We start from the raw sequence: 1,153,433 nt of genomic DNA, 5'->3' as shown, positions 1-1,153,433 counted from the left end.
GATGTTCATCCACATTAATGCTGCAGCGAATCTATTCCCATATTGACAGGCAGTCAGGCAACGGAGGCAACGCTCGCTACACCATGCCTGGCTAGCCTAGCTGCCCTCTCTGGGGTCAGAGAAGAGCTGGTAAGACAGAGGAAAGAAATGTTATATAAGCAAGGTCTTAGAGATCAAGCAAAGCAAAAGTGCAACAGAGTCTTCTTATCCTTAAGAAGCCAAATCATCGTAACAAAAATGGTTTCAGTGTTTGTGACTTTACTGCCACACTTGTCACATGTGATCATTTTCTTAAAGGCCACACTCTCCATTTTCTTCTTGAAGAAGTTGAAGGAACAGCTTTTGTATAAAAAATACAAAAGTTATCCCTGTCGTTGCAGGGCAAACCGTGAGAACACAACCCACAGCAGTTGAAAAAACAGAAAGCAAATCACAACATCACATCGCTGTCTGAAAAAGCCAGGCAATATTATCATAGTCTCATGACTTTGGAAGGCAAAACTTAGTGTCTTTGAGTGCTTGGCACTGGCACTACACTGGGTCCACTGCAATTTGGCTTAATACTGTGAACTTGCCTGCGGTCCTTACTTCTGAGTGTGTGTGCGCCACCAGCAACGTATAATTCCTGACATTGCCCAACACCTTTCCCCTTTTTCACAATGCTGCTTTTCTTAGCTTTTCCAGCCAGCTTGTAACTTCAAGCAGACAATAAGATGCTCACAAGCACTGTAGACCTTTCCCAAGAGCAGGCTATCAATTTGCATGAAAGCAAAAAAAGCAGAAGGACTCATCAAATTGTCATCACATCTGTACAGAGCTTTAAAAAAAAAGTGGTTTTTTTTCTTTTTCTTTCCCTTCCTTTTATTTTTCATGGAGGTTTTCCCTGAAGCCTCAGCTCTCATGCACTGTTCAGCTGTTGCTGTGTTTCTGAGAGAGGCCCTGTGGATTACAGGGGTCCTTCTCTTGCTGAGCCTCTCTGATACCGCTAAAAAAAGAGAAAGCTTCCAAATGTTGCTGCATGCTGCATTATTTCTCTCTTTCTCCTCTCTCATGTGTTTTCAGTTATGTGTGTATGTTGCTGGTTTTTTGAGACTCTTCTAAAAGCTTTTAACTTCTCCAGCTCTCAGTCAAGCACAGAGCCGAACATTGTACAGACTCCCATTCTGACAGATCCTGAAGAACAGGGACAGAGCCATTTGTAGCAACCGGGAGCCCACGTGCGTGGGCATGCACACAGACACATGCAGGGCTATGGGAAGCTTTGCGGGAGGAAAGACTGCAGGATGGACCTGTGCAAGCTTAAAATTTTTGAAAACATAGAATGCTTTTCCTGCAACTTCAGTTTCACAGTTTGTCACTTCTAATATTAGCAAGTGACCAGAAGAAAGCAGAACAGCAACCAACACGTTTGAGAAGAGAATATTTGGATTTCTGCACACATTTCGCGAGGAACTAACCCACATGAATCCCAGCCATTTTCTATAGCAGTAGGCACTGCTGTCCATCACACAAACTGTGGTGTATGGTTATTGTAGTATCATCGTATTTTTCTGCCAGTAGCCTGCCATTTCTTTTTCTTCCTACTTTGCAGATGGGTAGTACAGAAATCTGCAAATCAGACATTGTCCTAGATTCATTCACTACTGTACTGTTAAATCACACATTTGATGGAAAAAGACAGTCTAAATGTTCAGTTCAGTTCTGAAGACTCAAACACGAGATCCAGCTGTTTTCATGCAGCACATTTTGATAGATGATACAGGCTTCAGACAAAAAAATACTCCAGCTCCCAGTGCTGCAGTGCATTTGACTTGAAACATTTTTAAAAGCATAACTTTTTAATTAAAGAAGTGACCCACAATTTTACAATACAAAACTTCCCTTGCAAGATCTGGGAAGTGTCTGCCCCTCTTCTGCAGTCCAAGGATGAACCACATGTCCCCATCTTCTTTTGTTGCTAGCAGTAGTTTAAGATCTCATCCAAACAGCGTCTTTCATGGGGCAGCTCTCACTCCTCACTGTTGCAGGGAGATTTGGGCTACATTGCATATCTCTTAGAATTTTTCTGAAATAAACACTGTGAAAATTAACAGCTCTGTCATCTTTTCTAGAGCTTATTTTCCCAAGTCATAAATGTCTGTTTACCTTTTTCTTCTATTGCAGCCACTGTTCCTCCCAAGCTACAAAAATATCACAGGTGCAGGGAAGACAAAGTGTCTGTGCAGGCCTTGCCATTACAACTCTTCTTTTCACTGCGACAAAACATGGTACAACAGATTTCCAAACTAGAGCCTTAGTTAACCACACACATATTTGATCTGAACCATTTGGAGGGGGCATCCAATTAGCAGTTTAGAAATGGCAAGTTATCGGTAGGACTAAATAGCCTTTTTTCCCCCTCTGAGCCAGTTTGGGAAGCCCCTGGAGTGAAAAGTTGCTGAAACCCTTTTATGAGCAGTGCTCCCAAGCTGGCTAGAAAGGCCCAAATGGATGACACTGATTTGATCAACTCGGTCATTAAGGGTGTTACTGCCAGCAGAGATATTGCACCCTCACCTGCCCTGAAAGCACTGATAACCAAAACAGCTCTAAGGGAGATGACAATTAAACTCCCTCTTATCACCCTGAGGAGTCAGAAGTTCCAGGTTCTCATGCTGCTTTGACTCCGGGTTTCCTCTGAGTTTCTCCACTGAATGGCTTTTTAGTTCCCATTGCAGCACCAGCTGCAGGACCAGCCTGCTCAATAAACTGGCTGGTGCAGCAGCCCTCCAACACTGCTGCGGCAGAGGGGAGTCCAAAGGAGCCTGACCCTGCCTGACAGCGAACCCCAGGAGCGCTCAATGCTGTAATAAATAATGCAGGGCAAGTATAGAGAAGGCATGAGACGTGGGAAATGTGATATCTCAGTTCTGAAACCCAGGTGGACCAAGTTGGCAGTCTTGGATAGAAACAGAATAAGTGTGAGAAATCACTCATCCTTAATAAATACTAGTTTCATAGGCCTTGCTGGTTGTGAGAAGCATTCAGCTTCAGCAAGTCATTGAAAACAAAATGTGCATTTTTTCACTTCAGAGGATTTAGGATTTGATTAAGCACAAAAAGAGGGAGCTCAGTGAGTAAAAAGGACTAGACTCTGACTTCAGGGAATTCAGGTCGAGCCCTCTGTGAAACGAGTTCATGTCTCAGCTCAGCATCTCCAGCAGATACTAGCTCACATCGCGACACCGCTGTAAAGGATTTGGCACAGTATGGCATGTCTGAGGATCTCTGCTCAGAAAGGGTGGAGGGATGGAGGAGGCTCAGCCTGCATTTGTGCAGAAAGCAAGTCTGGGGAGGTCTGGACAGGAAGGGTTGGATCATCTTTAACCTGGAATCTGCCAGGTGAGACCTTTAGGTTTTATTTTGCACTTGAAATCAAATCCTTTCCCTCCTCTCTGGAGATGGCAGCTTTGAAGAGGAGGACTGAGGTGCCCTGCGCAGAGCCCTCTCTTGGAGAGGTGAAGACAAGGTCTCCACACAAGGGAAAACAACTCAACGTGGGTGAATCTACAGCTGCACTGACATGTTGTGGGCTGCGTCCAACCAACCTCCAGCCAGCTGTGTCAAGGTCTTCCTGCTGCGGTGTGGCTCAGACACTGCTCTGCAGCTACCAGATGAGTTCCCCAGGGTTCACAAAATCTATCATGCTCAAGGCACAGCAATGTGCAGTACTTGGAAAAGAAAGGTAAATCAACAAAACCTGTGAAGTGAGCACACCTAAACTAAAATATGTAAATGATGTAATTTTCAGTTCTCAGGAGGGATTAAAGCATAGCAGAAAAGGCCACTGTATTAGAAAGTGACAATACTCTCCTGATTTCCCTCAGCATCTCTATATAGATGAATTCCAGGTGTATTCCTGGGGGACATGGGCAAGCCTAGTTCCTCCCTCTCTCTCTCTCAGGACATCTTTTCTCTCTCAACCCATTTGCTTCACAATGAAAAGAAACAAATATCTTTTTTTCTTCATGCAATATGATTTTTCTCAAACCTTATACCTTGGGTAACCTTCAGGGCTTGATATACCACCTTAAGCTTTGCTGATGTAATGCATCTCAGTGTGGTCTTCTTTTGAGGACACAAAGCAGAGGAATGTGTTCAGTAAAAAGAAAATAAAACATATGCAACAGGTTCTGAGCTCCAGTACCTTGTAACTTCAGCGGTAAACGCTTCACTGACTTTTTTGCAGTTGTGAAGAGGTTTACGTTACAGCTGTGAGAATGTGTAGATGCCCTCTAGTGGTATATTTCTGTTAAATTGCTGCTGCTGTGCCCAAAAGATGCTCCCACATGGAAGACCATGTGTCCTCCTCTGCAGCACTCTGCATAAGGAAGCCAAATCACAGTGCAGCTGGAAAAGAAAGAGGACAGCAAATATAACTTATGCTCTGTGCAAAGCCAGGTTGAGGCAGGACAATGAGTAAGACAGCCCTGTTCCAGACTTGCTGACCTTTCAAACCAGTAGGCCTCATGATATAAAAAGCACCTCAACTTGATCAAATGCAACATCATCTCCAGATCTCAGAAAAGGATGCACTTCCCTGTCAGTCTTCCTTGACAAACATTTGCCCTCTTTGCCTACCCATTCCCTTCCAACATTGACCTCTTTCTCCAGACAGGTTCTCCAGAAGAAGCAATCAACAATTAGCTGCCAAAGTGTGCTGACTCTGCCAAGAATTGGGAAGAAGCCAGTCTGCCCTGTTAAAAAGACAGGCTTGAGAGATCTTCAATGCCAACCAGTGAAAACACCATCAATGAAAAGGAGGGGAGCTTCATGGAAAATTTTCAACAGGTCAGCCCCTGGGTGCAATTATTGCCTGGCCTTGTTTTCTTGTAGAGCAGCTGAAAAATGGTATAACCAAAGCTAAGTATAGGCAATGTATTTATTTGCTCCAAGCAGTGTAGAGCAGACTGTAGTTTACTGTGTTTACAGTTCTAGCCACAGAGGCACATATAGATCAATCTGATGTTCATCCAGTGTTTTAACTTGTTACCACTTCATGATAGTAGATAAGAGGCCAAAAATCCCACCCTCCTCACTTCACCTACTGCAGGCAGGTGCCACTCACTAGGACATTTTCAGGAAGCAGCTTTTCCTCCCCTTACAGTGGGACTACTTTAGACTCTTGGAGCAAATTAATTAATTACTTTTTTTAGCAACGGCGGCCAAAACCCAAGAAAAACACCAGTCTTTCTGTGGCTGTTTCTGATCCTGTCTTGTTTATCCCAACCATAGTGAGATGTTCTCTTGCAAGTATAGCTGTAGCAGTTTAAGAAGTTACTGTGGATGAAAGGCTTTTAAGATGAACCTGACTCAGCTGGCACTGTGAAACAGGAGTATTAGTGCAGTTGCTTATTCAAATTCTGCACGGGGTTTTAATGAAGAGATGGGGTGGCGATGCCTTGTACTACATTAGATAGCCTTACAAGAAGACCCTTAACTAGGGTCTTAGACTATAAATCTTATCAAGTCTTGGAAGACACAGCCAGATTGGCAGTTTAGATTACATTTTTACCTGAGGTTGGTTGTTCCCAATATGTTTGAAAGAGCTAGAGACTGCACTTTTTTTCTCCCAGAACAAGTGCCGTCATTTCTGGAGCACTTACAGTAAATGTAAAGAGAGCCAATAACACTGGAATCCTGGAATGACAATCAGTGGTCTGTCCAGTCTAGCATATTGTTACATTATCAGTCGATCAGCCAAAGCCATTTAAACTAGGAATGTAAAATCTTTTCTAGATAAACCCTAAATTGTGTGCAGCGTCTAGCACAATGATTAGGACCGCTAGAGTTATCAAACTATGAATAAGAATTATAGCAGAAGGGAGCAGTCACGAGACTGTGTGTAAGGCAGTATCAATGCTCAGAGTGCACCTCTGAGGAGCTTTCTGGCAGGGTGGGGGCTGTAGGATCAAAATAAATAATAAAAATAGATTGCAAACAGTATTTCCATTGAAAACAGCATCCAAGTCCTAATGAAACCTGAAGAAATGCTGTGTTCCTCAAGTTGTAAATTCCACATCCTTGGCAATTTGGTTGGAGCATATCAAAAGAAGATGGATAACTTGGGGAGAGAGGGGAACCTACATGGATTTAAGAGTTGCTCCATGTCTTTCAAGGAATGAATCATTACTGATGACCAGCACACGGAGGGGGATGGCCAAGGGCCCCCGAGGTTGTCTGACACTCAAGGAACAGCATTATGAAAGCAGACATCTTATAAATAATTATTAAAAAATCTGTTCCATTCTTTTGCACTGACCCCAGATGGGCAACGCAGCCCCTTAAAGATGGTATTTCTTTGCTCAGTCAAAAATGGTATGAAAATGAAGCATTTGACAAAGATTCTGTGTGTATTTGCAAAACACATTTTACAAGCCCAACCCAAAGTAGCTGCTTGATAGACTCTTTGTGTATCTAAACTTCAAGCCACTTGACAGCAATTACTATCATATAGAAAGGTCATTAGTTTTTATTTTATATTTTGCCTTTTACAACTGTTTCTGAAGTAACCTATTTTTGAGAAAGGAACAAATGGAAAACCACACAGTGTTAACTAATTACAGCAGTGCAAGAAGCTTTGCTATTAACAGATTTCTAACATTAGTTGTGACTTCTACCAAACAGGTTGTGCTGGTGTATGACTAATTGGAAGATCCAAATTTCAGTGTTTGTTGTATAATTAAAAAAAAATTTCAGTACATCTCTGTCTCACTGCCAAAAAGAGACATCAATGCTATGCATTATGCAAAAGGATGAGCATTCTCTTGGGGAAAATGGGTGTCCTGGTCATCTACCTACTTGGTGTTAAAGTACCTACTACAATGCTTCATTTTGGTATTTTGCTCAGTTTTATAAAGGTGCTTTTGCCTGTAAACCTTTTTTTCTCCTCTGCGCCCCTAACCAGACTTTCTCTGGCTACCTCTCACACACCATTAGTGCTCTTTCTGTATGTACCTGCCCCACTGAATGGAACTGAATCCAGGCCAAGAAATTCTTGCTTCTTCCTGGGTCCCATGTGACTGTTCATGGGGCAGTGTTGCATACCCTGTAATAAATAAAAATACAGGATTTGCAACCATGGTGTGCCCTATCTTGAAGCACAAATGCAGCACTGTTTGGCTCTAGCTCCAAGGGAGCAGTCTGCAGAAAAGTGGCCTTGGGGGACACAAGTCAGGGCTGGTTAATAGGAAATACGATTTTCCCCTGCTTCAGAATAGGCTCTTGGGCTTTGAGACAAGAGTAGACACTAAACTTGCAGAAATGCAGACAAGTTATTTCAAGCAGTTCCTGTTATTTGGTCTCCCACTGGATATAGCTATCAGCAAAATGCAGAGTTATGTAGAGAGAGCTGTGCTGCATTTAAACACGTTAACTCAGGCACCAGTAGCTGTGTAAGCGCAGCAGCATGCAGCTCAGTGCAGGGCTAATTTGCCCTGCTGCTTGTTTAACGCCAGCTTGTATAATTCCACAGTGATTTGCAGTAGCCATACCCAATTTCCACATCAGCTGCAGCTGGGTATAGCCTTCTCTCCTGTAATTGAGTTACATACCCTCCTTGTGCACTTGCAACTTTAATGGCTCTGATCTATAGTAAAGGCTCAGGCTGGATGGAGAAGGGGATTAAAATTTGTGTTCATGGGGCAGTTAGGGACTGCCAATAAGGGAGAGATAAATCATCAACATTAATTAGCAAGTAAAGCTGTTGTATGTCAGTTACTAAAGGGAAGGTCTGCATTTAATTCTGTCCCAGTGTTGATCTACCTGCAGGATCCAGCCCTGAGACCAGAGGGATTTAGCTGTGCACAGTGCTGTGTACCACTCCCACACTGGATCAGCAGAAGTCAGGGCACACAGCACTCACCAAGCATTTTCTTCCTCTGGCCTTGCTAGCAATTAAACCCTCCTCAGGTAAAAAAACCCTGATTTAAGGAGTCAAATCCTTAAAATTTTCTTGCTTTACTTACACACCACCCCCCCACCCCCACCCACCCCCCCCGCTTTTAACATCCATATCCTTACTCCCCTGTGTAGTTGCTCAAAGTTCCTCAGACAAGGAGGAGCCATAAGATTGTGCTTTAAGTTACAAAGTGAAGGAAAAAACAAAGTAATTCAGACCAGCTCAGGAACACAACACTGGGAAAGGCTGTGAGGCTGTGCCCCTCAGCAGGCTGAGTCTGTTGCTCTTACTGCACCCAGGTGTAGGAATAGCAAAGCTTGGGAGGGAAGTGCAATACCTCCTAAAGGCAATGGTCACTGCAAAAATAATTAAGAAGTACAAACTGACTCAGACTGAAGAGTCAGAATAAGGCAGCATTCAGAAGGGCAAAGCCACCACAGAGCCCCATCAAGCAAGTAATGCAACCACACGTCAGAGTCAGAGGCAACTCCATGGCCACCAATACAACCAACCGCCTCAGGACTCATACAAGGAGCCAGATGCTCTGTCTGGGAATCACTCTTCCACAGGTCAGCATCAAGATCCCAGGACTGTCATCTTGAGAAGAAGAGAAAGCACAACGTGGTGACATAAAAAAAATAGGCTGAACTAGACTGTATTTGGTTTTGTTTAGTTGTTTTTTTAACACACAGAGTTATAAATAAAACACCTATTTCTGACATGCTTTTGCTTTGCTGCATGACTGGCTTTGCTCATAAAAAGAAAATCAAAAGCCTATGTCCTCTTTATGGATATTAAGAATGGGCCCCAATTACATGTTTCCCAGCACTATTGCCTCAGGCTTGGGCACCCACGGAAATCAGCCCCGCATGCTCCTTTGCAAAACAAACCCTCAGATCACAGGCTGATTAGGCAAACAAACCCCTCCCTGTCCTGCAATGGAGATAGGCCAAGAAAAGACACATTTACCTAGCTCTCCGCCCTGCACTTCTTAGATAAGAGTCTGAGCCACTCTTGATTTTGGTAATCAAGAACACAGCCAAGGACAATTGCAAAATCTAACTCAAAGGCAACATCCATCCTTGGAGGCATATCCATCCATGAAAAACAAACTTTGAACAATCAAATAAAAAATGCCAACTTGTTTACCACCAAATAAAAACATAACAGAATGACCAACTCTGGTTCCCTTGCCCTGATATTTTAACAGGATGACAGCTGAAAGAAGAGAGCTTGAAAGTTTGACCTTATGAATGACTCATTTTTGAACATGCATGTCCCCACAGTCTTTTCTATCTGCCATTGTAAAATGCATATCACCTGACGCACTCCCAGGATGAAATCTCCATAAAATTTTAGGAAATTTAGGCCACTGACAATTTAGTCTACAGATATCTAAGGTTCGATATTGGGAAGCAGCTGCGACGTATTGGTTTCAGCTCTGTTGGGTCATTTTTGCCTTGGTAGCTTTGCGCTGCTGCTGCTGCTGTGGCTCAGCATTCCAGCACAGTGGGAAGAAATGCAAAATACCTTGCAAGCATGCAGGAGAGCTCATGTCTGGCATTTGGGCAAAATTTATTCATGTGCTACACCTGGGTTAAAAAGAATGCTTCCTCAATAATGGAACCACCTTGTCAACCTCCTTTGCATGAAGTAAAATGTTGCTTTCCCATAATTACACCTAGTATTTTGTTGCTTTGTGGGAACACATCTGTGTATACGTATTAATCCAGACTGCAAGTAGAACTGCACAAAAGGGGATCTGGGGAGATGATACCTTCCAGCTGCTCCATCCAGCAGGTGGTACAACTGGCAGTGGTCTTTGCTCCAAATCCCACAAGAAGAAAGGAGAGATCCTTGTGTCCAAAATAGAAATATTCATCCTAGAAGCAGAACGTGCTTTTGCTTTGGTATCCCCACAAGGATCCCCTCAAGAGACTCTGTAGCAGCAGGCTGAATCAGACTAAATCAGAGCTGATGTGGCAGCAGCGACAGCGCTGCCTGCTCAGTGACTCCTGGAGCTGACTTCCCAGGGCCAGCTGCAGCGGGATGCATGCTGCCAAGCTCGACTGTGTGGCTGCACACTGAAATGGGGGCTGGCATGGTTGAATGTTTTGCACCTGAGCAGACGGTCAGAAGGGAAACTTCCCTGACCACCACTGAATTTAACGACATTTGTGGGTGTGCTTGAAGGGAGTGGGACGATCAGCTTTTCTAGACCATAACAATGACTAGACACACAGACCAGTATCTATGAGACAGCTCATATTCCTAATAGACTGACTGGGTTTTGCTCATCTTGCTTTTTGGAAGCATTTATCATGTTGGTTTTAATTTTTCCAGCCATTTCCCTGAGAGTCCTGGGGTTCCATATTCTGAAGGACTCTGGGGTGTGTGCAACTGCCTAGGAGAAAAGAATAAAAGGCTTAGCACTGAATTTCTCTGAGCCAGAGTTGGAGCGTAGCTTTACACATAAGCTCAAGCCATGGTGCCACTTCGTGTCATGAGAATGGTTACACACTCCACCCCGCTCCGTGTACAGACATCTGCGCACAGGAGATTTCTCTGTGAAGGCTGTCATGTAGAAATGACCATGACCATTTGGCCCTCTGCGTAGACAAAGAAGCAAATCTTTGCCCACATTTCTAATGGCAACAATTAATTGTAAACATGGTGGCATACCTGTCATTTTAAACATTAGACAAAACTGGCAGTGTCATTGTCCCCACTGTTATAATCTGTTACTGAAGACAAGACAAATAGCCTATGAACCTAGGATCAGCAAAAAAGATAGGGAAGCTGCACGAAGAAAAAATTCCAGTGCAAGTTTAGAATAGAAAATTAAAAGGGCATTCAGTGATAGATGAATTTTTTGTTGCCATTAGAAGGTGTATAATGATATAAATACCCTAAGTTCAGACAGGATATGATTCATGTTTCTTTTTAGTTATATTGTATTATTTAGAGTAATTGCTCATGGAGTTAATTGTTGAGACTATTATTCTGTGTAAATGTAGCTATTTTATACTTTTCAGATACATTCACAAAATAATTCTCTTTTCTATAGATTCAAAAACATTAATCAAATTGTTTACCTAAAGAATTAGGAAACTAAGAGATGACAGAGCTGCCCTCTTGACTACAGAAAAAAATCATTTGACATAAAATAATGAGAGCTTTAAAAAGCAAACCCAAGAACACTCAAAGGAACTACAACAGTCAAGCTGAAAAACGGTGAAACAGAAGGAATTACTGGCAAATATTATGTGTCAATCCATTTTAACACAGGATCATTTTTATGACTGTAATCACAACAAGAATGACAAAGGTAATCATTATCTTTTCTGTTGATATCCTTTGTAACATCCTTCAAAATACTAGATCCTCCAGAACTCTTGGTATTGCAAAACTACACAATTTATCTCTCCACATAAATATGAAGCAGGACTGTTGTGAAGTTGATCTCAGCATGAACGTCCAATGAACCACCTACACAAACTCCTTCTAACATGCTTTGTCCTGGTTCTTAAAAATGAAACTCCATCACCAATTCTGCTTTAAATGTCAAATGCAGCTTCAAAAACTCCAGATAGGTGCTCTGACATTTAGGGCTTTTTCTTGTTTCACTCATCACTTTACCTAGTGTAAATCTCCATGAAAAATGCATTCACATCCCCTTCATTTATGTGATGCTTTCATAGTATTCATACATGCTATCAAAAGTATAGGAAACACCATAGGACCTAGATACATGTCCTGTGCATACTTTTTACATGTGCAATTAAAGATATTTGAAAAAGGTCTCTCTCTCATCCTGGGTTTGCCTGTCATATGCAGCACCAATCAGGTTTAAAAGGGTCATTTCAGAACAGCAAGACTGAGAAGAAATCACAGTAATAAAACATCAGTCCTGGAGTGTGGGAAGTGTCAACACACAGCCAGTAGAGGACTGATAATAGCAAAGAAGCTGCTTTACCTGTTCTATGCTTACTATGTTAAATAGTCATACTTAATGACTCAAATCAGCTTGAACTTTGTGTGGGTGTCACACACAGGACTATTTGAATACACCCATCCACAGATGCAGAGAGCTTGCCTACAACAGTATCATTTATGGGTGCATTGAATGTTCTGTGTTTGCAGAGTGTGGGGGGAGAGAGAGCGCTCCATCTAAAGGGCAGAGGTCCAAAGGGTTTTGTCTCCACCTCCTGTGGATCAGCTACAGCAGTTATCACACCCCACAGCCCCCCTTGCATGGGTACCAGCAGTTTGCACTGCCACTTAAGAACAGGTGCTGTAATATTTATGTAATCCACCCTTGGTTTTGCTTTCGGTTAACAAACCAGGCTGCGAATTAGGCTGATGAGCAAGCCCTGTTGTGCTATTGCTGCTCTAGGCCATAATCTCCAGCACATGGATAGGAAGGCAAAGGTAACAACACTTTCACTCATGACAACTGACTCACCTTGGGGGTGTCAATCAGGGCCTTTAGCACTATATGAGGGACAATTTACACCACAGGAGTTTTACTGATAATGACAGTCTGTTCAGGTATCTCACCTGGTGCAGCTGTTTATAAACTGCTTGTGCTGGCCTCAGTTATATTGCTGTATACAGAGATCAACTAATCACTGGAGTTCCTCTAGCCCCAACGCAGTCCAAGCAAAAGGCCACAAAGCAATACACGGGGTCCTAGGGCACCCAGCAGTAACCGTGTCCTGCACGTCCATGAATATCATAAAGTCCACATCTTGCACTCAGTTAATGCAACCCAAGAATGAGAGTGCCCGATTCAGCACTGTCAGGTGATCACTCAGCACTGATGAACACAGAAATAGACCCTTTGCACCAAGGCTGTTAAAGTAACTGCACCACAAACAGACAGAGCTACGCTGAACAGCAGAGTACCTAGCAGCAGTGAAGCTGACAATCTGTGCTGAAGCAGACATGTCTCCTCTTTGAGCATTCCTGGGCAAATGAGACTGAAGCTAGCACGATGTATATACTAACTTATTCTGCAGTCACATCTCTATTTGCTTTGTGGACATTTTGCTTAGTGAGCAAGAAGAACCTAAATCATTCCTTCAGGTTTTAAACACAGAGCTCTCCACTTCCACATCCAAGTAAATGCTTCTAAGATGTCCTGGAAGTCGGGCACCTTTCGTTAAGATATTTAAGGACCACAACTTGCAATTGTGAATGCTTCCTTTAACAATCAAGACTTTCAGAATCCCCCAAACACTTTCACACTGAATCAGCCACAAGATATATTTGAAATGTCATGGTGGAGTTTGGCCATCATCAGAAGAAATGTACTTATCTGGACAGCACAGCAAATACTTACTAAAAATAAACAGAACTGGGAAAATCAAATTTGCTGTCAATTCATAAATGGTAAAAGGGCTAGATTTATGACAGTAAATTATTAGGAATAATACGTTAAGCATGTTCTTCAAAAAGCTAATTCTATGAAGTACAAATCATTCAATAATTTTAAGTTGAGCATCACTGTCAATTCAAAGATATGTTTGATTCTTCTCTTCTGTATCTTCCACTTTGTGTTCCCTTGGCACCTTACCAAAGTGAATTCTACTATTTTAACAATGTTCATCTGTGCTACCTGTTAGAGATTTAACACAAATCTCACTGTACCTGGTGTTCTGTCTATATATCAAATTCCCAGTGTCAAGGGATCGTCTGGGAACCTCCATATTCTTTTAACTGGGGGAAAAAATAGAGGATATTTCCACCCTTCAGCACTCTGATAAAAAAAGTCTGAAACAGAAACCAAGTCTTGCCATTGCCCTAAAAAGTACTCAAGATCTACTATTACTTAAAATCTAATGATTTGGGGACCTTCACTCATGCTTTTTTGAGTGCTGGGAACCATAAAAATGTACTTTACTATTTTTAATTTTTTAGATTACCTAGAGTAACTGATCCATCTCTGAGTGATGTGGATTCTCTTCTGCCTCTAGCATCATTCACAGAAGATGCATAACTTCCTCCTTGTGTTTTCTATACCATTGTTGTGTCCCTATTCTTGTTTCCTGGGTCAAGAAGATTACTTTTTTACTGGGAGCCCCCCAGTTAACCTAATGAAGGTGATGAAGCTGGCCTTTGGAGGAAGGAGGAGTCTTCAGAAAGAATTTTTTTAACACAGATGGTTAATTTTAAGAAAAAAATATTTAAATTAGATCCAAAGCAGATGAAGCCATATAAGTGAAGTGGATACAGGTGGGCTACATGCTTTTTTTTTTCTTTCCAAAATTTATCCCAAACACTGGTGTGGTTTGTATGTACAGTTAAACAGGACATGAAACCAGTCTCATTAAGTTCAGTAGGAGCTTTTGGACTTCAACGGAACCAGGATTTAATCCAGAAAGTTTTACTTCTCCAACTTCACAGCTTTAGAGCATTTAGTTAGAATGCATCCTATATGCAGTAGGACATGACATAAGTCTCACAAAATCAGGGGAGGTAATCCTATAGGGTTGTGACGGGCCATGTTTAACACCCACTAGATTTGCTTTACCTCTCAATGACTGCATTAGCTTTCATAGACTTCTCTGGAACAGAATCACACTGAAACAAGCCCAATTAATTTCTTTAAAGACTCAGCAGTCAATGAGTATGTGACATAAAACTATTCATTATTTGAGCCATTGTTCTTAATTAGTTCCCATACCCATCCACCATTTTAGAAGGATGCTACAGCCACATCACTTAAGTATTCAAACTTGAAAACACACTTGCATTTTTCACATCTTGAATGTTCTTAACTTTTAATGATGAAAGCTGGAAAATTTCCCTGTAATCACCAGGCTTAATTATGCCACTGATGGGCTGCATCCCTAACTTGTGCCAGAATGTAACATAGCTCTCAAATCCAGGCAAAGGTATTCAATTACATGGTGAAGGTGAGCAGAAGAGAGTTTAGTAAGCAAGCTGCGGAGAACAGAAAATATAATAAAGGACAAAGAGGAGACAAGTATTTTGTGCAGGAGATGAACCGCCTGTAAACCACGGATTGGTGTTAAATCCTGAACTTTAGTGAGCAGGCGATGAGCTGGGTTCATCTAACACCAACAAACATGATATAGCTGCAGGGCATTTCACCCTGGTTAAATACCAGATGAATTAAAGGCTGTTGCCAGCAGCTGTGATGAATGTCACTGGGATGCCATCTGATTGCTCTCTGAGTTTTGTGAGTGAAGTATGTCGGCTCCTTCTTTGTTAAGGTCAGCATGTATTTCTAATGGTTCATCTGCAGGGCTTTGCTGAAGGCACCAGCGAGAACACAGGTGCCGGAAAATGTCTCTTTCATGCAGCACAGATCGGAACAAGCAGGATTGAATAGCATCAGGAGGAACTTTTGCATCAGCGTGTTTGCAGTGAGGAAACAGGACTCACAGATCAGGACATAAACTGACAGGCATTTGTGGATGGGGCAAACTTACCACCAAACAACAGGCATTTTTATTTTACTTGTATAAACAATTTTCTTTGAGTTACCTACTTCTGAAATTCAGAGAAACTTGCACAACTTTTATATAAAGAAGTTTTTAAAAAATCTCAGACTTAGAAAGGACCAAGGTTCAACTGTTTTCAAGGCTTACAAGGTTTTAGCTACTGGGTTTTGAGACAGTGGCCCAGAGAAGGGGTTATGAGCCCTTCTCATCTGTTCTGGATGATTAGCTAAATTGATCTCAGTGCTCTTGTTCCTCTGTTCCTCTTTTGTACAGGATAGAGTGAAGCTTGGCTTTCATGGCAATGTGAAATTCCAGGTCACTCACTTTCCCACCCATTCTCAGCTCTTCCTCCTTCAGTCTGTCTCTACAGACTACTGGCAGAGGAATAATTCCTAAATTTTTGTTGTGGTCAGCAGTTGCATAAATAAATATGTACCCTACTGCATCTTATTGTTCCTCAACAAATAAATAGCTAGATGTGTTCCTTCCCTGGGAACTCCCATTCACTTCTTTAAAAATATTTTTTAAAGAACATTTCATCATTATTACCAACAAACCAAATCATCTAGCTGTCCCAATGCCAGAAAAACATGTTCCATCTAATTCCCCCAACTTGCTCACTAACTGCATCCTAACCATCTCTTGAGGTAAGAGGATAACTAAGACTTTGTCTATAACCAAGAGCAACCCTAATCCTGGATATTGATGACTGGTACAGATAAATATAGTCAAACTGCAGCTTGCATTGACTGAACAAACTCACTCATACCTGCCAACATCTATTGTGAGCAAAGTGGTGAGAATCTGACCACATCCAGTGATGCCTACTAGGCAAGCTCTGTTGATTAGCTCATGAAGACTAACTATCTGGATTCACTTAGCTTTCCATGAATCAGCCTTGCTGCATGTATGCATGGACTCTGACACTCTCACACATGCTCTTCATGCTCAGATTACTCTACTTCACATGTGCTGTGAACCCCCAGTGTCTGGGACATGTTGAAAAGCCACAGATGCTTCTCTGCATGTATGCAGTGATCACTTGTCTGGCCAACTGGCAATTGATTACTGCCAAAAGTGGGCACTGACCTCTCTACAAGATGGTTAATGTTGCCATTTAGACGTTAGAAGCATCATTGTAAGTCCCTTTACCTTCCTTTTGTCTTAGCACTAAGTCTCTCTAATGTCAGGAGACCTAAGTAGGACAGAACAGGTATTTGTTTGGAATCTCTTGAGGCATAGGTAGCAAGGCTGACACAATATAATTAACTCTTTCTTCCAGAGATGAAAGAAAGATTGACTCTCAGACACTTGGACACATCCACCTTTAAAATAATCCACATAAATTAAATTATATCTATAGAAGGAGACACTCCTAGGGCTTGGTTTTACAAGGCAGCTATTCTGCACATCAGATCCAGTCTGATGTGAACCAGTCTAATTCCCCAAAATGGAAAAAAAAAATACAGAAAAAAACCCCATGACAGTTTTCTATTGTTTCAGTGAATTACATTGGTTCATGGGAGAGCCCGACGACTGCTACAGCTGAAATAAGGGAAGGGGCATGGTCCAAGAGAAGTAGTGAGGGAAGAGCAGGGGAAGTCTAGCTACGCTGTCACAGCAGTTGTCTATGGCTTCAGCATCATACTGAAAAGTACCACAATGAATATGTGGCAGGAAATGCCCAGTTCAAACCAAAATAATATACTTTGAAGTAACAATACAGAAGGCTGTAGAAAGGACTGTCTTGTCATCTTTCTACCGAACACGTACTAATTACAAAAAAAAAAAAAGGTAGCTTCAATTATGAACACATTTTGTAAGCTCAGACAAATGAGAAAAATCTGTAATGGAAGATAATCCACGCTGAGCAAATACATAACTAGGGAAACCTCACTTAGCACAGTTCTCTCTCCCACACAACGTCTCCTGCTTCAGGTGCCCTCTTTACCTCTTTCTCTGTTCTTCTCCCCAGCTGTGAAATAAAGGTGAAAGCTGCAGAGCCCTGCCACTTCATCATGGCTTGCGTTGCAGTAAAAACAGAACTCAAGGTAAAGATAGACAAGCCTTAATAAAAAAATTACTGTCCTTAATTATGCAAGATTCCCATATGACAAATATCACCAGAGTCAATTAAAGCATACTGGGTTTTTTGCAATGGTGTGAAGCTAGATGTGTTCTCCAAACCAGGACTGGGCTCAAGAAGCCTGTTTCTGCCTTCCCAACTCTAGTAAAACTTCCACCAAAACTCAGTGAACACACAACGAACCATCTGTTTCAGGAGGAGAATAAAGCTCATGCCACTCTACTTGGTCTTGGGTGCTTCTCTTGCTGAACCATTTCTGTGACAATTCACAGTCCTGGTGAGACTCTTGCCATGCTTCTATGGCTCTGAGGGCCAGAACCAGGGCTGACAGTCACTGCAGCAACAGCCCTGCTTCCCAATCACACCAGTTTCTCCTTGCTATAAGGTTGCCAGTTACTGAATGCAATAGAAATTACCACCCAGTTGTTTACTTACCAGTGGAGGTTAGTAACACTCCAGTAGATCTGTGTGGGACTGACTCAGCTACCTTTAAAATCAGATTGTGCTGAAGCAAAAGAACAATGCTATGTACAGGACTTGGCCTTTCATTTAATTCTCTCTGTTAAACTGCTCGTTTACACTTTGAAGAATATTGAACCTAGATGCTGAAAGAAAATTACTAAGTACACATTCTTCTTCATCTTCACAGCACAAAATTGTTCTATTTCTTTTCTAACAAATGTAGGGCAGTACTGATTTAAATTACTTCCCTTTATACCTCTCCCCTGTCTCTCAATTTTCCCTATTCTTTCCCATTTACTCTCTTACCAGAAGAGGTAGGCTGGCACTCATATGCTGAAATGAGGCCCAGGAGAGCTCCTTTCTGTCACCTACAAATGGAAATACAAACTCCAGCCAAAGAAAGGAATAGGCCATTGGGTCAATAGTGTCTGAAATCATCTTAAATAAATCTATTAGAGGCCACCTCCCAAAAGGTCTTAAGCCTTCCTTATATCTTCTCTTTTCTTAACAGCTTCACTGCCTTCAAGTTATCCTACTTTCAATTTTTGTTTCTTAGGAAAGGCCATCACTAACAGAAAATGCAACCAATTTTTATTTTAAATGTTTGTCTGGTTATCATAAGCAAATCCCTTTAGTAGTTTCTGTGACTTTGCAAATGCCTGATTTCTTTTTCAGTATGTAAAATGTGTTTTTCCAGTTGGCTCTGATAGCACACTGAAAAACACTGCATTGTCAAGGTTCACATGTTCACAAGTGATCTCCAATTTTTGATGTCTAAATTTTTGCATGCCCAGATATGGAAATTGACTGGTTTGTCAAAGCTGCTCATGCACTGTAGCTCTGAGAAGAACCATGAGTTACACAAATCCTGTAGTCTGGCACGTCCCACTTGCAGTCCAGACATTCACCCAGAATGAAGCCCTCAGCCTCCATCTGTGTAAGTATGTTATTAATACACATGTTTAAGGACGGGGCTTCTTGGATCAGAAGCAGTGTTCATTGTTTTGCAGAATCAAACTCACACTGTGCCAAGCTAAGCACGTGCATGCATATTTTGCACTACAGTGCATTCTCAGAGCAGCACTGTTAAGTGTCTGCTTTTCCTGTGCATAAGCTGAGAGGACCCTCTAACTGTGAGTCACACAAACAAAAGGACAGCTCATGGCTGACTACAGGCATACTATAAAGTATGTGAAATAATTTGGGAAAAGGGTACATGGGGTTTGTGAGCTACCAGAGACTTCATTTAAAATGATTCAGTATAAGAAATTCCAGGCTTGTCTTCCTCCTGTGAGCTCTCATTTAATTTGTACAAAAATATTCTTGTATTAAAAGCAAATCAATGTCGCAGTGTGAAACCTGTGAGTCATTTCTATCATGCTAACTTTTCATTTACCTTTATTCCTTTGTCTTCAATGTGCAAAAAAAAAGATGAAAAGGAATTACAGAAGAAAAAACAAAAGGGAGAGAAACAGTTAACTCCCATACCATGCAAATATCTACACGTACCAAAGTTTTGAATAGGGTGACACTACAGTAGAATCTGAAGTTAAAACATGCCAAAAACTCCTGAGAAAGCAACAGAGCTTTTTGCTTTCCCCTGAGATGCCTCACTGAGCTCTTTAGAATCAAAGGTAGAAGATTAAGGTTCTCTGAGTGAGGAACCTACACGAGTTATTTTACCACGTGTTATGCCATGCCATAGACAGAGGCTAATGCACAAACACGGAAGAATAATGCAAAAACACTGGCATTGCAAGGCAGTACAGTGCTGGTGCAAGAGAGGCTGGAAAATCAAAATATATTCAAAATGGTGAAAGCAAAGAGAAGGAAATTTCTTTCTGAGCTAAACAATCCCCTCACACTGTAACAAGACTTCACTGTCTGATGGTTGTCTCTTCCTGGGAGCAGTCTGCAGAAATGGAGGTGGGAGGGGAGACACAGAAAACCAACAGTGAAAATAGAAAAGATACGGGATTGGATTTTGCAGTGTACCCAATTGTTGGTTCAATTTTGTCCCACTGAAGCTCATTATAAAACCTTCATTAATTCAGCAGAGCAAAGCTGTAACAGGACTGCGTACTTGTGAACATTTGATTTCTTAAAAGAAATTCAACTTAGAGACTTCCAGAGAAGTGGGAGTCCCCAGTGAAACAGCAAGAAAAAACACCCTCATTTCTTATTGACAGCAAGGAACTTTCTTTTTCGTGCTTCTGAGGAGGAACGAATGCTCTAAAGTAATGTCAGTGAATCAGCACATTTGCTAGACAAGGGAAAAAAAGAGGACCTTCGCCTTTGCTATCTGACTCTAAATTCTTGAGACAATTACTGCAGTTTGCTGTTTGTATAGAGAAAGTGTGGCTAGGAAGAAAAAAAACTTCCTCTCCTGAGGACACCTGTTCTGAGAAGCCCTGATAAATTGAATATGCATAGCACAGGAGAGGCACTTGCAAAGTATTAAGTAAATCACCTAACAAGTAACATGAGAGGTGGGAAGAGGAAGAAAGGAAGGATACAAGACAGACAGACTATAGGACAAATTAAAGCATACAGAGAATGCCATAATGAATATGTCAATATTTAAGCTATTTGAATTTTTTTTTCCTGTTAGAAGTATGTACTTCTTTCAGAGTTTCCACAGGCAAGTGATGATTTTGATTAATCTTCCCACCTTTGCAACTCAATTGAAACGAGAAAATGCTCTATGTCAGCCTTTAGTTTCTGTTTTAACATCAGATCATTTCAAATCCAAAATGTTTGCATTTCCCACTTTTTCACATTTGTGACTTTTCAGAATTTGTTCCTTAAATTTCAGTATCTCATTCTGGTTATCTTATATCCATGCAGGAGTCATTCTAAAATGGCAAGCTTTTCAGTTAAATAAAAATTCAACTTGTTGAACAACTCAAATATCTTTCCACTAACAGCTGCATTTGATTCCCAAGACCTATGGAAAAGTAAGAACACCCATCATATAGCCTAGGTTTACTGTATTATAACATTTTATGCATACCTCCCTGATTTGTGACTAGTAAGATCACATGTTGAAATAAGATTTTAGCAGAATTACATACAAGATTGCTGAAAATATGGGCAAAACTCACATTTGAGATGCTCTAATAACCTACCATCACTGAAAAGGAGAGATCTGCTTCCTCCTTGCTCTACCATTACCAGTATGTTCAATCCCTGTATCAGCTATTCCAGTCTTACACCCTAACTCTGTGGCAGCAGCTATGAAGCTAATTTGATTCAAAAATTCAGCACTAAACTATTGATACTTTTGCTGCATAATATTCTCTTGGTTCAGCAAGTTAAGCCACTGTAGCATGGTATCAGAAGACCACCAGAGCTGGTGCAGGGTGGAAAGGGTGCCAATAGGTCAGCTTCAGTGGTATTACATAACTTAAAAATTAGGTGCCCTTTTCAGAATCTTGCTATCTTTAATAAGTCTTTAATATGTATTTTTATTATCTTAAATTGTTAAAAGAGAGCTCAGCCCTAGAGCTATTTCTCTTTTATTCAATGTACTCAACACCTTCACCTCCCGCTAGTCTCAGTGGGAGCAAAGGGAAGTCAGTCTTGGCAAGGCTGACCTCTCCACGATCACATATGCAAAATGTCTGTCCTGACAGCTAACACGGAAGCCACTGACAGAAGCAGGCTCAGTGCCTTCTGAGCCCATGTACGTGTTATTTGTCATACGCTTTAATGTGTGTCAAATTTGCTTGTTGTTTAAAACAATAATATCCGTGCTCATCTCAAGCGTAGATATGATTTGGTTTTGTTTTAACATGTTTGTACTTTAGAGGAACCTTAGCCCAACTGAGGCTTATCATTGACTTCTCTTAAGCACGGCAGGTAGGCCAAAATTTTCACACATAACACCTATATTTAGCACCAAATTGACATGGAGGACTACATGACAGCAGGACCGCACTAGAAACTTTTGCTGGTAAAGCAGCGTGTAGCACAGAGTTGGTTAGAGGTGTGATTTTAGTGCAGCACTGCTAATGTCAGCAAGAGTGCTAGCACAGACACAGTTAAAGTACTTTTGCCTGTAAAAGCTGGTTAAATTCTGGGAACTGATAGAAAATGTAGCAAAAAAAGGCGTTTTGCTGATAGAAGTTAAGGTGGACATCAGTAGTGACCTAAACCAAGCGGATACACAGCTGTGATAACATCACACAGGCACACATCTTGGACTGGTTCATACCACAGGGGAAGGGACTGGAGGGACAAAGCATTGTTAGTCCCACTGGCAAAGCTACTCCTGGTAAAAGCTGCATCTCCCATGGGGTAAGGCAGCAGTGGAACTACACCAGAACCAGGGAAGGGAGCCTCAGGTTGGTGTCTTGGCATCACCAGAACTCACAGTGCTCAGGTAGTTGAGCATTTGTGAAAATTTTAGATGCTAAAATTTGTATATTTTATGGCAAGTTTCAAGCACCCAAGCTTGATAAATATGTTCTTAATAGCTGGAGTCCTACGTTTGTCCACAGAGACAGTCTGAGACACTTCAAGTATCTTCATGACAACTCAAGAAATAAACAGGATGAAAGCTGAACCCTACTCCATGTGTATCTGTGTGTGTGTGTGAGAGAGAGAGTGAGGACAGAGAGAAAGAGATCCTTTTCTTTGTAAGTGTGAAGGAAAGCTACCAACATACCACTTCACATAAACATCACGTTAAACCCTACTGCTGTCAGGGCTAATTGAAATTTACAGGATTGGTACTTGCAGTATTAACCCAGGAACTGTCAAATTTCATTATTTCCAGTGGAGTCTGACAGTCTTGTCCTAACATTATGAAGTGTCAGTCTCTTTTCCCTTGATGACAAAGAAATAACATCTGCATTTCCCCACCCTATAAGGCTAAAAGGGTATGAAAACTACTGTTATGGTCAGTATTTCAGTGTTTTTGGGATCATCATGGTTCAGTCACTGCTGTTGTCATAAATACAAAAGAAAAAAACCCAACCCTGTTCAGTTTATAATTGCTATCTTTCCCTGTTAAGCTAAATTGATATTACAATTTCCCCTTAGAAATGGCAATACAGTTAACACTTGATTAAAAGAGTATCTAGAAAAGTCCTTTCTTCCTTTGTTTACAACTGACTGAAAGGACTGAGGTTAGCAAAAGACAGACAGAGCAAAGCAGCATTTAATCTTCAGAGATCTGTGTTCAGCTAATAGCTGGGCATGAAGTAGAGGTTATCTCCAGTATAAGCCTTCTCTATTGTATCACGTTCTAAAGTGTTGTCCACAGGGACAAATTTAATGTCTTACAAAAAAGAAAAAAACCCCTATATTAACATGAGCTGAAGCCTAATACAAACTTCTCCACACAGATCTTTAACCAAACTCTATTAAACCTACTACTGGTCTTTCCACTGGATACCCCTGCTTTGCTGAGATGTTCATAAGGGCAGATGTTCCTGGGTAAAAAGAGGTGAAGATATAAGCAAAATAAAGAAACAAACCAAAAGAAAACCTAGGACTGCTCAAACTCAAGAGCTTGCAAACTAACTTTCTGACATTTCACTCAAAATTACACTGGCAGTTAGCAGCTCCAGATGGGCTGAGCAGGGACTCTGAGGCCAGCATGGATGGACAAACTAGTCTTCCCCAGAAAGAAATAATTGGAGGTAGCATTATGCATGCAAACTACCTTTATAACACTTACCACAAAATCTTGTTGCAGGAGTCAAGGAAATTTATCTAAAATTAAAGATGTACCGGCTGTATTTTCTCAGTTTGAAAGCAAGTGCTAAGCTTTTGCTCCTAAAAGCCCATGCAGAGATCTGACCTGTAGGAGAGTTTGGAAAAGCAAAATTCCACTTCTCACCAGTGATGCATGCAACACAGAAAGCCAGAGTGCAGCAGTATACATAGTAACAGTACAAATCAGTTAAGCCAAAATACAGTAAAACTCACCAAATCTGAACAACTTGCCCTCTACAAACAGTCTGAACCGGGAGGTTTCATCACAGATGTTTCCTTCTCTCATTTTTCCTACTGCTGTTACTTGTCTCAGCTCCTTTTTCCCCTAATGTCAAATTGCAGTTATGTGGGTGAACCTAAAAACAGTGCAGGACTTAGATTCAGCCTAACAGAATCAGGGTTGGTTTCAGCAAGTAATGCTTATATGTAATTGGGCCGTGAGAAGGCAGTGACAGATCCTCACAAGAGGAGACCAAGAGACATGGGCCTGTTTTGGTGCTTTGCACAATAACTGACACAGAATAAACATTACCACCTAGAGTTTTACTAAACACAGAGATCTGCAGTGTACCTGTCTATACATGTGTGGAAAACATTATAAACCAGTGGATCAATTTACTATCGCTTCCATCAGATTACCTGAGATAAGTTAGCTGTAAGCTATTAATTTTTACTGTTACTATGCTCAATGCTCCAAAGCCTAATTAAGGTATTAATTTGAATGTACACAGGCTAGCATCTATTCTCACATTCAATAGATAAGTGGCTAAAAGAATTAAAATCATTATGTGATCATAAGTACAACAGACCTCATGTCTCTCTTCGTAAACATTCAGAACTTGCATGTTTTCAAACACTGAAAACTTTCTGAACAAAAAATGGATAGAGGTTCAATGAGAGGACAAAACATCATAAATAGTTCAATGAAGCTGAGAGGAAGAACGTATTTCTTGGTCCTCACCCATTTCAGTTCTTTCAACTCAAATAAAAGCACAGAAGCAAAGGTCAATGATCATGATTCTAGGTCCTATTGACATAAACTCTCTATAACTACAAAGTTAATTGATAAAATCCTAACTAAAGTATCTGATTAGAATCACAGAAAAACCCACAACACACTCACGTAATCCATTCGTCCTCCTTACCTGCAGAGAGATGATACGCAGAAGTACAGGGAACTATCTAGTTGACATTCAGGTCCTTGCGACTGGAGAAACCAGGAAAAGATAAAAATAAAAGTGGAAGTATATTAAAAAAATGCATGGTACAGGAAAGTTCCACTGTACAAGGAAAAGATGAACACTCATTTACATGAGAAGACATTAAAAATTAAAAACATTTAAGGGAATTTTTTTTCCACACAAGGTCTGGCTGGACTGTAGAACTGTCACAGGAAGCCAAGGAAGCAAGAACACAAGAAGATGCAATAGGGGTCTGGACTTTACTATACAGATACCAAAAGAATTCACATGTATCACAACTAATCAAAAAAATCTTGAAGGGATAGTAAACCTGGTGTACCAGAACTTAATGATCAGAGGGTAAGATATGCCTTAGTGTCATTCACTGTCAGACACTGGATGTTGTGCTTTAACCGTAGGTATGATCTAGTAAAGCAATTTCTGTATTTCTCATTTGACTGAAAGATTCAAGCTATTCACACATTTTCTAATATGCATATCCTTTTGATAATCATAAAGTAATTTGTAATATTTGAAAACCATACATAAGTCAGGCTTTACTGGCACATACCTAACAGCACATCTGGCATCCATTGCAAATATTTTTCAGGATATGAATAATTAATGGTATAATTACAGCTTTCATATTGGCTAATAGGTTTAATTCTGGGCAGACATTAATATTGTAGATTTAGCAGCATTTAGCAGTATTTAGCTTTGGAACAGACTGTAGTGTTATAAGTATTAGCTAATAATTAATAGCTGTTCACTGTAAACTACATTGTTTAATATACTACCCCCCCAAACAACCAAACCAAACCAAAACAACCAAAAAACATAATCAAAGAGAGTATCTTTGAGTATCTCCGTAATGCTTACTTATAATAATTTTCTCCTATTTATATAAATTATAAAGTTACATACCATGGTAAATGCTGATACATCAGGAGTTTATAGGAAAAAACCCCACATGTTTAGGCTGGAAATTTCATTTTGTGAAAAAGAAGTTGTTCAGGCAGAGGATGAAAACTGTTTGCACTTGAAACAACAGAACAATTGGTTTGGAAAACAGAGCTTAATGTGTGAGCTGGCAGCTGTCCAAGTATCCCAGAAAGAGGTTCATTTTCTTTGCTCAGATGCTTCCCAGTCTCTTCCTGAACTCCTGGTTTATTGTGACAGCTGAAAGCTGCACCATCTAACCTCTCACCAGGTTTGGTGGTCCTTGGTAGAAAACAATTTTCACCTGAAGGGCCAGAAATAAAAGGATATTGTTTTGATTCCACAAAACATAATTCTTAATTGTGGGAATAAATTGGTTGTGAGATATATCTTCATGGACTTTTTTTTAGTGTACTTGCTTTCAAATACCATTCTTCATTTTGCTTTCATCCTCTTTCTTTTTTCCCCTCATTTGAATGCCCATGCTGTGATGTGTCCCTGTTGTCTGACACTTGATAAGAATTTAGGCTCAACACTGTTTATAGTCTTCTTTAGCAGTGAATCTGATGAATTTCCTAATGGCTATTCCTATGATTTATACTTTATTCAATGTGCATATTACTGACTTCCTGAAATATTACTATTGGTCATATACACACTCATCCATTTTCTGTTCACACATCAATCTCCGATACCACACTGATTTTTGTCCTATCCTGAAAGCATGTATTAAGCTGAAAAATTAACAGACATCTTCATTCTTGTACAGTTCAACTCGCAGGGAATCAGTTGCCAACAGAAGCAGAGAAAATAACTGCTTAAAAGTGTTAAAGATGCTAACTGAGTTCCAGTTAACTTGGCCTGGCTGGAAGCCAGCATATCTAGCATGGCACTGACAAGGAGCAAAGAGCTATGCACTGCTTTTTTTTTTTTTTTCCTGACAAAATGACGAAAAATGGTTTGGAATAGGAGTGGTGGCGGTGTGTGCTAAGCATTTTTTTCTCCTATTATAACACTTTGCCTAAAACTTTATTATCTTATGATTACGCAGTATTATCGTTCAATGACCATAATTTAAAAGGGAAGAATGAGTAGAAAAGGATGTACATACTAGGCAAGACTTCATTGTAGCTGTGGAACTTCTTTAAGTACTATTTGCAGTTTCACATCTAAAAGCAGTTAGAGTATGAGAGACTGAATGGGCTGGGACTCCTCAAGCTGGACAGCAGATGGGTGAGGACTGAGGGATGGGTTTGGAAGCTCATGATGTCAGTGGACAAGGTGAGTGGTTATTCAGCAAGTCTCAAACTGTTTGAACTAGGGGGCACACAAAAACAGGAAACCCACCTAAAAAGGATGTTTTAAGTACTTCTTTTTTTTAAACAACAGGAATGAACTTCTGGAATCTATTGCCGTAGGAGGCTGCAGAGGTAGGAGGTTGTGGAGGCACAAAGTATCAACAGATTCAAAGAGGACTGGATAAGTTCATGGACAGCAGGTCCATAAGCAGACACTAAAATAAATAGGCAGGGATGCGTTCTCTAACATCCCTTATCCAGCAGTTGCCAGTGGTGGGGAAATAGAAGAGGAAAAGGACCACAGATTGTAGCTAGGGTTGCATGCTATTCCCAAATAGCATCTGCTGTTGTCCCTGTGGGGGACAATACATTGGATAGGAAAAGGAGATCCAAAATTGCCATGTTGGGTTAGACCATCACTAACACCATCATCACATCCTATATGCTCATCCTATATGGTTGTACCATTCACAGCACAATAGGGATCTCTCTGTGCCAAAGATGCAAGGAATCAAAATAAACATTAAGAAGGTACATACAGGTTTACAGAAACTACACAATATACTTATGAAGGCATGATGTAGTTCCTAATAATTGACAACACAATTTGTTCCGATTCCCTCCCCCACCCCCCTTTTAAAAAAAACCACAACATTGCATCTAGAACTGCATGTATTCTACCAATAAGGCATGTCTAGTTAGATGTGATTAGAGGTGATAATGCCCTATTAACCTCAGGTTAGACTTGAAAAGGTAAAGCAAATACATCTCAACAGAAAACCAGTGTTCATTTAATAACTTCCCTTTATTTTTCTCTGCTGGAAATCAATATATTGCTATGGTAATTCATTTATTTTATCCTCAAACCATAATAACATACAGATCCAAGGAATGAAAATTACCCTCTATATAAAGGTATACAATTAGCAGCACGTGTCCTTACTCTGATAATCAGAAGTACTTAAAGTTGACCTCAAAGTGAAAGTAATTGGGTCTCTGCTGTTTTTTGTCTCTTAATTATCTCTGGAGGGGATACAAAAAAAATGTCTTTTGTTTGTTTTCTGCATTAGAAATGCAGATATTTTCTGCCTTGGAAGACTTGATACCTAAAACTTCACAAGAGTCAAAAACTTGGAAGTGACTTGCAGAAAAGGGAAGGATTCTTAGTTGCTTTGCCCTTGAATCTCACATTAAACCAAATACACAGAACACTGGAAGAAAGAGTCATGGGGAAAAGCAGTATGCAAGCTTTTCACTGTATACAAAGTAGTTAAATTCACATGCTTGACATCTATAAGTAACATGCATTTTTGGATTGTTAAACCTAGAAAAGGGTGAAGTACATTTATATACATTTATCCTCAGGTAAGCCATGGTTTTACCACTCACCTATGCACTCCACAGAGTCCATACAATTTTTCCAAATTTTGTAGACCTGGTTCCTCAAATTAATTCTCTTAATAATGCATGTATTTTTATTGGCCTTGTCACCAAATTATGGCATGTGCCACTAGAAGGCTTGCTGCTTGATGTACGTTCACGAGCATGTGTTTTTTAATGAACACACAGCATTCCTCAATGAAAGGAGGAAATTAAAAGTATCTCACCCTTCAAGGCAGAGTTGTGCTATAGGAGCATCACATGTTTAAAAAAAAAAAAAAAAAAAAAGGGGTGTGTTTTCTGAAAGAGTTTACTTTTAATCCAAGAACAAATGGATGTGCCCCATCTGATTTTTGTCTCTGTAGCATAGTCTGCAGTAGATAACTACAAGCTTGTTGCATTTTTGATTGGTTGTTAGCTAGAAATTTTTGTTATTTTCTATAATTTCCTATGGAAAAAATGCTGTTTTCTATTATTTTCAATTCTCTTGCAGATAATTGCAATATGGCCTCTAGATTCTTACATCAGGGCGCCATAATATTACTTTCATGCCATTCTTTCATCAGTGACCATTTCATGATAAAGACCTGTGGTTTGTAACAAAATCTATTAAGAAACCTAAACCTAGACTTAATAAATAACCATAATTTACAAACTAGCTAATTTCTGCAGACTTTTCCCCCTGAAACAGCAAAAATCCTTTCTTCACATCCCCAAAACAAGGGAAGAATTAGATCTTTAGCCAGTAAAGTATTTTCAGCACAAGTTTAACCATAAGCATGAGTAGCACCTTTTAAAACAAACTTTTGAAGTTTAGCCAAGAACATAGTGAGAAATGTATATTGCTATTATACAACATGCATTTTAAAAAAACCCATAGTTTTCTCCCACCCTGCTTACGTGTCATTTTTCACTTCTTATATTAACCTCCAATGAAATATCAGATTACACAAAGACCAGCAACACCTCGATGCCCAATCCCTCTCCAGCAGGAGACTGTTAAAACATTCCCTGAAAGATCTACTGACATGATGTTCCCTGACTGTCCAAACGTAACACCATGCCGGCACTGCAGCCTTGTGCTAGCAAGAGCTACCACCAACCACCCTCAGAACAATACCTCCATCCTATCAGGCAGGAGGCTCTGGGGTGACCGTTGAGTGCACTCTGATTTTACAAACTGTCATATGGCGAGATAGTGGTGGGTTTCAATGCCGTCACCTATTCAGTCAGCCCAGATGAACTAGAATCACCATTTCAGTTATATCATAGCTCGGGGCGAGAACATGTCACCCTCTTTATTTTCAGCTCTGAACAAGCTGCTTAGGCAGATGCTAACTGTGGTCCTCCCTGCCATGTTCTGTAGAGTGGCCTTTGTCTGGGTTAATTGAGCCCCCACTCCATTTAATAGGCTGTTGAAGTCTTATTGAAACAGAGCTAGTGCCGCAGGTTAAATACATTGCAGTGCTCTTGTTAATCCCCTCATTAACAGAGCTGTAAAGCTTGTTGAGAGCTGTGAGTTTGCATATATTATCAGAGAGTTCTTCACTCAAGTGCTATCAATAAAATGACAAAGCCAGTTTGCAAATAGTGAAATCAACAGTGACACAAAGCTAGATACCTTAAAAAAAATAAACAAGTTAATAACTGATAAAGCTAATTTTCACACTTGGAGAGTAGAAAAAACCCCAGGTTGAATAATCTCCTTTTTTATTGGATGAAATTAAAACATGAATTATACAAACATGATTACTTTCCTTCAGCAGAGAGAACAAGCAAGAAAAACACCACTTCTTCAACAGGGGTTTCTGGCTGAGGTTTGGCTGTAGCTGTTTAGAAATAACTTAATGAGCCATGCACAGACTAGCTGCACTTAGCAAAACCAAAGAAAACAAATGAATTCATAATACAAATAAGAAGTGAACTTACATATAAAATACAATGGAGCATATTAAGAAAGCCTTGTATAGCCTCCAATGGAAAAGAAAGCAGGGTAGGCCCTGGAAAAAAGAAGTGGGTGGTTCAGATGAGCATTTAGCAAATCAGGGCTCCTCCACACCTGCCAGGAGGGGACCAGGAGAAAGGCCTCCCCCAACGCGTGCACAGTGGGATATGGCTGACTGCCAAACAGCAAAGAAATAGGAAGACAGGACAGCACGGATGATATTTACCAGGACACAAGGAACCTGAGCAGGAGAGGCAGTGACTAAAAGCAGGATGAGGGCAGAGCTGTCTGGAGGTCAAACTGTCTGTTGCTGATGTCAAAGGGCATTCTGCAATGACCTGCTGGGGCCAACCAGCAGCCTCTTGAGTTCATGTTTTTCCTAATGCTGACCTGAAGCAACAATCTTTCTTGTAATAAGGAAGACAGAACTATCTGAAAATATCTTTCTGTGCATATTCATCTTTATCTTTTACCTGTATTGTAGGCGTGATCCTTGGCAGGTCAGAATGCCACAGAAAAGCCCGTAAGTAAAAATAATGATTATCACCATAAAACCCGAATTGAATAGCACCTACAATGTTGATTTAGTGCTGATTTCAACTTCCTTCTCTCTATCTCTGACCAGTGAAGGCATATGGTTTAGAAAAGCTCAGCAGGGTAGTTTCAGAAACATGACAGACATGGAATCACAGGTTGGTCAGGGTTGGAAAGGAACCTCTGGAGATCATCTAGTCCAACCCTGGCTACAGCAGGTTCACTCAGAGCAGGCTGCACAGGATCGCATGCAGGAGGAGTTTGAATGTCTCCAGAGGAGACTCCACAGCCTTTCTGGGCAGCCTGTGCCAGGGCTCCGCCACCCTCCAGGTAAAGAGCTTTTTCCTCATATTCAGCTGGAACTTCCCGTGTTGCAGTTTGTGCCCGTTGCCCCTGGTCCTGTCGCTGGGCACCACTGAAAAGAGCCTGGCTCCCTCCTCCTGACACTCATCCTTGATATTTGTATGAATTGATAAGATCCCCTCTCAGTCTTCTCCAGGCTAAACAGGCCCAGCTCTCTCAGCCTTTCCTGACAAGGGAGATGTTCCAACCCAAACCATTCCATGATTCTGTGAATCTAGAGAAATAATGTAAAATTGGCAAGGTTGGTCCCTTTGTTTTACCTCAGAGCTTAAAAAAAATTAATTTTTGTTGGTAATATTTTTACTTTAATCATAGTAGTAACAGAAATTGTAATTTTGTCCACCACAACTGTCTTTTTGTTAAAGTTTAATTGCTGTCATCATGGGTTTCTTTGCCACATCTTAAAATTCAGACTGTAAGTACTGAGGGGCAACCTGAAGCAATTATGACTCTTTTGAGAGCAATAATAGGTAACAGAAGTATCTTACTATGTGTCCCCTGTTCAGCAAGGCCTGGCACCTGACCTAGTTCTCATAAGCCACTTTTGAACATCAAACATACAGTGCTTATGTCTTGCACCCCTTTTTTCACATGAGTTATAAGTGGTGGTGGGAGAAAAGGTAGCAGACATGGTCAGGAGGCTCAGCACAGTCCTTGAGAGTTGGCAGGTCTGCAAGTGTATCTTGCAACAAATGATGTTAGGTTTTGTGAGTCTATACTCACATCCACATCAAGGGTGCTGTCTTTAATATACAAATCACAATAGCTGTTCCTTATTGGTTGAATTGCTATTCACCTAACTGCAGGCAGGGCTAATCACAGCTTCACCTTCAGCGCTTCAGCGGTCTCACTCCAAGAATGTGCTGCTTGCCTTGCCATACTGGAGACTTACTGCCATTTACATGGAGACACCTTTACTAAGCTCAAGCAGCGTGAAATGTATGTATGCCCATGCTGCTGCAATGGTTACGGAAAAACTACCAGGCTGCTATTACAAACTACATTACTCAGCCATTTCTGTGAGTCTGCAGACAAGAGGATCGCTTCAGTACTTGCACAGTACTCACAGAATTTCTGCAGCATTTTCCACAGCAAAAGGCATTCCTCTTCTCTACCAAGTCAGCCTGGCTGACTGTTTCTCGCTAGAGAAAAGCAAAGTACACTTTGAAATTTTTCACATAAAGTTTCATTATCCATGTAAATGTAAAATAAACATATAAAAATATAGAAATATATATTATTTACATAAATTAAAACTTTCATATACCCTCCTCTCCATTCTCTAGGTAATCTGTAAAATAAACAAAAGGAAGTGATGACCTAAGTGGAGAAAAGGGTCCTTCACTACCTGGCATAGTGGATGGGAGTTGTCAGTTTCCATTCTAATTTGTTCAACTACTGTCAGCAGAAGAAACTCCCCTCCCTTCCATGAAGAGCATAGAGCTTAATAGTGTTTCTATTAATAATTCAAGCCTTTGGGTAGCATCAAGTGACTCCCCAGAACACTCCAGAACCTGCAGTTCTTGATCAAAATGGGACTCCTAGTGACTGTAAGTCAACAAATTTTAATGGAATTTCCTCTGCTTCCTCCTCCTCCTATTTGCCTCTCATGAAAATATTCCACCAGAAACATTTTTCACTGGCTCTTTCAAATATTGAGTCTGTAGGCAGGCAGTGGCTGAATAAATATTCTACTGCTAGCAAGGGTCCAATGAATGACTGTCCATCTGTACAAAGCTTGCTTTGCTCCCCGTGGATCTAAAATGGCACCTGTTAAGCAACACACAGATGGGTTTTATGTTTGCCAGTTGATCTAAATAGGGATAGTCGTCTTATTGATGGTGATCCTTGGCTGGCCATAATGCTCAAAAAAAAAGGAAAAATCTTGGCATAGGAACGCTATTAATTTTGTTTTAAAAATATTTATTTAGCTAGATTTGAGTAAAATGACTTTTTATTTAATTTTTGCTTACTACCTAATATTTTTTTCCTAGAAGAGGTGAATATCTAGCATTAATCAATAAGTCAGCTTGTGAGTATTTCAGAAAAATCTCTTCTACCAGCACTTCCCTCTGAGGCTACGAGAAGCAAAGAACATTGTCTGTTTGACTCTACCTAACCTACATTGCCTTTCTGGTCTAGAGAAGCCCTTGTGATATGATTCCCGTTGTTGTGTTCTACTGTCATACACTAATGCTTTATTGTTCAGAATCTACTCATTCACGCAGTTAACATCCAGCCTTCCACTGCACACAGTTTCCATAATCTTACAACATGCAAACATTGTCTTCTCAATTCAGTGCTCTGCTTTAGCTAAGCAACAGGGATTTGAAGGCAATGGTAACATGATCCCTTTTTCTTTCAGTCAGTCAAAAGGAGCCTTTACTAGGAAGAATTTGACTGACAGAAGAATAAATTATTTCTTTATTCCACGGCTTTTTAGTGTAAACTTTTCTAAGTCCTTATTTAATTTCTTGTGTAGCTCCCCAGTTGCTGGAAGTCAATTTTCATGGTAATAATGCAGGGCATCAGTTTCACGTAGTATCCCTGCTTCACAGTACCAACCCTTCTCTCTCACTATGAAAATCTCTAGTAAACACAAACGTCCTCATTTGCTTACAGCCAGGGAAGCTGCCTTCCACACTTGGACTAAGAATATGCTGAAGTGTGCTAAATGGAAATAATCTTTGCAAAGTATGGGTATTATTTTGGTAAGTTTTTTTGGTTTCAGATTGCTGTAGCTGTAAAAAACTCTTTTTATTTCTACACGCAGTTGTAGAACAGTTTAAACCACATTCAAATTTATAATCCAGAGAATTAGGATTACCCTTCTGTGTAGCCTAGAGTTCCACTTGTGGATGAGCAGTTGTCCTTCATAGCTTGAGGGGATTTTGGCCATTTTTGAAGATTACATTGTCAGAAGAACACTCCAAATTCTTTTTGTGTGTTCTTCAAGAAAACTACAAAAGCTGAGGCCATGTAATAATGAGCTTCAAACATCTGCTTTTGCACATTAGAAAGAGAAGAATTCCCAGCTTGTACTGAATTGATATCTACCATGCATTAAAAAAAACCCCAAACCAAAACACAAACAAACAAAACAAAACAAAAAAAAAGGCAAAAAAGAAAGAGCAGGTTAACAGCAATGTTTGCAGAAAATCGCCATGGAATAATGTTCAAATGAACTAGGTAACACTGATGTTAAAATAGTTATTTCAGCACCTTTGTTCCTTTAGAGGGAAAATAACTCAGTGAACTTTTCAGAACATTGGAAAACCACAGTCTCTCTTTCCCTCAAGGAAAAAATGTTCTGATGACATTGGCTGCATGTAGACTGCATTTTTTAAGAAAGTCTTAAGAGTGATTTAAACAGCTACTTCCCTATACTTGGGTGTTGAATAGTCTATGGGCACTTTGGAATTCCCACGCATGATGATGGATGAATTTGCCTATACAGTCCTCAGGATTAAGTGTTTTGCATCCAAAAGTATTTGAGTTATCTCAGATAACTCAGCTGAGAAATCAACCACTGCCTCCTGTACCATAGAAAAGGAAAATGTTTCTAAAAATGTAATTTTCTTTTAAAGTCTTTTCTCTCAAAAGCTTAAAGAAGGAAACCCAGAAGTTAGGTTGGGAAAGTCTTTTCTGTCATAAATTCCTCAAGAACTTTCAAAAATGGAGAGGGAAAGCTCATGAGGAGAGTCATCCACTAACACACTTAGACCAAGGATGAGCCATCTGCTAATTTATCATGCACTCAGACCAAGAATACCTTGTTAGTCACCTCTCCATAAAGTCAGAAAAGATTTATTTTTTTTAAAAAACTAAATATTTGACTAAATATTGAAAAGAGAAGAGCTGGAAAAAACATGAAGGAAAGTGAATTAACGAAGTACCAGATCTTTACTTTTGATATGCTGGTTGCTGGCTCTGTAATGAAATGTGTGTTGACCACTTGTACAGGACAAGCTCACTGCAAATAATTTGTCTTGTCATATACGGTGGAAGCCACAAAATGATCTGTATTAGCTGCAGTGCACAAAAATAGGGACAACAAATTTTAACTGTTTCTAGCCAGGTACTGCTCCAAACCTCAGCGCCCCAGCAGAGCCTGTTGCATCAGCTCAGCACAGAACATGACAAGGCCTTGACTCCTCATCTCTCCATTTCACTTGAGCAAATGTGTTAATAGATCTAATGCCATCTTATTTTCTCACTTTGGTTCGACAGAAGGTGACCAGACAACGAGTGTGAGGTCATTTTGGAAAAAGGAGGACCGCTGAGGTCATTGAAGAGGCAAGGTGCAAGAGTTCAGGATCTTGCCTCCTGGGAAAAATAAAGTTTGCACTCTGATTTCTATATTTTTACAAATTTCCTGTCATGACTTAAATCCCCGCCTTTTTAGCCCATTTATCTTCCTTGCTAGAGATCAACTCTCAGTAGTTTGGTGGATAGGGAGAAATGCCAAAATTTGCAAAAGAACACACAGTTATGCTCAGAGATGTAAGTGCAACACGTCACCATTACTGCCCATAATTGTCATATATAAGTGCAGTGTCTTCTTCAGATCTAAGTTCACTTTCCTCAGTGAAACAGAGAAGCTCAAAGTTGCTGTAACCTGTGCTAACTGCTTACAGCTTCAAATCAAAGAGCTGCTGCAGCTGGACAGCCACAGGGGACAATGTAATAAGCTATGCTTCTACGCTCCGAAACAGAGGTTGCAGTTAGAGTTGCACGGGAGCTGTCACAGCTGTGCCTCTCTGACAGGATCCTCCAGGAGGATGATTCCACTTATTCTAGAGTCACTTTTTGGCAGCAGATTTGGCTCAGCTACTAATTTACCATCAGATCAAAACATGCAAAGCCCCAGTTGTCTGCAACAAATTCTTTCGTTTTACTCCTTGTTTTGCTTACCGCACATTCCTGACATCTTTGCCCATTCTGAACTCCAGATATCTAGGCATGTGCCCGGAACAGAAAGCTCTACAGCTTCATTTCCAGATGCAGCGGAAAAGTCAGGTTAGATTCTTCCACTGTAGTACTGACAGATACTTGTTTGATCTGAAAGGGGCAGACTGGGTCACTGTGTGCTACCTGAGCATCCAGGACTCTTCTGTTCTAAATCCAAAACAACCTTGCAGAAAAGAAAAGACTTCTGAATGCAGCCGTCATCCTCCATGTGCAAATACTCACCATCCCAGGAGCAGCAAAGTAAGATTGGCCATTTTGTGAGAGTGCCAAAAAGACAGAAGGCCATCTGGTGCTATAGACTAATCTAACAGCACTGAAGTCAATACAGCCTGGTTGGTATACAGTACATAAGGCTCTCTTACAGACAGATTATTCCCCATAGTCAGGAGAGACTGGACATTATGTTATCTGCACTAGAGGAGCAAACATTGACAAGCTGTAAGAGACAAGCTGGCAACGTGGCTCTCAGAAAGAGCAGAGAGTAGGAAGCTGATCACAGATAGATTTGTTCGGAATCCGTTCGAAAAAGAAAGTGGCTCAATGTATTAGATTCGGCTGCAAATTGGTGTGTGTAAATTTCTGCCTGGCATAATTTAAGACGTGTTATCATTTGTATAGGTAGTTTGCAAGACCATAAAATTGTTATGAAGATAGTATGGAAAGAAAGGGAGGAAACTGTGAGATTCAAATGGGAAGAGTAAAAGGTTAGTCCCAACACATGCAATCACACCAGCATAACCCAATGTCGCAGTGGTCTGCCGTGTTCATTGCATTAAATACGATAGTACCATGCGCTTACCCAAACATACAGTACTGAAAGACAGTATATTTATACACACAGTATGTCACTTTCCTGACTGGGAGGCCAGGATCAACTACCATACTTGGAGGGCCGAAGGACAGTCAGTGTTGCACATGCAGCTAGGTAAAGGTGTATGCGGTCACCCAATGAATTGCAGAGCACTAGTTTGCTTTCAATAGCTGGTAAATTATTTCCATTGGTGACTATAAAATATTTACAATATAATGGGATCTATACACAACGAGCTCTGCAAAGGAGCTAATCTGCTAAAACCTCTTTGAGTCAGTAGTACAGTAGGTAAAAGAGAAGGCTGTCACAATTTATGAAGGTTTCAAAATGCTTTTGTCCAAACACTTCATAAAGAGCAACTAAGGCAGCAGAGTAAGCAAAGAGAAGGAGCAGGAGGAGGAGACACAGTAGTTTCACAAATCAAAAATGGTGAATTAATAAGAAACAAAAAGAAAGAAAAATGGTTGCTATGGCATGAGGTTATCCGTGGTGTGTCACAAAGTTCCATCCTTGGGCATCTGCTATTTATCAACTATTTGGAAAGTGTTTTGCTGCATTCCAAAATTATTTAAGTTGATCAAGACCAGAGAAACTGTGAAAAACTTTGGAGGCCTTAAGCAAGTTGAGTGAATAGAAAATATGATGGCAGATGAAACCAAATGCTGGCAAATCTCTTTAGCACACTTTAAAGGAAATCACTGGAACTGCTCACTTTCCTGGGTTCTAAGCTGACTGTATCTCAGAAAAAGACTCAAGAAACACCATACCATAGATCAAAAAAGACCATTGCTCATGAAGAAGCGGTGGTGGAAAAAGTAAGCAGTTACTGGGCTACACACAAAATATAATGGTAATAGAACACAAATATAATATATGTCTATGTATTGTAATTTAGTTAACGAAATAGATCGCTTGTCATCTGGAACACTGTGCATAGTTTTAATTATCCCTATCAAAAAGGGAACAGAAGAATTAACTGAGACAAAAATTAGTATAAACACACTGAAAGACTCTCCTGTGTTTGCCTTAGAAGGGAAGTAAGTAGGGACACAAGGAAAGAATCACTATAATAAATAATATGCTCTTAGCACAAGAAGAAGGGAGCATCCACTGAGATGGAAATTTAGTGGCAATTTCAAAACGACAATAGGAAAATTTCACACGAAGCAAAATTATATATAATTATAATTTTAAATATTAAAACCCGGTAATTATTTTGGAGATGTATCAATCAGCAATTAGAGCTTTTGGAAGCACACTTTTCTACACAGACAACCAACTCCCTAGCAATACGCTGCCAGGCTTCTTGCACTTCCTTTGACATACCTAGTACTAGCTACTGTTCAAGGTAGGAAAACACACCCTGGATCTGGTTTACTCTGGACACTTCTATGGATTATTACTGGAATAAAAATATTAGCACTGTATAGAGTACATATTGACATTGAAGCTATTTGTTGAATGATTTAAGACTTTGCTGCTTCATCTGTTTCCACCTATTTTAAATTGGAAGTAAAAAGCAAGGAAACCAGCAGCATAGAACCCCTTTCTGTCTCATATTTCTAATTTGTTGTAGAAGTGTTATATATTCCCTTTTCCCTGATAGGGTTTTTGTGTGGGGGAGATGCAGATCACAACGAACATTTCTTTGACCATTAAGCTGTAGTTATCGATAGCAGGTAGCTATTTATGTAACACATTCACTTACCCACACATGCACCAATTCCACTGTGTACTTGTAAGCACAGAATCATGCTGAAGCACTTACGGCTTCTAGGTAGTTTTTCAGAAAGCCTTTCAGGGAGTCCTTTTTTTCATGAGGTGTGCAGATAACCCTGTAGTCTTTTCATACAGCAGCCACTGCCTCCCAGGATGTGGTCCAAGTTTTACAACCTGCTGTTGAAGCCAGTGTGTGCAAGTAGCCTTGTACCAATTCAGCAGACTCAGGGTGTCCTGAGTTTATTAGTTCTTGCAAATTCAACATGATTACCTGCCTCCAGATCTTCTCCTAAGGGAACTTTCACTAACTGCCTTCTCAGCACTTACTTTCCTCCTCCTTGGTTTGTACACAGTTTGCATACAGAGTTAGCGCAGGTTTATGAGATGGTATTGATTCAATCAATCCTGCCTTGATTTTTATGCGGAGGCTTATAATTAGAGGCAGTGCAAAGGCACTTTTGTTCACCAACTTCTTGCTCCTGTGCAGGGGAATTTGCTCTCCTCACATGCATTACTGAAGTATGGACATAAGCCAGTGCAGAAAAGAATCAGCTGAAATGTCAGGAGGGGATGGATCTATCATAAACCTTTTTTACAGCAGTGTCCATGAAAAGTTGTCCGTGAAAAGTTGTGTTCATGTCATATCTTTGAAGTCTGTGGTATTAACACTTAACTAAAAGAGCCTGTTGTACAGCATATCCTATATCCCAGCTTCTTGTAGCCACATCTTCAGAACACTCTTCTGTGAAATACCATATAAATGGATGTTGGTCGTACCACATATGGCCATGTAGCACATTCAACAGTTCTGGTCCTTGCTCCACAAATGCAGTGCAAAATAATAATAATGACAGAGATATCAAAATATATTCATACTACTAATCTTTGCCAACAGCTTGGGGTTTATGTTGTGCCCTGCTTTAAATATCACTGCATTCACTGAGACCTGCAAAGAGCAGAACATCTTGGTTAAATTTTACATATACTAATGCAATAATTTAGGTTGCCTAAGGACCAGCCTAAAGGTTGCTTAAACAATCAACACTTAAATCAGACCTGACTTGTAAGTTAGACCAGGTTGCTCAGGGCTTTGACCAGTCATACTCTAAATATCACCAAGGATGGAGATTGAATGATCAGCCTCAGCCCCTGTTCCAGTGCTTGCTTACCTTCTCTATTATCTTCTGGATAGCCTTCTACAACACATGCTTCTCTAATCATCTTTCTGACTCTTCACTGGATTTGTTCCTGCATGTCACAGAATCATAGCATGGCTGATGTTGAAGTAACCTCCAAAGGTCATCTGGTGCAATGCTCCTGCTTAAGCAGGGCCACCTAGAGCTGGCTGCCCAGGACTATGTCCAGACAGCTTTTCAGTATTTCCAGCAATGGAGACACCACAGCTTCTCTGGGAACCCTGCACCAGTGCTCAGTCACCCTCACAGTAAAAAATTATCCCTTATGCTCAGAGGAACCCTTCTGTGTTCCCATGGGTGCCCATTATCTCTTGTCCTGTCACTGGGTGCTACTGGAAAGAGCCTGGCTCCATTCTCTTTGCACCTTCCTTTCAGGTATTTGTATAGTTTGGTAAGAACCCCCATATACATTGGTAAGATGCATATCATACCAAGTATCGACACTCCATATGTCAATATTTTTCTTGTACCACAGTGCCTCAAACTGGACATAGACTTCCAGAAGTGAGCTCACACGTACCAAATAGTGGGGAATGGTCATTTTCCTCAACTTGCTGCCCACTGATCTACTAATGTGGCATGTGGTTAGCCTTCATCAGTGCACTGTTGATGCATGGTTGAGGACCAGAATGTCATATGAACACTTATATATATAACCACTTCGACACTCATAACATGGTGAGAACACCAAGATCTTCCCATTAGGCTGCATACATCACTGAGAAATTCCCTGGAGCTGTCAGAAAGAACTACAGCGCACAGGCAAAATACATACCCGTCACACATGCCAATGAATACCAAATATAAAACTTGCAGTTTTTCTCTTTGAATTGCAGTGGATGACCTGCAAAAATGACAATAATGACTCATGACAAATTCTGAAAAAAAGTGCCTGAAAACAGTAGTGGTTTACAATATACTAGGACATTTTTGAGGAAAAAAACCGACCCACAAATTAGCTGTGGATTAACAGACTAACCAGTGGTATCTTCTTTCAGCAGTGTGCGATGTTACATGTGCTTCCATGTGAAGCATCCTCCTTCACAATGAGATCCAGGCGGTTTCAGTCCTTGAGTGATGTGCAGGGATTTAGTGTAACATCTGCCTTGGTCCATAAAGAAGGAAGAAGCCAGCTCTGCTAATGGTGCCTTTTAGGAAATACACTACAGGTAGACTCGAGAATCAGGCCTGTAAACTTGCAAGCTGAAGAAGGATATGCTTGCTGAAGTTGCAGAAGCAGAGAGACTGAAGTTAAGCCTGCAAGGGAGACAGATGGTTCCTGTGTGGTCATGCAGAAGGAGAAGGTGGCAAGGCTTCTTGATATTGCAGGAGGAGAAGATATAAAGAACATCTGCAAACATCCCCAACATTCTGGTTCCACAACAGAGACGACCAAAACCCTAAAGTTCTTTCTGTGACACATTTATTAATTGGCTTTATACGCAATTCTACTTCACAGCAAGAAGGAGGAAGGTACAAAATGAAAATGGAGGCAAAGTCAAGATTGTGATAATAGGGAAGGGGGAATGGCCTGATAAAAAGAAGACACTATTAAAACAAATTTATACTGAGCAAATACATCCTATGCTATGTGCAAGTTTGAAAAGCTATGCAAATCAGGCAAGAAGACAGAACTTTTTTAAGGCATTCCAAATTGTGTGTCATCTTTTGTGTAAATATGAGCCCACAGATGTATACAAAAGAACAGGGAATTTCATCTCTCTGATCTTTTGCTATATTCTTTTATCTATTAAGTCAACAGATAGGTAACTTTTTCTTTCAGCATGTGTTATAAACACTGTTTCCTAGTTCTTTTAATTCTTCTCAAGAAAACAAAGTGCATAGTTCATCACACCAGTGGCAACATTAATTAGTGGGTGCCACTGTGCACCAGACGTAAGTAATAGAAACAGATAAAGAAGAAAATTCAGCAATCTAGTCAAAATGCTTATCTGTATTTTTAAAAGCAAAACTTCTTCTGTAACTGTGAGCAAACTCAGCATTCAGCAAGATGAGATCCCCAAGTGATGATCATTTTAATTGAATAAATCTCACTATATGTATTTTCATTTCTATTTTACATGTTTTTAATTGGATTTGCAGAAAATAAAAATACAGGCATCCATGTGTTTTTATCTTCACAGATTTAATACGCTCCCTGTGCAGGTAACTTCAAATATGGGCAAAATTCAAGGAGTGAAAAAATGTCACATTTAATTAGTACTACTAAGATAGCAGTGATGAGGTACAGTCCTCCAAAGTCATTGAGACAAAATGATACGGATTTCATATTACTTAAAAAGGCTATATTCTGAGCTAGACTGGTATGAATCCAGAGCACTGCACTGGAGTTCAGCTGGTGTAAACTTGGAGAGACTGAAACCCAGGTCTGCCCCAAAGCATGGCTTTCATTCTGTAATTTTCTGAAGAGTAGGTTCCCAAACAGTATAGGCTGGAATAAACAAGAAAACTCCCACACTATTAGCAGAGATATTTGTGATCTATAACTACAGGAATGAAACCAGAATTCTGTCCTCAGAATTACAAATATTCCTGCTGAGTCTCTTTTCTTGGGATAGAAACAGATGGTTGATGCATCAAGGCCAGATTTTAATCTCAGCTGCAATCATGTAAGTCTGAAGCTGTTTTGCTGAAGTCTTTGCAGGGCCTTGTTTTCACAATAGAAAGTGGTCAGCGGCTTAAGGTATTCCCAATCCCTGGATTGTTTTCATTGGCATGGTGTCCCCTCGGGGATTTGGGTTAAAATAAAACAATTAATAAAACATGACTTTTTCAACTTGGATCAATTCCCTGATTCAATCCACAAAACTGACTCCCAAACACTGCACCAGCACAACTTGGAGGGTGATGTCCCATGACAAATACCAGAGCAACTGGGATAGGAATACTATTTAGTCAACAATCATGAAACTGCAGCCCCAGGAGGCCACCAATGATCACAGTACTAACACATCATGTAAATCAAGAACTCGGGCTCTGAAAGAGGGAGAACAAGTTAGATACTTGTTACTTTGATAAGTTAGAGGTTCCTAAATCGTATACCCCTGATGAAATTTACTATGGCCTAAAGCTTATAGGGAACTGGATAAAGTAATTTCAAGCTACTGGCATTTTTTTAAACTTCAAGGATACAAGAAGTTCTAAAAGACTGGAAATGGGTAACCGCCATGCTGGCTTGCACAAGGAAAAAGAGGAGTTGATAATAATTTTAACCCGACATATATGTAGGTAGTCAGAGGGCAGGGCAGTCATACTTTATCACACACAGCTGGCTGTTTCCCTAGTGTTAGCACTGGCATTTTTGCAGTTGGGCGGTAAGCCAGGCCAAGGAACTGATCTGTCTCAAAACTCTTCCCAGCTCCTTCTCTACCTCTTTCCTCCCAGCTGCATTAGTTCTGCTGGATCAAATCCTTGATTTTACTTGCTGTGTGGCTGTGTAGACACCAATGCCACAGAAGAAAAAGGAACAAGTGAATGACGTACAAGGAGGAAAACAGCCCAGCCCAAGCTTATTTTGGTAAGATAATCACATGATCATACTCAGCAGCCGGCCAGCCTAACTCAGCTCAACAAATAATCATGTAAGATATTTATAAGCCCAAGATCTAATAAAGATAAAAGCAACAGCTAGGATACATTTGTTAAGATTAAATCAGGTCAGGCCAACCTAGTTTCCATCTATGACAAGTAGCTGGCCTCTTAGCAAGGACAGATGTAGCATCCATGCTATAATTAAATGTCACTTACTTTCCGCCACTATTTTCTGTGACAACTTTGTAAGTCAGGTAAGGTAATGTGGCCTGGACAACTAACCACTAGATGGGCATGCTTAGATGTTAGCTCTCTGCGATTGAAGCTGGAATGTAAAATGATGAATTTACATGTGAAATATGAACAAAATCAAATTAAAATACCACCATCAACACAGCAGAGATAACCATTTAAATATTATCATATGGAAGCAATATTTTAGTACAGTCAGGAGCTAGAAACAACAGCCTTTCTTTATACTACTTTCATGTGTGACAGAGACATAATGACTAACAAACTGACAGAGTTATACTTCCTGTGTTTGGCCAAGTGGCATTTCTTTTTTCTTGGCCTGTAATTCAACTGTCTTAGAACTGTGCCATTTCTGGCATTGCTTCCCTGTGACTGGGATTGCATCAATCACATCCCAAAGGAATCCAGTCAAAGACTCAATGTAGAAAGTAAGACTTCTGTTTCTTCCACAGTAACATAAACTTCATGTTTTAAGAAATAACTGCACTGACATACCCACTGGTGTCTACTTCTCTTAAAAACAGCTATATACTTGGATATCTAGAAAAGTACTTAAATGCTATGGTTTAAATATGAGTTTTAACTACTGTGCTATTTTTAATTATTTTAACACATTTTCTCTTTCATGCAAATAGGAAGGGTTTTTTTCTATTTTAATTTAAAAGAGCTATTGTGATTGCTATATTGGTATGGCTGGCATATTTCTCCACATGGAGATGTAGCTCTTTTCATCACATTTCTAAAATGTCGGAGGAAATTTTATATAAATGATAAGTAATACCATCCACTTAAGCCTGGAGTAAACTCAGATTTTTCTAATCACTACAATTAGAAACCCTTGTCTCTGAAAATGCAGGATATCTTCTGGAGTTGACATGTATGTTCCAAATCTGTGATATGAGTTTGATTATCTCTGCTTTCTATATTTCTCAAAGGAATGCCAAAGAGCATCTATTCTTGTACACTTGATTTTCTTTGTCTCAAATAATTCTTTATACTCTTTCTGTATCAGCATAATTAAAGTTCAGTTTATTTTTGTTTTCTTGCTAAATCATCACTTAAATTCCATTTTCTTTTATATGGCAGTGGTCAATCAGTCATTTTTGTTCTGTATCTTCTGATCTATCTTGACTATTAGGTGGCATATAAGTCATATTTGACTTCAGCACTATTTAAAGCTGTATAGCTATTTGATCTGAATGATTTCTCAGTTCACCTACACAGCATTTTGCATATTAAACACAGCCACATTTAAGGTTTTTTTTTTTTTTTAAAACAAATATCCCTACAGTAACAGTTGAATATTCTAAGCCCCATTGTACATTAAAAGCCAGAGATGATCTAAAACTCCCCTGAAAATCACACTTTGTTAAACTCATCAGAAATTTAGTGTTCTAGCTACTTTCCCCCTCGGTTTTTCCAATAAATGCAGTAATATGCAAGGGTATTACCATGACACAAAACAGTTGGGAGTAGCTGTAATTACTGTGGCTAAGAAAAAGATCACCACAAAGCTTCCACAAACAGTGTAAGGATGAGCCAATCTAATGTAAACTTACATATTAACAGCTGAATACATGTATCCTTGGTTGTAGTGGATTTGTGTTAATCTTTGAAGTGGGACAAGCTACAAGACAACAAAGGTAACTTAGCTGAACAGATTTCCACCAGCTTTGTAAACGTGGGGCTAAATACCTCCCAGATACATAAAAGCTTTGCAAATAACATGTTTTTACATTGTACACATGCTGAACTCCGTAGAGAGACACTGAGTGATAGCATATCCCATTAGTCACATGAGATGTATTCAAACCGCTTTTTCTATATAACCAGTATGTCCCTGCCAGCTCCTGGCTTACCAAGCAGTCTTCTTACTGGGCTTGCTTTCTTATTAGGTCTGAGTCATTTGTTGTGGGTGAAGTTTTGCATATGAAAGTACCTCCAATAGCAGAAAAAAGGTCCCCAACATTGAACCCACAAGAAAGTAAGATGTACCATTCCTTTCAAAATACCCAGCTGTCAATTTTTCACTGGTGCACACTACTCTGTGTGATATAAACCACATTAATAAAAGGCCTGGCAATTCCACAGTGATTTTGTACTGTGAAATGATACACTCTCTCAGTTATACCAGCTATATGAAAATGCCTTTCCTTTACTACTGGATTTTGCACTGGTGTGAGTGGATGCAGAACCAACTGTTTTCTGAGTATCATTCCATATCACCTCTTTCTGCCCCGCACAAGCTTAGGAGCTGAAACCTTAAAAAATCCCACTCTTTGGAGCCAAGGGCAACTGTGGTAACAAAACTGCATTTGTCCATGCCTGCAGTGCACAGAGCCTGCAACTCCTTCCTGTGGCACAGTGGTGAGTATGGTCTGCAAACCCCTTCCATTTCCATGGATCAGAATCCACACAGGGGACCCACCAAAGAGCAAGCTCCGACTTTCTCACACCACGTGAGCTCTGTCACAGCTCCACAGCAAGGAAACAGAGACAACACATGGAGCTGATACAAGATGGGTGTTGATCCCAGGTAGAGAGCACAGTTCCCTACCTAAATAAATGTTCCCTAGCCACAGCCACAACAAAGCACAACTCTCACGAAGATGCCTAAGTGCAGTCACCGTGTCTTCTTTTCTAAGGGCAAAACCCAGGGTGAAACACAGCTCCTGCTGAAGTCAGCTGCAGCTTTGGCACTGACTTAAGAGAATCAGCATTTCACCCCAGGACATCTTCTGTGTTGCAGGTTAGCAGGGTTGGTCAGAGCTTTAAGCCTCTGTCATCTCTCCAGACTTCATTCAGCAAGAAGTTAGACCCACTCTCATGAAGGACTGCAGCTGCAGCATGCAGCAGGCACTCACACACCACAGTTTCTCACCCAGTTCCATGATAATAAAGAGACCAATTCAGTAAAACATTACTGCCAGTTGCACTGGTTTCTAAGGAATTTACTTGGAAAATGCACGAACTGCACCACCACTCGGTCAAGCCACTGGCTCTTATGCTCACAAAGCTCTTTTTCCTTTTACCGATGTTGTCTCATTCTGTGTTGCAATTAGTAAAAGAAAAAAAATCTTCTGAACAGTTTTTTGACCATGAACCTGCCTCCCTCCTTTTACTTATTATTAGTAATTAAATTAGTGCCGGCAGAACCAGTACTTCCCATTTGCAAGGTAATATGGAGTTCACTGATAAACATTTTACCTTAAAGTATCACATAAATCTCCCATGAAGTACTGTTTTAGCAGAGCTGTGTTTGAGAATGCCAAGATTTCTCCCACACACTTTTTCCTGTTTTTAACTGGCCTATACAATACAGTATTTTTTTTAATCCTGTGATTTCTGGTGTCTCCTGCAGATGAAGAATGTGAGCACATTGCTGGTTTTATGCTGCCTGAAGCCACACCAAAATAATTAACAATTAGGTGTTGCACTCAGCAATTACACTGCACTGTATACTTTTCAAGGGCTGTGCAAACTTTAATTCAGGCTTCATGAATCTCAGTTTTTACAACTTTAATCAGGTCATGCCAGCTCAGTACTCTGAATGGAGACCTTCCCTCCTGCCCCGCCAAATCCCACAGGCTGAGAAAGGAATTATTTGAGAGATCCAATGGATGGTGCTATCCAGAAAGAGTGGAAACAGTTACAGAATGCAAACTTCCAGAAGATTAAAAAGGCTCTCATTTTCATAGTGTTACACCGAGCCTGGTTTTGTCATTGCCATTTTTAAAAGCTTCTTGAAACAGTATGGAAACCATATTTTCATGTGGGAAACCAACAAAACATTATTGAACAAAATACAAAAAAATTTGATTAACATGTGTGAAAAAGACGAACCTCCCCCCCCAAATATCAGCACAGAGAGGAGGAGGGAAGGAAGTTTATTTTACTAATTATTTTGCTTTTCAATCTACCGTTATTCTTGTAACAATTCATGATGGCATCACTTCCTGGCACCATCAACAAGTTGGAGATATGCTGATACCAGCCCACCAGGTGTCCTTTTTCATGTGAAGTACAAAACCAACATCTGAACCACTGCTGAGTTCCCTCAGCATTTTGGATGGTGGTATCAATGGGAACAGTAATATTAATCATTATTAAGCTTTGTTTTCCACCTGAGCTCTTCTACAATTCAAAATGATACAAAGACAATGATGGGGAAAATGCAGTGCCGTTCCTAAAACCCCACCCACAAAACCAACCCAATGGATTCAAAATAAACATATTTTTAAAGTTATCAAAGGAAGTTTCAAATTTTGTCTCAATTAGCAATTTAGACCGCTGGTAATTTATCTCTCCAGTTACTCATGTTTACTGCATAGAGCAGCCTGTGCCAATCTCCATGCATCCAATGTCACACGTTTTGATCAAAAATGAAATGGTTAATAAAGTTGACAGTTAAGTTACTGGCATTAGATCTTCAAGCTGACACTGCAATGAGATTAATGGGATATTTCTGACCTCTCAAAGATGTAATTGCAAGCTTGCAGAAGGGTAAAGGTACTTCATTACAACACTTGGTACTTAGTTTCAGTTTGTGCCTCCAGATGACTCCATACAGCTCTAGAACTGCCCAGATTTTAAACTTATGAGGATCACATACAAGCTAGAAAAGAAGGGTATGGAATTTCAGAGTTTTTCTTTGTAACTATATGATCAGGTTCTCAGTTATTCCAAGGGGCTCTAATGTGAATGTGACTGAAATCCTTACAGCTGATTTTTGCTTTAATGAAAACCTAAATTCTGGAGCACAGATGGCAGTTGAAAAAAAAAAGAAGAAAAAGAAACAGCATGACAACCTACTGTAAGGCAACTCACTCCAGACCTTGGATACAGTAATTTTAAAGTGTTTTCCAATACTGCTATGTATTACTAACAGTTCCATTGTACCAGGAAATGTGATGAGGCTAATAAACAGATTTTATGTGAAGTGAATACTTTTCAAACTGCCCCTTAGAATGAAGACTTCTATGCAGATGCTATTTGTTATGGTGTCTGGGGTATATTGTACAGCTTGCTTAATTCCATCCATATAGTTTTATATTGTCATATATTTTATTTTATTAAAACAAAACTGACTTCTCATAACCGGCGCATTATTTTGCCTCTTTTGGAAATTTGAAATAAGAGGTGTGAAATTCTGCCATTCTTACTCAGTTCTTACGCTTTCAAACTTTCAGAATCCAGTTTTTGCTTTGCTTCAAAAGCCAGACTTGTCTGAATCACTTGCAATCACGAAGTTTTCCAGACACACAGGTTGGAAAACTAAAGTGCTTTTAACAGCTGTGTCCCAAGTTCAGAATGTAGGTCTCTGCATGCTTTGTTAGCCCTGAGGAGGGAAGCAGGGACTTCAACATTTTGGCTATGTCTTCCACTGTTTGCCTTTTACTGTCAGAGCGGCTGCTGCTGCTGCTGCTAAGGATGACATCTGATGTTGACATCAGACATTTGGGAGATAGAACAGACTTTCAATATCTGTGCTCAGTCACTGGGAGAAAAAGCCTTGACAAGAGCTATCACAAAAAGATATAATTTCCTCCTCCTCAACCTTCCATCACCTTCCCCTGCAAACACTGGAAAGCTTCAGAGGAAACAGGCTAATGAGTCACCCCTGAGCCCCACTTTTAATACATTTATGCTCTACCTTAGGGGAGTCTCTCCGCAAGCACAACTGATAAGGTAAATAAATAATTTCTATTTTGCAAAAAAGTCATATTTCTTGAAGTCACTCTAAATATTGTAAGCAAGCAACCACATACTGACATTTCTCATTCTTTCCGACCAAAAAGCTGCCTACATCAAAAGAAGAAAACAACAGAGTGGCAGCCCTGTAACCCACTTTAGTTTTAACAAGTTAAAGGGAGAACAACAACATTATTATCTTTACTGCCCTACACTTATGTATGAAAATGCATTGAATACAGGGCTTCCTGAGGCATAGAAGTTTCCAGAGATCTTGATGCTGCAATCCTTATGTGTGTTACACAGAATGTACCTACATGAGTCATCATGGATCGAGTAATCTGTATCTGTAAATGTTGTTCAACATAGGAGCTGCTAGAGTCTGAACAAGCTTTATTTTTTTAATTATTAAATGTAATTAAAAACTAAGAAAAGCAACTATTGTAATATGGTTGAATTTGCTAATGTTAACTCTTGTTTAACCATATTCAGTGTTAATATGATACAAAGCCTATCTGCGTTAGAAGGCTTCCTAATATTTCTGTAAAATATAAAATATTTAACACCTCAGCCACATAACAATGCTTGTTCTACTAAGAAATAACTGAGTTAGGCACATGAAGGAGTAAGAAAAAGGAGCTTTTGCAGCAGTATGGTAAGCATATGCTCCATCCTCTCCAAAAAGCCATTGTGCAAGCTATTTGGAGGGGCAGGCTGCTGGATTTGGTGTTGATAACTGCAACAGATTTATTGTCTTTCAAATTTGTGTCAGCTGCAGCAAAACAAAGAAGTATGTAAGTATAATAAATTACCCATCTTTTTCCAGTCTCAAAATATATTACAGCACTAGTCAGAGTTTCAAGTCCTCTGAGATTTTTTATACCTCTCAATTCATCTATCCCTCTTCAGTACTTACACATGTATTTCCAGCCAGAACAGGTACATAGTTCTGCTGCATATCATTCATACTAAAAATTTAACATCTGGTGATCAGCCAAAGAGATTTTTTTTTTTTTCCCCAGAGGGAACTCTGTAGTTTTCTTTTGAGAAAGAATAGGAATGAAAGGGAAATCCCAGAATTTCCCCTCCCATTAGCTTTGTGCTTGAAGTATTATTAACACTTTCACTTTCTCACTCCTACTCTCACCATTTGAATCTGGGTCATAACAGCATGCCTACCTTTCAGTACCCTGAGTGGGTGGTTGCTTTGGCTGGCGCTAAGGCATACTTGCTTTGTGACACAGAGTGCCCTTATGGTGACACATACCTGTCCTTTTCAGTTGCTTTTTATACTTCTTTTAATCAACATGTTTGTTAAAAAAGACAGATTAGAGAGTGGAATTTGTGATATTCAGTATTCATATTGTTTTAACAATGGGTGAAAGAAAAACCCACAAAATATTTCAGTGTATTCTTTTCACGACACTGGATGATTCCTTATAGCATCTTTTCTTTTCCCTTTCCAAATACCTTTCTCTTACTAAAGTACTGTAATACATGCCCTAACCTCAAATACTACAACACATGCCTGAAATCTGAGGTTGAGCCTCTAGTACTAGAGTCTCCAAATCCCAAAGGAAGAATTTGAAGAGCTAGAATTAAATTATGGTAGAAATAAAATTCACTTGGTGCCAGGATGCCCATCTAAAGGAAGTGCCAGACCTACAAGAACTCCTGTATGAAAAGGAAAAAGGAACCAAAAAAATATGTGAAAGAAACCTGATGTTCAAATTTTCCTGTTAGCAGAACAACAAAATGAAGAATCTGGTGCAGGAAAGGTTGAAGTGATGTGCAGCAGAATGGGAATGACACCTGTAGATTTATGCCTCTCCAAATGAGAGAAGTCTCTTATTGACTCTTTACGTATCCGGTCATGATGTGTCTTTCTATTCTCTTTGAGGGGTGGAAAGAGCCTGTGAGAAAATAATTCTGGACTTTTAGAAAAGGAGCAGAAGGATGAGATGCTTTTTTTCCAAACTAAAACATCTACCTTTCTAAGTACAATTCTAACGGAGATAAAGAAGAGAGATTATTCTACATGGTTCTGTTCTACTTTGCCAGTTATTGTGAAATGGTCATTAACTAATTAGCAAATCTTCTAAACAGCTGCTACTTTACCATTTTTCTAAGATCAATATCAACAACCTGTTCAAAGTAGTCCACACCTGTTTTTTTAGCTAACATACCAAATAGGGACAAATCATTGCTTGTGTTGTTATTATATACAATATTAAAACATAATCTTAAAATTATTTAAAGACATGTATGCTGTTTGCTTTTACTATTATCATCACAAAGCAAATGCAACATTTTCAACCTGGGTAATTAGCACCAGGGCTGTTCTTTCTAAATTGCAAGTGAGTATCTCTATGCCATCCTTTTTCTTTGCATCCAATTAAGGTTAATGCATACTGCCCTACAAGAATTTGCAAGCTGTACCGAGAAATAATGCATTGCTAGTTTTGTAATACAGTGCACAGGGCACATTTGTACTAAAGCTCTGTAAACTGGGCCCGTGGTCAAAAGGAGTGATTAGCACTTTGTTAGTATGCAGTGATGTACTAATCTAAAGAGTCCCCAAAAGCAATTGCCTATTTTTTTGGCCGTCATGTGCAGATTTTCTACAGTATGCACCACTCTTCCCCTAAAATAGTCCATCACAGCACAGTTGCTGTGAAACAGGTTTCCTGTTATTAGAATAGATATATCAATTAGAATTTATTTATTGGAAAAAAATCGCGTTGTACCATTAATCCCTTTTTCTGTGTTGAGATAGCTGCATAGCTCTCTGAAAGTGCTGCAACTGTTCTATTAAAGAGTAAAGGGGTCTCAAATTTAGGTGACACAATAATTCCATATGAAACCCTTCTAAAGGTTGCCCCTAACTAAAAATAGACCGTTGCAAACCATGATCTCCAAGAAAAATAACCCTGGTGGTAGAAGTGACAACTGTCAGAAACAGTGGACTAAACCCTACTATTCAGTGCGTGTTCCACATCCCCCTCTTGTGGCTGATACGTAAAGGATGTGACTCTATCACAGGTACCAGCCAAATTATCTTTTAATATTGATGGCCTTTGTGATAGTCACCAGAGGTAGTCCACGGTGAGGGCTACAAAAATCAAGGAGGAAAACAAGGCAGCAGATTGCCAGGCATCTGAGAGTAACTAGTACTTGTTGTTAAAGGCCTGGTTTCCAAGGCTATTTTCCAAAAGGCAGGCTCATTATACGGTATTGCAGCTGGGTCACCCACCAGCCAAAACACCTCCAGCCACTAACCGTTTTGGAAAATCTTTGCAGTGGGCTATGTACCTACCAGTAAGAGGGTACACACTAAGCATCCGCTCCTCCCTGTATCAGTTGCCTAGAAGAAAGCTAAGACTACAGTTTCATATTTACCCAGCAAAACTTACAAGGCTGACACCATCTACCACAGGGTTACAGTTTCCAAAAGGGCTATGGAAAACTGGGATGTCAGCTCCCTCAGAAGAAAGGCAAGGCATATTAAGGAGGCATAGCAGCTCCGTAATAGCAGAATGCTACACTATTAGGATGAATTGAACATCACTATCTAGCTAGGTAATGTGAAAGTTCAATCCTCAAGTTAAAGCAGAAAATAAAAAAGGTGGCTCTATGAACTGAAAGCACAGTCAGTAACTTTAACAGAATGACCCTTCTTGGGGATCTCTAAATAAAAACATATTCTTCATAGTCACTGCCCACGTGCCTGTCTCTAATCTTATGCAAAAGAGCTGTCTGGCTTTTCAGACCAGGAGAACAAGAGGCACACTATGGGCTTTGAGGGAAGAAAGGGAAGAAGAATGAAAGGGACGTTTATATAGTTGTAGGAAGCTGACAGAGCTTCTCTCCTTTCTCATTTCTTTCCTATTTTATTTGTCATTGGTACAAATTCAGTTCAAAGAGCTTCTGGTTTCCATTTTCCCTTTTTTTCTTCCTTCTCTTTGTTTCAAGTGGGAAAGAAAGGAAGAGGAATATGAATGAAGAAGTGATAAATAAAAAATGTCACTGCAAAAAATTTTTCTACTTTTTTTGGTAAAAATAAAAATTAACATTTTTGTGAGAAATGTCTCCCCACCCCCAAACCCATTGAACAGTTTAGATTGGCTGTTCTCTCAATAAATATTACATTCACTTAATGGTGACACAGTCAACTACTCCATTGCTTCTGACAAGAAAACTTCACCTCCACAGAACTGGCCTCATGAAATCCCTAATAAACTTGTCAAAACCCACCAAGCAGCCATGGTCATGTTTAGAATGGGAGAGCAGCAAGACAGTAACAGACCTGAAAGTGTGCTTTTTTCTCCAGGTTTGAAGGAAACTACTGAACACAAGAACAAGGCCTGTGAGAGCCGTATTTTCCTCTTAATTAGGGGACCTAAATGTTAGCTTCCACGTATTTGCCATTTTGATATCAAAAGCAAAAGTAATTTGGAGAAGTATTATAAATATAATTACATTCACTACTTGCAACGCTGTATAAACTACCATATTCCTTTTAGTCTCCTCTCCCTTTAACAAGTTAGGAGTCATAGTATCCCTCAGGGAGGTGAAAGAAAGAAATTAGAGATGGTGATTAAGGAGATGAAGTCTCTTGTGACTTGAGATGAGACTAGATCAATCGTTAATGTATAGAATAACATAATATAATTTATTGATGGGTCTGTTACACAGCAGTATGGATCTACTAAGGTCATACCAACCACTTGTCCTCCTCATTCATTTCCTTGTGTGAGCAGCAATACCTGATTCATTTGATTTCCTCCATCTGTCTTTCTGTTTCCCCAGTTCATCTCTCCAGGACACCACCTTTTGCAAAGAATGCTTTAAATTTGCTCTGGAAGGAAAAATAGTTGCTTGGATGTCATCCAACATGGCTAGGCATAGAGAAGATTTCAGAGGTTCTTTACTTGGTTTGCATTTAAGCGGCACAAAGGTTTATTTAGCTGTCTGATATATTTGTAACAGTATTGAATTGGTTTTCAGTTAGTTCATTTAGCTTTCATTGTCAATGAGTTTTGTTACAGAGCAGGGGTAGGTGAGGAGTAGATAATATGTTAACAAGAAGGCTGTTCCTATCTCTACTTAGTGTCAGCACCTGCCATTTGGGATGCCCTCCAAAATTTGTGTTCTGTTTGTGAGAATACTGAAAAACAATGGAGAGAGTTACTGATAATTCTAGTTATACTTGTCTACACTTACATTTTTGGACTTAGTCAATTAACAAAGAAAAAGAAATGAGCATACAGAACTGTACGTTTTCAGATACATTACCCAGAGTAGACAGAAATAAGATCCTGCCAAAGATTCAGCATTTGAACAGATTGTTTAATACTCATGCAGGAAAATTTAAACTGATTATGTTCCAAAAATATTTTTTTAAAATATGACTTTGCCAAAAATTGTGAATTGCTCAAGGGCTTAATTTCTTTTAGAATAAAATAATATATTTTAATATATGTTGCTATCATGCTGTTACAAATATCGGAAATGATTAACACTGGAGGAGTATTAAAAAATTAAACTGTTTCACCATCTGTGCTGTTTGTTTATTTTTCACATTTCATTCAACTTGGGCAGTGAAAATAGATCCATTTGTTTTTTTCTTTCACTCTTGTGCGCTAGCATAATGAATCAGTGTTTCTACTACAAACACTGCAAGGGTATATTTATCTCCAAACTGCCATAGCCCAAAATGCTGTTTTCATATAGTCAGAAAAAGATATACATATGCATAAAACCAAACACAAAGAACTTGACTTTATTAAAATGACTACATGATTGGTCCATTGCTTTGTTTGTCCCCCAACATACCACAGGCACACCTGGGCTTATGTAGCTGGTGTATATATCTATCTGGTGTATATATCTATCTGTTGTACTTGACAAAAGTCTTTTGCAAAAAGAGGTTGTCAGCTATCCAGGACAAAGGATGCCTGAAGTGTGATGGCAAGGTGCACTTGTCTTCGGTAATGCAATCTACGTTCTTTTTATTTGATGAATGGAAGACAAGTGTGAATACTTTTTCATAGGCACACCTTCATTCAGAATGTCTTGCCCACCCAATTGTCACAATTTAAAAGCACTAGACTCTTCAGCTGCAAAATCACTGAAGATCAGGTTTCAAGATCCAGATTTACCACAGAGAAGAGTGGTTCCAGCTCTACCATCTTGTTATAATTTTGCTGCTCAGTTGGAATATCTCAGGGGCATTCTCCTTCCATATTAAAATGAAGAAAAATCTGAAAAAAATGAATCTGGAGTTGATGTTCCCCCTCACAAAGAGAGGTCACATCCCAAGGCCATTTAATCCCTCAGAATCTGACAGAGGGGCAATTCCCCATTGAATCATTTAACAGCATGAAAACCAAAGATAAATCTGTTTGAGTAGCATTAACAGACACCTTCTTTGTTTCATGTTCATAGGCACAATGGCCAGAGATTAGTGTCATCTCTAAACTGGAGCAGATTCCATGCATTCCTCATAAAATACTTTCTGAATCATGCACAATCACCCCGCATTTATTGATGCCAAGCCTGGATCCAGTGGCTAAGATCTAAGCCTGCAGTCTTCGTGTTTTCTCAAAGTAAAACAAAATAAAGTCAATTTCATATAATGCAAAAACTTCACTTGAGATTGTTAGCTTTCTCTGCTTACCTCTTGGTTACACTTTTCCTGGACAATTTCCAGCAATCATTCCAGTGTAATCAACTCATTAGCTGCAGTGTTCTGAATTTTTAATTCTACAGTAAAAGAGGTGGATAAAAAGAGAAAAGTTTAGGTTAAAACCTCTTCTAAGCGAATCATGTTTTTCTTGGCAACTTGCTCTTTGTGGACCACACAGTGACCAGAGCAAGAAAAACCACAACACCTGTACCCCACGTTCCACTGCCCCTGCCCCCGCCCCCCCCCCCCCCATCACATTGAATCAGGATAAGACCTAAGGAACAAAAAAAAAAAGACGACTAAAAAGTGTAACTTAGAAGGAACATTTAAAAACCCTGACAAATGACAACTTTATGGATGAGATACAGAAATGAACAGGTATAAACAAACCAGACCTGTCTAACAAACGAACTTGACCAGGCAGATTTGTTTTATCCATTCATTTGCCCTTGAATTTTGACAAGAATTCCCTTGCATGCCAGCTGCCTGGGATTTGAAAGGTCTGACACAATATTCATGGTAGTCAGCTTCACTAATAGTTCTCCACTCTTGTTTTTCAAGAAAAAAAAAAATCACACTTTTTGGAAACAATTTCCTTATTCATTTTCTCAGGGGGGATTAATGTTAAGTCCTTTATTCCTTACCTTTGATGACTCTGGAAGGAATTGTGAATGTGATATTGCAAATTGACAGAAAGATCTTATTTCATCTGAATTTTTGAATCAGCCTCTCAAGGAGTCTAATCAAACCTGTCACTCTTATGAAGACTGACGTGGCCAACAAGTGTGCTGCTGAACTGCAACCTGCCAGACTTAGCAACTCCTGCTATAAACGCATTTGAAAATCTGGATTTTCTATTGATCCCAACTTGGTTTTGCTATACAATGACTTCTGTAGCTGTAGCACATCAATATTTCTGTCAGAAAGGTTACACTGCATGTGTTGATCATGTCCAATTTACAACATGTTAAAGTGAAAATAATGGGGTTATTTGAACATTTATTGTTGAACAGTGAGAAACAATGTATTTGCCGATGTCAAGGAAGACTCTATATGTGCTCAGACACCAGCAAGTACAGAAGTAATTTATCTATCTTTCCACAAGCCCTTGGGAAGGGCTTTTTCATTCTTAGCTCAAAGGAGTTTTAGGCTCAAAAATAAAGGGCAAATACTCTTTCAGAAACTGATATTCAGAACTAATCCATGTTTTACTGCTGTGGAAATTCATACTACAAAATGAATGATTTTTATTTTCTTCTCCATAGGGATGGCTTGCAAACACATATTCCCCTGTTCTCACTCTCCTCTCTGTGAATGTTGCACTTTTCCTGCTGCATTCAGCAGCATAGCTTACACTCAAATCACAGCTGGTCATTTTAGGGCTCTAGGAAGACTCTGTATCCTCCACCCAAAACTACAGATTAGATTTTTAAAAGAAATGTGAGAATTAGGTAAGAAGGTGTCACTGAGTTCAGGGGGGCTTGACGAGCTAACTCATTTCACCCCCAGTAGAAACCCAAGACTGAAACTTGGGAAATTTTCCTTAGGCAACACCCAGTAGGGAGCTCTGCCCGAATTTGGATGTCAGGACTGGATCTTTACAATACCATCATTTGCAAAACCAGAATGAGATCAGACCGTTCCAAGGGCTTGTTTGCTACATTATATTTCCTGAATGTAAGTAAACAAGAACAAAGGAGGCTGTATAAAGTGGACAGAATAAACATGTTCAAAAAGAACAGTGGCTCAGCAAGTATCTGTGGGTATGAGAGCTATAATAATGTTAAAAAGCTAAATGTTTTCAAATCAATCCAGTCAAGTGCCTATTAAAAAAAAAAGTAAAAAAAGAAAAAAGAAAAAAAAAACCAAGAAAAAAGAAAAAGCTCTTTTTTTCCTCAGCTGTGGTGGTGCAGCACCTGCCATTAGCTGTGGTGGTTCCTATTTTCATATTGTCTGACAGTAGCAGTTGGACTGAGCCAGAGCCAGTGAGGCTGAGAGGCAGACTCCCTGCTTCCACAAAGCTGAATTTAATAAGATGAGAACAGTATGCCAAGATGGTGAACTCCCTCCCTAGCACTTATCATGACACTAGTCACTCAGCAGGGCCCTTATTGCAGCAGTAATCTGGGTGAGCCTGGCAGAGCGTCCTGCTTACAAGTTCAATATAATAGAACAGCAGGGCACTGGAGGCCTGGCAGAAAAGCTTAGCAAAGTTAAAGCCTATTACGCTATGCTTGAAAAAAATGGCTCTCAAAATATTATATGCCTAGCAAAAACCTGGACATCCCAAGTGCAGTGACACACTAAGCCTCTTCCATAATGGTGCACTCATTAGTCTATAGACACAAGCAACATGGATTTTAAAGTCTGTAACTTGAATGGAAATGGATATGCAAATTCGTCCTTTTCTTCTGCTCGGCTTGAATTTAATAGGCAACACTACAGCATTATATATAGATAGTGAAAACAAAACTTGAATCTGCTCTGAGCTGCATTAAGTTGTTGAAGTTAGAAAATCTCTGCTCTGCATTTTATTTCTCTTATATTTTCATAAATAACAAAAATCAATTGGAAGTGATCAGTCATCTCACTGGTATATAAGTGAACATGAAATCTCAACCTTGACAAGACCTGTGGCAGGGAAGCTGTATCAGACACATCCTTAATATAGCAACTTACAACACAAGCCCATCAACATTTAAAGCAAAGATTTTGTCGTGAGCTTTCCACAATAATATCATAAATTGGATGATTTTGCATTGGATTATTACTTATTTGATTGAACATTTTAAAGTCTGTTTTACTCCTGCCCCTATTTTTAGCTCCAGTGGTGTCTATTATAATATGGACTTGAAATTCATCAAGAATGTGCTGATTCAACCTTGAAACATGGTCCTCTGTTTAAATGACATCTTTGAAAGAGAATTTTACTTGTTAGGAATTGCCAGAAAAGTCTTTCTATCTGGTCAAAAGACTGTAATGATACCCTCACCCCCCACCCCACCCCAAAATGAATTCTAAAATGACAAAACAGCTAAAAAGACACGGGAAAAGAAGAGCTAGGCATATACTCCTCTGCTTATACTTCACTTGTGATGGGAAGATCAGTGTGTGACCTGACCACTTTGCAAAGTCAAGGAGGCTTTCATTTGCCTAAACACAAGCTCTTAAAGCCATTTGACATGCCCTTGGGTTTTCCATGTAGCCTACATCCATCATTCCAAAAGGGCTAGAGTCTCCCGTGTTTTTTGCACCATGTATGCCCCACATACAATAGAATTGCATATCCTTCCAACTGGAACCTCAAGAGGTCTCTAGTCCAACACCTGCTCAAAGAAGGGTCAACACTGCATTCAGATGAGGTTGCTGTGGGCTTTGTCCAGTTGAGTCTTGAAAACCTCCAAGGATGGAGATTCCATAATTTCTTTGGGCCCCTGTTCCAATGCTTAATTATTCTCCTAGTGGAACATTTTTTTTTCCTTACCTCCAACTATAATCTTACCTTTCAATTTGTGGCTCTCATTCACTCACTGTGCTCCTTAGTAAAGAAATTGGCTCTGTCTTCCTAGAAACCTCCTCTTCTATCAGAAATCTGCTACTAGGTGCCCCACACCTTCCCTAAACTATCTTGCTCTCTAAAGAAGCACAGTTCCATCAGGTTCTTCTGACAGGGCATGTGCTCTAGCCTCCTGACTATCTTGGTAGCTCTCTGCTAGACTTGCTCAAGCTCACCAGCATCTTCCTTGTACTGGGGAGCCCAAAACTGAAGGCAGTCTCACAAGTGGCAAACAGAGGGGAAAAACTGCTCTTTGATCTACTGACCACACTCCTGTTGATACCTCCAGTATGCTTAGTCTACTGCCCACCAGGACCCCCAGGTCCTTTTCAGCAGAATCTTCCACTGCTATGGTGGCATCCCATAAGAGCCAAGGCCAGTGATCTTGTGCCTTCCTAGAGTTGCTTAAAGAAGACTTGATCCATTTCCTAATATTGACTACATGATTTGTAACAGATTCTCACTACAACGTTGCTCTTACCAGCTCTCCTCTGATCATGGCCCACAAGCCCTCAGTCACCCTATGCTCTGTTCCACAAAAGAACTCCTCCATACATCCAGGCTGCTCCCTCACATAGACAGCAGCCCCCGTCCCTGTCTTCCCTGCCTGTTGTTCCTAAAGAGCCCATACGATCTTTACAACACAGAGCTCCTGCCACATCTCGGTTATTCTTATGATGTCTTAGTTCTGTGTCCACAGAGGAGGAGCTCTAGCTCCTCCTGTTTGCTTCCCAGACTGTGTGCATTTGTGCACAAACACTTGAGGCAAACCTTCTTTTAACCTGTCTTATCATTCCTGAGGGCTCTCTTGCTGCTGTCACCCTGTCCCATGCATTTACTGCCCCGACTTCTGTTCCCTCACTTATCTGCAAGCTGTCATCACCATCCCCTGACATACCTGGTTTAAAGCCTGTTGGCAAAGATCATATGTGTGGATATCTTGGATACTCTAGGGCACCTCAAATGGAAAGTACTTGCGTTTAGACAGTTAAACCCTGCCTTTAGTGTCTGAGTCCAAGACTTACAACTGCTTCTGTCTGGTCATGTGTATTTCTCATCCCATCCTTCCAGTCTGTACCATTTTATCAATCATTCAGGCAGAGGAATAGACCATTATATTCCTAAGTGTTCTTTATAAATGCACAGGAAGAGCATTTTAGATGCAGATTCTAGGGTTGGGTTTGGTGGTTGTTTTTTTTTTGAGGAGAAGCCTTCCTGTATGAAATAAATTCATTTCTGTTAAGTATCATCCAGCAGAATCTAGCTAAGTGCTCAAGCTACAGCACAAATGTAGGAAAACCAGCTAAACTATTCCTACCCTGGCACAAGGGTCAACAGTATTTGGGAGATGTGATAAACAGCAGGTAGCAATGTTTTAGGTGGTGCACAGCACCTAGTCAGGGTGCCTGAGTGCACTAATAGGCCTTAATGGCCCTGACCTGCCTCAGCTGGGGCCTCTACCCCACACTCACAGTGTGGTTCAGGAGCTCTGCTGAGTCTCAGTCCTGCATTTTCGTTTCTTTCCTAAGCTACTCTGGAGGAGTACTGCTCTTCAGCTCAGCTGCAGCTATGCCTGTGCCTGGCAATGTGTCCAGTTGACCCTGGCTTCTGTGGACTGACTTCCCAGCTTGACTTGGGGTTTGTCTGGCAGTTGCTGGACTTGACTTTGACCTGCAGACTGACCTCCTGGCTTGACATCAGACCTGTTTCATCACCATGAATGTGCCTGGTGACATCAGTTCTTGGTTGGACCTAGCTACTACCTCTGGGCCTGCCCTGCTCAGGTACTGTGCTGTGACGATATCCCTGCCCTATTGGCCAGGTTATTCCTTCTGGCTCCATGACCACTAGGGACCCTCTGGCCCTTGCTGCTCCCTGATGAAAACCGTAAAATTTGTTAATGCATGGCACTGAGTAGTTAAGCATTGCTGTGAATACAGTAGAGACTGCACTTTGAATTTTACTGTAAAAGAATGTTTCAAAAACATCACCTGTTTCCCTTTCATTTTTCCCTACTGTTCTAGACCCCTTACTACCCTTAATAGGTACTGATCTATTATCTTTGAAAGCCTCTATTTAAGTACTAGTTTTCTTGCCTCATACCCTCTCTGCAGTGCCTTGTTATATTCTGTCATATTCTTGTGATAAGTCCACTAATTGAAGAACTTTAATTTAGTATTGGCAGACTCAATGGTTTCCCTCTTGGAAAGGGACACCTGGACACCTTGTGGCTTTTGTGGAAAATGTTAGTAGTTTGCTTAACCCAGAGAAGAAATTTTGTGTAGTAAATTACAATCCATCATCATTCTTCAGTTTTGTGGCACTTCTGTACTGGCAACAGAACTGAAAGTAGCTTGATTCACTCTGTGTCCTGTCTCCCCAGTGAGCACAATGGGGAGCTGAGGACATTGTGGTGTCTCAGTGCCAAAGACCAAACATGGTGCGTACCCCTTCCATACCTGCAGTTCATCTGAAAGGATTCCAGGTTTAGCATAAGGTAAAAAAACCCCAGCCAGCTTATGAAACCAACAACCTTAACTCTGCCCTGCAGTGTGTTTTGGGATAAACATTAAATTAAGTTCTTTGGATATCGGTAGTTGTTAAGTTACATGTCATTTCTTTGTGAAGATGCTGGAGTTGGGATTTACTCTTAGATTATTCCCCTGTCTTGACGTTTTGAAATATACACATTTCAGTTATGAGCTTAAAATACCGTACTCTTCTGCATGTGTAAAATCCATGGGAAGATTTTATTGATTGATAATCCACATCAGCAGAAATATTCCTGGGTAGGATTAGATGACCTCATGCAAATAAGGATAAGAGTCTTAGAGAACAGCGGTGTCCCAGAATACTTTTCAGGGCCTGTGGGCATAACTTGCATGAACCTGAGTAGCTAAGCCTTTAACTTTGACAGAATCCAAGTGAAAAGGCACTGTAGAATCCCGTGCTTTGTTCTGTGGTAAAGCCTCTGGTGTTAGAAAGTAAGGGTACCACTGATGTCCTCCTGCGCATATCTAAAACCCTGAGCAAGACAAACAGAAATAGAGTGCTTCCAAATCTTACCAAAGAAGAATTTTCTGCTTTGTTAAGTCTCACTTTGGGTGACCGGTTTTAGTTTTATCACTTGTCATCTAGTGGTGAAACATTCCCAGGCAAACACTGTATTCAGGACAGAACAAGATTAAATGCTCTTGGCAGATTTCAGCTATCTTGTCAATATTAGGTTGGTATTCAGCCATTTCAGTGTCATATAAAGGATGGATACAGCTGTAGTATCTTCAAATTATTTTGTTGCTGAAGCCAAAATTAGCAACAGTAGACTATTCAAATAAGCTTTTAATATTGCGAGACGTCAGGAGTACTGCAGAACCAATCAGCAATACAGTTTCATGAAGAAAGAAATTCCTTTGGAAATTCTTGCTGATGGAACTTGTTGTAGAGGAGGGAATGAGTGGAAGGAACCCTGTAACAGAAAGTACAATGTAGGCAGCATTATATAAAGCTGCGGGCCACTTGGTTTGTGCTACCGCAGCTGTTATTCAAAATCATATGGGAATTTCTGAAGACAACTCTTATTCTGAACTTCCTCATCTGACTTAGCAGAGAGAAATACATAGTAATGAGTATGGATACTCCTGATGAAATTCCAAGGAAAAGGTGTTCCAACATTCTGAAAGCAAAATCTTAATGCTTTTGTGTATTGGTAATCCCTTTAGTTAGATATTTAAGACAAATCAAATAAATGTTTTATTTTGTGGGACCAGATGGCTAACACCTCACAGGTTAAAATGCCAGCTGCCAATTTGTTTGTTGGTGTTTGGCTTTAAGTTACTGCACCCACTGGGAGGTAAAGAATAAAGTTTTGTCAGATGTATTATTTCACAATTTGAATTTTAGTTAAGTTCACATTGAATGGAACAACAACCTGAGGCAAATCTCTTAGGAGACATTTTCCTACATGTACTTATGCCACCATTTTATGTGAAAGATGGGCAGTTATATTCAGAAGATCCAGTTCTCCTTGAGTTCCAAAGATCAATGTCAAATGAGTAGCTGATTGTGATTTACTTTTGGTAATGGCTTCTGCTTTTCTTCTGTTGATATCTATTTCCAGCAACTATTCCAGTTATGCATGAAATACATATTCATGCATACAAATATGGATCTTCCATATTCCATCAGGTATGTCCAATGACAAGGCCAAATTAATTGTTATTGATTTGTATTGCAATAGCTCAAAGATACTACGGTACAGCCTATGCCTACATCATGCTTGAAGAAATCTCAAAACTATTTTTTTATCCAAGATAAAATATATCTATTCTGCTTAAACAGAATTTTGAAGCATTATGCAATTGACAGACAGGATGTCGTGCATACTAAGCCAATAACTCCAACTGACTCCAAAACCCTTTTTTACTAGACCCTGGCATTGAAAGTTTAAGGTATCATTGTTATCTGTACTCAGAGCTAGTTTGAATATGGGGGACGAAATCATTCTGATTTAACAAATAATTGATGTGCTTTTTGCATGGTTTATGTACAAATTATCTTTTTGGGATATCACATGATTAAAAGCTATTCCAAAGAAATGCTTATATATTCTATAGTGTCTAATTAAAAAAACCCAACAAACAAAAAACAGAGAGAGAGAGATTAATGGGATTTTTTTGCAGGATAAAGGGGTTTTCATTACTTCTTGGCCAAGACTGGCTGTGAATCTGTAACTGAGGCCTTTGTAGAACAAAACCAAACTGTACAGTAGTTACACATCAGAAGTTCTATATTCAAATATTTTTAGGTTCAGTCACTGTTTTTATTTTATTCAGGAATGAAAGCTAAGTCACCAATGTTAAGTCTGCTTTTTTTCCTCATCTGGGAGACATCCAAAATTCAGTCCTGTGTCTCATGAACAATACAATAATTAACAGTAATCCTACACTTAGATTTCTGGAAACAAAAATATGTAAATCCAGTGTTGCCAGCTGTAATGGGGCCTGGTAGTATGATTCAAGGGAATTAAATTAGCGCTTTTTAGGTTTTCTTTACCCCAAATTATAATATTCAAACCAACACTGAGTATAATTTCTCATTGGAGACGAGAAGCAATGCTTATTTTCCACATTTTACTATGTACTTGCTCATACTAATCTTACATTTTCTCTTTAGCAGCGTTCTCAGCAAGAGAGTAGACCACTTCTAGTTCTGTCTCCCATTTTCCTTTGGCTAGTTGGCTGTTTTAAATTCTTAATTCTGTCTTAGGAGTTAAATTGATCCCTCCAAATATGGAAAGGCTTTTCATTGAAAGAGCTACTTAATGTCTGTTTATTCTGAAAACAAAAGGGTGGCAATAATGTAAGTGTGCATGTATATTTGATTCCAATGTTGCAAGAGCAGATGAGAAGTGAGACAAGTGAGCAGTGTTCAAACATATTCTGCTGTCTGAGAGTACTGGGATGAATCTGTATGGACTTCTACAGTTAGTATAAATTACAGCTGATCTGACCTGCAGTCACTTCCATGCCTGTCTGTGCTTTGTGGCACTGATAAGGAGCTGCTCTACTGTTGTAAGCCCTTGACCTTTCACTTGTCTGAAGTGGTAAGTGCGAAATTTGTGACCAGCTATACTTTGGTGCAATTTCAGAGCACATCAAGATCATGGCAGGACATGGATGAATTGAACTGGATAGTGTAAGAGCCAACACTACAGACTGAAATTCTGATATAAGAACTTTTGAGAGAAGTTCATTTTATTTTATACAGCATTGATACTGTTCAACACTTGCCACTATAATAAAATTATACCCATAAAGAGGTTTCCACTTCCAAATGTTGCTATTTTACTCTAAAGGGAGAATTTAGCAAAAAGACATTCACCAAATAAAAACAACATACCAGCTTATCCTCTCTACGACTTCCTTTGTGGTCAGGAAGTTAGAAGGGCTATGAACTTGTGAATGAAAGCTTGGCTTTATATATTTACAAAAGTGTTAATGTCTCTGTTTATCTTAATGATTTTACATTATGAAAATAAATCTATCATAATCTTAAAGTAAGCCAATACTGAGAAAGATTTGAATCTCCATATTAATTGTGTAGTGGGATGACACTTACTGTTTTCCATTCCTTGCTGCAGATGGGCAGAAGGCCACAGGTCAACAATCTTTTGAGAATGGTATGCCAGAGTCTTTTGTTTTCTGGGGAGAAAAAAAAAAAAAAAGTGTACTACTCAACAACATTCGAAGTGTTATTTTACAAGCCTATCAATAGTTATATATGAAAACATATCAGTATAGTAATAAATGAAATATATCAATTCTGTACTCAGCAACCAGATGAGTGTGAGGTGATTATCATTGGACTAATGAAATTGCTTGGACTAATGTACCCATTTATTCGCCCTTCTACATTATGTAAAAAGAACACTTACATGTACGCTCAATATAGAAAGAAAATGCTACTTTAAAATTTCCTTCTGTATCAACTCAGTTTTTTATACATCAGAAAGACTGATGAGTATGAAAAGCTTAGTTTTGACAACCTGGAAAAAAACAAGGTTAAATGCAAACGCAAATATGATTTAGTATGAAAGTTTATTACAATTGTAAAAAAAATGCTTTTAAAAGGAAAAATACTGAATATTTAATGCTGCAAATAAGTAGTATGTAGAATTATGCCTGAGGGCTCTTTTGCTATGTTGAGTGGATTTCATTTAATTTAGAAGGACTGAAAATATAGTATATAGTACACACTTTTCCAATCTACGAACTTTTTGTTATTGTTGTAGAAAGGCAGAAAGGAAGCTGCATAACTAATCTAAAAAAACCTCTCTCAAATAATTTAAACAGGAGCAGAGTTATACAATGTCCATCTTGCAAACAGCATAGCAGAGAAAACTGCTACACTAGCAGTAGAAGGGAATTCGCTTATAAATTTTTTTACTTACACAAGAGAGAAGATATCATTATCATCAAGCCTGTTCTTACTGAGGTACCTGTGAAACAAATAATATTAAAATAACTTTTCATTTAACATTGTAAATAAATTTGAAATACTTTGCTATACTGGAAATGAACAGTCAATACAGAACTGCAGACTTTAACAAAAAACCCCAAAATAAACAAAAAAAACCCCCAAAACCACTAAACCAAAAAACCAAACACCTCAATGAAGAAGATTTGTAGAAGTCACAGGTTTTGGTCAAAATTTGTCATTTTTAGTGGTCTGCTACTTAAACTTGGTACCAATGTTGTAATGTTAGCTCCGTGTCAGTGGAGTATTTAAAAAACCTCATAGACTATAGAAAGCTGGAACCAATTTAGCAAATACTTTCTGCATGAATCAGCACCAAAAAAAAAAAAAAGTGCCTTATTTATACTCTATACATTATTGCTTATACAATCACACCTTCCACAAATCTAAAAATTTATGCTTGTATGAACACAGAATGCAGATCAAGTAATTTGTTTGGCATATTGGGAAAAGGGCAATTCTGAGAAGAGGTGTACCGCCTTGCATTCTGCCATGCATGTCTACAGCCAATCTTCATAGGTGAACTGCATCACTGTGACTTACTGGTCTCATTAAGGCTTATTCTATGTAGTTTATATGTTGTTAAATACATTCAACAAATAATGGCTGATCACCCACTTAATTTGTATTTGCTTTATTCATGCAACAGAACTGGAAGGACTGAACATACCCAAAATGATATTGTGCAATATGACATCTACAGCATTTTGGAAATGCACAAAACTATGTACATCCTTTTAATAAAACTTGAGAGACTTCATGGAATACACAGATTTGCCAGTATATCCACTCAGTCTTTTGGAATCTATATTAATAATTATGTCTTATATTTGTTTTGTCATCATAACCAGATAAAGAAGGATGTTGATTACTCTCAATTTTTATCCTAGCATTCTTAAGAAGGTAATAGCAGCATTTTTCTTCAGCATGATTTGAAAATCAAATATTCTGACACTTCAGAAGTTCTAAAATAGCTATTATTACTAAGGTGTTCATTGTTTCATCACATATAACTAGCTATTAGTACAATTATAGCTAAATGTCTGAGTCTTGATTCATAAATGAAAGGATTATATGCACACCAGTGAAATGCTGTATGTATCCTGCTGCTGTGCAGTGTAACCCTTTGGGCATTTTGCTTTATATTCAGAGTCAGATTTTGTTGTAGAAGTGAACTGCATATATGATTCAAATGGGCTCCAGGCAGATGCTCAGATTTTTCCTGAAAACACATAAAGGCTTCAGGGAAACATCTTCCCTTGGTGATCATAAAAGCACCACTCGCATGTTTCCATATGGAATATCCTTAGAACCTTGTTCACAAATACAGAGAGAACTGAGAAGGAAAGCTGAGTGGTTCTGGCACCCTAAGGATTTCTGAGATAATAACCGTGAGGAGAAGGTTCCTGTCTACACCACAATGTGTTACGAATAATGGAAGATACCTTGCTATTCTTAAATGCTTGGCAGTGCTCTGTTCTGGGGCTTCGCTCTCATCAGTTATAAAGCCAGATATTAATTTTGGACTTGATTGATGCTTCTCTAATTCAGAATCATCTGTAATTAGAAGTTACAAATGCTTTGGACTCAAAGCATTTATTTAGAAACAAACAAAATATTTATTTGTAAAATAATAGTAGTAGTAGTAGTACGTGTAATGAGTGGCAGTGCTTCTTAATTTGAAACAGCTTGAGGTTTCATAGCTGCTTTATGGGAGAAATGTTGCACTTGGCAAATGATGCTAATAAGTTAACCTTAACTTCACATCATAACCATTACTAAATAAAAGCTGGTTATGTTTATCTAAATTTTAATTTAGATAATAGTGAGGTAGGTGGAGAGTAGGAGAAAGTCCTTTCTAAACCAGTATCTAAAACCACTGGTAAATGGAGCTGCATTCAAGTGTCTTTTTCCATCTAGATCCAGGGTCAGTGCAACTGGAAGTGAAACATTTGTATTGTTAAAGTTCAGTTTTCTAATTTCTTTTTTTAACTTTGCAGGGTGTCTTCTATGTAATTTGGTTATAGTCAGTCATCTTTTTCTGCCCGAATCCTGGCTTCTTACTTCCATGGTGGTCTCCATTTCAGACTTCGTGATGGGATGTTATTTTGGTTTCTGCTTCCTTTTCCTCCCTCACAGCTTCTATTTTCTTCAGGGCAGAGAATCCATTATACTTTCATGTATTCATGTGAAAGGTGCTTTACTTGTCAGTAAATTCTAGTATAGAGGCCTAATTCAGGTCTTTATTGAACTTTCTATCACGTTGACCCCTATGAAGCATAGTATTTTCAATGCCTGTAAATATATTCTAGTTCCTGCATCTACCATGTGATGCTCAGGACAACCCTTCTCTTGGAATATTACTACTTTCAAAAACGGACTCTTTGTCAGACCCGTTATGTGTGTCATTTAATCATGCTTTTTCTATGACTCCTAACTGTATTGCAACAGAAGTTGTCTTCTGATTTTCTCTCTTAACCTTTTCTGTAGGTGTGTTACATATTTCAGTCTTTAATATTATTTCCCCTTGTCTACCCATCTGCTTATTTTAGCTGCTTCTTCCTCTCTGCTGGATTCTATACAGACTTCCCATCCCCCTGTCCACTCCTTTAAACTCTCCCCCATAGCTCTGTCTATCCTCTCAGTCGGTGCATTTGTGACCCTTCTGTTCAGATGGAACCCGTCCCACCTATATAGGCTCCATCTGTTCGAAAATGTCCCACAAACCTAAAAGGGGACAGAGGAAGTTCTCCTCTACAGAATTGACGTCACTAGGTGGAATTCTCCTGGGGTTCTGGCCCTGGAGCATCAGTAGCATTTATGAACAATAAAAAGGCTTCTTGCTGAAAGGAATTCCTGCAAACAATATTACCACAATACCTACCTATTTGCATGTATACTTCTCAGGACCTGATCCAAAGCCTAAGTCACTGGGGATTTTCCACTGATCTCAGTGGACTTTGGATCAAGCCTTTGTTTCACAAATACATGCGTTCAAAGGACAGGTTTAAAAAATAGCAACTTCTGCCAAGACAAGGGTGTTTAATAACTCCAAAGCAATTCTCTTTACTCAAAAAAATATGGCAACTAAGAAAATAAATTATTACAGAGATACTTCTTTGGAAAACCATTATTAACAATATCCCTATGTATACTGGGACCTACTGAAATTAAATCTTGTAGATATGATGCAACCTTTTGTCAGTGAAGTGATTTTTTTGGTCATTCTCCAAATGTTGCTCAATACTTGCAGTATGTAAAGTATTAAAATCTCCTTGTCATCTGCTTCAAGGGACAAGAAAAGCTGGAAGCAGATAAAAGCAAAAACTCCTGAAAATGGAACCTGCTTTCAGCACTGGTAAAATCTCTAATGATTTTTTTCTTTATAGCCTAAGGAGAAAAGTTGTAGTAGTCTACTGTGTGAAGCAAATCTTTTGCTGTTCAAAATAAACAGGGATGGAAATCTTAAATTTACATTTAAACATCCCACTGAACAAATGTAAAAATGGGGAGAAAAGGTTGAAATTAATTATTGGCACTTATTACTCTACTTAGTTGCTGAGATGACTTCAAAATTGCTAAAATACAAGAATCAGAACTGCTCTATACTTTATTTTTGAATATGGTTTCTTGCAATGATGGTCTCTCCCAGCTTTTTGCAAGGTACAGTAGCTGCAGCTTTGTTTATCTGGCCCCTACACAATATTGTCAGGATGCATTTCCATTTTCCAAGTGACTGCTGCCACTGTGCCACAATCTGTGCTCATTTCTCGAGCAGCTAAACCCTTTGACACTGTGGTTTTTAATTAAAATTACATTAAACTTAATCAGCCAGAAAGAGGCTGCTGTAGAAGGCAGGTTTGATTGCAACCTGCAAAGGGCGCTGGGGCTGCCAACTCGCTAAAGATGTGCCGGCAGATGCCAAGCTGCTTGTGTGAGCCCCATGGTCACAAAAATGCTATGAGAGGTCAGTTCTGTCTTCACTTTTTTCTAGCACTGTCACCAAACTATAATGCGCAACAATTCTTGATAAAGCTCAAGGAAGAGGAAGAAATACATTGCTAATACAGCCAATGTACTTTTATTAATCTCTCAAATAACTGAGAGTCACAGGGAAGATGTATTTGACAAATGCTGTTATTTGGTGAATCCCACAAATGATAGCCCTGTAGGTCTATCTTAATGTTTAAGAATCAAAATATGTGCAAGGGGTTACGAGATTAGGCCTTGGAATATAAAAAGTTCCTCACCCCCTCTAGATTTTCCCTGGAATTTGTTTATTTTTTGTTCATTTGGCTTTGAATGTATTAATGAATGAATGAGCAGGCCTAAGAGTGTTAGATTGTCAGTACTTCCTTACAGAGCTAAGAGAGATTTCACTGCAGAAATTAATAGTAATAGTTTTTTTAATCTGAAAATGAAAGTAAAGGTTAAAGTAGAGTTTTGGAATAGCATTCATAACCTTTTAAAATATTCTTCAATAGCAGCCCAAAACAACTGTAGAGTTCCTCGACCTTGTAGGGTATTGGAATCTTCTATACACTTCCCCACATGTGTTGGTCATTGAATGGGAATAATATATGAATACTATTATTTGTATTGTTTTAATAATTAAGAATACTTGAACCAGTTCTTTCTGTGACTCTTCCCCACCCCCTGCCTTCATGTCCATTGTTGAGATCTGAACAAACTCACAATGCACTGGAAAGGTTCCAATGATGGGACTAAGATGTTTCTCTGAAACCTATTCCCGTCTTCTTGAGTTCTGGATTTTAGACTCATAATCTAGAGGGGTATGGTGGTTACAACAATCATGTTTCATGCTTGAAACTGTCCGACCTTAAGAGATCTTATTGCTTTGAAATCCCTTCTGCATTCTGTACAGGAAGAGGAAAAAGAAGCACAGAAGCCTTTGGGATTCTATTATGTTATAAAACTCACTAACAAGGCTTCTGAAAGCTTCTGGGCAAGATTTCAGTGTTTAACTATTTTATATTTCCTCATGTGGGCTATTTCATCCTTCTACATACAACTAGTAATTCTGGAATCACTTGATTTTTGCTGTAAGAATTCGTTATTTTACGTGTTCAAGGGAACAGATAACTACTGCAATCTCACGACTATACAAGATCACCAGAATATAATACTTCACATAGTTTTCCGTTGCATATGCCTGGAAATGTGTTTACTGAAACCTGGAAAATCAGGAACAAATTGGGCAAAGTAACAAGACAGGTAATGAAATCTAAGAATCTAGTAGGTCTGTAATTAGCATGGAAGACATCTGAAAAAGGAAAGAGAGAGCAGTTAGAAAGGTTTCCCAGTGACTGAAGTGGCAGACTAGCAAAGTTATCTTATTACTACGTAATCAGACATTAATTGCAGTGGATGGCAATTACTGGTTAAGATCTGTGGATAACTGGCTAGCTGAAAAAGTTCACATAGACATAGTCCAGCTGGCTGGACAAAAATGCACATCGCTCTCAGCTTATCTGAAGTAAAGCAAAATACACTGTCTTTGGCTGTCCTTGTTACACAATAACAGGAAGATTTTGGTGGGAAAAGAATGTTGCAGGTGGGAACAGAAAACTACAGAAGAGAAACTAGGGGTGGGCTTGGTATTTAGGCAACTAACCAATAATGAGCTTAACTTTTGTAATATGTATAAGCTAATTATAAGAAGGCATAAAAGGTGACTGTAAGAGACAATAAACGAAGTCTGCTGATCACTCATATTGAGCGACTGTGTCTTCCCTCCGTCGCAACAAAGATCTATTATAAACTCTATCAGAAAATAAATAATATTTTCATGAAGTAGGAATAACACTAATTAAGTCAATGGACACAGACTGTTCTAGGAGAAACAGGAATGTTTTTTTCTTCAACTGTTCACTCAAGAGAATAAAAGGGCAAAGCACTTCATGCTTGCTCATTACATTTGGTGTAGGAAGCAATAAAATATATCAAAAAAACTTAAACTTGCCTTGTGTTACATAAAAGCATATAATAAAAGTGATGGAAGTAAAAAATAGTTTTAAAAACTTTGGACTTCTTTTTTTATGGATATAGGGATTGAGGAACAAGCAAAGAATAAAGTAATGATAGTTTCATCATATTATGTCTTAAGTGACTGTGACTGAGCTTTAGCCCTGAAATGAAAAGATGAAATGCAGAAAGCATTACACAGCAAATTTCCCTCTTAATTGTTTAGGTAAAATAGGCATTAGCAGTAAACATGAACCAAACAGTTTTGGGCCTTACTAAATGGTGTTTTTTCACTGTATCAACTAGACCTTGTAATGCATCAAGCATGCCCAGTGTAGAGCAAAATGCATGGCAAGAAACAGTTACTCTGAATGTGGAGCTTGGCCAGTTACTGAAAAGGATTACACAGTGTGGTCTCCAGGGGTAGCAGAGACTGGACCCAGTAGTCAAATATTTCCTTCTAGTACAATGGTCTTAGTAAGAAAGGATAAAAAAGCAGACAAAATACTCTTTCACATTTTAGGCCATCTTTTAAGCTACTTCCTGTGTAATGAAGTCTACCGTAAAGCTGGGGATAATACTTTTTACTGATCACCCACACAGCTTTATTTGAAATAGTAGGATGTTACTTACACAACAAAATAATGGGTAATTCCAATAAAAGTACAACTGATGTCTCCTGGTTTGTTTTGGGTTTGTGTTTTATCAGTAATTAAAGCCTCTTCTGTGTCTTACTAAATAGCTTCCCCTGTGTGGATTCTCTGGAATCTAATCTCAGTTGAATTTACACTGCAATCTTTGTCTTGTGGATCATTGTCTATCACGCTGCTCAGACGCCTTGTTTCAGACAACTTGATGATCTTTACAGTTTGAGATCTCTTTGTCGGATTTGATTGAAACTGGTCAGTAGTTTGGGGGGAGACAGATACATATACGTATTCCCTGGGAAATTTCAGAAGTCTTGTTTCCTCAGTAAAGGAGGCTAAAAGAGATATGTAAAAACTAGATCTGAATATTTATAGATTGCACATTTACCCCATTTCTAGATATACAGTTGGGAGTTTGTGTTATTAAGTTTCAAAGAAGTGATGGACAAAGAGCTCTACAGTTAGAGAAAGGTACAGTACATGCACACAAATTCTGCTGGCCCATGGAATGGCACAAACCTCACTACCCCCAGGAGAAACAGGGGAGTTCAGAATGATGTCTAGTTTGTGATGGGATAAAGATGGCATACAGGGCAAAGGGCAATTTGATATGGTGAATTTCTACATCTCATATAATTGGGAAACCTTAGAGGTGTGATTGAATGAAGGCAAGAGTGATGGATAGAAAAATCATGGCTTCTTAAGCTAATGTGCCGAGAACCCTGCCAGGAATGGTTCATGTCTAGATCTAGTTAACCAATGATCAGGCAGTAGCAGCAAATTAGAGTTGAGCCCCTGGGGGTCAAGTGGCCATAATCTGATTAAATTTATTATAATGCAGAAACCAAAACCAATTAAAACAAATATAAAAAGTATGACTTCTGACTGGCCCGCTCTGATGGCTCATGGAAGAAACAGACCTTGGTAGTGCATGTACGCTGGGGAAGAATGCAGCTCTTGGGCAGCTCTGGAGTTCAGAGTATGCAAGACAAACCTAGGATTGGTTCTATTTCAAGCCTGACATTCCAAAAGGAGAATAATTTTATTCCTTTTATCTAGAAAATACCCACCATACCAGGTGCATCAGTTGCATTTAAAGTGGTGATTTCTTCCTAATCAGAAAAAATCCAATTTAAAGACAGGATTAATATGCATATTATTAGCAATCTAAAGACAAGATGCACCTTTTTAAGAGGTTACAGTTAACATGGATATTAATATTATGATATCATTAGTTTGCATCACTAGTATTTCTTCAAGCCAACAACTGCAAACAGCTGTATGGCAAGGAACCATGTATTTCATCAGCCTGCCTTTGTAAAGCAGGATCTTGCAAGCAAAACAGTGAAACACAAGCACAATTATTCCCTTGTAGATGGGATACCCAGTTTTTATTTTGTACCTGTGCTGCATTTTGTAGAGGGTGGGCACACATGTGCAATGCTATGTGGCAACTGACCTACAGCTGGTGAGAAATCAAGTCTGGATTCTCACCTGCCAAGCTCCTCGGCTGTTTCCAGGCAGGCTAAAACTTATGGGTGTGTATATGGAGCTATAAGACACCAAAAAGACCACAGGCAGGAAACTGGGCAGTGCATCTCCTCCAGGTTTGGGTAATGACTCATAGTGCAAACTTGTCAACTGTCCACACAGGAGGAAACTTCACCTTTATGCTGCCTTCTAGTTTGGGTTGAAGCACATATAAGACTGAAGTGTATGCAGGTGGCACATGACAGAGGGACCTCTCCTAGAATATCACCTGCCAGACTAGCAACTAGTATTGGTGGAAAGCCTCAGCTCAGGCTGCAATCGTACAGTGTGGATGCTGGAAACAATGTAGGTGCATAGAATCAAGTTGAGAAACAGCATATTCCAGCCTCATTTAATATGATCAAAGGAGGACTGATTGGTGCTTTGAAAGAAGCATTTCATTTAAGTTTTTTAAATGAAAACTTAAAAAGCCTTTCACACTATAGAAACACAGATGTGCACTGTTGTGTAATACACAGCTCAAGTCTCTCTCTCCTCCCTACAATTTTCAGTGTTCCTCTTTAAAAGACAATGCCATATCCATTACTGTACATGCTCAAAGGCACCACGCAAAGCCTACAATGTCTCATGACTGCATATCTCAGGAGAACTCTTGCCTCCTAGCTTTGCTTTCTGGCCTGGCCTGAAGAACCAGCATTTGGCTCTTTCAATAGTTCCAATGGGGAGCACTGGTTTTGATTAAGCCTCTGTAACACATCTCACATCCAGGAGTCAACAAAATAGCTTATGAGTTACTGCTTTCTATGAAAAAACCTGAAACAAATTATGAAATGGAAAAAATAATTTTTCATCCATTAATGCAACAATGTTAGCTGCCTCATGGCAACTGAGATGATTTCTGATGGCCAAATATACATTATTTGTAAGATACCTAGAGTAAACAACAGAATTAGCTATCACACTGTAAAATATAGATAAATACTTCTATGTCAATGTAGAGAAAACCTTTATTAAATAACTACAGCTTCCACATGGCTGAGTCTGCCATTGATATATCTTCTGACTGGTACCATATTATATGAGTAACCCCAGTAATTTCAGTGAAATTAGACAAGAGGTAAAGTCCTGCGTAATATAAGTACAAAGAAGGTTCTAGGCTTTACTAAACTGAGAGGGCAGTACTCACCTCCCAGAACGGATAATTTTGACTTTAAACATCTTCTAAGACAACAAGAGTGAAGTCATCAATGTCTTTTTTTCTACACGCACAAATTGATACAGACCTTTACATCTTTTTACCACAGGAAAAATACTGATTTAGAAGACAACAGAAATATTCTGCCTGAAAATTAAATGAAAGATGCCACAGGAAAAAAAAAAAGTAGAGAAAATACAACTTATAGGACTGGAAATTTTTTACAAAATCTAATTTATTAATCATAAATTTATCCCCAATTGACATAATAGCTTTGATATTTTTCAGTGAAATTTACTATCGTCCCTGATGTGAGAATAACTATGGGAAGGAACTAAGCTGGAAATAACTCAGCACATTCACTCCAGGGAACTATCTGGAGAAAACAGTAAAAATAAAAAAAAAACCAAACCAAACCAAAAAAAGCATCAATTCAATTCCAAAACAAAATTCCTGAGATCTTTTTCACTTTACATTCTTCTAATTTCTTTCCTGACCTCTCTTTTGCTTTATATTTTTCATGTGTTTTTAAGGCACTGTAACTGCACGCTTAAAATTTTGTGTTTAACCTTTTAAATGCCCAGACATATCTTTCCATCCAACAAAGGAACAGACCTATGACTCATCTAGACCTATACTGTACTTTGTACATCACCGCTGATTAGGAAGCGTAAGGGACTACTACACCAGGCATGTCCCTGGCAGCACTGGGTCATTGCACTCAAGGGGTTAACTGATGGCATTTAATATACTTATCTGGGGGTAAAGAGGTTCAAGGCTGGAAAATACTTCCCCTCGTATTACCACTTGGTCAATTAGCAACCTTTAGGCCAGAGCTATGTGTTCATATTCTCTTGTAATCCTGTCAGGACTCCTTACTCATTCACCAGTAAGAGAGTCCTGTGACTAAAACCTTTTTTGGCCAGGGTAGCTGAAAGACCAGCTTCTGATTCCTCACAGAAAATCTCCTATAGGCAATAATACAGCAGTTATATCACAACTGCTCAAATGGCAAATGTGAAGTGACTGCTCGAGTATAAGATGCTGCCTGAAAAAAAGGAGATGGGGGTAGCTCATTTGACAGAGCTGTTCACACTTTTTCTGCACAGCTGAGAGACATTAGCTTGATTTCCCAAGATTGGTGTGTTTTCCAGCACAGCGAGTTAGAAAACCCAGCAGCCTCAGAGATAAGCTGGGTCTGATTATACATGTTTCAAAGCTCAGGCACCAAAAGCCACTCCAAAAAAAACCCTCACAGAAAGCTGAATATTTTTGCAAGGTCAATAGTTCAAATAAAGTAAACAGAAAAAGAAAAAAGGCTTTAGTGGACTGTCTCTAGACTGTCCTTCCCACAATGGTACCTATCTAGCTCAGAATTCTATACTTTCTGTTGTAACAACTTGGGCAAAATTCATGTCTTTTTGTCATAAAAAGAACAAATTGTCTATGTTCACACAGACAGAAGACAACTGGTAACAACTAACCAGTTCAGTGGATTTGGGAATTAAGGCAAAGCAGGACAGAGCTGATGATAAAGAAGGAAACATGAGACCTTTTATTTTTACTTTTGATTGATGTCTGAAGTTAAGCACCTATATTTTATACTGAACTACTCAGTCCAGCAGACTTATAATCAACACTGCTGGTTACCCAGAAGCTTCCATTTATCTTGCCTACAATAATTACTTCTAAAATATCAAACAATTTTTAGATTACCTAAATATGGATTGAGAGTTTTATCTTTGGCAGCCATTTTTTTTAAGTTGGAGAAAAAATATATTTTACCAGCTTCTTTCTACCACAGTCATTGATAATCGACATTCCCATAGATAAAGGTATGTAAAACATTTTTTTTTAGTAGTATCAGAACTATTTTAAAAGGTTTATTGTATTACAGTGCACTTAGTGTATTATATGAACTTATAACAGCTCAATCTCTGTCAAAGAAAGTAGAAGCAGCAGAGCCTATTTGTCTAGAAACGATGGAAATTGTTGACTCTGACTTTGATTTTGGGATGTGAAAATTTATGGGATGATTTTTATTCAATATTCCTAGTAAATCTCTTCTTTTAACTCAAACTATGTACCTGGTATGTACTGAGGGTCAATTATTACTTAGAGTTTAAAATTTTTTCAAGCTCCTATCTTTTTGACCTGAAGCTACTCATACACCAGCAGTTCAATATGTAGCAAAGGTAATGTGATTGAAGTTGAAAGGGCTTTCCAGAAGTATCTTGAGTTGTTGGCTATGTATCTGAAAGCGGATGCTCACTTTTAGTTCTATGTAGGCAGGCAGTCCCCTGATCCAGTCTTTGTTATGATATGCCTCTGATGGATGTGGAGGTGGAGGCATTGTGACTTTTGTTTTGTTCTTTCTTTTAAAGACATCTTTACCACTATCTGCTGTAGAAATACAGACACGTCAGAGGCCTGAGGACATTTTGAAATGATCTGTGGAAGCCTAATTATGTTTTATTTGTTTAAAATTCTGATTTATCAAGAGAATGACATGAAACATAACAGCACCTTCACCTTCCTTCTCAGTTCAACTCTACCTATGGACTAGAAAGGTATTTTGAAATTCTCTGGATAAGGAAAGGCTCTGATGATTTCATATATATCATACTCTGAATTCAAAGTTACATGTTTCAGTGAGCTTCCCATTTTTGAAACCATTTTTCTTATTACACAACAAAAGATGTAACCCTTTAAACATGTATGCATGATCCATTAAACTACCTAACATATCCAAGGAGATCTCTGTAGTCTTTAATTTCAGTTCAGAGGGACTGTGTCTCAGTACAAGAATAGTTACATAGATCTCCACAGATTGATTGTACAAATAGGCATGTAACTGAGAACAGAAAGCAGATCTCCAAAAAGTTTCTGTATCTAAGCTAAACTTCTGTCCCCACTGAAATGTGTGGTAGTGGGACATGGATTTCATCATTATAAGGATAAAAATAGAACAATAATATAAATAAATATAATATTTTACCTACCCTGAGTAGATTTGATATCCGTATATTCCAGTTACTGGATATTTTTTTTTCAGAATTAATATAACTCATTGTAATTTTATTGATTACAGGGGAGCTTGTAATCTCATTTACCTCAGAGCAGAAGAATGGAGAAAGCAGAAATGAAAGAACGAAGCAGCAGCAGTTCACACCTAAGCAGTGCCTTCTAATTGCAGACAACCCTCTTCATCTCCACTCAGACTGCAGCTGAATGGAGCTGCTTCCAGTTTTATGTTGCTTTAACAATAGTTAGTACCATCTCATTTTCTAATCTCAAAACTTTATAATAATATAAATCTGTATTTGTTTTAAACTACTAGGCCTACTTCTCACTTCAGTTATAATGACAAAACAGAAATTATACAACAAAAAAAATCAGGTTAATACAGACAGAGGTAGATCACAGCCAAACAGATTTATGCTTCAGCATACTAAATAAAATTAAAGAGATTCTGAAGGTATAATATCCCTCTTTACTATAAAATAAAAGACAAAGCAACCAACAGAAAAGTTTTTTCCTAACTTGTAAAGTGGCAGATAGCAATGGAGGAAAAAATTAGACAGCATATTTTTCAGAAAAGCACTTTTCCTTTTTTCCACTGAGATACACTTGATCCCAAATCCTCAGTATATGTGTACAATGATTCATTGCTTCCATCAAAATGCCAAGGTGGGTTCATTCCAATCTAAGATGTCTCACTGTTTTACTCACATTTGTTTCAGTCTACATTAAACACAATCAATAATACTTGATCCCTGTTATTTTAATTTGGACTCTGAAAACCTGACACTTCGGTTCAACTAAAATAAATTACCCATTGTGTTCTACATTAGTTTACAAGATAGACATATTTTTGAGCAGACTTATCACAGAAGTCCTCACCAACAAGTCCTCCAAACTTTTTCAGATTAAAACAGAAGCTGATTAGATCTAAAAGTTGGATAAATTACTGAAACGTTCTAAAACACGGGTATGCAAGGTGTGCAACAAAAGCCTATAAAGAGTCAATATGAGACCTATACTTTTCAGGTACTTGTTTAAAATCAATGTTTACCATAGTGAGAAATTCTGTGGTGAATGTTGAGACAAAAATCAGAAAAACAGAAGCGATCACAGCTGGAAGTAAGTTTGAAAAAGAAGCAACAATGAAAAATCCACTCCCTAAATCGATACAACTGATAATGTAGACCTATATTTTTTTCATATTGACTGAAAGCTTGGAGTATGCTGACCTAGGTCTGAACCCACTGCTATGCCATCTATATGTATCATGTGCTCTGAAAACTAATTGGTTGATGGACTTACGCATGGAGGCGTGAAAAACTTTGTAATGCTCAGTCACAGCAGGATAAGACCAGAAGAAGACATTAACAGAGAATGAAGAGGAAGATGACATGGTAACAAGAGTGAAGTAATGCATGTCCTTGTAGACATAAAGGACTAGGAAGATTAAGTAAGTAAGAGCCATTTTTCCTTTTTCATTGTCAAGAAGCAATCCTCACAAATATTATCCTAGCTTTTGTCAAACCCAGGATCCATTTTTTTATTTATTACATGTAATAGACAACACAGTAATAGTTCCATACAACAGAGATGAATGCAGTATAAATGCCTAAAGCCTTGTCACTTTTCCTTCCATATTTTATTGACATTTTCTTTTGTTTTATATTGGCTAAAGATGGAAGATACGTTTTTGCTGTTGTTTTAAAGAACCAACAGCATGTTTTACCATGATTTTCTCTTTTAACAGCAATAATTTTACTGAATTCCATTTGCTGTCAGTTAATTTCAGCATGTGCCCAACTTATCTAAAAAATTATCAAGATTTGTTAAGATTTTATAGCTATTGCAGTTTGCCATTCTAACTACTGCTTCCTCCATTACCACAATTCCTCTTATTCAGCTGGGGCATTCAGTTAAGGATTAAATGGAATACTGTAGTTAATCCATTTTTTAGAGCAACATTTTATAAAAATTTCTGTCATAAACAAACCATTATCTGTACAACCACATCATTCATGACTTGCATTCTACAGTTGACAAGCTTGGTATGTAGTTTAGAAAGCTAACACTAACTTTTTGCATAGCAGTTCTTTGGACAATATCTTCAGTTGACTAGGTCACTTCTCCATCCTGCCTAAACCATGATCTGCTCTCCCAAAGTCCATCCATTGGGTGGTTGTTAGACTGCTATAGCAGTACTGTAAACTATGCATGAGATACAATTGATACAAAACACTGCAATGTCTCAGCAACTGTATACCTATCACCCACCCAGTATAAAAAATTAGGGCATTCATTTGCTGACACAAAGAGTATCAATATGAAAGATGGCCTAATGCACACAGATGAAAATAATGATCGACAACAATTTTCTGCTTGGCTCAGTGGAGCCTTCAGCAATCAGGAAAATCTTGTCTGCACAGAAGATGCAGATTTTGGATGCTTGTTCATTTCACTGCTTTTTGAGGAACTACAGATCATCACAAACCTCATGTCCGCCTATTGAAGTTAGAGTATATACTTTTGAGCTTCCTAATATAACCTTTTCAAAATAAAACCACTTTACTGAACACAGTGCTGCCTCTCTGAACTCCAAGAACAAACAATAAACATTAGCCATCTGCACACTGCTTAACACACTGATCCAAGGCACATGGATACAATGATAAAAACTGTGAAGAAGAGAACAAAATACTTCAGTACAGACATAATTGACTGGAAGTGCTTTAGCATAAGAACACAGAAGCCTCTGTAAAGGTTAGCTGAGTGTAAAGTACTATCAATCACTGAAATTAAAAGCACTCATAGTTCCCATAAAGCATGGTCTCAGTACTGAACCACTATAAATACCACGGTACAATATACACTACTTTTGCAAAACAAATGTGAAGTACTTTGGAAACTGTTGAAATAATTTAAATCTGCATCAAATACTTTTTTTTTTTTAATTTAAATTTAAAAACAAATGAGAACTAGGAGCTAGAAGATGCAAAAAATCTAACAAGTAAATCAATAAGGATGAAATTTATTAGTGTTTCCCTACAAATTTCAAAGCCTCCTGTAAGAATAGTGACTATGGAAACTCTGGCAGTACTGAACACGGATAGCACAAATCAGAAAACTCCAAACAGGGGCATCAGTGAAAAGAAAACACTGTGAGGCATGGATATGGACGCTGATGTTCTAGCTGATAGCTACAGTTTGCCCATATTGTAGGAAGTGCTATTCCTACTTGACATTTTTGCCTGCTAAGATAAAGGCAGTTTCTTTTACATTTTGATAAAATGGAATGTTAAGTCTATTGGGCATCACAGGTACCTAACTGATTTAACCTTGAGATGGGCTGCAGGACGGCAGATCCTTAAGAACATGTGTCAGCGCAGATGGGGAGGGCTTTAGGATGGATCATCTTGCACTGTGCAGCAGTGACTCTTGAGACTTTGAGGAATTCCCATCCAAATTCCTCTGCACTAAAGAAGACAATGGAGATTGTAGCAACATAAAAGAGGAGGAGAAACATTATATCCTTAAAATATCAGAGGTGTTAGAAGGAAATCTTTCTTAGATACTATTGGTAAAGTGGCTGTTTTAATACTCATGAAGCTCACACTTCAGGAGGAGGGCGACAGGCACCCAAGTGGGTAGGGTAGGAGGAATGTTAAAAGACCTCTCACTGGCTCAACCATTTCCAGTTTGCAAGATGGTTTTTGTTTGTGGGTTTTGTGTTTGTTTGTTTGTTTGTTTGTTTAACACTACAGTTCTGCTGGCAGCCATTTCAACAGCTTGTCTTTGGCTGCGAGAAAGAAAGCTTCTCTTTCCACGTGATCAAAAGATATAAAAAGAACAAGGAAACATACTAGAAAAATACAGCTAATAGACTATGTAACAACCAACACACTGTAAAATAGAGCATTATTAAATCAAAACAATAACTGATCCCCAGAAAGTTGGGGATCCTTCCTTCACATATCTGAAAGAAGAAAGTTCTTTTGAATATTGTAGCTAAGTGCACTACTAGAGAAAGATATTCTTCCAAAGAAGGGGAAAACCAAATAAAATATTTACACATAGCATATAAATCCTCCATAAGCTTTTTGCTTATTTTGTTGAATGAGAAGGAGGTTGCTAAGTTTTTTTTGCTTTGAAATGCATTTCAGTAGTTCTATCATCATTTTTATTAGCCACAGAATAGGTTAAGTAAGAGAAGATACTTTATTTATTGTTTCTCTTTGCAGTGATGCTGCAAGATGAGAATTCCCTTTTTCACCCAGCTACTTCAGTATTGTTATTTTTGAAGAAATGTGGTACTGCTATATAAAACCAGTGTGCAAAGCTTTAATTTCACAATATCAAACATAGCTTTCTAAACTAGCAAATACACCTAGGCTACCAATGGCTTTGTAATTCGATATGCTGACACACTTTTACTTTCTGTCTCAGTAATGTCTCATTTCACCAACTCATTGCCATAGGCCACAAACAACTCTCACTCCCTGAAATGTCATACATAATTAATACATGGTAAATTTTAAAAGAGAAAGTTCTTCAGACCCATTGAACAGGGTACTTCTTCCACTTTCTATATTACAGTATTGTGTAACATTGATGCAGATTATTCTGTTTTCAAAGCCATATTTGGATAGTCAGTGAAAATCTCCTATGCCAAGATGATGATATTCTTAAACCTTTGGTTGTATAAACATAAGCATAAAAGTTCAGCCTAATTTACATGGTGATTCACTGACTGCAAGTGCAACTTACATACTATATAAATGTATATATACTTTTGGCTCTATAATGTTTGTAAACTTGTGCACTAAACAATTAAAAAAAGATCTAGCCTATATGTTTTGTAAATATTTTTAGTATCTGTAGACAAATACAGCACTATATACTTGGAAAATAAATTTTCATTATGTAGTGCTACACCGAAGATCTATGCCTCCTGGAGTCTTCAAGCCAAATTCCATTCAGAAAACAGTTTCTTGTTCTTGTTTCACTTACTACAAATGCTGTGTAGCTGTCCATATTATACCTTTGGTCCAACAGCATGTGTGCACCGATACAGTTTGTTTCCACAAATGATGTTTGCTCACATAATTATTTGCAGATTTAGCAGCACAGTCAGCTAAAAGTAGTAAAGCAGTCCTAGGTCTGAATATCTCATCACAATCCATTTTTTTCAGAAGCAGAGACTTCACAATCATGACTGAAACCTTGCAGTACTGGTGGAAAGAGAGCTGCATGGCCTTCCTCTTTGTTTTGCTTTGCCAATCTCAGTTTTAGCTTTGTTCCCTCATTTTTGCCTTCTTATTTCTATTTTAGCCTTCAATCAGAATGCAGGTGAAGCAGTACTTATTGCTGTCCATTAACATCACCTAAAATGTGAACCTTAGGTCTAAAAATTCTGCTTACATAAGATAAGGATGTTCATCAAACCTGCAGCTGTCTTACCAGACAGATGCTAATGATATTATATAGGCTATACAACTTAGATCATTTCAGTAAGAAAAACTGGAATGAAGCAGACTCATCACTGAATACAATTTAAAATTGTAATACACAATATACTTAGACTTTCTTTATGGCTGTACATAATGAACCTGTTGCAGTGCACCATTGTAAATCTGTTGCACCGCTAAGAAAAAGATGGCTAGTAATCTCCCACCTTTCTGGTGCTTTTTATTTGCATGTCTATGTGCTCTTGGTTGCCAGGTTCAAGCTCCCAAAGCCAAATGGCTAAAGCCAATTGTGCCCACACTGTCATCCTACTTTCATTCACAACTGATGCCTGTTGCATTCAACTCACTTTAACAGGCTTGTTGGGCTCATCTGCTTTTGCACTCAGCAATGCCAGGCCTTTCCAGGATTAAACATGCAGTTTCACACATCTTATGACCTCTCAGCACACTCGGTGACAATCTCCCTGGCACGTCATATCTTGATTGGCTCAGTCAGGACTGAACTTCCTGCACAAGCAAACTGCATGACAGAGCTGATGAAGTCTGGGATGTGAATAGGAGGCATCAGGGTGATTTGGCTCCCCTGCCTTGACGCTGACATCCCTTGAGTTATAGGACCCAGTATTTCTTTGCTCTTTACTCTAACCTCGCTAGGCCTAAGTACAGTCCCTGAAAGGACACTTCTGCATTTGTCTAGATCTAGATAGATTCCTGAGACTTCCACAACAGCCTCCAAGGGCCTACAACAGATTTACTGAACTGCCTCTTCAAGTTCTAAGTGCGCCACAAAGGTCTGAGCAACTATCATATATGCTCCAGTTGAATTTTATATTACCAGTTGAAGCTTCCTTTTCTGGAAGGCAGTTGTTTTACACCAAAGAAGAGACTGAATGTGAGCCAACAGTGGGTACTTATGGGATCTGTAATCAAATATGTGAGCTTGCAATCTGAGTTACCATGAGAGCGCAAAGTGCAGTACTAAGCGCAGTCTAATTCTCACTGTCAGAGAACTTCTACTTATTTCCACGACTGGCTTCTATTAACTGGGTTACAGCCAAGAATCAAACCAAATTTCCAGCAAGGCCACTTTTGTCACTCATTCATGCAACTGTATATAATAATTTTTCCTTGTGGACACATTCAAAAAATAGTTAAGACATCCTGGTTTAAACAACAGCTTCAGCATACATTTCATTATATATGCTGCACGTTTTCCACAATAAGAATTACCACTAAAAATGCATTATAGTCCATGTAATTTTTCTACAGTTCTCACATGAATTGTAAAAGCCAAAACACAGCCAGTGGCTGACGGGGGAAGAGGGGCAGGGGGCAGAAGGAACAATTTAAAGTAGCAACTAAAAAAGTTTAAATTCATTTTGTCTGTCATTAAACTTGTACTTAAGAAGACTATGTTCATTCCAGTAGCACAAATTCATAACATTAGATAATATTAGACCTACCACTTCCTGGCATTTACTTTCTCATATGAATACCATTTTCCCCAAATGACTGCCCTATTAAAATACTGTATCTTATTGCTTTATAGTACTTCATAAATCATTCAACTGGCAATAAACATCCAATGACAATGTATCATTATGTTTTGAATTAATGGCTTGAGTCTCAGTGTTTCACTGTTGATTATCTGTGTGTTAGTTATTGAATGGAATATGTCAAAGCCTATCTCTTGATAGAAACTAGGAGAAAAGGCCGCTTACGCTAGCTACCACCATTCTCCGCCAACTCCAGCTGATATTTAGATATAGGGGACAATGGAGGTCTGCATCACAAGTTTGAAATTTCTCTGTGTGACAAACATATAAATACACTGATTGCTGCCACAATGTTCCATCTATATACTTATTATTGCATCTAGCCAAATATTGCTTTAAAGCCAATTCAATGTATCTTCTTAACAGTTTTCTGGTCTTCACATTTTCAGTCTTAAATGGTGTAGAAACAAGAATAAACAGAAAGCTTTCCAACCATCACAGTGTTTGTCTTCAGCAAGCAGTAAGATAAAGCTGATTTTGGGCATATTAAGTAGCAAAATCTGTTTTCTAAAAGTCATGTGAAATGCATAGGATCACACTGTCACTAAGATATATTCATATTCCAACTTGAAACACAAGCAGATCTTTCACTTACCAAAAGTTCAGAGCTGAGAATAGTTCATTTAATATTTTTGTTATTTATTAAACATAATTTGTTAGTGTTTTTTTTTCTCAGACCTCCCCTATGCACCCTTTAGCTTACTAAATTATACTATACAGTCCATTCACTGTGTATAGATTGCCATATACAATTTCCAATTAAGTGATATATTTAACTGAGCCAGGTCATTATATTGGAAACAGTAGTCAAATATGCATAAGCTTGACAGTATTTTCTGCTGAAATCACTTCTACTAATCTTAGAGTCTTCAAGTCTGAGGTGATTTGGCATTGGTTTTCCTCAACTAGAGGCTGAAAGACTGTTTCACTTTGAGCATACAAAAAATGTGTAAATTGTGCAGTTGAAGGAAATTTCTCAGAGTGCTGAAGGTCTGAAATATAATGAAATCAACACAGGCAAGTCCAGGAAATATCAGCTTCCCAGAATACCAAAGTAAAAGTGTAGTGCTCCAACATGTATTTGAGGAAAGGTAAAGCCTAATGAAACTGTTTTGGATTCTATATTAGTTTAGCACAAAATCACTCCAACAGACCCTACAAAGAGCTATTTCAAGAGGCCAAATAAGGCAGCATTATCAAACTCAGAAAGACTAATAAACAAAAGCAGAAGATATGCAACTCCATCTCCTCCTACTTCCTGTTCTGTACAGAAGAACATAAATCATAATTCAAAATGTCCTTTTTTTCCTTATTTGGGTGAAATTCCAAATGAGTATAGTGGAAATCCAGGGCAGAAGTCCTTTCAAAAATATATAGGCACTGAATTCTAGTAATTTGAACCATGGACGACACTGCTTTATATAGGTGGGCATGCACCTGGGAAGTTTCACCGAGGTAAGTAGAGATGAATATAGCTATGTTTGGTAATTTTAAGAAAGTAAATGTGACCATGAAGAAGCTGCCCCACATTTCAAAATTAGAGATTAGCAATTAATTATGTGCAATTATTTCTGTCAAAGTTTATATAAAGCCTACACTGAAAGAAAACTACTACTGCTACCACAATCGGTCCGGTTTGTTTATTTTTAGGCAACTAAATGATCACAGCTAGGAAAATAAGATAAAAAATTAAAAATATTTTTTTTCCTTTTTAACTTAAATAGCAAGCCATCAGAAAGTAGTTTTCCATATAAACTGAACAGTTTTGAATATTAAGTAGATAATTCCAGTTGCTTCCTCTCCTTTAATAACTACAATCATCTAAGCAAAAATGCAATGCATTTTTATCTATTTCATGTGTGCTGTTATCCTGACTTACACCAGGTACTAGTACTTTGTTCACATGAAGGAAGTGAATGATGCAATACACATAAACATGTAAGACAACATACAGCACAGTGGACAGATTACATTTAGCAGGTGCAACTTCCAAAAAAGCTCATTTAAAGTTGGCTGAGAAATGCTCAGGTAACTGACTACATGTGTACTTCAGAATATCTTTATTGCTCAACTCACAACTCCATTTCCAAATTTTAGAAAAGTCACATTACTAATATACTGACATAAATTCTTACTGAGGAGAAGCAATACATACTAGCAGAAAGATAGGAATAAAAATTTAAAAAAGGGTCCAAAATAGTAACTGATCTCAGTGCAGCCTTCTATAATCCCTTTTGTCAAGAAATACAGCAACATACAAGGTATTTCAACCAAGGAGGAACTGAACACAATTTTCAAAAAAACCCCCAACCATTGGGCCCACACAAATTATAAAAGGAAAATAAATGAGGAACTAAATTACTTAATTTATTATCAACATGCCTTTCTGTCCCTTTCTTAATCCAGTTACATTTAATAGAGGTACAATATTTATCAGTCTCCCCATTTAATTATTCCTCAACATCAATCAGCATCATCCACTCAGTCCACATTTTTCCCTTTTGTCTCAGACAACCAGCATTCACCTAGGTTGTCTACTATTTACGATACAACCTGCATATAGATCATTGAGAAGGGATTCAATCTCACCACATAACTTCTATAACATCTTGATAAAAAAAAGCCAAGACAGGGTTTTTTTCCCTCCCATGGAAAACACAAGTAATTTCTCAGTAGCTTCATTGTCTAGTTTAGGTCAAACTCCTGTAGGTAACAAATATAAGAGAAATAGCTCTGCATACAGTTTTCATATTTCAAAACCTTCTCATGTTTAAGACATTATTAGATTCCAAGAAGTCTGTAGTTTGTGGGAACTGTGGTTATTTAGCTAACTGAACTCAAAGATATGTGAGAAAAATGTGCAAATATCAGTAAGAGAGTATTTATACATATTTTCTCTGCTACAGTCAGCACATATTTTTCTTAAAATGTGATAAATAAAATTCAAGTGTCCTCTGAAGAGTTACTGTGTTATTCAGAGACTGAACTCAATCTTTAATGTGTGAAACAGAAGGATTATGACTTTGCTTTAAAAGCAAGTATCAACAGAATTTAATTATGAAATTGCTTTTGAGGCTTCACTAATACTGAGTGTGCCATATAAAGCAAAATAAAAGACTGTCTCACAAGTAAAGAACATTATTAATCTCTCTAGCTTGAATCTAGCACAAAAATACTCTCAACCATCTCTTCTGCCGTTGTTGCCAGTTTATTAATCTTTATGCAGAAGATAATAGCTATCATAATATCTTTGCTATCAAAACCTCATAAAACATCAGTTTTATGAGTGATGGTTCAGGAAAAACCCTGATACAAGGAAAACATTGATGCAAAGAAAATCACCATTCATATTAATTCAGCTTCAGTATTCAGTAAATCAAATTGTAAACTACAATAAATAAACCTGAATTATCGCAGGAGATATATCAAACCATTTGGCATTATCCTGCTAAATTTGTTCATCATCGGTGCAGAATTTGGGAAATGCTGCAGCAAGTGACATAAAAGGGCCAATGGCTATCAGGTAGCCTGCTGTGAAAAGTTAGTGCCAAGTGATTACTCTCCTGTGTGTAGGACACCTGTGGGTGAATCCTCTATCACACCAACTGGCAATCAAGTTCAAACACCTGATCATGAGATACATGTGTACTTTGCTGGTCCATCTGTGGCACAGAACATGTGCCAGAAGTTTCACTAAAAGTTAATAAGAAAGGAGCAGTGTAAAGTGTATCTTATGTCTAGGAAACACTTTGTTCATAAATCTGCACTAAGTATTTTACTACTTATTCACAATCAAAATGCACCACAGGCAGTGAAAACAGATTTTCAGTTATAGCCTACGGGATTTACAAGCTATTATTATTATTATATTTGGGGACTACCGTTGTTGTAATCTTTTCTCAAAACCCTTAAAATTTCATATTAAGAGAAACTTCTAAAAACCCAAAGTTAAAGTAAATAATAATTCCCTGATTCATGTATCTGCAGAACACATTCAAAAATCAGAACATTGGTACTAAATGCAAACTTCCTGGTACACATGGATGAAAGGAGATCTAATGCACGATGGGATAAAGAACTGCCAGTCTTGTTAAAAACAGAGATTAATCTAAACCTCACTGATGCTAATGGGACTTTCTATTAACTTCTACAGTCTTTGGATCAGGTCCTATCGTTTATTTTTCTCTGTCCTTTTATCTTCTCTCCCTTTCAGATTTGTTTTTCTCCTTTATGTGTTACAAGGGCAGTACTGAGAGCTGAAATGGACAATGCTTAGCTGGCAGTCATTCTCTGGTAATTAGACTGAGTCTCAAACACCTGACCTGCACATCTATGGATATCAAGCACGTCTGAGTGCCCAATTACCCAGGAGTATTAAGAAATAGGTTTGGAGGATGGGCAAATGATTTGATTCTTAAACTGTTCTCTAGCTGACGCTGTACATGCTGCTTCTTTAGCACAGCCTAGAAGACCCAAAGAGAGATTGGAGGTCAAATCCTGTCTGAACCATCATATACTGTGAACAATTTCTTCATACTGTTTAGGATCTCTGACCTTTAGAAAGTCTACAGCATTCATAATTATATCTAAAGCAGCTTTGATGGTGTCTTCCTCTATAATGGATTCACAGAGATGAATAATACTCCTTAATTTTCAAGTATTTCTTTTTCAAATTAATATTTCAAAGAGAAAAACCCTTATCTTGTTAAGAAGAAGAGTTTTTAGGGTTGTAGCTCTTGCATAGGATGATACGGTTTGGTGGCCTCTCTTGTTAAAAATGTTCTAGTACCCATCTAATGCCCACTTATTTATGGATTTTAGACTAAAAGCCCTTTTTTGCCAGTTTTCTTCACGAGCACTTATCTCAACATCCTCATTAGATGGTTTTTCTCTTTTCTTTTTTTCAAGGCCTATCCATGCCCTTGGTACTTTCTTTTGTTCCATTCTGCAAAAGGAATGGCTTTAAAGGATCTCTCTCCACCAGTTTCAACTTTTTTCCTTTGTAATTAGCCTTATTTGAGGAGCAGAAAAGTATAAGACCAGAGAGAAATAATAATAATAAAAGACCCTGGTGAACAAAGCAGATGATGTTCTTTACTTCAATCATATGCTGTATAGCCTGAGTCAAAGAACTTGCACATCTTTCTCTCTCTCTCTTCTTCTTTTTTTTTTTAATCTAACTCATGTGGTACATGTAAGCCAGCTGAGAGAAAATTTCAAAGCTAAAGAAGAGGAATGTTTCATTCAGCTGGCTATTGTTATTAACAAGAGCTTATTTAAAAGTTATAATTAAAGAAACCTTTTGCAAACAGTACTTTGGAAAGGAAAGATACATTTGCCATCATCTGCTGACAAGGAATATATTGATAGTATTAATACGCAAGTGTGTGAATAAGAAAGAATATATTTATGATGGTAATGGGCAAGTGTATGAAGCAGTGAAATAATGCATCTGAACTAAAATGGAACTTGAATATGAATTACTGTAGAATAAAGTCTAGAACTACTTGTATCATAGCTAAATCTGGTGTCAGTCTTCGTTAAAAAAATAGGGGAGAATAATTTCTTTGGTATTCTCTTTCAAACTGAAAGAAATACCCAATACATACTGGCAGTACTGATAAATCTTAAAGCTCTAGAAGGTATTTCAGCATACCCAACACCTGTGGAAATACAGAAATCTGAATCTGTAGTGATTCTGAAACTCACTTGTGCATGGTTCAGAAGAGCTATGAACAATAAGGGGGGGGGGGGGGGCGGAGGGTGGGAAGTGCCTTATAAAGAAAGTGAATGGATTTGTATTCTGACTTTTTTCAGACTCTTCTTTAAAAACAAAAGAGTATTTGTACCTTGAACATTGTCTTGAACTTCCTAGGTTTTCTTTGCTCTTTTTGCCTTTTTCACTTCTTGCTGTGCAGTTCTTGCAAGACTGTATATCTAAATGAAGGAAGATTTACCATCTGGAACAAAAGGATATTTGAAACTTTAAAAAAGAGTACTCTCCTGCAAAAAAACTCCCTAGTATTTCAGTTAAGAAGATGAATAGAGCATCTTTTACTATCAGAAGTCTACACCCATTAAATTCTTTTTTAAAAAATATTTGTGAATTAAATAAGTATTTTTATTATTAATACTCTGCATACATGAAATTTACTTTGCCACTGAAAAGTAGGGTAGGTAACTTATATACTTGAAGATGACTAAATTTATGTCTTCTCTTGACGGTCATCATTTTATGTTCACTCTAAAATAAGTTCAGCTAAAGCTAGCAGTAATTTCCACATTATAAAATTATTTAATATATACTATAAAAGAAGCAACACACATGTAAAGACTTGATTATTTAATTTTTGTTTCTATGACTAAATTTTAATAATGTTACAGTTATCCAAGTTAAACTAATTTTGATGGGTACACAGATCATTGCCACTTATTCTTTTTAGTTCAATACAGACTTCTAGTGAAAATCAAACAGTACCTAACATTTGAGAATCACTATAAGCTTCTGAACTTTAAGAAATTATTTAAGTTTAGTTTGAAAATTGGACAAGGAGTTCAGGCATTTGTTATCTAACTAGGATCACTCTTCCTCATTTTGCATACCAGAACCCAATCAATCTACCGACATTCTGTATACCAAGATGTGTATGTTCACACTTGCAAAATGGGGGACAATTCATCAGTTTGCGTATTGCTACAAACTGCAAGTCTGAACTGGTTAAATCTCTCACTATTTTATCTCTGTACCTAGTCAGATATCTTCCTGTGGTCTCTGGTCATTTACAAAATTGTCTTGGCTAACGCAAATGCATTAAATAATCCATGCTTACAATGGAACGATCAGATTTAGAGTTTGTGGCCTGCACTGTTTTAAGAATTACATCTGTTTCTGTTAGTGATTTACCATACTGCATCTTAAGACACCTAGATGCACTATATTTTATCAAGTAAAGCACTTTCTTTTTTGTAAAGGGAAGTGTACTTCTACATTTTATTTTATATTTTGTATGCTTCCTTTTATATTTCCAGTTACAAGTTGACATTTTCAATTGATCCTCCAGTTGAACTCAGCTATAGCCTAGATATCTGCAGGAAAGGCAGACAAAGATCACAGACTTTCCAAAATCTATAAAGGTACAAATATTTCTGGTGCTTCACCTGCATGAAGTTTGGCGCAGAAAACATCTATGGGAAAATCAGAAACTGATTCTTGCTCAGGTTAAGGGTCAGTGAAGAGATTTATAGAAGGGGTTTATATCTCCTTCTTTCCTTAATAAACTCAATCTAATGTGCTGAGAAGAACATAGCAAGAATGAAGTTATTTTAGCTACATCCTGATAGAATAGGTATAATTGGATTCAACTATTTTTTTTTAAAATCTGTTCAGTTACATTGCTAAATTAAATTTCATTTACCAGTATGTTGCATAGATTAAATAAGTGGAATACAAAGTACTTTTAACTTTTTCCTTGTCATTTCAAGTAGGTAACTTGTCTACCTATTAGTGGTAACTCACCTTGGCAGTAGGCAGTTTGAGGGCAATTGTTCACTTTCACACAGGAAATTACTCCTTCCTACTTTTTAAAGTAATCAGACAGAAACAAAATGCCAGAGAGGCAGTTTTCTCAATCTTAACTTGTATCTATGCATGTATTATTTAAAATACTAGTGACAGACATTAGGAAACACTACTTTACTAGCAGGGCAGTGTAGCTCTGGAATAGGTTACTGAAGGAAGCTATGCATTTCCATCCTTGAATGTTTTCAAGACTTAACTTGACAACACCACAGCTACCTGCTCTAGCGCTGACAATCATCCCACTTTGAGCAGAAGGCTGGACTAGGTAACCTCCAGAGGTTCCTTCCAAACAACATTTCTTTTATTCTGTGATTAAAGTGAATTAATCCATACTTTAATTAGGCATAGTCAACTTCTGACTTCATTAATCATTCACAAAAAAGAGATTCATATTAAGTTGTTACTGAAACTCCATACTTTTCATAAAATCTTTCTTCAAATACCAGAAGAAAAGTATCTCTGATGGTTCTGAATGCCATTTAAACAGAATGACTATGTTTACGTTGCCTGGCCAAGTAGTCTTAAACAGCAGTCTACCGCCTTGATAATGGCTTTTCACATTAAGCAGAGAAAGAAAGCTGCTCTGTGCTGACAGACCTGAGAACAGCAGAATTGCTCCAGGCCTTCTGTGCAGTACTTGTTCCTTTGTGAAAATGGATTTATATAGGGATCACAAATGTTATGGGTCTACCATTTAGTCAGCTCAGTTGAACTGGGATCCCCAAAACAGAAGATGTGGAAGAAAAACAGATGAGGCAGAATCAGAAGTATAATAACTGGTAACAAACCAATCTCAAGAGTGTATTCCTATGTTTTTCATGACTCATGTCAGACTCCTGCTGCTGAAGACACCTGGGCCCCGTAATCCTGTTCATGGACTAATGAAATGTCCTCTTTAAATCTATCAATCTTACTCTCTCCATTAGTATTTTAAAGAGGTTGTCCAGAGCTCACTCCTCTTAAAATTAAAAACCTTTTAACTTTGTGGTGGGTTGACCTTGGCTGGACACCAGGTGCCCACCAAAGAAGCTCTATTACTCCCCTCCTCAACCGGATAGGGGAGAGAAAATATAACAAAAAGCTTGTGGGTCAAGATAAGGACAGGGAGATTACTCAGCAATTACCATCACAGGCAAAGCAGACTCGACTTGGGGAAATTAGTTTAATTATTTACCATTCAAATCAGAGTAGGGTAATGAGAAATAAAACCAAAACTTAAAAAAACCTTCCCCCCACCTCTCACTGCTTCCCAGGCTTAACTTCGCTCCCGATTTCTCTGCCTCCTCCCACCACATCAGCACAGGGGGATTTGGAATGAGGGCTGCAGCCCGTTCATCCCATGTTGTCTCTGCTGCTTCTTCTTCCACAGAGGGAGGACTCCTTACACTCTGCACACTCTTCCCCTGCTTCAGAATGGGGCCCCTCCCATGGGAGACAGTTATCTACAAACTTCTCCAATGTGAGTCCCTCCTATAGGGCTGCACTCCTTCATGAACTGCTCCAGCATGGGTCACTTCCACGGGGTGCAGTCCTTTAGGAACAGACTGCTCCAGCATGGCTCCCTCACATGGGCTCCTCTCTCCATGGGTCCACAAGTCCTGCAAGGAGCCTGCTCCAGCACTGGCTTCCCATGAGGTCCCAGCCACCTTTGGGCACATCCACCTGCTCTGGTGTGGGGTCCTCCACAGGCTGCAGGTAGATATTTGCTCCATCATTAAACTCCATGGGCTGCAGAAGAACAGCCTGCATCACCATGGTCTTCACTGTGGGCTGCAGGGGAACCTCTGCCATGGTGCCTGTAGCACCTCCTCCTGCCTCCTTTTTCACTGACCTTGGTGTCTGCAGAGTTCGTTCTCTCACATATTCTCACTCCTCTCTTTGACCGCAATTTTTTACGCAGGCTTTTTTACCCCCTTCTTAAATATGGCACCCCAGAGGCACTGTCACTGATGGGCTTGGCCTTGGTCAGCGGTGGGTCCAACTCAGAACCGGCTGGCATTGGCTCCATCAGACACAAGGGAAGCTTCTAGCAGCTTCTCACAGAAGCCACCCCTGTAAACCCCCAGTACTGAAACCTTGCCAGGCAAATCCAATACAAACTTCCAATGGTATGCATGTCCAAATTCAATCCCATTTCTTACGCCAACTCAGCTCTTTTGCCACACTTCTCCTCACAGAGATCTTCTACCTGCTACCAAGGGTCAGACACTGGTAAGAAATTTGCTTCTTCATATAAAATGAAAGCAAGTTTACTTTTGTTTGCAAATAAACAAGAAGTGCTTTGACAGAAGTTCTGTCTGTCTCGTCGAATATTAGAAAGACAAAACCAAATTATATTCATGGCACCTCTTCAAACCAGCAGCACCACAGTAAGGCTTTGCCCAGCACCTCTTTCTTTGGATTTAGTATGTAAAAAAAGACTGTTGGCAACCACATAGCAGCAGGAAAGAAAGAAATCTGTTCCTGAGTTTTGGGTGGATCAGCCATGCATACTAGTTCCCACGTCATCAACACCAATGTCACAATGACACTCTTAATGCTCATAGTATTGTCAGTAGCCTGAAACCATACACAGTAAACCTTACACAATGAAGCCTGAGACGAAGGCATCCACTGCCAATCTGTTCTCACCATACTTTACAAATTTTGCAGACACCTTAAAGGGTTATCTCAAGTCCTCCTCACAGTAAATAAAATATTCTTTAAAAGGCTTTTGGGGATCCTCAGGGCATTCCAGTATGACCAGGAATATGCTTTACCCTACCTAGTAGAGAAATACATAACAATGTGCTTTAAAAATTAAAAATTTATAAGAATCTAAATAATTGCTTCCTGTCAATTTTCTAGGTTGGCATCACGTAATTCAGGAGTGAACCATCTCAACAAATTCACTTGGAAATGTCTTTCTAGCCTGTGGAAAAGCTATGTGACACTGTGTACAGAGTACAACACATGATGAAGTTTACACTTGCTTTGGATTTGTCCTGAGGAACATACAGCAATTCTGACATAGTATCTGTCAGTGTTACTAGTTACAACATGCAGCCTAGCAGCAGAGGATTGTATTTCCTGTTCAAAGGCAAAACCAAGTATTTACAAGTCACTTGCCTCAAAATACTAGCATGTGGCTCACCTTAAAAATAAATAAGTAACTGCATTATCAGAATAAATGAAAAACAAACTACAGGTCAGGACAAAAAAATCCATAATTAAATCAGTGTTTTTCAATCTGCTTTTTTAGGCGTGCACGTGCTGTAGTGTCAGACCACGCCCTTTTGATGCGATCATAAGGATCAATCAAAGCTAAATTGATCAGGGTCTTGTACTCTGATTTGCTCAAATAATTGCGTTTGGTTTTCTGACACGCACCAAATGGAGCTCTGTGCTTAACCAGGGGTGAATATATCCCGAAGGCTGAGAGACCCCAGTTTATTTCAGTACCTTTCTGGTTCCTGGAAATAGAACATGCAGGAAAAAGTAAAATGGTAAGATGTATTTGTTTAAAGTATACATTCCCAGATGCATTCACCAACTAAAATGCCATCAATCTTGAACAGATTTGCACACAGCAAATTTCTGCGAATTACAGAGTGCTGTTTGGAAACATTAAGGCAACAGAATTTCTCAGCAAAGCACTAGTTAAGCAAAAAAATACACAGTGAAAACAACGTATTTTTCCTTAGTTTTCTTCCAGAAAAAGAGATGGATTTTATTTGTTATGCTACTTTTAAAAAAAAGTTAGTGTCAAAGCAGACTCTAGCCAGGAAGTATTTCAAACTGTATGGCTTCCTATATCTCAAAGCCAAAGGCTTATCAGTCCATCCTAACTGTAAGCATATATTCACTGTGACAAGAACAGTGCACACAGCACAATGGAACTTCTGCTATGACTGTAATATAAATACCTTTTGGATTGACCTGGATAATTGTTAAATACTAAAGAAAGACTATTGTGCCTTAATACAATGCAGAGAAGTGAAAATTACCTATTTGAGATAGGAGTACAATTAGATATTCTTAGAGTTAGGCATTCTTGCAGATCCACTGATGCTTCCACCAGTATTGTCGAGGTCTCGACTTAGATGGGTAATGACTCTATTACAGATTATACACACATTCCACTTGTTTCATGTATTTATATCCATATTTTGCAAGCAACATTCTGACTACTGTGGCTGACTTCCTAAGCAAAGGAGACTATAGTTCCTGTTTGAGCTACAGGACGTGCAGCAAAAAAATAAACATTTTGATGGGAAAAGTGACTGATACCAAATCCATTACTTGGCTTGTTAAAAACTGGACCATGCTGCTCATTTCATTTGTCTTGCCTTCATTTCCAGCCTCCATATCTTGTAATGTATTTCTCTAATGAGTGTATACAGCAGGAATGATCATATATTTTGTCCCAATACTCTATTGCTTGCTGGTGAGGACCAACTTTCATCTTAGTTGTCTTCTTCCGATAAGCTAAATATATCAAGGTATTTATAACTATCACCATAAAGCAGGCATTGTTAATGTCAAATACACACATTACTTTTGAAATTCCTTTCCAATTATTTTGAAATTGGAAAGGAAAAAAATTTTTTTTGATTCTCCAAACAAACTATTTTGATTCTCCATCATACTTTCTCTTTGTGTCCCTTCCTAGTTTCAACCTAATTTCCTGTTTTTTTTTCACGACACAAGCAATGCCATGAACAACAATAACACTACCCCTGTAATAACTCAGTATTTCTCTGTGTATGTACATTATCCAGCTACTAGAATGGCCAACAGTGTTACACTGAATAGTTATATTCAAGAATTGTGATAGATACCCAGCGAATATGTTTTAAAATTATAAAGTATGTAGAGTATTTAACCAAATATGTAAAAATACTTGGCTGATCTTGGCCTTAGCTATTAATCCTACTTTCAGTGAAACTAACAAAATATAACTGAAGAAAATCTTTCCATCCTAGATCCCTGATAATATGTTAATGTATTAAATCTATTGATTCTGAACTTTTATTTTATTTAATTTCTGCCTAGCAATATTTTCACCAGACAACAAGCAGGAGGAGCTATCCCAGAAGTCAGCTCAAGTCTGACTAGAAGTCAAAATTTCCCCACATATATTCATGAACAATCTGGCTGTAAAATGTATGCCTCATTCAGAAACAAAAGTTTTTAGAAGATATTCTACCTCTTAATATGCTTTGACCTAAAAATTCAGGAACAATACTTGAGAATCAGTATGAGTATTATGAAGAGTTTAAAAATGGGTTATAAAAATTCTTAAAATTGTTAAGGGTAAAAGCTTTTGAATATACCGTATGTTTAAAGCAATATTCAGCTCTTAATTTTGGTATCTTGGATACCACTATTTACATGACACAGATCAGTTTCAGATAGAGAAAATTTCAAATGAAAAGGAAGAAAACGAAGAGGAAGAGAGAACTGCACTGACCAAACCACTTTCTCTTTCCTTGCAGGAAGAGGGTAGTGAAAGTTCAAGAGCGCTGCCTTTAGGGGACCAGAGAGGCAAACCACTGTTTTCATCTTTTCCCATTGCTCTGCCAGGGCATGGCACTCCTAGCTTCAAGGCAACATTATCAGCAAGCCTAGCAAGAACACCCATTAGCTATACTAAAGGCAGTATGATTGAACGAACTCTTTCTCTGAGTTCTATGTACTATTTCAGTTTAAAATTATAGTTCTGACAATTGACCAAACAAAAAATTTCTACTCCAGCAGTCTTGCCAGAAAGCCAGATTTCCTGCATAGAAAGCACAGTCCTTCCGTATGGTGGCCTATATACTGAGGCTCCCTCTTCAGTTTTGTATCCTGAGAGCTATGCCCCTGGGGTGCCTTCAGATATGCCTGAAGTACTCCTCTACCATCGATCTACTCTTTGTTGGCTCTTCACCCCAACACAAGACAACAGCCTCTTCAGCTTGCCACAGAGCATCCCTGAGCTGCAAGGTGCCATGAACATGTCTTGGGGTAATGGTCCACTTTACATATTTGCAGAAAATGCTTCTGAGAACTCATGAACCTTGAGTTTATGATTTTTCCCTGATCCATCTAAACACCAACTTTAGCCAAGTTTAATGACAAAAAGCCCTCAAAGAATTATTAAGCAAGAATTAATTTTAGACTTCTAGTTGAAGAATGGAAACTGTGAACTCCCACTTATCCCTAAGCCTGGTTGCGCAGCCAGCAAGACTGATCTTTTTATCTGCAACCTCTATCTTTTTTATACTTTGCTTAGTTTGGGGACACAAAAGCAAATGCTCCAGAGCAGTACAGATAATTGTATGAGCAGGAGCTACAGTGATACTTATATAGTGAAGACCATCTCTTACAAGAGATGCTTTTTGAACTGGAGACTACATCCATCACCAGCAATGCCAGAAACTGATGAACTGAAATAAAGTAACAAGGAAATGTATACAAAATATGCCTTTATGGAATACAATATGAAACATAGTCTGAAGTATCCCCTTTGAATAACCTGAGACCTATTACTTTATTAGACATTTGAAACTGCACACAGGAGGAGAAAAAAAGAAAAAAAAAGGAAAAAAAAAAAAAAAAAAAGGTGATACTTCTTCCTGAGCTAACATAAAGTTGTTAACGTCTAATTTTGAATTCTACCTTTGTGCTTTAGCAGATTTGAAGACAGAGCTTGACAAACTGGAGTATTTATCCAGACAAAAATAGCCACTCAGCTGTGCTTTAGTGCCATTTTCTGTCACACCAGCATGACAGCACTAAGTGTTTAGTTCAAATAAGTGGTTCCACGTCCTCTGATAATACAACATGGTTCCAGCATTCTGTTCACTACAATTTCAGCTCCATCAGGGGTGGCACAAGACAGCTCAGTATTCCCAGAGATTTTCAAACTGTGGTGCATGTGTTCTATTATGCACTCAACCCGTCTGGTCCATTTGGACTGGATTCACTAGGGAATACAATTAGCTGGCCATTTTATTTACACAACCCAGCCTGCCAATTTGTCTGGAGCTTCAGTTATTTTTATTTTTCTCTTTCTTGCAGTTTTGAATTATTTCTGATGTGGTAACTATCTGTAGCACAGATTTTCCTTCCACTGGACATTAGCGTATAAGGCAAATAACTGTTGGGGACTCATTCTTGGGACAGCTCAGATCTTCAAATTAGAAGTAGTAGTTATATTGTCAACAAACTCAAGTACATTGTTGTTTTAAATGAACCACTAGACAAGACTTCTTCCTAATGCGCTGCCAAACAAGTCATGGAGAATATGAAGGAACAGCAACAGAAGAGCAAACACACAGCAACAAATTCTGCTCCCTACTGCATGACTAATCAGTGGTCCCAAAGCAGGGTGCTATTGTTGCACTGAAGACCAGAATTTGACACAGGCCATTCAGTATTTTAGGAAAGCAGGCAAATATTCAAAAAATGAGACAAGAAACAATCTTCTCCAAAGGGCACAGGGCTTACGTAATTTCAGCAAGTCTGACAGAACCACCATTGTCACTGTATTTTGGGATTATTTTGCAAAGTTCAGATAGCAAATATAACACAAATATTTCATGTCAAAAAATAAGACCAGACATATACAGATAGATGTAAAAAATCTCACTCAAATGCAAACATTTGAAATGGTAAACCTATGAAAATATTGTGTGCTTATGCAAACTAAGAGGTTCATATGTTACTGATTTTATTATGCCAAGTATTATTTTCTGCCACTGTTTTCACTATTATTTTCTTCCTCTTTCTCTGTCTCTCTCCTCCTGTATAAAAGAAAAATCTCTCAGCCTCCTACATTTTTGTCTTGAGGCAAAACAAACTCAAAATGTTTCATACAATTACAAGGAAACTTAGTAAGAATTAAAACTGTGCCACCTTTCATCAGACACTATTTTTTCCTGTGCTGCTACCCTACATAAATAGCCTGTCTTACCTACAGTTTTCCTAGTTATCTTTTTTCAAAAAACATGCTACCTCTGGACAAGCTAATAAAATATGTCCTAAGCTACCCGCTTTCCAAAAGCTTCTTCCCCAAGCTTTGCTAAATCAGCTTCATGTAACTTAGTCATTTTTGTAACAATTTATAATTAAATTCTGATAAAAAGCCCAGATACTTTGGCCATTTGACTATAAAGAACTGAAATTACTAAAAATTAAAGTTATGGTATACATTGCAAACACAAAATGATTGATGAGATTACATAACCTCTCTTATTACTCTGAAGGTTTCCATCACTTTGTCTTTCAGCGAGTAATAATGACTCAAACTGAAACTATCACCAAAATAGGGTTAAACCAAAAAAAACTATCAGTGACAGACAGCCATGGTCTAAACTCACTAGAGTGCACAAAATGTTCACTCTCCTTACCAATAGAGCATGTTCTTATTTACACTGAGAGGTCTGAGAGCAAAAACCAGAACCTTTATCTAAGTACTTATCTTAAGTGTCCCTTATTCTTCACGCCAGTCCATTGCCTCTTGGAACATTTTCCCAAAGCACTGCAGTTTACTAGGCTTCTTTTCAGGGAAGTAGGTAAGTCCTAAAATCACCTGTCTCCGTTCTGTAATTTCATATTACATAGTTGTTTGGTGGACTGACATAGCAGTCAGAACAAATACTCCTGTTCTTTATGCACGTTGGGTTTAGAGCATCTGTGAAGCTACACTAGAGGGGGACACATTGTGAGACCAAATGGAGCGGTTGCCTAGTCATTCTGGCAGAGCATACTGAGGTGCTGAACTGTGAAGGAGAGGTCTTAAAAGCACTACAACATGCTATAGTCAAGCAACACATCACTTAATATTAGCTTTTGCAACTTCATCAATACACTGGCTTTGGCATGTTCTAGATTTTCGATTAATTGCTGGTAAATTTGATGAACCTAGTGAGGTATATTAGATTTTAGGTTTCAGAAGGCTTTTTTGCAAAAGAAACTAAACATATCGTTGCTTTCACAATTCACTATACACAATCACTTCAGCAATAAACAGGAGACATTCAACAGCCTAGGAAAACAACTGAATGCTAACGATTGGATCAGGACAGCAATTGTCTTTGTTCTCTCCTCCAGGTGAGTAGAAGGCCTAATACACTGCCTTGCTGGAGTGGGATGGGTGGAAAAATCTGTGCTCCCACACCAAAACCTAGAGCTGTCTGGCCACTGTAATTACTGCTGGGGTATGGTTCCACATGCTTTCTGCAAAGTGGCCGATAGCAGCCCTTTTAGTTATCTCAGGAGCTGTGTGATATTCTGGTGAACTTATACGTCATTTATTGCTCTTTGCTCTCAGCTAAACATGCCTCCTCTATTCCTATCCTTCTTGTCCTCTAGAATCACAATTTAAAGGAGATTGCAGAATCCATCTTCATAGGGCCATTTTTATTTCCTGCTGAAGAATGACTATTCCTTGGCAAATATGAAACAGGTGAACCACAAAGATGACATAAAAAAAAAAAAAGGCAGCTATTGTTAAAAGACAATACAGCATAAAAGCAAACTATGTTAAAAAACTGCCTGCAACATTCCAATTCAGATTTTCAGAAAACTCTGAAATAATCATATCTGCCCTTAAGCCATTTGCCTCAGGACAGCTGCACAGTGAGTATTTAGGGACACTTTTTCAAAGTCTGTGACTGCGAAGTGTAGACCACTGGGTACTGTAGGTCACAGGCATGAGACAAATAAAGTCTGACCCTGCTTACAGGGAATGAAAGAATCTAAAGAAGACAGCTGCTAAAGATAGGCAGAATTTACCCGGCTGTTAAAACTTTTTAAAGCAATGATGTTGTCAGAGCTCTTTCCCGTTCCCAAGCAGTCCAGAAAGGTACCTTAACATGACAAAAGAAACAATTCAACCACATAAAGATGGCTTGCAGAGTACCTGATTGGTAACTTCATCCTGTTTCTACTGGAAAAAGTGAACTCTGAGCCAAGGAAAATGGGTACAGCACAAGTGGAGAAAGTTTGCCTCTACAGTCCAAACCCAGCCAATTCAAAGCTAAGCTCAGTAAGACAGTAGAATATGTTCCTTTCTCTCTCCATACCTAAATACCCGAATAGTTGAAGCAGTTTCTCTTCTGCCTGGAACTTCAGACTGGAAATACAACACACTGCACCTCATATGCAGGCTTCAGACAAAAACTGAATCAGCTGAATGACCAGTTCCTAGATTGCTTAGAAGAATTTCTTTTTTTAATTTATACATATAAGTATTAGGTTTCCTTTTTTCCTTTTGCAATACACTAATTTATGCTTAGAAGAAATAGAATGTGCCTGTCCCACTAAATGCATGCGCACAATTGGAAATGTTTGGGGTTGCTTAACGTATTCTTAGTTTTGCTTGTGTTTTCAAGGACAGAAGATTAATTTAATAACTTATTTGAAAGATAATTATCTGGCCACATGGTTTCTGCTGCAGTCTCCAGACAGTGGAAGTGAAAAGGTGGCAAAAAATTAGTGTTATTAATAAATATAACCACTTTATTCTGTGGTTTGTATTCCTAGTTTCATGGGAAGTGTCATGGTTTAACCCTGGCCAGCAACCTAGCACCATACAGCTGCTTGCTTACTAGCCCTCATCCAGAAGGACAGGGAAGAGAATTGGAATGTAAAATTCTAGGGTTAAGACAAGAACAATTTAATAGGCAAAGCAAAAGCCGTGCATGCAAGCAAAGCAAAACAAGGAATTTATTCACCGCTTCCCATGGGCAGGCAGGTGTTCAGCCATCTCCAGGAAAGCCGGGCTCCATCACGCGTAACAGTTACTCAGGAAGACAAACGCCATAATGTCAGATATCCCTCCCTTCCTTCTTCCCCCAACTTATACACTCAACATAATGCCATATGCTATGGAATACCTCTTTGGCTAGTTTGGGTCACCTGTCCTGGCTGTGTCCCCTCCCAACCTTTTGTGCCCCTCCAGCCCGCTCACTGGCAGGGCCCAAGAAACGAAAAAGTCCTTGATTTAGTATAAACATTACCCAGCAACAACGAAAACCAACAGTGTGTTAGCAACGTTTTTCTCACATCAGAGCCAAAACACAGCACTGTACTAGCTACTAAGAAAAGTTAACTCCATCCCAGCTGAAATGAGGACAGGAAGGTTTGAGCAATTCTAAGATCCTCTCCTTAAAGAGACTGCTGTCGGTCTGCACTTCTGGATGTTGCAAAATATCCAGTGCTACTTGGCAGGGAGAAGTGAGATTTCCCAGCCAAAATGGCATTCAGTTTTGTAAACTTTATCAATAAATTTTCCTGGTAATATTAAAATATCATCAATTTTAGTATGAAAAATATAAGATCTTTCTATTCAAAAGTGGGTCAGAATTAATTTTAACATTTAAAATAAGACCTGGACAGAAATTCATACATTTCTAGCTAAAAGTCTGGCAACATTCTTTCAGGTTTTCTGTATTTCAGACAGATTATACAAATCTTAAATAAAATAACATTTAATTCCCACATACCTCAGTAATTTTACATATTTCCCCACGGATATTTTTGTCATCATTCATCATTTTTGCAAGAAAATAACTCAGCCTCTCAATCTCAGTTTTTTTCTCCAAAATAGGTAACACTAATATTAACATTCCAAGAATGAGCCTAGTTTTTATACAATAGTAAAAGAAAAGAGAATTCCTTTGTTGAGTTTTCGCTGGAAATGCCAAAAGGAAAAAAAAAAAACAAACCAACCCCCTAAACAAGACAATTATACAATGAACTTTCTAAATATATTTCAACAATGTTGAGATTTCTTAGTTGAAAACAGGAGAGCATTTCTGGTTCTCTGGTAATTTTAATGGTAAAATGACCTAGGTGTGCCCCCATACAACTGAAATACTATATTCTTCATCACCCATACCAACACAAGAGGAGACCTAAAACTTGACATTGACACATACACTATCTGGTAGTCCAGAAATCAATAAGAGCAGTGACCTGCTTTCAAATGAAAAGCAGGAAGAATCTCTCCCAAAGGCCCAAATGTCTATATGGCCTTCTGACTAACCACCAAAATACAAGAAAAAAGTAGAAGCTTCATACATGACTACAGAATGGACAAAAGGAAAAACCCGTTTGTTTTAAGCAAGTATCATTCATGTTTATATACATTACAAGTTGTTTTTTTTTTACTGCAGAAGTCAGAAGTGGTATGAAATAAATGACAGAGGAGAGAGAAACTGAATGAAAACGTGCTAAGAAGAGTTTAATGCAAAACCACCTTGCCAGAATAGCACAGCACTTACAGAATTACAGTAGCCTTCTGACTAGCATGTGAAAAAGCTAGGAGGGTATTTCTGATGTACATCAAACACAGTAAAAGCTGAAGTGAGACCACAAAGCTCTTTCTCTTTTCTGGAACAGGATATGAATTTAAGTCTGCAGAAGTAGAACTGGTGTATGCATGTCTTCTGAGGAGGGTCATGCAGATGTTTCTTAGAAAAACTGTTGTTTTACAGTAACTCCAATGAGTTGCAAGTATGTTAGTGCTTGCTAATCTCCCTTCACTGCAGACTCCAGCTCCTCCCTGAGTCAGACTGAATGCACCTCTTCAAAAAAACAACTATTCTGACAATATGTTTATCCTTTCTCAGGGTTTATTGCCAATTTCCAGAGCCTAATTGCTGTTGTGAACTGTGCGGAATATACTATGTCCAAACTGCCTGGAATGAAAAACTACTTTTACCCTCTCTGTTCTTTCCCTATTTCAGCAGCAATTTTTCTCCTTTGTTCATGCAAGTATCTGTTGTGGAGGGTTTTCCTTTCACAATAAAACCAAAAGAATCTCCTGGTTTCCAGCATGATTGTTACAAATCAACACTGATTCTGACTTCAAGTTTGACATTAGCATTGCTCTTTAAAGCAAATTTGATAGTTTCTCAGCAGTAGCATCACATTTCTTTAATGCTTATTGACAGGTAGGTCAGTAGCCAGTGACTTTTTTTTTAATGACTGTATGCTTTTGTTCTCTTTGCAGTACCCACAAGGACTTGAATGACAGAAAGTTCATTTTTCTCTGGATGAACATCTGATTAGAGTAGCCCATGCTTTACCCCCCTTTGGGAGACATGCTGTCAGCCAGCAAAGCCATGGTGGTCGTGGTAACTGTCACTGCATATCCAACAGCTGCTCTGTTACACATTCCCTAACCTGGCAAGGACCACGCTGCTGAGATTCTGCCGCTTTCCCCTGCCTTGGCTCTGTGCTGCCATAGCCCCATACCTCCAGCAGACAGGCTGGCCAGCAGCTCTTGTGCAGCTGCTTCCCACTCTCTTGGTGTTCACCACCAGCAGGAGGTCTCCCGAAGGTGCTTTCTATGGCCTCGACCCTGGAGACTGAGTATCACCCGTCAAGGAACCAGAGCTCCTCAGCTGTAAGTCTACAGGGGTCTAAGCTGGTTGGTGCTCAGAATTTGCAGATGGTGGTACACTGTGGGTTTTTTGCTATTCCAATGGAATTAAATTGTGAGGAAAAAAGGATGCTGAATTAGACATTTTGAATTCTTTATATTCAAAGCACAACATGGCTTGATGAACAGAAAGTCAATAAAATGACCAGCCTGTGTTATCCTGATATCAAAAGAATTATGTCTATGCAGTTGCCATGTTCTAGGTGAGCGTTAGTTCAGGCAGAACTTGGGCTACGTAAGACAGAATTCAATGCAAACTGCATTCAATAGACAGATGTCCTAATCATTATTCAGACAGTCAATTTAGCTTAATGCTAAATTGTTCAAAATGATCTTTTAATTGCACAAAGCAAGGTACTGTAATATTTTCTTTGAAACAGCCCTTTACATTTCTTTGTTGATGACGCGATAAGAACATGATTGGAACTTAAACTGCCACCACAACTGGTTACACTCTCCTAGAGGTACTTTGCTTGCACTTACACTGGATGGTCCTAGTTACGATTATATTCTAAGTCTCTTAAATATGACTAACTCTGTCTTCCACAATGAAATCTACAACTGAAATCAATGTGAGAAATTCTTAAACATCATACTATTCTAGAAGCTTAAAGATACGGGAAACTGCATCATTTTTTTTTTAAATTAACATATATTCCTGCTTGTGTAACCCATACGTGAGCTTAAAAAAAAAATTAAATTCAATATTTCCCCTAATTTTCTGATTAACAAGACTGAATTTCAAGTCAATTCGAAGACTATTATAGCTGAATTACAAACGTATTTATTTACTTTCAGTTACAGTATTAATAGCTACCATCACTTGTAAAAGTGCAAATACATTTCAGTACTTCAAAATGGTAGCATCCATGCATATGCAGTATTTATAATGACTTGAAATTCCAGGTTAGAGATTATTTTTTATGGTAAAAAGCAAGTTAACATGTAAATGCCTAAGCAAGAAGCAGATGAATTTCAAGGGACTGTAAAAGCATATCTGCAGAAACTCCAGTTCAGCCACACACCCGATTTGCATTAGTATATCTGTCAGTACTGGTACAGGTCAGGTGCCATCACCAATAAAATCTTTATATTTAAAAAAGTAAACAAAAACTTTCATGGATGGTAAGACAGACAATTACTATGACAAATTTGGACTTGAACTATGGTAAAACCGGAATGATATTAATGAATTGGAGGACACTGGATGACAGCATAACTGGCATACCGATGGTTTTGAAATTGGAACCATAACAAGAATATAATTTGTCAAAGATCGTAGATACAGTTTTGCCACATACTGCTGCTTCTCCTGCTAAAATTGACAAAAAGCGATCCTTATGCATTACAAAGGGCCAAGCTCTCACACTTGCAATAGAGAACAAAGGATTAATAAATGTTTTTCTATGCGTATTTTCTATAGCAATGGAAGAAAAGACGTAACATTAAGATACTATACTTATAGTATATACAGTATATATTTCTGAAAATAAAAATCAAGAAGTGTAACAAGAAGGTGTAAGAAGCACTTGTTAAGAACCCAACAAAAATATCAAAAAATACCCAATAATTGTGATTCTCTAAAGGTGCTATGATTTCTCCAACTAACTTGGCTGTCTCCATTTAGCTAAGATTTCCTAGTTCAAGAAATAAATACCAAGCTATGCAAATTTCCACATCTTCTTTTCTAAACAGGGAGAAAGGACCCTCAGAACAAACAAAACTTTTTACTTCAATACATGCTAGCAACAGTATATAGCATAGCGAAGCTAAAAAGTATTATTCTGACATTCCAAATGCAATGTTTTTTTAGAACACTGGGGTTAAAATCCTGCTGTTAGTCATAATCTGATGTTCTGTATCAGACAATAATGAAATTCAAACTTCAGTTTCCCCTTTCTACAGCTTATCCCAGCATGGGAATTGATTCATCACACTCTGCAATCAACTTTTTGGTACTTAACTGAATACAAATTATGATACTGAGAGAGATTTACATGTTTGTGTCGTAGAATGCAATGCTCAGGAAAAAAAAAAAGTTGATCTATCCTCTGCAGTAGATTTAGTTACATTTCCAAATTCCCATAAAAAGTAAAACACAGAAAGAATGGGAGGATGAGTGTTTTGATTTTCTATGCTTTTCTACTTCTGTATGCTGATTTATACAATTGTTAATTTTTTTTTTCTTTTTCTTTTTGTTTTAAGCCTTTGACTTATAAGAACTACCAAATTCGCTCTCCCATAATTTTGTTGTAGAAGTTCTGGGAAATCTCAGAGATGTTATGAACCTTATTGAAAGTTTAGAGCACTGACTATTCTTTTCTCTAAAATGTGAATTAGTCACTGAAATTAAATAAAAGGTGTTCTAAGAAGTGGGGTAAAAAACCCCCCCAAAACAATGAATTCAAAATAGCCTGACCAAAAATCCCTGCTTTTCTAAGCTGATTAACACTTCGCCCTAGTTAAGTAAAACCATGACAGAAAGTTAAACGTTAGTTACGGTTTCTTTTACACATCACTGTTCAGCTATGTCTTCTTTGGTGTTATGCTTCTTCCTAATTCTATAGGATAGGTAGGAAAGAGAATTAAATACTTATATATATAAAATACATATACTAAATTCCACATGTATGACATGTATAATGATAACAGATATGCAGTAGATCTGTTCATATCAAAATATGACATTTGTAATGTCTTCTTCCTCTCTTTGCCCTTATTCCGTTCTGCCTGTTATGTCATTTCAATTGTTTGTACCACGAGATTTTTGGAACAGATATACAGGTGCTTAGGGACATGGTTTAGTGGTAGACTTGGCAGTCCTGGGTTAATGGTTGGACCTGATGATCTCAAAGTCATTTCCAACCTAAATGACTCTATGATTCTATAATGCCCAAAGAAACAAACCCCAGTCCCTGATAATGATGTTAACCATACACATGATCAGACTCATGCTGGAAACAGGTAAATAATACAAATATTTCAGTAAAATCCATAATCTCCAATTGCAGCTTGTTGGGAAAAGTCAAGAAACATAGGACACACCTTAAACATTTAATTGGACAGCAGAGAGATTAATTATGAAATCCTGACTCATATTATCTATATTCAACTCCTACTTTCAGTTTGCCCTAACTTAAAATTGTTACCATTGTCGCTGAAATTTCAAAAATGTCTAGCACTTCCAAAACCTTGTACAATTTGATTGACTAACTTTGCCAAGGGCTTCCATTGAGTATCCATTTTTGTATCCAGCTTCATTACATTACATATACTCATATACTTTTCAGTTGTGAACAAAGGTTGAACATTGCTTGTAAAGCAATGGAGGTGGTTAATTGAATGCTTTGCAACAAAGAAGTTGAATGTAGAAGTTGCCAGGCTCTTACGAGCTTCTAAACACAACTGGAATCAGTGGGATAAAGCTTTTGAGTTTTCATTTTGATTCTATATACTATATGTCACATTACTCAGTCTGAAATATATCTCAGGATTCTACAGGTGATATTGTGGTTTGTCACATCAACATCAACTAACTCTTGCTGCACCCCCACCAACCAGCCATCAGAACTGGAGTTGCATAAAACCCGTATTACTTAAGGATGCAAATATCCCTGTAAGGTAGATAATTAGGAACACACCAGAATACTATTGTGGAGGAATATATGTCAAGAGCTGAGTTTTCAAATCAGATCTCCCTTCCTTGCATTCAGTACTCCCTGAACACTGAAATTAATATCAGTAGATGAAAGTACAGTGGCTATAAAATCATATTTGGCAACATAAAAAAAGATAAGAAAGAGAGCCAGGGATATAAATCACATTTGTTTGCAGTTACAATGAGAATTTTTTTCTCAGCTCAAAAATATATGATACAATAATTTCACTGCCTTCAACAATAAGACTCCTGTACTTATAAATAGGCAAGTGTTTAACTGCACAACATAGATAAGATACTAGGAACTAAGAAGTTCATGCATGTAAGACTTCTTTCCCCTTACAGAATATCAGGTCATGGAATTTTATGACTGCCAATACTGCTTCTCCATAACATCCATATCTCAGTAAGTAAAACCACAGAATGAGCGCTGGTCAGTTGAGGCTCCTTAGCAGAGTAGTGTTAAATTTAAAGTCAGATTGAATTTTCCAGACTGGTGAATACAGAGAAGCTAAGTGTTCAGCATTATTATTGTTGCATCACTCTTACACACCTAAAAACTAAAGGGAGGGGAAAAGCTTTTATTAAAAAAACCAACATGTTTTGATCTGTTGTGGTACGAAAAGCATCTTCCTCTCCTCGCATCCTGTTTATCAGTCTTTAAGTGTCAAGTCTGAACTTGAAACAAGTGCAGTGAATTTATTTAATTACTGTAAGTTTTAAGGAACATAAATCCCAGTTTCTCAGATTGTTTTCTATAATTTATGGAAGAGACAAACAACAACAGACTTCTCAGCAACGTAAACTAAGGATGTATGCAAATATAACACTGTAGATAATTATATAACACTATCCTACTGTACATTTGGCTACAGATAGGCATAAGGATCTACTATAAGCTAAATATTCAGGGTATGATGCATGCAAAAAGAAGTCACCTGCTGAAAGAAAGTTTTTTTTTAGATAGTAACAGGATCACATTCAGCAATGACATTTTTTTCTCATCCATTTCTGCATCCTTCTTTACATACATTAATAAGTAGCTTTTGTTTCATCACCTTTGTCTTCTGCTCCAATGACTCAGACCCTACCATTTCCAATGATACAATCCAAATGCAAAAGCGTACTTAGGTGTAATTTCCTGAACTATGAGTACCGTTACAATCTCATGTCATCTCAACGGACTATAAATTGAGGACTTGATCTTTAGATCTCTACTCTACCACTAGCATTCCTCCAGAATGTCAGGCAAACTGCTTAAGTTCTTTGTACTTTTGTTTCCCTATCTATAAGGCTTTTTGAGGTTTAGAGATGAAAGAAGCAACCACTTCAGTTGAACTTCAAGGGAGAACAGTGATCCTACATTACAGGGTGGCGTGCCCTTTTAAGAAGCAAACATTTCCAGAACTAAAGAAACAGCAATTCCTAAGAGAATCAACCAGCAGTTAAGAAGATTTGTGTCTCTAAGCAGGGATTTACCACACAAAAAGAGCATGTATAAACAAGACTAGCACTCAAACAGGACTATGTAGCATGCTTCAGTTATTAAAGGTTTACTCAATTTCTTCTTCTATACTTGTAATAACTCCTGATACCAAGGATAGAGCTTTAACACCTGTCTACATTAAGGAATGGATTGGAAAGTACTTCAGGACTTCAGAGCTTGCCTCCAGAGTAATTCTCTACTGTGACACAAAAACCCCAACAAATTAAAACCGCACCCGGGAGTGATTAGGAAGTGTCCAGGCTAGTATTAATGGAAAGACAGCAGAGAGGGCTCAACTGCCAGCTCACACACACAGAGGACTGCACCACACAGTGGTTACTATGGCCTAAAAGCCACATTGAATACTGAACAATTTCCTCTTCAACATTTATGATCAGGGACTAGCTCTTCTCTGTACAGCATTTAAACAAATGGGAAAGGATAAAACAAGAGACTGACTAGGTAGCTTTTTAAAGAAAACCATGACGACAAAGAAAACTTTTGACTGCATGTAGAGCCACAAGGAAGGAAAACAAAAATCCAAAGCTTTGGTAATGTCTGAAATAAGTTTCCAAATAAAACCTTCAGTGCAAGTGACAGTCACCCTATAATTGTTGTAAATTTATTCAGACAAGAAAACATTCTGACCATAGCCTGAAAAGTAATTTTCTTGTAAGGAGGATAAATCAAATTATGAAAGTTTATATTTGGCTTTGTTTTGGTGGTGGACCTTCCCTTCCTTTTACATTACTGAAATGCTATTATTTTTATTCAAAATCTTGGTGCCATTCAAGTCATCTATAGCTGGTGTATAGCTTATAACTTCAGGGTACATCTGAATCTGTTAGATAAAAGATTCATTTGTAAGGAAACAAAAGCCAATGAAAGATCGTGCTGCTGTGTATGGACTTCAGAAAAGGAACTGAAGTGGTTATTACTCTCTCAATCACATCCAGTAGTGACTGGCAAACGTAATTATTATTTGATGCATTTTTTCTACTTCAACAGATGGCAGTTCCCTAGATACTACTTCAATGATGTCTTGCTAGAAAGACAACAAAAAAATTATGGTAGTCACCTTGATCGGATGCTTCCAACTCCCCTGAAACATGAACGGAAAGGCCAGGCCTACGAAGGGAAAGGTTTCATTCTTGGTGAAGGGGAAAGAGACAAGGCACAGGACTTGACATAGGCACTGCCACTCCAGAGCATGCCACCTAGCCACACACCAGCTGCAGTTCTTCTAGAGCAAGAGAGGCCAAGGCAACACAGCACTAATGCTTGAAGTCTCACATCAGTTATGTGAGACTTGACAGGCTGCAGGTTCAGAGGCTGGCAAGCTACTAGTATCCGCTTGTTAGAACAGGCAGAATTATTGATTAGTAAGACCGGACAGAAATAGTTGAACATGCCTAGTGCTTCCTCTTCCTATAAGAGCAGATTCTGCTGTAAAGACTTCTGATCTTCAGCCTTTAGAAAACAAGACATATGGATGGGTTTAATTTTATATGAGGGAATAAATACAAAATGTTGCAACTTGCAACAACAAAAAGACACTACAAACTGCTCCTCCATGTGTTTTCCTCATCTGGAAGACATGTCTCCAGTCAGTGAAAATCTCAGATGGCAATTGCAAATAAGGCACCCTGAATGACTTTACAGCAGCTTCAGTAAAAGTATGCTCCCTTAAAAAGAGAAAGAAATGTTTCTTTGATTCTAAATGTTAATTTTCATTTAAACCTCCCCCACATCTCTCACCTATGAGCGATGTATTTCACATGCATAAGCTTAGCAAAGAATCACAGGCTTTTACTGGAAGTTATATTTCATGAAACAAGATAAAAAATGTCAACAGCAAACATGCTGAAGAGGTGCCGTTTGAAAATACTCCTTTGAACTCATTTGACCAATGTTTGGAGTTAAAAAAAAAAATCAATCACACCTGTGTGCAGACATAGGCTCTCTTTATCTGCTAAGAACAAGGTGCAGAGACTTGTGCAATAGATAATGAATCTCTATTGCTATCTATAGTTTCATTGTTAACACTGTCTTGGTTGAAGTGTGAAAATATGTTCACACTTGAAAATGGGTGATTAACTAATCAAATGACAATATGAATCTTAGAAACTGAGGAATGACTGCAATCCAACACTACTTATGACTGTATTTTATTTTTCATCTAATCAGAAAAAAATTGTGGCAAGCATCCTCCAAGACTATAAGGGAAGTTACCAGATATTCCCCACTGTAATAATCAGTGCAGAAATTGCGACTACCATCACCAATCTATTTTCACTACAGCACTCAATATTTTACTCTCAGGGAATTAACTGCCGGAAACATTTCCCTTGTATAGACAAGTTTCAAGAGACTGTAACCGACAGATGACATAAGCAGCACTGAATAACCAGGGGCAGATACTAGTAAATTGTAGCCACCATCACATTAAGGCCCTGTTAAGCAACAGTTGTATATATTAAGTACTACTGGTCTTACATCAGTGCCCCAGGAGATGTCCCAATTAAGCAATTTTGCTGGATAAGTATATCAGTTAAACAAAGCATATGGTACTAGTATCAAAATGCTATACCAAAAGCCCACCAATTTCAGCATAACTTCATAGGGCTGCAGAGCTTGCACAAGTTTCATATAAAAAAAAATTGACTAAACACAAATTACGTAATCCAGATGCCATTTCAAAACTCTCTCCTGGGATAAGATGCAAGTTAGACCTCATGTTTAAGGAAGACCCACTTTGCACTTTTCACAGAATCACAGAATGGTTGGGATTGCAAAGGATCTCTGGAGATCATCTAGTCAAACATCCTGCTAAAGCAGGTTCACCTACAGCAGGTGCACAGCGTCACGTTCAGGCAGGTTTTAAACGTCTTCAGAGGAGACTCCACAGCCTCTCTGGGTAGCCTGTGCCAGGGCTCTGCCACCCTCAAGGTAAAGAGGTTTTTCCTCATATTCAGACGGAATTTCCCCGTGTTGCAGTTTGTGCCCATTGCCCCTTGTCCTGTCACTGGGCACTGCTGAAAAGAGCCTGGCTCCATTCTCTTTTATTAATGAAACTACCCTGCATACCCTTGAAATGCTCCCACAGGATGGAGTTCACATAACAGGCACTTCTGCATTATGGAAGGAAGTAAATACATCTTTTCTCTCTATACGGGTCGACGATCTTAATATCTAGACTGCATATAAAAGCATACATGTATTTACAAAGTGTTTAACTCTTTTAATCCATGCTACTAAAATTCTTTATATAACTCTTAAAACTTCATATCTTTAACACAATAACCTCCTCTTTTCTGGTTGTGAAAATTGTTCTGCTTATATTCATTCAAATTGCTATAACGAAACCATTGACTTGGCCACTGTATACCACCTCCTGGGATCACTGCACTGACCCCCAGGTTAGAAATAAACTGTTAATCTTAATTTAAAGCTCTTTGAGGACAGTTTCTGTCTTACTTAAGCCATACCTGCTCTGCATAATGTCTTATGTATCTGTCATGATAACACTTTCTCTGGTACTTTCTCATTTCAATACTTTCTAATAGCCCCAAATAGCATGAGACTGTACCAGACCCACATCTGCATTACACCTTTCTGCCCCTTAAATCTCCAGAACAAAGTTGTTCTATCCATTTTTTTCCTTTGTATCTGTTTTTATTTCCCCAAGATGCCTCTTACTCACTTGCAGTTCTTAGCATTCTTCATTCTTGTCTGTCAGACATGAAATTAAGAATTGCAGAAAAATCTTGTTTCTGCTTTCCAGGCCTGTTACTGGACGAAGCAGCAGGAGAGGACAACTTCCCTGAGTTACAAAGTTGTTGGACTTTTCTTTTTCTATTTATTGCCTTCATCAAAGAACAGAAATACTACTGCAAAGCAAAGTTATATCTAGCCTAGTATCCTGTCCCTGAAAACTGTCAGGTTAACATGACAATACAGAGAGCTGACATGCACATTCAAACTTCTTAATCTTAAATAAATTTTCACAGTTCTGATTCTGCAGGGCATAGATAAACACCAGTAGCCAATAGTTTAAGAGCAGCAAAATTACCAACTTCAAGGAGGTTTCTTTTTTTTCCTTAAATTCAACTTACTGTTGTAAACGTACATTCTCCTTTTTGGCTCTTATGCTGAAAGCTTCTCTTTGTACCGTGTGCTTTTCTGTATTGTCTCATTGCATATATATATATAACAACTGTTTGTAGCTTGTTGGTTACCTTTTTGTTTTAACATTCTCTCACAGTCGTTGCTGAAGTGGCATAGTCCAAAACCCCTTAATAAAACAAATACAAATAAATTTATATGTTGCGTTTTCACAGCCCTGTTCAATTAAAATTCTCAAATCACAGTATAAGCATTAACTGAAGCGGTACAGTTTAAAGTTACAGAAAACAACTGTAATAGCCACATTTTACTCCAAGGAACAAGAACAAACTTGTGGATTAAAAAAGCCCAACCCACAAAGACACTTAATGCTCTATAACAGAAATGCTCTAGATCAGTAAGGCCAAAAGCATTTGTGTGGAAGATTCTGCCTGCATCACGCTCTACTAATTTCTGTGAACATATCAGCACAAAGTACTTGGCTCGCAGTGTGTCCTCAAGTTGAAACGATCCATTTTCAAATAAAGGGACTGAATTTTCACATGGGGAAAATTATGTAAATCTGCAGAAAACTTGTGGATCTGAAACTTTAATGAAATTTCATTTTAAGAATAAATAACATGGTAATTGTGATCTAAATTCCTCCCACTGATTTGTTTCTAGACTGCTTGTGGTTACCTTCCAGAAGCATACAAAGTCTGTCTGGTGCTTGGGGAAGGCTCCTGGGCTTCCCACTTACCTGAGAACATGATGTTTAAAGCTTACCTTTCCACTGAACAGGAATTAACATTGCAGGATAACAGAGGAAATGCTATATTTGGAAGAATTTTTGCAGCCTTGCATAAGAGGCTACTGCATAAAATGACCAATTTTCCATAGCGCCCATCAGTCTAAAATGTTGAAGACAGGAAAAGACGGTGGGTTCTCCGAAAATTCTGTATTGTCTTTGTTAAAATAAGTCCCAAGTTTCAGCTATGCCTCATTTTCAGGTTTTCATAGTTTCTGCTGCATTTTGCTAGGCTGACCAACACCCCTGCAGAACTTTCCATGGTAATATTTTGCCCGAGTTTCTGGTGGGACACTACATTTTCTGATTCCTCCACCACCTGAACACCTGTCACAGGAGGGCAGTCCCAGAGACATACAATACAGAGCCAGGACAGAGGGCCTCCTGCCCACATGGCTGGATGCCCTTTTTGAAGGGCACAAACCAACTCATGAATAAAAGCGACCACCGTTGTAATACTCATCTTCCACTTCACGCCTTTGCTGTGGAAGCTGCGGACACTCCAAGGGCTCCCTCAGCCGGAGGCTGTGCCACCCCTCGCCCGCAGCCCTGTCAGGGGCTGCACTCACACAGCTGTTTGCTTGTGGCTCCCGAGGAAGCCGCCGTTCCCTGTACCCGAACCTGCAGGGACCCCTCACTAACCCCCAGACACTGAGCCCACCCACGCTTCCTCAGCCCCGTTCACCGCACCTTGCCCTCGGCCGCGGGAGCACGGCGCGCAACGGCAACAGCCCGGCGACAGCCCGGCGACCGCCCGCCCCGCCACCTGCCCGCCCGCCTCGCGACGGCAGCGAACGCTGCGCGTGCACCCGGCCGCGCGCGCCCGCGCCCCCCTCCCGCCACACCGCTGGCGCAGGCGCCTCCCCCGCCCGCTCGTTTGCAACGCCCTTCGCCGTGCGCCCGCCCGGTGCAAGGAAGAGGGGGCGGGGCTCGGCGGCGCCGCGCCTGCGCGGCGGGCCCGGATGCGGTCTGTGCGCAGCTGCCGCTGCAGCGTGGAGTCGCAGATGGAGCCTCCCCCCGGCGCCGCAGGTAGGGGCGGCCGCTGCCCGTGCTGGCTGGCTGGCTGGCTGGCGGGCGGCCGGGCGGGCGGCGGTTCGCACGTGCAGCGAGGGGGAGGGCGGCAGCGGCGGAGCGCCCCCTCTGTTCTGCACACACACACCCCCCGCCGCCTCGGCTCGCCGCCGCCCGCCTCGACAGGGCTTCCTGTGGGAAATCCCCGCCGCTTTCCGCTGCCCCCTCACACACGCGGGCGAGGAGAGCCGGTTGGGCGGCACCGCCGGCGGGGGCTGGGAATGGCCGCCTGCAGGGGCTCGGCCCGCGCTCGGCGAGCCTTGTGGCCGGGGCTGCCCTGCCGCGGGCTGCTGGCGCCCTCTGGGCAGCGCCCTCCCCGCCGCGTCCTCCCGCCGGCCGTGGCCTCCGGCGGCGAGGCACGGGGCGCGGCCTGCGGCCTCTCCGCAGCAGCGGCGCAGCTGCTCCGGGGCGTCGAGGTGCCCGCGGGGCCTCGCCGCCGCCCGGCCTGCTCTGGCCTCCCTGGCCGTGTAACAAACGTAAAGGGAAAATACCAAGGCTACGTGGTCCTCGGGTTCGTGTTACCAGGATCTTGTCTGGACAGCTACAGCCGCATATCCCCAGCAGTGACGTTTGCCCATGTGCTTCCACCTAATATTCACTCATCCGCCCTGCCCTGAGGCTGGTGCCTTTGGCTGGTTATGTTGATGTTAAAAGGCCACTTGCCCCAAACCCAGCGAACCCAGCAGGCATCGGTATGCTTCAGGTAACACGAGGTGTTGAGACACGAGTAGTTTGTGGCAAACTGCAGCAGCTGTGACTGTACACCTCGGTCCCAGCAGCCTTTGGTCTTTTCTTCAAAAGCTGAAGGGTGCTGGCCAAGGCCAAGCTCTCAGTTTCTGATGGAAACCTGTACTGAGCCTCGCTCTCTGGCCCCTACAAACAAGGCATTTATAGAGTAATCAAGTTCTGGCTTTGTTGATCATACCATCTAAGCATTGATCTCTTATTAAATTAAGAAAATGTTGTAAAACTTAACTGCTGCGTTTCAAGGGATTGTTCATTTGCAGTGTAGTTTTGCTTCTTGTTTGCTCTTTGGAAAAAGTCTACTTAGTACACTAGCTTAAATCAAGCTATTGTGCATTTGCTGTATAGCAAAAGGGATGGCTCCAAACATGGAAGCTCATCAGTGTTCTGCTTCCAAATTCATGTCTATAACAATGTTATGTGTCCATCCTAATCCACGTTGTAGTTGTATGTTAGCTGTGATAGGGCTACTGAGGATGTACTTTGAGTACATGCTATGTGACACCAATACTGAGATTCATCTGTTGAGTAGTGGCATTGCTTATTGACACCTCTCTAAATCTGCTACCTTGTTATCTGGTATCTTTTGCTTACTCCCCCCTTCTCCCCCTCAGTCCCTGGCTGTTACGGCTCTCTTGAAAACCTCAGAACACAACCTAAAAGCCAAGGTGTCTAAGTGAGGTTGTAGAGAAACTGGAACAATAGCTGCAAGAGGTGTGAGCTGCCCTGTTCATATCAGTAAGATGTTAGCTCAGGTACCCCAATGTGGTAGTTTTTAATGTCATCATTGTTAACTGCTTCTTGGCTTCCATACCAGAAAAAAGAAGAATCACAGTTTAGTGAATTGTTACTGTGACTGATGCTTTGTTTTACAGTCGCAAAAGACATAAATACTCTCATGGCTTTGCCAGGCAGTAGGGAGTGAATATCAAGGAGTCTTCTGAAGCTCAGAATGTGGAACCTGTGAATTATGTTGTGATTTGTATGGGAGGATTTTTTGACAGCCACAGTTTGGGAAGGGAACTGTGGCTGCATCATTAGGTGATTGTATTCAGTAAATAAATTAGTAGATAAATCTGTTGACAAAATTTTAGTTACACTGTTTTGTTTTATCCTTCCTCGGCATGAATGTGCTGCAGCCCAATGTTGAAGTTGGCTTTTGTATGCAGCGCTTCTAAAACTCTGTAGGGTGCTGTTTTCAGCAGTAGAGGTCATGGGTTATAAGAAAGCTCATTTTCTTTTTAATGTGCACTTGGTTGTAGCTGTTATTTTCGGATAGTGATGTTTGGATCCCTAGTTGAAGATTCACAAGCATGTAAAGAGAAGAGCAGCGTTACTGACAGTAGCTTAGATACACAGTGCAGGATTTGGTACCTATCCTGGACATTTTTTGGGGTCTTAAAAACAGAGGGGCCAAAGACTGATTTCATAATCTTCCTAAGCTACTTAAGTTTCTTACTGTCATGTGGAAATCTAAGTTGTTAAATACAGCAACAGTATATCAGTGGACGGAGAGAATTGGGCTTGCAAAATGGTTGTGACTTGTTTCAAAGTGGCATGGGCAGTTAAGACGGAGCTGGAAGAATACATTGAAAGGAATGAAATTACAGCTTCCAAAGGTAGAAAGGAAAAATTAATGGGAGGTAAAGCGATGTTGAATTTAAAGGCAAAATATCTAAATAAAATGAAGAACAGTTCCAGCTTTTAATTAAACTTCTTTTGATAATGTGCGTGTTTAAAAACATAAGTTACCATTGTCAAGAAGGGAGTTGAATGAGAATGACCTTTTTGATATTCCTGGTGTCTTTGACCTGGGACGTGATTGGGAACATGAAGGGAAAAGATAATTATGATTTCCAGAAGTTATTTGACACCACATCTTGAAGAACTGTTCAGGGAAAAGAACTAAAAAAATGAAAGATGTATTGAGAAGCTGCAGTGAGTTTCATAATACTGAAAGGTTTGAAAGGATTCTTTAAAGAGAGTTTAAAATCCAGAATATTATCTGCAGTCCTTGTGCTAATATAACCAAAAGGCTTTTAGCCTTCTCTCCGTGTCAGGATGCCTCATGCTGTGCTACTTTTGAAAACACTGATGTGTTTTGATCATATCTGTGGTGCTAGTTTCTAAATCTTTATTCATTTGTGTTATGTACTGATTGTTAAATACATAGGTACAGAAATCTAAGGTAGGCATTTTTTCTTGTCTCTTAATCCTTACTCCCAGTCAAAAAAAAAAAACAAACCAAAAAGGCAGGAAGAATGTACTCGGTCCTGTTATTCAAAAGCCTTGCTCTTAATTTTTGTGTGGTGTTAGTTACTTGGAATGAAAGGTGTAAACTTTATCTTCAAAGGAGTAGTCAGAGAGCTAAATACTCAAGCTGCTCTCAAGGAATTTGGGCAGGTATTTTTTTTTAAATGAAACTTCCATTTGTGAATTACATTTTTTTTCTTTATGCCTTATTACACAATTCAGAGAATTGGTAAAGAGGAATATGTAGTGCTGAAGCCACCATTAGTGTTATTGGACGTGGTGGGAAATCTTAGGTGGTTAACATTTCCTGCCATAATAATTGGCATTCATTGGTTGTTAGATTTTTCCTGTGTGCCTTCTTCATCCAGGTGCTGGTTACTTCCTTTTTTCTATGTTGGTTTTACCTGTTACTCATCCCTTGTTTCTGATGCAAGTTATTGCACTGTTCTTGTGGTCACTGCTTAGCTGTATTTTATGTGATCAGTTTGGTTTATATACTTCAGATAGCTTGTGATTTTTGCAGCACCTTTCTCTGTTTCTTACCTCAGGTGGAACTAAGCAGTAAATTCTTGCACAACATCCACTGTTAGTTAGAAAGGTCGGGACCAATTTCACACAAGAGGTGCTCAAAAGTTTGGGCTTTGCTTAAAAAGTGTGGAACCCTATATGCAGGTATCCAGTTGTATCTGTGCTTTTACTATATTTTTGCTGTCCCAGTAAAAAAACAAAATGTGTATTTGGTTGCTGAAATATTGCTGCATGGTTGTCTTTGTGTAAGTGAAAGTTGCATTGAGGATTTTCCGTCAGTTACCAAGTGAAATATTCAGAAGCTTTACAATGGCAGAATTAAGGCTGCCTGTGCCATTTTAGTCCTTGTCTGGTCCGTGTCCCTAGCTGTGTTTGTGACTTTGTATTTTGTGTGTTTTGCTGGAATCCTCATCTAAAGTTGTCAGAAGAGATTTGAGGTGGGGTGGGGTGTTCCCCTTATAGGTGCCTCACACCTTAAGTTTTCCTACCTGGCAGCGTGGTCATACTTGAACAGTAGTTCAGGCTAGATGTTAATGAACCTGCATTTTTTTCAGTAGTAAATATTAAGCTCTGATCTATAATTAATTTTTGGGCCATTAACTGGCTTTCATATGTGATCAAGAATGTGAAAAAATTCTCCTGGTGTCAAAAACCTTGGCAAGCAACTTCAGGTTTGGCTTTACTTATTACTCACTAGATGTACAAATATTTGCAGTCTGCATGTAATTAACAAGTAAGTGTGCTTTGTTGGGTCTGCTTTTCCTTTTCTTTCTAGATATTACAGACTTGCTGTAATATGGCCATTGTTCATTTTTAGCAAACAGGCTTGTCAGTGTTCTCGTAATCCAGTACTGCCATATTGCAAGAACATGAGCCCCAAAGCAAAATGTAAGATAACAAATTCAGCCAGTGAAAAAGGTGAAAATTGACTTTGAGGTGATGATAGAATGGTGAGAAGTTAAAGCTTTGGAAATTTTCCTTGGTGTTGTCATCCCTGTACTCCATCTTAATTTAAAATGATGTCAGTATTAGATAGAAAGATCTCAAAATCTGTAACTTTTTAAATAAAAAGAAATTTATATACATTTAAAAAAGAAAATATGGTTGCTGCATAAAGAAACTGCACTCATCTGCCTCTTTTGCTTTTAAATCAGGTTTAAGGATAGCATGTATGTTGTTTCACTTTGATTATAACACTTTTGTCACTTCATGTTGTCCTTCTATACTTTAAAACCTTAATAGAGAGCAAAGTACTGAAGACCCTAGTTTGTATGCAAACCGCTATGTGCAAATTAAATTACCAAACTCGGTGACATTTCACATGTGCATAAAGTTGTTTGGTCCTGGTCAGTCATCAGTCAGTTCACAGTGGATGTTTTTGACTGATAAAATCCTTTATCTTTAACAGGATCCTGAACGTTTTTGTGCGACTGAGGTTGCAAAGCAGTATGCTGAAATGATTTGCCTCTTTGGCCCCGTGAACCTCTTGGCAGTAAGGGCATAGGAGCCCCCTCACAGGATTGGGTACTTAAAGTATTAATTACATTGATACATAAAATTACAATTGTAGGAAAAAAAACTTAGATTGTAGAAACATGGGTTTTTTTCCTCCCATGAGTTTAATGGGTTTATCTCTAAATTAATTTGTTTGATGTGTGGCATAGTGTTTCAGAATAGAGGTTTTAAGTAGTTGGTAACATACTCAGCTATACAGACTGTTTGATAGTACGCACAAATGAATTTGCGTGGATTAACCTAAGATTGGTGACTTCTTATTTAATACAAAAAGGGTAAGTTAGGCAGAATAAAGGAGGTGAAAATTTTTAATTGAATGCATTCTTTTCCTGGAGGAGTAGTAAGCTATAATTTATCTTTGCCTATTCAAAACGCTGTTGCAGGTATACTAACTCTGAAATGGTTTTTGTAAAAGTCTAACCTCTAGAGCCAATAGTCTGAACGATGAAAGGAATGTTTGCAAATAAGCATGCAATTAACATTGTGCTGGTCCTTCTGTTACGAATAAAAGTGTACGTTTTCAGTGTAGTTTTATAATTAGCTCACAGGCAAATGTTTTAAAAAAACCTTTGGGATGACACAGATTATTTACAGCATAGAAATAATTTTCCCAAATGATATGAAAAATAACTCAATCCCCCAAATTAATGCATTTACATAACTTAGTAATAAACTTGTTATTCATTCTCCAGCCCATCTTAACTTTGTGTGGTTTATACTGTAGGTCTGCATATGAAAAAAATGAGAGGTGGCAGGTAAACTCAAGTTTAGTACACTCAGCACAGTTGAAGGCAAGACCTTCCCTTCCAGGAAAAGAACTGTATTACACTTCTTCAGAATGAGATTTTCTTTAAATGTGGTGTAAATTAGAGAATTGGAATTCTGCATATATATTCTTGTTTTTCTCCCCTTTCACTGTAATAACTATTATTTCTGCTGCTGAAGTTTCATTAATACTTTTGAAGTTCTATTTCTTAGCTTAAAAAAGAAAGGCATCTTAGAAACCTATCCACTGACAACTGCTTGTCTTTGATGGCAGCTGGTAGGAAAAAAATAGGAAGGTGTATTTAAAAAAAAAAACCAGTCCCTTTTATGGCTCTGCATTTCTGAACCAAAGCCACAAAATAATTAAAGTGATTGTTTTAAAATGTTTATATTTTGAAGAGTGTTATATTTTTTGACTTGGATTCTTGAACCTTGACTGAACTTTCTACAGCATTTTTGTTAGTAAATAACATAGCTGATGGCTAGAAGTTTATGTAACTGGGACTTCAAGGAAAACATGAGGTATAACAGTTGCTAATGAAAATGTTAAAAACTCCATAAAATTTGTTATGTTTTTCTTATATACTGTGATTCTTACTGAAATAGCTATAATATTTAAAGTACTACTTTGAGCTGTTTTTTTAAAATGTGCATAAACTGAACCAAGAATATCCAAATTACAGCTTGTATAATGAGAAGTGCATGTTTCAAAAACTGTTGCTGGAATCACGACTTGCATCCTCTTGAATGCAGAAGGTATGAGTAATCTGTGTCCCTGCTACCTGAAGTCATGAGTGAGGTGAAAGCAAGGCTGTAAACTACCAGCAGGACATAGTGACAGAAGGGTGAAGAAGTCAGTTACCAACTGTGCTGAAGGAAGAGAGGGGATGGTATGACTTTTCTCAGGACTCATTTCTATGAGAGCTTTTGTCTTAGACTATTACAAAAAGGGGATACCAATTAATACGACAAGCTGCTATGGTCCCTTTCATTATTAGGACTGTAAAGCAGCTTTGTGTTTCAATTTCCTCTTGTCCTCTTAAAGGTCTGCTGGGTACAGCACAGGTCTACACCGCGGTCCTCTTTTTTTTTTTTTTTTTTTTTTTTTTTTTTTTTTCCCAAGGCCTTCGTGGATCCTGTGGTCAGAGGCTAAGAAGCCGGGAGAGTATTCATCATCTGTTTTCTCAGCTTCAGTACGGAGTGAATTTGATGTGTATTCTATGCTGTTCTAGTGGTTGTGATGCCCTTGTTCCTATTGATGCATTTATTTCCTGGGAGGTTTTTTTGGTGATTTTTAGAAAAATAATTAAAACCTTTAAAAAAAGTGGCTGTGGTCCTTGGCCTTCAATGGCAATAAATAGCTTTTGCAGTTGAAGGTTTTGATCAACCACAGAAAACTGTTACAATTGTAGTCTTGTGCCCTGTATATTGTATGCAACTAGAGAACTGTTTCAAGCACTGAGATTTGCCAAACCCCACAGATTTTATTTGTAAAACAAAACAAAAAGTCTTCAATGTGGTGTTAGTGTGTTGCTGAATAGAGATAACTCCTACTTTATTAGTCTCCTTCCTTTAATTCTTTACACTGGGCTGAGGTGGTATGGAAGAAAATTTCTCTTCCACAGTGGTATTCCCTTTTCTGTAGTTTTCTGCCATTCTGTCTTTTTTTTTCCTGGCAAATGCAAGCTTATAACCTGTATACCCATTCTTTATCCTCTCCTCAGTTCCTTGTCCCCACAAGGAGTGTCACCGTTCTGGAATGTGCTGACCTCTGTCTTTAGGAAACATTCAGTAGTTTCATGATACACCTTGGTTGTAGCCTTATTTGCATTTTCAAGAATCTAGTGACTTAGATGCTGTAACATCTACAAGCCTGCATTTGGTTTTAATTTTGGCTTAACTTCTGCATGTATTTTTACAAAATACTTAGTTTTTACTGTTAATTATATTTAGTCTGCTTTTTTAACCTTTACTCAGTTAAAGCTTGTGTTCATCTGTCTCTCCCTTGTACCTTGATGGTACTTGGGAATTTCAACAGAATGTAAGGTAAAGGTAGAATCTCAGAGTGTTAAGTTACTCTACAGATGTGCCTGAGTTTTGGCTGGCAGGAGGAGAAGGAAAAGGAAAAGCTGCTGCTAACATTTGTCTGGCCCACTGGAAGCTGACAGGTAATATGTTCTTGTTGGTTCACTTTGTGGCCAAACACCATGATCATCTCAAAGAGCCTACCCAGAAGACCAGGCAAAGTGTGTGGAGGATGTGGGTGGGGACCAGAGGTTATCGGCTTTCAAATGCAGAAGGCAGACTGTAGAAAAACTTACTTCTTGCTTCTCTGAGGATAATTGTATTGATGTTTTGAAGGTAAAACAAAACAGTAGTAGGTCTGTTGTAATGCAGATTCTTCTGTGGGGACTAGTCTGCAGCAAATCTGATATTAGAATAAGAATTATCTTTCTTAGTGCAGAATAGTGAACTTTTAAAAGGGGAAAAAAGCTCTTATTCTAGAAACTGTAATATAGTTGAAAAAAGGCAAAAGGAATCAATGGTTTCACATCATGGCTGTCTCATGTTTTTTGATGAAGTCTTGCTTCTGCGAGATTGTTTCCCTGAAAGTTCTTGCCGTACATGTTACTTCAGAGCTGATTAGGTTGAATTGATGATGATCTTGCAAGTGTTTGTACATTGGTATCAGAAATGCAGTTATTCTGCACATAAACATATTTTTCTAGCTGGTATCAGGTACTGTTAATTTTTGTACTTTATTTTTCTTTAATATTTTGCATAAATGCTAGAAATACCAACTTTAGTCACCTGTTTTAAGATACTTGAAGGAAAATCACTGTAAATGTAATGCAGTGGATAGTTTAGGATCAAGGAAGAATATTAAAAAACTGAAGACATTACAGTTGAAACTCATGAGTAGATACAGTATTGCCCAAACTGAACATCTGCATTTGAGCTATTTGGAGAGATGGTGGCACCCAGTTGCCTAAAATTACCTCCTAGACATTAGAAGATGATTTGAATTGCTTGTGTAATGGTTCGAAAACTGATACTTACCAACATTCTTTTAAAAACTGTAGATGAACTTTTAAGTTACATTTGAATTACTGTTGTAGCACTCTTCTGATTCTTCGTACTGGACACTGCCCCGTGTCCTGATGTGCCCTCTCCTTCCTGCATTTTCAGCCTCTGCAGGTTTGACAACACAGGACTAAAAAGAGGAACATTGCCTGGAGCATGGCTCTGTCATGGTTCTGGTTGAGCTGATGTTAACACCAGTACAGCTACTTCTTGCTATCAGTCTTATGCCCCTTTCTTTTTGAATAATCAAACAGAAAAGTGGGTGCTTAAGCTTTGATAAAACCTGAAAATGTTTTTTGACTGTTTTGGGCTAACAAGGGGGCAGCGAGGCCTTCTCTTTTTAATTTTTTTAGGGGATGCCCTTGTCCTGTTTTCTTTCTAGTCTTCGTTGGGTTTCCAACTGCTTCTGCTCTTTGTCAGTAGTGGGTGGCTGACCCTTGCATTGGAGCCCTGCGCTTTGTTGTTGTGGGAGCTGTGGGTACTTGTAGCCAGCTCTGCCAGCAGGGGAACCCAGGTGCCCTTCCCAGGCCCTAAAGGCTTCTGTGCTGTCTGCTACGCTTCCACCTGTGCTGGGGTATAAAAGTTTAATTAAGTAATTATTAGAACTCTGAAAGTAGATCTACTTACTTCAAAGTGTAAACCAGGTGAGACATACTTTTTTGCATGTGCTTGAGTTAGTTTTCTGTCTTGAACTGGTCAGGCACTGTGTGGTTAAGTGCGTAGTAGTGCTGATGTGATGGGGTGAATGAGGGCAGTGGGGGACTTAAAACTTCCCTTTTGGTGACAGCTAGTAATGCACTTGCTATCTATTCACGTTCGTAGGTTAGCTTAGTTTCTGCCTACTCTAAGCGTGAATATAACCAATTTAAATTTAAAAAGAAAGGCAGGAAGCTTAGGCTGCTGTAGTTTGAGCCAGCGGTGGTCATGACAGTTCAGTCTTCTTCTTGTCCTAGTCTCATGCTGTTCCATCTCATGGGCTATTTATGCATTTATATAGTGAACTGGATCAGAGAATTTATCTAGCTGAAAAATTGCCTGCAAAGAAGTTTATTTACCTTTAAACCAAATTAACTCCCTGTTTTGCGTCACCACAGGGCTGCAGAGCCACATCTGTGTGGGCAGAGGAAAAATAGCATCACAGGGATCAGGAGAGGCAGAACTGCAGTAGTGTCAGCTTGTTTTGGTTGAAATTGTTCAGAGTAGAGCTGAGGCATGTAAGCTTGGTGGTGCTGTTTCCTGCCATGTCATTCAGCTGAAGTGGTTTGTCCCGTTTTTTAAAAAAAAGTACGTAAAATTTTATGGCAGCTTTGTGTTGTCTGTAACGTAATAAATGCCTGGTACAACATATTTGTACTGATACTCTGCAGAAAGTTAAAATGAAAGATATTTCATTGTAATTATTTTATGTCAGTCATGAAAACAGGAGCATAGAAGCGAATCTAAGTCGTGAGCTATTTGTGTTTGGCATTTTTGTTGTATTTACAGAAGACACTTTTTTCCTATCTTTTGCTGTAGAAATTCCAATTTTTGAATTGGAAGTTTTTGAGAAAGATAAGTCTTTAATTCAGGTTCTGAATATTGCTCATTGTAATCCTCTCTTTTGTTACCCAATGCCCCTAGTAATATCACAGATTCAATACTGTGTAACCTCATAGAGTTAATAAACTTTAAAACATGGTAAGTGAGAAATGTTTGTCTCTGTTGCATTTTGATCTAGAAGTAACTGCGGATGCTCTGAAAAACAGATAGTGTTTGAAAGCGGTAGGTAACTTAAATTCTGCTTCTTTCCTTTTGAATTTGAATACATCACAGTTTTAATTTCTTTAATTTTATCTTTTTTTGTTAACCAATTTTTAAATGAAATTATTTTTGTTTAAATATTCAAAATAACAGTGTGTCTGACAGTAGAGTTTTCATAATGTGAGCATCACATCTGATGCTATTCTGAAGCATATTGACATCAAAGGGTGAATAAATAGTGTGTTTGAGGAGGAAACCCAGGTATTTGATATAATTGTGTTGGACTATACAATGTTCTGAACGAATATCCTTTAAAGGGTTTTTAACTGAGAAGCTGAGAAATGAAAAGCTGTACTTGATAAATTCTCATCCCTTTGTTTTAAAGAAAGTGGATTTGGAAATGCACTGTTTTTTTTCTAAATGGTCTGTGTTTAACTATTCAAGATCACTAGCTGTACTCAGAGTACCGAGTTCTGTTTTGAGACAACTGAAAGCAAACTGCAACTGTACTTTAATTGCAGAATTCAGGCAGCAGCATTTGTTCATGTTAAATTGAATTTCTCAGTGAAGAAACTCCTAGATCCTCCATTTATTAGGCTTCTTAGGCTTTTTTTTTTTAAAGAACTGAAGTCTTCCATATAGCAGTGCAAATTTCAGGTTGTGCTCTGATATGTGCTGTGTTTCTCAGCTTTGTGACAGTGAGCAAAAAAGACAGTTTGTAGAGATAATGTACATAGAAAAATATTAGTATTCTGAAATAAAAGTAATTCTCAACCTTTGTGCAGTCTGTAGGCAGACCTTCTATTTAGTAATGCAGAAATTAGAATGTGTTGCCAGAATTCTCTCCATTAATTTTGGTTCATTGTACACATTGAACAGAACAGAAATATTCAGGGTAATGCATACATTTGTATCTGAGCAATTTTAAGTCTTGGGACTTTCCTGCCTTTTGATCTGTGTGGTCCTCCCATGGTACTTTATGCTACTAGTTTGGGACAGTTTTAGTGTACTCGTGTATCTTACATAAACAATGTGGGTTTATTTCTGTAGATTGACTTTCTCTGATGTATAGGTAAAACCCCCTATTTTTCTTATTTTCTGTTTTTTTTCCACTCTTGCAGAAAATTCTAAGCTGAGACATGTAGAAAAAGATGTTTTGATTCCAGTGATAATGAGGGACCGAGCCAAGGAGCTGTGTTCAGATAAAGTGCAAGGTAAGAGTAAATATTCATTGGGAGATCAGATGTATTCCATTTTGTCCCTGAATATAATCCCTGTTTTTGAAGCCAAGCAATCATAGAGTTAATACGTATGATCTGCATCTTATCTGTACACTGTGAAACTGGTAGTAACGTGTATAAGTCTGTGGTGTTGGCTTTGGCTGCTTGGTGATGTGGACTATTTTTGAAAATGACTTGTTCTTGAGGGCTGTGGAATTTAGTATGATTAATATAAAACTTCCCACATCTCAGTCTAGACTATGTGATGACAGAGCAACACAAGATTTACTGTATTCCTGTACGTAATATTTGATACTTATATAAATGGAATTGCATCATGTGAGCCTTCAGTTAGGGGTCTCCTTTATTATGATAAATGTATTTAAATATTCCCAACTAACTGCATCCTTTCCCTGCCCCAGTATTTTAATGATACATGCACATAAACGTGTTATTAGGCAGATGTTGAAACAGGATAATGCAGTCCACTTTTGCGTGTTTACATTTTCTTTTGAAGAGTACTGGACAGTAACTCTTTGAAGTTGGGTATCACATTCAGACACAGATGTTCATACAGTCCTGGAAGAAATCTGGAACTTTTTGAAGTATGAGAAAGATAGAGCTACTTATGTGCAGGTTAGCCAAGAATGCTCCTGTTCAGAGGGATATAAGAAAGGAAGAAAAAAAACCAACAAAACCAGGCCACAGAATTGTTCTATACAAGTGGCACACTTTTGGTAGGGTGTGCATGCCTCTTGTCATCTAGATCTGTGTTCTCTATAAACTTTTTTGATTGCGCACTCCATCAGTAAAACCCTCTGAGCATGGAATCCCAATATATGTTTATTTATTTTAAATCATATACGTGTACCACTGTACTAGTGCATTATGTACATTATAACACATAAAAATAGAAATTAAAAAAGGATGATATAAAAATGAAATAAACAGTACTTTAAAATAACTTTATGCTATTAATGGTACAAATAAATATTACTGTTAATAACTATTTTTATTGATAGCTATGTGATTGAATATGCATTTTTTAAAAAATAAATCCTTGTTGAACACTGTGAAACAGCATCTAAGTTCAGTTTATTTCAGTGCTTGGTTTTAATGGTCACAGCTAAAAAGATACTTGACAGAGATGTTTAGATCCCAGTGGAAGAGGTGCATTGTTGCCTGCACTTACTACATCATGATACTAATTTTTTAAACCCATCCACAAGTTTTGCAAAGGTTTTACTTGGAAGTTAGGCTAGTGAATGACCATCTTCCCTGATGTCAATCTGTTGTTCTTCCAAACTAATCAGAAGGTGTTGCATGCTTATGTTTTTAACAGATAGGTTCAAACCCCACTGAAACTGTCATTTGGACGATTTTTAAATAGGTTTAGATCTGTTTCTATCCTTCTGAATTGTACAGATATGAGAGGTTTTATAGGTGACACACTCACATTGTGTTGAGCAACAAGAATGAAACAAAACATCACATACTGAGGGGAACATACCCAAACACTTGTTTTCAAAATGCTCTCTCCACAGCCTGAGTTTCTTCTGAAAAGCAGTTACTTTCTCACTCACTGTTAAAATGTCCCCTTCACCTCGAAGGGACCTACTAAGAGTGTTTATTTTTTGGAAATACCTGCTAGGCAGCAAACGACTCACAGCCACCTGTCATCACTAAAAAGGTCAGCAAATTTGGATGCTACTATCTGAAGAGCTTGTTTTTATAAAAAAGTTAAGTACAGCAATGTCACTCTGTAGCACTTTGTGCACTCTTGACTCCAATTAGTTTGCTGCAGTACCTCCCTATGTGTTTGTTCCACATGTGGTGCTAGCTCTGTAACCTTACCCTAGGACCTCTTTCTTATTCCAGTCAAAGCAGCTGCTCCATCAGTGGTTAAACTTGCACAGTTTATCCATAACACTTTGTTTTTATTAAAGAAGCTGTTTTCAGTTGAGAATAGGTCTTCTCCAGTACATCTCTCCTTTAGTGGCTCAGAAAAAAAAAAATATTCTTCGTGCATTTCGTTATTGAAATGCAAATATCTTAAGCTGAGAGAAATTAGAAATGCCTGTACCTCCATCTAACTGTATAGCAAACCTCCCACACTCTTTAACTTGTCCCAACATTTGTTCAAATCTTCAGCAGTGTCTTCTAGGCATCTTCCAAGAGTATTTACTGACAAAGGAGTGGATTTTAGTTTATTGCCATATCTTTTATATGTATTATTTCAGTGATTTTTACCATGGCAGGAAGAACAATTGTTTCCTCAGTGGTATGTGGCTTTTTGTTTTTCGCTATTTACTTAAGAAATGTCACGGGAGGTTTCTAGATGTTTATCACTAGGTTTGGAGTCAAGTCTAGGTGAAGTGAACCAGCGTATTTTCAAGCAGCTGCTTTTAGGATTTCTCCAAAAGACATAAAAGAGTAGTGTTACAAAGTAATTCTGAAACTGAGTAAGTAGGAAAAAAGGTGGGAATATTTGCCCAAGGGAAGTGGTATCACATGACAGGTAACTTCCAGTGCTGCCAGAAGGACTTAACGCACGGTTTTTTCATTTCAATGTAGTTAAATCATTTTTACTTCGAACTCTATAACTTTTGTGGAAAAAAAATGAAGAGGAAAAGCAATTGTAGTAATGCGGGTCATTGAAAGAGGATGTCAGTTAAAACTTTTTTGAGAGTATGCTATTTATGTAATTTTGTTTGGGGGCAGACCAAAGAGGGTGTGTGTGTTTCTCCTCTGGACTTTCTCTGTGTAGGATGAGAACTTTGGTTTCAGCACCTTAATTTTTTGTGACAGCAACCAGTAGTGGAGATTGTTGAGCTGTGAGTTGTTGACCATTACCTTGCAGGTTCTCCATGTTTTTGTGTCCATAATTTTAAAGCAAAGTGCTGTCTTTTTTGTTTTTTTTTTCTTCTGTCGTATGAGGCAGAACTAAAGGTTTTTCTTCTTTTTCCTGAATAGAGTACAGTTGTGTATTTTGATTAAAATAAGGTTTATGGATGCATCTCTCTCCCCCTCATTTCTCTGTCATCTCTAAGCCAGCTTTGATTAAACTGTGTGAAAGTTAGGGGTAGAAACGGAGTATTTCTGATGCAATTTTAATGGTCAAATAGACAAGCAAAATCTGCACTGATACCCTTGTTTAAAATAAGATGGTAGCATAAGTTCAGCTATTTTGTTGCATACCTTTTAATCTGGATGGGGCAGGGAGGGACCAAACCACGGGAAATGAAGCCTAAGGAGTTTTGTGAACAGGAGAATTTATCATCTCATAAATCCATCCTGAAATTATTCCTGGAATAAATTTGTCATCTTAGTACACAGGGTTATGTGTTAATCACAGTAAAGAGGCTGTGTTTTCTATGCTGTAAACAATTACAAGCTATGAACATAAACTGCGTAATTAGGTAATGAAAACTCCTGCAATTCAGTTTGTTGCTACACAGCGTACACATGTGTATGAAATCATGCTGTTTACACTAAGTGGCATAGCTACTCATTTAACTTGCTCTCTAGGATTTTTCTGCTTTACGTTAATTTTGTTTGAACAGCTCCTATTAATACACCTTTGTTTCATTTTCTTTTTAGGAAATTGTGGTAAATGGATTGGTAATACAGGAAATAAAGCTATTCTGCAAATGTGGGCCTTTACAATTTGCTTGGTCGTGCTAGGTTCATATGCGTCCCTATGGGGAGCCCCTATACATTCAATAGTGCTCTGCATGAACACAGGGGTCCATCTGTATACAGTCCGTTACCTTAGCCTGCAGCTATACCACCTAGAGCTGTGTGCTTATCAGAGCTAATAATGCAAGTAGTGACAGCCTGTCCAGCACGTATTCAAGAGCCATCCAGGGAAAAGAAACCCCAAGGGTTAAAACATAAATAAAACCCAAAAGTTTTGTTAACTCAAGAGATGATCCTGCTGCCCTAGCCCAGTTAAATGGGTGACCTATTGCTATGCTTGGTTGTTAACATACCAGAGTAGCTTAGGGATGAAATAACCATGAAAATGTTTCCATCTGATTATTTTAAAGAAGAATTAAATATTGTCTGGTCATATTTCTTTTTACTTAGATTATTTAAATTTATTTTGAACTTCTTTTTTTCAGATTGTGCTAGTATAGTTCTTGGGGTGTGCTGCACATTTTTCAGGAATTTAGTACATCTCAGGTGCAGAATAATTTCTATGTGTTTAAGATTTTCAAGCACTTTTTCAGTGAAAATGCATATATTAGTAATTTTGTTACGAGAGTAAACATGCTTTCTGTGAAATGCTAGTCCCTTTTTCATGACCATTATGTAAATACGCTTTATCGTGTTAATATCCATGCGCTATATGTATTTGAAATTGTGGGCTATTGTAGGAGTATCTAAAGTGTTGTAAAAAGCAAGTAAACAAAAAAAAAAACCAACAGTGTTGTCATACAGGAACTTTCCCTGTATTTGTACAAACTGTAGCATGAATTTGTCTGAAATAATATTAAATCCATGTATTTCTGCATCCGTGTGTCCTTGGCATGTAAAAATTTGTGCTTTCAAACAGGAGTAGCTAAAAGAAATGTTTATTTGCCATTCCCTCGTTTATTGCTTTTGTGAAATAATTTTTTAATCAATCTGTTTTCCTTTAAAGTTGTTATTTTTTGCTTTAATTTCTAGTTAGAAAATTTAAATTTGAGTACACTTCTTTAAAGCAAAATCATAGCAAATTACCTGAAGTTAGCATTTGTCATTATTCGTTTAGCTTACCAAAACTTCTGTAGTTTCATCTAGCCTGTACTGTGCTTTCCATGACTCCTTTCTGCTCTGAAGCTAGAGACACTCACTCGAAAAAACTGCAAGAGCTTGGTTGATCTTGATCATATCTACAGAAATATTTGTTCCATTTCTTAACAGCGCTTATTCTGCTCTTCAGAGTTACCCAATTTTGAAACTTGATGGATTTAGCTAGAGAGGAACTATGAGGACAGAATACACAAACTTTAAGGTTTGTACATTCGGTTCAGGTTTGATTTTTGGGTTACTAGGCTTGTTAAAAACAGAAACAGCTGAGTGACTTCGACAGGTTGGTGTTTGGACTTTGAAAGATTTGTCTTGAGATCCCAAAGAAATTACTGGATCACTGAGTCAGTCACGAGATCATAATTTTTGTGTTATATTTGTTGGATATGTTTTGTGTATTTGTTTTATTATAAAGCACTTCTGCCCACCTTCCCAAAACCTCAGTCTTTTTTTGCGGGAGAAAAGCAATCTTGCTCCAGAGATGGGGGTTTTAATTCAAACTTTTTTCTTCTAAATTTTGTTGTCTACTACTGATACGTGGTCTGGGTTTGGTCCTTTAAAAGTCACCAAGAGTGACTTGCAGGTGTCTTCTGTAGTTGTGACTCATTTGTAAGTCTCAAGGATTCAAGTAGGAAACCTACTACACACTTTTCAGGGTGAATACAGGGGTAGATAGTTCAAATCAGCCTGATCTTGCTGTTAGGAAGGTGGTGAAGTAAGGGAAACAATTTGGATGAGTGAAGACCTGATCCTGCCTGTGACTCTGTAAATAAGCATGTGGCCATTTCTTTTTTGAAGCTTGTTGTGGGAGATATTCTTTTCTGTCTTGGTTGTGAGTTTTGTGTGGTTTTTTTAGTTTTTGGGGTTTTTTTTGTTTTTGTTCTCTTTCTTCTTTTTATGAGAGGGAGACAAAAGGGGGATGTTTCTGTCTGTGCAGAGTTGAGGACCTTCTCTGGAGAAAACTGTTAGGTTGGTTCTGTTGTCTGTAGGAACTGTGTAGTTAAGGCAGCTGGGTTCACATTGCTGAAAAAGCTCTTGCTACTTCGCAAGGCTTTAAAAAATGGTTTGGAAAGTGTGGCTGGAAAAGGACATTTCCAAGCAGCCACCCTCCTCCCATTCTCCAGTTTCCCCATTAGCCATCTCCTCCTCAGGGCTAATGTTGATACTTAGTGAAAATGATGGGATGCAACACTACTGCAGGCTTCTCTACAGTTGAGCATGACCAGTGTCAACCAGAGTTTTGATAATGTGCAGTTACTCAACAGCCCTGTCACTGACATTATCTCTGTCCCCGTAGGGGCCACCTGCTCTAGACCATGACCCTTACACCTGACACATCAAGGCCCATAAAACCAAAGAAATTCCTGATTGAACTACATGTGATGCTGCACATTTAAATGCACATCTTTACATATTACTTTTTCAAAAAGAAGTCTTGTTATATATATATTCTCAGAAATGCAGATAATGAAATATGCAAAATACATAGCAAATTGCAGCTTGATGTTCCTCAGGAGTATTGCTCACTTTCCTTTGTATTGCAGACCAAGTTCTGTTAATTGATGCAAGCCCTTGCTGAATGCTGCGGGAGGATTAACCTGTTGGTACCTACAGTCATGGTTCTGAGGTTTACACTAAAAAGATGCTAAAACTGATAGTAGTGGGAAGTTACATGATGGTCACATTTGAAAATTTTGATGAATCTTACTTTCTTGAAGCAAATTAGACCCCAAATCACCATCTGTAGCTGAACTTTGCTCATCTGCTTTGCCTCAATGTAAAATAATAGTCCTTACAATTTTTTTTTTATTTTATTCACGTATTTTAGGAGTATTTGGGAATACAGGAATCCTCTAATTGACCAAAGCAAAACTGTGAAATAGCTGATAAAAATCAGTAATTTACATGACAACTCCTGGTAACTTTTTTCTAGTTCACTTGCTGTGGCCAGAAATTGCTTACATGTGCTTGCATGCATATTGTTCAGAGTTTGATGGAAAGCCTGAGAGGTTACATGGGAGGAATAATAAAATAGAATGCTGCCTTATTGCCTTCAACTTCATTTTCGTGAAAGGAAGGTTGTTATAATCTGAGAACAGTTTCAATCCAGTGACAAAAATGCAGGTGGAGGAGTGGAGAAAAATGTTGTCCTCTGTTGCTGTATTTATTGTCTGACTATTAAAGTACATTATAGTCATATTGTGTGTGACCCTGTGACCCTATACGAAGCTATTGAGATTACTGTTGAATATGCTGTGCAGTTGTTAGTTACTTAAATTATTTTAGGTGTTTTGATAGTGTACAGCTATGTTTAGTATTGGTAGTAAATTACTATGTGTTTTTCCCTTGCTAGAGTTTCTCAAGGGTAAGTTGCTGAGTTTTTATATGACGTTCTTGTTTGCACACAATAGCTTTTATTTTGAAAAAAATTATTCAGCTTTATGTATTTCCAGTGAACATTTACTCTCATCACATTTAACTATGTGAATTAGTACAATCTCTAGAGGGATTATGGTATATTGAGCTTTGCCTCAACAAACTGGGCAGAGGAAACAGCTATATGTAAATTACAGTTTGAAGAGATGAAATGCTAGATCTCATGGTCTTTTTTTTTCCTTTTTCTTTTTTTTTTTTTTTTTTTAATGATACTTAGAGCATTAACTACCCTAAGCTATTTCAGGGGATTTTATAGAAAAGAAATATGAGAGCATATTGCGTGGCTTGGCGATGGAAATTTAAGCATTCTAGCTGGTGTTAGGACTTTGAAGAAAATGTTTGCGGAGGGAACTTGCCCTATTTGATTTTTTTTTTTCTTCCCCTCTCTATGTCATTTCAACCCAGCTGATGACAAGAAATGGGTCAGACTGCTAGCTTTACCACTGCAACTTAGTTGTGTGGGTTTTTTTTTATTTATTAGGGAATGGAACAGCTTTTACAGGGACAAAGAGAAATGAAATCACTTTCAATGAAAGAAAGAGGCCTCATTATAGCCACCAACAGCAGTTATTGACAGCTACACTTCCTATTAACAAGGAGCATTTAAGAGTTTGGCTGTTGGATCTTTGGACTTGATCTAATTTGCTAGCATTAATTAGTTTCTTTTGAGCACAGACACTTGGTGCTCACAGCTATAGATTTGGAGGACTAATTAGGACAGAAAATTGAACAGAATGGGGTAAGGCATTAACCTTCAACCATTACCAGCTGGGGCTCTGATAAAGACCACAGAGTCCAAATGCTCCTATTCATGCAAAGAGTACTCTAATGAATATCAATTTCAGCTAGGTTGCCATATCCTACAAGCACTGTCTTAATTTTGATTATCTTACCTGGTAGAGATTTTTGTGTATACATATTAAAGTGATATTGGTAGTTCAGAGCTCGTAGATGACAACCTCAAGAGGTTACCTGTGTGTTGTCTAGTCTTTCAGTTTGGTTTTCTCAACTTAGAGGTTTTATTGGTTTCCAGTTAAGATCCTGAATTTCAAATTGTTTACCCTGTCCAGTATAAATGTATTAACATAGCGTAGGTTAATTACATGATGTTAACAAATGCTGGTTTAAGTAGAGAATGTCTGCATGGTTTTGGGTTACTGTAGTACATGGTAGTAATATCCATGACAGGAGCACTGACCAAGCTAGCTGCTGGGGATGGAACAATGGGATTGCTTCTTTCCCAGCTTTTATGGTGAGACACAGGTATTACATTGTGGTGTTAACTTGGTGATCCAGTTTCAGGGGGAAAACTGTTCTTTCAGACTGTGTCTGCAGAATGGAAGTACTTTAATTGTATATAAAGAAAGGAGAAAAGCAATTGCTTTTGTCCTTTTGTATCTTCTCTTGGATCGTTTGAAGTGCGGGACTTGAAATAAAGATCCAAGATCATCAGTTGTTTAGTCATATCACTGCTCCCTGACAAACTTCCCATCAAATCTGGATCATTGCTTCTCTCTTCATGTGACTTCTGTACCTGGAAATTCCTTGACCAGTGATGAGAAAAGTGTGAAAAGTCTCTTTGACATCCTTTCTTCAAGCTTGTTGCTTTCAGCAAGGTTATGTTAACATAGATCCTGTGACTTGGGAAGAATTGAATCTGATTGGGTTATATCTGGTGTTTAGCTCTTTGAGGCTAAGGTTGCCTTTTATATGCTCTTAATTATTTCCAGTTCTCCACTGGTAAACTCTGTACTGTTGGGTTGAGTAGCTGGTTCCATGAGTTACAGTCCTGGTAGGGTTGGTTTGATGAAAGCTGTGAAAATAGAGAAATTCAGGCTTGCCTGTAGCTACTGAACTTGGGGTATTTTGTGGTATTTAGACCAGTTTTTAGAGAACCACTTTTTCTGATTGTGAGGTGAGTATCCATAGGGAAGCAGGCAGTGGGCAGGGGACACCTGGTCAAGTTGTTCTCCCAACAAAAAGAGGAGGCTAGGGTAGTTACTGTTGCGGCCTATTACTAATACCAGGTTTGTATCTTTTCCTAGTTGTTACATACAATATTTGCTGATTCTCATAGTTTTCCTTCCCAGTTGACAGGTTTTGTTTCTTCTGTGTCATTCGTACTACTAGCAAGTGAGGGCATACTTGGGATTCCATAGGGGTTTTTTTGTATACATTCGTTGATGATGGTGGTAACCTACAGATGCCATGTGTTGTTACAGTATTACTGTGGTATAGTTGCACATAGCAATGCATTATTAATGGCATCATGTGTGACTTATGGTAACTGTTAGTTTAACTGCATATCCTTAATGATGTATTAAGTATGTAAGTTGCTTTGCAGTTCTGGATTATAAACCCCTCTTAGATACTACATTCAACAGTAACACAGTTAGCACTTTGTGTAAATAATTCTAATACTTCTAGGAGGTCATGCTGTATTCCCGTTGCATGTGTATGAATATTTATATTGTGTATGAATTATGAATATTACCCTGGGGTTACTTTCACACAGAAAATAGGTTATTTTTCAACTGTTGAAGTCAGAATGTTTTGTGGAGATACCATTTGGATCAGCAGTGGAAAACAGAACTTAACTTGGTCAAAAAGTAGCTATTGTGTATTCAGAAATACAATAAATAGTGAGCTTTCAGATAGCCTACAAGCAGTATTGACCTTGTAAAGAATGTATGATATTGATGGTAAGGTAGTAGGGGAAAACTTCTGTCCATCATTCTTTAGAAAGCACATGAAGTGGGCAAGTGTATTTGCCAAAGAAAATTGCTCATATGAATCACAAAAATTGAAATTAATTTCATTAATTCCAGTTGAGCAAAATGGGAGTCAGAATAGTAGTTGCAGTTTGATCTAATATATTTTGATTTTACGACACAGTGCATTATGAAAGTTGTAGTTTTGATCTCCTTTATTTCCTGTGTATATATCTTTGTGTAGAATATTATGAGTCAGCAGAGCCAGTCAAAAAAAAAAAGGGCAGGAATTACAGGCTTTATCAGGCAGTAGGGGAATGCGAGTTAAAGCTGAAATACATTTTGGCAAATAAACACACTTTCAACAAGATGTGGTGGTTTAAATATTCTTCATGCTTTTTGGTGTTCTGGAAACATCAGTGTGTTTAGTGAAATCTCAAATTTTCATCCTGTTTTGGGATGAAATAATTTTAAACTTCTCTTTCCATGTGGAACAGTAGTTCTAAAGGTTGCTTAGGCTAAATAGAGTGAGTTGTCCCTCCAGCACTTATTCTTTATAGAAATTGGTGGATCCTGTGGTAGCAACATGGACTGATGAGAACGTAAAAAAAAAAAAAAAAGTTGAAACAGTTTTGTCTGTTGCTGAGTAAAACCACATTCTTGTGCATTATTGTTCAGGTCCTTTTAGTAACTGCCACAGAAAATAATCCCCCTCTTTCCCACCCCGTAATTTAGTTTTGTTACTATGTTGTTTTCCAATAGTTGTCTCTGTGGTGCTGCATAGAGTAGGGAGATAGGTGCTCTGAAGAATGTTTCACTTAAAGGTTTGATGCCTGAGGAATGAGTAAAGGCTGCAGTAGTGAAAGGCCGTAAAACACGTGTGCTCTGTTGTCATCCCTCTGAATTTTATTTTTAACATTCTTGCAGAAAAGAGCGCCTGGAATGCGTGCTGTCTAAGATCAGGATAGATACTTTTACATGACGTGTAAGCATGTGACAGAAGGCGAGAATTATTTTGGATGAGTAATCAAGAGCTGCAGAGCTGGTCAGAAGATGTGAAGGGAGATGGACAAGGAATGCTAGAGCTGTACAGAGCTTTGGAGGTATGGATGAGGCTTTACATTTATGATCAGGAAACAAGAAAAACAATTTAGCTGCTGTATTCTAGATTTGAGGGGGATACTAGTAAAGGATTTGAAAGGAATCCTGTAAGGGATGGAAGGTAATAATTCTGATGGGATAATGAGTAGGAAAGGACCTACACTAGGAATTTCGAAGAAGATAGTGTAAAAGAGCAATGCATGAAAATTTCCCTTGGATGAACAGATTCTTATCTTGATAGCCACTGTATTGGGAAGGAGTTGAAATAGTAGGGAATTTTGGACTTCAATTATGGTATTAAGGGATCTGCCTTCTTACCTTTTTCCTAAAATGAGTTTAAAGAAAGTTTTCTTTAAGTCTGAAATGCCCTTTTTTTCACTTCTAATAGTCAAATTCAGGATTTCCTTGTATGAATTTTGTCACATATGTTGTCTTGCACTTTATAGCCTTCTTTCTTCCTGTATGTGATGCAGAATTTCTCCAGAAAGTATCTAGTCTTCTTTCTCCCCCTTTTCAATATAAACTAAATATGCCCTCCAAGCCCTCCAGATCAAGAACATATTTTGAGGATATTTAAATAGTCCTTTTTGAAACACTAAATCATAAGTCTGCTTATGTGTGTAAATTAATCATTACACTTGCACACCAGCCTTGGTACAGGTCTTGCTTTGTTTCTTGGTGACAGAAACATCCTGTATACTTTACTGTAACGGGATGCTCATGAAGTTGGTGAAAAGCACTGCAAAGATGTGGCTTGAGGTGTAATCTCACATCTGTGGGTGTAGACTGTCAGACCTTTTAAAAATCACTTTATGAATTCACAGCTTATGTTGGCAAAAAGAACTTCCGAATGCTATTGTTTACTGTATAGGAAATGTTTAGCGTGGAAGCACATAGGAGAGGGTTGAAAGCAGGACTTCTTGATGTGATCTAGGCTGGTCTAACTGTGCTTTAATAGCATTAGCTTCAGTTGTATAAAGAGACTATCCAACCTGAGTGCTCTAGACAATTCCCTCCTCATTGGAGGGCACATTTATGAAGTGTAAGAGGCATGCAGGGCTGGAAAGGACTTTTCTTAGGCCATCATTTTCTCTCGTGGCCATATCTAGTGTGCCTGTGTTTGTCCTATAACCTGATCGATGTTGCAGGTTCTATAGAAAGGCTGTTCCAATGCCTAGGTTTTTTTTACTGTTCAAAGAATGATTTTTTTTTTTCTACGTTTTGGGGCTTTATTAAATGCCTACACTAACTTTTCTTTTTATATTAAGCCATTTATGTTCTCAGATTCCTGGTAATGGTCTGTATAAAATCAGCACTTTTAATGGAAGAAATAGGACAAACTTTTACCTAGAAAAGGCAAGAAGAGGAAAAAGAAAAGGGAAAATAAAAGGCTTGTTCAGTAACCACCCTGGAAAACTGTTTCTTCTGCTGAGTTCCTGAGATGGCTTAGGGAAGGTATTGGACCCCGAGATTCCAGGGTTGTTTTCAGGACCGTGGAGAATTTAAAACAAAAATGCCCAAAATCATAATGTCATGAAGTAAAACAGGGAAAACTAGTGCTTTCTGGTTGAAGAAAATGGTATCTAGTAAAGAAGAGTGACCGTGGTCTGCAACTTCAAATACTGCACTTTATTGCCCATTACTTTATTTTCTGCCTTTGTGGTGGTAATTTTCTACAGCGAATCTTGACAGCCCAGTCAAAATAATTCATAAGGCCAGTGATGAAAAGTACTATTTATTTTTTTGGTGTAAATCCAGGTTTGTCATCCCTCATCTGTCCTGATTCCTCCTCTTGTTTGTTTTGTGTTTTCTGAGTGTTTTTTTAATGCTCCTTCTTAATGTATATAAACTTTCCAACTTACAGTGTGCCTTATGTTTAAGAAACATAACAAACGTACAGTCTAAGCATTGCTGAAGAAATTGAGCTCCTAACTATAGAAAACCCGTGTGTTACGGGTTTCGCATAAGCATTAATTTGTCTGTGATACCATCCTGTGTATGGCTGTAGAATAGTAACCTGGGGAAGATGGTACCTGTCTTGTGTGCCATCCCATTTCCTACCCCAACAGTGCAGCTTGCAGAAAGTTTGGGTGTGCAGGAAATGTCCCTTCTGTTTCCAGATTGCAGATCAGAGGGAGATATTTGATAGCAAAAGTCAACACAGTTGAAGAAGCATGGCATGCTGAGTGAGACGCAGTGCAGCAGGGCAAGCACGTGGACTGTCAGGGATTCAGATGGGCGTATTCCTTCTGCCTGTCAGGAAGTTCAGAATTCTGCCAGGCCATGGTGTTTACATTCTTACATTATTTTAAGGCACTGTTTTGCATTAGTACCTTAATGTAGGCTTCAACATCTGTCTAGTTAAAGAACAGAAACTTACCATTGCTTTCCATATAGTATGGAAAAGAAGAATATAAAAGAATGTATACTGTTTGGGCTTATATAACCAAATATTTAATTACTAATTAATTAGTAAGTAGCTAACTAATCTTTAACAGGGTACTAACAGTGCTCAGAGTTCCTGTGGTGTCTTCACCACAGGAATATCCACTTTTATATCCAGTGTGCTATGTTTAAAATATTTTGTGTTATGTACATCTAATGATGCTTCATTACTACTGAGTAATAGTACTAATTGTTCTTCAGCTTTCTCTTTCTAACAGAGATGTCCTCATCTTATACTTTGGAAAACTATTCATGATTCAGCTACTTGGAAAATAAAAAGCATATACATGTATATATGATGGAATTTTTTAACTTTGTACATTTAAAACAGCTTGAAAAAATTTTAAGTCCTTTGTGGGGAGTGAGAATGGTGTGGAAAGGAATCCTCTTGCTTCAGCAAGGCTGTTGTGTAAGTTCATTTTAATATGCTTCATCTGTTGAGTAACTATGAAATTTCAGCTGTGTTAAAACAGAATATTGCTCAGGGAATCTGTCTTCCTCACTCTGCCATCAGATTTGTGTAAATACTAGTTACTGACTGTGCATAAACTTTTGAGAAACATTCATTGTTGGGCAGAGAATACTTAGTAAAACACCACGCCAAAAAATAATTTTTGCGCTTCTATAGAGGGAAGGTATTTGACAGAGTTGGCAACTCTTGCTTTAGCTGCATTCTCCCAACAGGCTAGTAATTCAGATGAATATTTCTGGTCTCAGGTTTTTCTCTTCTGCTCTTGCCATTTAAATAGTAGTTCAGGAAAATATGGCATGTGATTAATTTTTTTCCCTAAGTAAAATATGCTAATTCAGTTATCTTCTAGATAACTGCTTACATATTCAAATATGCATTTATGTACCTGAATTTAATTAGTGTCTCATTACTGCTATTGTTAATGAAAGGTAAGATTCCGTGTTGGAGTTTTAAATGCAAAAATATGTTACAGTCTCTGTGGAAGACTGCTGGGTTGCTGTGACTGCAGAATGAAGTTCTCTTCTAAACGATGACGAGCTGAACTTAGGAAATCAGTGCAACATTTCACTGGCAATTCTATTAGTGCAGCTGAATTCTGATCTTATGGTCTTACCCAGGGCTCATAGTTCACAGAAGTATTTTCACTCTGAGGCATAAGCAGTGGTCTCGGTGCAGTGCTTGTTGTTCCAGACCTGGCATTAATATCACCGTTGCCCTAGTGTTTGAGTTGCTTGACTTGCCTGAAAGCTAATTCAGCCACTCTAATAAGGAGGAGAAAAAAGTCACCTCTTTAAGTGTCTTAAAAGTACTTATGGTAATACAAACTCTAAATTACCTTTATTTCAGGTCCGCCTAGGTATATTTCACATGAAGGGTAAATTGCAACAGTGAGTACAATTGCTTTATGTGAAGCAGGTGGAATTCCCTAGTTTCTAATGTAATACAGTCGATGTTAAAGCTTGATTACAAAGTTGATATGCTAAAGTTTAGGTTCTACCGTGTGCTATGGGCACCCATATAAAGAGATACGGTAGCAACGAGTGTTTTGTGGTCCTAACCCTAACTGACTGCACAATAACTTTTTACTTTGACAGGTTTTGTATTAACAGTTCTCCAGTGCTCAAGCCTTCTAAGCCTTGGCTGAACTTGTGGCAAAAGTCAGAATGATCACTTAAAGCTTGTTATATTTCAGGCAGGCAGAGGGGATGAATCTGAATAAGAAACAGTGTCTAGCCCTCCTCTTCTCCCTTATGCAGTCTTTCAGAGCTCCAGTGGGGCAGCAGTGACTTCATAGTGTTCTGCAGTATTCGGAGAGGAGATGCTTGTGAGTGGAGCACTAAGCTTGGAGACTTATGTTGGCTCCTTGAACTCCTCCTTTATGATTTCTTGTTAAGTCATGTAGGATGGGAGACATTCATCCCTGTTCTAGTCATGTGAAAGTTATGTCTAGTCTAAACCAGTCGTCCTGTTTAAATCTCTTGAGTGGGACCTGACAGCATTCTGGAAGTAACTTGTGCTTGCTGGCTCGCTCTGTCTCTCTGTTTTGTGTCAAGGCAACAAGAAGGGTCAGCAGAGTACTACTTCCAGAATCAGCTTTAGGTGAGACAAGTTAAATTTTAGGTGTCTAAAATTACGTAAAGTGAATTCCACTGGTAGTCATTTTTAGTCTCTGTTCACACATGTAAATGAGGATAAGACCATACATGAAGGAGAACTATCATGGTCAGTGCATATGTGGCACTGCATTGGTATGCATAAAGCAATTGGTATGCATAAAAATATGAATTTCTGTTAGGGTATTTGATCTCCTGCAAAAGCCATGTAGAAACCGTTGGGCTTCGTGGGCATTTGCTAAAGGATTCCTTTAAGCTGTTTTTTTCGTCCCTATCTCAGGTTGCTTCCACAATGCTTGTGAGTCCCATTGATTTGTTAGTGTGTCCTCTAACATTAAACATCAGTGTGTCTGCAGGTTCTGTGCAGATGTGGACTGGCAGGATAGTAAGTGCCTTTCAGCTCCCGCCAAGATACGGTGGGAAGTAGGGGAAGGGCAGTTGATGCCTGCTACTTCATTATAAACAAGGCCCAGCTAAACACTGGAGTTAGCAGTTTTAAAATTTGGGAAGAACACTTGGAACTGAATGAAGGTTTTTTACTTTTATGGCCCCAGTTACTTCCCTTTTTTTCTTTCATCACTAGCAGCAGACCCAGACTCTAGCTGGAGACTGAAGAATAAATGAAACTGTTTTCCATAACTAATTTGACATTTGATTTCCCGTTCATCTTTTTTTTTGTCCCCAAATATTTATGATATATAAGGCTGAAATCATAGTACATAGGGGAAAAAAAGGCAAATAATCCCAACAGTATAAACTTAAATTCATAAATCTGAGACTTGCAACCAGCCTGCTGGACAGGAAAACAGATGCCATGCAATAAATTAATACTAAGCTGAATAATAAACAAGATGTATTGTTAAAGGTCTTTAATGCAAAGAAAGTAATTCCAGACTTTCATATGCTTGTTTTCTGTCTTTAAATGAAGCCCTTGCATGTGTTTTCTTTATTGTTCTCTTTTGCACACATTTGAGCTTTGTTGGGTTGAGAACTCAGTCTCTGGTTGTGCCCTGGTGATTAACTTACACTAAATAGGCAGCAGTAATGTGATTTGAGAATGAAAAGGATTCATTTCTTTTAAATGAGGGGAAAAAACCCAAGGTTGAAGGAAATAGTTTACATAATCTGTAAACTAGTTAAGGAGCTGAATATTTATGCAGGTTGAAATTGAAGCTTAGTTGCCCTCTAGGGGTTTTACATTAATACAGCATATGCTAGCTTTTGGGCAGGTTTTTTTTTTTTTTCCTTTCAGAATAAAGCTGGGAGAAATCTTTGGAAAAACTTACTGACAAATCTGTGGTGGTGGAGGCATGTGTACATCTGCATTCAGTGAGTACAGCTCATTTAGTTCAGAACCCAGCAAATGGAAGAAAGATTTTTAGCCACGTTCTGTTCTTCTAATTTCAGAGTACCAGTGGAGAAGGTACTCGGTAATCCAGTCATAGTACTGAGAGGTCCCAACCAGTAAAGATCCTGACATAGAAGTCAGGATATACCCCAAGGAGCTTTCAGCTCTAAGTAGACATGGAAGACAGAAGGTTACATGGGGATGAATGGTGCTGCTGAGAAGGCCATGGTCATGGCAGCATTAAGACCCTCTAACGGTTTCTGCTTGTGTCCTAGCCACCGAGTGCTGCTTTGAGTTCTTAGTGTCCTCGGCTGCCACCAGTTCTTGTGTCACATCTTGCCTTACAGCAGCTTGAGCCTGTGTGACTGAACTTGTTAGAAACAAACTTTGTGGACTTGTTTAGAAAGCTGAGTAGTTCTTGTTTGGGTAGCGTATGATATTTCATAGGAAGTATCCTCATGCCACGGGAAGAAGTGTGACTAAAATGGCTTCTAAATTAAAGCTACATATGTATTTGTCCTCCTCCATATTTTTAATGTCTCCTTTGCCAATAGTTTTATAGCAGATGCGTTGGTCTATGGTGCTATACAGATTTTTATGCCATTTGCTTATTAAACTTTGCACTGAAGAATAGTTTTGAGGGACTTCCATAGCTGACAAACAGTGGCTGTTGCTTTTTTTGTGGATTTATCAAAGGCTTATTTGTAAATCCTCTGTCTACAAATACTCCATTTTACTGTCTTCAACATTATAATTTTTGCTATGGAGAAATGACCTCATCTCTTCATTTCTCTGTAGAATCAGGTCTGTTATTACAGTGCCTTATACATGTGTAATGCTATGGCGCCAGGTGTACTGTTAGGTTCCGATAGCCAATAACATCACAGAAACATCTGCTTGGTTGTATCTGCTGTATTCTTAGGCATGACATCACAGCTTCAGCCTGGTGCTTTCTTGTCAAAACCAGTGACTTTTTCAGTAGAGCTTTATGTCATCAGTTCTGCCTTCTCCTGTTCTCTGATGCTTGATGTCCATGCCCGATCTGCCTGGGCAAATAAATGATTCTTGGAAGCTGTGCACTGGACCAAAAGACATGGTAGGTTAGAGGGGATGGTGGGTTGGTTGTTTTTAGGATTTTTTTTCCTCCCTTCTATGATCAGTTTCCTTCCGTGAGTAGAAGCACATGAGCTACCTTTAATGCAAGCTTTTGGTTCAGAACGTAACTGCTCTGTAGGGTTGTAAAAAGTTGCCAGTCTTGCCTGGTTCTCAATAGCCTTGGCCTCATCTGTTCAGTTTAACGTCTCTGAAAAGTTTGAAGAAAATGTGTATTGCCAGTTCAGGGAGGGTGTGTGGCATGGGGCAATTCCTGGTCAAGGGGAGCATCATAACCATCCTATTCCTGCAGGGCAGTGTGCAGTGCTCACAGCTCATGGAGTTTTCCAGAAACTGAACAAAATACTGAGTTTTACTGTTTTGTCGTTCTTTTGTGTAACAGCTTCAAAGATACAGGAAGAGTATGGTGGCTGGATTATTGGCTATATCTGGCGTTCAGTCCTTTTTAGGTACCTGGTTATCACAGTCATTTATTTAAAACCATTTACAGAAGATGGAAGATAAGCATTACACGGTTACTACCAAATGGCCAGATCTTGCTAAGCTTTAGTAGTGTGCTTTCTTGTCACATTGTTAAAATTCATCTATTCAGAATCATGAAATGAATAGGGAAGTCTGAAATACTGACTGCCTACATAGTCAATGACGTACTTTCTTTTGAAAAAGTGATTATACATACTTTGTCACACTCTGGCCACCATTGCAAAGGGTCAAGTTACTCTTCAGTATACTGTTCAGGATATAGATGCAGCACAGTTTTTTTTGCTGGAAAATAGCACTTCTGGTTCTGTCATCCTTAGAAATGCTTGAGTAGTACCTCATTTGGGAGGAATTCTTCCTGTGCCTCTACACTGGTATATGCTAAAGGCTAGTAATTTTTTTAAAAAAAGAGACTAAATATACACTGGAAACTAAGGTAAGTACATGGTAGTCTGTTTTGGAGATGCTGGAGTGATTGATGATCGGGGATTAATTTTGATCTATAAGGGAAAGTCACTTCCTCTTTTAAAAAGAGCACAAGTGTATTAATCTTTAATATTGTATCCTTGTTGGCGTGCCCAGGCGGCCTGAAGTTTTGACCCTATGCTGTATGCCCCATCCCACTCCCACTCTCTTCAGCCTTGAAATCCGTTTCACTTTTGCTTAGAAGATACTTTGTTTAATTCAGAGGAGGGAGAGCTAATAATAATAAAAAAGCAAACACCCACACACACACAAAAAGTTTGGTATTGGGACTTTGAGTTAAAATCATACTTTTAGAAATACGCTAAATTGAACTGAGGGGGGAAAAAATATCCCTGAAAGAGCATGCTGTAAATTAGAGCTGGTGTTACGGCGGCGGAGCTGTGTAATCGCCTCTTCAGGAGTTACATAAATGACCTACTCTACCTCCACCGTGCGGTAGAAGGACATCACTGCTCTTTCTGCCTCTGGGTGAATCTGTCTTCTGTAAATAGGGGTTTGGTTTGTTGGGGTTTTTTGGGTTTTTTGGGTTTTTTTTAACTTGGAGTTCAGCTAAGGAGTCAGTCACTATGGGACAGAGGGAGGGGGATGTTGTTTCTTTTAATCATCTGTTATGCTAACTTCTCAGCTGTCCCTGAGTGGCTCAGCAGCTCCCGGAGGAGGTGGGAGGATAAGCAGCAGCGAGGCTACTCTGCGCAGCTCAAGTTGGATGCGCTTGTTTATAGAAAAGCAGGCGGTGACAGACAGTAGCCATGGGGGAACTTGCATTTGTTCCAGTTCTGCCTCTTCCAGTGCCTGGTATGGTAACGCTTGATGTCAGGGATACTTACTGCAGGGTAAGAGGAGAATTAGATCAAGTCAGTCTTAAAGGAAGCAGTTGTTTAAAAACAGTGCAGTTCAGCTAGGTGGCTGTGCTCGTTGGGTGTGCTTCACCTGAAACCTTACATGGAAGACAATGCTTGTACTTGACAAGAACATTCGTAAAGCGAGTATCTTTAGTGGGCAAATCGTGATTTACCCAAGTAAACTGTTTCACAACAACATACTTACTTTGCATAAAAGGATTCTTTTTTTTTTTCTTCATAATTTCAATGGGAAGAAAAGAAGGTATGCTTTTCTTGACAAATCTGCCTCAGTAGTCCAGCACATTATCATCTTTGAGCACTTAAACCTGCCTTGCCTGAGCAAGTACAGGCACTGTAAAGCCTGATACATGATTTGCTATTTCTTCCATTTTCTGAGGACATAACCCTCTTCTTTGTACTGCTGTGCTCTGGGTGTCTTGCTTAGTCAGAGGGAGGAGGACTTGGCTCCTGGCTCTTAAAGAGCTGGAGCTTACTTAATGCGTGTGGCGGTGCACTATATTTCTGTGGTTTTGAGGCAGAATACATACACGTATAGATATATGTGTATACACATGCATACACAAAATGCTGACAAATCTGGAAATCCAAGATGGGAGATTAGATCAGGTCAGGCTTGTGCCTACTACACTAAAGCTAACAAGTAGATACTTCTCTGCATGTGTCAGAGCTCCGTTTACTGTTGAAATCCAAGTTCTTTTGAAATTCTAGTGACTAAGCGCATATTACTAACAAATTATGTTTACCACAGCATTTCATCAGCATTCAGCGATAGTCAGGAAAATACTGTCTGACATTTTAAGCTGTACATTTTTAAAAATTCATCTTTTCAGGCTCTGTGATAACTTAGGAAAACACTTTCCATAGTCACGTATCATGTGTGCATTCAGAATTCTTATCAAACTGACAATTAACTTTAATCTTTCCACCCCTTAGCCCCCCCAAATAATTTTGGTCAGATTTCACGTGTGCAGGGCTGATACAGAAATGTGGAATGAGGAGAGCTGACCTGTCCTTGTCCAAGCAGCAGAACTAAGAACTGCTGAAAGTACTGTAAGATCGCATGTGTACTTTCTTCAGAACTCCAGTTTTAAACTCTAATTAATCTGGTGTATTTTTGTTAACAGTTTTGTCTATTTTTTGTTAGTTGTACTGATTGGGTTTGCTTGAATTACTGTGTTTGGCTGTGTTCCTCAGTCTTTTTTTTTTTTTTTTAAACTAATTTCTTTCTTTGACTTGCTGCTTTTCAGTTTCATTCACTGTCTCCTAATGCTCATTATGAAATTCGGAAGAAAATGTCCAACAATCTGCTGTGGACAAGTGTGGGTTAATTGGGACAGACAGAAGTACTTCCTTGTTGTTGCTTTGGGTTTCTGGGTATACCTCTGACAAACAGCCACAATGCTCAGTCTAACTGGGAGTAAATTTTAGACTGCAGAGCACGTATAGTGAGTCCAGTGAGAGAGCATCCACCACCGTGAGCCTCTGTATCGTATGGGAATGGGACTGTCTTCATTGTTCATGGCTTTCTTGGATTTATTTGACATCCCTTGATGGTGGTTTATTAGTATCCCCCTTTTTCCCCAGAAATTCCGTCTTTAATGGTTGTTGGGTTTGAAAACAACAGAAACCCTGTTAATGTTTCTATTAAAAAAAAAATAGACCGGCAGCTGAGCAATGACTTCTGTTTTGAATTAAGTGATTTTGGAGAATCCCTGCGTGCCTTATATGTGTATTCAGAACTGGTGTGGTACTGTGGTTTCTAAGAAACCCCAACAAACAGCACAAGCAAAAAACCAATCATTTTTAATAACTTTTGAAACAGAAAGTTTAAATAAGCCATTGGTTTCCATTTGAAAAGCCCTGTCTAAGCCTTAATTTCAGAAAAGATACGCTCTTGCCAGGTGTGAGCAGTAGATCAAACCCAGAAACTTGTAATATCTGTGCATTTAAAAGATGAAAACTGTTGAGACTGTTGCTTCTAAGGGAAGGTAGATAGCATTACCAAACAAGTAACTGGATTGTTCTGTAAAAAAAACACCACCAGCCAACACACCCCCAACAAAACCCCACTCCCAAACAGCTTTGATCAGCAGGCACCTTTCCTCCCTACTGCTTTGGCTTATTCTGCGTTCAGCCAAGGGATACTTTGAAGCCAGTTTATTTTTGCAGCAGGATTTTGAAAACTTGCTAATGAAAAAGGCATCCATGGTATGACATATAACCACAGTTGCAATAGTTGGGACTTCAGCAGGACTTGAGCAAGCTGGGGCAGACAGATGTTGAAGGAATTCCGGCTAGCCTATGCCTTTTTGGTATTGGGGTGGTTTTTTTCCACTTTCTTCCTCCTCTTCTGTTGGAGGCTTGTCATTTTAGACCCACTGTGCAGGTGATCATAAGGGTTTTAAAGGCGTGTGAGAACTTTATGCTTCAAGGTATAAGCCAAGCTTACAGTTGATAGGAGTTAGGAAGAAACTTCACTTGAGAATTCGTTTTTCCATAGCGTCGACTTCATGGCACCTTTCCCTGAAGCAGCTGTTCCTGGCTTCTGAGGCAGAAGGCATACAGGGCAAATGGGCCCTTTGTCTGATTCAGTATGTTATTTTCTCATCTCTAACTGTAAGTGTCCCCTAAAGCAAAGTCTTCAGATTTATTTCTAGGGTATTGGTAACATGTATTCTTTACTGCAAGGCAGTGTGCTTAGAGAAACATTTTCTATTTTTTGGGGGAAGTATTCTTCCTCTGCAGATCGCAGTTGTGCTGTCTGTCTTCCTGAAGATGCCTGCTCTATATTCACCTCTCAATCATGGGACAAGTAACTTTTCAGCATTTAATATAGGAGTGCAAGAGATGCTGTAGTCTACTGGAGGATCCAGTTTGTATTGCGTGCTTTAACGCAAAGCTGGTTATTTGTGCTGAGAGTGCCCTGGAAAGCATTAGTCAGGAGGAGAGATCTTTAACACAGTGAATAGTAGTTCCCTAAAATTCTTGGATTCCTGGAATCGTCCTTCCTCCCCAGTCCTGTGTTGTGTGTTACTATGTATTGACCATCTGCCCCAGGACAGATGCCCCCAGCAGTATGCTGGAGCTACAAAAGCTGAAATGGGGAGAAGCTTTTTTGGGAGGTGGTGATGGGCAGGAAAACAGAAAGTATATGATTATTTTTATGTTACAACAAATGAATATTTGTGGAGACAAAGTATTTGATCTGATAACAGAGGTTCACTTGAAAGAGTCAAGGTTATTTTATGTCAATTTTCTCTTTGCCCTATATAAGATGCATTTAATTATTTCATGCTGTCTCCCTCTATTCAAATTAATCTGTCTTATATATATTGTTGCTCAAATTAGAATAATTCTTTAATCAGCTGTATTATGCATGCCATAGTAGACTAGAATAGGAAAGCTACTCCTGGCATACTGACGATGCATGTATTTTATTTGTTATTGTAATTTAAAAGTAAAATCAGAAATATTGATTTCTACTTGACTGGAGAGATGATTTAGTTTGAATATCAGACTGATCTTAATCAGGTGAGAATTAATTGAGTTGGAGGTATTAGATATTCAGTGATGTTAACTGAACCATGAGCAATCTACAGAGAAGCTTTCTTTTGTACTGTGTTGGAAATATCAAATAGCTTGTACTCTACAATCTAAAACAATCTTTTCATGTTCATCCTACTACTTCCTCTGTCTCATTAAACGTGCCAGTAATCTGTGCTGTGCATACTGAGTAATCTTTAAAGTAACAAGCTGATACATCACAATTTAATACAAAAGTAAAAGCATAGTAACTTCACCATAAAACATTGCTGATAATGTTTTATATCAATTTCATGTTTTTGTACACATTTTACAAACAGAATTTAAAACCTTGTCCTTGTTCACATTTTAAAGGGAACTGTTTCTTCCTCCTTCCACCATTGCCCCCCAAATCCTCGTTGTTACTTGGGCATCTTTTCTCCACCCAGTGCTAGATCTCCAGGAACAACCGAAGCATTGGACAAAATTATTTCCTTTTTTGTGTAAAGGAAAAAAACTTAACCCAGGAATAAAACATAAGCCTGGTCTGGATCATGATACAAGCTTTTTTTTTTATTTTAAGAGTGTGATAGCAGTATCATAAGTGTTGAGAAAATATAAATGGTGAGATAACACCTCTGTAGGACTTTCTCCTAAGTAGTAAAATTGTAAAGTCTTTAAATAAACTAGAGCCAGACCTGAGAGGATCAATTTATCTTGATAATGGGGAATATTTCATTTATTTTGTGTACAAGAACATCTGCAAAATAGATACATAATTATGATGGATAAAACTACAGTTTTATATGAATTGCACAATGCTTTGCAGTATGAGTTGATACAAAAGTGCCAAGTACTGTTATAATCTGAATCTGCAAAAAATGAACTTCCAGAAATAGCCTTCATGCTACACACAGTTCATATGCTGAAAGTAATGATGATGGTCACTTGGCATTGTCATATCAAGGCAGTTTCCATGCAGCTGGGTAGCTGGAGATAACTTCCAAATGCTTTTTGCTCTTCTCTTGCATTGCGCATGGACAGAATTCCATGTTTGCAGAAAGATATAATTATTTAGTATTTTTAAATTTAAAGTAAAAAAAACCACCCAACACTTTACCCCCGCCCCCCCAAATGTAATCTGCTTACTGATTATTCCCTTTTATTAAACCACAAAAAAGTAAAAACTTTCTGTTTATTTTTAATGCTTGGGGCAGGGTGTTACAGGTTGGGTTTGTGGTTTTTTTTTCATAAATTCTTTCCTTTACATATATGTAGCTGAAACTTTTGCAGTCCCACACACCAGTTCTGCCATTTCACGCTGCCAGTTCTGCCATTTCACGCTGAATGCAGCACATTGAAGAGACCAGCCACCCCTGCTTGAGGGTGGAACACTTGCATCTTAAATATGGCACCTTGGTTTTGTGTCCACTGTTTGTAGGTCTGCACTGAGATTAAGAATGTTAAAATTAACCTTGGTGTGGAAGAAAAGCGGTATCTTTATGCAGCAGAGCTGTGGCTCTGTGTTATGCCAGATGTTGGTTTGTCCCTTTGAGTCAAAATCCTGCAAGTTTTATTTTCATCATGTAGGAGCAAATATTACCTGAAACTGTAAATGTGTTCCAAGATGAAAATGGGCAGTGCCCTGGCTTTTTAGTTCTTTTTTTTAATTGAAGTATATGCACCCAGACATCTGTTGGTGGACTCTACCAACTTTGTTATAACTAATTCTCTGGTAATGGATCTGATCTTTTTAAAATTTGAAAATCAATACTTTCATGTGCTAATTATTTCATATGCCTCTCTGCTTGGATAGACAGGGAAATCATTTGTCCAGTCTTTATTCTGAGATAATTGAACCGTTACCCCCGTTGCACTTTGGTTTCTGCCTGCTTCCCATATTATCCTGTAGCAAGTTAGAAAGGGGGGCGGGGACGACACACCTCTTAACAAATAATAAAGACAAATGCTCTTCTTAAATACCAACTATTTTCCAGCAAAGTCTTAGGTGGACCGTAAGGATCTTTGTTTATAAAGTTCTTTACTGAGTTAATCTTCTAGCTAATTATCAAAGAAACCTTAATAAAAGAGTGCTTTGTAACTTGAAGCAGTTCTTAATCAACCATCGGATATACTAACAAGTAGTCAGACATTCAAAAGTAATTCTTGATAACCTCCAACATTATTTGTATAATTCTGTATCTGAACAGAATTATACAGAGACTTGGAATAGGATTTTATAAAAAATAAAAACACGCATGTCCGGATAGCTTTAGAAAAAAATTAGAAGGCTTTTAAAAGCTCTTCTGTTGTTCTGTGACCTTACATGTGCCGGGACCTACAAAAGCAGCTGGTTTTCCCCTTGTTCTTCCATGTTTTGCTTTCTCAAGTCGGTAAGCTGATACAGGGAGACCCAGTGCAATACTGCTCTTAGATCCTGGGCAGTTAGAGATCTGGAGGTGCCTGGGACCAAACAGAGCAGCTTCCCTGAGATACTCCCTGCTGAAGAGTCAGTCCACGGAAGGGCTCGCTCATCGCTGACCCGGCCCACAAAGCCACCGTGACTGTCCCTGAAAACTGTAGGAGCTGAGTGGTCTTTGCATCATGGGCAGATCACCTCTGTGTGCCAGCATGCCATAGTTAGCAGGTGAGAATTGGCAAAACTGAATTGCTCTGTATTCAAATACAGTAATTCAGCTTTTGTTCAGTTAAAAGCAGACCTTCGTCTTGGCAGAGATACCATTCAGCCTTAACACACATGGCTGATTTAGAGAAGGTACTAAATTGCAAGCTTGCTTTAGCAGTTAAAATCTCTCTGGGTGGCTGTAATGGCCAACAAAGTAAGAAGACTAAAAATTCTCAGAACTGTGCCCAAAATTCATTTGGGATTTCCCTTAAAACAGAAGTGTAAAGCTTTGTTCATGAGAGAGAAGACGACAGAATCTAGCCTCAAATCAGTGATGAACTGCTCAGTGAACTATTTCTGAGCTGTAGCCTCGAGAAGAGTTCTCTGCTGGGTGTGCGTCCCTCCAGACACAGCCTGTGGGGCTGACCTATGTCAGATATGATGTCAAGAACCGTAACTGCCGCAGGTGAGAGAGGGGTCCGTGGCCAGTTTCCGTGGTAACTAGTAGGCACCTGCAGCTCGTTGACGCAGTACTGGATCTGTGCATGGAGCATTCAGTGATGGACATATGTAGCTGTCCTGGCAAAGCCTCATCAGTGTTCATTTTATGGAGGGCAAGCTTTTCCTCCTTTCTAACAAGGCGTTTTGGCTCCTCCATCCTTCATTTTATTTAGCTTGTATTTGTAAATACTGGGGAAAATTTTTATTGTTTGTTTGTAACGTTTCTTTCTGTTGTGTTACAGTCTGCAGTGGATTTGCAGACTGCCCCCAATTCACATCTAGTTTCGCTGCCGCCTAAGGTTCTGTTTTGGTAGCTTGCTGCTTGCACTGTATCTTGTAGAGTCACAGAAGGCTATTTGCTAAAGTTGTGAAGATTGGAAGATGCACAAGATTTCTCAAAGGTCAATCCTGCTCTGAAAGAACAATTGTTCTTTGTATCACGTTCAGTACATCAGGAAGGAGGTTGGTTTGAGTGTGGGACCAGGTTCTCTAGCCTCCTGATTACCGCTTATACCTGCTGAAGTGTTAAACTACAATGGGCTTTAATCGGATCCTGTGTATCCGCTCCTTTTGTGGTATCTTGCTGTGCACTCTGAAGCTTTGGTCTACAGCACAGATATCGCTTGAGTGAGGAACGAGTGGTGATTGTTAAGATTATGGAAGTGGAGATTAATTCTTGGTTTGAGATCGTATCTGGAACTATTGTGTACTATTTGTGAGATTATTCTCTAAACAAGTAGTTTTAACACTCTTCTGTGCTGCACAATTTTGAGATGTTTTGTTTCATGACAGAGCTGTGAGCGTGACAGAGCACAATGAAAAATAAAACAAGGCTCTCCAGACTCCTGTAAGGTTTCTGGTAAATGTTTGTAACTAAACCTGTCTCACTCCTTACGTGACCGCCAAAGGGATTTTGAAGTGCTGGAAGTAAGAGGAGAGAGAGAATCAAGTTTTGTGTGCTCACGTGAGGATGCCCAGCGTGCTTTACCCTGCTCCTTTTGCCCCGGCTGCTGTTGAGCACCAGTAACGTTAAAGCTAGAAAGCTGGAAGCAGTTTTAATGAATTAGCAACTGCCTGGCCACATACCGCAAGTGGGCTGTCTGAAGCCAGGGAGTGCTTGCAGCTGCAGGTCAGGTTTTGTTCACTGGGACATCGCGCCTTGAACCAATCAAGACTGGTGAGCTAACAAGTGAGAGGGACCTCCTGTTGCCTTCAGTGGATTTTTTACTTCACAGTTTCCAGAAGGAATGATTACTAGGGAAAAACCCAAACAGCACAGCACTTAAGGAAGCGCCTGTAGAGAGCAGAAATCAGACTGGTCAAAAGGCAAACCATAAGCTTTCAAAGGCTTCTCATATTTTTCCTGGTAAAAACAAAAGGACCGTTTTAGAAATGTGATACAGGTATGCTTTTTGTGAGATGCTGAGGTAGGGACATTCCGTGTAAACAGTCCAGGCAAGAACAGAAGAATCATCAGATTTATTTCAAAACCAAAGAAACATTTTGATAACCTAATAGTCGTGTTGTTCTGAGCTTACACTGCTTCGTAAACTTTAGCTGTCCAGAAGTACCCTCAGATCTGTGCATGTGTACTTGGGTGATTTTAGGTCTGAAAATGAAACACATATGCCAAATGGGATTGTAGCAATTGAGTATGGTTGTTAGTAAATACCTGTGAGCACAGGTTACAGTGTCTTCCTAACTGGGAGTGAACTGGTTAATTGAAACCCATTTTTTGCATACTTGAATCTGGTGCATTTTCAGATGGCATATGGTAACGTTACCAGCGTGTAACATTAGGTGCTTTGTTGAAGTATGTTTTAAGTGTTCATCAGTAATATGTTCAAAGTAGATAAGATGTCAATTCTTTGCAAAGTTTTGCAAAGATACATGTAAGTTTGGCAGTGTAAGGACACTTAAGACTGTTGTCAACACTTTGAGCAAACGCTGTTTTTTTTAATAAATGTCTTTATCAAAAGTCTGATTAATACAGCCATGGACAAGCAGATTATCCTCACCTAAGGGTTGCTTGCAGCTGCTCGATCACTTCCTCCTTTAAGTCTTGCCAGAAGTGTCCAGGGTACTAGAAGGTGGGTTTTGTTCCACTGAGGCCTGTGATTGCTTAATGCCCATTTCAGTGGGCATCTGCTAGGAGCTAAGGAGAGACTTGCTGCTTTTATAGGCATAAATCTGTTTTCTTGTTTATTTAAGTTTTGATGTAATGGAAGCTACATCATTGTACAGGATCAACAGTTCCTTAGTAGGGAGATCTGAAACTTCAGCTAAATGTCATGAAAACATACAACAGGTACAGGACTGTGCTACAGTTGGTGTGTTTAACAGTTGTGCCCATATATTCACATGGTCAGGTACTTGCAGGTGCTTGAGGTGCCTTTTGGATGCCCAGCATGGCTTCAGAAGGTATATCTGTACAGTAAACTTAAAGAATGGAAGTGATAGCAAAATTGCTGTTTCTGTAAATATTACATACCTGGTTGCTGTGTGTACAAAAAGAGGAAGACGCTACTGTGGGTACATGAAGTACAAGTTTTTGGACAAAACAGAATAAGAGTAATGCATTGAGCATATATATACACACATATGTGATACTCAGTGCGCACAAATCAATGTGTGTAAACATACTCGGTGTTCACATACACCGAGTATAGATAATGTGATTTACCCTTTGTATAACATAGCATCGTTTAGTTGTGATGTTACTGGATTAGCTGTAAGTTTTGCTAAAGGTGTGCAAGAATGTAATGATTCCTATATGCCCTAAATTTGCTGGATATTAAATCACTACCAGAAGCTCAGAGGAGGAGAAACGGATGGAACTCTGGAAGGCGACACAGCAGATTCGACTTTGTTCTTGACCTGGCTACTGGTTGATCTTGGGCAATTGGCTCGCTCTCTCTCACCTGTTAAATGCAGATATTACTAACTCAGACCCCTTATAATGAAACAGTTTGAAATCTCCTGATGGGAGTAACAGCCAAGTCTTTAATCTAGAGTTTTTATTTAGTGAAACATCTGTACAGGGTCCTGGAAACAATGAGGCGTAATTTTAGTTACTTCCAGATAAAAAACACACCCTTAACCCTGACTTTGCCATTCTGTTTCAGTGAGTTGGTGACTTTTAAAGTCTCAAGATCCCTAAGACTGACCAGGTACTTTCATTTCATTGAGCAAACAGATTGGGAAGAGAGATCATTGACTCTTTCCCCTTTTATGCTCCCTTGTTAAATGCTGGAGGTCATGATCCCAGAAATGTAGATGATCATCAATATTTTTGAGGGCAATGCTCTTTAATAGCCATTTGGACTTCAGAGAAACTCTGTATTGAAGAACAGCTACAGGCCGCTACCTGGCACAGAGAAGATAGCGGTCCTTGGAGCACTGTAGTGCTGTGGAGCACAACCTGGCACTCCCAGCTGGTAAACTGCTGGCTTTCTCCTTGCACTCCCAAGGAAGAGTTTTGGAAATGCCAGGAAAGAACCATGACCTCGCAGTTTCTTAGCTCCTGTCCCAAGGAAACCTTCACAGGAGGTGACTGCCAGTGGCATTTCCTTGAGACAGTAGTTTCTGTCAACATTACTGCCCTCTTAATTTGTAGAAACAATTGTACTTCAGTAATTTCAAAAGCTTTCATTGCAGAGGAAGTGCTAACAACCGTGGCTTACCTAACTTTTCATGCTTCCTTTTGTTTTGCTGTGATAGCCCCGAGTAGTCTGTTTGAAAAGCAGACACAAGACTCATGGATTTGCTGCAAGAGTAACTTCAGAAATTCGTTGGCATTAGCAACGGCAGTATGTGTGTGAACGTGTTGCATGATGAGGGGAGGAATCCAATTAAAATCTTGTTGCTAAACAAGTGACAAAGACCTTACAAACAGTAGGAGACCCTAGGCCAACTATGGTTGTACTAATAATAAATCTGATCTGGTCTGCGAGGGTTTTTTTATGGAACGGTATACACATAGGAGGATTTTTGTACTAATTGTCATTTTTCTAACTTCAGATTTAGTTTGTGAGTTGTGTTTTTTTTTTTTTTCCTCTTTTTTTTCCCCCAGCATTTACTAAATGCTGTCAAGAAACGGGTTTTCTCATGGTGGTGAAGTGTCGGCAGGAAAACACAGCCCTGAAAGACTGTCTGGTTGGCTAGTAAGTCCCTTCCAGTTTTTGTTGTTTTGTTGCATGGCCTATAAAAATCTAAAGATGAGTAGAAACCTTAACTTCTTGTCAAAAGAGTTATGTAAGGTTAGTGACTTGGATGTATTTTCTGAGAATTGTAACTTCACTTTATTAAAAAATGTGACAAGATTTTATTTCATTAATGAAGTTGTCCTGTGACTATAAACTCTCCTCTTGATTTAAACGGTGATGGATCTAGATGTTCAGCCCAGAAGACATGTTGTCCCGTATTCACTATGCTGAATTACGGATGTGGGGATAGGGGGGAGCAGTGCAAGTACCTTCATACTGTGTTAGTGAGACAGGGTACGTTTATTTTGATTTTGCTTCTTGAACTGTTAAGATTTACTCTTTGTTCTGAAAGCGTCCTGCTGTTGTGAACAGCAGCAGGAAATTGTTAGAGATGTCAACTTGATGCCATGGTGGATCGAAACGTCTCTTTTGGAAGTTCTGATTTATCCCCAGTGCCATCAGGCTGAAGGGTTAGATTCTTGAATTTCCCAGGGTTGAGGATTTTTTGAGGTTGACCTGGGGGAAGAAGGAGGCTGGTTCGGTTTTGGGTAGAATGAGTGTCCTGCCCTGTTAAACCAGAAACTAAGATTAAATGCCTTTGAACTAGTGACAGTTATTCTCAAGTATTTGGGAACTGATGAAAAAACATATGCAGCTAGGCAAGAGGTCAGGCCTAACCACAGCAAGAACTTGCTGGAGTTACTCGGTTTCATTTGTCTGTACCTTTGCCTTTTTAAAAAAAGAGAAAACACCACCACTCAACCGAAATACTATGAAAAAAACCAAAATTATGAGAAAAATTGATTTAATTTTTTAATTAGACCTACTGTTTGAGACATAGACTTGAACCTGTACCCAGTAATTGCTTGGGTGCATAAAACCTGCATAAATAAGCATAATCCAGCAGATTCCCACACTGAGGAAGCTAACTGCAAGTAATAACAGATGATCTAGCTGAAGTACCAAACGTCTTTTCCTTTTTCTGCCATTCTTCTTCATGGCTTCACTGTAGAGGCTTGAAAAGGACTCTGCCTCAAGAGAGAGCAGTATACGAGAGAATGCAGAGCAACTCGGTATTTATAGTTTATAGAGATAACTTTAGTGCTTATGTACTTTATTAAAAAAATCTTTATTATTGAAGACGAGCAAATTTTCTTTGGGTGTGAAAGGAAAGATCAGTTACGAGTGTTATTCATGCAATATCTGTTCCATATGCCAAGATGAAAAACAGTGTTATGTATTTGTCTTGTAGCTATTCTGATCCATTATTCTATGAAGAATGCAAAGCAGAGTATTTGAAGCAAAGAGAAGAATACAGAGCAACTGGAATTAAGAAAAAAAGACAGAAGATGACTTCAAATGTGTAGTTAAAATGAACGTCTCAAATTTTTTATTCACCTCTGATTTGACTTGATTTAAGCAGACTTAAATAGTATGTTCCCTTCTGTGTGGAATTTAACCGAAATACACAAAATGAGATGAATGGAGAATAAAAATCCCTGAACTTAAAAGTGAATTTTTAAATTTTCTGTAAAGCTACAAAGCATGCAGTCACAGTTTGTGAGAGGACTTGCAAAGGTCTGTTGCTCTGTCTGAACTTGAGATTTTGTTACCGATTTACAAATGGCCTTTTGGAATTCAAAGCTTGTGTCTTGTTACATGTAGCAGGCTACGTAAAAACTTAAATTGCTCACCTTTAAGTTGCATTAGCTGATCACATACTGGGTATACATTAAAACTGGTCTGTTTGTCATCTGAAGCTGCGGATGTGTGGCAATGCTCTTACTAGGGGAAAATGGTGGCAAATGGAGAAGCGCAGAGCTTCTTGGACCAATTTTTCGTGAAAATACTGACTCATATGGGAGCCTGATAGTACTTTTGCCTACACTGTGACTCATTTTTAAGTCTGCGTTGTCAGAAGTGATGGGTGCCCTGTGCCCGTGTGTGGCCCAGACTGACCTGTTGGACTGTAGAGAAAAAGTCAACTGATCTAGACCTTCCCTGAGAACAGGAGAAGGTGGCACAATGAAGGCAAAATCACTGGCAGCAGGATCCGTCCCCTGCTTTCCTCTTTCAGAATGAGGCGGATTGTGTAAGCTTCCACACCTCGGTAACGGTGACCACACTTGCAAAATTATTACAGGTACAGGTGAGTAAAAAACCTAAACCAGCTAAGTAAGATGCAGGTCACTTCCTGCAGAAACTTGTAAGCAAGTCCCTATTTAAAAAGGGGCAGGCAGAGGATCTTTTGTGTACTGATACTTGAAGCTGCTGAATTGTAGAACTCTCACATGCGTAAACGGCTTCTCTAGACACAGCCTGCAAAACTTGATGTGACTATTTTAAAGTATTGTTTGAAGCATTTTGAAATAATTTCTTTACAAATAAGGAAAGGCTGCACTTAGAAGACCTATTCGCATGGTAACTTTAATGCCCCGATTTAAAAAAAAAAAAAAAAAAAAAATAAAAAAAAATTGTCTGAGTAAGTAGTAGGATTTGGTACTTTTCTATCAGAAGATGCAAAATTTGACTTAAGTACTGTTTCACCACAAAACCAGTATCGCTCTAAAAGTACTTAACATGGCAGGTTAATCCTTGCCCTTTATTCTGTGCCTTTTACTGGGAATAATTAACGTTGCTTCTGCTCTTAGACAGCAGATTGGCTGGAGGACTAGGGAATGCTTGTGAATGAAAACCTGGAAAGCTGTGTAGCATTCTGCCTTGTGAGGCAAACTGAAGTGGCATTCAGCTCTAAAACTCACCGCCTTGCAATAGCTTCTGTGCAGTTGTTTCCTATATATGTACTTTGCTCTTGGCTCCTTGGTTCAAGCACTTCGGGAAACAAAAATACTCCAGTAAGTGGGAAATTGTTTCCCTGTACATATTTAAAAAAGAGGAAACTTAATATAGATGGTGAAATGTTTTTTTTTAAGGACAGCCACTGTTCTTAAAAACATATCCCACTATGAAAACCTGCTACGTTTTCAACCAGCGAGCCTGGGTGTTTGCAATTGTTGTCCACAGCACTTCCAAAGAGGATTTGGGCTGGGGGGACCATTCTGTTAAGAGGCAAGTGCTGTGTGCTGCCAGTGGTACGTACCTGCGCCGAGGGCTCACCTGGGTCTTACTCGGGTTCACCCCACAGTTGGTGAACGCAGCCAGCAGCACCAGCCACGGGTTTCTCCTTTTCTGGCTTAGCAGAAAGCATGTTCAGCAGGTAAGGGGCAGCTCCAGTGCATTGACCGGGGAGCAATTAATGCCTACAGCGGGACAAAGTCCAGTTTAACCTGCAGGTGTTACTCCCCTGCTGTTCCATACGCGCGTTATGGGCAGGACCGCAACTCCCTTCTGCACTGGTAACTAGCCTCTGCTGCCAAGCCTGAAGCTGCGCACACTGGATTGTGCCATCAGCCATTCGCCTCTCTTCACCCACCCTGCTGCGGAAGCAGGAACGGGGTTAGCGCGGCTCCTCCATTGTCTGCCCTTGGCTCTGGCATCAGCTTCCTCTCACACACCCATGGCCTTAATGCCACGTTTCCTGGTTTCGAATTCTTGATTTCACACCTTTCACTTTCCTAAGGTCTTGTGCAGTACCCTGTATTTTAATTGCATTTACATCTTTTATTTAAAGTTTAAATGAAAAAATGAATACTAGGAGGTGACAGACTCACACTAGTAAAATGCTTTTGGTTTTCTTTTTGTCAGCTGCAGCTTCTTCCTCCTGCTGAGGTTAACGGGAAGCAGCCCTGGGTTCTAATCCCTGTAAGAAAACATCAGTAGTATTGACAAAGCCTTCAGCTGTGCTTCACCAGTGAACTGTAAGCTCTTTCTGCTACACCTTGAATATTTTTTAAAAAGCCCTTCTATTTTGTCAGAACTTGCTTGTGAACGAGGAGAGGGTACAGCTCTGGAAGCCTGGCCATCTTCCCCCTCCACCTCCCAACAAAACACAACACGGTTTTTGTCCTTACTGAGAGTAGCCAGCTGTAAGCGATCAGGAAGGGCGCAGACATCAGTGCACAATAAGCCATCTCCATCTAAACCAGGGGTTGAACTCTTAACTAATAATCCCTAGCTGTGGGTTTGTTTTTTTTTCCTCTTCATTTTGAAATAAATTCTGCAGGATTCTTACACATTATTCTGCGTCTGAATAGGCCATTGGTGGAATTAATCTAGGTGCATCTCCAGTGTTTGCCAGTGAGCCTGTTAATTTAAAAAGGTTAGGGAAGGGCAGAGGCAGGGGGTAACTGAAGTACAGCAATGGCACTGGCCCATCTAGTTACTATTTGTGGAAGCGGCTGATGTTTTCTAACATGTGACCTTCTTCAAAATTAAGGTGGCATTACCAAGTGGTTCCAAGTAGAAGCTTGCACTGTAGCCTGAAGACGAGCCTGCACCCCATGCTTTACCTCCTTGCATGGGAACCATCTGCTCTGTGGCACCATTGATGGACAGCGATGGAATAAGGTCTTAAAACCAGAAGACTGCTGTGTCACCTACCCCCTCACCCAGTGCAGCGAAGTCAGCTTCTGCGGCAAAGGGGCCTACCTTTGCCTCCTCACAGCTAGCGCCCACATTTTTCACTTGGGGCTCTCTTCAAACTCCTGAGACAGCCCCCTACAACTGCAAGATCTAAAAAGGAGGAGGGAAAAGGTGTCATATACAAAAGTTTGCCTTCGTAGTCTAGAATGACAACTCTGAGGAAAGGGGGAACAGAGTTTTCAAAGAGGAGTGGAGCTACGTGCCATTGCAGGTCTGAGGCATCACCCAGCGATTTAAGCCCCAAACCCATTCGACCTTGTATTTATACATAGTACAGACACACTGTTCCTCAAGTAATTCCTGTGTTTACTCTGCTGGTCCAAAAATGGTCAAATACAGTTGGAGCGCAAATGTTCCATCTAGTTAAAAATCATTTAGTAACAGCAAACACCTGGTTCTTCCTTTCATGCTTCTCCCCTAGATCAAACATCATCATCTTACCCCTCAATTACTGTATCTTGATGTTTGAACCCTTCTGTCTCTTCCATCTTAATGCAATCAATCCCTCTGGACACTGACCTCAGTTCACATCACATTTACGACAGAGAACAGGTTTTGTTGTTGTTGTTTTTTGGTTTTTTTTTTTTTTTTAAATGGTTCAGCTGCAACTTGATTAAAAATAGGGTTTACCTTTAGTGCTGGTACTAAAAAAAAAGAAATAGTTCTTGTCTGTTGTCTTACATTCATACAATTGCGAACTGCACACCACTCCCCCACAGAAAGGGGCAAAAGCCTGAACCCTAAACCCCCCCCCAAAATAAAAAACCCATCCTCCCCCAAAACCCCACATGCCTTTTTGTATTCAGACTCCGCAGAGCAATAGGGAAACCCCTTACTGCTCGCAGCCACTGTCTCACAGGGCCTGTCTGAAGATCAGAAAACGCAGGCGAGCCGGTCACGTACTGGAGCTTTTCACTCTTCCTTTACTGGGCCACAAATGCAGGCATCCGAGTGTGGGAGTCTTAAGTGTATTGCAAGCTGGCTTTGAAGTAAGATTTCGTCTGCTTTACATCACCAGTACAGTTCATATTATACTTACACGGGCCTGTGCTAAATTACTGGGAATGGGTATTGTCTTACTGTAACTCCACCGTATGTCTAGTACCACTCTGGTCTTCCTCCAGCTGTAAAAAATTGCCAGTGCATCACGGCTAATTTCAGCGTTTGCTTTCTTCAATATGGCTAGTCCACGAGAGGAAAACTGGTCAACTGTAAACCCACCAAACTGGCAGGGAGACTTAAAATTACCAGATTTTCAAAATATTTAAAATTAACCGAACAGTGGAAGTTTACATACGAGTTACTAAAACGTTTGTCCAGCTCTGCAACTAGATATTCATCAGTTGGCCATATGCTCACTTAAATGTGCACATCAACAGCCTCCACCTGCCCAAAAAAGCAGTCTTCCGTTTCTGTTAAATGGAATTAGTGCTTTCTTAAATTAGAAATTGTCAGATCAGTGGGGTGGGTGAAGTTCTAAAATGTTCCAAGTTTGTATTCGAATAAATTCTTCTTTTTGGTGTCATGTAACGTACTTGCATGAGGACCTCAGTCAGTCCTTACTTTATGCAGTTTTACAGTTCTGTGGCACAAATGCCCACGTGCACACGAAACACCAGAACCCCTTTACTACAGCTACTTCTGCATGTAATTTGCTGTCGCTGTGATGAAAAGATTTCACTTCTGAAAATGGAAAAGGCCCGGTAAGCCACTAGTGGCATGGATTTAAATGACTCTACCATCTTGAATCAAAATTTGATTCTATGCTTCACAAGCCAGCTAGCTCCCGAGTGGCTCCACATCTGGGGCCTTCCTTCTCAAATGTTACAGCTTGGCCACGGCAGTGAGCGACTGGATTGGAAATGCCGCCTACAGCAAGCTCTCCATCACCCTGCCCTGCCCTCTCCGGTAGCAGCAGTTCTTCTGAAGTCCCTCTCGGCAAACATCACCGCTCCCTCCTCCAGCACAGAAAGCAGCACAGATGAACCAAGAGTCAAAGGTGAAGCACAGACTTTTTCGGCACTGCACAGAGCAGCTTATTTTAAGTTGTCCGGTCACAGAGGACAGGACAGGCTGACCAGGAGCCTTCTGACAGAAGCAGTCAGACCACAGGAACACACCATAGCTTAAGGGAACCAAATCCTTCAGGTTTCAACATCCAAGAGATTACTTTTCCCAGAACACACCGAAGCAGTCTACAGAGGATGTCTGGTTTGTTGGTTTGGGGTTTTTTTCTTCCTGAATGGAAGAGGACGAAATTAAGTTTAATTGTTTGCATTTGGAATGACATTTATACACAACCAAGACATTAAAACTGACTCGAACATTTTGCGCCAGATACAGAAAGGAGATTTGTAAGGGAAACCCATTTCAAACAAAAATAAATTTATTTAAAATCTTACACAGTAGAATTCCTTCATTGCACAAATCGAAGTATTAATCGTGTTGATGTCTGTTGGATAATACATTACTTAATAAAAACCCTCTGTAATGTTGAGGTGGGGAGCCCCAAAAAGTAAGCTACATTAGAAGTAGACACGATATAGTTTATGCAGCCAGATGAGAAATGTTTTCTGCTGCTTCGTTATTACACAGGTAGTTGGTTCTGTCAGCTAAAGCCTAGTGAGCTGGATTTGTTTTATGCATATTGGGTTTTGTTCTATTACCTTCCAAGAGATTGTACTCCCCTGAGTCAGCTGTGTTCATTGGTCAGAATAAATTCCAGCATCTGATACCATTTCCATTAATCACAGACAAGCCAGTATACGTGAGCAAGATAATAGAAAGATAAAAACAATATCTAGTGAATGGGAAACATTATTTATGGATGCTGTTCACTAATACAGTAGAAGGTATCTGGAAGGCATTTTTTCGACGTTGATAAGACAAACAGAGAGGAGAAGAAGATGGCCATCAGAGGAAATACTGACTCCACAGGGAAGGAGGTTTCTGGGACCACACAGGTCATGTAGCACCTTGGTAACACTTTTACAGCCCATCATTACTGTGGCTGTGCTACAGCCACAGCTTCCCCCCCTCTTTGCAAGCAATTTCAAGATAATGTCAAAGCTGTTTAGTAACAAATTAACTTTTATTACACAGATCTTAAGGTGCACCTGTGAAGTTGAATACTTCACCAACCCACCTGTAAATAACTTTAGTATTATGTATGTTCCCATCCATTACAAGTTAGGAATCATGGATCTAAAATACAAAGCATTTTTCTCCAACGTATTGAGCAGTCAAGGCATTTCACTTAACCCGGTTGTATTAAGCCTGATATGAAGCAGAGCAGTTAAAAAAAAAAAAAAGCATAAATGTATTTATCTAAAACCAGTTCTTGAGAAGAAAAAAAAAAGGCAGACACCCTTAATCTATAAAGCAGGTAGTTGTAATTCAAATAACTCTAGTTCTCAGTGGCATACTAAAGACACCACGAAAATCCTTCTTATGTGTATCAGCAACACTCCAACACCTAGTTTGATTAAATTAAGGCTTTGTTTCTTTTAATACAAGATAAGTTAGTAGCCTTCACCACCACACAAATAAAAAGTCAGGGTTTTGGTGCTGTGCAGAGGAGGCACAATAAGGAAGGCTAACTGCACGGTGAACAGGGAGACTGCGGCGGGCACCACTGTGCACACAATTAAGTCTGTTTCCTACAGCATGATCTGAGGGGAAACAGGCTGATCACCCAGGGCTCACAGCGTTCAGCAGCATTACTTACGATCCTTTACAATTCACAATGAAGCCCAAAATGCCACAATCTTAAACAGTGATTCTTGCTGCTATCTAATATAAATCCAGATTTTGACAAAAAAAAAAAAAATAGCTCACCTTTCTTTGTTAAAAATCACATAAAAATGCATTTCTAAACCAGAGGAATCAGAAGGTTAATTGAAAGGAGGAAGGGAGAAATAATCCAGTTCTTCATTTTATGTCTTACTCTGAAAGAAACCACTGTCAAAAAAATAAGCTCAGAGCTGGTACAAGTTTTAACACAGGATACCAAGTATTTTTTTGATAACTTACAAATAACAAACAAATAAAGAACTCTATTATTTTGTGTAATTCCAAGAACTCACTTTTCAGAGCAGTCTTTTGCAAATCTATGCCATCTGCAGTACAAGACTATCTGGGCCCCATGCTGTATTTCTTTATATTTACATTATACCAGCGCAGCTTTAACTTCAAGGAGCTCACTCCTGATTTACAGCAGAGGAAGACTAGGCTTTCTGTTTCAGAACTAGAATTAAAAATAAAGAACGAACATTTCAGGCAGTTTGTTTCCCCCCTCTTTAACAGTTCAATCGTTAAGGTGCCTGTTCAGAGCCATTCTAAAGATGCCTCGGTTCATTCCAAGAATTGTTTTAACTCTTGTGCAGACAGTTTTGATTACACTGATCCAGGTAATCTGCTGGACAGTTTAACAAAGCTGTTTTATTTTTAATTTCCCAAAACACATTCTCGTTAGGCTTTGGAGGACTTGGGAATACCCAGGAATTATCTTCCAGAAAGCTCTTTCCGTAAGAATGGTGTTCCTGAAATGGTTTGCCGTCAACTGGAATGGGTCTCTCATCTGTCCATGCTTGCAGAGTCATCCTTTCAGATGGGGTTTTTACATCTCTTGGTGGAGGGGGAGACACAGCATTGCACAGTACTTTATCATTTTGTGAGAGTTTTTTATAGACTACCCCAGATGTCAAATTCAGCTTTGAAATGTTCAAGTCAACACATTGTACGGGTGCAGTAGAGGCAGCTGAAGAAAGAAGATAAAAAGATTTTAAAATGACATTACCTAATGCATTTTTCATATACTCCAAATGTATATGGCAGTATAGTAGGGATGTTAACGTAAAACAGTAGTATTTTCAAGCTACAAATATTCAGACTGTATTCAGTAGCTCAGAAGTTACAAACTGAACATACTAACCTCGGTCTGATTCTGCAAGATGAACCAGAGATCCTGAGATCGCAATGTCAAAATACACCCAACACCAAGGAAACCTCCCAGCTCCCCCTCGAACACAGATAAACTGATGATTCTCTTTGACAAGACTGGAACGAACGCTGAAAGAGGATTCCTGTGCACTTGGAGAAATCGATCAGATTCAGAACACTGCTTACACAGAGCATGCCTCTTCCTACTCTACTGATTCTGCTAATGAGTTGTGTTCTCAAGCTGCCAAGAACCTGCATCCTCACTGTCCATGAAGCAGCAAGAGGGAAACACACGGTGTTCACAGGTTCTCTGTGCTCCACTATTGTCTGACTTCTGGAGAGATTGCAACGTTCAGCCATCTGAAATTCCAGGGGAATTTTAAACCGTGCTAGGAAGAGGGTGATTTTGAAATAGGACAGCATCTACCTGAAATGAAAGAGCTGCGCCTTCAACGCACATCTGAACAGATGGCCACATACAACCAGGTAATTCTTTTTTAGTGATGATTTACATAGATGTAATGGGAGTAGATTAATAATTCCTGCAGTTAAGGAAGCTCTTATCTTACAGGTGGTTTTCTAGAACAGCTACGAATCTTGAGTACGAACTGTGATTAGTAACTTCAGTTCTTAAGGGACTGGAAGAGAAGCCAGTATATCGGTCAAAGAATACAACTTCTGTTTGTCACAGTAAATGAAGGGCAGTGCCCGATCCACAAGTGTCAGCCAAAAGCACTTTCCAACGGCTCAGGCATCAGATCTGAAAGACGTGCTAAGGCACTGGATTTGGCCTCTTTGTGCTGGGAGGTATAAAAAGTAATCCGAGGCCTACAGGCCTCTTATAATTTCAAGAAAAACAGAATCCAGTGAAAATGGATTGAAAATAATAAAAAAAGATAAAAAAGAAAAGCAGACATATGTTGAAAATGTTTCCATACATAAATGACAGCTAAGTAGAATCTGCATGTTAATCGATATCATTATGACATTATTAACATCACACAGAGCAACAAATACACTCTGTTCTCCAGACTTAAAGCACCTCTTACAGTGGCAACTAGTTTGCACATGATAAAATACTGCAAGTACAGAAAACTGAAGGTTCAAGTCAATTCTACCCGTATTTTGCATAAGCAAAGATTTCTCTGTAAATATAAGCACAGATATATCTGCATTGCATTCATAAGCGTGGCTGACAAGCAAGGTAAACTGAAAAAACAAATAGTTTTCATTTTTGCTGAACCTGTCCACTCTTACGTACTTCTGAAAAATTACTGAAAAAAGCCTACAGAGTAAAAGGCAGAAATCCATCTTGTGGATGTACAACTGCATTAGCAACTGCAGAAAAATCAGACTGTTCACCAAGCAGGGGAAGAGAAAAATCAGTACTTGCATAGTGGCAAAACTGACAGCTCTAACTTAAAAATAAGGACAGAAAGACACTACATGATCACTTCAAACCCTGACAGACTTAAGGATTAAAAATTCATTCAAGCTCCCAGTTTCTCTGCTGAAGTTATTTAACAAATGTGTCTTAGAACTGTAGGAGCAGGGACTCACCTGGTGACAATCTGACCAATCTACAACATGTGTTGATAGTTTATCAGCCAAGTACCAGAGAGCCACTGTGGGCCACAAAGGCAGTGACTGACCTGGAGGTGAATCCTATCATTACCTCACCGAGCCAATCAAAGCCATTTAGAAACAAAACGTCTTGATCTTGTAACAGAGAGAGACAGCAGAGACTGCCACCAACGTATTGTAACCAAATTCACTGTCTTTCACCAGCATCTTCTGTATTCTGAACACAGTAAATACCACAACTGAAGTGAGCAACAAAGGAAATAAACACTGCAATAAACAGACCGACGGTCTGGCCTGCCAGAGCAAGAACACGCCCTCCTTAAGCATTTGGTTTGAAAGAAACGTATGTATGAAATACAAGAGCTGTGTGATGAACTGCTCACATAGATTATACATACTTTATGGGGAGATTCTTTCCTCCCTTGACTATTTGCGGTGTAGCAGCCGAAATAAGGCAGTTCTGCAGCCCCAGCATTGTGACATTCAGGAAATGTCATCCTGCATAGCATTTTGCTAGAAAAGACAACTTTTCTGAATGCCAACATAGAGAAATACGCAACCATAAGGGAATTTCATTCTATTAAAGTCTGACTTTAAAATGTTGCCAAGTTAATACTTTATATATTCTATACAGGGGGAAAAAAAGACTGTGTTTGCAAAAAGATCACCCCCCCCCCCCCAATATGAAGTAGTTGTGGTAAAAGGTCAAATATGAGTAAACTTAACACCTCAGCCTTGTGCACATAAGCAACACTTGACTGAGAAAAAAGCCACAAGGGGAACAGAATACAGTACTGAAGAAAAAACACATCAGCAACACCTTTATGTGTGAAGTTGACCAGTATGAGACAGAAGCAAAAGCAGAAAATGGGTAGGCTGGAACCATAATATAGTCCATCTTATCAACTTCAATTGATGAGATTCTGATAAGATATGATAGCTAGTGTCTTTTTAAAATGGTACAGCTTGAATCAACAGTTTGCAGTAACAGACCTTACAGACACACTGACTTGCCTTTCTTGGTCGCTGTTGGGTTTGTTTTCAGTTTTTGTAGAATCCCAGCTTGCAAGTCAGTCACTAGATGCAAATTAGACATTTCTCTCTTCAGTTCCCAATATGCTTGCTGCACACTTTCAAAACAAAGATTTTTTAAAAGTTAAAAAATTGCCACCTCTAAAGCACCCTCATGCCTACTAACATGCTCATCAAGCGTTAACTGTTAACGAATTGCTTTTGCCCGACATACACTGCAGATTTTGCTAGAGCTCCATACTTCAAAATGAATTGAGCAGTACTGATAATCACCCTGATCTGACAGACCTTTGTATACTTTGACTCTTGCATATTACAATATATAATGTATTATGTATTAACATACTAGATGATAGTAATAACTTCAAGTTCCCCAAATGGAAAGACGTATGAAGCATATTCTCCAATTCCATTATTTGAAACTGTCTTCCTATAAAACTAGTAATCTCAAAAGAACACTTCAAAAAAAAAAATTACACTAGGCTACAAACAAGGGGAAGTTTTAATTTTGAATGGCTTCTGATAAATGACCACGCACACCATGTCCTATGATCCTCGTAATGTTAATTGATCATAGTTTTAAATATTCAATCAAATCAGTATTTGGGTCTTTACACCATTTACCTGGCTACAATGAATTCACACAAGATACCCGAGATCCAAAATGAAACAGGATGTTTTATATTTTAGTTTGGTCTGTGTGCGGGTGCTCATATTCAAGTAATCTAATTTATGTTAATACACTGCCTCATCAGACAGTGTAAAAACAGCGACCCAATTCATTCTCTGATAAGACAGCATAATACGAGGAACATATTTAGCAACAGCAGCACTGTTCCAATGTTGAAGTTTCTCCGCTGGTAAGAAAATCAAGAACAAAAAACAAAATCAGAGAAGTCAGCATCACCATATGTTTCTTGGTAAAATTTTGAGCAAAGGCTCACTGAACACCATATTTATGTAATTAATAACTAATGTTCTAAGACATAAGGATGCAGTTACTTCAACTTAAACTTGAGATCAATGATTTAATGTTTTTTAATGCTTAGCATTTTACCAAAACACATTTATTGAGGACTAGTATCATGGACAAGAGTTTTCAGAATTTCTTCCTCACTATTTTCACCCAAGATATTTATTTGAAAACGGTTCAGTACCTCAAACTACTGTCCAGATGACTAAGAACTATTAAGCTATATAACAACTGTATTTTCAAACATGCATATATACAGATTTCTATCCCTCTACAACAGCAATACAGGATCACTCAATCCTGCATGAAATTTATCAGACACATGTCAAAAGCACTCTGAGAAACAGCTATTAATCTGTTCTGCAAGTTAACACTAAAAAGAGTTCCCTTAAAACAGAGACATTAAACTTTCTTCTATGCACAGAGGTTATTTCCCCAGAATACAAACATCCACATTCAAAAACTCAGTTACAGAACAGAAGCTGATGGTTTAATAGGTAATGTATTAGATATCAGCAATTCAGATAGGTAACAAGTTAAAATTTTCACAACTCATATTTCATTAAGTTCAGCTAAAACCTCCAGCCTTTTTACTGCAAAATCTGTTTGGCTCTTTGAACTTTTAAAGAGATGACGATTTTAAAATTAAGTTGAGGTGGCAATCACACTTAATTTATTCATGTGGTTTTGTCTCAAACAGAACTGTCCAATACTCAATACAGAAGTGGTAAATATAAGAACAGTGTAGTGTCTGCCACCAACCATAAGGAAAGCGCTTAGATAAATTTTGTAACGTGCTTTTAAAAACATCTTGCAAGGGGATGCAGGTACCAGAATTCCACTGAAATCACACACAACATTTTAATTGGTTTTGTGGACACTGACCTAGACTCCCATTGCACAGCCTAATTTTCAAGGAATTTGCAATTGAAAACCAAGGATTCCACATGCTTTAAGTTTATCCTAAACTGCCTTCTAACACATAACAAACTTCGGATATGACAGCCTATCTAAACCTACAGCAAAGCAGGCTTGCAAAACAAGGATTTAAAGTCAGATTTGCACGCTGCTAACAAATGTGAAATAATTACTTTCCAAAAAGTTAACTAACTGCAAATGCCTCCATCTCCCATGAACAGCAGGACTGCGTGCTGCAACAAATGTTTTGCATAGGAGGTTTTTCAAGTGTTTTTCCACAGAATTTTGGATGGGCTTGTATCTTTGGCACACATTACACGTTCATTATTTATGTCATATTAGAATGAATGCTATACTGTGCATATGCTAATTCAGATGGTTGCCACCTAAACGTCACTTTGTGGAATAAATCTCCTCTGCAAGATCACCGATAACTACTATACCTTAGGATAACACCTTTTTTCAGGCGTGAAAGACGGAGTATGAAACTCCAGTAGAAACCACAAGAAAACCTGTTAGCTAGCTAGCTGTCCAGTCAAGGTGAAAGGTGAAAGTGTAATCTGCACATAGCACATACAATATTATCATAATTACACCGCAGACTATATGAAAAAAATCTGCACTGTTCTCTTTCAGTGACCGATTTCCCTTTCCCTCTCTTCCGTACCCAAGGAAGCAACAAGGTATTACACTAAACAATGTCATTATGAAGGACCACTCTTCCCTCTTGTGGAAAATCGCGTAAGTACATGAACAGGCGTAACTGGGTATAAGAGACACAGTTAGTATTTAATTTCTGCAAGATAGAACATTTGGGAATTTTCAGACATTCATGAAGTGTTATCTTGCGTAAAGAATTAAAGGACATACATATTTTCTAACATGGCACACACACTCAAGACAGGATAATGGAGTTCATATCATTGGCACAATTATCTGAATGGCTGCAAAATGCAACAAAACGCTTTCTGATATTTTAGCATTTTTCTGGAAAATTGCTATTTCTTTTTAAATAGGTCACACAATGGCTCCTCAATATTTTAAAAAAATCTTTTTAAATGTCTTCTAGTATAAGTATTATTGCACTGCACTAAATAAGAATGTATGTCCCAACAATAAGCAAGAGATCTGAAGCCGTCACCTATGCAAACACTGAAACCTCCCCATACGCAAAATGACAATATTCTGTAGCTAAGATGAGACTTGGAAATTTATCTACCACCTCCTCAAGTCCAATAATTATTAAATAGCTGATTTTTTAAATCCAAGATAATTTAACTTTCATGTTCTGTACAACAATGTGAAGGTGTAAATGTTTTCGTATCATCATCATCCTGAACTACCAACACGAAGAAAAAAACCCTACAACGATCTTGCTCAATTAGTATACCTAGACTTGCAATTAGATTATATAATTTGAAATAACACATCTGAACAAGCTACAAAAATGTTTACTTGTTCAAATAACTGTCCCTCATTAAACTAAAAGCAAAACATGAAAGCCATTTGATTTTCATACCTCTGGACGTCTTGCTTTTGAAGGAGGTCTCCATTCAATGGGTTTTCTTCTTCAGCCTGGTCCTGCATAACACAGCAAAGGGAAGAAAGAGGTGGAATTAACATATGATTTCAGATTTTCCTTCTAAAAATACTGCAGTGAAACTTTAAGTTCACCAATACTGAAACTCAGAAGTAAAGTAGTCTTCATTTGTGTTGGCTGCCATGGTTTTCAAAACAGACAAGACTTTGACTAAGAATTTCCACTTAATGCTTAAATGACCTGCTTATATGAAAGCAGTGCTCAGCCACCACCATACTTTTTTTTTTGTAACAAATCTCAAAGTTTGTGATTCTCTGAAAAGCAAAAATTAAGATGGACTTTTGACTTCCATTAAAAAAACCAAAAAAAAAATAAAAAAAATCAGTCTTCTCTTGTTCTTGCCCTGCCTCAGTATATAAAAACCTTTAAATGCAAGGAAACTGTTTCAGTATAGATTTACTTCCACGAGTTACTTTTATGATAGAACATAATTTATCTCGAGTGTGAAAGACCACTTTAAAATTATGCATACAAGCAGCTTCACTGAAGTTAACAGGACTGGGCTCACTTTATTAGTCACCTGTGAGCCGTTCCCATTCATTACCCTTCTCTTCATGTTCCTTTCCTACTACTGTTCCCTCCAGCCAAAGCTGTTATGAACTTGACACCGGTCACTTGGCTTGATGATAGCCTATAAACATTCACCAAGCAACTTGTCCATATAACGCACACACTGCATCAATTAAAATGCAAACCCCAAATAAGAATATCCAAAAATAGAAAGTATACCTGCCTAAGGTAGAAAACATCTGAAAATGGTGATGTAATTAAAACCAATAATAACGAAAATACCAGCTGTGTTTGAAACAGTACCGACTTGTCATTTCCCTGTATTTTACCTCACAATTTTTCCCCCTCCTGAAGACTTTCCCACTACCACCCATCAGAGATTAAATTTCATAGTTAAAAGAAAAAAAACCACAAAGCTGTGCTGTATTACCCTACGTTTGAAAAATCTGTACCTTTTAATTTCCTACATTAAGCAGTTACCAGGAGCAAAAAGAAATTATATTTGGGAAAAAAAAAAAAAAAGAAAAAAAAGCTTTTCCTTATTTTTTCTTAGCAACAAAAGTTGCTGGCATAAGAAATATTAGATATGATGCTTTAGTGCTTACAACTGCTATTTTAGTCTGTTCTTTCTAGCAACATTCACTCTCACAGTATAATCTGCAACCTTCAGTTATTTATATAGCTGTTACTCTAAGCTATAGGTTACCTGAAGACACCAGAGCTGCATACAAGTTATAGTATGCCTTCAGAATTTACAAGTTATTAAAAACACCTGAAAGAATTCCAGTGAAAGCAACGACCAACAGTGGCAGAAGTTCACAGAACACCTCGCATACCTTCCAGGTAACGTGCTTTATCCCCATCTAGTGGAAAAACCACAGACCAAACCCGAAACACGAGAGGAGATGCGACCAAGCCTGCCCGTGTAAGCTAGCGGTGAGGCATGACAGCCCCAGACCTGCACAGACACATCCACTGCGAGACCCCAGTGCCCCAACCATACATGCTTTGAGGGCAGCAGAGAAGGACTTCAGGGTAGCACCAGTCTGGTCCCTGAATGCCCAGGAGAGGTTGGGGTGCATCTTAACTTCATCTTAAAGGAATCTGGTTCCTATACTCTAGACTGCTCTGTAATGCAAGGCACAGTAGGCAGTGGCGATTAGGAGATTTGCTTCAAAAATACATTTCTGTAGTAGTGTCAGTGTGCTGAAGAAACATTTCCGAATTAAACCAAATCCTGTTTGCAGGCAGGATGATGGCTATAGATGATGGATTCTATCTGCAAATCTTACATACCCTGAATATTGACTCACTCAAAATTATGTGAATCAAGATTACAGAATCGTAATTATAATTTTAAATGACCACAAGGAACCTAAAATAGTCTTCAAACAATCACATTTAAATCTTTTTAAGTTTACTGTGTAACTTCAACATGACTGCAGAGTCCTAGAGACTGTCACTGTACCTTTCCTCAAGCAATAAGCATTCATTAGACTTTTTTTTTTTAAACTTATTGCATTGTATTACTGTTAAGCTATCTTAATCTTTTTGAAATCCTAGCATTTACATTACACAGCGAGTCCATCAAACATATTTGTCCCAGAAATGGCAGGAAAGGGCAACAAAAGAGGTACTTTCCTGACAAGCTTCATGCTGCTATCCTAAAGAAAAGTGCTAAAGACTCCTTAAAGTTCCATGACATCTTTTAACATAAGCATTCTATTGTTGTTTAAGAAAAAAGAATGCCCCCACCTTCCTCTTAGCTTTTATATCCCAGCACAGGTCATATGGTATGGAATATCCCATTGGTCACTTTGGATCAGCTGTCCTGGCTATGTCCCCTCCCAAGATCCTGCCCACCCCCAGCCTACTTGGGCTTGGGGGGGAGGCTGGAGAGACAGCCTTGACACTGGGTGAGCAGTGCTCGGCACTAGTCGAAACACTGGTGCGTTGTCACCACCTTCCTAGGTGCCGATGGGAGCGCAGCACTATGAGGGCTGCTGTGCAGCTCAGCCGGACCCAATACACCAGGTTTTGCCCAAACTTTCTAGGCAGTCCAGTCCAAGTCTAACATAGAACGCTGATGTCGATGGCTACTTAGAAGAAATCATCAAGCTTTATTTTCTGTTGTTACATGGGCAATGGCTGGGAAATCTCACCTATGTAGAACCACAACCCAGAAGGATCATTGAGTTCAACACCCTGCTCCTCCCAGGACTACCGAAAACTAAACTTTATAACTAAGAGCATTGTCCAGACGCTCCTTGAACTCTGACAGGCTTGATGATGTGACCACCTCTCTGGGGAGCATGTTACAACAGTCTGTGAGCAAAATTAACCTTAAATGTTCTAACATGTTAATCTTTCAGGCAATTGTATACTTTTAATCTTTGTTTACCTGTTATTTTCCTTGAACATGGAATTTAAAATAATCCATTCATACAAAAAATTCCTTAAAGATTAAGGTACCTACCTTCTGCTTGGATTTTTGCAACTCCTTTCTGAGACTGTTACACTCTTGCTTGAGCTTTTCCAGATCCTGTTCCAGACTATGCACTTTCAGGTCACTGCTCAGCTTCTGCATTTCCCAGGTGGACTGAGTACAATTCAGATTTTTCATCACTGCAAAGATGACAAGCAAGACAATCAGATTTCAGTTTCAGTTCAGGGAATGTTACTCGGTATGTAAGGTTTCACCTCAGCCAGCCCATACCCTACAAAAATGTTATCCTGTACACTCTGAAGAAACTGCAGTCTATGACAACAGGGAAATAGTAGTACTGGTAAAGTTGGCAGAAAAGCGGTCTACCTTCTGAACTTTAATTAGACAGCCTTACTTTCCAGGAATGCACTGGAGATTTTACATAAAGAAAAAGGAATTAACAGCATTAAAAGGTACTAGAAATACAAAACCAAAATAATGGCAAACATGCATGATATACACATCAACTTGCATAATTCTTACATGCTTTGAAAACAAAAGCCTTTTCCCCTCAGACTTGCATCTTCATATTAAACCACAAGTTTAATATGAAGACATTCCAAACAACAACCAAAGCCACAATCAAAACAAAAGAGCAAACCCTAGAAGTTACGTAAGTTTTCTTGTTAGACAGAAGCATTTCACATGGTCACTAGGAAGAAGCAACCTAAGACGATCCTAGCATCAAATCAGTAGTACGGCACTAGTCAGACAGCAAGACAAGAAAGAACATGACAGGAAGAAAACCCCCAAGTCCTCAACTGCATGGTACTCTACACTCATTTCCCGATTTGACAACTTAAACAAGATTAAGCTACACTAATTTTTCTTAGACAAGGTACTCGGACCCCACTTAGGAGTAAAACTGATTACAAAAGGCTTGAAGTCACCACGCTTTCAGAGCTTTCCTTATAAACTCTGCATTTCTTACCTCCTTAAAACATGAGTTCCTCCACAATGGTAATGGTACTACTACTACTACCTACTACATGTGGTTTGTTCTTTTCGGTTTAAAACCTTGTGCAGCTGAAGCAGTGCATTACATGCTTGAGGTCCTCTTGGAAAGCAATCCAATTCAAGCACAGCAATGCTTACGAGCCCCTGTCAAATGACTGCATTTGTATAGAACCTGAAGTCCAATCTATATCTCTAAGTTTACACAGATGGCATTTTCTTTTAACTATATTAATAAAGATTACTTTTTTCTTCCATAGCGTTTTATTTTATGTACCTATCATCTACACAGCACTCTTTACAATAGCAGTAACGGGGGTTTTGGAGTTGCCAGGGTACACTGTTTTGCTTCTTCTTCCTCTTTCCACCAGGCTCTCTACTACCAACATCTTTCTACTTTTCCTTATCTCCCAGCCCTTCAAGTAACTGTTGTCGATTGCAGCTATTGCTATACAACATCTTCTTGTACGTGTCATATCCCAACAGTGAGGCAACACAATATACTGGATCATCTGCAGGTACCAGAAGAAGTGGTATCGACCAGATAGTGTTTGATATTTGAACAACTATGCCCCTGTCTGACTCCGGGAAAAAGGTGGTGGGGTCTAGAGATGTACATGATTAGCCTATAAGCTGTCAGGTTGTGCACGTTTCTCAAATTACTAAATAATCTACAGTGGAAGAGCACAACAGCCTTAGATCTCTACCATGGAGTTCCTTGTCTATGACAATCTAACACGCACATTCACAAGAATGAGCACATATACAAGCTCTAAGTACCTCACTGCAGTATATGCCTCTCTTGCCTAGCCACTCTATAGGGTTACGCCTCTTCACGCCCTGAGAACATAACCACAAAGATCAGTCGACATACATTAAGATGAAGTAACCAAATGCATACCTTGTTGAGTTTCCACTTCAGTTCTTAGTTGTAACAGCTCTACTTCTTGGGACTGCAACTGTTCATTCAAGGTTTTCAAAGATTCTGCACTTTCTTTCATCTATTTTCAGGTTTGAGGGGAACAACAAAAAACCCAAAACCCCAAAATCATTTGAGAAGCTTTTTTCTATCATACCTGACAATTCAACTGTTTTAAACAAAAAACCCCAAACTCAAGAAAAATAGTGCTATGATTTTTCTATTTAGCATTAGCCTACTGCAGTAATAAAATTGAGATACTTAAAATTGTTATTTCTAAATAAAGTACTGCTGTACTTAAAAAAACAAAAGGAGTAATAAACACCACTGATCTTCAGCAAATAAAATTAATTCTACAGTAAACATTTACTAACTATGCAGTACTTCTATAACATGCATTTAAGTCATTACTTAAAAAGGCATACAATTTTGTCCAGTTTGTTTTTCAGATTATCTCGGTCAATGCAGGCCTCTCGATAGGCTTGGTATGCCTTATTTACTTGTTCACGTCCAACTGAACTGCATTCCTCTTCCAGTCGAGAGCCCAGCAGCTAAAAGTTTAACAAACATGGGAAATAAGTTTTGTATGTTATACTGAGAACTGCAAAATTTTAAAGTGCAATAGTATGGCCTGCAACATTAAACGAACAGCATTTTTTTAGCTTACAAAATAAATCAGATTCATAAAAAATTTTGGTCTGTATCAATGCAAGTGCCAAAAAAGCTGTCTACAAATTCTGCAATCTCTAACCATACTTAATGCCCTCTAGTTTACTGCTATGAGTATTTAAAAAACATCCACAAGTCATGATTACTCACACTGACAATCCCTTATGTTTTTCCCAAGCTCTGATGATGTACAAACTACTTTTTGGAATCAGTTTTAAGCATATGAAGACACAACATAGAGAAAATTCAGAAGAAACCGAACAATTTTTGTAATGACTCATAATTTAAACAAAGATTTTTTTTCACTGTATTTATGTGAGAAAAGCCAAAAGCAGAATTATTTTACAAATAACTATTAACTTCCAGATCACCACTACCTCATTGCCTGCTCAGGTCAAAGACAAGCAAGGGGGAATAAGCACTATCAACTAGATCGTCAGAAAGAGAAGAACCGAGTTAAAATATATCCAGTATTTTTAGTAAGACAGCAAGAAGTCCTACATCAATTACATCTGCTCACACATAAAGTTCTTGTTTTGACTGAGTACCACATTATCCTTTTCACTGTTTATCCTGCATACTTGCTTTAAATTACTGAGGCATTTCAACAGATTCAGTGTACCTAATGTAGATACTTGTGACAGATTGTTTATATATTCTCATAAAAATTAAATAGTCACACAAAAAAAATTACAGAAATCAAAGAGGTAACAGTTATATATCTCCCTTAAATCTCTCCTCTTTTAGGTGTTCGCTTGAGAAAAGGTATGGGAAAGCCAGCCGTAATGATAGGAAGCTTCTGCCCTTTGCTTTTTGTATTGACCACCAAAAGTATGTACACTACTCTTTTTAAGTTTTGTCCTTTACACTTTCCTCCTCCAAATAAAGCCATTCAGATAGAATATAAGCCTTACCAAACTTCCTGGAAGTTTCCGTACACTTTCAAATGGAAAACTCAAAAAGGAGTAACCCCCATGTATTTTTTATCATAGAGGTATACTAGCCATTAACAAAGACTGAAAGTCCCTTCCGGTATTTAATGGTCCAGGCCTTCTCAATGCCCCTCTCTCAAACATAGAAAACAAAGTATCGTCTTCAAGACAATTAAGCCGAACCAAAAGAGAAAAGACAGAAGGGGTTGTCAAGGTCAAGTCCTGTTTATTATGATTTTAAGTAACCATGTAAAAGGTGTTACACTCGGCATGGTTCAGACATTGTCCAGTCTAGAGCTCTATTCCTATCCCCATCACTCCTCCCGGACCTTATATAAAGAAAGCGCTGAGAAAGTTTTGCCTTTTGACAGAAAGTCAATCCTGTCAAACTAGTCACCAAGAGTCCTGAATAAGTGTTTCAAAATTGTACTGTGACTCAAGCTTTTAATTTGAATGCCACAAAATACTACAGACTTCGTAAGCTTTTAAGAGTCAGTAGGACATACTTAGTCCCAAGTCCTAATAAACGTCTTGGCTCTAACTCCAGGATCTATCTTTCCATCTTACATTAATTAAGAAAGCAATCAATCAAGACCCTCACTACTGAATGACGGATATACATTTAAAAATAGCATTCTTTACTAAGGGAGAAAAACCTGCACCATGATCAATTTTCAGCTTTAATGAACTTCACTAGACTAAGGCCATGAGAAACTGCATATAAAACAAATTCCCAGATTCCTTTACAATTTAGAATGCCGGCATAAAAAAAACAGCCAGCCAACACCTCTACATTAAGCACTGCAACTCCGTATTTCGTGTTTGAGACTGCTGTTATCTAGACCTAGCTAGAACCAATTTTTCCCTTATCATTTTGCTATGCTGAGCCCAAGAGATTCTTTTGATAGACAGTTCCTGGATTCTGACAATTTATAGACTTGGCACCTCACTATTCAACAATACTATGCTTGCCTAAGTTAAGAAATACCACAAAGAGGAAGATGAAATACAGTAATGATTCAACACAACTACATATCTTTGCAGGGCACTACAGCATTGCATCACACACATCCCCAGTAAAAAATCAGAATTCCCGGTATTATGTAACCAGACTACCAGAGGAACAAACTGTGCTTCACTTAAATAAAACAATTTACCAAAACTTTTTAACTTGGAAATTATTTTAAGTGAATTTTAAAAACTTAACCATCTGTTCCGCTATCCAGCCAGGAGCAAAAAAAGTAGCTGCTACCAGAAGCTGGTAAGTCACCTTTTTTTCTTACCTTCTCTTCTAGAATTCTCACTCTTTTTTTTAAGAAGGAGTTCTCCTTCTCTGTCTCCTTTAGTCGTTTCTTGATATCTTCATATGCAGTGACAAGTGCGAAGTGTGAGGCAACAGATTCATCTCCACTGTAAGATGAAACAGGAATCTCCCCGTCTCTCTTATGACCGTTGTCTGCTTTTTCATGGTTCAAAATACAGATGTCATCCTCTACCAGCTCCTCCATGACAGCTGTTAAAAAGGCAGATATGAGTGTAAAATTTCCACAAAGACAAATTCATCAAGAGTCTGAAGTCTGAAAACCTTCCAAAATGATACTGCAGGGTGTTTCTGTCTACGTATGACAAGAGCAAATATTAGGAAATATCTTAATCTTGCAGAAAAATCTTGAAATCCATTTCACGTTGAAAATACAGTGAAAGATGCTTCTTTTCTAGCCAGTGTAACTCGATAAAATTTTTTGAGCGCTTATCAGATTTATGAACCCCCAAATTAATTTTTATTAAGGCTCAACACCATCCTAAAATTTGGCTAGTACCAATTATTTAATTCCAAAAGAACACCATGTTAAGAGTTTTTGCAAGCCAGCACTGAGCTGTAAAAGAGATTATAGCTGCAAGAAACAGACTAACTACTGCGGTTCCTGAGCACAAGTGCCAAATTTCCTTCAATCTTAATTGCAAATATTTATACTTTTCCCAAATTTCAAAATAGCATCTTGAGGTACACTTGCTTTAGTCCTTGAAGAAGATGCATGAGTAGCTATTCTTCGCTTGGTCACAGTAGAAAACATCCTGCTGAACAGTTATAATAATTCTGGACTGCAAATACGGTAAGAATGAAAATGTACTCAATAACATGATCTGCCTCAAGGCGAATGGAAAAAACTGACAATAATCTCACTGTAAGAAAAGTATCGCCCTAAAATACTAGGTAAACACCTGAATGACAAATGCAAAGTAACCATTAGATTGAGTTTTTGTTACACCACCACACTGTTTAGGCACATCACAACATTCAGTAAGAAAATGGCACCTTTAAAAAACTCCCCATACCTTCTTGAACTCCAGGTCTTAAGGGGAAATCCCCAACAGCATTTTCCTTAATGTTACTAGTTATCAGGAAGAAGTTCAGGGTGTTTATTTCAAAATAAAGAACTGCCCCCCCCCCCCCCCAACAGAAAACACAACCCAACAAAACAAAAAGACACAGCTCATTCTTATTTATTTATGATCAAGATTCCTTGCATTTATATGTAATACTAACAAATGCTATACAGTACCTGGTAACATTTCTTCCCCCCACCTTGAACAAACTACTGATGCTACTACCAAAAACAGGTTTTTATTTTTTCCCCTTGAACAAATCCTTCGGTTCCTGGTGATTAGCTATTGAACCAACAGAAATGCTGGAATGAAAGAAATGATCCTAATGAAGGCAGTTTGTATTACAGGAAAATGTTTTTTCAATGGAAAACTGCCCTGATCAAGCTGAACTTTGCAGGAAAGGCAGGCATCAGTAGGTGACAACCCCTGTGTATTTGGTATTTAAATTCAAACTAGACTTCCATTTGTTTAGTGATACTAAGACATAAAGGGATCTACTGCCCTGGAGCTTATCTGTGTGGTCAAATCTCCCTCACTGTGCTAGCAATGGAAAAGCTACATGGACTGCAGCATTATGAAGAGCTGTAGCACAGCTATAGCTGAACTATGGTGGTGTTATCACATTTGTCTCACTTTGCTCCAAGCCAGCGCTAGACAACATGATAAAAAACTGTGACAGCTTGTTTATATTAAATAGACCGCAATGGAGTTGCAAGTGAAAGAAGACAATAGAACAACAAACTAGAACTGAAGTCCTTCTAAGGGTTACCTCCAAAAGGCAAACAGATGCCTTGCGTACTGTTTGATGTATTCTAACAAAATAGGTAGGCTAAGCTTCCCTCACCTGTTGTTCCGACTCATACTTAAGTAGAAAGAGCCCTGAAAAATAGGTTTGATGCCTTTTCATTGTAAGAATATCACTGTGCGCACAAGGTGACCTTGACCAAAAGTACTACCTCATTCAAACTGCATTAACTGACTGAAGGAATCGCTCATTTTGTCTTCTAAAATGAGCATAGCATTCCAGCTTTTCCACCCCCATTTTACCGATGGCCCTGCAAGTCTTGTCACCCATCTTGTCAAATTCCAGGAGCTTGCCCTCTCATGGCAACACATCTCATTTTCTCTGAACACTAGACTCAAGTGTCATTAATGTGTCACAGCTCATTATTATCTCTTGAAGAAAGCAGCAGACTGTGCAACCTTGTACATAAAACACATCTTCATCTCCACACTTTCCTATAGCTCCTAAACTCGAGCATCATACATTCCCTACTTCTTGCACACATCAGTTCCACCAGGAGATGGCAATAAGGGAAAACAGGAGATAACATCAGAAGACAAGACGATATTTATTCTGTATTTTGCTAACTAAAACTTACTGCCTTTATGAGTTTCCAAAAAAGCAAGACATTCCAAGTAAGATTCAGCATACACAAACACTATTTTATAAATTCAGGTACACACTTAAGCTGCACCTACTAAGAGGACTATTCACATTAATATTTTTTTATTAAAAGATCTCATTTAGTGTACAGGATTATTCAACTCTGGTCTTCCGATGCTGCTCTCTAAGCCAGCACTGGATGCTATTTAGAAGATAAGCATATAATTCCGCATAATTCAAAGGGGCCTGTAATACACATTTTCCTAAATTTCTACACACAAGGTAACCGTTTCAGAAAGACTGGATATACACATTTTAACTAATCTCAATGCATACTAAGTGCCGACAAACTGCCTCCAATACAAAAGGCTACTTCTCCTGAGACAGGTGCTCAAAAAAGACAACCACCTCTCAGCTCACACCCTTAAAGAACAGATCTGATGATGTAATACTTTGGAGGGGAAGAGGCAACACACCTTACACAGGCTTGAATTAAGTAAAAATGGGATATTCAGAAGGAATTGTATGATTTTTAAACTGTTTTGCTTCAGTTATTAAAAATAATTAAAATTGTCATGAAACATGCTTCTCTGTACCAGAAGCTCAACAGCCTGTCAAGAAGGCAAAATCACCACAATATTCACATTGTAGATACTTCATTTTTATTTCATTACTATGGATATATTCATCTATTAACATAAAGTATTAATAATATCCACTCACCATATTACGCTGCCACGACTGCAAAAAAGTGCAGTTGTTTCAGCTTTACAAGAAACTTGATTCAAATCACTATTGTCATCACGCCCAACAACATGCAAACAAAACCAAGACTTCAGACAAAGGTAACTTTTAAATAAATGGACAGATTTACATAAACTGAAATTTAAATGCCACTGAACACCAATTTACTCAGATTTTTAGAGCATCAGATGCAGTAATGTATAGTAATATTTACATTACTCTAAGTTTAGCATAAGATCATTTCAAAAAGCCATAGCGTAGATAGCCAGAAAACAAAAAGGTATTTTGAGATATCCCCCTACCTCTTAAAAGATGTTTCTCCTTTTGAAAAGGAGCACTACTCTTGAAACCAAAGTACCTTCTCTTTGCAAAATAAACAAGACACTATAATTTAAGAGATTTCATTATGCTCTTGTCAGTCAATCTGAAAAGGAAATTCTTTAAATATTTTTTTCTAAATAGCTCCCCGTTTTCTCCCATAATAGTTTTTCTACAAGATCACACAGTTGAATTTAAAAGAAACCTGCAAAAATATTAACGAATTTATAAAAGAGCAAAAAAATGCAGGAAAAAACGCATTTATGAAACCTCAGGTATGAGTTGATAAAAAATAATTTTAACAGTTAACTATTAGTAAACGTCAGTCTGTACTAATAAAATATTCCTTTTATTGCATATTTCAAAGTTTCAAATTTCAGTCTACAGAACTATATGATAGCCATTTCCTAAAGACAAACAGTGCTAAGACTTCTGTATTGGATAGGTGCATGACAACTCCAAACTAAGTTTTAATATATGCACTACTAAGTGCAGTATACATTAGATAAGCATGAGGAAAAATTCACATTAGAAAAATTAGAGCAGCATTGCTACATGTATCTAAATAAATCAACCCAACAAAAATAAAAAAAAAAAAAGGGGGAACAAAAAAAACCCCGGGCAATTTATCTCTACGCTGCAAAAAACTCTCTGAAGTATTTCCAAAGGAAAAAAAAAAAAAAAAAAAAAGCAATGTTATTGCTCCAGCACCTGCTAAGCCCGTATTAAAAGGCCAATAAAGGATATAAGCTCATACAAGAATAAAACCTGGCTGCTAAACAGCGTTAAGATCAGCAGTTCTATAAAGGTCATGGTGAAATACACAGTTCATCCAGCTCTTTGTTTTTTTTGGTTTTTTTTTTTTTTTTTTTTCCTGACAACAAGACACCAGAAAAAAAGAGAAAGTATGCTTGCAAATTCTTTCTCCGTAAGAAGCTCTCCCATGATATTAAAGCATTAGACAGAAACCCTTAGAAGGCAAAACCTTACAAAATTGGCCAATATCTGTAAGAAATCCCTGACTACTGCTGTAGCCTTTAATTTTACTCTTTAAGGACAGGAATCAATTTAGTCTCTCCGGTACTATATTACATCATTTTAAAAATATGAACTGTAAGCAACAATCAAAGAATTGCTTCCTGACACAATGCATGCATTTAGATTATTCCACAAGTTATGACTCCTCAAAACTGGCATTCCCAGAAGGGCTTGCAGGACGGCTCACGGAGTCCAACCACAGACCTCTGCCCACGTTTTATTGTTTGCCTTCTCCAATTCAAAGCTACACTTGCATGCACTGCTGCAAATGCCTCAGAGCTGTTGCTCTGAGGCACCCGAATGAATTTTGGTCTCTCTGGAGTTGCAATCCATGAGATAATTGGTACTAGAGTAACCAATTGAAGTGAAAGATTTTCCACTAAAATATTTAGAGTAATACACAGACAAGTTAATGTTTATGAATACAATTTATGTCCATCTCTGCCTACTTAAAGCAAGTTTTACAATCCCGCTTACCATACATCCCATCCCAAGACAGGTCTCCCTAATACTTTTGCCTGTGACAAAGAACAAGTTACATTTATACTTTTTTTGAGGATGACCTGCATTTGAAACAGCCTATTTAAAAGAACTTTAATCTTTACTTCCAAAAATAAACATATTGAATGAATACCAGTATTAGTGTTTGTATTTAAGTATTTTTTTTTTAAAAAAAAAAACAACAAAACCAAACCCACAACATGAATACACTGTTGACAGGACGCAGTATTAAGTTCTAGCAGGGGTAATTATGTCCACTACTTATAAGCGTACGAGTTTGAAGCGATGGCACCACTTAAGTGTTGTTTCACATACTGTAGAAAAGAAGGGTTTCCAGAACCTACTTCTGTTGTTCATTGATGGCTAATGCAGGATATAGAACAGCTCTGATTTAATGTATTAAATATCTTGAGAATAAGAATCCTTTCCCACTTCTTACTAATATTTGGCAGAAATATAGCTTTTCTCTTCATAGAGCTTTACAAATATTAGTCATTAACACCATGGGAGGTAGTTAAATACAAAACACATTTTACATGCAGGGAACACAGGATGCAGAGGCTTTAACAGCAGGCAGACCACTGCACAAACAGATTTCTGTAGTTTGAAATGCTAATCTTACTTTCTGATCAGGAGGCGAGACAGTAAAACCAGGATTAAATTAAATTTTTCCCAGTATCAAGCAAATTCCCATTTTGCCCCAGCCGTTGATTTAAAAGAGAATGGAACGGTTTTCAAAATATTTCCAAATGCAAGTAATTTCAGGATAGTATTTTCCTGATTTTTTTCAGGACTATTGAGTGTCTGAACCATTTCATTTTGTTTATTTTCCAGAATTGAGGGGTTTGACTTCATAATGGTAGTATGAAGCAGTCTCCAGCTGCTAGTAACAACAGTATGATTTTATACTAGTTTACCTTGCCTTACATAGAAGAGTGTATATATGCATGTAGACATAAAACCAAAACGTTAAATTCAAGAAATGCCTTTGGTCCACCAGAACCCTGAATGAATGTGTTGCTGCCTCTAATTTCAAAAAAGTTGTACTGCTTTTCTTTCTTTTTAAAGACATTTCAGCACAGCAATGAAAAATACAGAATCCTGCAGCCTGCATCAAAACCTCCGTACAGTACATGGAGTATACAACACACGCTGTTAAAACAAGCAAGACTTCCAGACTCTTCATGCATCTATCCCTCAGAAACCTTAGGTTCGTTTTGATTTCAGCTGTGAACACTGTGTTCTACAGAGAGAGACATCACTTTTTACAGATACTTACTCCATTTTTAGGGGGAAAAAAAAAAAGTATCTGCATACATGCGTCTCAGTAGCTGCTAGTTTTGGCTACTGTTCATCCTTCAAAGTCCACAGCCCCAACGTACTTTCTAAAAGTCCAGTCGTACAAGGACACAGCCCTGCAGCCTCAGCATACTTGGTACTCTTGCAGAAACAGGTCAGCACATCAGCCAAATCAGACCTCCGCATCGCTTTCATTTCGCTGCCTCCAGAAAGTGGAAAGTTACTGACTCTAAACTCACAAACCAGATCACTGTAGTTCATCCATTGTGAACATCTGGGTAAGCTACAGGAGAGCCAAGCAGTGTCTCCTTAGGTACAACAGGCAGTTTTTTCAATCTGAAGTTTTTTAGAATAAATAACCTACTCTCACAAGAACTAGAGAAGTACTAAAAAGCCCATTTTATGACAACAGTGTTTAATAAATTTTACTTTCTCTGAACAGTTTCATACTCCAGTATCTTCATTGCTAATTTGCAAACCCTATACATCCTCAACATAACATACTCAGTCTGCCTTTCTGTGGATACTGCCACAACAACCAGTTTTCCTGACAACTATCAGAAAATGAGAGGGGGGTAAAAAAAAAACCCCAAGTCGGAGTCAATTAAATATTGTCCTCTCAGCATCATATAATGCTGTTTATTAAACTATTAAATTTTATCTTGAAACTAATGAGAAGCAATACTGCCAAAGAAACACAAGTAGGAGCAAGATGGCTTTTGGCTGTTAAACCTTTCTAGTACCAAATCTAAGTATATTAAAAGGTTACTGAAAAACCTCATGCTAACACTGAATATTATTTTAATAGACACTTTTTTGGCGTTCATTTCTTCCCATTTCAAAATGTTTATAAATAAAAAAAGCTATGAGGGGTTGGTTTGGGTTTTTTAAAATCTTCTTTTGTAAAACAAACAGTAGGTCCTACCTCCCAGTCATAAGTTTCCTCCCAGTCAATTAAACTGTCAGATTAATTAACATTCAGTAAGTTCACAAGTGATAAGGTATTATGAAAGCCTTGTATAATTGCATTAACTTTTAATTCAACTGGAAACACACCCCACCTGTTACAACTATTAAAAGGCAAATTAAACTGAGTCACACTGATGGCCCTTGGTCATCCTGCAATTCACTAACGTAACATCTGGAGGTTTTCAAGACACAACTGGACAGGGTGCTAGATAATTTCATCTAGGCTCTTTCCCACAAAAGCCTAGACCCGCTGATCCTTCCCTGTCCTTTCCAACCTGGGCCATTCTACAATTCTGTATTCAAGTTTACACCTTATTATTTCAGACAAACCTGGTCATTTGAACCCAAGCTCCTGTTAGCAGTCTCTAAGTGAATGACTTTGAATGCTCAAGTTACTTATGCTTCACTTCCCTTCTCAAACTTCATTTCTTCTCCCCAAATGTACTGTCAAATTTCAGTTGCATCTATGATTTTTATGCACTAAGGATACCACATAAAATATTATATAATCATGCAATTAATAGTTAATTAATGAAATTATAGTATAAACATAGCAAAAACATTAAGTCTGATTGCAAAGTTGATTGTGAATAAACTGCATACATACGAAATCCCTAAAAGTCCCCTTCAGCAGAACCCACCACTGACGTCTACCTGGCCAGTTACTAGCCCGACTCTACCATTTTAACCAACTAGATCTCATTGCCACTGCAACTGTTTACTGAATATGGACAGTCTATCTAGACTTCCTCTGGTTAGGAAATGAATGTAAACATACATCAAAAGGTAAATCCACACTGCATTTTATCCCATTTACGTCTACCTTTTCGCTTATTTTCTTCAAATTCTATTCTAAAGAAGTCAGACACCAATAGCACGTGCAGTGACAGGTCTGCATTCTTTCCAGGGTAGTTTTCGCTTTCCTAAGGCATCGCACACTTAACATTTTCCAGTCATAACACACAATCCCCAATTCAATGTACCTATTGATATCATAAGAACAAACGTTACTGGATTTGCAACTTCATGCTGAGCTTTTCCAACACTGTGGGAGGAAATTATCCAATTTCTCCACTCTGAGTATACTAAATACAGTTTACTTACATATTTTACCTGGTAATTTTCACACTTTCCCCACCTTTTAACAGTCACATAGAAAACAGAGACCTACTGAAAACCAAATCAAAACATCTGCTTATATTTAGGCAATCTTAAAATTATCTCTAATTTATTACCCATTTTTGCTGCACAAAGATGTCACTTCACCCCCTTTGCTCTTTTCAAGGCCTTTTTATTATTTGATTTTAATTGCACAACATAACCTAGCTAGTATTCTGGCAGTGGTCACTTTATAGAGTTTTCCAAACTGTAAACTATAGCATACAAGGACAGAAAAAATAGCAAGTAGTCTGAGAAAAAATGTGGGGTTTGGGGGGCAGGAAGGAGCTACAATCCTCTTATCATCTGATCCAGAGTGCACTCAGCCAGCATTTTCTGCCTTCTGACTTTACTTAGAGCTGTTTGCTCAAAAATTGTGCTTAGAATTGGGGCAATAGTCTCCTGCTTAAGTTACAGTGCAATCATCTGAGAAACACTTCTATCACAAGTTCTTTTTGTTTTTTGGATAATTAGTATTTCATAAATGTAATAGTTAAATCTCAGATTTATTTTTGTTTCTACAATAAAAATTCCAGGATACATGTGCTAATGGGTAACTAGTATTATTAGCAGCAGTAGCATCTGATCATACACCAATATCCAGGAAGTTAAATGTTTCCCACAGTCCATAATAACACTCCTCAAAGAACTGTCTCCAAAGAGCACCTGACCTTTGGAGTCCAGAGTAGGCTTGACTGTTAAAACAATAATCCTCCTCTCTACTTTTTCCAGAGTTGGCTTCCAGTGTCCCGATTTTACTGCACACACAGAGTGTAAAACAGCAGGGAAATTAAGGGATCCCTCACCAAATGCAAAAGCTCCTGAAACCCCTCACTGCAACAGTTTACAGCCCAACCCACTCTCACTTGTAAGCTGATGGGGAACAGATTTATTTAAGGATATCGTGGTAATCCCCCCACTGGGTAAAATACCAGGATTCAAAGCTGTAATTTTGTAAAAGTTGAAAGCATCACCGGCATACAAGGCTATCTCAACACTCGTCTGCAGTCCCTTCTTCCAAACCCATGTGGCCTGCAACACCCGTATTCCAGTCTGGTCCAGCATTCCATCGTGCTTCTGTTTCCACATCTCACACCCATAATCCTACCTCGTTCATGCCCTTCGCCAGATTCCCCTACACTAACGCACAAACTGCCGCTCTAAAATCTCACCCAGCTTTTCAGTTTAATTAGGCGCAGCTTTTTAACTAGTTTTATTGGCTACCCGAGACCCGCTCCCAGCTCATCAGCTGTACCTTTAAACTACGCTCCCCGGCCCCCACCGCCGCCCGCCAAGGCGAAGCGGGCAGGGCCGTGCGGCGGGACCCCCGCCATCGCAGGGAAAGAAACCACAGACGGGCCAGCCCTGCCCGCGTCCCCAGAGGGAACCGCTCCTTCCCACCGGGCGGCGGGGCACGGAGCTGCCACCGGGCGGGAGGCTAGGCCGCGGGGCCGGAGCCGCCCACGGGCGGGTGCCACGGGCGGGTGCCACCCGCAGCCCCCTGCGCCCGCCCGGCGGCCCATTCCCGATGCCAGGACCAACCTCTGCGGGCCTTCCTCGGGCCAGGCGGGGCACTAACGAGAGGTCACCTCGACGGAGAGGCAGCGCCGGCCGTCACGGTCTCCGCTCGGGCCCCCTCGGGCTCCCATCGCCTCCACCTCGCCCGCCCGGCCGCGATATCGGCCTCCACCACCGCGGGGAACTCCCGGGGCGCCGACCCTGCCCCGCGCCTTTCGAGGAAGTCAACACACGCCTCACGTGACGCGGGCCCGGCCCCGCTCCGCCTCCAGGGGCGCCCGCTGCTCCCGGAAGGAGCCAGGCGGCTGCGCCCGGCCGGGGCGGGGCGGGCTGCGCATCCCGGCATCCAGCGGGCGCGCGCGCGGCGCCGCGGGAGCCGGGCCCTGTCTCCGCCCGCGCCGGGATGGCTCGGCCCGCCTCTGACCCCCAGGGGCGAAGCAACGGCCGCGGCGGCGGCGCCCGAGGCTCTGCGGGCAGGTCGGGGCCGGCGTTGCTGCTTCCACCGCGCCCCCTCCCCCGACAAGGGCGCGAATCTGCTGGCCGCCAGCTCCAGCTCTCCGCTCACACCTGCCCCGCGGGGCATCGCCGCTGGGGCACGGCGGCGTACGAACAGCCTCTTCCGTTTAGAGGCGCACCGAGTTCCCCGAACCGATCCAAAGCGAGACGGCAATAAAGCAGTAACGATCGGTGCTTTGACGGGCAGCTGCACGCAGGCAGCAGGGCCGGCGGCGGGAAGGCGTTCCGCAGCTGGCGCTCCCAGCCATCCCCAGCTGAATGTTTTTTTTGTTTTGTTTTTGTGGGTTTTTTTCCCCTCTGTTGGCCATTTTACGTTCTTCAGACATATTTTGCAGGTTTCAATAAGTCTACACCTGTGCACAGTTGAAACCTTTTACTGTCGTGGTGTGGGTTTTTTTGTTTTGTTTTTGTTTAACAAGGGTAGGTAGGTGCGAAGGCAGAAGCGGTCTGCTGCTGCACCAGCGTTGATAAGTACATATCCTCATCTGACCAAAACACAGCTCTTCTTCCTCTGCCAAGTTCAAAGCGAAGCAAGAATAAGTCTAAACCACAGTTCAGAACCTCCGTTTTGAGGATAAAAACTCCCTGATTCAACAAGTCTAATACAGATCTACAGGGGAGAGCAGCTGCACTGTTCCAAGACTAATTGAAAACTAACAGGAGTTTGCTATATTATGAGACTTCTCCAGCAGAGTTCCTAAGGGCCTTATGCAACTGTGCCACGATGTCAGCTGGAGCGAGGGAGGTGCTCTATATATGGAAGAATATTGCAATATTGTGTACACCCTAAAGACCAAACGTAACCAGGACCTCACACTCTGCTGTGCATAGCGGATTGTTACTCGGACAAGAACCTAACTTAAAAACCAAAACCACAAGATCTCCATTAATCATGTTTATAGACTTCAAAACAAATTTTTAAGGTTTTCAGCATGCTACCATTATTAAGACTTACACCACAAGCTTAGATGTAAATTTTGCTGGTTTTAATGATTCTAAGTAGTACAGCGCTCTGCTCTCAGCTGTATTTAAAATCCTTCTTAACAAAAGCAGTGTTTTTTTAAAGTCCAAAAATCACTGTTTCCAAGTTAATACCTCTTTGTGATAAGTAATGTGATAATGTGATAATGATACAAATGTGTCTGCGTATCGTTAAGTTACAGAACAGAGGCTTTATTACATACATTAGCATTGATTTGAATTAGTGCCATTATGAAATCCAGAAGAAAAGAATATAAGGACTTGGGCTATCAGATATGTGCGCTATTTTTGTGAACAGCATTAACTATCCCATTTATTTTTATCCATGTATGTAATTTGTTTACATACACATATTAAAAATTATGTATACATACATACATTTAAAATTATGTATTTTTATGGATGTATACATACATCCATAAAAAATTACAGTTGGGAGCACATCTGCAGAGCAGCTAAAAAAAAGAATCGCCCCAAGCAATGGCCAACATTGTAAAACCTGGTGGCAGGTGTCTAAAACCAGCCTAAAGACAGTAATACTAGAATTAATATCAGAATTTATTCCTATAGTAGAAAGCCTTTTTTCTTCTTTTTGAAGTGTTGAATAGTTAAGTAGACAACAGTTCATGGCATTGGTTATCTTTTCTGAAAGAACAGATTATTTGATTTCTGAAGAGAAAAAACCCCTAATTCGTTATCACCCCATTTATATAAAATGTGCTAGAGCAGAGTATGGATTAAAAAGCTAATTTTAAAGCGTAAAAAACATGTAATTCAGCTGCACATGGGCATACAATGTTGCTGTTGAACAACTAGAAATTTAAAAAAAAGAAAAAAGAATGAAATGTGCCAACAGATTGACAGATTTTTTTAAAAAATACAATCACGTTGCTACATAGCTCTTTGTAAGCTGTCCGGTCTAGACCTTGCAAGCCACCAAGCATTATTATCTCACTAGCAAGACATTTCTCTGTACTTCAGTTTGACATCCTAATTCCAGCACGTTAGGCACATTTAGTGAAATGCCAGGCACAAGCATAAGCCTGCTGAACCAGAACACTAGGCTTTTAAAACAAAACACACCAAAACCAAATCCTAAATCTTTTCAGTTCTTGCAGATAATTCAATACAACAAATGGCCACAAGGATGTGGGCCAGAACATCCAGTGTCAGAAGGCATATCATCTTTCACTTACACTAGTAACTTTTCAGTACTAAATAAATTCCAGTTTGATGACCCACAAGAGAGGTATGTCCTTTAAAGAAACTGATTCCATAGCTGGTTTTTTTCAGAGTTACAGAAAGATTATGTGCTTTACTACAAAACGGAAAAGTTAAAAACTCTATCACAAACAAAACACTGATCAACAATTAAATACAGTTGTTTAGCATAAGCAATATCAAACCAAACAACATCAGATTTTCATCTAGAAAACTGTAAATAGAAGATATTAGATTCAGAAATGTTAAGGCCCTAGATGACAAATAACTGATACGTTAGAAGTATGTGCCTAGAAGCTTATTTCTTGTACTCTGTTTAATTCTCTTGACTATTATGTGTGATTTAAAGAATGTATAATTAGAATGATACAAAATGTTTATTGTACATAATTAGAATAAAATGAACTTGATATAAAAATCAGCATGCTATAAAACACAGCAAGTTAGATTCACTTTGGCAGATGCAAAAGCTGTTTTAAACACCCTCATCTACTCATTCAGGGTAGCTTAGCCTCTAAAATAAGTGGTAATCATAGGTATTACTGTCTCCTCATATCGTGCAAACATAAAAATAAGTCATAGTTGCTCTCCTCAGATCCTTTCCTGTACTTGACATTATATAGAAGCAGTGCAAAGATCACATAAAACATGTCCTGCCCAAAGGTAATGCCTTATCAGTTTTCACGCTTTTGCAATCCTCTACTAGTCATGGTAGAACACAAAGCTGCATTACAGTAAAAACTTGGAAGTACAGTAATATATGCAGTCAGACCCCTTGCCACCTATTTCTCTAGACTGTTGATAAAGCACAAGTAACATTTAAATACAAAAGGCATCTCCTGAATTTTAGTTATAGGTTAACCCTTCTGTATTATATTATTTTACAAGTCATTCATTTCAAGATATATCACTCAAACTGAAGTACTTAATATAATTTTTAATGTTACAGCATACTTTTCTTTAAACACCCATTAGATTGAAGCTATTGCTACAATATTGTTTCATCAACTCATCAAGGATCTTCAGGTGATTCACAGTAGAAATTGGTAGCAAATGAACTAAAGTCTTTCAGAGAAAAATAGCATATACATAGACCTATGTAAAACAGGCAGCCACTCCATTAATCCTTCAAACACGGTGAAAGTGGAAATGCAGAATTTTCCTGTCTGCACAGTGCATCTTACAGAGAGATAGATGGGAACATAGCTCTACACCCATTAAGCGTGGTAAGCAGAATCACAGTTCAACCAGCATGGGTTTGTTCGAGGTTAATAGCTAGCTGTAGAGGTAGAAAAAAGTAAAAAAAACCCCACAAACCAAATCCAAAACCAAACCCCAAATGAAAACACTTTACAACATTATTTCTGCAGCCCCTTATTTAAGGATTTCTAACAAAACCAAGGCCTTTGTTAGATTTTAAAAAAGTCCTTATAGTAACTCCCCCTGGAAAACTCTGGGCTATGCAAAAACACATGAACAACATAACCCTTGCCAAAATTGCTAAACTTTGTATGATGACAGAGCTGATATTTTTTACCTGGCTGTCTTAGCAGACAGCAGAACATGCTGGAAGGTAAATTTCCATGTTTTTGGTGACTCAGTCAGGCAAGTGGAGCTTGTTCTGTCCTTGCTATTGTTACAGGGCCTCTTTATGAAGGATATGAAAGGCAGAAGCTGGTAACATACACACAGAAATAAACATAAAATATAGGTCTTTTCTTTGGAAATTATTTAGGATATGTTTATACTTCATTACTTTTTTAGGATTTTTGTTAAAATAGAGAAGCCTAACTGGGTAATCTTGACTGGCAAAGAGTAGGTGAAAACTAAGGAACGAAGGAAAAGCAAAGACATGATGGTTTTCTTATCAAAGGCAGTGTACCTCCCACAGTTAATTCTGAGGTATTTTCAGTCCCCTAAGAAAACCATGACTAAAAAAAACCCATACAAGTTCAGTACCACTTGAGAGACAGATGTGGATGAAACTTCTAATGAACCAAGCTGCAAATGAAACCAAACAATTTACAAACACTATAGCAAAGGAGAACACCTTTCCTTTGAGCCTCACAGTATGCATTAGTAAGTTTATTCTTACTGCAGTAGCAAATGATGTGGGAAGCACAATTTCTGAAGGTTTAGGAGAAAAGGATTTGAGAAAGAGCTGTAAAACTAGTTTTTAATTAGGCAGGACTTGCTAACTTGGGCACCAGTAGCTCCTGTAGTGGAAGAGGCTTTGAAGACATGTTTCTGTCTAAAAACTGGCTTACCCAGCTGCCAGCGAAGAACAAGACGACTACGCTGAAAGCTAAAAGGCTGACGAGCTCCGAGGCCGCCACCCGGGCCAACAGCCGAGCCGGGCCAGGCGCCGCCTCACGCCCGCCGCTGCGCTCTCCCTCACAACCCGCCGGCACAGCCCCGCGCGCTGCAGCCGCCGCAGGACGAGCACCGCCTCACGGCGGCAGTGAGCCCGCTAACAGCTCTAGAACCCACGCAAAGCCCACGGAAAAGCCTGGGCTCCCGGGCCAGTGAGGCGGGGCGGGCCGGAGCACTGCACAACCCTGTTGGGGCGGCCGCCCGGCCGCGCACGCGCCCGCCGCGGAATTTGGCGGGAAGCTCAGCCGGGAGGCGCGAGGCGCGGGCGGGGCGGGGCCGGGCGGCGCCCCTTTCCCTCCGGCGGGGCAGCGCCTGGCGGCGGCGCTTGTCAGTAAGGGCGGTTCGCTGAGGCGGCGGGAGGGATCTGCTCGTTCAAAGGCTCCGCTGGTTGCTGTAGGGATAGGAGAGCTCCCGGTGCAGGTTAGCGGCGGTCGGTTCTTCTGTGATCTTGACGGCTCGAGGGTGTTGGTCGTAGAAATGGAGGGTCGCGATGCTGCGGCGCGCCCGCCACCCCTCGCGTCGGGCGGCTGCGTCCGTACCCCTCTGCTGCTCGGGCGCGGTTTTTTTCGAGGTGGTGGGCGCTGCTGAAGTAGCGCAGGTACTGCGTTCCTCTCTGAGGCGGGCAGCTCGCCCCCGTGAGGGGCAGCCCAAGCCGGGCAGGCAGGGCCCGGTTCAGGCGGTGAGCACAGCCCCGGGGCGGCTCCGCCACTCGCGCCCCGCCCGGGCCGTTCGCGCTCCCTCCCGGCGCTGAGGGGAGCGGGCGTGCCGGCAGTGCGGGACGGCTCTGGTTCCGTCCCGAGAACCTCCCCCCCCCGAACCGTAACAGGTTGAAGGGAGAAGTGGCTGCAGACAGGAGCTGAGTGGTTGGGCAATTTTTGGTTGGGTGTTTTTTGTAGCTTGGTGTGGTTTTGGTTTTTTTTCTTTCTTATTTTCCTTCTTTTGTCTGAAAAGCTATTCTGGAAGTTTATTAGCCCTGATAGCAAGCTCCTTAGAGGATGCCAGAGCTGAAGAATATTTTTAACCACAATACATCCATGTATCTTGCTCAGTTCTAATGCTGCTGCCTTGGAACCCATGTTAGTTGAAATGGTGAATCCTTGCAGAGCACAGATGCTGTGGCAGATGAAAAATTAAGTCCTACTAGGATGAAAATACTTTAAAGAGGCTAAAAACTTAAAATAGTGAAGTTTGAGCTTTCATTGTCATCTATAGCTTTATTAGTTGGTTTTCTTGGTTGAAAAAACAATGACAAACCTTCTACTGAATTCAGCTGAGCTAAATGTCTTTTGTTGTTCCCTTAATGCCTGTAGGTTTCAAAATGTTAAATTGTGCATTAAAATTAAATGTTTGTTTGTGCTTAAATGAGTATTATTTCTAGATATTTCTGCTTTGTCCCTTCTCCATTTTGAGATTTAAAACAAAAACTAGACCCTATTTGCATTTGGGGAAACTTAACTAACTTTTCTTTCTGTGTAGCCAAAATACTTGTATTTATCAGGCTTGTTCTATGTATCAAAAGAAAGAACTGTGTGTTTGAAGCTCTGTACATTTTTACAGATGACTTGAAAAGATTGTTAGAAGTCATATTTTTACTTTTGTTTGATGGTGCCGGAAGGTCAATATGCATGTGAATGAGGAGAGAAAGGAAATGGAAAGAGGTCTGTCCAGAACTAATTTGATGGTAAACCACTGTGCTTTAGAATGGTCAGCCCTTTTTATGAAGGGACACTGTTCTGAAAGACAATGTAGTCAAGAAAATGCATAAACTTAAGGCACTACAGCATTGCCATTCCAAATACGGCAATTTACAAACTTTCATTACAGTTTTTAGAGAAGTAGGCTGTGGACTAGAAAGGAGTCAGGAATGGGTGGAGGAAGCTTAGAGTATCACCTGAGTTTTGCCACTGGCTTAGTAAGCATGGAATCAAACTAATTTTTTTTAATTGGCATTTAGCTGGTTGTACTTTTTTCTTACCAGTTTCATGTATGTGTTCAGTTTTCTTATGCAGTACAACTAGGATATGGTGCTAATGAGCCAGAGGAAAATACAGCTGGGTATTTTCAGTATGATAAAGGAGCTCATGTAATTATTAATATTATGACATTTTTATTATTAAGGTAGTAGTTGGCTCTGGCTTAATCTGTCTGTGAAATGTCACCTAAATTAAAGCCATGGCTTGTCTACTGTTACCTTCAAGGACTACAGCAGAAGAAGGTGTTACGAGCTAATGATACTCTCAGAAAATTCCAGTGTGTGCTTTGACTACGTGGTCAGAATTCTTATGACTATTTATGTTTTCTTTCCTTGTGAAATACTTTTACTGTCCTATAACTCTTCATTTAAATTACTGTACAGGTTAATGACTTACGGATAAATAGCCTAGCATCTTCTGTCATCTTATTCATAAGCCTTTTTATAGTGAATCTTTATATTGTATGAGTATTATTGTAATTTTCAGTAACAAACTGTTACTCTGTTAAAATGTAAAAATACAAGGTAGAAATGGTCAACACTTCTAGCTCTCTGAAAAAGTTAAAACTACCTAAACTACAATAGTGCTGTCTCCTGAGCCATGAGTGGTGTCTTCACTTTTGGAAAGCTCTGTGGGACTTGGTGTTTAGTGTTTTGTTACTCTTTAGCAGTATATAATCCAGGTATCCAAGCCAGAGAGATCTGTTGACTGACAGGGCAGTGTGTTGTGGTAGCGTTTTAGCTAAGTGAAGGGAGCAGAGTCTGGTCCTGAGCATGCTAACTCATTCTGATTAGCTGCAACAAGCTTGAACTTCTATATGCTAATATGATAAAAGCAGTTAAAACTCTATTACCCTTTCTTGACTAAGCTTTTAATTTTTGTTTCAGTGTTAATCCCAAACTGCTCATTTTATAAGTACTTAGAAATTTAGCTACTTTTGTAGCTAAGAGTCTAAAGAACTTGCTCAAATACAGGCATTCCCACTGTTCGTGTGTTTCTTTATTGATGTCTTACACAAATTTTGGTGAAATACATTAAGACAGCATAGGGAAGGAGGAGAATTTGTGTGTGTGGGTTGCATTTAGGTTGTTTTTGGGGGGGGGGGGGCGGGCAGCGGAAGAGGTGTTTTGTGAGGAGGAAGACTGTAGGAAGGAAACATTTGTACTCCTTATTCCCAGAAGTTAAGTGGTACTGTGATAAATAGCTGCTTTGGTACTATAAGAAGAATGAGTAATTTTCTGCTGAGATAGTTATGTTAATTAGAGACTGGCTTAATAAGTCTTCAGTTCAGTGATACGCACTGTAAATGCTTTGTTATTCTCAAGTCTTTGCTAACTAATGGAACTCTTTTTCAATGGCTTCAATGTTTTAAATACCTTGGCTCATTCAAGAAAATTGTGTCTTCTCAGTTCAGGAAAATGAAATTACTTTCTCGGGGCCTTCTGTTGATAATCTAAGCATCGTCCCACTGTTTCATGAACCAGGAAGGTCCTTTGGCATAATACTCCACCTGTTTTATACCATTAAATACTGCTGAATCACTCAAGATCTAAGAGGACAATTTCAAAGCCACAAGTTGCTAAGCATGGAAAGAAATGTATGGATATGTCCCAGTCTGCTCCTTGAACAGAACTGTAGTGTGTTGCGGAAGGCCGAGAAAGAGAATTAATTTTGTTAATTTTGGAGAATTACAGTTCAGGATAGATTATTGTACTCCCCAGAAAAGGAGTATTATCCTGAGGACTTTTTCATCCATCTTTTATGAACCATGAGATGAGAGAGAGGTATAGAAAGGTATACTGTAGTGAAAGAAGGCTCCATGTTCTTTGCGATTCTTGTGTTTTTCCTCTCTTCTTCTACTGGGCTCTTGTGTGAGAACGCATTTTTGGATGTCTTTCCTGATAGTCTTGAATATATTTGACAGATAGTCTGGACCAGGCACTTCATCCTGATATCAGTATACATTGCTGCTTTTTTTTAATTTCATTTTTTTTTTCTTGCATACATGTACTATCAATGTCATATTATGCAGTTAAACCACTTAAAGCAGTCCTGGGTTTAAGTTCTGCCTAACATGCTCTCTAATCACTGCACTGACCTGGTAGTATGGGCAAGGGTCTTTGCTGTCATACTTGATGTCATTTTCAAGCATCAAAGCAATTCATTTTTAAGGAGACTCCCTTTCTTCCTTTGTGCAGTATTATGATTTAGCAAAATTAAAAGCAAAAAAATGTTTTAAGGTATAGTCATGCTTCTGTGATAAAACAGCTGACTTGTAAATTGCAAAATGCATGAAAATAGGTTATTTAAAAAAAATATCATTAATGTGCATCTAATTCATTATGCTTCTTGAATATCTGATATTCTTTTGGATGTAATAATTATGGAGAAATGGAGATCTCAAGAGACTGAATTGACAAATATATTTTAGATGATTGTACTTTTTCTCCACAACATTTTGACTTTTTTTTTTCCTTCTACCTTAATCATTAGGTGATAGAGAAGTAAGTAGCTGAAGTAATGTGTTACATGTCCACTGATTGACAGTTTGTTGGTATCCTTGTTGAGTGTTAAGATAAAATTCTTTTGTTACAAGATGTTGCTTTTAGATCATAAAAAGAAATAAAAATCACTTTATTGATAAGTAAATCTTCCTTGGGGGGAAAAAAATATCTGTTGTACTTATAACTGTGGGTTTTTTAATTTTATTTGGAATAAATACAGTTTGACACTTTTTTGATGGATTAGCAAAAATTTGAAAGAAACGAGAATTTTAACTAGATGAAGTGTGTGTTCAGAGTGAAAGTGGAAAAATGTTTAAAACGGGGACTGTCTTCAGGTGATGATGCTATGTAAGTTTATACAAATTAGCCATGGTATTGTGATGTGGATACTCATCCATGATTTAATAAGTGTTTGGCTTCTGAGTGTTTCCCTGTAGAATCTGTGCTCCATAAAAATGGAAGTAAATATATCTGTCCAGAGCTTCCTCTAGGAAGTAGTTCTGGGAAAAGTGTGGAGATGGCCAATATAAGATTACAGGTGTTATAACCTTATTTTTTTATCATAGTCTCTTTTCTTGAGACATGCATATACTTACTTTGTATTATGTACAGAAATATTTCAGATGTGTTCTTTAGTGTGAAAAATAAAAATAAGTTGTAAAAAACCCACTTAATAGTATTTCAATCACTGTTGGATCTGTGCTTGGTTACTGGGGGAACATGATTTATATCTAATTTTCAGCAGCAGTGTTGGGTTTTTTTAATTACATTGTACCTTGTGTTGTCTCTATTGACACCTATTTAACTTTACTAATATTTTGTAAGAAGCCTTTGTTAAAGATTTCCAGTTTCTAGTACCAGTTACCTTTGAGCAAAGATGACTTCTCTGATGATCTAAGACTGACTTGTCTTTAGGTATACAGAAACATGCAAGCTAATCTTACCCTTTCAACAGACCAAAATCTGACCTGACCTCCCCACTCACCCCTTCATTTTTCAAAGCTTTCTATTTCTTGGGGCTTTCTATTCCTTTTACTCTCTTGGAAACCATACCATTATCTTGCTCACAAATGAGTATGCTGAACTCTTCCAAACCTTTGCCTGATGCTAACAGACAACTCTTCTGTCCGTTTCTCTGGAGAACCTCACAGCAAGAGCTGCCCTCTTAGGCAGTGCCTACAGCAATGCTTTTTATAGTGCTCACAGACAGTCATATGTCCAGATTTACCGTTTCCAAGCCTGTTTGCATTGATTCTACAGAGTTGCAGCACTTCTGGAGCAAAGGTTAGCTCTTGCTTGCCAGTTGTGGCATGGACAGAATGTGTAGGCCTTTGCTGTGGAACAGGAAAGCTTTCTAATTCCTTTTGTGAATTTTGCTTTTATAACAATGTTGAGAATGTAGAAATTACAAAACATGCATGCTATTCCAGTGGAAGTTCCTTCAATGAAGTTTTACAGCCATTATTTATTTTGGTGTCACATGGTATTAAGATGATCCCTAGTTGAGCAAATCTGCATGACTGTGATATTTGTGTCATAGTACTAAAATAGATTTTTAGTATCTACAGGTCTTTCAAATCCATGGTAAGAATTTCTGAATGTCTATAAAGACAAATGACAATTGGAAATTTGATCACTGAAGGATCTTCTAAGCTTTATGCCTGTATTTTTATATATTATAATAAGCAAATCCATTAAGTCAAAAAATGAACAGCCAGTGTATCCTGCTACTGCAGGAATATTGATGATATGGGAAACTAAATTTGTTAAATATATCAGATTGGACTTGCTCTCTGTTGATACAGAGGTTTATCATAAAATTCAGGTGAAGTCAATATGGGTGTTAGAATTGTTCATCTTTAGAGACTACTCAGGCACTTCATTGCTGCCTCCTAATGCATTCTATGCAGTAGTTGATGGTAACAGATATGGATATATCTCCCAGATAGACTACCTGTGAAAGCGTATTTTCTTTCAGTTAGTTTTTAGGGTGACCTGACACATTGTGTTCCAATCCTGTTAACAGACAGTGCGTGATGGATGATTTAGGTGACTTTGTTTAAGCTATCACGTTAAATTCCTGGTTAGTCATTGTTCCAGAGCTTGGCTTGCAGGAAAATATTTTAACAGTTATTCCAAACTCCTTTAAGGTTGGGAAAATAATTACATTACACATAAATGACTGATGGAATATTTTCAAATATGAGTCACTGTATATGTTCATACTTAAAGGTAGTTAGGAATTGATTTTGCATATGATATAGGTATTAACAGACATGAGCAATGTGCAGATTATTTAGAGAATTTGGAGATTCTTTGACTATCAAGTCAAAAGTTGAAAAAATTTAGAAGTGGATTAAGAGTCTATTTTGTATTTAAATTTTACTTTTGAACAGATGTAAAAAAGTTATGTATACTTTCAGATAGACCATGTATGAATCTACAGCAGTTTTATGAAAAACAAGTAGTGTAACCAAAGCTGTATGTTCAATCTGGGGAAAAAAGAAGGTGCAGAAATGTGATTGAAATTTCTATGGTCACGAAGGCAGTGGATAAAAGGAATGTGGAACTGTTACTTGCCAAATCTCACAGTACTAAAACTAGGTGGCACTCAATTAAGGAAGTAGGAGGTGAATTTATAAAAGATACAGCAAAGTTCTGCTTTATGCAGTGGGCATTGAACTTTTTGAACTTAATGGAGATTGTAAAGTTAGGTAGTCTAAGTAGGTTCAAAAAGGAATTGTTGTCATAAACAAAATGATGACTTGGAGAAGGCAAGTAAGTGCTTTCTAGCACCCCTAACCCAACATTTGTAGGTGCTGTGGGCATGTGCTAGGAGAAACTGGGTGGATGTGTATTTTCCCTAAACGGTATTTCCTTTTGCTACTCTGACTTAGCAGTTCTTATGTATAAAGCCTTCTGTTTTTCTCCCCCAAATATTTTTCTGCTAGCACTTGCTGGCAACCTCAGGAGCTTACTGTTGATATGAAAAAGGAAGAGCGCTTTCTTCCTAAATTACTTGTAATTTCTCTGTGTGTGTATTCAGTTTTGCTTTTTATAGGCATTCAGAACATCAGTATGCATTTCTTGCCAGTGTATACTAATGAAAATCTCACTTATCTACCATAAAATAAAACCATCTCATGACTCTTGCTTTGACTGCTTTTGAGTGCTTGCCAGAGATTAGTCTGTGGGTATAATTTTCTTTTAAAAACTTCATGTTGGGTAGCTCGGGACTCTAGTTCACCCAGATTTGTGCCAGAGCAAATCAAATATGAAAACTCTGTCTTATTTTGGAATTCTGAATGTGAAATAGCTTATGGATATTTTAAGAGCGTATGTTCTGTGTGCTGTCATCAGCTAGAATCCCCTCTTCCTTCTGCTGTTCAGCACTTGTTCCTCGGTGACATGCAAGTTTTTCTGGAAGTTGTTACTACTTGCTTCCCACTTGCAGAAATACAAAACAGCTTAAAAGTACCATCTTTTTTTGTTTAATATTATCAGAACCATTTTTCAGATGTCCTTAATTTTCAACAAATCAATAATGCATTGCAGCCTACTTGCTATGTTATCCATAGCCAGCAATTATTTTATACTGATAGAAATAGCAGAATGCTAATATATATACAGGAGCCTGTAACTCTCAACATTCACTTATTTGGGCCAGAAACTGTTGAAGTACTGTCATTTTTGAGTGTTAGGCACAGCACAACTTTGTATCTGTGGATATATACCTGTGCATACATGCATACCAACAAACTGGAATTTTGAATCTTGAAATTAAAAAGAAATTGCTTTTAAATAGATAAAAACTGTCCTTAGAGATGTAATATTTTGTGCAGAAAGGAGTCTTGGATCATTTTTTAAAAAAATTATGTAACATTACCATGAAATTTTCTTATTTATGTGTAACTTTACCAACCTGAGTACAAATGTCCTTTTTTATTGTTTTTATTTAGTTTTTAGACTACTATTCTAAAAGGAAAAATCTGAAAAGGTGTATTTGGTTTGTGTGACAAGGTTTTGGTAGTGGGGGGTCTACAGGGGTGGTTTTTGTGAGAAGCTGCTAGAAGTTTTGCCTATGTCTGACAGAGCCAATGCCAGCCAGCTCCCGGTCAGACCTGCTGCTGGCCAAGGCTGAGCCTGTCAGTGACAGCGCCTCTGTGATGGCACACTTAAGGGGAAAAAAATTGCTGTGAAAATGGCAGCCAGAGAAAGAAATGAGAATGCGTGAGGGACACAACTCTGCAGATGCCATGGTCAGTGAAGGAGATGGAGGAGGTGCTCTAGGTGCTGGAGCAAAGATTCCCCTTGCAGCCCATGGTGAAGACTATTGTGAGACAGGCTGTCCCCTTGCAGGCCATGGAGGTTAATGGTGGAGCAGATCCCCACCTGCAGCCCATGGAGGACCCCACACCAAAGCAGGCAGGTACACCCAAAGAAGGTTGTGACCCTGTGGAGACTCTCTCCTGGAGCAGGTTCCTGGCAGGACCTGTGAAGAGGAGCCCATGCTGGAGCAGGTTTGCTGGCAGGGCTTGTGACTTTGGGGGGGACCCATGCTGGAACAGTGTGTTCCTGAAGGGCTGCACCCCATAGAAGGGACCCATGCTGGAGCAGTTCATGAAGAACTGCAGCCCATGGAAAGGACTCATGTTGGAGAAGTTTGCGGAGGACTGTCTCCTGTGGGAGGGACCCCACGTTGGAGCAGGGGAAGTGTGAGGAGGAGAGAGTGGCAGAGGCAACATGTGATGAACTGACTGCAACCTCCATTCCCCCATCCCCTTGTACCGCTTGGAGTGGTGGTGGGGGGAGAAGTGGAGACAATCTGGAGTAAAGATAAGCCTTGGAAGAAGGAAGAGGTGGGGGGTGGAAGGTGTTTCAAGATTTAGTTTTATTTCTCGTTACCATACTCTGGTTTGATTGGTAATAAATTAATTTCCCTGAGCTAAGTCAATTTTGCCTGTGACAGTAATTGTTAAGTGATTTTCCTGTCCTTATCTTGACCCACAAGCCTGTCCTCTTATTTTTCTAGCCCTGCCCAGCTGAGGAGGGAGAGTGACAGAACAGCTTGGTGGGTACCTGGCATCCAGCCAGGGTCAACCCACAACAAAAGGCCATCTGTCCTTTTATGTCTCTGAGAAGTGTTTGAGTGGTTTCTTTAGGAAAGATAGCATGTTGTCACTGATCTTTAGGACCTCAGACAGATTATTAAAAAGGTAAGGTGTAGAGTGTGGACAGATATGCCCTTAAGCAGAGTTGACCATGTAAATGATTTTCAGCGTGTCTCTGATTGGCTGAAACAATGTAGGGGTTTTTTCGTGTGTGTGGAGAAAAGCTGAACCTTTGGGCTTTATGCTGGACTGGAAGTATTGCCAGGTGCCTCACATGACTTCTGCTTAATTCACCCAACTCATTCATGTATTTCTTAATATAGCCATTTCTGTTATGTTCAGACACTTCAGTTCTTTTTCTCAATAAAGACCATGTTCATTCTTGTAAGGACAAAAATCTTTCTTAAGGGAATTACTGTGTTCTTGCCTTTGGCTGAAGCATATCTCACAGTTAAGATTGTGAAGAAGCTTGCTATGCCACTCTGCAAGAGAAGAAAGATTGCACCTGAGATTAATAGTCCTGTTGATTTCTTTCATAGACTTTTCCTAATACCTGAGAAGGTGATTACCCACAGCACTGATTGGCAGCAAAATTAACTCCAAATGGTTACTGTACATGAGATCTGTGGAGAATTCCATCTGCTAGTGAGAACTTCATGATAATATGCTTCAGGACTCTATTTCAATTTTCATACCCATCTGTTCTGATCATTAGACACATCTGATCTCCCTGTTGGAGAGGCTGTCTCTGACCAAGAGGGATGGGGTGGGTGATGCAGCTTCATGTAAGTGTGCCAGAACTCTGAACCCTCTCTTTCTGTCCTCCCATCAAACCGAGCAAGAGGTGTGCCTTTCAGCAGCTAACACAAATAAGAAAGCTGCATTTTAATGAACGTAAAGGAGGATGTCTTATTTTCATTCTGATAGTGCTTTGATACTGGTATCTAGCTTTTCAAGTACATGGGATGCTAGCTTTGTCAAGTGGATGTAAAATTCTACCAGCAGGACTCGACTGCAAGTTTCAAGTTTTTGTAAGTGCTGGTTAGATGGTGGTATTTTACTAGGCTTGCTGTTCAGGGGTGCAATAATCTGCCTGTAGATAAATCATGACCTAATGGATAGAAAGTATTCTCAGTTTCCGCTGTCAAATATAAGCGGATGGAGATTTGACCATGAATGGTTTTGTGTTAGATATGTTTGTAGTTTCTGTCAATTCCAGTAGTAATCAGACAGATACACTGTGAATCACATTGCATCGTAATGGCTTCTTTTACGCAGATCTGACCGTAGTGGTATAGAAGTCATCTCACCTCCCTTACCACTATCTGCTTTCCATATGGCTAATTCAGAAAAGCTTGTCTGATTCTTAGATTTGTGTCATGGCTTAGTTATACTCAGTGTTGTATGAACTGACTTTGTATGTAAATCAAGACTCTTACTTGGAAATGTGCATGCTGTACAATATTATGCTTGGGAGAAAGTACTTGTGGCAGAACAATGTAGTCTCCCTCATTCTGTATCTACCCAGTCAAGTTGTTTAATTATTAGGTATTTCTAGTTTCTCTGGGCCTCTTATTTGGGTACTTCTGTCTTCCCTCTGAACTGACCTTATGTCTTGACTAGGAGTCTTCTGAAAGGTCTTAGTAACACTTCATAATCCTTGTTGTGGGGAAAAAAAAAAGAGAGACTTTAATCCTCACTTTACTGTATTCCACAGGAATACATTTCATTCCAATCTAGGAAAAGACAGCTTGCAACTTAAATGCCAAGGGAGTATTACTTAAGCTAATTTTATTAATTAGTACTAAATTCTTGTCAATATTTTAAGTTGCTTAAAAAGAAAAAGTTGGTTAATGTGGTTTGCAGTATTACTGAATGCTTGTGATATATAATTTTTTTTTAAGCTGTTAGACTAAATAGTAATTGAGACTTTGGGAGAAGAAAATCCCCTTGAACAAGTAATGGAAAAGTTTTGCAGGACTTTCTAAAGGTGTGAACTCTTTTGTGGTTATTTGAAGTGAATAACATAACAGAATTCAACAAAGCCAAACATAGTAACTTCAGGAAAAAGAATAGCCCAAGAATGATGGTCATGAGCAAAGCTCATGTAATATTGGCTGTCCCTAAAAGGCAAGCTTCTGCTCCTCTAAAAGGAGCATTCACTACTTAAAATGTGGATTGTAGAGGGCGAATGAGGTTGATTGCAAAAATCCAGCTATTCTTCCACTTGCATGTTTCACTAAATTCCTCACTTGACAAATAAATCTTTGGATAAAGAAATATGCCTTTCTTGACATCTTTAGCCAGAGACATCTCAGATATGAGTATGCATTAGGTACATTTATGTACTTAATTTATTTGGTAGACTATCAAAAATAAAGTTCTGTCATTTGTTCTATTATTTATATTTGCAATACTTGTTTTAAATAAACTCTTACTAACCTCCAAGGACAGAAAATTAAGCAGTTTGTTTGTTTATTTCAAAGTTAGGACTGCTGGAAATGCAGAGAATAAATGAAAGCTGAGGAATAGAAACAGCTTATTTTACTACAAAACTTTCTTGTTCTGCTACTTTTACTACAGAAGATAAGTGTATCAATGCACAAGTTGAATAAAAAATGTCTTTATTTCTACATGGCAGTAGATTCATCTAAATGATGGCAAGTAGATAAAATGGTTTTTAAAAACATCTGTCAATTTATTCATATTTTATTCAAGAAACATTGGTTTTCTTATTTAATATTTTGGGCAACTGGAGTGTTTTTTTAAAAAAGATTAATTCTTAATTTGCACTTGAATATGGATCTCAGTGAATCTTATCCAATATATTTACACTTTGAAATTCAACATTAACTGTATGATATATTTACTTGTAAAATGAAATATTCAACCACTTCACAAACTTAAAAGTAGGTAAAAGAAAGTACCTGTAATAGTTGAAAGCTTGTACTGTAGTTGTGAAAAATTCTGTATACTCCTTTCTTTTAAGGATCTTAAAATTATTAGTGTTGCTTTTGCAGTGCTGAGCTGAACTGCACTTAAAGGTGCAAAACAAGGGCTAGGAGGAGGTTGTGTTCCAGGAAGGTTTCCAAATGAACAGATCTGCTGTTCCCCACACATGGGTCTTCAAGATTCCATGGCTGCTAGTGTCTGCTAGAACCATACCCTATGTACGTGCTGTAACTCAATTCCAACTCCGTTCACAGCCGAGGGAGCATTATTTGGGTGGTCTCTGATACCTGGGTTCAGTTTGCGCTCAAACTTTAGTCTGTTTTCCTCAATAATTGACGTCATGTTTAACAGTGTTAATAAAAGCATGTCTTTTAATGGTAAAACAGCATTTGAGTCAACTATTTTTTCCTTTCATATATCAATCTAGAACTTGGCAATTTAAGATGTGAGATCTAACATGCCTCTGCTAGTAGCTCCTCTTGTTAAGTTTTTGCAAACTAACCATATATATAGTAAGTAGTGCGTACACCTGATTTTATTCCGCCCGCCCCCGATCGCTATGACTTCAGTGTCTGCTTTGAATATCGAAAGCAAAACTAAAGGCGCTCTATAGCGTTGTGTTTGTAACGCATTTACGCTGTGTAGCCACTAGATGTCACACACCTGTCTGTGAATGTGTAACGGAGCTTAACACCATTGATTGCTTTCTTCACAACCTGTTTGCAAAGACTATTTTTCCCTTTCCCTCCCCCTTCCCCTGTCCCCCAACTCTAATACTGTCTTTGGAAGAGTGTTAGTTTCTTAATGGCAAAATTTTCTGTCTTCAGCTGCCTTTATTATTTGCTCTCCATTTTGCTAACTTGGTAGTCTTTTGTGACAAACATTCATTCGGACTTTCTTCACAGCTTTACTATTTTACTTTCTCTTTTAAGCAATGGCTTTTCCCTTTTGTTGTTGTTGCAGACGTTTTTGTGATAACATAGTAAAATAGGAAATATATAAAAAAACCCCACAACAAAACAGGAATACTGGAAGTCTCTGGCCTCTCTTTTGGTTGTGGCAGATCTCTGAAAGTGCCATTACCTTACTAACAGTCCTGCTGGTAAGTTAGTTCTTCAGAGGCTTTTCACTAGTCTTCAGGCCAGGATTCTCTTTCTGGACACAGAATGATATTTCAAACTAGTACTGCCACCTACCCCAGTGATTCTTTTCTACTGTCAGTTTATTTTGTCACCTCTTGAAAGGGTAGCATGTTTCATGCTTGGTACTCCAGTATATCACTCTTCTGTCCTTTGGTTTTTTTGGCCTTTTTTTTTGGTTTTCTTTCTTTCCTCATCTTGCATAGTAGATGAAATTTTTATTTCCTTATTTCAAAATAGTCCATTTTCCTGTCTTTATGTTCTTCCACCTAATAACTTGACATATTCCCTTTCTGAAAGAGGGTTTGGGGAAGTGGTGAAATGAATGCATCTAACACAAATTTATAACGTAAGAATAGTTCTAGCAAGTCAGACTGTTGGTCCACCTTTACTTCTCTGATCAGACATTGCAGAATGTTCAGCAAAGAGTATATAAACAATGCCAAATGTGGCACTACTTCCCTAGGATGCTCTCCCAGCCTCCAACAGTTTGTAGCTGTAGGGCCTTACTTTAAAAGCAAAGGTCTTGGTGGCTGATTTTTTTTTTTTTTCTTTTCCAGAAATTGGCAAGGAGTTCTTCACTGTAACTACTTAAGTTATGAAGTATCTTCTTCTGTTAGTTTAGAGTCTACAGTGCATAAAAGTTGTTTGATGCCGGTTAGTTTTCATGCTTAAAAAAAAAAAAAAAAAAAAGAAGAGAGTAGAAATAATTCCCTGTTCACTTTTTTTGAAAGAAAGTGATTTCTTTGAAAAGCCAGTCAAGATTTAGATCATCTCCATTTTACCACCTTGTTAGCCATCCCTTTTCTAAGCTAAAGAATTTTACCTTATATAGTGGTACTTGAAAGTCATTCTATACCTTAATTCCTTGTTGCCTCTTTCTGTCTTTTTTTGTTCTATGTTGTTTTTGTGATTGTGGAACCAAAATGCATGCAGCCTGTAAGATTTGGGAGCATTGTGGAATCGCACAGCGGCATTGTGATGTTTTCCTGTGTTCCATCTTAATTCCTAATACTTGATTTGCTTTTTTGATTGATACTGAGCATTCAACCAATGTTTTCATAGAGCTGTCATAACTTCAAGGTCACATTTAAGTGTCAGTTTTCAATTCGGAGCCTGTCATATTTGTAAAGTTATGATTTCTTTCACATACTCATCACTTCTTGGTTTTAATTTATGCTGGATTTCATCTGCTGTTTTATTACCCAGTACAGCCTAGGAAGCTGGGATTTTTTTGTTGGTTTGTGTGGGTTTTTGGTTGGTTGTTTTGTGGGGGTTTTTTTTTTAGTTGCTTGTCCCTGTGACTTTCATCTTTCTGGAACAAGTTACTGTCCTCATTGGAGGGTACTTAGAGATTAAGTTCAGTGTTTACTCCCTTCTCCAGATAGCTTTGCTGTGCAACATGTTCATAAATTAAGCAGAGACCATTTTGGCATTCCATTAGTGAAATGCTGTTACTGAGTAAACAGACTAAATATCCTTTTATCCGTTTTTCTTTTTTTTTGTCATTGGCTTAGTCATTTGAGGACCCATATTCTGTGGTATTATCTTAAGAGTTTATCATAAGGAACAAAGTGCCTTTTTGAAATCCAAGAAGATTGTATTAACCTGACTTCTTTATCCAGATAGCTGCAGACTTCTTCAGGGAGTTTGCGTGGAAGTAATAGTCTTTCAGTCTATGTTCGTTCTCAACAGTAACCTGTGATTCGATATTCCCATCAGCTGAAGGATCTTTGAAGAACAGTGGTTCTTCAAAACAGTGATTCAGCAGCACTGCTTATATGATCCATTTTCTCTATACCAGCACCATACATTCCAGCACTGTATCCTAAAACTAATCTGATACAGCCTTTACACTATCGTTATGGATGTTTCCTAAGCTTATAGCATGATCTATCCCAGTTACACAACTTCACTGTTAAGAAAAAGCAAGAGAATGAGATTATTCTTTGGTGCAAGTTCTGCTGAAAGGAAAAATAACACTACTTACACTATGGTGTTACGCTGCATGCTGCCACCCTGCGGTCTTAAAATTTCAGTCTTCCCCACAGTGGAAAATTGGCAATCGGAAAATGCTCGAGTAGACAAGGAAGTCCTTTGTCTTATAGATAGATAGTTAGGTGGGGGTTTTGTTGTTGTTCTGTTTTTTGTGTGTGTTTTGTGGTTTTGTTTGTAGCAGCCTTGTTTGATCTCTGTGCTCTTGAACTGTTTTTTCCAGTTTTTGGGTGAATAGTTCACCTGTTGATTTCCTGAAGGCTCGTGGCATTAATCTGTGTATACTATTTAATTTCCCCAAAGCTTTACAAATATCAAACTTCAAAAAAAACCCCATATTCATAAGTACCTACGTTATTCTGTCTGAATGCAGTGCTAATAGAAATCCGATAGTGGTTTGATATATCCTTATATGCTTACAATGGCATGTTGGACCCTTATAGGGTAAAATTCTAGCATATTTCTCTGAAAAACTTGGTGGCTTATCCAGAGTTTTTCTGCATACTGAACTGTTTCATTTTCATTTGTAACTCTGACTGAAGTTTCTGTCTTGATTTGGAATTATTCTACATACTATTGCCTTATTTGCAGATGGACAAATTAAAGTATGTAGAGTACCCTAACAGTTAATGTTTCTTCTTCAGTAGTCAGTACCTTAATCTGAAATTCTGCTTAAATATTATGCTTTGCCTTTTGTTTAACACTTTCCTGTATTTAGCTAAAGATCAACTTACACCTTATTTTCTGTGTAGTGTTTCTGACTGTTATTTTAAAAATGTACAGAGGTCCTTGAAGAAATAGAGAACCACCATTATTAACAAGGAAACTACAAGAATTGTCACTATATACACTTTCTACCACTGCATTTTCTGCATCAAAGTTCACTTCGCTCAAGGTAACATCACAGTTGAACAGGTTTAACTTGGTACATGGCCACTTCACTCTCAGATGCTCCCAAGTAATTTTTAAAAATGCTTTCAAGAACAGTGCTACTGGATGAGGAATTCCCATCCTTCCCTTTAATTGCTTGTCCTCTAGCGTTTGATCAATGACCAACCAAAAAAAAGATGGATATTAAACTGGCAAAAGATGCATTTCTAGTTGGTTATACCAGCTTACAATGTATTTATATTTGGAAATAGGATTTAAGACAAACACCAGGTTCAAATGCTGATTTCAGCAACTCTAACAAGGATTTTGTAAGCCTGTCATCAGAGGCTACTAATTCCACAAACAAAAATACACAGAGGCAATTCTTAACAGTACATTTCTTCAACAAGAGAATCTTTATTCTCTCATTGGCTTAGTCTCTCCGGTTTCAAAACTTTCTTGAGGTGCTGATTTATTTCTCATAATTCATTGTGGCAAGATGTATTTCATTAGAAGCTCCACCCTAAAGAGTGTTACGGCGCAGAAAACATAGATTTTGTTCAGGAGCATGAGTGTACAGGTTTTGGACAATAGCAAACTGTCAAAGTTTGATAATGCTACTCTCAGAAGGGTTTAGTGGAACCTTCATTAGTATCTGATGACTGAGGATCTGGTCTAGTGTGATTAAACTATGTTCCAGTCAAGGTAAACGTGTTAAATAGGAACTGTCAAGTTACAATGCCATCCAAAAAACAGCAAGTATAAGGGTCACTGCTTTTGAGGTAGTCTTCATATTAGCACTGCTTGGTCTTTTCAGGTACAAGTCCTGGTACAGGGGTATAGCAAAATCCAAGAGCACTACGAATGCATTGAAGATTACATCTGCTTTCAGATGTTGAAGTTTGCATAAGCCTAGAAGCCAAAAACTTACAGGCATTCACTTTCTTTTCTTGTCAATAGGTGGGAAAGGATGATCCTGAAAACAATCTGCTTTGATCCTTCGTGGAAAATTTTCGATCAAGTTACTAAGATTAAGTTCAATGCTCTTCTGTCACTGCAGATATTTTCATATAGGCTTTTCTAAAGCTGCAAAACGGGATATCTCAAAAAGACATGAGATTTGAACAGAAGCCATAAAGCAGATTTTGAAACAATCGGTTTTTTATTTTTGTATCTCTGTTCAAGAAGATTACAGGTATAGATTTTATTATCATTTTTTAATGTAACGTGTTACGTTGAAGACTTTATATGTGTAATAAACAAAAGTATTGGGACTTGTATCAAATTTAGAAATAGTTACGAAAAAGGTTAATTTGAACTTCTGTTTTGCACTTACAATATTTGACATTCAAAATCACCAGTTTTCATAAGTAACATCTTATTAATTCAGAAATTGTATGAAAACAGTCTGCATTTTAGCTTAGGCTGACTCGCATGCTATGACATTACCTACCTGCTGAAACTTTATAGTTAGTGAGGGGCCTAATGCTCACAATTATGGGAATTGAAGAGCGTCCCTTGTGGAAGATGGAGAATTACACCGGATTCCCTACAGATGCCCAAAGAGTATTCACGTTTCGGTAACTATACAGAAAATTACAGCAGTGTTCAATTCAATTTGTTTTGGTGATGTTTTGATGTCACAGCTTCTAAACATGTGCAGTATCTGTGAAAGTTTCACTTCCTGATTTATACTTCAACACAATATCAAACAACTGTCATCTGGAGGTAGATACTATTAAGAGACAGCTGGGCTCTGTGGTTGCTGCTAGACTAGAGTCAAGGCTGGAAACAATGTTAAGGTGAGCCAAAGTTGAAATAGTAATTAGGAGCAGTAAAGAGATTCTTTTTTAAAAAAAGAAAAAGAGTTGATACTCAGGATTCAGACTTGGCCTGAGAAAGCCACAGAACCAAAATGTCTACTACATTGAAAGACAGGGTAAGAGTTTATTTCCAGAAGCAGTAAACTGGCAGGCAGGCTAGTCAGGGGTGGGAAGCAGAATTAAACTGGTATTAACTGGGTCTGAGAAGCCATAAGAATGTAGTTGCAACCAATCACAAGTAACAGAGAGCTCACTTGGATGGCATCTCAGGGTTTGACAAAGCCAACATTCAGGCACACAGGCCGGTCCTTAACTGTTTAAACTGTTCAGAGCTATTAGGTCTTGCTGCAAAAACTTCTCTCCCTTCAGTAGAACTCCAGATTAAAAGGTGCCACCAGCAACATGACCTCTTTGTTGCTGCTGTTTATTCTCCTTGTGGTTGCTTTTGCTTATACATGCTTCGGTGGTAGCTTCTTCAACTTGTCTTTCTTTAAAGGGGGGGGGGGGGGCGGGAAATCAAAAACAAAATTGGAAGCTTCAACTCTTGTAGAGCAAGATGATTCAGTTACTTCCCTGTTGTCTGCCTTTGTTCCAGCAATTCCTGGTACTTTCATTTAATAAAAAAAAAAAAAAAAAGAAAAAAAAACCCCAAACAGCAATAGCCCTTTGACACTGTCAGTGGGAGCTTTGTTGAGAAACTGTTACTACTGGAAAACTCTTTTACTTGAAGCAGGGCCTGCAGGATCGTGATAGAAATATATATTTTTTTTTGACAGTCGTTGTAATAAAACAATGTGAAGAATTTGAATTTTTTATTAATATAATCATTTGGTTAGTGATCATCTAGACCAGTGGTCTCCAAAATGCGGCATGTACACACCAGTAGTACACAGGATGATCCACTGGCATGTGGGGAAAATGAAATTATCACTTCTAGTTATTTCTAGTAAAAAAAAAAAAGTTTTACTGGTATTTAATATACAGATTGATGCTGGTGCCCTCGCTTTGTCTGCATGTCAAATGGTCACATCAGGTGTTGTACACAAGATACCCTGGGGGAGGAGTGGGTGTTCTACAAGGCAGAGGGGTTGACAATAGCACCCTGCTTTGTTTAGTGTATTGCTTTGTATTGCAGTTTACATGTGCCTGCTTAACTAGATTTACAGATTATATTTAGTTCTAACTACATTAACCCTCACAAAATGGACAAGTGGCTTAAAAAGATTCCTACAAAGATTGAAGATAATGAGCACAAGCAAGCAATTAGAAAATGGCAGAGCTGACACTTCTGTTCCTAGTACAAGCTTTGTCAGATACGTGAGATCAAAACCAATGGCAATCTGATTGGATCTGACAATAAGTTGATCAAAACCATTAAAAATTATCAAGACTGTTTGAAATAAGGATTGACACCCACTGTTAATGATGAAGTTTGCTCTAAGTGGGTGCTGTGTCTTGAGATATTAGCTAATAGTATATAAAGCTGTTATGATTAGCAAGATGTTTAGAAACTAAGCATTCGGAACATGAAGATGAACCTTCACAATTTTTTTCAGCAATGTTTCAAGTTGTGATGCTCCATCCAGTATTTTGTAAAACCTAATGATAAGTATCTAGAGGTTTCTTAGCTAATAGCAAAAGACCACATACCATTGGAGAAACAGCTGTTCTTCCTGCCATGGTAAAAATTGCTGAAATAATATGTGCAAAACAATATGACAACTAACTAAAATGCACTCCTTTGTAAGTAAGTGCTGTTGGAAGATGCATAGAAGACACTGCTGAAGATTTGAAGAAACAGGTTACAGTGTGGTAGGTTTGCTGTACAGTTGGATGAAAGTACAGATGTTTCTGACTTCGCTGTTCATCATTCAATAATGAAATGCATGAAGAATTTTTTTTTTTGTGAGCCACTAAAGGAGAGATGTACTGGAGAAGATAAATTCCAATGGAAAATGGCTTATTTAACAAAGCCCAATGCTTTATTGAAAAACTGGTGCAGCTTTACAGTGGTTGCTTTGACTGGAATGAGAAAGGGATCCCATGCTAAAGTTACAGAGCTAGCACCACACGTGGAATTCACTCATAGGTGAGCTACTGCAGCAAATTGGTTGGAACCAGGAGTGTATAAAGTGCTACAGGGTGACATTATTGTAGTTAACTTTATACAAACAAGCCTTTCAAATAGTAGCATCTTTACCAGACTTAGTAATGAGATGGGGAGGGGCCCTGAAAAATCTCCCATACTACACAGAGGTTCACTGGTTTTCTTGTGGCAAAAAGCTTAAGAGAGTTGTCAAACTTTAGGCATTTTCTTTTAGAAAGAGTAAAATGTTCCAAATTGGCTGACCTTTTCAGTGATGACAGGTGGCTGTGAGTCGTTTGCTGCCTAGCAGGTATTTCCAAAAAATAAACACTCTTAGTAGGTCCCTTCGAGGTGAAGGGGACATTTTAACAGTGAGTGAGAAAGTAACTGCTTTTCAGAAGAAACTCAGGCTATGGAGAGAGCATTTTGAAAACAAGTGTTTGGGTATGTTCCCCTCAGTATGTGATGTTTTGTTTCATTCTTGTTGCTCAACACAATGTGAGTGTGTCACCTATAAAAACCTCTCATATCTGTACAATTCAGAAGGATAGAAACAGATCTAAACCTATTTAAAAATCGTCCAAATGACAGTTTCAGTGGGGTTTGAACCTATCTGTTAAAAACATAAGCATGCAACACCTTCTGATTAGTTTGGAAGAACAACAGATTGACATCAGGGAAGATGGTCATTCACTAGCCTAACTTCCAAGTAAAACCTTTGCAAAACTTGTGGATGGGTTTAAAAAATTAGTATCATGATGTAGTAAGTGCAGGCAACAATGCACCTCTTCCACTGGGATCTAAACATCTCTGTCAAGTATCTTTTTAGCTGTGACAACCATTAAAACCAAGTATTGAAATAAAATGAACTTAGAACAAGGTTGTTGAATTGCCGTTTCACAAAGTGTTACGCAAAGATTTAACAAAAATATAATGAAGCGTATTCCTTCACATAGCTCTCATTAAAAATACTACTAGTATATCTATTAATTTATAAATATACATATATGCTGGTGTACTAATATGTACCTTATACAAAGAAATTAAAAAAGGATGGTATAAAGAACACCCAAATATATTTTTATGCAATTTATTAACTGTATGTGATTTATTAATTATTAAAAGTAATAGTAACAGAAAGCACTGATTTACACATCTAAAGGCAGACGTTTGAAAAATTAGCTGATTTTTTTGATATTAGTCTCTGCTGTGACATAATCAATTACATGTGTATTGTTTCAACAGGTAAGGACTACATTTATATCATGAATAATCAGTGTAACAGTTAATTTTGTTTGTTACAAGTATTTGGCTTCTACTTAGTTTGATTTTTGAAATGTTTTTTGGCAGTATTAAAGGATCAAGCAGGTGAATTAATGTAGTATTGCGCAAGAGAAAAGAGAGACCTATAAAATTTGTTGTAAAGTATGCATTTCTAATGTTCTGATGAAAACTGATGACAAGCATGGTATTAGGTTCATATTTTTTAATTGCTATATACGTATTTTTTGCTGTCAACCACTTTTAGACTTTGAGCTTTTAAGATTCTTAAAAAAAACAACTGGAAAAACCCCCAAATAGTTCTGGTATTCTTTATGTCAGAATAGACTTTAACTTTTTTTTTAAAAGCATATTTAGAAGACTTTAACATATTTTAAGATATGATAAAAGCAACTGTGTTTGTAAATGTTGTTTGAGTTTTTAATTTCTTTCAGAATACTATTCTTTGCATGTTTTTAAATTTTTTTGCATGTTTTTATGTGTATTTTCTGTATTTTAAAAGTAGATGTTTCAAGTGTACCACTGTAGAGCTGTGATGCACAAAGTAGACATTCTTTGAGGAGGAAGAAAGCAATGTCAAGCCTAAAATCTGCAAACTTGGCTAGTGTTTTTTGATGTGCTAGACATAGTTCAGGTTTATATGGTCACATATGAATGTTATTTAACAGGTGGCATGTAAAATATATTTTTGTGTGGTTACGCCCAACAATGTAATTCAGCAAACCCTTAAACTATATGTCTCCATTTAATTACTTAGAATGCCTTTAAAATGGTAACAAATATTTTTCTAGTATCTAATAATCAATCTCCACCAAGTTGTTAGAAAAATAAATCCCTAAGTCACTAATTCATTACAAAGAATGTGGAAGCAAAGTAATGCACATTCATTGCTCCCAGTGTGGACTTCCAAAGGAGCTGCTATAATAACACCCATTTGTATGAAAAGTAAGAGCTTACCGTGTATGGTGAAATATAAACTATTTTCTGCAGGTTAATATGCTTTGAAACTCCGTACTTTGTCAAGTTTCTTAGGTAAAACAGCAAGCTTTAACCATATTCAAAAGGTGCATCAAAGATCTTGGAGGATGCCTCTTCTTTTGTTTGCTTTTTATTTATTTGCCCTTAAACTCTCATTTAACATATATGAAAACAGATTATCTGCATTTTGGATTTTTTTCATGCTTTTTTTTTTGAATTTTAACTGCATATATTTATTTTTGCATACTTTGCCGTTTTGGAGTCAGATCAATGGCTTTACACACCTAAACAGGTAGACAGATTTCCAAAAAATGAAAATAGTGAGTATGAAAAATTTCTTAAAAATTAGGTCACAAGTATTGTAATGGATCCTAGGGCATATAAGGCATGTCTGAAAGTCTCATGCTGCATGTAGGGGATTGATTCTTTGAAAGAAGCAGTCTGAGTAATTTTGGAGTTTTAGAGAGATGATTCTTGGTCTGAATTTTCTTTTAACTTTAATGATAAACACGACTACTAGTAGCATTTCCAGATATAATACTAGTTTGTACAAGTTAAACCATTTTAAAATGTATTAATTTACTAACCTGGACTTCCTGGAAAATTAATTTTTTAAAATATACTACACTACAACAGAATAAAATGTATATCTATTATCAAAAAACAGGAACAATTGTTAAATTTGGGATTGAAAAAGAGCTTCTAAAGTGCTAGTTGATAACCAGTTGCTTTACTGTAAGGACTAGTTATGGTTTTGTTCCTTTACTGGAACTACAGCTATACTTTCGTGATAGTTAAAAGCTTCCTGATTTTCAGCCTGAAGTGATTTCTGATAGATTTATAACCATTTTCTTTGAGCTTGTGCTGTCCTTATGTTTAAACAGCTACCTTCCTTCTTGGTGTGGCCACTTAAGATGTATTTATTAGCAAACAATGATCTCCACTTGCAGAATAAATCTGTATTTCCTCAGCTTCAGGCCTTATTTTGTATGTGCCAGCATAGACATGTGCTCAGAAAAGAAATCCTATCAGGAAAATGATGAGTAAAATCTTTTTTTTTAATGACTAATTAGTTCCTTGACCCAGTTTACTGCATAGCTACATGAGCATTTGGGTTGGTAGAAGGGTACAGGTGATGCTGAGGCAGAAACAAGCAATGGTGGAATTAAGGGAAAGGGAGAAATACAGTGTGACATTATTTTATGCAGGCATAAGTTCTTTTCCTTGGTTCTTACAGGACAGGGGATTTTTCCATTCTCTGATAATCTTAGTAACATTTCTCTGCACGTGTCCCAGTTTAAATCCATTTTTCTGTAATATAAGTAGCTAAAATTCTGCATAGCTGTATACACAGGGGCTCATTAGTGCAGTCTGAAATAGCATAAAGACTTCTCTTACTCTACTGGGATGATCTTTTCTGATTTAAGGTCATGTTTGCCTTGTAGGGTTGCATCATACTGGTGGCTCAGTTGTCCTGAGGTTGACTAATTATGATCTTAATTTCCCTGATAGTTCCTCAGAAACTAATACACTGAAAACCTGTCATAGAACTAGATTTAGGCATAAATACTGTGTATGGTGAGAGACTGATTTGTCTGCAAAATCATCGTGGTACAGAATTGCTCCCATAGCTCATCCTCTCAGCAGCTCAGGGTGCGAAGATCACGCAAGCATTAATTTCATGTGGCTGCTACTGCTATACTGGTTTTGTACTCAGCCCCTTCTGTCCACACCTCTTCCCCAGCCCTGTCAACTCAGCTGCTAGCAGGGATAACAGACTAGAAAGCAGTTCATTTCAGCATGGGGGAGCAGCAGATGGATTTAAGGGTTTAAAGTTGGCCCTTACCTCCAGCAGCGTGGGGTGTTTTGATGTTTAATAGCCACCTTTTACTGGGATGGGGAAGCTTTAGTCAGTTGTGGCTTTTCTCCCCTCCTCTTCATTTCTCTAGATTGGAGACAACATAGTGTTCAAGGAGGATTTGGCCATCGACAGAGGTGAGCACAGAGCAAACCATGGGATCTTGGCTATCTAATACTGGAACTGGAAGTTCTTTTGACCTGGGATGTGCCTGTGTCACCCCTCTGCCGCTGCTGGAAGCTTTCAGTTTCCCTTGGGCAGGGTGCACGGACCCAGTCCTAAGTCAGAGGGGGGTTTGAGCCAAAGGCAGTGGGACTGTGGCCATCTGTTATTGGTAATAAAGATATTGCTTAGCTCAGCAACACACAAACTTCTCAGGGAAGATGTTCTATCCTGGTTCCTCTGTCATCACCATGAAATATAGTTTTGATGCCTGTTCATGCTGAGAAAATAAGTAATTTTATCCTTTCCTTGAGGGCATCAAAATCCAATTTGGTATACACCGCTAAGAAGCCTTGAGCGCTGAGCCTGTGTCCCAACCTCATACTTTGTATTATTAAATGTCATGACACTTCTACTGCTCCAGTCCCCAAGTCACCCCATTTTTCCTTTATTATAGTTCAGGTCTCTGTATTGACACCTGGTTAGGAGGCATTGACATTACTCCAACTTTTTATGCCAGGCAGTTTTAAAAATGCTTAATAAGATTGTTCGCAAAGATGATCTTTGAGAAGCTCCGCTACTAACCTCACTCTAGGGCAGAGGTCTAGCACACTGGAGTTGGCATCTCCTCCCACTTCCTTGCTTCTTACAATTGTAGCATTAATCCCCATTTTATGTAAAACTTCTTTGTAGTGAACTACTGTGCTCTGGATAAATCCTATCCTGCTTTTTTTTTATCCATAAAATTTGCTCTTTTATCAAAGACATCCAGTCATTCTAACAGGATTACTTTGGTAGTCATGTCATTTTACCTCATTTTTCCTTTACCCTCATATATTTAATGTTTTATTTTCCTCAGAAGTTGTTTTAGGTCTTTTGTACTCTGAGATCAGAGTAATATATTTAGGTGTGTAGATCACTTATTTTCTGAACTGTCTGCTGAATGTATAACAATAGAAATGAAATGGAATAGCAATAGAGAAGTAGGACAACATTATCTAATGGCGTAGGTTAGACTATTCCTGTAATATTATTTTCAGCTATGGTTGTTATATTTCAAAAAGGAAAAATTATTGAAAAAGCATTCAGAAATAGCTATAAGAATGTTTGTGGGCTTTTTGTAATGTGAGTTATAACGAGAGGCTTAGAAAGCTCAATCTGTTCAATACGTTTGAGTGAGGATTCAGTTGTAATTTGATCAGAGTCCACAAATAGGCGCATGAAAATGAGATTCATAGTATATGATGGCCTTAAAACAGTATAATAGGGTCCAGAAGCTCGAAACTGAAGGTAGACAAATTCAGACTAATAAATAAGGTGTCTGTCTTTTAACAATGAGGATAACTAACCTTTGGAACGCATGATTTAGGTTGTCCTTACTTGGAATCTTTACAAAGACATTTAGTTTTGATTTAAAAGCAGGAGATTCTTTGGCCTGTATAGGAAGTGTTGTGATGCTAATTTAGTTACAGTCCCTTTTGGCCTTGATATTTTTCTACTTCACTTTTAAAATTCTGAAATATACAAGTCCCTCCAGAAAGCAAAAGGAAGCAAATAACATTAACCTCTATTTTCAGTTTGCCATGTACAATGCACCAATCTTCATTTTCTATACTTAGGTGGAAAAAACCTTACAGAATGAAACCTGCTTGCTGGCCAGCCTTGATAATCTGCAAATGATGGCATTTTATAATCGTAAACTGTTGAAAACTTAATCTTATTTTTATAATACAACAAGGTTTGTTATTTAGTGAAGATTACTTGAGTGTGAATTAAGTCCTAGGTAGTCTGTTTTCAAATAAGCATTGCTTTCTTTGTGCTGCAAGAACTATGAAAATAAAATAACGTTTGTAAAAAATATCACTAGCCACCTAAAAAGGCAAAATGTTCCACTTCTGTTGTGTGTAGGAATCTGGTTGTAGACCATACAGGGAAGAACTGGGGCTTTTTTGAGCCAAGTTTTATGGAGACAGACACAAATTCACTGAGAAATATAGGCAGACATAGAGGATAGCAGTGCTGCTGATTTTATCAGCCATACAAAGTGTAAGAGTAAATGCACCAGTGTTTGAATTGACTCTGGCATGAGGATATCTGGGTTTTTTTAACGAAAAATTTAGAAGTTCTATGCTTTATCCATACCATTCAATGTAACAAAGAAAAATTATTTAACCTGCTGTCTCTTCAGGCTTCATTACTTGGTGAATAACTAAGGAAGAAATTTTTATTAAACTGTTGAAGGGAATAAAAAATGAGTAAGCTTAGAAATACTGCATCTTAAAATATGTAATTCTATCACTTCTTCTGTTTTCCCATGTCATATCAGTTGTTTGGATGTTATTTGAACAATTTAAGTTATCATCTGAAGAAAAAGAAGCTTGAACAGAGATATAAACATAGTTTGGTTATTTTTTAATTTAGGAACATTTTCTCTTTAAAAATGTAGAACTACTGATTATTCTGGTAACATTTCTTAACATTGTGCAAAAAGTAGAAGTCAGAAGATTGAATTAACTGTGACCTTTTAAGAGAGGTCTTAACTTAGATGAGCAAATTAAAAATGGATGAGCAGTCTTTGCAGATGGGTTAGTGGATTGTCATCTAGTAAACTTTTAATATCAAAATTGTTTCATTAGTGGTCTCTTTTCAGATAAATAAATTGACAGTGCCACTAGCAGGAAGTAGAAACCTATGCAATGTCATGAATCTGGTAAAAAATCTTGAGGATCTAAGGACAGGAAATCAACTGTTTCTTATAGAACTGTATAAAGAGAATACAGTGTTCTTAGAAAGTGTTTGGTATCATTTATACTTATTTTTTGCTTGACACCTAATTGGGGAGTGTAAAAAACACGTTAAAGAATCTTACTGGAAAAGCCTACCTTTGCCTTCTAAGCAATGAAAGCATAAGTGGGCACTAGGGTACTTAATCTTTTCCTGGAATTCTGTGATTTATTTATCTGGAGTATTTTTGGTCCAGAACACTTGTGATCATTTATTTGAACATAAATGGGTTTTAGGAAACACTTACTTTAGAAATGTGGTGAGGCTAAACATAATAGTATACCATTACATAATTCTGTTCTGTAAGGGCAAAATTTGAAACAGAAAGTACAAAGTTCATCTGGATTTGTCAGTTAGAGCAGATGTCCAGGGTGAATACTGATTTATTTTAGTCTTTAAATAGGAGATTTAGAAAGCTTCATGTTTTGAGTTGCACTGGAAAGAGCTATAAGAAAGAAATTTATTTTAATGCTGAAGATGTCTAAGTGAGCTCTTCTGTATAATTTACATTATGTAACTATATTTTAAAATTGTAATATTGTTGCTATTCCATTCACTGCAGTTTTTATGTGTCATGTTAAATCATGCCAAATTGGTGGGTTTTTACAATGATCTGCTAGAGGATACAGGGATACTATCCCAGTTTTAAATGTCCAACTGGCTAAACAGTAGCTATATTGCTTCAGCAGGTTTTCAGTGTACCACGTTGCTGTACAGGAAAAAGTTTAGGGGAAATCAACAGCAGCTAGGACTAAAGGATCATGTTAATTGAGCTGAAGTATATTGTTGGTAGACATGATTTAAAAATAATTGGCATATTGGTATACTTTTTAGATAAGCTTTCTTGTTAAAAAACAATTTATTAGAATGATGCTCAGCTCAAATATGGAATTTACTGTAGCAGTTTCTGCTGCTCTTAATTAAAAATGCTTGTTCTTCATACAGCATCTTCTTATAAAAATCAATTATTAACCAGAAATGCATGATTTCATGTACTACTGTTTAGGCAGTCTTCAAATCTACTGTGAAAGAGGTGTTAAAAATGCATAAAACTAGTATCACCTTAAAATAAGTTAAACTTACACATCGAAAACATTTAAATTGCTATTTCTTGAAACTACATGTGAATAAAAAGCTGAGGCTGTTGAATACATTATTACTGGTAAGTAAGAGGTTTGCAGATAGGCTGCGCTCACAATAGAACTTGGTAGAACAGTACTGTAGGACTGAGAGTATGAAGAATCAGATAAATGACAATGAGATAGATATCAAGTGCACTCTTTAACTATACAATGGTTAGTGTTATAAAGGAGGGAAAGTAATAATTATTGTTATAACCAGTAACATTGGTGTGACTGAAGAGTTGCAATAAACAGACCTGGATAAAAGTAATGTGTTTTCATTGGATCGTATTTCCAAGTAGAAACTTCAGGACTTCTTGTCCTTCTAGGCATTTGAAAAACAAGTATAGGTGACTATTGATTTTCTCTTGTGAGTGATTACAAATGCCCAAAAACATTTTTGACAAGGTGGATAGGATCTGAAAGTCATGAGATTCAGGGAATGACAGAGAAAGCCTTGAGGAAGGAAAAGGAACATCACTGTCTTATGTATAAGGAAAAGAGATGAGACACAGTTAAATTACAAGTTTTCTTAGAACAGAGACTTTAAGAACTACGTATAAAATTTACATAAATAGAGGTTAAAGAGACCATAGTTTTTTATTTGTTTGCACAGAAGTATTTACAGGGCATATGTTAATGGTCCTAGAAACAGTTTCAAAGACAAATCATAGCTGTGCAGAGTGGTTGAATGTTTGATGTGTGCAGGTCTATAATCTGGTTTCAGTGCACAGGCTGACAAATCAAGAGGTAGCTTGAGGTTTTGTTAGCACAAGCAGCACTTGAAAAGCTATATATTGTTTGGTTGATTTGTGCTTCTGAATTGATTGTTAACCATTAATATTTTTCAATTACTTAACTACTATTTATTTGAAATATCACAATAAATTTACGTGGTTTACCTTAGTGTAGACTGATTTAGAAAATCTAACTAAATAGTAGTAAATTTTTATTACATGCATTAAGTGCATTAGAAAGGCTACTCCGTGGGACACTGTAGCAATACACTAAAAGGGGTTCCATTTTCAAAATTTGCATAAATAGAGCTGACGGATAATCAGATGGAAGATGGATAATCAAAGAAATGAAACATATTACCCAATATTTTAGGACAGGTCAGTGGCAGTCAAAGGTGAGACCCACATCACCAGACTGTCTTAATCAAATGACCGGAGTTTACTTTCCTTATAATGTCATGAAACTGTAGTAAGTAATTCTAAGGAAAACTGGTGATGAGGAGCAGTTTATTATATTAAATAGGTTTTGTTTCCTTTGGCAGTAAGTATAACTCTTTGGTCAAGAGTCCATTAACATGGTTTGCTTTACCTTCCCTTTTTGGTATTTATAGGCAAAAGAACCCCACTGCATTTCAGCCAATGCATCAAGGCTAGAGTCTTAACTGTACTAGCAAAATTGTCAAATCTTCACTTTTTACGCATACATGCTGGGTGTGTAACATCTTATTTACTTTTTAATTAGAAAAACTTCTACAATGATAAATATATATTGAAGTTAATTTTGTAGCCAAGTTTATTAACACACAATAGAAATAATTACAGCATTACATCTAGCTCTTGCTCAAATACCAGATTTTTTTACTCTTTTAGGGAGAACAAATCATAAAAACAGGACTTGGACAAAAGAGAAAGTTTTGAAGTAGGCTTTCAAAAATGTTTTTATGTACTCTAATAAACTGTATAAACTAGTAACTCTTAATTACTTGATAACACTGTGTCTAACATGCAGAATAATGTACTAAGTTGTTGCTGCATTCTTTAGGTAGTAATTATGTATCTGTGATTCATGTGGATACAAGCGTGCTTTTAGTGTATTTTTGTTGAGGAGTGAGTAAGGACAAAGAGAAACCCTGTTCTAGGATAAAACCATTTCTTTGTAGCAAATTCACACCACTACTGAAAGGAAGAAGCTCCCTGTGGTTGCAATTCCTATAACAGAGAATTTTGAAGGAGAAGACACAGATAAGGTAATAGTTACAAATGTTAAAGATCCCTAAAGAGTAAATATAAAATTATTTTTTTCAGAAGTTATAAACACTCTTAAGAAAGAATTACTTTACCCAAATTTACATCTGCTCACCTCACTAAATAGCTTACTGCTACTTCTGATGAGTTAGATTTTCATTGTGGTTTTTATCAGGCTTTAAGTTTTGGTCCAGACTATGTTGGTGAAAACAACAGCAGATGCAGTTCTTGTTGGATAACAGCATAGACCATTTATACTTTGAAATGTCCCATTTATCAGTGAAATCAAGTACTTAAAGTTCTACATAACTTAGATTAGTTTGTGAGATATTTAGGCAACAGAGTTTTGCCTCATTGCTCATAGATAGAAAAGCTGTTTGTCAGAAGTGGAACTGTGGAATCATTGCCCTGTAAATTGCAGCAGAATAACCTAAGCACTATAAAATGATTGCTAAATGGTAAAAAGTTTTTTTGGTTTTTTTGGGTTTTTTTACAGTTGATGTCCAGCCACTAACTCTTTTATGAAATGGTATGGCTGGAGGTCATATTTAAACTTTTTGAAATTTTGAGTCTTAAGGATATTTAATGACATTTCCCAAAATTATGCAGTCCTCGTAAAGGAAAGGTGTACTAAGGTGCTTTGTTGGAACAGTTGTTGTGGGTGTGTAAGATATGTAGAAACCTTTTGTTTATTTATGAGGGTCATCTTATCGGAAATTACTTATATAGAGCTGGCATACAATACATGTGAAATATTTAATCATTTCTCCAGGATAAGAAAGAATTTAATTTCTTATACAGCAACATTTTAGCAGGCAGTCAGGTGTCTAATTCAGGCCCAAGAAAAGGGCTTGTATGCTAGTGTTTTCTTCTCCCAGCTATATCATATAGCTGAAGAAAAGATTATTTTTTTTTTTTTTTTACAGAAATTGGTTTTGGGTTTTGTGTGGGTTTTTTTTTTTTAAATATCCTCAGATGATCACAACTGTAATGGTACTACTGTTACTTTAATAAGTATATATAAGTAGTATAAGGGGAAAAATCAAAGGCATCTGTTACTGTAATACCACCTTTCACTTCTATTAATTTCATGATAACGTAAATAACAAAAGCAGATAAACCTTTCATTTTCAGCAGCCATATCCTTAGCCTTTCAGTGTAAGTAATATTTTCAATTTGGCACTGGAAGATGGGATGGCTCGCTAGTCTACTGGCCCACATTACTGTCTTAATACACATTGCATATTGAAAGGTTACAACATTTACATTGTCTCAGATTGTTTTAGTTGAGATAGTTCTGTAGGACTAGCTTCAGCTGAAAACTGGTTGGAGCAACTTGACATATAACTAAATTGTGTGATTTGGATCTTCCATGGTAGAGGGCTAAGTTGTGTGGTATTCCTATGGTACAGATTTTGTGCCGCATCTTAGATGGTCAGTTACTTTGTTTACAAGCTGTGTGGAGTGAAAAGACTCCATTCAGTAAGAACTATGAAATTACAGAGTCTTTAATCGAAGTCTGTTGGAAAATTGAGGTTAAAGTGGCCATGCTATAGTTCCCAGCCAAACTCATCTTCCTATAAGCTGCAGAGCATTAGGAAAGGATGGGAGTGGAAAGAGGGGCAGCGTTGAGGGAAGAGAATCTGGACTTGCTTTGCTTTTATCTTTGCTAGAGAGATAGTTCTATATGGTCCATATGGAGAAGGTCAAATAAGTGAAACTTAAGAAACCTGAACCTCATCTATACTGTTAATTATAAAAGCATTTTTGAAATAAACAATAATAATAGAAGTAATTTCAGTATTAGTAAGAGGTTTTCTTTCACCCTGTTTTGACAAGAGGAAGTACTAACAAGCTGTTTTGTCATAGTGATTCCAAGTGGAGTTCAAGCTGTTTGTGTGTAAACTTTTTCAATCTCTTGTGTCATTTTCTTTGGCCAGTTCTGGTTTTGCTAGATATGCCTGTGCTTTCCAGGGAAATAGTTGACAGGCAGAAACAGGAAATTAAAACAGCTGCTTGACCAAACTCCATTCTCAAATACACTAAAAATTGCTTAAAACTGCTAGACTTCACAACCAGTTTTAAACTATGTATTTTTGAGGTCAAAAACTTTTTTTAGATAAACCTATGAAGTGACTTTGAACTACAGTATGTAAAAGCGTAAGAAAATGACTGTGAAATAACCCTGCAGTGTAATACTACCAATATACTAGAGGCTAAATGGCAGCTATTTGTTTTATTTTGCTGTTTTCTTGTCTGGCATTCCAAAGAGGCTAGCTGTGGTCCAGTTTGAAAAGCCCTTGAAAATACTGTATAAAATTTTGTGTAAGCACATCCACATTTATGAATATATGGACTGCAGTCAATCAGACAAAAAGAAAATTGTCAGGTACCTCCAAAGAAAATGAGACAAAACATCCTAAAATAATGAAAGCAGATTTAAAAAATCTTTCCCCTTTTGCTCTTCAGATTTCTTGCTGAGCAGTCTCAGTATTGGCATTGAAAGTGGTGTACAACTGTGTTTCCTCAGCTACAGCTTTGAGGGACACAGTTTCACAAATATTCTTAATACTCTGAAACAGCCTGAGTACAGCCTGCAATAAATGCAAAAAAGTAAACTTTTGACATTTCATGTATTTTAATTTTTTTCTCCCTGTTACTTGGTATGTAAGTTTTTTTCTAAAAAAGGAATTTTTATCGGTAAGGAAGAATAAATCATACATAACCATTTGGTATTCCAATAGCTGATTTGCACATAAACAGCAAGAAGCTGCTGTAAATTAAATGTTTCCTGCTGATCCACTTCCTTTTCAAACACAGTAGGAGGGGCATTAGTTAACATTAAGGCAAACACAATTATCTGCTGACTACATTGTATTAAAAATAGCTAACAGCAATAATTCTTTGGCTTCTTCCATCATTGCAGGTATGTTATAAAATTAGTTAATGTAAACATGTTGGACAGTAGTGAAATACTTCTTATTGATTTCCTGTATGCCACTGTAATCTTTGGCCACAGAAGTAATTTTTAGCTGTGAAGAAACATTAATCATGTTTAGTATGACCAGTTTAAAATTATCTTATTTTCAGTGGGCACAATGGAAAAGTATTTGTGGTAGATGTGAAATAAACTTTTTTTTTTACATATATACTTTATATATAAATAATGTATTTTCATCTTATACTTGTCTTATACCCATGTATGGAAGATGGCTGTGTATGGTCCTTTGTCTCCAGAATCCTGTTGTCTCCAGGTAGAACTCCTGTAACTACCCTAATGCTGTATCTGAGAGAGAGATGAGGAAAAACCAACCAAACAAAAAATCCATAACCCTTTCCAGAGAACTCAGCCTCAGGCACTTTACTTATGTGGTGTTTTGTAATCCTTCTTCCACAGTGTTCTGTCCAAAAAGGTGAAGATGTCTGTTTTGGTTTGTGTGTATAAATAAAATGCTTGCCTTAAGTATTTGCTTTTAATGATGTTTCTAAGAATGTCAGTTATACCATTTACCCAATAATTTCATATTCGGATACAACTATTTGAGTATTAATCACTTATTTCAAATAAGCGAACACTCTGCGATAAGTTATGTCCTAACCTAAAGCAAAGATAGTTAATCTGTGCTCACGTTGGTATTAATGAGGGCTGATTTTTTTTATTAGTTCTGACAATGTGAAACCCATTTTTAAATGGTTAAAATATTTTTTCTTTAAAAGTGTCCTTCAGAACCACTATTTTAAACGATTTAATAATAGAAATAGTATTGTGCAAAATAATAAAGTATATGCTAGCTAAATTTTGCTTTTTAGTTATCTCAGAGACAGTAATCGTATTAAAAGATCTGGAACAAATTCTGAGTCATGTTGCAAGGCTGTTTTAAAAGAGCTTGTGAGTCATGTAGAGAGAGAAGGAAGAAATACAAGGAAAAAAGGGGAAAAGTATACATATTTTTGCTGATAACTGATGACTAGAGGCATTTTCGTGTTTTGGAAGTATATTTATTTAGAATTATAAAATGCAATTTTAAATTTCTACATTTTAAAATCCCTTTGCAATTAATAAAATCTTTTTCTAAAAACAAGTTATGTTGCTGAGAACTCCAAGTTTTAAATATACGGCAAATAACTCCTCCTATGAGGAACACCATGAATGAGGAACATTCAATACTAAAATTTTGAATCTTTTCTTGTTGGCCTACAGAACTTCCAGGTCTATTAAGGGGTGCAGTACTACTCACTTTGAAGTAACTTACTTGACCCATCTGTAAAAAGGAAGACTACTCTTGGCCTAGTTTAGCTTTTTATATATATATATATATTATATTAGCCAGAACTGCTACTCTATCCACATGTCCCGTTATGTATTTACATTTTATTAGAAATCTCACTTGATCAGTGAGAATTGATTGCTTTGACTCAGATATAGATCAAGTCCTGAGCGCTGCAATTTGAAAGGGTTGTGGCCTGTCTGTGTTCTTTTTTGAGAGTTTGGTTTTTTTTTTGGGTAGTGGTGGTGTGTGTTTTTTTTTGTTTTGGGTGTGTTGGTTTCTTTTTTTTTTCATCCGGTTTATCAAGGAGAGTCAGATACAGAAACTGATTTTCACATTGCATTGATGCTTCTGCTGCTTTTCTCAGACAAGACAGGATGCATAGATTGGAATACTAGTGTGTTTGGTTTCTGTAAGCCTTCAAGCAGGCCATCATATTCTTAATTGAAGGTCTTTGGTGTATTCTAAGCTCAGACCTCTAGAAAAAAAGTTGGAGCTACTCCCTTCTGCCTCATTGTGTGCCCAAATGTTACACCTGAGATCTGCCTTTCTAAGTCTCAACCAGATTCAATACAAGCTCTGTCTCGTGAGTAACTAATTTAAAAAACTAGAGAATAGTGATGACTTACATAGTCTTACTATATATGGTGCTATGTGGAAATTATGAAATGTTACAGCCAAATGAGACCAACAATCTCACAGCAAACTTCTTTGGTTACACAGATCTGGTGTTCCAATGATAGTTGCAAACGTAACAGTAGAATTTGGACACATACTGGCATTTGAACACAAATACAACATTTGAACCAGAAAAGATAATGCCTGAGTAGGTCCCTACTTCGTGTGTGTACTTCAGCCTTTTGATTGCCATGGAAACTTCCTATTAAATGTTGGTAATCTGTAGGCATGTATATTTGGCTGCCTTTTGTATGCAATTTATTTCTAATTGATTTTGAAGAAAGAAATTTCCATACCTCATGAAGATGTCTCAGCCTATTGCAGCATATTTTAAAATGCAGCATTATAACTCAGTATTTGTTATTTTTTATTCCATAGACTTTCTTTTATTTGAAACAGAAATATTTTGGATAATATTGAAATGGCAAATTAGCTTTTCTCAGAGAAATGGTGCTTGTAACTTGGGACAATTTTTAGGCTCTCTTATGCTCTGTTCTTTTCACAGCCTGTGAAATATCAGTGGGCTGCACTGTCTTTGGATATGAGAGTACATTTCTTCTGCTGTTCCCTCCTGGGAGCAGTATCCCAGGGAAGCCTAGGGTTTTGTTCTATCTTACAGTAGGCTGTTTGGTTTCCATTATAGTATTTATTACATGAGGGTCATGTAAGAGAAATGCGTTTGACATACTTGAACTTTCTCAGCTCTCTTCTGTTTCTTTATTTTCTCATCGTGATTCTTTAGCTCAGATATGGTAAGGCTATGTTTATGTAATCTACATGTCTTAGCATTGAAACCCATCTTCATGGGCACTGTTTGTAGAGCCTCTTGGGCACGGTTTGGAAGTTTTTTGTTTCACCTGTGTTGCAGGGGCTGTTTTTGAGTCCAAGTGTACTATGGTGTGAAAGGAATAGGTGCTTCCCACCCTCCTTCAGAAAGGGGTCATGAATCCATATGCTTTTTTTCTACAGATCCAGATCTACTTAAAATGGCAACTGGAGAGGGCTGTAATGGCGTTTAAGTATTCTGCATGACCTCAAAGCTGCTTTGATTCTTTTGACAGAGTGGTTTTGTATGTATGTGCAGAGGAAGATCAGATTGAAATTAATACTATTTATAAGGCGATGGGTCATAATCTTGGCTTTAAGAGAAACACTAGACTTGTGCATTGTCTGTTAGTGCATTATACTTTGAAGACAACCGTATTGGCCTAAGGCATTTCTTCAACTGAAATTTATTAAATCTTTTTCCAAAATGCGCAAAACTGAAAGATCTCTTTTGAGATATCAAATAGTATATATTTGACTGAGCTGAATGCATTAAGTATGTATTTTCACATGGTTTGTCAGTTCAAGGCATTTGACCCAAGACATCATCCAGCACATAGCGATGGAATTCAGAAGAGAAAGTCCAGAAGTGGATTGTCTTTCAGGCTTTACCTACTCACATATTAGGTACAGAGTTTGTTAGGATTCTCAATTTGTGACAGAGGAAAACTGTAACATTGATGGAGTTGTAATAAACTAAAATGATGGTAGTGGTGTATCCTATGTTAATAAGGAAGAAAACTTTTCGTTCCTTCATTATTTCTCAGTATAAATAAAAGCAAAATGGGATAAAAATAATAATTTTTTTATTTACTATTTACATTATCGCCTGTGAAAAAGTTGGGTTTCCTGAAAGGCCTTCTAACAGAACATTTTCATCAAATTGTCTTTTTGGATGACTTTGCTATGGTGTTACATTCTTCAGAACACAATCTCCTGATTATTTTCTCTGTCAATTCTGGCAAGAATAATTGTATTGTAATTTGTTATTCATATATTAGACTTTGAGCATATATCTTGAAACTGAACATGTATATTCAAAAAAATAGGGATAAATTAGCTAAAATTTGTTTAGAAAACTGACCTCTTCCCACAAGCTCTTTTAAGGAAAATAAGTGGAACAGCAGTACCAGAAGTGTACTCTTATATTTGGTACCCACTTGACCACATCCCTAATAGAATCTTCAAATGAAAAATGATCTATGTAATAATTATCACTGTAGTTTAGTGACCCTCATAAAGCACAGAATGTTGTTCAGTTTTAGGAGTGTGCTGCATTCACAGGGTATTGCCTCTTTTATTTCTACACAGTTTTTAATCTTCCATTCAATAATACTTTATTTCAACATATTCTTGCTGCACTTCTGCAGTATCAGATCTTTGTAACTTTTTTTGATGATTTGAAAGGTTTTTATTTTTCAGAACACACCTGAGATGCAGGAAAAGCTGGCTAAAATTGTACTTCTGTACCATTGCATTGTTTTGCCTTTCCTAGTGGCCAAATTATTCCATCATGACAGGATTATCACATAATCACAGAATGGTTGATGTTGCAAGGGGCCTCCAGAGGTAATCTTGTCCAACCTCCCTGCTCAGGCTGGGATTCAGCCATCAAAGAATCTGTTAGGCAACCTGTATCACTACACTATCACTACTCCCCTGATGAAGTTTACTCACGTATACTTCAATTTCTTACAAACTCACTGGTTCTCAATGAAGTAGAGTTGTTTGAACTATTCAAAGGAATAATTATTTTAACTGACCGTTACATGACATCATACAGTTGCTAAGCAAGCTTGCTGTATGTTCAAGTTTAAGGTTGAAAAATGAAGTTGTATTTATTTTTTTCACAGAGAATATTCTTATTGAGATTTTACAAAATTTTAGATAACTGAAATATGACTTCAGGTAAAATAAAAACATACAAACTTCTCTGATTCTAAACACATCTTTAATTCTCAATGCATTCTAGCAAAATGCTGGATCTTTATATGTTTGGAACTGATTTACACAAATCTTTCAGCAGTTAGAAACTACATTTGAACTGTATAATCTTGACTATATTCCTTTTTTCAATACTAAGCAGTAACAGGGTTTCATTGTCCTTTGATCTTCATATATAATCTGTTTTGGTTAATATTGGGTTCGATACCGGAAAATTCAGTTTTGTAAACTCTAAGTTGTCTCTAAGAGTTTTTTTTCACTTCAAAAATACTGTGTTTGTCCACAGGAGTATTAACTGCCACACAGCTTTTAGATATGTTAGGAAACATCCAAAGCATGCCCATTTCACTGTCTTACAAATAAAATTATACTTAAACCAGAAAAGCCTATAAAACATAATAAAGATCAAAGCACATCTCTTTCCTCCCACCCCCAGGAGTAGGGAAGGAGAAGAGAAACAGAACAAAGTGGATAAAAATGGAATTAAGAGGCAGAAAGAGACAGATAAAATATTAATATTGAATGTGAAGGCTTTCACTTCACTATTCTACAGGATAAATGGTCATCACCCACACACAAATTTTTCAGTGAAAAGCCTTTAAAAATTACTTTATGCTATTTAAAAAAAAAAATTGAGACTTTTAAAAAATAAGAATCATTTCATTAATACTTTTAAAACATTATTTCTGACAGCTGTTTTTGCTGAGGTTTTTTTAAAGTTTCAGACAATTATATATTAATGTTAAGAAATATTTAAAGTAATATATCACTTCATTTAGGCCAGTTAACTTACAGTAATTTTTATGGCCTCAAGCAAACATAAATTATCTTTGAAAATACTTCTTCTTTGCTATATTTGGTTGTGACTAAAAGACAAAAAGAGCAAACTCTTAAGAGCAAAGCAGTACCATAAAATGTGAAAGTGAAACTATAAAATCTATACGTTATTTGAAGTAAAAAATTTCTGTGTTTAAAAAGTGTTTAGCACTGCTCCCATCTTTTAACAGGATTCAAGAATGACTACAGGTATCGCAGTCTGGCAAACTTATCTTCAGTATTAGAAAAACTGATGGTGTATAATTAAGGACAAAGTAATGAAACACTTGGATAAATATATGCTTATAAGAGCAAACCAGCCTGGTTGCCAGAAAGTAAATCATGCATTCTTGACCTGCTAAATTCTTTGAGTCAACAGTACAGTGTATAAAGGGCATCTTGAGGAAGTAATTTACTTTGATTTTTCAAAAGGATTTCTGATAAAATCTTTCACAAGAAACTAGTAAGAAAAATAAAGTGGCCCTGAGGTAAGGCCAAAATTCCGAGAAGGATTAAAAGTGAGTGAGCCAATATAAACAAGGCTTTAATAAATAGCTTCTTCACAGACTAGGGAGGAATTCTTAGCAAGCAATATGAAACACTTAAGGAAAAAATAAGGTTTTATGGTTTTACCCAATAGCTAATAGTTTACTCTGGTTTAGTAATTATGCTACCTAGATTGGTGATTTCCAGGAAATCTTTCATGACTGCTTTTTCATCACTGTTTTCTATGGTAGGACCACTTACGTGTTTTAGGTACTATTTGATTTTAACAACTGTTTTGTAATATCGTAGTTTCAAAGCATCAGATTAATATTGCTGCAGTCTAGTCCTGACTTTAGTGCTTTGTTTTTGTTGATGTCACTTGATGCAGCTCAAGTATTTGTGTGGGTGTTTAGTAAATTAGATCAGAAAACCAATCTGGGTCAAAATTAATCCCATATCCCCTCCAGCAAGGAGTTAGTGTTTTGCAGGGTTACTTTGCTGATCCAGTTCACCATGTAGCCACATAAATACATCTGATGACATAAGAGAGGGACTAGAGCAAGGGCGAGAATAGTGGCTGCGGGGGATTCCTCCTTTTGATGACAGTTTCTGTTTATGCTTGCTTCACATTATTTTTGAAGCTGTGGCTAACTCTGAAGAGAACAAGTAGTAAAATCAATTATATCCAGTTCAGACTTGAACTCTAGTAATTGCTCGCATAGATGTAAATGAAAATGGTGAGAGATTTGTGATAAAAGCAATGATGAGAGGTATCCTAAAAGGGCCATAATAAAGTATGATACATCTTTGAGCTATACATTGATTTTCACCAGGCAGCTACAGTTCCATGCATTTCACTTTACCTAACTTAACAGTCAAATTGGTGATCATTAAGAAAAAATATGAAAGTTATTTGAGCTAGCAGAGTTTTGTCTGCATTATGATTAGACATACTTTAAAATGTAACTGAACTTTATAGAATGCTTGGAAGTTTACAAAACAAAATACAAGCATGCATGATGTACTGTATTAAACATGTATATTAATACAACATTTCACATGCATTAAAAAAAAAAATAATCTTCAGTCTTTTTTTCAACCAGTTAGTAGTAAAATCATGGAATCATCAAGGTTGGACGTGAGCTTTAAGATCCTCAAGTCCAACTGTTAATCCAGGACTGCTAAGTCCATCACTAAACCATGTCCCTAAGCACCATATCTATGCGTTTGGTTTTGTTTTAACACCTCCAGGGATGGTGATTCCACCATGTCCCTGGACAGCCTTTTCCAGTGCTTGACAATCCTTTCAGTGAAGAAATTTTTCCTGATATCCAAATCTAAACCTAGCTTGCCACAACTTGAAGCCATTTCCTCTTGTCCTGTGCCTTGTTATCTGGCAGAAGAGACAGATACCCATCTGTCTATAACCTTCTTTCAGGCAGTTGTAGAGTAATACAATTCCCCCCCCCCCCCCCCCCCCCCCCCCCCCCCGAGTCTCCTCCAGATTAAACAACACTAGTTTATTCATCCACTCCTCACAAGACTTGTTCTCTAGACCCTTCACCAGATTTGTTGCCCTTCTCTGGACATGATCCAGCACCTCAGTTTCCCTCTTGGAAGAGAGGGGGCCCAAAACTGAACACAGGATTCAAGGTGTGGCCTCACTAGTGCTGACCAACTACAGGGGGACCATCACTGCGCTTGTCCTGCTGGCCATGCTGTTTCAGATACAAGCCAGGATGCTGCTGGCCTTCTTGGCCACCTGGGCACACTGCTGGCTCATGTTCAGCCGGCCGTTACCAGTTTTCCCCAGGTCCTTCTCCACTGGGCATCTTTCCAGCCACCCTTCCCCAAGCCTGTAGCACTGCCTGGGGTTGTTGTGACCCGAGTGTAGGACCTAGCACTGAGCCTTGTTGAACCTCATACAATTGGCCTTGGCCCATCAGTCCAGCCTGTCCAGATCCCTCTGCAGAGCCTTCCTGGCCTCCAGCAGATCAACACTCCTGCCCAGCTTGTCTTGTCTGCAAACTCACTGAGGGTGCACTCAATCCACTCGTCCAGATTGTTGATAAAGATACTGAACAGGTCTGGCCTCGGTACTGAGCCCTGGGGAACACCACTTGTGTCGGGCTGCCAGCTGGGTGTAACTCCACTCACCACCACTCTTTGGGCTCAGCCAGCCAGCAAATTTTTACCCAGCGTAGAGTAGACCCATCCCAGCCATGAGCAGCCAGTCTCTCCAGGGGAATGCTGTGGGAGATGATGTCAAAGTCTTTACTAAGGTCCAGGTAGACAACATCCACAGCCTTTCCCTCATCCACTAGGCAGGTCATCTTGTCATGGAAGACTGGGTTCATCAAGCAGGACCTGCCTTTCATAATCCCATGCTGGCTGGGCCTGATCCCCCTGTTGTCCTGCATGTGCTGTGTGATGGTGCTCAGGATGATCTGCTCCATAATCTTCCCCTGGCACCAAGGTCAAACTGACAGATTTGTAGTTCCCTGGATCCTCCTTCTTGCTCCTCTTTTAAATGGGTGTCACACTGGCTAACTTCCAGTTTTCTGGGACCTCTCCAGTTTGCCAGGACTGTTGATAACTGATGGAGAGCAGCTTGGCAAGCTCCTCTGGCAGCTTCCCTCAGTACCCTTGGGGGGATCCCATCAGCCCCATAGGTTTGTGCACATTTAGGCGGAGCAGCAGGTCACCAACCATTTCCTCCTGGACTGCGGGGACTTCATTCTGCTCCTCCTCATCCCTGTCTTCCAGCTCAGGGGGCTGAGTACCCAGAGGGAAGCTGGTCCTGCTGTTAGAGACAGAGGAAAATAAAGCCTTAAGTATGTCAGCCTTTTCCTCATCCTTTGTGGCAATGTTCCCTGCTGTGTGTGATAGAGATTATCCTTGGCCTTCCTTTTGTTTCTAATGTATTTGTACAAACAGTTTTTGTTATCTTTTACAGCAGCGGCCAGCCTGAGTTCTAGCTGGACTTTCGCCTCTAGTCTTCGCCCTGCATAACCTCACAACATCCTTATAGTCCTCTAGAACTGCTTGCCCCTTCTTCCCAAGGTGGTAAACTCTCCGTTTTACCTTTGTTCCAGCCAAAGCTCTCTGTTGACCCAGGCTGGTCTTCCTCCCTGCCAGTTCAACTTTTGGCACATGGGAATGGCCTGCTCCTTTGCCTTTTAAGACTTCCTTCTTGAATAATGTCCAGCCTTTGTCCCAAGTCCAAGGTAGAGGTTCTTCTGAGCCTCTTCCTTACTTCTCTGAGAATCAAAAACTGTCATTTCATGATTGCTATGCCCAAGACGTCCTCTGACACCACATCACCCACCAGCCCTTCCCTGTTTTTAAACAGTAATAGAGACAGGAAAAGCTGATTAATTAGGTTAAATGTTAGTCTGAGAGTTCTCTGTCACGCAGAGGTCTCAACAAAGCAATAAATCTTTCACCATTTAAATAAATAAGTGAATAAATAGCTCAACTAACATACTTAAATTTTTGCCAAAAGAAATGTAGATGTGAGAAAGGTGTAACAGGAAAATTCCCTGGTTCTGGGTATCTTCATTGCGTCTGAACATTTTGACCAAAGATAGTTAGTAATAGGTATTAGAGAGAAATCATCGCTGAGTTTTTCACTATTCAGGTACTCGTAGCAGGTGATTGAAAGCCAAAGCATTATGAGCAATATGGGTGTAGTACCTTTTCTGCGTACCTTGCAAGAAGATATACAGCACATTACCTTGTTTCAGCTGGCCCTCAGTGTGGGACAAAAGTAGCATCTGTAGCAGGATCTTAGCGTGCATGAAACTGGTCTAGGTTAGAGTTAATAGATTGATTGTGGCTGGATAGGGCACAGATTCTTCAGGGCAGTGGATTTATAAAAAGTCTCTAGCTACATCTACAGCCTGTGAATTTTCTACTTAAATTTAGTAAAACTTGACTTTCTAAACTTTCTGAGGATAAAGTAGGAGTGTCTTTGTTGGTGGAAGATCAGAGACATGTCAGTTCCTCATAACATAGTACGCTCCCTAGGCAATCTGTGCTACCATTTATTCAGATTGATATTTAGGGAAACAGATTTCTTCAGGTTGCATGTTTTAAATAGTCATTGAGAATGCAAGGAAGGAAACTACCCAATCTCTTAAAAGTTTCTTATTTAACACTATTATTAATAATCTGAAAGAAGAGGGTGTTAAAAAAAAAGATGATGCTAAATTACAAGGTGTTTAAAATACAGTGAAAACAGAGTTATACAGAAGAACGAAAGGCATTTTCAAATACAGGAAGGAAATAACTAAAACAAGGAAATTTTTGCATAGAAAATTCAAAGCTAATTATATAGAGAAATATAGTATGAAAAAAGTTCAGTACTAGAAATACAGAACGTCGCGATACTAAAGGAGCCATGGGGACAATAATTGAACTGCAAATTATATATGAATGTGAATTGGAATATGGAAAACAAGCAATTTGATTTGGGAGACAAACTCCCTTCTTGAGCTCTCTGATCTGCAGAGCACATGAACTGTGTCATCTTTCAGGATAGTGCGTCTTGTTCTCTCAAGTTTACTTCCCCAATTTTGTGAGCTGGCTGCAAGAGAGGATGTATCACCACAATGCAGCATTTTTATTGTATGCAAAGTTAATACATGTTGTGAGCTACATATATGCAGAGAAATGATCCCTCTCCGTATATTTGAGGCCAGAGGTAGATGCAGTACAGCTGTTAATGGCAGAGGGGGAGGCTGCGTCCCATTTTCATTGTTTCAGGTCATTCCCTGCAGACTGGGTCATATGGTGGGGCATGCTGCCAACGTAAGAGCTGCAAAGCATATTTTTTCACACTCATATTTTCAGGTGCTGCACAGCACTGCGGTTTCTCTCCAGCACTGGAGGAGCTAGAAAGAAACTGCAGTGCTCCACTCAAGTCAAGACTGAACAAGTGAGTTGTTGGTGCAATGGTGGAGAAGAGGAGGTGGAACACTGTAATAACAATAATGTCAGTACTTAAGATCATTATTAGCTATAAGCATCTCACAACTTTCTTTTCTCTGCAAGGAAGAGTTGAAATGAAAAAAGAACTTTTTGATACTGGAAGGGTTCGCTTGTGGAAGAGTAAAAGAACTAGACATATCTTCATGAATATGGTTATGTCTACATTGCACCTTAGGGGCTGGACCACAGAGCTCACTAAAGCTGCTGTGACCCTTAAGGTGCCTTGGTGCTTTGCACAGTCAGATACAGGACACCTGTAGCATATCCTACAGGCTTAGAAAGGCTTCTGGAGCTCAGACAACCTAAAGATTCATCTGCCTTTGTATTTCACAAGATTGGGAGCATCCTAGGAAGATACACGTAGCTGACTTGTCATTGGCCGTGTTACATCACTGCAAGGCTGCTGATGCTTGGCCAATATGTAATTGAGACAGAAGCATACGCCAGCTTGCTAGGACTTGATCTAAGTTTTCAGTCTGCAGCATGCCCCAAATCTGTCTCACAGTTCACAATAAACATATCATTCATATCAAACAGTGTGGGCCTGAGACAACTATGTGCCTTAAAATATGTGCTTTAAACATACACTCCACAAAACCAGAGATGAAGCCTATATAACATGTCTATCAGATAACTGACGAGAATTTAGTAAGTATTTTCTAACAAAATATGTACTGTACAATAAAATGGAAATTGGCATATGAAAGGGTACCTGTAATGTTTAACACAAGTAATAGTAAATGAGAAGACAATGTTAGGATGTTAGTATGTGCTAATTCTTAAAGAAACCTTGGATATGTACCCTGCATGCCAAAGCATGCTGAATGTGCTGGAAATCTCCACTGCTATTGTCACTAGAATATTCTACAGTTGCATGCCATTTTGTTGTGTGCATATATAGAAAATTTGCACAGTTATCATCTTCCAAGGGCATTGCCAGGTTTGCACAACTTTATGCCATGATTGCATTCATCTTTTCTGGCTGCAGGTATCTTAGGCAACGGTGGTTCAATCTATCTCCTCAGGTATGGCGTGTCCTCCATACCTTGTTCGGAATTGCACTTGACCTTTCAATATCCAAAACTTAGTTGATGTGATACATTGTGTTGATTTCCACATTTGAGTTGGGCATCAGGATCAATGTTCCTGTTCCAAAGGAACAAAATATTTTATAAGCTTGGCAGACAGACAGCAACCCTCTCACAAAAAAAACCAAAACAAAAAAAACAAAAACAAAAACAAACCAACAAAAAAACAGATCTAAAAGAGTAGAAAAATGTGAACAATTGGCCAGCTGTCAGGGAGAAACCTTATCCAAGTTCTAAACACTAAGCTGCAAAGAAGCAAGGATCTTCATGTATCTGCAGCTGGGAAGCTGAGCATGAACATGAAATCAGTGCCAGTGGGACGCTCTCTCAGAGCAGGGCCCTGTTTTATTGTCTAAGCACCAACCTGAAGCAGCATTAGTACTAATGCAGCAAGTGGTTGTATCTGTTTCTGTCAGACTTTCCCCAGCTAGACTATGTCAATCCTTAGACTCGGTTACTCTAAGATCCGTTCTGGCAGAAGTGGAAGGAACAGTGCTACTGGTCTCTTGACTATTTCCATTGGCACTTCCTTAGACATTTCTTTTTGTCCTGCCTAGATTAAAAGCGTTAACTTATACTGCATAGTATCTAATGTCAAAATTTGTCTTCCTATAAATCATTAATGCCTACTAATGCTTATACTAATACATAGCTGTCTATAAAAATCTGCTACCATTATTACATCCCCACAGTTATCCCTTTTGTATTTGTTCTTTGGACTCCTCTTTGGAGTAGGAGTCATTTTTGTTCTCTTTTTTTTGTACAGCTCCTAGCACAATGGGGCTCTGCTCTGAGACTGATTTTCTTAAAGTTCTAGAGGATATGTATTGGGAGTAAAAGTTTCAGAATAGATCTATGACATATGAGGTTCTGTGCTTCACTGCATGACTCATTTTAAAGACAGGGTCAGATTCAAGAGTAAAAGAGTTGGAAAGAAAAAGGGAGGGGCTACATGAGACTTCTGCCAAAAATAAGAGCCTCCATCCATAGTCCTGCAGTCTCTGAGGCTGACCTGTCACATTGTGAAATCATGTACCTTGTGCCAGCCTTCGTTTATGTGATGAGAAAACACAAGGACAGAAGGTTACAACTGCTTCCACCAAAGAAAGTTTAATATTAAAAATACAGAAGCGTCATGTGAAGCATTGATAATTGCTTAAATGATTTCATTGATTGAGATACTGTATCATGTACTCAATAACATTTCAGTCAAAAAGAACAGATTCCAAAATATGTGAGCCTTGTAGTATTCAGTCAGATAATGTAAACTGAAAGACTGACTATGTGAGACTGAGAAATGGTTAACGAGAAATAGAGTTTACCATTATTAACATAATTTTAAAATTTCATTTTCCTTGATTGTAAAAAGAGTTTTTAGGGAACCTCTATTAAAGAACAGGGAAGTATTATGGAGTCACGTAAAGTACTTGCTGATAAGCAATCCTTTGAACCTTTGAAAAAACCTTTTCTTCAATAACTATACCAACCACCACCCCCAACCACAAAGCAAAGCTTAACTGGCTCAGTGACTTGAGAAATGCAACGGTTGTCTAGGGAGGCTAAACAACATATTATTTTGCGTTTATTTTAATAGATACTCACATGCATATACAATTTGTAAATGCACATACTTTCATACATATAAGCAAAAAGGACAAAAAGACCTCAGCAAACGATACTGTTGATGGTTTAAGATTCCATAATCCCCTTTATAGCCCCCTAATAGGTATTACATGCAGCAAAAACAAAAAAGGAAATTTTCCATTTTTACCAGGCCTCTTAATCCTGACAAGTATTTAATCTTTTGGAAATGCCTCAGTGGCACGTTGCTGATGGCATGCAATAAAGGTAGTTGACCTGTCCCCTGTGGAGCAAACCCAAGGCAATCTGCCTAATCTCATCCTGGGAAACACATCCAGTATCACTGCAACTGGAGAAATCACATGGGTATTTTTTCAAATGCCTTGCAAATGCATACACAAAAATTATTAAAACAAGCATTGTTCAGTTCACAGTTTAGGTTTTTTGGAGTATCTCCCATGCCCTTGAAGAACAAAGAATCCAACTGTAGTTAAATTCTGTTTTTAAGATTGTCTGCAAAATGACTCTCATCCCCTCGAGAGGAAATAACTCAATCCCCACACTGCCAGGTTTTGGAGGAAATATTGGTACAGTCAAAATCTAAATAAACACATATAATTGGCAGGATAAGAAATCCCTATATTTAAGGCATTGTCTTTTCCCATTATTAAGTGTCTTAAGATATAATACAATTTTGCTAAATTTTAAATACTTGAGTTGAAGTTTTTCATTAGCAGGTTGTCTGCCTTGGGCTGAAATGCATGTAGTTCTTTACTTGTTTTGGAAGGCTTAAGCAAGCAGATCTATGCCTTGCAATAGGTTTCACAGGAAAATATTTTTTCCCCTATGAAAAATGTTTACAATTACCAAGGAAACTGTATTATCTGTATTATCTTCATGTTCTGGAGCAGCAGGCTAAAATTTGGCATGAGCTATCCTGTGAAAACCTGCATACATTTGGCTTGCATTTATAACCTGCTGAGGAAAAAAAAAAAAGCAAAAAAAAGCCATGTTTTTAGCCATTAGGGTTTGGCAGCTGTCTTCTCCAAAGCTTCATCTTCAAGGGGTCTGCTCCTTGCTTGGACTGAAAGGGCTGAGTGGGACTTTGTGCAGTCCCTCCTCTCTTTGACAAGTATTGTGGTTTGGAGAACAGAGCTTGTAGAAGGAGATTATCTCTCTTTTAGTGTCAAAGAACCCCTGCTGATGCCACAGCAATAAAAGGAAAACTGCCTAAGTGGAGCCTTAGGAGCTGGATCTGAGTGTTACAAGGATGGGGACAACGGTGGAGCACAGGAGAAGAGAGAATAATGGAAATTATTAGCCAAAAGATGTGAAGACAGAGAATAGTGGAGTTAAAATATAAAAATAAGAGGAGTGGGAGCAGTCTGCATCTCAGAAAGGAATTATTTCACTGGAAAGGCCAGCAGGGAATCTATGACTGTAATATGGATATAGCACCAGTGAAGGAATTATGTTTGGAAAATGATGGATAGGTATTACCTTTGCCTGCCCCCTAGAACCAGTCTTTTGCTCCTGCCAGGTAATAATTCTGTAGGCCAGATGAAAATGCTTGTCTCACCGGCCTCTTGTGGCTGATCCACAGAAAGGTGACAGCTTTTCACTACTCAAATATTTTTCTAGATTGCATGTCAGAAATCTGTGCTGCACCTAAAAACTCAAGCCAGTTGAGGGTATGTGCATGTGATGTAACTTTATAATTCTTGCTTTTAAAATCTAGGAAGCTGCACTGAGTTTCCAAACATAGTCCTGTTGTTCTTTAGTCTTTTATGCATAGCATATACTTACATCATCAAAAATTCATAATGGCAAGTTTTTCACTGATACCTAGTATGAATCAATCATTCTTAGAATACCTTTAAGAGTCACGTGCTTTGTGTTTCTGTCATCACATGTCTCTGAGGAGGGAAACTCTAAATCAGCATATCCAACAAAACAATATTTGAGACATTTCAAGCTCATAGAGTTTAAAAGACAGGGCTATATGTGTAAGTTCAAAATGCAGCTGCCTGGAAAATGTTCAGTGATGAGAAATTTGCAAGGACTAAGGCCAGAAGCTCTGTAAATTTCCCTCTGATCATTCAGCTATGTTGCCCAATTTACTAGAGGCTAGAGACAGGAATCAACTCATTCCCACACACTGTGTAGTGCTCTGTAGTTACAAACTTTGATTGTGTTGGTAAGCATTGAGGAGTTTCCTTTGCCTTTTGTACATTAACTGCGCTATTATGCAACTTTAGTACTTTTCTTTTTTTACTGTTTACCATTTCTTGCTTGCTGTCATTCTAAATAGCACCGATATTTACTTCTACTCAAAATTACAAATGAAGTTTTGTAATGAAATATAAAAGAATAATTTGACTGCGTTCTGCTAAGTACTCAATACTTGGTCATGGTAATTGCTCCCCACAGATATCACGTCTTATGACTACGGTTGCTTAGAGTTAAGAAAAAACCCAAACATCTAAGTGATGCAGTCTATTGTGAGATGGATGGAACATACTGAAACTCCACTCTAGCTAGGAAAATTGAGTCATTGCCATGACTAAGAGAAATTAGATGACTTGCCTATAAATCCCTAGCAATTTTCATTCCTCGGACATCGTAGCTAATGAATAACCATTTGTTTACAAATAGGCTATATCATCCTCTGGTAGCTGAAGTCTGTGTAGCTAGATCATATTTACCTTTTACTGAAGCTTTCCAATAAAGCTTCTAAAAGCTTTCCCTTTGACTATCTTATGTCTATAAAAATTGAATCCACCTTAATCCCTTTGCATATTGTATTAGGTACAACTTTTCTCAGACTGTGAGACAATCTTGAAATATCACTGTGAGGATTTTTTTAAGATGGATTAATTGTAAACCAGTTTAAATGATGTAATGCAACTGCATTTCCTTTAGCCTTTAATTGTATTTAACTGAACAGGTTAATTGTTTTTTGCACTTAGGTTGAGCGGTTTTTTCCTAAAACAGAGCTGTCAGACAACTGAAAAGTTTTCAAGGTAAAAAATATTGAGTGTGTCCTGGTTATTAGAGGTGTTAAAAGATGAGAAATAAAACAAAAATCTGATTACCAATGAGCAACTGAACATTAAGAAGAAACTGTTTTATCCAAATGTTGGCTTTCAAGAGAAAATTTAAATACTTCTCTCCTCTTTGAGCTGTTTTCTTTGGAATTCTGTTTTTCAGTGTAGACGAAATGTTTATTGATACAAAATCACTTCTGAAGAAAACCAGGGAATTCACTCATCAAACCACCACCATCACTGTAAGGCTTTCGAACCTTTTCCCTACATCACATTCCTTTCAGTTTCCTCCTGAGGACAAAATCTCTTTAGTCAAGTATTAGTGAGATAACAAGGAGTTGTATTTTAACTAGTACAGATAACTTGGTTGCTGTGCCAAAAATTCAAGTTTTCATTTTTGAAAAAGAAATTACTCCAGAGAATTTTTTTCCCACAACTCTTAACATGTACACAGCACTAAATCAGCACCCTTTCATGGATTCACTTGAAGACCTGAGCTGTGAAATTTCAGCTCAAGAAATTAAGAATTCTTTGTACTATGACAAGTAATACATGCTAAACTTGTTACCCAGAACTGGCCAAACGAACCTTACAATGTAACGGTATCTTTTCATATTTTTATTGAAATCAATACCTGTGATTTTAACTTTCCAGATTTTCTGAATTTCCACTTCAGGGCATGTATAGCCAGTATGCTCCTACATCCTTTCAATTTGTAACTCTTCTGTCTGTTACTCATGAGTCATAAACTTGTTCTTCAGCCGGTCTACTGCATCCATTTCATTTAAACTTAGACTTGGCTCTCTGAATCAGATTGCTGTTCTTTTAAGACTTTTCCATAATCAGCTACACCAATTAACAAGTTTCTGCTCAGGTAATTTCTTTTTCCAATATTTTAGAATTGTTTCAGCAATCAACATATTATTCTGGTTTTCCCTCTGGAGACTACTTTCAATTCTCCTTTGTGTTTGAAGGGAATTTTCCAACAATTACCATTGATAAACACTTTTTTTTTTTTTCCTTAAGAATATTACTTTTTCCAAATGCCATAACATATCTTGCTTGTAAATGCTTTTCTAGTTCATGTTGAAATGTGGCAAATAGGACAGAGCTAGAGAAGCAGGAATGCTTCCTTTTCACATATGGAAGTGTAGGTATGCCTGTATAATATGGAAATATATGCTTTATATATGTTTGTGCTTTATATACTGATATATGCCCATATGTTTAAATGCACAAATATACAGGGTAATCTGAGTGGATTTTAAAAATCAAACATAGAGATTAGCTTTAATATTTTCTTGTCCTCTTTGTTTTTGTGTGCACTGCAGATATGCTTGAAACGTATTCAATATTTCCTAAACAGAAAGTTAGAAAGTTCTCAACTTGGCATTCTTGAAGTTAGTTTGTTGAGAAAGAATGACCAAAAGGCAATATTATCTACTTGTACCTATTTAACCCTCCCATACCTCTGATTCATTCCCCAGAACACAGGTTTCTTTAGTAGGAGGCAAATCTTAAATAAGAGCTTGAACGTTCTCCTTAAATAGATTGTTGTTAGGTAAAAAAAAATACATCAGCTATTAGATGTCACAAGACTGTAGAATCACCAGTTTAGAATGATAGCACTGCACTGAAAGATGCAGCTGTAAAATCAAAATGCATATCTAAACAACACTGAGTCATTAGCCATGTTGTTTGAGAAAGTAACTGATTTGCATTTGCTTTGCTGTACCTTATTTTGGATTTTTAAAAGGCCTTATAATATTCTTAGCATATGAGACCTTTATATGGGTAAAGAGAACATCAATAGTTACAGGAGTTACGGTGAGAAATGTTTTTTTACATTGTCGATAAAACGTGTTATTTTTTACATAAACTAATGACAGCGTGGTGGGAATGAAGAGGAAATGTCTAGTACAGACTAGCTATTTCATATTTAGTCAATACTTTTGCCTGCTTATTTTCCTTTGAAGAGCATTTGGCACTGGGCACTGTCAGGGTGTTGGAGCAGGAGGCTCGTTGGTCTTATCTAGGGTGTCAATTCCTAATTTTCTTATAATTTGCTTTAGAAAAAACAGAAGTGCTTAGTAAAGTAAACGCACAAATAATTATTCTGGAGCAGTTATTGTAGGGTTAGCAAAATGGGCAACTTGACATGCTTATAAAATCAGTATAAATATAGCCAAGTAGGTAAACTGTAATGTTTCTCATTAGAAAGTAATAGAAATACAAATTGATTTCACAGAAGGCACGCAAAATAGATTTTTTCTGAAAAATTGTTTCATTATTGTGAGACATCAGTGTCATAATGCCACAAGAAACAGCAGGCATCTTGCTGTTGCTTAGTTCTAAGAAGACAGGGGGCTTCCCTGTACCAGACCTGCTCAGGTTAATGTACAGCTCTGTTATTTCTAATGATAGCTGTTTAGCTGTTTGACTATCTTCCAGGCAAAGCTCCTGCATTAAGCTAGAAAACATTCACTGGATCTGCTTCACATAGGCTCTGTCTTCATGGACATGCCCTCTAGCTCTCAAACTTGAATTCCATTTTTAAGTAGACTGAAGTCTGCTTTGGTTGAATATCATTTATCTTATGTTCAGCTGTGAACTGACTTTCATGAGAACACAAGATAATTTAGGAGGTATTGCTGCTCAGGCTTGAATCCCGACTACTTTTACATGTACACAGGATAATGTGAAGACTCAGGTTTCACATGCTGACACAGTGTTCCCAGAGGGCCAGAGCTTAAACTCTGGAAACTGAATTTCTAGAGGTAGGTACAGGTAGATAAAGGAAAGTACCTGTTGGAGGTTGAGAATAGATTAAGTGTCTGATGAAGAAGTAAAAATATAATCTCTGAGATTGCTGTTGGATTCTGACTTCAGCTATTTTCTGCAACCTAGAGTTCTGGTGCTCATATGAAATAAGGAATAGCTGAACAGATAGGCTATAGACTGAGTGAATTTGATTTCTTCTATGAGGGGTAACATTGTCTCTTAGATACAAGTGTAGGAGTTAAACTGGACAGTGAAGACCTTAGTGGTCCAAGTTTTTTTCCCTGGCAGTTGTCTTACGTTTTGGAATCTAAGCACTCACTCTAAATGAATTTTCTCATGACCCTTGCTACAATATCCTGTCAAACACAAATAAATAATCAAATAATATATTTTAAAGGCAAATAGGCAGAACCCAGTGGGTCTCAGTGCGGTGGGATCCATTGGGCTGGGGTAGCTGGGGCTGTACTGATGCAGAGTTCAGTGAAGGACCTAGCTCAGTGCTGAAGGTGGCATAGGGAGACACATTAGCTAACTCAGCCTCACACCTGTCCTAATCCAGGAATTTTACTTCTGGTTACATGTCTGGCACTGTTGTGAAGTACCGACACACCATGAGTCTTCATAGCAGGATCAAACAAGAGTACTAAGAATTATGAACTTTGCCTACTTGTAGCAAAGGAGTAGTAACTTCTCTGAAGTTAACTGACCCCTACTGACTTAAAATTCTGAACTACTTCACTGTCAATTAAAGGGCACAAGAAAGGAAACAGACAAACACACTCTAACATCTACATGGTATCTGGCATCTTGTTTGTTTGATCTTAAATTGTGTTACCTTATTTTGGTGTCATTGCTAGACATAGATTATAGATTGTATCTGCAGCACTGTATTGGGTTTTTTTTGCTTTTGCTGAGTACTACTCAGAACCAGACTTTCAAAATACGACTTCTATTTTTCAGGTCCAATTTTGAGCACTGCTTTTTCTACAAGCAAATGATAAAATAAGACAGATATGCATACAAACCTCAGCTGTTTGTGCTAACTGAATACAAACTAAGCACAAATGGGCTTTTACAGATGTAAATTCTATCATTTGCTTGTACAAGTGACAGTGATAAACAGCCACACACCCCAGTGATTTGCATACACAAAGTTGAAGTTTAGCCCTGAGTGCTTTTTGAGACCTTAAGTGTCATACCCTGTTGACAGCATGTTTGACCTGAGAACATCAGCTTTTTAATCAAAACATTTCCTTGCAACTTCAGTTTATTTTCTGTATATCCATTACCATGTCTATTTGTTTTTAATCTGTCATCAAAACATCTATCTTTGAATGGTTAGGCTGTTGTCTTTTGCTGAACTATTCCTAATATGCTGGCAGGCATTGCTATTCAAGTATGTTTGCCTAATTTTGGGTCTAATCCTACTCATTTTGAAATTACTGGACCTGGACATCTCTCTACTGGTTTTTTGATTGTACACTCCTTGGGGCAGGGATGTGTCTTCCATTGTTTTTTGTGAGTGCAGTACCAGTGATGGTGTCCAAGAAATACAAGTAGACAATAACCTATTCTTTCAAGGAACAAAAGGGTGTTCTTTTTGATGCATTCATCTTTCATCTCTCTTGAGTTTGCCATTCAAAGTCAGAAAACTGTTTGCAGGGCTTTTCACTTTCATCAGTTTCCTAGGTTTTTGCATCTTAGAGTCTTCTCATATCTCCTCATTAATTTGCTTCATATCAGTTGTTCAAATGTCTGTTTTAAACTCTACAATTGTGGGTAAAAAAATTAAACAAAAAATTTGTTATGTTGCTTTTGAAAATATATGATATCCCACTCCGCAAATATTTCTTTTCAATTGTTACTAGGTTTTTTCTTCATGTAGTATCCTGCAAAAGCAGGAATAGTGAAAATTTAGCCTTTACAATTAAGGAGACATTGCTAGCTCCAAAGTAGGCATATATTGAAATTGTTTATGGAATTTAAAATTATTTTGGAAAAGGAAAGCTCAGTTGTTTTTCTCCTTCAAAGCCCAATCTTTCATTCTACCTTGCAGTTGTAGCAGTGACCTCAAAACAGGTTTATCCTTTGCAAAGACAGCAAAGTATTTCATAAAGATTAATTAAAGTGGTGAAGACTATACTGTTTAAATACATACTCTCTGACTCACTGAATTCAGCCAGTTGCAGATTAAGTTCTGAATATAGTGGACAAAACTGTAAAACTCTAAACTGAAGGCCCAGCAGCTGAATAGAAGAGTTGATATTGTACATACTTGTTATCTGTTTTTAGTTTTAAGAAGATGGCATGAATTTTGTTTCGTGTTATTTATGCTGAAACATACTTTGTTTCTTTAATTTATGCTTAACAAGTTGGTTTTTTGTACTTCAAGAAATTTGGTGAATTTAAATGCATTTCCAATCTGCAGAGGGAACAAGGAGAGAATGGGGCATATCTCAGAAGTGCCAGAGAGTTAGTAGAAGTTGAAAGAAGTAGACAAATTGAGCAGTATGCATTAATTTAAAAATTAAAAGTAGAAATGTTTTAAGAAAGTGTGTTTGTGCATATTGTTTACAGAGATACTACCAAATGGATAACTCATCTATTTTCACCATCAAGAAAGATCTCCAGACTTCAGTTTTGACAGTTTTAAACAAAACCTATCACCTCAACTAAAAACTGTTATTTGCGTATGTATATATGCAGTCTGCTACAACAAAAGAAGCGGCTAATAGCACATTAAACCTTTATGCTGCTCTGTACTAAAAGGGACAGAACCAGTGAGACCAGGAGGGGAAAAAAAAAAAAAAAGGCAAGGAAGAAACAGATCAATGCAGATCAATGGAACTAAACACCTATCTGTTCTGGCCATTCTCCTATGGCATATTCCAGTTCTGAGGATGTTTCTCTAGGATCCCACTAGGCATATCACAAATAAAGACACGTTACGAACACTCCATAGTATGGAGAATTGGACAGGAGTTAGTGCTCCTAAGACCTGCCCTAGTTCCTACACAAATCTCTGCACTTTACAGAGCAGAGCTGTGCGCTGTGTGTGGGCTTGGGGTCAGCTGGTGAAGCAGAAATGCCTGAGGGCTAAACCCATGCCTGTTCTTGTCGCCTCTGTCTCTCCCTGTTAGTGGGACTCTGAACTTCAGTGGACCAGTCCTTGCACACTGACCCTTGGCTGCCACTGGAGATGTTGTGTCCATTGTAGAGCATTCTCATGCCTTTGTCTGCTCCTGAAGGTTTAATCTCTGGCAATGAAAATTTGGCATCCATTAAGAAATAATATAGACCAGTTCTTTTCCCCTTGTTTTACTGCATCTCCCTTGTGTTTATTTGTTTCGAACAAATGATGATTATGACAAATTACTTTCCCCCCTATTTTCTCAGCGGAGATTTTCTTTCCAAAAAACCTGAAAACTAGGTCAATTTTTTCCATTTGGCACAGATCCAGGCTTACCACAGGAACTGAGGAGACTGCAGCATCACCCAGTGAAATACAGATGTTTTCAGACTGTGTGAAACTAAAGTCTATGTGGCTGTGCTTCCCGCCCATTTGCCTCAGAGCTGCATGTCCTTTCTTTGAGTCTGCTAGGTTAGGCCTTCTGTCCCACCCAGTGATGTCTTGACTAACTATGAGCCAAGTAACTCTTGGAAAAGTTGGCAGAAGTATCTGCTGCTTTTTCTACCTCGCACAGCAATTTTGAGGAGAATAAAGCCTTCCATAGTAGAACAGATGCTTAGAATCATAGAAACATTTAGGTTGGACATGAGCTTTAAGATCATCAGGTCCAACCGTTAAACCCAGGACTGTCGAGTTCACCACTAAAACATGTCCCTAAGCACCACATCTACATGCTTTTTAAACACTTCCAGGGATGGTGATGCCACCATGTCCCTGGTCAGCCTGCTCCAATGCTTGAAATACATACATACTCAAATCATGATACTGCTTTGGAAAGTGTGTGCAGGGTCTGCATGGCTATTGCTGTCTTCACAGTATCTTGGGCAAGGAAGGATGAAGCTCTGGCTATGGCCAGAATAGTTTTGTTTGTGAGTTATGTAGAATATAAACTACAAGGAGCTCTCTTCATGTTTAAAGGTCATTAAGCCTATCAGTTTTGTTTTAATGGCTTTCTAGAAAAGGAGCTGTAGGAGCTCGAGAGACCTCACAAGATTTAGAGGACTTCTTGTTCCAAACCAGAAATGGAGAAAAGTCTTCAAAATCTTTAAAATACCACTCAAGGCTTGAGTTCTTTGTGGTTTCTGTACTTGTAAGCAAAAATGTTAGAATGCATGGGAGAACCAATATTATCAAAATTGTGTGTGGAAAACTAGAAGACAAGGTGCTTTTGAAAATGCAGCTAGTAACATGTCCATTTTCATGTTGTACACTGTGCAGAGAATGGTGGGATTCAAATAGTATATTCAGCTTTTACTCTGTAAGAATATCCACAATGTGTCTTGATATCCCCACACAACGTAATTCTTTCAGGATGGCATTTATTAAGCATATACAATTATAGACTTTCGGAGACAGAAAATACCTGTATAGATGCATCTTGAAAGTTACAGGAGCCCTCAGGTTACTGAATGTTTGCATGCTTGCAGTAAGGCACCTTAGAGAACAGAAGCAGAGATCGATGGGTGGGAAAATGACTCAATGAACATCAGCGTTAGCCACTTTGAAATGTATAGTATCGAGGGAATTATTGATAAGGTCAGAATCTTCAGGAGAAAGCAACTCTGTTTGCAACTCTCAAGCCTAGAATGCAAGCTGACAGAGACAGTGTTGAGTGAGGCCCCATGGAGCTTGCGTTGACAACAGGAAACCTTTGAATTGTCTAAGGTTTGTAAAAGGTCAAAATTATTCAAATGTTGAATACATGGGTAGGTGAATCCTAAACAAGTAGATATGTGAGGCAGCAGAAAGCCAAATGCTTCGTCTTTCATACAATGATAGCTATGTTTTTATTAAGATTGCATATATCCTACTAACTTGTAATAGCCATTTTTGTACATTTGACATGCCACATCCTCAGTTTATCCGCATTAACATAAACATAAATGCGCTCAAGAAAGAACTGAAAATATCTTTGAACAAGAATTGTTATGGAAGTAAATATCAGTAAGTGATATAGTTAGTTTCTGAGCAGTTATCTTAACTATTCATAAGAAAAAGTGACAAATTGCTAAATGAAATAAACGGCCAAAAGAAGAGCCCATGGAAAGGGCATAAATGTTCTGTTTAAACTGCCACTGAACTACTTTATGATCTCAGGCAAATCATTTAATTTGCTTATGTCTTCCCGCCATTTGTAGCCTTATTAATTAGGACTACAGTGTAGTTGTAGCTTGCACAGTATGTTGTACTGTCATCTGATCGTAAGCAAGAACAAGAATGCAAAAATGACACTATTCTAGAAGCAGCAATCTTTGACCCTTTCCATCAAATTGTTCCAATACTTGGCCTGTGATTAAATTCATAGTGTCATCACTCCCTAATTTTAATTTTTGAGACATGAAGAATAGAGTTGGTCTTGAAAGGTTTTCTTTTTGCATTTTAGAACATCATTGTCTCTGGAATCTATTTAGTCACCTACACCTGGTTTACAGCACAACCCACAACTGCAAAATACGCAGGAGCATGGAGTGTGTGTTAATGAGTTGCAGTATTGATTTCAGTAGCAATATTTTAATGCCATTTCTCTTGAAAAATGAATGATAGTTTTGGGCTTAGAAATTCTTAATGCATGTTGTGTATAGTAATAGACAATCCATATTCAATACTTTATTTTTCTGTATAGAAGCTAAATTATATGCTGTTTTACCACAGTGAACACGGGTGAAGGATCTGTGCTAATTTTTCTCAATTTGTTGGCACATCTGGAAGGCATTCAATGCAATGTTGTTCTCTTACAAACACAGCCTTCCTGGTGTGGGTTAACTTGCCCTCCAGTAAGACTCCCTGGTTTCTGCTTCTCAGTGCAATAGTCTTCCAAGACAGTTGCCATGTGATACAGGGTTCTGGCTCACCATTCTTCCACCTCAGCTCCAAACACTTTTCTGTGGACTTAACGTTTTGAGTTTGACATATGTACCAGCTTACTTAGTTGAAGGTACCAAACACTTTTCATGACACGATACCAATCAACTGTTCAGCTCTGTGGCTTGCTGCATTATTACAGTCTGCAGTCCCATCTTCTCTCAGTGCTTCCCAAAAATAATTCAGGGCAAAATCTCACATGCTTCTACCTGGACCTGAGGAACCTGATACTTGCGAGAAGGACCACTTATGAGACTGGAAGGTAGTCGTATTTCTTATTTCCTCAGCCTGCTGGTTCAGATTTCATTTTCCTGTCCAATTTGTTAGTGCTTCTAGATTTGTCATTACTGTTTGTATCTCAAAATATTTGGCCTAAAGACCATTTAGTTCTCTCAGAGAAATTTGTGATGATTGTTTAGACCTTTACCTTAGCCTGACAAAACATGTTCTACTTAGGATTCTCTTGAAATCTATGCAATAGCAGCAGTCAGGCAGAAACATGGTTTGTGCAGAGAACAATTTGGAGCATGCTGTTATTATGAATTATTTGTAATAATTTTATTTTTGCAATAGTATTGTAAATCTTTTGCGGCACAAAAAGGAAAGATGAGGAAAAGAAGAGAAAAGAAAGGGAAATTTGAAATTCAGCAGACAAACACAAATCTTTGTACTGACTTTCATATAGTCTAGGGCCTGCCCTTCTCATGTGTGATCATGTTCACTCAAACCATATAAGAAGCTTCTGTTGGTTTTGGGGGTTAAACTCTCTAGCATTAGAAGCAGAGCTTTCTGAGTCAAGGGCCCCCACCTCTGGAATTAGTTTTCCTTGGTTCTCTGCCAATGTCCAGCTCCAGTTAGCTTCAGTGCACATGGTAAAACGTTTGTATTTGGGTTAGCTTTTCTCTATTTTTAGATGGTTTGGTTTTGCTTTTAATTTTACTTTACAGATCTGGAGATGGTAGATTGGGATCTGTTATTTTCTAACAGGATTTTTTAGTATTACCCGATGTGGGAAGGTTTCTATGTCATTTATCGGTAATTTTGTAAGTGTGCGCTGCAGCACTTGAATGAACTTTTCTTCACTTTTATCTTGCCATTTTCCAACCTGTGGTACTGGAAGTACTTCAACCCAAACTGGAAAAGCTCTTGAGCACAGAATTTTGTTCCTTGTGTGCTTTGTTGTGTGTGGAGGGAGGTTCACTGTGCAGGTGGACTGAAGGGGGGTGGTGGGGACTTGCCATCTATGTGGGCTCATTGCTTTACTCTGGGCAATTTTGCAGGGAAGTCCACTTTTGTACATGTTCCGCAGCCATCGTGGCTGTGCAAACAGATCCCCCCAAAAATGCTTGTCTGCAGTTAGTACTGCTTTTTGCTAATGAGGCTAAAACTATATGAATATCCAGAATGTTAAATCCTGCCACCACTAAATGTAGACTATATTTAAATGATTATTAATAAATGATTGTAAGTAGCCAAAATTATTTGGTTATAGACTTTAATATTCAGGACTTGATTGTCTTATTATCTACCTCAGTTTTAAAGACTGATGCTGATAGTTTAAATAGAAATGCTCCTTATTCACACCAATTTGAGAAGACAGCAGGGCCCACAAATACTTGACATACACTGAGAATACCACTAAAGGATCGTTAGAGATGTGTATTGTAAAAATACAGCTTTGGTGTGTGACAAAGACTTTTTTCCCTATTGTGAGATTAGTCCTTGCCCTTTGTCCAAATATATTGTTGCAATAAGATCTGTTCAGGTTCCCACAGTAACAATCCTGTTGGGGAATAACAGAACCCAAGGCGAGGAATGAAAGGGCATCATCTAACACCTGATAGTCACCCGCTTCCTGAAATACCCTGGGACAGGTTCTCTCCTGGTTTAAAACAGACCAGCTCCTGAGGATGTGGCGCGGCATCTCTGCGGAGCGGGTAGCTGCTGTCAGGGAGGGCAGTACGTGGAGCAGACAGATCAGGTATAGATCAGGTGGTGTATCTTGACACCGCAGGCTCTCGGTAGATGTTTCCTGGTAAGTTTCAAAGCAGCTGCTCCTCAGGACACTGTGGTGGTGTTATATTTAGAAGTGCAGACTGGTCACCTGATGGTGTCCTGATTTAAGAACAATCAGGTCTACACTCACCATTCATCTCTTCAAAATGAAGAGGGGAATAGCTGAGGAGTTGGCTTGGCTCTGGCACCACTAAGGAAATCCTTGGTTTGGTCTAAAACACTCTTAATGAGCTTGCATTTTCCCCTACCATGTCTAACTCCAGTCTGAGAAGGAAGCTAACACAAGGACTAAAATAATCGTGTGCACGCTGCAGTCACGACTGATTCAGCAGTTTACACGCGATTTTTCTTCCTTTCTCTTCTTCTCTTTGTGTTGATAAAATCGGAGAGCCGGTGGCTGGTACTGATTTAGATTTCCAGCCTGGATTTGCTCTTGTTTTCCTCCTTACTCCAGTTCTCCTTGTGCAGTGCTGCGTGGCGCTGGCAGCCTGAGAGAGAGGGAGCTCCAGTCACACACATACACTCAGACCGCGGAGAGGAGATTAACATCAAGGAGCCCACATTTGCAATAGCGGGTGGTGCTGGGGGGGGGGCGGGGGGGGAGTCGAAGGGAAAATAAAATAAAAGCAACAATCGGGTAAATGCTCGTCTCTTCTCTCCACCAGCACCTTGCACAGGTCTGAAATCCTTGCTTTGCTTTGCTGTATTGCGCTTGCCTGGGATGTGGAGAGGGGAGGGGGAGGGGAGGAAGGGGGAGGTTTAACTTTTACTTGACATTACCGGGCTATTGTCAGTTCCCCCGTGTTAAACCCCGGTAGTTTCCCCTCGCCCCCACCCCCTCCGCGGGCTCGGCTCCCTCCAGTTAACTTTGTTCAAAGGGCTGCAGCCAGAAGGGCTTGTCCGGGCCTGGGACATAGATAGGGTAAAGTAAATAACCACCACAATTAGGCTGGGGCCGGGAGTTGATCTTCGTGGCGAGAGATCTGCTTAGTTAGCGTTTGCTGTTTCGGGGCGATTGAAGGCCGTCGTACCAAGGACACGCGCGCACACTCACGGACACGCACACACTCACTCTTACACACACACACACACACACGCTGGATACAAAAGTCTGGAGGATCTAGGGGAGAATTGCAGCCGCCGGATCGGTGCGGCAGCGGCGGCCAGAGCCATGCGTGTCACGGCCTCCTGAGGGGGGGGGGGGGGGGGGGAAGGAAGGAAGGAAGGAAGGGAAAAAAAAAAAAAAAAGGAAAGAAAGAAGCAAAAAAAGAAAAGCGGGAGAAAGGAAAGCACAAGAAAGACGCGGGGTGGTGGAAAGTGTTTGCCTGCTTTTGTCTCGCAATACAGTGAACTGGAAGATGGAGATGGATGTTAAGGGAGTTTCTCCGTGCCCGGAGCCCATCCCCCCGGCGGCGGGGTCTGGCGGCTGCCCGCACCAGCGCCCGCACCACCGCGATGGGCAGCCCGCGGAGCCGGCCCCCGCCGCCGACAGCGGCCACCCGGAGCGGAGGCACGGCGGCGAGAAAGAGGACAAAAAGGTAGGTCCGCTCCGCCGCCGGCCGCCCGGCACCGCGCCCGCCGGAGGGGCCGCCTGCCCGGAGCCGCCTGCCCGGGGCCGCGCTCGGCGGGGCGGGCGGGCCCGCTCCCGCTGCCGCTTCTGCTGCCGCCCGGCCGCGGGCAGCTCCGCGCCGCCCTTTGTCAGCGCGGCGGCGGGAGGCGGGGGGCCGGCGGCGGAGGTTGTCTGAGGACACGGGGGCGGCGGGGCGGGGAGCGCGGGGCCGCCGCCGCGGGGCCCGGGGCGCCGGGCATTGTTCCGCCCGCCCTGGGAGCGGCGCCGCGGGCGGTGGCCCAGGTGCCGCCGCGAAAGTTTACCGCACTTCGAGGGGGCAGCGCCGGCAGGGCCGCCGCTCGCCGCGCCGCGCCTCGGTTTTCACCCGGCGGCGAGGGGCGAGTCACCTGGGGGAAGGAGCCCGGGCGCCCTGTCCCTCCGGCCCTGCTGTGTCATTGTGGAGCGGGGGACGGCGGCTCGCTGCCGAGTGAAAACCTGTGGGTGACGGAGTTCGACGAGAAATGGGTCAGATCGCATCCTTTAGTGCGGATATGTCTGCTGCTGGAAGAATCGGAAAGTAGGGAGGATGGGATGGAAAAAGGTTGCCATTAAGATAATGTCAGCGAAGTGCATTGATCAGTGCTTTTGTCTGTGGGCACTGTCTTCATTTCCATTCATTTTTCTCGGCGTGGGTTTACTGAGCTGAAGCTGATGAATTCTGTCGTGTCTGTAGGTCTGCAATAGGCAGAGACCGATAAATGTGTAAGTTTCACTGTAATACGGTGATTGTTGCAAGGAGTGATCCGCGTGTGCTAGAATGTGAAACACATCCGTTTATATGTTACGGAAATCCGAGTAATTTTCTGAATGGACAGATGCCCTAAAACAGATTATAATCTTGCCATAAATGAAGAAATGTTGCCATGTACTGGATTTGAGCCCCATTTCTTCAACTAGTTTTACTATAGTTTGGTTTGGTTACAAATGCGTAAGAGAACGGTAACACAATGTAGGAATGTAAACCAGCAATGCAATAAATTAATGCAACAACTATGTCACACCACGTATTTGCATGACAAGAGATGCAATTATCTGAGAAAGACAAGGTATTTTGAAAAAAAAGGCCTCTTTAACTGGAGACCCCGAGTTTGTAGCATTTACCTCCTACACTTTTAGATTTGTTACTGTTTAGTAAAATCTGTCCTATCGTTTTAATTAAAAGGGAGTATCAACAACTGATCATTTGAACAGGGCCTGTACAGTTTATTAAGGTGGATAGAAGGGCTTTTGTAAAATGGTAACTGTTGGTGTACATATTGTGATAGATGAACACAGAATTTCTTCTCCCTTGAGTTTATGAATATTTCATTCTGTCGTGACTGCATATTACTGTATGTAGCTAAATGATTTGTGTGTGTGTGATTGTTTCTGGGATCCCTTTCCTTGCATTGTGTTACATACTGGAACTTAAAATGCTTTTATTTCAAAGTAATTAAAATATAGACTCCAAGGTTGCCATTTACGTGAGATGGTTGTGCCAGTGCCTTGAGCATTTAAAACCCCTGCCATCAGCAGAAAACCATGCTCAGTAGTTACTTTCTGACGTGCCACACAGTCAGTCTGATGTTTTCCCAATCGTGGACATGAGGAAAGCAAACGGTATGACTGAAGGTGAACGAATGCTAGAGAAGGCCTGATTCTCTCTGGCGTGGCTAATTAACATGTTTAGATAACTCAATATTGCACTGTTCTGTTCTGTATTTGCCAGTGTTTTCTGGACATAGAAACAAATGTACTACCCTTTTTTTGGTACTAGTTGTAGCCTTGCTAAAGTACTGTGATATTTTCCTTTTTTTTTTTTAATCCGCTCTCTGCTTTTCCAGGCTTGGCATCGCCAAGGTGGATGCAATGACTAGCTCGTATTTTTGGGAAGTGCTGTGATATTTCAAACCTCCCTAAATGTATGTATCTTTTCTGGATACAAGCAGTACTTCTTACTGGTGCAGAGGTATTTCAGGTATCTGGTAAAATAGTGGCACCAGAAATGTGATGCGAAGGGGAAAACCCATTAAAGCAATAGTAAAATCCAATGCTATTGTGAAAAAAATGTTCCGACCACAAAACAAAACACAAGTTTTGCTGGAAACACCATCTAAGAACTTTCTAAATGGTTTAAATAACAGTACCATTCTTTATGTGACCCTTAAACAAATGTCAGAGGCATACTGATACATCCTAGAAGTATAAGCACTATGTGGAAATTGTAAAGGGCATTAGAACCTGATTTCCTGGCAAGTGTATATGTATGAATAACTAAATATTAAGATTTCACAACATCTCATGGTTCCACTGTCAGGACTTGCTTTTTGGGATCATGCTTCAATTATAAAAAGCCTTATATTTTATCATTGAGCTCCGTTTCCACTGGAGGTAAAAAGAGTTTTGCTTCCATATAAATGGACTGGGTCAAATCTATGCTTTGATAAAGCTATTTTTTGTCACTGCGTCCAAAAGGAACAATGCTGAATTAACCAAAGAAAGTATTTTCCTAAATCTGTGGAATTCCGGTAGAAGGTACTACTATAGCATCAATTATATGCATATTGGAGTTTATTTTTCTGCTGTGTGTTCATTTTTTATTTGTCGTTGAACTTCAATAAAATTGTGAAACGTGCATAAATTGAAATACATCCCACTGTCTTCAGCTGGGATGCCAACATGCTGAAATGTATGTTTAAGTGGTTTGTTGGAGGAGGGCCTAGGTTACCTACCATATATCTTTCTGTGTTGAAACCATCTGTGACCAATGTATGGGAAGAGAAATTATGAAGATTGGCTTTATTAAGTGTACAGTACTTGGTGCTTTAAAGCATAGTTGCCATTTAGGTGGGAGAAAATTAAGCAGAGATAGTAGAGTGTGAGATTTGGAAGACTATTGACTCTGTAAGGATGCTATTTTTTCTTTTAAAGCAAAACAGATCAGAAAATGTTTTTCAACACTCCTACAATGTTTTCTGTTGCTTTAGTTAAAAGCACGTAGGTCTAACCCTATATACAGCAACATGTTGACATTCTTCAGTGTGGCAAAGTGGGTGACTGGAGGAGAGAACAACATGCAATCCTGGCTGTGTATTCCCAGCTGGAGGTGCAGCTGATGCCTGTGACGGGTTGTGTGGGTGTGTTGTCCCACCATCTTGCCTCTCCGTGACTTGGTGCAAAGGGAAGCAGGCTCATAAATTTTACCAGGGATTCTTTCCAGCTCATATTGGAGTGATGGCGTCTCTGCAGGTATCGGTGTGGGGAGTGCTTTGAGAGTTGAAGGCAGCTATGCAGTTTCTTTGCAGATTGGTGGCTATAGGTGACAGCTGACATTATGACCAGAATTTTCCCAGGGGTGGCAGCCTGAGTTAGGACTTTCAAGCCCTTAGCTACAGCCAGTGTGTTACAGTGTTTCCATTTTCTGAAGTACTTGTGTAGCCCCCAGGTCCTCCAAAAGTTGGTCCTAGGTAAGGATTTGGTAAGATAACATTGCATACCCAAATAAGAGCATTTTATTTTGTTTTCCACTGAGGAAAACATCTCCGTGTCTGAGGTTTGCACAAATCATTTAGCACAAATGATTTACAAGCACACTGAGAGCTTTTACTTTATACCTACATTCCAGATAAAATTCCCCCTGTGAAATAGCTCCAAGGTGAAGAACTTTCTGTGTATTTACATGGAAATGAGCACACCAAGGTTACAGCAAAAGCAAGCCTATCTGGGCAGCGTACATTGTATTCTGGTTCAAAAACAATTTGCCTGTGTTTGATAGAAGAGTTCTGAAGTGTTTTGTGGGCTTATTTGTATGTTATTTCCCAGAATGCTTGCCAGTGATAAAGCTGTGTTAGTGGTACCCAGGTGTGAGCTTCTAGAGGGGAAGTACTGAGTGCTTTGGGGAAAGGCACTTGGTATTAACTTGGGAATTCTGTTCTGCTGTACACGTGATCTGATCTAATCGTCAGTCTCTGAAAGCCTTCTGCTAGTTTATTTACAGGACTACTGCTATTAACAATATGGTGGTTGTTTACTCATCCTCTACAAGTGGTAGGTCAGGAAGAGTGGAAGATGCTTCAGGAGCAATTCTTTTTTAATAATTTCTCTTACGTATTTAGTTTTGTTTGGTTTTAAAAGCCATGTGCTACTGTGTGTTTACATTTAGAGAGGAGAAGGCCTAAGAAATTCAGTTTATGCTTGAAACAGATTGTGGGAGGTTTCTTTTTTGTGGGGGACCACTCCAGTCTCAGGTCAGATGTGCTTGTCTTACCTTAGGCAGTTCCATTGTACATGGGAGAGTAGTTGTCAACCAACTGCCCTTTCCCTGGAGACTTAGTGGTTTTTCAGATAACCTGGACCCAGCACATTGAGCAACCTGAAGTTAAGAACCAAAAGCTGAAACTGAAATCAGTAATGGATGTGAGGTACCAGTCTAGGGTGTGTGGGACAAAGAAGGCAGAGATAGGCAACACTACCAGTTGCTGATGGTAGCAGCTTCTCCTGATAACTGCATAAAATGTGACACCTTGTATTAGCTGGAGTTTCCATGTACTGAAGGCTTTGCGCCAGGTGTAATGGTCCTGCCAAGGTGTAATGCAGGCACGGATAATCAAGGTCAGGCCGTTGTCTGCCTGGATGGACAATTTCTTAGCCACCCAGAGATGGTAGAAAATTTTACTTGCAGCTGCTGCTATTTTGAGAGTTTGATGTCAGACAGAAACTCCAATGTATCTTTTAAAGCATGGGCAGAGATGGAGAATAATGGGTCTTTCTCTAACTCATTGCTAAGTGTGTTTCAGAAATCATTCCTCAGCCCAGCAACATCAACTCTTTCTCCAGTCCACTTTTAAGCACCTATTCTTTGTTCTTAAGCTGCTCCTTACTGTGCTGTGGGACATTGTGATACTGATATTGGTCTGCATAGTTCAGTGCCTTCCTGATGAAATGGTCTGGAAAAAACCTAATTCTGTGCTAGCTCCCATTCTGTGCTAGCTCCCAGTTCTTCCAGAGTTCCCAGAGCCTGGTGGCTGTCTGGGTGCTGAGTCTGTTCCAAAGCCATAGACCGAGGATGTGGTCAATTGCTCATATTCAGATATTTGTCCTGCAGATTCCCAGGTCACCGCTCCAGGGCAGGCTCTAATTCATGCTGGCGTGGGGGGGGGCGGCGTCCCAGGCATGTCTGCCTGGAAGGGGTAGGCAGAGCCACAGCGCCTGGCAGGTGCCTCTGGAAGGGAGGTTTTGGTCCTTTGTATTGCTGCTGTGGGCAGCAAAGCTATTAACCATGCCATTAACCTGTTTTGGTGAACAAGGCCCAGGGGCCATCTGCTTTGAGGAGTATAAATAACAAATTCAGATTAAGAAAAATCAAAAAGAGGACATTCACTGTGAACTGAAAGCCTTGCTTTGCAGGCAAGCCTACTTCTGCATTTCCATGCATTTGATGTACTCTGCCTCACATACTTCTCTTGCCTTCCAGTGAGAGAATCCTTAGATGAACCTAGGATTGTGCCTTTGTTACAAAAATAAGCAGAGGAGAAGAACAGAGAGAAACTGTTAGTACCTCAACTGAAGGCAAGACTAATAAACTCATATTATTAGAAATCAGAGAATCCATAAGGAGAAGAGGTATTAGTAATCAGGCCTCACAATTTTCATAGCTCCAAAATTACCTTTTATCTCGTATTCTGAGAATTCCTTTTATGATATGGGAAAGAATCTTAAGTAGAGTAAATACACATTTAAAATGTATTTATTTGCAGGTGGCATATTGAGAATCTGGAATGTAGAGAATGAGGTCCAGCACTGGTTTTATGTGAGAGTAAAAGCATGAAGTTGGAGAGGGAGGAATTGACTTCTGCACTTTGTCTGTGTCTTTACTAGAACAACATACATGATAGTGCATGTGAATGGTTCTTTAAAATCTTACCCAATACTGAGACTTCTAAAAAAAGAGTATGCTGTTTAAAATAGTTCTCTTAAATAAATTGCATCAGAAATGTTTTGGCAGAGAGAGAACAGCTGTTTAAATTTTTCAACCAACTGATCGATAAGTGGATGAAGCTTGAAAAGCTGATCACAGTTTGATTGGTTCCTGCAGTAAACATACGAATATTCATTGTAATGCAGAGATTTTGTGAAAAGTAAGTACTACTTAGAGTCATTACAAATTGAAATTAAGTGCATATGCAGTTGATCCAGGGACATAAACAATGAGCATCATGGGTGGGAGCTAAACAGCACTCTTGAGTCATTGGAAACATAACCACAAATTTCATATGCAGAAGACACAGAACTGGCTCTCTGGCTAAAGGCAAATTCATCTTGAGTTGCAGTAGGGTTGCAAGGATTCCTGCTTGGAGGAATTCGCAGCACTGAAAAGGGCTGTGTTATCTCTTCTTGAGCAGTTGGGACATTGCCTTGACTCAGGTGTAGTGGTATGTGTTCGTGCCTGTGTGCTGAGGCTGGAAAGCAGCCCTATTCAGGACTGCGCATCACAGCCCAGAGCTTGGCCAATGCACGGCATATCCTTCCTGCTTAGGTAGAGCTTGTTCTCCAAAGCCCAGTATTCACTGGAATTCCTGTCCAAGCATTGAGTGCCAACTTGTAACTAATCCGAGACTACAAACAATGGATAATCAATGAAGCTAGAAAAGAACAATGCCTATGTTTTTGCAAGCTATTCTCAGTGTTTTGCTAAATGCTCGCAGTATTTTTAGACCATCTCTATCTGTGGTCAAAGCTTACTGTATTGTACTGCATCCTTACAGCACAGTAATTCTCAATATACTTAAGGTTTACTTAATTGCTCGAAGCTAAGAGGGAAGTATAGTTACTGATGTGTGAAGTGGTTCTGTTTCTGTTTGGTTCCATATTTGGTTGCTCGCTGCCTGGCTGTAGCCGTGCCGCTCATGTGGTGACTGGGATTATTTCCCAGCAGCTTGTGCTAGGTGGATTTCTGTACTGACTAGCTGCCAGTAGCAATTATCCAGTAAGGGTAAAAAAGTTGCACAGTCTCAGTAGAGTTATTAGTTTCTGTCTCAGAAAATACCCAAACAGTAAAGAAAATGGGACTGCAGCTGTAAATAGGAAAAATGACAACAGGAGCACTGATAATAATTTCTAACAGTAGTGCTTAGAGTGGGTTCTAATGTGATGTTTTAACATGTAGAAAATAAAAAGACAGATTTGTAAGGTCCTACAGATATTAAGTATTCTGCAGTAGTTTCTTTCCTTCCTCACTCCTTATCCTTTCTCCGTGGATCTGGAATTCTCTGCCTATAACAAAAACTTTGGTTTTGTTTCATTTCTCCACGTTGCATTCTGAGCTATAAGGGGAATATTAATTGTTCAAGGAACTATAGTAACCAGTGCATCTTAACTGGGATAAAACAAGACACAATTTGGTTCATAGTATGGACAAGGACAGTCATGTATAAAATTTGTTAGACAGCCATGATTTACTAGAAAAAGAGTAATTCTTCCATGCCTAATGGCTTCTGCCATGTGTTTAAATACAGCTGTTACTTTCATTATACATTCTATTAAGTGAAGACCAATCTTGTTATAGAAGCAGAATAGAAATAGTTTCCTTGACTGAAAATCAAGTGTTGGGTGAATAAAAATTACAGACTTGAGCTGCAAAGCTTGGTTAATATACTTACTGTTCCCAGGCTTCTGAGTTCATTCCATTGAACACCTTGGCCTATAGTTTCAGAGTGTATTCTTTCCCAAAAGGTATTATACAAACGTTGTTCAAAGTGATAATGTGATCAACAACTGAAAATACTGTAAGCAGATAAAATGAGTATTTCCCCATTTAGTTCTAGACCATCTGCAATGGATTGTTATCATTGACAGGAGAATGAAAATAAAATGGCGTGGAACCTGTGCCTGTTCCGTTAGTATAGATTCTGTGTTAATTGATTTCAACAAGTGCCTCAAGCACCACTGACATCTCTTCTTCACTACTAACTAATGATGGTTGTCTCACTAAAGTTATTACTGAGTCTATACTCATTTCCCAGAGCCCATAGCAGAAAATCCCTTTTTGGATCCAAACTAACATACTCAAGTCTTTGTGGAAAGGGAGTTAAGGGGCTAGTATCTACCAAAGATAATTGTTCTAGATGTTTTATTTAGTAGTAATTTGATATTAGCTATAGCATAATAAGTATGCATTGTGCTTTGCTGAGAATTCAAAAGGAGTACGTTACTGCCTTGAGGTAGTTACAATGTGAATCAGCCGTAACAGAGGAAGGATAACTGCTAGTCCTCACAGGTGGGCAGGTGAGCGTGTTTTACCTCACATGGTGTCAAGAGGACGCACACATCACATATGAGGGGGCAGGATGTAAATCACTTCCTCTCTTAAGCTGAATTAAAAGCGAAAGGGAGTGGCACAGGGAGCAGAGAGGGAGTCCTTGGTGGAAAGCTAATTGAAAACAGCAACTTTTGAGTAGGACTGGAAGAAGGGAGTTTGTAAGTTTCGTATTTTGAGACGAAAGAATTTTATGAAGTGTGTATTGGGTCCATGTGGAGTTAAGGAAGCACACAACAGAATTTTGCAGAGTTCACAAAATGCCTATCTGGGCTTCACAGACATTATGCAGTGCCCTGGTTAGCCTTGTTAGCTTTATTGAGTGTGCTTCGAGGACATGCAGACTTTCAAAGTATGTGAAAGCCACTTTTAATAATTAATTGGCTCACTCTCTCCCACCTATTGCTTCATATCTAATAAAAGGCAACAGTGAGTCCATGCCAAAGCCAACAGATACAATAATATTTAGGGTAGTTGGGTTTGACATATGACAGGCTAGAAAGGATATCCCCAAAGATCTTAGAAGTGAAACAATCCCCACTTTTTGTCCTGTCTTATTTCTCCCATGACTCTCTGACAGTGTGCTCTTAGACTAAATGTTTCCTGATCTACTAAGTGATTCAGGAAGATCAGTCCACTTTTAGAGAATGAGAAGTGTGTGTACGTGCCAGTTTGAACTGATTTATAACTGGAAGCATGTTTCAACTTCACTGTGTCAGGGAGACACGCTGAAATTTCCAAGTGATAAACTGACTTCGGCCTGAAGCAGAGTCGCCACCATCCACACTATCATCTACATCCACGCATATGCAGTGTGACACAGGAAATGACACACCATTATCAGATGTCTGTTAAGATGGATGCAGGGAAATGGTGAGCTTGCTGGCATGACCTCAAAGACAGACTTCCACAGATGTTCTGTAGTCGCTTAAGTGTGTGCAGTTAAAGTGTGCCTGTTGTGCACTTGGGGAAATTTTTGTTTAAGTGGAGAACACTTAAGTTTGGAGGAGGCCATGGATATGTTTCCAGAGGGAGAAGGAAGGATACCAGCAAGCTTAATGGGAAGGAAAGCTGTTAGGTTTTCTATAGACCAAGAGGAGCAAGGCAGTAACAAAGGGTCAGACATTCATCCTAAACCTGACTTTACCTGCCTCCTGCAGTAGGGACGTGGCTAATGCAGTGGAAACTTACCCGTCACCTGTTACTGTGATCTTAGGCAAAGCATAGCCTTGTTAGACCTGAAAATGGGGACCAAACATGCCAGTTCTTGAACTTGTCAAGAGGATGCACCCTGTGCTGAAGATAAATAAATGATTAATCAATTCTAAGAGAAGCCATGTAGGGGCTAGAGAGTCAGAGGTAATCAAGGTCAGTGTGGCTCAGGGAATCTTTACAAGAATGGTCATATCACAGGACTGTCATGAGAGCTGGAATCACCCAGTGCTAGGAAATGTTGCTCAGGGCAGGAACAAGGCTCTGACTTCTCTGTCTGGTCTCTGTTGTGCATGTCCTGCCTGTTGGGAAGGCTCACCAACTTTCTGTCTTTGGGCAGTGTTTCATACTCATAGCCGTTTAGAACAATTGTTAAGATCTTTCTTACTAACTGGTCAAGTAGTGCAGTCACAATTATACCTAACTGATATTGTTTTAGAGTTAGACTTACATCCTCAGAACAGTGTATCTGTTAGATCACACTATCCTGTGGGCTGTGGCTTTATTCCCGGTACCTCAGAACTATCCACCTAACTAACCTAACCAGAGCTAACACATAAGCTGTCTGCAGCTACAAGTAAAGCCCATAGAAAGATGTCGTTCTGCAATGCCAGTATGCATTTCACAAGTGTCTGTGCATGTTACCTATGATCACATCATGATGACTCTTATTCATACGTCCACATCTGATGGTAATAACTGGAAGAGATCAGAGCCATTAAAATTAGATAACCATAGATAACAGGTGCTTACGTATTGTATACTGTACGTTGTTATTAAGAAGTAGGAGCAGGAAGACACAAGTGTTACAAAAGTGAACAGGTGCCTAAAGCATTACTCTCTTATTTGCTGATACAGGTGACTTGTATCTTAGCTACACAAAGGAAAATTATAGATGAATCAGTCATAGGTAGAACTTTTGCCATTTTTAAGATGCAGGTCAGAGCAGTTACGCCTGTTAACACACGTTCCGTGGTATAAATAGTCTCAGCATGCAGTGTGGCCCTTGCTTTGTTGTACAGCGTACATTTCCCTTCTAATGTTGTGGCAGACTGTCACGGCTACCCAGAAGACTGTGAGGAGGAGTACAGGACTTCAGCAGTCAGGGTCAGGACCTCAGAAAGGTGGTGTGGAGATCACTGCAGATAATTTAAAAGGTGAGATACCAAATGATAAGTACAGAAATGCACTGTCCACCAAGCTACTCTGTGCACAGACAGAAGCACATGTATCATGCAGTGTGAAGGCAGAAAATACCAAGTTCTGCTTCTAACCAAGATTTGTTGTATTATAATGGTGCATAGAATTATGGGGGAAAAGTTTATGTGCGACAGTTAGGCAAGAATAATAAAACAATAGAAAATGCATAAATGCAGCAATGGGATCTAGTGATAAATTTTAAGTACAAAGTTAATGAAAAGAACAATGAGGCAGTTTATCCATCTTCATCTCTTGTTAGCAAGTGTGAGCGAATGGGACCTGCTTGCATGGCAGGCCACTGCTTGATCTGAGTATCTGGAGGCACATTCACTACAGCTAAAATACTCTTTGGATACTCTTGTTTGTCCAGGTGATACCAGATGCCAGTGCAATACTGGCCATAGTGGGGGACGAAGGATTTGTAGTCTGTTATTGTCCCCTTTCCTGATCTCTTTCCAAACCAGTGCCAGTGTGTGCTGGCAATGCTGCTGTGGACTTGGGAACAGAGGACAGAGACTACACCCTTGACATGAGCGTTACCATATCTCTCTGACAGCAGCTTTAGTCCTTTAGCATCAGCCCAGATGTGCAGGGGTCAGAAGCACTAGTAAGTAAATATATTTTAAAAACACAGAGTTTGGAAAAGTGCTTCTGATATGCTAACAACATTTTTAAAGCTGAGATCTAATTTTTTACTTCATAGCAGGCTAAGGACAAATTTTGTTTCCTACTGGCAAAGGAAGTTCACCCCTTTTTTACAGACATGTTATATTTTACCTACTTGAAATGATTTATGACCGAGTAAAACTTGTTATGAGTAGACATTGTGCGGGAAGGAGTGGAAAGGTACAGATTGTTAAAAATAATCCAGAGAAAGATGGATTAGTAGGTTCAGATGAGGTAGTCAGATGCTCTAGCAGTTTAAAAGATTCTTATATGTACACAGCTAGGAGAAGGACGTGCTGTAGCATGAACGGGAATTTGAAATTCACTTCTGTGCATTAAGCTCTTCAGGGCTGTAAGAGAGCTGTTTTGCCCAGTATATTTTTGGGACTAATTTTCATGTTTGGAGAAGAAGGAAGGAACATGGACAGGTCACAGTTTGAAATAAGTTTGGGGGTTTAAAGTTTGTTAAAATAATGATTTTACTGAACATGCATAGTCCAGATCTTACTCTGTTCCTCACAAAAGACAGAAACTCTCTTGATGAGATTCAGTTTGGGATTAGGAATTATCCTGCCTTGGAGCAGGAGAATGCTGTATATCTTCCACTTTGTTCTTGTATGATTCTGTGCTGGAAGATGCTTTGATGCTTTTTAAAATGAAACTGGATCTACACAGAGTTTTCAGATGCACTCAAACTCCAAAAGTTGATATGAATTACCTGACAATTGTATAAAATGAATGCAACTGTAAATAGAATTACTCAATACAGTCTCATAGTCAGGTGCACACTTGCAGGATCAGATCTTGCGATTTTGAGCTTTTGAGGGGTAGGTACCATCTCTCTCTATGTATTTAAACATTGCTGCTACAATGAAATCTGTATAGTTGTATATTTGTGTAAGTATAAGATTTCAACAGTGTAAAAATATATTACCTACTATATAAAAAACAGTCTTAATGCTCGGTAAGTGTGCTGGGGATATCATATGTAAACTGTATAAAGCGCTAGTGTAATAACTGAACCATGGTTTGAAGCACTTTAAAGAGAAAACATGTTGGAAAGTTGAAGCCATTAACAAACTTGCATTTTCCTAGGGTGATACATTTAAGGAGGTATTTCATTGTAATGCATTAGTTCGAATTCCAAGTAGTCTTTTTTTTTTTCCATGTAGAAGGATGTGTAACAATGTCACATGTTGCTATTGATACCAGAGCCTTAGCCTGCGCAACAGATTTGTAAGAGCAGAATGCTTTGTCCTCACTCTTGCAGGAGCATCAGTTTGAAGAGTAACACATCTGTAATAGATTCAAGTTGCTTTTTTATCAGCAGCTGATGGTGACACTCTTAAGGAAGGGCCAGATTCTTATACCTGCAAATACATTTGTCAACAAAATAGGAGCATGTGAGACAACAGTTCAGTCACATTTTGCTTTCATTTTTTCTCTTTTGTGCTAGGGCGTAACTTCCAACTGTCAGCTCTTTCAGCTAAGTGTCAGCCTTTTTATAATTGCTGCAGCATGTCAACCCCTTTTAAATTACCATATGTTAGCTGTTTACCATATCAACTGAAAGCATGCGTATTGGGTTGTTCCCCTTTGCCCTACCTGTGTTGCTCTTGGTGACAGCTAGATGATTATTTTAGCTGACATTTCGGCCACCGGCAGGAATGCCCGAGGTGTGTTTTGATGTGGCTGTGCTGAGTCCGGGAAGGTCGGTCATTTGCAGAACCTTAAAGTGGGAAGAATGGGGCTGGGTGATGGCTGTGCGTGGCAGGCTGGCTAGTAAGCCGGCAGATTTACGGACCTAATCCCTTCCTTCCTTGCTTGAATATTTAGACAACCAGGAGACAACTACACGGTAGGTTCTGTGATCTCCTTGGGAATTTTGGTCCTTCTGGCTACAGAAGCAGGAGAATCGGTTTGTCCTAGTGTCTGCCTGAGTTTTTGACTAATGCCATCACTGTTGATGTTAGCACCTTGCAAATATTTCAAAACATCATAATAACCCTATTTTCCCCAATCCTCACTGACAAGAAGATGAATGGCAAAGAGTGTACTCATAGCAAACCTTGTGTTAATGGTAATGTGCCAGTGTGTGTCTGGGTTTGGACTGTGTTTGGTGACTGGTTCCTGTGAACTGGAGCTTTTGCTGGCATTTTACTGTGTCTGACATCCAATTTGGACCCGTAGGGCAGAGGGAAACAGTAGTAAGCTAGTAACAGAGTGCCACATAGTAAGAGGATGACAAGTCTTTCCCAGTCTTGTGTGAATGTTACTGAATGAGCAGTCAGTGTGCTAGGGTCCAGTGAGCCAACAAATATGTTCAGCGTTCCCACAAAATAGTCTTCAGAATAGTAGGAGGTGTGATTATGAAGGAGAGGCATTTGAAAGCTATAGACAGTGGAGTTAGGCAGGGGAAGTGAGCTGGCAGGAAGGCGTTTTGAAGCTAAATGGGGCTCTGCATAAGCCTTTCCCACACAGCTCTGCCCATCCAGCTAGAGTGTCCTGCTGATGTGGAGCAGCCAAGGGCAGGAGGCTGCCAGCATGTTTCCATGTGGGAAAAGAGGAATGACGGTTATAGAGAATTGTCAAGGGGGGGGGACACACATGGGGTGGGCACAGAGAAGCCTAAACAAGGGGGTTCTCTGCCAGGAACGCAGCTGTAGCACTGACCAGGATTGGCTGTGTGTATTTCGAGTGCTTTCACCAAGTCGCTGCATATGGTGAAAGTGAGGTCTCTGAGGCTGAATTGTCTGACATTCTCTCCTTTTATATTAGCTGTATTATTTACCAATTCTGAAAATGATTCGGTAGGGGATAACTAGTGTTCTGAGATCATGACAGGTCTGGTCTGCTTTCCGGAGTACAGCAGTTCCACCATGTGAATAGAGAGTAATGTGACAGACAGGCCTGGTGGCTGCTCTCTCTAACCTCAGCATTAGTTTTCTTGTGTTTATGTGCACACCTCCTCTCTGTGATTAGCCTCAATGGAAACACAGTCGTGAAGGTCCTGTTGGCAGCAACAACTTAATAGGCAAAATGGAGGTGGGTAGGTGTTCTTCTGTCTTTTTCATTTTTAATCAAATAAGGCAAAATACACAATAAGTGAAGTCTGATTTGCATGAAAATTTGTATGCATGTATAATAGATCTTAGTGTTAATGCGGGAAATTACTTTCTTTCAACTCAGTGGCCTGTATATTTGATTTTTAGAATTATTTGCCTCTTTGTAACTTTCAGTAAGTTTCTATTGCAAAATAGTACCTCTAAAACCTTGTGAAATACTCAAGCACTTTGTAGTCTAGTAGATAAGGACATTGCCTTCTGTTGGAAAGTACTTTTTATTAAAATCCATTGGCAGCTTTTCGATAAATTCTCCTTTTTTTCTCTGTCAAATGTATTATTATGAGTATAACAATGAATGCTATCATTAAGAAATACCATGCATTTAATAGCCATAATTTAAAACTTCTATTCCATGAGCAAATGTGTATGTATGTCAGTGTGTGTAAAAGCCAGTTTTCATTGGATTTTTGAATGCAGCTAAGTCTTGAAATGAACTAGCAAATATACTTTGTTTAAATTTAACAATGCTAGTATTTGATATTTTCAGAATTAATTTTTATAGCAGATTTCATTATATCTCTGTTGTGTTCTGGGTACAATAGGGCAGCTCACTTGCAGCTGAATTAAAATCTATGATTCAATAGCAGTTTGACTTGCCTAGGCAATAAACTTTCTCCCTTAACTGGAGGTGCTATCAAGATACAACATGTTAAGTTAGTTCTGTAACAAATCCCTGTGTTGCTGATGGAAAATATTCCAGAAGAATTATTCCCTGCTATGCATGGGAGCTTCATGAATTTCAGGGTAATGGAGATTACTATGTTTGAGGGGTCTGCTGAAATGCACCCTTTCCCAAAGAACTGTCTGAATTCTTTTTGGAAGTCCTTGTGGACCAGAAACTGGCTATGGCCTAACTACACTTTCATTTGCTCTGCTTTCACAAAAGGTAAGATTTTAAACTGACTTAAGGAATTTGGTGAAAGATCCTGTGTGGATACACTTGATTCAGTTGAACCAAGCTAATACAAATTTAATATGCATGGGTAAATTATAGCTATAAGCTAAGCTAACAGAGTAAGTTTTTAACTGTTTACCTAAATCAGTTTTTAAACAGACATGGAAAAACTTTCATATAGTACAAGATTGAGAAGATTGGGACTGTTTACCTTGGAGAGGAAATGAGTCAGATGAATCAGGAGCGAGATGATAAAAGGTTACAGACAATAAAGGCGTAGGCTTTACAGAGCAAGAAATGCTGTTCTAGCATCAGGGAAGAACAAGGAGCATTCAGTGAAGCTTAGAAGTGGCAAAGTCAGAAGTAGGTAAAAAGAAATGCTGTGATATACAGTGAACTAGTTGCTGCCGGAACTCGTTGTCACTGGTTGTCTCTGAGGGCAAGAGTTTAACAGGACTGCAGAGGAACAAAGGAACGTGCAGGGTAGGCTTAGGCTTAACTTAACTGAAAGAGGAGGTTTGAGCAAAAGAGAAGGAAAGAGCTCTGCAGCTTGATGGTGCAAGAGCATGCTGATGCTTAGAAAGCTCAGGACTAATGTATACGCTTACCTGTTCATGTAGAGAACAAGGGTATCCAATTGCAATGGTAGGGATTAAAAACCAAAAATAACGGTGAAAAAGGTAGATGTCTGTTGGGTTCAAGCTGCTCTGCTATTAATCAGGTCAGAAGGACATTTTCCCTATGTTTTACCTATACCCAGCTGGTTGTGCAGTCTTTTGGTTGCAGGATTCTGGCTGGGTAGATCTCCAGTAGCAATTTCTTGTCCCTGTACAAATTACTACAGTTGTACCTATTTTCTTCCAAAAGCTCATCATGTCTGGTTATGCCTTAAAAGCTACAGCAAACTCTGTTGCAGGCTCATTGGGAGTTTGAATGGCTGCATTTCAATGTTTCTAAGGAGCAAATGCTGCAAATTTGCCTGTGAAGGTGACTGACTGTCCCACACACTTGGATAATAGAAAATACCTTTATCTCGTTACCAGGGTATGAAATAGGACAGGCCTGGAAAACTTTCAGTGATGCTGGATGCTTGGTCCTTGGTAAAGGAAGCGCGTCATGGGACATACAGTTGGGTCCCTCTGTGAAAAACCATAGAGAAGCAATGCAGACAGAGCAGGAAAATGAAGACAACCAGTTCTCATACTGCTTCCTCACCCTGGTGACTCTAGTCTCTTAGACGTACAAAGACACATCTTGGACAGTTTCTAGAGCTTAAAGGGAACTATATTTTGCTGTTCAAAGCAGGAGAGCCTGGAATCAGGCTCCTGAGTTGGATTTGTGGAGGCTATAGGAAAGACTGCAGTAGAGAGATGTCTGGAAAGTGACTTCTTTTTCGTGTGGGTTCCTGCCTTTTTGTTGCTTACTGCTCTGCAGCGGACACTAAGGGTGTCTGTGCTGCCTCTTGGCTCTCCTTAGTCAGGAGCTGCTGCTTTGTTGTCTAAGGAAGAAGCTAATAATCTCCCCAGGTAGACAGCTAGGTTGTTCTGGGACCTGGCAGCTACCTGGATCTTCTGTGTAGCTGCTGCTGCAAACTGCACATTGTGGCAGCCCAAGAATATGTGCAGTATGCTATTTCTTTTGTTTCATGTGCTCAGCTAACCCTGCCAGGTTGTTTGATCCACACACAAGTTCTCTCAGTTTGCTGATTATGATGGAATGAGGTCACAAGTCAAGTCTAAGGCCATTTAATCATTCACTTTGTCCCAGTGATCTGCCCTCACATCCCCTCGTCCTTAGTCTTGCCTACAGTATCAGTAGACTAATTGCACTATGGTGGAAGTACCTGACATGCAAATCTGCAATCTGCTATTGCTCATTATTGTGGCCTGGTTTGCACACCAAGTCTTCTGACTGTCATGAACTGTGTACTCCACAGGCTTACAGGCTGTTGACAATGACCCAGTCATATTCAAAGGCTAAGAAGTACCCTCTAGAGGATGTATTTTTCTGTTTGTTTTTGTTTTGTTATTATTCTGTTGTTCTTCATTAATGTAAATGAGAGTCAGGCATTGGACAAGACAGAGTTAACATTAATGTTTTTCCTGCTACTTTCTTCCCCACCCCCCGACCCCCCTGCGTTTCTTCTAGTCCTTCTTTGTGGATCTCTGAGGACACAGCTTCTTCAGATGTGGTAAACTGGAGGTAGAGTTGATGAATCGATGGAGTGGGAGAGGTGGTAAAAAGTTTTTTCCAAAATATTTCATTGGAAACACTTCACATTTAATCTGATTTCAGTAAATCAAAGACAAGTTCTCACAGTTGCATCTGGACTCATGGCAGGTTGAAGGGGAGCCTGTTACTTGAAGATATTCCTTGCTGAAGAGCCTGATACTCTTGCACTTCCCCACGTGGTGGTGTGGAGCCAAGACTTTGAAACCTGTGGAAGTCCCAGCAGTAGATGGTCCTTACCTCTTAGGTCCTCAGCAAAAAGCCTAGATATTTCAAAAGGAGAGCTAGCTCTTGAGAGGCAGCTGCACCAAACGTTTGGAAGCTTTGGTTTCCCAGCCCATGGTGGTGTGGCTGCTAGGAGGGTGCTCGGCCCTCCTGGAGCCCTGGCCCTGGGATGCCTGGCAGCTTCTCAGAGAAAATGACGTGTTCCTCAGGCTCACGGCTACTGCTAACACAAATACCATTTTCCCTCAGCCTCAGTGAAGTGGTTGGGAGCCACTTCCCTCCCCAAGCAGCAGCCTACAGGCTGTCCCAGCTATATGATGGTGGCAGCCTTAAAAATTTTATTCTGTTTGTTAAAACGTTGCTTCAGTCTAAAGGAACATGAAAGCAAATAGAAAGTAATTCCTGGTGAACGTGAGCTGCTGTCTTCTGGCTGGCTCCAAAGGGGAACCTGAGAGCAGCTTGCCAGCTGCACTGGGGAGCAACTTCTTCTGTTAAAGAAGTATGGCAGTGCCGGCTGGTGTTCACTGCAGCTCATGTTTATGGCTCTTCCCAGTGGAAGCAGAGCTCTCCAGAGGCCTCCTGGCTAATAACACAGTCTAAACGAAGGGGCCCTGTGCTGAGTGATGCTGAGGATGGAAGCATGAGCCTTACAGCTTGCGCTAAAAAGTCAGGCCCTGTAACTAAAAGCTGTGGTGATTCATTTCCTTCGTGGATGGACTTTAGAGAGGCGTGTGTAACAAACAGTGATGAGTGTTAGGATGCTAGTAAAACCAATATAAAACAAAACTATGCCAGTAAAAGGAACACTGAACAGCGTAGAATAAAACAAAGGTGATACATGGCTCATTCTACAGCCAGGAAGATTCTGTCAGTTTTTCTTATGGGAATATCAATTGTAATTCTGAGATAAGTAACATCAATAGTGAAATAAGACATTTGTGCATGTATACAAATACAGGTTTTAGAGAGGGCGGTAGTTTTAGAAAAGCCCTTTCCTGATGCTTACCTATTGCAATATTTTGAAATACTGTTTGCACGTGAAAGTATACTGCAAGGATGAGTATATGTCTTGTATTTAGATCTAATCTTATGATGGCTATAAACTAACCTTTTTAGAATAATATGCAATTGGACTCCGTTAATTTTGTGTGTTAGCTTAAAATTTCTGCTGTAACAAAGTTATTTCTATGTAAATAGAGAAGTTTGGATTATAAAGTAAATAATTTCCATTCTGAATTCAGTGACTGAATGATATTTCTTTTTGACACTTTTGCAAAATGTGTTACACAGGATTAGTAAAAAAATCACTCACTAGAGCTTTTATATTTAATTTCACATGACTATGCTAACTGAAAGAGGCAGTACTGTGTTAGAAATACATTATTTTCTTTGTTTGGAGAGGAGGATGTTACCTATGATTTGCTTGCTTGTGGTTATTGGTTGTTATTGGGAACGCTAACATTTTGGAGCTGAAATTAATACAGTTGAGATCCATTAAGCAGAAAAAAATATAAAAGAGAAAAATGTGTGTTCCTGTGAAAAATCCCTTTGTAGGTAACAGTATAGCTGTGTGTCAATTTTTAGCTACTGAAATGTAAAGTAGGTAATTGGAAAATGCCTATGTTTTCCAACTCCCTAGGATACTAATAAGCATACTTCTGATACAAACAGCGAATGTAATGGTTTTACCAACTCAGCCTGCTGCTGATGTGTTGCTGGTACCATCAAATCACAGGCCATACCAAATGTGGTTAGGGGCTGTCACAGTAAATTTAACCCTCATCTGTTAGGGAGAGAGTCCAGGTGAAAGGTCACTTCCAGCATCAAAGTGGCCATTTAATGCTTTTATTTCCTCTAATTGGAAATGATAATCAATGAGAATCATTTATAAAACTTGTCCAGAGTAGTGATTCTCTACTTAAAATGACACCTTCTGCTTAAGGCACTGTAATTGCAATCAGTTTTATGCCATATGATCATAATGGGATTCAGAACTTAATGGTGTATATGGTTAACTTGTTTGCAGTACTTGGCAAATAGACCTGAGTAGGTTATTTCTTTGACAGGAACTTCATTGCATTTGACCTTTTGTTATCCAAGGATTTGAGTTAAGTATTACCTTCTCTGGAATTAGGTGCTTGAGTAAAACATTTCATGGTCCTGCTTAACAGTTTGTCTGTGCTACAATAGCAATTAATGCCTGTGTAAGTAAACTTTCTGTTTTAAAGGTCATTAATTTTCTTTACACGACACAGCTCAGAGAGCTGCTACTAAAATAATTGGGAGCTAGAGGTATTGATTTATGAGGGAAGATTAAAAAGACTAAAAATCTAAAGATTAGCTAAATGATGACTAGAAATGGGTGTGATGTAAGTCTGCCTCTTGGTATTTTTGTTCGTATTGTGTATCTGGGTGAAGTTCTTTGGCTTTTGTTTCAAGGGAGTCAAACTAGATATTCTAGTTATCTTTTCTGGTCTTAAAAGCCTATACACCCTATTTACCTAATTCTTTAAAAATTGAGGAGGAACACAGTTCTTTTTTACCTGAAGAATTATTTCACCCTAGAGACAAACCAGTTCTGCCATAAGACTTGGGGCCATAAGGGATGTTTGGGTGGTGGTGCAGCTCCAGTAACACATTTGTGCCACTACATTGTTTTCCTGGCTCAGGATGGAGTCTGTATCAGCCAGCTCTTGTTCCACACAGGCTGCTTTGCAATGGTCTCACACCCCCGTGTGAGGAGATCACTTTTTCCTCTGATGGAAAATGTTTTTGATCCTGGCTCTCCTTTATGCCAGTTCTGACTCAGATTGATTTGGGTCACCTGTACGGGAGTTACTTTGGTTTTACAGCTCTATTGGGGCAGCCTGCATTTCATTAACTTTATGAAGACTATGCTGTGAACAAGGGTTTGTAGGACTGAAGCATTTCTCACTGATGAGATTGATTCAACAGTAATTCCTCTTACAGATCTGTTTTGGATTTGGCTCCTTCAGTTGGCAGCACAGTTAGTTCTGTAGCATCTGGAAAATGGTTGTGCATCACACATTACCATTATAAGAATCCTTTTCATAGTATATTATTTATCTGTAGCGGTGCCCACTATTTACTGGGGCTTTCCAAAACATAAGAAGATCTTTACTCTGAAGTAATCACAAACTGAATAATCAGTAGCTTACCAAAATTTAGAAGCTAACCATTGTTGCCAACCAGATCCATAGAGAATATTTGATGGCATGGCTCATAGTACATCAGTTAAGAATTGCTGATGAGAAGCCAACACAGTAAGTAACAAAATTAATGGAAGGGCAAGCAGCGGAGCTTCTTGCAGTATTTCAGTGTTATAAAGCTCCATTTCTAAATTAGAAGATTGCGTGTTACCAGACTTTCAACTTGTTACCGATCCAAAAGGGAATGTTGCCCATTAAACACTATGGGACAGTGTCATCTTTGTGAGCAAACCACGTGATGAACTGCGCAGGAGAAAGCAGTGTTTTCTTTGGCAATTAAAAAATATGTATCTGTATGAACCTGCGCAGAAGCTGAAGTGTGAGAAAGGCAGGGGGAGACTGGTCAAAAGTAAAGGAGAATAACCAGAGTTAAGCCTCAGTGAAGATGGGGTGAGGGCTCCAACGCCTGACTTCTATGCCTTTACTTTTGGTAGTATTGTGGGGCTGAAGCTGCTTGTGCGTGTGGGTAGATGTACTTAATGCAGTGAGATTGAGATCCTTAATCTGGCATTCCCAAGCAGCAACAGAATTTAATAATTTTGCATCATATTTTTCTAGAAACTGATCAGTGCTTTGAATTGTAAGAAACAAATTCACAAAGAAAATGGAGCTGCAGAATGCTGTTGCTTAATCAATATTTTGCAATATACAGACTTTCACTTTTTTCAAGTAAAGAAGAGTTTAAAGCATCATGTGAGGCACATCTTCAGTTGGATTTGTTTTAGTCTTGCATAAAATGTTTCTGTGAATGAATGTGAGTTCTCTTCTTAAGACTTCTGTTGACTGGCAGAAACCATCTGTTTAGATGGGTTTATGCCTGTTTAATTGATAATCAGGAGTGAATCCCGTTGTTTAGCAAATCTGACTCGCCTGTTAGTAAACTCTATTCCCACATTGAAGTGCAGAGTACACAGAGAAACAAATTCCTGACCTGTAATAAAACTGACAACCTGTACCTTCTGCTATTATCTGTAAGTACAGCCTCTTTAATCATGGTCTAATTGAGGCTTTGATATTAGAAGGGAAGAGGAGACTGTTAGAGCCTGAAGGGACAGTTTATCTTAAAATGCCAAGAAAACTTCCAGGGCTCCCTAGCACACAGAGTAAAATGAGTTATGTTCACCTGTCGGGAAGGGAAATTCAGCAGTTCTGCTAGACTTCGCAGTTCAAATCATGAATCAGGATCCCAGTGCTAAGTATGGCTTAGGACTGATGAATGATTTATGAATGACTTCTGCTTTTCAGCTTCTGGAGGAATCTTCTTTTTAAGGTTTTTCTTATGGTCTGCCTACCACCTTTCTTTAAGGGAAATTTGCAAGTGTAACAGAATACCTTGATTATTAGAACTGAAAGTTTAGGGAAAAAACCTAAATGCTATAAAAGTAGGAATTTGATCATGAGAGTTAGTAGGAATGTGCCCAAGGCTTGGTTTTTGGTTGGGATTTTTTTTTTTTTTTTTGGCTATGTCTGCATGTCTCTAAAGGGCGTGTATAGCAGAAAACCTACAGCTCTCTCACATATGCCCTCTGTTCTCATCATGTTCCCAGACTGGTCCAGAGCTAACTGATAATAACTGCAGTAGTGCTTTCTACTGGAAGAAACTGCCACTCTCAAAGTCTTGTTCTTAGTGTTTTGAGGGCAGCAATCAAATTCAGAATTGAAAGCAGGGGAAAGACAAGTTTTCTTTCTGCCGTGGACATGCCCCAGGAGCTGTAGGTTGTGAGCTTTCAGGAATTTGAACACAGTAGTGGCTGGTCATAGCTGTCTACTGGGTCCTGCTACTAAAGCAGTAACTTTCAGTGTAGTTTGCAGACTCCCAGGTTTCTGTTGTTAACTTTTGCAGATGGCCATTACCTTCTCTCCTAAAAAGCTAAAACCATGTAAAAGGCTGCAAAGTTTGTACAAGGGAGCCTGCACCTACCCAGAAAAATTTGTAGGAATCTGAAAAGGGGGGGAAAGGATAAGAGGGTAGCTGGGTCAGTGGTTGAATAAAGTTGACCCAGAAAATTACCAGCTAATTGAGTGATCTATGGTCTGGTCCATGGTCAGTGCAGTTGTCCTGGAAATGCATCTGTATATAGAAGTATGCATGAGGAAATCCTTGCAGCTGTAAGCAAAATTCAAATGCTTCCCTGCATTATTTGTTTGAGGTAAGGGGTCCCTTACACCTGCATGCAGGCTACGTGGCAGGTTTCGCTCTGCCAGACTGGGAGCTGTGTAAGTAATCACACAGCTGCTTCTACTTTTTCTGCTGCAATCACTAAGGTTTAGATTGCAGCTAAGCATTATTCTCACAAGGCTTAATGTTGAAAGACAGGTATTTCAAACCACTACAGCGTAAGTACCAACATTCCTGTTTGAAATGGATTATGTTTGTGCATGTAAGAATTTTATTTATGGCTGTTGTCTGAAGTGTTGCACCTTATGCTCTGTCTTCACAAACATGGCTCATGTTTCAGGGCTGAAGCATGTATTTGTAAGGGTGAGGGTGGTTTTGGTTGCCCATGGACAACACTGCTTGTGGCTTGGTTATATGGAAGTTTTTGTAAAACACAACTAGGATTTGAATTTAGAGATAGTAGCACTGTGCTAAATGAGTGATTCTGCCCCCAGAGTGCCTCTGTAGTTCAGATTAGGTGGAAAAAGGGGGCCTTAAAGCAGAGTAAGAGGGCCCAGGTGACAGTTAATGTAGAATAGCTATAACTTGCGCCTTCCCCAAGTAGACAAACCCTGAAGAAATTTACTCTTTAGCCATCAGGCCAACAGAGACTCTCTTTTCTTGGATTCCTCCTTATATTACAGTCTTTGTAAATATTTATTTTGGCTTTAAGTCCATGTCCCAGTGTAAAAGGACACTTTCTTATAGCTTAAATGGAACCAGTCATGATGCTGGCTTGTTTGCTAGCTTTGTATAGGCAATTTGGTATGAGAACTTTTCCTTATTGTGGTATGTTACTCTCTTTCTCTATTATCAGATATATATTTTTTTATTTTATTTTAAAGTCAGTGAGCACAGAGCAGAGTATTTTCTCTTGAAACCCTGATAGACTTGATGAGCAGTTTTTCTACGTAATCCTCAAAGCTCTAGTACCACTTTTCCCTCGCCTTCATGATTGCGGTCCCAGCTTGGCCCACTGCATAATAAAAAGAAGCTCGAAGGATGCTGTGAGTTATATTGGCATGTGTGCTCCCTTGAGAGATAATGAGCTTCTTCATCCAAGTCCCAGGGTACCCTGACACCCATCTGCCAGGGAACTCCTCATCTGCCTAATGTGGGATTAGATACTGTATGAAGCACTTGCTTTTTCTTCCTTTTTAATACATTTTCTGAATACTAAATATCCTTTTCTACACCCACATAGCTTACCTCTTTCATGTTGTTTTATAATAAGTATCCATTATTAGCATAATAACTGCTCAAAGTGACATCTTACATTGTATTGTCAAAGATCCATGTATTAATATTTCCACAGTTCTGATGCTATGATACTCTGTAGTACTGTAATTTTACTAGAGATTATTATTTTTATGTCAAAGATCTGCCTATTCCATTTACATACCATACAGTGACACCAAAGCTACTGATAGTGGGCTGTTACGAAGCTTCTGTAAAGCAACGTGTCAAAAAAAGTATGTAAAAGCATACCAAACCTTAGAGTGCTTTGATTGCTTCTTGAATTGCTTGAGAAAGGAGAATGAGGAAATTCATTCATGCAACATTTCCCTGTTGCTTATGTCTTTGTTTATCCTAAAATTGTTTAGGCCTGTCTTATATCCTGTCTGCTAACCAATGTGAGTTGGCAAAGGCCAGTCTTAACTCTATTGTACTATATATCAAAAAGCCTTTGTATAAAGATTAACGGTGTTTGCTCCCTATTTGCTATTATTTCCCCCCACTGTTCAGTAAGTACCCCAAGCAGTTTGATAAGATGACAGAAAGGTTGTCTGGTTTCATTGTCGCTCCTCTCAGAAGCTCTTGTATCCTCTGGCGAAATGTTATCTTGTACTTTGTTACAGTAATAGTCCTCAGTGATTCAAAACAGGTATTCTTTTGTCTCCTACCCTAACAATGCACGTAGGGGAGACCGTTTGGTCTCTTTCACCGGCTCGCTGCTGTTAACAAAAGCAACACTGGATCAGAAGAAGGGCTGTCTTTACACCCAGTATCAATAGATCACCCTCCTCCTCATGCATGATGATAAGCAGGGGGGGGCCTCGAATGAGCAAAATCATCTTGACACTTTCGGTGCTCTGTAGGCTACAGGCTTCCCTCTCTGCCACAAGGCATATTTCTGTGCGAGGCTAGAGAAGATAACAGCATATGCATGTGGTTACAAGGTATCCTTCTTGAAGTGCCCCAGTTCTAAGCCAGAGTCTATAAAATAATTTTAAAAATATTTACTTGAGGTGATGATTTCCTTTGACAATAGTGTACTTAGAAGGTTTGCGTGGGTAGAACTGCTAAATCCATACTCTGTTTACATATAAAAATTTGAATCTAGGAAAATATTTCATCAAGCCTTTCCTTTTTTACCATTCACAGCTTCTTGAAAATGATCTGACTGCCATCACATTTTTCAATGTATAATGAATGCTGAATAAGTCAATAATGCTGGTTTAGCCCTCTGCTTCTTTTGAGGTGGCAGGGAGGAGGGTTTTGGGAGATGAGTTTGTGTTACAGAAATAACTTGCATGTAACAAACTCAGGAAACTCATTTCATCTTGAGGTAGAAAGAAGACCGAAGGATTGAAGTCACAGATGGGAGAGAAGAAAGAAGGAAATAGTGCCTGTTACACTCCACCACTGGAGATCCCAGAGACCTGGTCTGGACTGTGCTTGGCCTCAGCTCAGATCTTCTTCAGTTCGTGCAAAACCATCTCTCCCCCTGTTTTGGGAATGCTCTCACTGCAGAGCTATAGGTTCTTCTGGGATGCTCTATTATCCTGAAGCTCTTCCATCATGAAAACAGTAATGCTAATGATAGTAGAGCCAGAAAGAGAGGGAGAGTGACTTTAGAAGTTTTCTGATTTTGGCTTCCATGATTGTTCTGTATAAAGTGATGCAAGCTCTGGTAGAAATAGGGAGGAAAATTCTACCTCACAATAGCTTTTAACGTAATGATTAGGTCTGTCTCCTCAGAAATGAATGTCCTGGGTTAACGTTCCTTTCCTACCTAAGAGCAGCAATTTAAAATGAGGACTGTCCCTCTGTTGTAAATACTAGCACCTCATAAATATGTGATTGCCACTGTAGAAATCATAACTTACAAAGACCATATTCCAGGGTCTTCCAGTATTTGAAGGGTTTGGGTTGTTTTACTGAACCATAGTTATTTGCCAAATATTACCTGAATTTCTCATGAGCGATATTAAGATCACAGTGACTCTAAAAGGCATGCAGTAAAATCAACGTCCTCATCCTCTAAACAGACTTTGACCCAGCCCTGATTGCAGTCTTTGCTAAGAGAGAAGAATTTTGAAATGGTATTTTGGTGCACTGCAGCACCTAGACAGTGGAGTTTGCCTTTCCATCCTCCGGTCTAGTTAAGGATGGTTCTTAGTTTAAGGACTACAAGATTCAAAGAAATGAAACCCTGAATAGGAGAAAGGAGAATCAGTACATTCTGTAGTTATTGTAACGTATTTATTTGAGCTTGTTCAGTTAAATTATTTATGGCTTTAAATATTGTGCCATGATTTCCATCTGTATGGTGTTAATAATTTCAAAGAGTCAATGAAAAGTACAATATTTTCTGTACTTATTTCCATTCTGACTAATGAGACTTCTTGTGGTATTTAGCTATGCAACAACACACTGCAAGATAAGAAGAGACTGTGTTCATGAATATCTGGAGGGACCTCCCAGACAGGCAGTTTCTCTAATATGCCTGTTGGTTCTCTGGTTTCTCTGATGAGATTTTTGTTGTAATGTGCATTTATGATGAAAATGATAACTTCTGTACATCTGCAGTAACTCTAGCAAACTGCCCTGTTGAGAGTGGCTTGTTCCACAAATTTAAAAGGTAAATGAGCTCATTTATTTTTAATAGAATAAATAGGTGGTGTACTCTGTAAATCTCACAGTACCTGGCTGAACTGTTTCTTACAGAGACACAACTCTCACTGATTTCTGCAGAAAGTTTGCTGGAACATCACGGACTAGGACCATGCACAGAAGTGTTCTTGTACTCACCTACTGGTGAATACTGACTCACCAATTAACTTCAAAGACAAACAAATGGACACCTTCACATTTTGCTTCTCAGCTCAATAATGAATTCAAAGGGGTAGGCTGGACCAGTTGTGGGTAGAATAGGACTGTGATGCTGATTTTATTTATTGAGACTATGTTGTGGTGTAACACAGCCAATTTACGTTTTGCCTTTAACATTCTGAAGGGGTTGGAAACAGTAGGTTACTGTGTTCTGTTGATGTAAGTCTGAGTGGCTTCAGGGAAAACTGCTTCCCCCTCTCTCATCTGTGTAGGTAACCGATTTATTTCTTTGGGATTCTGGACTTGGAATTGATCTTATGTGCTTTAAGCTCCTGTGAATCAGTGACAAACATGCTGATCTCTCAGTAACTCTGCATTTCTGATTTTCCGAAGTCTTTGCATTATGTGACCTCTCATTTTCCAGATCTTGAATATTGGTATCTGTTCTAAGAAGATCTCTAAGAGTAGCTCTGAAAGGAAGCTGAACTGCCCACAAAGTGAAGTTTTATAAGAATTTGGGGAAGCAGAAAAATTTTAGTTCACTTTTTCCCTAAATGTTTATATCTCCATCTTTACTGTACTTGCTAACATAAAAAGGACATAGACCAGTTGGAACAAGTCCAAAGGAGGGCCACAAAGATGATCGGAGGGCTGGAGCACCTCTGCTGTGAAGACAGACTGAGACAGTTGGGGTTGTACAGCCTGCAGAGAAGGCTCTGGGGAGACCTTACAGGAGACTCCAGTATCGACAGGCGGCTTATAAGAAAGATGGAGACAGACTTTTTAGTAGGGCATGTAGTGATAGGACAAGGGGTAATGGTTTTAAACTACAAGAGGGTAGGCTTTCATTAGATATTAGAAAGAAATTCTTAACTGCAAGAGTGGTGAGGCACTGGAACAGGTTGCCCAGAGAAGCTGTGGATGCCCCATCGCTGGAAGTGTTCCAGGCCAGGCTGGATGGGGCTTTGAGCAACCTGGTCTAGTGGAAGGTGTCCCTGCCCATGGCAGGGGGGTTGGAACTGGGTGATCTTTAAGGTCCCTTCCAACCCAAATATGGTTCTATGATTCTGAAATGAGGAGGAGGTAAAAAGGCTCTGCATGCTCTTTCCAAACAGTTTTGGGAAACACTGTAATTGGTGTGCTGCTTAAGACTGTAACAGAACAAGCTAAAAAGCCGTGGAGATCAGCTTGTTCTAGGTTTACTGAAAGATACAGTTTAATGAGAATTTTTGCTTTAATAATAAATAAGGCTTTTCTTTTTCTCCTTGAGTCACAGACTAATCAAGTGGCATTTCCAATAGTACTGCTCCATTGGGCTTCTGATTAGTAGGAGCCTCAGTTAATGTGAAAGGATACGCTGCATCTTCAGATGCTCGACCACTGTGAAGTACAGAAGTACTATGTTTGTTTTCAGGCAGTGTTAATCACCTACGCTTTAAGGCCATTTGTGCATGGGTTAATGCAGCAAGAGCCAGGGTAGAATTGGATCATGAAAATACTGAGACCTAATTATCCATTTATTAATTCATGCCTTTATTGACTATCAGGGGACATTTGTACACATAGAAGCAGCTAGGATCAGGACCTAAATGTGCTGGGGGACCACATTTGGGGTAGAGGGGAGAAGCCCTGTATGGAACAGTAAAAGAGGAATGGAACTAAATTTTCTTGTGAGATTGGTACTTAGAAAAAAGTGAGTAATCTTGAAAGCTACCCCAAGTGAGTTGCTGCTGTCTGCCCCGCTCCTAGCCCCTCTGCAAGCATCAGAATTGTCACAGCCAGGTCCCAGCTGGCCCTGGGGAGTGTCTCTGAAAGGACACCATTACAGAGCTTTTTGAAAACGTTTAGCACATTTTTTTTCGACTAGCTTATTATATCTAACATATAATATAATTATATTTTATTTTATTAAAGCAAATTTTATTTTAAGAAGAAATACTATGCAAGAAAGGCTGTAAAACCAGATCTTTTCAGCTGTTCTTCCAGATTTTTCCCTATCTCATTAGCTCCGCATGATTCTTATGCAAAATTTTAGGGGGAAAAAAACCCCAACTCATTAAGTTAGCTCACTGCCTTTCCCCTTGTAGTTTAGAGACATCTTTTTTTTTCCTTTTTTTTTTTCCTTTTTTTAGTATTTTATTCACAATCTGCTGAGTGACCATGTCTCTGCCCTGCTTTACTTTGGACTGAAGGAAGCTGGAGCAGGATGACTATCAACACTATGCTTGCTCACACCTAAACATGTTACTTGCTGGGAGGTATAGGTTGAAAACTGGGAAGGCAGGAGATGGAAACTGGAAAGCACTGGACTCTCTCTAGTAAGTTCCCATGCTCTTCTCAGCAAACCTGAGGACTACGCCCAGCCTCACCTAATGCTGTTTGCCTTGGAACACGGCTGTAGCAGGTTTCACAGTCTTAGATGCCAGCTCATGACAGTAGACAGCTCTTTACTCCAGCCATAATGCAAGCCCCTTTTTGTTTCTGTCTACTGTTTAATAGTCAGTACATCTTCCATATGTGCCCCACCTTGCAGGTGTTCTCAATTTTGCACAATCCTTTTACTTGACCTGCTCTATATTCTGAACCTTTTTCCTCCTCTGGTAAATATTAGTCATATTGAATTTGGGGCAAACCTGTTGTCTCGGTGCTGTCTGTTTCTCAGGGTCAGATCCTGAACTTGCTGCTTTTAAAATGGTCGTCCAAGAGGTGAAGACAATTTTCCGTTTCAGGGGTTTAATTTCTGCGCCCCCCCCCCCCCCCCATTTCCTTGGCATGTTGGTGATCTTGAATAACTTGTAGGTTCGTAAAACTGTTGTTGCAACGTGGATAATTTGCTGCAATAACCTCAGCTGCTGGCTAATAGATGTAAAAGGGGTGCTTTTTAAACCCAGTGGAAATCTTTGGAGTGGTTGTGGCAGCCAGCAGACACAACGCAAACACAAATTCCTGTAATCTCAACAGTCAGCAGCACTGAATCACTTCCAGCAATCTCTTGTAAGTGTAGCGCTGTGTGTTTCAGGGGTGGGAGTATCTACAACCCCACAAATCTTCATGGTGCTGGGCACTGCTGAGTAGCCTGGCATCACGTAAGCAAGGACCCCGGCCCCTCAGTCCCAAGGGAGCCAGAAGAAGGTCTCTGCCTTGACTGCTGCTGCTCAGTGTGTCCTTAGCAGAAAGGGAGAGGAAATGGAGAGTCCTGAGACTGGAAGAAGTAATCCCAGCGTTAGGGTCACGACTGAGAGTTCAGACAAGGAGCCTGATCTTGTTGACCTGGACTTCTGTAATGATCCGTGAGAGTGGAGTGCACCTGTTTCATGCCCGTGCTGCTGTAAAACAGCGCAGGATAAAAGGCACCGACCAGGAATACTCTGTGTCTTTCCACTGGCAGTTTTTTTTCTATGCATTTTACAGAGGTATATGTGACTGCAAAGCAATGGAAAAAATTGACTTTACTATATATCATTGTGAATGTCTCCTGTTTCTGCTCAGGTCATAGAAGGGAGAAGAAGGAGAGGATTTTAAATGTGGATTTATTTTTTTTCCAGAGAGCCTAAAAGGTCAATGATTGTACTGTTTATATTTAGCCTAAGAAAACTTCTCACACTCTTACTAGTTATTTTAAAAACCTTTCTGATTTTGAGTACCAACCGGTAGACAACTTGCAGCTACTTTTAATAGTTGCTTTATTATAAGTTGTCCTTGTTTGGAAACTGAAAGCCACGTGTTTCAGGGTGATTTCTGTATGAACTTCTGGCTAGCATAAACACAGGTTCAGTTGTTAAACTAGTGTTCAGTATATTGAAGAATTCAGTCAGTAGCCCTTTACCTCAATTAATATGTACTCAACATTTTCATTTTCTGTTACTTGTTATATGGAGATGTCAGGGGTTTCAAGACAGCCAGGCACTAATAGCTGGATTCTCGTGTTTAAGGCTTGACAGAGTGGAAGGAAATCTGGGTGATTTCTGCATAGTGATTTAGTAGTATTGCATGTAATGGTAGAGAGATTTTCCTCTTGCTAGTTCTGAACTTCCATTTGGAAAGTGGGAATCAGCAAGTACTATCTTCTAGTCTTGTCTTCAGTGGATTTTTTGCACGTTGAAGGTACACCCTTAGATGTCGCTGTAGTTGAGCTGGGGTTGCTGCACACTTCTGAGAAGTAGGCTACTTCTTCCTCATTTAAAAAAATGGAGGAAGAAGAATTTGTGTATAATGGTGGTTTCAGGAAAAGATTTGTAATATTTCAGGTAACCTCACTGCTGTTTATATTCCTCAAACCCTAGGAGAGAATTAGCAGGTACTCCTTGACTCTCCTTCTGCAGAGGGTCAGGTGCTGACTCGCCAAACCCCTCTGCCCTAGCTTTCCAGTAGTGCTCCCAGGCATCAGTTTCATGCTCCATGTGTGTCAGTACCAATCCAAGGAAAACGGTTTGTCCTTGTGGCAGAAAGCGTTCTTAAGAGGCTCTTCACCACATAGGCCTTCACGCTTTTGTTTTGACAGTATCTCTTCTCACACTGTCATTTTCTCAAGTCCTTCTTGGCTTCAAGACTCTTATGTAAGGAGTGCGGAACTGAAGTAAATGTGGAGGGCCAAACTGGTCCTGACTTGATCAGTCACAGAAACACATAGTCTTGCAAGGAAGGCTTGTTTGAGAACGGCCGCCTTTGCTTCCCTGGGTGAATAACTGATGCATCTTTCTCCAAGAGGGATACAAGGTTTTCTGAGTGTGTCCACACTCCCTTTTGTAAACATGCTGTCTGGCAGTGCTGTGTCGGAGCAAGGAAAGGCCCCTGGCATATCATTTCCTATGGTGAAGTGTCCTGGATACAGAGAAGCAGGAAGAGAGATTATTTTATAAAGGTACAAGCTATTCTGACCCTCTTGGGGCTGGGTGACTTCCCACTGCACTTTCCTTGGGGCTGTGGTGAAATGCCATAGTCTAGCCCACATGCTTTTACTTGGAAATCTGAACCTCCAGGCATGAATAACTTACTGGAATTAATCTTCAACTGTTGTCATCCAGTATTCAAATATTAATGTGGTTGATCAGAGTGAGGCAGTGCAACCATGGTGGTCTTGCAAAATAGCACATCGCGCAAGTGACATTTCCTAACATGAGTCAATGTTAGTTCTTCTGTAGAAGATACTCCAACATTTTCTTCAAAATATGAGGCTAAATGGCTTGTGCTGGCTCAAACCCTGCGCAACAAACAGCACATCTGTGCTGAATGGCAAATACCAAGCAGCAGCATCTGAAGGGGGAAGGAGGACTAGTGGAAACACAAGAAGATTCCCTGGAAGTGATCAAACTTCTGAGATGCTACAGGTTTAGCAAGAACCGTCTTCCCCTTTGTTAGCCATGCAACCAGTGTAGCACTGGGAAGTAAATAGCACCAGGATCTGAATGAAGTGATCCTTCTAGGAAACAAATCATCTGGTAGTTCTCAGACCGACAGGTGGGGCAGGGTCACTTTCAGAGGTGCCAGATTTACTTTGTGCTTTGAACTGGAAGGTTTTGTGCAAATTCATGAACTATGACAGTGATCAAGATCTGTTTCAACCCTTTTACTGAAGAGCAAGTGTTAAAATGAATCAAATAACCTTGGATCTGGGTTTTTTGTTCCCGTACAGGTGGCTTGTGCTGCAGGAGGCTGTGTCTTCTCTTCCAACTCACCTCCTGGGTTGCCTGGGGACCTGGAGCAAATACTTTTCTCTCCAGGGGCTCTGTTTTTCTCATCTGTAATGATGCTTACAGATTTTATTTACCAAAATTTTCTTAAGTAACTGATGGAAAGTGCCCTGCAAAACTTGAAATCACTATGTTTTAAATAAATTCATGAACAAATCCCAGAACAGTGCTGGCTGTGCTGTTCATGAGAAGGAATGCTATCCTCAGTCAATGAGGCTGTTCAGATCAGCTTTTACCTTAGTGTGCAAGTGATCATCTTGTATTAGGATGTTAGATTTAAAAACCTCTTCGTGGGGAAGGAGGCTGTACTGCTAAATATGGCCATAACTATTTCTCAAACATGTAAAATAACCCTTTTTTTGCTCCTCCGCAGTGCAAGGACTTTATGCAAAAAACAACACTCAGATTTCCCAGCAAGTGAAAGACAACATAGTTTCCTAACTCTCTTTGAGCTTCAAGGGAAGGTAGATGAGTATGGGGTGAGGTACCATAGAGATGAGTCCAGCTGTAGGTAACCAAATGTACTTTCATAAAATAAACCTACATGAATGGAGCAGGGAGAGGTACAAGGGAAGAAGTTGCTCCTTGCCAGCTCACTTTTTAAAAAAAGCAAATTAATGATATAGTGTGAAACATGTACCTCTGTAAATCATTGGACGGATGACAGCTCTTCTTGTCCACCATACCAAGCAGGGCCACTTGGGCTAGTGGAGTAACTGGTGGCCACCAAGCATCTTCTCCAGAGGCTGGCATGAAGGAGCATCAATCAGCTTTATGATTCACTTCACAGATATGTGACACAAATCTCAATTTTTGGCTCAGCCACACAAAGCCCCCGATCATGGGTTTTCTGATCTGTCTCTGCTTTGACTTTGATATTTTCTGTCATATTGGTTTGTTCCCACTGAACCTCAGGCCTGAGCTCCTTTCCAAAGATACCTCAGCCAATTGGTACCCCTTGGACATAGACTCAGCATTTCTTCTGCATCCAAGATCATCAGAGCTGTGAGTCTTGCCCACTTTTCCACACCATATTGACTCCTTGCCACTGTTTTCTTTGCCAAATTTCAGTGCCAGATTTGTGAATGATCTCGGTCTCCTTGACTTTCAGATCCCATTTCTCATCCATTCCTATTTCAGCCTCTCCAGGCTGGTCATTAGGAGCTTAGAGAGACATTTCCCCACCTACATACTTGTCCCCCTCTATTTCTCCCTAAACTTTGCAAGCGCAGCACTTTTGTCCCTACTATGTTTGGTTCTGAAAACTCTCTTCCATGTTCTGTGGACCAAACAGGGGATGTTGGCAGGGGAAAGACTGATGGGGGAAGATGTTATCATGCTTTTGTTTCAGAGGTCTGGATCTGGGAGCACACTGGAATTGCCATTCCAAGGAAGGTCCTGCTCAGCCCCAGACTGGAACGGACGTGCTGGGTTGGAAGCCTTGAGGGAATGGCTGAAATTGCCTAAGCAGCTCATTGGCTAAAACAGCTAAAAATTGAATACATCTTTATTGACGGTTTTTGAACTGTTTGAACTGGAGTCTTTCTTTTCTGTTCTGTTTGAGGACTTACACCTTGTCCAAATTCAGGTAGGTTTTTGTTTAGACACATTCCTGACACAAAGGGTAAATTTTTGATATGTCTTATTTATTGTCAGACCCAAAGCAGGGAGATAGTGGGGAGCCTTTCCTGGAAAAAAGCTTTTCCCCTCCACACCTTTCCCTGTAACCTCTTTCTCAAAACTGCCTATGATATTATGTCTAGAAACCTTTTCCTCCATCCAAATCAGGCTGCAGCACATACTCAATGCATTTCCACTCCAGATTCCCACTCCAGGGGAGTCAAAGTTTTGCACAGTTATTGGCAACGGAAAATGAAATTTTATGTGGGGAAGTATCAAGTAACCTTGGTAACAAGCAGAGCTGTGCCCCATGGTACTACAAGCTGACACACCCCACCTCCCGCCTGTGCCTTTTCTTGCGGCTTTATTTAGCTCAATGTTTCTTATGATTGAGCCAGTTCCTGTTCGCAGCTGAAGTCAGTGACAAACTTCTTGCTGGCTTTGGGGCCAGAGAGTTCATTGCTTGATAAAATGGGAGGACACTCAAGGGAGCGCTCAGAGGGTCACAGAGCCCAGCTGGCTGAGGCCACCGCAGGATGTTGTGCTGCTGAAAAATACAGAACAGAGTTGGATGTGCCGTTCTGTTTTGTTTTAACTTTATAAACATCAGTCCATTTTAAATAATCTGCCTTTTTTTTTTTTTTTTTTTCCTTTCTTTGTAAAGAGAACTATTGCTGGAGGTGTTTTAAGCAGGAAGAAGATAAGTTGTTTGATGCTGCATGTGGCACAAAGCTTGGGGTAATGAAGGAATGGGTATGTTTCGGGTCAGTGTGAGTTCAGGCAGTGAGGTCTAAATAGCTGCTGGAATGGCACAATTTATCACTGTGTGAGAGAGGAGGTTTTGGTCGCTAGACCAGTTTGTCTGTGATCTGTGTACCTTTTGAAATCACTGCTTTATTTACCTTAGCAGAATAGGGGGTTAGATATAAACTTAAATATATTTTTTAGCACATTGAGAGTTTGGGAGTGTCCAGATACTATGATAATATTATCTCAAAGTATGAAGGTGTGGAAACACTGTAAAACAAAGCAAAATACCTGAGACTAAAGTAATTCCTTTGTGTAATTCTTATACTTGTTACTGACTCTTTCCTTGTGGTGTTGGAGTGGGATAGAACCATATGGCATTCTTTCCCTGGGGCAAAACTCTTTTTTTTTTTTTTAAGCTGATGTGAATTATCCTGCATTTGCCACAGGCCAAAAAAAATACTTGTGGCCGGTTGATGTGAATCAACAGATGTGCAACAACTGATATGCAAGTCTAAGCCCTTACTACAGTCTCATGTTGTCATATCGCTGGCTATTGGCAATGGGCTCATATGTAGGTTATGGATTAAAACAGTTAAAGACTATAATTCATTGAACGTACAAAAATATGGTGAGTTGGTATACTTCAAGATACAGTGCTTTTTGATAGATTTAACTTCTATGTAACTCTACATATGTAAAGAAAAAAGGGGGGAAAGTATAGCTATTGACATTAGACTTCTTTTTGATCATGGCTTGTGCCACATAAAGTCATCACAAGGTAAAATTTAAATTCTTTCCCTATCACATTTAATAGGAGAGAAATTAAAAATAGAGGCCAGGAGGGGACGGGACAACTGATAAACACAGCAGAATAAAGGAGCATTTAAACCTATAGAATAGTTAACAGGGGATAATATGCTTGCATGAACAGTGAGGAAACAGGAGTGGTGCAGGGCAGAAGGTAGGAGTTAAGAGTTGCATGGCTGCAGAGACAGTTGATTATGAAGAAAGGCTAGAAAACTATGCCATTGGCAGTGATTCTGGGGTTTGGTCTTGTTTTTAAAATGCATTTTCAAAATAAGCTTTTAGCAATGTCACAGGATTATCTTACTGCTGTCATTTGTGTGCAGTATTCAGCTGCAGCTTTCCATATGTGCTGGAACTGGGATGGCACATGGGAGATTCCTGCAGCATTCAAGATGAGAGGAGACTAGAGGCTTAAATGACTACTATGGCTGAGAAGAAGGAAAATTGATCAACACGTTTGGGAAGTATTCCAGGTGGGGAGAAAACTCTTCCCTCTGTGTCAGTATCTGCCCTGTATCTAACCCGATCTGACTCAAAGGCTTGAGGCTGGAAGAGGGGAGGGGTTATGCTGATATATGTAACTGTGGGTGCTTCTTTGAGAATTTTCTGGAAAGGGTATGCTAGTTTTATTTGGTAAAAAAGACATGAGTAAGAAGGGAGGAACCCTGCAACAGAGAATTTTTCAAAAGGTCCGTAATTTTGATTACTGAGTGCCTCCCCTGAAATCCTACCAGGAGCAATATTTTGTACTGGATAATGAAGTGTGTCAAAGTTTTTAGGGGAGAAAAGATATTCTTATGCTACTGTGAAAGGTAAATCAGTAAAACTACACTATATAGCAGAATTTCTAAGTTAAATCAATAAACCTACACACTAAAGTAGTGCTTTGTAAGCTAAAACTGCTCTACACATCATACTAATCCTTTGAGAGTGTAGAGAGTTTAGGAGATTGGTTATACCATCTGCAATATCAGTAAAATACAGTATTAGGTTATATATGCCTACTAAGGCAGGCGTCAGTAAATAAGTATGTGATATTAAAAATTTCACACTTCTGAGTTGTTCTTTGATAGTGGAATGTGTGTATTGGTATGTTGCATTTACCTTCCTGTGTATGTGATCTGAGTGAAAATCAGTCCTTTGGTAGACCTAACAGGCCACTTTAAGCATTTACCGGTGTGTGGATGAACCTCTAAGATTAACACTGTAATAGGAACGGAGTTGGAGGGCTGACATTAGTTTTCAGAGGTCTCCAGGGTGACTTATCTGCAGCTAGAGAGGCTGCATTTGCCATTAATTTTTAAACAGTGAATGAGCTGGGCTGAATCCACTCCCTGCTACCTGCTGCACTACATCCTAGGGAAGCCATGTGTGCTGCAGGAGGTGCGGTCCTGGCCAGGCTGGCAGGGGGTCGACTACTCTCTTCTCACAGAGTTTATGTCCTTGAAAAGGGAAGATTGGGGTTTCTGCTAGGTGCCCTGGGGAAATCTAGAGAGGGTGTGTGTAATGAACAAGTGCATCCTTTAACACTGGTGTTGACTGGTCACTGGAGTAGTCTCTCAGGAAGAGAAAGGACCAGCTACTTCTGTGCTGTAAGGCTGCAGTGGGCAGAGCTCTGCTGGAGAAGGCAGAATCAGAATCTTACCAATACCTGTTTTCTTGAAGTGTTACTTTTTTGACTCTGTTGTTTAGGAGGAATCATTTACTGCTTTTGGTGCAGTGCCTTGGTAAAGGGCCATGCAGGGCCTGAGCAGACACCCTTCCATCCACAGCACTGCACTGCGAGGACCGTACAACCACGTCAGGGCTGGTGTGTGCCATGGGCCCGTGCTTAACATGGTTGAGGTCCTGTTCCTAAAGAAGCTCCAGGCAGTAGCACAGTCATAGCCCCACTGGTTGTACTGGCAATCCTGGAGTTGTGCTTGGCTGAGGCTGGATTGCTGTCTGAAATTTGCAGTTCTTTTGGTTTTGTACTTTGCCATACCTGTGCATTTTGTTTGCTGATTCAGGCTAGCCAGCTTTATCCAAATTGAATTAAAATTCTCATATTGGGTTTCTGTAGTTAAAGTGCATGCATGCAGTAAGAATTGCCTCCTGTATTATTCTCAGTGGTACTCACCAGCTCTAGTCCCTGAAGGGTTATTGGCATTATATTCAAGCCAATTGTTTTTATTTGGAAGATTATACTTACTCATCGACTGTAATATGAAGTAACGAGGGTTGATGTTTTTCTCTAGCCCACATTTGCTGAGCTAGATCTGGGAACAAATGCGTCACATTCCGTTTTATTTGGTGGGCCTCAGAGTCTAAATTGGGACTTTTGAGCTGCTCTTGAACACTGGGAAACCATATGTGGCATTACGTTGCTTGAATGACATGCAAAACCAGAGGGTTTGTGTAAACATGTCATTGAAAATATAGCTCAGTCAATTAAGAATATGCACCATTGTTCAACCTCTGCATGTGTACAAGAAGGCTGAGAATGGGAGAGAAGAGCTACAGCTTTTCTAAAATAACAGGAAAAAAGTCTTTCCAGATGGACTCTACAGGACAGATCTGCAGAACTGGTGTCTCCTACTACATACCTTGGCTTAATGGCCCTGGAAGTAATGGGGCATTTGCAGCCCATAACTGCTGGTAATCCCAATGGACTGGAAGGTGCCCTCCAATTTAGCAGTTCACTGTGATTAAAGAAAGCATGGTAAGAAAAGCTGTCTTCAAAGGCAAGGAACACGTTCCCCACAGAGGGGATAGCTCCTGTGGTTTGGCAGAAGTTGTTCCAGGGGGTAGATAATGTGCTGTTACTTTGAGAAGAACCTAAAAGCTTGGTATGTGAAGGGTAAGAGTTGCTTTAAAGAAGGATTGGACAGTAGCAGAGATTTTTTGAGCATCAGAATGTTTGTGCTTTTGTTATAATAAAATAAACAATTTTCTAAAGTTTTGGGTTTTTTTTAAATGTATGCCTCTTCAAAAACTTTTTATGAAATCGAGCTGCCATGGGATAGGGGGCAAGGTCCTTACATGGATTAATAATAATTTCAGTTTAGGAAATAAAGGTCAGGGAAAAAGTGGCTTGCTTTTAGAAAAGGGATGGAGCAACCAGTGATGTCTCTCTAGTGAGTCTGGTGCTCTTCAGCATAGTCCTGAACGAGATGGAGAATAAGACAACGAATCCTTGTGATGATACTAAGTCAGGCAGTGTAGCTGAGGTGAGGATGTACTAGAGGACCACAGAGTGACTGAAGGGCAATCTGGCAGTTGAAATTCAATGTTGATAAATATAAAATAGTGCAGAGGAGGAGAAACAATTCTAAATCAAAATACACAGCAATGGAATCTAAATTCTCTCTCGGGAATAAACCTTGGGTTATAATAATTGTATGAAAAAGCCTGCTGAATGTGCAGTAGGAATGAGAAAAGAAAAAACCACCCTGAATACTAGGAATTATTGGTAAAGGAATGGTGAACAAAAAGGAAGATCTTTATAGTGTAGTATAAATGCATGGCACACTTGAATATTGCATCCTTGCTCCCTCATTTGAGAAAGGATGCAAGAGAAGGGGAGGAGGTAGGGGAAATACTGATAAAAGATGTGGAGTGACTCCCATATGGAAAACCACTGAACACTTGGGATTTTTCAACCTTCTTTCTGAGCAGGAAGAAAACAAAGGTCTGTCAACTCTCAAGTGGCATGGAGAAAGCAAATAGAAAATGACTATTCGCTCTCCCATACTATGGAAGCCAAGCAGCCTCAAGTGAATGGTTAGGTGACAATTTTAAAACTACCAAAAAGGACTTCCTATAGCTGTCAACTTGCCGTGGGATATTGTAGATGCCAAAAGTTCCCATGCTGACAGTGGCGTTTGGACATACCACTTAAAGAAAACTCTCCCAGGGGCTGTTGTCTGCAGAAATGCAGTTCTGGTTCAGGGAATCGCCTTGCTAGAGATTGCCAAGGGCTGGGGAGGCCCAGGGGTTGGGAGGCTGGAACTGAGGGGTGTGCTGATGTTTGCACTTGCCTGAGGAGGAAAAAGTGTAAGTTGTGAGCTTGATAGAATGCTTGACTTCCTCAGTCTCTGAGCCAATCCTATCTGCCTATTCCCACGTAATTACACCTACCTTGTTCCAGGGTGTTGTTTAAACACATGACAAAAGAAGCTCCTGCCCCTAAAAACCCATTTGAGCTTTTGTGGAAGGATTTATGTGAGTGTCCTTGCAGAAGAAAGAGGCAGAAAAATTTAGAAAAAGAAAAGGCTGAGATGAACAAAAATGTATATTGGGTGAAATCCTGATTTGCAAGGATCTTTTAATACTTTTGGAGGGTCTTTTTGTCTTAATAGTTATACAGAGTATGTTAGTATATCACCCACATGTGAATAACAGTGATGTTGACATCTGACTATAATCTCCAAATTGTGAACATCTTTGTACCCAGGAACTGGCTTTTCAGAGAGACTGAAATGCAGCTGACATGAATAAAATCTACATATCGAAACACATGATTTCCTTTTCTTTGAGGGTATTGTAATGTGTGCAGTGTATGTGCTAAATACGTTGCTTTCTAGTTGGCTCTCCAAATAATGTTGGATTGCAACAGACTGCTCTCTGTCACACCTGATGATTAAACCTGTCTCACCCACGCCATGGGGAAGTACTGGTGCATTGAGCCTTCTTAGAATCAAGCTTTAGGTTGTCCTCATATTTCAAATCTCCTGTGCACATTTTTTAATATGGCCTCTAACTCAAGAGATACAAGCACAAATGGATTCCAGGCAACAATTAATCAGATAAGTATTTATTTATTTAACTCAACCTATAGAATTATGCTGGCAATAGTTTTTCAGAGTTAAACTTTCATTGAGCAAAAGATTGTCTTTTAAAGACTCTTTTCTCTTTTTTAGGCATCTGCACTGAAACGTTCTGGATTTCATTGGGCATGGTAAGAAATTCCCTTTTAATTACAGAAGAGAGTCAGTTAAGAGCTGTCTGTTTTGTTTACCTCCTGATATGTTCGAAGTGGAAGTACAGCTGTGGAAACTAGATGCATTTGATTTATGTTGTACATTTTAAAACAGGAGGGAAAGACATAACTAAAGCAAACATACATTGCAACCATGTGGGACAGTGTTTACTACCACAATACCAAGGAATTGGTTAGAGCTGGCTGTAAGCTGGGGCTGAGGGCCCATCACAAATTGTGGAACATCTGTCTGCATGATGGAGAGAAAAATTTTTTAAACTATATCTAATAAACACCTTTTAAATGGTCTTAGTGAGCATACAGTTGCATACTTGATACTGTAAAGACTGCCTAGCAGACCCACGGTTACCAGGCTGTGGGCAGGAAACAACACAAAGCCAGGCAACTGGGGAGGATACACTGTGCTGTGAGGGGAAAAGCTCGTAATATAAATGTTGCTGAAATATGAAGTAGTTCAATCTCATTGAGATGAAGGCTTTAGTCTTGCTGGCACAGCTGTGTCAGGAAGGGATTTATTATATTTTTGTCATCATTGCTATGCTAGCAAAAGCCCTAGTATATATGAAGTTACACCAGGGGAAAGAAAAGGATTTTTTTTCTTGGGCAACTTAATTTGTTCATGGAAATGTTGTAAAACTGTTCCTGCAAAAGGCTTTTTTGCTAAATTGTCTGCGCTTGTATAACTATACCAATAAACCATTACAAGAATCTACAAGGACTTGCTGAAAAGAAATAATCTGTCTGAAGCTAAAGACAACAAATAGTCCTCAGTATAAATTGGCTAATTCATACGACTGGATGTGGTATGTAAAAAAGAAATACCAAATCCTGGGATGCCAGAAGTTTTTTGAGAATTGTTCTTGATTGTTTTTGTTTTTTTTAACCATCCCCGTCAACATGCGGTCACTTTTTGCCTAAAGTTCAAGCTGAGAAAAATTCAAGACAACATCATGCAGATATTTTTTCCTCCTTTGGCATTTATTGTCTTTGAGGGACTGTGTAGTACTGGTGGGGCTTGAGACAGTGAGTCCCAGGAAGCCTTGCTTCCAGACCGTGAGAAGTACCACGTTCTTGGACAGCGCTGAGGAAGCCTCTCTTTGAAGACTCCCTCCCACATCTGTATACTGGGCTTGAAGCCAAGCCTCTCTTCTGTAAAGAAACCTTGCTAAAATTTCTCATTTCATGCCCCTTTATGGAGGGCCAGGGAGGGGGAGAGAGGGAGAGAGAGTGGGGGAGGCAGGAGGTACGTGCCAAGTGTATTGGGAGAGCGGAGCAGAGTATGCTTTTGATTTTGTGTTTGGGGACAAGGGGGCAGCAAGGAAGGAGAAAGCTTTATATTAATTAGCACTGTATTTGCCATCCCTATCCCTTCCTCCCACCTCAAAAGTGATAAATTCTCCTCCTTCTCCTCTCCAATACACATCTATATATTTTTTAGACAACTGTTTATGTTTAAATCCTTTGAAGTAGCAGAGGCACTTGAAATAAATGTACTTATAAATGTGCCTCCTGCCAGCCTCTGTCTAGTCTGCATATGGACACTTAAAAGAGTTGAAGAATATGTCTTGTGTATTTCAGCAATATGCTAAGTTCACAGTGGTGGCACCTGAAATAGCTTTATTCTTCCCTCCCCCTTAGAGTACAGTGGAATTGCTAGTGTATTATTTGATAAACAATCACCAATTAGTTGTTCCAGTCCTTGCTAATTCAGCAGCTGCTCTCCAGGGCCTCCAGGCAGCTTGTATGCCAGTTCATGTGCTTGCCCCAGGTAGCTCTGAACTAAAGGAGTTTCCTTAATTGTTTTTGCTGTTGTGTCAGTTTAAAACGTTTTACTGCTCCTTTTGGAGCTAGGCGGTGTATTACAAATGCACGCTCGCTGTCTTACCTTTCTCCAGCGTGCCGTTAACAACATGAGTAACATAATCCCAAAATGTAATGCTACGTCCTTTCAGTACCTCTGCATAGGTGGGTAGAAACACCCACTTTGTGCACCAAATGGAGGATGGCCTTGCTGAATATGAGTGACAAGTGTGATGCTGCTTCACTTATCGATCTTATAGGTTTGGGTACTGATGGGTGTTCTTCATGGATAGCCCTGCTGCCCCTGCTGTACACCTAGGTCACAGATAAATCAGATCTCATTCATCTGCTGATCATAGAGCAGTGCTGGATAGGAAGATTAATCAGTCATCCTTGATATACATTGAAGACTTTTGCAAATTCTGTTGAGCAGCAGGCTTCGGATGGGAGAAGTGTCTCTGCTAACACTTTTTCTTTTTTCTTCTGTCTTACAGGTGCCTGTCAATGACTATGCAATCTGCTGCTGAAGGGAATTCTAGAGGTGGTGGCAGACCTATGGTTGTGGATCCTTTGCACATGTAAATGTTATTGTGTGTATCTGTTTGACCATGGTAGGATATTTAACGTATCATAGAAACACATTTTGTACTTCCATACTCAGTGTCACTCTCACCATAGATCCTTCCTTCCAAACACATTTTCCCTCATTTGAGCCTTTAAAAAAAAACCCCAAAAAACCCAACCAAAAACCTTGAAAATGTAACTTTCTGTGAAAAATACACCCTATTGTCATCTTCTGGAGAAAAACGGAACTTTACTGTATCCACTGTTGTTGTAAGTGAAATATGATGTACAGCATGCTAAGTAACCGCTCAGTCAAATGTCAGTGTGAACCCAGAAATCCTCAGTAGACAAAAAAAAATAAATATTTTTATTTTCTCTAAAAGCTTCCCTGTAAAATTCTTCTAAAGATTTTCTTCATGAGACAACACAAAACAAGCAGATGGGTGCCTCTTCACTTCTCAGCCTGGTGGCAGGGTTGTTGGGACGTTTGGCCAAGCGCTCTGAAAATATTCTAAGTCTCCACAAAGATGAAGCCCATGGTGTTAACTAGGGATATGCCTCATCTGTGGTGAGCAGGAGACTTGAGTATTCAATGTTTCTATTTAAGTCAAACTTACCCCTTTGTCAGTATCTCCAAAGAAACTGTGAAGACAACTGATGTGAACCTTCTCCACTCACAGGGTCTGGGCAGAAAGTTGGGCAAAAGTGTTCAGCTAAAGTAATTGCTTTTTTTTCTCTCTTTTCTTTCATGTGCAGTGACATCCTGCCTTTTGAAATATATATCATTTTTTTCACATTATGCTGTGAATGTGATGAATCTTGTGCTTCAGCATTTTCATTTGGATTTGTGTATTTTTTTTTAATAACACTGTCAATTTACAAACATATTTGCTTTCTTTCAGTCCTTCAAATGGGTTGTTTGGCCTCCACATACATAATCTTCTAGCCTTGTATTGAAGACTGTAGAGAAAAGCTGATACCACAGCATAGTATTTGCAGTACAGTGCGTCATCTTGTAACCAGACTAAATAGCAAAGCATTATTCACAAGGAGGTGAGGTTATATTTGCTGCTGCTAAGTTCTTAGCTGTTCAGCTTTAACACTGGATGCCAGGGTTTCTTTTTATGGAGTGCCTGTTTACTCTTGTGTATTTTTATAGAGTAAAAGGGTGGTGGGGAGAATGAGGGTGTTATGTGCAGTAACGTTATAAATAATGCTGGCTCTCAGGTTATTTGCATTATAGCCACTTGCCTGAATACGTAAAGTTAAACAAAAAAGTCTTTAAAAAAAAAAAAAAAGGCAGAACAATTGTATGGATAAGAGGACTAAAGGAAATACTACAGAATGTATTTATTGGGCGGTATTCCTTACCTAACTAATAAGCCAGACAGAAAATTGCTTACTCCTCCCACAGCCTCAAACAGAATATTAAATCCTTAAAGATGCTGCTGTAAGGAAGAAGGAGGGTTACTCAGCACTCATGATGCTGAACTGACAGGCAAATGGGGAGCATGCTGGGAGCAGAGCTACGTTCCCAAGCCAGAGACGGTGACTCTAGGGTGGGTGACATGATGAAATGCAGCTGTGATGGAGAGGGGGAAGCACACACATAGGGTTTGTTGTTGTTCTTGTCCTTTCGCTCTGTGTGCTGTATACATTGGAGTAAATAAACAAAAAGTGCTTACTTTTGAGCTGCGTTGCAATCAATGTGTTGGTGTGTGGTTCAAGAATGAGACATTCGAAAACGTTGGAAACTCCTGAATAAACAAGGTGCAGGACAGGGATCCAGGGGAGTGCAGCTGCAGTTCCTGCCATTGACGGTGTATGAATGCTTACACTGGGCAAAGATGCGAAGGTCCTAGTCCTGCGGCCGCTGAAACTGGAAAGGAGGCAGAGTCCAGTTTCAGGCAAAGAAGGACTGAGCCCTGAGGAAGCAATGCTGTCATTGTGAGGGCTCTCGGAAAGACTTCAGAGTATGTCTATGCCAGTGATTTTTTTCAGTGCTGGAATTTAATTTCTAAGGTGTAATAACACCAGTGCACCCTTGTAATTTTATTGCATTTTTTATTATGGCTATCATTTACAATAACCCTGCTGTCACATTGGCCTCTGGTACGGTTTCAGTAGTCTCTAACTCTCTATCTAAGGTGATGGAAGTGAAGTTGGACCATTTCAGGCATGCTAGATTTTCTTTCTTTCTCTCTTTCCTTCTTCCAAAATCCTGGTTGAGTCAGTGGGATTCTTCTGGCTTGCTTTTTCCTAGCATTCATCCTCAAAAGTACACAGCATCCAGGTGACATTTCCTCAGAGTAGAAGGATTAAATAAAACTCCTTGACAGAACTGCCTCCTTGATGCAGCAGAGATCATGGAAGACACCGTGTTCTGCTCATTTTTCCTGTCCTTCCTGGATTGCCAATTCCCATCCCGTATTACAATCTTGAATTCCTGCATGGGAGCTGGGCCTTTGAAGCTGGGAATTCAAATTCTGGAGGGCTTTGAGGCAAGAGAAGCCCTTGAAGGACTTTGAGAATAGCAGAGCAGGTTTGGGATCCCCAAAGTAATACTGAAACACCAGTGAATCTGCACAGGTGCATGGCAAATCTGCAAAGGAGAGCAGGGCAATATTTGAGCTAGCAAAGCCCTCTGAGTAGAAATGGTATGGCTAACGGCTGTGACTCGAGCATGCGCTGCAGAGTGCTCCAGCAGCAAACTTCTGCTAGACCCATTGGTCCCATATGCCAGAGGACTTTGATTTGTGGCTGGGTTTAGCAGTGGTCTGAGGCTGAAAACAGAGCTTCGGCTGGGAATCAGTTACAGGCATAGTTAGTTAATTCAGTGATATATTTAAGTAACATTTTACATCTGGACTTGGCAACCAACTTGAAATCCTCATTTAAAAACAATAGTAAAGTACCAGAGAGATTATGGGATGATGTAGTCCACCAGCATTTTTTCTTGCAATGAGAGCTGATGTTTCAGTGATCTCCTAGCATGGAGAATGAGCTGGAGAAGTCATGAGTAATTGAAAACAAAATGCTATGAGTGACAGATCTTTGACAATGCTCATGACAAAAGATTACAGAAAATCCAGTGTTGTGGAATGACAGGCAAAATACTGTTGTGGCTGAAAGGTGGGAAGGAGAGGAAAAGCAGAGTGCTAGGCTAATCTGCTGGGGTAGAAAGAGACCACAGTTGGGCTTTGGACATCTGTGAATTAACAGATTCCTGCTGTTAACCCATTTATTGCTGGTATTGAGAGAGGGCTGGAGTCAAAGTAGCAGTATCTGTAGTGGAAATGCTTATGTAGTCTGTTTAGGAGCAGTAAGAACTATGGATACCTTCAGAGATTTGTTAAAGGTTTCCACCAAGTGGGCAGAACAGTGCTGGGTAAGGATCAGCAGTGAATTAAGAAAGTAAGACCGAGTGAGAGCAGTCAGTCCTGCCGGATCCAGAAGAGCCGAGTATGAGAGATCTGCAGGAACACTTGCTCAAATTACAACCACAGTCAAAAACCAGCTGTGATATTAGGTTGCATATCATTCAAGACTACCAAGAAATTGAGTAACTGGGAGGACATTATACAGGCTTTTGTATAAAGCTGTGCCTGTGGTCTCAGCTAGAACACAATGTGCAGTTTTGGCCTTCCGAGCTCAAAAAGGATGTGACTGAAATAGGGAGATTGGGAAAAGGGTGACAAGAACATTCAAGAGCCTGGGAAAACTCCTCAGAAAAAGCACCAGAAATTTAGCCTTAGAAGACTGAGAAGAGGAGAAATGGTGCAAGTATGGAGGCTGCTCATTATGTTGGAGACGAGAGGTCAGGAACTTTCTCTCTTCTCGTCCCATAGCGTAGGCCCACAGGGGCACAGGATGAAACTTCATAGTTGTTCAGAAAGATCCTGATTATGACTAACTGGGGAGGTGATACTAACAGATCAGGCTTCATGTCGTAAACTCAGCTTCAGGATTTTAAGAGCGGGAAAGGATAGGTGACAGCCGCAGTCCTGCAAAAGCCTGACTTCTGACAAATGTGCCTCTTCAGAGGGATTGTTACTTAGTTACTTCATGCTCCAGTTTTCAAACTGTTATTTGATTTTTTCCTGATTCATGCCTCTTCTGAAATCCTGTTTACATTCTGTAAGAGGAGTTAATAATTCAGTGTACTGTGCTCATTTACAAAAAAAAAAAAAGCCTTTGATAGAGATGCCTAGTGCTTGTGCTGTTACAGTGTCATTCAGCTACTGTGCAACTTTAAAATGTCGTTTCTAATATGTGATACCTCATGATTTTAGTTTCTGTGCTTTGGAAAAAAACAGTGCATTTAATTGCCTGATTAGCTGGCCTAAAGCCACTGACTGAGGTATATATGAAACATGTGAGGAGAGTGTTTGTATGCATTTATAAATAAATTTATAGCGAAACATGATAGGGGATTGCTCAGTAGGATGCAAATAAAAATAACAGGGTTTGTTTTTTTTTATTTTCAGTGACTCATTACCTCCTTCTTTCAGGGTTGTACACAGACGGCTTTTTCCCCAGTGAGTCCTAGTTCCCTTCACAGTGTCAGAACGATGGCTGCTGCTTTGAGAGATAGTTCCTCGAAGCGGAGTTATCATCTTCCCTCCCCTCCCCTTCCCCTTCCCCTCACATTCTGCTGCTGCCTCTGGCTTCACATATTCCTCATGCCATGGCAGTGCATGAGTTAAATTTTCTTAGAGGCATGATGCAGCTCTAAAGTAATGTGCCTGTTGATAAACTTGCTGGAGAGCAGGACGTTAATGCATGGCCTTAGATATTTTTGCACTTCTTGGAATACAGATATTAATCTAAACATCCATGTGCCCTTTGTATTGATTTGAAGTATATGGAGACATTGAACAGCTGATCTCAGAAAAGATCTGTCATACAGAGCCTTCCCTCTGTTTAGCTTGCTCTGAACAGCTCTCAAGAAATTAGGTGTTTTTTAAAAATAAGATGAATGAAAATTCTGAAGCCTGAGTCTTCCCTCTGACAGAAAGATTTTTCTTTTTTTTCCTTAAAGAAACATGAATAAATTGGTTAGATTTTTAAATATAAATATTGTTAAGGACTCTCTCAGGCTTGTAAAGAGAGAAGTGTTTATTTTAGAATGGTATATTTTTCCAGATAGAGATCAATTATTCATTTTTCCCCTTTCTCCATTTTATTGCAGCTTTCATTTCTAGGTGGCTAGAATGATTAATGGGATGTGCTGAGTTAACGCCTTGTGTTTGGGTACTCAAATGATAGAAGCAGCTTTGTGCAAAGCTTTTAGTGTGGATGCAAGATTGGAAGATGTTTTGAAGGCAGCAGATTGGCCATGGCACTTCCAGTTCCCTCAATTTTGCCATAAATCAATTGTGAATTATTTTCCCACAGTAATTTTTCATACAGTTTGAAATTGGGTAATGAACATCCCTGTCCTGAAGTGAAATTGTGATTTTTCTAGATCTTGTTGAAGACATGATCAAGATTTATGAAGGGTGACGATGTAAACCCATTACATTTTCCTCTCTCTTTTGCACCCCCACCTCTTTTCTTCACCCCTCCCTCCCTCCCTCCCTCCCCACCTCCCAACCCATGGAGCTTTATTTAACATGTCCACTAGAGCACAGCTGTTCCGTGACAGTGGCTCTTACTGCATGAGCAGTCATTTATCAGTGACATCAGGAAACAGCAATAACCTAGATGGATATAGGATGGTTCAGATCAAGTAACAGTAGGATGTGAGCAACTTCCTACAGTTCTGGACATTTTTTCCCCACTGAATCTATTGCATTCACTTTTGATGTTGCTTGATATCAAAGTACAGGTCTGCTTAACAAGGATCTTTGTAGAAATGACATTGTGGAGTCTTATATTAATGTTGTCTCCTCCTCAATTTCTATATCAAATGCTCAGTTTGAAAACAGAAGGATACTTGGGGTTTTTTGTTTGTTTGTTTTCCTGCCAGTCCGCAAACCTTCAACTCTGAAGCTCAAGTTAGAGTAATTTCTTCCCTCTCTCCCCCTCCTTCCCCATCTTTGCCACTGACTAAAGTGAAGCTGCCAGTACTGAGTAGCCTCTCTCTCTGCTAATGGTGCCCTTTGTACCAGCGTGGCAAACCTATTTGACAATCACATTGGAATGCTGCATTTATGTATTGCATAATATTCTGCAATATTGTATTTCTCTTTTGCTTGCCTCCTAGCTGTAATGTTGAGTCGCAATTTATTAGCCCTGGAGCAGAGCACCTTTCCTTGAGAAGGACCAGCTAGGTCTCTCAGAGGCGTTTGGCAAGTCACATGTTAATAAGTGCTTTTGTTTTTCATCCAATAATAAATACACATGCAAACTCATTTGGCTGCAGTCTGCCTGAAATTAAATTGCAGATTGTGTCTGGCCCTTGGGCCAGGAATTCCTTGTTCCTGTATTAGACAGCGTCTAATAGTAGTTGAAAGAGAAAATTTTTAGAAATCATTTTGCAAGTGACTCTGGAGAGACAATGAATGTAAATCCTTGCAGACTTACAAAGACTGCACTCAGAATACTGAGTGAAACTCAAAGTGCAACATAACAGTTCCTCCCGACATCACAGGCTTCAAAGATTTAGTATTTAAAAGAATGTGGGAAATTGGGTCATTTCTGTACAGTTTCAAAAAGATCTGAGGTTACCAACTTTCTTGCTTTAGCCATGCAGAAACTCTGAGTCTAGAATAGCACAAAACCTGAATAGGATTTTCCTCTGCATTGAATATTAAGATCTAATAAATCTCACTGAATTCAGTGAGTGAAATTCTGCCACCATTGAAATGGACGTCAAAATTTCCATTGGCTTTTGGGGGAATAGGGTATTACCCTATAACCATAAAACCAAAGTAGAGTCCTTAGGTCTTAAATGCAGTTATTTCTGCCAGGATGTACTTATTGTAAGACTTTTTTAATATCTTGTTTTAAGAAAAGCAGCTTTCTTACTCAGATTAAATTTTCTGCCTTTTAAAAATGGCTAAAATTTACTTTTCAGTAATTATCACTTAAAGTGACACCGTAAAAGATTTGAAGGTAACAAGGAGGTGGAGTTAATTACCATCAAATAAATACATATTCACTGTCCTTCCTGCAAGAAGTTTGAATTTCTATTGCCCCCCCCCCCCTTATTTTTGATGAGTAGCACAAAATGGAGTTGCTGTGGTGATTTTATAGCCCCTGAATAGTTTTCAGAGTTTATGGGATAGTATTTTATAACTGCTTTCTGTAAGCAGTGGTGTCTTATGGATTGGACATGAAATGTTACAGTAGAGATTTCAAAAATATAAGGTCCTGGCATGGGTTTCTGCAGGGAGAAAAAATGACTTTAGACTGGCTTTGATCATGTCTCATACCAGGGGTGGCCCCAGAGCTGCCTTGTTTTGTAGACTGTTTCATCAGGTGGGAATTAGTAGAGACAAGAATGGCCAGAAACAGGTCAGAGTGAAGGTCTAGGTTGTCCATGCTTGTCTCCAGCACTGAAAAAAAGTATCAGATGTCTCGGTGAGCTTATGCTGATACCTTGTTCATAGACTTTCTGGGTTCGGCAACTACCCTATGCTAGGGTAAAGGGATGCAGGGCTTTTTACAGTATTTTTATTTTTCATTACGCTTTCAGATACTTCACCCTTCCAGCATCTCAACATGCAAGGTAAATCTATTTTACCCTGTGTGAATGCCTACTAAGTTTGATGTTCGTTTCTTTTTTATAGACATCTGTTTCTTCAAACAACCCCAGGACAAAATTTTGTGTTAATGTAGAATTTGCTCAAGAAAATAATATAAACTTTGGCAAGGGAAAAAAAATAAGATCTAATGGTATAGTAGCAAGGTAAGTTTAAAGGCATTAATTGATGGTTCACATAAAGATTCTAAGACATTTTGGTTGCAGGCTGTTAACCATGCTACCAGTACATTACAGAAGTCTAGCTTGCAGTTATCAGCATTACAGTTGCACCCAGTAAGTCATTAATTTGTTCTCGTGTCTGAAAGATTTAGCATGCCACTATAGTTTCTAGCATATTAATTTTTACTGTTTTAAAAAATTGTAACTAAAATGGGTTTTGATAATAAACCCCCCAAATACCTGAGACTCCATTTTTTTCTGTTGAATCCCAAAATCAATTATAGTATTATTTGTGCGTTCAGCTGGCTGAAAAGTAAAAATTACATCCAGATTTGAAAGCCTGATGAAAAATCAGACTGAAAAATATCATACATTGAAAAATTCAGACACCTAATTTTCTATGCATGTCTGAACATAAAACAAAGTATTGCTGACTGTCATATGAAAAGATGGACTGTGCTATATTATCTCATAGAACATATTTTTCCAGTTTCTAAAAGGAACAGATTAAGACATTTGAACACCTCAGCTAGATTTCTTAGAGGTTGGCTTGAAGTTACTGAACATATGGTGTTTTGGGTAAACAGAGAGCCACTAAGAAGCTATTTGAAATCTTTTGGAATATATATTTGGAATCAAGTTCCCACTGGGAGCTGACAGTGTTGCATGGAGCTCAGGTCATGTAATTGCTGCTTAACCAGACCTAAAAAAGGAAGCAACTAGCCTGAGCTAATTCACTGGGTTCCCTCTACAGTCAAGGAGTTAAGGAGGTAAATTCATTGAACTTAATTTAGAAGCCTGTGTTGGAATTAAATGACTCTTCAGCTGCCCGTGTCCTCACTGATTATAATGGGTCTAGGCTAGCCTAGGCTACATGACCTAACTGAAATAAAGTCAGTTAGGTGGGAATCCTGTCCCGAACACCGTAGTTTCCTGCAGTATAGTCTGGGTGGGGCTGCAGCCAAACCAGCCAGTGTTTGTGTTGACTGACAATCGTTACCCCGTGTAAGCTGCATAGGAAAACGTTCAGGACAAGGGGTGTCCAAAATACAGCACAGGGAATGGATTCTGATGTTTTTCCAGGGAGCTATGGGATTTCAGCATCTGAAAACTGCTGGAGAAGTTTGCGTGGTTAGAGCTGCCAGATAGCAATTAAGCCTAGCACCACGGGCTGTTTGCTGTCGAGACTGGAGCGTATGAGTTGAGTACACCCTGTTCTAGAGGGAAGTTCATGGGCTGGCTGTTTTGCTTTTGTAAAAAAAAAAAATATCCCAAGATGAAGGAAATGCCCAGAGTTTGTTCTTTCCTTTCTCCTTGGCGATTGTTACTAAGGCAAGGAATTGGAGGGACTGGGATTTGACTTGAAGTGGTGTAAGGGCAGGCTGATCTTTGCTATAAGGCTGTGTCGGCAGCAGTGACCAGCGCTAATCCTGTTAAAGAGGTACTCTCATCAGCTTCAGCGGCAGCAGATTTAGGCCTGTATTGAAGTTTGCTGTTTACAGAAATTGAGACGACAGTAATGAATGTTCTGTTTGTCTGGAGTGTTCAGAAAGACAGGATTTGGGGAGGAGGTGGGAACCCAAAGTATGCTGGACAAACTGAAATTAGCAACAATTAGCATACCTTGCCCTTTCCTGGCTTCACAACTAGCTGTTTCTGACTGTGACCTATGTGCAGGAGTCCTTTAGACAGAGGGATGAATGCTCGTGGGTTTTAAAACCCTGTGTCAGTAGGTTTACAGTAAAACAAAGTTCTCATTTAAAATAATTGCTATTGCTATGCACTGCATCCATAGACAGAAAGGCAATGTATCAATTGAAATAATTTTTCTATGCTCCTCTCTTTCTGTTATTTCTGCCCTGCTTTAAAGGTCTGCCACATCATATTGTGAGAAAAGAAATAGGATCTTGGCTTGTTGCTTTCCTTCCCTCCAGTTTAGCGGATGCTGGGGTATCTTCACTGAAACCGCGGATCGTCACCACTCAGGCGCAAGGATCTGCTCTGAGATGGGTTAGGTACCGATGGCCTCCGGTCAATGCTGGCTGTATGCAAGTCACCTAACTTCTGCAATGAAGACGAAGGTCTGCAGTGTATCCATAGCATGCTTACCTATGATGATGATGCATTAGGGATCATCAACATCTCATAGTTTCATGCTGGTTTAATGTTTTTATGTGTATCATGTTTTTCCTGTGTCTGCCACCAAATGAATCCCTTAACTTGAGGGGAAGATAAGGTGATAAATTTATAAGGACTTTCTGGTCTTCAGAATTTGATGCATATCACCTCTTTGGATAGGATTTATGAGAGAGGAAGAACCTGGAGAAAAAATATCTGATATGCCTCATGTTATGAAGAGTGTCTAAAGAGTCTTTCCATTACATATGTAATGTAAAATTTATTTTTTCTTTTTATTTATCACCTTCCTTGAAAACACAATAATCCAATCAGTGCTAAAAGTTTTTTTAATGTCATTGGTTTGGCAAGCCAACGCACTGCCTAATTTCTTGTTTCTTTCTGGGATGACTGCAAAAATGGCAAAAGACCAACCTCAGAAGCAACCAGTCTTGGCCAATATGTTAGACCTTCTCAATTGGACTTTGGACTAGAACACAGCAGAGATTACTTTTGTGTTGCTGATGGATGATTTCTTAGTCATAGCTCATAGACAGATTTATTTCTGGCCTGTCTAGAATATTTGACATTGTGAATAACGCATTGCAGCTGATACGCCTTGGATCTTGCAAAGTTGTAAGCGAATGATATGGATCCAGTCCAGCTTCAGTGACTGAACTGTAATGCATAACTGCAACTCTTCCCCCAGTTTTTTTCTTTGTGAAAAAGCCTGCAAAATTCTCTCCACTCTTGTGTCTTGGTATAAGCACTATGAGAAAAGTAACTGTACCTTAGCATGTATAAGCATCTGTCCTTTGCATGCAACTCAGAAAATACAAAACTCCTAACTATCCTGTAACTAAGTTGAATATAAATACTTTGCTGAAACGTTTTGGGCTAAAACCAGACTCTGGCAAAATTAAAAGGTACAGAGAGGAAAAGCTAACATCTTGAAGACTAGATAATATGTAACTTCATCGGTTGCCTGTGAAACTGTTCCAAATATCATGTACACTTCAAATGGGGTCTTCACTTTTTTTCCCCTTAGATCATGAATAATTAGTTAGTGACAGCTCCCAAAATGTTTCCTCCCTCCTCTTTGCAAATGTTCTGTGGACAGATAATATTCTGGTAGTGTTCCAGTGTATTTTTAGCTTAGGTTATATTCTGGTTTCAAATTGAAAGTCTGGTCTCCAGGATGTCAAACTACCTGTTTAAGTTCTCCAGGTAAAAGTCAGCCATTGATATTATGTGCTGGTCACATTCTGCATTTCTGTAAAATATGGTATTAGGTTGTGAATCAACCTTTACAGGGCTTATGGTGAAGAATCTAGCATTCTTTTTGTTACCAAAACCTACCATGGCATCAAGCATTCATCCACTGGGAGAAACTAGTTTGGAGACAGAACATTCAGGTGTCCAGCTCCCAGTTTCATAATTGTCTCTTAGAGATCAGGCTTACTGTAAATCATCTTGGAACTGGTGGATTTAATAATCCACTGATCCTTAACAATAATTGCACTAATAAGAGGCCAAAGTTGCCCTTAGCTGAGGAATGGAGGAATAAAGGGACTCCTGAAGCTGCAAGTACGGGCTGATCCACAGATTTCTGGGACAGTTACTCATGCAAATACATTGCACAGACTCTGGGTAGTATCACTTGGTTATCCTATGTGAGCTTTAAGGCTTTTTGTCCAGTTCTCATCCTCTTCTTTCAGAACTAACTACTTAGCTATGTGTTACTTTTTGTCTTCAGAAAAAAAAAAAAAGTAGATAACAGTCTCTGGATAGGGTAAAATTCCCCGAACAGCAGCAAAATTCCTGCCGACTTCACCAGAACTAAGACTGCACATGAAATCACAGCTTTATCCTATGGATCACTGTTTTCCCATTCCTTCATAACATTTCAGAAGATGGTGTATCCCAAGGAACTTTGTTTTACCTGTTGACTAAATGCATTTTACATGGTAAAGATCAAAAGAGCCTGTAAAGGCGTGGTTGTAGTTTATAATGATTATTTATTAATGCTATCCTTCATATTATATTTCCTTGCCTTTTATGGTATAGAGTGGCGATGCTATCAAAGCATAACAGATTCAACCAAGGAAACATTTTAAATACATTTGGGTGATTTTAAAAGCTAATTGCATGATTATACTCTGAATCCTAAGTGAGATTGAGACTGAAACCCTTGACTGAGATTAATCAAGGTGCTTACCTTCCCCCCTTCCCCCCTAACATGCCCTACAGTTAAATGTCAGGTCTAGTATAAAAAGGCAAATGTTGAAGAGTATGAAAATCAATAAGCTAGATTATGTTAATTTTAAATTGTAATGGAACAAAAGCATACAAGGGATTGTTCAAAATTATGTTAATTTTGTGAATGAGTTTAACTGGAAGGTAGTTTATTTTTTTGCCCCTTCTGGCATGATTTCACTGTAAACAAACAAGGGATTTAATAGGGGATTAAAATGAGCTGTCTCTCTTGTAGCAGTGTAGGACTTATATTTCTTTTTTACTCTTGTATGGTCTTTGGCCTACACTGTTCCTGTCGTTGCAACATACGTTTCCCAGGAGCAATGTGCAAACTTTCCCTCCTCTTGCAAAAAACAACATTTTTTCAATAATCTTGACTTATTATCCAGTGATATATAAGCAACGATTTCTATTGCCACCAATCCAAGAAGTGATCCATCGTGAAAAGCTGTTCAGAGCCCAGGGTAAGTTTTTCAAAGGCATGTGCTTTTATAGGGAGTTGGATTCCTGTCATCCCATGATGTGTCTTTGAAACTTGCCCCCATGTGAATAAGACCATGTGTGCAACTGTGTGCTTAATTTTTGAGTAGTCATAATGATCATACAGTAATAGGCATGCAACTGAGTCTGCGTTTTGTTCATAACTCCAAGTGCCTTTAGCTGAATTTTCAAAGAGGCTAAATTCTTATACCTCCTGCTACTTCAGTGGAGCTGTAGGTGCTCCCGGACTGCAAATCAAGCTACTGACATACTGAAAAGTTAAAGCTGAGGTATGAATGAGTCAATCACATATCTACTGTTCATTCGTAAGTCAGACTTACGAATTGGGTCTTTCTGAGTATAATGGAGGCTGCTGGTGTGGTCTTCCAGATACTCAGTTCAAGAATTTCCTCTTTTTGTCACCTTATCACCCAAACTTTAGCTTTATGTAATTGGTATTTTCTATTCACAGGCCACTGACCCCATTTTATTTATTAGTTTAGGCATCTGGTAACTATAGAACTTGGTGGATATTTAAGGTTTTTTTTCTTCATACTGCATGTTTACACCCAACACTTCTGATCTGTGTTTTGGATGGTCTGTTGGCTGAGCCATGGTTACATCCTCAAGGCTGACATTCCCTTTTAATACATAGAAATAAAAATGAATAGAACTGTCTATCCAGCAAAAATGAATAAAACTGGCTATCCAACCTGAGTCAGCAAAAAGTGGGTTTTCCACTAATGTTTGTCACATACTGTGAATATTCATACACATTGACACTTATGCATGTAAATAACTCCATTAACTTTTTGAGCATCCTGATATGTACAGTTAAACAGGTATCTTCATGCTTGCAGGAAAAGGCATTTTCTTTGTATTTTTTTTCTCCAGTTCCAACCTTTATAAATCATGTTATACTTCAAAAACGTCATGATGCTAGCTGAAAAAAATATGGGCTTTAAAACAAAATGTGCATTCTTTTTATTTGCCTTCTGGTTTTTGATCTTTTTATCTTCAGCTTAGTGATGTTTTCAAAACTTCTCTTTTCAATAACGAAGGCTAAGAGCATCTGGGTTTTTATTTTAAAGCAAAAAATGAAATCCTTACATAAACATATCATTGAAGGGGCCGGGCTTTTAGAAAAACACCAAATCAAAAGACATGAAGTAAAATTATGAGCTAGAGGTAGAGGAGCCTGAGACAGAGAGCAAACTCAAAGCATAAAAGATGTAGTATCTCTTTAGCAGTTCAAAGCTTAGAGGCGCTGAAGTAAAGACCCTTGAAACCATGTGAGTTTTTAAGACAATGTGGTTTCAGGAGTCTGTCTGTCAGCCTTGCAATGTTTAATTAGACCCACTGTCTAACAGGTCTGAACTTCACTTGAGCAAGAACTTAATGTCTGGATTCCTGCAGGCACCAACGGATTATTGATGAGAATGTGGAGGAATTTTGTCTTCCTTGATTATATATGTTGGCATTTTTCACTGCAATAGCTGTAGCTGTTTGCAATGCTGTCTGCAACCACCTCACTTGCGGAATTTTCCTGCCCTGCATTTGTCTTTGATTCTCACAGAGCACCCATCGACTGTGAAGAAAACAGCAGCGCTTAAGCATAGTCTATTCAAGTATATTCAAAATACGTTATTTTTAGCATTATTGTTAATATGAAATGTTCCACCAGCCAGCTGGAATTATGCAAATCCTAGCACATGCGTTCCTCACTAATCTGCACTCTTGGATGTACTCTTTACATTCATTTCATTTTATGAATGTCTTTCCAGCATACTTCCCTACAATAGGAGATTGAAAAGCCTGCAATTTTCTTCTTGCCTGATTCTCCCATTGGGTTTTCTTGGTTTTCAAAAAAACAAACTGATGTCTTTTTTGTTAATTTTTTTAGTCCAGATTGAGGAGAAAATCGACCTGCCAGCACGGATGAGTGGGGAGGAAAGGGAAGGCTCACAAACTGCAAAAGCTGAGTTCTTTAGGCGGTTCTTTGGCGATTCACTGTTTGCAATAGAGGTAATTAGGGCAGTCTTGGAAGGAGCTCTGAAGGTCTGAGTTTTTCAGTAGCTTGATCTCAAGCCAAAAGCTCATAAGCTCTGTCACCTTCATTGGTATCACCAAAATATCGTGTGTTTTGGGACAATTTCTAGATGAGAGGGAAAGGAAGAAGTGATGGGTCTACAGTGTTGGCCTGTTTTACATGAGTCTGTGGCTGGAGAGACCATAGACATGACCTTTGCCATCCTTATCACACCAGTGTTCTTGCTGTGGAGATATTGCACAACCTCTCTTATGCATTCCCCTTCCTGCCTGGGGCACTTTAGTTTTAGGAAGCTTATGTGTGTGTGTCCTGGTCCTCATGTGTTTTTTCATCCTGTTGATCAGGCAGGATGGCGCAGGCTTTCAGTGTCTTCATAGACACAGCTGTGGGAGGGGATTTTGTGTGGCCATGGTCTAACTGCTGCTGGAACAGTTCTCAGTTTCTTGCTCTCTAGCATTTTCCCTGGGGAGCTGAAGGATTTGTCCCAGAGGTGAGCAGCCTCGTTCCCTGGTTTGAATTCCCATGGTTAAATGACATTCTAAATCTTTGTTTTATCCTCACCTTGTAAGTTGTCTGTTTTAAAGCTTTCTTAGAAAGCTCATTCAATTTTAAAAACTTATTTACACCTCTAGTTCACCTTGTCTCCCTATAAAGGTCTTTTCAAACGCGGTAACTTCAATAATTTGTTGTGTGTCTTCATTTTTGCTGAACTTGTGATTTCCAAATTGAATTGGTACAAGGTTTATTTGCTGCTGCTGTTCTAGTTTTCCGCAATGGAAGATAAAACACACAGGATTTTTCAGGCTTTTTTTCTGACTAAAATAATAAACCAGCTCCAATTGCTGCTAATCAAAAGCTGGCAATACATTTCACATTAACCCTTCTGGGACAGAAGGGATGCAGCCTGTGTACACTGGTACACTGCCTAGTGCCTTGAGGTGCTACCCACAAAGTCTGATGGACAGTGGGGTTTTTCATTGCAAGATTCTTGCTTTGCCTGAGGCCATCTCTTTCCTTAAGCAAGAAGGGACCTTCAGAGCTGTTATTACTGCGCCCAAGAGGTTTCTCACTTCTCGATCAAATACAAACTTGCAGATCTAGTGGCCTAGATACACAGCCTTCTGGATTGACCTAGAGCTCCAAGGAGTGATAGGGGTTTATTTCTTAATTGCTTCAGTCAGTCCTGCCTCCTAAACTACTCTAGTTTCTGCTGTTTTCTTCATCCACTTAGGACCTGATTCTGAACTATGTTTACTAACAGTATATTTTTAAACAAATGGAACTTCCATTGACCTACTGTTAAAAGAAGGCAAAGAGAAAAGGAAGATCATTGTTACTGGTTTGCAAACTTCCCTTAAACTGACCTTTATTTTGCTAGTTTAGTATTTATCAGTCTTTCGTAAACATTGCGTATCAGCAGCTCAGTCTTGGCTAATTCAAACGAGGTTATTCGATTGAGACTTACTGATAAATTCTATCTTCACCAGAGCGCATTTAAATGCTGATTTTAAGTAATCTGGCACCAGAACTATTTCCTCTGGTGTAATGGTTAACCATAACTGTTAACCCCATATGCTAATAATATAATACCATGATTACTTTACAACCACAACTAATTTTTTCTACTCATTCCTTCTACCACTGAGTTTGCATTGTAAAACAATCTGTCCTGCTTCATTTGATATGGTTTCTGGCTTCCTAATGTTTTGATAGAGTTGAAAAATGCTCTTGTTTAGAATTATTGCTGTCCACATGACCTCTAGTTCATACCAAATATCTCATGATGTACGTGATGTTGCTCTAAATAACCTTCAGACTTGCCTAAACCAAGAGTTTAACGAATTACACTCTGAATTTGTGAAGGGGAAGGGAGCATACTTAGGTCTCTCCAGCTCCTTATGAGTTGTGTGAAACAAAAAGAGGTATCAAATGATTTCTGGACTGTAGGAACTTAAGCATTCAGAACGGTGTATATTGAATGAAAGAATGACAGTTTACATTGTGAAGAATATAAATTTGGGTTTATGTTGATTTCTAAACCAATTCTTCCTCCCTTAGGTCAATCCTCTGCTTTGGATCCCTTCACCAAATGACGTCGGAAAGAAATAATCTTTTGCTTGTATCCATTTAATGGCTGGTACGGTGGAGTCCAGATCATTAATTAGAGCTTCTATGTGGTATTGCTACGTGAACGATAAATACCTTGCACAATCCATGGACAAGATGTATTTGGAATAGTGTAAGACTGGCAGCAGTACCTCTTTGCTGGCATTGATGCAATATCGTACATCCTCTTTTCACAAAGACACCTCCTGATAGCTGTTTTTAATAATTTTACTAGGGAACTCAAAATTCTGCAGGAGTAGTACCTTAGCATTTGCCAGTCAGGGCTTTAACTTTCCACTCTAACTGGCAAGGGATTTCCACTCAACTGGTACGGGATTTCTGGTTTTGCTGGGTGTATTCCAGTCTTAGTAATTTCCTCTGTGAGGTTTATATCCCCCTTGTGGTAAATGCTGAGGCTCCAGGAGCATATGCTTTTCAAAATGGGAATACAGGCATGTTCAGCATAAGGCAATACATTTATTACAATCAGGTTTCTCATGTTTCTGAATTACAAACAGAGAATTACTTTTTCCTTTGTTGTCTTGCCATGAATCATGCAAAATTGACGTCAAAGGAGTCATTCAAGGATTAATTTGATTACATACATACATGCATACAGAGACAGAGAGAGATGTTTATCCTTAAACAGCATTTTCTATCTGCCTTCACTGACAATGGGTAGAATTGGATCATTCAAACAGGAGTGGAAGACTTTTCCAAAATAATCCTTGTTTCTGAAAAATGGAAACCTCTTCTCTGTCCAAACATGGAGTCAACATATGCCCTGAAGCAGATGCATTAATTATACTTTAAAAGAAATTACTAACAGTAGGTTCAGCAAGATTCCTGCCTGGTATAGTTTCCCTACATGGAGAAAATTCTTCCATACAGGAAAGTTTCACCTCATAAGAATCTTTTCTACAAAGTATCAGGTTTTTTTATTCAATGGGTGAAATAGGTGCATAGTTCTTTTAGGAAACTTCCTAATTCAAGGAGCTGAGTTGCCACAGGCTAATTATATACGATACAAAAATGTTTCCTATTGTCTTGTTCTGTCAGAAAATGTAATCACAGTCTTAACAAGAATCAGCAGCACATGGTGCTCTTTAGAAGTCAACAGTTAGAGCAAATCTGACAATAGGACTGGAGATATGAAATAGGTTTCTAAAACATATTTTTCTGCTGGCGAGAGATTGTCAGAAAGTGGGGAGAGGTGGGTCGGAGTAAAATGGTGAAAAGAAATCTTAAAGAGAGGAGGAAAGAAGGAGACTGAGGCAGGAACCTCTTCAAAATGTCCCATTTTTCACTTTGAACAGTAATGCATGCATCCCTTTCTTCATCCCCATTGCTGTGTCTGGGCCCTGAAGCAGAGGAGGCTCGTGGCTTTACCCTGACACACTGGCTGCGGCTTATGGGAACTAAAGGGCTGAATTACCCCTGCGCTCCTCTGGCCCACGTCCTTCCCCCAGAGACCTAGCACATGCTCCAGGCCCAGGTCTCACTCTGACGGGGAGCTGGAGGGTGCTGGGGGCACACGGGGCTCTGCACCTCTGCAGGGCATGCACACCTTGCTGAAGACTCGCTCTCTCATCACACTGGTTTTGTTGCTGCTGCTGTTGTACATAGCACAGGTATCAAAGGCTTTAGATGCCTTTAAAATGCAATTCAGATAATCTTTAAAAGAAAGTTTTGAAGTCATGGACTAGAATTGAAATCCCTTTCAATGGACAAGACTCCTGGCAACTACCACTTCAGTTTCAATGCAAAGCAAATGGATGCTGAGAAGGAATTTTAAGGCAGTGAAGGAAAGCAATACAAGTTTGCCATGGGGTCAAGTAGAAATAAAACTGTTTGCCTGTGTCTTAAGAAGTGTTGACAGATTTCAACACCCCGAGGGAAGGAGTGGTAGACGATGGATATAGCACAGAAAAAGTTGTCTTAAGCAATAAGTTGGAGCCCACCAAGAAGTGGTTGCCTAGTGATGCAAAATTATGCCAGGAACTTTAGAAGTGGATCGATGTGGTCTCCAAAGAGAGGAGGTTTTCAGTTGCAGGCAGCCTTTTACAACGTGTCTGTCTGTGAGCGGACTAGCATTTGGAGATGGAGGGCCAACGTCACACTGTCAGATACTCATCCAAATTCACACAGCACCAGAAGATGCAAATAACTTTGTTTCCAAATGGGTCTACTTTTCTGTAGAAGGTTGTTTTGACACTCATGTTTTTGATGGATCCCTGGTCCCTAGCATTTGTTATCGCCCTTTACCTGTATAAATTATTCTGTCTTTTCACTGCCACAGCTGTGCTGGTTGGCGCAGGTTTTTATTTAGAAAGTGGTAAAATGTCTGGGTCCATGGCTCAGCTCGCTCCTTCTGTTCCTTTATTCCCCCACATGGAACCAGAGGCAAAGTTAAATTGCAGAGCATCAGTAATGCTGAAGACCAAAGTGCTAAGGAAAGATTATAATTGATACAGAGCAAAGTTACCGTATGGTGGAGTGATGTTATGCCAAATATTTTTGCAGCATTTCTAAAAGTGGGAGCGTAACTTTTCAAACAACTAGGAAATGCTTACAAACTGCCTGATGTGCATTGCTTTTCTTCATTTAGCAATATTTAGGAGAACTGAATGGTTTTGCTCGATTATAGCAGTTAATTTGATCTAATGCAATTGATGTAAATCATGTAGTTAGCCTGATTTATGTCAATTGTACCAGCAAAAATTTGTTTATAAACCAAGCCCGGAATGTCTTTCTTAACACCAAAAGTATTTTTGTGACAACTGCTGCTGTGAAGTAGAATACATATTGCCAGGCAAACAACATTTCAATTGTATTTTTGATTTATTTATGGGTTTGGATAGGGAAAAGACTTGAAATATTAATTACAGAAATGTGACATTTTGTGGTAATTTCTTAGCAGATTTGGGAATTTCATTTTCAGAAAAAAAAGCTATTATGTTCAAAAGACATTTGGAGAAATAGAATGATGTTTTCTCACTAATGCATTTCCAGTAAACATGGAGATTTAATGATTTTCAGAGATCTGTAATTGTATGCTGACAGTTGCTCCACTGAGGGAAGACCACTCTACTGAGGAACAATTGTCCCACATATGGATGAATCAGAGTTCCTTTTTTCAAGGGATTTTGTGGCTTCTGTGGGCATTTATTACGGCATTTTAAAATATCATGTACCAGTCTTAAGGCAGTGATGTTCGCCGGCTGGTTCTTCTCTCTCCGGATTCTTTTCCATTGAATCTGTAGCAATTTCTCAGGGATCAATGGAATTATGCTGGTATAAAAATGCTGTGAGAGGAAAACCAGATTAGATGCATGCAGATATTTTTATGTTATGCCTCTCTTATTTTCATCATTAAAGGCACGCTATATATTGAAATGTTTTAAGTATTTTAAAAGAATGGTTGGTTATTTGATCTAGAATGCTTTGAATAATACATCTAGTAAGTGTTAGTTTAAGAATCTTTGAAAACCAGCATATGAACAAACAGCTTAGGTTTCCTGTTACCTACTGCATGTATATAGGTCTTTGGAGGGGCTCCAATAGCAACAACACACAGCATGCTCCCAGTCACACCTCTCCTTTCCATATGCACAGAACTGCCATATGTTTCTTCAGTTTCCCTGTCAGCTTCTCTGTTCTCGTTCCTGTTAAATTCAGAGCCTGGAAGGTAGATGTGAATTGCCTCCAGAGCAGGGCAGAAGTAGTAAATGTGACCCTGTGGGAGGGAAATTCATTATGTGCAAATGCTGCCCAGTGGCATAAATCAGCCCCAGTGGAGTCTGGGAGGCGTGTTTCACCCTCTCGAATCTCTGCCAACGCTAGTTAAGCTGAGAGTCAGTTACAACCATGTCGTATACATGCTCTTCCTGAAGAAATGTGGGTGTTTTTCCCGGGTTGACTGTGTCCCTTCCCATTGAATAGACCAAATCCTGATCCGCTATACAGGCAAACTGAGTAATTTGGTTTCATGCATTCTTGACACACAGTCTTCTTGCTGTGCTGCCTCAGCGCTGTTCTCTGGGGAACTGTCACAAACCTCCAGCTAATGCAAGTTAGGAAAAACAAAGTTGCTGGCAGGGCTAGTTCCTAAGATTGTTACTATCCCCAAAATCTAACTCCATCCAAAATCCTGGTGATGCAGTTCATCTGGCTCGGGGCAAATACACACTTTGTTACACATAACACAGACATGATTACATTTTCCATTTGGTAAAGTCATAGTGTAGCTCCAAGTCCTCTAAAAATAGAGACATGATTCAAGTTGCAAACAAGATGGAAGGATTTCAAACGGCTGCATTACACATAGAGCAAGCAAAGTGAAATTAATAGGAAAAAGCTGGTTTGGGGACTAAGGCTGTGCTCTTTTTCTAAGCAAATCCTTAACCGTGAAACTGTGGAAATCAACAGTTCCACTGTTGCAAGTAGAAAGGGTCTGGTTAACTGAAAATGCAGGCTGTTGCAGGCTTTACCCTCCTGAAATGACAGAGCAAAGAAACAATTTTTCTTAACTCACTGACCCATTTGTTTACCTTCTGAGTTGCCAAATACACATTTACAAAAGATACTTGCACTGGCTAGAAAATCAGTATGTATATATGCATTATCCTCCCGCACCTTTTATTAGGAGAGGCTGAGGCCATTTTAATTGCTAGTTTTGCACTTTCTGTCCCCTGTTACCCACAGCAGCCTCACTGACCTCTGCAAAAGCCAATTTAAAATTTAATTGCAATTATTATTGTTTAGGCTAGGAGCAGGTTAATAGGGTGTTCTTTTCAGCTGTGGGTGCAAGGGTCTACTACGTCAAATAGCATTTAATGGATAAATAGGAACTGCCTCTGTCATGCCAGGATATCAAAGCCTTTTAAAAGGATGGCAATATTAGTTTTACAGGGAGAATTATTCGGGAAGAGACGTGGCAGTTTGTCCAAGACTGCAAAGCAGAACCATGAGCTATGCAATGCCCAAAGCAGAGCCATAAGAGGAAGTCCCAGGGTCATTAAAGGAGAAGAGATGCTTCTTAAAAACACTCCTGGTTTCTATGTTCAAGAGTTAGGGCAGCAGACTCTTGGGGCTCTGGACTTCCAAATTCCATTCAGGGGTCTGTCCAGGCTCCTTACGTGATCTCAGGTGTGTGAGTCATTCTGGGCCGTACTTCTCTAAAACAGGGGTGTTAGAAATTCCCTAGCCTAGGAGTCTGAGGAGGTTAAATTCAAGTAGGAAACAGAAAGGAGATGTTCAGGTGTTGTTATGGAGATGAAGCCAGAATACAGGCTTGGTGGGCTGTTTGTACCAGTGAAGTCCTCACTTTCTGTGTAAGGGCTTGGAGATTTTAGACTGAACTGACCAGACAGCTGGCATTTTCGAAGGACTGAGGATAAGGTTCCTCCACCTCTACTATCTCCGGTGTGTTGGTCTGCTTCCCTGTTGCCTTCTCCCTTTAGGAACTGCAGATCCTATAGATGCACTTAATGTAAATGATGCACTTAAAGCAAAACCCACCTTATGTAAAGAGTAGTTTGTAAAATAACGTATTTATGTAGAGGTTATTAATGTATCCTATAATCAACAGCAAACATTATGCTCTCTGCATAATAAATATTTTAAAATAGGGAATATATTTCTGTAGTACCAAACATTTGATTTTTCAGAAAGGTAAAATCCTATGCAAAGATTTGAAATTTACTTGAAAATAATATTCACAAGTGCTGCTCTACATAAACATTCGAATACCATAATTTTGGAGGTGTTATGTATTTTTTTAATTTCTTTGCTTAGTTCACAGTACTTTCTGTATTAAAACAAGACAATAAGAAAAGCAAAAATGTAAACATTCCAGTTAAGGTATCTGTTTATTTCCTTACTGATGCACATGAATAAAAACTATATGAACAGAAAAAAAGTGACAGAAAAGGAGAAAAAAAAAACACCTGAAAAAACAGAGTAGTGTGCGGCAACACGCACAAGCTTTCTCACTGTAACTTTAACAAGGTTTATTAGGTTTCTGATTTGTGCCAGGGCTGAGGTTATGACCAAACCTGACTCCATGGTGTTCCTGTGGACCGGGACTGCTCAGTCTGCCCATGTAATTATCCAGTTTTTTCTGTCCAACTCATCCTTGTGGCAACTTGGCTCCTAAGAGCCTCTGAGCTACCTGGATGCCTTGCTCTTTCAGTCTCTCCTGCTTGCACAGAGGGTTTCCTGAGCACGGCTGACATGGCAGACCACCAGACGTCCCGGCATGCTTGTAACACAGGCAGTCAAGAGTCAAACTAATTAACTTGCTCAGAGGTTAGACATGGTGCTGAGCCCATGGTAGTGGGTGCTGAGCCCAAGGACACCAACTGGAGCATGTAAGTGTGGGAAGTCCCACCAGTTTGAAACTGGATGTCTAACGGATGGGTGCCAAGAGTTCGGTGGTTTGCAGGGCTACACTTCTTCATTGTCAAAGAACCTGCAGGGAAGTGCTGTCCGTGTGCTGCTGCAGAGCCTTTGCCTTACCGTGTGCTGGCTGCCGAGTTTGAATTGCTCATTGACTTAACGGGGACGTCACAACTCCAGATTAAAAAAACCACCAAGTGTCGCTCCATTTTATCTTGTAATTTCCCGTCACTTACAGCAGATAATGACGGAATAATTTGTTACTGTGTTAGAGCTCCGGAGTAACTCTAAATTTTGTTTTTTGTGCTCTGTAAATTTTCCTAATCTAGTTTAGCCCATAGGCAGTTCAGGGGAAAGAACAAGAAATTTTCCAGTAACTCCCTCTTTTCTCTTTTGTAAAGAATGTTGAACCTGGTTCTGTGCTTGAAAGCAATTAGTTTTGAGGCCATTAAGAATAAATTGCTGATACCCTAGAATCCTCTTAATTGCCATTCTGATCAATGACACGCCTGCTTAATTGGAATGATTGGCAGGCAACTAATCCTCTGCAATGCATTTCAATTACTTTAAACAATATATTAATGGCCTACCTGTGTTTAAATGGCACATCTCCTGTTGTCTTCTGCTGCTGCAAGCTTTTCCTAAGAACTATAAAGAGAAGCTGAAAGCTTGAGAGGAGACATGTCCTACTTAAGCAGCCCCCTGCTTCCTTCCTGTTGTTCTTGTGCTTCTACATCACTCAACTTTATCCCAAATATTTAATACAAAATTATTGCATGTACACGTAAAGAAAATTCATGAACTACAGCAGAATACTTCCCAGAACTATTGATACCTGGAAGAAACACTTAATTGGTTGGTTTCTATTTACAGTGAGTACTTTGTGCTAACTGGAGTGTGCCATTACATGTAGCCTATTCCTAGGGTAGCTTCACACTTCATTTTCTAATGGTATAAAAATGTGTAATTGGACAAGCCTGTGGTGTTACTATTAGAAAAGAATACTAACAAGGTATATTAATGTTCTCTTGTTATTAGGGGAGCTCGTTTAAAAAATGTCAGTGTTTTAATGATGAAAGAGGGTTGTCTAGAAAAAAAAAAAGTAAAAATGCATTTCATTTTAATTAGCTCTGATTAGAAGATTAATAGATTTTAAGGACAGAAGGAGTAATTGTGATCTTTGGGGCTAGCTCCACAGGACATAATCATAGAAAACAAAACAGATCCAGCCTCTGATAGTACATCACTGTGCATACAGCAGATACCTACTGTTTACGGGTCATGTAGACCATTCTTCTGTCAAGAGAGAGGATGTAATTTTCATGTCTTAGGTAAGACATCTAAAACAGTTTAAATTGACCATGTCCTAAAGACACCTAGACTAAAAAGTTCCATATGCTAAAAAGGGAATCAAGAATGACTAGGTCAGTATGGTGGACATCAGAATATAGATTAGCTGATTCCCACTGTGTCTCATATATCCCACATAATAGTGAAATAAGGAATCCTTCAACAGGCATGGCCATAGCTTGGAAGTGTCTGAACTTCAGTGTTTTGTCCCTGAGACTCCCTATGCTGCAGTTCTCTCTGGTGCACGTGGCCAGGGCTGCTCTTTCCTGACCAAGCATTTCCAAACCAAGACAGTGAAAAGCCTTCAGTGAGGGAAAGCACCCTGGCTGTGTGCAAGTCCCATGCCTGGCTGCTACAGGTCCTTTGGAGGGAAGATGGGTGAGCCGGTGATGTGGGAGTACACGCTGGTAGCTCCTCTGCTTGGGTAAACAGGAACTGCGGTTATAGGGAGCACTACCAAACACTCATGCTCCACAGGCAAGACACAACTCCTCGACTGTTAGCTTTTGCCTAACCCATGAGCTCCTAAACCTCTTGTTGGCCACTACCTCGTAGGTATGCTGAGTCCCCTGAAAATGTGCTAGCAGGACTCGGACCTTCATAGAATCATAGAATCATAGAATCATAGAATAGTTTGGGTTGGAAGGAACCTTTAAAGGTCATCTAGTCCAACCTCCCTGCAATAAGCCAGGACATCTTCAACTAGATCAGGTTGCTCAGAGCCCCATCCAACCTGACCTTGGATGTTCTCAGGGATGGGACATCTACCACCTCTCTGGGCCGCCTGTTCCAGTGTTTCACCACATTCATTATAAAATGTTTCTTCCTTATATCTAGTTCAGCAGGAGGCAGATACAGCTGTTGTCTTTTTCACTCACCTGAGAAAGGAAGGGAGCTGTTTTCTATACAAATGCATATTGATCAGGAACACTTTCAAACTTTTTTTTTCCCAGTAGGAAAACAGAAGTCCGTTACTGCTTCAGTCTGAGTTCATTCAAACCCCACCGTCCTGCATCCAAGAAGACTGCCCTTACCCCAAGGCTATTGTGAAGAAGGTTTCTGTGCAATTGATCTTTGAAAATTCATCCCTGCTTTTCTTGCTCTCCAGTGTTATAAATCCTGAACCACACAGTAGTTGTGTTTCTTGAGAGAGGACAGATGCCCCTTCTGTTTCCCCTGCCATCCATCCCGCTCAGCAGGGGAGCCTTTCTCTGGCTCTCCTCGTTCCTATGCATTCACAGGAAGGACAGAGTCAGTATCACATCCTTCTTAGTGTTGCCCAGTTGCTTGTTCTAGATACATCGTCAGAGTACAGATTTTATGGCCTGACTCTTTGAAGTGTCTATTTCTGCCCATGAACAGAGACCCTGTATGTAAATCTGCTGTTTGGATTCAGCTTTGCAGAAGGAAGGGACATCAGGCTTAGGATTTGTGGATCCTAACAGGGAAGTCCTCATGTCTTTTTTTTTGGTTGCATCCTTAGTCTAATATTCCATCATGATTCTTGATAAACTTGTAGCTGAATTATCTGTGTCATGCTTCCAGGTTTCACTTACCTAACTCTGTCTTTGCTGTACAGAAATGCATTTGGCCTAGACCATTTTGGCTCGGTTAAATTCTGCTTTTAGAAAACTTTATCCCATGTGAGTTTCTAGTGATGTACTGTGTAGGTACATAAAGCAACAATCAGGTGACTACGTAGCTTTTTTCTGATACATAATAGACCACATCCCTTAGGTCTTCAGCTTTATAGTAACAGAAATAACTCTGGTATATATTGTTAATAAATACAATTTCAAAAATTTGCAAATAGAAAAAAGATGGGTTGATACTTTATTAGAAATGTTCATTTATGTGCATCTATTTAATGCATATTTGTTTCTGTTTATCCTCATACTGATGCATTTCTTGAGACGTGTTGTAGTGTAAATTGTGATGAACAAACATGTAAAATAGGCTCTTTTATGCTATATATTAAATCTCTGGAGAATTGTAAAGATGAACTTTAAGATTTCTACCTTTGCTACACAGCGTTGCAGCCTTCAGTCTTATTATTGTCTTTATATGTATAATCACTACCCCAGGGACAACCTTCCTTCCAAGTAACAGTGTGTAGCTGCTGAATCTGTATTTTTAAAGAAATCTTTCTTTTCCTGACAGTTACTCCAGAGAGCAAAGAGAAAAGGACAAGTGTTTTCTCAGACGTTGGTCTGGTGACAAGGGCAGGATACTGAGTAGATAGGAGTATTAATGCGCTTTTTTAGGGGAACAGAGGAGAAACGGAAATAGTGATACATAAGAGGAGTCAAAAATACAGAAAGATGTTGTGTAGGTGTGTAGAAGATAGGATAAAAGGAACAGGGATGAAGGCACTGCAGGGAAGCAGACAATGGGAGTCGATGGTGGCTTACTTGGGGGAAGCATCGGGGCACAGCAAGGGCTGAGGTCCAGGAACAGTTGGGGCTCCAGGGGAGCAGGACCGGACCTGGCAGCCAGGGCCCATCCCACCCCCTGGTCAGGAGCAAGGCAGATGGGGGGCACCAGGGGCAGCCTCAGCCCTGGGCATCGGGCTTCTCCCTGGGGATGGGGACAGGGCAAGGCTGGGACAGGGCGGGCCATTCCCTGGGGTATACGTGCTGTACCCATAGGAGAGGCAGGGGAGTAAAGCAATCCGTGTGTGAAAATGAGTTTGTCTTTGCCTGCCCACCCTGGTAAGCACAACAGCAGGAGAGGTGCAGCGCGGCTGTCAGCCAAAACCAGTGCTATGCCAGGGGATGCGTGGGGACTGCAGAGCAGGCTGCTGCCAGGGTGGACACTGGCCACTGTCGGGACAGAAGGGCACTCAGACAAACTTCCATGTGAAGGAGGAATAAGGTGATCAGGCACAAAATCTTTAGATTCACCTTTTTCCCTGTGGTGCTACAGCCACAAAGGCAACCGTTTCTTTTGCTTGAACTGCTTCCCTGTATAAACAGCGTTAGGTTGTGTGGGCTGGGTATGTGGAGTAAGTGTAAACCAAGATGCTACTAGTAGGAAAGACAAGTGAAGGTGTGTGGAGAGAAGGAATGGCGGCCTGTGAGCTCCTTGTGTGTGGCGGGGTGGTGAGTCTACCTAATGCACAAGGGAGGGCCGTCATCAGCTATGTTTTTTGATGTTCTTCCTTCTGAGGAATGGGACAATGCTTCAAGTAGACTTTTGATAGTTGTCTTCATGAATAATGCTAATTTCGTCATAATACAAAAAGTTTAAAACTTTAGCTTTTGTACAGTATGAAATGAATGAACAGAGCATCAGAAACATCTGTCAGGTTATAGAATAAAGGCTTAATTAGCATTTTTGTGTGGTGTGGAATAATTCATGCTGGGACATCAAGATTTGTCTTCTCAAATGTATGGGAAAAACAGATTTTCTGGTCTTTCTTGTTGCTCTCAGTAGACTGGTTCAGGTTGGGGGGAGGGAGAAAACAGAGTTGTACCACATTAGCACCAATGAAAATCTGCAGGGTGCAATGCGGTAGTATGAGCACTTCAAAGGCCTTACAAATAGGAATTAATACATTGATGTTGCACAGGGATTCTGTAGCCAGGATAATGCTGCAGTCCTATCGAGGGTTCAAGGGTGTGATTTTCGAATGCACTTAAATGGCTTTGTAGCACAAATTCAATTCAGTGGCACTTAAGGTTCTGTTGCCTAAACCCTATGTTGAGTTCCAGTGGGTCAGCACTGAAATAAAGATAGCAGCAAAAAGGGAAGAGATGAGGAAAGACCTCTGTGAATGATTTGGGTTCTTGAAAATCTATCTTGCTATCACATTGCAAATTCCATGTATTTTAATTATTATGGAGCTGTATGTATGGCTATAGAGAAAGTAGCTGCCTATTCAGTCTAGCAAATGAAGTATGTTGCCAAAGACAATAGCTGGAAGGAGCAGCTATCAGTAGGAGGATCTTGAGCAGTTCAGAACAGAAGTTGGGGTAGGTATTTATTCTCTTAGTCTGCTTTTAGCTCTTTCGGGCAACTCATTTAGATGCTCTGACTCAAAACACTGGGGCTGCCTGCCTGCCTCTTTTCATTGACTAGGCAGGGAGTCCTTCACTTTGATGTGATCTGTTGAATCATTCCTGAGCTAGATACCTAACATGGTCATGCATATATGGTGTGAAAACCTGCCAGGATGTATATTTTTATCAGCGAGGCTATGTTACAAAATTGGAACAAATAGCTGGAAATGCCTAAATAAAGATTGGATACTTTAAAAAAAACCTCCTCCAGAAAGTATTAGCTTTATAAAGGGATCCCTGAGTGAAATCCTATGGGCTTGTGTTATGTGAGTAGTCATATTAGAAGAACAAAATGGTCCCTTTGGCCTTAAAATGAATATGAAAATCTTTGTAAGCTGCTCTCAAGTCTCTTATGTTCCCTAGGCAGTGCATCCTGGGCTATAGGGTCTAAAGAGCACAGTGCGGCATATTCATGCTGCATCTGGGCTCCATTGTGGCAGAGAAGTTTAAGAAAATATAAATAATCAAGAATTTATTAACCCCCTGGTCTCAGTTTTATTCTCCCTCCCCTTTATATACTGTAGACACACAGAACGTTTTAATTGACTCAATTATAAGTATGATGGGATGAGTTAATAGGATTTATATGCTTTGTATATACTTCATAAATTCTGAAGCACTATAATATATTGGAGTTATAGATAAATTATACGAAGAAGCTGGTGAATTGAATAATAGAAAGAATAATAGGAAAATAGTAATTGAAAAACCTATAAACTCCATTAATGCATGCCCTTCCTTTATTAATTTGTAATAATAATGTAGTGAATAAATCACTCAAGGATATTACAACAATAAGTGACTTAAAATGTTCTCTTCTAACGAGAGTTCTTGCAATTTTATTCTAATTCCACACACTGAGTGAATTAAGATGGAGTCAGTCAGATACCGTTCTGTGTTACACCAGACTGATTTTGAGTGGAGACGTATTAATGTAACTGGGAGCAGAATTTGGCCCTAAGCTCTCGCTTACCATGCAAGGAAGGAGAGGGGAGAGAGGCACTCCCCAGATTCGCCCGTAGTTTTCTAATTTAAGACTTGCGCAGAACGAAACCCAGAACCCAAGCGCCTCTGTATCAACGGCTGCATACATAATGCATAAGCTATTAAGTGTTATGAAGAGTGCCTGCTTGTTGGGTAGCTGCAGAATAACATGGCTAACAGATGTTGTGCTTCTAAAGCGGTTGAACTCCTGAGTGTGCTTTTATCTTCTGATCTGCAGTGTACTGTGGCTCCCTCACTAGTGCGTACACAAGGCAGACAGATTAGCGTTAATTGGAGAGAGGCTTTGCTCATTTTTCATTGCCAGTTTCAATTTTGGGGAAAGTAAATGTTTCTTTCCTTTACAATTTCAGGGTATTTTATTATATGGGGGGTGGTGGGGATTAGGCATTAATCAGTGATGCGTATGCTTAAATTGGCTGGTGCAAGTCTGGAAGTCAAGTGTCGAAGTCCCGAAGTGGATGTTGGCTGGTGAGGAGGATGGGGAGGGCAGGGCCAGGCTTGGTGCTGGCTGTAGGACAGGGGTCCAAAGAGGAAAGCCAGAGGGGCTAAGGAGCCATGCCATTCTGCGGCATGGGTTCGTGAGGAGAAACGTTAGCTGATTATTCCTTCTAAGACATTACTTAGCTTTATTAAAGCATTTTGCATTGCCGCTTGTAATGAGAAGGGAAAGGGAGCTCTCTCCACCTTCTGACCCCCCTCCCTCAAGCACCAAAGCAAGGGAGGATTTATTGCTTCATTAGCAGCATGATCACGCTTCACAATGAGTATTAGAAGTATTGCCTTACTGGGTTATTTAGGGACTGGCTCTTCCCTCAGCTATCCCCTCCCCTCCCACCACCACCACACCCCCACTTTATTTCATATGCTTTTGCCATTTACCCATCACGATCAAAATATCACTGTTTCCCTTTCTGTAGTGATAGGACACTGGCAACAGAAGAAATATTTTTAGGTTGACAGTATGTTACAAAATTGTAATGTGGGCAGGGTAAATTGAAGTCAAAGCAAAACCGAATTCCACCCATTCTTCAGATTCCCAGGCAGGCTGAGACATCTTTTGCAATTCATTGATCCTTTAACATGGGCTTAGAGATCATTCCCAGACAAGGGGAATAAGTTCCCAGATGGTGTAGGTTATGCTCTCTGTTCCAGCTGCAAATGGGTTTTTTTGTTGTTGTTTTCCCCCCCCGCCTCAACTCTGTATTTCCTGTTGTGAGCATATGGCAGGGCCTCTGCAGTGTCTGCATTTACCTACTGCCCTTCTTAATTACCCCTATACAGTAGTATTTTATCAAATGACATAGCTTCACTTCATCTAATGTCTTCCTGAATGTATCAGTGAGAGAAAAGAACTTTTACTTTTGCAGAGCAGTAATTGTGGTAGCCTTGCGAGTGTTGCTTTCTTCTATCATTAATTTCAATTATGTCCTGTTAGATTTCCGCAGCAGCCGTCCAGCGGTGAGGCTCTGTAGGCCACCATGCTTTGGCACTTCAAATTGTGGTTTAGAAAAGTGAATTCTTATTCAGCCTGTCTACTGCCTGTGTGCTTTGAGTCATATTTGCTTACTTTACTGACACAAACACATTTTTATTACTGCTACCATCACAGTGCCAATATACCTCCAATCTGCAGGGTGACCTGTAATCTGCTCCGTCTCATGTAGCCTCAACAACATTGTCAGCAATGCTTTAATTGTAGAAGATATTTTGGCCCTGATGCTTGGAACAGACTCAGCTTGGCCTCCATCCACAAAAAAAAAGATTGTGACAGTGTATTTTATTCCTTGATGTGTTAGGAAGCAATTCACTACTTGTTGGTTTTGTCACGAGTGAACAATCTTTGATACTATCAGAGCAGCAGTCAGAGAAGCTAGGGTTCAAGACACTTCTTTGGTGAACCTCAGGGGTGTTCAGCAGAAGCATATGCTCACTGTCTGAAGTGTCTTCAGAGGCAACAGCCTTGTCGGACTTGCTCCGTTTGCAGGAGCTGAATACTCTGAGCTGCTTACCTGTTTCCCTGTTTTTCCTCTTGGACTTGTAAGACTTCTCTGCACACAGAATTTTACTATCAAAAGGTATGATGCTTGTTTTGGCTCTGTAACTGATACTTGTTTTGGCTCTGTAGTAATGAATAGAATTATTTTAGCATTAAGCCAGGCTAATTTGACAGTCCTATCGCAGTTTAACAAATTAACACTTCAGTTTGTCATTTCTACCATCTCTTAGGGGAGGGGTATTTCTGAAGGGTACTACAGTTAGCAGTGGCAGCAGGCACCACTGTCATCAGCAGCAACAGTTCTTGACACTCCATGCGATTTTGAAATGGTGCAAGCATCTGTACTGGCACGTCTTTCATGGCAGGGAAACACTTGCATTTACAAGCACTCATGGCAGCATGCATTCTCGCTATGGAGGAAGAAATGACCAGGGCACTGCAGACCTTTTTGTAGAATCATAGAATGGTTTGGCTTGGAAGGGACCTGAAAGATGACGTAGTACCAACCCCCCTTCCACTAGACCAGGTTGCTGAAAGCCCCGTCCAACCTGGCCTTGAACACTTCCAGGGATGGGGCACCCATAACTTCTCCGGGCACAGCTTCTTCTTTTCTGCTTCTAATACTTGTGCTGAAGATGAGTACTATTCTCGTCTCTATTTCACCACTGGTAACACTAAGCCTGCCTCTCCCTTTGCTTTTTAGAATCATAGAATCGTTTAGGTTAGAAAAGACCTTTAAGATCATCAAGTCCAACCATTAACCCAGCACTACCAAGTCCACCACTAAACTATGTCCCTAAGTGCCACATCTATATGTCTTTTAAATACCTCCAGGGATGGTGACTCAACTGCTTCTCTGGGCAGCCTGTTCCAATGCTTGACAACCTCTTCAGTGAGGAAATTTTTAGGACTTCCTTTATGCACCCAGGTCTCTGCACTAAGAAATAAGTTGTGCCAAAGATTCTTTGCTGACCGTGAAGCCAAGAGGTGTGGCACTGTGTGTGTGCACACTGCTAAAGTCTCTTGCCCCTCAAAACTTGACAGCTTGGTTCAAACATCCCGGGGGGAGACTAAAGTAACACCCAGAATGGCCAGTGGCATGCAAGTACTGGAGCCCATGACCTGACTTTGTAATTTTAGCAGCATAGATGTAGCCCTTGAGGGCAAATAACTTCCTTGTCTCTAGCATCTTGGCCTGTATCTGGTATATATCAAGACAGCCCTTGCTCTGAACACTAAACAAAACTTTAGGACCAACACGGCTGTTGCAGTGGTCTTTATTGTGTTCCTTCACTGAATCTTGATGATGCTTTTCCAATGCGTATCCCCATTTATTGTCCCGTGGTATGGTGTCTCTTGGTTCAGTGCTTTTGGGAACTCCAAAAAGACCTCCAAAACCTGTGTACACAAATAGAAAATCCAAAGGCTTTCCCTTCCTCTTTTCCTTTCCCACATCAAGGCTCTCTCCAAGGGAAGGAATCCAAATCCCTCTGTATCCTCTTGCAAAATGGTGAAAGGATTTCATGTGGCATGTCAGAGAGTCCCGGCCTTGCAGTCACAGCACAGAGGTGCCGAGTCCTGTTCCATGTAGTCCATGTGTGACTGAGCTTGTAGGGGCTATCTGCTGCCTTGTCTGTTCAAGGAGCGCAGATGGAGGCAGGGCCCCGGCAAAACAGTGGTCCTCAGGGTACATTTGCCCACGTCCTCCTCACTTCTTTAACTACAAAATTATGAAAGTTGGTGGCTTTGGGGCTGGCATGGTTGGCCATGAGGCAGCAGATAACCTGGGCCTGGGCTAAACACTAGGAGGATCTGTGGGAGCCTGTAGGATGCATATAATCAAACCACATGTGATTATCATTCAATCATAATTTTTGTTGTTTCTGTGGTTGAGAACACTCAGCTTTGATTTAGCTAGGCCTCGAGCACAAGCTTATCATTAGTAATCAGGAAACTCTCTTACTCTTGTGTTTAGTAAAAAGGAAATTTCTCCACTATTTATCACATAACCACATCCTTTGCCATCACAGTTTTATTTTCTGGCAGTCCAAAACTTTGAGAGCTGAATACCTCTGAGCTCAGGCATTGAACAGGATACATACCCCATCTTTAGTGGCAGTGGTTGGCATAGTTACTCATAGTTAATATTTAGTTAAAGGCATACTAGATCAGGCCTCAGAATGACCTGAATATAAAGGATGCTGTCAGATTTTAACAAACCAGAAAGTACCTGTTGCAGGAAGGAAAATAAATCAATATCAGCATATTGTCAGTTACAATGTTTATTTTGTTCTTTTTTTTCTTCCATAACCTTGTTTCACGGATTTTCAGTTTCTGACACTTTTTCTCACAGTGTGAATGAGTATGTTGGGATTAAGCCATTAACTCTAAGACATGGCTTTCCAGTTTCTAAGTTACCTGACATGATGATGACTATACATTAAATTTGATATCACAGCTCTTCAATTTGCAGTCTCATAACTTGATCCTCTCACAGAAGAGGGTTTTCCAGGAGGTTAGAGCTGCACCCAGCTCTGCTTTAATTTCTTCCTTTAACAAACATTTGAATAACTAAGGCACGAATCTTACAGGGAAAACCAGTTGTTAAAGGCAATCCAGTCATGTCCTTGTAACACATCCTCCCGAATACCAGTTTATTTTGCAACTTGCTAGTTAATCTGTCATGTTGAAAAATATTTGAAAATATTTTAGGACACTAATCTGTTAACATGGTAGATTTTGTCTGACCTTTGATGAATTATAATTTTGGATATATAAATTTCTTTTCATTGGCAGTTTATGGTAAGGATCATGATTGCTTTACATTTTTGAGGCAGAACACCTGAGATGCTTTATTTCTCACTGGCTAAAGAAGGACTTGGGGAGTGCTCACAAGATCTGGTTTGTCAAGTTTCACATTGGCCAGAGCTCAATAGCAAACCTCCATTTTGATGGAAGGTGAACCTCAACTATTCCATAATGTTGGGGTTTGTCCACACAGCCCAATGTCATTCCTCCATTATTTTTCCTCTCTTATGCCAAGGTGAGAAAATGACAGTTATCAGCAATACCTCCAGGTAAGAAGGTCTTTGGGCAATTTAAAAATGTACTATTTCCAAGAGCTTCAATAGGAAGGACAAGACATGGGAGCTTTGTGCTCAGTGAAGGATTTTGATTTTCCCTCTTAAGAATTCAGCAAGAAGCCTGGCTCAGGATTTGTCACTCAGTTAACACCCACATTAACTCCTCTGCAGAAAACTATCCCTGATTCCCCAGAAAGAAAACTGTATAATCATATTGGGTTTTTTTGTTAATATGAAACTATTCTCTTTTCATAAAATCCAGCAAACTGCAATCCAGTAATGCATTTGTATAGACAGACAAATTTATATTTTCCTTTTTCTTTCTTCCTTTTCGGTAACCTGAAGGGCATAGATTGCTTGTTGGGTTTTTTTTGCATAGAAACAATCCACAGTAATCAGCTGGTTCTCGTAGTCTTTGTGCCCTTTCCTGAGCAATTCCCTGATTCCTACAATGTAATTTCATTTGCTTTTATTAATTACTTCTTTTTTCTTGTACTGTCGGCTTAGTTCTGAAATATTTACATTGTAGGAGCTATTTAAACCTTCCTTCTTTAGATCCATACCAGATAATCAGGGCAATTTGATTAAAATGGGGGGTTGACTTTTGATTCATGTTTCTTTTTCTATGAAAGTTCAGGTCATCTCTGAACCACGCATAATACTAGTCAAAAACCAGTATGACAATCCCGACTCCAGTGGTCTTCGTCTCAGCAGGAACTTAGTTCTATTTATCTATGTGTAATTTCTATTCAAAATACGAATTAAAACAGTGCAATTAAAAAGATTACCACTGCTCACTTAAAATACAGAATCATGCTGAAGAATCTGTAGAGACATGCCAATACAGCAGAAATAAAATGTGTCTATAGTTCTCATTAAGGAAAGAGAATGAACAGTGAGGTAGCAAAATGTGCAGAGGACATAATGCTATTTAGATGGGAGAATTTCAGAGGGTACTTAAAAATTCTATTTGGGTGATCAGCATAGTGGCCAAAAAATTTTTGTGCTGAAAAATGCAGATTAAGGCATGGTCTAAGGTAGATTGCCTCTTTCTAACAGTAGCCACTCAGGAAGCAGAGCTGAGTATCACCGCGGGGAGTTCCACATGCAGAAATGGTCTAAAGGCAAATAAAATACTTCCTTGGGTAGCTTTCTTCCTGTCCCTGGAACCTGGACATTTTTCTCAAACTGTATTGATGCTTTGGGGTTTTACAGTTTCGTAAAACTGAAGTTATTTTAAAGGACAATCAGTTCCTGCAGGTAGTGGCTAGACTAATTTTTTAAATCTTCATTTATTTTCTTCAAACAATTACCAAAGCAACTGATAGACATCTGAAAAGGTGACTGACTTCTGCCTATGAATATTTGTGCATTTGTAAAATATATTTCTTTGTTGTTTTTACTTGTACATGGTCCTATGTAATCAAGACAAATTATAGTCGTAAGTACAAGTCAGCTTTTCAGAATTCTGTTTATATATTAATTTTTGTTATAGTACAATTCAGAAGAGGACTCCTATGATGCTGTTTCTCTTCGGTTTCTGTGCGGGAAAGATCTGCTAGCATACCAATATACGTTGAATGTCTGCCTTCACAGGAATGGCAGAGGATTGTTGGGGTTGTGTAGTGTAGTATCACATGCAGCCAGAGTCTGCAAAAGGGACATTTTCCTAACTGCTATCTCTTGACACTGGAGTAGTTACCTGGTAAATAGTATTTCTTGTATTTCCCATTTTCAGGAGTTTTCGAGATGCTTTCAGTGCTCTGAAGGTGGCTGACCCTAGGTCCCCAGAGCAGCACGGTGTGTGGCTCTGCCTGTCTGTGTTCAGCAGAGCAGTTAAGTGCATTCTTAAGTTTAAATATGTGAGTAAAGTTAAGTATGTGCTTCACTGCTTTGTAAAAAGTTACGGCTGTCTCAGTATTGGCCAGTAAAGACTAGTTTGCTGACATCTGGGCAACCTGCAAAGGCCTGTCCAGCTGGGAGTTGCCACCTCTCCTTTCTGCTCTGATTCAGAGGTGTCTTCAAGAGGTCATTGTGGTTGAGGGACTGCCTCAGAGTGCTGCAGATTACAGCTTTCCCTAGCAATGCCTGAATTTTCTCCATTATACCTGGCACAAACAATCAAATAAATGCAAACCAGAGAAGCAAAATAAATCAGACAGAAGTCTCAGAGGTAAATGAGGAACCTTTGTTTTCCATTTAAACCTGCTGGATGCAGTAGTCTGTATGCCAGACCTTGGATCTCTCGAAAATGACTTACTCCCGGCATAATTTGCCACCTACATTAGACTGAATGAAAATCCATCAGCGAATGGCTTCCAGGTAGAGACTCTGCAACATTTGGATTTAGTTCCAAATTTCAAAGGTCGTTTAGAAAATCCAGGTCAGGATTCAGAGCTGAATTTCAAATGTCCCTGAAGTTCATGTTTGTTCAGACCTAAGCCTACAGATCTGAACCAACATGATAATGCAGATTTAAAACAAGAACTTCTAGGTTTATGCAGAATTATTTATTCAAACCTGTGGTTACCTTTTTCTCCGTGGTATTATTTACCAGGCACAAGGGCATGTAAAATAACTTCTTAATAATAATGAACAGCTAAAGCCACTCATTGTGCATTGAAAACGTGTGCATACAAATGCTCTAAATGGTGTGGAAGCTGGACTGTTGGGAACGTTCAGATTGTACCTTATCAAAGTGTAGGCTACTCTCTAGTACATTTGTCTGATATACAAGACAATTTCATCTCGACTTGGATGAGATACAGAAGTGTAGGCTCTGTGGAATATGAAGTGGGTTTGGTGGAGCAGAGGGAAATTCATGTTATGTTCAATGTGCCTAGTAAATAATGAGATATTAAATTATAATGTGTTCCAGGAGTTTTCAACTGTATTTTCTCTTTAATCATTTCATTACTCAGAGTCCTTTGTTTCTGACTTGTGTCTTTCATTACAATTTTAGGGCTCGAGTAAGTGTGTGTGTAGCTCTGTGAAGGTCCCTGTGGCACCTCCACTGCATTAATTCCTTCAAATAAGAAGGAAATTTGTCCGCAGTAGAATCACTTTTTGTTTCCTGAGCTACAGATTTCTGCTATGAGCATGAGCTCCTGGGCAAGCTTGTGAAGGCAGGCTTCAGCCACAGCAGCCACCATGTATAGCTGAAGCTCCCTTGGACCGTACCTCACTTCCATGGCAGCAATCTTTGTATGAGCAGATGTGAACCCTTTTTCAGTGAGACTTGCAGCAGAGGTGGTGTAGTGTGACTGTCGGGGTGGAAGCAAAGGACAGGACTTTTTTAGCCTTATGTGAGTGAGCGTTACCCTGCTCAGTGTTCCCATCCCTTGGCATCTCTGTGTGAGCTTCGGACTGGCAAGCAGGGTAGGTGCTTCCAAACAGATGGGCCTGAGCACAGTCTGAGCCAAGGGAAACATGTATGTGAAGAATCACTTCTGAGTGTTAGGGGCGGGATTCCCATTTGATACTCTCAGCATCGCAGCAGGTAAAGGGTCCAAACATTTAAAGAGTGTAAAGCACTTGAGTGTCTTAAAAATGCATGATAGATAGGACATATAGGCAAATAGGCTTCTAACGCATGGCTTTAGTGAAACTCAAGGACGGACTTCTCAGGTATTTCCCTTTGATTACCAGGTGCTAAAGTGTCTATTACAGGAAAGCAAGGAAAGTGCTTTAATTATGTTTCCATAAACAAGATCCTGATTTCCTGGACTGAAGCCTCAGGGGGCATTATAATGTGGCAATTGGTACGGGCCGGTGTACTGGTTGTTTTGTTTTACCTTGTGCTATTCAGAGGAGCCTAAAGGTGTTTGATCCCTGGTTGCTCATGACTTTCTTACGTTTCTTTGAAAATCTCCCCTTTAATGTTCCCTGTAAAATAAACCCTGTTGACATTGGCTATGTTTATGGCACCAGACTGCAAGAACCCCCCTTTCTGTGCTTCCCAGTCTGGGCACACAAACTAGCCATGATTTCTGTATAGGGTAAGACTTGGCCGTGCAAGTACACAGTTCTTCCAGACCTAGGAAACATGCCTGGGTAGGAGCAGACATGCTCCAAGAGGTGCCGTGCTGGACTAGGCAAGCAGGAATACAAGTCATACATTAACTTACCGCCACTGGTAAATCTGTACTTTGACACAGACAGTATTTTGTATCGTAGTACTTTTTACACACACAGAATTTATCCAAATATCAGTGCTTACTGAATAACCTTTCATATTATTTGTGAAAGCACTTATTTAGGTGTGCAGTTGTTTCACTTGCATGCACATGCTTTTTTTTTGCTTTTTTTTTCTCTTTTTTTTAATGTGTGTGAATGGAGTGACATAAATGTATAGTTGTCAAGGCCACAAGTGGAACAATTTAACCTAGTTTAATTAAAAAGCTAGAAAATCTTAGCAGGCTTGGATAAGGTCGCACTTTCAATGTGGGTCCAGAGTTGATGCCAATTAAACTTACATAATGGCAGCAAGAGAACATGAAGGTCGCAAAGATCGCGCTCCAGAATTGGGCATTCTGGAGCATCTCTTGGCTGAATTCTTTATTGCATAGTGATATCGTCTTTAACAACAATATATAGGCAGACATGCACTCCCATTATCAGCTGATGGCAAATGTGCCCATAGATGGCATTCAGAAAAATGTAACGGTGTTTATGGCTTTTGCAGGATCAATAAAGTTCATTGTTGTGCAGTCCAAATAGCTCCCTTTGGCACAGCTTGCTTTACAGCAGCTTTGAACAACAAAACCCTTGTTGGAGGGTTCTGAGAAATGGCAATGTAGTTTCAAATATGTTCATATAATATAAATATAAATAAATATATATATCTTACTACACTGAAGCATTTGATAAATAATACAAAACCAACAGGAAATATTAAATGCAGTTTAATTTGGCTGCTGTTATAATGCAGGGTGCTCTCAAATAAATATGCACTTTTATTGCAGAAGATCAGTATTGCTTTGCTTTACTGGTAAGAAAATACGCAGTGCTGATCTGAAATGTGACTTGACACTTGAAAATACAACCTAGAACTAGCAAAAGGAGTAAAAGAAAACATGCTGGCCTGCCAGCCTGTTAGCTTAGCGCCTGACTTATAGACGCCCTATATTCAAAACATTTTTTTTTTTAAATGCAGACTCATGGATGTATTTATTTCATTATTATCTCCATGTCTTCCTTCACATTCAGTTCCTTTTGTGAACAACTGCTTACTTTTCTCTTGCAAACTATAAACTGGCTTGAATCTTCCATAATAAGTGCTTTCAAAACCTAATTGTGTAAAGTTATCTGGGAGCACTGAAACCTTCATAGAGTCAGTGGTGTGAGTCTTCCAGGGGTAAACACTCCTCTGCTTGGTAGAGGTTCTTCGGTGCATTGGTCGCCCTACATCCACCCCAAACCTGGAAGACGGTGTTAGACATAGCGTGCTGTGTACAACCTGTGTAGATGGACTATATTATCCAGATTCAGTGCCCTCTTGAACATCCCTGAACCTTTGGAGAAAACAGGGAGGGAGTTTCCCGAGGAAGTGATGTTGATGTTGTCTGGGCAAGCGTTAGTACCTTTTCTTTGGCACATCAAACACAGCGTGTGCTGGGCCACATGTGCAAAGAGGAGGTGTTACAGTCACCCTTGCCTCCAGTTCCAGATGGATGACAAATTCTCTGTGAACGCTTCATGCTGTAATACTCCGTCCTGTTTCAATATGGCAAGGAGTCAGATTTGTACGTGCTTACATCTAAATACAAATGAATATTAATAATGGGTGAATATTTTCATTTGTTATTTTGTTCAGTGAAAGAATCAGTCAATTGATTAACCTATTATTCAGTCCATTATTCAGGGTTGTATCACAATGAAGTCACAATTATTTAAGAAACTTTGATTAATTATAAATCTGTTCTTGGCTTTAGGCCATCAATTAAACCATATAAAAAGAAGCAATTAGTCACTTTACCTTTTAAGAATTTTTTATTTAAGTTTGTACAAAGATTTATTTCTGTCTTGAAAAGACTATAGCCGTATGCCGCTGTGTCTGTCTCTTAGGTCTGTTATTTCACTTCCTGTTTTCATTTAATTCTAAAAATTTGCTGAAAGATGTGGGTACTCAGCGCCTTCCCAAACCGGACTACTTTGGTTTCATCACCTAAGTATGCATTCAGGCATTAGCTTTATGTAGAAGTGTTTTGAAATGCTGGGTAGTGGTTTCTAGCAGGAATGTTAACCTTTACGAGCAGCACCACTGAGATTTCAGCCTTACAGGGCTACCCCTTGCGGTAATGAAAGAGCCTGTGTTTCAATGATCCTATCATCTCTGCTGGCTGGAGCTTTAAGTCCTGTTAGGGCCACTTAAGTCTCACAGGTCAAAGAGGCCAGATGAAATGAAGTTCACTGTTTTGCCAGACGGGCAAATGATTGATAGTTCTATAACTTGCAGTCATTATCAAAATAAAGTCAAGCATCAAAAATATACTGAGGTAGTCACAGAAGCAAGGTTATGGACTCTGCAGTTTTTGAAGTGTTGATGTGAGTCATTGGTAAAGCGAGGCGTCTATGACAGTCTTTTCTGAAGTTAAGTATGTAAGTAAATTTCTAGAGCATTAGAACAATAGTTGCAATAATAAAAGTTGATAGCAGTAATGAAAGAAATGGACAAACGCAAGCCCTAAATCCTTGGAGTATGCAAACATCAGTGCTGACAAAAAGCAATTTAAAAATGAGAAAATCTGTAATATATCCAAGGATACAAAATAGTTACTATTCAGTGAGCATAGCATTAATTCAGAAATAGCATCATCACTCATAGGCTAAGAGCCAGTTGTGACTGGGGAGTTACTCATCAGCTTGCTCCGACTGACAACATGACTGGGCTGGCATCTTTGCAGTAATGGCAGTAACAAGCGTTGAGGCAGTTAACATATACTTGGAGAAAGCAATGAACAAGCACAATCCCCATATTCTAGATGAGCAGGAAGAAAAAATGACTTTAAAAATGAAAAGTCAGAGCTCAGAGGAAGTGGAAGCCATTGTAAAATGTGGCTGTCTACAACTCATAGGAGTCGTCCAAATGGAGTCACCGGGAGTTGATTTCACTGGTTTAACTTCTTCTAAAAGGAAATTTACATCAGCTCTTGAAGACATGAGATGCTATAGATAAGCTGATATTAGAAGTTACCAGAATTTTTGTTTGATATGACTTAACAACAAATTCATTAAAAAAGTGCACCTCTTTCATGATACTGCTGCAAAATCATGAAATTGACACTTTGGGATGCTCTAACTTTTTTGTCAGTGGCAGGAAAAGTTCTCTGCTCCTCTTGGAACTGGTGCAGCTGCAGTTGAAATAGGGTTTTGGGAGCTGGGCTTAAGAGTAGACAGACCGGATAGACCCCAGAGCAGGGTAACAGGAAGAGAATATTAGAAAACATGCTTATGGAAACAAGGTGAAGGACCTGATTTGTCTAATGTAATGAAAAGAAGCCTGAGGGGAAACTTCATCTTCCAAAACATACACAAAAGATGGGAAGGGGTAGTGAGCAATTGTTCCAACCCTGGGACGGTTGTTCAGGTCTCCTCATTAGAGGCTTTTAGAAAGTGGTTAAAGAAAACTCTGCCAGGGATAGTCTACAACTGCTTGATCCCAACTTAATGCAGAGAGTGGGGCCAAAACAGCCTTCAAATTCTTTTACAACTCTTCTTTTTCATGATCCTAAAAAAGCATAGGGAAAAGGCTAATCAAGGCGCAACAAAACAAATTTCCAGTTGTACCAATGAAAGGAGTCTACATGTATCGAGGCTTGGATCCTGTACAAGTCAGCCCTGATGTGCCATTGTCTTTTTTGAATGATCATATCATAGATGCTGCAACAGCTGTTATTGATTTTCATAAAAGTGTCTCTGAAGTCTGCGTAACCGAGTGACAGAAAAGAAACGAGCCAAAAAAGGCATTAACTCCTCAGAAATACCTCTGAAAAAAAGAGGCGGCAAAAAGTTGTAAAACAAAGGACAATGCAGTACAAGGCACTGTAGAAATGAAGGGAACAACAAGGACAATTTCATAAAGAAGCTGAAATGGTTAAAGGGATTGTAGTAGAGTAGTCTACCAGCTCAGCTACGTAACTTGATTAAGACTTTGATCATTCTGAAATTGCTGTTATGGCACTTGCTTTGCAGGTACAGTAGAAAGATATGATAAACATTCATAAACTTGAGAAAGCTTCAGGTGAAGCTCAAACCACCAGGAAAATGCTTGTGAGAATGAGATAGCTGATAAATTACTGAACTCTTCAGCAAAGCAAGGAACTAGGAAAAATCTGCATCTGCAGCATTATAGCCAAAATACTAAAGAACAGAGATGTAAGCAATCATGGCAGTTAGCAAACTAAAGCAACTGTGACTGTTTTATACTTCTTCCAGTGACAGGCAAACTCTTCCACATTATGATGTGAAACAAAATTAAAGAAGTGGTTGTGCTGAAGCCTGGATTTTGACCTGGAAAATTAACCTGTCAACTGATTTTTCACACGGGGGTTAATCATTCAAGAGAACATCAAACGGCTTAAAAAACCCTTCATACTTTTTCTGCAATCACATGACAGATTTCTTTATAAATTACTCTGAAACATCTTGATGTGTCACGGTATGCCAATAAAAATAGTTTTATCAAGGTGCAACGTGCATAGCTAAATCAATGTAAACTTGAGTGAATGATTTGATAACGGATAAATGTCAAGCATGGTTGTGTTATCTTACCTCTGGTATTTGACTGGCCATTATGCTGAAAAGCGTAGCACAAACACTGCATGACTCAGAAGCCGTACACAGGAATTAGTTAGATTTTGCTGGTTGTGGAAGTCTTCCAAATGGCAAAAATCCTCCCCACGTAGTTCAAGACTGTTCAGCATCGTAAACATGAGCTCGTTATCAATCAGGTATGAGTAAGCAACAGATATTGCAGCAAGAACCCCCCAGATCCCAGGTCACACATTATTTTAAGGAGGCAGAGCATGCAAGTGATAATGCACATCCTTTGCAGTAGATTATGGATCAGTACAGATGTATAAAAGGAAATGCTGTCAAAGAGCCAAAATGTGCTTCTACTTAAGAGAGACTTGATTTTCAAGGGTTTACAACTGGAAGGGTAGCAGACAAATCTTCAACTCAGAAGTTACCTCTGATAGGGAATGAAAGTGCCTTAAAAAGACTAGGCATGAAGTGGAATTAATTTATAACAAATACCAGAATTCATCAGAGTTTTCAGATAATTATGCTTTATCAGTAAAGCTATTCAGAAAAGAAAATGAGAAATATTTGCTGGGAGTTATGAATCAAGGCAGGGCATCAGCCATGACAGCTCTGCCATGGGGCAGTTGGAGGAGCCCAAGAAAAAGGCCCACGAAAAGAATGTCTCTAATTGAACTTTATGCAGTGTGGGAAATAGTGCAATATTTAACAATTCTGGGAATATGTAGAAGAAAGCTGTCCAAATCCAAAAAAACCTGGCAAGGCCTCCTTCTGGCCTTAAGCTACTTGGATGGCAAAGGAAAGAATCGTCCTGGAGTGTAAGGATCTCTCGCGTTTCTATAGTCCTTACAGCTATAAAGGGTTTGTGTATGGAATATAACTATTTCATCACCGAGTAATATATTACAGGGGGTAACTAGCTATTACTAGTTCGTTTAAGAAAGTACTTTCAAAAGGCACTGTGTGTCAAAATTGCAAGAGTAAATTGTATTGTAAAAAAGGCATTAATGATTGCTTCCTGGAGATAAGCATTATAGGTTTCAATTTGTAGTTACAAAGCAATGAAATTTTCAGTACACTCAGAAAATTGTACATTGTCTATTAAGTGAATTGAAGACTCTAGAAATGGATAAGGGTGTTCAATTTTTATATCCACACAACTACGGAAGCACTGGGGAAAAACACCTGCTTTGACTTGATTCCTGAAGGAAAATGCTGATACAAAATTGCTACTTAAAAGCAAAACAAAACAAAAACCACACATACCCCCAACTTGCTCAAATGTGGTCAACACAGGCTTCGTTTAAGCTACCATAATCACTCAAGTACTTGTAAAAATGAATAGAAAACTTCACTAGCTTGAAATCAGTGCAGGCTGGGCAATCACAGGCTCTCTTATCACTTCCAAAAATGACCTGCTTAGAGTAAATTGAAGTGCTTTGATAGTTCAGATTCTGTACAATTCACATGTTCAGAGTGGTGATCACCTTCAGATTTAAGCACTTAATTTAAGAGCTTCAATAATTTCAAATTGCTATGTGCCACTGAGTGGCAGACAGACTCGAGTGCTACAGTATTTTAAGAACACTGGTGTTCTGCTTAATATTTTTATTTCAGGAACTTCTAAGGAGGTTTCTATAGTCAAGCGTGGAAAATGGAATAGATTTCCAGATCAATGTAGAAAAGTAAGAAACTTTATGTTTTTTGAGAATCAGAGCAGAGGAGGTCTTCTCTGGGGAATGTGTAGTTCCTAAGCCTGAGCTCGGCCTTTCCTCTGAACCATTTGACCAATGTCCTTGTGTTGGCTGCAGCAGAAGGTAGAGAGAGAGGTACCGGCGTCTACATGGGCACTGAAAAACTTTTCTGTCTATTCGCTCTCCCAACAGAGCCTGCCTAGGTTAGGTTTGTTTCCATGCGGCATGTCTGCTTAACACCTGCTTCTGCAGAAGCAGCTAGGAATGAAAGCTTTACTGTTATTTCAATGCTTCCCCGCTTGTAGGTTCAGATTTTTTTACCTGGCTGCAGGTTTGCTCATTTGTTATTTTGGTTTTACTAAGTAAGCTTCAGTTTGATGTCAGGATAAATCCTTCCTGTGTGTTTTTAACTACCCCTTGCATTTATCGACGAAATGCTTTGCTGGAGACGCAGCTGGACTGTAAGTGCCTACTGTGGGCTTGGTCTCAGCAGGTAGGAGAGGTACAGAGCGTGCCTCACAGCCCCACAACTCCGTCAGGGTCCACATTTGGGGGGCAGGATTTTTGAGCATAATGGGAAAGTCAGACTTCAGGGACAATTATTCACCCCCGCTTGGGAGGAGGTGCGAGGCTTTGGACTAGGAAGGCATCGCTTCAGCCTCCTGCAGCCTGGCTGACAACAGGTACTGCTCCTCAGGCGGTTCCTCAGGGGAACGGAGCAGGGAGCAGCAGGCTGCAGCCTCCAGAAAGCTCTTGCAAATGGAATGCCCAGAATTAAATCTTACCTGAGGAGCCTAGGAGTAATTCACTGGAGCTGATATCTTGTGACCTCGCATTTAGCAGTACGAGACCAAAATTAGGCTCCTGAGAGGTAAATGTGAATAGTGTCTTTCACTTCCAGAAAACTAGAATCCGGTTTATGGAGATTTTATTATTGAGGGTGCCACTTTAAATGCTAATCACTATTTGCAGGCTCATTACAGCTTCAGACTGGCCTCTTCAAAGGAATGAAGGGGTATTATGTGTTCACCTACCAGCAAAATTCAAACTCCTTTGAAAATCCCAGCTTGAAGCTACAAAGACACAGGCCAAGTGTGAGTTCAGTGATTGTTTTGCCAAGGCCTCTTTCAGTGCCTGTGTCTGTGAGTACAGTCCCAGCCTACACGATGATTCTGTGGTGGTGTACCTAAGCTGGAACTCAGGGGTGTTATGAAATCTGACGTCAGGCCAACATCACACAGCTAGAAGACAAGTGGCTGTTTCTCCGAGGCAGCTGCAATAAGCTGTGCTGGCCAAGCACAGAATCATTCCCCAGTACAGTGTGCTGAAATACCCACTGGTTAAAATGGGAGTTTAGAAGTCCTGATGTTAAACCTGTCAATGCAGCCAGTGTATATGCATCATACTGGATACAACCTTCATGTCACAAGGAAGGCTGGCCTGCTGCGACTGCGGATTATGTTTCTGCTCGCCAAATGCCCTGACGCAGGACTTGCCTTAACACACCACTGGTATTACACAACTGAAACTCTTCTGTACACCTGGTGAAGGACTTGTTGGGGCTCCACTGGATCTCTGCCCTTGTTTGATGATTTGTTTGGTAAAACTTAAGCAGGCTGTGTAGGTTGACTTGTGGTTTTTCTGCCTACATTCTGAACAGTCAGGTTAAATTTCAGACTAACCTCTCCCTGCCCCATCCTGACTACTTGAATGGATTTGCACTGTGTTTAAGTATGGTAAAACTGTGTTGAGCAATTCAATTTTTAATGAATACCAGCTCACTTTCCTAGTTTTTTTCCAAGAGCAGGCATTTTCTGTGCCACATCCCAGGAAGAACTTTTTCCCTCTGTATTTCAGCTCTTACTGTGATATTCCAGAGAACGTGTAGTTTGGGTCTAGGGGTGTGAGCTTTTCCCTTCCGCATGCCTGACTTCCTGAAATCCAGTGCTAAGGCGTTTAGATCTACTTGTCTTGCTCAAGAGTTGCATCTGCTGACTGAAGCTTAGATTTAGGGTTCTGAAAAGTTTCATACTCCACCTTCCAAAGTGTTCAGGTGTTGAAAGCAGGCTGTGAATGTTCTGTGAACAGGCATGCTGATGCTTGCAGAGAAGTCAAGCAATGTGAAAGTTGACTTGGCTTTTGCATGTGGGCGAGCCTGGTGGTCAGCCTGGGTTTGTCACTTGTCTTTGACGTGACAAGATGGTGTTAGGAATCACCTAGGGCACACCTAGGGAGCTTCTGCCCAGAATACTTGCAGGGACCTGGAGATATGCTCTGAAGCATCAAGTTTCATGTATTTCTGGTTTTACAGGGCAAAATCTAAATTAATTCTGAACAGAGGTAATGAGGCTACATCAACATGTTGTTTGAGAGGTTTGGGTATTTAGGGAGGGTTGTTGTTCATTTCTCCTCCCTTCTTCTGGTTAGAAGTGTGAAGGCGAGTATTTGAGAGGACTGTGAAGCTTGCAGATTTTGGAATGATGGTGTTGGTATGTTCTTGACGGCTTTTGCCTAGTAAGAGGAGACAGGCAAAATCAAACTATATTTCTTCAAGTGAATTTATCAGCCAGTGCTTGTGAGACAGTTAGGTTGCTTTCTTATTCTTATTTAAGGAAAAATCAGTAATCTTTGTCTCATCCCTGAATTTATGCTGGCTTCCCCTAATGTTTCAACATGAATTTGTATTTTATCCCATTACAAACCTCGCTTCTTGTATTATTTCTCTATTAATAAATTTCCATGTGTTCATTTACCTGTTCAGATTCTTCTTACTGAAAGCTGCTGTCCATAGAAGAGTTCTTACTCCTCAAGGTAGTTACTTTATGAAGTCCTGAATGGACTCTGTAGGCTGCGATTACAAGTCGTCACTGAAGGAAGTAAACTGTATAAGAATATGTTACTAACTTTTATAAGTGGTATCAGACAGTTAATTTACAGTTTTTGATGCCACATCTGTAATGCTGAAGGATGGTGGACATACCTGACTAGCCCTCTCACCAGCCTGGGCCTGAAAGTAGTGGAAAGACTTGCATGTAATGGGAGAAAAGACCAGTATTTTTTTTCAAAAAGAGACTTATAATGTATCGCATAAAACCTATGTTTTCTATTGGTTTTTTCAACTCTGTTAGCCTTGCCTTTTGCGAGAGGGATGCTGCAGCTGTCTTGTAGAGCAGCCTTTTAATTTTAGGACCCGTGTTTGAGTTTCTCAGTAACTCGCAACAGGTGCACACCTGTCAGGGCAGAATTGTACCTCTGCACCCAGGGCTCTGTCCTCCCACGGCTGGAAGAAGTACTTGAGGTTTTCCCAGGGATGTGACTTTGTCATGGAAACTGCACTCCTTACCAGTAAAATTGTGAACATTTTTAATTTCCTCATGAGAAGAAGGAGAATAAAATTAATTCCAAAGCTGAAAACGTTGAATGGCATTCCCAGACTCACCAGTGGTTTATATAACAGAATCTGTCACTTCAGAAAATTCATAACCCAATCTCTCTTCATAGTACAAGCAGTCTCATAATTTAACAGTGTAAGAAAATTCAAGAATACCAATGTGGACACCCCTGTGTTTCACTGCAGGAGAGAATTACAGCATAGTTCTCAGGAATTCTATTGTGCAAGAACTAGCAATAGCATATAAAATGCTGGTATTCAGCTAATATGCCTTTCTTTTATACTATGTCTCTATTGAATGAAGGAAAAATACCCAAACAGAATGGTACTGTATTTTGATTATTACAAAATCATGGTTATGATTTCCATCGATATCATTTTAGTAAGTGTATACCACAAAATCACAGAAAATACTGCTCCTATAAATAAAGATAGCAGCATGAGAGGTGGCTGAGTTAGTGTGAAGAATAACAGGGTTTTACTGGCAAAAGGGCAATATTTTGAATGCTCATAATTTATTTACTCTATCTATCTTAAAATTTCAGCCCATCAATTATACATGAAACTGAATACCATAGTATAGGAGGGGACTAAAAGGCAAGTATTCATTTCCAGCTCTAACATCTCAGCCTTTAAACAAGACCTGCTGCTTAGCACACTGTTAAGACAGATGGATAAGTGTTGGTAGATATGAGATTTATAGTTTGGCATTATTTAACTTCTCCATAATTTGCTTGTACTAGTGCCCTTGAGACACATTTTTTCAGAAAGTCTTGATTTTTCTACATTTATTCTGGTAATGGTGTATTGAGAGTTGTTAAGGAAATTAAAGTCCCATTTCAGGCCCCAGTTCAACAAAGCATTTAAGTAATGCTTAACTTAAAGTACATCTTAAACCGAATCCTATTTAAGAAAAGTGAAAAAAAAAAAGAGAAGCCTTCAGAGGGACTTCCCACATGGTTAAAGTTAAGAGTGTGGGGGCTTTTGTTACAGTGAACTTAGAAACGCTGCCTGTATCACATGAGGCTCAAGAGACTTTCTGTGGAAAGGGACATTTAAAGAAGATATTACCTGTTGTCCAGAAAGCCTGTGTGATGTGGTGAAGGAAGCTAGGAACTTGACTGAAATTTTGGAGCAGAATATAGAATGAACTGGATTTATCATGCTCAGAGGAAGTGCTTTGAGACCAAAAAAGGTGTTTTGCAGTGAAAAAGAACCATTATCTCAGCTCACAAACTTATTGGGCTGTTAGGTGTTGCCCTGAGACATCATGACATTGGAGGCTTTGCTGAAAAGCTGGAAAAAAGACCTTGTCTATGGATGAATGGGGAAACTTCCATCAAACTGGCAGTTAAATCCCTGGTACCTTTCTGTCACAGGTAATACTTCCTCTTTTGGTAGCTCCCTGCTCTGGAGCAACCCTAGGGGACTATATTGACAATTAATGACCGTTACAAAAAGTTTGCCTACTACAGTCCCAGGTCCTGTTAAAAGGACTTGAAAACATTTGATAGTTTTTAAGTAGGTTTGGTATTACTGAGCATAATCTGTATTTCTGGTTCTCCTCGGCAGATTCCATGATACACCTTTCAGTTTTCAAACACAACTAAAAACATTTATATCCACCTCACCTTCCCCAATAAACTGGAAGCTTTTATTTACAGCAGTAAACCCAGATACAGTTATTTTCTTCATACAGGTCGTTTTCCTTATGAAAATTCATTTCATATTCACCAAGAAAGTAGCCGGTGTCCTTGTGTTTTGCCACCTAGTGTGATGCAACATAAAAATCCATAATTTCACCTGTGAAAAACACTCAGATGACCGATAGTGAAGAAAAGAAAAGAAACTTTCTGGCTAAATAAGCTCAGTTTCCTACTGTTCATGAGAAATTTAAGGCAAAGAAATTAAAAATAGCCTTCAATATAAAACACCGATCACAATGATGAAAACATTTTTCCACTATTCTGAAGTGTTAGGGAGATCAAAACATATGTAAACCCAAATTTTGTTAAAGAAAAGAAGCAAGTTTATAATGTTTAATGAAAATTCCCATGTGATAGAAATTCAGCACTGCAAAATGGGTTATTTTTCTATATGACAGTATAGGGATAGCTCAGACTCAATAGCTTTCTTAACTAGTTATGTCTCTGTATTTCAGCATATGAATGGAAGTTTTTACAGCGTTATAAAAATACATAAATGGATCTGTAGTGAGTCTAAACAAACACACATTAATATGCAGCTAATGACAAGAAGCACTTCTCTTTATGTAGTAGCAAATTGTTATTAAGCAGAAGAAAGTTGGTATTATGTTGATATTACACTCCACAGTTCATTTCACTACATTTTTATTTTAACTTCAAGACGCTTAGAACTTCTTCTGGATACCTTTTATTAAGTTTGTCTGAAGAGGGCAGCCTTTCCTAATGCACTTGGAATTTTCTTAATTTGGCAAGGTTACTGTACGCTGAACAAATTGACAAAGGACATGCTCACAATCCCAAGTTTGCCTCTCATTATTGCCTGTGTTTTCCTTGAAGTCTCTTTCCATGTATATTTATCAACCAACTCCAAAGTATATTATTATTTTAAATATTTGACCTCTGCTAAAATACAGTCCAGTTTCACAGACTCTATGCTAAAATAATGGAGACTTACTGTGAGATTTCTAGAAAGAAATTTAAAGAGAAGGTTGTTAGGAAATATCTGAAAATATGAGTGTTGTTTATTCATTCTACAGTCTAGAAATAAGTGCCTTAAGTGCTAAGAATGCATGTGAATACAGTAGGGAAATATCTGTCCCTTTCTGTTGTCGGTTCTCCTTATCTTTCATGTTTTCCATCCTGAACTCTTCTCCAGGCTTCAAAAAGAAGCATTAGCCTGAAAGCAGATGGAGTGATGTTACTTTTTCTGTTATTTTATGCTTTAATCATAAGGAAACATTAAAAAAAATAATCTTACAGCAAATTTATGCATTGCAATGTTACCAGGAAAGATGAATGGCTACTCCACATTTAGCAATTAGTGTGATAGATTTAAGGGCTCTTAGAAGAATTTATTGCTGTGGTGTGACTTGATCGCGGTGCAGGGAGGGGCATTTGAAGAAGCTGGAATGATATATTTTCGCAGTTATTGCTGCTCTAGCCACTGTGTTGCATCTCTCCTCTTGCGATGACAGCTGAATTTGAATGCCTGTCTCACCTTCTGTGGTGTCGGGATTTAGATTGCGTGATAGGCCTGGGGGAGAAGGAGCATAAGCCGAAGTCAGGGAGCAAGCACAGGGGTTTTGAACAAGGAGAACGTAAAGGCTGGTACTGGTGGAAGAGGAAGGTAGGTGAAGGCAATAGGTGTAGGATTTCACAGCCTTTAGACAAATGAGCACAGTGTTTGCAAAAGCTTATTATCAGAATTACTAGAATCTCTCTATAAAAATCACATCCAACGCGTTGCTTGGGCAGTAAGAGTGATGTTCTGGATCCTGGGCAAAACAGTCAGCTAACCGTATTTTCAGTAATTCTCTTTATAAATGTCTGCAACCAAGTGAGAGTACTGTGTGTACCCAGGAGCCCAGCAAGTTTGCTGTGGTCGTTGACGAGTAACAAACCTTGTACTGCTTCACAGTCGCAGCGGCTGTCACCCGTGCCAGTTGTATTACGCTAGCACTGACTGCAGTCAAACTGCAATACGATGTCACCCCTTCAGTTTGTCAGCTCCGTGTCTCAGTTCATGATTAGGCAGTATCAGTGCTAATCTAGTCAAATGCTCCCTTTTTTTACTTTGTTGACTTTTTAGGAAAATAAGAGCATAAAGACAAATTTCCCCATTGTCACTAGAGCTAAAGTACCAAATAATTGAGTTTATTCCTCCCACAAACTAGGACTATTATTGAAAGCTGCCAGGTGTTTGTGCTACCAAACTCACTGAAACCTCATGTCAAGCATGACAGAAGGCTTGCTCAAAATCTTACCATGACACACCTATTTACCTGATTTTATATTCCTTGAATTTTCCTTGCTGTTTTCATTGATCTGAAAAAACACCCCTTTCTTCCTACCTCGTCTTTCCTACAGCAGCCACTTGCTCAGAAATTGAGGCAGATCGCTTCAGTTCCTTCCAACCCCAGACTCCCAGTGACTGGACCGCTCTGGAAAGTATGGGGCTTCTTCCTGTTCCCGCCAGAGCAGAAATCTCATTGTGTCCCTGCTTACAAAGCACTCAACTTCCTACACGTTGGATAAACAATTGCGTGCTTGTGCTATGGTCTTCTAAGATGTCAGATCTTCTCCCTGCAGGCCAAAGATCCACTAGTGTGTTCTTCCTAAATCCTCTAAGCAGTTACACCTTCATTGTGTTTATATCAGCATTTTCTCTTGAGACAACACCTAACCGACATTGATTGCTTGTTTTCATTTTTTTTTACTAATCTTGGGAGGGAACATCATGCTTTTTCCCAGACACCAATACTTGCTGTCTCTCACTGTTTCCTTTGTTTAATGAGTATGCAAAAGATATGGAGGGTGGATTTCTGAGGTTGTAATGAGAAGAAATGTACAAATAATTCTTACATTTCCAATACATCACTATTTTGAAGTGGGAAATGTGACTTTCTCTTTTGACTGCTTGGGAATATTTTCAAAATTAGGTTGTCAAAAATTTGGCTACTTTTATTGTGTCCTGGTCTTAATTTAGTGGGACTTGCCAGCATTTTTCCTGAATGTTTGAATACTTAAAAAATTTGATTATTCTGAGAATGACTCATTTATCTAGAAAATAGCCTTTTGTTGTTCTCCCTTTTGTCTTGCCATTAAAGAGATCATTAGAGTACCTCCTCCACCTTTCTGTGATTGTATTGTTTGCAAATAAAGATTTTTATTTTTGTACTTTCCTGAACCCTCATGATTCATGTCTTTACCTCCCAGTACTGAAATACATGTAAAATATTCTGATTATCTACTGAATATCTACTCTATACCATCTTTTACTTCAAATTCTGCATGATTGTCTTTTTCATTCTCTTACCAAGACTCTTCTCTGTTCTGGCTTTATTATAATCTTCAATGTAATCATAATCCTGAATTCTTATGATCTTTACTGAACATTAATAAAAGAAGGAAAGATCCACCCCCCCCCCCCCCCCCTTTATGAAAGCATCCATTGTTTTTGTATTTGCATTTGTTCCTCTAATGACTTTTGGCACTCTCCATAGCGTATCATTGAAGGTCTCCCACTGACTGTCAGTCTTCTGTGTGGACACTTCATTATCTTTTAGCAGCTCAGACCTGATATTGCTCAAAGATTCTGGGTCACTTTTCATATTTCTTGTCTGCTTTTTTAATGGGGTGGATGTCTTTCTCAGAATAGTTACTGGAAAAGAACAGTTCTCACTACAGTGAAATTGTTTTACCTTCCTGATGTTATTCCTTTGTCTCAAATCAACATATATCTGTTAATTCCATTTTTGCAGACCTATGCAAACTTCTGAAAAAAGCCACATCTTTCAGTCCCACAAATCTAATCCCATTCCACTGTCTTCCATAACCAAGACCATCTTTTTCTTTTTTAGTTAGTTCCCTATACCTCCTTGTGCCCCAGTGTTTCACTTAGGAAAATGGTGAGAGTTCAAAGGACATAAAAGATGTGGTATGTTCCAAGTTCTTCCAATAATGCATCTTATATTGCATTGTGCATTCTTCAAGTAGGAGTACGTGTCCTAGTAAGATCAGTACTGTTGCGTTCCCTGACTGTTTGAAGTTACTGAATGCTGATAATATGACAACTTAACATGATATAATACTTACTTCCTACCTTGCAGTCTTTTTTCCACTGAAGCAGCTGCTAACTTCTAAAAATCCACTTTCAAACTATATTATCTTTCATACGGCTGTGTTGTGCTCCCCTACCTTCTCTCTAGTGCCTGTGAGAGTTCTTGACCTCAAAGCATGAAATGTTTCTATATTCTCATTTTCCTTTTTTTGACTTAAGCTGACGTGATTTTTCCTCCTTATCTTATTGCATGTTTCCAAGCCTTGTGACTTTCTTACAATTTCTTAATTGTACATTTTATGGGATAAAGATGCCAACTTTATGTCAACTCCATCTGGAAGACTTGAAGGTTGTTCCTCGATCTCTTTGCAGCTTATCTTTAAATTTTCTGGCTTTGGGAGAAAGTACTGACTGCACAGCAAGTCAGGGTGTATGTGGCATCTCCACAGAGATGAGTTCTTTCACCATATTAAAATTCCTAAGAAAGAAGTTGTTGCTTGTCACCAACCATAACAGTTGTTCAGCTTGTTTGTGATTCAAATATTCTGTGCTTGTGTTGGTCAATACAGCTGGGAATTGGAGAAGGAATTAACGGCTACAGTATTGCTGGTTCAAGCTTGACCAGCCAGTTTTGCTAAGGCAGATGTCATTTGAGGTGGGTAATGCAATCTCTAATATCAGTTCTTATTCAGTTTGTGAGATATAAAAGGCTTGTGGACTTCATCACCATTTAAAGATATACTTTGAAATTTCAAATACATTCATTATTAGTTTTAACAATCAAGTAGAATATGGGAGGTCATGAAGTGATTTTTTTTTTTTTTAAAACAAAACTCCTGGTTGGTGAGTATAATGAGGGTTTCTGAAGAGAGGATATTTTCAACCCTGGCTTTGTCCAGAATTTTTTTTCCTTCCAGGGTGCTACAGTATCTATGTTAAATTGGTGAGCAGGAGTGGACAAAGAGGGAAAAAGGGGGGAATCACAGTATCATGACAAGCCCTACACTATGGTTCAGAGCCCATGTCAAATTACTAAGCTGTCAGGAGTCCACTGTTGGAGTGAGTAATAGATGAATTATATGACTTTTGGCAATTTCACCTCAAAAATTTTGAGTCACTATGTTGATGAGCAGGAGTAGATAGTGGATATAAAATGCAAGTGAGTACTTTGAGTTAGTGCCTGAGTTCCTATAAAAATGTCTACTGAATGCATTTGCTTCATCAAAGCCCAAACCCACAGGTTCAGAGAGATGCACTCCTATGGTTGACAGCTCAGTCAATATCTCTCCTGCTCTGTCTCTCCCTGTCATAACATTGATTTCTGTAAGCTAGAAGAAATAATCCCTGATGACATTGTGCAACAATCTTTAGGAAAGTTTGTTTTCCCACTGCGTGCTTTTTCATACACACCTTACAAATGTATTTCATTACTTATAAACTTTACCTCTCGTAATTCTGTTATATTTTGCATCTGTTCCATCTGGACCATTGTGTCCAGATCAGCTGCTTTTTTAATGCTTTCTTCTTGATTTTATACTTTTATGGGACAACATACTTGATGATTCTCCCACATCATCTCATCACCGCAAAACATTGATGTCGCTTTGACATATGCTATCCACTCAGCTGCCAAGCTAGCTGAAGGCATCGTGCACCTTTTGCATGGAAGAGAAGACCATACTGTCATGCCACATACTGTCGTTGCACTGCTGTCAACACCACTATGATGTTCCTGTTATTAATCGAATTATCAACCTTTATCTTCACTTTTCTGAGAAAAAAAAATATCCATCTCTGGAATTTCATAGTGCTAGTCTCACTAGAAAGCAGGTAGTTTTCCAGGCAGTAATGGAGGATTTTTAACTGTGAGGAGCCTGAAAATTAATTTTACTTGGACAGGATTGAAGAAACCATAGATCTTTAAAGTATTTGCAATTTGTTTTTTCTTATGTCCAGAGAGGCATTAGCTATGAATTTCCAGCATAGTATTGGTATTGTTGAAAAATGGGTCGAGGTTTCAAAGAGAGCAAGGAATTGTATATATTTGTGGCACAGGAGTGAAAAAGGCTTCATAGGTGAGCATCACATCTATAATGAACCGGCTTCAGTGGGGTTTGTCTCCCCATGGAGCCAGGTGTGATAGCAGATTGGAAGCAGAGGAAGCTCTTTCCACTGAGCTGACTCCTCTGATCCGTTGAGATGATGTTTGTGAGGAGGAGGCTGTGAAGGATTTAGTATTATTAAGTGTGCGAGGTCTTACCCCCCACAGAATCAACAAGGCTTAAGGGTGCCTGGAGCCAGACCAGAGGCAGGGATGGATTGGTACGTAGGCATGAAGTCTGTGTTGTTTCAAGAGATATTACTGGTTCAAATTTCAGACTCTCTAGTTCCTCTAAGCGCTATTTTTGATCAGACAGAATCAGATAAGTTGTCACCTTTTCTATTTAACTTGTATATAGGCATTAATAACTTGTCATTTTCTATACTGCATTCTTGTGGACTAAACTCAATAAGTAAAAAGAAATAAAACTCGGTACTTTAAAAAACACCTCTCCCTCTTTCTGCTACAGTTAATGGCAAAAGGACTTCACCCACTATTTGTTTATGAAGAGTCATAAAGGACATTATAGCCCTTGATAGTATGAGGTTAAAACCTTTTAATTTGTGTTTCTCCTCATAAACTCCTGCTGTGAAAAAAAATAAAATAAGCAAGTGAACCTCAAAGCCTGTATTCAATAAGAAGCCATTGAATATTGTTCCTTTTAAACATAACATTACTGGTTCCTCTTTGCAAAAGTCACAGATATACAGAACTCAATGAAAAAAAAGAAAGCAAACTTCAAAGGAAGAACTTCAGTGCCTTAACATCTCACAATGTTATCAGATGTCACTATTACTTTGTCCAGCAAATGAATTTTTGTATTTAAGGAAAAATCAGGGAAATTCTATACCAAATAATAGGGAAAAAAGTAACCGAGATATTGGACGGTGCAAATATATTCTGAATTTGATGTCAGCCTTTGCATAAACAGCTGGACATTACACTCTTTGAACAAGCAACCTCTCCAGTAAAACTGATGAGCAAGATACCTGCTAAATGCCAGCAGGATTTGAGGCCAGGAAATCGAAGAGCCCAGGAATTGGTAGCGTGTCATGTATATTACGTAACTATAACTGCATTCTCAAAGAACTACAGCAATAAGTCTAAGTAGTTTTTTCCCTTACCCCCACCCACCCCCACCCTGCAGTTTTGATATGATTAAATGCTTAGTATTTTCTTTGGGTTACTTTTGTATTTTTATATTTTCTCTATTCCTATTATGTTTTCTCTATTTATAAGTAAAAATCTCTTCTCCCTTTCTTGCCCAGCCAAAATATTCCAAGTTCTGAAAGTCAAGACAGTACTTTACAGCTTTACCAGCAAGCTGCCTTTGAAGGATTAGTACAGTTCGTAGGAGTTCACAAGGCTGTTCAGAAATACCCCTATTACATACCAAATTTGTGACCAGAAAACCCCTTTAAACCCTAGAAGAGGACAAATTGCCTAGGTCCCTTGGTAAAATTGAAAACAGGGAGTGTGGGTAGATTTAATTTCACCTAACATCAGCCATCCAAAGTTAGATGTCTCAATTAAACTGGCTGCTTAGCTTCTCTCCCCATTGAGTGGATGGAAAGAGACAGGTACTTCCAGACAGTAATTCAGCCCCTCTTAAGATACTTTTCCAAGCTAATGAGATGAATTGCCATACCCATCAGAAGGTTTTATAAGTTTATTTAGCTGTAGAACGAGTTATAAGCTTTGGCTTTGTTATCAGGATATATACTCTTTGCTTTTAGAAATATTGCCAGAGTAATGACACTTGTAACTCTTTCTCTGTGCTCTGCTTTTTGTTCCTAATTTTTAAGGGTTGCCTTACATCGAAGCTCTCTTGACGGAACGCGTAATTATTTATGGACTGTATGTGATCTATGCTTGTGTTGTATACAGTCACTAATAGCCTTAGCCCAAGAATGAAATAGTAACATATATTTTCATGGGCTCTCCTGCTCATGAAAATGCTCAGATTTCCATGTATTCTCCTAAAAGTATTTTCTGGCCTCTTGCTACGTTATCTACTGTGTTCGGTAGTAGGAAACTTCTGAGAAACCAGTTTTCCTGTGAACTGCATATAAAACAGTGGTTTTGCACATACGCTGCATCATTTGCTCTTCTTTTATCTGTGCCACTTTATTGCTATGAAAAGTACTATTTTCCTGCTCTCATGGGGATTTGGAAGCAGTCTGATGTTTCATCAGCATTCTTCACACTCAGGCCTGGATCTGGTTGTGCGCTTGAAGCACATGTTGTATCTGAACCTAGATCAGATTTTCTCCTCTCATACCAAGTGTTGTCTGGGCAGCAGCGTGCAGGCCACCAGCTTTCATCTCTCTTCTTTTTTTTTTTTTTTTTCCATAACTTCCACCTCAGATACTTAAACTCACATATCCACTTAGCATTTTTATTACCTTCAGAGGTACAGCCATCTGTGAAAGTTGTTATACCTTTCTAAAGTTTTCAGCAGAAGTTCATTGGTCTTTTGAAGCGACTGGTGGTCACCTGCAGCTGTGTGGGTTTAACCTCTCTTCACAGGTGGGGGAATGAGGAGTGGCAAGGACATAAGGAACAGCTTGGACAAGCAGATGATTAGAATAGTCAGTCCTAATTAGTTTTTAATAGGTGGGTGGTGGTGATGGTGATGGCATTGTACCTGCATATGGCTGAGAGACAGCTCGCAGGGAGCAGAAATGAGCTGGGAAGGTAGAAGGGTTGGATGTAAAATTAGCAAAGTGCAGGGGCTTGCTAGGGGCCTTGGGGGAGCTGAGAGTTGCTTGGTTTAGATGTTTCAAATGATGCTGTCAGGGAGCTCGACAAGACCAGCGAGGGAGATTCTGTCTAGGGCTTGTGCTAAAGTGCTAGTTGTGCCAGAGGGAGAGTGCTTAAATGTCCCGTGTGCGTGCTCCCCTGTTCTCAAAGGGAAGAGTGATGAGGAAGGTGATTGTATCTGAAGGAAGGGATGTGGCTTAAGGGGCTATATGCAGCTTGTGTTTTCCCTGGTAAGACAGTTTGTGAAAATTCAGCACCTCGAGGTCTCCTTTGTGGTGCAAGCTGCATGCAAAGGCTATTCGTCCATCAGTGTGACCTTGGCTGCTATGTGTGAAGGGTCCTACTCCTAGGGGTAGTTAGGGCATTGTCCAATTTCTACCAATTGCAGTGAGATAGGAGTGAGAGTGTGCATATACGTCTGTGTCTTTGGACTTTGATCATGTGTGTTTTTTTAAAGTTACCTGCCTCAAATATTTTAACCACTGAGCCAAGTGGGGGATGTGGTCTAGCCTTCAGCTTTTTTTTTCGTGTTGCCCCTTAGAACTTGGAAAGAAGCTCTGATGGAAGTATTTTCGAGATCTTTCAGAATCTATCCCAAATGACCTGATGTAGAAGCTCCTGTGTGTGAGCAGTGTAAGCCTTTGCCCTATAACTTAATATTTTGATTGCCTTGGAATGTGCAATTGATCCTGCTCATTGATCTGTGAATGTAAAGGGGGGGGGGGGGGGGGGAGCGGAAAAAAGCCTGGGAGGATTGGGGAAATAAATGCTGATCTTAGAACTTTTATGCTACTGTTTTTACACCTTTTTTTTTTTTTAAGTGAGTACCTTTTAAACAAATTGGGAAATGAAGTCAGCTTCTAAATACTTCTGAAGCCCTGGTCTTTTCTTGTTTGTAAAGTTAGGCAAAAAATTACCTTCTGCCTCTGTCTTTGGAGGAATTTGTCTACTGGCTGCCTAGCCTGGAAAGGTTCTCTTGTTTCTCTGTAATAATGCAGTACTATTTCTCTGAAGGATATCTTTCTTTGGGATGTCCTTGAAACAGAGGTGGGAGAGTTCAAAAGCGATTGCTGTAGAGGAAATGTACCTACTAGAGATAACAGGTGTTGGGGTAAGTAATGAAACCAAAGGCTGCTATTTATGTGTTTAAGCAGGAGGAATATGGAGGTTTTTATTGGACAATAGTAAAGGCATACATTATATATATTAATTTTGAAATTAAAAAAGGTGTGTGGTGCTTGTGGAAAGGCATCTTTCTGGAAAACAGCTCCCAGAAAAACTCCAGCTATCTCATTATTCAACTGGTTGTTCATAGATTGACTAGGCTTTCTTCTGAAGTAGGTAGAGATAGTTTTTGTAAGTTTTTATAGACCTGAAATCAGCATTGTGTGCAGTTTGTCTTTTCCAAAGTTTCTGTCAAAAGAAACCGTTATTCTGTTGCATGGTGTATTTGTTTATTAAAAAATGACTATTCTAAGGGTGTCTAGTAGAAGCTAAATACACTAAACAGTAATGCTAATAATTAAATTTGTAAAATAACTGCTTTTTGATAGACTAACACGAAAGCACAATTACAGCAGTGGCTGTTTCTCATTAGTGGGAATGACACGCCAGCTTTTTTTATGTAATGATGTGTAAGCCCTAGTGGTTATAGTTGGCATAGAAATGTACTATACACTTGGGTGTTAAAAACCATAGGCTATTTATTTTCATACTTACAAAGATTATACTACATTGTGGTATATAAATCTCACTTGGATTGTCTTACTTGTATTTTTTAGTATAATTTATGTCCATATGGTTGAAATTTGAAACTGTCCCCCTATTAGTATCCTCCTGGTGACATATTGTACTGATAGATTAGTATCTCATGTCTGGAAAGCCTGTTTCAATTAAGATCTCTTGAGTAGGTAACTCAAATCTACCTGATCTTTCTGATACAGATAGCTTTGTTGTCACAAGTTTTTTGTAATACCTGAGCTTACACAGTATAGTAATGATATGCTTGCAAGATATTTGGCTACTGACTGTGGCTTGTGGTGTTTTGTGTTTTTTTAGAGTCAACAAATTCATGTAAGCGAGGGGTGGACTTGGAGGAGCTTTGTGTTATGCTAGGCCCTAGCCTAAACTAGGAGTAAGTGGCATAGAAGTTCACGGTATAAAGCTACTTTGAAACTGGGGATAATACATATTTTAATAATTGGTGGTGTTCTCGTGGATACCATATTGCATTGATTCTTCTGCAATATCAAAGGCAGTTTGATTATAAGGTCTGTTATGTGATACATGATAGGGATATGAAAGTCCGTGTTATGGCCTTCTTTCTTAGTGCTTCAGAAATCAAATACAGAGAATCAGGTGAAAGAAGTGTAGAGATAAATCATAAAAGTCTGTGGTTCTTTTCTTCAAAAAGAAGTTGATAAACAGCTAATTTCATTTATTACCTATTCCAAAAATATGTAAGCTTCATTTTTGAGTGAAGTGATTCTGAAAGAACAATTTTGCTTTATTTTCTACAAGTTAAGAAAAGCCTCTATAAAACTACTATGAAGTAGGGAATGAAACGTCACTATGACTTAGGGAAAAATACAGATATAACTTCTCAGAACAGGCAGACAAACATCCTAAATGGTGTCCTTAAAATCATAGAATGGTTTGTGTTGGAAGGGACCTTAAAGATTGACTAGTTCCCTCCTGCCCCCACCATGGGCAGGGACACCTTCCAATAGATCAGGTTGCTCAAAGCCCCATCCCACCTGGTCTTGAACACTTCTAGAGATGGGACATCCACAACTTCTCTGGGCAATCAGTTCCAATGTCTCACTAGCCTCATGGTGAAGAATTTCTTCCTAATATCTAATCTGAAGTCTACCCTCTTTCAGTTTAAAGCCATTTCCCCTTGTCCTATCACTACGTGCCCTTGTAAAAAGCCGCCCTGCAGCTTTCTTGTAGGCCCCCTTTCAGTATTCAAAGGCTGCTATAAGGTCTCCCCAGGTTGAACAATTCCAACTTCTTCAGCCTGTCCTTACAGGATAGGTGCTCCAGCCCTCTGATCATCTTTGTGGCCCTCCTCTGAACTTGCTCCAACAGGTCCAGGTCCTTCTTATGTTGGTAGCCCCGGAGCTGAACGCAGTTCTCAAGGTGGGGTCTCATGCATGGAGTAGAGGGCAAGAATCCCCTCCCTCGACCTGCCGGTTACGCTTCGTTTAATGCAGCCCAGGATATGGTTGGCTGCAAGTGCACATTGCTGTGTCATATTGAGCTTTTCATCCATCAATACCCACAAGCCTTTCTCCTCAGGGCTGCTCTCAATCCGTTCTCTGTGCAGCCTGTATTTGTGTTTGAGATTGCTCTAGCCCAGGTGCAGGATCTTTCACTTGGCCCTGTTGAATGTCATGAGGTTTGCATAGGCCCACCTCTAAAGGCTGTAAAGGTTCTCTGGATGGCATCCCTTCCCTCCAGTGTGTCAATTGCACCACTCAGCTTGGTGTCATCAGCAAACTTGCTGAGGGTGCAGTCAATCCCACTGCCCATGTCACTGACAAAGATGTTAAACAGTGCTGGCTCCAGTGCCAGCTGCTGAGGAATGCTGCTCATCACTGGTTTCCACTTGAACATCAAACTGTTGACCACAGCTCTTTGGGTGTGACCATCCAGCCAATTCCTTATCCATTGAGTGGTCCCTCAAACTCCATCAAATCCATACCTCTCCAGTTTAGAGACATGGATGTTGTGCAGGACAGCTTTGCACAAGCCCGGGTATGTAAGGGCTCTTTTTGAAATCTGTGCAGGCTTTCCCTGCTTGCTCCGGAGGCCTGGATGTGGAGATAAAGAAAAGGCTTCATTTGTTGTCTGAGTGCTAGGCTGCAGAGTGATTATGCCTTAAAATGTAGTGAGGAAGCAACTAGCACGAACTCTGGCTCTCAGCTCACCTGCACATCAGTTCTGTGCACACCTGCCTGCAATGAGGGGCTGCCCAAAGCCTCCCAATGAGGGGCATGCCCAAAGCCCCCCCCCCAGCTTAAATCCTGGTCTGGGAAGAAGAGACCTCCTTAGATGAGCTTGGAAGGAGTAGACGGCTTGGTGGAGCGTGAGCTGGCTGCAAAGGTGCTTTGCTGCATGTAGGCATATTCCAGGGCAGAACTTGGTTAGATAAGTGATCGCATATGACCAGCACTTACGTATGCAATAAAGGATCATACTTCTTCACTGACTTGGGGTCTGTGCCTTCATGTGCCACACCGGTAGAGGATGTCAGTTGTTTTTCCATTTAGAGCATGTTTGCTTAATCTGAGTAAATTACCTGGTTGGAAGGTGGTGCTTTGCAGCCCCAGTTTAGGTTAGGGATCAGCGTTTAAATTTGGCATCTAGGTGACACACAGAAGTTGAGGCAACATTACTGGCAAATTCAGCATACCCTCATCTCTGATTTTAATGCTAATGTATTGTATTTGTAGTTTTTTGATGGTTTTGTTTATTTTTTTTTTTATTGTGGGAGCTTACATAGTTGAGATTGGTGAAGCTGACTGTTATGATGGAGATGTTGGTGATTACTTGACATGTCTATCTTTTTATTTTGCAGAGAACTACAGCCAACAAGACTTCTGGTGCTCCTTCCTACAGCAGATGGTCCAGTTCACAGCCCCATCAGGTAATATGCCCTTGTCAAAATAGATATGAAGCTCAGGTTGATACATGCTTCCTTTTAAAATCAATCTGTGAAGGGATCCAATAGTGTTTCCTACCTGTATTAGCCCGACTAGGTCATGCTAATTTCAGGTTGTTGCAGGATATCCTGTGGCAAACTGTTAGATGCAGTTGCCGCTTAGGGAGGAGGCTTATACAGCTGTGACTCATTCAGTGCAGTGGTGCCCCTCTGTAGGTTGTCGGGAATGGTTATTATGGCTGGATCCCTCTATTGTTTGTGTCTTGTCACTTAAGTTAGAAGTGTTTGATGCTCTTTGGCAATGTGTGAAGTCATGTTCTCCCGTGCTGCCTACCCCCAGCCAATATTCTTTGCACTACTTTAAACAACAGAGTTGTGAAGTGGTTATAATGGCCAAAAATTTCAGGAAAACTTGTTATAAGCCCAGCCTGAAGCTAGAAAGCTGTTTGGTGATAGCCAGGAAGCAGTATTATTGGCAGTGATTTTTTTTATTGAATGAATTTGAATGGTATTTAGGGTTTCTGTTACTTCATCAAAACCAAAGGACCTTTTTTTGCGTACAGACAATGACATGGCTTGCTTTGTGATCAAAGAACAACGTGTGTCAACTAAGGCAACTTCGTCTTTAAAAACTCTTCAAGTGTTTGTTCAGTATTGACCCTATAAATATTGCTTTCCCCCAACTTCTACTTTTGTTTCTTTCTGACCTCTTTGTACATTCATTTCCTCTCAAACACCCTTGCCCTTGATGTTATGAAAAATTTAAGTTATCCTGGTGAGCAAATTCTTGAACTGATGTACTGGATTTTTGTTTTTTGAAGGACGTGTATGCACTAAGAGGGGAAACCTCAGCAACATGAGCTGTGGCCTGGAAAACTAAAGCCAAAGAAACTATCAATTTTATTTGTAGTCAAATTATGAAGGGAAAGAAGGTGGCTAAATGCTTCATGGGCTGTTAGCTATCTATGTCACCATCCTTCCAGTCTTAGTAGTTCTGCTTTCACAAAATATTTTGAGTCTCGTGCCTCCTCTCCATATAGAAGTATGTTCTTTTTTTTGCTTACTAAGGTTTGCAACTTTTTTTTCTTTCACTTTTTGAATATGGAATTTTCACTGTTGTGGGGGTGAAAATGAAGGCTATGTAGGCAGAAGGTTAATTCTTTTCAGTGGTTATTGCTTGCCCCATGCTAAGGGATCAGACAGCAAGCAAGAAAAAGTTCATGGAGTATCTTATCACTAACATGTACAAGGCTGAAACAGTAATGACTGTTCCCCTTTTTCTGTGTCTGCAGTTGCCCATTAATGTTAATGGGAGATGCATTCCTAAGTCAGAAGGAGATCATCCTAACAAATAGTATGAAAAGCACTTTATGCTCTACAGGCTTGATTTCTTTTTTGAGGAGGGAGGGGAAGATAAGTACATAATAAAGATTGTTCGTAATGTTACAACCCTGTCAAATCACTAGCAGAGTCAAGGGATTAACTACCAGGAATGTTTTTGAAAGTATGTCTAGACCATCCAGCATCTGCAGGAAAAAAAATTGTCGTGCTGTATTAAAGCATGCCTGTGGTAACTTTCTTCCACCTGTGTTGTCCCACACACATTTTAATCTCATCTTCCTTTGTCGTTTACACTCCTAATCTTTTCTTTTTCATCCTTGTTTATTGTAAGCTTTTGTATTCTGTGTTCTGGGTTTAATAAGCTTGTAAACTTGCCTCACGGATATTACAAATACCTGTACCAACTGTGAGGCTGTATAGCCATGCTGCAGTTCAGTTTGGGAGACCCGAACACTGCTGTGCACTCTCATGAGCTGAGTGGCAAAATATGTGTATTGGATCAGAGACTTGTATTCAGCCTTACAACTTGCCAGCATCTATATATAGTTTATTTAAACATTTTCTTTGAAGATGGCTTTCCAGGAAAGAAAAAGATTAAAGTTCGAATTCATATTGTCTGCATTTTCTTCAGTCTCATGCAGTGAACCCAGTGAAGGCTTTTCCACATACATCTTACAAGAATTCACACAGAAGCCTAATAGAACTACATGGCTGAGACCTTTGATGCATCTAAGAAATGTTAAAAGTTAAATTGATTTCCTCCTTCCCTCCCCCAAGTTTTCTTTTTTCATTTTCTCTATCTGTGTGAAGTTTGAAGGTCCATTGGGTGAGAGATTTGAAAGGTGTTTTGCAGGTGGGGTCAATGATTTGCTGAAAATAACACATTTTTCACGGACTTATTTTGCTTTGTACTACCCAGACATACTTATATTTTGTATTGTCTAAGCTGAAGCATGTTTATCTATCTCAAATACACTATCTGCGGAAGGTTTTTAATAAGTTCCTATTAACCCATTGCTCTCATGGACATGTGGAATTTGTGTGCTCAGGTTTGGGGTTTTGTTTTGATGTGAAGCTGTTGAGAGAAATTTTTTTTCCTGCTTCCTGAGCCTGGGAAAGTGTCTTGTTGCAGGGGAGGCGTCTTTAAAACTTGATTAAGAGGTTCCTTCTGACTGCCCTGGGAAAGAAGCATTACTACCTGCTTCACGCTAGCTTTTTCTCAAGCACTTTACTTTCTCAATGTCAGAATAAGAAGCCAATAGTATAAAAAGTTGATCTTTCTTGGAGCCAAGGAATTAATCTACTGAATTAAAGGACTGAGGGTTGGGCAGGGAAGCCAAACCAAATTTCAGCGTCTGAATTGGCATCCAGGGGGTTGTGTTGGACCTTACTGCCTTCAGATGTGCTAAACTGGCTTGAGGGATAGAATCAAGAAGATACAAGCTGATGCTAATGAGCTGGAATTGCCTGTGCTGCCATTCTTGGCTAGTGGCATCACTTGATGTGTCAAGAAGTCTGCAGCAATTTTGTGAGAAGCTCTGAAGTGAACTTAGTCCTTCTGTGGTACTCTGCAGACTGTGTGTGCTTTCTGAAGTGCAACTGGCTCTTACTGCTGATGAAAATGAAGGAGGAAGTGGCACTTTATCAGGCACAATGATATAGCTGATTCCTAACATGCCGCTGCTTTTGCCGAGTGGGATGGCAGCCAAGGCAGAGTGTCTTATAGTAATGGCACATCCATGTGTGGGACAGTCTGTGTCTCATTAGGAATCATAGGTAGACAGGCAGGGTGGGACGCAAGACACTTGGTATTGCAGCTCAGATGTCCCTAGAAGCAGTTTTAACATTAACAATTCTCTCATTACTAGCAATGACGTGGAAACTCTTGGGTTGGTGTAGTCAAAGTAGATGTAAAAATGAAAAAGAAAGAAAAAAAGAATTGTTTCTTAGAAAAACAGAAGAAATGCAGTATCTCAGATACAAACCTAAAGTTGAAGCACTGAAAGTAACCGTAAGTGAAGTGTCTTAAAAGAAAGGCTGGAACAACCAACCAACCATTGTCCTAACTTGCTTATGTTGATGAGAGGCAAAAAGTGGGTAGCACCTAAACAGATCTTGCAAGTAAATCCACTTTATATGCAAGCAGAAGACAGAGATAGGCTGTCTTTTCTTGCTCATGGGCACACTCTAGGGAGCTAGCCCATCAAGTCTGACTATTTGGTCCTCACTGTTGGCTGGCACCTTTGTGACAATATTCCAGGTCTCTTGCGCAAGGGTTGTTAGCAGAAGTATCTTTAGACACGCTTAGATTATATTACCTTCTAGAAAGATATGACTGCATCTTTACTATTAGGTGCTAAATGAGCCCAAAGAGTAATTGCTGCGTCTTAAATGCCATTAAAAATAATATAGAACACTTCAGCATCTTTCCCCTCCCTGTATCTATTAGCAAGGCATTAGCTTAATAGCTAACGAAGTAAAAATGCAGAAAGTGGAAGTATGTCGAATGGGCTGCAGGACAGGAGGGCTCTCGGCTAAACTTCCATAATGTTCCTCTGTCTGGTGCTGCTGCTGCTTTGTTACAATTGCTGTGGCTTTCTGGTGTTGGCAGCGCAAGCTTCTTGGTTTCTTGCAGATAGTCAAAGCTTTGTCCGTTGCTGAACTTGGCATCAGTGCCTTAATCAAGATCAGAATGTGTTGGGTTTTTTTTACTTCAATATCCTGCTCTTTAAACATAGAAATAAGTACTATGTTTTAGTACCCAGTGGTTAGCGGTTTTCTTAGAGGAATTGGAACAGACAGTGGATGTTGGTAAACATTCAGTGTAAGATCTACATTTCAAATATGCCAATTCTTCTACCACTCTATGTGATAGTTTATAATACAGCTTCTTCATGATTGAGATGATGGAAATACCAGTCAAGAAAATGGAAGCTAGGGAGGATGATATTCCAGCTTTTCTGTAGCAGCTGTTTCACTGAATTCCAGGTCAGATATTTCAGTGTATATAACTTAGCTGTCTTGTTTCCTGCCTGTTATGTGTGTGTCCCTGCTTTCCCCTTGCCTTGTTTTTGCACTTTTATTCTTCCTGTATATGTGTTGGAGCAGTAATGTGTTGATAAGCAGATAATTATACAGAGCTGTCAGTTCAGTAGTCTCTTTCACAGTGCCTGAGGTCAAAATGAACCTTGTGATCAATCATTTGGTATAAAAATAGAGCATTTATTTAGTTTTAAGAAGCATCCCAGGTATGGCTACTGGTAGTAGCTGGAGTGCTTCGACCAGTAGTAGCTGGGATTGTTGCTGCCTGCTTGTATCCAAAATAACAGGGACCTGCAGGTGGAATTAATTACCTGTTAGAGCAGAGAGATGAGGAGTGGTGAGTTTCCGTTATGGGATCTGGCATGTTTTCTGAACACAAAGGTTATAGGAGTGCTTGTTAGCCATGGCTCAAAAGATCCATTCCTGTGAAGTGACTTTTGTTTTAAGCTGTTGGAAGATGCCTAGTTCTAAATACTATAAAGATTTCTGTATTTGCCTGTTCTGAATCTTCTTTAGGCTTTTTCCCTTCAGTGCCTCAAGTCTGACTTGGAAAAAGTCAGTATTAAGAAAGTCACTGTCTCCCTGATGACTCAGCTGTTGGCCTTTCTGCTGAGCACTGCAAACTGTGGCAGTAAACTTCAGGTTAAGTGCCTGTCCACTAGAAAATGTACTGAGAACACCAACGATTTTCCCAGAAGCCACTGAACAGCTGTCAAATGGCAACAGCGTTCCTTCACTGTTGACCTAGGTTTGAGCTGGACCAGTCTGCTTATCTAAATGAGTATCTTAGTCCAACTACTAGGGTTAAACCTTATTATAAAGGTCAAATGAGTTCTGGCAATTTTCCAAAAGCAGACCAGACAACCCAAGCAACAGAAATATGTCACTGCCTCCTGGCACTTGGCATATAACCAAAAAACTGTAGCAAAATTCAGTGGGCTTCATCGGAGTTAATGAGGGAAATTTGTCAGTTTTGCAAAAAATTGACATATGTGTAAAATCCCTAAATACCTCCTTTCCATAATACATCTTCTCAGAACTATATATACCTCTGTACCATACATCATCGTAGTTTTACAACATTTGAACTTGGTTCTTATTGCACTTTGATCCTAGTTACATTTGGGTTTAAATCATCATTGGATAAATGGGATATCATATGGGATAAAATCAAATATGGAATGAAAAAAAACCTGAATTCTTAACGTTGTTTTGACATGCTGTGAAATCAACGCAGTGAATTTCAACAAGCCTTTGTTAGGCTTGCCTCAGATACTTCATTAAACTTGAGTTTGAGGTGGAGGCAGTGCCTTGCAGAAGCAAGTTTAGCTAGTTAAAGTACTTGTAAGGCATGATGTGTAAAAGAAGTATTGGAAGAAGGACTGGAAAAATCAAGTATCTGTGGTCAATGCACCAAGTTTGCTGCTGTTACTACATTCGTAGCATATGCCGCATTATGCATATTATAGCTTTGTGGGATCTTGTCTGCTATTAATAAAGACTGACCTGTGTAGTAGGTAGCCGAATCAAGTACAACCCTGACTCATGGACAGTTTTTTCTTGTGTGTCTCATATCTTGTAGCACTTGCTCATTTCTCCTGCTAGAGGTTGCTGGTTTCTTCCAGTCAACTGGAAGTGTTAAAGGCCCTGCTTGTCTTCAAAGTTTGATGATTCCTCAGTAAAATCTGTGGGCTGCTGCTTCTAGCATGTTGCTTTTGGTAAGACATCATAAGGGAGGATTGAACCTGGCATCTGTTTTTAAAGCAGTGGGAATCTGCAAGCTGCGCTGACAAACCTGACTTCACCAAGGTCACTGGCAAGGGCAGAGCAGACCTGTTAATCTTTGTGACTGCTATGCAAGCAACAAGAGAGAGCGGCACACTGGGTTGGCTACTCAGCCAAATGCATAGGTACAGCAAGATGTGTAAGCTATTTTTGTTGCATGACGATAACTCAACCAAATGAGACTCAGGAGCTGCTATATCTGTTGCCAAGCAAAGTACAACATAAACTTTGCTTTGAAAAGCTAAGGTGTTTTTAAAGCAAAGTAAGAAAGGAACTAAAAAAGGAAACTTCTGGTCAGTGGCAGAATATGAGTAAATGTACATAGCGTTATTCGAAGGTTGCTCCTCCCAGTATGGTACCTCTTGTGTTTGAAAAATTACCAAGAAGCCTACTGAATTGGATGTAAAGTTATTTTGTAAGTTGCAAGCAGGATGAGACCCTGTGCCTGGAGGGAAGCAATGGCAGTAGATAAGGTCTGACCCCATTCTTTCTCTTGGTGCTTGTGGAGAGACCCTTTGTATCTGATAGCGTCAGTGGTCTTCATCCTGCTATGGTAGCAGTTGTGTATCTTTAGAAAGAAGCTAAAACTTATGTTTAGAAGTTAGGCTTATGCTTCATGGTTAGTGTAAATGACAACACACAGGTCAACTGTCCTCTGCAATCTATATAACTGGTCCCTTTAGACCACTCCGTAGGTTGAAGATGGATATATATATAGAGATATATATATATATATCCTTCACCAAACATGATATTTGGGCATTAGTTCTCATTACACAACAACTATGTGAGTCTAGTATTACAATGCTCAAAAGTCTGGAGAGTGCATGCTCTGTAGAAGTTATGGTGACCTAAGTCTTGGTAAATTATTTATGCTAAATTTCTCCTGATTATGGTGTATAAACCTGAAAATTTAGGTCTAATGGTTACGGATACATAAGAGGACTCTTCTAAGATGCGGCATTGTGTTCTCTTCTGCAAGTATGAGAGGAAAATACAATGGGTTTCCTTTCTCATCATTACTCAGTCAGAGATACTGCTGGTATTTTGTTGCACTTTCAAGTTGAGGTTCAGAAGATTCCATCTATACCCTGGCTAATCTTAAAATCAGCATGCAGTATAAAAACGTTTTAGTTCAAAATGATGTTTTTAAACAGCTGCCATAATAGGATTTTTTTTCTAGACCAGCTAGCTTTTTTATTCTGTTCACGTCATTATTTTTGTTGTTACGTCATTATTTTTGATGACAAATACCAAATGAGTGTATCATGTTAAGTATCTACTCAGTGTGCTCAGAGTAGAGCCTAGAGAAGTATGTGTGCTGGGGATGAAGGGAAGTGACAGCATTTGTAATGACTTCTATAGACATGAAACATTTCCACAAAGTATCTGTAAGCTGCACTTATTTTGTCACTCAGAAGTATTTTTTTCCTAGAAAGTGAATTTTAGAAGATTAAAAAAAACCAACCCACCCTGAAACCAATAGGATTCTACTAATGCTAAACCAATAAAGCCAGAATTCTCCCTGTGTCACATCTTGAATTGTCACCGAAAGGTGCCCTACCCCTTTCAGAAACTTCACCTCAAAACTGCAGAGTGTCAATTGGAGAACTTCCTGGAAATTCCTCGCATAACTTTCGCCTGTTTTTCTTGCTGAATGAAGCTTATTGATGTTCTGTCTGCGAGTGCTGACTGCTCCCTGTAACTTGGCCTTTTTTGACTGATCTCGGTGAAGAAAAGGAAGGGTACAAGTTTATTGCATCTTCCAGAGATACGAAGTTCTTCCGCAAATTGTAAAAACGCAGCAGAGGAGAGAGGCTGGTGGTGCTGCACCAAAGGAAAGCATGAGATCATCCTTCACTAGCCAGCAGGCAATTCATGGAGAGAACGATGTGATGGATTCCCTAACAATGGGGCAAAAGACTCAGTTGTTGGTGTCTGTGTTTTTTCAAGAATGAGGCTAAACTTTTTCTCCTGTGCAGATTTTCTGGTTAAGGGATGAGCTCACCCCAGAGCTTAAGGAATAATTCAATTAAAGTCAATCAGCTGCAAGACACGTATACGTTCACTATCAGGCTTAATTGGTTTTGTTGTTCACACAGCTACACCATTGAATTCTAACAAAATTCTATATTGGTTTGATTGAATTCAGAACTCTCTAAATCTTTAAGTCTTTTAAGGAAACTATCTCCTTGCTGCATCTAGAAACATTATTCCTGACTCTTCTCAAGGTTCAGATCTTGTCTGATAATTTTTTGTTAGATAATATTGTTTGAAGCAGTACATAATCTTACAGTGGGGTCTTTCCATTACACTGTCCGTAGTATCCCTGATGTGTGCACATTGACTAATAACAAAGATTGACAAAGGATTTTACACATTGCCATCTTGCCTCATGTTCTATTAAATGTCATTTGATACCTTCTCTTGTAGTTTTCTTGCGTTTGACTTTGCTATGACATCTTCTTAAAAGAAAAAAGAAGCTGCCTGCAGATGATGTTTTAACACTTGTCAGCAATTCATCATTCTTCTTACTTTCGATTTAATTGTTTCTGGAATGAACAGTTCATGGAGATTTTTAAAAGTTCTGCTCTCTGGTTAATGAAATCAATTTGATGCAAAAGATAATTAGTATGACAAGTTGCAACCCACATGCATACTACTGTGTGTCACTCGCCCGTTCTCCCCCCCACCCCCGCCTTTAGTGTTCCCATGCTTTTAAAGATTGGAAGATAAGTGGGAGCAGAAGTTTAAGTTATTTTTAGAAGACTTTTGCCCCCCACCCCTCACCCATTATTCAAAAGTAACAGATGGACTCTGCTCTTTGTGCCTCTCATCTTTCATACTCCTGAAGCCTTAAATCTGGAAAGGAAATGCAACCAAGAGACCATGGCTGGATCCACCATCAGCTGCACTAACAAAGGAGTTGATGATTTTTCCAGAGCAAACATTAGCCAAGGGGTAGGGCTAACCTTTGGAGGAGAAACAGCTGGCATTGAGCTGTGTCCAGGGGCAGGTCTAGGGAAGACAGTCAGATCAGGGCTGGTGGCATAGAACTGTTTCTCTGCCTTTCTAAACAAGGTCCTGACAAAAAGTTCTCTAAAACCTTTCACCTTTCCTGTGTTTCACATGAAAGAGAACAAAGCTAGCTGATGGATTGTTTTAATATTCTAAATGATGATCATTGTATTTGATCATTAACCATGCAAATCTGAAAGAAACAATTGGTGGATCAACAAAAATAGATCTGCAGGCTACATTTGGTGGAATAGCTGAAAAAGCTAATTTGGTTATAAAGATAGGTTATGCTTTGTGATGAGAAACGACAAGGCATTTTGCTGCAACTGTCATGGCAACTTTAGAGCTTCTTTATATAGTCTAATTTAAAATGTATTTACCCTGTAGCAATGAAATTGCAATCTATGTATGAATCATAAAAGCTGGAGTTGGAAAATACCTCTCAAACATATGGACCAGTTCCTCAGCAGATACAATTCATTTTAAATCTGTCAGAGAACAGATACTCTGTCTTTAAAGTCAGTCTGTTTGTCCTGGGTTGTTTTCTTAATGTGGACTCTCACTTTGTCTAATCTTGGAGCTGGTTTTGGCTAAGAATCTTTCATTAATTAGAGACCTCAGTATTTCAGTTTTATTTCAGCAGTTTGAGAGCCCTGCCGTCTACTACATGGCTCTACATAAGCTTGAATAGTCATTGAACAGCAGTAACACTTGGTTATATCAGGATGCTTACTAATCCTCACATTTCGGGGTACAGATCAGTTGCCTACTGAGTTAAGGTCTTGATTGTATGAGTTCTCCTTTTTTGTTCAATCAAGCTATGCTGATATTTGGAATCAAACTGTACTTCTCAGGAAATGACAGGGTTTGTGTTTTTTTTTTTTTTTTTTGCCATTCTGTGTTAACAGTGACTCAGTTAATCACTGGTTGATGCCAAGCATTGGTGGAAGTTACCTGAGACACAGGAATGTGGTGCTAGAAAGAAAATGAGACTTTTATATCTGCAACTGAGTTTGACATGAGGTTCAGAGTGATGGTCCTGCCAGCATATCTAGAACCCTTGTGTTATCCTGATGACCAGCTTTTAGACTTAGAGGTAAATTCTTTGAGAATTTCTTGATGTGTTCTTGGTATCTTGCTGAAGAGTTCTGTTTCAAAGGTCCATGATGATTGTCTTTAGTACCCTGCTGTTCTGCCAGTGTCTGAGAACATTCTGTATGGTGACCATCACACTATCTAAGAAGTAGGCTGTCAGCTTTGACTGGGATTTTTTTAGTAAGCACCAATGTTTCATGCATTTGGGGGATGGGGTTGTTAAAAAAAGCCAAAACCCTACAAATAACTTGCAATAATACCTCAAAGTTCACTGATGCTGGGGGCCAGGACCCTAATTCCAGTCTAAATGAAATATATGGCTCTTCTAAGACAGAAGCTGAAATAGGGTTAATGCAGGCAAAGAACTAGATAATGCGATTCTTTATAAGCTTGGCTTAGGTATTGTAATAAATCCACTGTATTTCTTGTTTCAGCTGTAGTGGATGTGAAAGATAATTATTAATGTGGCAGGGGAAAATTTCAACAGGAGTGCAATCTTGAATTAAACATTCAAAAATGAAGGAAAAGCCACTAACAAGCTATTGAAAAGGCTACAGCAGTGAAAACAGAAATCCTACAGGCTTCAATGGAAACACTGAAGTTTGATGAACAGTGTAAGAAGAACCTGACTAACAAAACAGTTAGTTGGTTTCTGCTGCTGTGAAGTATGAATGGTGCTTACATGGGGAAAGCACCTTAATTGTATTGAATGAGTGACAGTACCGCGATGGCTGAGATTGATTTGAATCCCTCTTCATGGACAGGTTAAAATGCAGGTGTTAATTGGATAGTTGCAAGATTAAGAAGGGAAAATGGTGTGCAGATTGCTAATGTACCCATCCAAAACTTGTGGCGGAAAATGGTAATCTGGCAGAGTATGATAATGTCTTAGACTTAAAGCACACAAACGTTCTCTTCATGATTTACATTTGTGGGCAGTGAAAATAGTAAGCAAGGTTGTGCTCTGTGCCTCCATAACCATGGCTGACTGTAGGGGGGGGGGGGGGGGGAGGGGGGCGGGGAAATGTTAATCCTCCCAGTGACTTGTAGATGGGTCTCCAAAGACTAGATAAAACTCTAAGCCACTTAGAACAACTGAGCTTTATAGTCTCCTGCAGTACAGTGCTTGCTTATCCTGCTAAAGATCAAGCTCTGCTTGTATCCGTCTAATAGGAATATATTGAATCTTGCATGGAGTGCAAGCAGGACTTTGATCAATATTGCGCGCACTTCATTTGAGGACCTACAGCAGAGGCCCTACACTTAGAAAAACAATTCAAGTAGGTCCTGGGAACACTTGACAGAATACATAAACAGATGATGTTATGGTCTCAGTGGAAATCTAGCTGTATTGAACTGAAAATAGACCATACAAGGAGAAAATGGAAGAATACTTCTTCCTTGTAGTAGGACACCCTGTGCAGTAGGCCAGCAAGCTCTGTTTAGATTCCTTTAGATAACAGTATTATTGTAGCTTTATCTCCCTTAAAGAATTAGTGTAGTACACCTCCTCATACTACCCTGTGAACTTCTGAAGGAGGAGTTTCTCTGTGATACTTAGTGAAGCATACTATGGGTATCTGATAGTAAAAAATAAAAACATGAACTGGCCAGAAGAGGACATTGCAGGAGTCATTTAGGAGATCTTGTGCTTCATTAGGGGAAAGTGTGAATCCTAGAGTTAGTTTACAGTTTGGCAAAATAAATATTACCCTCGAACTTCAATCGCTTGTGTTGCCTACTGCACAGAACAGGGAACATTCATATTAAATTACTACATATTAACAAACTGTGGGTTGTGAAGTGTTCTCAGAGGTGGATGTCATCTAATGTTTGTTTTTATAAATTTCTACAGGTTGATTTTTATCTGGGAATGTTGTACCAAAACACTTAATTTGGAAACGTGACAATGGAAAATTAACTGAAAATAGCATTAAGTTCTGACCTGGCCACCATAAACAGCCAGTTCAAAATGAAAGGCTTTCCATGCCCTTTGGCTACTTGTTTGCAGTTCTAGTAAGTAGGTCCAAGTCTTTTGTCACAGCACAATAGTCTGACATCCTTTGATTTCAGTCTGTTATTCAAATAACTAAATTGCATGCTGAAGCAGATACCTATCTTAAACTTGCTCTTTTTAAAATCCAGAGTCTTCTCCTAACTTCTTAGTTATATATATAACTTATAAACTATAACTTAGTATAGTTTCTTCTCTAATGTTATTTCCCAAATACAGGATCCAAGACATTTTATGATTATTAAGCAATAGGGGCTACCAGCCTTTGCAGCACAAGTATTAATCTGAAATCCTGCCTATAATAATGGCTGTAAAACTGTTGATATAGCTGTATTAAGAAGTATGAGAAATGAATCATAGAAGGCCATGTGTTTTGACTGGTATGGGAAATGCTTATGAACTGGAGTGTTCTCATGTCACAGTTAAGTGGTTACTCTTGTGCTAGAACTGTTCCAGAGTTCCCTCATGTTTAAGGTTGCAGGGATTTTTTTTTTTTTTTTGTCTTCAGTGAGAAAGGTTTTATTTAGGGACTCACAGGCTGTATTGGTTTTTTTTTATGCCTTATGTACTTTTTCCCACTACAGTATAGAAGCATCCGCAGAATGAATTTTGAGTCTTTCAGTCTTTCTCCCATATTGCCCTTTATATGATGTTTCTCAAGAATTACTCCATTTTGGTCCCTGAATACAAGAGTACTACAGCTATTGTTTGGGCTTGCTTAAGAGCCGCAAGTAAAGTAAACTGAAACCACCAAACTTCCAGCTTCAGCCTATACTTTGTCACTTGTCTTGGAGATGTTGAATATGATGCCAGTCTCCCAAAGAGGTGCTGAGGTCATATATATCAAACTTGCAACCAGTACGGACACTTCTGTAATTTAGAAGTGATATAAGGGCATCTTCTGAGGGAAGGTGAGCATCTGCATGAACTCTATCAAGGAACTGGGAGATATCTAGCTCAGTGGTATGTATCCTGCAGCGTACTTGGGTTTCAGTGTTAAAACAGCCTGGCTGGAGTCCTTGACTGGTGCCTAAAACTGAAAAACTCACTAAATTCTCATGAGGAAAGGTCATTCTGTGGATTAATAAGATGTTGAAAGGGTAGGAAAAATTATCCTTTTCCACAGCAGGGAAAAGTTGCCATTGGGGTGCAGATTGGTTCTTGCGCCTATGATCACTGCATTCATAAATGACCTGAAAAAGCAGAATAATAGTGGGGTGGTACAGTTCTAGCAATTAAAAAGTGCTTGGGCAGAGTAGGCCGAAAGCTTAACTGCACTGAGAAAGTTTTAGGGGGTTATATGAAATAACGGTTATGTGGAAGAACCTAACAGAATCCATCTCCTGTTCTCTGACTTCTCAGGACCCCACAAAGCAGTGATTAGGCAATCTGTTCCAGAACAAAAGGAAGATTGTTCTCACGGAAGGAATAAATAATGCGGAGGCTCACTGCCATGTGGTATTGTAGATGCAGAAAGTTGGATAGGTTCAACATGATAAAACAAGACCTGACAAAAATGTCTGCTGAGGTTTATTCAGCATAATGATGCATATCAAAGTCTTGTCTCTGAAAGCTGTCGATGTAGTAGGGGTCAGAAGACAGGATTACCTACTCTGGAGGAGTGCTACTCCAGGCTAGCACTGTTTCTTGTACATTTTCTTGAAGCAGTTGCTGCTCTCAGGTCTGGAGGAGTATAGTACTCACGTGGACCTTTACTCTGAATTGCTAGAGCTGTTCTGTTGTTACTTAAATGCATGTTGTGTGATGTATCCCAAAAGTGAAGGCTGTGTTAGGTTATACAGAATAATTTTTATGTGTAGGGCAGGCCAACTCTTCCAGTTTCTGCTGCAGTGTGACAATAATCCATCACCAGGGCATATTGTGTTTGTCAATATAGCAAAAAGAGGTAAGCATCACACAGACCGAGTCTCAGGCAACGTAAGGCTTTCCATATCAAAGCCACCTATTCACACACAACGTTTATGAAGGGTAAGTGAGGTAAAGTCAACGTTCAGAAAGCTGGATAACTTCGGGCTCAGCTTGCTCTGGATGAGTACTGGGATCCTGCTCAGCTTTGCTCTCCCTGGAGCTGGTGCCTGAAGAGGTTTGCTAACAGCCACAAACTTGGAAAGAGGGGGGGAGAACCCCACAAACTTCCCAGTGAGGTTTTTTTCCTTGCTGCTTTTTGTCCTTCAACTTATTGTGGTTTCTCACTCCGTTAAAAAATTAACTCTAAGCTGCTTTCCGAGGATTTTATAGGAGAGCCAACGCTCCTGTGTTTTTCAGAGCTGACGTGCGTTTGCGGCTGAGCTGACTCTTGAGGGAGGCTCATTCCAGCGTCTGCCACAAGGAGGCAGAAGCATTAAATCTTAAACCGCTTCTAAACCAGGCCCTTGGTGCTTGCCTCAGTTCGGTAAAACTATGCTTTGGAGTTACCTAGAGCTGCTTCTGATGTATACAGATGATCGGAGCGAGATTTTTCAGGGGAGAATCCAAAGCTTCAAACAAGTTTGTGTGTAGTGGGGTTTTGCTTGATGTTTTGACGAGGTGTAAAATAAATTTATATATATTTATATAAACATATATATATATAAACATATCAGCGATGATTGAGACACACACAGCCCCCCAGTGCCAGTCATGTAACAGTTTCCCACCTGTTTCATTTCATAGCTATCACTTTTGGCCACTTTGTCTTTGTGAAGGCAACTCTACAATCCAGATCAGCGACAGTGACATATTAACATTGCAGTAATTGTATTTTCAAATGTCTGGCTTCCTGTTCAGCTAATATGTTGCTTACTCAGCTTCTTGCAGTAATTTAGAAACACAGCATGGCATATTCTTGTTTCTGGACTACTTTCTTGGCGAGGATGTGGTCTGATTGCACTGTGATAATTCTCTCAGAGGAAAGCCATAGAGAATTCTAAAAAGCGTGAGTGGTTTAATTGAGTCTGATCCCTGCACAGCGTTACTGAATGCGAATGAAATCCCACTTGCATGCTGGTGAGCAGAGTACTGAAAGCTTGATGGTGGTTTATTGTATGTGCTTTTTATACTTCATCATGCATGTGAAAGAAATGGAGAAGGGAAGGCAAAATTCAAAGTGAAGGCTGGTACTTTGTCTTTAATTTCTCCTGCTTTGCTTAAGTATCAAACCACATATGGCAGAAAGGTCACTTTGTTATCTGAAACAACTGCAGCTCAATACATACCTGAGCATAATGGAATTTGTTTAAGGACACGGTATCATTTGTAATGTCAGATGTCCTAGCTGTTACCATCTGTGTCAGAATTCATCTAGCTCACTGTAAATACAGGTCCTCTGGTGTGTGTTTTAGACCGCTAATCTCTGCTAATGTTAGTTAGTTCATGTGTTGAAATTCACTTAAAAAGAGAATTTTTCTCCCAACTAAACGTGTGTGTAAGGAAAACCTCTTCTGCCTGTAAAGGAATGTTGCAGTGTATTGTTTAAGGATGTATTACAGGTTTAAATTACAGATTATGACACTTCAAAGGTGCTTTCTTATACCCTTGCAGCAATCAGACACACAGGCATGATGTTTCCTGTGGCTTAGCAGCTAACAACTGAAAAAGAAGGAAAAAGGCATTTGATAGCAGATCTGCATTTCTGTAAAGCAGCATATTGTTTCACTAGCAGCCTGTATGCAACCGCAAATGCGTGTTGCTGAGAGCAGGCTTGTGTTCCCCCACTTCTGCTGCAGCGCACGAGCAGAGTAGTGGAGATCATGGAATGCAGTGTGCTGTGCTGTGGGGGGCTTATAACTCATATACCACAAGCACTGTCTTTATCTTTCAGCAGCATATTGAGGGCATGTCTTTACATACCCCAAGGCTTGAATTTGGGATTACATAATCTGTCTTTGGCTCTAATTAGTTAAGTACACTGGACATTTTCATGTGTTAATTAATACCCGGTCAGACCTTGTAGAATATGCTGCGTAAATAAAGCATTGATATATTTGCATTCTTTCTTAGGTACTGTATACATCAAGTGATGGTTATATGTCCTTTTAAATGGGAAGGTTTTGTTAGTTTTTTTTCAAGCTTCATGGAAGGTTTGGATTGAAAATAATTGTTAATTTCTACTAAAATAACTTCAATAAAGTCCAGTTTCTGACCTAAAATTATTCTCCTCTCCTCACCTTTTCAGATTAAATGCAGCTTTATTTTTTAGTTATTTTCATTTCATTCACAGTTAAATGTTAAAAGGGAGATAGTCAAAACAGTTTAACATCCAGGCTTTGCTTTGCTCTTTCTCATGCTTTCATCACGTGCTTCCAGAAAAAAATAATCCATGCTGTGTTGTACTGCTATAGGCCTTACATATTGGTAGACTTGTCACCTGTGAGAGAGATCTCTCAAAAACACTGAGGAGTAGAAGATAAATGCTTTATATACATAAGCTGTTTAATGTTCTGTTAAAACCAGGAAGTTCTATGTTGTCCTATTAATGCAAGTAACCGCTTAACCTCCTTGTCAACTGACCTTTCATCTGCTGTATTTAGGAGGGTTGTTCTTGTGCATCTGAACACCGCACAAACTGTTGTGCACGTTTGGCGGGCAGCAGAGTATGTGTCTCACTGTCACCCAGGAGCTGCCTTGCACTCGCTTCTTCTGGTGTTGCAGTGTTTATAAGCTGCTTCTGTTAAGAATGGCCTGCCACACATTTTCTTACTCATCTTGACTAGCCATAATAATTTTATTTATTTTTCCTCACTGAAGAATTTCAGGACTGGGATAGTTTTTTTAGCACAGTTTCAGTGAGACCCACCTCTTTGTGACTGCTGGATAACTGCAGCACCATTTGTGGAATCAAAAACTTCAGAAGGTGTTCTTACAGTTTATAAAGCTATAGAACCTTTGAATTCACTTAGTCTTTTTTTTTTTTTTTTAGGGAAAGGTGTGTTGTAATGCTCATATATGTTAAGGTAACAGTGTAATCTTTGGGTGGGCAACAAGCATATGGTCCTATACATAGTTCTACTCTGAGATTCGTATTGTTTTTCTTCTATCTTGTGTTTTACTTCCCTGGCTGTTTCTAGCAAAGAGGTGAAGATGTAATTCTTATGTCCGTTGCTGTCTCTGGAGCCATTTACTTGTGTTATCTATTTTGTGCCCGCTGCACACAAACATGTCCTTGGTGTTGATACTAGTCTGTGATTTAAAACTGCTCTCATTCTTTTTAGTTTTGTCATATGCATAAAATATTTCATCCTTTGAGACTGCCTGCTCTCTTGCTGCTGTGTTCTTTCCCTTGGTTTGCAAGGATAGGTATAATTTTGTTGTCATAATTATTAGCTTTGATTCTGTATGCAAAGTCTTTCCTATGAACTTTGTCATGGCTTTTCCATGGCTTTTCTTTACAGTACTTATTTGTTGCATTCCTGTTTAACTTTTTAACTTTGCATCTTGTGCAAAATCCATTCCCCCCCCCCCCCTTTTTACGCTTTTCCTGTTCTACTCAGTGACTTATTTGTATGCCTGCTTCCTGGAGTTCAGTGTGAACTCGTTTGCTGACAATTCCCATGTCTAATTCTTGGTGGAGTTACTGTATTTTCTTCAGAGTCCTGTCTTTGCAGCTATATATCTTTTGTCCTCTATTGTCAGTCAGAAATTTTGCTATTGTTCGTTATGATATGTTTTTACTGGGCTGTAGCTTTGCAGGAGCCCTGAAAGCCAGAAGATGCTCCTCTTAGTCACTATGTATACAATCATCACCCTCTCCTGCACCTACTATATGCAGTGCCTTTGTCCTTTCTCTCATCAGTTCCTCTTGGCCTATGACGTAAGTCATTCAGCTGTGCTTCCTTTTCTTTGACTCTAGGTACAGCTCTACATCTTATAGTAACCTCCTGTATTTGAACACTGGGGAGGTTCCCTCTTCTAAGTCCCCTACTATCATGCCTGGAAGCAAAGCTCGATGTCTTTACTAGGCCATCAGCCTATGGCTTTGGTATTCCTGGAAGATTTCTAACCTGGTGTTACATGTTGCAGCTGCTTCTCAAATTCACATGGATGTTTCCATTGCCTCTATTGCTTGGGAGGAAAGTGCAATTCCTGGTAGGCATTTGCATCTTGCACTCAATAAGGTTGGAATCATTGCTTCCAGGACTATTTCAGGAAAACCCCTAAAACTTCTTTTAAAGGCTGTCATCCTCAGAGGGGTGATCTTTCTTCTATTTTCTACTGACCATTTGGAGGTCACCAGTCCCATCATGACCAAGCAAGAGATAAGACCAGTGTGATGCCAGTTTTGGTGCTAGCAGTAACTCTGCTACTTGACCAAAGTGACAAGTGAGCAGGCAAAAACATTTTAAAACTTTGTGGAAATTCCTGATGCTCGCATCCTTCATGGAAGGAAGCGGGTTCTCCAATGAACGCACTATAATTTTATTTATTTTTTTTTTCAGACCTGCTCCTTCTGGTGACTAGAACAGAAGTAAGTTTAAAAAGGAGGCCAAGAGATGAGGAATCTTTTTGATACAGTGTGTTGGCTCTTCTCCTGCCAGTCTTTTGTTTCCTCCTTTAGGCATACTGAAATGAAGCCTCACATTCTGATACTCAGCAGCCCACTGACTTGGTCTAAACCACATGATGAGACCTTTTAAGCAATGGGAACACCAGCTGTCTCTTTCTGGAGGCTTTTTCTGACAGGTCTACTGTATCCAAGTGGAATTACGGAAAGGTTTGCAAACTGTTCCTCCACAATGGTTTGCCACTGGGAGCTCCTCGTAATTAAAAAGGCTTACAAAAGGAAGACTGAATGGGCTGGAGTCTTAACAGTCTAATTCCCTTCCCCCCGCCCCGCACAAGTTTTTTACGCTTGTAAATGCTCATGTTTCTTTCTCACGTCTGTGTTCCTTCTTGGGCACCTGCTACTGCTGATCTTGTAGAAGGGCCTTCCCCTCTCCCTTCTTCATCTTTGCTCACTCACAGTCCCATTCATGCTATGAGCTGAGCCTGAAACATACCAGGAACAAACTGTAGAAAATCCTTTCTGACCCAGAGGCTGAGTCTTCAGTGGAGAAAACAACTGAGCTGGTATCTCTACTCAGATGTACTTTCTTTTGCCTGAGCTTCATTACGGCACTGCTGCTAAGCTGTTTCTGTCATTTAGTGGATTCTGGCTGCAACAGCCCATCTGTGAGGACCAGTCAAGAAATGTGAGATTCAATGAGGTGATACTATTTTTATGGTCTAATAGTAGTTTGAACTGTAGAGTGGAGGAACTGGCCAATGAGTGCTTTTGCTAGTGAACTGTGAGCATATGGATAACCTCTGATGAGAAAGAAATTCAAAACACTTCTGCCCATACAGTTTCATACTTCAAGTTGTGTGACTTCAGATAGTATTGGTCCCACTTGTCTTTTGCGGAGGTAGGAGAGAAGTCTTTCCGTTCCACTGCGGTAAGTAGTGTTAGTAGATACTGACACTTGTGTTTCAGGCTTCCTTGTGTGATAATATATGATGTTTGTAGACAAATACTGTTACAGTCCTTCACGTTTCCCAAGAAATTCTAGTCCAAAATAGAAGATATTCTTTTGAGAATAAATATATTCAGCATAGGTACTGACAAAGTACTCGCAAGGAATACCAGAGTAGAGCTTGTTCTAGTTGCAAGTGAAGATGTACTTAGAGAGGAAAAGGAGCCCTTGGCCCTATTGGTCTCCAGGCAAGGTTTGTGTTTCAGTTGGATTTGGGGAGATGAACTTTTTTTTTTTGCTAGTGTTTGTATATAATTCTGCCATCATATATGCACTTTGGAAACATCATTTTTCTGAATATTTGAGAAGGCGTATGTTGAATGATGTATAGGGTTTCTAGGAATTAATGGTCCTCTGCTGTTAAAATGTGCAGATGTTTTTGACAACCTCCTGTCATAACTAAGAGTAGGGCCACTCTTATTATCCCTTTTATCCATGCCTTTAACAATTTAAAATATTTGAAGGGTTTTTTCCTTTTCTGATCAAAAGATATTCTACTGACGAACTTTTAACGAGGCAAGGTGTGCTGTTGGACCTTGTACTAATAAAGGAGGAGTGGTTGGGGGTGTGAAGGTTGGGGATGTGAAGGTTGGGGGCAGCCTTGGCTGCAGTGACCATGACATAGTGGAGTTCAGGTACCTGCATGGAGGACACAGGGCAATAAGTAGGATTCTAACCCTGGACTTTAGGAGAGCTAACTTTGGCCTCTTCAAGGACCTTCTTGGAGCAATACCTTGGGTTAGGGCCCTAGAAGGTAGGAAGGTCTGAGAGAGCTGGCTTAATATTCAGGCATCAGTTCCCCCAGGCTGAAGATGGATGCATCCCTATAAGTAAGAAATCAAGCTGGGGAGTGTGTGTGGTGGGGGGGGGGGGGGCGGCAGGAGGCCTGCATGGATGAGCAAGGAGCTTCTGGCAAGACTCAAACAGAAGATGAAAGCTTACAGAATGTGGAAAAAGGGACAGGCCACTTGGAAGGACTATAGGAACACTGTCAGAACATGCAGGGATGCAACAAGGGAGACTAAGGTACATTTGGAATCAAATCTGGAGATGGATATCAAAGGAAATAAGTGCTTCCGCAAGTACATGAGTTGGAAAAGGATCATTAGGGGAAAATGTGGGCTTGTTGAATGAGGTGGGTGCCTTGGTGCTGAAGAATACAGAGAAGGTGGAGTTACTGAATGCCACCTTTGCTTCAGTCTTTACTGCCAAGGCCAGCCCTCAGGAATCCCAGACCCTGGAGGCAAGAGAGAAAGTCTGGGGAAGGGAAGACTTGCTTGGTTGAGGAGGATCATGTTAGATCATTTAGACAAACTTGACAGCTACAAATCTATGGGCCCCAATGGGATGCAACCCAGAGTGTTGAGGGAGCTGGCAAATGTTCTTGCGAAGCCATTCTCCATCATCTTTGAAAGGTCATGGAGAACAGGAGAGGTGCCTGAGAGCTGGAGGAAAGCCAGTGTCAGTCCAGCCTTCACAAAGAGCAGAAAAGAAGACCCAGGAAACTACAGGACGGTCAGCCTCACCTCTGTCTCTGCAATGGACTAGTTAAAAAAGGAAGCTAATGAACTTTTGTAAAGGCCAGTGTAGGGTCCTGCCCTGGGGAGGGACAACCCCACACACCGGCACAGGCTGGGGGTGGGCTGCTGGGGGGCAGCTCTGCGGGGAAGGGCCGGGCGGTGCTGGGGGACAGCCGGTTGCCCGCGGGCCAGCGGTGGCCCTGTGGCCGAGAAGGCGGATGGGAGCCTGGGGCGCGTTAGGGGCAGCGTGGCCAGCGGGTGCAGGGAGCTGATCCTGCCCCTCTGCTCGGGCTGGTGAGGCCCATCGGGAGTGCTGGGCCCAGCGCTGGGCTCCCCAGTCACGGGAGACGGGGAGCTGCTGGGGAGGGCCCAGCGGGGGCTGCGGAGCTGGTGAGGGGCCTGGAGCACCTCCCTGGTGAGGAGAGGCTGGCAGAGCTGGGGCTGTGTAGCTGGAGAAGGCCGAGGGGGGTCTCACCCGTGCGTACCAACACCTTAAGGGTGGGTGGCAGGAGGACAGGGCCGGGCTCCTTCCAGTGGTGCCCAGCGACAGGACCAGGGGCAACGGGCACAAACTGCAACACGGGAAGTTCCAGCTGAATATGAGGAAAAACCTCTTTACTTGGAGGGTGGCGGAGCCCTGGCACAGGCTGCCCAGGGAGGTGTTGGAGCCTCCTTCTCTGGAGTTATTCAAAATCCACCTGAATGTGACTTGGTGCAACCTGCTGTAGGTGAACCTGCTTCAGCAGGGGGTTGGACTAGTTGATCTCCAGAGGTGCCTTCCAATGCTAACCATCCTCTGAATCTGTGATTGACTGGCACTCAGTCAACAGGCAGCTATTATTCCTATACATGTGTTAGAGCAGATTGATGTATATGCAGACCTTGTGTGACATCAGTTGTTGTCTTTTGTTGAATGTTGGCAGCTTTTTCAGACCTCTTAGTTTCTAACTTCTAACATGCCTGTAGGAGCTGGCTTGGCTTTCCATCCCATTTTGTTTAACATGTGTTAGAGGCAAGACAGTGAAATGTTCTTTTTTATCTCTTCCTGTATGTTTTTTGTGGTCCCTTTTCAGATACCTTCTAGAAGTATGGTTTCTGGAAAAACTGCAGTTTCCTCTGTTAAAAATCTGTTATATCTTCACTCATGTAGTTTGGGTGATTGTAAATACAGATCTTAGTTTTATTCTTCTCCTTCCCCTGTTTTACTGCTTTTTTTTGGTCCCCTCTAAGTATGAGCTAGCAGGCTGCATGCATGAAAGAGTGGATGTGTCTGTCTTGTGGCCTATTTGTGATGAACAACTTGTTTTGGCTTTTTTTTAATATGTGAGATGTCGGCGTAGCACCCCAACAATATGTGAATATGTGCTTTATTGATCTCTCCGTGGCTGAGCTATGAAGGTCTGATCTTGCAAGTATTTATATGCTTAACCTTAGGGTCCTGAGGAAATGTACCAGTTTGATTGACATTACTGGCAAACATTAAAGTCAGGGCTGTTCCCTGCGTATGTGCATGTTGAATACAACTGGTTTTTTCCCATACTGACTCAATTGCTACTTGTAAGAAGATACAGACCACTCACTAGTTTAATAGTCTAGCTTTTTAAAGTACACCAATTTAACTTGAGGACCAAAATTATGACTCTTCTGTATGATCTAATTAAGAGTTTGCTGACTTGGAAGACAATATTTGCCACGTAATTTGTTTTTTTTTTGGTCTTATAGTAACCTTGAAGTTAGTAGGGTTACATCAATAGCTGTAGCAACAAGAAGTGAACAGTCACAGTACCCTAGTTGTTCTTTTGATATAATAGTAAGCTGCATTAGTCATAAATGCTGATACTCACAAATCAGTATTTATTCACAAGCCTCTTGGTTGCTCTTAAGTATTTACTTTTTTGGATATTGATTTGCTTTAAGGAGCATTAACAAAATGATGATCATCTGTTGGTTGAAAGGCTATGAATGTTTAGTACTTCAAGCAGGAAGATTTATGCGTGAAATCACTGGTAGTAAATGGGATCATGACACTTAAAGATACACTTTTACTGATGCTTCCCTTGGTAGCTCAGTTGGAGGCAGCATTTTTCTGTGGCTCTGCATTTGTAGAGGGGTCTGGAGTGTGAACTATCTGCAAGGCTCCACCCAAGCTTCATGTGTGCACATCAGATGCAATGTTTTACCAATTTTTTTTTTCTTTTTTGAAGGTAGGTGATAATACAAAATGGCATAACTGTTTCGAATTTGGACTATTACGCATAAAAGCACAACAGTGTGAATACCTAAAAGTGTCTTACTTCTGTTCTTAGCAATTGCTGGCCTAGTCCATTGGACAATTATGACAAGTGTTGACCTGAAGCAATGAAAGAAAAAAGTCTGTATGTTTCTAGATCTGTTTTACAGCTGAATGACACATTTCTGGGCAGATGAAAAACAAATAGGATGACTGGGGAAGCAGGATTAAAGCATGCGTGGCCAGCCTTTTGTGGTAAAATGACTAGGTCTGTGTACAAGGGAGGAGCAGTGAGTGTCATTTATTTTGACTTTAGCATCACTTCTGATGTGGTCTCCTGCAATATTCCTGTGTCCAAGTTAGGGATGGGTTGTTGACTAGATGCATAAAAAAACCCCACCTGTTTGGATGATCAGGCCTAGGAGCTAGATCCAGGTAGGTCTGTACTCTGCCTAAGCTGCCTCTGAGTAGTACAGGGATTTGTGCTGGACCTGTCCTATTTAACATGTTTATTAGTGACTTGGAGAATGTGATGGAGGACACTCTTAATGTTTGCACATGATACCAAATTGGGGCAAATGGGTCAATGTGTTTGAGAGCAGGACTGCCATCTAGAAGGACCTAGATGGGCTGGAAGAATGCCTTGGGAGGAACCTTATGAAAGTCAATGAGGGAAAATGCAAAAGTCCTGCACTTGGGAGGGAAGGAGACTTGCAGTAGCACAGGCTAGGCCTACTTGGTTGGGAGGCAGCTCTGGGAAAAAGGCCCTGGTGGACGTGGCAGCAGAGCAGGATGCCCAGAGAGGCTGTGCAGTTGTGTCCACCCCTGCATCCATGCATATTTTCAAGACCCAACTGGATAAAGCCCTGTGCAACCAGGTCTGAGCTCATAGCTGGCCCTTCTTTGAGCAGGGGTTGGACTAAAAACCTTCTGTGGTCATTCTGACCTGAATTTTCCTATGACTCCTATGACTTTTTGCAGTGAAATCAAGGTCTATGTGAGATATTACTTTCCTGTAGAATATTTTGGAAAATGCTCTTGTTTATTTAGGAGCCTGGCACATTTTGATTTAAGATTCAGGAAGAGTTATCTAATCTCTCCAAAGTAGTTATAAATTTCAAATTTAGTAGGCCTGAAGTTTAGTATATTGATGAGTACAATAAACAGAAAAGTGAATTTAATAACCTGATAGTAATCTGGCCAGTAATACAGTAAGATGTGCATTATAATTCATTCAGGTTCTTCCACAGTGCTCACAGTACGCTGCAAACTGTACTTTAAGTGTGCACATGAGATCAGAAGGGGTATCCAAGGTTACCTAATTTCTTATGAGCTTAGAAGTTGACAACGGCTTTGGTGACTTACACTTTCTGTCATTATAGTGTCTTGCAAAATGGTCTCTGCTGTTAGGGTTAGGTTGCTGATGGGGTGTCTTAACAGTTAACCAAGAGCATGCTTTGTCTTGGTTAATGCATTTACCTTGTCATAGATCTAGGCTTTCATGTTTTAGATCAATCCTTTTGCACATCTCGCTTAAACTTGTGAAAATTAGAGACATCTCAACGAATGTGATGTGAAATAAATGAGAAACTTGCCATTTCTTAGTAGAAACCTTCTAATATGCCATGTTAAGCGATGAAATGCAAGAGCCTCATTCTTGAAAAATCTATGGCAACCTGCTTTTTAAAGTGCAAGTTTACTGACAGAACAGTGATAAAAGCTTTAACCCTACTATCCTTTTACAGCTTTCCTCAGAAGCGTTAACTCTTGCTTATCTTAGGGCTGTTGCTAATTGTATCAGCCTCGCAGTGGACTGGCCTTTTAGCCTAGGGAAGGTTCTGATGGCTAAATTCAAGATTATTCTCAACGATGAGCATATTTTCAAGACATTGGTCATTATCCAGTGTGAGATAATTGGGTCTTAAGGGCATGACAGCAGTGAAGATGATATTAATCAGAATAGCGTAATTCAGTTGCTTGTAGCTGCTTTCTGTCTCTATGGGTGGTCATGCTGGTCTTACATGGCAACCTTCTATAGGAAATTTCCTATAAGCCTTAATCCTGATCTGAATCTATTTACAACGGTTGTTCTACCCCCAGCATTTCTGCCTGTCTGTTCTGGGTTAGAAATTCTGCATCTCCCATGGGAAGATGCTTGCTGCTTACCCATAAACAATGTTGACCTGTTTGGTTGCCCATGCATCCCAGAAGGTACTGTACAGTACGGGAGTGACAACTCACTGCAGCATCAGCCCGAGTTAAGGTAAATAGCATTAAAATATCTTAATGTTGGAAAAGAGTTGATTATCTCTTAGCCACTTCAATATATTTGTGCAAAAAATTGACAGCCTGTAGCACTAACATAAATTTAGAAGCAGAGATTTTTTTTGTTTTGGTTTGCTCACCGCATAAATCAAATGGAGCCTTTAAGAAAGTATAACAAATAATGATGCTCCCACTGTTATAAATTTTCTGCTGCTGAATAGAAGGAGAGAAACTCGATATGAAACCTATGAAAATACAAAATGATAAAAGCAGGTATTTGGCTCTAGAAATTGTTCCCAGTTATTCCCAGCACTGGGGATTTATTCCTAGGTTATATTTCACCCTTAAGTGTGTGGCTGCTGTTTCTCTTGAAACTGAGATCTGCCCACTGTCATCTGAGGGCTGATTTTGTCCCTCTTGGGTTTTAGTAAGTATATGATGCTCTTGTAGTTGAATTTTACATGGCTTCCTGTGATGAGCATTACAGGCTCCTGTGAGAAGAGATATCATGAATGAGGCTTGAAGTTTGGCAAGTCCCGATGGATCCTGTTAGAGATCAGAGGAATAACCCACAAGCAAGGACATAGAGTAAACAGTGATACATCTGTCAGCAGACAGCCGATGAAATCCATGCTCTTGGTATGGTTGGGGTTGAAAGAAAACATTGCATCGCTATTTTATGTACCTTGCACCTCACAGCCTCTAGTAAAAGAATGGCCACATAGTTGAATATAAGCTGCTCTGTTAATGAGAGATCCCACTATGAGCAAGTACATGGTATGGATATTAGCACGTTGGGTTGCAGTGTGTCTGCTTTGGCAGTCTGGAAGAAAAGGGGCTAATGCTGCCTTCATTCAATTAGGTTTTCTGTACTAGAATAAAGCTAAAGTCAAGAAGTAGAATTCTTCAATGAAGAATGCAGTAAAAGAGCTCAGTTTTCACTATTTAGACACTGAAACTTTTGTTTTAAAAGTGAAAAGTATATAAATTGTTCCGAGAGGATGGAAAAACACCTGATTTACATTTATTTTCCTGACTAGTCTCACTTATTCATTTTTACGTAAGAAATTGAAATTGTCTGCTTTTTTAATTCTGAGAAGTGAAAATAGGAAAAGAGACCTGAGAGACTTTAAACATATATATTTCTTTATTTTTTCTACAGTCGTATTTACTCAACGGCCATACAGTAAATTAACGAAACTTAAGAATTGGCATTTCATTCAAGGCATTGCATTATGTGTGAATGTAATATCTTTTTATGACAATTTCTTTAGACTAGTCTAAGTGCTCCAAAGAGAACAGAACTGAACATGGAAAACAAGTAACTGGTCCTGCTGGTCCTCTTGCCAGCTGGAGGAAGGGGGCAGAGATCCTGGCGTGTGGATGCCCCTTGGCAGGCTGAAAGAGGGTAGGGTGCTGCTCAGTTACACTCCTGCAGCCAGGAGGACTTTTTTCTACTGAGCAGACATCAAGTGCAGGCTAGTTTGGTGCTTGATGCACAGGTTAATTATTTCAGGGCTAGTTTTAACCTTTTTTGTAAATGGGGAAACTTGTAAGACTGGGCCTAGAAACATTTCTGGTGGAAATTACTTTTCCTTCTGACATTAGTCTTAGGTCTGAACTGCTTGGAAAAAGATTTGTTCCAACCGCAGTTGAGTGCAGAGCATATCCCTAGTTGTACCTATATTATTAGCATTTTTTTTGGAACGGTAATGCAGCTCTGAAGCAAGTCTGCTGAGCCTCCCTGCTTACAAGGCACTGACTTGATCCACAGTGTGACTCTGGAGCCCATGGATTAGATCCTGTTGAGGGCAAAATAAGCTTGGAAGTCCATGTTAGGTGTTCAAGCTCGCTTGCTTGAAAACTTAACAGGATTATAAACATCTGAAACGGAGTGGTAGTGCATGTAGCTTGAAAAGAATTCAAGTCCCACAGGTGAGACCTCTGGTAGCCTCCTTTGACAGCAGACCTGGAAGCCAAGGAGATGAAGTTATGAAACTAATATTGCCACACCAGAAGGTGGCACAAAGAAAGACCCCAGCATCCCACCAATTGTCTTCTGTCGGAATACTGAAGTGTAACTCAACAGCCGGCTGACTGTTCCACATGGGGAAGAGCATACCACTGTAGCCATGAAGCTCTTCAGCTGAGAAAGTGGTAGTTGCTGCAGAAATGCGTATATGCAAAACATTCATCATAGCACAGATGGATGAATGGCACTTCTAATGTTTTCCTATGTAGTATCTGTGTATTTATTTTACAGATGATTTAGTCCTTTAGCAAGGGTTTCTAAGGATGTTGGAGGATCAGAAGGGTGAGGGAAAGCCCTCGGTCGTGTGACTGCTGTGGGAGGCTTGGAAGAGCCTTGCAGAGATGTGCAACGGGCTGTGGATAGAAATGGCACAACGGCTCAGTATGATCCTTTTAACCCTGGCCATGCAGGTTTGTGGCCAGCTGCTGTGGCGGTAGTGCAGAAAACCCCACGTTGGCTGTGTGTGTGCTTAGTGCAGTTGATGGGGTTTGGTAGCTTGTGTTTCTCACTGTCTGAAGGAGGCTGTTTACTTCTGGGAGAGGGATTGGGTTGGTGTGGTGCTGCAGTTCAGCCATTGAGAACTGGAGGTGGAAATTAGTTCTGCACATAGGTATAGGAGAGTGCTTAAACCTGAGCCCTGGCCAATGTGCAGCCTGGCTAACCTGTTTGTGGAGAGCAGAAGTCATCCAACTTGTTTTTAGCGTAGCTTTTCATCTTTTGGATCTTCAGAACATGCTGAATTTAGCTTAGTTACTCTCATCAGTGTAATGTAGTTGGGTTAGGGTTTTTTTTTCTTAAAAAAACAACAAAAAACCTCAATCTGTGTGAGGGAAACTTTCATACTAAGTGTGTTGTAGTTAAAGCTGTAAACAAGATTCCATTGTTTTTACCTAAATATTAATGTCTGAAAAATTTCTACAGAGACTAATGTTCTGCAGAATATTATACATGAGATCTAAAAGTAATAATAATAAAGAAATTGCTGAGTTTTTCTGTAATGGCTAACAAGGCTGTAAAGATGTTATTTTTAAGTTGAGTTACATTTGCATAGCTTCTGCCTTTAAACGGAGAGGTAGCTTGTGCAAGAGCTTGAATACAGTGTGTGGTCTTGTAGGTAATGCGTAGATGTGACTTCAGTCCTAGGTGCTTATGCACTGGCAAAAAAAACCCCAGTTACAGTAAATTTTTTTTTACATAAAAACACATTTTGAATTTTTGGTTTTGGCCCTAATTCTTAATGACTGAGATCTTCCATTTGAGGTTTTGATCTCTGCTCACTGCTTTTCTTAGTATAATCAGAGGTAGCGACTGGTATGCATTACTTCATTGAGATGCCATGAAATCCAGAGCGCGATGCGGACAAGGAAATCTACGTTACTTTATCAATGCTTTTCTGCAATCTAAATTTGAAAGACCTGACCATGCACCTCACTCTTCTGTTCATTTGATGACATCAAAGCATGAAGGGTGGAGCCTGAGAGAGATGTTAATGAGGCTTTCACCCATCAATAGCCTGCTGGAGTCTATCCCTCCCGCAGTCACCACCAGCATGCCAGTCCTCCAGCAGTCGGCTGGGCAGCAGACGGGCTGTGTGGGCAGGCTCTGAACAAGAAGCTGGTGATGTCGGTCTAAGCACTTTCAAAATGGATGTCTGCCTCCTAGGAAAGAAAACAACCACAGCTGGCATTAACTGAGCTTCCATTTGGGAAGTGTCACGAGAAAAAGTGCTAAATCAGCCCAGACACTGAAAAAGCTACAAAAGACAAAACATTGGTGGGTCAGTGCAATGCAGTTAAGTGGCACTGCTGTCTGTGGGGCTGTGCTTTACTCTCCAGGAGTGTGAATAAAAGTTATTGTGGTTTTAAAGGAATTCTGCAAATATTTAGTGAAGAGGAAGGCTGTGGCTAATAATGCTGGTACAGGTAAAGAGCTGGTTGGCCAGGTGGCTAGCCAACACGAAAAGGGAATGGCCTCTCTTGAAGAATCACTGCACACCTGTAAGGTAGCTGCAAAGGAGGACTGCTTTTTATACGCTCACCTGAAACCACCCCAGAACGTCAGTGTGATGAAATTACTGATGATGTTATTCAGGTACAAAGGAACTTTTTAAAAATTAATAAAAGAAACTGTGAAAAAAAAAACTTCCAGCATGCACATAGTAATTAGTTTCCAAAACTGGTGCAATGAGTGCAGAAAGCTGCCAGACTATGTCTATTCAGTTAAAGAATCTTAATATTTTGATGCAAGCACGAATCTGGAAGACCAGCAGGCACAGTGAAGCTAGAGATGAATTTGCTTGCCGTAAGTGCCCCCTTGTCCAGAGGGCTTTTTGGAAAAAAAACATTTTTAAAGTATCTATCAAGGAATTCAAATGCCATGGGATTTATGACCTAAAACCTCTGCTTTGAGTTGTGCTTGGAAACAAACTGATAGCCAGTGCATTTTATGATCTGCTTTCCTTTCTGCAAAGGGCTGTGCAATGCTGAATAGCACATCCTGAAACAATTAGCTATAGCTGTACTAAGTGCATTCCCATACTGTGGGGGAACACAGTACAGGAATGCAACCCCATAATTGTGCCCCACAATTTAAAAAGGATTTAAGGTATTTGAACATCTCCAGAGGAGGGCAACAAAGCTGGTGAAGGGGCTGGAAGGCATGTCCTTTGAGGAGCGGCTGAGAACACTGGGTTTGCCTAGTTTGGAGAGGAGCAGACTGAGGGGCAAGCTCACAGCTTTCTACAGCTTCCTGAGGAGGCGAAGTGGAGGGGGGAGGTGCTGATCTCTTTTCTCTGGGATCCAGTGCCAGGATGCATGGGAATGGCTGAAAGCTGCATGCATCAGGGGAGGCTCAGACTTGGTATGAGGAAACGTTTCTTTACCGAGAAGGTGGTCAGATCCTGGAATGTGCTTCTTGGAGAGGTGGTTGATGCCCCAAGCCTGTCAGTGTGTAAGGGGAATTTAGACAATGCCTTAATACCATGCTTTAACTTGTGGTCAGCCCCAAAGCGGTCAGGAAGTTGGACTAGATCATTGTAGGTCCCTTCCAGCTGAATTGTTCCCTTCTGTTCTTCTTCCCACCTCCTTCTTTCCTTAGCAGTACGTGCTGAAGAAATCTCTGATGACATTTCTTCCCAGCTCTGCACTAGCAGAAGGCATTGAACGGGTAATCATGTTCCAGCCTAGGAGCTAGCTCTGTCACTTTGTGGAAAGGAGGCATGTACCTTCTCATGGAGGTGAGAGCTGTGGGTTATCTTTAGGTAATTTGACCATCTGAATAAATTTGCAAGAAGTATGCGTGCAGTTTTGGAAGTCATCTATGTTCATCCAGTTTAGCTGGGTTTCCACAGGATGACAATGCCCCCCCCCCCCCCCCCCCCCCCCCGACACTAACGAGGCTCAAAGATCAACACCTCAGTCTAAAACGGGCTAAGGATTGCGAAGAAACGGTTGGAAATCTTTTTGATGTGAGCAAATACCTGTTAATTTCCCCATGCACTTTTTTTTTGTCTCCTTGTACTCATTTTTAGAAATGCCTGAACTGTTTGCCTTGGAAAAACATAATAAAAGAATCTGACAACAACAGTACTCTGTCCGAGCAAAGGTCCATCTTGCCCAGTACTGTGTCTCCAAAGTGGCCAACCATAAATGTCTGAAGGAGCGCATGTGGGCAGTGCGGGTCCGCTTGTCACGGTCCTGTGGGTGCCTGTAGGCCTCGGTGGCTGGGGCTGGCCTCGTGTGGGACTCGCACCATCTCCTGCCAAGGGCCCCGTGGATGTGTCTCAGCTCAGCCTGGGGCCTTCAGTCCCTGCCGGAGCAATACTGTAGGTGTGCCTGTGTCTGACCCTGTCTCTTGGATGGGCCTGCGACCTACGCTGCAGGTAGCTGCTCTTCTGGATGAGCCTCTCAGGCCTAGGTCATGCATAAAACAGCAGAGCTAGAATGTTCCATTCCCTGTGTTCCCCATGAGTTTAATAATGAGACTCTTGTTTGCATGAAATGCCAGGGGTTTTTCAGCTCCAAAACCACTTTCAAGGACACTTATCACAAAGGTTACAACCAGAAACAGGATTTTATTTTGCTGAATCTGTTTCAGCGCCGATGCACATGTGTAGCCAGGAGCAGGATGATGTTTAGCTGCAGTTTAGCTTGAAAAAAACATTCTTTGCAGTCTGGCAAAGGCAAGTGACAGAGCTACAGAAAGCAGCAGCAGGAACGCAGGCCAAGCAGTCCCTGTTTCCCAAAGAGTGAGGATGCGAAGAATGAGGATCAGGACTGACCACACACAAAAAAAGAGGAGAAGGTGCATGGTACCATGGGTATTTTCAAAAGTATGACACTTATCCATGACAAGCATACATTTTACCTTCAAAAACCTGCTCCACTGTGCTTCTTGGCCAGTGATGCATGAAAAGCGCTCTTGTGCCTGCCTTGTGCTTGTGTGCAGGGAGAGCTGAAAAGTGGCAGCTCCTGATGATGCAGCAAACCTGGAGCCCTTCCAAGCAGAGGTTGTTTTGCACAAACAAGAACACCTGGTGAAATGGAGCCAAAGGAAGAGCAGAGCTTGCTCCTACTACAAACTTTCGATGGGAAAGAGCCAGAGAGACACAAGGCACAAGTGGTGCCTTGGAGGTGCAAGAACATAGCCAAAATGGACCAGAGGAGCCCTGACAAAGGCTGTGTTCAATGCTGCAGAGGAAGGCAAACCCCGCCTGGGGACTAATGCTAATATGCTGCAGGAGAAAATTCCTTCCTGACACTAGAGCTGGCGATCAGCTATTTCCTGAGCATATAAGCAAGACCTACCTCCTCATTCCACAGGCTGGTCATGCCTCCCAGAAGATGATCAACCCCTATTCTTTCTCAGCCTGGAGCCATCTCAGGGGCTTCTGAGACTGGCCATATGCCCCTGGTCTGATCCTTCCTGTGCCTGGCAGGACACCAGTGGGTGCTGCAAAGCACTTGGTCCCCTTGCAACATCTGTGAATCCCATTTCTTGTAGCTGCTGCCCCTGGCCCTGCAGAGGACGAGTACAGAGAGCTCCACAGTGTTCCTCAAGTAGGCATTCCCTTGATCTTGCCACTGGGGTTAGTGGTTCTTCTGATCTCCTGAGGAGCTGGTGTCTGCTCCCCGAAGGCTGAAACAGGATTTCCATCAATCAGATGGGCTTTGAGCATGGCCCTGCTAGGAACTGGCCTTGCTGCGGAGAACCTCCAGCAGCTTCATCCAGCTTCCAGTCTTCCTCCCTGCAAGTAATTCCACTGATTCCTCAAGGACTTCCCCTCAGCTGTCCCTGGGTTGCCTGCTGGGCATGATGGCCCAGGACACAGGAGGAGGCCCCTTTTATCCTGCCCCGGGGCACTGTGACTGCTGCATTGCTGCATGGTAGCACAGTGACACAGGGGTGACGGGTCCCCCATGTGCAGCCCCACCAGCCACCCCTCCATGGAAGAAATTGCATGCTGTTTTCTGCTAACACTGACCAGGACCAACCAGGCTCCAGCTGTGTGGGAGGCAGAGCTCTATCCACAGCCTTTCCCATCCACATCAGGGTCCTTGATCCTCCAAGAAATAGTTAGAGAAGTCTGCCTACCTTTTGAGCCTCCTTTTTTTTTTTTTTTTTTTTTTTTAGTGAGCATTTTCATCAACCGTGCAAGACTTAAATCACTCCATAACCTACCATAATCTTTCTTGTTTCTTTTGAAAAATGAACAGCAGGTGCCCAGCTGTGGTTTCAGATTATGGCTCCCATGATCGTGCATGCACACACTCGTACCTTCTAGCACTGGGAGAGGCTATGAAAACATTGGAGCTTGCGGGAGCTGGGTTTTTTTCCATTTCATACAAAGTTTTGGGACAAATAAAAAAATCCTCTTCCAAGCAGATTAAGAACAATACTTCAAAATCTCACATGAAAAATCTACTTTTTCTGCTCCCTCCAGAAAAAAGTAAAACATTTGGGTTTGAATATCAATTTTTTTGCTTCATATGAGACAACACAAAAGCTACAAATGCATTCTGAAAAGGTCAAAGTTGTTCAGCTTTATGGGAATATTTTGGTTTGTTTTTTTCCGGGATGAGATGGTGTTTTTATAAGTGCCATTTTTAAAAAAGCTTTTCCATAGAAATGTTAATTTTGGAAAATGCTGGATTTATCAACAACTTGTATAACTCTTGATCCCTGTCTTAAATAGTTGGAATTTCTCCCCAAGTTGTGTTACAAAAGTCCTTGATAATCTGGAAGTTTTACTCATTAGCAAGCTCTGCCAGCTAAAAATAAAATGCAAATTACAGGAGTAAACTAATCCATTATGTTTATTTTGCCTAAAAATATCCTTTCAACGAAGTGTAACAAGTTGTTTTGTTGTTGTGCTCTTGGGAATGGTCTTTTCTTGCTGTTGTTTGTTTTATGCTGGGTTTAGATAATATCAGAATAAAGTACCATATAAATTAAGGAAATAATCTTAATCTTCTGTCTGGAATATGACAAGTGTTTCTAATTGTAATTAATAACTCATATATTAAACACTGAAATCAGCTGTGGTTGTTTAAGGTAGAAACTGGTTTCATATCAATGACATGAAATTTTTAGGCAGGCTTTCTGAGGATTAGATCTTCAGATCTGCCATTAGGCTCTCATTTCTTTGTTCAGATTATTTTCACATAATTTCTCCTTGTATGCATGATTAAATCCTACTTGGTTTGTTAGGTGACATTAGAGTTTTAGCAAGGTTTTAACATCTAGCTGAAGTGTTTTTAAGTAGTATTTTAATCCATTATTTCACAAAACTTTCTACTATATAGTGTCAGCTACGTGCACTGCAGCTTCAAATACACGTCTGGCCCAGAATCTTGAAAGCCTGTTGTTTGCAAGTGTCTGAACTTCCTCAGCTAGCATAGACTTAACATCTTTGCATGCAAGTTCCCTGGTTTAAGAGCAAGCAAACCCTCTGCCTTGCCTCCTGCTCCTCCCTGGGGCTGTATCGGCAGGTAGTGTGAGTTAAATGGAGCTCAGCAGCATCTCAGCTTTCTGTTTCCATGTGGTTTAAGCACAAGACTTGCTCTTGAGCAGAATCCTGTTATTTTCTAAAAGTCTTAACTGATGCCTGCATCGTTTAGGTGAAGATAGAGTTACGGACTGGCACTCACCCTCCCAGAGAGATGCTGTAAAGATTAAATTATGGAGCAGACTGGGAGCCCCATTTATCTTTCATTTCCTTTGTTTGGGTATGGGTGTTGGCAGCTCTTCTTGTGGAAATACTTCCTTTTGTTTCTCCAATTGCAAAATCTTGATTTATTTTAATATTCTTTAAACATATTTATAAATCCCTCTTCTGACCAGCTGTAGGGATGTTACTGGGAAATTTCTGAGCAGCGGCTTAGTGTGTTTCTAGTTGTATTCCACCTAATGAAAGCTTCTTTACCCCCAAACCGTACCACACTAAATGGCAGTGATCCTGCTGGGTCAGAATCTTCTGTGGTTGGCTGTGGATGGGCTTGTTGGATAGCCCCAGAACTAAATTTATAAATGGAGATGCTCCTCTATATGCTGTGATAGATTCTGCTAATGAAAGGCTTGGGTGAGGTGCCTTCCCCTCCATGGCTTGAGGCAAGTGCTGTATGAGAAGGGGAAGCAGGAGAAAATGAGAAAAAGCTTGCTGCAACTAATGTTTTGCTGTGAGCGTTTTTGCAGTATTAAAGCAAATTCATTTTTATAGCCTTGTTAGTTTTAACTTTATCGCCTCCCATTCAATTCATAAACTTAGAATGTCTTATGTAAATGCAAAGCTAAAAATGCCAGTAGTGAAGAATTGGCAAAATAGAGAGTTATCTGTATAATTTATTGAAAGAATGTAAACAAAGATGAATGAGTAGACAGACTGCTCTCATGGGGACAAGGGGAAAGCAATGTCAAAAAATGTACACTGCATGAAGCCAGGAAAAGTTAATACAGCATAATGCAACAAGGTCTACAGAATATTGGGTGAAGCCAATTACTGCTTTTAGCCCAACATGTTTAATAGATTCAGTGTTCTGTCCCTGTCCTCTCAACTAATTCACTTGGGACAACACAGCCAGTCTTAAACTAGCTACAAGATGTGACTTTCCTCAAACAATTTCTCCATGGTATTATCAGTTAAAATGTTTGCATTGAGATTTGTGAAACTTGGAACTAATGTTTAAAAAATTTCACAGAACAGAATTCCTGAAGTTTGTATCTAGAGCAGAGAGAGCCTGATGCTTCAGTAGGTGCCTTGGCCAAGTTTGTGTATTTCACTTACACTTGTTTGATCCTTAGAAGTTGTGTCCACAAAAGCTATGAGGTAGAGGGATGGGAAGGATTTTTTTTCAGTAATTATTATTTTAATATCTGGCACTTTCCCAGCTTGCTTTGAACATGTTTCTTCCCCTTGACTTACACAGAGCTGAAGCATCACTGCAGTTACTTCTCTGTATCCCCTAAGCTCTTAGTCCTAACGCAATTGTAGTTTGTGATGGAAACCCATGCTCAGAACTGAGCAGGTATAGGGTCAATGCTGGTGTTTAAAAAGCCCAAGTACACTGTAACTAGATGAGGCTGAACTTGTTAGGTCCCTCACTAGCCACAGGTAAACCACTTGTGGGATGGAAGTAGTTTAGCTGCACAAAGGTGGTGGCTGTGCTATAAAATCTGTCTCTTGCTTCTTTGAGGGTTCTGCCAAGTCGTCCTGCTCTGTCCGGCTTTGTGTGGTGGGCATGGGGTATTAATAGCAGGAAGAGAGAGAAAACTAAGGCTTTTATGCAAGTCTTGCAACGCCAACCTTTTCATTAAATGCATTTCACACTTTCTTTAATCCACCTCATATATTTTGGTTGTAATTTTCTTGGCTACCTAGATAAGGTAACATGGGATAGTATGGTAGGAGGGAATAGCTACTCTTTTCCCAGGAGAATCATTAGAAGTTGGAGATTAAGTCTGTCCCATAACTCAGGCGACAAATATTGCCAGTCTGAAGCTTTGGTTTCAGCTTACATGCTTTATCCACTGCACTCCTATAAAGACTATGTCCTTACCTGCCTTTGGTTTTCTTTGTGACGTTGGTATAGGGTGTAACCATGCAGCCTTCTCCTGCACTGATTTGAAAATGAACTTGGAAATACTCTACATAGTGCTAAATACATGCTTCAGGTTGTGTGGGTTTAAAGTGTTTTGCTGGAATGACTTAAGTGCTTATTGGTTTGTAATGCTGGAGGCATTTATGGCTAAGTGCAGGACATCTCCAATATTCATGAGAGGACAGCAGCCCCATCATGGGACAGTGTAGCAATAAAATGGTTTTTATTACAGCTTTATAGCTCTCTTGAGATAAAGACCTGGTTACAGAATTTGTGACCGTTCCCTCAAGCGTGCACACGAAGACATTTTGTTTCTGCTGTTTAATTTCAAGCACTCCTGTGAATCTTCAGGTTAGAGTATGTGAAGATTTTCACAGATGTGGGTAAATAAACAAACGCCTCTGTGTTTGGTAGAATGGGCGGCAAGTCCTGCTCTTTTAACCCAGACGAAGCCTGAGGACAAAACTCCCACTACCTTCAGCATAAAATGGTTCCATAGATGCTTTGCCTAAGAGAAAGCCCCCTCTGAAAGGGGATCTTTTAGTACTAGATCCACAGATGCAGCACAGTGTATAAAGCCATGATGTATTGTAGCCAAGTGGAGGAAAACTTATATCTGCATTTTAGTGTTTTCAGCATATGCATTGTCTATAGCTCAGAATGTATACTTAGGTCACCATAAAGCTATAACTTTGTAAAGGTTGAACCTCCTCTTTTAAAATGTGGAACTTCCCTTTAATGATATCCAAATGAGCAATACAGCACCAGAGCCTTTGCTGTAACACAATAAAACTTTTAGCAAAAATAGAAAAATAAAAAGTCAACTCGACCTCTTAGCCAATTTTGTTAAAGGATATTTTTAAAACAATGCAGATTGAAAAAAGAAAAAAAAGTTATGGTGGTGGGGGAAGGAACTTGGATTTCAAAAGCAGCAAGTGTCGGTGGAATCCTGCCAAGGATACACACAACACATCCTGATTGATGTAGAAATTGCCTACTAGCAAAATTTTGGGAAATAGAAGCAGAAAAATGGACAAGAAGGACATGAGACTAAATGCGTAGTGTTACCTCCTGCTTCTCTACAATAAAAAAACAAAAATACTGGGGCGTCTGGACTTGATATGCTTATATGGTTTTAGTTTTTTAATATGCACAGGTGCAGTGGTGGGATTCTTGCAAGATAGCATGTTCTGTATTATTCCCAGCAGTTGCTTAGCGTGGAAATTACCAGCATCTACTTAGTCAGCAAACCTGCCACAGTGGTGCAAAATGGAAATCTTGATCCTTGTGTTTCTCTTGGATGGAGAAATAGCTCCTTCAGCAGCTTGAATGAGTGCTGCTTGTACTGTCACTGTAATGTGGATGAACATGTGAGGAGATTGTGTTCTGTGTAGCATGTTGCCATGGTCATATAGGAAGGACAGTGTGGTAAGTAGCAGATGACTGATGATTTAGCAATAACAAACAATAAATAAATAAAAAGAAGATGCTGTATAGTTTATTGCAATTTTCTCAAACAAGAAAAGATATTGAATTTCTTTCAAGATGGATCTCAAGAGCCTTCCATAATGCACAACCAAGGCCAAGATCTTGAAAGCCCCATGTATTGTATAATATGGCTAACAAAGGAAAAACTGTGCAACAGAACAGGGGAGGGGCTCGGATTGACTGAATGTGGACAGACTGTGATTGATATTGTTGCCTTTTTTCCCCTTTGTGCACTGTGCACAATAATTACTGTAGGCAGAAACTCATGTTTTAATATATTGTACAATAGCCTCTCTTTTGATTGAAATTCATGTTCATTTGATCTTTACAGCAATGCAAAGTTAGTTTTTTCTGGTAACATTTTTAATAATTAAACAAGCTATTTAAAGCTTGGCATTTTCATTATATTTGCACCAGTGCTATCCATTATTCTGATGATCCAGTGATTCTTTATTAAAACAAAAAATATTACATTCAAATATTAAATGTCAGGCATAATTCATAAATGTAATGAAAGTCATATCTGGCTTGAAGATGCGGTCCCCTCATGCATCGCAGTGGCCAGAGACTGCAGCATCCTTTTATGCTGGGCCACCTGCGTGACGATGGATGCACTCTAAAACCTGGTGTCAGCTCCGGTGTCCGCCTTCTGGAGAAGGTTCTCTATTGCTTTTGAAAGTGTTATTTCTGTGGATGGAAACCAGTCAGCAATGCTGTACCACAGCACTGGAGGGGCAAAAGTGAGAACTGAAAAACCTATTTAATCACGCTGTGATTTAGGTGGGACTGTGATATACCTTCTGTAAAATGCCATCATTCCGAGGGTTGTATGATGTAGAAACACCACAGTTTAAGGTCAGAGCTCAGACTTAGCTTAACCGTACCCAGTTCAGATCCTTACCCTTGGAAAATACTTAAAAATGTTTTCTATAACAAAGATAAGGAGTCAGAGAATATTCATCTGTTACCGAGCAAGGAGTATCGGTAAAATAGGCTATTCTGGCTGCTTCTCTTCTGAGCAGTACATGCTTTATGTAGAAAATCTGCATCTGCCTGGACTGCTGCTGTAGTTAGGAAGTGTTACAGCGTCCTGTGCATCTGTCCCTATACGGCACAGTCTCTCTGACTGACACCCTGACAGCTAGTGAGTTAGCAAAAGAGATGAGCCATGAGCATCTTCATTGTCCTGTTGTGTTCATGTGACTGTAAAGGGTTTTGTCCAGCTGATTCACTGGAGCAACGCAGTCCCAGTTTGGTATGTTTGGGACTGTTTGCCATCTTTATCCCCTGTCATTAAGGGGATGGCATGCTCATTACAGCTGATCAGGGGGACATCGCTACCCCAGCTGAATCTCCTCCTGTGCTGACTGCTTGCTCAGAGATGGGATCTAGGTGAGGAAAATACAGCATTTCCCCCTCATTTACTTTTTACAAACACATTGGTTTTGCCTGAGCCGGACCAGTCAGAAAGAAAACGCCAAGCCTTGACTGCACTGTGAAGAAAGCCATGACAGATGGAAGCTCACCTGGGAGGGGGACAAGGGGTGACCTCGTGGGAAGGTAATAACCTTTGCCAGCAGTGGAAGTGTCATTGCTCCTTCCCCGTATTGTTTTTTTGCCAAGGGGAAGGAAGGGTTGGAACGAATGTCATTTCAACCTAAACGGAGTACCAAAAGACTGACATTGGAGCAGCATCATCATCTGCTATTATTTACAAAGGGCAGCAGCTCTTGGGCCATTTCCACAACTCCCCCAAAATATTTAATCTCTTCTTATCTACAGAAATGATATGAAATAGCAGCTATCTGAAATTCCAGAGTGTAACCTAAAATAGGGAGTAGGTACTAATAAATACTATAGGGCAACTGTACATGTAGATTATTTAAATGATTTTTGAGAACTTGGAACTTCTGTTTAGCAGTGATTTGTGGACCTGCTTTCCAGTCTGATTTTCCTCAGACAGCTGCATATATCTGGAAAGAAATCTGTGGAGAATTGTGTCTAAATGCTCCGTCTGAGACACGGTGCTTCCTGGGATTCCCCAGCTCTGGTTTGATCAAGGTTTGATCAAACACTTAATGGTTTGATCAAGGCACTGCCCACAGTGGCAGCCTTCCCCTTGGTATCTGGAGCGCTGGCTTGGACACTGTGTGTGGATGTCTGCACCTGTGGATCCAGCCTGAGCGCATCTTCAGAGCTGCAGCAAAGCTGAAACTTGCGAGTATTTCCAGAGGGGGTTTATTAAAAAGGGGACAAAGTTTTCTTTAGTACATGGTTCTTTTTTTTTTTTTAATTTATTTTTTTATTATTATTGTTCTGTTATTTCATTTAAAAGGACCCCCAAAGTTTTGTTATGTTTTTGTTTAATAAGGGTAAAGCCATTAAGACAGTATTCTGGGATATTATTTCAGTATCAATGTTGTTGAAGTGCATTTTTCAATTTAGTCTGACTTTGAAGCCATGGGAGCAACTTTGCATTTGAATCCAATCAGGGAACTTTTGATGTAATAAATGAAACACCAGGGAAAAATCAAGGGTAACAATTGTATTTTCCCCTTTTGACTTTGGATTTTTAATGGGAAGAATCATTTCTGAACATTTTGAGAAATATTAAGTCTTTCCAGGCAAGCGTGCTTTTGCGTATTTGTTTTTTATGTATTCTTGCCACATAACAGTGGGAGATTTTTAACATACAGCTGAGACTGAAATATAAGCTCCCCTAATGAGTAAGATATATTGTCAGTGTCAAGTCAAATACAATAAAAAATGAGTGAATAATATGTGTACAAAAATGTACCATATGCCATTTCATGATGATTTTTATTATCATATTTATTTTTAAACTGATGCCACAGGCAGGAAAGCACTTTGTACCTTGTGAGGTTTTTCTTTGAAATCTGTGTGTGTACTTTTATGTAGCTGCTGCTAATCTGCTTCTAGTTGAATAACACATATGTCTCTGCATGTCTATAATGGTATGTACATACATATGCGCATGTGTTGTGAAATTCATATGACAATGTAATATTGCCTGGTGACAGTGAGTGTCTCATAGTCTCTTTGTTTTTTTTCTCCCCTTCCAAGCCATGTACTGGGTTTGAAATGCAGTCCATAACCCAAGCACAGGCCAAAGACTTAGTATCTTACTGGGTGGCTAAACCGGGCTCCAAACTTGCTTACTCACTACAGACACTTCATGCGCCTGCCCTAGGAGCTGAGAATTAGCAATAACAGTGTCTGAGCCCTTACGGAACCGCATCATGTGTTTAAAAAAGAAATAAATTCTGATTTTGCCCTAGTTTTGTAACTTTGTTAAATTTCCTGGTGCTCAGATTCTCATTTCAATCCTATGTAGCTTATAGCCTGACTCTTTTTTTCAGCTAAAACCTACTGATCTTTGCTGGTTGAGCAGCGTTGTGATTTATTATCTGTTCTTCCCACCCCACCTAGTTCTTCACTGTGCTCTTCCACCCTTCCCACAATACGCTTCTTCTCTTCAGGTCTTTATTTCCCCCCCCAGTTTGTTTATTTTCTTGCTGGCTGTTCTAGACCTACAGAAATTTAACTTGAGAGGCCATATTTGAGTGCCAAATGCAAGCTGGTTTAAGAAGTTTTAGTTTTGAGAAGATACCTTGATCTGTGAAAAGGAGCTCTGTCAACAGGGTACCCCAAACTTCTGGTCACTGTAACACCACTTTTTCATTTTAGTGAGTTTTGAGTTAGGTACATTAAGATACCACAACCAAAATAACTTCAAGTGATTTTTACTTATGTTGAGTGCAAAATAGTGAAGAACATCACTCTAATACTTTCTATATTTACAACTACTGCGTGGGGCTCAGATGGGAAAAAACTCCACCCAATGAGAACACTGAGGTTCAAGAATGTATGAAAATCTGACTGGAGCAAAGAATGGAGATTTAACCATATATTTCTGAAATGCTTTGAAATTACAATTGAGTGGCATATGACTTCTTTTTTTTAACCTAGATGTGTGTTATGCACACATATAAAACTTAAATCTATTTCCTCTTTTTGAGTAGCGGCTCTTCGAGACCTATGAAATGAGTCCTGAGTTGAAACAATGGTTAGAGCGTAGTGGGTCTGGTTCCCTGTCCCAGAGTCAAATCATAATCAAATCATATCTTGTTCTTGACTTCTTCAAGGTTATGTTATCAGCCACAGGTTTATTTTTAAATGAAAGGGTACCTCTGTTCTAATGAGGCTGGATCCGAATGAAACTCCATTTTCTACCTCAGTTACTCAGGTGACACACTTAGCGTAGCATTCAGTGTATGTAATTAAATGTAAACTTCAGGAGATACTAGAAAATTCTGTAATATGGACTTGAATAAAACAGTAAAATGTCATATGCTGTGCATCCTCCTTCTACATGTGAATAAATAACGGGTCCTGTTACCAGGCTGTAAGGCTTCATTGTGCTGCAGTTATGGACTTTTCCTGGCTGGGGGGGAAATAAAAGGATGCAGCTATAGAAAAAAAAAAAAAAAGATGGGAACATATGTGAATTATGAATGGAGGTTTCTAAGAGTTCTGTACTGCCCTGGGTTAGTGTAGCTGTTGCTTCCCTTCTTGTGGAAATGATGATTCATGCAGGGGCTGCACATTGAGAAGCTAGATCATTTTGAGTATGTTAATGGAATATTTTTAACAGTTGTGAAATATGGAGGAAGGGTGCAGAAATGAAACAACTTACAAAATTATTAAATAAAAGTGTAAAAATATGTAATGATCTGCCACTTTTACAGCATTCCCAGGGATTCTGCTCCAGTCACTTGCTATGAGAGATCAACTGTTATGACCTTAGGGCCTGATTCTGTAAGAGTTATATTGCTGGCATAATCCCGCTGGCTGCACTGGCATCGCTTTGTGGAAATCTTTTGAACACCTGGTGCTTAGTATTCCAATTCTGAAATGTTAAAGTAATATTAAAAAATGACTGTAAAAGCTCTTTCGAGTGTGTTCATGTGCATATGTGTATGTATATATATATATATATATATGAAATGAGACAGAACAAGCAAGGACTATTTTGAATCCTAGGTGAGGAGGTATGTGTTCCACAAGCTCCCTCCATTGCTCTTTCATTCACCACAAAAATCTTGTGCCATGCATCTGCAGTTGTATAAAAGTATTTATATGGTACAAAACTTGTAAGTGATATGGCACAGTCTGCTAACTTCCTCATTTCCTTGCTCAGCACTTTCCTCATGTTCACATTCAAGAAAAAGGTTTCAGCTCCCAAGAGACAAGACTGAATCAAAACTCCTCGAAGCCATAAAGCATCAACTTTTCTGTTCTTCTTTCTTACCATATGGATTTCAGACCTTTAGGTTCATGATTTTACACGGTTCTTTCCAACCTTAGGGCCAGAAACTTAAACCTGTGTATATGGTGTTTATGTCAAAAGCTGTGAGACTTCCTGGAGTTAAAACCCCAAACCAAACAGAAAAAAAACCCAGCCCCAACCCACCATAGATTCACAAGTTTATAATGTTAGAAAAGAACCAGTTCAAACACAGAATGCCTGTTCTGTAGCAATGTGAGCACCTGAAATATTTTATTCCAAACTGGAAACGGCTTGGGCTTTTGGGTTGTCAGTTGCCACACTGCAGTTTTGTTTCAGTATTTAATACAGTGTCTGCTCAATTTTTTTCTTAATGAAATTTTGGAGAATAGAGCATTTCTGCAGAAAATTTTGATCTTTTTATTTCTGGAAAACAGCATTTCTCGAGGAGAAAAGTTCAGTAAGATTATGTAGAAATAAAATTAATCAGCTCTAGAGCTAGGACTCTGAGGGGGTTTGGTCAGTCAGCCGATTGACGCATCTCAAGAATGTGAAGCTTTATGAATTTATTTTAGCAAATAAAAGCAAGATTCACTAGCCTTCAGAAAACCAACTGTCTTAACTGGGGAGGATGAAAACGTGCTTACAAGAACAACATAGCTGTAGTGGGATTTTTAGTGATAAAGGTTGTATTGGAGTGCAACCCGCTGTTGTAGTATGTCACGTATTATATCAGCAACATCAAAAATTTCACTATATGGTTTCTGTGATATAGAGAATAAACTATCCTTTATATTGCATATGAGATTTGTGCATAACCTCTGACCTTTTAAGTCTTTCTAATCAATTCTCATTCATCAGCGTATCCACGAATTGCTGTACAACTTGCTAGAAAGGGGAAATTCTCCTCTCATTATACACGGTACGAAAGGTTTGTCTCCCCCTGAAGCATGAAGGTTCTGCTGGAGGCAGGTTACTGAACTAGATGTACAAGTGGACTTGATCTGTTTTGGCACGTCCTATAACACCAGTGTGAAGACACTGAGAGAGTCATCGTTGGGTTCCAGCGTCACATTAGCCTGCAACAATGAGTGATGCCTAATTTGACAATTCTGCAACTATTGCTGTCAGGGCAGTTCTGTGCTGGCAAGATTTGTGGAAGTCAGGGGAGCTATACCAGCAAAAAGCTAGAAAAAGCCAACCGTGAATTATATCCATTGAAGAGTATTTTATTTGGCAGGGAATGAATGCTTGTCTCCTAAGTGCAGGATACCTCTTGGCACCCTTGGGAGTGGTGGAAGTCCAGGAGCTGCAATAATCTGGTTGTGGGAATCTGACTTTGCAAAGTACTGTATGTCCCTCTAGGTGAAGGGCACCTACATAATAGTAATGGGATGTGATGTTAGAAGAAATTCAGGATCTTACAGGAGCCTGCTTTAAATATGATGTCCGCTACGTGATACTCAGAGCTTTGACTTCAGCGGCCTGTGCTGCTCTTGCATAACCTGCTTCATTTGGGAGGAAGAAAATCTCATCCTTAAAACAAAACAGCCTCCTAATCCTACAAGTTCCTAGTGCATAATCAATCTGAATCCAAGTAAAAAGCAGCTTTTTCCCCAAGAAGAATTTCTAGATCTGTTCGTTCATAATTTTTGCAGATGTTTATTTGAGTGCAAGCAACACAGTGTGATGAAACAAATGAGTTGGAAGTGTCAGAATGCCCAATTATACAACTTGCTGCCTGCCTATGAGTCTGAACAATGGAAACTACTAGGCATGCTTTACTCATTTAACTTCGTTTAAGCTATTCTTGGCATCCAAGTTGCATTAATGCGATAACTTCTGTGTGGCAATTAACAAACTGTAGCAATCTGAGACATTCATACAGCGTGCTGGGGGAGGGCTGCGGGGTGGGCAGTTAGCTGTTTGGCTAATTTCCTGGTGACCTGAAAAGAGGGAGGAAAAGATTCAGTTCTGGTTTTCTTCTCTCAAATCTGAAAAGGAAAAAGAAAAAAGAAAAAATCGCCATGAAATCTGAATAGGAGTTGCTCTTGCTCCTCCCAAAAAGACCCGAATTCGTCTTTGCCACTTAATTCCTTCAGCCACCATTGTAATTTCCTGTCCTTACTCGCTCTCAAGTCCTGCGTCATTAATAAGATAGACAAGGGGAGGAGGATGCTGTTGTTAGGAAAGAGGTTGGAAGTGAACAGGGGGCAGGTAAGAATCAGTTAAAGAAAGGCAGAAAAACTCATTATATTTAGGAAAAGGACAGCTGGAGTAGTCACTACAGCTGGACCATCAGGGGAATGGAGAACCTGAAGATGAAAGAGCCAATCCTGAGCTGCCCACTGAAGATTTTTTGAAAGAATAAACTTGATCTTATGCTCTGAAGGCAGCCAGGCAGGGCCTACTTTCACAGACATTGTTCTCGTTGACTTATATTTAAGTTTTCTTTGAACAGAGAACACAGATTTGAACCCAACTTGTTCAAATAGATGTATCTTTTATATATGCAAAATGTCACTTGACTGTAAATTATTTCAGTCTGTGCTTTCTCGGCTGTCTAAGTGGTAGAATATAAAGTGGACTGAGACGCACATTATGCAGAATTCTGTATAATTGTTAATAATAGCTGCTCGGCCACTCTCCTACAATTTTATGGCTTAAAAATAACGCTCAGCTGTTCTGGAACAAGAGGCCATTGGAAAGGGGTGAGGGCAGAATCTTTCATAACCTCCGAGTGGAAACAGCAGCCGCTGATCTGTTGGCGCAGGAATTACCCAAGCCTATTATTATTCTATAAAAAGTAAATTGTTATTACCATATGTACGGACCTCTGTTTGGTGGTGCAGAATCAGAATGGCTATTTCTTGACAGCCCATGCTTGTTGTAGCTGTGTTCCATGTGTCATACAAAGGAGCTTCTTGGGGACGGAGGATAACAAAAACCACTCGTGAAAGGATGACCACCTACCGTGCATAACTACAAGGGCTCTTTCAGGCAGTGTGACCTCCAAAATTCCTATTGGCAGTAAAACAATACAGCATCTTTCTTTTTTGTGGTGGAGAGCAGTACATAACTGCACTCGGTGGAAGCACACTTTTAGTCGCCAAGCCCACAATCCTCGCTCCTGTTTAATAACATGTGTTCACACAGGAAGAAAGAGCAAATGAAGGAGTACGGGACAGAGTTCTCTCTAGACAGTTGGGGTGCTGACTTTTCCAGCTTCAGGAGAATGTTGAATGTCTTTTTCGTAATAAAGCTTTGCAAGTGTGTGGTTTTGGTTAACTTGAGGCTGAAAACCCAGGCTCAGGTCTGTGCTAAAGCAACAGCAGTTGTCTTCACGTAGGCTAATAGCATGACTTGGCAATTTCTATGTCAGATCACTGAATGCTTTTTTTTTTTTTTTTTTTGTCAAACTGACTTCCAGAGAACAGTTTGCAGGAGTAATTACTGGTATCAAGTGTGGCTTACAAAATTGGATCTTAGGTCAGCTGACAAGTTCAGACTGTTTCCTCTTTGTAAACTGTGCTCACGTTTTCTAGAGGTATTTCTGGAAGCTGTAAAGTGTAATATATGCATGGCAACTCAAAGGTAAAAGCATGGAATACCTGCAGTCTGCTTTTGAATAGCATTGCAGGAATATTGGTCTGTGCAGGGGTGTCACAGCTTTCCTGCAGAATTTGTATGTTGCACTACATCATGGATGCATAAGAGTAATTGCCTAATTTTGCAACTTGTCCTTATACTGGCATGGGGTGGGTTCGCTCCACTGGGTTCTCAAATCAAATATGTTTTAAGTGTGAGAAAATGGCTCTTTATGTTCACATACAGTATGAAGTGCTTAATCATTCATAGCTGAAAATTAGCTGAGTGTGATTGTTCACCAAGGTACATTAACAGCAGCTGGTGTTTTACTGCACTCCCACAAGAGAATAAAATACTGGTCCAAAATGTATGCAGAGCTTTTATAGCCTTCTCAATGAATACCTGGTGAAACATGGACCAAGTCTTCCTGCTTGCGCATTGACTGACAGAGGAAGTTTTGTTTTCAAAGGTACAGTGCTAAACTGAAGGGTGAAAATGTTTCTCGGGCAGTGTGACGGAGGCCAGCTCCCATCCCTTCTATGGTCTCCTTGTCTCTGATTCTGGGCTGGGATGATGGAGAGCAAACACTGCATACCTGCTCCTTGGGGAGGAAGAGAGATGGAGCTTGTCACATCGTCTCCTTTTTATTCCAGAAAGGAAGCCAATTATTGCTGCAAACAGTACTCTGGTCTGCCTGTGAGTTCTGCTGCACTCCCTTCTGCCACCTTGGCCTGTGTACCAAAGCTCAGAGGTGATGCTGTGAAGACAGCAAGCATTGGTCTAGTGAGGACTCATACATTTTCAAAGAGAGCTGGCCTGCCAGAAACTCAAACATGTTAATATTCCAATCACGCTTATTTTTCATAGTTACAGTGAAAGCTGAAAGAAAAGAAGGCTGTAAAGGACAGGTCATCCACCTGCCCCAAGACAGTACAGATACAACCAATATATTTGAGACAAATGTCTATATAGCTGTTCTTAAAAGGCTTCAATAATGATGATCACAGGATCTCTGCAGGCCAACTCTTCCAGGGCTTAACTGTCCTTACCATCAGAAAGCACTTCCAAAAGTCTAACCTCAATCTCCCTTGCTGCCGTTTCAGCCTATTTCTACACATCCTACCCTTAGCAAACATGGAAAAGGGCTTATTTCCTTTCTCTTTCTAGTAGCCTTTTTCTATATTTGAAGGGTTTTATCTCATCTCCCTTCAGACATCTTTATTTTTAGACTAAACAACTCTGCTTCTCCCCAACTTCCCTCCGAGGATAGGTTTTGAGACCTCTAGTGATAATTCTTTTCATCTGAACTCCTTCCAGTTGGCCTGCATTGTTCTTGCATTAGATACGGTGCCCAAATCTGGCTGCAGTGCTCCAGCTGCGGGAGCCTTACCATTTCTTAGCAAAGCAGGTGGTTTACTTCAGCTGTCTCAGGAGCAGCACTCCTGTTTATATATCCCCCTTTGATATTTTCTTTCTCTCAAAAGCAAAGTATTCTTGACTTGCGTTCAGTTTGTGATCCCTTATGGTTCCAAAATGCTATTGTGAAGACCCGCTGCCTTTCCAGTTGTTTCCTGTCTTATGTCTTTTGTCAGCTGCCCAGATGTATATGTGTGTATATGTCATTTATGTTTGTTTATGACTTTCCTTGTCTGCTTAACATGTGCTTGATTTCCAGTCCCAAATTTCAAGCTACTTGTCAGCTAGCTACAAAATTTGCGCTGGCTGGTTGGTGGCCTCCACCTCTGGCCAGCTCTTGAATCTGGTTCATTCAGGCCACAGGGAATGATTTCATTTTTCAGTGCTTTGGGGTAATAGGCGGCTACTGCTCAATTACGCAAAAGAACTTCTGTTCAGCATTACTAGGAAGAGAAACAGTACAGGTTTATGCTTAAGCTTGTGAATCTGTGGTACATATTCTGCCTTGTTTTTGCACTTTGTAAATATATGGGAGAGACTGAAAACTGAAGCTTTTAAATCTACCTTTTGGTTTTTTCGAGGTCCCTAATGTGTCAGGCTCCAGCTATGACAGAGATTTGTTCCTGCAGCTTTGTTCTCATGCAATATAGCTGTCACTTCGACAGAACTTTGACTTCTAGAATTTTTTCACTGTCTTCCTCTGGTTGTCCTTAGTTGTACTAAGTGATTACATTCTGCCTTTAGTGATGAGCAGAGTTTAGATGTAATTCCTATTAAAACCCAGCCTCTCTCTCTCTGCCCTTCACACTGCTTCAGAATCACAAGAGCAAAATAATACCACTTTAGCAAATTCTGCTTTCCAGTTCTAGTCAGGAGCAGTGCCTGTGTGAGATCAGCAGCTCTTAGATTCATTCCAAAGCTTTTCCTTTCTTTATTGGGTTTGTATATTTTTTCCAGATTGACTGATTTACCTCCCATGTTTTGTAGGAGGAGTTGCTAGCAGTGCCTACTTTTAAGCTGCTTAAAGCTTTCCAATACAAAAGATGCTAGTAGCCTTTACTTTGAGAAGTTTCTGTCTTTCTCCTGTTTGCAGCGAGTCATTGATATGCAGCATGAAGGATGACCTTTGGCTAAGGAGATGCCCCTTTTTGTTGTTACTTTTTCTCCTGTTCCACAGAATGACATCTAGCTTGTCCCAAGATATAAAATACTAAAAATCTCCACCTCACTTTGTTTCCTTGTGTGCCCCAAGAAGTGCTGGTAGCCCACCGAAATCACAGTTCAGTTTAAAGCCAGACTGTCACTTGTGCCACAAATGCAAAGGTTGAGAAGGGACTATGAATCCCAGAAAGGCAATGGATTAGTTATAGCGAAGTGGTTAACAACTTCTTGCTTTCCAGGGAGCAGAGAGAAACTGCCTCTCCCAATGCAGGTTTCAAGCAGCCTGTTGCTCATCCTTCTCCAATGCACCACCTGAGGGCTAGAGCTTCTTGACGTGTCCGTGAGAGGGTCTGGCTCCTCTAACCATTCCTCATCTTAGGAAAACCACACCAAGCAGGAATGTCCAACATTTCATTGCACTTTCAGTCCATGCACTCTGAAAGAGAAGGTCCAGTGACATAGTAGACGATGGTCTGTATTGTCACAGAGGTGGCTGAATGCAAGCTGCACTGGGCCATTCCGAAGCCAAGTACTGGAGATGTTGGCCAGGCCACCTTTACAAGCTGAGTAACAATGTCCTGAACACAACAGAGTGAGGTGGCTGGGTGGTTAGGTGTTTTGAACCTGGTCCATGTTACTGAAGCAAATGGATCCTCGCTGCTGTCCTCAACAGGTGCTAGCTCTCTGCAACTGCTCAAAAGGACCTTTTGAGTCATCTGGTGCCTCGTGCACCCCCAGAAGCCAGCCTGCCCCTTTAGTGCATCAGCTGCTAAATCTAGTCTGGTGCTCCTACCTGAGCAGAAGCTCCTGCTGATTCTAACAGAGGTGCTGACTAAAACCTGCTGCTGTATGATATTGTGGAGGCAGGGTTTTCTAGTGGTTAGTCTCGCCCTTTGATACTATCTTGTGTGTAAGGGAATACACATGTCACTTCCAGTGCATGTTCACATACATAAACCTTGTGCAAGTGAGTCTCCAAATAGTTCAACCGAAGTTCAAGTCTCAATCCAACCAAGTAGTTCAATTCTGAAGATAATGGTTACAGAATCAACCTCATCATCATCAGGCTTTCCATTGTGTCAGGTGCAGCGAAAAAATGTTTCTGTTTAAATTTTCCTTCCATCTGGGAAGGGAACAAACAATCCACAGTGAATTCTGTCGTCTTCCACTCTATCTCCATTCTCCAGGTACGAGTTCCCTTTTGTTGTTGGAGGGAAGGAAAAAAAAGCCCCAACATGTTGAAATTACCACAGTTTAAGGCAGCATGTTTTGAGAAACTTCTGGAGCCAGAAAAGCTACAACCAGTCTCCAAACCCTGTCTTCACTGCCCAGCTATAGAGGACCATCAGAGCTTAAGGAGCTGCCACATGTGCAATTTCAGGCCAAAAAGAGGCTTAAAAAAATGACATTATTTAAAATGTCTATATTATGAAAAGCTTCACTGCATCTATCATTTGTACGTTTTAACAGTGGGAATATCCTGTAGAAGAGCAATCTCAGTCTTAACCTGATATTAAATTTGGATTCTCTGGCCCAAACGACTGTTTTTCAATGTGTGCACTGCCCTACTATGGGTTAGGAAAAAAATACAACAGCAATTAACATAGATGCACTCTGATAACTTGCTTGTGCATCAGTACTATTAATATCCATTTATCTTTCTGACTAGTTTCAAACAGGAGACAGAATAATCCCCCACAAAATGCTGAGGCAATACCTTGTGTTGTAAACTACTGTAAGTGCAGTGAAATCAGACTTATACCACTTTATTTTATGAAATCTTTTTCGTCAAGCTCTTGACAATTCCCCTCTGTTATCGGGGGGGTACTGTGTGTCTTACCGAGTAATGCAGCCATTGCCATTGTGGCTCAACTTGTCCAGCATTCCCATGTCTTTGAATCTCTTGGCACTTTAACTTACAAGATAAATGTAGCTTTCTTCTCTTCTTGAATCAAATGCAGCTATTTCCCAGTGATGATAAACCTGAAGAAACATCCTAAAAGCTAGATATATACATGTCTCTTTCACATTTATTGTGGATGTAAAATACTCTGCAAAGAATACAAGCTGCTGCCAGGCATGTAGCCACAAGATGGGTGTTTTTCTCACATATGTATCCCTTTCTTTTAATAATGAATAATGGACTTTATATTTAAAAGTGACATTTCTATGAATGTGCTAGATTGTGCTATATTTCTTTCACATGAGTATATTCACATCATGGCAAACTTCTCACAGAGCTTGCCTTGGGGGGTTTTGTTTAAAGTAATGTACTTTAATGAAAAAGAGCTGCTGAAATTTGTCAGCTTCTTCAGCGCGATTGTGCTTTGGTGATGGTTTAAAAAAAATCTTTACCCACTTTATGATCTCACTTATTCTGAAATCCCTCTTCATTTTTAAAAATAAAAAGGTATATGTACACACATATTACTGAAAGCCCTAAAACTGCCATGGACGACTTGTGTGAATAGTCTTATTGAAGTCAATGAGTAATAGAGGTAGATTTCAGCAGTGTGCAATTTTCAAGCTCAAGCTGTAGGGTAGATTTCAAATATTACAAACAATTTTCAGATATACACTTTACACAGAGTTTTCAAAGCCAGCAATACATTTTAAGGTCTTAATATCTAATGAGAAATGGATGGCTTTGATATGGTGTTGCCACTAGATGGTTTTGGAAATTATCAGCCTTGACTCAGTGAAGTACAGACATCTTTGTAAGATTAAGGGCAAATGAATGAAGTATGCTTTTACTTGTAAGAGTAATGGCAAGCGAGCGTGAAAGTTCTTGCAGGTTTTCTCTTTCTTGTGTTTTCCTTGGGAGAAGTTCAAGTCCTCTAGCAGTGGGCAGGTGGGCATGGCAAACCATATGGCCGCAGCGGTCTGCGACTCACAGGTTTCTTGGTTATGTGTTTCCTCTTCTCCAGGGGCTGTAGAGGAGGCTGACTGAAAAATAAAATTAATTCCTGTAAGGTCAGCTGGTCTTTACCAGAGGCATTAAGGGGCTGGGTGGCTGCAATGCTGAAAAGTGAAGAATTATTTAAAGAGGCCAGCTCAGGTCTGGTGCAGCTTCCTCCAAGGCAGACATAGTAAGCTCTGCTGGGGGCAAGGTGGCTTCTGGGGTGCTGCTAAACGGTATGTTGGAGATGGTTTGGGGAAGATGTATCATCCTGAGGAGCAGCAGCTGCACCCCTGCAGACCAGGCTGCAGCAGGGTGCTCACATGAAACATTGATGAAAGGCATGGTAGGAGCCCAGCTCTGTGCTGAGCCAGCACTGGTGGCAAAGATGACCTGCAGCGCAGGGATCTGGGAGCAGCTGGTACATAACTTACAGGTGATAAATGCAGGGTGTGCCACTTTTTGTCCTGGGGAAAGTTTCCTAGCTGCAGGCGATGTGCTGGATTTACAGATGATTTGTTTCTGTGGTTTGAAGGAGCTAGCGGACATTGCCAAGTATTCAAGTTATTTTCAAATCAGACAGGCTGCTCCTGTCTTCTAAGTATCTTGATGGATCCTGAGAGATATAAGGGCAATAAGGTCATCAGGAACGATAATTTTTGAAAGTGTATGTGCATTTATGAACACTGATGGAAACCTGAAACTAGAAAGATACACACACACACACTGAGAAATGCAAACCTGTAGTGGAAATAACTCCCTCTGGGATTTACTAAACCAAACATTTCATGCTACATAGCCCCTGCAAAAGGGTTGCCGTGTGAGCCTCGCCAGAAAGGACCTGCAGATCAAATGATCCTTCCTGGCACAGAAGCAGCAAAAATGAAGATACCAATCCTCAGTACAGCCTGCCCATCTGATCACTCATTTTTCCATACCAAAAATCAGCATCTGTTTTCCAGTGTCAGGCCTTGGGTTATTGCTCAACAACAGTCTCGGTTATTTGGCAACATTAGAATGTGTCCCTAATAGTTGGCTGCAAAACTGACATTTGGCCTCCCTTTTTTACTCCATACTGTTCTAGACAAGGAAGCATTTCCTCCAGAGCCTGGACTTGTTTCTCTGTAGAGATGCCCGGAATTTCAACAGGCAGCCCTATATGGTCTCAAATCAAATGGTTCAGCAAGGAAACACGTTTTGGAGATTATTAGGTAAAGATGAAATCTGTAGGAACTCTGTAATCTGTGTAAATTCCTCTTCAGTAGGAGAAAAAGTCTTTCAAGGTAAGAGTCAGATTTTTCCAAATCAATACTCCCCTCTTCCCTAATAAATCTTTAAGAACTTAAAAATATAATAATAAAAATCTCAAAACAAAATTTCACCTCCTATCAGAACAAGCCCTAAAAGCATAAATGAAGTTAGAAAGGGCCAACATTTTTGTTATTGATTTGTATCAGATGTTTCAGTGATGAGTAGCCGTAAATGAAGTGGTGCATGGTCTGCAGTGGCACCTGTGCCTCTTTATAGTTGCTCTATGTTGTTTGAGATTGCTATTAGCTCTTCAGAAGCATTCTCAGCTTGTTGGGAAGATACTTCATCGAAGAGCTGAACTGTGATGTCCATGCCAGCTTATTCCCCTGACTGTTTTGGAGTGTTTTAAGGTGGCCAAATTTGCTGCTGTTACTCTGTACGAGGACCAGTCATGCAAAAGCTTTCCACACAAACCCATTTCTAGACTAGCTGGTTCTGTAACTCGCATATCAATGTCTAGTGGAGCTTTCTGGAAATTTTTGAATTGCAAGTAATATACAGACTGAGTTATTTGGTAGTTGAAGTGTGACTAATACTTGTTTTACATAGTTCAAGTTGATGATTACAAACTTTGAAGCTTGGATGAATAGAATTTAGTACCTAATACTCTGCAGAGCTTGTTTTCATTTTACATTTAATCAATTGATTTTTCTTTTAATGGATTCTCTTTGAAATTTTATGTTTGTACCAACGTGTAGACTTCACTGTTGCTATGCTGCATTACCAAGGGCAATCTGAGTTTAAATCACTTTATGATAAAACCTTGCATAATCTGCTCATACAAACTAATTAAATGTCAGGTCATTGTAATACAGAGCTCATATTATCACCATGGGTCACTAGAAACAGCAATTAGTAATTCATGTGTAATCCAGTTAAATTCAAATTAAGAAAAGGAATGTCAAGTCAGAGTTTTTTTCCTAATTCCTAGTTTTTATAATTTCGTACAAGTTTATGGGGGCACCATTTAAAAACACAGCTTCAGATTTGGTATTTAATTTAATTTGATTTATACTGCTCAAGCATGGCTCTTAGGTTGTTCTAACCAATGGTCATATGAGTGACTTGTACTTAGAAATTAATTAGCTTTAGAACATATACATACTTTGAATATGTTAATCTTTCACTAACTACACTGTTGTTTTACTGACGGATATTTAATGGTATGAAGGACCTCTGTATTCAGCTTTCGCAAGCAGAAACAAAAGAAGTGGCTGGTTGTTAGGTGAACTACACAATTGATGCTCTAGTAAGCCATAAAAAATGAAAGAGTGCAACAGTAGGAGGGCATGGAGGTTGCTGCACCCTGCCTTGGCTGGGTAAAGGCAAGTGAGAAGACAGGAGAATGTTTTCTTATGCAGCTGGTTCTGCCCCAGTGGGGTAAGGGCTCGGTGCTGGGAAAGCACCAGCTGGTGCCCTGTCGTGCGGGATGTCCAGCTCATCCCCTGGTTTGTATCGCCTGGTGCCCAAGGGAAAATGTACCGCAGGATGTGTTGTCTTACCCTGCCACATGTGATCCTGTTTCTCCAAGGACTTACCAGCTGCGGTCAGTGTGCCCTTACTGTAGCACTCAGTCTTGCTGTAAATGTGCTGCAGCCAGCGCAAAATCTCTACTGCTACAGTCCTCCTGCTATTGGTTTTTTTTTATGTTAGAGCTCCAGATAAGAAGGGTGTGCTCAACATTAGGTACCATCAGCTTGCTCTCTGTATAGTCTTTATAGGCTTTTTCCTTTAATTTTCCTAGATATATTTGGATTCAGGCTTCTTAGCGTTTGCCTGCCTTTGGTTAAAACCTCATTAGTCTCCTATCATATTTCAAACTAAATAGAATATCCTGACTAAAATGTCAGTGACATTCTTATAATGGCTGTGTCTGAAAGAAGCTAAAATACTGGCTATAATTTATTTATATAGCATGCAAAGGTCGTAGGTGATTTAGGGAGAAATCTAAAGACAAACAATCATTCTGATCATGTAATGGTATAGCTCAGATCGTCTCAGCTTTATCAGAAAACTTTTAGTTGGTGCGAGCACTGTCAGAGCTGGATTAAAAGTCATAGCGTGACGATACCCACCATTCCCAGCCCTGCTCTTCAGTACTCGTCAGATCTGCACAAAAACAGTCACTGGTTTCACTGGATGTCATATGAGAGCTGTTGTGCATTGCTTTCTCAGTTATGGAGTCTATTGAAATCACTTTGAAATCCATTAAAGATGAAAGGAGCAGCATATTCCAGGGCACTTTCATTTTGATGAGACTCAAATTTAAGTATCTAACTTCAGTTGCCAGGTTTAAAAGAGCTGGCCTTCTTTTTTCCCTTAACAAAGTGAACATTTGAATTCTAAATCACAATCAGCCAAGCCCATCACTGCCAAATTAGAGATGACAAGTATACCCTGCTGTGCATAGTTTCAGAGAGATGTTTTCAGATATGAATTTAGCTTTCAACAAAGGCATGATTTCTTTGTAACTTTCCTGTCACATTCACTTTGTAATACAGTAATCACCACGCATTCACAAATAAGTGGTTACCCCAAAATATTGCTTGCACTCGGTTTATTAGTCTGTGCAATAGAGCTGTGTGTTGGTAACCTGTAATATTGTAAAATACTGAAAGCTTGAGCTGAAGAATCAAATAAACATAGAGATTAGTCAAGTGCTGTGCTAATCAATTTTTCATATTTAATTAAAGAAAGTGTTTTGCTTTGGAAAGTTGCCTTGAGAGCTGCAGAATTTCCATTCCCATCCCAGCAGACCAATGCTGAACCCAATGAACCTCACTGCATGGTACATGGGGCTGGTGGGCGTCAGAGGGAGCTGGGCAGCTGTAGCAACTGAGTGTGGAACACAGAGAAGGCTGTGATACGCTTATGTCTCTCCTTTTCTGGACTGATGGCTTAGTAAATATTGCATGAAGCTACATTATTTTACATCAGCTGAGATCCTGGCCCTGTATTTTGGAGAAAAAAGGAGTGTTTCAAAAAGAGGGAGAGAGGGTTATGAAGGACCTGGAGATGGGAAGCTGGCACACTACCAGAGCACCCCTTGCTTTAGTTGAGTTGTGTTTAAGTACTGCTGTGCTCTTTGCCATTATTTCATGAAGGCAATTATGCTGAGTTCATTAAGATGACATCAAAGGCAGAGAGCTCCCACCATCTATTGTACAACTACAGCAAGTATGCAAGTGTGCTGTTCATATGTGTAGGGAAATGGTAGAGGGTATTTTGTTTTCCCAATGAAGTCAATGAGAAATTTGAAGAATGTCTCTGAAAATAAGCCTGCTTTAGAGTAATTATCCCTCGGTGTTCTTAAAGGTTAATTTGGAAAACAGGGAATTTACAGAATCCCGAACCGGAGAGTTTACTGTCTTTACATACAGTACAGACCATGGCATCAACTCCCTTTCCACTGATGTTGGCAGAAAACTCTATCTGGTTTTGCGTGCTCTGGGTTTGGTTTCTAAATATACTCTTAAATCATCCGTTTACCTCACCTTGTTAACCTAGGTACTGTAGCACCAAAGCTGCATCATGTGCGATTCAGCCCAGGCAGTGAAAACTCAGGTTGCCCTTCTGAGGAAAGCCAGCCACAGCAACTGGAAATCACATGGCCACCCCACTCCCCTCAAAATCCCACAAAGCTGTTTAATTTTAAGATAGATAGATTTTATATTTGCTGGTTGCTTTGAGTCATTTGGGTTTTGGCTCATAAGGGCTTAAACTTTATCTTTTACAAGGGAAAAAAAGATTTTTTTTCATGCAAATGGAAGACGCTGGAGTATGAGGGTTTTTAAAGGAAAGGTATCAAACGGTAAGAGAAGTAGGTAGAAGTTATCACTATCTAAAGCAGACATCTGAAAGAAGGCATGTTTTCTCTTGGGCATTTAAATGTTAGGAGATCTTTAGTTCTGAAAGAAGCCCTGTCAAAGTATGCGTATTGAAGTGACTTGTTCAACACTTAAATGTGAATGAAGGTAAATTTAAAATTGAATTGGCTGTGAAACTAGGATGCTTTCATCACTGGTCATGGATGAATTAAAATAAAGTACAAATGTATTTAAGATGTGAGAGGTGAAGTTTGGCTTGACCTGTAAGTGTAATGGTGCAGAAGCAGCCTGGTCTCACTTGTGTTGCACAAGCTAATGGAAATGCCAGGATTAATTGCCTGTACACTCATATGATGACATGAAGCTGCTTGTATACTCTCAGCAAACAAAAGTGACACAGATGTTTTTTCTACAAAAGCAGTGCATATCATTGTACTATCTTACACAGCGAGGAAGAAGAAGAAGAAGGCCACTGGTCTTGGTTTCTGGAGATGTTACAACAGCCACATCACCAGTGAACTCCTTCAACATCGCCCCACAATGTGATATTTGCAAAAGCTGTTTGCCATATGTTGTGGTCTGTGTGGGTGCATTTAGAAAGCAAGCGCTAAGAACCATGCAAAAATAAAGCAGAAACTGGTCTTTTCTGAGCATCTGTCTATATAAATGTACTACTACTGACAGAACTAGCATACTGTCTTTTCAAATGTTTTTTCTTGGGACAAGGTCTGTAGCTATATATGGAGACACTAGTGAATACTAGTGTAATAATACTGATTGATAGAAATATCCATTGCTTTTGTGGACAGCCGGAGGAGTTGCCTTTGTGCAGACCAGTACTACCTCTGTGCCCATGGAAACAGCAGCCATTGAAAAGCAAAACTGCAAAATTCTTGTGTGCATTAGCAGGAACACAGAGGGAATGAGATCGTAGTTGAAATAAATCCCTTACCTTTTTACATTCCTCCTATTCACTTTGGTAACTGCAGAACCGAGAACTCCACGTTCAACTTAATTCTACATCTGTTCTTTTTGCCCCTGTAGCTCTGAGGCATTGGGCTCAAATGTTTCCCAGAGCTCCTGCTAGGGCTCTGCATTTCCAAATATGCTTTGTGCAAGCTTTCTTTATAGCTACAAAATCCTACTTGTCAGCTGGTGGATTCTGCAAATGTAGACTGCCCCAGCATAGGAAATTTCAGGTTGCTTAGGTCTGAGAGGTGAAGCCATGTCATGTGCAAAAAAGATACTGAAAATGCTTCCTTCCATGGCAAGCAGCATCACTGCTTGTGTTTGCTCTTAGAAAAGCAGTTCGTTTAGATTGCCCTGCTTTGTTTTCATAAATGTAATCTATAGAAGTAATGATAAGCCAAGCAAGCTCTAAGGGTCCTGGCACCGTCAGGCTCTTCAGAATTCATTGTAGCAGGGGAGAACATCTGTGGTCTGAAACCTCGTGAGTTTGGAACGAGGGACTATTCTGTGTGTTTAACCAGCAATGAACTATGTTAAAATGCCTCTTTTATTTGTTAACACTGAATAATGGCAATAAAAAGGAAAAAGTGGTCTCATATACCTTCAGAAGAGACTAGGTTGTTTCTCCAAAATTCTTCTTTCCTCAGCTATGGCTTCTTCCCTCATCCCTGAGTGAGTCTTATTGATGACTATGACATTTCTAGTGGTCTGGATGTATTCTTGCACTGAGGTCCAAAGTCCTGAATGTGTGGCAAAATTATTAGACATCCAGAGGAGCTCATCATTGTATGTGGCGGCGGGCAACCTTTCATTATATGTTCCACCAGGGAAAAATAATGCATGCCCTCCCAGTGACTGACAAGAGGCAGTGAAATCTCATCGCTTTCTGCTCTCCATCATCTTGCCTCAGCCCATCAGCTAACTGACAGATGGTACGTGGTCCTGATGTATAGGTACTGGGAGATTAAAGAACAACTCCACAACAAAATAAACCTGTAGGACACAAGTAGCTTTTAAAATAACCTCAGGAGACATGTCAGTCAGTGCACAGTATGGGATTTTCTCAGGTAGGAATTGCATTTATGGATTGTGTGTGTTGTTAAACTATAAAATGTCCTACTGCCAAACATTTGCCCAGCTGTTTCTTCCTGAGATGAAGGAGGGAGCTGGATCTAGGGCTCCCTGTGTCCATAAATGGAGATTATAGATCTACATCTACAGCTATCTGTTTTCCTGTCTATGCCAGATGTCTCTGTTTAAAATGAGACTGGGTAAATTATGTGTAAAGTGGAGCAGGACTCTCCTGTGCTGTTGATTACAACACACACTGTGCACATTTCTTATTTCCAGGGGACAACTTAAAAAGTTGTTGGAGCAGAGAGAAGCACATGGGCCTTGGTATAGTTTAATGGCAAATCATACTTGTCAAAAGTGCAGATAAGGGAGCCTTGCTCCAACCAATGTCTATAACAAAAAATGGAAGAAAACTTGACCCTGGGCTCCGCTCATGCTGACCTCAGTGTGGCAGTTCTGCTTGCAGGGGAGTGGTGGCATCAGTCCTGTAATATGAAGGGCTTTGCTACAGTCTGCCTTTCATGCCCTTCCCCCCAGCCCAACGGGGAGAATTTTAGCTTGGGATATTTTTTTTTTCTGTGGAGACGAGCAGTTCAGGCTTTTTGAGCTTTAAAAACCTGAAGCAGAGTCCCTCAGTACTTAGCAGTGAATTGTGCCATGGTGAGGCACCAGACCGGTGCGTATGCAGCTTGCTAGGTGTTTGACGTGGACACCTTCCTTAACTGCCATTCAAGTCAGTGACCTTTTGCTTAATTTGAGGATGGCTGATGTACCACTCAAGCATATAGATATTTTGGGGGAACAAATCTTTCATGGGATGGTTGTTTCTTTGTTCCTTACGTGCAAAATTATCTGTGAGACCACAGCTCTGTGTGAGATCCAGACCTCAAGCAAGAGATGTTTGACTACGTCCAGTACAGGTGAGGGGGGGGAAGAGAGTTGAAATCAATGTGTTCACAGGTGAAATCTCAGGTGTTCACAGGATATTGCACCAAGCTTACCTGCATGCTTGGCTTAAAACTAAATAAGCACTTTGATTGCTCTAGAGTGATGTACTTGCAAGAAAACCTGACTAGTTTTTTGACTATCAGAGGTAGTAATTTCCCATTTACATTTGGAATTTTTTTTCTGTTTAATTACTTATATACTTGTATACCATGTAGCACAAGGCAGTTGTAAATGGTGAGAGAAAGAGGAAAACAGCTTTTGCAATGGCTGGAGCCACTGAAAAAGTGGAGGCAGACCTCTCTTCAGTTACAGCAGGAAAAGCTGGAGAAGCTCTGCTGAGGAAATTAAAAATTGTCCAGGCCCAGTGGTTCAGTCTTGATCCTTCAGTCAAAGCATCCAGTCTTCTAGTGTCACGTCTATAAAGAACAGATCTACAAAACACCTTCAGGGGAACCCCACCCTCTCTGAGAGCAATGGGAGACAACCGGTTGCCCCTCAGGTCTCTCCGTGAGAGGAGCAGTGCTTTGGCTGAGCAATGCTCGCCTGCAGCCTGCAGGCCCTTGCTGAGAGGTGGTTGCCCTGGGCAGTGGAGGAGAGAAGGTGCTGGGACAGGGACATCCTGGTGCTGCAGTCTGGCTGCCCTTTGTAGGAGCCAAGGCCTTGACTTTGGTCTAAGCAACACTGGCAAATTTATAAGTGACTGAAAGCACTCTGGAAGGGAAATCTATGTGATTTCATCTACCATGACACGCTGTAGAGAGTTGCGTTATTAAAATGCATGAGAGTGTCTCTTTGAGCCAAATCAGAAGCTGCAGCTCTTCTCTGATTTGGGGCCTGGCGGGAGGTCAGATTTTTGCTTTCAGTGTACGGTAAGTACAAGACATGGCTCCACCTGCTTTCCCATGGTTTCCTGAGATGAAGACTTGCCTGGTGCCTCCTCTTCGTGGCTCTAAGGGCTGTGGCTGTGCGGGCTGCAGCCTGGGACAGCTCTACATGGCTGGGCAGGAGTGGTGCCTGGGAGCCGCTCCTGCTGGAAAACTGGTTGGAAAGTGAGCTTGGGGAATTTTCATTGTAGTTCTTAGGCATGGGAAAACAGGCTGAAATGTCTACTCTTTCCCAGACTGTGCTGGCTACTAGTGAAGAGCAAATAATGCAGAAGATGACCGATGAGGCTGCCATGATTCCTGCCTCTGCAGAGTAGAAGGCACCTTTATGGTACCCTTCAGGCTCTACTGTGGTGTAGAAACACAGTTGTGACTTAAGCTGTATCAAGACCAGATCTCGTCCCTCAGGAAAAATCTTGAAGAAGCTGGTTAGTGATGAAGTGGTATTTCTCCGGGTTTTCATCAGGTTCCTCTTACTAAGTACGTGCTCTCTGGCAGAATGGGTGGATGTTGGGTTCCAAAAGAGCCATGAGGAAACGAACAAAAACTGTAGGAGGGCCAAGACCACTGGCATGAAGGGATTGTGATCCTGGCAGGCTCAGAGATGTTTTTCCCTTATGTAAACACTCTGCTCCCCGCGCCCCTCCCCCCAGTACTCCTCATTCCAGCTTCCAGTCCCATAAAATTGTGCTGGTAAACAAGGCATCCTCGAGTAATGCCTTCCTTGGTGGCCATATGTGACCGTGAGAGACTTCATGTGTGGTCACCACGTGAAACATATAATTTCAAAGAACTGCCAGTATAATACTTTCACTATAGCTGGAGGTTTGACAATTTGCTGGAGAGCCTCACACGCAGCTCCTGCAAGCTTGTTTGAGAAATGCCACCCCAGGCACCTCTCATCTGGCTCTGAATTTCCTCCTTGGGAGACAAGTTGTGTGTGAGACAAGATGTCAGGGCAGCCTATTTAAAACTTGGGCGTAACTGCGAGCTGGCTGAAGCTTTCAGTGGGTTCCCGCAGAGTCTGTGGGGGGAAGGAGTATGAAGCACAGACAGGTGTACACATACCCTCAGTGGGCAGAGGAGCCTCTGAGAGCTGAGGGACCAGCAGAGCTTCTGGAGGCAGGAGGAGCCTGCCCAGCCCTCCGCACTGCTTAGGTGGTTCTGGGAGGCTGATGCAGGTTGGGACTCTGTGCACTGCATATCAAAATGGCCCTCTTTCCAAAATCAGATGCAAAATCTCAGGCAGCATGAGGTATCAGCAGAGCTTCTGTCTTTGCATTTTATTCCTTAAGACACAGAAAAATAATTGGAAAAGAGGGAGTTTTAAAAATCTTTAAAAGTGCTTTTTTTGCCATTTTATATTGAGGATCTTGGAACAAAACTGAAGCCTTTCCTGTTGCATTGTTGTGTTCCCAGAAGTGGTGATCAGCAACCAAGATAAGTAGCTGAGGCTTTTCTGCAGAGATAGTGTTCTTGGGTGGAAGGCACAGTGATTCCCACGGCAGCACTGCCTGCTCAGTCCCTGCTGCCCAGTGCTGGAGCTGAGACACCATTTTCCTTCCTAGCAAATCAGAAGTAGGAAGCTGGATGGTTTTATTCCATAACCTGTATATAAAAATGAACTTCTTCCTTCTGGCATTAAGGTATTTGCCTTTATTCAGCAGAAAGCACTTCAGTGGGTTGCTGAATTACTATTAGCTCCCACTGGAGAGTACGTGAAGTATATTCCTTGTGAAGAAAGTTGTAACATGCTGTAAGCTCCAAAGCACTGATGCAATATTTATGTTGTTCCACGTTCTACTGGCAGATTTAAGCATAATATTGTAGACTGGCAGGAGGCTGTTATGATCTAAACTCCTCGATTATGTCGGTGTTTAATTTTAAGTTCTGTTGCACACAGTAATGTATCCAGTTACGTTTTTGTGTATGATTCTGCTTCTAGGAAGCAGACCTATCAGTGGTGGTGATCTAGGCTGAAAGGCATAGAGTTTTCTTCTCGCTCAGAGCAAACCATGCATGGTTTGCGATCTATGATCTCACTCATTTATCTAAAAGACATGTTTTTCAATGCAGTGGCAGTTGGCATATCTCTCACTAGTGCTGTATTATCTGTAAGTCCCACACTGAGGTCCCATTATCCCATTTAATTTGCAAGCATGTGCAAGTAGCGTAAGGAGGATGCAGGTGTAACAGACCTTTCCTCATGATACCTTCAGTTTTATGCCAGACTAATTTTTTGTTTGTGTTACACTGGCAGAACAGAGTACCAGCTTTTCACCAGTTCTCTTGTCTTCCCCTTGAGAAAGATCCATCAGAGTTAACATGTACTGCCTGTGTCAGTCCTCTGTCCTAATCATTAATTTGTTTTTTCATTTGATGCAGAGTGATCTCCACTTGGCTTCCTCAGCCCACAGTCTTAAGAGAATACTGTAAGCTTTATGGGAGATCAGCACCTATGAAACCATTAATTTTTGTGAGGCACTCAACTCCCAATTAAGCAAGAGAACATCTTTGATTTGAAAACTTGTGTACCCACCATGCTTAGCAATTAGGAGTTTCTTGGGTAGTTTTGGTTTCAAAACTGAGTTTCTTGAAAACTGTGAGGTTTGCTGATCTGACTTTAGATGCTACTGAAAATCTGGATGGGAGCAGTTGCCTCTTCCTGTTGACGTTAACTGTGAGACTGATGTCTGTTTAGCATGTCTGAAGGTTATTTGTTTGGTATCTAAAAGTAGGTTGTCCCAAATAGTTGGCCTCGTCCTGTAAATGGATGAATTCCTGTAGAATACATTTCATCTTGGTTCCATCAGTAGAGATTGCATGTAAGAGAAGCTGGGTTGAACATCTTTTTCCATTGCGCATGGTGCTCATATAAGTCATGCAGCCACAGCTTCAGTAGGAAAGTGCACTTAAGTTTTTAATTTTAAGGACAAGTAGAAATTTTTGCTTCAATCCTTAGTGCTAGGAACATCCTTGAAAACTTAATTGCGTTTGTGATAACATAAGCCCGCTCCATAGAAGGCACTTTATCATTTTAGTTGACTATAAACACAAATTTGTTCATGGCAGATAAATATTGAGGCTGACATTTATCCCAGCTACCTGAGGAACTGTAGCTTCCCTGTGTGGCCAAGGAGGAGAGGTCTACCTAATGATATCTTAAGTGAGCTGTAGCACCTTTGCGAGCATCTCTCTCTGCTGATTGCATCAGTTACTCTCCTGACTTAAGTACTTTGGTCCTTAAAGTTAAGGATCAAAGTAGGCCTGCGGAAGGCTCCATTTTTTGTTGACGAACAGAGGTAAAATGCTTACAGTCCAACCAAATACTTTTCATTCCTTTATTTGTTGCTGTGGCTGGCTGTGCATGTCTCTGTTCCTTTCTATTAATGAATACAGATGTGCAACTGCCTGCACCCATCTGGCTTTGTTCAATAAATGTGCAGGCACAGACGTTTAAATCAAATATTGATAAATACAGCCTTTAATATGTAAATTTGTCTTGTGAACAAAACTATGTCTGCCTGGTTTTTTTGATGGAGAAGGATTTGTGCCATGTTGATTTTTTTTTTTTTGATTGCCATTGTATTCTGTCTGCAGTGGCACATGCATTGATGCTGAGCATCAGAGGAGGAACAGTTTCTGAAATATATTTGGGGAGAGGAATAAAAAAGGTAGAAGAATTTTTTTGGACATAATAATTCTCCTTCTGTTTCGATAGCAACTTCTTCCTCATCCAAATGTCTTTTCAACAATCAGAGACCTAATGGGCAAGGTGCACTAGAAAAGTCGTAAATGGTCCCAAATAACATCTGTGGGAGTGCCAGGCAGGAGAGCGTTAAAAGGTGCACCTATGTGTGTACATGCAAAAAACCAGAAGTGAGTAATGATAAACCTTAGCGTTCAAAATTTGTAACTCTGAAAGTAGTGAACTAAGGCCCTGCTAATATGTTTGACAGGTGCTTAATGGGGTTATAAATACCTTAAGGTGAGTTGTAGGAGGGGAGAGCCTAGCCAAAGTTGTGAGCAGTCATTTCTTTCTCAGGGTAGTTTCACACTTCCTGTTAATTCTAAGATCATCAGCATCTGTGATTTCTAGGGATTTTTTTTTCTCTCCCCCCCCTTTTTTTTTTTTGTTTTGTTTTTTGATGAGAAGTTGTTAATCAGAAAAATTCTACTGGAAAAGTAAGAAGCTTGGTATTTTCACAGGAGAAAGTTCCAACTAAGTATGGCTTTAAAGGAGACAACACTTTTGTATAGGTGTTCATGGAGCATATGGTGAACTGCGTGGCTGTGCGCACCTTGCTCCCCTTCTGACTGCTCCAAACTTATTTTATTTTGGCCTTCACAGAAAATTTGGTATGAAATGCATCTTACTGTAGAGAAGTGAGCTAGTAAAGGCATACAGTTTTTTTTCACAAGTTCATACACATACTTTTAATTGTATTTTTTGGTTTTCTTCGGTTTGCAAAAGTTTGTCCTGATTTGGACTGCTCAGGATGGAAAGAACTCTTTGTTATCTTGGAAGTGTAAGTTATATGCCTTCCCCCTCACCGCTTTCCTTGGGATTTTTTTGCTCTGGAAGCCGGATGTAATGAATTATCAGGTCTGCTTCTTGCTTCCAGAATATTTTGATGCCCTTTGCTACATATGAAAGACTTGCCCATCTGGTCTTGGTTACTGGACAGTCAATTGAAATTGCAGCTTTTGTGGTACATCAAGTTGAAGATTTTAGGCACAGGAAGAGAACAAGAAGCGAGGCTTTTTTTTTAACTTATGGTGTATTCTCAGCATACTTTATTTAGAGGCAAAAGAAGTAGAATTACCTCCTGTGTGCTCCAGCACCTCCCGTCCTGTGACCTGCTGCCTGCTCTGCTGTACAGGTACTGTCATCTGTGAAGTTGCCCTCTAAAAAGGAAGAGACACGTCCCCAGGAACCGTGGTTGTTGGGTTTCTGTCAGGGCTGTCAGGACCAGGCCTGTCACTGTAGACATGTAGTATTTATTATGCTGCTAACGAGAGTTTTAAGAGGAATTACGGTAGAGATGTAAAACCGTAGGTTAAGTATGGTTACTCAGTGTCATAATATGCAAACTTAAGCTATTCAGTCTGTTAAAATACTTCGGTTTCCTCATCTGACCTCAGAATTTTCTGTGGAGAGCACTTGCATGTCACTTATGGCTTTTTTAGTATCTCCAGAAATGTCAGAAATTCTATTAGTTTTTCCAGAGGCACATATGCAGAAATAGATGCCATTATTTCAGTGGTTTATAGAAAGATTACTGGATTAAACTACCTTTTTGTCTAGACAGACGCCAGCAATTGTGCTGTGGTATAAAAGTGAAATTGGAAATGTATTAAAAATCAACATTTTATTTAATGCTGTAAATTGTACTTCAAAACAATTTAAATGACATTGCCATTATGCACACAGACGCAAGGAGCAATGTCAGTAAGTTGGAAGCTCTGTGGGTTGTATTTTATGCTTTGTACTGTGGTAAAGGAATGTATCAAAGAAACCTCTCAAATATACACATACGTTGTAAAAAGTAACACTATAAAACATCAGGATTTGAAATGCTTGCAGTAAGTGCTCTGTGGGATTATGCTGCCTTCATAAAAAGGTTGTCAGCACAAAGAGACTAATTCCAGCCTTAAATTAACCAGCTCAGGGGAGCATGTTTTGGTACCAAGTGGCAGGGCTGTGAATCACTCCTGGAACATTTGCCCTGTGGGTGGAGGAAGAACATGGTCCATAAAGTTCACAATGGGTCTGAAATGCAGAGATGTGTTTAGGTGTCCTATTGTGTTCGTTGGCTAAACTCAGTGGTGGGGAGCCTGTGGTTCATCAGCTCTGCCTTCGCTTAGGAAAACAAAAGAGAAAGGAAAAGCACACAGAAAAAAAAGGCAAAAACCCACACATGGGGGAAGTTCCTCTCATCCTGAGCCCTTTTTTTCTTCTGTTTTCTCACAGGTTTTATTGCTGTCCTGGGCAGATCCTTAAGCTTTGAATTTTACATAAATGTTTTCTAAAGAGTGGTGCCCAGATAGAACAGGACAGGGAGCGTGTCTCAGCCCTCAGCTTCAATGTATTCCAGATGCCAGAGCCTGCACCCAGCACTCTGCAGGCTCCCAGTACCTCCGGGTGGAAATGGCATCTCCTCCCTTCCTCCTCCTCCCCACCCCATGCATATTGTGGCTTGGTTAAACTATTCCCAAGTCCTTCAGGTCCTTCCCTTAGAAAGCATAGCTCTTGCAACGACCTGCTGCTCTCACCAGGGCTTCCCAAAGCGCATCATAATAATCAGAAATGTGAAACTTCCTCCCATAATACATCAGCTTTTTCCTAATTCCCTTAAAAAGTTAGGTCACTCTTGCATGTAGAGAATCGGAGAACAGTATTTGATAATTTTTGTTTGGTTGGTTCGTTGGTTTTTCTTTTTTTTTGTTTTGTTTTGTTTTTTTTTTTTTAAAGGAAGACGAGACTCTCCTGGAAAGCTGTTTGCATTCTATACTTTGTCCTGGGAAATAAACACCTTTACTGTGTCATTTTAACTCTGCTTTTAACAACTTTTGCACACGCAAATACATATTAAGCAATATGATGCTGGTTAACTAGGTGTTCATGAGCTGTGATAGATTACTTTTAATGACTGGCATTTACCTACTCCATCAAACCTTCTTTGATAGACTGCTGTTACGGGAGAGACAGCTAAACTTCACGGGCACGGAAAGCCCAGTGCCCAGCCTGAGGAGTGGGAGATCTTGGCCAGATTATTAAGAGTGCCAGACTCTGTGCTTCCCGTGCTTTCCGTCTCTATCTGGCTGGCCTATTGCCATTTTCATGCCAGTCTCCATGGTAACTTCTTTCAGGATAAAATAACAGAAATGTGAGTTAGCTGCCTGCCCACAGGAAAGCTGCCATGGTCCTGGTGCCAGAGCCCCGGCGAGATGCAGGCCCGGCACGCATTCCGGTGGGGTTAGGCCGGTTACAACAGCTGCTTCCACTTAAAGGTGAAATCTCTCCTTCCCCTCTAGCCTTCCCAGGCAACGTCTCCTCAGCCTTTCTCGCTCATGTTTGGAAACGTCCCCGTGTAATTCTTCCATGGATTACTCTTCACCTCCCATTTGCAGGTTTGCGTGATTCATTTTGCATTTTAAATGGCTTTGTCAATAAAAGCTTCAGTTTTCAAATGAAACATTAGCTGGTAACTGGGGAAATGTTACAGGAAAATGTTTACTAACAGTTGTTAGTAAATTAATGAGTTTGCTGTGCCACAGTGTACATAGGAAATGGCAATATAAAAAATGATTTAGAGAGCCAGGCACTTTATTAGGAATAAAGCACCTGAGTTCTGTCCTTGCCTTGGCTGTTTGAGTTGTCGTGTGACCTTGTGCAAAGTCACTATCAAGTCCTGTGCCTCTCCTTCCCTAAATGTGAACAAAAAAAATGGTTATCCACACTTTTAAATGATTCTGAGGATTCTGGGTGAGCTGTCTAAATGGGGGCCACAGTGGCACCAGTTGGGGTCCTCAGAAATGGGTGTTCATTGTTTTGGTGCTACATTAGGAAGTGACCTGTGCTTTGAGTCCCCATGTACTCAGTCATAGTGGGAAGCAGAAGTAGATGCTCTAGATGTTTAAAATACATTTTTTCCTACAAAGTCTTGTGGATTTCTTGGAAGAATATTGCTTACATTACCCTTTCTTCACAAGGAGACTCAGTAGAAATCACAACTCTGTTGTTCCAAGCTCCCTACCCAAACCTCAAGAGAGATGTCCATGAATGACTCCTTCTAATTAGATGAGGCAGAGGCATGTTAGGAAATTTTATTATCCCATTCTGGAATGGCCTATATGTTGCACGTGAAATGTGATACACCTGGAAGGTGAATGTTAGGGTCCTGAAACCCTTCAACTGAAAAATAACACCCTCTTTTGGGGTTGTTGGGAGTTGGGGGGCTGCTGGGGACAACAAAGGTTCTAACCTTGTTTTGTTTCATATGAAATCTGTGCCTTTAAAATGCCTGGTTTCCTCTCTGCGTTTAGGGCTGTAATTCTTCTCAACTTCCCCTACCACCTCCCCCAACCTGAAGTTACACAGGCCTTCAGCAAAGTCAATGAATTAGGTAGCTGGTTTGAAAATGTTATTGTCTTCAGAACCTTTTGTTGTGGTGCATGGAAACAGTTCACAAGTGGAGGGATGTTGGCACCTTTTCTCCTACTGTCCTGAAGCGTCACAAGGAAAAGGCGGCAGTGCTTGAAGCTTGCCTATGCTTGGCCAGGTACTGCAACCCTTGCACGCCTGGGTGCACTGCCTCAGCGGGCCTTGCAGCTGGCACTGGACAAAAGGGCGTGTAACAGGTTATCATAATTCCACTCCTCATCCCCAGTGCCATTCATAGCAGCTATTAGTGAAATGAGGAAGAGAGGCAGTGAAGTGGTCCTTCACAGGCCCTCTTGCGTGCCTTCTTGCCCATAAGGTAGGAAGCAAAGCCTTTGAAGTGACTGTGATGAATGGGAGCGTGCACAGACTCCTGTAGGGACCTTAAGGAGCCTTTCTGCCAGCCGCTGTCGTCTTTTTGCTTGGGATGCCTTCTGCTAAATCTTACCAGAACTGGAAAGTTTTTCCAATAGGGACGATACAATAGATCTGCAGATAGCAGATGCTGGCCTTACGTACTCTTCCCCCCTGTGCTGGGCAGTGGGCATTTATTTAAAAAGTTGGTGAGGCATATGGTATTATTTCATCTCAGTGAAATAATACATGGTATCATTAATTGTGGATCGTTGACAAGATTTTTGTGGAAGCAGTGGAGAGATACATTCCTTTGTGTGGAAAAAATTAATGTATAAATAGAAAACGGAGCAAGTGGAGGCTTTCATTTTGGCAGTCGTGCAAACAGGTGAAAATAGATTTTGCATGCAAATACGTATAAAAATAAGGTGTTCTGAATGAATAATTTAGCTTCCTGTGGGAGTGTATGAAACTGATCATTTTCTCAGCATCCCCAGTTTGGAAATTGAAGCTGCATGTTGTATCAGCCTGACATTGCATGCTCCTCTTACCTTGGTGTCAAGAGGCAATTGTCGGTCAGAGATCATTAACACTCACATGTGCAGACCAAAATACAGCATTTGCTTTTTGAATTGGCTTCTTCATGATAACTCTGGACAGTTTCTCTCTGCTCAGGGTGAAGCATGCAGGAGGGAGTTGTGGCAGGGGTAATGTCTCCATTCTCCATGTTGTCCGTTAGGGACGTCAGGTTCATTCGAAGGCAAAAAGCTGGGCCCGCTCCCAAAGCTTCTGCTCCCACAGAAAGGTCATCTCCCTGCCATCACTCTGGTCCTCTGCTGTGATAATATAATTTTTCTTCTAAAAGAGCCCTTCCCCTTGAGCTGTACCCTGGAAATGCAGTGTGGGTCCATTCTGGCAAGTCTCTACAGAGCCCAGGCAGATGAAATAACATCTCTGGGCTTGGCCTTTCATGGTGTAGTCCTTGCTGTAGTGTCTGGACCACCATACTTCTGAGTCTTGAAGAGATCTGTTAGTTACTAACAGAAAAGTACTAATGACATTGTTGTAAACACAGCTGTCTCCCCATGCTCTGGCGGGGAGTCCCTTGCCAATTTCTGAATTTTTTGTGGTGATTATTTGTTAATTTAAAAATATAAACAAAACCGATACTGCTATCAACAATGGTGATAAGAAAATAAATAAAAAAGCCTGCAAAAGCTATAAACTATGCTATTGTCCTTCATATTAATAAAGAGAGTTGACATCCTACAAGCACAGAGCAGGGGTTTTATTGTTCATTTGCTTGTTTCATACCGAAATACACAGACATTTTTTACATCTGTGCTGAAAGTAGTAAAGCCCTCTGTTTCTCAGTATATTTGCTTTTGATCAAGTGTACACATTAGGCAGGCAAATTTATTGATGAGCTAAGTGTTTCAGGCAGTATTAAGGTTCCTGTCCAAGCATTTTGTACCTGTCCTGTGCATCCGCCCTTTGTGTGAGAAAAGTGTTCTGGCACCGTCGTTTTCTGCTTCTCCAAGTATCCTACTTGGAGATACACTCTTGTTTCACCTTGCCCATAATTAATGGCACGCAGTCCTGTTTGCAAAATAAAAGGACTCTGAGTTCACCTTAGCAGTTATTTACTGTCACCCAGTTGCTTTACTTCATTATCTGTTTTGCCAAGTAATGTCTGTGGGTGTGATCATGTGGAAAAACCTGCTTGTCACCTTTTTAAGGTTGGTGTGTGAATCCCTGTGCACAACGGGCACTTGTCCTTGTTCTGCAGCTTATAAATATGCCACTGGACACAGGATTAAAATGGGTACACCCTGTTGAGTTGTCATCCCTCAGAGAAGAGCCAGTTGGTGTCTGCTGCTGAATCTTTCTGCTGAATACTGCTAATCCAGCTTATATTTCTGCTTTCCTGCTGCTGCTGCTTCTGCTACTATGGGAGGTGTTGCTGTTTTCTGCTTCTTTATACATCAGGGCCTGCCTTACTGTGTTGGGACCATTCCAGGATACACAGCAGCCCCCTCCCCACAGGCAAATAAATAAGTAACTAAAAGAAAGAAAACCAGTTCCCTTCTTATGTGACGTAGAGCAGCCTGGTTAAAATAACATCATGTGACACTGTTCTCCTCGATCATCTCCTCAGTGATTGAGGGATCTGCTGAGAAGATACTGGTGTAGAGCAGGACCTCCATTAACTTGTTGGCTACTGTAAGTGAGAGATGGGGAGTTTCAACAGAGATCTCCAAAGACCCAAGAGGCAAATGGTAACAGCACTGCATCCTATATGTAAGTGGCCAAAGGTTGCCTGGTTTGTGTGTCTTCATGCCAAGTGCATAACCTAAAGAGTAAGGCACCAGGAAGTACTGTAGTCTGAGCTTAGATTTAGGGCCTCAGGGGCTTAAGGATTAGGTCCAGTTCTCCCTGAAGGTCACACGGCTCTGTAACAAATTGCTCAAACTTCCTCTGCCCTCATTTACCCACTGTAAAATGAGGATAGTTGGGCAAAATATAGCTCATGCTCATCAGATCTGTTGATCTGTTGAAGTTACAAAGTATCTTTGCTGAAGGTATTTCCATTTGTATTCCTATTATGGCTTTTCTTAATGCATATTCTGTACTTACTTAATATGTTGAAAATAATTTCAAATAGATAGGAGCACTACATGAAGAAGGATTTGCACGCAACTCTCAAATGAAATCTCTATTGTAAATGATAGAATATGGGATTTTAGAAATTAGAGGTACCTAATTTCATACCTGCTTCAGTAAAATACCCTGACAGTGAGGAATATTTGTCTGCAAAACAAGTTTGCAGGGAACGGTGTGTTTTGCCTAGACTGTGGTCATTCAGTTTGCCAGCATTGTTTAATGCTTCTGCACAATCTCAGTTTTGATTTTAATCCAGATGCCTTTTGCTGAGAAGAGTCTGCATGGCACTATTTACATCCAATGGAACTTGAATAGTTTTGTAAGATTTCACAATGGCATTTGACAAATGTGGCACTAAAATTCAAATCTGTTATGTCTGCTGAGTTCCCGTCATCACATTTTGGAGGCGGGGGAAAGAAGATCTGTCAAATATAAGAGTGATTGTTATGATTTCTTCCTCAGTGATACAGCTGCCTGCAGTTGTCAGTTATTTTCCTTCATAATTTTAGGGAGCTTTTCTTCCTGTTTTTTGACTATTCTCTGCATTGTTTTATAAAATTAATTTAGACTTGAAAGTGTGTGTTTCATAAAATAACATCTGATTAATTGCCATTTGCTTTACTTTGCTCCTTTGGCATACTCTCATGACTTTATAACCTGACTAATCTTTGATGCATGCTCAAAACTCATTCGCTCCACTTGACTTAAATATAAGTAGATGCTTTAAAGGCTTCGCTACAGCAAGATCTCGGTCACCAATGACTTGAGAGATTCATTAGTTAAGTTCTTTAAATGCTGTAAAATGCATGTCAGAAAGCCTATCCGTAATCTGTGGTTTGGCTAGGAGAAAGTTTTTGCTTTAGGTTTGAGGTTTACTACTATGAAAATGCTTGGTATTTCTAAATGGAGCACAGTCCTAAAAATTCCACTGTCCTTGAAAGGAATTTTCTGAATTCCCCTGTGTTCCATAGCATAGACGCCGCCTTTATTGCCGGTTAGGTGGCACTTCAAAGCTCTGGTCTGTGAAATTGCTGGCTGGAAGTCACACAAGAATTTTTTGTTTTAAGTTAATGTGAATCAGAATCAGGTTTGGTTTTTGTCAGATTTTAAAATTAAAAAACCCCACACCAACTAGACCACAAGCACTTGTTTCATGCCAGCCTGTTTTATGATGATGTTTCATCTTTTAGTCAGGAGTGGGCATATGATCTGCCACCCTGTAAGCAGCTACACAGTAAAATTCAAGAAGCCAGTAGTTGCTCTCATCAATGCTCTGGTCTTATATCCCTGCTCCCAGCGCTAACTTCAATGGGAGTTTTAATGGGACAAAAGATTTGTGATTTGACTCAGTGACTTTTAGTAATATTGTTTGAAAGGGAAGTACTGAATTGTCTCACAGCTAGGATTGCCTTCTACTTTTTATGATGAAGAATAAACTTTTTTTAACCATCTGTGTAAAATTCATGTTGTGGTGGTTTTACTCATCTTAAGGAGATCTACCTTCCTCCAAAGAAAACCATGCGCTTGAATGGCTTTGTGGTCAACAGCATTAGAAAAACAGGTTGTCTTGGAAAAATACATTTGCCAGTGTTATGCATTGGAAAGTGATTTTTCCATCCTACCACTCATATTCCAGTACTGACGAAAATTACAGCTATTAAGTTGGTCTGCTTTGTCTCAGCCCAGCTAGCATTTTACTCCTAGTTCGTCACTGGATCAGGATGAATACTTCTGCTCGGTTGTCTTCCGCCCCCCAAGACACACGCAGAATCTATTAACATTTTGCTGTAACAAGCAGCAAGGATGCTCTTCCTTTAAGAGTGATCTTCGCATGTCGCTATGCAGTCAACCATAATTTCCTCAAAAATGAACATATTTTGGAAGCCAGATATGGGTTTCCTTCTACCTCCTTGCATTGTCTGGTGAAGTCACCATTGGTGCGAGTGGGCTAGAGAAACTGCTGTAGCCAGGAGACTGAATCGATCTTTATTTGCTTGGGGTGTGTGTGTGTGTGTTAAGAAATGCTAGATTTCCCAGGTTTGCATAATGTAACCAAGACAAAGCATGTGAAAGCAAAAGAACTGTAGGAATGTTAGTATGGCTCCAATTGCTGAAACATATGGAGCCAATCATTGGCACAGCCTCAACACAACTGGGAATGGAAATTAGCATTTTTCTCTGAAAAAATATGGGAGTTTTTTCCTACAGTTTGTCTAATTTTTGTGGCATTTTTATTGTATAAAAGTAGGGATATTTTCAAGAGCAAGGTAAGGTATTTGCCTTCAATATTGATTTCTGGTCTTGTTTTTAATGCCTTAAAAATAGGAGAATTATGCGCAAAGAAAGAAAAATATGAAGCGGACGTGGTATGCAGTTGGGCGTGTTCTGTAACGTTGGATCTTACTATGGTGCACAGTAAGGGAGGAACTGCTTATAGTTTTGCAAAAACCATGCTGCTATCTGTAAGGTGGCGCCCTGACAAACTGCAAGTTTAAATTATATTCGGGTTCCAATGCGTCATCTTTGATCTTTAACACAGATCTGTATTGCAGTTCAGTGAGGTGATGAGCCCCTTTTAAAAATCAGACTTTTAAAAAATAATATTTAAAAGCTTTTAAAATCTTAAATTTTGATCATAAGAAGCCTTTATAATTAACAAAAATGATATGGTAACTTTAAAAATAACTGTGCTCCAAAGAAGTGGTTGCTTGATTTGTGCTCTGAGGTGAACTTTCCTCATTCTACCTCCTTCATTCCTTCTCTTCTGATTTTAGAATTGTTCCAAGTGGAGAGAGGAGGGCTTTTCCCCCCTGCAGCATCTGTAATTTTTAAAGGAGGCTTTTTGCTCTTTTCTTTTCCTTTTGTAAAGAACTTTTTTGGAAACTTTACTTTTTTTTTGATTACTGCTATTATTTTAATTGTTATTGCTGTTATTATTAATATTCCCTAATGGATCAAACAAGTCCATGTTCAAGTTTATGCATAGTGACTTAAACATGTATAGTATAGAGCTGTTTGCTGGAATGTCACCATGTGTAAACACCAGCAGCTTAAGGACCTTTTTTTTTTGGTGAATGTAATAAGTATTTCTTGAACCCTTTGCCTTCAGTTGGCAAGCTCCCTCCATTTCTAATACAGCAGCACATCCCTGTTGTGGCTGACAATAGCACTGGAAATAGTACTTAAACTACTTTGTGTAAAACGATGAAAGAGAATTCCTATATGGTATATTTTCTTTCTTTTGTTATGTTTGTTTAGCCGTTGGATGAGAGGGGAAAAGTAAGGCAAGGAAAGAGGATGACTTCCAGTTTTTAGTAATTTGGATTCAATGACTTTAAAACAACTATTTGAATAAAGGCTGCACATCCCTTCTCATGATTTGGAATTATCAACTTAAAATGTAATGCGTTTTGGTAAGCAGCAGACATAATTGAGTGCTTACTCCTGTACACACAGGGACTCGGTGGGCGGCTTCTTTTATGAACTCTGCAGTGTCTTCATTGGTTTGACTGGAACAGTTCCAGGTTTGCAGCAGCTCAGAAGAAAATTGCCACTGGGTTCAGTTACACGGAGTGTAAGAACTGGTTGGATTTTCTTATTTATTTATTTTCTCTAGGTGGAAAGAGCCAGTTTTGTCAAAACTGAAGCGTTTATGGGAACATAACCTTTTTTGATGAAATTTCTCTGGGAAAGAGCCAGGAGAATTTCTCACGGAAATACAGTGCTATTGCATGTATAAACTTGAACATGTATTAAATAGGAAAAGCACTAGTTGAGAGCAGTCCTGCTGTGCTGCTTACTTCCCCGGTTCCTGGAAATAATTGCCTTAATGACTCTGAGATCAAGGTTGCATCCAGGCTGTTAGCCTTCACAGTGACCACTGGATCTGTCCTCCGTGATCCATTTTAAAGCTGTTTATACTTCTGGCTACCAAAGCATCTGGTGGCTGTGACCTGCACAGCTTAACTGGGCATTTCCTGAAAAAAGCTTGTTCTTCTATTGGCTTTTAGTCTGGCAAGTAGCTGCTTTGGGCAACCCCTCATCCGCGTATCCTTGCCACTTCGCCATATCACTCGTGTTTTCTTTAATATAAATTTATTGCCTCGTTCTTCAGGTGCTGTCTCTTTCCCAAGGTGGAAACTTTTTCACACCTCTGAATCGCTTTTGTTGCCTCCTCCTATAACTTCTGTAGTTCACGTATGTGGTTATCATGAGATGAGGTGCCCAGACAGCTAAGCACTATTTCAGATGCAGTTACAGCAGAGCATAAGAGGGCCCTCTCTGTTTGTTTAATATCCTTTCTTAAATAGTTTGTGAAGTTCTGTCACTCTGGAGGCCATCTGTCTTTCTAGTCTCAGGCTCAGCTTCTCCACCCTGGGGAACCCTGTGCCGCTGAGCTCTGAAAGGATGGTCCCAAGGCACTGCTGTTTGCCAGGGACAGAATTCTGGTTTGGCATGAAATAGCCACCTGTTTTCCCGTAGTGGAGCTCATTAAAAACTGTAGATTTGCAATCTCACGTTCCTCACTTTTCTATGTATCCCTCACTCTAATAACCCTGATGATAATCTGAGCCCTTCTGAACAGTGAAGTGTTGCTGATACTGATTCCTTTATTTCTGCCCAAACCTAGACACTTCTCAACAGCACCTGACTTTTAATGAGATCAAGAAGGGAAACAATTCCAAGTTAATGCCACATAAAATGTCAGATTTTGAACAGAAAAATAGTTTTTGTGTTGGGGTTTGAGTTTGTTTTTCCATTTTGTTTTGTTTAAACATGGATGATCCCGATTACTGAGGTATGAGGAGAGCAGCTGTGTCCTGCCTCCACTTCTACTCTCTTGCCAGCAAAGCATCTGATTTTCCTGTGGGGAAATAACAGGTCCACTTACCCAAATCATTGCATCAGAGTGAAAATGAGAGAGTCAAACTTGTTGGGTTCTTCGGCATGTCTCTGTGTTTTATAGCACATTAACATAAATAAAGGCAACGTTTTTGTTACCCAAAGTGTCCTCTCATGGTTCTATGAGGTTTAGATTTGACTAATTATCATTTCAGACAGTTTTTCTGCCTTTAATGAAAGTTTTTCTTCCAATCTGGTTCTATTGTTGCATTTGGTCTCTCGACAAGGTACAATACTGAAGAAGTGTTTTCCTTTTATAAAATTACTACTAAATGTGAAGCATTTCTTTTCCCCCAAAATTGGCAATAAGTATAGGCAATTTTATTGAAGGAAACCCCAGAAATAAATTTGAAAATACAACCCTTTAATATTGGTAGGCTGTTCCACAACTAATGGCAGAGAAGTAACTAGAGGTAAAAAAATTAGAGAAAACTAACCTCTAAATTACTGTTTAAAATCAAATTCTCAGCTTGAGTAAATTACAACTGCTGTGCTGAAGTGATATGATCTATTTTCACTTAAAACTATTCTAAATCAGCAGAAATATGCTATTTGCACAAGCTGGCTACCACGGTATTATGGAAATTGTCTTAAGAAAAAACAGCTACGTTTTTGATTCAACAATGAGACTGAAATACTTGAAAACTTGGGCAACTAGTTCGTGTTATAGTTGCCCAATCTATTCCTGCTTGCAATGAAGAATGACAAATCAGAGAACTGGCAAAACCTGGATCCAGACTTCTACATTCCAGTATTTTGGCTGCAGAGCTCTGGGCTGGAATGGTGAGTAGTTTTCTTTCTGTTGAAAGCGCGTTGAAGCTACTACCTGCAAAAGGAGGAGAAGGATGGTGGAACCCTCTGAAGTTCTCTTGCAAGTGGCATCTGGCCTTCACGGGGGAACTTCAGCGAGTCAGTTGTCGGTTCAAATGAAGAGGAGCTTTCCAGTCTGCTGAAATAAACAACAAAACATGAAAGCACCTGAGCAACACAAACTGCATGCCCTATACTTTTTGTATTGATTAAATCGTTCTCTAAACCTGCGCACACTTGACATGTCAATAAACTTTCCCAAGCTGTACATCAATTTTTTTTGTGTCATAACAACTCAACTTCCAGCATAGAGACAGTACAAATATAGAAAGATGCTTCAGCAAAAATATTAGAAATGCTTTACAATTTACTTCTGGGGCAAGAGTCACTAGCTCCTTTGATATTTTCTTTTCCTCTTTCTGCATGGTTCATTAAACTCCCTGAAAGGACGTTGTATGTTGTGCACATAGATGAAATGGCGATAACAAGGTCCGATCACTTAGGTCTGGTAACTAGTTTAAAAACACCCAACAAATCCCAAACCCCTTCAGTATTGAATGGGGATATTTCCACACAAGTAGTGTCACAAGTGCTTTTAAGTCTTTGTAAGTCAAACCTGTAAGAATATATAGCACTAGTGAGTTTGCAAAGACCTTTGATAGATGATTAATGTACTTATTATTAATTAATTTAATAATAATTCATAGGTAATGTAGGTCACACTGTTAAGTATTGATATATCTAGTGTTTAGTCTCATCATTGTGTTCATGGTACAAAGTGAGCTGCAAGCAAGGAGGTTTTCTGCTCTTAAGGGACGGTTGCAGCTGGCAAGAAGAGGTGTTAAGTAGCCCCGTGACTTCAGCATCTGTGACCCAGAGTTTTTACCAAGGCTACTGGTTACTATAGAGTTTGTAGGACAGAAACTATAATTCACATTATGTGTCCACATCTCCATTCACATTATTTAATGCAAACTAATATAGAAATACCATATTGCTAAGCATTGCAATAACTTCTGTTTTATAGTTTGCACCCTGGATTTTTTTCCCTGTTTGGTAGAATTTTTCATGTTTTTTACTCCAGGGACTCTCTTGGTAACATTATTGTTGGTATTATTAAAAATACTGAGAATATAAATAAAATTAAAAATATTTAATGAAAAAGTTGTGGGTTTTTTTCTTTTTCAACAATTCCTGCAAAAATCCACTTTTAGAAAGAAGGCTTGTTTGTAAATATTTTTTTTCGTGAAAATTTCTCACATTGAGCTGGTGTTGATGTCGTTAATGGTATACAGTTGTTTTTACACCAGCTCTCAATTAATATGTTATGCATTTCCAAGTCATATTGCATTTGCCTAAAATGAAACTTTGCTGTCTCTCCTGTCCTTGCTTCTCAGGCCTTGAAGGAAGTAGGACCAACCCAGGAAGATTAGCAAGGTCACTAAATCTGGGCTTGGGAAGGATCAGAGCCAGGGCAGTCTCTGTTTATTCCTTCCCTTGAGGACTCAGATCCTCCTTTCACAGCTAGAGTTCATAGGACAGGAGAACTGATAAAGATGGGAAAGATGGAACAACTGAGCAATTTTTCCTGTAGTAACATAATCAGTAGTAAAATCTGTAATGATATCAATGGGCTTTATAAACAACTTGTTTTATTGCTGCCTGATGAGATCCTTACATAATATTACCACATTGTCTTCCAGCCACTCGCTGCCTAGAAATCACAGGATAAGTCAGTGCAAGCATCAGAAAGAGTCATCGGGTCTCGTTCTCCACTCTCGTCTTACGTGGTGATCTCTAAAATACAACCTTGGAATTTGTCTGAGTATAAATAAACGAAACTGGACTAATAATGCTAGTAATGCAAATCAATTTTAGTTTAATTTTCTGTAGCAAAAAAAGACTTTAAGGTCTGCTGCCTTGAACAACGCTTCAGGGTGAAGCAGATATCTAGTGAAAATGTTTGACTGGAGGAAATAGCAAGAAAGGGGAGGAACTATCTAATTCTGAAGTGAAAACTTTTTTTGTTTCCCATTCCTGCAGTCCAAAGTTATTTTCATTCTGTTCCTCTTGCTCTTTCTTACAAAGAAATTTCTTCTTTGACTTTTTTTTTTTTACATTCTCTCCCTGCCTTATACTATTTTTTTTTTTGTATTTGAAAATTGATAGCTAATATGTGAGATGAGTTTAGGTGAACAAGGAGTAAAAAAAGTAACTGTAAGAGGGTTGAAGATGGAAGTGCCTTCAAGCAACTTTATTAATAAATATTCATTTTTATTTGTATTGCATTCAGCATAAAGGGAAAAAGAGAACTGCAGAAATCTGTATTTGATGTTTGCCAAGAAAAAGTGTGTTCTGAGGCATTGCTTGCTATTAATGAATGCTTAGTTTTTTAGGTCTCCTTGCATATTATAGTATTTATTAAAACAATAACCTGTTCCTCATTGTCCCTCGCACTCCAAATAGTATTTTGGCCAGATCGTTAGTGTTGATGTGGTAGCTTTAGAAATCAGAGAAGTTATCTACTGGTTTATTTCTTGTGAGAGATATATATATATATATATATGAATCTCTTAGTTCCCACAGATTTTATTTTGGTAATGATAAACGAGTCTGGTTTTCAACTGTCTCGCTAGCTGCATAGTTCTGTGGTCATCTTCAGTGGGGTCTGTAGGTTCGAGGTAAGCTCTCTGTGCATGGCACATGTCTTCTGCACCCTGATGTGACCCCACAGTAGGGAGCTGCACTCACAAGTAACTTCCCTCGGGTGTGTTTCCTTTAAATGACTGTCTACTTGGAATTTAATGAAATACAGAATTGATAGCCAGAATTGATCTATATAATGCTGATTAGCACTTCTTGAGTGTCTCTGCTGTAGAGGTGAATTGAATGAAATGGACAAGCTCTTAGAAATGTTTGCCCACAGAGTCAAAAGCAGCACCTGACTTGCTCACATGATGGTTTTTTTAGAGCAATTTCCAGATTTGAATGTCAGGTAATGTAGAACTTGTAATGGTCACTCACAACCAACTGTACCTGAAAGTCAGACACAGAGATACGAGCTTATTTGGTTTACTCCGTTCCATGTTTCCATTGCTGTCTTTCCTGCTGAACCCTGGAGCTTCTTGCTCAGTAGCCATACCTGGCAGGTTGTTTCTGATGTACCCAGTGGCAGCTGTTGAAGGCTGGAAGTAGTAACATCCAAACCCGCGGCCCTAGGATTTGACAGATTGAAGTTGGTGGAAGGATACTGGGGCCAGTGGTTTTAGCCACCCTGGTAAACATTGATTCAGAGAAGCCCCATTTCAGCAGTGTTAGCTGGGATATCAGGCTGCAATCATGAATAATCAAAGTACATGTTTTCTTTTGCTGCCTTGGCTACTAGCTCCTTGTTATGGTTAGTTTTCGGTCTCGGGATTTGAACAAGAAAACAAGATCTTTTCCTGTTATAGTTGTTTGTGAATTCTGCTATGGATCAAGCAGGTAAGAAGACCTGCAATTATATGCTGGAGAGGAGTCATACAGGCAAGGTCCTTTCAATTTTTATTCAGTCAGCCAGTCTTAATGTAAGAGATTAAGCAGCAGGGATAGGCTGGTTGTGTTGTTTAGGCTCTTGGGTAGCGAAATGCAGCACGGAAAATTGCCAGATCTGGTTGCTTATGAGCATGAACTCTGACTGGCCACATTTACATGAAAAACAGGTACAACAGGCTCTGGGTTTTTTTAAGGCAATGAATCGAGGCTTGCACTTGATTAGAAGAAAAAAAGATGTTAATATGGAAGGATTTTTATTTTCTTTATATAAGCATGGATAGCGATGCTCAGAAACCCGTGAGACTCAAGGATACTTATTGAAGAGAGCTGAATATGTAGAGTGAACAGATGAACTGCCTAAAGATATGCTTGCTTTATAGTGGTTTTTAGGGTAGGATCTCTAATCAAGACCTGTTTTAATTGAAAAAGACATGGTGAAAATTATAAACTACCTTGACAGAGATTGTAAGACTAACTGAAATGGAATTTCTCCTGTGTTGAAAATAAAAATCTATAGAGGAGTACTTATGGGCTCTTTTCTCTACATCTAATGTCAAATAAAGATTATATTCGTAATTTGTAAGTGAAGAATAATGTGTAATGCTCACCAAATATTTAGAATTGCGTCTGCCTGTGGAATGAAGCCAGGTTAGCCCAAGTGCTCTCGCAGTAGTGGTAAGAGTAGAATCAGTTTGCCAAGACTTCTGCCAATATCTGATTATCTAGAATAATGTTAGTCTGTATGACTGACAGACTTTTGAAATGTTTTCCTTTCTCAGAAATATGTTTGTATTGTTTTTCAAAAGGAATTAGATAATTTTCCCTATTTCAAGAACTAATGGAGTGTATGAATTGTTCCAGACCCTGGCACCCTCAGAAGACAGTCTTTTGCCAAAACTGTCCAATACAGGGTATGTGCCATTTTCATGTTACTAACAGCATTTTGATGTTTGCATTGTTTCATTTTGCATTCCAACTTTTTTAGTAAACTATAGATTATCTAGAAAGTGTAAAACAAGTGGGTTTCTTGTAGTAGGAGGATCTACAATAAGTAGGAGTCTTTTTTTACAGTAACTTAATATTTATGTGCTTATGTGTACAGTCACACATCTTACATGATGTGAGATGCATCCAAAACAAATCTTCTGTCCTTGCTTGAAGATGGTCTTTTGTCAGTTTTTTCCAGGATCCCCAAAGTTTGTATTCTTTCTGCTCAGTCTTGAGATTCTTTTTTTCCTTTGCTCCTTCAATAACCTCCATTAATCTGTTTGGGTCGGGAGGCTTACAGGTCTTTTCTGCTCAGAAAAGTCACCTTGGATGATAGTTTCTGGTACTTCCTCCTTGTTTGTTCTCTGTGAGTTAGCTGGGGGAGAAATGAGAATCTTTTACAGTTGACCTCTTTAGTATATTCATTATTCTAATTAATTGGAATCATTCTATGTGAATTGTTCTTCAGATTATCATATAAGTGCTTCCAAAAAGAGCGCATGATACATGAAATGGTCCATGTCAGCAAATGGTTGTTCAGTGCATGGTGGGAAACAGTGGAACACCTCACAAAGACAGTCTTTAGCATGACTTCATTCTCTATATTGCCCAGGGCAAGCCTGTGTCTATTCATTGGCTCTTGTGGGAACACAGTCTCACTAGATTAAAGTCTGCTTTTGTAAATCCCCCCTCAGCAGTACAGGCCACTTTCATTAAATCAGTCAGAATCAGTCAGTTGAGCATTGACAAGTTTCTTAAATGCTTTCAAGTGAGCCTTCTCCTGTGTCTCTTAGGGGAGTCCTTATCCTCCTTTTTCAAGAGGAACCATTTAGTCATCTTCTGTGAAGTCATTGTATGGTTTTGGCACCTTGCAGAAGTGCATGAAGCTTGCTTGTTAGGAGGCTTTTTGGGGATGGAGTGGGAGATATCTCTAGTGAGGGCTTCAGGGTTGATGACATGAACCCCCCCTTGCTATTAGATATGCAGACAGAATCTTGGTGTCTGAGGGCTGGGCTTTGAGGAAAATATCTGGAAATTCTGTTGCCTGACCCAGCTGTGGCACTTTTAATTGCTGCTTTTTCTAATTGATTTTTTTATCAGCAGTTTTCTTATTAGAATCAGTCAGCAGCAGTTTTTCTTCTCCTTCCTCTGCTTCCCACTGCTGTGTGAAGAAATGTGTGGCTCTTAGGGGTTGCAGGGAACAGCTAACAGAGCAGTCAAGAAAATTTTCCATATTATTAAGAAATGGGATGATGGCTCTTTTGCCTGAAGGTAAAACTGAGTTTGAGCAGCAGGGGGCATGGAAAGTGTGTGTGAGCGTAACTGCAGGCTGAAAAGCAAAAGTCTTCTCCCTTCTGCACCTTGCTTTGGGAGGGCCAGAGGGGAGTCTGAAAGTCAGCTTCAGGTGTGCCGGATTGCTCTTTTATAAATTTCCCAATTCTCGGGGGCCTGATTTTTCAATAAGAAGTGGGCAGTGCTAGGATGAAATACCCATTTGCTACCTTTTTGTGAGTCCAATGTCATGTGCTTTAAAGGAATGACTCCTATAATTATACCTGTATCCAGATGTTATTCAGACCCTTTAGCTTCGTAGCCCAGAGCTGTGCACACAGCTCAGCCTGGGGTCTCTGGGGAGGCCGGTGCACTTAGGAGGAGGACTTGCACCTTCTCATACCCTCCTGCTCTCCTCTCCACTATCCTTTTGTACTCCTAATATTTTTGAATTGCTGTTGCCCCAAACAGAAGCTTGTAGAAGGGATTTCAGCCCAAGGGGCTTCTGGCAGATTATTTCCTCCTTTGTTCCGTCCAAAGGATGGGATGCCTTAATCTCCTGCCTCATTTGGAGCCAGCATTCCTGCTGTTGAGGGAGGGATGTGAAGCTTTTCTGCCACCATCCCTTTCAGTGAGCTGCTGAAAGTGCCACTAATTATGCGTAAGAATTTCCCCTTCCTGCCAGCTGTCGCTCATGCTCCTTGGCTTGCCCTGGGTTGTGCTTCTGGCTGGTATCATTAGGGCCTTTGATTTGGAGCTGTGCCTTCATTTGCTCATATCTGGAGGCAGTTTTGGAAATAACCGTGTTCTGTCCTGCCTCCATTATCTCAGCAAGGCGTGTGACATGGCCTGTAGTCTATCACAAATTTGTCTGCATCCAGAGCTCCTGGTTCTTCCTTTGTTTCTACAAACACCCAAACCACACATTGCAAAATGGGGAGTCACTGGAAGATCGTGTACCTTCTCTGCTTCGCTGTTGGACCCTGATGTTGCTTCATCATCTGTGAGTTGCTGAATATATGAATCCCTGTCCTTGGGACAGTAATTTTTGGATTTGTTCTCACTTCCTTTTTCTAGCCAGGATCTGAGTTCCTGAATTTACTCTAGCTATAGGAAGGCAGCAAAGCACCATTGTCTTGTATACATGCAGCTTCAGTCATAAATACGCTGTGTGCCCCTTCAGGCTCGCATCATAAACGCAAGAGGAGAAATAACTCAAGGTTTCTCGTAGAGGGCTAATACACTGCAGCCAGGTCTTTGAGGCATGGTCACAACTGATTTTTACCCATTTGTGTCTTCGTCCTTGGAAGAAGTGACACCTTCTGTCCTTGACAGCAGGGCCCAGGAAGCCTAGCTTAGGACTGTAAGCATTTTTCAAGTTTGATATGATGAGCACAACAAAGTGCTCAAGTCAGTTTGGGGATATTTTTTGAGATACAAATTAATCTGTTAGTTGCTTGGAATGCTGCTCTGCTGACTCCACGCACTACCCTGTAATGTCACACAGGCATGGACGGTGATCTGGGAAGCTGGCAGAGATGTGACTCCTCACCCTTTCTCCTTTGGGCCCGCTCACCAAGGAGGAGAAAGTCCATCAAAGCATCCTGGCGGTCTGTGTTTTTTTAACCCAGAATGCTCCTAGGGGTTATTACAAATATGTGCTGGGCAATTTCAGAATGGCTGCAATGGTAAACCCAATTTTTGTCTAAATAAGTCCTTCTATGTATAGTGGATGTTATTAGGTAAGCAGCTGCTTTAAAGTACGTCAAATTCAAATTTAGCTGTCTTCTCGAACATACCATGTGCAGTGTTCTGGTGAGGCGGAGTGAGAAGATTAGGTATTTAAATTGCATAGCAACGTCACAGCTGTTTACAGTACCAGAGGAGCAATATTCCCAGCATGATAATGAATTTTCAGTTATTTTTTGTCGCGTAGAGGTAGTGAAACAAAAAAGTAACCCAAGGCTTCTCTTCTTTCCTCTGTATTTTGTTTCAAGGAGTAGAATCATTTCAATAGCTATGGAATTTGCTTACTGTAACTAGTATTGAATGCACTAACAGTTGCATCATCTACTCCATGCTGTGCACAACTTTTGACATCATTTTTATTACTGCCTCATAATCAGTAAGATTTGCTACTTGAGCATGGGAAGCAGTTTCCTTCTTTTTGGCAGACTTTATTAAAATCTCAAGACTCTCAGGACCATCATAAATTAAGGGTGTATACAGGGAATTTGTACAAAGATACTTAATCCTACATGTTATTAATTACTAATATAACTTATTTACTTTATTAACTACTAATCTAACTTTTGGATCTCCAAACTGTGATTTGGTGGTGGTGGTCAGTTTGCACAGGGCTTCAGGGTTCAGCTGTAGTGAGGACTTTCAATGAGGAGCGTGAAGATACGGAAAATTATGGAAAGCCCTGAAGTTGCCTTGCCTCTTCTAAGCTGACCAGAGGTGTCATGGCAGCCTTCAGTAAAGCACATACTATTTGTTATATATCCTTGCTGAGAAGTGGAATTCAGGATTTCACATCTACTTTTAGCGTTGTATAGATGTACTACCATTTCAGTTAAATGTTAGGTATAATTCCATGGTAGTCAGTGATCAGTGGTGAAGACCATTGGCCAAAGGTGTGGGACTTAGTGATCCGAAAGCCATTGTCAAAACACAGCCTTGTCCTGAATGAATGTCAGAAATGCAGACTGCGGTGAGGGAACAGAAGATGTTGCCTAGAGGCCAATTAAATATCATGTGACTCTTTAGAATTTTTTTTTTTAAATATTTATCCCATGAATATATACTTCAGTGCCTGTCCACTTTTGAGAATAAAAAATTGCTTGAGGCAACACTTGAGTGAATTTTTCTCAGCTTTGGAATTTCTGGAGCCTGTATGTTTACATACTGTGTTTCATAAAGGTAGATGCTTACTATACATAGGCAAATTATGTATGATTTCCTGTCCTGTGGTTGGCTTAATTTTGGGGTATTATACCTGCACATCTTTCTGTTTTAGCATCCGTTCAGAAAGAAAACTCTTTGAATTGAAAATTTTCAGTCTTTCAGGGGAGTCCCAAGAGACTTACTTAAAGTCGGTGTCTTTGTGGGTGACGTTGTTTTCCAGGATTTGCAGACAGAAGCCTGTTGTTAATCTTATTCAAATTTAAACAAGTGCTTCCTGACAGATTTCTAGCAGGAACTGCTGGAGCACTATATCACAACAGCTGTCAGATGCTCTGTAAAGATAATTACCCCCGCATACATGGTTGACCCTGTAAATTAAATTTGGATACACCTTTGCAACATAATTGGCCACACTATAGTTAACTTTTTCTCCAGTAAAATGTCATGTTTTTGCCAGGTGTGGGGCAGGGGAGGAAGCAATAAGAGGGGTAATGGAGAGAATGGAATTGTTTATAACTGGTATAAATTTCAGATGATGTAAAGCATCAGCTCTTTGCACAGGGAAACCAGTGATTAAAGACCTGGATAGTTCTACACAATTGACTTATACTCTAGAGTAGTGTTCTCCAAATTACAAAACCAATCAACCACCCTAATTACCTTCATTCAAAACCAGTTACCAATTTGATTCTTCTACCAGCCAAATAAGACAGCATAAATCAGGCAGCATGAGTGTTGGGGAATGCACGTTTGGGACCCAGCCAGATCTTATGTAAACCTAACAATAACGTATTAAATCCACGGCCGGCAGAGACTTGCAATTCTCATTTCACTACAGCATCTCCTTTTGGTTTTCTGTGACGCAGTGGGCTTAGGACTGAAATGCTCCAGGTCTGAATGCGGACCCCAGCTACGATGGTGTGACTTTACAATGGCTATGGTGTAAGCGAGGGCTGAAGGGGGCCTTTACTTTGTAGTGTCTGCTTTTATTAGGATTTTGCTATAAAAGGCTGTAATGGGATTTACTTTGCTCCCATTGAATCAAACTGTTACTGACATTAGTGAGAGCAAGTTGAGGCCCTAGTCAGCTTTTCACTGTTCTTGTAAAAGCATTTGTTGGTTTCTTTTAGTAGAGTGGAGCTAATTCATTTTCATTTTCGGCATGCATTCTCTTCATCTGCTTTTGTGTGCGTGTTCTATTTTTTTTGGGGAAAAAAATCATTTCCTTATTTTAAAATCTGACCCCTTTTCAGCATGCCTGTCACCCATAGTATAAATGGGAAATGGAGTTGTATGGTAGCGTCTGAATCTTGGACACACTGAATGACTATGGAAACAATTAAAGATTGCACTGTGCCTGAGGAGTCTTTCCTCGGAAAGAGGACTGAACGGCTCTCTAGCTATCAGTAGGACTGAATGCTCATTAAAAATTCTCCAAACCCAACATGACTGTCAGTTCAGGAGGTGCAGTCACAGATAGGCAGTGAAAGATCTTGCTGGGCAAACAGCAGTAGTTAAAAGCAAATAGATTAACTAGATGCTTGAAGTAGAAGAATAAAGAATATGTCTGCCACTAATGGGGCCTTGTAAGAAGTCTTGCAACAAATTTTGACCACTCTACATGTGGCTCTAATGTGAAGAGTGACGATTGAATTGCCTAACATGAAAAAAGGGGGAAATTTCGAGAATTCAGAGAACTTCCTTTTTTTTTTTTTTCAAATGCGAACAAGAGGACAGTATAGATAACTAACAAGATGACAGAATAAATCTGGAAAGAAGGCACAGAACATTTCACTGATACATGAAAAACTATGAATGCCATGCTAAAGATTTGATCTGTTCCTCTTTCTAATTCTGCCAGCAATAAAAGAACAGGGACATCTGATTTCTGATAAAATTCAAATGCATTCCATAAAGTAATACTTAATGCAGAAAATATCGAACCTATGATACTTCTACAGGAAAATCCTGGCTGTGGCCACATTGTGGTTATTATGAGCAGTACCTTCTACCTTTACAAAGACTTAGATATAAAAAAAATTCATTCTTTGGTTTCAAGATATAAATGTGAAAAACAATCCTCAGATGAGTAGCGTTACCCAGCTTTCCAAGTGTTTAATACTGATTTTTTCCCAGGTTCTCTAATAGATTGCCCCTAAACTGGTGAACAGGATGCAAGCGTATAAAACAATGGCAAACATTTACCATAAGTCTCTGAAGAAATGTATTTCCTGTTGCTGAATGTTTTCTGAAATAGCTGGAAGATGCACTCTTTGACTTCCTTTGACTGTTAAGTGGAGGTGAAGTGCACCATTCTAAAATAGTAAAGAACTGAAGACACGAGGACACTTGCAACCAGTTTCAAGTAAGGGGATGTTGTCATAATCTGTGAATTGTGGTTAATTTCATGAAATTGCTGTGTCATTCATTGCTTCATATCTAGAGGTGTGTCATTCCTCAGATTGGACAGGGGAGAGAAATAGAGAAGCGCGCTTGTGTTGGGCACGCTTGCCTATGCAGGACCTGATTCAGGAGGAAGGAAGCTGGCTACAAAGCAGAGGTTATGCATGATTTGGTAGAGAAGTCAAAGGAAGGGCAATAAGGACTTTTTTAGGAAGGTCTGACCTAGGCATAGACAACACTTGAGACTGTTTAGAAAACTGAACAATTTTTTGGCTGTCTGTACAGTCCCTTCTCAAGCTTGTGGGTCTTCTTGCTGGCCACCAAGGAGATGAACTGCAAATAGGATAACTAAAACTTTGAGGAGGAGATAACAGCATCCTCATGCTGTTAGAGGATGAGTAGGAGGGAAGTTGGCCTACTGGAAGCTGGTGATGATTGGAGAACGTAGAGACAGTGAGGTGCTACTTCTGTGGAGAAACTTAGAGCTGCTGGGCTGAAAGTGAGCTGAGGAAGCCAAGGAAGGTAACTGGAGCCTGTTCTCCCAAGGGTGTCATGAGTGCCTGCACAGAAAACCCCTAGGGCTGGGGTTGGCTCTGTTCATGTACAAGGATCCCATTCACTTCTGCAAGTTTTTCATCTGAAACCCAGAATGTAGTGATCTAATGGAGGAACCTGGAAAAGAGCAGTAGAGCCTGACGGGGATGAAGAGCCCTTCCCCTGCCCTTCCTCCCCCTTCGTATGCCAAGGGGAGTGTGGAGAATTTCTTCTGAAAAGTGGTATTGTAAGCTGTACAGAGGAAGGAATTGAGTGCTTCCCTGCATGAAATCTAATTGCATAGTAAATACTTTTTCCTCCTCTTTTCACTTCTCCCCTTTCTGTTATTTTCTCATCTCCTAATTTTCGTTCCTCCATAGTGTCTCACTTCTCTTCCATTCTGATTTTGTATGTCATTTCATTGTCCTGTCTTCTTTTGCTCTGATTTTGGAAGCATATCTAAGTCATTCTGCTAAATATACCGGTGCTTTAGTCTCTGTGCCTTTCTCCTCTGAATGACCATAGTCTGGACCTTGTGTTCCACCGCCTGGCTCATGTACCCCATCTAGCCGTGCAGAGGTGACTCCTTCCCTGCCCACACCGCCAGAAGCGGAGAGCACTGAAGTCTGATATGTGAGGTTTAAAGGAAAAGCCATATCCATTTCTTTCCTCCAGCGGGCAGCTGATTCTGTGGAAGCAATTTTAACATGAGTAAGATTGTGTCCTGCCAAGCCTTGAGACTGTCTCAGCTACTTCTCTTTTTAGAGGGAGGAATTTATGCAACGTCTTGATCATCTTTATCCCTCAGAAAAATCCCAGCATTTTTATGGTGACTGGTCTGAAAGATCTGGTTTTGCAGGACGTGAACAAAGAATCCCAGATTTCAGTCTGCAGGCAGATGGACCTTTAAACAAAACTCCCTGCACAGCAGGGACATCTGTTACAATTTGTGATCCACAAACTTTAAGGATACTCAAAATTCAGCTATGGGGCTCAGTCCTTAGCTAGACCCAGCAGGAGAAGTAACAGGCAAAGTCTGTGTGCTGTGAGATTTACTAAGAGCTGAAATAGTTCCTGCAGCAAACTGGAACTATGTGAATTTAACCTCATGTTAGCCAGAGCATGGCTTGGACATCTTTTCTGCCACTTCTTTATCCTAGAAGACCTAACTAACAAGCTGGGGACGGTGACAAGCAGCCTGGTGGAGCCATTAGAGGGGTGCTGTACATTAGGATGATGTTTTTTAAAATAAATCATTTCTGAAACTGTGCCAGTGGCAATTTTTCATGCACCCCGTGGAAGCAGGAACCAGCCCAGTTGTTTGTAATTTACATTTAATACCTTCTGCATCTTCTGTTGGGAGTTAAAGGGTACGAAATAATTTTTGTCGCTGCAGTCCAGTGTTGGAGACTGTAGAACTGTTTCTCCTACATTTTAAAACAGGCTCATTAGGTGGCGATTGATATGTATTTAGGAAAAATACAATTTTCTATTAAGTACATTATTCAATGCATCTTTTTTTTTAACAGTTTTCAAGGTTTTCTGGAAAAATAATATGACACTTCATTGCAGTGGTCCCTTCTGGTGGTGCTGCTATCATTTGTGCAGACACTACATGAGGTTTTAAAATGTCAGTTATTAGTTTGGATTTTTGTCCATGAATGGTTAGTATGGGATAAAGGGTTATTAAAGACAGGACTGAAGTACTTTACCTCATTTGTCACTCATTTAATGCATATGCTTTCTTCTCATCAACTTAATTCTTTCAACAAATACTTCTTCATCTGCATTCCTTGCAAACATTAAGGAAGGGATTCCAGGAGCTTTGGTTAGATGCTCACAATGTGTTTTGCTTGGACAGATAGGACAAACGTAAAATTTGTAGGACTGTTTTGCTGGCACACCACATGCTATATTTTAAAAGCGTTCTATCTTTAGCCTCCCTGTTCCTGATACTTTAAGACATGAATTAGTATTACGTTTATAGAAGTTCTGAACTAATGCCTGTGAACATTTTCCAAAAAATTCCAGAAGGTGCAAACTTAAAGGCAAGCAGAGCCAAAGCAATTTCTATTTCTTCTTTCAGCAAATATTTAGGAGAAATATTTAGATATTTTAAGTTCTGCTTGACAAGTTTCCCTTAATATCTCAGACTCTGCTATCCCTAATTGCTGGTGTCACAGCTTTTCCACAGTAGTGCTCATGCCAGCAAAGGCTTAGAAAAGGAGTCTGTAATTTAAAACTTTATTTTGAAATTCATTTCACAGGGTATACCTGGCAAGAAGTCAAAGTGCTTCATTGTGTGATCTTTCCACTCTCTGCACTACACAACATGGTTGTAGCTCTCCTAGCTCTCCTTTCAGTGGTTGGCTTACCCCCCCAGATCTGTCTCCACATGATCTGACCTTTTTCATTCCGGGGTAGAAATGTGGAACTACAGTGTGAATATTAATTTAGCAACTGAACTGTGTTCTCCAGCTACAACCATCTCTCTTAGAATACAACAAGCAAAAAGAATTGATTTAGCATCTGCTCACGCCAGGCTGATACTTCATTGCACCCTCTTGGAAGAAAAAGTAAAGAAGTAGATTTTCTACTTAGCTTCTCCTGGTGCTTCCTAGTTTGGGGTAACATTAAAAGGAAGAAACTTGTGCATTGTAGATAACACACCCATGTTGGTAACACACCCAGAGTGACTTGGCCATTTTATGACATTTAGAGAGCGTTCAATAGAAGAAACTTACTGGTTTTCACTGTGATCTGTAATGCTTTTTATCTATTGAATAGTTAATGTTAGGTGGAAAGTCCCACAGTTGTATAGCTCTCAGTATTCCTTAATGTTACTTGTAGCAAGAACAATGTTTACCTATTTATAATCTGTGCATAACAAAGTCCCTGTGGAAGTATACCCAGCTGTTTTCCTGCAGTCTTCCAAAATTCCACCTGCATTTAGTCATCTCTGGATTTTTTTCAGATTATCACCACTTTCTTCACTGATATTTTAAAAAATGGTGACAAACACACGTTGCTCTTTGTAGACTTTAAATTTTACTAGGAAGAAGGAAAACCCTAGACTGTGCATTCATTGGGAAAGCTGTCAATTAATAAGTGGAAGGAGGGCTACCCCTGGGTATTTCTATTTGCCAAAATGCAGTGAGAGGTCAAAAGACCTTCCTATTTCTAAGGAAATACTAAACTCTTCTAAGATGCTAATAGAGCGTGCTTACAAGAACATGTTGAAGAGCAAGCAGCAGCACGTTTGGGTTTTATAGTGACAGTGAAGCATGTAATGGTACATTGCAGATGGCTTTCTCCTTGAAACCCTTTTCATTGTGCTGCTGCTGTTTGGGACTTCAGCATGAATTCTTGTTCCCCAGTTAACTTACCCCATCCTTCCAGCCATGACAATCTTGTGACTGTTTTGCTTTCTTTCAACAATAATAACGATAGTAATAACAATTAATAATAACAATAACAATAACAATAATAATAATAACAACAACAATAACAATAATAATAATAATATGCAAAGTGAGTCATAGGGAAACAACTCTGCAGCCTATACATTCAAGTTTTAGTAGTAAAAAACCCCAACAACAAAAGTCCACAATCTCTCTTCTCAAGAATGTTATAAATTTATGGATAACTATATCCACATAACTCAGTCAACCTTGAAGAATAAAAGAAAAAAAAATAAAAAGAAAAGTTTGTATCGGCTCTTAAAATCAGTGGAGATATCTGTGCTCCTTATTGGAGGCAATTAATAAAAGTAGAATCCTTCATGTCAGTCATTTGGATACTGAAGATTTGTTGGCCATTATAAACCTCAAACTCTTTTTTTACCCATTTAATCTTGTACTGTAAATTCTTGTTGGTTTCCTAAAAGTCAAATTATAATCGTTGTCTATAAACTTTTAGGTGGGAATTCTTCATATATTGACCTAACTTTTAATTGTTAATAATATCTAAATAAAGAGAAGTGAAAACAGTTTCACAAGAAGTGTGTGCAAACAAGTGAAGAGAAGAATGGAAGAGACATGGGTACACTGAAATAGACACCCAAGATTTTAAGGAATAGCCTGAACCTGGTCACAATTTCAAATCTAGATGCAAGTTGCCTAGTTACACCTACTCTGTCTGCAAGTTCTTGAATTTTTAAAGGCAAATGTAAGTGTTCAAGTACAAATTACACAACCATTTATTTCATGTGCAGTCATCCTTTTTCATGCAAAAATGTGGATTTTTTTAAAGGTACAGCAAATGACTCACCTTTTGAACAATTTAGCCCTAATAGAAAGTAAGTAGAAGTAAGAAGAATACTTGTGTAGAAGAATATTGAAGGAAAAAGCAAGACAGTGAAATACTTCAATTGTTTGCTCCTGTTGTTGAGTCTTCTGTCTCTAGACCTCAGCTGCACCAATATTTCCTCCAGGAAGTAGGAGACATAATGAATGTGTGTGTTTTTTCCAAAAATGAGTTTATTAAAAGAAAAAGGTCAATAGGGCTCCTTACGATTTGCAACCCTGATACACACAGAGGCAGTGTTCTGCCAAACACTTAGAATCACTATTGACTTCCCTTAAGTTCAGAAATTTTGCATGATGGCTGTATTGATTGATTTATTTATTTTTAAATAAGGAAGTATACAAGGGAGAGAAATGAATAATCTGGTGATATGTTTTAGAGATTAGCATAGTGGAATTCTCTTGTAAAGATAAAAAAGGGCCGTATGTACCGTCTGGTTTTGATTGCTGTATCACAGTGATTGATGCAGCAAGGCCATATCAGACCATTAAACATCTCTTGTTCCATGAACCATTGCTAAATGCTTCAGAACAAGGTGCAAGATATCCTGTAGATAATAAGAGCGGAATACGTTGCCCAGAAAGGAATAATCTTTCAGAGAGGAATAATCTTTCTATCCTTGTTTATAGCCTGCATCATGAAGATGTATATCCTTTTAAAACAGACAACAACATCTCCCCTTTCCTATCTAAGTCTCCATCTTTTTGTTCTTGCAAAGAAATAAAATTTTTGTCTTCAGTGCAGGGTCAATTCCATTAGGTATTTAAGCCTTTCCAATGAAAATCTGTGTATGATTCTAGTAATATAACAAATCCTGAGGGCTTCAGTAGACTTCATCCTGTGCTTTCAGCAATGCATGCGTCTAAGGATCTCAGTGCACTGGGACCTTAGCACTGAGAACAAAATTGACATCCAGCATTTCTTGAAGTTATCAAGGTTTTGCAGAGGAATAGTTAGCAGAAATTTGTCAAAGTGTATGATTCCAATGTTAAAGAAACAAACAGTGTATCTGATGCTTCATCTAACAAGTGTGCTATCCTTTGGTCAGCTAGAGGTGATCCAGGAAGTCAAATGATTACTTACAATTTGCCTTACCATAACTTACCATATTGTATTTATAGCAACTATATTCCTGTTTATCTTTTCTTAAATTCGGTATACAATAATATATTTCTTTTTTTTAGAGTAAAACATTCTGCTACTTAAAAATAATTTTTTAAAATAAAAACTTTTCATAAACTCATTTCTTTGCATTAGTTCATAATAATTTCTTGAGAGAGCTTGTTAAGAATTAAAATGTTTCTCACTCAAATCAGAATTTTAGGTGATGGCAAAAAAACCTTATGCAAGTTCTATCAATTTGATCTATCTAAGTCAACAATTATTACTAGAAGAGTCTACTTAGAAAATATTCGTTTTTCTGTATCATGGTCAAAATAAAAGAGCGTGCTGTAAAAATATTGGTAACCTCAAACTTTGGTGTTACTAGCATCAATTCAGTGTCCTTTTAATAATTTTTGTTTTGTTAACAGGTTGACAATGCCATCAAATATTTCAACAGTTTATCTATGACTATTCCATTGTGCAGCAGCACCTGCAAACAATTTGGCTATAATGACAGTCTACAACAGATATTTCTAAAATTAGAGGAGTTCGGGGCATAAACACATCTAGTTTTTAGAATATGAGATAGATCTTTTCTTCCATATTTAAGTTGTGGAACATCATCTTTTTTCCTGTGTTTTTTTTCATCCACGTTACATAAAATCTTAGCAACAGTCAGTTAAGAAAAAAAAATTTACCTTTCCCTCTGAAGCAGAGGTTTTATAGATATTTCTTTTAAAATATAAAATTTAAGAAGAATATTCAAAAAGACGTAACAAGGTGTTTTTTTAATCTTGATGAATTAAAGAATAGCTTCACAACATTACCCCCCCCCCCCCATCTAGTAGACACATAGATGTATAAATGTAAATATACATAGATAAATGAGGTGGAGCAAAGCGCTGTTATTATGATTCATCTCCTCAAATCTATTTCCCCCCATCTTTGCTTTTCTCTGTGCTTTAGCTTTCTTAAATCCACCCAGTTCATGGTTCTGCTGTTAGCTTCATTAAAAATTGCTTTGCCAATAGATTTAAACATCGCTGGAAATATTCTCTGTATTCTGCTTGTGTTCTTCTTTATTTCACTTCATGCTTACGTGTATCTATGTGTATTACTAGAAGCCTCTCGGTGTCTTTTGTTGTGTTTATTCCCAGTTATAATGACTTCCATATTCATTGTATAACTGAAAATTGACCAAAAAATTGATGTGGTAGTTACGTGATTGGTGATTGATTTAGTGATTTGGGACGCTGCTGTTCTGTATGAATGGGCAGAAGATGTCATACCATCTCCCAAAGGGTGCGATAGAGGAAGCAGTAAAATCTCTGTTATAGACACCAGGAAAAATTGTGGAAAGTTTGAGTCGCAGAAGCCTGATTCAGAGCTAATGGCATTTTTTGATCTTCCAAATAATAGTTCTCCTTTGCAGGTGAAAGACCATCCTTTTTTTCCAAGTATAGTAGGCAAGATTCTTTTCTTTTACATCTGTACCCATTAGCTTTCTGTCTTAGTATCTATATAACAGTTCACTAGATACTAAAAGTTGCACTTAAATAATAATGAAGCTAAGTAGAGGTGATTGGAAGTTTGAAAATACATTTTAAACTGAACAAAATATGTATCTCTAAAAATACTTTTTTGCAATCTTCAAAACTATTCCCACCAGTCATTCTGAACTGGTTTTGTAGGTAACAGGATAACTAATGTTGTAAGCTTCTGTACAATTCTTATTAATATTACTGTTTTTTACTGTTTCTGCAGTAAGGTTATGACACCCACATGTGTCAAGAAACACAACGTATGACTGAATATGCTATATGGCAAATTTTCTTGAAATGCATATTCTAAGCACAGAGCTGCAGAGACTATCTACTGACATAGAAATATGAAATTCAAAATATACCCTTTAAAGGAACTTCTATGGTAACTGTATTAGTTTAATTTTCTGTTAATCCTCTAGCATTTTTAGACCAGTGTCCTTACAGCATGACAAGAAATTCTATCCATCCTCAGGCTTTGGAAATGCACTCATCAGCTCTAGAAAGGATTTGACTTGAGAAGCAGAGGTTTTAAACCAACTGGGAGCAAATGTGACAGAAATCTCCATCTGTATTCATTCCATGTCTAGTCTTTTGAGAAGTAGACTCAAAAACACAAAACAGAAAACACAGATGAGACAGGGCAGCATCTGTTTATCCTTGGAGCCTCCTGCTGTGGTTTCTGGTCATCTTCTCTCTTGTCCTCAGTCTGTGTTCCTCATCTCTCATCTGGTTCTTGCAGCCTGGATATGACCGCTGTACTTACATTCTAAAATCTAGATTTTAACATTTTAACACACATTTGGGGATAGGAAAGGGGGCTTTGATTACAGCAGGGAGAAACACAAAAGCAAAGCTTTCCTTCATTTCCCCCCCTCCTTTTGCCTGTCAGGTTTGTGATGTCGAAGTTCAGTCGGAAGGATCTGAATCTTCTTTCTACCATTGGGCATGGGGGCAGAAAAATCCCTTAGGCTGAGCTGCATGGAGTTATTCCACTGGCTGTCAGTATTTCCTAAGTGAAGAAGTGCAGCTCCACATGCCAGGCTCTGAGGAGCCTCAGCTGGATTTCCTCTCTTGAGGGTCGATAACTTCTCTTATTTGAGCACCTCCAACAGGATTCAAAAGATCTTTGCTTTCCACCTTGACCGTTCAATGTGTAATGTGTTGGGGTTATTTTTTCTCAGCAGTGTAATTTCATGAAAGCTGAAGCTATTTTCAGACCTGCATGAATTTTCCTTACTGCAGTAACCTGACCAAACTGTAAGTTATTGGTGTTTTGTTCTTGTTGTTCTTATTTTGGTTTGTTTACCAATTCATAGGCTACAAAATGCCAATCTGAAACACTTGTGGCATGGCCAAAATGCAAGTCAGCCCATAAAACTCTTGATCATTAGCTGATAAGAATATAAGGAGTGGTTTATGTTTTGAAAGAAGAGTACTATGAGGGGAAGGTTGCTTGTTTGCATTCACATTGACACTTGAAAGTAAAAGTGGTTTTATATATTTAGAAACATTTGATTGACATGATTTAGAGCAAAGTTTTCTTTTGTGATCTAGCCACGTAGTAGCGCTTTATGTGCAGTAGACAGTTATGCAGGAGAGAACCATGTTTAGTAGTTTCTACAAAGCTTTGTATATCTGCTTGCTTGTACTCATGGTTTACTTTAAGGTCATGAGTAGTTCCATTATTTTAAATGCTGTGCTGACCAAGGTCAGAGAAGCTTTGCATGGTGAAACCTTCAGCATGTGTTACCTCATGCTACTTTATTCCTTCATTTAAGTTATTCACTAAGTTTTTCATTGACTTAATAGTATTTTTGTTTGCTGATGCCCATGTCTCCTTCCCACTATTTAGACTATATGATTGTCATTAATCTGCAGAATTATTTGGATTTTAATAGCCTTTCATTGCTTTGTTTTCCCTGGGGGAATGAAAACAAGACAAAGCAAAATCCCATAAGCTCTCATGCCTTAACACACTGTCTCTTAGGTATTTCTGTTGTCTTTTATATTGGAATTTTTAATGTCATTTTTCAATGAGATTTACTTATTTTTTAATGAAATCTTGTATTGATGTATACTGGAAAAGCAGTCTTTGCTACACTGAATTTGAATACCTTATAGTTGACTTCCCAGTTATAATTTGCTCATCCCTTTCAATAAATTAATGATATCTCTCTCTTCTCCAGCATGAGTGCCCAAAGCTTAAGGGAAGAAAAAGCAACATTTCTAGGCAACTCTGTAGCCACGTGTGCATGTTTTGCTGTTTTGTATTTGATACTCAAGAGATATCTGGGGCAGTTGAAATTGATTTTGAGTACCCTGAGAGCTGGTCTTGGATACGTCTTTCTTCTTATTTTCTTCTACTCTTTGTAGTTCATTCTGCTTTCCCTTTTATTTTTGTTACACCCTACTGAAGTCACGGAATGGTTCGACTGACTATTACATTTCTAATGGATTAGTTGAGTCTGGAAAAGCCAGAGGATATTAGCCTTTTCACATTCGAACGTGTCATATACAATATATGCAGTTCTATGAATATTTAATTTGAGTGAAAGGCCTGTGTGAGTATGATTTCACTGAGTAAGAAATGGCTTTTCATTTCTGGATTTCCTGGGTATCCAGTTTGCTTCCTTCCTTTTTAAAAAGTTCATTGAATATTTTCAGCCAAACTGAAATCTCTGGCAAACCCTAATCCCAGTAAGAAAATTCAGATTGAGTTTTTGTTTTCATCCTAAAAGAGAATTTTGTATGTTTGATTCATCTGACATTTGCTTAGGGTCTGTGTTGTCTGTAACATCCCTCAAGTGATCAGACATGTTGGTGCTTAACAGATAATGACAGTTCAGGTGTGATATTGAAAAGAAGTAAGCTATAATTTTCCCTATATTACTTAATTCCATAAGAAATGATGTTGAGCTTCAGATTGTTAAACTGAAAATTATAACTCCCTGGTCAGAGCAAGCAAGCAAGCTGTTCTGTTGTCAAGGGAGCAAGAGCCTGTTCCCCTGTCAGCAGTAAAAGAAACTACGGGAGGAGTATTTGTTTCTCCAGCAGAAAATAAAAACTGTTTGCAGGGTATTGTAGCTAATGACAGGATGGATAAATCATGCACCTGCAGAACTCCTGGTATACAATAGATATAACATTGCAGGAAAGAAATCATAGCATTGATAAATGTCCTAATCCCACAGTGAGGTTTACAAAAGCATGCAGGCTCATCCACAGGAGTTAGCTGCGGAGTGGCACATTGGGTAGCTTTGCAGGATTTACAGAATTCTTTCCAGTGGCTAAATGCATTTCATAACTGCATTGCATTCAGTAAAGTAAGCGTTTTGTGGACATGGAGACTTGTAATATGCACGTGATGCTTTGACTGCTGCAGCTGAGGAAAGAAATCTGACTTTTTCTCATTTGGTAGAACTGTAGAATTGATGTTGTGCCATGGCTGGGTTTGGGTTGTTCGTAAGCATCCCTCTTCCCTGGTATGTGAATCTGGATTGCGTTCGCTGGTTAATGTTGCAGACTTGCTTAAATTGTCAGCCAGTTGTTACTCTTGGGATTGTCTAAAAAGAGTTGTGTGTTGCAGATCTAGCGTGAGGAAAATCATTTTGTATCCAAGACAGTGGTTGATTTATTGTTCAGGGAGCAGTTCAATATACATGTAGTAAACAGATACATCAGAAAAAACATTAAGATACTGCAGAACATAGTGAAACATACCTTTGGGTACTGTAAAAGGGGAAGGAATTCAAGTGTTAATGAAATAATTATTTTTCTCCCCAAACTATCAAAATATAATGAGTTTCACAAAAGATTTTAGGTGTCTGTAAAAAGCCCCAATTTATCAGACAGGTAAATGCTAAAATCAGTCATTAATCAGTAAAGCTCTTGAACTTGTGTTTCAGACAGCAGTACATAGGTCCACCAAAAAAAACCCCGAAACCAACCAAAACCAACCAATCAACAAAAAACCCACAACCTAGGTAAAAGTGATTTGCTGATGTACAGCAAAACTAGTTCAAGAGCCCTCTGTACCTGGGAGTGTGATTCTAGGAAATGCACTCATCACAATAATTTTTTTTCTACATTTTGCAGCATCTCTTTGTGTCCTCTATTTTACCAAGGGAATGCTGAGTCCCAAATACTGCTGTATAGTTCGCAGAAAAGACTTCAAGGGTGGCAACTGTTGCATATGAGAGAGGAATTCTTAGACCTTGTAAAAACACTCCTCCAAAGATCTGCCAAGATCACAGACATAATGAAATGTTTTCTATGTAATCAACAACTTTTCTTAAGATTAATGTTCACCATCAGACATTCTCACCTGGCGCAAATCCTACCCTTCAGTTTCTTTGCCTCTGTGACTTGTGTGCCCGACAGCTCCTGGAGGAAGAACATTCTTTTCTCCAGTCACTCTGTACAGATGAGCTGTATGTGCGTTCATAGGAGTATTGTAGTGAGTGATTATTTTATATGAATGACTTCTTTAGAAATCAGAACTATGCAGATCATCTGTGATGGGGTCTTACCCAGTGCTATCTTGCTGGAATTCACTAGGAACACTCAGGTCGTGCTCATTACTTTAAAGTGTAACCTTGGTGTTGTAAAAAAGACTGGAGTAAATTGAACAGATGCTAGTGTAGTTTATTTTCAGAAAATAATTACTTAATGACCTGCCATTACAAGGTTATATTCAATGTCCTTCTGAGGTTGTTAAGACTTAAATTTCTCACAACAGATTGACTAAATAATATTCTGAACAGAAGAAACTTTGACGTGCCCTTACTCTGTCAAAGTGAAGGAGGAGGGGACTTGGAGTCAAAATGTTCGCTGTGTTCAAACCTAAATTAAAGGTTTATACCAGACATATAAGAATTCCATCTAACAACATACATTTTAATCCTAGTATACTTTTTGCAAATAATCTAATACAGATAAACAAACAAAAAAATATCTTTTGGAAATTCGCCTTTCACTTTTCCTTCTGTAGAAGACACACAAATGGCAGCCCAGGAGCATGAGTGTCCCCATTGCCTATGGCTGGGTGCAACTTGGGTAACAAAACCAATACAAGTTTCTTTTATGCATGCAAAATTCCTTTTCTTATTCTGGAGAAATCAGTCTGAAGCACAGGAACAGTTCTTTTGACTTTTACTTGGTCTTTGCACTGAGCTTGCCTGCCGAGATGCTGCTGGTGGTAATGGTTTTTGGGAGGTGCATGTGTGCAAAAATTGACTGAAACCCATCAGAGAAGAGCAGCACCCAGGTCTTCCCCACGGGTTGCCAAAAGACTTTAAGGCTAATCTGAATTGTCACTGGCCTGTCTCTTGTTGCTAATTCTTCGCCCCTTGGCACTGGCGTGGATAATAAGGTGGCAGAAAACCAGGTTCTTCATGGCCTTTTCCTCAAACCGTGAAGGCCTGATTTTTTTTCAGTTCCCCTGCTCACCCTCTGTAACTACGAGAGCAATATTTCATACTTTGCCTAGGATTTCAAAGTTTCAAGTAACAGTTAAAAGTACAACATGAATTACAGTGTTGAGTCATTGGAAATGACAGCAGTCCTAACCAAAAAAGTGTGAAAACCATATATATTTTGCTTTCAAGGCATAACTCCGGGGAAAAATAACAATGAGTGCCTGACTCTTTTTCTAGAATACATTCCTCAAGAGTTATTTAGATAATTTGGGTCCTATCCTAGAAAGTCTCTCAGCTTAGCATTCCTGTTGGCCTACAGCTCTAAATCCAGCTGTGCCAGCTGTGTCCTGCAGGCCTGGGTCCCCTTCACGCTCTTGGTAGGGAGCCTGCTGAGCAAAGCTAGCCCACGGAGAGCATTCCTCTCCCACCTACAGGGAGGGGTCAGATGGGCTGCACAGCCTGGGGTTTTGGCATGATCTGGGCTAGCGCTCAGCACTCTTGGATCCACTGGATGAGCTATAGCCTTACATGTATGCCGAGATATGAAATATAGCCTCATGATTTCTCTGTGGCTTCAGTGGAATGCTGCTTCTCTCAGTTGATCGTGTTTTTCCAGGTACAGTGTATTGAGTTTCAACCCCATGTCTGGAAAAACAATGTTTCTCTTAAATTTGGTCATGTCTCTGAAGTTTTTTCATAAAGGTTATGAGACAAACTCGATAAACTTGAAATCTGCAGTAGCCAAATATTAAGAGCTCAGTTTTTACTGAAACAGATGGAATCTGGTTGTAGACCGTAAAAGATTTGCAAGCTATAGTGAAAGATTATGTTGGGAAAAGTAGCAGCACAAAATTCCTCTTTCCTGCCATTAAAAAAAAAATTGAAATCTGCAATATCTTCCATCTTCAGTTTTCATAACAACCTAAAAAGCAAAAAGACCCTCACTCTTCAATTTCACCATTACCAAAATCTTTTAGGTGTCTCAGGTGGATTTTGTGATGAAGTAACTTCAGATTTGGTTTGCCAGTTTCATATTTTCTCTGAGCAAAAAACCAAATGCATCATTTTAGCTCATGCAATAAAGTTCTAGGGCAGCTCTTTTCATTTCTGACTTCTCCAGAATATAGGAAAACTTTGATTTCTATGGGAATGGTAGTATTTTGTAAAGTGTCCAAACTTTTAAGAGCGTAGGACCGTGCTTTGCATCATGGTCTGATCCACATTCAGGCATATAGAGTTCCTTTAAACAGTATCTCTAGAATGGCACTTCCTCTGCTTGGCCTTTCCCAACTCCTGTAATCATTCTGACATCCAAAATAAGGGATGTCATATCCCTTGAAGGGATAGGGGGAAGAGAGTGGACATCCTTTCAAACACAGTTCCTTTCAGAAAAGAAACAACAAACCCACAAACACACAGAAGATGCAGCTGAAGACGGAACCATTCTGTATCCAAAATCCAAGGGACTGGAGGCAGCTCAAATTATGTGGTCTAAGAAAATGACATCATAGCTCTGGGAAGTTGCTTTTAAAAAATGGGGTAATGGGAGGCTGAATCCAGATGTCATTTACACCTCTTTAATCCCACTTGTTGTCTTTTTTTTTTAATTTTATTTTAAAGTCAGTGTAAGTAGAGAGGTAACTTAGAGCAGAATATATGACCTTCTCTCTTCATTTGGACTGCCAAAGACAATAATGATCACATTTTGGAAGAGTTGGCAGAAGGGTGTCCCTCTTGCATTTGATGTGATGTAGAACTTCAAAAATTAGCATAGATTTTTCCTGTTAGTTTGCTGCTTGATGACACTGTATTGCAAAAGAGTGGAGACCATGGGTGTGATGACACGGAGACTAAGACTATGTCAGAACTATTGTTGTTGCTTAATGTCCTAGTCGAAGGGTATGCCTTTTTCACATACAAATAGGAAGGAGTGGCTGCTAGTTCTTCTATCTACTATAAACTTGAAAAGTTGGAAGTCTTGCACTAGTAAAACATTTTGTCACCGTTTAACATCTGCAAAGTGCTTTGAAGATAAAAAGTGCTCCATAAATACTAGGTTCTATTTTTTCCAGTTAGACTTCACATATCAGCTATCAAAAGTACTAAGAACTGAAAGCGGTTAAGCTGAAGAAATAGTAATTATACTAATAATACTTTGCGCTTCACTCATGCTTATGTCCAAAAATGTTCAAAACTTTTACAAACATGAGGAAAAGGTTAGCCTAGGAGTTTTAGAGTAAGATTATCCATACTTATAAGCCAGAGAAATTAAGGCACAGGAAAAAGGGTTCATATTTTAAAATATGCTTAGGTAGTTAAAATTTACTGATTGTGATTCTAGATTGCATCAGACCTTTAGAGTATAAAGATACTGGAGTGAGTTATTCAAGGAAAAGAAAATCCTCTTCTAGCTTTGTAGTATCTGTTGTTCCTGGCAAAACATAACAAGGAGGGCAATGGTTCTTTTTGTTGTTATCTGATAATTTTCTGGAGAAGTTTTCTGAGAAAAGCTGATCAGGTTGTCCCAGGAGTGACAGCATTGGGCTACCATTGACAGCCTAAAAGATATAAATAAGACAGGGTTATGAGGAGAGATGATACCTTTTATTGGAGGAATCAGTAGAGTTAGGGGGGAATAGATGCACTTTCAAATCTCAAATGAAAGCTTGTAGACCTGCCACTTTGTGGTGGGTTTACCTTTGCTGGCTGCCAGACACCCACTCAGCTGCTCTTTCACTGTTCCTTCTCAACAAAATGGGGTCTGAAAATAAGGTGGAAAAGCTTGTGGGCTGAGATAAAAGACAGAGAGATCACTTAGCATCTACCATCACAGGCAAAACCAGACTCAACTTGGGGAAAATGAATTTATTGCCAGGGAAAATAAGTTTGGATAGTGAGAAGATAGGGCAAATTAAGACAATACCTCCCCCCTACCCCTTTTTTCCAGGCTCAGCTTCGGTCCCCCGTTCCTGAGCCTGTGCCCACTCTGCACCCCAGCTGGCACAGGGGGATGGTGAATAACAGCTCCTATTTCCTGCTCCTCACACTTTTCCTCTGCTCCAGTGTGGGTCACGCTTCCTTCAGGACATACCCGCTTCCTCCAGCATGGGATCCTCCATGGACCTTGTCCTGTATCTGCTCCAGGTGGGCTCACCAGGGGAGCCTCCTCACCCTCCTCCTGCGCTCCTCTGAGTGCTTGCAGGGATGTTTCTCACTTTTTTCCTCACTCCCAAGCCGCGTTTTGCCCATTCTTGAATACGTTTTCCTAGAGGTGCCACCATCCTGGCCAAGGGGCTCAGCCGTGCCCTGTGGTGGGTTGGTGGGAGCCGCGGAACCCTCTGTGTGTGGCATGGGGCAGCCCCAGGCTCTCCTCACAGAGGCTGCCCTGCACCCTGCGCTGCCAGCACCACTCTGCCCTCCAGCTCTCACAGCTGGCCCAGGGTCTTTCCCACAGGCGCCTCTGCACTGAGCTGGGAAGGCTGCGGGGATGTTTGCTTGTTCAGAGAACACCTTGAATTCAATGCATCAACTTTTGGGGTCCCTGATATCATTTCGTAGCTCCCCAGCCACCCTAGATTAGAGCCATGAGGTGGCCAGGCTGTCCCAGGACTTGGTGGCTGGCAGTGCAGAGGTCTCCGTTCTCTGGCTGACAGACAGTCTGGATAGCTTCAAGATTTCAAAGCCAGTTATCCCAGCAGTGTTTCTGTGTATTGACTTTTGGGGTGATTTGGTTTAGGTTTTTTTCTGTAGATAGGCCAGCAGAAAGAGAGAAGCTTTTATCGGGCCAGAAATAGCAGCCCCCCTACAAAGCCTTTCAGAGCAGAGGGCTCTCCCTGCAGGGACCTCCTCCCACAGCCACCCTGAGGGGAGCGGGGTACGTGGGGTCTCATTTCCCACCTCTGAGTCTCGCGTGACCTGCACGGGGGTAGGATGCCCAGTACATCCTCGGCGGTCTCAATGGCTCACCATTGCTCGCGCACACCCCATGAGGTGGGACCTGGGTGGAGGGGCAGACAGTGGGCAGAGGGGCTCATCGCTGTGCCTGGAGTTAGGACCAGGGCTGAGCCGTGCCTCCAGCACGGTGGCAGATAGAGGGAGGCATTTCGTGTAGCACACAAACATGAAACACAACTCCGTCAACAGGCAGAAGGTTGTTCAGCACCTGAGGCAGGCTTTTTGAAAAAACAGGCTTATTTTTGCTCCTTTTCTCTAACACAGGAACAGGTATTGTGCACATCTGTATAGTGCTAATAGCTTCTCTCTCTCTCCTTACTGTAGTGGAGTTTGCTGCCATAGTGAAAATAATCAGTTAACAATTATCACAGCTGACAATGCATCTTCACATCCCATCAGCCACAGATATTTTCCACTGGTCCATACAATGCAGACCCATCAGAAATAATAGGAAGGAGCAAAGCTATTGTTAGGATACAGCAGCTCAATATTCACAGAATATTCGGCCGGGGATGAACTCCTCAAGAATTAATAAGCAGCCACGCTTGAATACCTGGTATTTATAAAGGGGAGAAATGTACATGGAGAAGTACATTATGGCTAAAAACCTACTTGATCTGTCCGAAACAAAACCTAGCCTTCATCTCTTATGTAGAAGCAAGTCTACCAGGGCCCAGAAAGAGAGGTTTGTCTTTGAGGAGTGATCTGAAAGATAAGTAATATGTCAAAAGAAAGAAAATGCAGTTTCTGCTCCTTGGGGAAAGAGGGTAAAAGGGGAAGGGAAGAAAAAAAAACCCAAGAAAAAAAAACCACATTAAAACCCTTCAGTTTTTTTCTAGCTCTAGCCATAGCCTCTTTCCTTTGATTTGTCATAATTTAAATTCATGCAAAAAGATTTATTTCAAATAAGCCCCTTTAACTGTAGGGGCAGATTTTTTTTCCCCCTAAAGCCTTTTGTAAGAACAAAGTAACCACTTGTCACACACAGTGACTAATGAGAGTTTAGTGTGGGTTTTAGTGTTCATTCATATGCTTTGTGTTCAGCTAGTCGTAAGTTAAATCTTTAGAAATCACGCCGCAGGAATCCTGTGCTTAGGGGTGGGGGCGGGAGGCGAATCTGTCGAGATATTGAGAACTGGTGAGCGGAAACTGCTCTTTTCAGGCTTCCTAAGCTGTGGTGCAGGAAATAAACACGCGCAGGAAGTTGTTTGGCCTTTTCTTGAACTTAAAGCTTAGCCAGCAATTGAAAACCGAGGCAAACTTTGTGTACTTAAACTTTTGAAAATTAAATTAAATAAAGAGGGCATGTTCAGCCGATGCCAGCATGGTCTGTAGTTTCTACAACCATCTCATCTAAATACAGTGTTAAAAATTGGAAAGATTGTACAGGGTGTATATTTTTATAGCTAGAATGTGTCTTTGAAACCTTTTTGTGAATCTCCTCTCCATCCCCTTTCCCTTCCAATTCACTAATCCTCTCCCAATGCAACTGAGCTCAAGCATTGAAATGAAACTGAAAGTGATGTTTACGAAGCTGTTTCTCTGCTTCTGCATCAGACTCTGCTCTTTCATCCTTTCCCTGACCTCATTTATCTTGTAAGCACTTCGGGGCAAGGATGGTCTTGGACAGTGTGAAACACCTTGTTCGATGGTGGCCCATATTGATATTCGGTTAATGCTGCATACATTGTGTACAAGACTTGTCTTTGAAAGGAGGGTAAAAATAAATGAAGTGTCATTCTTGAATATAGCTTTTAAAATTGATAGCACCAATTTACTAACAGGGACATTTCTAAGCATTTCTAAGAAATATTATTTGTGTTCATATTTCATAAGCTTTCACTGTATTACTAAGGTCACTGTGAATTTAATGCTTGAATAAGAACAGTTTTGGTTTAATAATAATTACAATTAGTCAGTGGGACATTTGCATGGGATATTGAGAACACCTTTGCCAATAAAAAGAAACCGAGCAAAACCCAAATGCAGAACAGGATATGGAGGAAAAAGTATGTTTGTGTGTCTTTGAAGGCCAAACTAAATATCTGCTAAAAATGCATCCACTTCTAATACATCTTCTACACTTACTGAAAATTGACTTTTTTTTTTCTGTCCTAATAAACCACCCCTATCAGTGGAAGCATTTGTTAGGAAATTCTTTTATAAAACAAGGACTAGAAGCAGAGAACTGCAGTCAAAATAAAGTAAAATGAGAGAAAGCCAGAAAGAATGAAAGTGGATCAAGAAAGACATCCGTAGTCTGGGTTACTTTCAGATGAAGTTACTGAATTAACTTAAAAAAATAAATTAAGATTTTGTTGGGGTTTTTTCTTCTGCATTTTAAATAATTAAAAAATGTCATGATGTTTCATAATCTGTTTAGAAGGTTGCATATTTGAAATGCAGGGGTAGCTTTATGACGGCTTGGCCTTACCTAGCCACTAGATGGGATTTCAAGACTTCAAGAAATGTATCCAAACACGGGCCCCAAACTGCCATTTACTGTAAAATGGGCATAGCTGATCAGAAGCTCAATAAATGTCAGTATTTAGTTCATTGTGATAAACAAATATGGACATTTCACCTATTAATCTTGCAGGATTGCACCCTCTGCACATTTTCAGGACATCCCCTTATCTCTATCACTTACCCATTTCCCATTTGATTTACATCACAGCCTGAAGTCTAACAGGCATCAGTCTTTCTGTTGGGCATTAAGTGACATAGCTGTTTCACCGATATCTATGAAGGAATCAATTTTTTGCTTTTCTCAGTTCCTTACAGGAAACGTTCAAGCTTGTTCCAGACCATGTGGCAGTATGTATATGCACAATAATGATATGTAGCTGCATTGTTTGTATTTTAGCCTAAAAGCTATTTTTACGTTGCATTTCTTTCTTTTTTGATAGTCCAGCTCCACAGTGAGAACGTACCAAAACAGTAAATCGAGAGTGACCATGAGCCCTGGCTTTAGCTCCCAGTGGAATAGCAGCCAACCTGCTTGGAATACATACACCTTTCCAAGAGCAAGCTTGCACTACCAGTCTCATGCTAGCTACACCTACTGTGCTGGACATCCTGCTGTAAGTAATGATAACCTTTTCTGCAGTTACCTGAATGAGCTGTGTGATTCCCTGGGAGGTGGAGGGGCTCAGGGGCTGACAGTCCAGCACACTTCACCAGTGCTCTTTGTGTCCCACGGCAGTCAGGACAGCTCACATGTACTAACCCTAGCTCTAGAAAATACTAGAATGAGTCTAAGACGGAAGCAAATGTGAAAGTTTCATGGCTCAGTAGAAATACGTATGTTTTTGTACATTTAGCAGTCCTTCTCCTTGCATGAAATTACTGTTGTGTGCCTGGGTTTCAGTGTCAGAGGTGTGGACTGGAAAGCAGTATTATTGATGGCTCCTTTTCTGTTTCTAGTGAGTCTGTTAGATGAATGCATTATTCTTTTTATTTCAGAGATTTTAAATTGTATGGATGAGTCAGTGAAGGAGGGCATCTCTTCTCACCAGTAGATTTGTTAATATTCACTACTTTATCATTAATGTGATCAGTAGTGAACACGAAATCTTGTTGCTAAGCAAAGACTACTGGTCTTCCGTAATTTGCATGAACTGGTGGCCAGAAAGAATGGAGAGGAGGCTCACTGTTGCGTCTTTTAATTTGACAACGAAGAAAGGGGCCACAACTGAAGGCTGATGGTGGTTTTTGTCATATGGGTGTAGCAAACTGCTTATAGCAGAGCCCTTTCATTCTTTTAATTTCTGATTTTGAAAGACTGAGAGAGTGTTAACAAGGGAAGGCCTCATTATTGTAAGCAGTCTTCCTTTTTTGCCACTCTTTACACTCTGTTGTTTTAATGTTTGGATTTGAAATTAGCTTTGGATAGTGTTAGAACTTCTTACAAGACATACTGTCTTAACGTCCTGTCATGTGTATGTCATGAAGTTTTGCCACCCTATAGTGAATTCAAGTAGGAAAATAGGGGAGAGTGCAGCTTTTACTACGGAGGGAAAATTGTGCTATGCGATCTTATTGCAAGATCGTTGTGATTTGATTTAGATCTGCTATCTTACCTACCAACAGATTTTTGGCCAGAAGTTTGGGCTAGGAATTGTCTCAAGCATGAACATGGTAATTGAAATAAAGGAGGGGAATAAATTTGTAAAATCTTATCTCTTTTCTGAGGTGCTGAGATCTCAGAATGAATTAAACATCTCTATGGATTCAGCTGTTTGTTCAATTCCGTTACGGTGTCATTGAAAATGATAAAAACTGTTGTGAAGGAAAAAAAGGTATTTGGCATCAGAAGGGCACAGATATTTTCCTAATCTAGAATGATGGCTCAAAAAGAGTCCCTGTACAATTTAACTTAAACTGTGGGTATTCAAGTCATTAAATGCTCCTTAACTTTGATAATTTAAACACTACTCTCTCTGTAATTCAAGCTTTGACTCTACTAAGCAAAAGAGTGTGCAAGAGGAAAGCTGTCCTTCCTGTAAGATGGCTTCAGAATGGAGACATCTTTGTACCCATATGAATTAAAATCTCAGTCAAGGCACATGAGAGTCTTTTTTTAGGCTAATGCCACAGTTTCTCTTCTCTTTCCTTTATTTAGGCTAAAGTTGATGGTACCTCAAACTAGAACTGCTTTACCTGTAGAATATTTTTTTTCATTGAGCACCTTAATATGTAGTCGTTGGAAATGTGACTTCAATCTGGAAGTTGATTTAGCTGGTTGCTGGAAAGTAGAGATTTTGAAGTAGCCGGAGTTGCATAAACCTTTGTGCAGATTGTTCAATTAGTCTTGCCCTCAGTGTCCCTGGGTTCAACCGTTCAGAAAAATTGGCACATTTCTTGGTTCCTGCTCACCTGAGGAGCTCTGCTGCAGCACAGCTCAGTAGGTGACTGGACTGACTTCCCAGGCTGGTGGTAAGAAGCTGTAACAGGTTGGCTGTCACTGCAGTGCCTGCCATTGGGGTCATACACTTTTTCCATGCCTTCCCTGTTTCTGCACGCTCTGAAGGTGAGGCCGAAAGCGGGGCCTGGGCAAGGCACTCCAGCAAACTCAGCTCCTCCCTCCTGCAGCATCAGGTGAAGGTCAAGTTTCCAAGAGAAAACAGTGCCTTAATATTTGCTTCAGTATCTGTTGCAGTGTATATGATAAAGTTAGAATTAGTCTGGTTCCTGTTTCTAACTTAGATTTGTTTGATCTGGGTTCAAGCCAGCATTTCTGTGGCAAATGACAACAATAAAAGCTGGATATGGAGGAACTCCTTTATTCGTGAATCTTCCCCGTGCCGTGTGTTCAACTGGATATCTGCTATACTTCAGAGGATTTTATTTGCCCTCCTCTGACATGGGTTCACCAGAAAAAGCTGTCAGTTTTATTGCTGTATGAAGCCATTTCTGCAAAACCTCCCACTTGGAATATGTCTAAAGATCATTGTAGTTTCTTGACGCTTTGGAGGCTAACAAACTTAGGAGCGCTTTGCAAGTTCAAGGCAGACAAATGTCAGGGAGTTAGATCTGGCCTTGCAGTACTTAAAGATATTAGTCCCTGGAGAGAGAGCCAGGAGAAAAGCTTCGGATTTCTCTACTGTTTGGAGAAAAGCTGTAGGAGACAAAAAAAGATTCATGTTAATTGGGCCAAATGTAACTAAAAAAAAAATAAAAATCCACTAATTATTTTTTTTTCTGAATGAGACAAAAAATATCATACAAAATGCAGTGTTAAGAGACCCTTATGATTCTAGCCAGTCCTGGGAAAAATGTCTGAGCCAAAGGTGGGGCTTTTATTTTATTTTATCTGAGAGCACACTCTGCATCTTCCTTCCATAGTGACGCAATCGTTGATTAAAAGCAGTCTTTCCACCCTAGGAAAGAAAAGAACAGGAAGTTTGTTTAAACAGAGTGATTTTTTCAGCTCTTGGAGTTATCTAAGGGAAGAAAAGACTGCATATCATCCTAGTCAAGATGCTTTTTCTGGCTATACAGGGAGGCAGGATACCCTGTAGGATCTGTGTATACTAATATGAGTGATAATGTGGTAGATGGCCCTTACAAAATATATGACAACTTGTTTTTGATATTGGGGCCTAGAAATACCCCTGGCATTCCCATGCAGAGGGTTGCAGCCAGAAATATGCAGCATGTACTGCTGAGAATAGGAGGAGACACCTAGCCATCTAACATGCTTTTTCCCATGAACTTTGTTCACACAAGAAAGATAAAAGGAAAGATTAAAAAATAGTCAATGTAATTGTAATTATCCCCACTGGGCAAGATAGGAACAGTCCTTTGAGTGCTTTCACATCTGTGCAGGTTTCCTACCTGTGCTTTTTTCAGTGTGTCAAAGACTCACGCAATTTCGCTTTCCCCAGATTTTGCTGCAAGGATGATAGAATTTCAGCAGAATTTAGGAAATCTTGTCCAGTGAATTAACTCTAACAAATGACTACTGAAATTGTGCTGTAATTTTAAAGACATAAATGTGTGAAGTGGGCAAATGGAACACAGATCTCATCTGCTTTTGACTATCTCAGTTCAAATTGTATGGGAGTCTCTCATATTTTTCTTGAATATTCGTGTAGCGGTCACGGATAACTGCCTCACTCACTGATGTCAAGTCAGTCTGTACTTAAGAAGGTATTTGGTGATGCGATACTCTTCGATGAAGCACACAGTACAGTTGCAGACTGAGTCACCACGCAGGGTTTGAAACCTTTGTTGTAGGCCCATGGGATGATGAATTTAGTTGCATGTATTAATTTCTTCATGTGCATACATCTCTGTAGCATATGTGATGTCTTTGCTTTCCTTATTTAGATATGCAACTCAGCATATGTAAGACTTTCTGCTAGAATCTATTTTGTACTCTAACGGGATTTGGTCATGCTCCACTAGATCAGTGACAGCCTTCAAAGTATGATTGGTTAAATCTGTAAATTTATTATTTGGAGCTCTACAGATAATGTTTACAGGCTGTTACATCTGAGATGTCATATGTGGATCAGACAATCAGTTTGTTTAGCAGTAGTTTTGTCCCCATTCCAACAACATGTCCCCAGACTTCTTATTGCTAACTTCTTTAAATGCGTGACTGCTTCTGAAATTATGCTGTTAGTGGGAATGTGCAAAGCAGAATTTTTTTTTTTTTTTTTAAAAAAAGAAGACTTAGAGCTCTATGAGATGCTACTGGTCTTCATTCACTAGCTTCTCTGAGCCCTGGTAGGAACTCAAATCTTTAGTCTTGGGAACCTTAAGACCCAGTAGAAGGAGCTATAGCTCCTTTTACACTTTCCTGCTGACGATCCTTGGACATAAAAGCAGAAAGGGAGCAAGGCTGTCACCGTGGGCAGCACTAATGGAAGGTCTTACTCACTGTCAGCATGACTATGCAGAGTCCATCGGAAAAATTCCCAGTGGCAGGTACGTAACCCTCATTGCTGATGACAGAACTGCAGGACTGCAATATTGCACAGCTGTAATGCTTTATGTAAACTGACTGTTTTGATCATTACCACACAAATTGGATTAACATCTGTACTGAGCACTCAGTGATTGACTTTTTTAACAACATATTTTGTATGCATTTATAAAATCAGAAAACCCGCCGTTTTTATGTGATTAGGTAATAGATTGCTTAGGGACCACCTGGGAATGTGAGACTCAACTATTAATTTGTATGTATACATATATATATATATATAAAATGTCTAAATTATTAATTTGTATGTATATTTATGTACACAGATCATGTTTTTGCCTAAAATCCTTGCAGAACAACATAGGAAGGTTCTCAGTGCAGGGCTGGTCTTGGGTATCAATCTCTAGTCTTCTGTTGTGATCCTGTCATCTGCAATGTAAAGCTAGTTAGGGGACACATTCCTGTAAGTGTAATATCCTACTCAACATCGGTTCTGTAGCACAGAAATAAGATTGACAGAGGCCATATACTAATGCATGCCAAATTCTTGAGACAGACCTTAAATGATGTGACCATACGCTACAATGCAAAGATAAAGTTTTAAGAAGCAACTTTCCTTGTTGTTCCAGGGAGTATTCAATACATGTAGCGTGAGTGTCCTATTCAAAGCAGGCCTTTATTTCTCTAGATGTATAAGTAGAACAAATCAGCAGTCCAATTTATTAATTTTTTGAATACCAAGACCTTTCCAGTAAATAGATCTGTTGCACCTCTTTTTAGAGAATGAGACAGTGCAAAGTGTTAAATGCTTATGCAGTATAATACTGTCCCCTATCATCATTAATTTCCAAGATACCTGTTCAAACAGAAGCTGTCACTTTCTGATCTGGCTTGAGCCTCCTGCCTGATTCATTTTGTAATGTCACGAACAGTGGATTGTGGATTCATGGAATAGAGCTGGTCTGATTAGAGATGAAGAAACTTCTTTTTACACATGCACATCCTTATAATCAGCAATGATGGGAAAGGAAATAAATAGTACAGTAGGCATGAATTGGAAATGTCTCTCTAAGAACCTCTCAATTTCACTTGAAGTTCTGAAATCTCAGTTTTCTCTGTCCTTAGTGTTAACCCTTTCTTACCATCAAGGGCTTTTAGTTGAGATTGATCCCAGCCATTCTGCAGCCAGTATTTCTCTGGTGCTGCTGGCTATTGTCATTATAATAACCAGAGGTGAAAAAAAAAATAAAAATAAAAAGGAAATGGGTCCAAAGAATCATACACTGTGGAAGGACGATTGAGCAAAATGTCTGCTATATGACACTTTGATCACAGGCTTAAAGTATGTAAAGTCTAAGTGTTGTATTTTTATCCTCTAAAGATGGCAAACAATTTACAGAGCACTGTCATACCCCAGATTCAGAAGCCCACTAGTTAATCTGGGGAGGGCTCAAGCGTGGGCTGCAGAGAGGCAGGAAAGAGAGTTCCCAACCAGGAGGAAACAAAGGTTTATCACCAGAAGCTATTTATTGTAACTGATGATATGTTCCTTATGAAATACTGCAAGAAGTGAGGGAGCAAATGAAAGAGGCAGTCATTAAAGTGAGAATGAAAGGGATGACATCTCCATTGCTGGGTGTCAGTTGTGGTGTAAGAGAAAAGCTGTGCCAGGTAGGAGGAAAGTAAATGAAGAATTGTGGAGAAAAGATTATTTTTAATTGACAAGGTGTTGTAGCTATCAGGTGCAATAAGTAGCTTAGTGATCAAGTGCAAATGCATATGCTAACTGCTGACATAAATTATTTATTCTGTTTATCTATTACCTCCATCTACAGGAACAGCGCCCCAGAAACATGAACTTACTAGGCCGCAAACGTAAAACACATTTTCACTGTGGCTTGGCTTCTTTGGAGAAGAGAGGGTGGAAATTTCAAACCTCCAAACAAATATGTCTCTTAATTAACTTTTCTCACCATCTGTGCTTACTTATAGCTGAGGCAGGCGGTACCAGTGACTTGTGAGATTGCTTTCAATGCTGCCTCTTTAGGCCAGCTTTCAAAGTAGCAATCACATGCAGTTAATTCCGATCAGATCAGCTTATCCGCTCAGTTCATTGTAGCGCTTTCATAATCATTTGTGTGTGACAGCCCATTAAAAATTGGCAAGGCCTTTAAAAAAAAATAAAAAAATCACAAAATCCACGAATGTGTTTTACATTCAGCCTTTGAGGTATCCAGCATGTTTGTTTTGTGTGTTAACCTTTGAAAATGAACTTCTCTGAAGAGTTGTAGAGAAAAGTCACCAGTAAAGGAGGACTTTAGCCAAAGTAGTTCACTATAGTTTACCTCACAGAGTAGATTTATTTAAATATATATATATATACATACTTAGGATGCTGTGATAGTTGTCTTAAATGCTGTCTAGAGCCCTGCTTGGCTCCTGCGAAGGTACAATGCTTAGGATGCAGCCTGCCAGACCCAGGAGGGCTAATGTGGAGTGTGTGACAGTGGGTGGTTCAGGCTGCCCAGGTGAGGTTTTCCTTTCTGCAGGAGTTCTGGTGGATGCCAATTACAGTGTGAAGTCGATGACCCTGGTTGGAAATGGCAGGGACTCTCAGAGTGGAGAGCACAGATAATGCAAAATGTTTCAACGGACTTGTAACAAATATTTTTCAAACACTCTAGGGAAATGGAGAAGTTACACCTAAATTCGAGTTTGGAGATATTTGGTTTCAGAAATCTGATTTTTATGTGTGAATGTTGTTTTAATGTTTTTTTTTCCTGTATCCACTACTCATTTACATGTCACATACATTATGTCTTGTTACCGTTCCTCAACAGATGAAGTAAAGAATTTTGTGGATTGATGGATATTAACATCTTTTATAGATTTCTCTCTAGCTTGTATTTTAAGAGAAAAAAGTCAAATTTTCCACAAAGACCACAAAACAAAATATTCTTCTCTGCACTATTAATATTAACAAGATTGGAAAAAATTCCTCTGTACGTAACTTTTACACTTACTTTAATAAGAAAGATTTATTTGTGGAAAATATAATTTAAATCTTTGAAATGACTGAAAAATATATATAGATATATATCCACAGTATTGTTAAAATATGTACTGGTGAAAAGTTTCTCACCACCTCCTAGTGCTAATAAGGTCAGCTGTTTTGGAGATGGGAACCTTTTGTTGACAAACAGACTATAAGAATTTTCTCGCTGATTCTATATTTTTATTCTTGCACACTGAAGTGGCAGATACATGCAGAAAGAAGGTATTTTTTAATAGACTTGAAAAATACAGACCAGTTGCTGCCTTTTATTTTGTCTGTGTGTGTGTGTGAAAGAAGCCAAGAAAATTCCCTAAATTTAGCCTGTAAAACAGACTTGTAGGAGGCAGTAAACACAGATCTCAGTAAATGTCTGTAATTCACAGGTACAGATATGTGTCTGCCTATACATATCTGTACATGTATTTGTGTCTGCATTCTTGTATGTGTGTGTGTGTCTCTATATATGCATATATGTGCTTCTAATGTTTATTTTGGTTTTGGTTTTCTGCTTTGATTTAGCAAATAGGTGGTCTGTGGTTCTAATTTAGCTTCATCTCATTTTCAGTGAGCCAGACAGGTTGTCTTTAGGATTTGTTAGTAGAGGTGATGAGTTCCTCCAGGCTCATTAGAGCCTCATATTAGGGCTTGAGAGTAGACGCTAAAAACTGCCAACCTGCCACATGTTTTGGAGACACCTGACACTTTTTGAAAGATTGATTATTTCAAAAGGCCAGCAACTGTGTTCCTTTCATTTTAAAAAATTAACACACTCAGGAGATATCCTTGTTGTATTGCAGCCCCCAAGGGCAAAGAGTTTTGGACTAGTCTGAACAAATACTGCTTCAAATAATTTTACTGATAGAGTTTTTCTGTTCTCTTTTAGTTTTAATTGGAGTATTGATTTAATATAACCCAACCCAATTTTGTAAAAGCATAGGCGTTGAAAATTTACCTTTTGCACTTAGACATACCTCCCTGCCTGGAGGCTTTATTTACACCAGTCTTGCAAATGGGATGATATTCAACAGCACTGTCAACAGCGATTTCTGTTTACAGAGGGAGCTGGAAGACATGCATGTCTGTGGGAAATACTGATTTCTCAAAATGGAAATGTTCTTTTCATTTGAATTTCATTCAAAATTTCAGGTTTTTAACCCTTAACAGATTTCAGATGTTGCTTTACTGGAAACTCAAACGCTGACCAAAGATCATTTGTCCCTTGCTGTTTTCTGGCGTATGTTCCATCAGCAATTTAGATACTATTCAGAGCACATGATCTAAAAAAGATCAAAATACTAGCGTTCCTTGCATGGCCGTGCTTAATCTGCTAATTTTGATCTGTCGCCTCTGCTGAAATGTTTGCTGTTGCTTTTATTAGCTGGGTTTCCTTTGAAAGAAACACCTTGGGAGATAATTTGATGTGTGTCTCTGTCTTGGGCTTGAGTTCCAGTCATTTCTCTACTTTCAGTCAGTTTCAAGATGAAGGTTACTGGGGGAGGACTTATGCTGTGTTGAGGAGACTGGAAGCACTGTGTGGAAGGTGTTCCCACAGGACACATGAAGGAGCGAGCTGGAGTTTGTGAGCCTGAAAACAGAAATCTGCAAGAAACCAGGCTTTATTTTTTCCTGCTACTCAGGGTGTTTCTCCTACTCATCACAGTGCTTTGTTGACTTTCCTGGATAAGGACTCTATTGACCTCAGAATTGTACCAACATACTGTAAAAGTAGGTCCCTGTCCCAAAGTATGTAACTAGATGGGACGGAAAGTAGGAAGGGAAGCAGGGGCACTGAGAGAAGGGATCCTACCCAAGGCTGTGCAGCTGTTGAAGGAAAAGAATGGCAGTAGGCTTTGGTTTTCTTTAATTTCGAGTTGGTGCCTTATCTGTCAAACTAGTCTGTTTTTCTGTATTCTTCCAAGTATGTAACTAAGCAGTGTTTAATTTTGTTTTAAAACCTGTAACTATAAGGTGATGGAGATGTTTCCCAACAACCAAAACCTCTAGCTGAAAGTTGGTTGATTAGTTATGTTTTTTGCTTTTAACCAGTGGGTTGTTGGGTTTTTTTTTTCTGTGCTGTATCAGGTTCTCATAAATACAGATATTTGTGCTTTTGGGAAAAAGAGACATGCTTCCTGCAAGAACATCTGCCCCAAGCATTACTCCTTTGTTGCTTTGCTTTTATTTTTTTTTTTGAGGGGCTGTCAATATTTAAGTATCGTTTTCCATGGTGTTCTTCTTTATAGCTGCAAGATGGGCTGCCTGGATTTTGCCAAATAGACTACATTTAGGTTCCACAAGGAGCAGAATATTTTCCGTTTTGTCCATTCATGTGCAAGTACCTATCTTCCTTGGGTATACAGGCAGCTTCCATGCATAAGGAAAAAGATTTTAAACGGCCTGGAAATATTGCCAAGATCTTTGCAGAGATGCTCTGCTGTATTTTCACCTTTCACACTTTTTTCTCGTCTTTGTAAGCATTAGCCCTTTGGCATGGTCAGGTGCTAGGAATCTTCTGGCACCAAAGCCAAATGCTCTGTTGAGGCTCTGTCCTTCTGCCCTGGTGACCTTTCCTTGGATGTCTGCCAGCATGGCTCTGATGAAACCAGAGCCGTTGCAGATCTCTCTGCCAAGCACTTGCAGTCAGTAATAGCAAAACTCAGCCTTTATGTTCAGCACAGTCACACACTCTCTGCGTCTGGACTCGATGATCTCAAAGGTCTTTTCCAACCTAAATGATTCTGTGATTCTATGAAACAGTGTGAAGGCTGTCAGGAGATCTAGGTTGCGGTCTGTTCCAGGATATTCACTTCTGAATATCTGAATAGTCTATACTAGGTTCTACTACTGTGTCTCTGTGTGGTCTTAGAAAAGCCGTGTGGCTTTGTTTGTCCCCCCATCTTACATCATTCCTGCATTTGTATCATGTAAGTGAGAAAGTTTGCCCACAAACACTTAGATGTGCAGTTGATTTTTCTTGTAGTGCCAATGGTTTATTTCAAAAGTAGGCTCTTTTAAACTTCTAGAAAACACCTCAATTTTTGCTTTTTTATCAGGACAGTTTTTCTTTGATTGAAAACTTCCCTTTCTTCAGAAGCTGCACTTAGTAGAAATCCTCATAGTGTAGACAGACAGATGAAAGGTTGGATTGAGTTGTTTTCCTACCAAACTATAAAGTGATTTTCTTTTTAAATCTTTCTTTCCATTTGGTCATTAGTTAATGTCTTTTGTCTACTTAAGGAGGACAGGTGCAATTATTCACCTCTGAGTCCTGGGAAAGAAATTGTAATTCAGCATGGTCTTTGAGAAAGAATGTAATTCACTGCCCCACATATAGTACATTATGCAGGTCAAACAGAACTGTGAAAGCTGTAGCATTGGCAAGTAGAGCATATGATGAAGAATGCTTGGTACGCAATCAGGCTGTTTATCATAATACTTCATTTGGGAGTAGAAAAGTAAAATAATTATAGATTGAAGCTTGATAGAATAGTCTTTTAAGGACAAAATCTCTTGGCACTCCTACATGAGGAAAAGGATGCATGAAGGTTCTTCAGCTAGTTCATTGAGATGTAGATCTTAAAGTAGTGGTAGTAGATCTGTCATTATTCAGATAATATATTTTTTCTTTTTTTTTTTTTTTTTTCTTTTACTGTGATGAAAATGGAGGCCCAGACTTCAAAAGTGTAGCACAGATTTTGTTTCTGAAGAGAGGAAGATGCCACCCTTTCCTTAAAGAGCAACCCTGCCCACCACTGAGTTGATACACCCTGACTACATAGAGGTTTTGACACAGAGTGAATATATCCAACAGATATTTAATAGAATAATGATGGAAGAGATCTGTTTACACAACAAAATTCTGCCCTGGATAAACTAGCAGAGTTTCTAGCTTTGGTCACTTACAACTGAAGAGCAGCTGTGTCCTTCAAGCATATTTGTTGCTTGAAAATTACACAAAATGAATAAATTTAGTTCAAGTTTCAAGACATTTTTCTCACCTTTGGGGAGCATAAGTCAGGTTACTGTTCATGTGTATCATGGCTAAGTCTTTTCATTGCAGTCCCTATTTTTACTTGCTGCTAAGTGTATGACACTTGCACTTTTCTGGGAGAAACCTGTCAGGTCTGGTCTAATCCTAAAGGCAAGTTGCCACAGAATTTTGAATAGAGTTCTTTTTGCCACTTCATAGTCAAAGAAGTCAGATGCACATTTCCCACCTTCATTGAAATAAAGAATTTAATCATCAAGTATTTTCCTCCTCCTAAATGCAAGAATGATTTATAGAATAGATATCAGTCTTTTCAGGCAGTTAAATGTTCATGCCCCTCCCTCCCCCCATCAGTTTATTCAGGAATAGAGCGATAAGCTTGATGCTTTCCAGTAGAGGGTGTCTGATTCAGATGTTTTGTCGTTTTGATTTTCCTGAAATGCAAAATGGAGTAATTTTGTGATTCTGCCATGGCTTTTTTTGTCCTCTTTTCCTGCACCAGAAGAGTTGATTCAAGGTAAAAAGGGCAATAGAATGAGGACAAAGCATTCAATTTGTTGTTTTTACAGCCAAGTATTTTACAATAGGCAAACTGAATATGGAAACTGTATGTGCTTATGGTAAAATGTATAATTCCTTTCAGAAAAAATACAGACTTCTGTGTAGACCTAAAAAATGCTCGGAGTCTGGGAATAAACAGCTGTGCTGCTGTTCCAGGTCTGAGTGTACCACATGACAATCACTTTGTTTCTCTTGAAATGTTAGTGAAGTAGAAAAAAAATAATCACATAACATTAATAAAAGAAAGCCAAGCATGTTAGTGCTTTTTTGAAGGCTAAGTTGCATGGCTTCATGAATTACTGCATTTTAAAGGGCAGTCAGCATTGAAATGTTGTTAACTGACTAAAAAGAAATTAATTGATCTGAAGGATTACTTCTAATGTTGGTATTTTATTCTAAGATGTTTTGTGTGAACAAACCCTTTTTTGTCATTTTGTTATCATTAGGGTTGTTTGCGTTGGTCATGATCTCTCTGGGTAGAGTAACTTGCATAATTAAAAATATTTTTCCTTAGTTAAGGAAAAAAAAAAGGGAGGGGGAGAGGAAAGTTTTCTTCCTCTGAAAAAGGAATGACAAACCCACGCAGAGGAAAAAGTGCCAATTAAATTATGTTTTTGGGGAAAGAGTTAAAGTGTGTATAAACAACATGTCAAATACAAAGGAGGGAAAAAACCTCCAAATAACTCTTTCTGTAAAAGTGCACTTACATTTTTACATGTAACATTCTTAAGGAATTCTGTTTTCACCATATTTAAATTAGTCCTGAAAAATCCAACACCCTACCCCTACACACACCAAAAAAGTCCCAAGAAAAAACCAGACTCCACAGAGATGTCATTCCCACTCAAGGAATGCCTTTTAAACTGCCCTTAGACATTTTTAAAAGTCAGATATCTGGAGGACTAAACCCATCTGATTTCCTACACCCATAGTGAAAGTACTTCATTCTGATTTAAACTGATCAAATGTAATTCAAAAGCAGATGTAAGTGATCACAAAGGGATGAGTTGCTGGTCCAAACAGGGAACTGGAGGAGAAACTTGGGAGTCATCCTGTGTAAATAAGATAGCTGGAAGGAGAAGCCTTTTTCTGGCTTTGCAGAATATTTGTGTTTCATGAGGAAGAGAAGGTTTCTCCAACAAGGGGATTTCTACAGTGATGTCCACTGACAGCTGTGGTATCAGCAGACCTGCAGCTACATATGAGACTCCTTGCTGATATATTGGACATTTATAATGCTGCTTCCAGTTTGAAGAGGTGATGATCTGTATTACTGCACAGAATGTCTCCCACTTTTGTTTTTCCCTGTGAAAATCCCCCAAAGTATACACATGCTCTTTCTGTGTCGAGAATACAATTGGCCAAGCCATTAGATGACCAGAGTTGATGAAGTCATGTTGTGGCCAACACCACATTCCTGTTGTATTCATTGATGGTCTGATGAGCAGAAGTAGCCAGAAGGTGTGTTTGACTCTGACATGGACTTCTTTGTCATGTGCTTAAGTCTTGATTACCTATTGTATGGATACACTGAAACAAGCCTGGTTCCTGTGGTTCTAAAAAGAGGCAAATTAGCACTCTGAGTTTTGCCCTAACCATGTTGCTTTAATCACATATATATGTTCTTCTGTTCCATTCCCTTCTGGCTCTTCTTGAGATCATGGGAGAAAGGAAAATACCTTTTTCACTTGAGACAAAGAGTTTTTTGGGTTTTTTCCACCAGTTTCATTGCTATGTTTTGTTCTTTCAGAAGTAAAGTGAATTCCCACCTACCTGTGGGGATTTTAAGAAAACAATCTTTTAATGTGCAAGTGTTTATGTTCTCATTAAGGGGTGAACTTAACATTGATTTCCTCTACCCTCTCCCAAAATCTAATTGCAAACTGTAGTGGCTGGAGATAAGTCTGCTCACCAGGTTTAATGGTGTTTTACTAGTTTAATTAGGCTTTAGGTTTAAGGTGTTTCATGAGAAGAAAAGAGCTTCTCAGTAGTTGGGTTAAAAAGGCAGGGAGAAACAACAGCCATAAGGGCACTTTCCCATGTACTTGAGCATGATTAAATGTAGCAGGGGGTTCTTCCTTTGCTGGGTAAATTACCTTTGTCCCACGTGTATATTGATATAAACTTTAAACGTTTGGCTTTGCAATATATCTCAGGCTGCTTCTCTCAATGCTTAGGGTCAAGAGAGAAATTCATGAATGCTGACAGGAAATCTCTTTCTAAGTATATGGAATAGGTGTCTAGTTTCTCAGATAAACAGAAGATTAAAATTGTGAAATTCTTTGTGTGTTTACTTTTAAGCAAAAGACATGTCAAATGAAGGAATCTTTTCACCAGATGTATATTAGTGATTCATATGCCACATCATTTCTCTAGTGTCACGCATACAAAACCCCTTGAAAATGCTGCCTCCCCGTACAGATTGTTTCAGCCTGGTACAGTGATTCAGAAAAATGTTGGTTTGGGTTATTTGTTACGGTAAAACTCTACTGTTTTAGAGGCTGAAAGATCTGAGCCTTCAAGAAACTCTACCTGACATTGCCAGATGCTACTGAAGTGATAGTCGCATCAGGGTGCCACAGGGTTTTAACAGGAAGAGTGTGCCTTTCTTCTACAGTGTAGGAAATGGAGAACAGTTCATCAACCTTTTCATTTTCTGTCCTACTCTCCCATCTCCATCTTAAAATATTTTTCTTCTCTGTAGCATTATGACAGATTTAAGACCAAAGCTGAAACATAAGGCATAAATAAATGAACACACAGTCTTTTTAATCCAAATGTAATTCATTAAAATCTGTTCAAAGTCTTGTCTAATAGGTTAACCTATATTTTAGAATTCCTCAAATCTTATCCCTTGTATCTCGAATGACTTTTAACCATTTGGGACTGCTAAATGTTGGATATTTATTAAATAGAGTATCAATATATTTAGATTTTTACATTTAAATTTACTAATATTGAACCAAATACAAAGTTTCCTTAAAGTTTAATGTGAAGATGGCAGAAACTTGTGATGTGCTTTTCAGCCAAGCTGAAGACATTTTTTGGATCCTGTTTTTATAACAACATGAGTAACAGTTGAAAAGAAAATAAAATGTTCAAACCAGGGCGCATAAATTTTTAGATACTTAAGTGAAACCAAACCAACTCAAACAAAGCACTTCTGGATGCATTCACTCAGTCTGTGCCTTAGTCACTGTGCTTCTTGCACTTACCCCTTGTGAAGTCGGGGTACACAGCCTTCTCTGTGGAGGCAAGAGCAAGGTGGGATTGAGGGCCATGAGGCTGTGCCATCTAGTGACAAATCACGCCACTAAGTCACCCACTACAAGGGACTTGCCGTGGCTCTTATGTCACCACCAGTCTACACTGACTCCCAAAATATCTTAAATAACATTTGCTCAGCAGCAAGTTTTTCATCTCAGTTTCTGACTGAGAAGTACTTCAATGAATATATTTGTTCATTAACTACAACTGGTTTTAAAGATCTGTTCCATTTTAGCCAGTCTTTAAGCATGCTATTCCTAGCTCTTCCTCTGAGTGCACTATTTAATAACGACGGTGGGCAGAATAACTTCAGTCGTATCACTAATAGTCACGTTAACCAAACAGTTGGGCAGCTGAACAGATCAAGGTAATGCAGAAAGCAGAGGGGTTTGGAAGCAGTTTCCCCATCATAAATATAAGACCATTCACTTGTACTTAGATTCAGATTTGAAAAAAATGAGTTGCTGATCCGAACAGAAATATATGCCAGTCAGAATAAGTATTGGCTTCAATGAGGGTTATTTTGTTGCAGAAAGAGATCTGATATTCAGCAGACTCTCTAGCCGTGGTGGTGTTTGAGTATTGTGTATTCAGGCAGTAGAATTGTTGGGCTGAAGCAGGGAAAGTTTATTAGCCCTGCCTTGGGCACCGAACTATTAGATTTCATGTAATTTAAGCAGGTTTATAGGAAATATTTTACACCTTCATGAGTAAATGTAAAATTTTGGGCATTGGGAAACTGTATGAGCATTGTATTTTTTTATACTGTTTTCCAAATAGTACTTGGTTCTTTGAGACCATATTGTTTTTATTACGATAAGCATTATTTGTCCCACTGTATTGTTGGTGCTCATTTTCTTTTTTAAGGAGAATATAAGAATGAATGCTGATATAAGGTACTGCATAACTTTGTTAAAAAAAAAAAAAAAGTCAGGGGGAGGGGTGGGGATATGGTGGAGAGCCGCCGCAGACAGATGAATAAAGCCCAGTATGTCAAGGAAAATATATTCCCTAGTGTCATTTCATGCTCCACAGGGGTCTGTTTTCTTGAGTCCAGTGCAAATGCATACTCTCCAGAAAGCCATTTTCTGCTTAATGTGGAAAAGAAGAATAAAGCAATTTTTTATTCCACTTTTATACAATCTTGTCAGGAAAGAAAGGTGGATGAAGAATTACAATCTTCAGAGATGCCATCAAGACATCCCTAAACACAAACCTTATCAACCCCAGTCTGTAATCATGTCAAATTTCCCAAATTAAGCAAGACTGGTTTCTGCTTTGGACACCTCCAAGGAAAACCCATGATACAATAAGAACTAGCATGCACTATTCCTTAAGCAGATCTCTTTTTTTTCTCTGAGTGAACAGTGATGAGATGGATATGGAGAAAGTATGCAAGCCCTCCCTCCTGTTCCCTGGAAGAGGTTCTCCACCCACCCCCCCGTCCCCCCCTCCCTCCCCCCCCGAAACTAAAGCTTGCTGTGACCTATTTTCATACTTTGTATTCCCTGCATTGCCTGCTGGAGAGCAGGCACAGAGCAGCACTGAGAGTTCACGCACCCGCCTGCAAAGAGGGGATGCAATGCAAGAACAAGCTTCAGTATCCCAGTGGCAAACGTGTAGTGTTCAGTTCCTAGCTGAGTCTAAACAAAAGTTCCCTGTGCCATTTGAAATGTCGTAGGGGTTATCCTTCCTTGCCTACAGCTCCTGCTCTGGAGGACCACAGGTCTCCCGTAGGTTTTGCGTGATACCTGCCAGGCCTCTGTGGTTGCCGGGGGTACTCTAGGGCATCTCAAATGGCAATAGGCAGCTATAATTAGGCAACTTAATCAAGTCCTAGTTCCTAGGGCTGCTTTGCCAAATATCTAATTTTAGCTGTCAATGATGCAATGAGTGGACATTTCAGATGCTGCAGAAAATGAGAATTGTCACCATATGACCCACTAGATCTGCCAACCCCAATGAAGTGCTCAGCAAACTGTGAAAAATTCAAAGACCAGCACCTGTAAATGGGAGCGTACACCCAAAAATGACCTTATTTTTGGCTAGTCGCTTTGCTTCCATTGGATTTTATGCATCAGAGGGGAGAGTGCTGTGCAGTAGTAACAGCAAATGAACCCAAGGAGAAAAAAAATTAATAAGCCTGCCTGAGATTAATTAGTGTAGGCATTAACACCATTGAATATTTTGATGAATCCTTAAAAGGCTCCAAATCTCATAAAATGAAAATCTACAAAGGATTTGCTTTCATTACAGGTCAATTTAAACCTAAAATTTTGGAGAAAAACATTCTTTATCTTGGTAGTATTTTATTAAATAAAGTCTATAAATAAAAGTGTAACATAGCAATAATTTTCCTGGAGTACTGCATGATAATAAACTGACTTCCTAGGATGGGTGGGGAGAGCGGTAGTAACACTTCATTTTAACAAGCTGCCTTAATAATACTCTGCTGCATCACTTCCAGAATGGATAAGTAGCAGTGTTTGGAATATTTCTGAATGCGATTAGAAAATTCACCTTTCATTTATGTATCTGCTCTTAAATAATATTAATATAAAAATACCAGTATTCCTGCAATTGGTAAAGGACACAAAGGCATAGTCTGTAGGGAATGGCATCTATAAGAATGCTCCCACAGAAAATCCTCGCGCTTTTCTTATTGAAGCAACAGTTAAAATATTTTCATGTTATATTCCATCCCCATATGGTTTTCTTCAGTGTTGTTTTCTCAGTTGATGGAGGGAAATTCCCTAGACACATTTTACATAATTGCTTGTATGGTTGCTGTTGCTTACACTTGTTCTGTCAATTGTGGATAGTTCTTATTTCCCACTATTTTGTTAGAAGTGTTCAGAATGCTTAAAAATGCTGGAATAAAGTATATTTAACACAGCCACCCACTTGCAGAGCTCTACAAAGCTGGAATTCATCCCTCAACTCTTCTGTCAGCACCCAGCTCTGTCTTATGGAAATACCTTTGCTGATTTCTTTTGCTTACTTTAACACTTCTTGTGAATTTATTTTTCTTGACTTTTAGAAATTATTTTAGTGGTTGTGGAAGATATATTTTCACCACTGTTTTTATTTGGAAATTGCTTTTGCCCCCTTTGAGTCAATGTGGGCTGTTGAAAGCAGCCCAGGCTCTAGAGCCAGGAATTGTGAGGTTCCCCTGCACTTCAGTTGATGATGATTTTCAGATTAATTAATGAAACGATTCTGTAGCATCCCACAAGTATTGGCAGTTATCCTCAGTATTTCAGTGGGGGAACATTTCCTTTATAGCTTAGGAAAACTGATGTACAGTGAAATTAAATGAGAAAGATTACTGAGACTGGCACTCATGTTTCATATTAACCACCACCTCGCTAAATGTACCAGAAGGTATTACCCTTTTTTTTTCTGTAGCATTTTCCTGCATAGTAGAATGGTTTGTTAATACCTGTCATTAGCCGTCCTGATGTTTTGAAACTAGTATCAGTTCTGGGACAGCATTAAACCTGTGTGCATAGAGACAGTTGCCTGAGGTAGGGATGAAGGTGGGCCTCCCACATGGATCTCCCTGCAACATCTGGGATATTTTTTCCCCAGCATGTTTGATCTCTCACTTTGAAAGTTGAAGTGCTAAGTCAAATGAAATCTGACCTGGTCAAGAAGTGCTTTTTCAACAGACTTCCAGAAGAAGCCTCCACAAATTTGATCTATGAATTAGAGAAGTTACATAGTTTTTTGGTTTTGGTTGGTTGGTTGGTTGGTTGTTTTTTTAATTCCAGAAGAGTTTGCTGATGGACGTCTTAGAGGTGACATGAGGGTGGATGCTTCTGAAGCCTATGCTCTGCAAAGACCTAGTCAATACATTAATCTTTAAAAACCCAAGTATCCTGTCTTGTAATAAAATAAGATGACAAATCTTGTAAGGCAAGTTGTTGTATTTGGGCTTTCTTCATTTACTGAAAAATGACTTGGGAAAAACTACCTGAAAGTCAAACCCAAAGCAATAGATTGTGCCTGTGAGAAATCATGAGGTTCATTATGTATACAATGATGTGGCAAAGGAGGAGAGCTGAATTTTTAGTAGCGCTGGATAAAAATTAAAATAAGCCTGGGTAAGTAATATGTTGCAAAGTGATAGTCTAGTATGTTTGAAACTCATTTGAATTCAGCACTGATGATAAGTGAGATCTTAACAGAATATTTTAGAGTGGCTTTTCAAGTCTGTAAGCTGTAGGACAGAAAGATTTTTATTTGATACCTGCATAAAACAAACAAAAGAAGTTTTTTGCTTTCTTTTTATAGGATGAATTTAGAATACTTGTCCATTTTTATATGTTCCCATAATAACCCTTCACTGGGGAAATAGTCTGTCAGTTATTCCTGTTTTTCATTTCAGATTTTTACATTCTGCTTTTAACACAAAGAAGGTGAGAAGTAAAACTAATTTCCCAAGTGATTTTGTTTTCTTCATAATGAGAAATGTAATCTGTAATGTTTCAGATGATGTAGAAATCAGCTACAGATTTAAATGGCAAATTTATACTTTACCTTAATATGACAGTTCATTCCAGCTGAAGAGCCACCTTTCCCTGCATATGTGGAAATCCTGCCATCAGTCATGTAAGCAGGAGGTGCCGTAGTTGGGAGGGCTGTGGTTTTTTTTATTTGGTTTTGTATTTTAAACTATTTATAATGCTCCATAGTCATCTATCAGAATTAATTTTAGGGTACAGAGGAGAAGCACTTACTATTTGAGCTCTATTTGCTGTGAATAAATAGCAAGCTGAGAGTGCTACATAAGCCAGCCACCAGCACAACTGTAGTTTCAAATCTAAATAAGCATGTAAAGGGAACAGCTCTGAGAATTTGATGATGAGTCCTGATCTGATGCCGCTGGAAGTTTAGGGCATTTCTACATGTTCCTGACAGTAGTTTACCATCCTAAAAATGGGAGTGATCTGACTGAATATCTATTAGGCACAGGACATTTTGAAAAAATGAAGAATATTTATTTGGGGAGGGAGAGTTCAGTAAGTACCCTTAGTTTTGCCTGCTGTTCACAAGTACATGCTCACTAGTAATATCATGACAGAGTAAGAATTTTCACCAGCTTGTTAAATATTATTCTCTAATATAACTCCCTAAATACATACATTCACATTTTTTCTAGCCTTCATTTTCATGCAAGTAGTCTGAATCGGCCATTTTATGCTTCAGACTTCTTTCCATTTTGGGTATTTTCCCATGATGTTCTTCAAAGGGCAGAGCCGGGGGTGTGCAGGTTTGGCTCAGGTAATCTGGACAGGCTTGGAAGTTTCTGCCAGGCAAGTGGCAGGAAGAACTCATTTGCTGCTGAAGTGGCTTTGCGTGTTATTCCCTGTGCTCGGACTCCCCATTTCACTTGAAAAGTTTGAGGGTTGCGAAGACGATTGTGGCTGTATCTCAAAATGTTACCTCAAAGACAGCCTGATTATCTGGTGAGAAATTACCTTGTAGCTGCTGTTGTGTTTCATTTTCATAAATTCAGAGCCTGGGGCCCCAGCGCACACAGCAAGCCCCTCTGAGGCCAGGCTGCCTCTGAACTGGCAAAGAGCAAGAAAGGCCATGCTGGCCACAAGCGAGTTATGGGCTGGCACAAGAGACAGCAAGCACGCAGACAGAAAAAGACAGAGTGGTGCAAAGAAACCATGCGATGGTGTTGGTCAGGGGTATAGGCAGCTGGTGGTGTGAGAATAATGTAAGATTTTGCTCAGACAGAGGTCTGTCTGATCCAGTTATTGCTTTTCACCAGTGGCAACACAGATGACTTAAGACATGGTATGGGAGCAGGGCAACCTCGCAGTCCTGGACACCGCTGCTCTCCCAGCCTCCAAGAGCTTGCGGCTGGGGTGCTTTCTGAGCCAGAATTGTTGTGTTTTTTTTTTTAAATACCAACATTTTTGGAGGCATCGCAGCAATTCTAAGGAAAGATGGGAAGAACAATTGTCCTCAATGATTTTTATGGAGAACTCCTCCCTTAGGCGGTTCCTGTGAGGGGCAGCCTAAGGGAAATGTATTTTTAACAATTTAATACATGGTTAGTGGGGACAAAATTAAAATTGCACGTAGGAGCTGGTTTACTGGTACAAAACGAGAAAGAATACATAATTGTTGCATGTGAGAGCGAGGGTTTCCTTAGAAAGACAGATTGCTGTTTGGTGGATATGAAATTATTCACTTGCCTGTATTGAGGTCACAGAATCAAAGGTTGGTCAGGGTTGGAAGGCACCTCTGGAGATCATCTAGCCCAATCCCCTGCTGAAGCAGGCTCACCTACAGCAGGTTGCACTGTCATGTCCAGGCAGGTTTTGAATGTCTCCAGAGGAGACTCCAGAACCTCTCCAGGCAGCCTGTGCCAGGGCTCTGTCACCCTCCAAGTAGAGAAGCTTCTCCTCATATTCAGCTGGAACTTCCCGTGCTGCAGTTTGTGCCCGTTGCCCCTGGTCCTGTCGCTGGGCACCACTGGAAGGAGCCCGGCCCCGTCCTCCTGCCACCCACCCTTAAGGTGTTGGTACGCACGGGTGAGACCCCCCTCGGCCTTCTCCAGCTACACAGCCCCAGCTCTGCCAGCCTCTCCTCACCAGGGAGGTGCTCCAGGCCCCTCACCAGCTCCGCAGCCCCCGCTGGGCCCTCCCCAGCAGCTCCCCGTCTCCCGTGACTGGGGAGCCCAGCGCTGGGCCCAGCACTCCCGATGGGCCTCACCAGCCCGAGCAGAGGGGCAGGATCAGCTCCCTGCACCCGCTGGCCACGCTGCCCCTAACGTGCCCCAGGCTCCCATCTGCCTTCTCGGCCACAGGGCCACCGCTGGCCCGCGGGCAACCGGCTGTCCCCCAGCACCGCCCGGCCCTTCCCCGCAGAGCTGCCCCCCAGCATCCCACCCCCAGCCTGTGCCGGTGCAGGGGCTGTCCCTCCCCAGGGCAGGACCCCATGCTCGGTGTGAAATACCTCTTTCCTGTAGTGTTTGAGGTGAGACACTGCCTGAAGCAGTAATGGCTGCAATAGCCCTTTAGTTGTATGGAAGCTAAAGTCAAGCTGCCCATGGGATGAAGGGTTAGGAACTGAATAGATAAGATGGTAGAAGGACTTCAGTGCCTTCAGAGGTTTTATTTCAGCTGGTGCCAACTCACTTGATACCTCTCATCTGAACAAACAATTGAACTGTAAATACTTTTGTATTCTCCCAGTGAAATATTCCATTAGTCATCAGTAACTCGAGTGTATATAGAACTGCCTTCATGATCAAGTGTAACAAATAGCTTGAAATGTGAGGAGAAACATTTTTTAAAAAGTATTTTAGGATTTTTTTTTTAAAAGACATGCTTATTCCTATGATATTTTTCTGAATAAATTTGAAATACAGCAAAGTCTTTGGTTTTAGGACAAAAAGTTAGGTTTAGTTTTGTTAAAGTATGTAAAATTGTTAAAGTATGAAGACTACCAGTATGTATAGAGCATTGTCAGATCAAGTAAACATTTTCCATCACTTCTGTTATCTTCCTTCTCTTTCATATTGGGGTAATAAAATGTTCAATGAGGTAGACAACTGCCCCTGCTGGTAGGTATGTGAAAGAAAAGGATTTTTTTTTTAATTTAAATGTGAGGGAAATAACTAAATAAAATTTGCAATTAAAATAAGATATAAAATAAATAATACACAAAGTGTACATTAATTACAGACTATAGTTACTCTGTATGGGCCAAATTTTGGCTAAATCACATTGCAAAACAGGCCCTATATTCTGATCACAATTTTGGTCCTTGGCAGATCATAATCTTTCTTTCCTAGCAGGTCACCAACCAATTCCCTATTTCCATCAGTTCCAAAATGTTTACTGTGTAGTGGTCTATCAGCTTCTCAGTTTGAAATGAGTCTTCTCGCATGTCCTGGGGCTTCAGGAGAGAGCAAGGTCATTTCAACCACGATGTCCCAACCCGTGTGCCCTGCAGAGTGGTGGAGAGAAGTTCCTGGCCATGCCTGTGGATATGCAGGAGCACCCAGGCAGGCTTAGGCCAGCCCAGAGGTCAGAGTACAGGCTGTGAATAGGGCCTATGTAGTGATCTTTCCACTAATGCAGTTTTCAGCCTTGGCAGTGTATGACTTCCTTATCCCAGTTATATGTAAATCATAGTATTTTGTAACTGCTGACGGTCTGAAGATTTGTCAACCTTTCCACACTTTTGGTCTATTTGCTATCTTCTAGCAATAAGTTCCATGGTTTATTTATGCATGCTGGGAAGAAACATTTAATTAACATCTTGGTGGGTTTAAAACGGTTGCCTGAATTGGCAATTATGTATTTTGGATATCTTGCAGTGGTCTGACTACCATTAAAATGAGAAGAGGATATGTTACCACAGAGTAGAAATCACTATTTTGTCCTTTTCCACAAGCAAAACTGAGGATTTCTTGTGGTAGCTATGTAGTCATGAGCTGTATCTACTCTCTCACTAGAATAATAGCAGGATCATTTATTTTTAGCACAGCGTAGCTAGTGTGTTTTATTTTGCGATACTATTTATAGACTGTTTAATTTTTTTCTGTGAGACGCGGCTTGAATTTACACTTCTGTTGCTCTTTAGCAGTAATTAAAATTTGTTTTGTATAATCTTAGCTATATAATCAACTAAAAGAAGTGATGAATTTCTATAGCTTCTGAAGTTTGCAGATGATTTTTTTTTGGGCTAGTGGCTGGCTGTATGAAATCACTTCAAAGCTTTGGTATGATCCTTAGGTACGGCAAATACAGGATATTTTTAAAAGAAGTTTTTTGGAAAGTAGTAAGAATGTTGACTTTACAGAAATATAGCTTGGGTGAAATTTGTGCTAAAATAAAATTGATTACCCTCTTCCTCTTGAGGAAAGTATTGTATTTTGTATATGTACGAAGGAAAAATGTATCACTCTTGGTGGTCAATTTAAATGACCATTTCTAGGGAACCTATTCTTTGTTAAATTACTTACAGACAAGAGCAACAGGAGTAGTTGTGCAATGTGAAATGAGTCCCTCTGAAAAAAATTGGTCACTTAACTAGCTAACTAGGAAGGATGATGGAAACTGTGTATTCATTTGGCCAAATACAATTTCTGAATGACTTCTGGAGTCTGTGAATTTATTGGTTTAAACTGTGGAATGAGGAGATGGAATTTTACCTCATGAAGCTTCCCCAAAAGGTAAGTTCAAGTTTTTAAATCCAAATCAAAAGGACACACGAATTCTCAATTCTGCCGTATTAATCTGAATGTTAAGAGAATCTTTTTTTTTTTTTCCAAGGAAATTTTTCTACAATATATATGGCCTTACATTTGAGCAGTGTCTTATCTTTGCATGAGGCAGGAGCCAGTCACTGTCAATCAGCTGTTTTGCACTGTCTTGCTGCTGTGCAAGGCAGCCAGCAGGAATTCAGCAAGATCTGGCTGCTCAGCATCCGATTTGCCCTTGCGTGAGGTAGGCTTGTAGGATTTCAGTGGAGGCTCCAGCTCCTGCTGTCTCTCTCACTCAGCACTTAAAAGGGGGTTGGGAGGGAGAGGGTTTGGAAAGCAATGATCATGAGTTGTGAAATCAGGCAGGGATCTGATGGGAGAGCAGAGGAAGATGGAGGAAGGCTGAGTTTCTCTGTTACAGGATATAAGCATGTTCAGTTCTCCTTGAATTCAAGGTCATACTTGCCCTCTTAAAAAAAGAGTGTACATGGAAATAAATAAAAATAATTGTCTCCTTATATTCAGGTAAAAATAGTAATTTTACTTGTATATAATAATTTGAAGCAGTTCTTCTGCTTTCGATGGAGTAGCTTTATATTAATACATCAGAGTTTAGAATTTGACCCTAGCAGTATAATGAAATGATCTTCCTATTGAAGCATGGCAAACATCACTGCCTGGAGATTCCTGACTTTCAGTGCGAAGGAAATTGGGCTGATGCTGTGCCTGCGGTGAGAGGGATGCTGGTCTGACTGACCCAATACTGATTCAGTCTTTTCAACTTCAGCTTCTGTGATACCTTGAAATCTCTGCAGAGTTTCCCTTTGTTTCCTGTTAGTAATCCTTAGGACAGCTGTTGTTATGTGCCAACTTAAGGGATAAGAAACCAAATCTAACTTCCAGGGTCTTACCTTTTCTGCGCTCCACAAAAATTGCAGTCGTCATCCTGCAGAAAGGCATGCATGCAGAGTCATTATTTCCTTACTTGAAAGGTGAACTACATACAACTGCCTGATGGAGCTTTTTTTTTTTTTTTTTTTACTTTTCAGTTCACATGCACAGCTTTGGTTTTGATACGTTTGGCAAGTTGAAGCTCAGCCTGGGTGGTGGTGTTTATTGCAGATTTGACTAGAACAGAGTACTTATGACTGACGATATTCTCATATTACATACATATTCAAACTTTTTACCTGACTCAGGTGCTTATTTCTTTTATAGCCCTTCTGGCCTGCCATCACAAGTAATGGTAATTTCATGTATTTCTTTTCTACGTAATTCAAGTAATCCTCCGTTGCTGCACAAATGTCAACACTTATTGATGAAAGAGACTTGTGGTAAAGTAACTTAAAATGTAATCAGAAAGGGGCTTTCTGTGGAAACAGTCATGGCTGTAGCATTATACCTACCCAGTGGTCCAATTACTTTGTCCATGAGTGAAATACACTCTGAAAAAAGAAGTGGCAGTTAATATACACAGCCAATGTTTGAAGATTGATATAGTCTTGGACCCATCTCAGATTTATTAAATGTGTAGATAGTGCTATGGATGTAAAAGGAGTTTGATAGATAGAGGCATCCATATTTTCAAAACTGATAAGCAAATTTAATCCTCAGTGCTTAACAAGAGGCAGTTCAGAATGGGTCAATTTTCTAAAAGTGCCCAGATACAAAACATTGAAGATTTGGTCTCTTTTGTTGATTTCTAATTGAACTTTTCTCTGTAATGGAGGAAGAACCAAAAAATGTCATTTTTTTATGTTCTAGTAAAGTTCTTGGTCTCAGGAGTTTCCACATTATATATACTGTGATGTCAAAAAATAAAGGGAAACAATCAGCTGAAGGGGAAGTAAAACAGACCACAAAGTTGTGCGATAGGGCTGTATGTTTTTGCTGGGCATGTATTGGTGGTATGGAAAAGAGTAATCTAGTAACAGTTGCCACCCTGACTCAGGTATCCTGTCCATATGCTGAGATAAATGAACATGAAAATATTTCAGACACTGACGTTTATAATACAATACTGTTATGCTCTGCTTTTCACACTGTCCCTTGGTTTTTATAGTTCAGCATAATGAAAACACCAGCAAAACAGTATGTGTTGCCTGTCCAGTGCGAAGACACAGTTGACACCTTAGTCAAACACCTTACAAAGGAAAATTGGCCCTGAAGGTTTAGCAAGAATCTCAGAGGATGTCGCTGCTAATTTACACAAGGCAAAACAGCAAGAAAATGTCTTCCTCGGGGAAGATGTCCCAGTGTAGTCCCAAGACAACAATGGAGAATATGTTGTCTTTGAAAAACAGATGCTATGCAGGGAAGATGAAAGACAACTGGGTAAGCTGACGAGACTGAAAGATTATGCAACCATACATTGCTGCGAGACGGAAGTCAAATGCATTTACTTTTTCTTGTTAATGGAAAAAACTTTTCAGTAAACAAGAAAGTCACGGAAAAGGGTAAGAAGCATATGTTTCTTTCTCAGTGATTCTATGTGTTAGGCAGAGCAGACTATTCCACTGCTTGCACTGGCACAAAGAAGGACAGCAAGGGCAGTCCAGTCACAGAAGATTGCTGATTTGTGCAGGGTTGCAGAAATAATGGCAAGTCTGAAACTGAGCTGGAATTTGTGTGGCTTGAATTCATCTCTAGTTTCAGTCAACAGGGACTGTGCCCTTCACAGCATCATTCAGTGGCTAAGCCTGCGGTGATTCCAAGTTGGTGTTATTTTCCTCTCCCTGTCATTTTAGGATTTTGCAACCATAGTTCTGCTTTGTGCTAATATTCATTAACCCCCCTCTCGGATAATAGGAGTTCTCAAAAAGTGAAGCCTCTTATACATTTAGACACATTCGAAGTATTGATTAACACACTTGTGTACTCTAGGAAGTCTGTTGCATTGTAAACTTACTGCAGGCTGTGTAATCTACTTTCTGAGTGAGTGAGAGAAGTAATGGCTCTTTCCATCCTCTGCCTCCATCCTCTGCCTTTGTTATTTAACAGACATCTTAAATTTTTCTTAAGGTAAGACTGATGACTGCCCTTAGACCTGGAAGTGTTCAGGATCATGCAAAAGGCTAGCATGAAGAAACAGTTGGGAAAATTTGGTACATTTTTACTCCTAGCGCTCTGACTTTTCAGTCACTAAACGTAGACTAAAATTGAGTCAAAACCACTGCAGATCTGTCTCTTTCCAAAACAGCTCCTTGCCAACATCTCCATTTGAACCATTAAGCGTTGGCTCTGTGTTTCTTCCTGATTGCTATCATGTTAGCTTGGAGAATTAAACACTCTTCTCCACTCTATTCCACAAACTGCTTCTTCAGAACTGCCCCTGGAAAATTTTGCCTAAGACTGTCCTTCCTCTCACTCTAATAGGAAAGTAGCTATCTTATGTTTTTATTCTTCAACATGCAACCTCTGTAATTTCTTTACAAAACTAGAATCCTTCCCCACAGTGAGTTTGTGGAATTATATCACGACACATAAGTTCTTCACAGTATGCTAACAAAACCAAGATAAAGTATGACAACCTGGCATGTTTGGGAATGTTCATTTTTTTATGAAATATTAGAGGCAACTGTTAATTTCTTTTCAACAAGTCCTAGCAGGAAGTGTCCAGTGTATTAGCTACTCCGTGTTGCTGTTGGGTAGGGAACGGATGCATTTCAGATCCACCTAAATGCTTAAGGTAGTTGTCATTTTCTTGGTCCCCCCAGTATGATAATTCTCACACTGAAAGCGTCAAGGTACTATACTGTTTCTGTCTTCACATATTTCTGTCCTAAATGCTGCCAGCATGTGTGTAATGTTACCTGATGCTATGTGAAGGTGCTATATAACAAATAGAAGTGATTGCCTCCTTGTAATTCTCTCTGAAATACTGTTTTGTATCCTGCTTATTGTGGCAATGAGAGAAAGCTGGCTGTTTTAACCTCTCACTGAGAAGAGATAAAACTGCACCCAGGTTTGAGGGTTGCTCCTGCTGTCACCTGAAGCAGCCGTATCTCCAGCAGAGTTTACCTCTGTGGGTATCTAGGAAATGCTTTGCACTGTGCCGGTGCTCTTTCAAAGAAAATATTGAAAGAACTTACTGATCTCCAACCATATGTGCAATACTTTTTGCCATTACTATACTGATTAGAAATGTGTTGGGAAGTCAGGTGGGCTTTGACATATAGGTGTGAAAGGGGATAAATCAGCCAAATTATATGCCAGTGATTGAAGACGTGCAGTTGCCCAGATTCTACACAGATGTACCCTGGAGAAGTGTCCAGATGCTTTTTGAAAATCCCACTGAACCATTGTGTTTCTGTTTAGGAAATGAAAGACCCTTATGATTCAGCCACCAAATACACACAATTTCTCTTAGCTGGCTTAATGTTACGTTAGTTTACAGATGAAGTAACACCTTTCCATTCAGGTAAACTAAAAATTTTGGTTAGTTTACCAAAGATAAGTTACTAAAGTAAACAATTATAGTTACTAGTTTTGATAACTGTAGTCCCTCAGATTTCTTGGTTTCAAGGCTGTTTTAATTACCAGATCTTGATTTTGTGTGTGATGGAGACTGTGAGCACTCCTTGCAGCGAATTCCACTTAATGCAAAACCAAAGGACTGCCGTAGCTGTAACTTCGCGTAGATAAAGCCTTGCCCAATACAAGATGAATGGCACCATTGTTTGTGCTGATACTGACTGTTGTGGTATGTGTTCTAGCAGTGACATCACACCTGACCTCACTGTTAAGCTCAGCTTTCTCTAATTTATGCACAAGGAAGTTGCCTAAACCAAAAGCAAATTTAAGTCAGTTCTGTCTAGTCAGTGTCCAGAACCATGAAAAGCACAAAGAACAGGCACCAGTTGTTCTCTGAGACAGGCAGGATTTCTGGAGCTCTTTCCTAGTCAGCCTAGCTATCTTTCTGGTATAATGTGGCCTCAAAATGCAAGGCAAAAAGCAGGCCTTGGGCTTCTGATGTCTGAATACAAGTGTTTCTCCTTAATATCACACAATACATGAAAGGAAGCATCAGGAAGGAAATATACCCTGTAGCATCATTCTCAAGGGAAGGTATACTTCCACAAAATGAAAATAAATGAGTTGGTATTATGATAGTCTAATACTGTGATGTTATGTACAACAGATGCATTTTTTAGCTAAAGGTTTAATCCCTTCAGGCCCATTAAGCAAGGGGAAAAGTTTAGAAGGGATGCTGTTAAAAGAAGACATTAATGTACCTTTCAAAGAAAGTAGTTGGAGCACAAATCACAGGAGAAATACAGTACAAAATAGTGAATGAAATATTTATACTTTCCACTGAAGCTGAGTTTATGCACTTGAGGGAGAAGCCCTGTTGAGATGGGTCTTCCCCTTTGTTCTGTATCTATTTTTCCAATTGCTCAGACACAGCTGTTGGTTTCACGATCACTCTAAGGTTGATTAGATTAGAAATCATAGACCTGCCTGCTCAGCATGGCTGGTGACACACAGAAAGTTTGGATGTATTCTAAGCATGTAGTTTGGGTAAAAGAGATTTATTTTCCTGTGCTTCAAGACATATATTGGTTCTTCAAAATTCAGCGGGACAGGATCAACTTTCCTGTCATATTCTAAACAGAGCAAGTTAATACGCAATATAATGTTTGTATATGTTCCTGTGAAATCTCGCTTAAGGGCCAAATACGCACACAGAATAACTTGGTGTAGGTTCACTGATTTATCTAAGTCCCACGACTCTCACATTTATGTACCATTACTTTTAATTATATTTGTTCAACATGAAGCAAAAGTGCATATCAAAAAAACCCTCTGAAAGCTTTTTGGGGAAGATTTTCCAAAGCCAACAGAGGAGGAATGTGCCTGGCTTGAGAGTAAATTGGACTTTGCGCCTTTTAGAACGCTCTCTCTCTTTGGACTTTGACACTGAGATTGCTTATACAGGACCATTCTCCTTTTAAAACAATTATTTACGGTTACTAGAAAACATTATTTATTTTCAGATAGCTTCTAAAAGAAGAGCAAGATTCAAAAGTAATTTTGGGCCTTGCATTCTGCAAAAGGTTTCTCATGTTTTCCTCACACAGCTCATTTCTTCCTAGAGGGTCTTTCCTGAATGCCACGCTCCTGTTCAGTCTCATTGATATTAGCTACTGGCATTCAGCTACCTACATCCATTGCCACAACTACAGCAGTTGACTAAATGGGAAAAGTGAAGAACAGGTGTTGGTTTGGTTTGGGTTTGGGGTTTTTTTGTTGGTTTGGTTTGGTTTTTTAACCTTCAATTACTGCAATTTTTAGATTTGATATATGATATAAAGAGAAAAATGATCTTGGCAAGGTGACCCTCTTGTGTTTCATTTTCCTGAACTGTTGTTAAGCTCATGGTTTTATGATCTGATATACCACCTTCATCTGCCTTTTTCACAGCTTTTCATTAAAAAACAGAGATCTCTTGGGCATTCACATTAGCTCTTTCATGCAGAACAGTTAATACTCTTGGCGTTTCACGTGGGAGTGGCTTTTATTTTCCAGTTCTTTTAGATTTATTTTAATAAAAAGATTTAGATTTGTTTTAGATTTTTAGATAAATCTGAAGGTGTAGAAGTGCAAAATGTATTTCATAATCCCTGAATTGAGTAAGCATCTAAACTAATTGTCCTTAAATAGTTTTACAAGGAATAGCAGTAACATGCTTCGTGCGTGCCTATTTCTTAAGTATACATAACTATACAAGACTAAGCTGGACTGGACATTAGAGAAGATAATTTGCACAGAAAGTCTTAAAATTGTAGCCCTCAGGAATGGTTTGGAAACATTTTTATTTGTAGTGTCAAATTAAGAGCATATGTAACAGTGAAAACCATTCCTTGTGAACGGTCAAATCTAATCTTTCTTTGTTTTACTGCATTAATGAGTAATTGATATATAAAGAAAGGAAATTTAGTAATTCCCCTTGAAAAGATCTTCTGCTCACTATTTCAATAATATTTAATGCATTTTCTTCCTCAAAATGTGTTAAAGATGTTAATTTATTTAATCCACCCAACATTTCACTGAGACTGGTAGTTATATACCACTTTTTCTGCCAGAGAGGGAGAAGAGGGCGGGTGAGTTAGGTTGGTTCATTAACTTTTTTGTCGACAGGAAAAAGGGGCACAGTTGGATCCCATTTTAGAACTAAGGGTTTCATGATTTTTGGTCTTCTGTTTACACAACTGCATTGTGCTGCTCTGACTTGAACTAAGTATTCCCTGGCTTAGGGGGCCGAGGTGCTGTAGATGTAATCAAGATGTCCAAGTCTGCCGATCTCCAGTAGGCACACTGGTTAGCTGTTACATGAAGTTTCCTGAAAATCATTTGGTGGTGTCCAAATGGATCTCACAGTCATGGTTCCATTGCCTACTGGTTAATTTAGGACATTGTATTTTCTCCATAATTTTAAATCAAAATGCCATAAGATACTGAGCTTTGGTATTTCTTTTACTGTATTTAATGGAAAGGTGCTTTGAGACGTTTGCAAACGATGCATTGTAAGGACAAGGTAGCATTTTTCTTGTTTACTTCTTAGAACTTTTTCTTTTCTGATATTAAGGATGTTTTTTCAGGGTGGAACACAGGGAATTTATTGTGTAGCACCTGTTAACAAAAGAGGGACTTGATTAATTTCCCACTCATGGTGCTGAGAATGTTCCCCTTTGTTGTCATTTTCTCAGGGTTATTATTCATTACCCTTATTCATTCTGCTTTGATAGAGGTAAATAGCTTTTAATTCCCCCTGCCCCAAAACCTTCTTTAAGTTTCCTTTGACAGCTTGTTGTAATTATGCCCCTCATTGAAGACACAGTCATTATTCTCTGTTGCCCTGAACAAGATTATTTAAGGCTCAATTTGGATTTACTCTGTGCATGTATGTTAAATGTATTTCCCTAAAAATTAGAAAATAGCAATATAGGGGCGTTGTGAGACAGTGGTAAATGTGATACTGATGACAGCTTGTATGTAGTTGGAGGTATTTCAGTGAACATGAGCAATGCCCTTGTCGTTACATTACAGAAAAAAAAAAAAAAGAAAAAAAAAAAAAGAATGCCAAAAGGATACAAGCAAAACTATCCAAGCTTGCTGTAAAACCTGTAATTGAGTAATTGTTACATACAGTTTACTGTTGAGCTGTCACTGTGTCCTCAGCTTTAATAAAATATGAGCCAATTTTTTTTTTTTTTTCCTGTATCAGTAGTCGTCTTCTGGAAGGTATCCGATGGCATTCTGAATGTTATTCATAATGTTATAATATTGCAATGAGACATTTTTACACCCTCATTTTCTCCACTTCAGCTCCCCAGACATAACTTACTTGCCAAAATTAACAAGTTCTTGGGAGTGTCAAGATTCTTGCTTTGCCACAGGCCTTATTGTTACTGAGACATCCCAGAGCCGAGGCACTTAACTAATAGCTCAGACCATTCCTGAAAGGCAAGGAAAGAGGGCACTGGTTCTTCATTTCATGTCTTCTCTCCTTTCTCTTACAAAAGGACGCTGCTTGGTAAGGCTCTGTTCCTAATTGCTAAGGCTGTTAATTCTCTGACAGACCAGACAGCAGGGGTAGTTCCAGAAACATACCTTTGCCCTTAAATGAACTTGAATTCACTTCAGTAACTACAATGCACTAGGGCTCCCATCCAGGGGTGGGGGGGTGGGAAATACATTAACAGAGTGGTTATGTACTTGCTTTTTTCTTTGCATATATAAGTGATCACATTTGAATTATCAGCTCTTGTAAAAGCTGCAGGCAGAGGTTTTCTAGCTGCATTGCATCTCATCTAAACAGATGCTTTTCATTTGGAGATAGCAGGTATCTTTTGCTTATGTCCTTAATTTTGTCTTCTTGCCTGCTCCCTTTTATGTTAGGAACTGATAATTTTTTGGGGGTATTCAAACAATCTTAGGCTATTTAGTAGTAGTCTGATTCATTAAGGTATTGGCATTTCTAGTTATTTGAAAACAGTAACATGATGCAAGGAAGGCTATAGAGATTTAAGGGAGACAATGGTTACTTTACAAATGAATAATGAATGCTAGCTCCTAGCTTATCATCAAGAGCGTCTTCAGCTACACTTTCATATTATGAAACTCTGCTTTATGGCAAACGTATTCCTGATGGGGTGAGTTTTCAAACACAGACACCATTTTGCCTGTAAGTAATCCATACAGAAACGACTGCTTGTGCATAGCTTTTTAACTGGATATGGAAAGTTAAAAAACAAAAAGAAGAAAAAAGTTTCTATAGTGACGTATCCCAAGTAAGGCATGTGTACCCTGGAAAGCGGGTGGCTGTATTTTTGCAGAATCATAGGTGGTAGGTGCAGACAATAGAAATAGACTTACAAAATGTACTCGTTTAATTTACTTATTCCCATTACTTTTTGCTTTATCTAAGCCACAGAGGGTCAACATCTATTAAAGATATATGTTGGAGGAGATCATTCTTGTCGAAAAGGAAGAGGCTGAAGAAGGATTGAGAAACAAAATTGGAAGTACTATGGTGGTCTAACCTCGGCACAGTCTGTGTTTGCTGGCTAGTCCCAGGGTCCGTGGTGTATTGCACTTGCTGCCCGCCTGATGTAGACCGGCTGCAAGCAGCAGTTGTTTACCTGGGATTACTGGACGTCTGTAGCAGAGGCTGCCCGAGCACCAACAAAGCCCCTGAAGCAGCAAAGGAGTAGTTAGCACCATAGTGAAACACCACCCTAGCTAGCAGATTTGGCAGATCTGCGTTTGCTCTAGGACCACCCTTCCTGTGAAGTTGTGAACTGGATAGCTACACACATTGTGTGTGTTGAGGTGTGTAACTCTGAGGTGTACATATGAGTCTGTGATTTTCAGTAGCTCTGTGTGAATAAGAACAACTGTTGTGCATGCACAGAGATTTTTACAGGATGCTTCCAAGAATCTTGAACAAAAAGGACACAGAGCCAGTGCATACTTCAAAGATATCATCATCTATATGTGTGTTTCTCCTTGCTTGCTACAGTCTGAATTCCTGTAACTAGGAACAATCCCAGTCCAAGAAAGAAAATGAGAAATAGTGCAAATAATGCAGACTCTTTTTTATCATAATGGTCTGCAGATGCCAAATTTAAATGTGCACACAGATGCCACTGAAATTGAGATAGATCCAAACCCGTCTCATGCCTTTAGCCTTGCAAACACTTTCTCTTTTCCCAGGAGAACATGAAATCCCTCACTGAGTATGAGAGATTGTACCTTAAAAATTATTTCGAGTGATTATATTTATAGGCTGTTTATGAGGCTCATTACTATGTGCATGAGCACATAAATGAAACTAGCCTCACAAGAGGCGTTTATCCAAGAACACACAGGATGTCTGCAGCAGAGCCAGGAACCAGAAGATGTCTTCCAAGTGCAGTCCAATATCTTAACCACAATGCTATTTTTGCTTACCTGAGTCCCACTGTACTCCATAGCGACCAGAAATCTTCAAGCAGAGAACTCTGCTCTATCTTTCTAAACAAGATCATGTGTGGCTTGTGTGTTCCTCCCCATTATATTAAAACATCTCAACAAGAATACGTGCCTGTGTCATCAGTCAAGATCACTAGTTTTAAATGACTGTAGCAAATAGCAATAGGAAACAGAAAGCATATGTAAAGTAAGATGTTACAGATCTTTTTAAAAAGAGTATCTCATGCTTCAGCTATAAAGAAATATCCTATTGAGAGAAATCCATTACCCAATTTAGTATGGAGGGGATAATCTACTGTGGATGTTAATCCTTTGGAGTCTATTTTAGCTCTCTATTTCGTAAAATTATTGCTTCATTCTCTGATAATTTTACAATTCAGCATCATTAATTTTATATATAGAAAAGGATTGATGGAACTGCTTATTGTTAAGGTTTCCCATCCTTTCCTGTTAAAAATCTTTCTTTTCAGTTGCTGTAAGAGTAGGATTAAGTTTACTGAGCAAGAAGGTTGAGTTTAGCATGCTGGTCTGAGGCATGGAGCAGCACCTGCCTTCCATGGCTCAGCAGGTCTCTGCTGCTGGGATATCCCCAGGGCTCCCTCTGTGCTTCGGTGGGCTGACCCATCGGGGAGGACAGGAAGGTCTTGTGGCTACCGGTCGCTCTCTTAGCTTTGTGGCCAAGGTCTGTTTGAGAAGGAGCTGCAGGTTTTAATGTTGTAGAGGAGCCATATCAGGGATGGCTTACTTGAAGCCCCCAGTTTACATACAAGTTGGGACCAGTAAGCACGTGTTTCCTGGTGGAAGCCTGGGCTTCGAGCAGCACTGTGCTATGTGATGCACAGTGTTCTGAAAATGTGGGCCCTTCCTTAAAACATACAGCAAGACCCAGTGCTGACTTTTTAGTTAATTTTGTCTGCGTGTCAGTTACCTATCTGCTAACTGGAAATGAACATAGTTCTCTATCTTCTCAGGTGTTAGGAAGATAAATTTACATGTGTTATAAAGCACGCTGTCACTGTAGTGAAAAACACCTGCTCAAAAGTCTATGCAAACATTAATAATTCTGTCTTCGGAGCAGAGTTTTAATGCCGTACAGTAAATATGGTATGGCATTAAAAAGTGATGAGAAAATAAAATATGAAATATTTTGCCATTCGGTTAGCAATGCCCAGCCAACACTGAGAACAAGGTAAGGGGCCCTGACATTAGAATTAGATGTAATTCTGCAGATTTTATTTTAATGAGGAGGCTCAAGAGGGGAACAAGCAGTCTTAATTCTGGTTCTCCAGAAATTTTAGCTGTTTACTTTGCAACTTGTCTTTTAACATACTTTCTGTTGTGTTATATAAACCAACTGAGGTGGAAATTTAGAAGCTCCATCAGGCTAATGCAGAAATCTTAGTATCATATTCCAGAAATCCCATGCTTGGTATGACACCTCTTCCCTGGCCAAAAGGCACTGGTATTCATGCTGGCAGGCGTGCAACAACCGCCAGCTCGGAGGAGGAGGCCAGCGCTGGGGGCTGAGCACTGAGGGTATGCTGGAGCAATGTACTAGCCGAGCCACAGGCGCTGTGGCTCCTAGGGGAGCTGGAGCGAGTGGCAGGGTGCAGAGCTTGCAAAGTCTGCTGCTGGAAGTGTTTTTTAATAGCTGGTTCAGGAAACAGTTGCAGTGTTTAAGTTCTGCTGAACTGGGTCAAACTGCTTCCAGAGAGTCCTGTGGGACTGAAGCGTACAATGGCACACTGTCATCTACCGGCCTACTCGGATCATGGGTTACGTGTCTATAAGTGGTTCTATATAGAATGCCGTCCATCATTTCAGTTCAGAGACGGTCCTTTTCAAAGCAGTGTGCTGGAATTTAGAGTCTCTGTTTTCATTCATCTTTATAGGACTTAAACAACCAAGTATCAATACATCACCTGATCCGTTTTGTTTGTTTGCCTTGCTGGTTAGCGCTGTTAGAAGGCTAACTCTTGAATTAGGTGTTAGTAAGCTTCCTTCATGCAAGGAGGCAGTAACTAAAATGTCGCATAAACTTTGAGATAGAAATTCTGTGAAGTTCATCTACAGCCCATTGTAACATTGAAGAACAAGTGAATGACTTGCCATGACAGTGAGAGCATGGGATCGCTGTCACCTTTCTCTTACAGCCCAGAACTTAATAATGGAAAAGATGAATTCAGAGAGGCATGCAGAGAGGGTCTTTCATTTGCCCTGTCGTTCTTCGCTACTGTTCTCTCCTACTTGATCTCTCACTTTACAGCTAAGACATGTTTTTCTCCTGCCGTTTGAAGAGTGCTGAGTAGAGATTGGCTCTTATCTAATATTATTTAGCGTTAACTCCCCTTTTCCACTCAGAATGCAGTGACTGCTTCAGGGTCATGTGCCTGGAAATGAGAACGTGTGCTTCACAAGCACTCAAGTCTCTGAGCTGCTCCCCCAAAGTGTCTTGCTCTTTACTGCAAACAGTTTTTTTCTTTCATTGCAAATAGAGATCTCAGCTGACAAGAGAACCACCTGCATATAAGCATGCAGGTAGCATAGTGATGGTTGCTACACAGTACACATTAGGATTCCAGTCTGAATGATGCAGATGTTTAGGGACTTGCAGTGGCTTTCAGGTGACCCAGAGTTGCTTGAGTGACAAGGAGTTGGGACAGTCCTATGGGGCATTTATTAATATTACGATACTTTGGAAACAAGAGCTAAAAACTTGCTAAGAGCTGACATTTGCAGCTAAAATATGTAATGCCTGAAGAAATGGAAAAGCAAGCCTTATTAATATTGGCTTTTCCAAGCAGTAAACTTGAAATATGATGATAGTCTGTAAAGCCTCTTTCCAATTAAAAAATATGCCCAGTACCATGTCTAAGCAGGGGTCCAGCAGTGAAGGACAGCACATAGAACTAAAGTAATCGGCACAGTGTCAGATGAAAAGGAATCAAGAAAATGCTTGTTGCCATGCTCTTGGCCACAACCCTAACTGAACTATTAAATATTTAATTGTGTCCTGAAGCCTCATTAACTTGGGTTTGGTTGTTAGACCAATGGGAGAAGCAAACTGCAGAATCAAGAAATTTTGACAGAACTGTCATAAACACAGAGGCTTTAAAGCAGACAAACCAATCCCAAGACCTTGTAGTGTGGTCTCAGCTGTTGAGATAGAAGTTATGGATGTGCAGAGAGGAAACAGCCAAATGCACCCCTCACTGTCTCCTGGCTGTTGCTCAATGAGGTAATCACTTGCCTCTTCTCATTCCCAGCACTAAAATCTGTTTGAAAGAGATCAAGGAAATATGAAGACTGCAGATGGTGTCTGGAGATTGTTATATATCATTACACAGGCAAAAACAATGTTAAAAAAACATTAAGGTTGCAAAGTCAAGTGTTCAAAAGGTATAAAATTACAGAGTAATGTTTGTCTACATAGTTGTAATGGGCTTCTCTGTGAACACTCATTATCTTTTTATTATTCATTATAATTATCCCATTACTCATTAACCTTAAATGTGGGATCACATGGAATTTTCCCACTTGTTCTTTTAATTTAATTTATGTGTGAAAAAGGTTTCAGCTTTTTAAAAAAAGAACCTGAAAATGCCATCCTATGGCATATTGACAAATGGATTGTCAGCAAGGTTGAAATCTTTCTATTTATCACAAAGACATGGAGATTCTGGCAGCATTAGATTTTAATTGTCTGTGTGGACCAGTGCTAGAAGGGGCTGGGCTGCTTTGCAGCTGGGTGTAGGTGATTTTTGTTGACAACAGAGGAGTGGTCACCATCAGGAATTTGGGGTTTATGGCCAGGATGCAGACGGCAAGGGCTGTCCTCTTCTTTCCTCATACACATCTCTGCCCGCTTCCATTCTCAACCATTTTGGCTCCTCTCTTGTCCTACCCAGCCCCTCAAATAAATTTGGCTTTTCCTAACTACCTGCTCGCCATCGCTGTTGCTTTTTCGTTCTTAATTTTAGTTGATCCTTAATCTCACGTTCCATTTTGCACAGGTATTTCCAGCTCAGCACTTGATTCTTCTCCACTCTAGACTGTGACACTCACTCACCCGGGGCTCCTTTTACAACACCAGTGCCTTGAGATACTGTCCTCATCTCCCCCTGTAACCTAGGCATATCCCCCTTTGATGCGATGGGCAATACCCCAACAGCACAGCAGTACCATAACTGCAAAACTAATGCGATACCCCACAGTACTACGGGAGCGAGGTGCCAGCATCGCCTGTGACACCTGCCATCCTTGCCTGCTGCTGTGCTGCTCTGCGCAGCTCCGGTTCCTCAGCGCACGCTTCCCCACAGCTCAGGGGGAGGGAGGTGCCGTTCCCTGTCTGTCTGCAGGGGTCTGTGGGAGCTGGGAGGGAAGCAGGTATGGAAACTCCAGGGAGATATTTGCTGTGCGTGCAGGGACTAGGTAATTCCACATTTCTCATGTGGCTGAATCTGGAAGTTTTTCACAAGCAAGGCAAAAGGCACCTCCCTAGCAGAAAGAGTCACCCATTTGGCCAGATTGCACCTTCTTCCACATGGTGTAAGAAACCACGCCTGCCTTTGGGCTCCTTCCAGCCACTATCCACGGTGAAGAAGCTAGGTGAGCTTGGACATTTTTGCCTACATTTAGCACCACTTTATTCAAACACAGGAAAGAAACCTCCTATCTTTCTTGAGGACTGAGAAAAGGACAAAGAGTTTGGCTGAAATTCCTCACCATGAAGTCGAAGGGAGGATGTGATCTACAGCATGGAAATACTCAGCTGAAATGGCAGAGATCTGACAAACCAGTAGTTCACTTAAATGAAGGTCTGATAGCATGGGAAATATGACACACACACACACCACACCCCAGTGACAGAATGCTACTGGCCCTTCTGATAAAACATTCCAGTAAGATGACTAGCACAAAGAAATATCCATTGCTAAAATACAACTCCCATATTAAATGAAATTGAGTTGGCTTTTTTCTCCTACAACCTCTTCACAGTACAGAAACATTTACCTTTGCTTGGTGGGAGTGCACCAAATGGCTGAACTGAAAACGGTCTGCAAGCTGAATTTGTGTCAGTATTTCAGCTGGAAAACTGTACCCAAAGATTAATATTTCATTCCTATTCACTTTTAGTGTTTTCTCCTTGTCATTCTTACCCTGTTGTATGTGAGGTTTGCTTTGGCAAAGACTGGTTTTATGTTTTTAAGCTGGTATATTTTGCTGCCGTAGGATCCTGAAAAGACAAGTGTGTTGATGTCAGGGGTGTGCAACTTACAGTTGCGAGGAGAAGGGAGGCTGTGCGCACCTGCACCTAGCAGAAACTTTTAAAAATCCCTTTATTGAAAAGAAGTCAGTAATAGATGAGATTGATTGGATCCCTTGTAAGACCCAATTCTTCCCCTATGAATGAACTTAATATCCTCACCTTCTACTATGTTTTAAGCTCCTTAACTCTGTCTACAGCCCTGCTGAGGCACCTTGGCTGATGTGAATGTAGATGTTTATGGCACCCAGTGCTTTCTCCTCCCATCTGCCAGGATGGGTTTTCAGGTTACAAAGATTAGCTCAGTGGTATCTTACCACCCCCTCCCTGCCACCCCCCCATGAATATTTTGGTTCTACATTCAATGAACTGCGACATAAGTAAGAAAGTAAGAAAATAACAGTGGAGCCTAAAGCATCTGTGACTGAGAAATCAGGGAGGGGAAAAAAAAAAAAAAAGAAAAGGTTAAGAAAAGGGAAGTACTTGTGCTGGCAAGACAGGGGTTAGGTGAGGACAAGAACGAAAAGGAGACAAAACGGATGAAGGATTACAGAGTAAAAATGATTTGGGAATAGGAAGTTGGGAGAGGTGAATAGGGTAGAACAATAGGGAAGAGCGTTTGCTGAATGTGAATAGAAATCATTATAAAGTTTCCACTGTCTCCTAATAAAAATACAGTAGCCTTGAGTCCCTGTGCTTTATTAAAAACTCCAGCTGGAATATATAAAAGGCGGCAGGCAAATTATTCTCAAAACAGATAACTTTTAGATGAAGGAGAATATAGAGATTTGATGAGATTTTTTTGAAGGCAAAAGATACTTACGAACAAGACTGAAGAAAAGATGCACTGGGGAGGGGAGGAAGGAAAAGAAAAAAAAATTGTAGAGGGAAAATCTGAGCTATAATTAGCATTTGCCTGTTTGCAGGAAATACATGATCTCTTACCCAAAGCATTTCTCTGGTACAGGAAAGTGGCAGCCCTAACTCTGTTTTTGTTAGATGTCAGGTATCACCCTCCCTTTTGTGCTGGAAAGTTGACAAGTATAGGATTGGGAGGTTAAACATTCTACAGTGTGCGCTGTTCAGAATGGGCTTGGTGCTGTTTAATGGACAATGAGCTATACTGCAGCTGACAAAATACAGATTTCCTGAACCAAATGTATTCAGTTCAATACGCTTTCTTTGGTCATGATGGACAGTAATCTGGCGTGACATAAGGTTTGATTTTGCACGGCGGGTTGCATTGGTTCTGTGGTAAATGGAAGCTGTCCATTACAAAAAATGCCATTATTCCTATAAAAGAGTGAGCTGATTTGAAAAAGGGAGAATTGGTTCGAGTCTCCAGCATACCTGCATGAGGAACTTTTTACCCAACTCCCAGTACTGTACTTCTCCATTTGTTATGCATTTTCTCCCTATCTGGGTGAAGCAGAATTCAAGAGCCAGAAATTCCCCCTCTGTTGGGAATCGTTACGCACAGTCTTTTGATTCCATATTTAGTGGACACTTATAATTTTTCTTGTAATGTCATGGGGAAGCTTTACATGTTGATAAGAAGGCACTAGAGGTCCTAGTGAGTGTTTTTATGTGCTTTCCACTTCACTTCCCGATTGTGTTTAGGTGGGAAGAAGAATAGCATTTTGTTGTGGCTGAAGATTACAGTTTCTCATAACCTGTGTTTTTTTCTTTATTTATAAAATACTTTGGACTGAATAGGCTCTGAATTACTGTAGGGCTTGCTGGGACAAGCTAAAGTCCAGTTTGCTTTTTCCAGTAATGTATTTCAATTAAAAACAAACAACTGATGAACACATTCCCCATGAGACTGCTTTAAATAGTGGTATTTCATCTGTATAATTCCTAAACAATATTTCCCTACATGTGTAGAGAAAAAAGAGAATTATTGCCTAAGGTATTTTTGAAAACATGGTAGTGACTTCTATTGAGACTTTGATTTTTCCTTTTTCAGGGGGACCAAGTAGGGAAATTTTTATTACAGTCAGGTCAAGGCACAATTTGTATGAAAAAATCAAAATTTGAACTAATCTGAAAAAAAGGTCGAGATTTCATCAAGCCCATAAAATTTGCAATAGTCATAATGAAAAATTATTTTTAGAAACACTTTTGAATGAAGTTTTGGGCTAAATTGCAAGGGTAATGCCATATATGTACTGCTCTTTTAGAAGGGGGTCTATTAGCAGATGAAATAGAAAGTATTAGCAAAGGCTCCTTCAGGCCTTATTTACAGCCAGCATTAGATGGAGAGTTATTTAGTGGGCAAATAAGCCTGCCAGATATGAAAAAGACAAGAAGAAATGTGTCTTGGCATGCTGGGGAGGATAAGTATGGAGAAAGCAGAAAGTATTATATCTGATACTGATGGAATGTAGCCTGAGATGACCCTTCTATTCTTGCCTATTGTTAACTTTTTCCCATGCAAAAAAATGCCACAGCCTGTGAGTTCTCTAACAGCAGCTGTCTAGATGGTGGAAGAACAAGCTGTTTACATACATTATTACAGATTTCTGATGATGTGTTGTTTTGGTGCCCTCCCAAAATCAAGGTTCCCCTGTGGTACTGTAAAAACATAAGAGATTGTTCTCGCCACAAAGAGCTTCCAGTTGAAGCTCATGAGACACAGCCAGAAGGGAGGGAGAAGGAGAAGTAGTTTGTCCAAGGTCATGACCGTAGGTCAGGGGCAGGACCAGCAGGAAGACAGGACCCAGAGCCCTAGTCTTTTCTGGGTTTACGTAAGTAGGGGCATTTACCCACGTAATTGCTTCTGGGCAAGAATGCCCACACGAGGCGTTACATGCGTATAACTCTAGCTGTCAAGGATGCTGGTGCAATTACACTAGTAAACTTTCCCAGGCAGATGAGCCCCCACTCCAGGGCTTTAACTGCGATAGCCCCATTGCAAGGAAACCTTCTGCCAAGGAATGTTGTTGGAAATTTAGCAAGAGGAAGGAAAGAAAAAACAAAACAAAACAGCCCTCACTTCAATTAGAGGAAAAGATAATTCCTTTCAAGTTGAGAGGCTCAGCTCCTGCTGGCCTTTGTTCTTAAGCTTACCCTCTCTGTAATTTCATAGAGCAACTTGAATAATGCCAGTTTGTTCTGTGATTACCCTCAGCTGGAGCACAAAATTAATATCTCACTAAGTAATTCAGTACATGATGGGTGAACATTTAGTTAAACATGCCCTAAAAAGCTAGGATTTTCTGTGCTCACTGGAACTCTCTCAGTGACAATTAATTGCCTGTGTTCGTATGTGTTTATGAGCCTCAGTAAACAGACAGCATATTTACATCTCCCCATTACCTTCAGAAATAAACTTCCTTAAGAAAAAAATCCCATGTTCCCTGATTACAATCTGATATTAAGTAAACAGAGGGGTGGGGAAAATGACTAGTAAGCAGAACTTTGGAGGGAGGAAGGTGGGAAGTGGAGAATTTTCTCCCACTGAAATTGTACCACGTCTAATGCTGGTAGCATTAAGTTACTACACTGTGAGAGAGAAATGGCCTTGGTTAGTCCTCTTACTGTTTGTGGGTTTGTTTGCCCTTTTTATCCTAAAAGCTTACACTCAAGACCAGATGCAATATTTACTAATTTGTGATGTGGAGTTGCTATAGAAAATACCACCTTCGAAAGGCATGTCTTCCGACCTGTGTACAGCCCGGGGGTTTTCTGAAAGCCCTAAGTGACTGATCTGTGATCCTGTTTGAGGGTACGGCAGTGATATGCTACAGCCAATGTTCCTCACCCGTTTCTTCATGTTGCACTTCTCCGCCATTGTACCGCTTTCTCTCCCCATTAATCTTCTCCGGAACTGGAAGGAAGTACCAGTTCTTCTCACCATCAGTTATATTTGTTTGCCCTTTACCATGCAGTGAGGGTATGTGAGGAGAGAGGAACCCACTGTTCTTTGTGACAACTGGAGTGTTGCCATTGACTGGTCATGTTACTTAATTCTCTTCCACATCGCAGAATGAATTAACACTTGTTAAAGTGTTCTGAGATGTGTAGGAAACAGACTGCAGAGAAAAGAGTAAGATAATACTATTTACTTTGGTTGTATCCATTAACATATGCAGAAAGATATGCTTTAACGTGTATCTTTGGGCTATCTGTGCAACTGGCTGCTAGTTTCATTTGCCTGTGCAGGTAAGAGATTATACGAGATGGAAAACGCAAACAATTTGGTATCAGTGAATGTTCACTGTTGTTCACTTTTCCCCAAAATTTTTCAGTCTGCTGCTCTCTGAAGATTTCATTTAGGATTGGTCCTTTACATAAAAGTAGACCAATGGGAATACCTGAGCCATAGTATTAAGACAGAAGATAATAAAGTGAAAAATAATGAAATTGAATAATAGATGGATGGCAAGCCTTTGCTGTTGTCCGAAATCTCATACATTAACTCTTTCAGATATACTCTAGGCCAGATGCAGCTCTGCCTAATTATAGACTTCATGGTGCTGTGATGGTTAGTGCTGAAGAGCAGAGAGCAAACCTTCTTGATTTTTCATGCAGGTGGGAGAGCTGTGTGGGTGTGGGGAAAGCCACTCTCGGTGGTGTTTGGTCTCTCGTGAGAGGGAGGACATCTGAAAATGGGGGTGTCCCCCACCTCAGAGAGGTTTTGTCCATCCCAGGCACTTAATGCTGTTGTCACTGAGCTACGTGTTTTGTTCCTCAGTGTTTTTTTTCCCACCTCCTCCACAGTTATCACATGCTTTACTGTTGGTTGCATCAGGATATAGTGCTTGTTAGAAATTCAGTTAGATATCCTTAGGCAAATGAGCTTGATAAATGAACTATTAAATAGCAAGGCTTTGTGTTCATCAATATAGTTTTAAGGTGCCTGGACTGAAGGAGCTGACAGATCTAGAAATAAAATCAGTATTCTTCTTGTAATCCATTGTAAACAAGCTGTCAAGCATCGCTACGGTCTCCTTTGAAATAGCTTTAATGAGTAAATAGAGAGAATAAAAGCAGAAAGACAGTGTCAAAATGTAAGCCCAAGATAATTGTTGTTTTCTTTTTTTCTTTAACTTATTGTTTTGCTTTAGGTGGTTGGTAGCTGTATTTCTGTCGCTCGGCAAGCAAATTTTCCCTAGTCCTGACTTAGACAATTTTGACATAATTTTGTTAAAAAGTTAATACTTCTAGAATATGTATTACTACTTTTCAAGAGCAAGGAGCTAGAAAATGTTTGAATTGCTCCCTGATTCTGAACTCTGCTACCTGTGACTTTAGAAGGTTTTCATAGAATTGGTAAAAAGCTTGTTTAGGAAAAAAAACCCCGTGTAAGTAGGACTGTATTTTAAACAAATAAGAGCCCCAGAATTACATTCTTCTACTAGGGGTCTGCTTTTTTCTTTTAACTTAGTTTTTGTGAATGAAGAGATCTGCATTTTGTGAAAGGTAAAAATACATCCAAACATATGTAATTTCTGTACTTGAGGCTGCCAGGAGAAGCATTCTTTTTTTTTTTTTTTTTTTTTTTGTTCCTGTCAGTTAACTCCAGTTTCTTACTCAGGGCTTTGATTGTTGCCGAGTTAATATCCTTTGGCGCCTGCCTTTGAATGTATTTGGCTGTCTGGTTTACAGTTGATCTATTCTCATTTATTTCATTTAATTTCCAAATTTGCCATTGAAGAGATCCTTATTGCTTGTCTGTCTTGTGGATCTTCCCCCAGGTTGGTGACACCAGTGGCAGCAGTGACTTTGCAGGTGCCCTGGGACATGGCTTGCTTGCCAGATTCCCATGAGTGGGCCTGGCTTGGGCTTGATAATGAGCCTCCAATAGGAGGGAAGAAAGTTGTGAAGTTTGCTTGCTGTTGCTCACTGGGATCGAACAGCTTGTCTTTTCTTTTGAGGAACATTTATACTTAACACTCGGTAGGCAAACTGCTATTTCAGTTTGCAAGTGGATTCGGTTATTCAAATGCACAGGCCAGAAAATGAAGGGGATTCTATTTAAACAGTGTGCTCCCGAGTCACAGATGATCTTTTTGATGTCTGTATTTTGCAAATGGAAATTTTCCATTTTCCAGTGCTAGCATTTGTTCAGAGGCTGTGTGCTATCTAAATCTGCTTTTGTGGCTGTTCATTTGCATTTTTGCTATGCTATATTGCCTCCCGTCTTCTCCCCTTGGCCCCCCACTCTTTCATATTGAATTCCTGTTTTTGCTGCCTCCAAGTCCATCTTGCATCTGTGAAGGCTCAATCATGCAAGGTGCTGAGCACTTGGAACGAACGGCAGAGACTGCTCAGCACCTTGTCAGGATTAGAGGTGAAAAGGGAGATCCAAACTATCTGCATATTTAGGACTTTTGCTGGGAGAAAGCAGGAGGAAGGTGGAGCTGTTACCCACTCAGGTAACACTCTGGCTTCTCCTGCAGCTCCTGACCTTTTCCTAGTTGCGAGAATTACTGGTGCAACTGGCCAGTGCAGCTGACGTGGGGGTGTGTGGTAACGTTGTGTTGAAATTTTATGCTGATGCAAAATACTCACAGTAGTCAGGTGATGTAGCCAAAATGGTCCTTCCTGGACTTCACATGATGGCCAGAGCAAACCTTGCATGTTCAGATACATTTCTTGGTCAGAATGTGCGGTTTTCAACTTCCTTAGTATTTATTTTTCATTTCACCCTGTACACATAGGTTCTTTCTTCCCCTAAATCTGGTTACATCCACTTCTACATGCAAACTGCTTAGCAAGAGAAACTGCGTTAATATCCTGCGGGAAAAGTGAGAAGGTGGGGAGAGAAGCACAACAACTTAATTCTGGCAGCTGAAAGAACAATCTGAATTTGTTGGGCTCAAAGTATCATGTACCATCAAGTAATCACTGTTCACTTCTGCAGATATCAACCCTCAGTCTATTTCACCCTCAGGGAAAGGAGGGTGGGGAGAAAAAAAGAGTGTAAGCAAGCAAGAGTATCACTGGAGTAGCACACGCTACCATGAGAAGCAGTGTGTTTAAAAGCTGAGCAGCAATATAAACCATAGGGCTAGGAGCTGGGAATTGCAGCTTCTCCTCCCAATTCCACTCTTTTCTTTGCTGACCCTCTGCTCTGAGCTTCTGAGGGACCACGCGATCCTGGCCAGCTTGGACTTCAGTAGGAACTGAAAATACTCAATAGTGTACCCAGCCGGGCCTTTCTTCTGAATCTATTTTGGCAGGTTTGGAAGCTGGGGTGGTGGCAGCGCACCATGGTGCTCCTCTGGATGGGCAGGAGCGCCCGGGTCATGCCTGTGCAGTGCTCGGGGAGCACAGCACTAATTTTGCAAGTTTTTTGCCTGAAAGAGGAGGCAAATACCTGCGTAAGCATGGCATGTTCTTCCAATGGTATGGCATAGGGCTGGCACCTAAATACCAATAAATAATGAGTAATGCCTGGTGATGAAAGCACGGCGTATCCGTGTAGTATAGGCAGAGGCACAGGCTGTATTTTGAGCTTCCCGCACTGCCCACTTCTTCCAGCTGCCTGCTTTTGCTCGGGAGCTAACTGGCTATGGGGCAGCTATAGGAATCCATAACAACCCCCTCTGCTTACGAGCACAGCAAACTGCCAGAACCAGGCGTGATATTTCCATGTTCCTGTCATGTGCAAGCACGTGCCCACAAACCAAAACACAGCTGGCCAGTCTAATTTTAGCTCTACCAGCCTTGAGAAGTGTCCCTTTAAAGAAACTCTTTTTATAATTCTTTTTCTTTTTCTGAAGCAATTTGGTTGATAATACAGCAGCTGACAATCCTGCTGCAATACTACTGATGATTTAAATAAAAACAAAAAGAAACTGCTGCCCCACATTTCCTCCCCCCCCTAAATTTATAAATAGGCAAAGCCACTGTAGAAAGGCCCAGGAATCTGACGACACGTTAAAGGAGTAAGTGCTCGCAAAAAAACCCCCACAAAACCAAAAAACCAAAAAAAAACAAAGAAAGGAGAAACGCTGGGATTTGTGTACGAGAGGAAACAATTCGCTCTTCACACACTTTCTTACTGATGATTTATAGCCCGTGGTCTTCCCTCGGTTCTTCGGGAGGACGGATGCTCGGGACGGCAGTGCTGCTGACACAGGTCCAGCGCGGCAGGGCTTGCGGCAGGTGTGCGGTGCCGCACCTGGCCCGCACCTGGCCCCGGGCGGCGGCGGGCTGCCCGCGGGGGGGCGGCGAGCGGGGGGCTTGGTGGCACTGGTGTGGCACTGGTGTGGCACTGCGGCGTTCCCGCACGCCCGGCTGACGGCACCCCTAAGTCAGGCCGGGCGCGTTTCCTTTTTACCCTCTTCCTCCATTTTGTTCCAACTTTAAATAAACCAAGTCTTATATAAGCGGTCTAACAAAGTGTGTATTTAATATGTCTGGCCGCGGGTCGCCTCCGCGCCAAGTGCCGGGTGACGGTGCGGAGTAGTTTTCGCGGGGTAGGGGGTGGTGGTGGGGAGCTGCCGGCTTCCCTGCTCGGCGGCCGGGCTCCGTGACCTTCCGCTTTTTTCTTGAGGGGGGGGAGGAAAAGAAAAAAAAAAAAAAAAAAAAAAAAGCTGCGTTGTGGGGCTTCGGGCTTCTCCCTCCCCCCGCCGCCCCCCCGCGCGAGGGTTTCCCGGGTCCCACGGCCGCTCCGGGCGCTCCCGCCCCGCCGGGGCCGCGGGCAGCGGGGGCCGCGCCGGGGCGCGAGGAGCCGCGGGCGCGGCGGCGGGGGCGGGCGGGGGCGCGAGGCGGCCGCGCGGCCTGCGCCGACCTCCCGGGGGAGCGGCGCGCCGAGGTCCCTCCCACCGGCGGCGCGGCGCGGAGGGGGTTTGAATGAAAGACAGGACGAGCCCTGAGCACCATGTCACTCCGTGAGGGAGGCAGCGGCAACTAGGCTGGGGAAGGCTCTTCCCCCCCCCCCCCCCCTTTTTTTTCTTTCTTTTCTTTTCCTTCTTTTCTTTATTTTCCCTTTTTTTTCTTTTTTTTCTTTTTTTTTTTTTTTTTTTTCGTTCGAAGGGGGGTGGGTGGGGAGCGAGAGGGGAGGGCTCGAGAGCGGGGCGAGCCGAAGAGAGGACGAGGAGAGCGAGCGGGCGGGCGGCTCTGCGGCGGTTTGGAGTTGCGCTGCCTGCCCGGCTCCTCTCGCAGGACGGTCCCTCCCGAGCGGGCGGCGGGCAGCGCCGGGGGCACGCTGCTGCGAGCGGGGGCGGCGGGCTGCTCCGCCGCGGGCAGCCGGGCAGGGGGCTTCCACCCAGCCAGCCGGGCAGGCGGGCGGCCCCGCGCGCACCCCCGCACCCCCCTCACACACACATATATATGTGCGTGCGGGCGCGTTTTTGGCTGCGCTGGAATTAGCGCGCGGTAGACGGCGAGGAAGTCTCGGCAGCCTCCTCCGTCGCCCGGCGCTGTCAGGAATAGCGGCGTGAGAGGAAGAAAGGCCCTGGGGCACTACACCCTGCCAACGAGTTCCCTGCACCAGCCAGAAGGACTCCAGCTACATGGGCAAACGCCTGGACCAGCAGCCAATGTACCCCCAGTACACCTACTACTACCCCCACTACCTGCAAACCAAGGTAGGGCACGGCGCGGAGCGGCGCGGCGCGCTGCCGGCTCGCCTCGGCTTTCGGCGGGGTTTTTCCGTCGCTTCCTCGGGTTCGGTGTCGCGCAGAGCCGAGCTGGTAGGCAGTAAGCAGGCGTGAGAGAGCCAGGAAGGGTACTGTCTGCCCTCCATTTCTTTAATTTGAATTTTTTTGTTTTTTTATCCTTCTCCCCCCCGCACGGGTTGCTGGTGTCGGCTAATTCCTTTTATTGTTTGGGGAGACCGGTGTGGTTAACGCTATCGCGACACCGGGCAGGTAACGTGTTTATTATGGCACGGGATAAAGACTGCTCTGGACAGCATCACGCACGCAACGCTGTTTTGTTGGCTCTTCCAGTGATCTCGACAGTTTATTCGGAGCTCAAAGGCATTTTGCTGTTACAAAAGCTGTCTGTGGCGACTCAAACTTTTAATCAGCTGAGGAGGAGATGCTGTGCAGCTCAGAGGAGAGCTCGGAGCTAACTGGCTGTGGATCTGGTGGAGTTTGGTTCAGTGCCTTGCACTGCTTTCAGTATTTCATTAAATATTGAGAATGGTACGGCTGTACTCTGTTGCATTTAGGAGGTCTGGAAATAGACGGTAGCTACTTTTGGAGAGCGTATCCAAGCATGGGCTGTTCCTTTTTCTTTCTGCTTAATAATTCTTAAAATGCCAGCAGACTGGAAAGGAGGCCTGCATCCCATAAAGAGGCTGAGGGAAGGCGATGCTACCTGGCCATGAGTTAGTTAATTAAAGCTTTATTTTTCTAATGCCATTGTATAATAGTCTGGTCTGTGAAAAGATTTCCTGTGTGACCAAGGGACAGTAACAAAAGAAAAAACGCTAAACCGAAAGTTTGCAAACCCTATTAGGACACTGTATTAAAAAAACCCAAAACAAACAAAACCCAAAACTGTTCTGAAGTGTGACCTCACAGCCACAGATTAACAGTTTCAGTCAATAAGCAAACATCCTTTTTTTTCTTTTTTTTTTTTTTTTTTGGTGTGTGTGGGGGGGAGGCAGGGTGCACACGTGTGTATGGCACTGCATACACATACATCATGCTTCTGTGGCAGATTTAACACACGGGACATTTGACATGTGGGTCTGTGTGTGGTGAAGTGTCACAGAGGAGGCTTGACTTCTCCAGACTTTTGGTTTGAAGCACGTTGATCTGGCTGCAGATCTGAAAGGATAAGTTATATTTCCTTGTTAATAAAAATTACTTTCCCGTTAACGTTTATAGCCGGAGTACTGCATTATATAAATTAACTAATTGTAAGATCTGTGATTGAGGCTGGTTGGAGTTGCGATGGCACCAGAACCACTCAATATGATTACAGCCTTGTAATTCAGGAAAGGGTTACTTCTCGCTTTCTTGCTCTACAGTTTCACGGTACCGTGCAGAATTTTTGGTATAAAATTTAACCTTTTTAAATTTTGTATTTTGGAGTAATTTTTATCGGTTCTTTTTCTTTTTTTCTTCCTTTCAAGGTCGATCCAAATTGCGTTTTACCTCTGTGACCATTTAGTGTGTATTGTTGCTGTTGCAGCAGCAGCCCGTCACTAGCTTGACTGCAATATTGCCTATAGCTTTAACTGTTTGGAGGATTGGGGGGACGCAGACTGATGCTATTCCTCAAAACCTGGCAAGCCAAGGACATGAAACAATTGATGGTGTTTTTTTGAAAGAACAATAGCCTCGAGTATTGGAGGAGAAATATTGGACATTCCATGCCTTTTACTCACGTAGCTTACATTTTGCTAGTCTTTTTTTTTTTTTTCCCTTTTCGCTTTTTTTTTAAACTTTGTAATATAAGCTTTTTGAGAAAATTAACCTTGTATTTGAGCTTAAAATAGTAACAATATATTTTCTGTACCTTGGCTTTTTTTAACCTGATGCTTTAAAAATAAATTAAATGTGTTTTTATAGCCAGTACATAAAATTATCAACCCTGTGAAAAGTCACGTGCATCTGTCTTTGCACACATGCGCTATTACTGTAAAGACAGGTAAAAATTTAAAATCGGTAATACATTTTGTATGACATTCATTTTCTTATTTTCCTTGCTCCACAGTTAAGTGCGTACATACAACCTAAATAATGAACACATACACACACAGATATATACATACATCCCCAAGTATTTCTCTTCTATAGACCTGAAGAGTTTAGAGTAGTGCAGACAGGCAGCATCTGGATTTTGTTACCTTAAAGCTAGCCATCAGCTTCTGGGACATTTTAAAGCAGTTACATCCATTGTCTGTCTAAAGCTAATAGTCGGGTAATCAAATAACATTGTGGTGGGGAGCTGTATCTTTTATCATGCCTATTGGAACAGCAAAAATTAATAACTCCCTGTATGATTCCAGCCATCCTGTGAACTTCAGCTTTTTATTTTCCAAAAACTGCTCTTTGTGCCGAGCATGGTAGGATTCAGCTGTACAGAAAGAATGTGTTTTTATGCTTATAGTCATGCACGCTGAGGGGTGTGTGTGCATTCATTTGTAATTAAGAAAGAAGTTCTAGGCTTTCTTACAGCATTTGTGTACAGCTTGTGAAATGCAGAATGGCAGCATCTTCAATGGGCAAAGTTTGGAAGTTCATGTTCCCCAGCGTATTTGAGGGAAGCACTGCTTTTGCTTCGCTTGTTTGGTGAAGTTGTCTCGGTTCTTCTTTGAGAAGTACCGCCTAACTGTACATCATGTCCTTCTCATGGGGGAGCACGGAGCTGCGCAAGATCTCAATCTACAGTCTGTGTTTGTGTCTTCTAACGTAGCTAGCACGTTGTTGTGCAGAAACGGTGTAAATGAATAGCTATAGGGGTAATGGGATTATAAATAGAAAAAATGGATTCCATATGTTTGTCTGATTGCTTTAAGTTTTTAGTGTTTCGTGGCCTTTTCTGCACGATGAAGCACACGCTGTTATTATTCAATTTACTTGTGCTCCTTCATTATCAGATGCCACCACTGAAGCTAAAACTGTAATTGCATGTTTAGACAAACCCGTTGTCATCCAGAAATTAAAAGGGGGGGGTGTGGGAAGGTCATTTTTTAGGAGGCAATTGGAAGGAATTTAATATGTCTCTTAAGGACAAGCACTGAGTCTGAGGAAAGACGTAACCTTATTTTTCTCATTTTGGCATGACGCTGTCTGACAACTGCAGTTTGAAAGTACAGTGTTGCAACTTCCTTAGGCATGTCCTGAGAGCAGGGTCCAGTTGTCCTAGGAGTTTTTTTCAAATAAACATTTTTGGTTACTCTTGTAAGTGAAGGATAGTCTTGTGTTCTTGCTGCAAAGAATAGTGCACAGAGGTGGTTCAGCTCATATATATCTGATGAGAATCTATAGTAGTTTTTTATTTGGAGATGTGAAGTGATTTTCCTTAGTTGAATCCTTGCTGATGGTGTAACTATGTAAACAACTGGATTGTTGTAAATTGTCACAGATGAAACGATAATGATGCCAAATTTTGCATTGTGGTTCTTACATTTCTCTCTTTAGTTTCTTGGTTGCCAAAGCAAATTCTTTTCTCTTTGCCATTTTGCACAGAGGAAGGCAAAACTAAGCACCACAAAATACTGTGTAATGATAAGCAAAAGGAGGAAAAAGTATTAACTACTTGAATATATTTAAAGGAATCTCTTTAGTAGATGCTGTGTTTTATCTTTGTCCTCTGCAGCTTACAATTAGACCTAGCGCTGGGGTAAGCTTCCTCTGCAAACAGTTTGCTGAAAAAACCTGAATCACTTGGGTAGAAAGGACAAGGTGCCACAGTTACCTGCCAACAGGAATTGTGTGGTTTATGGTCGCCGTACCTGCGTTTGGAGTAGAAATATGCCACTTCAGCAGCTATTGCCGTGTGATTTGCTTTCATGCATTCTCCAGATATTTCCTACTTATTAGTCATGGTTCGGGTTTGGTAGTTTTAACTCTCATGGTGTTGACTCTGCTACCCCATCAGAAGGCTGAAATACTGCAAATGGAGAGGCAGTGTTTACTGTACCCACAATACCTCTTCATCTCTGTGTGCCTGATGCACGTGTGAGCACACGCAAAAGGAAGAAGTGTGATTTCCCAACACCTATGTGAACAAAATCCTGTCTCTGTGGATGTGAGAAATGTGTAGACTGGCCCGCAGGCAAGAGTGGCTTAATAAGCATGTCTGTGAAGTGACAGATAGGTGCCCCAGCTGAGGAAAAAAACAATTTGGAAATTCAAACAGGTGTACTCAGAAGAGTTTTAGCTTGATGAAGTAATTTTGTAGGTACATGTTTGGGTGAGTGTGTGTGTTTTGTTATGATTTCTTTTTGCCGTTTTTACGGCATCCTTTGGCACGAAGGAATTGGGGACCTCTTTCAGTTGCGTGCCACGAGCGTGCCTGCCTCCTTGCTTCATCAGCCTCTTTTAGAAAGCATATTTTTGGAGTCTGCACGAAGCTCTTGCCTCTCTTCACCTTGTACCTACCAATCCCATGCTCTTTTGTCACTCAGGTTTCTGTTTAGCAAGTTTACGGCATTCCCCACTTTTGGCCATCTGGCCATACAGAAGGCCTTGAAGAAAGCATTCCAGATACGGAGATGCCTGACAGGGCTTCTCTGGCTGGTAGTGTTCAGATTGTGTTTGGTGCCTGGTGTGAAGCAGGGGTCAGGTGTAAGGAGTAATTCATCAACCACACACTGATTTCAGGCTGTATTTCCAACCATCTGCAGGTTGGATTGCTGCCAGAGCTCAAAAGTCTAGCTGGAGCCCATGTGATCATGCCAAAGTAAAGGGAAACACTTGCAAATAGAGAAATGCATTTCTAGGAATGAAGTTTGTTTGCTCTTAGCCCCTGTTTGATTCAGTACGTTGCAGCATGTTTTAAATGCCTCCAAGAGCTGACTGAAAGAAATATGAATTTGTTTAAATGCCATTTAAAAATATTTAAGCCTGGCTGTAATTTTGACAGTAGTATTAATATGTAACTCGAGTATTTTGCCAGTTATATTAAACAATTAAGATGATAAAAGTTATGTTCCTCTGAAAAATGCAGAAAGAGATGAACTTGTTTTTTATTCCATTACTTTTTGCTATCTATCTTTACATGCCTGAATAAAAATTATTTTGTTGTTTTAAGGGATACCATGATATATATTAAAATGATGTTGAATCTGTTGGTTGATCTTCCTTTCATGTGTTGCCTCAATGCAAGTCTGTTTAAATTTAAAACCAAAACAACAAACAAAACCCCAAAACTGTGGGAAAGGAAAGCTCAAATTTTTACCTTTTTTTTTTTTTTAAAAAAAAACAAAAACAAACCAAACGTTTGCTATATTCTACGGAGATGCATTTTGCAAGCAGATATTTTACTTCTGTAACAAAAGATCGAGATTACAAGCATTTGCCAGATTAGGATACGTAGATCTCGCTGTGGCAAGTGCTGTGTGTTAATAGTTGTAATTTAGAATGCCTTATACAAGGTACCCGTTCAAAATAAATACGGTGCTTCAGAACTGGAGTGATTTGCGTTTTAATGCATGGGGGCCTTTCAAAATAAGCATGACGGTATATTTGTGCTTTACTTCAAGTAGCTTGGTAAAAATCATCAGACTGTCCTTTCTTAAACTTCCATGAATTACAAACTAGATAAGAAAAGTTGTGTTCCAAGTAGGGATGCCTGAGTTCATTTCAGGTCTTGCTGTAAGTAGCCTGGATAGTGTTCCCTTTGCTTATAATTGCAAGCAGGGATTTTTAATTATTTTTTTTGGTGTGGGGGAAGTGGGTTTGTCACTGTCTATACTCCAGGCAGGGACTTTGAGTTCACTTGCAAACAAGCCCATTCCAGAGTGTCCAGGAAGAGAAGCAGATTTTAACAAAATGAGTGGGCTGCTTTTATTTTTTTTTTTTCTGTATTGTTTTTCTTGAAGTCTTTTAATGTTAGAAATTTTATGTAGAGGAAAATGGTTAATGTGTCTCCAGAACTTGCTTCCAGTGCTGCATTAAAATTGTGTTTTGTAACAGTCTCATCAGCTACAGCTGTATGTGATTAAATAGTGTAATATCAAAAGCATGTGTGAATAAGAGCTTTTATGATATAGTTGTTCCATACCAAAGACTGCAGATGGGCAGAGAAGGGAGACAGAACAGTGATTTACTCAGATATTGTCACAGCCTATATTGTGTTTGTAGTCATGTTTTGCCATTGCTTTCCCAGTCATGGGCAAGATTGTGTGGTGGAGGGAAGTTTAAAAGTGAACACTTCTACAGAGAGAGCTACTCTAAATGTGCAGGGTATCAGCCTGAGAATGGTGTCTGCTGATGCAGAACTACATACCAATATTTTAAATAGCTGATTAACAATAATATTATTGAATAGAAGTTATAACGAGAGGGATCTGTTCTGCTTCCTTTGAAAAATCAATGAAAGAGCTTCAGTTGCGTTCAGGAAGGCAGAATCAGGCCCACAAAGCACATACTGTTCTCCACAGTAAAACCAGGACAGCTGAACAATATGCAGGTTTAAAAAACAATTAAGAAAAGTAGGAATTGCAAAAGAAACAAGAACTATCTATGAAAATGATTCTGTGTTGTACAAGTGGGTCAGGACATACCCCATCTGATATTTAAAAGCATTTTGGGTTTTCCCTGGTTATAATTTCTATTTAACATTATTTGTTCTGACTTACAATTTTAGGGATTGAGCAGCAAAAACCAGACACTCTTGTGTCTCTACCTGTTTCTCTGCCACAGTTGAATGTGATTTATACCTTGTGGAATTCTAATTGCCATAGGAGATGTCTTGCATGGAGCCCAGTGTCTATAATGAAGATCAAAAGTTTCTGTGAGAGAGTAAGCGTGGTTAATCCAAAAAAGTAAAGGATAGAGCAGATAGCTGGTTTTGGTTTTATTTATGTAATTCTTAAGATAAAAATACTGTGAGCCTCCTTGAAATTTGCAACAAATCAGTCTTCAGTATAGGTCTTCTCTGAGGATAAAGTGTTTCTAAATGGAGAAGGGAGGCAAAGGTTGCTTGTCCTATCTGTAGTTGCAGATTGGAGGTTCCTGTTGAATTCCTCTGCCATACTGTCTTTTTTTATTTTGTTGGTTCACAGCAAAGTCTGATCTCTTCTCCGAGAAGTTTTTATTAGTTGAAGGACTTTAAAGATCTGACACTTCAAATAAAAGGAAAAGATTAGTTTTGTTACTTTTGTATGTAAAGACTTTTTTATTTTTCTTTCCCTTCTTTCTTTCCTTTTGTCTTCCTTGTTTCTTTCTGTGCTTGCTGGCAACTGTGGTGGGAATAAATTCCCTCTCTGCTTATTTGTTGTAAAGTCAACTTCAGTATCAAAGGTGGTCATTTATTAAAAAAGTAAATATTTACATTTTTTTAGTGTTTCATTTGTGGTAAATTTATGTAGATGAAATGGTTTGGACATATTTTCTATAAGGGCTCCTCTGTTAATTGTAGTACCTTCATTCAGATGCAAACGAATGAAATAAACCACCTGGCGTATATAGATAATAGTAGAAGCCTGAAGATGCCTAAGATTGCATGTTTACAATGTAGAGCACTCTGATATTTTGTTCCTTGTTGGTGTCTCCATGACACGTTTTATGGCTGGTACCATGTGGTTGATGATGATTAATGGGCTGTCATGTAGTGGAAGTGATGTCATTCCTGTGTGATTCAGATTTATTCAAGAAGAAAAGTTGTTGAACAGATTTGTATCTCCCCCTGAGCGCCCCCCCCCCCCCATCCCCCAGTATAAGTCAAGCAGCAGTTTGTTCTTATACTGTGAGTTTGCATTAATAGACTAAATCCTGAAGCTGCACTTAAATTCTCTGCTGCAGAGCATGGTGGAGAAGAGCGGGAGAATCTTATGGGTGGACCAACATGGTGGTGTTTTATTTAACTGATTGCTCATTTGGCTTCTGTCCAGCTCCTTTCCCCACCCCCTTTCACGGCCCTTCCTCTGCCTAGCTATATTTAGAGCCCAGGAGGCTGAGCCTTTCAGAGCTCCGTGTCAGCGCTGCGCGGAGCCTGACCTTTCCACACGCGGCCTTGGGCTGGCGGGAGGCGGCAGGACTGGATCAACCGTCCAGTCCCGTTTGAGCCGCCTGTGAGAAACTCTGGTCATTTGGGATGCAATCCAGTTACCTTCCTGGGTGAGAAGCTGGCCACCTTTGCCCCAGGGCTACAGGGGGGTGAGAGGCAGGCTGACCATGCAGTAGATAGGGCAGAGGGTGGTTGCGGACGGGTAGTGCCAGAGCCAGCAAAACCTTGAGGTGGTGTGTTGGTGACCTGCGAGGTAAAGGGAGATTAGGGGACTTCATAAGGAGGCGTTTTGCCAGAGGAGGAGATAAGGGAGCCTGGTGTACCGCAACATCACAAAAGGTTTTTAAAGCTAGGTATCCATAGTTACAGCAGGAGAGTGAAAATCTAGATTTCAGGGACTCACCTGGTGTAATGTCCTCCTTCCCTTTAAAGAAGAAAGTATTTGGCAGTTCTTAAAGCTGGAATGATGTGCCTGTGTGAATTCCCTGGTGCTCGGAGAACTGCCTGTTTAAAGTTTGCTCTATTTTTCCCCTCTTGTTCTAATTTTTCCAGCTGTGAAAAAAAAATGGCGTTGCAATGCTTAGCCATATAAGGGACTTGTTCGTTTCTTTATGTGGTTGGGAATTGTTTCTCCTTTTGGTCTTCAAAGGCTATTGCTGCTGAATTTGCTTTAAAGTGAAGGAATTACTTTTAGCTTAGACAAATGCTACAATCCTTATTTCTTCTCTTTCTCACATCTCTCTGACCTTTTACTGGGGGACACGCTTATAAATAATTTCTGCTTGTTGGTATCGTGCAAGTTGATAGATGCTCTTACAAAGAGAGAAGCATAATGGGAAATGCAGTCTTCATTTCTGTTCTCTTTATTTTATAGTGATAAATTTGGTTGGGTGCCAGTTAGTACATGACCTTTTCCCTACATCTTTTGATTCATGACAGGGGGTGTCAGAGCTGTGTTAGTGATCTCTTGTTTCAGTCTTTAACAAACTCTATGAAATATTAAAAATGAATTAGGTCACTTCGAGCTTGGCTAATATGTCTGTGATGCAGGACGGTGATTTCATATTAATGAAGCATAACACAGTTTAAAATACAAAATTTAGATTTTTGTGAACATGCAAACCGCAGGGACATATCACTTGTCAGTTGGAATATTTTCTCTTGAAAATGTTATCTTTTTAAGACAAACCAAACAAGGTATTTTGCAAAGATGGTGTTATTGGCAGCATTCATTTAGTGTTCATTCCAGAAAATTGTGTCTGCCTTTCAGCCTAATTAGAGCTAAGTTTTTCAGTGTATTTACTTTAAGATCAAAACTGCCGACAAGACTTCTTTTAGTATCAGCTGAGATGTGTCTACACAGCTGTCAATGTTCTGCTTAGTTGATACACACAAACTGATAATCTACCATATGTATCTGAATGGTATAATACATACTTGTTTCGTGTGCAAGTGACACTTCTGAAATTGTTTAGCGTAAGGGAGACAGTGATGGAAAGAGCTGCGAATGGTACAATGAATAAGGTAAAGAATAGGACCAATAACTCTTATACAAGTCCCTGCCTGGTTTTGCATTCATGAAAACTACCTTTAATACCACTTTATACCTGAAAGACATCAGAAAAAAAGTCAGAGGCACTGCAGTCCTTCAGATGTTTGACAGAGTGTGCAGTAGGACTTGGTAAACTGAATGCTTAACCTAGGCTGTATTAAGACAACGTTAACGTGTCAAGGTAGAGCCGCACCAAGTACTGTTAAACAATCCTTCGTGAAAACAAGCATAAAGGAAACACATTGCTGTGGCCTTTAGCAAAGCAGCTGGGAGCTTTCTGCCTGGGAGAGCATTGTGCTCACTGGATTTCATGTTTGAGCTTTTTGTATCTCTTTAGAGCTTTTGCATCTTCAAGAAACGCAGGGGTTGATCCAAATATTTCCAGTAAAAGTGTCTTTTTCGGTGGTGCTTTTACTATGGGTGCCAGCTGGTGGTGCAAGCTGGGATAATATAAATCTGGCTGGTGTATGGTGACTCCAGGATGGCAGTAGCAGTACATGCTGATCCCACCTGTCCGTTCCTCAGAGATACAGGTGTGCAGCGCACGGAGTCATCTTGAGTTTTGAGATTATGGCTATAATTCCCTTCTCTAGAAACAGCCGTGAGAAAGCTGCAGACTACTGGCCCGCCAGGACATACTTGTTATCTGTGTGATTTAGAAGCCTTGCCGGCCACTCAGTTTCTGCTTTATATCTCTGCCATTTTACAAAATCACTGTAATTGTATACAGTTGTCCCTGTGCAACGTGCAATTTCCTGTAGTTTGAAAAGCTTTCAGCATTAGATTGTCTAAACTTAATAGCATAAACATTAATTTACTGTGTTAGATGGGTTATTGGGTGTCTTTAGCTTGCATAAGTCTGGCAATAATTGTGCCGGACAGAAGAAATAAGTTTTGCTTCCTTCACTGTCTGGCCTGCTTTTAGTTAAATGGATCCCTGGTGATGGTAACACTTAGCATGTAGCAGTCATTTCAATTTGCAGTGGGCTGTATAAACATTAACTAATCTTCAGAGCCCATTCTGAGAGGTGCCTTAAACACCTTATTTGCTCATGTAATGGCTGCATGCAAATAATGGCCTCAGCCTCCAGAAGCCTGTACCAGATTATCAAGGGTGTGGGGACAGACTTGTGTAGCATCCGTACCGTCCTTTTTTGGGTAGAACCGGGAGGCAGGGAATGTTGTTGCTGCTTTATGAGCAAATGCCGAGCATGAGTGGTGTAAGAGTGGAGGCAGAGCTGGGAAAAGAAAGGGGAAACATTTGCAGAAGGTGGCATGTTAATCTCTGGTTATCCAGAAGTGCTGAGTATCCACACCTCCAACAGATGGAGGTCTCAAAAACATTTGAAGCCCGACCTGATACAGCTTCCAGCTGGGACATCCAGAATTACAGCGCACTTTGGCAAATCGCTTATCTGAAGTGAGGATCTGAACCAGCCTTGCTGGTTCAAGGCTACACCTTCCTGCCCTTGGGCCTTTCTGTTGGGGAAGAGGAGGAAAGGAGCAGGGTAAAAGGCCGCACTTCCCTGACGAGAGGTGCCCTGTTGCGGTGCTGGGGAAGGTGGTGGCTGCCCGCAGGCTGGCTGAGGTGCCTGGCTGAAAAGGACACTGGTGGTGTGCGGGCGGTACGAGGGGCAGAGCAGGGCACTGTTGTAGAGATTGAAATAATACCTGGCCCAAATTTTTCCAGAAGTCACTAGAGAACTTAGTGGACACCTGGATAAAGATGCAGGCTTCATCCTTCCAAGTAACAGAGGGAAAAACTTCCTTCAGGCAGCGCCCGCAGGCAGCCCGCGGCCTGGCTGGCCATGGCGGGGCCTGCGGCCCGGCGCTGGTGGGGAAGGCATTCAAAATGGCCGTCGTGGTTTGATCAACATCAGTCAAGCACTTGCCTGTGTTCGAGTCCTGCAGGATAACTTTCCCAATCTACAGCACCCTGTTAATCAGCAAGGGAATAACAAAGAAGTTATTTACGGGTAGGCATTAGCTAAATAGAAGTTGGTAAATACAGATTAATGGGAGCCAACTGGCTTTGGCTTTCTCATGTCTGACATTGTGTATCTTGCCAGGAGTTATTTTAAGTCTTTTTGTTGTCATTACTTTTTTTTTTTTTAATTCCGCTCTTCTTGGCTTGTAACATTATCATACGCACTCCCTTACTGTCGCGTTGCGAGTAGTTGCTTTTTTACAAATAACGGCTTTTTTGACTCAAAGGTACATTGCGGATGGGAGAGAAATAGATGATATTCCTGATGGTGATAACTTCTTGTGTCCCAAGGGTTTTCTTTTAAATATGTGAAAACACTATAAACAGGGGTGGATTATTGGTGTTTTTAAAGCTGAACAAGGACCTGTGCCAATGGCCACAAAGATGTAGATTGTGATTTTACAGTGTGTGTTGAGGAATGAAGTATAACTGCCATGCCCCAACAACAGCCGATGAAGTAGGCATTTATGCTTCATCTCTCCTGGTCTTGTAGCAAGGGAATAAATTATTAGTTGTTTATTATTTCTTAACCTTCAGAGGGTGACTTCCTTTCTGTGCTAGTCAGCTATTCTGGGATAGAGATATGTGAATTTTATTTCCTTCCTCCTCTTTCCCACATTCTTATTTCCTCTCCTGAGAGATTGTCAGGTAAGTTTGTGCCTTCATTTTAACCAGCCCAAGTGGCAGAGAGGCAAGCAGACTCTGAGGTGATAAGGACAGACCTTGAAAAGTCTGAGGCACGAGGTGTGGGCACCATTAGCATGAAATCAATGGAAGGAAAGCCAGAAGCCTTATTTTAATTCTATGATTTGTCCATCTTTTGTGATTTAGCAAATCCACCTCTTTACCATTTTTTCCAAGTTTCGGATTTCCACCTTCCTTTGTTTTGTTTTTTCTCATCTTTTTAAGAACTCTTTTGTTTCTCATTTGTCTTTCACCTAATGCTTATCTGTATGTCACGGTTATTGTTCTGCCGTTTGACCATTGCAACTTTTTTTTTTATATTGATACTGCAATTCTATTTCCTAAGCCAGTCATACTGTCCCCCTCATTATTTTTTTTGATGGTGTTTTACTCTTTGCAGACTGCCTCTGACTGTGCAGTTCTGTTGTGCTGAGCTGCATACAAAACCAGGGTAAGAGTTGGTCCCTGCCTGCAAGAGTTTATGAGCAATGTAAGTAAGGCAGGCTCACAAAGGTAGGTAGGAACAGAAGCGGTGAGAAGTGCCTGGTGGGAGGTAGCACTGCAGAGCAGTGCCAGGACCTGGATGGTAGATGGTAACTAGTGTCTATTGTTTACCTTTATGCTGTGTGCTACTCCATCACCTTGGGAATGAGTCACTCTGCCTTCCCAGTTCATGCATTGCTAATTTTTTTTCATTTTCTTTCCTAATATTCAGTGTTGCAGTTGCACGCATTCAGTTTACAACTACCTTTATGCTTCCCTGGGCTTTGTCTGGGCTTTGATTTCTCCATCTTTGCTGTTCAGTGGCCAGTCTCCCAAGTGTTGCTGTCTGGCAGATTTTAAGTATTGGCAGCAAAGTGAAGGAAGCTGTGGTGTGGTTCTCCGGAGGTGCCTGTGTCAGTGTGCTGGCACTTCAAAAATAAAGTCTTAGCTGATGTTGCTGGCTGGCTCCATGGGGAACAAAATGGCACTGGACAAAAGAGCAAAGCAGCCGAGGTCAGTGTGAGACAGCAAGTTTATTCCCAGTAGAGAGCTGTAGAAATATCATGGTGTGCAATGGCTGGGGGCTCATGCTTGGTAAGGATTAGAGTTGGTATTTTTTCATACTTGCTTCCTATTTCACTGGGGCTATAACATTGCAGGAGAGCTGTGTTTCCCACAACTGTTTGGTGCTTTTAAAAAGTAAATACCGTAGGGGGAAAGGGATGCATATGCCTTGCACTTCAGCAAGTTGGCTGTTGATAAGTGTTAGGCTGAAATTTCAAAGGGACAGTCCTTTGTACAGTAGCTTGGGGCCTCAGAATCAGAACTGCTGGTCACCTGCAGCTCCTATTAACTTCAACTAGAACCGTATGTACTTTGCACTTTTGAAGACTAGGAGCTCCTTGGGGCTTAAATGTTAGCTCCCCCCCCCCCTCCTCTCCCTCATAGCAGTTACAAGCTGGCAGGGAAATCTCACTTTTAGTGTATTTTTCTTAGGGAGAAAAGAGGAGGGTTGGGAGACCAACGGAAGAATATTTCCCATCCACACACACCCCCCCCAGCAGTAATAGAATGTATTTCCAAAAGCAAATACCCCTGTATCCCTAAACAGGTAACGCTTCATATTGTTAGCAGCATAATGTTAATGATTTAAATAACTATTGTTTGTTTGCCTTTGGCAACTTAGATTGGATAATGAGGATGGACATGTTTTCTTCCCTTTGTATCTTTTTAATTTTTAAAAATCTTGTAGCGTTTGGGTTGCAAGGGCTGTAAGGAAATGATTATTTGCTTAAATGAGGAAAAATGTGACAGAAGCCTCTTTAGCAGTTACGTGGAGTTTATTTTTATGAAACATGCATTTTGAAAATTACTCACTGTTTTGGTCTGTTTCCAGCTCTTACGGTTACATTAAGTGGCAGAAATTTATTATTCCTGAAGGTATTTTGATATGTGTGTTTTCTGTATGTACCAGTTTTTAATTTCCCCCTAGATTGTAGGGAAGAGCTCGGATGTCTAACCCGGATATATACCTAAAAGCCTCAAAAGTCACATGAAAAGCAGAATGCAGTCTTCTAAAAAGCTTGGGATGTAGCAGCCAGCCTTCACCAGGGCTCCTCAGGTTTAGGCGTAGGTTGCAATTCTGCGTATTTTTTGAGTGTTTTTGGGTTAATGCTCAGTTGATGGTCGTTGACTTCTTAAAATTAGACATGTATTTTGAAATTCTGGATTTGTGTTTTGCATTGCCAATTGCTACTGTATCTGTTGCTTACTCCGCATGAACAGTGGGAATACCCAAAGCAGACATCTAGGGGGGGGAAAAACCTGTGCTGATCTGTTTGGTTGTATTTATTTTCTTACCGTTGCTGGTAGAAGTGATTTCCTGGCGGGAGATGGGGTGTCTGAGTTGGGATACTGATAACTTGGGAAGTTCTCTCCCTTTGGACCCCATCCTGCAGTCCGGGTGTGCTTTCAGCTGAACATCACCTTGTGAACAATACTGCTGAAACCACAGCACTGCATACGTGATGAGGAATAATTGAGTGGGAAGGGGACTGGCAGAATTTGGCCTTTAGGAAAGAAATTTCATTTTGTGAGCATATTACAAACAATAGAGAGTTAAGAGATGAAAAACTGCCACTACATAGAAAAATAATACTTTTTCAATTTAAGTCTTCGTTTAGTAAGTTTTCCTGGAAAGAAACTTGTTCCTGAAGGCATTTTATCTACTTTTCTCTCTCTCTCTCTCAGGGTTTTACACTGCTGCCCATCACTGCAGTACCTGAATGTTTATATAGAGATTGATACGAATGTTGAAGTCCCCAGTGAACTGTAATCTTTAGCACATCTTTCTTTACGGGGAGAGAAGTTATGTTGGGTGGGATTTTTTGAATAAAATACTAGTCTTGTTTACATTATACAAGTAAATAGTTTTTAAAATCATTACTTTGGGAGAGGTTAAGTGTTTTTTCATTTTTCTTCTCGTTTTCATGTTTTTACTGAGATTCTGGGGTTCAAGAAGCACCACTGTTAAAGTCAGAATATGTTACTGACTTTTAAAAATGTGTTTTCCTAAATGGCACATCAAGCAGATAAGGGACAAGTTATCAAATATCCAACGTTACAGAGTTTTTCTTTTTTTCTTCAATGTTACCTAGATTGTTTGAAAAACATACAAATAATATTTATGTTTTTACAGGTGATGCATACCAGCTCTGTGTCAGCTCATGAGAACTGTTAGATGCAGTCTTTTATCTTTGAAAATTATTTAAGTAAAAATAAATGTTTAAATTAGTAGATAGGAATAAATTCTTAAAACTAGCAAGATTACAGTGAGAGGGTTTACTAGCTGGTTTGGATATTCAGTTCTGAACCATTTCAATATTAGTCTTGTGTGGCTAATCTATCTATATAGCTATGTAGTCTGTTTAAACAAGGTACTTAGCTCTTCCCAAATAATTTCAAAGAGAAATAAAAATATCTTCATTGTTTTCTCTTATCTTTCTTTCCAGTCTGTCAGAGAAATACCTTGATTAGTTTATACTTAGTTTGTATGCATGGGTGTTTTCCTTGGGTGTGAACTGTGAAATTTTTGAAGAAACTATAATCGTAGCAATGAGTCCTGTGCTTAATTCAGAAGATGACTTGTCCTGTTGTCATTTCTTTGTTGTTGTTTTTCTTATTTTAATCTCATGTGATTGTGAGCTTCAAATATTAGAGCAAGCTTGTATACCTATCCTGTTGCCAACGTTGATGAATGCCTCTAGTAGTGTGCTAGTGAAGGGAGATGTCTCTGGTAACTTTTGGTAACTGTGAAATAGTACTGGTGGTAGCTAGGGAGAGTTGAAGGTAAACCAATTTTAATATTAAGGCCTGGATTTGAACTAGGCTGCACATTTAGTGGGCAGTTTGTGGAGAAGGAGGAATTCGGGTAGAGTTCGGGAGAAATGTGGGGAGCAGGGAGGATAATCTTGCAGCGAGAAGTTCCTTTGTATTGCCTCGATGGATTGATAGTATTTTGGTAGAAGGGATATGGTATTGCAAGAGACCTTGAGAAGTCATCCAGACCATCCTCCCTTCCTTGGGTGTGAAATCAAGTGGATTCATAGTTACCTCTACCAGAAATTTCTCAGTGGTTTGTTTATAATTAGACACAAGGAGTTCCTACCTTGTGGCGAGAGGCATGTCTTAGAAAGCTGCTGAAGCCCTCACCCTCTCTTTAAAGAGGTGCTGCTACCTACTTAGGTACCTCATCCAGTGTGTTAATAACTTTATAGTGATGGGGGAAAAAAAGCAGATCTTTCTGGGTCTTTCATTTTGGTCCTTCTGGGGGGGCCTGTTGGTCCTGCCCCCATAAAGACACTTCATTCTGAACAGAATATATTATGGTGAAGGATCATGGTCAACTTGAGAGTTACAACTCCATCTGAAATGTCTTTGTTTTTTACGTTACTTTTTTTTTTCCCTGTTGTTTTAACCTCACATACTATTCAAAGGTGTTAATACATGTATTATCACATGCGTAAGTAAGTCACAGTTTTTACCAGTGGGTTCATGAAGTCAGCCTGCTTATTCTTGTTTCAAAAGCTAACTCTGAAGCCTTATCTTGGTTTTCACTCTTGAGTACTCATTAGATTTGATAGGAGCTGCTGGGCTCATAATATTTTTGGAAATCAGGCCATTGAAGTGTATGTTAGTTATTTATAACTGTGAGCTAATTAGGTTTTTAAACGATAAAGATTCACAAACGAAGTGCATCTTTCTTGCCTTTCACTAGTAAAGAGACTGGGTCAACTTGGATGAATTTCTTGCTGGCATGGATGGTGTACCCACGTCTCAGTACATTCTTTGAGCAAGTTTCTTTTTTGAGGACTGTGAGTCAGCAGGGTTTTGAAGTGGATGAGTCATAGACGAACTAGCTGAATGATGGTTACCAAGTGGGTGGGGGAAGCAAGGATTTTATTCTGGGAAGGTGTAAATGCAGACAGAGGCCGAGTCTGGAGGTGAAGGAGACCACAGAATTAAAGGCATTAATTGATAGGAAGCACGGAACCAGTGTTTGATGCTGGGTGCTCTTCATGGTTTGCTGTGGTGATGTGCTTCCTCATGGCTCTGTGAGAAGGCTCCCCTTTTGGGGAGCACATGTCCCACATGAACAGCAGCTAATTCTGACAGATAATAAAGAAACATCAACTTTGCTGAGAGCCAGCTAGTTTCTATTGAGGAGTTAGATTTCTGACCAAAATAGAAAACAAGCTAGTCTATGCTTCAGCCCTTTCATTCACACAGAGTGTAAACCTTTAACATCTTGCTTGCTGGGAGAGGCAGCATCAAGCGCTCCGGTACACAATGGATTAGCATGCCAACCTCTGAAATCAGAAACAACGGTGGCATATTGTATTTTCTGATGAATCTTCTTGCAGGGCTTAGAAACAAGAATGCAAACCACATGAAAACATCCTGTTCTGGATAATCCCGTTTACTGGTTGGTAGAAGACCAGAATGCTGCTCCAGAGCATCCCTTTGTGTGTTCCTCATGCGTTCCTGCAACTCCTCAAGCTGTAATGGAATTTGAAATGAGATTTCCCTTGAGAGGCAAGGATTTTTTTTATTGCACACTATCTTGTTTTCAACAGGAAACCAGAAAATAAGACTACATGTCATTGCCACCAGGGTTACTGCTGACTAAATACCTCTGTATATTAGCAGATGGTGAAAAAATTTGAATTTTGGGGGTACACTCAACATTTTTGTGTATGGTGGAGTGTTCGCTTAGGGTGGAATAGCAGAACAGATTTCAGAGACCTTTGGAAGAGACTGAGGAGCAGTGGCTTAACAATCAAGCTGCTTGCAACCCTGGCTGTCTTTCCCTTCCTCCCGGTATGTTCAGATAGCCCAGCAGAGAGAGTAAAGTAAACACTTCAACTGATAGTATCCTGGAGTGTTCAGAAACTGAAGGAGGAAGCTGTGGTCACCAGATTCCAGCTGTCCTGTTTCCTCTTCCAAATGAAAAGACTTTTATCAGGGTAGCATATATAAATATTTTTCAGTGCAAGCTCAACTCATTCTAAAACTATTTTGATTACAATGTTTGTATTCTCTTGATTTTGGATCTAGAAAATGTGAATTGCTGAACTGAAGGCTGAGAGGCAATCCGATATACTCTCTATAAGAAATACAGAAATAAATTTATCCAGCCTAGGAGAACAAAGAAAAAGCCAAAGGCTGAAAGTTGAAGCCAGTAAAAGTCAAGAGATGACACGGTGCATGTTTTGAAAGGTAATGGTAATTTCCGTCTGGAGCAGATTGCTGAGGGATGCAGCAGATTCCCTTATCACTTGAAGTCTTTAAATCAACATTGGGCGTCTTTCTCATTCATACTCCACTTGCTGTGTTCAGTCCAGGGCTTTCTGGGTGATGTTTGATGGCTTTTATTATGCAGAAGGTCAAACTAGATCATCATAACGTTCCTTACAGACCCTCATTTTAGGGTCAGGAGCTGTGGCTGCATGTACCATTTGAGCAAAAATTCAATTGCTTGTGGTAATGGAGGGGACACAGAGCCAAATGTCAAATTGAATCTAAGTGATGGGGAGAGTAGATGTGCATGTGAAAGACACCTGGCTTCCCTAGCTTCTGTGTTACATCAACTTAGATTTCCTTAGTCATGCTCACTTACCTACACCCTGCCTCTCACTTGGCCCATTGCAGCTCCGGGATTCTTGATGGCATAAATCACAGGCTGAAATGGTAAAAGGAGGGAGGATTCAGGACAGATTAACGAAGAGAACAAAATGTAGGCAAGCATGACTTTAAGTGCCCTCGACTTTGGGGCCTTATAGCATTTCTGACTCTTTGGCATATCAATTACATCAATTTAGAGTCCCTCATGCATCAATAGATTGGGTAGAACAAGTTCTAAGGGAATCTGAGTGAGCATAAGTGGGTATAAATTACATTACCTTACAGATTGCCTCTGAATTTGGCCCAGATTCTTCCCTTTATTTTCATTATGTCAACTTCGTGCATTGGCATTATGGTCTTTTCAACAACTGGCCTGACAGCTAATGAGTTCTTTCTACCAACAGTAAATCAACCAAGTCAGACAATGCTGCTCCACGTAAATACTTCTCTTTATGCTCAGAGTATTCAGAATTCCATTAAATTTAAAACAGCGTGCTAGTAGAAATGCATGTAGAGAAGTACTGTAAAAAGTGATAATTATTCATAAGCCACCTGGTTTCTTCTTTGCTCCCCAGCTAACCATGTTCTGAGTCTTGGGGAGGATTAGAAGGTGGCTAGACAACGTGATACTGTTGAAATATAACCTGCTGTTTTGAAAACAATTAAGTCCAAATGGCTTTAGGAATTTTTTTCAATTTATGCTTGTTTGTACACCCTGAAATTCCCGCAACAAATAAGGTTAAAGGAAAAAGCCAAGAAATAAACTAGTAACACTTACATTCTTGGAGAGCTGAAACAAAGGAAAGTTTTACTGTAGTCCATTATGAAATAGAATTTTCCTTTTATTATTGAATGGAAAAAAATTGTATTTGCATGTTAAATAAGTTACAGTAGAATTTGCTTTAGGAATAAATTACAGACATGCTATGCAACTTATTTAATCTCTCAGTTCAGAGTATACTGCTAAAAGGCTAAACTCTACCCCAGATTGCAATGTTGATAAACATTTCTGTGTCACTTCATTGTGTTTTAGATAAGTTTTTATTTTTCTGATGTTGGCACTTTAGCATATAGGAAGCCATGAGGTAGGTAGAGCAAGGAATTTCTGACAGGTTTTTCTTCTGACTTTTACTCTGCTGTATAAACTGAAGCAAAAGTTGCTATTTTGTGTCTTGTTTCTCTGAGATCGGTAAGAAGCCTATAGAATCTTACGAAATATATTCAGAGATACAGTTGATGGTGCTCTTTTTTTTTTTTTAACATATATATATATATATTCTCAGGTGGTGGGAGCTATATAAATGCAAACTACCCGTATTATTTCCTATCTTATAAGATTTTCTGTCATGCTTCTTCAGAATCCCTGTGTTCTCTTGAATGATGAAATTGCAAATGTTCCATGAATGTCAGTGCAATTTATTATCATCTTTCATTCAGAGCATTACAAAATGATTTGCAGATGCAGGTGTTGCTAATGATTTTCAGCCACCCTCCTTAAAGACTGGAGAACATAACTGTCCCTGTTTCTATAACAAGGATGAAACTCATTAACTAAAATGAAAAGGCCAGTTTTGAAGGTGGATCTGAGTTGCTACTACATCTTCTTGTGGTTCTTTTTATACTTTCTTCTTCTACTTTTTTAGTTATTTTTGCTTAGTGAAATCCATTGGCTGCAAAGGAGTTAGAAAATTGTTTTATGTGCAGAAGGATGCTTTAAATGAAAAGGAGGGGGCAAAGGATTAAAAATTCTGCTTGACAGGCCTAAAAAAGTGTGTTGCAGTATTTAACTGTGGACATTGCGGCTCTTTCTTTGTCACCTGAAGACTCTTAAACCTCTGTTTACTTCTAAAATCTACTTCAGTGCCTTCACTTGTGGTACCTTACAGATTGCCTCTGATTTCAGTTCTAAAAAGTATTTAGTTAATACTAGGCATTATGTATGACTCTTATCATGGAAGGTTTGAAGGGGATGTGGGGGGAAACATTTCTGGCCATATCTCAGGCACTCCTTTGTTAAGCTTCCTGGTGAGGAAGTTGCCTGAGAAATCAAAGCTGTAAATGGAAGCATACTAGTGGCACTGAATCTTTGAAAATGTACAGGTCTATAGATTTGACCCCCTGCTGGTTAAGATCCTGGTGATAGGAATGACTACATCAGTGGAAAAAGGACAAGATTCCTTCTGTCTGCAGGACTGAGCAGGTGTACTTGGTCTTGGTTGCATAAAGATGCATAGATTTAGCATTGCTTTTCACTGCAGCCTCTAATGGAAAAAGTACTGCAGAGCACTAGCTGCACATTAAAGCCTTGTTCCATTGGGAAAAACCCTTGGGGGAAGGTTGGTGCAATCTCGTCAGCTCTCTCCTTGGGGCAAATCCTCTTAGGCATTGCTGTATTAGGGGATACCGTTTGCAGCCATGTGCCAGTGGGAGTAAGTCAAGTGGGATGGCTAACATGGCCAATGTCAAATGCATTTTAGTACAGATGTGGCTATGAGATTTCTGTTGTTGTCTTTTAAAGCAAAGCTGTGCACATTCTGCTTGTGGCAGCTCTCTGAAGGTTCACTGGCTCACTTCTTATTTGATTTTGATTAAAATCGACGTTTCTGCCAGCCTTAGTGATCTCATGAGTGAGATATCTGAGTTTGATTTCTGGATTTGATCTTTTACTGCGTTGTATGGTGTGGGGAATCCCTGCCTCCCTCTAGGAGGAAAAGAGAGCTTCAGATCTCTGTGCAGCAACCCTGTGAGGGATAGGGTGGCTTTGACAGGCTCCACAGGAGGTGCCTTTTGCCACTAATTGGCTGCAGATATGCACTAGGTAGGCATTCTCAGCAACCTAAGCTTCCCTGACAAAGAACAGGCATGGTCAGTGCAAGCCTCCCATCCCGCCCTGGTAGTCCTTTTTAATGTTCATATGGAAAGATCAGGTTGTGTGGAGAATAGGTTACTCTGTGTCTTAGGTTCACATAGACTTTGGTATTTCTCCAGAGGCTGTGACCAAGGGGTGCCAGGTAGTCCTTTTCTCCACCTGGCAGGGATGAAGATGGCAGGTTGTGAAATCTGGACAGCACAGCGTTAGTGAAGTGTGTTCTCTATTAAGAAAGCTGAGGCAGGCTTAATGGCTTAGATAAACTATCCAAAGGTTCGTGAAGTAATTAGTAAATGTGCACTGTCAGACCAGCTAATTTGTTTAATCTTGAACAGGCAATGTTTATAGATATTTAAATCATCTTAAGAAGTGGCTGGCCAGAGTCGTGGCAGGATCATGATCTACGCAGTGCTGCAGACAGACCTGTTCCCTTCCTTTGCTGCAATACCACTGAGCTCTGTAGAAAGCAAGCGCAGTCATATCACACTGCTGTCTCATGGTTATTTAATTCAGTCCTAGTGCTAGAGGTAATTCTGTGCTTGCTGGCAGCTACTCCTTCCATGGTGCTGGCATTTGCTTTCATGTGGCTACTAGGTGAATCGGGCTAGGGAGCAGATCTGGCTGAAAGCTAAGGCATTCTGGTGAGGTTTTTTTTGTGATTTTGGTTGGGTTTTTTTTTGTTTTGTTTTTTCTTTGTCCTTGGGCTCCCTGAGCCAGTTCAGCACATGGCCAAACAAGCTCTAGTACTGGCATCCAGGAGGGAGCAGGAACGCCAAGCCAAGAGAGGTGGTGAGGGCAGGGACAACTTGCACTTTGGGCAGCTTAAATTGGTAACAAAACTACAACCTGAGTTTACATGCCTGTTTGTGTAAATTGAATAGTTTACTGATTTCTGGCAGGAGTTGTGTTTGGGTTCTCTGGGGTCCAGGGACAAAAATGTCAGAAGCTTTGCTACAATGACTGAGTTTTTCAGCTTCCTGTGCAGTTCTTTGCCAAATTAAATAGAGCCAGAAATCTCAGCACCAGCAGCTGTAGGGAGTTAATCCCACCCAGATCCAGATTAGCCATGGCACATTCTTGTAACCATAGGCACGACAGCTTAGTGTAGACAGCTGTTCTGATAAACCGATCTGGGAATCCTGCCCTTGTAGGAATGTTTGATGTGTATTGGTCACAGAAGTTGTTTGCAAAGTTAGGAGGAGACAAACTGGTAGCCTTGATAGCAGTTGTATGTTATTGTCACTGTTGTGATGGCAATACCATACAGTTACCGAAAATGACATGAATGGTTTTACTTTAGAAGTGGCATGAATTTATATCTCTACTTGAGTTATACAGATGCAATGCAAGTACTCATCTCTGTGTGTTGTGAGGGCAATGCCTATTAGCTCATTCACTAGATACTCGACAGAGAGAGACAACAGGTGTAGAGGTGGACAGCTTGCTTCCTACCATGAGCAATATTCTTTTTGCAAAGAGGATTCTCTTCCTTGTCCATTTTGCTCTTGTGGCCTATATTGGCATCATTCTTGATGGTGCTGGCTGAATATTTGGTGGAAGGGGAGGATAGAGATAATTGGAAATTAAGTGAATGTGGTGATTGTAGGCAAGGGCAACTTTTGACTGGGTGGGTGAAGGTAAAACTTTTAAGATTTTTTTGAGCTGTAAAGATGGGTAGCTGCATGGCTTGAATACCAGACTTTGAATCTTAAGAGTTAGGGATGTGAGCACCATTTAAGGAAAAAAGCATAGTTTGCCAGAGGGAACTGGGATGCTAAAAGTTCACCTGGTTCGAAATGAGGGTGGATAACTTCATTGCATAGAAATCCACTGAGGATGCTATATACCTAGGAATTGCCTCTGAAAGACAGTCCATGAGGTGCCAAACCCTCAGGTTGTTGAAGGCTAGGAGGGTGCTGAGGGGTAGTATCCGTATGTTTCCTCTGTTCCTGTGCTCTTCTCTTGGCATCTGCTCCTGGTTACCATTGAAGACAGAATTTGGGGCTAGATGGATTTCTGCTCTGACCCAGCATAGCCATGTTTGTGTCTTGAAGGGAGAATATTGTTAGAAGTAGTGGAGTCCACTAAGTTGGGTATTGTAACTGTAGGCACAACAGCTTAGTGTAGACAGCTTTTCTGATAAACTGATCCAGGAATGCAGCCCTCGTAGGAGTGTTTGATGTGTGTTGGTCACAGAAGTTGTTTGCAAAGTTATGGCAAGACAAACTGGTAGCTTGATAGCTGCCTTGATAGAGTAGGTAGCCTTGGAAGGAAATCCATTGTTTTCTGGGCTCTGCCGTTAGTGTGCTGTTCAATTTGGAACAGGCTGTTTCATCTGTTTGACTCGACTCTCCCATTCTCCTGGCACACACCCTTTATCCATGCTGCAGTTTCAACTGACAGAGCTGACAACTGAGGACTTTCTTAGGCCATCTTTGCACAGTTGCAAGCAAGGCAGCCCGTTTCAGAGACTTACCTCTGCACTGCTGGAAGTTCTGCCTCTCAGCTCAAATTTGGTAGCTGGCTGTGAGTGCTTTAATTTCATTGTGGATAGAAATTAAAGCAGGTTTAACTAAACTATTCTGAAGCATTGCCATGGAAGTGGTTTACACTACATTTGAAATTTTAATAGGTTAGGAGCACGCATGTATCAGGTGAGATGGGGTAGCATCCCAGGGTGTACTAACTCACTGCCTTCTCCTTGTGCCAGTGTCCTCTGTGTTCTGCACAGTGCTTTGCTCAAAGGAGTTGAGTCCGTTTTATGTCACTGCTCGCTATTCTAGTAATAATAATGGTAAATCTGAATAGCAGAATGATTCTGCTCAGATATTCAACCTCTGCTGCTCCTTTGATTAAGGAAAGATTTAATGCTTTAATTTGAGACATGTTTTGTTAAAGAATAGAGGGCTTTGATTCACATGTTTATAAAGGGGTGCACTTCCTGAGCAGAATGGAAAACATTCTTTGCTGGTGAAGGATGTTGAAAGTACAGGCACTCCCTGCAGCTGATGAATTTGTTCTGGACTTGTATTTATCAGTGCATGTTAACAGAAAAGAAAAATGTTGAGGTGTTGTTCCAGAAACAAGGTAAATTACATTCCTTCCCACCCTTTTGCTGAGATGGGTGCAAAACCTGCAAGTCCATCTGAGTGATTTCTTGATGTTAAAAATCCTGCCACTAAAGTGTTCTTTCTTGTGTTTTGTTTTGTTTTTGTTTTTTTCCTTCATGTTTATTCCTTTCCTTTGTATTTTTGTCAAGTGACTGGATCTAACTTCAGCAAGTGTTTCAGAATGATGTTTATATGGCACATAACACGCATTTAAAATGAAATTAAATTGTACTGTATTAGAAGATAATTTGAATTGCAAATATAAAACTCCCAAAACAAACACCAACAAACTCCCCCGATGATTTGACTTCCTGGTCTTTTTGGAAAGACTGGTGACTGATTCTGATAGGAAAGATGAAGAGATCTTTCTCCATTTTTTTTTCTTCTGAAGGAATAGAAGTTAAGTACCTATAGTATAGTAGAGGAAGAACATTTATTACATAAACTATTGGTCTTCTAGCTACAGTTTGGCACTATGATCTTATCAGTACTATACAGTATCACTAATATGACCCAGAGCTTAAACTTGCTACTGTCACTGTAACATGTGTTTCTTCTAAAACTGTTGTTGTCAGCCAGCTACTGCAAGTCCAATTCCACATCCTAGCATCCTCTCTGAGAACAGCTAGGCTTAGCTTATCATCCTCTTGGCACAGAAAGGAATGTGGTTTTGAGCTCTGTAGGGTGCAGTCAGAGCTGAGGAGCACCATTCTCCAGGAGCAGCACATAGTAAGTACTGAGTTTCGATCTGCTTTCTCTTCAAAACCAACATGAGCATCCCTGGCGAAAACTCAAAGATAAGAATTTTCAGGGTGGTTGAAAGTAGGGGTGAGATTACTACAATTTGAAAGATCTGGGGACGATTATGGCTTGAGCAGAAGGAAAGCTTTCAGTTGTTCTGTGAAGGACTGGCCGTTATTGCCCCTTTTGAGAAGGTGCAGCCTGCCTGGCCTTTTTCCTTGTGCAAGGCGAGTTCATTGCTACAGGAGTAACAAGACATAACCTTCCTCAAGTGCTTCTGAGAGTCTAGCACTGGCCTACGCTCCATAAATTGGAAGGCTGTGAATCCTGGCTGGACCTGCAGAAAATACATTGTGTATTGTAGGCTCTTTGTGAACTTTTCCCCTTTGCACACCCTCACAGAGCCAGACACAATCCAGCCCATTATCTGTATGTGAGAGTTTTTACTATTACAGACTTGTAAAAGTTTCTATTAGCAATTCTGATTTGGAAAGGACAATTGGAGGCTGAAAGAATGGCAAATGCAACCCGGATATAACTTTTTTGATCCCAGAACCCAATTAAATTTGTGGTTTTAAAGTGTGTGTGACTCCTGAGTTCAGCTCTAATACTAGATTTATATTATTTCCTGGAATGAAAGTCACTGCAGACAATTTCCAGAGGAGCATAATAATGATCCAGTGAAAAATGAATCCAGCTTTTGATATTTTATTTTTTTTTCTCCAACAGAAATAAGATAGAGAACCAATTTAGTTTTATATTGGTTATTCTTTTAATGGTCAGTAACTTTCCTACCATCAGTGACTTCTTTTTTTTCCCCCAGATATCTTCTTCATTAGGGCTGCTGTTGCTACACAGTGTTAGTGTGCATTTGTTTTAACACAGCTAATGCCATAGCACTACTCTATATTTGGGGAGAAGAAAAAAAAGAATATTGGTTGAAGGGATACCTTTCTTATCATATATCCTGTTTGTAAGCTCACTTTTCATGAATAATTAGTATTCTGTGAGCCATGTGTGTCTTTTTTTCATCATGTCAATGTCCTCTGCCTAAAATGATGCTTCATCCTGATCAGTGAAGTTAAGGGGGAACTTCAGACAGCAGTAAAAATGAATGATCTGTGTTGAGCTTCTGTCTGGCTCAAAACAGCCTTCATGCCTCTGAATTATTAGAGGCACTTAAGTTTTGGACTTAGTGGTACTGTATTGGTGTCTTGTTCCTAGTTGTATCACAGGACAGCTTTTGTCTTACAAGGAGATCGTTACCATAATTCTGCTGCTTCTTGGAGTTTGTGGCACCTTTTGCTCTTACAGACATCTAGGAAAAAGAGGTAAGAAATGCCGAAGATGAAAGCAAGTGTCCTTGCCCTCCTCTTCACTCCCCTTACTGAGCTCTTTGCTGTGGAGCTTGGCAGGTTCTGCAGGTAGTATGAGGTTTCTGGTCTGTAAAGTGATACAACTGAGAACTTTGGGGAAAACTGTAAGTTATTCTTGCGGAGAAAGTGACTACAAATTCTGTTTTCCATGGAAAGAAACCAAGGTGGTGTGAGAAGTCTTGCTTCTATGGAGCTGAGCTCTCTGTTTTCTGGATCTTAATTTTGGGGGCACTGGCTACCTGTAGCATTTATTGTAATGAATTTTTTGTCCGCCAAGACTGTGCTCTGAAAATGAGCAAGAATTGGAAGTGTGAATGCGCTCCCTTGCTGTTACTGGTGGATTGGCTTGTATGTAAATTAAGCTGGTTTTTTTCAGCTACCTTAGTTTTGAGCAGTGCAACCCTTTCAGCATCATCATTCTAACCCTGTGTGAATGGGGAATAAGCAGAGTAAAGCTCTGTCTGGCGTTTATCTAGGAAAGTTCCAAAGATAGGTGTATTTTCATATTCTCTTTAGTTTGAATACGGATTTCAGCCTTTGGTTGCTACTGTTTGAATGTTTTTCCAGGTAAAGGTAACATAGGTGTGAAGTAGAAGCATATTCACTTTCAGTTCTTCCTGGACTTCCCCCTCACCCTAGTCTGAGCTCTGTCCATGCAGTTCCTGGATTATCCTGGATTTGTGATCACCACAGACACAGGGGAATGAATGCTGTCAAGAACAAGTTTCATCCCAATGAATGTTAACTAAAGATGAAGATCACTATGAAGAAAAAGAACTGTTGCCACAAAATCAAAACAAACACATTTTTTTGAAGCCATTGGGAAAGCCCTTCTTGCACAAAAAATCTTCTGTGAATGAAAAAGATACCCATTAAGTCCTGTTATCCCTTCCCCATTCCACATTAGAAGATAATCAGGCTACGATGATCACCATCTTTGCTCTTTCTGTATTGCCTTGACTGAATACAGAGCATGACTCTGATGTGGTCAGTTTGGTCTGCATTTCTGATGCTGAGAGGAGATTGTTCATCTGTGTCCAGAATGAAAACGCAGAACATCCATCCACCTGAACTTGGTGATTTGCTGGGATCTCGGAGCAGTGCTTTTTCTGCGAGCAGTGAATTTACCCAGGATGATGCTGATTTACTGAGTAAACCTGTCCCGGATGCTACAAAGTTTATTGTCTGTCTCAGCATTGCCTAATAGTGAGAAAACTCAGCCGAATGAAGACTTGACCCCTAAATCTATCTTCTTTTTTCCTTTTTTCCTTCTTTGTTCTCTAAGTCGGTTTGGTAGTTGACCACTTTGCACCTTGAAAGACCACTAATGTACCTTGGGACCTCGCCATTCAGAGTGAAGCATGAATCACCAAACTGGGCCGTATCTCTTCAGCTGCTTTTCAGACTCTGTGGAGAGCAGCATTATGCTATTGCTGCTGGTTTTGAGCTGAAGTTCCTATCTGGATAATGAATCCCTGGATATGGCATGTTGAGCTTGCAGAGCTGGTCTGCTGCAATGAAATCTGGGACCAGATGAGTTGAAATGGATACTTGAATGAAATCATTATTGCTCTCACAGAGAGGGAAAAGTAGACGTACAGTAATGGCTTAGGCAAAATGTATTGTTTAAAGACCATGTTAAATGAATTCCTCCAGGAAGGCTTGCGTTTTTATGGAGAATGCTGTCCAAGCAAGAAAGATCTGTTCTTCCTTACTCCTGCAAGAGTAATTGAATATGATTTTGAAACGTCAAGCCACTTCATGTGTTGCTCTCCAGGTCAAATACCTGCACAAATAAATATTATACTACTTTTTTCATCAAGATAGACATGTTTAGAGCCTCTGTTTCTAATCAGATAGGTTTTAGAGCCTAATATTATACTCTGAAATCAGAGTAGTAGTCTTCTCAGCTGATTCACATTTTTTTCCTAAGTAAATTTAAGAGATGTTCTTTTCTCTGTTAAACTTCAAAATGTAGTCCTGCAGAACATTCACGCTCTCAAGGCAGAGCAGTCAATTTGCCTGGAGTGGCATAGGCCACGTGGCCTCAGGGATAGTGATACAGAAATTCACCCATTGTGCTTCTTTGTCACCAAAAAGAACATCCGCTACCGGGTCTGTAGGTGTGTCTGAAAGTCTCTGTGCAATGGTGCTTATTGAGAGAAAGCCATATATAACTGGTCTTATGCTGGATGTTTATATTCGAAGGAATGCATCTTGGAGAAAGAGGTGGAAAATCCCTTTGCAAAGGATCTTTGATCCCTAGGATCATGATAGGGGGGAAAAAAAAAAAAGTGTCTATTTACTTTAAAATCCTCTTTCCTTGAGCGAGGAGATGAAGCACAACACTGCTAAACAGATCAAGTAGGTGAGAGTCAGAAAGTGACCTGGTTGCTGTTGCTGGGAATGTATCCTCTGCATTTCCTGTGTGTGGTGTTATAACTGTAAAAGTGACTTATGAGTTTTTCCACAGCCTGTACTTGGAAATCTGTGTGTATTTCTGTGTGTAGGAAATGACCAAGAAATAGAGTATCCTCTCTAAATGTTTTGTAAGCAAGTAATTAATATCCTTTAATTCTGGTTTCATATAAGATGTAGAATGTTTCTCTCATTTGCACATGCACAGACACACAGGCTTGCATTGCTTGTTAGCTTATCCATTTGTAGAGATGAAAGCTGTCTGTATGGTCTCTGGTGTGCCTTTAACCTCTTTATTACCAAGGTATAGTTATAAATAAGCTAACAATTTTTCTGTTTGCCATTTTATTTTCTCAATATGTGAGCAAGTCTATAAATCAGTTCTGATTTGAAGGCTTTCATACACATAGAAGTGAGTTTTGGCGAGACTGTTTCTCTCCAGGGTTCTAATAATATAATAATACATTATTTTGCATTACACTGAAATGTTTGTTTTTAATCTCTGGTTTTGCCGCTCAGAAAGCACTAGGTATTTGGTGAACTGTTTGCGTGTGACAAGGGTATGCTCGAAACACTCTTTAAAGGTTAAGTTACATTTTGAGGCGTTGCAGTTTGAACAGTGGCTGTGTTGCATGATACTGATGATGTGCCTGGTGTAAACCTTTGTTTTCCTCTTGAGAGTTTGATGATGTTGGGTAAGTAGTGTAGAACATTAGCACAACTGCCTCTTGCCATGCTAGAGTAGTATACCAATTTTAGCTTAGCCTTAACTGATCTTAAATCTTTATCCTGTCTGCAGTGCAAAGACACTGTATGAATAGGCACAGCTGAATGGTGTGAGGAAGGTTATGAGTTGCAGTCTCCAGTACAGTTGAATCTCATTATGAAGTTTAAGAATCGTCAACAGAGTAAAAGCTTGAGCTTCAAGAGGCAGTATGTTTGTAGGCCTAGTAAAAACTGAGGAGTCATCGCTGACCTGACATCTTGTTTACTCATGTCTCATTGTGTTGAAGAGGAAAGCCTTCCTTTCCCATCAGCCATCTCCTGGACACTGTTCTCTTCCTTCCCCTTCCCCATTGCCAGTGATACTTAAGAAAAGATGCAGGGCTAGGTTGTGTGTGTTTTGTTTTATTCCCTTTCCCCGTGGCATCCTAAGAGAGTATGGTATCTAACTCCTGTTTGAGCCTCAGTGGAAACTGACTGTCTGATTTCCATTCCAACATAATACATCATGAATATTAAAATTCCTAAAATATGCAGCTGTGTGTGCATTTCTGCAAGTGCTACAGCTCTTTACAAAAGCAAAGCAGAAATTTGCTGAGCTCAAAACAAAATACTTTCTTCCTTAGGAGATATTTCAGAGTGCAGGTGTCATGAATGGGTGGGGGCAAGGATTCACCAGGTTGATACTGCCAGTGTGTGATGCTGGTGCTGGGAGGTGATGCTGTCACTGGGAGCAGCATTCAGCTGTGCAGAAGAGGAGATGTTTGGGCAGCAGTTGCATACTTCTGGACAGAACCAGTGCAACAGTTTGGAAAAATCTTGATTCCTTTTTGAGTAAAGATGTGGTGGTTACAAATACCCAACCATTTGCTAAGGGCCTCTGTGCTCATTTTGGGTGGTAAGTTGCATTTGAGCCAAACATAGAAATCCAGCAGTTTCTGTAGAACTGCCTGTGGAGTGGGATGCCACACAAGTAGCCCCAGCAAAATCTGGCCTGCATTGCTAAGAACAGAACCAGGAACAAATATTAGATTTTCAGTTTTCTACATGCATCTTCATCTGTTAGTAAACAAAAACACAGGCATGGAAATTTACATTTCTTTCTTTTGAAATCTCCGCTTCTATAACTGTTTTCTCATACAGTAGAGCAAAGCTAACAAAAAAGGTGGTTTTATGAGGCAAACTGTGTTTTTCCTATTTAGCTTTCTGAAAGCAAACACAAAATAAATAGCTGTGCAGCCAGAGTATGATTTGCAAGCAGTATTAGAAGAAAGATAATAAAGAGGAATGGCATTTCACTGTAAGAGTTCAGTTTAGTTGCATCAATCTTGATGCAGTGTTACTTTTCCTGCATTTATAGAAGTAAAGGAATTAAGTGACAGTGGCCTTAAAACCTAGATATTGCAATGTAGACAGCTGCCAGCAGAATCCAGTTTTCATTAAGAAAACAACTTCTAGTATTGCAATAAATTATTTTTTTAATTAAGACTTCTCTGTATCTTTATCCTTCTTGGTCTCAAGGAATTGCTAAGCTAGTGGTTCTGAAATGCAGGGCATATGAATAATGCAGCTTTACAAATAAGAAATGTGTGCAAGAAAAATCATTACATTCCAGTATCAGTCTGTTACTGAATGTTGATGTAAACAAGTGGATGCTGTTCCATCCATTTGTCTTGAATTTTATTGTTTAAGTTTGTGAACATTTTGGAGCAGAGACGTTTTATTTTGAGCTTGTGCAGGGAGCAGGATTTTGTCTTGAATTTGTCAGTACTGCTAGCAAAAAAAAGGTCACCCAAAAATATGTTTTTGAACGGAAGGGGAATCACTAATGCAAATTAGAAGTGGAACTTGAACATGCCACATTTCAATTTCTGTTTGGGCTTTAGTCCACCTGACTGAAAAGGCAGGTGGAAACCATAGAGAAAAGCAGCTAAGAGGAAATTTTATGAACTTTTCCTAAGCACAGTATAAAGATACAAATACAATGAATAAAGTAAGAGAGCATGATTTAGAGTATGTCTGTAAGAAGCAATCAAATGGGGGTACTCACTGGCTGCTATTAAACAACCATTACTATCAGTCTTAACCCACCAGTATAAACTAATCAAGAGTTTTTCACTGTGTGTGGTTATTTGATTTAATTGAAGTTGTGATATGGTATCAAAATACTTGTAATTTAGGCAAGGGATTGTTCTTATTGAAAAAAGCTAAAGAAAATCCTATTGATTTGCTAAAGTAAACTTGGATGTTATTTTCAATCAATACCTTTCAAAGAAACCTTTAATCAACTATTGTGGAATGTAAAAGTTCATTAATATGTATTGTTTCTGATGTTTTAGGGCAAAATTTTCCTTTCCTGAGACTTCCTTGCAGAAGAAAAAACAGTTAACGGAGGATGACATCTCTTGTGTGCATTTCCACAGCAGGAACGGAATTCCTGCCTTACCCCGTTGTGGTCTTTCCACTGCCTTCAAAGGAATTTGGATCAGACCCATAAATCTCGGCTCACTTCTGTAGGCTATTTGAAGGCATTCCTATAGAATCAGGTTACTTCCATTACTATTGAATTTGTAGGATTCACAGCATTTGGCTGAAGAAAATGTTCTGTGATACCTTCTGGCAAACTCGCTCATCAGGAGGTCATTGTCTACCTCTCTAATTATTAGGGAGAGCTGTGAGCATCAGAGGAAAGCTGTTTACACCTTTATTGTGGCTGTGGAAGGCAGTGTGGATTCCAGACACCCTGCCCCAAACCGGGAGCCCGGGTGCCTGTAAAAAGCAGGAATGTTTCTCTCCATCATTGTCACATCCTTGAAACTTTGTCTCTGCCAGAGCTCCCTGCTCCATATTAGGTGTGACTAAGCTCTTTGGGTCAAAGGGCAGGATTACCAAGCAGGTTACTACTGAGGTCCCTTTTCCAGCTTTTGGAAGTTCTTTCCTTATCAGCGCCTCTTATTCCTTCATGTATTCCCTCAGTAATAGAGAAATCATGGTCTGAAAGCAAAGGGATCTGACCCTGTTCATACCACTTCTTTTTTTTTTTTTCGGTGTCTTTTTGCTAATTTATTCTTTTTCAAGAATGAGCGAGAGAGAATGATGACTTCACCATTGTGCGTATGGTTTTGAAATGGTTTTATAAAATTCTTCCCAATTCTAAAATATATCATTGTCTCTTTACGTAATACACTGTCTTTGAGGCCCAGATAAGAGTCACGGTTAAAGTATGACAAGCTAGACTTTTAATATCAGAGGTGTCCAGCTGTGACATTCCTCACACTGGCCAGCACCTGATCACAAGTAATAGTGCAACAGGTGTATTAGATACAGTTGCCCAGAGATACCCTGGAGGTTGAAACTGTTTATGTTTAGGGTTTAAGAAATGCATTAGTACATGGCACACTAGTCAGCATCTGGCTTTCATTCTCCTGTAGGAACTGTTCTGCTGTCCTAATAAAGGGTGGGACTAAAGAGAGAATGGAACTAGTATTTAAAAACTGACTTTAGGTTGGCTGCTGGGTGGAAGAAATAGCCATGTGTTTTAAATAAAATGTAAGGGAAACATTATCAAAGGTTTTTGAGATGACCATGCATGTTCCCCCCCTCTAGCCCCATCGAACAATATTTAGGAAAGATTCTGATTGATGTGAATGGGGGTTACTCCATAAGAATAGGGGGGCTGGATGGGTACTTTAGCCTCCTGTAACACTTCCCCTCATCACCTTCAATTACTCTTTTTGTATCTGTACAACAGTGGGAAAGGATTTTCCTTACGTTAAAGTAGAGCTCTTTGTTTAGCTCTTCACTCCTGCTGGTACTTCATCCTGTGAGGTTTTATTTCTAACCATCAGTGGCAATGTCATGCAGCTCTCTGAGAGCATTTTGTGAGGGCTGCCTTAAAACACAGGTTGGTGCTGATAGGAAATGTTGTGGACACATGTGGTTTTGGTTATATATCTCATAACTGAAGTTATAACAAGGTTTGACCATGGATATATGAAGACTTCTGTGGTCTCTTGCAAGTTGTGAATTTGTCTAATCAGTGTTGCAGATGTCTTACTTGTGATTTACAGCACAGTTTAGTGAAATATTAATAGCCCTAGAAAAGAATTTTAATCATTTCTTCTTCCAAATATCGAACAACTTTTATGTCTCCTGATTAGGACTTTTTTTTTTTCCTAATTTCTTTTGTGAGTTTCGTGTAAACCGTGAGACTACATAGGTGCAGGGAACTCTGTTCCTATAGACTCATTGTAAAAGCAGTTTTATTGGAAAGGAACATGTTCTCCAATGTAGTCAGTTTGGGGAAAAGTTTCAAGGTAGTGTGTGGGTGATAAGTGTGCAAATCATGTTATTTGTGTACAGGATTATAAAAGCTGAATGAAAAATTAATTCGGTATGTCATGTTGCTTTTTCATTTCTGATTCCTGAAGCGTTGGTCTGTAACATCAGACAGCACAAAATCAGCATTCTTAAACAAATCTAAACTATTTCAGAATTAGTAGTGGAATAGGTATAGAAAATGTACATATAGTGACTCACTGGAAGGGGTAGGAGTCTTTTGTCCTCCAAATCTGAATTTAGTTTTTGCAGTTGTGGATAATACATAAGCTGGAGAGACCAAAATCAACTTTTTTTTTCTTTCTTCTTTAACACCTTTTGATTGAGAATGTGAAGTGCCACAATAGCTGTTAGCTCCCTATAATTGCTCCTTTAACACATCTAACAAAAACACCCCATCAGATTTGATTTTTCATTTACATACTGTGTCCTCTCTGGTGAAATTTCTTTGAGTTTAGGTACCTTACTGGGACTGTACTGGGGTAAAGGGGAGGAGAATGAATCCTAAATGCTCCCTTGACTGATAGGTCTGACTTAGTCTCTTTGCTTGTGGTGATTTCTGTCTTTCCTGACAAACTGTTCTGTTCTTTCAGCAGTTATTTTTGTATTAAAATCCCTTGATGGTGAATATTCTGGATGCTGAACTAAAGCTCAAGTTTCTCTTGGCGATGTTTTCCTTCCTGGATGATCTCTTACCAAAGACTTAAGTGAAGTGTGTGTCTGTAGGTTGCTTGTCTCACACCATCAAGTGGTGTCTGGATGTGAGCTGTCAGCATGTCAATAATCATCCTGTTCAGCCAGTGCCACACAAATAGTCAGTGACTGACTTTGTCCCCGCATCCAGCCCAGCCAGAAGTTCTCCTTGCCTTCCTCAGTTCTCTGCCAGGAGGATGAGGGCTTTCTAACCCTTATTGAGTCTGAGCATGTCACACCCTAAAGCAAATGGGGTGGAAGTAAGTGGTATCTTTGTATTGTTTCATCTGAGGCCTCAGACTATTTGCCAAGGCGTTACTAAACTGCCACACTGGGTCAGATTAGCTAGGTCCTTGCCACATCTGAACATGAGAGTACAGCTTGAAATTCAACAGTGATGCAGGGATGTCCTTAAATAGCACTGCAGAGCCTTACAAATTTAGTATTTGTTTAGTCTTTCATTGTTCTAAGGAATCTGCAATTATAGCATTGGCTTGTGCATGAACGTGTATTACTAAACCAGTTTTAAAAAAATGCATAATGCTTGGAGAGTGGTGTTTTGCAGAGTTGAAACTTGGGATTATAAATTCATTCTTTAGCATTTGAGTGAAATGAGGAAAAACTGCAAGTCAGGAATCAGCTCCTCCTGGTCCTTCTTTTGGCTAAGTAATGGGATACCCTTCTTTCCTTCTGTGATAAAGTATTTTCATGATTTGAAGATTGTGTTAAAATCCTCAGGACACCTTTTTCAACCAATCAGTTCATCCCCAAGTCCCTGCACAGTATCAAGTACAAACACCTAACAGATCCACTTTATGCTGGGGTTTGCAGGCACCTCATGAATGCTAAGCCAGAGCCAATATGAAGTCCTCCATCTCTTGGGATTAATGAGCCCTCTCCTAGAGGGTGCCGTGTGTGTGTGTGTAGAAAGAGAAAGAAAGAAAAAAGGAGCCCAAAACTTTTTTTCAAGTTTGCCTTGTACACCTTTGCCTTTTGAGTCATTCTAATGATAAGCAAACTTTTCATTTAAATTCAAGGTGAATTTTCTAGTTGGTTATGTTGTTCTTAGAAAAAAAAAAAAAAATCTTAGTGGAAAGGAGTCTGATCCCCTAAAATGATACATAGAGTACGTATTGTGTTCTTCCATCTTACTTCAAATTTTTGAGACATCAAGGTACATTTGGTTCCCATTCCCAGGCTTTTATGTACAACATGAGGGCTAGAAGTATGCTTTAGGAAGTGAAAGCTGACATTCCCAAAAAATCATTTGTTTGGAGGAGTTAGGGTTTTAAATAAAACATCAAACATGAGAAAATCAGAACTGCCAATGTTGTCATTACCTCAATGCAGTTCAGATCAGCAGTGTTGAAAAGTTATCATTTGATGGCTACAAGATGGCCTGTGACACAGAGCGGTTTTCTCAGACAGGTGTGTATTAGGTTGATGTAACAAAATTGCTACCTGCAGAAAGATGGGCAGAGCTGTACTCTCATTCCTCACGTTAACTTCACCTGCGATGAGGCTTGAAGACCATGCTAATTGTGAGGGTAGGAAATACTGAGCTATTACTCTCGGGAGAAAAGAGTGTGTATGCACTGAGAAAAACCCAAGCTAATAATTGCCCTGGATTTTAGCATTGTTACAAACTAAAAGCACATACAAGTGTGGTTTTGCTAGAGTCTCCTTTGGAGGCTTTGTTCCTCTTTAAGCCCATTACATCAGTTCCATCAGAGAATACATAACTCAAGCTTTTAGTGTGTGTGTATGTGCGTTGGTTGAAAAAACCCCAAAAAATTAGACCTGCCAATGTGAGTCGGAAGAAGTTTCGGTGTATCTTTAGGCAGAAGGATTTCCAGCACTTGGCTGGTACTGACCTGACAGAAGAGCCTTTAATTCCTGTGTAAGTACATGGAGACCTGGCACCCGAGTCCGAGGGCAGCTGGGATCAGTGTTACCACACACACTCACAGATTGTTCTCTTCTGTAGCACAGCAATACTTGCAATCTGTTCCACACTTACTGATTTGTGTTTTTTATTGGTGAATGTGTCCAGGGATGTGTGTGTTCCTAAACCCCATTTCTGTTGGAGGTGAGTACCTCATAAAAGCATAAGGAGTACAACTACTTCCTGTTGGAAGTGACAGGCAGACTGGGTGAAGCATCTCAAATCCCAAAGTCTGCCTGGCAGAATCCTGAATTGGAACTCAAAACTCATGATGCTCTGTCCGGAGCTTCAATCAAAGAGCTGTTCTTTTTGTCTCTTGCAGTCCTTCATTTTCAAAGATGTTCCTGTTTAAATGTGTCTTGACCATGTACAGGTTACCTGCAAGGGGCAGGATGTAATCAGAAAGCCTTGAGATGCTCTGTTATGCTTTATTTCAAAGCCCTGACCTGTGCAGGATGCCTTCTAAATGTCTTTGACCATCTCCTCTTGTTTCTGAGCGCTCTATGGCAGATCATGGGTTTCTGTAAGAGAGAGCAGAGAGGCTTTTGGCAAACCTTATGCCCTTTTACTGTCTGCTTGAATGCATCACAAGCAAATCAGGGAAATAATATTTATGCAGCATGGTCATGAAATCATTAGCAAGCTGGCTGGCAAAAGAGAATTTTTGAAAAAGGGAAATTTAATTAAGTAATGACATAGTTGTAGTGAGTTTTCATATCCTCCTCCTAGTCAAGCAATCATTATGAGCTTGAGTAAATATTAGATATTTATCACACAGGATGTTAAATATTTAAATTTTCCTGTAACACACATATATTCCTACCTGGTGGGCTGCTGATCTGCGTGGTATTAGAAAGACAAGTTTCTATTAAGTTGTTTTGTTGCTTGGGTGTCAACTTGAAATATACAAGTATTGAACTTGGTGAAAATATGAAATTACAATAGCAAAATCTTAGTTAAATGGCTACTCCAGGCATTAAGGCTTTTATTTCAAAAGAATCTCATAACAGGCTGGTCCTGAAGAGTCTGGTCAGTGACAACCAGCACCTGCAGCTGGTGCTGTAGGGTAAAGGCACAGAAATCGTTCTGTTGGCGTTCAGGGGACATCTCCCATATTGGCCTTTGGCATAAGGGCCTTTCTGGAGTAGGGTGTTAGTCAATCATGCTGCGAGCTCTGTTTGGCCAAACCAGCCATGTAGTATCTGTACATCCCGGCTGCCACAGCATTATGTGGCAGGCTTATACAGTGAGTAGTTTGGTGACAGATGCAGGTCCAGCTCAAGTCTGGGAGTAAGTTTTGCTTGGGGATATTTTCCAAGGCTTCAGATGTGTTGTCTTTCCCTCAGTTTATATTATCCCTCTGATCATTTTCTAGTCCCTAGGGAAGAAGCTGCAGGTGGTTCCTGCAGTTCTTAGCCATGAAACAGTTAGTTCAGGGAAGCTGGATTCATTGCTCCTTGATTAGCAGATCATGGTAGAAACTTAGATCTAGAGTCTTGTGACTATAGGTGTGCTTCGGACAGCAAAAGGCTGTGGATCCAGAAGGAAATTTATTATTAGACCTTGTGTCTGGTTTGTAACTGTGTCACCAGCTGGAAGGCAGCTTGAGATACGCAGCATAAGAAATGGCTTATGCTGAAACTAGACTGGCAAAGTAGAATCAATTGTATTACATGTGATGTCTTCAGCAAAGGTATTCTCATGTTGTCTCCCTCTTGTAGTCACTTTTTTTTTTTCTTCCATTTCAGAAGACATAGACCAGCTATTTGTAATTTTGAATGCATTAGGAAGCAGTCAAAACAGTGACAGCTAGGTCAGAAAAACAGATGCATTCCATCATAATTGCATGTGATAATCCTCTCCGTTGTTATTTTTAAGGAAATTATACCGATTTAAAATTAGTCTTTGATTTGTTGTCTGTGTGAGAAGCACAACATAGTTATCTTTTCCTCAGAACTGACAAAACTGCACTGTTTGTCATTCATTTAGTAGCAGCCCAGCAAGTGCAATGCTGTTCTGCAGAATAACTGTATAAATCAAAAACTAATATTTGCTACCACCTTTAAAAAAAGTTGCTGACTTATTAGAGAGATGCTAAATGAGCCTTATTGATGTTTCATTCTAATTAAATACAAGGTAAATGCTCAGTAATTGCACCTTTCATTAAAATGTGAACATGAGATTTGCAAGCTTCCCGGCACTGCCCTTTAAAAATCATCTGAAAATATTTTGGTCTGGTGGCATTAAGTCACTATAGCTTAGCAATGTATTGGTAACTTAATAATCTGCTGGCATTTGTTTTGGAGAAATTGTCCTTCGCATGCAAAGCTGTCAGACTGCTTAACTATATAATTCTTCTTCATGTGAAATAATAAGATAAGGTTCTTGGTATCAAACTGAATGCTTTACCACAACCTGTGCTTGAGATCTTTCTGTGTGGACTGGAACTGCTTCACAGCAGAAGTATCATTTGGTGACAAACACGCAGATTTCTTTACATCTTTTGATCTCATTTACAGGGTAGACTACCTACTTTCTGCTTAGGTCTGAGCAGTTGCGTGTGGCAAAATGGAGCTGGCACTCTGGTTATTTTTGATGTTCTTGAAATGAATAAATCTTGTATTTGTGCTATCAATACTACAGGTGTGTTTATGCCTCCTACGAAAGCCTGACACATGCCATTTTGTAGAGGAGAAGATAGGGAAAACGTACATTTTTGCCTGCTTAAAATTAGGATCTGTATTAACAATTTAGACTATTGCATTATGAGACCATCGATTTCATCTGTTCCAATGATTCCTTTTAATGAAATTGTTCAAGGCTCAGTTCACCACAGAGGAGAGGCTGCTCTCTGCGTTATTAGAGCCAAGTTAAGGTCACAGATCTTGGCTCTTCCATCATGAGAGTCGTTCAATAGAAAATATGGACAGGCCAGAGAACAATTTTCAGCTAATTCCATGATGGCTTTGAAAGCAGTGGTCAAAAGCTCAGGAGTTAATGAGTCTGTCTATTACTTACCCATTCCACCTAACTCAGCAAGCCAAATAAAAAAAAAACCCCAAAAAACAAACAAACCTGATTTTCCAGCTGCAGCTATTTTTTTAACTGTCCCCAAAATAGACCTGTTTCAGCTGAGAAGGAGGCCTGCCTTTGGTGAGAGGAAAGATCAAATGGTTGAAAGACTGACTCTCCTGCTTTCTGTTCTCCTGTCTGTCAGTGGCCTTGAGGAAGTCACTCCATCTTTTATTTCTGTCTTCTCATTTGAAAAGATGTTTTCCCACTTGGTGAGGATTCTGACTTTGCAGTGTTGGAGCTGCCTGAGAAAACATAAGTGTAATTAAGTACAAAGTATTCCTGTTGGCTAGCACTATTAAAATGCTGTTCCTTAATGTACCTGTATGTTAAAAAAAAAAAAAAAAAAGACCTACCAACCAAAAAAAAACCCAAACCAAACAAAACACCAAAAACATCACCACCACCAAAAACTCAACCAAACAAAAAAAACCAAGTCCAGGTCTCTGTTTCTTTATATGATGTGTCTGCCTTAGGGTCCTTTAAAAAGAAATCTAGGCAGTCAGAGAGCTATACCAGTACATAAGTTATATTGATAAACCAATATCTATAAATGTTAAGGAAATAATTTCTATCCTATTACATGTATGTGTGTATTGAATTGGAAATGTGTTGCTATACAATAGAATAGTTAGGAATGTAACACGTTTTGCTATATGTACGGATATAAATATTAATGTAAGACAATCAATGTTTATAACTATTAAAGAAATTAAGTATGTGTGTATTAATATCTAGATAAAATTTAGTAGGTAGAATAATAATTGGATAGGTACAGTAATACATTTCATGTTGAGGATGCCCTTGAGCAACACTTCCCACTTCAAAGGCATTTTCATAGGTTACTGCCCCATAAGTATCTTTATGGTGGCAACCTCAGGAAGCCTGTCTTCTAGGGCATCCTTTGTGCACTCCTTAGATAACACTGATAGAAAGCTAATTTCCTTGTTTTCATGTAAACAAGGAAAGCTGCAATTCGGAGTGTTTTGTCTGGCACAGAAGAGACAAATGATAGTAATAATACCTACCTCTTATATAGTATGTCTTAAACCATGTGAGTCAGGCGCCGTCAGGGAATACCAATTCCTTATGTGTAATCATGGCCTGAGTCCTAAACACTCCCCAGGTCTTGGAGTGCTGCTGTATTTTCTCCAAGGATGAAAAAAGAGGCACCCAAAATTTAGGGCTTTCGTAAAGTGGAAAAGACAAGAAAATAAACTAGGGTTATATGCTTTGAGAAACATGCTTTCAGCAGATGAAATTCATTCACAAACACGTCAGTTGTGGTCTCACTTTGTTATGCTACAGACATGGGTAGAGTTTAAAGATCCCTTTCTGTACAGCACACCTGGGCTGTAATCCTGACTCATGTCTCCAGTCACAGCCCTGGCAGGAAAAGGGGCAGCAGTAGCTGTTCCAGCTTGGTGGTTGTAGCAGGGGCATAGGAGCTCAGGTGGGCTCATCTGGTGGTCCTGTCTTCCCTTCTCTGAGTGTTTTTGTAGTAGCTTACTACTTCCTTATGATTTGTCTGTCCCTTGATGTATTCCGATGAGAAAAGTGTCTCTAAAAAAATTCCTCTTGGGAAATACACCAAAATGTTGGGAAAGCCCGAAAAAAGAAATCTGCGTTTTTAAACTGGCTTGTGCTCAACTCTGAGGATTTGAACTGATCATCTTACCCTTGCACACACTTCACTCTCAGGAATGTGCAGCTTTAACAGTTGTATGGGAATGACTGGAGGGAAAAAATACCAGGAAGGAGGGAGAGAACTCCTGGACCAGATTTTGTATCTTAACTGCAGAGTCACTGATGTGATATGATCTCTAGTCTCCTCAAGCTGGTCTTTCTAAGTGACATATGATTTCTGGTTAAGCTGCTCTGTGTTCTTTTTTTGTTTTTTTTGTGTTGTCTCCCCACGCTCCCCCCCCCCCATGCTTCCAGACTCTGAGATGCAGAAGAGGTCGGCTCTGCAAGGAGGAAATGACATGATATGATGCAGGTCCTGAAAATCCTTCATAGTGGTAGTAGGCAGGGAAAAAAGTTAAAAAGTTTAATCAGGATCAAGGTGTTAAGACTAGGACTAGAGTACATGATCACTGAGTGCCCCTTAGAAATAACTCAAGTTCAGTGTAGGGAAAATAAAGCTTTGCCAGTCTGGATTGCCATTTACCTCCCTGCTTCTTAAACTTGCCTTCTTGAAGTAGGGCAAAAAGAGTACTTAAACTTTGTGGATGATCATGTGGTGCCTGGCTATGTAGTCCTGTGTTTTAGTCAGCCTGAACTGTTAGTGAATGAGCCAGGCAGATACACAGAATAACATATTTTGCAGAATTTAACGGGTAACATAGTCTTTGGTTCTTGATGTGTGGCCATAAAGAGGAGCTGAATGCCAAGTACTTGTTTTAATCAGATCTGCTGAACTGCAAGAAGTGAGTTACAGCTCTTCAGTTTTTGGAGAAAGTTACCCTACGAGATAATACATGTTTTCCTTACACAACAGTTCATCAGCTGACACTATGCACACATCAAAACAATCTCTAGATAACAATGGAGAGAGAAATAACAGTAAAGGTCTTGTGAATACTTGGATATGATTTTCTGTATTAATATATAAGGAACATTTTGCTTAGAATTGCTGGAATTGTGCACAAATACGGCCACAGGATTTACGCTTACTCTTACTGCTGGCAATTGACAGTGTAATGGTGGTAACAAGACATAGCTAATTTACACTGTGATTATTGGAAGTGACTCTTACCAGTGGTGCTGAACTTCTGTAGCTCCCCCTAATTCAGAGAGCATCTAGAAGATGCTCAGTTTGGCTAACCTGGCTTCCACGTGCACTGTGGGGGTAATCCTGGTAGAGTATACTGTAAATAATTTGTCTCTGAGTGACTTAGATATCTACTTCAGAGATTGCTGCTTTTTATTCTTTTAAATTTGTGACTTGTATGACATCAATCCAGCAAGTTTCACAATGCTGTATTATCTTAGCAGAAAAATAATTACAGGACAAAAAGTGACCAGTGATATTGGAAGTGGGGGAGAACCCCAAACAATGGAGTTTAAAGAGTAAGTCAAATGTGCCTGATAATTGAGAAGTAATCTATTTCAGTAGAGTTTTGCGCTGTGGAAATGCATCAGTGGTTGCTTTGTTATAAGTTAATTACTGTAACTCATTCAATTAAGCTATTACGTATGCACTTGTGTATGTACATGTATGTGATGGAAAGAATAAAATGCAGTAATCTACAGCATGAACCTGCACACATGCAGGTTTAGGACAGGACAACCACAACTGGGCAGAAACCAATTTCTGAAAGTTTTTTTCTGGTGAAGTATTCTTTTGGATCTGATTTCTCAGGTCCTATTCTTAGCTAAAAGCTACTTCCAGGTGCTAGTATGTAGCCATTTGGGGTTTGTACTTTTTCTTTTTTTCTTATTTACATAAGGACTGTGGCATGCAGAGAGACTTGGAGAAATATTTCTGAGCTGGAAATGCATTTCTAAGGAAATTGGGTCTATTTTAATTTCTTTGCATGGAAATAAAAAGTTTTTCGACTTGTCCCTCTGTATCTGGTGCTTCCCAAGTGGGAAGGGAAAAACCTTTATATAAGCGTATAGGTCTGTGTCATCTTACATTGCCTTACGAAGGCCCAAATTTTAACTAGAAATATCTTTTAGGATTACTATAGCTTCGTAAAATAGTCAGCTATTTTAATTTTCTCTTAGTAGACAAATATTTAATTCTTCCTAAATACATGAAGAGGTAATGTATGGTGATTGAAATAATGTGAACATGACTTACATGATCATCAGAGACAGACTTTTTAGACAGACTTTTTTTTGTTAAAATCCTGATTTATTGAAACTATCTTGCATTGAATAAACTGTTTAATGATGCATACATTTAATTCCTTTTTTCAATCTTGTATTTATTGGTTTTGCTGTGCTAGCCTGTGTTACGCTCTCAGCAGTGCTCCTTGTACTTTTTTGGTGTTCTTCCACGAGCTCTAAAAATGATCTAGTTCATCCAAAACAGTAATTAGGAAAGAAAAGGCTGTGATCAGCATTACTTGAACATGAGATGTTAAAATTAGAAACAGCACAAAAGTGTCTGGTTCATCATATCTGGTAGTCCCCCCCCGCCCCGTTTAGGGGAGAGAAGTATATCCTTTTTATTTTAGTGCCTAGCCTGGCTAATTCCACTGTTTGCATGTGAAGGACATGTCAAAGAAGAAACCAATCCTGGCAGTTACTACAGGGGAAGAGAAGAAGGGAATAGAGGCCAATGAAACCTTGCAGTAAAGGAAGGCAAAATGGAAATGGAGGGGATATGTAGGATGTTGCTGGAGTTTGTGTTCCATAAAAGAAAGATGCAATGGAAATCCGTGGTGGATAAAGTGGTTTGATGACATAAAAAGCAAGAGTCATTTTCTTTGAGGGGGATCATCAGCTGAGTGAAATATTTACCCAGAACTGCCTGATTTAAACCAGGACAGGACCTGTCCCTTTGAACTTTTATCTCTAATCTTAAGGGAAATAGTATTTTTTCCATCACTGAAAAAACCAAACAGAAATCTAACTATATTATGAGGAAGGTCAAAAGACTAATATTTTGCTGGCAAACATTTTAGCAATGTTTGTAAACTATATATAGATTCTTGAGTCATATTTCTTAAATAATTGCTGAGCACGATTTCAGTCTACAAGAACTTGTGAAAGATATTACAACACTGGAGTAGGGATGAATTCCTTACAGATGAAGTTGCTAAAATAATGCTTAGACCATTTTACTGTAGGCATTTATATTAAAATTTTACCTTAGAAACTTACTGTAAAGCACAACATAGCATCATTCATAAAATAATTTTGTTTGGTATCAAGCTCTTAAGAATACATCTTGTAAATCTGTTGGATTACAACAGTACTGTTTATGTAGGAAATGTGTTCCAATACAGCCCAGACTTTTAGGAGACAGAATTTGTCTGCACGTTACTTTGCATGGGTAATACTTTGACTTGGTTATTAGCTAGCTGATGATACTGATGTTCTCAAACTGCTAAATGGGTTCAGTGTATTGTAAAATGCCTTCCTGTGGGATATTCAAAGGACTTAGATCCAGCCTTGATTATTGTTTTCACTGCTTACTCTGTGAATGAAAATAGATGTTGCAGATCTGTGTAGAAGTTGTAGAAATCCCTAGAGTTTGACCTTATGTATAATTTTCTCCCTTTTAGTTGCCCAGTGCCATTCAGGTGCTAGCTGATTTTACATACCAGCATTGTTGAGCATCAGATATTACTCTTAAATAAGTCATCAGAAATTTGGTGAAAAAAGGAGCTGCTTCTTGCTTTGCAAACCTCAAATGCCTGATACTTTGGGAAGATAACTGCTTTCTGTGTGGCAGGGTTGTCCTTTCCTGTGCATGTTATTTTTAATTCTTAAGCAGCCATAATATGGAGCAAAATACTGTACAATAGCAACTGGAAGCTGTTTTCTAAGCTCAAATGAGGTGGAGCTTCTTGTGTGGCTGCAAATTCCATGTTTGATATAGAGGGCTTTCCCAGTGCCCTGGGAACCTCCAACCTCACCTGCCCTCTGGCAGCCTAGGCAGGACAGGGCAAATCTGCGCCTAGCTCCATCAGGAATGCTGGCATGCTGTACTAGTTTTTACTGATAGCTGATCAGCAGGAATTACCTTGAGGAATGCTTTGCCAGGGCGAGTATTGCATACTGAGACCCGGAGAATAGTTAAGGCATTTGGGAAGCAGCGTTTTTGTAATATGACTTTCTTATGATCCAGCGTAGAGCATAACCAATAGGGCTATAGCACTATTTTATGTCTTCTTGTAGGATGGGTATCTATATTGCATTTAGAAATAGCTAATTCATGATGGTTGTACTTGCTTTCCTTTCCTTGCTTACTGGCATCTGGCGCCCCACCCCACCCCCCACGCCCCCACCCCCAATAAAAAGCTTCCAAGGGAGTGTTTCAATAATGAAAAAACACCACCTGGCTCTAATACAATAGCCTTTCTTGTAGCAAACTGCCAGTTGTTCTAGTTTTATATTTGATTATTTGATGACCAAAAAACTGATCTCTGTGTAAATGCTGGAGGTTGGCATGTTGGTAAGATCTAGTACTGTGCCTTGGCCCTCGTGTGGAAATCAAGTAAGTCGCAGTGAGTCTCAGGGCATCTTACTGAGTAATGGTTTGCTCTGGGTGGTACTAGTGAGGCGCATCATTTGAGTAACATCAGCATCGCAATGGAGCAGTGACAATGACAGCATCAAATATGGGAGGGAGTGTTGTGTCTTTTCCGTCTGCTCTGTTAGTTGGTCTTTCTGCTTCCCTTTCTCTGCCTCACCTGCAGTCATCTTACTGGTGCTTTGAGTGATGCCGGTGTGGCACACTGCTCTGCTTCTTGCCTACTCTTCTCGGCTTGAGTATCTCATGTCACTGGTTCATGCTAAAACGAGTTCGGCCCAGAGAAGAGATGGTCCTGTTACTCTCAGGTCTCTGCTCTACTCTCTCCTGTTTCATTCTCAGGCTGAATGACATATGGGCTAACCCCATACCACAGATAAGTAAAGTATATTCACCTCCACATTTCTGGTGGATGATGTTTGTTGCAGGGAAGGGCTTCAAAGGTTTGACATGTTTTCTAGCAGCTTAATGGGTAGCTCCCAGCTTCTCGCCCCATAGGGAAGCTGAAGTGCCTTCCTGGGTTAGGTCAGAGGCCTCGTGAGCTCAGTACACTGCTTCTGATGGTGGCATGAGCATGCGCCTGGCCCATTCCTCCTGTATTGCCCCAGCATCCACAGCTGTTGGATTTGGTGTGAGAGAGGGGACATCTCTGCCCGTTTAACATCTGCTTACAGTTTATTGTCCTGTGGTTTCTTATCCCTTTTACAACCTGCTCATGCTGCCTGCCACCCCACCTTCTGGAGGCAGTGGATTCCAGGAGCTTGCCACAGTAGTGTAAAGTCTCTCTCATAATAGAATCATGGAATGGTTTGGGTTGGAAGGGACCTTAAAGATCACCCCGTTCCAACCCCCCTGCCATGGGCAGGGACACCTTCCACCAGACCAGGTTGCTCAAAGCCCCATCCAGCCTGGCCTGGAACACTTCCAGGGATGGGGCATCCACAGCTTCTCTGGGAAACCTGTTCCAGTGCCTCACTACCCTCACAGTGAAGAACTTCTTCATAACGTCTAATATGTTTTAAACTGATAATTTGCTGGTTTCAACTATTGTATGTTGGTTTGTAGCATGACAGGATTTGGGGAGTAGCAGTTCTGCATTCACCTCTTCCATTGCCTGCACACTTTTTGTAAACCTCGCTGTTATTACTGCCCACCCCACCACCAGCCATCACCTCACCGGATTCAGATGTCTCAGCCTTTTTAGCTTCTCATAAGGGGCAAGCTGCTCGGTCAAACTTTAGGCAAAAAGTCTGACTTAAGGCTGTTTTGTTTTAAAATGGCTGTGTAAAATTAGGCATCCCAAGCTCTGTTCCTAAGGGACTCAAGCTAAGTGGCCTGTTTTTCAAACTGCTAACACCCCAGTAGTTCCTGTGCAATTACTAGAAACTGCTGAATCTTCAGCAATTTTGAAAATTAGGCCAAGGATTTAGTTGCCCGAGGGTGGTATTTTCAAAAGGGTACTGGTTAGGCCAACACAAGTGCATGTGAGCGCCTTGTTTCAGTGGCAGATTTAGGTGTGTAACTTTACAAAAAAGCTAATACTTTATGTGACTTAAGTAATGATAATTTTAAGAAGAGGGGCAAATGGGATTTATGGAAGCTGATGTAGGAAAGAAAATGTGAGGTATGCATACTTTCAGGTGCTGTATTGTTAGAAATGTTAGCTTTTGAGAAAAATTTCTGAGAAGATGTGGAGAGCCGCCAGTCTGGGGGTTTAATAACGTGTTTTTGATCAGTAAGCGTTATTATTCCGTGGTTAAAAGGTAACTATATTTTTCTTGCCCAGTAATCACTACTGGTTTAACTACACTGTATTTCCTTTCAGGACTGTGTGGTTAGTTATAGCAGAAATGTGCTATTGACTGGAATCTTATCATTTATCTAGACTTTTTTTGGTTATTTGAAATGTGCCTGAGAGGTAATAGGTGGCAATTTGCATTCTTTTGTTCTGTGAATTTTACCTGACAGTCTTGTCTATAGGCAGGAACACCAGGGATGGGAGGAAAAAAGCTGAGCAAAATCCTGACCTTGCCAGTACGTATTTCTGTTGTGCTAAAATTCTGCCAATTTAGAAAGGTTTCGCTGAGGGAAATGCAGGAACAGGAAGGAACATAGCTCGTCACAAAGAGGAAAAAGGAAAGGAGTAAATTCTAGCAGCAAGTTTTTTTAATTGTCTACCTTACCTGCTATACTTCAATTTAAACACCCCCCCCCACCCCACCCCCCGTTACTTTTATGAGAGTTCCAATGAAAGATTAAAGCTCCTGTCTTCCTGAGATGGTACTTCCAGGAGGTTCTTGCTTTTGTGTGTTGGTTTCTTTTTTTATTATTTCCATGTGCATATGAAAATTTTGAGTGTGTTCTTTAAATTATTTAAAGTGACTGTCTATAAGAGAAGCTGCCTATAATGGAATCTCCTAGCTTGTAGTTTAGCTATTTAAAAGGGTATTGGGTAAAAAAATGTATGGCAACAGGATCTCATTAATGAAACAGATTTGATTTGAAGCCCTGATGCAGCTGTTGACAGCATAATTAAAATGATTAATTTGGAGTAGAAGCTGTTACTTTGAACTAATTTGAAAAAATGGCTATGATCTTGACCATATAGCTGACCAGTGTTAGGCAGGTACATAGAAATACTAAAAGAAAAAAAAACCCTGAAGAAGTATTTTATCTGAAGGAGGGAAGGCTTTGTCTGAGATTCCTGGTTTTTCAGACATCAAATATTTCCCAACAAAAAATGAAGAAGCTAAAAAATGAAACCCAACCTAAACATATGAAAAAAAGCAATTACATATGATTCCTTTCATAAACCCCTAGGGATTTCTGCATGTGCCATTTAGTCACAAAGAATAATATTTAAAACCATAAATAAGGTACTAAATATTCTTTGCATTTAATTCCATCTATTTTCCTTTTCCTCATCTGAAATGCAATTGGCTGCATGTTGTTTGAATAAATATGTATTTTTATACACACATATAAAAAAATAAAAATAATCTGTTTCTTTTTCTTTTTTTTTTCCCCCTGTCTAGGTCATGGTGGGAATTTCAGTTAATGCCTGGGGCAAAGTGCCCTGCAAAGATGTTTGGAATTCCTTTGCTCTCCATAAAGGAGATCTTTGGAATCTGTAAGAGGGTTAGAAGAAAATGCATAGTTGTTCTATAACAACTGTCTTAACTTCTATTAGTTTCTTTTATGTTCCTGTCATAATAATTGAATATATTTTATATGCTTTAATTATATCCTACAATAAGAGCTGGGCTGCATTTTCTAGTTCTTGAACAGGCTGAATTAGTCTGTCCCCCTGTTAATGGCAGCTATGACACATGCTGTATTATCATGGATGCTGTTATATATGTGCATTTAAGCTTACATATGTTAACTTCCCTTTTGATTGGAGATTTTATATCTCAGCATGTAATTGCTGAAAACTTTAACGTGGGTAATATTAATTGTTCACACAAGCTGGGTTTTGTAGTTCATGTGGTATTAACCTAATCAAGCATTTGTTTTTATACTGCTTTACATCTTTGTGTGGTCAGGGTTTGTAGAGTTGTAAGGTGCAGAGAGAAAATTAAAACTGAGCAGAAGTTTAGCTAGAGAAAGTGTTCAACGCCATAATCTCTTAGTGTTAGTATATTAAAAGTTCATGTATTTTAGAGTAGATGTTTAATGTTTGAATGACAGTTTTGTTTGAAATTTGGAGCTTGAGGACTAGCTTGTAATTTTTATTCCTCTCCTCTGGGCTTCTAGCTTCATAATTGCTTTTCCTTACTTCTTATTATAGTACAGATAAAACGTTTTTATTGTAGGGGAGCCAAATGTTTAGCTTTGTTAAAACAAAACCACACAAACACTTTTCCTGCAAAAGTATTCTCGGCACTGGTGCTTGTCCCATCTGCATGGGTGTCAAGGCACAACTGGTCCATATGTATAACATCCTTTTCTTTTAAAATGTGCGAAGAACTTGCTGAAGCAAGTGTGCAATGTTGTGTTGCATGCTTCTGGTTTTCCTAGCTAGTCCTGCCTGAGCTTGAGGCCCAATGTGCTATGTATGCAAGCAGTTTTCTTTGCTAAAGATTCTTCATCCTAGACCTATTGTATGATACCAGCTTAGTGATGGTAACCCATGTGTTTTATGACAGGCTAAATGCCTGCTTAAAACATGTTAAGTTTTTCTTTATTTATGAAAAGAAAAAAAAAGGCACGCCCCCCCCAGAAACCCAAACAACACAAACCACCACCCACAAAAGAAAACAAAAAACCACAAACAAAAAACAACACGCAACCAGAAACCACCCAGATTTCTTGAACAAATCGTCTACTTTTTTTAATCTTGGACTGACCTTTGGAGTTAAGCCTCTCTGTGGTGTATAAATAAGTGGTGACCAATTACTCTTGGGAAGAAGGAAGTTTGATGAATCACAGGAAATAGTAAATTATGTGGATTCCACATGATTCCCAAGGTTGAAACAACTTCTTTTTTTTTTTTTTCTTTCTCTTTTCCCCCCCTGTACAGGGACCCTAAAATGTCACCGATTTGATGGGCTGGTAGGCTCCAGTTACTTCTGGAGGGCACGGTGGGGGGAGCAAGGAACGGAAAGCAGAAGATGTCACAGTTGTTATCGCATTGTGTAGGTTAAATTTGCTCGCTTTGTTTCCTCCCTGGAGGGTGGAGAAAAACAATCGTGGTGTGCTAAAATTGTTCAAAAGCATACCAGCTATTTGGGGACAGCAAGTGATGAAAGTGAGGCCTTTAAAGAAAAAAAGCATGCGAGGCATGGCTGTGGTGCTCGTAACCTATTAAATTTTACTCTGCTGGTCTCCCATGATTTAAAGTTTCAGCATATCCATGAAGTGGCAGTAGTATAAATAGTTAGGGTAGGGAAGGCTGCAAATACTAATAGCAAATAGACTCCAGGAAGTGAGAGCAGATGTGGGAACGGAGCCTTTCCTGGTCTACTCAGTCTCTGTCTCTTCACTGCTATTCTCTGTGCTTCCTTGTCAATTAAACTAATTGGTACTGAAGAGATTTCCCTAAAGGAGATCTCATACTAGGGCATTTCAGGCAAAATCATTTGCAAGACTTTTAATCTAGTCAGGATATATTAATAGTATGCAGGTTTTTTTATGCGTGAAGGGAATGCTCTGAAATTGCTACATTGTTCATGGTCCATATAGCTAGACAAAACACTTGGCACTTACTGTCTTCAGAAAATGAAAGTTAATTTATACAGCGTAGCAACATGCTTTGTTGAGGAGCCACATTAATATAATATAGTTTGAGTTGCAGGAATTTTTACTAGTTGATTTGGTCGGTTTTTGTAACAAAGTAACTCTTTAATGTAAAAGAAAGAATTTAATTTCCATTTCCTTTCCCTTCCTTTTTTGGTTTGCTATTTGTATGTTAAGGTCAGGAGGTTGGCAACCTTTATTTTACTTGAATATCTGATTATCTGCATTGTGCCACTGAAGGTTTTCATTCTGCATTTGCTCTACAATGGGATTTTTTGTGGTATATGGTAATAAAGTGTGTTGGAAAGAAGGTGCAAGAGTGGTAGTAAAAGTGGCATATCTAGCTGGAATTTAGCACACTTTTGGGAGAGTTCATTTCAAACAAAAACAACAACAACCAAACCTCTAAATCAAATTGCAAGCAGTAAATTTTTTAGATGAACCTTTGTGAAGTCTGATCTAGTCACAGAATTTCATGTTTGTGTATCCTCAAAGACATAAATGTCTATTTTCTAATAATAGCATTAGTTTACAAATATGACTGCTTGCCAGAGGTGAACTCTGGTCTGAAAGGCCTCTATGCCAGAGAGAATACCTCGCTGTGATCAAAGACAGCTGTAGGACAAATACTGTTTTCTTAATTTTAAATGTTTCTTGCTGTTGGTGTGTATTACTTAGTCCCAAGGACATAGGTGATAAAACAGTACGATGGAGTCCATATTCTGCAGAGTGTACCCTGGTTGTGCCTGTGCAAAGCTGTCACGCATTTGCTGTCAGGCTTACCTATGTGAAGAGCTATAGTAAAGGCTTTTAGTGTTGACCGCATGGTTGGAAGCTGAATAAGTGGGTTTTAGTCACTGCATGAGTGGTATTGTGAGAACATTGCAGCTGTCCGCAGGGTAAATGGCTGGGACGAATCTGGTACTTGCGGTAGCCTTGAAACTGTTAGTTCAGGCATCTTCCATAGGTCAGCTGTGAGGCTTCCATGCTAACACACCTCTGGGATGTAGCAGAAGGGAGCTGATGTGGAGAATGGTGTCTTGGTCTAAAATGTGAAAACCACCACAGCTTAAACTCACTGACAGGACCTGGATTTCAGATCATTTGAGTGTGACACTCAGGGCAATACTGTGTTTCCCACCTGGGTGACCTCTCAAGAGCACTGGAGTGTTGACCTGACAACACAGGACTTGGAGGTACTTGGATTAGGTGCCTCCTGATCAAGGCACACTGAAACCGCTCTGTTGCACACACTTACTTGCTGCAAGCTCCTTGTCAGAAACTTGAGCAGTTGAAGTCCAGGAAACAACAGCAATGTAGGATTGCCATAATTACCCAATGGTTTATCAGAAGATCATTTGTGCTTGAGTGCTACCACCACCTGGGGACATTCACCCCAAGCTGTGTAGAAAGTGACCCAAAGGAGAGCTGGAGACCTGGGCCAAGGAGCAAGGCACATTGCCTGCAGAGCTGGATGTATACAAGGATTTATAATCTGTTAATGAATTGACAAATTGGCTGAAAAATTGATTTGCATTGAACCAAATAAATCTAAAGCTTTCCATCTTAGTTAATGATTCTTTGTCATTTAATGTAAAGGTGCTTAGATTAAAAAAAAAAACACAACCTTTTCTGCTTGGAACATTTTGTGTGTTGCTCGCTTCTGGATTTGTTTGGCTTTTTAATGCTTGAACAATGTCAACTTCAACTGAACTGTTGAAAGTGTGGTGAAAAATGTGGAGGGAAAAAAAAATTTACCATTTTATACATTAGATATTTCAGTTAATATAACAGCTGAAACCTTTCTTTCACTGAAACTATTATCTGAATTTGAACTGCGGAATAGTTTCTGTTTGTATTTCAAAATACAAAATACATTTCCCAGTGTATTTAGTATAGATTTCCTCCCCCTTCCTGAATCTAGCTTGAAAGAGTTATGTGCTTATTTTTATTTGGACTTGCAGGTACATGATCAGCTTTCTACAAACCATGACTCAACTTAATCCAAGGTCAGTTCAGTTTTCAGGCTTGCTGGGGCTCTCAGCAGGCATTTGAACTAATTTTCACTGTGACTGACCACTTGGAGAGAGTTGCAGGCAAAGCTGGGCAGGAAATTACAGAATACCTCTTCTTCCAGACTTTAGCTTTTCCCACTCATGTACATACAGATTTCGACAAAACTCTTAGGGTAAACATTTCTGAGATGCATGGTGAGTTTCCAGTTCAGAGAGGTGAGGACTGTCCTTACTGTAGTCACTAACACCTGTTTTCAGGGTAGTTGCCCATGGAGAGGAAGATCACAGTGCAGTTTCCAGGTGCTTTCCAAGTTGGCTGTGGGCCCTGATTTCTGGGTTTCCCACACCCAAACCAACGTGTTTTCCACCTCTTATATTGGCTCCGTTTTGTAGAATTAAATATAAATTCACATGTGAGGGACTGGCGCTCTGAATGTGTGAATCAGGCACTTAACCATGGTACACACAGCAGAACGACTTCTTTTGAATCCTTCCATTCATTTAAGGAGTCTGGAAATGAGCTTTATTCCAGGGTGGAACAACTGATTGGTGTCTGAGAGGGAAAAGATCTGGTGGAGGAGGGGTATGAGTTATGTTTTCATGCTGTAAAATGTGAGGGGAAGAGTGGAGAGCTGGAGGCAGAGGGGCAGGCAGCTGAGCAGAGATGCCTCCCACCAGCTGCCCTGTAATGGGGCAGTCACCGAGGTGCAGGCCTGGCAGTGCACACAGAGGGCTCTGAGCCAGACTTGGTCCAGGTTTGAATGCTGTTGAGTACCAGCAGCTCACAAATGCTCTCCATACAGCCATCTTCTGTTCCTCATGAAGATCCTTTGTGTTGGCCATGCACAAGCAGTGCCCATTGGTAATATTGATGAACTCTCAGGCCAGGCAGCATGTTTATACTATAGAGTCTTCTGGGTAGACCATTTTCTTTGAAATGCAAGGTTTTACCTTGTAAAGGAACAAGATCAATTGTAGGAAGGGAAGCGCATGTATATACAAGTATGAAAACTTTTCTTTTTGTTCCCCAGAAAAATATTTGCTGCAAATACTTTCCCCTGCTTTCTTCCTCTTTAGAGGCTGGTGTCTCATGAAACTTGAGGTTTCAGAAACCTCCCAGTAGAGAGAGAGTTGGAAGAGAAATTCCCTTGTATTGTATCTTCTTGTTGTAATGGGAAAAAGTGTCGTTGCCAGCAGACAATTTTTTGGTGTCATCTATTCTAATCAAAATGTACTATCATTGGTCTGCTTTCACAAGGAGTCTCATTTGGCACTCTTTCTCCCCTTGGAGTAATGACAGCATCCTTTCATTCCCAAACGACACCCAGAAGTCCCCTGCTATTGAGAGTTAGACAGCAGCGTGATGCCTGTGACTTTCACACAATCTGATAAGTATTCATAAGTCCCAGGTTGTTTCTGCTTAGCTGGCGTGGATGAAAAGTGGCCACTTACAGCAGTGAACTGACAAAATGTCTTTCTAACTAGAATCTCGCACTCAGTTTCGATGGGGGGGAAATAGTGAATCTTCTTGTCAAATGGTTTTAACATGATCTCTAGTTCTGGGCATGCCTCGCAAAACAGAAGTCATGCAGTGAAGGGGAAGAGAGCACTTTTGATGTATGTATTATCTAGTCTTCTGCCACGGTGTCAGAAACACTTCAGCCAGCTTGTCTGTGTACCCAGCTAAAAAGCAAATCAAGGTTACCCATAATTAGAGATGGTTACAGAAGAGGGTGTTCAGATCTGAGTCTGGATTACAGGCAAGCTGCAGTTCGTGTTTGAGGCTGAATAATCTTGTCTGGCTTCAAAGGCACTGCAACCAGAGATCCATAGTTCTTGGGAGTTTTTTGGCCTCAAATGGCAGAAATGCATGGCGTGTTGTTTATAATCTCCTCATGAGGAGAAGAGAAATTTTTGACTCTGAGTTGGCCCCTAGCAGCACATCTAGAGAATTTCGCACTCCTGCCCTCTCTGTGAAGCCCTTATTTAATATTCATTGCCATGATATGTGAACTCTGAGGAGGCAATGAAGTGCTGTTTATGAAAAGGAGCACAGAGCTGTGGCACCAACCCTGATCTTTTGTTTTCTATGGGGAGATCCTGTGGAAAAAAAATTATGCGGCTTAATTGGAACTGTTTTTTTCTGCCACTGGCTCTCTTCATTCTCTGCTACTGGATGATTTGTGTGGATTGTGGGAACATTTCTTCTCTATTCTTGCCTCCCCAAAGAACTAGAATTTCATCAGTAAGGAGAGCAGATAAACATCCATTTACTAGGTGAGTGCATCAGATCTCTTTACTAGATTTTCAAAATCTAATGCTGGGATCATTAATTTTGTTTGTGAGTTACCAACGTCACAGTAATAGGACAGAAGATTTGTCATGAATGTGCCGTTTAGGTCTCGAGAGTAAAGAGAAGAGCACGAAGACTTCCTGCCTCTCCCTACCTGCCCCCCCGCCACAGCTATTTGAATGATTACATCTTCACGTCTAAATACATGAGCATGGTCTTGGAATGCTAAAAGTGGATTCTTTTCAGGTTTATAGATTAATCTAACAAAGAGGGGTTAACAGTCAAATAGATTTGATGGTATCTATCTAATTGCCTTTTTACATAATTTATACTTTGCTAGCTATAAAAAGATGCTTTGGAAATGATTCAGAAAGTCCTTCAGGAATAGTCCCAATCTCTGCAGCCTTATTAAATGCATACAGGCATGTCTCCCAGTGAGAATCTCAAGCTGTGAAAGTCATTAGAATAATAAATTAAACTTCTATGTATACAGGCATTTTAAACTTCAGGTGAAAATTCCTTATATGCCATGTTCTAATTTTCAACTCAAGGGCTAAAGAAACAGGACTTTGGAACTGATTGGTGATTTTCTGCGAAATTTTACATGCATAATGAGTCACGGGGCTGTGCTGGCTCCTGAAACATGTTGCAGAGCTTGAGATAACTCTTTAAAAGGTTCTTTTCCTTTCTTGACTCGTAGAGATGCAACAGCTGTAACGTAATTAAGGGGAACAGATTATTTAATGGTGGAAACTACACAGATAATAACAAAGTGCATGTTGCTGTTTTGGATTGGTTCCTGTCATCACTTTCTATTAACATTTTAGTCAATATTATATTGTAAAATGGAATCTGCATACATTGTTTAATCAAAATGACAAATGGAAATCATCAGGTTTTGCAACTGCAGAAGCATCACTTAGAATAATAACTCCAAGAATCCAAAAGTTGAGAAGCCAATGGAAACGTTTTTTTCATGGAAAAATGCTTGAGACTAGTGTCTGCACGCATCTGCAGTCAACTCTGGATGAAAGGCTAACTTTGCCTTTTAGTATTGATTTTTCCAAAGCCATCTTGCTTGTGTTAAATGACTTCATTTTGTGAGTGCATTTGCTTAGATGTTTCAAGGTACTTATCAACCAGTTACGAAGTTGGAAAAACCAAAAAATAGACTTCATGTTCTGTCAAAAACTGGTATCTCTCTAGAAGCACTAGAATTAGCTACTTGACCTGAAAAATCTTATCTTTAGCCATTGTGAATTACTTAATGCATGTCAGAGTACTCACCAATGCCATGCGTGTGAGGGAGGGGAAAGGAGCACAATATGCATGAGGGAAGACAAATACATGAAGAAAATAGGAGAAGAGTTGGAGAGAGGTTTGCAATGGGGCTATACTCTTTATCTTCCAGTAAAGAATTTGGTACATACTTGGCTAGTTGATGTGGAGTGCTGTCTCATAATTTTCACTAGAGTGACTTTACTAGAGAAAAAAATAAATACTGTATTTAGACAAAAGTTGCAATTTCTTTCATTTCCAAAATTATGATTTTTGTTGGAATGGGAGAATTTAATTAACGAAATTGAGCATTGCGAGTTGAAAGACACTGCCTAAAAGCTAGGGGTGGAAAAATTAAATTCCTTGCTTGATTGTGTGGGGTTTTTAAATGTCTGGAGGTAATGACTATGGAGGATGCTGGGTCCTCTGATTAGAGTTTTCTTTCTTAGTTGATACCTTAGGCTACAATTGCCAAATAAAGTAGTTTAGTCAGAAAGTCTGGCAAACGAAAATTAGGAAGTGACACAACTTCAACTGCAATCCAGTATGTCTTACTGGCTTCAACTGCAACCAGAACGTTATCTTCACCATTTAAGTGATGGTGATTTTACAATGCTTGGGTTGAGGAACTTAATCAAGAACATTTTTATTCTCTCTCATAGAAACTGCAGAAACTATTAGAAAAAAAGATATCTGTGTGCAGAAGAGTGGTGTTGGGGGGAGAATATTTAAACACTTTCCAAATAATAACATTTAATGCAACTCATGCTCGTGCTGCCACAAAGTAGTCTGTGGGAACAGCTGCTACTCAAACAGCTAAAACCACTGAAGCAACTATTTCAACACAAATAAAAATAGACCTAAAAATGCTTAGTCTGAACCTAATTCAGAAACTAATCCAAAACAAGTGTATTCTGGGAATTGACTGTATTCAACAACTGGTCATTTTCAGCATTTCATCAGGCTATAGCATGAAAGAAATACCTACTAGAAAAGCACTGAAGAATCTAGTCAATCACAGAGAGTTGTATAGAACAAGTGGTAACCAGTGGTAGTGTTTCCATTGATTTTGGTGGAGACTCAACTCATCCTGTGGTGACTGTTTGCCCAGATTCCTGGGCTCCTTTTGGCCTGGACGAACAATAGCAATAACAACTTCAACCTGCGTTTGTTTTCCTTGAGGTAGATATTTCAGGTTTTATATATATGTAGGGTTTTTCATATCTTCCTCAAGTCTGGATGAAAACTAGTCTCAGTGGAACTCTTTCTTCCCCAGTGTCTTTGGGAAACATCCCTGGTTTAGGATACCTTCCGAGAGCAATAGGGGTTGCTTGCACATTGACTGATAGCACCATCAGCAATTGAACAAAAAGACATAACTTGCTTGCAGAGGGTTTCTGAGTTCTAGATATGTACAAATCCAGTTCCTCAGGCTTTTCAAGGTGTAAGGGAAAATTCTGCCTCTCTTGCCTCCTTTTCTTTGTCCTTCTGGGAAGAGGATTTTGTTTATTTCTCAAAGAATATTTCAGTCTTGAATTAAGAATATACGGAAGAGTTTTCTGTAATGGAAATGAATGCCTGTAACTAATTTCTGACATGAAGAGGCATGGAGAACGTTTTTCCTGGACATGCATTTCTTGAATGATCTGCCTCGGTTGCCCTCATCTGAGCCTGGAGAACTACAGAGATTGTTAGCCCTGAGACTACCCATCCAGTCTGAAATTCAAACTTTAAAGGGTAGCTGCAAAGTTAGGGGGTGATGCCCACATCTTAAAACTCTTAACGGCTTGGGCAAAGTTGCGGGAGGAATGAATACTGCATATTGTTTGCATTGCTTATTTTCATAGATTATTTTTTCTTTTGGATGTCAGAGTGCAATGTCCTGTTGGCATTATCCATTACAGAAAGGGAAATGGAAATTCTAGGTCATGTTCTCTTTTACTATGCCAGAGGAGAATTAGGGCTTAGGACACACAAACTTTCTGACTCATGCTCCTTTGCTGTGCTTGTTAGAGCACATTGCATTAGCTTCTGTGTTGGAGTCTGGGGTGGAAGTCAGGGGAAGAGCACTGAAGACTTGACCTTGACCTCTGTCTGCAAGGAATTCAGAACCCAAAGGGGATGTTCTTCCATGAAGCAACACACTGAAGCCACAAAACCAGTGTCTGCCCAGTGTGGCCTTGCATAGCTTCAAAATGTCATTCCACAACTAATTAGAAAAGTTGCAGGGTGGCCTGTGTTGATGTTTGGTCCAAACCTGTGGGCAGCAGTTTACAGGAGAAGAATGTCAGAACGCTACAGTGGCTTTGAGAGCTGCACTCAGATGCTGCATGAAGCCCCACTTCTTTCAAGTCAAAGTCTTATCTCCCTGCCCATCAGCCACTCTGTTTGCAAGAAAGACCAAGAAGAGAACATTTTTCTAAAGCTGTTTAACAGCATGAAATAATGTTTTGCTGAAATGACTGGAATGACTCCTTAAGTAAGAGAGTACCTGCAGGCGGAGGAAGAACCCCTGCATTCTTTCTGTATTTCAACAAGAGGACAGAGACAGGCTTTTGACAGGTAGTAAGCAAAGTTTGATTAATTGTCTTCTCTATGGGAGATAGAAAGAACTGTAGCAGTCAGCAGTCTGCTGGCTCGAACCTCCCTAATATAGTTCTTTGCATAACAGAGCAGTCAAATGATGACCACATTTCCCGTCTCCTGCACACACATGCTTTCTAATGAGTTTTTGCTGAGCCTGTAGATCTACTGGGGACATACCCCTAGTTTGATAATTGATGCGCAGATTCTAACCTTCCCTGGGACAGATTTGCAAAAGATTGGTTTACAAGCAAGCTTAGTGTTTTCATCATGTGCAGCATCCCTTTTGAATTACGGACTCTTTATTGCTACTGTTACAGTTGGGAGCTTTTCCCGTATCTCAGTCCTTTGGTTGCCTTTTGTGCACAGTACAGGAATTTTAGAATTCAAGTTTTAACATGTGAGTGGCCTGAAAACTTAACTGCTGCTCAGTCATGAGAGCAGGTCCTCTCGTGTGTGACTAACGGATGCATCCACTATGTCATGTTAAAGGAAAAATTAAAAGTTTCGTTACACACAATGCTGAAATGACTGCACCCTGCTTTGAGATGTGCTGTAATTTGTACTGTTACTTTGGATTGTTTTGGTTTTCTAAAAATAATAAATGACCCTCCAAATAGTGGTTGGCCAGAGGCATACAAGAAGCAATCCATAGTATATGGATTTGTTCAATGGCATTTAAAGGACCTTGATTAAAATTCAGCCCAGGCTGGAGTGATGAGAAGACTGTTTACTGAGGGCTGTTTGAACTTATACGTTGCACTGCAGACAGACCAGAGGGATGCACAGATTGAAACGTTTTACCTTGCCTGTCTGAACCTGGCTGTCAGGAGCCGATGGCACTTGGTGAGAGAGGTATCAACATTCTTGAGTGGTTTGACTGCTGCTGCTTACAAGTTTTAATTTTCATTGTTTTCAAGTTGGCGCCTGCATGAGCTCAGCATCAGAGAACATGGCAATAACACCAGTCGTGTTAGCTGGATCCACGTTTTTGTGTTGGCTACTACAGATGCTACGTTTAGATACTTCAGTTTAAAGTAGTATGCATTTGAAAGTTTGTGCTGTAAAACAGACAGCACTTTTATTCTTCTTTTCCCTTAGCCCCATTCAAGCATATCTCCATGCATCTCTGAAGAAAGATGAAAGTATTACTCTGTCTTATTTCTCTCTCTCTCTCTCTCTCTCTGACTAGAGTACGTAAGTACCATAGATAAAAAACCCCCGAAAACTCAACACACAAAACTCTACCAGGCAAGCAGTGTATCCAACCTCCCTATTGTTTTATATTATAGGTTTCTTTTTTTGTTTTGTTTTTTTTAATAGAGAAAGCCATTAAAAAAACAAACAAACAAACAACCAAAACTAAAAATCTGAGTGGAATGTATGATTTTAAAAAAATAGATTATTTCATTTTATTTTTCTTGGCTCTGGCTTTTGACTAGGTTTCAGGGTAACAACTGTGAAAGGACTTACTCTATTTCTATACATGTCCTGTGCCACAAGCTGTGTAACCTTGGGAAACAGAGATACAGGTGGTACAAAAGGGTTTAAAAAAAAAAAAATCAGTTGAAAAACTTTGAAGAGTAAGTTTTCCTTTCCAGAATGAATCCTAGAGTGTAAGCAGGGTACATCCTTCAGTGTTAACACAGGCAAGATTTGCGAGATCTTCAAAATACTCTTTATAGTACTCGCTCACTACCTTTTTTATGAGTCCATGGTTATGTCTATTTGGTATATAGATGGTACTGGTTGATGGCAATATGAGAGTCAAACCATCATGTATAAATAAAGTAGAATACAAAGTGCTGTGCTGTTCAGGGTAAAAGGAAAGAGAAAACAGTATTATAGGTGATAAAGGAAATATTTTAAAGGGTGTTGATGAAGACTTTGAAACACCTGACTGTATTTTATCACTCAGGGAAATTCTGCTGGCCTGTGGTGCCGAGAGCTTTGCTGCTTCTGCTGCCATTCACTGTGGTATGAACTGACAATTTCACTGTTGTGATCAGCTCAGATGCCTCTGCTGGAAGTTTTCTGGAAGTTTTCCCTTTTGCAGGTTGTCAGGCATGTGGATGTTTAGTCAACATCCAGAGTCTGTTATCAGCCTTTCGTTTGGCTAATCAGTTTCTGAGTGTGATGGGACAAGACATGTTTGATTTGGGATAATTTTGTGGTTCCCCATCTTGAATGGGTTTGTGCAGGTAACAGGTGAGTATAGGAGGAAGCAAGCCACACAAGCGTGGTCATGTGGATGTGCAGTAGACAATTAATTTGTATATGATAAATCCTTCAGTGATACTGATTTCTTCCAGTATGTGCTGGAAGTATGTTGGGCAAACTAAGCTCAATTACTGAAAAAGGCTAGGAGTTGCTTTTAGAAAATATGGGGCTCTGAGAGCTTATTCATCCTGGTTTGTGCATTGCACTTAAATACAAGCAGGTATTTTGAACTGACATGGTCTCATCAATCATTAATCACTATTCCTGGATCTAGGCTAAGGAGAAAAATTTATCTGATGTATCAGTATTCCTCTCTTAGCCATACGGGATCTGTGTTACAGGCTAGGAGGTTTCAGTAAAATTCTAGCTGTATGTTGTGAATAGGAGTGATTTAGTGAAGTAAATTATATGGGAAATGGAACACACTGAGATAATTATCTATGAAGTTAGGAAAAATAAGTAAAGCTTGGTCCCAGTTTTGAGAGAAGTCATTGGTATCAGTTTAAAACTCTTAATTGCTGCTTGTAAATGGTTATCGGTAGTTATTACCCATTTAGAAAGAGCAGGACTGCTAACATCTGAAATGGAGCAAAAAGTGGCAAGTAATTGAGCCTTGAGGGACTCCTTGTCACTTAGGAAAGCATAGTTGGTGTTCATATTGCAGTTTATGGGTGTCTGCCTGTAATGAATGCACTTATGGTTAATTATTTTTTTGTCTAACATTTGCTGAGCTATAATCAAAACTCATCCAGAAGTATAAATGATCACAAAATGCAAGGGGCTGATAAGCTAAAAGGATTCATGAAGCTGCTCAACTAGTGGGGGGCATCTGAGTTGCAGTCTTCTGAGCTCTGGTCCCTACATGAGAAACCAGTTTGAGGTATTCCTTTACTGTGTAGTGCAGAAAGCTTCTAGATGGAGGCTTATTTTTCAGAGACCTAGTGGTGCAGCTAGCTAGTTTGATAACTTCAGGCCAAGAACGTGGCGCAAATGCGAGCAGAACTGGCTTAATGCTTTTAAGGAAGTTGAAGCATCAGTCTCAAACAATAGTTTAGAAATTAGTAAAGCAACCAAAAAAGATACAGGTGTTCACCAAGTATCTGGGGGGTGGGGGGAGGTGGCAACACAGTTAAAAGTGGTTTTGCTTTTTGTCCCTGAGGATGCAATATTTAATATCTTATATTCTTTGCATCTGGTAGTTTCTTAGATGTCCTGCCTAGGATTTGAAGTATGTGCTGATAAAATATTTTTGCTGCGTTACTGGCAAGCTTTAAAATTTTAATGGAAGTCAGTGGGATGTCAAGTGACTGCAAAGTGATGGTGGAGAACTGTTGGACAAACAGTTGAACAAATGCATTGTGCAATGTAGATTAAGAGTTCAGAAAGCAACATTATTTACACTTGGGGAGTGGGGTATTGGGGGATGGACCCAGAGGGATTGAGATGTGGAGGAAAAGGATGTAGCTCGCCAACAAGAGCAAAGTAGTTCTGGTGAAAACCAAAGCAGCTTCATCCAGTGATGATAACTGTGCGTTTAACTTTCCATGGGTTATGTGACCTAAATGTACCAAAGAGCCATTTCCCAAAATGCTGTTGCAGACAATAAGGAGCACTGTGTCACTTGACAGCTAATTAGGAAGCAGAAAAATCTCCTCTTTGCTCTGATGCTCTGTCTATTAAGTCCTCAGCTATACAGTAGAAACACTTCTGAATGGTACAGATTCATGATACTTTTGCACTGCAGCGTTCATGGTAGCGTCAGCTGCTTGATGCTAACAAGATAAACATGGATACAGCGTGTTCAGATTCTCTTACAAAATGTGAATTAGCTTTCTCTGAGGTCTTCGTTAGTTCTCTGGCAAGCGTGATTTGTAAGGCCTTTGCTCATATCCTGTGCTACAGAAACATTTTAAAGAAATCTATGCTTCATTTTTAAATGTTATGTTGTCTAAACTTTTTTTCTACATAGAAATAATTAAGCCAAAACGTGTTTCCAAAAACTTGTATATGAAGTTAGCGCCTTTGCATTCTTAATCCTGAGTTCCTCAAGTGCAAAGGTCAGTAGAGACTTACTCATTCTTCCTTGTCCAGTTTGCATCATGTTCCACATCCCTCTGACAATTTTTTTTTTTTTTGGCAACTTTTCCCCCTTTAATTCTCTTGACTTAATTTTGTTACTAGGTCCCCATCCTCACCTTTTCTATGAGAATCAATGGTGATGTGTCTGTCTAGGTCAGGGGTCCTCAAACTTTTTAACCAGGGGGCCGGCGGGCGGATGAAGTGGCAGGCAGTCGTCTGCGGCTGCTTGGTTTCCTCCCCCAACCCTGGTGGGGGGTGTGGTGTGTGTCTGTAAATACTGGGGGCTGTATCTGGCCTGCAGGCTGTAGTTTGAGGACCCCTGCTCTAGGTAATTAATGCAGCAGTACCTTTGGACAGATTTCTTTATTCCTTGTTGTTATGATTAATCCTTGCTAAGGCTGTGATGTGGTTTGGCTGATCATACGAGTGCATGTGCACATGAATGCGTAGCTCCCAACAGAACTCTGGAGCAGGGACTGCAGAGTAATTCCTGCTCCCCGTGAGCCGGTACTGCCTCTCCTTGCAGTGGATCGGTCTACCTGTAAGTCACATCAATGGGAGTCAAGCTGTACCTATAACCTATTTGAAACACAGCATAACTCTGTTTCACAAGGTTAAAAAGAAATAGATTTTTCAGGGGCAAATTGAGTAGAGGACATATACAAGTATTCTCGTCTCATTCCCCTAGAAGGCTGATAGTTAATCAGACACGCCACATCTGCCCTGCTAAAACACAATCTGCCTGTTGGATGTGGCCTGTAATCTGGCTTTGTGTGGTGTAATGCAACATGACTTGTATCTCCATGTGGGTGCAGCTAGTCTAGCTTAGTGTGTGGCTTCCAGTGGTGTTTGGAAATCATGTTTGGCCTGAAGCAAGCAAAACTTTTCAGATCCCTTTGCTAGACCGATGTATACTAATCCTGTAAAAATTACTCTGTACTGGAGCAAGTAATTCATCTGGGGACAATATAAGAATTCTCTTACGGTGTATGATTTTGGGTGAAGGAATACATTATCTTCTGCTCTAGTTTCTACACCTGTATAGATCCCTTGTCTCTGAAATCTTGTAAAGTTTTATAGAGAATGTTGAAGTAGTTGCATGAAAAGTGACTTGGTATTGAAGTTGTGCTTGCTGAGTAAATGATCTGTGATGCAAGAGAGCTGTTGGATGAAGCCAATCGGTGCCTTGTTTGTCCTAAGTACAAATGAACATTGTGTACAATATGGCTGTCCCTGAAAGAAACATTTGTTTATTTATTTATTTAACTAGTGTTGTGTAAGAAATAGAAATAGTAAATGGTAAACCTTTGAGCATGCTCCTCTTCTGTGTGTGATTTTTGAAATGTGGGTTTTGAGTCTTAGATCACCCTAACCAAGGTCCTGTAGGTTCCAAATGGCAAAGCTGATTTCACCAGGAGAGCCAGATCGGGTCCTACAAGGTAACATATGGCAGAAGGTTGTTCCTGTATGTGTGACCTTACTGACATGGCAGTCTGTAAATTCATCTGTAGAGAAGGACTTCTCTTTCTCTATGGGCCGATTTTAAAAATCAATGCAGATTACAACTTAAATGTCCTCTGCTTTAGCACTTCCAATGAGATGTTGAGTATGGGGACAGAGATTAACAAAGGCTGGAATGGGTAACAGCTTTTAAAAAATATGATGTGATCCTCAGTGAACCTACTGCCAAATGTAAGTGGCGTGGAAGTTATGGGGGGAGGAAAGAAACAGCTCTGCCAATGCGTTGTAAAAAGCAACAGCTTTTCACACCGGTAAGATTTACCAAAGGGAAAGTTTGTTCAGGCACAATTTAGTCTGGCAGGATTTGGGGCAGGTAGTAAAACCCACACCCCCTTTAGTTGCATTCTTATGAGAATTATTCACCTGACAGCCAGTGTCAGTTTTTATTCTGGAGTAGCTACATTGCATAGCAAGTTATGATAGCATCACTGCAGTGAGTGGCTGTACCGGTGCGGTGCTATGAGCGGGGTTCTGGCTCCGTACTGGTGGCTGGAAGGAGGATGTGTGAAGGGCTGCTTCTGTCCCAGCCACTCTGAGCTCTGAACCCGATGTTAAGCACTTCTTTGCTGCTCCCAGGGCCACTCTGAGCTTTGAGTGAAGCTTGGGCTCACACATGTCATCGGGAGTCTTCAGCACTGTTGGCAAAAAAAAAAAAAAAAAAAAAAGTGGCTTTCTAGTTAGCTCAAATTACCTTGTTCTGGGTAAATGAAGATTTAAAAAAAAAAGGAGGGGGGAAGGGGTGTGTGGGAGAAAGAAAAAAGGCTGTGGCAAGTCTAGCTGTCAAAGCCTGTTCTGTTGCAGTGCTGCCCTGCAAGGCAGCTGCAAAGTTACCCAGGTTGTTTGGCTGCTTTGCTAACAAAAAAATAAGTGTTGTAAGAGCCTTGCAACACCTGCTCAGGTAAGTAATGTTTCAAACAGGGCACCAGTGAGAGCAAGGGCAGCAGCCCCAAATACTGTACAGAAAAGCACTCTATTATATTTTTCAGCTGTAGTACTGGAGGGATGCAGGCAAGGGAGAGGGAATATAGCTCTATATGGGCTCTAGACAAAAGCATATATAATGCTATATAATGCATAGTTGCACTTGTTTTAACTCTCCAGGCATTAGGAGGGTTATGAGCAGAGCTTCCCAGATGAGGCTTTCGGTGTTTTGGCCATGGGAGCTGTGTTAGTGTTTCTGTGACGGATGGCGAGGGCTGAGGGATGGCGCGTGCTTGCAGAGAGGGAGCGGCTCGGTAAGTGGAAGCACACGGTGCTGGCTGGCATTGCTGCTCCCCGTGTTTGTAGTAGGATAGAGTTTCTAAAGGATTAGATAACATGCCTGGGCTCCGTGGCGTGCAGTTTTTAAACTGTGTTTACAGTTCAGGAGATACTGTGAGTAGAGATGATTATGTCCTTTAAGTGCTGTTTTTGTTGCAGCTTCTGTGATAAAAGGAGGCTCTGGTGAAGATGTTTTTGCTGGTAGATATATAAGCTGTGAGCAGTGGCTGTGCAGACTTTTGGGGAATGGGGGCAACCTACAGAGATACCTCAGCACTTCCGTCTAATAAAGGCACATCATTAAACCATTTCCTGCACATCTGAGAGGCTGTTGGAAGAGCAAGATAGTATTGAAATGAAATTAAAGAACTGCTTGATTTTTTTAAAGTATTATTTAATTTAATATCTTTTGGAGTATTACTGTTTCTGGGGGAAAATAATGTAATGAAGACAGCAGAATTACATTGGCTCTATGGTCTTGAGTAACTAGAGGGAGAAATTCCAGTCTCTTCTCTGCTTTCCACTTCTGAAAATACAAAATATGGAAGGCAGTACAAATAGCAAAATTGTTTTACCATGTCAGCTATTAATGTGACTGAGCAGTGTCTGTTTGTAATGTAAAGAGGCCTTTTGCTGATGTGTGTGTTCTCTGCTGGTGTGTATATGTTTGTATGTTGTATACATTATATAAGCAGAAATATACATATCTGTATCTATAGCATGTGTAAATTGTATTCTTATATAATGTGCTGTAATGTGGCGTAACGGATATAAAACGGAGGAGAGGGAAACAAAGAAGCCCGTTCAGGCCAAGTAACCCTCATTGGGTCCCAGGCTGTGATGGGTGCTGCGTACTGGGCAGTGGCATGTGAACGCGGCAGGCACTGGGTGCCTGTCAGGACTGGCCTGATGGGCAGGGGGGCTGTCCCCCAGGAGTCCCAGCATGCTGCTTTCTGTCTTGGCTGCCCATTGCCACTGACTGCGGTGGGGACATGTCTGGTAACCAGCATCCTCCCTGGAGAAGAGCTCTCGGCAGGATCCTCTTGTCTGTCCTTGAAACAAGAACGACACCTCTGTGTCTCTGCTCCGCAGTGGGGATCATGGAGAGCTCTTCTGAATATTTTGAGAAAAACAGCTAATACGGTTTTGATGGTAAAGATGAAACAAATAATTTAGATTTTTGGTGATGACTGGAACTGGAAGATCTTATTCACCACCACAACATTTCTGTCAGTATGTGAAGAACCCCAAACTTATGGTAGAAAGATGTGTAAAAAAGTAACTCGGAAGATGCAGACTTAGCCATACAGCTTAAAGTATTCAACAGAGTCCTTGCATGACCTTTATTCAGCAAGGAGGTGGTCTTGCAGCACTTTACTGCAATAGCTCTTTGCAGCATATTGCTCAGTATCATAATGGCTGCAGAAAAGCCAAAACATCATGCTCTTTCTGTCGTCTTTAATAATTTTTCCAGAGTTCTGAGCCAGCTGCATCTAGCTGGCTCTTTCTTTTTTTGTAAAGGAGCTGACAATCCCACTGACTTCCGTAACAATGAGTTATCCTCAGTTCGTTTGTATATGAAACTACATAGCAAAGGCAAGTCAGGTCTTTGTAAGTCAATACTGAGACACAGATGAAGTGATTATTTGGCATCCTAAGGATATGAGAGCATTTTTTTTTTTTTTTTTTATTGCTGGTCTTTGAATTGAAAAGTTGAAAGTGTCTTTTTATATGTGAATGTGGACATGGTACGTGCTGGATTTTTATCTGTCACCCTGCATTTTACTGCTTTCCTCAGAGAAGATGAACCTTTAAAAATGTTTCAGCTAAGAAGAGGTGTTATTTTCCTCACATAAAAGTCTGTTACTTGGAATAAATATTAATGCTTCATGTTAAAAACTGTGTTAGTATTTGCTGTGCGCTATTTACAATTTAAATATGTTTAACCTTCAAAATGTGACTATTTTTTAGACTAATTGGTAAAATGCATGGCTAAGGCAAATTGCTGGAAGTATAAAATCAGGAGAAATGGGTCTGGGCTCAATCCTCCAGTTCTTTGTCTCCCACGTACTTGTTTGGATTACAAATCAGAGCAAACGGCTTTTTAAGTTATTGATCCCAAAGCGGCTCTGTGCTTTTGCTGGTGTTGAGCTGAAAGGATGGTTCAGAATTAGCTTGACATCATGACAGCTTTCCATCAGAGGACTGGTTTGGTTCCAGGTGCCAGATGGAGCAGACTAAAAGTTGCTGCAATTTATACCTCGCTGGTGTCATCCTGCTGCTGATGCTCAGGGTTTGCTAGGAGGCACCTATGCTGCCTGGCTGTGGGGAATTGTAACCACGGTGATGGTAATGTGTCTTGGCAATAAATGCCGCTTGGGAAAAGTGAGGGTGAAAGAATTCTCAAAAATAATAAGACCCCCCAGAATACATACAGTAGTGAAAGGGTTTGTCTTAACTTCCTAGCTTAAATTACCGACGTCTCAACGTAGTCTGAAACCATAGCACTTGCATAAGAGAAATGTCCCACTGCATAATCATGTTAAATTGAGTGTGTCTGCACCTTTAAGAAGGAAGACGGTCATCAAAGCACAGCACCACATCCCACATGAAATGTAAAGAACTCAGCAAAACCAAATCCATGTTCTTTACTGGTATAACGAATCATCTGAACAAGTCTGTAAAATCGAAGGAAGCATATGTTTTAAGGGAAAACATGTTCCTTGACAAACACCAGCTTGCTGGTAGGAATCTTCTAAGGGAGGTTTTTAGAAGTCAGTGTGTTTTCCCATAGCATAATGATTTAGTGTGTCAGAACAACCATTAAGTAAAGGATAAAGTAAATTTTGAGATGCCTCCCTTATCTGTAATCTTTCTGGGTCAAAGAAAGAAAGCTTTACTTCTGTTTCTCTCCAGTTTAAAGAATGACAGCCAGATTTGACAAGTGGTACTGGTAAAACTTTGTGCTGAAAGCCAAACGTAAAAGGTATAATTGGAATCTTGTTTATAGTTGTTCAATGGTTTGTAATTATTGATGATTTTTCTTTTTTTTAAAGAATAGCTTTATTGATGGGCTGTCTTAAATTCACCATGAAAAGTTATGGCAAAGTTGTTTGGTTTTTGTTCCCCTCCCAGCTTGCCTTAGGTCACACGAGTAATATTCCTTATTGATTACATACATAGTAAAAAAAGCCTTGCTGCTTTTCTTGTTTCAGGAGTGGAAGGAAACTGGTTTTTAACTTGGAGTGAAATAGTAGTGACTATACAAACCTAAAATGAACAGGCAACTGAAGAAGCGGGTGCTCTTTTTACCTATTCCCTTTTTCTCTTGGGCAAAAGATGACTATGTATAATGGGATCTGTACAACTGTGGTTAAAATGTTTCATAAGAAGTTCCAATATCTGAAACAATAAAAAAAAAACAACTGCTGAAAAGCATAGCTGCCTATACATACAAGACTGCACATACAAAGGGTGACTTGGGAGGGGGATCTCAAACAAAAGCAGGAAAAGTGCCCATTATTGGGGGCTGATCCAACGATGCCTGTTTCTGTGTTTCTGAAATGCTTTTCCCACATTTTGTGTATTTTATCCTTTATTTGCCGTATCTAAAATAGGTATAATGGAATCTATTTTTCTAATGACATTTAGCATTTCTTATTTTGGATCCCTTACTATATGATCCTTTTTTATTTTTAATTGTAACTTTTTCTGATGGAGCTAGGTATAAAAATGAAAAATAGAGAACAAGAAAAAGTGAAGGTATACTCTGTTTCAGAAACTTCGTAAGACAGGATTGATGCTGTTTCCCCTGCCAGCTGCCATGCACTTGATGACTGCTGATAAAACAAAAGTGATGGGACCAAAAATGGAAACATGGTTCTTCAATTTTAATGAAACTTAAGGATTCAGATCTGGTTTAATTTGTTTTCAAGACTTTTAAAAAGTAGTGTGTGTTTATTGCTTCTGCCTCAAAGAGAACCCCAGCACCTGAACTTTAGCTCCCTTCCTCCTTGCTAAAAGGACATTCTCTTTTCCTTTCTCCCCTTCTCCCTTTCTTTGCTTAAGGCTATGGTTACAGTAGTTAATTTTTAAAACAGGAAAATAGAGAATTAAATGGAATTAGAGAAAGACGCCTTTGTACTAGGCACTGTACAGTATAGTGTTTAAAAAGTCAGAAAATATGTTAGCAGAAAATGCCTAGACTGTAATTTAGATAACAACCCAGACAATGAGCTAGCTTGTTAATTGTAAAGGCTGGTGGAGAGCTGCCAGTTAGAGAACTTGTCTTTTTATATCATGCTGCTCCTCATGGCTCTCCTTAGATGGTGGATGACACAGGGCATGAACTTTTTTAGTTTAGGCTGGGCTTTCTTAAACATTGTTATTTTGCTTGCCTTTATTTCTACCAAAAAAAATAATAATAGTCCATGTATCAAAACAGTCATCAGATGAACTTTTATAAGATTAAGTAATAATCAATACTGTGAGGAAGCAGGCAAAATGGGTGGTCTGGAAAGCAGGTTAAACAGAGTCCTATAGCCGGAACGTTGGTGCTGTAGACAGCACTGTAAGTGCTCTTGAGACCAAGTATGCAGTTTGCAAATAATGAATCTTGCCAAATTACTCATCTGAAAACTGTTCCTGAAATAGCAGCCGTGAGGTATGTGAACTTACAGACCAACAACCATCAGATCCTTTTTTTCCAGCTGCATTAAGAGTAACTGCAGCAATGGAGAGGCAAAATAGGAGTGTTTCTTCAGTCAGGCCGCTCAGCGGGTTTGTGTGTTGTCTCTGGTAGCTCCTGGTGTAAACTTCTTTAGGAGAGATGAGCCCTCCAGCACTGCAGCCCTCTCCATCCTGTTTCCCTGTGGGAACTGGATGGAAAGATGACTTGGCAGGCTGGTCCCTAACCCATTGATTCTCAATCCTGTCTTGATGCTTTTAGATGAAATGCTTTGAGGAGCAGAGGTATTCAACCTGGAGCAAAGGTATTAAACATGGAGCAGAGATATACAAAACAGTAATTTCTGAGGTCCTAGCAGAGAATTTAAGCATAACTTATCCATGAACACCTGAGTAATCATACTGCTCCTCTGCAAAATATTAAGACTGTAGTTGAAGTATTAGACAAGTTAAATGAGGGCTGGTAAGAGAGGAGCAATAGCTCTTGTAGAACGTGGGCTGCCTGGTTTGTTTCTGAGGGGTTTTGGCATGATTGATTCCTGCTCACAGTTAAGGTAGGATTTCCTAAGGAATTTGAGGGAATGGAGTACAGGACTGGCACTGCATTTCGATGGGTTTGGGCATCTGATACTGCAAGGGCTAAGCTTACGCAGAATGACCCTAGTCTGACTAATGGTGGTGTTTCAAACTGATGTAGTTAAACTGATGCAAAAGACAGTATGCATACGCCTAAGTCAACATTCTCTTGGCTCTATAGCAGCTTGGTTTAAATTAATTAGTACAAAGGTTTAAACTAAGGTAAAGTATGTCACTCTTAAACTGAACTGTGAGTATATTTGATGAAATTTAGTGCAGGTAGACACACTGCAGGTATGTAGATAAGGGTTTACATTTTGTGATCGGAACAGCTTAAATTGCCTGGGTTTTCTTTGCCAGAACAGCATTAGTTCCACAGAAAACCCTCTATTTGGATATTTCCACAAGCTGTTTAATGTAGTTTGTAGTTTCCTTTAAAGACAGAAGTAAAATTTGTCTTTCATTTACTGTTTGACTTAAGGAGTTCAACCATTGGGCCTAGACACGCTGTAAGGTAATAGAGGACAGCTGCTTTTGTCTTTAGAGAGAACTGAACCATCAGAAGGGCTGGACCTTTGTGGTTGTATTTTAATCTCGTGTTGATACTTCGTATTAGCTCATCTTCAAGTTTGGTAACAGTTTTTAAAATTTACACTTAACTGTTTTGGAAGGTGAGTGGAACAGTAAAGAACTGTGTGCCCCTGCTGCAGCACAGGTAGTGGTGGAGCGTGTGTATGCACGTGTGTGCTAGTGCCAGGCTGGCTACTTGTGGAATAAATTTATTTGGAAAGGGATCTCTTCAGCAGCTGGTGGTTTCCTCTTTTGACCTGTGCTGCTTCCAAAGAGGGCTCGAGATGGTTTAGTCGTGATGAATTGGCAGACTTGTCACTAAGCTGTAAATCTTGAACTTACCTTGCTGTGTTGAGGTGTGAACCTGAGATCTAAAGGAGGTCAGCATTTTATACTGCTGCTGCATATATAAAGCTCTTAAACCTTCTTTAGCGAAGGGAGTACTGATAATACTACTACTTATTATTATCATTATTATTATTATTATTATTATTTTTCCAGTTTTACAGTCCCTTTGCTATTCCTAAATATCTGAATAATTTTGTTCTGATATGACTTCAGTGTCTTCTACTTCAATGACAGATGTAGAAGAAACAGAAAATCTCCCTTGTTTAAATGTCACTTATAAAATAATGCTAATACTGTTGAGTGTTATTCTGATATTTGCATTAGGAAGATGGTTTTTTGCACATGATCCAGATTTTTAGACATTTGATATTGCTGAGCTGCATATTCTTGCTACATATATATATATATATATATTTATACTCTATACTTTTCCAAATTGTCCAAGGAATTGTCTACCTGGCATAATGCACCCTTAAATTAAATTGCTTAAATGTGCTTTGAATGAATTGCTGGGTCTGTGCTTGCTACTGCAGAGCAACCAACTCAGGTGCAAAAAGCAGTTTAACTCTATTAGGCTTTGCCTCGCTATGACTAAGCCTTACCCTTACTAGTGCTGGCTCTGCTATACTGCCCTTTCTGCTGGTACTCGTCCAGCCTGTGTCTAGGAAAGATGAAATGAGGAAAGGCTGAAATGCTATATTGTGTTGGTTGACATGTTTTTAAAAAAATTGTTCCATTTACTACTTATAAGGTGACCACGACATTTTCACCTAATTTGTAGAAATTAAATTATTTGCACCTTCAGTAGTTAATCTATTTGTAATATCCTTGAAAGTCTTAAAATCGAGTGATGTGAAAGAGTAGTTACAAACCCCTGTCATTAGCTACTGAGTAGTTACATGCATGCTCATATGTAATTGAACTGAATGAGGAATTTTAAATTGAAATGCTTATTCGTCACACTGAGCGTGAATCCTCTTTTCATGATAAAAGTCCAGCAGATTTAAATCAGCTGGGAGAAAGGGTGGCTCTCAGCAAGCAAGATGATTTGACAGAGTATCAGCAGAATTTCACCACAGAAGGCTTCACTCACTTGCAATCCCATTATTTCAAGTACAATCTACTCCAGCTAAAATTAGCATGTATAATTGAATAGTGCCAAAGGCTGAAATAATTTATACTTAAGCTTGTAACATTTTCTGTAACACTAAACAAACAGAGATATACACATAATCCAAGCAAAAACACCCTCTGGGCTTTATCCCTCTCCACCCTCTCTAATTAAATGGACTTCAGAGCTGGGCCTGAGATATTATGATGACTGAAATGCTTATCTGGAAATCCTGCAGCTTTTTAACACTTAAGGTGTTGACCTTTGTCTTTGACTTGATTTGCAGATAGCTGTTAGATAGCTCTTCTGTGGGTTACTCTTGGGTCTGATTTTGAAAAACCATGGAAGTGGTAGAACGGTATTGCTGACAATGGTTATGTTCATTTATAGGGCTTTTCTCTCCAAACATCTCAGAAGTGCCTAAACCCAAGTTACTGTTATCTTTTTGCTTGGAAGAAATGGAAATCCCTAGTCACAGCTTAGTCAAAATCATCCAGCCTTCTAATGACAAAGTCAGAAATAGCGACGAAGTAGCTGTACTCCAACCCAGGACCTACCTTCTTGGTCCTCTGCATGTTCTCATGATAGATGTTTGCTCAATGTGAGCAAGGAGATCATAAGGGGATCTGCACACCCTTATTTGCCAAGGATCTGTAGTGTCTAGTAGCATCATATCTGAGTGTCATTCAGTGTTGAAGTCATATGGCGCAACTGGGTTAAATTCTGAGCCTTTTTGGCATGGTATTTGTTGTTGTCAAAGATAGTTTGACCCTTTCCAGTGTATGTTTTATACTGCTGTATGCAGAGTTTGGTTGCCAGAGCCAGAGCTTTCCTCAGGGAAGCCTCTGTTTGCATGCTTCATTTTAAATCTGATCTCTAGTAAATGTTAATAATGAGTTTAAACAATGGCAGACCCTCCAATGTGCATTTACAGGCAAGCTGAAAGGAATATGTCTGGACAAGAGGGCATGGCAACAAAATTTCAAGTGATTTGAAGGTGCTGTTTTTTGTACAAATTGCAGTTTAGTCCCACTTGCCAATCGCGCTTTATTGCCTGATAGTGGCGTTAGTCTCCTGTGACTGAGAGCAGAATCCAGCCAGGAGGTTGTGGCGATTGCCGGGCAAATACGAGGTGTGTGTGCTTTTCCCTGCAGTGAGAGAGAGTTGGAACAACTCAGCAGCTAATTCAGCTGCCCTTGGGGCTTGACCTTGTATTTCACTCATGTTGTGAGTCCAATTTTAATTTTTTGTTCATCATGTTAATTTGGTAAGACGCAGCCATGTGTGAGGTGCTAGGAGATACGAAAGAAAATCTGGACTCGGGCCTGACAAAGTTTAGCCTTAGGCTTAGCTCTTGTGGAGTGGCAGTAGCTGGGCTCTTGTACCTGTGTGGGGCTCTAGTGTTATTTTGGATTCCATTCAGTCACAGGAATTGGCTCCGTGTTGCTTCTCTTTGAGGGATTGGAACCAAAATAGATCACTAATATAGGCAGTCTTTGGAGACTCCCACCAATGTTTTGCTTTAAAAAGAGAAAAGAAACTAGCTAGTAATATCTGGGCAGTGTTTTTTATTCTTCCATTTTGCAGGAAATCTGTCTTGCTGCTTCAGCCCATTCCCAGGAGCAGGAACTGGCTGCCTCAGAACTGGCTTCCATCGAGGCTGTTTGTTTCTTTTTCTCTCTCTCTCTCTTCCCCCTCCCCCCCTCAGGGGAAAAAGCAGTGAGCAGTAAGAAGTGATACTGTATACTAGGCTATTACATTTTTGTCTTGGCCTGCTTAATGTCCTTGACACATACCCATTTCACCCAGCGACAGCCAGTATGCAAATTGGCTAAAAGCTCCATTAGGTTGTTCAAGGCTGGGGAAACCCATCTGTCAGTGTCTGTGACACAGCCGGGCTGGAGTCTCACGTGGGAATCTGTCCTTGAGATACCCAGGCAGCTGAAGTTTTAGCCTCTAGTGTTCCCAGAATCAAAGGAAATTGTTGTACACTCTTCTTCTTGCTGCAGTTTGTATTTTTATCGTTCCTTTTCTTCCCTGATCCCTTCTCAGAAAAGAACAGGCATAGACTAAGAATTAACAGGGAGAAAAAATGAGTTTTACTTTTTTGTTTAGTTGCTTTTCCAGAAGTGAACAATTATGCATATTACTTGTGGAAAAAAAGAACAGTAGCTATTCGTTGTCCAAAAAGAACCGCTTTTCTGTGTTTTCCTGTGTGATCTGCTGGTGACAGGCATGAGGTGGGTATTTAAAAAAACACTTGCTGGGGATCAGCTGCAGTTGATAAGTTCTCTGTGAGTGGACCACAAATGTGCGGTAACCTGACAGAACACCAAACAACGAGCCTGTAATAGCGTTTCATTGAGAGGATTTGAATGTGGGGCCTGGGACTGAGAGCTGACCCAGCAGAGGCAGAGAAGCCCAGCTCCTGCACACAGGTTTGTGAGGTAGCTCAAGTCTTTTCTCAGATTGGCATCCCCAGGGAAAAGTCCCTGCGACAGCAACAGCACTTACTGTACATCCATTGAGAGAAGCCACTTGCTTTTCCTGCTGGATGGAGGTAAGGCTGCATAGCGGTAATTTTGCTGTTTTCTGCTTTCCTTCTGAAATCTCAAAGACTCACATTAAAACGCTTAACCAGCAAAGCATGCCAGGATGGATGATGGTACACAAGTAGTCTTTAGCCTGGGAGTGCTATGGTTAGCAATGTTACAGCGTTTCGTAATATGAGACAGTGACAGCAAAATAGTTCAGATTTTCATCGCATTAGAGCAAGAAGACAAGGCATATGCCTCAAAAGTAGAGCCTTTTGAAGTGTGTAAGGTCTGCGTTGACAGGCCTCACAAATTCTTGATTATTCTTCCTGGTGTCAAGTAAGAGCCCTGAACACAGAGTATCTGGCAAAATAGCTAGTTGTAACTTCAATGCCCAGTGGTGTTCAGATGCATGAGATAATTACAGTCTCCTCTACAGCAGATGCTCTGTTCTCCAGTTTGGCACTTTCCTTCTTCAGCATGCAAATAATTTTCTCTACCTAAGCTGATGGCCATTTTGATGATGCAGTTAATTTTTTTTTCACCAAAAAGTCAGCCATTTGTTTTTTATGGGAATGCTTATATAGCTAAGAGAGTGGGATTTCCCTTTATCATCCTGTTGAGGAAGAAGAAAAGCCCTTTTGATACTACTGCGTGGAGGCTGATAACATTAAGAGTTAATGTGTTGGTATAGCTGGGATCAGAATAAACTTTATCTTTCCAGAAAATAGAAGTCAGCAATTCAGCAGTTACTCTTCATATTGCTAAATGCAACTTATTCAAATCAAGATATATTCTACTTTTTTTGTTCCCAAACCAGTCATGTAATAAGGAAGCTTTTAGATTAGCATATTAGTTTAAATTTCAGACATACCATTGTAGTTCTGTCTTATGCTTGCAAAACTTTTTTTTTTTTTTCCTCTCTTTGTCTCTTGAGGTAACAGAGACCTTGCCATAGCATGTAATTCCAACTGGGGGAGTGTGTGTGAAGAAAAGAAAAAGAAGGATTAGAGATGGTATATGCATTTTTCTAGAAGTTATTGTGGCTGGATTTACGCAACCTTTGCTCTCACAGTTGAGTATATCCTCACACCGCCCCAGTTATTTCAGTGCCTGTGTGAATAGCTCAGTTTTGCCAAGGGGAGCAGAGGGCTTGCAATCTTGCTCAAAACCATTTCTGCATTTATGTTTTTCTGGCTGTCTGGTCAGACTGCCATGTCCTAATGGGAGACAAAATGTAATTAAACATTGGTGATTTGAACAGCTTTCTTTGAAAAGAGGTGGACTCTGCTTTGTGGGGCAATGAATCAGCCTTTTTAAAAAACGAAAAACACTACGGCACAAATATTTGGGCTTTCCTGTGCAAGGGATTCCTGTTGCATAGGCAAATCAGACGATGAACCTGGGTTTACACATGCATTTAAGGAAACTGGATTCCCAGAGCCATTGGGAACAAAGAACTTGCTTTGTCCTTGCAAAAAGTTTGGATTTCATGTTGAAATCTGGTTTGAGGAACAAATAGTCCTCAGGGCACACTGTTGCTGAGACTATATGCAAGAGGGCTGAGGACATGCCACAAAGAGTATCTTCTTTGGCAGATGAGGAGGGAAGTGCAGAGTCTTTCTCACAGCAGGTCCAGGGCACAAGGGCCACTGCAAAGCATAGACTCCAGCATTTTCTAAACAGATAGAAAAAATGATGGGACCGTAAAAAAAAACAACAAACCAACAAACCAACAACAACCCTCTGATACGTGCTAAGTTTTTGTGGCCTATTTGTGAATGCCTGAGAAATGGATTTTAATTTTAGTCGATACTCACAAGCCTGTCAGTGGAGCAGCACAGGGGGACACCGTTCTAAAATAGCACTAGCAGATGCCACAATAATACAAGTTTTCCCTGCATCTCTCATTTATTTCTTGCTCTGTGCAGTTTCTTACTAAATCTGTTCCCTTGATAAATACAAAGCCGTTCTTGCCATTGGATAGAATAGCTAAGTGTGATTGTCACTAACGGTAACTAGCTTAACCTTCTCCTTGCGTTGCTATTGCTGCTGTTAAATGTTTCCTGGGTTAACAGAGATCTTTGAAACTAGTTTTAAAGGGTTTTGTTTTTATATACACAGACCATGGCAGTTAAATAATGACAGTTTGAATGGAAGCTGTTTTAATGATAACAACAACAGTGTCAGGTATTTGTATAAACTGTCAGCTTAGGGCGACCAGCCATCAGTGGATCACCGCAAGGGAGCTTAGAAAGCAGAGAAAGTTAACCTGCTAGTGTAAGCAATGCCACCAGATCTTCAGAAAGGATAATTATCCTGCTACTTCACTTCTCACGCACATGTTAACATTGGTGCTAGATGTCGAGAGACCTCCTATCTCAACAACTTTACCTTCCCTGAAGAAAGGTTCTGTCATATCCTTATTTGCTTTAAATTCAAAATATGGCAAGTTGATACTGACTTGAGGCATTTTGGTAATCACTTAGTAGCCTTGTCATGTGACTGGCATTATTTATTTTAAGACTTACTAATTGATACAAAGTGCCAATTTCCATCCACATTCATTTCTGAAAGTTTCCACTCCAGTGCAAAGTGATGGATGTGAAGAAAGGATCAGGTGCCGCTGCAAGGCAGTGGGCTTCAGCTGGCGGATGCTGCACTGAGGTCCTGTTCTTGACAGGGCATTTCTGTGCATTTCTGTCTTGCATTTCTGCCTCACATCTCACCCCTGCTTACTGGCCTTCCCTGACCTGGGCGAGTGTGTTGCATGACTGAGCCTTTAAGCCGTAACCTGGTGGGAAGTGTCTGTCTCTTAAAGTGCATGGGATGGGGAAAGGAGCTGATCTTGTGTGCATCTCCTAATTGACGCCACCCTGTAGCTACTAAATTCAGGTAAGGCACTTGTAAGCCCTTGGCTGCTGAAGGCAAATACTGTGGCCTTACGTTGGAGAAAGTGTTGAAATTTTTTTTTGGTGGTGGTGGGTTTTTGTTTTGTAGGGGTTTTTTTTTTCCCTTTGTTTTTCAAGGAAGCTGAACTCATTTTAAAAATCTATAAATAAGAATAACAGGCTAGGGCCACAGGCAGCAAAATAAGTGAATTTGGATGTTTGAGTAAGATCAGCTACTGCTAATGAAGATGAAAGTGATTCATCTTGTCTTGATTTCATTAAAGAATGTTGCGTATATTTTTAAAAGCTCTGATAAATAATGAGATATTTCAAGAACCACTGGGAGCTTGAAGTCATGAAATTAATCGAAAACAGACACATAATTTTGTTAGTACTTTTGTTAGTAATTTTTCAGTGCAGCAAAGAGAACCATAGTGCCTGGATTGTTGGAAGTAAAACCCAAAACCTTAAACCCATCTATTGTCTGTGAGCATTTCTTCCTTAATTTTCAACCTCCCTTTTCTTTATTGTTCTGTTTGTAATGAAGCACAGCCTTAGTTTTGTTGCCAGGAGTTTGATGAATGGCTTGAAAGGAATCGATGGTGATGGCCTTGTTTGCTCCTTAGCTGTTGTGGTAGGGGAGGGGGTTTTGTATGTGTTTGTTTTTAATTCCATGTTATTGGCATAAATGGTTCTTATTAAACATCAAGGTCAGTTCACAAACTTGAGATGTTGGATGAAAATTGCTAATCCAGAGGCCTCTTTTTTTTTTTTTTTTTAAATAAAAGATGTCTTTAGATTAAGACTTAAGTTTAAACTGTCGGAAATGTTATTGTGATCAAGTGAGTAGCTGATAAACACTGTTTTAGCCAGCAGGCTGCTAGCTTGTGGAGGTGCCCGCTGCCAGGGCGCCTTCAAGTAAACCGCTGTGACTAATTTTAAAAAAGCTCAGAACATTTTAGGACCAAAAATAGTGATGTTTGTAATTAGGGATACTAAAATAGAAGCAGTCAGATCCCTGGGGTTTTGCAGAAAAGTCTGTGCCTCTCCCTACCTCAGGTCTGCCGAAATCGCTGCTGTGGCGCAGCCTTGGGAATTCATGGCCAAGCCAGAGCCTTGCTTCAGGGAGAAGTTACCCCTTTTCCTCAGCCACAGGCATGCCGCTGCAGCAAGAAGAGTAGATGAGATAATCGAGCTGAGCTAGAACTGAGCCAGCGAGGTGATGGGAAACTTGGAAGCAGGTGCTCAAAGCATTGTGCAAGTTGAATCATATTAGCTATATGTGCTCCCATTGTATGCTATATGGTGTGGTGCAACACTGTGACAGATGTCTGGGTTCTTGTGTGCGTGCGAAGGACTATTCCTGCTTCCTGTATGCAGGAGAAATGAAGGTCCTAAATGAGTTTATAATGTGGCTACCATTTCTTTTTGTGTGCAGACTGTGATGCAACTTCAGCAGATTTAATGCTACCATTCATTGTGTTTTAATTAGCAAATTGACTTAAATACACCTGATTTTATGTGTGTCCTCTGGACAGGGTTTTGAAAAAGAAGAGAACTGTGGCTGCTTTGCATGGCTGTTAAGGACTGCACGGCACTGTTTAGGGGGGGAGGGGGGAAGAAGAGAAATATAATGTGGTGTTTTATCTTCCAGTCCTGCTGTCCAGGCTGCAATCAGCTGCACCTCGGTGAAGAAGGGAGGGATGTGGCCTGTGAAGGAGTTTGTGATACTCCTGGGTTAAATGTAGAATAACAGTTAACAAAGAGATGGATCCGCTGACAGGTTTGTGTAATCTGTGCAGAACGGTGCTAGATTAAATAGGCATCTGGTAACATAGTGGTGCCTAATAAAACAATTTGTCTGTAGCATAGACATGAATTATTTTGATTCAGGCCAGACTGGGTTGTGAAGGAGTATATTTAGAGGTGGTCGACTTCTTAACTGCAATTATAATTCTAGTAACAGATGATATATTGCAAGAAGCTGCTTGTATAAGTGTCCTTTACTTCTAAACTGTTATGGACATTGAAGTATTCAGACTCCACCTTTAGGAACATATTGTATTTCCCTATTTATGTTTGTTTCCTATCATGTGATGAGGTGCAAGGGAAGGTGTTGCTTGCTAATTTTAGCCTTGCAGACTGTCACTGCAAAAATCTGGCAGTTAACGCTTCTGGAGGGTAGTGCCTTAAGGAAAACCAGGCTATACTCTGTATCATCGTACTCCATGACATCGGGGGGTGGAAATATATTTCAAAGTCTTGTTTTCTTGGCTTGTGTTAATGAACTAGTTAGCTTCTTGTAGAAGAATTACCAAAGACCATAAAAAGCATTAATGAGAAAAGAAAAACTAGGGGTTTTTGCTGATTAAATGTACTATACAGAGACAGAGAAATGCAGTGAATGCATATGTGTAACTTCATAGCCATTGCCATGTTTTTCAGAGCTATGGTACTAATTGCAGGAATCACTCCGTGTTTGACCCTCGCCTGTACTTGCCCAGTTCACCGTCAGAGCCTGAACAACTCCTGCCCTCCCAGATGCTGTGAGGCATCTTTATGCAGCTGCTGATGTTTAGAAGTGGGGAGGGAGAGGAAGGGAGGAGGATGCAGGAGGCCACTTGTGGCTCAGAAACCCTTAGTATACAGCCACAAAGGAACTTTTAAATTGTAGTTATCCTTGCCAGACCAGTGGATTGTCAAAGGTCTGCTGGCTACAGTGGCTTTTCCTGATGTGTTGGTAATGGGGTGAGGTCTTGAGAGGGGGGAGCCAGAGGTGGGGGCAGGGAGATCTGGGCTGTGTATGGTAGCAAAAAGCTGTGGCAGGGTCACTCCCAGGGATGCCATGTTGCTGCATGTATTTTCTCCTCTGCAGCAGAATTTCATCTGTTGGAGGTGGTAGGATGAGAGAATTGTAGTGATAAATGGACCTCAGTGAAATGTATAATAGCCTGGTAACAGGTTGCCTCCTTCATGGAAAGACTTTTTGCCCTACTCCAACTACATTGACCCAGGGTTTAAGAAATGAAATTTAGGGGCAAGCCATTACAAACACAATGTTAGGCAACAAGGGATAATGCAGATACTTAACACCAGTAGAGTTAAAACAGTGTCTGTATGTTCTTAGTTTAGGATTCCCTTTTTTTCTTCATAGGTGGAATCCCTAAGAAGAATCATTCTTTTAATATAGATACTAGTTTTTCAAAGTGTGTTAAAAACATCTAGCACTTTTAGTGATCTGACTCTATATTTTGGCACATGCATCATCTTGTCAATGATGTTTCTGCTTACTTGCAAAAAGGTCTGATAGCAATCCCCCTGACTGGGTGGCTGCCACCTCCTCCCGTTTTTGAGGGTTATCCATGTAAGACATGGGATACAGTATGATAGAGTTTCACATTAAAAGTCCTGAATTTTAGGAAGAAGGTAGAAAAATAACCTTTGCAAAATTCTCCTTGTAAAACAAGAATGGAGGGAAGCAGCACTGATTTTTTTTTTTTTTTTTTTTTGGTGACAGATTTAAAATAAATGGATTTTTAAATTTTTTCTTTACTATAAAATTGAATTCTAAAACTAGTGCCCACGAAGAGGTTTGTAGAGGACTGAAGTCTAAATGGGTCAGATCACAGAAGAGGTAGGACCTTTGGTATGTGTTAGGTTGATGGTCCACATGGCTGGGAAGGCACAAAGTGAAAGGTGTACTGGGAATAACTAACTACTCTCTGCTTGCATTTCTTATGCCACTTCCCCAAATACCTGCTATTTTTAGCAACTTCCAAAGCTAAACCTTTCTGCTAGGTGGGTTCCCCCCCAAGAAAAGTGATGTTTCTTACAGAAAGTAACTATAAGCTTCTGTTAGTGGACTCTGTTAATTATGTTAAAGGAAGTTAAGGTTATACCGTCAAGGAATCAGAAATGCTGGAACTTCTCATGAGCCTGTGCAGTCTGAATCTGGATCCTGTGTGAGTAGTCATTACCACGTCATTTACATGCTTAATTAGGTATGTTTGCTTTCCATAAGACTCTAGTCTTTGCAGAGGTATTTAGTGATTGTTTAGTTTCTTGTGTTGTAAGTAGGATTCAGTCCTGCAGTTGTCCTCAGACACACCTTGGAGAACATGCAGTATTTGTGCTGATGTCTTTCAGTGTACTGTTGCATCGCTGAAGAAGTTATTTTTTAAGTTTTCTTGGACCAAGTTCCCCCAAATTGAGGCTTAAGTTGTGGTTACTACTTTAGATCTATTGTGTGTGGCATTTTATATCTGAGATTGAGCCTAGAGTACCTGGTCTGAGTATACTGCCCACTGGGAGCTATGCCTTGATACGACTGGGGGAGTCAGACTGCCTTCTCCTAGCCATTAAAAATCTATGTTATAACTATAGGGTGCATTTAATTTAAAATATTACCAGATTTGAACTTTGATTCTGTGATGGCAGCTGGTAGCGGCATTATTTGTGGAATTTTTAGTCTCAGAAAAGATCTACCTGTTCATTTCAAATGATTGAGAACCAGACTGCCTTTAAAATGTTAGTGCTTTTTCTTAGACTGTTTCCTTAGACTACATTGGAGGTCTTAAAGAAGCTGAGGGATAGGATTTTCAGCATTTCTAATACTTTAACCCAGGGATATTGCATTAATGTAAATACTACTGCTGCTGAAATCTGTGTAGAGCACTGTTGTTTAATGATGACTTTAGCAAATGAACTAAACTTGAGGTCAAAGCATAGCAAAGGAATAAAGTTCAGATGTCTTGGTTTTAGTAAATTGTTTGTGTTTAGTTGAATTTGGTTATAGGATGTATCTGCACCTGCAGGGATCACTTAATAGACATTTGTTCTCTAAGTAAACTTGGAGGGGTTTTAACATACATGATGTGTGAGGTGAAGGAGTTCTGTGTTGAGTAGTTCTTTCTTATGGCATTGGATGTACTGACATTAACATTCTGAGGCAGCCGTTTGCTCTAGTCAGTCAGCTGCTCTGCCTAACTTGGTGTTACCTGCAGTCTTGTGAGGGTGCGCTCCCTCCTGCCATCCGGCTTGTTGGTGACGGTACCACGTTGCAAGCCTTGATAAAGTCGAAGTAAATGGCATCCACTCCACTCCCCTGATCTGTAGGGCTGGTTTTCTCAACGCAGAAGGCAAGCGAGTTGGCCAAGTGTTGCTTACCTTTGCTCACCCGTGCTGGCTGCTCAGTCACCTTCTCCCTCATGTGCTTAGACACAGCTCCCACGAGGCTTTTCTCTTTAGTTTTGTCAGACTGTGTCCAGCCTGTTGTCCATCAGGTCCTCCCTCTTTTGAAGGCAGATGTAGTGTTTGCTTTTTTCCCAGTCATCAGGAACATCCTGATGGCCTCCGCTTGCCACAGCCTTCCAGAGATGAGAGCAAGCAGCCACTCGGCGGCATGAGCCGGTTCTTGCCATCGCTGTTGAGTAGCCTGTAGCTGGCTTCGTGGAGTAGTTTCTAACTTACTGCTGCTCTGCCTGGGGCATCACCTCTCACCCCAGGCCCTACGATGGGGCAGAGACCCGAGAAGCCTGGCAGCAGACCTTGCAAGTGAGGACTGAGGCAAAGAAAGGACCAAGTGCCGCCATCTGTTCGGTCTCCTTTGTTACTAGTCCCCTGCCTATTCAGCAGCGGGCAAATGTTTTCCTTTTGCCTCTCAGCCTTCCTTTTGCTGCCAACATGCCCATAGACAACCTTATTGCCCTGGTATTCCTAACTAGTTTCTGCTCCAGCTGGTAATGCAGTCTGTTACTGTTACAATCTGATTATTGCTTTTTGTCACTCTTCCCCATTTTGGATTTTATGTAAATTATTTTTCATTTTAGACTTGAATTCCTTTTTTTCCTCAACATTTTGTGCACATGAGTCTGACAGTGGTATTAAAATGGTATTAAGACTTTTAGAATATTTATATGTATCTGATTCGAAATATAAACCTTTATTGTTACATGCTAACATTCCTCAAGCTTCTATTCTAAAGCTTGGTACATTTATTAAGGAAATGTATTAGGGAGACTTTCTTATTTTACTTATCCTGATTTAATATTTGAAATAACTTCAAATACATATTCTTTCCAGAAAAAAAAATGCAGACTTAAAAAATAAATCATGCATGAATGAAGAATATTAAAAGGTCAAAAAGCCAGAAAGCTGACAGAAGAGATTGGAGGTGATGTTGCAGTGCAGAAGGAAATTTAAGCTCTTGTTTATCAAGAAATACATCATTTGGATGGAAAATTTAGTAAATACAGATGAATGTGTTAGAATATCTCAATTTTTTTTTATCCTTTCTGGTTTGTTTCAGGAATTTTAACATATGTATCCTGTTACTCTGAATTCCTATTGCTTGCAACAGTACCACCTCATTATCCCAATTAGTGTGCTGTTGGATTTTACACAGATGCACAGCAAAGCAGCTGAGTCCCCACATTGCAAGGCTCTTCACCTCTAAGCACACAAGTTCAGTTTCTTCATATTGTTGTGTGGAAAAAGTACATGGCACAAAGCCCAGAATGGTTTAGGTGAAACATCTTCAGCTGAATCTATGTATGCTAGCAAGATACTTGGCTCACTTGCACCATTTAGCAGAAAATAATGATGATTTTAGGGAACTGAGAAAAGAAAGTTGTCACAATTAAATTAAATTTCTGCACTGGTTATGAGCGATTCTAAGCATATCAGAAAAAAAGAATGTAGGTTACTTTTACCAAGCTGCAAATAGGTTTTGTATGGATATTTTGAGTAAACATTTCTGAGGCCTTAAGTCAAAAGGCATTTTAAACTTTGGACAAGCACAGAAACATAATCTGTTGTTGAAGAAATGGGAAGAGACTGAGAACTTATACCATAGTAAATTTGGACCTTTTTTAGTTCTGTGCACCCCCCGACCCCCCAAAGTGCTAAAAAACAGAGATGGTAGAAACATTAAAGATAGAGGTAGTAATTAGAAGGGAAAGGACTTGCTGAATAATACTGAATTACAGTGTAAGGAATGATGGTTCTTTGGTGTATTTAACCAGCAGGGCAGGTTTATGCATATTTAGATTCACTGATTTTGAAGAAAAAAATGGACATTCTGAAATTATTTTTACTTTTCAAAAAAGGTTTATGATTTTTATTTACTTATTAGCCAAAACAGATGTCTGAATCTCACTAGTTGCTAAGACATAGTCGGCATCTTCCAATGACTTTAAGTATTATAAAATTTAGGAGGAGGGTTCCATCATTTGGTAGTCCTGTGGGCATTCCCAGGACCTCCAGTCATGCCAACAAAGTGTGTGCTGGGCAGTAACTGCTGTGGCATCTAGTTACACAGGTGGCCAAATACCCCTGTGGGTGGGCTAATCAGTTTGGGCCTTTGCCTCAGTCTGCACTTCGTATGAACGTAAGATGTATCTTGAGGGTTTAGTGCTCAGGCTTCAATTCAGCCTAAGGTACGTATGATTTCTAAATAAGAGTATGAATGGAAAAAAAATACTGAAATATTTAATAGATTCAAAAAGACAGCAATTATTGTTTGTTTGTTTGTTTGTTTTAATATACAGCATGCCTAAGTAAATTCATCCTCAAACCCAGTATTATCCATAGAACGTTGAATTTTAAGGGTGTGTGTGTGTGTGTGAAGAAATGCCTGTAAATAAATTGAGTGCAATTCTGAAATTTCCAAAAAATAGAATAAAGAGGTTCTCTATTTTTGCATTAATTATTTGGTTTATTTAGTAAATTTTGCCTCGAGTGGATTTGATTGATGCCTGGAAGAAAATTTAAATGTAAATTATAGTAGATGCTTGTTAAATCAAAGGAAATTAAATAGCATTTCCTATACTACCTCCCATGTCTGCTGCATGAAATCTGGCGAAAATGGAGATTCTGTAAGACCCCAGAGTCTACAGTAACAAGGTGGGGAGTGTTTATCTCTGTTCAACTTCCTTACCATAGGAGTTTAATCACTTAGTGACACTAGCTGAAAAAACTTCATTATAAAGCTTGCTTTCTTACACAGACCACTTGTTTTAAAAATGTGGAGAAGTACCCAGAATGGGACAGAGAGGTGCTTAATGTAGGGTTTCAGACCCAGGTGGCTGTGCTGAGCCCTGCGTGTGGCCACCCCAGCTTCCCTGCCTTGCTGAGCCCTGCGTGGTATGGTGTTCAGGACTGTCAGAAGCGCCAAGGTGCCCAGCACTGCCTTGGCCAACTATGCCCATAGGCTGACACCTAAATCCTAACCACTACTGTTAGATTCTTGTCCCCAGTGTATCAGCTTACTGTTGGAAGGCTTTCTAGCTGTCCTTTAAATGACATTACGTACATCAGTCTTATGGGGTTGGTTCTTTCCTCTTCTTCCTAAGCGAGGAATTAGGTATGAACTGTAATAACTTGTATGGGCTTTTTTTTTTTTTAAAAGCTATCTGCTCTCATGAACTTGTTAGAAGCGTTTGCACTGGCTGCAAAAATGTGGTGAGGTTTGTGATGGCTCATACCTTCTGTGGGCATCCTCTGGACCCCAGCCAGGGAGCAGTGTGTTGCTGGAGCCCAAGGGGGCTCTCCTGGCTATTGTGGAATGCCCCAGATTCTGTCCTGATGGTGTCACGCTGTTATCTTTGGGATAGGCCTTTCCCAAACTCTTGTGTTCTGCGGATTCCTTTGGCCACAGGAAGGGAGGCACAACTGATCTTTATATAGCAGTGGGCGAAGAGGACAGAAGTTCTCCATACACATCTACAAAAGATTGTTGTGGTAACATGGGGAGATGATGGGGGCCATTCCGTGGGAGCTCTGCCACCTCCAATTCCTCCATCCCACCAATGCTCATGTCAACAGTAGCAGATTTCTTGCTTAATTCTTCCATAAGAAAGACAAACTAAGAGAACTTGGGTTGGATTTTGAAAAACCTTTTTGGTTGGGCTTTCTTTCTGCAGAATGAAAACACATCTGCGTCTGATCTCTGCTTGCCAAATTCTCACGTGGAGAGGAAAGAGATGATAATCGATGTTTTGCTTTTGTTCTGTGCCTAAAGTTCAGTTCTATGTGATAGGCTTTTCTTGTACTCAGGTCTTGCACCAGTATGTGTGGACTGCGTGCAGAAAAGCAGTGCAATGAAGCACGTACCTCCTACATCTCATTTCCAAGATGCTTTTAGTCTGTTACATGTAAACAAATCCCCAGAGAGTAAATTCTAGTTTCTCAGAACTAAAAACATGTTTGTTTTTTGCAAATACTTGGAAAGTTAAGTAGCAGCCTTTCGATCTGTGTTTTTATTCTTAACCTTCAAATGGACTGACAACTCATCATTGTAGCCTAAAAATTGGCTACATGGAAATGTAAACACGAACAATAACTCCTGCTTAATATTTTTTCCTCCCATTTTTTTACAAAGTTGTTGTATCACAGGCAGTAATTGCTGTCATATTTTGATTTGTGCTCTAAAGTATTCTTATTAGTGGAATTGCAATGTTTTATCGTCCATATTGCCCAGATTTAGTATTTTTAAGATCTAGATTCTGTTCACATTTAGTCTCAGTACATCAATAAAATATGAATGGATTGGATAATGAAGCAATAACACTAATTTATGTCAAAGAATATAGGTTATTGTTTACGAGTTTGCAAAGTGCCAAAATACTTTATAGAAAGAATTCTTCTTCTCCCTTACTGAGAAATAAATAATGCCACAGGAATGGTCTGTCATGGGAGCCTCCTGCCATGAAATAAATGGGAGGAGACAAGGATGTGAAGGTTGTTTTTTGCTTTGGAAAATATTTATTTGGTGACACAGCTGTTATTCCCAGTCTTTGGCTTTTTAGAGCTAAGGACTAAATTGTACCCTCCTGTCTGGATGCGAGAAGCCCTAAATTCAGGGAAGCTACCATTGCCTAGTCCAGAGTGAAAGGCAGTCAGTGGACAAACAGAAAATTGCTTATGAGGGATGAATAGTTTTACCTTTGGTATAGCAACATGTAGGGAGCAGAGGGCAAGGGGCTGAAGCTGGCAGCTCAGCAGCTGGTGTGTATTTAGTGACCAAAACCCAGGGGACCAGTGGTGGTCGGGGTGTTCTCAGTCTGTATGTGCTCTTCATCTCTGCCATTCTCTTGTCATGTACTGTTTTTTGCTGGTGCCTGTTAATCCTCAAGCGAGATGACCATCAGTCTCTCTTAATGAGATGTGCTCTAATCCACTTTATTATTTAAACTTCATCATACTTCAAAAGCTGCTTTCCACTGGCCAGATTTGCTTTTGAAGTTTCCCATTGGTGATGGTGGAAAATGGAGTGATGTATGGACTGAGGTATTTTAATCTGTCTTAGTGGAAATGAAAGATACTGTGATCAGTGTGAAAATGCTGAGGCTTCTGGTGTGTGTCACCCTGGCCAATGACTGCTAAACTCTCAGTGCTCTTAAAGATAGCCAAGAGGAGTGAATTGCTGTTGGGTTTTGGTTGGTTGGTGGTTTTGTTTTAATGCAGAAAATTGTATCAAATGAGACCTACTTTGCATGTACTGTCCAATAAATGATGACTCCTTCCTGTGGATGCCTTGCTTCTTATGTATTGTCTACCTGTAAGTGCTTAGAAAATGCTGAAAGCTAGGGAATTGTGATTTGAAAGACAAGTACTTTAGAACACAGAAAATTGAGCCAAATGTGCCTGAGCTTATGCCTTATGGACCTCTAGTACTTTGTGCCATGTTCAAGGGAATTATAAGCCCCAGGAGTATTTAAACTACTAATTTCAACAGCTTTATCTGTGAAACAAAGATCTCAAAGTATCTTACTGACCCATCAAACCTCGATTTGATTCTGACTGTTGAATGACCACTGTGCCTATTGGAGGACTAGGGATTATTATTGTTATTATTTTTACATAATTGCCATTTTTCCCAAGTGGGTTTTTGTGGGAGTTTTTTTTCCCTGTGTGAAAAGAAAGGGTAAGGCAAAACACAATGACACCTTTTTCTTATGACTAAAGCTATCATTTGAAATAGAATGAAGGAGAAAACCAGTCCGATGTATACAAGAAGCATGAGCAAGATAGCACTGTGATTGAATAATTCTGTTTTTAAGTAAAACAAAAATAATTATTTTTAATGACAAAGCTAATTGGATTGGCATTTTATTAAGTTTTTAAATTATTCAGTTTAGATACAGGGTAGCAAAATCAGTGTATGCAGAAACAATATTTATCTGCAAAAGAATTAGGGTTAGCTTTAGTATTTAAGTTAAATTTTAATGTTTTCCCCATCTTTAGGTAATCCTGAAGTCCTTTATAGAATCTTTTATCCAGTAGTCGTAAAGCATTATATAAGCCTTGACAAGGTAAGGAAGAATCATTACTGATTGGTAAACTGAGATATAAGGAATCTAAAATACTTGCTTAGGGTAGCACAGTGACGTAGTGGCAGTGCAGAGAGCATAACCTAGCAGCTTTGAATCTCGGTCTTCTTGTATCCAGCAAATCACTTTTAAAGGCCTTTGAAGGGATTCAGAGAAATCGGAATCCTCTTGAGGTGTGTTCTGGTTTTCCTGACTGAAAGAATTGCGATGGAACAGACTTCGAAGCTTATTGTCTATCTTCACCTTCTTAGTTTACTTACATTTTCACATGCTGTTTCTTTACAAATGGAAAATGTTGCCAAGCGGTGGATTGTTGCTTCTACAGAAACAGTCCAGGAAGCTTTGTCAGTATGCAGATGTTCGAAAATACGTGCACTATTACAACTGTTTGTTTTTTGTTAGATGTCTAAGGAAAGACCTGACTGTAGGAAGCGTCCAAGAGGAGCTCTGTCTTCCAGGCCTTTGTTGGCTGGATGAGAGCTAGACGATAGTCGTGGCTGGATTCTGCAATACCAGTGAATGTCCTACAAACTGAGGAAGAAAATTATGATTCGAGCTCCCTTGACTTCAGCCTTCCTAAAATACATGAGGTTTTGGTGCTGCCAGTTTGTGTTCACCTTTTATTCACTTCTCTGTTCCACCAGGCTGTTGATGAGAAGTACAGCTTAACCTTTTAGTGCTGCTTCTCACTGAGGAAGCTAACCGAAGGCAGGAGAGTTGCTGTGGCTTTTATCTAATTCTTTTTATTATATTTGCCCTACCTCTCTGTTTTCGCTTCGACTGTGGTGATTGTCTTTTCCTTAATATGAGAATTGCTGTTCAGTCAGCTCCAAAATCCCATCAACAGGCCGGTAAGTTGGTGGCATCCTCCCATCATTACTATAATTGGCCAGTAAGAACCCTCCAGCTCTCAAAAATTACTCCTTTGTACAGCAGGGTGTAAAGAGAACAGTGTTTTGCTAGTGTGAGCTGTAAACTGATATTTGCAGAATTTATTTGTATTTACTTTGCCTTATTTTATTCTCTCAATCAGGAGCTCAGGGAATTGTGTAGCAATTGGGCTCTAAGTGAGATGAATCTAGCAGCTGGAAAACACTCCGTTCAGAGCGAAATGGATAGTGTGTGTTCACAATTGCTTAAATAACGCATGTTTTAATGCAGGACTGTGTGTTGTACTCATTTTATGTAAAAAAAAAAATGCACTCCAATAGCAGAAGTCAACATATCAGTGTTAAAGGGGAATCTTTCCAAGATCTTACTTTCAAGTGGATAAGAGAGTACAAATTTGGGATAGCCAAAGGTGAATACAAACAAATTGGCTAGTCCATTAGCATAGCTGTCCAGCTGCATCCTAGGCTCTGAGGCCACTCCAAAACCACAAGCCCGACTGCCTCAGAAGCCTGCCAAGGAGCCAGCTGCTGCTAATAAAGCAGACTCTACAACTTGGCATCTGGGGCCTGTGATTCCCATCCAAAAGGAATTGCATGTGAAAAATATTTGAAATTTGTCTTTTTAAGTAGTGTTTTGCTTTGGAAGAAAAATGCTTTAGACTGAACTTGCAGCAAGTGAAAAACTACATAAGAGTACTGTGGTAGCCATGGCAAGATAAATACCATTCTTGTGTAAGGAGGCTGGATGCTGGAAGGAGGAGCGGTGTTCATTTAGTAACCAAGAGGCTTCTGGTTCAGCATTTCTGGGTTATTTAGTAAGAAAACCAAGGTATCTCATTATTCATGCTTAGCTGTGTGCACTTGTGTGGGACACTGTTTCAGAGAGAGGTCAATGGTCGGTTTTAAGCACAAGAGTGCGTTCCTGAGACTGGATAAGAATTAAGCACATTAATTTCTCACTTTTAAATAATGAAAAAGGAGAAATTTCATTCATTTTTCAAAGATGAAAACAAATCCTATTAGCCAGCCTTGGTAAATTAATAAGCTGCTTGGAATGATCTACAAACTAGTTCATTCCCCCCACACTCCCCATTGAATAATGAAGCATGAGAATTGAAAAATGAGTTGGTGGCATTGGTTATTTGAAAAATTAGTGGCAAAACCAGCTCTGAATTCCAGCTCACTTTTGAAGTAAAACATGTAGATTTTGTCTGATACTTTTTTCCTAGTGCTGCAGGTCGTGTGCTCGGCTGTGTTGGTGAAACGTCTCTCCCAGATTTCTACAGCTGGTGTCAGGGTGTTTTGAGCCAGCCTGGAAAGCGCTGCTGCTCATGGCTCTTATGGCAGAGAAGTTAAGCGCTTTGCCTCCAGCCACAGAGGGGGCTGACATCCGAACAAGGCACAAATTCCCTGCTGCTAGGTACGCAGGTGGTTCCCCAGGCCATGTGCCCCTTTGGCATCGTCTGGGATCCTGTAGCAAGTAGTCCATATCTGGGAGCATCATCAGGTTGCCATTCATTTCTTTCGCTCCAGGTATTACGTGGAGATTAACGAACCAGGCCCTTTACTCATTTGGAGGCAAAGTGCAGGCTTCTGCCATCAGTCATACACTCATTGGCTCAGAAAACAAGAATTCAAAGCTTTCTTCTGACCTGAAGCTTTTGGTGTGGCAACCAGCCAGAAGATGTCATCAGCCTAGTGCAGGCAGCTCTGTAATCTTTCTGCAGACGGTATTCTGGGGTATTGGATATGCGTGGAGACTACAGTGGGCTGCAGTGGCTGAGACTTATTAGTGAAGAGGGTTTGGAGTATAGCGGTGCTTGCTGGTCTGAGAAGGTCAGCATTCTCCGAAGTGGGGCGCAGCTGCCTCTCTGGCCACCCTTAAAATATCTCCCAGGGTGCTGCTGTGAACCTGGGCATCCGTCTGTGCCTATTGTCTGAGCAGCTCTTGCTTGAGAGACCACCTATCCTGTGGCCTAATTCTCTGGGTATATGGAAGATTTTTTTTTATATATAGCTGTGGCCTTAAAATCAGCGTAAGTGTAATTCATGTTCACTTCTAGGTCCCCTTTCAGCTGGCTGAGAGGGATAAGATGTCTTAAGCTTAAATTAGAATTAGGCCCCCAGTGCTTTCCTCTGTGTGAGGATAAAGATCTTATAATAGAATGAAAATTGCTCTTTGTATTTCAAAGGTATACTTTCACTTGGTTTTTTTTTTTTTTTTCTTGCTTATTAGGTTGGTGTGAGAATAGGCTATTTGCTCATTATCCCCTGCTAAGACATACATAATAATAACAATAATTTAAATACCTAGCATTTTATTGGTTTACAGAAAATTCTGTCCTTGCTTTACATTATTTACGTGCATTCAGTGTGCATAGTAAACTTGGAGAAGTAAGAATGTTACCTTGACCTTTTTTAAAATATATATTTAATTTTACCTTACCAATGTGCAAGATGACCATGGAGTGTTTTCTAAGCTCTTGGTATACTAGAGCCAAATATATGCTATACATAGTCACATCTATCTGTACCGTGGCTCTGGAGTGCCCAGATTTAAATACATTTGCAGCCAGAATGTTGTAAGATGCGTGTGCCGGTGTTTTTGTTGGAGGTTACTGTTGCATCCTTACCCAGCCAGGCCGTGGCTGTTGGTGTGGAGCTGGTTCCCAGCACTGCCCACAGCACTGGGGCACTGTCGAGGCGGTTCCCTGTGCTGGTACTTGGGACTGCTGCTTCCTCAGCTGTTTCTGGGAATGACATTGAAGCTCGGGTGGGTGGGGATTACCCAGTGATAAAATGTGTGTGCAGAGAAATATGATCCGTGTGCATTAAGTGCTTTTGATTGTAAGCAAAAGCGTCTATGGAGATATTTGTGGAAGGAAGCTCATTGCCCTTTCCGTTACTGTAGATGAGAGTGAATGTCATTACTTGCTAGCATGGTGATTGCACTGTCTGTTAAACTGTTTTTTCCTTTTAATGGGGCCTACTTGAGTCACATTACAACAGGCTAGATTGCAGAGGAATTCTGATGCTCTGACACTTGATGGTGTGTTCCCACTCTCCTGGTTTAAATGGGAGAAACTGGGAAGGAAAGAGAAGGCAGCACAAGGCATTGCTGGAAGTATGGAGCTTTATGTATTCATCAAAACCTTTGAGATTCACCTGTCACTGACACTCCCCTTATGTTCTCCAACTTTTTTTTTTTGTTGTTCTTCTAAGGAAAGGGACTTGTTTGAAAGAGTTTAGAGCTACCAATTTAAAAATATCCATCTATCAAGGGTCGTGATTTTGCGTGTGCATAATTACAAGCACTAAAGTAGGGCCACTGAAATTAAAGAGGCAGTTGATTAGTGTGATCAGAATTATGCACAGGCTTAAATATTTTCTCTGTTCAAGGCCTAAATGCAGAAGGAGCATATTAGAAGTCACTAAAGTGTCATTGCTACTATAATGAAAATTGCAGATGTTTTGCTTTTATTAGTCCATTAGCACATCATGGTTAACTTAGCATTGGCCCAACATTTACCTGCTGTTGTAACCACCCATACTGCTAGCAGAGCACGCTAATCAGCTTGTGGAAATGGGATTTCCCCCCTCCAAGCAGGAGGTTATGTTCCTGGAACTCTGACTTCAGTTCCCCTGGCTGTCCAGCTGGAGCCTCAGCCTGCAGCATCCCCCAGCTATCCCAGCTTCTCTCCTAGATCTCAGCTTTTCTGCATGGGTCGCAGTGGTGACACGGCCTCCTCTTTCCAACCACCCCGTTGTTCTCCTAACAAGCACTCTGTGCTGCGAGTAAATACACTGATGGTCAGAGAGCCAGGGCAGGTTGCAGCAGCTCAAATTCCTTGGTTTTGCCCCAGATCAGGGGGTGCTTAGGGAACTTTTATAGTATGCGTGTGGCTTCTTTCATAGCATGTATTTACCAGGATGTTCGGGGAGAGCATTGTTTTCCCTGTGAGAATACCTCCCTTTTTAAAGTTGTATTTCTCAGTTGCTTTGTGTGGTTTGTGGTTGTTCAGAGGCGGGTAAGGTTTTGAGAGCAGGAGGTCTTAGCCTGATCGTCTTTTCCAAACTGTTTCTCTATTGTGGAAGACATCTGTAATGACAGGGTCTTTGCAGGCTGCTTTGGAGTTTTTTTCTGCCCTTTCAGGTTAGCCAACTCTGCCACCTGACTGTGTGTGTACTGGGTGCTCCTCATGTTTAGAAAAGACTAACTAGGCTTCTGGCATCAGCTTCTGTGTGCTTTGGCTAGATACTCTTCTTTGTGTCTTAAGAGTATTCTTAAAGCAGATTGTGTTTAACTTCTTTCTTTAATACCAGTTACTCCTGAGTATCTGTCATTTAAGAGCTTTATTTTGTGGTCTAGGTAAAATAGGCTCATAATATAGCTACTTTAATTCCAGATTAAAAGAATAAAGCAAAATAAAGCACTTCATAGCCATGGCTAAACCCAAAACCTCAGCCCTGTTTTGTGTTTTGAAAGGCATTGCTGGCTCAGGGTGGGTGCACGTGCTGTAGGGGCGGGCAGGGAGGGCAGGACAAGCACGCGCTCGGTGCGTGGCACTGCAGTTACCTGGGTACAGCGCATGAGCTTGCCATGCTTTTGTTTTTCCAGTAACAGCCATTTTGTTTTGTTTTGTTTCCAGCAGTCCTATGCACCAGCTCCCCACCCCATGGCTCCTCCCAGCCCCAGCACAAACAGCAGCAACAACAGCAGCAACAACAGCAGCGGAGAGCAGTTGAGTAAAACCAACCTGTACATTCGAGGCCTTCCACCCGGCACCACTGACCAGGACCTTATCAAGCTGTGCCAGCCGTAAGTGCACTTGAAATGCTCGGTGTCTTTGGGTAGGGAAATGTCAAAGCTGGCCTTTTAGTTACATGTATGTGCATCCACAAAAAGAAATCGGAAGCCTCCTACACTTGAAGGTTAACAGTTATTCCTTTAGTTTGAACAGCTAATTAATGCCTGTTGAAAACCTTATGGTAATGAGTTTTGTGGGATAGAGAGGTGAGGGCCTTTACCTTGACTTCTGTTTATTTTAATCTGGTTTCTTTCTTACATTAAAAGCAGAATTTGCATGGCAAGAAGACCTCCCTAATGACAGATTTTATAGTTAGTGATCTGTGAATCATGAGGTGCACAACAAAACACGGGTGGTCCCACCTCAGTCATTTATCACATCTTTTGATCACTGTCACACATTGCTGGGCTCCGAGTTTGAGAAGTATGAAACCCACTGAAGGTGGCCTCGTAGCCATCTAATTAACTGCAGTCCACTGAAAACGTTGATGTAGAAAGTAGCAGGTTCTACCTCCCTGTGTTTATCTTGAGAGATGTGTTTGCAGATTGTACTGATAGCAGTTTTATCTTGGTTTATTCCCATTGAAACTGGAGAGGCAGCAGAAAGGAGCCATTTGCTCCTCATGTACCATCAAATGTTCCTAAAATATTACACCCTTACCCCTCCTCATTCGACTGAATGTAGTGGGCTAACAGGAGTAGAAAGGAGAACCTGATTTCTAAAGTCTTTATTATTGATGACATGTGGGAGGGTAATAATCCAGTTTGAGATTCCAACCAGAGCCACTTGGGTGGAATTCAGGATAATGCATTTGTGTGTTGAAATAAGAACATGGGGAGATTAGAAAAATAAAAATCCACCCTTGTTATAATGCAAAATGCAGTGTTTTTGTCACAGAATAGTCCGTATCAAAAGACAATGTCTTTGATACTTTTTTAATCACAATTCAGCCTTTCAAATAGGGATCAATAAATGAAGTTTGGTAAAGTAAGGAACAGTCTGGGGCTGAGCTACTAACTTGAATCCATATGGCTGTTGTTTTGAAACTTGCAACAGGAGTAACTATTTCATGGGATGTTACAATTTAATGTCATTCTGCCTTTCCTGATTTTGACCAAAAATGCTGAAAGACTTCCCTAAGTATGCCTTGCGTGGACAGGACTGTAACTAGCTGTCTTGCTGAGCTGATACCCAAACTTCAGCAACATTATGCGAGCTTGAAACTCTTCCCTGTGACTTTCTCCTATTAAAGCTGCTACTGGTAGAACTGGCTTACTGTTTGCAGGGGTGTAGCATGCTGGTGATTTTTCATATTTCATGCAAGCTGAATTGTGAGTGTACCTGTCTGACATGTGTACAAACTACATTCATTGACACTTCCCGCTTGTGACAGTTACAGATAATCCCAGTTCAAGGGCCAGATCCTCAGTCGGTATACATTGACTGTAGTCTGCTGACGTTCAAAAAGCTATTTTACTACAAGTCTTGCAGTCTGACCCTTTCCAAGTTCAGACAAATGCTTTCAGCTGATCAGGAACGAACTAACTATTCCTAGAGGAGCCACACGGCTTTGGTGCTTAGTGCTGCAGTCGTAGTGTGAGGCTGTGGTGTGAGCAGTGCTACCTGAATCATGAAGTTCAGAGAGCATGTCCCTACTCCTCGTCTGTATGAGTATCTGAGAGCTTCCTTTCGGCACTGTGGCAAAATTTTTCATGTGTTCCAGTAAACCTAATCTAGTCTATGATTAGAGGGCTTTGTCTTGCTATCACGGAGTTCCTGTGTGAACAGATGGTCTTTAAGAAAAATGCTGACATTCATTTTGCTGATTTTCTGTCCCTTGGCTGAATGGAAGTGAGGAGAATCCAGATAGTTGTACTGCCTTTTTTCAGAATATTAAAAATATTTATCAAAGCAAAAGGGAAAGGCTATATAGGGAAAGTTAAACATCTGAAAATAGAAGAATTTGTCGTGGCAGCACATAGATTTTTTTTAAGTAATATATTGCAAGACATTTTCTTTACCTTTGCAGATGGTTAGTCGAGGTGGATAAAGGTCTGAATCCCTTATTTCTCTCCCTCCTACCCCTACAAAGTGAAGTACGCATGGCAGCAGTCTGCTGCTGTGTGAGCAAGACATACATTTGGCTCCTCAGAAATGGTGGTCTTCTGTAGAGCTCTCTCTTAGCTTACATGGCTGGGGTCTCACCACACGTTAAAGTTTTCATGTGAACAAGTATTCACAAAACAGCAGAAGGTGCTGGCTCTAAAACTTCCTGCATAGAAACATTAGCGTAATTCGCTACAAGGTGTAAGGTGAAAACCTGAATTTCAATCCGTAAACTATATTATTGTTTTGCAGTACAAGATTTTTGGAAAGCTGTGTTTAAAGGGGGTATTCACCACAGTTAGCTTATGCCCAAGACACTGGTTCCCGTAGGCTAGCTGCCAGTGCCTAAAACGAGCCCTTCTGAACCCATTTCCTCTGCTCTAGCATGTGACAAGGCTGCCGGTAGTACAACTGTCACTTGTAATGTCTGGTATTTGGCAGGTCTGAGGAATAATGTTCTAAAAACACAGTATTTCTCTCTTAGGAGAACAGGGAACACTGGAAATGCTTATGGTAATGTACATTTGTCATAGCCCACGCCATTTCCAGGTTTATCCCAGCAAGGAGGCCGCCCTCTAATTGTCATGTAACATTTTTTATTTAACTGTGTTTTGCCAGGTAGGCTATGGAAGAGAAACGCTTTAATCAGAATTGTTTTATAATGTATGGGACTGTTTCGGTGAATCCTGCCTGCTTTTCTGTATTTGTGTTGTGTATCTTTGGGTGGTGTATATCGCACAGTAAACAGAAAGCAGCAGACTGGAGTACCATTGATACTTGAAGTGCAGAGTCCATTACACGTGATGTCAGACATTTCTGACAAATGTTCCAACACTATCAAACCTTTTATCAATTTAAAAGTAACCTTGTCACAGTAATCTGTCAAACTGTTCATATAACTAAAGGAAAACAAGTCATCATAGGCTATACAGTATCTGAGTAAATAATAATAATAAAAAAAAAATTGCTACTGAAAGATTTTCTTTTTGTGTGGGTCTGATCCACAGTATTGTTTAACATGTGTCCAGCAAAGTTACATCAAATTCTCTTTTGCAGCAGGGAGCTGTTGGGTTGCACTGTGTCTTTTGGGACTTTATACAATGACTGTCAAAGGTTGCATCGAAAAATTGCAAATAGGAATGTTTAGCAAGCAAGAATCTGTTGCTCTTTTATGTATGCATCATCTAGATTTATATAAACACTGAGTAAAGGAACTTCAAAAAAGGGACCTTGGTGCCTCTTAACGTTTCTTGAGGTTTTAAAAAAGGGGCATTATACCCATCTATGATCATATTGATCATCAGAACTGACTAGTTTAAATTTTTGATTTTTTTAATATTTCATGAAAATAATAGTAAATATCATACCATTAGCATTTATTTCTCTGAGGTACAGTCTCTGCTGGTGGTACACATCATTATACATGTATCTTCCCAGTCAAAATATGCTTTTCATCAAAAGGAAAGATAATCAACCTTAAGATTACAGATTACAGAGAGAAAAATGTGCACGGTGTGTCACTGTACAAGCAAAAAATAAGTGATTATGTCTGAAATATTCATAATCTGTCACTCTAATTTTCATGCACGGTATTATTTTTCATCCAGAAGAACTTCAAAATTCTCTTAAAAACATACAGATGGCTTAGTCCCCTGTTGACATACCGGACACATCCTACTCTTACTAACTACATCCCAGTGGAGATAGATTGAAGGAAATCTCATGCACAAATTAAACATTTGAGCTTTATTACTTTGCAACATTTTTCATTTCAAAAACTCATTCTGTCTCTCGAGATTTTGGTCTTTGTGGTTTTTTTTTTGGTTTTGTTTTTTTTTTTTTTTTTTTTTTTTGCATCTTTGCACTGAAGAAGACTTAGGCCCAAAATTTGTAAAAAGATGAAATAAGTTTTGGAGAAGAGAAAAAGGGAATTTGGAAAAAGAGAGATAATGTAGCCACCCCACCTCCCGCAGTTTTTGAAAAGTTGGCTTGAAACCCCCAACATTTGACTAAAAACCAGCCTTATGCATTGCACAATTAAGACATTGGCATGTATTCAAAAGATAATCCCTTTCCATCTTGATTCAGTCTGATGGTTTAAAGTTACTTACGTATTTGTCCTGAATTGATCCCCTCCCCTTCTATCTCTACCACACCTTCAGAAACCTCTTTCCGTCTGCTTTGTTCTTATTTGGGTTAGTTATTACCCTTCAAGTTTTGACTTCTTTGTGGTCCAGGGCAAAACTACAGAACTTTATTAAAACAATGACAGTAGAAATATCTAGACCTAAAGAGCAGCAAGTCTGTATGCTGCTCAAGCTGACTTGTGAGGAAGACGAGACAGAATCTCCCAGACAAATGATTTTCCAGGTATGGGAAATCCCTGCTGAATCATGATTGTCATGAATGTTGCTTTCTCTGAATAACTTCTAGATCCATATTTTGGGCAGCTTACTCAAGTTTTTCGGTTTGCTTTGGGTTTTTGGAGACGGTGGGTTTTGTTTCGTTTGGGTTTTGTGGGGGAATTTTTGGTTGGTTTTGTGGTTTTTTTTTTTAAGATATCCTGATTGTCGTCTTAGTAAGTCATCATGAGTGAGATTTTAGTCTCTCATTTGATTCTGAATGTCCTTGGTTTTGTCCCATGGAACATCTGAATAAATATTCAAGCTGCCACTGTTTGGATTCTAATAAAGGGCTAGCCCCAAGGATAATGTAACTGAGGTTATTAATTGAAAATACACACATTACTTAAATCCTAGACTATTTTTGAAATGAACTGTGTGCATTCCTTTTGCCCCCACAGAAAACTGCTGAGTTCATTGAGGTTTCAGAGGGGTTCAAGGTGCCTTTCAGGACAGGGTCTCTTGTTAATAGCTGCAACAAGTACAACATTTTCAATTAGACCAAGCTTTACAGCAAGTTCGTGATGGCCATTTCTGCCATGTAAAGGCAGCAAGAGTTTGACATCTCTGGCTATTTTTATTTTCCTTTTCTTTTGTGTTATATGTGTTTCTTATGTGTTATATGACAACTGATGAAATGAAGGTGTGGGAAAAGTAAGTTCCCTTCCTTTCCTTTTTTCCCCTGCATTAAAATGTTAATTAAAAATAATTACTATGACCTTTAAATAAAATAAAGATTAACCAAAATAAAATCCCCATAGTGAGGTCAAAACCAGAAAAAACCCCAAGAGAAATGCTGGAGCTAAACCTTTTTCCTACAACAAAGTCAGACCAAATTTGTACCCAGTGTAAACTGGTGTTCTTATCCTGGCCCTGGTGAAGACAAAGCCTAAACTACCTGAGATTTAACGTAGTGGTAGAATGTTAACCTATGTCTGCCCCTATATTTTAAAGAAGTAATCTTTGGTGACTTAAAGGAATTTATTGTGTTCTGTAATCTTGTGTATGCTAAAGCAAGGTACACTGTGGCTCCAATTCAAACATAACCATGTAATGTCTCTCCTGTAATTAATATCAGCTGACACTGTTGCTCTGCGATATAGCAGAGACTGAAAGGGTATGAAGGTGAGATTGCTCATTCAGTGGGATTAGCACATATAGGAACCATGTGGTATCATATAGAGTAGTTCCTGCTTAAACTGTGGTTGATGTTTTGGTTCAGTGTATCCTGGCAATATGAGAACTGTGAATGACTGAAATCTGCTGAAGTCATCAGTCTCGGTGGGAACCAAAGAAACGTCCACACTTGAGAGGAAAGAAAACCTCCAAAAATTCCCAGATCTTTGTTATTCCAAGTAAAATTGGGACAGCAAAGTCCCAAGAAGGGTTTACTGTTGAGTCAAGCACAGCAAAAGTATCCTGCTGTACTAAATATGCTAATTCAAAGCAATGAGGGAACAATGAGTTTTTGTCTTCCATTTCTTAACATGGGTGTTCAGACCTGAGAAGAACACACTTATGGGTTAGCTTGGAGAGATCTGTATTCTCCTGAAGGTCTTTGTATCACAGACTTTTCCTAAAAATTTATTAAGAGGAGTGGGAAAGGCAAAATAAATTAATTTCATGTTAATACTTTTAAGTCAAAAAGCCTTTGATCAGGAACCAAATGGTGAACTTTAAGGATGTATAAAATAGACATAAAAGCAGAGGAACCTAATGCTGTGGGCACAATTTGTTAATTCTTGCATTGAAGACATCTTCATAGTGATCGTGCTTATTAATGTTGTTAGAAATATTGTGGGGTTGTTCTCTGGGTCCAAAATGATACAAGGTGGTGAACTTATATTTCATCTGAAAGACATCTTTGTTTCTGAAATCAGTTGATTTGCAGTTTTGCACTCAGTTACATAAACAATACATCTTTGCAGTGTGTAAATATGGGCATGGATGTGCACAATTTTTTTCTCCTTTGCCTGATGTAATTTTGTATTTTTATCATATTAAAAAATTATTTGTATATTTCTTCCCCATTAAAATAATCTCCAAATGTCTTCCGTTGTTAAAAACAAACATTAAAGTTGCCCCAGTAGGCAGTGAACCAACCCTCTTCTTACCTGGCCTCTTTCATCAGAGAAAACAAAACTCTAGGTCAGCAAATGCCCACAGCACTACAGAGAGCTCCATCTGGGATGTGAACGTTCCCATTGTCAGGAAGAAAGGCAGAAAAATAATCTGTGTAAAGTAATAAATGAGCACCTGCACTCTTCTGTTTTGAATGTGCCCGTCTTTTCACTGGAGTGTGACAGAGTGTCAGTGAGAGTTTCTCATCTCCTTTCAAGTTGGATGAACCTGATTTAATGGAAGATAGGGGAGGAGGCAGCGTTCACAGACATTGCTGCTGAAAACATTTCTTCTGATGAATTTTAATTAAAGTCCTGGGGACGGGGGGGTGGGGGTGTAACACAACAAAACAGAGAGCTCATAACAGAAATACTGAGTCTTACGTGTAGCGGTGTGAACGGCATGACCATAACAGCCACTTGTTTTGCGTACTGTGCAGGCGGGGTGTTGAGATAGAAAGAGCAAACACACTTCATGAGCTGCTTCTGACTTGTCTGAGATGTGCGTGTTTCCAGTCTTGCCTTGCCCTCTTTCTTTCTCCACTTCTGCAGCATATTTTGTGTGCAGCCAGTCAACCATGGCATCACCACCCGTCCATGAGGCTATCGTCCCCTTACTGATACAAGCATTTTAGTCTGAAAATGCTCACAGCCAAAAACTGTCAAAAGGACAGAGAGGCTCTGCAATGTGCATGTCTGTCAGGGAAATGTCTGGTTTTTCAGTATGGGTGTTGCTCTGTGGAAGGGCCTTCATGACCATGGGTCTCTTGACAGTCTGGGTTTTTCAGCCCCTCAAGGTGTTCTATAGAACTCTGATGCTCAGTTTCTGCTTTCCAGTGAGGAGGCTGATGGATGCACTGGTGGTTTGACAAAGGTTCCTTCACTGCGGCCTTTCAAGTGTGTTTTTCTTTAGTGGGAACAGCGACAATGGAAGTTCTGGTTATGTTTGGTTCTTCTGTTTTGAAGCTCATCCATGTGTTTTAGATTTGTCTGTATTTTTGGTATTTGTTCTCCTAAATTCCGGAGTGTCAAGTCCAGTGGGTCTTTCTGATCTGTTGTCCTTTGAGAATTGATGGCAGCAGTGTGAGAGCAGATCCGATGGCTGTATTACATTGCAGAGAGTGGAGAAGGAAGTAGGAAGTTTTCTGACTGGGATGTGGTTGATACTCCTTAGGAGTCCCTGACTTTTGGGAGAGGATGGAGACATGCTGTTCATGTTCTGACATTTTGTGTAGCAGGAATGTTTCTGTAACCTTTCTCTACAAGGTATGAAACGGATGTTCTGATCTGTTTGAGAAATACTTTGTTCTAAAGCTTTGCTGGAAGGAAACAATACCAGCTATGGTTAATAAATGCCCCCAAAACAGGAATAACCTGGGCACTGCTTCCAGCAAACGGCATAGCGCATCTTTGTAATTTCTATGCAAGGGGAAGTGGCAGGCCAAGTTCGGTAGCAAAGTTATTTAATATTATCAGCAGGAAAACAAAAATGTCATTGTGTTCAGCTGCTAGACTTTCCCATACAGTTCCAAACAAGCATCGACAAGAGCTCTGTGCTATGCAGCATGCAATGTCCTTCATTCTAAATATTTGGTAACTTCCTGGAATTACTGGTGTGACAAGCTGCTAGCTTTGTGTTAAAAACTGAAAAGTCTTTCATTTTCTTAAAAGATGTTTGCTAGAGAAGGGATTTCTTAGAATTTTTGCAACTATGTCAGAGGTTTTACGTCTATAAAACAGAGACAGGAAAGATGGAATGTTTTCAGCCTGATTTTTAAAAGACGTTGATCTGACAGATCTGTAAAGTTTTTTTCTTTCTTTGGGCATGTATTTCCTGTGTCTCCATTGTGAGCTCTAGAGAAAGTGGAGACCTCTGGATTCTGATTCTCTTGGAAAGTACCTAGCTACAATTCTGGGGGTAACCCCAAATAAAATAATGAAGGTAACAGCAACGTGGAAATATAGGTTCTGTTCAAAATAAGCTCTCTGCCAACAGCCAGCCAGCCTCATATAAGCTTCATGGAAGCACAGCAGTCTGTTCAAATAGCAGTTATTGCAGGATCACAGCCATGTTATTCTTTCGGTGTAATACAGGTAATAAGTGCAGCATTTATGGCTATTACTGCCTGGCGATCACATAAAAAAAGAAACAGACATGCTTTCCTTACTTGCGGCTTCCCAGTTCAGCATTTCCATATACTCCTGGGGTTACAATCCAATTATGAATCTTCAATTATTTTCTGTAATTCACTGATTCAAGAAGAACATTAACTTTTTAGCTTCTTTATAGTAGGGAACTAGTAATTAAAATGGATAGAATAATTCACAGATTCATGGAATTTAAGATCCAGAAGAGACCAAGGGATGGTCTACCATTATTTTCTAGTTGATTCAGGTCCTTAAACTTCCCTTATTTTCTCCTGGACTGAATATATCAATTTATTTTGATCTGAAGAATATGTTCCAGAAAAGCACCCACTCCAGATCTGAGGATATGAAAGCAGCAGTAGATGCACTGCTGTTCCTGAGCCACTTCCAAATCAACTTTCTGGTGTTGAATTTTACCTGTTGGTTCTTGGGGAAATCAGATGAAGGACCTTTCAGACTCTTCCTCTCTCTCCATCCTCCTCCCAAATGTACTTATGCACTATAATCAAGTCACTTTTCAGACTTTTCTTAAATAATCAAAATAGAGGGAGCTGTTTAAGTCTCTAAGACAGTTTTCTTCAGCCTTTGGATAATTTCATCAAGGACTTCAGGGATCATTTAAATGTTTTTAAAACTGATTATTTGAGGTTAGAAATAATTTCCTTTTTATGGAGGTTTTTTGTTATGTATAGCTTATGTAGCCGTATCTGTTTGTATGTGTCATTAAGTGGATTAAATGTGTCACTGGACCATCTGTGTTCCTAAGGAGGAGAAATGATGCTTAAATGCTGCCGTCCTAGCAGGGGTGTGTGCGCTCTGTGGAGAGCACAGTACACTGGACCTGGCATTATCTCAGGAGCAGCAGCTCATCTCTCAACCTTTGAGGTTTTGATTACCTTTAATTGTAAATCAGGTGTCTGTCAGTCCTCAGCTTTGAGTAACAAAAACCCATAGAACAAGAAAACTGCAGCACTCCTGGAGTTTGTTTTTTTTTAAAAAAAAACTAAAGGATTTGGATCTAAGCCAGACCTAACTTGGCTTTGTAGAACTTGATTTCCCTACTTATCTATAACGTTTCTTGTCCCCTCTACTTCACTTAAATCAACATCAAATTTTGGATTGTCAATAAAACAGAGTATGGCCACGAAGTTTTTTTAATTACTGTACAATAATTTAGCACAAATATTTCAATATAAAGTTTATGAAGTGCCTTACGAACTGCATAATAAATGAATTCTTATCACATATACAAACATACAGCCAGTTCAAGGAGCTGAAGGATTCATACAGCGCAATCTCTTGACTCTCAGAATAAAATGGACTCAAAGAAATTGCTTCTAAATGAAAAGGCAAACTGGTGGCAGTGGTGGAACGAAATGGAATATGACCAAGTCATTGGTGGGGTTTAAGTCAAAGCAAGGCCGTATACTCATGCCATGATTTTGATTTTTGCCTAACATTAAGAACTGGACTAAAGATGTGATTGATGGCAGGTCTTACAGATGTGGGAGACGGGCTATCATGATACAGCTATTAAATACTATAAGCACTTTTAGGACTTCTAGTTATTTTATCTCTATTTTCAGTGATCGGTAAGAAAAACCTGGCTTTTTTTTTAACATGGTTTTGCCATTGTTAGTTCTTGTTAGGTTCCTGCATTTGTTTGTTGGTTCTTAGTACACTTAGATATAGAGAAACAAGAATTTCTTTTAATCACAAGACCACATCACTTGTCCCTGCTGTGCCCCTGCCATGCTGTTCCCATGGTACTGCTGGTAGGTGAGCGCTAGCAGCTGCATCTCCCACTGGTGCTGGGTAACTACGGCTTGACCAGCCAACATGAGGTGTTTTGTGGTGGGGAAGAGGTGGTTCAGAGTGGCAAGAAGAGTGACTAGAATATGTTGCAACTCCTTGAGTGATGATGTCTGTCAGTACAGTTTGACATGTACTGAAGCCAACTAAGTGGAAAAGACCCAAATACCTTGTCCTCCCTCATTCTTTTTTCCATTCCCCTTGCACCCCTGGTTTTCTTCCCTAATGCAATCCTCCGTTAAAGGGGGGTATTTCTGCACAGTAGTCAGGCTCATCGTTTGCTTAGTAGGTGCTGGTTAGCAGTGCAAGGGTATTGATGAGAAAGCCTGTGTTAAATTTCTCTTCAGAGACTGCCCTAGAATTGTTACAGCTCATGTACACATGGCATTTTAATCTCTCTGCAAAGACTTCTGAAAGGGATTTTTAAAGCACTGCGCCCCTAGTTAGTAGCTGTCACCAGTGTGTGAGGCACGCTCTCAGTGGAGAATTTAGCAGCCTTCCATTGCACCTGGGTCAAAATGTCACCAGGTAAATACATCTCTGTCTGTTCAGACTGCCAAGTCACGGCGGCACTGCGTAGGGCTCGGGGTGTTGAGCCCGCGAGACGGATCTCAGCACTCTCAGCAGATTCCCAGGGCTGGGTGCTGGGTTTGGCCAGGGGACCTGCTGTGGCAGGCCGTCTGGTGTGGATGTCGAGGCAAGTTCGATATGCTGAGGGCTCATGGGATTCAGGCACTGTGCCAACGGTAAAGTGCTCGTCGCTTCCTAACGAGGTAGCCCTCCAGTCCTGCTATCAGGAGGTCTGCAGCTGGTCTGCTTAATGGTATTTAGTAACAGTATGTGCAGTAAAGCATGCTCTCCTATTACACAGAAATCCACTAATGCTGGCATGAAGAGTGGTGGGTAATTCAATCACACCCACAAAAATGATATTAACATAACATTAAAGAGCTGTGTAGACTAGCAAAAGACAGGAAATTATGGAGTTCAGGCTTGAAACTTTATCCTTAACTCACCCATATTGTGCCGAGGTATTTGGAAATTTCCATAGAGCGTGTGATTTTATGGAACCTACAGTGGGGTGGATTGTCCTGTTTGTCTGTAGAGGATTTCCTCAGCTAACATCAGCCAGCATTAGTGAGAATTATGTAAAGAAATCCTGGCACAATTTGCAGAGCGTAGCTGGACAATGTGAGCTTTAAATATGAATTTCTTGGCTTGGGTGGTTTACCCACCCCAGCATTTCTGAAGTGCTGCATGAGGCATTAGCTGTGTTGACTTTTTTTAGACCAAGTCGCAGTTCAGTAACAAAGCCACTCTCCCAATTTCACAACTAATTTTTAGGGTTCATTTTTTTCTGTCCAACAGTCACTAAAAAGATTTTGGTTTGGTTTTAATTTACCTCCTGATTTAAAGACACTGCTCCTATTTATCTGAGGTAAATTCACTGGAACTAAGCTGAATTACACTTAAAAAACCCCCAAAAAACCAAAACCACAATGAAAGCTCTATACCAGTCTTCAGGCCTTATTCATATTTTACCTCATTTTTGTGCCGGGTGAAACTAGTAATGCAACTCAGTAAGCAATATTAACTTCATCATAAAAAAATCCTTCATTGGAAATGGAATAAAAAGTGTTAAATACTCCATCTTCTTCCTTGTGGCTTCCAGTCCTCCGTTGTACCTCCCTATACCAGCAGGGACGAGGGGAAGTTCTTGCAAGGACCCCATAGTCAAGGAGGAGTCAGGGAGTCAAATTTCAGTCTGTCCACTGTTACAAACACTTGTATAAACAAGATGTTTATATTGAAGATGTGAGGTGTTTTGTAAGGACAGTCATTTCAGTTCACCCATTAGCATCAGAGCCACCAGGAGCTAAGGGGAGAGTTGTCAGTCGCTCCAAGGATGGGACTTCACTGCAATAAAACGTGAGACTGCAGATCTCCCAGAGATGGTGAGCCAGCAGGTGCAGTGCTTGCAAAGCAGCTAAAACAGCAAAAAGTGCAGCACCCAGGTATTTTCTCACATCTTCAGGCTGTGCTGAAATGCATTCTGCTCTTGGATACCCTGTACCTGTGCCCAAGTAAAACTGATGTGAGCTCAAGTCACATCTGGCTTTAAGAGTTCGTTTGAACGTGACTCTGGGAGAGAGGGAACTACACGATGGTCGATGGTCGTTACTTGGGGGGGGTGGGTGGGGGGGGAAGTGTTGTATAGTGGAAGAGTGACAGAAACCAGCATGAATTATTTTATTCTCATAGTAGCTTGTTGGGAGATTTTGTGTGGTATTTTCTGGAGATGATGAACTTTTGGTATGGTTAAGCCATACCAGTTTTGGTATGAGATTGTTCTGATGTTTCCCTTGTGTGCTTTCCATGTTAAGGAGCTGGGGAGGAGTACCACCGTGTCTGTCTCTGTGGTGAACAGGATGGCCATTAATGACCATGCGTGGAAGAGTGGGATGGCTGTATCCTAGGGGAAATCAATTTTCTGCAGAGAGCTGAGCTACTGTAAAGAGTAGAAAATTTCCACTGAAGGGGAGGGAGGGAAGGGGAGACAAAATTGGCAGAGCAGGGATTAAAAAATACAAAGGTTTTGAAAGTGAGGAGAGACTCAAAAAGCTTTCCGTTCAAGGTAGATTCCCTCTCCCCCAGCACTGTCAAAATTCAGCAGATCTTGAACATGTTAATCTTAGAGGTGGGAGAGACAGTGACCTTGGGGAGAAGCTCTCGGATGAAGGACATGGGGAGGCTGGAGAGAAGTCTGCCTGGGGTTTAGACAAACGGTGATTCTTTTTTAAAGCGTGTTTTTCTTTTAGCTGGAGAACAAACATGCAAAACTGGATCAGTACTGTGGATTTAATTCCTGAAGGAGCATCTGTATTGTGGATGTTTCTGAGTTTGAAAGCCATGCAGTGAAACCTGGGACTAGGTTAAAGCTAGCTGAGGTAGCTCCATGCCCTCCTACAGAAACAGCATGGCTGTGGTTTGGATGGGTCCTCGTATTCCTGACCATGTGCAGGTGTAGTAGGGAATACCGAGTAGAGTGACTTTCTTCTGCCGTTCTCCACCCCTACATGTTTGTGTCTCTTCTCTGAATCACAGACTTCACTGTGGCACTGTAATAGTTTGCTTCCCCCTCTTCTATGGATTTCCTGCTGCTTAAACCTTGCTGCTCCCTTGCAGACAGGCTGGGGAAAGCTCGTTTCCCCTTAGGATGCTGTCATTTGACTCGTATAACAGATCTTGAAAAAACTTTTTCACAGGGGAGATAAAGGAACTAAACCGTAACTGGTGTTAAATATCATCATTCAGCTAAAGCTCTAACAAGAGTAAATTTACTTAGACTTTTTAAGTACGTTTGTATGTTTATGTATCTTAAAAACGTAAGCAGACATAAATTTTTACATCTCAAACAAAAGGATGATTCTTTCCTGACTGCTCAATATTAAAGGCTAAACCCAGTGATAAGATAACATTCCCATAAACATGGAAGCTTGAACAAAGGAGCTGTTGTCCTGAGAATGTGGGAATCAAAAAGAAACTGAAGTCTGAACTTAGGAAATTGTCTTACAAAATGGAATGCTGCATGTAGAGTAACATTTAGTGGCGCTCAGAAATTGCAGAACAGGGCAAATCCATAGGTCTTTCTCTTGATCTCAGTGGTCTTTGGAGCAAGCCCAAAGAAAGCAAAGGGCAGAGGCATATGGGAAATGGAGCGGACCTTTCCTTTTGCTTTGGCTTCTTTTTCAAGATGTCGGTCTTTTGTGAACTTCCTTTCTTGAACAGCAGAAAGGGAAAGCGTTGCAAACTCCCATGGTCTGAGTAAGTGGGAGGAAAGGGTGCAAATGCTGTTGGTGAATAAGATGTTTCAGGAATGCGTAAATACATGGCCTGATATTGCACGTGCTTGATTTATGAGAGTTGGCCGTTGGGTGCATTCAGGACTGTCCAGAGTGTGAATTCAGTTGTTCGTGGTTGTAAGTATTTGCAGACTATAGGGCTGTTCTTGTAGAATGTGTCTTTGACTCCATTTTTACATAGGTTTTGTGCTTTCACTGCTTCTGAAGGGATGTTCAAAAAGCAGTCAGCTTGCCGCTAGAGGTGATCATTGTAAATTTTGTGTTATTAATTTTTAAATCCCGTACATTTGGCAGATTATATTTTGGCTGCTGGAATATAATTTATCCTTATAGGATCTACTTGTCGTTTATATGTGTGATAGCAGTAGTAAAGTGAGGGATGTCAGCACTGGGGTTTTCATAAATCTTTAAATCCAGCTTGTTTTATAAAGCGGGGAATAGAACACAGCATGGATTTGTTCATTGTTTTTTTTTCCTTTTTTTCCCTTTTCTTCACAAGGTTGTTTTCTGGGACCCAAAACATTCAACTGCCAAGCAGTGTTTTTTCCCTACCTGAGTATGTTCACTAATATCTGATATAGATGTTGCTCTTGGCATTGCCAACCCTCAAAAGTTTATTGTGAGGTTCATAATGTTTGTTTCTTAAACCCTTAGATCCTGGGGCATGTGATAAGACAGGAATCTCAGCTTTAAATTTGTGTGTCTCCTTCATGGCTGTAAAGAAAGGCATTAAAATACAACCTCTAGCACAAAGGCTTGAAAAAGATAATCAAAATAAAAGGATATGTCAAATGCATTTATTTCTTAGTTATGTTTTAATAACAGAAGTTAATTTCATAACTTTTTTGGTGTGTTAGAGAGCAGTAGGAGTTGTCAGTACTGTACTACTTGGCCAGTTACAGGAGGAATTGTGGATTTATCCCAGTGAATCACAGTTTGGTTTCTCAGAGTATGCCAAATACTCAGAATAAGGTCTCAGTTTTCCCATTTGTATCTTTTGTCTGGTTTGAGGACTTGTATCTGATTTAATTAGTTTATTTGAAGGCACCTGAAGCCAGTAACATAGAGAAGTCTTTTCTTGAGGGCTCCCAAGCAACTGAAGCTAATTTGCTTACAAATCCAGTGCTACTTGTCAGATTTCAAGATGGGCTTTCTTTCTCAGTGAGGCTTTTGTTCTGGGGTAAAACTCCTGAGCAGAAACATAAAATATTTAAATTCTTGCTCCTTCCTCCAGATCTGCCCATGTATATTTCAGAAAGGATGGGCTACATAGCATATACTTTTTTTTTATAGCTCTCCATCCAGGGTTTTCTGCCTGGTAGGACCAACCAAGTGTCCTTTTAAGGACAGAAGACACTAAGTATATAAACAGTGTCTTTATTTAGTGAATCCATGGCTTGACTAACCTCTTCCTAGTCTGTTTTGGCAGTTTCTGGGTGCAGGCTGAATCACAGCAGAACACAGCAATTGCCAGTCTTGTCTTCTGCAGGAAACTCAGGGCCAAGGTGTCCAGTGAGAGCAGCTGGTACAAAGCCTGAGTGAGGAGTTTTTGGTTGGCTGAGGTGTTTTGGTTTTTTTTTGTCTTAGGCTCAGAAGTGATGAGCAGAAAGCTACAAGATGTGCTAATTATGCCATATTTCCTGCCCCTTGATGTTACCTTAAAGTGTAACTTCAGTGCTCAAAGACAGAAAATAATGAGGCAGTTGCTCTGTTGGTGTAAATTGGGGCAGCCCATTGGACCCAGAAGGAGGGCACTGCCTTTTCTGAAACCAAGAGCATGATCCAAAGTGCAATTTTTAATAAGCTCTTCCTCTCCAAAGATATTTACCAACCTGACCCAATGAGGCTAATATGTTCACTTACGTCCATTTTTCTTTGGACAATAGAGAATGAAGAATGATTTATATGATAGGCAAGGGCTCTAAACTAAATATCTTTTTAAACCTGTAAATGGGGTTTTGTAACAGGTGACTTCATTTAACGCTGTATTTTCTTGCAGGTTTTTAAAGCATTTTGAAAACGTAATAAAATTAGCACACGATTCATAAATTATGTATCTATTTTGCATGCTGGGCTGCTTCACCTGGTTTGAATTTTTATTGTTGACAAAGCTATCGCTTAGGAAAAGGTGTTGGAGAATAATCTGCTTTGGGACCCTCGACTGAGAGTTGTAGTAAGTTACCAGCGAGAATAGATTTGTCCACTTAAAACTAGTTATTGTAGTAGTTGCAGGCCTTGCACTGAGGAAAACAAAGCACTTGCTGTCTGGAAACATGCACTTGTGGGTCCTGTGTGAGTCTGTTTACTGTATCAGGGCTGTAGGGAGGAATTTCCACACCAAACAAGCACATTAATTTATGAGCCTACACGCTTACTTTAACCTTGAGACACATGGATCGTCCTGTTTAAGTTCAACTGGGCTTCTTACATGCCTGAATAAATACATGCGCTTGAGTATTTAATAATATTGTGGACAAATAGCTTATCGAATCCATTTTCACACCCTTTCCTGAGGCTGTCTTTATGTTACAGACTTGCCCAAATAAATGGACTAAAAAAACTTTTGCTTTTAAAAATATACTTGGTGGAGTTAAATAAAATTCAAAGAAACTCAAAGCAAGAGATATTCTATCCCAGTCCTGGGCAAGCAGGGTGAACTTTTGTCCATGTAATTACAAAAATCCAAATCCATGCTTTTGTTGTTTCTCCTTGAAAATTTCAGGCAGAGAAAAATGTGCTTCTCTGCACCACTTTTCTCAAAGTTTGGCCTTTGGAAAATGAATACAACTGTGACATTCCAGCCCTGGAGATGGAAGGATTAAAATAAATATATAGAAGAAAAAAACCCACACAGTTTTCTGATGCACTTCCTGAAATACATGTTTTGCAATGCAAAAATCCTAAGAAACAGTTCCTCTCAAACCTACATTGTTTCCAGAGACATCCCGACTACCTGGATTTTTCTAATTTGTAAATAATGAAATGGGAGCTCTGTGAGCTCAAGAAGTCTCCCTCACACATTTGATTCAAATGGCCTCTGTGTGAACTCTATAAAACGCTTTAGCTTTAAATTATCAGTTTGAGTTCAAGGTCCCTGGTGGTAGCTGGAGTTCTTGCTTTTTCCTTTAATTCCTTTTCTTTTTTACTTCCTTTTCTTTTCTTGTCTATTATTGGAGAGGAACCATCTGATTGAGACATATATATTTTTTACAATATGTCGCAGTCATTGAGTTCTTTTAAGAGTAAATTGTTTTAGTGAAATGTCAGAAAATCTGCACAAGCAGAATGCTCAGAGTTCCTTTGAATAATGAGGCTATTGTTAAATGATTGAATACTTTAGAGATTAATATCATGGTATGCTGGCATGCTGGTTCATACCAACTGTAATTTAACAATGAATCCTCCGTAAGTAAGCAAGACTGTGAATGAGAAATTGGATACAGGACAGCACAGCATGCAAGAACATACAAAGTAAATAAATTCTACGCACAGGAATGATACGTTGTGGGCCTGTGTGTGTGTGTTTGTGGTATTTCCATAATATTTGAAATAATTGAATTTATGGCTAGAGGAGATTGTTCAAGTTTGAAGATCTGCTTATTTTTTTCTTCCAGTGCTGATGAGGAACATCTTTATGGTGGAAAAGATAGATTTTGGGTATTTTTTAACACCCCCACCCCTCCCCCTCCCCACACACCCAACGTTCTTTGAAAATTTGGATATGCCTGGCATTGTCATTTGTGACAGGCAGCATTAAACCACATCTTGTTCCATGAAGGGTTTCAGATCCCTGAGCTGTCTTCCCAATAATGCATCCTATCATTATACAGAAAATTTAGCAGCACTGCTAAGTGTCAGCAAACAAAAGTTGCATTTGATTTTTTTAAGACATCTGAAGTTCTTGTAAATATGGAATAATTAGTAGTTGAAGATTTAATGATGGCCCAGAAGAAGGACTGAAGTGTTCTGCATGAAATCATAGTTATTAATTTGTGCATGAATTTCATTTTCCATACTTAATTTAGCAACTGTAGAATATTTTGCTAATTAATTATTAACACTGGTTATTTGTCATGGCAGAACTGTGAGGGAAAAACATAGCTTTCTATCAAAGCAAAAATACAAATGTCAGAATTTTATTCTAAATATGATATACAATAATGTAATCATGTTTTAAATAGTCTTAAATAGCTTCAATATTCAAACATACAGATATAATATGAATATAATACATAGCACTAATTCAGAATAAACAGCATTTAGAATAAATACTTCAGCTAAGAGCCAAATGCCTTACTTGGAACAAACTGGGGAAAAACACTGTAAAATGTCAGGCTTTTATGGGAAGTACCACTTTAGTAAGTGGCATTTTATTCTGTCTTGGGTATCAAGAGTGTGACAAATCTGTAGTCTTATTATAAGCACTGTGAATAGGATTTGAGCTTGTACCTACTGAAGGCAATGAAAAAACAGCCTTTGATTTCTAAAAGTGTTGGATCAAGCCAGTTAATTTCATTTACAGGCAGACCAGAAAAAAAAAAAATCTTATTTTTTTATTTTGGCAAGGAAAGGAACAAGGCTACAGGAAAAGTTACCTTTGAACGACTGAAGTGATGAACTTTCAGGCCTGTAAGAAGTGTAAGTTCTTTCTATTTCGAGAAATTTAGTATCTGTTTAAATTTCATTTACTTCAACTTCCATTTTACCTGGCTTTATTTCCCATGTACTGAAAACAGTTACGATACTCTCCAGAGCCTGGACACTTCCATGGTTTTCCAGAGGTGAATGTATGTATAGTGTTTAAGTATATCAGTGCAGATTAATTTGAATAGGAAATATGACAGTCTTTCTCAGTAAATCTCTGTGTTGTCTTGTAAATACATTTCTAACTTGAATGTGAGACACCCCTATCATTTTAGTGAAGATGAAGGCGAGATGCATTCCTGTTCTTCAGCAGCAGTAGATTTTAGGGACACTGGAAAGGAAAGCTAGTGTTTTAACAGTGATATCTTTTGTTGTTGTAGGTGTTTCTACACACATTTTAAGAGGTTTATTTACAGTATTCTCTGCCCTAGGTTGTTGAAATTTTACAAAAAGTAAACACTAACGCTACAAAGTTTTCCATATTCTTCAATAAAAGAGCAGCAAAGGACCCAACACAGCTGTTCCAGGGCTGTATTAGGGCCCTGTGATTTGAGCTGAAATGGTGCTTGCAACTTCTGAAAAGCAGGATTTCTGAGTGTAGTCTGTAAATGGAAAGTAAATGCCGTGATCCATACATTGAAAGTGCCTTTTAGGTTCTTTCTTCCTAACATGGAGCAGCTGACGTGTTGGATCATAGCATTCAAGAGAATGGTATGATCTTGGGTTTTATTTGTCTAAAGTGATAATAGTCTTCATAGACATGTGCATATAGGTATTTTATGGTTTTGTAGCTTTTTTCTCTGATACTTCTGAAAAACATGTATTTTCAGTGGGTGTGGGGTGATGGTGAATAGTAGGCCCATGTATGAGTCAAATCATTACACCCTTAGTAGTAAATGTCTGTACCAAAAGGTAATACTGAATATGCATGCATTCTTTCAGTGGTTCACCAGCTTGCGTTCTCTTGAAAATTCAGTTCTCCTAGATGCTGCAATATATATTACAGTCTGCTTAAAACTGAGCTCCAAACTGCATTGTTAGGAACAGAAATACATGGTCTGAATTTATAAATTGCTGAACACCACCGTACACGATTCAGTACTAATAACTCAGTAACTTAGGAGCCCTTCTGAAAGTCCAGGGTCATTTTAGATGTACAACCAAACAATTTAAGAGAGGCCTCCCTCCTTTTCCTGTGATGTTTTGAAACTCCTGGACAAGTTGTTATTCTAAATTGCTGTACTAACTTGTATTACATTTACTGAAGAAATTGTTTCTGTAAACTTGACAGCCAGACTGAAGAAAGGGTGGAAGACAGGGTAGCCAAATGTTAAACTGAAGTACGGTCTTGTTAATCCCTGTAACTACCTCCTCCTGTTTGTTCCCCATCTGTGCGCTGGTCTGTGAAAATAAAAGGTGCTGTGAATGGCATGAATTTTGTTGTTGTATTTTTCTGTGATTAAAAGAGTTTAGTCTTAATTTTTCCTTTTTAAAATTAAAAAAAACAGAGAACAACAAAGCAACTTAATATTTGTTAATGGATAGAATAGTAAGGTGGTATAATTTTGAGAAAAAATACAGGCATTGAAAATGCCATACGATAGATGAAATGCCCAGAAATGATCATGCAAATCAGATTATTTTTTTTTTTTTCTGAGTGGATTTCCCTTTTTTGTGTATTTGGATGTCTTTAAGTTCATGTGACAGTGTATTATAAGAATAACATCTTTCCGAGAAACCTAGCAGAAGTTTCTTCTGTACTTCAGGCCTTCATAATGTGGGCTGCTTTTTCCTCCCCAAATCCGTGGTTTTCCTCATAGTCTCTGCTTTAAACAAAATAAACCCAGTTATGCTATTTATATATTCATTCACAAGAATGAAAGAACCTCAGTGTTGCTTATCTAAATCCAATTACTGCTGGTCAAATTCATCCCAGTACAGAAGTTCCCAAGATAAAAGCATATATTACCTAAATGCCCAGAAATGCAGACTGTTTTCAGTTGGGTGAATTGTGCTCTGAGCAATGCGTGAACCCTAACACTGGGGATATCGTTATTAAACTCTGAACTGGGAAATTACATGATAACTCGTTTTGGTTTGAGTAAGGAAGGAAGAAGTCTGGAGACCGGTTACTTGGGTTTAAATCCCAAGTTTCACATGTATTTAAAACATACAAGTAACTGAAATGGGGCAAAAGCTGTGTTTTGTACATGCCTGTGCACCTGCTGCCCTGCAGATGAGGGTGGCAGCGTGTGTGTAGCACTGAGTCGGGCGAGTGACGAGAGACTTGGCCTGCCTAGTCTGATGGCTATTTTTGGTTACCTGACTAGCCGTGGGCAGCTTGAAGGCTGGCTTGACGGACAGAATAAGAAAGATCCTATTATATATATAAAAATACCTACCCCAGAGGCTTTTGTTTTCTGTAATGATGTGGAAAAGCTGAAAAGTTTGAGTGGCCCCAACCAGTCTGACCTCCCAGGAGATCCCTTCTTTGACCCAGCAACTCTCGGTGGTGGCTGTCTCTCAGTAGGCTTCCCACCTTGGTGTACCGCCTGCCAGCAGTGGGGTGGCTGGTACCTGGTTCCTCAGCCCTGAGCTAGCCCCCAGCTGAATCTCACTTGCCTCCTAACCCTGGTTGCCTGCATGCCTTCCCTGCACCCCCAGCTTCCCGCAGGCAATAGCAGAAATGGCTCTAATCCTTTGTGTGCTGTGGGACTGCAAATTCCAGTCTGGGATCGGTGTGGGCAGTGGGTAAGGTTCCCTCGTCTTGCGAGTGCTATCGCTTGCAGCTGAAGTGCTTCCTTCAGGAGCTGTCTCCATTTTAACAGCAGTTATCAAATAACTTCCTGGGAGCGACGAGGACGAGCTTTGTCTGCAGTGTAAGTGCTCATCGACTGCCTGCCTGCAAGCTCTTGAAATGATCTATCAATACTGCATCTTTGATGTATGTTCAGGGCTTATTCTGCATTGCTTGCATCTTTCCTGAGTCTGCTGAGTAGTCAGAAAATGTGGGGTGCAATGGGATGCGGCTCTCGAGGGTGTTTTTTGACACGTCTCTGTAGATGGGTCTGAGCAGGGAGATTGTTTCTCTGCACAGCACTGCAGGGTCTCCTCTTAGTCCTACCTGTTGTGGGATATGGTGTGTGTTACCGTGTTGCAAGTGAAGTGTTTTTAAGTGACCTTTGTAATTTTAATCATGGATATCAGATGTCTTGAACAGTACCCTGAACTGATATATATGCAAGAAAAGGTAAAATTGTTTATGTTTGTAAGAAGGTATTTCCACCCTGCCACCCTCCCCACCCCCCCAAATTAATGTTCTCTTGGAATGAAAGGATGGCTGGGCTGAGTCAGACAGGAATTTGTTTTAGCAGCTGTGGAGGTGTCTGATGTTAAAACAGGGACAGCGTGTGATGATACTGCTCTGGTATCCTCTCCTAGTTTCTGGCAGTATGTGACTTTGAGGGCCATAAATGTGTCTTTGTTTTTAATTTCGTGACAGATTTTTAATCCTGGAAGTCATCTGATAGCTTTTTGTAGAGATGTGCTCTGTTGGGGCATCAGCGTAGGCTGTGGCAATGAGTTCCACAAGTAACTCTCCATTCTGGAGAAATACACCTTCTGCAGTTCTTAAATCTTACTATTTTCTTGGCAGTCCTTATGTATTATGAGAAACCGGGAAGACAACTAGTCGTCTCGCTGCATGGGTCCTTCTTTAATGAGCTGAGGTCCTAGTCTGTACTTGCTCCTGAACATGGAAGCTCTTTCACGTATCTGACCACCTTGTTTTAAAGGAAAATTATTACGTAGAAAAAGATTAAAAGCATAATTGAATATAAGGGATTTAAAGGATTTTTTACAAAGCGTGTAAACAATTTTATTTGTGCTCACTATGGATTTAGATAACACTTCGGGAAGAATGTAATGGGAAAACGACACATTGCATGTCTGGAAATCTTTTCAATAGAGATTTCAGTTCAGATGTTCAGCAGACACGTTCTTGAGGTAGCCATCTCACAGATTCATTACGTCTCTTCCCTTAGATACTGTGATGCAGTAGGTTATCGTTAATGATACAGTCATTATGTTGAAGCACTGGTAATAAGGCATTGAGATAAACTCGGTTCCACAATTGGCTTTTTCTGACCACAATTTTTGATTCAAAGTCTTTGAAAGAATACTTCCATGCACCATAACTCAGGAGGAAATTAAGCTGTGCTCATGTTTTCACATGGCAAGTAAACCATACCTGGTACTTGTTACGTTAATGGTAATGGTAGTTTGTAGAACAGAGGTGTGCAGGCTCTTGAATTTTATATTAGTTTCCATTTAAATATAAGAAAACAAGAGGCCAGCTCTTGTGATGCACTTTATCCTTATTCTGTGGGTGTTATTGAACAATACATTTTTGGTATTTCTGGGTGAATCAAAACAGAATTAAAGGTCACACAAACAAAGCTTTTGAAGACTGGGAGAGGAGACATAACTTAATACCATTCTCTACACATGCAAGAAAGAAATATGACTACATTTGTAGGAACAAAATACCTTCCTGATTTCTTGCAGCATACAAACTAACACTCTTCATCAGAACTGATGTTCTGATTACTGTAAAATAATTACCTGAAGTATTTAGGAAAACAGTGTCCAAATTAATTCCAATTACTTTCTTGTGGTAGTGCTCAAGGTTTATAGCGGTAGATTAAACTGCCTGCATATGGCTAATTGCCTATAACGGTGTTTGTCATTGTGGTGCCTCTTATCACTCTGATGTCTGTTTTTGCAAATGTGAAAGCGTGCACGTAACTGTACCTGCAGGAGGAAACCTTTTCTGAAACAGAATTACTTGTGTGAGTAAAATTTCTAGTGTAACTAAGTGCAGGATCACAGTATGTAGCAAATAACTCTGGGAAATCTGTAATAAAAGCAGTGGAACCATGAATGCCTGTCTCTGCTGGCAAGAAATGTTAACTTTTAGCTCTCATGTGACTTGGATGAAACAACATATCAATTCATTAGGAGTGGCTGGGCTGAAATGGAGGCTGGGTGTTAGTTTTTGTTGGCGGAAGTTTAGGTAGGGATTGTGTTTTATTGGAGGTTGTTGTGGGTTAGCTGCCGATTTTTGTTGGATTCTTTTTCCATGTATCTGTCAGAGGCCCTTTACTGCAGGAGATAGGCATGTTTTTGCATGTTTTTCATGTATTTGATTTTAAATCTGAACAAATGAAATGAAGATGCACCACACAGGCCAAATTTCCTGCTGGGTAAGTTGGCCCAGTGAACAGCCGTAAATCACACTGGCGGAGAATTTGGATTTGCCGTATCTTAAGATAAGTGCTTTAATGTCTTCGAGGCCAAAGTCAACTTCAGGTATTACCATGAAGAATTATAAAATTAAGCGGAACATAAGTGAGTATAAAGGCCCCAGTTCTGAAAACACCTGAGGTTAGAAAAGCATGTGATCTCATGGTTAACATTAAATCTGTTCTGTATGTGTTTGGAGTTGGGCCAGCTATGGCAAAATAGACCCACAACTATGTGCCCACATACCCATCGTGGTGGAGTGTGCAGTGCATTACGCCTGCCTTCAGAGCATAAAATCCTGCCTGTCTACAGAGCCAGCAAAAAAAGGGGTGGGGGGGTGGGGGGGTGGAGGGAAGGAAGGCTTGTACCAATTTTTTTGATTCCTAAAACATGGATGAATTGGGGCTCAGCTTGGGTTGCGCAAACTGTTAATGCCTTTAGGTCAGTTTTCCCTCCTTCTGACTGGTTTCAGTCTGAAATAAAACAAAGCAAAGCATGTTTTTCCTCCCCAAAATGAAAGTCAAATGGAAACAAATGCTTTTGCGGGTTCTTAGGGAAAGGAAAAACTGTGAAATGGAAAAATCTCACTTTGCATCAGTCACAAAAACAGAGTAAAGAGAGATGGAGAGACAGTGGCCTTTAGATAAAGCTGAGTGTTTACATGTCACTCACAGTGTGGAACCTTCAGCTGAGAACTTTGTCAGGCACAAAACTGCCTCAAATCGTATTTGCTGGTACTAAAGAGCATGTTTAGGCAGGCTGTTCCCAATCTTTCCCATTGGTGCCGCTCCCCCTTCACGAGATAATTTGTTTGCTGTGTCCAGACTAAAACCCGAAGATCCCTTTTTCCCTTTTCCTCTGTGATGGTACCTTCCCCTCTTTGGCTCCCTGTCTTTGTCTCCACCCGCCACCCCCCCACCTCACGCCTTAATTTCTGTTGTACTGGCTATGTTTACAAACTGGTAGGGCAGAGAAGAGCATGGCCTTGAATATGTAGAACAGTGCTCTGCTGCTGTTGGAGTTCTTGTCTGTGTAGCAGGAGACACGGGTTTCCTCCTGAGGCAGAGAAGGGTGTTGCAGCAAGGTCTTCCACATCCTGGTTTCTGCACTTCAATTAGAAGTCACTGACATCAAATTTATATTGCTGTTAATAAAAATTAACAAATAAAAATTGGTCTGCCATACATTGTAGTGGTTAATAATTTATGAGCTATTGGTTATTTTTCATGGGTGTTGCTTTGCCATTGGAAGATGCAGTTTTATTATAATATTTTTTATGTAGATATATATATATATATAAATAAAATGCATCCTTCATTTAGCGTGAAAGTTGTCTTCCATGGAAAAGTCTTCCAAATGAAAGCCCAATCTATCAAAATATCAGTAATGCTTTTTTTAAAAAAATTTGGGGAAAGGACACTTTAGAGGAAGTTCTCTTCGGTGAAGCAGAGACCAAGACATAACAGTAACTTGAGAAATAATTTTATTTTCCTTATTCTCTTGAAGTCTTATATTCAGCTATAAATGCTCTCTTCTGTGATCTTTTACCAGGGTTTTGTGATACTTTTAAAGTTTGCATTTTTAATCTTAACCTCTGTGAGGTAAAGACAGGTATCTGTTTTATGGTCTAGTTGCTTAATGCAACAAATTGTAGCTGCCCGAATTCCCTCTTCGTCGTGCTAAGTCTATCAAATTGCAGTGCAGTGCCATGCTACCTGTGGGAGGTGATGTAAATTCAAGTATTAACATTCATACGGAAAGAACTAGGAGATGCACATAAACCTCAAAGCTTCTGTTTGTGCAAAATGGAAGTTCAGAATGTGTATGTGCAGGCGTGGATACACATGTGAGCACAGTTCCGTGTGCAGGCATGTAAAAAACCTATCCTGATTCCTGCATGTTTGTTAATCCTGGAGGAGCCTGGTTTATCTGTATTAAAACAAACCTTGTTTGGCAGCTAAAAATGAAAAAAAAAAACCTAAGCAAACCAAATGAATTTCACTAAAGAAACCTCTTTACTAGTGCTGATGTCCATAAATGCTTCCTATAATTGGTATTTATGCTGGCAGTGCAGCGCAGTGACCAGAGATGGACAGGGTGTGGCAAATGACCAGTGCTTTGCAGGTGAACTCTAAAGGTGTTTGTTGAACTGCAGTTGCCGAAGGAACCTCTGCAGGAGTACCAGGCAAACATTTTTCAAGAGCACTGGATCTCTTCCTAGTTAGTATATATGTGTTATATGTGTGCAAAAATAACTATGTACATTATTAAAATATAATAATATGTATTTCTGTTTTTTTGTTTTCTCCATAGGTATGGAAAAATTGTATCCACAAAGGCAATTCTTGACAAAAACACAAATCAGTGTAAAGGTACGTGCAAAACATCCGCCCTGTGAGTTCATTGTCTGTTTGAATGATTGACTGGTGGCCTGACTGCCAAGGCTTTAGCTCCAACTGTGCAATCAACATAATGTACAGTATATTACAAACATATTTAATAATGCCAAAGCTTTGAGTTGTGTTTCCAGTAACATTGCTCATTAATTTTTTTCATTAACAAACAAAATGAAAATCACAAATCAGAACAAGTATCAAATTGCTTCAGCAGAAAAGTAAATTACCTTCTAACCACATAGTGCTGTCTGATTTGAATGATATCATCAGTGATGCAAATTGATTTCCTATATAAAAATGAGAAACCTTTGGGGAAAGTTTCCTAAGCAAAACATAGTTTAATTTTTCTATTTTTGTGAAGTCTTGGACTGCACTATTGGAAGTAGAAATTATTCTTTATGACACAAATATATCCACAACTTGCAATACCAAGATATAAAAATGATTCCTCTTCCAGTTTTGTGCTGTTAATATTTCTACTAATGTATGAAAACAATTTTTAATGAAATATAGCATGTTTCACACGTGTGTGTGTGTGTTTGTATAGCTATATTGACTAACATGTCTAGTAGTATCTCAGGACTAGAATTGTTATTCATTTACTAGTCTGGAAAGCCATCAAGACTATGGGGGAGAAGCTGTGCTACAAAATGACTCTAACTTTACACTAGTGGTATACAAGAATCCTTTTGGAGTAATAAGATTTACTGGAGTGGGTTGTTCTGATAAGAATCACATTCTGGACAGTATTTCTATCTGAGTTAGTAAAAGGAAAATGCATTGCAGTACAGGAATGTCTCATGAGTGGCCAGATAGGGTGTGAAGAGAAGCAGCAGAGAGAACATTTGGGGAAATTACGAGACGGGGCAACATCATGCCATTTGTACCAAAGATGTTCGTGAGGTTTGTAGAAGTGTGTGCCTTTATTGCCTGCAGCAACAGTATTCATTAGCTGCTCAAGAGAAAAGTGGATTGGAAGACTGTCATTCAAGTCCTAGAAAACTCCGCCAACCTGATCAGTCATGGGCCGCCATCAGAAGCGAGCGCTGCTGTGGGTTTGCTTCTGCCTGAACGCGTGTTTTCTTTCCTTGGAGCACTGTTCTGGCAGGCTTCTGATAACATTACTCTCTTTTTTTTTTTTTTTTTTTTTTTAATATCACAGGAGGAACAAGACATGTTTGGCTTTTGGGTTTGGGTGTTCTTCTTGGGCTGCTTTTTTTTTTTTTTTTTTTTTTTTTAATAAATTGAATTATGAAGGAATACCCTTGTGTGGGCAGGCAGGGTAGTCCGAGAGCAGAAGGCCCTGTGAGAGTGGCCAGCGGCAGGGGGCACAGGGGCAAGTGTTGTGGTTTCAGAGCTGGGGGCAGAGGGACATGCCTGCTGTGGCTGCTGTGGGGCTGGTGCTGTGGAGGCAGGGAGCAGTGTGGGGAGCTGTTCGGAGAGGGGGCTTGCAGCGCGGTGGAGCTACAAATTTGCTGGTGGATCGAATGGTCTGTGGGCCGGTTTAACAAGGAGGAAGAGTGCCACAGTGGGACAGGAGGGGGCTCTGGGGCAGGGGTGCTCGGGGCCGGGGCTCCAGGGTGGGAAGGAGCTGGGGCTTGGGGCTAGGGAAGAGCTGGAGGGGCCTGAGCGGCTGAGGTGAGGAGTAAGAAACAGGACGCCTGTGATCAGGTAGGTTGGGATTGCCCTGAGGCCACACTTCTCTGTTTTACACTCCGACTAAGACCTCCCTTTGGGGATGGGGATGTGTAGATCCTTGTCCCCCTTCCCACTACCATACAAGATGGAGGTGTTCTCTGTGCTCTCATGTGTCAGCTCCATCCTTTTTTCATCTTTTTTTCTGGCATTCGTCTGTCTGAAATGGTAATGCAAATCAAGCAGGTAAAGTTGGATTTGAACCAAATTCAACTGAATTAGTGTGTTGAGTAACGAGGTGAAGTCCACAGGAGAAACGTGTTCATCTCCACTGAGCTTGGTTGTCTGAGACCGCTGTGTTGTCAGTGCGGATGCTATAAGCCGGGTGCCTAAAGGCTGGTGGACGGAATCTGGGGGAAACATGCTCAATGATAATTCTTAGCTTTTTGTTTTGTTTTTAAATGCGTGTTTGACTGGTAAATACTCCACAAACGTTGTGCCATGTGATCAGAACTTCCTTCTGTTTCCATTGCTGGTGGTAACAAGGAAAGGAGTGGATGTGTTTTGCAAACACAATGTGAAGTGGAAAGATTGTAAAGAACATGTATGGTAGAATTTTGAGAAAGAAAAACATCTGGGTTTGGTGTTCTGTATATTGTAGTTAGCTTTGAGTTTATTGCAGTAGGGGCCATATAACAGTGAGCTGCAATTTTGTAAAAATTTGCTTTCACGCTGTTGTATTACACTGTAGGGCAGAGATACTTATTTGTATTTTCAAAGATGCATCTTTATGACATAAGTGGTGCTATTAAACGATTGTAAACATAATTGGATTTATTAACATTATGCTTAGTGGCATAAAAAGTGTAGACTTTTTTTGCTTTAAATGCTGGGTACAATTTCCTTTCTCTTCAGTAAGGCTGCCAAAAAAAAAAAAGCTTCCCAGGAATCAGAAGTGGAAGGGACCTGAAGAGGTCAGGACCTGCCCTGGGGCAGGATCAGCTCTAACCCACTGCAGAGGGGTGTTTCTCTAACCTTCTCTCAAAGGCCTCCAGTGGTGGAGATTCCTCAAGCTCTTCAGGCAATCCGTGATAGCACTCCTTTTCCTCACTATAATGAAGCATTTCCTAATGTCTAACCCAAATCTCCCTTGATGCAATTTAAGCCTATTGCTTCCTTTCTTATCCCCAGTGGACATGTAGAACAGTTTATTCCTTTCCTCTTTTGAAGCAAAGATATATTTGAAGACTTATCTGCCCTATCTTTTCCTTAAACTGAACACTGGTCCTTTGACTTTTTCCTTAAAGACAATTTGGTTTAAGTTTTTGATTATATTGCACTTCACTGATCTCTCTAATTAGCTCAGTTCTTACTTGAAAACCTTAGAGCTGGGCAGAGGATATCAGACGGCCTAAATCTTACCATTTAAATACTGTGGAGAGGTTGTTTCATTCGTCTTCTCTGTGTGATCACATGATGCTACTCTTGGTTGATATATGCATGTAAATAACTTTGTGTATTTAAAATATGGATATATTTCTGAGGCACAGGGTATTGCATGAAAGCAACAGTGCTGATTTATGCCAAGAGATTCTCTGCAGCCCCCGGTTCTGTGATTTTTTTTCTCCAGCACTGCTGCCAGCCGAGCTCTCCTTATTGTGTGCTCTGCTCTGTGCTGTTGATTATTTCATCCTCAGGCTAGTACTTTTTATTTGTCTGTATTGAACTTTATCCTATTTTTTTTCCCTGGCTACTCTTTAATTTGCTGAGATTATTCTCAAATCTGAAGTCTCCGGAGTGCTTGCAGCACTTACCTCTTTAGTATCCTCTTCAAGTTAATAAATGATTTCTCTAATCCACTGGACAAGATAATTTGGAAAGACTGCATAATAACAGACCTGGGGAAGACTTCTGAGGAAGTCCTTTCAGTACGCCAGGTAGTGCAACATGGAGCCATTGAGAACTTTTATTTTGTTATTGGATCTGCTAATCGGTTTGGCAACTATATCATAGCAGTTTTAGCTAGATCGTATTTCTCCCATCTGCTCAAGTTATGAGAGACAGCCAAGGTTTAACTAATATATTTATATATATATAGTACTTACCTATTCATAAGACTAGTTACCTTCTTCTGGTTTGAAGTATGATGTGACATTATTTATTCTTGCTAAATCATGCTTGCATGGTACTAATCACCTGTTACCTTTGAGTGTCTGTGAATGGATTTCTATGAGTATTTGCTCTAAGATTTTTCCTGAAGTTGAAAGTCTCTCTAACACACTGGGACCTGCATCCATTTCTTAAAAAAATAACAACTAACCGCACACCAAAAGACCAACGCACCCCCACCCCCCCAACAAAAACCAAAACCAAGGGAATGAAACAACCCCACCCAAGCAAAAAGCAAAAAACCTTGAGCAATTTGCTGGGTCCTTTCCAGTCTTCTGCATCTCACTCACCTTCCACAAAATAAGAGATATCTTGTTAAATTAACATATCATCTTGTGATGTGTATCCACTGCAGTAGAGTGGATTAAATTCAAGGAGGTGATAGAAGTCATCACATGATTGGAGATTGCAGTATCTATTTTAGTGTCATTTGTTGTTGACCAAGGTATAGAGTAGAGCCGAAAGTGGAAAATACTTAATACGGCAAAGAAATTATTTCCAGTAAATACCCCATGTAACAGCAGATTTGTTAAAATAGGTTATTGCTTAGCAGGAATGCTTAGGTTTCCTCTTGGAAAAACAAGGAAAACGCTCTCCAATGGACTTCAAGTCATTCTCAGATATTCCTCAGATTTTTAAAAAGCTACCCATCACGTTCCTGTCATGCTGAAGAATGGTGTTATTTGAGGATTTCTCCCTGGTATGAATTAAGCAGTTGGGTCTAAAGTAATCATATATGCTGCGAGGGAGTTCACTAGGGAAACCTTTTGACGTAACCTCTCATTTTCAGATTGCTCTTTGTTGGTGGCGTAACTGCTAAGCGAGGCAGAGGAGAAGCAACAATCACCCTGTAATAGAACAATATATAAAACAAAATAAGCACAGTCATGACAAAATGGCCAGAAATCACTGAACAAAGCAGTGAACAATCACATATGGAGAATAATGAAAAACAGAGACATGATTCATTCAGTTGTTCAAACACAAAATCCCTAATGAACAAGTTGGAGAGTTTTGGCTGCTTTTGCTTTTTCCCTTTCCCTCCCCGCCTTGTGCATTTCCCTTCTGGGTCTACTGTATTTGCTAATTTAAAAAGTAGGGGAAATGAAATAAAAGAAACCATTCAAGAGAAGCGTTAATCTGAAACGTGTAGACTCTTCGCTTTCCAGCCCTCACCCCCCGCCCTCTCCAGACTGGCTTGCCTTTGATAGACCTACGTGCTTAGAGCAGAGGGAATGAGTAATGGTTGTTTCACAGTACAGTTTCCATACCTCATAGCAATGGAATACAGAACAGTTAATCTGCCAAATACACAAGCCTGTTTCTTACAGTATGAATTACTGTCATCTGCATCTGCCCTTGTAGACACTTTAATTGCATGCATGCAGATTTACTTCCTTGTTTAATCAGGAGCTCGTATGATTTTGAGCATTTTGCTAGGACCTTAGAAGATGAGCACGGGAGAACAACTAAAAGTCCAAAATCCCACCTGTGGGATTTATTTTTTTTAATAAATAAAACCTATGAATCACAGTAATGTCTAGGAGACAAACACTTCAACTGCATATTCTTCATTTTATATATATTTTTTCAAACCATGCATGACTTGATTTGCTGAATTGCAGTGTTTGTTTTAGGAGAGAAATGTGCCTAGCGTGATGAGGGGAACTATAGAGACTCTATAATTGTAATATTTCATTATGACATTTTTCTTGCTGAGAAATGTTAGCAATGATCTATTCATTTTTAAAATATGAAAACTAGGAATGCAAATACACAGTCGTTAGGATTGCAGTGGGTTTGTGGTAAAAAAATGCCATGAGGTCATCTGCGTTAACCCAGCATGTATTGCATACAATTCTATTTCTCCTGTTGTTTTGCTTTTTTTAGACTAGGACTTAAAATTTACCATGACCTATTTTATAAATTGAGAGTTTATTTGTGTAACAAAAATGGGATAACTGCAGGCTTACTATCAGTGTTAGAGATAATTTGAATGTCATGATAAAGTGGTGCTTCATATCTCCCTGTCTTGTGTCACAAGTCTGTCCTGCCTTGTGTCAGCGGTGCTACTCATCTGTTTAAGTTCACCAGCATCCCTAAGTACCCTAATGCATTGGAGCTTAATGAGCTGGAAGCTTCAGATAAACAAAGCTTATAAACATATAGTAGATCTATTTTGGGGTGTGTTTTAGACAAATTACTTTCATAACTTTAAATTTTAGAAAGGTGGTTTTTTTTGCATATATTGTATGAAGACTAAAGGTTATTTGTGTTCCTATGAAATTATGCATTTTCATTTAATATTTATTAATTCCCGTTCCTATTATACTTGAGGTGGCACAATTTGGTTGTGACTAGCAACATGAAGCAAGTCTATGTAAAATAATGAGCTAGTGAAGAAAGAGCTATGCTGCATAGAAAGCTATTTAGTTAATAAATTTTATTTATTGGGAATAAGCTCGAATTGCAATAACTGTTCTGTGTTATTTATGATTCTCAGAATTGCCATTTTGAGAGAGAAAAAAAAATCCAGCCAAGTAGGTCTGTGCCTGATCACAGACTGTAAACTGTTCACACTAGGAGGGCATGCACAGCATGCTTCAAGGGGAAATAGATCTTGTAGAAAGTAAATAATTTGTAAAACAGACTTATTTAATCTTGAAGCTCTAGACTTGTGTAACAAATAAATCAATCCCATTTTTGATGCCTGGATAGACAATGGATGTGGTGATTTTTTGTGCATTAGTTTTGTTTGTTTGCATTTTTTTGATCTACTCAAAACTTACTTGATCAGTGCCATAATAGTTCACAAGTTATTAAAAGTGTAGCAATATGAAATATTTTAATTTGGCATGTTGCCCGACAGGCGTTCATGAAGGCTGGATAGATGCTGAGTGTGGGCAGCCACTCAGCAAGTTTTATCTATGGCTCTGCTGATCCATCTCACTACTGACCTGTAGCAGCCCCAACTAATCTGGTCCTTCTGATCCTGGGTCTTTTGAACAGAGAGCACAAACTATGCTGAGTTGCACCAACTTTGGTTAGCAAGCTAGCTGATAAAATTACATGTCCTGAGTTAGAAGGACAAAATCTTTAGCAGTGTCACCAAGTCCCCACTTCAAAACAGTGAAAAAAAAAAAAAAAAAAAGGTGGGGGTGGGGAGGATGCAACAAAAAACCTTGCGGTGCTAAGTTTTTTGATGAGATACATTTAAACATCGTAAGGTTAGTTGTTTAAAAGTTGTACATGTTTGGAGGTTTTTTGTTTGCTGGTTTTTTAAACTTCATTTTCACTCCTGTGTTTTTTATAAGTAAAAGCTGAGATTCTTTTTTTTCTTTTTAAATTAAAAAGTGGCATTACTATGTAACCACATGAGACTAGGAACCAAGCCTTTAGGAAAAATACCTGAAGGAGACATCTAAACACCCTAAAGGCTGGCATACATCAAAATAAAATGAAAAGCATTGCTAATAAGAAACTATGATGTCGTTCACTCACCAAGGAAGTGTTGTAAGTTCACACCCTACCTTATCAAATGAAGCTTGTTTGATCTGCAGGCTCATGAGCTATGGTGCTCTGTAAATCTGACCATTTTAAGAAGTTTTCAGAAACTAGATGGGGGGTAGGAGGGGGATGTGCGTGTGTATATTCAAGAATATATATGTAGCCATCCCTTTGTACTTACAGATGATGCGTTTATGGATGTTTAGGTAACATAAAAAAGTAATGACACTCAGTGGGAGCATCTGATGCTGTTGGGTGAACTATTTTCCTGGCACCTGATGGGGTGGCCAGCAGGCGTTATATGTGTCTTGGCAAGTGCATGAGCGTTTTGCAAAATCACACTTTAGCTTGGAGGTAGAGATTTTCCTGTTGGTATACTTTTGAATGCTGTCCACATCTGCTGAAGTGAAATAGGAAAGGGTTTGATGAGTTGTGCTAAGCAAGTCATCATAGCTGGAGTTTGCCAGCACTGGCTGCTGCCCTGCCATGATGAGGACTCGGAGACGTACCCACCCCCATGTCTGCAAAATGTTGCTGCACCAAAGCAAACATTCTTGAATGCATCTAAACAGTGCTCTGTCTCAAGCAAGTCCTCTAAAAATTGCTTGTTGGGTTTACAGCCAGGTCCTCTACAGAGGAAACTCCTTTCTAATTAGTTCCCCAGACACTTTCTTAAACGTCTTCTTTGCAATTAAAGAAAAATTTTCTTGGGTCATTATCTTTTCATGAATGAGCTCCTGGCCTAGCAAATATTTTCTGTAAGGAGACCCAAGATGCTCAAGTATTATGTGACATATCTAATCTGTGATTATTCTTAATTTACTGCTTCCAAAATTTGCAGGCCCATATCGCTGGCAAATAATTGGTTTAATTTTGTTTCCTTCCAGAGAAATAAAAAAAGTAAAATTTCCATTTATACACAGTGATTAATGTTTTGATTCATTGGTCTGTGTAAAACTTTGCCAATGGTTTGGCATGTGTTTGAAGTGCATTTTGGGACTGGGTAATGTTAGTAGGCTCTTAGTGGTCTCAGCAGACTTGGAAATATCTATTTCATATCACGGAACTGAGCAGAAGAGAAATTTTTCTGTCTTTGAACAGTGGCTCATAATCAGCTTTGTTGAAAGCGCACTTGCAATGCACTGGCTCTTTCAACTGTCTTGCAGGATCGCTTTGCTTAAATGTTTTTTCTCTAATGCCATGGTATAGCTTCTCATATACCAGAAATCTGTTTGGCCTCTGGTTGCTTGAAGGCAGGTCATCTCTTCTAAAAGCAGTGGTACTCTGCTGAGAAGTTGGTTTCTCAAATGTCTCAAGACCTTCAGTGCAGCAGCTGACCTGTGGAACCCCCAGGCAGAGGAGGACAGTGCCCAGCTCCTTAGTTTTGCTGGAACCCGCTCTTAGATGCTCGTGGAGTATACAGCATATGCAAAACAAACACTTCCTTGATCTAGTGTCTATTTGTTAATAAATCCAATTGACACTCTTATTGAACACGACTACTCAACAGGAACCATTCTGAATCAGATCTGTTAATTATAGTGTGACTTATCTTCTGTGGTATGCCAGCGATCAGAGAAGTCACAGTTCCCATTTTCCCCTATTAATGCACATCCCTGTCTTTTAGTTAGAAGAGTAGAAGTCTCTTACCCGAGTAAATTAAGTAAATGTTCTCTTTCTTGGCAGATAATGTACAGTGTAAGTAAAACACTAATAGACCATGCCATCATTTTTACTAACTCTGTCTTTGAGGGCTGCCTGTCTGGAGATGGCGTAGGATTGCTAGAGTAGGAGTGTGTGTGCAACACGAGAAAAATTGTAACCTCTGGCAATAACGGTGTAACTCCCGCAATGCCGAACAAAAACCCTACCCACACCAGTTCTGGGGAAGGAACTGATGGATGTTATTAGTATTACTCCATCTATTTAGGTTATGGTAGCCATACAGCAGTAAAGCTCTAGGTACTGGTTGACTGTACAGAAACAAATTGTACACTGTAAAAATTAATTAAAGACAACCATGTCCTATGAACTGCAGCCCAGGGCTTTGAAAAAGAGCGGGGTCCACACTTAATGTAGGTACTGTGAGTAATCTTACGACTTTGAATGGAGTTAAATAACTTTTTTAAAAAAAAAAAAAATACTGAATTCCCTGAAAAAGAAACCCCCAAACCAGTCTTTTGGTTCTCCTGAGAGCAGTCATACATTTGGATAACATTTAGTAAGTTTTTTCAACCCAGGATGTTTTGAGAAGAGCTAAATTTATATATGAGAAAAGGAGGAGGCCGTGTCAGGGGTGGTAGAACGACTCTTCTACTCGATGGAACAGTTTTTGTGTGACTGGGTCTTCCATGGGACCAATGATAGGCTGATGTTTTCTTCCATTAGATGGCAGTGGTGTGATATGTGGTTTCTCTGGACCCCCAAACTACAAGTTTGATTAAAAAACTACAAATGATACAATTTTTATTAAAAAAAAAAGCCCAACTCTTAGATTGGCTTATAATTTCAGAGTCTCCAAGCTTTCAATTTTTTATTCACATGGAATTTTACAATGGATTGGTCAATTTCAAGCAACCATGCCAGAGGACTGGAACTTTCAAACACAACAGAGGTAATTTTTTTCATAAAAATGGGCAGCTACATAGAGTGGATACTCAGTGGTCTCACCGCAGGAAACGCAGGAGTGGGGTAGTTTTAGTCCACCTAAAGTAACCACAGTAAATCCCTACTTGCTCATCTATGGTGGAGCCAGAGCTTGTGCTGGTTTTGCCCAGTGATGAGTTCAGGAGAGATGTACAGGTGTTGGAGGAGAGGGTGGAAGCAGTAAGGAATGCTTAGGGTAGGGGATTGGAGTTACTGCAGCAAGCTGTAGCATCACTCTTGGGGTAGGACATAGGCAGAGGCAAGAAAGATGTGGCTCAAATTTAAAAGATGACAGGCTTTTGTTTGGTTCATTGCTTGTAGAAAATCCTGTTTTATTCTAAACAAAGGAGAAAAACAGATTTTTGTTTTGATATTTTTTTTTATTATGATCTCTGTAAAGATCTTTCAGCCACATTCCCTTGTTACTTGTGGTGTTAGTCGTGGTGTTGTTGTTTATTAACTTATTAAATGTGGAGCAGTAAACAGTATTCAGTTTTAAATGAATTAGAATGGACTTGTTGCCCTTCATGGCTTTTTATTAATTGAATATTTTTTCTAAGCTGTCTGCTTTCAGAGCAAAGGTTGCCGTCAGGAGATGGGGGTCAATGGGACTTCAATTTAAATGCATGTTATCTTTATGTTAATTGCCTGCATATTTAGCCAACCATGCATGTCATTCCGCAGAAGGTAAAGGTTTTTGTGGTCAACCTTTAATCATGAAACAACAAGAAAAAGTCTGAGTGACCTGGTTTGCCTGAGGTATCTTGGTTGCTCTTGTCAGTCACTTCAGCTCATAGTAAATTGCAGGGTAAATTCCACATAACTGATGGAACATATCCTTAAAAAAAGCCCCAAAACTGGGGAAAAATCAGCGGTCAAAATTTCAGTGTTTAATCTTTGGTTTTGTTGCACATTATCTTAGTAGTTATTCCCTTTTTAATAAAAACAAATTTTATTGCTAGTATAGATAGTTTTTAGAGAAAAAAGTAACGCAACAGACGTTAAATATGCCTTGAGTTTTGGAGACAGATACATATTTATCAGGTTGGGTGAATCTGAGTTCTTACATCAGAAAGAATTCCATAGCTACAGCTTGCTGTGCTCTACTTTCCTGGGCTGTTACTGTAGAAGTGTTAAAATAGTTGCACTTAAAGGAGAAGAGTGTATGCCATGCAACAAATCCTTCTGAGGCTGCTGGGATTAATAAGCCTCTGTTTTGTGCTTCTGCTGTGTTTTCTCTAGTGTCTGGTAATGAGATTGAGGTTTTGGAACTTAAAGTAATTGAGAATGCTACCTCTGTCAAATTTGCTTGAATAGGGTCAGTTGGTTCAAAAGTTATGGAGGAGGAGGGCCTGACAGTGAAATACATGTAGATATTTCTGCAGTATATTCATTGCCTTGCTTTTTACTCCTTTTACAACAACTTCTAGAATTTGGTTTGCCTTTTTGAGCAAATATGGAGCTGACATTTCTATGCACAATTGAAAGGGCATCATTTTATAATGGGAAACTGGAATTATCTCCCATGTGCATCACTACATTTATCTACATTTAATTTTTTTCTGCTGGTTTATTACCCAGTTGCTTAGTTTAATAATGTTCTTCTGCACTTCTTCACAAATGCCCCTCCTGTTTTCTCTCTCGAATAATCTTGTCACCTTGCTGCTTAACCCTCTTATTGTTATTTAGAAACAGGTTGTACAGTATGGGTCCTGGCAGAGCTCCTCATGGAAGTCCATTGGTGCTGTTCCCCTCTTGTAAGATAGACCATGCCCTTTACCCTCTGTTCTTAGCTTTTAACCAATTGTTGATCTAAGAACTTGCCCTCATAAGCCATGGCTGCTTAATTTCCTGAGATATCTTTTGTGAGGGCCTTGTCAGATGCTTTTTGGAGATCCATATTAGCCAGATCCCCCTTAGCCAGGGGCTTGTTGACATTTTCAAAGAACTCCAATAGGTCTGTGAGGCAAACCTACAAAAGCCAGGGTAACTCTTTCCACATAATGTATTTCCATTGATTTTACTCTGTTTCTGTAATTTCTGGTAATTTGACACCAAGTTTACAGATCTGTAGGTACCCAGATCTTACCTGGGATCTTTTCAGAACACTGCCACCATGTGTGCCACCTCCCAGTCCTCAGGTACAAAGTCAATTTTAGAAAAGAAGCTGAGCACCAGTTATTAGTGTGTGTAGTCAGCTATTGCATCCTGGAGCTCTTTTCAAATGGGGAGGGCGAGTACCATCTGTTGTTGCAATTTGTTCATGTTCACTTTTGTCAATTTGTCCCATAACCTCCTCTGTGGTCATTTCAAATTAAGAATTGCATCTGTTCTTCTGAGCTTCCTAAGCAGCTGCTCTCTGAAATAGCACCTAAAAATTTGGTCTTTGCATTGTATCCCGTTTTGCTCAATCTGTGTAGGAATAACTCCTCTATGAACATTTCGCTTTCTGTCTTTACTGCTTTTCTGCACCTTCCTCTGCACGTTGCAGTTGGTGCTATCCTGGCAGGGCAGTCAGGAGTACAGAGGTAGCTCTCCAGTAATGCAGAACTCTGTTTTTCATGTTCAGGGTTGGGATTTCAGTTTTTGCAGCTTCTGTGTTACTCGCTACCATGCTTAGCCTGATCGTTTTTCCACCACCGCCATGGCCTACTCTGTGCCGTCTGTGTTGTATCTTAGTGTTACGGTGGTCAACTTACTGCCTCACTTTTACAGTCTTTCTAATACTCAAGTGTTTTCTTACTGTAGTATGTATTCCAGTTCACCCGTCTTATTTCTTAGGCTTAAAACATTTAGGTAGCTGCTGGCATTTCAGCTGTGTTGTTGGCACAGTGACTGTGGTTACTTTCCGTCTGAGTATGTCCACTTAACGTTCTCTGGCCTGTCATTTTGTTTGCAAAAGGGGTAGATCTAGTGATCACCCTCTGGTTTTCTCCCCATCTGTTTGCCTGGTGAGAGAGACTGTCATCACTCCAACCTGCTCCTTCCTTTTGGTCAGCTCTTGAGTTCTAGAGGGGTACTTTCAATGTAAAAAGGTGCAAAGTCAGCAGCTCTCAGCGGGGAAGATCCAGCCCCGGATCACATCCTGCTGCACTACCTGAATGCCACCTTGAATGGGCAGCTGCCCTAACAGCCTTGGGCCTACTGTATGACACTGCAGAAATATCCTCTGTGAACCTCTCCCTTCTCTCCCTTAGCAGGACTTGGCTCAATTGCTTGGAAATGCATCCCAGAAAGCGCAGCTGCTGAATGGCTCATCTAGTCCCTCCCAGAGCTGTCTTGCTCTCAAAATCTCCTGCTGAAGTCCATAAGTTGTCTGCACAGCGCACTCATGTGCAGCTTTCCCATGGTGAAGACACAGAAATGGTGGCTGGCATGGTAACTTGGGTAATTCCCACTTCCATTTCTCCTCCTTGAGTATCTGATAGGATTGTTTCTTTGATGACTTTCTATCCAGGTAACGTGTTTGACCTCCCCTCCTGTTGCTGCCCTAAGGACAAAAGCTAGAGCTTTCTTCTCCTTCCATGCGGTCAAACTCAGCTTAGTTCTTGGAAAAATTGGGGCGGCTCTTACTCAAAAGAGTGTAGAGAGGGATTTGTGAGGAATAGAGGACATAGCATTTAGGAAAAATTTACAGAACCAAAACAAAACAGGAAAGACACTGTCTATGAAGAAATCAGTGTGTGGTATTAGGCAAGGGGAAAAAATGTGTGCACAGTGCTGGCAGCAAGAATAAGTGAGGGTGAACGGGCCGTGATTAAATTACAGGTGAAATATGGGTGAGAGTTTGTGACCACTAGAGCAGCAAAGTTTCGGTACAGCAGGTAGAGCAAGCTCAGTTTTTATGACAGGAGTTGTGGCACTACTTGAGAGTGAGGTGAGGGTTCAGTGACCAACTCCTTGTCCAAATACATGCACTTATTTCATAGAGCTCCCCCAATATTCTGAGTTTGGAGTCAGGCAGATGTTGCGAGATGTAGCTTTTCAGTGCAGCATTTCATTCAACTGCTACAATAAGCTGACTAGCCGTACCTCAGCAAGGAGTGCTGGGGAGGCAGCTGTGAGACGTGCTGCCTTTAGGGCTGCTCTCTTTGGGGCAAACGATTTGGGAGCTGGGCTCCGCTGGACGCTGGCTAGAGGGCCCTTGGGGCACTGGCACTCTCCCATGCTTTTCTTCCAGGCTTTTAAAAAAAGCTGTCCCTGGAGGATGGCTCCTGGGGCAGCTCCTTCAAGAGCAGAGCCCAGCTCTTGGGCTAAAGTGGCAGGCAGCAATCTTGCTCGCCCTTCGCCAAGCTGACTGGCTGTGCTTGGGGTGCATGGGACTGCAGAGGGGGAGCTGCGATGGTTTGCTGAAATGCTGGGGAGCAGGAGCTGAACAAGTCAAATGTTGCTCCTTTGTGGTTCATCTCCTTGCAAATTACATGCGTGTTTGCCACTGTGAGGTCTAGGAAATGTCTGCAGCTTTGCACATTAAAGAAAACAAAATAATTCCAAAATGGATTGTGTCAAATTAACCTTCAAAAGCCCAGCCAGGTGAGCTCACCGTGTTTTGGGAGTGAGGATAAGGCAGAGGAATGGCTATGAAATGCTCCCTTATTATTTTAACTGGAAGTTGAGACTATCACTTAGTCTTTCATATTAATAAGGTTCATAAGAAAATGGGATTTTCAGATTATGATTTTAAAGCCCCATGTTCCCACTGTGTTTTAGGAAAAGAGTGGAAGCACATGTTGCCCAGAGGACTAAGTGAAACCAGAAATTTCATTTCAGTTTAGACAGTAAAGACTGACACTCTGCTTCTGGGTTTGGTATTCCTGAAAGGGAGAAGTGGAATGTAAAAGGGGAGAAACTTTCCCGTCAACATTTGGTTTGAATTTACATATAACTTTTTTTAAAAAAGGGAAAAATTGAAAAGGAGAAAAAAAAAGTCCATTTTAACCTCAGAAACAATAGCTGTTATGTAAACCTCCCATACACTTTTCATTCTGTATGTTGCATCAATGTGTCTGCACTGTTATTTTATCCTGGTAAATAAGGATTTCATTGTAAAAAACTTTGCAATACAGAAATGTTTAGATTGACATATAGAAAAGTGTGCTTCTTTATTTTACTTATTTTGTTTCTTTTATAAATTAGATAGCTCCCCACATTTCTTCAGAAAATAGAAATAAGATCTAATATTATAGTTTATCTGCTCTCTAGTAGAGGTCTACACTGTAGATTGCAGGTCTAGTCTGTGCTATTCAAGGCATTGTAAAAAAATCTCTGAATTTGGGTAAAGGAGGCCTTCAGTTTTAAGACCTCAGTTGCCCTGTGTGGAGCAGTGTTATCAAGGAGCTTGTGAGATATATGTGTATATATATATGTATGTATGTAAAGATATGTGTATATGTGTGTTGAGCTACTTCAAAGTTGATGTATTGGTCCATCTCATATAATACCTTGCATCATTATAATGCAAAAATTGACAATTGTGAGCATTTAGATGTAAGTTATGCAAGTTGCAATTCATAAATAATGGCTGAAAATGTATTTTTGGTCTAGTGATAAACTTTCCTAGAAAGAGTAATTTAATTATTAGTCACAGGATTGGCGCTGACATTTGAAGTTGACAGCAGGGTTCAATTCATTAACTTTTCCATTTTGCATGTGTCCTTTACTCTGCCTTCTGAATTTTCTGAATATAAAAAGGGCCACCTTCGGATGTGTATACTTAACTTAGATGCATGCTGAAGTATAGTACTGAAGAAGGCCTTAAGTTTCACTAATATCAATCTTTTTGATTAAACGTGTTGGCTGTGATGCATCCTGGTGCTTCAAAGTTCAGTTTAGGACAAGGAATGCATAAACTCGCTATTATAGGACCGAGAAATGCTACCATTTGTACTGAGCTCTATAACTCAGTATTTTTTTCTATAGTACTGTTAGAAATATCACAGGCCTGAGGATGTATCTGAAAAGCTTCCTCTGTCTTTTGTGGTGATGCAAAGGTGGTGGTCCCTGTTCCCTGATGTGCTTGGAATTAATTTGGTCATTATGGCTAGACTGTGTGTCAAAAATGTTATCTCCATTATTTCAGTGAAACCCTAACTACATGCTTAAGCTTAAAGGAGTGCGCATAGTACTCACTTGGAGAGGACATTAAACTCCTGATATTTATGTTGGCTGGCCTGCATGCTTATTTTAAACATCCTATTTGAATCTTTCGGATCATTTTTCAGATTTGGGGCTGAATCTTCAAATATTTGCCAACTGCTTTCTAAAAGTGAGGCACAGAGGTGTGTAATATATTATGCTTATTTCCCTTAAAACTTATGGTACTCTTGGGAAAACTATATGTTGCTGCTCGTGATAAATGCTTACTTGTTCTGCTTACACTACCACACCTGAAGCTGCACATGGATTATTCCCTGTGATTCAAGTATATGTAATGGATTATTTTGATGCGCAGTTCTGCAAACTATTACTTCTATGGGTATGAACATGAATACCTCCTATAATTATTAAATAGGACTGCATGGTAAGAACTTCTGGAAAGCTCAGAGTTAATGCAGAAGAGAAGAGAGCCTTTTGCTTTGCAAGCTTCTGGGACGAAAGAAGGTATTTTACAGCAACTGGCAAAGAGCTCTCAGGGCACACTTCCAAACCTTCAGAAAAAGTTTCCCACAAAGACTTTTTTTTCCTTTTTTTTAAAGTCATGTTGCAGGAATTAAGTTGGAGATATCACTGACCGAAAGGACATTTTTTCTGAATGAGCTGAGAACCAAAGGAAATGACTCTGGGGTTTGAAATCCTTTTATTTCCTCTGTGGAAGATATCTGCGCAGCTGAAACGAACCATTCTGTCTGGCTCCAAGCCAGACTTTATGGGAACTGAGATTAGGAAGTTCTGTGGTCAAAATAGCCATTGAACAAATTGCTTCCAGTTTAAAGCCTCAAATTTCCTGATAAAGCTACAGGGTTTAACCTTTTTTTTTTTTTTATATATATATATATATATATCTATCTATGTATATCTTTTTCACTTGGGTGAACGACCTGCCTGTTATTAGGCACAAACTGTTTATGCAGTTGTGGTCCCTGCAGTGCTCTCAGAATTGCCTGCAAAGCATTTGCTGATTTTTACTTTTATCTGAGATAGGCAGAGCAAAAGCCAGAAACATGTTAGAACAGGTTCAGGTGATGTTTCCTGCTTAAAATAGCAGGAAAACTGTTACAAACAAGAAGTCAGATTGCCAGCTACACTATGACATTTTTGTCTTGTAGCCGTTTTTGAAGGGCTGCTTTGTTTTGTTTTATAGTGGGGTTAGCTGGCATGCTTGGCCTTCGTGAACTAAACGAAGAGGCAGCAGCAATAGCAGTCGTGTCTCTGAACCACTGTATTTACTTCAGAAAGAGCTAAAAACCAGCATGCTGTGAGTAGAGCACCAAGCCTGGCTTCTGAATGCTGTGGCATGAGCTAGCTAATCTCCAAAGAAACAAAACACTTTATTTAGGACAAATTAAATTCTACATTTTTGATTATGGATTTCTTTCCCTGTAGCATTCTAACTGTTTTGCCTGTAGTAGGTAAGGGCATGCTAAGGAAGGCACGGAAGGGTGGCAAAGAGAGTCGGTGCTGGAATTGGGAACAGAGTCCATTTGTGCTGATGTGTCCTTACGCTGCCGTGCTTGGGACTCTGCTGAGCCAGCCACTTCTGCCACCTACCTGTGTGCCCATCCCCTCAGGCATGTGCCCATCTCTTATTTCCATGTGGATGATGCTTCAAAGCAGAACTTGTCCGATGTGTGTGCAGACTGTGTTTTGGGCAGTTCTTGAAGAGGATGTTGGTAATTGTACCGCCGTCGTAGAGATGTGACAGGATGTGGCTGCATCCGCTCCTTCTGTCTCCACCAGCACTGGTATATTCCCCAAAGTGTGTATGCCTTTGTGCATAGTTTATGTATTATACATTAATGCCTTTGCACAACCTAAATTTAAAAGTGCTAAATCTTAGACAGGTGTTTCCATCATTTCACCCGAGAGACTAATTCCCGATACAATAAAACTCATTATTAGTAAGGTTTTTTTTTCTTTATACTCAGCCTAAATTGTGCTTTTCCTAATTTAATCCCACTACTCTTCATTATCATTCCTCCCCTACCTCTGGGCACCACACTAATTAATTCATCTCCCTCTTTGGTTTTTACTTTTTACCCTTCAATATTATAGTTCAATGTTAAAATGCATTCTTCCTTTTCTTGTATTTACTCAGCCCAACAAATATATTTTAGCTTCAGCAATCATTCCTTGTAAAACTGTTCCTGCTGACCTCTATTCAATGTTATTGTTCATCAGTGAACAAACCCTCTGGTTTGTTTACAAATCGCCACTATGAAAGTTATCAGAACAAGATGCATTACCCCACGTGAGTGTATGAGTGACGTTATAAACTGGGAATTATATATTGGTGCCCTTAAACTATTTTTGTTTGCTTTCCCTTGGGCTGGGTTTTTTTGGGGTTTGTTTTTTTTTTTTTTTTTTAAAGGAGATTGATTTTAGTTTTTATGATCAGATTTGAAATCAAATCGGTGTCATGACACATTTTAAAATGTACTTAGGAAGTCCTATTTAATAAATATTTAGGGCATAGGGGATTTTATTAATGTGATGATGTTTGAAATGCGTTATATGTGGGCGACCTGGCATGAACCTTCCGAAAGTCTCGGTTTGCATGTCTCTCCTTTTCAATCGGCACTATTTCTGGAATGATTTCTAAACATTGTGAAGGCCCTTTTTTTCCTATTCTACCCTTTGTTGGCAATATGAATAATCGGCTTCTCTGTGCCTTTATGACATGCTGTCATGTATTTGTAGACAGCTATCACACCTGCCCTCCTTCATAATATGCCAGTGCAGGTAAACTTAAGGAAGTCACTAATGAAACAAATGCTTAGTCTGTCATTAGTCATCTGAGTCTTGACTAAACTATTTATTTTTTCTTCTGCTAAAAAGAGCACCTAGGATAACTTTTGCATTTAAAACCCTACCTACCCCCCAGTTATAATGGGAGAGCTGTACCACAATGTATTACCAATCATCTTAAAAATAAACAAAAAAACCCCCACCCAAAACCAAACAAAAACCCCAAGACCCAGAGGATAAGCAAATAAAGTCTGGAAAGAGCACGTCCTTCTCATCTGGCAAATATGGTATATACCACCACAGAAAGGAGGAATGATGTGAGCTTTGCCTAGAAAAAACAAACTTCTTATTAGAGACTGTGCCTGTTAGGGTATGTTGGCCAACCCCTTCTGCAAAAAGTCCTGCAAATTATCATCTGAAGATTCCACAGGGTTTTATTTTTCTGTTAATTGTTCTATTAAAATACTACCTGTGGGTTTCTGCCACCTGACAAAGAGGAAATCCTCTCTGGACCCTGTTCCCAAGGAAGATCGATAGGAGGAAAGGCCAGGCTGTGTGGAAGCAGTGATGGCACTACTTGGCCTGAGGAAAATTGGTGTAGGCTAATAATAAGTGCTAGGTGGGAAAATTAAGAATAAGAAACACTTAAAAAGTATATTCTGAAGTCATGCATTTTGAGTCCTTACCTTAGAGATGATGGAAGACTCCTAATTCATGCAACAGGAGCAACTAGCAAGCTCAAACTGGAGAACTGTCACAAATAATGGACTACTGTTAGCTTGAGTGGTTGTAGTTAATAGGGATGTGAGGCAATTTTGCAGTGTCTGTATTTATATGGTTCAACAATAGGGCTAAATTATTAATAGTCAGAACTTCTATTCCTTAAAATAGTTTAATAAATTTAGGATCTCCTCACAGGAGGTCTGTTAGTCTATTTTGAGATCCTTTCATGGAAACTGAAGGTACAGGAGGGGAGAGGAAAAGGTTGTCTTTTATCCACTGTCACAGAGGGAAGTGTTGGCAAAGCTAGGATTAAACCACCTGAGGTTTCTTTGCTGTCCCATGTGCATCTTGATAAACTCTTTACAAATGTCTCCAGGAGGTAAAGAATTCATAAAAACCATTTAGACCAGAAAAATATGGCATTAATTGGTGTAATTAAGAAAACTAAAACACGGAGTCCTGGCAAGTGAAATATAATTACTGAGTGATAAATATATGATCTGTATTTTTTAATCCCATGCAGTAAACCTGAGTTTAAAAATGGAGATGGCCCCTTTAGTTCCATATTTTTCACGCAACTGTGGGAAATGTACTGATTTCTGGCCATGCAAGCTACTAGGACTGCTATGAAAATTCCAAATTTATCTACTAAAAATATGCAGTAGTACCCCTTATGCAGATAATAGCTACAGTGACTCGGGTAAATAAAAAGTAGTAGCAGTGCTGGATAACTGCTCAAAGATACGTTCCCACTCCCGTGCTTTTGAATTGATAATGAGTTTATTGTGGCCATACGTCTGTGGTCATTCGTCATTAATATTTGTACTCGGTGAGTTTCACTGCTGTCAGTGTTCATGGAAAGTACCATTTAGATTAGCGTAAGACACATTTTAGTCTTGGAGGGAGCAGAGTATTTTATCAGCGTTTGCCATCAGAAAGCAGGAGCCTGGTCACACTGCTTTGCTGTTTTAAATTTAAACTCAATGACCTCAGCACTTTGTTTTTTCTAGAGAGAATCAGATGAACTGCTGAACATAATATTACATAATGACAGATTTTTGATAGTTAAAAATAATTCAGACAACTGTATTTCCTTTTAAATGATTGAATGGAATGCCTGTGTTGTTTCTGGAAAAGCTTGAATATCTATACGTATGTGATATGAGAATGTCCATAAACCCTGATATTTAAGGAAGCTGCTTTCTTGCCTGATCATATCGTTGAGTTCTGAAATAGTGTTGTCATAACAAATTGCTGTATAATGGTTATTAATATTATAAACGTATGACTTCTACAGTTCCACTCATTTTTTTAAAAGTGTGTTGTTTTGAACTGGACATTTCTAGAGGGCTGAGCTTGAGGAAATCATTAATAAAACTGCTGAAATACTGGTGCTTATTTAAAGTTATGGCAATACATGCTTTCTGATTTTTAAACATTTCTGAATTTGAACATTTGGTAGTAAAAACAATCATTCTGTAAAGTGTTGATTTCCTGGGTGGTTTAAATCACCACATGCGTCTGTTTTGCACATGGGAGATACTGTAGCTGTGTAACTTGTGATTGAATGTGGGAGGTATAAACTCTCTTAACCTATGAGGATCTTCTTATTGGATGTATTTTTTCAAAAGTGCAAAGTTTGCAGCAGTTCCCTTCAGTCTAACTTCAGGTTCTCCCTCCTCCTCCCTCCCACCCCCCTTTTTTTTTCATTTGTAACTCTTGATGTGATTTCCTAATCTATTGTTGCAAGCAGAGCTAACACACACAAATCCCACAGACATCTCTGTCCTCACATTTACAGCTTCTAAATTGCTATTCCTTGGCTTATAACTTTTCTTGAAACCACCCAGGCAGAGGCATTACCAGTGGAAATAAAGATTAATTCTTCCAATGTCATTAGTTACTACATTGCCAGGAAACTTGTTTAGTAATTGTGAGCCCCTTGGTGCTCAGATGTGTAAGATCCTGCAGAAGGGTCGAGGTAGAGCTGGTGCTGCCACCTTTCATAGTAAAGGATTAGAAGTGACAGCCAGCTCTTCCCTTGACTGACTTAAGAAATCACTACCAAAATGAGTATAGTCATGCTGCATTCAGTCATTTTGTGCGGTAATGTATGCTAACACCAGTGACGGGGTAGAGGATATGGTGTTTGATATTCATTGGGATATGTAGTTGGGAATCTGCTAGTCACTTGTCTCCCATGCTGTTATTTCCAGTAATATTCTTCATGTTGAAGCTTGTTCCAAACATCTGAAGTAGAGAAGGGGAGAGGGGGATAAAATTCTCTTTGCGGTACTCTCCACATTTTTTTTTTGAGTGACAGGTTGCTTAACTTCTCTTTGCTTCAGTGTTTCCCCATCTGGTATAAATGAGGATTATCTGTCTATCTTGGATTGCTCTACGACTTGCATTGCTGAAGTCTGAGTGCCTCACAGTCTTGGATGCATTTGATCTCTCAGCACCCCAGGATGTGGGAGAAGTACCATTAATCCCATTTTACAGAATTCTAAAGAAAGTGTATAGTAGAGCAGATTTTCCAGGTTAGTGTTTGCCATGAGACATTTTTGCCTCTCTTGACTATATATAATACCCAGAGAAGGTAGAGGATCTTGAAAGTGACTTTCGCTTTTTATTATCCTCCTAGACAGACATGTCAGTTGGGTAGCTGAATCGGCTAACTCTGAACCTATTGCCTATCTTAACCAAGGCAGACTGCATTATAATCAGGACAGTCTTTCAGGAAGTAGGTTGTGACACTGACCACACCACTGGTATTTCTCAGTGAGCTGTAGGTATTCCTAATCTGATTAGAGCTGGGTGGCCAACGGTGCTGTTCACACGGTAGTTTAGCCACTGCATTTCCTGGACAAAAGAAGACCAAGACCAAAAATGAACATAATCTTCCATTTTATTTGGGGATGGTGCCCAGTGTAAGGATGGGAATGTGACCATGGTTTGGTAATGGTTAAAATATACTCAATCTTGTGTTTAACATGAATTTAATAATTAATAATGTAAACCATGTGTAGGACAAAATAAGTGTCTTGAATTTGGCATGCAACACTGATGTGTTCTACAGCACCAGAGGGGTTCATGTGTTGGTACTACAAACTTAGACATTGCTGGTTTTGCAGTTGGAGTTGATGCCTGCCTTTCCTAAACAAATTGTCTTGGGTGATGTGTACACAAGAATGAACTTGCCCTGATTCCCATAGCAAGCTGTGAAGGAGCTGGGGGGATGGAGCCCCGAGGAAAGTGAGGACTGTCCTGGGAAGTGTTGGAGTTTCTCCCATTTCTGTAGGGAAACAAGATCCAGGCTTGAGCTCAGCCTTGCTACCCTTGATTTCCTTTAACCGGCAGATTGCCTGGGTGAACACGTTTGCTTCTGGGACACTGCAAGGTAGGACAAACTCCCATTACAAGTTGTGATCATATAGTTTCCCAAGCTCTGTACAAAACTGTCGTTAGGAAGCACAGGTCCTAAATTCAGTGTCACCAGCATCTTTTATTTCCTGATGTGGGGGGATGGTTCGGGACAACAGCCCTCCACACTTGTTCCTCTTTTCTGCCCTCTGTCAGCTGTCTCAGCAGGCAACAGGTACTGTGACTTGCTCTTAGTCTTTCTTTTCAAGACCTTTGTGACTTACAGGACAGGTGTGTCTCTTGAATGTACCTGTACTTTCTTGGCACTCTTCAGATTTGCCCATAAAATTGAAATTAGAGAAATCTATTTGTCTGCTTAGTGTATGCTTGCATTTGTAGGGGCTGTTTGCTCTGTGTTAGTGCAGAACATTCTAGTATATGTGTTTATACAGACAGACTTACTTGGTTTTTTATAAAGCCTAGGAGAGATTTTTGGGTTTGCCCTGGATATAACACTGGGCCTTATGCCCGTTATCATTGCATTGCCCCAAGCACATCCAAAAGAAGGTGCTCTAGTTCAGGGATTGCTATTTTTGTCCTTGCTCAGGGTGATGCACACACACATCTGTGTCTCCTGTGATGTCTGCACGGGGTGATACCAGGGCATGGAAGGATGAGTGCTTCCAAGGCCCCAATTTACTCCTAAGGCTTTTCAGTATGTGTGCTGTGGGCTGGTGCTCAGCCTTCATTTCCTCCCTCCTGCTGGAGCCAAGGACAAACTCCTATCTCTCAATGCATTAAACCTGTCAATGTTTGACACAAGCAACCTAAAGACTGATGAATGGAATGTGAAGCAGCTGGTTTTGGGGTGTGTTTTGTTATTGATAGGCCACCTTTTTAACAACAAAACCTGTTTCAAAGGTGTCTTTTCAGTGATTATTTAAAGTATTTTAAAAGAGAAAAACAAGTTTTGTCATGAACACCCATAGTGACTCATTTGGTGGGTCACCATTTCTGTGCAATCCTATAGATTGCCATTATTAATGACTTCTAATAAAGGTGCTGGAAGGGGGATTTGATGCAGGCATTAACAGTAGTTTTATCAAAAATTGTTTTTAGGCAGTGGTAGAGCATTTGGAGGCCAGGTATCCTGTGTTCTGCCCTGAAGCATGAGAGGACCCTTGTCAGTGTTTACATAGATTATAGCCAGAGCTCTGGGCAAGGAAGGATAATTTTAAGATGCAGTAGAGTTTCTCTGTTGGTCCAGATCCTACTCTTTGCTCTGAATACTTGGCCACCTTCTAGTGTACAGGGTGTGCAACTTGTTTGCCTTTTGCTAACTCACTCCCTCACTGTCCCTTCCTCTCTGCTCCGGTAAACCCTGCCTGCTTTTACAGAGAAGGCAGCCCACTTCAGCTGAAATTCTGCAAAATCTCTTCCTCCAGAAAGACCTCCTTAAATCACAGCCTCTTACTTGAAATGTGGAGCAGTCTTTTCAACCATCTGCCTTTGTATAAGCCTTATATTTTCTAATGATGTTATGTTACATTTTTTATCAGAAATGGTGTGAAGGGCTGAAATTGTTGGACCACTGATGAATGTATCAGAGTAGACTGTTCCTGACTATCAAAACTCTTTAAATATCTTCTCTTACTAGTAGCAATAATTAATAATTAGGAAGGGAAGAATCTATCCTCTAATTATTTATTTGGCAGGAAACTTTTGCTAGGAAGATAAGTAAATACCAAAGGAACAGTGGGTTGGAAAATATTGTGCAAAGTTTATGTAAACAAATTATGTGAAGATAAACAAAAAAATCCAGAGTGTGGGCTTTTGGCTCTTGATTAATGAGCTTTTCCGGTGTTTTGCTGGACAGGATCACTCAGTTACACCATGCTGTGTACAAAACCCTTCTAAGGCTTTGTGCATCTGTTTCTGGAACTCTCTCACCCAAGATATGTTTTTATTTAAAAATCCTGATGTGTATCAGTAAGTGTAATGGGCAAGTAAGTCTTAGTTTAACTTCGAGGTCATTGGAATTATACCAGAGGAGACTTCGGTCCCAGCATCTCTTCTTTTGCAGATGGCCACCCAAGTGCAGTGGAAGTGTATTCATAAGCATAGATATTTGTTTTCATCTATTTTTTAGGGTAAGCTTAATGCTTGTTGAACTCGTAGTATTGTTTTGTGACAGATGAGGGCAAATGCTTCTTATTCAAAGTTCATATAGGCAATGAAAAGTGATCACATTCCTGTTCGTAACATAGGGTAAACTAATTCCTGTTCTCTTACATTTCAAGAGAAAAGGACATTTATTTTTTAAAGCTCCAGGACTGTCATCTGAAACTTACACATTATTGTGGCCCTAAGGATCATCGGACGCGCAGTTCAGATGGAGGAATTTCTGTTTAGCTTTTGTTTTAAACCACAGACTTTTATTTTGCCTCTGGATTCTGAAGTGCAATGAGAACCCACATCGTGTCACAAGTAAACAGGATTAAACCTAAGGGAAAGAAGAGGCTCCAGTGACTAAATCAGGATGTTATAATTATGTATGGCAAATACATATGTTTAAGTAGGGTTTTGGTTTTGGAATCCAGAGTCTGGTGGCGAGGAGAACGTAGTGGTTATTTATCAGTGCTGGCCCCAAATGCTCCGTTACACTTATATCCCACATTAAAGTAACTTGTGGATTTGCATTTTCAGCATGTTTTGCATGTTTGTTTCAGTTCTTTAACAGTGCAGTGATTCAGCTATCCTGAAATAACACATGGATAACAGCTGTAGGAAATCATGCAAAAATTTTATTAAGCACTAGACTCTAAAATTGCCTTTTTCCACTACAAATGCACTGACATCTGGGTCATATCTTCTGGTTAATTCCAGTGTGCCTGACAGTGTAACATACGAACAAACAAGAGGGAAAACAACAGAAGACACAGAAAATAAGGAAATAGAGAATCAGTGTTCCTTGTATTTCAGACACTATACTCCACAATATCTTTCACATTTTCTTAATAAGTGTTCCTGAAGGATTGACTTCTGTAAGGGATGACTATGGAAAGTCAAAGCTTGGTTACCACTATCATGAAGTTTTGTGGTTTATTATTTTCTACCAGTCAAATTAAAATTCCAGAAAGTTATGTCCAGAAGGCGGAAGCAGAAGTCCTCCATGGGTCTTGTTACTGGGCACTGAAAATAAAAGGGATCAGAAACCATTCTCAAGTTTTCTGAAAGCTTTTACAGGAGAGGTGAACATAATTTCAAACAGACTGTAGCAGACAAAGCAACAGCAGTGCCAGCTGTGTAATGATTGACTGTCTGAATAGCCTGAAATTTATATCTGTGCACATTTTTTTGATGAATTTTGTCCGTCCACTTAATACATAAGGTTTCAAATGCTAATCTGTCTTTTAATTTACAGAGGTTAATGTGAAAAATTTAGGTGTCCTTAGAAATGAAAAAATACTGGAATGAAATATGCAGTCTTTCTTCAGCTGCTAGTTAGCTTAATATGTATAACATTTCATTAGTTACAAAACATATTTATTACAGGCTTCAAGTTATCAATGACAGCTAGGTAGTATAAACCTGTTGTTGTGAGAGATATTCAGTCTAACATTAGCATAAATTCTGCAGTTTCAAATGAGATTAAAATGGGGCTCTATAAAAATAATATTTAAAGACAGGGCTGGTAAGAATTTATATAGTCCATCCATCTGATCTTAAGGCAGACTTAACAATATCTGATTTATTTCTTACAGTTATTCCTACATCCTGTCCCCAAAAACTTCCATGACTGGGATTCCTGAACATTCCCAGGCAGTGCATGCTATGCTTACCCACAGATTTTTTTTCTGACATGTAATCTATTTTCCTTGCTGTGTTTTAGGCTGCTGTTCCCAATGAACATGGAAAAATAGTTTTACCTTTATGCATTGCAGCAACTGTTAATTTGCCAGAAGACTGTTATCCTGTCTCTTCTGCCTTCTCTAGTAACTGAGCCCCGATTATTTCAGTCTTTCCTCTCAGATCATACTACCTAGGCATGTAATTGTTTTTCTGTTCCTACTTTGGACTTAACCTGTTGGTCATGAAACGTGGCTTTCGTAACTGGGCAGAAATGTCCAACCTGAATAGTGGAAGGATTAATTTAGTTGGGTTTTGCACCACTTTCCTGTTCATGCATTGCAGTAAGATCTCCGCTTTGATGCTCCTATGACATTGCTAGTTCAGATTGCTAGCACTATGAACTCTAGTATGTGTTTTTCAAAGCTGTTGCCAGGCAGTCATTCCCCTTCTTAGTTAAAAGTATGTCCCCGGTATGATATAAGCATCATATTAGATCACTTTTATTGCAAAATTTCTTCTCACCGCTTTTTATTCTTGCTATTTATCTCAGAAATTCAACAAAGGAAGGAGAGAGGGAACGAAGGCTCATATGAGCATGTTACCATAAGGCAGCACGTTCTTGCATGCTCCTCGGTAACTTTTCAGGTCCACACACCACTCGGGTGAATACAAGTTATTTAGGAGAAAGCTTACCTTCAGCAAAGGAGCAACAACCTCCTTTGCATTTTTCATGGAGTGAGAACTTGCAAAGGGGGCAGCCAAACCGATGATGGATGGTAATTATTTTCCTGTATTGCTACTTTGGTTTCATCCTGAACTATAAGAAAAACTAGTTAATCACATTTTAAATGCAAAGGCCTTTATAAGCATGTCAGATAATGTAGTGGAAAAGGTTTCTCACCACAACAAAAGATTGTAATGAAGAATTTTAATTTGTGAATTATTTTTATTCTTCTGTTTATTAGTGATACTTTTTGAGCCAACTGACTTTGGGGCACTCAGAAATTTTCTGGCAGTAAGGAAAAAGAATCTTTGTATTTTTAATAATTCAGTTGAAATTTTTAGTCATCCAGTTGAAATTACTTGGAGAGGAATCCACAGTCCTGTTTTAGAAAGTCGTATTTGAGGTCTGAGTCTCATTTAAGGATATTTTTTTCTTATGTGCAAAAGAAATTCAGAAGCTTTTTTAAAAGGGGGGGGGGGGGGGGGGGAAGGCAGAAGAGGGAGATCTGATTGAATCCCCCAAAGCTGCATGCAGTAAAGTTTCAGGGATGGCTACAGATAAATATACCCCTTTCAAGAGAAGTTTACGTGTTCTTTTTACGTACAACGGGCTGTTGCAAATGAGGTAAGTGATTTTTTTATGTGGTTAAGCAGCTAGTTTTGAACACCTGTTGTGATACCTAAAGGGCCTTCATATGTCAGCCCGAAGTCCTGCTTTGGAGATTTTTCACTGAGCAAACGTCTTTTGGCAGTGGTGATGCCACTTGGTTGAGCTGCCTGGAAGCTTCTGCTTCTCACAGCAGTTAACTCGGAAGTGCTCAGAATCTAGCAGGGTCTACACGTACTTAGTATTTAGTGTCAGTGCACACACAGACGTTCTGGAAATGCAATTATTTTCTATTCATGTGTGGGTTTAATGGGATTTTGAATAGTTCAAGAGCTCATTTTTTCCGAGATGCAAAGAGAAACATGAACTGGTTCACGCAATGGCTCTAGATTGCTTTACCTAAGCCTTTTGCATTGGTTCACCATCTATTGATGTGCAGTATGAAGCAATGGACAGTATCTAAGGAGAGAATAACAATATCCTTTAATCGAGTAAAAAGTCAATAAAACACATTTTTAAAAAGAGCCTGAAGGCACGAGCTATTTTTCATAAGCTTGGCTCTTTCATTTTCAGTCCTCTTTTTTTCTCCAGTCAGGTTTTGTTATTAAGCACTGTGGCTTTTTAATCAAAGCCCACAGTTACCCGGAGTACATTTTTATGCTGGCTCTGCCCCAAGCGCAGGCTGCCGAGGCTGCACATCGACAGAGAGCCCAGAGAAGCGTTCCTCAACTTGGACCTTTTGTCCCAGCTTACTTCCTGTTGACCGACCAGTGGCCCTTTGCCTGGCTTCTTGTCAGGTTGTTCACACAGAGGAGAGTTCAGTGTTTCGAAGGGCAGTGAAATCTTGAAGCAGGTTAAAAGTAGTATGTGGTGCTCTTGGAGCAAGAATGCCAGCTTTTCTTTTTTTTTTTTTTTCCTTTTTTTCTTTGTGGGTTTGCTAAAGGATAAAGGTCGCAAGGACGAGATAAAGCGGTTTGGTGTGCTGGGGTGTAATTACACTCCTGCTAGGGAAGAACAGCACAAGATATTTACTGGCTGACTGTTCTCTTTAATGGCAGGGTTGAATCCTTGACCATGTGTAAAGCCTCGTGAAAATGTACTTCTACTTCTCAGAATACAATTTTAATACAGTTGCTACAGCTCTATTGCAGTATGTCCAGCCTAAGCACCGTGTTCAGTAGCTGGAGGAAAGAACTGTATTTGGACACGTATTTTCATGCAAAACCTGTAGTATGATGTGTTCATCATATTATCTGTAAAAATCTCATTGTCTAGATCTTTCTCAGCTATATACATGTGTGATGCATGTATCTATGTATGCATATATACATATATGCACATATGACTATGCATAATAATTCTAGTCTTTATCAAAGGAGTAGAAATATAATTGTAGCTGCAGCAGTGCAATGATAATGCAGCGAGCCCTGAAAAAGTCATTTGCGCCCAGGAGCTTTTCTCTTCCCTTCCAGCTATGTGAGCTGGACTAGAGGAAGTCACTGCTACTCCCTATAAACATTATAGGCTTTGCCTTGATTTTTTAGTGCTTATGACAGAGAGGAAAGGTATTGTAGTGAAAACCTCTCCGCTCAGTTAATCCTGTGTGCGCTGTTCTCCTGGCATACAAGTATTTTTCTGCTGTCCTGAGCTACTAGGGATTGATAAGAATAGGAGATTCCTTAATGACCTGGCCTGAAGGATGATTCAGGAGAGTAAGATGAAGGCTTACAGGATTAAATGAAGAGAAGGAAGATGAGGCTGAACATACAAACCCCACGTCCTGAGAGCAGGCTTGTGGCACAGCCTGCCACAGGCAGTGGCAGGGGTCCTGCTGTTTGAGTCACCTCACTCAGCATAGCAGGGCATGGGACACAAATGCCTGTTTATCTGCGCAGGAGCAGGAAGAATGAACCCAGCATTTTACATGCCAAGAGGTCAGCTTGTTGAACATAGATTGGTGTAGGTCCCAAGAACAGTTGAAGGGCTTTTTGTCTATGTGTATGTGTGGTTTCAGTGATTGAAAGCTTTAGATTTTTGAAGAATTTCCTAGGATGAATCCAGGTAAGATTCAGTAGGAAGGTGCATGCTTGTGTGATGTTTTAATAGGAAGCCAGCTCGCAGCAATGCAGAAGTAGGTTATGAGTCCTAGTGCGTGTGTGTCTCATTCCTCATTTCTCTGCGTTCCTGAGGGACTCCATATCATGAAGCCCATTTGACTTATGACCTAAGACAGATTTTTTTTTTTTTTTTTTTTTTTTACCCAGCTCAGGAGAGGTGAAAGGCTAGGGCACTATCCCACAACCAACCTAGCTTCTGCATTTTTTCCCAATCTTAAACACTTAAGTACTTCGAGACAATTTTCCACTGTCGAGATAACTGCTTCCAGTGGCTGGAGGACAAGGGGAAATTATGGGGTTAATTAAACGTTTTTAAAAAGTCTGCACAGGAAATCATAAAAAGTTCTTAATACTAAACATTTTTTTAAAATTAAGGGGAAAAAAGCTGGTTACTTATCTAGTCAAAATATGCCATTAGTTGTTCCTATGGTGTATCAATATAATTTAATTTGTTGCTGGTGTTTTTTCCCCTCTACACATTTCTGGTATCTTTGTATCTTTAATATGACTATCAAATTACCATAAAGGGAGATAGCTGATACTTTATGTTTATGGGAACAAACATTAATAACTATGGAAAATTAAAATGTCTTTGATTTTTTTCCTTTTTGTTGGATCTGAAGTTTTTTAGTTAGCATTTGTTCCACACTACTTTTCTATGTAAAATATTTTAATATTAATAAATAACTGAGCTGCTTATACATGGAAAATGATCACTCCCCCAGATGTTAGGACTCAAGAACCATCATTTTTGGAGCCAGACCACCTATCCATGAAGTTATTTCTCTGATTTTCATGTAATTTTTATGTTTTTGGTTTGGGCAGCCAGACAAATTAGCCCCCATTACTCCATTTTTTCCCTCAGCTTCTGAGGTTTTGGATGTCTGAGAATCACTGTGAAACCTATCTCGGTCTGTAAAGTTATGCAGCTAATAGATCACATACAGTAAAACAGAAAGAGCCAAATTGCTCTAAAAAATACCCAGAGGTTAAAAAAAAATATATAATTATTGGATTGTGCAAAGGAAGGCGAGATAAAGCAATACATGTGTTTGCTAGAAATATTTTTGGGGGGTCTTTGGGCAAGAGCAGCAGGCACTGTTGATGATTGCAGTCTGAGAACACAGCAGGTCTTTTCAAAGTCCGAGTATTAGAGGGCTTCTTGGAAGTTTGTCTGTTTTGAAGGGCTACAAAGGAAGCACAATGATATCAGAAGTGAATGCGGTTAAGAGGAAGCTTTCAGGCTGGCCCCAGTGGTCGCAATACTTAAAGGTTGGTATGAAGTGGATATGGGAAGCGTATACACACCAGTGGCACAAAGGATGCCGAAAGCACAAAGCCACTTGCTCCCAAATGGCTGAAAAGATAAATGCTCAATTTGCACATACAAAGAAAATGTTTCTTTGACAAGGCGTGTTGAATTACACCCAGGGAAAATTCCACATGCCCTTTAAAAAAAAGATAATAATCAATATACTGTTTTACAAATACATTGTTATTCCCTTGTTTCAGTGACTTCTATAAGCTGCGTGTCTGATGCCTGGCTTCCAGGTCTGAGCAGCAATGGTATATTAAATAGCTGTCTTTTTTGAAAAACAGTATGTTTTCTTTTTGACATAAGTGAAATATAGAAGCATCTACTGGTAAGCTTGTTAAATTAGTTGCTTTTTATTGGATGTCAGTGGTGAAAGAAGAAATACAAAGTACGGATGTGTGCATGAATGCTCAGGGAAACAACTTTAAGGTGTCTGGATGCTGATAGCATTGCTTGGCCTTTTGGGCCAGTTCAAAACATCTGCGCAGCTCAGCTAAGTTGTGTTTTCACTGATTGTGCAGCAAAGCCAATGTGTCAATAGAGTTTGAACGAATGGAAGGACTAGTTTCTTGGCTGTCATTAAAAAGCCAGGAATGCAGACCGTTCCCAAACACAAATGTTCTTGTCTCTAAATATTTAAATGTTAAGTAGGTGTAGTTACAGTATCCATCTTAAACAGAAGACCCTCATACTCCAAAATCTGTGCACAATTCATTTGGGTCCAAATTGTCTCCTTTTTACCAGATATTTTATTTTTGGAGGATGCATCTAAGCAAGCAGTGTCAGCTGGATCAACGCTTCTGTGAATTATTTTAAGTTAGAAATAAGTGTTTGACTAGTACTTTCCTACATCCATTTAGAGTGCTGTTTCAGTGGGGTTTTTTGCCTTTGAGTTCCAGCTTCTCTGTCAGCTGCAGTCAGCAGTGAATTAATACTCTTGGATGAAATGGAACAAAAAATGGGTTCCCCATCTGTTAAGTCTTTTTGGGGATTTCTTCACCTAGTCTGTATTGGGGTGAACTCAAGATATTTTGGAATGGGGGCAGGGGAGATGGAAGAGGAGGGAGAAAGACTGTGCTGCTTTTTCAAATCTGAAGAGAAGCTTGTGGGTGCAGAAGTATCTTTCCCAACCAATCGTTGGTCTAATAAAAGGTGTTTTCTCTGTAGATGCTTCTCTCCTATCCTCAGATTGGCACTGTTAACAGTATTGTAACCACCAGAAAGAAACACCCCATGTAGACAGCTGGCTGAGGGTGAAAAACTCAGGTTGGAGCTCTGGGTCTGAATCATTGCCCAACCTGACCTCTTCCACCTTCTTGAGGGTGTCCTGACCCTCAGGCTGCTCAGCTGCCCTCAGCTCTGTTGCAACTTTGAGTAGAAATTACAATGTGGAGGTGAAAGGTCTGTGGAAACCAGTATATTGTTTTGTGTTAATTTAAATTGATTTGGGTATTTTTCAGAGGAAAACTAGTTTTCTGGCAGCTTCCCAGTCCATTCTGCTGTTGAGCCTGCAATATTTGTGTCTGCCTTAGGAACAAGTTGCAGCAAAGTGATGAATGCCTTGGTGAGTCAAAGCATTGGATTATATAGCCCAGAAGAGGGAATGTGCCAGGGTCCAGGGCTGCTTGCAGGGTGCACTTGGTCTGAGGAGAGCGCGGAGCGGGCAGGCATGATCTGCGTATAAGAGTATAACACAAACTAGTAAGGAGTTCACGGGTCTTGCCTAGAAGCTTAATTTAATGAGAAGAAGTAAGCATCCAACTTTTAAGACATGCGTTGACCACCAGCACATAGCAAATTGGGACCCTAACCACTTGAAATTGTGGGGCATTACAAAACAGATATCCACTCCACTGGGAAGTAAAAGAAGTCAAAACCTGGTGGGCAGGAGTATCTAGTGAGAGGTCATATTAAGTGTGGGAAAGCCTTTGATTTAGCAATTAAATAGCTACAGTAACTAGTATAAACACTGAAACATAAGGTTTGTGACTGATAAGAAGATTAAAACATGGCTCTGCCATTAGATGTTGTGCACCTCCCATCCCCCTCCCTCAGGTGAAAGGGTCCCTCTTTAAGCTGAAACATTTTGGTAGTTACCAGTTGAGCATTAAGAGGAATATACTGTCAAATGTTAACTCTAAATTAAGATGTTTATTATATTAAGTGATTGTCTCTTTAGGTATATGCCCCCAAATGAATATCTATAGAGAATCTTCTATAAATAATTCTTTCAGAAAGTGATAATGATAAAGTGACTTGTTAAGAAAGAGAGGACAAGGACTCATTCCCTGTGGTGATGCCTTGTTCTGTTCTGAAGCATATAAACAAATGCTGTGGTAATTCCTTCTGTAGAATAAAAAGGCTACCTTCAACATACAGATTTGACCAGTTTGGGTTTTTTTTCTTTTTTTTTTTTGCTAATATATATTCTATTTTTCTATATATTCTATATTTGCTAATATACTAATATACTATATAAAAAAATAAGTTAATTCTTCCCTTTTGAAGCTGTATATAAACTGATACTAACTGGGGATTCCCGAGACTTGATTTTTTTCATTTTACTCTGTTGTCTTTCCTTTCACATCCTTCTGTGCAAAGTGGAATGCTGTGCGGTGATTGATCTGTGTCTATAAACTAGTGCATCTTGTATAATGCGTCTGCTTTCTTTGGATCTAAGTCATTAGGCTTTCTGAGAACACCTTGGGTAGAATGTTGAAGGGCAAGCATACACTTAGCCACACATGGCCTATGTGAATGGAACATATTTTCTTGGGACAAACATACGGTAGGGTAGCAGTTGTTATCCATTCCACCAGTTCCCTCAAAACTGAGCTAGTACTGCTGCAATACCTCGTGCCAATGCTGTTGGGCACACATCGTTTCTGATCTATCAGAAAGAACTGTCAAGTCTCCTATAGAATTTTAGCCTGATGTGTCATGGCCACAAGATCCTGTGATGTGCCATTGTTCCATTTCATTTTCTTTAAGTGGGAAGATAAGGATCTCCTCAAGACTGAAATCAAGCTAGTTTTTTCTAACATCATCTCAGCAGTGCTCTACTGAAAACTGATTTTCTGGAACTGAAGACACAAAACCTCAGAATCCAATTTTAGCTGCAGCACTGTAAATTAGAATAGTCTTTCATATCCTAAGTTTTCTTCAGGTATACATGAACATCAGAGTCTGGTCAATGGATTTCAATTTCAAATCTTCACTGTGGTGACAAATTAATTACAAGTAGATAAGCTCTGATTACCCATCAAAACCTTCAAGTATATCTCCACAGTTTTCATCACTTTCGCTAACATATCTGCTGACACAACGTGCCATTATCTAGACTTGGTGAACAGTTACAATAAGAATTAACATGTTAATGTTTTTAGAAAAAAAAAAAAGGAAGGGGGGACACAAACGAATTTGCTGCTTTGAATGAAAATAATTTAAGGGGGAGTAGGAGGGCAAAACTATCATCAAACTCAAACAAAAATGTCACCGCAACAGTTGTGTGTTTTGATAACTGTAGTTAAGAGAAACTGCAAAGCTAAACTTGGCAGGTGAATGTGGTCTATTTAAATAGTAGATTAACGTACTATTTTAAATGTACAGTTGATGCTAATGTATGATTTTCAGCAATTTCAGAATGCTTTTTATGACCAGAAAATGTGTTTTGCCTGTCTTACTAGTTGCACAAGATGACTTTAAAGTGCTTCTAGTCTGGTGCAATAACATTAGTCCTTTGTGTAGCACAGTGTCCTACAGTGTGCGTAATGACAGTGTAGTTATCATAGCTGTTAACAAATGGGGCTTAATGGTTGCTTCAGTCTTTATGACTCAGGCGAGACCCTTTAAAAATCGTACTGTAAACTCATTAGATGTAATTTGAATTGGAAGTTCTGGAAATAGATGCTAGCTGATAGACTTTGTTGATGGTCATAGAGCAAAACAATTAATCCCTAGTTTATTTGTCCTGGTGAGTTTTGTGTTTGTTAATACCTCACTTGTTCTTGGTTCTTTCTCTGAAGACCCTTTAGGGCTTTTCTTTCTTGGGTTTTTTTTTTTTTGTTTTGTTTTGTTTTTTTAAGGGAGGCAGAAAATAATCTGTTTTATCTGCATGAATTCGCTTTTGAGGGGCTTAAAGCACCTAGTTTTCAGTTCTGCTTGCTGCCAACCCTCAACTGTCCTTGTAAGCTGTGCATTTTCACAGATGTGAAGCAGACTGGTATAAACAGCTGTCCTCCTAGTAAAAAAATCAAAGCATTAGATCAGTGTTGATGTAATTTTTATTTTATTTTCCCTTGAATGCTAGTAAATAGTGGCTGAAGTTCATGTGAACAAGGATGTTTAGAACAATATGTTTTGGCTGCCTGACTCTCAACATGAGGCAATGTGTAATTCACATGAACCTTCTGCAGAAGTTTCTGGATCACATACCAAATGCAGTGCTGGCCTTGTAGCACAGAGACCCTGATTAAAGTCCAGCTTGCAGTTCCACACAGACTCATTTTTTCCAGGGTGGAGCTTTTTCCAAGAGCACAGAGCACAAGTGTGTAGTTACATGATTGGTTCATCAGCTTTTTAGTCTTACAATAGAGAAATAGTTTCCTTCCATCATTCACCGTTATTCTGAATGGAGGTGACTGGCAGAGTCGCCCAGCTTTGGTAACAACCAAAAGCATCCCTTGGCCAAGGCTGTTAAAATGTTCTTTGGGAAGTATGCAGACGATCACCTGGATGAGCTGGGTGTAGGCATGTGAGCCAAGGGATGGGCGTGAGCCACTAATTAGGCAAAACAAAATCAAACTTGGATTTGGAGCACTGTATGCGTCAAAGCCAGCAATGTCTCCTCCTCCAGCAGTGATATATGACACTTCCTCCAATACTAAACATCTGGGAAGAGAGACTGGTAAAGTCTCTTCAAGAAAGCACATGGAACAGGATGGCAGAGAAAGGCAAGACATATGGAAACTGACAAAATTTTATAAAAGTCTTTTGAGCATTTAAAAAGCAAACAAATGTTGCTTCCTCTCTCCTTAGCCCAACATAGTGTAATGCCTCTGGTGGGTAAGGTCATTATTTTATTTTTCCTAGATAATGAGTTCTCTCATTTGGGTTAATTCTATGGCAAAGAAACCCACCAAATAAGAGCCCAGCTCCTGCCTGATCTGTTATGTCATTATTTCTGCACACCCATTGTTTTACCACATAGTACATTTTATTTGGTGTAGTGAGCCCTTCTGTTATGATACTTGCTGATACAGAACATATGATATTGTGACTAGTCCACGTTTTCTGTCATATTTCGCTAGCATAACCTTGCAAGTGGTATGAAAGGCTTTTACACCTGTCAGAAAGGCTTACTTAACTCATATGTTAGAGCTACTGCAGAACTGGCTTGCTGAAATGAGTTGCAAATTCAAAGCAGCATATTGAATTTTGTAATTTATTTGTTCACAGCACAGGTCAATTAATTTATTTCACAGTGATGTAATATTTAATATTTGAAAAAAAATAGATAAAGCGTGGCTGAGAAGCTGTTCTCTGTTCAGCTGAGCAAAACAGCAAATGTTTCTCCTGTTTGCACCAAATACAATGCTTGTCATATGTATAATACTATCCAGTGAATAATAGGCATGCTTGCTGAAATAGTTTGAACTATATTGTTTTTCCTGTCAACAGAAGATTCCTTAACATTCCTTACTAAAAGGCACAGTACAATTAAACAAACAAATAACTCTTTCTCAGACAGGAAAAATAAATAACATTTCTGGGCCTCCCAGGCTTGAATTGTCACACATCTTTTATCCGTAGTTCTTTTGAGACATGAAATGCGTATCTTTTGGTTTCTACAAGGCTTTGCAATGTGGGGCCCAACCTTAGTGTAAGCCTTTCTTCTACACTATAATGCAAATAATTAGTGATTATTGTGCATCCTATTTTTTTAAAATATCCTTTAAAATAGCACTCAAAGAGGTAGCATTATGTGCTTAGTCAGGTTTGTTTATTCCAGTTCCTCAAGCTTCATCTTCTGCCAAACAAATAAACAACAAATGACAGATTATTAGGAAAGCGCACTTTTGACTTTTACATAAATCGCCACTACCAAGAAATCTGAGATGAAAGAGCTGCCAACAGTAGAAGCCCAGTATGTTTTTACTATAGCAAGAAAAAAAACCACTAGAAATGCTTGTAGGTCCAGCGCTGTGTCCTGTGGAGTATAGACAATAATAGAATAAGGACAATAAATGTATATAAATTATGTATCATAACTAGAATACATCCTGTAATCTCAGATAGTACATGTGTTGACACCCTTGGGCTGGTCTTGGTGCATTCTCTCTGTTAGGTCCCACATATTATCCCTTCCTGAAGAAAGGCCAATGGAGAGACTCTCTTACATGTTCCCCAGCTGCCTGGTGGTGCTTCTGCCAAGATAGATGGTAAGGCTTTGTTCTTAGCAAATGAAGTAGGTGTTTCCATCCTATTTCTAAGATAAATTACAGAGATGAAATACAACAAATACATCTTTCAAAGGTGTTTGTCTGTTCCAATTTGTTCAGGTGAAGAGTACTTGTATTACTATCTGAAGGGTTGATTTTGATGGCCAGATTTTGGTTTTGTTTGAATGAGTAAATGCTTAACAGTTTGCCAATAGGCCTTTTATGAATATCTGTCCAAACGTGCATGCCAGTTGCAACATACATGAATTCTGTCATGTTTTCTGCTTCTTTACTTTCCAAATTCATTTGTGATTTGTGACTTTTCTTAGCTTATTGTTAACAGGATTTTGTGTTGTCATTACTGTGTGTGAAGTTTTGAGGTATGCCTGTGTGATACTTCAACTACAACCTTGCTATTTTGGCATTGAATGCCAAACCTTAGTCTCCTACGAAGGGCTAAGCTGATATTTGGATAGCATCCATTTATCCATTCTTCATATCAAAATCTGTGGCAGTGTCTTGCAGAATACAAACAGGATATTCTGCTCCCATGCCTTTATTTCATTGCTTCACTTTGATACCTCATATTAAGGCTTGTCATTATTTTTAATAGGAACCCATGCCATATAAATATGCAGAGCTGCTACAAGTGGGAAAAGTAAACAGCAGCCTGGACAAAACCAGCAGTGGCCCGACAGTGTATGTTGCTCATGGTGGAGCTCTGGGAGCCCATGTTTTCTGGTGCTCTTCCCAGCAAGATCCTGACATGAACAAGAGGGTGGCTACTACAGGGATAGGGGGAAGTGCAGTGGGGTTCCTTCCACGTTGTCTTTCAAGACAGTAAAACCAACGAGCACTTTATGCTGTTCTCCCACAACAAGAACAACCCACCTTGTGTCAGAGACAGCAAAGGTCTATTTTGCTCCTGATCAACCTTCCAGATGCCTCTGTTAGCATTCAAGTGAGCAGTGGTGGAGACTTGTCAGATGTTATCAAAAACTGATGAAGTTAATGGGCTTGTTTTGCCACTTGATGTGCTTCAAGTAACCGTAACTGCTCTGAAGGTGAAAATCTAGTAAACGTACGATCTTCTGGACTGTGAAACCCAGTCTGCTTTTCTCTTCGATATGCCAATATGGGTCATCTATTTTGCCTGTCACCAGTAATCAGAGTCGTTTAGATCACCTTTGATTTACAAGCTATGTTTTCCTGCTTTTGTCTTGGAGGACATGTTTTTGAGGAGTTAACATTTGGGTTGACTTTTCTTGTGCTGGTATCCTCAATTATCAGACGAGTCTCCCTGGAAACTATTTGGAGCTGTGGCTGCTGCATCGCCTTTCGTTTCTCGTATAGCCAACCTGTGGTGTGTCAATAGTGACTGCCTGAGATCCGAACTGAGCCCAAGAACACTGAAGCTGTCTCTCTGGTTCAGCTTAGATTTCTGTAGTGATAGAAAATCTTCTGTTGTATCCTCTGGCCTTCTGCTACTGCTTTTTCTAGCATCAGGTTTTCCTGATCTTGATTTATAGTTTTACTAATCAGAAGTTAGATTGCTCATGACGTTAGTTCCTTTGATATCCTGGAGAGGTGGTCTCATACATAGATACATTTCAAGCCATATGGTAGGTAGATATGTGGGGAAACAGCATGCTGCTAGTCTGCTTGGCCTACTAAGTAGGCAGTGGTCACCAGTGTCTGACTTGACTGTTGTTTTCCCTACTTGGTTGTTAACACCCCCAGCACTACATTGTAGTTTACCATTCTAATTTGTGTGAATTCACCAATAAAAAAATTGCAGAATTAATCTTTGATCTCATCATCATGGTCACCTTTTAGTTAGTAACATTATATGTTTGTCATTTTTGTGTGTCTTGAAACCTACCTTGGAGCAATCAGTTGCCAGTAAGTTCCTACAAGATGAGAAATCTTCTTTTAGAAGTTCTAATTAACGATGCTTCCTGTGAGTAGTAACCGTCTTGTCTCTTTGAGTAAGTTGTGTTTTTATTTTCATTTTTCAGTGGCTTTCTGGCTGTTTATCATTATCAACTATTGCTTATTCCAGGAAGAGCAATTACTCTAGGATGAGATTCTGTTTGTTGACTACTTTTGTAACCTTTTTCTGGTTTTCACTGATGCAGCCAAGGGCCAAATGTTCAAAAAAATCTTTCCCAGAAGTTTTTCTACGTCCTCAGAGATTTTTTTTTTACTTTTAAGCTTTCAACCAGAGTCCATGCTTGCCAGTATAGAGTGTTACTTCGGTGTGTTCTGTGTCACGCATCCATCTTTCTGCGTCACTGGCTAGTGTAACCTTTGTTAGACACCCAAAAAGGTGCTTTTTAATTGGAATCTACCCCTTAGCCCTGTCTAATTCAGATGTCATGAACAGGAGTGAAAGTCTAGTAGAGTCTTACAATCTGCAACATCAAGGCACAAGCCCCAAGGAAGAGGTTTATTTAAATGAAATATATATGATATATATATGAATGTAAGTAAGTATATATATCCATATACTTAGTTGAAACAAACTAGGCAAATATGGGGTTTAGAGATGAGTTAAATCGAGGATTTTTTTGCCATGAATACTCTAACATATCTATTTTGGGGAGGGAAAACCCTTTTTATTTTCTTATGTTGAGGAGGGTTTTTTTTTTATTGTGTCTGATTAACCAAAACATCTAAATGCTGGTTTTACTCTAAGCATGTACTTAAGGACTTCTGCTTTTGGGAATCCTGGCTTCATGGAAAAAAGCTGATCAGACAGTATTTTGAGTCACAAGGAGCTTTCTGTGAAATAAGCTGACAACAGCTCCTTAACCAGTTGAAGACTGGAAGCACAAGCCAGCATAATCAGCAATGGTCCTGCTTTTATTACAATGAAACTGCTGCCAATAAGTGAGACGAGATATTCAGTCTGCCAGCTGGCATCTTCCCTTACCGTCTGAATTTTGATTATTGTTACAACAATAACAATAAAACTTTGTGTTACTGTAATGCTTTGCATCTGAGGAGTTCGCAGTGCTTTATGAATGCACAATAACTGGTTAGTTGGATTAGTTAGTCTAATTGTCAAAAGATGAATATATATATATTATTCCCTTTATACAGAAGAAGAAATTGAGGCAGCAAGAAGTTAAGTTATCAAAAGGCCTGCAGACTGTTTAGCATTGGCGTAGTGAAGGGAATAAAAGGGATAAGCTCAACTGATAAACAGGGAGATAAGAGAAGGTAGCATTCCCTCTTTGGTGATCTAGGACAATCACTGAGAACTGTATCTTTACTTTCACCCTTTGGTTTGTAGCCCTGTGAGCTGGACAAGCTAGCCCTTCCTTTCTCAGAGGAAAGGATAACTCCCTCAAAGGGGAAGCTAAGAAAGAAATACTTTACAGATTTTTTAGTGTTATTATTTTTCCTGGGAAGATTCATGTAGCTGGTAAAGTTATGGTGTGAGTAAAGGCAAAAGGAGGAAGAATGTCCTACTTAGACTCTGTGAGGAGCGAAAATATTTGCGAGGCACTTGCTGTGCTAACGCGCTGATCAGTTTCCCTGGGCCCTGTATTGCTTCCAGCACCCAGGCTGGCTTGTTCAGTGCTCTTCCAGGGCTCTGCACATTTCTGCCCTGTGTCATGTATACACACCGTCAGGCTCAGTGGTACTGAGGGCTCTAGTGACCTCCAGCAGCAAAACGGTAAACCTGGTGCCGCTTTCCCCGTGACCGTAATGCAGTCAGCTGTTATTGATCCCCTGCTAGGAAACAGGCTTTGCACATGTGAAGTTACTGTCGTTGTCCTTTTCTCAATTTACTGCCCTTGTCTGGCACGGGGAGATTTAGAAATTTATGTGTGTTGTGTATGAAACAGGTTATTGTATTTTAGATTAAAAACAGTGGAACTGTCCTTGAAAGGGTACAGCCTGGGGAAGGAACAATGAAAATGGGCTTAAATTATTTTAGTTAAGAAGAGATTAAGGAAAATGCTTTGATCTCCCATAGTAATGATGAAATTCAGCACATGTACCTGAAGTATGTAATTTTTTTCTTCCATTTTCTCTCAGTTAAGTAAACGATCACCCAAATCTATAACACTCTGCATTTTTATTTAAAAAAGAATCTCACTGAGAGTGAGTGAAATGCTCATTAAATTGAGCCAGCTTGGTAGATTCAGAGTTGTTTCCACTAGCTAGTCTGTTTTGGGCATCAGCCATAATCACTGAATGATTAGATCTGCATCTATGCAGTGAGTTGTTTGTTCCTTGATATGTCTGTATCTATCCACATTTGGATTTGAGTGATAGTACATACGTATTATGCAAATTAAGAGGGCACTTCAGCATTTAGTAGGGTGCTGCATACTGGGGGGGGGGGTATGTTGTTAATACGGTAAATTACACTAACTGAAAACTTGACCTCCTATTTTTATTTAAAAGTGATTATACATACATATAATAACATACACGCTTGTATACTCCACCTACTTTGTCGGGGGGGGGGAAAAAGCATTAAACAAGGATTCATTGGTTTTAATTCATTTGGCTTCTTAATATACATAGGAACACATTGCTGTAAAAAAGATGTAAGGGAACAGAAGAATTTGAGGCAAAAAAGTTCATGCTTTCCAGCTAATAGTCACTTTCCATTGTATCGGCTCACAGTGGTTTGCCTGCATGACCCAGCTGCAATGAATGGAACAGAGCAAGAGCCATTTGCCTGGGTCTTTCCTATGTGCTAACAGGAAGAAGTAGTGGTGACAGTTGTACCCTTCATCATCACTGGGAGAGAACAGAGAGGGGAGGGAAAGAAAGACCAAGAGCAAATGAGAACAATATTTGGCCCAAATTGCTTTTCCTGACCAAACACTTGGTATTTTTGTTCCAAAGGCTCCTGGCTCACAATGAACATGAGCTAATCCCTATTAGGAAGTCTTTCTGGATTTTGACTGGGAAGTGTTTGGTATTGAATGAACGAGCTTTGACAGAAGCTTTTGTCCATGTTGTGTTCTCATTAGCAGTGCTCTCATTAGGGGAGCCTTGTGATAAAAATGGGTGCATTGCCCTAGTTTTTATTTATTAGAACTAAAATCCAATGTGCAAGTATCCCTGACTTTTTTTTTTCCTTTCTTTCCTTATCCACCTATGCAGTGCCTTGCATGAGTGCCTCGCTGCCCTGTCCCTTCCTCCATATACAATCCCAGCATGAAAGTCTCGCCCTCCTTTCCCTTCCTTTCTTCTCCCTTTGGCACTTGCCATGAGCTGGCTCTTGCCCCACACTGTAAGCCTGACAAAGGCTGAGTAGTGACACTTGCAGAGGGAAGTGTTCACCCTGCCCAGTTTCAGAAACAAACACAAAGTTCTCAGTTTAAAAGCTGGTTTCTCAAGACTCTGCATATAACCTGCAGAGAGAAGGTCCTTCAGAAGGTGGTTCAGAAAAGGAATCTAGATTTGGTGCTCTGAAATGCCCTGCAGAGGAGCTGCTCTCCATTTCCACTGACACATGAGGAACCTGGGGTTCCCATCCTCCTAAAGTAGTCAACATTACCTGCAGCTGGGCAGAACTGAAGTTTGGAAGCTGAGCTATCTTCAGCTGGGCTCTGGTAATCAAGTTTTCTCCTGTAGCAGCAATACTTGGAGAAGCAAGTAATAGTAAAATTCTAGTACATGTTCCTTGGATAAAAATTATTTTAAGTGGGTTCAAAAACTTTCCAAGGACCCAATTCCAGCTTGAGTGTCTTATAGCTGTGTTTATGGGACAGAAGCAGTCTGTGAAGCAAGCTGCAGCAGGGAACCAAAGGCTGTGACACCATCAGAGTATTGGCTTTCTCACACTGCCCTAGAAATGTGCTGCAACCCTCAACTGCAGCACCCATCGAGATAAGGTTTTTGTTTCTTTGTTCTGGCTTTTCAGCCAGGACCAAGCTGTCCTTTATGCTGGGGGATGTTGATAGCAAAGCCCCTTCTGAGGCAGTTGGACTGAGTCTTACAACATTGGTTAACATCTTGGAGTGTTAAAAAGATAAGTACAGCACTTCATGGGCCTGGGCTTGCTTGGGACATGGGGATGGACACTTTCATTAAAGAAATTTTCCATCTTAATTACCTGGTACTTTCTGTTTCTGATTTATCTAGAAATCCTGGCGTTTTCTCTGTCTTAAGTGTCTCATTAGTAGGAAGACTCTCATGATATTTTGGAAAGTCTACTCTAATTTTGGATAAAATCAGTAAGTACAGAACATGTCGGACAAGAAGAATAATGGATGCAGTATACTAACTTTTTTTAACTGAAAAAAAGCTTCCAATTCCAAGCAAATATCTGGGTTAGTTTTCACTTTATTTCTTCCCTATTTGGTTCCTTTGTTGCACTATCATTTCAAAACAGACCTTTCTGCTTACTTTTCACCTTGTTTCAAAGCCCCCCCGTTCTGTACTGGACTCCTAATATATCTGTTGTCTTTGTAGTTTTCCTGTTTCAATTTTAGAAACTGGTGTTGGTTTGTTGGTTGGGTTTTTTTTTTGTTGTTGTTGTTTTGGTTTGGTTTTTTTGTTGTGGGCTTGTTTTTTGGTTTTGATGTGAGGGTGTTTGGGGTTTTTTTGAGAACTACTGTTTACATCTTAATAGCTGAAATTAGCAGACAAGGGAAATTAGGGGATGGAGAGGCTAGAAATACAGGCTAGGAAATAGGAGATGATGGAAGAAAATGACAGAAGTACATAAAATGCAGCAAAGGAAAGATCTGTTGGAAACATAGCAGGAAGTATGGGAAAACCAGAAAGTGTGAGGAGAAAAAGCAAACAAAAAGAAAAAGAATTGCATTGCCAGAGCATGAGGTCTTCACACTCTCCTTGCCTCTGTTGGTATGATTATGTATTTGCTGGAAGCATGCAGAGTTTTATGGAAACATCTTCCCTGTTGTCATCCCTGGACAGAATGATTCTTTTGAAATGACTTACAGGAGTGGAAAAGTCATTAATCAAGCCATCTTCCTAGCCTATGCATGAGTTTCTCTTTTTAAGTCACCTTAGAGGAGCAGGAAGACAAGGAGCTTGAAAGTGAAGAGTAGGAGTGATCATCTTAGGGCTGGAAAGAAAATGTACAAGACTGGAAAAAAAGAAACAAAAAGAACAGCCTACCATAGAGCTTCCTAATACCAATGTATCTAATAAAATGGAGAATATGGTTGTGTGTGATTTGCTAGAGGAAGTAGAGGAAGGTCAGTTAAAAAAGGAAAAAGCTAGCAACTTTTAAAATAGTTATTTTCTACTTTATTTTGTATATAGAAAAGTACAGTGAAAGATGAAACAGTCAAATTTATTTGTGCTTGTTTCAAGGGGGTCTGCTTCATCTCTTGGTTCCACTATGGGAACAAGTCTCTCATACTGTTTGTGTCTCAAGAGCCATGCCAGAAGTCTGCAGTTCTTGTCTTCCTGCGCAGAACCGTTTTGCTTGGCCATGAGCATGAAAGCTCTAGGGAGGCACTGTCTATTAAGGCTAATTCTGTTTCAGCCTCATCCAATACTTGTTGTCTTTTGTGTGGCTCTCTTGCGCTGTGTAGTTTGGCTGTAGTTATAATCCATGTGCCTCTGACTTAGGAAATGTGCTCGTTCAGTTGCTTTCCAGTGGCCATGTTCCATACACTCTTTCTCAGCAGTTCACAGAGGTTAAATGTATGCACTGATCTAATTTGACCTCCTGCACAGAATCAGCTACAGAATCTTGCGCAGCAGTCCCAGTAAATCTAGGTTGCATCTGAGCATGGCTGGTACTGACTGTAAAGCGCCACAGATGGGGACAGTGGAGATCTCAAAGCAGGTTGTGCAGGAACCAGGGTTTTCAATAGGTCCTGAGCATCTGGGAATGCACACTGCAGTGCTGTATGAGTAGACCTCTCCAAATTAGCACTGAAACCAGTGTCATGGTGGTGCTCTGCTAGATCTGTTTTATATTTGATGAGAAACAGGCCTAAATATCCTGGAAGGACCTTACCATTAATGTACTGCTCTGTACCATGGAGGCATACTGTCTTGCTCAGTGCTGGTGGGAAGGTCTCTAAAGTATGCTGACGTGATGTGCTGTGGATGTGTCTGTTGCATTTCAGGAACAGAAAATCCCGTTGGCTTCCACTGGCACTTCTAGGAGTTCTGATAATCCCCCTTTAATTGGCTTCTTTTGTGGTCCGCGTGGATTGTTGCTGTTGCTGCGGAATGGTGGCTTGTATTATGAGAAGTCCTGGAGATCCTGAAGAAAACCAATGCACTGTGGTTCTGCATGCTCTCCACACATGTAGTAAAAACAGGCCTTGCCCCAAGATCTTACTGTAACAGGCACTTTTTTTGTGATGTTCTGCAGAGAAACAGCCTATATTGAGGGAATGATTTTATTCAAATTCTTAAGAGGATACAGTGATGAAGAGCTTCGATGCTACACGCAGGATCTGGGATGATATCCAAAAAGCCCAGATGTTTAGTCTTCAGTGGCTTCATTTTAAGCTATAAAATGTGGAGTTTATTTTTTGGTTGGAGGCTGACTTTTTCTCAGTTTTCCTAGCATACACTGACATGCTGACTTTCCAGAGGGAAGCTTGATTTCTGTTGGTTAGCTGATTAAAACAAGTGCAATGCACTTGTGCCACACAAATCACATGATTTGCTGGGCTTAATATTTATTTATTTTTTTATTTTTTAAAAAAGATTTTCATTATCTGGGACAAAAATGCCTCGATGCAATAAATGGAGATTTTCTCAGTGACAAAATGCCTGATAAAAAGATGAAGTGGGCATGCCAAGTTAGGTGTAATTGCAATGTAGACTAAGGGAGGGAAAGACTGCCTAGTACTGTAGCCTGTCTCCCATCATGTCACACCATCATGTTTCGCATGAGGTCCTTCATCTGCCCCATCTGCTTGTTTCCAGACAAAGGCAAAGAAAGGCTGCTTCTTTTTCTGTGTGCAGTGTTTGTCCCAGCCATCCAGGGAGAAAGAAAGAAAAAAACCCACAAATAAAATGAGAGAACAGGATGGTATGATTGCTAGAAGGTTTCCACTTTCCAGATGTCTTCCATGTTTGTTCCTGGAACCTAATATTGTCTTCCAGTGCAGGAGAGAGCACTGGCGAGGGTGAGGCTGTTGCATCCCTTGACTAGATATGAGTGGCAGTCCCCATTTCCTTCAAAGGCTCCAAGCCGAGTGTATGAGGGAATCTGCACCTCTGGGGAATGATTACTTGAACTAGACACCTGCCACCCTGAGGGATAAGAACATGAGGACATTTTTTTCCTTTCATGGCCAGATACAGTGAGCAGGTCCATGTTCTCTTCACCCCTGCCCTTTAGCAGTGAACAACATAGCTTACTCTCAAGGTCACATAACCAATATCATCTCAGTGTAATAGAAATACCTGGTACGGGATCTTCTGATGGCATTATGTGCAGGAAGGCATGCATGAGATCCCCTCACTCATGCAGCACCTGCCTTGGTCACCCATTGGAAGCTCTGGAAGAAAGAGCCCCAGGTCTGCCACAGAAATACAAAATGGTGACTAGGAAGATGTAAGAGTAGGGTGGCAAGCAGCTGCCAAGGCTGCCATCTCTGCTTAATGGAAAGGAGATGGGTCGCCTTTGGTGGACACCCTGTTGGCCACGGGCCCTGACTAACCCGGTGTGTTTCCCTTAATTTTTTCAGCCAGCTAACACCTCAGCACCTTCCTCTCCACTTGCCTCGCTGCTGCCAGGGTCTAGTTGGGGGTACAGGAAGTTGCTTTCCTTTGCATTTGGTCACAAAAAAGGCTTTGAGGGCAAGAGACCGAGGGTAAAACAAGCAGCCTGCAAATTTTGTCATACAACATTTACACTCTTAAGAAAGCACAACCGTGCATGCCGGATATTCGTCTGGCTAGTGCTTGCTGTTGACAGGAAGCAGACATCCAGTCTGCAAACATTTACACATCTCCTCATTGACAACACCAACATGTATTCGGCGTCTGTGTAAGAGATGCAGCCCCTTTGACTGTTAGCTGTCTTGCCTGCTATAATGAATGTAGGCCAAGTGACTGACCAAGAACGTACACAAGTATGTGAGATTCAACACTGTTTCTTGAAAGGCTAAAAAATAATTTTAGGTTGCTGATTCTTTATTTCTTTGATACGGTATGTGAGGATGCTACTGGGTATTTAAAATGTCTTTTTTTTCTTTATAGGCATTTTGGGTTCCTAGACAAAATATGTTTGCTGGGTTTGTGTGTCCTGGCAAAACTCCTCCCTGCTTTCTCTTTTATTTTGGTTTATTTGATGTACTAAGCTGACACAGAACCACTTTCAGTGAACAAACTCAGATCCTACTACAGACTTGGGTATCTCTCAGTCATTTTCTGTATAATTTCATAAAAATTTTGGGATTTTTAAAAAGAAAATATCCATCATAAATAATAAAATATTATTATATCTGAATTACCCTCACTTTAATTTTTAAAAATAATATTTTATCACATATATTTTCCCTCCCTTCCATTTATCTTCTGTTATTAAGCATTGAAATGCATACCTTTCTCTAAACTGGCTTCATGGGGTGAAAGTTGTTCTCTGTTGTATATTTGGCCTTTCACTGGCAGTATACACCAATGAGTTTGCTCTTTAGTTAAACCCTTAAGGTTCTCCAGAGATCCTGAACAAAATGTTTTCACGTTCAGAAAGTGCCTGAACATTTGGCAAGAACTACTGAGGATAGTCAATACTGATGTAGCAACTTGCTGAGACTACTACGGTTTGGATGCAGGCTTGGACATACAGTCAGCATCATTGGCAACACCCACCTCTTTCTCTCTCTCTCTCTCTCTCTCACTCAGGCATATACCAGATTTCCATTGTCATCTTCAAAGATACTGCTACCAAATCTCCCTCAATACCTGCTTGTTACACAAAGTTGGGAAGCATGAGGCAATTACACAGAAGAGTAATTAGGTGATCCTAAAGACTGGATTGTGAGAAACAGGGAACAAATCCAATAGTAAAATCATCTACTTAGGAAGTAATAGGAAAATCTCTGCATGGGAAGTTGGAAGCTTATCTATAAGGGAACAAAGGAAAAGCATGACAGAAGTATTAGATGATCTTGTAAGTGCCCTAATCAAAAATGGGCACAGCTGTCAAGGCAACAAATATGGTACAAGGATGTATCAGGTGACATCCTTCCAGTAGGTAAAGGGTAGAGAGAAATTATGTGAGTCACTGGTGTGACCCCATGTGGTCATCTACTGAAGGGTTATAGTCATCCACTTTCCAGAAAGATTCAGGATGCCTCTTCCGGACCCATATATGTGCCTTCTCTCTCTACAAGCTGTGTAAAGGCTTGTTGTGGACATGAATTTCAGTGTGCAAGAAGCTTCCTACATGTTGGCGTTTGTGTACAGGGGATTGTCCTTCTGCTGGTTTGACCTCCTGATGTCCAGGTGGCTTCAGTACAGTCTCCAGATAACATCCTTTATCATACCTTCGTGGTGTGTGACTGCCGTGTACTGTACCAGCAGGTGATTTTAAATACAAGCCGACAGTCAAAATAACACTAAATAGCTACCTTAAATCACAGAAAGAAAAGTGTTCACTTAAGGTTAAAATATTATATTATTCACTTGATTCTTTTTCGTATGTTTGAGGTATGTGATTTGTAATGATAGGAAAACTTCTGCAGGTTCAGAAATTCAGATTAGATTAAAAGCTAACATTTCAACCTCTTTTATCTGCATCTTCCACTTACCTAGGTTGTAGAACTATCTTGAATCTGAAAAATGGATTGGAGATCTTGAAAACAGATTTTCTGATGTGATTTCTTCTCCTTTTCCTTTTTCTTTCTCATCTGCAAAACTAATAGCCATTTCTGGCTACCATAATTACAGCATTTTTGAACTTCAGGCTACAAGTAAACGTGGTAGATATATGACAAGAGGCTCAAAAGGTGCAAATGGTATTTAGCTACAGAAGGATCTATTGCAGAAGAAAAAGAACTATCTACAAACAGTGATGGACAATATAATGCTACAGGGATACTTAAATCAAGAAATACCATGTGAGACCAGTATCGTTGAGCACTGAATCTAGACAGTATCTTTAACGTGGGTTTTGTTCTGACCTGTGTGTTGTGGCTTACCCTGTTCTGTGCCGCCCACCCCTGCTGTGCGTCCCCTCCATAGCACAGGTGTAATGTTGGTTGTGACCACCAACCATTTCTTGGAAGCACACTGCCTTCTTGCTCAAAAGGTCCTTGGTATTTTAGCGTGATGGTGATGGGTGGTATCAGGATCCTTTTCTTAGTATCAGAATCATGAAATATTCAGAAGGTATTGCTCATCTCTGCCTAAAGCTCCAAGACATCATGAGTGTTGATGGGTTGGAATAGGAGCTCTTTGCATGTTATCCAAAATGTTTATCATAGCAAAGGTTGATGTGCCAGAATTGGCCAACTGGCATGAAAAAAACATTTCACTTTCTTCGGAAAGTGCTATCACTTTGCTGCCTTTTAGAAGCTATAGTTGTTTTCCGAGTTACAAGTGCTTTGCATAAAGAACATAAATTGCTGTGCTCTTTATCACTGCTTACTGTATGACAAATATACAGTCCAATTTTTCAAGTGTGGTGTCTTGAAAATTAATGTGTATTTGAAATGAAAACCATTTCAGTACTTGAGCATCCTCCCTCTGGAACAGGCTGGATAATAACATGTTCATCACCTTGGGTTATTTTAATATTTCCTGAAGCCTGCACAAGATGCTTTCTATTTTCTTGTCAAAACAGACTGAAATGAAAATTATTTTTAATAAAGTACAGTAATCACAGTGTGTTCACCAAGTGCATCTTCTCTTGTCAGATTGTTTCTTCCTACTCATGAGTATTTGTGGTTACTTAATGTTATGATTGCTGAGCAATCCAGTCTTGGGAGGAAGAGAATGGAATATTTCATTTCTGACAAAGAGCACTGGGTGATACAGAAAATCCTCCTTTGCCTTCTCAAACGGTATCGTTGTTTAAACCTAATGCTGGAAGTGTTCACTGCTGAAGGACTTCATGTTTTCCTCTAGTATTTCACTGCTGTCTTCCATAACTGGAAATAACGCTCCCATTGATACTCTGTTTTGTCCATGTCTGTCCATAAATGCCTGCTGGCGTGCCGTGCCAGATATCAAGCCTGAAAGGTGCAAGACAATATGAACATTAATTTTTAACTAGTCCATGGGAGTGCTGGAGTTAGTCTCATAGCTTCTTAAGTTATATGCTCTTCTGATGAACACCTACTGGATAACTTGCTTAGCTTTGGGCAAACTGAGGTCCAGTATTTAGAAGAGGCAATTGCTTGCCTATACAGGCGCTGGGAGCTTTCGGAGATAATGGCTGAATGATTTTTTTTTTTTCTGAACTGTTTCTGCACACCAGGTTTTTTACTCAAGTCACTCAGCTCTAAAATAAGTGATGGACAAATCTCAAGAGATTTGGTTTCATATCTTACCCAAACATTATCCAAGCTAAGTAAAGCTCTGGAGTCTGCATAACTGAGCATGAAACCTCAGAAGAACAGACTTTCTCATGAGAGTGTCAGTGTTTCCTGCTGACTGGAAATACCAAGAAAATAGTCTTTCTTGTGGTATTTTGGAGCTTCAGCATCTGGACATTGCTGTAATCGGAGAGGAAAGTGAATATGAAAAACTAATTATTCAAAAAGTGAATCCTTTTTTAGTTGTGGGTGTGAGGTTCCTTTCAAGTTTTTCAATGGAGCTATTAATTGATATCATAACTGTGTATCTGAAAGTAGATCTTAATCTGAAACTACGAGTTCTGGCTATTTTGTTCTGGATATTGCAAAATACTATCGCTTGTGAGTCACCAAGTTTTTCTGAAGTCAAGGGAAGAAACTGCTATTGTATCCTTCCCTCCCTTTCATGTAAATATGTAACTAAGCTCTGCTCTTGGAGTACTTGTTTTTTGGGAGAACATTCTGCTTTTTCAATCACTGCCTCAAGTGTGAAATTTAGCTCAGCTGCAGAGTGTAGTAAACAAGTGTAGTGTAAAACAAGTGTAGTAAAAATAATCTTAATTATTTTACTTTTTTTTTGTTCACTTTTTTGGTAAAATTAGTAAATTACTAATTTACTAATACACGAATAGGAAATGTTATGGTACTAAATAAACGTAATGTTAAGTCATACATTGGTTTATATGGAAATAGTAGACGTGAAATATTCCTGTATTTAAAAATAGAGTTAATCTTCATTTTGGATTTTGACAGTGAATCAATGGGACTTGCAGAGAGAGTAATTTCAAATGTTAAAGATGGAAAAGTGTGTTTATCTCTTGTCCTTCTGCCACTGCAAGTTTTACAATATGTTCTTTTCTTTATTCAGTCCATATTTAGTAACTTGAGCAATGAGTTTTCCATCACTGGCTTTGTATGTTCACGCTGTTAGCAGAATACCAGGAAATATTTCTCAACTTCCCTCTCAATTTATTTTCACCAACATTTTCCTTCTTCAACAGGTCCTCATGAAGTCTCACTGTTTATGCTGATCATGCACTGCAATACGGTTGCCCATAGGTACTCACTCACATCCAGGTTAACTTTTAGAGGCCCCAAACACTTGGCCTATTGTTAGGGATAATCCACTAGAGCTCTGCTGTTTGCACAATCTGGATTTTTATATCTATATTTATGCTCTTTCCAGAATTTTCTCCAGTTTGCCAGTCTTTGTGGTTCTGAATTGTCAGGAATGCTGTGTAAATGGTGAGAGGGCAGTCAAGTGCAATGTTGTTTTCTTGATAGGTATATTTGCTAAATTTGTGCTGCATACCCGTCTCCTCCTTACTGTTCTTATTGCAACCACATTTCACGAGGAGCTTTTGTCAGTTTTGAGGTCTGTTTCTGTTTTTTCAGAGAGTATATTTCTGGAAGGATTACCTTCCAGAAAAATACACACACATATGCGTATGCATACATTTATTTATTTACTCATCTATTTATTCATTATGTGAGTACTTTTTTCCCACATACCAAAATTTTATAGGTTTCTTTGTATCCTTACTTGTACTTACTGGAGATTGCAGAAAAGATCATCATGAGTTCCAGACTTAGTTTTGCATGTAAAAATTACTATTAATTAGTTGTGCAATTAATAATAACCTGCATTCATATACACTCTGTTTAAATCAAAGGAATTGAATGTTCAAATTAAGAATGTGTTTGCAAACAGATGTCTAAAAATTGTTTGTTAGTTACCTACAGTCCTGGTTTTCTGCGGTTCTGTTGTTATAAAGGAGATTCAAATAATGGGAGAGGCAAAAGAAATCACTGCAGGAACATAATCAAAGTGACAGTTTTGTGCCGTATTTCCATATCAAGCTAAAGCAAACAAAAAAATTCAGCTCTATATGCATACTTAACAATGTAGGTGTGTCTCTGGGGAGTGATCTGAAATGAAGGGACTATTTTTTCTGTCTTGCATTTAAGACTCCATTACCAATTATTTTTCAAACTATATATTAGCTGTTTTAATTAAAAGGTGATGATTCACCACTTTCTAGCCACTGAGAACATTTTTATAAAGTAGAGCTTTAAAAATAGTAATAATGTAGACTATTTTACTATTGCTGTGAGCATTTGGAGCTGTAAGAATATTTTAATGCAATTTGAACAATGAAAGAAAAAGCTGTTTTCAGTAATTTTGTGTTCCAGGGTGATTCAACCTCTTTGCTTGATAACTCTAATTTTCCAAGGCTTATAAGACTTTAATTTGATTCTTTATCTGAACATAAAACAATGTCTGGAAATTGCATAGTAAATTACTGGGTAATCACTTTTTTGTGGGCTACCTGATTGTCAGAATGAATACTGCCTTTTAAGAGACACTCTAAATAAAGTGCTGGGCAAAAGTGAACTTTACAGCTCAAATTGACTTAGGTTCTCTTGAAATCCAAGTGGTTTCATCTAAGTCTGTAGGAGAAATATCTCACTGATTATTATATATTTGCTTAATTGTGTGTATGTATTAGAGTTTGTGTAAAAACTTTGTGCTAGTTTCTTCAGATGTAGGCATATATGTATACAGATACATGTGGAGGTGACATCATAAAGTTTAAAAAATATTTGTGATAAATATATTTTATTTCATGGTTTCTCAGTTCAACAAGTAATTTTGACTGCTGCCTTTTCCATAGGCTCCTATTCCTTTCCCTCATCACAGCCACTTTTGTCAATTTCCATTTCCAATCTCTAAGCAACTTTAACAAAAAACATTATTGAAAAAAAAAGCAAGCACTCTCTTAAAATTACTGTATCCTCCTTTTCGTCCAGAAATTCTCTATACCTCTTGGAGACCCAACATGTAAGATATGCTCAGTCTTCTCTGTTCTGGATTTCAGATCTGATGTATTGAATTCTACATGGCCAGAAACAAGGACTAGGAACTTCCTTACATTAAAAAAGACGTTGTGTCCCAGTGGGAAGCAGATTTCCAAGTGGTCTGGTACATCAAAACCAGAAAAACCCATTTAGGTATAATAGAATTGTAATTACACATGAGCAAATTTGGTTTTATCTTTGAAGAGAAAATTCTCCTATATTGTGTAATTTTATGCAAAATTTACACATTTTTATGTTGAAAAGAATTGTGCCAAAGTCAAACTCTCCAAAGGAAAATGGCAGAGCTGGGGTCCATCCTTTGGTGCAGCTTCCCTCAAACTCCACGTCAGCCCCTAGTACGGAGGTACCTGCAGGAGTGCAGGTGGCATGGGACAGCTGTCAGTCAGCATTTCCCATCTGCCAGGCTGGATCTGTTCTCCTATTGATGCAAAGATTTTAGCTCTACAGAAACAAAGCATTAAAACTTTTCAGGAGTGGGTTTGTTGACATCAGTGGAACCAGAGAAGCTACTCAGTATGTGTGACTATCAATACATTTAGGTACTTTTTAAAAAAAACCAACAGAACAATATTAGTTACCCAGGCACATTAGATGTTGGATTAACATACGGGCTCCCTGCCAGTCTCCTGGCTGGGTGCATCAGCTGTCCTGTCTCTGTGTGTGTGTTGGAGAGGTGGGGGCGTCAGCTGGAAAATGCGGAGTACTATTTGACGTGAATTCAAGTGATTTAAAGCAGGACAGGCTCAGAGGTCAGAAGTGATGTTTGGCCTTGTGGCAGGGTGAAGCTGAGAGCTCACCAGCCACAGCTTATCCTCCCTCGTTCATCACGGCTTCTCCTTCCTCAGCCCCCTCCAGAGGTTACTGCGTTTGCAGGGGTCAAGCTTAGCAGCGTGCCAGGGTGCTCTGCTCCTCACTTCTGGGAAAGCATATTTCTCCTGCTCTTTGTTTCTCCTTAGATTTTATTTTCACCTGGGCTGTCAGGACAGAGCTGGGACGGGTGCAGAGCTGTGGCTGGCTGCCTGTTGCCCTGTCACACCCCTTGGTGGCCATGGGGTCGAGGGCGAGTCGGTTGGGGGAGCAGTGCCAGCAGGAGGGAGGGGAGCCGCTGTGGGGGCCTGGGGGTGTGCGGTCAGGGCAGCAAGGCGGCAGAGCCTGGCTGGTGCGGGTGCGGATTAGTTTGGTGGCTGTCACAGCTCCCCTTCTGATGGCGCCAGCAAGGACGTCTGCTGATGGAGAGTCTTCCATGCAAAAAAAGTGCCATGGTGTGCTAGCTGTTAAGTACTAATTGGGGGACCAGACTTCCAGGATACCCTGAAACCGCCGTTCCCGTTTACTTCCAGTGACTAATGCTGCTTTTGGCAGTGGCAGAGGAGCTGCTTCAATTTTCTAAAAAGGCAGCCGGGCCCTTGCTCCTGTCACTACACGAGTGCAGCTCCCCGAAGGTGGGCTGTGGAGCCCACATGCACCAGTGGGAGCTCGCCTCTGCCGTGTGCCACCGCTCCAGCACTTCGCAAGGATTGTGGGAACCGCAAGTGGCAAGCAGCCCCTTAAATTATTTGGCATTATTCTTAAGTACCCGATCAGTCAGGGCAATTCAGAGTTTGATGTCTAAGAGCTCTACACACCTGCAATTACTAAATCCACAAAATTGCACCCATAGGTATTTGCAGGCACAAAAATGTTGGCATAAAATTAGAGGCCATTTCCTAAAACCTGCACCTAAATTTTGATGATATACTATATGAGGGGTTGTTACTTTGAAATGGATTTGCGGAAAGCAATTGAAAATCTCCAGGCATCCCATCTGTGTTTAAAGTAACAACAATAACAAAACTTTAAATTAGCATAGGAGATTTAAGACATTTCAGGAAAACATTGATTAAATCTGCCAATGAAATGAACGTGTTTGGCGAGTGACCTAATTAGTGTATACTTGGTTCTTTTTCACTGCACTGCTTACCACTAATTGCTGTTCTGCTGGTCTTCTCCCTGACAAGTAAGAAAAAACAAGGATGAGGGATTTGTTGAGGAAATAGTGACATTCAGTTTTAATTCATTTGAACCTGCTGCCAAGCTTAATTATGGAACTGAGAAACTGAGACCGGGAGGCCCCTAGCCGTTTAGGTTATAGGAGACGGAGATGTTTAGTGTCTGCCAGTGTATTTGGGTAGCACTTACTGCAGCTAGCTATAAACCTGCACTTGCTGATGCTTAGCTGTTTTGTTTCCCCACAGGTACAAAACCACTGGTTTTATTCCTTGAAATTTAATTATTTAACTCTAATGGCACCAGGCCAAAACAAAATTACGAGCATTTTATTTCTTAGAGGGAAGGTTTAACAGTTAATCTAGATGTTCTAGTCTTGGGGTTTTGCGTGTGTGTGTGTGTTTGCGTGTCTGAACTAGTAATATGTCATTCTACAAAAAACCTCGGGTTCCTGGAGTGCTTGTAGCATTGGAGTGCTGAAGTCACCCTCAGTGTAAGTACACTTAAGCAGAGGGGCTCATATTAGTGACAGATTCAGTTCCCATCTCTTGAAGAAGCAGGGTATAATGCAGCTATCCCTATTTGCATTTGGAGCTCTTAAAGGAAAAGGGCAGGATGCTTCATGAAAAAAAGGGGAAATAGTTTTGGTTTTGGTTTCCTGTGGTGGTGATGGATTCTTGTGAGAGTCTGAATGTCCTGGTTTAGAATCCAAGTGTGTTTTTCATGATGTTCTGTACAAAAACTGGGGGTGGGGTGGGGGTGGGTTGGTGGAAGTACAATTCATTGACCAGAATGTTTATGAGGCAGTGCACACAGGAAAAAAAAGAGGGAGGGGGGGGGAAGCAGCTGTGGAATTTGAGGCTAGCAGAGGGGTGGGGCTGCTGGGGCTTGCACTTGTTTTTAAAAGAGGAAAAAGAAGCACAGACATTTTCTTAGAGCAGCAGCAGCTGATTGGCAGACCCTGGACTGAATCCCTGCCGGGGATGCTTTCAGCCAGCCTGCTGCCTTTTCCCAGGAGGAGCCAGGGGATGGTTATTTGGGCAGTGATGGGTGCCTGAGCAGACAAACCCACCCTTGCTGCACCTACCAGGGGCAGCCAGGGCAGCGCTGCGGGGGCTGGGGGGGAGCACAGCCTGTGCCCGCTCCAGCCCCAGCATGGCCAGGAGGGAAGGACTCAGTTCAGGGAGTTTGGGGATTCATTTATGCGATGGGGAAAGATGGAGGGGATGCTTCAAGACCCAGCTTTAGCTTCTGTGGGGACTAAACTTTATCTACCCTGGAAGGCATATAAAACAAAACAAACAACCCCTAAATAAACAAAATCCTTCCAAACCCAAACAAAAAAGCTACTTGATTAGTACGTAAGACCCAGAAAATGAAGCGGGATTATAAACGAATAAAATATGTTTAGTGTAGGTCACCAACATAGGCTATAAACATCGACATGGAAGAACATAAACTGTACAAAAAGGCAGCATGCCTGGTTTTCTGTTATATAGCATCACAGGGTTCTTGTAAGGATACTTGAATGCTGAAACAGCCTGGGAACTTGGCTTCCCTTGCAGCAGATTGATGTTCTTTGGACGAGTTTTCAGCCATGGAGTGATTTTGTCCTGATGTTCTGTGTGTGGTGGAGAGATGTGTCAGGAGGGGGGAGGGCCAGAAAAAGATACTTGGAATGAAAATGGAGTTGAGGGAAGGAAAAAAGAGCAGCTTTGCAGTGTGGCTGGGAGTAGTAATACTAGAATGCATTATGGACAGCTAAAGATGCAAGGTTTTTTTGTCTCAGCACTCTCGCTGGATCTCTGATACTGTTATATAGCCCCTTGTGCCGATTGAATAAATGTTTAGAATATATTCATATTTTTAGATATTATGGGCTGATGTTAATCTTCAGTAGTACACTATGTTAGGTATACCTGATCTCTATAATACAACACCAGAATATTCTTATACATTCTGGTTTGCATTTACAAAGCAATGCTAACTTAGATGTGAATACTTACTGTGCTGTCTAGAAAGTTAAATTTAAAATCATTTCCCTTCTGTTACTGCATACGTAAATCCTGCACTGTACACTGATAATAAATACAAAAATCTAACTCTATTATCTGCTTGCAATCCCAATATTAAAACTTATTTTTGCACTTTCACCTCCTAATTTTTGGGCATGAACATGGTGAGAAACAAAAAGAAATTTAGTCTATTGAGAAGAACACCTTGCTACCCTAAAAAATAATTTGCTCTGTGTTGATGCAAGCCATCCCATGACTTCCCAAAGCATTTCAGGTTTCCCGCTTGGCAACTCTGGCTTCTTCTTCGGATCTTTCATCTAGCAAGATGGAAGCTGCATCTAATTGTATCTCCTCCTTCATCCCCAGAAGCTGCTCTCCCAAAAGGCAAAGGCGTTGCAGAAATCCATGCAGAACTCTTGCTCCCTTGTAGCATATTTTTTGGCTCAACACAGCATCAGCTTCACTGCCACTCTGCAGTGAACAGACAGCTTGGATAACGCTGCAAAGCAAAATGCAGTATAAAACAAGCTGATTTTAAAATGGCATGCCCAGTAGCAATAAAAAGGGAAAATCAAATGGGGGAATCCGTGCAGGACCACCACCCCCAAGTTGACCAAACTCCAGTTCACTTCTTCATGGTGGTGTTTATTGGATCTGCTGTCCGAGCTTACAGTTGTTCTAGACTTTCCCTCAATTTGTAGTAATGCCCTACCAAAAAATTCATGCAAACCCCAAGAACACAGAAAACTGAGGGAAGGAAAAAACCACAAAGGTTCAGATCTTGAGTTTTTAATCAAAATAATTTTTTTATATACTTTTGAAGTCAGCAGTTTCTTTGACAGTTTTGGCTGTTTCTTTTTTATTATTTCTTTTCATTTTCTTAAATCTTTGTGAATGAGATTTAAGCCAAGAAAACAAGAAGTGTATGTGTACAAAATTCTTTCATCATTGGACTAACCCTGCATCAAATAATGTATACGTACCAAAATAATAATAAAAGAGTTGTTTATAACTTGGGTGGCAATGTGATCACAGGCACATGCTCTTATACCTAGATCTGGTGGAGGGAGGAAGGCAATAAGGCCTCCCAGGAGTAGGAAGAAAGGCTGGCAAAAGACATAAAAATGGATACAGCAAAAAAGCGTATCTGTGGTTGCCTCCTATATGATGTGTATTGACCTAGTAAATGGAGATGTCTGCAAAAGAGCTGTTATGCTATAAATATGCTTGTGCTAATATTATTAAAGCTTTCAGGCAGTTCAGTTTGTCCACATGGCTTCCCAGGGAGATGCCAGAGACGTGGCCCCTGTCCACAGCTAGTCTGAGCAGCACATGCTTGCCTGTGCTGTAACTGCTTGATAAGATGTAAGCTGGGGTTTTCCCTGGATGGACTGTGAAGTACGTGCAGCTGCCTAAATAGGTACTTGGTGAAATTTTTAAATCTTCCTAACTGTGTTGAAATCTTTATGAGCAAGACATTTGAATGCTGTTGAAGATCATAAATAGCTTAGTGCTTATAAGTTATGAAAAGCCCATTCCTTGTCCTCTTTGCCCTCCTTTGTATGTTTAGGGAAAAAAAGTACTTAGAGAGTTGTTGATTATCTGGTATGGGCTTAGCAGCACTGGTCTTGCTTGAACTTACCAGTCTTGCTGGTTAAAAGGAAATAAAAATTGAGAGGGAAGAAGAGAGGATGGGAAGTGACTGCCTGATTAATAAACTAAACTAATACAAATACTGGGAGTAGGAAAGCCACTTAAAAGCAGAAGATTATCCCTTGCCAGTCCCTACAGTCTAACCTCACTAAGCTGCTGTTCAGATGATACCCTGGAGCAGTTCCTGGTAGGGACTTAGCCCTTGTTCCAGCGGAGAGGGTGGTGAGATGAAAGGGATGTGGTTTAACTAGGCTGTGACTTCATTATCTTATCATCTTCTAGAGCTATCTGGCAGTCACTTGTAGAGCGCAGGTTGCGATTTCTCCCTTAATTGCTCCCACCTGCTGGAAGACTGTGCTCCCTGCCCCTGCACAGATGGCCCCAGCCTGCTGCAGAGACCCGCTACCCTCCTTTTCTGAAGCTTAATCCGTGTATGGGTTCAAGGGACAGGGAAAGGGTGGTGTTTTCTCACGAAATTAGCGATTGCAAGCTGTAGCTTTGCATCCTAGGGACAGCCATACTGCTGCCTCCTCTTATGCAAGAGATGGGTCAGGACTCCAGAGCACCACAGCCCCATGAGCGTGTGCCCTCCTACTGCCAGGGACCTTTGATCTCTTAAGACAGGCAAAGATCTACCTTCTTTCCCCCTCTGCTGCATACCTTCCTGTACTTTGAAGCTTCAGGTCATTGCATTTCCTTAAAACCCCACTAGGTTCAGGAGGAAAGGTGTGGGAAATAGAGGTGTGATGGCAGTGCTACTGGAAGGCTATGAGACAGATGTAGAGAATTGAAGGGGTCTCCTTATTTATAAACGTGAAATCTTAACCTATGCACATACACATGAATAGTAATGAAAATATCTATTTATCTGTTTCCTTTTCAGGTTACGGTTTTGTAGATTTTGACAGTCCAGCAGCAGCACAGAAAGCAGTAGCATCTCTCAAAGCAAATGGCGTGCAGGCGCAGATGGCAAAGGTAAGAGCAGCCATGTTACTACGGATTATCTAAGCTATTGGGTTAGATTTCCAGGAGTTTGGTTTGTTCATGTTTTTCTTAAGGTTTTGGATTGCTTATGCCAATGGGGTTTTTTTTGTCCTTTGGCTCCAGAGCCTTATTCTTCCTATGGTTTGTCTTGTATTCTTGAAAGCTGTGTCTCATGTGACGGGTTCAGCTCTGATGCTCTCTCTTTGCCCCACTTCCTGGAGACAGCTGTAATATGGAGAGTGCTGGAGTAGCAGAGCAGTTGGAAGTGCCTTTGTGATGGCTGCAGTGTGAGAACATTGCCTTTTCTTTGCCTTGGAGTTGTCTTCATTTGGTTCCTTAGCCTTGGAATACTTATTCTTTTCTGACATGCCAGGTGGGCTTCTCTGAGGGTGTGATTGACTGAATATGAGGGAATTTTGTTTGATCTGGCTCTGTGTGGCTTCTCCTGACTTTTTATTTTGAGGACTATAGTCCTAAAAGTGTAGAATGTTGCTGAAAGAATAGCTACTGGAGGTGACTGGTGTCTGTTGTTCAGAGAGGCAATAGGAGCCATGCTGTACCTGTTGTAGCAAGTGCAGCGAGCTCAGATACTCTGGTCCTGGAATTGTCCCTTGTCCCCAAGCAAAGGGGCTGTTGGAGAGGTGGGAGTGATAGTCAATGACTGTCAGGTGCTCTGGCTGTTGCCTTTCTGAAAGCGTAATTATGGTCTTTGGGCTCTGGACTGTGTCAGCCAGCAAAAATAGCTGTTGCTTTGTACTTTAAAAATGCCTTGCCCTACAAGCACAAAAAAACCCTTAATATTGCCTGATTTAGTCCTTGCAGTAATGACGTTGGCTTAGGATCGCAAACAGGTAATTATAAAAAGAGGCAAATCAACTAACAGACATCCACCACATTTAAAGATTCCCATTTAAAGGAATGCTGTTGATTTAAACCTTTGTTTTTCAACAAGGTCATAGAAAATATTTATTTATTTAGTTAGTTTAATCCTTGGTGGTAAATGAGGTTCTTTTGCCTTCTACTGGATTACACTCACTGTGTCTGAAAAGTAACTGGATGTCATCCGCACATTTCTGTTTATCTGTGCCCTGCAACACAAGCTATGCTGTTTTATTTGCTCTTAGTTTTTGTTGACATGTGGCGATAAAAAGTGTTTGCTTCAAACGGGTAAAAGATGGCAAGCTGAAGAATACGAACACCTACTAAGTACTGTGCTATTTTATTTCTCAGATATACTTCATCTCCTTGTTAAAATATAGGCAATTTGACACATTAGTCAAACTGTGAAAAAGAAACAAAAGACAGGAGATATGTTTTGTCCTACTGGTTGATATCAAATAGCCATTTCTGGGGAGGAGTAAATCACTAACTACATAAATCTGTAAAGCTGTAGATTTAAAATCAGAGATTTAAAGATAGGATTGAAAGATAGTCAGTATTTGGTATTCTCATGATTCAGAACAATGAACAATTTCAGCACTTCCATGAGTGAAAATACTAAAACAGAAGGTCACTGTGTTTTGGATTGTCCAATATTTTGGGGGCCAAAAGCAAAGTTCGATGTTTTCAGACTGGGAAGGGTTGTACCAACCACTGAGGTTTGTTTTCTGGGGGATTTGTGGCAGGAAAATTTTTTTGCCCTGCATAATTTTGAGGCGGCTAGTGTGTACACATTTGTTTGTGTAAGGCTAACTGTATTTTTATTATTTAGCTGTGGTGCCTAGAATCCCAGATAGGTCCTTTTTAGTGCATTTGATAGTTCAAGATAAATATACAACTGACTTTTCCTATCTGAAAAAACCCCAAAGTATTTAGAAAAATGGGGATTCAAAGGAAATTGAGATGACTCTACACAAAGTACCTCACATTGCTGAGAAGGCGGGAGCCTGGGAAAGCAAATCTATCTGGAGAAACATGTTGGTTCTTGCACGTGTTGGAAGCCAAGTCGCATATCAGGACTGAAAGAAAACGTTACCTGCCAGTGTCTGAATTAACAATGAGGGCTCAGAAGAGGTTTGAAGAAAGAGTCAGAAGGATTTAGCCTCCACTTCTGGAAGTTTTGTTTAAAGAACTGCTTTAATTAGTGGTGAATGGTGCCTATCAAATGAAATCAAAGAAAAAAGAGTAAGTGTGAAGAATTTACTTAAACCATTTACATGCCATACCTTATACAATCAGTGGCCTGTATCTTTTGGTGTGCATTGCAAAGCAATGGAACTGCCCCGTGTAGAGGCCCAGGAGAAGACTATAACCTCTGTTCAGCAAATGTCAAAAATCTCAGTCCAGTCGTGGATGCTTTTGAATAAAGGTGAAAGATGGATTAGCGAGCTTTTGCTATGTGCTGGCCTTCTCCAGTAGTGAGACAAAGTATGCTGAAGGGTCGGTATAGTCTGTGATGTTTTCCTGGAGAGAAATCTTCCTCGGAAAGAAAAGTTCTTTCTCAGTTTTAACACAATATAATTTTTCTCATGGAAATCCAGGAATCTTCTTTGAAAAACAAAAAGCAGAACTGAACCCCCACCCGTGCTGGCTAGCAGAAGTATCTTGTGGATACTTGAGTAAAATATACTTATTTTATTGATGCCTAAATACAGCCACCTCCCTCATTTTTATAGCATTTGGACACCTTTTTGGCTGTTTTTGTTTCAGAGTGCTGCCTCTGGAAGAAGGTTAAACTCTGGTGGATTGATGCTCCAAGTCCCATCACTGTTGGAAAAGTTGTTCTGTCAAGGCTAATACACCTCATAACCCTACACAGGGAAAAACATCAATAAATGTGTTTGAATCTCTCTTTGTTCTCTTGGATGATGTTCAGCCTGGTGTAAAGTAATCCAGAGAGGATTCAGCCGAGGGAGAGGAACAGCAGTACTATGTCTGCAGAGGTAGCGGTGGCAGCTGGGAGGTGAGGTCTCTTAGGCACGTGGACAGCTACCTGCTTGGTGGGAAAAGGGCCCTCACAGCCTCCCACCCACGTGAGATCTGCATGAGGCTCTTGTACATGTGTGTGTGGTCACCTTGCCTCTTTGGCATTTCCCTCACACAGGTGCCGGAGCAGAAGTTTTGACTACTGCCACTGTCCTGTGTCCAATGAAGTTCATCTGAGTTGTCCATTATTTTTAAAAGTGCTTATTAACAACTTCATTTACCGAGCAGAATTAATGCCATGGAGCTGCTGAGTGATGGTTTCTCAGCTGGCCTGGCTTATTTTACTATGTGCTTCCTGCTTGCCTTTGGAAAGAACTCAGACGTGCAGATTTGTTTGTATGTACGTAGTGCCTGCTTGTCCAGGCTCGTAGAGTCCAGGTGTTTTTTTGGTTTTATTTTCCTGCTAAAACCAGCACAACTGATATGCCACTGGATAATCTCACAGGAATTATTGAATTGTTTATCTCTTTGTGCTAAGGACTACGCAAACATGACACAGAAAAGACAACCCTTATGTGCATGGTTTATATATTAGTTTGGGATTTTCCATCTGCTCCTTTGCTGCATTTTCTGAAAAAATGTGACAGACAGAACATGGAAAATTCATAAGGAAAATCTTACTAATACGGGAGTTGGCTTAGGCAAGTAGGCAAGGAAGCTAGTACACATGAAAAACGTATCAATGTTCTAATAAAATCTGTAGCCACATCTATTCTTGGGATTTGCAATAGATCTTCACCCAGAATTACATATTCATGACGACACTTCCTAATCTGCTTTATATGTAAGCTTCTAATGATGCTGAGGAGTCTAAATCACCTGAAGAATCAATAGAAGTCTGTTGTCTAAACAAATTTGAGTGTCTGAACTTGTGTCATCCTAAAGTTAGTGGACTAAGCAACCAGTTTATACCTTCATAGACATTGTGGCGTCCTCTCTGATATCTTTTCTTTCCAGTTCTAGTCTGCTGCAAGACTGCATGAAGTGGAAGTTCAGGCAAAGGTTGCTTCTTGCAGAGAGCGTATAATAGGTTCTTTAATATCTAGCAGCCCATCAAGAGTGTTGAAATAAACACATTCACCAAGGAGATGTTCTCAATCCTGCTGTTACTCCTAGTGCATGTGTAAGGACTTAAAAAAAGTATTCGATGATACCTGTCTTCTCTGGGTTTTCCTTTTGTACATATCATGCATTTAGGAATGCTCAGCATCTGTGTGAGAAATGTGGACAATAAGAAATATTTAATTAGTGTTGGTAGTTGTCTTAAGTCCAAGGAACATTTCTCGACTACTCTGCTGCAGCGATTGCCAACCAGGGCGTACACTGAAAGAGCTGGTTCTGAAAAAGGACTGTGTCAGTAAGCTCAGATGTGTTTTGTTTGACAAGGGAATTACAGAATTAAATTTTTCTTGTGTGATATTTTTCTCATCTCTCCATTATGCAGAAGTTTAAATACAGGGAGTGATCACCATCTAGGTGAAACATAAAAGGGAGCTGTTTCCCACAGAACAGAGCCAAGCATAAGAGCTTCTGAAGAGGAGCAGAGAGCTAGTTGCTCTAGAGTTAAATAGACAGTTTTTCTCCAAGGACCAAGGAAAAGGAAATCCCACAGAAGAATCTTATTTATTTTCCAGGCTTTTGCGTTGGTTTCGGGAATTACTCTGGTATGAGTCAGCTGACCAAATAAGTCCATTCTGCCTGCACATTTTTCAGCTTCATTTTCTCTTCTTTTTAAATTACTTCGCTTTTTTCTGTGTCATATACCAATACTCTAAATAGCTGTTCCTTAAAATGGAAACTGCAGAAAATGGAAAGACTCTCCAGTGAAAGCCCTTCTTCCTAATATTTTTTTCATCTAGATTTTTAATAGCAAATTTTAATTGTCTGTATTTTGTAGTTCAAAAATTCATGAAATTTTTAAATAGAAACGCTATACTTAAAAACTATGAAATATGGCGTATACACCGAACATCTGATACACTGAACCCCGCAAGTAGTTTCTTAATTCATGACTGAAATGTCTGCAAATTTTAGCTAACCAAACTTCAGGATACTGGTTGTTTGTGGTTTTGGACAGTATTTATGGATAACAGGCTTATTGACTGAGTTAACTTTCCTTCTGGTACTAAAGCAGGATGCTGGGATTTTTAGAGTTCAATATTGAAATTGTCAGATTTTGTTTTAACCTCATTCTTTAATTATCTTATACGCACACACACACACACACCCCAACCCAACTGTTCTATGAAGTCAAATATTTGTATAGGCTATTTATAAAAGTTTTTCTTCGTTTGCTGCTAGAGCAGGAGTTGGTGACTCTGGAAGCGCCAGCGTGCTCAGTAATGTAGGAGAAGCTGAGAACTGTGCTGTGCTGATGCTGGCCACCTTCCACGCCATTTCCAAATGAATTACACAGCCAGGCGTGGGCTGCTGCTCCACCAGTTGTCAGAGACATTTGGCACAACTGAGTGTATGTGCAGAGTGCTCCACAGTGAACACTCCTCTTATCTTCCTAAAATGTCAACTGTCACCCCCTGCACAGTATTCACAGTATGTACTGACTGATCAATGCTGACCTGCATCAATAACAGTCCTGGGTTAAATGACAGTGAAAAATTATAGGTGGGAGGCAGTGAAAGGTGGCTTGATTTAGATTTGGAAATCACAGGTGCCAGCGTCTCTCTCCTTTGATTTCTTTTACCAAGTCAACCATACCACAAGCCCCAAGTTTCATACAGTACCACTTATCAAAGCCATGCCCTACCCATCCTCTCTTGCCTGCTTACCTGTGGTGTTGTTTTGCAAAAACTGTCTTTCACTCTTGTAGTGAGGAATCATAGTTTCTCAGCTGGAGCTGGCCCTTAAGTACAGGTTTTGTAAATACAGGATATTTTTACATTCTTTAAAGGATAATGACTGACAACGTAAAAGCACTGGAGAGATGCTAAATTATTTGCTTGTATCAGATTTTACCACAAAAGTCTTAGGAAGATGTGCTTTTCCAAATCTGGAAGTTTTTTTTTCCAGATGAAACAGTGTCTAAATTCAGGATTCAAATCACGGATGTGCTATAGCAAATTTAAATTCCAGAAACTCTGCAGTAGCAGAAGACTGTGTCTTAGGAGCTTCCTCGACAGTCAAGGCTAAAGCAGTGAGCAATTTTGTAAAAACAGTGATGGCTTGGGATGATAGTGAAGATACATGACATTAATGGAAGGATTTCATATTCTCATCTAGCCTGGCAAATTTCATGCTTCTACCCGAGAATTATATGGTAGCCAATGTGAAATGAGCGTATGATCCTGTTCCTGCCTTTAGATGTACATTCATAAGCCAACATAGAATGTATTAGCTGGAGCCGTCCTTGCAAGGAGATCATCAAGTAATCCTGGGTATATTAAAATCTGTCCTTTCACACTAGCATGTATTGCTCCTAAAAAACACATAGGTCAGTATGAAAGGGGGTGTGCATCGGCAGTGCTTGTACCACACCTGCCAAATTTCTACACAAAAAATCTCCTTGGGGAATTTCAGAAGTGCTTAACTTAGCATAATTTTACTCTCTAGGAGTGAATGGGACTTTACTGTTGGTTAATGGAGAGGAATTAGGTCAGTGCTGTGTTCCTTTGTTCCCAAAAATCTTAGCTCAGCACCTTTCTTAACCACTAAGTTAGCTTAGAAAATCCTATGGCACATACAGTCATGTTTATTCTCTAGCTATCACCTCAAATAGACCTTGCCATGGTATTTTACATCCCTTTTCAAGCGCTGCTTTAGTTTCTAGATTGAGTTGGTTTTTTTCATAGTGTAACTTCATCTAAGATTAAAACATTCCTCTGCCTTTGAAAATCGCAATGTAAATAATCAGTAAATATATCCACCTCCATGCTACTAATGCCCTGCACCACAGAACAGATGCTGATAAGTGAAAGACGTAGCCAACTTTTAGGCTGGAGAATAGTGGAATTAATGGGTTCTTTTCGGGTTATGAACTTCAGCCAAACAAGAATTGGCCTTTTTTCATAAATACACATTGTTCTTGACTTTCCTCTGACTTGGAACACATTTGAGTTGGTAATAATACAGCTGAAATCCACAGAGCTTTGGCAATTTAAGCCAGAGAGAAGAATGGGGCTCCCTATCTTTAGCACTCACAGAGCTATACATCTTGGAAGCTCTTACACACCCTTTGCAAACCCTTTATGTTTGCAGAACAGGAAATCTGAGTCCTGCAAATGAGTTAAAACACAAATGACAAATGAGTCAGATAATTCTTTTTTCCCTCCATACTCAGGAAACTCCAAATGCCCCATGGAGGAGTTATCCTACCACAACTATGCAGCTTGGGAATCTGCTGCTCAGACTGAGAGAAACTATGTTCTAAATTCAGTAAGCACATCTTTACTCACCAGGAAAAACCCAGTGCACTCTGAAATGATCAAAAACCTGTGGTTTTAGAAAATATTACTGTGGTAGAAAATGGACATAGCCTTTCTTTCAGTGACATAACATTTAATCATGTTCTTCTGTTGCTCAGCATGAGGACGATGCTTTTGTAAGGTGAGAAACAAAAAATCATTGTATCTAGCATGCTTTCTTCTCAGGAGGAGGAAGAGATGATTCACATGACCACCAGTGGGAGGATATATGCATGCTTTTTGGGGTACCACTTGGTTTGAACTGAGACACTTACTCGACAAAGCAATGTGATTTGTGTGAAAACCAGGCCGCTTTCAAATTTTGTTTGATTTGGAAAGCAGGTGTGCAAACTTCAGTATCATTTCTTCTGAGTTGATCTGAGTGCCTGTGTAACAGCTCATCAGCCTGGAAATACACAGGTGCATATTTTGCCAGTAAACACAAATCTACTAGTAATATGCATAGATACTCCCTGTGCACATACGCATCCCCCTCTGAATATCTAAATGTTACTGTATTAGTGAATATTCTGCTTGTTATTTCCTTATTAATGAATGTCTCCCATTCAACCAACATGTCTGAGTGGTTTGGCTGTCATCTAAATAAATTCAGGTTTAGATGCAATTTTGTTCACTAATGAATGATAATTTTTGTCGCTGGAAAACCCCCTCTATTTTTCCATTGTATAAAATTATCGGATTAGGCTCTCCTTGCAACAGAGTCATGATGTCAGCTCATTGAAATTTTTAGTCTTTGGACTTTTCTTTGTGTATTTATGTGCAGAAGGAGAGGTTAAGATGATTTGATAGGTCGAATTCTATTTGCAGTTCTGTTAGACTAACTATGATGTGATCAGCATAAATGTAAGTGATATAAGAATGTAAAACTGGCCTCATTGGGCCAGAACAAAGGTCCCCCTGACATCAGATTCGCTTTCTGATAGTGCGCTGTAGCACTTGCCAACAGAAGAGTACAAGAACCAGGCAAGCGCATGAGGATACTTTCCCAGAGTACTCTCCTAACTGTCTCCTAACAAATCAGCAATTTGCGATTTGGGGTTGCTCTAGCTTGTATTCAATAGCCTCCTGTAGAACTGCCTCCCCACCCCCAATTAAAGAATTTGTCCTGCCTTTTTTGCATTTAAAATTTTGGCAGCACAACATCCAGCCATAAGAAATTCTTCGGTTTAACTCTGTGTTCTCTGAAGAACCATCTCCTTTGCTTGCTCTAGACCAGCAATGTTGATTCCATTGATTGCTTGCTAATTCTTGCATTGGAAGAGAGAGAAGGCTCCTTTTCCCTACGAGTCTTTCTCATACCACTTACAATTTTATAAAATGCAACCATAACTTCCCTTAATCCCTATTCTTTTCCACTCTTAAGAAAGATGTGCCAAAATGTGCATGCATAAGTAAGGATGTGGTTCTCGGAAGCAAGGAGCAGTTGCTAAGTAATGAACGTGAAGCATGGTAAAGTGTTGTTGTAGTATGAAAGCACAGCTGATAGGAAGCTTAGGGGGTCGTTTCACATCAATATGCTGAACATGAGTTGAGTTTTGCTAATGCTGTGTAGTGCTGCATATTGGGAAATGGGAAAACAGACACACAGAGGAAGGGTACATTTGGCTATTATCAGGTATTTTGTGAGGTGTTCCTCATTTTGTACAAGGATAAATGCACATATCAGATTAAATCTAAGAAGATCATTTTTTTAAACAAGAAATGTCAGCTTCGGAAAAATATACCCCAGAAATAATTGAAGTGTTAAAAAAAGAGTAACAAAACAGCAAGAGAAGAAAGTATAACCCCAAGTATAGGCCATATTTTCAATGTTGTGTCAAAAGGAAATATATGCCAAAAACCCCCACCTGTGTATATAAATAAGGCTTATAAATGCCTGCCTTAAATCCTGGGTTTGTTTGATCTCAGCTTTCCTTAAATCTTAGATCAGGTTTGGTCTGACATTTTGCTGAACAATTCCTGAAACTAAAGCCACTGGTGGATCAATGTCTGGCCAATTCTGTGTGCAGAGTTGAGGACATTACCTTTGCCGGGGCTAGTGAAGAACCCCTGTGCATTTTATCTTGCTCTTGCTGCTTGGACGTGATGTTGCTAGCAATGCTGCAGCACGTGCTTTCATATCTAAAAGGAGGAAAGGACTGCAGCAGATCTCATGCTGTGCAGATGAATCCTTTTTTAGGAAGGATGTATATTAATGCTGTTCTGCTTTCCCTAGTGCTCATGGAGTAAAATGACCCTTTTTTGAGCCATAGTCTGAAATGGTGGGCACATGGGAGAACCTAGGGACCCTAAATTGCCAGTTTCTTTAGCTGTGAATACAGAAGGAAGTTTTGTTTGAGTCCCCAAAAAAACTCATAGAAGAGTATGTCCTGGGGATCTCTGGGAAGTTTGCATCTGCCAAAGAGACCCCTTACACTGCAGTAATGGAAGTACAACAATTATGTCCTGTACTATGCTTCATAACTTTATGATTTTGAAAACCATGGAGAACAATGAAAACTTTGATGACAGCAGCTGTAGGTACATTTTTGTAGTTGGAAAAGTTGGGCCCCCCCTGGGTGAACGTAGAATTAGAATGGATATAATATTTGATAGGAAGTGTATTTTTCCCGTATTAGAATGTATATAACTTGCTTATCTCAATGCCAGTGAGTAACAAATCAGTGCGTTCAATAAACACTCATCAGTCATTTGCAGTCTTGATATATTTATCAAGATTCAAAAAGGAAAAGAAATCATGAAGGAAGGGAGTATAAGGTGTTTCATTTCTTAAATCAGAAAATTTTGGAGTTGGGATAATTAAGGTTTGGTGCTGGGAAGATTGACTTTGAATTCCTCAGAACAAGTGGAGGTATCTTTGTGAGAGTTGTCACTGAAGTCTGTGCCTCAGACGTCATTTCTTCATGCAGTTAAATCATTCTTGGTTCTTAAATGCTGCTGATAGACAGGTAAAGAAAGAGAAGATGCCTTGATGAAAAACTTCCTCATCTTGAAAGGTATCTGCCACTTTTACTATCCCACTTAGTTAATACACAATGTTGTTTCAGTGCAGTATCACAGTTCTGTCTCTGTGTATATGGGCATATGGGGGTTTAGTATGTGCATGCATAGTTGATAAGTACTCAAATAACTATATTTATATAAATATATGCATGGATTTATAGATGATCATTTAGAAATATTCTTGGAATATTTTATTATATAATGCAATTCTCATGCGTAGCAAAAAGTATTACAGTGGCATTTTTATAGTATGTGCTCTTGGAGTGCGACTATTTACTAGTAATTCTTCTAAGCCCTGGGAATAAAATGCTGTGTGTTTTTTAGGAATGTGCTGTAGAAATAGGAAGGAAATTGGAACTAAATTAAATCTTGGTCACATTCAGCTGGTGTTTTTCCATCTGTCAGCAAAAACTGGCAAAACCCAAAACAACAACAAAATTGTAAAGTCTGAGATGAGATTTAGTGATTTACTGTCTGCTTTAACTGTGCCCGTGGATTGAAGTAGTACTACAGAGCCTCAGGGTTTCCCAGATACTTCCATAACTTATTTGTCCATTTTGCATATAAGGTTATGATCCCACCATTTATCTAACAATTTTCTTAGTCACCTACTCCAATTATAGCTTGTTATGGAAAACCAGGATTATAATTTATATGGCTGTGTTGCCTTGTTATAGCAATACAGCATAAAGCAGCATACGGAGTCAGTGAAGGGAGGGTCTTGGCAGCATCTTTAGCTTCCAAAAAATCTTTTTTCCTCACTTAAAAACTGTTCATCAGTGAAAGGTCAGAACTAGTAATAGCGTGACCTAATTCACATCAGACCGCCTTCTTATTGTACAACCCATTTCACGTGGTAAAATCATGGGTTTGGTAAAGCAGCTAGAACAGATCCAAACCAGGTGGAAATCTGGCTGTAATGGGGTCAGAGAGGTCTCGCTGCCTTGCCCTCTCTCTGGGGCTGCTGGGCCTGCAGTAATGGAGATGTTTCCCTTTCAGAATAAAAATTTGATTAGCTGAAATACATAATGGCTCTCTTTTGTACAATCAATCTTCTGATTCTTCTGGAACTCAGGCTTTCAATATTAAAAAGGAGTGTTAGGTGTAGACTCTGCTTTGCATTGCTTGAAGTTCAAATAAACAGTTTCATCTTGCATGATTGCACTGTTGCATGCTATTCATTTCTCTTGAGTATATAAGTAATTTCCAGATTGGCTTACGGGAGTGCATTGAAGAGGCTGGACATTTTATGTCAGTCAGCAATTAGATTAGGTACCAGGGTACCTCTCTGCACTCCTCTTAAGTGACTATTGTACTGGCTGTCTTTGATCGCAAGACATCTGGGAAGCCTGGTGCAGGCATATCTAAAGGACACGGTCTGACAAAAGTAGCAACTTAGGCGCTTCCCTCCTGGGAGCATCAGCTAGTACCTTATCCTTTATACTAGATTTTACTATAGATGGATTTTACCATGTCTTTGGTGAGAGGTCTTTTGAATTTTTAGTAGCTGAGACCTGAAATGCTTTGTACTGTGATGAAAACCTCTCACAAAACACGTCCTTCTCAAGTCACCTGGTCTTAACAGTCCATAGATCAGATCAAGCATTGAATGATACATGTAAATACTATTTATTGCCTGTTTGCTGGTATTTCTTTGATAACCCCTTTTGTGTTAGTCTTTCACTTAAAATTTTGGGAATTTTTCACAGTGATTGTTGCTTTCACAAACGTCTTCCCTTATGTAACATCCCCCTTTGCTCCCATGTGAGTGCAGCCCTTTCACTTCAGTCTTTTCTACCTCTGTCAGTCCACATGAAGCATTTGTAAAGCAGAACAATATCCCATTTGCATCCTTCCTTTTGCTCTTGTAAACAAGCCACATTCTTTTTAGGGTGATCCTGCATGCTTATCACCATCCTGTGGCAGTTTTGCAAATTTTGAATCTGAGCTGGGTGGATGTTGCACGAGGCAGGCAACAAAAGTCTCTCTTCTAGGAAAGACCAGTTCTTCCTGTGGTATTCCACTGATCAATAGCCCTTTTCTATACCTTTTCTATTTACAATCCATCTGTCTTGAATGTGGTTGAACAGAGCTGTACACTATTTTTCAGAGAGGGTCTTTGCAGTGCTGTAATACCATCTCTTACTTGGGCAGTACCTTGCCTAATATGTGTATTTTAGTACCTTTCAGTCAGTTGATGAGCACCCTAGAGTTTGCAGCAGAAACTCCTATTTTTAGCATGTGTAGAAACAGCATAATTTTGCATGGTGAACTGTTAAATTTCATTTAGTCTCCTAAAGTTAAATCTCTGAATGCTTTACCAGGTTTAGAGTCAAAGGCAGATGTTATATTTTGTAAGTGCAAGTTTTAATATGACCTCCAAGTGCCTGCAAATGTTCACAGCTAAAGTCCTGTTCTTTGGCTTGTCTTTAGCAATTATATCAACTGGTTGGCTGTTGTTTAATACCATAAATGCTATGGCTCAGCATCTTGTTAGGGTATTGTTGCCTGGTGTCCTAGAGCTTAATTTCTAGCTGTGTATAATTCCAAAAATACAGTAAACTAAATAGAAGATAGGGAAAGTAAGTTAAATTTATGTGTTTCTAAACTTTAAATGCTTTCTAAAATGCTCTATTTCACAAAGGAAAGTGGAAATGAGAAAATGCCAGTAGAGGCTAGATGAGTTTCTAACATATTAAATCTTGGTATTTTTGCTCTAAGGAACATTTACTTCAATCATGATAAAATCTCATGTGCTTTAAGAAATGAGGATTAGATTCCATGGGGTTAGCAGGTTTTTATTACCTAGAAGATTATTTTTTTAAAAAAGAAAAAAACCCCAACTTTTTATTATCTATGTAGATATTTAACTGCTAAAAAGTTTTAAAATGAAGATAGAATGGTGAGAAATATAGACTTGAGTTACAGATCCATAAGAAGAAAATGGGTATTCTCCTTTCATGTTTTTTATTGTTTGGGGAGGGTTTTATGAATTACTGTTCACATAAATATTATGTTGAGAAAAACCTTGAAACATGCAGAAGACTTACTAAAGAGAATGATCTGCCTTCTTCAAACTGGCACTCTTGAGAGATGCACTCTAGAGACATATTTGTGTCTGATATTTGTTTTAGACAACTCTGAAATCTTGCTGTCCCAGTACAAATATCCAGATGACAGATGCACATACAAATATTTTTCAGGGAATCAGGTTGAGTTGTTTTAAGACATAACTCAATATTTATGCACAGGAGCTCAAACCTTGAAGTTTGGATGATTTAGAAGACCCTCACCCTTGTTGGTACTCTGCCACTTCTAGTCATGTTTAAAAATCAAATTACTCAGGGTTACGTAGCAGTGGTTTGTGGTTCTGAAGTTGGCTAGTTTAGAATACAGACCTATATTTTGGACCCAAAGTTAACAGATGTATTCAGTTTGCAATACTGGAATACAAAGTCTTCTGATAGGAAGGTGTGCTGGATTGTTTCAAGATTTTGGCGTCCTGCTTCCCTAGCTGATATTCTGCCTATGTGAAATACTTTGCTGCCTCATCTGTGCTTATTTTTCTTCTTTTGCAGCAGAAATATAATATATTGGAGTTTTTTGATCAACAAATGATTTCTCTTGATCTTTTAATTTTAATTCCATTAGCACTTGTTCTTAATTTTTGTTTCAAAAAAAAAAAAATCCAGGACAGTATGTATTTGGCAAAAAAAACCCCTCAAATCTTTGATATTGCTCTGCTTGGTCATCAATAATGTAACTACCTCCACTTAATGTATTGGTAAAAAAAAAAAAAAAAAAAAAAGGAGCAAACATTTTTTTTTCCTTTAGAAACAAACAATGAACATTGGTTTTCTATACACCTTGCTTTTGTTTTTCACCCTTAATGACATGGTGCAAGGTTTTATTCTGGAAGAATTTAGGAATGAGGGGTCAGATTTGCCTTTAAAACCTTTAAAGTCCCAGCTAGAGGAAAACACCTTATTAAATAATTGTGCAAAACCCTTGTATCAGTCAGTGGGGCCCTGCATGCCTAATAATGCCTTTGAAGCCCAAAGGTAAAGCTGAGATAACAGAATCATGCCCGTAGGTCAGCTTGGCCCATCAAGTTGGAACCAAAACCTAAGTCTGGCCTTTGGGGCAACTCTCAAATTACCAGCAGCAGTTGGTGATCTGCACTTTGGCTTGCCGAACCCACGAGATGTCTCCTCCCTCACAAACATGAGGAGTTGTAAGGAGGTGCAGTCTGAGGCACGTTGGGATCTAAATCAGAGGTAAGGGTCCAGCAATTTCTTCAAGGATCACTCTTGAAAGAGGATCGCATCTGTTTTGTGTAAGCAGTATATATTAAGGCAAATATTTCAACTGTTTTAAGCCCATTTAGAGTTTCCAGAATCAGTCTTAATAAAGTAGAAACCCCCAATTAAGCTGTTTACTGCAAATTAGAGGTCGATAGCTTCTTACAGACTGCAGAGTTTAAGAAGGAAGCCTTGTTAACCAAAGCTGGCTGTCCAGCGCCCTGTCAGACCTTTACAGTTTGTGAAGTCCTGTGTTTTTCAAGCTGAAACAGTATCATCAAGAGTGTTATTAACTTCTACCACTCACTTTAAGTGTAAAGATTTTTATTTCTAGATGGTGAATGACAGATCGGATCAGGGACCCACTGTGAAAGGCCATAAAGGTTCTGATGCATCAACACATTATTTCAAAGTAATAAATTGGTGATTTATACTTCCACTACTGAAGGATAAACTACCTCAAACTGCTGCTTGTATTTTCAGAGAAAAATATGCACGTAGGTAGTTTCTGAAAAGCGGCTGGTGTGCAGTAACCTGTTCTTGGGCCAAAGTCCTGCAATATGCACGGTTTCATTTCAGTGATCTGTGATGAGTAGGCCACATCCTGGCAGAATACTCTGAATTAGTAAAAAAGTAATTTAGTAAATAAGTGATTTAGATTAAAAGGTATTGCATTTATTTAACAAATGTATTTTCTGTTCTCCTTCATTACTTGAGCAGCAACTCTGTGCATAGCTCTGTAGATGGTACAAATTAAAATCCAGTGCTTGCAGTGAATGAGATACTTACCATACAAGAAAATACCGAGATGCCTTGGCCAGAAGTTGGTTTCAGACATTACATACGATTTCTGCTCATGTGTATGTGCACGCCTGCCTGCATCACATGTGTGCATTCAGGGAGGGAGAGATGAAAAGGTCAGATGCCTGCGATGGATATGATCTTTGTTCATCTTGCTGTCCTGATGAAGTTTTGTTGATTGAATATAAATATGCCTTAACCCTTCCACAGCGTGTACATCAAAGGGAAAATTATTATAGAGAAGACAGGCATTTGTTGGTACAATGGAAGTCATACAGGACGTGCAATACTGTTTAGAGGCAGTGCATAGTGGTGTCTGGATTTATTTGCACCTAAAAACCTGAGCATTTCTTTTCATACAGCTTTGATTTACCTCGATTGCTACAGGTTTTTATTCCTCCTGGGATTTGGGGAACCATATTCCCACTATGCACTCATCTTTCCTTCGCATACTGTCTGCCATCTTCAGTCAGTGCTGTCTGATAAGTATATATAATAAAGATCTTTTACATCAGAGCTAGTTACTATGCTGTCAAGCCAGTTACAGTGTTCTGGGCCTCAGGGGGAGCAATGAGTGATGAGTACAGCATTTATTTAAGTACTACTTACTTTTTATGTTAAGTATTGACTGTATCTGAACCTACTTCGGCATTATTAATGTTTATGAGAAGAATTGGATGATAATGTATCGTTCCAAAGTTTTTGTTTTAGAATTGTTTGGAGAGCATTGATTTTCCTCTTATCTTTTTGCCTCCAAGGAGCCTCAGTAGCCCATTAACTGGCTTTCTAAAGGTCTGTGTCAGGCTCCCTCATTGAGTTTGTAGATTTCTGTGGGATGCATCAAGGTGCCCCATTTGCTATATGTCACTTAGGGTGGATTTTCTTAGCAAAAACATTTCTTGGCCCAGCTCTTCTTTTGGTTGCACCAACTTGCGCTTTAAATTGAAGCCACAGTTAATCAGTTTAAATCTTAGTATAGTGCTGATGCATCTTACAGCGTAGTCAGAGCTTTGGTACTTTTGGACAATAATGTAGAAAAACATTTGGGAAGCAAAATTTGTAAATCAAAGGGTGAAGGCTTGGGTGAGCCTCTTGTGCTGCACATTATAAGCATTTGCTTTGGATTTGTGCAAGATCTTTTTCAAATCCTCATTTGCATCATTTAATCATTCACTGAAATTTTTGTTCCTATATTCTGCAAACTATACAGAACTTTCTGAACTCTTTCAACACTGGAAAAGAGGGAGCTGGCATTTTTTTTGTCATTGTTACTTAGATTGCAGTACTTTCCAAGGAGTGTTAGACGCTTACCAAAGATGGGGCAAGGTTCATCCCATGCACTAAGGACTGTATGATTTAGAAAGACAAAGGCAAGTACACAAGTTAGTAACAGTTTTGTGTGTGATCTTCTAAGGAGAAGCAGAATTATCCCCACTGTCTTCACTTTTTTGTTCCCTTTCTCATTTCAGTGAGGGGTTTCCTGTTTCAGTTCTTACCTATTTATCCAGATTTTGTATGTTTGAGTCTTATGATGTTAAGTATGTTTCCCTTCATTGGAGCATCTCCCGTATTTCCCTTTTCCTTCACTCACGAATCCACTGGGACAATCTTGTCCTTCTGACATACCTAATGGGATTTGTCAAGTCCTTGGTGTAACTGTGTTTTATTTCCATGAGTAATGAGATACTGTGGTAGGGCATCTTGTCCTGCCCTAAATGAGACATGCCAAGCCAAACATGAAATGGAATGCCAAACATTATGTTCTATATGTTTGTCAAGTGTGTGATCTATTTTTTAGAGACCCAACTTAGTACACTGAAATATTTTACTACTTGTGAACTTTAGCTTCTGTTAATATGATTGAAGCAAGTGGAAATGGAAATTGTCAGGGCAATTTAACAAAGAGAGCCTGTAAAACTCATTACATCCCAGGTAGTAAAATCACTTTAGAAGGCACATTCTTCAAACTTGAGCTTTATTCAGTAAACTGCATTGGTGCCTGACCTTTTAAGAGCTTTCCCTTCCTTGGGGGGGGGGGGGAGGAGGGGGAAAGGCCCTGTTGTTCAGACCTACCTAGCTTAAATTATAAACAGCAGCCAGACTTGTCTCTGTGCTTTAGATCACATGAGATGACGGAGTGTGCAACTGCTCCAAAGAGACAGTTAAATGGCCAGCTGTTTAGATGAGTTTGATGTGTATTTCATGTAATTGTATACTCCATAAAGCAGTAAAAGGCCAATGTTGTGTGCTGGCTGTATTTTAGCACAAAGGTAAATCAAAGTACCAATCACAAGTTTGTAATTCAACTTAATCTTTTTAAGGCTTGATGCTTTTAAGAAGCTTTATATTGATACTACATAGTGGATGTGCAAGGGTTAAAGTTACCTTTTGGGAAAAGAATTCCTGTTAGGTCTATATCTAATCTGCTTAGCAAGTTAAATCAGCATGTGGAGAACTCTCCAAGACCATGGGTGGGTTTCTCCTGCACTGCAGTGCAGTCATGCCCCAAAGTGTGCCTCCCTCTGCACTGGCTCCGCACTGGCTTTTCCTGTTAAGGTTGTGAAAGAGCTGTCAATCCACTCTAGGCAGCAAATTTAAGCACAATTTTTTGTAGTTCTAAATCTTTTATTCTTCCAATCGCGTGTCACAAATTTTGCTTAGTGGAATACATGAAAAGCAAATGTGTCATGGGCTGTGTCTCGACCAGTTCATTATTTCTGTGGTTTTCCATATTCCAGCATCTATACAATTACGAGCTGTAGGGTTTGCATTTTGTTGGGGCTATCCGCTGCCTGGCTCATTGGCACAGGGCAGGTTCCTCATTAGTGAGCCCACACACTCAGGGTTTAGTCCAGCAACCTTTGAAGTAAATTGAAAGCCTCCCACATATTTATTGGGTGTCAGATCAGACATTTAGTGCACATTGTGGCATTACAAGATTTTGTCTAATTACATGATAAGGCTTTTGCCTTATCTATGCCGTCTGTGAGATAGTATTACTTATGGCAAGTATGTTAGAGCTGATTGTGGGAAACTTTAAAAAGAGAGAGTGCTTGCCTGCTCTGCAATTCTCATGTTGTTTCATGTATTTTTTTGCCTTTGGTGCTATGCATTTTTTATTTCTCCTGGATCTGTCACCATCTTATCTAGAGGTTTCCTGAACATGTTTAATGGGAAGTTGATAAAAGACGTAAGTGAAATAAAAGAAGGTTAAGAAAGCATTGAGAGTGAGGAATAGAAACTTAAGAAAAGGAAACTTTTGAAAAGAATATAAAAACTTACATAAAAAAGAAATAAATACTTTTGCTTTTTGTTTTACTGTAAGCAGAAGAATTTTTAAACGCATAAATGATACTGAGTGCTTTGTGCACAGAGAATAGTCAGGTCCTTAGGTGACAGATCAAAAGCTATGTAAGTTCACAGCACTCCTGTTAAGATTCCTCCTTGTGTATGTAATCCACAAAAAGTTTGCCAGCATAAAGAAATGATGGGAGATAGTTACACATATAGGTAATTGAACTCTGCAGTAAAATTTCTTTTCCACAGAGAAGTACTGATCTTTGTGTATAAATTGTTTCACATCAAGTAAAAGCTGGTAATAGCCAAGATGTAGAGCCTAATAGGAATACCCTTTGAAAATCTGGCCTTTTCTCATCCAGAGAAGAAATGCTCCTTGCTTTCCAACAGGTGAAATTTATTCCATTATTCCTGCCCATCTGCAGCATTTCCTCTTCCCTGTTTAAATTCCCTTTTCCAGTATGTGGCAGAGCCTTAGGTTTGTCACATAGAAAAGAGAGCAATTATAGAAGAAACATTAATCTTTCTGAAGATGCTAGGATATAAATGACCCACTGTCCTGTGGAACAGGAATGCAGATGAACCTTTAATTGTAGATATACATGGCATGTGTTATGATTTTGTTTGCTTAAATGCTCTCTCTTGCAGAAAACAGAAATAAGAATAGTTGAGAATATGCTCTGTTCCACTAAACAACTTATAAACTATCTACTGTAAGAATACTGCCTTAATATCTTGCAGTAATACCAGGGTGTTATGCCCAGCATTTAAAAAATACTTAAAATACAACACAGTGTGTTTGCTATCTATAGCCAGGTAACCTATAGTTATTATTGAGGTATGAAGTAGTTTAAAAGTTTACATTTCTCTAAGGAAGATTGATGTTCAGTCAAGGTATTTTATTTGATGATGAAGGAAAGTATTTCTTTAAATAGACAGATTGACTTCATTTATTAGAGTTGTTTCTTCCATATGAAGCAGAGTTTTCCAAAATTCTTACTCTAGGACCAGCTACAAGCTACCTGTGGTTTTTGCAAACTCCACTCTGGGACTCATAAAAATAATTATGAATTCTTTTACCTTATTCAAACATTTTTAACCAGCAGTATTTGTCCTGTCATTTCTGAAATGTCAGATTTTAAGACTAATTATTTCGTCTTTGAAAATAACAGTTAATACTGTGTAAATACTCATTTCAGCAATCACTCGTCACTCCATGCTCCTCTACTTGAAAGGCACATCAAATGTTGAAGAGAAGAAAGGAAAAAAAAGAAGAAAAGATTGCATTTTGGAAATAGCACTGCGATTGATTATAAAATCTCATTCTCTATTTTTATACTTTGTCTCTATTTTCTCAGCTTATGCAGTATGATGGTTACATTTTAATTTCTGGTCTTTTTTTGTCCATTTGCATTATTTTACATATGCTCTCTTCAGTGTCATCTTCTGCTTAAATGGTTTATTGTTGGTAGCGACTGAATTATAAGCCATTTACAAGACGTGTCTGAATGGGCTTAGCAAGGAAAGCCTTCCATCTTTTTAACAGGTTCTACAATAGATTGAAACTCAAGCCCTACTTCAGCAGATTATTTCAAAATATGTTGCAATTCTAGTATTGTAATTGATCATATTTTTGTTCAGGAGAAGTTGAGCTTCACTATGTTTAAAATTATATGAACTGCTCAGCAAGCTTTTCTGTCTGCAGCTCAACTCTTTTCTAACTGCAGCTCTCTGATTTTCAGTTCACTTGGAGCATGGACAGAATGAGTTCCTGGGGAAATCTCTACAAAACTACCCCATAAACATAGCCCCCCTTGCTAACAAAGAGGACTGAGGCTGCCCTTGGAGCACGGAGTCGCAGGCAGTGAGCTCGGTCACTGCACTGTATATAAGGTTTCCAATAAACTGTGTTAGCTTGAGTTGCAGTTTTGGATGGTGACTTCTGGGTCATTATGTGTAAGCAAAAGCTGGTCGGAGCCTCGCCTGTGTGTTTAGGCTGTGGTTGCTCCACAACTTGGGTGAGGGAAAATGTATTAGACTGTATTTAGTTTAACTACCTATAGTAACAGGAAAAGATATTTTAGAGAGGGTGAGGGAATTAAATTTATCTAAGGCATCAGGTACCCAGCATAAAGTAACATGGCACAAACAGCAATTCGTGGGAGATTTTTCCCAGGTAGATAGTAGGAATGCTTAAAGGCATAAGACTCAGACCTGTTTGTCTTCAAATGCCATGACTGTATGTATCGGAAAGCAAATGCAGGTGTTCGATATATGCACCGTTTTGCAGGTAACCTGAATCTATCAGTACCAAACTGAAATTATGCACAGATTTATTGTGGAAATGCTAAGTATTCACAAGGAGAATACCTACAGTGACTCCCTGATATGATTTCCCCTTATAGATTTCACCCAGAAAAAGAGTCGTTGGCAGGAAGCATGATCCCCTGGTTAAGCTATTTGGTTTTATTAGCAAATCACTCATATTTTTATGTTAGTCACTAGGTGTATTTCTTTTGTCCTTGTGCTTATTCTTCCAAGTCATGGAATAATTCCAGGATATGATTAACTGCCAGTAATTCTCACCAATTTTAGTGGGATGTGAGAGTTTTCAGTTCTTTGCAAGATACTGTGTAGAGTGAAAATATCCATCCTCTGTATATGTATGTGTATATGGGATACTAGGGCTGTATTTCACATAAGTAGACATTATTGAGCATATTATGGTATTGATTCTATTGAATATAAATCTGCTTTCTGCACCACACTTTCTATTTTGAATAACTTGTCTTTCTTTTTATCAGTATTGCTTACGCACACACACACACACACACAGAGCTATACAAAGAAGAAGACTTCAACAAAGGAAAAGGACTTTCAGGAAGACCGACAGTGAACCCAACTGACACCTAGAGAGCATACTGATGCTTTCTAGGGACTCTGAGAAAAGAAAATATGTTTTGCCGCGTTTCAATAGCAAGCAGTGACACTCTTCTCATTTTCTACAGAATCTGCTAAATTTCCCAAAAGATATTTTCGGTGGCAGAGTGAAGGTATTTAATAAATAATCTCTGCTTGATTTTACAATTAATTGTTCCAATAACTATTTCTGGAGTTAGCAGTATTTTGAGTAAAATGGTGATCAGCGTTAAGGCAGCTTGACTGGCTACCTGGTGTATCTGCATCATGCTTGCTACTTTCTGACGGAGGTTTCCCTCTCTAAAACATTGCAGTGTTAAGGTTTGAGTAAGCTAGAGGAGTTTCTGCCTGGTAGGGTATAGCTGATACAGACACTGTGCAAAGCAGGGCTTATCGTAGTGCTGGCTTAAAATATTCAGCTTGTAGTTTTCTGGGGAAAAATTCCAAACTGGGAACTGCTTCATGTTTTCTTTCAAAACACTGTTTGTTTTCTGTAAACAAAGAGCAGCTCTTTTATAGGTAGTTGAAAGTACAAAGGGGACTCTTGGCAAATCGTTAATCTTGCTTATAATTGTTAGTCAGCATTGTAATTCTTTTCCCTAAATTAGAAGAGGAGAGTTAGCCAAATATCTTGTGTTTCCTGTGGCAGGGAGCAAGAAGAGCACTGATTGTCGGGGCAAGGACCCCATTTGATACTTGTATTAATGTATAATACCTTGTGCGTTACTCAGTAGTGGAGAAGGGAAGGGCAGAGACAGACGGGGAGGAAAAGAAGAATTGACTTGGTTTGGTTACTTCATTAGAAAGGTGGAAGACATGCTTAACTCCTACCCAGCTTCCATAGGTTAAATGATTATGGCTTCCCTTCCGCTCATTAGCGATGCTACAGACACCTGTGTTTCCCTCATGCTTTGTTTCTTGTGAGCGTGTGTACACACACACGTCAATTGGAAAGCAAGTGGCCCCAGTCTCATGCCACAGAGTGGGCATTCACACTGGGGGCTGGCAGGGCAAGGACCATGAGGAGTGAAGCTCTGGCCCTATCAGGAGGACATCTTCTGTACGTCACCACTGAAAAAGGCAGTTGATCTCTCTCCTCCTTGTTGAGGATGTTTATCTAATTGTTACTTACTCAGGGGCATGACTGTGTCACCAAGATGCAGTTCATGATATGGGGTGCAAGCTGAGGAATCTTCTGAGGGAGGACTGTCTTCTCATTCCTCCCCGTGCATTATTTTATTTGTTCAGAGGGAGTATATGGGTTTATCCGGTGTGACAGTACAGACAGGGAAGGAAGAGACTGCCACCCTTCTTGCCCTGCGTATTCAGGGGCAGGTTTCTTGCTCACAGGCTCAGCGTCGGTACAGAGAGACTAGTGGGGTCGCCACACCATGCTGCCCTACAAGGATCAGGCAGGCAGAGGGCTGGACTTCTTTGTCCTTCTGTCCTCCCTTGTTGTACCTCTCTAGTTTATTCCTAACTTTTCATAACTGAAAGCTCTTAATTAACCTTCTTCTAAGGGCTCCCAAATCTGACTCGCTCATGAAGAGCTCTTTAGGTAAGTCAAGTGTGGGGTGTTCCTCTGTTCTGCATTATACCACAGCTTGTCAGCTCAGGGATTTCACACGCTGGTATGGCAAATACTTTTCTTTGTATGTAACCTGGGACTATTACTCTTACGAAGTGCTTTAAATGTATTTTAAAAAAGCACGAGGCAAAATGCTTGTTCGGAAGAGCTTGCACAGTGCTGGTGCTTGTGTATTAAATATGTACAGCATGCAGCTACATTGCACTAGCAGCTTTTAATACTGAAGCGTTCAGCATTCTCCTGTGATAAAGGCTGGCGCATTGCCTGCTTCCTTATAGGTTTCTGGATAGAGCATAATGATATTGAGGACATGACCAGGAAAGCATGCAGCTCCAAACAATCACACTGCTACTTTGCATGCCAGGCAATATGGTGTTCTTGACATGAGCTTTTTCCCCTTCCCAAAGTTTATCTGCCTTGTCTAGATTGAAACCTATTCTGGGAGATCCCTTATGTTTTATTTTTAATAATTGTCCATCAAAGTCCAATGCTTACCTACCATAGTAGAAAAAATACACAACGGCAATTACTCTCAGAAGTTAATGGACTTTATACTGCAAGTTGCACATGCAAGTTTCTGGTGTTACTCAGACCATTTAATACGCTATACAAAATTCCTCTTCAGCAAAAAAGCGAAAAGTTTTTTTTTGTGCCACCTACGTTCTGAACAGTAGCACTATGACATTCCCATACAGTAAAATTTCCCGAGCACTTCTCTGGGTAAGTGCCTGTGCAAAGGTGCGTGCACCATGAGTACTGCAAAACTACCCCAAAATTTCAGAAAGCATGGGAAGCCACATTTTGTGTAAAAGCAGAAATGCTAGTTGTCTTGTCCTTGATAACCTTCTCAAGGGCCACTGAAGTGGCCATCCTCCATCCCCAGTTTGAAAACTGCTGCTCTCCAGGCTAAGGCATTAGCTCCAGCTTCCTGGTATACAAAGTACAGGCGCTATTTATCTTTACTTGCTAGGTAGTATAGAAACCTGTTTGCATGAAGGCAAGTATAAAGACAATGTTTATTGATAGAGGAATTAATATTCTAAATGATGTTAATAGAACCATAGAAGGCGGAAAAACATGAACATGGGATGGAAAGGAAGTCAGAGCTTGTAAAATACTATTTGTGCACAGCTCAGATCACTGGTGATTTTTCTGTTCATGTAGTTCTTGATTCCTCTTTACCATTGTATTCTGTTTAGTTCTTTGGTTAGTTTTCTGGTTAGTTTTCAAGATGAAGTACGTGAAGAAGGACCAGATGGTTATAGAATCAGGATTGGTGGCAGAAAGTGAGCAAGTGATTTTATAACATGAACAAGCTTCAGGTTCTAGCTGTTTGATCTCAGTAATTTTTTCCTAGATTGGAAAGCCCTCTATTAAAGTACTGTTTCCCATATGGGTACTCATAGGCTGAGATCAAGTCACCTCTAAACCATCTCTTTGATGAGTTAAATGAATTGATCATCTTGCATCTCACACTGTGAAGCAAATGCTTTTGATCCTTTCGTCATTCTTCTTGCTTTTTCTCCTGCAACCTCGCTAGTTTTTCCAAGTACTCCTTAGTGCGAAAGCAACTAAGTTCCTGTTGGACGTCCCAGTTCCTGTATTGGGAGCACTAGAGCCAAAGGCAGAGACAGCATTGTGCTTACCCATCCTCTGTCTCCCCTTCCATCACATTAGCCTCTTGGAGCAGTTCTACACTAAGAACTCATGTTCATCTTGCAATTTAGCATGACCTAGAGACTTTGTCAGAGGTGCAGCTCGGGGTCAAGCTCACCACCTAGAAAAATGTTCTTTATTTCTTTTCCTAGATGAGAACTCACATGCTTTTTAAATAGCGTATTATTCGGTTATGTTGATGCATGAGAGAGCACACTGATGTCGACTTTTAAATCAGTCTGATCTGGAGCTCTAGTGAAAATAAATAGTTCTGCTATTTCCACTGAAACCAAGGAGTGACAGTATAGCTGGAAAAAAAGAAAAAAGACTTTGAGATGCTGGTGAAATGGTAAAAGGATCATTCATAGGATTGGTTTGGGTTTGTGTGCGTTTTTTTAAACCAATCCATTAATTCTAACAGCCTAATTTGGAATATTAGTTTCAAAAGTCAGAGTTTTGGCGTTATTTAAGATGGTTGTTTTGTGTTCTCATGTTTATATAACAGACCTCATGTAACTAGAGTGTAGAGGGGGGGAAAGAAAATCCTTTGATCCTTCAGCAAAATGTTTTTATGTAAGTAGCCTTCTCATGGTGAGCTCTGGAAGTCTGGACAGATCATTGTCCATCTGTTTTTACAACTTTCTGTGATCACCATCCAGCAAATGCTGTTTAATCTACAGAGAATAAACACTTCCAGAGTTGACAATGTGCTTCCCAGGTGCCGAGGGGGAGGGTCACGCAGCCTGGCCGTTTGCTGAAATGCAGGAAAATAGTCATCCAGAGAAAACAAATATCCACGAAGACTTTAGGGAAGAATCCCATCTCTTTGATTTCCATTTCTTTTTAGAAACCAGAGACTATTTTAGAAGGAAATATAAAGGTATGAGTAACTTGCCTTGTGCTGAATGGGCTAGCACAGAAGGAGAGAGATGCCACCAACTTTCAGAATCAGTAGCTCCTTTTTTAAGATTGAAGGAGTGCAAAGGAGATGTGTAAATGTTTGTGCAGAAGGGTAATGAATCAAATTCCCATAAGTGTGTTTCCATTTGGACCACTGTTGATTGCTGGAAGAGGGATTGGAGGCCCAGTACTGCAGTGTGGAAACAAGCTGCTGGCATCTGGTTCATGTCATGGCAAGGAGGCTTAGTGGCTCTGAGGCGCTGCCCTCATTCGTTCTGTAACCTAACATCCCCTCCAAAAAGGTACGTGGCTAGCAGGTAACTAGTCCTCATTACTGTTCATCCCAAGTACGCTGCCTGTCTAAGCTACATTCAGATTAGAAATTCTATACTGCTTTTCTCACCCAGGATAAGCTTGCAGGGCTTAGGCTCCCTGGTGCAGGATGTAAGTACTGTATGTATGTATGTTATGGTAACAAAAAGGCATATGGCACTGTTGCTGGTGCTGCCCTAATTTCAGCATTGCCTGCTTCTTCCTATCTCCGTCTCAGCTGTATGTTTTGTGTACCTTTGTGAGTGTTTATCTTTCTATGTACAGAATTTTCCCTCCTGGAAATCCAAAGGGCATTACAGAACCAGTGGTGGTGTGATAGCCTCCTTCAAATACTCTGCCCTTCTGAAATACCCAGAATATCCAAGATTCATCCCTTATGTTTCTTAACAGTTCTTAATTCTGAACTACAGGCGACCCTTTATTCCTGGATACTTTATTCCCAAAAATGTTGAGGAGACCTCAGCTCCAGGCCTTTTTTGTGGGTTTTGTTTGGGTTTTCTTGGTGTCTGTAAGTGCTTAGTAAGATAGATAATATATGTATGATCCTACTTTTGGGGCCAAACTAACTTCCCTGACATCCTCCCATGAAGAGCATCACCTGTGTGTGGCAGGGTTTCTGAAGGGGGAATGTGAGAGGGAATGAAGCAATTTGGCTTCTCAACTGCTTCTTTGTGAGCTTTTTGGAAGGAGTGTGACAGGGCTCTACTCTTGATCAGTCCCCAAATACATAAGAATAAATCTTGTCCAAACACATGCCTTTCTTTGGCTGCAGTGGTTTCAAAAGCAAGTTGCCCTCTGAGCTGGGATTCCTTCTGTGTTTTCTCATCCCATATTTAAGGCTTGGCGGTTTTGAAATGTAAGTAAACGTTTCCCATCTTTGCCTCTAACCCATAAATATCACATATCATCTGAACTGCTGAAATTAATCAGTGTGTTGAAGAAACCACATCCACACCCCGACTGGCCTTCTTTTATGGCTGGACTAGGCCAGCAGCACTGCCTGCCAGCAGTATCCATCACTGCCAAATGGGAGTGTGGTAGATGAGCAGCAGTAGGTTCATGAAGTATTTTGCCACTACAGGTCAAGCAAGGGAATATGAATATTGGCAGGATCACATTGCAAGGGTGTTATTTCATGAGAGCTGCTCTTTTTGAGAAAATGACTTTTAAAATGGACTTTGGAGGACTGAGTCGTCTTGTGTATCTGACTGAAAGGCTGTATAAACTAACAGCAGCCAATATGAGATGTAAAAGCTGGGAAAACTCCATCCCCTGAATATGAATTTAGGGTCAGCACACTTCTATTCTGGACAAGAGGAGTCATACCCATTCCTTGCCACCTGGGAACACCATACAACTGAGATTACTGGAGTTTGTTTTGGTTTGCTAATCAAAGTGTGAGATATAACTACCTTTTTGTTTATCATGCCTTAGGCTACTTAGAACTGCATCAACTGTTTCCACCTTGCTAATTATCTGTAGTAAGGACTACAGATTTAAAAATAATTCCTGCTGTCATTTTGTTACCCATATGTATTTTTCTAGCCTTTCATGATTTTCTGTTAATCTAGAGGACATTCTCTATTCACTACTAAGAAGTTTAAAAACAGTAATGAACAAAGATAACTTGTGAATTACATCACTTCAGAGCAGACCTTTGAGGTTTAACTGCAAGGCCAAAGTCACAAGGCACTGGGTTTGACACAAGGTGCTTTATCATCTGCAGAGCTCAAGTTCTGTTTCTTCTTTGAAAGCCAGGCGATGCCTGCTGAGAACTGGTTTATGTCAGGTTGACCTTACCAGCAAGAGACACTGTGAGCAAAGGTCTTTAAAAGGGGTGCTGATGAAACATTTATTTACCTCTCTGTTACTGATAGTACTTTGAGACGTAACCTCCTTGCAGAACCTCATTAGGTTCATACAAGGGTAAAGGAAAGAATAAGGGAAAACAGCCTTGTCTTGTCAGTACCTAGTATTTAATTTCATATCTAAATACATACATGTGTATGTGTATATATATATATACACACACAGTTCTAGAAAGGGTGGGGGGGCTAATTTACCATTTTTTAATTAAGTAATTTAAAATAGTAAAATGCTTGCCAGGATTCAGGGCTCTGGTATGTTGCCTTAAAAATACTCCAAAGCATGGCATGTAATGTTGATTATAGAAACAGTATCTTTGTCTGTTACTTCAGACTTTGGTCCGCCTCTCTGGACTGCCAGGGCATGGGTGACACAGTGGTTAGCACTGACCCCCGAGGCTGAGTCAACATAGACCACTGGACTCAAATTTGGGATAGTGTGGTATCTACTTTATCTATGTGAAATGTAGGATCGTTCCACACTGTGTTGCTGGACTGCTGTGTGATATTGGTTCTCACCGTCTTTGTTAGTCCCTCCAGCTTTTTTCCAGTTTGATACTTTTTGCTTTCAGACGGTTTCTTATTTTCTGTCTGTGCACAACATAGCACAGAGCAACACTGTTCTTGGCTTCAGTTACTGTAGCATAAATACTAGCTAAGAAAAAGAGAAAAGCACTCCTCTCAGGTTGTTCCTTGGTGCTGTTAACCACTGCACTCTAGGGGATACTGTGGCCAGGTTGACATGAAATTTGAAAATTAATAGAAGGAAAAAGGAAAAGGGCTTTTCTCAAAGTGATCCCCTGCTCCCTCGGCATGGTGTAGATCCTGCTGTTGGGAATCTGGACGTTAGTATGTGATGGAGCTGGTGGCTATGCTGGTAATACACCTGCTTAAGTGCTTTTTGCTGGATCACAGCCTGAATAAATTGTGAATTCCTTATCCTCTCGTATCTACATTACTGTGTGCTTCAGAGCTGTAGGAAGGCATTTTAGTGTCCGGGATAACACCTTGTACTTGGCAGCTCTCCTGCTCCCCCTGCGTGGTCTCCAGAGTGTCAGCACCTGGGCTGGGGGAGGCTCAGGAAGCAAGTACCAGCCACAAGGCGAGCTGCTGCAGCCCACCTGCACGGCTGCCTGGCTGCTGGCTGCCTGGCTCCTGGCCCTGCTGCCGTCACCGCTGCGCTGTTCCCCCCTCTGTCTTCATTTGGACATAAACAGAAATGGTCAGGGAGGGCTCTGCTTTTCTCTTTAAAAGGGACTACTCTCGTTCCCTGCGTGGAAAAGTTTGGGCAGCAGCCGGAGGCGGGCTGCTGGGATACTCCCACTGCCCAGTTTGGATGCTCCTTCCATCCTTGGCCCTGTCTTCCCCCCAGAGGTTGCCCTGCCCCACCCAAAGCCGTGCTTCTGTCAGCATCAAAACCTCGCAATCTGCTTGCGTGCAGAGTCTGCTTCGAAAGAGGAGGTTTTACGTGGTATGATCTTATTTATTTAGACTGGTCCCAAATCCACCATTACAGTTGATCCATTTATACAGCAGCCCCATAACTCCTCTAGTTTTGACAGCAAGCTCTCGTAGGTATGTCTACCTCCAGGAAGGCCTTTGAGATGATTGAAATGTAATTAAAAAGTGAAGACCAGATGTTTCTTCCCAGATTATGTTTTCAAGATCACAACAGTCCTTTAAAAAGGGAGGACAGGGGAGAGAAACAAGAGACAACCTCTACTGCTCTGTTTTAACAAGGGAATTTCCTACAGAATATACAAGAAAAATCTGGATTTTGTTAGTTGATTTGTTTTTTTTGTTCCGCACTGAAGTTTGTAAGTGGCTTGAAATGGTAATAAAACAAAGTGGACTTTCCATTCCATTGTGCAAAGCCAGCAGATGTGTTTTTCCCCAATGCACCTGCTTTGTTGCTCAGCCTTTCCGGGGGGTGTGGGGGGAGGGCAAAGCTGATTTTTCTGCTGGAAGAGTGCTTTACTAGTGGAGGGTTTTTTCCGTAATTTACGGCAATGAAAATGTTTTCTTGTATATACTTTTGAAAATACTTTATTCCATTATATGAAGGCAAATAGAGGTGTGTAGGAGTTGGGGGAGAGAAGAGAACTGACATAGATCAAAAGCAAAAGAAAATGTTTGAATAGTTGCAAATCCTTTATAGTAAAACTGCCAGGAAACATACAACATTAATGTAATTATGGCATGGAACTGGCAAATTAGGCAAGAGATGCTCCTGGCATCTTTGAACAAGCCACTTCCTATACAGACAGAAGGATTCTTTGACAAGTTGCGGTTTCTTCTAAGTATTTAATTTTATTCTGTGGTCTGTCTTTTATGATGTCCTTGTACAGTCTTCGACAAGAAGCTTTGTCAAAAAGAGGTTTTTTTGCAGGAGGGTATGATGATGCTTTGTGTCTTGTAGACAGCAGATAGGTAGGCAAACTTTACATGTATTTACTTGCTGTCTTTGTGAAAGGTTAGGTACAGATATCTTAATTTATCTTACCAAATTAGGCTGAGTTCTAAAATTCAAGTGCTACTAAATGTCCTACAAACCAGTTCAGAACATACTAAATCTACTTTACGTCCAATGAATGTGTTTTTTGTTGCTCTAGGCAGCACATACATTTGCCATGACCACGAAGGAAGGAGATGTTGGTTAATGGTGACTAGAACCACATTGCAATAAATTATTTCAAACTGGGACCTACAATAACGTGGGTTTTTTTCATGGGTTCGGTATTTTTCAGGACACATTCATTGTGAAAACTGTTATGTCTTCATTAATAAAACCAGATTTGGTCATTCAATTTTTTATTTTTAACAAAAGGAAATGATTAACCAATCCAGTTTCACACTACCAGAAGAGTATAAATACTTGAGCAAGTTTTCTCTGGAAGTAGTATACCCACAGAAATAATGAAGACATTTTTAGCAACCGGGTCAGTGTGGTGTTTTCTTAAACTGATGCTCCAAAGCATTCAACATTTTTGTCCAGACCTGGAGCGAGCAGTCAACCTTTCTATCCTTAACTAGACTCAGTGAGGACTGAAAGATGTTGTATGTTACCTTCTTGGACGTTGCTGCTAAGAGCGATGCTGGAGTGAGGCAAGGGGACCTAGATGATTTCTGATCCTGAACTTCTCATTCACTTGCTTCATCTTTAGATCAGCATAATCCTGTTAAATAGATCAATAGAGAGAAAAATGGGTCTGTTGTCTTCAGCTGGGCATTGTTTGCTGAGCTGAGAACTGCAGGGCTTTGCCCAAGTCCAGCATTCAGGCTGTGTCTATAGCAAGAAGCAGTATGGACTAATGGGAGCAGTTCTGATGAGAGAAATAGCACTGCAGAGCTGACATCTACATTATGCATTTCAGCAAGGTTTTATTTCACACTAGTTCTCATCAGGTCCTGTAATACCAAATGCTCAGTGGTGGAAATACATCAAGTGGAGTCCTGAATTGAACTTCTGGGTAAATTTCATCTGAAAAGACCTGAATTCCTGTGCTCCACAGCCACTCTGTGATATGAACCAGCACATGGCAAGTGGGAATGATTAGGCAATTTGCATCAAAGACACATCCCTGGTTCACACTGAAATGCAAATGTAGATGCAACCTCAGTGAGCTTCATGCTTGTTTATACTCGGGCTACTTTGTACCTCTTGGAAAATGTGAAGGAAACAAGTGAGAGCAGATTAGGCAATGGGAATAATTGCACACTGGGTAAGTGAGAATCAAGGCTAGTAATTGCCTTAATTTATGTGGTAAATAACTTCATACAGCCGTTATCAGAAAAAGAGCTTAATATAGCAAGTTGATTGCTTTATTAAGATTAAAAGGAAATACTGGATTGTGTTTTCCTGTGTTGTTATCTGTTCATTACAGTGCAGACTGGTTTTAGTTACCTGAGCCTTTGATGTGTGGTGGCCCTTTGGAACAAAACTCGGCCTCAATATATCCGTAGAATACATGTAGTGCCTGCCATTGTGTCTCTTAGAATAGGGTCTGGGCCGAGGACCCACACAGTTAAAGCACGGTGTGGTACAGCCTGAGCTAAGGTGCTAAGTGCTCATGTTGATTAGGGTTGCAGGCTCGTGGACTTGGGCACACAGTGGGATTTAGTATACATTTACTAGAGGATTGCTGTAATGCTTTTGTGCCTTACACTTTAAGGATTTGGAGAGTTTTGTGAAGGTAGGTATGTCCAGGTACTCAGAGGCTAGATCATGCAGTATAGTGGGTGTCATGTGTGGTGCTGAGCTGGTCGGTGGCAGAGAAGTAAGCAGAGTTAGGATGCCTTTTTTCTCTGTCCTCCTTTCTTAAGTAGACTAAAATTCTTTTGCAAATTGTAGCTATTTATGAGATTCTCATATGGGCTGTCTCTCCTTAGATTTGCTATCATGGCAGTCCCCTGACTCCCCAAAACTGTGCTCTAATCAACCTCATTGACACCTCTATAATTAAATGGGGAGACAGGAGGCTGAAGAAGTGGAAAAGATGATAAAGTAACAAGGAGGCCTTCAAAACATAGCTCAGAAGTCCCTGGAGCCACTCCTGACAGAAGGTCGGCAATTCTTGAGTTCTCAGGATTAAAAAAAAAAAAAAAATAATCAGGTATTTGCTTGTTTTAAAATGGTTGGCTGCTACATGTGTGTCTTCCCCTCATATTTTATTTATATCAGTGCTGTAAATTACTGTGGTGGAGAGTATTACCATAGACCTCCGTGTCATCTGGAGCTTCACAGTCCTATCTTAGAATGTGAAATACTTTGAAATGTGCAAACCCAGTCTGAACCTCCTCCTCCTCCCTCTGAACTGCAGTTGTTTCTGCTCTACCTCCTTATCTCTCTCAGCGTGTTCCTTCCTCCCCAGCCTCTTTGAGTCCCAGATGCTAAAATACCTGCTCAACAAATTTTGTTATGGTTTGGAAAAGACTTTGCGGAGAGTTGAGGGAGAGGAGAAAGGGTACCCTTTGTTAAATTTGTGGCTGATTTGAGAAATAACCAGTCCCAGATGCTTAATGAAAAAAAAACAACTGAGAGGTTCCAAACCTCTCAGAGCCACTGGTTTCACTGTATGTGACAGTGCCAGTGCACGTGTGCATTTTCAGCCTACTAGATGTCTTAACCCTGCAACAAGAAACCTAGAATAAATCAGAGCTGTAAAAAGATTACTATCTGCATTAGTATTAATACCTTATTTGTAGTAGATCACTCAGAGGGAGGCTCTTGGGTCCTCCTTGTACAAAACCAGTTGTGTGGTAGAGGGCAAAGGACATCATGGTAGGGCTAGTGGGTGTTAGTCCTTGTCCGGTGGTGCTGATGGAGCCCATGGTGGGCATGTGTTGCCGTGGTTTCTCATCTCTTGCTTCCCCCAGGGCTGAAGTGCCCTGCAGGGACTGGAACCCCTGCACCTCTCTTTCTTGTGCTACTGCATGGAAGGAGACATGCCTCCAGTGGGGCTGCCTGTAGGACAACAGCTCTGCTTCGTGGCAACGTTATTGTGGCTTCAAAATCCTTCACTAGTACCATATAGAAGGATAGGATTGTGCCTGACTTACTGGCCTGTTTTGTTTGTTTTACCTTTTTTTTTTTTTTTTTTTTAATAATGCTTTTGCTGCAAATTGGAGAAGCCCTTGGCAGTTCTCCTATGAGCATGCTGCCGGGCAAGAGTGCAGCTGCGTGTGTATGGAGGATGCTGCCAGGACTGCTTGACTTCCCAGCTCTGCTCCTGAGAGGTCTTTTAGGTGCAGCTCCAGCCGTTGCTACCAGTGTCACCCAGTAGCCTGTCCTTTTGGGCCAGGGATGCCAACTGCAACTGCCCGGGCTGGGCCACGTTTGTCCCTCTCACCTAAAGCTGAAACTTCATTTGCATGGATATATGGGCACTGTCTTCCTATCCTTGCCTGAGAGTTTGTATAGGTATTTAGGACAAGAAGATTTGCTCTCTAAATCTGAGGTCAGGATTTTAAGTCTGCACCACAGGCTGACATCTGTCGCTTCCTGGTTTTCCCGGTATCCTTTCTGGCCTTCAGCCTCCTGGTTACTGCCTGTCTTGGGACAGGGTTGTGCAATTTTCCATATCTGGATTTGAATGCCCTGAGCAGGAACATGTATTGTTGATTGTATCAGCAGGTCTAGTTTGGGCTCGACACCTGCAGCTCTCTGCCCTCTGGGAGCACCATAAACAGTGACCGTCATAAATGGCAAAAACCTTTCTTAACCCAAGTAGTATTCCCTGAGTACCAAAACACTGAAGAAAGCACAGATCTAAACAAAGAGTATGTGTGCATGCCTTCTCCTTTAAGTTTTAGGAGGCCAAATTCCTTCAGACTTTCTGTGGTCTCTGCCAGGTGTAGTCTTGAACAGCACCTGGAAACTCCTTCGTGCTTCCTCTCCCCTTCCTACCTAAGTTTTTTGACTGCTGTCCTCTTGATCTTTAAATTTCAGTACTTGCTTGTGCGAACTTGTGCCTGCTCTGGAGATGAGATACAGGCCCCTCAAAGCTGGTCACGCTCCCTGGTGTATCTCGAGACAGCTGGTTTGAACACTGGTTTGTGTTAAGCTTAATCAAGGCAGTCAGGAGGTACCTTTGAATCATTTATTGTGGTTTTACAGTCATCACTGCCCACATTACACATGCTGTTCAGAGCGTTATTCCCCAGCGTCTCTGTGCCCACCATGGACCCAAGACTTTGCCTCCCAGAGCTGTGTGCTAATTAGCGGGCTTTTTTCTGATGAGACCCATGTAGCATTGGTCCGGGCTTGACCGGTGACAAGGTTCGTGACTGCCAGCCTGAGAGCTGCCAGAGGAGGACTGTAAAGTGAACATGACCTAACGAATGCACAGCTCTTCTGCAGCCTGTGGTGGGATTTTCAGTGTGCTGAAACACAAGAAGATATGTTACTTATCTTCCTGTCTGTTGTGGTTTGACCCCAGCTGGCAACTAAGCACCACACAGCCGATCGCTTGCCCCCCCCACATTGGGATGAGGGAGAGAATCAAAAAAGTCAAACTGAGAAAACTCGTGGGTTAAGATAAAGACAGTTTAATAGGCAAAGCAAAAGCCTCACACGCAAGCAAAGCAAAACGAGGAATTCATTCACCACTCCCCATGGGCAGGCAGGTGTTCGGCCATAGCCAGGAAGGCAGGGCTCCATCATGCATAACGGTTACTTGGGAAGGCAAACGCCATCACTCCAAACATCCTCACCTCCTCCTCCTCCTCCTTCCCCCAGCTTAATATGCTGAGCATGATGTCTTATGGTATGGAATATCCCTTTGGTCACTTGGGGTCAGCTGTCCCAGCTGCGTCTCCTCCCGTCTTCTTGTGCCCCCCAGCCTACTCACTGGTGGGGTGGCATGAGAAGCAGAAAAGGCCTAGGCTCTGCCTAAGCACTGCCTAGCAGTAACTAAAACATCCCTGTATTATGAACACTGTTCCCAGCATAAATCCGAAACATAGTCTCATACTAGCTACTATGAAGTTTAACTCTATCCCAGCCAAAACCACACAATGTTCTATGTTCATTACCTGTGTAAGATCGCTCACGAAGCACTTCTAAGAGCTTTCAGAGAATTTTGCCAGAACAATGACTCAAAGCTTTAGTCTGCTAAGAAGCTTTAATGAGTGTATATTTGTTTACTGTGTTAAATTATTATTCAGTAATGGAAGAAAATAGGAAATTACTCAGACTGCAATAAAAAATATCTTTTTTTCCCATCTCAGTAAATGCATTGCATAGCGGTTTGTGGCTTACAAGTAAATAAATAATGAAAGATGTTATTCCAAATGAACCTGTGGGGTTTTGTGTTTTGGTTTTTTTTTCATGATGTTTTCAAAACGTCAGTGCAGGATATGTATCCACAGGTAGAAGTGAAGGGAGAGACCTTACAGAGGTGAAACACGGGCAAGCTTTGATGATCTCAGATATTTTTTTCTGGTTTTTTATTTTCTTCCTGTGCTTTGCAATTTGCCTCTTTCAGAGTTATTATCCATCCTGCTTGTTTATGAGGGGATTTTTTGGGTTTGATTCCCCTGTGTTTGCCTGCAAAACATTACTGGTAAGCAGAAACTAATTGTCTGCTCTGTACAGTTCTCCTGGGACTTCAAGCTCCTCGAGGTTCACTTGGTTATATTGCTGGTTTTCTTTCCATTTTCAGAAAATTTGACTGTGATTGCAAAGGATTTGTGTAGTAGCCATAATGCATTTTATATGACAACCAGAATATTAAGAACCCAAAGCAATGGAAATGACTAAATGCTTGCAAAGGACAATGAGTGGCTACTTTCTGAGGTGAAAGATATGAGTGTTGTGATAAATAACATATGCCGATGTATTAGCAATTATTTCTGACTTTGGTGTAACAGAAGATGCTCAACCTGCTTGATTTATTTTGCAGCGTCTTGTGTGAAAAAATTGTCTTTAAGCTGATTGTATATATTAATCTACAGTAGCACCAGACTAGTTGCTGTATTCATTGTTGAACTGTTAGGTGAATTTATTTTTAATGAAAAAAATCCATTTATCAAGACCCTAAACATTGTAATACTTCAAGGCACTGCTGAAGTCCTTCCAAGTGCTATTTTCTGAATGCAGAATCAATGAAACTTCAATTTATGTAGGTTGTTTACCAGTTTTCAACATTTCTATCCTCATCCTCCTGGACTTTAAAAACTTGGTTTACTTCTCTCTTATTTCTGTGTAGGACCCTTCATCATGGATTTCACTGGACTACCTAACCCCACTGTGCTTTGCCACTTGCACTGGTAGATAAATATGGTGGTGAAAACAGTTAGGTGTTTTTGACTTTACAAAAAACCCAAAATAAAACAAAACAGAAGCTGTAGAAATGTATTTAGACAAAAAAAAAAAAAAACAACCAAAAAAAACACCAAAACAACAACAACAACAAAACAAACAAAAAAACCCCTAGAGCTTCCAAAATGAATTTTGGTAGTGAAAGAATCTTTTTTCTTCAGAACAGTTAATAATTCAGAGCTTAAAGAACCCATTTAGATTTTGGTGGCTTGGCTTCGGTCCTGCTTCAGTCAGTTTGAAGCAGGGGTTCTAAGGAGGGTCTCTTACATGCCAGGTGATTGCCCCCCCCCCATCAAATTACTGGCTGTCTTGAAAGAAGCCTCCCTCATTCTCTCTCACCCAGACCTTTCCCGTCTTGTAGGAATAATTGAATAATTTTTGGGGCAGTGCAAGAGACTAAAGCTGTAGCCTGCGATGTATCTGGGTTGTACGGCCTTGAACCCAGAGCTCCACATCCTGCTGGAGAAGCCTAGAGTCCCTGTGGGACCTTGTGCTGTCAGCTTGTGCCCCACACTTTGATGTTCTTTCTGGTTTCGACAAGGGCAGGATAATCTACCAGCTGTTCTTACTGACACTGACCTGCATTCTCATCGCTACCTCAAAGAGACAATACAATGGGCTGTGTAACCATCTCTGCATAGGTTTTCGTACTAATATTCTGTGTGCTGTAACATGTACATTTTTAGTCCATGGAAATACCCTGTTGCACTCCTGGCTCTCAGGTTTCCTTCTTTTGTCCAAAAGAAAAAAAATAGTTAATTCCCATCATAAACGATGGCTATTTTTTATCAGTAGCTTTGATTGAAACTGTGCTAAAACCTACCATCAAGCCCATTTTGTTTATAATTAAACCTAAGCTCATTTTGTGGTCAGGGAGTCTGAGTTTTGGGTTTTTTCTTTTTCTGTACTAATTCAGTGATAATGATAATAATGGTAATAATGAGAATTAATCTGTCCCTTCTTCACTGAAATTCACTTAACCAGTGTCGAATGCAGATATGGAGGTTTCAGTAGATAAAAACCAGAAATGTTAGAGAGGGGAAATCTGTGTTCCCATAATGAGAGGCAGGTGTCGGAGACCAGCGCAGACTTCTTACTATTCAACTTGCAATGTGAGCTGTGGACCTTCTGGGTTAAGCAGTAGCTTCACTGAAGGTAATAGCAAAACTCCCATGTGTTTTGCTCCTGTTTTCAGAAAAGCTGGCTCTGCACCATCTTGTGTCATTTGATCCTGACCTTAACATGGACAACAGGGAGACATTATAAAATATATAAATAGTGTTAGAGTAGTAATGGACTGGGCCCATGAATCCACTGGGTCCGGTGTAAATCAAAAGAAAAGAGCAACCCTTGCCCCAGACAGCTGAAGGGATTCAAGTGGGAGACAGCAGCTGATGACAGACAGGGGATAATGCTCACCGTGCATTAGAGGTTGGCCTTGTACCTGGATGTTGTGGTGTCTTCACTGCCATCTCTGTGTGCGGAGAGAGAAGGTTGTACAAACTTGAGGCTGTGCAAGATTTAGGCAGGATTTTTTCTACCGCTTGAGGTAATATTTTGCCGGGAGGTCATTGCATTCTAAGAAATGAAACTACTAGAATGGTTTAGTTGGAAGACAAAATCCTGGATTTTTAGACTCTGTTAACTAACGTTTTCGCATGACGCTGGCAAATTACTCAGCAAGAAGTGAAAATGTCAGGAGTTTGATGCTTGTTTATACAGCATGTTCCTGCCAACTATTTCTTCCTATACATCCATTAATAAATAAGAGCTCGTCAAAGCTGAGGACATGGTAGAAATCAAGCTTGTAAGACAAAACCTGCTGATCAGCCCATTTTGATTCCAATCTGCCAGCTCTGTCCTGTGGCTGGCAAGTGTGCTGTTACAATCCACAGGACAAAATGTAAAATGAGGAGGAGGGCTGTAGAGAAGGTACTGTCAGATCATACCTACTGTTGGACTCCAGCTTGGACATACTGCCTAAATTTGTTGTATGTCAAGATGCAGATTCACGTTGCAGGTGGAGTTGCGGTGGAAGCAGGTCTGAGTATGGCTGCGTCAGGCTGCCCTATGCCATTTCCCTGCGCCCAGCCTAGCCTGGTCCTCCTGTTTTCACATCAGGACAGCCTCACTATACTGATTTGTTCTTACACTACGGCTATTTATTACCACCAGCTCAGGAAATGACCTAATGTGGCCTTGTAAGGCAGAATTAATTTGCAATGACTCCAGCTGAAAGTTGGCCGTCTTTTAACTTACCAACTGAAGAACTGTCAGCTTCCTTTGAAGTTAACAGCAGTTGTGATGTTGAAATAGAAATTTTTGTAGAGGAAAGCAAACTTGACTTGATTTGGGTTTACAGTATGTAGTGTTATTCTCAGTGGAATAAAAGGAGAGGGGTGTTTAGCTGTAAAACAAAAAGCTTTCCTTTTGTTTTTAAAGGGAAATTTTACTATGCCATGCCTTTTGAATACAAACTTAGCAATGACGTTTTACAGTGAACATTGAAGCTGGAAAAATTTAAAACGTGAGTGACTTGTAAGTTGCGTGTTTTTTCACAGCAGGGACCACACACTGCAAATAAATGCGCACCTTCTTTGGCTCTACCACATCTCACTCTGGGATGCAGTTTTCTGCAAAGGTGTATGGAGCCCTGTTTTAATTTGTTTTTCCGTAGTGATTAGAGGAAAGGCTCAGCTGTAGGATGAATAAAGGATTTATTGCTCTAGATGCAGAGGTTGCTTATTATTTTTCCTCTTTAAGTTATGTAAACTTTAACAAATTGGTCATCTTGGGTTATCAGCAAACAGGTTGTGTATGTATGTGAATGTGCAAAACGTAGCTGTTTCTAATTTAAACTGGAGTTTATTACTGCCACTGGATCTGCTTCATTGCTGCTAATGGGGTTTTAGGGATCCTCATAATGTAACAGCGTGAATAACCTTTTGTTAAAATAAGACCGCCCAAAGTACGTGAAGTGGTGGACACTATTCATGTTACTGGTTTAGTGCATTTAGTTCTCATGAAGGGACTGGAAGGTAGCTCTTCAAACTGAAGAGTGCTCACTCCCTAGCGCACATAACAACAAGATTAAACCCCTCCTATTCTTATGCAAATGGATTTAATCATAATCCCACTCATTATTAGCCAAAATGTATTAACATCTGATCGTTGTTAGGCACTGTGAAAGGTGTTGGTGGTTTCTGTTCAGCTTATGTTGGACAGGTGTTCACATCAGAGAAGACCTCCACCACAGTGAGCAAAAACACGCATGCTCCTGAGCGAGCGCAAGGATGGAGACCGAGGGAAATGGAGTTCCCCTGCTGCCACTGCCAAGAAAGGTTTCCTTCAAACAGCGTTATCAAAGCAGCCTCAAAGGGGGAAGAGTTACAGTGCGATTAAGGAAAGGCAGAGTGTTATTTCAAATTTTAGTCGAGGTTTTATGAGTGTTTGACTGCATATGCATTTGTCTATCCTGGTAAACAGCATAGGTGAATAATGTGTTTTGTACTTATGTCAACATTAACTTTATATTAATCCATCTCTCACAGGTCATTTTCTACCATTCTGATTCCCCAGGCAACCTTAAACAAATGCCATTTTGTTTCTGTCAAGTAGTCAAAGACGTTTTTCCTTCCTTTTCTCAGAGGAAGAATTGTTTATTAAAAGATTACTCCAGACCCCTTTCTGTATTGATTTTGATCCTAGCCCACTGAGTAGTCATCAGAACATGTTTATACCCAGCAGCCGAAAATTATAAACCCAAGGCTCTTGCTCATCAGCCATTTTCTTTTGTGTAGTTTTGTACGAAACATCATAGATCTGGGATCAGAGTGGGTGAGGCGGTGTGATGAATCATGCCCCTGATGGATACAAATCAACCCAGCTCCACTGAAGTGAATGGAAATTTGAGGTTTTACACCAGTTTCCAGTTATGTGCACATGGACACTAATTGTTGGGAACTTCAGTTTTCTGTGGGAACTTATTTTCCCTGTAGCATTCAGAAGACATATGTAATGGCAAGGTCTCTTCAAGGCAGTATGTTGCTAATCTCATTTATGGTTGACTCACAAAGATAACAAGCTAGCATGTATTCATAAATAGGGTTAATACAAATATCTGGGCGTATTAATGCACCTTGATAGAAAGGATCTCACAATATTTACCATCTCTCCTAATCTGTGAGGCTGAAGAGTTAATTTGAACATTTTCGCCAAATTCTAATTCAAGAAGCCTGTTACAATCCCTCTGCTGTTTTTCTTACGTAAAGCATCAGTCACTTCTTTATCCAGACTTGCTTGTTTGGTATTGCTGGGCACTGTAAATCAGCCAGTTCATTTTCCTTCCATCCAAGGTGGCTTTCTTTCAGCCGTAAGTGAAAAAGACAAACGATTCTTATCTACTTTTATAAAAAACAGCACCTGAGGGAGGGGGGGGGAGTTCTCTAGATAAGTATCTCCATATCGTTAACTTGATTAAGTTTGCTATTCTAACTATTGTTGCATGTCCTTGGAACTATTATTCATATCAGGTATGATAAATATACATTAGCATTGTAAATACAAGCTATGTAACTATTTCTTAACATTAACTTTTTCTTTGTACATTTATAGCTCACTGTTTCAGCTGCTTATCTGGTCTCTACTTCAGTGCTGTTGTTGTTTATAACTCTACCTCTTCCCCATTTCATTGGAAAATAATATACAAATGTAAACTACTTTTACATTTTAAAATAAATTAAAAAAATAAAAAATCATTAGAAGACGAAAAAGAAATGCAGATACAGCTTTACAGTTTCAAATGTTTTTGATTTTCTGACATACGTTATCAGAGATGTTCCACCTTTTCTTTGGCTTCAGTCTCCTCTTTCTTGTGCAAACTTCAAAAGATACATTTTTCATCACGTTACATAAATTTGCCAGTGAGACCAGATGTGCAGAAAACTTTACCTCTATTAACTAGCTGTCGAAAGACTCCAGATATGGCACTATTACGTAATTTGAAGCAAGAAAGAAAAATACTGGAATGTCTAGAGTGTAAACTTCTGCGCCTTCTTGAAATCCCCAGGAAAAAACCCAGTGGTGCTGTGACAGCTAGCGGGTGCCCCAATAGCTGGTTTGCTGTTGGAACGGGGTTACAATGGGGCAGCAAAGCCCCCTGTGCTAGGGCCACCAAGGGCTGTTCCTCTGTGTTGTATGGGATGATGGGAGACTGTCTGCTCTTTTCAGCTGAATAAAGGTACTGAGTCGGGTTTGGCATGCACCCGTTGCTATCTTTCAGAAGATTTTTCCCATCCAGTGGTAACCTCGGGGAAAAAATGCCAAACTTGCTGATCTTCATGAGATTCAGATGTACAGGTCTGACAATAGTAACATTATTTGTCTATTTTGGGAGCTAGTAACGCAACTTTTCGTTCTTGTCAGATAACAGAGTGCGTGTCAAGCTCTGTCAGGCTCTTTAAGGAGAGAATAGAGGAACCAAATACCATAAATGCATCATTGGTTACCGTTTTAACAACATGTGGTGTGGTACCAGTTACGGGAATTCAGGAATATAGGAAGTTTTCACTTTCCACATTAAGCAAATGTGGAAGATCCAAAACCACCTGCCAGCTCCTTTCTTGGACCAAACAGAACCTCAGAAAGAGCATGCAAATGAGACACCTGTATGTCTGTGAGCAGAGCTTTGAAATGTTCCTTCTTTACCCACATTAAAGCATAATTCAGTTTTGCCCTTCCATTAAGTAATCGGTGAGATGAGTATTCAAAGCCTTGTGATTCTCATTTATCAAGTCAAATTAAATGTTTCTGACCAGGTTTATCAACTAGGTATGTTTTAATCAAATTTAATGACATTTTCAATGAAATAATAAGTACACTGGGCATTTTTCTTATTGGTCCAGTGAAGGCAGAAGAGGCATTTACATCCTTTGAACATGAAAAGCACTTCATCTCAGTCCCTGTTTGTTATTTTGGAACCTGACAGTTATCTGAAGAAAACCAGCAGGATTTAATCTGACAGTCCAGTAAGGGAAGAGTGCCACCAATCTAATTATCCAGTAATCTAGTCAGAATGGGAGTAATTCTAGGCCTTTCTCAGTCAGTTAATCATATTTCCCGTGCATTAGCAACTGCACATGCAGAGCTATTAGGGATGAGCTCTTAGCCCAATGTAGCCCATGGTAGACACAAGAGGAGCATCATGTTGTTGGCTTTGTTTGTTGTCAGGTTGTTTTTTGTAAATTATGATAAAGTGTTTCTGTTCAGATTTGGTTTTGCTCCATGAGATAACCCTCGCTGATAATTTCTCAGTTCACCATCAGTCCTTAACTACAAAAGACACTTTCTAATTTTGGATGTCCCAAGATGGAGGAAAAGAGGTATAATCCTCTGCCATTAAAAGTATTGTCAAAAATTGTCCTTCCTCCATCCCTTTTTTCTTCTTCCTAATGCCCTATGGTAAATTAAGGGACATAATGAGTAAATAAATGTAAAAAAAAAATCAAGGAGAAAAAAAAAAACCCACCCAAAACCGAAAAGCTGAGTGTTTAGCCAAAGATTGTCAAGTTATCTTCAGGCCACGTGTCAAACAACATGACGCATCTATGGTATAGAAGGTGGGTTGGGGGGATCATTCAGGGAGAGAAATTCACTTAGTTTTGTCACAAAAGTTCAGAGCTTTGGGTTTTCTGCTTTTGTTGTTTTTTATTTGACAGTGCTTAAGGCTTGATTCTACCATTTGCTAGTTGTGTGACAGGCGCATTTATCCTGCCTGTCATTTCTCCCCCCACATTTTATTGTCAAGCCAGGGGAGAAATTATTTCATAACTCTGTCCTCAGAGGTATAACTTGCGAGCCTGAAATATCTACTTCAGATTGTAAGTAGTTGGGGTGAAAAATGCTGATCCCTGAATGTTTCATCATTTTCTGCTAAGGCAGCAGGCCTTGTGCTGTCATTTATTTATTTATTTCTGTGGTCCAGCCCACAGTTCTTGTAAGTGGGCAAGGTACGTCTTACTCTTGCTTCAGTGGAAGAAGGTATTCTAAGTGTGTGCCTTTCCTGCATTTGGCATTTGAAAGGGGATTCTTGAGGGCTGCCAGAAGATACTTAAGTGCTTGCTTCTCAGCTTTCCCTGTGACAGCAGAGGGTTTGAACTCCCTGAAAGACGCCACCGAGCACCTTGTGGCTTGGTTAAGTCCCAATGGGACTGTAATGGTTTGCCTTTGGACAGCATCATGGTACATGAGCAAGCTACCTGTACATAAAGCAGAAATAAATTTTAATTAGAAGAAGAAAAAAAGAAAGAAAAGAAAAATGCACAGTCAGATCTCTTCCCTAAGCCTTGCTTAACTGGAAGAGCACTAATGCACCTGACCTGCCTGAAAGACTGCGCATTCTTGAGCCAGGCCAGAACATTAGCTCTGCCTGGAAAGCCAGGAACAGGGTATCATTCTATCTCTAGAAAAGACCTGATTAGTAAAATATTTGCACTTTGGTGGTCTTCCCTTTCAGTGAGCTTTAAATTGGATCTGGTCTCTGTCCTGAAACTCCCCGTCTCTCCTCCAAGAGTGACAGAACAACGCTGCTTTGGATCCAGATGTTGCAGTTCAATTTGATTTCTGCTTTATCTGAATTCCTTTCATCTTTCTCACCTTGTTCGGATTAAAGAGGCTGAAATGAGCGAAGACAGTTCCTGAAGCAGCAGTCTGTACGGACTGGTCATGCATTTTTCCAGCTTTCTTGTTACTTGTGTAACTCTGGGTGTTGTCACTGACAGCAGGAGCTGATTTAAATGGAAGAGCTGGTTGTTTTCCATTCCAGTTTGACAGGGAGGTGGTGGAGGTCAGAAACAGAAGACCTAGCATCAGTGATGTGGATTTCTCAGAAGGGCAAATGACTCCAATTACAAATAACAATAATTTCTTAAAAAGAGGTACCAATGTCTCCTTTGAAACGCTTGTAACTAAATAGAAGTCAACAAGGAGGCATTACGCACCAAAAGGGAGGATGGGAAGAAATGACCCTGCAAGATGAATTGAGCTAAAATTTATGCCAAGTTTTTTCACTTGCAAATGAGTACCAGATCTGAGCTGATGTTCAAAAATGCATTTGCAAAGTTTGAAAACAAAGTATGTAAGAGCTCGCTTTGCAAAAGCATTGGTCCTTTTTTAATTTTAACATGATGGAAATGGCGCTTCTAAGAACTGAAGGTGCTACCATTACTTACCATTATGTTCTCTTTCATTGCTATTCTTTGAGAAAGTACAAATAAATTAAATTTCTGCTCTTGGATATGCTACCTATGTGCACAATTTACTTATGTGATTGACTTCTTGAGTGCATGAAACCAGCATATTGGAAGAAACAGGACTTGTTATTGCTTTTAGAGATTTGTGCTTTGTTTTGAGTATTCCCTATGTGGATAAATGAGATACACATGCTTTGCTTGGCTTTTTTCTTAAAAGAACTTTTGTAAGTAAAATTACCTCAATCTGCAGATAGGGGCCTGTGGAACCAACCTCATTAAGTAGAAAAAAAGCATCTTCAAACTTCAGCTCTAAAAGAGATAGGAGAAGTGAAAGGCTTCCTTGTCTTTTCAGGTCCATTTTAATTGGTTATTTAAATTGTAATTAATGAGTGAGATGCTGAGACTCAGCATCCGTTTTAAAACTCCTGCTTAACAGTGCAACAACAATGCATAGGTATGTACAAATCTGAAGGTCCTTTCACTGCTTTATACTTCGGGTCTTACGTTTCTCCAGGGATGTTGAGCTGTTTGTCAGCAGACACTTTGATTTCAGTGTTCAAATTAATATCTGCTGAATGAGCAATGCTTTGCAGAAGTTGAGCTTTCTGTCTTGTTCATTCTTAACAAGAGGGCCTGCTGCTGTCTAAGGAATTTCCCAGTGACAAGAAGGGCTTTGTGGAAAGAGTAAAGGGAAAAAAAGACCTTAACTGACGTAAGTGAATTATCAGTCTGCCTTTCTGTACAAGGAAATAACTGTGGACTTTGAACTCGGGAAAATGATAATGGGGTTATCATTTCAAATCTTGATGTAATATATAGGGCCTTGCATTTTTATCCAATTCTGAACTTGTTTGTTTTGCTTTACTTTTTCACATTAATAAATGGTGGTCACATGACTGACTGGCTTTATCCATGCAGTTGCTGTAGTCTTTCTATCTGTTTTCCCCCATCAAGTGGGAATACCTTGGGTCAGAACTGAAACATTTCTATTTAACCAGACCATGAACTCCAGCTTCATTTATTAGTTTTTGTCAGACTTGCTCAGTCCTACTGCCAGACCATAAATACCAGTGCTACCAATAGTATTGCTCTGTGTGAAAACATTCGCTTTCCCTTCTTCTAGCAGTGGACCGCTATTTGACTGTCTGTGTGTACCTGAAGTGGTACAGCATGAGCAGGCAATGCTGAGAGACAAAAGGGCTTGTGGTCTGTATAGTATTTGTAAGACCATAGGCAGAGAAAGAGGCCCAAAGAACTTAAATCACTTGATTGAGGCCGTTATGTCCGGGCTTGGCATTATAACCCGTCTTTTGGCTCCCAGCATAATGCACAGGTGCCACACCAGTCACATGCTTACACCTTTGCTACATCACCCCTTAAGCTTTTAGTGTCCTAAGAGATGCTGCATCTAAGAATGTTTATTACAGGCAGCTTTCCTACATAACACTGAAACTACCCCAATAAGCCCTGGAGGTTTGCTCGGAGGAGGTCATCTTACTTACGCCCATATCCAGAGCCGAAGCTGGAAATGTTCTAAAGGTTTATTTTTCTTGGTTTTTCTTTTTGTTCTGTATGTGGGTTTATTTTTACTAGAGCTTTACTTAACAGGACATTAAATCATTGATTTGAAATGTTTAAAGAAAAATATTGAAGTAAAAGAAAATACTACAGTAGACAGACCTAAAAGGTCAGCACATACCACAGAAAATGCTGTGAGTATTGGAAATATGTGGCAAAGTCAAACTTATGCATTGGATGGAAAGAATGACCTTTTAAGGGTGCCCTTCCTCAGTGCTGCATGTTCTCCATTTTGACATCTGCAGCCTCATCTGCAGGCTGTCCCCTGCCCATGGTTTCTTCTGATACTATTTTTCATTCTTTTAAACAAACTTAAATTTCTTTCCTTCCTGTTTCATAATATGTTTTTGTTAACAATTACTCCATTTGTTTTTGCTTTTTCTCCCTTCTTCTTTTCCAATTTCTAACAAATGGTTTTCTCCCTGGTGTTTTGATGTTTTCCATATCTGTGATCAACTTTTTCCCTTCGGTTCGTTTCACTCTACTTCTACCACGTCTAAGCATGCTTTTTTCTTTTGTTATTGTGCTATCTTAACCCATTCGGAATCTAGAATTAAAGTTGTGCTCATATTAAAATGCAAATAATGAAAATTTATGAAGTTGAGAGATTGAGAAAATGAATTGGCAACTAAACCTTCCAAAGGTGAATCAATAAAGAGCTAAGAATTTAGGTGTTTGATACTTGTAGGCTTGTAGAAAATGACTTTGCTAAGTGTACCTGTCCATGCAGTTCTCTTTATAAACCTGTGTATTTTAGTCTGTCAGTTTTCCATTGGTTGTCTGCTATTGCATTACTTTAAATCTGTAAAATATGTGAAGTGCAAAGCTGTCATATTGTGTTTGTGAGGCAAAATATTTTATTCTGGTCAAAAGCTCTGCAAAAGAAGTTGGGAAGTCATTTTAAAGAACCTGAATCTCTCTGAGATGTGAAATCCTTGACTTAAAAAGCTGACAAATGAACAAACCTCAGTAAAAACAATGTAAACGTATATCTACTGGTCTTCTGTGAATAACAGATTTGGAAGGGAGAAATTTTTTTTCCCTTAAATGTAATATATTCTTTATTCTCCTAATGTGAATCATTCAAATATGCTAAACATTTAAATAATATGAACAGAATTACTAATACCAATGACTATCACTCCAGGTTAGCTGTATTAGCTAAATACCATTTTTAATACAAATTCAGGTAGAGTAACAATATCGCACAGTCTGTATTTCGGGGGAAACGCTGTTGTTGTTACCCAAGCCTTTCTGGTAGCTCCCTGTGAACTAGCAAGGAAAGCTCATGTCACGCCCTTTCAGCAGGCATGCTTAAGGTAGGGAAGAGTTCGAGTCCTTGCTGGAAAGCACCCTGGCTCTCCCTCCTGCTCCCTTTCCTCTCAGGGAGCTCCTTCACCTGATTGCAAGAAACAGATGTGGTAAACCGAAGCCTGATTTTCCCAAGGGACAGTAATAATAATGTAGCATGGGAAGAAGAAGATGGAGACCGTGTTGACCCTTGAGACTGTCCTGAATACATCAGTGGTCAAAATAAATGGAGCATTACCTATGAAGGATTAAGTGTTGTGAATGGGATGAAAGACTAGACGTGGATCATAAAGGCAAACAATGACTCTGATCTGACTTAATCATCCTTATTTCACAAGACAGTCAGTCACCCATGCTGTTCGTTGAGCTCCCAGGGCATATCAAACTCCTGGCATTACCTGGCGAATCCAAGCAAGAGGGGAGTGTGTAGGTTGTTGCTGTGGCTCTTCAGCCATTTACTCATTGCAGTCCCCAGCAGGTTGCCGAAATCTTTGGGCATCTGAGAATTTAAAAAAACAAGCAACCAAAAACAAACAAATAAATAAAAATAAATAAATAATAATAAAAAAATGTCCAGGGTTCAGAAGTCCATAAGAGACCTTTCTGCTCATTTGGCATCTTGCATGTGGCAGCCTCAGGGATGTGCTCTGAGCCCTTATTGTTCTTCACAGGAGAGCTGGTGCAGTGCGACCCTGAATAGATTCATGGGAGCAAGCGGTTCCCTTCATCTCTGATCAGACAGCCTGCCAAATGGCTAGAGATCCAGTTCGCATAATAATGCTCCCTTAAACCATCTCCTTAACATTGGTTTCTCCTCTAACTCATCTGTGTTGCTTATCCAGCACTTGAAATCCATATCTTGCCCTGTAAAGGACAGCTAATAACTGTGCTTCAGCCTTGTGCTGGGTAGGTAGGTGGGACACCTCTTGACATTTCTGTATCTCCGCTAGCCTTCCTGCCACAGTCTTCACATGCAGGCTTCACTACTAGGCATCTCTGTGATAGCTACAGGGTACAGAGGTAAAAGGTGTGCTTCCACAGCATTCTTTAATTGAAGTACTTGACAAAAATTACAAATATTTATTACCAAGCTGGTTTTAATTGAATATATGTATATGTCTGGAATGTTGAATATACTGGACCTCTCAGGATCCTTGTTTAAAATGGAAAGGAGACATCTTGATGTCTGTTTCAAAATTTTTATTACTGCATCAGAGAAAGTGTTATCAATCTGTCAAACTCATTCAGTAACAACTTGGATCAGATACAAATGTTTCTTTTGCCACAGTTTTATTTCCAAAGTCAGACTAGGCAAAGAGTGAGCTGCTTTTTTTTTTTTTTTTTTTTTTTTTTTTTTTTGCTGCCGTCATTAGCACAGCCTCCTTCAGGACAAATTGATTTAATATGTCGAGCACTAGAGTTGTACTCATTTTGGAGATATTTAACTGCCTTCAGAGAATGCAGGGCTATCTGAAAACAGACACGATAGAGCAGTGCATACAAACTCATCGTCTGTTCCCACTGCACTGCAAGGCATGCCTTCCGCAGACAAATTTTTTCATTGCTTGCGTGGATGCTGGCTTTTCCCAGGGAGCTGTCTCTTGGAACACATTAGTGGAATGTGTTAGACTACACCATAAATAGAGTTAGCACACAGTCGCATCCAAATGATAGTTTTCTTAGAACTGAAGAGAGAGATCCATATTTGCAGGCACAGCACATGAAAATATTTTATTCTAAGCTTTGTCAACTCTCCCATCTAATTAAAAAGCATACCTCTCTAGGTACAGAAATTTAAATGGGTTTAGTTCTTTTTTCTCTTTTTTTCTTTCTTTCTTTTTTTTTTTTTTTTTCCAAGTGCCATCAGGATTCAAATAGTAATTTACAGCCCGGTTCTTCCAGCAGATGTCTTTTTTCTGCAGATCTCATTTAAGAAGGTGTTTTGCTGGAGGAGATCTAATGGGACCCAGTTCTAATACAAGGATTTAATTGTTCTTGCTTTCAAAATGATGAGTTGGCTGATTAAGTTACGGAGGCTAGATGGGAGAAAATAGGGCACTGTTGGCCACAATTTAAAATTTATTTTAGATATCTAAAGAGGCAAATAGGCTTGCATGGAGATTTAAAAAAGCAAGATAGGTACCTAACTCCTGAGCACAGAAATTCCATAAAAAACTGACCCAGTGTGCTTTTTTGGAAACTCTTGGGCTAATGGTATATTCTGAATTTCTCTCTCAGACAATTCACCCTCTTGTGGGAGAAAAGGTGTCCAAAACTGCAAGTTTTGGTTGCTTTCTTGGCTTATTTCGCTATAGCTGTGGGGGTTTGTTGGGTCCTTAACACCCTTAAGAACAATATCTAATCTTGTGCAAGATTTATAAGGTGCATGTGTATGCTTTCAGGACTTGCCCAGGCTATCTTTACTGTTGTGGCTTTATAGAGGAATTACTAGTCCTTAATCCATCCCTGAACTATTGAAAACCAGTTTTTTATCTAAGCCTACTGTTATCTGCACCTGTGTTAAAATAATTTTCCCAAGAGGAGCCTAAAAGCAAAATCGAAATCTACAGGAGGTATTTTTATACTAAGAGTTCAATATTCATATTTACATGTGTTTCAAATACTTTGTCTCAAGGTAGTTGTTTAGTTAAGAGGTAAATAGGTTAATTTCAAAAATATTTTTAATTCATTTTTTTAATTAAAAATGTTAAAAGAGCATGTTAATTTTTTCAAAGCTTAATCTGCAAGAAGGCTGAGAAACATGGTGGCAGAGCAGTGTTTCTGAGTTTTGTTGCTCTTTGGGGCATTTAGGTGGTGTTTGTTTCATCAGCAGTACCTTAGCAGCACTCTAGCTGCGAGTTTTGGAAGAGGAATATCAGACTAAAATCTTCTTATCATCTGTGGGGGCATGCCAGGATGTAACTGCTGGCAAGGATGCTGGGGCAAAACCCCTGTCTGATTGATTTAGTAGCAGTGCCTAGTAATTCAGAGGAAAAAGGGTAACCTGTAATTTACAGTTTAGTTTTGTTTTGCTTTATTTTTATTGTATTGCATATTTATTTTATTTTATTTTAGGTTTAGTTTTTATTTAGCCCTGAGCAAAGGAAGCTAGAGCTGCTTTGGCCATGCAGAAGAAAGACTGTTTGGCTCTGAAGGCAGCACTTGGACTAGGTCTGGGATGTTCAGCCTCAGAGTAGTGTGTGGAGTGAGAAACTAAAGGCTTATTGTTTGCTTTTCCTCCCTTTTGGCCCCAGTAGGCTACCACACTCTTGGCACAATCTAAGCATTGCATTATTTTTCCTGACATGAAGGCACATTGCTCAGCCTCTTTGCCTTTGGTCAGATATCAGTAACACAAAATGATGTCTTTGTGTAGTAGTTTTGTGAGGAGGAGTAGCTCTGGTCAGTATTTCATAGATTCATTTTATTAGTCAAGATTTAAAATCTTCCCTTTTTTTCTCCACAAATGAGGGAGGGACGCTGGTTCCACAAAAGACTAGTTCTCACAAAACAGTGGGACATTTATTTAAAACCCAAATTTGAATCTTTGAGAACTTTTCTTCCTTCCTGGTTTTGTCTGGGACTGGAAACAAAAGTTGCAAACCCCACCCCAAAACAAGTACAGAGACTTTGTAGTGCTGTCCGTACATCTCTCAAAAGCTTTCCGTTTCAAACTACATCTCAGATTTTCCTTGCATCTGTGGAAACCTGCTGTCTTTCCATGGCTGCAAATTAACACCATTCAGAAAAAAATGGGCCCAGTGCTGATGGTACAGAGCCCCTGCACTGGCACAGTGACCTCTTCAGCATTTTTACTTTCCGGTGAGACTGTTTCAGGCAGTCTGTATGATCTTCCTGTCTGCAGTGCTTCAGAATTACATCTGGGCAGGCTGCTGACTCACTCTCTCCAAACTAGAGTATCAGAAAACTTTGGTGAAGTAGTCTCTTCTCAGCAATTCTCCAATCCTCTTCCAAAAAGATCTAGAGAACTTTTACAAAGATTTGGGAAAGCATTAAAATTTTGGATGCTTCTCTCGCATGCTGCTTTTTACAATATCTAGCAGTAAGAGGGGATTTATCAAACAGGGCACCCAGAAGCCGTGGACTGAAATGTTATCCGGAGTTGACACATGCACCAGCTTGATTCACTGGACTCTATAGTAGTCCAGGCTTTTAAACAATTAATCTGGCTTTATTATCAGTTCTGCTACCGGCCACGTGGTTTACTAGCTCAGAAGTTAAAACGCTGCTCTCTTCTTCTGCCTTGGTTGTGTTGCCTGTGATACACAGTGGAGTGGAAGACAGAGGGGATGATAGTGCCTAGCAAAGAACAGGCTACTGTAGAGGTGTGTGTAATAAAAATGGAAAGGACAATATGAGCGGAAAGTAAAGAGAAGGAAGAAAATTAATGAGGCCCATATAGGCTCAAAATATCCTGGTGAGGAGGTTGTAGAGGGAATTGGAGCCTGGAAAAAGAACTGTTTGCTATCAGCTGCTTCGTGATATCTGTTGCTTTGAGTCTGGACAAAGACAGGGATTAGCTAGAATGCAGAAGTTTAAAATAAGGTCTCTGACAATGAATTTGAGCAAATACTCTTCTGAATACCATTTAAGATACCAATAAGTACATAAATTGTGAATGCGGATCTAACAGAGTGTAATTGCTGTTGTTGTATTTAAATTATTTTTTAGGACCTATCTATCTAAATAAATTCCCACCCAGGCAGAATGGGTTGAAACCATTTGACTAAACCAGATGTGACTGTGATAGATAGCATTAGAGTAGTTATTTGTAGCTAAAACAGGATGCCACTAATGCTGCACAAACATTTGTGTCTGGTGTGTCTTATAACTTGGAGAGGATAGCAGCTGGTCCACAGCAGGCCTTTCTCTGCAGGTTTTTTTTCATATGCCAAGTTAAAATCAGTGTATTTTCTGTGCTGCTCATGGTACGTAGTAGGTTTGTACGAATTCTCCAGGTTTTGGCCCAAATCAATTTATGAGCTTTGAGAGGAAACTTAGAGGATCAATTTCTGCCTCCATTGAAGCCAAGGGAAATTTTGTCACTTTTGTGGAAGGGGCTTGACACTTCCTCAAAATGGGCAAATTTATCCTGTATCGGGGAGCTAAGTGGCCTCAGACTTAGCTGTCTAAGATACCAGATTGCCGTAACTGCTAAGTGCAAAGGTGCTCAAGTATAAAAGAAATTGTTTGATATTAGGTGTTCTCGGTAAGAGCCAATTTCATCTGCTTGTCTCCTGCTCTGATTCTCTAGTCCTCCAAATCAGACCTTTAGGAGTCTCCTTTAGGAGATATTTAGAAGTGTTGCAGGAAGAAACAACTGTTACATAGAAAATGGGCACAGGCAAGGCAGAGACCAACGTTTATTTTTTTTACTCATTTGCTGATTTTTTTAATCATACAATTGCATGTAGAAAAAAGCTTCTGCACATTTGGAGATGCTGATTTTGGTGGATTTTGTAAGCATTTTTCCGAGAGACCTAGAACCTTAGGTAAGGTCCTCCTGTCTGTCATTTTACAAATTTTTACCTAATGGTATGAAAAAATAGCACTGAGATGATAAAATACAAAGGGAGGTTTTTCCAAATTTTTAATTCAGAGCTGTTTGCTGGCTAAATGACATTATGTGCCAGCCCTAACATCAAGTGAGCTGTCTGCAGTGCTTGCTTGGTGAGAAGCTCCCTCAGTCTGGTCTGGGTTCTCCCCATGAGAAGATGCCAGCAATCTTTGCCCTTGCACAGCATCTTTCATCCATGACTGTAAGTTTATAGATATCAAGATGCTGGGCCACAGGTCTTCATGGATTCAGATACTGGAATCTATTCTGCTAGCACAGTTCTTGTAGAGTGAAGGAGAAGAGGCAAGAGTTGAAAAACATTGACAGCCGTCAGCAATGAAATGACACTAGGAAGAAAACTGTTTTTTCTCTGGTCTTTGGGACCTATTTGCAGCATACCTACAAGTCCATCTGCAAATGTGGCTGAAAGAATTTTTGCCCATCTTTGTTCTGGCTGCCAAGCTCTGTAACAACCTGGGGTTCCAACGTAGATACACATGGTAGCAAGCTTTCTGTGTAAGCTCTCTTGTACTGCTGAAATCACAGTCCTGCTGAGGTCATTACAGGATTAACCATTGATTTCGAGTAATTCCTGACTTTATGCTGTTGCCAAAATTTGCACCCTTTAGAACCACGGTGGGATTAATCACCACGTGTTCTGACTTCGTGTATATTCGTTTTAAGGGGAGATGAGGTCTCCTGAGGGAGATGTTGATGAATTTGTGGATTTGGTGAAGGAAGGTGTGTTAAGAAACTAAAACTGTAAAGGCTGCTTAAGTAGAGAGAAGAGGGTCAATAATATGGTAAAGCTCTGAAAGTACACTATGATCTTCCTTTAATAATGCAGGGCCTCAGATCACTCTGTGCACAGTTTTACATGAATCTCTGCGTTGGTGGCGTGCATCAGTCTTCGTACAGGTATACCACAAGGGTTTCAAGGCACAGCGGTAACACGCAGTGCTTAAGGCAGGTGGGAAACAGTACTCAAACATAAGGTGTACAGGCATCCAAGCTATGAGAACTGGAATTTAGCCATGAAATCAGCTCAGACAGATGCCTGCTTCTCAGAAAATTATCTTTGGAACGTCAGTGGCATGGTGTGAACTTTGGTCTCCAAGTCTCAACATTGCACTTGCATCTTCCAGCTCTCCTTAGATGGAAAGATAAGACAAGACCACAACCTGGGAGGGTGTTAAAATCTATGATAATTCCAGCCCCTCCCCCCCGCACCCCCACCCCCACCAGGCAGACAAGGAGCTCAGGTGCCCAGGCAACAATAGGGTAGTGATTATAGAAAAAAACAGGAAGAGTAAGGCACTGTAATATGTGAGCAGCAAAGAGAAGCAGCGCTGAGAGCCAAGCAGTGCATCTGCTGCTTGCTGTACTGAGGGAGCATCTAAAGGCAAGCTGCCTTGCTGCTGGGGAAGGTGCGCAGAGACAGTGGGAGCCATGGTTAAGTATAACAAAGGTGGAAATGAGGAGGAAATTCCTTTTTAGCACATTTAGCGTGCTCAGCCACCTTGCAAGGTAGGACTGCCGGAGACAGTAGCTGGATATTAATAGGTGACATTAAATAATTGCCAAATGTAAATGCAATTGAATGCCTCTCTCTGCAGCTATCTAAGTGTTCATTATGCCATAAAACGTAGTTGGTTTTCCCCCCTGTGTGGGTAGAAAGGAGTCATAGTAGCAAAATGCAATTTACATGAAATATAAGAAAAGATGAAATAATCTTTAAATCATTTTTATTCTCTGTAATTTTATTGTGAACAGATAAACTGTGTATATCATATTGGTTTTGTCCAAGTTTACACTAGATGTTAGATTATTTCAGAAAATGAAAGAGTCAAGGGTAATAATGCAAGTCCGTGTTTATAAATCTGTTTTGTTGAAGCCTCTGACATAAATACATGAAAGTGAAAAATCAGAAAATGAAGAAAACAACACAGAGATTCTCATAATAGTTGTGGTTCACATAAAAATTAATCACTGAAGCATCTAGCTTGGTCACTGACTGCATTCAAAGTTAAGTACAGCCTGTAGCTTGTCTGTAAAAATCAAATGTTCTTTTTCAGAGTGTTAATGGAAATCTGTTACTCATGGCTGAGGGTGCACAAGCGTTGCTTGTAAATAAGCTTCGGCTTTTCTTCTTAGAGTTGTTTGGGATTTTGAGAAAGTAAAGGACTTGTTCCTGTTTGATAATATTCTAGTTCGGTGAGAGGCAGGCATCCTTGGGGCCTCAGCAGCAAATTTATTCTGAAAAGCGAAGTTAGTGCATAAATTAGTCTGTTTAAATATCTTAAAAAGGGTTTGATTTTCTGACTCCCATATGAGATGTGATTTCTGGCTTTACCCAATTCTCTCTCCACGGTAGATTTTTTTTCCCCCAGCAGCCTATGTCATTAGCTCGTCAAAAAACCTAAGGGAGGGTTAGGGGTATTAACAAAGAATAATGGATAGCCTTTGAGGTAACTTTTTATTTCTCTGACATAGTTTGGTGTGTCCAATCTTAGAGTAATGTTGACTGCTTCTGGGTTTCCAGTGGAATAATTAATCTGGGTCACTGCTTTAACAGCATCTTGCTTCTCCTGTGTCTTAATGCCTGGAAATTTCTGGAGACTTTGACTTATATTATTCCATGTATACTGTGTTAGTGCGTAGAACAATCTCATTTGTACTTGAAATCAGATTTCAAGGTTTTAATCCATCCTAAGCTTAAATATTCACCCTTGTTTAAAGTGCATTTAATTGATGTCCTATCTGAACCGGGAGAAGTAGTTTCAGATGCTTTTATCAAGAGACTGATATATGGAGAAAGATACAGTGTAAGTGGCTGGGTTTGCTTATTTTCCAACAGTGTGATAGCTCAGCTCTGACTACTTTCAGTTTGGTACAAATTGTGTTAGGGGTCCGTTCATTCCTGCTTCTTTTTTAATGTATTAAACTGAGTAAAGGTCTTGTACAAATTCAGTGGGTTTGTCTGGGGCATGATAGGGGAAGCCAAGAGAAAACTGGAAAAAATGGAAGGAAGTACTCAGTTAATAATATCTGATGAGCAATTCAAAGAGACCGGGTGCATTTGAAAGTGGAATTGACTGAGAACAAGTGAAATACCTCTACCGTTTGGTACATTTGTTATGTGCACCTCCATTTGCCAGTGTAAATTGTCTTTCCCTGTCTGATAGTGTGGAGCTGAAGACCATTAGGAGGAAACGAGCAGTAAATGTGGCAGTGAGGGAGGTGGGCTTGGCATCCCGGGGGATGTACCTGCTAAGAGCAGGGGTGAGCCGTGCCTCCCCATGGGGCTCAGAAGCCCTCCTGGCCTGCACCAGAGCTCCCACTCAGAATATGACTCAGCTGTTAAAAGACATCCCCCCCCCTTTTTTTTTTTTTTTTTTTGCAAGGAAGGAGAAACAGGCAGTGGTCACAATAAGAGACATTGTCCCACCACCCCTGCAGGCAAAGCTGGGGCTTATTGCCTGGGTTTACAACCTTTGGGTGACTTTGGGTTAACAGCTGTGTGTTTGATGGGAGCTGCCTCTGTGGAGCATTGCTTTACTCAGATGCCATTCAAACTGTCTTCCAGACACAGGGCCTGTGGGAGGGTAAGAGGGCTAGGAATGGCAGGCTGGCTCCTCTGCTTGGGTCTGGGCTACACTCAGGAATTGCAAAATTTCCCCAGAGAAAAATTAATGTAGCTAAGTGGGAGAGTCCAACAATACAGAGTTTACATTTAACAAATGTTTAGTTTGTTGGGTCAGATGATTGTCATGAAAACTTCCATAAATGTATTTAAATTATTTAATATCTTAATCCCTGAAAGAACATTTGTCAAGGTTTCTCAGAAATTGCTGTATGGCTCTTCAGGCATGGGCATCTTATTGTATTGCTGCCATTTTGGCCTGGGTTTAGAGATGGTAAAGGGCACACAGCAATCAAGTGGCCTATACGTTTCTGTCACATTTGTGGCATTCTTCTTGGCAAGAAAAAAAAATAAATCAGGGTAAGTCTGATCCTTTCTGGAGAGGCATTTTACAAGGTAAAGCTTGAAGAGCAGTTTAAAACCTACGGGTGTTTTTGATCTGTCACTACCTGTATTAGAGATGCTCTGCAGTAAGATTAGCTTGGATCTGGAAGCCACTGCCTGAGCTGGTAGCCCTTAGAAGTCATCCACCTCCATAGGTGCCCACCAGTGGTGACTGACGGGCCAGGCCTACTGGAGGAGACCTGCTGCCCCTCCTCTGCTATCCACTGAGGTTTTGTGCTTCCTTGGAAAAAGGCCTGAGCTTGATCAGCAAGTTGAGTTTGAAACTCTTGACCAAAGTGCTGTAAAAGGTATTGGTATCACAGTGGATCCAGTCTGTAAACCAGGACATCGGGACCAGCATGTCTTCGCAGGAGGGCAGCCTGTATACACTGAAATATGAATATATATGAAATTACAGGCAGAGAATCCTCACTCAGTCCTCAACCCGGTGGCCTCGCAACATGGTTCTCGGTCAAAAATATGAACTATTGGCTTCACATGCTCTTGAGCTTTGTGCAGTCGATTATTTCTGCAAGATCCTGGGAGGAGCTGCCCATCCTTTCGTTGGTCTCCAGGGCAGGTGAGGAGGAGGAGGAGGAGGGCTGTTGCCCTCCCTCCTTACTCCCAGCAGAAGGGGGTGGCACAGCTGCAGGCCCGTGCTGCACCGTGTGACATGTGACGGCAGCGGGGAGCCCTGGCGGGGCCCTGCAGACCCTGCCCACGCAGTGGGGACAGTGCCGGCCGGGGGCCTGCTGCCCAGGCTCCTCAGCTGCCCCAGGCCTCCTGGCCTCCGCACCCCAGCGCTGGCACACGGCAGGCAGGCTTCCCTCTACCTGCCTTTCCTCCTGTCTTTCCTTTTATTATCCCGCTTTCTCTTATTTATGTCCCTTGTTAAAAGCGAATTTATTCATTTTAGAGTCACTGTCTTTTCTTTGCCCCAGCATTCATTTGTTAGCGAACCTCTTCCATCTTTTTCCTGCCTGACATGAAGTATTTGTAAAAGCCTTTCTTACTCCCCTTAATACCCTTGGCTAGCATGAACTCCCGTTGCTTTTCTGTTACTCTTATTTTCCCTGCAAGTCTTAACTGAATCTCTGTAGTCTTGTCTGGATCCTCTCTATTTCCAGTATACCCACTTTTTTTAAACCCTCAGAGTAGTCCCTTGTGAAGCCCCACTAGCCGCTCCTTCTTTTTCTTTGAATTTTTCTGTATCACAGGGATTACGACAGCCTGTGTTTTCATTAGAGTGCCTGTCAGGATTTTTCTGCTGCTTTCTGTACCTCGTGGCTGCTCAGAAAGGGGGTTGGATTTTAAGTACCCCTTTGGGAGGAACAAGCCACATCCCTCCGGTCCACAGTGTTCCCCCTTTCAATTTGCAAATGGAAACTAGTAATAAGGGACAGATTAAACAGCATCATGCCTGGGTGCACTGAAGCAAGAGGGTTTCGATGTGCTTGTGACTTTCTTCTGAGTCATGTAAGGGTATGGTATGCAAATGCAGACGTACACATAATGAGTTCCCTGAGTTGGATTGCTCCACAGGTTGGATCTTTTTTCCATACTTACTGTTTTGTGAATGAACACATCTAAAATGTCCTGTGGCAGTGAGTTCCACAGTTTAATTAATTCTGTGTAATTGTTTTATACCTTTGCCTATAGTTTCATATAAAGTTCTCTACTTCTTAAACAGGGTGAAAGAGGGCATTATCCTTCTGCACTCACCTTCTCTATGCTGTTTAAGACTGACTTGGATGTTATGTGCTAGCAGATCATTCAGTCTGACTGTTTTAAACAAATACTTGGTATCTTAAAAAAAACACGTGTGGGTTAGTTTGGTGTACACACATTTTACCTTTAGGTATTTTATAAGGCAGGCTAGCAACATTCCTGTCTTTGATTGATTGATTTCAGATGTTAGAGGTGTGCAGCATATAGGGAAAGATACAGAAATATATATTTTCCTTCTGATAGCAACGGGTATTTTAGAAAAAAAGGCATCTTCTGTCGAATGCTGCAAAACGTATTCAGCATTAACCTGGCTAGTGTCCACAGGAACATCTACTGCAAATGAAGTAATAGATTAATATTTCAGTAACCCATGGAGATGAGTAATCCGGTATCCACCCAGTAGTGTAGCAATATAAAGGTATGTGAATGAGGCATGAGGCGGTGTCCGGTGCTTAGAGGGTCTGTAAGCCCTAGAGCAATGCAGAACAACAGTTGGGAAACCAAGCACCTTCCAAAAAGAACATGTGTCAGGCCCAGGGTCCGGGCCCTAGAGGAGGATTCCAGATGACTTTCAAAAATGAGGTTATTGCATAAGTGCATAAAATGAGATCCCTGTAAATGCATGTGGTCACCAGAGTCTTGTGACCAGTCAATTTTTATCCATCTTCTGCTAGAGGCAGAGCACTGCTTCTTAAAGCCTTTTTTACCTTGCTGTAATTTTAAGTGGCAAGTAAGCAGAGTCAAGTCACGCTCTGGATTCCAGTAATAAGGAAGCAAAGTGTCACAACCTGTGTTCCCTTTTTATTCCCTCTTGTTCCAAAAACCCCATGAGTTTATTAGCAGTGCTGTTCTGAAGGGAAAGCAAATGCCAGGATCAAAACTGCCTTGTCATGTCCTTGTACATGGTGGGAGCTGAGCTCTGCTGAGGGCTTGACAGTGGGAGCTGCTGAACTGCAGTGGTGGCTGTTAGGCTGCAAGCATGTGAAGATATTGGTAGCATCAATTGGGTTGTTGAAATTCATCCTTTCCTCCACATGAGGTACTCGCTTTGCACAAGGGAATAATTCGTACACAAGACTTTTTGGCATAGATACTACTGTCATGGTATTAAGTAAGAGAGAATATGCAGGTGGAGGCACTGGGGTAATAAAATAGTTCTACAAAAAAGGAGGAGGAACAGGAATCCTTGCATGGATGTAATTTGTTAAAAGCCCAGAAATACTGTACACAAGATAGCAATATTAGTGGCATGCAGGGGAGCTGGCTCAAGTGCAAGCAGTGCAGCTACAGTCCTGGTACTATCTGGAAAGGAGAGAGAGCACTTTTGGCTGCAGACGGATTTGAAAATGCTTAGTGGGTAAAATTTCTAAGCATAAATAAAAATAGGCTTATGTTCAGACTTTTAGTAATAATTATATTAAAATGACACAATTCATTAAATAATGCAGTACATTCACATCTCTAAATACACAGCAGCTGTTCACTTCTGTCAAACACGATTCCTTTAGGGACTGAATAGAGAAGAGTAACATGCTGGCTTGCATGGTAATGGCCCGACAAACGCCGGGCCGCAGCCTGCACCCAACATTTATTAACAAAGGGTGTCTCTGCCAGTGCCAGATCCTGAAGGTGCCCCTCTGGCTGGGGAGGAGGTGCCAGCTGGGCAGGCTAGCGTGGGGAAGGAGTGGGTACAACACAGGCTTAGGATTCATCCTTCTCAGGCTTTGTAGAAACTGAGTATTAAAAGATGTTTCAGCCTAAGGCTATAAGCAGATGAATTTGGCTGTGATGTGCTGGAGTTGAAGCTCATAGGAACATTTTATTTTACAATAACAAAAAAAACCCCAAACAAACCACAAAAAAACCCCACCAACAACAAAATAACCAAACCAACTACTCCAAAAACAAACAAAAAGAAACAAAAAAACTCCACCAAAACCCAAAACAACAGAACTGTGAAAAAAAGCTTGCCAGGTGTTGGCTAGCTGAGAGAGGGAAATGTCTGAATGTAGTATCCTCTTTCTGCAGCCTTTGGTTGTGGAAGTCATACATCCCTCCTGCTGCCAACTTTGTACTACGTAATAACTGATGTCAAAAGTCTGTTGATGCACCAGTTAATCAGCCAGTAGTTGTATTTTCCATTGCTTTCTAAACAGAGGACCTTTTTCTTCACACTAAAACTGAGGTAATATTCAGACAGCGCAGAAAAAGAAGTATCTTACCAACAAATGACAGGCACCAGCAGAGCCCCGTTGTTGCCATCTGGTTACTTATAGAGGATGGTGAGCTGCAGGTCTCTCTTATGCTACAGCTCTTCATTTAGAGACACCCTTGTGCATCAAGAAGTATAATTTGGGCCTTAGTTTCTAATCATGGTGAGAATGTCTTTGCATCTTCTACTGGTTTTTATTAAAGTGGTTCTACAGAAATAAAATATATTTGCAATAGAATACTGATCCTGAAGGTATTACCTTTGAACTTCAGTGTCTTACCAGTTCAATCATCTAAACTTGTATATGAGACCCAACATTTGGCACACCAGCATTTACACATGACATTTTACTTTTACTTGTACCAAACTTATTTTTCAGATTATATTGAATCCGGTATCGGGATACTTACAGCCGCTCATTTATGCAAGAGGAGAAATCAGAATTAAAGTTGGCTCTTTAAGCCTTTCTGTGCCAACATCTGTCGACAAAATGGCAATAATCTACAAAATTAGAAGCCCAGAGCTTTTAAGTTCCTTGTGAATTATTCTTTCCTTGTTCCTTTTCTATCACTATGCTTGTATAAATAGATCATGGTAGCTTATTTTTCTTTGCTGGTGATGGATCTGGCGTGTTTGTCACCTGTGCTGTAATATGATTTGTTGTGATTTACTGAATGTTATCTTGGTAAGGATTTTTCCCACTTGTGCTTCGTTTGGGATTTTTTTCCCTCTTCATTGTGGTATTATTCAGGCACTAGCTTTTCATTCAGGATCATAACACAGGTTTGATAACAACACTCTAGAGAATGAAATTCTGACATGAGAAGAGGCTTTAAAAAGAAAAGCATGTTTTTATTAACTTGTAGACTAAAATGTGTGGCCCAGTGTTTGAGGTTTAAAATGGCTCTACATGTTGGTGAAATGGAGCATAAGTACAGGTATATGGCATTGACAGACTTCTCATTTGGGTAATACATCGTTATCCGCTACTGCATTATACCAAACAGGTGACCTTACCCACTCTTTGTATCCCCTGCATACTAACTAACCAGTATTCGAACCTTCACTTTTTGATTTACATCCCCATGCCTCAGTCGCCTTGTCTTTGGAGACAAGGAGAGGCAGGATACAACTCTACTACTGCCTGCTGAGAGTTAGCATCTGCCCTCTTAAGTCTTAATGTAATCTATGGTTTCTTTTCACAGTCTTTTGTTTATCTGGCTGCTTTGTGTCTTTGCCTCACACTGAGTTCATAATGTAAGGTACAGGTGAAATTGTGCTTAAGTGCACCTAAATAAATGCACAGGTTTAAAATTCTCCTTTCTGAACTACATACAGGCAGGCCTCTGGAATGCAGTGGGGGAAAGAAGCAAATCGATCCACAGGTATCTTCTGGCTTAAAGGGAAGGGGAAAAAAACAGGGCATCTGCAGTCCTTTTGTTTGTCCTCTCAGGATCACAGAGGTTGTCTTTTCTCTTTTGGTGAGATTAAGCATTTCCAGAGATTACAGGAGTAGGGATGCTGCAGGTTATATATTAGCATAGTTCCTGTCTGACAGAGAGCTGGCCTTGCAGTAAGACTTTAACTCTTTCTTTCCTAAAGCCACTGATAAACATTGTGTGAATTTTTGAGCCTCTGTATTTATTAATATTTTCTACACATCATACCAGCAGTAAACTGGTAGCACAGTAATTAAAAAGAAACAGTTAACATTTAATTATTTCTACTTAGGTTTTTTTGTCCTGAAGGGTTTACTTGAATTTTTTATTCTGTCCTCCCTCTTTATGCTCATTCAGTTGCTCTGCTTTTCTTCATATCCTTTTTGCACAGAAAATGGTGTGGTGCTGCTCTCCATGCTCAGAAGGCTCTGGACCTTCCTCTCTGACTGAGGAGGTGCTTTACTGCCTGCTCTCTTATGTCTGTCTTCACAGATGGAAAAAAACCCAAAACCTCCAGAGAACAGCTCAAGTTGTAGGATACTTTTTCAATAGGTAATACAATGCTGTGCAGTAAAGGCTGAGTAGCTAAATTCAAGCACCTTCATTGAAAATGTCCATCTAGCGTCCCGCTAGCAGAGTGACAGCCCTTCACATTTCCCTCTTAATTTGTACTCCTTGGTTGACTATAGTATTGATTTGTGCATTAAGGATGATTTAATCTTTTTTCCACTCTCTTATTAAGAGGGTTTGAAACCCTACCTAGAGTCTTTATTAGCTTTTGACATCACAAAAGGAAATGTCAACATGTAATGAGATAAGTTTCAACATCACAGAATACTGGAATGCAACTTTCATGAAAGATGGATATAGGCAACACTTAGCAAAATAGTAAAAAAAAAAAAAAATCAAATACAGAACCCTTCCTTTTAAGCATCCATCCATCTTTCTGTTTGCCTGTTGCTGCATTATAGTATTTATTAGAGTTTGTCTTGCTATACAATGGATTGCCAGAATCATGATTAAGAAGCTTATTCAAATGAATTAAAAATGTTTAAATGAAAAAGACCTGAAGAAGTAATTGCCAAAATTTAATCAAGGATTTAATTTGTAGCACAGACCAGCCAAATGGATTTTGCCATTTTCACTGCACTGTTTGTACAAGGAAATTAAAAAGTATAAAGAGTCAAAGACTCAGCAGTGTAACCCTTTAAGAATATTGCAGTGTGCTCACTTATTTTCATTAGCTGTATTATATCAAACTTGCTCCTCAGGGCTTACAGTTTGCAAAGCCATACCACAGACGGTGGAAAAAAAAAAAAAGATGATAGCATTTTTTCCAATGTCATAAATTACTGCCAGCACACATTAGATGATTTCCCATGCATTGCTGTAAGCATTTCAATGGTAGGTTAAATATCCCCCTTCTTAATGCCACTTAGTAATAAATGCCCTCGTTTTAGCATGTCATCTTTAGCTGAACTGAAATAACTGAGACTAAGGAGCTGTCGGGGTTTGAAACAGAAACATTCCACTTGCATTTACTGCTGAGAAATACATACATGGCACCATTATGCTGTCTCTGTTTCATTGATGATAATAAGGTAACATCAACCCTGGCATATCTGTTTGAACATGTTTTGCAGAAGTCTAATCATTAAGTAATATGTATCCCATTTCATCCATCATTTCCACACAAAGAGCCGTACAATGCAATTGAGAGAACAATACTTCATGAGCCATGAATAGCTGGAGCAATGATAACTTCCAAGTAGCGTATAACAGACCCAGAATTGTGCTCTAAATTACAGTGTTGAAGGGGTAGGAGGAGAGATGAGAAGTCCCTGCTTGTGAGGAGGCGGCTGAGATCAAGCGCACATTTCTTTCCGATTAGTTGTAGTTGAATTAAACATTCAGCAGAGTGCCAAATGAGCAGCCTCTTTCACAGGCAGAAAGCGAGGATGCGACTGCAGCGGCACGCTGCTTTGCAGAGCCTGTGGCAGCAGTCAGGATGGGGTGAAAGGGCTGCGGGTAGTTTGGTAGCTGTGAGCTCCCTTTCTTCTGAAACTGCTGACAAGGATGTCAAAAGAAGCAAAATGAAGAAAACATGCAAACCACAAATAGTGAATGGCTTCGAGCCAGCCCAGAAGAGCCATGGGTTCTCCCCTAAGCTGAAAATTACATTAGTGATTTAAGAAATTGGAAGAAAGAAAAAGCTTCACATTTAGTACAGACCTGAGGTGATCCTACCAACTGTAATAGCACAAACCGGCAGATAACAGCGTAACACCAGGGGCAGGGTGCAGTGTTCCGAGACTGTTCTGTTACTGCAGGGTGTTTGTTTACAAGTCAATTTTAAAGGAAATTGTGTGAAGTCAGTGATTCTCACCCCTGTGTCTTTCAGAGAGACAAAGGTGATGTTTCCTATTGCTTCTTTTTTTTTACTCCTGTAGCACCTAATGAGCACTAGTTTTACAGCAGAGGGACGGTCTCAGTCTCTCCCCACAAGAGATTTAGTATCTGACATGATAAGGAATTTTCTAAAAGGAAGGAGCCTTTGTGTGAGCAGAAGCAAGAACCAGCTGTGGCTTCCTGTGTTTCTCTGCCCCTGCACTCCCTGGGAAGTCCTGCTCCCTTCATTTCTTGTGTCCCGTGCATTGGAAAAGTAAGGGAGTAGAGTTTTCAGAAAATGAAACCTTCCTCCTCTTGAGATCCTTGACCTCATGAGCTTTCTTAGCTTGCTTCTGCTCCTAGTAATTTTTTGGGTTGCATGTTGCTTTTTTACAGTTGTTCTCTTCACAGAACGTTTGTAATTTAAGGCATCTCTTGCTTGCTTAGTTGTGTGGTTATAAATTTGTTTGCACAACAGAAGAGTTGCTGATAAACAACGTTAAGACTTTGGAAAAGGAAAGAGTCCAAAATCCAGTGGTTGAGTTCCAAATATTTGAATTTTGTTCCTTATCCAACCTTATGAGCTTTTAAAGATTGTGGCAGCATAAATTATGCAGCTGCTTTTCAATTTTTTGAAGTGGAACTTAAAAAGGTCATTTTATTACATCAAATTTGACTTAATTCATGTGGTTGTCTCCCTTTTAGAGACGTACATTTTTATAAACTGTTTACTATGCAGTGTAAAGTTATTGCATTTAAAATAACAAATTCTTTTCAACAAATGAGCAAAAGCATTATATAGTATAGAGGTATCAGTGGATATTACCATTCCACATGTGCAACATTATTTTCACGATTGATTCTAACACTACTTTTATTTGCCATTGCATTTCACCCACACAGATCTTAACATTTATGTTGTACAACTGGCTGTTTGCAGTTGATGGAGCCTCAGTATAGCTGCCTGCCTTGGTCATAATGAAAGGCAACACAGGTCAGTTTTAGATTGTACCTAAACCTGAAGAACAGCCATGTTTTCCTTTAATCTTATTACTGCTTGTTTGAGTTGTAAAACTAGGAGACGATACTTTTTATTTATTTATTTATTTATTTATTTATTCCTGGTGGCCTTTCAGCAATCTCTGCTTTACTAGGATGTTTCAGGAATGCAATTATTTGTCCAGGATTATTCTGAATGCCTGGTTTTGAAAATGAGCAGAAGTATCTGTGCACGAGCCATTCAGCCTATGTGTTGCATGGTTTGAGATAGCCGGGAAAAGTTTGGGTAAGTGGCCTTTTTTTTTTTTTCCCCCTCCCTAGACAGAATTCCCACCGGGGGGGGGGAGGGAAAGCAAGTCCAGAGAACATGAATCTGTGATAGTCCGTAGTCCTGGTCATTCTACTCTTAGCTTGAGAGTCATGCAAGGAGACAATGAATGTGGTGACTTCTGTGTAAATTCTGTATCCCCCAAATACTTTTATTCTTGTTGGTTATTATAGAGGTAAATAAAAAGACATAGGGTTGGGAAAAAAAGAAGTTGTTTGTTTGTTTGGGGTTTTTTTGGTGACACTGTAACACAACAATTTTGTGTGAAACCTACTCATTCATAGCATGGCTTTAGCTTCTTAAGGGGCCCTGGTCAGGACAGTGCTGGTTTTCCATTCCTGCCAGTTCCCCAGCAGGAAATAAAACAGGGAGTTGCTGCCTTGATCCAAATAGACTTGCACAGCATTTCTTCAGGGAAACAGAGCTGAAGAGAAATGTTGAGACTGATAAGGTTTTAGAAAATATTTCTGGGAGTGCACTTTTTGAACTGGTGAGCAGAGACAGTCTGTCTGTATTGGGCACTTCTCCTCCTTATCAAGGAATTTACTATTAAAAAACCCGACCACCACCTTCTTGAGTGTGGAGGGAACCTTTCACAATGCAGTTTCTCAGCAGCTGACACTCTGGAGTCATGCTGGAGGTAGTAAATGAATAAAGCCATTTAAAAAAAAAAAAAAAGTGAATAAAGCTATAGCATCTCAACTATGTTAGAGAATCAATCATAGGCTTGAGCTCATTTGTTCCACTAGAGTGTAGTCTTATAAGAAAAGAACTGCTTGTTCCAGAAAAAAGTGTGAATAATGTGATAAAACAAAATGAACTGCAGAATATATTCTAGCCAGCAGCCAAGAAATTATTCACACTGACAGATATTACAGGTACAGTACATTTTCTGTCTAGAATACCACCTTCTAGTTTCTGTTAGCATATGCATTACGGTTGCTGTTTTCGGGCTTTCAGTATAGAAATGCACCCGACTGTATATATGTGTTTCTGATACTCTACCTCTTTTTGTATATCATACATGGTAGTCAAGACAATCATTCTTCAGTCAGAACAACCACCCTTGCTTATACAATTACTAAAAAATATTTGGCTGTTTTGAAACTTCAAGTATTTAAGATTGAAATAGGAGCATTCTTTCTCCTCTGTTCTTACGTTGAGCTGATGCACATACATACGCATTTATGTCTAGAGAAGGATGAATAGACACTTGGGCCAAAAGAGTAGCCTTGCTGTCATCTGAAGCAGTAATTGTATGGACTGCAGTTTTGCTTTACCTATGTTAAGGAACTCACGGTTTTCTGCCCCGTTTCTTGGGGCCGTTTCTGCTGTATCCCTGTATATAGCACACAACATGATACGGATCTAGATAAATAAATCCCTGTACTTCTTTAATCCTCATCTTGCATTTCTTCAATTTGTTATCATAGAATTATATGAAGTAGTTGTGCTGGTGTCAGCTTAGCTTTGTTAGGTATTGCAGCCTTTACTACCAACTCATGAGTATCGGTATGTACAAGACTTGCTTAAATTAAGTAGGTTGCATGAAATATTAGCAGTACAGCCCACAACAAGCCAAAAAAATGCCCTGGGAGGAGAGGGAGCAAGGAGGAGTTTCAAAGGAAGAAACAAATAGCCTGGGAATGGACAGACCTAGGGGAAGAAGTTAAAGGTAGGGGGAGGAAGGTAATTAGTCATACACACATGTGACTGTACTCTTTTGGTTATGGGTGCTCTGTTGGAAAAATACCACATTCCTTCTATTTCTTTCTCTTATTGTATTTACAAACTGGAGCTTCATTCATGTGGTTATTTGATATGTGGCATAGGGGCTTTGCTCTTCACACAAGGACCTTCTGTTTTTCTTCCTGTTGAGATTTTTTTGTGCATCCTATGGAATATATATGTATTACACATAAACAGCTGCAAATCATTTATGAAAATACATCTGAAGCCATACATGAAAAACTGGGGAATTTGTCTAAACCTGTAAGAGCCAAAGTGTTTATATGAGTCTGTTAAGAGAAACATTGCAAGTCAGATGCTTTTTAAGTCATGAACATGATTAGTACCAGCACCCCCAACCAGTGATCAGATTTGAATGAATATGCATTTATAAGTCAATTCTTTGCTTTTACCCCAAGTGTACTGTGATGGCAAAATCTTCCAGGATGCTGGAAAAATGGATTTATTCCTTTACTAAGTGGACAGCAACATTGTTACATCGATTACACATTTGCAATTTGGCTTTCGCTCTTGGACGTGAACTAGCAGATACTAGTTTCGTGTTTCACTCCACAAAATGTTTTGTTTGGGTCTGTTTCCCTTTGAGAGCCTGACTGGGGAAGAATGAGGTCATGCATTTTGAAAGTACATCACTGTGTGAGGATTTTCTTTATGCATAGCTTCTTTCTGAGTCAGAAGCTTATTCTGGCGTGACTAGCTGCTTATGCCATGTCCTATAAACTGTGTCAACTGAGGACATACCTTTGAGTAGTGGAAAGCAACGAGAGCACAGTAACAAAGGACCGCAGCGGGCTTAGTTTAACGTATGCGTAAGCCTCCATTTAATCTCTGAAGCCTACAAAAAAACTGGTACCTTAACTGATTGATATTCTATGTATGAGAAAATCAGCTCCTTCAGAGTTACCGATAGGCAGCCAATACGTGCTGTGCCATTGACTTTGTACCTGCGGACACAGGAGAATGCCTTCAGTAGTGTTGTATCTGCAAGGCTCTCACTCCAGCCCAGTCCTCCTGATCAGACCTGAGCTGCTTGGGAGTTTGCTTCTAAATGGCAAGGTAGTTGACATATTGTATCTCAATTTAAGCCCTATTACCATTCATTAGACATGCTCCTAGTTAATTATTTTAAAAAATAAATGTAAATAACAAGTGTTAATTATACCCTCGAGGCCATTGCTGTGTAGTACCATGTTGGCATTTCATGTTAAAAAGGCTGCCTGAAATTAGAATAAAGAGCAGTATAATGCAAGGAGGAGGTTTCAGGAAGTATTATTGCTAACATAATATTTTATAATAGCAATTTCATCAATTATAAGTCTTAATATTTAAATAATATTCTATTGAGAATCTGTTATGAAAAGCATTTAGGTGATTTGTTGGCTGTTATATTTCCCTCTGCATTTGAATGGCTTATTTTGTTAAAAATGGTTTCCAACCAGCTGTAACATCACACATTATTTCTGGAGCAGCCTGTACATGTTCACTTGTGGGTTTGTGTCCTGTCACTTTTGAAAATTGACAGCTTTCTAGAGAAAGGTTATGATTATCTGCACCTCCCTTGTGTTGTTACTTCTTGCTTTCTGCTCTGTGACTTCGCTGGATTCCCTAAGATTTTTTAAAAAATTTTAGCCAAAAGTGTCTTCTTACCTCACTGTGTAGTCAAATAAAGTGGGGTTTGTATGGTCAATCAGTTTGAATTCTTATCATCATTTTCTGGCATGGGATATCTGAACCAAAAAAGTAACCAAAGAGAAGCTACATAAGCTGTGCCTGTCGAGTCCATTTGTCTCTCTTAAGACCATGTACTATGTGATGTGCATTGGATTTCATTCCTTTTCCATAGAAAAATTTTATTCTCCATAGGGATAATCCAGTGTATACTTTCAGATTTTCCATAAAAATAATTTTCTGTGAGATTACGTTTAGAGCCTCTTGTGAGGAAGAGCCAAGGCAGAGGTTTTTGGATGCAAAACTTTGTAACATGGAAGGATAAAACTCCACACCTAGAACTGACTCAAGATCAAAGGAGTGGTCTGGGGTTTGCTCCAAACTTCTCCTGGAAGGATACTGCTGGATCCAAACCCCTTCCCAAGATTACTCGGCCATGCTGACAACTGGGCTGTTGACTGGTGTTGTCTGTGGGTGAATGTGACTGTCTCAACACCAAGAAGGGCTCCAGCCAGGCAGTCTTCTGCTCTACGAGGTCTCCAGCCAGTTTGCACTGTGGCAACATTTTTTACAAAGTCAAGAGACAGTTAGGTATTCACAACTGACTTCCTCACACAGGGAGACCCTGACAGTACTGGGCAGTTACACTGTCTGTCCCCAGGAGTCACTGTCATTGGGACTTTCTGTTTGTGAATGCTTCTGCTCCTGCCTGCAAGAAAAGAGTAAAAGAAAGTGAAAATTAATGTCTGTTCCTAGAGGACACAGTGATGAAAGAGAGCGAGGGAGAGAGAAGGAGAAAGAAAGGGAGAAAGGGGGGAGGAAGGAAAGAAAGAAGGAAAAGTTGGTTTGTGTGCATAAGGTGGCTTTGCATGGAGGCTTTTCCTGCAGCTTCCGCATCTTCTCCTGATGGCACATGCAGTCCTGCAGCAGTATATTCCTGTCGTCTTGTGATGTCCCTGCCTCACGAGAAGGCTTCAGTACTGGCCTGTCTACCTTCTAGCTCACGCTAATCCAAAAGTTGGGCAGACAGCAGCTCAAATCAGATTGCACTTTGTGGAGCTGCATAGCTGGTGCTGAATATTGTCCCTGATGCTTCCAAGTTCTTGTGGATAAATATGAGGTGTCATATCACCTGCAGATCCTGCTAGTGGCAGCTCCTTTTCCCCTAGTGCCTGACAGGCTCCCTGCACAATCTGCTGCCATCCTCTGCCTCTTCCTCAGCCTTGCTTTTACATTCAGACGTGGCAAATAACTCACGAGGACCTGCAAGGCTGTCCTCTGCAACTCTGCATCTTTTGATTCTTGGGGTGAATATGAGGACGCTCTTCTCCCGGTGACTGTAGTTAATGCATCCTTTATCTCCTGAAGCTACCCACATCATATCACAGGCTGTCTTGGATTGCTTGCGAGGGAAAAAAATATTTTTCCCCTTCAAATCACATTGTGGCTTTCCATCGCTTATTCTGTGCATAGGGCTGCAGTGATGCCCATTGGCACCTCCGTGAGATATGCAGGATATAAGTCTGTGGGGCGGAGTCTGGGATGCTACAGATAGTGCTTTGCTCTCTGTGGGTATGCTGAGAGGCAGTCAGCATGCCAGAGGATGGCTGCATCTCCTACAAGAAATTAGACCTGACCTTCTCCCAGTGAATTTTGTGACCAGGGTAATGACATGATAAATTGTATGCCAAGGGGTATGTGTGTTAGCTGTATGGAAACCCATTTTTCTAATAGGATGGTAAGATTTTATATTGTCCTGTGATCTTTCCATGAAAAATAATCAGAGGTCACCTTGTCTGACTCTTGACAGTGTTATTATTGTTTGTCCTATATTCAGTAATAATATAAGGAAATTCCAAGTAATTTTATCTTGTGTTTGTAAGGAAGGGAATGTGGGGGCTGCTCTAGAAATTTGAAGTGTTATATAAACTGCTTCAGGCATTTAAATACATTCCTTTTGCTGCCTGGGGCATGCTTTAGCCCTAAAATACCCTGAAATTAACAACCTGAGCAGGGGGTTACTAAGATTTTCTCCCACCCCTACTTTTTCTGGTTGTCTCTGCATTAAGGTTGAGGTTGAAATTATTTAGTTTTTAAATCTATTTTAAAACATGCACAAATGAACTTATGAGAAAATGTTGCCCTAAGCATAATTTTATGACCCATACATTTTGAATATTTAAAGCAGTACTAATAAAAATAAAGCAGTGAATATTCTCAGGGGGTTAATTTTGCTGGTGTGTGTTGATCTGATGGTTTGTGAGTTTTACTACATTTCATTAGGGAAATTTTACCAGAGAAATGGAGTTGAATATACAAAATAGTTTATCCTAAATTGGCAGCATGAATCCTCAGTAGAGCTTGTTTACAAGTACTGATTCACTTGAACACTTACTTTATGAAGAAACATTGTGGAAATAATTTTATTGCCTCTAGGACTTAAGAAAGTTAGAAAAAGACTTACTGAAACAATCTTTTGGATGGGAGTCTTTCAGTTCCTTACAAATGCTGTGTACATTTATTTATATGTTGGACATTACTTTCCTATCCATCAATATAGCTCAAGATAACTTCTGCAAGCCCATTTTCAGATATCTCCACTGAATTTTTATTAATATTGAAGTTTGAAATCAAATAAATTCCATGAAGTCAACAGCACTGAAATTTTACTAGATCTCAGCCTCAAAAGGGAACACTCTTCCAAGATTAAAGACATCGAAGGAAAGCACGCTCTTTCCTGCAAAACCTGGAAGTTTAACTAGACCTTTCTGAAACCAACCCCCACCCTATGTCACCTAACTTTCTCTTAGTAAGGCCACAATCTAGTAATCTAGCTAGAGAAAAAGCCCAGACATACACTTTTAAAATCCTTGGAGAAATAATAGTTACAGTGTTTTTAAGAGAAAATTGTCCTATTGCTGAAATCAGTAAGGAGAAAAATATCTTTTCATTCAAAACCAACTTGCCTTATCACTGGGTTTTTAATTTATGCTTTTTAAAAAAATACATTTTTTATTTTATTTGGGGTTGATTTTTGTGTTTACTGAATGCTTTCTCCCCCAGCCCACTCTCTAAACTTCGGCAGCAAGTTAGATTACTGTTTAATCTCCCCTGGAGAATACTTGCTTCATATTTCCTTTTTAAGATAATGGAGGAACTCTTTGAAGTGAAGCATTTCATAGGAATTAAGTATTCTGTGGGGTGACAGAGTGACTTCAGCCAGGGAGAGGTGAAAAGGAAAGAATATGGTTCTTTTTGTTCAAACTTTTTTTTTTTTTTTTGCCTTGATATCCTTGGTCTTTTTTCATGGTATTTGAAGCCTGACTGCGAACAGGTATTGGAGGAAAACATTTCTATGTTCACACAAGACTTTTCTTCTTGATTCTAAGTCCAAAGAAATTTGGATAGATGTTTAAAGAACTGCAGACATTTCAGGGCTGACTTAGCTTTAATACTTCTTTCATGTTTCTCTGCCTCTTCTATTGTGTTGACTGGTGTTTAAACTGTGCTATTAGAAGGTGTTATGCACTGCACTCTAGCAGTCATGTTTTACAAGTTCGATGAAGACCAGGCAGGGTAGATTTCTAACATGGCCTATCGGATTGAATAGAAGCTTCAGTTTCTCCCCAGGTCCCAACATGACATAGTTTTACTATGCACTGAAACCAAGCGGTGCTTGCCAAGGTTAGACCTGCTCTTCATAACATCCAAGTGAGCTACAAAGCAATGTCAGTTCGTCATCTTTTATGATTTGTTCCTTTTCTTTTATTAGAGTTTTAGTTGCATTGCATTTATATTATGGCACTAATATGAGAGCGCCATTTCCAGTTTATTATTTAGTAAGTGGATTTGATAAGTAAGAATGAAATAGCATTTAGGTAAAAATTTAGATTAATATAAATATGAAAAGAACAGCAACCAGAATCCTTTAAAAAGGTATAATTCATACCAAATATACTTTGGATTATGATAGATAGATAGATAGATAGATAGATAGATAGATAGATAGATAGGCCTGTGTGAACCTCATGAAGTTCAACAGGGCCAAGTACAAGGTTCTGCACCTGGTCAAGGCAATCCCAAGCACAAATACAGGCTGGGCAGAGAATGGATTGAGAGCAGCCCTGAGGAGACAGACTTGGAGGCGTTGGTGGATGAGAAGTTCAACATGACCCAGCAATGTGCACTTGCAACACAGAAAGCCAACCGTACCCTGGGCTGCATCAAAAGAAGCGTGGCCAGCAGGTTGAGGGAGGTGATTCTCCCCCTCTACTCCACTCTCATGAGACCCCACCTGGAGTGCTGCGTTTAGCTCTGTGGCCTCCAACATAAGATGGACATGGACCTGTTGGAGCAAGTCCAGAGGAGGGCCATGAAGATGATCAGAGGGCTGGAGCACCTCTCCTATGAAGACAGGCTGAGATAGTTAGGATGGTTCAGCCTGGAGGAGAGAAGGCTCTGGGGAGACCTTACAGGAGCTTTCCAGTACCTACAGGGGCCTACAAGAAAGCTGGGGTGTGACTTTTTACCAGGGCAGGTAGTGATAGGACAAGGGGGAATGGCTTTAAACTGAAATAGGGTAGATTTAGATTAGATATTAGGAAGAAATTCTTTCCTGTGAGGGTGATGAGACACTGGAACAGGTTTCCCAGAGAAGCTGTGGATGCCCCATCCCTGGAAGTGTTCCAGGCCAGGCTGGATGGGGCTTTGAGCAACCTGGTCTGGTGGAAGGTGTCTCTGCCCATGGCAGGGGGGTTGGAACTGGGTGATCTTTAAGGTCCCTTCCAACCCAAACCATTCTATGGTTCTATAATACAAGCTGCCAGTGAAGGGAATATTGTGTCTGTAGATGTCCCTCTATACATCTGACTGCAGAATATGGCAGCTACTTCTGAAGTTGTGTTTATATATAAGGGAAAATAAATGTACAAAAATAAAGTATTGAGTATACCAGTGTAAAGCACACAGCACTCTGATGATCTGAAAAGGAGAGGGTACTCTCTCTGCTGTGATGTCATTTTCACTTTAAAAAGGATGAAAGTTACAATTTTGTACTGGACTGTTGTCCACTACAAGATAAGAGCAGTTGCACCGAACCTGGCCAAATACAGTAGCTCATCAGAGTGGCTTTTAGCAGATGCTTAAGGAAGAGGAATAAGCACTGTGAAAATATAGTAGTTTTTTTTCCTAAACTGTATAATAATACACCTTTTGGTAGCTAGGAGAGGAATTTTATTTCCGTAAAACAAGAAGAGAAACACCCAACATCTCAATGATCTAAGATTTGTTTTTATCCCTGAATGACTTCAGACTTTTAAATCCTAATATTATTGCTGAGGAAAACCAACTTTCTGTAAAACTTCAAAACATCTTTAATTGTACTTGTTCTCTGCTCTCCTTTTAGTGAACACCTTTTAACAAGGAAAGCTTATTCACACAGCAAACCAGTGAGTAATAACAAAGCAGGTGACATGATTGCTGGCAACACTAACACATTACTGCAAGAGCTGCCCCCTATCTATGATAAAGTCTACGTCCTCACATATGCTCTAGATGTGAGGGGAGCACTAAATGAGGACCCAATTAATAAATACAAAGGCTATGGGGAAAAACGTCTCTGTGAGCAGCTACCTCTCTTCACATGTGGTCTTTCTAAAGGGAGTGGGCATCCTTAGTGTTCATAGATATTGGTGCAGTCGATGGCCTTTTGCACAGGACTGGCTTTAGAATCTCTCCTAATTGGTCTGTATTAACCCTGAAACATCAGACTGAGCATGGGGTTTGACTTACCCATGGCAAGTGATGTAGTAAGGGAAAGAGTGTATCATCCATGTGCAAAGGGCTGCTAATGCTATTAAATACAGTCTGCAGCCCAGCATTCTGTTTCAGAATGTGCGTAGAGTAAAATCATGGTTTGTGTTTGAGTGTAATTATCTTGAGGACACATTTGTTTTCCCCAAAGTTTTCATATTGAACTCTAAATTAATCATTAACAGTAGTTCCTGGAGTGCATCAGGCACTTTCAGATACAGTGCACTGAAGTTATGCACCACAGTTATGAAGTCTAGTGTACCAATATTGCTCTTGTCTGGAACAGTGCTTCTTCATAACCAATAGCTATGGAAATTCAAGTGAAGCGATAATGTTTCATTAGGCTTCGAGCCACAGAAACAGTGATTATCAATATTCTGTGTAGTGTTTTCCCCCTGCTAACAACAATGGAAGCTGAGTAAAGATAGTGCACTGGACTCGACAGATCTCAGCAGTCTTCAGATCACACCTTCCTCAGCTGTGATGTTGCTCCTTCTTCAACTTCATATTTGCATCTGGAGGAGTGTTACAAGTAAGTTGTTCAGGTTGCCTGCTGTTGGTGGAATGACCAGTTTGTGCCCACTTACAAATGGGCAAATTTAAGGCAGGTGCATTTTTCTGGAAGTCAATTAAAAGCTATGGTGTTGAACCTCTGAAAGCAAGAAGTTTCCATGGCTTCTCAGATGATGATGGGGGCAGCCTGGTGCCACTCTCACTCAGCTGCTGGCTCTGTGGAAGGATTAGGGCTTTATTCTACCTTAAGGAGATGTTTTCTTTAGAAAAATGTACCATGTCTGCTTGCATTATTCTGTCTATAATCTTGGAGGGGAAAATCCTCCTATAAAACATTGTTATAGAGGAGATTACTAAGTAGCACTTGGCTTTTTTAACATTGTAGCTAATGACTGAAAAGGTAGTACAACACTGGAGAACAGTTAGTCTTCTATTCCTCCCCAAAAGATGGATGAAGATGACCGTAATACTTGAGATAAGAAGAGTGTGGCAAAGAGAATAAACATTAATTTTTAGGTGGCTGGTTTTAGTTGTTTTGCTGAGGTTTTGGTCTGTCCTTGTTATATCTGGATAGTAAAAGAGACTGTTGAAGGTAAGAACTGCTCTGTTTTGTTTTTTCATCGGCTAAACTAATATTGTGTTTCATTATGTTATGTCCTTTTATATGAAGTAGGACTGCATTGCCCATTTCATATAATATTAGAAGTGTCCTGAACCCTCATTCATTCCCCTGGAACCCAACCAGCCACAGACACGCTAGAAATTTGGCTGGTAACCATTCAAATTACAACTCCAGTTTTGTACTTCACTTTATTTTCATGGGCAACAGCAGGGCCCTCCCTTCCTTTCTGAGCAATTCTGGGTTTTTTGTCTGCTGTCCCATCAGGAGATTTGGAGGAGGCAGTTGTAAGCACTAATAATAATACCGGGGAGTTGGGAACACAGTTGTGATGATGCTCAAGAATGTCTACAGTCTTGAAAAGATTTTTGGAGAGAGACCATTGCTAGATGAAGAGACGTCAGAGCTGGTGGATGGGTTAAACTATCACAGACAGACCACAGCCACAGTGGCCCATTTGGTGGTGGTGATGGGGATTAGATAAATATTAGTTTAATAGGCCATACAAATAGAATTCATATATCCATATCACATTATTTCTGATGTGTGATGGCATACTTTCCATGCGCTAAGTGCCGTAACCAGAATTGGAGTGAGGAGTTGGAGTGTTATGTGCTTTTATTGGAAGATCATGAATAAGAGTAAACAATGTCTAAAGCAAGTGGTAGACCTTAGTGATCTGTAGGAGACAGAGAAGGAAACAGCACATACTCTGTTTATTGAAAGCAATCAACCAGAATAGTTTAACTTGTAATGAAATTGATTTACTTGAATGTCATCTTCCATCTGAGAACTGGGGTATTTGTCTGTGTCAAAAAAGGGAGTATAAGTTTAGTGAACAACGGCTGCAGGACTGTGAATCAAATGAGACAGATCTATTCTAAAATATTCAGAGGTTCACATAAACTTTTTATGTATTCTACATGTAAAGCATATTTTATGGCCAAAAGCACTGAGCAAGATGGATCTTTTTTTCCTAAGTCAAAATGGAGTACCAGGTCAATTTAGAGAAGAAAAACATTGCACCATTGCATACTGCAGCAAATGCAGTGATGTTTTATGTGATGTTATTTCTTAAATACATCATTCAGGCTACTGAACATGAAACATTTCTATTTTCCTGTTTAGATGAACACTCTCAGTTCTTTATTCATACTTCCAATTAGTGTAGCTAATGTCATTTAAAAAAAAAAAAAAACCAACAAAAAACCAAAAAAAGGCATTTATTTTCTTTTTCTGTTTATAATGGTTTTACAGGTTGGTATAATGTATACATTCGTATACAAGAGTATAGCTTTCCTCTGTTCCTGACTGTCTTTCTCTGAAATGAAATATAAAACATGGCCAAGTTTGTTTTAAATGCTGGAGGAGAGAAGGGGGTGACCTGAGAGAGGTTTTGGTGGAGCACTCAGCAGCAGCTGTTGCCAGAGTATCCGATGAAACATTTCCTGTTGACCACTACGATGCTATAAAATGTAATAGAAATCCTTCTCGTTATAACAAGCTGGCTTCCTGAATTCACAGCACTACATTGTGAAGGCTAAGTGCCACTATTCCACATGCGTGTTTGGTTCCTCCACCACTGCATTTTATTAGTGTTCATTGAGTACTACACTTTAAAGATTGCCTTTCTTGCTGGGGGGGGGGGGGGGATGAGGTCTCCTAGCCTGTAGGAGAGGCCCCCTTCCGCTTCCCCTTTTCCCCTTCCCCTCCCCTTCTTCCCCTTTCCCCTTTTCCCCTTCCCTTCTTCTCCTTTTCCCCTTCCCTTCCTTTTTCCCTTCCCATTCCCCTTCCCCATTCCCCTTTCCTTTTCCACCAAGGGAGACACTACTAAACGCAGTAGGGGAGCCTCTCAAAGATGTCCTTGCTGCCGTGAGCACCTCCTTTTCAGAGGTGAGTGGAGTGGTGGGAGCTTGGTCCCAGTTTGTCTGTACATGGTGGTGGTGCGAGGAGGCAGAGGGCGAGCTCAACAGCCGTGACCGCCACTCTTCCCCACAAAGCAGGTACAACCTGTGATACAGAGGTTCAGTCTCTCCCATACTTCTCCTCTTAAACTCCAGCCTCACTAAATTGTCCTCACATAGGTGCATGGGGATGGTGGGGTCGGGTTGAGGTTTTTTTTCTTCTTTCAGCCTATGCTTAAGGCTGCCCTAAAAGAAGGTGATCGCAACGCTGGCTTTCCTGATGAAATCTTCGTTAGGGAAGGGGTGAGGCCACATCATTTTGCAGGAATAGCTGAATGTGTCTGGCAGCAACGCACTTCCCTGCAGAGCTGGACTGGCACTACAGCCTCACGGAAAAATGTACTTTCATCCTTTTTACCCAAAGGCTCCCCCAGCCCCACAGTTGCCACATAGCTCTATCTAAGCAGCTGATTCACACCACTGAAGGGAGGGGATGTTTTATGTATAGTTGGACAGCAACTTCCAGGGCTCTTAAGCATTAAAACTCATTTTTTCCTCTTGCAAAGAAAGAAAAGCAAAGCTCCAGATGTTTTGAGTTTACCTTTTCTGCAGTTGGCACATTGCAGACAGCTCCTGTGCTCCCTGGGAACAGGTAACCCGCCCAAGCAGTCCTGCCTCATGCAATCGTCAAACCTGATAACTGAGGTATGGAGGGGAGTTATAAAAGCAACTTTACCCCGCTTTTCCCTGTAAGTGTCTTTCTTCCTAAAAGATGTGTCGGGGGGGGGGGGGGGGGGGGGGGGGGATTGTCAGGGCTTTTTATTTGGGCAGACTATGGACCTTTGTTAAACTCAACCTCCACTTCACTGCCAACTGTCTTATGGATCCCTGGGGCAGCTCTGTGCACTGTAGCCCAGTCCACAGTGTGCAGATGTGTGGTGTGGTTGAGTCACTGCTCATGCATGCTACACTGTGTCACACTGCACAGTAAATCCAAAGCATTGAGCCATGAATGTGTCACAAGATGATTTCTGCGAACCGTAAATCAGCATTTGTTGTGTTGGGATTTACATGTGGACGTGTCAACTGTTGTAAAGACATAGAGAGTATGATGTTCCCTAAACTGAGTTTACCAAGTATGTGCCGTAGTTATGGCATAGTTTTCCCTCCAGAAATTCCTGGGTAAAAATGGTTGTAGTCCACACAGGAGGAGAGTTCATAAGTGTGGGTAGAAAGAGTAATCTGATGTCGCGATGTCATGCACTGGGTCTTAGTTTTGCTTGCAATTTTCTTCAGGTTTAATTTGTACTATTAACCTTTTTCATCACCAAGAATAGTTGTCTTTCGGAAGTAAATCCTTTCTCCAGCACCAAACATTATTCTATAGGTAAATCTCTTACTTCATGGGAGTGTATTCATTTGGAGTAGGCTATTATTTTGTATTTCCTGTGAAAGAAGTGACCTTGCTGTCATGCATTTTTATACATTGTCTATAACTGTTTTCTCAGTTGCAGATAACAATTTTCCACAGCATAACGTATTTGATCATACTTGTGGAAAACATCTGGGGTGCATTCCTCAAAATTAATAATTAATAAAAAAGACCAAAAAAAAATAATCCTGTGCCATTGGAGTTTCTTACGTAGCCTTCACGAAAGAAAGAATTCCTGTGAGATTAAAGCTCTTTCATTGGACATAGCAGTTACTTTAATTATAGGTCTTGGGATTTGGGTAGAAGCTGGTCTGCGGGGCTCTGCCTCACACCCAGCATCATCTGTGTGTGCTAACTTCAAGTTCAGCTGAGGTACTAACAGCCAGAGAGAAACTCTGCATCTCTAAAGTGACCTTCTAGTGATGAATGCTTGTGTTTCCAGGAGAAGAGATTGGGTGGAGGAAGGAGGGAAGACGAGGAAGACTGAGAAATGTTAATCCATGTCTAGCTTAGATGTATGGAGGAGGATTGTGCTTGGTGCTGAGCCATCCCTGCACTTTTCCATGCTCGGCAGCCAGATAGCTATCCCTTGCTTCTCTCCCAGCTCACCTTGCTGCACATAGGTGAGGTGGCAAGGGGAGTTGCAGCTACAGGAATGAAATAGTGCCTGTGCAAAATGGCAGTGGTGTCACTGGCATCGCATTCAACTACCCCCATTTCCTCATGGTAGCATCTCATTCCTGTTCATTTTGGCAGAGAAAGGAGGGAAATGCCCCCTTACTTTCTGAGTGGTGCTGTGTTGAATGGGCACTGTCCACGTCCATCTCATCCTTACCTTGCTCAGGCGTGGAAATAGAAAGTGAGGGTGTGAATACTAGTGAACAAGAGTCAAAACAGTCCAAACTGGATACCACATAGTCATAAGAAATATTTATGACTGGTATTCAACTGAATTTTTAATTAAATTGACTTTTTTTTTTTTTTTTTTTTTTAATTAGAAAAGGAAAGACAGGTCTAAAAGCTCTGCTTTTTTCCTGAGTTCAAACTCACAACGGGGATGTCTTTTTTTTTTTTTTTTTTCCCCAATGTTTATTTTTTCTGGTAATAAGGTATGCACAGTCACTGTGAGTGCACACATTTCCAACATATGAGTGACAGCAGCTCGCTTGTCCTCCTTCAGATGCAGGGCCCTAATTTCTTAGGGACATAAGCTTCAACCATCCTTCAAAAGTACAGAGCAGATGCGCTGTCTGTGCGAGCTTCACAGCTGTGTTGTCAGCTGGTGAATTGCCACATTGCCCACCATGCTGAGTCCTTCCTTGTGGTGCAGGGAGGGGAGAGGGGAGTGCACGTCCTACAGCAAGTTCCAGAAGCAGGAGAGTGGCTGGCAGTCTGGCGTTGACCGGGCTGTGCTTGCAACCTCTGGCATGTAATGCGCCAGTGTTCCGGTATTATAAGGAATCCAGAAATGGTACATGTGGAGGATGAACTGCTGTTGTTACTGCTGTTGGTTTCCTGAAGTAGCAGCAGGTGTATTAGTGAGGGCTCTGCCGTCTTCCCCATTGTCTGGTGTCGGTTTTATCTGCTCTGGACAGCAGAGCTGAGCTGTGGATGTGCCAGGACCTCGTGTCACAGGCACCAGGCTGCCAGGTTGTTGTGACAGCACAACGAGCATGTGCAACTGTGGCAAGTGACTTTGGTTCTGCAGTTTCTGCCACTGGATGTTGGGAACAGAAAACTGCATGAAAACAGTAGTATGACTGAAATTGCAGGAACATTTAAATTACAGAATCACTGTGCTCCCAGGCTGTAAATTAAATGTTGCTGCTCACTGGAGTAATTGAGTTGAAATGGCTTGCAAGAAGGCGCTCAAGTAATTGTTGTTTGGAGAAAGTATTGTCTGTGTTCAAGTTTCCATATTTGCTTTCGGGACGGGGAAGCCAGTACAGTACTTCTGGGATGTCCATCAGGAGTGACGCATCAGCCAGGCTAGCGTGCCAAGCCAACCTCCCCTAAGACATGCCACAGTCGATTGGAGAGAGGAATGCAAGGATGAACGGTTTCGTGCACAGAAGCCTGTGTGTAAATGCAGTTCAGCGTTTTGCAGCGTCAGTACAGATCAATGGGGATGCAAATACAGAGGTAACTCGGGCAACCTGAATGTTCCTGTAAACCAGCCACCCATGGTGCAGGCATATCAGAGAGCGGAGCCAAGAAAGGATGCTGCACAGTTAGTTGCAATGGTATTGTTAACACCTCATTCCCTGAGCACCCAGAACTAACCAAGCTTAGTTTCCTGCAGATTTCTGTTGGAACGTTGATTGATGGGGGTGTTTCAGAAGCTCACAAGATCTGAGCGAAACTTTTTTCCCAATGAAGGCAGTTATAAGGCATCTCTCCTACATGGATACTCTGCTGTCTAACAATATGTGAACAATACTTTTTTTCTTATAGCTGAGGGAACTCGTTCGGTCTTCATCTCCCTTACAGCAAAAGACATGTAGAACTATAGCTGATCTTTGAAAATCTTAGCTTTCTGTTGGGTTTGGCAGTAAGCTGCTATTATGTTAAGAAATGATGAACACAGACAAACAGCATGTTTGCCTCATTTTCCCTAGGACTGAGGATAAACAGTCACTGTTTACTGATAGGAAGATGGGAATGAAGTCTACAATTGTTTTTCTAGTATCTTCGAACATGACAGGGTAAGAGAAGACAACTGAAAGTGGATGAGAATGTGTGTGGCATGCACATGCGGAGTGGAGCACTGTGGTGAGGAAACCATTCATTCCCGTGGAGCTATTCCTCCATTCTCTCTGGCACTGAGGTAAAAGAAAATGCTCACTCTTAAGCTGCAGGTTTGTCTTTCGCTAGAAACAAAAAACAAACACAAACCTGTAAATTAGTAGGTGTGGGTTCTAAGAGCTTAGCCGGACAGGAGGACTTGCTCCATCCAATTGAGAACTGAAGCAATAACTACGGTGAAAAAAAGAACAGCGTGGGGCGTAGTTAGTTGCTGAGCTGGTCAGGCTGCAGTGCAGTGCATGAAACAGAAGGAGCCTGAATGCACATGAGACTGAAAGCAAGTGAAATAGCATTGCAGTCACCTTGTGGAAGCTACCACACTTCACTTATATTGCATTAGCTAAGCAAGAGGGTTTTGAGAGTGGTTATTTTTCTTCGTATTTCATATCTGCCCAAGGTGCTTATCCGTCTTTATCTCCGTGTATTGATTTCTCTGTGTTCCAAGCCCTAAGTAACAGTGAATCTGCCCTTCTAACTTGTGTTGAAGCATTGTATTGAGAACTGTCTAAACACAGGCTTGAAAATCAGGTGTATTAGTTTAAACTTTTTTCCATCAGTGACACTGATGAGACTAAAATGTTCTAACTAGGCAAAGGACAGCAAAGTGAGCAATTCTACCTCAGAATTGTATGCGGAGATTTCTTCTGGTAGCTTTATTCCTCTTAACTAGATGGCTCTGCTGTCTCACTGATGGAGAAGAAAACTTTTTTTTCTGTTTTGGTAAAGACAAGTGCCTTGAAAGAGTATGGTTAGGTTCAAATGCTTGCTGCTTTATGCTGCTCCAGTGATGTAAAGCAGCTGCTCACTGTAACCATTTGACTGAACTGGGTTTACAATGCTTTTCATTGCTGTGATGATGCAAGGCAGCTGGAAAAGACCAGTAAATCTGTTCCTTAAAATGAAATAAAATACTTTGATAATTAAAAGTACAATGCTACTTTTATCTCTGTTTGACGTTTTGTTTTTTCTTGAACTCCCTGTTTATAAAGACCAGATTGTGCCCATGATTGCCATAATCTGAAATTAAAGGGAATGTTTACGGAAAAGAGTACTCCTCAAACTGAGGAAGGGCAACAGAATTCAACCGTGGGAGACCCATGAGGAACAGCAGCCTAAAAGTGGCAAACCTGTTTGAATTAGGCTGAAAAACTATTCAACCCCTGTCACAGGCCAGGTACACCCCTATTAAGCTAGGTGTTCTGTTCATAGTGTCTCTTGGCCGGCAGTTAATCCCGTTTTCTATTATTACAATCCATTTCTTTTCATCAAATCCACACAACTCTATCAGTAGCCAGCATTTTAATTAAGGGCCTAATCCTGCTGTCTTGGAGTGTAATTGAATCTCCTTGTGCACATGTACAGAGCTCTGTGGTTGGCTTCTTCTGGAGCTTTCTTGTAGGATCTGTCTGTGTAGGACAGCACGGCCATCTGGATTGAACCGTGGCTTTCTGAGTTAGCATACATACCTGTTATACCAAAATAGCTGTCACACTTTTCAGGGAGAAAGTTCATCTCTTTTTTGACTTTTTTTTTCTTTTAACTGTATGTTCTTCGTAGTGAGACAAATGTGCTGCATTTTGGGAGGTTTTGCAGTTGAGGAAGTGGTAAATAAATTTCTCCCCCTTTACTCAACCAACCTGTTTAGTTACTGTAAAAAAGCAGCAAACAAGTTGAGGCAGGCCAACATAATATTTCATATGGATATGAATAAATGAAAACATAAGCATTTTTTCCTTTTTGAGAAGTAAGCAATAATCCTGTTTGCTAGTGAGGAGTGGTGATGGTGAAACGCCTGGTGAGGATGTGTCATGAAAGACAAGCCGAAGCGACCTGCTTTTAATAACACAAGCCTAAAAAATGCCAAAGGGGGAAGTAGTCATGTCATGTAGCTGCACAAAGGCGTTTGTGTTGTGTTGTTTTGTTGTCCTGCTGGCATGTTTTTGCCCGTTGGTTTGCCTGAAAGGGGAGCTGGAATGCGCCGCGATGAGCTGCCCTCCGCGCGGGCGGCGCAGCACAAGAGGGCCCAGCAGCAGGTCTGGTGTGCTGTGATTGATCCCTCCATTTAGGAGGCATAATGCCTTCTGAAGCAAAGAGCAGATCAAAGACTTTAATGATTGACAGCGATTTATGCCGCTTTTGTTTTTAATTCCTTGACTCCTGACACTTTAAGACAGGACTTTATAAAAGAGGGATGCCGTATCCTAGGGTTACGCCTCCTTTCATAACAGGGGAAGGCTGAAGGAGCTGTGGAGACTGATACCCAGATTTCAGATATATTAGTTTTTATTTAAATCTGAGGTTCAGAGGTTTGTGGGCATGCTGTTTCTGTTATTAAATCATTATGCACCTACCTGGGGGGAAAAAAAAGCCAACAATCTTACCAGGAGTGCCTCTATAAACATTTCTTGCTCTCCATAGTGTAAGGCTGGTATATTAAAAATTCTTTGAATAGCTGACCTCGACAGGTGTTTTATTTGAGCAAACAAAACAATAAATAGTAATATAATCCCCGTGGAGCTGGCATTAGGCTTTGTGGGAAATGCATAATTTCCTTTACTAAATGTAGGAAGCTGCACAAATTTAATTTCTTCATTTTTGTCATTAATACCCAACCGTCCTGGAGCTCTTTGCTCTTCAAGGCTGAGGTCCGGCGCCTGTTGCACACAGTTACGTGGAGGGTTTTTTCTGTTTATTGTGTCATGTTTTTCTGTCCTTCGTGGGTGCAGATGCTCTCGGGGTGTCTGCCAGCTGAGGCGCAGCATGGAGGAGAAGAGCATGGCAGCCCTTTTGCCCTGGGAGCGGGCGTTACACCACTGTGCGTGCAGGGAAATGGCGAGCGATCTCTCTTTGTGAGTGGTGCTGGATATGCTGCAGCACTGCACTCACAGCGGTTCTACTGTCACTCCCTGCAGTACAGTATAAAGCAATTACTGTACTTTTGGGTCCTTGCTTCTGGAATGCCTCGTAATTTAAGGGCTAGTTTGTTTGTTTGTTAGTTTTAATCTAGACCATATGTAGGTTGCAGTTTTAGTGGCTGTATTTGACATGTTCTGGAAGGATGATGTCAACTTAAAAGATGTGCTTTGCTGAAACGTTTTTGCCATTCTTCCAAGGGGCAGAAGCTTGTGGTATTGTCCTGAGGTCTCCAAGCAGGGGGACAGTGAATTTCCTATATCAGTGCTGCTGCCATGCCAGGTGAGACACGGGCCAGGCAGGACTCGTGTCACAATGTATGTACAGCCTGGGAAGTTCTTAACCCAGCCTTCCGTTTTAATGGCAAACAAAGAACAGTCCTGAAGAACTTCAGGTCTGAAATATAAGTTAATTTAGGCTATTTTTTTATGTACTACATAAAGCAGTGATGACTTTTGTATTTTCATTTTCCTTTATCTATGAGTAAACTTTTTTACTCATAAAAATATGAGTAAAAAACGTAAAATTTTCCTTTCTATATGCGTAAAGCTGCCTATTGCTCTCTGCATTGCGATGACCAAAACTGGTATGAAAGGGGTGCAGTCTCCAGGTTAGGTGGACCAGCAGCCTCCACCCAGAATGGCAAGTGCTGCTTTTATGCTCACTATAAAGCCTGGGGTCCTACCCATTAAGAGATGATGGCTGAACTGTGGAAGCCATTAGACAAGCCCATCACTATATTTTATTGTTCTCATAAAGTTCATGAATTAAGATCCGCATTTTAAGCATCATTTACTGTTAACTCCTCTATTAACTATTTATGTGTCTTCAGAAAGAAAGTGGTCTCGTAGTAGTTCCCAGGGGGTTTGAACTATGCTTACATTCTACCTTGCGAATTCTGTTCAGCCTGCTAGGAACAGAAATCTTTCCTGGCTTTGAACGTGTTTTCATATGAAGATTTCAACTAAACTCGGTCCTCTTTGTGTTGGCAATCTAAAGAATTGGGTTTAACTGATGTGAGCATGGGAATCCAGTAGGGCAAGTATAGCTAGAAGTTTGACAGTGTTAAGGGGCGGGGGGCGTGGGGCGCAATTAAAGTTTCTTTATAATGGAGTGGGCACAAGCATAAAGAGGCCGAGACCCAAACCCAAAACTAGAGGGCTACATTTTCAATAGTGATTCAAAAGAGCATTTGGTACATGCTTTCCTGATGTTGGTTAAGAATGTTCCTTACTTTAAGGTATTCTTTAGGAGCTTATGAGATTAGTGATGTGCACTCTTTTGTGGTTTCTATAGCCTTTTATCCTGGGATTTACAAACAAGTATTGTGCTTTAGCCTGTACATAGCCATGTACGTTTAGCATAATTCGGTGTTGAACCTGCTTGGCCAAGTTAATATTCACTCTTTGTTTGTTTCTTATTATCAGTTCAAACTTGGGTAATTGACAAACTGCTTCAATGTGGTTGGACCAAAGCTTTAGCTACTATGTAGCAAAGATGTAAGAAGTCTTTCATTATCAGATTTACTTATGCATACAGTATTTAAAGTGAAAGATTAGGAAAGGTATTCCTTTACAGCTTAATTTTGGTTCTCTTGGTGGCAGAGGTTTTCAAATAGCTAGTGTAAATTAGATTAGCAGAATGTCCAACTGAATAAGACATCATTGATTTATATGCTTGAAACAACTGAAACAGAAATCCATTAATACATTCACACACACACACACACACCCTGCCCCCCGGGTTCTTTTGTTGGTTGTTGGGTGGGTTTTGGGGGGGTTTTTTCTGCTTACTGTCTGCATTAAAAATACAGGTTCTGTTGTTGCATTTACTTTTCTGCATACTAGAGGTCTTTCCCACTCTGACCCTTGCACTCATCCCCTTAATGTCATCTGGCAAGGAATGATGCTCAAAACCACAGGGGACTGCAAGCAGTAGTATCAAGACCTGTATGAGGATGAGCTCCGCAAGGACGGTATCACTTTCAGCTGCTGTAGGTGGCTTCTAGGATCGAACTGGAACCCACTTAGGAGTGAAAGCAAACAACCCAAAATCTTAGCCAAAAATTCCTGGACTGACTTTAGGTAGCAAAGTTAAATTTACTCTAGTCTTTTAGAATTACTTCTTCCTCTCATTTCCACCTCTAAAAGGTTAAACATAGTGTTTAGTGTGTGAAGAAAAAGCTTTCAAAATCAGACACAGTCCTCAGGGGTCTGCAATCCACCCAGTCCTCTTTGCCTGTTCATGTGGGCTTTAGCACCAGGTGCAGGTGCTAAAGCAGAACAGTTTTGGATTATGATAATTGAGGTTCCCTATGACAGTATCTTAAGCTAAAACATCTCTTAAATGTCTCTCACACATGCTGGAGAGAAATTGTAAATGATGAGGTACCTGCTCACAGCTCTCCTCCTTTCTGCCACCGTGTCCCAGTGCAACTAGGAAGGGGCTGTCTTCTCCTGCATGTCTTGAGGGGCTTGCTGTCCTACACTAGTATTCAGTCTAGCCAGATACTCCAAATACTACACAGAAATATTGATATTCCTGTTGTGAGCCTTAAACTTTAGTAAACCCTTTTCTTTCCACAGTGTGCAGTCTGGACAACACCTGGAAAATATTCAGGTTTTCTTTTTGCTTTTTGGAAAGCACAACCCACTTTAATGGCTGAAGCATAATTAATGAGTGAAGTGAATAGTCCAAAGTGTTCTTAAAAGTAATTTTGAAAAATAGGAATATGCTTGAAGGCATTGTGTTTAATATCAGGGAAGTCTTCTTCCCTTTACTTGAAAAGCCAGACTAGGATATGTGAAGCCAGGCGCGTAGTACATGTCTGAACCTCCATGGTGTGGGCATGCAGATATATGAGCACATACCGCTGTATTTGTGTGCAGTTCAGCCACTAGCAAGTAGCTTTAAGTGCAACCATGTGCCGTGCCTTCAGCTCTAAATGCCCAGTATTATGCAACTGCAGTGATGCAATTTTTAATGCAACAATTTGGAGTGCAATAGAAAGTTTTCATTTGTATATTTAAAAGAATCCTGGGAAAATCTCTGCAAGCCAGATCTTCTCTCCAGAAGGGTACTTACTGTGTAAAGGTACTGACCCATTCTCTAGAATAAGTAAGATTACCATACCTGTGAAGGTGTACTTGATCACACCGCAGGAGATGCTTAGTTATACTGCTTGCGTGTCAGCATGGTTATGCTGTTTTTCAAGAGAACAAAAGCTTAGCCTGAATAAGTTAAGATTGTTTTTTAGATTGTCATAGAAGGCTACGATTCTGTTTTAAAGTGTTTGCAAAATACAAGACGGTAAAAGTTCAATCACTCTAAATTATAGGACAGGGAAAGCCGTGAGTTCTCTGTAAAAGACAGCTTTGTGCCACAGGGCTTGAGGGTGGAAGGCGTTAAGTTCTGTTGGACTCCGCAAGCAGGACGAATTCCATAGTGATCCCTTCCCTGAAAACCTCTTGCCACATCCCCTCTTATTTATATCTTAAAACTGTCAGCTTGGACACCTCAGTTTGCTGTAATGAAATGATCCGATTGCAAAAGTAAGATGGTTTCAGGAGGGAAATCCAGAAGCCTTAAAGGACAAAATGCTGTTGAAAATGTTTCTTTTTCTTCTGGGTAGTGTTTTCCTGATCAGATGGCAAAATCTGCTAGCAAAGTTAGGTGCTGAAAAGTTTAGAGGGCTGTCTTTGTTCTTTTTGTTGTCTCCATGCGAGTATCAGTCGTTTCCAACTGCCAAACAACTGGCCAGCTGAAACTGGTACAGCTCTTTTCTTACTGGGCCTGTTTTCAGGGAAAAAGTTGGGATTTGCCGCTGCTGCTGTATCTCTTGCAGTGTTTGACAGAGAGACAGACGCCTCCTTTTGCCCACACTGCTGATGGCCACACACCAACAGTGGCTGGTCCCAAGCCTCTGTGGCTGGGAAGCAGTTCAGAAACGTGATCATGATGGTGGGGTGGGGGGTGCACGTGTGTGTACTTCTGTGTTGGTCAGCAGGCAGGTTTTCCTACTCTCCTCACTTGTCATGGCTTGGGAATTCCCAACTGAACATATGAAGTCAGAATGATGTGCCAAAATAGCTGGATTTCAAGAGCAATTGTGTTGTGTTTTGTCAAGAACCATAGGGCTTGAGTGCTACTCTTCAACTGAGCTTTGGAAGCTGCGTTTTTTGTTGCCCATAACAAAACCACCTCAGTCTGTACACTATCAAAGTATCTTTTGCTTTAATCGCATGCCTTGGTTTTCTCATAGTCTAATCTTCCTTCATAATGTTGCTTTCTTTGAGTTTGTTTGATGTAGATGGGAACACCCACGCAGAACCCCACCCCCTTTTTTCTGTAATTAATTCTGTAATCTTTAATGTGAATATCTCTTGTTGAATCTTTCAAACCCACTTCTGAAATACGTAATCTTCTTCACCAGTTTGGCACTGCATTTTCTTCCATTCCTTTCAAAAATGTTTAGAGGAGGAAAGGAAGCAATTTCTCCCTCTCAGGGAGGCAATCCAGTCGTTGCTTTGGGCAATAGTTTGGAATAAACAGATAGAGCTTGCACATAGAATTTAACAAACTAAATAATAGTCCCAAGACTGTTTCTTTCAGTTTTGCCCAGCACCAAGCTTATGATGAATCTTGTGAAATCTCTAGAGTAGTCACTATTCCCATAGTTCTTATTCACATTTAATTTTTGGTTGGTTACTGACTTTTTTTCCTTCTGTTTTTCAATTACCAAAGGAAGTGTGGTAGGTGGCCCAGTGGAAATTTACTCAGAAACAAATCCTGCAGCTGGAAGTGCACACTGAACGTTGATAAGGCTTGGGCTTCTTTGCCCTGGGGCTGATGAGATCTGTATATATTAGAGGCATAGCTGTGATCCTCCTGACTGAGGAAGAGGCAGAACGTGCTGTTACCAGATCAAAGACAAAGGAGGCTTTTTGAGCGCCATTTGCAATTGCTTGGCATGCACAGTGGCCGGCTTCTAGCTGGGAAGGGATGAGCACTGCTTACCCTGGTGCAGTTGGAGCAAGATGTAACTTTGCTGAAGCTTGGAAAGGTGCTGTCTTCTGACCATCAGGACCAGTGCTGAGCTGGAAAACATACACGTAGGAAATGTATATGGGGCGTCCACAGGTTTGCTGAGGACTAGGGCTGTTTGTTCTGGTGCCACTCTGCAGGTACAAAATCCGGCCCCTCACTGAACAGAGCAGGAGGACAGTTTTGGCATGCAGAGTGACTGTACGCCACTGGCTTTAGCGAAAACCCCTACCTAAATGCCAAATCCTGTGCTTTGGGTCCAGAAGGATGACACCCGAGGAAACAAAGTCTACTTGGGCATAGTTTGGTGGGTGGCTGAGAAAACCATGGATTGTTTTCTGCCTCTGAAGGTGTTTTGTTTGGTGTCGATGGAGAAAATTGAATTGTACTCTAACAAAGTAGCAGCGATAGTCAAGGGTTTTGTGTTGGGGGAGGGTTCGTACAGTATGCTGGTACATTTTGCCTTTCTGTTCAGAATATTAGCGTTGTTGTGGCTTTTTGTTTCTCCCTTTCAATGGAGGAGGTTGACGGAGAGGTTAGATACCAGTTCTGCCTCAGTGGTTCATTAAAGCGGAGCTGGAGGAACGGAAGTCGCCCTGTTCAAAGGTGCAGGGAGTGTTTTATTGTTCTGCACGGTGCTGTGAATGCCAACGATTTTGCAGCTGTGAAAAGGGCTCTTAATGAGTTTCAGCATTTTAATGTGCTTCAAGTTCCAAATTGTACAAATTTAAGAAGCTTAGCAATTCAGTATCTCCTGAATAATAGCATTTATTTTATACTCTAAATACACTCAGGGAAGTCTCAACAATATTGCAGGAAGTCTTGGTAATATTGCGGCTCCTTCCTGATTTAATAGCTTTAGAGGACCTAATTGACTTGAACAGTGGAATCGGTTCTTTAAAAAATATGCACGCACAATTTTTGATTAATGAGCCCCATAATAAATCATTAATCTTTTTTGGCTCAAAAAATTATCTGAACAGTTTTCAAAGTAGAGGAAGTTGTGTATGTTTTCCTAAACTGTCTTCACGATACAGTGCTTGCATTTCAAATCTATCATCTTAAATTTACAGAAAAAATAACCTAACCTAATTTAATTTTTAGAAAAACAAGTCCAAACTGTGAACTACTTGGTTACTAAAAGGCATGTGAAGAAACATCTAGATAGGAGTACTTCCTCCTAGAATAATAAAAGCACTGTAAAATGACCATGTAATAAGTGTCCTTCTTCCTGAAGGATCCCAAAGTGCTTTTACACATTTTCTATAGTCAATGTGGGTCATTCACCCATCACTTGAATGAAACCAGTCTTTACTGGCTGCACTAAACAACACTTTATAGGAAGGAAATCACAAATAACTCTTGCATTTGAAACTCTGGGGAGAATTTGAGGTAGGCAGATTGTAATTGCCCAACTTGGAACCGGGCCAGAAGACTGTGATTAATATACCCAGGCTGCGCTTTAATTGTCCCAAAGTAGTCGGGGCCTTGGTTTCAAGTGTGCTTTGTCTCTGAATAGCATTTCTTTTTCTTCGTGTTAATTTTGGAGCTTATAGAATGAGTGGCAGGTTTAGCAGAATTGAAAAGCGGGGAAATCTTTTACTTACATGGATCAGCAAAATTTGGACAGTGCAACAGTTTTCTATATGTATCTCAAGTGGCAGAAGCTGGTTGTGTATTTTGGTTTGTCTTCCTGTTTCACTGCATGTCCTTCTGACTTGTTTGTCTCCCTCAAAATATTTTCTCAACACATCACTATTTTGAACTCTTTAAATATTATTATTTTAGCTCTTCAAAATAATAGCAGAGTAAATGCAAATGCTCTGCTCCTTAACTTTTCGATTTCGCTGGGAATTGCTTGTTCTTTCAAAACAGTGTAGTATCTCAAAAACCTGTGAAAGGCAGCCTAGGCAGCAGGTTAAGTTGATTGATCTATAAAAATAGGGTCATGTAACTTGCAACTATTTCTCTTAAAAAGCCAACAAGCTGCAGGCATTGTTGAATGCTTTTCTCAGCAGAGCCAGCCTCATCCCCTCCCTGGTAGGGTAAGGCTGGGAAGCCTCCGAATGTCAAATCCCATCCTGAGGCGGCTGGATGGGCGTCCATCTGTGACAGTCACTGATCTGCTGATCCACAACTGAGTCAACATCAGGCTGAGATGTTACTCAGTGGGATCCAATGGATATTTATTTTTCTCTTGGGAAACCTGAGAGCTTTTAAGGGATTTTGTGTAGATGCAACCAACTTTGATACTTGGAACACAGGGGTGTTTTGTGTGTGCGTGTGTGGGGTGGGGGTGGGGGGTTGCAAGTGGCCACAGAATGCACATAACACTAGCTTGGTCTGTTGACAAACGAGCTGAGCACAAATTTCTCAGGACTGCAGGCTATCGAGTTTGGGCCCTTACTTTTAAAGTGTTTACATGGCTTGCAAAAAACACACACATGTCCATAGCTGTATGTGTTTTACCATGAGCCACCAGGAACTGCTAGTCATGATGAGAACTTTGCAAGCAAACTCTGGAATTTTATAGGCATCCACTTAAAGGTGCTGTACATTGTACCTTTCAGTCCTACTCTCTTTAGGAACAACTGTGTTTATCTCCCCCAAAAAATGCTTGAAGTTGTTTCCCAAGTATTGGGTGGTTTTCTGCTAATGTCATCAACTGGTGATATCAGTATCAGCAAGGATAAACAGTGCCATGAGGAGTATACCTCTGATAAAAACCTTCTAATTTATATGATAAAGTGTCTGTCTCATTCTAGTTCTTTGCCCTAGTGGTGCAATATCAGATACCTGAGAATGTAAGATGTTCCGCTTTTAAGTCTTCAGCTTTTCTTTCCATGAAAACTGGTTTGAAAACACATTGCAAATACAGCACCTGGGAGAGGTAATCCAGAAACCTGAAGTGTTCAGTAGTTCAAGTTCCTTTCTTCAACACTGCCTTTTTAGTTATAAAAAAAGATTCTAAAGCTGGAGCAAAATGACTCAGACCATTTAAGGGCCAACACCAGAACCAGGTCCAGTTTTCAGCATCCAAGGGGGAGAACCTGACCAGCCCCTCTACACCCTGCTGCACATTCTCCTTCGTCTTTAATTCCCAGCTATCCACTACGTCCAGAATGCCGCCTTTGTAATTCCTTTCCAGTCTGGGCCTCAAGGAATGCCAATGTATCTTGTCTCACAGTTTTATTACTGCAGCAGTTTTTAAAGTTTCTTCTGATTTGTAAGTGAGAAAGAAGATAACGTCCTTCATTTGTTGGATTGATACAGCCATCCCTTTTTGTAGGAATGGTTCGTACACATATAGAAATAAATGTAAAATATGATTACATGCAGTTATATTTAATCACATGCAAGCATACCACCAGCTAAACACATTACATGGCTACGTATGGTGGTACCTCCTTTGTATATACAGTCACTCACACATATGTATGCGTAATTGCAAATGTGTCTCCTTTTTTCGAAGTCTGGCTGTAGTCTTGGAAGTCTGTACACACAAACATCTGTTTACTCACATCTTCAAAACTGAAAGCATGCTTAAACCGGAATGCACTTTTATGTGTATAATACATTTTGTTGTTACATATGTAATATAGAACTGTACTTAGGTACTTAAACACATCATTCTCGTGCATATATACACACATATACACATGCATATACATGTATATACGTTAGCCATAGCTGAAATACTGTATAGATGTAAAAAGAACAAAGCACAATCGACAGAGAACTTAATATTGGAACTCTAGTGCATTTTCCCACAGGCCAGCTTAGTACAACACAGCAAGTCATTGACATGCGAGCAGTCACAGCCCATTGTGTGCTAGGCAGGGTGGTCAAGTCCAGATTTCTAGAAACAGAAGGAAAGAGAATTACAGGGCTTGGAGCACTTCCTTCTTCCTGCCCTCCTCCTCCCAGGAACTGGTCATGCGTACTTGGGTTCAAGCGTTGTGCTCTGTCTTGAATTTCAACTTGTAGTATCTTTCAGTCTCAGCTATACTCGTCTCTTCTGTCATCTTGTGCCGTTCCTGTACAGTTTGCCTCCTGGTCTCTTGGTTACAAAGGAGCTGAACAGCGTGAGGTTTTGCAGGTGGGCACCCTTGATGCAGCAACGCCTTTGAGCTTGTCCTCGCTGCCCTGTGAATAGCCCTGTGCTGCAGAGCTCCTGTCCAGCCACCCCAATTCTGCTGTGTCTCACCAGCTGACTGCAGACATCTGCATCCATTATTTCATTTCAAATGCAAGACATCTCTGCTTAATGGTCTTCTCAAAACTCCTCATTTCTGCCACAAGAACAGCACACGTGCCTTTTCACATCAGTTTCTTAAGCAGAGGGAAATTCTTTTTTCTCTCCACAGTAAGACCAGATTATGGCTCTTCATGGCTCAACAAAATTTGCTTTATACTTCTGTCTTAATCCTTAGTAGGTGGGTAGAACTGGCCATGTTGTTCTCCTTGCTATACCTATTCTAATTTCAGAATAGTTTTCTGCTTCCTATGCAGAAAATTGTTGACTTTGTCTTTTCTGTGTGAATATGCAACTGGAAGCATTCATTGGCTTGGAAAACTTGAGTCAGCATTAACTGCTCAGAAAACTGTATTCTTCTGGCTGATATAAAAGGCAGAAGGAACTAATGAAAGGTTTGTAGGAAAACTCTCGTGGAGAACTCATGCTTTCCTTGGTGTAGAGAAGTAAGAAAGTTCATAGACTCCTTTCTGGTTCACTGCCCCACATCTTGCACAGAGGCTATGTTCTTTGTAAATGGAAAAGCGCAGTGAAATTCCCTTTCATCTCTGCTTTCAACTGGCAAGGCAAGAACCATGTTTCTCATACTGCGCTTTCCTTGGTTCCCCCCCCAATAGTATAGAGTTGTAGGAGTGTCTACTTACTGCTGTCCCGGGCTTACCCCTCACCTCTAGCCAATGCATTGTGCCACTCAGATCCCTACTTTCTGCGTACACAAACCATAATACACCCTTAAGTAATGCTTCCTTCCCCAGTGGCGCTGGATTTTTTTGGCCCCTAATCTCAACTTCATTACCAGGAATGGTCTCATCACAGGGAGCTCTGATGGGTGCTGAGGAGAGTACAGACAGCTCTTCTGCTCCTGTGCAAGGGGGTTCAGCGGTCACAGTCATTCAACCCTGCCTTTTTTTTTTTTCCCTATTTTAATATCTCATTTTTTTAAATAAAGCGAAGTTTCAGTTTCTTCACTTACTAATTGTATTTCCTCATTTTCATCTCTAAGGGTGGAAAATGAGTATTTCAAGGCCTTTCTGCTAACCCTCTGCTGGGACTTGCTGACTCAGCACCGGGGATTCCACACACAGGGAAAGTGTGGTATTGCTGTGTCTGTCATGCTTCTGAGCGATAACCGTCCCTTGTCACATTTGAAACATGACTTGGTTGCCTTTTTAGATCTGAAGCGTAAGTATTTCTGCAGTGTATGTTTTGTGAGTTGTGCCTGGTCTTAAATGGGAATGGTATTTTTGTCTGTGTTAAATACAGATTTCTCAAAATAAAACTGTCAAGTCTGTGTTTTATGGTGGATTTTGTTTTCCTTAAGCAGTATCTATGTAGATTTTTTCTTAACTTTCTGAAGTAGTTAAAAGAATCCAGACTCCCTGAAAATTGATGCATCCTCAAGGACTAGTAGGTTTCCATTTCTGGCATGTGCATCAAGATGAATAACTGATCTCTAGCAGTTTGTATGGACTCAGGCTAAGTAGACCTCAACCTTTATCCCAACAGGAATTCCCAGACAAGAAAATTCTGACTTCATTTATGGTTTATAGGAAGTAATGTAAAACATGACAAAAGAAAGCGTTCCGTTTTCTTCACAGGCAATCACATGGGATCTGTGTGCTGCTTGAATTTGCCTTTGGGTCAGTAGGTCAAATATTAAAAAGCATTATAAAGTCCCAAAAAGTCCTCTTAAAGCTTCTAATGCTTTCCCACTGCTGATAATTTACTACCGTTAATAGCTACAGTCTTTCTCCAGTGCAATTGTGTAGACAGTTAAATGCTAAGGTTTTGAATTTTACATGAAGAAATATGAGTTTTCTTAGCCCCAACCTAGAGAAGCTTCTGAATAGAGACTCATAAGTTCCTATTGATCTGCAGATAGATGCAATATTGATAATAATTTAACCCCATGTGCATATATAGCATTTCAAATCTATGTTGTTTTCATTTTGCTGGCAGCTTTGAAAGGAAATATTAAAGGCAAACAATAAATGCATGATAATCATCATAAGAGATGTGTCCACTCAGCTTTTTGCATCTTTATTAATCTGAACATAGTTCTGAAAATCTTTTCGAAGCTCAGATCCTGATACTGACAAGTGAGATCACTGAAAATTTTGCTGTAGAATTCAGTTAGAGGAGGATCAGGTCATGTCAGAGCAAATACTCTGGCCTGGCCTGGCCTGGCCAAGTAGGGCTACACATGCATGAAAACACCTGTAACTTGTGCCTCTGGTGCTTCACTATGACATCCTATGGCCACTGGAAGATCAGACAGCAAAGCCCTCCCCTTTCCCACACTCCTGTCATTTAGAAAGTCCCATCGCTTCCTTTTCTGAGCTTCAGGAGCAGCATGCAACCTCTGCTCTAAAACCTTGCACAGTTTCCACAAATAATATAGGAGAGGTAAATCCATAGGTTGATCTAAATGCTTTAAATCTACAGTTTGAGGAACCCAAGTTTGTCCTCCGCAATGCCAGATTCTGTCCACTGAGCAAGCAGTATTATTGTATCCTTAGATAGATTAGGGAGAAAAACATTTCTTTCCACTACCATTTGCAATCCTTTTGGTCCAGTGTTACTGTCAGGAGAACAGAGACACTCTGCTTGAAACTGAGATAAGAAGGCAGCACAGCCCAGTCAGCTCCAGGAGGCACCAAACCATGGCTTTTGAGTCACCACCTTGACAAACGTAGACTAAAAAGGTGAGATCTAGAAAGTCGGTAATAATGCCAACCATTTACTCTAGAATGTCGATTGCTTTGTACATAAAACCAGCTTTTCAGGATCTATTATCAGAACTTTCCATATTTCAGCTTATTCAAAGGAGAACTATAGAATTCTTGATCGAGTTTTATGTTGTTTGAGTTCCATCTTGAAAGTCTTTGTGGTCATGTCAGGTGCTTGGGAATATTATGATTTTAAGTAAAGCAAAAATAATTGTAATTTTCTTTTTGAGACATTACAATTGGACATTTTTGCACTGAACATTTTACATATAAAAAATTGCATTTTGACTAATTAGTGCCAGTGGCACTGCAGCTCTTTTTTAAAAACCTGAACTGGTGCTACTAAATACTATTTGTGTGTATCATGCTTTCCAAAATGCCAAATAATCACAAGAATCCTTGATAACAGGATGGGGTTTGTGCATATTTCTAAGACCTTTTTCTAGGAGCACTTTTAAGTTAAGCTGTTAATTTTATTTTATTGATTTAGTGCATATGGCATTTTAGCTCAAATTCGTTTTCTTTCCTCCGTTGTTGACAATGGAAAATTTATACTGTGCCCTGATTTCATGCTATGTCCTCTGTAAAGCAAATAATCTTTCTTGTGACCTCTTTCTCTGTGTAAGTATATACATGCACATGTACAAATGAACTCTTTCAGTGGGACAGTATCATGTACAACACAATTTAGTGAGAATGCGAATAGTAGGAGTTAAATTGCAGGGTTCTTGATTCTGTGCAGGGTCAAAGGGCTTGACTCCTGTCTAAGTATCGGTAAGAAAATCCTGGAAAATATACATCAAACAACATGTCATTAGCCCGCTATAGCATAAAACAAATAGACATACTCGATGCAATATTGTCCAGTGTGCAATAGGACACTGTGTCTTAAGTTCACTAGGGCACAGTTGGTGACAAATCAAAATAAATAGGTAAGGTGTTCAACTTAGATTGCAGCTCATCTGGCAAATCAGCCTTTTGCTTCCAGAGGTCATCAGCGAGTTTCTAATTTGGGGTTCATGGCCAGGAGATTACGTAGCACTTTCAGATACTGTTATAGACAGCCTTCAGATAATCTGAGGTAATTAAATGATTCTTACTTAACATTAATATCAATAGCAAAGGAGTCGTCAAAACAGTGTGAAAGAGAATACGGAGGCAACTGAACACCTTCAAAACTAGAGTGACAATGATTTTTTCAGAGGTTGAGGTGCATTTCTGACTGCAGTGCACTGTGCAAGTTGGAAACTGGAAATTTGTTTCTAGGAAAACTAAGAAGTAAGGACTTAAATCTCACCTCGTAATGGCAGAAGTATGAAAAATATGTTTTTATGTCAGTCTGTGATAGTCCTGGTTATGATTGTATTTTGTGGAAATAAAACGAGGTACCTTGTATCTTATGCAATGCTCTGAAGGTGGCGACCGTAGCAAGTCAAGTCCGTGTTTGCCACACAAGATGAAGGGCAGATCAAATCACCATTGGCAGATGAAGTGCATGATGGAAGGTTCTGCAGCAGCTCTGCGATGGACAGACCAATAACAATTCAGTTCCAGCAATATTTAGCTTTAGCAAATGCTGTGCTGTCCATGAACAAACTTAATTAAAAAAAGCTGAGTCCAGCTTACACAGCACAGCACTGATAGTTTGAACAGTGAGAAGAAATCCTGTGCATATATAAACTGTGAACTCTTTTTTAAAGTTCATAGTTTTAATTAAAACAGTACTTATAAATAATACTCCACTGTGGAGCTGATACAGGTAATTGTGACAAATAATTTCCTACAATACCTTTGTTCTTTTTCTCTTTATAGGTCATGGGTTTTAGGAGTTTGCTTCTTCACAATTTTTTGACAAAATCTGATAGAGCAAATTTTAGCCTATGCCTTGTTTAAGAAGTGACTGCAAAGTGTTTCAGTGATGGCACCGTAATGGTGTGTGTCTGAGTCACATCTCTCTTCTGATTAGATGATCGCAGGCAAACTATTTCTACTGGCAGGAGTTCTTTTCTTGGGTCATTATAAAGCTCAGAGCTGCTTAATTTTACTTATGCAAATGACAATGAAATACTTCTGAAAATCATTGGGAATATGCTTTTCTTCAGAATAGCACTTATGAGTGTTTTCTGTGTTCTTGTGCAGTACCACTGTAGCTTTTCAGAAAGTGTCCTTGTTAACAGGCTTTTGACATGACTTGTTAATAACCAAGCTTATACAGAAAATGCATGCTGCAAGTTCAGTTTAGCTGTATTTATAATGTTTGATGGATTGGGCTTAATTATTGCTGTATAATAGCAGCATAATTATGCTGAGGCCAAATCTCCTGCAGTGCCGTGGAAAAAATCACGTTGCTAATAAATTGTCAACCATTATAGTGTAGAAGTCAGGTAAGGATGACTATGGAAGAAAGATAAATTATGACACATGCAGTCAGCACTCGGTCTAAAATGGCAAAGTGACTACTGCGTAGTAGATGTATCAAGATGAAAGAGATGTTAAATCCTGAGATGTTAAATCTTTATATATTGGAGCCTTTGAAAGGCCATCAAACAACACACAGATTCTTTGAAAGATATGCAAGACAAAATAAGCTTCTTTGAATACCCCGATGTCCTCTGCTCTTCAGTACCTTCTCTGTAAAACCTTCAATGTTTAGACATGGTCTTAGTTGAGGAGATAGCTAGTGCTTCTAACAGTGCCTGCCGCAAAAAAATTGAAAGGGGAAAGGGATAAAACCAGGCTCACTTGCCTGGAGGTGGCACAATATTTGAGGGACAGCATGTTAGCTAGGTCCTTTGGTCTGCCATCTCAGTGGAGGTAGGGGATGGAGATCCATGTAGCAGCAAAGACATGAGGGTTATTCATGTGTCAGAAACCATAGAAGCACCTGAGAATGATCACATAGGAATCAGGGCTTCTACCCCCCATAAAGCTGGTGGGATAAATAGCCCAACTGAAGTGAATGCGCACCAGGGCACACAGCATGGGCAACAAACAGGAGGAGCTGGAAGCCATTGTGCAGCAAGAAAACTATGATGCAGTTGCCATGACAGGAACAGGGTGGGATGACTCACACAACTTGGATGCTGCATGGATGGTTATAAATTCTTCAGAAGAAATAAGCAAGGAAAGAGAGGCAGGGGGGTAACCCTGCATGTTAGGGGTTGTTTCGATCATCTAGAGCTTAATGATGGTGACAATAGGGTTGAGTGTTTATGGGTAAGATCAGGGTAAGGCCAAAAAGGCAGATATCATGGTTGGAGTCTGTTATAGATCACCCAAACAGGATGAAGAGGCAGATGAGATATTCTATAAGCAGCTGGGTGAAGTCTCACAATTGCTAGCTCTTATTCTCATGGGGGACTTCAGCTTACCATATGTCTGCTGGAAATACAATACAGCAGAAAGGAAAAAGTCTAGAAAGTTCCTGGAGTGTGTGGAAGATACCTTTCTGACACAGCCAGGGAGTGAGCTAACTAAGGAAGTCACGCTGCTCGACCTCTTGTTTGTGAACAGAAAAGGGTTTGTGGGTGATGTGATGGCTGGAGTCTGTCTTGTACACAGTGATCACAAAATGGTAGAGTTTTCAATTCTCAGAGAAGTAAGGAGCAGGGTTAGCAGAACTGCTACCTTGGACTTCCAGAGGGCTGACTTTGGCCTGTTTAGGAGCCTGGTTGACAGGGTCTCTTGGGAGGCAGTCCTGAAGGGCAGAGATGTTCAGGAAGACTGAACATTCTTCAAGAAGGAAATGTTAAAGGCGTAAGAGCAGGCTGTCTCATGTGCTGAAGGACAAGCTGGCAGGGAAGAAGACTGGCCTGGCTGAACAAAGCTTTCGCTGGAACTCAGGAAAAAAAGGAGAGTTCATGACCTTTGGTAGATGGGGCAGGCAATTCAGGAGGACTACAAGGATGTTGTGAGGTTATACAGGGAGAAAATCAGAAGGGCCAAAGCCCGACTAGCAATTAATCTGGATACTGCCGTAAAAGAAAAAAAAATGTTTCTATAAATACATTAGCAACAAAAGGATGTCTAAGGAGAATCTCCATCCTTTACTGGATGCGGAATGAGGATGAGGAAAAAGGCTGAAGTACTTAATGCTGCCTTTGCCTCAGTGTTTAATAGTAAGAGCATTTGTTCTCCAGGTACGAGCCCCCTGAGCTGGAAGACATGGATAGGGGGCAGAATGAAGCCCCCAAAATCCAAGGGGAAATGCTTAGGCACCTGCTACCCTACTTAGACACACACAAGTCAATTGGGCCAGATGGGATCCACCCAAGGGTACTAAAGGAGCTGGCAGAGGTGCTCACCCAGCCACTTTGAATTATTTATCAGCAGTCCTGGCTAACCGGCAGTTAGCCAACGTGACACCCATCTACAAGAAGGGCCAGAAGGAGGATCCAGGGAACTACAGCTCTGTCAGCCTGACCTCGGTGCTGGGGAAGGTGATGGAGCAGATCATCTCGCGTGCCATCACACGGTACATACAGGACAACCAGGTGATCAGGCCCAGCCAGCCTGGGTTTATGGAAGGCAGGTCCTGCTTGATGAACCTGACCTCCTCCTGTGACAAGGTGACCAGCTTACTGGATGAATGAGAGACAGGGGATGTTGCCTGCCTAGACCTCAGTAAAGGCATTGACACCATCTCCCACAGCATTCTCCTGGAGAAACTGGCTGCTCATGGCTGGGATGGGTCTACTCTATGCTGGGTAAAAATTTGCTGGCTGGCTGAGGCCAAAGAGTGGTGGTGAGTGGAGTTACGTCCAGCTGGCAGCCCGACACAAGTGGTGTTCCCCAGGGCTCAGTACCGAGGCCAGACCTGTTCAGTATCTTTATCAACAATCTGGACGAGTGGATTGAGTGCACCCTCAGTGAGTTTGCAGACAAGACAAGTTGGGCAGGAGTGTTGATCTGCTGGAGGCCAGGAAGGCTCTGCAGAGGGATCTGGACAGGCTGGACTGATGGGCCAAGGCCAATTGTATGAGGCTCCACAAGGCTCAGTGCCGGGTCCTACACTTGGGTCACAACAACCCCAGGCAGTGCTACAGGCTTGGGGAAGGGTGGCTGGAAAGCTGCCCAGTGGAGAAGGACCCGGGGGTGCTGGTTGACAGCTGGCTGAACATGAGCCAGCAGAGTGCCCAGGTGGCCAAGAAGGCCAGCAGCACCCTGGCTTGTATCTGAAACATTGGGGCCAGCAGGACAAGGGCAGTGACTGTCCCCCTCTATGCAGCACAGGTGAGGGTGCACCTCGAATACTGTGTTCAGTTTTGTGCCCTTCAAGAGGGATGTTGCAGTGCTGGAGCATGTCCAGGGAAAGGCAATAAAGCTGGTGAAGGGTCTGGAGCACGGGTCTTGTGAGGAGCGGCTGAGGGAACTGGGGTTGTGTTGCCTGGAGAAAAGGAGGCTGGGGCTCCCCTTAGAGAGAGGCTCCCCTGCAGAGACCTTATTGTTCTTTGCAAGTACCTGTAAGGAGATTGTATCGGTGTTGGTGTTGGTTTCTTCTCCCAAGGTAAAAGTGATAGGACAAGAGGAAATGGCCTCCAGGGAGTTTTGGATGGATATTAGGAGAAATTTCTTCACCAACAGGGTTGTCAAGCGTTGGAACAGGCTGCCCAGGGGACTGGTTAGGTCACCATCCCTCGAGGTGTTTAAAAGATGTGTAGATGTGACACATAGGGATATAGTTTAGCAGTAGACTTGGCAGTGTTAGGTTCACAGTTGGACTTGATGATCTTAAACGTGTTTTCCAACCTAAACAATACTCTGAATCTGTGGAAGAGCCTTGAAAGGACTCTTCAGAAGGCGGCCAGCATCGCTTTTAACAGTTTCCTTCTACTGTATCTGTTGGATTATCAGTACTTAGTGTACTAATAAAATCCATGGAAATGTTAGGCTTTCTGTACAGTCTTGTAAGCCTTTTGGTGTGCTGCTCAACAAGAGTGAAACCAGCCAGGGATCAATAGTTAACTGACCATTGATTTAGCTGTCTGCACTGTTAAAAATGTGCCCACACAAAGGGAAACAAATAAGCCAGTAAAAAGTCAAAGGGAACCCTGGCAGCTGCACTTGATTCCCTCTGTTCACCTCGTGTTACTGCAATGATGGCTCAAAATATGTCATTAACAATTCTGAAAGGTTATATGGGTCTGGACCATTGCTATAGCAAGTGTTTCGTCTGGTTTGGTTGATTTGTTTGTTCCTTCTTTTTATAAAAGAAACCATAATGTGGAAAAAATCTTTGTAAGCAGGGCTACTGTCACTTAAATCAGTGTATCTTCATTGATTTGAAAGGCACCACATGAAGGTACAGAGGCAAGATCCCAGTCCCCAACCACTGCACAGAACCCCTCCCTCCTTCTCCCACTGAGAAGGAGGAAAAGGGTTTCCTGCCACTGCTTCTCTGTCACTGGGAGGTGGTGACTTTTTTCTAACTTTCACACCACCAGCCCGTATTCATCCTAACTGTGATAACTAGGTTAGGAGCATCCTGCCATGCTTGGGTAGGTCAGTGAAGAGAGAACCTCTCCAAATGTTACTTGCAGACATCTGATTTATAAATTTGGTAGCTTACTCTGTTTGAAAACTAGGCTTCTTTTACATATGTGCAAATATATGCGATATTAATGTGAAAAAGCAGCAGGAATAAATGGAGGAACAATAGAAAATAGGGAAAAATGTTTTAATTCAGATTTTTTGTGTGAATCCAATCAAATGCATTTCTAATCAGCTTTGAAATGAATGTCTCTTTCAGATGTCCTGGAAAGTTCTCATGATCTTCAGTACTAGAAAAGTAAATATTAAATAATAGAACAACAAGAAGAGATATTGAATGTGAATCTACTGAGAGAAAGTATTACATGCTTCCTCTAAATTTCATTTAAGCTCGGTGGCTTGTATGGAATCCAGTTTAGAAATAATCTAATAAACCAATGATGAGACTGGTGCTGCGTACAACTACAGTTTTCAAAATACTGAGCAAGCACTGGAAAATTTATGAAATGGCATTTAAATGTTTCCATATAAATGATCTGGTTTCATATAAATGGTTCCACATAAATGGATTTTTCCATAAAAAGCGTAACTATTTTTATGTTGAGGGGAGACAGAAGTTCAACGCAGATCTTTAAAGGAGAGAAGTTACATACATAGCCTGAAGATTGGGCAGTGGCCATTAGCAGAGATGAACTAGTATGGGGAAGATACTAATAGAGGGTGATTTGAACCTGGGTCTAGAATGTTCAGAAAGACAGGACCATGCTTCCAAAAGTGTACTGTAATGTTGACCTGTGTCAATGATAAGATGTTGAAGTCTCAATTTATTAAAGACAAAAAAAGTATATGATCTATTAATATAAATACTGATTATAACTTTAAACAGAAGAGTTCAGAATCTCATATCGATCCGCGTACAAAGTTTTATTCCCAGAATAAGTTTGGAAAATGAAAAAAGGAGTTGTTTGAACTAATAATCAGTGCTTAGCTTCCTAGAGCAAGCTGCTCTAAGGAGAAATAATTTAGGTTGAATAAAAAGAATTGGTACATAGGGTTCCCAGATGAACCAAATGCACTCAGTTTCCAGCCCTACTGAGATTACAAGAGGTTTGAGTTCCTTCTGGGGAAAAAATAATGTAGCCAACACCAGCCCACCCCTCCCTGCACATGTGTCCTTAAAGAATGCATTACTAAATGTACTATGTAAAGAGGCTCAGCCTCTTCTTGTACGAGCAGGAATTGTTCTTTCAGCTTTTCATGCATTGCTTCCAAAGATTATCTCAAGATGGGAGGGAAAATCCCATCTGAGCATTGTCCCTTCTTTTAAAAGTGGCTGGGAGGATCCAGCAAAGCAAATAGCAAACTCTGAGTTCCAGCATGCCCTCCACTGGGTTTTATCTGTTTCAAATGCTGTTGGTGTAGTGCGTTTCAAATCCTCTGCATTATAAACTTCTTTTTCCTCCTTGGCACAGGCCTTGGGAGCCGAGTGACTGGCCCAGTTCTTGCTAAAAGGCAGTGACAAAATTTCTGGCTGTTTCCCCAGGACAGTTGCTCCTGACTGCTGAACTCCAGAGCCTTGCAGCAGGACACCTGCTGCTGAATGCTGGAAATGCTCTGAGCTCATCAGATGCTTAGTTTTCACCTACTGTTAGTTTGCAGTATTCACAGTTTTAAAACTTCCTAGGTGTGGTTTTGACCAATTTGGATGTGTCTGTCAGAATGGCCCAACTACAACATATACATGTAGTTAATGCCTCTGGAGCCCACAGGTTATTTGGGCTCCAGTGGTGCTCAGACAGGCTGGGGTGGGAGCAAAGGGAGTTGCAGAAAGCCCTGCACTTGTCTGCAGGGGAGCTGCAATTGGCTTAATTCTTTTTTTTTTTTTCTTTTTTTTTCTGTTGGCCCATTCTGTGGCACTCCGTGTACCCACGCAGACAGGCCTACAGCAGGACCCCAGAATGAGCTCAGTCCTGGGTACGAGGCTGTGTCAGGATTTCAGAGGCTTGCGGCTGACGGGATGAGTTTGCCCCTATTTCTCCAGGGCTGCAGTGCAAGTGCAAGCTGTACTTGGAAAATGTGACCCTCCTTGGGCTGTCAAATGCGAGATCTTGGGTAAAACGAAGTTCAGCGAGGACAGCCAGGAGCAGGCTTTTGACAGTGCCTTGAGATTGTGCTTGCAAGTCTGCGTGCCTTGAGCATGATGCTTTTGCAGCTGGCACACACAGCAGGCTCCACAGCTGCCTTCCTGCTCCCTTCGAGAAGCGGCAACTTGGCCTGTTCTTGTACCCATTAATTAGCTGTGTTTGGCACGCGGGGTCTGGGAAGGGCAGAGGAGCCGTGCTGCCGCACTGCAGCGAGCCCTCCGCCAGTCCCGGCAGCCCCCTCCTCCCCTGCGCCCCCCGGGCGGCAGCCAACTGCAGCAGCTGGCCCTGGCCCCCCTGGGAGACCCTTCTTACAGGTGGGGGGCTAAACCTGAGAGGCCGCTGGGCTTTGGGAAGACTGTGTCGACAGATGTGTCGTTACCCTGCGGTGTGAGGCAAGCCTGGTGTCTCTGGTGTGGTCTGGAGGGGGAAAGTGAGACAGGGACTGCAAAGTCCAGGCAGTGGTGGAGACACCGTTTGGCTGGTGGTCCCACTGCAGTAGCTCTAAATCAGCAACTGTAGGACATCCAAGGCACAGTGCTGTTGGAGGTGTTTGTGGCTTTCTGCCACCCCACCCGTTCTGTTCCTGTCCAGGGTATTGGGGGCATAAGAGGAAAACGCAGTTCTGAAGTGACCATGAGTATCACACAAATGACTTTCAGCTCTCTCGCTGATGCCTGGTTGGTTATCAGGGTTTGGGAACGGACACAACAATAAATGGGATTTTAGCATCCCAAGGTGGGACATAGCATTTTTTAATGCCTTAGTGAAAAGCCACAGAAAGAATTAAATGAACTGGAGAGAGTCTGGGCCGCACTGTGTGGATCCAGCCACCACCATTGCCACCGGACCTGTGACCCTGGTTGTGATCACTGAAGGCAGAAACCTGAGTGTTGACTAGCTAGGATTCTGAAAGACTGGTAGTTCACGGGGTGCTTGGATTGAGGGTCTGGTTAGGCTCCTCTTGTCAACAGATAGGCGCATTTTGAACAGTAGGATGCCTGCCTTTCACACTGGAAAACTCAGCAGTTACACTGGGCTGGGGAAGCAAGTATGTCATGAAGGAGCTTGGGGAATCTGGGGTGAAAAGGCTCATGCAAAACGAGGAGCATGTGTCAGCACCTCCAGGCTGCAGAGGGCATGTCTGCACAACTGAAGAAAATGACGCGGAGCCCTGGTCCCAGAGGCGGGGAGCGGGGGCAAGCCTGAGAAGCAGGGGCGTGTGAGGGCGAGTGGCCATGGGGCCTGGCGGTGCGGTGGCAGGGCAGCCGGGCCCGCACCGCTCTGCACAGCCTGCCCAGCGCCAGGCTTCATCCCTGGGAAGGCATCTTGTCTTGTTTCAGTTCGCGGTGTGAGAAACAGCCTCTGTAGGGTGATATTTCTCTGTGAAGGAAAGGGGTATTTCTCTAAAATGTTGTGTTTGTATAGTAAGGAAAAATAACATGGAATTTTCTTCCTTTCTTAGAAAACACTGTTGCGTTGTGGAGTTAGTATGAGTGGCCTCATCTGTCTCTCTCTGCTTGCAGCTCTTGTTTATCATGTTGATAAAAGATAGGCTTGGTAAATCCTTGTGATAGAGTGAATACGGCCTGCTAGTCTTTCATTCATCTTCAGAGTGTAGCTAAAACTTCCATGGATATTTAAAACAACAGCATTTAATATCTAACACAGTTAAAAGGCTTGTGTGTTCCTACTCCAGAAGTGAGACACATTGGTGGTGGTTCTTACTTATTTTGTTTGCCCCAGCTTGAAAACTGCGTAGTCAAAAGAAAAGTGCTCATTTTAATATTTTGCTGGACTGAATTGCTTCAGTGAAAGCCAAGGTTGTTGTGCAGTTACTGATGCATAACTCTGCTTTTTTCATATTAGTCTGTCCTTTGGCTAGGGGGATCTCATCTGCATATTTTTTTCTAAATACTGACAAGTGATGTCAGTCCCTGAGCACTGACTGGTTGATTAATCAAAGTCCTTAACCAATCAATGAGTAGAGGTTTGCATAACAATGTGATTATTTCTGAAAAACCGTGCCTGTTAGAATCGCAAACCTTGTTACTTTTATTTGCTTCCCTAACACCTCTGCTTTAACTGCCTCCATTGCTCACATTTTCAGAGTACTTGGTAACAGTGACGATACTTCCTGTCTCCTATCTTTCTTTATTTTTTTCCTGTGGCCTGTATGTGCGCCAAAAAAAAAAAACCCAACCAAAAAAACAACCCCAAAAAAGTAAGAAGCAATAAAAATTAATGCACACAGAAAAGGGGAAAAATACGGAACAAAATAAAGGAGAAAGAAAATGTTTCTGCGTTTTGTTTGTTTGTATTTCCCAAAGCTAGAAGTGCTTTCCTCATACTCCTCTCTTTTCTTGCCTACCTTTCCTCCAGGATTGTTTGCATGATTTTCCTTGCATTGTCAATACTGTACCAGTTCTGGCCCCTCACTAATATCTTTCAGTTATTGGAGAGGAACTAGCTTTTGAATCTGTGTGAATGTAAATAGACATTAGAGAAAGGAAGATGACTGCAGGGAAAGATGACTGGAAAGGGAAGGAATGTTTTTCTAGATTTAGGGTTTGTAACTTCAGTTCAATTTGCAGTAAGTTCACCGTTCATGTGTGTGTGGTTTTCCTCTCCCCTCCCCCTTACTATAAGGCGTGGTAATAACTGGGTATATTTTTATGGACGGCAACTTGCAAACATGGCCTGCTTTGGTCTTCTATTTCTTTTCTGTAAAATAGTGGGGAATTCAACCTGCATGGTAATGTGTTGTTTCATGGTGTGATGAGTCTGGAGATGCAAAGCTAGAATGCAACGGGCATTAAGCAGTAGTCCAAAGTCAAGTGTTCACAGCTCTTAAGTCAGAATCCAAACTATGCAGTAAAGCAGCATTACACACCTCCTGATTTTGGATCCTTTGGGGTATCCTTTTGCAGCTTTTCTTCGCATCCAAAGGGCTGAATTTTCCCTTGAGCCTGGGGTAAGGGAAGCTGAAGACTTTCTTTGGCTTCTGGTTCTGGTATTTAGGTATGCTAGACTTTGCTTCGTCATTCTTCTCCCTGCGAAGATGGTGTGTGTGAATCACAGCTTGGAACGATTTCTGCTTCCGTTTTTGAGGCCTTGAACGTGCAAGGCAGTGACGGAGCAGACATCTTGGTTCTGTCTAGCCTTCATACATCTTCTAGAATAGGGCGCGTGAGTCTTTGTGTTTGACAAGATACATCTGCACTACTTTTAATGGAGTGTAATTTGAAACTAGCTGAGTTAAGCCAGGGCAGATGGCTGAAGGACTGTGTGTAATTTCTTCAGGGTAAAGTTGTGCTGCTGCTGCAAGATTGTTAATCTGGTTTTAGGACACCTCATAGCAAATGACAGTAATACTGCTGTCAGCTCAGTGTAGAACAAGTACAAATTAATTCTGCCCATTAAAATATGTAATGAAAAAATCCGAAAATCTGTCTCAGAAGACTTTGCAAGGTAAGGTACTGTCTGGCTTACTGCACAGCATAAAGATTGTATCTTATATTTTTGGTTATTAACCGTTAGCTAAAATGATGTAGTTATTCCTGATCCCAATCAGGTTTGTACTGACAGGTGATCAGATAATTATGTCAAGCTCCTATCAATGAAAATGGAGCCAGAGCCTTAAAAATTTGCAAGGGCTTGACTAAATTGATTTAATGTAATTAGGGCTTGGTTCCCTGTATACAGTGTTTTTATTTACAGCTTTAATACACTTATTTTACATGCAGCATCTATGCCTCTGATATTTCTTTGCAGTAGTTTGGCAGGCAAGAATCAAAGTTGGAATGCTTGCCAAAATGGAAAGTGTAGCCTTAAATTCTGAAATAGAATGTGAAAGCTGTCTTCACATTTGTTTTCTCAATTATTCATACTACAGGCTTTATTTTATAAGATATTTTAATTCAGTCTGAGAATTAACATGTGACCTATCTCACCAAGACCTTAAATTGAACTACAGAACTCCCCCCCAGCCCAGTTAGGTCTTTTTGCACATTATCAATTAAGATGTTCCTGATGGAGGGGGAAAAAAAAAAAAGATACTATGGAAAGTGTTCTGTGTGTGCTTTCAACCAACCTTGTTCGTGATGAACAGGTTGAATGGAAAGTCTGCAGGCTGGAAAGCACATCTGCTTAAAACATGTGTTGAGTTTTCTTTATGTATGTTAACAGTGAGCACATTTGTGGAAATCATGTTTTCTTCACAATCTGTTTGCTAAATTAGGACACAAACCCGAGAATGCTTGTGCATGAGAGTAATTTTTTAGAAATGAGTAGTGTCACTGAGTTCAATAAGAGCAGTCACGCACAGAATTAAGCACATGCATGAGAGTTTGCAGAAATTTGGCAAATACGTTGTCGTCATGAACAGATTGCCCAGCTTTGCTTCTAATGGAGCTATAATTTCTTGGCTTGGTCCTATTTTGAGTAGTCTTTGTTGTATGAGGCATAAGCTGTTCCATTGTCCTAAACCTAACTGAGGATATTTCTCTTATTTTGTCATAGCAACAAGAGCAAGATCCCACAAATCTATACATCTCAAATTTACCCGTTTCCATGGATGAGCAGGAACTGGAGAATATGCTGAAACCCTTTGGACATGTCATTTCCACCAGAATACTAAGAGATGCTAATGGAGTCAGCAGAGGAGTCGGCTTTGCCAGGTGAAACTTTTGCTCTTTTTTGATTCATGCAGAATTTTTGGCTTTGGTCCTTTGCAAATGCTGTCTATTCTGTAACTCTGAAGCCTCATAGCTGTGGAAAATGCAGAACAGCACCTTTATTAGATTGTGTGTCTGTTCTTTCTACCAAGCTGAAGAATACCAGTGCAGAAGGATGTTCATTTCATTGCTCTAAAACATAGTTTGTTGTCTGTATGTCTCTGTAAATAAAAATTGCTAGGAATAGTGAGCTATCCATGCAGCATCAAGCTTGGATAATAATAAATATCCTACAGCCAAAAGCACACAGTTGCTGAAGAAACTGTTTAAATGTTTTGCAAAGATTTTGCAACAGGAAAAAGTAAATTTAGCAGTTGGACGAGCAAAGGGGAGGAACTGTAACAGAAGAAATGTGGCTTCCTTGAAAGCTGCAGGGGACTCAAGCCTGTGAAAAGAGCTAAAGAAAAAAATATTTGCATATAACAAGTCCTGTTGGAGTGGTCAGACATTATAGACGGAATGGGCAACATATTATTACCATGTACTTCATTGTCAGTACAGATAGACAAATCTCCATGTTTACTCTCAGGGAATATTTACATAGATTCTCTTCAGCTTGAACCATTCTTAAACCAAATAGTTATCTTTTGAGAAGGCAAGGAAGAGAGAGCTATCTATATATAGAAAGGTATTGAAAAAGAAAATAAGAGAAATTTGCAATTGTGCTGTAAATCAGTCTTCTGCTTCAAAAGAAAAGGGAAAAAAAGCTCAAATCATTGTTTCTACAGAATATTCATTGCATTGTGCTTTGTAGAGGAGGCAAAATGACTTAATCATCTTGCAAATTTCTTTGAAATACACCATATCTTGGTATGTCATGGCACTTCTGTTAGTGTCATAACACCACTGAGTGAAATGGGGTACTGTATGATAAAAAGGTAGCTTGCAAGATAAGTGACATAGTGTTACCTCTGTCCTTTATTTGAAAGATCATCGTGTGTGAAGAATGTTAAGATAATATTGTCTGAATTCAAATGTAAAAAGGCAAAACATTTATGCTGAAAGATGACACACTGTTCTTTATGCATTCTTGCAGATAATAGCATAAATTTTTTTCTAGCTCACTAAATATAGATAAGTATAACTCATGGATAAACTTACTTTTTTAAAAATTGACTCTGTGGAATGTATTTAATTATGTAACATATTTAAAGAACCCTTTAGTGATCTTACATGAAGGTTGTGCAATTCACCATGCAAACAACAGAGGGGTAAAACATTTGTTCCATCAAAGTATACAGCAGATCTGCTGTTGACTGGAATAAGGCCAGAGTTAATCCAGGAATTTAGAACTGCAGTTGAATGCTGACTCTTGTCCTTGCAGAATTATCAATACAAGATCTGATGACATGACCACCTGACCTTCTTTTTGTAATAAAGTGCTCTTTAGTATCTTTTTCCTGCATGCCAATGCAAGTAGATTAATTTGTTTAGCTTTGCTTGTAGCCAACAAAGGTTTCATTCTAGTGTACCTACAGTGTGAGCACACGCTGAGCGGGTATAAATACGGTACAGGTGTAGGGTGGCAGCTGTATTTCAGTCCGGATAAGATTTGAGAAGTTCAAGTCAGCAACCCGTGTAGTGATCCTGGCTAATATACTTCTGACCTGGGGCTTTTTATCACAGTGTATCGTGCCTGCTTGTGGCATGTGCCATGTGCTTAGCATAGCTCTTAACAGCCACAGGAGCACAGGAGAAAAAGTTAACTTTGCATATGCTAAAATGATGCAGCATCCAGCAATTTGATTTTTCAAAGTTATTAACTAACTGCTATGGTGATTAAGAATAACTTTTTTGATTCTGCCCAATTATGTGAATAGTCTGTCTCAAGCATATTCAAACAGCAATTGCAAGTAAAGGCTTGCGGTAGACAGCTATCATTAATTTTTTTTTTCCTAAATGTGTATGATTAGCAGTTTTATAGTACTGCAGGTGACTACTCATTTATAACCTGGGTAACTTCAAATGTTCTTGGGTCAAAATTATCTTGAGTAATGTCTGGCCACATTAGAGTTCAGCCTCCTTTAAAGTATGCACTTACAAAGCTAGGTCTCTTTTTTAAGCTGTGAAAGTATTTCCTCTCTTTTGCATCCCTCAAAAGCAACAGGACAGATTTTCCCAAAACGTTCTAGAGCATTTCTCTGTGGCTTGAACTCAACTGTGCCTAGGTATGCTCCAGGGGAGATTTTGGGGAGGAAAGTTACGAGCAAGGGCCAAGGAAAGGAAGCTTTAGACTCCGACTGTGGCTCCACAAAAGTTCATGGAGTTGAAAGGGAATTGCCGTAACCTCTGGCTGCCCACCTCTGTCTTGCCACTGGCCTGTGCTTTGTACTTCAAAGCCATGCTGCCTGCCTCCAGGCGCTCCGTGGGAGCTGGCCCTCTGCAGAGCTCCTGTTGCTGTTGTCATTTGTGACGTGGGTTTCTGCTGACAGAAATCCCAGCAGGAGCTGGGGCGGAACACAGCCTATCTTACAGCAAAGAGAGAAATTAGGAGGAGGAGGAGCAGGAAGAAATACTAGAAGTAAGGAACTGGGAAAAGGAGATGGTGCGCCTAAGAAGCTTTGACTTCAGACTGTCATAGGATTGCAGGGTGAAAGAGGGAATAACGCAGGGCTGCCCTCACACAGGGTTTCATCACAAGACTTAAAATTGTAGGTGTTTCTCTTAAATCCCTGTTGCTGGGAGTCATGTAATGACTTCAACATCTGATCTTTCATTTAAAGAGTGTGAGTGGATTCCTCAGAACTTAGAAGAAAAGCATAGTCCTTCATCCTAAAAAAAAAAAAGCAAAGGAAAAAAAACCCACAGAAACTGGATTCTAAGACTTTTTTCAACATACAATTTTAAAGCTGATGTCTTAACGATTTGAGTTTTGCAATCAGGACATGAGGAATGTTGATGGTGGTGTGAGTAAAAAGCAGATCAGAGGTAGTGAGTAAGTGGGAAGGTCTTTGAGGGAGCCTGGAATTACTGGATAGGAGAAGGTACTAAGAGTATGGAGGGAAACACTTCATCCCAAAGATGTGTTGTCACTTAAAAAGAGGTAACTGTATGTGCTGGAAGACTAGGCTTTCCACAGGCCCATAAAGGGTGAATTCCAGATGTTAAGGCAGGAGAAGATAAAGAAATCACACAATCGTAGTGGAGTCAAAGCAGCAGTGCAAAATTTTGCAAAATGGAAGGGGGTATATTTAGAAGGAGATTTCTGAGGATCAGTGATCTTTGGAGCAGAGAAGTGTCAGCAGTATCTGGGGATAACGAACATCCAGACAGTTTAAGGATGCATTTATGAAGAGGGAGAATGCTTTGTTCTTCCTTATTCAAGGGTTTAATTGAAGGCAGCTGAAAAGGTGCTATAAATTTAGCTTGAACAAATCCATCATCAGGGACAGTAGTGCAGGCTTAGATATTATGAGGATCATTCCTACTTTCAGTCAGAAGAATGATCTGTCACATCCTACATCCTACCCAGGAAATTGCTTTATAATTGGATATCTCAGATGAAACTGGAAGTCCCAAACATGCCTCAAAGACTTTGTGTGATATCCGTAAAATATTCCAGTGCCTGTGGTGATAAATTTCCATTGGAAGGTCTCCCTGGAAGGGGCTCACAGCATCACTTCAGGGCGCTGGGGAGGGCTGGGGGAGAACCTATCTCCCAGAACCTCACATTTCCATCTGGCATTGCAACCTGGACCAAATTTTCATAGTGCATCCCTAAGAAAATTGCCAGGCATGGAGCAGCACTTTCAGGGAGAAGCAGGCTCCAGAGTGGGACATGTGGGGCAGGATCCTGGGACAAATACCAGTGGGACTCCACAACATGAAAATGGCTGTGAAGCCCTTCAAGGTGGAGAAGGAGGAACAAGGAAAGTTAGGAGCCATCAGGTAATTTGGCTGAGCTATTTTTATAATCAAAACTCAAAGTCCAAGGTACTGTGAGTTTAATTGAAGAGCTCCTCGGGATGTGGAAAGGGGGGCAAGGAGTCATTGGGATATACTTTGGGGAAGAAATTCCTGATATCATGAATCAGTGAAATCAAAATTGCATTTTATAACCCCACAGTAAGATGTCATTCAAATATTATTTAAGTATCCTCCCTATAGAGATAGTAATAATAATGCCATGCATACGTATACCACAGTCAGCCGAACAGCAGAGCAGGCATTTTATAGGTCCTTTTAAATGATGAAGGGCAAAGAAAAAGTTAGAAACCACTAACTTTTTTATTTTGTTTGCTGTCTTGTAACTTAAAACGACCTTGCAAGATTCACCCCCCAAGCGACATTTTACAACGAAGTCATAAGCCTCTGAAAACAGAAATTTATGATGGAAATGCTGACAGTCAGACAGTCAAGTATTGCTCTGCTGGCGGGCACCAGTATAATACCTAACCTGAGACTGTGAAGACAGTAGCATAAATCAGCCTGGGTCTAGGTGGAAATGACTGTGTATTCATACTGTTCTTTCCCAGTAACGTGAGAAAATTTGTCCAACACAAACTGTCATAAAAGAATGTTATAATGCTGTTCCTAGCAAACGACCCAAGTCAAGATATTCTCAATTAGCTGTCTATAATCTCAAAGCAAAAGGAAATATCAAGGAGGTGCTTCCTTTGTGACAGAGACAGGCGTTCTGTAGTGAGGCATTTACCCATATTGTCGTTGGCAGGTTCAGCTTCATCCTTGTCTTTTCCCTACCTTGTTCTTCTGGAAGACCTTCCAATGGGATGCTTTTCTCTATCTGCATGTGTTTTTTGTTAAACTTATCTCCCATTTGTCTGCATTTTACATCTCTTATATTTAGTCTTTGGAAATCATATTCAACTCAGCAACTGAAAGGGAGCAACAGAAAACGGGAAACAAGATTTTGAGCCTCCACAGGATCATTATTCCATTAATAAAAGTTTTGCATTGATTTTCAGTAGGATGCGCTCCAGTTTCCACTGAAGCAAAATGAGAGAGCCAAGACTTTAATTTGTGTGTTCTTTTCCTTAAAGGAAGCTGTGTATCTTTCAGGGTTTTTCAGGATAACGTAGATGTCATTTAGTTATATTGTATTTCTTCTGAAACTTCTTCTGAAAGAGGTTTCTTTGTGGAGAGCACTGTAGCTCTGTGCAGAGATACTCAGGCAGCTAAAACGGTCAGCTTGGCAGAATGGATCATGCTGCAAGGTATAGTGTGGACCATATGCCCAGAGAAGAGGAGCCTATTCTGTCCTCACTGGAGTGGTTTCTACAGATTTTTTATATTCATCTGTGGTAGTAAACGACCCCCTGTTGTTTATGCAAACAGGACTGAACATGAAGAATATACAGGCAGGACAGCTTGGGAAAAGATATAATTTATGAGTGATGAGGAAAACTTGTCAAAATTAATATCTCTTCCTGGGCTGTAAATGACAGAGGGAGCAATTTTTCCAGCATAAAATGGATTCAAACCAAAAAGCACAAAAACATCTTGAAGCAATCTCTGAAAAGCTGGGGACGTAAGATACCAAAGTCATTTACAGGAGAGAAGAAAATCACAGGCTGCAGCCATATCAGGGTCTTGGAATGCCTGGGATTAAATTAGCTAAATAAATTAATTAGTGAACATGTTGTCATAGGAGGATGAGTAGGATGTAAGGAGGTGCTAAGAAACCTCATAGTAATCAAACCTGTCTTGTAGCTTTGGAGTATTTGAGACCTGAAGATCATTTTCCCTGGCCACTTTTATATCACAGGCAGTTGAAGTACTCCCAGTTACCTAATATTGAGATAATACTTGTCTTTTACTAAAATACAGCTTTCAGAAGTGATTTGAAGGCATCAATGAGAAAAAAAAGCCACCTCTTTTCTATCTAATGTGTGCCAGTGGAACATCTTCCTTGCAGTTAAATGTTTCTGCCTAATTTCTCTTTCAAATGTATCTGGTTCTTGTCACAACTTTCTAGCGAGGTTAAAGAACTACTTAGCACCTAGTTTATTCTCCCTGCAAAGGTACTTAGGCACTGCTATCAGAGTGCCCCTCTGGTCATCTTTTTGATATGCTAAAGAAACTGAGTTCTCCAGTGTGCATTCTAACTATGGCCTCAGTTCTTTGGACACCTCTGCTGTATCGTACTGCTACTACCTACCTACTGCCATCTTTGCAAGGTGCCTTAAATAGTAAAGAAATATTGCCCCTCAGGATTTATTATTCCTGCTCTCATAAATATAAGAAAACAGTATTCGTATGTTGATGGTAATATAAATTTGGTAGTAACAATTTAATCTTTAAATATTTACTCTGGATATAAAGAAATATAGTCCTTATTCTCATTTACCTTACTATTATTAAGCAAAGCGACTATAGAGTATATGTAAACCAAACCCACATTTTACTGCTAACGGGTAATTACATGGTACTGAATATTTCTCATGTAATAATTATGTAATCATCATGTTATTCCCTGTATATAAATTTTATTAAGTTGTTTCTTGACATTGCATCAATCTTTATAATAAGCATGTGTAAGAGCTTTAGTTTGTAAAAAAATCCTTTTTCTTTTTTTCATGGTAAAGGTTCCCTATTACTTATAACAACACATAATGACTACTTTGGAGCCATTATGGTCTGTAGAGAGAGTAATACACATTTTTAAAATAATCTAAAATAAATATTTAATAGTAATACATGAACATCAAATTGTTTGGTTGTGATACTTGCTTAAGCAAGCCTAATTTTTTTGTTCTTTTACCCATTGTATTGAAATATCTTAAATCTGCAAACTATGGCTAAAAAAAAAATCATACAAACAGTCTTCCTTTTCAGATTTTTTTTTAATTCACTTCCTTTCCAGTTCAATAGAATATAGACAGTCTAGTTACTCATAATGTGTTTGGGAACTTTACAACTTAGTTTTCAGAACTTGGAGATGTATTGACACAGGTAAAAATGAATTATCATAGCTTTGTGGGGTTTTTTTAGTTTAGATCATTATCTGTACCTTTAAAAATATCATAAGAATCTGGCCTATAGCTTTGATATTTTTTTTCTGCACTGCATTTCCTGATTCAGAGTAATACTCAGATGTTTTATTGTTGTCTCCAAATTGCTTTTAAATGTGAATAATTATCTAAGATCCTCTTAGGATCGGCACCAAAAACATACTGTTGATAGAAGTTTGAAAATGATACTTCATGAATGATCTGATCAGAAGCAAATTCCTATTAACTATGTGAAGCTGATGCTCTCCTTTTTCCAGCAGGAGAGCTGAGTATCTGTCTTTCAATAGGTTTTGAAGCGTCTGAGATCTTTGTCTTTTCTCCAGAATATTATCATCTTCCACATTTTTGTTCTATCAATTATGAAAAAAACCCAGCATCTAAAAAAGGGATTTTAAAGTGTTCTTCTTCCCCCAAGTTTACCTGTGCTTCAATTACATTCTTTTGTAGAAAACCTGTCCCCTGGAGGCTAACTTTTACAATGTAACATTCTTGTTAATGATATTTCTATTAAACCCAGTCTCAACATTTTGAAATATTTCTGTCTCAGATGAGAGAATAAATTCATGACAAAAAGCATATTTTGTCCATCTCCCCGGGTTTCCAAACACATTCTACAATAGAGGAGTGTCATAGCTTTTTGAAGAAAAAATAGGTAGAATTTATTAGTGTGGACCTCTTTTTTTTTTTTTTTTTTTTATTGGGCCTCTTCCCAGGTATCACTCGCTAGTCTTTATGGCTCAAGCAAGTAAGAAATGCCTGAACAGATGTGTGCAGGTAGGTTCGGCTCATGGGCAGGTGCCTGCCATAGACATTGCCACCCAAGTTGTTGACGTTGATCAGAGTTCTAAGTAAATTAAGACTGAGATCTTGTGATGGTGAGTACCAGATGATTTTAATAATATATCCATTGCTCTATACCCCTCATTCTTCCCAGTCAGTCAGCAAGCTAATCATCCAGAATAACACAATTTGAAAGGGTTATTTCTAAAAAACAGGTATTGTGGGCAGGTGTAAATTATAATTCATACTTAGGTAGCCCTGGGACAGATACCATCCTGATAAGTTAGCGGCTGCCTGACCAGCCTTGGTGCATCCAGGAGGAAGGTCTACCCCCCAGGCACACGTTGCAGAAAGCAGACAGGGATTCAGGTAAGGAAGATGAGGGGTAGATGCAGTTGTTACTCAGCAACACATCTGAAGGGAACATGTGTAGATGGCTTTGTCTACTGTGCTGCCTTTTCAAACTGAGTCGATAATGCCAGTGTCAGTTTCAAGCGAAGCGTGTGCCAGATTACAGATAGCTAGCAATGGCATTTGAGAGCCGTTAATTGTGAAACTTGAGAAGAAAATGTGCACATTCTTTTTTCAGAGTGCTATTCAAATGATGGCCTTTTTATCCCAGAACACTGTGGGTTTCACTTTTATTCTCTTCCCACATAAAATGCATGAAGTGCGCTGAGTCTTTTTCGCTTGGCAGCTTATATATTGCATTCTTTGCAGGGACTGCTTTGGCTTGTTAAAGTGTACCCCCATGTATTAAAATGAAATTGTCACTGCTGTGTGGTGCAACATAACATGGTTTGACACCAAGTGCCTGCAGCTACAGAAAACAGACTTTTATTGCATTTATTCTTTCAGAGACAAGAGTCTCTAAAGGCTCAGTGCAGACATCCGCTTAGTTAAATCTGAATGAAGCCGAAGTGAACAATCTAAGTTGCTGTCTTTGTGCTTGTAGAAATGGCCCAGCCCACATGGTATGCAGTGATACAACCTGGAAGGGACAATTTTTAATGATTTTACCTGAAACAAACATGACAAAAGACTTTGACTTGCTCAGAGAATTGATCAGGCAATCAGGATGGTAGGTTTTTGGGTTTTTTTTTCAGTGGTGATGGGGTGGTCCTTTGAACACTGGCAAAATTTTACCCTGGGAGACAATCTGCTGCTCTAAGTAAGCCATTCTTTCCCAAAACGAATTGACAGGAAGGTTGGTGGATAAATTAATTTTGAAAAGATTTAGACTGGTGAGAAGTAAGCAATATTTATGTCCATGGAGTTATTTTGTGGAGAGTACCTGGAGGTAAGCACTGGTGTATGGAAGGAGCACTGAACATGGGTTTTAAACACAATTCTTCTAAGAAAAACAAAAGCATTATTTTTCTTTTTGCTTGCTTATTAGCTTTCCATTTCTCTCTTTCCTCTCTTTGAAATTTCTGTACCCACTCTGCAGCCAACTCAACTGTTCTCTGGACTAGTGTACAGTCAATTTACAAAGACCTGAAAGAACAGTGAATTCCCAGAGGTGGTATAACCATGGTTTGGGATTTGACTAGTAGCTTTGTATTCTTTACCGTTCCTTCAAAAAATATATGTACCAGTTCATTGTTAATGCTTTCATGTCTCAGTGCTGAAGGTTACCTTGAGGTCATATGAGATGAACAGTAAGGTATTTCACCTACCAGTATTACATGTAAATTACTGTCTTTTTTGGCTTTATGTTGTAATAGGCATATAGGCATATATGCATTGTCTGTGGTTTTGCTATACAGTCTGTCTTTGCAGGTTATTTTTTTAACATTGTAATCCTTAATAATGGATGCTTAATCCTCTGTGTTCTTCTCAAAACCCTGGTGGTTTGTTTTTTTCCATGCCATTTGAAGTTATTTTGAGTGCACAAGGCATCTAGACACATGTCCTTTGCCTTTCCAAGCAGCACGTGAGAGCATAAAGAATGTCCTTGTTCAGGGTGATCCCACAGAGCCAAAAGGGGACTGTTCATTGACACTGCTGCAGCTCACACACAGCCGGGAGCGCAGCTGCAGGCTTTGAGGGTGGCAGGTCCTTCTCACAAGCCACACCATACTGTAATGAGCTCAAACAGTTTCTCTGCAGAAATCGGCGAGAACGGCTTTGAAGTTTTCTCTGAGCATCTGTGCTTGTCCTTTTTTCAATGCTTTTGCTTTTTGTTTTTGCTGACTGAGCACTTCCATAACAGTCTAGTAACACATTTTGCCTCTACCCCCATCCCACTCTCTTCTCTTTTCCAGAATGGAGTCTACAGAAAAATGTGAAGTAGTAATTCAACATTTTAATGGCAAATATCTGAAAACCCCACCCGGTCTACCAGGTAAGTGTAGCCATCATTATGAAACTTAAAATTCACTGAAGAGTTTAGAATACAGAAATGCTAGAATTTATGGTGAGAGTGGCTTATATTATTGGCCTTGCTAAGAGGGCATACGACTTTCCTGGTTGAAGCCTATCCTTTTATGACCCGTAGCAACTTCTTCCTTGCCCAGGTTGTATGATTCAAGCATTTATGCCTGACAGCAGTAAGTTTAAGGACATGTAAAAATCATGGTATCTTACTGTGTTTTTTTCTATTTAAATACACATATTGTGTGTTTTTTTTTTTTTTAAATCAGAGCAAAGACCATGTAAGTAAATGCTGGTGCTTTTCTAACAAACTGGGAATATGACTAGATCAGCAACTGCATTACGGGTGATAAAATAGTCAGGATTTCAGGTTGTAGTAACTTTGTATTCTTCACAGTTACTAGTTACTGTTACTACGAGTATTAACAGCAGTATCTGTTAGGGCATTTCAAATATGAGGTGATTTTATACCATTTGTACTTGCCATAACTTAATGAAACCCTGCAATTTTCTGAAGATACCTGTAGAATACATTCATTGGCGTGTCTGTGCCATATCAAAAGCTAAGTTCTAGACAGTATCTTTTAAAATCTTCAGCTGTCACCTATGTGGCCATCAGCTGTGCAAAGTTTAGTGATCAGTTGCCTGATTCTTAGTGCTTGATAAGACCTCTCCAGCCCACAAATCTGCCAGGATTTCTCCCTCAGATTATCTGAAGAGCTGTGTTCAATGAGCAGGAAGTCCTTGCAAGAATTGCATCCTAAGTTATCTCTTTTTTCTTTTTCTTTTTAACTTCCATTAAACTATTCCATTTTCTGGTTACTTTCATTGAATTCCTTCTTATTCATTGCCTGGTTCTTTATGGAGAAGATGCACTAAATACTCTTAATTAAAAGAGGGCCATCTGCGCAGCTATTGTATACAGTAATTGAATGCTGCAAGGTACATACAAATTTTAGTCAGATCACCTTCCTGAAAGAGTATATAACTTTTGGTACAAGCTGCCAGACTCCATTTTATGGAATTTATTTTTCAAAAGTAGTCACTGACAATTTTTCTCAACACCAACTAATGAAGTACACCACCAACTTTGTGAAGTACAGCAGACACAGGCTGCATAGAACAACGGGCAAAGCAACATAAGCAGACACCTTAAACTTTTGGCATGCCTTTCTGTACGCGTACATTGAGCCCCAGAAGTAATCTGTTTAATATCATAGCAACACCCAATGGAAAGACTGTGAATAGCAAGGAATGGGTAGTGCCGCTTTATCATTATAACCTCGTGTGCTCCATGGTCACATTCTTGGTTGTCTCAGACAGGACCCATCATTTGAGACAGAAATAAAGCAGAATATTCTTACAGTGCATGCTTCAGACAAAAAAGACTACACTGTAAAGAATGAAAGCTAGAAGTTTAAAATATTTTTTAATTATTATTTTATTTTTAATTAGTCAGGAAAATCCTGGATTTTCAACATGAAAAATGTGGGACATCAGAACAAGAGTCTTGATAAGATAGCATGATTACCTATTGTTCCAAGAGATACACTGAAATTGGATTTTAATGGTTATAACTTTTTCTGCTTTCTCAATTAAAGGACATGAATCAGCTCTTACTTTCTTGAAGATGTCCATGTGGGAAAATTGTCTGTGTTTCTCTTATGGTTGTTGTGATCAGACGGCATTTAGTTGCAAGAATGAGCTGGGAAGTGACTAGTTTAGAGTTTTCATTTACCTGAGTACCATTCAGATGCAGATAAAGCATAATGCAGCTAGGGGCAAAGCCACTGAACCAGTAACTGAACTCAACTATGCACTAGGTATCTTAAAATCCCATTTTGCCCTCCATTTTTGGAGGACAGAGTTTGTAGTTCCAAACACAGATAATTAGAAATTATCGTATGGTATTTGACCACATAAAAGAGAGTATTTCTGCCTCGTTATTAGAGTAGGGCACTCTTCAAATCCATATTTGAAATATTTTTTTTGTATTCATTCCTCTTTTTCTTAAGAAGCCAGAAGGCAAACATGATCACTTGAGCAGCTGGGTCAGTTCAAGTGATACTGGCTACTCATACTCATTTACCTTTGATCTAGTGCAAAAAAACCATGCAGTCCTAGTTTATTCTTCTTGACGTAGATTCCTGTTAGAGCTTCTACTCAGTGTATACATCAGTGCTATGAACATGTATTTAAGCCTCTCAGCAAAGGTGGAAGCATCTTGTTTTATGCTCTTCTTGGAAGCTGCTTATCTTCCTGCATGGAGAAGAAAGGAAAACCAAGTCTCCTAGTGTACTTGGAAAATCACAATCAGAGTCTGAAAATCATCCTTCCATCATGTTAGTAATTGACATAGAAAGAAAAACATCTCTAGTTATTGCTGTAACCTCTTTATGGATTTCCATTAAAAATGAGGAACCAGAGAATATTAGTGGAAGTATGCAATGCTGTCTGTTATTAACCTCTACTGCTCAAAGACATGGTCTTACTGTGAGAGGAAATTAATCAATCCTTTTAGGGTTAAATTAAATTGATTTAGGGTTTTCAGCTGGATTTCTTTCAGGCGTAGCAGTGAACTGGGAGGGTTTTACATTTTTGTCCACACCTCCTCTCACCCAAGCTCTGATGTTCTGGTTCAGGCTTGCCAGCTAATAGAAAGTTGCATGAGGCCCATCAAGAAAGAAATCAACCTGGCTGCAGGCTGTTCTGTACTACCCTGGCTCCCGAGGCGGTGGGATTATGGACCAGGCAAACCGTTCTGGCAGCTAGTTTCCATCCATGCTGTTTTTCCCAGTGGTGTTCCCTGAGATGTGTTATGTGTGTGAGAATACCATGTCAGGAGGATAAAATGTTCACATCTTGTGGGGAGGTTGTGCCTGGTTACCAAGTCACAATGGAAGAAGGACTGGAGCAGGTAGCTTTCACATGCTGCCGAACAGCTCATCAGAAAGGCTGGGCAGTCATGGCTCTGGCTTTCCCAACGAATAAAACCGTGGACCATGACTTAAGTTACATCCTCCCAAACAGTTACCTCAGACAGTAATTTTGAATACAGATCTCTTTCCCAACTAGTGTTTCCTTGGAAAATGAGATGTAAATTTCATGGAATGGTTTTTTTTTTTTGTTGGAAATGAGATAGAAATTACAGGACAGTCGCTAGTATTCCTGGACATGCGAGCCCAGCCAGGAGTCACATATCTAAGCTGACACAGGCCAGCAATATGGCAGGAAAGATTAAAGCAGTGTTACATCTGCAAGGAAAGGAGTGCACACAGGGCGCTCTGGAGGTTACGTATTCTGTATGCTCCCAAGGCAAAAATATATCATTCCTTGATTGACTTTCTAACTTCAACTACTGTCTGTTGTCTCTTAAAAATTGCAGAGCTGAGCACTTGCAGCTCCACACCACTGCTTCAATCCAGTGACAATGTAAAGGTTATTTTCTGGCACTTGAAACACGTCACTGGTCAGATGTGTAATGCCTAGGTAAATTTAGCAGTATTGTGTCTGTTAGTGAACTATTCTCATTAAGGGTGCTTCTTAGTCCAACGCCTTGGCTTCGTTCCATTCCAAAGCAAATTGCTGCACTGTCCTGCTTGCTCAACTAGTAAGCATTTCATGATGTTCGGTCTTAGATATGCAGTACAAAATAGTTGGTTGTCCCATAAATAATTAGTTAATATCTTTGCATTTCTTCCAGACTGAGAAAGTACAGTTGTCTCCAGAAATCTACAAACTCTCAGTGCTTGGCAGATTCCATGTGAACTTCATAAATATTCTGAGTAGCTTTGAGTGATTATTTTTTAGTGGGTTTTTTTGTGTTTCTTTTTGTTTTCCCTTTATTAGCACTGCTTTTCTGAGATAAATAGATCAGGACCTACTGGGTATATTCTCTTCCCATAGGGAGTGCAGCCCCACATGAACTTAATTGTACAGACCCTGTATTGCCACTCTAAAAGAGAAGTCAGCAAATGAATGCATCAGACTGCAGCGCTGTATGCCTCCATCAAGATGTGAAGGGCACTACTAATGATGAAGGTAGTAAGGTAGCTCGCCCTCAGTTTTTCAGTGCTGCATCTGTTTTTTCTTGGTGAATAGCATACTTCATATGAAAACCTGCTAATCTATCACATTTTGCAATTACTGAATTCAAGTAAAAATTCCTAGCTTTTCTGTCAGTAACAAATTGATTTATCTTTGGATGGGCAGGCTTAGGGTACAGTCTTTGCATAGAGTTTTTGTTCATCTCCCAGTATCCTTGAATGTCTTTAAGAAACTTCATTTTCTCTTTTTGAATAAATGCAAAGACTTAACGAGTTCTTACTTTTCTCTCTGGAATGTCACAGGAACATGCTTCATTTGCAGTAATTATCCCCTGTTGATACGTTCCTTATGCTCCCTCACAGCATATTCTAGTCATTATAGTACTTTCTAAATTTCATTTGCTTTGTAAATACTTTTGGTTGTCGGAGGATATTGGTCAATTCCCATCTCAAGGAAAATTTTACAAAAATGAGACTCATGAGTGCTCCAATGCATGGTCGAGAATCTTGATCTTTTGTAGAAGCTCTGTGTGGCTTTCATCGCTAATTTTAATGCCAGGTTAAAAATACATGACAAAAAGAAAGAAGAGGGAAGTACTGTTCTTGTGTAGGTTAAGAAACCCACAAATAACAAGTGACTGTGGCATTTTGGGACTGACTTTTGCTAGAGCAGGAACTCTTAACAGAAAGATATTCTCTGCAACAATACAGATGTATTTGCAAATACCTCGTATCTTACTCTTCTGCCTATTGGTCATTATTGGTCATGCATTTTTCTCTTGAAAAGGTCCCAAGCACTGTATTTTTTACAAAGTCATTTGACCAGAATGAATGGCTATTTTCTGCCTCTATCCTTACTTTAAATATTTCTCTTGTTATCTGTTAGATTCTCCGATTCTCCAACCAGAGAGTAAATTCAAATACTTAATCTGTGCTTCAGAGAAGTAGACTTAAAACATGGCATAATATATTTAGAGCAACATGTTTTCTAGGACATTATGGCTAAAATGGTCATGAGAAAACAGTATTCCAGTTGAGACTTAACTGTGCAATGGGTAGTAGCAACATTTTCTGCTATTTTTCTTTTCCTCTTAGTGGATGAACAAATGGTATCTGGTCATCAGTGATGCTGTAAATTGTTTTTCTGAATGAATAAACTTAAAATGTTTTGTTTGATAACTTTTTAGCCCCTTCCTCTTAGTTTGGTGGTTTATCTTTTTATTTATTTGTCTCATCATTTATATGCATAAATCACTGGAAAACTCTTTCAAAATTAGATTCTTGGGGAGTTTACCTCACTTTATGAAGGTAAGTAATACATTACCATAAATATCCATGTCTTTTTATCTCATTCTCTGTGTATATGTATATGTATTTGACATTTTAAACAAGACAAAACAGCAGCCAAAAGTAGAAGCTAGGCATTTGGTTTTACTTAGCTTAAAACATTTGTTGAGTGCTACAGAGAACTGAAACAGAATAAAGGGCATTCTGCTAGGTTTGGTACTGGTAATACTCAGTGGAGCTACTATAAGAAGGGGTTTATCTTCTACATATTGTTACCCTGAGAAATTATCTTTATTCAAAAAACCCAAATTCCCTCACTTGTATCTTCAGTTCCTTTAACATATAAGATGTTAATGTTATCTGAATCTTTTATGTTGTCTACCTTCTAAGAATTCAGTTTTGTAAATATTTCCATTGTTATCTGCTGACTGCAGTATATAAATCCTTCCCTAACATATCGGAAAATATGATCCATGTAAAGACCTTTGTAAAAAATAACTGTTTAACAAAATTTCTATTTCTTTATCTTGTTTCCAATTCTTGGCTGTCATTTTTCATGGAATTGCTGTTATCTTTCGCATTCTGTGCTCCGTGAATGCACATGCTCAGCTCATTGTTAGCAGAAATTTACATCTCAAACCCTCTAAACATCCTTTTAACTTCTGTCAGTTCTCAGTCTTCATCTTTGACAGACAAAATCTTTAATTCCATCTGTTATTGCCCTACTTGAATCCTGATGGTGACCATGAAGCCACTGTAACTCCTCCTGCTTTGGACCCCAGGTGCTTCCCACATCCTCAGCAATGTGCAGGTGGCAGTCTCCAGCTCGGGTTTCTCTGACAAACTGCTCAGTGCAGAATAGGCTCTGCGGACCTATAGCCTGGGTCATGTGGGATGTTGAGAGCTGCCGCAGTGGTATGCGTGGCTGGCAGAAGAGAGTCTCCCTAGGGAGATAGAGTTTCATTTTTCGGACATCACATCATGGTTAAGATCACACAGACTTTGCAGGAGACAGTCATAAAGATGGACTTTCTAACCAAGAAACTACAAAAAGGGTACTGATTTAGCAGAAAATACAAGATGTTTTGCTTAGAAAGCAGTTCCCTGGGTAGGTCTCTGTGGTTTTGTTTTGTGGCTCGTGCAGGGTTCTGTGGGGTGGCCAGCCTCATCAGTGCTTCACGTTCTGCTCTCCCTTTTAGAGCCATGGCTGTCACACAGCACCAGCAGAGGCTCATGGCTTTGCTCTCCTTCTGGGACTCGGCCAAATAGCGCTTATAGTTAATCCAGCCTATACCGACCCTTCAGCAATAGATCTTCAATAGGTTGTGACTTCAAGTGAAATAAAGTGTTTCTTGGACTGTCTCTTTCCTCTCAAAGACAGCTTTTAGAAGTCAGATGATATTTGTGTTGCTTCACAGCATTCTTGAGAATTTCAAATGTGAAGTGTGTCATCTTGTATCGCTGAACAAGACGGGTTGCCTTTAGCTCCTTTTTTCATTTCTCCAGACTTGTTTCTGTAACCTTCAGTTGTCCTTGCTGTGTTGACATTTGTGTAGATGCTTCTGGTTTCATAGCACACGTTTCCATGTGATTTCTTGGATTTTGAAGACTGTGTACTCTTTAAAGGCAAGGGATAATTTAATTTAAAAAAAAAAATCTCCTATCTACACAAGACTTTATATATTTCCACGTAGCTCAGGCAAAGACTTCCTTTGGTTAGAAGGATACAAACTTAGATGTTTACCCAGTAGACCCCAGTAGCTGGTATACACTTATTTCTTGGAGGAACATGACTTGAGCTAATTTGTATTTCAGATATTAGGTGTCTGTCAGTGCTAAATCACATAGTCTGGGCTCGTCAGGGAATTTGTGTGATAGAAGGCAAAATGCTGACATTGTCTAAGGCCTGTTTTTCCAGAAATACATAAAAATGTTGGTGATGGGGGCAGTCTCAAAGATCTGATGTGCTATGTATTTATGTCTTTATTTTATTCAGTTTGTACTGGTCTGTAAGTTCCTAGGAAAAGAACCATATAATTTTGTTTTTTAAATAACCACATTAAGAAATACTGACTTTTCTAATCCAGCTGCATAATTAATGAAAAATTCATAGCAGGGTTTTTTTTATTATTACTTTGTAACTAGAAGTAATAAAAAATGTATAAGATCAGTTTGTTTGTGATTTTGCAGTAATTCAGGTCATGGTAAATAAAACAGCATTACTGCAGTTTGGATTAAGATCTTTCACTTGGTTTATAAGATTGAAGTTAGAGAGCAATATGGCATATAAATGAGGAAAGATCATTCCTTGGTTTTTTTGGTTGCAGTATCACCTGTCATATCTTTCCTAAGGTTTCCAGAAGTCTGCAGCATAAATGGTGAATTGTGTTCTTTTCTCATTTGTAGTATCTACTGGTAATGAACCGTGTCACAGTTTATCTAAACTAATTTTAATATATACATTTTCTTCTTTTAACTCAAAGTGCATTTTTGCTGTGAAGAATAACTATGTAAATCTTCTAATTCAGCAAATCCTTTCCCTTTATATGCAACGGCAGATATATTTGCTTATGAACAAAGGGTCTCTTTTGTATGTTACTGCTGCATAACCAGCACAGCTGAGAGTGTGTGCACTGAATTCTGTCGTGCCTCCTCATACATCAGCAGGAGAAATGTCGACAAGTTTCTGGTCCAGGGACAGTGTTGTTCCTTGGATGCACTTGTAAAATCCAAGACGAAACAGACAAGTTGTGCAGGTGTTATGGCAGGCAAAATTTATGAGCCAGAAAGATTCACAGCTTGAATTTCAGATTGTTTAGGTCTAAAGGGCTGGCAGTTTAAAACAAACAAATAAAAACATGCAAATCAGAGCATGAAACAATGTGGAACATTGTAAAGTCATTTGTACATGATTCAGATTTCAGGGAGGAATTCTCCTTTTGCATCAACTGTGGCCAGCAGTGGCACGACTCCTGTTTCTTCCTCTCCTGCATTACTTTATTTGTCCCTTCAGGACAGTTTACATGATGGAGTGTATCTGCTTTGCAGGCCCTACTGCTGCAGTGTAGTGTTGTCACACCTGAGCCAGCCAGTTTAAAACTCATTTAAAAAGCTAACTTGAGCAAGGGTATCAATCTAGCTGAGCACAGACTAGCCACTTGAGCTGATAGTGTGTTGCGCTCAATAATATCCAGCAAGTGGTTTACATTTATTTTTTTTAACTGAGGAAAATTATGTCCCTTTCAGCCCTTTCATAGAATACTCTTCTTTCCTCCTCCTTCCTCTCTCCCTCACACTTTTCCACTTGCTTTCACGTTAGATTTTTTTAAATTCAAAATATAGGGAAGTCAGAACTTTCAGTCTGAACCTTTGTCCTGTAAATGCCAGCTAGCCTGGAAAGAAAAGTTTTATTGAAGCTTAGCAATGTACAAATAGATATTTTTTGACACAGTCTTTTGGGCATCCATATTTCAGCCAGAAGTGGAAGCCTCTGGGACTAGACTTTTGAGTTGTCCCAATAAAATTGGAACATGGATTTTCCACATGTTTTGGAACAGCACTGTAAATCGGTGAGCGTCCAGGTGATATGTGCCCAGTCTGTGCTCCCTGCAGGGCTCAATGGGGACACGGTGGCTGCTGCCTTCAAGCACGCTTGGCTAGCAGACAGCCTCACGAGGCTCTCAGGTGGGTTTGCTTCGTCAGGGCTGGTATGGAGGGGGTTCTCCAAAATGCATTTTTACTGGCAGAGCTTGTGAAGAATTAGGTGGCTTGGAAGGGTGGATATGTATCCAGACTTCTGAGTGCTTTTGTGAACACAAGTCAGCCTGCAGGTGCTTGATGTATCCTTAAGTGTTTTGGGAGTAATTTGGTGCTGATGCCTTTAGGAAGGACTGTGTAGGGGAAAAGGGAGGGTAGTGACAGGGAAGGCACATATAAAAAGAAAGGAGTACATGGGGCCGGTCCTCCCTTCCTGGTCATACCTTTCTGCCACTTTCCCTCCCTCCCTCCCTCCCAAAGGAAACCTTCCTCTGCCACTAGAGAAGCATTGAGGACTCTTCTGCAGGGCTCCCCCCCGAGAGTGTCAAGTGGCATGAGGTGTCTGAAGTAGCATGTGAAGATTTTTCCCTTTGTGATTCATCCAAACAAAGTAAGATGAGTGGTGTCACAACAGCAGTTTCCATACATTTTGAATACCAGGAGCCTCTTGTGTAATTGAAGTGTGTCCCTCCCCCTTCTACTCCTCAAATGGTACTGCACAACAGAGAAAAGCAATTCATCCTAAAAGCACTGGGAAAGCAGGAGGCTAACATTTTATTTGATTTATTATTTTTTTTTGTGTCACAACAACAGTGTCCTTATGCTGGTCAGCAGTCCTTAGCAGCTGTAAAAGCCCCATTTCTTGGCCATTTCTAATAGTCTTTCTTGTTTGAATCAAGATCATGGAAGGGTTTTTCCCAGGTTCAATCACAGGAACTTGAAAGAGGGGCAAAACAGCCTGCATTTTACTGGGACTGCCTTAGCGTCTCTGTGTCTGCAGTTTACCTTCTACGATGTAAGAGACATCAAGAGGGAGGGGAAAGGTGCTGGATGTCTGATTCTGCATTTATCCTTTTTGTTAAAGCTCATGAAACCAGCATTGTATATGTAGCTTTTCCCCCACTGCTTTGTATATAATTGTTTAGTATATAGTATTTCCAGAATTGCTGTTGTTCAGCAAAGAAAAAGAAACCAAAAAATAAGAGAGAAGGGGGGAAAGGAGTAATTTAACTTTTTGATTGCACAGATATGGTATGAGAAAATACTTCTCAAAGGCCAAGATTTACAAGAGTTACTTCACATACAACTTTTCTAATTCAAAAAATGCAGATTTTAACCACAAAAGAAACCCCCAACCTAACAAAAGATGTACCAATTGTCATGGTGTCTCTTCAGTTACAGTATTCCTTTACTGAATACAATCAACATCTTTCTAAATTAGATTACTGGTTACACTGTGAATTCACTGATTCTGAGCCTTTTTGCCCTCTAGCTTTTCCCTTTCCCTTTCCCCTTCTTTTTCCCTTTTCCTTCTAATTCCTTTCTTCCTTTCTTCTTTTCCCCTCCTTCTTTCCCCGCACCTTTCAGTAAATATCATAACTTTGTGATCAAGTGTAAAGTTTTATAGTTTAGAGCTAACACTGTAAGGTTTTGAGGTATGTATTCAAATTAAGAAAATATGACCCAGCAGCCTACTACCTGTATTCTTATCTGGATTTCCCCTTCCAGGCTCACCCACTGTAACAGCACCATGAGGGAGCACTTGCCCTCCAAAGCTCACTCCTTCAAAAAAATCTTCATCAGCCGAGTTTTACATTACATTACATTTACAGTGTAATGAAAGCCTCAGCATTTGGAATTTTCAAAAGAAGCCTGGTAACATATGGGTAAATACATTGTGACAGTCTGTCTTTCACTGATGGCAGGATTTCATCTCTAATGTATCCTGTTTCAGACTAGCCCCGAGGGTGGCTCTGATAGAAACTGGGGAAAAGTGAGCTGGATTCTCTAAAAGCAGAGAGTGTTCTCCCAGCGTGTGAGCAGCAACACCAAGAAACTTGCCTTTGCTGTGGGAGGCTGTGGTTCCAGCAGGCGTGGTGTGTGGTGGATGCAAGTTTAGGCTGAGCAGTTTTCCTTTTCTATATGAGTTATCTGTGTTCCAGCGTACCACATATAATGTGAGAAAGACTAAACACGGGGTTTTTGTGATCGAGGTGTTGGTAGGCCGTGTTTCGTTTATGTATACATTTAACTATATGTTTTGCCTGCCTGTATTTTCAACCAAATATGGTCCTTCTGTGCATCTCATGACCCAGGTTGCTGCTTTTAGCCTTGTGTACTATGCATTTCATCCAAAGTGGGATTTAATTTCGGTGCTAAGAAGATAAAAGATATAGATGGGACATTAATAGTTCAAGATGGAAAATATTGAAGATACTGGAGCACATCTGAAATTTTAATTTTAAAGCTTTTTTCCAAAGATGTGGAATCAGACAGTTCTTCTGTTCTGACCATTTTGTGTGATCTTTGATTCCGTAAAGTTTTTCTGGGTGTCAGAATAGTGACATATAGGAGGCTTGTTTTGTAAGTAGGCTCCATAACACTCCTCTGGTATGTGTTCCTAATTTAACATTGTTGTTTTTTTAAGTGGTTTGAGAGGTACGTCAGTCCCATTAAATTGCATGATTATTTAGGTATTGAAGTCTTTTAGGCTTAATTGAAACTATCGACCGTTAATCAACATTAATATAAACAAGTGTATGATAATTAATAGATGGAACCAGACTGTCAGACGTGGGGAAATAAAACTGTTTCTTTATCCAACAAAAACAACTTGGAAGCTGAAGGCTTCTATTTGTCACACAAGAAAGATCAACTGAGGATCAGGAAAGAGATCCACTCTTCCTTTAAGCCAACAGTTTCAAAAAGATGCTAACTATATTGATTTTGATAGTGGGTTTTGTTCAGCAGATGTTTTTCTCCTAGGAAATATATGAGGACCACCAACACACTTCAAACAGACCCCCAAATAAGAGCAGTCACCACATAATGTTTTTCAGTCACCACTGGTGGGGCTGAATCAATGGCAAATTTGTTATCTCATTACCATTTGTCATATATCAGATCCTGTACCTAGCGGTGAACATGAAAACCTTTCTGCCTGATTGCTGCACATCTTCTAATAGCACACACAAACTTAATTCTATTTATTTTTATGTTTCTAACTTTCTGCAGGGGAAGAGCAATACAGACAGAGACTAGCGGTAACTGCTGTGCAAAATTGCCGTTGTAATTAGCCCTTTTTCCAGGAATACAATGAATGCCAAGCAGTCCAGTCTCAATCTGAAACCTGTAATAGAGCCCTAAGGAGGCATCGTGAACAGGCTTTAGCTAGCACAGGTGCTGTCAGCAAAATTAAATGTGGTTGTCAGAACTTAAAACACTAGTTAAGAAATCAGATCAGTTATCTAACCACAGCTAATGGATCCAGCTATGGGCCTATCGACAGTTTATGTACAGCTTCTAAGGGGATGTGGCAGAGAACGATCAGTCAGGGAAGAGGTGATACCAGTTTAGTTAGGATGTCAATCCTTCCACTGACCTGTGAGCAGAGGGATCTTTGTTAGGTACCGCAGTGGAAGCTCCAGGTGCATGCTCTCTGTGAGAGAGCTGCAGCTGGTAGAAATACCATAGGTTTGATCTTGGTAAAAACAAGCTTAACCTGCACAAGCAACTACTTGAAGAACAGCTGACTGCATCTCACTTTCCTTGCTGCTGAGCACCTTGGAAGAGAGTATGTTGATTAATCTAATGGTTGTCCATCACTCTTTCCTGTTCCCAGCAGGCTTAGTGTAGTGTCTTCCCTGCAGGTAGCATTGCCTTGCTGTCACCATCTCTTTTATTCCAGCATTTCAAAAATTTCCTCCATGGGTTTTGAGCAGCCTCAGCTGCATTGAACTTCTTGTAAATACAATCCTGCATCTACATGTCCTGTGCCTGCAGCACTAGATCAGACACCGTCTGGATCTTGTCACTTATCTGCTCCTGAAGGAATGGTTTTGCCAGCTAACAACGCAGCACAGGTTCCTTCACTCTTGGTAGGCAGACTGGGCGCCAGTGGCTTGGACCTAGAGCCTATCTGTTGCTGTCCTGTTCTCAATGCAGAGTCAGAATTGCTTAATGTTTTATGTTGTGACAGATGAGACAGGAGAAACCTTCTGTTGTCTGATAACCTCTTTTGATAACAAGTTTGTATCGTTGGAGCTAAATCTGTATGACAGCTACTTGTCTTGCTTTGTCTGTTTTGCTTGGGCTTTTTGAGCTCTGAAATGTGAGAAAGATGTTGACTTGAATATGCCTTGCATTGTTGATTTTTGTAGATGACAATACGGGCTAACAATCTGGGGAAATTTGAGTGGTGGTCCCACTTGTCATGCCAGCATTGTTGGCAAGCCCATTTTTCATCAAAGCTGATTCTCATAGGATTCTGTATATGTGTGTGTATAAATATATATATATGTGTGTGTGTGTATGTATATGTGTGTATATATATGGGAGTTTTTTCCCCCTGAAATGTCGTTAATGACCTTGATTGCGAAAGGTTGCTTAGCACATACTTACATAACCATTACTCAGATGTTAAGAACATGCTTGATTTTTGTACTGAACAGCAGTGGTCTCCCAAGTCTGAACCTTCTATTTAAAGAGTAAAAGAGCAGCTGGGTGAGAGCACAAAGTTCACTTTCTAACATCTACTGAGGTTTTGAAGGATAGTTTTGAATCTTTTCCTTAAAGAGAAATGAAAGTTAATCATTTTGGATAGATCAAAATCAATTTATCTGAATTGTTTAAACAAGCTAAGAACTCCTCTGAATCACCAAATTTATAGAGTAATATTGACATCCAGTTACATTAAAAAACAGTTCTCTTCTTTTTATACTTTTAATGCTCTGGACTTTTTTGTTTGTTCAATATGCATATCTATTTCCATTCCATTTGATGTCCCTAATACTTGAGCATCTTACAAATGAATTAACTCACAGGATAATATACTGAGTAATCTTTGGTCATTCTCTATGGCAGGGAAGGTGAAACTATAAAAGGGAAGACTTGCTTGGTATCATGTAGGAACATTTAAGTGCTAAGAATAATAAAAATAATTAATGTATAGCTTTTCCATATACTTTTTCACTAGCAGATCTCAAAGAAATCTGGGGTTTAATCCTACATCTTAGTTCAAGCTCATTAACTCTTCTTAAAGTCAGATTGTGTTTGTTTTGATGATTTTGATGGATTTTATTTTGGTTTTAGAGATTATAAATCTGTTTTCCTAGGTAATCCTTTTTAAGGAATTAATTTTCCTGATATTTTACCATTGTGTGCTGATTTATGAGACCATTGCTGCCTGCATCTTCTATCTGGATACTGCTTTTAATTTGTTGGTATGTGTTTTTGTGCTGAAATACCTGTCTCTTGGAATTAGAGCTCAGCCAAGCTGGATGGGGAATTGAGCCATGAATGTTAACATTCCCATGCATCAGTTCGTTTTTACAGGCTTCTGCAATTGAACTTAGAAAAGGACTTGTGTTCCTCTCAAAGAGGATATCCTTTTGCTCTTTTGGTGCGTTAAAGGTCTGTCCCTAATATCTGCCAAAACCAAAATAACAATTCCTTAGGTATTTCCTGTTTTCTCTTGTTAAGAACCCTAAAGCAGCTATCAACTTAAAAAGTTCCTCCTCTTCCGTGCTAGCATTTGAAAGTTGCATCAGTCTTAAAAACAGACAGTTCTCAGCACATTCCTTTGCATTTGACATCCTGATAGATTTTTCTTTTGCTGTTGTGTCTTGGATTTCATTCTTTTTTCTGTGTGTTGAAATTTTTTCACTGCTTGTTGACTATTTGAAAATCTCAAAGCTCTATTCAACAAAAAGACACTCTTTAAGATGCTGAGTCTTCTCCTTTGCCAAAATTAGAAACATGCTTAAGGCTTTTGTTAGATCCTGGTTTTAATTTCCTGGTTAAAAGACTTGCCCTCCTTCTTTTTCTAATGCCTTTTTTCCTCCCCGTTACTTGCCTTAAAATTGGTTACTCATTTCCATGCGCAGTGAGATGACAGCTCTGAGAATGTTTGGGTTTGTGAACTCACAGGAAGAAGATGCTGGGGAATAGGCACTTTCATGGCATCATCACTGTTTTCCCGTGGCTGTTACTGCTTGGTTGAGAGAGAAGATTCTAGTCTATTTATATTCTTTGTTGTGATTATTGGGTTTTGCATTATATAAAAATGAAAAGGGGCAAGTTCAGAGTCTCTTCGAGTTCTGGATGGTAAGTAGTATCATTTTAACTGCCCACAGAAAACATTTTTCCTCCTGACACTCTCACAGATTTACTTAGTTAAAGATATTTGACATTATGTGGGATTGTGGTTTAGAAGAGCAATACAGCAATATGCTGAAACTACAACACATGCATGATATAGCAATTGTTACGATTTGCAACAGAAATGTGATTCCCAGGGCTGATCTCTATATGCTTCACCATCATGATGCTGAGCATTCCCAGTTGCTGGAAAGGAATATGTGGCTTGAAGCCAGCTCAAATCTATTGTTTTTTTCCAAGTTTGGTTTATTAGTTGTCCGTATTTTTAACTTTACGTGGGCCTGAGACTTGTAGACACTTCATCCAGGCTGGTCTGGTGGGCTCAGGAGGACATTCACACCTTTTGAATTAATTCAGGGAAGTTCATTTACAGAAACAGGTGATCCACTCCACTGACAGTGCCGTTTATCTAAAACAAGGGCCACTTCATGGTGCCCTTTGTGTTGAGCTCAGTTCAGCTTTCTTTACAAGGCTGTGGTCACCCCCTGTATTCTTGCCTGAGCTTCATGACCACGTACCTCACCTGTGCCCATCTCCTTCGAGCGTTCTTGCAAAGAGGAGGAGGAGGTGTTGGCTGGTGATTTTCTACCTCCATCTCAGACCAGCACTAGCGATCACTGGTGTTGCACAGTGAGCTTAATACATTCATCACATGAATGACAGCCCACTTGCCTGGGCACAGTGACAGTGAGAACATAAATTTCTAGGGAATGCCAGTGGGCCCACCACCATGGGTTCAGCTCCGTCTCTTTGTTCCATGGGGTCCGTCCCTTAATCATTTACAAGCAGTTGGTGACTCATGTGCCAAAGATGTCATCGCAGATGTTATTCTCAATCTGTTGCCTTTCCTTGTCAAGCCGAATGATCCATTCCATGGCTCAGTGAAGAGCCTCTTCGACACACAACCTAAAGGACAGCAGCCTGTGCTTGTCTGGATCCTGCTTGCTCCAGGTCTCCTTGGTGATGTGGAGCATCAGAAGGCTACTCTGATGGCCATTGTAATGGTAGGTGTGCATGTGGCCATCACAACAAAGCAGCCTCTTGATATCAAGAGCCACCTCCCTGCCTTAATTCCTGAGTCCTGTAGAAACATAGACCCCTGCTGCTGGCTTACAACTCTCTGACCTCCTCATCCCTGTAGTGCCAAGGAGACTTGTTGGCTGCCAGTACTGACCAGCAGGCTGTGGTCTGTCCAGCAAGTCTGAGACAGCAGGAGAGTTTAATGTTTTAATACTAAATTTAGGTATTTGAAGATATGTGATACTACATGAGATTTTTATTCAGAAGAGTGATATAGCAGTATGTGGAAATACAACATAAGAATGATACAGCAATTGTAATACACAGTAGAATATTGAATTACAGTACAAACCTGGTTCCAATTACCGGTGTCTGTATGCTTGACTATCACAAAAAAGGAGATTTTGTCCTAATTAGAGAAGTCCCAAACATGGACTGAACAAAAAGCAGCCTGGAAATATTTAGATGGCCTGCATAGTGAGTCATTCTTACAATTTGTTTCCTAATAGTTTGCATTCTGTTTCATTTGTAAGAATGTTTGTTGTGGGGTTTTGTTGGTTGTTTTTTTCCCCCAATGTTAAGTCATAGCTCTCATTTCTAGGCAGTACTTATGAAGGAGAAATCTTGTAGTTCACTGAAATCAAGTCCTGAAAGTTGTCGGTGGAAGAGGGGAGCTTGCATAATGCTGGGAGTTATTTGGAGATTCAGAGTCAAGGACTCTAGGGTAATTGCGCATGATATTTCAGATCTGAGATCTGTCTGCTTCGGGAAGGGGAACAGCTCACTTGAAACATTACCCAGGATCAAGGCTTCTCTGGCTCAATCAGGGGTTTCAGGTTTAAATGGCAATTCAGTCAGATGTATCTTGTGCCATCAGCGTGTAGGTGCCAGCTCAGCCGTGCAGGGACGGAGTGGCTTCATGTGTGCTGGTGGGAAGTTGCACCACGAAGTTAGGCTGCATGTGGTTAATACAGTGTGAAATACCATCGCTCTTGATTTTTTAGGCATTATGACTGAAGTGAGGCGAAAGCAAAGCCACTACAGTTAATTCTCAATTTTCCGTGCTAAAAAAGGGGAGGGAGGGAGCAGCCTAGATAAGATGTGGATTATGCAAGCCATATATATGTGAAGCTATCCTAATCTTTGATATACTTGTAAACAGTTTCTGTGAAGAGCAGGGGCAGCTTTTAAAAAGCAGCAGCCAAAAGTGTGGAGAGCAGTGGGCATTGTGCATCCCATTTTCTGTGCCATGGTGCTGACCCAGGGGTGTCTGATGAAATCTCGTAACGAAACATTTGAATGCTCTGAGCTGTTGAACACAGTTCAGCAAAGCAGAGCTGAACTAATCTGGACTGCCTGTTTGCCAGTAAACAGCTAATTGCACACTGTTGTTTAACTGATTTTTAATGAAACTAAAATACACTTTGGTAAAGTCCACTATGAAAATGTGTTCTGCTTGTGGACCCTGTATATACGGGATCAAGATACTGGGGGGAGGGAGGGTGTCTTTCAGATAGAAAGATAAGACTTGAGGTTAAATTGTTATAAAAATAATACAATTCCCATGTATTATGCAATTTAGATGTTTTTACCCAGAAGGTTTTTCATTGCTGCTGCTGTTATCGGTAGTGATCTGTTCATGGATGGATTAGAGTCAGGGAACATTATTAGGCCACAAAACGTTCTTTTGTTTTTGCAGAGCAACCTTGCAGCTGTATCATTCATATGTGGTTGGTTTGCATTTCTTGGCTACCATCCATTCTAAATGGTAAAGAGCATATACTGGACAATGTGAGGGGTTTGTGTTGTGCTTTTTGTTGGTTTTTTTTAAAAGGAAAAATCAAAGAATCCTTCTGTTTCATGTTCTTTCTCACGAAGCTATCATTTCAAAGGCTCGGCATGCAAGTTATGTCATCATAACGTCCTCTGTTCTTCTTTACTTGCTTCATGAACAATTTTCTCATGGAGGAGAGGCTGGATAGTCTCAAGAACGTTCTTGCTCCTCGAAAGTAATAACAATTTTCTGATTCCCTGAGGCACTGTGGGCAAGGTTAATAATTCCTGTTGGTTGCTTCATTCACAATCACTTTCCATTGGGCATTACAACCTCACTGTTATTTATAATTCTGGGGTTTGACCTCAGGCTGCAGAATCAGAGGCTTAGTACTTGCTTCTCCTGTATGTGCTGTACAGACTGCAGTGGGGAATCAAGCATACCTATGTGACTCCCTCACAGCTCTTACCAATGAAAGGTGAAGAGCCTAGGCAGGGAATCTCATGTTAGGTATTTAGATGCCTAAATTTAATACCTTAAGGTAGTTTTCAAAGGTAACTATCACCCAAAATTCCACTGTTTAAAAGAAACCTCAGAAAATCATGCTCTAGGTAGGAAAACAGACACTTTTAAGAACAGAAATATGAGATGAAAGAATTTTCATGATTTTCTAATTCCTTCGTTTGGTAAATACTTGGAAGGAAGATGATTAATGGTGTTTCTAGAATAATTACTGCCTCTATTTGGAACAGGTAAAAGCAGTGTTCCAGAATTTTTTTGGACCAAAGGACAGCCCTGGTTTTCTGTCAGCCTTCAGAAGTTTTTGAAGATTATAGTATCACCACCTTTTTAATTAGAAACACCATCCTGTAAGTTTGCTCTGAAGACTGTTCTCTGGCCTCATCGTCCATTAGAGGTGTTATACCATGGCTTGGGAACACTCTGTCTGTAAGACATTCCTAAAATGTCTAGAGTAATATAATGGTTGTTCATAGAGTCCTGATTCAGATGCCAGCAGCATATTTTCTTTAATAAAACCCTGTCCCTGTAAGGAAGTAATCCATCCCCCAAGTCAATTTTGAAGTTTCTCGTTCACTTTAAATATTTCATTACATTAATTTTTCAAAACAACAAAACAAACATTCATCAAGTGAAACTAAGCATGTCACCCTTGATTCTGTACATCTGTTGCTCTCCTGCTGCTTTCCTGCATAATTCATTTTAATACGTTTAAAGTGTACATCTCATTAAAATTCCTTACACACATTTATGTATACAGTTTGCATTAAAAAGGAGGAAAGGTGTGAAAGGGTTTTATGGCAAAGAGGTTCATTAATGTGACTGTTTCTCTTTTTTCTTTTTTCTTTTTTTTTTTATTTGTTGAATGTATACTTGTGGTCTGCCTTTAACCACCTACCTCAGCATACACTGTCATCTGTCTCTCTGAGTGTCTCTATGAGTCATCTCTTCAGCACCATTAGAAATTTCCTCCAGGATATTTTCTTGTATTTTTAATATCTTTGTTCCCCTTTAAGGGCATACATCCTCTTCTCAACACTTCCCGTAGTTCATATACACAACGTGTTCCATGCATTAGTCCTGTTATTGGCCAAGAGAACATCCATCATTTGCTCAGATGCCCTGAAGAACTCTTATAGGCTAGCTGCAGTGCTAGAAAGGGTGGTGATTTTCAAATTTATTCAGTTTATGGTTTCTTTTCCTCTATCAATACTTTCAATAATTACAGTGTTTGGCTTGGTTTCATTTATTTTAGCATTGTGGAGTTGTTTGTATTTCTTAAACCAGCTGTAGAAAACAAGTCGGTCTGGTAGCTTGAGGTGGAAACCTTTCAAAGTCGGTGACTTCTTATTTCAGTGACTGCTGAAATTTGTTCTCTGTAATCCCTTATAGGTGTTTAGGATTATGTGTGATTATTAATGTAAAATATAAGAAAAGCTTATAACTGCAGAAGAAAATTCAAAATGTTTGAGAGGAAAAGGAGGACCCTATTTGAAAAGAAAAAACCATAAAATGGTAATTTAAGGAATTATCTTCAAGAATAATTTTTAAGGAATAGATGACTTTTTATCTAAGGTACATTGTTGTGTCTGTGTAGTTTCTTGGGACTTTATAATTAGGTTTTGACATGTGTCGCTTAGAAACCTCTTGAGAGTTATATGATAAGTGAAATAGAAAACTGAAATACATGGTGATTGTTTACTTGACTAAGTTTTTTCCTTCTTAGAAATAGGAGTTGAAATACACTTTCTGGAAAAGTTTATTCAGTGTTTACATAGGAAGCTCCACTTTGTTTCCTGGATATGATACGTCAGTCAACAAGGAAGAGATTGAAAGCCATATATTAGCCCTTTAAAAAGATTAGGTCAGGTATGTTCAGTCACATTGGCTTCCTTGAAATTGAGTAACAGAAAATGCAGCTGTGAAGGGAAAATTGAGAGTTCCCTTCTGAGCAGAAGTTATTTCATCTTACCCAGATTACCTAGTTCCAAATAAGCAGCATAGGTTTGGGTTCAGCAGTGAGCAGCACTGTCAAATATAGGTTATGAACTATGGGAAATGAGCTCAGCCCTGGCAGGCTGTGGGTCTGGAGGCAGCTGAGCTCACATGCACTGGAAGGCCTCCCCTCGCACTTCAGTGAGAGTTTGGTCCCTTCTGTAGCAGAGAAGCACAATTTTCAGGTGCAGACTATCATGAGATTAATTCATCTGTGTCCAGCGTTGTGAGAAAAAAGAGATTCACTTGGACTCTAAATCCGTTGTCTGCGTTCCCCTGTACAGGTGTATGTTGCTGGGCTTTAAAGGCAATACAAGGGTACTTGTATTGTTACAGGTTCTTATCTGGTATATTACCTAGTCCAAGTTTTTATGTAGATGAAACAAACATTGCATGTTACAACAACAGAAAAGATGGAGATTGGGGGCAGACTTTGAGGACAGTGGACTGCACTAGTTTGTCTTCAAAAGGTCTTGGCAGTAGGAATGACTGATGTGAAATCCCTTGTTCTTTTCCTTTGCAGACAAATGTACAGCAGGGTTTTGCATGAAGGGTGGGAGCCATACCATTTGTTTCAAGGCATTTTAGCTACTGGAAGCTTTTGAAATTCAAAAGAGCAGAGTTAGGTTCACAGGTTGATTTTTCCCTAGCGCTAGGTAATTTCATATGTATTCCAGTGAGATTAATGAGTGAGAATCTTGCAATATATCTTAAGAGACTCAGAGTGACAAGGCAAGTAATGTTTTCTTACAGGCCGTTTATTTCACAGATGTCTACAGTTTGCTTTCTTGAACTTCCTTTTTATGCATCGGATAGAGAGCGTTGTCTGGGGCAGACTCGGCAGCGGTCTGAGCGGGTGGTTTCTGATGTGCGGCAACAAGCACTAACTTCTGTCTGGCAGCTGCGTTCCCCTTTGCTGTTCCTTTTCAGCTTGCGTGGCACTGCATAAACTGAAATTGGGACAAAAGCTACCAAAATTCCTTCTTACTATATTTATAAGCTAGAAAAATAAACCAAAAATGTTTCTTATTCAGAACTGCCAATTGAACACCTAGTCTGTGAAGCCAAGTGATTTTGTGCTTTTTACCCTCTCAGTACTGATACTTCCATTTTTTCTGTTACACCACCTTTATTTAATTTAATCTTAAATTATCTAATACTTAATCTCTTGATGTCAGAGACTGGATTTGTCTATGGTTTGGAAAGCTCCCAGAAAAATGAGTCTGGGAACCATCAAGTGCTACTGCAGTGCAAGAAATGGTTACTTAGACTACAGTCAGGTCAGTGGCTTACTCCTGATCAGGAGAGAATTTCGTGTCCCCTTGTATTAAACTTCAATGATGTGTAGTATACTTGGTCAATAAATAGCATTTTGCTGTTCATGCCCATTGGAAATAATACATGATGCTGTAAGTATTGATCACAGAGCTCTATCTACTCTGTTAATCCCTCTGCTTGTAGCAGTGTTAAATATTTACAGATTCTCTCTTAGTATCCTGAAGAGTGTTTTAATCCTGCAGAGGATGCTCAACTTTTCTGCTTCATACATGTTTTACAAGTATTTTCTTCTTTCTTCCTCTTTTTTCCAAGCACGTGTGACATAAAGCATTATACTATGCTTGCACCAGTTTTAAAGCTTTATTGCGTTAGCATGTTATGAATGTATACATTGATTGGGATGATGTAGTAATTCAGGATTAAGGCGGAGAATGCCTCGGAGATAAAATCCATCAGTGCTTCATCTCCAAGTGGCTGACTTACACTAAGGACAAAGAGAGGCTAACACTGTGTGGCATGTTGCTGTATTGTGAGATGGCAGGTAACAAAAAAGACATATTCATATCAGGTTTTTTTATCCAAATATTCATGAAATTATCTGAAAATTATCAGAGTACTAACAGATGAATTATTTCCCTTCTCAATGCTTATTTATTATATCTGTATTCTCATCAAGAAGTCTCAGAGGTCTGTAGCAGAGGATACAATGAATTGCTTTCTGTCTCCTGTACTTGTTCATTGACCTCATGTAAATGTAATCATTTATCCTCAATTTTTTATACTAATGTATCGAAGGCAGACTTGATATTGTCAGACATGCAATGGAATACGCTCCAGGAAACCTTCCTTCCAGCGGTGAGGTGACAAATGAAAAAGAAAATAAAAATGGATTTTGCAATTTAAAACATAGTGTGCTCAGGGAAGAATGCATAGCCAGCTATAATGTGATATGATTCATTTCTACATATGCAGGGAAGAATTTTACACAAAAGCTTTATGGGAGATGTACAGGATATTTAAAGTAACATGAAGACTGTTCTACATAATAGTGCTGGCTTTATCTATCACAAGCTAGAAGAAAGGTTTAAATACTTGCATTTGTCCTCTTATCTTTCAGTATGATGTCACATTATGCTTCATTCCATTACTTATTTAGTCATCCTTTAGACCTGGTTTTGTGTTTTGAGGGGAAGGCTGGCAGAGAGAGTAAAACAAAATGCACACATGCTTCTCTCACTAAATCCCTGAAGATCTTGTACATAGTATGTAAAGAAATTATGTTTTAGCTTTCTACAAAGCTGGTGCAAAAGAAGTCAGCTTTAAGCTGAAAGTTTTACATGACTTTAAAGGATTTCCTCTTCTTCTAGATGATCAGTGGCAAGTGGATTTTAATGGTTTGAGCTGCTGTGATGCTTGCTAAAGATTTGAGGTACGCTTTGTTCAGAGTTCAGGTTTCATCTGAGCACAAACATAAATATCCAACGTTTCAGATCATTAAAGTGTACAATCTTAACTGTCAACGTGGATGTTAGAAGGGACAGAACACTTTTTAAAAACTAGTCATTGTATAGGTGATTTTGTGAGGTAGAGCTGTATGAAAATCTGGCCCATTACTGGGGACAGGGATTGGGAGAGCTCAGTGGCTGGTGGTGCCACAGAGTGGCAAAGAACAACGGTAGCTGCCCCTTTCCTCCCTTGTGCCTGTGGATGTGAACTTGTTCGTGTTTAGAACGAGCACAGAGATGCTATCTTCTCTCATGTAAGATCCTCTCAACGGATTAAAGAATCTGTTTTCTGTTAGCAGTATTCAAGGTAATGTTTTCCAAATACCAATTATGTTAGCTTCCTTCAGTTTCTGTATATAAGGAAAACATCACAGTGAGGTGATGGGTACGAGTGCTCAATACCTTTTGAACTCGGCATTGTACTCAGACCAGTGGACCTGGCCTCCCAAAGACCCTCTCTGTGAAATGCATGGGGAACTGAAGCCCCTAAATTTTGCCCACTGAATTGCAGAGGCAGTTGCTGTGTAGTCAGCATGAACACCTTCCAGCATGACCCTCTGAGATGTAAACAGAACAGAACCCAGATCGCCAGGTTTCTAAACCTGGGCCTTAATTTTGAGACCAGAACAAATGTTTATAATCCTCCTAGTATCTAATCAGTATAGTAATGTACTCAAAATACTCAAACTAGAGGATAAATCTTGGGGTTAGCAGGAACTGATTTTAGTGTAAGTGGTTGGGTCCTATGCTTTTTGGAGTATTTCTCTTTAAAATGTATTTCACTGATTTTTATTGAGATGTTTTTATTCATGGCAGACAGCTGTATCTGGGTTTATGATTTATGCTTTCATATTGCATTTTCAAGCTTTTATCATCTATGTGTAAATAAATTGCACCGCCAAAGTTGGGATTTGAACTCCCAAGGTTTGCCTAGCAGTCATGACCAGATGTGTCCTCAAGTGAGTTGGGTGACTAATTAAGACTAATGGCTTCACACTCTCCATGGAGGGTGGGAAGTTCACACTTACGGGAGATACAACCACCTCTTGTATCCTCCGTAACAGCTTGTGGGCATACATCATCCAAAGTGGGCATCCATGAGTGAGGAAAGCTGTCTCTGCTCTGCTTACAATGATGCGGGTTGCTACGCAAATGATTGACAAAGGATTTGAAGCTTGAAATTTTTCCTGAAATATTTCCTAATACTCCAGATTGTGACACAAAGAAGTGGCCCCTGCCATCTCCTGCTGTAGGTGCCAGGTTTCCACATTTCATGCGTCACATGCTCAAATAACAAAGTGCTGGTTGCTGTGCTATAACCTGGATGGGATAGAGTTATAGCACAAGCCTTATACTCAGTTAAACATGTTCTTGAAAGTACCTGTATAAATGCATTTATCTGCATTGTTTGGCTGATACATTTTCTATGTTTCAGCAGTAACATGCGATTACTCTTGGGATTTAGTGGACTGCTGAAACCATTGCACACTGGTGCCCTGTGCTGAAACTGAACTGGTAACAGACAAGGCCCTGTAGTGGATGGCAGCTGGCATACTTCATCAGGATCAAAACAGGCGGTGATTTGGCATTCTGGAGGGAGATTAGCTTGAAAAAATATAAATTGTTAACTTACAAATACAAGGGATATGCTAAATCATAAAACTAAGAAAAAAATAGGGCTGAGTGGATGTATACTTCAGTGGAATGGACTAATATGTGGAAACACATTGCAGAGCATGAAATACAAAGGCATGTGATTTTTTAGTATGGGAATAATTGTATGATCAGAGCTGTATGATGAGCTCTAACTTTTGTTGGTGGAGGTTTAGCAGAGTATATTTGCTGGAATATCTGTCCTTCACAGCAGAAAGCTCTTTTGTACCTTGTAAGCCCATGTGGCCTGACAGAGGTAGTTTTGTGTCGATGCTGAGTGATTGCATGCTTTCTGGGTCATTCATGTTAACGTTTTGATTATAGTGGTGAGTTACAGGGGATGAGCTGCAGAGACTGTGTTGTTACACTGGAATGTACTAACTCAGATGAAGAAAAACACTTCTCTAACTGCAGAGCTTTGAGACAAAGTGAATCACATAAACAGATAATCTTTAAAGCAAACTTTCTACTCTGTGTTCTGGTGGTGGTGTCAGCCGATGGCCTAATCTTGGCGTCCTTCACAGTCTGCTGTGTTCTGTAGCAGCTGTGACCCAGGGAAATCAGTACGAAATACTAGGACAGGCTCAGTGATGACAAGGTATGAACCCTTATGAGAACTCAGTTTCGCCGATAATTCTGTCATGTGTTGGGAAAATACACTTGATCCTGGAAAGCACACAAATGGAAATCGTGAGGAAGAGAGGGGCGTAATCCTGCATGGATGAAAGCACTTTGCATTATAACCAGCTCTGTTCTGCCACTTAACCACCACCAGGAGACAAAAGACGAGAGTAAGTACTCTGCTGTTAAGCCTAAGTGTTATGTCTTGATTATTTTCTGCCAAAAGCACTTCAGACTAAGTGAACAGCTATACATTAGGCTCCAGACTCCCACTCAGTTTGGAACTTTTACACCTCAGTGCATCTATATGCTGACTCTGTATCTGTGCTGGATGGCAATAGATGCTGCTCTTTGTTGGACAGTGTAGCAGAGCTGCAAGATCTGCCTCTAAATACAATTAATTCAGTGTTCCTTTGAAAAGCAATAACAAGTAAAACCCGACCTGTCTTTGGCTTTCAGTGAATTGTATAAAGCCTGAAATAAATCTTCTAGCAGTCACACGGGGCAAACTCACCTTCCTTGAACTTGATTTTTAAGACTTATCTACCTCAGGGATCTCTGTTGCTCATTCCCTGCCCCTTCTATGCATAGAAGTTTCATTGATCTCAACAGGATTTCTGTGCAGTAGGCACCATCAGGATATACAGCAGAGACCTGTGGTTCAGATAAGAGATGCACAACACCGATTGGGAAGAAAATATGCATCAGGAGATTGCCCACCAAGAACACGCAGTTAGCTTCTTACATGGAGAGTGGCACTGGCTGAATTTATGTACAGTGTAATTTATGTTTCATGCCATTTTCAGGCTTCATTCGTCTGTACCTCTGAATGCTCCAAGTCCCCCTCTGCTGCCTTCAGGTGTAGGCTCCCTGTCTAACAATTGCTGCGAAAGGTATCTGTGGCTATGAAGCATATATGTATATAGTGCGGTGTATAAAATTCTATGTGGAAAATGAAAAGGACGTTCTATATGTGTTTTAGTAGCTATAAGAAGTATTTCTTTTGGAGGGGACTACATTCTGCAGGTAGTATGAGGTACTGGATTGACCTGCAGCTACAGCGTACTCTTGCATTGTCCCAATAGTGCTACGTGGAAGCTTGGAGGATTAGCTTCGCAGCAGTAGGGAGTGTAGGGAGACATTATTATAAGCATAAAGAAATAAGAAAAGGGCTGTATAGTTTCTAAACTGGAGAAGAATAAATGGCTCTGCTATTATTTCAGCCAAATAGTTCCTTTCATACTGTATACTGCCTGAAGTGTTTCGACCTGGTTATTTTACCTTGGGGGGTCAAATTTAGGGAAGAAACCATTCTCCTTCCATTGTCCTTGTCCATGTACAAAAACCATTAATAAAGCAAGGTCAAAGGAGCTGTTAGGGATCTTTTCCTTGTTTTGGTATTAGTCTCCCACTCCTCTCATGTAAACTTTAGCTCTCATTAGGCTTTTTTTTTTTAATTTAAATTATTTTTATCTCATGTTGCCAACAAATCAATCAGAGGAGCCATCCCTATGAATACAAAACATCTATGGAGGCCAACATTGATTTCTCCTCAGCTGCTTCTTATTATAAAGTTCCCTGGTGTGAGAAAGACACTAAATAGAAGCTAATAGACATTATATCTCACATGCATTTTCACATTCTGACAAATAGATTTTGGGGATTTTATTTTTTTTTAATTGAGAACTTAGCTGTTCTGTCTTAGAAAAGGTTAAAAATACATTTTTCCTATTCTCTTTTCCTGTGCTGGAGAGTAGAAACTTGCACAGGTATTTGGAGTCATTATTCACCCTGATCAACAGAGTGTGGTTCCCTTGCAATGATCACTTGCATGGTAGAAATATTTCTATTTCCTGCTGTGTTAATTGGTGTTACTAGTAAAATCTGGAAGACAGGTATTTCTCAGCTACCAAGAAGTCACTTGGTAGCCAGTCTGATTAGTAAAGAGAGCGAAAGCCAGCCAAATTGTTTTAATAGGATTTTTAGCTTTTCCAGAAAAAAAAATTATAGAAGCAAAAATAGACCACTTAGAAATATGCCACTTTTTCCTTTTAACACCTCGCTGACTGTTGTGCACAGTTTTGTGAGCTACCATGAGATCAATGGCCAGTGTTGTGAAAGGCAGCTACATGAAGATAAGGAAACCCTGGATAAAATAAGTAGACTTGAGGTTCCCTTGTTAACAGCAAAGGTGTACCAGTCCTCTTATATCACTGTAAAAAGGCATCCGAAGTCAAACTTCAAAAAAGCCAGCTTAGCCCTTTGCCTGAGGAGCACTCTTTGGCTGGGTGTTCTGCATACAGTGATTGTTAGCAGTGCTTGTAGTGCCTAACCATCTCCTTCCACCTCCCCTTGCCTCCTCTTCCAGCTGAATGCCAGAGATCCCCATCGTGGCAGGAGAGTCCCAATGGGCACTGCTATCTTTCCTAGTTCAAATTTTGTGGAAGTAGGGGGGAAAAAAAAGTGCCTTCCATGGGGGAGAGCTGTTGGCTCACAACCTTTACCCACTGCCGCTGAAATTCTTGCTGCAACTTCCTCTCCAGCATCTCCTTTAATTCAAAGAAGGGTTAGAGTAGGTTTGTGAATGCATCAAGAGCATGTGAAGACAGCTTTCAAACAGGTCTCTTCACTTCTCTTCCTCTCAGCTCTTATGCTGAACGTATTTGGTTGCAGGATCAGGCCTGCTGGTTCTAAAAATCTGTTCGGAAGTTTTAGAAGTTCTTTTTTTTTTTTTTTTTTTATCCCATCTTAATGCTATCAGGTGGCTACTTTTCTAAACAGACTCTGTGCAGGCTGTTGGCTTCTTTTAATCTCTGTATATTTTGCTTTGCCATGATTAAGTCAACCTAAGCCTTCTTCACATGCCTGCAGCTTTGGAATTTAAACGTAAGTTGCCTCTAGGAGAAACAAATCAGACTTGAATTGCAACTACCAAAAGTAGATTAATATATATTAGCCTGAAAGTTCTTGGTGGAATAAATTGAGAGCTTCAGCAGTGCTTCTTTCAGCAGTGCCATATCCAGAGACATTTAAATTCATTTTGATTTTAAATTGAGTTTCTTTCCAAATTCCAGTCTAGACCAGCAGTCATCTCTATTTCTCAGCATTTTTAATGAAAGTATCTGCCGTGCTGGACTGATGTGATATAAGAATAAGTGAATGGCTAAGAGAAGAAAAGGAATGACTATTCTGAAGAAGATAAGAACTGGGCCTGGGATGTGGATCAAATATGAATGTGTTCTGTAGGTAGAGAAAATTGAGCAATGGTGATTTCTGACTTTGTTTTGTCTTTCACCCATCCATATGATGAGGACAGTTTCCACAGGCAAGTTAAAAAGAGAGAGGCGCTGGAGTCTTAGTCAAACTCTTTGTAATTAGATTCCCCTTTTTTTATCGTGCACAACAAAATAGGCTGAAAAGAATCCTTCCCTGAACTCCTATTCATATTCATCCATCATGGTGTCAGAAATAAGACCTTTTAAGCTAAAGGATAAATTAATATAACTATAACATAACCCAAATGAAGAAGAGAATGTCTTTGTGCATAAGCAGCTTCATTTGATATTAGAGCTGATGCACGTACATACACGCTCTCTCACCAACACACAGATGCACACATGCACACATACAGTTAATGTATTGTATCAAGGTTCATTTTCCTTTTGGCTTTGCAAAATTAATTCTCTTTATGGTAGGGCCACTTGACCTAATACTGGCAGCGTAAGGTGTCCTTTGCATTGATATAAATCAGTGACGTAAGTCCTGGCATGGCATCAGCAAGCAGCCAACAGACTCATATTTTCTTAATCAGAAACACTAACTTCCATATGTAAAATGCTGTTGCTAACTTTCTTAGCTGTTTTTATGGTTTAACTGTCCTTTATTTCTTTTTGACCTATTTTTAACATGATGAGTATATTAAGTATATTGTTGTCTTTATAGTGCTGACAGCCAGGAAAATGAGAAAAGATTGCATCTTACTCCATTTCAGTAAGCACCTCTGTGAGTAGCAGTTCTAGCCTTCAGGCTCAAGAGACTGAATTTAGTCACCAGAAGCTGAATGTAGACGTTCACATCCCAATACATCACCTGGTTTTCTCTCACAGTGAACAGAAGGCAATAGGCATTTTCAATTTGTGTTTCATCTTGTCCTCAAGTTGGTTATATTTCCCAAGTCACAAGTGTGCTCTTTTATCTCTTATTTATAGAGGAATCTCAGGAGGACTAGCTCACATGTAGAGGTTTGTAATGCCCATGTATGTCCGTTTTAAGGTGAAACAAATCCTCCACAAAAGTAGAAGTTCAGTCCCATGAGGGGATCTTGGTTAGTAACCATAAAGCTGATGTCAAAGGGCATCTTCATGCTTGGTGTGGTTCCACCACTTGCTCTGCATATGCTTCATTCCTTCTGCTGCATTTTCCCTGCCTCTGGAGAGAGGGCACCTACCCTAAGCAGGGTTTTCAACCAGTTACTGTGTATATAAACTTCATAGGCAACATGATATTATAGGTGCAAAACATAACAGTTGTCCCCAGTGAAACCTGCTTAGTTTGTTTTGTTTAGTCAGACTGCAGCAGAAGCAGGTAGCCATCAGCTTGGTAGCATTAGGTGCTGCTTGGAGAAATCATCCTGAGAAGCCTCCCCTGTGCACACTACTTCATAGAAAACAAAGCTTTGATTGTACCTGCAGCAAGTGTTGGGCTGGTGGTCTAAGTATATTTCTCTTCAACAAAAATATGGCTCTGATTGCACAGATCAAGGGCAACAGCAGCACTGGTTTTGCCAAGCCTCTTAAAAAGTGGTTTGGAAAGGTGCTGACCTGCCAGTGAGAGAGAAAAGTAACTTGTTTGATGTTAAGGCTAAATACTGAATGCAGTAGCGTAAGAGAAATTACTTGAGCTGTGGATGGCACGGTGCAGTCTTTTATTATGGACTTAGCTGTAATGACTCCCTCTTACAGTTCATTTTGGCAGAGAGATGAGACTCCCCCATCTCCTCCCTCAGAAAGCCAGTGTGCAGATGAGCACGCTGAGCATAGTCTGCTATCACAAGTTATAATAAAATATGCGATAACACTGCATGCTTGGCTTGAGTTTGGTAGTTTTTCAGCAATAAACATTATTTACTTTGTGCAGTGAACACAAAAACCTTGGACTGAGTTGTAATGTACCGCTGTGGTAATAGTGATTGATTCACCAGATGTCATAATGTAGGTAGTGCCTTTTACCAGTATCAAATCAGTAAGTACTGGGTTGTCACACTTACAGAAGGTGGAATAAACAGTAAGGAATATCCAGGGTTATTATTACATATGCAAGTTTTATTCATTGAAGTAGAAAATGAGAAAAGTATTTAGCACCTTGGCTTAAAATGCAAAAGAGCAGCTATCAGCCTCATGTTTAAAGAAACTGGGTTTTGTACTACTAACAGGTAAAACAATACATTAAATGTATGGTATTCAGAGAAATCTGGATCTAGCTCAGCTTCATTGTTCTCTCACAGTTCCCAAATACATGCTGCAAGCAGAAATAAACACCTAGGTAGAATTTCTTGGTGTAAATATCTTTGCAAATTTAGCAGTCATATTGCAGTGTGCTAAGATATGTCAATTTAAAGGAGTTAACAAAAAAAGAGCAAGAAATGTTTATATGGAATATGGGTTATATTCAATTCATTTATGTGCAAATGTGCTATTCAAAGGCTATATACATTTCTCATTACATCGTCTCTCTTAATTTAGATTGTGTACTCTTTCTGGCATAGATATTATCTTGGTATTTTCCAAGGCAGTACACATGCACTGCTACCGCTACCTTTACTTTTAGTAATACTTGAATAATCACCTATTGAGTCTTTTTTTATGTCTGTGATTCTTACTATACAGATGAGACACAAGGCTGTTGACTCATTCTGAATATTGGCGGTGATTGGGTATATGGATGTGGGATTTAAGTCCTTGAATGTGTGTGCAGTACTTTGCTTTTATTGTTTCCAGAGAAACACGGGAAATAGCAGATTGTTCTTTGTCCAAGTTTAATATTATAGTTAGTTCCAAAGTGCAAAAAAATGGAAAAACCATTTTGTGAAATGTTAGATAACTTATTTTTTTTTATATGGTGGGTTAAAACACAATTTCGGTGTTTTCATATCCACAAAACTCTAAAGCACTGTATATCAGATACATAAAAATAAAATGCTTTAATGAAAACACTGAGATTAACTAGAAGAAATGTCTTAGGTGAAAATGGTAAGAGAAAGGACTTGCAAAGGAAGTGTCAACAGCAACAGTACTGAACTTCAGCTTCTCCAATCTAATTTTCATTTTGTCACTCAAAGCAGGAAAAGTTGGAGTCAAAGTTAGATATCTTTAGACGAGGGTACCTGTTACAGAACTCAGAAAAAGTTGACAACCTCTAAAAGAAGTGCTGATTTTTTCCCATTTAAAATTGAGAAAGAAACTTCCAAGTTGAAATAACAAAGAAAACTGAGAACAAGGACACAGAATTTGAAAACAAGCACAGAACTTGGAACCAGACAAAAGTACAGTATTTTATTTATTCCAAACTATGTGTTTTTCTGTGCAAAGCGATGGGATTTCATTTCTCTCCTGAATGAAAGTTGCAAAAAGTTCCTGCATTGTGATCAGGCAGTGAAACCTCAGATATTTCAATGGTCATGAACGTGAGTTTGGGCTAACCTTCATTTGGGCTGTAACACCTTTTTCTCTTGGTCCATCTCTTCTGTAAAATGTGCATTATTTTTCTTTTTCTGTGTGATACGTATCTAGGATGTGGAAGCATCTTTATGTCCCCTTTGCAGTTCTTCTCCGGGTTCATCCTTCACACTCTCTCTGAGAAGTCTCTGTCTACAACCAGAAAATTTACACGAGTTACATTGTTTGTGCATAAAGAACAGTGTTAAATACTGTCTTATGTTTCTCTTGCTTCTAGTTTCATACTTCAATAGCAAACACTTTATTTGTTGCTTGTAGGGAACCTATTACAATAGACTCCCTTTGTTCCAGTAATTCAGACCCATAATAATGGTGAGGGTGATGATAGGATGTTCAGCCCAGTATGCCACAGTATTATAGGAATATAATGGTCCATTTAAGCCTTCAGGATTTTTTGTTATTGTTTTTCTTTGTGTTATTGTATGAGTGGAATCATAGGGTTATTGAAACATGAAGATACTTTTAGTCAAGATTCTTACTTTTGATTTACTGAGTGCTGTTAGATGCAAGTCAACCAATTAGGTAATCAAGAAATAAGTGTAATTGAAAATAAGATGTCACCAAATACAGAGTCATTTAGTGCAATAGGGAAAAACGGATTGGTAGGCAGTTGGATCAGAAGGAGATTACCAAGTGAAAGCTGATATGAAGTGTGCTAGAGAACAAGGCTGTAAGGCTAAAGGAGCATTTTGTTAACTTGCTGTGTGATAAAATACTGAAGAGCCCAGAAGCTTCAAATACCTCACTCAGGAGAACTGGAAGAAGGAGTCAGCAGAGAGTATCGAGCTGGATATTTTAATTTGGGGGTTTATGCTTTGAGTTTTGTAAAACATATGCATTTCATGGTACTCCAAAAAAATGGGAACTTTATTGTATCCAGCTCTGCATATATGTTCTGGCTGTATCTAAAATGAAGTATGCACATTTCAGAGAGCATGTGCTTTGGAAATGAGACCAGTACTGGCAAATATCCTAAACTGTATTCTTAATTACTTGATTATTTTCAGTCCTGTATTTGCATCCCTACCAAGCAAGAAGGAAAAAATTGAAATGGCAGCTATTTGAGATGAGGAGTAGTTGCCTTACACACACTTTATTTTTGAAATATAAATTGTAAGTGGAGTGGCAGGTGCCATTATGTAAATTCATTCTTCATAACAGTGATTTGAACCACGTAAAGAAAATATAGTCAGAATTGTGCTTGGTGGATTTGCATAATCGCATATCTGAAAGACTTAAGTGGTAATAACCATTGTTAAATTACTTTGTAATATGATTTTTAGAATTCAAAATAAAGTTTCAACAATTACTAATTGAAGGGAATTAACTAGGCATGAGTATTAAAAACAAATAAATTAAACCCAAAATAGTATGATTTTCCTTGTTTAACTTTGCTGGTTTCTCAGTTGTCAGCCTGGCCTTATTTAGCTCCTGGGGCCAACGTTAGCATGTTCATATTAATCTTTAGAAATGCCACATAAACTCTTATATAAAGATCTGATGAGATCCAGCTTCCAGAAAATAATTTTTAACCGCGTGTTGTGATGGGATTGGAAATGAAGATTACATTGCAGTGATTTTTCAGCACGGTTGCTATTAGCAAACTGAATATACCCATGGGACTGTGGTATAGACTGAGTGGGAACACTTTGCATCATCTGATAGTCCTGTACACCTGAACATATATTTTATTCAGTATGTCTGCTTAATTTTGAAGTGACTGGGAAGAATGCTGAAAAACAGAAGAGCTATGCATGGTGTCACCATGCCTGAATCATGTCAGATGCCTGGCACACTAAATTGGAACACCCTCCCCTGGGGTGGACCCTATGTCATTTTCCTCCTTTTGTTTATTACAATAATGCAAGAGAAGCAAATACCAAGAATGTTTCGATGGTGGGTCATTGAGATTCTTGTCATGAAAGTCCATTTATATAAATGAAAGCAGTCCACTGTGAATGATAGTGTTCAGATAGGTCAGAAACCATAGCAATTGCATTATGTATGGAGAGGCCTTACGGACAAATAAATCTCCTGCACGTCATATGCTAACAAAGGTAGCAGATGTTGGATTTGGAAAAGACAGAACCAAGAGGCAGAAGATTAATAATTGAAAAAAACCCCAGCTAGATACATTTTAAGCTACATGCATGAAAAACACATTTGCAGCAGGTTTTTTTTCCTCAAATTTTTTTTGTGCAAAATCTTTAGTTTTCTTTTTGATGGCAGTTTTGTTTTTCTGGTATAACTTGCATCAGTATAGAACAGTCCATACAGACAGTAGAGGAGAACTGTAGCCATCCCAGCGTGTGGCAAATATTTACTTTTTGAGAGCTGGATTCCTTCAGAACCTCAGATCGCGAAGGCAGGAACTGTGTGAGTACATGTTTGTGCATGCAAAAGGGGGCAAATCATTCCATATCCTCTTACCAGCATTCATTATTTTTAAATGTGAGTGGCTAAAGTAAAGCAGAAAGTGGCAACAGTTGTAGAACAAAAAGTGCTGTGTTGAGATGAGCACTCTGTGTGGTTCTAAGTAATTATTCCAATCACATAGCTAAGGTTATGTATTTATGAAATATCCTGGGCAGACATGCCAATTGAGTTAAACCCATTAACGTTGAATCTTGCAAGAATCCTTACAGCTGCCCATCACTCAATATCAGGCATTAAGATTGAATATAGGCATCAACATAGAAGATTACAGTCTCTGTAGAACCGATACCGGAGAATGGAGACAGGCAAGTCATCATCAGGCACAGAATTCTTCTGCTCAGAATAATTGCCTATTTGCTCTGCATTCGAGCTCTATTCCTTGGGCTTAGATCTCCTGCACATCTAGTTAGAACTCGCAGAATTAATATCAGGTTTCCTGTCACCTCACTCATTACTTTTGTCAGTGGAATTCAAGGAGGGAAGTCAAAAACATGTTTTTTAGAGGCTGTTTCTTAAGGACTTCTCTTTTTTCTTTTTCGTTTAAATAGAAACCTGTCTGTTAGCATGTCAGGTTAGTGCTTTAGGCTACACTGGAAAGGACATCTTAATAAATTGCGGTTTTACAATACAGGTATTGTTGCTTGAAGATCATTATTGCGTTATCCTTTCTACCCACAGCCACACCTTCAAAAAAAAAGATATTTTAGAACAGAAAAAATAGGTTGTATAGCAGATTGGATGTGTTCTCTTTAGAGTTCTCTTTCAGAAGACTTCTTCTGTTCTGAGTCTTAGAGCATGGGATCAGTGCTTTGAAAAACGTAGCAATACAAAAAGGTGCTTAATTTGTTTAGTGTAGTGCTAGGAAATCTCAGTGGGCCTTTGTGTAAAGAATGATGATATACAAATGGCATATTGAGAGTCTTCACTGGAAAAAAAAATGTGTGTCACTCTTAGTCATGAAAGATTCTGTCAAAGGAAAAAGGGCAATCACCCTTTAGATTTTTAAGTCGTTTTCTTTAGAAAGCTGACCTGCATTTTCATGCATTTATGAATGGAGTAGTGGATGGACATGTAGTGCCGTAAGACCAATAATTACATGGTCCCACTGACTTCACCAGATTTATACTGGCTGAGGAAGACCACAAAAAGCAGTTTAATTCTTCAAGCAGAAGAAATTTGAGTAAATGAATATAATCCCAAAGATACACTCAGAACAATTGTTACTGTAGCCTGCTTTGATCAAAAGAGTGTAAATGCTGTTATGGAAATTAAATTACTGAACTTTGTTAGTCGCTGCCATTGAAATTAGTGAATGTACTGGAATACTTACTCAGTACTTCACTTCTCTTAACATTGAGATTTTTTTCATTGTTCTATGCACACTCATATATGTCCCTCAAGTTCTAGCCGTTATTTCCTCTCTCTGTGTAACAAAAATTTAACGGGTGTAATTTTCATTTCATAACAATTATCGCCATGATTTGCCTAATCATTAATTAGCTAATAAATCCTTGCAAAAGAGTAACAATACCAGACAGTATTTGACAGAAAAATATATGTATTCTTATGCTGAACTGTCTTGGCTTGTCCTCGCTCAACTGTTGTCATGTGGCAGGGTTTTTTGAAAGATTCACATGCACAAAATAATTACTATTCTCCAACATAATTTTGGAACCACCTTGGAGGGAGTGTGTGTTCAGCAGCTCAACATGAAAGAGAAAAGTTAAAAAAAATAGGTTGATTTCACCTCTGCTATCATTGATCTTGGCTTTGTTGTTTTAAAATATCATTCTGTACATTATTAAAGCGACGGAGCTTCAGATCATGCAAAAAAAATTTCTGGAAAATAGATTTTATATCAGAATTGGAAATGAAATGAAAAGTAATGAGAAAAGAAATTAGGTTAAAAGGCCAGAAAACCCATTAGAAACTGTATGTTTATGTATTATCTAGCAAATCAAATGTCAGGGGAAGACATTTGTGAAATAATTATCAATCATTTAAAACAAAAAGGAAGCAAACAACAGAAGCCTACCAGGCTAAGTCCATCAATAAAGCAAATACATGGCATTATTCTGATTTTAAAAGATGTTGAACAGTCACAGCTTCCCTTGAGGTCACACTGTCAGCAGCTTTGCTGGAAAACTTTGCTCCCCAAACACTGTCTTCTGTTCAGAGGTAGCACATCGTTGTTGGAGTGAGAGGTTGCACTGCATACGCAAAGGAGAGGAGACCACTGAAACCCCATTCACCAGGGTTGCCAGAGCATAGTATGGAAGGTGAACAATGCTGAGCGTAAATGTGGACTGAGACCTGGGGTTGGATGTGGACCTTGCCAACAGGAAACATGGCTTTACAAAAAAGAATATTAATTGCAAAGCAGCAAAGCAGTAAATGCAGAGAAGAAAATGACCGTTCTGTTTTTCCTTCAAGTGCCTCTTGTGCAGGCAATCAAGTTTCTGCATGCTATTCTCCAAGGCCTCAGTGTCTTGAGCTGTCTCTTTATTTGTGCCTGAGACTGTTCGACACAGGGACATGGTAGGAAAATCCCAGAGGTTTGTGAAGGTAGGTAAATTTTGGATAATCTTTGTACTTTGCTGTTCTTGAAATCAGGCTGCAGAACTTCTTGAAAGTAAACAGGGGCAAGTCTATATTTAGCTAAATTAAATTTTACGAAGTACAGACTTATTTCTGTCTGTGCAATAGCATCATCTTTGGCTTTATGTGAAGATGACAGAGACATGAGCACAACCTATTAGGTGACATTGCCCTCTAGGGATATAGGAGTGTGAGCATGGAATAGCTAAATATTACAGTAAATAATACAGGTTTGTTTGAAGCTTCAGATAAAACTGCACTTTGACTATTCTAATGTTATGTATTTGCTAACTTTCCACATATACCTAATAATATGCACATACATTGATATGTGTATGTAAATATATTAGGTGCAGAGACACAAATACACACAGAGTAATGTACATATGTACAGCTATAATGGCATCCAGTCCTTATTATGATTACAAGCTCAATTTTCATGAGCACTGTAGATCAAGCTGTCTTCTGATAAAGCATTTTAGTGAGTGGCATTGCAAACTTGGATCAGTGAAAGAGATCTTCCCTGAAACAGCATGAAGTGGGAAGTGAGGCTGAGAAAATAGGGCACCTAGGCAAAGCTCTTTGAGAGAGGTTATCTTGTGAATAAATACTGCACAAGAACTCAGGAGATCTGTACTCAGTGACTGTGTGACACTGGACAACTTGCATTTTCCCCATGCTGCAGCTCATCTCTTTGTGAAACAAAGAAAATACTTCACTACCTACTGGGAGAATGAATTAATTAGGGCTTGAGAGGTGTTTGCAAACAAAGCCTTTGATAAGCACTGTAAAAAAAAATTATTAAGTATACAAAAAGTGGCAGCAGAAGTTACCTTGAAGGAGCATGGCATGACACAGCTTGAGAACTACATAAGCATGCTCGTACCCTAATCCTGCAACACTAGTACATGTTGCATAATGTAAATATTAATAGTTCAGTTAGTATGAGAAGACTCTTATAGAATGGAATTATAAAGCAGGAATAAGAAATACAGGATTATTTTATATATATATATAATATAATATATATAAACTTGGATAGCTCTGTGTTCATTTTATATGCTATGTAAACTCAGTAAAAGCTGATAATAAAAGCAAGCTAGTTTGGTGCAAGCTAGTTTGGTGCAAGCTGACCACATCCAATAACTGTATTTTTTTCCCAGTATTGTAAAGCAAGTCTTCCTGGAGCAAACATGCAAAGTTATTCTAGCTTGACACAAAGGCACCCTAAAAGCAAAAACTTTTGCCCAAATGCACTTTCGTCTTTGCTTATCCAGGGGCTAAAGCAGTCTGTTGTGAACAGGCCTGGCTGACCCCTGGGTCACCGTGTTTGCACGATGTCACATGTGTTTGTATTTCTGTCCAGGCTAGTTAAAAAGCCTGGGCATGTACCATGTAGCCGACCAGTAAGTTTTGAGGATATCTCATATGACTGTCCCAGTGAATGCACAACTTGACAGATGCACCTTAATTATATGGTGCCTGTCCAAGTAGTCCAGTTCTCTGGGCGTCTCAGACAGCGGTGGAGACAAAGAAATCTCAGATTTTTCATCTCCTGGTCCACCAGCAAGTCCATGCTGGCCTGTTCAATAAAGCTTCCTCCACCCTTGGCAAGGAGTCTTGGTATCACTGGTTGTCTTACCTCCAGTGTGAGAAGTGTGTCCTTCTCAGTTGGGAGGTTTAGAACCCGAGGCTTTGTCCTTGCTGCTGGTAACAGCCCAAGGAGTGGAACTGTACTGCATAGGAACAACAGTGGCAGCATTTTTAACCATTTGTTGTGGCTCCTTTTAGGATCGACTAACATCTAGAATCCTGATGCTGAATGAAATCTAGGTTTCCATTATTCCTCTCCCCAACACTGCTATTAAAGGTATAAACAAACCATTTTCTACCATGTTTCAGAGTTACAATCAAGTCTTATAAGGCAGTACAGCATTCAACAGTTGTGTTAGTCTTGTAGCATTAATACTGACATCAGTGTGTTGCGGTTCATTATCTGGAGATTTAATTTGTGTGCAGATCCTAGCTGAAGTATTTGGAGAACATTCAAAAATTTGGGTAGATTCATGCTCTTGTTACTCAGACTTTACCTTACCCTTCATTTAAACTCAATTGTACCTCTTCTGACCGTCTTCAGGAGGGTAGGATTTTTTTTTCCATCTCTGGATCTGTACCAGAAAGTGTTCTGGAAAAGGTTTTCTCACTCTCACTTCAGTCCGTCTGACTCTCACCAGGTTGCAAAGTTCAGTACGGAGCTGGCCTTCTCATGGCAGGAGAAAGCCATGAGGACTCTGCTAGGCCTGCCACATTCCTCAAAGTAGGAAAGTTTTTGCCCTTTAATTCTTACTGTACTGTGCTGTCTTCAAGTGTTATTAGCAACATGGAGTAGACTTTGTTCTCTGTCTCTGGGGAAATACTACATTGTGAGCAATAAAGCTGGAAAAAGAAAAGGGAAGAAAAAAAAAAAAAACAACGAAAGTGAGAGCCAGATTAGCATCTCTGTTAACAGCAGAGTGAAAAATGTGATCACGTTTGCAATGGACTCTTATTAAGCTTGTGGAAATTGCAACCCAGAGGTCACACACTTAGTCACTTTCAGCAGAATGTTGTCACTCCCTGCTGGCTGATTCATGAAATCATTTGCTCTGAAGAAAATTGCTGCTTCACATCAGCTGGAGATGGCTTTTGTCAGGCCAGACTCTGATAGTGCTGTTTGGTTTAATCATTCTTTAAATAGAGTGGCACACAGACTCATAATGCCACCATGGCTGCGTCCACATGCCTGTAGACCAAGGAAGGATCCCACCCGAATGGGGACAGAACCTTACAGAATGGTTGGATTTTGATGTCAGAGACTTTTACTGTCTCTCATAATCTAATTTAGCTGGAAGAGAGGTCCTTGCTTTTTCATCTTTCATGTCATCATCACTAATTTTATCTCACGTGGCATGTAGGTGTTGGATCATCTATAGAGTTTTGAGATAAGCTTTTAAACTGACTTTGATACTTTGATAACAGAGCCTTAGTATTTTTGTGTACAGGAGAGTCTGCAGTCTTGCCATTTTCATTCATGTTTTGATGCCATACAATTACTGTGAGACCATCCACAGTCATCGCAGTGCAACAGAACAGGTCTTTAGTCTCTTTTTTCAGAGAAAATCACAATTTATATAAACCTCTGTCATTCTGTTTGCTATAGGCAGTGACATTTAGCCCAGTCATTTGCTTTTTCAGTTACAATGTTTTCTCACTGCAGTCTTTGTGCCTGTGAAGACCTCTGTTGTCATCCAGAAATGGAGAAGAGCATGAGTTGCATTTGCTCTTGTGTGAAGCTAAAATATTTTCAAGGGCAATTCAGAATCTCCCTTCCCTTCCTGTTTTTCCCTTCATTTTCTTAAGGTGTTTTTCTTCATCTATTTCTATACCTTTTTTGTTTTGTTTTTTTCTTTTTCATCTGTTCTTCCTTGTTGTGCTTGTCTCACTCCTGTTCTTATTCCAGTATTTTTGACTGAAAGAGAACTTAATTTTACTTTGCCAGTCTTAGCACTGAAATATATTTTTTTTTTTTTTGCCATTTTTGGACCCATTGCAAAGCAGGATCTAGCATGACCTTCATACAACCTCTAAGATATGAATTGCACAGAGTTAAAGAAGATTAGGCTATCACTCAGTCTCTAATACGTAAGTTTGCTTCCTTGTCTGCCCTCAGCTGAGAGCTCTGCAACTGACTATTTCAGAAGAGTTTAGTGTTATCTATTTAATATTCTAGGATATTGTCTCAGATGCTAAGAAAGGATTTTTAAGCTGCAGGGGTTAGAATTTTCCTTATGTCATAACACATTAGATTTAGTGTTGGTGTCATCAGCACGTTTTGAAAAGAGCCAAGAAGTATGAGTAAGATCTTCCCCTGTCTTGGGAGAAGATTATAATTTCACTTTTTTTTCTTTCCCTTGGATAAAGTATCATCATAAATAGGTGACTTACTGGACAATTCCCAGTGAACCCACTGTGCATTTTTTTGTCATGGAAATCACAGGTACAATGGTGCCTTGAAGGCAGAGACTTACTGTAAGCTGGTGCAAAGCCTCCATGTCCTGGCAGGAGCGGTGGTATGCTTCAGGGGCTTGCTGCCATCTTGCCCTTCAAGGAAATGGGAGCCACTAAGCAACTCTTTCTCCGAGGCCCTTCCTTGCTTTCCTGGCTCATACATGCCAGTTACCTTTGCTCCCTACCTACAGGCACTTGGTGACAGGAACAGTGATGTTCGCTTCAGGAGCACCCAGAAAAGCCCGTCTTGAAGACTCGGGGCTTGGAAGTTGCCATCAGGAGCAGCCAGTGCTGCTGAACTGGAGCTGTGAAGGGTTTTGGTGTGTCCCGTAGTCAGCGGTCCGTGTTCTGAGCTGCTGCTCGCCCCTTCTGCTGGGGAGGAGAAGGGAAGGGCTATCAGTGTCCTTACTTATGTGTTGGTTTCAAAGTATTCCCTCCCTCCCTCTGGGCCTGTTTACAGGAGGAGATGGCAGAGCATGCAGCGAGGTTTTGTTGTACACAGTAATTATCCTGTCCAAGGTGTTTAGTGTGATTTGGATATTCTCTACCACAGCGAAATGAATTCCTGCCTTTAAGAATCAGTCATTCACAGCCTTGTAAATGCTTTCTGCTGTGTAACGCGTACCCAGCCGCGGTTCTGACACAGTCAGGGTCAAATGCACTTTTTTAAGGTGCTCCTGCATTTAAGTGAGGAAACTGGCAAAGCTGTGTGTTAGCTACTAGCAAACTTGTTCATTTTAGGGCATGCACATTATGTCTTCCAGTGAATGCTGAAGAATAAAATGAAAAAAGGGCAATAACAATAAAAAGAATTTTCCCTTCAGCTTTTCCTTCTTTCTCACAGTAGTGGCAAAATTATATTGTTCAGGTATGTTTTAGATTATAAGTGGTTGGAGTTTTTGTTGCTGCACCCAGTGGTCGTCATTGAAATGTGTGTTAATTAGAACTGATTTAAATAAAAGGATTTTCATAAGGCAGTCTGAGAAAAAAATATCTGAATATTTCTGAATATTTTAAAACTGTTGAACAGATTGATAGCTGGTTAAAATTGGGTTTATTTTTTCATTTACACAGACATTTTTCATGCATTGAAGTAATCAGTGCTTTTAGGAATACGCTGTTTCAGCTCTCATATCAGGAAGGTAATGTTACAGCTTTGACCATGAACAGGGCATCTTTACCCAAACCAAAACTTTTTTTCTATTGTAAGAATTTTCTACTGCTGCTCCTCGGGATGCTATGAGTAGAGCTGCAAATAATGTTAGCATTATATATAGGGTAATTTTTTTTATTGCAGTGACCGTTCACAAAGGCACAACAGATGTGTCTTTCCCCACAATCAGTAAACAAAATGTACTATTTAAAGGTAGTCTGAATTAAATAAGTTAATGGTCATAATCGAAGCATTTTTCCTCATGTAGTTCAACACTGGTTTGCATAAGCTCTTCTAGACGTTAATGGTATACATATGTTGGAGTGTGAGCCATGAATGCCAAACCTCAACCTTAATAAGTCAAAAATACATGTCTGTGTACAGCAATTATCATTATGCTGATGGAAAGAAAACATTGTGTTGACATAAGACATTTGACCAGGTTTCCTTGTGTATATTGACAATGTATGTTCAAAAAGAATTGTCTCTTCTCTAGTTTTAGTTCTAGCAGTGTCACACAGACACAGAATGCTGTGATGGTAATGTTCTGGTTTATCTAAATAAATAAATAAAAAGTAATACATGATTTAATAAAATTAAATTTAAGATAAATAAATTCAATACTAATAATAAAGAAATACTTAAACTGCTACATGAAATAACCTTGTGTTAGCAGAGCCAGAAATAATTCGTTGTAGTGCATAAATTCCAATCATCTTGTCTCTGGACTGTCAGTGCAAGTAAGTTTTTCTTAGTGGGATAATAGCAAAGTCTCTGTGATCAATAATATTTGTTTATGAGAATAGTAAAAATAGATTTTACAGCAGAAGCACAGAGCTATTGTTTTGAGAAGCAGCTTCAGATAAAAGCTTTGCATTTGCTCTTTTCTCCTGAGACTACTAAAGAGAACACTAAAAAGTAAAATGGGTGACCACAGAAGCAAGTAGGGTCACCCATTACCAGGGATTCATTTTATTTCCATTAGAGGGGAACTAGAAAGCATCTCACACTATTTGTACCTGATTTTCCATTATAAATTACGGTACATGAGATCATTTAAAAATCGCTGAGCCTTTCCGATGAAGCTGACTCTGTTGCTGTTCCTTAATAATTGAACAGTAAGAAATACAAGATCTCCATTTTCATCCAAACAAAATAACTTCTGAGATTATGGGAGAGGGCAAAAAGGTATATGAAGTACAATCTTCCTAAAAGCTCACAGGGCAGTCTCAGAGGGGGATTTAAAGAGTGCTTTTGGGTTCACATTTAGAGGGCAAATGAGGTTTTTCCAGTCAACTTCTACAAGTAGATTGGAGTCCTGGGATGGTATGCTCAGCTGGTGAAGGTTGGAACAGGAGCATTCAAGTGGTACACCAGTATGAAGTAAATGCTCAAAAGTCAGGGTGCTACTTGTTTAAAAACATGATCCAACTCAGAACTCTCCTCTAGGTCACTGCTGCAATGCAGGAACTTTTGGCTTTAATGCTTCTCTGAGATAAGGGACAACACAGTCAGACAGCAGAACCTCACTCTGTATTCTCTTGCTGAAAACTGCTTCCTAATGACGGACTAGCACTTGTCAGGACTTTCTTTATGTGTTGTTACTGATATGAAGGGATTGCAGCTCTAAGTTTAAAGACCCAATAAAACAGTAGCACCTGTAATTTTTGAGTGGTGGCACTGAAAATATAAATGCTGGGAGAGAGAATAAAATTCATAAGAGATACTCCAGCGTAACTGCTGTCATATTTACCTCCAGTTCAAGTCGCAGGCTAGGAGCCTGTGCCGCAACCCATTTAAGGTATTGAAAGTGTTCTCATTAACTTCACTAGATCTTGTGTTGGACATTGTTCACCTGATCCTTCCTAATTCCTCGTCACACGTGGCAGGAGCGTGTGCCTGTGTGGCAAGTCATGGTCTAGGAATTCACAGTGAAAAACAACAAAATGTTTTAGAATGTTTTCAGGAATATTTTTTGACTTTTTTTTTCATTTCACTTGGAGAAATCAACCCCTGCCCAAACATGCGTAGTCTAGTGAGCTCTTGAAGCAGTGAGCCAATGGCATAAAAACGTTAAAAGCAACCTCTATTTTTTTCTTTTTTTTTCTTTTTAAATCATAGAAGTCAGAATCCCAGACAGTAATTAGCATTTGCAAAATCTATACAACACCAGAAAAAATATATTTTGTTGTTGTTCTTTGAAAGCTGTTCACACTTGTCATCCATTCTCAACAGAGAGAAAATCTTCGTAGGAAACCATTGCATTACCATATCTTAATTTTACTAATTACTTGCATAGTTTCCAGAAGAGCTGTGTAGGCTCTTCTCCTTCAGTGTCTTGGTTGTTTAGTTACTGCTAACTTGCTTAGTTACTGTGGCATGAGAGAAGTCCAGGGAAGCTCGTAAGTTCCACACAAAAAGTCTTCAAACATGGAAAGGTGGGTTAGTTTCTTAAGTATTCACTTTTTAACAATGCTGATTGAGCAAGTGTGAGGCTTTTCTTATTTAACAAAAAAAGCCATCTACTCGTTCCAGTATTTGTTTATTATCTATCTCACAGATAATATGTGAAGTGCTTTCAGTTCCTTGTAACCAGTACTCCTCTTCAAAATGCGATACTGTCTCTATTTTTTGGCACATGGCTTTTCCAGTGAGGCAGGAATCCAAGGGAGTCTATCAAAGTAGGGTTTTGGAGGAGGTATTAACCCAGCCAAATTCTATGTTTTGTAATTAGCATTGGCATGTTAAAACAACATGCCCCAAATTTCAGTTGGTTTTGGGTTCTGTCTGAAAGTCATGGAAAACTCAGGTCTAAACATGGGTACATGAAATGATTTCTGCAAATGGATGCACGTACTTAGTTGATTTGGTTGCACAGTCGTTCAGTGAAGGCACCTCCTCTTTCTCTGTAATGGCACTTGGAGAAATTTAAATACTGCAAAACAAATCACTCCTCGAAGACCCCACTTCCTTTTCATTCAGTAGTTAAAGGTTGTGAAGAGCTGTCATAGTGCTGGGTGCCAAGGATGGACTACAGCTGATATTTCTTAGTGTTACACCAAGGACCTCCAACAGGGCAGAACTCTGCTGTATCATCAAGTTTGAGGAAGCTGCTTTCTCAGGCAAAATTCACAGGCCTGTCTCTGCTCTTGCTCACAGTTATCTCAAATTTAAATTGGACTTCCTTTGGATCCCCTGAGAATCTCTCTCTAACTTCTGTAAGCTCTGATTCAGGCCTTTTGTTTAAAATAAAGGCAGAATCCAACATCCAGGTGGAGAGTATTATTTAGTTACTTATTAGTTAATAAAGTTAATAAATGAGCTTTGCTCCCCATCCATTCATGCTTTCCAAAAGAACCAGCACTAGAGTTGGTTTAGATATTGACTTTGTTAAAATAAAAATACACCGTTGTGTTACAACATTTCAGCACTGTTCTAATACTGCATTTTAGCTTTGCTATTTTGATTGAGTTTATTTAAGTTTGAACACCATATTGAAACATCTGTTCTATACGTTATCTCTGTAAAATCACGCATTGAGTTATAACATTTTCTCCTTATCAGCAACATTGGAATGAAGCTTTTTAATACCCTGGATCAGGCACGCCCAATCTGCTCTTCTGTTGAAAATTTAAAAACAAAAATAGATTTTTAAACAAAAGTAAACTGTAAAGTTAATGTGGCAGTTTCTCATAGAAAGAGACTAGTTTCTGATCTGCTCTAATGAATCTTTATATGGGGGCTTTTGCAACAAGATGATCAAGTATAACTTTTCTAGGTAGTAGCTGGAGAGTTTGCATCGATTGCAACAAGATCTGGACCACGCTTCACAGTTGGCATGCTGTTTCTCCAATGTATACATGTGGTTAGTTGTTCTACGTGCTCCAAGTAATTTCTTTCTTACAGAACAGAAACACTAACTTTATGCTTGATGCACTATTTCTCCTCTGGGTTTTTTTTTTTTCTTTTCTAATATATTCTTGCTCTTTAGAAATAATTATTATACAAAAAGATGAAAGGATTGCTTCCCATTTCTTAAGACAAAGGGATGAAGTAGAGGGAATTACTTAAGGTATAATACACCTTATCAAAAGTAAATCACTTCCTTTATTTTTTTTTTTTTCCTAGCCAAAGAGATGTTTGCTTGATTATTTCTTTGGGGTACTTTTATGTAAAGCCGTTTCCCCAATATCTATAACTGTATTGTGAAAGTGGTATGTTGTAGAAACTAAAATGCAGTGTTCACTCATTGTTTTGCTTTCATAATCAGCTGTACAAGTCCACTGAACATCACGTAGTCAAATTTAACTGTGAACCTACTGGACAAGTATGCTGTATATTGCTTGACCTCTGTAAAAGCACCGACTCTTGCAGGAACACTGAGCAGCAAGGAATCATTTGGACATGTAATAGTGTTTTCATGATACTTCTATGTATATATGTGAGGGTCTGTCCTGTGATGTCACATCCAGTATTGTGGGCTTCTGGGACAAAATGTATTACTCTGTCCTTCAGCAAGTCAGGAACTCCATGTGGGATAGGATGATGTGTCTATTTGCTTCATTACTTGTGGTTTCCTCACTCAGGTAACACATTGCCCTTACGTGTCCTTTTGTGTCACCTACCTTCTTTTGTAATTCTTCACCTTCATTTCCCAAGAGCAGAATAGCTATGGTTGTGTTTTCTAATCTTCCTTGAAGTTTGAGTTTTGTGTATTTGTGATTTTGGGATGGATAAGTACCATGTGACAGAACTTTCCTAGAAGCCAGTGGACTCACTAGGGCGATTTGCTCTGTTGATGGGGTCCTGAAACTTTTGCAGTTTTAAAGCTTGCAACAGCAAAATTCATTTTGTAAATAAACTGATGGTTCTGTAAAGACTGTAGTCCTGCCGGGTACATCATTCTGAGCCCAGGTATGGAATCAAAACTTGAACTTGCTCTGTCCTGCCTTGCTTCTAGAGCTTTTTTGTCTCATGTCTCCCTTTGAAATACTGCACGAGTAAACAGGTCTGCTTACAAAGTGGCTTTGATGTTACCATAGGATGAAGTTTTTCTTAAAGACTGAAAATGATTGATCTGTGGCAGACAAAGGGGTTGGTTCTTGCATGGATGTTTCAAGCAGGTATCCTGTGTGATTTGAACATGAAAATGTTAACAAAATAATTTGAAAGGGAGTTAAGAAGAAAAATAGTTATCAAAGCTTGATCAGTTTGGTTGCTTGCTGTAATTGTGAACTCAATTATGGTTCTGCTCCGTTTTTTATTGTGGAGGAGGGTTTGCCAAGGCTGAAAAATAAATTAATCCAGCTTTCTCATAAAAACATACTTTGAAAAAGATCATTGACTGTGCACTAGCCGTTCATTGATATACCAGTGACTTTCTCATCATTTTTCTTCACATTAACAAAATGAAGTTGTTTAAAGACCCATATGAATTTCCACAATGCACTTGTTGCTAGGCTGTCTACTGAAAATGTTACTTTCATTTTTGCACAAGATGAGAAGAAGAGATTAAACTCCTCCTGACATTCCTGAAAAAATATTCTGTCTTAAAAAATATTCATAGTGAAAGCAGTTAAAATACATGAATATGTTCTTGTTATTACTTTTTTATATATGCAGCTCTTGCCATTGCTGGACAGACGATGCTATACAACTGAATTGGAAGTTGTGGAGGACAAGCTTTTTTCAGTAACTCTCAAGATAGAAAAAGTTTCAGAGTGCCTGAAATAATGAAGAAGATTCACTGAATGCAAATGACAGCTTTCATCTTCCTTTATGAAGCACATGCTCATGAATATATACATTTTTGCATATGTAGAAGCTCAAGTGTATCTGCCTTCCGATCAATGAAAGAATAAGGATATTATGTATTCAGAACTAGTTAGAAGTTTGCTTTTTTTGTTGAATTCTCCAATTTAATTGAAGCTGCTTTCCAGAGAAGGAACATTTCAAAGAGGCTGCCAGATTTGAGAAGGGGGCACTGTTATCCCCATCTTCTTCCATCTAAAGGTTTTGTCCTATGTTAAATACCAGTGTTGCTTTTGGTGATAGTAACAGCCTTTTTGGCAGTTCAGCGCTGTCTGTCTGCACAGTCTGTCCGCGCAATCTGTCCATCTAAAGTAGCGGAGCATGAGAAGCTGATCTCCTAAGGGAACTCAACAATATCGACAGGCTTGATTGACATAAAACCAGTCTCTCTCTTCCACCTCCACTGAACTCTTAGACTAAATTCAGGGCCTGATTGAAGAGAGATAGGGCTTTAGCCATTGACTTCCATGGGAACAGAATTGGAACACTAGCAGCTACTGCCCTCTTCTAAAGCAGCCCTGAATATCTTGGCAAATGCTTTTTAGGAGCACTATCAATTTGATCCCACTTCCTTCTCAGGACCGAAAGCCAAGTTCAGGGCTATTTATGTCTTAACTGGAGCAGGCTTTGGATTGGAACTACAGCAAGCATTTAAATCTTCTTGAAAAATGTGTTATGGCTTAATGAACCTTGTTCAGGCTAAAGCTGTTATTTATTCTTGGTATTAGTGTTTGTTACTGTCAGGTAGAAGGCAAAGAAAGAGCAGTGCCTTCTATCTTGAAGAGTTTATCAGGATGGAATAGCCTGAAATTTGTCTCAAATGAATCAATTCTCACTTCTCTGACAGGAAAATACCAACAGTACATTTTCTAGATATGTTTCAAAATACCACACATGCTCAAAATTTTGAAGATGTCAGGAACCATATAAAAAGATGTGCTTATCAGTTCAAAATATGAACATCTACAGATATCCAGATTACATTTTCTATTAAGTCAGAGGTACAAAAGGTGAGAGTAGAGGCAGGAACACAGGCTGCTGCTTTTTTTTTTTTTTTTTTTTTTTCCCCCAGTCATTGTGGTCATACAGAGGAAAATGAGAAAAGTAAAAATTCAGTTCATAAATTGAAGAGAGTCTGTCAGGAATGGAAGAGAATTAAAGCAGAAAATGTTTAAAAGAGTCACCTTTTTCTTTCCTCTCATTCTGAAGTGTTTGGGGGTAAAAAATCCCACTTCTGCTGCAGTGTCTTGATTATTATTCATGTAATTTTGGTATTGTTTGAATAGTTCCTAAATATTTTCTTTTTTAATTGATAACCATAGTACCTAATCGTGATTTTTTTTCTGGTCTGATGTAAATTTATTAATAATTATTTTTAAAGCACTTCTGACATTTGATGAAACCATTAAAAAAGAATTCTACTTAGCAATAGTTTTGCTGATATAATGGAATAGGATATGCTCTTTCCAGTACCTTCTGTTGTTACATTTTTGATTAGTAAGAATGATAGTACTAATGTCAACTATTCATGTCTGATCTTGCAAAGCCTAGAGAACCTTTCTTAGAAGGGATTTCGAGAGGGCTGAAGTAAACCAGATATTTGAGTTCTTCTGTGTACTTAGATCAACATGTTTAAACTCCTAAGACTCTGTTCCACTTTACCTTATATCCTGAAGGAAGAGAGATTAATTTGATTTCTTTATATTTTGAGGTTGGTTACCATAGTTGTTTCCAGTCGTAAACCATTAAGACCTACGCCACTTCAGAGCTAATAAGATAATTTTCTGTCTTGCTGGATGTAATAAGCTATATGCCTGTGTTTAAAAAAAAACAAAACAGCAAACGACAACCCCCCAAAGCCATCTTATCTGGACTCTGTCTTCCTGTCAGAACATTTTCTTTTGATCTTCTTGCTTATGTTAATGCTGAACAGCACAGATCAACTCTTTCTCCAGAGTTCCCCTCAGTTTGTTGTAGAGGAATATAACCTCCTGTGCAGAAACTTACCTGTGAAGGCCACGGTACCATTGTCCTTTTCCATCTTCTTCCCTACCTCCTGAAAAGTTTGTACAATGTTTTTCACATATTTTCTGGATGGGGGCAGGGGGTTAAGGTTGTTTGGCATTTCTGTTCAATCTCAGTCAACTTTAGGAGGCCCCAAGTTAACAACTAAGAGGTTGTCAGATGGTAATACTGGATATGGGTATTCCAGAAATGGCAACAGCTTCCTATTTGTGGTTGATTAATATATAGAGAGGACATGTAGTAAGCCATATGACTTCCTAGCTTGCTCAGCCACATCATAGTGTATGGGATAATACCATATGTGTACACTAGCAAATGATCTTGGCATGTGTAAATACCCAATGTGCGGATGGTTTTTACATGCTCCTCCTAATGGTGTTGTGTGTGGTTTGATAGTTGTTCAGTGCTTAAAACAAAAAGCTTTTGAAGCTTCAGATGTGATGTTTAATAGGTCTTTCTCTAATGCTGGCTTAGCACCTGCTCCTCCCTCACAGTCACATCAAAGTGAATTGTAAGTAACCGCTCTGAAATCATGCAGCATCGCGCTGTGGAGTAAAACTGGTGAAAGTGCAGGGCAATCAGCTCTGTAAAATCTCTCCATTTGCAGAAAGAACCTCCATAGCCACCTGGATGCTTTTAAACCTTCATTATTTTAAATTTAAAATGGTTGGCTGAGCATTGCTTTTACCAAAATCTGATACAATAATCGAAGTCAGAGGTGGGGAATGACCTCTGGGGTCACACAGTCGAGCTTTCTGCCAATAATGGATTGTTCCCTGCAGTTCAGTTTCTAGTGACCTTGGAAATTACTAGCCTGGTAAAATGGTAATGAAAAAACAAAGCTGTTAAAGCTTCAGAAGTAGCCAAAGTGATGCTGTCCCGATGAGAAATTGTGGTTTTGATGTGAGATCCTCTATGTGCATTGCTCCTTGGTTGCAGTTTTCAAGTGATCGCAGTTCTCACTTTCGGACCCTTTTTGAGCTGGCTGTAACTAAGAGTTTGGGGGAGGTGAGCTTATTTTAATATTATGTGAATTTATCTCAGCCTTTAACCAAATCGTAATTTTTATTACAAATATGAAAGTCAGCAAGTTGACTAACCTTCTTACTGCAACATTTCCTTCATGTCCCTGCACTTCTGTTCTTTTGACATTTCAAGCCTCCCAGAAACAGGAAATGAGGAGGAAAAAACAGATTTCTTGCTTTTTTCCATGGAAACCCCTGGTTCATTAATTCTAGCCTCTAGTTGTCATGCCTGGGAACCCAAAAATTCCTGAAAAGATTCAGATGTGACACATCATTTTTAGATTTCTTTCAGCCAAGCCAGTATTAGTTTACTTCTCTGTTATTGTAGACAATAGACAATCCTACCATACGCCTAATGAAGTGGGTAGAGTTTGGCCCCTCTCTTAAGAAGGAGGCAGCAAAAGCAAGCTCCCACCAGCAAGCTAATTACAGTTCTAAAATATTTTTTAGGAAGCTGTTAAAAGCTGAGTAGATGGGAAAAGATCCCAAGACACAAAGTTCTCTTCCTGTTGTACCCGTTTGATGTGTGGTGATTTCTTCACTGGGGGTCCCTATTGTGAGCTGCCTTTTGGGGTGTGCAACTCTGGAAATACCCTTTCTTCCCCGAGCTCTGCTCCCCCCCCCACGACTATTGTATTCACATACACAAGATCCAGTTGGAGAGGAAAGGGGGTTCCTCAGCTGCCAGCTTGCTTAAAAGAGGAGTTAAGAGGAAAAGAAAGCTAATTGGACTGTGCTTGGCAAAACTGTCTGTTTCATTCTGTTTATTGTAAAGGCGTGGGTGCTGAGAAACACAGAAATAGTGAGAAAACTTAAACAGATTCTTGCAAAGTTTTTACAATAAAAACAGAAAGCTGCTTTAGTAAAGCAGTGTTTATCCTTGCACTAATGCTCGTCATGAATACGTGTCTAACTTAGCTGGAACTAATGCCTGACTCTTACTATTCCACTACAGCAACTTAACGTTCTGCGTAGGCTGATTATTTTTTCAACAATATTTGCTAAATTCTTTTAAGGGCTGCCAGTATATATTTTTTGAAGCTTAGTTAATAAGAACAGCTGCCAGTGGAGTCAAGGCTAAAAGAGGCAAAAAATATCTGCAGAAGGCAAGATTTTACTTCAAAAGATCAGTATTACAAAGCACTACTGTTGCTGGTATAATCACTTTCATTGGGGAGGATGCTAATATAGACTGGGTTTCTTGTCTTCACAGCCCCCACTGAGCCTTTGCTGTGCAAATTTGCTGATGGAGGGCAAAAAAAGCGCCAGAATCAAAGCAAATACACACAGAATGGAAGGCCGTGGCCCAGAGAAGGAGAGGTAAGTGCCACACGGCAATTATTTTCCTGGGGTTTGGCAGAAGTCAACTGCAGACCTGGAGGTCTACCTTTCAGGCCTACGAAGAAATCAGATTGCACACAAAATAGAATAGTTTCACACAGAAAAAGGTATGTAAGCAGGGGGGGAGAGGGAGGCTTAAAATAACATGCGGGGCGTACAGTTACAGGAAAAGAGAATTTCAGAGCTTGGTGTGGAGCTGTGGAACTGTGCGCAGGCTTGCACCACCACAAACACTCTGCAGCCGGACCTGAGCCCAGTATTCTCTTACTGGTGTGCCATCAGCACCGTGTATACCTTTTATATACCCCAAGCGATTTACACTTAAGCAACTCAACAGTGTTACTTCCTCCATATAGTTCCCGTTGATAAAACATCATCAGGGATTAGGTGGGTTTTTACAAAAGGGAGAGATGCTCTTGCACATCCAAATGTATGGCCTTGTAAAAGTTTTCCAAAAGGTTAGCTGAGCTGGGCTCTTCAGTCTGTCCAAGACAAAACAGTTTATAGTAGCCTCAGCTCCATCGTGTGTACAAAGTTTAAAAAAAGAAGTATCTAATGGTTGCTTTCTGCTTTGCTACAAATAGCCTGTTACTGGAGTTTCCTTTCTGTGTACGTGTACATGAAGTGATTCCAAATGTGGGTGAAATAAGGAAGGAATTTATTTGACTCTTCAGGAGCTTGTTTACTCTTCTTGACTGTTATATAGGATAAAGACACTTGAATGATTAAGGTAGATCTGGTCATAGTACATTCTTATGCATGATTATAGCTACGAAGGCTGAAGGACTTACAAGTATTTCTATCCTAAACACCTAGTCTTTGTGTTTGTGATTCAGACTTCAAGGGAAAAAAAAAGTATGTTGCTCAGTTGTGACCCACTAGAATACAAGTTTGTTGGGATTTTTTCTTTTTTGTTGTTGTTTTTGATTGGATTTTTTGTTTGTTGGGTTTTCCTGTATTTACTTCAATTTTACAAAGCAAATAGACAAGAAAACAATTTGTATTTCTAAGTTATATGTTTCTAGAGGGTTTCTGCTTTTTTGTAACTACTTGATTTTGCTAGCTGATGCTTTTTGGACCATTAGCTTATGACATATACACTCTAGCACGATCGGTGAGCTCCTAAAACAGAAAGGCCTCTTGAAAGGATAGAAATTTTTCCCTCCAGCAAGGTGGTTGTTGTACACTGTTCCAACAGTAATGCTCCAGAATATTTTTTAGCTTTGTGGGCTGAAAGTGGGCAGTGTGACAACCACATTTGCTACAAGAGATTGCAGAAGTGTCCAAAGGTTCATTGGAGTCTCTTGTGTCGTATGTCTCAAACTATGGAGACATCTTCTTAGGAGCTATTATGGTTTGTCATGTTAAGGATGTACTGAGGAACAAGTGCACAAGTGCTTCAGCAGTAGACTCAGGTCATTGTATACAGAGGTTGAAACAAAGGTCTATATATAGGAGACAATAATGAACCCTCAGGAAGTCAACAGTCCATATTTTAAAGACCTCTAAATCCCCATTTAAATAGTAAATACCATCACAGCTATTATCTCCACTGTTCTATACTTCCTTCAGTTCAAATCAATAAACAAGAGAATATAAAGTTAAAGCCAGCAAGGCACCATTATGCCTATGGCCTCAGGGCATCAGCTTATTACGTTGTACGTAGTCCATTTGCTGCTAGTGGAGTGGCTCATATTAAGCACAGTGATATCCCTGTGGCCTAGAGGCAGGGTGTGGTTGCTGTGTTCATAGTATCAACATTTAAAAACTAGTTTTCAGGGCTGGAAGCCATCATCCCTTATTGTTGTTCACAAAGAACTACAGAGCTGTTGTCATGGTATAATCTACAAATGTGGAAAGATTGTAAAGATCCAAACTCAGAAATATTTCAGACTAGGAATGTGTTCTGTTTTCTTAGATTTTGTTAGATTTTCTCTGTTTACTAACATCTGGTTGATACCTTTTGCATCAAAGACAGGAATTCATGTTCTCTTTTAGGGTCATTCATTCATTGCATTTCTTCCCCACTGTTGCAATTTTCTTATTTCCAATGTAAAATCCTTCTGTGTAATTACTCTTATACTCTATATGCAGTAGGGTTTTTCTAACTCTTTGCCCTTTAGTGATCTTACTCTAAGCATGATACACCGTTCAGTTGCTTTCTGTGTAGCTGCGCTTGGGTAACCTTCTTCCAATTACTCCTGTCAACTTTAATTTCTTTAAAAAAGAACAGGCAGTGAGTAGTGAGGAATAATTGATATATGACAAGTGTCATAGTTCTGATGACAAGTGGGATCTGGGCATATTCCCCATGCCTCTGCTTTTTCTTTGTTTTTTCCCCAAAGGAAAGCATTGAAACAGTGTCCAGGAGATTACTCCCTCAGTATTTCCACCCTGGCCATATCCTGTGGCATCTAGACCAAGACGTATTTTGGCTATTGTTCAGATAAGCCTTTGCATTCTTCAATACTTACGTGAAGGGCATTTCTAAAACTTCTGAGGTTTAACCAGCGTTAACACTGAGCGTGCGTGAGGATTATTGCTCGGAAAGGCTGATCCCAGGGAAATGCCACTAACGGTTCTGTCGCTGGCCTCAGATCTGAGCATGCAAAGTAGGGAACAGGCAGCTGTGCCTGGGACTCCGCCATGGGGGGGGAACGGCAGGAGATCTAGCGCGGAGGGGCAAGTTTGCCGCAGCGCTGCCTCTCCAGCCATGCTGTTCTTGGAGGTTTCACGCTCTTTGATGGAGAGCTTCTGGGGATTTTTATAGGAGAAGATTACTTCTTTTGGGTGAAGTTCTCAGGCCATACTGCAGAATGTAATAGAAAATCTTATTCCTATCATACATTGTTGTAGATTGCGTCATAACCATATAGAACTGTTTTAGTTGGCTCTTAAATTGGCTTACCTTTTGAAGTCAGGTCTTTAGCAATACACTGAATTTCTCTAGGGCTTTTCAGGTCTTTTTTCGGTATTTGGTCACTTGGCCAGTTGTAACCAGGGCAGAATTCCTGACCTCGAGTAGCACTTTCTGTCCTTACTCTTCCACTCTTGTTTGAAGCCTCAGGAAATACTCAGCAGATTTACTGAGGCAATTAACTGAGGATTTGTGATGGCTGACCAGTTCTGGACTAAGGAGCCAAGAGCTTAGATTACTGATGGCTTTATAAAAGGCTGTCAAATTAGGTATCTAACATACAGGTGCAATAAATGTACAGTGAAACTTGCAAATGCTGGAAATATTTGCAGTGAAATTCTGACCTAATAACTGACACGATTGCTGCACAAAGTCCAATTACTTTTTTTGAGGCTAGTTTTTCCTGAGTCACACTGGTTTCATTCAGCACTCTGTTTTGAACCTCCCTGACAAGACCATTTTGAGATGGTGGTCGAGGTTAATCAGATTCAAATTCTGATTGTAAAATATTTATTTTGATTTACTTCTGAATTTCAGTTAACAAGTCCAGAGGTGAGTGACATATCTCAAAAAAAATTACCATTAGCTGAAAATATATCTGGGGAATCAACAGTAGTTACAAATTGAGATCGGACTGGACTGGTTTTAAAACTGCAACTTAAATTTTACAACATAATCTTTTATTTCAGGTTTACTGAAACTTCATTTTGGTTATTCAGAAATAAATATTTTGATATGTGTATTCAAGAGAGTGGTTATTTGCAATTTATCTGGTAGAAAGAGAGAAATCTCACAAAGTGAAAACAAATGAGATCGCTGTGCATCAGCCCAAAGCTTATTATTGTTTACAGTTCTAGAAATGGTAGCCTTTCTGGTTATGGTCAGCCCAAACTGATTAAGTTGGGGATTTTTACAATCACAGTATTTTGAAAATTTTGATAACTTCATTTGCAAGCTTCTGTGAAACTTGGACCATTTAAATATTTGCATAATCTTTTTGCAAGACACTATCACCATTACAGTATTGCTGTATATATCACAACAGCAACATGCACCACTGAATGCGACCCCCTTGTCATTGAATTTGGTCTGATGTCTAAAACGATATTTAATAATGGCCACCAATAATTCTGTTGGTTGCTTTCTTGCTTCTGTAATCTTGGTTACATTTTTTGTTTCTAAATAGCCAAGAGATTAACCTCTGTTTCTTTCCCTTCCCTCTCTTCCTCCTTTCCTCCTTTCTCCTTTGTTTTCTTTGAAGATCAGTTGCTGAAATGTCTGAAGAATTAAACATGGTTTTAATTCTTTCTTAAAAAAATAAGATGACTTAGTAGTTTGGGAATGTTGCTTTTGTTAACAGTTTCTCTTTATCTGCTACTCATTACAGTTTTGTCTAATGCAAACAGTGATTTAGAGAGAAAAACATACAATAGGTAATTTGAGAGACTTCCCAATTTTTTGTAAAGTCAGTACCAGTGAAGGGCTGAAGCAGTTGATGCTGGTGCTGGTCATCCTTTCTGTACCAACAGCAGGCATTTAGAAATGATTATCTGTGCCAGGCCCATTTATAACTCAGACATAGATGTATTTTTATGCTTCCAAGGAGATAGTTACTACTTAGTTGTGTTTCATAATCCACAGTGTCCAGGGCTGATGCATTTTATACCTAGACAAACAATGTTTTCTTCTCTGTGGGAGACAGTTTCCAAGCCTGTCCAGGTATGCAGTAGTACCCTCATATGCAAACCATGCACAAAGACATTTACTGTGTATTTAGCATGCGTGTGAGTTAGACATTGGTCAGTATTTTGCATGCTTATTTTCAGCAAAACCTTAGTTTAGCAAAGAGAGGAATTGAACCTGAAGGTTCAACACAGAAGGAGAAAGTAGAAGGGAAAAAGGTAACTGGCAATAAGTTAAAAGATACAGAGCAACAAATTAAAACTTCCTCATGACACAAGATGCTGTCATTGTGAGCAATGTTTTGGAAAGATGCCTAAGTGGCACAAATACCAGAGACCAGTTTAAATGGTTGGATTTTGAGCTTATAAAACAGAGAAGTATTTTAAAATAATGACCTATATGCAATCACTGTACCTGAAATCAGGATTTTAAAAGGGACCATTTTTACTCATAAACAGGGCCATGGTTTGGTTAAATAGAATCAGGACTGTACCTTGTCTCTGAGATTAGTTTTCTTATTTTTCATTTTGTTTTTGGATTTCCTTCTACAGTGAAAAATGCCATGCCATTTGCCCCAGAGATTTTCTTGCAGTTGGTTTTTCCTCCAAACTGCTGCTACAACAGTGTTTTCTTTTGCACAATGAACAGATGTTGGAGACAGGGGAAAAGGACATATCTTTTTCTACACTCTGCTGTATCTCAAAGAGATATTTGGTGGGCTGTCATTTTCAGTAGCACTGCAAGCCGTCCCTGGAAGTCTTCCCAGCTCACTGTAACACACATATTTAGCGTGCAGATGTGACTGTAATCCACAGCTGCTTTAACACTGGATCAGACTGATGGCAAAACGGGTGTGCCAGATCCCCAAAAGCAGATGGTTCATGGACCTGAAGATGGCAAGGTTAAATTTATGAGCTGGCTGTGAACACAGAATGATTCTGGCTTATTATGTATGTCCCTGTAAGGAGGGTATTATCCTCTTCTTTTCCCTTTTAACTTTTGTAAACTCCAGCACTTATCTTTAAATTCATCAGATAAATTGAAGTGGGAACAAAGTGACTCGACCCCAAGAACAGAAGCTGTGTGGATCAGACTTCCAGTCCCGTTCTGTAGGACAAAAAGGGCTTCTTGTCATGCATTTGGGTATCTGAACTTGCCATTGTGTTTATCAGCTCAACCTCTGACCTTCTGAGGTTCATGAATCACTTCCCAAGTTTGACCTCAATATTACATACTTTCCCTCTACAACCACTTTTTTCTTAGAACTTCCTTAAGGAGCACACATCACTGGGAAATGCTCCGTTTCTTTCATGTGCATCTATATATTTAAGAGGTGTCACATTAACATTCTAGATTTCTCCTCTAAAAAGGAAAGGTGGTTTTTATTCAGAAATAAATTCAGAATTTTTTCTAACAATGTGGAACATTTCTGACAGAACTGTGTGAATAATCAAAGGAAGGAAATCTGCCAAGTTAACTTTACTGGTGACTGAGCTTATTTTATTAAATCAGTATTTTAAATTAATCTAATTTGGGTTGTTGGCTTCTTCCCCTCCTCTCACTTCCTCCTGAAACAAGGTGTTTCAGTCAGACTATCTGCTGTCAGGGCCCGAGAGATCCTGTGCTGTGATGCCTGGCAGATATTAGCGGTGGTAACAAAACAACTCCAGGAATTTCAGTGTTGAGATTTCAATTGATTCCACCGTAGTAGCCAAGAGCACACCCATTCCCCTGGGACGGCAGTCCCCCAGTGTGAAAATACGGGGGGATCAGTCAGAGGCGATGAGGAAGAGAGACTTCTCTTCTGGTTTAACTCCCACGTCGGTTCACCGTAGAAATCCCTTGAGTCCTAGGATGCAACCTTGGTTTTCCAAATCTCACCTTAAGGAGGAGAAACCTCGGGAGCCTTACGCATGGAAAACCTACCGTATCAGTGGATTTCACCACTTTGTAATTTGTAGGTCTCTCCAGTTTTTTCCGATGGGGCTGTGGCCTCCTGCACAGTAAGAAATCCTGCAGTGACAGCAGCCTGGCTTTGCGCAGGTGCTCCAGCACTAGGCGTAGGCTGGCCAGAGCAGGTTCGAGGGGACGGTGTGGAAGATTCCCCTCTGAGGAACAGGCATAGGACATCTGTGTAGTAGGTCAATATTCTGGTGAATTTTTGCACACAGTGAGGGAAAAACTTGTTTGCTGCAAGTAGGTGGTGATATATTGATGGAGTTGTTCATGAAAGCTGCTTCCCATCAGCACAGAAGGTATCAGACAACCTAAAATTTGGTCATTTATAGGTATTTGTGATTGCTGGAAGACAGATACTGGACTGATAAAGGTTCTTGTGAGACTTCACAGAGATTTGGAAGAGAAATAAACCTGCCTTATTTCACCTGATATTGAAGATGTGATAATTTATTTTTTTATAATCACTCCGCAACTTAATCATTTCTTTGTGCGATTTGCAAATCCAATTTACATAAGCTATGCAAATGTGATGGTCTAAGAGTCTTTTTAATGAAGCAAATGTGCTCATTTGTGTTCAAATCATAACAAAGAGGGGGAGGGGACAGAAACAGAACACCTTGTCTTTGCCCATGGAAAATTTTGCATGTTAAAGTGTTGAACAAAGGCCTTCAAACTTACTGGAGGAATCCTAGCCTTCCAGAGGCTTTCTGATATTCCCTGCACTTCATTGAAGACCTGAAATTTAAAGAAAGGTGTGGATAGGGTCTCTTGTTACTAGAATCTCTTTCTTCACCAATGTCAATAATTAGAAAACTGCAGGAACAAAATAACAAAAATCTTCATTTCTTTGTCTTAAGTTCAGACACTTCAGTAAAAATAAACAGTAAGTAGACACATATGGTTTAAATAGTCTTTTTAAAAAAATCAGTATTTCAAATGAGATGGTGTTATTTCTCTGTCACATGACATTCTGAACAGACCAGTTGAGTAATCATTGAGAATGGTCTTTATTTATTATCATGTGTGGGGCTGATAGCGGCTATCCTTTTTTATTAGTATTAGTATTAGTATTAGTATTAGTATTAGTATTAGTATTAGTATTAGTATTAGTATTAGTATTACTTTAAGGGATTGTATGTTGAAGAAGTGCAAGATTTTCATTCAGTAGCTGAGTGTATGTCCATTATCTGGCTGAGCGGCATAAAAATTCTGTGGTTCAGTTGTTCCATCGTAGGAGAATTATCTGACAAATATTTTCCTAAAGCGGCATTCATCAGTGCTACTTTCTCAGGTGCACTTCATCAGAAGTGTCACTATCGGAAGGAGGAATAAGGTCTTGTCCTTCCACTGAAACATCAGCAAAACAATAGATGAAAAGACCTGGGAGAAAATGCTCTTCAGCACAACAGAGGACTGCTGCAGAGGCATCAGCCAGTGCCTTGGTATAGTTAATACTGTATTAAGCACAGAGTTAGCTATATTCAGTTTTGGTTTTGACAAAGCTGGACCTCTGTCACATGGAAGTCTGAGGCCAGCCCTAATATTCTGTATTTGGTATTTTTGGAATTCCTGTTTGTGTGCTATGGAAGAAAGTGCAGACAATTTTCCAGTAAGTCATTACTGCTCATCAGTTTTTATTCCTAATGAATGAGGATGCTTCAGACCATAAATCTTTCACTGGTCCAGGCTAACTGTTGCCTCTCCTGGGCTTCCAGCCAGCATAATTTTGTAGGGAGGAATTACACAACTTGATGAGAAAGAGGTAAATAGTCCTCTGTTAGCAGCTATTTGAAATAGCAGCTGTTTAATACTATTCAGCAATGGGGGATATTAGCAATATTACTGGGCAAACTGTAGGTGGTATACCATATGTACATATTGCCGCATGCTGTGTGGTATTTGTCTGATGTGAAACTTTTCATTTACTGGCAAGTGTGATAGTGATATTTATAGTGGTCACTGCTGAAGTTCTTGAACAGATTCTGGTAATCTGTCACCGTGCAGCATGGATATGGAGCACAGATAAGGAGATGAGTGTCAAGCCTTTCGTATTTTGTGCTTGGCAGGCCCACCACAGTGTCACTTATTCCTAGCACCAACGATCAGGAATGGACGTGATGCTAATATATAGAGAATGGAGCATGTGCGGTTTGTCTGCACGTGCCCACACACAGGTCAGAGGCGCGGTGGGGCTGGAGGGTGGGCTGAGGACCTGTGCAGAACCATGTGCTCAAATATCCATAATCCAGGTAACCGAAGGCAGCGTAAACATGTGTTTGCACGTCTTGTGGACATTGAGCGTTGTTAGGGCTTCAGTGAAAAAGCTGCTGCAAGTCATCCTTTCTGCACCCTCATTCTTATTTATGTCAAAGAAACTAAAATCAGAGCAACTGTTCGTTTTCCCCTTTCCTCCCAGCCCTCCCCTTCCCTTGTTGCCACTTTGTCTCCAGGTCACATTAATGCGAGCTGTGGGATATAGCGAGCTCTGATCCAGGCAGCTATAACCTAGGAACTCCCTTATTTAGAAAGCTTGGATCTCTCCTTTCCCAAGGAATTATAAGGGTATTTTTTCTTAGTATTGAGTAGACATGTGATGAGATGTTAAAATGTCAACACCTTGATTTATAGAGAATATTGTAAGTTATTTTTTAAAATTGTTAGAACTAATTTTTCTGTCCCTCTAGGGCTTGTACATACTATTTGAGTTTTCTTTACCAGCACAGGAATATAAAAAGAAAGCAATAACAAATTTTACAAGTGTTAAAAAGAGAAAGGAAAATAAGAGAGGATTTTTTTCTCTAAAATCTATTCCAGACAAAAAATGTTTATGACATTAAGGTTTTATTGGCTCTCTTTTGGGATGAACTGTGTACATTTCCATTAGTAATTGATGCAACCTTACCAAACAGTATGATATGCTGAGAATGTATAAGACGTAAGAATACAAAAACAAGTAGATCATCCCTCATGATTTTCTAGGCTAATTAATATTTACATCAAAATTAGCATTGGTTGGGGTCATCTTATAGTTGATTCTTTGACATTTTAAACTTGCAGAATTAGCCATTTTTTATTTTTCTTTGTATGAAATGAATGCATTTTAAAAAAGTAGCCATGTGTTCTTGGCCTTAGTCTCCTGAATTATCCTTTGCTTGGGAGATAGTACATATTTTATTTAAAACAATGGCATTTTCAATAAGCAAAACATTTACCCTAGTGTCTGCTTATAATGAGAATAATATAAAAATTTAATATTGACATGAACTTTTTTTTTTTTGCTACATAAGGTAGTGTGAAGCCTGCCCTTTCAGATCAGAAATTATTTTTGGCCTCTGGGAACTTGGACCATCTCCTCTTAGACCAGCATGCAGCTGCCGGGCTAACCTGGCTCTTCCAGTAGTGCTGCCTGCTCTCTGCCTGCTCGTCACCAGAGCATTTACCCTGGCTGCTCACCTGCCTGCATGGGAGCTGGCCAAGCCCAAATGCTTTCCTGACCTGTCTGAGCAGCCATCTGGAAGGGGACAGATGCCATTATTCAGAAGTACTTCGGTAGATGGGTCCAGGGGCATTAAAAGCTCCCACCAGGAGCACAGACCCTGCTGCATGCTTGGTAGAGCACCTGTCCTTGAAGCAAATGCTGCTGTCTCATATCTCAGGCAACAAGCATATGGTCTGTATGACAAACAGAGAGAAATACAGTGCCTTGGGGTGGGATGGTGCCATGGCCATTTTTCAGCAGCTCCCAAAGAGGTGGCAGCACCTTGGCTAACGGGGCCCTCTCCTCTCTGCTTCTAACCCCACACAAAGGGAGATGTCTTCCATCTCCTGGTAGTATCTTACATTGGCAAGATTTTCACAAAGCGGGGGGGGAAGGGTGGAGGAAGGAAGACTAAAAGTCAAAGCAAATGCAGTATGTAGGAGGAGAGATTGTCAGCTCCCCATATTCAAGTAAACACTGGGGAAAAAGCTGGTCCTTCCTGCACAGCCCCAGCTGCTGTCCTGAAGCTTAAGGTGGAGCAGGGAATTCAGTCTCCAGCCCTGCCCTCTCCCTGCTTTTCCTGCAGTAGCTGTGGGTATGTCCGGAACGGTGGCGGCGGTGATGGTTGTTAACTGGACGCTGTTTTGACACTGCCAAGTCCTTTCACACAGGTCACCATCTGCTTGGTGGTGAACGGCAGTTGAAAGGCTCTGTGTAGCCCATTAACAAATTCTTTTGCTGTCCAGACCTCTGAAGTATTTTAGAAGCCTTGTTCAAAAGCTCAAGCACTTTTTTTTTTTTTTTTTTTTTTGTCTTTTCTGCTTCACAGCCCTTCTACTTTTGTTTCGTGTCTCATGGTAATGAATTAACTGTAAGTAAGGGTGACAGCCCAAGAAAATGGTAGACTGGGGTCCTGCAGGGTGTAGCCTTTGTAGGAAAGATGAGGCTCCTTCCCGAGAAGCTCTCGTGAGTTGGCTGTAGAATATTCATGAGCTACCTGTCTCACAAGCAACAGCAGGATTTGGCCCTCTGTTGTTATAGTGAGCAATCGGAGGTAAATGCATTGATCCCAGTGGAGTTATTAATTGACACTGGTGCAACAAAACCACCATTTGCCATAAAAGTTACGGAGAGATGACAACCAACGTACTGGACAGATCTTTTTCTCAGGAAGCTCTCTGGCAGGGAAGGTAGCCAATCTGTCCATGCTGCTTTGGGCCATCTGAGCTTCCCTGGAGAATTTAGATTTCCATCTAAGTTGCATTCAGTTTTTATTCATATTGGCTTAGAATATGTTTAATGTCTTTTTTTTTTTTTTTTCCCCTGCAGTAATAGTAAAAATCTGTTTTTCTTCCCTAACTATGTGCAGGCTGGCATGGCTTTGACTTACGATCCAACAGCTGCTATACAGAATGGGTAAGGAATGCATGTTTTCTTATGCCTTTCTAAAAATTATTTTGAATGCCATCTTCTGTTTTCTCTTTCTGTGGTGAAACTTACTCAGAAGCAAATTCACTCAGTCATATTTTGTCTGAAGCATGTAATGTCATATTGTCAATTTCTTCTTTTAGTTTCCCTTTTGTTTTTATGCCCTCTTGTTTGTAATACCCATTTGAATGGGAAGTTGTTTTTCCTAATAGTTTCCATCTCTATTTGGCAAATGCTAGTGGATTTATTTTTTTTAATCTCTCTCTGTCATGAAGTGGAAACCAATGAAGTTTCCCTTTACTGACTTTGCTTTTGTTAAAATAATCATTGAAGATTCCAGTGTATTTTGGATAATAGAGCTGTTACTTCATCTGGGGCTCTCTCTACAGGCTGGCTGGCTTCCATGGCATTGTCTGAATAGAAATGCCAAATCAGAAGAAAGCCTTAAATTAGTGTGTAAGCAGACGGGATTTACGGGTAAAACTCTGAGCAACACTCTTCATTTCTCAGCTACCATTTGAAGACACAAGGGATTGTAAAATTTTTCAATTTTAGCAAAGAAATTACATCATTTTATTATTTACCTGCCTGATTACATTTCCAATTATTTCATGAGCTGGAAGAACAGAGCCTTGAAATCTAGCTATCCTTTCAGATAGGCAAACAACAATTTGAAGAGAAGCAGGAGGTTCAGCCGTGAACTCTTTGACAGTCACTCTTTGATCAGAGAGATGTTTGATATCATTATCAAACTCCATGCATACTTCTGTCTGTGTTCTCCAGCTGAAGGGGAGAATGCATTGATACAGACAAGAATGGGTTTATTTGTTAAGTATTTGTTCAGGCACTGCTAGTTGAAACGTTTAGGAAAAAACTAACATTCCCAGTACTTTAAAAAACAAAAAACAATGATAATAGTATATTTTGCTTAATTGCCTTTTACAAGCAGTAGCTTTGCAGGACTCGTGATATTCCCATGTTGTGAAGGAAACGGCCAAACCAGAGCAACGCAGGAAAAAGAGGGCTTTCACACTGTGGCTGTGATTTTAGAATCCTCTGGCTCTGTTTCCCTGTTATGACCTCCCAAACAAGTCTTTCTTCTCTGTCGTCATACTTTTCAGCTGGTTACATGCTATAGGCTATAAATAAAGCCACCACTAGTTCATAGTCCACCAGCATTTCGTCTGGACAACTGGCTTTTATTTCAGTAGAATTCCTGCATGTCAGTTGCATGAATGTTTGGAAACTGTAATTTGAATGATCCTTTGAGATGAATATAATTTTACCTTAAGAATATATTTTTTTAAATTATGAAAGTCATCTCAGAATCAGACATCACTTGTATCAAAGAGTACCAGTACTGCTCAGGTATTCAGGCTGCTCAGGTGGTTTGGTCATTCAGTTGTTTGAACTTACTGTCACTGATCATTGGGAAAAGAAGTAGTACACAATGTAGAATTTCAGCTCTCCGTTTTTTAAAATGTTCTTTTATTTGTAGAGCACGAAATAAACTACAGCCCTGGATATCTCTCTACGAGTGACAATTAATTACCGCTTTGACATATCTCTTCTTTCTGGAGTGTCAAAATATTTTCAATTCCATCAAAACAAAATCATCTCATTCAAAATGTTCTTATGGTGAGATCTTGATTGTATGCAGTATTATAAGGAGAAGCTGTTATTATGCGGGAAAATCGATTTGTCCACCAAAATTTACACAACTGTTGTTCCTTCCTTTGGTTGCATCTTACCTGGGGATCACCAGGACCCTTTGGTTACACAGTTTCTTTTTAGCTCCCCAGACATTCATGTCATAGTCTCTACATATCCTGTAGTTCTACATTTTTACTGTTTTTCAGAAGCCTCTTGGCTTGCAAGTGCAACAGAAGTCTATCTCATGGGTTTTGTTTTAGCTAAGTCTGGGAGCACCTCAATGCTTTGCTCGTAAAATGGGCAAATACGATTTGTTCTTCAGTGACACCAGACACTGGTATCATGGCAGGCGTGTGGCCGTGGTGAAAGAGTTAAATGCTCTTAAGCATGATGAAGTTCACCTAACTGTCAATGAAGGGGAGTTAAGCAAACACATTGCTCTTCCTCACAGTAAGGACAGTCAGGAAGCGAGCACAGAGCTGCAGCTTGCAGCCTGGTTGTGTCGATGGTGTGCCTGTACCTGCCCTGTGGGTGAAATCCTCCGTAATACTTTGGCAGTAAGGTGGGCCAAGCCATTAGTGTTTGCACGGAACAGTGTCACCCAGAGGTCTGTAAAACAAAGACTGCTTCCTTGCAGCAGGCCTGTTTGGTGCAGCAGTCAGGTTAAGCAGCTGTTGACCCTGCACACAGCTCAGGACTTGTTGATGTGCTGTGATAAGCATGAGTCACTTGGCCTTTTGGGTGCCCACCAGTGTGGAGCTTAGTGAACTGAGGCTGGAGACGGGAACTGTAAAAGTACCCAAGCCAAGGTGAAGATTCAGGTGAGGTATGAATGACCAATAAAACTTAAAAAAAGAGAGATTGACTGCACGTGCTGACATCTGTAGAGCCCTTTATAGGGTTGATGCATTTTGATGCATGTAAGTTGCTAAGTCTGCACAGGATTATATGGAGGGTGGAAGCCTACTAGAGAGACATGTCTCTTCAGGTGTCACAGGGTGGTATTTAAAATTCACAATTCCTTAAGAGGTGTGGATTATATTAGGGTTTGGGTCAGGGCATAACCACACCCACACCTCAGAGAAGAATCTGGACTCTTGCATGTTGTCCAGATGAAATGGTGGGTTCTCATTGCTCATGGTGCAGTATTATCACTTTTATTACTGTGTAACTGCATATTTGCCTTGAAAATCTATAGCAGGAATAAAACAAAAGAGAGTGAGAGAGAGGCTTTCACTAGAAATAGCTAAGATTTTTTCGCCACAAAGGAATAGATAATTTTCTTCTGAGTCTATTACATTGTAAAGCTTGATTCTCCATTTCATTATATTGTTTTTATGCCCATGTAACTCTATTTGAGCATCCAGTGATTTTACACCAGTGTAAAAATGGTATAATGAAGTGGAGAATCCAGCCTGTAGTGCACCTTAGCATTGCAGTATGAGTTACTGAAGACATGGTAACCACACACTTCAGTAGGTAAGCTCTTTTCCCCCGCCAATCTCTCGGCGTCTTTTTTGTTTTATAATCAGCCTTTTCTGAATTGCATTTACAAAGGTACTCAGGTTTTATTTTGGGGAGTAGTGTGCCTGTTGTAATATGCTATTGATTTTTCAATTTGTGGTATTAATATTTTTTTAGTGGTTTAATGCACTCATACAAAGAACAGAAAAGAGCTCTTGTACTTGCACTGTAAGGATGCTCATTTAAAATCGTCCTAAGGCTTGAGTCCTCCTGGCCATTTGACTAAGATTGCGATGTACTGTATCAGTTTAATATCTGATATCTGGGGGACTATACTGTGCATTTGCTGGCCAGTGGGCTCAATATTCAGATAGGTCTTTTTCATCTCAAACATCTGACTGTGTGGCTTATTGCAACAGAAAATTGCTGCCTTGATAACGCTTGGTAATACTGTTACATTATGTGAGCCCCAGGATACTATTTATGAATCTAACTCTTTCAGTACTGCCCGCAGGCATGAGGCATGAGCAAATGGTGTTTATTGCAGTGCAAATAGGATCTTGCTCTTGTGCAGATTCTGTGAGGAAGCTTGCACATTCCCCCATAGGATGGGAACCATATGGATTTTTTTTCCTACTTCTTGGCAGGGAAATAGCGACCAGACGCTACAGATAGTGCAGTCCCCAAATGCAGAGGGAAGGTTGATGTAGGAGTATGTGCTTTGTCTGTTAAGCAACAGAAGCTGTTCTTAAAGCATTGCCTGTGCGTGCCTGATGATGATGTACTGGGAATGTGGTTCTTTTAACATCTCTTAAAAACATTTTCTTCTGACCCCTTTCTAAACCCTTCTTCATGAGCATCCAGGAACATCTTTTTGCCTCCCAGTGATGAGTTTTCCCTGTGCTTACGGAATCTGGGAATGCTGAAAAACTATTTTTAATACAAGGGTAATGTCCATTTTGCCTCACCCCTGCCACCTGCCTTTCTGTACTTTTGCTTCTAGCATTGCAGTTGCAGCCGAGGAGCAGGGACACTGGCTCATGCCTGCAAAAAGCTGCACAGACCAATATAAGGATGCAAAGTGCATTTGCAGAAGATGCAACTGAGCCTTTTGGAGAGCTCTCCTTAGAGCCCACAGGTCAACTAGCACAAAGCCTACAGCTCTCAAAGTACCATACCAGAGAATGTACGTTATAATGCCACGAACCTTGGGGAAATAATTGAATATATCTAAAATGAGTCAAAGCTGTATCATTCATCTCTCTTTCCACTCCTCTTTGTGATGTACCCATTCTGATGACTGAGAATCCTGTATTCCCTTGGACAGGCTTACAACATGCATCTTCCATCTCATTTCACTTCTCACTGAGCCTAAAGAAAAACAAAAAAAAGGGAGAAAGCCTAAGATCAAATATGGCAGGGTCAGCAGTTGTAGATCTTGTTGGGATGCTGTAGGGTTTACACCAGAACAGGCCACTCTTGCATTTTTGCTCCTCCTGTCTTTTATTAGGTCCCCAGCATGTCACTTATGCCAATTACATGTTAGGATATTGGCCTATTTATATTTAAGGGAATTTGGAGAGATGTCTGCCTGTCCCGTGGGTGAGAGCACGTTGAGCCCTCTGTGAGCGGGCGCTGCTGGGGCAGTGCATAGCTCCAGCACTGTGGTAGGCTGAGCATCCCACACCTTGGGGAGGCTCCGCTTGGGTCTGTCCTCGGCAAGAACACCGCATCTTCACCATACCACTGTACTTCACGCATGGCAGAGATATCCACATACTTTTTTTAGATCCCTTTTGGCACAAGTGACACTGTGGCAGGAAGATAAGCCTTCGTGTCTGGGTGTGAGGGATTCCTAATTGCAAAATGTTTGACCTACAGCCTTTCATGGTGACTCAGATTGCTGAATTTGTTTTATTATTGTTAAAATTGAAATATATGAACTGGATTTTCTCACGTTGTTGTTTGCTACATCAGATTTCCTTCCTTTCTCTTCTATAACGCTCTGATGAGTGAATTTTGACAACATAGCTGAGTGTCCGGATAGCATGTTTTATTTGATGCTTATTTGAGAGCATTCCAAACTGCGGCAGATAAATGGTATTGGCAGGGGTGTTGGAAGGGTTGTATTTTTCACATTACCAGAGTGTATATTCTACAAGCTTATGTTCTATTCAGATAACTGCATCTCTAAGCTGAAACAGAAATGGTTAGCTGTCTGTCAAGTTCTGGGCTTAGCACACGTTTTCTGTAAATTTGGTAGTATTTGCTGGGATTTATTGGAGAGTTTATTCCAAAGAGTCAGCACTACTTCCAAATGGAAAGTTGTTTCTCCCCTGCACTTGTCTTTGTGCAGGCAGTTTTTACGCGATATGGGTATGAGCGCAGCACCAGTGCCAGGCTGATGGATTGAATGAGAACAAAAAGGGGGGAAGAAAAGTGTTGTTTTCTCAAAAGAGTTTTGGTTTTATACGGCTCTTCAGTTTAAGAGGTTTATATGTATTTCTATGCATTATAGTTTTTACCCATAGAGTACATTCTGTTAGTCTGCCATTGACTGTTTTCATGTGCCACACAGAGCATTGCTTAGTGCATCCACTTACCAACAGCACAGCCAAAATGATGTCTGTTAACCTTGATCAGGGAGAAGGCCCCTGGGACAGGACTTTAGACAGCATATGCATCATGTTAATGCCATAGATGAACCTGGCTAGTGCTATAAAAATTCTTCTCCCCCCCCCAAGGTTGTATGAACGTAACATTTGATACAAGCAGTGGGACAGAAATGCCTCTAAGTTCTCATAATAGGATATATATAAAATTGGGCAAAGGCACAGTTTTAAAATAGTCTCTGTGTGAGCATTGTAAGGGCAGATAAATGTTCCTAAAATAGCAATATATTTCTATTAAAACAAAAAATCACTCAGACGCCACCTGCTGTTTTTGGCATTTTAAAATCTTATTTGGAATAGAGAGAACAAATGATTGCTTCTCTGCCTCCCTCTTCCCTCCTAACTTCAAATGTTTCCACCCAACCTTCAAAGACGGCAGCCTGTTTTTCCAGTGCTATTGGTTGGATGAAGTTGGTGGTTATTTGAGCTTGCATCCAGAATGACTGCATCCAGTCTGAACTAGACTGATTAGTAGTAAATCCAGGATGCCAGGGCGATCAGGAAACAGAGCACTTGTTTAAACATCAGTAATGATTTTTTTGTTGCATGGCTCTCATGGAAAGCTACTGTTGATTGCCTCAGCGTGGGGAGAAAAACAGCATAAAAAGACAAGGTGTGTAATCCACTTCACCGTTACAGAGAGAGCACATGTGCAAAATTTTCTGTTACTCCTCTAAGATTGGTGCATGCTGTATGAGGACTATCTGCATGGGGTATAAATTGGACAAGAGAACACTACACAGGATTGTTTCGTTCTCCTGGAGTCCAAAATATCAGCATTTTGACAGCTGTAAGACCACAAGCATTCTTTTTTAAGCAATTTTATTTTTCTAACTTAGAGTTAAAACTGAAAAAAGGGCAAATGCAAAAATCTTTACAAGCACATTCATATTAAGTACTTACACAATCCACCAGTAGCAGTATTTCCCAAGTGATAATTTTATCAATAATCATTAACCCACAGGGAAGAAGCAATACAACATTTATTACCATCAAGCAAGAGATAGTGCAACTTTTGTTCGTAGCATGCAACAGTGGAAATAAAAACAACTAAATCTGAGATTTTCAGTGCTGCCTGGGGCATTTAGACTCATAATTCCTGATGTATATGGAATGTGTTATTCTCAGCATTGAAGCATTAAGATCTGAAAAGAAAACAGCACTGCATGTAAAAACGAAATCAGTAATATTGTCTTCGATATCACATAAGAAGTTTCACTAGCTAGCACTCTGGAAAATCAGCTGCCTTTGCATTTCAGATAATTACTTCTTGTATCGTGAAGTTCTATATTTGTGCTAGTTGAAGTGAAAAAAATATGCTTTGTGTAAATATTCCTCCTCCTTTCCATTTTCAAGATCTGTTCAGTGGAGCCATCACATCTTCTTTATTGTGGTTTTGGAAATAGATGGACATAATTACCTGTGTAGACTCTTCTTGTTTTTGCCTGGGAGGCAGTGAATTAGTTAGTCAGAGCCGAGCAGTTGAAAAGTTCAAAATATCTCGCTTTTGTTCTTTATTTGCAGATTTTATTCCTCACCGTACAGTATTCCAACAAACCGCATGATTCCACAGACATCAATCACGCCATTCATTGCTGCTTCCCCTGTCTCTACATATCAGGTACGTCAGATTTGCGCTTGTCTACTGTGTTTCCCAGTTAATTATGTTTTGGATGTGGATGAAGGCAGAGTGTATACCACAGAAAAATGTGAGTGCTTGCGCTCTTGAGTCACACTTTTAAAAAAAGGCTTTCTAGTAGTATTCAGGTATCATTTGATGTAGGGTTTTAACCATTTCCTTCATTCTTTACATTAGCAGTGAAAACCACCAGAATTTTTGTTTCAGTCAGCTTCTCTAGTAAACAGCATGTGCTTCATTTCCAGTTGACAACAGCAGAAGCTTATCATTCTTACTGAAATGTTTTGTCATTTTGGCTTCCCTTCATTAGCCAACTGTTTTTTTTAAATGTGTTTTTTTATAATGTATGTTGACTGCATCATATTTTGTCCTTTTGACCTCAGCTGTATTTGTTTGAGTAACAGCAACCTTTAAAAGCACTGATTTTTATCCAATAATCCCTGACAAAGCAAGTTACAAGAAGATAACTGTCCTCACATCCTTCTTTAGTCTCCCACACACTTTGTCGTTCAGAATTTCTCTTTTCAGCATATCCCTCACAGATCTCCACTGGGAAATTATTGCCGTGCTCTGGCTTTCTGAGATGGAAGTCAAAACCAGATTGTATAGTTTTATTATTAGCCATTTGCTGGGAAATATCACTTCACTCTGAAGCTGGTCATTGGTTATATATTTTCCCATTTCAGTTATTTCTGTCCTATAGCCTCAGTGTTCTTCCAGTCCCGAGTCCTACCTAAGATAAGCTACCCAAAACTTGCAAAGCTGCACGGTGGTTCCCATTGCTCTTACACATTGTTCTTAATGTTAGGGTTGGTTTGTTGGGGTTTTTTTTGGCTGGGGGGGGGGGGAAGTGAGATGGTATGCTACTGCTTACAGGTAATTCTAGGAAGTTATGTTTACACTTAACTGTGTTTTAAAATTGATATTCAAAGATAAATGATCCTTGTAATTTTCTTGGATTTTTTTGTTATTTAATTGTAGATGGCTAGGTAACACTTGCCAAACAGAAGATTTTTTGGTGATAGAAATTCAGTAAATTGCAGTAAATGGCAACACCAAGAAAACGTCAGTGCCAGAGACATACAAGTGCAGCTCACATGCACTTTTCTCAGCAGCAAAGCTGGTTTAAGAGTCATGTCTCCTCCCTCTTATTCATGCCACTGAATTCGGGCCACCCAGCCACTTACTGCCATCACTGCTCCACGGTTCACAGTTGCTCCCTTTTCCCATCCTGACTTGAACCTTTGCATCAGTTCATGGTTTGCATTTGACACGTTTGCACCAAAAGCATTGGGTTTTATTTTTCTGCCCAATATCATTCCCCATAGATAGCTTGCAGTGTAAGCCCAAAGACATTTGCCCTGGCACAGAGGAAGAACTGCAAGGGTGCAAGAATGGGAGTAATGAACAGCAGCAAGCTGTGACAGCTCAAATATATTTTAACTAGTGGGTATTCACAACAGCAATTTTTGTAGTAGAGGTGTGTTTACATGTGTGTGCACTGTTTGTTGTTCTAAATATGTCACTGAACCTGCTTTTCAACAAAAACTACTTTGATAGACTTAAAGAAGTGTTGAAGCACACAATTATGCAATTAATTCTCACCACTTGTTTCAAGAATGAAATCACAGGGCATGTGGAGAATTGGGACCTTGTAGCTTTCTCCTGATCATTCCTGCTCACGTTCATTTCGAGATGCCACATGCCCATCTCTGGGAGCTTGGGGGTAGCCAGTGAGGTGCCCATCGATGGCTGTAGCACAGCTATATTTGTTGTGTACGTCCTGTGTGTTGTGGTGCCCAGGCTGATGCAAAAGGAAAGTGGGATACACGATTCTGGAGGCTGAGGCTGAGCTATGGTAGCATGTGGGCTGTTCACGCTCAGCACAAGAAGGAGCTATGATATCAGAGATGCCACTACAAATGTGCAAGCACTCTGTAATGCATTTAATTGTTAGTAAAACTGGAATATGTTACTTGTCAGTTAAGGCAGAACAGCAAAGACAGAATTTGGTGAGGTATAGAGAGTTCTGGTGAGAACGGACCCCACGATGCCCATGGTAAGAGCTGATCCTGAAGGACAGAGACTTCTTAAGCCAGCTTTGCCATGGAAGCTTTCAATTAGAATAAGCTTCAGAAACTCTCAATTAGATCAGCAGTTCTTACTGAAAATTGAATAAATCATTCTGGAATCTCTGAAAATGTTATATCGTCAAAAGTTCATACGGAAATTTTTGAAAATAAACTTTGAACACTTTCTGTCTCCTGCACTGTCGGTTGGATGACACGTTCATGACTGTATTGATGGCTGAAAGCAAATAATACATATGTTAAAATAGGACAACGTGGAAAATTGAAGATTGCTTTATGAGATAAAATGGTGTGGATCACAGAAGTGATGCAATCCCACTTTGGTAGAAAAAATTATCAAATGAAATTTGAAACCTTTTCGTTTTGTCAGTAGCTCCATGAAGCATAAATGAATTTTGTGTTCAGTTACATAACTCTTTTGCCAAAATTAGCGCCATATTTGTAATAGAAATAATATTATCAAGTAAGTCTTTGGTTTCTGTTTTAAACTTTTCTGTGCTAATTAAAAGTATTTGATACACAGGTCCAGAGTACTTCATGGATGCCTCATCCACCATATGTTATGCAACCAACAGTAAGTGGATACCTGCTTCTATCCAGCTAAAAGTGCTTACATTGTAACCTCACTCTGCTTGCAGCCGATTTAAAGTCCTAGGTCATGTAAGAGCAGCCAGCTGCTCCTTTTGACAAGAGCCCTCGGCTGTAAAGACTCTGCTTCTTTTATGAGCACCATTTGATTTAGTGAAAAGGGGAGGATGGGTGATATGTTAGCTAATTGTATTGATTATTGGAGAATAACAATATCTAAAGTGTTGCTTCTGAAGCTTTGCTTCAGGGACTGCAAGATAACTGCATTCCTGTATACTCTGAATTGCCAGGATCAGCACGTTACCCCTCTCTTATATGCTTACCCATCAGAAAGGTCCTTTGTAGTTGTATCCTCAGTGCTTCAGTAATGCATTTCAAATACTGGAAAAAGGTAAAGCACAGCTGTCTTACAGAGTCTCTGCCGAATCTGAATCTGCTTTATGATTTGACCAGTCAAGTGTCTTTTTTTTTTTTTCCCCCTAAGTAAAATGTCGTCTTTCATCAATTTATAACTGCTACTTAAAGCTGCATTACACTTCTACTGACATTCATTAGAAGCAGTGCAGGTGATTTTTTGTTTACCTCACAGGAGAGGTTGGATATATTTTGCCTAAATATTAGCAGTATACTAGAAGGAAGCAACAAACAGAATCCCACTGTGTACAGATTAGTTTTGTTTCCAACCTTTGATCAGTTTCTCAGGTATGGTTCCACTTCACAGTGTCAATTAATCAAAATTCAAACGTGTACTCCACATAAGCATCGGTACATTGATTTATATGAGGAGGGTAAAATTAAAATGAAGGTATATAATTGAGGATTGTTCATTATCCACTTTTGTGTTCAAATATTTTGACTTCATAATAGCATAACCTCTGGTGGGACTTAGCTATACAGCAACATGGGTAGAATTACACTACGTACCCATTCAGTAGCACAGGACTCTCATCCCAGTTTGAAGCCCACTTCCACACACTTCAACTCTTTGGAGACAAGTTCTTCAGTTTTCTCTCACCACACAGTGACCGTAGCAGAGGAATGACTGTCTCCTGGGAGCCCAATTCCAACCACTGTGGTGCTGCGCCTCTTTCCAGACCCTGGTGGAAGTTTCCATCTCAATGGAGTAAAGCTGCTGGCTGTGGTCTTTGTAGGGAGACAAGCTGTATCAAACAAACTCAGTTAAAATCACTCCTGTGTTCTAATATTTGTATTTAATTGCAGCCCACAGGTAATCTTAGGGGTGTGTATATGATGAGTTATCAGACTTGTGGAAGCCAAAGGATCTCTGGTCCTTGCAGAAGGACCTCTTTTCTAAAAGAAAAACCTAAGCACTTTACCAGTCCCAGTTTTTGTATATGTGTGTGTTTGAGTTTAATTTGACAGTGTTCGGCAAAGCATTTTTTTGCAGTATTAGAAGAGGTATTTTGCTGTGGTAATTGGATTTATTTACCCCTTACTAAAGTGCTGTGAAGAGAAAAGTAACTTTTATAGTGAGTGGCACCTTCAGTATGGCAAGTTAAATTTATGTTCATTGCCAGCCAGAGAGTTGTGTCAATGAAGGGATGTGTGCTTGTAGATGGAAGAGCAGAGGGACAGTGGATCAGTGGTGTAACGTTTCAGTTCTAGTGTCATGGCAGGTTACCTCCATGTGTCCATGTGTTGTCTGTAGCAAACCCAATCTCTTCACAGAAAGATTTTTCCCTTATGTTTCCCAAGATTATTCTCTTAAAGGACATGAGGCATTTAGTACTGAAGAAGTATAAAAGCAAAAACGCAGAACTGCCATTCCCCAGGTTTCATTCAGAGAGGAATTCTTTATTAGAAATGTCTGAAAATTTGTCAGAGAATTACTGCACAGAGGACTCAAGAGGCATCAGAATTAATGGCCTGTTTTGAAAGGAAATAAAGAATCTGTGTCCATTGTAAGTTGCTGTAGTTTCATGCCTGACTATAGAATCTATTCTAGGCACATCCGTAGTTTAAAAAAAATGAAGAAAAGATTATGATAAAGTTGGCAGAATTTAAGACATGGGTATTGGTAACCCTGTAAGCTTAAAGTCCTGTGAACAGGGAACTTTCAAAATTGGTTAGCTTTTTGTTTCTTCTTGTAACTTAGTTTGCCATGTTATTATCTAAATTGCCACCACTTTGTAATACTTTATGAAATGATTGATTTTGACACGTGATGTCCCACTGGAAACCAGTGCAGATAAATACTACATTCCCCTTGCCCCAGGAAGAAGAACATCTTGTTAAGCCTCTATTATTCTGTGTGAGTAGAGATGAACTCATACAGAAAGCACAGTTTGAATTGCTCAGATGCTGGCGGTTAATTCTTTATTTTGATTATAAGTATCCACTAAATCATGTTACTGGATGATTAGCTTTTCACTTCCAACAGAAAGTCCTACTTGATATTTATGTATAATCTAACACCGCGTAGTGTCCCTCATGACAGAAAAATAGGCAGGACTGCTGTGTAGGAGACAAAGGAGGTTTTTCATTCAGCATGCTGCGCACAGACAGGACAGTTTTCTCCCAGGCTGGCAAGCTTGCTGACAGGAGGGAAGAGCTGTGCCACAGGGCGCTACCACCCTGCGCCTGCCTGCCTCTTCTCTGCCTGCCCGTCTCACCTGCCTTGCCACCTGCCTGCCCACTCATTTATACCACGCTCTTTTGTCAGTGATAGCCCCTGCGGTAGGTTGGTCTGCCTGACACACTGCTCATTCATTTCCCTTTGTATATTGACTTCAGCCACATTTTTCTGATGTGTGCATTCCACATCCATTTACTTGGTGGATTAAAAAAACCCCGCTATAGCAAAAGATTGTATCTCTGGTTCCTTCTGTAGCTTTTTAACTACAACCAGATAAACATCTGATCCCAACAAAAAACAGTAACATATATATTAACTGGAAAATACTTGCTTATACTGCTTTCCATTCCCCAACCTTGTTTGTTGTCTTACTTTTGTGATCTCCTTAAAAGCAGATGACAACCAAAATGCAAATCTATGAGGGAAAAAAAAAGTCTTTTTTTTTTTTTTTTTTCCTAATGGGAGAAAATCAGAGAGGCAGTCAAGGACTCTGCAGGTATATCATAATTTACTTGTGATTTTCCGTGTAACTTTTAACATTGATATCATAGGTTGATGCCAATGAGCACCTGCAAATACAGTTTTAAAAGGGTTTTTATTTTTTGTCATCAGTGATTTTTGCTAGCTTTATACAGAGAGCCATGGAAAATTAATATCAGATAGGTTTAGGTAACATTGCTATTTCAGAATAAGTATGATTTAAAGATATTCTTCTGCTGGCAATAGTAGGGTTACATGTGAAAACCTCTCACATCTTTGTGCTTGCACAACCTTGGGGGTTTTGGAAAACAGGATTCCTGAATCACATGAACCTGATGAAAAGTTTGCCTTGAGGCTCATGTGTGACTTAGACACTTTTGAAAAATGTACCCTTTGTAAATGTAACCTTCACCACTTTTTGACCGTATTGACTGCCCTGCGTCTGAGTAAGGATACCTCAGATTTGCCAGTTTTGTTGCTTTGCCACGTGCACTGTCCCTCTCAGTAGCTGTAATGGAAGACAAGCTCCAGAGGAGTTATGGCAGTATGGGTTTGGATATATATTGGCATAACATTTAATGCATTGATGGCAGTCTGAGCTCCGTTTAGTTAACTATAGCTTTCAAAGTACAGTGCTCACTCATCCCTACTTGAAACAAGTCTTGTATTTCATTACAGCCTCAGGATAAGGATAGATGGATAGCGATGACAGAATAAAAACATAAATGGGATAAGAGTTATTCTGGGGATTTATAACATTAGCCATATTAGTGTGTTTTTCCTGTAGTCCCTGAAGGCTGTCTGGTGGTTCAGGGGAAACTTTGAAAAACATGTTGTTTAAAGTCAATTCACATATAGATAATCTTCACTTTTATTAACGATGACATTTGTATAAAACTTGTTTGATTTGAATCTTTATTACAAATAATATGTGTAGTCCTCCTCTCTAAAGGCAGGTTTTTTTAGTGAACCAACAGAAATGCTCTGCCCTAATACTGTATGTGGGTTTATGCTTACCCTCTTTTATTTACAAGTAAACCGGTGTGACCATAAGTAATCACTGGGTACGCACAGATAGATGTTCTTGTCAGTCTGTGTGGAACAGTTTCTGCATAATAGCTGGAGAATGAATATGCCAGTGGCAGCATGAAGTGTGCAAGCAGAGCAGCATATGGAAAAACCTACTATTGATAATGATAAAGTGTGTTGGGGAGAACTTCTCTTCTGGACATTTCTCAAGCCCTTACAGCCCTTTTAGAAAGGTCATCGTCTTAACAAATGCCCTTATTAATTTTTTCTGCCTTCCTTCCTCTGGCCCATGGCTGAATGTAATCTGTCTGTCTTTAAAATCAACAACAAAAACGTTTCTTGTTTCATAAGCAGTGTCAAACCCCTGCTCTGGTAAGAAGTGAGGCCGAGTAAGGACTCCAAATTCTTGCCTTTTGATTGTTGTGCATGAATGTAGCATAAAAAGTACAAACTGTCCAACTGAAATATATCAGTTTTCATTTTCTCACTAGCAACGCTGTTGTTTTGGAGAATACCCAAAATACCACAGCAGTTTCAGTGTTTTAATTCCTATGCCCTCGAACAAAGAAGTTCCTTGTACTCTGTTCAGTGGCCCTCTCCCAAGGCAGCTTTCTCTGCCTCCCGTTTGTTGTTTTACCTCTTTAGCAAATAGAGCCAGGAGTCCATCTTGCATTGCCTGTTGGAGTGTAAGGGAACAAAGTATGTCCTCTGCAGACAGCCGAGTCCTGACTCCAAGATGAAATGGGAGAGTTCGGCTAGCTGGTATGAAAAGTAAACAGGAAATAATCCCTTAGAAATTGGAATCTCCAGCCAGTCTTTTAACTTTTAGCTGTGTCTTTTTAAGAGATCCTTTGAACATGAACTCACTTGAACTTTTAAGGCTAAAGAGTTTAGAAGTTGAAATAACTAACCAAATACCAATGCCAAAGTTCTGCTCAACAATTTTAATTCCGGTGTTTCCCGAGGCAGAAAATCAAGGACTGCCAATTCCATAACTCTGATAATCATGACAGTAATTGGCAGCATTCCTTTGGGACAGGCAGGCTCGCATGAGGTCATTTCTGCCGCCCACCGTACATAGGTGTTGCCTCAGTGCTGCTAAATGGGTAATTTCAGACTCAGCTGAGCACGCGCCTACCAACCCTCTTTAGTGCCAGGTGCTGTTATGTTGAGGAGAGTACCCAGGACAGAGGAGCAATGCCCAAGCTCAACCAGCTCATGCCTCGAAGAGGAAATGCATGTAAATAATTCACCCAAGTTACATCCCATACTCAGGTGTAGGGGATTGTACGTTTGATTATACAGATCTGGAATCAAGTCCAAGTATTGCTGCAGTCATTTGTTCTGCTGTTGTAAAAATGAATATTAATTACTATGAATGGCAGAAAAAGAGATATCCTAGTTAGATTTCCAACCCCTTTTGGCACTGCTAGAGCCTCCTAGTGAAACTGGACATTTTTTGTGATGGCATCAAGACACACCACGTGTGGATTCACTTAGAAAACAGGGACAGGTGTTTTCAGTAGACAAGCCCTTGCATGTGAGGAACTTGTGCTTTGCTGTTTTATAATAAAAAGGCTTAAGAGTTCTAGTAAATTTTTTTTCTTTTTTTCAAAATTCTACAGAATGTGTGAATACTAAATGGATAAATCATCATTCTAAGATTTTTTTAAAGACATTTACATTACTGGAAAAAGCAGATATTTATATATATATATTTCATACAAATCTGTAAACGTAAATGGAAAAGATATTTGGAAAAGAAGAATGCTGACACTAAATTTAAAAGGTACCCTAGAGACTTTGAAGCCAGGAAATTCTGGTTGAGGTTATGGAATATTGATTTCTTTTTAACAGAAAAGATGCAACCTTAACCATCAACCTTCATTGTCAAGAAAAATCTTAACACAACAGCTGTTTAAAAGCAGTAAGTTTTATCAAATGGGGGCTATTTTTTTAAAAAGATAGTTATTAATCAATAGGCATTAGAGTACCTTCTGTGGGAAAATGTAGTGCATTTTTTAAAAAATCAATCTCTAATTTTGTGCAAAGCCTGCAGTCTGTTTTAACTTTTCCAACTTCATGTACATCAACTAAGACTGAAAATCACTACTACTTTATTTATTTCATATAATATATGTAACACCTCTGGTTGAATGTAGATTTGCATTTATGTCAAGTTTTTAAATTACACTAAATCAAAAACCTGAACACGAACTATGAGGTTCATATGTCATGTTTGCCATTTTGAGCAAAAATTTCTCATTTGTTGAGCACTGGTCAAGTTAGTTATTGTCCAGGTGGTAGATTAATAAGTAGGCAGAATGTGATAGGATCAGGAAAGAGCGATGGACTGCATAATCACATGGTGTTAATTATAGGCCAAGAGTTAGATTAATGAGTGTGCAGAAAGTAATGATCTCAGCAGAGTGGTGAATTAGGTAAGCATGTGATTTCTCAGATGATTTCTCAGTTTAGCTCACCATCAAACATTTTGCCATGTGTATTGCATTATGGTTACACATACGTATGTGTACTGTGAACTAGAGAGCCATGTGATATGTGTATATTACAGCCCTCTCAAATTTGTCCTCCGTCATGTCCTCCATCATCCTCTTATTTTTTGCCTGGTAACGTCCATTGTCTTGCTGTTGGTGCTAATACTAGTCAACCTCTGCAGTGAGAGCTCTGCTACACTGGCTTAAGCAGATCAGATGATACGCAGGTAGTAAAGCAGGACACAAGCCTGCTTGCAACACAGATGGTCATACAGTGCAATTGCTGAACATGCAGGTTCTGTGAAGGTGGAAAGGAAAGGCAACAATTTTCATCTGCCACAGGCAGCAAAAATCTTCGAATAAGCTCTGTGCTCTGGGAGCACAGAGGTTTCGCACTAGCTGGTGACAAGGCTGGGAATAATCTGCTGTGGGTGCCTGCTGGACATGGTGGTGGTCCCTTTGGATGGAGATGTGGTTCTCACTTCCACAGTGCAGCTAAGTATAGGGGATGTTGCTGCAGGACAGTTCTTCAGCAGAAAGGGACCTGGATCTCCTTTTGTTTTCCCAAACCCCATCCGTGCCCTGCAGAAAATCAGCGTTTCCATTACAGGTGAGGCACTGGGAAGCATTGGAGAGGGACCCAGTCCTGTGAACCCAGAAGAGCGTTACTGAGGAGCAGCTTGTTATACAACTAGAGTAATGCCCGGGCAGCACTGTAACTATGATGACTCCGAAGTAACAATTAGGACTGGCACAAGCTGTCTTAAGTTGTAAATGTGAATTCCTGCTAGTGAAGGATCAAGTTTTAGGCTGTTGACTGAGTAGGAAGGGGGTTATGTAAGAATCAAGGTGTAGACTGCAAAATTAATTATTGTATTATTATTTTTAAAAATATGGTATTCATATGGTGGTTTGTCCCAGAGGATTCAGCTGTTGTTGGAAGCAAATTCCAAATGGAAATAATGTATAATTATTCAGCTATAAATTTAATGTATAGCTTTATTCATCCTTGCTGGAGCTCATTTTTGAACTGAGCCTGCTTTTCCTCACACTAGTTTCAGAGGATGCACATAGGCTTAGAGCACTTAGTGGCAGATACTTTTTCTTCTGCCACAGATCAGTTGTGTGACCTTGGAGAAAACATTTAGCCTCAGTTTCTCATTTGTCTTTCTTCCTTTTTTTTTTTTTTTTAATCCCCATCTATTTAGATTATAAAACTGTCATACCACTAAATAGCTTTTACTAAATGTTTGTGAAAAGTCTGGTGGAACACACACAAGTCAATTGGGCCAGATGGGATCCACCCAAGGGTACTAAAGGAGCTGGCAGAGGTGCTCACCCAGCCACTTTGAATTATTTATCAGCAGTCCTGGCTAACCGGCAGTTAGCCAACGTGACACCCATCTACAAGAAGGGCCAGAAGGAGGATCCAGGGAACTACAGCTCTGTCAGCCTGACCTCGGTGCTGGGGAAGGTGATGGAGCAGATCATCTCGCGTGCCATCACACGGTACATACAGGACAACCAGGTGATCAGGCCCAGCCAGCCTGGGTTTATGGAAGGCAGGTCCTGCTTGACGAACCTGACCTCCTCCTGTGACAAGGTGACCAGCTTACTGGATGAATGAGAGACAGGGGATGTTGCCTGCCTAGACCTCAGTAAAGGCATTGACACCATCTCCCACAGCATTCTCCTGGAGAAACTGGCTGCTCATGGCTGGGATGGGTCTACTCTATGCTGGGTAAAAATTTGCTGGCTGGCTGAGCCCAAAGAGTGGTGGTGAGTGGAGTTACACCCAGCTGGCAGCCCGACACAAGTGGTGTTCCCCAGCGCTCAGTACCGAGGCCAGACCTGTTCAGTATCAACGGTCTGGACGAGTGGATTGAGTGCACCCTCAGTGAGTTTGCAGATGACACAGCTGAGAGAACTGTGGTTGCTTAACCTGGAGAAAAGGAGGCTCAGGGAAGACCTCCGTGCTCCCTACAGCTATCTGAAAGGAGGTTGTAGGGAGGTGGAGGTCAGTGTCTTCTCCCACATAACAAGTGATATGGCAAAAGGAAACAGGCTTGAGTTGTGCCAGGGGAGGTTTGGATTGGATATTAGGAAAAATTTCTTCATCGAAAGGCTTGCCAGGCACTGGAAGAGGCTGCCCAGGGGAGTGGTTGAGTCACCATCCCTGGAGCCGTTTAAAAGATGTGTAGATGTGGCGCTCAGGGACCTGGTTTCATGGTGGTTTTGGCAGTGTCAGGTTAAATGTTGGACTCCATCTGAAAGGTCTTCCAATTTAAGCAATTCTATGATTCTAAGGGCCTGTCTTGACTGATACCTCTAAACACAGCCTCATAATGACACTGTTACCGTTTAGGGGTTTACTGTTAAGTATTAGAATAAGCATGTCCTATCTACAAAGGGAAATATTAGATCTGATTTTCACTAGTATAAATCAACAGTTAACTTCACTGAAGAAAATTGAATTGCCTAAGTGTGAAACAGTGAGAATGAAAAGAGAGTCATGCCTGCAGCTATAAGTTGATGAAGGAAACTCTGGCACTTTCCTAATCCTTAGAACAAAAGCACTTCCATAAATTACCATGATGTTATGCAAGTGTATTCAAGGACTAATTTACATAAGTAGGGGAAAATATCTAATCTATATATTACTTATGATTACATCATGATTTATCTGGTGAAGGAGTAGTGTAAAAATTGTAATAATGTACTCTAAGGACTCAGTGACCAGTTTATAAGATGCAGGATTCCTGTTGTATCCAGGAGCCAGGCTATATAAACCCTTACAAAACCTGATTAAACAGTTTCATTTGTTGCCTCTTGGTAATCCTCTCAGGAGGCTTGTTTCAGAACACCTTTGCTCTTAGTTTTAACACTGCATTTTCAATTTCTACCCTAGAGGTACTCCTATTCATTGTACATCCAGCTGTTCGTGGTCAAACATTCTCACCTGCCTTCAGTACCTCTTCTGCCTTCTGATGTTTACCACATTAATTTGTAGACAAAAATGTTAACCTGCGTCTTCATTTTCTATGCAAAGTATGTCAACATCGCTATGCATTTGCAGTAATTAGAGATTTTGCACATCTGGCTGCAGCAGTGACCGTTCTTTGGATCTATTCCACTTTGAATTCATTTTTCTGGGACAGCCGATGCTCACAGTGTTCCAACCTTTTGTACAATAGTACTAATACTTCCTTCTCTTTGCTGGGAGTACTTTGCTACATTGTAAAATAACATTTTGTGCACAACCTTAGTAATGTAGTCATCATGTAATTCACTGATATACCTAGGTTTTCTGCTTTTTCTGGGTTTCCAGCAAATGCTCCTAGATTATAAAGGAAAACACATTATAGCCTAATTGTCTTCATGAATTTGCACCTTGCTCTGTTTAATCCCATCCTTCCCGTATGGTAGTTCAATTTGCCACATTACTGAATGTGTCTCACAACTTCATAATTTCCCGAAATCTTATGATTCAAGGGCATTATGAAAAATACTGGATGAGAGCATTCCTTATGGAGATTTTAGTGATCCTCCCACTGAAGCAGTATAGCTTGTCCTTTAGTACGACCTGTTGCCATTTCCTCGTTAGTTAATTCTTTATCATCCACAAGGTTTAGTAATTTCTGGTGTAGCACTGCCTGAGATACTTTATTGACCTTCAGAGCTTTGATATGCTGCGTGTCCTTTGTCTAGAAAATAGATCATTTTATTTTTAAAAGATGAGGTTAGCTAGGTCTATATTTTGTTTATCTATGTTCTGTCTTTATTAATATCCTTTAGTCCTGGGCACTGTACCTCTGCTTACATGTGCCAGCTTTTTCGTTGCTCTGCAGTGGAGAAGATCCAGTCCTGGTTCCTCATTTCACTTACACCTGCACCTTGAGTTCAGTGACCTCTCCGGGGTTTTCCATCTCCTTTGACTGTATTCATTCCTCTGCCCAAACCCTTATTCTCAGAAAGCTGCCTCTGCTGTCTGAGGGCTCATGTGGGAGACTGAGGCGGTATCCTCATGCTGTTGGGGCTACTTCTGAAGTACCTTTAATGTGTACCCCATCCTTACTGCCTGGGGAACCCAGCTCTGGGTTCTGTCCTTGTTTTTCATTTATCTACGTAAAGAAACCTTTTGTTAAGTGTTTGAATATCATTTCCAGAGTCTCAGACTGTTAACGAATCTTAATTCTGGCCTCTGGGTGGAGGGTTTTTGTCTTTTATTTTTCCCCTCTGTGTTCATTCCTGATATACTTATCGAGGTGTCTGAGTAAGTGGCTGACTAACACATCCTCACCTGTAACTGGTGCAGCACCTTAATAATTATTTTTAAATTATTTTTGCAGAAACTGTGCTAACAGGTGTGTCGGGGGGTTATATTGATGTATAAATGTACACTAATTTGATGTCCTGGAAGTTAGAAATGTCCAAGATCTCATAAATAATAGCTTATTGTTGAATGGAGTCAGGTCTAGCAGTATTTGCCATTTGTTTTTTACTCTATTAGATAAAACACTTATTTTTTAGTTCAAAATATAAAGAATGCAATATTGACCTAAGCTTTGTAGTATGGAGGCAAATCTAGGTAAGATTGTGCATTTTTCCTAAACTGATTTCAGTCCCACTGGAGTGATTGCTTAATTACAGTTTTCAGATTGTAACCTTGTGGCCTTGTGTTTCTCTCAAACTGGTGTGAGTTAGGAGTAAATCCATTCTAAGTCCATGCATTCAACAGTGTGTTCCAAAAAGCTTCTTGTTACAAATCAGTAGTATCTGCAACATTTTTGAGAGCATGGGTTCAACCTCTTTCTTACATGACTGCAAAAACAAGTAGTGAAATACACAGTATAAACACTGAATGTCCTTTGGCTGTTTCTTAGTGGATTGATGAAGAATGAATTGTGTAACACAGTGACAGATCAACAAAGTCTGAAGCATTTTGAAGGAGTGCCCAGTTGGTATTTAGTGAAACCACTGAATGGTTGTTTTTTAGACTACCTGCCAAAGAGAGATGAACTTCCAGCAGGGTAGGTTTTCTTATCAAATGGCCTATTGTTATAAGGAAGGTGGAAATTTCACTTCTTCTAACCATGGTGTAAATGCAGTTTGTTATTTCTTATTATTGACTAGAGCCTTGAGCATACCTAGTTGGAAGATGTCTGCTCAACAGCCTTCCCACTGCATGCCTTTTAAATAAGTTACCTGGGAGGTTTTGTAATGTCGCTGCAGGCCTTATTGCCCAGGAGAGCCCCGTCTCTACCATCCATCCCAAATCCCAGGTGTAGCCCTTCACCACTGTGCTTTTCAGAGTGAGAAATAGAGTGGAAGTTACCTTTTCTCTACACGCCGCTAACCGCAAACATATCTCAAAGCAGGAAGACAATTGGGTTCCTCATTATCAGACGTCTACTTCTGCCTCCTAAAAAGCTGTATAACTCACGGTGAATAAAAATGTGCAGAGTCCTCAGCTAGGGCTTGGGCCAGAACAGCTTGGATGATTTCTTCGGCTCTGAGCTGAGGGTCACATGGTTGACACCCTGCTACTGATCTCCGTGGTGGGACAAGAGGATTGCATATGATTCACACAGCAAACAGCCTGCTTTCAAACAGCCTTTGTACTTTACAGTACGGCAATCTGTAAATCATTATGCACCCCCTCTTTGCCCAATCCACACAGGATGTGAGTCTATGTCAGCTCCCAGCTTGATAGCCTTCCTCTTTAGTGGGATCAATAAAAAACTCCTGCTTGCAGCTTTGGAAATTACTAGTCTGTTGCCTGCTTCTAGCCAAAATGGTGGGCGTTACATTCACAGATGTCCCACATCTGATGGGGTTGAGGCCAGAGGCATGTTTTCTGTTGGCAGGTAGGTGGAGAGACCTGCTGCTGTAAAGCTGGTCCAGCCACACTGCCACAACTGCTCCTGACTAACCCTGGGTTCCAGTGGGCCAGGAGCACCCGTGGTGTTTCAGGAAAAGCCTGGCTGTACGCACTCCGCTGCTGGCATGTCTTCCTGCTGGCAGGCCATGTCATTTCTGTGGAAAGGAGAGGGTTGCTCTAGGTGTACTTATTTTAAATGGGGATGAAGTGTTTAATGCAATGAGTGTTTCCTTGTCACAGGTCTTACTTCAGGGATAGGAGGGGGTGGACATTTGTCAGCAGCAGTTTGAATGTTTCTGATAGACAGGTAGATGCAACACCCTTTCTCCGTAATTCGTGTCTGTGGAAGTAGCAAAGCTGTATTAGCTCCCTCACTAACTCCTGCTCCAAGTTCGGCAAGCAAAGCCACTCATCATGACAGTGAAAGCTGTGACAGGCCACGTCTTCCCCCAGGAACAGCACAGGAATAACAGGAATTTGAAGGGAAAGACCTGTGCAATTCCCCTGGCTTCATGCTGCCTTCTACAGACAGTTACACCCAGTTCATGTCTTCAACTTCCACTCGATATCCAATTTCATAACATTTCAGCCTGAATCTTCACAGGTGTCCAACACCCTGGGCATGTTGTTTTTAACAGGAGGTGAGTAGAGAACCCGTTTCTGGCAGTTACTTAGGGCAGGGTGATGGGGTGAAAATGGTCTTTGAAAGGTAGACTTGGAACTTTTGCTGCTGCCAAGGGAGAATTTGTGCTCAGTGCTCAGATTTAGGCTCACAACAGCAAACTTGCCTTCAGTCCATGCCTGTGTTCATGGTAGAAGCAGGTGTGACTTTCCTGGAGTAGCTCCCAGGACCTCCATACCAGTTTTGCTCTTTCCTTTGTTTTGCTTTCACTTTCCAAGGTACCAAAACCAGACCCTTTGTCCTTCCTTGGGTGACAAAGTTCAGCTTTGGCTATAACACTGAGAAACCTTTTGCTGGGAACATGCAGATGATGTGCACATCTTTGATATTCTGGGCTTTGTACTTCAGTGGGTAGTAACCACAGATGTTTCCACAGGGATAATATAAATAGATGAATGTATATAACTGCCATCCATTCAGAGAAAAAAAAAAAAAAAAAGATTGGAAGTGTTTGTGCTGTAAGCCAGGTGAGCTCATGTAAAGATTTTGGAATAGTACTTGAGAAGTTTCGAGTACCATAATCTATGAGAACTTCCTCGCATAGAGTTTGGATGTTCAGCTCTGTTAATTTGTCATTCTTCCTCGAGTTTTACATGCCATTCAAATCTGTCTTCCAGATAAAAATCAATGTGATACAGGTCATGGCTTTGAGAGTGTGGGCTAATGTGGTTAGCCACAATCTGTTTGTGATATTTTCTTGCCTCCCCAATATGCAATGTATTCGAATCCTCCCTGAGCCTCTGTTCATCATTGTGTTCAACAGACAACTAAAGGAGTAAGTAGGAGCACGCTGTGAGTACCGTTGTGTCAAGTAAAGTGTGAGATTGTGCCTTTCTCTTTCCTTTCATCTTCTTGGCCAAGCTGGGACAATATGTAACCGAGTATTATGCCATATTTATTCTTCTCACAGAGGAAAAGGTTATGTTAACTCTTTTGTGTTGGTAAAATTCTTGTGGATAAATACAAGTGATGGAACTCTTTGAAGTTAATAATTCCAATATCCAGTGTAAGTTGTAGGCGCATCACAGGTATTGCTTTTGTATGTTATATATGCTAAAGGACAATAGTTTTGCTCAAATGCGGTGGTTTCCCTCTGAGAGGTATTTTCTCTATTTCAGAGAAGGCTATCTATCATTATGACATGCTTCAAAGTGGAAGCCCAAACCAAGCAACAGCAGAATCAGCAGAAGGCTAGAATATGTAGCGGACAAAGACTTAAAATCCCAAAAGAGTATTCTGTCAGGCACCCATTTTTACCCTAGATATCATCATTTAATTAATTGCTGTGAAGTTAGCTTCTCTCTGAGCGAGTCCGTTCTGTTGAACCTCCAACTTAGCAACTACAGTAAATGTCGCGAGCTGTTCAGGCTTCTGCAGTCATCTGCTTTAGGCCTTGAAGCAGCTGACCCATAGGTGTACCCAAATTACAAGTTTATAGCAAATATGCCTGATCAGAAGTGAAAAGATGAATCATCATCTCTAAAATATAGGACAGTTGCCATCAACTTTTAATACTTTCTCTGCACAGTTAAGGGACTTGGAATACAACTGCCTAAAAGTGATGAATCAGTTCTGATGATTGATATAAGACTTTAATTTTTGTGAAAGTTTTCAAAGGCTTTTGAAATGTTTCTGAAATATTCCAATAATTGGTGATGTACAATATTAAAAATCCTGCCAAACCATCTAATTAAATACAGCCATTGTTGCTTCCTGAAGCTGAAATTAACTGCTTAGTTTGACATATTGTGAGCCCTTTTATACAGGTGGATAATTCAAGCTCTACAAGGAGTTTTGGTCACCTAGTTTCTCAGTTCAGTGGATCTGCAATTGAATCATTTCCTCTTAATGGGTGACTCGACTAAGTGGTTTGAAAGTAATTAGCAAATGCAGTGGATCTGATATTGAAGTGTATGATCAGCATCTTATCAGGAACTACTTATTTCCTGTGGGAAACCGTGCTCGACTTCTCAACAAATTCAGAAGGCAACTTGTTGCTCCTTCTTCTAAAGAAGCTAATCAAGGAATGGTTGCACCATCCCAGGCATGTTTTGACTTGTGATGAAGTGATCCCAGCTGATTTTAAAGGCATCTTCAGAAAGTCTATTCTTTATTAGTATTGGAAGTTTTATTTGGTCACTTTTAAGAAAGCAGTAATTGACTTCTTACAGACGCAGACTATTTTTTATCCACTAATACATTTTAATCTTGGTGCACAGCTATTAATGGGATATGCTTCCACTCCAGAGCAATTCAGATTGATTTTGTTTCTACTTCAGAAATATATTACAGTAGAGCCACAGTATATAAAAGTGCTCAGTGTGTTGAAATGAACTAGCCTCACAGTAGTTGCAGCTTCTAATGGGAGCTCAGTACAGAGAAGTGGTGATTGATTGCCTGGTGCTCGGGCTAATTGATATGGCACTGAGTTAGTCAGAAGCTCTCAGCTCCATCAAAATCACACATGACATTGCTCCAGTCCTCTTAATATTGACTGGGTAGTTCATATGGTAAAAGCAGCATGTTTTGGAGGAGACTTCCAGAGCTGAGTGAATCTTCCTTCAGCATCAGTTACATTCTTTCCAGAAAGGCTTCCTGCCTGGAGTAGCATTACTCCTCCGCTGGAAATTTTTTAAAAGGATGTTCTCAGGTCTGTTTATTTTTTATGGGCTTGGATGCGGTCACTGAGATCCTGTGAGATCAGAAGAATGGAATGAAAGTGGCCACAGATGACACTTGAGCTATTTCCACAGCTGGATGCACACCAGCCAGAGTAGGCGGTCCTCTGCAGATGAATTAGTTGGTTGAAGTACATGATACAAAACATCTGTTACAATGAGAACAAACAAAAACAACGTGCCTTTGAAGACTGCGATTTGTTGGGAGTTGCTTGCAAGGGTGCTGAATGAGGCGGTTGTCAGCAAGGAAACAGTTTCAGGCTTACCCTTGTGTGAACTAAAGCAAAACTACACAGTAAAAATACCTAAAATCAAGCAAAAGACCTTTTTTCACGAATTTCGTTACTCTGATTCCTGACCTGGCAACGGGGAGAGAAGGAGCCTTTCTGTACCAAATGTTGTTTATACCCTAAACCACTTTTAATACAATGGTGTAATTCCAGCTGAGTAGCTGTAAAAACTTAGAAGCTGCACTGGTAACGTAACTGTTATTCTGTCGGTCGTTCCCCCACACCGTTCTATTACCAGCTGTCTTGAAGTGCAATAGGTGTTTTTCATTGTCACTGCCACCTGATGACAAATAAAAACTTCAAAATTGTTTTGCTCTGAGGAGTAGCTCACAGCTCCTAGCCAGAAGTAGACCTTTCGCATCACCTTAATGAGCAGAAGTGATTCCGATGTTCCCACCCCATTTCACTCTTACAAGGCAGTTACTTTTGGCTGCCTTTGGGTTTTCGTCTCACAGTTGAGCTGATGAGGAAGCAGGAATTCTAGATATTTCTGGGGTAAACAAATATGCTGTGTGTATAAAAGTTGAATATGAATCAGTGAAAGCCAGGTGTTCATTGGTTGTTACAGGGCAGTATTTTTGTAGATGGCTTAAAGAAAATACAATACTCCTAATGCAGTATTTTAGCCATGATAAGGATGAATTAGATGCAGGTATCTACCAAAGCAGTGGTTCCTTTCTTCTTTTTATTTGTTCCCTAAAGTGAGCATACTGACTGCACACAGAATTGACAATGTGAACTGTATCCTATATGCATAATAGGAAAAGACTTCACTACTGAGGCATGCTTCCAAAGAGGTTTAGTGCCCAGTCTGTGTGTGCATGTAAGGTAGACAATAGCAGTGAAAGAAAGATACAGAAGTTAGTCACTTAGATGAAGTAAGTAGTAGGGATATGTGATACTGGACCTGGAGATCCTTTAGTTATTCCCTTGCCGATGGCCTACTGTGTCTGCACAAGGCAGCTACTTTTTTTTTTAAAGGCTCCACAGCTGAAACTGGACCTTCTGTGGGTCTCAGGGTGTCAGGTGGGCCATGAGGAGAGGGCATCTTTCCTGGCTTTGCATCTGTGATCCAGTGCTGGGTGTCAGGAGAGGTGAGAAGCTGCTGAGGAAGCAAAGTTAAACAAGAGTCTTGTTTAATTCAATTGATTCTAGTTCATGCTTTCCTGATGAGCAGGGTGCCTGATTGTGTATGTAGTCATAGTTTATTATAGCTGTACAAGACAATTATGTTAATCTTACTTTTATTTCCTAATATTCTTTGATCTCATACACATCAAAGATGTAAAATTTTAGTCTTGTTGGTAATTAGCTAGAAAGCAAATATGTTGTCTGTCAGTACAGAGGATACAAAGCACAAGAAATTGTCCTAGGGGAGTCTAGATTCTAGACTAATTTTTTTTCTCCTCATCAGATTTTTATTTCCCTTTCATCAGTTGACTCAACCATTAAGTAAATGTACTGGAAGTAAACTTTGCCATTGTGAAATTCATTCAGCTTATTAAACCACCTAGTCACTCGGTGTGGATCCTCAACTGAGGAAAAGCAGTTTGGTACATCAAACAAAAACATACATCAAGGTTCCCCAAACTTGCAACAACCCCTTGCGGTCTGTATTGGCGAAGGTTTCACGCTTGCTTGCTGTTAGTTTTAAGCAGACCAGGGCTAATGCTGTGCACGGTTCTCATTTGATTCACCCATTATAGTCCGAGGGCTTTGATTCCTAACTTGTGATTAATGCTGTGGTCAAGAACAGCGGATGAGTATATGCTAAATTATTTGGCTCTGCATTTGCTCTTCAAAACTGTCTATCTGGAAAGAGAAAACGCACAGGGATTATTTTACAATTTCTGCAGCAAATCTCTGCATCAGGACTTTATGCTTACAGCTCGTGGATTTATACGTTGCAATTTATTCTGGGGATTGACCCCTCCCCTACTTTTGTTCATGAATTGCAAAGAGATCATTATCTTCATAAATTTGTTTACTGTCCAAAACTTCCATATGAATAATTTATGGCAACAATTCAGCCTAAGGATTGTTCTCAGTGTGCATAACAAGTATTTATTACATGGTTTCATCCTGGAAGTTGTTATTAGACTTGCTGCCTTCCTGTTCTGAGGTTTGTTGTCTTTAACTTTATTAATTACTTCAGCTTCTAGACAAGATGACTGTCTTGCCGTAAAATAGGGTTTTGTTTCTTGATGAAGCAAGTCTGCAGCTGGCTGGCTGTATGGCAAGTACTGCAGAAAATAAAAACAACACAAAATTTAAAATTGGGTCATTGAAAAACAAAAAATCTCTGAATTACAGTCTGAAATCTGAAAACAAGAACAAAATTTTCTCTGTTTGGGCTAATTAATTAATGACAGTCTGTCTGTGGTATAAAAATCTATTGGATACCTGCACAGTAATGTAGTTTGGCATCTGTCTCTGAGGGTTAAACCAATGTGGAATCCTGGTAGCATTCAAGTTGGTGACAAAACTCTGATTGATTTTAGTGGGGTAAGGATCTCAGGCCAAATTTTTCAAATTCACTAAACTAAGATCTGTATGTTACTGTGATTGTGGGGTTATGGAGGTTTTAATCATTGAAACTGTAAACAGCTTCTGCTAAAAATTTGTCCTTATCTAGTTCTGGTTTTATGCTTCAAGCTCGTGCATTTCTCCATTGCTTTCCTGCAATTATAATCATTTGCAGTGACACCGGGCTGAAACACCACTAAACAGGGTCTTTCATGATACTGCAGTTCCTCGATAGTAGAAACTGTACCAGAAAATACCACAGGAAATACTACCAGAAAACCATTTCATGTACTTTTGAGTCCCACTAATGGATTTTCTTCGTGCTTGGAAAAGCCACTGCAGAACAGAAATATGACTGCCAAGAGGTTGGTCTCTACTGGAGTTTATCAGAACATCTGCTGTTAATTATGTTGTGTCTTTTGACATCAAAGGCAAAACAAGGGTTTGTTTGGTTTTTAGAGGAACGGGGTTCACATGGAATGAAGATTCACAAGCATGCAGTGTTGCAGAGTCCAGCCCTCGAGTCCCAGACTGGAATCAATTAGAGTGCTCTTTTTCTATCCACACAGCTCTCAAGAAAAGATGGGCGTACTATCCATTTGCCTATCAGCTCAATCCTATTTATCTTCCTTTAGATGTTTCTTGTTTCCTTTTCCTCTGAGGCTACCCTTTGCCTCTGGCTAGGACTGACAAGACTATTACATATATAGTACTCTGTGAATAATAAAATTTGGCTTTGTGGGCAGAATCAAATAATAACTCCAAAACTTGTCTTGAAGTGAAAATGTGCAGAGGGACAGGGTAGTGACATGGAAAAAGTTCTGAAAATGTTATTTTGGCTCCACTCCAGGAGAGAACTTGTGGAGAGGGTGGAAGAAGAACAAAGACAAAGTATCTATAATCTTTCCGTTTTCATTTCTGGGTTATTGAACTAATTTTAAGCTTTTTTTCCCTTCAAATTTAGACAAATTCTGAAATGATGTGTCATTTTGAAGTATGGTGGAAACATTGCATTTTGACAGCTCCAATTTTTTCATTCTTTGGTCACAATTATGTGCCAAGTGTGACCTGAATTCACAGGATGTTCTCCCTCAAAGTGGTTTTTCCAAATAATTTACTGTTCATCTCAGCAGTATGTGTATACTGTCCAGCTGGCCTGTTTTTTCTCTAGCTTTTGCTAACATTTATTCCTTCAAAGCATAAAGATCTTCTTACCTTCATACGAAAGATGTCTCCCTGAACTCATGGTAGACTCAGCTGCCCTATCTGTGCTTCCCAGAAGGCTGATCATCCAGTTTGGGTTGAAGGACTCATGCTGGTACATGTGGTGGTAGTGGGTCACCAGCTTATTCTTCTCTGGCAGCAGAGCTGCTTTGCATTGTGTGAACATTTTCTCGGCACTGTTTGGTGGTAGGCAGTTCCTATTCAGCTGCCTTGCAGCTTGAAGAACTGACTTCTGTTGGGTAAGTGTGAAGGTAAAAATCGACTACTGTTTCGGGGTAGGTGGAAACGGATTGTAATTTGATGCAAATAGCAGTAGGTTGCCATCAATGTAGAGAGAGGTAATGATAAAGTATTAGATCATTCTAGGCATTACTTTAACGGGAGAACTGGAAAAGTACTTTGCCACCTGCTTTCTGCCTTCATTTAACCAGTATCACCAGAATGCCTCTGAAGCTGGTAGCGTGATGGGATGGATGTGGTCCATTCACTGGTTTGGAAAATGGAGTCTTTTGGGATCATTCTTCGGTGGTTAACAACTTTCTGATAAAACAGAGTGCCCTGGAAAGACAGTAGTGATATGCTGGTGATGAACAGCCCGCACAGAACGGGCAGCATGCAGGGCAGGGACCGTGCAAGCCTCTCCCCTCTGCACCATCAGGGCTCTTCACTTTGGAGCTAACCTGCATGCAGCTGTGGGGATGCATCCCCCCACCTTTTGCAATCTTTGGGAAGGCTGTTGGACTTCACCAGTTGCGGTAATGTATTTTTGTGATGTAGAGTTTCTCTGTGGGTAGCTGATGCCTGGACATAACTGAACAACTGTAGCTTGATAATGACTTTCAGTCCCAGCAATGACCAAACCTGGTGACCCAGCATTGAGACTCCCTATTCTATTACCAGTCTTCTGAGCCACTCGGTTCCCCTCGTGTACTTTCAACATATTTAACACGTTACAGCTGTGCTCACTGCTATACAATAGTTAAGAGGGCTGCCAGCATTTCCAGTATGAACTCATATTTTAAGGATAATAACTCAGCTGTAAAAATGTGCTCCAGGCTGCAACTTTATAAGGAAGATCTCAGCCCAAGAGTGACTTTATCTGGACAAAAAAGGGGGAAATCTATCAATTTAGTCATTGCTAATCAGTACAGATATATTAAAAAGAAAGTAAGTAATCCTTGCTGGATCGGTTACTTACTTTTTTTTTCTTTTTAGCTTAATAATAGCCAAAAACTATACCTCCTTGAACTTTTCATGACTACTTTTTAGATTAGCCGGACCACTTTCACAATGCAGTTTTACTCACAAGGGTCAATTTTAAAGTGCTCTTCCTCAATATTTTCATCATCTTTTAAAAGACGATAAAGTGTGGAGCAAAGTAGACTTCAGCTAGCCATTTTCTATGATGTACTTCAAATCTGCTCAGCACGAATCAAGAGGTAAAATGTTTTCTTTTCTTGATTAACTTGGACTGCCGTGTGTGATCGAAACCACCTGTTCCCTTCAGGCCTGCAATGGTGATTACCCAGGCTGTACTCCTAGTCTGAATGCTCGTGGACGTGGGAAATTTCAGATTTAGATCCAGGCCCATACCAGAACACTGATAACAGACCAGCTTCTGAGTCCTCTGTATATCACACGGTTTGTAAAGCACTTAGAGGTCTTTGGTAGAAGGGAGGCTTATAAATGTCAAATATTTTTTGTAATACACAGGCTGGTTTCACTGCAAGTACCTTAAGGTAAACAAGAACTCAAAATATCATATTTATAGTTATAAAATGTGTTCACCCTCTATAAACTCCTATTTTCTGACTATTGACACAAAACAGAGGGCTTGAATTTTATTTCATTTACATCAGTGTACCCTTACTGATTTAAACATGGTTACCTTTGAAGTACATGCTCTGCATGCTTGCTGCTGGTGGCTTTACTGGCTTCTGGTGGTCTTGTGCACCAGGGACAGATTTTTTAGGTAAGGGCATTTTTGCAGCTGCAGTTTCTCCAGATTGTGCCTTAGTATCAGTTGTTCAAAACAATGCAGAACTGCACAGGTGTCACTGAGGGCATCATCCGGGAATGGTGGAGTCGTCCAAGTGCAGCAAAAGCCCCGTGTTGGTGGCAGTCGGCTTGTACAGAGTCAAACCCAAGCAGCAATTGGTCTGGTTAGAATCAGAAAAAAACAGTTAAAAGTTTGTAAAGGCACAAGTGAGGCATAGGCTCACATTACTTCTAATGACAGAATATACGGTGAGAAGGCATTATCGGAAATCTGTGCCTCAGTCTTGGTTTTGAGGTCTGTCACAAAGCTGGCACTGCCAGGTAGCCGGCATTAACCAGTCAAAGGACAAATCCCAGTACAGAACAGAGTGATTTTCACCCATAGCCTCCCTCCCCTGAGGGGCTGCAAGTCCAGAAAATGAAATGCAGTTTGCGATCTGGGGCTGGGCATTTAGGCTGTGAAAACTTGTGGTTTAAAATGAGAGGAAAGGCAGGGTTGGAATATTTTTCTTTCCATTACTGTGTGAGAACAGACTTTGTTTAACATAACAGATTACAAATCTAACAGAACATGACAGAGGGAAAGATTTCTGTATTTGTCCTCTCTAATAAGGACACATTTCTAGATTTCAAGGTCAGACTGAACGGCTGTGATCTAGAACTGAATTGATACATAATGTGAACTGTGGTTTAGTACAGGATTTCCCTTGTCTGTCCACTTCAAGTCTAAAAACTATTACTAACATAAACGTATCTTTAGAAACACATCCTTACCTACTCAGGGTTTCATTTCTAGCATCTTCTGCTGGATAAGGATTGCTGAGAGGACTATGTGGATGTTACTGCCCCTCATCAGCCATGCAAAACTTTTAAATTTGTCAAACGGGGTGAGGAGGGAAAGGACATAATTTTCTCACGCTCCATACCTTTATCTTCATTTGTGCAGGAGCTGCACAAAAAGGAGTTTACATAAGCAGCAGCTGACAGTGCTCTGCAGTGTGCTCTCACGGAGGATGGATGTTGGGTTTGTAGCTGAATTCGAGAGTGACGCAGCAACCTGAGCCTCAGCATTTCAAAGTGGCTCTCTCCCCACCCCACGCAGCTGGATACCTGGATTGCACGGCAGCGCCCTGAGGGTGCAGCTCAGATTTGAGCCTAGCCTAGGAGTTCGCTCTGATGGGCAAGAGTTACCTTTGGCTTGACATTGCAAGGGCCACCATGCAGTCCATGAGCAGCTGCGTGAAGCATTTTCACTTGTATTGACTATCACTAATAAATTCTGGCTTGCAAGAGCCTATCTGATCTTGGGAGTTGCAGGGAGACATCCTAATCTCTACCCATCCCTTGACCGTTCTTCCCGTTGCCCTCTCAGGGATTAGGGATCTCACAGAGGAGCACTCTGCTCTCTGCCACCCCAGCACCTCAGTGTGTCTCCTTAGTGCTTCATTCAGTGATACCACCTCATTTTTCTGAAAGCTGATGATATTTCAGGTATTGCCATCTAAGTCTGGTTGTGGTTAGGTCTTTCTAGTGTTGTGGAGTTAACACCATGCTCAGCCACAGTATTTTCCACTGGCTGTGGTTCTGTAGGATGTCATTTTGTCATCTTACCTCTGGTGGATACATAGGGTTATATCACCTGCCAGCTTTTCTGTTGATTTTTTCTTTTTTCTTCTTGGTAGCCAGTTCCTCAGCATTTCTGATGTCTCCCAGTGTCAGTGTTTGTTCTTCTAATGAGTGAATCTTTTCTTCCAGCACAGCCGCTACACGGCAGCTCACCCAGCGCGAGTCCCTCCTGGTTTTGGGCAGGAAATGAAACACAGCACATCTGTTACAGATCACAGCTGCTGTCCTGTCACTGTGGTGTTGAGGCTAGAAGTGCATGTAGAAGAAATGTCACAGACATTTCCTCCTCAAACCCAGTTACCCACTCCATGTGCCTGGCAAATGACCTATGTACTAAATCTCGCCCAAAAAGCAGAGACCAACTGCGCCATGTCTCAGACATTTGGTCTGATCAAATGTCTGTTGTCATGACTTCATGGGGACACATAGACAGGCAGGGCTGCCTCACCTTGTCTGGAAGGCTTGAGACCCAGGGAGAGCCAAGGTCCTACCACGTTAAACACACAACTGCCATCAACCTGCTCTGCTCCTCTACATCCAAGCACAAGCTCTGGAGACAAACCTTGCTGTTAGGCACTTCTCTTGTATTTTGAGCCTGTTTTCCTGAATAAAATAAAGTAAGTGTTTTCAGCCAATAACGGAAGCACTTAGTCATCATTTATTAAATGTTCCTCATAAAAAAGGAGTTTAAAAACCTTTGCTTTTAGTTACTTTTGTCATAATAAATCCTGGACTGACAGTTTCAAACATGAAAAAAATTACCCACATGTTGAAAAAACAGTCTGGCCTGAGTGGGTGTAATAGAAATGGCAATATCGTTTCTCTTCCCATATGCAATTATAAGTGTGTATATATATATATGTAAGATCAGACTGTTGAGGATGCAAATTGGGCATCCTTTTTGAAAGTTTCATTTGAACCCAGTAAGGCAAGGAAGTAAAAATTTAGGCTAAACGCTAGTAGTGATTCATATTTTCATTGTGCTGTTTAATAATTTCCATTTTGCATCTTGTTAGAACTAGGATGTGCCATCAAGTCAATTTTCACGCCTGGTTATAGACATGAAGGGAGGGAAGACAGCAGAACTGTTTGATGAGGAAATATTATTTGGAATTAGCTTTAGTAGATGAAACTCCATTCCAATGCTAAGAAAAACTAGTCCACAGGAAAGAGACTCCTGATTCCTGTTTCTTAGGATGGCACGTCTGCCACTGGGAGACAGTGGGTGAAGGAATTAGTCCACATCAGAAAATATGTATAAGAACATAAACAGAATGGAATTGCCAAGCATGACACTTCAGCACACATCACATACTAATTAGTTATAGGTCAGGAGTTCTGTGCAGTTCACCAATAGTGTCAAGTTTTTGAAATCTGTGCTTATTTTGACATGGAATGAAAAGACCTTTGGATATTTTTTGTGAAATCTGAAAGTGGGAAGAGCAGGAGATTTCTTCTGTACATTCCAGTAGTCCTGGGCAAATCACCACCTCTGTGTTTCCTCTTTGTCTTCTGAGGATGCTAAGCCTTGTGCAAGCGTTGTGAGGCTGCTTTTGTTAGTGATGGCTGTTCTTGACAGAGCAAGAGCACTTTTAGTTGGATTGGATACATAAAGCCGCCGTGCAGCCAAGTGCACTTATAAACTGAAAGGTAGGAAGAAAACGAAAGAAATACGATTTCTTGTTCTCCCTTAGAATATGTCAGAAGAGGGAGCAAGAGCTGTCCATGGCCTCTCTGCCTGCTCCAGCACTTGCTGGGAATGAATGGCCCACTGCAACAGGTTGTTCCCCAACTGTTGTGGGCTCCTTCCTATTAGCAGGCCCCAGCAAAACTACTCCCATTTATTCAGGCACATAATACCAGTAATTTTATTTTATTCCTGGGGTAAGTTTGAGAAAGGTATGAAAACTACTGTTTCTTCCGCAGCCAGCCTAGAGAGAGCACATGGGCTTGTGGTCCAGCCTGCATGTGCAGACAGCAAGGAGAGAGATAAGTGCAGGACTCTCAAACTGTGCTTCAGAGTCCCTGTAGCAGTTCAGGTATATCTTCCCTTCATAAATACTGTCCTGTTGTTCAATGGCCTTTCTCTTGAGCTCTTATTTTGGGTGCAGAGATTTAAGTCACCATACGGAGGACACTTTAGGCACTGACTGACACAGGCAACTTTTTGTTTACAACAGAAATGCTATCTCTTTCTGGGTTTTTTTCAGTAATTTTAGATTAACAGGCAGCAGTATGCTATGAAACTTTTTTCAACTCTAGTAGGAGCATAAACTACTGACATAATATCACAGTGGTACTCCCTGATGTAATACATTTATTAACCTGTACCAGTATAGTTTCAGATGTTGCTCTATTTGTGCACACAGTTACTGACATAAAACCCTTTCTATTGCATCAACTGCATTTTCTTTATCTCTTGATGTTCCCATTTCTGTATCTTTTTAATCTGTATTTATATTTGTAGGCTAGTATCTGTATGTTATCAAACACTGTATTTCAAATTAGGAGACAGGACATAAAGTCAAGAAGTGGGGAAAGAAATTATCAAAACCCTTGGCTGTTGTAGGAGAGGTGCTGCATACACAAGGGTCACCTTTGTTCTTTATTTGCCACGCTATATTTGGATTCTTAATCCTTTAAGAGCAGTTGCTTTTGGGTAGTTACTCTCTTGGACCTACACTACATACTTTCAGCTGAGGAAAGAAGTTCGCAAATGTTAACGGAGGGGGGGGGGGGGAAACAGAGAAGGGGAAAGCAAATGTGTCCATTGCTCCAAGGAGATTCAACTAAGATATGAAGGTGATGTCAGATAAGAATTTGAATTTATGCCCAAGATTAGAAATACTACAATACAAAGTTGTCATTTAGTACTTGCCATGGTGATGGTCTGTGTCATGGTTTTCCCACTCCCAAATTAAACCTGCTTAATTTAGTGCAGGGTTTGGGCTTCCTGCTCACTTTACCCCATTTTTAGCAAGCTTTTAAATTCAACAATGTAGTGAAATGAAACCAAATCCCAAGATTTGTAGAATATACGTTATTAGTGATTTTTGCTGATCTTCTTCACCATACTCAAATCATTATTTAATCTCTGATTAGCTAGTAAATGCCAAGACAGTTGGTAACATTTTGCTGAGAAAAGGAAAATAGGTTTTCTTTGTTTTTGAAATGTAATCAGTTTTTATGGTATAGCAACAAGTATTCGCAGCAGAGTTGATGACAGAGGGCAGAGAGGATTTCACAGCTACCTTTAATCTTTCTACTATAGTCATGAAAGTTTGGCCACTTAACAGCCAGTTCAGAGTACTTCACCAGGCACGCTACTCCGACAAGGGGACCCTATTTTCTCTGCTGCCGGTAAGAGGCAGCAGAAGGGGGTGAGACAAATCAATCTAGACAGAACAGTAAATCAACAGAAATATGGCCATCATTTATTCAGTATGCAGAGAGAGTACATTTATCTGCAAAAAAAAGTGTGCGTCTTGGGTTTTTTCATATTAGTTTTTGATAGACACGTCTGTCTGGTAAGTGTAAGGGAAGTCATCTTTTCACTTAGTTTCATAAAACCTCAAGAAACAACATGTTCTCAAAGACATTCACCTGGTAGTATGGTAATAACTTTTCAGATGGAATGACCTGGTGCTTATGACTGCACAATGTGTCTATAAAGAAATTTGAAAAGTAACTTTGTTGCTGTAATGTTCATTGGTTTTACATTGACCAGTATTTAGAGTAGAATGTGTAAGTATGCTTAACTTATTGAAATTCCCTAAATAAAGAAAAAGTAAACTGTAAAATGAGCAGATGCTTACTGTAAGCTTTAAAAACTATTTATTCAGCTGGTATTTGTGCCTTAAGTCCAATATCAGTATTAGAACACTGGAATAAAAGCAGAAGCCTTTAATACAGTTCATTATTCGAGAAAGCTGGGACTAACTAAACCTTCCTCTCACTGGCCCCCAAGTGCATCTCTCAACTAGTGAACTCTCTGTTCCTAAGTCCTCCTAATACACTTTTTATTTCTGATGTCACTTTCCCACCCTTCAGGGCACGTAAGGTGGCATATGTCATTGCACCAACATAAACTTTATTCCTGCTGATGCCTGTTGGTATTGGCAAGTACTTAAAGATAGTTTACTTAATATAATAAATAGGCTGTATTTAGTGTCCTTCCTGTGATTTCAGTTTGTTGCCATACAGGGAGTGCACAGTGACTGTAGCTGATCAAGTGAGGATTCTTTCTTTGCAAGTGGTAGACTAGAAAATACTCTGAAATAAATATATTCACTTTCTTATATGAAAGTTCTGTCCATACAGCTTAGAGCATTATAAAACAGCAAGGTCTTTCAAATAAAGTGAAGAGGAATTACAGTCTGTATGTCAATGGATTTATCTTGGGTTTATTGCAGTGTTGCAAAAAATTGTGCATTTGCTTCTGAATCATTGATTCCTTACCTTTTGCCCTGTTGATTTTAATTTCTTTTAAAGCCACTATAGCGTCAACAGAGTTGTATGACAAGTCATATGCCAAGAATATCTTGCCAAATTTGAAAGTCATTATAGTAACCAGTTTCTTGCAGGAATTCTATAAAAATTAATCATACTGAGGCAACAGGGCAGACCTAAATAATTGGCAGGCCAACTACTTGTTTTGGCAAAGACAGTGGCAAAAACCTCATCATAATTTCTTCTACAGTTTCAGCTAAGCTGGGCCTTCAGTAGCGTTATGCCATGCTAAGATGTCTCTCTATACAGTTTACAAATTCAGTAAAATCAGACATCCAAACAGATGAAGGTGAAAAATATGTTTGCTGTAGCCTTTGCCAGTCGCCAAGTGGATGTTTATCAGCAACTACCTATTACAGGCTGAAAAGAATCAAATTACTTGTAATATGATGGCAACATCTGATGCAAGACATTGTTGTCTTCTACAGCTAAATAAGTTGAATATGAATGAACTTGACAGCATGTATTATGAAATGCATTATGGTCTGGAGACTGGGTGTTGCCCTAACAACCAGACGATATTTCCTTAATTAGGTATAATTTTTTCCCTACGTGATCACAAGAGGATTCTGAAAACTGGTGAATTAATGGTCTGGCAAATGCATGTAATTCGCTGCTCTAGGTAACTGTCACCTTCAAACACATTAAGCTGCCTTAGGAAAGCTGCAAATACTTGATTCATTTTCCTAAATTCTTTTCCTAATGTATTAAACAGGATATGTTTAGGTACTAGAATATATGTATTTTCTATTTAAAAATAACATTTATTGTCTCTGAGCAGGTTTTTTATCCTTGATATATTTTCTCTCCACTCCATGGGTTTTTTTAATAGTTTATTTGCAAAACCTGTCTTGCTTACTTATTTACTGAAAGACATTTGCTATCAGATTTTCCACTCTGTGGCTGGCACTTGTGTTTGCTACACTAAATCATAAGATTTCCTTCACCCCTGCCCCTTCTTCATTTCCAGGTTCCTGAATTTATACACAGGAATAGCTATCAGTCTGTCACATCTGTAGTCACAGCAAGTTCCTCCAACTGTACCTTTGCAGTAAACATCTTTGCAAAGAAAGCTCGGTATGTTAAGGCTTTGGGACATCCTAAATTAATTGCAGCCACTACTGCTGGCAGCGTGGGGCTGCATGAAGCTGCAGTGTGGGTGTGACTTTCTGCTTACCCCATCACATATCACAAGTGGGAGCTCACCTGTCTGTCACAGAAGGTCCTGAGGCAATTCTCCATCTCTAAGCCAAAGGAGAAGGCTGCTTGTAGAGGAAACTGAGAACTGTTCATCAGTTGACAGATTTATTTTGAGCATTTAGGGTTTGGTACAGTAAAAATGCTGTTTTGTGGTGTGGATCATTCTGAGCATAAAGTTTATGATTCCTTATCATAACAAAAAAGGTTATGTGAATGTCCAAACCCCAAGACCTTGTCTGGCTGCATGGTATCCCAGGCCACTGATTTTGAACATACAGCAAGAACCTAACTGTCCTTGGGCATGGTGCTGCTTCAGACTCCTGCGCTGAATCTGCCATGCAGGGATGCCAAATGGGCTGAATGAGTATAAGCCCCCAAGATTTGCTTTCAGACTCTTTCAGCAATAGGGTAGATTATTTTATTTATTTAATTTTTTTTTAGCTAAAAGAGAGGAGCCAGCATGAACGAGAAGAATGTCATGTAAGGAAGAAAGAAGGGCTTTTTGAATAGGATATTAAGTCTACTATGCTGAAAGAAATTTTGTGGTGAAAGCTTGTGACTATCTTGATTTGTAAGGACCCTTAACAACAAGAAGAAGGTTAGCACTGTGGCAGGTCATAAGGACCCTTAACAACAAGAAGAAGGTTAGCACTGTGGCAGGTCATTAGAATGAGTTAATCAATGTGTAAATCTAATTAAACCAGTGAAAATTAATATAGCCAAGAAAGAAGCAAAAGTGTTTGCAAGTTTTGCAGGTTTGATACTTGCAAACTGATCGGCTCATTTTATGAGCATTTACTTGGGATCACGACAGTCTGAGTCTGTGGAGGCTAGTTTCTTGTAATTTGCCAAATGTCTCTAGGGACTGTTGTCAGTGCAACAAGCATAATCCACAGTGTGACATAAAAGGAGTTCGTATGTTATTCGTATGCTGAGGGTATTACGAAAAGGAGTGACCAAGCTGAACCTATCTCCTCTTTACCATTGCATGCAAGTAATGAATTTGCAGAGACTGCAGAATCTGTGCCTCTCAGATAGGATGTGCATAGACAAAATATGCTGGAAGGTGAGAAAAAATTGAATTGGTACTTCCCCAGCTTTTTTTATTTTTGTTTATTTTTTATTTGCATCTGAAAATTTGAAATCTGTTGATTCTAGGCACATCCTTGGCAATGCAGTCATATAGCGCTACATAAATGTGAGACAGACACTGAAGAACAGGCTGTGGTGTGGGTTTTGGAACTAGTTTATTTTAAATTCCTGTTTATGGGTGGATGTTGTCAGTAATCTCAATTGAAAAAAGTCAGTTTTCCATTTTTTTTTAAAACAAATGCATTCATCCACATTTTCCATGCTTTGTAGCAGATGTTGTGATTGATTGTTCAAATTTATAATTTATGCACACAAGCATACATATGCACAAAGTAGAGCTATTATTTAATATGAAGAAATAGCTGGAAATACCTTCGTAATTCACTGTCTGCAAGAAAAAGAGCAGACCACTCTGTTTCTGACTGACTTTCTCTAACCAACCCAGGAAATAGCGTTTTATACCGTAGAACTGAAGAGAATCAACACTTCACTAAGGCATGAGGTTACCAACATGGGACCTTGGGGAGTGGGAGAGCAAAAAACAAGGAATGTGAATGGCAAAGGAGCTTTCTCCAAAGCTCCTCTGGCATGTCTTTTGTTCCATTTCTGTTCGAAGTCTTCTTCTTGCTTTAGTTCATATGCTGTTTGTTATTAATGTCTTTGTTTTTCATGCAGAGAAGAAAAATGCTTTTAAGCGCTGTGTATGTGTTTTAAATGGGTGTCACTACCAAACTCGCTGTCAATAGCTAGTTTTACTTAATCAGCTATAAAATGTCATGAGTAAGGGTTCTTAATTGAGACTGGAAAAATCCAGGATAATTATGGTAATAGGTTGAAGATCTCAGAGTATGAAGGTTTTAGAAGTCAGAGAAAATTGGGAACATATGTGTTCTGTCTGTAAGATCATTCTATATAGGATACAGAAAAATAGAAATGACAGGCATTTTGCAATGTACAGTAGCATTCATCTTAGAAAGAACATATGCATTTGTTTGTCAGAAGCAATGAAGTAAAAAATAATGCTTAATTGGAACTGACATAAAATGGCCTCATTAGTAGTACAAATAATGTGTGTGTGGAGCTTGGTTGTCAATAGGAACAAAACATATTTCCTCTGACAGATATATTAGTCTCTTTTAAGATTCATGTCAAGTTTTCAGCCAGGTTCACTCATTTAGAGAATGCTGCTTTTTTTAATATATTTTTTTAGTGAAATGTTGAAGTGTAAATAATGTGTGTTTCTAGGGTGCTGTGATAACACCAACAATGGACCATACGATGTCAATGCAGCCAGCAAGCATGATGGGCCCTCTGACCCAACAGATGAACCACCTTTCCTTGGGCACAACAGGAACGGTAAGATCATAGATTATGCTGCTTACTTTCTATATTGCAAAACATTTATTGCTTACTGAGTTTCTCAAAGTAATTTATTACTTTGGTTTTTCAGTGCTTCAACTTTTTTCAGTTTAATATTGCCGTGGTTTACTTTGCTTTTTCTCTGTGTCCAGAGGTGTCTGGCCCTGTCTGGGCACACGTATCGTAGTGTCTTTCATCATGACCCTAACATGATGTACTACACAAACAATATCCTCATATCACTATGTCACACGAACATGTATGTACAGATATGTTTCTAAAACCATCATACAGTCAGCATTACGTATTATAGAACAGAAATTACAAAGTAGTATGGATAGTAAAACAGTAGGTCAACAAAACCTGCTCTGTACTTAGCAGGAAATCTCTCTACTAATTCCCAGGCAGATATGGAAGTCCTCCTCTCTCGGTTTGATTTTTAATCAGAAATTGTTTGCTTGTCAATCTAGAAAGTTTTATACCACTGGAAAATGGGAGTTCTGGCGTTATGGTGGAATCCATTACTTGCTTCTAAACTACTGCAGCCAGCCATACATAGTTTGCTCCAGGCTCACAGATGTTGTCTTGGGTCAAGGTCAGCTGTGTTTCCAGTGTATTATATTTAAACATGCATAGTTCAACAATTACTTTCTCTCTAAGCTGTGTAAATCGGTCTCAATTAACTCCCCCAGAGTCAGAGAAAGGCAAAATATACTCGTAATGAAAATTACTAAAACTCTCTGAAAAGTTCCTAAGATACAATAGCCTACACACAATGTGTGGTGGTTTGATATGTGAGTATGTGGACACTGCATGTATATGAATATTTTTATGAACATGCAGGCATAAACCTTACAATTTTATGTCTTAGCACACGTGCTTTTTAGGGAATAATTACCTGAAAGATCTATTATGCATTTACAACATTTTTGTCTATTTCACCGCTCTGGTACTTGATACTAATCTATAGGAACACAGTTTTCCAACTTGTTTGTTTTTTCTTTTATTTAAATAAGGTACTGAATAAAGTTACATCTGTACAAAGTTATTTAACCCACTTATTGGGTCTTCTCTTCCTCTTCCTGATCCTCTTCCCCTCCTTTTTTCTTATCTGTTGAATTTAATTCTTAACTCCAGTGTCTTTTCCCCCTTCTTTAAAAAAAATCTGTTGAGGTCTGAGACTTCTGTATTTATTTCTGATGAAAGGTAAATATGACGGGTTTTTGTTTATTCCTGCTGTTTAAAATGTTTCATTCAACAATCAAAAGAAGTAGGAATTATATCTCAAAGTTAATATCAGCATTTTTCCCTTCTGAAGACATGAAATTGAAGGAAATACTAGGACTAGTGAGAATTTCTACTTGTGGAATTACTGTAATTCAGAATTATGTTTAAAAATTAAGACAAGGAAATTGAAAATGAATGCTAGCTGTGCTGCTGGGCAGCTCCTATGAATTTTTCCTTCTGTCTGTCATTTTCATTTCCATGACTCTTACAGACATTGTCGTCTGTGCTTGTTTTCTCAAAATCGTAATGCAAACTAGAAAATTCCCAGGTAATGTTCTCTTCTGACTTGAGACCACTATTACAAGGTTCATTGTAACAAATCCATCTGGGGAGGCAGAGGAAGGACTCTGAAAAGCAGTAGGTGATCTAGCAGATGATAATAAGATCCTGAATTTATTTTACTGCAACTGAAAGAAAATCTTTCCTTCCTTTTTCTAGCTCTTTACTCAGTCTTATCTTTCAAGGTCACAGCATTCCCTGATAACTTCTTGAAATACATTCAGCGGTATACTGTATAGGTTTATGTTTACTATCTTTAAAACTCCTAACTCATTTGCAGAAAACTTAAAAAGCAAGAAAGAGTAAATGATTGATGGGTGTTACAATATCCATAGGCTTTTCATAAATCTCAAATGACACCCTGTTTTATCACATTCCGGATTTCTCTTTGGTAAAAACACCATCAGCACCATAGTCAGTTAAAGTCCTCAGGCAAGCAGGATAATCATGGAGGTCATCGGGAATTCCTCCTGTCATGAATTAAAAAGAGAACTTCAGGATTTAGGCTGCCAGTAGCAGTTTTGTTCGATGTATCCATCCTGACTCGAAATTGAGTCTTCCTAACATGTTCTGTTACAGAAAATGTAACAGAATGTGGGGAAAATGGCCAACCCATTTAGAGATATGATTTATTTAGAGATATTTTTACTTCCTTTAGTCTGAAGTCTGAATTTCAGTCCAGGGAGAGGAGCACTGAGAGCATAAAGCCATGACGAATTGAGCCAAATCCAAACCATGCTACTGTGAGTACCTCAGGAGGACTAAGTTTTATGGGAGATATAAGACATAAACTACACATTTTTTTTATGAACATATTTTTTAATTTTATCCTTTAAACTGTGCAACAGGGTGCCACAATGAGCCACCAGCTATCTTTCAAGAAACCAGCCAGATTTTTTTAAGCAAAGAAGCCACAAAGTCACAAACAATTCTGCTCAGCGTTGGCTGCAACTCTTGTCACAATTTAATATAAAAGCTTGCAGTATGCAAAGCAGTTTTAATTGAAAGTTTTTTGTATGTTCACTTCCTTAGGCAGACCATTTTGTGAAGTAATGTAATATATTTTTCAGCCACAACAGACCTCTGTGGTCACTTAGGTAAGAGCTGACTTCAAACTCTCTTCCAGACTTGCCTGATTTGGGATGAATGCTGGGTTTCTAAGACATTGCTACAACAGAAAATCTATTCTCTAGTGAGTAAGCTAGAGAAATAGCACAGGGGCCTATGAATGCCTCATATCTTGTGGGAATTACTCTGCCTTTTGATGCTCTCTGAAAGATTAAAATACTCCGTGCAGGCTCAGGCTGGAGCCATTGCAGAGGAGAGACCCTTCACAGAAGAGCACTCTTTAGCCCTTTGGTGAGGTGATTACCTGGGTAAGAGCAGCCTCTGCCAATTCCTGCCTCAACACCAAAATTTAGATTTGAGCTTTGATCTCTCAGCCCTAAGGCACACGTTAAAACCCATGAGAATCTGAGGGGCAGCTGCCTCCATCCCTGCCTGCGCTTGATTGTTTACTCACCTGCCCAGGGGGGCATTTCTGGCTAAATGCTGCAGGGCTGCTCACTTCCAGCTGGGAGCATCCAGTTCAGCAGCCAAAACAGAGCAGTTTTCCTGCAGCCCCACTCAGAGCCAGCTGCCTTCCCTTTGTGCTGGGAAGCCTTTGGTTACTGGCCCCAAAAAGCACAAAGAATTTTGTTCAGGAAACCATTTGCCATCAGTAAGAACAAGAAGCTTTCTTTCTCTCCAAAGCCCCAAAGAACATGTATTTAATTTTATTATCTTTTCTAACATTCTTATTTCTTATCCATTATTGAATTGTCTGTATAAAATCAGACGTCTCTGCTATACTAGGCAGCCCTTAATCAGGAGGATGCACTAAGGCTATCAAGATGCCAGGCCAAGTGAAAAGCTACAAATCCATCTTTACTTGATTTCACTGACCATCTCATGAAAACATACAGCTGGAGCAAATATTCCGGGCCAAAGGGTGGTGTAGGGCACTGGGGGAAGAGAGGAGGTAATGGTCTGCAGTTTGTGGCAACTCAACCTTATGTTCCCGTGCTGTGAGGGAATTTTGTACAGCATTTGCATCTCCCAGTTACTGTGCTTTGTGCTTCATCCACCAAGAGCATAATTTCTTTCTGTCTTTATGAAAATCAAATTGATTTCTGCTGGTGAAAATACAGTTTACATTACTGGTGAATTGAGAGGCAAATGTGCTGCTATGATCGCCTCCCCAGTCTGCCTAAAATCTGGAGTTAAGCAGAGAATCTGCCAGAGGGGCGATATCTGCCATATTTATCTGTATTTTTTCGTACATACCTCTTCTCTCAAAAAGAGCAGAAGGCATTTACACGGGTATGCTGGCTGTGGGCAAATATGTAAAGAAAACCTATTCTTAAATTATGTCAAGATTACAGCAAAAAGGCGGTTAAGTCTGAATATTCTGATTAAGGCTGACAACCCAGCCTCAGCTCCTACAGTTGTATTAAAATGAAAGCTTAATGCCAGGAGGCATAATGTGAAGACAGACAATCGGTTTTAACCTTGAATTTTTTCTGTTGTTTACTACTTTATTACTATGTATTACAGTATGTCTTGTTTTTCCTATGTAATAGTCATATACAATTAGGTCTGCTATTAAAAAAGGTACCGTAGAGGGAGAATTGATTGAGCGAGTCTGTAAGGGTAGCGTTGAAAGACCAGCATTAGTGTATGTTTAATAATGTATGGAGGCTGGAATTGTTCCATCATCAGCCTGTCATTCAAAATGTTTCCAATACAGCCATTGATCTGACATCTGTTTCATGGTTTAATAAAGTTGTGATGGATGCCTGATTGGATATAATACAAAAACCTTTAGAAAAATAAAAACTGAGCAGTCTGATCACTGCTTTCAGTCCCTGTTGCTCGGCTCCCTGTTACTGCGACGCTTCCACATTCGGCTGTCAGCAGTAATAATTCACATCTTCACTGGGAACTAGATTTCCTATATTCTTTCTCCTCTGCTGCTCATTCCTGAAGGAAATCTTCTGTTCTGCGCTTTCTTGGTCTGGGTTTCTCTCCCCTCCCTGCTGTTAGCATCCATTTCAGATACCGGTTGGGTTCCAGTTTCATCCAACAGATCGAGACAGCCTTTGTTAGTCTTCATTGGCAGCGAGGTAATTCCAGGTTTTTTCCCCTCTCTTTGGGAACTGCCTTATCATAGCCGTGTTTCATCTTAAACCTTTGAGGCCTACACCAATGGGATAGTGGAGCAGAAGCCAGGTTTTTTACTAAAACTGCTTGCTCAACTGCGCTGCTTAATTGTTCTTCACACTTGCAGACAGTTTACTCAGCTTTCAGTTTCTAATTTAGAAACGTAATAGGCAACTTACAAAATAAGGTCTCCATTGCACTTTTTAAACAAAGAAACAGAAAAAAACCCACTTAAAAAATTGTTTAATTATTCCAGATACCTCTGTATTAAAAATGTAGTCAGGTGGAAGAACTGCATTGACATAACGTGGGATTCTGTTGAAACTGCAAACCACCCTCATTCAGCTTTCCTGGTTTATAGTATCACCAGAAATCTCTCGAAGGAATAACAGGCTTGTTGTGCAGGTACATCAGTCTTATCTTTCACTTTGTTAGTTCTTTTTGTTGCCAGCGGAGCTTGATGATATCTTCAGAACCCTTCAATGGAACAACAAGCTTGTTATAAGTTTTTTATCTTTTATTTCCTTTGGATACTCCATGGTCACTGGTGGCTTAAAATGTCACCTAAAGGCCTCAGCAGAATAACTGCTTTGTTAGATAGGGTTGTTTTTTTTCCTGTTTAATCTGCAATTCTATTTGCACATACTACAGCTACATGGAGCTGAAACATCATCGCATTCCCTTGATGTTCAGATGCTTGTTCAAAAAGCACTCTCTGTTATTCTAATAGGATGTTGCAAGATCCCAGGAGAGTTACAGGAGCAAAGTTTCTTTGCAGTCTTGTTCCTCTCATGTTATCAAGTGTTAATCTTAAAGCTTTTATTATATTTATTGACTGACTTTCACTTACAGTTTGTGCAGAAAATACAGGACTGAACTCATTGCAAATGAAATTAGCTTGGTTCAGGCTGAAACTAAGGTCATCCTTGTCCATTTACTCAGCCAGGGCCCCAGGGCAAATGCAAGTGATTAACACCATGGAGCTGTCTGGGGCAGGAGATCCATTTAAGGATAAATTATTCTGGTTGGAAAGGAGAAGAACAGCATAAGCTCTCTTGAGATTTATACAAACCAAATAACTCCTCCTGCACCTTCCTTCCCAATCAGCCTCTTGAAAGGCAGCTCCTATTTGCCTGATACATAATTTGAGTTAAAAAAGGGCCACTCAGTGCAACTGAAAAGCACCAGATTCCAAGCAGTCAACAAGGAACAATAACCTTTTGATGAAGCATATAATCAATGCACAGAATTCACCACCACTAAATATTATTGAGACGAATAGGTTGGTAATCTTGAAAAAATAGATTTAGTGCTTCTATAAGGAAACATTTGCAGATGCAACAGCAGGGTGGAAAAATTCTTGATTTGACAGCATAGACCAAATGCGTGGTACGGTGAACAAAGAGAGATGTGATCTTTTCCCTTTTTGGGCCATCTTGGATTCCCACAGACTCTTGTAAGAATTGGGCTGATCAGTCATCGTGTAGGGAAGGCTTTTTATAATCAGCTGGCTCAGCATGGGTTCCACAGTCTGTGTTTGACCATAGCTGCGGTTAGATGATATTTTTGAATGAACAGAGTTTATAAAATCCCGTTTCTGTAGTGTTTCCCCTTCTTTTCTGAACTCAGCTTTACTTTCCTACCATTTGTTGGTAGTGGCTTATCGTTTGCCTTTATGTGCAGCTGTGCCTACCTTCAAAGCCACTGCCTGGTGTAGGCAGAGAAGGGGAATGTAAAAGGAGAACAAACACAGATGGAGGGAATTCCATTTTCAGTTCAAGCAGCTCTTCATACGAGCCCAGCATGTCCGTAGCTTTTATTCTGTGTTAAATTTTACCTTCATATGACACTTGCACAAATGAACAAGTGCTTTTGTTGAGGACTCCTTGCCTCTCTGAGGTATCAGCTACTGACTCAAAGCAACATTAGCCCAGATTCCCTTTCAGAGAAGGACTCAGCGCCCTGATTGTGGTGATAAAAATGTAAAGCAACACAAAGCAACAGTGATGGTTCAGCAAAGCAAACAGTATCATCCAGAAGAGCTGTAACTAATATAGCTTTGTTTCATCATCAGACAGATGTCATTCATATAATTAATTTGCAGCTGGCTTCACATATCTGTGAACTAGAATGTTTAGAGGCTTGTTTTTCATGTACTTTCTCACATATGATTGCGGCAGTTCTGTTTTGTGATTTCTACAAGTGCTGCCTAGAGGTACTTTGAAGGACAGTGGGAATGTAGTTTAAAGCTACCTCTTCCAAAGAATGTTTGTTATTTAGTGATAGCCGTGCACTGCATATAAAGTGAACTTTTTCATTTTGCAATAGTGAATAGAAACTGAAAGGCATAAAACTGGCATATAGTTGGTGGTCTGCAGCATATCCTCCCCCAAAAGGTTCACCTTTAGTCGTACTCCCAGAAAATTTTGTTCATATGTCTCTAGAGATGTACCAATGTTGTGAACTCATTTTGCTAGCTACTAGTAGATCACTCCCCTAAAAACGTGGAGTGTTAAGAGGAGAAAAGTGTGTGTTCATTCATGTTCATGTGAAATTGTGCTGATGCCACAAATAACAGGGCAGGTTTTGGGGAGAGAAAGTTGTTTTAGTTTTATTTGGTTTGTATAAGATGATTTGTGATTTGTATAAGATTTAGCCAAAAGAGGCTCTTTATTTAACAGGCAGGGAAGTAGAAAAAAGGAACAAATGATAGGTAAAAAGAGCTGAAAATGACGCTAGGTTTGAAACATCCTGCCACACCTACAACTGACAAACTGAATAAAAGCTGGGAAACAAAAGTACTCTGAATGTCAGGTCTGTCATCTGTATTTTCTTGATGTTTCTCTTTTGTAGATGTGTTTTCTGTTTTGTAATCAAGAATGTATCTCTTTGCCTTATTAGAATGAAACTTGTTTTTATTGTCCTGCCTGTGTTTAAAGTAGACTCAGGTGATTCTGAGAGAAAAGATGAATATGGCTTCCCAGAGAAGTAATGAATCTCAATCATCAGTGGTGCAGACAAGCTCGGTGGGGCCCCTGTAATCCAAGACAAGTTTGAGGATCTTAGAGAGGTGAGGGTTTTTTTGCCAAACTGTGATCATGTGAAAAGCAAGAAGTATCTCCCAGAGGTGGTGCTTCCACAGCTCTTCTCTGCCAAGAGCTGGGAAGCAGTCCTGTGGTCATGTCTCCACATGCTACAAGTGTGTGTAAGCATAGCAAGAAGTCCTGAAATCCTTGAACAGGCTGGATCCTCAATAGAAAAGAACAACATGATAAATTATATGGAAGAACGGCTAGTTTCTGCTAAGCAGTGTTTCAATCCTTCACACAATATCAGTTCTGTCTAAGATGGAGTACTTGAATTCTATCAACTTCAGTCACAGATGTATTAAACTCGAGCTGAAAGGAGAGGGCATTAATGTGATAGGCAACAGTAGCTTATAACTGTGTAGGTATGCAAAGGGCATCTATGGAAAGGAGGAGATGGTTTTAATGGTGCTAACAATGTAAATAAGGATCTGAAGGTAAAATGGGGAAAGCGTAACTTGAATAACTTGCAGAAATTGGTAATATATTAAGAGGGAGACATGTTTAAAATGAATCATGGAAAGGTCACTGTCTGGGGCATCAACTGGGCCAAAAAACTTAAAATCCACAGGAGGGACTTTCAGGTGTTGACACAAAAACAGAGCAGTGGTCTAACAGCCTTTTTCCATCTTCAACCTGTGTTGTTCATTGCAAAGAAACATTATTTCGGTTCAAAACAAGTAATAATAATTGTTTTTTTATTTTCTGTTCATTTAAGTACTAAGAATTCAGGAAATTATAAAAATGTTTACTGAGAATGATGTACCAAGACTCAGAAAAGAGCTGTACATCAAAATAGCATGTTATTTATAATGTCTGAAGCTTAAACAGTCAGAGTAAACTGGTTGCAAGTGACCATTCACAGTGTTTCCTTAGAAAAAAACATTTGGGGCCAAGAGTTATGGGGGTTTTTTTGCTAGATGATGTAGAACATGTGTTGTGTGAATTTAGTAAGTATACTGCTTGCTTTTGTCTCTTTTTTTTTTTTTTTCCCAGTGGAATGGGTACATTTTGTTAAGCAAAATGTTTCCACTCTGAGCAGCAACCTTTGAGTTACATTCCCAGTGTTTTCTCATAGGGAAAACTTCACTTCTAGGGGCATTGGGACTCCACAGAAACACTAGATTATAGATGCTGCAGTGTTTCTGAAGATGACGCATTGCCACATTATTGAAAATACATACAACGGAGTTGAAAGTGAATTTAATTTGAACGATGCTCAGTATTTTTCATATTTTGATCAGTGGCAGAAGTAATGTAACCTGTATGTTGGTCAAAGGCCTGGACCTGTTGATGGTCGCAAGAACAATATTCCATTGAATTTCACTGCCTTTTCCCACAGCATTTCCCACTGAACTTCAGTGCACACTGCATTTCACAGTTAATCCACGTGGCTTATCAGATGGTTGTCAAGCTGGTAGCCCAAAGGTTTAAACTTCCTCTAAGATAAATTGCCAGTGCTTTTGAGGTATCTTTCTTACTTTCATCTGGAAAGCGCAGCCTGTTAGAGGCTCACTCGTTTGTGAAGCAAGGTTAAATGAAGGAGCTAAAGGCACAGTCTTCATACACTGTGTAAGACACTGGGATCCTGCATATACAGTGATTTCAGCCTGAAGTTCTCAAAAAAGGGTAAGCTTTGTTCAAATGATTTATAATTCCATAGGGAGCTGCTGATGGCACTAACCTCTGTGCCCTCAGATGGTGTTTTATTATTTGTGAGTTATGGTTGATTCTGTGTCAGTGCTATGGCGCTGGAGAATCATCTTGCTCCGAGAAGACTCAATTTGGGAGGAGAGTTCTGCTATAACTAATGTTTACTATGAAACAGCTCAGTCAGCACGTTTCATTAAACTGTAACAAGGGGTTTGAGAGCAGCTGCATCAAGTGAATTTGAGAGTTTGCTGAACTGAATTGTTTTTCTAGCAAGGTAAATGAACTGTTGAACACGGCAGATTTCTGCTGTGTGGCAGAGGAGAGCTGCACCATGTTGGGATGTGTCCAGGGGGCAATCATATCTCAGAGGCACGTGCTTTTGCAGTCCCATGGAGGACTTCTCTGTCCTTTGGGATTCATTATGGCTTTCAAATGTGATGGGCACACCTGGCTGCTTCTAATTTTACCTTTTTAATTTTAGCAGTTGTAATACAGCAACTTCTTAAGAGTGTAGTATCTAAATGTCCAAATTATTGTGCATTTGCCAGCCTCACCTCCCTGTTTTCCTGTGCTGAGTGTGTTTCCCTTAGGGGTTTCCCTCAAATCAGTATATTTCTACAATACAAACTGGTTTCAGTGATGCAAAAACTTCATGCTGTGCTCTCTGGCTTGCCAACTACAGCCACAGGGTTTGCAGTATAGACCAAAGATGCTGTGATTTCCAAACGGACGACTTTTTTTTTTTCCAGCCACTAAGGCACCTGACTATTCTTTTCCTCCCATGCTGTTTACCCCGATTCTGCTCTGCTGCCAGCCCTTCCCACTTAAAACACCTGTGCTGGACTAAAAAATGGGGTGTATTTTTTCTTTTTTCAATGACCATTTTTGGCAGTACTAATCAGAGTAAGAAAAATACAGTAACAAGGTACAGTGAGTATTTTGCTGTGATGGTTTTCCTGTGGATGACCTTGCCTAGTCTACCCACAGAATCCAAATTGGTGCTCAGGATTTTAGTAGCCAAAGGTAATTTTCTAGCAAAAACTATTTTGCTGCCTTTTTTTCAGCATGAAGGTGCTTCTGACTATCTGTTAGAAGTGCTGATTTCCTGTGAAGATAACAGACTTTTCTCGGAACTTTAGTTTTCTGATAATAAATGGCTGCTTCATCAAGGTGGCCATAATTTATTTCATTGTATTTTATTTTAATTGAGGTTTTCTACTTTGAGGTAAAAAAAAGGATATCTTTTTTTCCTTTACACCTTCTAGAAGATTATTAAATATACACTAAGTTTATTAATAACTAAAAATACAAGTAGCAGCAACTTCAGATTTCCTTGATGTGTTATGGGACATAGAGAAATAGTAAAACCAAATTCCATTCAGTGTACAGACACTGGTTGAATAAGGAGATTTCTTTATTTTATTTGTATAGCTTATGTCTGAACAATTGAGAGCAGAAGACCACTGACCTTCCTGAAATTTCTGTCCTTTGTTTAAAACTGAGTATAACAGAGCTGGCAATCAGAAAGTGATTGGTGGAAAAATTTAACATAACTAACCTGCAACAGAAGGCAAAGAAAAGAATGATACATTTCAAGGCTTATAAATCCAGTTTTGCTTTTCATTAATTTTTGTACGCATGTCATGAGCGGCATTATATTTGATTGCGTTTCAAAAGAGAAAATGTGGTTTAAACATCACAGCATCATCTTGAGTTAGTTTTTAATAATAGGATTTTTACTTTATTGCGTACACTATTGGATATGTGTTCCAAGATTGCAATTACCAGTCTGGTGTGGAAGTGTAGAGGATGCATGTCTCTGGTCTGTAATTATTCTATAGACCTTTTTGCAGGCAGAATTGGGCCCATTGCAAACTAAGAAATTGCAGCATTTATGTTTAGTTTGAAATTTATGTTTAGTTTGAAGCACTTCTTTTTTAGGCAGTTCAGTTTATGTAGCTGTGGAGTTTCTGTGGTTAATATTTTAACTCCATCTGCACATATCCTGCAGATTTCTGCCAAACATTGCCCCCCCCCCCCCCCCCCAAGTATAAGTGATATGGGAGGAAATCTATAGCATTTGCTATTCCTTCCAAACACAACAGCATGCAAGTCTTTTGAGAGACATCCAGAGGCAGAACACAACTGACAAATAAAAACAGCAGCACCTGTATTGCATTTTATATTCTTGAAGTGTTTTGAAAACAGTAATTAAACCTTATAGCACCACCTAAATAAATTAATGCAGGACCTTTGATTTCCATTGAGGAAAATGACCTCCTTGCAGTGTAGTCTTTCTTAGAGCATGGACAGCAGATCCTATTCCAAACCCAGGGATGGCTCAGCTGTACCGCTAATGCAAGCAGGACATTTGAGGCAAAGCCCAGACTCTGGACATGACAGACTGCCGTAAGCTGCTCTGGTCATGGCAGCTGAACTAATTGGCCCCTGTGTCCCAGTAAGAAAAGAATAGATTTTACCAGTTCTGGTTAAATTTGGCTTTACTCCTGACCTCTTCAGTGTGCCTAGCATTGAAATCTATTTGCTTCTCACCAAATAATCTGCAATAATCTGTCCTCTATAAAAATGATGAAAATAATTGTAGAACTAGATGCTTGCAGTCAACTCAGTGTTCCAAATTCCCATACCAAAATGCATCCTGAATGTCAAATACATTTTGGCATTTATATTTCCTTGAGTTCACTAGCAGTGTGGACAGCTGTGTCTTGGTGGTTGTATTTAATGGTTCTAATCTCACTCTGTTTTCATCTTCACGCTCTGTGTAGTCTTTCTCATGATCCTTCACAACAAGCAAAAAGTTCCAGTCCTGAGGCTAGGATGACAGTTAAGCAGATGCTGTTTCAGTTCACAATTACAATTCCTCAAGGCTATTAGGGGATATTACGGCTGGACAGGCTGGCAGACCACCACCCCCCTCCCGCTGCCCCACTCCATCCCAAGATTAAATTCATTGTCCCTGTCATCAGCCACTGAGAGTAATCTGCAAATGCCCTTATTCAGCTTCAGGAATAGCCACTTTTACACTTTCAAAATGTTAACTCTGCTAATTTGTATTTTAGGAATGAGGCCTGGGAGTTCAATGTAACACACGTATGTCAGCAGCAATCCTTCTTTGTAAGGTGAATCATGCAAAGTCCCATGTTTTTAAAAGTGTTGATGTAAATTTATTTGATGGGAAAATGGCCACTTTGTCATCTGTCACGTTCTTGGACAAAAAAAATCTGTCGTGCAGTTAGGACTTTCTCCATTGCAAATATTTGCACAGTACTTAAATCTTTTTCTTTTTCTTTTTTTTTTTAACATAAAAGGAAAGCAGAAAGGGAACATTTTGCTGACCCATGCACCAATGCAAAATGAAGATGTTTGAGCTTTCCAGTCAATCTGTGTGCCAAAGCCAGGAGTGCATCAAAGCAAAGAACCAGAAAGGACAACCTAGCCTAGAAATAGATACTCTGCAAGATGTTCCTGAGAAGAACAATTCTCTGACTGGGCTGTGGTGTTAGAAGAGGCCAGGCTGTTTTCCCCCACCATCCTGCTTACTTGCCTGTACAGGATGAGGTGCATTTGTGCAGTGTTTGTTCCTTTCCACATGAGTGGAGCAGAGGGATCAGAAAAGTTCACTGAAAACTCCTGTTAGGGCCTGTGTAGATTTTTTTGTAAAATAAGGCCTTTAAGGAAAGGTAAAGATGATTGAATTTCAGTATGATAGCTGTAGATGGGCTTTCTCAGCTGGGATTCTTACTTTTTTGCAACAAGGTATGTGACATCCATGCCTTGTCACCCATGACATTTAAAAGAATATGGCTCTCGTCATTGCCTCCTGATGAAAGGGAGGGTCAATGATGTTTTCCAGATTCACAGTCCCAGTGTTTTTTGTGACTGTACTTTTAAAGCTGATGAAGGAGACTCTTTTCTTCTATTGCCAGGTGGATCTATCTGAAGCATTCCCAGGAATCTGTAAAGAAGCAGTGTGTCCCACAGAGGAAAGCTAGGCGCCCTAATGCACGTTTGGGAGAGTACACAAGACTCTCTCCTGCTGGCCTTATCACTTGTTATAGTTTTGCTGTCATTGACATGAATATTTCATTGATCTGGAATTCCGTTTGAGAGGTTGTAGTATGTTACAATTTTTGTCAGTTTTAGTGCTCAGCAGTGATTTATAATATTATGTGGAATTAATATATTATTCAAAATACAGCTATGACTACCCGTTATGACACATTTGAAAGGTCTTGTCCTCTCTTAGAACACCCATCTCCAAGCTCTATTCATTTGTCATTTGGAGCATGTATCTTGTAGCATTTTCAAGCTGTAGCTATGCAGCCATTGAAAAAGGAATGAAAAAAATGTCTCTAAACTTTGTATTTCAATCAGGTATAATTTTGAAAAAGTTCTATGACATCAGGATTAAACACATAGAAATTGCATATTGAAACACCTTAGGCAGATATTCCAGAGTATCGTTCTGCAAATTGAGCAGTGCATCTTGTGCTATGTTTTTTTTTTGTTGGATCTCCTTTGCGATGAGTAGCTACTGGTCTACATTTCCTTTCTTTAAGCTGAAATGGTTTTTAAATGCACACCGCTGCAAAACTTCCCTTAAAGCCAGTCATGACTGGGACTTTTTTCTTTCCCTTTGTCCTTTTTCCCAGCCTTGCTTTTCCTTATCTTGAATTTGCCTCTGGCCCAAGACTTACCCATGTTTCTGAGCTGAATGGAAAGTTTCACAGCCTCTCACTCCTGGGTCTGCTCCCACCCCAGGCAGGCACAGCTCAGCCTGGGTACGGTAACGCTTGTGAGGGACAAAGTAATACATTGCCTGGATGAGAGCTGACAGTGCTCGGAGAAATATGATGGTACCTCTGCCCTTGATTAGGCTTCCCATCTGAAAGTTTTCATTTTGGTAATTACATCCTTCCCAGATAGTAGCCATAGCCATTGATCATACTAATATCATTATAACTGATTCCCGTAAGTCACCTTTTAAAGACACTTTCTATCGTTTCTTTTCCCCCTATATCTTCTTCCTGTACAGTTGCAGGATAAGACTTTTTCTGTCTACCCTTCATCTGATTGATTAGAAATGCCACATACTTCCTTTACGTATGGCCTGGTAATATACACATCACATTTCTTCCCTCGGGATCTTAATCAGAGCAAGTAATGGCCTTTAGCTTTTCTCATTAGCAAAATGGAAAAGCACCATACCCAATCCATTAGAAATACAGCATTGTAATATGAATTTATAGGAAAAATGGCTGTGTGCCAGCGGACATGGAGTGAGTTTACCTTAAAGGATTTTCAGAAAAGAAAAAAAAGAAAAAAAAAAGTCACCCTTTCTGTCTGGCAAGGAAACGTTTTGAGCCATAACTTATCATGCCTGTCTGTCAGGCATTTTGCTGTTGCTCCTTAAGTGCTGTTTGGACAGCTCTGTCATATAAAGGGCATTCATAAGAAGGAAATATGAGTGTTTGTACATGTATTAATGTCTTCCCCTATGTTGATTCCCTTCCTGGATTATCCTCCTCGTATTCCACCTCTTATCAGAATTAGAGGGAGGGGAGGAAGTTGGGAAGATTTTGTTATGTTTTGCTTTGCTTTGATTTTAATTTTTCACAGAATGTGCTAGCCTGAAAAAAACATCACAAGAACAACCATTACAGCATACTCGTCTATCAAGACTTTACCTGACACTGCTGCTGTGCTTTTTTTGAGCCCTGTCTAAAACTATTTACAGTCGGTACACTGAGACTGAGAGCAAGATTGATCAAGAGGGCTTTTCCCCCACTGAAGTGAATTGCTTTTCACTTGGCCTGGACTTTATTAGCCCTAAAAATTATTAAAATTCATACACAAGTATTTGTGCTTACACTGTCCAGAGCTGTAAGAGGGTGTTAAAGCACAAATCCATACCAACTGGTAATTGTATATAATTTGAACTTATATTAACTGGCTGTGTCCTTTGGAAAGCTAGCACTGAAGGAATACAAAGAACAGCCTTGGAATGCTGCTGTTTCGCCAGCATTAAAACACATCTGTTTTACTGGCCCCTTCAAGCATTTCTAATGTCATTCCTGGGAAAATAAGCACTAAGCACACCCATAAAGCTATATGAAATAACGTCTTATGGTGAATGGGTGCTTGCACCTTTTTTTTTTTTTTTAATACACCTCAAGTTTCCTAGGTCTTAAGTTGCTCACCTGTACAAAGTGAGATTCAGAGCTGAAGCATCAGGCTAGCATTCTTGACTGCTTCACTTACGGTTCCTCAGCTGTGCCGATCACTCTTTCCCAACAAACTAGAGTGTCCCAGTACAAAGTAAAGAAAATAGTACAGTGAAATAGTGTGGAAGACCTCCAGTAGTGAAAAATGGGAGACATTCTAAAGGGACCTCTTTAAGACACTTTTAGGAGGGGAACTAGTGATTAGATGACAAAACAGGAAGGCTTGAGGTAACAACAACTGACCGGTTTTTGAAGTATTGCGCTTTTTTTTTTCCTTCTTCCGTGTTCTATTTTGTTGTTTTGCTGGGTTTTTTTACTTTTTGTTATCTTTCCTTCTCCCCTCCTTCCCCTACCCCGTGATTTGGATGAAACACTGACAAAGTAGGAGAGATCCTGTGTAATTTTTACCACAAAGTAAGTTTAGGAGTTCAACACTGTAAGCAGATCATTACATGGTGGACATGGCAATATAGTTAAGTCCACTTAACCACCAACCTACTGAAAATCAGTTTCTCCTTGGGTTATGCAGCCCTGGAACTGCTGTGGTCTGGTGTGTCTCAGGGATCCTCCCACAGCTGATAATTAACATACTTAGGGGCAGGCTGTAATGTTCTTGTTCAGTCATGCTCTATGAGTAGGACATTAACAATTTTACAGAGACCTTTATCCTAGAAGAATTTCAGGAGTTTGTGGAAAGCGGGAAAAAGGAAGTCCTCACAAAAACATTTCCTATTGCCACCGTCCACAGCCCTGCCATGTAAGCAAAGCTAATGATCATGTAAACATAAAGATTTTTACAGACCAATTTGTATGCTAATGAGAAGCAGTATTTTGTACTACATTATGTTAAAACATAATACTTTAAATGTATTGAAGTTGCCAGCAGCCATTAAAAGTTAGTAATCTTTTTTATCACCACCCTGGCTGATCCTTCTGCCCAAGTTACAGATAGAAGAAGAGTTGGCTGAGAACATCCATAGTTTCCAGTTTGTGGGAAATTCATCTCACAAAAATTGGTTTCCTTCTGATTCATCTTTTAAAAACTCAAAACAAAACAGAAAGATTCTCCCATGAGCCAGAAATTCCAAACAAAAAAATAAATTTTCAGAAACAATGGCTCATGGTGTTTCCAATACAAAATATACTCCACAAGGTCTTGACAGCTGCCAACTGGTTTAAACATCCCCCTCGGCTGCTGTCCTGCTCCATGTCAACTTTCAGGCAGCAGCTGCAAAGCGCTCCCAGGATTTCATGTTCCAGAGCAGCCTCACCATGTCCGATGCTTTGGGCAGGCTTCCAGATCTCCTAATGAGTCAGCTTACAGGTCTGCTTACTGAGGACCAGATTTGTCCTGGGAGCCAAGTCAGAAAACCCTACGAATGTTGCCTTGGCCAGGCTGCTCGGGGGGATTGTCCTGGAAGAAAAGCAGGGCACCAGCTCAAAGACTGAACAGGGACTGCTGGTTCCCGGGTGTGCAGGAAGAGGCAAGAATGTCCCAGAGCTTCACCCAAGATCCAGATGGAAGCGAGGCTCTCAGGGTTTGCAAACTCCCAAGTCAACCACCCCAACGCTGCGTTGAGCAGCCTGGAAGCCCTGAGTGCGTGTTTTGTGTGACGTTTGGCCACGCATACCTGACAGCAGGCAGGTCTTCCTTGTATTCTTAGGCATAAGGGCCCAGCATTTCTGAGAGGGAACGTGTTTCCTGCTGCCTAAGCCTGGACTTGCATGTTCACCATCAATAGAGGAAGGCCAGCTTTTAAGGCATCTCTACTGCCCCTGTTAGCTTCCAGCGTAAGCCCCAGCAGGAAACACAGGTGATGTCTGCAAGGTGTTTTGTGCTCACTGAATTGGGAAGGTTTTCTCCATCTCTTGATGCAGGCTACTTTTGGACAGCTGTTTTTTGTGAAGTTTTGAGATAGTTTTTTTCCTCTTCTTTTTTTTATTTTTTATAAGCCAGTAATGTCCTTCATTACAGTTTACCAAACATTTTGGAATCTAGGGATCTTTTAGAGGTGAAGGACTGAGCAATACCATGCTTCAGCTGCTCTTAAGAACTTCCAAGCTGTAGTTTGGTGGTGTAATGCTATTAGCTTACTACATTACATTTGCGAGCCACGACTACATTTTTATGAAGGAGGTGATGAAATTCCTCCTGTTTCTAGGAGAATTAGAAATAGTAATATTCAGGTGGCTTTTTGTGTGTTTCTACTGTGCTTTTTTTTTTTTTTTTTTAGTTTGTTATTGTCTTCGCTTTCATCTGCTTCATTCTTGGACAGTTGGCCCATGAGCTTTCCACTTTTATGTCTGATCTGAAAGAGCAAATTGAAGGTGTATGGGATTAATGAGCAACTGTTATTTAATAAGTCTAAGCAGTTTCCCTGTTGTTTTAACAACAACTTCATCCATACAGTATGGACATTTGCACACAGTAGTCTGCTTCTCTTTAGATCTTAGAATTCATGGAGATTTAGTAACCTCTAGATGACATGTTTACCTCTAGAAAGCAGTTATTTCATCATAAAAATGGATATGTTATTAATAATAACTTAATGTGCTCATGTGTTGAGAGTTTCAGTGGCACGTTTATTTATTTACTTATGTTGAAAATATTAAAATGTGCAGATCGGTCTTCCTTCATCATACGAGCAGCCATTTATCAGGGACTAATTGAAAGAATTGTATTCAGATGGAAATTCCTATGAATTTCCAACTGAGGAGATGCATAGTGAGTTTTTATGTCAGAAGAAGCAGTTATAATTATGCTGCATCACCCCTTTATTCTTCAGTATACAGGATCTGAAAGAAGAATATAAATGTGGTAGAGTCTCAGTGCTTACCGACCCTAGCTGACCAAGACTGATGCAGTATACTCTTTTGTTATGATACAGTCACTATACCCTGGTTTTACGTAAGGTGCTGCAGACAGGACTGTAATAAATCATGCACTAACCCATGCTCAGAAACTTGCCCCAGAGATCTCATAATGTACATTCACAGAGCAGGTACATAGAGGGTATGGGAAAAACTAAAAAGTGCCCTTTTCGTAGAGAAATGGATAAGAACTGAAGAATTAAGAATTCAAAGTACAAAAAATCACCCGAGTCTTGGTCTTTGTTTTAAGCATAGGCGAAATCTTGCTGTCGTGCAAATGTATCCATCAGACATAGGGCATTATTCGATTCACACAAAAAACCAGCTTTCACATCTGGAGGCTATTCGTATATGCAGTCATACAAGCAGAATCAGTCTACGTTTCTGCACAGCCTCTGTGGACCCCTGCCTACAGTGGAGGCTTTGTCGCAAAGAAGGCAAGAATGAAAATATCATGGGCCTCTGTACACTGATGTGGACTACAGGGCTCATTAGCACCCTCAGGTCAAGTTCCATAGCAGTGTATAAACTGATAAACATTATATGAACAACTTGTTACAAAGAAGTATTCCTATAAGAAGTTTCACTTGCCTTTAATGAGAGGTACAATGAAAATGGGAACTTACCTAATTTTCACATCCTGATGGGTTTTTTCTCTATATTCTCCATTTTCAGACATTGGTGAGGTATCTGAAAATGATTTGAGACTTTCACTGAGTTCCTTTGTAATGCCAGCCTTTAGACTCTGAAAAGTGGTTAAAACAAATGGTTTTTATTTATCTGTTCCTGTAGATACTTGAGTGCAGTTTGCATTTACTACACTTCTTACGAACATGGGCTTTTGTATGCTAGTGAGAGCATGGTGCCCAGCTGTATGTGGTGGTCTGACTGTTGCCCATTTGTTTACTCTAAATAGTCTTTATCTGATTAGTCCTGATCACTCCCCTTCGGTAGCAGGCCTGAATTTCAGAAATAACAAAAGGTCCTGTTAGCTGTGGGAGGGTTAGCTCATCTGCACTGTTTCTTCTATTCCTTTGTATTACTGTGATTTCCAAAGGGAAGGATTTGTGAAGGATGCTTAGAACTCCTGAAGAGTAAAAGAGATTAGTTTGTAAATATAGTTCTTGAAGTTATGATTTTCTCTACCTTCATTTAACTTGTTCAGAGAATTAGGTAACATCTCATGAGGAAGGTTGAAAGGAAAGTGATAGCCAGTGTTCCTAAATGTGTGTGTATTACTGAGCAGCAGGGAAGGGAGGTTAAATCTTGCAAAGATTTCTATTCTCTGCCTGAACAATGAGTGCAGTGGCCCAGTGATGGGATTCTGTTGAATGACAGTGCTGTTCTTGATAGGGCTATGGTAATTGTGTGGTAAAATAGCATTACACTATTATATTTTAGACCAGACTGATAATTATTAGCAAAAAATATTGTAATATATGCAAAACCTCCATATCTTTTATTCTCACATTCTTTAATTGGGGAAAACTAAGATTAATAACAGCCATTGAATAATTACAGGATTGAGCTGCAAAATGAGAACGCTTCTGGGTAGCAAAAGATACTTGAACTTTAAAGTAAAAACTGTGGCAGCTGGATATTGTATTTCATTGAACTGTCACTGGCGCTGATGAGTTAGATGGTCCTTTTCTCTTGTGAGTTCCTACATCTCCATGCCAGACTATGGGATAAGAGGACACAGCAAGACAATGTTCTTTTCTATTGGAGAACAGGGTATTTTCAAATGAGAAGGTGGAACCAGGGACAAAAAAGCAGCAGTTTCATTCTATATTTCATTAAAGTTATAACCACTTCACAATGGTCAAAGAGAGATGCAGTTTTTGTTCTTTGCAGGGAAAGAGATTTAAAAGTGGGAGGGCAGGTTTCCTTCGTGGGTAAAAAGAAAAAATATTATAAAAATAAATCCAGCCAACAGTCTCATTTCCTTCAGTTTTCCAGCAACGCAAATGTTTTCACATAATTCTGTTAGTGATGCAGTGTCTAGACTTCTCAGATGGTTTAAAAAAAAAAACACAAACAAACCCTGGCATTAATTCTGAGAATCCTAAAAAGCTAAGTCATTATCTACTGTGCTATAGCTCATGCAGTGATACAAAACCACAAATAGTCACTGAAGACCAGACTCTGGCATCCTTGCTCGTTTAAGACACACGGGTAAGCATTTACTCACATAAGACGTCCCATTTAATCTCCCTTCAGCAGGCTGCTGTGGTGTAAAAGCTTACCAGCATATACGTTGCTACAAGGCTTCTGCACTTTGGCTCTCACCTTGACTGAAAAGGCCCTGCGCCTTCTCAGGAGCATGGTGGTTGTTGAAGTAAGGAAAACAATCTTTGATTTTTACAACAGATACACATTTACATAAAACCAAAGTGAAACACCAGAAAGCAACATTTCCATACAGATTTGTTAAAAAGCCTTTTCTTTAACATTTATTCACTGCTCATTGGCACTTGTCATTAGTAAGCCTACTAATTCTAAGTGGTGTTCAAGGTTTCCAAACCTACTGCAAACTTACATGTTAACATCTCAGGTTTTAAGTTCTTGTTTTTCTTTATATTGGGAAGCGTATTCAATGTTGATCAGGTTGTCAACTGATCAAATCTGTCAGCTCTAGAACCTCACAGTACTCATAGTGGCCAAGAGAGTTAACATATATCCAGTAGCCGTCTCCTGATCACAGCTGTGTTACTTTATAGGCCTATAAATAGAACTGTACTTTAGGGCTATTTCTTATATTTTCTGTTCATGATGACCTTCAGAATTTAAACAAAGCATGTGGCCAAAGTCTTCTGGCAGTGTAAATTAAATTGTTTGGTCTTGCAGGAGGCACTCACTCTTCCACGCACTGTCTCAGCTGAAATTCAGTAATTAATAGCTGGTGTAAGAGGTGTTTGCTATGTATCTCAGCTATTAGGCACTTGCCTGACTCTGCATTAACCTGGGCCCAGGAAAGGCAGGCCAGAGGCTTACTAGGGCAAATGCATAAATGGACATTACCTGTGCCATAGCCTCTATGTAACAGCTCCGGAAAATTCCCTGCAGGTCACTCAGCTCCACCTTTGATGGGTAAAACATTATCCTACTGCAACATGCTCCCTCAGTCTGCTTGGTGAAGGCAGCTGCTTTCCTTCTGTTTATTTCTTCCCGAGGCCTGCCACCTTTATGGGTTTAGTGTTTGCTGCAGGCTTAACAGGACTCTTGCTGGAGCCAGGCTGGGATACCCCACTGTTTGCAGATCTGTGAGAACTGATGTTGCTCTCTGAATTAAACATGATCCTTCTCACAGTTCCGTTTTGTTCCCTCAACCCACCTCCTCATTCGTTACCTCCTTTCATTTAACTCTTTCTAGTCGTGGAGGGTAATATCTGAAAAGAGAGCAGAGGTTTAAGTGTATATTACTACTCATTTTCTAGCTATAGATTTTTTCACATACTTAAGCAGTTTCAAAAAGTTAAAAACAAAAGTCCCACTGGACAAGGTGTGAGTAGAATTGTTAATGTAGCATATAGGCCTCATCAGTGCCCTGGTAAGTGCAGTCTGAATTAAGCAGTCAAGCATTGTAAAGCATGCATTATATTATAATACTGCACACCCTCAGTGCTTAGAACATGCATTCTGTATGCTGTATGAAGAAAATAATAGTTTACAAAGAAATTAAGAGCGAAGTATTACCACCCATGTCTCTTTTACTGTAGCAGAAATTATCAGCTTCTAAAGGATCAGGGTGCCAAAAAAGCTCCCTTATACCCTCCAGATCTGTCATCTGTGCCTGTAGAGTCACTATTCATTTTACTGTCAGAAATAAGCAGCTTCTACTTTTAGACCTACAAAGCCTGTACAGTTGTGGAAGAAAGAACAGTGTTTTCTTCTGTCTTGCACATACTTTGTTGAATGACAGATCACATTACAGCTCAAGAATCTTTAATCCTGATAGAAACATGTGACAAAAAAACAATGGATTTGGATTTTTCAGATTCTCTCATTTCAGGGTTTACAATACTAATATTTAGTGGAATTAGCTGGGTACTGCCAAGCTGAGCATGGGAGTCATGCTGTCTCTCTTTCACAAGTACATGTGGATAAAGAACATTAGTGAGTGTGGTTCATGGAGAAAACAAGATCTCAGTGATGGTCGTCTGACATAGATGTCGTCTTTGTTTGCCACCTGCCTACTTCCCAGTTGCATTAGTTTTGCGAGGTAGATGGGAAGCCATATGCAGACTACTGTTCTTCAGGGAGTCTGGCAAGTAACTAGATGGCTTTGGTCTCCAGCACTGTAAATCACCTGCTGTTGGGCTGAATTCAGTTAAAATTCCTGCAGACAAATTAGACTGGGAGAGTATGGGGAGGTGTGAGTGCCTGGAAAGACCAGGGCAAGCAAGAGTTAGCCAGAGCCACCAGTCACACTGCAGTCAAGAGAACAGTTTCCCCTAGAGATTGTGTAGCGATGAAGGGAGCAACCTGAAGTAGTCTGGCAAGTAAGATCAGGATCTGCCTCAAGAGGAAAACAGTAACGGTAGAGTTAAGAAACTGCACAACTAACCAAAAGCACTGCTTGCGGAATCAGTGAAGACACCAGATAATTCCTGAACAGTTTCAGCTGTTGTGCTACAGAACTTAATGCCAAAGGACTTTACAAAAAGTGGAGTGGTCTGAATTAAAAGGCAGTTGATTAATTTGATACTTTTGTATTAAAAATTGTATGTGTTTGTGTGTAAGGTAAGAGAATGGCAGAGAACTGCATCTTATAAGAGTCTGAGCATTATCTTCTGCTGGGTTCAGGGAAGAACTCAGAGGAAGTCCAAGTTGAATGAGGCAACTTTATTCTTTAAATTGACACTTTTAATTAAAATCTATATGTATTTGAGTGAAGCTAGCCTGTGTAAGTGTTTAAAACCCTTGTAGGTGTTTGCAGAACTATAAGAATGAGTGCTTCAGGTTAATATTAAATACTGACACATTTAGAACAATATGCTACGCAGCAGATGTTGTCCCAACATGTGATGCAACATTACAAAGCAGAATGAATGGAGCGGAAGCAGCTCTGGAACACCCTGCCGTAACATTCTCATTAGCTCCTAATCTGTAAGGCAGGAGAATAACCCGGCTGTACTGAGTACAATAGGAATAGTTGGCCTAATGTCTTTGGTGGGTTAGCATTCATAAAAAAGCTATTGAATTCAGTTCTCTTGCTGAAGAACAGGGAAAAGGAGCAGCAGAAAAACATGGCCTGATAGAGGCGCGTAAACACTGGGGACACTCCCCTCTCTTTGCTCAAGTTAAGGAAAATGCTAAATTTTAGCAAAAATATTTGAATGGTTTTCAACACAAATTGCTACTCATATTGCGAGTATACACTCTGTCACCTACATTCCTCATTGATTCTTTTTTCTATAGAAAACAATTTGATTTAAGTATTTTTTTTCTTCTACTTGAATGAAGACTTCAGAATTTAGCTGTGGGATTCTTAAATATGCTGTTCTCATTCCCTGAGGCTGTAGACAGCATTGCCGCAGAGTCTGCACCCCACTATGCAATTTCATAATGCACGTTTGTGACAGGCATATCAAACTACCCAGTTAGTTTAGAATTGAGGTGAGAGAGTGCTTTAAATGTAAATTTTCTATAAACAGCAGAATAAAATCTTGCAAGCACTTCCTAGCTCTGCCAGGAAGCAAAGCTATATTTAACTCATTTTAAAATTCATCAGATACATTCTGGGCTGATTCAGATCTTTGGTGTGTCTTTGAAGATAACATGTAGTGGAAGTGTCATACAGTCAGTTGTGGGATTGGGCACGTTCTGAGATTCTCGTCAGTGAAGACACCCAGTTAGGACTGGATTGTAGAAAGAAAAGTACAGACAGATCTGATAACTTAATATTGATACTTTATTTGAAGTTTTGAACAATACCTGTTGCATTAAGTTCAAGAGCTTTTTAAGAAGTGCTATATATAAAGAAATTAGTGCCATACCAATGGCCAAATTCACATGCACTCATGAATTTCAAAAAATATCATCTGGTAGCACTTGGGAGAAATAGTATTCTAGAGAAACTAATACAAAGTGTTGCTATAATAATAATTTGCAGAAGTTTCAAAATGGATAGAAAAGATCCCTGGATTTTAAGAATAAGTTATAAGAATTTGGCTAGGAATTCTGTATACAAAAGGAGAAACTCCCATATATATCTTCCTCTTTATTTTTCCTGTCCTAGATTGCACCTCCCTGCAGCTTTGTATCCCTGAAAACTCAACTGCTGTTATTGATGGGATTAAATACAGACTGGAATAAACCTGTCAAATTTAATGCTTCATTTTTTGTAGGTGTTATTAGATAAGATCAATAAGACTCCAAAAGATTGTTTAGGCTGGTTTTGTATCTGTAACCACTATATATATGCTGCTATCATTATCTCTACAGGGGTTTTTGTAAGTACAAATAGGAGTCTCCCATTTTCAGAAGCCAAGTGAACAATCAGTCTATCAGCAAGATGTTTGCTATTGCCTATATTCAGATATGACTGACTTTGAAGTTCAAGATTATGATGTTTAATAGCTAGGTAATTCCTACCATTGCCTAAAATCCTTAATTAAAAGAAACAATAGGCTGTACGCTAACCAAAAACATATGAGCAGGAAACTGAAACAGTGTCATGCTTCTGATACGGTTTTATGCATCTTGATTGTGGTTTTCTAATGTTCATTTGCCTTTGATTTGTTCTAGTACATGACTGCTGCTGCACCTATGCAAGGGACTTACATTCCCCAGTACACTCCTGTGCCTCCGACAGCTGTCCCTATTGAAGTAAGTTTATCTCCATCCAGGAGAGTGAAGGGGTAGCAGAACTCTTACCTATTATGCTTCCTTGCACTTGTTATTTGAAAGGGGCCTAAAGTTACTTTATGGAATGGTGGCTGGAAGCTTCCATCTTTTAAAATTAGGGCTGCACATTTCTTTCTCTTTTCTTTTCTTCCTTTCTTTTTCCTTCTTTTTTAATTTCCCCTCCCCCCTTGCTTTTTAAATTATTTGCAAGGCCTCTTGTTTTGCATTTGTTTTGTTGTACAGCAGGACATGGAATAAACCCTCAGTGATTATGACTATTTTTTCCCCATGTACTTTGGGGGGAGATGGGAAGAGACAGGAAAACAAACCCAGCAGGCAGACCACAAACCCAAAAGAGATTCCAAGAAGAGAACATTGCAAGAGGGTTTGATGCGGTCCTTAGCAAGTATAGGTAATTGCTGAAACATTTAGCCACCAGAAAAAGTGATTGAGCAATGGAAACCTTCCTCTTGTACATACAGACGTGGAGGATGCTGCACTGACTGAGTGCTTTTCATCCTTGAGGAAGGATTCGCTCCCTCCCTCCTTGGGGCTGAGTCATGCTGATGACAGTCTAATGAGTAAGTATTTACTCAACCCTGTAGACCACAAGCTGCCGGGAGAGTGTCAGCTTGGCCTCCACTTCTGTGAAGCTTCATAAGGGCCACTAAGCACAGCGAGAGGAGGGAGCCTTGGCATCCTCTTCCCTGCGTGCTTCTCTTTGGTGCTTCCCTCTCTTATTAATAACTTCTCCTGTACTCTGGGGTATTGCAAGGAGTGCCAGGCTCTCTGTACTTCTGTCTTCATCTGTGTGAACTTTGGAGTTTGTGCTATTACTACTCAGTGCTTTGAGGATGCTGAGTTAATGGTCCTGTTGGCATGGCTCCACTAGCAGTCAAGTGGACTCATCTCAGTTTCTCCCAGTTCTTTGCAATTACTGAGATTCCCAAATGAGGTCCCGCAGGAAAGGCTGCTACTGTTCTGTCATGCAGAGCTAGACTTTTTCGGTTTAGTCTTTTGTGCCTCGGGATAATTTTGTCCTAAACCTCATTTGTTTACAAACAGGCCATGGGTGCCTCTTTTCAATTGCCATTTTTAGATACTAAACTGGACAGATACAAATCCAAATTAAATGCAGATGGTGGGATGGAGAGTGGTTCATACAGCTGTACTGGCTGTGTGATGTGCTGAGTGGTGCAAATGAGAAATTAGGTTAATTCTTTCTGAGCCCTCCTCTCCATTCACCCACTGGTATATTCATGCCTGCTAAAGTAGCATGATATCTGTCATCTACTATAATAATCAAAATATTATCTGAGTATATAGCCTGTCTTGTTCTGATCCAGTGATGATCATTAATGTTTATCTGTATTCATGTAGCATCATGAGCCAGGACACTACTATGCTGGATGCTCCACAAGCAGAGATCAAAAAATAGTCTCTGCCCCAGAGAGCTTACAATCCCGAGATGGACAAAAGCAGAAGGATAAAGATAAGGAAGTAGATGGAAAAAGATTATACTGACAGTCTGTTAAGCAATAGATTGGAAGAATTTCTGAAAAATGAAACTGATACTCTTAACAGATAATTTAAAATAAACTACCTGTTGTTTACATAGGACTCAAACAAAAACAAAGCAAGTGCTTTGTGCTCCCTCTTCTGGCTCTGTTGTGTGCAATACAATAATAAAGCATATTCCCTGAAGAGACATGCTAGTGTTATGCATGTGGCCAACGCACCAAGCATGAGAGGAAAGAAAATATAGCTAGCTTTGAAAGCGTACAAAAATACCTAAGCATAATATTATTCAGACTGTCTAAATAGGATAAGAAGTAGTGCATACTGTTAAATTCATACATATCATCTTTTGTGTATTTACTTATTTTTCTGCAAACATATAAATAATACAAAACTTCATTGGAGCTTTGACTTAACAGATAAAAGTCTTTCATGTGAAGTAAATTTATTTTTGAAGGGAGCATACATAAAAGCAGCGTGTAGAGGAGTGCAGTATTTTTCTAAGGCAGCTAAAATTCTGTTGGATGTGGAGTAAAGCAGAGAGCAGTGGGCCTAGATTCTGCCTTTATTGCACTGCAAATCAAAGAAGATAAATGTGAGCTCACTGTGAATTTGGGGTAGATAAGTGAAAATCAGAACAGCCATACATAAGTTGTGAAGGAGACAGGAGGTAAAATCCAGAATCCACTGAAGTCAGAAGTTTTGCCTCTGGCTTTGAATGGGCAGGGAACCACCCTCAAGGTGAAGGTGTTTTCCACTGCAGCCTGTGGTAATACAAATCCAAATACTACAATACTACAAAGCCAAATACTACAGGGGCTGGTATGCTGAGGAAGCTTCTTGTTGCTGGATTAGCACTCTAAAAGTGATGGAGTTTGTTGTGTTAGCATGTGGTTCTGCTATCTCAAACTCTCTTGATCTCTAGAGAAATACAGGAATGATGAGCTGGTGCTGAGCTCTTGTATGTAATTCACTGCTGTGAGTAAAATTAGTAAGTTTCTTATGTTCTCATTTGATTCCCTAGGGTGTTGTTGCTGATACTTCTCCACAGACAGTAGCATCTTCATCACAGGAAGCCAGTGGTCAACAGCAACAGATGGCAGTGGAAACATCCAGTGAACATGCACCTGCATATTCTTACCAACAGTCTAAGTAAGTAGGCATACTGTTTGTAACCAGAAGGTTTTGTTTTGCGGTTATAGCGGGCCAAATTCTGGTCCCCATTTCAGCAATATAAATTCTGAGTAGCTTTGTTAAGTTCAGATGAATTCTGGATATATAGCAGTGTAATTAGCAAAAGGTTTTGGCTGATGGCCTCACCTTGGCAAAATGTCCTTGAGTTCCTGCCTGCAATGATACGCTCTCTAACTGCTGCGTTTCTGGACTCAGAAGGATCTCAACCACTGCGTTAACAATCATCATGCTGGGCTAAAGCAGCATCTGGCGTCAGAGGTTAAAAAAGTGCTTAAATTTTGCAGTGGCAAAAATACTGGAACAATAAACATGTAAAGGTTGTCACAACACACATGTAAAGGTTTCTTTCAGAAAGTGTAGCTAATGAAGCCCCAAGCTGGTATCTGTGATTGTGCAAAACTGGCGGCATGCAGGCACTGGGTGGGCAGAAACTGGGAACAGAAGAAGAAGGCATAAGAAAGGGATGGGGAGAAGCACTGCTCTGTCTTTCTCCTGTCCTCTGATCCCTTTGTTTGCTTCCCATGGAACACCTTGGAAAATTCAAACTTTGCACACTGACAGCTTGACCTAGAGCTCCTAAAGTGCCCATTCCTCTTCAGAATAATCCTCAAACATTTTTTCTGTTTGCCATAATAAAACTGGTCCTCATGAAGGTAATGTAACTTAGTGACAGGGTGCTCACTGGGACTGGTCACTGATGGACAGATTCCAGGAAGGAGCCCAAACCCAGTCCTTTATTATTACACGTATATTGAACACAAGCATCACTGTGAAAAAAGAATTATGCATCTTGGAGAAGGAAGTAGACAAACAGCCAGTCAAGAAATATGTTAGATATGTCAGTCAATGCATCATGACATAGTACTTCTAGAGGCTTAAGATATGAGCTGGTGTAGGAAAGATTACAATTATACCAATCTGTCAATTGCTTTCCTTCATTTTTGACCTCTGGAAGTGGAAGATGCATTTATTTGACAAACATATGAGTAACAAATGCTTTCAGATCACACAGTGGTCTTTTTTGACCACCATAAAACCTAAGGTCTCACCGTTTCTTATGTCTTGTCCATATTTGTCCGTATTTACATACTACAAAAACAATTGATCACAAGCTTTTTGTTGATGCACCCAATTGGAAACACAGTCTATGCAGGTGTATCCCTTCTACCCATCAGTCTCCCTAGCACCTGTAAATAAACAATGCCAAAATACTTATAGAATACAAAGGGCAAAGAGAGAAATGCATGTGACTGTACTGTCCTGTTGACTGTGTTCTGTATGGGTTTGGATCTGACCATTCCTGTGTTCCAGTTCCATTCACTGAAGTCTCAAAGCAGAAGGACTTAGTTTCAGAAGCCCTTGTAAGGTAGCTCTGAGCAGCAGATTCTGGCATTTTTCCCATGCAGGAGGAAACTACATTGCAATTCTTAATTGAGATGGGTGCTGTGTTTCTTGCCAATGTGGTGAATTCCCACCTTCTCTGAGAATGAGATCCCTCATCTTTTCTTGTCAGCTACTGCCTTTTTGCAATGATGGATACACTTCTAATGGCACTGGCATTTATATCCAGAGGAATTTCTTTATTTTTTAATCACACAGGCAGATCCACTACAGATTTTTATTATGATTATTTCAGGGGTATTTTTTGTAATGTGCCCCCCTATTTATATCTGCTGGTTGCGGGCAGAAATGCAGTGTGGGAAGCTGTAGAAACAAACTAAAATGTACACAATCTCTGTCTTTGAAAAACAAATGCTGCTGGAATATTTCAGTAACCTTTAATATATGGCCAAGTGAAGTTATTTTGTAATTAAAATATAATTGTATTAATCTGCTCTTCGAAGGGCACATCTTTTAATAGCAAGCATCATGAACAATGTACAACAGCTGTTTTCAAAGCGAGTTGAGAGGAAGTAATTAACAGGACCGGACAATGATATTGTCAGATACAGGCAAAGACAGACACTATAAAATTATTTCATAGGAGCTGATCAGTCAGGAGAAAAGTTTTAACAGTTTATTTAATTATATTTATTTTCTTTGCAACAATCATGAAATTGCAGGCAACAAATGAGAGGCAATGTACTCAGAATGAAATGGGTGGTATAAGGAATCCGTAATGTCTTTGTAAGATAAAATAAACCACAAGACTTAGAATTTAATTTCCAGTTTTTTTAAGCAGCATACATGTTCTTTTATTTAATGTGCTGGCTGCTGTACTTGAGGATACCATCCATAGAAGTTCAGAAATTATAACTTCACATCAAAAACCTGGCTACCTACTGTGTAGCAATATAGGAGAAACAGCCCTTGGTTTCTGGGCAGAGAACTGTATAAGGAAATCACTTTAATTATTTTAGATGCATACTCCCTTTTTTCCTTTTAAATCTTTACTTGTGCACATAAAAGTGTGAAATTTATGAAGTGGAGATAAGTGGAGATCCTTGCTCCTGAAAAGTGTACTCTCTTACCTCTAGGCAAAACTGCTGGATGACATGCTCTTGATTTTAAATGTGGAAAGACTTACACTTTTCTGGAGCCTTTTGTGGGCAAACTCAGTGCCAGGTTAGATTAGAGAGCGTGTGCTGTGACCCTTCGGTGGAATTGGTCTTTTGCACATGTAGTGGCCACTCAGCCCACAGGGGCAGTAAAACCTCAGGAGGTGAGCATCCACCTTGAGTACTCCTGCTGAAGTTATGCATAGAAAACCCTAAGAAAATAGTTAATTCTTGCTTTCCACATAAACGTGTTGTTAACATTCAAAATATTAATTTTCAGTCCTTTGGTAAATTTAATATTTAAAATTGAAGTTAGTTTTATATTTACCATCCCAGAGAAATAGTCCTGTGGCAAATTTTATGTCATCAACATTCTTCACAATTTAACTCCTGATATTAAAACTAATTTTAAACTAAGCAAGGCAAATGTGTCAATGCTTGCAAAAGGAAAGGTGCTGGATTTTCTTGTGTTGAACTTTGGTTAGAAAAGGATTTTTTCCATGCAAGTTTTGAGGGCTGTAGGCAAAGCAGTAGCTAACCCTTATTGATATCCCTAGACATGAAGCAGCATTTATACGTAGGTTTCACGTCTCCCCAAAGATCTCATATAGTCTTGCTAAGATGAGTTTGATGTGACATATCTTTAAATGGCATGAAAACTCAAACCCACAAAATTAAGAGTTACCTTCTGTAAGGAAAAGCTCGATAGTTTAGCTTATTCTCTATGCTGAATTAGAAAGATTTGATGCTATAAGATCAAAAACTGTATTTCTCTAATTAATACTATCTTGAATGTTTCTACCAAGTTAGCCATAACTGGCTTATTAAGCAGTGTGCTCCATATTCTTAACTGTTCTTGCCATGAAAATGTGTTCTTTTCAGCAAATTGGATGTATTCTTTTATTGCAATTTTATCCTTCATTTCATTATTAGTATCCAAAATAAATAGTGCCATTTATTATTACAAAAATATTTGCTCTCTTATTGTATTACTCTTGAAATATTTACACAGTGTTAAGCCACGTATTCATCTCATTTCAGTGTAGTTAGACTGCCCATTAAGCATAGCATTAACGAGAGTAAATTCATCTGCTTAGGATGTGTTAACATCCCCAAAGCAGGAGTTCCCCGTTTCTGCCTGGCTATTTTCAGCTTAGTGGTGGTATCGTATTTAAACAGCTGCAAAGTTAGTTTAGCTTGGATAACTTTTAAAGGGAATTGGGTGGAAAAAAAAGGAGAGGAGCCTATTTCAAAGTTGTTTTGACTTAATGACCACTTTAATTCAATTGTTTTTACAGACAATAAACAGGACTGAAGAATGTCGGTCTGAAATCTTTGCCTTGAATGGAGAAACTTCACTGAACAAGAAGTTGGCTTCCAGTTTGCACAGGCGTCAAATGAATGCTTTTTTTTTCTACCTTTCCCAACGAAAACAAAACAGTGTTTTTATGTGCTGTGCAAATGGTTCCGTCATGTAGTCTGACAATTTTATTTTTGCTATATTTTTTTTTTTTTTAAACTAAAGGAAAAACCCAGAGGAAAAACTCTGGGTTCACATGTCATCTGGACGAACATTTGAATTCAGAATTTACCTGGAGGTGTAGCTAGATTTTTTTTTTTTTAACAGAAAAACTGATGATGTCAAGAGGGAGCAAGTTGCGATGAAAACCAATTGTCTTCCTCAAAAATTAAGCTACTCTTTTTCTCTCATTTTATTTTTCTTCTTGTTTTAAATCTAGAGTGGTTTGGGGGTTTGGTTTTTTTTGTTTTGTTTTGTTTTGTTTTTTGGGTTTTTTTTAAAGAAATGTTTAGGTAAGGTTTATCTTGAATCTTAATTGCCTTAATTTTAAGGACGTCAAAGGCTCTCAAGGCAAGCTGTCAACGTCTTGTTAGAAAACCCGAGAATGAATTGAAACTGCTCACACCGGTGCTGGTGCAGAAGTTTAATAGACTGAGTTTTTGGGGTGAACAAAAAATAAACTGTACAGTTTAAAAGAAAATGATTTTCTTCTTTTGAAGAAAAGTTGATGATAAAGGAACTGTGGCAACTGAAAGGATTGGAAAAATGCTGGGACTTTTATGAACTTTGTCTTAAGTGTTGACAGAAAAAATTCTAGAAGGCTAAAGCATTTTACAGTAAAGTTATTGAATTGAGAAAAAAACTTGCTGCATTATAGAGAATGCAGGGGTTTTTTCTTGCAGAATGCAGATTTTTTTATTTACAAAGCGTGATCGCTAGCAAAAGCATTAGTGCTTTTTATCTGCAGTCTTTTTTATGAGCTTTAAGAAGTTTTTAGTCTGCTTTGCTTGTCACATTGCAAAAACCTAGCTTAAGAGCATTAAAAAAAACTTAAGTAGATAGGAGCTTATGGTCAAAAAAGTGCAAAAAAAGCAATAGATAGAAGAAATTGTTGACAATTTCTGTAGTCTTTCCTAGTTGTGAACAAATGCAGCCTATGGATGGCCTATTTTATACCAAAGATGAAGTGACACCCTAACGCAGTCCAGAAGATAGAGGTTTTTTTCTTTTTTTATCTTTATTTGACCTACATGGCCGGACCAGTTCTTACTTTCTTGTTTGTTTAAACTATCTTCCACTGGTGTTTTACATACCACACATGTTTAGAGTGGAACTTTCAGAATAGTTGGTATTAGAAGCTTGTTGATGGTGTGCTTTGGAGAACATCCCAAAGCAAGGGGGAGTGGGCTACCAACTAATCTGTCCAGGTGGGCTTTAATTTTTATGAGTTTTTCTGTTAAATTGCCTGATCTTTGGTATTTCTACTGAAACAACAGTCTTCCTTCTGAATTCTGACATACCACAGATTCATTTCTTCACCTCAGTCTTTGTCATCGTCCAGCATGCATAGCCACCTTAATTCTGCATTTCTTTTTCAGTGATGCATTTGAATTGCCGGATAGTGCAAGAGAAAGCAAACTTGATCTTCGTTCTCATTTTAGCTCTCCCACACAAGCAGAAATATTGAAAATGACTTAGTATTGTCATGCAGGCAGGAAGTTAAAAATTATTCTTCTCTGCTGTGATTTCTGTTGTCTTAATATGTTGGCTGACAATCACTAATTAGTATGATTAGGCAAAAAAAAGACACTAACTAAATTGAATCCACTGAAACCTGTTTTAGGAATGACAGTTTTTTTCCATAGAGAAGTCTTGATTGTGGCCCTTATTTTTTCCAAACAAAAACCGAAGAAGGTGAGAAGCAAGTCAAAAGATGATTTTTTTTTCCTTGAGGAGGCAGAAGAGAAGCAGCGTTTAAATATATACATACATACACGTATATCTATATGTAAAAATTAAACCAAACATTTTAAAACTTTCCTCCATCCAGAAGAGAGGGGAAGCTTCATCACGTGTATTGTGGTGCATTAGAGACAGGGTATCCGTTAAAAATAATTAATTTAAAACATATATTGGATCAATCTGATTCAGCTGCCCAATTCTAAAGAGATCTGTGTTTCCCAGACCTGATTTTTTGGGGGGGAAAAAAACCCCACACAATTATTTTTTTAAATTGATAAAACAAGATCATATTTTTTAACATAGTGGGGGGGAGGGGGTTTCCCAAGCAAATGGCTGCTAGATATGCAACATAGAAAAGAGAGAAATGGGAGTTCACGTGGTTCTTAACCATAGGAAGAGGGCCTGATTTTCAGAAGTGGTAAAACTTCTGCTTTCTCCAGAGTAGTTGTTGATATTCAACACTTCTGAAAACCAGATGATGCCAAAGTATTAAAGAACAACAACAACCACAACATATTTTCAATACAGAAAAAAACATAATCTCTTTGTTTCACATGCTGTCTCATTACTTGTTGCTTTTTGAGAGTGGCACTTGAATTTTGTCCTTGGATAAAGGTTCCCTCTTTCTTTGGAGGGCATATGAGGGGGAAAAATCGATCTAGCCTTATTTTCTTCCTTTCTACACGTACTCTCCTTCTGTCTCTGTCTGAATTCTTTGTACAAATAGAGATAACCCCAGGCACAAGTCAGTTAAATATGAAATAAACACATTTGTTTCTGTGTTAGTTCTAATGTGACACACAAAAAGTCTCATTTACTATCAACAATGAGGCTACAAGGTAGCTACCATGTGGCTGATGAATATGCTGAGGTACCTTCTTGTTTCTATTCAGAACTCTGCTGCTTTATTTATACATTCAGAAACATTTTTCTTATTTTTTTCAGCAAAGTTAAACAATCTCAGTGTTTTTTATTAAGCCAGACAGGTAACATGGTATCATGATGCCTGTCAGTTTAAAGTGTTTCAAGTGCATTCTGTATTAGAATTGTTCCCTTTTTTCCCATGCTATAATGTTCAACGGTGTTTGAAATCAAAAGAAAGAAAGCAAAGAAGTAGAGGAAGAAGAAGAGGAAAGAAAATGGATCCCTTAAATACAATTGATCATCTTACAGATCCCCAAAAAAACAGTGAACTGGTACTTGAAAGTCTATGAATTATAAACAATGTGAGCCTTGAGTATTAACAGTCATAGATCATAAGGTAAGAAAATAACCTATTTGGAACACACACAATGCTCAGAATGTGGTAACTTATTTGTAAAAGTTAAAGATGAGATAAAAGAGAACAGTGGAAGAGCAACACGCTTGCTGCATGGGTGTTGTCATAGGACAGGAATACTTGGTGGCCTCTGAAATCTAAAACTGGTTTTCTTTGTGTTGCGGCTGATAAGATTTTTTGGAAGGTGTATTGTAATAATCTGTTTGAGTTTCTGTTTTTCTTTTGGTTTTCTTTTGGGTTTTTTTTGTTTGGTTTTTTTTGAAGACCTGAATTTGTAAAAATCAATATCTATGTCTGTCTTACCAATTTAGCTTTAAATATCAGGAGGGTTCCCGAAACTTTGCAGAAACAACTCTAGAAGCCTAAGGCAATGGTGCCTGGCCCAGAGGTCTAGAAATACCATGAAATCCATAAGCTGAACTGCGTATGTACTTTCCATCACACCTGAATTCTTGTAAATAGTCAAATCTGGATGTTCAGGTTTGGTATTTTTGTTTTTATCTTAAAAGATAAATACAGAAGGGTTGTCAGAAAACTATTAATTATGGCTAGAAAATTCTGAATACCTGGGCTTGTCACTTAACATTGAGGGGAAAAAAAAGATACAGTGGAACTGAAGAGTATTATATTTGCAGGTGCTGACCCGAGTGTAGATCAGGGCACTGAGAAGTCTCACCGTTCCCAGTGAGATTGCTGAGGGACTCTTCTTCCTATCTGGCTCTACTGCTGGTTTTGTAAGCACTTTTCACGTGTGACAGTCAGGCCTCCGATTGTGAATGTCCTCTTATTGCCTTCCAGTGAAACAGACTCTTGAAATGTCCTTAGCTTGTGCTTACTTGTAAAGTTCTGTTTACCGAGAGACTGCCTTTGTCGTGTTGGTCAAGAAATCCACCGTAATGCAGAATGAGGCATATCTGAGAGTAATTGCATCACATCTTCTGCTCTGGATGCATGCCCAACTGTGGGATATAAAGGCTGGTGGTTAGAGAGGTGAGGGCTTAAACTTTCAATGGGCAATGGGCTGAAGCATTCGAATGGATTTTTACTCAAGTAAAAATCAAATGAAAGGTATTATTTATGTATGTATGTGTACCAAAACTCAGCAAATTTGAGGAAGCCTGCATTGTAATAAAGTTTATTTTTAATATGTCATAGTATTTGGATCTATATTATGTTGTTTATGGTACTGAAGGGTCAGACTGATACTAAGTGTTTAACAAATTGCCATGCTTCATGATTTTAAGCTTGATGGTGCTCCTCATGCCACTTCATTTTAATGCTGAGGTTGACATGAGCAAAACAGGTTTAGGCAGACTCGCTGTACTCCACCTATAGCAAGAGTCATGCTAAAGAGCGATAATGTGCTTAAAGTAACGAATCAATCCATTTTTAGTGATGAGACCAAATGTGTTAGTTGAAGATAGTAATGTTTGATACACGCATGGTCAACATTTCCTTTCAAAACTTCATTTAACATGAAATTGGTCCAGATATAAAAGAAGTGCCCTAGGGTAAGGGATTTTCCTGGTCTTTCTCGGAAGCCCATGTGAACTAAGAAAACAGTCACGGTGTGATGGAAGTGCAAAACAGAAAACAACAAAAATGCTGACATTTGGTGCATTAGTCTTTTCTGTTTAATGACAATTGACTCTAGTAACGAAGATTCCTTTCATTCTTAATACGCTTACACACAATCATGCACGCACACTTTCTCAGAAGGAGGGCTGAGTGAGCAGCAGACTGCTCCTCTCCCTCAGTGGAGCAGATTTCTAGAATCTCAGCAAGCAGCAAAGATGAAGCATAAGGAGGGGGGTTTGTCCCTCAAAAAGAGCGCCAGCTTTTTCTATATTGCTCCTGTCACACAAATAGGCTAGAGCGCTGTATGTACCCCAGAGATTTATTCACCTTTGTGCCTCGAGGCAGGCAGAACAGACCCTTTCTTCTCCCCTTTCTTAACATGCTCTTTGTTAAAATTAAGCAGAAAATCATGAGAAAAAAAGCTGTAAAAAAAAAAAATCCCAGTGTTGGTTTAGCTTTCCATGATGACAAAAAAATCTTGTATTTATTTCAGTTGTTCGGTTCAGTTATTAATTCCCTAACAGTGACAGCTAAGTTCTTTCACCTTAATAAAAATGTGTAATGAAGTGAAAAATGTCAGCCTTTGACAGGGTCACAAATCCACTTTTCCTTGTAGGGCCAAAGCCTGCAAGGTGTAAGCACCTTCCAAGATCTGGATCTGTTGTCCTTAAGAGAGTATCTGCCCAATGTTAATTTTCTGCCTTTAAGTGACTTTCTCGTGGATAATAATTTTAGGATTTTGGTGAAATTTACAGTCAGTTATATTTTTAAAAGCCCAAAAATACAGCCTAGAAAAGAGAACATGATGTTTATGTAACTGAAGTATTATTAAATATGCTGTATTCCAGAGTGGAAGAAAATTCTACTGTCTTTTGGAGGGAAAACAATTTTATGTAAAACCAGGAAGCGTACAGAATTCATGTAGGAATTTTTAATTGCTTTCCTTTTTAAAGGAGAATGAACAGATTCTGTCTGTAAGAAAAATCAAAGCAGCTTTGAAAGCAGATAAACTTCCTATCAAGAAAACATGCATCACACAAATGGGACAGAGATTCTTTAAAGCCCTTACAGACCTCACTGTAGCCAAAATATAGAATACAGAACCTCTGTCGTACATTAAATTATGAATCTTATTTATATGGGCATCTGTGTGCTGATGTCTCAGAATGTCTTTGAAAGATCTGTACTGCTATGATTTATTTTTTTTATGTTTTCCATTTGTACCACAATCCTAAATAGCTGCCATTTTCCCACTCCTGGGGCTTTCTGTAGATCAGTGGATGTTAGGTTTAAACTTCTGTTTTCTTTGATGAAGCTTTCAATAAAAAAATAAAGAAAGAAAAGAGCTGGGTGACTCTGTGTTCTTGTGGCCCCTTTGTGCAGAGGCTTCCCAAGGCTGTGGCTCTTGTGCCGAGCACAGAGGGAGCAGAAAGGCTTTGCAGCAAAGTCTGCCTTCTCCGCGTCTTCACCAAATGGAAGGAAAGAATTGTGAGAGACAGGACAGCTCTGTTGCCCTGTCAGCAGCACAGCCACCCACGTGTCAGAAGGTGAAATACAGGAGAAAGTTTTTCTCACACCAAGACTGAGTGTTTAATACTAACAGGTATGTGCTTGTCCAGGCTTTCAGCTGTGCACTTGCTACAAGAACATTGCCTTGGTTTCTGAGGCTTATTTTAAAGAGTGACTTCAGGGTAAAAGTTGCCGCACAGAAGACAGAAAATCTTTATTTACAGAATAAGTACAGCCTAAGCAGTGGTAGTGCAAGCCATACTTCATCTTGAAAGGGAACTGGAAAATAAATTGCCTCCTCAGCCACATCTCACAGGGAATGAGAAAGCTATTTGGTGCACTTCCCCATGGCTGCTTCAGTCAGCGACTCTCGTGTGGCCATGAGCATCTCTTCCCACAAGGGCCATTTGTGTGACCAAGGTGAGGGTGGGGTGGAAGTGTCCAGTAACTCTCCTCCCCAGCCAAAGAGCTTTATTCACACATTGGAAATCACTGAGTGCTCCTTCTTACCTACCAGGAACATGGCCATCTCCTTCAGCACTAAACATGTTTTGTGGGATTGCCCACACACTTTCCTTCTCATTCTTTCTGCCCAAGGAAATATCCATCAGTGGAGCTTCTCGCTCCCTTCAGCCTAATCAGGAGAGCCCAAAGAAATCTAGAAGATGAAGGAATAGGAGGAAGAAACAGGTGAGAGGGTTTTTTTTCAGCTGCACCTATGCTGAAATGTGCATTGCTGCTGGCTGTGATGATGGTGAGAGAAGGAGGAAGGCAGGAGGCTGAAGCTACAGGCTGCCTGGCACTCTGCATGGTAGCTGAGGAGCCTGGGGAGAGCAGCAGAAACAGTTCGTCCCACCAACACAGGTGGTGCCAAGGTGGTTTACAGCTGATGCTCTGGCATCAGGTTCAGCTTTGTCACTTCCAGGAGTGCTCCATTGCCAAGATCATTCCACTTCAGATTCTACTAACAAGGATATCACTAACAACTGTGGTGGTAGTGGTTTTGGTTTTGCTCTGGCTGGCTGTGTGCATACGGAACCAGGCTAAGGGGGGTTTGCATCATCTTCCACAGAAGTGCAGGTAAGAAGGCTTCCTCCTCTCATCCTCTTAGTCCCACCATCAGTGTAAAAAAAAAAAAAAAAAAGTTGGTAAATTATGTGACTGTATTAAGTCCCCTACCTATACTACAGAATTAAAATAACAAGGGAAAATGGGCCTTCGTAATGTGATGTATATTGCTTCCAGAGGAAGACAGCTGTGTTTATCAGTGGTCTGCATCTGGAATGAAGTCCATGACTTCCATGTGAAGAAAGCCACATGCTCTGATTGTCACTCCCCAAGATTTCAGGCAGAGGGGGGAAAAACCCCAAAAAACAAACCCAAAACAACAGCTGGTGCAGAGTAAACCGGGGATAATTCTGCACTTACAGGTTTAAATACATCTCATTTCTATTTTGGGTGACCAGAGACTGCCAATTAAGAGCAAGGTTTCAATGTGCCAATAACGATCAGCAGAGAAGCAAATGTTCAGGAGCAGACAGGACTGCAGCAAGTTACTGGAAGTGGCCAACAAACCAAGATACAAACCTCAGTGTGTGCCTGACTGTTGGTAAACTTGCTGCAGCCCTCCTCTGTGCCTCAGCTCCTTGCGCCATTCTTGTCAGCCTGGTCTTCAGGAGAAGACTATGCTATGCAAAAGTCTCCATTTGACTTAGGGGAGCACAAGGCACAGTGATAATTACTGAGTAGCAGGAGTGGTCCTGAGGCTGCACACAACAGGGGATGAATTTGCCAGGCAAATAGCAAGCCTGCCTGGCGGGGGAGCGTGCTGTCCGTCACATCGACAGGCGGGCTAGCCACAGCCCACTGCTGCTCACAAGGCAGTTGTGTTGATGGGAGGCAGGCAGGAGACTGCAGCTTGCCACTTAAGCCCTCCCAGAACCTGTCAGTTCAGAGAAACACAGCCGTGGTCAGCAAGGTGTGTTTCCCATGTTACGATGTTCCCGAAAAATTCCACTTTGGGTGGAAGATGCCGTGACCAAACCACTTCCTTAAAAATGTGTATGTATAAACCTCCACCGAAGGCACGCTCACTTCTATCAGGGACATAAATGATAACTAAATAATCTACTGGATATGTGCACCGCTTAAATGGAGGAATTGAAACTTGATCTAGTAAAAATGATGTATCTGTTTTTTAAAGTTAGTTGAACAGGCTTGCATTTATTGTGTGGCTAGCTGAGGCCCTAAGCTCTGCTGCATTGAAATACTGCTGAAAAATAGACATGTCTGAGAAAAAGATAGAAAGCATGATTTACACCTATTATTTGACTTATTTCATCATTTGTTAGCAGTCAATATATTCTCTATCTTGTGTGGAACTCAACCGTTGATACACAGCCAACTGAAAATTGTGTAAGCTCCTTGAACATCATTCCTGTGGGATCTAATCCCACATTTTTCACTCAGAAATCATTTTCTCCTTATTAACAGATGTGCTACACCGCACGGCAGCCCACTAAGATGCTCTTTTCCTCAGGAAGAGCATCTTCTACACGGTGCTAGTCTCATACGAAATACTCTGTGGCAGAACTCGGGCTCCTCTGAGCTTTCCACACGTGACCTGATTATTTTCTAGTTAATCTTGTGACATGCAAAGGGGGTGCTTGGCCACCCTTCAATTCCTTTTTAGTACAGAGGAGGAGGCAGGAGCAGAGTGGACAGATCTCACCAGTCGATAGCAAGACACAGCAATCATTAGCTGGAGAAAAGAAAGGAAGTTTTTTGTTTGAGGAAGGTAAAGCAGCTTCCCTCATTCTCTCTTTCTCTTGCTTTGGAGGCCTGCACAGCCAGCCAAAGGAATTAAAATTGTGTGTGTGCATTCTCAGGTGCAGTATGCAGCCATTGGCGTAGCTGGACGTGTCTGCCTGTTCGTAGCCGCTCGAACGCTCGCCTGAGCCTTAACGTCCACTGCACAGTGAACAGAACTGAGTAAGCCATCAGGAGTAGTGGATGCTTCCATCCTCCATTTGTGCTGGAAGTTCCAGCAGTGAACAGTTGTCTTCTTAACAAGCACCCCGACAGCCTGGCTTTCTTGCTGTAGAGGTGAGTCTTCAAGGGGCCCTGAAAGATAACATGTAGAAAGAAAAAAAAAAAAAAAAAAATGCTTAATTTTAGCAGTGTCTCTTCCCCGTTTCTCAGCTGTGTCTCTTCAGTATTATGTCCCGTGCATGCTTCCAAATGAGCTTCCAAATAAATATTTGTTAAAGTAACACACAGAGGCCCCAGTCTCCGCTGGGTACTGTGCAAACGCAGGAAAAAGACATGTTGTGCTAGGCTTATGAGGTGAAGGAAAAGTGATCCGCTTAATCCATTAAGTGATTCATATTTCTGCTAGACACTCAGACACAGCTGAATATAGTGGGCTTCAACATTACAGCTTACTTTTCACAGCAATAGCTGGCTATAGCACAGAGTTCAAGGACTGCTTTCCAAAATCCATTTCCCTTTCCACGTATTGATTGTACTATGAGGGCTTTGGGATACAAACAGCTGTTTGCAGATGACAGTTTTTGGAGAATATCCGATTTGTATTTTTTTCCAGAAGAAAACATGCTCAGAAGGAACATCTACTGCTGATTAGAAAAATATAGTTACCCAATAGTTTCAGTTGGTGAAAGTGCTGCCACCAAAATCATCCTGAGGTGTATGATTCACCCCTGTGCAGACCCATATGGCTTGGAAGAGCTATTTCTTCAGTCCAAAAAAACTTATGTCAAAGGCCTGACTGACCCTTAAATGGTTCTAAAGCTTTGAGCTTGCTCTGGCTCGTAATGAATGTTGTCTATAGCAGTGACCAAGATAGGGTGTTCATGGCAGGACTGTTTCTACTAAAGGCAACTGAATTGCATTTGTAGAAGAAGGCCTCACCTACACATAACCTACATGGGAACCTTTTTTCAAGGACTTGTGCAGTGGGCTAGCCATAAAACTGTCCCTTCTTTTGTCTTACTTTTGCATTGGGGGTAGGGGTTGCATTGCAGCTTTTTTATGCAAATGACTTTTTCTCCTTGCTTTGCCTTTGAACGCAGTTCTTTCGGTGCTCACTGCATACTGGCAGTAGTGTCCGTGCTCCTAATGAGGAATCTGTCCCCACACAGAGGCACAAGAGGCCCCTGGCAAAGGTTTCCTTCCGCATCAAGGACTTCCCTGGACTGCAGCAATAGTCTTTCCATTTGGCAGCCCTGGCTGCATGAAATATGTTTATTATTCTAATACGTTTCAGCTCTTCTAGCCAGCTCCCTCTGACAGAAAGTACGAGAGAGCAAGTCCTCCCTGTCCCCTCGCCACCAAAAAAAAAAAAAAAAAGTGTCAGAAAGTTCCTTCAGCTGTGGTGACCCAGGATCAGGGAAGTGCAAAAACAAAAACCTCTGCTTTTCAGCTAAATCTGAGTTTATTTTATTATAACCTCCTTCTCCTCCCAGTCCACTTCCAGCTCATTTATCTGTGCCATCCACATGTGGCATCCCCTCTAGCATGCAGAGTGTGAGCTTTCTGAGGCAATTTCCATTACTTGCCTACACAGAACCTAGGAGAAACCTTCAAAAACTATCCAAGGAATGAACACCAAGCTATAACCACACTAGATTCTCTTTGGGGACTTCTTTGGTTATTTTTTCCCAAAGCAAGTTAATTTTTATTAGGCTTGGAAAGAAATCTCATTTAAAAATAGGGATTTGAGCATCAAAGCTCACTGTGGTAATGTAGACTGTTTACCTGAGAGAAGCAGTTCATCTGTGGAGCAGGAGTATTAAAGGGTGTAGCTAACTGGACAGAAAGAGGCAAAAATAGATAAACTTCCAAAAAAGAAAAGGCAGGAAATTACCTTCCCTAACTTGGAAGAGACTTTGCAAGCTAGCAGGGCTCTGCCCCATTTTGCCTCTCCTTGGAGGCAGCTACAGTTTAGGAAGGTTGAGATAGACTGAGCATCAGCTGCCCTGGTGAATGAATTAGCAAATAATTTTGATTAATTCTACACACAGATAAAAGGGAAAGAACTGAAGCAGCAGGATGGATGGCTGAGGTGCACACAGTCTGCGAGGGAACAAGGAAACCTGAATGTCAGATAGCAGGACATCAACACCCAGCCCAGAAAATTGTCTCCTCCTCACTGTGGCACAGACAAGCATTTGCTTTATCAGTAACAAAGACTCAGAAATATAGGATGAAAATTTTTATAGCAGGGTTACTTTTCCCAGTAGCGATATCTGCAATGATCCAAAATAAACAATTTACAAAATAAAGGTCCAGTCTTCCCCCACTCCCCCCCCCCCCCCCAGCTACTCATTGCCTGCCCCCCCACACCCAGCACACTCAGCCAGACATTTCATAAGCGCAGCTACACTGGACTATAGACATTAGTAGAAATGCAGTGAGAGATACTGCTCTAGCCCTGAGTATTTTGAACTTGTTTCCGTTGACTTCCTCGGTATCATTCATATTTTAGGTTGCTGATTTTCTTTTCCAAGAAAGATTACATAGAGGTAACTGAATTTAAAATAATAAAGCTAAAAAAAACCAGCAAAACCAAGCTATAAATTGAATTACTGTAGAGGGTAAGGTAGAACTGTACCCTGAAATGACTGACTTTCTAAATTAAAGAAGAACTAAAAAAGAATGATACACTTTAAGATTCATACTTGTGTGATGTTTGTTTGCAGACTACGGTACTGAGCAGAGGCAAGAAAGACTGCTGCTGCAAAGCTCTCTTAGAAAGTTCTCTTACAACTCCTCTGCAAAGTTCTGCTTACCTCTGCCCATCTATAAAATGCCATTCAAAAAAGGCATTGTGCTGGGGATATCAGTGTATGTACAGGTATGTAAGCAGACCCATGATAATTTTGTGTGAAAGGGATTCTACATAGTGTAATCCTCCATCTTCTTTAAACCATAACCCCTCCTCAGAATGCAATTGAAAAAGCAAACTGCACAGCCGACAACCTGTTTCCTTCTTCCTACAACACTTCCATTAATAAAACCTGCTTGGTAGCAAAGCATATGTGTAAAACGTGCCTGTACATTTGATCCGCCTCACTGCATGCCAAGTGTGAACTTGGGCTTTTGTTGCCCTCATTTTTAATGGCTGCAGGTGCCGTTTGGTGCCACAGACACAGCAGAGGGATCTGGTCAATGGAGAATAAAAAGTATGCGGGTTCAAGTCTCTAGACAGGAAAAATGATTTCTGTGCAGAGGTCAAAGACCAAAGCAGGGGAATCTTTTCACCATAATGAACAACAAAAAAACCCACCTTTTGGTCCTCTCCCATAGCTTTACTTAAGAAGCCTCCAATCCTCCTTTCCTTGCAATAGACTTCATTACTCATTTTGTCTGCAGAGTAGCCCCCTGCAGCGCTGTCTCCACTTCCCACCAAAGTGTGCAGATCTATTCAAAATGTGTGGCGTTCCAGTAGGTACTGAGCACTCAAAATGCAGAACGCCAGTAACAGCCAAGTATGTGCTAGCACAGCTTGGGCCAGCAAGGCACTGCTCTGCCCGTGGCAGCTGGCTGCTCTAGTAAAACTCTCCTGGGCTCATGAAATAACTGACATGAAAGCGATGTTTGGAGCAAGAAACGGAACTCATTTTTCAATTGACATTAAAGAGGAAATCATTTTAGTGTCAGTTGATACTGCCCAGGCACATTTTCAGTAATTATGGCTCAGAAAAAGCAATGGAAATACCTATGAGGTGTGTTAAGAATGAAGCCAGAAGCAACGTGTGAGAGGTGCCAGCTGAAGGAGTCCTTGGGCTGCACGCTACGTATAATGGGAAACCTTAGAGAATTCAACCACAGAGGGAACAAGAGCGGCCCAGAAGAATCAAGCATGGAAGAGCCTAGATTATGCCTTTGAGTATGGTGCGAGGGCGCAGGAAAGACAGAGGTGATTTCAGAAGAAGTGTGATGCATGTGGTCATGTAAGGTACCATGATTTTGAGGTACTGAGGAAAAAATGCTACTGTATATCCCCTCTCACCTCAGCTTTGAAACACTTCCGATCCCATTCCTTCCTTCCCTCCCTGTTGGCTAATGCAGCATCCATATGTGACTTGGTTTGGGTTTTGCTTTCTTTTCTTATTTTGTACCCTTTCATGATATTTGATTTCAGTTCTGCATCCAGTTACAGGGTTTAGAGGTTTTCTCGAGAGTTTGGGTCTTACTTTTTCCATATTATATTTTGCAACATTATAATAATTTCAGAGATGTATTCCATTACGCACAAAATCAGATGACATTCTTACTTTTTTACAACCAAAAACCACTGAAGAAGGAGTCAACTTGACATATAGGATAAGCGTATTTTTTAATATGGAATCCCTGAAGGATTTTTCTACTGTTTCTCCCTGATTGTTCTTGTGGCCCCAGTTGAAATTACAGTGGCTCCACTTTGTTAGCTCTAGGCAGAGGCGGATATCTTAACTTACAAGGCAGATACTACCAAATCCCAAGGTGTATATTCTTGCCCATTGATTACCTAAATGATTTCCAGATTACCAGACGCTACCAGCCCCTGCTTTCCGAGCTCCAAGTTTGTGCCTAGTTTGTACCTATGAGCAGAGTTTACTGTCAAGTGAGGGTGTGCAGCCGAACCCCAGAAAAAAGAGCGCACGTCAGCCAGAGGTGATAATGCTCCTTTGCGAGCCTGCAAAGAAATCACTGAGGCTAAAAAGCAAGACCCTTCCCTGCTCCCCAGAATTGTGACACCTTCCCATTTACTGTCAGCTTCTGCAGTCAGACGTCATCAGTTCAGGTGAGTGTTCATAAACAAATTGTCTTGAAATTACTTTTTCAAGGTTTTATGAGGAAACAAATCAACTCACTTGTTAAATTCCAATTCAATTTTATGATCTGGTTTTGTTATATCCACTAAGAGGACAGTCCTCCTCCCATCATACAGAAAAGACGTTCCCAAGAACTACAGCATGAGCATGTTCACAGTTTTGTAATGCATTTGTTTACCTGTAAAGATTTTCTTTTTATAAATCTTTGTTCTTTTCCTGCTGTAACTCTCTGTAGCAGAGCACACCGCTCACTTATTTATTCTTGACAGATTCTGTATAAATTTATGGTTCTGCATCAATAATAAGAGTCATTAATCATAGTAACAATGCACATCACAGGATCTTCCAGGCATTCACCAATGAACCTGCTGAACTGTCCTACAAATGACACCCCACACCCACACCCACACCCCCAGTAATTATTTCTGGGCTTACACAGAAAACAAGGAGCTTGGTTAGAAAAACTGAGAGAAAAAAGATAATTTTCTCCCAGTGGATTTGGTGGGTGATGGGGGTGGGGAAGAATCTCAGTTACAGGAAGGCAGAAAGGGGGATCTGTAGTTATTGGGAAAGGGTTTCATTTCTGTAGCAAATGAAAGTTTGGTTTTGAACAGCTCTAGTCAGTCAAAACTATGGACAAAGATTTTGTTAAAAATGTACAGAAATTGTTCCCCAAAATAACCATTGCTTTTGTTTAGCTTCCATTCTTCAAATTGCGTTAGCCAATAAGTGCAACTTCCCTATATTCATTTTTTATTTACATAAAGGAAAGAAATAACCGAAGGAAAGTAATCTAACAGATTAGAGCAATGGACAGTAAATCCAATTCTGTACCCAGTAAAGTCAATAAGAATTGTTCTGCTGAGTTCACTGGATACAAGAAGCAGCCTGTGATTTAGACATCTTAATATAAGCAATGAGAAACAAAGGAATCCAAGACAAAAAAAAAAAGCAAGAATTGCAGAAATAAGGCAATGGTGGAAACAGAAGTCATACATTTTAACTTTTTTTTTTGAGTGAGTGAGTGAGTGAGCTCTGGTAACACATTTTGACAACGATGAGTTTTGGAGGGCAAGAAATACATTTAATTTGCTGGCTATAAAGATGGTTTAAGCACAACTCAAGTCCTGAAATCTTATCCAAGATTTTTTTTCCCTCTTTATCAAGAAAAACCGCCATTGGATTAGGATGTTATCTCAGCAGGGATGGTATTATTATTTAGTCATACTGCCTTTCTTCCCCACTGCCTTTCCATCTGCTTTGTTGAGAGGGTTTGGTGGCTGTCAGGGAGGTGGATGGAGCCTCACAAGAGCCTGAGAAGGAAGTGGGGAAGTGACAGACAACCACTGAATGGGCAAAGGGTGAAGGGGGCCTGGGGAAACAAAAGGAAGGAAGGAAGAAATGTAGGGGGCATCTTTGCCTCAGCCGCAGAAGCTAATTACCAGCTCGTGTATGGACGTGTGTTCATGTTTGTTCACTTACGCATTTATAGTCTCTGCTTTCCAGAGCATTTTCTTTGTGAGACACAGAACATGACAAACGTTCCAGCCTTTTTTTGAAATGTCCCTGATCATTACTTAACTGACTCACTTCAGGATCTTAATCTGAAATAAGAAAGCTGAAATAGGTCAAGCTACCTTTAAAAGAATATGAACAAACTATAATGTCACCTCTCTTACTGAAGAATATTTCAACTTTGGTTTTGTTTGTCTACAACACCTGGGTTTGCTGTCTTTATTTCTACCATGGAAGCCTTAACAATGATCCTTAACAATGGATCCCTGGTCCTCAGTGTCACTGTAAATACACCGTTACAAGTATATAATAACTCTGTATAAAATAATTTTCCCAAATGACCAAATTCTGCATAACCTAGTGAAGAATTAGACCTTACTGTTATTGGGCAGACTCCCTCAGGCCTTGGTCTGTTCTGATATGAGTGCTGTCCTTGAAGATAAAAGCTTTCTCTTAGAAAGTAACTAGCCTGTTTATACTTTTTTTTCTTCAAAAACTAAAGGGAATTTTGAGAAAGCCAGCCCAAATTCTTCAAACAAAATGTGAAGACTGCCTTCCTCTGCCTATATGGCAAACAGTACTCCCAAGTAATCTCTAAACTAAATGATCGCTTATTGTTGTATAGAAGCCCATTTCTATCCCAAGAACTGCATCTACTGAGAGAAATGGAGACAGCTCAAGCCTAGTGAAGTTGATGGGGTGTAAAAAAAAGAGAGCTTGTATTCCTGTATATATTTGCTCACTGGAAAAATGTTCGCTATGAGATGCAGACATTGAAGATGTTGATGTTTGCTGTTCTGGTAAATCTGCAAAACTCCAACTCACCTACCTCAGACAGAATCAGGGATGGAGAGAGTGAGAAAAGTCAACGAGTCTTTGCATTTTTCCATAACCCATTTAAAGTTTTTGTGGTTTTTAAAAGCTCATCAATGACTGCTGATCCATATCAATGAGAGTGACAGTCTGGGACAATCAAGGTAAGAAGCTTTAGGTTTTGAGACAGACTGGAACTGATTGGGATTTGATGAACACTGAAGCTGCTATAAATCATATGGATCAGACCTTCCTTCTTTGGGGGTTTTATTTCTTCCTTCCATATTTTAAGGATACCTGCACTTGTATTTTTTAACCTACCCGTAGAGATGCTGCTGACTTGTTTCCACCAGATGGCACCACAGACTGTAATCCATAACCACTATCTATATGTGTGTGTGTATATATATTTTTGTAAATGTATATGCATATGAACTGAGGCATAGGCATGTATTTGTTGGTGCAAACGTGTGAGTGCTAGACACCTGCAAACCTCACCAACATTACGTGTCTGTTATCCTACCAAGACCAACCAACACCTTGCATTGAGACCACACTAGAAATAATGCTTCTGCATTTGGCACATTCATGGTATTGGCACTCTGTACTATTTAAAATAAAGATGATTAAAGAGACAATGCCTATCATGAGATTTTATCTTCTAGCACAATTTATGGTAGCCATTTTCTTCTAAATTGCCATACCTGCTGTGTATTCTTCCTTCTTAAATTCAATTCAATCATTGAAGGATTACTCCTTGGAATCCAGATTTGAAATCTTTTCAATCCAGCCATTCCACATTGCTATACAAGCCGTCTACCCAATACTTCGGTAGGAAATGGAAAGGGATTGCTTTTTCTATCCTAAGTGGTTACCTTCCTTATCTCAATTTGACTCTTCAATAGTTTGATGTAACCTCTTCACTGTAAGAATACTATAGAGATTTGAAAGATGAGCAAAAATAAATAATGCACAGTGAAAAATTGTTTTAAAAGAAATTGGCAAATAACACTCATAAAACGTTCATTATAGTTTGGGTTATATATTTAAAACACATGTCACAAATTTGATTGCTACTTAGTGTTCCCAATTTTTTTCTTAAGTAGTTCTCAGTTATTTCAATTTGCTTTAGAAACAAAACCTCTCCTTGATCTGAAGAGTCTTCAGTGGTATTTGTCATCTGACTGCTTAATGTCTGAGGTCTTGCCTTCATAGACATGTGAAATAATATGAAGATATTTGAGGACAACCATATTTAATTGTTACTGTAAATTCCTTGCTGGAAAGGTACTGTTTCGTACCGCAGTGTAGATTGAAGTTATATGACTATCCTTTGCAAACAGTTTATCAGATCCATAAAGTCCTTTTTGGTTCATGATTCATTTCCAGTCTCTTAATTTCTGATGTTTTCATAATTCCTAATGTTTTTCTCTCCATGCTTTAAAGAGCTATCTTAGCTTGTGCTGTTATCACTACTTTGTGGTAATCCCTGTAGTCTATCACAACTGTAAGAGGCACAAGAGAAAGGATATGATCTTAGGTACCGTGTATGGAAGAAAAAAATAGTGTTGCATTTTTTTCTTCATCTGCCTGTTTCCAGCTGTTCCTTCCCTCCCTCCTGATTAGGTGTCACAGTGGTGACACTTCCCTCTTCTCACCCTATGCCTTTAATTGCCGACCCCTTCCCAAATGGGCAGGCACCTGCTGCCTCCAGCTCCTGCTGAAGACATCTTCAGCCTGTCTTAGCCTCAGCTCTTAGCTGGGAGCCTAAGCAACTGTATTGAAAACTTGCATGGGAGCCACAAAAAAAAAAAAAAGATGCATTGCTGATACATGGTGGGTGTCCAGGAACCAGCAGCAAAGGAAGGGAATAGTGACTGAGTTACTGGCAAACTCATAAGGCCAAAAAACAAGCCAAAAGTTTCCATTTAGGTACCCACTCGCAACGGTAGCTTAGCAAGAGGGAGAAGAAATTTTCTTCCTAGGATCATTAACCCCAGACAAGGCATTTTTGTGACAGGAACGCTGCTCTGCATTCAGGAGGGCACAATTTTGAACAGACCAGTGTCTCAGCCCCACATGGTACCCTGAAGAACGGGCTCTGGGTGTGAGATCCTGAGCTCGGTATCCACACTGGTGTTTGTTAAGCTCCAGGATGAGCCTGCCTCATGTGACAGGTGTGATATGTAAGTTGTAGGGTATGTGGGGGACAATAAGTCATGCTCTTTTGGAAATATTTCAGAAATCAGTTACCAGGAAAGATAGTTGACAAATGAGAGGTGTGGAAACAGGTCTTGGATTGGCACAAGGAATAGGCTGAGATGCTTGTTAATTGTTTTCTTCAGTCATGAATGTAATTTCTAAAAGCATACTGTAAAGGACATTTTCATGCCTCATCCTTTAATTCTCTTCTGTTCCCCCTTCTTCACTCCCTGTAAATGCATTGGCTTGCGGGCTTGATGGTAATTTGTACATTTTTGCTTAATTTGATGAGCTGTAAGTGCTCTTTTAGCCTACTGTGAGCGTTCAATAATCCAAAGTGGCTGTGAAGTATATAAGTCCTGTTGCTGCTTTATAGTGCCTGATTAAAACAGAAATAATGTATTATGAAATCCCACTCAAATGTCTTTATTGGATCACAGCTATCCATCATAACTCAGTGGTAAAAACTGTCTTAGCTTGCTGGTCTATTTTCCCCCCTCAATATCAGTCTACATTAGGAAGTGTCATGCAGCTAAAGCAGCAGCCTCTTGATGGTTCTCTGGGTATTTTCTATTAACATGCAATTTTACGTTTCAGTTTAGCAGTGATGTCCCCACCTCTTCACCTGTGCCTGGCCAGTGCAGAGCTCCATCTCAAACTAACTTTTGGGAAAGGTTCTTCAGTTTCCCCATGTAGAAAAATGGGAATAAGTGTCTTTTCTCAGCACCTGTTTGAAAGCATAATTGATCATGTTTGCAAAATATTTTGGAGCTTCAGACACTTCTGGTTTTAGGTTAAAAACCCCAACTTATTTTCTAGATTTCTCTGTGTGACTTGTTAAGTGACAATGTTTTTTTCTACCCTCTCTCCCTAAGTGTCCCCCTACCCCTGCCCAGGTGCAGAAAAAGCATGGCTAGAGGTGTGACTGCTCAGACCTGCCACTCTGACAAAAAAATGCACACTTGCAAACTGCTGAGCAGAGCATGATAAAACCAAGGACTTCTGTGTGCATTACCTGCAAGGACATGTTTCCTAGAGGAGGACTCCCTACTTCTCCTCCTTCCCTCCTCTATGCTTTTCTTTCCTTCCACCCCTCCCCCCCCCCCCCCAACCCCCTTCACATGGTCCTTAATATCAGGGTGCTCTAACCTACTTTTAATAAGAGGTTAAATGAAGCCAGAATGCTCCAGAACGGTGTTCTGTCTCATCGACCTCCCCGCCAGGCTCTGTTCTGTAATTTCTCCCGCTGTGCTGAATTGATGCTCCTCTCCGTGTGTGAAATAAGCAGGCGCTTCCTGAGAGGAGACATGCTGCCTTCTGAAGTGCCCATTCAGCACGGCAGAGGACAAACTGTCTGGCAACAGGGGTGTGATTCAAGGGCTGCAATGTATGGAAAAGAACAAAAGGAGGGAGGTGCAAGGGAAAGAGGCTGCAAAAAACAGGAGGAGATGAACACATGAAATGGGGGAGAAACTTAGGTTGGGGAACAACAGCTAGTGAGCTGTGAATATGAAAATTGTTGGTGTAGTGATGGAGCACCCAAAACATAGCAGTGTCTTTCAGACAGATAGAACATGCCAAGTGGGCTTACTCCTGCCAGGTAGCACTCTGCGGTGAAAATAGGGCTCCCGAAAGCAGTACTACGTTGCACTAGCCTGTATCTTTTAGTTTAAGTGAAGATAGATTCTATTGAATGACAGAATACCTGAAAAAAAACACAAACAACCAACCAGGAAGATGGCCTTCTCTCTGCTGCTCCGCCGATGTGTAGATCTGAAGCTTTTCCCTAAAGAATTGTTTTGACTCATTTCCATTTTATATAATATTACGACATATTAAATACAATATTTCAACATATTAATCCACACTCCTATTTGAAAATATAAATTCCAGGGTTTCCTGGCCATTACAATTAATGTCTAATATCCTTTTGCCAACCCGTCTTTCTCACTCCACTAAGTCCTCTCAGGAAAGTGTTTTGGAAAGTCAGATTGTATCAGTCATGCAACTGGGACGTACAAGTGGACTACACTTAGCCCATTGGAGTGCTGCATAAAAGTTGGAACAGAAAGTCTGGAGAGACAGGAAAAGTTTGGTGTAATTACAAGCCCTCATTTTCACATCAAAGTGACTGAAAAGCTTGTGTGTGAGCACAAGAGCCAGCACGGGTAGTCTGTGCCACCCACGGTCTGCGTGCATGTTTGGGTTAACTGCTGCAGTCGTGAGGGCACCGCTCCGTGCTGCATCACCCTTGTTGGCCACAGGAACCTACTTCTCTTTTCCATCAGTTTCAGTAGCCTGGGCCTTTCACAACATAAATACCATTGCCTTCTCTCTCATTGCCAAGGTTAGCTTGCTTGGGCAGCAGCAGCCCTAATCCTTGCTGCTTTTACGTTAATCTGCAGCAGCTCCTCAGTCTTGGGACACTGATCTGTGATCCCAAGGTGAATCTGCTGCCGAGAGAATCAGTTTCAAGCAGGGAACTGGTTTAAAAGAGGAGATTTCATGAACCAGTTTGGGACTTCTTTTTTTTTATTATTACTATTTTATTTAGGGTGAAAAAAAACCAAAGCCCTGGGCTTGTGTCTTCTCTATGCACCTTTGAAATTGTGTAATTTGCAGTAATTTGCAGTAATTTATGGAAGGAAATCTGGGCTGTTGGGAAGCAATATTAACCTCTGAAAAAGCCACCTATACTTTATGAAAAACATTCACTGCGGTATCAGAAGCACAACAATGTTTGCCTGACTTTGGGATTTTCTACTGGAACTAACGCCCTGCAAGCTGTGCCGTGCTGTAGGCAACAGCCGGCCTCGCTGGCTGCTCTTGGAGTCCCTTCGCCGCCCTCCCCGGGCAGCGGGTGCCACCCAGGCACCCTGGCCTCGCCCTCCCACCCCTTCCAGAAGGTTCTAGGCAGTCCCCAGCCCAACAGCTGCCTCCAGCCCTGCCTTTCAGCGAAATGCTTGGTGCACACAGCAAATCGAAGCCACACGCTGTCCCCCCTTGCAAGTTCGTGGGGTACCAGAGCACGCTGCCGGCAGGGAAGAGGGAAAGGGGGCACAGCCCCACCCCGGGGCCTGTGCAGGAATGGGCGGCCATCTTTTGCTGCCAGGGCCGCTTCTGGTGGCCTCTCCTCTTGGTGGAAGAAGATAATCACCAGGGCTGGGCTGAATTTCACCCAGGTTTTTCAGATTAGTGCATATGGCAGGAAAAGCTGAGTCAATCCTAGCTGCACCTGCCTTTTCCAGAGGGTTAATTTAGAACTGCTCGCAGCTGATGAGGAGAGTCACCAGGTGCACAAGGTTATATGTGATCCCCTTTACCAGGAGAAGGTGGTTGTGTGGTGTTCCATCTCAGGGTTGGTGTTTAAGTCCAAGGAGTGTGATGAGACAGCCGAGAAAGGAAACTGTAAGTAACAACTGCTGCTTTGGGGGGTAATGTGTGAGCTGACTCATTTGGCAAGGTTGAATTATGTTGTAATTTTTCAAATGTAGTTCATTAGCGTAGTCCTCAGTTTCTTCAGTATTCTTGACATGTGGTCTCATGTTTGTTGTTGCTGCAACTTTACAAGTGGTTTTAGGCTCTGTGTGTGCCCTTCACTTTGTTATGAAATTCCTACTTTAAGCTCCTTTTACTTTAAACTTCGTCAGCATGGAGATCTTGGGTTGCATGCCACAATTGTGCCACAACTGCAGCCCATAAACATATGCAGTTGATAGTGTGTGGTATTTTCCCTTCCTCTCTCAGGAACTGCGAAGTAGCTTTGTTGTTCTTGCCCTTCTTCATTGCTGGTGAGCTCTGGAGTGTGTCTGTAAGGAGGACGTTTACTGATTATGTCTGTGGATTTCAATGCAAACTAAAATTGTGGAGAAAATGATCAGGGCATGGCTGGGAAATTGCTGCCCATTGTTTTTGCATGCTAGGCTGCTTTGTAAATGCTGATACCTGTAAGCAAGTTAGCCCAATAACTAGGTAATTTCTGTTAATCTCCATTAAAATTCAGGGTTCTTCTGTGTAAGGGTAGGGAGCTTAGAATTGGAAGGACATGTTCTGTTCCTGTTGTTAACTGTTTGAGAGATTTCTTGTTATGTTTCTGTGCCTTTCTGTGACTTAGATTTCTAAAGTGATTGCATCTGTTCGTCTCCCCAAAATGTATGTCATGGGGTGCATTACATAAAAAAACCCTTTGACTTTGCATCTATATTAAGAGCTTCCTTAGCAGACCTGCAAGCTAGCTGATCTATACAGATCTATACAGAAACCACATGTTTCCTTGGTGTGACTGCAGCACTGGCCTTTTGCATACAGCTACTCGCACCATGTAAGTACTTGCTAGACATGAGATGTTCAGAGCTACTGCAAAGCCCACAGAATTTCCCCCAAATACTTCAAGACTCCTTTGTTGGTTACTTCCTAAATGAGGCAGTGCTGCTCGGCCATTTGAAGTGGCAAAGTACTTTCAAGCACCAAAGACTTTACACTGATTTTTCTTTTGTTTTAACTAAATCATTTGAGAAGAACAGGAAGGAGTCGGCTTTTTGAGGTGAGTAAATGATAGCTAGCCCAGTTGTGGGTATGAGAAAATAAGGCTGTACGCACAAACACATGCAGGGTAATAGTCTACTTCAACAGTAGGTTCCCTTGCTAATTTGGAAAGCCATTCCAGCTCTCGCTTGATTCCACTTCAACCTCAAGCTGTGAATAAGGAGGGCTTTTAAGGTATCATTTTGTTAAAGCCAGATTTTAAAAGACAAAAGGAAGAGACATCAATTACCAAAGCAAACAAACCTTTGGAAATAAAACTCTTCTCCTTGATACGTAATTTAACACTGACAGCCACTGCTACAAGATTTTACTTTTTTTTAAAAATTTTTTTTGTTTGGTTTGGTTGTGGTTTTGATTTTCTTTGTTCTGTTTTGTTTGTTGCAGTTTTGGGGGAGGGCTTAATGACTAGAAAGCTTGTTTTTGGCAGGTGAGCATGTTCAAATGTGAGTATGCAGCAGGTGATTCGATTTCAGGTGAAGTAAAGATGGAGGTGGTGAGTTACATAACTGTAAAATGTAGTATTACTGGATTTGTATTTGCATCTTTCAGTACTTGAGGGAACCATTTCTGGGGCTAAAATAAGATGTAATTTTGTCTTTTTTATTGGTATTTTCTCCAATCAGGAAATGAAATCATATTAAAGCGGTGTATTTCAACCCGATGTATGACTCCCTAATGCATTACAGAAGCCTGGCAGAAAAGCCAAGCACAGTTTTAATGAAAAACTTAAAATCAGATGAAGGAAACTTCTGAATTGTGAACAGCTTCTTTAGAATTTTCTCTTAAGATCTAAAAGATGCAACCGGGAATGCAACTTTCTCAGAAATAATTGATAATGAATTATTCCATAAAGGTATAGGGCAAGGCCGATGTTTACCCCGTGATAACTTCAGCTAGTATAAACTGCCGTCATTTCATTACCAGTAGTGGAAGTATGCCAGATCATCAGTTGAGTTTCTTGGCCTATAATTAGCTAAACTAATGGTTGCATGGTTATACTTGAGTATTTCTTAATTAATAAACTGACAACTAAACACAAGTGTAGCCTCGCCTTTCCTTTCGTTTCAGATGGAGCAGTGTCGTTTTCTGTCTGCTTTCCTGTTGGTAGATTTTTAATGCTTCATTTGAACTTATGCTGAAAACAGAGGTCCAGACCTGCCCTTGTGTAGTTGCTGAAGTGAGTGGCAGCTGTACACCCATGTCTGAGGATAAATAATTCCCTGTGTTTACTTAATGTGTATTCCATTACTGTGTCTACATATTCAATAGGATATGTTTCCTAGAAAAAAAACACATGATAAAACATGGTCAGTATGCATTCTGAGATGAAATTATGATATATGACTGCCTTTGAATCCCAAGGATGCTGCAACATTTTTATAGGACTGTCATTTTAATATAAAATCAATTTTTATACAAAATAAACGGTGCACAATTGCCTGTCTACTTTAGAGCTATTAAGGAAGAGGAACATATTAACAAATTCATCTTCTTAACCAATATCTAGCACATCTCCCACTAAGATTAGTTTTCAGTCATTTTTTTTTCTTATGGGTGCAACCATACAAGACTGTTGCATCGGAATTTGAAAGCGTATATAGACATCTCATTTTCACATACCAATATGAAATAATAAGCATTAGCTCTCTGCCCATCCCTTCTTCCTAGTGTGTGTTTCTGAGGGCACTGTATGGAAGAAGATGGAACAAGGATGTTAGGCTTGTGTGTGTGAGATTGTGAAAAGCTGAATCTGTTGGTGTTGCAATTACTTCTATTGGAGTCTTTTCGCATAGAAATAATGGGCAAACCAGGAAGAATAAATGAAGCTGTCTTTTGTAATTCTGAACAGGAATACTGAGAACAATAAATCAGTTGTGGCTGAGTTAATGAAGCCTGAGTTTCTGTTGATTTGGATCTTGCATCCTCTTCACTTCCCTACCTCCCTGTCAGTCTCCTGTTGCAATACTTACAGATCTTCCTGCTTCCCCATTTGCGCTCTTATTATCCCCGTGTAAAACCTCTCTAAGCTATTGCCACTCAAGCCTTTCAGATATGGAAGTCCGTCATATTATGGCTGGGTCAGAGCTACACGTGGTCTGACCAGCTGCCCGGTAGGTGGGTGCCAAATGGCAAGTGTGTCTGGCCTAACCAGCCTTGCAGTGCTTCATCGGTGGTGTCCGTCTTCCTGTCTGAACTTCCCTTCTTTCCATTTAATGGAAAAAAACTATGTATTAAAAAAATATACTCTTACTTTGAGACCTCTGTCTCACTCTCAGATTTGGTGAAGTTAATCAAAAGGTTCAGAAATTACTAGCTGTGGTCTGTCAAACAACAGAAATACCTTGTTTCCCTAAAATAAACTGAAATAGACAGAAAACAACAGAAAAAAATGTAAAAATAGCTTAATTAAAAAACCCCAAACAAACAAAGTACAATTTTTTTTTAATTTTCAATCACTCTTCTTGTGGTTTTGGGGGGGTGTTCTTTGATTATTTTTTTTTTTTGGGTGTGTGTAGGGGTTTTGTGGGTTGTTTTTTTTTGTGTAGGTGTTCTTTTTTTTTGTGGTTTTGTTTTTTGTTTCTTATGTTACAAAATGAAAATGTTTGCTTACACTGAAGTGTAAGGAAGCAGATCTTGCAAGTGCATGGTGTATTCCTAGATGTATTTGTCTTAGCAGAGAAGTGGTTTTGGTTTGTTTTCCCCAAGAGGTTGGTACAACAAAACCACTGAGGGGAGAGGGGTCAAGGTATTGCTCTGAGGTGTAGGTGCTCAAATCGTGCTGGCTGGTACTGTTCCTGCAGGAGGAGGGTGGGAAGGTGGGACACCGGGGAATTTGCTGCAGCATTGCTCTCAGGTCATGGGAGGAGGCAGGTCTCCGCACCTTTGAAATTCCAACTTAAAGCTACTGTCCTTGTTTCAGCAACCTGATTACTGCCAGAGCAGCAGTGTGGAACACCTGTCATGAATCTGGCACATCCTTTTAATTTTGGGTAACTGAGACCCTGTTTGTGGTGTAAGACACAGGACCGCATCCTGGATGTTGCTGAGTGCACAGGTTGAACAGGAGTGTGATAGATGCTCCGTCAATCAGTTCTCTGGTGAGCAGGACTGTTGAGCCCACAACATACTTTGGCTGCCACTCAGGCATACCCTGTGCACACCTGAACTTTAGGTATTGGGTGTCTACTGAGGGAGGAAGGAGACAAGGAAGGAACTCTTGGAATCTGAAGTAACTTTGGAGTGTTTCAGGGGCCAAGAAAGCACATCTTGAGAGAGGCTTCAGTGCTAAACCTGAAGTATGAAATGTGAACACTGAAACAGGCTGAAAAAGCATCAGCATGTCAGACTGAAGTGTGAGGAACGAGTGATACTCATCAAAACAGCATGTTGTGGTGTTGATTACAGTAGTCAATTACAGCCAGCCTAACTTTGTGGGGCATATAATTTAAAACCAGACACAAACAGTGAGGCCCTCCATCAGGTCAGTGCATATTATGACTAAGCCACTCTTAGGAGCAGTTTCCAGGCACGTATCACAGGCGGTGTAACTGCAGGCTTCTCTGTTTCTTTCCACTATCAGTCTGTCTCCTGAGATTTATCTGGAAATAACAGCTGGCATCATGCTAGGCAGGAGTGTAAGGATAAATAGTTTCTACAGGTAAAAAGCAGTTGGTTCACGCTACTCCAGTTGCCACAAAAAAAAGCTGATGTCCTGGAGGTGATCTGTCTGGACTGCATTAAGACACAGCGCATCAGTGCACTTGCAGTGTGTTTGACTTTTGTCATGTGTATAGCGAGGCAATCTGAAATGGGCTTGTAAGATTATACCTAAACTGAAGTATGGCTTCAGTCTTAAGTACCAGTCTAAATCAGAATCTCTTGGAAGTTTAGGAAGTTGAAAAACATATTTTTGGGATAAGACCAGGTTTGGATAAAACAATTCTCTGTCTGAAGGTCCTGCATTTACAAACTTCCTTGTTTGCGACAGCTCTGCTTTGAAGTGGATCTTTCATCTTCTGGAATACCTTCCAGTAGGTGGTGGATTATCAGCTTAATGTGGTACTATGTTTTAATTGTCTGCTCAAGCAGACAATTGAAGTAAAACATTGTACAATGAAAGTGCACTGCAGCAGAAACACAAGGTGTGTGGTGATGGGGAATCAGCCTTTGAAAATCTCAATCACTTCAATGTGAAATTGCTTCAGCAGAGTGAAATAGCTTGGGTCAGTGTGGGAAGGAGCAGAGCCTGTGGTGGTAAGCCTTTTCTCCCCTTTCTTCTCCCCCGTCTAAGTAATTCACTGATTATAGCCAGGGCTTTTTTTATTTCTCGTTTCTGCTTATATTTTTACCTGCAACTACCTCTTAAAAAGATGTTGCCAACAGTTTCATTATTTCAGTCCCCTAAGCACTGCAGAAGAGCACAGGAAAAAAGTCTTCCAGTGCATACTGACTATTAATAATCTTTGCCAGGTCTGAAGACTAAGCAGTGCAGATAGCTGTCATTTATACCACCAACATATTGTCTCCCCTGGTGGGAATGTGGGATATGAATGCGTGATTGTCTTTGCTGGCTGTAACATATACACATCTATAACTTGTGTATCTAAGTAGGATATCAAGCAATCATTGCAAAAAAAGCCAAATGGAAGAAACAAAAATGACTCTTCTTCTTTAAGTAACCTAGAGAATATTGATAAACACCTTCAAAAAAATAAAGGCAAACTTTCTCATGTTTGCAACAACTAACATTTGTTTTTACTGTATCAGTAAAGAGTTGTACTGCCCTTCCATCTCACCTTCAGGATAGCCGTAAATCTTGCTTGGCTAGTGAGACAATACTATCTAAAAATAGCCTGTATCTGAGTGGGAAATGCCTACAGCTCTGTTCTTGCAGCCTGCCTGTGACACTTCTGTCAACCTGTATTAGATTCCAAATATTTGGGTAATTTCTTAGATGAAAATGTGAATGCCCTCACTTATATACGGGGTGTCTTTCTGGGGAGGCAGAAGCGGTCCAAGAGTTAATAAAGTAGACTTAGCCCAAAGCACAAGTGCTCTGACTGATAGGTCAAAGAATCCATTTTGTGCCGAGATGATGCCATTAAGACAATTCACAAAGCAGACGAGTGCACAGGTATTTCTAGATCCTACTTGAAATGTAATTGCAAATTCTTCCAGCAACGCTATGAATTTCTTGAAAGAGTCATCCTGCTCTATCTCTCTGTACTATTGATCTGTGTTTCTATCCCTTTGGTCAGATTGAGGGAACTTAAATTGGAGATTGCTAGTAAGGGTTTTAACAAAAGAGCTGCTTTGAGATTTCCACCATGGGTCTTGATAGCATGGAAAAGGAGATTTAACCTAGCAATGTCAGCTATTGTACATCATTGGGTTGGTGTTATCCCTCACTGAAGAGGCAGATGCTAAGCTAGATTTTAAAGAGAAAGGCACTGTGACTAGCCATTTTATCGTGTTTAGCAGGTTAAAGTAATCTTACCCACGCTACAGAAAAGTATTCTCAGTAATGCAGTGCTTGAGGATCTTGAGTTAGTTTTTAAATATACTATGTCAATAGAGATGTTTAGCTTTTTTGTAGCAAAGATTCTGACGTAACATACTTTGACTTCTGTACCGCAGCTGTTCCTTCACTAAATTGTAGCCATACTTGTTTAATCCACCTTTTCTTTTAACAAAACTGATAACCTGACACAAACACAGTCAGATTGTTCCTGTTATCTCTGCATCAAACATCAGCAAGCTTAAGGATTTGCATGGTAGTCTGCTGTGCCATGTAAGACCACTTGGTCTCTTGTTCTAGTTCTGGGATCTATGGCTTGGTGCTTCATTGCCCAGCAGGTATGATTCAGGTAAGACCTGAAGTAACAACCTGTTTGGGCTGAAAATGACATTGTGACCCTTTACTGGTTTGTGGAAGCACACAGGGTATGTTGTTCTCACTTCAGTTTCGCATGAAATCAAATACTGAAATCCAAAAAAAGATTAATGAAGTACCATGCAATAGCTAGCTCTAAGTATTAAGCTTGTTCAGAGCTTAATACCAAAGTTGGAAAGTGCAAGACATAGAGACAGGAGTCCTGGGCTTTTTTGAACATACCAGTGGTAGGTTAAAGTACTTCTTTTCTAAATCATGTTTCCTCTGAGTACAGAAGACATATTACTAATGCGTGCTACTATATCATACACTACTATAGTGATACAACTTACTAATTAGCATTATTAATTAGAAACACAGAAAAGTGTATTAATTCTAAGCTATCTGCTAAGCCATTGGGTGAGGGTTCTTCCTAAGTTGATTGAACAGTTGTGATGTTTCATAACAGTGCAAGTGTCTGTTGGGTACTTTTCAGTGCTTGAAAAGTAAAGGTAGGTCAGTAATATTTCTTCTCAGAATACATTAAGGAAGTGCCTTCCTCTGACATTGAGAGATTTAATATTGTAACTCTGAAAGGATATTTCCAATTAACAAACTAATTAAGAATTATCTTAATATAAATTATTATGTGTTCCTAAGTATAGTATAGTTCTGCTTTTCCCACTTTAAGATGCAGATGACCCATTGATGATGATAGTGGTGTATAAAATGAATGTTACAAGTCCCACCCCCTTTTTCCCCCCACCCCAATAGCTTCAGAAACCATAAAAATAATGCTTATTTTCCCCATACACTTTGTTATGGGGATTTGTTGTTGGGGGGGTTGTTTGTTTGTGTTTGGTTTTTTTTTTACATTTTGTAACTTTCCTATAATGTTGAATATCTTGAAATCAAAATGATTCCCTCAGGTCCTGTTTATGACTGTCATTGGTGTACAGATTATCCAGAACTGCAAAACATTTAAATACAGGTTTAAATCAATCTCTATTCCAGGAAGCACTTAACCGTATGCTTAATTGTAAGGGTGAACATAAATTCCATTTAACTCAAACCAACCTTACACGTTCCCCAAAACCGAACCCATGCTTTTAATAATTGCAATTATTTTTCAAAAAGTTCATTCTCCTTGTAGAATTTGAGATTCTCCTAAGGTTCTGTTCTTTGTAAACATAAACACGTTGAATTCCCTGGGTTTTTAGAATAACTGCAAACATACACATTTGGATGGGACTGGATTTACTGGGTATTAAGAACAAAGGAATCTTTTTTTCTACTGTTTCTCATTATCAGAGAGATGATAAAGATTTTTTTCCAGAGCCAAGCCCCTTACAACACAGTGGGTGAGGTGTTTGTGATCTCCAACCAAATCTGCATGTGTCAATAAGTAGTGGGCAGCTGCTGAGCCAGACTACTTCTATGATACCTCAGAATTCATTGGACTAGGCTGTTAGAAAGTGGAAAAAACTTATCTCTGCATTTCCTCAGTCTCTTGCCTGTCCTGATTTTGTGAAACTTAGACCCGATTAGATGATCAGCTGATGGAGGTGGAAGTGTGAACAGAAATTTTTCCTCTCCCTCCCTGTCTTCCCGCCTTTTCTGAAATAGTAAAAAATATGCTGACTGGATTTTTGATCTTAAAAATAAGGCTCCGCATGAGTGTTTTATGCAATCTGAAAACCTAGTGGTTCTTTAGCTTAAAAAATAAAGCATGTAGCATTTAAAAATTTCAGTCCTAGTATGCTAGGGAACAAATCTTCTACTATACTTTAGCACTGTACATTAGAGATGGTTTGATTTTGAGCTAGTCTTCCTAGGTCTCTTCTAGGGACATGGACCTTAGAGAGGCCAGTGTAGCTGATCCTGAACCAAGTTCTGAGCAAAGCCAGGTAACTCACTCTAGAGGCACCTGTTTATCTCCTTTGATTATGAAGAGAGCCTTGGGACACCACACTGTTTTTGGTCTAGCCTGAGGTACCCAGATTTAGGTGAGATCCTCCCTTAAGGTAATTGGAGGAGGGACTGCTTTCCTTTTGCGCCTTGGAGGAAATGGCAGATTGTGGAGCCACAAATGGGTTTGTATTCTATCTGTACTTCCAGTGTTCCTTTTCTGTAAGCTGTTCCCAGCAGGTGATACTGGTATTCATTGCTGCTGGGAGCTGGGGAAGGAAGGATAGACTGGTAAGTTGCTGCCTTGCAAAGTTGTTCTTGGTTACTTTTCCTGATTGCTTTATGTTCTAGATAGGGACCCATCAGTATTCTTGTTTATTTATGTGGATTTCATTTGGTCTTGGAAAATAATTGCATGCACAGTAAAATTTGTCAAGAATCGTGTGGATTCTGTGGACCAGATCGAGCATATAATGTTCCTACAAAGCCAATCTAAGCGGGAGGGTCACCCAGATGAAGGGCAATCCTGCTGGAGGTATTCTCAGAGTGCATCATATCATTGTAAATCTACAGGACATAACTGAGAAATGATGTGGCTGTGGCCTTCCTATACGTCATAAACTCCAGACTGCTCTTCTGGGTCATGTGAGCTCTTGCCAACCTGATTGTGAGCTTTGGACTGTTCCACTAAAGTAGTACCTGCCGTGAGCTTAAAAGAACAAATGTAAAAAAAAAAAAAAAGTACCTTTGCATTTCTTCCTCTTGTGTTGCTCAGTGTGCATCTGGGCAGATCTCGGTGTCGTAATAGCGAGCTGACTTGTTTGCACTGTGCCTCTTCCATGAGAAAACATTTGATTTGAACCCCCAGGGATCTTAGCCTAGCAGCTTTCATTGAGGGCAAAATCCATGTCTCTTGATTTGCCCGAAAAGGCAAAATTTCTTTTATCGAGGCAGAGGGGAGAGTAAAACCTCATCTGTTTTTCAGATAAAACGAAGCTCCCAAAGTATTCAGGATTTGGGTGATTTATCTTTTTGGATTATTGTTTTCTCTTTATTTTGCCTTTTTTCTTTAGGGCACTTCTACAATACAGAATATTACCTTTGTATTTTAGCCACTAGGTGGAGAAAGTAAGCCTTCTGTAATTTAATAGCATTTGTAGTATAATGCTATTCTGACCTAAATTCTATAGGTATTTTGGAGCAAAAAAGTTCCTTCTTTCCTGCAGTACTTCAGAAAGCAGAATAGCAATGAAAAGTGGAGAGTGGCTAGCTGAAACCTTGCTGGAATTAATTTTAAGAAAATCTGGTAAAAGATCAGTGTTAAATATAAAAGCAAATGTACCACAAACAGCTTCATGTAATCTTCTGAGCTGGAATTCTAATCATCATTGCTTCTGATCCTTGTGTTACTAGGAGTAAGGATTTGGGCTGCAACTGCAAAAGATCTTACACAGCGGGTGGGTATCTTAGAGAGTGGTTGCTCATCACATCTTCGTCAGGATAGAAAGAAAACAGTGGATCTCTACAGATAGCTTGTGATGGCACTCCCTGTTTGAGAGTGAAAAGGAGCCATTGTTTCAACACATGTGAGCACGTGTGAAGTTTAACAGTTTCAGCTGGGAAGGTTGGAAAACATTCATTTCGACAGTCTGATCAGCAGAGGCCTCTGAGTGAGGCCCTACCCCAGGCTGACATGTGAAAGTTGACCTGGATTATCTTGTCTCTCAAAGCAGTGTCTAGACTGTGAATAAATGCATTAGGAAAGAGATAATGGTGTTCCCTCCTATTGCAAATGAACTGTGAAGAAATCAAAATGTTGGTGTGTTTTTGGTTTTGTTTTTTTTTCTGAAAGGATGGTCAAGCATTGGAACAGGCTGCCCAGGGAGATGGTGGAATCGCTGTCCCTGGAAGTGTTTAAAATGCAACCCTTAGGGACATGGTTTAGTGGTAGACTTGGCAGCCCTGGGTTAACGGTTGGACTCAATGATCTTAAAGGTCTTTTCCAAGCTAAATGATTCTATGATCCTATGATTTGTATTTGTCAAAAGGGATCACTGCAGCATTCTTTCCTCTGTGTATATGTGTATGTGCTGAATGTTATCCAAGCAAGCTAATGATTTCCCCAGCCTGCTCTGCCACTCCAATCTACTGAAACTGTTTTGTCTGTATTATGGAGACTTCCCTTGGTCTGCTTATATATCAAGTGTCTGTGGGACAGCATGAACACCTTTTTAATCAGCATAAGTTCCCATTAAAGAAAGAATTTGTATCACTAAACTTTATAAAAACCCCTCTGGGCAACAATGTGTTTCTGTGCTTGAGGACTGACAGAATTCTTCTCCAAAGCCAATGTGAAAACATGATAAATCTGTGCCCTGTCTGTCTTAATCGTATCCCAGTCATGCTGCCCAATTTGGGGAATGAGCTGACTGCCTTACAGCACCAACTACTCCAGAGCAGGGATGTTTTAGATGTTTATATGCTTACAACCCCTTCTTTTTATGCCTATTTCATCATAACAAGCTAGTATTGTGCTTTATGTTGGCTTATGCAGGTAGTAATTGTGGCCAACTGGCTTCCTAAACTGTAGTCATGGCTGTAGCATCTTGCACCTTGGATCGTGAAGATATACTGAAGTTTGATCCTGGACTACGCTCAACATTGGCTAGAATAAGTTTCTTATGAGTAGCCCTGTGCCATGTAGTAAAATACTGCACAGAAGTGGTCTGAAAGAACGCATGAATGATGCGCCTCGACCAGTGAAGTAGCAGTCAGACTTATTTTTCCAAGTCATTAATAGTCTTTCTATCTATTTTGATCTTGCACTCCCATTGAAATGAGAATTTTCCTGTCTAAGATGCACCTTGGGTAACTCATTTCACAGCATGCAGTGTGTGATGAATTCCTGCAGGTGAAAGACAACATTAAGATAATGAAATATATAGAGAGAGTAAAATAAATTAACTGGTGCTATGTATATAAACACATTTCAAATTGAGAAAAGGTCCTCTTTAGATGCTGTCAGCTTCATTGATCATTGCAGTTATTTGCTGGTTTCCATCCCAAGTAAATCTTACCATGACAGAGTTTGATAAAAACATTTGAAATTGTAAGGATCTTATTCCAAGATGTTAATTCATATAGCACATCAAATGATGTCTGCAAACTGTTTAGCTTTGGTTTTCATTCATGATCACTATTAAATGACTCCTTCATCAAGTTTGACACTTGAGGATTTCATGTTACGCCTTTTTTTTTTTTTTTTTTCTCCTTTAAGTGGCCTCTGTATAGTTAAAGGGATGAGTTTGATTTTTAAGTATATTATCAAGGTTAAAGCTGAGTTCCACTTTTCTTTTTTCGGATATCCTGCCAATTTCTCCTCTTTGGTGGTATTTCTGGCTTTCACATATTTTCTTACAAAGTTGGGGGTGGGTGAGTGGAATCACAAACCAGTGGTATTTCAATCAGTTCAAACTCTCTAAATAAAGTTGTTAACTTTTTCTTAAATTATTTTTCACTTTCAACCATAGAATATACTGTATTGCTAGACATTAAGCCTCCATCAATAATTAAAAGTGTAGCAAGTAATTTTCTTGACTCACGATTCAGAAAACACATGATTCTGTAAACTAGGTTTTCTATCAACTAAAGAGTTTGTATATGTACTGCTGAACCAACCGCCTACCAGATCCCCAAGGAAGCTTGATTCACGGGCTGGTGACTTGCTCTGAGCCTCACTGCTAGAGGACCTGCAGTACTCATGAAACACTAAGCAGAAAGAAAAGGAATGTTGGAATATAACATAAAGAGCAAAGCCAGCATGTGTCTGAGCCAAGGTTACTGCTTTGTCCTCATGGATTATCTCAGCTCTAAAGGGAATGACAGAATGCATGTGATCCTTTATTAGAGAAGAGCCTTGACTTTTCCACATCTTTCAGAACACCTGTAGTGAGCAAGCTGAACACACATGTTGTCATGAATGGGATGTGAGATGGCCCCTGTTGAAGGCAATGTGAAGAGTCCTACAAACTTTGAAACAAGACAAATGGGAATCTAAATGCCTGTCAGATTTCAGTGGATTCATGTCAAGTTTCCCACGGCAGCTGCCATGTTACACAGGCAAACACACATGTTGCAAAGGGGTGTGGAGCAAACAACAGCCTGGAGACAGTGATTGGGCACATAGGAAAAATGATCTAGGAAGATAAAGGCTGGTCGATCAGAAGAGAGGGAGGATACAATGTAGCAACTTCAGATACATAAAAAGGTGCTGTAGGAAGAAAGGAGTCTGATTTGCTTTCCCTCTCAGTGACAGATGAGACATGAAGTGGTGGGCTTAGATTTCTGTGAGATTTCTTTTCCAGTGAGGGAGAATTCTGACTTTTTTTACAGTTGGTGAACGCTGCGAGAGGCTAGCGGGAATATGTTTCTGAGTACAGGCTAAATAAGTATTTTGTGGGAATGATTTAGGCTAAATATTAGGTGTTCTGTCAATTTACTAGTCTGTGGGCTCTGCAACTGTAGAAATTTGAATGCAAAACCAGAATTCAGGCACATTCCACTCATGACTATTCAGATTCTGGGGGACAGGTTATATATACGTATGTCTAGATATACTTATACACATATATATGGACAGATGGGAGCATGGGGAGTGGGAGAGATTCAAAGCGCCCACGTTTTCTGGGTACTCCTTCTGAAAGAGACTGAATAATTGATCACTTCACTCTTAAACCATCGTGCCTCCCAGTGACACTGTAAGAATCTTAGCCACAAGTTCTCATTCTTCAAAAATGTAAGTCATTAGAGAATATGATAGTCCTTAAAGCTGTCAATGAAGATGGAATCTTAAGTATAATCAATAACTGATATATATTGCTTTGACATGTGTTCTTGATCACACTTATAATAAAATGCCAAACCAGCTTTTCCAGAAAAAAGTTTTTGCCAGGCTTATGTGTTATGCTGATAATGACTATATAAATACCAACAGCAAGGTTAGCTGAGAAGAGCTGCAGTGGTTGAAAATAAGTATATTATTGACTTTAGTAATCTCAGTCCTGTTTATTTAGTAACCAACAAATTAAACCCAGAGGCCAGTAGAAGACTATTGGAAATTGTTTTGGTATGTTAGTGTGCTGTCTTATATTTTGTATATCACTGTAGCGCACGAGAATTTTTGTTATGAAATAAAATCTCATCCTTCCAGATGCTGAAAACTGGTTTCTGCATGAATTTTAGTGTTGCATCTTTGATAACCAACACCAAATGCAAATGAAGGCAAGGATGACAGCTATGGACAGTGAGGTAAAAGCCAGAGTTTCCACTGTGAGTGACAAGTAAGTTGACATTAGGTTATGATGCATGTAAAAAGCTAAAAGGAGCAGCTTGGATTGGATTCAGTAAAGTAAGAAAACTGGGGAGGAATTAGAGATATGGAACATGAGATGAACAGAAAGATGAGATAAGAAAATGATCTTTGAATGGATAAGGGTAAGGTCAAGGCTGTATCTATCTAGGTTGGAGGAAGACCTGTTGCAGAGTGTGGTGGGAGATAAGAGAAACTTGGGTAGTTTTATGTAGGTGATCAAAACGGACTACGATACCTTGGGTTCTGCAGAAAGAAACTTACTATTGGTGGTCTTTTTCAAAAGAAGGTTCAAACAGATGTACTTTGAATATTAATAGACACGTGCCCAATTTTAGATGTCTGCATTTTCAGTTCAGTCTTTTGGTACTTGTCCCTTTTAAAGGATAAAAGAAACAAAATTCAGGCTCTTGGCTAATAGTGTTAAAGGTTTCTACTTCGGTTGTGTTTGCAGTGGAGAGCATTCCAGCTAAATCCATATCATTGTGTGGGAAACAGCAGCCAATTCGCTTGTCTAGATTACAAGTGTAGCTTTGTATTCCCACACAATCTCGGGCTGCTCTGGACAATCAGGCAGTGTTTCAGACTGGCTGGCAGTAGACAGTCAGAATTCAGATTTTGAAGCCTGCTTGCTTGCTTTATCCAGACTGGCTACTTTTTCAAGCCCTTTCAGGGGCTCTTTCCCAATAGGGCAATGTTATGCAAGATTGCACAGGAATAAACTTCAACACTGGAATGCTGTCATCACCTGGATTCAGCAGAATCTCAGGGGAACGGCCTGGTAATGGAACTCTGTGCACTGAAATTGGTTTCAATTAAAAAAAAACAGAGGCATGCTTCTCATTTATTCAGAGACATGGCATGGCATCCAAGATTATCAAGAGAGCCTTACACAGGCCAGATAGATTAAATTACCCTTGCAAGCATTTCCTATTCTGCATGTGTCGTCAGGGTGAGCTGGGGTAGAGGGCTGTATGTTTTGTACTGCTACAGTAACTGGGGCAGTGCCAGTGTGGAGCTGGCTAGACTTTATGTTCCTGACAGGTGGGGTAAAATTCTAGCTGTGGTGAATTTTCTTCAAATTTTGCCTCTGTCTTTACTGGGAGTAAGGCTTACCTTTAAGGAGAGATTAATTTCTGAGATGAAATCTCTTCTCCTCACAACAAATAGCTGCCACAGGGCTCACCATCAGCAGTGACAGTATTTTGTCGTTCTGTGCACAAGACCCTTCGTTCTGAGTGGTTTAGGGTTTTTTAAGTACTTATCTATTTTGAGCCCCGTAAAGTATTGTACTGCAATATTGAAGCTGGCGTTAATGATGGAACTGTTTAAGGAGGGGGTGTAAGTTAATTAAAAAAACAATGCCAGAGGATATTGTCCCATCTTTCCCTTCTGGTGCCTTTCTCTTCCATAATTAGCTGAACTTAGAGGGCTGTGGGAAGAGGATATTTCTCATTCCTTCAACTAGTCAAAAGATTGCCATTCCTGACTGGGTGACAGAGATTAAGTCAGTGCACACCATGCAGATTTCATTTAGCCCTAGTTGAAAAGCAGATCTGGAACTGGCCTTTACAAAAGGTAATGTTGGAGGTTATTTTCTGGAAGATTGTGTTTGTGGTATGCTGTTCAAACCTAAGACCAAAGAATGACTTTGTGTCTGTGAAGTTCAAAAGAAGCTGAAAATGCGTGGCAAACATAATTTTTCCTTCTCCCTTTGGCTACTTTTTCATTTTGGTATTCAATGGAAGATTTCCTAGAATTTAGAGCAACTGAGTTGACCAGTCACATGTCAATGGTCCAGACTGGTTTATGCACGTGTTTTATGACATGTGGATACACCAGTAGCAGGCTTTTTAGGATGAGCTGTAATGTACAGGAATTGGGTAATATGTGTTTTTTTTAAAAAAGGTAGTAGAGGTCATTAAAAAATGAGGCATTGCTTCCTTAAACAATGTATTTTATTAAACCAGGTTTTGTACTTTGCTGGTGTTTGCTCTGGAATGTCAAAGCACTTGCTAGTACACCAAACTCCCACTACCTGCCAAAAGTGTAATGCTGGACCTTATAAACTGCTACCAAGATACACAAAACAAAAATGCAAACCAGAAACCCAGTTTTTAAAAACATCATAGTTAGGTCAAGATTCATGCTTTCTGGTAAATATATATAATTCTAAACATTGAGGCATTTGTCTACCTAAACTCCCATGGAGTCCTAGCACAAACATTTAAAAGGTACCGAAGAGAGTCAGCATAGGGCTGTTCAGCTTTAAGCATAATTATATAAGAGCACTGTACCAAAACCATCTTTGTCAATGTACAAATAATTTTTGGTGTAGGTTTAGGAGTATAGGGTTAGGAGGGACTTCAGAGAGTGTGTATGAGGAGTTCCTCTGCCCTGATGAAGGGCAAGTACGGCTAGCAGATCTTCTTGGAGCTAACTAAAAAATAATAATAATAAAAATACTGTAATGAAAGAGATTTCTTAATCATTCCCATTCCTGAAATAATATGTTGTAATTCTTGATTACACTCAGAAGGTCAGAATTTTTGACTACACACGGTAATGTTTGATTTTTCTCCCTTTTATATACTGGAAGACTGTTGTAATGTGTATTTTCAGCTATACATCTTTTTAGTCTCCTCTTTCCAGAGAAGACTTCTTCACTAAATCAATCTGCTTTTCTTCACTGATTGGCTTTCGAGCACTGGTCCCATTCTTCTTGATATTTTCTCTCCTTCTCCAATTTATTATGCCCAAAACTGCACAGAGTGTACCAGGCACATTTCACCAGCACTACATACAGGGCATCAGAAGAAGCGATGCCATGTTCTGACTTCAAAATATATTTATTTATTACCTACTATAATTCCCCAGCTTCTCTTTTCCTGTAGAACAGTTATGTACTTTATGGCACATCTAATACTTGATCTGTCCTTTCAGCATGTAGTACTTTACATTTGTTCTTTATTTACTTGTGTTGTTTCAACCATATTCAGTTTTCAACATTATGATGAATCCTACCCTTTGCAGTCCCAGTTACTATCATTCCCAAATATATAAGCATATTCTCTCATACTTCATCCAGGTCATCAAGGAAGCATTGAGTGGAATCAAGCCTAGAATAGATCCCTTTTAATAATATCATCTTTAATAATTTAATAATAGATCCCTTTAATTGCAAAACCAATCACTTTTTCACCCACTGTTTGATAATTTAATCTGTACTTTATTTCATAGATTGCTGAATGCAAATGCTATATCAAAATCAAGGTATATTATGTCTGGTGGTTTTTTGACCCTGACTCACTGCCCCCACCCCAAGTCAGTTACCGTACCATAGGAGAACATTTGGATGATAGGATGTATTTTTAACTGGACAAGTTTAGGTCCTCTAAATAGTTATACATCATTTAAGAGTATTTTTTTTCTATAATAAAGATAATCCTACAATCTCAACAACAGCGATTGCTGCTTTTTCATGATGACTTGTCATGATACAGAAGATTGTCTTCAGTGATGTTTTTTCTTCATAAACATGTTTCTTTCATAAGCGTGTTTCACTGGACTTCTAACTTCAGGAGCTTGTGACCAGTGGTTGAGATAACCCATGAGGTTTCTGCCTTATCTCATGATATTTTGTTTTCTGGGACCCAGATTTAGCAAAGTGTTATAATGCAAATGACTTATCACTCTCAAGCCCTCAAAATAAGTTAGAGGGGTGCAGGCTGCCAATAGTGAAACTGTGTTAGTCTGTAAGTCCTTTAATGGTAGGTACTTGGCTGCACTTGGTATTGGGTCTGTTGCAGATTTGAGTTCCAGGAACACTTCAAAGTGCTTTTCCAGAGTGAATTTCTATTTGGTCACGTTGTCTTAAGCAATTGGTACTGAAAACCCAAAATAACACTGGAGGAGGTGTTAACAGTACAAATCTTTTGTATTCTATTTATGAACTAGCATCATCCACAAGCTGTTTACAGTATGACTTCACAGAGCAAGAAAAGTGACGTGTTGCTTTGAGTAATGGAGCAAACCATTGGTGATGAAGCAGTTTCAGCTATTACCAATACCTTCTGGCCCCCCCACCCCAGGTACTAGACATGTCCACCCTGCCTTTTTGCTGCAGCTATTTCTACCACTAGTTTTAGTATTTTTCTTGGCGCTTAAGAATATGCTCCATCAAATGCAGCACAAGATGGAGCTCAAATTTTTTAGAATGCGTCAATGTAGCTAGATATGTCCTCGTCTAGGAATCAAAGGGGACTAGCTGAGTTTATTGTAGTCTTATTTCTGCTACCCATACATTCCTTCTATAGCTGTGTTCCTCTGAAATGGAAGTCCAGGAATTCAAAGAATGCCACTGACCTTCACTGAGAGGTCAGGCAGGATGTGGTAAGTTGGTGCTACGTTTTGATTCCTACCCTGTTATCCATGCATGCAGAACGCTTTTGCATTTCCTCTACCTTAATTATCTTTATTAGCAGAGGTTTTTTGTTGCAAATAATAAAGTTACAGGCAGTAGTGGAATTTTTCAAACTTATTGCACAATCTTTGATAATAATTAGGAAGAAGCAAAGGTGACTTCTCTCATTTTTGGCTGTTCTGTGCAAACAGTACAACAACCTTATGTGTGTCAAACAAATACAATAGGATCTGTAGTCACAGTACAACAGTGGATATATTTCCTTTTTCCAATGAAGTTCACGTGCATGTTCTGTCTGGTTTTTGGTTTAGGGTTTTTTTGTGTACTTTTTTTCCTGTCATGTTGTTTTCCTTGCCATCCAGTGTTGTGGTTTATTTTGATAATTGGGGAAAGGGGCAGGGAGAAAGAACTGTTAGGAAGAGATTATGAATATTTCTCTTAGCACTAAGCATGCTCCTAGGATAGGAAATGAAATCAGTTTTAGCAAACTTTTCAAAGAAAGGCTATTTTTTAACATGGCAAAGAAGTCTCTACTGAGTAGACAGTATGCACAAGTACTGTCCATCATCACTCCCAGAATACATAAATGCTTTTTAAATATAAATATCTCTTTTTTGAAACCACTTGAGTTTGGGAACATGAGGGTGCATGTACACTGTTCGATAAAAGGGGCCGAGACCATGCTAAAGCACTGGATCCTGGTTTGTCATTGTTAGCATCCTCCCTGCATCCCTCCCCACCCTCATTCTGTTCTGGGCCGCACAACTTGGCTCTCTAAACCACTGCATAGATACAACTCTGCAAGCACACTCAGGGGACTGCACCTGGAAAGCTCAGCAGATAGGACTGCCATAGGTCTGGTTGTGTTTTCCCGTATGATCTGTCAACATGATCCCAGCAGGCTTTACCCCTTCAAGCATCCTCATAATGTGCCCGTACAACACACAGATTCAGCTTCGTGCTATGAACTCTGATAGCTTACAGCACAGTCAGTAAGCACATTGGTCAGTCTGAAGAGTCTGAAATAAAACCACTAACTGGTAATTATGTCTTAGGGCCATGGAGGCACCAGAGGGAACTAGGGAAGGAATGCTGTGTAGTTTGCAAATAAGCAGTTTGCCCCAGGGGGACAACCTATAAGCATGGTGGCTGTGCTCTACTTGTCAGGTATAAGGAATGGTCCCTGGCTTTTTTATTTCTAAGTTTAAATTTTTTCATCATGTACTTTCTTTAGCTTTTATTTATCAGCACAGTCATATGTCTTCTGTTAATTATGGTTTCATTATGTGCTAACAAATCTGGGTTGAGAAGCAACCTTTTTTTTTTTTTTTTTCCCATTGGCACACTACTGAAAATATACCCCTTTCTGTAAGGGGAAAGAGTCTTGTATGCTATTTCTTGTAGGCACAAGACTGAGATACAGGAGGTGTAGACACAGCCCTTGGCCCTACCACATATTTTCTGTATGATTCTGAACTTACGTGCAATCAATGCTCAGTTATCTGTGGGTGCTTTAACCGGTTTGAGGTTTAATCTTACCATGGAAGCAGAGGTACTTGAGCTTTTCCCCTCACCAAGCCAGCACTGGGCTGCCCAGGCTTATTAGTTTAGGTCCAATGCCAGAAAAAGACAGCTGTACTGCCTTCCCAGCCAGCTTGAGTCCGTGAGCAGTTTAGCCACGTTGTGTCTGCAGAACACAAACTAATAGCCCTAAAGACCCAGGCTCATTTTGTGGAGTCATCAGGAAGGCTTCAGTACTGCATTTCTATATCCCACAAAGACTGGGATTGCACAGAGGCAGTTCAAAGCTAGCCAAGCTTATTAAGTGCCACCTGAACATCTCTATACCATGCAGGAGGTTCCAAGAAGATTTATTAGCTCAGGTTCAATGCCAGTCTAATAAATTCACTCGTAGACTTGTCAGCATGTCTCCTTGTATTGTGGCTAGAGCAAGCACCTTATTCAGCAAGAACTTTTTGAACTCAGCATGCAGTTAATGGTGAAAGAAGTATCACAATTTAGCCAATGGTATCTCTGTGCTTCAGATTACAGCTTTGTTTTCTTTTCTTATGCTATGTGTGTGTGCTGCAAGAAGACGCAGTGGGCTTTTAAATGGGATTTATTTTGCCAAATTACTTGTAGGGATTGAGAAATCACCCAAGAGGTATGGTGAAATAAAGCAAGTTACCAAAAGACTGCGTTACCTCTTGCTTGTTTGGTGCAAACTCAGGGAATTTACACAGCATTAGCTAATCTGTGACAACCACTTTAGAGGATACTTCTACCCTCTGAGATAGCTTACTGCTGTTGTGTTAGAGGATAAGTCACCAGAGATTACCTCCTGTTTACTGTAGATCATACAGAGGGGTACTTAGCGAGTAGCTCGTAACGTCTGAACTCATATCCTAGGTTCTTAGGCTATAGCTAAAACCCAAGTATAAACTTATTTTTTATGAAATGAGGGGCAAGTGGCACTTTTTTGTATGACTGTTGACAGAACATCTTAGGAATTTTGTAAGGAAATTATCATTACAGCTACCTGAATGCTTTGAATGCTTAGTGAGAAGAGAAAGAACACAGTGGCTTCTCAAAAGTTTTTCTTAATACTTCCTAATTATATTTAGATTAATGACATTTTGCAAGGAATCTTTCAGAAAAAGTTATGGGAAAAGTCTACAATGGAGGTTAATAAAATTATGTTAAAGGACTCCAGACATGACACAAGACTACCAAAGTAGAATTCCATTTATGTTTTCAGGAACTAGTTGAAATAAGTAGATATGCTGCCCTACGCCAAAACCATTATATGTTTATATTGTAGGAAGAGAACATGCTATTGAATTAAGAATAAATGTCGGTTACAACCCATGCAACTGATGCAAAATCTAGTAGGAAGCTGGGAAACTCAGCTTTTGAAGCCTGAAAGTTTCACTCATTGACTCTGGAACAATAGGAAGTAGAACTCCATACATCTTTATCATGTCAAAAATTTCATGCCTTGTTCAGCCAGCTACAAATACATAATAATAAACAAACATACTTAACATAGCACGACCAAAAGATGAAGAGAAATTAATTATTTCAAATCTCTCCTGTGTTCTGAAAGCATTATAAATACATTGGTACAGCTCTGAATCCACAACAATTGTATCTTTCAGCAAGCTGCACTGGTGTCATGACACTAATTCGAATATCTGAGTGATCAGCTCTGTGGCAGTGCATTTAGCAATGTAGACATGTCCTAAGAGGGCCATCTGCTATGTTCCTCCATGGTGCTTGTTTGGGTTCTGCAATAGGTAATATAGCCACAATAGTTACAACCTGAAGCCTACGCTTACATTTCAAAAGAATGTTTTTGGTTTTATTTAAGTTTCTAAATCTAGTTTGAGGGTTTGGAATGGGATCTGTGCTCTTAGCTGAGGCAGGTCCTTTGGAAAATCCACTCCTAGAAAATTAATTGTATGCCTTAATGTTGGACGCTCAGCAAAGCAGGGCCTATTAAGCAAGACAATGTCTGTCTGTTTCCCGGGGGGGCAGGAGAGGAAATTTGTCTATCCCTTTGACTTGTCAGATTTAATCTAGGAAGAAGTATTTGGTTGAGTTCAACACTGAGAAACCTGAAGTGACCAGTCTTGTTATCACTTTCTCATCCAATAAATGAATACAAATCAGAACTATATAGACTGTTACAGGAATTAATAATTTTCTGGTTTACCCAGGCTGAAAAACTTTGATTTCATTTGTCTGTCTTAAATAAACCACAAATGATGGGTCTAAATATCCACTGTAAAGTGCTGGGAAGGGGAAAAAAAAAGGAAGAAGGAGAGGGGGGCAGAGCAGGAGTTGAGGCCAAAATTGAGGAGGAGAGAAAGCAAATATAGTGAAGACATCTCTGAGATATTCCATAGGTGAAAATGTGGAAGGAATGGCGAGTCATCTGTGGAAGTCTTTCCATTGACTTAAATAGATACTGAACAGGCCATACTAGAATGAGTTTGTGCCTCTGTATAAATGTCTGAAGCCAAAACAAAAATAATTACAGTACTGAATGGATTGCATTGGCTGACTTCTTTAGTGTCTAATGTTCTTTGGCAATGTTTCATCCCGATTATTCCATCTGGAGATAATTGTGTGATATCATCCATAAAATTAAAACATAAATCAATCCAAACAGTGATCAGCCCCATGAGCTGCCGTTTAAAAACACACATGGAAATCTAGCGCTCCCTGCCTTTTTAGTAGAATGTGCAAAAAAACCAGTGAAGTGTCAGGACAAAATAAAATCATGAGCTAGTAGTTGAAACCTACAAACCTTTCATGAGCTGTAACAGTACTGTCAGCACCATACATGGGTAATAATAGAGAAACTATTTATTGTTCCTTATACTTTAAATAAACTTTTAACAATAGGTCATATTTGAACTTAAAACATTCCTGTATTTGTTGGAATAACGGCTTCAACTTTGTATGGCTGCAGTGCAGCAGCTAACTGCTGACTTTAAGCAAGTAATCAATTATTAGCAGCTCAGGAGACATTCCTTATGGAAGAATGATTTTCTTCTATAGGACTAGCAAGGGAACACCCTTATATTGGTGAAGTCCTTATGCCTCCTTTCTGTCAGTAAGGCCATTATATCACTTTATGTGTTATTAACTTCTACCAGGTAGTCTTTGAACCATGAAGAACTAATTCAACTTTGATCTCGCATTGTCTTGAAAAAGGATTATTAGTAACAAGGATTAACACCTATTCATTGTGGCTGTTAGCAATTGACTTTTATTAGGAGAGATTCAAGGGATTAACTTGGGTCATATTGGAAAAGGCCATTTAGGAGATTAATTTATGCTTTATTTCTTTTGTCTCATTTTGAAAGTTTTAGGAAATGTTACAAATGGAATGACTCCAACAGTCTTCCCATCTCTAAAATAACTGTAGTATTTTAAACATGATATGACTTGATGCAAATTTTAGTATCTCTTATTTATACTCTGCACGCAAATGTTTATGGAAAGCATGCTTAGTTCTCTTTCGGGGAATATTTTACTTGCTTTCCCTGTGGTAACAACTCTCCATCATACGAAACTTTGCAGAAAGCAGACAAGAACATTATGAATGAAGTAGTTATCCTCAAATGTTCAATTGAATCTTCATAGCAAGTTGTATATTCATTGCTCAATCAGATATGTGTACTGCAAGCCATGTGCTAATACCTTGATTCATTCTGAATGGAAACCTATTGTGAAAGCAGAAAAATTTACTTGAAGGTTCTTTCAATATAAATAAGGAGTAAGATACTACTAATCTTGAATTCAGAATTTCAGTTTTTAATCTTATCCATAACAATTTAGCATAAATAAAATAGAAATACACAACATTAATATTAAACTCCACTATAAATTGTTCAGAGTTAAATTTTTAATGTTTCACAACTTATCTTATCTAGACATTAGTCCAAGTCAAACACAATAACGCTTTGTCAGTAGATACAGTGTACAGAGCTTCTAGGAAAGTTAGAATGAAATGGTTTATAGTGTTTCTCCAGAAAATGTTTGCCATATCCTGAATGTGCTGTTCTTGTCTTCGTCCTTAAAAAGAAATTGAATTGGGAGTTGCATATGTTCAATTCTACGCATATTTGATATATGTGTATCTCTCTTGCTGAGACAGACTTTATATCTCTTTATACACATATGTGTGTTCAGGGTATTTATAGGTTGCTTTTATACTTATTATATATGTATACACACTTAATCTGACTAATAACTGGATAGGATGCTTATCTAAAGAGAAATTCCAGGTGATAGGATCATTTCATCTGGAAAAGAGAGGAAAGAATAGAATTTGATTCTTAAGTGATCCTGAAAGTTCTACAAGACATCTTGTTGAATGTTGTAGAGGAAAAAAACAGAAGAAATTTCTCTTACTGCTTCTAGTGGAAGGTTTAGCTGCTGCTTTACCAATCTTCTCCGACTACGTTGTGATTGGAATTGAAAGATCGATCTTTCCTTTGAAGGAAAGTGAAAAGATGGGAGGGAGATTGAGTCTGTCAATTTCAGAAGAAATTTCCATAAAAACAGGTAAGAGGCCGGGAGAACTGGTAGCTGGAGAAACAGCACCATTAGCTCAAATGTGTTTGAAATTCATTTGATGTTTGCAGCTTTGATTAGAGGTCAATATCTAATTGTCAATAATTCAACTATGTCCATCATTCTGGCAGCATATTGTCTGCATTGGGAGTTTGTTCATACAGAATTAAAAATGTCAACAGTGTTCAGTTCAATGGATAACTGCCGAAGAAAAACTTGTGTTTTCTTAATACTTAAACAGTGACTTGAGACTAGAAGACATTGTAGTTTCTTTGAAATTAGAACTGTCAAAATCCATTATTGCAGCAAGAGAGAAAGAAGAGTATTTGACATGAGATGACATCTGCTTTTAGAGTTATTAGACCATACCCTGAGGAAAGAAAAGAAAATAGGAGGGACAATATCTCATCATTTTGTTGTGTCTTCATCACATCTCTCATTTTTCATTTCAAACTTGGCTCAGGTAGATCCTGAAATATGGAGGCAAATCCAATTGCTACTTGCAATAATGCGATTAAAATCTCTAGAGGCTGTAATACCGCCTGCGTAACTAACTAGCTGTACTGCAGATTTATTGAGCCATACCTTTGAGACTTAGGAGAAGGTAGCTGATGTATATGACTTCACTTCATTATGTGTCTGGGCTGATGAGTCATTTAGAAACCTCGGAAAATGAAGAAGGAAAAGCAGCTCTGTGCCATCCGCTCCACCCTCCTATGAATGCCAGCTTTCCCCTATAGGACATTACTTCTCAGAGTTTTGACCAGTTTCAACGTCCTGGCTAGTAAACCTACTATTATTTCTTACAGGAAACTTATCCACAGTTGTTCTCTATAAAAATATTGTCTTGCACTGTACTGGTTTCAGCTGGGATATGGTTAATTTTCTTCTTAGTAGCTGGTGCAGTGCTGTGTCTTGGATTTGGTGTGAGAACAAGGTTGATAACACACTGATGGTTTGGTTGTTGCTGGGTGATGTTTTTACTAAGTCAAGGACTCCTTATTTTTTTGGGCCTGGCCAGTGAGAGGGGTGGAGGGGCACAAGAAATTGGGAGGGGACACAGACAGGACAGCCGACCCGAACCAGCCAAAGAGGTATTCCATAGCATATGGTGTCATGTTGTGAGTATATGTAAGCCAGGGGAAGAAGAAGGAGGAGAGGACGTTTGGCATTGTGGCGTTTGTCTTCCCAAGTCACCGTTAATCACGATGGAGCCTGGTTTTCTTGACAATGGTTGAACACCTGCCTGCCAGTGGGAAGTGGTGAATGAATTCCTTGGTTTGCTCTGCTTGTGTGCATGGCTTTTGCTTTACCTGTTAAACTGTCTTTATCTCAACCCATGAATTTTCTCACTTTTACTCTTCTGATCCTCTCGCCCATCTTACTGCAGGGGGAGTGAGCAAACGGCTGCGTGGGGCTTGGTTGCTGTCCGGGGTTAAACAATGACACACGTTCAGCCAGAGAATCATTTTGTTTAGCCTCCTTCCTAGTTGTTTACTAGCTGTACCCCCTTTTGTTACTTAATTAGTTCTTTTTCTGATGCTACTGTTTTCTATTTGCCAAATATCTATAGACTGTTAGTCAGTGCATCACCTCTCAGCCTACCCTGGTAGGTAAGTAATGAGGTAGGATATAGCTCAGCACACATTTAATGCTCCTCCTGGATTCATTCAACCCTGTCTTTTGGCAATAGTTTTTTTGTAGTTAAGTGTTTGATCCCAACCTATTAGGGTAAGTTGGCCTCTATGGGTGTTGAGTGAGAGTCATACCAAAAAGCTTTTACCGCCTTATGTTGTGCTTTCCACAACTCATATTGTTATTTCTTTGATGTTGTTGCTCACTTGAATTTGAGTGAAGTAGTAAAAAAAAAAAAAAAAAAAAAAGCTTTGTGCTTTCCTCCTCTATCATGCAATTATACTCTGCTAGTTGGCCATAAGGGTATGTTTTATATTTATCTACCTGTGCCTTGCATTGGAGTAGCCAAAAGCACCCCAATAAAAGTGGGAGGCATTCTGTCTGGGGCTGTATGAGCATCTCAAAGGGATCATGCTTACCATAAACAGTCTCTGACATTAATGAATAGATGGAAAAGAAGTGGGAAGAGAAGAGGGAATTGAAAGCCAGTGAGGAAACAAGACTTGCGTGATGTGCATGGGATTTTTAGTTTTATTTAGTTAAAATATATTTTGCCAGATGTGTATATGCCTTTTACTGAAGTCGGGCATGTAATTTTTGTGGAAGTAAAAAATTAGTTTTGTAGTTAGAGCAAAAAATAACCCAAACCAACCAAACAAAAAAACCCCACAAAAAAGAAACACCAGGAAGAATACGAAGTTCTTAGTGAATTTAACTGTGTCTACCCATTCCTCTTGTGGATAAACCCTGTCATGGGTTGAGTAGAGCCTATTTCTCCTCAGTGTTGTCTGCCAAATCCTAGAAGCTGAACCTCCTTTGGGGGGAATGGAGACTGCAGAATTGCTGACACCATAGCTTCCTCCTTGCATTCTCTACGTTCAGATGGAAATAACATTCTGTACCCTTAATAGCCCAATTTCTTACTATGCAGTGTAACAAAGTAAGCTAGGTAATTTGTTTACTGAATTTCAGTGTGTACATTTGTAAAAGTTTGAATAATCAGCAGGATCCTAGCCTAAAAACATCTGATTTTCTCAGTGGTTCAACACTGCCTGTCCTTTCTTCGTTTTACAAATACACTTTAATTGAAACGGGCCACACCAGGGTGTGCATTAATGGGCTGCTGTTGTACTGCTTGGGTGGTAGAAGGTAATTGGTCTCTGGTCCAGTGCTTCACAATGCTCCAAAGGCATGTGCCAATGGTCTGTTAATGCACACCCTGTTGTGACACTGCTTAATTAAAATCTTAGTATATCAAAAGCAGAAAGGTCTAATGAAGAAGTTTCTTTCAAGCTGGTAAATACTACTGTATGACATATTAACCAGTATAATGTATGCTGGCTGGTTCTGGCCTGCAGAATGTTTAGTCAAATCAATGAATAGAAAAGGAGTGCTTACTGGGGGATGCATCCACCATTACAGAAGCGTGCAGTGCAGTAACCAGGCTTGTGCACTCAGGTCCAAATTATTTTGTGCTTTTTTTTATAGATATGTTTTCTTGCTTGATGAATTCGAGTTTTATGCTATCAAACAATAATCAACTCTTATGAGGTACTTTCTAACGTTTTGCAGTAGATGGATTTTAAATCAAAAGAATAATTCAGATTTGGCTACGTAAAGATATCCTTTTCCTCCTCATTTTTATTAGGTAAAGCGAGATAAAGTACTTTAAAAATGAATTCTTTTTCCAGATTTTTACCAGGAATGTTGGTTTGAGCACACTGTTCTTGACACTGTGCATGTTACACACTTTCAGTAGTCGGATTGTCAGCTTATGATCACAACCATGCTGTCTAAAAAATGAAATTAAAATGGACAGCCTTTCCACTATGTGTTTTCAAAAGGAGACATACAGGGGTTTGGTTTGTTTGTTGGGTTTTTTTTTTCTCTCTTTGTTTTTGAGAAAAGACAATTGCAACCTGCTGAAGCTGTTGCTGTAAATAGAAGTAGTGTATTTACGAGATGGCCTGCCTGGTGTGTGTATATTTCCAGAAGGTATTAATGGTATGGAAGAAACTAATAATCTGCTTCTGATATCATGACAGAAAATACACAGAAAGCCTTTGGAACTACCAGTCTGCCTATTCTGAAGTGACCCTCAAGGATGCCTGCCTCTTTGCATCACTGATCCATTCTGGGGAGTCTGTGAATGTTACAGCTAGCCAGGGGTACGTGTGGCAGTGCTGTGCTGTCCAGCTGCCTGTGCAGGCACAACCTTACTATGCAACCCAGAACATATATACTGCGCTCAACCATATCAACAGAAGAATTAGTCTTCTTAATACCTCTGTTTCCTCAGTAAGTCTATGTCTTTTAGAACTGCTCTCGAGGTACAGATTCCTGTCAGTCTTCTCCTTTGTACATTCAATTACACAGTCCAGCTGTCCTAAGTCCAAAGCAATGCTAAACCCTGCAGGGTCAGCCTTCAGAAATGGAAGCTGAAATACAACATGCAGCAGAACTCTGGAGTCTGTCTAGGGCTCCAAACTGTCTTGAATATTAACTTCATGTAAGTTTCCTGGTGAGCTATGTGCAGTTCTTTATTCGCTTTCCTCAGACAGCCAAAGAGCTACAGTGTCTTCTCAAAATTGTTCCAGGAAAACAGGTTTTGAGCATTTGGCAATTATAATAGGCCTGCATGGATGGCCCACTGTAGGGTAAGCCCGCCTGTACTGACTGAGCTTTGTGCTGATAAGGTTAAATTGTGTCTGGTATTGAGTAAGTCAGTTTAAATCCAGGAGACTTCTCTTTAGCATACTGTGTTCTTCAGCACAGATCTAGCTTAAGCAGCTCTTCAGGGGAGGAAAAAAAATATCTTTTTTAGCTGGTTGTTTATAATATTTGTGAACAGATAACCATGTCATTTCTGGAAGGGTTGTTAGCTATTATGACTTTTTAATAGGGAACTAATCTGTTTGGCCTTAAGGAGCCTAAAATTGCTAAAACCTGAACAAGAATCTCAAAGCAGATCCAGAGGAGAATAAGATGGAGGCTTCCTTTCAACCAGAGGAAAGAGACTCAGAATTTGTTGTCTACTTTACTACTTGGGAGCATTATCTCTACCCTCTGCTGATACCTATTTTCTCTCCTATGTAATTCAGTAACATGTAATGTGGCTTTAATCTCCTGTTCCCTCCTGTCTGTGTGCTGTGAGTCGAGAGACAGATGAGCTCGGAAGTCAGGGGGCAGTGGAGCTGCAGCACACAGCTGCGTACCTGTCAAGTCTCCTCAGTCATCCATTTGATCATGCTGCTTTCAAGGCCTGTAGAGATCAAAAAAACCCTGTACAGACTGCAGGTCCCCAGGGAGGCGGCAATTGAACCTAGACAGAGAGATGTGCAACGGAAGAGAGGAGGTCTTCCGAGAAAAACAATTTTAGGCTTTCGGCTGGTGCAGTAAGGTCTTGTCTAATTTGAAGGGGTTGCTGGTACAGTTACAGTGGTAGAACTGCAACAGCAAATGCTGCCACGAGCATTACGGCTTGTGCTAGGAGGAATATCTTAAAGCACTTCTTAAATGGAATAATCTATCCTTTCATGTTCCTATAACTGCATTTATTCAAAAGAATTTGCTGAGCCATATAGGTGTTCTAGCACATCAATTCAGATGTGGCATAAACTTAAATAAGTAGGGAAATGGATGTACTATCTGTAAATGCAGAATTTTCCAGGCAGAGTGCTTCATTCTGCTGCCTTTTGTAGGGCCAGGCAGCATGGAGACATTGGACAGATACAGGCTCAGGAAGGCAAAGTGAACTTCAGCTCCTTGTGCCCTGGCCAGCTGTAGTGTAAGGGCTGTCCTTTCCAGTCATGGTCTTACACTGCAGCTAGGTTGTTACCTAAACATGTTTTTCCCATCAGTTTTTTTCTCCACAGCAGCTAAGTAAAGGCATGCTTTATGCCTTTAGGAAAAGGTGTATTCCCTCTCTGTCCACAGGTGTTCTGCAGGATGCTATGTAAAGTGTGTGCCAGATCCCTTTCTGGTGCCATTTGAAATCTGCTGACATGGAGATGTACCACATCACAGCTCAGCCTGGATCTTTTATTCTTCTCCTTTTCTCTTGAGGAATTTTGTTCTTTTAAAGTCATGTTATGTTTGCACTTTGTAGACATGATATCCTTTCCTGCTTTTAGTGTTGTGAGGTGGTTTCTGGTAAATTGTACTGGGGTTTTTGATTGTTTAACTTTTCGTTTGTTTCCCTTTATGTTGTCCTGATCTTTCCTGAGTCCTTATCTTCATTTTTAAACCACACCCCAGAAAATGATCTCTGAGATAAAACCCCAACTTTTATAAATTCAAGGCTTGTGTGTGCTTGTATGTATGCATATATACAGGCTGAAAAATAGAACTAAAATAACTCTCTCAATTCTTTGTAGTATTTCTTTTAAAACTCTCTCACAAAGTCTGCAGCTCACATATGGTCATCTGAAGTTTCATGTCTGTTTAGTCTTCACAATCTAACAAGGAGTATGATCCTTCAACTGGACAATCCTTAGAACAATTGAGAGTCCTTCTCCTCTGGTGGTTCTTTAAGCTCCTCATCCAGTTCAGAGCCACTGGTCCTTCTAAAAGCCATGGGCTGTAGCATGCCATACTAAGCTATTATCACCAGCTCCCAAAGGAGTAGTCTGAATTAATACTTGGGCAGAAGATGTTTGAAGATGATGATGCAGTCGTGCACCTAAAGTAGCACTGAGTCAATAAATAATTCTTTCAGAGCCCACTATTTCTTAAACTGTTCCTGGTAAGGAAATTAATATAGATGATAATTGTTACTAATGGCACCTAAAGACCCACAGGGTACTTCATGTCAAACAGTCACCTGCCCAAACTCTTAACTATATTCTGATTGCTTACAGTGCTGCAATTTCAGTTAGGTTTAGCAGATTCAGTTGGATTTTTTTCACAGACTACTTTGTGTATTCCAGATGTGACTGTGTTTCAGGGATAGCATATGGAATGTTGTCTGTACCTCACAGAGCTGATGCAAAGCAAAGGCATATTTGTACAGTACTTGAGGCCCCCCAGTAGGAAAGGCTGTTGAACAACAGTTCCTCAAATTGTGTGCGTTGTATGATTTGTCATGTTGCTTTAGACATCTGCTTTGCTGAGTTCAGTGACTAACTTCAGTTGTAGCCACACTGTGTAGTTGCAGCAGGATGAATTTTCTGATGGCCATCAGAAGCATACCCAGGACATACCCGGGGTGTCATCAGCTTTATTAATGGAGAAAACTTTGGGAATGGTTACAATGCTCTGTTTTCCTGTAAGCAGTAGATTGTCCTTTGCAGCTGTGTTTCGGAAAGATGAATAGGAGATCAGTGTTGTTTAAGCCCAGTGTTTATGACATGAGACACAGTCTGGAGGAGGAGAGGTGTTTTGGGGGCTGTACCCAGAGAAGCTTCTCTTAAAGCTGCCTTGTCTTGTGTATCTGGATGTCACAAAGGTAACATGTTGCTGTTGTTTGGGTCTGGCTAGAGGGCCTGTTCCTTGCACAGGCTTCTCTAAGTGAGAAGGGCAAAGTTGTTTTGTTCTGAGTAACAGTAACATTGTGTCACTGTTGATAGGACTAGGTGTGTGGCACCTGGTAAAATAAACACAGTCTGTTTAGGGGTTGGTTTTTTACATTTATGTCACTGGGATAGAGCTGTCACTCACATGTGTTTCCTCTCCCCATGGTGCTTACCAACAATAAACATGAAATCAGGAAGGAACCTGTTATCGTTGCTTCCTTATGCTTCTCTTTCCATCTGTTCCACGTTTCTTGGTGTTGGTGAACTCTTCTAATGTAAGATCAGGCTTCTTGGCTGCCTCAAGGAACAGTGCCTTCAGGTCCCAGATCCCGTACCAGAGAAATGGTTGCAGGAAACCACAGGTTATGTCAGCATCTCCAAGGCTGAGAGTCTTGAAGATGGGTAGAGGAGTTGCTTATTCAGGAGCCTGCAGGCAGGGCCACTGGGGTTGAGTACTTGCTGTTTTGTCCTGTGGCACAAGGCAGGGAAGAAGCATGGAGAAGGGTTATGGGTCCAAAGGTCTAGGTGGAATCGATGGCCCAGGTTCCTTTTTTCCAGGTGTCTTGCCCCATTCCGGTTGCTGTGGGATGCTGGGGCTGGGAAACTGGTACAGAACTGGTAGGTGGGGTCCACTGTGTGCATGAGCTAAGTAAATCATAGGCGAAGGAAAAGCTAAAGGCATTGCCAGGGTGTTCAAGGTCTCCAGTGCTCTGGAGAAGCCTGAAAATCCTGTTGAGTAGGTGTAGACAAGGTGTTTTTGCTTGGGGCACCCTTTCTAGAGCAATTTTCAAGAGTCATCTAGTAAACCAATGTAAGGTTAGAATTCTAACTGGGAATCTGAGGGTTAAAACGCAAAACATGGGAAGAAGAATAAAAACATATGGATTTTGGAGTACACCGAATGCACTACACTTCCCTGGTTTGTTTTGTGGTATTAAGTAGCTTCTCTGCTTGCATGTAAAAAATAGTATTTGAGTGGCTTTGTAGTATTACCAGAAATTTTGACTAGTATGTTTGTGCTCCTCTTCTCCTAGCCTCCCCTATTCTGCTTCATGTCCCTTCCCCTATTATGTGAATGTCACTGTCACTTGAACACTGGGTTTTCTTTTGATAGTATTTTTCTCATGTTGCTGAAGCACACAATAGCCATCTAGACAGTGAAGGAACATAATGGGGTACACATTCAGCATGGGCAATTAGATGTGCAATTCTCATTAACAATAACGGGACTTGCACTGAAAATTTTCCTCTATAAATCTACCAGCACAAAGCTTTTCCCCTTATGAGCAACAGATGGGTTTTCCATAATGGCTCATTACCTCCTTGCTTTGTCATACTGCCAGAAATTAAATATAAAGTTATTTATGTTTAGAGAAAGATGCACAAGTCACTGTAGATCATTCCTTGCCATCTTTTATAGTTTATCTAGTTAGTACTTCAAATCTCTCAGGACCAGGAAGTTTCAGAAGATGACAGAGCACTGCCTGAGAATTAAGATGTGTCCTTCTGTCTGGTTATTTATCCTGATGGTCTTGCATCTCCGGGGTGATGCTATGGTCTCCACTGGGACTGGTAATTTGGGTGTTTCAGTAGAAAAGAGACCATTTCTCACAAGAAATTCTGTCAGCTGTGACAACCCATTTCTGTGAAATTTGACTACCGGGGCAGAAGGCAACACTGTTTTACCATGCATCATAAATTTGAAAAGGTAAACAAGTTACTTGATAATATTCCTTATTTGAAATTGGGAGGAGGTCATTGCTTGGCATGTCAGTGAGAGATGTCATTCCTCAGACAACAGATGATGGAGGCCAGGAAAGACAGTAATCCTGGTGTGGAAGGTTTTTTTATTTATACATATCTCACAATATTAAACTCTGTATATTGGAGTTTATACCCTGGGTGTATGTATGAGTTTACTATTATCTCCACAAATCCTTGCTGAACTGCTCCTACTACGAACGTGTTCATCTTTCACCTTTCATAAGTAACATGTTTACAGTGACTAATATGACATTAGCGTTATTACTTTAGACAGAAGCTGATGCCAAAACATAAGATACTGTTTCAACACTACTTACATTAAGAGTTTTTCCCAGAAGGATCAAGTGAGTTTATCCTAGCACATCTGCGAGTCTTCTCTGACGTGTATAGGTCTCCCAGCAGGCTGAACGATACACTTACTTGGAGTTCTTGCTTCCATTCAGATTTTATTTTATATTTATTTTAGATTTATATATAGATATATACATTTTAAATGCCCTTCTAACTGAGATCAGTCTGACTTCAGTACATGTTTTAAGTATTTTCCTGAATATGGATAGTCCTAACCACATGTTCCAGGACTAGAGCCTTAGACTACAGGCCAAAGATTTTGTTTGTCTTTCAGCTCAGGTTTTACTCCTTGTAAAAGAGCTGTACAACCTGAGGAAGTTCAGTGGAGTAATCCCAGGGGCAGGAGAAGGAAAGCAGGACCTTTTGTGCTAAAGAGGTGATAGAAGTTATATTGGAATGTCATGATATATGTGCAGCCTAGCAAGACTATGGTGAATCCCAAATGTTTAAATATTCTGAAATAGAGCTTACCTATTTCATAGATCGGCAAATGCAGTGACCTATTTATCGATTCAGTAAGAGACCTTTCTCTGATTGTAATCAAACATGCTTTCTGCATGCTACTTTGTGTGTAGTACTGTTGGGTCCCAATCTGAGGGAATGCTGTGTGCGGCTCATATAACGTAATGCATAGATGATCAGAGGACAGTCTTTATGTCTTCTCAGTGCTGATTGGCAAGTAACATAAAAAGCAGACGGGCAGTTGACAATGGAAATACGCTGTGGCTGAATACACTGACATAGTCTTTCTTCCTGTTATCTATACACATTCTCTTGAGCTTCACACCATGCCAGTGTCTGTCCTATGGGCAGAGAGGGCTGTAAAACTAGATGCCATCTAGAGAGGGTGCTGTCTGTTCTCAAATGACCTATCGAGAGCTGATCCAGGCCAACCAGCTAGTACTAGTGACATTAGTGTTTGCTACTACTAAAATAAGGAGTGTGAAAGGAAAAAGTGATGTTGGTAAAAACAAATTCTCTTATTCCTTTGTTGAAAGTATGTAAACATATATTTCTGGAATCAAAATTGGTATCAGTTTTCAATGTCTATTATCTTACTGTCAGTATGTTCTTCTCTTTTTTTTTTTTTTTACTATTTTTTCTTTTAATTATTTTACTATTCTTGTAATCAATGTATTTTTTAGTTAAAGACTTTTCCTCCTCAAGTTTGTAGCTGCTGGGAAACAAAAAAAAAAAAGATTAATGGAAGGTTTCATGTTTTCTCGTTCTGGAAAAATTTAAATTCCATATAAGATTTTTCTGAGCATAAAAATTCAAACATTTGGGATCCGCCATTTTCTTGCTGAGCTATTGAGGCTACTTGTCCAAGCTTTTTATATGCCCAAGAGAGATGACCTGTCTGAAAAGATCATTTTCTTACTGTTGAGATATATGCATCATGTTCACCCCAGAGCACGCTTTCTTATTTTTACTCATATTCCACAATTTCACAGTTTTTGGAACATGTTCTTATGGCAGCTTGTGCTGTGTTTAGCAAAGAAAAGAAAGAAGGTGTATGTTTGTTTCAACTTCTCCCGGTCTATTGGCTGCGACGTTATTCAGCCTCACAGTTACCTTGTGTCACCACAGCTTGGGAAGCACATTGAAGCATGATCAAAGCCCTCTTTGGCCTTCAGATTATACTTGCAATCCATTATACAAAACTATTTCACTAGGAGATTTAAACGCTGTTTCACGCAGAAGGGAGACTATTTCTACATTAATATATTCCCTCTCCTTCACTGTGGAATTACACTGACTTAGAAAATGCCAAGTTTATGTCTGTTTAACATTCAAAGCACATGTCAAACTGTTTAAAAAAAAAAAAAAAGTGTGTGCCTGCTCTGTGCATATTTAAAGGTTTTGAAACTATCCCAAGGAAAGACCACTGATTATTTTTTCTTAGTTTTATTTCACAAAGCCTGTTTATTAGCCACCTGGTGAGCATTACTGCACCTACAGCTTGTCTTAATAAATCATTGACCATTTGGTGCTGCTGAGGCTACTCGACCTCAGGTTTGCAAGGCCTGCTTGCCTGAGCAAAATAAATGAAGGAAATGGCCAGGGGAGGCAGTTAATAATTGTGCATGGTATTTTAAAATCCAGGTGCAGTAAAGTGGAAGCTTTATGCTGCCCCCATTCTTGCTGCTGCAGTTACTATAGAAGCAGAAGATGCTGACTTTGGATGACTTTAAAGTATTGAGTAGAAGGCACAAAATAAATACCTAAAGAGGATTTTCTTGTAAGGAGTGGCACAATCCCTCAGTTTAGGACAAGAACAGTATTGGTAGACCTGTTAAAATGGCGCATTTTTCTAGGCTCTCGGAGGTATCATGATCACCTTGGGGAAACTGCTTGATCCTGACTTTCAGAACTGAATGCAAGATTTTAGCAGTCAGGCAGGACTGGGCTCAAATAAAAGGCCTGTCTGTTAAGTAAAGAACAAGGATATCAAGAAAATGTTTCAGCATGGGTGGTGGCAAGAGGTTCAGATTTTTCCTGCATCAAGATCTACGCAGAAGAGAGGCAAGCCATCACAGAACTCATCACATCTTTTACCCATCCAGTCTCCTGCTTGATGATCTTGTCTGGAGGAAACAAGTTTGTTTACTTACAGAACACTGGCAAGTTTCATGGAAGCTGAAGCCACTGCCCTGCCTTCATCCCTTCCCCTATTCTTTTATTTGAGTAGTGAAGTCAGCTAGAACTCCATTAGCTTACTGGGAGGGAGGCGTGAAACGAGGGAGGACTACTCTGGGAACAATTCCCTTAGGATAAAAAAAAAACCCAGGGGGAATGAGCTTGAGAGCTAAACGGCTAGCCACACGCAGATCATCTGCTTTCACATTGGTAAACTCATGTGAATAAGACAGACTAGCATGAAGCAATGTTTTCTAATATTGATAGCAGATGTTGGGGGGGTGGGTTGGTTTCAGAGGAAACCTTTGATACTACAGTTGGGTAACGCAAGGGGCCTTCCTGGCCAGCAGATCCAGTTGTGTAAGGCTGAGGTTTAAATCTGGCAATATTTCGCCTTTGGATTTGATGTGGCTAACGTCAAGGATCTGTTTTATGCATAATCATGTTTCTTTTGTGTAGACTGAGACAAAACATCCTGGTTAAAAAAAAACTTTCTCACTGTGTGGCATCTAGTGCCAGCTATAGTAACTGTGTAGATACATACTCCTTGGGAGCTGTAACCAAGCAGTGTTTATAGAAGAAAAAGGGCTGTTACAGCTGTCTGTGCAGATACACCATGCTCTGCATTTCCCTGCACACTAATCTTGCTGTTTCAGCCTCATTTGACCCTGTTCTCATTGTTTAACCCTGCAAGTTCCATATTTCTTACAAATGGAGCCCAGTCCCAGGAGATGACTTCAGCATTAGATGTAGGTAGCCAGAACTTCTTTGAAATTTGACAGCTGGGTAACTCATGCTATGCCTCCAGTCATAATATAGTTGCCTATTAGATGACTCTGTTCTCCCTTATTTCTACTACACACAACACTGCCAAACTGCAATACATTCATAACAATAATGACACTGTCATAGCTATTGATCATTCCTCTGAGGATCTCAGAGGGCTTTATAAATTTGTAATGAATCTCCTGACCGTGGTGAAGACATGCGTTTAAAGACCCAGGATGCTGAGATGCTTGAGCTCATGTAACTGGTAAAAACCTACGTGGATTTGTCTTCTTTCCAGCCCAATGGGAAATGGTATTGGTGTGTAGTGGCTTGCTGGCCAAGATGAGAAGAGTCACAGGCTGAACATTCTCAGACCTCGTAACTTACCCATGTTTACTCCTGACATTACTGTTCATCTGTGAAGCCAATTCAGCATCATTGATTTAAAGCACAGGGTGAATTGATTTGAGGGAGATGGTGAGGAAAATGCTTGAAGTATTCACTGAATAGTTTGTTGTGGATAAGATGGCCAAACAGCTGGAGCAAAAAAGAAGTATGAGTTGAACTAATTTTCACTAGGTAACAGCAGAAGGAGATGGAGAGTTCAGCTTTTACATTCGATTGATTGTCTCTGGCCTTACCTTCAGTATGAGGGTGTGGGGAGCTATTTCAGTCGTGTGTCTCTGTATCCAAAAAGGAGGAAGTCTGGGCTGCTTTATGGGAAGGGCTGGTTGTAATGGTGAAGCTGGGAGAAGAAAATAGAGCAGGAGTAGGCTCGTTCTCTTTCTCTACACACACACCCTTCTCCTTTTTCTTTTCTTACGCTTTTTTTTTCCCCCCATACTGTTCTTTGCCATGGACTTCATGCCACACCCAGCAATGATAACTATGCAAGTGGGAGCGAAGGCTCCAGTCCCCTCTATTTTTCTGGAAAATCACCATGTGCCAATAGAAGCACATATTCTAGTCCCTGTTTAATACAGGGTATTCTAGCTTTTGAAATATTTCAATTATATGTTTGTTTATGGTTCACAAAGCAATTCAATGGTGGTTACTTATCTTGTTTACAAAGCACAAAATAACCCCTCAATCGGTCTGTGCTGTATATCTATAAAACCCTCTGAGCTCCTACAAGCACACAGATGTGCCAGGAACTTATGTATAAATATATACCATTATATAAATTCCTTGCACACATGGCTTAAATCCAAAGGTAATTTTTCTCCATTGTGTGAAGTAGATATCATAGTTATCCTTTCATGTGGTATAGTTTCTTTTTTTAACCCATCAAGAAAGCAACATTCTTAAATAGCTTGACAAAGAGTATATTCCCTAAAATTGTTTGCCTAGGGTTGGTTGGTTAGTTGCAGTGTAGGTACCTTGCAATCCAAGAGTGAAACTACTGCATTAAGTCATGCAAACCTCAGGCTAGTATCTGATATTTTACATTAATAATGCATAGCATGCAAAGTTACTTTCATCTGTAGGTCTCAGTATTATAAAAGTGGTTAAATTACTTTAGTTGCAGAGGTTAAGTGGAATGCCATAGTAGCGTGGTTAGGAAATTGTGCTTTTTGGGATAGAATCCATGCCCTTGACCCTAGTATTCATCTGCAGGACTTTGGTGGCTCCCTTAGAGTCATTCTGCAATTTTGGATTGTTTGGGTCAGCAGGCCTCTCTTCACTGTTGATTCCATTACTTTTTTTGCTGGCTTGTCTTGTTTGCTTTAAAATGCCTGAATGAGTATCAAATTAACATTCTGCATTTGAAGGAAATGAAAAACTGACCATGTGTCTCAGGGAGTAGATCAAGAAGTTGAGAGGGGTTGGACACTGAGCTGTCTTTTCATAGCTGCAGATGGTCCACTCAGGTGAGAGTTGATTTGTTCAAAATAAAAAAAAAAAAAAAAAACAAACCAAAAAAACCACCATGGAGGGAAGCAAACTGCTTTTCCTTGATTTCAAACTGTTCTCTAGCAAAGGAAGTTACCTTCTAGGACAGTCATCCTGACTCTTTGCAGGTGTGCTAGATTTGCTAAAGGGAGGGGAAAAAGCGCTTTTTAATACTGCCTTTTAAAGAGTGTAGACTATTTAATTTCCTCAGTTGCAGTCAAAGACTATACACCACCACTCAACTCCAGAGGTCTCAAAGCAGAGTTAATAATTTTTCTAACACTTCCCCCCCCCCCCCTTCTCTTTGGAAAAAGCAACTTTGTCGAATCAGAACCTTCTGTCAAAGCTTTCAGTGACACTTCATTTTGGAAAATCTCTACCTAGCACTTTCAATGGTGCTGACATTGGGAATGAAATAATTTAATATTTCAAATCAGCATTTCAGTTTTTAATATAAATATGTCAAATTTCATGCCAAAATGAAACTTTTTAAGTAGGAAAGCAATGTTAGATCAGTACCTCTCTTTTCCAAGAAAATTCTCTCCTGTTAGGAAAAAATCTCTTGTTTTTGCAGGCTGTTTTTTTTTCCCCAAATAAAAATATAAGCAAATATTTAACTATTAAAATTGTTTCCATAGTAGAAGTTCTAGGGTTTTTTTTATAGCCCTAGCACAAAGTTGGATGTCAATCACGTCGGTGTGTACTGACCGTTGTGTTGTGCATTGGGGTAATAGTGACTTCAACACAATGCTATTATGCCAGCCACAGTGAGTAGCGGCACTCTAAGTCTCCCAAGGATGCTTGTGAAAGTAGATGTGCACTGTACATATCCTTCAGTTATGTGGTCTTCTTATGACAGTATAAACAGTTTTCCAAGACGGGAAGTGGGCAGTACATGCATTTCTACATCCTGAGGCAGTTCAGCCCAGTGCTTTCCACCATCCCAGACCTTCTGGTGGAGCTAGAGCACACAAACCACCTTGCAACTTCATTTAAAGATGTCACCTCGTTGTTAAATAAGGATTTGTTAGTTATTGTTAGTACTAAAATGTGTACTGTATTTCCAACACAAACTGTCTGGCTTCAATTTTCACGCTTTGGATCTTGTGCATCTTTATCACAAGAATTTTTTTGCCCATGTAGTATAAACTATGGACAAATAAATCTTTGTTCTGACAAGCTGAGTTTCATTTTTCATTGTATAGTTTATTTTCCATTCTGTGTGGCTGTTTTCTGGACCATTTCCAGTTTGCTAAGAGACACTAGCAAGCAGCAGGCAAAATTTGGTACACAGCATATGTTTACTTATTGCTATAGCACCCCATTACAGTAACCTCAACAGGTCAGCGGATCTCTTTTTCAGTTGAGTTATAATGTCCTGTACCATGTAAAGAATTTGGTCCTTTCCCTCTCTTCCCTACTTTTGTACCTAGCTCTGTTCCCTGTGAGTTAAGTGTTCTTATGTATTTTGGCCAGGCAGAAATGTGCCTTTCAGAATGATTCAGCACAGCTGTTCAGTCTAAGTACTTGGCTAACCAGGTGCTGAGCAGAAAAGTTCTTCCTTGTGCTATTACATAGAAAATGTCATGTAATAATAATCTACTTCCTCCATAACAAACCAAGTGCCTGAGTTGAAGAAACTAAGACTTCCCGAAACTCTGAATAGCTCTCAGAGCTACTTCTGCAAGCCCTTTCATAGCCAGCTGTGAATTGTTTGGGCAGAAATTGGACAGGAACAGCTGCTGAAACACCTGCTACAAGGCCTTTGATCTCTCCTACTACAACAATAACTTTTGAAGCTTTGAAATTTGCTCACCTGAAGGAGAAGCTACAGTTGAAACTTCACTGCTATCAGGACTGCCGCAAGGTGAATGTGTTGGAGTGGTGGCACAGTTTTTAAATGTTTCCTTTATATAGCACACAAATTAAGTTTCAAACTGTTTAGTGTTATGTGGAAGTAAATGTGCCTGGATGTTTTCCTGCAGTGAAATGCAGAGCAGCATGTAGTTGTCATAATCTGGGTATTACACTCTCTTCTTCCAGCCTGGCCAGTACCACACTTTCAGTCTGCTTTGCTTTAAGAACACTGCTGGAGAGCTGTTTTGCTCTTCCCCACAGTTGAACTGTGCTTATCACAGGGCAAGAGATGGGAGGCACAGGGGGCTGTTGCTCTCCTTGTTCTGCTGCTCAGCAGCAGCTCTACGGATTGCGTTGTTGATTCTGCTTTACATGTTTAAGTGATGCTGGTTGGTAAGAGCTCTCAGTACCTGTGTCCTATATGGGCTTGTGTTGGTTCTCTTAAACAACCACTTCCATGGAAGTATGAGAAGGATGGTTATAATCCTTAACAGGGAAGTTTAATAGCTGCTTTAACTCTTTTGAGCCTTACGAGGTGAATAGCTGGTCCAATTAATCTGCTATAAACTGAGGAGTTGTAGTGGGACACTAGATCCTGTGTGCAATTAATATTTCTATCATGTATTGGAGCCATGTCCTGCTTGATTTCTCCTGGTCTGGAACTAATGCAATATTGATGAGAGCATTTACCATATGCACCACAAAACCGCATGCCATTCTTTGTATATACATATCTGCTACAATGATACCTCGAATCCTCTAACTTGCATTATTATGATGCAAGGGCTAGAATTTTAGCTTTTGTCATAATTTAGCTCTAAAGGTAGAAAAAAACATTTTTAAAAGGGGAATACTTATAGATCAATAAGCAAAACTTGGAACCAGTAGAACTTGTGGTTTAATCTGTTACTCAATAGCTTGGCATCTGAAATGGCAAAACCAAGGTGTAAGGGTGACTGTAGTTTCTAAAACTGAAATCCCCTATGGCTTTGCCCCACTCCACTTATAAATATGTTATCAACTGGCAATAAATTCTGTAATTCCAACAGTAAATAACCTTTTAACGAAGCAGTTAATTGTTATGAATAACTGAGATTACAATTATGAGAGTCAGAAATTAATTTTATAGCATGCAGCTGGGAGAAAGCAGTTTTGGGGATGCTAACAAATTCTTTATTATAGGCTTTGGAATTCCAAGAATGATGGAGGTTTTTCTGCACAGTCCTTAGTCATTCAGTGAAATCCAGGTCTACCTTGGACTAGAACCCTGTCCACGGAGAAACATACTGATCTTTGAAACCTACGTGACAAAGTTCAGCAACATCTCCAGCATTTAAAACTATACAGCTTGCTTAGATACATACTTCTAATCATTCATATGATTTTGATTTTATGAGATGAGATTCAGTAACTTAGCTTGTGAAAAGTGGTGTTGTTACAGCTTGCCTTCTAAGTTTAAAATAAACTGATACAAAAATGAGATTGGTTAATGCTATTTACCCTGACACTGTTTCTCCTTTACTCCCAAAGCAGATCTTTTTCAGAGCCTCTCAGTGGCATAGGCAAAACTGAATTTTGTTGCCCTAAAAATGAAGTGCAAAGTCTTTCCGGTCATAGCCAGGGACAGGGGATAAGATGTACCTGAAGATACAGAGAGGAAATATAGGTTTTGTGTTCCAGCTGTTGTTAGAGAAATAGAGTAAGAGGACTCACAAGTGACAGTTGCTGCTGCTGGGGTGGGATATCATCTCCCTGCAGTAACTGCTACCCCACTTACCGTAAAATCTTTTGGCAAAAGCAACAGCCTTATTTCTGCTTTTTGTGATCCTGTCTAGGCAAGGGCAGGGGACAAGGCTTTTGTCATGGTGCTGCTTCTGCACCCAAGCAAACCTTTCAACCCTTCTCTAGCCTCGCTGTTTAGCAGGCTACCTGCCTATTGCTTAGGTAGTTATTTATTCTGTCTGTGCCTAGAACTGTCTTTGCCAGGAACAGGCAAAATAAGGCTTTCATCAAAGGGAAAACATTAGTCCTAACAAGCAGTCTTTACAGCTTGGTTAAGGCAGAAGCCCTCTTGTAAAAGTTGGTTGTAACAGCAAAGTATGGTCTTGCGCCATCTCATCATGCTGATGTTTTCTATTGGTGTTGTTCACCAGAAACAAGTATTTTACTAGCAACAACAAGCAAAATCCGTTTGGCCTACTTAATTTTATAAATTGTGCTAAAACAATGTATGACCTGTTCTGGCAGCTACTGTGAGTCTCTAGAACCTTCCAGATTGTGCAAGGTTTGAGTATAGATTCAGAAGACACCTGACATGAATTCTCAGGCTTTCTCAGTGTTTCTGAGGCTAATTCTTAAGGTCAAGGTCTGGCAAAGCAAAAGGGTTCTGCTGGTAGCTCTGTCTGTAGAGCCGGAGACATCTGAAGACTGGTAGGGAATCACTAGGGACCCTGGCAAACTGCCATTGTTGACAGGTCTTAGGAGCAGGGTAGGAAACACTTTTCAGGCCTAGGTAAGAAGGCTTGATCTAGCCTTTGGGACAGAAGATGTCTCTGAGAAGCCTTCCAGTTCTAGTTGGACTATCACAAAAATCTGAGTTCCTGGCTCAGTGTCCATACAAAACTTTTCTAATCGTTTCGGTGATGTTTTTGCTGTCTGTTGTTTCTATTGTAAGCTGAGCAATGCCTGCACAGCAGTCATGGCACTTTCTGGTAATCACGGGGCAGTTTTGTTCTGTGCTGCAACACTTACCCCCACTCTTGTCAAGCCAACCTCCTTCTGTAGTGTTTTTACTAAACCTTTTGTTGAGGCATACACTAATTTAATTTCAAAACTAAGACACTTTGACCAAGGAAATAAACTGTTTCCTTTTGAAAATGTCAAAACAAGATGATGATTTTGCAACTGTGTAACACACGTTAAACATGATCTTCCTTTACAAAATTAACTTTCCCATGACTGGTTTAGTTTTTGTAATATTTGATAATAAATAATAAAGAAATTAAAAATGACAGAAAATTCCCGACTAGCTCTGAGTGGTATAAATTCCTGGAAGAATGTGTGCTAGTACCTGGCAATGCCTTACACTGAGGAAAAAGAATGTAAAGAAAAATGAAAATGCGGTTGCTGCCTAGGGGGAGATGAAGATGAAATAATTGTGTCAGATTTGTCTATGGCAAAAGAATATATGAGAGTTTTCACACCAGTATTCAGCATATCTGTGTTAGGTGTCAGAATGGTGTGAATGCCAGGAACTCTTTGCAGCATTGATGTCTTGTACTGGCAGCTTCTTGAGGCTCTGGAGGGGGGAAAAAAATGGAGGAATCTTTTCTTGTAAATCAACCAGTTTATTTTCAGCCTATGTTGCCATGGAATTTGATGCCCCATTATGCTGAGCTCTGTACCTTTACATGCACCAGCCGGATATAGTAACAAAATTTTCCTTGCCAGACTCATTTTCTTCAACATTGACTCACATTAGCTGAACATCTGGCACTTCATATTTTTCACTAAACTGAGTTGTCTTTTCCCAAATGCTCACAGTATTAGCACCTATAAGAAAATATTAATGAGTGATAACCAGAAGTAGGTAAACATTTTTCATGAAATGCGATGTAAGCAAGTTTATACATAAAGGCCATGCAAATCTTTCACTATACCTATAATCCAGATACTCCCAAGTGAGTTCATTTGAGTAGATAGTAATCTAGATGCCTGTTAAAACTCATTATTGCCTTATGAAGAAATATGGGAAGACACCACATTTAAAAGACTTGTTGCTACTTAGCCACCTCTGTTATGTGATAAACTAAACTAGGTATGTTTTACATTACATGATTTACTATGATATTGTTAGAGAATGTAAGTTTTCTATTGTTCTCCTTACCCACAGAGTTTAAGAATATTGATTTCATTCTTTCTTCATATACAGTAGCATCTACAGGTCTCAAATAGGTTTTGAAGTCGAAATGGCTCTTTGGTTTGAAAGTAATAGGTCAAACAGGTTCTGGATAAACACCAGTGCCTTAGAATTGTCTGTGATTAACCATATCATGTTAACTAACGCCTTTGAAGGCTAGTTTGCTCAAGAACGTTTTGAACAACAGCTGTCATAAAAATGCTCATGAGGCAAGGAATCCGTCTGGTGTTATGCATGGAAAACAGCAACTGAGAATGAATATGTGTTTCTGCATAGTTTCTTCTTTTTGTAGTAAAGAAGATGGCTTTTCTGAAGTTAATGGAACAATTCTATGGCTTGGCCAGTAATGGCCAGGTTTTTACCTGCTAGCCTTATAACCACTTGGTCATGCATCCCTACAAAAGACTTAGCTTTTATACTATCTTGCCAAATTTCCTTATTAAAGATTTGTTCTAAAGCTCACTTAACTACAAGGTAACCATGCTGGAAGTCCATTTTTTCTCTAGGCTTTGAGATCTGCTTTTGAATAACCTAAAGACTCAAAGGAAGCTTTGTGTATCATGTGTGTGATATGCCTATTCAAATGCTGCTAAGATAAACTTCTCCACAAAACCAGCGAAACTTCCCTAGCTTACTAATAGATAAATTGTGAACTTTTTTTTTCCTCCAATACTTTCTTAAAACGGGCATGCACAAATGATCTAACCAAATTTTTAATCTTATCTGACTCCCACTTCACTCAGCAAATGCAAGATACTTGATATGCCTCACATGTTGCATAGTAACCAACCCACTTTGAGAAATGCAACTATGCAAGCTGAGAATTAGGACTCATTATGCCTTTGCTGAGGGCTCATTAAGATTGCATGCTGAGGGTGCCATCTTAATTAGGGATGAACCTGACCACCTGAAAGTAATTCGCACTGGCAGCCAACTGTAGTATTTTCCAATTTCTGATTTGTCTGGCTTCCATCTGCCAGCTTTATCTTAGCAGTGACTTTCTGTTGACATCAACAATGATGTTCTTAATATCATGAATTGCACCCTGTCTCTTGGGTGCAATCAAGTTCGACAGTTCCCTTCACAGTATGACTTTGTGATGAGGGGGAGTGCTAGCTATGGGAGAGTCATGATCAAGATGATGAAATGTGAGGCATCAAGTATATGACAAGACGTGCAGTAAATGACCTTGAAATGTAAAAATCCATGACAAAATCTCCTGTTGGTTCTAAAAAAAATTAAATTAACAAAACATGCCTTTATACTTTCTGCCATCATTGCAAGCATACTGAACAGATATGAATGGCACACAATGTTATACTTTGCTATGCTTCCTAGGATTTACTGACACCTATTTCAATGATATCTCAAAGAATCTATGTTGATGTAACCCACCAATCAAGCAACTGGAACTTTAAGTGGGGCTTCATTTTTATGCTGGCTGTATATCAGTACAGTCTTAGGACAAAACAAGGCAGATGGGCCCAGATGCTATATAAACTATGTTTTGGTGACAGGGCAGTGATGTAAGCAAGTCTACAGAAGAGAACCTGCAGAGGTTCAGGAGTCTGAACAGAAATTACTTTGATTCTAAATGAGATGCAAAAAGTCAAGAGTGATGGAAATTCCCTCCTTTACTTCAAATAGAACATGGGACCATAGGCATGCTGTAAGTCTGTTGAATAAAGACCAAAAAAAAAAAAATTAAGAAAAGTTAATTTATAGCATAGCAAAATGTGTGTGATTGTCGGACTGTACTGCAGGCGGATGCGTTCTCCTCACCAGCCAGGCTAACTAACAGGAAGTTGCAACATCTTGAACTCCATTGAGATTTGATTAGTTTTAGCTCTGACACAATCATGTACTGCTTTCATGTAGCCACGTTTCTTGAAAGTTAGGGATTAAAAACTGAGACAGCTTTTGTCATGTTGTGCAAGGTTAATGGAATTATTTCCCCAGGAGATCTTTTTTTTTTTTTCTCCAATTGCTTCTGAAACTCCAGTAAGAAATTTCAGTATGCTGTACTTTGCATGGTGATCATTCTTATGGAATAATAGTATTTTCCTGGGTATTTAAAGTCTTACCTTTCACTCGGGGACTTCCAGCATGGTTTCTCTACTTTCTAAACCGAGGTGGAGCACAACAGTGGTTTAAAACATGGTTAGAGTGCCTGTAGAAAATATCCCGCTGGAAAGAAATGGAGTCATATTAAGAGGAAGAATGGCTAAAAAACTTGTTTGTAAAAAAACTTGGTTTGGACTACAGAGAGGTTTTACAGCATTTCTACATATTCAGAGAGTTGAAGCCTAGTCCTGAACAACAACAAAAAACCCAACAACCAAAAACCCCAGTCATATTTAACTGTCACTTGGTGTTGTTGGCTGTACTAACATTCTGAAGTTGGACCCAGAAGGAGTAGAAACCTAAAATATTTATTACCTCTTTGTGCATTCAGTATCCCTCTTCAGCTGACACCCAAGCACTCGGTGCCTGGCTCGTTTTGTACTGTGCTTATGGGGATAAATTATGGAAAGCAGGGGCACACCATAGTGACAAAGTCTTGGAGGTTTTGTACTCCTAGGAGTTCCAAGATGACATTCACATACCCACAGCAGCCACCAGCCTAGACAGGTATCTTGAGAGCCCCACCTCCTCCTCTCTATTGGTTTCCCACCATGCCCACCATAACTCTGGGTTGAGATGAAACACAAGTATTTCTCACTCCAGCTGCTAGGCTTGCAAACTCTTTCACACAAAGATATCGCACTTATGAAACTCTGGCTTTCAAATGTAAAATAGCTGTCTGACTGCTTACAGAAAGTGACACAAAGCCATTTTCCTCACCATTCCCATATCTAGTGGTTGTTGTACTGTAGAAAAGACAAATAATTTAGGGGCATTTTATTCACCAGTGTCTGTATTTCATCTTGGTAAAAGACAAACCCCAAGGCTAAGGGATTCAAGGCAGAGTACTGTGGTTTAAGATTGACCACACCTGTAGTCAGTGTTGTTTTTTCTAGGTTGTTTCTGAATTTGGAAAAGGTTGAATTTCTAGTGCTTACTTTGCATATACCAATAGTTTCACTGAGTTTTTAGTAGCAGATTTCCTTAAAACAAAAGCACCTATGTTATTTTTTGGCCGAAGCTATTTGCTTTTTTTTTTTTTTAAGAAAAAACCCCATAGTTTTTCGATGTTTGAGAAGTGCTCGCTTGACCATCACTCTCTCTATGACCCACTCCTGTCTATTTTGATTAATTAACTTATATGCAATAGTCTATGCTGCTATTTATATCCTTCCCCCTGCACCACCCCCCCCCCCCCAGCTGCACCTCATCTCTCTTTGAGTGGGATAAACAACAGAACAGTGCAGACAAATGTTTATATAAAAGAGATCGAAATTGGCTGGGATTCCTGACTCTTATGAAGAAAAATTCTTGCACATTATGTACTAGTGGAACAGAGCACACAAATACTGTATTTTGTTGAAAGAAAGCCAGTTATGAACAAGCAGGAACAGTAATAATATAAAAGATCACCTCACTTAAGCTTAGAAATGAATACCATCTGCAAAACTGCTCACAAGCTGGAGCAGAAAACCACAAAAAAAATCTCAAAAGAATATTCAGTATATGAACATGACTGTTTATGGTAAAAATGGTATGAAAATATGGTAAAGAATTGCAGAAAAGGTTTGTAACATTAAAAAAAGAACAGAGAAATGTACAGAACTGAAAGAGTTCCTATCTGTTTCTAGTAAACTGGAGCATTCTATCAAGGTGCAAGAGATGAGGCAATTGTGGTTTACTGCTTGAAAAAACATAAACAATCCTTTAAAATGTAGATCTTAATAAGAGCTAAACATAAATCTTAAGAGCATTCTCTGTAGTGGATCATTTTTTCTCCTTGTCCACCCTAATATCAGTCAGCAAGTAATTATAAGGTTAATCCTGGTACACAGATTTTGTTGTTATTTGATGCCTAGTATGAGCCTCTAAAACTATTTTAAACAGCACAGGTTGAGAAGTCAAGCCCTCTCTGCAATCAAGAAGGTATCTAATATAATGAGCCAAACCCACTTTTATCTGTTGGATTTCTGATGAGTATTGGTGTTACCCTAATGTGAGCTATTATATCCCTTTTTCCATGCACTTAAAATTTCTTGGGAAGTGAAAGCTGAAGATGGCATAGACTGGAAAAGCAAGAGATCGTCATGCTGAGATTGTAAATGGCTATCTAGACAGTGATTCACTACTGGTAGGTGCATGTCTGTAGTCCTGGCAGCTTTAGCACTAGAACTTCAGTACTACTGACCATGAGGGTGTGTTCTGCTAGTGCATGAATGTCTTTCTGCTGCTAATAATTGTGTTCTTTTTTGCTTTAATTCTTGCATCTGCTGGCAGCTATATAATTTTTACAATTCAGGAGATGACACAAGATTTTTATTTTTAATCATAAGTATAATCTTGTGTGGAAAAGAGGTTTATTCTCTATTGGGATTGGGAGGGATTCTGGGAGATAAAATTTCTGAAGATGTTTCCATCTTCCTTTTGCAAAATAATTGTTGGGACTTGAGTTTTGTGTTGTTCTTTTTGCTGCTTCAGGTTCTAGCATTGTACCGAGCCACTGACAGTATGTCAGGAAGAACTATTGTAGCAATTTAGCCTGCTTAATATAAAAAGCTTATGGAACTCGCTAATACTAAATATATTGAATCTGGTAGGCTGCCACTGAAGTCATTGTCTCTGCTGATACTGTTGGCTCTAGATCAAAATGTGGGGTTGACCATCATATCCTTCCTTGGTTGCGTTTATGTCTGTCTTCTCCTGTTCTTGATGGCCTGTCTTTAGAAACGTGTAGGAGTCCAGGAGCTGCAATCACTAGATGGTGAAGGATGAGGAAGTGGGCCATGAAGCAGCTCCTGGTGTGTGAGCGCTTTGCTGGTGTGGTGCTCCCAGTCAGGCATGACTGTGAAAGCTGGTTACTGCAGCAGAGTCTAGCTGGGTCAATGTCAGCCACCACAAGTCAGAGCAGCCTGGAGACTGTCATTCATCATTTAGAGGAAGAGAAGTTCTGAAGGAATAATCGTCAAGCACAAAAAGCAAAGAGAGCTTTAAGGAAAAAAGACTGAAACTGTTTCTTACACTAAATCTTCTTTGGAAGAGCTCTCTTTTCTGCAAGGAGCTCTCTCAAGCTTCAGATTGCCCTCAGTAAAGCTTAGATTGGGCATTTTGGCTGTCAGTAATGTATCCAAGAGCAGAAATGCCCCATGTTGACAGGCTCCTTGACCAGGTACTTTTTTTTAACATAATTTATTTGTCTCTGAATTTGCACAGTGCAGTCTCACAAGCCTCTGCATCTTGAATGGGTGGTTGGGTTTCTTTTGTGTGTGTGTGTGTGGGGGGGGTTGGTTTTGTTTCTTTTTTTTGTGAGCTGCTCTTCATCTGTCCCCAGTATACCTCCTAAAATGGCAGTATTGGTATGGGAGACAGTAGCCAGAACAAGCAGTGCGAAAGCTGGATTGTTGCTTTGATCCTGTTTAGAGATGACACCTCTATTAGCATTCCTTTAATGAAATTTTCACCTTGAAAAGAACATGGTTTAGAAGTAGAGCTCTTACTTGCATACATCTTCAGGGTGCCATTCTTCCCTAGAAAAAGATAATTTTTTGTCTTTCACTAAAGCACCTCGGTTCATTCTGGGGAAGGTTAGTCAAAACTTGCCCTTTGCTTCAACAAGATTACCTGAATGTGCCTGCCGAAAATCTTTTCAATAGTTGTACACTGATGTCCATTTGGGGTTAATTTTGGAAATCTCCAGCAGTCATCCAACACGTTGTTATAATAACCTGTGTAAGGTGGGAAGTAGGGAAGACTATGCTTACATAAGAAGTGAGAAAATAGTAATAGCTGGATGGAACAATAAATGAGAAGCAAAATGGATAACCTTAGAGAGCAACTTGGAATTTCTTTCTGTTTCTCTAACTTTACTTTTTATGAGGCTCCAGTGAGATGTACACAATGCAATGGTTTTGCTATGCAGTATAAAAACCTTCTAAAAGCAGGATTAAATGTTTGATGTTGTTTCCATTTGGAAGAATTCAAGCCGTAAGTATTCAGTATTACAAAACCAGAAACCAAGAGTATTTGATAGTGTCTGCTTCAGGCTCTGGACTAGAAAATGGTCTCTTACTGGCTTGGTATTTGTTTAGTGCCCTTCAAACTATACCCTGTTTCTCCTACTAAACCCAGCAGTTTGTTTAAGCATCTTCAAATGCTGTTTTTGTGACAGCTGTAGAAAAGACAGCATGGTAACACCAAAATGGATTAACTATTAGCAGTTGTTTTCTACAGAGAAAGCAACAAGCAATGCAATAGAGATTTGTGGAATACTCTCCTTGAAGTTCAGCTTTCAGATCTGAGAATGAGACCCATGTAGAGACTCAAACAGGGCTTTTTTGATGTGATTTGTACCTGCTCTTCAGAAGTCATAAGAAGAGAAACAGACCATTCTCCCTTGCAATTCTGCCTGTGAGTGTCTGTGCACGGCATATATTGACATTGATACGAACTATTTAAACTCGCTTCTAAAGGCAGACTATTCCTTTTGTGACCACATTATGTAGGTAATTCAAATATGCAGGCTTTTTAGTGTACAAAATTATAGATTGTTTAATCTTATCTCTTTCTAACCCAAAATATTGGTGTAAACATAGGTTATTTCATCAAGCTGTCTTTGAAATGATAATTTGGGGAGGATTCTGAGTATTTCAAAGCAGATTCTCTCTATCCCATTTTTTAATCAGGATTTGATCAAATATAGAATTGTTTACTGAATGTGAAGTGACATGGTGATGCATAATCCCAAAGAACTAAAACATTTATAAACTAATGAAATATTGTAAATCCCGTTTTTCCAGTTTTACACGCTCAAAGCTTCTTTAAGTTAAAATTGTAAAAAAATCTTTTGAACAGTAGACGGTACTGTGATTGTTCATATGTTTTATAAAGGTAGTGTGTCAAATTCAACCAAATCCTATTGATTTCACTGGAGTTGTAGAAGGCTTTGGAACTGAATTTCACTTACAGAACCACACCTTAAACTGTTGCAGCCATTTTAAGTATTCATCAGTTTTAATTTTTTTAGTAGCGCTGAAAATGCTGACACTTGAAAACTGCTTCAGATTTTCTCTCCCTTTCTTTGTAAAAATCGGCTTAATTTAATTTTGATTTCATGATATCAAAAAAAGTGGGAGGAATAAGGAAGAGGTGATTATTCGTAGTTTTGTATGGGGGGAAGAGGAGTTTGGCAGCTCACTTTCAGACCTCCCTGTCAGAGCACATATTGTAAAAATAGTCTGAAATGCATCCAAAGAAGACAAACATAGGAACTGAAATTTTAACTCTTATTGGCAGTGACATTAGTAGACTCAACACAGACTCTGAGGTTTGGAAATATTTTTCTTGTTTTTAACTACCATGGATAAAGCAACTAATACAGCCCTTCACCCTCTGTGGTATTTTGCTTTGGTGGAATATTTTGCTCTTGCCTCATAATTGAAAGACCCCTCTGATGTAAACTGGAACTTCTACTTTTTAAAAGAGTACAGTAATTCCACAGCACTGCACATACGTGCATCTATGTATGTATTCCAGTGTGCACTCTCTACATTCAATTAGAAGGAACTTGAGAAGCCTGTATGTGTTTATACCATAACACCTTTTGGAGGGTGCTTAAGCAAAACAATTATTATTTTTTTTTCAAAATTACTGTCTCAAGATCTCTTAAAACTCTTTACTGTTGTTGACCTTCCAGATGGAATTGGCCATTTATTCTGTGCAGTGAATTTGTAAATAAGCAGGGAAAATCAAATACTAAATTCTGTGAAAGCCACGATTATTCTACATACAGGTGTGGTTTGTGTTTCTGTGGCTTGCTATCTAATTTTGTCACAGAGATTATATGGCTGAGAAGTCGAAACTGCCCCTTTAATTTCTTCCCAAACTGTTGATCCTGAGATTGCCATATTTTTCCTTCTGGGCAGTGGGAGGTAGCAACAAAGACCGGGAGAAGGAAGCGACTGTGGCACACTAGTTGGGCAGCAGGAGATGGCTGAACAGCTGTAGTGGGTGGAATGGTGGCAGCAGTTAATGGAAGCAGAAAAAACCTGAAAGACCAGGCTGCCAAGAAGGTTTCGGCATGACAGAAGGGATTTGCATAGACCAGTGGTTCCTGTCTTTTCTGTGGCTGAGATGTACTTGAGAAATTTGGCATTGTGTTTCACTTCACTGAGCTCAGCAACTCCTCTCTCCTCCACCCCGAAATTCCTGCTGTCTCCATGTCCCCAGCCCACCCTGTAGCTGCCATTGCTATCTTCAAAAAGGCCAGGAGGCACTGGACATGGCTCCACATCAAGACAGCGTGGTTCTAGCAAACTTCCTTTCCTGGAGTTACGTTGCTTATCAGTTCTCTTGCCTCAGTAAGAACCACATATCTCATTGGGAGCTGCTAGGAAAGATCCTTCTTTGTGGCTTTATCTTCTCTATTAGTAGATTCCTCTGTGAAGATGGTGCTGACTGCCTTTACCCAGGATATGCCCTGTTTCAGAAGCCAAGTTATCTCTTTTTCACATCTCAGATGCCAGACTCGGTCACAGAGAATGTGCTTGTGGAAAAACTAGGTGCCTTGCCATCAGCAGGTAGTGCAGGCATGGGATATGTCACAGCAGCCAGTGCTGAAAAATTAACATACATGTAAACCATGGGTGGCAATGGTGAGCAGAGAAGTAATGTTATTGCTGCTGTTCCTAATGGCAGAGACACTTCCAGCAAAATCCACTAGCCTCAGCCTGCCTCTCCTTCTCCACAGCTGTAGTTTTCTGTAATTTCCCCATATCAGCCTTTCATTTTTCTCTCAAGAAATGTAAATACCTTCAGCGTCTGAGTTGAAACCCTGGGTCGCACTATAACAGCATATCCCTTGATTTACAGGCACTCTGAGGACTTTACCTACCACTAGATTAAGCTAGAGGGTCTGCAGCTTCTTAGAACTTGATTTTATTTATTCCTACGTGTTGCATTCCCTCCTTTCCAGTCCACCTGCACCTCTTGTCCCTTGTTGTTTTCATTCTAAATCCCATACTAATATTTCACGCAGATTGCGTGTAGCATATTTTCACTGTTCACTCATAGTTTATTCCTTTAACATCCAGCAGCGTACAGCCTAGAGCTGTACGTATTCTAGAGAAGTGTATCTGCTTTCCATAGCTGCAGCTGAAACTCGGTTAGTAATAAAGCTGTACTGATTTTGTTTGGTCTCATAGAAATGCTGCCATTTATCTTTGTCTCTTTTGATCTGACATAAAAGAGACTGCTATTTTTTGGGAAATGTCATACTTTTTGGTCTCTGAATTTTCACCCAGACTCCAATTCTCACTTGTAATACATGATCCAGTCTCTGTTAGTCAGTTCCAGGTATCCAAATTGAACTAGGCAAAATGATGGACAGCTTCGGCTCTTTGAAATCTGACATTTAACCTTCCTTTATCTCCATTTGAAAAAGCATGAGAACCTACTGACAGAAAAGAAGGGAGGGAAAGAAAAGTTGTTTGGCTCAGAGTTCTGCTCTTTCTCAGTCAAGCATTGAAAACTGTTGTCCAAAGTACGCTGAGAATTAGGGAACAGCAAATTTGTGCAATTGAAAACAGTTATGTAAATTGAAATGCCAAATTTCCTGTGCCAGATGCAATATGAATTCACTGTAGGGCAAGAACTATCATTAGAGCTCCCTAGGAAAGGAACTAGAATAGCAAAGTAATGATTTTAGGGTAATATGCTGATGTTATTTGAAAGCTGAGATTGGGATGCAAACATTTGTGCAGCATTTTGTTTTATGCAGTCCCTTGTTAATGCATCTGGTATTCATTTTAATACCAGTAATCCTAATGGATTCATTTAGTACTCATGGATGTCATATGCACTTCCTGTAGGTGTTGTGCTGTGATGAAGTACTGGTTACTGGACACTTCAAGTGTTACCACATTTCCTTTGATTATGTAAATTTTTTCATAAGCTGTCACAATAAAGTTCTTACTGGTATGTGTTAGCAGAAGCAACTGTATGGGGAGACTATTGTATTGGCAGTATTTGAATAATGTCATGGCCAAGGGGATTCAAGCCTAAGAGATAAAACATTCAGTTATCCCGGCAGCAAGTGGAGTTTGAAAGTGTTTCAGAAAAGCAATCTTGGTTGTACATAGGGATAGAGCAAATGGGCAGGTTTTGTCAAGGTGGCAATTTTTTATAAAAAAGGCAATCAGTCAGCATTCACTTTATCCAGAAGAAATTTGTTTTCCAGCTTCTGTGTGGAACAAAGGATGTGAGTAGGGCACTGTGGTTTGTTCAGCTGGATGCTCACTCATTTTCTCTTCAGAAATTGGTTTGCATATCCTATACATTTGTGACATTCGTAATGGCATTTATTCAAGAATAAGCATTGTCTTGAAAGCTTTCCGAAAGTCTTTCTTTATAATAAAATAAATAAGGCTTGCAAAGTGATTACCTTCAGATTTCTTGCTGGGGTTTTTGGGGGGTTGTTTTGTGAGCTTTTTTGTTGTTGGAGTTCTTTTGTTTTTTGGTGTGTGTTTTTTTGTTTTGTTTTGTTTTTTTTTACAGTATGGGTTAGGAGTGTCTGACAGAACTAGATCAGAAATAGACTGGAACATTTGGTTATATGGTTTGAATTATTACTAGGCTTAAAGTACTTGTTTGGTAGAGCTGTAGCTTTTAAGATGGGGTTTGCCTCACAAATCACTGCATGCAATACACAGCATAGTACTTTAAAGTCAACCCTTTCTAAATTCTGATACTCCATATCCCCACTGCAATAATAAGCCCCCCAAAAGAATGCTGCATAACCCTATCCTTGTCCAATATGTCATTCTTGCAATATCCAGTCTGATAAAATTTCTCACCAAGATCTACCAGTAATGGGAAGAGTAAGGCTTCAGATCAATATTGGGTAACACAGATTCAGGATACTCTATGTGAAACTGGGTCTTAATTATTTTAATCTGATTCAGCTTCAACCAATTTTTCAAACTTTTTGCATCCATCATTTTCTGGTAGACATATAAGTGAGTTACTTTGTTAGTATTGGTAGTGTATAAAACCTATTGAATGCTCACAGCAAGACAAAGTCATCAAAAAGGGCTAAGAGAAGATAGAAGCCTGTTGTTCCCGCTCTCTGTGTCTTCCAACAATTGCACTAGCTTGTAGAGGAAACGGGGACAGTTTTCAGAAGGGCTGGCATGAAGTAAAGGTATGCTGGCACTGTACCCTTAGCCAGGACTGGGGAAAAATCATTTGTATCCAAGGCAGGAAAAATCATGGATGCACCTATAGCTACTTAACTCCCTATCTGGTATAGAAAGAGGAGATAAGTGGAGTCTTGCAGGGCTGAAATGAGTAGTTTATGTTCTGTCTGGTCTGCCAGTCTTCTGACATATTCTTCCACAAGCTCATGGAGAGGTGGTCTTTCGGAAATTTAGGTCTTGCTCCTGTACTTCCAAACTCACAAAACTCAGACTGCCTTCTGTCCTGTCTTTCTTGCTAAAGTAAATCATGCTGTGAAAAAAACATGTGTAATAATGCAGATACAGCAAATGATAACCAAACCAACCATATAATCCACAGCTAATTGATTCCTGTTGATTTGGGAATAATGGCTTTTCCTAACATGATATGCCTTTGTTGCAGAATTCCACTTCAGGGTAAAGAGCAAGTTCCATTCATCATTTTCTACCTATCTTTTCCTCTCCCACTCCAGTCTTTCTGTTAGTCTGTATTAAAATATCAGAAAGCAAATCTAATGTAAGCAAGTATCTATGGAGATATCTATGGGTTTGTATAACTGTTTTATGACTGCAACACCTACCACCTGCCTCTCCCCAAATAACTCCTTGAACAAAGACTACAATGTGTATGGTTACATTTTTGCGTGAAGGAACATGTTATTTCCCATGACAGTGTACATTATTGTAGCATTAAGATAATGAGATTTTATTGCCTGTTAAAAATTGCTTTTTACCTCTAGGCTACTTTTCACCTTCTTGGCCCTCTGGAAGATAGCTGAGCATGTAGAGCGTATTTTGCACAGCTCATGTGGATTATACTGTCAGAAAGGAAACATTGGAATGTACTTCTTTTTTCTTTTTTCTTTTTTTTTTCTCTGAGTTACAGCTTGGGTCACCTGTTAATGGGCTGTTGCCAGAATTACCTCTGACTTAAAATATGTGAAGTCAGTAAAGTAATTTCTCATCACTGAGTTTTGTCAAAATGAATTTGAGGAAGGAACCTGCCTCTTATGTCTTCCTTTCTATTCCAATCCATTTGTGAAAATGAATCCAAATAAAGGATCTTCCCCATTTTCACTTACTTGGGAGCCCCTGAACAAAACATTATTTCCCTAGAGCAGGGGTCCTCAAACTACGGCCCACGGACTGGATACGGCCCCCCAGGGTCCTCAATCCGCCCCCGGTATTTACAGAACCCCCACCCCCCACCCACCCCCCTGCCAGGGTTGGGGGGGGAAACCAAGCAGCCACAGATGACTGCCTGCCACTTCATCCGCGCGCCGGCCCCCTGGTTAAAAAGTTTGAGGACCCCTGCCCTAGAGGAATTCCCACAACCCAACATGGATTAGTTTCCATGTGTGAAGTCTCGGATATTTTTGCCACCTTCAAGGCTTGTCATATCATAAGAATGCTGAGCCCCAACTGACAGGTTTTCTTCGCAGGGCTGTGTTTCAGTATTATGTCCTAATTCATGCAGATAGAAGCAAAACTGGTGTTGTCAGTAAATTGTTTTCATTATAGGGTACCACTTCCCATTTGAGGTGTATATCACCCTTCTTTGGAAAACACATTACCAGGTTCTCACAGAGCTAAACAAACATATGCTATGTGTTATATATTAAAAATCGTTATTAGCCAAATATATTCAGACCCCCTGCTGTATCTCTCCTGTTTATAGCACCTCTAATGCTACCAATAAATTTCGCTTCTTAGGGTAGTTAAAAATATACTACTTTTTCTTATAGTATGTATTACACTTGATTCTTGGTATTATCAAATCTTCTTACTTAGACTTTCAGAAGTCTTCTTTGGATTCTCAGTTCAAAGCTAGTTGTCCTTGCCTCCACCACAAAGTTACCTGGGTAGAATGGGCAAAGTACATTATAAACCATCTGCAATACAGATTCATTACATGCTGTGATCTGGACCTGCAGTGTGGATCAAGTCTGATAGCTTTTTGTTGCAAATCTTTTTTTCCGAGTATCTTTTTGACTTGTCATGTCTTTGCATCAGTAAACACCAAGACAAGCGACTGACAGGTATCTAAACTTTGTCAGAAGAGAGAATCTCAGAGGAACTCTGGCTGCTTTAAAGCAGAAACATTCACAACTTGTTGCATGTGATTTCTGGAGTGTCTTTAAATGAGCTGCTAAGTAGTTATTTAGCAAACATGGACAGTCACTGATCATCAGAAGGAAACCACAGGCAAAAGATGAGGCAAAGGCTGGACAACTCCTTTGAGTTCTAGCTTTGCTATGAAGATCATATCATATACATTTGTCTTCTGACTGATGTGTGTTTTTTAGTTCTTCAAACAGAATGTAGTATCTGTGTATCTATTTCCATAAACTAGGTGTCTGTTTAAGCTGTTATAATCTGTGGCACATGTTACGTAACACTTGTCTATAGCTGGCCTTAGAAAAGCTTTTCTTAATCACAAGAAAAATATCAATAATGTTTAGAAAATATTATATTGTTACTGTTCCCTGATTTATTCAGGAATATTAACCTTTGGCTTTATCTGTTAAATATAGAAGTAGCCTCACAAGGCAGAAGAAACCGTTGGTGATCTGCAGCTGAACGCTACTGCCCACCTGTCAATGGTCTGTACTAAACCAGCTGGGAAAGGCAGAATTGACACTTGCAGGTTCCTCTTTTCTAGTACTCAGAATTTCAGTTCCCATTGTTATCACGGTCTCAGGAAGATATAAATAAATATGATGTTAATAGCTATGAACTAGCCAAGCAATTTTTTTCTCCAAACAACATAATCTTGCTGCCATCCATTCTGGTAGCATCAGGAGTTTCCTGGTTGTCTTCATTGGGACATAATTTGAAAAGTTTTTGAATGTAACTTACAAAAACAGCTTTTACGTCCCCAGAACCAAACTTATATCCAGACTGTGATGTGGACAGCATACCATAATGACATTTACATCATACTATTGACTGGACTGCTGTGACCAAGGCAGGACCTCACTCATTGAAGCGGTTCACCTGGTAATTTTCAAGTATATGCCAGCCACTTCCAACGACATTTTACATTTCTTTTTCTCTGTAGAAAGAACACATATACACATGTGTGCATGTACTCGTGCATTTCCAGTTTCACCTTCACAAAATATACTTAACAGCAAAGGTAACCTCACAAACCTAGGTTAAGAAAGGATACTAACAACTGGTGCTTTAAAGCTGGCTGGCTGCTCTCCTTCATTATGGGTCAATTGGGAAATTATAAGGACTGTTTCATTGCAAACAGATGGGTTTATAAAAAAAAAACCAAGGTATGTTGGCATGTATCCATTGTATGCCAGTAAAAGCATAAGCTTGCGAGTCACCAGATCTGTAAGTCAAAAATGTAGTATTTTAATTAGCTCTGGGTTATATCTGTGTTCCTGGTTTTAGGACACTAGTGTTTCCTACAGCCTAGATACTTCAAAATTAGCCCAATAAATCAATACAGAATGTGGAAACAGATACTAATCTTACAAATGCAATCAATAATAGCTGTTGCTGTTGTTAATATAGTTGGTAGTCATAATTTGTTGAAAGAACAAAAAAACTTAAATTGAGCATTTTTCAGTCCTTAGTTGAGGAGATACAGATAATTAATACTTCACAAAAAAAGCTTTTCTTCCAGGACTTGTCAGGAATTTGAATTAAATAGGTGTTAATTTAAAATATAAAGGTGAGGCAGGAAAGAAAACAAGGCTATGACCACAGCGTGAGATACAGCATCATATGGAGGTTATTATAGTTGTGTTGATACTGGGAGTAAGTAGCTGTTTCAGACTTGCTCTGAACCTGGCCTGACTGGATATTTTTAACCAATTACTTTGGATAAAGAATGGAACAGAAAATAGCTGTGCTGTTTAGATTTGTAGTAAAATTTGGGTTGTAAGTGACTTATGAAGATTACAGAGTCCAAAGTCTTGCTCAAAGCAGGTCTAGCTTCAGGTTTTCCATGGCCTTGTTCAATCAGATTTTGAAAATGTCATTAAAGTAGTTCAGCAAGAAAAGAAAGGAAAAAAAACAAACAAACCACCAGACATATTAATGGAAACAACCTTATTACCTTATTCAGTAAAACTTGCTATTCCTTCTGAAATTGTCTAGTTACTTTGATAAAGTCAAAATTTGTAAACATTAGCTCTTCAGGAAAATCATTGCCTTTATTTTCTTCATGGTTTTATTTAGAAAGTGGAAAACAAAAACCTCAGCAAAACCCCACAATATTTTGTACAAAAAACCTGTTTGTATTTTACCATCTTGATTCAAACAGAACTAGATTTCTTGGTTTTTTTCAGTTCATTTTCCTGCCATCTTAAGGATTGCCAAGTAAAACTACCAAAAAAAAAAGTGAAGAAAGCTCTTTCATTTCAAAACAAACAGTAAACACAGTACTTTATCATAAGGAAGCAGCAAAAAACTACACACGTTCTTACTTTGCTTCCATTTGTAAAGAATGGAAATTAAGTATAATGACAGAACGAATGCTTTTCAATAACGGAAGTATGGTTTTTGAACATAGATGAATAATTCTGGTTTTGAGTAAACCTATACAGAGCAGTTTGTGCTTTAAGTGTTTATTTTAATATTCAAAATAACGTACTTGCAGGAAAATTATCCTGACAGATTGATATTAATCACAGGAGGTAGATAAGGTTAAAGGGAAACAAACACATCTTTTTTTATGAGCTTGCAGTTCTTTGCTGCTTGAACACGTGGGAATGGTGGAATGGTGCAATGCAGGCTTACTAAAGGGAGCATGGAAAATAATCTCTCTTCTACAACAAATAGTAGGCTAGCATGTATTTGCTAATGCTAATTCATGGCATTGTAGACAGAATTAGGAGCCTGACAGGCCTCCAAAGCTAACTTCCAGGTCAGAACCCCTTCCTGGCACTTGGGGTATTTCAGGCTGGAATCTTTTGATGATTCCCTGGGACGGGAGTAAGTGGGGAAAGCATACTCTGTTCATTCTCCACTAACTCAGTTTGCTCATGTAAGTGAAGACCAGATTTTGTTCTGCCTGGTTTCAAATCATCCGAGGGCTATTTTAAAGTTCTGTGTTTGGGCCTGTGGTCTCTGCACAATGGCATGTGTGTTGAACTTGTTGCTCTGTATTCGTGACACGTCCAGCTGCATCCTGTACTGTCATAGCACAGGTCACTGGTGACTGCCAATTAAAACACATCGCTTGTGTTTACATACTGCACTGAAATGTGCTGGGAGGAGATACCGAAGGTTCTTCAGTCCTGAACTGTAAACTGTAAGGAATTGGTATGCAGAAAAGCACACAGAGTGCACTTCTGAATGCTGAGGTATGGAGGTTTTTTGTATGATACAGTGCTGCTGCAGCTCCCTGTCACAGCTTTCCTAAAGCACAGGGTTCCTTGTTGAACTATGAAGGCAGATATTTTCTACGATGATTTCCCTGGAATCGCCACTTGTCTTGCTTACTCTTGCTTCTTTCCCATATTGTACAAACATGCCTTGAACACACAAGCTCCCACTGCAGAAAGAGTCTAAAAAGTCTGCCACAGTTTCATCTAGTTTTGAGCAAACTGTTCTCCTCCTTTGAGTTTTATGACCTAGTATTTAAGGTTCAGGAACTCACTTGTTATTTTTCTTTGTTGTCTGACATAAGTTATTAGAATATAATTTTTCCATGGAAAAGTGCTTTGTCTTGGATGTGTTCCCTTGGAAAACAGATTTATGCTAGTATTTGATAAGGTTGGAAATAAGATGGGTTTTTCTGAGAATATTGAATCCTCTGATATCAGTAGAAATTTCTTTATTGGTTACCATTTGGCAGAAACTAGGGGTTATTCTTTCAGGTATACTGCCATTTTTCTTAGAAACTTAAAAAGCTATATCAGTTAAGCTGTTGCAAAAGGGTTTTTTTTAGTTCAGTTCGGGTTGAGTTGGGTTTTTTGGTGGTTGGAGTGGCTAATTTCTTTTTACATTGTTGTGAGCATAGTTGGCCAGATTTGTCTCTGGCATCTCTCTACTGAGACCAAACTCTCTCTTTTCTTCCCTCCATTCCTTCTAGCAGGTTGCACAGAATTATACCTGATAGAAAGTTTATGGTGTCTTTTTCCCAGTTCAGGGCATTTGGGGCTTACTTAAAATACTACTTTCCCCCATTTAGCCAACCAGCACAAGGAAACAAAACACACTGTCCTAGTTTGTACGGCACCGGCTTCCTCACAGGTTCTGTGGTGGGATGATGGAGCTGGGAAGTGCTCCTCCCCAGGAATCCATTACTATCCAGATGTGCCTCTTACTACCAAGAACATCAACTGTCTTCTCTTATTGTATCACAGCAAATAGTAGGGCCAAAATGGAAAGATGAGGAGGAAAGTGAAATACCTGTATGCTATTTTTAGTACATAAAGTACAGCTGCATTTGTATCATTTCACTTGATATTAAATGGCTTTTTTGTTGTCAGTTTTAGTAAGTGTAAGATACACGGTGACTATTTTGACCTTTTTAAAATAAAATGGAGGTTTGGGGCTTCTGTGTTCTTTGTTTTAGTCCTACTGGACTAAATCACTGGACAGATTTGTCAGTGATTCACAGACGACAACAAATCCTCTTATTTCATTGTCTTGGGAAGAGACACGATTAGATTATTAACTATTAGCAAAGTAATTACCATTTCCACAATGTCACTTTATTTTAAAGTCACCCTATGCAAATTCCATACAAGTCAGATGTGTTTCTAATCCATTGCTCCAAAAGCACACAGGAGAAAGAAGGAAGCCAGCCAAGAAATACTGGGCTTGAATATTATCATTTGAATCTAATTATTGTTCAAGAGGTAGCATAAAGTATGGTTGTGTATCTCTGCACGTTAGGTCTAATCTTTTATCCTAGCTAATAGGTATTCCACGTGGATGTTTAAGTTCTCTACCTCAAGGAGGTAGGACATCACTTTCTTTTTTAGATGTAGTCACATATCAGCATCCATGGCATCTTACCTACAAAAAAATGTCTCCTTTCCATGGAGATGGCCTGATACCCCTCCACTGAAGTTATAACTTGCTTGTAAACCGCAAACACTATATTCAGAAGGTATATTCATTGCTGCAATGCACAGCTGCCATCAGTTTTCCTCTCTACAGATATTACAGAAGCAAGAGTGATGAGCCTGGTTTAAGAAAGCCTTGCCAATTCTAGTAACAGCTGAGGAAAAAAAAATTGTAGGAGGGCTAGGACTATTTGATCACATTAAACCAGAATGTATCTGCTCTGTGTAGTTCAAAGAATTAGTCTTCTGTGCATAAACAGAAAAGGCATGTAGTTGTGTTTTCCAGATTATAATTATTTTTGATAATTAGATACCCATGTAGTAGTCTTTTTATTAAGAAAGTGTGATTATTGGATTTTTAAAAATGTTTCATAAGTCTGCTATGTTTTCCTTATGTCATGTGGATCAGCTGTCAAGTCCCCCTTGGTAACTCGCGTACGTCAACACTATCCCCTCCAAGTTTTCCGTTTATATAGTGAAAGTTCACTTCTTTGTTCACTCACTCTCGCTACTCTGGCTCTAGTAATCAGAGAGATTTCCTTGATCACTGTTTAATCCTGATAATAATTAGCTTTTATTATCTTAGTGGTTTCGTACATGGGTGTGTTTCTACTTAGAAAATCTTCCTCTTATTGAACCGTTGCTTTTGCTTGTTAGCCAGCCACTCTTTTTCAAAACAAGACTAATTAGCTTGTGTCTAATGGCAATTTTCAACACACTGCATGATAGTTTTCTTTGGTTCTTTTGATATCACTATTTGATTAAAATGAAAATTTGATTACTATCAAAGCCTGACAAAAAAATCAGAGCTTTAATTAAATTATTATTAATTTTTCTCAGCTCTTCAAAGCTGTTGTCTTGCAAAGCAACAATTACTGGTATGCAACTGGACTAAAAGTAGCTTTGAATAGAACAGATTATAAGGAAAAATAACCAGACTTCTGTGTCTCATATCCTCCATGATGGAAACCACAGAGAGTCTGCAGCAGATAACAGTATGAAGGATCTAACTGTGTCTTGCATGAAGTGGGAAGAGTGGGATATAATCACAGATAAAATGCTTCAGTTATAATTTAGCCCCACAATTTTTCTTGTGATATGTGCATTTCTTCCTCTCTCAAAATCTGAAAACCAGGTGATTTAACTCGTAAATATATAATGCTATGAGCAAGACAAGCCACACCCCCTCTGTAGTTCACACATATAAGCACCCTTCACATATGGCCAAGTCAGAATATACAGAGCTAAGCAGAAAGATCTGAATCCCTTTGAAGGAGTTTTATAACATCAAACATAAAATAGCAAGGTAATAAATATCTCCCTCTAACACAATCCAAAGTTGACATGAGACTTTAAAAATATTCATGTGTTTAGTCCAAGTCTTTCACTCTGGAAATAAAGTATCCCTCTTTATCCATGTCAAAAGTTGAGCTTGAAATATTATCTATCCTTATGCATAATTTATTGGTCGAGTGGGCAAAAAGAAATTAAAATAAATAAATAGAACTCCAAAGAAGCATGGTTGCTTTCTGTCTGTGTCTTGGTTTTTTGGTTTGTGTGGGGTTTTTTGGGTTTTTTTGTTGTGTGGGGTTTTTGTTGGTTTTTTTTTTATGTTGGCAGGTAAAGGAAATCCTTTACAGATGCTGGCAATACAGTAAGACATTGGTGATAAAACTAGATGTGGAAAATTGCTGCATAGCACAGAAATAGTGAAACTGGAAATTGTTTCTGTGACATTATGCTTCCAGTAGAGTAATATTCCATATGAGGCTATTTGAAAGCTTTATTTTCATTGTGCAGCTTTTTAAAATGAATTACACAAAAGACATTTTTTAGATGTTTGTGAACAAACAAATGTGTGAACTTATTTTAAATTGCTTCGCACTGGATGAAATGAGTAAATGCATTGGCGATGATTAGGATAAACAGTGTAAAAGAATTGGAGAAAAAACCCCTGTCAGGCCAATTAGTTCATATGACTGTTTTTCTACTGAATAGTGCAAAACATTTGACTGTTCTGAGATCTCTTAAGTGGGGTTAAGTTTAATTTACATTTTGACATTGATGCCGGCAGCTCGAGACAGCTCTCAAAGGGCCACAAGGAAACGATGCTTCATGCAAGTGCAATAGCTTTGTCTACACTAAGTTTTCACTCAGGTAATGGCTAAGGTGGCATCAGAGAATTCCAGAGAAAACTTTCTTTTAGGACACTTGTATCTTCATCCTGAGCTTGTGCATTGTATAGCTGGAGGCACTGTGATAGGCCTGGCACTCAATTTTCCCTCTTGGAGATATCATAAAAGCAATCTCAGGCAGAAAATATGGCCAAATGCCTCCTGAAAGGAGCCCAGACATCCTCTGCTGGAAGGGCTGGTGGGATGGGTGGGCATTCGTAGCTCAGACTGCCAACGAGAGGTGCTGTGGGCATAGGGAGCCCAGGCACGTCTTGTGCTAGCCTTCAGCCTCCGCATGGCCCGGCCAGCTGAGGCACGCTAGGGAGCAGCCTCTCTTACAGGAGCTGCTCTGTGCAGGCAGCACCCCAGTGCCGGTGAACTTTTAGGGTAGCCACTACTTCATCCCTTGCCTCACCAGACCCAGACGAATCTGAATGATGAGCCTGAACATGAATATATTATTCATATTATGAATATGAATATTCATGAGTATGCCTGAAGGTGTGCAGATCCTGACATGAATCCAGGAATTTTTTTTCTTATTTTCCCAGGGATCTTAAACATAGTGGTACTATGTGTAAGTACCTGTAACTGTGTAAGTAAGGTGCAATTCCTTTGTATGATGCGTTGTTGGTCTTGAGAGCTAAGCAATTTCTGCTTTGCTGGGAAGATGTTAATATCAGAGTTCTTTACCTGTGTAATACACATGTACACTATATGGTGCACAACACGTGGGAAGTGCACACCCATTATTAGGTCTGGGCCAGACAAGCTCAAAAGTGGTGTAGGGGAATGAAGGCAGGGGGTTGATTAGCATTGATAACATGCAGCTGTGGCCTGGCCTCAGAGGCAGTGGGTTGATGGACATGGATGATGTGCAGCTGTAGCTCGTTCCTGCTAAGTGGTTAAATAGCCCTGAGGATGGGGGGGGGGGGTGTGTGTGTGTGTGTGGTGTGTGTGGTGTGTGTGGTGTGTGTGTCAGCCGGAGGAGGAGGAGCAGTGTGGTCTGACCTCTGGAAGAAGGAGATACAGCACAGACAGTAGACTCTGACCAACGGTAATGGCTTGTTGCAGCTTGGTAGTCTGGAAAGTGCTGTGACAATTGGTGCCCTGTGTGAGGCAAACTGAGTTGGACTCTGATTACAACAAAGAGGTTTTGTCAAGAATCAAGAAGCCTATCAGATCAAGGCTCAAAATCAGGAAACACCAGATTAAAAAGCTGAGGTAAGCAGGCAGGAGTGTAGCTGTATGCAAGTAGCGCACAGGGTAATTAAAAGCAAGTGGCCAAATTACCTTCTAAGTGTTACTAGTTGACTGCACATTGGCTCAGCTCTCTCTACCTTGTTAGACTACTGGTTACTGGAGAACAGTTAGCTATTAGGGGACTTAGAGGCAGTGGCATTTTCTTCACTGGCATAAGTGCTTTGCTCAGTTAAGGCAGCACAGGTGAGCAGTTCTGACCACAAGCCAGCAGTGAGCCCTGTGGCCAGTCTCCTTCTCTGGAGATACTCAAAACCTGCCTGGGTGTGATCCTGTGCAACCTGCTGTAAGTGAGCCTGCTTTTGCAGGGGGCTGGACTGGATCATCTCCAGAGGTCCCTTCCAACCCCAGCCATTCTGGGATTCTGTGATGAATATGAACATTGGTGCTAAGCAAAATGCTTTCACAGTCATACGTAGCTTCCAGCACACCACTGCCCTTCAGTATGCAAATCCTTCTGTGCCTGTACTGGAGTGAGCTTTATATGCCCTGAATATAGAAAAAGCTCATAGACCCTGCTTGCTTTCACGTTTCCTGACTTCTGAGCAGTCTCATTTCATAGCCATGCCACAGTTTTGTTTCCTTCCTTATTATTTTTAATGTCTGGTGTGTCAATTTTTGTAAAGGAGCGCTTCAGAGTTCTTCAAACCCCTGTCCATGTACGTAGCTTTCTCATCACTTAGTACTGATGCTGACTGGCAGAACTGCCTCTTGGCATCATGACACCTGAAGTCATTCTTGGCAGGAGTTATTTTAAACCCTTAAGTGAAAATGCATCATCTAAGTTTTTGAGGAAGCACTAAAGACAAAAAAAAAAAAAAAAAAATTAATGCACATCTTAAAAGAGTTGTGCAATCCCACGTACCAACAAGTAAAACCACACTGGGAATTACAAAGAAGAAACCATTGACAATATTATTGTGGAATCTAGCATGGTTGTTGCCTAAGGCTAAGTATTAAACCCTTGAAAAAATAGGCTGGTGTTACAGAAATTATAAGACTGTATAGGAATTATAAACATCAGAAGGGGAAAAAAGTTTGTTTAGGAAGTAGAACAAAGCACCTCAGCTTCTGCAATCAAAGACTCAGAGACTCGGCAGTTGATGTGAAATGTTTAAGTCTTATTTGGTGGAATTGACATAGAAAATGAATTGGTGTTGGCTGTTTTCTTATTTTATTTTTTCGATATTTATCTAAATGGTTTCCAAAACTATTACCTCATTACTTTCCAAATCTTAGATGAGATCTTTTTTGCAAGAGACAACTAGAAGGAATACTAAATGGCAAGATATGGAGAGATTTGAGGATAATTTTCATACAGAGCCAAACCTGCCCTGTGCAAAAGTCGAGAAGTGGGAGTGCAAGTACTTGACTTAGAAACATGGGCAGAGGATGCTGGAATGATTAATGTGGGATTGCAGCAGCAGTTCATGAGTGTGTGTATGAGGGAGTCTTTGCAAGAAATACATGGTGCCTTTCACTTCAGCCTTCGTGCTTCATCATTTTATGAGTTGTTGAGGGTGGTAGAGTCTGTGACGAAGTATGACTAGACTTTGCTACTGGTTTTTTTTTTATACCAGTGTTCTCTGTGTCTTTCAGCCAGTCACATCTTTTTGGTGTGTTTTAATTTCACTATCCATTAACAATGTCATGCTCACAGCTTATCTTTTGTTCTGGCGTTTCATAGAATGGTTTGGGCTGGCACTATAAAATCCTGTGAGCAAAATTAGAAAGACACTGTGCAACACTGAGGGAATTAGAGGAGCGCTGGTACAGTGAGCACAAGAAGTTACACTAGGACACCTGTAGCCACGACTTTATTGTTAGTCACACTAATTTCTCACCAAAGGAGCTCCAAAACCTGAAACTTCACACACTGGCTCTATGGGAGGCTCCATCATCACAGTTGAAGTAATGATATTTTTCTAAAGGAGTTTGCACTCTATCAATTAGTGTTATTGAAGCAGTAAGAATTAGCCTTCTTGCCTTCAGGCAGAGATTTTGTCTTCCTTTATAGCTGAACAGTGAATAGATTTTTTTTACAATTACTGTGAATAGCAGAAGTGGTATCTTGTATGCATTGGAATTAAACAAGGCTTATGAGACTATAAGGAACCCATGGACTATCTGCTTAATTTAGTTATTGTAACTGCTTCTCCCTTGACTGTGGAAAGTGTGTGTCTTTGACCGAGAGGCCTGAATCATTCATCCTTCTTTTAATCCTAAACTTTAGACTAGACCTCTAGTAGTAGTAGGTACTAGTGGTAGAAATATGGTATGGATCTGGAAAAGTAATGAAGAATACCAGTAGTATTACAGCTAGATAAATAATGGAGAGCTAAGAAGTGTTTATAATATTTTATTTGAAAACTTTCTGGAGACTTTTTGAGATCATACTAGAAATACTGCATTGGCAGTTGGGGTTGTTGCAAAGACCAGAGTACCACTGCCATAATAATATCATCCTGGTTTGTATGTTATGCATTTGTTCCTCTTAAATGAGGTTGAAGGTGGACTGAAGACTACAGAGCTTAAAATTTCTCCGCAGAACAGCAGTAACAGGGGTGAGCACAAGTTGCCCCTCAGTGCTCCACCAGTATAAGTCAACACCTTGAGGTTTTCTAATCCTATCCAGAGTTCATACATCTCTGTGGAGAATGCTTCCAGTTGGCAACAGTGTCTGCTGATGCTAATATTGTTAGCACTGCTGTTGATGATGAAAAACAAGTGGGTGCTAACATAGCTCCCAAGGATTGTGAAGAAAATACACATTTTCTGAAGTAGGAAACCAGAAAACGTGTATGTGGATGAACTAATGTAAACTCAAAAACACATATGCTTTTCCAACATTTATCTGAGCTGTTCAGAACATTTAGATCTGATAAATTTGGTAATCTTTTTAGGACCTTCATTTAGAAGAGGTGCTGTAGAAATACAAGAAGATATCATATATTACAGTGTTTCTTTGCTATAATAAATAATCAGTCCTCTGAATGCTTAAAAATACAGAAAGAATGATCAGCTGCATTGAAGAAACAGTTAAAGACTTTAAAAATGGCCTTTTGTAATGATATGGTGCTTCTTTTGTTCCACTACATAAAATAGAACCTGGACAGCACTGACCACGTACTGACATCCCCTTTTAATCTTGTCATCTTGTCGAAGATGTAGTTCAATGGCTAAAGAAATTCTTTTTCAAATGTACAATGTCACTCAGTCCCCAGGGTTACTATTCTCACTAACGTGATGGTGTAAGAACAAACTTGGTAGCATACAAGGATGGAGGAGTTAATAGTCTGTTCTGGAAAAAGGGGCAGAAATAACTCTAGCTTTGCAGCATCCATTCCCCTAGAGGAACAACCTTTTATATGGTTCATAGAAAGAGAGTAGTACCATCTAAAGAGTGCTACTGCTCTTATGGAGATTTAAGGGGTTTCTGAAGTAGAGACAGAAAAGCGGGGAGAATTTAGAGTACAGAATGGGCATTTTTGAAGCAGCAGCTCTTGATATAGCCAAGTTGGAGGAGAAGGCTTGAGCTGAACTTCATCTTATTCTGAATGTCTTTGTTCACACATTCAAACCTTAGGAAAGAACTGAGGCCCGACTTAGCTTAGCATGTTGACTACCTTTTAAAGAGGAAGTGAAAGGTAATTGCTCACAGATGGTACAGTGATCTGTGATAATTGGAACTGTAGTACCAGCTTCAGGGAAGAAATTCTCAGCTCTCTATAAATGTTAGGTTTCTGATAACTCACAGGGAGCTAAATGCTTTCCAGAAGCAAAATATAACTTTTTCAAAGGCTAGAATGAAAGTTGTATTCCATATATCCACATCACACTTCCTGTGACTGTTGGCTTCTGTTTAACATCTTATTGAGCCCTTGAAAACAATTCTGGATATCACCATATGCTAATGTATCTCCATGTCCGCTTCGGTAGCTCACTTCAGGGTGCAAGGGGAGAGGAGGTACAGGGATTCTCCTCTGGGAAATCAGGCTTCCTTGAAGCTTTTTTTGCTAAAGAGGAACGTAGCCATTTTTAACCCAAGGACTCAAAGGGGCCTATCTGCATGGCATAATATACATGGCTTGGGGTGGTCAGGTATTGAAGGGCTAGTTTAAGTTGACCTGTCAGCATGCTGCTTTGAATAGCATAGACAGTGATGATCCTTGGTCATGAAAGGATATGTTGAAGTACTAAAATTCATTGGTACTTTTGCCTTGCTGCCTTGCCAGCCAGTCGCCTCTTGGTTCTGGACCACAGCATCCAGCTCTGGTGCCTTTCAAAGCAACAGGTATTGCACAGAATATGGATGGGGATGTCTACCTGTCCTGTGATGTATAAAGAAAGAGCCTTGACTTACAGTTGTTACAGAAATAATGATTTACAGCTGTAAGTATTTAGTATTTTACAAAATGTTTTTGGCATTAGGTGGAACGAGTAAACCGACAAATCCCATTTTGCCAAGTGGGCAAAACTGCTTTCACGACAAATGAATTCAGAGCTTATTAAAAGAGAAAACTGCAACTTAATTAAAGGGACGGGAAAGTACAATCAAAACTGAGTGGGAAATAATGCCTCTGCCTATCTTTAAGTAAAACAAACTGATAGTGGAAGTAAAAAATCAGTAAATAAATAAAATGCTATGAGAAGGGTCAGACTTTTCCTAAGTAACACCTACAAGTCATGTGTCAGACCTCTCTTCTGCATATCTGAATTCATTAATAAAATGTCTTAATTCAAAAGTGCTAAGTTAAACAACAAATAAAGCATCATTAAAATCTCACAAGATCACTGTATTAGAGAGAGCAGATAAACATGTCCCTGTACCTTTTAATATGTTTTTTCCTGTCCTCACTCACAAACCCAGAATACTCATGCCAAGCTTTTAAAAAACATGGCTTAACCTATCCTGTGGTGAAACACGTATAGCTGTGGGTTAAAGAGGAAAACCACTTTCTACTAGGGTGAAATTGTCCTGAAACAAAGGGTCTACACAAAACCTAAACATTTCATCTTGTTTTTGACTGATGGGCAAGACCTCACTCAGATCCTTTTTAGCTATTTTGGTTCTCTTCTGGAATATTTTTTTGTTTTGTTTTGTTAGACTAGCACCTCCTTGGTAGTCATGAGTCTGTCAATATGGGCCTTATAAATGTTTCCAGGGCTTTGCAGTTCATCTGTGTGAGAACTCACATCAGTCCAAAACTTGACTCAATAGGTCTGCAGAGCCTTTGGCTTTGCACTGCCCTGCTGCTGGTCTCATCACTTATTCACAGAGTCTCCTAGGTTCGGTTGGCATTGGAGACTTACAGTCTACATTCAATCTAGGTGGAAAAAGGAATTTTGTTAAAAATAGATGTTTGTTTTAATAAGCTGCTTTAGTGCTGTGCTAGATGCATTCACTTTTGAAGTCAGTGAATTTGCATGAATTTTCGTTCTAGGATCATTTTATTAAGGGCTTTCTTGTTTCTCTGAAGTGTTGAAATCTCTCTGCTTTCCTGAACAGTTGAAGTTATTTTATAGGATGGTACGAGAGTACAATAGAACAAGAATAATTTGTTGCAGACATGTGCGTATTTGTAGTTTACAGTAACTTTTATTATCTGCACTAATGTATAAGGTCATCAAGATTTGAGGATATAATTTAGGGATCTCCCAGGAATTTCACACATTCAGATTTAAATCATTGTTGCTATTCTTTCAATTTCTAATTCAGTGCATGTTTCAGCTCTTTAATAGCACCTAGTATCACTGTCACTGACTTAATTTTTTAGGGGATTCAAAAAGTAATTTCTGCCTTGGCAATATTGCTTCTTATTTTTTATATCCTATTGCTAGCGGGGAAGAGGAATTATCTATTTTGATAGTAGCACAGCTTGTCCAGGCCATTTCTAGTTTAACGCACAGAACACTGTTGAAAATACAGCTATAGAAATTCCTTACATACAAAAGCTTTGGATACATTTCACAGAGAGCTAAATCACTGTATTATTCTGGGCATGCAAAGTAATGTCCAAGGCCTCCTTACTAATCACTGCTGATTTGATTAGTCTATTTGCACTAGGAGAAACTATATTTAAAAAAAAAAAAAAAGATGTGGCATACAAGTCTGAAAGAGATGAAGACTGATAAGTTAACTATCTTCTTCACTTTTAAAAAGATCTGGCATTTGACCACTGCAGAATTTGAGGCAACTATCTTGTGTTTCACTTCCTACTATTTCTAGACTTTCAATTATTTGCACCTGGTCTTCCTGTGCCAGTGGATTCAACTGGGTGGTGCACCCAATTAAAAATCATCACTAAGAAGCGGAGACAATGCCTGGCTCAGGGCAGTGAATGCACACCCTCAGCTCTTTCAACCACGGGCTACAAAACAGGAAAGAGCTTTAACAGAATGTACAAACCATGTAATAAATCATGATGCAAAGCTGCTTAGAGTGGTATTCCTCACTCTCTCATGCTGGCTTTCTAGTTGTCTGGAATTTCCTCCTGCTGTCACTGACAAGAAGGAATTTTGTAAGTGGCATTGAAAAGAGACAGTTTGTTTCCTTTCTGGTGTGGAAATCAGTCCAACAGTACCTCATGTTTTATATAATGTTTTGTGCTGAAAAAGCCCACGAGCATTTCACAGACTATGAACTCAGTTACAGTTTTGTCACAGGCCTTGCCCAAATCACAGCCCATGGTTTTTTTTTCCTCCAGCACAAGGCAGGCTGAGAGTTACAACTGGTGTGTAGGTTCCTTCTTGCACCCAGTAAACACTGCCTGGGGAACACTGGATACCTGGAAATTTAGGAACCAGAATGGTTAACAAAGAGTTGCATGTTTGGCCTAATAGGACAATGCAAAGCACTGCTGTGTTAAATCCTAAATCCTACCCTCTCCATCCATCCAATTGTACAAAATACTGCTTCCCTAGGAATTGCAGCCCCTATGCTTTCTTTGTAAGGTAGCTTGCCTTCAACCTGACAAAAAAAGAGTGAGTCATTGTTTTCAGTAAAAGTGTAGGAAGGCAACTCTTGCAGTAGGACAATCTTGGTGGCTAGAACACTGATCCAAGATGGAGGAGATACCAGTTGATTCTTGTCTTCACCTGACTCATGAACACATTCACATCTTCCAAAAATGAGTAATCCCTCCAGCTCTTCACCATACTCCCCTTCTTTCTGTTGAAGCTCTTCTGCTTCATGGGAATTTGTTGCAGATTCACTGGCCCAGTGAGGAGTAACGTGATACTTAGTGTAATTTTTTGGACACTTACCAGGGAAAATAAAGGGGCTGGGTTTAAGTTACCACTTTGGAGAGGGTTTGTGTGTTACATAAAACAGCTATTGGATGATGTGCCTGTGCTGACTCTGGAGCAGGACTTAGAACTTGGAACTTTGTTGTGCCTCATTTATTGCACCCATTAACTAAAGAAACAGAATTCTCTACTTTTCCTCCACAGACAGCATCAAAATCAGTGTTCTCTGCAGTTAAGTGTTTGGTGCCTTCTGAGCATTAGCCTTTCCCAGAAGCCTGGCAGATGGGCCTGGTGGAGATCATGGTTTTCAGGATTACAGTTTCGATGTGGCTCATGTTTAGGCATTAAACACTTCCTTTGAATGTATTAAACACTTCCTTTGAATGTATATCTAAGCAATTGATCCAACTTCACCAAAAAGTTTGATCTTCTCGCTTCAGAAATCAAATCCAGATCTTTGAAGCCTCTGACTAAAATTGAAGCACAAGGTCACCCTTCCTCTCCTGCTGTTCCTATCCACTGTTGAAATGTTATTTCTCCAGTAGGATGTGGAGCTTTGTAGCTGTTAAGGCAACACTATACAGAAAGCAGAATGTTATATCTGTTTGAAATGGCCTGAGGAATACAACCATCATAGGTAATTGTGTGAAAAGCACCTTGGGGTGTGTGATCTTTAAAATGGCTGTGGTCTTAATTTTATGTCTGTAAAAAAAAAAAGGGCAAAACAAAAACTGCACTCATGCTCCTGCCTTCCTCACATCATGTTGGGCAGTGATTCAACACTGACTCAGACCTTTCTACTGAGACAGCCACTCTGCTTCCTGCAGCAGGAAAGAATCTCAGGAAATGGGAACCCTACAATTCCAGGTACAAAGTAGTGGCCTGGGTCCCCTTTGTGATTTTACACGAGGTCCCATTAACATTAATCAGCATTAGGGACACAGCAGCCAAGGAACAGTTAAACAGAGAAAGCGAATTTACTGTTTAAGAATCTTTGTTTGTTTTGAGGTCTTTTTTTTTTTGTTGTTTTTGGGGGGGTTGGTTGGTTTGTTTGTTATGAGGGGAAAGTATGAGCTATTCCCAAAGGAAAAGAAAGGGGTGATAGTGCTTGCAGATAAATCTGAAATGTAAGTGTCCAAAAAAGTCACTGAGCTGCACAAGGCAGGGTGAGACTGTGTATCTATGGCTAGGGGATTCAGGTGAGTGTGGGCAGTCCGAGACTCTTCCTCCAGGACTTTCCTTTTTCCATGGTTTAAACACACATATAGTCTTGGAGAGCAGGACAGCAACCTGTCAGACCTCTATGCTTCTCTCCTGGCCCTGAGATTGTCATAAAACTCTGCACAGGGGCATGGTAGCCACTGAAAAGGTGAAGTATGCTTTCTTATATCACACATACTTTGGATGGGTGCTTTTTTAGGAGCCCAGAAGTTTTGCTTGAGTGCTATAATTTCTAAAAAAGGCTACCATTTGAATAGGAGAGCTGATACTATTTATTTCCTTCAGCAGCTGCATCCTCAGAAGGGAACCCTGCTCACCTGCTTAAAAAAATCTTTGTAAGCATCTACTCTCAGGAGAGGATTTAATATTGAGGGAGTTATGGCATCTGCCTGAGCTCTAGTTCAGGGCTCTAAGCCCTAAAGAGGTGCAGGGTTTCAGGTAGATCCTGGGTTTAGTGTTTCCTACTGGCGCTCTCTAGAAAGTTCCCCTTGTATCTTGATGCCAGTAGTTATTGTTCTGACTGCTGGTCATATATAAGGGTCTCAGTACTCAAACATGAGCTTGGTATATATTTCAAAGGAACAGGCATCTAAGCATAAGATGCTGCAGATTTTTTTCTGATGTGACGTGATATACCTTACTTGATCTACCACAGGTAACTCCATATATACGTCTAGGGCAGTTAACTGGAGATGGGGCTTTTGCCCAATGATTTCATGTATGACTTTGAGAACATGTCACTTAAAGCCTTTCAATATCTCAGGCTGTCATCTGTTTCCTTGGATACTCTGCTGTTTATCATGCCTAGCTCTTGTTTCAAATTCTTCTGCCTGGATTGCAAGCTGTTTTACACAGAGACCATCTTTTCTGTGTTTGTCTTGAGCTTGATACACAGTCAAGTTCTATCCTCAGATCATAACTAGTAGCAGTGCTAATTCTCCACAGGCAGATGATGAGGCCACAAAGGTTGCTGGGGTTCAGGACATTTGTCTTTAAGTTTTTCTTTAATAAGAACTGAAAGCACTCTGCTTTTTGGAGGAACAAATTAACTTTTTAGGACAGTGATCAATGTTAAAAATTATGTGTTGGCTGAAAAATAGCTGGAATTCCTTGTTTCCAATGGTTTTAAGTTGCTGGTACTTGTTCTGGTTAATGTATGCAAATGCAGCACAGCACACTGTGGTTCCAGTGCCTCTCCTTGATTGCTTGTCATTTTATGTAGCAAGTCAAGCTGGCTACTGCACTTTCTCTACATAGTCATAGCTTTAAAGAGCTGGTGATGCATCACTGGTGATAACCTCAGCGCTGTTTCAGGGAAAGCTGTCAAGATTTTTGTTTTCACCTTCTTCTGACTAACTGCAACTTCAGGGCATTTTAGAGAACGTTAACGTTTACTCTCCTGATTAGCATCAGGTTGTACAGTGATGAGCGAGTCCTTCACTAGTGCAACCATTTAACGAGCTTTTCCTGGGTCTGCCTTTAATGTGTGTCAGAAAAGTATGAGTGCAGGTGTACCCTACAACTGAGAATTAGTCACCTTATCTAAGAAACAATCACCTTATTCTTTCAGTAAAGGATTAGTTTTGATTTGTCTGTGCAAAACTAACATCTGCGGTACGTATTCCATGGAATTTGTGAGTGGTTAATCTGAAATTTTACTACCATTTTTTTTCTGGTCAGCTTGCTTTGTTTTACCAAGAAAATAATTTTCAGTTCTCTGAAACTGAATAGTTTAAACATTCTGCTGTGCTGTCTTCATTGTCAAGATATTAACTGTTTAGTTTTTCCTATTCTCCAGTGCTTTTTAGACTTGACATCTTGCTGTGGCTTTGTTTTGTTTTCCCATAGTGTTCCAATATCTCTGTGAAAGTGTATAGGGGAATCAATTCTTCATGCTTCTTGGTATACTAATTTGGTCTAGAATACTCCCATTTTCCAGGCTAATGAATCTGTTTTCCATTGATCTCTTAATTCTTTCTTTAATTTCTACCATCAATGCCGTGAAAAGGTGGTTTTCTCTGGATGCTATTTCATGCACAGAGCTGAGATAGAATGTGAGTGTAAATCTTACCAGCAAAGCTTCTACTCCCTTTAACCCAAGTTTTGTTTAGGTAAAGAATGATAGATTAAACCCATACATTGTGCCTAATCTGCACCAATGTCATGCAAAACTGAACTGTAGCTGTCATTAGGTTTGACACTAGTCTGATTGTTTTATTTTGCATTTATAAATAATGCAATTAGTGTCAGTCTATAGAAAAATTGTAACCAGTTGCACAGAAAACCAAAACAGTGTTTAGTGTAGCGCCAACACAACTGAAATAGTAAAAACAGCAAAAGCAAAAGGTTTTGAGATGTGGGTTGGACAGGTATTCAATCTGTCAGTAAATTGTGGCTATAAACATCTGCTCATCAGAGGGTGTTAGTAGACAATTCTTATTATCACGTCTATTTTTTTGAAGCCAGTATAAAGCACGTTACAAGAACTTATGTGCAAGATTGTTTTAATAAAATGACAAAATAGAAGGCTCAGTTAAATAGAACAGGAAAAAAACTGCTCCTTTAGATCTGGAAGGAAACAAAATGTTAGCTTATGGTTTTACTGCTGAAGAATGAAGTGTTCTGCAGATAAGCTGACAGAAATTTAGATCACTAACCTTAGTTTCCAGTTCTGATTTCTTAAAAGGAAAACCTCAAGTTAAATACCAATTAGTATAAAATGTTAATGGAAGAAGGCGAATATGTAAGGGAGCAAACAGTAGCTTGCTCAAGCGGAAAGTAATCTTTGAGTTACTGTGCAAATGAGAAAGATGGGTTGTGTTCTGTGCAGCTAGGCTTATCCTGTAGTTTGTCTCTTTTTACCAAGGCTGAATCTTAATAATGTTAGCTATATAATTTGCCATAAAATAAAAACTTGGGAATTGGAGCTTGTGCTATCTTTAGCAATACCTTACTTTTTTTCTCCTGTTAATATTTCCCAGACACTCCCCCACCTACATCCTCATTAGTCACTACTGCATTTTATGAATTTAGAGTTCCATACGCTTTCCTGCACAACTCACTTCAGAATTGTCAATTACTTCAGTCCAAGTGAATCTGCCATCTCTGTATTTATTCAACATTGGTTTTACTGAGGTGTAGGTGGAATGAACTATAATCAAAATGTTTAGCTTGTGGTGGTTGGAGCCATTTTCATTGTATTTTCTTGTTGTTGTGACACTCTCGTCTGTTTATTTTTTGTTGTTTTTCTTGCAGCAAGTGTGCATAATCCTAAACTTCTGAGTTATTTGTGAATTAAACAGTTGTTCCATTTTTAGTATGTTTAAGAATCTTTCAGAAGCTTTTCAAAGATTTAATTATGGTTTAGGATTTGTATGCTTGGACAGAAATTAAGGACAGATTGAGGAAAGGACTGCTTTATGGTTTCAGTTAACCTTTCTTAGTATGTTGATTTTTTTCCTCACCACTTCATATTAGGCAGGGGCGAGTGTACAATGTAAACTGCAAAAGTACAAGGGCAATTACTCACATACCATGCAGCTGTGAATTTCTTACCCAGGTGTTCTTCATGAGGGCATAACTGCGAGTAACTAACAGAGTCGCTGGTCCTAAATGAATGGCAACACTACTTGTGAATTAACTCCTGAGACAGTGTCGGTTCCCCGCACAGCATCTTAAGGCAAATCAGTGCACAAGAGTTTCTGCTTTGGTTTGACAGTGTAAGGAGGAGTGAAGAGAGCATGGTAGCCTCAGTAGCTGTCTTGGACTAAAATAATGCTGTTCATGAATCGGTACTGTTAGAAGCACTATTACTCTGATAATGTGTTGGAGAAACAAGGGATTAATCCTTGTTCTCCGACAGGCCATCTGCTTGGCTGGGACAGATCTTTTCAATCAGCATCCCTGTTGGTGATTATGCCTTCTTAGAAAATCTTCTGACCGGCTCTACTTATCAGGAAGCAAGGCGAAGAAAAGGAAATGTGTTCAGAGTGAATAGGACATCTATGAATACCACCCTAATCAAGTTTTTCCCATGTTATACATGAAGGCAATACATCAAGTGTTCAGAAAATGAGGAAAAAAAAACTGTGAACATTTAGACAGAACATTCTGATTTATTTTTTTTTTTCCCTCCAAAACATAGGTATTTAAAACTGACCAAAAAGCTAGTTCTGCCTAATTGGCCAGTGGTCAGAAAAGAGCATGGTGAGGTACTGGAACAGGAACAGAAGAAAGAGAGCAGAGTCTCAAGAGGAAGGAAGGGGAAGAACCTTCTCTTAGACATCAGTAGAAGTGAGTGGCTCATCAGCAGGGAAGTGCAGAGGACAAGTGGGTTTTAGTCATGTAAAGGTAGAGGGCTGTGCTGCAAGGCAGATCTGAGAGAGAGCCCCATTTAGAGGAGTATCAGTGCTCAGTTAAGAGCTCTTTGATTATTAGAAAGGGTGCAGACTGTGTCTGGAGCTTTCACTTTAGCTTCAAAGGACATTCTTTTTGGCACAGATGAAAAAGAGGTTTATTTTCAAATCAAACCAACACAGACTTTGTAGTAAAAGAAACCACAATTTGTTTATTTACTAAGGCGGCACATAAAAATCTACTTAGTTTGAAAATGGAGACAGCCTCTTGACTACACTGTTACAGCCTGCTAGTTGCTGTCTTAATTGCTGCTACCAGTTAGCTTAATTGGGAAACCAACTGTTGGTTTACATAGTTAATATTTCAAATACGTTTGCATACATAAACGCATAGCCTGGATTGATTTGGGTTTTTTTTAAGAGATGACAGAAAAATACCTAGCCACTTTGGTGGTTTCGATTAACTCTCTAGAAAAAAAAAAAAATACCTTCTGCAAACCTAAAGTGGACTTGGACTAAGTCATTACAGAAGATTACTTCAGACCATTGCAGCAACAAACACAGGAAGAACTTACATTTTCATAGTTCACCTAAACAGCCTTTTCACTGAATATCTGTTACTGTTTTCAGGCTTGTCTTGTACATTGCCTCCATGGCCTTCACCTGCTTCCTCCACTAGGTCAGGAATTTACTGCTCCTCAGATTAAGACATCCACCTAACTGGGTAATCCGACCATACCCATGAAAAGTCTAGTAATGTTCACCTCCAGATGTTGCTTTTAACCATTATTTTTCTATCAAATCATGCTTGGCTTTAATAAATGGGTTTTCTTTCTTACATGTAATTGCTAAATTGTTGGAGTATTGCTGCAGGCTTGGAGGAGGCTGGACAGCACCTTGTTTAGCCCTGCTAAAGTACAAATATATAGTGTCAGTCCTATGTACATGTGCAAAAATAGTGTGTGCACAGGGAAAAAAAATAGAAGACTGCTGAGAATGAAAGCTAAATATGTCCAGAGCTTGCATTCAAACTAGCTGCTTTTTTTTTTTTTTTTTTTCTGAATTTCTGAAGCAGAGTAAATCAAAGTGCTGGAGTAGGGACACAAGAGATGCTTCAGGACTTTCACATGCATAGGGGATTAGATGGGTTCTTCAGAAGACTGAAGTCTAGGTCAGAGAGGCTGAGTTAGAGGATTGCCATGCTGATACAAATACAAAGGGACAGTGTTTCCTGCTGTACTCTCAAAGCTGAAAGAGCAAACTGGTTCCTGAATTTGTTTGGTATGTGTGAACATGGTAGTAACATTGGGGAAGTTTGGGAATTGCTGACTGGTTTGAAGTGTGTGTTGAAAGGAAAACACTGGCCTCAGAAGCTTAGATCTCAGCTACTTTGCTTTAATTGCACACAATTATATCACTTTTATGGAGGGTTTGATTGTAGTTCTAAAAACACTAGATTACTACATAAGAAAACTGGATTACATGTTTCCACAGTAGGAATCTTGCTGCTGAGACTGGTATTTGCTCAAGTCCATCATTATTCAATTGAAAAGTTTGATGTTCCTGAAGAGAGATGAATTATTGCTTTGAAGAGCTGTGCTGGCAATGAAAAAAATACCAATGATACTGCTGGCTAATTATTTTCAAGTCAATGGTAGGGCTATGTTATTACTGCAGAGACTGAAATGCAGTGTTGAAGGTGTTGCATTTACTGATGAGAAGCTCTTCATTCTGACGAAGAACTAGCTTGCTGGCAGGCAAACTTGTCCTGCTGCTAAAGGGAAATTGGTAGTGCTGAAAGATTGTTTTTGAAGCCTTCAAGAGGGATAGAAAGCATTTTAGAGAGTTTCTCTAAGGCAAACTTGAAAAATAAAACCACAATAAAGAATCCTGCTCCAATAAATAAAACAATAGAACATCCCTATTAAAGCCTACTTTTGCAGGCCTTTTTTGAAAGACAGAGACCCTTGTATACCAGTGGAAGTTTTAGATGTTTTTAGAGTTTATTCTTCAACCTTAAATTTGAGTTTGATTTATTTACAGGAATGTTTGTTCTCTAAGAGGACTGCAACATAACATTTTGTCTTATGTATTGTGAAAAGGGAGGACGAGAAAAGGAAAATGAGAATACCGAGAAAGTAATAGTGTAGGTAATGTTTTAAGGGGGATGCTGACAAGGGACAAATAGGATGGAGAACAAAAAAAGGACAATATGGATTAAAATATTATTTGATGAATGGTTTGCGGGTTGAAAAATTTGATGTAAAAAGAGGGGAAGTAACATCACTTCAGAGCACTAGGAATAAGCCGGAGAACCATAAATCATAGAATGGTGTGGGTTGGAAGGGACCTTAAAGACCAACCAGTTCCAACCCCCCTGCCATGGGCAGGGACACCTTCCACCAGACCAGGTTGCTCAAAGCCCCATCCAGCCTGGCCTGGAACACTTCCAGGGATGGGGCATCCACACCTTCTCTGGGAAACCTGTTCCAGTGTCTCACCACTCTCATCGTAAAGAATTTCTTCCTAATATCTGGTCTAAGTCTACCCTCTTTCCGTTTAAAGCCATTCCCCCTTGTCCTATATGCCCTTGTAAAAAGTCCCTCTTGCAGCTTCCTTGTAGGGCCCCTTTAGGTACTGGAAGGCTGCTGTAAGGTCTCCTCGGAGTCTTCTCTTCTCCAGGCTGAACAACCCCAACTCTCTCAGCCTGTCTTCACAGCAGAGGTGCTCCAGCCCTCTGATCATCCTCATGTCCCTGCTCTGGACTCACTCCAACAGGTACATGTACTCCTTATTTAGTAGGCAATTTATTCCTGGATCAAATTGCCTGTATTGTACCAACCCACATACCAGCATATTTTCAAATGAGCCAAAAATTCCCCATGACGTGGCTTGTTGCCCTTATTTGACTGATTGTTTAGACTAGGAAGGTTACTTATGACCTAAAATGAAAAATTTATTTCCATGTATCATTGCATTTTTAATTGTCTTAAATGGTTGAAATTTAAAACTAAACTTACACTTTTATTCTTCATACTTTACTGCTTAAAATTTGTATTCATTTTACCAATCTGTGTTGTCTTTAATACTTATGTGTATCGTATTATATGGTTCTTCATTTCCAATGGCTAAGCATCTAGATTAAAAAGCCTATAAACTGATAAATAAATAGTATATTTCTGTGAATAAATTTTTAGTCTGTGGATTAGTTACATTCAAGTGTTCAAAATCTGAACTGATTCAAAGAGCATAATTTTTGCAATCCATTTTCTAATCTAGACTGAGTAGTCAACTGGACTTTGCCTGCCATTACTACTACTACATTACTTTTCTACCATTATTTTCTTAAATAGAGTAATGAAAATAGCAGAAATTACTTCATGAAGGATGCAATAAACTGTTTATTAGAGTATCATTATTTTTTATTTCTTGCAGCTCTCAGTTAGTCCTAAGATGGACCAAGTAATAAACGTAAGTGGTTTCCTGTCATCTTAGCATCTATCTTCTACTCTACATCAGGTTGATGGTCTCTACCCTATAGCTGGCCTGCAGTATATTGCTTGTGAGATGTTCCGGTGTTGGTCAAGCAACAGGGAAATCAAAAGTTAAAATGGGAAAGCCTGATGCCCACAACACATCGCATCACACCCACGTCATTGCTGTTACTGGGTCCATCACATCGTCGCGAGGCATAGATTTACTCTAGTTTCAGTCACTAGAGGGCACTTGAACGTTTTCCACACGTACCATCCAGTAAGTTACAAAAATACATACCAAGCTCTGTGGGAGTGCAGACCGGGCATATAAATATAACCTGTGATGCACCAAGGTTTATATAAAAAGGAGACTATGCAAGAGAAAAGGAAGACTCCAGTGCATAAGAGAAACTAGTAAAAAGTAAAAACGTTAAGAATGCAACAGAAAGGCACTGATTTCCTAGTTAAAAATTATGGAGAGAAATTTAATTTTTTTTCATTGAAACCATGAGACAGATTTATCTGTTCCTATAAGGAAGGAGGTAAAGATATGCTTTGTTTTATCTGCACTTGAGGATTTTTAGTTTCTTGCCAGTCTACCTGTAAAGCTCATATTGTGTTTCCTCTCCAAATTACCTTTAGTAGTTTATGACCAACAAGCTCTGTGTTATGGAGTAAGTCTTCCTAGGTGGATTTAGATTTCTTTTTTGAGTTAATTCCTGCTGAGAAATTTAATTAAGATCTTGAAGGTGATGTATACTTTCATTTACAGTTAAAAGACATGTTTACCTCTTCTTTTTCCTACTAATTGCTACTTCTTTTCACAGTGCATTTCAGTCACATACCTTTGCGGCAAAAGGTCTAGCCAAAATCATGGTTTGCTCACTCTAATATTTATTTCTTTACGAGAAGTAAATTTTTTAGTTTCTAATTTATTTTTGTTTGTCAGAATAAGGGGGGAGGGGAGTGTTCCTTGTAACATATATGAGTTTATGGATTTCTTTAACAAATTGAAAAAAAGGATCAGATTGTAGCCTTTGAGGTCAGTTTTGAGCAAAAGAGGCTCTGAAGTGTGCTATGTCTCAGAAATACTCGCTCCTGTCTATGTTTCTTGATTCAGATTTGTTCTGGGTTGCTCTGTAATAGCAGTTAACAGTAATGAAGGCTGCAGACCACCTCAACTATGAGGCAGCGAGTGAGGTTTTCTGCCTCTCTTGCCCATATGCTGCATGGTATAGAAGGCAACACAACCACACTGCTGTGCCGGGTAGATCTATACAAAGCTGGAAGAAATCTTTTCCATCCTGCATGCAAGTAGTCCAACTCATCATCTAAAATCCAAAAATTCTTTGTGAATGTCCCAGGACCAGAAACTGGCCCTTTAGGTAATAGCCTAAAGCAATCTTTCTGAGGAACAAAATTTAGAATCATAGAATGTTTTGGGTTGGAACAGACCTTTCAAATCATCAAGTCCAATAGTAAATCCTCCTAGACAGTGAAAATTTTGGAGGTGTTACCCGTTTGCAACTCATTGAAAGTTGGAGCCCTCCGAACAAGCAGGAACTAGTATTCCCTTTGGCTAGATTCCATATAGGCAGACTTCCAGTTTTGCTAAGAAAGAGGCATGGGGTTGCTTTAGTTCCCTTTCTAAAATAATTTGCTCTCTATTGACTCAGAGTCCTAAAATCTTCCCAGGTAATTACTGCAACTAAAACATGTAAAGTAAAATAGAAGTGTGTGTCTTTTTTCCAGATTTTCATGTTTACAAAAAATGGTGGGAAAACAATTTTCAAAGCCAGAGCAACTAGAAAAACGTCTCCACATATCTCTTGCTATTTGAGAGACCTCTGGAAAAAATGACCAATGCTTTCCTGCTGAAGACTGTATAAAGCAAATAACAGTTGAACATACTTGAAGTTATGCTGTATATAAATCAGTCATACGGCTTCAAGTGTTCTTACACTTTTCCAATTATGCCTACCATCTAACATTCACTTTTTCCATTTATGAAGTGCTAGATATATTCCCATTGGCAGCTCGGCTTAAATCAATTGGGATTCACATTTCTGTTTTCCTGGGGTGACACATTCTACTATCCAAGATTGATACTGAAACCTGTTTTACATCTCTAATTGTTGCCTTATTTATGCTGTAACCCCAGGATATAAAAGACTAGACATTGAGCCAATGGCATTGAGATGAGTTGGAGTAACTACTGAATTTAGAGAGAACTCCTCATCTCAGTGAACTAAATGGGAGATTTGCCCTTGACTTAAGAAATGTCAGGATATTATCCAGTGAATTTATTCATAGTGACAGCAGTGTAAATGAAATTAAAATATGGCTGGTTTGGGGCTGTGGAATAATAAAGAATGCACCAGGGTCGTTAGTTTTACAGATCTTACCAGGTGTCTTGTGCAGGCAGGCAGGCAAACCATATGAGCTGTAAGAGAACATGGCAGTCTGGGGCCTCAGACATTTCCAAGCAATTCTTGGATTGCTTTACATTTTCTTGGAAAACTTATCTTTCTCCAGTGGGAACAGGGATGTTAAAGGTTCTTCCCAAATGAGCTAATTAGCTGCATCTGTATGCATTAAACAGATTTTTTTTTAAAAAAAACAAACCTTAGGGCAGTACCAAGGCTGGACTTTTTGTATTCTGTGTTTGCAAGTTGCTATTTTCAGAACACTGCGAAGTTAACTCATGGAAGCTTTAACTGATTAAAATACCTCTCTTTGTCTATTGATCTTCTTCAGCCATGGGATTAACTCCATGTCTTGACTTCTAGTCACAGTTTGAGAAATTCAGTATTATGAGTCCTACTTAGCAGACTCATTTAGCCTCTATCACTGGAACGTCATCCTACCCCAAGTAAAATGTAGCAAGAGACCTCAGGTTACATTTCTAGTTTTTGGATCTGAAATCTCTTCACAAAATTTGTTGAAGTACTTAAAACTTCAACAGAAAAGTACGTTTCATGTTTTTACCTCATGCCTCCGTTTAATTTGGCTTGCTCATTATAGAGAAAGATTTTAATCAGTGAAGTTAGTGAACTGGCTAATCTGTCATTATTTTGCTTTTCATTACTCTCCAAGATCATTCCTGTACAACTCCAGTATATTTAACTAAAATGAGGATTTAGCATTTTAGGGCATCAGCTTGTAATGATTCATTATTTCTAATATATTCAGTTCATACCAGATAATTTCAAAGTAAATCCTTCTAACTAGTTCCCTCCAGTGGTCCTTTATATGAGCATTGTGCTCAGAAGGACTCCTGAAATCACTATCCATTACAACATCTCAGGGAACTAAAAATTTGCCTTAAAAAGAAAAAGCAAATTAGTGCTGTTTAATGAGGTCTGCTCTAAGTTCATTGACTCACCGAGTTCCCAACAATACATAAGATCACTGTCAGTCCCTATGTTTACTGAGTATTCTTCCATGAAATGTCCTCTGTTACTGTGTAATGAGAATTTGTGCCTCTGGATTGCCTTTATTCAAATATGGAAATGAACTGATAGAAAATAGGTGCACGGATATTTGATTCTCAAAAAAACTTAACATGGTAAGTTAGAAACATAGGACATAAAAGCAGATTCCTAAAATTTCCATGATTTTCACAGATCTTAGGATTTGTGGGATATTGGATGCAAGGGGAGTTATCTGGCAAAACTCTAAAATGACGAAATAATCGGGCAAAGTCATCCCAGGTCACCCCTGTGCAATCAGATTTAAGGAATCTTAAATCTGGAATTTAAGGAGAACTTGTGGCTGCACTTTTCCTTCCCTTGGCTGCAGTAGAAAGGCTTGACAACTCCAAAGGATTCAGAGTTAAATTCATCTTCAAAAGAAAAAACAGAATAAAAGTTGTTTTTTATTTAAGGTAACATTATGGGAATTTGTAGAGATTTTTAGCTGGTTTTGACATGTTTGTTTTAAGGAATTGGGTTTTTTGTGACTTGAACATTTTGAACAGGTTCTGTAGCTAACTGAAAGCCATTTTTAATTCGTACTTTTTGTCAGCAAATGTAATAAATGGAGAAGGCTAGATGGAGGAAGGTTGAATTCTGGGACTACTGGACAGAGTAGATAGAACTGTTAGCTTCCTAAATGTCCTCTCAGCCCAGAGCTTGCCTAAATCCTTCAAATGCCTCTAACGTAAGTAACCTGCCTTCTTTTGGTCTCCTCTTTTTCTGACATGTTGTCAGTGCTATTGTCATGAGTAAAATCCATAGCTATATTAAATTTAAGTTGGATAATTTTTGTTCATAAATGACAAGAGATTTATTGGGGGTGGGACACATACAGGCCTTTCTTCCTCCCCCATGGAAATCAGTGACAATCCTACCTTAGCATTCCTTGCTTTAGGACTGGGGCCACAACTGGGATGGTTATATCCATCTTATTCAGTGAACTGGGTACCAGCGAAATCAGCTGTTAGGTTAGTCCAAAGTGCAAAGGGATCATAGGGGGATAAAGTACAGCAAGTGTTCAGTGTGTGAAGGACTAGACCATTTAAGCAGTAGAGATGATGTAAACTTTATTATTTTCTTTTATTCCTCCATATTATAAAGTGTTTTACTAAAACTGTCTGGGAAACAAAAGCGCAATTTTAGAAATATTTCTCACAAAGATCATAGGGGTTTTCTTTTTCACTATGGAAAAAGCTAATATCTAGATGGCTATGGCAACTAGGTGGGATATGGAAACCTCACATTCAAGTCTTGCCCTACGTTAGACAGAAGAGGAAGAGCAACCTAGATCTTCTACATGTCAGCTGGGTGACCTAATCACTAATCTCTAGTGTTCAGCCACTTCTGAACTTCTCTTGGGGCTACTCTGGAGCTCAGTACAGCTAAGGACTCTTTGGGTCAAATGAAAGAGTTCTATTTAGCCCACATAATAGACTGCTCACTTGGGAAACAGCAGGTCCTTCTTTAAAACATGCATCTTGAACCACGTCTCATCCAAATACCAGATGATTAATTACACCAATCTGCATATTGTTCATTTTAAATTTGTTTCAGAATTTTGCTGTTGCCAGCAAAGCTTCACTAGAAGCACTGCTTACCAGGGGATTTGCTTAATGGGCATTTTACAAAGTAGAAGTCTTTTGCTGAAAATAATTTCTGAGCAGCTGTACTTATTGAATGGAAAGGTACTAATACAATTCTGTTAGCTCTTAAGAAACTTTTAGAAGCAGATTTAAAACTTGCTTTTGAACCACAGGCTGTCAAATAATATATAAGGTAAATATTAATTAGAGGAAAGATAATATATTTTAATTAACTGTAATTTAAAATGTTGAATGCAAAAACCATTTTATCACTGCAGCTTCTTTCTTGTTGTTTTTTAATTGTTACCGCTGGCCCTCTAAACTTCTCAGCAATCCAAATTAAATCTTTCCCAAAAGACCTAATTAGGCCTTCCCCCCCCCGCCCCCCCCCAAAAAAAAAAAAACCCACAGAAATGTCAAGAATAACTTCTGCAGTATGTTGGGTAAAGGACAAACACCCTTGTCAAAACAGGATACCTGGTCAGAACCACAGATCACTCAGCACTCTCCCTTCACACACATTGCTGCCCAGATTAGAGATAGCCAGGAAGTACGTGTTGTTTACTTGGAAGCTGGCATGAGAACCGCACTGATGTTCCAGCTTGCCAGGATGGAGAGGGGACGTAATAAAGAATGCAGCAATCATCCACAACTTCCCTCCCTCATCCTACATGACTTTTTGACCATTAGCTTAGTTTACATTTAACAATGGGGGGAAAAAATAGTCATGTCGTCCTAATCTTTTCTTTTTAATGTGTTTCAGTTTAGCTGTGCTTGCTTGGGTGGGTTTTTGTTGGGTTTGGGTTTTAGGTGTTTTTTTTTTTTTTCTCATGTTAAATTCAGTTTTTTAGACTACTTTCTTCTGTCTTGTAAAATGTTGTTAGTTGGTGCTGCACGTTCAGGGGACCGGCATCCTGTGTTTGGAGTTGGGTACAATGGCAGTGACAATGTGTGTCCTCTGTGACATGATGACAAAATTCTATATGAATTGTTCTATACATTCTCACACACAGGCTATAAGTTTACTCTGTAGAAAATGATGCAGGTATCAAAAAAACACAGCCTTACAAGCCTCTGAAAATAACATAGTTTATAGGACTGAATATAAAAGATTTTAATAGGCAAAAATGCCCTTGATGGTCACTGCTGTGGTCTATGACTGTTCTGAGTTTCTGGAAGCTCAAAGGGAACACAATGTCCTGGACAAGCACCCTCCACAGAAGTTTTTCAACACTACAGAACTGGACCTAATAGTGCTGTGCTCCTGCTTCTTTTTGACATGTCACCAGAATCATCCAAAACCAGGAATAAAAAAAAAAGTGTCAGGAGCACTTCTTTAGTGATTATTTTTGCATGCAATAAACAATGACCCGCAACAGGTTTGAAGGTAGAGCTATATAAACACTTGGAAAGTTAGTAGTTTTTCTAGCGGTCACTTAAAAGGAGTCTTGTGGGAAAAGTCTGCCTTGTGTTAAAAGATACAAAATACCAGTAATGACAGTTCTGTGGACAGCAATCCACAAAGCACATTAACGAATGATTAAAATTACTGAAGCTTCTAGAAGCTTCCACAAAAATGTTTGAAATAACCTGATAACAAAGACACATTTTCACTTCTGAGAGCTCAGTCTGGAGCAGGGGAACACTTTAAAAGTTTTGTTTCCAATGTTGCACTGACTGGAGTCCAGCAGGACTCATGATCTGAAGTCCCAGAGTAAGACTTTCAAAAGTGTCTTAGCCCATTGACTTGTGGTGGCATTAGAACTTAGCCTGCTTTAGAAATCCCATCATTCTTGTAGTTTGGCCAGAGCTAAATGACAGAGAGTTGCTACAATGCCCCTTACCTCATTTCCAAGTTACTGACACTAGAGTTAAAGAACACATAATGTACAAAACCCAGGGATGGAATGTGTCTAATGGGGCATATAAAGCTTCAGTAGAAGACAACGTCTTGAACGTAGAATGTTCAAAACCTTTTTTTCTTTGTTTGAGGACTTTCAGACCAGATTATTCAAGTGCAGATTTCTTCCACTGAGGAATCTCAAGGAAAACATTAAGTAAATGATGTCTTTTGGACTATAATTCACAGGACCAAAATGTATGTCTAGAAGCTGGCTCACTTTGCGTGGAAAAATACTAATCAAAAAGCTGTTGAGTGTATATAAAAAGTATTTATAGCAAAAAGGTGCCTTTATACCCTAAAATGTGACTCATGACAAAATGTATTGAGATTATCCTTTGTGAAGATAAAAAGTCTCAAATGTGTCATGTAGATATGTTATATATTTCAGTTTGTGTGGTGCATTTTCTTGAATAGGGAAGCAAGGTTCCATGGCAGATTAATTTTCATTGATGTAGAAATACTATAAGAGGACAATCTCAAAATCAAGTTTTAGCCTCGTCCAAAGTAAGGCCTGTGTGGGATTTCCCTGCTTTGAACTTGTACATCAAGGGACATAAAGGAAAATTGACTAGAATTTACATGTATTAACTATTCTGCAGGCAGTTTGAGTAAAACTGAAGATAGAATTTCAAAGCCAACTCAAGTCTGTGTGTGTCTACACAAGAGATTAATGTGCCTTAAAAGGGAATTCAGATTAATTGTGAGAACAGAATCTGATTCCTAAAATGGTGATCTAACTACTTACACTTTGTACAGAAAACATGTAGTTACTTCCTTCAATCTGTGATTAATGTGATTCAATCAGTCAATCTGGCATACTAAAAATTGTTTCTATATCTGCTGACTTTTTTAGCAGTAGACTCGTAATCAAATTTCTGAAAGTTCCTTTAGACTTTCTGTTCTATTCTTTAAGAGAATTCTTATTCTTAAAGCAATTGTGATGTTTAATGTCCCCATCATTTGAAAAGTACAGGTTCCTGACTGTATTACCAAGTATAACCTGCTTAGATTCTTCTTTGCACTTCAGAGCTGCAAGGCATCATAACGGGGTGGATAAAAGTTGGGTTTGCAGGACCCAGGGTAGAAAAGATGAATGTACTGCATTCTGTCTCCTCTTGATGAGATTATGGGAAAATGGATAACTCTGCACATGTGAGGCTATAGGCATCAAGCATCAGGATCAGAAAATGATGAAGCCATCCTAAAGCCACATTTACTCACAGAGTAGTGAATGCTTTGAATAGTTTCCACTCAAATCCTGAAGTATTGTTGAAACAAGAAACCAACTCCTTTTTTCAAATTGCTGCAGAATTTCCTCTCCTAGGAGGGATACTAATATGTGTCTTGATTTTTTGTTGGGTTGAGGTTTTCTTTAGCTTGGTTTGTTTTGTTGTTTGTTTTTTTCTTTTAGCTTAAAAACAAAATAGAATGAAATACCACAGCGGTTTCCAAACAAATACTACTTTTAGTTTTGTTTTATTCTGATCACAAAGTTTTATTTTTCTGTAACAGCACCTTAGAGCTTCTTTTTCAAAAGCATGCATGTGATTTCACTCCAAATCAGTTGTTTTTGTAAATAATGTTTAAAAAAAAAAACCAAAACACACAAAAACAAAAAACCCCACACCAAACCTCTCTATTAACTATCAATACATTCTGCTGCAATACCAAATAACAATTCCCGGAACAAGGAACACTGATTCTCTTTTTACTTAATTAGAAGACTTGTTTCTCATGGGCACTCGTGCTGATTTATGAATACCTATTGTTCTTAATTTAACTACACATTCAGTTTTGCACAATGGAAGACATACACACTCTGGCCTTGGTTCATTCAACATACATACAAGACCCAAGCTTCTGTGTGTTTTACTGTTAAGCACCTATTAGTTGCTTGATTCTAGAAACCCTTAGGCTACAATAAATATAATTTTATCAAGCAGTTAACCCAGGAATTACGTGAAGAATGCAGGGCAGGTCTTCTGTTCTTTAAGTTGCTGAATGCCACAAAGTCTAATAAAAAGAGGTTTTTGTTTCAAGTGCTTTAATGGGAGAAAATTTAAATAAGCATCTAAAACTTCAGAGGCCAATTTTTTATGTCATTAACAGTGATATAAATTACTGAATTCAGAGCAAGTACAATCATGGAACAGCATTTTTTCAAGCATGATTTGAGCTTATTGGTACTTCTTAGGTCTGTGACACTAAACACAAAGCCTCCTGAAAACAAAGATGAGGTACTGGGGTTAGAAGTGTTCTTCACCACTTCCCCCCCCTCTTCTTCCTCTCCCCTCTTCTCTTTTTGCCCTTTCTCTCCTCATCTCCCCTCACTGTTACTCTCTTTCTGGTCCGTATGGATGCAGATATATTAAAAAAAGCCAATTTGAAGTAATAAGTACAATTTTAATCTTTGCAGTTGAGGAAGTCTTTCCAGTAAGCTTTTATAACTCTGGGTGGTAGTTATCAGGATTAGCTAATGAATGCCTGCTTCTTCAGGGCCAGTATAGATATTTTTAAGCTATCAAGAGGGAGAAGAATAGCTGGAAGATGACTTTAAAATCTCAACTTAGTTAAACATTTGGTGTAAAGATTTTGGTCAGCTTAAGTTGTAAGAAGCAGCAAAACAAAAATAATTTTGAAGGAATATAGGTTTGGGTGCACTATGTCTGTCCACCCAGCTCTTTCCAATCAAAATGTTTTTGATGCATCATATACATGATCAAAGGCAGGCATGATTTACCTGTTAAAACAGTCTTTGTCTCTGCATTTTGGTGTTTCTGTCAGCACAACTTACTGTGTTTGATCTACTTGCACGTGAGATAGCTCTAGGTCACTATTTTCTCTTTACCACCCTAGTTAGCTTCAAGCAAAACTGTCGTCTTGATCAAGTTCAAATTCATTCTCACTGGTTTTGGCCGTAATATCCACAACTGAAACTCAGAGCCCTTCTGAGAGTAATGTCTGCTTCAGATTCCCCATACCATGTTGGCACTGTGATAGTTGAGAAGTGACTTGTGGATTGGACATCTGATGGTTACAGCCATTTGGTCCAGGTATACCCTCCCCATCTTTGCCCGAGTGGAGAGTTAGATCAAGTGATGCAATCAAGCACAGTTTTCATATTACATCAGGGAAAATGAATACTGTAGATATTTATGTGAAATATTACTTATTTCAGCAGAACAGAATCAGTGTCTCCTGCGGAAATCATTTTGCCATCTCTTGTGCCAGTGCCATTCCTGATAGATATATGCCTCACCACTGATAGGAAGATTGTAGAGCTTCCTGCTATTTACTGCACTGTTTTACTTTCTTGCTGTTAGAAAGCTCCTCCCAATGCCTGTCCTGAATATTTCTTACTGCACTTTGGGCTGTACTAGTCAAAGGGAATGGATTTTCCTTTTTTGCAGCAGCAGCAGCCTTCTGGATGTTTGAAAACTTATCAACTCCCCCTATCCCAAATTGTATCTTAGTATCATATTCACCATTTTCTTCCAAACAGCATGGCACTGTTAACATGGCTTGTGAGCCACTATAAACCCCAAATCATTGTTAAAGAATCCCCATCTAATGAGCTGTGCTCCTTGCTACAGTTAGGCACTTTATTATTCTTACCTAATGTAGATGTTCAAATTTATTCTAAAGAGTTACATGCTATTTTTTTAGGTCATTTCTCCTATGTGGCAGGAGAGTTTTGAATTCTAATCCTATCCCCCAATGTACTCACAATTCCTCCTGGCTGCATGCCACTTGCACATTTAATAAGCACTTTCCTATAATACATATTGGTTACAAAAAACCCTGACGATCTTCTATAATTGTAAATTATTGCTGACTTAACTATTCATATGAATGCTGCTGGTTTTTATTTAATTGTTGAAAGTTCACTAATTATGAAAATATTACTAAACAGGATTTAATGTGGGTTGCATATTGGTCTAGAATTCCTGAAGTCCTGAACTGCAAGTCCAGATTTTACATTGTTATAAGTGACTTTCATAAAAACTGATTCTCAAATGGGTTACTATTTTTAGTTCCATTTTCATTCTAATATCATTACTCGAGGCATTCAAAATTTAAATTGGTTTGAACTGAATCCTGTTCTTTTCCAGTTTCCAAACGGATATCAGTTTGTTTGCATGGAAACTAAATGTAGTAATTCCTATCCTCCACAAAGGAGCATTTTAAGGATTTGCAATATTGCAGTTTCAACAGGGACTTCACTATTAAATGTAATATGGTACGGGAGTGATAACCGTTACTAGACAACACTGTAAAAATTCTTCTTGAGTTTTGCTGATTATTCTTCCCAAAACAACAGCCTATCCATGAGTTATGATCCACTTCTCTGAATGAATGCTGTTATTTGTTTTAGAAATCTACATCTATTTAAAACAAGCCTTAGCTCAGTTTGATTTACTGAGCATTTAAGCCCCAAAGGATGCATAGTCAATGCATTCCATTAAAGAATAGATAACTAAAGCTACTGACAATAGCCAGAATTTGCTTATTGCTTGTTACATTTACAGCACAGGTCTGGGCATTTGGGCATTTGGTTTCTGCTACTGACTGTGTGTGACTGTCAGTAAACTGTTAACCTTTCTGAACTCAAGTTCCCTTAGCTGAGCATTTTACCAGCCTCAGAGGGGTACTACAAGATTGAACTAATCGCTGGCCTTTTGAGTTCCTCAGATAAAAAGTGTTGTCTAAGTGCCAAGCGGTACTGAAAATCTAGAAGGACTGCGCTGACATTTAGGATGCGGTTCTTGTTTTCCTCGCTGCTGAGCTTCACTAACTTCAGCAGTTATTTCTGTTATTGATTTGCAGGCAGAGGAATCACATCCTTTCTATTTTAAGGGGCAAGGAAAAATTTGTTCTTCTAACAGGCCTATTCTGCTAATGGGTAAAAACTGGGCAAGCCTTTTCTGTTTGGTTTCCCAGTGAGGAAGAAGCAGTTCTAGCATAATATATGTATATTCCAAACATATTCTTGTTTCATTTAAGAAGCAATATCCATCTTGGAGCAGAGATGAGTCAGCAGGGTCAAGGGCAGGCCCTTCATTTTGAAAACCAGTGCCTTTCCTCCCCTGCATTACCTTGGGCTTAGGAATGATCTGCTGAGAAACAGATGCCGAGGGCAAATTTAGTTACTGTTTTGTGTGACTCTTCTTGCCTTCTGCAGAGCCTTGTGCAGCAGAAGTGAATGGCACAGCAGGATGTTTTCCTTCACAGCTCCATGCTCTGATGGCTTTTTAGGAAACACACTCAGGAAGACTGTCAGATCACCCCTTGGCCATACTTGCAGCATTATCAGTTATAGTAAGTCAAGGCCTCATTTGGAACAAAATCCTTAGTATTATCATGCTATTTCTATATCCCTCAATGTACAGTGGTTTCCTCTTCCAAGATTACACACTTGTTAACTTCAGATTCCTAGTAAGGTTTCACTTCTCATCTTCCACACCAGGCTAAAGGTACTTTTTCTTTTAAGTGCTTTGTGATTCTTATAGCTTCTCCTTTCTTCTTCTAGCTGTATGCAGGCACCTTGAAACTCCCCCATGGAGGTATTGTACAGCCACCTTCTAGAAGAACCTAGTCAAATACTTGTAACAACAGGATTTGCTAAAATATTGCAGGAGTGTGTGTTTGGTTTTTGTTGTGTGTTGCCTTTAGCCATCAGAACCTTTCGACTAAACATTATTTTTTAGGTTTTTATTAGTTCATTGTTCTCATGTTTCTGCAGTTTAGAGAAAAAAAAAAAAAAAAGAGGTGAAAAAAACCCCAAACAAACAGAAAGCATTTTATATGCGACTTCAGATTCTAGCAAGTGGAAAAACAGCAGATACTGGAATATTAACATTATAATCACTGATTTTGACAGCGTACTCTTTTTCTCAAACACTTCTCCAGTCAGCTCAAGACACAAACCCTTTCTCTTTTTACTGTACATCAAATCGTTTAACAATTTTTAGCATTTTTTCAATCATACCTCTTAAAGCTATTGCATTTCTACCTCATATATCATCACAGAAATATTGTTGTCTAGATCCAGACTAGATCATAAGTTACTTAACTACTTCATAAATATATGTGATCTTGAACATGATATTGGAATTCAGAAACAAGAATAGCAACAACATGCCTTCTTATGTACCATCTATGAAAGAAGCTGGGGGTGGGGAAGTAGACAAATGTTTCTGCCAATTTGGGAGGAATTTTTCAGTAACTTACATTCAGTTCGGCTGTAGAGATTTGTGTGTGTTATTTGATCCATAAAATACTGCTGCCGTTTTCTGTAGCTATTGAAAAGTGTGACTTACTGAATAAAGGCTAATAATATGCTCATTAATATAAACATATATTTAGTACCGGGGTGGTTCATTTTTAAATGGTTCTGAGTTAAACCAGGAGGTTTTTAGAGGCAATGCAATATATGGCTTACCTAAAGTATGCAATCCTTCTGAAAAAGTTGACCAAAAATTAATGAATTTTGTTGTTTATGATGAGTTCTTAAAAAATCAAATCATTAATTTTTAGCAGCTGACATTCACAGACTCAGAGTCATTATCACTGGCAAGTAGTTAAATGTACTAAGTTTGAACTATAAAATAGTGAAGATTCTCTGTTCTTCACAGCTCCAACTAGACCAATCACAATTTAGTTTTTCTCCAGGTAGATGTCATGTACCATTTAAGAACCTATGAAATAACTGCAGTATCCTTAAGGAATGTCAATATTATACAAGACAGATAATAATCATGAATGTTACCGCTGACAGAATTGTCTATGTAAATTCGTTATGAATGGGACAGAATCTGTGCACTGTGTAAACTGGCTGTATTTTCTACCTGTTTACCATGTACTTCTATGTTGTTCTGTGTTAAATTTCAATAACACCTGATTTTTTTTGAAAGCACAGATATTGTTTTTTTTGAAAGCACAGTACTTGCCACAGTGAAATCAAAGTATTCTTACTTCATGTGGAAAAATCTTTCTTCGTCTGAATACACACCACTAAACTGAACTAATACAAGTAATCTCAGTGTCCCTGCAGATTGCAAGATTACTAGACAGAAAGAAATGTATTAACTCATGTCAGCCTGATTTATTTTAATCTCATTCCTCAAAAGCTTTTCTCATCTCAAAAACTGCTAATAAATGCAGGTAATGACCTTGCTTCAAATTAACTAACATGGAGTCCTGGTTGAAGAGTCTGGCTCATTTTTATCATATGGAGACACCATCAGTGACTTGATTAGTCTTTGATAAACCTTTTCAGGATTTAGAAAAGATGAGCAGGGTGACCCAAAGGGAAAGCAGTCAAGTTAAACAGCAGCTCAAATGGGGGAACTGTAACAGCCAGTATTACAGGAGACTGACTTTGCAGGCTTTGAGAAATGCTTATGAAACTGCATCCACTGCACTGATTCTCCCATCCACTGAGCTGTGATTAACACAGCTCTATATGAAGCTGGGGAAAAAACAGGATTTAGTAATATCTGCAAAATGTATTGTTCTGAAGGAAAAATACTCTAGTTTGGCTGGTGGGTCTAGGGTAGGTGCCAAGATAGCTAAATCGTCAGCGCTTGAGCACTCCTGGGAAAGAGTGCGGAAAGTCCCCTGATTTTATACAGCATGTTAAAATAGTTCTTTTGTTTGCATCATGTTAAGGTTGAATAAGATACCATCTGTGCTGAGTTTTACATCTTATGACAGGAATAATGACCATAATTGGTCTGTTATCAGCTCCTGCTACTCGTAAAAGAGATGTGAAGATGAGTACCACAGCAAAGCAGGCCTGGATGGATGCCCAGCTGTGGCTCTTGCCTGCAAAGGTTCAAAAAATGCAGTAGGAGTCTGCATAGATTGGAGGCAAGAAGCAATGTTTTCTAAGAATTAGTTCAAAATCAAAAGACTTAGGAAGACTTCGAGTACAGTAACACATTTGGAGCTTGGTTCCCCTGGTAAGAAGGCATAAGCAGTCACAGATTCTGTATACAAGTCAATTAAATGTGCCCAGGATCGGCTTTAGGGCCAAATGGCATGGAAAAGCCTGTCCATACTGTTAAATTCTCTGACCCTCCAAATCAGGGTGGCTGCATCCAAATTGCCATTGGGAATGATCCCTGGCCAGTGTCAACTTCTGAACTGGGACCAGGACTTGTTGCAAGATCGGCTGTCAGTCTTGGACCAAAACTGTGCCTGGAAACGTTATAGCAAGTTAACAATATTGGTGACTGAGATATGGTGTCCAGGACTGTTCCTGGCACAGTTTCATTTACTGCTGTAGATGTAGGCTCTGTGTTTGGGTATATCTCTGCTTGTGTGTCACCTGCATGTGTGACATTTGAACCCAGTCAATTTAAAATTTGATGTAGAGGTAGAAACATTGACCACACCAGGCGCCACAAGGATAATGAAAACTAGTACAAGAAAGAGTGTTTAACCGAGGCAAACCCCACAGTGCGAGTTACACCTCATGTACATTCTAATACACTCTGTCTTTTAATTTGGGATTTTCCATTATTATTGACTGAACTTCTAAGACTGTTCTTGAGCATATATTTATGGTTCAGAAGGTGCTTTCACAAATGCCAGGAAAAAAAGAAAAGTGAAAATCATACTCTCAGTGTACACCTTCACCCTAAAAACTTTATTACAAACACCTCACACTGATCCTGGTTTTGAGTTCCCTGAGTACTTGGAAACCAAGTTCACTGAGCTGCAGCTTAGCCCAGGTATCAGTACATAGAAATCACAATGCAGTATTAAACTCCAGCGTTACTTTTGCTGTTTTTAATTTGTTTGGTTTTTTGGTTAAAGTTGTTAAATTTCAGCAAATATCTGGCACGTGGCTGAAAAGAGCAGGGTGACGTTAGTCAGAGCCTGCTTAGAGCCCTGGTTAGAAAGGTACGTTCACCCATCTGAGGCCTTACAGGGGGATGGTCCCAGTGGCTGAGCCACATCTGCTGTGCTCAGTGGGTCGGAAGGCAAAATGCAGCATGCTTGGCTGGCTAGGAACATGTACAGGTGTCTGAAGACTGTTAATGAAGTAATTAGATGACTTGGTGGTTTTTTCAATCATAATATACAGGAAAAGTGACGGAAGCTGCATCTTACTGCTCTGTGTAGCAGAGAGGCGAAAAGGGCTGTGACAGTAAACTTGAGTGTCTTTAGGGAAGAAACAGGCAAAAGTGTGGGAGGGGGATCAGGTGATCTGCAGTAGAACATTATTGCCTTACATAAAGCAATAGGCATATCAGCTTTTATCGGTACTGATCACCTTTGCTTAAAATGAGATCTTCCTTGAAAAGTTAGTGTTTCAAAACTATGTGAAAGCATTAGCAGAGAGTTGTATCAGTGAACACATTCCTAAATAACACTTGTGCTGGCAGGTGTGTGGTGCTGGAACTCTGAATATCGCAGAGAAATGGAGGACTGCCCCATCACAATGTCCTGCCTCTTCTAAGTGCATGAGCAACCTGAACAGCACAAGAGGAGTGTGTTGTCTGAGAGGCAAACATATGTTCCCTGCCAATGCAGACAGGAATCTTTCTGTTGTAGGTAATTCTGTGTAATTCCCAGGCTACGGCAGTATCTGATTCCTCTCAGTTCTGAATCCTTATACTTCTATTGGCACCCTTTTCCAGATGAGAGACTGAGACACAGGAAGCCCACAATTTGCTTAAGTAGTGTGGACCATCTGTACCTAAGCAGGAAATGAACTGGGTCTCCAGAGCTCCAGAACAAGGCTGTCGTCATAGGGTCATCTATTTTCCCTGTGCCATGATGCTTCTTGTGAAATAAAATGCCTTTGTCTGCTCCCCTGGGAATCTAATTCTGTGTACTGAATAAATAAAATGGTGAAAGCAGGAACAGGAATAATTTTCTTTCCCTTTTAAGAGTCTGCAGGCTAATTTATTCTGTGTTGTATTTTACTTTTCCCTGTCTGCCTTACACATTTTCTGTATTTTCTTCCATGTTTAAAACATGCTGTCTCTTCCACATGTCATTATTTCTTAACAACATAATACTTGACATAATCTGCCCTCTGGATCCTTTCTGTGGTGTAATTATGTTATCTTTGTTGTTATTGATTTCTGTTGCTAGGGGATGAGGTCGTGCCACTTCTGGATGGTTCTTCTTTGCAATTCAGCTGTATTCTTTTAACTCTTAAAGATTTTTCTCCTGAGAACACTGAGTGCCAAGTTTTGAAGTCATACAAAAATGCCAGCAATCCCAGAGGATGATTCTGTCTGAGGAAAGATTGTGAGATTTAATTATAAAATAGGAGAACAGATAGCAATTGGGAGAGATTCTGATCTTAGCTGTTCCTTTCTGAGAGCAGAATTTGGCCAATGAACTTTGATTTTTCTCTTCAGCCCTGCTATGTTATTGTTCAACAGTTTGAAACCTTCGAAGTTAAAATCTTAAAGGATTTCTTTATCAGTTGCACACTTCCAATTGAATACCTTTTTTATTTTTGAAGGGACATGTCCTCTTGAAATACGTAAACTATTTTTGCTCTTCGCTGAGGTCCTACTTTTTTTTTTATTGAATCTACATTCCATTTTCTGTGCAGAATAGAAATCTGGTTCCACAAAATGAGGGGGCTGGTGCAGAACATTTAAGATTTGAGTAACAGTTGAAACCAAAGAGAGGGGTGAAATAGCTGAGGGAGACTGTTTAAACAAAATTGCCTCTTTCAACATAAACTGGGATTTGGTTTTGTCTGGTTGGTTGGTTTTTTTAAGGGAACTTGAGTCTGTTGCGTGCTGTGCTCCTGAGTGAGATTTTCATATACTTTTGGGGTAAAATCTGTAGCTTCAGACTTCCTGATGAAACTCTTATGATCTTACAGCAGCATTTTACCAAGTGCTTTGACTTCCACCTGCCTCTGCCAGAGCCCACGGTATCACTCAAGGATTGTGGAAATTGGCAGCTCAGCTACTGTGGCCCGCAAACGGTTGCTTGCTTATCTGTGAGGTGCCAGGTGGGAGCAGACGGGCTGTGCCAGACCCCTGCCCCTGGCCTACTGCAGCCTGCTCCGGGCGTTGCAGCTGGCTGGGCTGCCGAGCCCCAGGTGACAGGCTTTATGGTTGGAAAGGGCTGCCATAGCATCATGGCAGACTGCAGGGCACTGCAGTGGTTCCTCTGGCAGCTTCAGAAAAGAGTGAGATACAATAACAGGCTATTTTAAAGGGATTTTAACATACTGATTTATTGTATCTTGACTATTGTTTGCTTCCTTGCAGGAGGCTGACTCCACCCAGTATGTAGTAATTTTAACCCTTGAAATTCTGTGATTAACTACAACTAATCTGACAGGTGGCAGAAGGTGAAAAATCCTTTTTCAATTTTTTTTTTCTGTTTGCCTTCAAAATTTGGATATTACAGAGGTGTCATCTCTGGGAGAGACTCTCAGAACTATGTTCCCTTGTACACTTAAAGGTCCAACTTGTAGTGAATCTGGTGTCAGAATCTGCAGTTATATTTACGTCTGTGTTGTAAGAAACACCTTTGTGCTTTCTGTATTAGTATGCCTTTCAGCCTGCTCTTCTCACTTTAGTAATGAATATGTAGGTGAAAACAGCAACTATGTCTGCCATGATATCACATACAGGCAAGGGGGAGCAGTCTCCGAAAGTGACTTTTGAACTTTTAAACCCAAAGTGTTTGTACCAGATGGTTTTTCTTATTGTAAACTAGCATGAAATGTGTCCGAAGCCGAATGTACTTGTGCTAAGGCAAAATGTACAACTTACAGTTTGGATGGTTCTCAAATGAATCATGAGCATTATGTTGTACAGCACAGAGTCCTGCTCTACATATATATGCACATAGACTGCTTTCATGTAAAGAGACACTGATTCTGCATCAAATCACAGTATGGGCCAGAGTTGAAATCTGGATAACTATGACGTGGTTGGGTATATAAAGGGTAAGTGTATGAACACTATTTGAACACATTGCTGGCAACCCATAAACAGCAAGGGGCCAAGTGGGCGTAATTTTTTTGCCTCTACAAGTTTTGCTGTTCCCAAAACCTTTCAGTCTGCCTGCCTTATGTGGTGTAGACCTTGTGTTTGATCAGCCAGCCAACAATGGAGATCATGTGTTCTAGATGTGTGGCTTTTCCAGGTATTTCCGGGTACACGTATAAGCTACATGTGGTATAAGCAAACTGTTACTGAGAAAATGATTCACGAAGCCATCTCCTAAGAGCATGGCACAAAAGAATTGATGGGCAATTTTTATATGAGCAAGAAGATTGTGGTGTTAAATGCTCGAGAGAGGAGCAGGCGAAAGCAGGAGTGTCTTCAGAGGTCTCTGCCTTTTTCAAACACAAACAGTTGCGTAGTAAAGAGCATTTTTTAAAACCTCATAAGGCTAAAATCTCACTTTCTGTTAGAAGCTCCCTGTGGTAATGCCAACCATCCTTTATGAGCTCTGTAGGAACAACACCTTTAGCTACTACAGCTGTCAGAGACAGGCTCTTCTCTGCCTCCCCCTTCTCCTGCTGGCGTAGTTCCCAGATTGGACCCATTTGGCTGACAGTTTGCTCACCTGCGTCAGCCAATGGTGCACAAAGGCATCCCGGAGCACTTGGCTCTGATCTTCCTCGAGGTGAGAACACCTCTGTGACAGACACACTCAGCACACCAAGTCTCTCAGCAGCAGGGGTAGAGTGTGAGATTTCCCTTCACATTAAGTGGAGTCACACACTGGTTCCTGACTGCAGTGAGGATGCACTCCAGCTGCCTAATTAGTACTGGAGTCAGACGAACCATACAGTACCTACCTCAGCACTTTCTGTTCCTTATGAGTTTAATCCTGAGCAACTGAACAATTTTTTCCTACTTTTAATATAATTAGTTAACCACACTAACAAGTGATGTGCATGGGAGAAAATGGGGTGAAGCAGAACTGTTTGCATATTTGTACAAAGCTGATTTAATCTGCTTAAGTTGCTCTCTTGTTTAGAAAGATCTTGTTTGTTTCAGATCATCCTGACAGTATAAATATAAATCCATTCCCTGATGCTGTAATCTGAGCTTTTAATCAAGCCCTTTGAAGCAGAACTTACACCCTGGGCACTCTTGGTTATATATCCGTCACCTTTTACAGCTTAATTTACACCCATAGTTTATACAGAAATAAGGAAGTTATAAAATATGAAATCTACATCCTTGGGTAATCCACTAAAAACTCTTATTTACAGTGAGAGCAACACAGAAGGGGATTACTCATAGCTTTCCTTTCCCAACTACTGCTGCAGGCAGCAAAACAATGGAATTAAATTTGGCTTTATGTGCAGTCTAATCAAATGATTCCAGGATTACTGACTGTCTCTGGCTCCTATGGCTATGAATACATAAAACTGGTTGGTTCTGTAGTGTTGCATTTGTAGTCCTGCCATTGAATTAGCTCAAGGCATGCTTGATAAGGTGGGAAGAAAAGGACTGGAAGGGAAGGAATTAGGAGTCAAGGGAAGGATGCTGGACAACTAAGGTTGATAGGGATTGGTACAATTCTATTGGAGTTAATAAGACTGGGTGATGACCCAATACAAAATTTGGCCATAACATTTGGATCCAACAAAAATGCTCTCCTCAGTTCTGTGGAGCAGGGTCACTTACTGGTTACTTTTTTTGAGTGCTCTCATTCTCTTTTTGATGGTTTCTTTTGGGAGGAACTTTTGGCGGGATATGACATGTTAGTAGGACCAGTCTGCTTCGTACAGATTCCATATCTGTAGGTAAAAGCAGTCATTTGTTTTATTGTAATTGCATAGCTTGCATTGTGTACAATGGTTTCAATGAAAGCTTTGCAAACCCAGTCTTGGACTTGACTGAATCAGGCAAAGAATTCACTGAAGTAAGCGGTATAGGCATTTGGATTACATTCTTGGGCAGCTGCTTTACAGAACACATCTACAGTCTGATTTGGAACCCTGTGGTGTGCTCAGCATTGTAAGAGGAGATCGATGCATACAGTCTCATGCTTCACAGTGATTCTGAAGAAAAGGGAATGTGTCAAAACTATACACGGGTTTATTTTAACTTTCCCAGCTACGTGGCTGCAACTGACCAGCCCCCATCTTGTCCTCATTTCATTGGGGTTTTATCAGTTCTGTTGTAGTACCCTGATTCTATGAGGAATACTGAAGTCCTCCAGCCTGAGCTGGCAATGGGAAGTGCTAAGAGGTGCAGTTTTCTTTTTTCCTCTGTGCTCTTTTGAGCAATTGGGATTACACGGAAGGCATTGACCTAATCATCAAAGACCCAGTCTTCAAGCCCTTCCTTAATTTCTGCTCAGTACTTACTCAGGCAAGGATCCAGTTGACTTCCTTGAGTTCAACCTCAGAAAAAAAACAAATTAAGGACTTGGCCTCAGGTCTGATGTCATACTCAATTTCCTTTCAATTTAACTCTTCATTTTACCAGTTAGTAAAACTGTGCTAGACAAGGTGGAGAGGGCTTGTTTCGACCATGGATTCTTGAAGTTTCCAGGCATTCTTTTTTTTTTTTTTTTTTTTTTTTTTTTCTCCTCCCACATAACAAAGTAGATGGTGGGGGCTTGAGAGAGCTGTGAGGAAATGCCAGCAATGTCACTAGCCTGTAAGAACCCAGTGGGGAAAGTGGTACTAGCTTCTCTGAAAACACAGAATGTAAGCAGCTATTTGAACAATTGATTTTTCATAGAGACTCTGCAGCCTTTAACTTTAGAGCTCTCTATCTTATCTGCTGCAGGTCATGATGGCATTTCCTGGCTCAAAGAGGACCCCAAAATGCCACAGGATAAGTGCAGTTTCCTGCCCTGGCACACCCAACGCTGCCTGTCACACCCCCAAGGACAAGCAGACTTTGTCTCTCTGATCTTTGGACATATGTGTCTATATATATACAGGTTTTGTAGTGGACAAGAGATCGCTTCTTTATCACTGTTAGTTGATCGAATTTATAACCCATTTGAGAGCAGAATTGTAATCCAAATAAATTAATAGTGTGGAGTGCTAATTCCATTTCCCCCCCCTCTGTTGTCAGGGAGACTTAGCTGACTCCAGGCTCTTCATTTTGAGGTCAGAGGCTTAGGCATGAGCAAAGCTTCCTTCAGGCTATGCTTTGTTCTTGCAAATTTAGGCTCCAAAGAACAAGATGGGAAAAAAATCTTGGCCTTTTAGGTCTTCTACTACCAACTGCTTCATGAGCGCTCTGAAAGGGCCTTGCCCTTTCCAATTCAAGTTGGCATCTTTGATCCAAAAGACCAGACAAATGCATGATTGTTCCATAGATATGTCTGCCTCCGTTGAATGTCATGACTAGTACTGGAATGTTGTCAGAGTAGATTCCTGTAGTTTCTTTGAGCTAGATGCATTTTGTCTGTACAAAATGTATTGCCAAACACACACAAGTACACACTCACACAAATACGTTTGTGGAGGGTTCCCAGGCAGCATAGCTGCTTGCAAATATGAAAGACAGTTAGAGAGGCAGGGCACACAATAATCCTGGGCAACCCCAACAGATGATGTTACTGTAGATCCTAACAAAGAGTGGATGGCAATGAAATTCTGTGGGCCCCTCCACAGGAGTGACATTCACCTCTGTGAGAAAATAACTCACAGTCCTGCAGCTCAGTGAGCAAGGTTTGGAGCAATGCAAAACTTGCACCTCCTCTTTGGCTAACAGGTCTCAGAGTGTTTTCAAGCTGAGTAAAATATTCACAGTCACAGACCTTTCAAGCCTCTCTTGAGCAAAAAGTATGTTGTTAATTTCCAGCAGGCATAAACCAGAATTTATAAACAACAATCTTGTGCTCTATAACGAATTGTTGCAGTTCTATTTTTGCATGTGTTTGTATTTTGGTAGGAAATGCACTAAATGGCCTTAGTTACCATCTTGGTATCTGCCACGTGTTGCTTTTTGCATCCTGATTCACATTTTTCACCTATTAATTAACCTTATTGAGGTACCAAACATGATGGGATTCCTCCCACCCCAGCTGCCCCATTTTTGATTTCATTATGGATCAGTTTTTCACAGTTCGCTCTTCCTCAGCACAATCATCATGATTCCGTTTTTGTTCTTCCCTTCATTCCCTCTTTCTTCTCTAGTATCTGCACATTCCCTGCGTACAAAAGGAAAAGCAACTGAAAGGTTCTGAGGCTGCTCTGTGACATATGGGCTCTGCCTTTCCTTCCAGGTTGCAAGAAATGCTTCATCTAGAGAGCTTCACCTGGTGTGAATTACTGAAACTCTGTTGCCCTTCAGTGAAGCTGCAATGGCGTGTACCAGCAAATGACCCGTTGGCTTTTAGTTTCTACTTATTTCTTCAGCTACTGAATCTTCAGGAGACCTGTACCAGGACATAAATGAAGTGAGGAGCAGCAGCTCTATAGCTATAATTTCAGCATCCATTTTAATCAAACAGACTGGAGCATCACTGTGATATTAATTTTAATCACACTGCCAATTTGAGGCTCCATCCTGCACCTCCTCAGGTCAATCAGAAAATTCATGCTGCTCCTATAAACCAGGATTAGGCTCTGCCTGAGGATGAGAACCGGTCCAATTCTTCAGTCAGTCCTCAGTTCATGAATCTTTAAGTAGTTTCACTGATTTCAGTGGTAATGATTGTACAGTAAAACACTCCATCTGTAGTGAACACAGCTCCCACTAAGTATGGGGGATGATTTGAAAAACAATTAATCTTCCTCACCAGAATTTTGTCCTCAATGAGATGAGTCAGATTTTTAACAGAATTTAAGAACCAGTGCTGTGCAAATAATACTTTCCATTTGTATTCAAAGGAAAACTGAAATCTTCATCCAGTTGTTTTTATAACTAACTTTGTTCCTCAACAAACCCTTAGAAGAAAACAAACAGGCTACATAAATTATATTTATGCCAGCTGGGCACCTACTTGAGGACAGGCCTATTTATATGGTCAGCCACCTACGCCAGCCTACAGAAAGGGGAGATGGATGGCTCACAGAAAAGGAAGACATAATTCTCATCAGCAATAGAATGGAGGGTAGATATTAAATTTGTTGAATGCAGAGTGTTTCAGGAAAACAAGTAAAGGCCAGACCTTTTTGAACTTTTGTAGTTGGAGACATCTTAAAATTGTTATTGTCTTTCAGTAAAACTGTCATTTATTGCAAATACTTCACAGCTAGTGAGGAAATACTATGTATTTATTTTTCTTTGACTCCAACAAAGACAAGAATGGTACAACCTAAGTCCAGAAATGAACAGTTTATTAAAACAGCTCAGACCTCTGACCATGATATAATTTGAATGGTACTTACAGATCAGAACTTTCTTGCTGTTACCCATATGAAACGCTTTGTTGTTTCTATCAGTGCTTGGGCATATATATTAGGAGAATGTGGTTGTGGATAAGGTGGTTCTGTGTAGCGTGCTGATCACCACAGTGTCTGAAAGTCCAGCTCCACTGTTTAGCAAGGTGACTAACACAAGATGTTGCAGTACCAAGATAGTCAGAAAACACAGGTCCTGTCACCTTACTACAGGCAGAGGACAGACAGAAACAAATGCATCTTAACATAACCTCAGGAAGGCATGGCTTTGTTATTTTGTTTTCTTTTCTGTGCAAGAGAAAAACATTTTTCATAATTACTTCCCCACAAATGAAACTCAACTTCTAAGTGTTTTTGCAAAGTAGGTCTCACTAATGTCATCAGCAGTGTCATAGCATAACATAAAGGCAGGGTCGTGTGTAGAGCATAACAGTGTTATATCTGGAAATAATTTGGGGTACAAAAAAGAACAGAGGTTTCGCAGGTTCTTCAATTTGCAAGCAGCATCCCGTAGAGCTACATTGCTCTAACTTGTTTGTGGCTAACAGTAGAGCATTTGGAAACTTTCAGAGCAGAAGAGAGTTTTCAGTTTCTCGAGTATCAGCACTGCTTTTACTAAGCGGAGGGAGGGCTCATTTCAGTGGTTCTGTGCTGGAGTTCATCTTTTATTGATTTACATTTAGCATAAGCCTTGTAGCCACATTACAAAGGGAATTTTATAACACACAAAGGTTGGGTTCCTTTCAGAAGTATTTGTTGACTTAAAGCATACCATGCCCTAAGGCTGTTCAATGCCTACCTTCCACACTATACACTATATTCCTGCCTTTTTCCTAGTCTTCCAAATTTCATGACTGAGCATCCATGCCTTACTTTCCCAAGATTTCTTTCAGTGGGAAGAGTAACTAGAGAGACTTTATGTTCTTCATTACAGAGCTATCTGAGAAAGAACACTCAGATCTTTCTTCTCAGCTTTACCTGTTCTCTGCCTTACAATCGAGACTTGCAAAAGTGCAAGTGTTTCAGAATGTTGTTTAATTTCAGCATAATTGAGAAAAAAATATTTTGCTCTCTATCTGAGAGTTTGGAGAGTGCAGACTGGTAGCTAACAGCTGCCAACAGTCCAGACCACTTATTATGTATGTTTTAGACCAAAAAAATGAAATTCCAATTAGGAAAACAAGGCTTGAATTTTCCTAGTCTAAGTAACTAAAAGAACTAGAATGCTCAGCCTCGCAGAGCGTGCTAAGTGACTTTCCACTTTTACAGATACTCCTGGTTACTACAGTCAAACCCACAAACTCTTTGTTACTTAAATCATAACTATCAAATTGTATTTCACTTTTTTGATAAAACCACAATAAAGTACATGATCCTAAGAAAATGAAAAGCAGGTGGAGAATGAAGACACAGCTATTTTTACCACCTGGAATCAGGAAACTCTTTCATTATGAGACCTTTAAGTGATTCAGGGCCACTGAAAAAATTACAGTCTGTAAAACTGAATCAACACTCATTATATCCAGCAGGTGAAGTTAGTCTACATGCAAAATAAGCTACAAAATCAACAACCTGCGCAGCTTCTGTGTGGCTGTTTGTGTTAACTGCTTTCAGGCTTGGGGGAAATCTTCTCTCTGGGTAGCTCAATATAATTCCCTAGAAGTTAACTGAGCTACTGAGAGACTGAAATCAGTCCTTTATGTTTTGAATGTTAGCAGTTCATGCTTTAGTCTGGAAAGTATTGGTAGCTACCACAAGGATTTTCCATTTGCATATTGCTGCTGTATCTCCTAGCCTACACCAGTGATAAGAATAGCATCTGATAGGGCCCCGAAGTGACTCTGAGGTCTGAACTTGCCGAGGAGCTGTATGGCGGAAAAAGCCCCAGGGAGACTTCTGGCTGACTCAGACAGGAAATTCTCTTCAACAGCTTGTGCTGCAATGACAGCTCTGCAGCCAGCATGTTCACTATGGGCACCATACATCCCACTTGCAGCCCAGGAGCCCACAGCCACTGTACCGCAAGGTGGGGAAATCCCAAAGCAGTCCCCAGCTTGAGGAGAAAAAAGATTCTCATGAGCTGGTGGAGGATATTCAGCAGTTCAGCCCTCAAGTTCCACAGGGAAAGTACCTGAAAAATCAGCAGATAAAATTGACTGATATGGGATACTATGGCACACCAATAATTTTTTAGAATATCAGGCATATATATACTGACATTTACCAGATGCAGAAGAAATAGAATATTAAACTGATGATGTGAAAGCTTCTTCATTGTCACAGTGAGATCTCTCACTTTCTGTTTTGACCGCTGTGTAATTTCACAGGTTTCCAAATGCTTTCAGTGCCGCCTTCTTCTTTAACACTCAAACCTAATCTCCTTAGGCAATTGATCCAGAAGGTATCTGGGTAATAGTCTGTAGTGATGTGTTGTGATAGCAAGTTATGTATATTGGTAACTTCCTGATCTCCTCCTAAAGCCAAAATTATTACAAACAACTCCACACCAGCAGTTTCGACATCAGTATCAAATGAAAGGATGTGGGTCAAACTCCTCTTCACTTGTCAGTGGGAGGATTGTCTATAAAGAAGAAAGCCCTGTGAAGGAAACAAGTGAAGTCATCAGCACTGATGAATATACAGTGGGCAAACACATTCTTTCATGAAAATTCATTTTAAGAAAATGAAATGCCCAACATGCATCAAAGTTGATGTCCATTAATCACAGAGTACAAATCATTTCAGTTGTTAACTGTATTGGTGTACAGCAGTTATTTTCTGCTGCCTCAGTGCTACAGCATAGTTTTTAGGCCTCCTCCCCAAACTTGCTTCTTTTGTTCTTCCTACTTACAAGTTCTGTTTTAAACTAACATATTTCATCAGCTACGTCCCTTCCAAAGGAATTTGTGCAGCTGGCACAGCTGAGGTAGTAGGGACAAGCAGCAGTGCTAGAGGAAGAGAATACATTGCAACCCAGAGGCCTGTAATTGACAGACCCAGGCTGCTCAGGGCTCTGTCCCACCAGGTCTGCCCCTGCTCTACTGTCTAATTATCCTCACAGTAAGATTACTTTCATTGTATGCAGGAAAAATTGCCTCACTCCAATTTATGATCACTGTCTTTCATTGTGCCTCAGCAAGAGCTTCAGTCTCTGCTCTCAGTGGCCTCTGTCGGTGCTGGGGCAGCAGGCCCCCTGAAGCCATCCCTTCTGCAGGCTGATCCTGCCGCACTCCCTCAGCCTCCTCACAGGACAGCTGCTCAGCCTTGGCTGCCTCCACGCTCTGCTGAACTCCCTGCGGTTTATTGACAACTTTCACGTGTTGGGGGGCCCAGAACTGAACCCGGTATTCCAGGTATGGCCAAGCACATGCTAAGCGAAGAGGAACAGCTGCTTTCCTCTGTTTCTTGGCTGTGCTCCCCATGCAGCCCAGGGCACTCAGCCCTCACAGCTGCCAGGGCCCTGCTGCCTCAGGCTCCCCTGGCTGTCCCCAGGCCTTTCCCCGCAGAGCTGCTCCCCAGCCAGGCAACCCCAGTGCAGTGTGTCTGTCCCAGGCACAGGGCAGGGCATTTGTCCTGGCTGAATTTCATTAATTTCTTGTCAGCTTGTTCCTCCTGTCCAGGTCCTTCTGAACAGCAGCCCTGCCCTTGAGGATATCAGCTGCCCCCACCCACCATCCCCCTCCATTTCAGGTCATGGCAAACTTGGTGATGGTAAATCGATCTCCTCCTCCAGACCCAGGACAGGCCCTTGAGTGACTCCACTTGTAAACATTTACAAACATTTGTGTGTAACTTTTTTTTCCATCCGTACTTTATTAAAAGCTAAAATTGTTGCAAGTGTTGTACTACAAAATATTTTAACAGGAAATCTGTCCAAACATGATGTTTCCAGCAAACTTGTTGCAAGATGGTCTAAAGAAAATAAAATTAGGCTGCCAAGATATTTTGTAAGGCAGCAGGAATTGGTGGAGTAATTTTTCACGTTACTTTAGCATTTTCCTATCAAACAAATTTATGGGGCTGGTAAGAAGTGACTTAGACTTCAGTTGTGGCTTAGCTCCAAAGTACCTCCGGAAACAAATATACAGGAGTGCCATCATGCCCAAAACTGAATTGGAGACCTATATAATGGAAGAGATAACTTGCGTGCATGGCTAGACACTGTTCAGGGAGCTAAAATCCACTCTGGTCTAATTTTATTTTTGCTTATCTTTGAACCCAGCTCTCTGGTGCTCTTGTGGCCCTGACCTCAGAGTTTGTTAGCAGGGTATTTCATTTGAAAAAGCAAAATGAAACATTCATTAAAGGTAGGATTTCTTTTCACTGCTAAAACACACACACACACACACACACAGAGGCAAAATGCCAAAAATGTCATATTTAAAGCACAAAAGATGCAGAGCCAGAAATTCCCTGGCTTCGTTAGAGGTGTGAAAATTGCTGTGTAGTTTTTACTCTGTTTTGGCTCTGCTCTCACTCAGTTGTTGTCTTTATTCATAAGCTCAGAAATTCTGCTGAGTGTGTCAATCTCCTCTTTTGCTGCCTTGGCCGAACGTGCTTTCTTCTGTTTCAGGAATACTCCTTGCAGAACTTCTCTCTGACAATAATTTCTTGTTCATTTGTTGGCTTGATTTTGCTGAAAGGATGGGACAAGTAAGCTTGTGAAGAAAGGAATCCTTCCTCTTAACTCTTCCATAGTTTTGCATTTGCCATCTTACCTGCATGATTAACAGGTTAGCTGATACAATATTTTTTTCCTTTTTTAATAGCTTCAGGCAGAATTGTATGATAGTGTCCTACTATTCCTGCTTGAGTGTCAGCTTCAGTGCAGCTCTGTGGGCTTGTATACCATGGGATGAAATGCCGTGTTAGAAATACCCAGGTACCCTGAATGATTTGGTCTGTATACGGTACACAACTCAGCTCCAAGCAGATAACTAGCTTCAGAAATGGAAGCAGCAGAGCTGCACCAGCCCAGCACTAAGCCTAGGCTAATTAGCCCCCCTGAGAAGCTCACTGCACTACCTAAAGCTTTTCACCGTCTTAAGTCATACCTTGTTTTTCTTCCTCTAAATATGCGGTATGGTTGCTTGATGTCTGAACAGCACTCTTGAGCATCACTCCGTTGTGCCCCCATTAACTGTAACTAGGGAACATTTTCCTGACCTTCATAATAAAGATTCTAATTCTTAAAGCCCCTTGGTTTTGGGGACCCTGGTTTGTTCTTGGAGTCAGTGCACTTTGGTAGCAGGAGAGAGACACGCTGAAGCCATTGTCAAATATATAAAAGGAATGGCTCTGTTGTCTGTAAATCTGAATGGGAGAAGTATGACATTTTATACAAGGAGCACTACTACACACTGAGTAGCAAAACTACCTTTCCCAAAGAGACTTGATGCAATACTACGTCACAACGACACAGGATTTATTTGAAGATGTCATCATCATAACTTTTTCAGCTTGTATACTGTGTCTACAAGCATAAAAATGATGGCTGAGCCCAGCAAATTTTTAAAAGCCAGCTGCAAGGATGGCTGATACAGCTGCCTTTGTTTTGGTGCTCTGAAGACTGCAACAAAATCTTTTTGTGTCAGCTGCTTTCTTCTGATAAAACAATTTTGGACAGAATTAATTTGGGGGTGAGCACATAAGAAGAAAGAGGATCAGTGATGGTGATATCCACCAGAGCAGAGGTAGCTCAAGGTCACCGGCATTCAGACAGGGTCCAAGACAACTGCTTTGCTCTGAACCTGACTGGCCTGTCTCCCATGCAGCCGTGTGAGCCGATAAACCATAATCCCACAGTATCCAAGTTGCTGTCAGTGCTGTTCCGGTGGTTATTCCATGTGGACTTAATATTTTATCATAGTGAAAGTGAAGAGCCTTAGCCAATGTCAATAATATCTTGTTAATGCGTATTTTTGCAGTTTGTGCAGTAGAGCAAAATGCAGCAATATATAACTAAGCCATTTTTATTGTTTACCTAAGAAAGCTCAGCTTAAGAGGCAAAATCTCTTCTTTTTTAAATTTGGTCCCAAGTTTACCCATCTTTCCAGATGAAGCATGTGAGGTGCCAAGAGGCCTTGTGACTTTCTGAAGTCAAAGACTAGGCTGGTGTAAATTTACATTGTCTTTTTGAAATTAATGGAGCTAATGTGATGCTAGCCCTGAGACTCAGCGGAAGATTTTATTCAAATTAGAAACACCAGGTGTGTTACCATTGTACCTCCAAGTTGCTTGTAAATAGGTTGCAGATGTTAAAGCACTGGTGATTTGCAGTGCCTGAGCATGAGGTGCAGATTTTACCCACTGTGACTTCAAAAGTAAGATAGGTGGAGGAGAAAAGTGGAGTGTCCACTATGCTTATGGAAAAAGAAAATATTACTGTGGAGAGGACTCAGGGAAAAGTGCAGAATGGGCAACACTGGAATTGCCATGTCCATTGACGTGAGACTTCCCTTTGAAGCAAAGCTCGCTTATCTAGTACAATGTTACAGTGGCAGAAGCAGACAGCCTCCAGTTTTAACTGATTATCTCTTCTTAAAAAATATTTAGGGTGAGCAGACACACTACTTACTTAAATACTGCATAAGATATCATTTATCAAAAAGAAATAGATGCCACTTGGCACCTGCTATAATTGCTATGATGGAAATAGTAATACATAACTATCAGAAGAAAGGGTGCCACACTTTTTAAAAGCTTACAGCTATTTATGTATTTCTAATGGCCAATGAATAAATGATGTGACATACATTTTACATATCTGTGAAGTAATGAATTTGAGATTAAATCATACATTCTATGATTCCATAATGATCTTCAGGTGCTAGAAACGTTTAATATACTGAGGGAAAAATTGCTTTTGATGTGAAGTATGAATATATTTACAAGTTTGTTGGATAGTTCCTGGGAGTACCTTCTATACCTGAAATTACTTGGCTTCAGCAGTGGACCCACCATAATACATGAAAAGCAGCCCTATAGCCCTCATCCCAGATGCTTAACTCATCTTCTAGTTTTCCAGTCATTAAAAACAAGTGCTAAATAGTCTTGATTTTAGTTATTCCTGCCACTGCTTGCTACTACAGTCTTCAACATGAACCATTACAAGGCACACATGAACACAGCTGAATATGTTTATGAGTGGTGAGGGATTAAAATAATAATAACAAAACCAACAACAACATTACTGTCTTCCTGAAAATAAATTTAAAATAAAACAGCAAACAAACAAGCAAACGCTCTGTTCATTAGTTACAAGTATTGTTCAAATAGTAATACAGGATTTTTTTTCTTCCAAACAAAATGATGTCTGATTTTACTCAGTGGAAGGGAATGAGATAATCTTTAAATCATGGAATTTTTTACTCATTTTTTAACTCTTAAGAAGAAAGTGCATTGTCTGCCAGGCAGATGAATTTTCTGTCAAAGCATTTCAGATGTGATTTTTTTTCTTAATGTAATAAGACACTATGTATTTTGTCCTCAGTTCTCTGGAAAGGATCTCAAAGAAGCAATTAATATCAAACTGAATGACTGACCAACCATCTGCCAATTCCAGCACATTCAATACAACCAATGCTTTATTCAAATACAGTCAGAGTACAGAATTGATTTAGCTCAGATGGGAAGGCAAGAATTATATGTAATTATACATACAGGGAAACCTGCTTGTGTAAGACTTTGATGCAGAAGTCTTTTTCTGTTACAATAAAGGAGAAAATATAACAGGAAACTTTCAGTACATTGCAATGTGTAAGATTCAAGGCAAGTCATACTGAATCTTTACTTGGGAAGGGGAGAAGATGCCTCATTACAGGAGGTTTTGCTGTTTAAGATATTCAGAGATGCTAAAATGATTAAACACTAAAATCTGATTTATTTTGGTGGACTTGAGCAACATAATTCTCAGGCAACACTTAACTCATGTTTTGACATCACAGAAGGCAGCTGCAGGGACAGGAAGCTATCCAACAAAGAGAGAGGAAATCCTGGGTTGTTTGGTTCAATAGAATATAAATGAAGAAGACATGATAATGAGTAAGGAATCAAAGCTTGCAGAAGACATTTTGTGTCAGGTTCTAACCACTGATTTGGTGACAGCCTATAAATCAACTGCAAAGTCATCTGGAAAAGCCATGTGAGGTTTTCTGCAACCTTGGGAGAACCTATAGGTCTGCACTACATTTTTTCTCAATTGGGTTGATTAGCTGCAGTAGGATGGGTTAGAATCTTGTCTGGAAACAAGGGCATAAAATCCTCACGTGGCTTACCATTTCTGTGTTTACACAGAAAGTATCCTCAAGTCACTATGCAGGATGTGTAGTGAAGTTACAGGAAACAGGATTTCTCAAAGTAGAACTTTCATGTCTGGTTGGAGAAACTCTAGGTTTTGATAGAGAAAAAACATCATAATAGTGATCAAAAGTAAAAAGGATAGTTCAAAGAATACCTGCTTTTCCCTTCCCCCCCCCCCCCCCCCCTTCTCTTAAAATAATGCTGTTCTGCTGCATGACATGGACTGAAATTAGGAAGGGTCATATCAACCAAGCTTGTCTATACAGCACAGAGTTCTGGCAACAGGCACAAAGCACTCAGACTTTCACAGAAGTGAAAGGGCTACTTTATTTATTATTGAGACCTGTTAGAACTTCTGCTTTGATATTACACAGAGCCAGTCATTCAGAAGAAGTTGATTTTGAGTCACTAACACCTCTAGGATATGAATAAGTTGCAGTTCAGGACTTTTGTGAGTAAAGTTTGAAAGCAAAACTTGTTTCTTGACCCAGATGCTTGGACCTTAAGATTAGCTAAGTATCTTCATTGTTCACCTGTTGATTCTTATCTGAATCACCTACAGAAAACAGTTTGTACTTAGAACTTAGTTCATACTTAGATATCATTCGTAGTCAGTGCCTTCTCCTGAAAAATGCTTCTAAGGTTAGCTGATCAAACAGTGCATGCTTGGCTTTTAATACAAATTGAAATAAATTAGCAGCATGTGAAAATGATTGCTAGCAATTAAATCACTTCAAATAGCCAGGCACATTGTAAAATTGGGATAGCAGGTTTTCTGTGGTCATCTATGGGAGACTTATATATTCATTCTTAATTGCACAATAGTACTTAAACCAGACCTTTGTCTGTTATACCTCGCATATTTCGTACGTCAGTGAGGATTTATTTGTTTGTTTAAAATAAGGAAAATGAGTTGACATTAATTTTCAATCTCATTGATTTGTCTTGGTGTGGAGGAAGAAAGGTAGGACTGAACATAAACTGCTTCTTTGTAATCCAATGCTTTTGCTGTATTTGCTATCTCTTTTTAAACATTGCTGCTGATATTTGTCAACCTACTGAGCCCAAGGAAGTGAAACTTAGCGAACATAAAATAATTCAGATTCCTTAGCAATAAACATGCCTGCTACTGTTCTTTGCCACTAATGGGAAAAAGGGTAGAAGACCTTTAGACTGGAGTCTAGCTTGTCCACAAACTTTCCTCTTGTTCAAGGTTCTTACTCCATCCATTTCATCAGGCTTCACCCCTAAATTGGTGTGCAGATAATGGCACTGCAGGAAGATTGGTTGGAGTTCTTGTTATTAAACTTTACTTACCCTGTGTACAGCTGCTGCAAAGAGAAACTCTGTTTTGCCTTTCTCAGCACCTTCCAGAAGCAGCTGCAGCCCCTGTGTTTAATTACCTTGCTATATTGGCAGAGTGATAGCTTTTCTGACTGTTTACAGGTGGTGAGGTAATTCTGTATGTATGGTTGTTTTCTCTGTATTTCTAGATAGTGTTTCCTCCTTTCAGTTGTTGAACATGTCTGCTCAACAACATACAGCATCAGAGGAACACATGGTATCCTGGTTTGCTGGTTCTTTAGGCTGCATTGCACAGCTCTGTTGCAATACCGAGACCTGCCAAAATGATCCACAGCACTTTCACCCTGTGACCCCAGAAGGTGCTGTCACAGGAGAACTTGCTATCTCAGAGGGAAACAAGGGCACAGGTAAATCTTTAGGCTACTTTCACTTATACTGAGCCAAAATGCAAACACAATAGATTTCTCTGCACTGATTTCTTTCCAGCCCAAAGAGCTCTATGCAGACATAATGATTTGGCTGCCTGCTGAGAGATGTAATATCGGAAACTATCTCCCAATAGCTTTCTGCCCTAAAAGTTACCTTTTTCATTTCATTAATTTTTGTCATTATGCCACCCAACACAGAAGTAGGAAGGACAAGAGTAGGTTTTTAAGACGTTTCTTACTGCAGATGTGAAGCTCTTAGTGGCCCTTGTAAGTTAGTAAACATTTAAATACATGATGAGACCCTGAGTATCCCAGGAACAGCTGGTGTACTGGCTGCTAAAGGCTAATCTGATTGCAACTGAATACAGTGAAAAGGTATGACTCTCAACCCCCATGCTGCTCAAAATGTTCTGTTTCTATTCCTGCTATTATACTATTTTTTCCAAGATTGGGAAGATTAAAAGATGAACGAGATCTCAAAATTGAAAGGCAACATGTAGCTTTATGAAAATTAAATTTTTATTTCTTCCTGATAGAGTTAAAAATCATTAACCTCATATTTCTAATTCCATTCTCAGAGTTTCCAAATCTGTGTTATTGCTCATGAATTTTTGTTTAATAAAACATAAAAATCTTGTACTTCCTTCAGCTACAGTGATGCTTAGTTGTTTCTGTTGTCTGAAACTGAAATAATAAAAAGTAGAAACCATTTTTAGAAGATGAATTACTAGATACCTCTGGTAACCCAGCTAAACAAATTGCACTATATATTTCTTAAAAGCTTTGAGCTGTGTGATATAAATTTTTACTTTAAAAAAAAGAATCACAATTTGTTTAAACAAATGATGATACTTAACAATGGTATTTATTTTATACTTAGCAATTGTACTCAGGTAACACTCTTTGACTACTACTTCCTTTTATGGACTTTTCCTCAGGACGCATTCTTGTATTAGTATTTCCCATGCTTATAGGGTAGGTCTGCAAGTCTTTAAGTGTTTTTAATATTTTTTTGTCTGATTTTTTAACTGTTTTAAACGGAAGTTTTAAATCTTTTTGACATTTCTGCAAGTTTTTAATCAAAAGTATTTGACAAACTTTGTGACTAGTAGACATCATTATTTTTCTTTGATAAATTCATTATTCACAGAAAAAGATGACTGAATTCTTCGCAAAGACTACTTTGTAGATAATACTACAGAAAGGCAGAGAATTATTTGGGTGAACTTGGTGATCCTGAATGTTCATTAACAAGACAACATAAAGACCTGAACTGTTTCAAAGGGTTATATGTAAAATGGATCTCTAGGTTGCAGTGAGAAAATAATAGCAGTGTTATTTCATCGCAAAAGGAAATACCACTGTAGGAAATGAGAAATCATGCAGACAAATGATAAGTCAAAGCAGGAATGCTTCACTGTAATGGAATGATGAGGCTGAATACATTTTGAAATATTTCTTCCCCCCCCCCCCCCCCCCAATTGAACGTTGTGGTTACTGTTTCACAGGCAATACCACCAAAAAGACTGCACAGATTTTATCTGTATATAATTTGGAAATGCAAGCATTCACCACTTATTTTGCAGGCTTGAAAACATGAAAACAATCCAGTTTTCAGGTGTCTCCTAAAGGAATGTTTTTTCCCCTGGTTACATACAGGGTTATCATGGCAATGTGAATAAGAAAAGTAATTTTAAGGTGATTAGCAAATGTAGTACAACTGTCATGGAAACTAGGACAACAACCTGTTTTCTGGTTCATGATATGCAAAGTTTTTGTAAACCAAAAAAAAAAATAAATCCATATTTTATATATATATATATTTTTTTTTTAATGGTTGGACTTTCCAGTGGAATACAGCTGTGTGTTCAGTTTCTTCTGTACTTAGGACGATAGCATCTGATAAATGGAGAGAGCAAGAAAGGCAAATGATTGCCCTTCAGTCTCACCTCAGAACCCCTAGCCAGTGTCTGAAACATGAGTCTGTTACTCTACTAACATTTACAGGACTTAATGCAATATTTGGCATTATAATAGCTTAGTTTGAATAGTCAGTTTCAGATGTTTATTGTAACACTTGTGGAAAGATGTCAGTTGACATCTCTGTACAGTGACATCTTCTGCTAATTGATCCACAGAAAATTTGCACCAGCTGATGTGAGGTCTCTGCAGTTGGAACCACCACCCTGATGAACTGCCTAAGGGTGCAAGAGGAAGATTCTCATTTCTCTGCCTGTAGCATCACTGGGATTAAAGGTACTGATAGTCACCATTGTGTAAAAATCTTCAGTGTGGATAAAAGGAGAACAATGCACTAAAACAAAAAGTACCAGAAATGGTATATGCCTTAACAAACCTGCTTTTTAAGTGAAAGCAGTTTGGCTTCAGTGTGAACAGTAGTAAATTATAGCACAAGACCCCTACAAGAATGTTGTAGTTAGCAGAAAAGTATTTGTACATGGATTTTTAAAGCCCAGGGAATTCAGAGTTAAGATTAAATTCACAAGCCATTGAACACATGAAAGTTGGAAAATTCATAGTTAAGGTCCACAGACTTACTTGGCTCATTCCCATAGATAAAAGCATCCTCCCAAAATTATTTTTTATCTGTATTGTGTTAAACAGTCTTTTTGATCAAGCATTTTTAAATTACTTCAAGAAGTCAGCAAATCTGAAAAAAAGTTTTTACTTGTACTTCCACAGAAAATCCAGGAAGGGATCAGAGTGTGTGTGTGTGTGTATTTTTGGATGGCTTTTTGCTGTCCCTGAGCTGCTAATGAGCTAAAATTAGAATGTCAGGATGGGCTGCTGGGAACTAATCACTAATAAACTGGTTCTGTGCGTTTAGTTCTGACTGATATGTCCATTGAATCATGGTGTATCTTGCTTTTTTGTAATGTTTTGCTGTGAGATGGCAAAAACTGAGGAAGAAATGTGGGCTTTCTTTTTTGTCTCATAAATTCTGAAAAAATGCCTGTCTTCGGATTCCTTTAAGGCACAGAATTTTGTAATAATTATAAAATTCTCTTTGCTACGTAAATAGAAGCTTAGGGGAATTTATACCTTAGCCCTTGCTTTGAAGCCCTTGACTTGGAGGTGTGGAGGAGTAGGGTGGCAAATTTTAGAATGAGGGCAAAATTAGTGACGATCATGAAAACTGTAGATGAGGCATTATTAATGCATAGTTTCCAGGAGTATATATGAATCTATTATGTGTATTGAAAATACAACTGTTATCATTGCATAAATAATTTATGCATTTAGCGGTGAGTTTTCCATTTCCAATTCCTGTGTGTTGTTTGAGTTACTAAGCCTGTACCTCTCATACAAATCCCAAAATAACAGAGGCACTGCAGAGTTCAGAGCAGAGCTTCCAGAAGCTTAAACAATGTCAAACTTCACTGATGCCCTTTCCAGTAATGTGGATCCTGCTACCTTTGCTTCTGGATACAAGTCAAATATAGATGCCTGTAGAAGTTATGCAAAAATACATTACTAGTGTTTGTTTTTAATCCTCTTTGTGACCTGGACAGCTTATGAACAAATTTGGAAGCTTAATTAAAATGATGCATTGAAACTTGTCACTAGATTTGAACACAGAGTGAAGAGGTAGTGACACTTTTGATTTGAAAACAAAGCAAGTTGGGAATTAGAGTGAAAAATAAAATCCTCTCTTTATGTGATGGTTCCCAGGGATTAAAATGAGCACACAGTGAAAATGTTTGGAGAAGTCTCCATTTTCCATTACTCCTGCTTGTGTATTGCAAACATTATTATAGGAGAACAGCAGGTAATGGCTCTAGGAAACAAATGGTTCACAGTTTTCTAAGCTCGCATCAGAGTATCTGTTGCACTGCTGCTTGGTTGGTGAAGATGACCAAAGTGGTTTTAATAGCTCACAGAGATAACACTGTTTTGGTTTAGAATCAGCACAGAGTCATTCCCTGCTTATCTACAACAAGCATCTGTTTTAAGATTACAGTACTTTCTATAGAGCTGCAAAAATGTGTTGACATGTTGTGAGTTAAAAGGAGACAGAGCTCACAGTGCACCAGCACAAGATACTGCTCCTAACAAAGCCCAAAGCAAAGCTTGCTGTGACTTTCTATGTGAAGGATTTAGTCCCAGCTTACGAAACAAATACCATGAAAAGACAAGGAAGATAATATAAGGGCTGTGTAATAACCAAGTCATGAATCAAGTCACTAAGAACAAAGAGTCAGCCCCTGACCCTGGCCAGTCAGCCAGCCAACTGTTTGCCTGGAGGGAAGCAGTTCTTACCTGGGTTAAAGCCAAGACAGCCTTCTCCCGTGCCACTCCTTTTGAGGAAAAGGAAATGTAGATGTCAGTGTTAAGCTCTGTAGCCTCCATAACGAAGTGAAAGCAGGCACATCATGATGCAGTTTCTTTGGCTGTGAGAGCGTATACAAAGATGACCCACAACCACCAGGTGCTTGAGATTGTCTTCCAGATGTATCTATGTATTCATACTCTTTTTTTCTAAAACAGGGATTTCTTATGTAATGTCATCAACTTAACATATGCAGAAACATGCATACACAGAGTTTACTATATGCTGAGGAAGGAAACATTCATTTTGTACTCTGTAATATCCAAGATCAACAATCATCATCTACTGCAGTTATAAATACCAGTTAAGGTTTTCCACTGTCTGATACCAGCTAGGACCTCCCATGCTTACCTTTCTACTGACATATTGCAATGCAATTTCTCTTTCTCTTGTGACATTGTAACAGAGTTAAGGTGTTGAACTGGCTAAAAGTAATCTTCAGGAGAAGGTTGTTGTTGTTGTTCATAAAACTCCAGGTTAAATTTCATAGCATTTAAGAGCCTGGTAATTCTTCTGTATTATTCCTATATATAGTTCCATATCCCATCAGCTCTATAGTTTACATTTCCATTTTTTTTAATCTTAAGGTCCAAAAAGACAACTGGGAGTGCAGGGAAAAATTCTCAGAGAAATTGTGTTTACCTCTTTTGGAGGGTTGTAGGAATATTGGAGAGATTTAGTAGTGCCTTTCAATCAATGCAGAAATAATCATCTTAGCATGATCAAATTTGATTATGTGCATATTTATTGTTGTATGATTTGAGACTGGGTATCTGCAGAGACATTTTGTAGGAGGTAAGCAGTAATGTGCCCTTTGTTAATAGGCTGTGTAATTTACATGGATCAGTTTCAGTGCGATTAAATAGGAAGCTGCTAGCAAATACTACCTGCCAGTTGTAGTTTTATCACATAAACATGCATAGTACAGAGATAACAGAAATCTCCTATATTTTTCTTTCTTTAGTCTTAAAGCCTAAAGATATTGAAAATAAAATCCCCCCCAAAATGCACTGTAACCTTTTTCCTGTTCACAACTGACTAATTTCTTCTCCCCCCAGCCAGGCCTAGATGAGCTACCTAGTTATGCGTTATTTATCCCTTGGACTGTATTCCATGTGAGCCTTAAGACCCTCTTGTCCTTTTCCTCTTATGACTGAGGGTCTATGAAGACTGATGCATCTTGAAGAGAAGAACTGACAAAGTAGGACCTGCCGGTAGCTTGGCAGGTTGCTGCTGAGCAATCTGTGTCTCAGGCATCAGTGCTACACCCAGGAACTACCTTCACTTGTGATTCCCCTTTTGTTGTAGTTGGGAGTAATGGCTGCTCCTCAGGTTTTGGTACCTCCAATGAGGCAAGTTTGGCTTCCTGTGGTGAAGAGTGAATGAATGAGTATAAAGAGACACAGTTATGGTTGATGGCAGCCACATGAATAGTGGCTTTTCTGGTGATTGCGGCCCCAGTCATGGTTTCTGAAATGCCTGACACAGAGTAAGTATCCTCATTATTTTCCTGTACAGGAAACAAAAGCTTTTTTCCTCCATAAGTGATAGAGAGGAACATAATTGAGAGAGATTAACATATTCTTTGACTGAAGTTGGGGGAAAAATGTCGTGAATAAGATTTCCTTATTACTTTCTTGGCTGAAAATCTACACAAGAAAATACCTTGACTTCATTCAGGCTTGCAAAATACTAGGTGCTCTTACTGAGGCTGCTACAAATGTTCTGTGAGACTTTCACGTTCTGATAAAGCAGTACAGATGTGAGGAAAGCAGACCATGTCCATCAGCAATATGACAGAAAGGGGGGGGGGGGGGGGGGGGCGGCGGCAGTGTTTGGTTCCTTGAGGTTTGTTTCATATCAGTCTAGGGGTTCCACAGTCCTCCTGATGTGTCTGTGATGACTAACTATATAATCTAAAGTTTTAAGCAACTTAGCATATGGAATGGCAGACCTCTTACAGAAGGATGACCAGCAATATATAAAACCCATCTTAAATATGTTGTTTGAATCAAAACCACTTGCATCTAAGTGTTAGCTGGATAATACAGCAAACTGCTGCTCTCTGCAAGTGTTAAACCAACCCTAGGAAATCTTGCACTGTTATGAAATGTTGTGATTTATATTGGTTATTAAGAAATATTAAAAATCTCCAACTATGCAAAAGTGCACTATAGCTGGAGGGGATCTGGAGATACTCATATAGTGAAGTGATCCTTTATGAGAAAAGCTCTTCTTTACTTGACAGCTGTGTTATTCACCCTATGGTATGCTTCCAAAATATTTCAAGTTGTGGATTAGTTGCACTGTTTTAATTACTAAATGCAGGCTTTTTTAATCAACCATGCTTCTAATGCCTGAGGAATTTTCCCAATCCTCTGGTAAATGTTAAATCTTTGTTAGCAAAAGGCATTTAAAGAATAGCTCAGTAGTCTGAGGGGCTAAAGAAAACCCATATAAAACAAAGATATATTTTCATTTTTCTAGTTCTGCATATGAAAAAAATGCTGATATGCCATAAACTATGTAGACTTCTGCCATTTTTCTAACCCTTGAGGAATGCAGTACAGAATGGACACTTGTTCTGTTACTAAAACTTCTTTTCAGCCTCACAAAGACTTGGCTTCCCAACCTGATGAAAACATTCTTAGGAGTTTATATATAGCACTGATTCTTTGAGCAGTATTGTTTGGTGACAATAATAACATTATTGTTTTAGTTTCTCAAAAGCTGTCTTCACAGTAGTAGTTGAATGGTAGCAGACTAAATGCCACAGTATGGTCCTATCTGTTGTACCATTTTCTTCTGCACTTATGGATATAGAAGATGCAGGTGGTGGTTTCACTAACCAAATGTAATTGTTTTGTAATATCCATAGGCATGAAAGTATTACTGCATGAAATACACCTTCACAAAATGTAAATACAGCTTTGTGCTATGTAAAATAGAATGAAAACAGTGGGTTTTGGAGCAAACTCCCAGCTGGTATTGATTAACTCAGTTTTGTTGAAGTCTTTCTCTTGTCATATACCACCATATGGTTTAAGGAAAATATTTTGGCACAGTCGTTTTATCCTGGCCCAGGATTCATCCACCTAGAGAATTTGACAGCGTCTTCAGTGATATGAAGTCAATATAGAAGTTGAGCACTTTTCCCCCCAAACTGTCAGGGTGCTCTCATTTAGTAGTGGACTTCTTTTCACTGCAGTTTATACAATAGAGTATTTGAAGTGCTTTTAAGGATTATTTTTTCCAAACATTAAAGGCACTCTGGAAGCTTAGACTTAGATAGGTAAGCAAAGAGAGTTCTTGACTTGCTCAAGCAGTTTAACTGCATATTTGCTTGGTATATGTTTGTGGTAACATAACTCACTCATGTAACAGTAATTCATAGATCAGGAGATCTCTAGGTTTCTAATTTACTGTTTAGCACCCATTCTTGTAAAGCGGCCATTTTGCCTACAGTTGTGAGAAAACCCCATTCTCCCAACCCCAGTTTTAGATTATGCTCAGAGGTGTAGCATAACCTCATGTAATTGATACAGTCCCTTGTGACATGTTATAAGAGACCAGCTGGTAAAAGTGGAATAATGAAGAAATGTAAGTAGCTGTTGATGTCAAGATAGGACTGATATGAATGTCATGCTCTGGCCAAATCCCAAATTAGAGCACAAAACACAGTCAGCTGAGATAGGTATGGTTTGAAGCAGCTTTCAAAATGTTAGCATCCTGTAGTGATGTGCAAAAAAAATCACTAGCTCACCAACTTTCAGAGGGACTGAGGATTCTCAGCACCTCTGAATGAGGCCCCTTCCTGAAGAATAATTCAGGGTGAAGTCAGAATGCATGAGGAAAGCTACTTTGCAGAAATCCCTCAGCAAGAACAGTGGTGCAGTTTACATCAGGCTCAGCCATACTTTCTCAGAAATCAAATTAAGTTAAAACCCAGGCTTTTGAGGATGTGGTCACATTCTTACAGCATTGCTCCAGAAACATTCAGACAAATCATATTGATAAAAAATGAGTTGTTCTTGCTTGATTGTGCTGAAAGATACAGGATGTGCACTGGCTAAAAATCACTGTAAGATGCTTAACACACTTGACCTCTTGGGAACAGAGCTATACTTGTATGTACAGCTGGTCAAAATTCCTTTTTTATAAATGTTGACTTGAGCATAAAAATATTGGAGCTTCTTGTCCAGAATATTCTCGGAAGGAGGGGAGAATTTGTTATTTAAAAGAAGAAAAGTTTTCTTAAAACTTTTTCTTAATAAAAGCTATGTTCTAAAAAAATGCATTCTACCCCTCCTCCCCTCCCCACCCCCCACGCACCCCCCCGCCCCCCATTTGCAAACATTCCTGGTTAATTAAAAATTCACTTTTTATCTTTGCTTTTGCTTTTTTATGGTGTTCTGACTTGGAACACACTAAGTTCCTTGCCTATCCTAGTGATAATATTACCAGCAGTGCAAGTTAGAGCAGCCCACTGAGGGCAGTAACTTCTGCTACTTTTCACTTAGTGTTTAGAAACAACCCTGAGACCCAGAATGGTTGATGTTTTGCAGCTTCTTTGGCCTCACTCCTGTGACAGTCTTCTAAGGGAGCAACTTGAAGCTTCATGTGCAAGTTTAGCATCCGTCTTGCATTATGCAATATTCTCTAGGAGGCTGCTGAGAGTCTCTTATATTGTTGAACAAGTTCAAAATATGACCCATGATGTTTGATGGCAATCTGAGTATGAGTGAGCTCAAGAACATTACTTGGAGTTCAGAAATGTTTTCACTTTGAGTTCAACAAATGCAGGCTCTGTCTCTTTAACACTCACTTTGTTCAAACTACCAAATGTTAGACAGTTTCTAATTTGGTACTAAATTGATCTTGTCCGTGGAAATAACCAAGAGCTTAACATGTTCAAATAGGACCTATCTTCCAGAGGTAAAACCTTGTAAGCATCAAAGAAATGAAACTCTAAGTCAGCTGTGGAGTACCGAAAGAGCAACTTACTGATGTAAATGTTATTTGCCACACTGCTCCATTTCCAACTAGAATAAGATGGCCACAAAAGGGCAGAAAGATATTTAAAAGGGATGTTGGAACAGATACTCTTTTTCAGATGGAAGAGCCATGTGAATGGCCAGGCACCTAAAGCTGCATTCTTGTGGCCAAGGGGAGGGGAGAATACAAAAGCACCTTAGGGCAAAGAGCAGTCTCCATTTAGCGGCAGTTTATAAAGGAAAAGCTTTTTAGATGCTCTTATTGTTAGAATGGTGGAAATAAGTGAGAGTGTTGAGATTAATATAGACCAGCTTCAGAAAGTTTCATCTGATGTTGAGATGGTAAGGTTAGCTGGAAGAACCTAGCAAGCCTATATTTCAATAGAAAAATACCTATGTAGTTTTGAAAAACTGGTCATTCACTTTGATTTAATAAAACTGTGTAGTTACCTCAGCTCTGCAGTCAGTAGTGAGATACGGTGGACTCAGTAATGTGCTTAGGAATAAAGCTGGCTTTCACCACAAACAGTTGGTACCATCGTGAACATGACGTGTCTCTGTTCATGTTGGTCATAACTAAGTGAATTTTTCTCATTCAGTTTGGTAGAGGAGACAAGGAGAAAGTAGATGGAGATGATGTCAAAGTACAAAATTATGAAGATGACCTTAAGCATCTGTGTGTTCATTTTCTCTCCCTGTCACACAAATGTCAAAAATCTGAAAGAACAGGAATAGACTGAGATAGGGAGGGGAAGGCAGAAGGCAACTGCACATATATTCCTAAAGAAAATCAGCACGTTGAAGACAACTTGAGAAAATTTGATTTCAAATGATGTTGATAACTTGAGAAAATTCAATTTCAACTGATGTTGAAATCCTTATTTGTATTTTTTTTTTATAGTCAAGCAATTGCTTTGTCTTCCTTATTCAAAAGCTATAAAAACCACTGAGTTTATTAATTGAGACTGGGAAAAAAAATCAAGAAAAAATAAAAAACTTCACCCTCAAACTGTTATATTGTCCACAGGTGACCTAGTGTAAATCCTCAAAAAACTCCAGTTTGACATACAACATGGCAGAGAAATAAACAGAATTAAATACAAGAATTCTCCAGTTCTAATGTGCCTTTAAGGGAATATTGCTCAAGTTATGCAACTCATTACCTTTTCTGTGTAATTGAAGAAGTATTTACCTACTTCAAAGGAATTTATGAATTGGATCCTGAGTCTGATTTTATGGTTGTGTAAATGGTAATTTTACCAATGAACATTTTGGCTGCTAAAAGGACAGATGAAAAAGTTGTTTTTTTCAAAATAGAGACTCTTGCAGGTGCAAAGCAGGAAGCATTAGTATTTCCTTAATAATTTTTGACACCACATAAAATTATATATAATGCCCATCTCTCTAGATTCCCCAGCCACTATTAATAATAATGATACAAATAAAAGCTGTTTTGTTTTGTCATGTTTGGAATCAGTAAATTGGGCTGTTAGCTCCATCTAGAAATTTTAAATATATATAACCTTAGTGTAGCAATATTGCTTTTGCTCTACCTTGACAATACTGTCTGGAATTGAAAGAGAATTTGCCTAGAAATGCAATGCGAAGACATCAAAACAGAAGTCTGCATCTAATTAACAAGAATTAATGTGACGAGGTACTGAGTTCCTTATCTGGAAGGGAATAGCAAAACTTCTGCTGACCTGGAGGATGGCTTCAGACATCTGTCCATGTCTGGCAAATTAGAAATAAAAAAAAGATAATTCAACACATCCTCAAGCCTTAACAGTCCGAACTACCAGATCCTTGTCAATTTGCTGCTTTCTGTCTTTCCTGCAAACTTTTTTTTCCTTCTGGTTCTTTGTTGCCAACCATGCTTGCTTTTCTATGCCTGTTCTTTAGACATTTAGGATGGCATAAAAGGAAGACAACTACTCTGTGCTTGGAGGAGAGAGCTGTGTGTCTTGAAATGTTTTGCTTCAGATATATGATAGTCATTGCTCTGCCTCAAAGATTACTTTTGCTGTTGTTAGAACTGCTTTCTCCCTGGTGTCTTGGTATATTCCCTCTTGATGAAAATGTTAAAATTTGAAATTTAAAATGCTTCATTGCCCCAGACTTCCTGCCACTGGCATAGGAGGGAAGACAGTGTCAGTAAACCTGGTGCTTTTTTCAGTCAGGCTTTTTCAGCAAATCCAAACAAAATCAATAGGTCTCAATATAAAAAACTTCACAAGATTGCCAATTCCATCTCAAATCAATCTCAGTGCTAAAGGAAATTATTTGATTGCTTAGCACATTATAAATTGTTATGAAGTATATTTGCAAAAGTTCGTAACTTCTGATGTATTTAGGAGCAAAAGTGATGGCCACAGTTCCCTTCCCTGCTTTTACTCCCTAATAGATAATCTAGTGCTACCAGACTGTGCTGTGCTGGCAGTCCTGGTACAGGATGGGTCCAGGCAGTTGTGCCATGACTTCAAGGAAAATAGGAGTCTACTCTAAAATTTTTTTAATCAAGAAGTTCAAAATGAAGATGAACAAAATAGAATCCCTTTCTCACACAAGCAGTTCAAATGCAGCTGATGGTTGCTTCACTTTTTGAGTTCTGAATCTCTTACACCATTGACCTTGATTAGGGATGTGAAAGCTTAATACCTTTCAAACAGCTGCAACTTCTGCCCTTACGTCAGAAGATAAAAATATTCTGCTCCTTGTGTCTAATGCTGCCTGGTTACAGTAAAATCAGTGCTGAAATTAGGGATTCTGTTTTTCAGGTTACTAAAAATAAAAAATCTGATAAAATTACATCAGTTTTCTAAAGTCAAAATAAACACACTTGCATGGCAGAAAGTGACACATTTCCTTTAAAAGGTTTTTCTGGAATTCACCTTCTGTTCACACTGTCTGCCACACAGCATATACATCTCTTCCTGTTCATGTTATCTGTGGTTCACATGTGCATGGATAAAAGTAGTATCTTAAACAGCTTTTTATTTGTGTGCTAAACTCCACGTAGGACCATATGTACCAAATCCTAAATGAAGTAATGGCAAAGTTTGCATGTGTTTTCCTCCTGCCTTTCTGTCTGTCTTGTAAACCAGCTATTTTTGCTCAGGTTTACCTGGCTACCATTCAAATCATCAAGCAGAAACTAGTTTTCTAAGGATTTACAAAGTACTAACCATTTTTGGTACTAGACACTAAGGATTCACTGATTATACCACTAATTAAACAGAAATCTCTCTCCGAGATCTGTAAATAATTTGTTTTGTTATATGCCTGGTACAGTCTCTTTTTTTAGAAGAAAAGAATTGGAGTTTCTTCTAAATGCTACAAAGTCAAGGATAGAAAATACAATTAAAAAATGACATTTTAATCATAATTGCTCTTTCAGATATGGTATGTAAAAGAAAAGATATATTTAGTAATGGATCACTTAACAGAAAGGCTTAAAATGTCATTGCTAACTGTGTTTTCTACCTTTGCTTTGTGTGTAGATAACCACCTGTTCCATTTGCCACCTACATACTGATAGAACTTTAAGCTCCCTTCTCCAGGTGAAGGGATAATCCAGTGGATAGACTGAAATTTGAATTTGATGAGCAGCTTTGCCGTGGACCTGCATCTGATGACTTGCTGCAAATCCCGTATTGCCATATACAAGCAAAAGGCAGTAAATGCTCCAAAGTTTACATCATTTCTGGTGGTGTCTGGCTTGTGCAGACTTACCAGTCCTAGTTGGCTTTGTAGAACACCTTACATAGAGACAGCCACTTCGAAATGGGAGAATATTCTGTCTGGGGAATCAGGCTAACTCAAGTCTGAAGTAAAACACACAAAATTACTTGCACAGGATCCTCAGTATCAACTGCTTTGTCTGCCTTTATTCCACTGTGCTTAGTGTGATTGACTCCTGGCTATGTTTCAGCATTTCATTTCCCTGACTGTATGTGCCATCTGCTTGCTAGATCAATCCTGAGATTTCACCTGAAATGGAATAACTAGGTCTCTTTCTGGACAAAATTAACAGCTACATAGGGTCTGAACAAAGATCATTTCACTGGTCGGGAGGGTCCTCTGGTATTGATCCTCCAACCAGGATGGTCATCCACTGCCATTCCAGAAAGCATCATATTGGCACATGACCTCCTGCAGTAACATAGAGAGATTAATGTTTAGAGAACCTTTAAAAGGTTTTTAAGATGTCTCAACCCAAAAAAGGGACTACAAGGGACCTGAAGGAGAGGCGGGATCTTTGTAACAATATTCCTCAAGATCTCCCACATGAGAGAGGAGAGTTCATCACTATGAGATATTGGTCACCTACAGGGATGTAGAGTGGCTTAGTCTAGAGGAGTCTGAAAACAGCAGTGTTTCACACTAAATGTGTTCTGTTCTAAGGTCTGAGGAGGGAAACTGCCATGTTGAGGACAGGACAGACAAGTATTGTGCATAGCATGAGCCATGTGCTAGAAATGCCTTTGACAGAGGAAAAATGGAGGTGTATGAAACAGCTGTGGAGCCAGGGTTTGCCTTAAGTGCCATGCAGTGTGGAATTGACTGACAGGTGCTGACTGTGGCAAGGCAAAAGCAGTGACAACATGAGCTGCTCTGGGCCCCTCGGCAAAAGCAGTGGGCTCATCCACAAGGTGGAAATCACAAAAAGAGGAAACTTACATGTTTTTGTTCCCCAGTGATAGAATGATCATTTCACTGTCAAGTGGGTTGTGAAGTGAATAATTCATAGGCACTTAGACATTATAAAAGAGAGTTGTGTAAGCAAGTACTAGCTACACAGTTGATACCCATTGGCCCTTGGGTCGGCAAGACAGGTGTTTTAAATGTTCTGCTAAACAAGGATGGATTTAAGCAAAAGCATAAGGTCAGAGTCCCCATTTTGGTACTTTTTTCTCTTTATTTTGGCTCTAACTACATCTGTTGCACTGCATCATCCTGCTAAACACATTTGAACAGTCAGGGCAACACTTCTTAAAAAAAGCCGGTTGTCATTTCAGAATAATTTCCTGACAGGAATGAAGCTAAATTGGTTATAATTTTTCTTTTAGGGAACATCAGCATTTGGCAAATAAGGATGCATAAAAATAATTGAATATAATATACATTTTGCTAAAGCAGGCTTGAATAGTTCCTGCACTAAATTACATATGTGGATCCCACTGTTTCATGTGAGTTCATCTCAGCAGGGATGACTATGGAAATGCAAATTTACACTGCTGTTGAGTCCTTGCAGATTTTACTTTGTGTGTCAATAATTCGCTTAAGGATCTTGGAATGGTTTGCTTTCTTTCTTAACATTTAACAATTCAAACATTCTGCTCTCCAAATTAGATAAAATTATTTAAATTATAATGGTCTTTTCAGTGTCTGCCCTGGGCCTCTTCTTGCTTGCTGCAGGAGGTTCTAGGTTTCCCTGTTTCTCCTTTGTGCAATGTATGAGTATGTCCACCACTTCATCTAAAATATGGAGGGGACTTTTTCCAGTAGTCCTTCAAAAAACAAAAAACAAAATGTTCATTTCTTATATAATTTGTTTTACCAAAACCAGAGACAACCCATATTAGAATATTGCTGTTCATGCAAAATCCTAGTTATTCTGCCAACTGTCATTTTTACAAAGCTTCCTTCAAAACCACTGCAAGCTATGCCAATGTAATGACTGATGAAGCATTCCCTGTATGGAGGTGTTAGATATCTTGTTAGACTGACTGATGGAATTGTTAAAAGATAGCCAAGTTTTTGCCTGTGCAAGCTTTTTTCACCTTGTCTCACACTATCACAGCCATATTGAATGCAAGTCTGTAACTATCTAAAACTAGCAAACTCCTAATTGCATTAATCCTTTTACTAAAGAAGCAGCAGCAAATGATGAAGACTAGTCTGCTAAAAGTTGGGAAAAAAATTAAATCTTCTAATAATATTGTCTTGCTTTCTTCTATTAGGAAAACCCAGCTTTTCTGTAAGCATCAGTAAGAAAAACACTTTTCTGTGAATTTCTTTGGTGATAACTTCACAGCCTAAATGCAAGGCTTTGCTCAAGCCTTACCAACAGTGGGGTCATTTAGAGGGGCTTTTGATATTGCAGACTTTCTGGTATCTAATAAACACTGCACCTTTTTCCTCATGGGAGGCACTGGTAGCTTGAATTGAGCCAGCCTTCCTGGAACTAAGCTAGGAGCTTACTGTCTCTGAGACTGCCGTCACTCTGCCATGCTTGCTTGAGCATATTACAGGGACCTGGATGGACTGGTAAGTGCAGCACTTAACAAGTCACATGAGGGTAGGTACCTTACTAACAAGGGTAGAAAACAGTGTTGCTTGTAGTTAGGCTAGTCAAAATTACATTTTGGGACATACCTCATTTTCAGGGGATCGTTAACTTTCTTCCAGTTTACTGATACATGCCTCTCTATCTGCCATCATTCAATTGTAGAACAAATTTAGGGATGTCTAAAAAAAAAACCAAAACCAGTCACTCTGAAAAGTAGACTGCACTTGGATGAATTAATTTAAATTGGTCTTTCTGTTATCTCTGCTCTTTGGCTCTGTTTCTGAGGGCAAAGATTTTTGGCAGTCACAGTGAAAGGGATAGCACATTTTTGTGGCAGCACAGAAGGTGCTTTTAGCTTGAAACCAGTGGTACTCCTTGAAACGAGATACTCGTGGGAAATGTGCTTGGAGGCCCAACCAACTGAAGCATGCTGCTCTGGGCTCCATTAGCTGTGGCCGTGTTTTGTCGTAGGTCAAAGAACAAGAGGAAGTCTAGTACGATGGAATTTCTAGTCATCCCAAGAATAGAATTGGTTGGATGTTCTCCAGTCAAGCCTTTTTTTTTTTTTTTTCTTTTTTTTTTTTTTCCAGAAAATGGTGACTCATCACATCTGGAATAATTTGTGGAACACTGTCAGTTTTAGGAAACTGATTGTGAACGACAAGGTTTTCATCATTTCACATTTGTTTGCCTGGCAGGAGGTTGTAGACCCCAGCAACAGTCACTTCTTCAGCACTATGGGATTTCTATGGGTTTTATACCTGCCAGGAACTCTCGCAGACATTTGGAGGCCAGAAGCCCAAGGAGCCTTTGGTCGACTTGGAGTTTGGCCCACTGTTGTACAGCTGAGAGCTCATGCTGGGGGCCCCTCTCAGGGCTTTAATGTAGATACTGTTGAAACTTTCCAGATATAAACTGGAGGGGGTTTTCTGAAAAAAAATAGTTATTTATGTTCATACAAGTCATTTACAGATACTCTGAGTGTAAAAGAGAGTCTACACATGTCTGTCTTAAATTGATCTAACTTTAAAATTAAAAAAAATTAAAACCCACCAGAAATTCTCAAATGCCAACATTTAATTCTGCCCAGAACAGTCTTCCTTCCATATCTGGGAGAAAGAAAGGTTGAGGCAATGTTTTCTGGTTTTTTCATGGTGGGTCATGTGGAAAGCAGGATTTAAATAAGCCAACTGAAAATCCTGCTCTGTGTAAAAACTCTACTCTGGACACCTTTGCCAGTGATCTGGAATGCTAATTTCCACATTCCCAGTCTACTGCCTCACCCATGGACTCTCAGAGTTTTGCCATTTCTGACTCGTCGTTACCCTAGAAGCTGGGCATTAGGCGAGAGTCTGTTGTGGTCTCCAGTTTCAGTTTCTTCAACACTTGTTAAAAATCAGTCATTTTAGCTATTTGGAAACAAAATATTTGGGAACTTCCCATTTTCATGGGAAACTCTTGAAATTTCAATTTTTTTTTATTCCAAAAGAGGAAGAAAAAAGTCTAGAATTTCCTACAGAGAAGAAATGGCAACATTTAATGTGGACTTTTAATGTGGTGTTCTCAGGAATATACATGCTAGTGACCACAGTATTGCAACCTTAGGAACAATGGGAGCCAGATAGAATAGCTGGAGGCAATCTGAAGTGTCTGTTTTCTGTGATGCCATTTTATTTTTATCCAGGAACAGCAGAGTGCTAATGCCTTGACAGTCAAAATCACAATAAGCTCTAGCTGTAATGAATGTAGAGGTGCAGACTTGCCTGTAAATCATAAGAGGTGTGAGTTTTAGATGCAGTCATCTGTACTGCCAAACCTTGCCCACGTGTTGTGCTGTTCTCACATTGGAATTTTTCAACTGTTATTTCTATTAAGAAATAGTATTGCTCGCCAAAATTACAGAAAAGAATTTTTGGAAAAAGCAGAGCATTTTTGAAATCTCATGTCTGCCACTCCCTCCCCAACATGCCATTGTCACCTTTTCCTTCTATAAATGACTTGGAATAATTAGAGATTTTTCACAAATCTGAAATTATCTGTTTATCAGTGAGTGACACTATAGCTCTTCAATAGCATTTGTTAGCAGGGGGATGCTGATTAGCTGATCACCCACAGTTTCTTTCCTTTCTCAATCTTGGGAAATTATCCTGGTGAGATTAAAATGACACCGAATGTGCTGTTTTCTAAAGAACAGCCTTTTGGTTCCATGTAAGGAGAGTTGCCTCTTTTACTGTGCTGCCAAAGCTTTTCCTCTACACACACTTTCAAATTAGTATGAGTCATTTTTTCAGAGCTGAATATCTGTCCGCTGGTGAGGCTGCAGGTGTCAGTTGTTATTCCCAAGGTCCACTTCACATTCTGTGCTTGCTGTTGTGTTCCCCCAGCACTGCTCATGCCTTTTTGCTTGCTAGATTGAAACATGCATTCAGTTCTTGCTAGGCCTTTGTTGCAGGGAAGCATTGATCCTGGTCTTGTTCAGTAACCTCTGACACTAAAGGTGTCTGCATGTTCTCTTTGAAGCAACTGCAAGCTTCAAGGGGGAGGCCATAGTTTGCATTAGACCCGCTAAAACACTCGGAGAACAGAGACAAGTCTTCACGCATGCAAACCTTTCTTCTGGTCTGAGGGAAAAGCAGCAGGCAAGCTCACGCTAATACCACTCAGCCATCACAACTACAAAACCACTATTACTATTTTATTGTAATGCTTTCTGTAAAAATGCCAGAGAAATAGCAAACAGAAAGCTGGGGTGGTGTACTTTAAATTATTAGTATTCTGCATGAGAAACAGTTCCTTAAACGAAAATAATTTTGTTTGGTATTTTTCCAAGATTTATACTTGCACAAATCTGACTCTAGAGTGAATACGATCATTTAACAGGGTCACAAAAGTATTTATCAGCAGGCACCTTTAAGATTGCCTTCCTGTCTTTCACCTTGTTTCAGTTGCCAGGCCATATTCCCTCAGCTCTGCAGAGCTTTATTTTCCTTCCAGCCTGAAGGCTCGTTCTCTAGTGTCTATTCATATCCATAATAATGCCTTCATGTTTACAAAATATTAGGACCAAGCATGAGACTTCTCAGTTTGTAAATAAAACCAAAATCTATTGGACAGGCAAGGAAGCAAGAATTCATCATTTAAATCCCACATTAGAAACAGAGGGTATAAAAGGCTGCTTGAAACTGTATCCTGCATTAAAAAGAAAATAGAGCCTGTCACTCACTGGAATTAAAGTTTTTTTCTCTCTTGCAAGAAGTGGGCTTCAATACATGAGTCCTATTAATTACATCTTAACTTCAGCCATCTTAAGGCTTGCCCCTTAATCTACATGAATTATTTTAGTTCTGTCTGGAGACAGAGGAACAGAGGCAGGCAGCTCCTGAGACTAATTCAACCCACCTCTCCTATTAAAGAATGAATAGTCCTGTCTGACTGTCTTGGATTGCCTTTCTTCAAGAAAGCTGAAGCTAGGTGAGATGAACCCTATTTCCCAAAGTGAAACCCTGGATTTTTCCCCATTCCTCCTTTCTATTAATTGATCTGTTTTTCTCAGAAGCACTAAAGGAAAAAAAAATGGTTATAGAATTAGTTGCCGGGATCCCTGCAGGATGATGCCTCTCTTCTTATTATATATACGTATTAAAAAAAAAAAAAAAGGCAAAAAAAAAAAAGCTGCAGTGATATTGTACAATCTATGAAAAGTCCCATACATTTTGCAGAAATAAAATGCAAAGTATTCATCCTTAAATTGCAAAGGGTCCTAGAGCTGCAATAATCAACGCTTTATACAGCCAAAGCAGTGCTTTAGGAGACATGCTCTAAAGTGGAGCCAGGCTCAGTGGCTATACAATCCTATGTCTGGTAACTTTGATAAAGAGGGGAAAGTGTGGATCATTGTTCCAGAAGGAGGTTCAGATAGTTTAAACCTGAGAATCCTAGTGGTAAAGTCAATATGGCTGGACTGATTTATATTCGTTTTAAAGAATATAAGAGCATTCTCCATGCCGATGGAACCAGTGGGGCACTGGGAGGCCTGTATTTGGCAGAATCAGTCCCTTATTTATAGTTCTAGTTTATAAAGAAAATGATAGGAGATAAACCTCCTTTTTAAGGCCAGCCAAATATGACCAGAACAGTCCACTTTGAAGGTGGGGTTGGGGTGGGGTGTCTTTAAGTTCCCAAAAATGTTTACTGTGTTGTGGCCTGATCCTAAAGTGAGCTGATGAGCAGTGGCTCTTCAGACTGTGTGGAGGTCCCCTACACATAGTTCTGTATAGGGTGCTCTCTCCACTGCGGATCACATTGCCACCTAGCCATGGGACTCTGCAGAAATGTTGCAGTCAATACACAGTAAAAACATTTGTTGGAAAAAATACAATCTTGCAGATCCCATCAAAAGACCCTTTTCTTCAGCCTTTATCAGAACTGGGGAGTGACTCATTGCAGTACTGAAGCAGAGGCTGCTCTGCATCTCACAGGCATCTAACCACTTTCCAAGAGCCTCAAAACCCGCAGAAGTAATTTCTGGGTAAAACTTAATCTGGGTGTTTTGAAACAGATGTTTTTCCCCAAAATAAAGGTGCCATTTTTCATTGGTTATTCCACTCTACCTTTGTATTTGTCCTTTCCTTAGAAAACTCTGTAACTGTAATTTAAAATAAAACAACAGGCTTTTAAGAATAAATTTACCTGGAGCCACTCCTGCAAATATGAAGTCATTAGACTTTGGCCTTTGCTTCAGATTTTGCCAGGAAGCCACTTCTCCTTACAGTCATCTCCATTCAGCCAAAAAGAAAACTGTCATATAGAAATACTATGCACCTGGAGGGAATGATTGGACAGACCATTTATGAGTTTTGCGCCAAATCTCATCTTCAGTGATTACCTCATGCCATTCTATTTGCTCTAATGGATTTGATGTGAAAAGAGATGGTGCTGACAGAAGCTCGACCTATGCTTTTAAGCCAAGACTACAGAAACAAATCCAAAGCATGTTGATTTCTTGTATACCAATAAAGCAAAAGTTTTGGCAGAAAAATTCAGTAATGTGCTTAAGTGAGCTGGACTAGCAGGCTAATGCATGCATGCTTCAGTACTATCAATCACACCTTATAGTGGCAAGGTACAATTAGTAGAAATAAGAAATCCACATTCTGGTAAATAAATGCTAATGTTTGTTATACCCAGCAGTTGTGCAGCAACAGAAATGGAAGAAAAATGTTACCCCCCCTAAGAAGTTCAATACCAGTCTTGCTAAATTTCAAGCACTCTAATCCTGTGAAACATGCAAATAAACCTAGTTGCAAGCATCTTGAGTAGTCACATGGAGTTATTGGCTCCACTGCATTTTCTTCAAAATGGATAATCAAGTCTAAACTTGCAGCTTCTTTTTATTGGCTGACACTTTGCACCTAAGGTTCTATGTGCAGACTCTATCTGCGAAGGTGGTTAAGGACTTCCAGAAGGCCATTCACTGAACACAGATGTTAAACATGCTTCTAATTTCAGGTCCTCACTTAAACGCCTGGATTTAGATGGAAATAAAGCCAGCCATGGTCTTTTCAGGAGGATATCAAAAGCCAATTACATATAGTCAAGAGGCAAATCTCATGGTGCCCAAAGTAGGTGTGGAAAGCACAATGAGATATCATCAGTGTCTGTGACATGCCCTTGATATTTCTCATCCAGAAACACGATCTGTTCCTGAAGAGGGGAACAGTGCTGGGAAGCAAAGCTGCAAAACTCCAGGGCTAAAAGAAGCAATTAATGCTGTGTGGCGTGAAAGGCATTTGGGGAAAGAATGGAATGGAAAGGCACCACTCAGAGTTGCCTTAGTGTTAAGTTTGAAGTTTTGCAATTGCAAAAGAAAGGAAAATAGACTGTAAATCTCTTCACTATGATGGGGACACATGTAAGACGAGGTCAGTTCTCTGGAAGCTGGTCATTTGAAAGTCATTCTAATCTACATCTTCTCATTTCTTTGTTTCCCCTTTGCTTCCTGAAAGGCATGAAGTTAGTTTCCTAAACAGAAGATGGATTAAAAGCTCCTTAAAGCTGATGTCACTTGATTCTTTTCACTGGTAGATCTATTGTTACATAATCATCGTAGGAACATAGAAAAAATTAATTGGAAAGGAACCCTTCAAAGTCAACTGATGAAACTACTGCTCAAAGAAGGCTAGAGAAAAAGTTCAGAATTTCTAACTTCAAAATCTTTGCTGGCAGTGGCATAAACAATGTTCTTTGATGTCAGTCACGGTGCTTAGTGTAGAGACTGGAGAAAAAGATTTTAAACCACTTCTTTGATTTTCCTGTATTTTTGTGCTCTTAGGTCTGCCCGGCTCCCACTGTAAATTGAGACCTCTCTAAAGTATGTTTTGTTAATGGGCTGTGAGAAAGAAAATAGGGTTTTAGCATTCCCTACTCTGCCTGTGTCTTTTGTTCTCGTTTTAGAGGACTGAAGTTACAGAGGGAGCTGAGAGGAGAGCTGGAATAGGGTCATTCCCACAACCTGTGCTGATGGGGGAGGATCCTTTGTCTAGTCCCACAGTACCTTTAATGCTGAAACATCAAATGTAAACCTTTCTTGCATCTCTTGCTGTACTCAGAGACAATACAAAGGACCCGTACATTTAGGTTTCAAATAACCGTGTTTGCTAGTACACAAGGCCCAGCTGTACACAAATCTCTGCTATATGCAGAGTTGGAATCCATCCACATCTGTTTGATTTCAAATTGGCACTTTTCATGTCTCTCAGAATATCAATAAGAGGCATGTAAAGAAATGAGATATCTTTTCCAGTTCAGAATTTCCCTGTAATTAGAAATATTTCAAGTCCTCTTTTTCTATTTCAGTAATCTAAAATGGAAAAACTCATCATAAGCAAAAGGCAAGCGATTTTCAATCTGTGTGAGACATCATTTATCATTAGGAGCTATGAGAGCATGACCATTAATTTTTTCCCAAGTCTTTCATATCTTGTATTTTTTAACTCACTTTTGTATTACATTTTTGAATGATAAAGTGTTCAATTCACTGCTTAGGGATTGCTCTCAAACTCTTTAATATAAACCACATCCATACAATATTGAAGGATCTGACTTAAATTAAATCTACAGAAGAAGGGATATTCAAAGTTCTCTATTTTTATGAGTGTATCATTCATCTTCATCTGTCACGTCAGTGTCTCTCTGCACTGTTAAGACTGTGCACTTGTCCATTCTAAATTGCTTAGATATACTTGAAAAGCCAGGAAAACATCAGAAGCAGTGAGCATTTTGTCACCAGCTTCACAGAGCCCAGAATTCAGCTTTTAATGGAAGGAGTGCTACTTATATGGAAGTCTCTGCTCAGTCAATGAAGAAAATTATGTATCAGGTGTGAGAGACTATGGAAATGATGCTCACCTTAGTTACATTAAGTGTTAATTCAAACTAAGCTCCATGAATTTAAATGGAAGTGCAGCAAGGTCAGTCAGCTGCCAGACAAGAAGCAGGTTCATGAAGTGCTAAGGGAGTGACTTCCACCAATTTTCCAGACATTGCATTTTCCTGCATCATTGCAGGGTAAATGGGAAGCTATAAGCAGCAGTAAATAACAGAAGAGGATATGATAAAGTAGTGGGGGAGGTTAATGGTAACCGTTCTGTGAGTTGTTTTCCTGCTACATGTTGCTTTCACTTGCTGTTGGTTTGCCAGCCCACAGAATGTCAAGCTGCTGCTAGACATGCTGTTTTAGCACATCTGTCAGTTCTCTAGCCAGTGTTTACTTGATGCACTGTAAATGTGTGGCCTGGCTTCCACGTACCATCTAAGAAGGCACATATATATGCATATGAACTAGAAATGTTCATGAGGACTTACAGTGATCTGGCACCTTTGGAAATGCAGTAAATCATCTGATATCTGATCACCAAATTTTGTAGGAATTTGCTCCTGAAAATACTTTTGGTACCAGAGTTTCAGTTCTAAAATGTGTCTGTGATCAGAGGTACGCTTGTACAGCATCTGGTATTTAGAGTAGTTGCACAACATATACAATCTAGAGAATATTCACATGGTCTTGATGCAGTTTAGAAACAGATTGTCAGAACAAAATGTAATCTGATATAACTCATCACTAGCAACATGGATAATTTTTAGAGTTTAAAAAATCTTCCATTTCTTCACGTGCAAAGACTTGACTTACTTCGCTGTGCTTTCTCTCATGGACAAATGCTATCATGCATAGGTCGTACTACCTCAGCTCATAGTTACAGGAGCATGCATAGATATACATCAACAGTATCCTTAAAAAACTGATGTCTGTTTTGAGCCCCTTTAATGGAATTTATTACTGTTGATCATAGGGACTGTAGTTACTAAGACATTTTATTGAGAGTTCTGGACTTCTTAGTTAAATCAAATTAAATGTTATAATTTTCTTATTTGTGCTGCTGTAACTCCATTGCTTTTAGTGTTCAAGCAGCCAGGGAAATTCAGAGGACAATATGATTTTTTTTATTTTTGTTCATAATTAAGTTAACATGAAATTTTGTTTCCATTTCCCTTACTCCCAGATGAGCTGTCTTGAGAAAATAAGTTCAGGGCAATACTGTTTGACCACAGTATATCTAAGACATCCAAAAGCTTGGATTTCCAATGAAAGCAAGCAGTAACTGGAGGTGATTTTGGTTTACTACTCCCTGCCATGTCACTGTCATGCAGTGGACACATGTGGGTTTTTAACATTCTGGTCTGGACACCTGCAGCTCCTCTCTCTGTTAGCAGCTTTCAAGACCCCATACCTCCACCAAGCAGCAATGTCTGATTGCAGAGCTGTGTCCTTGCTGCCCAGCTGGGGAAAGCTCTGCTTGACTTTACTGTCTGCCTCCCTCCAGTGCTTCTAAGAACACTGTGCTGTGGGGTGACTAAGGGGCGAAACACTCTTCTGCTGGGAAGAGCACAAAATACAAGGAACCTGAAAAGAATGAACTCACTGTGTGGCTTGGGGGGGTGGGGTGGCGGGGGAGGCTGCACACATGAAATTCAAACCAAATGTCTTCCAGAATTAAGACTGGTTTGCAGAGAGACCTCCTGTGTTAAGATTGTAAGCTGATCGTGTTCTGCAAACAGAAAGAGATGAAAAATGAATGCTGTAGACCCCTGCTGTAGCAGATTCGTAGTCACCTGGGAACTTGGGCACATGTGAAGTTTCCAACACATAAGCAGCCGTGTTGAAGTCAGTGCCTGCGATTAAGGCTCCTCCCGTATTGGGACCTGGTTGTGAATTATTGGCTTAGTTCTAATTCTTGCCACATGGGACTGCTTTTAAATCTAAATTCATTCATTAATGTTTATAAGGCGCATTGAGATCTTCCAACATGTATGGCACTATTGAAATGTTAAGTGTCATTATAACTCATGCTTGCAAAAGCAGCTGAAGATGGATTTACTTAACGTGGCAGACGGTAATGGCTCACTTGGAACAGTTACACATTCTATTGGGTAAATAACAAGAGTGTTATAAATTGTAGCAGTGATATGTTTACATAACAGACGGTAACCACTCCAGAGGAGCCATAACAGTCAGCCTAATAATACGCATTTTGAAAATGAGGTAAATATATGTATATGTGAGGAAGCAAAATGGCTGCAGGAGATAGAAAGCTGACGGTTCCTGGTAAATATGGCATGTTTTCAATGCTGTATTTTAATGTTTTTATGCAAACATGTCCATCCGGTGATTTAATATGGTAGCAGAGCAGGACAAGGGCTGTATTCCAGGGGCTGTCACTAATGTATACACTACTGCTATTAGATGCACTGTAGATGGGCTGTACAGCGGGCTGCTGAGTTTGCAAGTCAGACAGCACTGCTAAAAACTTTCAGGCATGTTTGTTCCTCAGGACATCTCCCCTCATCTTCTCATCCCCGCTTTGCCCGTGTACCTTCATATAAGCTTCCTCCCACACTCTAAAAAATGTGACCACTTCATTTCTGCCAAGTATGTTGCCTGTCTGCACAGCACCTCAGGAAAAAAAGTCCTCCCAGCTTTGTTCTCTCACTCTACAGCATTGAACTGTCTCTTCCTACCTTATCTTTTTTTTTTTTTTTTTTAATATTCTGAGTAGTAATGTTCTGATAAGGAATGCTGCTTTATGAAACAGCATGAAACTATATCTTCCATATACCATAAGCACACTGTTAATGGTTGTACTTGCTTCATGTGAGGGGAAATAACGTGGTAGCATTAACTGTAAGAGCGAAACAAAATTCTTGACTGGAGCTATTCTGTGGGTGTCTGTGAAATATTTTTTCAACAAAAGCAAAAATGCCTTTTTGACCAAAGGAAATTTTTTCATAGGAAAAGCATATCTTGATCAAAATCATTCATTTTGAAAAGGAAAAAGGACCATTATTTGGATGGAAAGGAAAAAGGAGCATCAAAAAAAGGCATATTTTCAGTTTCAAAAAAAAAAAAAAGGAGGAAAATCATGATACAGCTTTTTTTCCAAAATATCTTGTCAAAAACTGTCATACCTCTCTGCTTTATTCCATAGCTGTTTTGATACAACTACTGTTACACAGTTCATGTAAGAGCTTTCCCTATAGTTCTTCCACCATTTTAAGAAAAATACATGGTTTGGTTTCCTTGTCTGTTTAAAAAAAAAAAAAAATCACTCAACTTTTTTTAAGTATTAAGGATAAGCTAAGAACACTTTAAAAAATATTTTTAGTATTGAAACTATTTTTAGTACTTTATAATAACAAGCTTAAAGACAGGAAAATTTGTCAACAAGGAGCTCTGTTAATCCCTGCACTGTGGTGGCTATATGACAGACCAGAACTGTATTCTTACAGGTTCTGTACAGTAAGAATCATACTGCTCTCTCCATATTTGTCTGCTTTGTTTCTCTTCAAGTCTGTGCTGTTTGGGCCCCATGACAGACAAGGTTTTCTGTGGGGCAAGTCACATGGGCATCCAGAAACCAAGCTGCCTTTTCAAATCTAAGCCACGCTCTGCAGGCAGGCAGCCTGGGGCTGTGGCTGCTGAGCCATGTGGGTCTCAGTGTGCACCCAGCCCTTCAGCGGAGCCCGTGCTGGGGGAACATGGCAGAAAGCCCTATCACCTTGTGGAGGAGTTCTCCAGTCCTCCTTGCACTGACTGGCACAGAGAATGGGATTCCTTCCCTTGGGTCATCTGGGGTGACACATGAGAAGGAGGAAGTCTGGTGGAGCTGGAGAAAGGAGCTTTGGAGGTGTAGTCTACAGGCAAACTGGGATCAGTTTTGTCAGTTGGAAAATTTTCTTGGAGGCCAGTACTAGAGTAAGTGCTCAGCTCCCCCAAAGCATCCAGTTTATTCATTAGGCATCTCCCTTCACCACAGGATGAACCTGGACTGCAGCTTTAATATCGCCTTGCAGCTTAGCCCCAGTGCCTGCTCCTTGCCCCTTCCCCTCTGCTCTGTGGCCCTTGAGTCTCTTCTTCCACATCTATAGCAGGAAGCCGAGCAAAAGTCAGGAACAGAAGGGTCTGGGCTTGAATCCTGTGTCAAAGCTGAGAGAGGAGCCACTTTGGAGATGATATGGCTTTCCATGTTCCTAATAAGGATTGTTTAAAGTTAGAATAAAACTTACTGTACGGTTTTGATTTGTTTTATAACTTAGTGGCCTTCAATAGTTCTAGGAGCTAAATAGATTTCTACTACTACCTCTTTCAGGTGCCTGTTTTAAAATCTGTTATAATGCTTTGATCTAGATTTATCCATGATTTTATGAAGATTCTGCTTCCTTGAGGATTCTTTTCCCAGACTATAAGTAATATCTTAGCATTAGAGTACGTGGGAGATCTAGAGGTTTACAGTCAATTAGATGAAGCCTAGGGGAGGTGGGGAGTTGGAATTTCATTATCTGTGTGTGCAGCAACTGGGTTAGGATGAGGACATGCTCAAAAGATTGATTTTCTTTTCCTGTAAATACAATGGAGGGATGAGTCTTTTCAACTACAGACAAACCACACCCTGCTATAACAGGATCCCCACCCTGTCTCTGCTCAATCCTTTTGATAAAAACCCCATGCTGTGGGCAACACAGATGAGTTTTAGACAAAGCAAACTGGAGAGTCTCTGACTTACACTGCTATCCATTGTAGTTATCTAGGAAAATGTCTAGGGCCACACCTCGTCTTACCCCAGTAATTGCTACAAGCTCTGTGTCTAATCAACATTCCGTCCAGCTGCGGGACTGGGACAGTTTCACTTTTCATATGAAATGGACTTAGCTCTTCCCAGGCACATGATTTTAACTGCAATGTGGTATTTACAGTATATCCTTTTCTCATTTATCTTGCAACGTCAATTGTCATTAAAAAAAAAAAGAGGCTTACAGGAAATATTAGGGGAAAAGGCAAAAGTACAGAAGTTTCCATTAGCAAGATGCTGGGAAAGTGAGAGACATACAGACCAAAAAGGAAAAAAGAAATTACCAGGCAAACCAAACTGACATGGGTTGACATTATTCTTCCTAAAATCAAAATGTCATGGCAGTAGCAAGGAGCAAGGTGTGTAGCATGGTATTTTAACTAGGCTGATTCATGGTGGACTCATAAGAGTTGCAAAGAGACAACCTCAGTGTAAGTAAATTTTAAGATGCAAGTCTTTCTCTTTTCCCCTTTGTCCTAAAGGCATGTCATTAGCCCAAAGAGTGGCTTTTGCTTTCTTTTCCTTATTCAAGCAATAAAAGAAGCTTGATGGGAGAAAAGGCCTAACCCATAAAGTAGACCAAGTTCTTAAAATTTGGATTTTGGACAATGTATTTGGGAGTTTTAATTGGGGAACAAACTGTTGCAGTTTTTCCACAAGTCCTTCAAGGGCCGGTCCAGTAACTCCAACTAAGTTGTTCTGAATAACAGTTTATCATGACCAGAGAGAGTCCCTGTCTCAGTATCCGGTGAGGAGTGGGATTGACTTATGCACATTATATCTAAACATTTCATCTAAATAACAAAAGAAACTATTTCTCTCTCCTCTCTTCCTAATATCAGTTTTGTGATGTTGACTTGACTGTAGCCCATGTTTTGTTTGTAGTATTTTTTGTTGGGAGCTTCAAAATGCCTAGACAAGCCTGATACTTCTTGCCACTGAAAGGCAGGGTTCACTGGGAATCTTTAATTTTTTATTAGCTCCAGAAATCCGGTCTTTATTTTTCCATCTGTTACTAATTTTTTTAACAGATTTCATTTTTTCAGGTGTGAAAAAGACAAACAGATTTCATTGGGTTTTTCACCTGCAGAACCTGATAAAAAGGCATCTTTCTGCACAGAATACACTCAGATTTTGACACTGTGGGTGGGGAACTCTTCCAAACCCTCATGTAACTGGAGATAGATTTAGTACATAATTCATATCTTAGCATGTAACATTTTTCTTTCTAAGCTGTAGCATTTTCTGATAATTTTGGTGACAGCATTTGTCATCAAAAGAAATATATGTAGTATATGTATACATATATGTATATGCAAGTAGTTCTAGTATGTGAGAGGGCACGGTGCTTTTTGGAGTTACTAGACTATATATGCCATCTGAATGCCTGCATTGAAAAATCTGAAAAGGGTTAACTACTGTGATACCAAGGGAGAGTTGGCAGCTGAATAAGTACTTCCTTGCATGCCAACCTGTACAAAGGCAGCAGGGCTGGTGTGCTGTGAGACTGAGTAGGACCCTGTGACGGTGCTGCTTAGTTCTTAAGGTATCTCGATCTCTCATTCCCTTTCCTTATTTCTATGTTGAGTAAGACAGTTTAAAGTTGGACTATTTTTTCATCTTCCTTTCAATTTTTAGAGGCATTTAAATAAGTCCCTTTTGAAGAAACTCTTTGGCCTGGCTGCAGGAATTGTTTCTTAAAGGAAAGCAGCCAGCAAAATACCCTAGAAACAAAAGAAGAAAATGAGAAAAACAGCCCCAATGGGAATGATTTACAGGCAATCTCAGTGAGATTAGCAAATGGAATAAAAGCCAAGTCCACAAAAGGAGGTAATGAAAAAATGAGATACAGATCTCTGCAAGAATCACTGTTCCAGAATTTGGGATCAGCTCAACTGAGCAGCAATAAACAAACAAACAAAAATCAACAAAGCCTACAATGGTTGTGATCATAAAAAACTTAAAACAATTCCGAAAGCCATGTTAATACAAAGCCAACAGGAGAAACAACAAAACTTTTGAGTATGCTACAATACACTGTACCTCATAAGAAAATTGCCTCCCCCCTCCAACACCTGAATATGCATTGTGTTACAAGACCTCCTTAGTACTAGCTGACCATATCTTGAAAAGCATCTTACATGCTGGTCCTTGTTTCTGTTCAGCTGTTTCTATTAGTTGATGCCTGTATTTGTTCTCCATCCTCATCCCTTGCTGAGAAACTTGGCCCTCAGATTCATAAACTCCAGTTCGCTTTCAGAAGGTGGTTTGGAATCTTCCACTGATTTTTTTTTTTCTTTTTTTCCTTTTCAAAACACTGAAACTAAAATTTTTAAGGATGATGTATCATTTATGACAAAATTTTAGGTGGAAAATGTTTTTCAGTTCCAGGAATTTGTGGTCCAAGTGTGAAAGTAACAAATTGTTTCACTCCAGGTTTTAGTATCTCCTGTTTGGAAAAGATCAGTTTTTTCCAAGTTTAAGACATGGTATCTGGTTTGGTTTCCTGATCTCTAAAAAGAACCTGACAATGGATTAGGACTAACAGAAAACCTGCTGTAGGCCTTTTGGTGTGAACCGTGAACATGAATGGATTTATATCAGCAAAACACAGTCAAGCCATTCAAAGCAATATTTGGTGCAGCACCTTGGTGAATATTTCTGAGCTACCTTGTTCTGTTCCAACTCTGGGCCCCTTGCGCTGCACTCTGTTGTACAGCAAAGTTATGACAAATTCAGGCTTTGAGGATTTTGCCAAGTTTCACATCAATTATGTTCCAGATCAAATTTATTTTCACATTAATAGTCACTCCCCTCTGATAACTGCTGGAGCCCACTCTTGAATAGTCCTAGTGATTTGCCCTATTCATAATCATGTAGCCAGTCTCCTTAGTTTAGTAAAAATAAAAACAGATCCACAATTTACAATCAGAACATCCATTTTGTATTTTAAGAACAGATTGTTCAGTGCACCAAAGTATTATTACAGATAGAACAGCATTAATGTGTTTCCCACACTACAAGCTGGGATCTTTTAACTAGGCTCAAGGGATTGTTATTCCCTGTCCTGCTTTTCTAGCTTAAGGACATGGTGGAGAGAAGTTTAGCCCAAGAAATCCGTGTGGCACCTTGCATTCATTGGCAGCTTTGAATGCCTCACTTTCAATGGCAAAGCCTGCACTGTCCTGGACTCAGTCCTGACCTCTCAGCTGAGATGATGTCTGCATGCTAGAGCTGGCTCACAGACAGTTAGGGCATAAGGCATAAAGGCACTCAAAATCCAGCTTTTCCTAGGACATGTACTGGGGAAGCTAAAAGCTGTGGCCTGGGGAGGTAGGATGGGGAAGCCACTGCTTCGTAGCCTCATCCCCGAGCCACTGTACTCCAAGAGAGCTTGAGGAGTAGTGTCAGGAAAACTTGCTGCAGCGCTGCCAGAACTCAATGTTTGCTAGAGAAAAAGGCCTTTGGTCTGTAGCTCTGCTCCAAGCCAGCAAGCATTACATTCACTCTAAAAGTATTTAAATAATATTTTTAAGGAAGAGAAAAAAGATTTTATGCTGTAAGGGGATGCAGGAAAGGGGCAAAGAAAAAACAAAACCAAAAGAAATGCATAGAAGTTAATTAATTTTTTTTTGCTGCATGAAGCAGATATGTAATATGCAACTAAAATATAAGCTTCATAAGAAATCAAAACACGGATTTCTTTATACTTAGAATGAAACTCTTCACTACAGTATCCAGTAGCTGGAATCGCTAAATAACTTTGAATCTATGTTGGAAGTGGTTTTGAGGTAATTTTAAAACAAAAGGAGAAGAATAAAAATCAATGACATACAATGGTTTGGAAAAACTTTTCCTGGAATAGAGATATACCTTATAGGCTATTCATGATCCAGTGGGACAAGTACTTCTTCTGCTGCTTTGATAAATGACCTTTTTTGCTGCTTCAGAGTCAAAGGGAGAGCCACTCTTCAGAGTGAATGGAGCTGGGTGAATCACATGGTCTTATGGCAAACTCTGGAGTGCTTAGCAAATGAAGTCATCCAGACAGGATTAAACAGAGTTATGTCTCCGTAGCAGAGCTTTGTTTATGGAAAATGAGTTTGGGCAATTGGCTTAGCCTAAGCACATACTGTTCTTTTTTACCTAGGCACATACAGCTTTCTTCAATAAAGTATTGCTGTCCCAGGCAGCAAATGTTCCTGGGTTTAGTTCATAGAGGTGGAGCTTGGGGGAAGGAGGCTGGCCTTCTATTCCTCTGATTTCCCATAGCCTTGGCAGGCTCCTCAATATATAGAGCAGCACAAACTGTCTTTTTTTTTTTTTTTCCCTAATGAAATCCTACACTTTTTGAGGTCCCTGTGTCTTTTCCAAATGAAGCCGCCAAGAAACACATGAAGCATGTATCAGCTTCAATTAGAAAATAGTGTTTTTAAATTATGTCGGTATTTTAAAGTATAAATATTCCCGTTCATATGTATCTAAAATGCATAAATGCACCAGCTGTGAGGTTTTTCCTTTACTTCAGCTCATGAAAAATTCCGGGAGATCAGGAAATTCAGAGCACAAGAATGGTTTATTTTTATACCTATTTTCCTTGTCATTTCCTTTTCCCACTCCAGTCCCTCTGAGAAGAACCAATTAACTTGAGACATTTTCCACATTCATTAGTATCTTCATTAAAAAAAAGGCAGAATTGTTTCAAGACTGGTATTTTATGGCCAGTAAACTGTGATAATGTTGCCTGTCAGAGTGCAGCAAATAGGGGAAGTGCTAAAGTTGTAAAATCTGTGAATGAATAAAACTATAAAGTTTTGCATCTGCACCTGTATCAGGATGGAACAGACACTATTACAGAACAGCAAGTTGCCAAAGAAAATGTACTTTAAGAAACCAGGTTAGTGGCCATAAATGAAAAGGTGATTGTCAATGTTGTCGGAGCTAGTTGCTGGAAAAGGACCTGATTAGCACCTTCTAATAGAAGAACAAACTGTTGTGACTTCAGCAAAACTCTTTTAACGTTATCAGGCATGTAAGGAGTTACCAAAATGTTACCTGGGCTACATGCCACAATCAGAGAGACAGGAGTGCCCCATCTGGATGACATATGGGGAGTCCTGGTCCCACAAGGCATTCGGCTGCTGGTACTGCTGCATGCTCCTCTTCTCGCTCTCCCTCCTTTCTTCTCTCACCATTTAGAGATGCCACAGCCACAGTGCCATGAGCACAACCAGTAGCAGAGGCAGGTGATGGGGAGAAGAACAGTATATGTGGGGGGTGAGAGCTGGTCCCTTTACATGTATGGTCTTCTCACCCAACTTGGCTGACTGGGAATATTGCTCCTTAGATGTCTGCTTGGGTTTGGGCCTGATTTTTGCTCCTTTGCTTCTTGGCCTCAGTAGAAAAACACTAAGTAATAATGTAGGAGACAGTTACTTTTGCTGTGTTCATACAGTTTGCTGCTGTTTATCACTGTATTTCTGTGGGCTATATTACAAACCATTTTTTCATTATTATTATTTCTAGTGAAAAACACTAACACGTTCTTTTCCACTGCTGTTTTTCTTTTTTACTACTGAGGGGGCTGGAACTGGCTCAATCAGTCCAACCAATATTGTGTATAGTCTCCAGAAGTCCTCAGGTGGCATAAGACCAAGTTAGCTGGTTCTCACACCCATTCATCTTAATTCTTTGCGATGGTGATGTGAAGTCCAGCGCAGATTTTTCCTGTCCCTCAAAGATTTGTCACATGATGTAGGGTGAACATTAGACACTGACCAATAGTGTACATTGGAGCAACTCCAACAAATTTTTGGTTTAGGATTAGAAAAACCTGTGCATCAGCAATATGTTATAGTTGTTCATGCTGCTCTCTGTATTCTTTCCTTCTTGCCATGCTGGGCAAGTTGTCGTAGAGCAATCAGTTCTCAATAGACTGACAGCAACCCTACTCTGACCCATTTACCCCAAAGGGCTCTACAGTCTCTGGCAGTGACAGTTGCCCAGCACAGACAGGTCTGACACTATTTTCTGGTGAAGTTCCAGCAACTTGTTCTGTAATCCCTAGCTGAATCTGGTTTTTTCCTATTAGGGTTTTTAAGTTGCCAAGCTCAGCCAGCATTTCAGACTTAGGGTTTATGGCTAAAGTCATGTACAATCAATTCTGAAAGCAACTATGGTCTAGTTGCTGCTTGAATAAAATGACTGGATCCTTAGCAGCTCCATCTCAAAGCTAAAGAAAGAAGAGGGAGGAAAATAAAAGCATTTGTGATGGAGCAAAATGGTCACCCCAGAAATAAATTGGAGAAACCTTTCATAATTCTTGAACTGGTCTACCCAGACCTCTGGTAGGAGTAGAGAGGCTTTTCAATTATATGCCTTAAGTTTCTAAGCTCCTGTTTCTTCAAGACTCCAATCAGAAAGTCAGTGTGCTATTATGTGAAAAATTAAAGTTCTCCTGACTAAATTAACAAGAAATATTACAATTGCCTTCAATGACTGCTTGCAAAATATTGTTCCTCTGGGGAAAAAAAAAGCCCCATTTTTAAGGAAAGGACTTTGCATATGACTGATATACTGTAGGTTCAGACATAGAAAAGAGAATTTTTAATGCAAATTTAATATGAGAAACATAATAGATGTTTGAGTTCTTGATAGGCACAATATGAATGGTGAGTTCTGATCTTCATCACAAAGAGCACTGAATACAGCCTCCACCTCTCAGTCATATTTTCTAAAGTAATTTAGTATCTGTTATCATGTTGCCTAAAAGGTTTCATTACACACAGAAGACAAATGTGAGCCAAGTATCTTAAGCATCTTTCAGAATTTGTAAGCACAACACTTTGTAATAGAAAGCATTTCAGAGTCAGTGTTGCAAAAATCTCATGCTTAAGAATGTTATATATAGGACAGTTCACATCAGAAATTATGTTTAGCTTTTTAAGAAAACATTTTTATGGTTTTAATCAGCTTAATTCTTCAATCTCCTATACTTAAAAACACAGGAAACAAGAATTAGACAATGGATAAAAGAGCTTATAATAACTAAAACAAAATTTCCTCTGATGAAATCAGAGATCTGAACCTTGCAGGAATATCAAAGTACTGCATATATTTTCTGTGCACTAAACTAAATATTTTAAAATACCATAGAGGCTTTTAAAAATAAATACCTTACTTAGAGCACTCTTCCTCCTAAAAGATATTTTTAAGAAACACAATTTTGGGTTTGGTTTCTATATTGTTCAAAAGAAGAAAAGAAATTCTTATGAAGCAGAAGCCAGAAAACAGAGCAAATGCTGTAGTATTCCTGTAGAAATGTAAAAAAACAAACAAAAAAAACCACACTGTGGGGGGAGATGTACTGAGCTGTTAAGGGCAAGACTGTAATGGCAATCTCATATGCTGCATCAGGAAAGGGAAACCAGATGTAAAGCTAAGTCAATCCCACTACACAAAATAAAAAAGACAACCTAAGCAGACAGATGCATTCTGTTGGTTTTACTTGTCCCTGCCACGCATCTATGGATTTCAATGGTTGATTAAGGATTTGGGAGGTTTTTACGTTTTCATGAGTCTGCTGCTTTCCTGGGGATATAAACTCTCTCCTTGACAGTATACTGCATATGAAAGATGGATGCTTGCAAAAAGAAAATGCCAAACATCCTCAAGCCAAGCTTGGAGCTCTGCATTTCAGTGTTGTCCTTGGAGCTGGTTGTAAAATACTTACCCTGCTGTAATTGTTAGTGATATCTGTGCCTGTGCAACAAAGAAACTGGGCCATAGCACCTTACATGAAGAAAAGATGTCTAACATTTATGCATGTTTTCTAAATTGTTGAATAACAGCTGAGACTGTTCCGATGGCACAGGTGCCTTTGCAGTGGAAGGATCAGTGCCATGGTTTAACTGCAGCTGGCAACTAAGCACCAAGCAGCCACTCGCTCACTCCCTGCCCACCACCCCCACCACCTACCCACCCCCCGAGGCATGGGGATGAGAATCAGAAAGGAATGTAAAACTTGAGGGTTGATATAAGAAGAATTTAATAATTTAAACAGAATAAAAATGAAAGAATAATAAGAATAACAACAACAGCACTTACAATGGAAAGGTTGGGGAAAGTATAAAATCCAAAGGGAAAGAGAGAAAGGAAAAGAAGTGATGCACAGTACAACTGCTCACCACCTGCTGACCGATGCCCAGCCAGTCCCTGAGCAACAATCCCCCAGGCCATGGCTAACCCCCCAAGTTTATATACGAAGCATGACATCCCATGGTGTGTTATCAACATTGTTCTCACATCAGAGCCAAAACACAACACTGTACTAGCTAGTAGGAAGAAAATTAACTCTATCCCAGCCAAAACCAGGACAATTAGTAATAAATGTTACCCAGAACAGTATTTGATTAGTGCAGGAATAGCTGCAGCAAAATTTTGTGAGCCTTTTGTCTCATGAATTATGACTTCAGGTTTGATCCAGCTCCTACTGAAGTCAACAAGTCTTTCCATTGACATTCAAGAGAAGCTGGTTATAGATAGACCTACAAAGTCAGTAGTCTTCAGGCAAAACTCCTTTGGCTTCAGATGGAGAAAAAGCAGCCCCAAAAGCCTGTAAATATTTCAGAATGGGGCTAAATACTTGTGCTGACACAGCAGACAATTTCTTTTTACCTGGACATAAAGAGCATTTCAGCCAAGTTCTGGATTTTAGCTGGTTAGGGCAGAGTTTTAAAATTCACAAATACTGCATTACAAGTGACAGATGTGTTCCTTACTACTGTGGGTCAGTGTGAAGCAGTGGGAAAGTAAATTAGCTTGAGAGAATTTGCCATGTGCCATGTCGATGGACATTCACTGAATGGCTGCATATTCTTGGGGGCTAACTGCAACTTCAGATTTGAACATTTTGGCACATCCTTGGGTCAGCAGAACTCTAATGCAGCCTTTCTTGGAGTTATTGCATGACTGGACTTGTGTAGTATGAATGATCGATTCAGTGAGGCTAAGCCTCCTCCCCTGTGCCTGAAAGGATCCTTTAGAGATCCATTTTCCATATTTGCTCAAGTTTCCTGCAGAGATTAAATTTGTGGAGTGAGGTTGTTACTAGAACTAGTGAAGGGGGTGGGAGAACCTCACAGATCTTCACATCCAGAAAATTGCTATGTGATTTAAGTTCTCTGGCACAAGGACATGTTAGGAGCAGGTCAAGAACAAAGGTGTGAACAGATCTCTGAAATCCTCAAAGAAACCAGGTGGAATTTAAGCAAATGGACACTGAGCTACCCATGTCTGGAAATAAACATGCTGTATGGGGGAATAGAAGTATGTGCATGGTAGGGATGGCAGGAAATTAAGTTTCCCCATTAGAAGATCTGGCATGTGTTGTGCATTGAGTGATGCTAATGAAGCAGACTATTTTCATCATTGCCCAGTAACTCTGGTCCTGCCAGTGTATTTGTGCATGCTAAATCTGTGTGTGTAAAAAGGACATCTTTTCTCTGTTTCCTCACCCTCTCTGCAGTGGGCAAATCTAACAGGTGGTTACTGCCTTTACTTCTGTTTCTGCATGGTCTCTCCTGAGAATAAACACTGTATGTGAAAGCTAAAATTTTATAGCTCTAAGAATATTGTACACACACACTTAAAAAGATGTCTTATCAGCATAAAATAATGTGGAAGCCCTTTTAGAGTAAATTACTATAGGAAAAACATATCCTTCCTCTCTTTACACAACATCAACACATACCATTATTACGTACATGTTCCTGTCTTGAATCCAACCACGTGTACTGCTACATATCGAAATGTCTGTACATTAGACAGTTACTTATTCTGACCAGCTTCAGAAATTACAAGCAAATTTTTAAGCACATTCTGTGCTTCTTCCTTATGGCCCAGTTCCTGTTATCCATTAAGTCTGTTTTAAAATAGGACGCGTTTTTGGTACTGCAAAGTCAACAGAGCTGGAAAGTTGGCAGGTACGCTTGTTTAAACAACATTCCCAAGTAGTCTCCTGGCAGGTGTTTCCAGAGTACTTTGAGCACAATTCTTTGGATGGGATATCTGCCAAAGTACATAGCAACAGGGAAAAAAGTGTTTTCCTTTTACCGCAGTTGGGACAGTGCAGTGTTTTAGATGCTGTGCTGTGCATCACTTTCAGGAGCTTATTTTGGCACAAAGTCAGAGCCTATACAATGGTAAAATACACAGCATCTCCCTGCCTGTTTAATGCAAGTGAGTCCAAAATACCAACTGGTAGGTTGTCTTCCTGGCAATGGGCCAGTCTCTGACATGCCTCTGCATTGATCTAGTCTTTCAGCTATATAGAAACCCTTCACCTTAGAACTCCTTACCATAGACTGTCATGCTGCAAGGGTTTCTCTAAGTTCAGAACAAATGTTCATTTCACAGCTGGACAAAAGAACAAAATGGGAAGGGTGGGTGAGACAGGAGAGGGATCAGAGAAGCCTTGTCTACCTGGCACTGATTTCTGTTACAGCTGAACCTAGCTTTGCTTAATTGAAACCTGTCCTTTAGATTTGAAAAACACATGACTGGTTTTATAATCCTTCTGGCAGCCCATCCACTTCTCAGTATGTGTTCTAGACCTAAAATTACCCTCTGTATTATCCATGCAGAAATAGTCCCTTAAATATGTATACTCTTAGATACATATAAATGCTCTCTGACCTAAAATAGAAACAGGTATGTGGAACAGTAAACAGACATCAAAGGCTAAAGGAAACGTTAACAAAGGGATATGCTGTTTTGAAATTTAAACTTTAATGCTATGCTGAAATAAGCCCTGTTCAAAGACATGGTCACAGCATGTTTGGCTGTTAAATGAGTGCTTAGTACTCTAATACCAGAGCTGCAGCTGCAGGTGACCTGCACTCATGCAGCCTTGGCACAGGTTATGGAGAGTGCACTCTGTGGCACAAAACTGTTTCCAAAACAAGGCCTTTCATCTCAAATCCAATTCTAGCACTTGGTTATAAAGAAAAAGACCTGGGCCGAACCAAAACGCTTGCATTTTCCTGGGTGTATAGACAGGCTAATGCAGAAGTTTCAGATGTGGCCTACTCCAGTCCCTTCAGAATCTTTCACCATTGAAGCGACAGAGTAGGCATCCATACTGCCAGTTATTTCACTTGAACTGTTACTGTGCATGTGGCACAACTGCATACTGCCTCCTTACTCACCCCCTTGCTCACCTGCCCCACCAGCTATATAGTGAGCTACCAATACCTTCACTTCTCTCATTTTTGACTTCTGCAAGCTGGCATAGGTGCAGAAACCTGTAGCACTCTGTAAGCTACAAATGACAATATAATGTGGTAAATACTGCAGGAAGACAAGCAGTGAGGGTGGTAACTTTCTTCTGTTTCATTTCATAAAAATCTCCATTTCTCTATTGAAATTGTCTGGCACAAAATTTTCAGGTTGCTGGAGCAGGCTGCCATCAAATCCAGCTGGCCTGGCTACAAAATATGTGGACTGGCAAGGATCATCCTTTGTCCTCTGTAACTGCCAGCCTTCCTGTTTCACTGAGCCTGTCCTGTTTCCCACCCAAAATTAACCTTGGCCTGAGCTAGAGGTAGGCTCCTTCAGGGGCTAGGCTTCTCTAAGGAGTTGTGACTCCACCTATCTTCAACACTAACTTCAGTGCTCTCCTATTGTAAATATTTTGTAGCTGACTATTTCCATTACTTTTCTTTGCCTTTTAAGTAGAAAGGGGAGCTTGTTTTTATTATTGTATCTCGTGTAAGTTAGAGAGCCTAGGTGCACCCATATGGACAGGAATACAGGACTAAGCACTGTTCGAACGCAACACAAACACAGGCAGCCCAGCATCAGACATCTCCTTATCCAGGTGTAAGGGGTGGATGAGCAGGAGAGCACGAGGACACAACTAAACTAAACTGCAGGGTGGCATGGTAGGTCTGAGCAGCCCTGCTCTTATTGCATTATGCCATTATAAGCGCTGCAGCACATGAAAATTTTCAGCAGGCTTTAGAAGAAAAACTGATTTTCCAAAATGAAGCACGAGTCACAACTTCAAGGGAACCCAGCCCAGAGACAATAATTAAATATTAGTCTGGGGGAGAGTCTACAGTATGTTTTTTTCTAACAAGTCCTTAATAAATAGTTCTATATTACTTTGTGTAATAACAGTTTTAAAGAGTAAAACAAAGAAACATGAAACAAAATGTGCAGTGGATCCAGGGTAATCAGATATTCAATTCTTAGTTTTGGTGTTTGACATACAGACCACTTCTTAGTGGTGCACATAGATACTTGAGTATTACTGGGGCATTATAACCACATTAGCTAAGCGTCCTTTTCTTTTGCTTTGTAGACATAATCTAGTTATCCATCATTTAATATTTTCAGAAGGTGACATTCACTCTGATGCTGGCTCTGTTCCCAAGGAAGTATCCCAAGAAAATAAACAGAAATGCTTAAAGTCTGGGTTAAGCAAAATTTGAGTTAAAACCTCCAGAAATGTTTATTGTATTTGCCAGTCTATGTTACTCAGATTAACAATAGAGTGAAGAATACTTGTGCTAGTACTGCTTGTAAAAACAGCTATATTCTGAGTCGTTATTGGAATCCTAAACATTTCCAGGTGTTGTGCATGGTTTACAATAGTACGGATGGAAATTTTGCCAGCCTCCTTTTCCTTTTTGGTTTGACTTTTTCTACAGTTGTGAAGGATACTAGACTGACAAGCCTAGAGAACACTCTTTGTCTTGGCCCAGATCGTATACACTCCTGATGTTTGGGCTTTTCC

General features: G+C 39.8%; 3 protein-coding genes and 1 long non-coding RNA gene across 13 annotated transcripts; 3 read left to right on the top strand and 1 right to left on the bottom strand.

Moving 5' to 3' along the window:
* Window positions 1-118,134: 118,134 nt before the first annotated feature.
* Window positions 118,135-162,358, top strand: CMC1 (C-X9-C motif containing 1). The gene is made up of 4 exons (XM_037387135.1): window positions 118,135-118,235; window positions 130,028-130,120; window positions 160,710-160,800; window positions 162,095-162,358. Exons 1-4 carry the CDS (start codon window positions 118,169-118,171, stop codon window positions 162,207-162,209), a joined length of 366 nt encoding a protein of 121 aa, XP_037243032.1. The 5' UTR covers window positions 118,135-118,168; the 3' UTR covers window positions 162,210-162,358.
* A 3,618-nt stretch (window positions 162,359-165,976) lies between these two features.
* On the bottom strand, window positions 165,977-194,497 carry AZI2 (5-azacytidine induced 2). 2 transcript variants are annotated; one of them, XM_037387133.1, is made up of 8 exons: window positions 194,246-194,496; window positions 184,185-184,414; window positions 181,726-181,851; window positions 181,283-181,382; window positions 179,419-179,567; window positions 176,352-176,413; window positions 172,924-173,039; window positions 165,977-170,143 (listed from the first exon to the last, which is right to left on the bottom strand). In XM_037387133.1, exons 2-8 carry the CDS (start codon window positions 184,407-184,409, stop codon window positions 169,755-169,757), a joined length of 1,167 nt encoding a protein of 388 aa, XP_037243030.1. In that variant the 5' UTR covers window positions 184,410-184,414; window positions 194,246-194,496; the 3' UTR covers window positions 165,977-169,754. The 2 variants fall into 2 exon arrangements, with proteins under 2 accessions (XP_037243030.1, XP_037243031.1); XM_037387134.1 differs by lacking the exon at window positions 181,726-181,851 and having other exon boundaries at window positions 194,246-194,497.
* Window positions 194,498-261,114: 66,617 nt separating this feature from the next.
* Window positions 261,115-979,294, top strand: RBMS3 (RNA binding motif single stranded interacting protein 3). Of its 9 annotated transcripts, none has more exons than XM_037383217.1 (17): window positions 261,115-261,182; window positions 261,853-262,043; window positions 369,447-369,515; window positions 479,116-479,289; window positions 625,539-625,708; window positions 652,410-652,468; window positions 713,410-713,501; window positions 824,788-824,945; window positions 835,021-835,100; window positions 887,785-887,891; window positions 899,319-899,365; window positions 906,691-906,787; window positions 909,419-909,469; window positions 941,038-941,148; window positions 966,524-966,604; window positions 969,165-969,292; window positions 973,131-979,294. In XM_037383217.1, the coding sequence occupies exons 2-17, from the start codon at window positions 261,864-261,866 to the stop codon at window positions 973,135-973,137; spliced, it is 1,611 nt and encodes a 536-aa protein (XP_037239114.1). In that variant the 5' UTR covers window positions 261,115-261,182; window positions 261,853-261,863; the 3' UTR covers window positions 973,138-979,294. The 9 variants fall into 9 exon arrangements, with proteins under 9 accessions (XP_037239114.1, XP_037239115.1, XP_037239113.1 ...); XM_037383218.1 differs by lacking the exon at window positions 261,115-261,182 and adding an exon at window positions 261,340-261,427; XM_037383216.1 differs by lacking the exon at window positions 261,115-261,182 and adding an exon at window positions 261,461-261,653.
* LOC119146095 lies at window positions 291,370-307,299 on the top strand. Its single transcript, XR_005103638.1, has 2 exons — window positions 291,370-303,209; window positions 305,546-307,299. It is a non-coding gene; the product is annotated as an uncharacterized LOC119146095 (long non-coding RNA).
* Window positions 979,295-1,153,433: the final 174,139 nt, after the last annotated feature.

The sequence above is a fragment of the Falco rusticolus genome, chromosome 4 (assembly GCF_015220075.1).
Source record: "Falco rusticolus isolate bFalRus1 chromosome 4, bFalRus1.pri, whole genome shotgun sequence".
Classification (NCBI taxonomy): Eukaryota; Metazoa; Chordata; class Aves; order Falconiformes; family Falconidae; genus Falco; species Falco rusticolus.
This window is presented reverse-complemented; position numbering and strand designations above follow the sequence as displayed.

What these genes read in the sequence shown, in the direction of transcription:
- AZI2 (XM_037387133.1), bottom strand. Translation starts at nt 184,409, where the DNA reads ATGGAGGAGCTGGTAGAGGATGACATCTGTATTTTGAACCATGAAAAA. An exon ending in TGAGAATTCTAGAAGAGAAG is followed by an intron (nt 181,852 to 184,184) that starts GTAAGAAAAAAA and finishes TTAAACTTTTAG; the next exon opens with CTGCTGGGCTCTCGACTGGA. An exon ending in TGAAGTGGAAACTCAACAAG is followed by an intron (nt 179,568 to 181,282) that starts GTATGCATTTGG and finishes TCATCTTTGCAG; the next exon opens with TGATGAAAAATCTGAATTGT.
- CMC1 (XM_037387135.1), top strand. Translation starts at nt 118,169, where the DNA reads ATGCGGTCTGTGCGCAGCTGCCGCTGCAGCGTGGAGTCGCAGATGGAG. An exon ending in GCCTCCCCCCGGCGCCGCAG is followed by an intron (nt 118,236 to 130,027) that starts GTAGGGGCGGCC and finishes CCACTCTTGCAG; the next exon opens with AAAATTCTAAGCTGAGACAT. An exon ending in GTGTTCAGATAAAGTGCAAG is followed by an intron (nt 130,121 to 160,709) that starts GTAAGAGTAAAT and finishes TTTTTCCCCCAG; the next exon opens with CATTTACTAAATGCTGTCAA.
- RBMS3 (XM_037383217.1), top strand. Translation starts at nt 261,864, where the DNA reads ATGGAGATGGATGTTAAGGGAGTTTCTCCGTGCCCGGAGCCCATCCCC. An exon ending in AGAGGAGTCGGCTTTGCCAG is followed by an intron (nt 824,946 to 835,020) that starts GTGAAACTTTTG and finishes TCTCTTTTCCAG; the next exon opens with AATGGAGTCTACAGAAAAAT. An exon ending in CATATGTTATGCAACCAACA is followed by an intron (nt 909,470 to 941,037) that starts GTAAGTGGATAC and finishes GTGTGTTTCTAG; the next exon opens with GGTGCTGTGATAACACCAAC.